Source organism: Pezoporus occidentalis, unplaced genomic scaffold (genome assembly GCF_034315485.1).
Source record: "Pezoporus occidentalis ecotype Australia unplaced genomic scaffold, CSIRO_AGI_Poc_V1 ctg29, whole genome shotgun sequence".
Lineage (NCBI taxonomy): Eukaryota > Metazoa > Chordata > Aves > Psittaciformes > Psittacidae > Pezoporus > Pezoporus occidentalis.
Window position 1 is genome coordinate 3,150,489 of NW_026914829.1, and position 1,034,436 is coordinate 4,184,924.

At 39.6% G+C, this 1,034,436-nt stretch overlaps 13 protein-coding genes and 4 long non-coding RNA genes across 36 annotated transcripts; 12 read left to right on the forward strand and 5 right to left on the reverse strand.

Moving 5' to 3' along the window:
• Positions 1-16,566: 16,566 nt before the first annotated feature.
• On the forward strand, positions 16,567-51,217 carry GCLC (glutamate-cysteine ligase catalytic subunit). 3 transcript variants are annotated; one of them, XM_062626178.1, is made up of 16 exons: positions 16,567-16,818; positions 31,939-32,051; positions 33,373-33,555; positions 36,299-36,439; positions 37,216-37,274; positions 37,364-37,500; positions 40,716-40,790; positions 41,654-41,770; positions 42,586-42,724; positions 43,268-43,380; positions 44,031-44,123; positions 44,853-44,957; positions 47,077-47,158; positions 47,255-47,358; positions 47,463-47,583; positions 49,605-51,217. In XM_062626178.1, exons 1-16 carry the CDS (start codon positions 16,669-16,671, stop codon positions 49,808-49,810), a joined length of 1,938 nt encoding a protein of 645 aa, XP_062482162.1. In that variant the 5' UTR covers positions 16,567-16,668; the 3' UTR covers positions 49,811-51,217. The 3 variants fall into 3 exon arrangements, with proteins under 3 accessions (XP_062482162.1, XP_062482163.1, XP_062482164.1); XM_062626179.1 differs by having other exon boundaries at positions 16,568-16,818; positions 36,326-36,439; XM_062626180.1 differs by lacking the exon at positions 16,567-16,818 and having other exon boundaries at positions 31,933-32,051; positions 33,334-33,555.
• A 32,205-nt stretch (positions 51,218-83,422) lies between these two features.
• On the forward strand, positions 83,423-124,351 carry ELOVL5 (ELOVL fatty acid elongase 5). The gene is made up of 8 exons (XM_062626167.1): positions 83,423-83,532; positions 107,789-107,854; positions 109,742-109,929; positions 116,540-116,617; positions 117,213-117,384; positions 118,843-118,967; positions 120,849-120,983; positions 122,438-124,351. The coding sequence occupies exons 2-8, from the start codon at positions 107,797-107,799 to the stop codon at positions 122,567-122,569; spliced, it is 888 nt and encodes a 295-aa protein (XP_062482151.1). The 5' UTR covers positions 83,423-83,532; positions 107,789-107,796; the 3' UTR covers positions 122,570-124,351.
• Positions 124,352-143,667: 19,316 nt separating this feature from the next.
• On the forward strand, positions 143,668-151,237 carry GCM1 (glial cells missing transcription factor 1). The gene is made up of 5 exons (XM_062626183.1): positions 143,668-143,875; positions 145,649-145,901; positions 146,846-146,958; positions 148,573-148,701; positions 150,437-151,237. The coding sequence occupies exons 1-5, from the start codon at positions 143,774-143,776 to the stop codon at positions 151,037-151,039; spliced, it is 1,200 nt and encodes a 399-aa protein (XP_062482167.1). The 5' UTR covers positions 143,668-143,773; the 3' UTR covers positions 151,040-151,237.
• A 16,500-nt stretch (positions 151,238-167,737) lies between these two features.
• On the reverse strand, positions 167,738-187,181 carry FBXO9 (F-box protein 9). 4 transcript variants are annotated; one of them, XM_062626185.1, is made up of 14 exons: positions 186,877-187,181; positions 184,876-185,103; positions 182,860-182,937; positions 181,733-181,891; positions 181,316-181,373; positions 178,372-178,471; positions 176,571-176,701; positions 173,671-173,785; positions 172,854-172,972; positions 172,468-172,558; positions 171,343-171,438; positions 170,493-170,586; positions 169,608-169,736; positions 167,738-168,316 (listed from the first exon to the last, which is right to left on the reverse strand). In XM_062626185.1, exons 2-14 carry the CDS (start codon positions 185,017-185,019, stop codon positions 168,305-168,307), a joined length of 1,326 nt encoding a protein of 441 aa, XP_062482169.1. In that variant the 5' UTR covers positions 185,020-185,103; positions 186,877-187,181; the 3' UTR covers positions 167,738-168,304. The 4 variants fall into 4 exon arrangements, with proteins under 4 accessions (XP_062482169.1, XP_062482168.1, XP_062482172.1 ...); XM_062626184.1 differs by having other exon boundaries at positions 169,608-169,762; positions 186,877-187,177; XM_062626188.1 differs by lacking the exon at positions 184,876-185,103 and having other exon boundaries at positions 169,608-169,762; positions 182,860-182,933; positions 186,877-187,177.
• Positions 187,182-194,490: 7,309 nt separating this feature from the next.
• Positions 194,491-214,905, forward strand: CILK1 (ciliogenesis associated kinase 1). The gene is made up of 13 exons (XM_062626189.1): positions 194,491-195,078; positions 196,541-196,595; positions 198,115-198,236; positions 201,008-201,087; positions 202,908-203,040; positions 203,494-203,665; positions 204,226-204,393; positions 206,744-207,034; positions 208,122-208,309; positions 208,950-209,101; positions 209,847-209,975; positions 211,680-211,781; positions 212,379-214,905. The coding sequence occupies exons 1-13, from the start codon at positions 194,978-194,980 to the stop codon at positions 212,531-212,533; spliced, it is 1,848 nt and encodes a 615-aa protein (XP_062482173.1). The 5' UTR covers positions 194,491-194,977; the 3' UTR covers positions 212,534-214,905.
• Positions 214,906-224,976: 10,071 nt separating this feature from the next.
• LOC134167476 (uncharacterized) lies at positions 224,977-232,744 on the reverse strand. The gene is made up of 2 exons (XR_009966199.1): positions 232,591-232,744; positions 224,977-226,826 (listed from the first exon to the last, which is right to left on the reverse strand). It is a non-coding gene; the product is annotated as an uncharacterized LOC134167476 (long non-coding RNA).
• On the forward strand, positions 227,359-239,726 carry LOC134167475 (glutathione S-transferase-like). Of its 2 annotated transcripts, XM_062626191.1 has the most exons (7): positions 227,359-227,482; positions 231,249-231,355; positions 232,026-232,077; positions 235,432-235,564; positions 236,795-236,936; positions 237,976-238,107; positions 239,471-239,726. In XM_062626191.1, the coding sequence occupies exons 2-7, from the start codon at positions 231,269-231,271 to the stop codon at positions 239,591-239,593; spliced, it is 669 nt and encodes a 222-aa protein (XP_062482175.1). In that variant the 5' UTR covers positions 227,359-227,482; positions 231,249-231,268; the 3' UTR covers positions 239,594-239,726. The 2 variants fall into 2 exon arrangements, with proteins under 2 accessions (XP_062482175.1, XP_062482174.1); XM_062626190.1 differs by lacking the exon at positions 227,359-227,482 and having other exon boundaries at positions 231,206-231,355.
• Positions 239,727-245,763: 6,037 nt separating this feature from the next.
• Positions 245,764-251,399, forward strand: LOC134167477 (glutathione S-transferase-like). 3 transcript variants are annotated; one of them, XM_062626193.1, is made up of 7 exons: positions 245,764-246,366; positions 247,416-247,524; positions 248,363-248,414; positions 248,782-248,914; positions 249,739-249,880; positions 250,755-250,886; positions 251,200-251,399. In XM_062626193.1, the coding sequence occupies exons 2-7, from the start codon at positions 247,438-247,440 to the stop codon at positions 251,317-251,319; spliced, it is 666 nt and encodes a 221-aa protein (XP_062482177.1). In that variant the 5' UTR covers positions 245,764-246,366; positions 247,416-247,437; the 3' UTR covers positions 251,320-251,399. The 3 variants fall into 3 exon arrangements, with proteins under 3 accessions (XP_062482177.1, XP_062482176.1, XP_062482179.1); XM_062626192.1 differs by having other exon boundaries at positions 245,768-246,366; positions 247,401-247,524; XM_062626195.1 differs by lacking the exon at positions 245,764-246,366 and adding an exon at positions 246,894-247,023.
• On the forward strand, positions 247,531-248,265 carry LOC134167478 (uncharacterized). Its single transcript, XR_009966200.1, has 2 exons — positions 247,531-247,849; positions 248,025-248,265. It is a non-coding gene; the product is annotated as an uncharacterized LOC134167478 (long non-coding RNA).
• A 1,034-nt stretch (positions 251,400-252,433) lies between the features above and the next one.
• LOC134167479 (glutathione S-transferase) lies at positions 252,434-260,533 on the forward strand. 3 transcript variants are annotated; one of them, XM_062626196.1, is made up of 7 exons: positions 252,434-252,514; positions 255,832-255,938; positions 257,046-257,097; positions 257,329-257,461; positions 258,578-258,719; positions 259,585-259,716; positions 260,188-260,533. In XM_062626196.1, exons 2-7 carry the CDS (start codon positions 255,852-255,854, stop codon positions 260,308-260,310), a joined length of 669 nt encoding a protein of 222 aa, XP_062482180.1. In that variant the 5' UTR covers positions 252,434-252,514; positions 255,832-255,851; the 3' UTR covers positions 260,311-260,533. The 3 variants fall into 3 exon arrangements, with proteins under 3 accessions (XP_062482180.1, XP_062482182.1, XP_062482181.1); XM_062626198.1 differs by having other exon boundaries at positions 252,449-252,520; positions 255,843-255,938; XM_062626197.1 differs by lacking the exon at positions 252,434-252,514 and having other exon boundaries at positions 255,815-255,938.
• Positions 260,534-263,581: 3,048 nt separating this feature from the next.
• Positions 263,582-272,074, reverse strand: TMEM14A (transmembrane protein 14A). Of its 2 annotated transcripts, XM_062626199.1 has the most exons (6): positions 271,933-272,074; positions 270,571-270,656; positions 268,765-268,866; positions 265,004-265,091; positions 264,723-264,821; positions 263,582-264,207 (listed from the first exon to the last, which is right to left on the reverse strand). In XM_062626199.1, exons 1-5 carry the CDS (start codon positions 271,935-271,937, stop codon positions 264,746-264,748), a joined length of 357 nt encoding a protein of 118 aa, XP_062482183.1. In that variant the 5' UTR covers positions 271,938-272,074; the 3' UTR covers positions 263,582-264,207; positions 264,723-264,745. The 2 variants fall into 2 exon arrangements, with proteins under 2 accessions (XP_062482183.1, XP_062482184.1); XM_062626200.1 differs by lacking the exon at positions 264,723-264,821 and having other exon boundaries at positions 271,933-272,066.
• A 419-nt stretch (positions 272,075-272,493) lies between these two features.
• On the forward strand, positions 272,494-273,472 carry LOC134167481 (uncharacterized). Its single transcript, XR_009966201.1, has 2 exons — positions 272,494-273,006; positions 273,119-273,472. It is a non-coding gene; the product is annotated as an uncharacterized LOC134167481 (long non-coding RNA).
• Positions 273,473-287,697: 14,225 nt separating this feature from the next.
• On the forward strand, positions 287,698-288,870 carry LOC134167482 (uncharacterized). The gene is made up of 2 exons (XR_009966202.1): positions 287,698-288,061; positions 288,651-288,870. It is a non-coding gene; the product is annotated as an uncharacterized LOC134167482 (long non-coding RNA).
• A 21,430-nt stretch (positions 288,871-310,300) lies between these two features.
• On the reverse strand, positions 310,301-370,793 carry AGPAT5 (1-acylglycerol-3-phosphate O-acyltransferase 5). 2 transcript variants are annotated; one of them, XM_062626268.1, is made up of 8 exons: positions 370,339-370,782; positions 354,461-354,530; positions 354,122-354,237; positions 349,907-349,996; positions 337,784-337,874; positions 328,629-328,790; positions 314,635-314,758; positions 310,301-312,880 (listed from the first exon to the last, which is right to left on the reverse strand). In XM_062626268.1, exons 1-8 carry the CDS (start codon positions 370,555-370,557, stop codon positions 312,655-312,657), a joined length of 1,098 nt encoding a protein of 365 aa, XP_062482252.1. In that variant the 5' UTR covers positions 370,558-370,782; the 3' UTR covers positions 310,301-312,654. The 2 variants fall into 2 exon arrangements, with proteins under 2 accessions (XP_062482252.1, XP_062482253.1); XM_062626269.1 differs by lacking the exon at positions 328,629-328,790 and having other exon boundaries at positions 370,339-370,793.
• Positions 370,794-401,848: 31,055 nt separating this feature from the next.
• MCPH1 (microcephalin 1) lies at positions 401,849-530,578 on the reverse strand. Of its 7 annotated transcripts, XM_062626253.1 has the most exons (14): positions 530,453-530,578; positions 523,293-523,384; positions 521,651-521,769; positions 516,268-516,352; positions 515,512-515,632; positions 515,076-515,216; positions 513,770-513,865; positions 508,334-509,368; positions 502,141-502,253; positions 488,809-488,846; positions 485,624-485,786; positions 480,255-480,332; positions 404,129-404,366; positions 401,849-402,141 (listed from the first exon to the last, which is right to left on the reverse strand). In XM_062626253.1, the coding sequence occupies exons 1-14, from the start codon at positions 530,469-530,471 to the stop codon at positions 402,086-402,088; spliced, it is 2,394 nt and encodes a 797-aa protein (XP_062482237.1). In that variant the 5' UTR covers positions 530,472-530,578; the 3' UTR covers positions 401,849-402,085. The 7 variants fall into 7 exon arrangements, with proteins under 7 accessions (XP_062482237.1, XP_062482238.1, XP_062482239.1 ...); XM_062626254.1 differs by lacking the exon at positions 513,770-513,865; XM_062626255.1 differs by lacking the exon at positions 523,293-523,384 and having other exon boundaries at positions 530,453-530,570.
• ANGPT2 (angiopoietin 2) lies at positions 437,884-477,645 on the forward strand. 2 transcript variants are annotated; one of them, XM_062626262.1, is made up of 9 exons: positions 437,884-438,586; positions 458,243-458,398; positions 460,262-460,383; positions 462,001-462,233; positions 464,542-464,669; positions 470,484-470,585; positions 471,093-471,259; positions 474,147-474,277; positions 475,663-477,645. In XM_062626262.1, the coding sequence occupies exons 1-9, from the start codon at positions 438,302-438,304 to the stop codon at positions 475,821-475,823; spliced, it is 1,485 nt and encodes a 494-aa protein (XP_062482246.1). In that variant the 5' UTR covers positions 437,884-438,301; the 3' UTR covers positions 475,824-477,645. The 2 variants fall into 2 exon arrangements, with proteins under 2 accessions (XP_062482246.1, XP_062482247.1); XM_062626263.1 differs by lacking the exon at positions 458,243-458,398 and having other exon boundaries at positions 437,886-438,586.
• LOC134167506 (ribonuclease HI-like) lies at positions 525,965-929,670 on the forward strand. Its single transcript, XM_062626282.1, has 2 exons — positions 525,965-526,068; positions 928,651-929,670. Exons 1-2 carry the CDS (start codon positions 526,021-526,023, stop codon positions 929,182-929,184), a joined length of 582 nt encoding a protein of 193 aa, XP_062482266.1. The 5' UTR covers positions 525,965-526,020; the 3' UTR covers positions 929,185-929,670.
• Positions 929,671-1,034,436: the final 104,766 nt, after the last annotated feature.

Below are 1,034,436 nucleotides of genomic sequence, written 5' to 3' on the forward strand. Positions count from 1 at the left end.
CATGCTTGGTGCTCCAGTGCTGCATCCTGCTGCAGCATGCTGCATGGTAGGGCTCTGAGCTCGTGTGTGTGCCATCCCTGCAAGAGATGATCATAAAGTTCTGGTGGCACTGGGTGTCAGTAAACCCAGGCATCAGCCACTTCACATAACCTCACCCTGTGAGGAAGCACAAGCCCCCAGAGCCAGCACAAGAAACCTTCTGTCTTTCTTCATGGTCCCCCCAAAGTAGCTCTCTCCCTTCCCTCCAGCTCTGCCTCCACAGGCACATGCGTCCACGTGGTGGGATACAAAACTGCATTACAACCCCAAGCCAGATCACAGCTTGTGTTTTTGTTCCTGCTGGCTGAGAGCTCAGCTGGATCAATCCCTCTGCCATTCAGACCAGGCTTGTACAAACTCAAGGCCTTGAGAGGGTAGGAATGAGCTGCTGAGGGGGGGAGTGCTACATCTTTTAGCACTGACTCTGGCTAATGTCAGCTTAAACATTTAATTCCTAGCTGTGAACCAACTTCTCAACTCTATCAGAGCAGTCCTCTGCAGCCTTTTCTCTATGAATGTGGAGGGCACATGACTGCTTCCGTAACTGGGCCTGCAAATAGCAGTGGCTGTTTTGAACTGGAATGCAAGCTGAAAACACCAGGAGAGGAGACCCTGAAAGGATCTGCTTCAGAAAAGACACTCGTTTTTTGAAAGGCTGAACAAAGCAGTCAGCCTCCTGGCAGCCCCCAGTGCACATGGGCTGTTCTATGGTGGGAAAGTCAGGCAGAGGCCAGGGCTTCTGCTCATGGAGGGATAACGGGAGAGGGAAAGCTTCAGTGACTCTCCAGCATCGGGCAGCCACACTGCCAAAGGAGCAGTTTCTAAATCCCCAGGAATCGGCCCACAGAAATCCAGTTCAAGTTGCTGGGTCCACTCAGAGTTGCAGAAAACTTCCAATTTTGTGGCAGCTGAGATTAAGGATTTCAAGAAGTTTAAACTGAAACAAAATGTAAAAAATGAATGCGCATGCTTTATACTGTGTTAGAAAGACATGCAGTTTCATAAAACAAACTTTCTCCAGTGTCTTTGGTACTGTTTCCTATTAGCCTTGTGAGAGCGTCAGCTTCCCTCTGCTGATAGCACAGCAGAGTTACGCAACAACGGTCTGTCCCAGCGCCACGTGGCTCCAGGTGTCTCATACTCAATGTATCATGTAAACACGAAGTTACTGGTTTGCCAGGAGGTTTGATCAGGTGAAACAGGGCCAACAGAGGATGAATGGACAGAAACTATCGGAACCTTCCACATTATAGATGAGACACAGCATAGTCTGAGACAAGGGACTGGATTGAGCACATCTAGAATCATGTTACAAACAAATTATGTTTTCAAATTTAAATTAAGTTATCCTGATTTGTTTAGAAGATTATTATTACATGCATAACACCCTACAGAGCATTTTGCTCCAGTATTTTAAATATGACTCAAATTGGTAGTGACTAAGCAACCTGAAAAAGTCTCATTTCTCCTCTCAAAATGAATTAGTAGGTTTGGGTTGTGTCAGACCATTACACATGTAAAGGCACCTCCATGTGTGCTTCTCATTGACACGGGCAGGAGAGACCCAGACAAGCTGCTCTCGCCCTGAGAAGGCTCCCAGGCCAGCCTGGCCCTGTGCTGGGGAACTCATGATGCTGCTACACTGTGATTTCTCTGCATGCACTTTGAAAGCTGCTGCCTCCCCTTCTTCCCACAAAGAGAAACAGACTACTAACAGAAAGACACCCAAGTTCAATTTCCTCAACCACTTTTTCTCCTAAAATTATTGTGCAAGCTGTGCTCCTGGAAGTACCAAAATTCTGTTTAAATCTGCATTTTCCACTTGAAACTTTAGGAAATAATTCACAGTGTAGAGGATTAAACTAAACCAACTCACCAGCCAGAAAATACCAGTTGTCACAGTTATCCTTTTTCTGTTCTAGATTGTTTCCTACCACTCTTGGTAGAAAAGTGGCAAATTTGATCTATCAATCCAAATGAGCAGAGAGCTTAAAAATTATTAAGGCTAAAGATACTAATTTATTTGTATTCCAGAAGGCTGCTCTTTGGACTCTCCCGAAGATAATACGTCAACATTAGGATGAAATGTCGGGATGTTGACCAAACTTTTCACCTGATATTGAAACACACACTACAGATGCTGAGTCACTGATCGTTAGCTGAGAGAAATAATATGACATTGCTCAATGATGGAAACCAGCCAAAGTTTTACAAAGATAAGAAATGAATCTATTTCCTCCCAGAAGAAGTCCATATATTTCTGGTATCATCTGGTGATACATCAGTAGAAAACCCAAAAGAACTGGTAAAAAGGTTCTGTTTATTTGCTTCCTTAAAGAAGATTTGATCCCTTTAGGCAATTCCAAATGGCATCATTTTGGGCTTCTGACTACTATGGAGTTGGAGACCTGATTTTCACAGCACAGCTGCCACGTAGTGATGTAGCTTACTATGATGAACACGCCATATTGCTTATATAAACATAGTATGTCCCAACAACTACCACAAAGGAATGCATCCACAGTTTTGTTTTCAACTCCAAGTGGTCTGAGACGGAAGCATTAGTCAGGTTGCCAGAAGTAACAGGGAGCATGGTCAGTAGTCACTAAAAGACAGCAGCTTATGCGATTGCTATGAAAAGTGGTGTTAAAACTTTCAGAAGCAAAGATCCTTCTCATAGGTCAGTAATTAAAGCACAGCTTGATTCAGGAGAGCACCTCTATTTGGTCAGTGCTTGCCAGAAAACAACTGCATGTTTCTGTTGATTTTTGGCAACTAACCAATATGGCACAAATAACAATGTTCCATTTCAAAGTTGCAGTTTCTTCTTGTAGAACTCTTAGTATTTCAAAAGGATGAGAATATTTTAAATAGACTGCATCCTTAGTGCAGTCAAACAAACATTTCTCCATCAACTAGGGCAGTTGATGGAGATTCCTCTCTCAGTTTTAATTATATTTCAGATTCTACTACTGATTGGCTCTATGGGCCTTGGAGAAATCAGTATGCAAGTGGGACAGGTTACCAAAATCTGAGATGCACAAACTTGCTTCCTTTACAAATAGAAGTGTAATATGCTATTGAATAGCAGCTATTATCTGTATTTTACAGTGAGGAAAATGAAGTGATATGCCTTAAGGAAAAGGAACATTTCAATGATAAAATCAGGACAGAAACCAACAATTTCTGACTAAGTTCTGTTTAGTGTTTTCTAACTGGTACTGTACACAGAACTGGCACTGTACACAGAACTGGCAACCACATTTACAGGAAGCAGTGTCCAGGAGTTCCCATCTGCAGATTCTCATTTGACCATGCAAAACTTTCATACAGCTGAAGTTTTGAAGTTTTCACCCTTGGTATCACTAAGAGTGCCCGTCATTACAAAATGTTGACAAAAATGGTTGCCTCTGCTGAGAATAAGACAAGACATGAAATACACCTTCTTTCTGGGAGCGGGGGGGGGGGGGGGGGGGTGGCGTTAGTCACTGTTGAGAATGTGAATGGGTGGGAAATATGCCATGTTTTCTAGGTTAACAAAACCATAGTTGATCCTTCAGGAAGCTCTTTGGTACCTATGAATTTGATGGAGAATTCCCCATTTGGAGAGGTGGAGTTGCAGTATATGAGAAACTCCTCAACTTCCAAGCACGCAACAAATGTAAATTGGAAGTGCTTGGGAGATCCTGCTATTCCAATCTGTGGAGAGAGTTTCTGAAATCAGGGGGGTCTGACAAATGTGTCATCCCCATGCACCACGCAAGGCTCCAAGGCAAGGATCAGCCAAGGAGCCAACAGACCAGCAGAAGATACACACTTATCACAAATGATGAAAAGCAAACAGCTGAACAGCGCTGTGTTGTCTCAACCTTTTCTGGAGGTGGGAATAAACAGTTATTTTTCATCAGCATATCATCTATGAAAGGCAGTTGGAATACACTTGTCCTAGCATCCTTTTGGGACTGACTCTCTGGGGAGGACAGCCTATCTCTTAAGTGCATAAGTTCAAAGGGGAGAGGTCAGTGTTGTGAATCAAAAACATCTTAACTTGCTGAATCTGTAAATGTCAACATGCATGGTGTAGACATAGGAGGTCTGCATTTTCATCTTCTCTTTTGTAAACCTAGGAGGTTATTCACGCACACAGTCCCAGTTAAAATGGGCCTGTACTGAAAAAATCTGGTTTTGCAAAGTTAGTCCCTCTAATGTCACAAAATGCCAGAATTAAGCTTGCCTTTGATGTGGCATCCTGGTTTGTATGTATTACGATACACTTTTTTTATGATACAACTGCATCATGCTCCTTTCAAGAGATCCCTGTTTCATTCAATACACAAGAACAGCTGAGATTTCTTAATGAGAATCTAGGCAGGATTTTTATTAGCACTGTCCTTCTGCACCCTCTTTTGCTTACTGAAGTCATTCCCAGCACAGCTCTGAATAAAAAATTAAAAAAGTAGTATTTTATGTTGTTATCCTGAAAGTTCAGCTCAGCTACAGCTGAGGGCTAAGACTCAGTAGTCTAAGACAGGAAACTAAAACATGCAGACCAAGCAAGCTGTGAAAACGTAGTTTTCAGGTCTTGTGTCCCGCAGCTTGTGTGACACAGCCATGTCCAGCTGCATTCACTATGGCACTACTCCTACTCTCCTTGACAGTTCCCCACTCGACCTTAAGAGCTGCCCACATTCTGCAGCAAACATAGCAGAGACCTTCCAGAAGGCAGTATATTTCAACCTAACTCCAGAAAATACACATCTGTTACTCTTGCTGCACAGCTACATCAATGTCCTCAGGCTGACTGTCAGATACATTTGCACGGTATAGAACCTTACAGAATACTTGAAAGTATCACAGGGAAATGTGTAGTTGGAAGACCTGGAATTCCTTCTCATCTCTCCCAGAACTGACTACTATATCCAATGCCTACATGCACACACACAGAAGAATGGACTCCTCTCTTCAAACGACCCTGAAAGTGGACAGATTGACCAACACTCACAGAATAAGGCAAGTCCATCCCTCCTATTTCCCAGGAGACAATACTGGAAGGCATTTGTGGCACCAAGAGCACTGGGCTTCGAGCTGCCTCTAAGGCAGTGGCAACTGCACCATGAGAGCCTCCACCGTCAGACTGACAAGAGATCTAATATGATATGCCAATGGAAAAAACAACCCAGCACAAATAGCCTGTTTCTTAAAAAGAAGCTGAAGTGGAAACCCATAATCCATTTAAAGGTTTCAGAGGAGAATCTGTTCAGGAAAACTAGTAAGTATGCTTTCTATATGAGTTAGCACTTTCACCCCTTGACTTCTTAACATACCAGCTCTAGGGGATCTTCAATGAAGACGCAGGTTTTCATATGTAGATGCCCTTTTGAGTACTTTAGGATACCCTGCCCAGCCTCCAGCCACCAACACAGAGGGCATGTGGGGCCAATAGGTTCTATGCTATATCTGCAGCACTGTGTAGATGTGTTTGCTACCCTCTGTAGCTTATGTCCAGGCATCAGCCTTGCTCCCTGACAACTGATGTTGCCAGTGTTCTAGCACGCATCGCTGGTTTGCTGCCGTGCACCCAATGCTCCGACATACCTGCCAGCTGCACCTGCCCAGCCAAAGCAGGGTGCCAAAGGCAACAGTGAGTCATTGCGGCAGTCACCCCAAGACACTGTTGCATGAGGAACCTGGGTTGTTCTGGCTGTGGTTTGTTTAAAATGGGGCTGAAGCTGCACTTCCCACAGAGCTTAAAACATGGAAAAGCAAGCCACAGATTAACTTTCAAAGGAGGATAGCCTGGGAGGTGCCTTTTGTTTTAAACTAACCTCAGCAGAAGAATGAGCAGTCAGATGAGTGTTAAAACGAACAATGAATCCACACATCAGATAACTGACTCAGTTTTGAAATAATACCATACTTTATTATTTTAGATTGAAAAACACAACTGTTCAAAACTGCTCCAACTGCAGCCAATGGAAATATTGTCTTTGACTTCAATAGCAACAGAGAATGTCTTGAGTTAATCTGCAAAAACTCTGAAACACCAGAGCGATTACTAGTTGCTGCCAATCCTAATTTTTCCTCCTTTTTCTCCAACTGAGTATGTTAAGTCTTTATTGAGCAGTACATTTCATTACCATTTATTTATTTGCTGTCTACCTTCATAGATTCTTTACAGATTTTTGAGAGGAAGATGAAAAGCTAATCTGTTTCCAGAATATATGATAGCAAAAAGCCCAGCTAAACAAACAAACAAACAATAGAGAAAGAGAGCCTGCCTAGGTCCTATGGAGATGGGAGACTGCAGTTATCTCTTGGAGGGAGCTGAGAGATAAGCTTACAAAATATGCAGATTTTATTGACCATCTTCCCCTAGAGCAAAGGCTTTTTGCTGCTGTCTCACTGGCTAATCTGCCATATTGCAGCCCCAGCTTTATCCACTTACACCCATTCTGTGAAAGACAAACCCATCATGACAAATAAAAATAATATGTGCATGCAGGATGGTGCTGAAGGTGGACTGTGCATAGAAAGAACTTAGTCATTTGTTATTCAAGGGTAGTGGCACTTTACCACAAAATGGATTAACCAGCTTTCCACTACTATAAAGATCTTGTTTCTTTTTTCTTCACTTCCTTTCCTTAGACACAGACCCAGTCACACAATCCTATCCCACCCTTTGCATCAGATTTGGTGCTCTTCAGTATGTTCATACTTTGAGTCAACTCCATATGATATGACAAACGATTCACCTTTTTTCCAGTTTAATATCTTCTTGATTGCAATAAACTGAATTGACTTAGTGTGGGGTCAGAAAACACAAGTCAGCGCATGTGAGGGTAGGAGGGCCAAGACAGGAGGAGAAGGGCACAAAACTTCTTTATGTGGAAATGAGCTGTTAAGACAATCTCAAGCCCAAACGTGTAACTTCACCTGTGGCAGCTTCACTGCAGACACTAATTCGTTGTTACGTGCTCTGCAGACTTGTCTTAACAGCCATCTGCAGCCAGTTCAGAGGATTGAGCAATGAAGTGATATATGGTGAACATAAAGAACTCCAAAAGAAAACTGTCTTGTAAACCAGATATTAAATGTGTTTAGAGGCCACCTACTGAGTTTCCAAAGGACTGAGCTATCCCTGCAGAGCTGTGCGTGTCTTTATAGTTGTAGCATCTTTGTCTTCAAGCACCTGGCCTTCACCTCCACACAACTTCCTTTTTCATTTAGGAGTGTGTCTTGCTCTCTACAACACGATCCCAGAAACAAGTATGGTAACACCACCAAAGACCCTGCAACCCATGGTCCACGGCAGCTTCCAACAGCAGTGTTTATGCAATGCATGGGAGCAGTGGTGAGACAGCAGCCAATAAAGCTGCTCCCTCACACAACACGTTTTCTCACAGGGAGAAAGCAGAGCTATTGAGCTCATATTACACCCATTCTTCAGGACCTGCAGCTCTACCCAGGAATACAAGCTGTCAAGGAAAGGTACACATCATACATAAAATTGAGTAGCTGAACTACTAAATGGAAGGCAAATGTTTCTATTTTTTATACAGTTGGTCTATTTGCAAATTGGCATTTCAGCTTCATTAGTATTTGCTGAGATAGGTAATACTGTGTTTTACTCTTAAGATGACTGGAACATGCTTAGGCTTATTAACAAATTTGATCTTCAGCTACATATAGAAATAAACAGGTTTGTACTTAGGATTTTGAACAATTGCTTCACGATTTAGTTAAAGCCTTTTCCTTGGTGGAGTGCCACAGAAGTATACAGCTCTTATGAAAAGGAAGATTAGAGCAGACTGCTGGAACTGGAGATGAACAAAGGTTTGTCATAGCCACATGACCGAAAACTGCACACATGCATCCACTGAAAGGGAGGTACCACAATTCCTGTATCAAAGCCCATTAAGAAAATAAGTAGCATTAAAGTGAATTATTTCTATCACAGAGTCTTTGGCTGTATCTGCTGTTCTTCCTTTCTAGCTCTGCTGCTATACAAGTAGAACAGCCTGCACTAAACAAACCTTGCAGCCTTCTCTGCCCCTTTGCACTATGCATGGTTGCAACACTGCCCTGGCACTGCTACTCCATGACCCTAGTTTTGGAAAGAACCAAATGGCAGCAGCTAATTCCATGGGCAAAACCTGGGAATCCTGATGTCAATGCCATGGAGCGTGGGAGCGCTGCAGGTTTGGCAGGCACGTGGTTGCTTTTTTACACAACTGTGCAAAGTACAGTTCTTGTAATAAAACATTACAGTACATTACAGGTTATTTGGGGCAAGGGTTATATTTCTCCTAGTCTTATCTTGGTGTCTGATGCATTCTTTGGCAGAAATGGGGATTTGGACAAAGATTAAAGAATATGTGGATGTGAGCAACTGGGTTACCACATGGAGGCTCTATTCCTGTTACTGGCAGTATAAGCAAGGGTTAGAAATGTGAGGCATATAATCATTTACAGGCATGAGACAGAAACCAGGCAGTTATTTTCTATAAACCTCAAATACTAGAACAAAGGAGTCTTGGAAGATTTAGCAATGTGAAGCACAGCTTGGGTTCCAACTCTTACCTTGCCTGATCAGCTTTAACTGTTTCTTCATACTTACTTTCAGGAAAAATCTTCCTGACCACCACCTGAAAGGCATATATGTGTATATATATATATATAAAACAGAGCCTGAGCTGAAACAGGGGATAAGGACAACTGGAAGTTGAACTTTGTGCAAAGCCAGGTTATAAACACAGACTTGATTATATAAAGGTGTACCACTATCTTAAAAGCTTTTTGCGTATCTTTATTATTTTATGATCATAGCTTTAGTATCAGCTGTTGAATGGCCAGAATAATATGGTTTGTCAACCCTCCCAAGGGAGTGAGTCTGAGAAGGGGTGAGGACAGCACACATTTCATCTACCTGCTCCTCCCACCCTCTGCACAGGGAGATTAGTAGGTCACAAGCTCCCTTCAAGTCCCACATCAGAGGTTTGCCAGGGAATATACAGCTCAGACCAATGGGTGCCTCAGTAGCCCTGACGTTTTCAACAGTCCTCTCTGACCCAGTGCTCTCCACTTCCCAGTCACTGGTGCTTCTGTCTTAAACTCCTTTCTGAGTAACAGTCCACCAGGGACACAGTTTCATGAGTGCTTAAAGGGCAGGGCACACAGCAGGGATGCCACTAGCCAGTCCCTGGCTCCTGTTAGCTGTGCAGATGCAAGCAGAGAGGATGGGAGAGAGCAGGATGAGAAACCATGTCTGCCAAACCACTGCCCAGTTCACTGCCTGGGGGTCCCTGCTGGAAGGGAGACATGGTGGAGGGGCATGACATGGAAAGAAGCTATGTGCCCTGCTGCTGAAAGCTTGGCATCCTGCAGGCTGCCTTTCCTCACAGGCAGGCCTATCACGCTCTGCTACCAGCACCGACGGTGGGCTGTCACTGCTCTTATGCAGTAATTTTGTGGCAGATTCTATGGGAAACTGAGGCTCTTACTCAAAGATAACTGGATCAATCCCTAGAGTTGGGGGCCTATGGGTAAGGTAAACAACAATACAATGCAGGTATTTCTGCATCCTGGATCTCACCCAAAGCAGCTTGACATCTATGCTCTTCAGCTTGTCTAGACCACTAGACCACTTGCCAGTTCCTCAGAAGTGCTATAAGTAACAACAATATATTAAAAAGTGCCATAAATCTAACTACTAGGCCAACTTCTTTAAATGCATCAAGTAGTCTACTTGGAGAAATTTCACAATGGGCATTTTTCAACACCTTCTGTTTGACTTCTCTTTGACATAGAGTCTCCAATACATTTTTAACTTACCTCTGGAAGAGAGACCTTGAGAGGTACTTGTCTCATGGAAATACCTGGGAGGTATGAATGGTGATAAGTTACCTACAAAGAATATGTAGAAGAAATATTGAGGCTTATCTCTCAATGTTCTCCTTTTCAAGGCTTCTTCTTACTAGTTTGATTTGGCACCCATCTCTGTTTAAACCACCTAGAAAATAAAAAAAAAAAAAAAAAATTCATCAAAGAGAGGGAGAATTCATTTCCAGTTTTCAGTACAGCTTTATCCTTCACATGAAGTAGATTTTACACAGTATACAATATGAAGTAGACAAGATGAAAATCCTTTGTAATTAAAGATTTGGAGATAAACTTGCAATTGAGGAGGCATAATTGATCTCTAGAGACTATTCAGTGTGTGATTACTAGTGGACTATTTTCTCTATTCCTGCTACGTAATGTATCCTCTTTTTCACTATGCTCCTGAAAAAAATACTTTGGTCTAATATTATGCCTGCAAATAGATTAGTCTCCACTAGCCATCAACAGCAAGAGGAATAAGGTATGGCGCTCAACAGAATTTTGTGATTGCCATTCAATACTTTTATAATAACCACTGCTAAATAGCACTATTATATAAAAATCTATTTTTCTTGCCAATGTGAAGAGTGGATTACTGTTTAAGGAAAACAATTTCCCGGTTATTAGAAAAATACCAAAAGGTATTTGCTGATTGCCTATGCCTTTATTAACTAGATGCAGTTCTTGATACTAAACTACTGTCTGGGACTTAGTAGTTTGGATAAATATCAGTAGAAGAAAAGCTACATGTAATCCTGTATGACCATCCCTGCTTTGAACTGACAAAAAGATTAAGTGCTCAAATCAGATCATTTTTTTTGAGACTCGGGACTTCTTTAGGGGCTTAGAAAGCTTTCACTATAGTTTTTTAAAAACTCTTATCAAAACCTATTCTGCTGTTTCATTTTCTTTCTGGAGGTTAGGTCATCTCCTGCTGTTGTTTTACCTAAGATACGAACACCTGTATGTTCAGCCAGCTAAAACACAAAAGAATTATTCCCATTTGGTTCAGTTATATGACTAAACTCTACAGAATGAGCGATCCTGTAAATATTGACTACTCCCACCAGAAATCAATCCACCATAACTATACTGCAGTAACAATATTGAACGATGAACGCAGACAGAACTGCAATGCACAAAAAGCTCCCACGAAATGAACAAAGACTCAAGGGGCAGGGAGGGGTAGGACAGATTCTGTCTTGGGAAACTTGTGATATTTCCAGCTTTGCAGATTTAATACTGTAGCAGTTTAGTATCTTGAGCTGGACCTGACCTGAATGCATGGAAGTACACACTTGTCACCTAGTCAGAAAAAAAGAAAATATTAGGTCAGCCTGTGGTAAAGAATATAAAGTTAACCTTTACAGATTCTCCAGCTTAGAAAATGCTGGAAAGAAGATAAACTGGGGAAAAAAATTTGGAAGTTCCTACTTTCTTTGGAAGTACTTTGCATCTCATGGGCATTACCAAAGAAAAGCCTCTTTAGAAGAGATTAGGACACAGTGATAGGTAAACTGGTAGGAGAGAGCATCTCCAAGGTGAACAGGATGCAACAAGCATCAGTCACCACACTAAACTCCTCTGGCAGGTAGTGGCTCAGCAATCTGCACACAGAGTAACTCGCACACTACAACCTCTGCTGCATTAGAGGTTGTATACAACATACATATGTTATTGCATACAACATCAGCAGCATTCATGACATGATTATAGATATGCCAGACTCATTCAAGGCATCATAATCATGTATGGACCACAATCACAGCAAAAGAGTATGTGGGCTACTGAGAAATGAGAAATTTAAGTTGTTTGCAAAAGGAACATGCTGATACAGACCAAAGTGATGAAAAAAATGTGATGATTTTCACTTTGACATAAACTCATGATACTTTATAGACTTAAATGCACACTTCATCCTTACTGAAGTAAAAACCTTCAACCCTCAAAACCAATTGTATGAAATGAGAAATCCCACAAAAAAAAACTAGAACGGCACCACTCGGACTCATGACATAAGTTAACCCTACTACAGTCATTTCCACACATCAGGTGACAGCAAGAAAAAGAAGTTTTAAAGCAATACTGAGAAGTCACAACCATGGCCTTCATATGCTAATTGAGAAACCAGCTTCAGGCATTCTACCTTTGACTGGAATAAGTCTGTTAGTCATCTTCCTCACTGCAGAGCAGAAAGACCTTTACTTGAAGGTCCTTCATAAAATCCTTCATTTGAATCTTTCCAGGTTGTGGCTCCCCTCTTCCCCTCAAACAGATTATTTAATCCAAGTTGCTAGTCAGCAAGACTTTCTGCATCAAGAAATAATTGCCTGAGCACAGATCTCTCCAGTGCCTCAGGAAATGCCTGGAGGCCTCCTTGCTGAAAAGGAAGCTGTTATTACATCTGGTGCTCACCTCAGTCAATTATACTGGACAGAGGTGCACATCATAAATTATAGACTTGAAAGCATAAAAATTTGATTAAAAAAAAAAAAAGATAATTATCTTTTTTTCTACCAAGCAGAACATTCCAAAACTTTCGAAGCGGACTGTTCCATCTGAAGTCTTTCCGCTTTACTCAGAGAACAACACAATATTCAGCAATGTGAGCTCGACAGTCACCTCAAATAATGCTACCTTAAAAACTTTTCAGAGATTATTCATGAAGAAAAATAACACTTTCATTCTTCCATGTAATAACAGCCTCATCACAAGACATCTACTTTTTACTTATTACTTCTAATGACAGCCAGTAAAAGAAAGGATTCTGTAGGAGTGGTCTCACCCATGAGTCTACATATCTTTTATCTCTCCCAGCAGGTATATTGTCAAAGTGACAAGCTCTATTTAAACTCTATTTAGATTTAGCTGATTTGAATAGCTTTGCAGATATACAAAACACAAAGTGAGTTATACTGTGTGAAGGAAAGCAGGCACATGTGAACTTCAAGGACAGCTCCCCACTCTTGCAGGTGACATTAAAATATGTTCATTCCTTTGTACAGACGTTTCTGGGTCTGTACAAGTGAATGAATGTTGTCTGGCTGCACCAACACTATCATAAACAAATAGCTGACTCTCATCTGGAAAACAACGTTTCCTTTTTACAACTTGATGCAGACAACTCATGCTCCTTTTCATACAAGGCAGGGCTTCTCCAGTAAGCTTCTGTTCTACAACAGAGAAGGGAGGAGAACAAAACAAAAAAAGCTGGTATATGGTTAACTTGACATACAAGTTGCTTAAAGCAATTACTGTAACTGCTTCAGCTGAACACATAGTTTTTTAAAAAAACAAAAACCAAACACACGAAAAACCAAACAACATACTAAAAATATACTAAGTCACACTCCCTGGTCACATTTCCAAAATAAATGCTAATTTGCTCTGTAATCAGTGGATACTTCAGGAATGAGGAATGGTCCCTTTCTGGGACTGAAATCAGGTACTCAAGAGATAATGAAATAACAAAGTGGCCCAGTTATAAAACAGATCTTGGAGCTAAGGGAGGGTTTAAGGGGAATTCGGGCTGGGTCTACTCTTACAAAAGTTCCATGTTGCTGAGTTTAGGCAAAGGATGTTTTTCAGGAGAAGATATTTCTTCTCCACAAAATGCTTTTCTAACAAATTTTCTTCTTTTCTTTTATTTTATTTCCAGGTTTATTCCGTAAGATTTTCCTTTGAACTGTCCAGAGAAACTAGCCAAGTGTTGGGACTGGGAATATTGGTACAAAGCTAAACTAGTAACATCATACAAAGTAATGCCTGCATGTTTAGAGAAGGTTTTTTTCCTGCTAAGTGTACTGGAAGTAATTATATACGATACTAAGTGTACTGGAAATAATTACACAACATTATGCATGTAGGCAGATATTATACAATGGTGGTTTGTCTTGAAGTCATATTTTGTGATGGGCAAATGAACGCTTCTGCATTCTGTCAGCCTTAGCACACTTTATAGTCCTCCTCCATGCCACAGTCTCTGTAAAGAAAAAGGACTACATATAGCCCCGCACTGGTAGAACACATACACTAGAACAGAAGTGAAAAAGGCTGCAGGTGAAGACAGTAGACACCTCATAAACAGAGCTGACCTGCCATGCTGTTATGCTAAAGATTACAATGTGAGAAAACAGTTTACATTTTTACCAGTTTTACTAGTGCAGAAGGAAAATATCTTGAATTTCTCTTACAAACAATGTCCTCACTCTATAGTTGATATGATTAAGCACACAGGACTGGAAACAGAGTAGATAATGGAACTCACATAACACAACGAGCTGAGTTTAAATGTGGAAAAAGACATTGAAATTGTGCTCTTGAATTTCAGGTCAAAGAGTAGCATTACAGCATTAGTGGTCAGTGGTATGGACTGCATAATAGCAGGCTGCATTATCATAAAGCTCATCTGAGTTTGGAAATGTTGTGTATGTTGCTGGAAATGTTTACCGTTATTTATAAACAGCAGCACACTCAAGCAGCTGGGATCACACCAAATACCCAGTTCTTTCAAAAACATCTCTCAGCAACATAGTGCTCTCACATCAGCCAAGTCAGCTGGGAACACAGATCCTAAGTAACAAGGACAGGCTTGCCCAGATTCATAAGATGACAATGTTAAGTTTGCTCTGATATACCAACGTTTGCTCCAACCAAATCCAAGCTCAACTGCCCCAAGTGAAGGGGCTAAAACAGCTGGCAGAAAAGACATTAGCTGCCACTTGGTCACTGATGGTGTTCCTCAGGTGTTCCAGCTTGAAGTTAAAGCCGTGGAAAACCTGAAGCTGGGGGACAGCATGGTGGCAGCAACGCTGAATCTTGATCTTTTGGTGCAACTGTCCTCAAATATGCACGGAGGTGTATTAAGTCTCTTTGTCCTCTCAGATCTGAAATGACAATACAACTTGGCTTTCACATGAGGGATACGCCTCATCTGACTCCCACTGCCAAATGCAAGATATTCTGATGTTCTGATTTTTCAAAAATTAAAAACACTTTAATCTTTTAAATCCTTTAAAAAGGATTTTAACTTAAAGATTGTTTTCTTCTTCCTCAAACTAACCCTTCTCCAGATCTACAACAGTACCAACAACATTGATTTCAGTTAGATCAGCCATTATAGTTTTAGTGAAAAACATTACACTAAGAAAGTCATGAGCCCCTAAAACCAGCACATTATAAATTAAATGTTTGTAATTTTAATTATAATGGTCACTGCTTGTTCTTGTTCTGTCAATGCTGCCCTTTGTGTACAAACTTAGGTAATTAAAAAAATAACCAAGATTCAAAGCCTTTTACTTTTGAGTGGTTTTACTTTAATGTTTGATATCTTCCGCTAATGCATTTCAGATTTATTATTCTAATGTGTTGGGAGCTTGTCCTACCCCTGAGGAACCTCATATCCTGGAAGAAAGACAATTAGTTCCTGTCAATACAGTCATTCAGTTAATAAAATACCTAATAATACAGATCATCCATTAGTGGGCTATACCAAAATTTAAATAGTCTACTAATTCTTAAATCTGTAGCTATGCAATCCTACTGCATACCAGCTATGCTCGTCTTCAAGGACTGTAAAGAAAGACTTCTGTGAGCATAATAAAACCAAGGGTCTAGCTTCTCAGAAGCGAGAGCCTTTCTCTTCATTTTAATGTTTAATTCTTTATTTCTGTCTCTTCACTTAGAAAACGCTTCAAGTAGCGCTGATAGGCCTTCCGTCTTGTATCAAACATCACACACTATGCCATGCCCCCGCTTCCCCTTTCCTGAGCTGACTGCTGTTCCAATGCCCTTGAGGACAATTCCCAGGTAACTAACTCATCCCTGGCATCTTCATTAGTTGGCCCTTTTCCTGGCACAGTAGGATGTGGGCCTTACAGCCAGAGCAGACATGTCTGTCATGAGGTGTCTCCATGGAGTCTCATTCCACCCACTCGAAGCATCTGTAGGCATCCAATCCATAGGACCATTGAATAGTATGGATAGGCAGGGACGTTAAGGCTCATCTAGTTCCAACCCCTGCCATAGGAAGGGGCACCGTTCACCAGAGCAGGCTGCTCACAGCCCCATTCAACCTGTCCTTTTTTTCTGAGATGTGTGCTCCGATCTATACTAAATCTACAACACCCTTCAGTCCACTGTCCATATTTTAGGACCTGTATTTAGGCACTTTTAGCCACACCAGGGTCCCTTTCCACCAGGAACCCTATCCAGGCCAGACCGACCAGCCTGACTCGCCGCTCCTGCACCCTTGGCCGCAGGCAGGGCCGCCGTCGCCACCGGGGCGGACATCTTCCCGCCGCCAGTTCAGCAGGCCTTCCGCAGAACGCGAAGGGACACTTCCTCCTGCGCTCGGGGCGTGCGTCGGCCAACGAGCGGGGCAGCAACGCACGCACACGAGCACTGCGAAGCCGCGACTTCCCCGGAGGCTGCTTTCCCCGAGGCGCCTCCTTCCTCCCCAGTCCCGTGAGCGCTGGGATACAGACGCCCGCGGCCGCCAAGCCGGCAGCAGCGCCGCAACTGCTGGGCACCGCTTCAGCCTGCCCTCAGCGAGCCCCGACCGGGGCGGGGCCTGCCGGCGGAAAGTGCTGAGTCACGGCCTGACGTCCTGTGCCGTCACGTGTGGCGCCGGGCTCCGCTCCCGCTGCCGCCGGGGCGCAGAGCGCAGCCCTCAGCCCGCGCCGCGCAGGCTTCGCTCGTCTGTTCCCTTCACCTTCCGTGCGCTGCCGCTCCGCTCCGCCGCGGGCCGGCATGGGTCTGCTGTCGCAGGGCTCTCCGCTGAGCTGGGAGGAGACGCGGCGGTACGCGGAGCACGTGCGGAAGCACGGCATCCTCCAGTTCCTCCACATCTACCGCGCCCTGCGCGACCGGCACAAGGACGTCCTCAAGTGGGGCGACGAGGTGAGACCCCGGCGCGCACCGCACCGGACCCGCACGGCCTCATGCGGCCTCCGCCGCCCGAGTGCAGGTGCCGCGGCGGCTGTGGGGCTGCCGCTACTCTGCTCTGCTCTGCTCCGGTGCGGCCCGGGCCCTGCCTGGGAACAGGGGGTCTGGCCGCTCAGCCGCGGCTGTCGGCGGGAGGGGAACGCTCAGGCTGCCCGCCGGGGCTTTGTTTCTAACGCACTCGCTGTCGCTCGCTCGCCGCCTCCGGCTGCGCAGCACGGCTGCCCCGGTGCTACCTGGTGGTTTCTAAACGCACACACAACTTTCAGCGCTTCCGTCGGGCATCGGTAAACCCGATGGTACACCTCGGGAGGTGTCTCGCTGTGAGCGGTGATGTCTGGCAGCACTTGCTCGTTCCCGTGAGCTTATTTTCCCTGCAATGAGGTCTGGTTAAAGCATGTGTATGTCTAAACTTCAAGGTAGTGCCTTGGTCTTGGAAGGGGAGCAAGGGAAACGGACAGGAGGTGGGCAGGTGGGCTCAGCAGCACCACCCCTCTCACCGCACACCAGGTTCCTCTGTGATCCTGGCTTGTCCTGTGGAAAGAGACCTGCCAAACCTTTATTTTACTTCAGTCTTCCAGGCGTCTGGCACAAGTCAGCCTGCCTTTGGAACAAGGATGAGGACAGTTGCTCAGGTCGTGACTTAAACTTTGTTACAGGTGCTTTGTGCCCGAGGACCGTAACTTTATCTGCAGGTCTTAGCCATGCAAGCCGGTGCTGAATTGTGTCCCAGACTGACAGCACTCTGTGAGGAACAGAAGCTCCCTCTGTTGATCAGGATTTCCCAAGGGTCCCAGCTTTCCCTGGAGACAGCCAGTAGCTTTGGATGTGCTGCCCTAGTAGCCGTTCTTCATCATGGTGCTGGTGTGGTCCAGCATGTTTCTTTGAGGTGTTTGTGATGTGACTGCAGGGGAGTTCAAAGAGCAGAGTGGGAAGTGAGCAACATGGGGGCTTCTCTGTGCATCTCTGGTTTGTGCTCCATTTCGTTTCTGAATGACAAAGGCATTTCTGAGAAAACTATCCAGCGGTAACAACAGGTTTTCACAGATGCTCTTTGTCAGAGGAAAATGCTGTTCCATTGAGCACCAAGAGAGACCTTAATTATTAAAGTCTGTTGTTCTTTAAGGAACTAGTGTCGTATCTCACACAACTGAACAAGGCAAGCACTGGAGCACAGGAGCTACTTTCAAGAGGACTAGGTAAGGGCTTGGCTACTAAAAATATGTCCTGTAAGGGGACTAATGCTGCCAGCATGTCTAGTCTGCACTGAAGGGTTTTGCAGTCAGTAATGTGGGCTCAGGAAGTTTAAATCCATATCTGACTTCTCTGTGTCCTTTCATCTCATGTATGACTGGAGTTATGCTGATAGAAGAGCCTCACAAATAGTCCGAAGTTCAGGAATATAGATGGGGCAGAGCCTTCCTATTCCTCTGAGACTTAGCTTGGGGGGGTTTCTCATTAATCTTTACGATGGGATACTCATTTTTCAATGGGCACTACTTTCTACTTGTCCTTGCTTTCTCAGGGTGAAATTTCACAAGATAGCTAGGGCTGATCCACAAGCAAGTAGGTTCAGCTTCCTTCTTGCTCCAGGCTTGTGTTTCTTCTGCCTTCCTTGCATTGTTATTGGCTATGTGAGTTCAAGAACTTAACCCAGCAGAAAACTCTTCTCCTGTTCAGTTTTCTAGGGTGATTCATTTACTCAGAGCTTCCTCTGCTTCACTGTGAGATCCAGCAAGTTCTGCTTAATGTGAAGAAGGTAGCAGGGGTATGTGGAGGAAGGAGGCAAGCAGAACTGACTGGTAAATGGTGGTGTGTTATGTTTAAGGAGATTCAGATTTCTTCTGTCATACCCAGTATGGCAAGAGGCAGAATTTTAAGAGCAGTATGATTACTATCATTACAGCCACAATTCTGATAAGAAGGTAAGAGCAATATTTGAAATGCCTGTGAACACTGAGAAGTAACCCAGTTTATCACCTACCTCTGATTTTCGCAAATGGGAATAAGCTCAGGTGTGGCTACTTATTTTTATTATACTGTATTATGCAATTTATTTTTTTTATGTAAAACAACATTTAGGAGTGTGTTAATGTATCACATACTTGCTGCCAGCCTGCTCTTCTTGTGCAAACAAAAAAGCATACCTGTCTCCATAACTTATTTTGGCTGTGCTGTAGACAGGCAAGTGGGGAAAGAGGTAAACTTGTTTTCTGTTTTTCCCTCTCAAATACCTAGTTATTAGAAAATGGCGCCACATTTACATGCAGCTTAGATGGATCTACTAATTGGACAATTTTCATAAAAAGCCTTTTGTGTACTTTGACCTTCATGTATAAAGTCACAGCCTGAGGGTGTTTTGTTGTTTTAAAAACCTCTTGAAGATAGATGTCAAGAATGAAGATAACAGCCCTCTATAATGGTAGAGATTAAATCAGAATTAACAATTGTTTCTGTGTTCAAGAGATGCTTCTGAGACACTGTTTGGTGAAAGGTTTTTGGTTGTTTTTTTGTTTTTTTTTTTTAAACTTTATTTTTAAAGGGACTGCTTCAAATTTCTTAGCACATCCTGAGTTTGTCTTTCAGGGCAGATGTGTGAATCTGGAAAGATTGTCCCCATCTAGCTGATGCCATTGTGAAAAAGAAATCCTGTGTTTGCTTTAGAGTATAGAACGAGCTTTTTCTTCGGATCTGTTTTTCAACAGGACTCCACTTCTCAATGTGTGCTGTAAGGCTCATTATAGAATTGTGATGGTCCTTTGGGGTGCTTATAACCTTCCCTGTGGTCCCAGGGCATGAAACTGTGGGGAATGATCATACACTTTCTGTTTCTTGGGTGCTAGGCAAAAGTGTTGAGGCTTGAAAGTGTTAGTAGGATGGTGGCATTTGTTTTCAAGAAAGCAAGGCAGCATCACAACTTTCATAGTAGGGCAACATTCCCTAGTGCTCCCATATTCCCCTGACTAAGAGCTGGAAAGGTCAAAACACTGGTTCTGTTGCCTGTTGAAAAGTCAGTTATCTTCTTGCTTTCAGGATTAGTAGAACCAAGAGCTGTTGCCTTTCCTGGGGGCAGGTTTCTTTTTGCTCTGTTTTCCACAACCATGAAGCCTTTGCAATGGTAAAAAAAAAAAAAAACAAAACACACCAAAAAGCAACAAAACCCAAAACTTACAGATGTGAGTGTGGCAGAGAGTAAGACTTGGTTAAAAAAATAAAATCTTTCTAAAGGTCTCTTTGAAGCTGTGTTTGCAAGTAAAGGTCTTTTGTATCTTAATCATCCTTCTGCCTCATTTAAAACTGACAGTTGGCCTCCCTGTTTATGCTTGGCTTCTCCTGACTATGGAACTGTCTCATTATCCCTCAGCAAGCCCTTCCTTATTATCCTTGCCTTAATGCCTGCGAAAGTTGGGCAACAGTTAGATCTGCTGATAAGACCCCATTACACTAATCAGTAAGGTCTCACAGTCTCCTTGTGTTTTCATCATCCAGTCCCACCCAACAACATATGCTTATGTTTGTATTTGCAGAGTAGCAGTCATTATTAGTATTTTGTGCAGCAAATGCAAAAATCTGCACTTTTTCTGTACTGGGTTTTAAAGCTCCAGTAGAGTTAGTAGGTATTATGTGAAACAATTCATTTGTGCAGCTTGGCAGATGTTAGTGGTACCAAAAGAGTTTAAATGGGTTTTGAGAGTAAGGCAAAGCCTATTCTGCTGCTTCCCAGCTTTTGTCCCAAAAAGCTCTCTCCTCTGCCAACACATTACCAGTCTCCTGTGCTGTTCAGTGCCTCTTGTCTGATGATTGCATTCCTCTAGCTGACGGATGTTGCTTAAATTTCACTTTGCAGCTTAATGTGGATGCTCGGATCAGACAAGTGGAATGGTTGGCCCTTGGCTAGGCTCACTGCCATTGCTTTGTGCTGACCACGCACACAAGTGTATGAATTGTGACACTTCACGCATAACTACCTATACATATGTATTCATGCATGCATGTAGTACTTGTATTCTGCAGTCTGTTTTGCTGCTAAATGGGACAGGTTGGTTGTTTTCCAGGATGGACACTTACCTGGACTGGGAAGAAACAATACAAGCAAGAAGAGCTGAAAAAGGAAAACTGACAGGGACAAAGAAACAGTAAAGAATAAGGAGGAAAATGTTGAGAAAGGCATGCTGGAGGGAGATCTGCTCAGAGGGAGGGGTGTAGAAAGCAAGCATGGGCAAAACATGACGGTTTTATTTGAAAGTATATGTAAATGACTTGCCCAGCCTTGTTTAGTGAAATTGGACATAATGACCCTTTTGTTGCGTATCAGACTGTTCCTGTCAGTGTTGGGACATAGCACACAATAAGCATCTTTGGCTTTTAGAAAGTTGTTTTCTTCATGGAAACTAAATGAAATTTGGAGGCCTTTAAAATGGGTTTGATAATAAATTGTATGAGGCAGTGTGAAAAATGTGCCACTCCACTGCTTGTCTGTTAGCTGTTTTTTTTTAAAAAAAAAAAACAACTTCTTTTGGTCTTTCTTCTCTACTTGAGATTCATTCCCTTCCTTATCCATTAGTTTTTTAATCATATCTTATAAATGTTTTAAAAACTAAAATGAACATTTGTTATTCAGCCCTTACTCATGCAAGAAGCGAAGCAACCCCTCTCAGGTTCTGTGAGAGGCTGGAAGTTTTTTACCAGAATCTCCCAGAGGTGTGGCCTCTGATTAGAAGATGCAAGACTCTTTCAAGCCTTTTCCTTCTTCCTAATGAAAGGGTGCGCTGTGAAAAAAGCTGCTTTTCCTTTTGAATGATTCTTCCCAGGTACCTAGCTATTGCATTAATGTCCTGCTGCACTTTACAGCCTGCATGGTTTTGTTTTGCTTTTTTTTTTTTTTATAAGGCAGTAGAAATGTGTAAATGATACCATCAGTGTTGTGTTACAGTCTGCAGAACTTCAAAATGGTAAAATAACAAGCTCCATCTTAAGGAAATGGGTTTGGGTTCAGATGCACACAGCATGAGGCTCCTGTTTGTCAGCCATTTAAAACCAGCAATGAAGTCTAGGGCATTTTATGACAGTGGTGAATCTAGCTCACCAGCAGCATAAAATAAGTTCAGCTACTAACCCTCATTTACACAGGTGGAGTTTTGGTCATCTTTCTGCTAAAATATGACAGTGAAGTTTGGTGAAAGACACGCATACGTGTGGAAAAGGTCAAGCAGAGGTAAGAAAGGACCATGACTGATAAAAGAAGCTGTAGGTTCAGAGAGCATTGTGGTGTACAGGAAAGGTGATGTCCTTTTCTCATTTTGCAAGAAATTTGCCTAACCTGATAGAACGGAGAGGCAGCAGATGTCCCTTTAAGATAATTTCTTACTTTACAAAGCTTAGATGTTCTGTGGAACAAGATGCTGCATGATAGTTTTGCAGCAGAGAGACACACTTACACGGGCAACAAGAACAGACAACCTATTGTGGTTTCTTTAAACTCCACATGCTGCAAGATGTATGTCCCTCTATCCAAACCACTTAGATAATTGTCAAGTGACTCATGGGGCTTCTTTAATGTTCATCTGAAACTTTTTGCTAGCTTTTTACTGTATGTATTATAAAATAGAATCACCAAAAATAGTTGTTTGATTTTCCTGGCTGTTGGTAATAGATCTTATTGAAAAGAAATTAATCAGCCAGGTCATTATACAAAGTCATCATCAGTATCCTGGTGATCTCGCATTCTCACTTTGTACAAATTGCTGCAATATATGGAGTGCAGAAATTGCTGTATTTTGAAGGTTTTTATGGGAATCTCATGATTATAATAAAGCCAACATAGCCTGATGTCTTCCAAAATTGTTCGTTACTTCTGAGCTTTTGTCATTTTAAGACAATCACTTTTAGTCTCCTCCTCCCCCAGCAAAATTCCCCAAACAGAATGTGGTTTTGAGTTTCTTTCATGCAGAAATTCCTCATGAGGGCTCCTGCCAAACATGGCATGTGTAGATGCATCTGAATGGGAGCTGTCTTAATCGATGTACTTCCCTGCTTACCGCATGTGGGGAAGCAGCACTCATGAATCATCTGGTTGTTTATCGCATGTCTGCCTGTTCATCCTCTCTCTCTGAGCTTTATTTGGTTAAATAAAGGGACAGTGCATTGATTGTTTACGGATAGATTTAGTGCTTTCTTGATGTTTTGTAGCTGCACCTGTTATTTATCATAGTGGCATTTCTGGGGAAGGGTCTGAATGTATGATGTTAATGCATCAGCTCATGCTGCTTGACAGCCTTGAGTGTATATATGCAGCCTCTCAAATGAGTACACTCATGCATGCAAATGCAACTCCTTAAATCTTGACTTGAACAAGATAGGTACCCTTGAAGAGTCTCCATGTTTATTCCTTCACTAGATGCTTTGGCTCACAATCCTGAAACTAGTTTTTCTTCCCAGCTTTAGTCTTCGTGTCAGGGAAAACCTAAACCGAATTACATCTAAACCCTCTAGCTCTCAAAATGTGTATGATATGGTGACCTCCCCAATAACTGATTATTTTGCTTCAGCTCTGTTCTTCCATGGCCAGGTGATGAGGTTGCAGTGCAGCACCTCTGATGTACCTGTAAGCTTTGCTGCTGGATGTGTTGTGCATATGACAGTACAGGACTTGCTGTAAATTATAGTGGGGTGGTTTTTCAAAAGCTAGTTTTGTAATTCAGTTGAAAGCAGTTTGGAAAGGGTGGTGTTTTTTTTGTTTGTTTTGGTTTTTTTCTTTGGTTGGTTGGTGATTTTTTTTTTTCCTAAACAAGCTGCAGTTTGTCATAAGTAGTAACCATCCCCGTTGTAAGCATTGATTTCCTCCTTCCTGATCTCAAAGCTTAAATTGTCTGCTGTTTGTATATTTATGATAAATATTCTGTTTACAGTGAATGTCTTTCTGTGGATGTCAAGTGAATTGCTATGGTCTTGTCACGGTATTGTTGTCTATTGCAATTCCTCTTTTGCCACAGGGCTTCCTCTTCTTGCTGTACAGCCACCTTATTTTAGTTAACAGCGTGAGAAAGGGTGAGTTGCAAGAATGATTTTTTTGTGGGTTTTCTTTTTTTTTTTGGTTGTTGATATTTCTTGTTTGGTGTTGGGGTGTTTTTTGTGGTCTTGCTTTCTGATGCAAGAGGTAACTTAGAAGCTTGCAGCATCCTGTTTCACAGTTGATCAAGTGATCTTTTAATAGTACATAAAAACATCTAGCCTGTGTGGAACAGAAAATATTGTTGTGCCAAAAAAACTCCTTTTCTGTTTTAAATGTATGAACATTCACAAGTGAGTGTCAAAGTTGCCTTTGCTGTAGAAATCTAAAGTTAACATTACCCTAGTATCTTTTTTTTAAAAACACTGTTAACCTTAGGTGTTACATGGTACAGCAGTCAGAGACACTCTGCTCTCTAATGTGCCACATCTTTAGATGCACGCAAATGGTTATAACCTCTAGATTCTAGTTTTTAATAATCCAGCTTCCTGGTTTGTGGTATGCGTGGCACAGGGCATCCTCTAGTCACATTCTATCATGCAAAAGAAAATCTGCAACCCTGACATTGGCAAGTGGGAGGGGGAATGGGCCTGAGCACTTAGCTGGGGCTGGCTGTGTATCGTTGTGATGAGAGCCTGTGCATCCTCCTCCTTTTCGTTATCTATGATTGTCTTTAATGTGGCATAGAAGTTCTTAGTTTTTTTGCTTATTGTCAATGTAATATAAAATATTAGCTGTGTTTTGTTTTTAGGGCATGGTCTCTGGGAGTTGGTCTCATGTGGAGCTGGAAGCTGCCTTGTTCATTGGATTGTACCCCTTCAATCTGCTGGATCAAAATTAAGAACTTTGGGAAGTAAATTTGAACCTTGGTTCTGCTGTTTATGGCAGATAACTTTAAATTGGTTTTGTGCAGAGAACACCCATAGTAATCTTATGAGCATGGAAGTGGCTCATCCATGTGCCAGTGTATGTGGTTTGGGGATGTGCCAGCTAGGAACGGCCACATTATAGGCATAGAAATAGCTCATATTATAGGCATAGGAATGGCCTCTGTGGCACTTCCAGACTTGTTTTTCTCTGAAATCTGCTCCCTCAGGGCTTACATTCACCTTTGTGGGCCAGTAAACTTCTCATGAAAGGTACAATACCAGTTGGTTATTCCTGTGGCTCCATGATTTCACACAGCAGTGGTGAGAAAATAACTGTATTTAAAAAAACATCTTTACTGTTATGCTTTATGTTCATCAGAGTTATGCATACCTGTGGAAGAAATCTGCTTTTTCCAACTTAACACTCAAAACTTGTGGAAGAGGTTCTTTAATGAAGTTGGGTTATTAAAACTTTGTTCTTCTGTAGGGTATCATTTGAATGATACAGGATATTTTAATAGTGTATTAGCTGACCACTAAATGGGTGTGGGAACTAGGGTTTTTATTTTCGCTATAATGAAGCTTAATAACTAGTGAAAAGCGCTTTGTTTCTTTGATGCTCTTGACAAGAAAGTTCACCTCAATTTTATTTTCTACTGTATACATAAATATAGAATCATAGAATAGTTAGGGTTGGGAAGGACCTTAAGATCATCTAGTTCCAACCCCCCTGCTGTGGGGAGGGACACCTTACTCTAAATCATACCACCCAAAGCCTCGTACAACCTGGCCTTGAACACTGCCAGGAATGGAACATTCACAACCTCCCTGGGCAACCCATTCCAGTGCCTCACCACCATTACAGTAAAGAACTTCTTCCTTATAGCCAATCTAAACTTCTCCTGTTTAAGTTTTAACCTATTACCCCTTGTCCTGTCACTACAGTCCCTAATGAAGAGTCCTTCTCCAGCATCCCTATAGGCCCCCTTCAGATACTGGAAGGCTGCTATGAGGTCTCCACGCAGCCTTCTCTTCTCCAGGATGAAAAGCCCCAACTTCCTCAGCCTGTCTACATATGGGAGGTGCTCCAGTTCCCTGATCATCCTCCTGGCCATCCTCTGGACTTGTTCCAACAGTTCCATGTCCTTTTTATGTTGAGGATACCAGAACTGCATACAAAACTCCAAGTGAGGTCTCACAAGAGCAGAGTAGAGGGGCAGGATCACCTCCTTCAACCTGCTGGTCACGCTCCTTTTGATGCAGCCCAGAATTCAGTTGGCTTTCTGGGCTGCAAGCACACACTGCCGGCCCATGTTCATTTTCTCATCAACCGACACCCCCAAGTCCTTCTCTGCAGGGCTGCTCTGAATCTCTTCTCTGCTCAACCTGTAGCTGTGCCTGGGATTGCTCCGACCCAGGTGTAGGACCTTGCACTTGGCATGGTTAAACTTCATGAGGTTGGCATCAGCCCACCTCACAAGTGTGTCAAGGTCCCTCTGGATGGCATTCCTTCCTTCCAGCGTATCAACCGAACCACACAGCTTGGTGTCATCGGCAAACTTGCTGAGGGTGCACTCAATCCCACTATCCATGTCACCGACAAAGATGTTGAACAAGACTGGTCCCAACACCGATCCCTGAGGGACACCACTCGTTACTGGTCTCCAGCTGGATATTGAGCCATTGACCACAACTCTTTGTGTGCGGCCATCCAGCCAGTTCTTTATACACTGAGTGGCCCATCCATCAAATTGATTTCTCTCCAATTTAGAGACAAGGATGTCTTGTGGGACAGTGTCGAACGCTTTACACAAGTCCAGGTAGATGACATCAACTGCTCTACCCCTGTCCATCAGTTCTGTAGCCCCATCATAGAAGGCCACCAAATTGGTCAGGCAGGATTTCCCCTTAGTGAAGCCATGCTGGCTGTCACCAAGCACCTTGTTGTTTTTCATGTGCCTTAGCATGCCTTCCAGGAGATCTGCTCCAAGATTTTGCCAGGCACAGAGGTGAGACTGACTGGTCTGTAATTCCCTGGGTCATCCATTTTCCCCTTCTTGAAAATGGGGGTTATATTTCCCTTTTTCCAGTCATCGGGGACTGCACCTGACTGCCATGATTTCTCAAATATGATGGCCAGTGGCTTAGCAACTTCATTTGCCAGCTCCTTCAGGACCCGTGGATGGATCTCATCAGGTCCCATGGACTTGTGTACGTTCAGATTTTTAAAATGGTCTCGAACCAGATCTTCTCCTACAGTGGGTGCAAGGTCTTCATGCATTAATACCTGTAGCTAAGTTTAATTCTAACTGGGCCTTAGCTTTCCTAACCTGGTCCCTAGGTTCCCGGACAACATCCCTGTACTCTTCCCATGCCACCTGTCCTTGCTTCCACTTATTGTAAGCCTCTTTTTTCATTTGAAGTTTCCTCAGGAGCTCCTTATCCATCCAAGGAGGTCTCCTGGCCCTCCTGCTGCACTTCCTTCTGGTTGGGATGCAACACTCCTGGGCTTGTAGCAGGTGATCCTTGAATATCAACCAACAATCTTGGGCCCCTCTGCCCTCTAGGGCTGTATCCCATGGAACCTTACTAAGCAGGTTCCTGAAGAGGCCAAAGTCTGCTCTTTTGAAGTCCAGGGCAGTGAGCTTGTTGCACGCTCTTCTCCAGGCCTGAAGGAGGGTACGTATGAGGAGGCTGCTAATAATTGCCCCAGGTATATGTGGCAATAGTTGTCCAGTGGACGGAGAAAGAAACTGTCAATAAGATTGTCCTTGAGGAACAGCAGTGGTACGTAAGTCCCATGTGATCAGGCCTCTTTTAGAATTGCAGAACGCTTTGGGTTGTAAGAGACCTTAAAGATCATCTAGTTGACTGCCCCCTGCAGTGGGCAGTGGCGTTTTCCACTTCCATGCTCAACAGCCCCATCCAACCTGGCCTTAAACACTTCCAGTAATGGGGCATCCACAGGTGAGATAGATGACCAGGAGTGTGGTAAAAGGTAAATTCAGGGAACTGATTTTCACATGTAGAGAGGATACAGACTTGCATTTCTTTCCTCTCAGAAAAACTTATCTTCAGATCATGGATCATCATTCTTAAACTATTTTCCTCTACTATGTAATCTCAGCACCTTTTGAGCTTACCAAAGTCCAGACTGCTTGCCCGTGTTTGCATATGCAGAAATGCCGTGTGGCAAATTCTTGGAACGTCAAAAGGATTTTAACATTAACTCTAGAGCAGAGGCTTCACTCTCAACTATTAGGTAGGTTTTGTTCCCGCTGTACTTAGCATGATGGTGTTGAGTATGTGAGAAAGGGCTTTGATACTAGAAAGCAGGCCACTGCCAAGACAAGGATTTGGACAGTGATACTATGTGGGATGTGGTAGAATTGCTGCTAAAGAGTCACTTGACTCTTAAAGTCAGTTTTAAGTAGTGTGAAACAGTATGTGTAATTATGGTCAAATAACTTGGGCATTCAGACACCATTTCAGGCATGTTTACCCGTTTCCAGAAAACAATCATCTTACACTTTGCCACTGGGCAAGTCCAGCACAACTGTTTGGCTTAATGCATGGAGAGTGGTTTGGATCCTTCCCAGCTGAGGGGCTTCAAGGACTTGCTTGTGGTTGTATTTACAGAGGCAACATCAAAGAGTTTTCAGAAGCTCAGAATTTCCTTGGTAGCAGACTGTGAGAAGTAATCATAACAAGCAAAGTAATGCTGTTACGGGTGCTGTTCTGTTGGCAAGACAGAATGCACTAATGGTGCATACTCCTACAGCAGTGAAGCAGAGCTGATGTGGAAGTACTCTGAAGGTGCAGTACATTGCAAGTTGGTAGTTGAGAGGAAGGAAACCTGTAAAGAATAGTTTTTCTTTGTGTTGGCTCACAGATCTGTTATACTCTTATTATTTGCTTTGACTTAGAATTTATTTGTTTTTTTTTACTGCATTTAACTTTGAACAATTTTTTTTAGGCATGCTCTGTGTGGGTATGTGGATTTACAGCTTTTGCTTTGCAACCTTGCTGGCAAAACTGATGCTCCTTCTCTGGGCTGGTTGGAGAGGTTGGCACACTGAAGCAGTGCTGAGCATGTCTGTCTGCAGGGAGAAACGGGGTGTCCACCTCCTGTCCTCAGCAGCCTTGCAGCACGTGCCAGCCAGAGGACAGAGATGCACAGGGTTTGCTGCATGGTGCAGGCAGCAGCTGGGCGTGCAGGTCCGAAGTGGCCACCTTTCTTGCCATGGTAGGGTGCACTTTCCTAGCTGGCTCTCAGCAGGACTTCTTGTCAGCCATCTGCATCGATAATTTGACCTGACATGTATTCGGATGTTTGCTAGGGAGGCTAGTTAAAATTGGAGAAAAGCTAACTCTGAAGAGCTTGGCAAAATGATGAATTCTAAATGCTAGGTGAAACCCCACATACTTGGCTTTCAGACTCGAAGCTCTGCCAGGCATGCTGATGCTTTCAACTTGGCTGCAATCCTCAGAACTTAACTGTGGGTAGAAAACATGTGAGAAGTCTGGGAATGACGAGCTGAAGTTAAACGTGAAAATGTGTGAACTCTGAATTTGTTTCTCTCTTTCTAGCTGCAGGCTAAACCTTTTGATGAGCTTAAACTAAATTTTTTAAGGATGCCCATTCAGGCAGTCCCTCTGTTGGCATGATACTCTGCGGGTTACTTGGAATTGTTGGCAGCTGTCTGAAGATTTTTTTTCTTTTCTCATTAAAATTAATGGCAGATCTTCTGTGTGTTAAGACAGCTTTGAAGATTAGTCAATGTTTCCGGAGGCAAGAGTAGTAGCTGTTTCTAAAGCTAGATGCATAAATGCAATATATTCACTACAGCACTTGGATTATGAAACATCTTGATTTCTTTGGTTTTACCTTCTTGGCTTAATACTTCTTTACACTTCTGGCTTATTTTCTTTTGTGGAACTTGTAATGCGGTTTATAGAGAAGCAGAGTGTTCTCACCACCAGCTCATTGCAGTTATATTTGGGGAGGGTTTTTTAAGACAGGAGGCTAATCATAGTAATATACTCATGTAATGGTGGACAGATGTCCAGCTTTGGGATCTCTCAAAGGTGGCTGCAACTCCTTTGCCTTCCTTTCTGCTGCCCATCCATGTGGGTGTTGTGCGGTTGGATGGCATGGTACGAGGCCAGGCATGCGGTGGGCTTGATGCCCATTCATGCGTGCATCTGTATGACTCGGAGATCTGTGTGGTTGTGTACCTCCTCTAGTTTAGGCTGGGTCCGAGTGAGGAGGATGCTTTCCCAAAGCAGGAACAGATGATGTTGAATGTGGTGGTAACTGGAAGGTGTGAGAATAAGCACTATTTTTTCCAATAATCATGGGTCAGGCTGGAGAGACTGGTAGATAATAACTAAATCAGTACTAGAATGTGTCCTGGTTGACTGTAGTCTGTATTTAGTTCAAGTAGATCATTGTGGAATAATACACACAAACCACAAAATGCTGTCTTGCACAGAAACTAGAAGTCACTGGTTTTCTTTAGGGGATTAAAATTTGATCTTAAAACAATATAGAAAACAAGTGTAACTGCTGAATGAGTCCCTCCAGAGTGTCTGTCTATTCAGACTCTGTAGAATTACATACACTCTTGGATAATGCTGCTGGTGATTTAATCGCAAATCCCAACAGAGGATTATATTTGTAGTCACGGGTAGCAAGCAATAATTCTGTCATGAACACGGAAGCAACCAAAGAACACAAAGCCCACAAATCCACTTACAGTGTGCTGGAAAACACCGTGCAAGTTCCCTGTGTTTTGGCAAGCTGTTTTCCTGTATGCATCAGACTTCTGTACCAAACAGAAGTTGCCATGAGTTGGTATGCTGCAACTTTAACATCATCATCTTGCATGAGTCTGAACTCCCGGGGCTGGAGAGATGGTGTTTGGTTAAGTACGGCTGGTTGCAGCTCTAGGCAGTGTGTGAAAACCAAACTGAGGAATACAGTGCAAAATCTGTGACAGGTTCTAGCTGTGGAACTGCAGCTTGAATTCTTAACCACATGCTGATGTCTGTAAGAGATGAGTTGTGGAAGTCTTGGAGGCACCAGTTTCAGAGCCTCCAACAAAAGGCACTGTATATCACTGCTGATCCAGTCAGGGGTTTTCAAAACCAGTACCCTTGTGATTCATTTCCATGTATGACTTCTGCTTTCATGTGGTAGACAACACATTGCACTTGGGGGCTGTTTTGTCTTTCATATTTTCCAGAACAGTGCAGAGCATCCCCTGCCAAATAGGTGTTAGGAAATAGATTGTATCAATAATACTGAAAGGCTACAAGGTGCAGGCAGCTGTTGGCTTGTTATACTGAGTAGCACTCTAAAAGTCTTTTTGGGAGCTTTGATAGCAAGTGTGCATGGAGATTAGGAAGTTTGACATGAGGGTGTTCCAGGTTTGGCTGCTTTCAGATAAGCTGTTATGGAAACAGCTTATTTGCCAATGCTGGGACGCAGCACTGCTGTTGTTAGTGACTTCTTGGATTGAGTGTGGCTTGCACCCTGGAGCAGGTACAGGGACAAGTAGGCAGTGGTCTGGGGCAAGGAGTGCTGCTGGGTAGGAGGGAAAGAGAAGGTGGCAACAAAGCTGAAATCAAGAAGGGGTGGAGCCCCCTATGCTGTGATGAAAGCTGGAGTGTGTTAATAGCAGGACTGATGATGTCTGTAACAGTCATGGTGTACACGAGGCATCATGCTAGCCTTAAATAGCTCCAATGAGTGATGAATGTAAATGAGTCTTGTTTGTAGAATGACTGGGTTTTTTGTCAGTAGCAGATACTGTAACTTGGGGTTACAGAGAGGTGTTTGTAGGTAACCCCCATGGCTTGCATGGTGGTTTATTTCTTTTTGTGTCTGAAAAATAATGTGGAGGCAAATACAAATTCAGAAATCTCTTCGCAAAATATCCACAACTGGAAATGGAGGGGAAAAAATTTCAAGGCTGATTTCAAGGAATTTTAATTCTTTATTCAAGATGAAATAAGCCTGCTGCTGCCATCTCCAGTACTGTTTACTGTGTTCGGTTAATGATGGGTTTTAAGCTTCCGTAAAGTTCAGTCTGACATCCATTTTGTTTTTTTATTTAATCCTTAAAATTATGTGCCAACATGTTTGTGAACAAAATCTGACCATTTAATTGTTTTTTTGTTTTCATTATTTACAAGGTGGAATATATGTTAGTGAAATTTGACCATGAGAATAAGAAAGTGCGCTTGGCACTCTGTGGTGAAGAAGTTCTTCAAACACTGCAAGACAAAGGGGAGAAGGTAAATCCCAAGTGAGTACCTGCTTCCTGTTTCTTCTTTTACTTTTTTCTGTTATGGTACTGTACATAAAGTGTTAACTTTCAAATTTGCTGTCACTAAAACTATATTTTTACATAAATCTGGGGTGCAGGAAGTGAAAGATTTGATCACATTTGCAGGCAGTCCATGCATGTTTTGTTATGCCTTGGAAGAAAGGAAGATGTAATGGTGAGCCCACAGAAGTTACAGTTTGGTATTCATTTTTTCTTGCTCTGGTTTTGTGTCTGTGTATACACAGTAATTTGGTACTAGGCCTTCCCTGCCCCATAAAGCATATGCATGGGTGCACTTGCCCCTGTATCCATGGCTGCAGGAACAAGTGAGGGCTGTGTGTGGAAGCCTGTTGTCTGTAGGAGCACTCGCTCATTTTTGGCAGAATTAGGAAAGTAAGTGTAAGGATGGCAGGGCAATTCTTCCCCATCCTCTCGCATGGAGAATAATGAGATTTCAACTAGCTAGAGAACTGTGAATTACCTTTTAACCAATAGCCACAGAGAAATAAAGCCAGAGACAGCAAAGTGTTTTTGGTGAAGAAAGCCAAAGCAGGTCACACTTTAACGGGAGCATAGAAACTGCTGTAGTAACGAAAGGCTTTTGTTCCGTGGGCCTTTCTGCTTCTTTCTAGGTACCTTAGCCTCATCTTCCAGTAAGGCTTCCCTGTTTTCCTCAGTAGAAGTACTACCTGCAGGAAGGAAACCCTTAGCTTTTAGGCTCAAAACTACTACTGCCAGAAAAACAGTAGGGGAGATGTGACTGTGTCTTTGTAGTGTGTGCTGCATAGAGGTGGAATGGCTTCCCAGAGGGGATGGGAAGGTATTACTTTTCAGGGGTGACTAGATGCACTCAACCTTCTTTTAATTTCTTAACCTGATAAATTTATGAAACAAAACCAGATATTCACAGGCAGTAGAAAGAAGAAATTGAGCATAACTTTTGCCTTGCCTTGTACTGTGAAAGCAGTTGAGCGTTCTGTATTTTCCAGTTTCAGTTAAAACGCCGAGGAACAAAGCTTGAGACAGACACTAAAAGTGACTGAAACTTGACATAGCAAATCCTACTTGTTACACTATACAGCAATACTTTCTACTGCCAAACTATGTTTTAATTTCTTTTCACCGCTTCCTGGTGGTGAGGTACATTGGAAAGTGCATTGTGTTACTCTATTGAATAATCAAATTTAGGAAATTTTTCTTGCGAGTTGCATTCATTTCTGAAATTCTCACAAATAATTCATTCTTTTTTTTTTTTTTGAAGTTGCAGAAATATTTAAATGAGGCTATTCTTTCATTATAGCCACCCAACACTCTGGCGACCAGAATATGGAAGCTATATGATTGAAGGGACGCCTGGGCATCCGTATGGGGGAACCATGTCTGAATTCAACACTGTGCAGGACAACATGAGGAAAAGACGGCAAGAGGCCGGTTCTGTTCTTAAAGAAAATGAGGCTATTTGCACTGTGACATCGTTTCCAAGGTGAGATATTTGCTGAAGTGTTTCCTGTTCTTCTTACACTCTTTTTGTCCTTATTGTATATAGCCACACTGTGTAGTGAAACAGAGGAAAACACAATTCAGTTAAAGTACCTTGACTTAATGCTCCAGTCATTTTTTCCTAAAATTTTTACTGCAGCAAGACAAACAATTAAGCATCTTTTATATTTTTAAATTACTTGTAATCTGTGATGATTTTGTATTAGGAGGGAATACCTGAATATTTGTAACAAAGTATTATATAGAGAGTAGTCTGCCGTCTTGAATTCATAAGTAAAAATCATATAGAAAAGGTTTCTTTTTACAGATTTTGCAAGCTTTTATCTTTACAAATGGCAGTTTTGTAAAACATGGCTAACCTGGTCTCTTTTTTTAACGCTACTTTTTCATTGAAGCACATGCAAACTTGTTTTGGTGGCTTGGAGCACACAGGAGAACAGGAATGCTATTATCCTTACAAAATAAAGACTCTAAACTTCTATAATGCTGTACTTACTGAATCTAGAAAGAAGAGCATCTCTCCTGGCTTCGTAACACACAAAGGACAGATTTCCTCTTTTTTACTGTTGTAAAAAGACTCTTGAAGTTAAATTTGGGATGTGCTTCATTATCTGGGAGGACCTGTACTCTGACCTTCCTTTCAAACGTCATTCTAGGCAGGCATTTGTGTTCACTCTCACTAGCCTGGTCAGTCAAATGGATGAAAATAGTTATGCTTAAAATAGTAAAATAAAAATAAAAATAATTGCTCTGCAGTAAAAGAGAAGCAGCCTTACTAGCTGGTTTCTTGTATGGTACAGAACACAGTGGCCCTAAATTCTTGCTGAGAGCAAGAATGGTACAAAATGTGCCTTAGCAGCAAAGTTCAGGTAGCAAAATGCCTATATTGTGTCCCATGAATGCTATTTTGAGAACACTCTTGACAAAATAAGCTTCCTCTTCATAAGAGCTGTGCTAGAAATCTTTAATAAGAGCTTATTTAAAATCCAGTGGTTAATGATTAGTTCTCAACGTGTTACAGAATTGGTGGGGATTTTTTTTTTCCCTACAAGCTTACAAATAGATTGTCAGTCAATAAATTCTGTATACAAATGTTTCAGACCCAGTCTCACAAGGAATAAAGGGAGGAGGTCATCACTTTGTCAATGTAAATAAATAATTTCTGCATCACGGTAGGAGCAATACATTGGACTTAAGTGAAAAGCAGTAAATAATAAAATGTAGCTTATTACATGTGGATCATCTCAAACATAGTTTCATCTTTCAGAGATTTCTCTCTCTAGGCTGTTTAGTTTCTTATTTCTGCCTTTTGCTATCTTGCCACTCAAGTCCTTGTTGGTTCAACTGGAGTTTTGTGGGTTTGGGTTTTTTTTTTGCTACCTTCTCCCTGCAGCAGTATGTACATATGCCTGTCTGCATCTGTGCATATACATGTGTGTATAATAAAAATAAATCTGTGCATCTGAAATGAGAAACTTGTTAGAGTGCTGATAGAAGAAAGGTAAAGAAGTAGGCTTATTCAAATTAGAGTAACTCAGTTAAAAATGAACAAACCTGAAAATGCTGAAATATTAAAAAAAAAAAAATAAAATGCTAGTTTAGGAGCTAAATGAGTATCCCTGGTTTTTAAATTTGTGAGCTCTCACTACTGGGTCAGAATGGTGTTTTCTTTCTTGAGGAGTGATGAAGTTTGCAATGTTGTTATTATGTAAGTGATGAGGTTGGGTGTACATGTTGTAGGACAGCTTGCATACTTAAACCAAGAAGAAGAAAACAATAGTGAAGTACGTGTTGACCATAAATAGTATTTCCAGAAATGTGTGTGTTCCTGGTATTTTGAATAGTTTGACTGTAGTTGTATCAGCTAACCCTTTTTATACATCCAAATACCAGAGCTTCTCAAAATGGCACAAGTCTCACTCTTTATATTGTGCAGCATGGGGAAATTAATATTTCTAAATTAATCTACAACTCTGCCTCCAACTTCTCTAGTGTTCCTTTGTCTTAGCTGTACTGAAAGCCTCCTTATTCTTGTTTCCGACGACTCTCAAACTTACAGCAGAGTTTCCAGAGAGGAAATTAGTTATATTCTAATTTATTTGAATATCTCTGCATTTTACACCTAATAGCTTTCTTTTTTCTTTGCTTATTACATTTCTCCCATGGGATTTTTCAGAGTTCTAAAATCACAAATCTCTGTGAGGCTTGGGATGTATGTATCACTTTGAAACTATCGCTAATTCTTATGAAGTTGGTTAGGTACATCTTTTTAACAGGGGTAGATTGTTGGGATAAATTACTTCAGCAGTCAACATTAGCCTGAACCCTCTAGAATGCAGCTGCATGTCAGTATTAATAACAGGTGCTAACACACAAGAATGCATGTGTACTGTACATAATACTATGAAGTTTCGTGCTTCTGCTATTCTAAAGGTCCATGTTTACACTGTAATGATAATAGAGAAGTGGTTAAAAAAAAAAATAGGATCTGTTTCATCCACCAGGAAGCTGGTTGTTGGCAAACACAGACCTTGTAAGGGCAATTGTTTTAAGATATCTTTCTGGTAATTCCACACGCATAGGTAGCAGTCTTGAAAAGCACTTCAGAAATATGGTAAATGTGTTTAAAAAAAAAAAGATAAAATCTATTTTCATGCCTTTGTCTTCGACAGTCCTAATCTCCAGTCATCTGACCATTTTAAAATCACAGTCTGTTTTCATTACAGTTTGGATCTCATTGTTGTGTTACATAGGTTAGGGTGTCCTGGGTTTACAGTGCCGGAATATAAGCCAACACCCGTAGAAGGAGGAGCTTCCAAATCCCTGTTTTTTCCAGATGAAGCCATCAATAAACATCCTAGATTTAGGTAAGAGTGTTTGGGGAGTAAGGACAAGAAGCTGAATATTTTTCTGTGCCTAAATATCATCAGCATACCTGCAACTTCTTTACATTACTGGAATAGAGAGTTATGTGGCTTGTTGCTGGAGATACCACAAGGACTTAGAGAGAGATGGCTGTGATGACATGTATTTTCTGTCAAAGTGACTTAAACTGTTAAGTTCAAATAACTTTACATAGCAGTTGATGACATTGATTGTACAGTAGTTCATGTTGATTGTGCTACTGTAAAACTGTTTCCAGTTTGAAATCCCACTGCTAACTGCTTCCATCACAGTTAATCCAGCTCTCACTCAGGTGTGTCACAGCAACATCTCACTGTACTCATTAATTTGCCCTAGAAACTCTGAAATGGAGCATGGTGTCAAGCTGCTTGTATAGTCTGAGAGGAGTTTTCATTGTAAGGTGAAACTTTGAAGAAAGAAAATCATTATATTTAGAAACTAAGCATACAGTTTTCACTTGCCCTTGTATGCTTCATGTCAGTAGCCTTTTGCTTCTGCCTGTTCTATCAGCATAGTACTGTAAAGTCCATTAAAGTAAGACTGGCTTTACTGAAGAGAAATTCAGCATTGTATCTGTTATGGTCTATCTTAAACTAAGAAAATAAGTGTCCAAAAGTGAAATGCTCAAAATAAATAGAAAGTTGACATTCTGAAACCTTGAGAATTGCCGAGAAACTAAGTGAAAAAACTACATGCAAGAGAAACTTTCAGATATTTCAGCAAACTCCTTTTGTTGTAGTACACTGACCAGAAACATTCGGCACCGAAGAGGGGAAAAGGTTGTGATAAATGTACCAAGTAAGTAAACAGTCTGTTTCTTTTTCTTTTTCAAAATAATTGTTCAGTCTAATGCTCTGGGTTACTGAGTACCTGCATTTTCCGCTCAGTCTTTAAGGATAAGAACACACCATCACCATTTATCGAAACATTTCCTGATGATGATGGAGAAGCAGCAAAGGCAGCTAAGCCAGACTACATATATATGGATGCTATGGGATTTGGAATGGGCAACTGCTGTCTTCAGGTAAAATACATCAAGGTGTCTTTCCTAAATTCTTCCGCTCCCTTATGTCTGATTCCTCCAGCTTAATTCAACAGACGCATTTTCAGAATGGCAACATAGGGAATAAAACAACAAATTAAATCTTATGCCTAGTAATCTAGTCTTAAAATCAGGTGTGTTGGATTTGCATGGCAAGGATTTGGTAGTGGGAGGTCTACAGTGATGGTTTCTATGAGAAGCTGCTAGAAGTTTCCTCAATGTCCAGTACAGCCAATACCAGATGGCTCCAGGATGGACCCACTGATGGCCATGGCCAAGCCCATCAGGGATGATGTTATAACGTACCTCTGGGATAATGTATGTAAGAAGGGGGAGAAGTTACTGCACCAGGAGCAATTGCAGCTGGAGAGGGGAGTATGTGTTGGAAACAGCTCTGCGGACACCAAGGTCCATGCAGGAAGTGCTCTAGGTGCCAGAGCAGAGATTCCACTGCAACCACAGTGAAGCAGGCTGTACCCCTGCAGAAGGAGAGCTTTCTCTTTTGTGTCATTTTGCTTTATTTACAAACCACATGAACTCCTGTATAAAACTTCTTAAATACGTTTAGTGATCTGCTAAGAAGTCTCCTTGCTGCTTGTACCGTGAAGCTGCCAAATCCACACGGGTAGCTGTCTTCTGTTATTGTGTGCTGGGAGACATTCTTGGTTGTTTTCTCCCATTTTTTGCATGTCTACTTTGTATTGTTTTCATTCATTTGTCTGAGTTACTGCAGTTTTATAGTGTCCTCTGTTTAAGTTGAAGTGCTGTGCTTTAATCCTTTCAGTATATTTATTTTAAATGTTTCCCTACCATAGTAACCTGATGCTATGGGCTGATACCTTAGGTAGTAGTGGTATATTTGACTGTTGAGAAAGTCTGTCTGTTGCCACCGTGGTCTTGGAAGCAGAGCTAGAAAGTGGCTAGTGTTAAATCTCTAGGGGATTAAAGGAAATTCTTCAATCTCTTGTTTCACAGCAGTGGCAGAAATAGCTCCATTCAAAGCACTTCCCTTTGAGATGGATAAACTGCGAAAGCTGAATAGATGAATGTTCTTGAGAGCTCCTTGAGTATGATTTCTTGTCGCTAAGGGTAAACTAGGGAAAATCTGACGTAGTTCTAGTAGTAAAGCATATATAATACTGCATGGTTTTACAAGGTGTTAAGTTTGGTATGGTGTATTTTGTACTATCTTATTTAAAACCAATAAAAGAAACACAGCCTTACTATTCAGAACTTGTTTAAAAATATATTAAAATCCTTTTTAAGGAATAGTGGTTTACTATTCCCCTTCTTGTAATCAGTGACCTAATTTTGTAGTCTTTTTATCATAAAGGGAGAATGAAAACAAGGCTGGCAGGTGTTATAAGCAGCTGCTTGTGTATCAACGAATAGTTCTTGGTAAAGGACTAGAAGAAAATGTGTTCCCCACCTATTTTCTGTAAGGTAGTTTGCAGTATGTGCACTTCCTTTTGCTTTCTTCTCACTATGCACCAAGCTACAAATGTGATATGTTTCCAGGGTTAAAAATAATGTCCTTATGAGCTGGGCTGGGACAGCCCACAGCATCTGCCTGCAGCCCTCCTCTAGAGAAGACTGCTGTGCCCTTTTCCTCTGTAATTGGGTGTTTGGCTAGAAACTGGGTTGATTCCCAGATTTAATGTGATTTAATATAAACATAAACAGGAAGGAAAGTTGAATACCACTGTCAGGGGAAGGAGTGTAGGTGTCCTGTTGTTCTGTCCCAAGGCAAGCTTCCTAGTGCTGGAAATCCAAAATTAGTGATGAGAAATCATAGTTAGCTGCTTCTCTGCAAGAGAAATAATCTTGTCTTTTCCAAGTGTGTTTTGTTGGGTTTTCTTTCCTGATAGCTGCTTGAAGGACAGGCACAAATATTATCTCGGCCACCCACCCTTTTGGGATGTTTTAATGAATGTCGGCTGCAGATTTAAAAAGACAAACAAAGCAAACTCAAACAAATCCTATATTCCTCCTACACCACCACCCCACCCCCAAAAGTAATGCACCTCTGAGCCCAGCAGTGAACTCAGGAGGTTTTATGGTGTTTGGGTGTTTTGTTGTTGGGTTGGTTTTTTGGGGGGGTTTGGAGTTGGTTTTCTTTAAGGCTTACTGGGGGTTAGATTTGGCTTCAGCGGCAGACTGAAAAGAGCCTGCATGTCTTGTGGAACTCTAATTGCAATCCATGGAAAAGGAAAATGTGTGTTTGGCTAGCATTCTTCTGGACAGCAGGCATCGCTTTGTGGTTTAGAGCTGAAGCCTGCGGTATGATATGATAGTGGTACAGGGGTACACTCCTTATCTAAGTTACCGTATGATCTAGGATATGTAAACTGAAGGAGAGAGAGGCTTTCAGTTTAGCATCTTTTAACAGTTTTGAGGTGATTGATCCCCTTTTTCATTTTTAAACTGCATGAATTGTTGGTTTGGGAAGTCTTGGAAGCTAAGTCCTGCCACTAGAAATGCATCTCCTGTTTGATGCTCCTCTGAGCAAATTTCACCAAAAGTTGCAAAGGAGCCATGTTTTGCAGTGGCCCATGTGTGGTAGGGCTTCCACATCATTAATGGCTTCTGCAAATAAATTTTTTTCCATCTTTGCTATGGCCTGGCCTCTCATACATGCAAAACTCTCTTGGGGGGTTTAATAGAAGTTGCAGTAGACACTAAGACTTATTTTTTGTATTTTTTCCAGATCAAAGGGAGTCTTGAAATGTTCTATAAACCAGGATTAGCTATCACATAAAACAAATACCACATTTACAACAGTTTCTGACTGTTTCTCTAAGTAGGTAGATTCCTGGCTTAGTTCCTAAAGGTGCGTTACTGACCCACATGTATTGTAGGTGTTAACTCAGTTTTCTTTGGTTCTGACAAGTGGTTTAGCCTCACAGCCAAAGTGTTGTGGTCTGAAATCTTCTAATAAACATGGAAAGAAGCTTGTGATAAACACGCTGCTGATAGATGCGGAAAACAGTTTGTCCAAGGATTGGGGGTTTGAAACCAACAAAAAAAAAACAACAAAAAAAAACCCAAAGCCAACACCCAAACTCAACCAAATGTAAACCCCCTTAAAAGTCCTGGTATTTAAATCGTTTTATTATATCGCACATTCTGAATCTAGGAATACCATGCTTGCGCTATGATTGCAGAAATGATGATAGGAGTTGTTGTTCATCCAACAGGTAACATTCCAAGCTTGCAGCATTTCTGAAGCAAGGTATCTCTATGATCAGCTAGCCACGATCTGTCCCATTGTGGTAAGTAATGGACTTCTATTACATCAGCTCTGCATTGTACAAAAGCTGCTACGTGTAAAAAGAAAAAAAAGTCTCGCGTAAAAACCCCAAACTTGAATGCTGCTCACAAATTTGGTACTCTAGGAGAAGTGTCAGTCTCTTCCTAGGTTGTCACATGAGCAGTGTGGTTTAGTTAATGTCCAAGTGACACCACAAAATGCATTATGTCTGGTTATTCTCTCCTCTGCCCTCCTTCCCACATGCATGAGACTCTTGCTGAATAGTTCTAGAAATACATTGGGGGCAGTTTTTCATGAAAAGAAGACAAACTCACGCCTTAAAACAATTTTTACTCTGTTACAGAGGTTTTCAGCTTAAGTTGTTTAAATTGTTCCCTTTGTAAGAATGTGGTCATAAACAGGTGTTATGAAAATAAAGTACTGGTCTAGGCTTAGTGGTGAGCAGATCGTGCTCCAGGTGAGGTATATTCCAGCACTGTTGCTAAGGTGCTTGGCCAAACAAAAATAAACAAAATGGTTGCCAGGTGAGCTTTTGGAGTTTGGAAGTGTGCAAGCAGAATACTTGCTGATTCATTGTGAAACTGCTTCTGCCTGTATCATCTTCATATTTCTTAAATGCTGATCTGAAGACATAATAAATTTGAACAGTCAAATGCTCTTTGAGTAATACTAACCCTTTATCTAGGCATATTCTGGACGTGGCAGTTAAGAGATTTGTGGCTATATGGCTTTGGCTGTACGTTAAACTGAAGTACATAATTGAATTGCTTCTGGACCACCAAGTTTCCTTTTCCAGTGGGATTATATTTTGCTTTTGGTTCTTTGGCTTGTCCTTTGTTTTCATATCAGGCTGTTTTATTTTAGATGGCGTTAAGTGCTGCATCTCCATTCTACAGAGGCTATGTGTCTGATATTGACTGTCGCTGGGGAGTAATCTCTGCATCTGTAGATGATCGAACGCGAGAAGAAAGGGGGCTAGAGGTAAGTAATGTCAGGCAGCAGATGTCTGACTCTTTTCAGTCAAAGAAGTTAAAACTCCTTTAGTATCAAATGCTGCTTGTGCTCATCAAAATCCCTAACAAGGGAACATGGCAGTCTTCATGGTAAATGTAGGAGATAATATGAACGTTCACCTTGGCTGTACAATTTACATTAGCAAGTATATATTTTTAGTCAGGTATGAAATCTCAGTAGAATTCCACTTACTCCTCTACAGCTTGCTGGAAAGGTCCCCCTGTGATGAAACTTTGCAGCCTGTGCTTGAGCTCAAAAAGCAAAAATTGCTTTGGATTAAATAGCATGTGCTGATGAGTAACCCAGTAATATAAACTAGAACTATGTGAAAAGATCAGTTATCAGAACTTAAGGAGTCTCTCCAAGCAGGAATTGGGATACAAGGCACTTACATAATTGGGGAAAAAAGAATATAATAAAAACCCCTACTTGAAGTATTTTTTGAATTACCAGTTTTAAGAGCATCTCTAGTAATGCTTGCATAGTGAAACTCTGTGTTGATAATGTTTTGCAATAGGTATAATAATGCTTTCCACTAGAGAACTCTAGTCATTGTGTGATGACTGTTTTTTGGCTCAGATACACACATCTGCAAACAAAACAGTCATAATTCCAGGATTGCTTTCTAGTAAGCCTATTTAATACATGTGCTTTGAATAATTTTAATTGAGGCTGTAGGGTTTTAAATAGGATAATAAATCTCACATAAGTGTCATTAGTGAGCAAAACTTAGGTAACATTGCTAACAAGCTGTTAAAATATTGTATTCTTAAATTATATAGCCACTGAAGAACAACCTTTATAGAATCAGTAAATCCAGATATGATTCCATAGACAGTTATCTATCTGAATGTGGTGAGAAATACAATGACATTGATTTGACAATAGACAAAGATATCTACGAGCATCTAATAAAGGAAGGTAAGTGTTTGCTTCATTATGAGGAGGTTAAGAATTTTGCTTGCAGTGTGTGGGGATATTTTACATTTTTGTTCTTGTTTGTTTCAATCCTTGTGCATCCCTCACAGTGACTCCTACTCAGGAAGTATCTGTGTAGCATGGTCTTGAGAGTTCTTTAAAAAGTATTCGTTTGTAACAGAAACTGTCCCCAGTTCCAGCTTGAGAAGCTCAGCGTTTGAAGCATTCATGTTTTATCTTTGTGGAGAGAGCAGAACTGCTTTAGGAAACACGGCACAGAGGTGCATCAGAAAACAGGAAGAATGGCAGCCACACCAGTGTTCAGCTGCCATTTCCAAACAAGAACCTGCTTTGTTTTGGGTTTTTCTTTTTTCCTCTTTAATCATTTCCTTCCTTCCTTCCCGAAGTCATCGTTTAAACTTTTAACAGGATGTGGTGGGTTGAGGTAGCATTGCAGAGTTGGATGTTTTCAGTCTTGTAAAACAAATAATTTCCCAGAGCTTGCTTTGCTATGTGTGAATTGTTTGTTTGAATTTTCATTTTTAGGTATTGACCACCTTTTGGCACAGCATATTGCACACTTGTTCATTCGAGACCCATTGACTTTGTTTGAGGAGAAAATACATCTAGATGATGCAAATGAATCCGACCATTTTGAGGTTGTGTCTGATTTAGAGGAATTTAATACATATATACATAAAATGGCTTATTCTTTATAGTACTGCTTAACTGGAGCATAGCTATATTAGCTAAGAAGGTTTCTCCTGGATTTTTCACTTCAACTAGTTCTTTAGCATAGGACTGCAGTTATAATCACTATTTATTTATTTGTTTTATGATTTATTTAGGGAGAAGGTGGTGGCTTATGCTTTAAAACAAAGTATGAAGAGCCCAAACTACAGCTATGTTATTTTCATGGCTTCCTAAAAACTGTTTTGCATTACATTTGTCTATAAATGTCTCTTGCACAGCTTTATGAAATAACTACTATGGTGATATTAGATATTTTTAGTTTGGGATGCATCAACCCTTAGTTTATTTAATCAAGTCAGCTGAATCTCAGCTCCCTATTATCTTATATGTAATCCTCAAACAAAATAGCATGAGAAAGTGTAATGTATTTGCTCCTAGGTTGGGTAGTTATATTATGGTTTTTAGGAAGTCGTGCCACTTAGTTTAGAAGCACTTCTCTAACTCGATTGGCTGTTCCTGGGAAAATATTAGGGCTCTAGTTACCTGCTTTTCCTTTGATTATATTATAGAATGATGCATATCTTGATTCTGACAGATTATTTCATGTGCTTTGCAGAATATTCAGTCTACAAACTGGCAGACAATGAGGTTTAAGCCACCTCCTCCAAATTCAGATATTGGATGGAGAGTGGAATTCAGACCTATGGAGGTAAGAAAGGCATTAGTATGCACAAAAGCACATTTCCTTTTAAGTGGAGAAGTACCAGGCATCTTGCTATCCAGTCTCAAACCGTTATCACTTATGCAGTGTTTTCTCCCCTCTGAATTGTTGGATGCAAGTGAAATGGACAGCAGTGTTTAATCAGACATGGACTGTGGGAATGTAACTGACAGGGGAATCCACTGCAGCACAGCAAAGCATGCTAATGGATTTTGAGTGATGGGGAAAGGAATTAGGCTTGTATTAATGCAACAGTAAATAAATCCCCATTTAGCTTCCAGGGACTGTATTTCTCCAGTACTTTTCTTGGTACTGAATAATTCCACTGTCATTGTTTCGTTCTTTTTTTTCACAAGTGGTTTTATTTTATAACTGTTTCTGAGCTCTCTGAATTTAATCCTTTTAAAGGTGATATCTAAAAACTATTGTACATTTGTAATTACACAATGAACCTGAAGATGGAGGTTATTAGTCTTTTGAAACCCAAGTGTGTTTTGGTGTAGGATTAATTGTTGATGGATGTGTGTGTGTTGTGCATTTGAAGTCACTGGATGATTCTTGCTTGTCCATCGCCATCTCTGCTAGCAGAGTGTATGTGAATACAGGTACCAACCTGAATGTTCAAGTCAAATTGTTTTAAACTCTCCCAGGTATTTACTTACTGCCAGAAGTGTGTTCCCACTAAATTAATATAATCTCTAATCCTTTCATGTCTAGGTCCAGTTAACAGACTTTGAAAACTCTGCATATGTTGTGTTTGTGGTGTTGCTAACCAGAGTGATTCTGTCATACAAACTGGATTTTCTCATTCCTTTGTCCAAGGTAGGTGTGACAGATCAGATCTGTTAGAGCTAAATGCAAGGTGTTTGCATCAAGTCTGATTTTTATCCTCTGCAAGCTAGAAACTAGTAACACTTGTATACTTACAGAACAGTCAATTTTATTTTTCAATCAGTTTTTATCTGTACCAGTACTTTGAATCAATTTCAGCTCTGCAGTCTTAAACGGATAGTTTACTGCTGTCTCATGGAATTAAGGAATTTCTGTGGTGCCTAACAGTGACTGACTAGTGCAAAAATGTTGAGAAATGCTGTTGTCACAAGACTGCTTTTGAGACTGGGAAAGGGAATGTTTCCACCGGAAAGGGAGTGTTTCCACCATTTTACACATGAGAGGGGGAATGCCCTGTGGAGTTCAAAATAAAAACTTTAGGTATTTATTTTAACATGGCTGTTGCCTATGTCTTACTCTTTATTTTGCTTGTATCAGATGGAGAGGGAAAGGAGGAGTTCAGCAATGCTTAGTGTTACAATATATTTGAGTGAAAACAAATACTGTTGATTCTGGTCAGAACTGTGACTTGTCTTTAGGCAGACCAGCCATACAAAATGTGCCTTTTCCTTAATCTTGTCCACACAATTGTTGAACTGTTTTGTGTGGAACTGTCCTTGCACATCATCTTTCTCAGGCACCTGACCTGAAAATGTCTTTTAAAATGGATAGCTCTGCAATGTTATACGTAAAATTAGTGCAGAATTGCAGTGGAGAAGGCTTTTAACAGACCAGATACTAGAAAATACTACCAGGACATAGACATAATATGCTGTGGTTTTTCTTAGTGTTTTTAATTAAAATGGAGAAATACCAAAGTTGTAAAGTAACAGTAATCATACTATACAGTTGGTATGATTTCTAAAAGGAGAAATTCTCTTCCTGATGTCAGGGGGTTCAGACTTCATAAACAAAGCAGCAGTTTAGCATTTAGAGTGTATAATTACATTGTTATTTGGAATACCTCAAAAGCACAAATTTTTTAACTAATGAATACTAGGTAAGGCTGAAAAAGAGATGAGGTGCTGAAAACATTAATAGAGTTGAGGGGCTGAGGAGGGCATAGAATTGAGCTTGCCAAGCAATTTGGCAAGTAATGCAGCACAGAATTGCGCAACCATTAGTAAGCCTGCCTCTTTCAAGTAAATAATACGGGTTTATGGGGCTAACCTCACACTAATCTTTGCTGTCGGATTGAGTGTGTTGTACTCCCATCAACTAGGACTGCAGTGCTTTCAAACTTTCAAAACAGCCTGTTGTGTAAGTAGGTTTCATAATATCAAATGAATGAAATCGCTTTTGAAAACAAAGGTTTGAAAGGTAAGAAGTGAAGGTTTTGCATGGCCCTTAGTAAAAGGTCAGACAAATAATTCAGTAGATCATGTCCCTTCTTTGGAAAACAATACAGTAAAGCTAATGTCTGAAAGCTGTGTGATGCTGAATCTGTGAGAACATACCAATCAAAGAATTCGGACAAAAATCTTCTATTCAGAAAGACAGAGCAGTGCTTATGCTATTTGCAGAAAATATGAGCAGTGCTTTGTAGTTTGACTTTTTGAGAAGTCTGCAATTTAGAACTTCTTTACTAGCAGTCTAAGTTTGTGTTTGTTTGGGTATGGAATAGATACGATTCCCTTACAAAGTTACTGGAATTCTGTTTCTGTAAGTTTATTTAATACAGTGATGGATCTTCTAAAGACTTCAATGATGTTGTTAATAAAAGCAGCAAACTATGGCTAGGGAAGTGGCGATTTTCTCCTGTACTCATTCAGATTGCATCTAAATATGCCAAGAAGTCTGCCAGGTGGGATGCAATGTGTTAATCGCAGCTGTTCTTGTGTTTTCACCCAAACTTAAAACACTAGCATAGCATGTTCTAATGTAACACCATTACCTTTTCTGCTGGAGACCCAATTACACAGAGGCTCATCTCTTTGTGGTTTTGTCCAGGAGCACTGAAGAATGAAATAAAACTTACCTCCACAGCTTAACCTGTATGACAAAATAGTAAAAGTAGATGTTTCAACTAATGAGACCAAAATGGGAGGGTTTGGGAGAATCCTGATTTTTCTAAAAATGTCACAAATCTCTGAAATACTTCTTTTGCCAGGTGGATGAAAACATGAAGGTGGCCCAGAAAAGAGATGCTGTCCGGCAGGGAATGTTTTACTTTAGGAAAGATATCTGCAAAGGTATGAAAAGAAGCAATCTGATTAACATTCTTGTGGATGTTAAGTACATCTCTTGCCTTCTAACAATTTCTTCCTTTCCCTTTGTCATTCATGAAGGTGGAAACACTGTTGTGGATGGATGTAGCTCTGCGCAGAATGGAACAGGCACCAATGCTGAAGAGTACACCTTAATGAGCATTGATACAATTATCAATGGGAAGGTCATAGCCAGTTCTGCCTGGAGCACAACACTTTTCCCCCTGTTCTGCCCTCCCAGAAACCAGATTGAGTATGTTTTGTATGCTGACTCTGTTCTCTTACACAGGAAGGAGTCTTTCCTGGTTTGATCCCAATTTTGAATTCCTATCTTGAGAACATGGAAGTGGATGTGGACACAAGGTGCACCATCCTAAACTACCTGAAGCTAATAAAAAAGAGAGCATCTGGTATGTTTGACACTGTTGGACATTGATTTTCCTGGCATTTTTCTACTTGGGTGGTAGTTGGGCTGGTTTATAGTTTTCAGTTGGGTAAACCTGGTGGCAGCTGTGGCTGTCTGGTTTAGTGTTAAATTATAGGAACAAAGGACTGGAGTGTGTTCTCTGGCTTAAATCTGGTCCTGTATAATTCCAATTGTTTTGTGATCCATTTTAGAACTTAAATTAGGAGTAACTGATACAGTTACATTACCTTCTAAGCTGCAATTGTATCTCCAGTCCAAGATTGCTCTTTTCAGCACTTAGTGCTGCTTTTCCCAGTATATTTTCCATTTCATAGTAGTTTGCACATACAGTAATCCCATTTGCTGGTCACTTGGATGTTGTCAGAGTATGTGGGACTGGGTCCAATAGCTTAGTGTTACTGGTATAACTCCAAATCATTCATAAGTCTAAATTCTGGGCATGGAACCTTGCCTTTAGCTCTCTGTTAAGAAAGCCCTTCTGTAAGTAGCAAAATTCCTTCAAGGCAGAGCAAACCAGGCTTCTCCCTTCTTCCACATGCTGCAGTGTTTTTGAAGACGGGCAGTATAATGACTCTTTATGCTCCTTTTTAAAATGCAGCAGTATAATAAGTAAAAGTTGCAGGCTAAACTGGAATTCAGAGCAGGGCATGTAGCAAAGTCTGCAGCAGCTTTATACCTTTCTGTGTACACATCCCATGTATGCCTGCCTTGCTGTAAATTTAGCTAGGCAGTTGATTTTACCTCATAAGTCAGGACTCCCTCCCACACCTCACCTGAATTTTAAACTAAAGTGTTGCATTCCTTTATAATTCTTGAAAACGGCTGTAGAAGATCTTTTTAAAGCTGAGGCAGAAATCAGGACTTTTTTTTTGCCTGGTAATTCAGTGCTTCAGCAGTAGTTCAGAATGGTAGTAAGTTTTAATTACTGCATCTAAACTCTGGTGAGCTGAAATGATTTTTAAATGATGCTTCTTAAGAACCAGAATTCCCAGAATAAAAGGCATTAGGTATTGTGTTACTGGGCCATGATGTTTCTTGGTTGTGAGTTTTGGGTTATTTCAGTTCAATCTCAATCTTAAATCAAATGTTCCTGAACTGCAGCCTGTCTAGCATGAGACATGTCCACCAAGAGTGACCATTTTTCAGATTTCTCTCTTCACATGGTGAACACAAAGCACTCAGAGTTAAACACTGGCACCTTAGCTGCTCTGGCTTTAACCTTCCTCTGATGTAGTTTTATTCTTCAGTCACATCTTCCCCTGTAGCACAGCTAGGTATTGCCCTCTTGGTCTTTGTTTAAATGCTCTTCACAGTTATTTCAAGATATACCTTCTAGTTCCTACATTGTAAGATAATGTTTCTCTACTCGCTTCTCATCAACATTCATGATTTTGCAAAGGATGGGGAGGGATTGGTCTGTCTGACCACTAGGTGTCTGTGTTGCTGAGAGCTGGGCTGCTCTCCCTTCTTACCTCGCAGTTAACAAACCAAGAGCTGGTGTAACAGTGCACTTGCCTGGTTTTTGCTAGGATAGCTCTCAGAGGGAGAAAGAATAGTAAGTCAAGGTAGACAGAGCAAAACTAGCAGCTGAGTTGGATGGATCAACTACAAAATCATTTTATACATACATATATATTTATATGTAGCTGTTGTAGGGATGTCTGTTGGTTCATCTAACCCAGAGTGTTACATGACATATTTAAAACCTCTTGCTATACAGTCTGTTGGTAACACCTGTTCCAGTTGCTACTTCTGTCTGCGCTGTCTCATTACAACATCTGAAAATTTGAAGATCGCGCCAATGAAGTGAGCTTTAGACTATATTGGCAATAGCTTATTTATGACTCCAGTTTAACTGTATCCAGGAAGAAAATAGATATTGGAATGTGTTTGTCATTAAAGCATGGACCATTCATTAATTGTGTACATAATGCAGAGAACTTGAGTTGTCATACTGCTAAATTAGGTGTATAACTGTGAGATTTGACTTCCCCTTGCCCACAGGAGAACTGATGACAGTTGCTCGATGGATGAGGGAGTTTATCGCACAGCATCCAGACTACAAGCAAGACAGCATGATAACTGATGAAATGAATTACAGCCTTATTTGGAAATGCAACCAAATCGCACAAGGCCAGGCAGAGTGCCCTGAACTATTGGGGATAGGGTTTAGTAAGAAACCAAGCGGAAACAAAACTGGCTCTTTGTAATGAATTTATGTTTCTTACAAGAAAGTTTAAGCCTTTTAGCAAAGCACTAGCAAAGATACTGTGAATCTGGTACAGTTTCATGGTGTGAAGACCAAAACAGGGATACTGCACTATAAAGTGGGCCAATCTGCCTAAATATTCGTTAAGGCATCCTAAAATGGGCATATTCTTAAGGTTTATACAATATACATGTAAATAGTAGAATATTTTTATGATTAACATCAATGTATTTTAATAACATTGTATCTAAAGTTATTGTGAATTAGCTTGCAACTTTTTTATGCCTATTCTAGAAAGAAAAATCGTCCTTTGTAAATGTAATGGTACTTGTACATTATATGCATTCCAGTTACTGAATGTTTACTGTAATTTTTTTTAACCTGGAATGTGCTAAGTAATCTACCTTATTGTGTAAGAAAAAGGAAAAAATCTTCTGGACCTGTGTGAATTGCAGATACTTCTTCCTTCCATTCGGGTTTTGAAAGTATGTAAGAACACACAAATGCATGTGCATCCCATTTGTTAATCTTTACAGCAGTTTCTCAGTTGCCACAAGACCTGCATCCTTCAACTGTAAAATTCAGAGGAACAGATCTGTCTTTATTTGAATAACCTGCAGATGCATTGTTATTTTTTTCCCTGCTGAAGTAAATGTGTACACTATTGCAGGTCAGAAATTTGCCTGATTTAACAAAAAGCCAGTAACAGTGCAGGCATGGTACAGGGAGGAGGAAATGAGAGCTGAACATAAAGCTCTCCTTACAGAGGAGCCAGAGAGCCCTGCTCTGTCCTTCACTGCTCATTCTCCCACGTTGCTGCTGTGGCAACAGTGGTACAGCCCAAAACCAAACATCTGTTCATTCTTCCTGAAAGTTGAGTTTCTCATTTGTCATTCATTATAATAAATACTTCTGTCAGCATGTTTAGGTCCTGTAGGTAGGGACAACTTAATCCCCTCTAGAAAATAGTTACAAAGAAATTACAGCTACTCCTTTGAAGTGGGAGTTGGTGCTGGGAGTGACTGTAAGGTATTTAAAATTTAGCCATTGCAACTGTAAATAAAGCAACCTAACGGGGCCTTTTTGATTTAGCTTCTTAACCGACTTCTAAAAGTGAATTGCATTATGGGTAGATAATGCAAAGCTTTATGCAAGCACACATGAAATACCTAAGGTGTAATGAATTTTTACAAAAAACTAATGGAGAAGCTGCAATGGAGAGATGCACTAAGATGCTTTTATGTACTGACATTAGCCTTTGTTCTGTGCTCACAGGTGTGCTTTAGAGAATAAGAAGAGTGCTGTTTTCCTGCTGTGGTGGATTTGTTTTACTCAAGCTGTAGGCCTGTGCTCATTTAGTTTCTGTAATAAGGAAATAAAAAATAAAATTTGCAGTACGTGTTGGTCACTTGCATGACTTGAGCCCATGTTTTCAGATTGAAAGAAGGAAGAGTGCAGTACCTGGCAAATGCAGCTCATCTTATCTAGACTCACTTCATTCGTATTAAAATGGTTTACCGCCTCTGCAACATTGCCATTGTAGCATGTGTCTGATTGCATGGCCTTAGCTACTATGCTTGGAAGACCCCTAAAATAGTTGAATGCTTTCCTGCTGTTACTGCATCAGCAAATGTCTTTCTTCCCTTTCAGTTGACATTAAGTCACCCTTCTTGACCTAGTAGGTGGCTACAAGTAAGCATCTTGTAAGTGAATGCAAATTTTGTCATAATGCCCAAGAGATGTGGCTGGAAAGTTTCCTTCATGAATTCTTGCATGTGTGATTTTTGGAGAGGGTGAAGGAAGATCAAACACAAAGCTGCTGCTTATTTGTTGAGGTGTCTGTGGTTGCAGTGTCTAAGGAGCTTACATTCCCCAGGTGAAGAGTTAAGGTATGTGCTCCAGCCTGTTCTCCATGGTCTGGCATGGTGAAGGCTCTCGGGGCAAACCAGAGCTGCTGCAGGGAGGGGCAAGCTTTACCACTAGTTCTGAATATGCCCTAGAAGTGGCTGTGTGGTATCAGCACCTGCTCCGAGGTGAAGCAGCAAGCCTTGGGCAGAGCCTCAAGCTCTGGCTGCCCTTTTGCAGAGAGCATGAGAAGCTCCCTTGGGTTATGAATTCAGGATTCCTGGTCCTGCAGTCATGAGGTTTTTCCATGGAAATAAGTGACCTTTCCAAGAGCCACCTGAACAAAGGGAAGGGAAGAAGCACCTGAGGTGAAACATGACTGTTCCTTGCCCAAAGACCTTAATGCGTCAGTCATGGCACTTCCTGTAATCACTAATGTGTTGGCCCCAGCTCAACGCCAGTAATTTGCTTCATGCTCTCAACTCAGTTCTCAGCTAGAAGATCCTGTTGGGATTTCTGGAGGTCTCTAAATGGTATTCTGATACCCAGTTTTCTCCTGGGAGTCAAACTCCTTGAGTACGAGTGCCTTTATTTCTGGATTATTTTAGCTATGCTTTTATCATGGCCTAAATCATGAAAATGTGGTTCCTTTTGTGTGTGCGCAGAGCTCTATGAGCAGTTTGCCTTTCTGGGACTGGTGCTTCAAGAGCTTTGTACAATAATTCAGTCCTGCAGAAGCAATCTGACCTCTGAAACAAGCATCATGCAGCTTGTAGGAGGTGCACTGGGCTTTCTCGGAAAATGACCTCGCCTTTTGTTTGCAATAACTTTGTTTAATATTTGAAGTGGATTATATTTGGTGTGCTGATAGCAAATTGTGAGAGACTTCCTGCGGCATGGGAAGCTGGTCAGAGGAGAGGTGACAACTGAGGTTATTTCAGCAGTTATCTGGATGTTGTGAGCTGGATTTCAGCAGGAAAGGATTGCTGCAGTCCCTTTCCAGGACCCAGGACCTTCTGTCTGGCTCTTACAAATAAACAGCAGCACATTAACACATGCAGTAACAGGGTAGTGTGGATGTTCTCTGTTCCAGGACAGCAGATAGGGATCAGAAATACAATAGTTCCCCTTGCTGCAAGGAGTATGGGAAGATGACTGTAACGCTGAGCAGTGCAAGAGCCCATGTTTTACAAGAGAACAGAAGGCAGAATGTGCATTTTGAGCATTACAGCAGAAACCCAGGCTTCCAAGGTCTGAAAGACCTGATGCATCATCAGAACCTTCTTGAAGCCCCTTTGTAGAGAAACAACGTTTGTAAACTGTGACCTCTGCAATGAGCGTACTTGAACCCTGATGGAAGAGGGGGACAGTGTGCCTCCCGCTGTGGGCAGGTGACTGAGTAGCAAGTTTTGTGGTTCTCATCACATGAGCTAAGAGATGGCAGCAACAGCATCTCATTTCCCTTTAAACAATGCAATGCCCTTCCTGAAGAAAAGTGTGACTGTCAATAAGTGCTGGCAACAAATTAAAAAACTGGGTGTAATTCTATGGCTTATGTTAAGCAAGAAATGGCTATGTAGTCTTTTAAGTCTGACATAGAACACAGTATGTTAATTTAGCCATTGAATTTAGTTATGTATCTCAAAGATACTCTTACAGCTACCTCTGTTACATGACTTAAAGGGAAAGCTGTAATCAGGATGGCAGCGACAAGGTAAGCAAAGTGAGGCTAACACCCAGAGGCATGTTGTGCTCAAAAAACACAAATGAAAGTGTTGGTGCATGACGGCTCCTCATCACTGACTTCCAAGAGTTTGTGTTCTGGCTGGAAAACTGCTAGTTTATAAAATATGTAAGCAAGAACAACTGTTCCTATCCTGGAGAAGGCCCAAGCTCCTATTAAATGCATTAGATCACAACAAAGCAGTTCTTTATGAGCGTACAGACTTTTATGAAGACATCTTAAAGAGTGCCTTGCTCTCTGACTACAGCCAATCTGTGTGGAAGCACGGAGTTGCTCTGTGTATGTTGCTCTGGCAGGTCATGTTCAGAAGAGGCTGGGGGCAGCAGGGAAGAACACATAAAGGGGTGAAGCCTATCCCCCACTCTCTGATTTGCCCTGGGGAAGCAGCTGTGCCAAGATGACCTCAAGCTTTTAAAACCTTCAGGTTTGTTCTTTCCCTTTAACCATTTACTAGGTTGGACTATGTGCCTTCCCATCCATTCCCAGCTGGCAGTGCTGGACATCTAATCCCTGCCAGTTGACTCACAGCATGGGCATTCAGAGGCCAAGAACCTGCAGTATTCTCCTTGGCAGTGTAAGGACTGGGACTCCTTGCCCGGAGACTGTCACACAGCTGCCTAATGAAAAACAGGAAAACCTCCCAGAAAAAAAGCCCTCTCCACTGAGGGGAAGCAAGGCTTGGCATCACTCACATTTCATCCCCTTCACCCTACCCTGCAGCTTTCCTGTGCATTACTTATTCCTCTGGCACCAGCTATAGCACATCTGATTTTAAATGCCAATAGGACAGATGTTACTGCCGGGAGGCAAAACTGGCAGCTGGGTCTCCAGACCCCCCTGATGCTGGTGAGCAGATGTGTCTGTGTCGTACTTTGTCTCGGACACAAACTGGACTCCTGGGGATAAACGACGCCTGTCTGTAATTCCTCACCGCTGCGGGGTGGACTAGAGCAGTGCAGTATGAACTCTGATGTGGTCCCTGAGCTACAGCAGTGTTAACATCGCCAGCAAAGCGCAATAACCCCGGCATGGAGAGTGGAAAACGAGCCAGGGCTCTCGCTGGGGTGTGCTGGTGGCACAGGCTGGGATGAAGAGGGGAAAAGCTCACTGCTACGCCCAGGGCCAGCCCTAGGTGTCCTCCTAAGTTAAGCAGCAGCGCAGCGAGCTGGAGAATGAAAATAACTGTTCTCTGAGGTGTAATGAGAAAGAGGAGGCAGAGCCACAGCGGTATTTCAGGTCCAAATCCTCTGCCCGTTTTGGCCCAAGTTCCTACTCCTGGGCTTAGCTTCAGACTCTGCGGCTGGTGTAAACCTCTTCAGGTCCTGATGCCCCAGTGACTATGCACCCCCCCTGCTGCCTTCCCCCTGGGAGAGGAGCTGCCCCTGCGGACACCCTGGCCAAGAGCTCTCCAGGTTGCCAGGGTGTGCAAATGTCCCAGAGCATGGCAGACCCGGTGTGTGTTTCAGAGGGTATGCAACAGCACAGGCTGGAAATAGGCCAGCCCGTCCCTTGCAGAGGTTCAGTTCAGCTGCACAATTGCGCTGCTGGGAGCAAAACTGCCACCGTCCAAATTAAAATGTGCAACATCCAAGCACTGCCAGACATGAAACATCCTGAACAGCCATGTGGGGCGGAGAGGAGGATTCCCCTCTCGAATGCGGTTAGGTCTTGCTCTTAAAGTAATGAATTCTAGACAAAAAACTTCACTCACTGTTTAAAACAAATCTGTCTGGGCCTCTGTCCTGGGCTCAGCAGTAGCAGTCATTTTTCTTCTTCTTAGTAGCTGGTGCAGTGCTGTGTTTTTGACTTTCAGCCTGGGAACAGCACTGATAACACCAGTGTTTTTAGTTACTGCTCAGTAACATTTACTCTGACCAAGGACTTTCTGAGCCTCAAGCTCTGCCAGGGAGGAGGGGAAGCCAGGAGGAAGCAGAGCCAGGACACCTGACCCAAACTGACCAAAGAGGTATTCCATACCACAGCACGTCATGCCCACTGTATAAACTGGGGCAGTTACCCAGAAGGGCTAGATCACTGCTCGGGTTGGGCTGGGTATCAGTCGGCGGGTAGTGAGTGGTTGTATTCTCTTCCCTTGTTATTTCCCTTATCATTATTATCATTGGTGGTAGCAGCAGTGGTTTGTGTTATACCTTAGTTACTGAACTGCTCTTATCTCAATCCATGGGAGTTATATTCTTTTGATTCTCCTCCCCATCCCTCCAGCAGGGGGGGGGGGGGGTGTGGAAGAAGGAGGAGGGAGGGAGTGAGCAGCTGCATGGTTCTGAGTTACTGGCTGGGCTTAAACCACAACAGGTTCCTCAGAGAATGACACAAAATAACACATTTCAAATTGTTTTTCCCCTCTACTTATGCCGCAGCTTGACTGGCACTAATCCCATTGCTTCTGCCGGGACAGGGGTAGGGCATTTCCAGAGGCACAGGTGAACAGCAGAGCTCCAGAAGGGAGTGTCCATGTGTTCCTGGAAGCTTATTCTGACTTCCCACTTCCCAGTCATCCCAGCACATGTGATGTTATTGCTATCTGTCCGTTTACATGCAGGCCACAAGGATTTGATGATGTGTCATGGCTGGGTGGGCCAGGTCCTCTGGCTGTGACTCCAGCTTCCAGCAATGCAGCATGTTTTGGCCTTGCTGTGAGCTGATAGAATGACACTGCCCTGAATCCAAACCCAGCATTAGGACAAGCTTTTAATTTTCATCATACCTTGGAGGAGCAAAACCCACACAACAGGAAACTCAGGAGATTCAAACTGTGCAACAAGGGTATACAGGGAAAAAGCTCTGCAGGCTGCTTTGATTTTCAGTGGCTGCCTTCTGTGCTCACATGTCTGTACAAAGCTCTGTAATGCAGTTCAAGATATATCAGGGCAAGCCGTTCTCTGGGGGAGAGGAGTACTTCCTCCAGGACCATGGTGTCCTGAAGGGGATAATTTGCCAGGCACATCACCAGTCAGAACATCAGCAGAGCTGGTTTCTGTTTCCAGCTCAGCTTTCCTCCTGAAAGGGAGGCTTTATCTCCCTTTTGTCCTACTGCAGCCAACAGACTTTTCTAGTATGAAAACGTTGGTGTCAGGCGTGTTTGCTGCTGCAATGGCATGCCACAACACCGCACAGCTAGAGCCTCCTGTTGATGTATGGCAATCATAGGCATGATGCTGACCTAGAAGAGCCCGCAGGATGACGTTCTGTGCTGAGTCTGGTTTTCTAATTGCAAGTAAAGTGAAACACATTATGATCAATTTCATTATCAAACTGCTCTGTCTTTAGAACATTTCCTCAGCCATGCCCAGGGTTTGAGAGAGATGACATAGTGACAGCCTTGCACACCCATTTCCTAGCTTTTATAATGGACAAACACAGAGCATGAATAAACTTGGCCTGTACTAGATAATTCCTTCTAAACAACTTTTACTGGTGGAGCCCACTGGCAGTGAGGACCTGTAATCAGCCAGACTTGTGTGTTTATATGATACCTACCATGAAAAGACATCTGGGGGCTGTGTCCTGGGGCACCACAGGTGGCATGGGCCTCCCAGGGGACACTGCAGGCTGTGTTGAAATCTATAAATACCAGTGCTGTGCCTTCATGGCATACCTCCAGGTGGAGACCAGCTGCTGTGATAAGTTAAGTCCTACAGCAGAGGCTGGTTATTTAGCAGCTACTTTCCAAAACTTTTTTGTTGGGGTAGGAAAGACTGAAGGAAGTAACACCAAATTCCCAGTTTTGTGACCTGCCTGATGATTACCTTGGGGATAGGCATGGGAGAAAAAAAACACATGCACCCAGCAAATCCCAGCTGCTCTGTCCTACTGCTCCCATAAGCTGTGCTTGCTCCCAGAAGCAAAGCTAAACCTATTTGAGAGGAGCCACAAAGATGGTTTGCAGGGACAAAGGCTACTTTCATCATTACTTCCCTCTTTGCAAGTCTTACCTTCTCCTTCAGGATGCACACCTCCCCACTCTCCCTCTCTCCCCCAGTAGGACATGGTTAAGCCTCCTGACCAACTGCTTCTTTTGCTCTTGTATAAGCTCTATCTCCTTTTACCCTGCCTGCCTTGGAGGAAGGAGGCTGCCTGCCCCTCTGCAACTGCACTCCAGCAACCCTGCTCCCTAAGGATGCAAACTGGGAGGCCGTGCCTACTTCCCACTGCCTAAGGGGAGGAAGAGACTTGTAAAGAGCCAGACACAGGCATGGGACACCCTATAGCCATATTAAAAGGCCTCATTACTTGTCATTACAAAGGAAGACTCTGCAAGACTTAGGCAGCCTGGACATGGGGAATGAGTGCCCAAGCTACAAACGTGTGTGTTTTTTTGTTCTTGGTTAACTAGTAAAACCAGAAAGCAAGACAGAAAAGAAACAAGGCAGATGCTGAAGAGCTCCAGTTTGGCCAAGCTTACTTATCTGGCAGCTCATCTCAAAGGAACTGAGAATTCAGTGTAGGCAGAAGGCAGCGGCAGGTCTGGCATAGAGAGTGAGCTGTAAATTATCTGCAAGGAGACAGGCAGATGAAATTCCACTTTTATCCAGCGACGAGTAGACAGAAAGCAGAAAAAGAGACACACAGGCCATGTAGGAGAGGTGAGAAGGTGAGGAGAACACACCAAAGGGCTCCTGGTGGAGTAAGCAGATAGTCAGAAGGGAATCCAAAAGTGGCCAGAACAGCAGAAAGCCAGGGAAGATTAGACATCAGGGAGAGTTCAGCTGTGTTTGTGAAGCCTGATGGTCCAAGGGAGACAAGGCGGGCATGTAATTTGGGATGGAAGGCCTTTTTGTTTGCAAAATATTACTATCAAAAGAAAACAAAAGAAAGAAAGAAAGAAAAGCTCCTCTAATTCTGAGCCACTCCTTCCAACTTTGACATCCTCAAGTGGCTGCCAAGGAATGCTTGCATGCTCTTACCCTGTTAGCTTTGGCACACAGCAAGGCAGGCCAGAACTCCTTTGTGCCTGGCTACCGTGGACGTGGTTTTGGACGTGCAACTGGCAACTCTTTTCCAGAAATCCCAGCAACTCCTTCTTCCTTAGGAAAGGTTTCCATCTTCCCTCTTCTTCCTGTGTGGTGGATAGAAACTGAAGAGGAATGAAGCATTTCTGGGATAAAGTGGTACTTTGATAGGGACACCAGGCTGCTGGTCTCTGTTGAAATATCAGGCCTTGGCACTGGCTCCTCACAGGCTTATAGCAGTATTTTTATCCAGATCAGGAGTGGTACAAGTCTGTTTATGTAGACATGTTTTTCCAAGAGGGGTCGAGGCATCAAACCCTTGCTCCTTTGCTGTCTTCTGCAGAGGTCTGAGCTCCAGACTCCTCTCACATTTGACCTCCAAGTTTCCCAGGCACCTCAGAGCACACTTCTCTAGACAGCACCGAGAGACCTGTATAGCCTTAAACCATGACAACTGCCCAAACCAGCAATCCTCAAGTCCCAGACAGAGGGACTCAGTTCAGAAGGTAGGCAACAGGCAATGGCAATCTGCAAACTGCAACTGTGGTTGCTTTCTTTATCTCAAGAAGGGCTTAGCAGAAAAAGATGTCTCAAAGTTCATAGGAGACCCTTGTGGTGAGAGCACTTCTCAGAAAGTGGAAGGTCAGGTGCCCTGCTACCTCAGAGGATTCAAGTGCACATCATCTTCACATACAGTATCTAAACCAATTCCTTAACATATTTTTAAAAGGGTATCTGGAGAGGATGGGAAGTCTCCATCCTCGTTATCGGACTTTGCTGCCATAGAGAACAAAACAAAAGATATTTTTAAACCCCTGTAAAAATATGCAATGAGCTGACATCTTCATTACTGTCCAGTGCTCTTCCTGTCTAATCTCAAAAAGCATAAAAGAGAGCAAGAGATGGCCAAGGCCAAAGGGGATTTTCAGAAGACTATAAGGTCTTTTGTAACAAGTGAGACAAATAAGATAGAAGTTCTTCTCTTGGAGAATAGTCATCTTGGGGGGTGAGGGGGTTAATATGGTAGGGATATGTAGAATTAAATCAACTAAGTTAACTGTGGAACTGATCACTGCACAGGGCAGGCAAACGGGGTGGGTCGAGGCAGTTTGTGCTGCAGTTCATGCGGGCAGACGAGCGGGATGGTGAGCACTCGTCGCATGACCAGGGCCCGGTCCGGGAGCTCTGCTCTGGCTGCCCCGGCGGTGGCCAGCGCAGGCACCCAGACAGAGCCGATGAGAGGGGAGGCTGCAGGGCAGAGCTCGGTGTGTAGAGAGTGCCTGCACTGGTCTGGTGAGGGGAGGGTGCACGATGGGCAGGGCTGCACTCGGTGCTCCCTGGTGGAGGTGCTCCTGCAGCAGGGGCTGAGCTGCGGGATGCTGTTAATAGGCTGCGAGATGTCAGGGAAGCTGAGAGGAAGCAGGGCTGCCTGCTCCAGGCGCAAACTGTGCAGGGGCCTCGAGCTTCACCTCCAGCTCATGAAGGAAAGAAGGAGGCCGTTAACCCGGGAAGCTGGGAATTAGTAACAAAAAAAAAAAAACAACAAAAAAAGGAGGAAGAGAACAGTTAAAAGCAAGGGGCTTCCTCCTAAATCCGTTGTCCGCAGAACCGCTTTGCTGCCCTGCAGGGGACTAATGAGGAAACACACTTGAGCCAGAAACAGCCGGCTGATGCACTGGTAAAGATCTCTACTGGTGCTGCCAGGAAAAAGCAGTGGGTCATAGTAGTAGGGGACTGTACTTTGAAAGGGACAGAAGCACTCGTCTGTTGGCCTGACCCAGTCTCAAGGGAGGTGTGTTGCCTACCGGGGGCACGGATCAGGGATGTGGCAGAGAGGCTGCCTGCTCTAGTAAGTCCCATGGACTATTACCCACTCCTGGTGATACAGGTGGGTGCTAGGGATATAGATAGTAGTAGCCTAGGGAACATAAAGAAAGACTACAGAGCCCTGGGGGAGGTGGTTAGGGGCTCTGGAGCTCAGACAGTCTTTTTGTCAATTCTCCAGGATACAGGGGAAGACCTTAAAAAAGCTAGGAGGATTGGCCAGGTTAATAACTGGTTGAAAGGGTGATGTCATAGTCAGGGGTTTGGGTGTCTTGAACACAGGACCCAAGTTTGTAGGCCAGGTCTAGTGGGGGCTGGTGGAGCTGGTCTGATAAAGAAGGGAAAGAGCAGTTTTGGTAGGAGGCTTGCCAGGCTGGTCAAGGAGGCTTTAAACTAGATGTGCTGGGGAGGGGGGCATCATTCCATCCCAACACACCCATCCCAACACACCCAGCACCTATAATAAATGCTCGGAGCAATGTAGAGAAATCCCAGCTGCTCCAGCCAATGAGCCGGCTTCAGTTGGAGCTCGGCTCAGATGCCTCTATACAAACACCCGTAGCATGGGGAACAAACAAGAGGAATTGGAGATGTGTGCACTTCTACGGGGGTATGATATAATAGGCATTGCAGAAACATCGTGGGATGGCTCCTGTGACTGGAGTGTTGGAATGGAAGGTTACAGGCTCTTTAGGAAAAACAGGCCTGGCAGGTAGGAGGGAGAGTTGCCTTTTATGTTAGGGATAGGCTGGAGAGTATGGAACTCTGTCTGGGGACAGGTGATCAGTTAACAGAGAGCTTGTGGGTCAGGGTTAAAGGGAATATAGCTATGGGAGACATTACTGTGGGGATCTGTTACAGACCGCCTGATCAAGGAGAACCTGCAGATGAAGCACTCCATAGACAGATAGGAAAAGCCTCACGCTCACAGGCCCTTGTTCTCATGGGTGACTTCAACCACCCTGATATCTGTTGGAAGGACTGTACGGCCCGGCACAAGCAATCCAGGAGGTTCCTCGATTGTGTGGAGAAAACTTCCTTCTGCAAGTAATAGAGGAGCCGACAAGGAGAGGTGCCATGCTTGACCTTGTGCTCACCAACAGGGAAGGGCTCGTTGGAAATGTGATGCTCCAGGGCAGCCTTGGATGCAGCAATCATGAGATGCTCGAATTTGAGATCCTCAGGACAGTGAGAAGAGCGTGCAGCAAGCTCACTGCCCTGGACTTCAAAAGAGCAGACTTTGGCCTCTTTAGGAACCTGCTCAGTAAAGTTCCATGGGATACAGCCCTAGAGGGCAGGGGGCCCAAAACTCTTGGTTGATATTCAAGGATCACCTGCTACAAGCTCAGGAGTGTTGCATCCCAACTAGAAGGAAGTGCAGCAGAAGGGCCAGGAAACCTCCTTGGATGGATAAGGAGCTCCTGAGGAAAATTCAAATGAAAAAAGAGGCTTATAAAGAGTGGAAGCAAGGACAGGCAGCCTGGGAAGAGTACAGGGATGTTGTCCGGGAAGCTAGGGACCAGGTTAGGAAAGCTAAGGCCCAGTTAGAATTAAACTTGGCTAGGGATGTTAAGGATAACAGGAAGGGATTCTACAGGTACGTAGCAAATGAAAAACAGACTAGGGAGAATGTAGGCCCCCTCAGGAAGCTCTCAGGAGAACTGGCTACCCTGGATTTGGAGAAGGCTGAGGTTCTGAATGACTTCTTTCCCTCGGTCTTCATTGGCAAAAGCTCTGACCACACCACCCAAGTCTTGGAATGCAGACGCAGGGACTGTGAGAATGAAGACCTTGCGCCCACTGTAGGAGAGGATCTGGTTTGAGATCATCTTAAAAACCTGAACGTGCACAAGTCCATGGGACCTGATGAGGTCCATCCATGGGTCCTGAAGGAGCTGGTGAATGAAGTCGCTAAGCCACTGTCCATCATATTTGAGAAATCATGGTAGTTGGGTGAAGTTCCTGATGACTGGAAAAAGGGAAATATAACCCCCATTTTCAAGAAGGGGAAAATGGATGACCCAGGGAATTACAGACCAGTCAGTCTCACCTCTGGGCCTGGCAAAATCTTGGAGCAGATTCTCCTGGAAGGCATGCTAAGGCACATGAAAAACAACAAGGTGCTTGGTGACAGCCAGCATGGCTTCACTAAGGGGAAATCCTGCCTGACCAATTTGGTGGCCTTCTATGATGGGGCTACAGAACTGATGGACAGGAGTAGAGCATTTGATGCCATCTACCTGGACTTCTGTAAAGCGTTCGACACTGTCCCACAAGATATCCTTGTCTCTAAACTGGAGAGACGTCAATTTGATGGATGGACCACTTGGTGGATAAAGAACTGGCTGGATGGCCGCACGTAAAACATTGTGGTCAATGGCTCAATGTCCAGCTGGAGACCAGTAATGAGTGGTGTCCCTCAGGGATCGGTGTTGGGACCGGTCTTGTTCAACATCTTTGTCACTGACATGGACAGTGGGATTGAGTGCGCCCTCAGCAAGTTTGCCCATGACACCAAGCTGTGTGGTTCGGTTGATACACTGGAGGGAAGGAATGCCATCCAGAGGGACCTTGACACGCTTGTGAGGTGGGCTGATGCCAACCTCATGAAGTTTAACCATGCCAAGTGCAAGGTCCTACACCTGGGCCAGAGCAATCCCAGGCACAGCTACAGGTTGAGCAAAGAAGAGATTCAGAGCAGCCCTGCAGAGAAGGACTTGGGGGTGTTGGTTGATGAGAAAATGAACTTCAGTTCAGAAAACGGCTTCAGTGTGTGCTTGCAGCCCAGAAAACCAACCGTATCCTGGACTGCATCAAAAGGAGCGTGACCAGCAGGTCGAAGGAGGTGATCCTGCCCCTCTACTCTGCTCTTGTGAGACCTCACTTGGAATTTTGTATGCAGTTCTGGTGTCCTCAACATAAAAAGGACATGGAACTGTTGGAACAAGTCTAGAGAAGGGCCACGAGGATGATCAGGGGACTGGAGCACCTCCTGTATGAAGATAGGCCGAGAAAGTTGGGGCTGTTCACCGTGGAGAAGAGAAGGCTGCGTGGAGACCTCATAGCAGCCTTCCAGTATCTGAAGGGGGCCTGCAGGGATGCTGAAGAGGGACTCTTCATTAGGGACTGTAGTGACAGGACAAGGGGTAATGGGTTAAAACTTAAACAGGAGAAGTTTAGATTGGCTATAAGGAAGAAGTTCTTTACTGTAATGGTGGTGAGGCACTGGAATGGGTTGCCCAGGGAGGTTGTGAATGCTCCATTCCTGGCAGTGTTCAAGACCAGGTTGTACAAGGCTTTGGGTGATATGGTTTAGCATAAGGTGTCCCTGCCCACAGCAGGGGGGTTGGAACTAGATGATCTTAAGGTCCTTTCCAACCCTAACTATTCTATGATTTTATGATTCTATGTTATAGAGGCAGGTTTTGGCAGGTGATTAGCCAAATCAATGGAAACGATGTAGCTACAGTTGTTAGATAGTGGCATCATCATCATTTCCATTACTATTATTGTTATTATCTGCTTTAACATTCAGCATTCTGGTTGACATGGCAAGGAAATCCCCAAACCACAGGTTGCTGGAATGTGGGAAATATGTCAGGGAAGGATTGTTTTGTATCAGGTTTTTCTCATGTTCTTTCCCTGAGCATCCACATCTGCCAGGGAGAAAACACTCCCTGGTATGACTTGGCACTGAAGAGAGGCAGCTTCTTGTGGGTGAGAAACTGTACTCTTGCACAGTTGAAGGTTAATTGAGAAGAGAGCATAGGAGAAAGAAAGGACTGCATCCTAGAAGGCAGGTGTTGGTTCAGGAATCCTGGGGTTTGGGGCCTGGATCAGTATTCAAGCAGTCACAGGTAAACTACAGAAGAAAAGAATATGGACCACTCAGACCTCTCCCATGGCAGGTAAACTCCCAGTCATCAGGCCTACACATGCCCTCCTTTCCAGGGAGCCTTCACCAAGTGTGGTGGCTCCTCCTGTGGGGTGGTTGTTAGTGGTTTAGCATGCAACTGAACTGAAGTCTTCGCCTTCCTGTGAGAGCCCTCCAAACAATAGCATTGCACAGAAGACAGGTAGACCAGCTGCAGCCATCTTGCTGTGTTGCTTGGCAAAAGGGTGAAGCCTGCCCAACCCTCTCAGTAGTCACACAGAGCTCCTGAGAGGACACGAGATTCTCTAAGAACCTTGATTAAGTGGGATGTAAGGAAAAATTCAGTATTTCCTACTGACTTGGCTATACAGCAGCATTTTAGACAGTTTTGCTCCATGCTTATGCTCTAGGCAAACTCAGTCATTCATACCTTTCCCCCTAACTACTCAAATAATGTATGAATCTACCCCTAGTTGCTCTTTCTCATGCCCCACCTACCTTCCCAATCATGTCTTATAACCTTATTAATAGGTACAGCCCATATCTTGGGCAACACTTCTCTAGCAGCCTGTTAACCTTAACTAGCTCTTTGATGGAAGCACTGGTTGCCTTCAACCACAGAGATACCTAACCCTATCCATGAGATGGAAAAAGAGTTTTGGGCTCATATACAGAAAAGCGAACAGACCTGGTTGGCCTTATATGCATGGAAAACATACAGTAAGCTTATTCCCTGCATGGTCCTAGCCCAAGCTGACAAGAGGAATAGGGAGAGGGGGAGGAACACAGAGGGGAAGAAAAAGGATGGAAGACAAAGGAGTTTTAATAGGAGCTTTCATACTTCCTCAAATTTGTAGCAATAAACCTGATTGTACCTATAAATGTTTTCTGGGGCCTTTCCTTGTGTCAGGTTACATCAGTAGTCACATCAACAACTTGGTTTTAGCTGATGCAGAGCAGAGCATACGTATCTCCTTCTATGCCCACTTTGCGATGAGTGATGCTCTCATATCCTCCCTCCTACTGATGCTTGCTTCCAACTTCCAGCTTGATGCCCTTTTCCTAGACCATTTGCAGTACTTGGAGAAGCCCTCCTGGTTTTCTAGGTATAAACTCATGTCTCTTCCTTCTCACACATTTCCAGTGCAAGGCATGTTTCCAATACTACTGACTTCGTGGTTCACTCCTCAACTTCTCCCAGTCATACGGCATTTGTCTAAAAACGATTGCACCTCGAAGCAGAGATGTGTTACCTGTAAAGACTGTGCAGGCAGTACAAACCATGCCTGATGTAGCACATGTCCAGAGCACTTTATATCAAAATGAGGCGGGCATTCTGGTTCTCTCACCTGTGTTGTTGTAGATGTGGAGTTACAGCACTGAGGTTACCTCAGCGTTACACCAACAATAAGTGACAGGTTAAAGTCATCCAGCAGGACGGTTTTGCAATTGGAATGGGTAAACAGATTATCTTTTGTTGTTCTTATCCATTCACTGGTAATGTTATATAATCTACACCAGCACTCAGAGTTTGTTTAACTGTATGAAGACAATATCCTTAAAGTCCTTTGCAAATACACTTAGTATATAGAAAAAAAATCTGATTAACAGTATCATAAGAGGAAGGCAGACTAGGAGCACAGTACACTTGCTTGCTGCCCAGTCCTTTCCACTGCAGCAGATATTACCATCAAACAGCTAGAGGGAGAAAGCTGATTCTGAGGAGCATTCCCCCCTTCTGAATGTTGCATTTGAATTGCACATTTTACAGGAACAGCAAAATAGCAAAAAGTTTAATTTTGATAAAGGATTCATCCTTTACAAAATCTAGAGGGAATGGTAGGTGACTGCTGCATTTAGAGCTTCGCTTAATTGTCCCCTTTGCAGGAGGTATGAAAGAATGGTATATAATTTCAAATTACTGCAACAAAAGACCATGGTTATTTGCACTGACATGCGTACTCACGTCTTTCTGGCAATGTAAAAGAACCTGCAGGGTACCCACATTTTAAAGCCTTTTCCCACTGCCAGAGGACACAAAAGCATAATCAGGTTGCAAGTGGTTTCTCTTAAATTATTCTCATCTTTTGCTAGTTAAGATTAGTGAATAATTTAAGATCTTATGGTGTATCATAGAATTGTACCTCAAGTTGGAAGGGATTCATGAGGATCATTGAGTCCCACTCCTCACTCCTCTCAGGACTACCTAAAACTAAATCATATGACTAGGGTCATTGTCCAGGCAATTAATTTGTGCTGTTTTCATAGCAAAACCAAAACCACCTCTTGCTGGAAGCTAAATTTCTTCTGGATCCCGGAAAAAAAGAGTGAGAAATCAAGCAAAGGCGTGTGCATACATTAGACCTTATTCTTGTACTTTCAGTAAAAAGCCCTCCATAAAACATGAAAATACATCTGTAGTTATCATGATATGGTTGGTTTCTGCAGTTGCTGCCTGGTGAGAAACACTGCACTAGCATATCCTTGGTAGCACTGTCAAAACTCACAGGATCAGCTTAGGAATAATTCAATGTTAATAAGCATTGTGCTTGTCAAACAGGCTTATTCAGTGACCTTGGAGCAAACACTAAACTCGACAGCTGGGAGGGCACAGAGGGAAGAGTGGCTTTTGGGATACATACAAGCACACCCCAGCCATGCATTGGAGGGGCCTGGCTGTTCGCTGGGGTTGAGGAATGGTTTGCTGACAAAGATGGCAACTGCTGATGCCATCCTCCCCTAGCAAGGCATTAAAACTGTTTCTCCTTGCTACCAATGCTACTGTTTTCAAACATGAATTGAAAACAAAGGACATCTGTTCTTATGGGTTTAAAAACATACAGTTTGCTTTATATATAGCAGGAATAAATCTATTTCATTTTTTCTTGGTTGTCAGACATGGTTCTCTTTGGATTTATGGCCATTCATGTTCAAACACCAATTGTTTTCTGTTATGTTTCCAGAGGTGCTTTTTTCTTCTTTTTAAAGCAGTTTTTCCTCTCTAACTGGACGACAGCAGAAGTAAATCAGCTTCCACGTGTTCAGATACAAAGGAACAATGAAACATTCAGCCAAGCTTGCCTCCACAGATTTTTATTTTTTTTTTTTTTACAGTTTCAGGGCAATTTACAACAGGAAAACTGCTCAAGAGCTTAGAGGATTTGGGAGGAGGAGCTTCAAGCAGCAACTGTGACTCTCTAGGGATATTAGGGGCCAGATCCTACCCTCCTGTAAGTTCCTCTAAGTTGTGCAACTGCCCAAACAGGGCTGGGAGAAGAACTGGATCCATTTTTCTGCTGAGGGTAAATTGTGGCAATTAATGAGTTACTGTTTGCCAATTGAAGAGCAGTAACTGGGTGCTTGGCAGCCATCTCCAGGTCTCTCAGCAGCGTAAGCAAAATCCAGGTGTGTAGCCACTCTGCTTACAGTCCTGGAAAGAGGTGGAAGAGCAACATGGGACCAGGATGGACAGATGCAGAGATTTTGGGAGTGAGTGCAGCTGAGACAGACAGCCCACTGTTCCCCGGCTTGCTCCTGCCGGCCTGCTGTTCGTAGCATAGTGAGTCCTGCCTTGTCTTAGCCTGTGGCAGCTGTGGCAGAAGACTTGTTCTTTAAATCCCTGTGTAACAGGTCACCTTGTGGGCTGACAGAATACAGGTAATGAAGGGCAGCTGCCACCACGGAAGCTGTCAAGGTGTGAATGTCCAGTTGCCTGCACATATGCTTCCTTAGATATTAAGTGGCACTTACATGGGGTTCCTCTTCTGACTGGAAGCACACAGCCCCTAGTAAGGCTGAGGCCATATTTTGGACCTTGAGAGCAATTTCCAGTTGTGTGATATGAAACCAATGCAAAATTATTAACCACCTTGCTCTAAGACATGAAAGCAATGGCAGGGGCAGAGGGAGGAGGTCATCACCTACACCTTGTCAGCCAGGAGCTGCAGTCGAGACACGGCTCAAAAATGTCCCCCTAGTACTCACAGCACCTAGGACCTGCAGAAAGGTACCAATTTGGCTCACACTACTGAAGATGATTTCAGCAGGCAGTGTGCAGTGGCAAAACAGCCAAGGCGCTGAATTAGCACCCTAGGAAAAAGTCACCAGTGATGAGTAATTATGAGGGATATTTGATTAGCTGCTGATGGGCTCCAAGTGCAGGGTGCTGTGTTTCCTGCCACACTAGGTGGCTCTCCCACTATTTGCCCTTTGTACCATGGCCAGTCGGAGGGCTGAGCAGAAACAGTGACAGTCACCAGCGTTTTTTCCTTCTGGTCTTTTGCCTTTCTTCGGGAGGAGGAGGATTCTGGTGCATGGTAAAGCTGGGGAGGCCATTTGCCTTCAGCTGGCTGGACTGCTGGCACTAGCAAATGTTTCCAACAAAGCTGAGCTTACAGCTTCTATTGCTGTTTTAAAATAAGATATTTATGGTTCTGGGCTTTGCTACCGGTATTTTGAAAAGAGAATGTTAAAATATATTTGATACAAATGGCTGTATTCCTTACAGTTTTACAGTTTAGTTAGCCTGTTCAAAATGTCACCTTCTTTTCCAGGCAGCATATCCCTGTCACCATCTCTGCAAACATTACCTGATTTCTTTCTGCTCCTCAGTTTTGCCCTTAAGATAGCTTCCCTTTGTTTTCTTTCCAGTGTTCTGCATCATTTCCATCAGCTTTTGGTTTTACTTTCTGAGTTTCTTTTTCAATTCCTTTTCTCAGCTACCAAAAATGAACAGCCAAAACATAAATATTTGTGATTTTAGTGATACAATGTAATGTAAAAGGGGGGGAGCCACAGGAAGGAAGTACATATTTTTAGAAGAAAAAGAGGATGTTCTAAAAGTACCTGCAGAGAGAGGCCAGCAACGCTGGTAACGATGTTGAGAAAATCGCATATGCAGTGTGTGAATGCTTTTATGATCTGGATTTATCTGAGGGATGAATCCTGTCCCGGTGAAGGAACTTTGGTCGTGACCACAGGGATCAATCTGTTCTTAATTTAAGATGATGACATGACTACACAAATATAGTGAAGAAAGAGACTTCTGTGATCCTCTGGTGAACGAGTCCCAGGCACCCCCACGCTGGTCTGCTAGGTTGAACTCAACAGCCATGGTTGGAAGAGCACAGACTGACAACTTGGAAGAGACATTAGTCAGTGGGAGCAGAAGGTTCATGCTGCTAACACAAAACTGCCCTGCAAAGAGTTGACACAAACATTAGGTACTAGACAAGGACAGAGGCAGTCTGGCTCCCAAACTTCTGTTTAGCTCCTGTCCATTCAGCCCCAGCCCACTGCCCTTCCCAACAGGTAAGAGCAAGTCCCTGTAATGATGCAGGCTGCGATGTTGTGCCACTCATGGCATCAAGACAGTCACATCCAGCACTGGCTGCTAGACTGAAAATAATTAAATTTAACTTTTCATAAAAACCTGGACCATTTAAATACAAGAAGAGGCTTGCAGCTCTCTCACCAGCCAAAGCCTCGCTAAATACTGCGCTCAGCAGAGGCAGTAGCTCTGAATAATGACAGCTTATTTCCTTCCTTAAGGTTCATGGCTTGCAGCAGAAGTCTCATAAGATACCTCATTCCCAGTCCTTATTTTTCCTTACAAAAACATGCTCAGGACTTCACCCTTCCTGTTCGCTCTGTGAACCTTATGCTGCCCTCCCGCCTCTGCCATGTGCCCCAGAGAGATGCCTGCTGTGGCCTGGTACCACTTGCCCCAAGGCAGGGCAGGGCACATTTGCTAAAGCTCGAGCAATGTAAAGGGCACGGCATAAGTAATTAGTCCCTACAGATCTGCTGTAACCTCCATGTGGGATGTTATCAACAGCGCAAACTGCCCCTGGGCACGTCCCTGAGCACCTCCTCAGGAGCTCCCAGGAGAGGAGGGAGCTTTAACCAAGCCAAGCCCAGCTTGTGCTGATTTAACCAAACCCTCTTGGCCTCCTGGCAAAAAAACATGCCTTGAAGTACCTCGGGGAGTGGCCCTCAACAGCGCATCCTGAGGCAGGAGGCCAAGAGGCAGCGCTGACTGAAATAAACAAAACATGAGCTTCCCGGCAAGGGCTGCGCCAAAGCCCTGCACCTGAGACACCATGGCTGCGCTCCGAGCAGGCAGACACTGCGATGGGAGCGCCATTCCCGGTGTCAGGATTCAGCTGGTGAGCACTGACCTGCACAGCCAAGGCAGCCCTGCTCCCCACCCGTCACTTCTGGCGTCTGTAGTTACACCGCTCTGCTTACGGTTTTTGCAGAACGCAGAAGTGTTGCCCATCAGATAAAACTGAACTGAATGCAAATTTGTTTGTTCCCTTCACTGTTGCAGAATGACTCTAAGAGCAGAACCATAGAGTTCTGGAGGACTGTGCAAGCAAGGCAGGGGGTGGCCCCCACAGGTGGCCGGAGACCGGACCTGGGAGGAGAATGTGGAGGAAGCTGTGGGGGGCTAACCAATACTGTTGTGCCAAGAAGGAGTGGCTGAATACCACTCCTATATATGTGTGAACTGCATCACAAATAAAGTAGAAGTTGCTTATCACCCATATTGGGTTGGCCTGTCTGCTTCTCCTCGCCGCTTACACTTCACAAGAGATGGTTTTTTTCAGATGAAGCGGCATTTAAACGGGGAACATGATAAATATCAGGGGTTTACAGCTTTTACCCTAGGTGATGTAATTAGTCATGCTCCAAGAACAGTTTGCCAGATGAAATCCAATATTTAGTTGTTGTCTAAATCAATGTGAGGCTCATTCCTTCTGCTGTTAAAATAAATGGCAATTTAAGTTCAAGAAGAAGCTGGGCCCTGGTTCTGTGAGAATGTAAACCAGATCTTAGCCTCTTGGCCCTGCACTTTCTTTTAAAAAGAAACCCTTAAACCTACATCATCTTAAATTTCCCTCTCCTGTAAATATATGTTTCTAAAGAGGTTAAAAAAATACTTCATTCTTTTGACTGTTTCCTTAATATCGTATTCCCCATAAAGCTGGGTGTTTCAGCAGCTGCATGTGAATTTCTCAAAGTGCACAGGACCAGACAACTGTGTAGGGGATGGTTTTTCATAGCTGTGTGACTTTGGGGGCTCTTACACTGAGTATCCTAACAAGCCTCAGGGACATTCCTGAGACAGTGGGAAGCAGCCCCCTCCCTCCCACCGCCTGCAGACATGCTGCAGTTTGCAAGTGCCAGTTACAGCACTAGTTTGCTCTAAGGCTTCACTGGCAAACAGAAAGGATGACTGACCTGAGAGAGGCCTGGTCAATACATGCTATTGTATAGCTGTTCTAGTTGTATGAGACCTGTTGATATGGTTTTCGTCTTCCTTGCAAATTCACCCAAAGAAAGAAGGGCTAATACAGGGAAAAAAGCCTTTAGAGAAAAAAAAATACAAAAGAATAAAATCAGAAAATGTAGTAAGGGTCTATTTTTGAGAGACTGCGAGCAATTGAAACAAAATTAACAAGTCTGTATTTTCAAAAGTCTGCTTAAAATAAGAGGTGGAAATGAGAGGCCTAATCCTGAGTACCTTCTAGAAAAGAAGACCATCAGCAGAAGCAAAATGCAGTAAGCACATGCCTGTGTTTGCAGTGATGACTGACACTAGTTCCATGATCCCTTAATCCAGTGCAAGCACTCATTCAAGCAGGAAGTGATGGTCCTGCCTTCCCCATGCTCCCAGCTCTCATTCCCATCCACTTTCTTGCACCCACACCAATGCTCACGAAGTCTGACAGAACCTAGTACTCACTGAAGAGGTTCCTTCTGATACCCCATATGAGCAGGGTTTAATGTTTCAATACTACATTACTTATTTGAAGATATTTGACATTACACAGGACTTTAATTTAGCAGACCTATACAGCAATATCCTGAAACACAACCTAAGCATTATAAGCAATTGCAATACACAGTTGAATCACAATACAAACATGTATTGCATTATCATTCTCTGTATGTGCTGGGGAAACAGTTGGACTTGATGATCTTAAAGGTCTTTTCAAACCTAGTTGATTCTATGATTCTGTGATATGCTCACTGTCACAATTCTGGATATTTCCAGTCACCAGGAAGAAATAGGTGCATTGAAGCCAGCTGAAGGTCATTGTCCTCTTCCCAGTTAATTTTACTGGATCTTCAATTTTATATTCCATGTTGGGCTGGGACATATATACACTTCCCTCATGCTGGTATGGCTTGCTAAGGAAGATCATTTCTCCTGATCATTTTAGGGTATGCCAATTACACAACCAGTTGATGCACTCAACTGATACAGTGGTCTATCTACAACAAAGGTCACCCTCTGGTCCCCTTGGTGTTGAAATAAGTTTAGCTTCCTTTAAGACAGTTGTGGTCATTTCCTGTGTTCTTTGCTGAGCTTCATGACCACACCACCCTCACCTACCTCCTCTGAGCCTTTTTCCACAACAGGGGTTTGTTGACTGGTCACACAGCTATATGGACCACACCTATTCATTTAGGTAAGCATGCCAGGAAATGAGGCCTGGCACTGGAACTCAGGCATCCATGTTTAAATGAGAAGAGTAATGCCTTCTGGCCATCTCCCAGCCAAGATCCCAAGTTCTAGGGTGTGATCCAGTGGTTAGCACAAGGAGGCATCGCTCTCAACCAAGAGGCTATGTGTGGACACCCTGCTGGAGGTGGTCACTCTACAGTGAGTATGACAGTGTGGTCACAGGCATGCTCAGTGCCAGAGAACAGCCTGGGACAAGTCTGATTCCGTCATGCTGGTGTAGCCTTCTGCAAATCTTCACTGCTTGTGCTGGGTTAGATTCCAGCCACAGTTCAAACCCAAGATCAGGTGAATGGCAACAAAAGACACTTGGAACAAGCAGCTGCAGAAAGTCAAGGGTAAAGTAGTGGACCAGGCCATTGATGGCAGCCAGACTAAGCTGCCCATGCCACTATAGCCTGAAAAAAGATGTCACAGGCACTGTTAAGGGCAATAAGTGAAAGGCTTTCCAAAGAACACCCCACCTTCTCCATGAGAAAGGGCTCAGTGGAAAGCAAAAGGGAGATCAGATAGGCCAAGATATTGCAAGGAGCAAATCCACAGCTATGACTCTATAGTCCCTCATTAGTCTTTCAGATACCAGGATATCCATATTAGTTGCTAGTTTTCAAGGGAAAGGGACTCACCTTACTGACCTGTGGTCTGGTCGATGCATTCAGGGGTTTACCAGGAATGAAAATTGTACACATACAGTCCATCAGGTGAAAACTGAGTTTAAATAGCCAAGCTTCATTTTCCTAGAAGCTTCTACCCCCTGAACAGCTAGACAACCCATCTAGACAACAGATGAAGGTCTTCACTGTGTTCTACCCAGACAACTTGCTGGCACAGTTCTGTATGTGAGCTATTAGGTGACCATGAATTGGGGATGCATAAAGTTAATGTTATGCAAATATTTCATTTAGGAAGCATAAGCTTCCCCTGCTATGCATTGTAGAGTATAACGGTGCAGTAAGGAGCACTGATTAATGTACGTATTAAATAGATGAACTAGTCCATGGTGCTAAAATATACAGAGCAGAGTTCAAAGCTTTTCAGTGCCTGTGTGGCCTGGCCTGCCACTCCTGGGGACAGTCATCCTTTAAAGTCTGGGCACTGGGAATGCTAAGCTTTCTCATCAAAGCAATGCTCCAGATGAAATCAGTTTTTGAGTCGTCTGGCAGAGGATAGGGTTGAGGAACGGGCAGGGGAAAGGCAAGTTCTGTATCTTGAAATAAAATGTAAGATCCAAACATAACAAAGCTACCTGTTGGAAGCAAAAGGGTAGTTAACAATCCTGCCTCCAGGTCACAGCCCTCAGGAACTCCTCACTGCAGCAGGCACAGTGCATACACAGCTGAGAAAGAGACGTGCCTTACTATTCAGGCATTTGCAGGGCCAACATGCTTAACTGCTTCAATGTCAGAAACCAGCTAGCTATTATTAACTGAAACCCACGTTCCCACTTTCCTTTAAAGAAGACAACTCTCCACTATCAAAAGAGGGAGTTAGGCTCAGTAAGTCTGCAGTTCTGATCTTAGGCTTCACGCTGTTGCCATTATTAGACAAGCCTTAACCATGTGGGTGGAAGCAGAAAGCCTGCCAAGAGCTAGGAGACAAATAAGAAACTATGTGAAGAATGGGGATTTCTGATGAGAGCTTCTGATGATGAATCCCCTGCTACTATGATCGTGAGAACAGGGCCAGAAGTCTCAGCTCTGAGCTGCCTTTCCTCTGCCGTCAGCGCGCTCACTGCAGCATTGGAGCAAAAATGCGATGGTTATAAAAAGCGACATGATCAATGATCCATACAAGGGATGTTACAAAGCAACTACCTTGTCAAAACAATATGAGGAGGTGCTATTATAACAAAAAACAAATAGGCCTTGGTGATGCTTTTTTTTTCCTCATAAAAGTAGGTTGAAGAATCCAAGACACATCAAAGCTGGCAGTTTATTGAATTTGGCAGTGGTTCAAAGCTAGAACCTCTTGTTCGTGCTGCGTAGAGCTCACACACGCTATCTGCAAGAGGTAAGGGATGAGGAGCGCAGATGCCTCGCACAGAATAAAGGAGTGAACTGATAATTCTTCCTGAGTTCCAGAGGATGCTCTATGCAGCCCCTAACACACAAAATAAACAGCAGAAAGTGCTGTACTGAAATAACAAATCCCTGACACTTAAGGCTGGCAGGAGGTATAAAGGAATTATTTTAAAAAATACACTCCATTGAGCCCCTGGTATAAAATAAAAAGACAAGAAGAGTTGTTTACAAAGACTATCCATGCATTTAAATCCACACAAAAAGCTGCATTCAAGTGAAAGGTGAGGAGGGTGTGAGGATACCGCCTATGCTGGAGCTAAAGCTTCAAAGCGGTTTTTCTCAGCAACAACTGCATCCGGAATTTAGCACGTTTCAGCAATAAGTAGGAGCTCAGACAATTTTTAACTTGTCTAATTATAGCATGTTGGTAGTGATACTATAATTATGAGAACAGAGGCACTCTCATATATATGCTTAAAAGAGCTTCTGCTGCCAAGGAGAGGTGTTAGCAACAGTAAGTGTCCCCTGTATACACCAAGCTAATTTAGCTCTTGTTAAATTGTATGTAAGGGCTCAGACCCTAAGTGGTCCCTTCAGCTGCACAAGTCCGCATGCAGAAGCAGTAGCTAAAAGCATTCAGTCCCCAGCAAAAGCAAGACATACTAGCTTCGATCTGCAAAGATTTAGGCTGATGTACTTCATTTCTCATTTCCAACAGGAAGTAAGAGCACAAACAATTCTGTGGTTGAAGTGATGTGGTAACTCATCAAACAGCAGTAACTTGGCATTTCTGAGTTCCGCCTGTTTTGTCCTGACACAGGGAAGCCATCCCAGAGATGAAAGGGTCCTGAGACATCCCACAGCAGCCATTCCCACACAGAGGCCAGAGGAAGCAGTGAATGAGCCACAGCGACTTGCAATTTTAGGAAAACTCAGTGCATAAAAATCTCCAACAATAAACTAAAACCAGCTACTATTCCAACCATACTAAATCTCTAACTTTTAAATATGAAAAACACAATTACAAGAACGCAGAACTCTTCAAATTTATTAGATAAAAACTTGGTATTTATTACTTGGTACTAAAGTTATCAAGAAACAGACTCTTTTATCACAGAAAACACTGAAAAGATAAACCTTAAATGTAACAGACAAAACTGCAACAGGACACAAAAGGAGGAAGTTGCCTCATTTAAAACGGAGTTATGTGAGAGAAAGCCAAGGACTGGGTCTCATAACTTCAGTATTTTCACAAAAGTGGCTGCTCACAGGTGTAGATGCACTAGCCTGCTACTCAGGAAAGCAGTCAACACAACCCACATCACATCATCAGCACATTGCAGCTAAGCAAATGGATATTGATGTGAGAGCCTAGTACATAGTTTCTGATAATAGTGTAATCATGCCATCCTCCTACAGCTTTTCAAATAAACCAATAGATGCAAGAAACCCTAATAATTGTTAGTGAGGCTGTTCAAGCACTAAAGTGAGAATTCGTGACTGGAAACAAAGGTTGCAGCAGACAAATTGACAGGTTTTAGCAGACTACAGCTTGGAAATGTTATAAGTGCAAAAAACATACTGTAAGCAGGAAGTTGGAATTACAGATAGGACCAAATTTTGCACCAGAGGTGCAGGAGAAATGGTAGATGTCATCAAAGTTAAGTGTCAGGCTTAAAGAAAAACTGTAATACTAAAAGACAGGACTGCAAATGCAAATGCATTTGTTCATAAAAGAAGAGTCTTTGGATAAATGTCACCCTAGCAGCATGAAAAAAAAACCACTTTTGGAAGCAAACCCAAGTATATTAAAATACTGCTTTCATATTGAAGTCATAAGCAGCCACTTGCTGTTTTAAATTGTTGTTATTATTGGTATTTCTTTGATTAAAAGACTTCTGAGGGAGGCAGTGGGTTAATGAAGAAATTAGGGAGACTGACCAGGGCATTGCTTTTGATAAAGTCCATTTTCAAAAGCATACATCAGGCTTGTTTCTTTGCACAACAGCAGTACTGTGCCCCCAGAGACAGCAGCCTCTGCCCAAAGTAAGAACTCTTCTTCTTTCCTGGGACAGCACCTGTGAATTTTTACACAAGGCCTTGGTTGGCAGCTGCACTCTCAACCTATACACTTGGGACACGGTGACCGATGTGGCTGAGGATGTTCATTTTAGCTGCTAACCTTGCACAGCAGGAATAGTTTACTATCTTTGGCTATGCTCAGGAAAATCTCACTGTGCCTAGGGATGCAGGAATTGATTTGATCATAGAATCATAGAATCATAGAATAGTTAGGGTTGGAAGATCATCTAGTTCCAACCCCCCTGCCCTGGGCAGGGACACCTCACACTAAACCATATCACCCAAGGCCTCGTCCATCATCTTTAAGACCTTTGCATATTTACAATGAGGCCTCTCTGAAGACATACCAGAATTGTACCAAATCTTCCCTTAGAGCTCCTTGGGTCATTAACAAAATTACTTTAGGCTGGTGCCACATTTCCATACACTTCTCCCATCTCCTAATTATTTGCGGTCCACTCTGCATGCATGCAGTGGGAAAGATCCCCTGCCCTGAATTTACAGTGTAAGTGGTCAAAACAAAGAGTGAGGGAGGAAGAGATGAATATCCACCATTATTTATCTCAGTCTACCTGTATCCACTATTGTTCACAGCTGGGAAAAAGATGTGTTCCTAAGAGAATAAAAGGCAAACCACCCCTCCTTCCCAGGGAAAACTAAACTACTTTTCATCTAACAAAAGCAAGCTTATTCTTAAACATCCCCTACACAAAAACTGACCTGGATTGGTGGCTCTTCCTCTCAAGAAGGCTGCAGAGACTCCAGGGCAAAGGCAGGGTCTGCCTACACAGGTGAGAGCTGGAGCAATCCTAGGAAGTGGGAATGGATATCTGAACACTTCGTATCAGGCAAAAAGTTTACTCTCACCTTAGATCTTAGGCTGAGCAAGAAACAGAGTCAGCACATTGGGAAGAAGATAGGCAGGGGAGGACTCAGTGTTGTGTACTGAGGCTTTAGTATCCTGCAGCCAGGAAGGGAGGCTTCAGGATATCACAGACAGTGACCCTACAATAAAACAGACTGTTAAAATCATATGCAATAGTTTTCACTCAGGACAAATTCCAGGTACAATGATTTTATCAAAACACAGAAAAGATCTTCTGTGAACACTGAAGACTGAAAAAAGAAAGGAGCTATAGCAGGATTTGAGTTCTCTGTAGGGGAAGAGCCTCCTCAAAAACATGACTGCAGTAATGACTTAACAGCTATCCCAGCTATCAGGTAAGAAATAGCGCCATAAAGTTCAACAAGAAGGCAATTTGAATGGATTAAATACTTGAAAAATTCCAATGTGGAATGAGAACCATTCACAGTAATGTATAGTTTTCAGATAAAATTTCAAAAAGTACTTTCCCTCATCTCCTCTTTTGCATTGAGACAACACAATTTACTATTTGCTTTAAGCAGTGAGACAAAGTTTTCTCTCAACAACAGGATCCTCAAACAGTTTATGCCGGCTGCAATTAAAGGGAAAGGGACATGGAGCAAGGCACATGAAGAAGGATCACAAATGCTGCCCTTAACTGCTCCTCCAAAGCAGATCATCTAACACTCTTAATGGAAATACAGTGTTGTACTCCTACCAGTTCCATTATACTGAGTAACATGACAGGTCCAAATCCCAGTCCCACTAGCTCTGAGATAAAGCAGAAAATTGGTGACAGACTAATGCTTATGAGGTTGTTTTGGAAGAACGAACATTGTTTTGAAGGATTAGATGTTGTAATCCATACAGTAAGTCAACAAAAAGGCCCCATAACAGGAACAAGCAAGGAGTAAGCATCCAATTACTAATGCAAAATAATGCAGTTTATACCTTATTCACCCCTCTGTGATTACCATTAGCTCTTATAAAATCACTCTGCAACAGCAGAAACTGCTTGCTAGAGGAAGTGACATTACACTTTACCCCTTGAAGAGCTTCTACTCTTAACTGCAGATGTGCCCAGAGTGTGAGGGGAATACCCAAAAGCAGGCAGGGAAAGAGTGAGCAAGGCCAACCTCTGGGAGCATTCCAGGGTGGCAGCAGAGTCAGTGGAACAGAGGAGTGAGTACCAGGGAGATCCTTGCATCCTGCTCCCTCCTGCACACTGCAACCATCAGCAAAGCCCTGCATCGGCTACAGAGGGTCATGCCTTAGCAGGGACTGATTGCGCCAGAGAGAAATATTCTTTGAGTACAGGGCTGTAAACAAGACACTCCTCATTCCCACTTCTACTATAGACCCTGACAAAGAGGAGACAGAGTGAGGAAGACACATGGTCACCATCCACATGTGTTAGCTGAATATCTCTTCCTCTGGGTTAAGTGATCACTTTCTTCATGCCCAGTTTGAAACTACCTGCTCCTTTAATACTTGCTTATCAGAAACACCTTTGAATTCTCCATGTGTCTCCTATCAGCAGCCCCAGCAGCCCCAGTGACAGCTGTCCAGCAGTGCCATAGGGGCCAACCAGTGAGTATATAGTGGCAAGATTCATGGGGCTTGTTATTTTCCCAGTTCAGGGCAATTACAGCTTTAGCAGCCAAAGAAAATATCACATATTCCAAGTAACTGAGGTAAACAGCATTGACAAGGGTGGACTTAAATCAAATTTTCTCTCTGAGATGATGAGCAGCATGGTGAGAAAAAAAACAACATGCTAACACCAATGGCAAAGAAAACTTTCTCATTATTTGACCTATTTGGCAAGAAACAAAATATTTTGCCCTTGGAGGACACCATTTGGGGTAAACCTTGCTCTTAAAACATACAGCAATTTTGGTGAGTTGGTGTAGGTCTTCAGTCCTATTTAATCATTTGCCTCCAGCACTGCACACTGCAGTGAGATATAAGAAGAGGAAGAGGAAATGCAGAAAAGTAACTGCTGATAATGTAAAAAGCATGAAATTGGATTAGAAACATAGCTAGGGACAAAAAACTACCTCCACTCCAGCCTGTGAGAATTTTGCCCTCAATGGCAGAGAGCAAAAAGCACCCTCAAAACTTAATGCCAGTTTGTGAGGCAATCATACCTCAGGACAGTCAGGTAGTGTGTTCATACAAGTTTTATGCTGGAATCTCAGCATAAATGCTGGACTTGCTTCTGAGACCTGCCAAGTACAAAATTGGGAAGAAAACCTCAGCTGGAAGCTTTTTCTATGAAGATCAAGTTCTTCAATGTTAAACAAAGTTGTATAAACAGCATGAAGCATTCGTGGTTTGCACAACAGAAGAAAACACCATGTTCTGAAGAGATAGATGCTGTAACTTCAAGCCTGATACTTTAGTCCAGTGTTTGATTTAAAGAGAACAGTAATCGCATCCTACTTATCTCTCCGATAAAGAACATGAAGCTGCTGCAGTCAGCCTGGAGGGAAGCCAAGGCAAACCCAGGCAGAACTGAAAATTCCCGTTAAGATGACTGAGTGGCAAATGAGGGCTATTTATTCTAATCCATTTGTTAATTTACTTCAGGAAAAACTGGACTAATTTATTTATAATCAAAACAAGGACCTATTCATTACTGTGTCTGTAATGAGCCACTACTAAATAGGCATAGCTAGGATTTCTAATAGATGTCTGAAAAAGAAGACAGAGTTGGTAACTTACCCTCTCAAAAGAAGACCATTCAGAAGAAGACTCGTTTCCCTGCAACACACACTTCTACCACTTTATCCAGGATAATTTCAAACACTGCATTGATGGATCTTCTACTCTGAACTCTTTTGCCTCCCCAGCGGTGTAGCCCTCACTGACTCTTCACTCTATTTTCAGTAGTTCCAGCTGTTTTCCTCCTATCTGTACTCTCAGACACTAGCATCTATTTAACCTCTTTCTTTTGCTTTATTTAGTTTGCTTAACTTAGTGAGGATAATGCTATCTACTGAGGCCTCTTGCTACCTCTGCTGCTGCTGTCTGGCCTGGGTCACTTAGGACTCCGCTTTCCACAGTGCTCAGATTCTGCCTCTTCTCTCTCTGAATGATTACAATAGTTATGAGACACAGGTAAAAATCAAATGCAACGTATAATTTACCTTAAATCTGCCCTAGCACTCTTTCTGTCTAAATCCCTAATTCTGTTTAATTGGCTCTTCTCTGAACTCCAGCCTCATCGATCCCACTCTGATAACAAGGTCTCTGAAGCCCATCTGGAGCAAACATACCAGCAGCAATTTCATCATGGTTTGGTGGAGAGATTAATGGCAATGTCTTCACTTCTGGCAAACTTAAGATGCTCCAAGAGGGCAGGTACAATGCTGGGGCTCAGTACATATGTGCCCCAGAATGACACTGGCCAGCCCCTACCCCTCATCAAATGCCAAACCTTTAGTGCCAGAACATTTGGCATTATTTGCTTAGTTCTCCCAAACGGTTAATTCTGAAATTACAGTTCCCACAGCATGACCTTGCTCTTGTTCTGTGACTGATAGCAGCATGAGCACTTTGGAGAGGCCATGAGAGGGAAGAACCAGCAACTCAGCAGGCGGGCAGGAAGTCTCATGCTGGAGCTGGACTGACAAAGCCCAAGTGCCACCCCCTACCCCCCACACCCCAACTTCATCCCTTCCCCATCGGCAGCTGTTTCCCCCTTCTTCAGTGCCAGCAGCTCGACCCTCTGCACATACAGAGCCTTATTAAAGCCCACCACCAAGCAAGAAGATCAAGTGGAGGCAGCCAAAATGGGTGCGTGCCAACCTCTGGCAGGCTTGGGAGACAGCATGGGTACCAGGCAGTAGCACCTCCCTCTCCTACTCTGGATGCTGCTCACTTCCCTGCTACCACCTGCCTCTCCCTATACCCCACTCCATCCCTTTTTGCATCTAAAGTTGCAAATGGTTCTTATTTTTAAACCACCAGATTGAGTCTTAATTATTTAAGCATCTTCCAGATTTAGAAAGCTGTTTTGGCTGTGAAAGTAACATTCAGTGCAATCATCTCTCATCAATAAACCATGGAAACAAATGTGTACACCCATTGGAAAGCAACTTTATTTAAAGCACATTGAAATGTCACGTTCAGATTTACAGATGTGAAAAGTCTAACACTGGTCACGTTTCAGTAAGCTCATGACATTTTAGCTCAAGTAAGAAAAAACAGGACTTGTGCCTTGCTCCATTAATTTTGGCAAAAGCAAGGTTGCCTGACTCCTCTCAAACAAGAGGGGATGCCTCAGAAACATCCAAAACACAAACTTGGGCAAAGGGCTTTCAGAAAGGAGAGTTGTGCTGGCTTTCGGGTTTTTTTTATCCGAAGTGTTAAAGCCCATAGGCAAGGACAGCTGTGAGTGCTCATGCCTTACTGAAAACTGCTACAAAGCCTCAAATCATATGCTCAAAAGTCGTAGAGGTTTTGGTCTTTCAAAGAGAAAGGGAAATGGAGGCTCAGGCTTTAAAGTGAAAACACCCACAACCCAAACCAAAAAGCATTCCTATTAACATCTTACTCCAATAAAGACGTAAGATTAAACAAAAAAGTATGGAATAGCCTTGATGTATGCTTTGGAGAGAGATTTTTTTTTCTTGTCCCAGTAAGACTTTATGTGAGATTGTTTCTGACCCCAATGTGCAAACATGCTGCAGTATCATGTAGCCCATGTATGGCCCAGCATCACCTCTGGGGACTGTTTGCACACTGAGCCTCAATCACGTGAGGTGAGGTTGCAACACACTGGTTCAGCTAAACGGCCATGGACATGGGACCAGCATGTTCCTAGCAGGAGAAGCCACTGGATACTGAGTTGGCACAATTAGCCTGGATGGCTTCATCTTCTACAGCCACAGAGGAGGTTCTGGGAGACTCTTAACTCGAACTCTCTAAAATTGCTTCCTATGGAGTGAAGACACTTGATCTTGAACAAACCCCATGCAAATTGCTGCTTGACTTCTCTCCTTTGCAAAGCAAAGCTGCTCTTTATTTATGTAACATTTTCATTTAATTAGCAAAGAGATGGAACAAACTCTTAGGGGAAAAAAAAAATTAAAAGGTCATCTTCCATCATGAGAGAGTATGTGAGAAGGAAAGAAACAAACTGCTTTCTCCCCATTGGCCATACCAACACCAAAGCACCCTCACTATTACTTTGTCAGGATCTCTCAGAGGTAATGAAGGGCCTGGAGCATTTAGAGGGGACTTTTCCTCCTTTGTTGAGCATCCTGGCCACTGGAGAGGAGCCAAAGAGAATGCCGTGAGGTTCCTTCCTCGGACATCTGACACTGTGGGGACGGGTTCAGCATACGCACCTAAATCACGCAACAAAACCAGGGGGTTTATTCTATAACCGAGTTAAAATCCTGCATGTTTCCTGCAACCAGAGCTTATATTTAAAACACTATGATGTTGTGAATCCCATTACTCAAAACACAGGGGGAAACAGACAAACCACGTATCCCTGTGACCCTTAATTTAGTCCTGCGGCTCATCTCATTAAGATAGTCTTTAATTACACGATCCCATATTGTTTTTCACCGGAGCCTCCAGCTTCCGCCGCCTGGGCAGGGATAGCCGACCCCTACACAAGCAAGAGCCGCTCAACTGTCGCTCCACGCATAGAGGCGACGACCCCCTGCGGGCCGCGACTGGGAGCCCGCGCCCGCAACCCCTCTCGGCCCCGTCCCCTCTCACCGATTGGCCCCGAGCGGCCGTGACGTCACAGCGTCCCCCTCTGCCGCCGCCCGTTAGTCCCCCGCACCACTCTGACGTCACGGTCAGCCCACGTCCAGCTCGGGGGGCGGAGCCTCCTCCCGTCCACCGCCCCGCTCCGCCCCGGCCCCGCGGCGCCGCAGCGTGACAGAGCCGGGCGGCGCCCTCCCGCCTCCCGCCGCCCTCAGAGCCGCCGCTGCAGCCGCAGGTAGGGCCGCGGTCCCCGGGTGGGACGGAGGGTAAAGCTGGAGGAGATGGAGGCGGGAAGGTACCGGATGGGAGCCGCGGGGCGCGCAGTAAGCGCAATAGCGGTGCTCCGTCCCCCGTTCGGCTGGTCTGGGGGAGGGATGGAGAGCCGGGGCGGCGGGAGGGCCGGGGGTGTCTCCGGTAGCGTTTTTCCCCGGTGCAGTTAGTTAAGAGCATGATGCAATCCCGCATTGCCATGGCTACTGCTTCCCTGCGCGGCCGCGGTTCTTTCCGCCGTGGCGGGGAACGGAGTCGGGAGGAATAATACGCGCTGGAAGGGGGATAACCCGTTCTGTCTCCCCACCCCCCGGCTGCGTTTGACGGCGAGGAAACGGCCGTACGCTGCCTCCCCGGAGAGGGCTGAGTGCTGCTACGGCTCCAGACAGCACAGCCCTGACCCGGTTTATCCCCCATCGTATGTGGACCCCGGGAATGGGGCTGGGCGGCAGCGGGAGGGCCCGGGGCGAAGGCGGCGGTGGCTGCTGCTGCTCCGTCTCCCCTGGTTCGTCTGCCCCTGCTCTTTGCTCACCGCCCCTGACAGCGTTACCGGGTTGGAAATGGAGCCGCTGGAAGGGTTAATTCCCGGGTTGGTCTGTGGGACAGGGCGGACGCCACGTTAAACTAGTGCCTTGATAGCGCATCTAAAAGGTGCCCTGCCTTTTTAAAATCTAAATGCCTAAAGGGTGCAAGCATTTAAAAAGAAGTAGAAAACGAAGAGCATGTGGTAGAAATGTGTCACTGTGTCAGATGTGTGTGCATGGCATTTCTTAAAAACTTTATGACTTTGCTTTTATCTCTTCTATCTCCTGGGAACCCTTGGGCATCCGCAGCATTAGAAGCTGGCAATGCTATGCAGAGTATCGTCTTGGGCAGTTTGTTTTCTCCTTCCCTGCCTATGCTGGCTGCTTTTCTGCCCTCATCTCTCCCCTCCTGGTTCCCAGGGATGCAGCAGCTAAGGATCCGACTCTGGAGAGAGCTTTCCGGCACCGATATGTGCTCGGAACCTGCAGACAAAAGGGCAGTTTGCCAGACCTGGAGAGGAATAGTTAACACCTTGGCTTCCTCAGAAAGAAGGGCTCCTGGCAGACAGCAAAAGGCGTTTCTCCCTCTAGCATCTGGCTGTGCTGCCTGCTCAGTGTCCCAGCCATGGCTGAACGGCAGTGCCCCGAACTGCTGATTTGTATTCTCACAGTGCTCTGGGTGATCTCGGGTGATCTGGGATTCAGTACCACGGGGGAAAATGGGAGCAAAGCGCTCAGCCGGCTGCTAGCAATGGCCAGGGAAAACAAGGCAGGGGCATAACTGCAGTTAGGATGCTTCCTTCCTGTCAGGAAGTCTGAAACCGCTCTGTGTAAATGGAAACACGCCCTGCAGCTGAAACCAGAGGGCAAGCGTGCAGGCGTCTCCCGTGGTGGCACAGCCTTTAGCTGGAGTTTTGGGCCAGGTTGCTCTGCCAGGACCTGTCGCGGCCACGGACCCACCGTAAGCGGTTGGCTTAAAGTTATCGCTGCTGGCCCCGGCTGGGTGGAGGGTTTTGCAGCTGTGAAGTTTTATAGATGTGGGCTAACGGTGCGACTTCTTCTTTGCTGTTAGAAACCTCAGTTAGCTAGAGGTGAAGACCCTGTCCTCACTGCTGCTAAGTTGAAACTGCGTCAGGGAGAGTAAGCCGGTGCGCTCATGATCGTCTGATGCTGTTTAGCAACAAAACCTGAAGTTTCTTTTGGAAACATTCAGTTACTTCAAGTGCAGTAGACTTTGTCTGTTTTCAGAGCAGTGAGTAGCCAAGGCATTTACTCTGGCTGGGGGGAGCTCCACTTGCATGCACAGTGTGAGGCTTTCCCTTGGAAACTTACGGTACCTGGAGATAGCTGGGATCAGCTGAGTGGAGATCACTTTCCAGCCTTACGTGAACTAAGGAGCAGATGGAAAGGACTCCTGTGCTGAGTTTGCTGAAGTTAAGAGTGGGTTTACCCTCGTGCCAGCTGACATGGGTCAGGGATGCTAAAAGACATGCCAGACTTTTGCTGGATTTTACTGAATTTCTTACAAGGTACACATTACATATGTAATGCCTGGTGGAAGCCCGTAGGGACTTCTTTGTGGTTTTTATCCATAAGTAGCTATGTGAATTTATCGTTACTCTCCTGTATTTTAGCATTCAAATCCTAAATGCATTCAAATTCAAATGCAACCAGAGAGAGCAGCAATGAAATTAGCAGGAAACGTAGCTTTGTCTTGGAAGCTGGGAAAAGATCTGGCTTCAGTCTGTTTGCCTCGCTGTGCTTTCTAAAAAGCAACTGCACTTTGTGTGATTTAGTAACCTTTTCATACCAGCAGCTGATCAAATGGAGTGGCTTTGACTAAAACTCATACGTATTTGGTATATAAATATAGCATCATTAAGGATACTTAGTCAATTTAGACTTTTTACGAGGGCATGTAGGGATAGGACAAGGAGGAATAGCTTAAAACTGACAGAGGGGAGATTTAGATTAGATATTAGGAGGAAGTAATTTACTGTCCTGTTTACTAGAGGATGGAGAGGCACTGGAACAGGTTGCCCAGAGAAGCTGTGGCTGCCTCATCCCTGGCAGTGTTCAAGGCCAGGCTGGATGGGGCTTGGAGCAACTGGGTCTAGTGGAAGGTGTCCCTGCCCATGGCAGGGAGGTTGGAACTAGATGATCTTTAAGGCCCCTTCCAACCTAAACCATTCCATGATTCTGTGTACTGTCTAACCAGTCTGTGGGTATACTTACTGCAGTATTTTTAGTAAGTTGATGTTGTCTTTACTTTCTCAGCAAGAATTCCCTCGTTGCATTCCTTGCTTTTAGTGCACTCGGAATTAAAATAAAATATTTTGAATTCTAAAGTCTAATCTCCTCTTCCCCTGCTGACCTTCATTTTATGCTGTTTACAAGAGGAATTAACTTAGAGACGATAAGATTAATGATCAAAACAAAAACCTAGATTGGAAATAATGCCCCAAATCCATTAGGTGTCTCTGGGCAGCACCTGTAATTGCTCATTCTTTTGTGACTTGCTGGGAGCAGATTTTTGAAATATGTTTGAGGATTCAGGTTTTTGGAATGATGGTGGAGCTAGCAATGTTACAGGATTTCAGGCTGATGGAGCACTCAAGTCTGACAGCCACAAGTGGAAAGGCTGGCAGTGAGAGCAATCCACATCTGCCCCTTGGGAAGCATATTCCCAAAGGGAATGTAAGTGACATTCAGTTGGTAATTGGTTAAATACTCTCAAGTACTGAGCTGACCTCGTTCCTTTACCTCCCTTATTTTGGGGCAGCAAACATTGCAACATCAAAAGCTTCTGTTCCTGCTGAGGTCAGGAAGAAAGACACCCATACAGAGCAAGGTGGTGGTGCTTATAAGGTTACAGTGCTCATCTCTGCCTGCCTTCTAGTGATCTCAGCAGTCCTCACTCCATGGCGCAAAGCACGTCTCCCAGTTAACACCATCTAAGACAAATACTGGGGAGAGAAACAGAAATTCTATGTGGTCTCACATTAAAACAGCATCATGTTTCTGTGTCTTGTTGCCTCTCTGTCCCTCTTGGAGCTAGCACTAAAAGAATGTCACCTTCAGCATTCATCCTTGCTCCTGCCTGCTGCTGCCCAACAGCAGGAGTGGTGTGGTGAAGCAAGCCAGCAGTTGGGTGCGAGGGTGGGCTCAGTGGTATTTTGGGTGTCACCTTGCCACCAGCACAGGAGGTGGCTTAGGCAGTGCTCTGCTCACTGCCTGACCAGGGGTTCCTGCTGTGGCAGCAAGAAGCCAGAGCTCCCATGCACAGTCATTTCCTGGGATGGGTCATGCCATAGAGATTCCTTCAGACTTGGAAGGAATTTGGGAGCAAACATGCTCTTGGAGGCATGTTTGTTGTTTATTTTATTCCAGACATGAAGGGAAGGGTTCGTTCTCTGAGTTCAGAGGCAGGGAGGGGATGCTTTTTAACTGCTGAGGAGAAGAGCCACAAATACCTCTACCTATTATTTCTTGGCTTGCTTTTACTCCCATGAGTGGCACACTGCGTTGAGATGGGTCACAAGCAAACTCTGTTGCCTGTTCAAAGCTGTTAAAGCTCCACTTAGATTTGGCATCAACTCATATAGGTTGTGAAGGGATGTATAGGTGATGATGCTGTTTGCTGTAACCTCCTCTGCATAAAACTGAACAACTTGCTCATTTTATCCTCTTAATTTTTCATAACTTCCTTTCACTGCCATGTCTGAATTTAGTTATGTAGGGTGAGATCTATAAAACTGTTTAAACATAGAAATACTTTGGGGGCTGTTAGCCTCAGCTCTTCTCAGTAATGCTTTTGTTTTCCTGTTTTTGCAACGTACAAAATGATGTTCTTCCAGGTTGCAACATATGCTTTTGAAAGCTGTTTGACTATAACAGACTTAAGAAATTGATGCTTACTGCATGCTAGTCAGAGCACACTTCTCTGTGTGCATCCAGACATTTACAAAAGTGACAGTAATCCTTGTAATCTGTGGCTGTCTTGTCATATGCAGTATAGTTGCTAATTTGTTTTGTGATTCTTAAGAGATATTAAAAATGCAGAAGATTCCTCAAATATTGTTTATGCATGCTAGCTTTGGAAACACTTTTTCCCTTGTATGGAAGATGACACACAAGGACAAATGAAAAGGATAATCAGTGAATTGTATAGAAGTTACTGTGTTTAAAAACTTATCTGCAGTTTTAATTGCTTTGCTCTGGCCTTTCCTAACACTGTTTAAATTTGGTATTGCACCAGTATGGTTAAGAGGGCATTGGTTAGGCTAACATCTGTGGATTTCCTAAGTGCTGATTGATAGAAGTGTTTTTTATCTGGGTTCCTGAGGGCACCATAGCCTGTTCCCTGCGTCTGGCAGGACAGCAGTTACATTTCTGTTTAATAAAGGTACTGCAAACAACCATCTGGATTGATTTTTTTTGATTGACAAATCAAATAAATGTTGCTTCTAATCCTGCTATGGAGACAACTGAGTTGCTGTGGACTCTATGCAGTGGCTTTCCCTAGACCCGCTTAATGAAATTAATCTCCTAAAATTTATTGCCTTGGTTTCTCTATTTGTGTTTTGGCATTTAGGACACATCATCTAACAGGGTAAATAAGAGCACAAGCGCAAACTTTTCCGAAGTATGTGGTCGGTAAATGCTTTCCTGTGCATTCAGTGCGTTGGAGAATTATTTCATTTCCTCGATGAAACGGTTGACTCATGTGAAACACAAAGCATCAAGCATTTAGAAAGCACAATGGCAGTCTAATAAATTCTCTTACCAGGTGTAGAGATTTTACAGATGCATGCTGCTAAGTGTAATAGTTACTTCTCCAAGAACAAATGAATCATGCTGCTTATGCTGAACATGGTGCTGTGAATTAAGAGTTGGTCTCAGCATCCCTTTTCATCTGGGTATTTTGCATGTCCTTATTAAAGCGTTACCAGCGGTAGAGGTTGTGCTTCATTAATGATAGCTTTGTGGATGACCAACAGTATACTGAGCAGGTAGAAATAGAAACACTTTCCATGAACTTGTATTTATGCTAAACTTGTTTGTGTTTAATTGATCTCCGTGTCAAAGCTTCATACTGAACATTTGCCTGCCAAGTGAGGTGCTTTGGGCGATGACTGAATACACTGAGTTGCACGAACACAGCTTGCTTGTGCAGATGTGTTACAAACATGGAATAAACCTTTTTTCCTGCATTTTCACGTTCTGCCCTGCTCTTTGAGCCTATACCCTTGAGACACTGGGTCAGCATTTCGAATACTGACTGTTCCTCTTCTGTTGTCCCTTGGAAGCACTCCTCTCCCTCTGTGACCCTTGGAAAACTTTTTTTTTCTTGCTGTCTGTCTCTGCTGTGACTCGAGGGCTGTTGCTTTCTTCCTACACTTAAGTTTAGGCTGTCTGCTGTAAAACTTAGGCTTGGTTTCAAAAAGGCGGTGGTTTTGATTTCAAGTAATGCTCCAGCTTTTAAGGCATATGTATGCTGATGGATGTTTCTGTTGCTCTTATGGTTCTTAAGGATGTTAGATGAAAACGAACACATAATAATTTGCCAAATAATGTGGTTTAGCCTACTAACCCAAATACACCTCAAAGCATCTTATGGTTTTAGGCCATATGTTTAGCTAATCAAGTGCATAAGCACTTCTTTTTTCTTTTTCCTTTTTTATTTTTTTGCCCCTTTATGCTGTTACAAACTTGCTGGGAAACATTTCAGATTAAGGCAGCATTTCTGCTGTGCCTTTGTAGGCTCAGGAGTCCTTAGCAAGTGCTGATTGTAGGAAAACACCTTCTTCCCTTAGATGCCATATGGTTGTGAGCTTGGAGCAAACCGCAGCTTGGTGGAGGAGCTCCTCTGCCCCTGCTGAGGACAGACACAGTATCTGTATTCAGGTAGAGGTCTGGAAGATCTAATCAGGTCTTGAAGCTCTTAGAAGTAAGCAAAAGAAATTTACTTGTACATTTGCCTCTACTTTATCAATTGTCAACACAGGGGTCTGAATGTAAAGGTCTAGTTCTTGAGCTGGTCCTGTGTCATCAGGTTTGGTTTCATTCGTAATGATGTAGATTTGGGAAACTGCAGACCAATCTTTATAGGCTTCCCCTTGGATGTGATACTTCTATGTGCATAATTTAATCAGAAAGCTTCTGTTAACCTTTTCCTGAAGGATTACCTCCTGCTCCTGGGTGGCTTTTAAAATGCTGATGTTTTGCATTGTTATTTTTAGAATTATCTCCTAGCCAAACAGTAGGGAGAACCTTTGACTTAAATAACAATAATTAAACCTTTAACCTGTTAGGAGGTTGATGTTCTCCAATGCTTACCATTGCCCTGCCCTTTGGAAAAAGAAACTCGAGAAACCTTTTTTGCATGCTGAAGTTCAATTAGCATGCTAGTTTGGGTGCATGGCATGTGTACTTACCAAAAAGCATCTACATGTTCAGTTCATTCACGTGGCTGCTTGCATGCTTTTGAGCAAGACCTCAAGTGGTAGCTGCAGGAAAATGTTGGTAGAGGCACAGGAATTGGGATTTAGCTTTGAAGAACACCTTGATAGTTGTGCTTGCATTTTTATGTGTATGCTTATGTGGGTTGCAGAATAGCAGATGTTAGGGTTTGGTGGCTAGTTTGGTGGCTCGTTTCTCTTCTGCAGTACTGGCATGGAGAGGGTGCTCCCAGCTGGTCACAGACCCTGTGAACTGGTGCAAGCTCTCAGCTCTTTGTCCTAAGTTAGGGTCATGCTTGCATCATGTATTTGTCCCTCAGTTCCCTTTGTCACTCAGTTCCCTTTTTGCGTATTGTTAAGCTTTGCACTAGTCTTGTGCACTTACTCCATGCATAAAGGCTCATTAATGGGGAAAGTATCTTTGCTTGCAGCACAGTTTGTAACTTTCTCTTTTCACTGGCATGCGATACAGTGATGGAAAATAAGCTGCTAGTCCATCAGGTCTGGTTTTGTGCGGGTTTTTCTCTGCCTCTTTAGCAGGTCTAAGCAGAAAAGCCTTTGAGAAAGGTTTGGGCAGGTTTTCTAATATTGTACTCAATTCTGACTTATGTGCCATTCGGAAAGCACAGCTTATGCAGTGGTTACCTCTGCAGCCTCTCATTTGCTCCAGCTACAGCAGAGATGGCTGTGCTTGCCTGGCCCCAGCCACCAGACTAAGCTGTGGACTGGGAAACAGCCTCTGCAAGAGGTTAAAACACAGTGTAAGAGCTAGAGGAAAAAAAGGTGTGAGGGAGCAATATAGGGTGGCAGACCTATATTACATAGAGATGGAGAGAGACAGCACTAAGCTCATCAGTAAGGAGTTACTGCATTTGGCAAGCCTTGTCTGCTTGATTAAAAATGGGGATTAAAAATAATAATAGTACAGGTAGTCATAGAAAGATCATTGTGTTTTAATGTAGATTGTTACCCTACTAATGCATGAGCTGCTGCTGCAGCCTCTACTTGCTTATAGGTAAAAACTGTGCAAAGGCATAAGCTATTTTTAAAGCTAATGATGGTGTTGGACCTCTCGTCATGAGAATTTAAATGGTTGTAGCTCTGTGTCCCACTTTCAGCTGGGATAGAGTTAGTTTGCTTCCCATTAGCTGGTACAGTGCTGTGTTTTTGATTTAGTGTGAGAATAATGCTGATAACACACTGATGTTTTAGCTGTTGCTAAGCAGTGTTTACCCTGATAAGGACTTTTCAGTCTCTCATGCTCTGCTGGTGAGGAGGGGCACAAGAAGCTAGGTGGGAGCACAGCCAGAACAGTTGATCCAAACTATCCAGAGGGTACAGTGGGGATAAAAGGAAGACAAGGGAAAATGTGGGCCCCCTCTGGAAGGAAATGGGAGACCCGGCTACCAGGCACATGGCAAAGGCTGAGGTACTCAGTTACTTTTTTGCCTCAGTCTTCACTGTCAAGAGCTCCAGCATCACTGCCCCAGTTGCATAAGGCAAAAGCAGCAACTGAGAGAATGAGGAACTGCCTACTGCAGGGTAAGATCAGGTTTGAGACCATCAAGTGTACGAATCTGTGAGACCTGGTAAGATGCATTCACAGGTCCTGAGGGAACTGGTGGGTATAGCTGCCAAGCCATTATCTATCATTTGAGAAGTTGTGGCAGTCTGGTGAAGTTCCCGCTGACTGGACAAGGGGAAATATAGCCCCCATTTTTAAAAGGGAAGGGGGGGGGGAAGGAAGACCTGGGGGAGCAACAGACCAGTCAGTGTCACCTTGTTGCCTGGCAAGATCATAGAGCACATCCTTCTGGAAACTATACACATTGGTCCCTGTGGCAGGGGGCTTGAAATTAGATGATCTTTAAGGTCCCTTCCAACCCAAACCATTCTGTGATTGTATGATCTTCCATACTACAGAATGTCATGCCCAGTATATAAACTGGGGGCAGTTGGCTGTGAGAGGCTCATCATTGCTGGGGTTGGGCTGGGCATCACTCAGCAGGTGGTGAGCAATTGTGTTGTGCATCACTTGTCTCTCTGAGGTTTTATTCCTCTCTCTTTCTTTTTGTTAGTCTTCTTCGTTATTGCTATATTTTACTTTGTTTCCATTATTAAACTGTTCTTATCTCAATCAATGGACTTTATCTTTCTGTGATTCTCCTCCCCATCCCACTGGGGGTTGGAGCAGTGAGTGAGTGGTTGCGTGGTACTTGGTTGCCAGCTGGATTTAAACCACAACACTGTCCTCTGGTCTTGCAGCCTTCATCAGATTCCCAACTAATTCTCCAGAGGATATACTCCGTCCTCTGCTTTTACTTGACAGATTCCTGGAACCTCTTGACTTTCTTACCCTTTCTTCTGCCCTTTCAAAACCATCGTCATCTCCTTTTGAAGCAAGCAAAAAGCAGGCTGCAAGTCTGCCCATGCCTTCCAGAGCAAAAATAACATCCTTTGGTACTTCTTTATATTGATTTCTTGTTCTATCACCACTGCTAAGTGGTTGCATTAAGGTACAGGAAGGGACCACTAATGCTGTTTTCAGACATTTTTCTCTCATTTTTTTAAAGCTGTCTAATCAGCTCATTCTTCTGAATTCGTTAGAGCTCGTTTAGATAAGATATTCAAATCTAAAGTCTAGCTGAGCAATTGCAGAGCTATCATGAATTTCCAGTTATGCAGGCTTGAATATTTCTTGGTTTCACAAAACAGGAGGTTCAAACAATGAACCAGCACAAGCGTCAGTTGCATGTGGTACAGTTCCGTTTCCTAAGCATTTGCGGGGATTGACTTTGTGTCTTAAAATATACATTTACAAAGCTGTTAAAACACAGGTTTGAGTCCTGAGGGACGCACTTGTTGAGAACATGGAGATGTTGTCAGGTTTTAACAGTCTTTTACAGTGTATGAAGATGATCATCTTGGAGTGAATGCTTTGCATCCTTTAGTGCTGTGTTGCCTTTGAAGGAGAGATGGATAGCATTGGGAGGAGATGACTGCCTTTGAACGTACAGTGACAGAGGCTCTTAGTTGCCAATTGCAGGTGTGACGGAGCTTGGCAATGAAGTTATGGGGTTTTCCACTCTTCTCCCCACTCTGTTTTTCCTTGCTGCTCCGTTTGTGATTTCCATAATTCTCTTTGTCTTTCAAAAGCTTATCCACCCAATGCTTTGGGAAGTTGTTTTGCAGAACAGAGGAGCAGGGCTGCGGTTTGGGTGGAATTGATGAAAGAGCCCTAATAAGCCACTGGTTCTGACACATCCCTCTTTATAACCCTAATCACCCTACTGAGACCTCTAGCAAATCCCCACCTAAGCCATCAGTCATTAATGTTAGAGCAGAATGTTAACCAAATCTGTATTTTCGTATGTGGTTTCACAGTATGCTAGAGATTGGAAGGGACCTCGAAAGATCATCTAGTCCAATCCCCCTGCTGAAGCAGGAACACCTAGATAATGTTACACAGGAATGTGTCCAGGCGGGTTTTGAATGTCTCCAGGGAAGGAGACTCCACAACCTCCCTGGGCAGCCTGTTCCAGTGTTCCGTCACCCTCACTGAGAAGAAGTTTCTTCTCAAGTTTAAGTGGAACCTCTTGTGTTCCAGTTTGCACCCATTACCCCTTGTCCTATCATTGTTTGCCACTGAGTAGAGCCTGGCTCCATGCTCGTGACACTCCCCCTTTATATATTTATAGACACTTATAAGGTCACCTCTCAGTCTCCTCTTCTCCAAACTATAGAGACCCAGCTCCCTCAGTCTTTCCTCATAAGGGAGATGCTCCACTCCCTTAATCATCTTGGTTGCCCTGCGCTGGACTCTCTCCAGCAGCTCCCTGTCCTTCTTGAACTGAGGGGCCCAGAACTGGACACAATATTCCAGATGGGGTCTCACCAGGGCAGAGTAGAGGGGAAGGAGGACCTCTCTCGACCTACTAACCACCCCCCTTCTAATACACCCCAGGATGCCATTGGCCTTCTTAGCCACAAGGGCACAGTGTTGGCTCATGGTCATCCTGTCGTCCACTAGGACCCCCAGGTCCCTCTCCCCTACACTGCTCTCTAACAGGTCGTTCCCCAACCTATACTGGAACCTGGGGTTGTTCCTGCCCAGATGCAGGACTCTACACTTTCCCTTGTTATATTTCATCAAGTTATTCCCTGCCCAACTCTCCAGCCTGTCCAGGTCTCGCTGGATGGCAGCACAGCCTTCTGGTGTGTCAGCCACTCCTCCCAGCTTAGCGTCATCAGCAAACTTGCTGATAGTACACTCAATTCCCTCGTCTAAATCGTTGATGAATATATTAAATAATACTGGTCCCAGTACTGACCCTTGAGGCACTCCGCTAGTTACAGGCCTCCAACTAGACTCCACCCCATAGACTACAACTCTCTGGCTTCTCTCCTTCAGCCAGTTCACAGTCCACCTCACTACCTGATCATCCAGTCCACACTTCCTCAATTTAGCCGTGAGGATGCTGTGGGAGACTGTGTCAAATGCTTTGCTGAAGTCAAGGTAGACCACATCCACCACTCTGCCGTCATCCATCCACTGTGTTATTTCCTCATAAAAGGCTAAGAGATTGGTCAAACATGATTTCCCCCTGGTGAAGCCATGTTGACTGCCCCTCATAACCTTCTTATCCTTGATATGCCTTAAGATGGCACCAAGGATAAGGTGTTCCATTCACTTTCCCAGGGATGGAGGTGAGGCTGACCGGTCTATAGTTACCCGGGTCCTCCTTCTTGCCCTTTTTGAAGACTGGAGTGACATTTGCTTTCCTCCAGTCCTCAGGCACCTCTCCCATTTCCCAAGACTTGGTAAAGATGATGGAGAGTGGTCTAGCAATGACTTCCGCCAGTTCCCTCAGCACCCGCGGGTGCATCCCATCTGGACCCATGGATTTATGGATGTCCAGATTGCTCAACTGATCTCTAACCCATTCCTCATCGACTAAGGCAAACCGTTCCGTCAACCTGACTTCATCTATGGTCTCAGGGGTACAGGACTCTTCAGGACTGCCTGCAGCAGAGTAGACAGAGACAAAGAAGGCATTCAGTAACTCTGCCATCTCTGCATCTTCTGTCACCAGGGCACCCATCCCGTTCATCAGTGGGCCTACACTGCCTCTGGTGTTAGTTTTGTCTGCCATGTATTTGAAAAAGCTCTTTTTGCTGTCCTTGACAGGGGTTTTGTTTTGTTTTTTTTTTTGTGGGGTTTTGTTTTGTTTTTCCTTCCTCTTTTCCTCCACCAAGTACCAGTTCCTGTGTGAGGCTGTGAACTTGAGTATTTAGCTTCCCTGGTCCAGAATAACAGGTCTATTTACATAAAAAGCTGCTTCACTGCTGTTTGTTTTAGAGATGACACATCTGTGTGGGGAACTTGTATTCCAGGGAGATGAAAACTGTGAAAAATAACCTCCAACCACAGTAATTGTCTTTTGATATTTGAAAAATTGTTTCATGAAAGAAGTTTCTTGCACAAAAGCATGTTTTGCTCTTAGCGTGCAGTAAAAACAGAGCTGTGGTGGTGGCAAGATTCCAGAGGGGGAAAATTTCAGAGAGCTGCTAAACATGAATAAGCAATTTCATTGCCTGAAGTGTCATTCTGTATCCTACACATTCTGTGCAAAATATATATGGAATAGGAGCACTAAGAATGTAAAAGTTTGGGTTTACGCGCTGAGCAACTTTTAATATATTGCCATCTATGTAATAGACGTGCACAGAGTTTTACAACAGAGGCTAAAAAGCTTGTCTTTTGTGCAGGGTTCAAAGAGTTGCTTTACATGTATGGCATATGAAATACAACTTAATTCTTTCCTGTCTTTCAGTCCTGACAGAATATGAGAGCTTATAGAATACACTGTAAATTAGGTTTTCACTTTGCTGCAAGCAGCATAGTAAAATAGAAAGTTTTGTTTCCCATGTGGAAATCGCTTTCTAATTATCCAGCAATGTGTTTCTCTCATAGGATGAATTTAATTATAAGCTTTGGGCATCAAGTAAAAAATGTTTGTAGTTATCAGGAAATTCAAACTTCCCATTGAAATTTAGTCTTAGGCTACTACACTCAAAGGTCTGACTCAAGTCACAGGTTGTTGGTAATCATTTCTTACAGTATAACATACTCCAAGGCTGAGAATTAAAAGGGGTACTTCCCTTCTCTCTTGAAGGTTCTCAGCTGACCGGCACGTAGTAAATGTTTTGTCATATTCACTGTCTCTAGCTTTTTATTTTAATCTTTCCTGTGTATTTATTTTCATTAGCACTGTTTCTATTGGAATATTTTGCTGTATTTAGGTTGAATAAAACATTTAAGTTGCCTTTTTTTTTGCAGAAATCTGTCATTGGTCTCTCAGTGGTTAGCATTCTCCCCCTTCTCCTTGAGTCCTCTAGCATCTGGCCTACCTTGAGACCATCATTAGTCCTGCAGTTTTCAAGACAGAAACATAGTAAAGTGTCTTAGAATTGGTCTCTGTATTTTGAACAATAAAGGAGGGAAGGAAGGCTGCTGTTTGGTTTTTACAGTGCAGTAAAGTAATGTGTCTGTAAGTTAGCTCTGCATAACATATCCTGTATGGCCTTTTGTTATTTCACATTTTCTTTTTTCTGTAACTTTCACTAGAACCATTCTATATGTAAAATTATGTGTGTGCAGTGCCTTTTATTTTGGCCTTCTCTTAATTGCCTTTTAGAATTCAGCTTTAAAAATTCTGTGTCTTTTTGTCTACCTGTTTTATTTGCCTTTCTTTTTGCTGTGGTTCGATTTTCTTGCTGGGTGCAGTGCAATGGCTTTTTTCATCTGCAGTCAGGTAAGACCTCACTGTCACACATGTGCCTGCCTCGGGCTGGTGCTTCTTCTGCAGTAAATTGGGTGGTGGAGCAGGCATGCCTGAAAGCTGGTCTTCTTACTAGGTTGATTTTTTTGGGGGGCTACCTCAGTTTTTCCCTGCTTCACTCCACTTGAGAGTAAGAAAGGAATGAAAGCACCCGTTGCAGCAGTGTCAGATCTGTTCTTGGTTGCTCCTGGTAACCCCACATGCCTCAGGTAGAGGTTTTATAGGTATGGACCTGGCTGAATGGAGCAGTCCAGCACAGATGAAGTGATGTGATGGTTACTGGTGGGCATGAGCCAGCACCATAGCTGGCATGAGCAGAAAAAATGCCTATGTGGAGGGAGCTTATCTTTAGGAATGCGGAAGTTTCTGCAGACATTGTTTGAGAGGGACTTTGCACAAGTGATGAGGCAGAGGAGGTGAATTTGGTACCCACTTCTCTAGTGGACTGCTGCCCTGCAGAGGATGGGATAGCTGCAGGGTTGGGGAGGATACTTACTTCCTGCTGCTTATATGGGTGTTAGTTTGTCCCTATATTTAAAGCAGATATAGGAAATTACAATACCGACCCTGCCTTTGCTCTAGTGCTTTTGAAAGCATGAAGCGAATGCAGTAAACCTTTTGCACCTTAGCACTAGAGCTGGAAGTTCAGTCTAGTGTGTTCTTCATTGGAACAGGTTTTAATGGCAGTGGAGTTTCCACTGCACCAGGAGTTTGTTTTATCTTCCTAATAGAAGAAAGTGGTTAAATTCTGGAGGAAACTGACTTATTTTGCTGGAGTTCCCTGCCTGACTTCTGCAGGAACCTGAGTTTTTTAGAATACGATCTTGTAGAAAACAGCTTGGCAGTTGCCAGACGTGTGGACAGTGTGGCCTTTTTTTTCCTTCAGTTGTCTATAGACTCATTCATAGAGTAGTGGTAAGATCACACTAAGCTTTACCATTACAGTATTTCCTTTTAATTGGCTGGTTGGTCTTTCTCCCCTTAAAACAATAAAATGTAAGAAACTGCAGTACTTGGTGCATGGAGCAGGGGCTTCCAGTGAAGTAATAGATAGGAAAGTGCTACCAACATTAAACTAAGAAAATGTACAGGTAGAAATGCACAGGTTAGTCATCTTTTGCAGGGGCCCTTGTTACAGCAGTGATTCTGTATCCTGAACTTGCTGGTTCTCATCAGGGGTTGGTTTGGGATTGGTCTAGTGCAGGCAAGGATGTTCAGCTCCTCGGGACCCACCAGGCTTTTCACCCCTGAGCTTGTGTAACAGAACCACCATCAGTTGCCTACACAGTTCTGGGAACACTTAATTTGCAGATGTGCTAAGTGTTGTGCAAGAAGGGAAAGGGGAGGAATGATCTGACTGATGAATCTGTTAGAAATCTCCAGTCTCGTCAACTTCTGCCTCTATACAAGACATGTAGTTTTCACTTTCAATATTCCTTGTCAGTTCTGGGCAGGAAGAAAACAAATGTCAACATCTTACTTTGCACAGCATCAACATCTTTATTATTTGGAGAGGAGTTTAGATGTTCAAAGGCAGTTGCTTTTCTGAATGATGAGGCTATGATTTTTGTGCTGTTTTAAAGGCAAGGGGTTTGACAGGGTTTTGTCCTGAGCAGAAGGATGCCGTGACGTAACAATTGTGCCTGGAATCTTTTTTTTTTTTTTCTCTTTTATCTTAATTCTCAGAATGGTGGGAAAAGGAACATTTTTGGTACTATCTTCTGTTTAAAGCTAGACTGACTTTGTTTTGTTAGTACTGTTCACTTTGTGTGGTTGTACAATCTGGCATGATGTTTAGCATCTTAAAATGAAGGCACCAAGTACTGGTGCAGCTGCAGCCGTACAGGATTAACTCATGTCTCACAGGAGTACAGCAGGAATATAGAAAGGTTTTAAGATTGGCTTCTCATAGTGAGCTGGTCAGATGACAAAACAGCAAGGAAAGATGTGCCATGCATTTGCAGTGTCAGGATGCATCTTTTCTTCCTTTAGGGTAAAAGTGTAGAAATTAACTTTTATTGAGGAATGTAACTATTTTATTGAGGAATGTGCATTAGGGCCCACCAGGGAATTTGGCTTCTCCAGTATCACTCCAGGTACTACCCCATGCCCACTGGAAATGAAAGTAAGCACTCAAATACTTAACATACTTGCCTAAGGGTGACTTGTTTGTGTGCTTTTTCAGTGTGATCTAGTTTCCCAAACACAAGCGGTCCCCCAAAAGGTGTCATTTTACCCATCTGAACACAGAGGTTGTAGTTACACATCTTAGCAGGACATCTTAATTCAGGTTTTATGTGTACTGTTATCCCTGTAGTAGTCAGCTTGCATAGCATAGCATTGCCTTCGTGACTGTCACCCCTCAGCTTTTACGATCTTCCCCTAATTACTCAGATTTTCATTGGATCACTGTATCTAGTCGGCATGTGAGCCCCAGACAACCTTTTTATAGCTGAACCTGGTTTACTGGATAGCTGTGCTCAGCCATTTCTTGCTTTCACATGTGCAAGAGAATTGCAGATGCTTTTATGGGTCAGATAGCAAGTTAGTAAATGCAAAGAAGATAACGAAGAATTATAGATCTGCCCTGTACTTTAAGTTTTATTCTTGAGATGTCCTCTGGCTTCAGACCTCAGCAGGAGGAAGGGGCAGGCTGGTGCCAGAACCTCTCTTGGTGCTCAGACTCAGTGCCGCGGCTGCTGGTGCTGAAGAAAATGAGGTTTCAGGTGAGAGGACAGCCCCATTTGTAACTCTTCTGTTTCTTCATACTTCTTGGGTTTTAAATTTTGAGATGGTGGCATGTAAAAAAAAAAAAAAGGTAAATTGAGGTTTACTGTCCTGAAGCTGCACAGTACTCTTGAACTCTGCTGCTAGTAACAGTCATGCAAGACTGGGCTTCTCTGTCCTTTGGACCTGTTGGCTGTGGTGTCATGAGCTCTGTTGTTAGAAAATGCAGCCTTTTGACCAAGGAGACTCATTAAAATAGGCTTTGGGGTCTGAATCTTCATTTTTCTCTTGTGCAAGTAAAAAGTTGGTTTGAGTGAAGTGCACAGAGATCGTAAGAGTCCCTTTATTAAAGGAGAGGAGAGCAGTTTTTCAGTCTTTCTTGAAGGTGTCACTTCAATGAGAGAAAGGAGACCCAGAATGAAAGCTGAAGTCCTTATGGTTCTCTGGGCTTAGCTTTTGACTCCTTCACCTTCTCTCTCTTTACCTTCCCAGGCTTCTTCTGGCTAACTTGCCATTGTGAGCTACAGCTAGCGGTGCTTTCCCAACTGCAATACCAGCACAGCTTTGAAAAAACAAGGAGCTTCAGATTAATAAGCATCTGTTTATAGCTTTTAATAAACATTCACATACTGCCTGGGGAGGAGGGCTTTGGAGCACAGCTATACAGCAAATACTGTGCTTCGGCTTTCCTTCGAAAAAGGTCAACTAGTAGCTCTTGTGCCATGCATGTATTCTCCCTGTTTCCATCTAGTTTGCTACAGATCCTCTCTTCTGTTTCTGTCCCATTTTAAATAAACAAACTAACTAACTAACTAACAAACCAGTTCTTTAACTCCCTAGCCTGGAGTTGTCTGTGCAGTGTCCTTGCTCGTTTATAGTTGCGTGCTGTTACCACACAGCAGTTGAATAAACCTGCTTGCTTTGCCTTTTCTTCCTCACCATTTTATTTCTGTAAATACTTTTGCAGTCTGCACTTCATTACTCTAACAGCAGCGTGCTCTAAGCTGCCAGTGACAAGGAAGTTTCCAGTATCACAGTGCTGAGGCATGGGCACAGGGTACCCCCTCCAACATTTTATTCTGGAAAAATGCATGCTGTTGCGAAAAGCATTTTACCGTAGTGCTGAGGGATGCCAGATCTGCTGCTGCTAAGGGGAGCTCTGCGGTGTGAGAGATCTTTATTTGTAGCTGGATGCATCCCTCTGGGATGGAGAGGTCGTGATGTACCATTTTCCTCCTGATTCTTAATACATTTGTATGGTTGCTTTCAACTTGTTCTTAGTGCCTGGCCATATCCTTCAGTGTTTTCCCTCTGGCTGAAGTTATCTTGTGGTGCAGCAAGAGCTGTTGACAGTGAGGGGGATGAAATGCGTGTGAATGTCCAAATCCTAGAACTCTCAGATCCTAATTTAAGCTAGTTCAGATTTGCTGAAAATGTGAATAAAACTGCAGGGATCTGTGATTTGTCTTAACTCACCTGTCTGTAGATGATTAGATTCTGGTTTAATGAGGTATTGGGTATTGAACACATTTAGTCATTCCATTTTGCAGTATCCTTTCTTCTATTTGTTTCTGTTCTGTAAAATGCTTTAATTACCACAACTGGGTTTATGCAGGAAAGTAATCATTACTGCAGGATTTGGAGGGAGTGGAATGACAGGAAAAGTAATGGCATGAAATCATACCCCTGGTTAACTGGCCAAAGTCTTCCTCTAACCCCTGCACTTTCGCATGCTTTGAAATACCATTGAGGTTAAACTGTTTGAGACTGGCTTCTCTCCTTTGTCCTGCATTTTTTACACTTCCCTGTGTTTTATACAAATCATTTCTTTCTAAACTTCCTTGTGATGGCACTGCTGGTGAGACTGAAAGCTCAGCACTGTGGGTCCCCATGAATCAGCAGCAGGCTGGAGGATTTGCTACTGATGCACGGTGGGCCTAAAATCCGCATCGCTTTGCTAGGGATACACTTGCAAAATAGAGATTAAAAATAGTTTCCTGCATTTTAACAAAACTGAAGTGCAAAATCATGCTTCAGCTGCTTCCCATAAATTAAATGTCCCTGCACTTTCAGATCAATATGGACTGTGGTTTATTCTAAATTTCTTTTATTGCTAATGCTGAGCATGTTTGGGACCTAAGAGGGTGTAGAGGTGTTCAAAAAGGGCAGTTAAGGCTTTAAGAATAGAAAGGAGAAACTGGGCAGCTTTGGAAAGTGGACAGAAAATGGTTGACAGCTTTGATTATCGGTGCTATCTTCCAGTTCTTGAGCAGCTGAGTGTTTTCAATTCCAGTACTTTTACAAAAGCCAAAGCCAGCATGATCGTTGTGTTTTTGGAGAAGGGATAGTTTGTACTTTTGGAGGAGGGCAAAGAGGAGTCACCTCTGCAGTGGCAGGGACTGGGAAACATTGCTTCGATGAGAAAACACAGTTCAAGATTTCCAAAATCAAATGCCTAAAATTAGGCTGCAAAGTGCTAATTTAAGACCAGAGAAAGTGGCTGTTTTCCAAGAAGGCTCAGCAGCCAGGCCTGGCAGTACATTCCTGACAGAAGATAGCAAGATTATTTAGATGTCTATTTTGGGGATTTTTTTGGAACTCAAGTTCAGGCACTTACATGTGAAAACTGGGGTCTGTTGTTCCGGGGGGTTCTTGAGCAGCGGGATGAGAGCTGAAGGATCCTGCTGAAAGCAAGCAGGCTCCCAGTGCTTTGAGCTTTCAGCCCAGAATGTTTTGTTGCTGCTGTCTGGATTGCTTAAAAAGGGTGGCATGGGACAGGGAGCAAACCTTTGTGGTTTTGTGCTTTATCTTTGTACCTGAAAGTGTCTGCAACTGAAGTTACTCCAAGAAGAATCTCAAGAAACAACATTAAAATGTGACCAAGAATTTTTAAATCACTTTTTGGCATAAACTTCCAGAATGTGTTTTCTGTGGAAAGCTTAGGAGAGGATTTCCTTTGAAGGGTGGGAGCTGCTAAAATACTTAAGTATTTAGCAGCCCTTTTTTCCTCAGAGTAGTGCTTCATGTTGGAAGAGCAGGTTGTCACTGCTAGTAACCTGTAGGAAAAAACTTTATAAATAATTTCAACAAAAAAAAGAAAAATATTGCAAGAAAAGCACATTTCTGTGTAGCCTTTGGCCTGTATTTTTGATTGCCACGTGAAGGAGCACCAGGGTCATCCATGCACGGACTTGAGTGGCAGGGCAGAGCTCACCTCTACAGCCCAGACACAGCGTGGCTGCTGGAGCACAGTGCATGTCCCAGCTCACAGCGCCAGAAGTGGATCAAGGATGCAGAATGTTCTGTGGATGCCCAAAATGTCCCTGTCTGTCTAAATCCAGAGGATTTTTGGAAAAGTAATATTTTAATGATATGGCGCAATCTTGTTGGGGCAAGTTGTAAATTTAGCTTTCATTATGTCTGTGTTGCAGAATTGGGAGCCCACTTACTTTGTTTTGTTTAAGACATCAGATATGCCTTTTCCTGGATGAAATACTTGAACTTGAAGGAGTAAAGCATCTTTCAGGTTCTAAGCTTGGGTGCTTTCAGACTCAGATCCAGCTTGCCCTGGTGTTCAGGAGCCTTACTGCACTGGTAAAATGTGGTAGCAGAAAGGATGATTTCTTTCCTGTCCACTGTAGAAAGGCAGAATCGAGTGCACCCTCAACAGGTTTGCTGATGACACCAGACTGAGTGAAGGGTTGACACACCTGAGGGATGGGATGCCATCAGCAGGGACCTGGACAAGCTCAAGAAGTAGACCATGCAAACCTCATGTTTAACAAGGCCAAGTGCAAGGTCCTGCACCTGGGTTGGAGCAATCCCCAGTATCAATACAGCCCTGCAGGGAAAGACTTGGGGGTGCTGGTGGATGAGAAGCTGGACATGACCTAGCAATGGGCATTCACAGCCCAGAAAGCCAGCCGTATCCTGGGTTGCATCAAAAGGAGTATGGCCAGCAGGCCAAGGGAGGTGATTTTGCCCCTCTCCTCCACTCTGGTGAGATCCCACTAGAATCTGCGTTCAGCTCTAGATTCCTCACTGCAGGAGATACATGGACCTGTTGGAGCAGGTCCAGAGGAGGGCTATAAAAATGATCAGAGGGCTGGAGCACCTCTCCTGTGAAGGCAGGCTGAGAGAGTTGGGGTTGTTCAGCCTGGAGAAGAGAAGGTTCTCTTAATAAGGGGGACCTTATTGCAGCCTTCCAGTACCTAAAGGTGCCTGATAAAGAATATGGAAACAGACTTTTTAGTATTGTGATAGGACGAGGGGTGATGGCTTTAAACTAAAAGAGGGTAGATTTAGAGTACATAGAAGGAAAACATTTTCTACAATGAGGGTGGTGAGGCAATGGAACCAGGTTGCTCAGAGAGGTGGTAGATGTCCCATCCTTGGAAACATTCAAGGTCAGGTTGGACAGGGCTCTGAACAACCTCGTCTGTTTTAAGATGTCTGTTCATTGCAGGGGGGATTAGACTAGATGACCAGTTAAAGGTCCCTTCCAGTCCAAACTACTGTATGAATAACGTGCCTCTCTGTGAGATGGCTTCTAGGTAAAGGAGTATTGCTAGTGATCTGTTTGTGTATGTGGTCAGTTGCAGAATTTGCTTACTTTCAGTATTAGGAGACATGCAGATTACAGTGTTTCAAATGGCCACTCATTTAATTTTTCTGGGAGTCGATGTTCCTCTGAATTGGGAAACTATTCTAATTAAAAAAGAACCCTTGTAGTTCCTGCCATTGAAGCAGTGTTTAATGTTGTGTGGCTGTTGGCAGGAGACTTGATGCATTTTCACATCACCCCCTCTGGAACAAAAGCATATTGTTTCCCTCTGTTTTTCTGTTACACAAATGAGTTCCTTTTGAAACAATTTCTTTTTCTGCAGATTCTGGAAATCGACACCAGAAGTAGTTCCTCCTTTGCTGTGCCTTTTACAGTCTGCTGTCTGATAATGCTGGCACAAAAAGCTGTCTTGGGGTCACAGCATGAAAAAGATGAGACCTCTGCAGAAAGCCTCCTCCTCTTGGGGAATAAGATTTTCTGCAAATTTTATGGGAGGGTTGAACACACAGTTTCGTTTCTTGTTGTCTTTGCTATAGCTATGCAGGGTTTGTTTCCGGTTTTTTAGTTGTTTCACTTACATATCTGCATTTTCAGTGTCCAGCGAACAGCAGTATAAAGCAAGTTGGTTCTGAATTGAGCTTTTTCTTACAATATTTTCGTATAAGAAACCTTTGTTGTTTGTTTTGTTTTGTTTTTTTGAAACAAACTCTCCCCTCTGAAGTATTCCTCTGCAAAAAGGGGAGATGAAGTCTGGCACAGATGCTGGGTGATTGTATGGTGCAGTGCTGTGTAACTAAGTCAATCAGTATGGGATCAAAGGAGAGACAAATGAAGTGTGGGGATTTCAGGCAACAAAATGAATTATCTGCTGGGGAGTGCTTTTCCTGGCAATGTTTAATAGCTGTCAGATTTTAAAAAGGAGGAGGAGGGGAAACAAGCTTGCTTTGGATATCTTCCATTCTTCTCCTTTGAAATTATATACTCATTTCTCAGTCTTCCTGATGTTCATGCTTCTGGTAGCACAGCATAACCTCCTCAGTTAAATTTCCTTATTCCTACAACAGTGGTGTGCCAGGGCTATGGCCATTCATGCAAGTGCTTGCAGCCTCTGTGTGTCATAACTGGTGAGGTGATGTAATCCCAAAAATGCACCTTCTTGTCAAGTGTGTGCTTATTTGGGCTGGGCTTCTTCAGTTGGAAAATAAAAGTGGTATGAATCAGGACTGAAGAAGTCTTTTAGCACTCCTGGTTATTTTAATCAAGCTATTTTGTTTGTGCCTGGTGATCAGATTCCAGGGAGGTTTCTGTGCCAGTTTGTAGTCCAAAGCAGTACAAAGACTATGCACACAAAAGGGAAAGTCCTCTTCAGTGTGTGTCCCTAAGAGACCCCATGGGAAACGGTGGGTTGGGGGTGCAGCCAGAAATCCTTGGTGAGTAAGTCTGGAGCCCTGCAGTAGAAGGGATGTGTATTACATAGAAGACACAGCCAAGCCTGTTGCATTTTCTTGGTCCCATGGGAAGTCAAAGCCTCTATGGGTGCCAGGCAGCTTCAGTCCCGCTTTGGACCAGGACATTTTTTGCATCCTGCTTGGCTTTTCTCACTGGCCTCAAAGGAAGTGGAAGTGTCAGTTCCATCTGACTAAAACCAGAGGACCTACTCTTCATCTTAATCATAGAATTATAGAATAGTTAGGGCTGGAAAGGACCTTAAGATCATCAAGTTCCAACCCCCCTGCCGTGGGCAGGGACACTTCACACTAAACCATGTCACCCAAGGCTCTGTCCAACCTAGTCTTGAGCACCACCAGGGATGGAGCATTTACAGGTTCCTTGGGCAGCCCATTCCAGTGCCTCACCACCCTCACAGTAAATAACTTCTTCCTTATATCCAATCTAAATTGGATCTTTAAAATTAAATAAAATAAATCTAAGTCTTACTTGCATAAATCAGAAATCTCCTAGAGGCAGGGTTTTCACATGTGAAGAGAGATGTCGCTGGCTAGAACTGGAAAAAAAAAAGACATGAAATTTTCTGTTGTTAGCAACTACGTGTAAACTCATGTCATTGTTTCAGTTTGTGCTGTGGATATGTCAATAGCTTATGTGTTACTTAGGTTTTTTTTTCCCGGTAACTAAAAGTTGCTGTTAATATTAGTACTTTTGGGGGGGGAGGGATTTGGGGGGGGGGGGGGGTTTTGGTTTGTTTTGGGGGTGTTTGTTGTTATTTTTCTTAAGAAGAAAATTGCTTCCTCTTCTCTTGAACAGCCTCATGGACATCTGTCCCTGTTCATGGAAAGTGTGGCTACTCCTTTTCTGCTTTAACCTTAGGGAGGTACAGCAACTTCTGTACTACAGTATATCTGCCAGGTGCTACCAGTAATTACTGGCTACATGAGGCGCTGACAGATGACATTTTAATCACTCTGCTGTACTGATGTTAGATAAGTCTTATCTGGTGATGTCTTACCCTCAAGCAGTTTCTGGAACTAGATGGTGATGCTTGTGCCACAAACTGCCATGTTTTCTCCCTTGCCTCTGCAGCCCTCTCTGTCATTCAGTAACTGTTGATCTCTTGGTTTTATGGCTGTTAACCAAGAGCTGTGATCAGTCACCTCTCTGCAAAAGTGACAGCAGAACCAGTTTTTACTTTTTTCCCTTCTCTCCCCCTCCTCCTCACCAGCTATATCTTTGTTAAAAGAGCTTCTTAGTATTTATTTGAAAATGTCAATGTTGCTGGCTTTCTCAAGGTCCAGCTGTCTTCCTCCTCCTCTTTCTCACTGCAGAAGGATCTCTTGCAAGATGTCATCCTGTATTTGCACTTACAAGATACAGAGTTAAAAAGAACTTCAGGTTAATCTGAACTTGTTATTTTAAGCTTCTACGTATCTAGATCCATGACTATTTCAGTGTGAAATGCTGCTCCTTCACTAGGGGTTCTCCGGGATTAGAATAAGCTTTATGTACTTTATATATGCTGGTAATGTCCAGTATGTCTGCTGCAGTTTTTGCAGATCAGTATTTTCTTTGCTAACCCTCGCAGATGGTGTTCAGGTGATTATTTTTGTGAGCTGAAGAGCTAACTTTCTTCTTTTCATTTCAATAGGTTGAAAAATGGAACTTGTAGATAAAACAATCAATAGCTACCTTGATGTTTGGCTTGGACCCAGAGGTAAGATTTGACAAAAATTAAATATGTAAATAAACCCAATATTAAAGTGCAGATACTAGAACGCAAGAAACAGCTTCCTTCTAACATCCTGATGTTGACAGGTGACTACTTCTTTTAATATCTGCAAAGCAACAAAATGTATGATTCTTTATAAAGACTGTATGATTCTGCTCAGTCCCTCTGATCTTTTGACCTGAAGAATTATTAACTCTTCAGGTATGACAATCATATGTGCTGCTATTCTTACTGTCAGTTAAGTTCATGTTGCTAGTCTTAGTGAATGACTTATCTCACTGAGATCTTTACCACCTTTTTTTTTTAATTTAGATTTTAATAATAGCTTTATTAAAATTTTTTTTTTAATTTTGAATTTGATGGAATAAAAATACTCTTGCCCTCAGAAATAGTTGCTAAGGAATTTTTCACTGAAAAAAATAAGTGTGTTTTTTTTTTTTTTAAAGCATTGCTTCTTTGAAACCATTTTTTTTTTTAAGAAACAATGGTTTTGGTGGGTTTTTCACTGGGAAGAAATCTGCAGATGGAGGACAACAATCTTGATCAGTATGAGAGGGAGTGGGACCAGACGGGCAGTGGGCTTCCAGCTAGGGTAGGGGTGGCCATGTTCCACCCTGTCCTGAACAGGGGGGATTAAATGTCAGCATCCCACACAGAGTGTGCATAGCAATGCTGCTCAGTGGCATGTGTTTTCTTCCTCTGATGGCTGCAGTAGCATCTTTTCTACCTCTTCTTTTTTTTTGTCCCACTGGAACTCTGATGGTAGTGCCACTTCCTCGCACGACATAGTCCACAGGAGGTGGAACAAGCCTCTGATCCTTCAAAATGTGTTTTCTGTTTGCTTTTAGTAGCTCAGTGCCCTTGTTCCTTCCCACTTCTTCATACTAAGACAGTTTAAATTAGTCTGGTATTCTGATATTACTGCATGTGCTGGCATATGGTCTATATTTGCCGTGTCTTAAAAATAATGAACCATAAAGGTGGCAAATCCAAGCAATTCCCCAGCTTTCTTAACTACTTCCCAACCTACATTTAAGGCCTCATTTCTTATATTCAGGATCCACATATGGCTCCTTTAAAATTAAGTCAGGGCTGTGAATGGCAGCAATATTTGAATTGTTCAATTATAATTTGGTAAACTTGGTTTCAGTCCTTTGGGCCGACTTTAGTGAGAGGAGTGAAATACTGTGGTTGGTGTGGACAACACAGTCTGGTTCAAGAGGATCATGCACTTGTCCCTAGTGTTCCCCTGAAACCCTCTCATTTGGGGTGCGTTATGTGCTTTTCCTGACCAGTCAACACGCTGCCAAACAGACTGGTTTGTCAGACCGGACTGACTGCTCTGTTTCATTGCTCATATGAGGACTCCAAAACTTAATCCTTTTGAGTGGCACATACGTAAGTCTAATTGTATTAGTACTGATTAGGAAATAATTATCAGGATCACCCACTGATGAACACAAAGGTATCTGCTGCACTGTCAGCTTTGCTGGCTCTGTGAGGAAAATGTGTGTACTGTTGTGAGAAGTTGGTTTGAGAGAATAAGGGGGAGAGGGTCATTAAAGCTTTTCTTTATAATTTAAGCCTATTTGTGGTATTAAAGATGGATGACAATTCTGAATGGTAATGAGTATTTAAAAGGAATAGCAGTAATAATTTAAGAATATTTTTGCTTTAAGAAGAGAATTCTTTCTGCTTTAACAACTGTATAACTAAAATCTTGTTTGTGACAGTTTGCTGTAGTTAGCAATGTGGCCCTTAAAAGGGCTTGCTGCTTTCCTTCTAGAAGCATTTTGGGTAGAGCTGCTTCTTGGTGCATTGAACTCTTCCCCTTGCAAAATCTAAGTGTTCATATGTTTTTGTTTGTTTCAGACCCCAGAGTAAAAGGATGGCTTCTTCTGGAGAACTATACACCTACCTTCATCTTCTCAGTCTTGTACTTACTAATCGTATGGCTAGGACCAAAGTACATGCGGAATAAGCAACCCTTCTCGTGCAGGGGTATTCTAGTGGTCTACAACCTTGGACTTACACTGCTTTCTCTGTATATGTTTTATGAGGTAGGAAAAAATGGGCTGGGTCAGGGTTTTTTTGAAGTATCTGTTTCATTCATATTGATTTATGTTGAAAATTTCATCTGAGGACAGTCTACCTAAACCTGAGGCAACATCTGCAGAAATGTTGCCACTGTTCTTCAATGTCACTTCTCAGGGAAGAAAGCCATAGTTTTAATGCTACCTCTAAGGATGGTATGAAACCTTGACTTAAACGTCTATGCTGACCTTGGCTAGCAGTGTTTTAAATGCACTTCTCTCACTGAGTGTGCAAGTAAAAGCATCACTGATCTCTCAGCTTGAACCTGGCTACTCCTTCAATAACTTCTTGCCTAGAAGTCATGCTCAATGTGATTGTGCTGATGGATTATGCAAAGTACTTAATAGCAAAAGTACAGCTTGATTTGAAGTGCAAAACATGTTTTACTTAAACGTGTTTAATTATGCACGCACTCCTCACATCTGTTTCTGTAGGCTTGCAATAGCTTCTTTTGTGTCCTCTTAGTTTTGCTGAAACAATTGCATCAATGCCATTGTGATTTATCTTTTTTTCTTGGAAGTTAAAATCTGAACATGCAAATATATTTCAAACTGAATTGGACTTTCTGTGGACTTATTTCCTTTCTTAACAAAACAAAGATTTAGAGAGTATGAAGTTTTCCACTTCTCATAGAGCACTTTAGTTGCTTTTGCTCAGAATTATATGGTTTTTTTTAAAGTGAAAATGAAGAACTACGGCAATGAAAATAAGAATGTGGTCAGAAAGTGACTGAGTGTGTGGCTTTAATGTACAGAATACTCTGGCTTGCTTTTAACCAAAAATATTTCTCCTTTCTGTAAGGGGAGATTTCACTTTCAACATGTAATTACAAGCTAGAGGTAAAGCTATGAATGTTTCATTATTTTTTGGCATTTGCTTAGAAGTATGAGCAAGCTGTAATTCTCCTTCAAGTTTGTAGTTAATGCTATAGTGTTTTACAAGGTGACTGTTTAGATTACAAGTGATTTAATTTAAATTTAATTCTCTTGTGAATTGTTTAGTCAAAAATTACTGAGTTGGGTTATTAAGAACTTCGATACTCAGTTCTTGGGGGGAGAGGAGTTTTGGATTCAGTAGGTACTTGGAAGAATTGTGTTCTTGATGTGCTTAGATTTCTAACCACCCTGTCAGGATGTTATAGTCTGGAAAAATTTGTGTAGATCTATTTAATTTGTCTAAAAGTAGTGTTGCTGAGGACTTCATGTACAACATATGCACTATTTAATGGAGATATTATTTATAATTATATAATCTATTGGTTTAACCTCCAATTGCATTATTGAGGGTTTTTACAAGTGCAGTCTTCAGTTGTACTAAGTGTGGCTAAAACTCTCAGGTCGCCAGTCTTTTTCCCTTGAATACCTGTTATAATACTCGTTGTTTAAATGAAAATTACTGTAACATTCTGCCATGTTACAAAACCTGCTGATAAATTTAAACAATAGAAAAGATCTGAACTGTTGATCTTATAAATGCCTTTTTGTTGCTAACAATGAACTGGTTACCAAGAAGGGACTATTTATTGTATGCTGAAGAAGTCCTCATACTTGTAACCTGCTGAATAGCTTTTATTTTGTGAAGGAATGAGACTAAAATACAATGAACATTAAGGCTTTTCCTTCCTATAGAGTAAAACACATTACATCAAAGGGAATATCCCTCTTAATGTAATGTTATCTACGTGGAAATGTTCATCGGTATTGTAAATAAACCTCTCTTATAATGGGAATACACAGAGCCACAGCATTATGAAGATTATTAAGCCCATGGTATTTGCAACAAAATGTGTTTGACAGCACATACAAGCTAGATGTTAGGGCGAGCAATGCTCTGCAACAAGGAACTGACCCATAAAAATGGTGCCAAGCAGAGAACCGTGCTGACATAACACTGCTGCTTGATGTTTGCAGCGAGAGAGCTGGAGGGCCAGATGATAGGGAAAAACTTTGGGTTCCTGCTCCTCCAGGTATGTTCTCTAGCTGTAGTGTCTCCACAGTTACCCGTGTCTGTGCAAAGAGGTGATACCCGCACTCAGATCATGTAAGCCATGGAATCTGGCTTTGAAGGGGTAGCCGTGTATCAGCAGCACTTTATAGTACATGTACTCGCTCTTAAGATAAAATGGTGAAGAGCAGCATTCAAAAAATAGATTTAACTCACTGTTCTCTTCCTCATTGTCACTTCGAGTTTCAGCTGGATTAAACTCTTTTCAGTCCTGTACTGAGGAAAAGTCATTAAACATCACCACTTATGAACTTGGTTAGTAGCCTGTCTGAAAATAAGCTGCTTTAATAGCTTGTATATGTTAGACCTGAAAACCTGCTTTGGAGTTTTTCCTGAGTTACAGCTGTGGTGGTTCTGGTCATGATTCATAGCATCACAGCTCACTTTAAGTATTTTATGACCAAAACAAGATGTTAAAGTGAGGCGTCCTCCAAACTAGGATGAGAAAAATGACCTGCTTGGTTTTCTGGCCTTTACATCTGAATGTTTGTAAGCAATTATGGGGGGAGGGGGGGAGGGAGGGGGGGAGAAAATTTGCATTGTAGGATTTGTATAATTCTAGTTATTGTATATTTGCACCATTTGATCTACTGATATAACATACTATTTTAAAATCACTAGAAACCGTGTGTCTTATGTGGAATTCCTAAGATAGTTTTGGTTGGTACTTGCTGTAGATTATTTGTTTGTGCATTTACTAACTGGGCTGTGTTCTGGTACTAGCAGAACAGAGTAGTGGACTGTGCTCGTTCCAGACGATATAAAAGGCAAGACAGGCCTAGGAGAGCAGAAGAGGTTCTCTTGTAGTGAGTAGGGTGCATGCCTCTCTACCTGAGTCTCAGCTGGGTAATGTGGCAAAGCAGGGAGATGCCAGGTACCCAGTTTTATGGATGCAGAACTACTTTATTTTGAGAATATATTTTATTCATACTGTAGCCAATTGATGTGGACCATGTGCACTTACATTCGAGAGAACTGCTCAGTGATGAAGGCTCACTTTGTATGATCTCTTTACTGGCCTTTTCCTTCATCTGAAAAATTAATTCCCTCCCGAATCTGCCTGAGGAGAGCCTAAGGTTTTCCTGAGGAGGCAAGTACTGTTCATGCTGTAGGAAAAGCGTCCTAAGGGGTGCACCCTGCTTGGGAAGGAAGGGACTCAATGAAGAGCTGCCATGGCATGTGAGCCCCCGGTGACAGCTCACTGCCAAGGCTGTTCTTTTCTCTCCCCTTTCTTTCTCTACAGGTCCCAAAGCCTTTATCTCTCTCCTGAGGTGACTGTGTTCATGTAAAGATAAAGTTTCTTATCTCTGCAGGCATTTGCCTTTTTTGATCAGAGATGTGAAGTTCGGTTTCTTTTCACTCAAATTTAACCCTGTTTTGAAGCTTGTAAACTCAATCACAGCATGATGCAGTGCTGTGTCTCTTATCTGCCCCTCTCCAGTGTGTCTCAGGCTTCGGTTTTATCACAAGAAAACAAAATTCTCCCCAGTAACACCTCTCCCACAGCCCAGTGAGACTGGTGTTAGTGTGCTGGTTTATTTTGGTACTGAAGTTGATAAGAACCACACATGCCACAGCATTTTAAAGCATTTAGCAACAGAATTACAAAATGAGAGCTTCTTCTATATTGAAGACAAAAAACTAAATGCAGAGGAAGGAAGTACAAGGTGTTTGACCACAAAAGTGACCTTGAGCTGCAGGGCTTTCCCCAAAGCCCAGGAACTTAACAATGAGTTTGAGCACCATTTTAATTGACTTACGAAGGAGCTGTTTCTTTTTGTGTAGTTTGAAAATCACATACTGTTGTGAAAGTGATTACAGTCAGCCTTTTCTGAACAGGTTAACTTCTCAAGAGAAGATACGCCTATGGTTGTGCATCAGCAATGCCGTTAAGCAAGCCTGGGCTCCTGCCAACCTGGAAATGAAGGTTTCCTAGGGACAGTGGGCACGGAAAGGTTGTCTCAAGCTTGGGGTGGCTGAGGAGTTGCCGAGCCTCTGTTGCTGGGCAAGTTGAGACCTGCTATACAGAAGCTGTAAGGAGAAGTAAGAAACTCTGGTTGTCCTGGGGCAGACCACATTAAGCATGAGCAATGACTTAAATGCACTAACTGGCAATTTATGACACCTCCATCTGTTGCTTTCTGGGTGTACATAAGCAGCTCCCTGGTGCTGTATGACCAGCCTTGAGCATAACACAGCCATTTGGGAACTGTTCGTGGCCAGCTGCTTTGTTTCCTGGAGCCTTCCAGCATGTGCTGAAAGTATTGTGGGTGCAAGAAATAGTGGTGTCAGGCAAAGGAGCAGCTGGGTAGCTCTGGAAAACTATTATCGGTGTGTTGCATTTTGCCCCAGGCAAGGCTGTGGGCAGCAGCAGCAGTTCATGGATAGCAGTAGCAGCTTTTCACCATTTAGTTCCTTCTAGAAAGGGAGGGATTAAATTATTTTTGTAACTATAGTATTTATATGATGTTAAAAGATGTTACCATTTCCTACAAATGTTGCTTTGCTTCCATCATTTAAACCCCTGTAGCTGTGAGAATTTCACAGCTTGTAGCATATTATTATATGTGCTTCTGGAAACAAAAGGAGTATTCAGGTTTAGCTGAAGCTACTTGTTGCTGCACTGATATCTTTGCCCTTCAGAGAGGTAGGATCCATCCAGACCTTTGCTGTTGACCTTTGGTTGTGTTATCTTTATGTAGTGAACCTACATTGCTTTCAGGGAAAGTTATTTGTGTTTCACTACGCTAGCCATTTTTGGGAGAGGTTTATGGACTGCAGTATTAGTGATGGATGCTATTTGGATTAATTGCAATATAAATGTTGTGATTATCCTTCTATCCTAACGCTTCCTTGAGCTAAGATAACTGTATGAAAACATCTGTAAGCTCTTAAAAACACGATCACAGCACAACGTGGTCTTCTGTCTGCGGGACTGGCAGGCACCCGCAGAGCCGTGCAAGCTTTCCTCCGTGCCCTGAGAGCAGAGTGGTGCAGGGCTTGCTCCAGGATGTAGCTGATCCTCTAGTAGGGTACTGATTTTAAACCAGTGTGCTTTGCACAGCTCTGCCTGCTCTTACAGCCAGGAGAGAAGTCCTCCCGTGGCTGCATGCCCCTTCTGCTTGGATAGAGAAATTGCTTGGGTCAGCCACTGATGTATGTGGCTGCCCTGCGCTCACTGTGGCAGGGTGGTATTGACTTATCTCTAATGCATGAGGTAATTCCAGGTCTATATGTTATGATATAACAAGATGTGGTTTTTTTCCCCTTCCTAAATAGTGGCAATAATTCTATCTTAGAAGGTCAAAAAATAGTGACCTACGCTGACTGGGTATTTTAAAAGCTAATTTAGGGACAAAATGAGGCATGAAAGAAATAACATCAGGAAAAGGTAGATCATTGAAGTGATAATCTTTATCTACCTTTTAGAATGAGCTTCTCATTCACAGTTTTGAGCAGCGTTTAATCATGCCAGTTATTGTAGTCCTTTAATCAACTTATGGTACAAAGAGTTTTCCACTGTAGCCTTGCAAAGCTTTTATTTTTATTCCGCACAAGCTTAGATAAGGCCAAAAATGGACAATTTGCTTGTGCAGGGTATCTGTCTCTGCCTTTAGAATACTTTTCTTTTCACTTGGGAATCATCTAAATTTGTTACTGCTCTCCTCATGCTATTCCCGCAAGGAAAAACATCTTTATACGCAACATCCAGTGATCCTTCTGTTTTGATATTGAGGCTGGGAGTCCTTGCATCTCCTCCCAACCCACCTCAATCTGTCCATATGTCTCCCACCTGTGAAAGGGTGGGATGCAGATGTCCAGCTTCCCTCCTGCTTCTGTGGAGGTTTCAGCCAGCCCCTCGGCTCCCCATCATCCTCTTGTGACTAATAGCTGGTCATGACCCTTAAAAGTAACGCCATCATGTCTGAGGTGTTATTTGTTATGCCAGGAAGTCAGGCAGGCAATGGAGTATCCTGCAAAGGAAGTCACTTGTATTGGGAAGGATGTAATGTACTAGGGATGAGTGAATTATTTAAGATCTGGAAGAATCGCAGTATGGTGAAACATCTCTTGTTAGCTGTTAAAGGTAGCAAAGCTGAAGATTTGCCCTGTTGCATGGCTGAAAAAATTGTAGTCAGATCTCTGTGTATAAAACTTGCTTAAAAATGTAACTTTTTATTTAAAAAAATTTAATAATCAGAATAAAAACATATTTACTTTGCCCTGGCCATTCACTTTCTCCGACAATGAGATCATCAGCCAGGAAGAAAAGATATTTCTTGAGAATCTGTCTGGAATATGACTGTGCAAAACACACACTATGTGAGATAAGTAGAAGTAAGATGCTACTTCCTGTTTTTATTCTGGTATACCCCAACTGGAAGAATTTGTTAATTCACCCTCCACTATGATTTGATCACTGCTTGGAGCTTGAATTCAACATAATGCCACACTCAAGTGCCCATGAATCCCTTGGCACCAGATGTCTTCACAGAGATGCTGTGGAGGTTTACATGTGCTGCGGGGTGCAGCCTTCTCCCCAAATAACACTTCGTTCTTTGTTCTTCTCAGCTGGTGACAGGAGTATGGGAAGGAGGATACAATTTCTTCTGTCAGGATACTCACAGTGGAGGAGAAGCAGATATGAAGGTAATGTAATTGAGACTTACAGTTAGTAACATTTCAAATTGTCCTCTTGTGCATAAGTGGAGAGCAGAACAGTATTGATTATGTGGATTTTGTTCAAACTGTATGGGTTTTTTTCCTGCTTTTACAATACAAAGGACAATGCATTGTCAAACAGTTAATCTACAATATATTCATGGTTGGTATTTTGGTGAGTAATTTTCAAGTGTTCCCAGGTCAAAAAACAAGGACTGTATTCAACCACCGTGCCTTGTGACTCCCCTTCTCTTTCTGAGGTGCGATGATTTCTTCCGGTCACTGTTCAGACCAGCCCTTTAGAGAACAGTGTGAGACCCACTCTGGTTAAATATTGACTTGTTTCTTCCAGGTGCACAGCAACAGCCTTATAAAACTGTCATCCTGTTTTCAGCTGTGGCTATGGCCTTGTACCCAAATCTCCTACAGAGAGAGCTGAGGAAGAAGCATTACAGAAGATCTCAGCAGTGTCTTCAGTCCAAGTAGTGCCAGACAGAATCTGGATTTTAATGACTTGGATAACAAAAGGGTTGAAAGCCCCCACAATGTGCAGTGTTTCTAAAACTTCTTTCCTTCTTTCTAGATCATACGTGTCCTCTGGTGGTACTATTTCTCCAAACTCATTGAGTTCATGGATACCTTCTTTTTCATTTTGAGGAAAAATAATCATCAGATCACTGTTCTGCACGTCTACCACCATGCAACGATGCTGAACATTTGGTGGTTTGTTATGAACTGGGTGCCTTGTGGTCACTGTAAGTACTGGGTTATAGTGGGGAACATGTGCAACAAGGGCCTTGTTGGATTTCTTTTGGTCAAACCAAACACCTCTGGTTCCTTCAGCTGCAGGATTTGTTCTGTCCCATAGTAAGCTGCTTTGCTGCATTGCAACTGTTGCAGGCAGTTGCAAGAATTAAGTTGCCTGCAGAGCCTCTAGAAAAGGCATGCCTGTGTAGTCTGCAGAATTTGTATGGCAGTGTGACATTGATCAGCTGCAGCAGACCAGGTCTGAAACCTGTCAACCTTGTTTCTCTTTTTTGTGGTAGTCACAGACTGTAATGAAACAGTACTCTTTTCCAAGTCAGGACCAGAAACCTGTTTCAGCTGCAAGATGGCTAATGGTGACTCTTGCCCTTGCATCTGTCAAGTTCGCTTGATACTGCTTTTTTGATTTAATCGCATTATACCACTAGCCATAACAAATGATTTCAATAAAATCTTGCCTCCTAAGCACTAATGAATATGACCAAATGCTTCTTAAGTGGAAGATTTCTGTGTCTCTCTTGTCTAAATCCTGCTACCCTCTGGCAATCTTGCTTTGATTTCATTGCTTTTAGCTAGCATTTAGTTTCCTAACTACATTAGTGTAGCTTACTTGTGGTTCAGATGTGCAGCTTATAGATACTGGCTTTGTTGAACCCTAATCCAAGGAAAACCTTTTCAAGTCCAGTGGATGTGAACTATGGGCAGTGCAGACCAAGAGGCTGGGTCTGCTTTCCGAGCCAAACAACATAGAAACTTGTATTTGTTTCATGTTGTCAGCAGTGAGTAATTCTGAACTTACAAGAAGTGTGCTTCTGGAACCCTGTTCTCCTCCAGGGAAGTCAAACCCTGTTTATACAGCAGTCAGAAGTGCAGATACTTAAAGTCCATCTTGTGCTTGTGTGGTCTTGAAAATACTTTTGTGCTATTTCTAGTGATGGGTTTTAATCCTTCCTTTCCAAGCTTTATGTTTTGCTTCGTCATCACAGTTCTATGGAGTATGGTGCCAAGATAAAAGTTCCTTTAATGGAGAAAGGTACTATAAAGAAGGACAAATAAAATGGCTAACTTGCAGTTTCTGAACGTATCTGTTGCTTTGGTTATAAATGACAAAATGGGCTCCTGCCTGGAAGTGAAATAAGCCTGAAAATCAATGAGTGAAGGTATTGATTGTTGGGCCTGTTCATTTCCCTTGAGAAGCCATCATATAGATGTAAAAAAGAATAATTTGAGGAAACAAAACCAGAAGGCTGGTATAAAGCCCACAGCTGCAAAGCAGCTCAGCCACTGTCTTGGGTGAGCAGAATAAAAATTGGGGGGAATAAATCTCTAGTGTTCCTTTTAAAATAAATAATGTTTTAACTAGTAACATCTTGGTTATTTTTGTAGCTTCTGTAAAACAGCCTATTCCTCAAAGCCAAGCACTTTCTTTTCCCTTTTCCCTTCTTTAGCTTACTTTGGTGCCACACTGAATAGCTTTATCCATGTCCTCATGTACTCCTACTATGGATTGTCTGCTGTTCCAGCAATGCGTCCTTATCTGTGGTGGAAGAAGTACATCACTCAGGGGCAGCTGGTGAGTGATTTGCTCTTCAGTGGGCTCTTGTATTTGTGATGAAATCCTGTCTTTACCGAGTTAGAAAATTTTGGTGGGGTTTAGAAGAAGGAAGAACGAAGGCTTCTACATCTTTAAGTGCCTTTGAAATTGAGCTTTCTGCACCTCCGTTTGCTCTGTTTTCAGGACAATGGGGAGCTGGGACTGAGGGTGTACATGAATCAGTGCTGAGATCAGCGGGACCTTTCTCCAGCTCACTGTGTTGTATGGCTAGATGTATTTGGGAGTCACAGTGCTAGGTCTATGGGACTCGCTAGCCAAGGAGGCAGGAGAAGCTTTTCTTCCAAGCCTGCTTGATCTTGGGGTGCTCTTCTCTGCTTGGTTGCTCAGGCTGATGTTGAGATGACAGACCAGAAGCTGAGTGCAACACAGTCCACAGCTAACAAGACCCTTCATTCTAGTCCTGCAGGACAATGGCTTTTCTGTCTCACTTTTGCATGCAGTTGCAAATGGTTTATTAAAAACCGCTCAATATTTCTGGTCTGTGCACTTTAAATGGGCAGATTTTTTTCTCTTGTAATTCTGTGTTGGGCTCCTTCTATCCATTTGTGTTGTTTCCTGTGTATACAGCAATGAAGCCCAAATGCTGTGTACTAGAGGTGAAAAGAGCAGGGAAATTAAGCAATATGGCACATGTGTTAGTGATCCTGCATGAGACCCAGGTTTCAATGTGTGTAACACATCAGCACACCACAAGAAAACCTGCACGTGTTCTGTCTTCCCCATTTTGTAGGGTGGGGAGACTGAAGCCTAAAGATAGACATTTTTTGTTAAACACAACACCCCCACCCACCACTTAGCACCCTGTCAGAGCTGTGAATGGGTTTAACAACGTTTGCTGCCAGCAGTTCAGAGTGTTGATTCTCAAGTTTTATTTATTTATACTTTTTTAGCACTCTTCCTTCCCAAAGGATGGCAGAGTATTGCAGGAGTGGGGATCATTGCTGGGGGGGGGGGGGGGGAGCTTGCTTTGTGGTTTGGTTTTTCGTTTGGGGTTTTTGTTATGTCCTCTTCCTTCCAGATTTAGGTGCTGTTCTTCATCCTGGTTGTTTGGGTGCTACAGAGTGCAAGTGTCTGGGTGCTTCAGTTGCTCTCCCTGGCTATTGTCACAGTTGCTGTCACTTCCCTGCCTGCTCTGCATCACTTCCCTGCCTGCTCTGCATACATAGCTGTTAAGGCAGCAAAATAGCAGAACAGAACACAACAGACTTTCCCTTTTTAAATAAACATTCCCTAATCTGGTAGTTTTTATGTAGGGATGATTTTTGCCTAATGCTCTCAACAGCACTGAAGACCAAACTCTTTTTTCCAGAGGAGATAACTGAAGATAAACCACCCCTCTCCTCCTGCCTTCCAGCTTCCATGCAGCCTTCACTCCAAAGATCCTTCCACTGGAGCCATATACCAGTCAGTTCTGGTCCATGGAAGAGGATCCGTGTGTAGACCCAGTGACCCCAAATCTTTTGCAACTGAAGTAGTGAGATGCAGATCTACTCTGTTAGGATGGGAGAGTCAAACCCCAGTGAGGTCTCACTAGGAAGAAGGTGGTCTTTGTTACCTAATATATTTATAAATCAATTCTACATGAGTTACTCTAATGCTGTAAAATGGAACAATAATAATCAAATAAAAACACTTAAACAGCAAAATACCACAACCAGCATGTCTGCTAACTGAGGTTTATACTGTTAGTAAGACAGGGAAGATAAACTTGTCAAACACACAGTAATACATATTTTAGAGTTGTTTTGGAAATAACTAACAAGATTTGGGTCACTCATGGCATTTTTTCCTCCTTGTATTAATGTGCTCCATTTCACTTCTTTTGTTTTTTCTCCCTAGACTCAGTTTGTCCTGACAATCTTCCAGACCAGCTGTGGTGTTGTTTGGCCGTGTGCATTTCCTCAGGGGTGGCTGTATTTCCAGATTTCTTATATGATTTCTTTGATTATCCTCTTCACAAATTTCTATATCCAGGTAAAAGTAATATTCATTGACTGTTTGTAGTATTCTGCTGGCTCTGTCTCATTGGAAAGCTGCTTACAAGAAGATGCGCTTGAAATAGCCTTTTGCCATCTTCCAGTAACAGGCATACATTCTTAAGGTACTCTACTTTGTCTGCCCTCCAGTTTCAAATCTTCTGATGTTTTGTGTGTGTAATTCAGAACAACCAGTAATTCCGGTAAGCAGAGTGGCACAAAAAAGTATTTTACTAATGCAGTTTTAACTGCAGATAAGGGAGAAGGAAGAGCTTTATGTAAGAAGCAGCTTTCCAGTCTGAAATGAAACAGCAGCCTGTGAACTTGTCAGAGACCCAAAGGAATTGTTCATTACTGTTCTTACAAGAGAAAATGCTTGTTTTATATCCCGAGAAACTTCCCAAACTCCCAACATGCATAATTCTGGTCTTGGATCGCCTTTACAGACATTTGTTTTGTATTTCTTTATGGGAAATCAGGGGGTTGAGTTGTTTGTACAAAATTGATTTCATGTCCGAATAGATCCAGACTCGGATTTGTGGTTCTGAGCAGTTCATATTCATGCTCTGTGCAAAGATGTACTCATCTTCAGAAAACCAAGCCAACACAACCTCCTGCCCCCAAACAGGCAAACTCTGTTACATATTTTAAATGTCTCTTGAAAGATTTGAGCATTTGGGGTCTGGTAAAAATGACTCATGGAGGGGAAAGATAGCAGGCTTCCCTATCTGATCTTCTTGTACTTCTTCAGTCAGTCCTGTGGTTCGTATCATTTGCTGCGTGTGAACTTGCTAATTAAACGTAATAGTATGTTCCAAATATTATTCAACTTTCTTCATCTGTTTTACTTATACTTTTAACTTTCTTTCACGCACACAATTTAGGAAACATGCTCTTGTCAGGCAGCTGAGCCCCTTTGACTGAGATGAATTAATGTATGTTCTTTCCACTGTACTTTTTGTTGGTGTCCTCACACCCCCGATCCTGTTAGCTTTTGCTTCCCATGTTGTCAGTGCAAACTCCTTTCACATTTCTGTCTCTGAATTTCCCTCACTGTGCTTGTTTATCCACTTCTTGTTCTGGCTTTGTTCAAGGTAGGCACCTGCAGCACATCAAATCTCCTTCCTCACTTGTCATTTTGAGTATTCTTATGCCATTGTCTGCTCATAAAATCATTTCCCTTGTTTCTGATTTACTCCTAACATAACACTACCAATGCTGCCATCTTCCTGCCAAGCCTTTGTCTTTTCAAGTGAACTAATTCTCTTGCTGTGATGAATGAAAGGCATAGTATAGCCTCATACACAAAAAATTGTAGAGCTTTTTAGACTAAACCTCCAGCACAAGGTCTTTAATAATGATGGATGCAAGTTTACTTTTGTGTTTCTAGAGTGACTGTGAGGAAAAAGTTATTTATTTAAGCAAAACCATGTGTCTTTCCGTATATTCTAGACTTACAACAAGAAGGCATCCTCGAGGAGGAAAGAGTATCAGAACGGCTCTACAGCCACTGTGAACGGGTACACAAACAGCTTTTCTTCCCTTGAGAACAATGTGAAACAAAGGAAACAAAGGAAGGATTGAAGACCAAACTGAAAAACCATTTTGATAACCCCAACAACAAAATCATCTGATTGTAAGCACAATAAGAGTTGTGCACTAATACTCTAACAGCTACTGTAACTATTCCTGCCTAGAATAGTGTTGATTTATGTAGGACTTAACCAGTGCAAACACCCTAGAAACTGTATACAGAACATAAAAGTAGGTTAAAGTTTAAAAGTAATTCTGGGCTGTCACTGACCCTGCTATAGACTGTGGAAGGGAGTATTATCATAGTATCCAACACTGCTGTTGCCTTACTAGTCAATATGATAGGTGCTGAATTATAAGTCACAATTTGAAAACACTGTAATCTAAACCTCCATTTTTTTTACTGTAGATCATGCATGTGATTGTAGAGGTAATTTGTACGATGCTGGTTTCAGTAGATAAACACACATGCCTTAAATTAAAAAGCAGGGCCCAAAGCTTATTACTGATTTAAAAATTAGGGTATGTTTCAACTTTTCAGTTGACTGACTTTTTAGTAAAAAGTCATTTAGAAGAATCCATTGATCATTTTACTGTTCTCTGTGTGATACACGATGTTAAGTATCTCCTGCGCGATACAGTGAAATTGGAAATGGCTTGTTTAGTTTTGTATATTTGGCTTTAACTGACTAAACAGTCACCAACCAGATGGAAAAGTTATTTTACTTTTTAATAGATCTTATTTTTTTATTTCGAGTAATGTCACTAATGTAAAATTAATTGGCGCTCACACAGTCCAGTAAGACTTCAATATTGTCTCTAAGGTTTAGAGTCTACGCAGGGTGGACCCATCTTCTCTTTTCACTCTTTTTCTTTCTTTTTTTCCTTATTTCTGAGAATTCTTAAATGCTAAATGAAGAGTGGTTTTTAATATGGAAGCTGGCAGAGTTTCAAGTGTTACTACCATAGCCATATCCACGTTTTAGGAGCTACTGTTTGAGACTGTGACATACCGGAAGTGTATTTAAAAACAAAGACAGAAAGATGCTTTTCTGATGGAATTGTTTGTATTTAAGTTGGTGTTTGTACTGTTCTTCATGTAGCATATGTTCATTTATAAAATGTGCCTAACACAAATGTGGTGGGTTTTTTTTTTCCCAAACAAGCAAAATTAAACAGTCTGATGTTTTTTAAATGTTACTGAAATGTGCTGGAATGTCTGTTTCTGTAATGTGAGTTGTGTATATCACTGGTAATGTTTTGGCTTGTTATCTGAGGATTTGGTTTGAGTGCTTGTTAAAGTTACTCCTTGTAAAATCTTGCCTTGCACATATGAGGAGTCAGTTGCAAAGCCAATATCTGTTGCTGGTATTCTGGTATCTGCCGTGGTGGAGTTCTGCTTATGAATATTTTATTCATTAAGCTCTGAAACATTGAATTGTGCAAGACGTACTGCTGGTCATTGCTCAAGTTTAACTACTTGGTTTTTGATATTTATATAAATGCCAGTTCTAACATGTTTAATTTTTTTTTAAATCTTTTTAAAAAATTTTGCACATCTCTTAGGGAATTACTGAGTTCTCCTACTAGCCTTGTGGGGTTTCATTCCTTGTTTTGAAGGACACAGTGTCTGTTATGTTTACATTATCAAAGCCTGTGCACGTGTCTTCATTTCTAGGTACTGGTTTGCAGAGTCTTTACATAGCTCAGTACAGCAGCTATAATGTTCAAAATAGGCTGTCTAAATGTGCTAGAAGTAAACCCTTGGCTCATCTGAATATACCTACATTGTTAATGTTTGACATGGTTTAATCATTAAAACACTTTTGATGATCTCTGCCTGAATTCTGGTGGGTTTGTACAGATTTAATGCATCACCCCATCCTGTGTCAGAGAAATGCAGTGTACCAGAGACTTGGTAAAAAATTCCTTACAGGAAGCTTTGGCTGTTGGTAAATGCTGTTCCCTTGTCTGGCTGCAGAAATACTTCTCCATGTGATGGATTAAACCTCTCACTGTGATTACTGACTTGCTGAATGCAGAGCAGCACAAATAGCTCTGAGACAATGAGTACCAGGAGCAAAGCTTAATGTGGCACACAGGAACTTTCTGCCTCAGATGTCCTGTCTGTAAAATGGGAATAATACTTCCTTCCAGAATGGAAGCATTTTTGCAGTTTCCTGGTATCTCCCATTGCCCTTAAGTGATTGTTTCTGAGCCCTCTCCAATTGGAGTGTTAAATTAGTGTGTTGCACTGTATAAAACTGTGAAGATCCCAAGTGCTGTGTCATGGATGTACCAGCCACCCCTGGGACTGAGGTCACTTGGGCACTGAGATTCCCGAGTTGGCAGAAGGTTGTGGAAAAGCAGAGGACAATTCCAGAAATCCAGGAGATCTCTGTGATTGTCTGTTTTACATATTGCAAGGCCGGTATTAAGTAAGTGCTGGAGCTTCTGATAGGACTTCTGCCACCAAAACTGGGGCAATGAACCCCACAAAGCTCCAAACCTGTTCTGGAGATTGCCTCTACCTTTGATATTTGGTGGCTGTCTTGAGGTGTAAGTCAATAGAAATCTCTGTGTGTGTATGTTTTGTGTGAGACTGGAATATCCGTTGTTATATGTATGCATTCAGAAAAGCACTTGAAGCGGTGCAGGGGTGGTTAAAATAGGGCTAGAGATCTTGCATGTTGGTACAGAAGATTAATTTATATTGTCATTGTCACCTTCTTGCCAAGAATTACTGAGCCAACAAAGGTGGTTAGCTATAATCGTCAGGATGTTGCAAGAACTGGTTTAAAAAGCAAACTTGAATTCCATTTTCAGCTTTCAATACACTTAAATAGATGGATATACGAAACATGATCTGTATGTTTCTCAGTTTCAGTAGAGCGTATCTGGATGAGCAGGGGAAGCTACAGTCCCATGGGGCTTCCATGACATGGCAGTAGCAGAAGCATATTTTAAGTCAGAGATGCAAAAATAATCTCAAACGGAAAGGGGGGAAATGAGTAACAAAGGTCCAGTATAAAAAAAAAAAAAAACAACCCTGTGTTTTGTTTAAGTCAGGCTGGGATGTGGAGAAGGAGGAAAAAGAATTGTATGGCTTGTGTTTCAAGGACATACAATGTAGATACTATAGGACTGGGGGGGTTGACCCTGACTGGATGCCAGGTGCCCACCAAAGCTGTTCTCTCACTGCCCTCCTCAGCCGGGCAGGGGAGAGAAAATACATCTAAAGGTTTGTGGGTCAAGACTAGGGCAGGGAGAAATCCCTCATCAGTTACCATCATAGGCAAAACAGACTCGACTTGGGTATAATTAATTTATTACCAATCAGGTAATCAGTTCCCACCACGAGCCCACGAGCCTGCGCCACTGCTGGTTTCTCACAGGGTCACAGCCTCCTTCAGGCATCCGCCTACTCTGGTGTGGGGCCCTCCCTGGGCTGCAAGTGGAGATCTGCTCCACTATGGGCCTCCATGGTCTGTGGGGGACAGCCTGCCTCACCATGGGCTGCACCACGGGCTGCAGGGGACAGCCTGCCTCACCATGGGCTGTAGGGGGAATCTCTGGTCTGGCACCTGCACTGACCTTGGTGTCTGCAGAGCGTTTTCTCTCACATACTCTTGCTCCTCTCTTCAGCTGCAGTTTCTCCTCTGCAGTAACTTTTCCTGTCTTAAACATGTATCCCAGAGATGCTACCACCATCCTTGGTGGGCTCAGCCTTGGCTGTGACCACAGCAGAGCAGATACCCCACTGCAACCATGGTAGAGCAAGTAGACATGCCCTGAAGGAACTGCAGCTTGTGGAAAGCCCATGCTGGAGCAAGTTTATCCTGAGGGACTGCAGCCCATGGGAAGGACACACACTGGAGCACGAGGAGGAAGGAGCAGCAGAGGAGATGCTGTGGACTGACCACAACCCTCCACCACCACTTGGAGAAGGGAGGAAGTAGAGGGGTCTGGAATGAGGGCGTGAAGCTGAGCTTTGGAAGAAAGGGGTGGGAGGGGAAGGTGTTTTAGTTTTTGTCTTTGTTTCTTACCATTCAACTCAACTGTTAATAAATTAACTTCTTTTTCCCCAAGTCTGTTTCACCCATGAAGACTATTGGTGAGTGCCCTCCCTTGTCTTTATCTCAGTCCACAAGGTCTTTTATCTTACTTCCCTTCCACTCCTGTTGAGCTTGGTGGACAGCCAGGAGATATCTGAGGTCACTCCGACCTGCTTGAGAGGTCTTTCTTATGGCAAATTCAGCAGTTTTGGCAGAAGGCAGCTTCCGCAATTGTAAGGAAGATCCGTCAGAGGCCGCGAGGTGCCACAGCACCAGAAAGCATAGCCTAGAGGAAATCGGCCGTCATGGTGCAGCCGGAGCTCTCGTAGTCTGGGCAAACATGCTCCCTGGGCTGAAGCAATTGTTTTGGTTGGGGATTTTTTCACCTTGTTTCTTGCAAGTCTAATTTGTGTCAAAGGAACACCTTTCCCAAGAATCTGACCCGTTGTTCTTGGAAAGCTTTTAAAGACAGAGGAGGAACCCTCTGTTTGCTGAGGGAAGGTGACGCAGTGGCACCGGGTGTGGAAAAAGCCTGTGGTCAGCAGAAAGGTCCTGAATTTCCTGGTCAGGGGAACTGGCTCACATCCTTCAGGGGCAGCTGAACAGGGATGGTGCCCAGGTGTGTGACAGCAAGCAGTGCAAAATCATTCTGGTTGCATTTCATTTGGAAACAGGTAAAATGTCAAAGGAACTGAATCTGTTGGCATAAAAATGCCAACAGTCTTCTAAGAGTTCTCTCCACCTGCGCATTTGCTGCTTCCTCAGCTATATAATGGGGAATGCACAACACCTATAGCACAATTGCTCTATTACTGCCTTAGACTTGCCTAAGTGGATATTGACAGCATTTCCTCTGGGATTAGCACCAGAGGTAATGCTGTGTGGTGGTAAATGACCTGGTAAAAGTATTTAAAGTGAAACCAAGTGAAATTTCTTCCACGCATACGAAAGGAAGGTACCCTGCTATTTGTGTAGTTGATCAGACATATGGTGTCTCATCCCATTTAGCAAGTGGGAAGCATGTCTTCATGAACTGTTCTGTCTGCCACTAGAAGCCAAATGTTTACTAACTGCTACTAATTCAATGTTACCAGCTGTTGCAGGAAATCAGACTCTCAGCTCACATAGCAGAAATAGGAGCTTTTGAAAAGGAAGAAAGAAAAAGATGTGTCACCTATGCAGCTACCTAAGTACCTTGCTTCCTTTAAAATCAATCAGAGCTCCGTGCTTCAGGGCCTTTCTAGGTCTGAGTTCCTAACACATTTCTATATCTTCAGTAAAGATTACCTCTCTCATAGATCTTCTGTTAATCTATTGATTTGCTTTGCTTCCCACAGCACTCGTGGTTGGGAGGGAGAGCAAGGGGGCTCTTGGTGTTCTCAGCTATTAGGGACATGAGACATCTTTGATGCAAATGCACTTCTGCTCAGTAGAATAGTGATGAGTTTGCCAAAAAGACCAGGAAATACCTCCCATGCATACAGATGGCATAACTTATTGGCTAACTATCACCAGCTTTGTTTCCTTTCAAGGCTGTTTGTACAGATTTTTGCAAATCATCATGAAAAAGACCCTTCTGTCCTCAGAAGTTTAAATAAAGAGCTAAGAAGTTGTCTTTATGTCTGACCCTGGTTTCTGCACTAAATAAGTGGGAAGAATTGCTGCATACTCCCACTATTACAAAGCTGTACAAGTAGATTTTGAAATGAGAGGGAACTCCTGAAACCAGATGAGCTGATTTGGTGATGGCTACTCTGCATGGTTTGTCAACATGTTTTCAGTATGCAGGATATAACAAGTTCCTTTGCAACAGAGGAAAATCAGGATAATTAATAGTTAAATAACTAACCTTTGGTCAGAAAGGAGCTAGATAACAATGTTCTCAGTAATCTCCAAAAGTGTGGGGCCAGCTGCCCAGAGCACTTAAAAAAACTGAGAGTCAGGGTGATATTTTACTGTATGAAATATATTTTAAAAAGCCCCCAAAGCAACCATCTAAATAACACACAAACATCTCTCAACCAAAACGCATTCATCCTACCCTGTCAAAACAATGCCAAAACAAACAAAACCCCAAACCACAACTGTTAAATTTTGCCTTCTGGCCTCAGAAGTGGAGAGAGCAGCCCTAAGCAGCAGCTGTAGGGGTGTTTTGTGTCTTATGCAGATGGTTTTAAGGAGGTTTAAGAACGACGTAATCAAGCACCGGGGTTTTAAACCAGGTCCTCCAAGGGTCAGGCCTGATTAAGTCCAGAGCTGGTGTCAGCCTGGCTGAGCCGGCTGAGGAGAAGCAGAGGCGGCAGCTGTGAGACCCGCTAATAGCGGGAGCACCGCGGGTATTCAAAAGCGGATGGGGGGGCATAGCTCGGGGCCGCGCACCCGCTATAAACCGGTGCCCTCTCCTGGTGGCACCTGCGAGGTGACAGCTGGGGACAGGGTGGTGACCGCCTGCCTGCACGGCGGGACCAGGAGGGTTGACACCAGTGGAGCTGACACCAGTGACAAATACCGCAGCATTTAGTACAAGCGAGGATGGCATATAAATATTTACACTGTGACACAGCTTTCACAGCCAGAGGCTTTTCCCTTGCAACTGCACTGTAGTCTGCTCTTCAAAGACCATGCTTAGACCCTGTTTAGAAGAGGACTGGACAAAAAGGTGAGTATTAGGCAAACAGAGCTCCTGTCCTATATTGGAAGCATCTGCACAGTAGCTCCTAGTAGTACAGATGATCAGAGAGTAATTGATTTTGCATAACAGAGAGGAGAATAAAATAGCATGCTGCCCTTTATTTCACCACTGCAAAGGCTTTGTAATCAAGAGCTTTTCCTAGTGTGGAAACAGGAGTCATAAAGAAGAGGAGATTAAAAGCAAGTGTATCCTGCATAATGGCTTTTACGATGCCTCTGACCTTGACTATACAAATAACCTTGGGAGGTCTGCCCTTCAGGGAAAAGTAGGAGCTGTTTTGATTAAAATGATCAGAATGCAGATCTCTGTATCCTGGTGCCCAGGCCTATATCAGAGCATTTTCTAGAGAGATGTGAATGAATGCATTTAACCAAAGAAGAGAAAATGAACAAACCCCTTAAACTCATCCCAAATCTCTAATCAAACGTATTTTTTCATTAACGCTTAACCTGTCATGGCTATTAACATCACCAGCTGTCCAGCACATACAAACGGCTGGTTATTTAATAGCATTCAGTATTTATCATGCTATATACTAGATTAAGGTGGGTGAGCAAACCCTCAAATGTCTGGCCTTGGAAGAGAATCAGGAAGTGTGGTGCTAGGACAGCCAGTGGTCTGTGTTACAGAATAAAGCATCCTCCCTGCTCTGGTATCTCGGAGTTTTGTGGAACAGACAGACTCATTTGTGAGCAAACGTGATACTGTACAGAATTATGGGAGTACAGAAAGAGTGAGCTTCTAAACCCAAGTGGTGAGTCAGGGACAGAGGGATTTAGTTATGCTAATTAGACAATCGATGTTAATGACAATCAAGGTCCTGCAGATGTCTCAAGATTACAGCTGGAGCACTGGAAAGACCACTGCTGGCCCCTTCTGTTGATCAAGGCAGGAGGCTATTTAGGAGAAAAACGAGGGAACATGGTTAGCAGAAAATATTCGAAGGATGCAGAAGACAAATACACTACGGGCAAGAAAGGATGCCCTGGTGTCAGTTTTCAGAAGAGGGACAGGAGAAACTGGAGAATATGAACTGAATTGCTCTCATTTTCAGCAAAGCAAAGGAGATTCTGCATAGATATGAATATAACACCAGATCAGTATTCTGATCCACCACATTTACTGGCTGTCTCAGCTTTAGGTGCTTAATGAACACCCAAAACGGTCCCTGCTCTCTGCAGAGCAGCTGCAGCTCAGGGTTGATGCAAGGGTAAGTTTCCTTCAAGTAGCACTAAGACACGTGTTCTCTGTCTTTACTCCTTTCTTCCTTTGGCCTTATGTCAAATGGCTGCATTCACCCTCTAGGCACAATTTTGCTTCCCAGGATGCTCAAATGATTACCAATTCAGCTGGCAATCATGCTGCATCATGCTGGAGATTATGCTGGCAATCAGCTGGCAATCATGCTGCCTCTCTTGTCTGTAGAAGTCTAACCTCATGGAAGACTTCAACCTCATATACTGATGGTGCTATTTGCTGGTAGCACCTTCTGGAGTAGATTACCTGGTAATGTTTTGCTTACTGAAAACTCATCTTACAATTCTTGTCTCTAGTCTTGATGGCTCATGCTGTATAGAATCATTTAAAATATCCATAGAGGGAGAACAGCATCCCAATACTGATGTTGAAACAAGTGCCACACCTCTTGGTGGTCATGTTAACCCTTGACACCTTTCAAACAGAGCAGTTGGCTAGCTGTGGGCTGTGGGGAACACCTCTCTCCTGGCACCCGGCCTCTGTCCTGGGCAATGGGAGGTCAGCACCAGCTGAGACCCATCCTGGGGCAAAACTGAAATACAGTGGAGTCTGGGGGCAGTGGGAGAGGGAGGGAAATGGCTGCTGGTCCTCCTCCTCTCCTCAGTGCCACCAGCCTTCCTGGGCCTCTCCTCAGCACTGTGGTCTGCAGGGCCACTGTAGGAGTGAGCATGGCCAGTGACTTGGGAGAGCTTCCATTCCCTGCCCTCTGTGATGCTCCTGCACCAAAATACTGTCCCTGCAGATGCACTCACAGCAGAGGCCTGGCAAGTGCCAGGCAATGCTCCCCAGGGAGCACAATGTCCGTTGTCTCTGAACACCAGGTACCACTGAGTCCTAAAACAACATTTCCTTGCTAATTATTTTAGCTGATATTTTTCAGTTATTTTGTTGAAATATAATGTATAATATAATAGGGTTTTTTTCCCTATGGAAAAAGTACATGTCTCCATTTCTGTCAAAGTGATCTATGGAGCAACACAACACAAGAATACTCTCTTACAAGCAGTGCTAAAACATAAATTGAAAGAGGACACAGAGTCTAAAGTGTCCAGGAGTCCGCTTGATGTTTGCTATACTAAAGCAGCCACTTGTAAAGCAAGCCTTGTCCTGTCAGCTGCTGAAAAATCAGTGCAGCAACTTTCTCTCAGAATAATTATAACAAATATGTTCAATGATTGGACCAGAAATGTGCTTTTCTGGCAGAACTGTAATAACTTTGCTGGCTGTTGAGATGCAAGTTCCTTCTGAGGGAAAGGTTATATGTTAACCATTCATGGTATAATGTGAAGAAACCAGGTCAGAAGGAGACTGAACACATTCTAAAAATGATGCAATCTGGTGGGGAAATGAAGATGTCTTCAAGATGCAGACTTAGAGGACACTCTGGCTTGACTCTTTTATCCTTTGAAACTGAAGATCCCAGATCAAATCATACCTGGGCCTTTTAGCAGTGTAAGAACTGAATGAGTAAAGGCAGCATCCCATGTTTAACTTCTACTTGAGTGAGTTTGGATACCCTGCCCACTAATGGTTGGGGGGGGAGGAGGGTGTGACCTTTTTCCTAACTCCACTGGGCTTTCAGGCAACTTGAGATACTTTGAAGTGGTTTGTTTGTACTTAAGATGGCTGAAGTCTTTCAGTTGTCTTCACTTTTTGAGGATGGTGGATGGGAAAACACCTACGTTTCAGCCTTCCAGAGAGCATCAAGATTCAGGGAGCTGCAGAGTAAAGGGGGGCACCTCATAGTGTTGTCAGAGTTGATAGAGAGGGGAAAGAGAGGGTTCTTCTCGGAGGGGCACAACGAAAGTTTGAAAAATACAATTAAAGGACAAAGGCAATGAGATTCAAATTAAAAAATAAGGAAAAAACTGTGATTGTGCCCAAAGACTGGTACAGGCTGCCCAGAGAGGCTGTGGAATCTCCATCCTTGCAGATGTCTGAATTTCAACTGCCTGGGCCCTGAGCAGCCAGCCTGCTGTAACTTTGAAGTTAGCCTTGCCTTGAGCTTTGACTGCAACCCAACTTACCCTGAGACTGTAGAAATGCAGAGAGCAAGAGGGGACAGACATTTGAGCTCTTGTTTTTAGGGGGATGCAACTGTGATAGCTTCCTTCCTCCAAAAAAGTGCAGTAGCTTGGACTCGGCACAAGCCAAGCGTGCCTGCACAGGAGTTGCTGCAGTGGAAAGCCAGTTTATAGCACATGAACTTCTTTGCATATGTGAACTCTAAGAGTGACTAGAAGAAGGAAGAAAATGCCACCTTAAAGCAAACAGTTTGAAACCTGAACTTTTAAAAAAGAGCTTTGCAGTAACAGGACAACTAGAACAACCTTGGCCTCATTCTCCCACCACCATCCCAACCAAGCAGGGCTGAAAAGCAAAGGCTGGCACCGAAGGATCCCTCCTTCTCTTTCCTCTGGAGTTCATGCTTCATGGGCTTCCCTGTTCCAGGACCACCAGTTCTTCTCCAGAGCTAGGCCTCCTCTTCCTAACTTCCTAAGTGTTTCAGTTGAGCACAGTCCAGGAGGGCTAAGTTACAAATTTTAAAATTACCTTAAACTGCGCTTGTTTTTTACTAGCCTAAATAGGCAGAGGTTCCATAGTTTTCGGGGTCCTACCCTGGATCTTCCACCAGACACAGCACAGCTTCTACCTTTTCTCTGGAGCTCCGGAAAGATTCTATCAGGAAAATGTGAGGGTCACAGCTCATGCTTTATGCCCATTTGTTTAAAGTGTTTTGTTTATGTCAGGCTCCACCACCCAGACTTCCACAGTCTTTGCACAGTCATTGCTAAATTAACTCGGTTTTCTTCTGTCTTAATAGTAAGTAAACAAATAAATGGAACTCAATTTCTTGGACAAGCAGACCCATATTCATTTTGAGGTGGTATATGATCCATATTTGTTAATGCCTGCTGTTAGAAAAATTCACCCTCACTTCTTAAATCCTTATTTTGCCCTGTCGCTTTTTAACTACCTCCATGTTTTACCAGAGATTCAGGTCGTACTTACTCTGTTTGCTCCTTTGATTCTTTATTCTGCGCTCTGCTTCCTATCACTAAGGAAGCACTTCCCCATTCAAAGCCACTTTGCCTCCCAAGGACCACATCAAAGCTCACCTGTGCCGTAACACATAGAAGAAAAAAGTGACAATAGCCTGGCTTGCTGCTGGCACTACTAAACTACTTGCTGTGTTAGTACCGGAGTGCTGCTTACTTGTACCTGGCTACTACAAGGATTCCATCAAACGGGGAACTGAGCTTTAAAGAAAGGCAAGTTATAAAGATAAAGCAGAAAACAATGCTGGAAGAGAAATGTTTTGCACACTTGGGGGTAAGGAGAGAAAATGTTACTGAAGACTTACAGGTCATGTGTCTGCAGTTTCTTTCACCAAGGGAACAGTCTGCTATCTCCTGTTGGGAGAAATAAGGGCATTTATCAAAGATACATTGGTCTTCTTTGTCAATATTCTGCTGGATCACAGCTTGGAGATGCTGCCGCCCTCTGTGATAGAGTCATGCCTTATGGGACCTGCTATTCTCTCTGTTACTGATTACATGGTGTGCCAAACCATGCGTGTCATCTGCTCTTAAACGATCAAACCTTTAATGTGCTGTCAACGTCTGCTGTCTCCAAGCTTCAAGTGGTGCAGGAGACAGCTTTGTTCCTGCCCCAGGACACTTTGTTCTCCTGCTTCTGTCAGGGCCCTGCAGGAGCACTGCTGATTCCTTCCTGTAATTGCCTACAGGTTGCAAAGCCAAAGACTCACAAGTGCAGAGAGTTTTTCTGTCCACAGCCTGTAAAATACACAGATCTCTATCAGTTTAATGCTGTTAGAGAAGCAAAAGAACATGAAGGAGGACAAAGAAAACAAAATGGACAGGGCAGCAGGCAGGTTGGGCGCGGTGCATTCTCACCCATGAGCACAGGGATTGAAGTGACTCACTGATACATCAACCCTGAGGCACAGGGAGCCTCTCCAACATTTCCAGCTAAAGAGATCATTTATTGTACTGAAATGATTCAGTGACCTTAAGAAGCAGCCAGAGGCTCTCTCTGGAAACTGCTGGAGAAGCAGAGTAATCTAATAGATGGGAAAGTGCACTGAATACATCTTTTCTTGGTCTTGTTAATGATCTCAGCACACACAGCTCATTTCAGCTCTCTGGAAATAGTTGGCAAGTTGTTTCTGAGATTTTTCCAAGTCATTTTAGAGTTAGAACTCAGTAACCACTGAAAAGTATAATGCATAATTTAGTTGTGTAGTGTTTACTTTCCAATGTATTTTTGAGCTCTTTTACAACATCAGTGTCCATTTCTTAATTATCAAGGTCACTACAGAGCACTTTCCCCTGAGGAAAAATCCCCCCTAAGGCAAAACTGGAAAAACATTTGAGCATTTTGGGCACAAACTGCACACAGCTTAGGGCAGAAAGAAGCAATTCAGCCAATCAGTGGGTTATGGTGACTTTCAAAGTTTGTTACTCACAACTGTTAGAGCTCTGGTACATTTCTTGAATTTTATGTATCTGTGTTAAATATGAAGGCCCATCACATGGAACAGAAGCTAGTAATACCTAGAACAAGCAGATAATGCCTGACCCAGAAAAACTTGAGCACCTTATAAATGCCTCTTTCAAATTTGTGCTTGGGAATAGCTGTTTCCAGTTCCCACATGTTTCAGAAGGAAATTTGCCCTTTGCACAGCTCAGGTGACACAGCAATTCCTGAAGTTATGCTGGAGCATCTACAGCACTGTGGGGCATTCTGTGCCATCTTTGTGGAAACTGCTGATTTTTCCAGGCGCTGAAAGTCAGGCCAAGTCTTCTGCTGTCTGTAGACTACAGCAAAGCTCTGGTTTGCATACTAACAAAGAGACAGTAGCAAGGAAGAAAGGGAAGCAAGAATACTAAAACCGGCAGCTGACTGCCCCATAGCATTTTAGCCAGAGGTACTTTACCAGGTCTGTTTAGCCAAGGAAAAGTTCAAAGGTGGTTGGAAGTCATTTTACCTTGTGAACTTTTAAAGGTTGTCAAAGACAGTGACAGAAAATGTACCACACCAATGTGTAAGGACATACTGTACATCCTGCATGAAGCCCTTTCTCATCCTGTCCTGTTGTACCTCCTTGTTGCGTAACACAGTGGGTATGATCTTAACAGTAGATGTTTATCCCAAATCCAGCCACTTATTTGATTCTTCTCCCTAAGAAGATGCTTGCTCTGAACGAGATGACTGATTTGACTTTGGTTTTGTTCCTTTTGAAGGATTTGCTGAACGGGAGTGAAAGAGCAGCCTTCCCTCAATGAGTAGCCACTTAAACTTTGCATTCCCAGTAGTTTAATGTTTCTGAGTTTGTTCTGGGTTTCTTTTCACTGTTGCATGACTAATACATGTTGTAGGGATTGCTACAGTCATGGCTGAAAAGTCCCTTTGCACAAGTCCTTTATATACAAATAGGTGAGTTTTGTGGCTTGAAAAGAGAGGCTTTGGTGAGCTTGGCTCTTGCCTGAAAACAGCAGCAGTCTCCACCTCTGGGATGGTTATGCACTGAAGGCTGATCCCAGTCACCACATCCCACACGTCCCTCAGAAAAGCCGCAGGACCAGGTCCTGACACCAGTAGACAGAATTGCCCGTTTTCTTGATGTTGCTTTTCTCTTTTTTTGTACTAAAACTTTTAGGGATTCATTTCAATGATTTGCCTGCTTTAAAGGACTACAGATATTAGAAATCTTGTGTGCCCCAAACATGTGCCATAGCAGCAAGATTAGAAGACCTCATCTTTATGCACAAGGCAATTTATAAGAGCATCTCTTGCTTGTACCTATTTAAAACTTAGATATTTAAAGTATTTTACATTTTAAATAAGGAAGAGGATCAGGAAAATGAAGTGGGTGAACAGCAGCTAAAAATGGAAATCACCACTTGCAAAGCCATTGGATTAAACCTCAGCAAATCCAGGCGGAAAAGTAAGACCTTACATGGTGAGGGGAGGGTAGTGGGAATTCGTGTCTGACCAGGATGCAGGCAGCATTCTTTCAAAGAAGGTATGAAACCTGCTGCTAGTTAGGGGCACAAGAACACCTCTGTATCAGCAGCACTCCTGAAGATATAATTCCTAATATGGAGCTTTCCGGATCAATTGGCTGCCCCTGTCAAGGTGAATTGGAATCATGCACATACTCTGGAAGGAACAGACAAGAACATCCTGACTTTGTCTTCCTCATGTTTTCAAGAACTTCTGCTTAGCAGCCTTGAAGTTGTTCAGGAGGGGGGAAGGTGCATTAAAAGCGATTTTCACTTGTGCATCAGCAACAATAAGAAAGGTGTTTTTGCCACAAAATTAAACTGTCCCCGGAGAAGCAACTAGCTAAAGTGCAGCTAGAGGAAAGGTAATTCAGAAACCACAGTGAAATTATTTTGGTCTCAGAGTTTTGGAGTGAGCTTTGCAGCACCACAGATGCATTGTTTCCATAAGGTTAAGATGTATAAATAGCACTATATAGTCAGTAGGAGCTCCTGCCAAACCCAGGCTGTGGATGTCCCTGCAGGCTTCTGCCCAAACATGCATTTGCTGTCTTCCTGCTCCTGGTGGCCCCACAGAGGCGAACCAGTGCCATGATCTGGGGTTACAGCACAGTCAATGATAGCTTGGGTTTGTTCAACGCGTACTGTGCCATACCTTCTGTCCTTTGTCTCTGCTTTTCTGTGTCAATGTCAACAACAAGATTTGTGGGTCCAGGACCTTGCTGCACAGTGTTCTTCCTTGCTGCTGTCACAGCTGCAAGTCCAGGGGCTTTAGCTCAGTAACTTAGTGCAGAAAAAGTTGTTGGGATTCATCTTCATGAAGGACAAATGGACAAGTGAAATGCAGAGAAAACAAAAGACAGGCTTGTCCTTCTGTGCTGAGGGGAGCACAAGGTGTAAGGAAACCCAGTGACACTTACTAAACTCACACTGCAGTTTGTGCTACAGCATGATAGCAGATAGCCAGGCAATCACTGGAGCATGTCATCAGATTACCAGAAAATTGCTGCACCATGTTATTAGATATGCTGAAAACTGCGCTGTATTCAGTTTCAAAGGCAGGGTCCATCTTCTGAGAGGGCAGTGGTTTGTTCAGAGCAGACTCGGAGCAACCTACAATAGCATGCTGCTCGTGTGGATGGGCTTTTATTGCAAGGCTTGTCTGACATCCATCAAACTGAGCGGCAAGGCAGAAAGAAATTCTCCGTGTCACGGTGTAGTGCGAGACAGAAAAGTACAGCCAGCAGAACTAAATAACCTTGGCAGAGCAACCTGGTAATAGAGCTGTACAGCTTCCAGTACCTAGGCAATTTGCCTTACAGAGACATACCCAGCTTTTAGTGAGCTTGGGGTGCAGGGTGCATGAATGCCTGACAGGGCAGTCAGTCCTTCTGCAAACATGACTTGATCAAGACAAAACAGGGAGGTGAGCCTCGGAGCTAATGTACAAACCAGGCATCCTGGGCTACTAGTTTTGCTGCCTATTATTCTTTCAGGAAAAAAAAAATAATGAAAAGCTTTAGGTATTGCAGTTATTGTGGACACTGTATTGTGAACTCTCCAGTTAGCTGGGGGATAGGTGAGTGTGAGTGGAGGAAGAAAGCAGGGCAAGGGATGGGGCATGGAGAACAGTGATGCTGTCATCACTTTCAGGAAATTCATCTGTTGGTACATGAGGACTTTAGCTATAACAGAGTCCACTGGATTTTTAGAAAACAAGGTGTTTTCTTGCACCATTGGCTTATTTTATTGGATGGGTGTCCTAATACGAGTCCATTTTGCCAGTGAAACAAGGTCTGCAAGGTGGCTGCCACAGCTAGGACCAAGAACAGCCAGGAGAAAATACAGGGAGGATGCATATGTCTTTTGCAGAAGAAAGCAAACCTGTGGGTGCCCTCCTGCCCATGGGGATATTGCAGGAGTCAGACACCAGCTTAGAAGCCTGAGAAACTCATTTGTGCACCCTGCTCCTGTGTGAGGAGTATGCAAGGACAGGCAAAGCTCATAAGAAGGTAGTTTTTCAAGCCAATCTTGAGAAAGAGATAAGCTTAGAAATGCACTACTGTGGTAGATGGATATTGAATGAGAAAAGAGCATGTTGTTCATAATTTTGACAGACTCAATTATTACCACCTCATCAGCACAGGCAGGGACTGCCCATGTGGGTGGACATACCTGTCTGGGTTTGACTTGTTTCCAGTACCCATAAGGCAGAAGTGCAGCTGGTCTTCACCAAGTTTTGCTGAGGACGTACAGAAATAGATGCTGGGGACTGCTGTGAAGGCCAAGGAGAAAATTTTTGAGTAGTGGATATTGGAGCAGCTTTTGTTGGGTTGGTCCAGATAAGGCCAGTGACACAGAAGGAACTGAGAGATTCTAAAGGGTGACAGAAACCATCTCAAGAGGCCATACCAGGCTGCCAAGCCTTGGCTTCTAGCTGTATTCCTCTCTTCTAAGACCAACAAATACAGGACCTGGAACTAAATAGATAATCAAGTGTAATCTGGCACTCCCAAAACTGAAAAAGATCTGATCTTGTCTCATGGTTATAATTTCCACTGATCCCTTGGATACTGACCCCAGCCCAATTGGACAAACAGCTATGCTTTCTCAGGAGTAAAGTCACCAATGCCCTGTTGCAAAGCAAGCAACTAGAATGAAACTAATTTTCACCTGTGAAGTGTACCTTTCAGTTGCCTAGGCTATGAAAAGTTCCTCTTGAATGTATAGCAGATCAAATTAGTTAAATCTTTATAATTCTACCTTAACAGTTGAGTCTTTGAGACAATGTAGTCTGTAGAAAGGGAAACATAAAGTGCATAAATGATTACCACAGTAGCTGATTATACCAGAAACAGTGACTGTTCTGAAGTTAGGGCATGATTAACTGATAGGAATTTACTTTGGAATTACCTGCAGCTGAGGATGGATTCAGCTGATATGATACTCCACCTGACCCTGGAGAAAAGCAGAGAGTGTTCTCAGAGATAACAGAAAAGAGTCAGACCCCACAGCATGAAAATTAGAATGCAGATTGCAAGAACAGACAGGGAACAAGGAAAATAATAATCATAGTGACCTACCAAATTCCTGTTCTGAAGCAGATGGACATGAAAGACAACTCGTTTAGCAATTAGACATTCTTTAAATCACAAAAGGGAAGACTACATTGCAAGGAAGAGTAAAGCACCATGTTCAATAAGCAAGTGTCAATCCATGAGATGAGATTTTGCATGCATGTGATGTTCATGCCAGGCAGAACAAAATTAAATGCTCAGATGCAAAGGCAAGATGAAGAACTGAATACCCAATCAAGAGATGACACGAGTGAATGAAGTAGACTTTGAAAACTAGCAAAATGAGAAAAGGCGTAAACTAATTTTTACATTACAATACTGCCACTAAGATGTTGTAATTTTAAAGCATAAGACATACAAAAAGCATTCCAACTAAAACTTTAGGTTTTCTTCTCCACAGAAGCTGGAGACTTCAGTTAAAGCATGAGAATTTATTATCTTAGTGAAAATAAATAAATAAATATTAGGAGAGATAGTTTATACAGTCAGCAAGATGCACAAGTTAAACCAAAATTTTATCCACACCTGAGTCCCCCACAGCATCCCAACGTTAATGCTGTTATGATGTAAAGGAAGTAAATAGAACAGCCACAACATTACATGCTTTACAAAATGTCTGGTGTGATAAGAGCTAAAAAAAAAACAACCAAAGACATCAATAAAGTGAATAGGAAGCTAGACTTCAGTGCCAAAGCATCAGAGCTCACAGCTTTAATAAAGAGCTACTGAGAAATGAAGTGAAATGTCTATTTGTATATGCTCAAGAATCCAAATAGATGATTAAAAAGAGCTCAGTTCCCAGACCTTTCAGTTGGAGCTATGTTCTTCACATGGCAGAAGAAGATATATGCGTAGTATTTAATGCTAAAACACTCCCCTGGGACGAATAGTAAGAATATTTTTTTAAAAGTCTTAATAGATTATTCATATTATTCTGTTCAATAGTAAATTATACAACTACCAGGCTATCAGCTGAGAATATCGCTTGGGAGCTAATCCACGAGTGGACAAATATTAGTTTCCTCAAGAGCAGGAACTGAGAAGTCTGGCAGAGATATTTACTATATGTGATATAAGTGTGTGGACATGAAGCTGATACGGCAGAGCCTCTGGCAAATCATGCCCACAACTGCATCTGTCTGCTAGAAACAGCTAGGGAAGTAAATAGACAATAAAAAATGAGAATACTGCATCTGACTGAAGTATCATTTAATTGACACAGAGAAAAACTGAGATGATTGCAAGCTGTTGAGTTGGAGCAGTTCAAGAAATTACCGTCCCACCAGCAGGACTTTAATATCCCCTTAATAAGGTGCTACAATGGTGATGCATGTGCATCTCTATTCTGTGCAGGCAACACGCAGTACTCCCAGGTGGTCTGACGAAGCCACTCTGAGAGCCTGTGCTGAGCAGTGACCTAGCCCAATGAGGGCAAAAGTGATGAAACTACATATTTGTAGTAGATAAAAAAAGAGCCTAAGACATTCATCAGTGCTTGAGCGAGCTCTGAGGTGAATTCCAGGCTAATCTGTCTGGTTTATAACCTGCAGTATAGACATGCCTGTTCTACATGATGGGACCATCACAGAACCCTGCAGAATATGTCATTCCATACAGCACTTCTAGAAAGAGGAATGAGGGTAGGAGATTAAACTTTTAAATCAAAAAAACCCTTAAAAACTGTTCAATGAATGCGACTGAAGCAGCAAATCTAGAACTACACTACCTACATAGAACTGACTTCTTACACAGAGCAGTCCAGAGTTCAGAAACATGACAACTGAACAAAAACATGAGACCAACAGCCAGTTCTGATAGCCAGGGCGCTAGCAAGACCAGTTTCAAGAAAAGAATTTAAAAGAAACAAAGGAAAAAGAAAAAAAAATGAAAAAAAAAACAAACCAAACCCAAGGAAAAGAAACAAAACAAAAACAAAAAAACCCGAAATTTAAAAATTCTTCCATGTCAAAATACAGCAATCTCTCTTTCAAAGTGGCAGACCACAGGGGAGAAGCTCTCACTTTTGGATACTGAACAGCAAAGACAGCATAAAGCATTTCAAATAATGTTGAATATAGAGGCAACCAACTTGAGGATATGTCAGCGCCATCTGGGAACAAAAGCTTGTCTCCAGAAAATGAGCAGCATCCCCAGTGCACTTTTACACAGGCCAAAACCATCTTTTCATTACAAGTGACATCTTCATTTGTAGTGAGTTTATGCTCCGTGTCTGTGAGTTTAATCTTATTACTTCATCCTGCTGTCACAGTTGATCAAATAGCAAGGCTGAACTGGGGGATTAAATTGTTACTTTTAAGTCTAGAGAATGCATTTAAAAAAAAAACAACAACAAAATAATTGTCAGGGCAATCCAGAGAAATATTGCTCAAAAGGAGCACCAGTAGGACCTTGGTATACAGAGCTGTCATCCAAACCTGTATGTTCCTCAGCTCCTGGTGCAGTGCAGCGCCACAAAACTCTGCAGTAATGAAAGGAGAATGGAAGAAGGATAAAAGGCATGCAAAGGCCAACACCTGCAGTAGAGGAGAGGCATGAGAGCTCCCATCAGCAGGGAGAACTTTCAGTGCCAGTGGAAATCATGCACTGGGAGGCAAGCAGCTGTGGAGGCAAAGCAGCTGTGGAAGACAGTGAAGCACACACTGTTTGTAGCAGACAACTCAGCCCATGTAAAGGGCTATTGACTACACCTAAGATCAGTTAAAGGTTGACCTCACTGAAAGATGAGACCAAAGAGAGAAAAAGAAAGACTGATGGGAGCGCTGACAAAAGCACCTTCTTTGTGTGGTGGTAAAACAATACAAGTAAGGAGCATGATCTGGTCACTGCTCTGTAATAGCCTACAACCACGTGTTTTTGCTATGGGGTCTTCTTCAATGGGGTATGATCTTCCATATCCTTCTTTCTCCCTCACTGCCACAGCCTGAGCCACAGAGTGGGGCAGTAGAGCTTTGACTATGCTGCCAGAGCACCACATAGCTGAATGTCTCAAGTGTTCTGCAAATATCTGGAAACTTTTGCCTTAAAGGTGATAATAGAACATGTGAAATTGAGATCACAAGTATTTTGTAAATGGGTAAACTGAGGACATGAGGCTAAGTCACTTTCCAAGGGCCACGCATATGCAGAGCTAGAAACAAGAATAAAATAAATTACGCCTAAAAGGGTCCATGAGATAGAATAGCATTGAGTATATTTTACTTCTTCCACTACTCAGTAGTCTCTAACAAATCCTTGTAATAAATTGCAGTGATCTTCCTGAAACCACTGAAGCTGCCCCAGTTTCCATAAAGAGCAAACTGGCCTGTTAATTTTCTGATTTCCCTTTTCTCTCCTTGTCAAAAGAAAAGAAACCCCAAAACCTTTTCATGCATGGGATCCCTGAGGATACAGTATTAAACTCTGCAGGTACTGAAATTCAGAGGAAGGCACCTGCTTGCTTTACAGGATTTCAGGCAAAAAAATATTTTTAACACACCTTGATGTTTTTTTTTTTTTTACTTCAGGCTGCTGTTGAAATAGGAAAATGCAGATAGCCCAACCCTTCATGTAACTGGTAAGCTCTCAGGGATTACAACAATATTTAAAATAGTTGAGTGCCTTTTCATCTGAAGTCTTCATTTCATTCATGCAGCCCTGTCTTGTTGCTCACCTTTGCTATGTGTGGTATGTGAAATAACTAAAGGTTAAGCAGCAACTCAAAGAGCCCTTAGCAGCCACGCTGCTCAATCAGTTTGGCTCTGGAAATATTCAGCCAGAGTCGGATCAGTTGTACAAGGAGCCTGCAAGCAGAGTTACATGATTATAAACATGGTATCAGAAGACACTGAGGAAAACAGAACAGATGACAAAGGCACAATCTGCTTGCTGTTAACAGTGCCTCTGTAACATCACGGGCTATCTCTTAAGCTATATTTTCCACTGCTTTGCCAGCTTGCAAAACTTTTAATGGAACAAGTTTTTCTGGCAGAAGAACACTGATTTTTATCTTTAATGATCAGCCTCTCTATCATTTAGCTCCAGGAAACAGCTTCCTGGTTGTAAACTGCCTGAGAGCGCTGACAGCCACTCAACTTCAAAAGCAGCCAGGAAAACCTTTCTCCCTAACTTTGGGAAGGAATTCAAAAATGCTGAAAGGTGCAGATGATGTTGTTATGGAGCATGAGGACTCTGCTTCCCAACATGGAGAAATGACAAGCTGGGATATCAATGACATCAAACTTCCCCAGGTATGTGTCTTAGAAATTTATGAAGTTCTGACCAGTCATCTCCACCGCTGATCTTCAGTGCTTTCTCAGTCATCTATGCTTCATTGCCTTTATTCTCTTTGCCACATTGAGGTATGGGACAGTGTTTTACTGGAAAGCTAGAAAATCTTGAGCAAATACTGATGTTTCCATGCATTGTTCCTTAAATGTATGACTGAAAGACCTGCTGATACTTGAAAAATAGCAATGCTGCAGATGCGTTGCCTTTCTTGTCCATTGGTGGATGAGGCGCAGAGAAAGCAAGGGTGAAAAAAAAATCTCCTGTTGTAAGTACTGAATTAGAGATGTCCAGGACTTGGTTTTTGCCCTGGGTAGTGTTTTATGAGAAATTAGCACAGCATGCATAGCTGCTTGCAACTCCAGTTGCTCAGCCTTGCTGCAGATCGAGCACACAGGCAACACTCCTTCTATGAACACCTAGGAAAAGCTTGCTTTGTTTTTGCAGAGATTTGCTGAGAGGCAGAATAGTGATCCACCCATCCCTCAGTCCTTTTCTAGTTCTCTTATCCAAAAATTTCAACCATGCTCTCCACTGAAAGCCCACAGCACCCTGCATGCAAACATCGTCTCCATGTCCCTCAACCCAGCACACTTGTGCCAGATTCTTCCTGCTGCGATCCTTCAGCATGCAGTTCTGCTTTCACCTCCTAACTCTGCCTTCTTACCTCATCCCAGCCTTTTCCCTACTATGCCACTGCTGTTCACGCAAAAGCTCCATGTTCCAGACTGCCTTCTCCCCTACCCTCCACTCCAAGGTCACCTTCACCTGCATTTCAGCCTGGAGGCTTCCTCCACACCTTTCCCTACACTATCTGATGGCTCTAGAGGGAGCACAGGAGTTTTTCTCCTTTCAGTGGATGCTCCTGCTGCTGCAATGGCTCTCAGTGGCTGGGATCAGCAATTTCAAGGACATTCCTAACGAGTTTTATAATCCTACAAGATTTTTTCCCTCAAAACCATAATGGATATGTTAGGTGTTTTACAGCTTACTGCATTTTACTGTGTTGACTGTACCAAATGAGGTGATGTGTTTGATCCCTTGTTTGTTTGCTGTTTGGGTTTTTCCCTTTGAGTTTTATTTTAATTGTTCCTTGCAGTGTTGTCTTTTTGTTTTGTAGCTTAGTCCACAGCAGTGAAAATAAAACCTGACCAGAATGACAGGTGTCTTTGTTTTGGACTTCAGAAAAGTCACTGTGGAAGACTGTCACAGCGAAAGGGCAAAACGAGCGAAAGGCCAAAACGAGCCAAAGTCCAGAACTAAACACCCACCTAAATGTGGGCATAGTCTCCACTTGATTCAGTATTTGCCCTTTTTCCAGTGAACTGAGCCAAATCAACACAGATGACTCAGTGTCACAGTGCTGCAAACAGCCTGAAAGGTGAAGCAGGATGTCTGCTATAAAAGGCTAACAGTAGCTAGTCAGGTGATGACTGCTGCCTGCAAGGAAAGTATCTGCTATTTTACGTCAGGCACCTCACCTTTCTCTCCTAGCCAGGTCCTGTACTGAGCTGCACCCGTGGGTGAGTTGGAACAGCCTCCCAGCCAAGCTTTCCTGACGCTTTGGGGCTCACAGGGAGCCATGAAGAGCTGTGGATTTTCTGCCTTCTCTCCACTGTTCCCTCCTGCCAAAAAGCATCACCTGACTGGGTGCTGGAAAACCAGGTTTGCTGGGCTCTTGCGCATGCTCTTCTTTTCCTCAGCCTAAAACGTGGCTTGCTTTGGTCTCTCCACAGGATGTAAGACAGATAGATGGGTTTCAAGAATGGCCAGATTCCTACGTAAAGCATATCTATAGCTCGGAAGATAAAAATGCACAGAGGCACCACAGCAGCTGGGCAATGAGAAACACCAACAACCACAATTCTCGCATCTTAAAAAAGTCCTGCCTTGGAGTGGTGGTCTGTGGCAACAACTGCTCAACCTTGGATGGGAGGAAGATCTACTTAAGACCAGCCATATGTGATAAAGCAAGGCAAAAACAACAGCGTGAGTATGAACATGGCTGTTCATTGTATGGCAGTCGTAAGTGATCACAACACAAAAATCAAGCTACAGGATACCCTTGGGATTATCCAACCTTTCAGATGTCATTTTTTATATTCAAATGCAACTCTTGATTTTGGAACAATACATTTACATTTCTTACTTTTGGGCCAGGAGTTGTTTGCTTGTTTGTTTTCTTGATTTTTTCTTTTTTAGTCTCTTTTTCTGATGGTTGGGGATTGATTTCCAGCCTTCTCTGGCCCATGAATGAGGCTACTGAGCAGTGCAGGCAGCTTCCTGCTGTGCTGCTCCTACTGACTTGAGTGTAGCTTCACTATTGCATGGGCCCAAGAGTAACTCAGGAGACAACTCTTGCAGGAAAGAAGTTGCTCATAAATTCCGATGACTGGAAAATAGGCTTCATAGTCATATCACTGGAGCAACACAAAGAAAACAGAGAACATAACCTGCAAGCACATTTTTAATGAGACCATTCCAAACAATTGTTGACTGCTCAGTAGAGCTAGCACATACTGATTTCTGGATCTGATGAGCATTTTGGCTAAAGAGAAGTATTGCTCAAGCACTTACTGAGGTCAGAATGCTGTCCTCTATCAAAATCAGACAAGAACACATGAAATTCTGGACGCTGCCAGGTTAAAAAAAAATAAAACAGGCCATGATAATACATGAAAAAATCATACTAAAGCTATAATAGAAATAATTTTTGCTAATTATGTTTACTACTGGAACAGAATAAAGGCAATAATTAGTTTGCTTATATTGATTTTTGGTTACATTTGAAATTTTTTTGCATATTTTTTTCTCAGTGTAGTTTCTGAGCCCCAGAACAGAAGTTGCAGTCCACCACCAATGAGCCATTGTACCACACAGGATTCATCTGACTGGTGTGGTATAGAAAATATTTCCCATCATTTTTGTTCCAGGGAAATGCTGTCCAAACTGCAATGGGCCCCTGAGGCTCCTTTCCTGCCGAGGCCATGGGGGTTACCCAGTTACCAACTTCTGGAGGCATGAAGGACAATTCATATTTTTTCAGGTTGGTGTAAAATTACCTTACACTGTGCAAGTTAATTGTAATTTTAAAGACTGTTTTTTAAGATTGATTAAGGACAGGTTTTGTTCAAATAAATAAAGGTCATTGAATATGACAAGATCAAATGACTGTAAGGAGAAAAATTTTCTGAGTGAGACAAGGTCCCCAAGAAGCCTGATCTAACCCTGAACATAATCCTGCCTGAGCAGGAGGTTGAGCTAGACCTCCAGAGCTCCCTTTCAACCTAAATTAGCCTGTGCTATTATGATTCTCCAGCATATTAGATTTTTCACTTAAGCTCCCATGAAAATCTCTTGATTTTGAATCACTTTGCCTCAGGTACACAGAAACCAACAAAGTCTCAGAAAATCAGAAACGCCATGTTCTCTCAACCCTTTCTCCCAGGCACCATGAATAAGCACGAGCTTATCTTAGAGCAGGAAATGGTTCTACCCAAGGGAATGTGTATGGAAAATGCCATCTCTGTGTTATGTGTAACTGATATATGGAAAACAGTGTATGCAAGTGTTTAAATGCTGGGCACTATTTCTGGAAGATGTAGTTGTAGTTTAGTACTATAACCATTGAACTCTCCTGTTTTCCAGTCTTTCACTTATGTGCAGGTTAATAAAATTAATTCTCTGTGGAAGCTAAAGGAAATTAATGTTCTGATAAAAATATCTGAAGTGCGAGGAAGATGGAAATGACTGCAGGGACACTGTAGCCAGGCTGCAGAAGACCCAGTGGCTTCAGCTGGGGCTCTAGTGTGGGAGTCTTTTCTGTACATAAATATGGTGCACTGGTTTTATGATTTCAGAGAACTTCTACCCCATCACTCTTCATCTGGGATACATTTGTTACTTGAGCTCACATTAAATAGGTCTTACCATAGAATCATAGAATGGTTTGGGTTGGAAGGGACCTTAAAGGTCCCCTTGTTCCAACCCCCCTGCCATGGAGAGGGACACTTTCCACTAGACCAGGTTGCTCAAAGCCCCATCCAACCTGGCCTTGAACATTTCTAGGAACAAGCCAGCCACAGCTTCTTTGGGCAAAGAATTTCTTCCTAATACCGTATCTAAATCTCCCTTCTACCAGTTTAAAGCCATTCCCCCTTGACTTGCCACTACATGCCCTTGTAAAATGTCCTTCTCCAGCTCTCTTCTAGGCCCCCTTTAGGTACTGGAAGCTGCTCTAAGGTCTCCCCTGAGCCTGCTCTTTTTAGGCTAAGCAACACCAGCACTTTCAGCCTGTCTCCATTCCAGAGGTGCTCCAGCCCTCTGACCATCTTCATGGCCTTCCTCTGGCCTTACTCAAGCAAGTCCACACCCCTCTTGTGTTGGAGCCACTGGGGCTGGATTCAGTACTGCAGGCGGGGGTCCCACAAGAGCAGAATACAGATGGACAAGCCCCTCCCTCCATCTGCTGGTCACACTTCTTTTGATGCGGCCCAGGACAGGGCTAGCTTTTTGGGCTGTGAGCACACATTGCCTTATTAAATACAAAGTGTTAAATCAGGCCATATGTGTGGGTTTGGCCTGTGCTACAAATTCTATTCCCTTAAGATTAATAACAAGGTTGTTTCTAACTTTAATATACCATAATTACTTTCTAAAGTCCAAAGGAGCTCATGACCATCCACGTCCAGAAACAAAATTAGAAGCAGAAGCAAGAAGATCAACCCAAAAAGCACAGACAGCTTTTTCTCCATCTTGTCCAAGATTAAAAAGAATACAGGAACTTGAGGTAACTTTTATTATTGATCAATGAAATTGTGGGTTTAGTGATCCATGGTTCAAGCATGGTGGAGGTTGTCTGCTTTGGGTCTGGGTGAAATCAGGCTTACATCTCCACATTCTGCCTCCCTGTGATCAGTCCAAGAAGGAACAGGGCTATTCTCAGCATCCTTCTCTGCTCAGCACTGTCATCCACTGCCAGCACATCCTGCCTGGAGCCTCTTTGGGCATGGTGGCAACATGGCATTACATCTATACTGTTAAACAAAGCAGGGCTGGAGGGAAAGCTCAGTCATGTCACTATTCTTACGGTCCCTGCCATGGATTTGGCCAGTGCTAACTTGTGCTCCAAGACAACATGCCCTGGCACAGGTCAGGAGAACAGCACATGTCAGTGGCCGTTTCCTGGCAGATTTTGGACCAGGTTGCATCAGGTTTGGGTCCTGTCACCGGACACAGGCTCCCTCCAACCCTAACTATTCTATGATTCTGTGATTCTGTGTCTTCTTCCTTCCCTTCCTACAACAGCTTCCCAGTATTTTCACTTTGAATCATGTGGGAGTAGGAACAGACCAAAGATGTCTTAAATACCTAATTATAGAGCCTGCTGTTCAGCTGGTCTGACTCTGTGCAGTTGGAGTGATACCACTTAATCTCAGCTGGTTTCCCTTTCATGGCTCTCCAGCAGGTTCTTTGGGGGTAAATAACCCATCATATTTGTGTTCTGCCAAGATTGGCTGCAATACGACTAACTCGGGAGTCTGATTTGACACATAAAATCTGTGTCCCTGAATCTGCAAAAAGTCTTCTGTAAAGACTTGATTTTAATGTGCTCACAAGAGACAAGGGAGGAGAAAACTGTGAGCCCAAAATAGAGCAAGTGATACACAGGATGTTTTCCTTACGGCATCAGTGGGTCTTTAGCTGAAGGTAGGCTTGGTCCTACATCAGGTTGTTGGAATTTCTTCTTATGGTGAGTGGAGGACAGCTGAAAAGAGCTTTGCTACTCTGGCAGTCAGCAAAATCACTATAATTAAATGGATGCAAAAGTAGAATTACAAAGAAGAGAGACCTGTAGGTACTCATCAGAAATGGTAGCACGGAGTGAGTGTTCTGAAAGGAAGTAAAGTTTGCAAAATCATAATCCAATAATTAGGGCAATTAAAGAAGTTGTGAAATATCCAGAACAAAAGATCTAGAAGGATAATTCTTGTGTGCTGCTCCCTCCCTGAAGGAAATTTCTGTTTGTGGGGTAAAAAAATGTAAAGACAGGGAAGTCTATTAGTTAGAAATACAGGCAGAGACTTGAAAATCTGAAGCATAATATTATTGTAGTGAAAAGATCACCTCAGAACAATCAGTTTAAAAAATCACACTTAGCTTTTACAAACTCCATAGGAAAAAAGGAATCCGTGGTGTCAAGTGTACTCGCATAATTTAATATTCAGGTGTTTATTTAATATATGCTGGCAGCAGGAGCTGAGGGCTGTGAATGCAAGGTCTAATAATTCTTTCAGTGTAGAACAGGCTTTGAGCAAAATCTGGTCAAACAAACCCAGATCTGTGGTCTGCTGTTTGGTTTGCCCCTAAAGCCCACTGGCACTCCCCCACATGGAGGTTCTGCTACAGCACCTGCTTCGTTACCTGCATTAATGGAACGCTTTCATGAGTGTCTCATACAGGACGGATGTTACGTGTTGCCACAAGATCCCTTGTTTTGCTAACCCATGCCATGCTTTCCCAAGTCTCTGACAGGTGCAGTGCCGACGCGGGAGGCTTTGCCTTTACTTCTTTCCAAGCCAGACATTTCCTCGCTACCGGATAATTTTGGGGGACACATAAGCAAAAGCTCGCGGGAGTCGGTGCTAGGCAGCTGCTCCGGGTGGCTGCCATGCTCCAGAGCTGAGGAGGATGGGGGCTCCAGAGAGGTGCTGGCCTGGAGCAGGAGCCCAGCCCCCAGGAGCAGCCCCAGCGCCGGGAGGCCTGGCAGCGGCCCTGCTGTCCCCTGCACAGCCCCTTCCCCCCAGCACTGCACCCACCCCAGCACCCCACACACCCTAACCATGGAGAAGGATGGACATGGCCCCTTCACGCATAGCACTGGTCCCCCGGGGGATGGATCCTGCGAGGACAAATCCCCGCTGACCTACAACGGCTGCTGCCTCCTTCCCCTGCCCTACCCTGTGCCTCAGGGAGGTCCCTGCCCCATGGCGAGTGGGGCACAGCACCACCAACAGCTCTCAGTGCCTCCGAGGGGGAGTGAAGGACATGATGGTGAGGGAGAGCACCACGTGGGTCTCAACTACTGCAACGACGACATGTTTTTTAACCTGTACCCATTACGGTGACTGGGTTTAAATGTCCTCTCCGTCTCCTCTTTTGGCAACAGGCCTAATTCTCTATCCCTGTTGCAACGCAGATGTCAAAGTGCTACCGTGCTGATTGCCGCTTTGGCTCCTCTTGCAGGGCTCAGGTGGGGCTTTCATACCTGAAGACTTGTCTTTGTTCAGGTTTTTTTAAATGTTGTATTTTCCCCCACTATTTCATTGGTCTAATAAAAGGTATCAGCTCTGCTGACAGGCTGCCTTGCTGCCATTCCGTTTTGGTAGCATTTCAATCCCCCTTGATAGGCAGTCTGTTCAAGCCTGCGGGACTGTGGAAGGACCTCAAGGACCACAATGTCCCATGTGCCCCTCTGCACTCCTCCAGCTCCTTCGGGCAGTGACATAAGTTCTTCCACTGCACTAGCCCTGCAAAAGTATTGTGTAGAATCATCACAGAATGGTTTGGGTTGGAGGGGACCTGTATTTCACCTAGTTCCATCCCCTCTACTGTAGGCAGGGATATTATTCACCAGACCAGGTTGCTCGAAGCCCCGTCCAACCTGGCCTTGAACACTGCCAGGAATGGGGCAGCCACAGCTTCTCTGGGAACCTGTGCCAGGGCCTCAACACCCTCATAAAATTTTTTCCTCTTAAGTCCGATTTAAACCTACCCTCTTTCAGTTTTAAACTGTTGTGTTCCTTTTCCTATCACTTACAAGCCTTAGTAAAAAGTCTTTCTTTGTATTTCTTATAAGCCCCTTTCATATACCCTTGTAATAAGGTCTCCCCAAAACCTGCTCTTCTTTAGGCTGAACAACCCCAACTCTCTCAGCCTGTCTTCACAGGAGAGGTGCTCTCACCTCTGTGGCCCTCCTCTGAACCTGCTCTAGCAGTGTTTTTCTGCAGGGCTGAACCCAGTTTCATGCAAGTGTATGTTCAAGGTGCCTTGCTGCTTTTTCCACCCACTTGGCATTTCTTTCATTGCAAACTATAACAAATCCTTCAGAATCTTTTTCCATACATCACCTCCTTTTCTGACCGTACCATAAGCTATATTTCAGCAGGATCTACCAGTTCCCTACATTTGTTTAAAAAAGTAAGTTGCTGAATATATATTTCTTGCCTGAACTTAGTGGCCAGCTCAGAGATCTTTAGCAGAGTATCCTTTATCTTTTCCCATAACTCACATCTGCATAACTTCCCTGCTTGACTAGCCTCTGCTGCTCTCTGGACTGTTTTAGGGGCTGCTATGCCTTGCCCCACAAAGGGAGGCAGTGACATCCCTGCTGCCACCTCTGCAAGGAAGACCTGAGGGATGTTCTGTCTGTAGCCATATTTCATGGCTGGTTCCTTTAACCACGATGAAGATAGCCTCAGTTCCATGGTCCATCCAGCTGTTGGTCCTGACTGTGTCCTACCCGGCCTGCAAAAGCAAGTTGTACCCTGAAGGTCAAGGCAAAATACAACTTTTATTGGAATGAGTCTGGGAGGACAGTATTACTAGACAAGTGGCAATAAAAACTTCACAGTACCTCAAACTGTGGTGTACCTTGTGTCCATCAAACACATTCAGTCTTACAATTGTTTTGTGGGTTTTTTTTGCTTGTTTTCATCTTTTTAGATTCCCTCTATTTAAAAAAACTTTAGAATATATTAGTTAATAGGGAAACGACTCTCATTGCAGAGGGTGGAGTTCAGAGACATTTATGAGACAAGAACAAATTATATTGGTAGAGTGTTTCAAAATATTTACTGCAGTTTGTGAAACAGGGGATGTGTAGTGATTTATGTGGAAAAAATCTAAATGTAGATCACAAAATGACAGTCTGCTGTTTTATGTGAGGGTCAGTTCACCAAACTTTCATTTAGTTTGTGAGTTCCTCTCACGCTAACTTTTATGACTTTCATGGTGATTCTTTGGATTAGTAAGTCAGAGAAGGAAACTTTGATCAAGGGTAATAACAACCTCCACTTCTAAGACAGAAAAAGGGAAATCAACAGGAGCTATAAGTGCTTGTGCTCTGGGAGGTGAGCTGCGGGACTACAGGGACAGACAGCTCCCCTGGGGCTTCATGTCCAATAGCCAAGATTCCTCTGCAACTGCCAAACAACTGCCAAACCGGTCACACTGGAGCAGGGCATGGACCCTGCCTCCTCTCATCCTGTCCCGTCTCATCTCGCCTTTCCTCTGAATTCCTTACCCGTCCACTGCACCACTGCCAGCACCACCTTTCAGCAATGGTACCATACAGATGTGAGGCTCGGGGGCTCCTCGGACAGTGTTCCCACACCTAAGTACCATCAGTTCTCTTTACACCCACCAACCCCTTCCCCTGATGTTAAAATCTTCCAGCAAAGGCAATTTGATAGCCAATCACATAACCTGTTACATGGCTTCACTGTCCCAATCCCAACTGTTACCATTTTTATTTCATATTTGATTTTCTTTCCCAATGATTGACCATTTCTCCAAATCTTTGAAGATGTGTACTGTGAAACTCAGTAGAATTTTCACAGGTTTCCTAAAGGACTCTTACCACCAGACCTCCCTAAAAGCCAATTACTACCAAACCTGCCTTCCTGCCTTCGACGCAGGAAACTTTTTGTTTGTTTGCCTTTAAGTCTGAACCAAAAGGAAACCTATTCCTGTGAGCACAGCTCCACTTAGCAGCTACCTGCCATAGCAGGGCTGTATCTTCTTGCAGCTTGTGATCTCCTGCACCCAGGACCATCCCACAGTTTGGGGGGACACCCAGTACCCATTCATGCAACATTCATCGCATCCAGCAAGTTTCCAAAAGGAACATATTTCAGGTTCAAGGAGGACATGACATTCCTTTTTAAAAAGGAGGAAACTAAGACTTCATGATTTTTCTAGGGTTAAATGCAGAAAGGCTTTCCAGATTCATAAGCTGCCAGGGTCAGTTCAACCTTTCTGTGTTCTTGCAGTGACTCCTGTGCTGGCAGCAACTTCCTCCACTTCCTCCACCATACAACCAGCACAGTGGGTCGATATAGCGCCATACTTATATCTGTTTGGCTCAAAATATGAAGACACCAATCTCAGCTCTGACCTTCTCAAAAATGACTTTTTTGATATGTGAAAAGAAACATAGGCACGTTGCTGCTTCAGGCCTCTTTTAACCAGCTCTAAGGTATTGTGCTCAACTGAGTGATAAGAATCAGAGGTGAAAGACGGCACTAGATGCATTATCCTCTGCAATTTTAAGAAAATATACTGAGCAAAAACATTATTCAGGGTAGCTTGCTGAAGAAACACCAATTGGTATGTGAGGATCCACCCACAGGTAACCCTGTAACCTTTTTCTCTGCTGCAGAAAATGTTTTTTTTGCGAGGCACAGCTGCAGTAAACTATCAGGAAGGCAGTAGAGGTGCAAGGAGGCCAGGATACAGATAATTACACCGGCAAAATGTTTTGTTCTGGCTTATCATTGTTTCAGATGGCTCTAGCTAATGCTAACGTTTACAAAAATATCCCTACATGGCATGGATGTTCCACACTTGATGCTTTCCCAAGGTCTTACCTCTGAAAGCACTAGCCTTAATACTTAAGGGGTAATTCTTTAGGAGTAATCTCTGCGCTTTTCTGAAACAAGTATTTTTAGCTACAAGGGCTCTTCTGAGGCCATCAGAGAAGCACAGCAATGTTGCTCAGAATGATACATTAGCCAGACTGTATCTTACAGAAACAGTATGGGTGCTTTTATGACTCATACAGCATTTAAAGATGAAATCTAGACATATAATCAGAAGAAGCTATCTTAATAAATAAAAGGCAGCAGCTGGACACCTCCATTTTTTTGGCAAATTTATCCTCAGATTATCATTGTGAGAAAGGGAAATGCTTTTGTATAAGTCATACCAATGGGGAGATGAGAAGGCAGAACAGGGATGTGGCCCACACCTCTCCAGCCTTGGGCACACATACCCTGCATTTCTTCAGGCCTTCCATTCCTCAGGGCCTCTACCTTTGCATGTGGAAAGAGTTGCAGGTCAGACTGAGCACAGGCAGATGTTTTCACTTTCAACCCCTTGTACAAAGCTCCTGCCCTTTGGTAGACTGAAGCTATAACTGCTTTATATGAACTGCAAAGTTACAGACTATTTTCTAAAATATGGTTTTAAATGCATTCTCTATATTTTTAGACAAAACAAGTGTGTCAAACTGCTGGCGGCAGGAAGGACTCCAGCTGAGGAAGCTTTAGGAGGTATACTCCTAAGTAACTGTATAAAGTTTTTTCTTTCTCACAGCCTTTGGGAGGTTTACTAATCCATTTGGCTGGTACTCCGAGAAGTTTTGCTCTGCTTCCCCTCAGTGTAATAATTTGGCCCTTTCTAAGTAATTATGGCCAAGGAGTTTGAAAGGGACTATCTAATGTGTTCTACTTTATTGCAAACAAAAGGTAGATGTGGTCCCTGTGGTGAATCTCAGCAGATACATGGCCCATCTGTGACAGGAACAGGCCTTATGTGGCAGGGTAGTGACTGGTGTGGGGACTGATTTGGAGAAAACTCCAGGAACAAACTCACCAACAGAGTTTCAAGTTGACAAGCAGGTATTCTTTATTGCGGCGCCAGGAGACACGGGGGATAGCTCCTCCAAACGTGTGTCCCTGAATTGCTACACAGATCATCCTTTTATGGTCACTGAGCATATTACATCATTTTCCAAAAAGTTTCCGGCATGCATACAAAAATATGGTCATCTTTAAGGGTCGTTTACTTTTCCCAACAAGCTTAATTAACATTACAGACATAGCAATCATCCTGTCCCTTTACTTATCAGTTAATCTGTGCCCACCCTGGACATCTGCTAGTCCCAGCTACTCCCCATCCCCAGGTCCTGTCCTTCTATTCTGCTTTTCTCACACCTTTTGTACTGAGGTCCTGAGGGCCTGTGTCCTGGGTTCAGCAGTAGCAGTCAATTTGCTCCTCCTTGGTAGCTGGTGCAGGGCAGTGTTTTGACTTTCAGCTCAGGAACAGAGCTGATAACAAGGATGTTTTGGTTTGGCCAAGGACTTTGTGAGCCTCATGCTCTGCCAGGGAGGAGGGGAAGCCGGGAGGAAGCAGAGACAGGACACCTGACCCAAACTGACCAAAGAGGTATTCCATACCACAGCACGTCATGCCCAGGAGGTAACTGGGAGTTAGCCGGAAGGGCTGGGACTGCAGGGTTGGAGGAGGTATCGGTCAGTGCTTGGTCGGGCTGGGGGGGCAAGTTATCGGTCAGCTGGTGGTGAGGTGTTGTATTCTCTTCCCTTGCTATTTCCTTTATCATTATTATCATTGGTGGTAGCAGTAGTGATTTGTGTTATACCTTAGTTACTAAACTGTTCTTATCTCAACCCGTGGGAGTTGCATTCTTTTCGATTCTCTTCTCCGTCCCTCCAGGAGTAGGGGGAGTGCAAGAAGGGGGGGAAGTGAGTGAACAAGTTGTCTGGTTTGGTTTAAACCACGACAGTCTGAAACTATGTCAATTACCTTCAAGCACCACAGTTATTTTCCACTACAAACCCATCAAACTTAACATTACTTAGAACTGATTATATTTTGTACTTTTGTGCCTCCTTGTTTCAGGACCCAGTGGAGGCAAAGGAAGATGGAAAATTTATTTAAGAAATAAAAATGAAGGCTGTCTCCTGGTGTCAAAGTAAAAATAGATGTGATCAGTAATCAGAGCTTGAATAGGATATTAACATTGCACATCCGAATGCTCTAAACAATTTGACCTGGCTCTTGTGCAAGCTACCCTGACTGGCCTTGATTCAATACAATGCCCCTTTCTCCCTGCTGCCGTCCCTAGGCACTATTGGGTTTTTGCCTTTCATAAGGTAAACTTCACCAACATTCTCACCTCGTGGAGCAAAGAGGACACACCACTGATGCAGGAGAACAAGGTTAGGGAGCACTTAAACAAACCCTACATACATAAAACCATGGGCCCTGACAGGATGTACCAGTGAGTGCTGTGAGAGCTGGCAGGTGTCATTGTGAGGCCACTCTCAATCGTCTTTGAAAAGTCAAGGTGACTGGTATAGCTTCCTGAAGGCTGGGAGAAAGCAGTGTCACTCCTTTCTTCAAGGAGAACAAGAAGGAAGATCTGGGGAACTATAGGCCAGCCAGCTCCACCTCAAAATCTGTGCAGGTAATGGAGAAAATCCTCCTGGAAACTGCAAACATGTGAAAGACTAAAAAGTGATCAGTAGTCAGCATGGATTTATCAAAGGTAAATTGTGCTTAGCCTCTGATACCTTCTACAGTGAGATGAGTGGCTTGGTGGATGGAGAGAGGGAGCAGTGGATGTTTTTTTCATCTTGACTTTAGCCAGGATTTCAGCACTGTCCTCATAACATCCTCACAGACAAGCTCAGTGGACTTGCTAAGTGGACACTGAGGTGGAGTGAAACGTCCACTGTTCTGTGACTCCGGGAATATTTAAGATCAGCCATAGCTGTTCTTACACCAGCCAACTGCAATATCCAGATGCTTCTGCTTGAATTAGCTGTGCACCATGTGCCACATCCAGAAAGTCATCCAAAGGCCTGACATACTGAGAACACCCTGGGGCAGAAGGACATTGCAGACAGCAGCATCAGCAATCTGAATGCCACAACCATCCTTCGCTCTTCTTGTTGGATCATTTTATTTCTGTGGGCAATGTGAGACGATCTCCTTTATGGAAAGTAGTTCCTGAGGCACAGATAGTCTCTTCAGAGGACAGAGCAAGCCAGGAAGGTTTCTGGCCAGCTTTTCACTCTGAGGTCATTCCGTTTCCAGTTAGCAACTGAGGAAGCAAAACTGCCTAGTTGAGCTTGTGTCAGACGAGTGTTTTTCATTTCTCAAAACCAGTTATGTCAAGATTCAAACTTCACATCACTTGGCAATCGTATCACCAGTGACATGGTTTAAGTCTTCTGTTACCAAGGGTTGCCCAATTTATTTCCTCATCTGAAGACAGATTATTCATAAATAATACAAACCACTGCACTAGAGTGTCCTCTTTGCTTGTTGCTTTCCGTGCCTGATGGAAACCGTTAAGCAAAGGCCAACACAGACCCACTGGACCCCGCACTTCAAGAAAAGTGTGGAGGCAGGAGGACGACAGGAGAAAAAAGAACCAGTGTCTGCCCTTAGGGTGGGTGAAATATAGGATGAAAAAATAGACCTTAGCCAAAGTGAGTTAAAATACAAGGTAATTTGATGTTTAGACAGTTTACTCCGCTGGAGTCATTTACCCTTCTCAGTCTTTGTATGTGCTAAAGAGAAACCTCAGGCCAGACTGTAATCCTGCCCTGACCTTAACACACTTTCATGCACTAAATCACCCCACCAAGAAGGACTGAACTTCCCATAAGCCCCACTTACCTGCCAAGGGCCACCCCTGGAGAAATGGAAATCCAGAGCTGCTCCTCTTTGTACAGATGGGTCAGGGAAAGCACCAGCCCCATCCAAGCACTGTCTGCATCAGAGGGCTGCCTCTCACTTTCGCACTCGTGCAGCCTGGGTGTGGGGGTCCCCTTGCCTTGGGGCACTTGGTGCTCAGAGGCAGTGACCTAGAGGAAAGCCCCAACCAGTGCAGCATGTATAGCTGCTCCCTTCTGATGTGGGGTTCATGTGCAGGATTACCTGCACAGACCACAGCTGTGCCACTGAAATTATAGAGAAAGATAGTACAATGCAGTGAAACACATAAAGCTCATCTGAAGAGCATCACCCAGCCACCAGGCTTCCAGTAGCCTGCTCTTGTCTCCTCCTCTTGGCCAACAGGCCAACCCACCAGTAGGAATGGGCAGAGGAAAATTCTTCCCTTCAAGTGAGGTATATTCTGGTTTATTTTATGGCTCATTAGCTAACAATAGTTACACAACGACTTTAACAGGGGGTGCTGGTGTGACCTGACAAGCTCTAACTGCACTGAAGTGCTCAGAGGAGGCCCTCACTGAGTACTTCACTGCAATGATACTTAAACCCTTGCCACATACCAGCCTCCCCTTTTGTGAACTTCCAGAAAATGCTCCTTCAAAGATACTAACTTTTGTACAGCTTAGTCCTGCTCCCTCCCAGTGCCTTGTGAAGCCCTGCTTTTGGGAGCAGAGGAGGTTTGCCTGACTTTGCTAAATTACCACATTCACTGTCAACTTCTTTACAAACAGTAGTACTGATGAATGTAAGGAAAAAGTTTCATCTTCAGCCAGATTAAACTATTCTCCACTACCATGGTTTGCACAAAAAGCTGGCTCAAAAACACGTCTGTGGCCTTCCTGCAGTGTGGCTGTGAACGCTGACACGCATAGCCCAGGTTCCCAGCCCTGGCTGCAGGAGGAAGAGAGCCAGGCTGCCGTGGCTTGGGCTGCACAGTGAGCCTGCACACTCAGAGAGTCACCACTCTGAGATGGAGATAAGGCATCTTGCTGTCAATAGACAGCACTCAGCCTCCTGCCAAGCTGTCGTTCTGCATTCCCTGATCCCACCTGACCCCATGATAACGTCGTGATTTGCTTTTTTCTGTAAAACTGAGGCTTTCTGGAAAGGTCGCTCCCAGGTGCCAAGGGAGTGCTTCAGTATTTTTAAATGGTTGGTTCCTCAGCAGCCCTATTCCAGTAACAGAAGAAAACCTCATTATGCAGGAAGAAGCTTAAAGTTTTTCTAAGTAGATCCTTTTAATGCTGGCAGTGGGTTTTTCTTGGCCATCCACACCGCCTCAGGCAGCATATGGCCACTCTCCTCCAAGCCTGATCGCTCCTTCATCCTGGGAATATGTTGTCCTGAACTCCACACAGCCTCCTCCCTCCCTCCTGTCACTGCACAGAGTGGATTTATGTTTTTCCACACTTGCTCTTGAAGGCTAATTTAACCTAAAAAACCCTCGTTCAGAACTTATACCTACTTGATTAAAGCCATGGTCTTATATAGCAGAAATTGTGAAGCTGGAGCTTAGTTTCCTGTGCCACTCTCCCTCACGGATTTTTTGGGATCTAATAATGGAACAGTATAAAAAACCTAAGTACTGAAAAGATCATTTGTGATGATATAAAACCTGAAAATAGACATCATACGGCAGGCTTTCTCTCCATGGAGATACTAGCAGCATCTCTTTCCACCCATTGCCTACTTTCATCAAACCCTCTGCTACTTGGTTATATTTGAATTGGTCCCTCTGTCAAATTTATTTGGAAACTGGTGAGTTCAAAAGTTACTGGTGGAAACTGTCAGGCTGGCAAGATGACTGCTTAATACTTCTTTACTTTAGGGAACTGCCTAAAAATTGACCTGCAGCAGCCATAGGCTTTGATGCCAGTTCGCTGGAGGATGAGGGCAGCACAGGTACGTTTGCTGCTGCAGGTAGTTGTTATTATCCAGGTAAGCTATATAATGTGATCTTTTTTCCATCAAAATAGTCTCTTTGTCTCCCTGATGACTATAACTTACCAGCTGTTATCCCATCCCAGTCCTGTTGATAAATGCAGATTTATAGCAAGGGATTAAAGGTCCAGTTTTACCTTATCCTAACTGCACTGTGGGAACTTCGAACTACCTCCATGGAGCTCAATTCTGACACGTGACTGGCTCTACCAGTGATAATTCAAGGTAACTCTTCCTCCAGTTTGGAAAAGTATTCCTGTCTGGCTCTTGCCCATTCAGAGAATTAAGCCTGCTCCCAGGAATGGGTTTCAGGAAAGCTTCAGAGCAAATGGGGGAAAGCTTAAGCTCACACACATCTTCATGCACGCCAACATCACTACTACATGAAATGTGGGTGGTTTGGGCATAGCTGCCTAGGCCAGGTTTTCCATCGTTAACCCCAAATGCCTCATGCCAAAGGCATACAGCCAGGCCAGGAGACAAGTCAGCCAGAATCCTCCCGAGAACCACCCAGACAGAGATAGTGGGCCCCAGCATTTGGGTTGTCCCACAACCATATGACTGTTCCATCCCCACGTAGTGTAGAAAGACATGGTTTGTTTCAGCCCACCATGCATTTAGTCATACAGATGCTGCTCAAACCAGTGGGCATGCTCTGCACATTTCAAACACAAGGCCTCCTGAAAAGCTTGCACTTTCACCCACATTTTCAACCTTTCATCGCTCTAATACCCCTGTATTTTAGTAGTTCTGAAGTACTACAGCAGGGTAAAAAGCACTGAATTGAAGGAGAGCACATCACCTAGTGCTCTTGATCTTTTGGAAGACCTTAACTGAGACTTGATTGTAAGACTGGGGTAACAGTAATCTTTTCTCTGTTCATATACCACAAGTTTAAACTTCATTTACATTGCAATTGTTCTATAGCAAACCAACTTTCAGGCCTGAGGAGAAGCAGAAATGCAATTTTAGTACACGATGCTGAGGAATGCTGCTGTGCTTAAGATCAGTGATCACAGTGTACCCCAGCATTTTTATTTAGATCCTGTAAATAGCAGTAACCACATGCTGACAATACACTGTATGATTCTGGTCTTATAAAAGACTCCAGAGTCCTTCAAGAGGAAAGAAGAAAAAACTGATTCACCGCGTTGCACATACCCAGACAAATATTCATCTTACCATCAGATTTGTGGTAGTTTTTCAGGTTCTGCAGACTTTGATGGGGTTTATGTGAAATGTTTAAAAAGGCACGCTTCTTAAAGAAGTAGGTTCCAAACAAAAACGATGGCAACTGTTTTGTCGGCTGCTATGAAAGTTAAGTCCCCCTCACAGCTTTCCCACTTTATTACCACTGGGAAATGCAGCTGACTTTAATATCTGTAAGTTTATTTTTCCCAGACTTTACTTTCCAGATCACCATCTGCCTAGACACTGTCAGTTACTAATATGTGTACTCAAGGTGAGTTTAAGGGTACTCAATATTTTGTTCTCCATGTGATTACATTTCCAGGCAGCACTGTATTAGCGTTTGTCATTTAAGGCAGATGTCACATTATCCCAAACAAATTAAAGACCTTTACACTTATTTTTCTAAAACCAAAGAATTGAAGTGGTGGAATGTGTCCTGAATTTCAAAGGTCTTCTTGGAGGTTATGCAACAGGAACAATCTTTTCTTGGGTATCCCACATCCCCCCCAAAAAAAATCAAAGAGGTGTGGGAAGAAGGAATCAGCTGAAAGGAGTTATGAGTTAACTCTTACTTATCCTAATTGGCTAACAAGGGTCAATAAACACTGGGGTGTGAAGTACAAGTGGCGGTGTTGGGACCGGTCTTGTTTAACATCTTCATCGCTGACATGGACAGTGGGATTGAGTGCACCCTCAGCAAGTTTGCCGATGACACCAAGCTGTGTGGTTTGGTTGATATGCTGGAGGGAAGGAATGCCATCCAGAGGGACCTTGACACACTTGTGAGGTGGGCTGATGCCAACCTCATGAGGTTTAACCATGCCAAGTGCAAGGTCCTACACCTGGGTCAGAGCAATCCCAGGCACAGCTACAGGTTGGGCAGAGAAGAGATTCAGAGCAGCCCTGCGGAGAAGGACTTGGGGGTGTTGGTCGATGAGAAAATGAACACGAGCCAGCTTCAGTGTGCGCTTGCAGCCCAGATAGCCAACCGTATCCTGGGCTGCATCAAAAGGACTGTGACCAGCAGGTCGAAGGAGGTGATCCTGCCCCTCTACTCTGCTCTCGTGAGACCTCACTTGGAGTATTGTGTGCAGTTCTGGTGTCCTCAACATAAAAAGGGCATGGAACTGTTGGAACAAGTCTAGAGAAGGGCCACAAGGATGATCAGGGGACTGGAGCACCTCCCGTATGAAGACAGGCTGAGGAAGTTGGGGCTGCTCAGCCTGGAGAAGAGAAGGCTGCGTGGAGACCTCATAGCAGCCTTCCAGTATCTGAAGGGGGCCTATAGGGATGCTGGGGAGGGACTCTTCATTAGGGACTGTAGTGATAGGACAAGGGGTAACGGGTTAAAAATTAAACAGGGGAAGTTTAGGTTGGATATAAGAAGGAAAATTCCTTCCTGTTAGGGTGGTGAGGCACTGGAATGGGTTGCCCAGGGAGGTTGTGAATGCTCCATCCGTGGCAGTGTTCAAGGCCAGGTTGGACGAGGCCTTGGGTGATATGATTTAGTGTAAGGTGTCCCTGCCCACAGCAGGGGGGTTGGAACTAGAGGATCTTAAGATCCTTTCCAAACCTTACGATTCTATGATTCTGTGATTCTAAGTACTAGACCTGAACCTAATTTCTTAATAGTGTAGGAAGGAGCTTCCTGAACTCCCCTCGAAGCGAGACACCCCTGCAGCATCTTCTTAAAAATATGAGAAAGGATTGCTCCTTTTTCCTTGCCAAAGACAGCAGTCAATGCAATATCAAAGTTTCAGGGAGATCCATACAGAAGGTAAACACACTTTCAGCTCATGGGTTCACCTCTCTCCTCTCTCAGAAGTACTCCACTCAAATCCACATTTACCAGTTTTATAGGGTTTCTGGGGAGGGATTGCATCTTCTTTATTAAAGCTGTTCTAGAACAGATCGATTCGTTGCCCATACCGCAGGACAGGATCACCGAAGCCCCCCACAAACAGCATCTCTGCCTGGCCCTGGCTAGGCCCAGCAACCTTGTCCCTGCAAACCTGAACAGAAGCATTCAGAGCAGTGCAGGGACTGAAATGATGACCACTGCTTAGGGAACATATGCTCTGCAAGTGCCAGTGGTTAAAACATACTTCTTTGCAGTGCACCATTCTTCGCCATATAAGGATGTTCCTGCTTCACATATTGGTTCCTTCAGATCCCATTTGGAGGCTGTCCTTCTGGAGCCTGGGAAGCAACCTTAGGACTGAAGGCTCCACTCTGAGATTCAGGTACTTAAAATCCCTTTGAAAAACTGGCCTGTTTATTCCTGTTCAGTTGTGTTATTGTTGATGTCTGACTAGTGCAGAAACTTAAGGAGCTGAATGCTTGACATGCTAAACATAATGCTAAACTACTGCTTGTTGCATTTGCTCTATTTTTCCTGGAATGTTCTCAACTTTTAAATAATCTATAGGGAAAATTAAATACACTTGGTTTATTAACTACGAAAGACTTCAAACTGTGGCATGCTGCCTAATGGCAGAACAGCAACACTGTGCACTGGTACCAGTAAACACACATCAGGAAACCCCATCCCAAAGCTCTTGATTATTACCAAGCTGCACAACCTGCAGGGGTGGTGCTACTTTGGGGAAAAGTAAATAAATAAAAATCAAGCAAGAAAATTCCTTTGCAAAAAAATCCTAGAAGTTTGCAAGCTAAACAGGCAGAACTTCTGTTTTAGCAACTTCAGCAATCTCTTACCATCCTGGAAGAAGAATTAGTGAAATTTACATTGCGTGTAAATTGAGCACGGCAACATGTAGGGGCCATGGTGCTTGTACGTCTCTTCTCAAGGAAAAATTCATTCAGAAATAAAATGCGTGGAAAAAATGCCTACTCATCTTGGCTTTCCACATTAAAGAATAATTTCATTTAGCAGAGTTTAGACTTACTTTTCTTAGCTCTGCATCCTATCCAGCTATTTCTCATGGAGCACTCCAAGGCTAAATTAATAAATGTGCTACAACCTTCAAAAGATGTCTGAATACCTGCAGTGGCCAAGGTAGGAAGGCTGTCAATCCTGAAAGATGCATTGTACGCAGAAGCAGGCATGTCTCAGTATTTTTCTATTCATACTCTAAATATGTGCTCCATAAAATATCACTGTACTGTAATTTAAACACCTGTCTCTTACTGCCTTGAAGGATAGGTACATGTCAGCGTGGTGCACCTGGACCCTTTCACATGGGCTACACTACCAAAGCTGAAAGCAGTTTTACCTAAGAGAGTGCCACTTTACATCCCAGAAAGTTCCATTCAATAACAGACTAGTTTCTCTTCCAAATCCTTTGCTTCAGTCAACATTAACTTGTGGGTTTAAGAATTATTTCAAGGACTCAGGAACTATACTCTGGACAAGACCGAGATACAGTGAAGCACTAACTTCCTTTTAAGCTGTCCTGGTTTCAGCCAAGTTAAACCACAACGTAAGCAAAAAAATACGCAAGTCATTTTACTAAGAAAGCTGCTAAGTCTTAGCATAAAAGACAAAACTTGAATCCAGATTGACTACCAAATGGAAGCTTTCTATTTCTTTACAGGTGCTATTAATACTAAATAACATATGTAACATTGGTTTCTGAAACCCAAACTGTTCTGCAAATGTATATAAACTTTCATATTTTTCTCATCTTGGACAGTAGAAATGACAAAACAGAAAAGCACCTCAACAGTTCAGCCATTCTATCATCAACAAAAGTTTCCAAATACCTTGGCACACATTAGAGGAATTTTCTTGGCTTAAAAAAAATAAAAACAGACCCTATTGTTTTCTTTCTTTAATCAAAAAACCTTGTATAAACACCATGTGTTTTTCAATTCTGACCAGCTTAGCTCACAGTTACCAAGTGAATCAGGAGCAGTTGGAAAGTGTCCACTGCCGATCCTTAGCTCCCAGCACTGAATCACACCCTCTCCACTTCCTCCCCCTACCTACAGTCCAGCAATACACACAAAGGCTTAACTTCTGCCAATCTCCATTTGATCCTCCGAGCATCTTCTCTTCACAGAATTATCCATTCTGTTTTTAATCCAATGCATAAAAGAGACCTACAGCTCCAAGAACATGTTTCTGTCACCTCTCACAGCCCTCCTTCCATTTTGAGAAGTGAAGCTGTCTCAACTCATACAATAAACTCTTGGGAAAAAGGACTGCAAAGGTGTATACCTTATTCTTTTATTCAAGTTACTAATATAATTCATAAAGAACAATTTTCCAGGAGTAAACTAGTTCTACCAACTAATGTCTTTATATGGCAATTCAAAGGACAACAGAACTAAATTATAAGAACACAGAGGGTCTAGCAACTAAACCTTGGACTTGAAAAACACTACACAGAACAACTGAAGAGCAACTGGTTTTCTTTGCTGAAACAAGTACTATTTTAATAGCTGCACGTGAACAGCCAGTAACAGTATATGCTGATGAACCATTTCAAAAGACAAAACTAAGCTTTCTTATTGACTTTTCTCCATTGTTAAATGCAGAGGAGCAAGCATATTAATTGCAGCTGTCTCACAGACAGAAGGCTCAGATGATTTTCTTGGTGAAGGAATACTTCATATAATCTTAAAATCATCATTGCCTGAGACTTCAATTGAATCAACATCTCAATTTATAACAGGACATTAGCCAGTTTTTCCTTTGCACTCAGAATATATTTCCAACGCATGGTCAAGGCAAGAAAAAACAAAAGCTTGGAAGCAGCAGGTAAGTCTTGGTATGAAAAAAGCTTTGAATCAAAAAGCTCTTCTACTACACCCAACTTGGTTACTGGGCAAAGCTGTATCTAAATAAATAATCATCTTCTGATTTTTGTGACAAAAACTTTTGATATTCATCAGCAGGCAGAATCAGATCTTTGTCTTTCACCCTCAACAAAAATGTACCTAACATGCTTCCCTGTTTACAAACTTGTCAATACTTCAAAACATGAAGTTAATATTCTAAGCAATCGTTTCTCCCTTCAGCAATGAGAACATGGTACACCCTTTATTAAACCTGTTGTATGAAGTAATACTGCAACTGCAGTTTAAGGACACAGGCCAAAGAAGGGTTGTAGGCAGAGTCTTAGATTACCTATAAAAAGCACATAGTTTCAGATATACACATCCTATTCAGAACTCACATACCTGAAAGCTTCTCTACTTTTCTCAAACAACTGTAAGTAGCGTAAGAGATTAAGATATTAACTCTACTGAATTAATGCAATCTTTTATAGCATGTAGCTTATGCACGGTAATTCCTAACTAATCATCTTCAATTGCAGGAAAATAATTTCTTTCAAAATAAGGAACTGCAAGGGACTGCATGTTCAAAATCATTATTTATTGATGTATTTTTAATCATGTAGCTCCTTGCAAAGATACACTTTATAAATTATGGAGCAAGTGTATTTCTTTCAGCAACTGTCACATTTTAACCCTCAAGTCCAGGTCAGTGTTTTGAAAGATGTTCAAAGGTAAATTATGCAAAATGGCCTTTAAAAACTACACTAAAAAGCTGCAGTTCTTTCAAGTATCCAAGATACATATATAAGAAGCGGCATTATAGTGTCTGTGCTACACCCCCAAGCGACATATGCAGGAGAAGCAGCATACAGTACCTGCACCAAATCTCAAGGTACACTTCATCATTAGCAGTACACAGCACCTGAACATCTACAGCAGCCTCAAAATTTATCTTAGTACAACAAATACTCAAAGGGTTTACAGCATCTGTAGCAAGGTTAGGTGAAGGGTTAAAACACATTACAGCCAGGTCCAAGTGAGCCCTGCTTAGCTGTACATTCAAACCTGGCCAATGCACATGCAGTATACACCAGCATTTCACCACTGCACTGCAACACTTCCCAAGCAGAGCCACGTACCCTGTGAAGTCATCCTATAGTGTAAGAGAACAACTCACTGCCCACATCCCTCTCCCCTTCATGCCTGTCCTGTCAAGAAGACAGGCCCCACCAAACTTCTATCAAAATCAAATAGAATTTATCACCGTCATCACTGCATTGGTGGGGATGTACCTTCACGGTTAAATTTTATACTCCATGCTTGCTTGTCCTTGATTTTTTTTTTTTAGCCTTAAGATTGATGTTGACAAAATGCCAGATCTTAAAGGCAAACAAAGTATGTTTAATTTAAAGAAAACATTTATTTGAAGTTCTTTTAAATCACACAGTTTAACAGATATCAGACAATTTTCTCCTCTTCACATTTCAAGCCTTCACCAGAGACCACACACACTGTCCCATGGACAGTGAGATTTTCCTATAATAATTCCTTTTGGACAAACCAGTGTCCAGGCAGATGAAAACGCAAATTTTAAGCAGACTGATTTATAAAATCTGTTTAAGAAAAATGCAAAACAAAACAAACAACAAAATTTTGTTATCATATTCTTGTCACAAAGTAAAGGTGTTTAATACTCATAAGCTTGACCTCAAAATAAAACCCTGGCCATTCATAATCAAATAGAACATACTGCCTTCAAAAAATTCCCCAGAATTTTAAAATGTACCAAATATATATACATTTATAACTTAAGTGCTCATTACCTACAACCTTTTATTCATGCAAGAGTTGTGAGGGGAAAAGGTGTTTCTTAGAGCGGCTTTTCTGAAAATGCAGTAAAACTCTTCACTCGTGCAAAGAGCAAAGGGGTGTACACTTTGTCAATGTCGAAAGTAGTAACAGCTGTCTCACCAGTCGATCTGCAAAGAGTATTGTAGAAGCTAAATTAGACACAAGTTGCTGTTTGAAGCCCTCTATAATGCAGTCATGTTCCACAGCACAGTGTGTGCACCGAACTACAGCCAGAATGTGCCTTTCATGCTGCCTTGCTCTGAAAGCATTTGAATGCTGGCCAAATCACACTGTACACTTCTATTTTAATATCAAAGAAACCACTTTCCCCTTTCATTCTTATTAGCTCCTAGACTTGAAACAGTGCCGGATGTCACTCAAATCACCATATTAATATTGAAGTAAAAAACCCCATTTATTTGTTTCAATTAGATCCTTGAATTAGAGTGACAGTAAAAACTTCTACATTTGCAAAACTTTAAAAATAAGAAAACCAAGTATTTCTGAATATCAGTGATAAAAAGCATATGCCCTCAAAGCTGTGTTTTATATTCATCCTTATTCTAGTTTCAAAAGGTCACCACCATATTGAGAGATGGAGCAGAACCTGGGCTGTACAGCAAATCAACACTGAAAAGAATGGCTGTGATATTGCAACTTCTTCATAAATAAAGTATGAAAAACTAGGGTTTATAAAAGTCATTTTTCTGTTTATGGAAGTTACCTATACTCCCAACCCCCAGCAGTTTACTTCCTAGATTTATACACTTACAGTTCAATAGCTGAGTTATGTCCCTATAAAAACACTGAATATAGAGATTAAGAAGACTGGAAGACAATGCCTAAATCCACCCTAAATGCCAACATCTAACAACTGGACAGCCAACTTGACAGTAATTTAGAGCATGAGGTGCAAGAACAGTGGCCATGGCTCTCACTTGGTTAGTGATAAGAACAGCTGGACACATGCCCATATTTTGCACCGCTGGATTACACAGTTTGTATATTTTACAGTTCTCACATGAAGGGTGCAGACGTTTCTAGCCTGCACATTCACAGAGGAAAAGAAATGTATCTCAAAGAATGTATGTTTTCCAAACCTCTTTACTAGTACAACACACTAAGTCATTCCATTCAGTTCTGAAATCATCCAAACACTGTGCATAATGGCTAAAATACTGCAGTTCTACCACTTCAGAAACTTCCTATACCTTTATAAAAGGTGAATCTTGGGATTTCTTAAAGTAAAAGTTCATTACAATCTGTCAAATCAAGACCAGTTACTGTTTTCAAACAGCTCATTAAAGTTTCCTAAGTATCACAGTCTTTACATCTCCTGTACTTAATACCGGACAAATTAATGTGACCTGTGCTTCTGTAGGTAAGTATCCTTCTTTGACCTTTTCTCCATTTACTTACTTGTAAGTTATGTGACAAGAATGATGTATCCAGACAAGTTTGTTGAACCTCTGGCGCCCACTGGAGCACAACTGTAGTCCTACATGAAAGCTGTAATCTGTTTCTTGCGCAGGAACACGTCGGATATACCTGCATTTCGGGCAGTCAATTGGTTTCTGTACAAAGAGAAAAGAAGTATCATGACCTACAAAGAAACATATTGTGTAACTATGTATCCTAATGCCTAAGTAACTGTGGGGACTCTCATACTTAAAAGCAAGTAGTGGTATTCCCTGAAAATACATCAATTCATACATAAATTACAGAAGTTCTCACAGAAAGTAAGGTAAGTGCAGAGGACAGCACTAAAACTATGTAAATTCACTGTAACGTAATGTAACACTTCTAATTTTTCACAAGTTTCTCTTGACAGACATGTTGTTAATCAGAAAATATAAAGTTGGTATAACTGTGATATAAAGTTGACCAAATCATTCAGAGTTCAATTAATGAATACTGCTTAGTTTTATTTAATGTTGAGGAACAGAACTGCATACAGTCAAAGTTGATCTCAGAACCTCTTCATCCTGCCCTTTTGTTTGTTAACAATGCTCACAAACTACCTAACAGCACCACACACAACAATTAAGACATTAGGGGGAAAACCATTGTGCAAATGTGAACCAGATATTTATCTGTCCTAATAAAAGGGGGGTGGGGGGGAAATGTTAAGACATAAATAAACATGGTGATTTATTTTTCAACCATTTAAAAAATTCTTTTTTTTTTAATCCACTGGTGTAACGTAAATCTTCGGGCGCCTTAAGACATTCAGTCTGAGGAAAAAAAAAACCTAAAAAGACCCATCTTTACACTATTTTTCCTCTATTCTATTTTGCTACTTACCTCCTCCTTTTTCTTCATTATTACAGCAAATACTTTGGTTTGACTGTCTGTTTCCTGGGAAAGGCGATAATGGCCAAGCAAGATTGCATCTGTTCTGGAAGGTTAAGAGGAGGATAGGGTCAAGGACATAAAAACACTCTCTGTCTCAGAAGAGTGATGTACTTATGATACAAATATCAGCAATGAAAGGAAGACTGGCTGCATATCGTAATTAAGGAAACTATTATTTTATTTCCATTTAGTAAAGTACCAGGCTCACTGACAATATGATATGATGGAAGCATTTTGGAAGATTGCTTTCCATTTTCCCAGATAGGACAGTAAAGATAATTTAGTCAGTTCTACCTAGCCTAGTGCTAAATGCTTTCAGACTTCCAATGAACAGCTAGCTCAAACCTGAAGTAACAATTTTCTCTGCTCTCAACAAGTTTGTGCAAACGTCATAAAGAAATCAAGCAATAGTTGAGTCTTATCCCACTAAAATCTTCACTTTCCTTCAAACAGTCAAGGAATTACGAGAAGCCAGTCAATAACAAAATACTATCTTCAAAAGGATTCAAAAACCACCAAGCTAATAGCATGTATTCTTCCATCTACCTCCTTTCAAAGTCTAAAGTCACATAACCTGCAAATGAAATGTAATTGCAGTATCAGCACCTTAAATATAAAAGCATTTTTGCATACAAGTAAAAATTTTTTGTAATTCTCAGAAGAGAACTATAAATATCTATAATACAATATAAATAACATTGTATTTTTACTCCTGTTTTGATAAGCCAATATAGAGAATCTGAGACAAAAGTAAACAGAAGTTGCCAGGTAAAAGCCAGATGAATTTTATTTCAATAACCTTGTATTTTTAGTCCGTAAGCGAGGAACTATAGATTGAGGATCTTCAGGTGTTGTTAGCATCATAACTTGGCCATCTGGAAAGAATCGCAAATACCTGCAAAAATATAATTACACAACATAAACCTAGAAAACATATCCTTTTTCTTTTGTGCTTGGGTTGTTAGGTTGTTGTTTTTTTTAATAAATCACAGGATGTTCCCCAGAAGGATACAGAATTTACTAGGTAACAGGATTTGAAAATAAATTTCTTCACACATGATATAACAGAAAACAAAGAGAGCAGAAACCAAAAGAGTTTTGAAGATTGAAAGATCAAGTTCTGAAGAGTTATGAAAAAGGGCAGAAGTTCACGATTTTTTTCACATCTATCAAAGTAAGAAGGCCACCCTGGAATCAAAACTGCCCTCAAGTAAGTTTCTCCACTCAGAGCATCCATTGAGACAAATGCATCAAAATCTTAATTACTGTTAACAGTAGACATCATGGACAATGTCGTGTGGACTTTATCGGGTTCTGGGATCTGATCAATTCCTGCAGTACTCAGATACTATGCTACAGTTTGTGAGACTACAGATATAGCCCAAAGATTCCATGGTTTCTAATAACAGCTTTCAGCCTCAGAAGAGACAGCAGAATGAACAACTAATGGTGGCCACAGCAAGAGGAGAACAGCATAAAAACAGGCTGAGGAAACAAATGGCAAGGTATTTACAGCAAGTTGAGACAGCCCAGCCTCTTGATTATTTACAATAGTTAAAAGTAAGTTAAAAAGACAATTCTCGCGTAATTGCTTGTTTTCCTTTTGCTGAAAACAATTATTACACTGGAAACATAAAATACAAGTAATTTGAATAAAAAACCTGTGGACAAGTATTGCTGTTCTTTACCGTTTAAGTTTCATCCACACGAAATGGTTAAATGAGGATGAAATGTGTTTCTAAGCCCATCTCTAATTATAATAATAAATTCCGTTTCTTAAGACCTATTCTCAAAAAGTAAGCATAGCTTTACACATTATGGTATTGACTTTTACAGAATGATTAGTGTTTGTGATATTGAGGGCTGGATTTAAAAGAATAAAGAGAGAGAAACATTTCACTCACTCATTGTACTACAGTTCTACCTGTAATATTCCACTTGGTGCCATGCTCTATAGAAACCATCAAGTGATTGTTCTCCTTGACGTATGTATTTTGTCTTGCTGATATAGACACCTACAGGAAAGGAAGATATACAAACAAAAATTAAGTACATAGAATATTTAAGATGAAAAAATAACAATAATCTAAACTTTTGAGATTACTTTGGTTACTTAGATACATGGAAGGTTTGTATTTTCTTCCCTTGCACCCTTCCCTTTTGTTTAGATGTTCTACACATTCAAGAGCCCAAACTAATTCAGATTAGGTCTAACATCAAAAACATCAAACCCACCTGATTGCTTCTGTCACTCTTACATGCAGTTAAAAAAAACAAACAAACAAAACTATATCCAAAAGTACATCTTACCATCAAATCGAACACGAGGCCTCTCCAAAAACATTTCCCTCCAAGAGGTATATGGAACAAGCTTATTGCAGCTCCTACCCCATATTTTCAAACAGACTTGATGCCAGATTTCAGGATCTCTAGTGAAAATGAGAAAAAAGCAAACCCCGTAATTTTTCTGAAAACCTTGTTTAGCCTTTATGTATCTAAGTGTATATATATATATATATATATATATATATATATATATATATATACACACACACACTCCAGTATTTTGTTTGGATGCAACTGAAAGAACTTTCTTGAATAACAATAGCTCTTAATTTAAAAACAATGACTTTTGAAAGCTACTCCCTTGTCCCACTGAAATTCAAGAACACAATGCCATTTTCAGCCAAGTACAGAACAACAACGTTGCAGCAGCCTGTCACTTCTCTGTGTGGGCATATCAGGATGCCAACACAACCAACATTATTTTGGAGGTCTTGCAACTCTAACTCTCAAACCAAGCAGAGCAAGTAAGACTTCCAACAACATCTTTTATTACAGTGAATTCATCTATCTAACATACCCTTAGTGGTGTATTCGAAAGCTGATTAGCACTGTGAGAAGCATAACATGAAAATTGGCACAGGAAGAAAAGGCAGGGCATACTCCAGCATGTATGATTTAGCACCATAAAATAAAAAAAATCCATAAACCCACCTTTCCAACACACGCAATTTCACTCTATGGATTCCACCTCTACAGAGTTTACACGTTTGAGCATAAAAAAGTGTGTTCTTCTTCCCTAGAGCACAGAGAAGCTTCACTCTAGATAACTTCTCTACAATACCTGGCGCAAATGTAAAATCCTCGACAAACAAGAGATAATTGCTCCAATGATCTTAAGTCCAAGTCACTTGAAACCACCCATCGGAAAATGTACATTAGTACTTCCATAGGCAACACTGTAAAGAGAAAATAAATCCTTGTGAGATGGTAGCCTGTAAATCAACAGGTTATCTACAATCCAGGTTTGACCATTACTGAAGTTCTGACTTTCCATTAAAAAAATCCAACATTTTCACATGGCAGCCAGGGAACAAAAAAACCACAACTTTTAATTAAAAAAGTCACTACATTTACAAAAAAAGTCACGTAAAGAAAGCACAAAAATCAAGAGACGGAAGTGCATTATAGCAAGATGATAGGGTAAAACATAGCTTTGGACTACAAATATCCACAACTGTAAGGTGTTACACCAAAAATTCCACAGGTATATTGCCCATGCACAGTGACTGTGAAGCCGTAATTTCTTCAAACTGACCTAGTGTGTAACATTATCTCAAAGCATACTGCTTTTGCATGCCAAGCTAAATAAGCTCAGGTCAGGGTCAGTACTGAACAGGAGGTCCTAAGCCCAACATATCCATTATGAAGTTGATATTTTTGTGGTACAGCTCCAGTGATTGAAAATGCTATCACACATCAGTGCAGTGTTGAACGACTTTTTCTAATGTAACATAAGATAATGACAGAATCCTCATCAAAGCACCACAAGATCATATGATAATTTTCCTAGCATTCAGTGAAAAAGCCCTGGAAAAATAAGGAAAATTCTTTCTACTACCTTTCTGCTTCTCTTATACCATCAGGAATTATACTTCATTCATTTCCAAGTACTGCTTCTTTCCAGAGCCTATGACTTGAATTATATCAGCACGTGCACTTAAGACTTCATGATTTTACTCAGCGTAACTGTTTAGAGTTCAGATGGAGAAAGCAGCTGAGTGGCACAAAGGTACACTAAACAGTAACTAGCTGTAAATACTGTGGCAGAGACTGCAATTTAATAGAATACTGATTTTCAGTGAAAAAATATGCTTAAGAACTTTTCAAACTTTTAGAACTTTTCTTTTAGACTGCACTGCTGCATTCCCACAAATCCAATGAGGCTGGTTTTGCAATAAAATTTGATAAAACTTAAGTTTCACATTTCAGAATACTAACATGATAGAAAGTACATAACATCACTGGGCACTAGTTTCTGTATTCATTTAACACACATCTCCTTCCATGAATCTGACTTAATTCCATGTTTTGTTATTGAGAAGTCATATATTTGCTGTATTTGTAACCACTAAAATAATGTTCCAGTATAAAAAAAAAGTTGTGCAGATTATGGCTACAAGGTACAAAACCGTCTCTGGCAACTTACGAGCACTTTGGTATGTGAACAATTAGTGTCTTGGAGAATGGAAGATGCAAAGGATTAAAAACCTCTTACTACACAGTCACTCATCAGCCAAAGACTTTGATTATCCATCTTATCATCCATGTTTCTAAGTTTCTAGTAAACTAGGGATCATTAAGATACTTTGCTTCAGACACTGGGCACACCCTGTAGAGAAAATATTATAGTATTTCTGGTGAAGAATGCTATCTTGGCCCTACACTTTACTGTGTAAAACAACAAAACTACTATGAAAAATTGCTTGTACACTAGGGAGGGGAAGTAAATATATTCAGTATATGAGTTACATAGCAGAGGTCTGATCCTGTCCTGTACAAAGGGTTAACTGGCATTCCAAGATTATGAACGTCAACAAAATGTAAAATGGAACACAGAAAATCCATTCAACCAAATATGTTATTCCACACTGTTTCAATTTTCTTTGGGCTGCTGAATTCTGTGACTATTGCACTACTGTGAGGACCAAGAGGAACAGTCATCATTCTAGCCTACTAACTTCTGAAGCAGACATCATGACCTTAAAATTTTTCATTCTGCTAAAAACAGTTAGTAAACAAGATACTGTAACACAGGACTGGCAGGAAGGCAGAAAATATAACTAGACAGAGACCAAGACTGCTGTTCAAAAGAGACATCTCTTGAGATCATTTTACAGTAATGTCTACAACAATATTGACTTTACTGGAAAAAAAAAAAAAAAAAGATGCTTTCTCATGTGTACAATGCCAAAGTTGTTAAAATTTATGCTTTAACAGCTTGCTACATTTATTTTCCTTCCTTAAGCAGAACAGAGGAGATCAGAATAAGATTTCCAAGAGCAACTGGTAATTTGGGATGCAAATCAGCATCTCATTTTAAGAGAGTCTCTAACATACATACTCTCTATGATTTAGATCTTGCAAGGAAGTCTCAGGATGTGTCTTGGAATCGAAGTACTGAAAAGCTTTACCCTGCAAAAGCCTTTCTAGCTATGCTATACAGTCTTGCTGAACGTGAAAAAATGTTTGTTATAAAGATCTGATACAAAATCAGATAAAACAAGAAATGCAAAGATGCACATTCTTCACAGAACAACTATCTATTATTCAGACTTCAGAATTCTAACAAGTATTTGCAAACAACAAAAAAAAACCAAAAACACAAAAAACAAACCCAAACCTACATTTCACTTCTTCAAGTGAAGTGAACATTAACTGGAAGGAAAACTGGAATACACTTACTTCAGCAAGTGTGTTCCTAGAAGTTGCTACTTTTAAGTATGACTGATCCTGAAAAATTCTACTTAGTAGTAGTACTATATAGAAAACCTTGTGCAATAAAGGCAAAATCATGTATGAAAGCAAGATCTATTTAGCTAGTTGATGATCTTTTTTCCTTTACATCTAACTATAAAACATACTGCATGCACTTCTTTATAAGTGGCTTTAGAATGAAGGAGATGTTTTAATTGAGTGAAACATGAAACCGAACTCTCACACTGAGTGTATCTTAAGTCATACCTGAGATGTGGGTCTGGCTGACATCAACCTCAGGCTGACAAAGTTTGACTGAAGATTCCTGAAGAGCCAGCTGCTGCTGGAAATCCGACAGGAGATCAGCCATCTTGTCCTCCTCTTTGTTATCCTCAACACTAGAAAAGGGGGAACACCAACGCTGTGATACTGGACAAAACATACCAACAGGTACAGTTCTTTTGGCACCAACCCACTGTCTTACCCTTACTTAATATAGTTGTTTCCTGTATGTTTTTAAAGAAATCTCATTTCATCATAGAATAAAACACCTACTGCAATCTTACCAAGTTCATTTAGATTTTGCTGGCATCCCTCTGCCAGTAGCAACTTTCTTTAATTCCAGTTCCAGTTTCTTTTTGTAATTAAGAGTTCACCGTTTTTAGTGAAGTCACTGAAGAACTGCTTGATTCCATGAGAAGACAAACCTCCTCTTTCACTTTCTCTAAAATAAGTCATATGCAGGAATAAATTATAATTGACGGGAAGTTGTATTTTGTCACAAAGTAAGATACTGAAAGCAATTAGGGATTTTTTATTTACTCCTGCGTTATTCACTGAAGAGCAACCCCAAGCCTGTAGCATTGCATAGGGTTGTTGTGACACAAATGCAGGAGCCGGCACTTCTCCTTGGAATGTTATACCACTGGCCTCAGCCCATTTATCCAACTTGTCCAGATCCCTCTGTAAAGGCTTCCTACCCTCAAGCAGATCAACACCCCCAGAGTCACAGAGGCTTAATGGAGTAGGAAAACGATGCTGAAAGAAGAAAATAATCTTAAGGAAACCAAAATTTTTATATGACTGCAGTTCATCATCCAATATTTTCCCTAGCGCACAAATGCACAGCAAAGACTTCATGCTAGTTCTGAAACTAAAGATAGCACTTAGCTTGTATTACTCTCTTTTATACTGAGTAAACTTCTGCATTGAAGCTGTCATGCCCTAGGGCAACAAGACTGAGCAAGTAATACCATATGAACATTACTGGACTTTTCCCTTTTATCTTCAGTTTTAAAACTCTTAATTTCTTGTAGTTATCAGCAGCATTTATGCCTGCTATCAGTAAGCAGTGAATTGGAAAGCTCTGTATCATAAGCTTGCCTTCACTATGCTATCCAAAAAGTAACAGAAGTTCTGGCCCTAACTGGAATCCTGTCCTCAAATGTTAAGTCTTGGGCTCAAGTCAGGCCAGCCTTAAGCTGCTACACTTCTGGGTGTACTGAGGCCAGAGGTATTCCAATGATTGCAATGAGGGAAGACCAGACTACTCAGTCTATGAGCTCCTAAATATATTGCTCTACTTACTGAAAATGCTCCCCACTGGCTGTGTTAGCACAAGAATGGTAGTATATTCCCTTGCTTAACTACTATGCTTATTCCATGGTACAAAGCTTTTACTAATTGATCTTTTTGCCACCTACAATTTTGTACATGATCCCAAACGTGTAAAAAAACATAACTCAGAAATCAAAAGTAATAAAGTGAAAAATTAGGTTTTTTTCTTTTTTTTTTAAGTGACAACGTAACCATTTATAAAACTTCCACTGAATTTAACTATCTGCAAAAACAAAGCCTGTTATTTTCTTTGAACTACAGTACAGAAAAGTCCTCCTTGGACTAATGCACCTATGAACTTCCTATGTAGCAGTCTATTCAAATGAAAGAGGACAAGTTTTTGAAATGTTGAGAAACTTACAACTGTGCAGCAGAGTATTCATGTGCTTTAGAAACAAAATTTCAGGTTTCAGTACTCCTGTGCCCTTAATTAGTAAATTTTCATACTTACCACCTGTTCCCAACTCCATCACCATCTGGGGACCGTGTATAGGTAATCTTAAACTCTATGTCAGGTACAAGCTGCATTGCTAGACGATAAAACTTGATGGCTGAAAATAAAGGCTTAATGTTTAAATGTGTCTGATACCTACACTAGCTTATTGAAGCAAAGGGTTTTTTCAGAGATGGCTTCAGCTAAAAGCATTAAAAAGGTGGAAAATGCTTTTGCCTAGTAAATCTTATTTAGTCTAAACTGATTAGGTTTAAATTCGATACAGAGGAGAGTTACATTAAGCACCTGTTTTCAAAACTAAAAATTTAATGTATTTTTCCAGGATAAAGAGCTCCCTCAGATGCACTTCATCTTTTACAGATTTACCTTAACTACTACTAATTCAATTATGCAGTACAAAATTTTACACTAAAACATTAAAAAGTCCTGATTTTGTTTGTGGCCCAGCACTTACTAAGCTTTCTCAACAAGCCATAAAGATTTTAGGCATTATATTCATAAGTAACCATGAGGAACATGAAAGAAAGATGATGCAGGCACCTTAAAGTCCTGCAGTCACTGTGCAGTTCCCGTACAGTGCAGTCCCTCAGACATATACAACATTATGGAGGTGAGAAACATCAACAAATTGTTGTAATTTTAAAACTTAACCGACACAAGTAAATTTTACTGTAGGAAAACCCTGGAAGTTACAGAAAGCAATGAAGCAAGCCACTTCATGGAGGGTGAGGAACCTGACTGGAGGAAAGCAGCCTTGTCAGAAAGCTATAGAGCAAGCACAAGATTATGGGATGTGAAGGTAAAACTGACAGACTGGATTTCTTCTAGCACACAGAGAAGTACTTCTGCCTTTAACACTCCAAAGATGCTACAAACACAAGTAGAGAAACAGGTCCAGGAAAATCACCCTAAGGGAATGAACCATTATTTAAGCTGCAGAGTGTCTTTCGAGTTAACTCTGTGGATCCTATAAGTGGATTCATTGTACGTACACTGTCATTTTAATACCACTGTTAACATCATATACATATTCATCTCTCTGTATTCCCGCATGCTGATCAGAGGGCAACCTTCCCTCAATTTGGACCCTTGAAAACAAAACCCAAAGTAAGATATCAATGAGTGGGGAGCTCAGAATTTAACACACTAGTGAGTCAGAGAAGCCTGACTTTGGGGCAAGTAAGTGTTCCTATTTTTTCAAATTCATTTCAGGGCTGGTTACTGACAAGTAGTATCCTTTGGCTGGTGAGGATGAGGAATACCAGGAGTCAGCTAAACTGAGATCAGCATCAACTTTAGAATTCCATCTTGCAGCAACACCTGTACTGTACTTAAACATGAGCAAGCTGCTGTACATAGCTGTCGCACATATGTCAGCTATTAGCAGATTTCAGAAGCAGGCTGAAATGCCACTTGGATTCTGGTGACCTGAGCCATGTCAGCAGATCAAAAAGTGTGGACTGAAAACAGGTGTCCTGACATGTGCTCAATAATATATCTGTGTCTGGCACAGGACCTTGTCTCTAAGGTCTCATAGATGTATGTGTAAGAACAGTTTAGTTTTGTTTCTTTAAGTCTCAAATCAAATTCAAATGAGAAATAATGGATTCATATTCATGCAATCCAGATGTGTAAAACACATCTGTGAAAGCAACTGTCAGATGCTACTACTTCTCTGCTGCTATGTTTAACATACAAGGAGTAAACTCAAGCTATAGTGTTCATTTTATATACACAATGTTTAAACAGACTGCTTTCGTCACATATTGTTTTTAAATTAACTTAGAAATTGTTGGTATGAAAGAACCTTTATAGCGCACTACACGATTTCCTATATGGTAGATTACATACCAGACTTAGTTCTGATGTCTTTTTCACTGTGCATTTAATTATACCAAACACACAAAATAGCTTAGCCTGAAATAATTTTGCCCTGTAAAAGCATGTAATAAATTAGAAACTGACCTATTACTTTTTTTACCTACTGAGGACTCTTACATCACTCAGTTCATTTGAGATCTGGAACAACAACCAGAAATCCCTGGCAAGGAAAAGAAAACTTCCATGGCAGAGATGAAATTTTGTATTTGACAGGTGGCTGAGTTCAGGAGCTCCCAGAGTTCTGCATATCTTGACATATGCTGCACCTGCACTTTAACCAAGGAGGCCAAAACTTCTAGTGGATGAACAGGATGGCATATATCTCCTGTGTTCCTTTCTTTTGCCACAGAAGAATTAGAAACTGGTATTTCCACTACAGACCTACAAGACTTGAAGTCAGAATGAGCTTCTTACTCTATATATTCTGAAAACTAAATATGAGGAAGAAAACTTTGAATTTGCAGTTTTCCTAATGCTGACAGCAAGAGGGCAAGGAAACTAAGTATCTTAAATATTTATGGCAAACCTCATAAGACTACCAGATTTAAACATTCGCTTCAGGAATTCTTAAAGAAGCTATTTTAGCTATTTAGAAGCATTTTAGCAGTTAAACAAACAAAAAACAAATAATGAAACAACAAAACATTCCACAGGTTAAGTAGTTCTGTTCAAAGTGAAATGAAGAAAACTGTGAGCACATGAAATATAATATATTGCCTTGATTAATTACTATGTTTATTTCATGTTACAAAAGTCATAAGAAGCAGTATGTTATATGAAGGAGCAATCCAGTGCTTCATTAAATTACCAGATTTCAAAATGCTGTTGTTTTGTCTGAAAGCTAAAGATTATTCTCTTTAGCTTCACCTCAGCCTTAGAACTGTGTTCCTTTTATAGCAAGTGTGCTTGCTTATCTGAGTAATTGAGCTCTCAAATTACTATTAGCCTGCAGTTTAAGTTCACTGGCATCATGCTGTCCTGCATATAAATTAGAGGGTTAGATTCTGCTGCAATAAAGATGTTCATTGTAGACTTTCACACTACCTTCATTTCACATTACCTTCATAAAGGGCCCCATTTCGTTCTTCTTCCACTGCCTTCAGGAAAAGTTCTTTTGCCTGCAAAACAAATTATACAGAACAGTTCTTTAATACCTTACAAGTGCAATGTCACTTTACTTAGAATATGCTACAAGCCATAACTGAAATTTCCAATCAACAAGCTATGTAAGTTCCTGATGCTCACCCTTTACCTCCAGCCTTTAAAAAAGTAGACTGGGAAGGTGACACAAAGCCAAGAACAAAAACTACAAAAATCAGTGTAGGATTACAGAAAGACATTTGTATGGAGACAACAGGTTAATCACCTCTCCTGTTTCTCTCTATATAATTCAGCATTAGGTTTTATGACAGTTATACTGCAATACTAACACACACACAAAAAAAAAATCCCAAATTACACATTTATGTCTTTGTACCTTTTCCTCTTTTGCTATCTCCTGTGTCCTTCTGGCATCTACAGACTTTACTCCAGGTCCTTTTGAAGATGCTTTGCACGGTGGAGGTTCCAACCCACTAGAACTGACACCTGGGGCAAGCTCAAACATCCACTGAGCTCTGAACATCTGGAGCTCTGCCTAAAAAATACAATTAATTCTGACTTAGTATCACATATTTAAACAACTTCTCTTCTGAGAAGTATTATAAACACAAAAAAGAATTTCAAAATTATGCTTCACACTTCCAAGTCTTAAATAATTTCCATGAGTTAAGACACAGTTCGCAATTGTTTTATAGTAAATTAAAAAAAAAGTGCACAAATACCTGTTCAATCTCAAAAAGTGCTTTTTCCTGGACTGTTCACCTCAGAAGAAAAACTGATGTTTCAGAAGTGATTGTTAGTACTATAGTTGTGACCTAAGACTCCATAGAAAAGTATACTTTCTAGACATGATGCTTCCTCTTGCTTATGCAGAATTATCTTAAGCAAGAAGTCAATTAACTATTCAAATTAAAATTTAGAAAACCTAATTTTTTGTCCACAGGCCTATTGAGCTTCATAGCAATCAAGGCTGTCATTTACATAATATACAAATAATACCTTACACTCCTTTCTCTTTTAATAAATAAGGACTATGCTCTGTGAAACAAAGTAAGTTATAATTAATGCCATGCATTTTTTTCAGCATCTTTGAAGTTACACTTTACATATCTCTTGCAATCATCACTACTTCAGGGAAGCAACTACACAGATAACTAGTGAGAACACACTTTTCTATCAGACTGCTTTTATCAACTTTCTGCTCCAGAAGAGAATGACAACTTAAACTGGAATTTGATCCATACAGAAAATGCTGTCCAATTTCTAAACTTCTTCAAAGAAATTACAGATCCGCCACAAGCTTTCTTTTCATCTATACAGATAACTAAAGACTTAATCTGACACTTGGAAAACAATGCAGAATTTGTATCTGACTTTTGAAAGGGCAGACAGATTGAACCTTTGTCAGATCAACAAATGTGCAGTAACTAAATGAGCATAGTAATGCAGCTTAAATCACACCAGTAATATGTTTGTAAAACACCACTAGCATGAGAGACATACCTGAAGATTTGCTTCACCGGGTCTTTCACTGTCATCAGTTCGTACCAAATCAGAGTGACAATCTTCTTCACCTTCTGCCTAGTAGAGAGCAGTCAGACATGATTATAGAGCCTGAGTAAGTCTCTACAGCATTTTCAAAAAGCAAAACTCTCGTTGACACACATTAAAACCCCCCCAAGCATACTCTCGTTTTCCCCATCCTAACCACCTACCCCACAGATCATTAACTGATAATAAAAATTAATTTTAAAATTGCTGTCTACATTAACCCAATGAAGTTGGGTTTTGCATCTCAGCCACATCAATCTAACACAGATTAGTTATGTATCACTTGAAGGCTTACACACATCAGTACAGTGCCACAATACCCGAATGAAGGTCAGTGTCTAAATCAAAGCATAGAACTAAAGCTCCAGTATTGAACAGCAGCATGCTTAACACAAGAAATTAAAATTTAATAACTGTATTCTCATTGTAAAGATAACTAGTAGTTCTGATTTGCTTAATATTTACAAAAGCACAAAAGACCAGTGCTTTGAGTAACAATAGTTTATGAGAATTACGAGTGAATACAGGAATCTCAAAAAATACATATGAAACTAAACAAGAAATGTGTTGTAAAAGAAAACAAAAAGCTAGCATGAGAGCTTGACAGCTGGTTTTATTTACAGTACTGCTGTGAGACAGGTTAAACAAATAAGACCTTGCATAAGATGTTTCAGAAAACTTGACAGAGCTCTACAAAGAAATTACAGCTGATTTAAGAGCAAAATTCAAAAAGACACAATAAATTCTCATTGGGAAATATACTCAGATTTGTGGAATCTATACTAAACCAAAGGAAAACAAATTTTCTGAACATCAATGACAACCACCGCAATGACAACAGCAGCAAGATGCCAGTACTAAGACATTTAAGGTTCTTCCTGCAGCTGAAGCACCCCTGGTTTTCTACCTTTCTGCACTGTTTCACATCTGTAGCTCTGCAAGCACAAATGCAAAGTGAGGTTCTAAAAAGGTAAACCTGGCATTAAGATTTCCATAATCGCTTACAGAAGTTTCGGTTCCCACTCATTCCTACTGTAGACAGTGCTCAAAGACTTCAAGTGACATTCTGTTAGTGGGATTCTTCCAAACTCTCATAAAGAAATCTCTATTTCCTGCACAAAGTGCAGAAATCAAAGCACTCTTGTATTCACAAAATGCACAAAACTTTCCTAGCACCTAGAAGTTCATGCTCAAAGTACAAAATACTGAAAAATCTGGTGGGAATGCAATGCTTGTTCTTTCTGTCTTGATGACAATCTCCTCACAATTCTCCTGTAGTACTTGTCTCTGATTCCCCAAACCACCACAGACTTATTGGCCTGTCATCTGTAAACATGTTTTTACTGATGCCTCAGTCAATTTACCTTTACAATTGATAAGGTGTCCAGTGTTGCTTGGCTGAAGTAAACATATGTTGCATCTGTTTCTACATTCTGATTTGAAAGCTGTACATTTTTAATTTCTCAGTGGAGAAAACAAGGAAGCCTAAGCTCCAAAGCCTGAAACAGCATTACCTCTGAGCAGGGAGTAAATAATTTAGGAATTTCATGGGGTTTGATTCCAGAATTTTGTTGCAGGCAGCTAATGCCCTATGAGTCCTACCACATTATTTCAGCATCCAGGGATTATATCTACGCTAGCCAAAAGAAGATAGCCTAGGAAAAAGCTAGCACGGAAATGGGTGTCTGTAAGTGCATTATTACGGCCCTGGGCTGACACAAATAAAGTCTGCACAGAGATTAAGCCTTCTGGTTTCAGCTGAATTATGTCCGGTCAGCTCTCTGGGCAAAACAAGCCTGGTTTTATCTGCAAATTGCAGAAACTAGCAATTTCTAAACCAAATCAACACATGATCTTGTACATAAGGGCACGCCCATTAAAATCTTTAACTCATGAAGTCTGTAAATAACTAATTTAAGAGTATGAGTTAAAATTATTTAGAAGGTTATGAAGTTGACTGATGTTTACCTCATGTTCAAAACTTGTTGTTTCAGTAATCTGTTCAAGAGTCTTGATTTTCCTCCCTTTGTCTCTGTTCAACTGCCCTCCTTCTCCTTCATTTCTGAGGCATAGACAGTCATGGTTCTGGACCAACTGCTTCCAAAGTGTCATTCAATGCTCTTTAAAACTTAAATGTCCTCTCAATCCAAACAAAAAATACACCATATTACGAAGACCTAGTCCACAGCCTAAAAGCTGTCAAAAAAAAATATCATGAAGTTGATTACAACCAAAGTTTCAACTTTCATCACTACCTCCTCTATACTGAGTGCATGTGTAATCTGAAGCCTCTCATATCAAAGGTTTGTCTCCTGGCAGCAGTGGCAGTGTAAGTGACCATCCCTCTAAATTTACCAGTAAGCAATTCATTAACATTACTACTGCACGGCTAACTGGACTGGAAAACTGATCTCTACTAACAACCTTTCCGCTATGTATTTGATCTGCTAAACGCTATGGTTTTGCTAGAATCGGAACAAATGAGCAAACACAGGTCTCACTGAAGCAAGGGTCTTCACCAGCAGGCAGCTCACAAGACCACACCTACAAAGCACATTGTAACTTCTAAATATTGGCTCCTCACCCTAGCTCTGATGATACTAAAATTGTGGTTTCTAAAGTTCACAGAACTTTGCACTGTAACTGCTACTGAGTGCATCAGTCTGGGCTGCTCATCTTTATGCTGCTGGCCTTCCCTCTGCTACAAGTCAGTTGTCATATGGCATATGGACAACTGACTTGATTGAAAGTGAGATATCCTTAGTGTGTACTGACCAGCTCAGATAATTTTACATGAGAAAAGTGGCGGTCAAGCAGCCAAAAGACTGACATGTCAGAAGTAAACATCTGAATTAGACTGCGACCTGTAAATAGCTTGGTAGATTTGATTCTGATTTGCCTGCAAAGCTTTCAAAATCATTTGCCAAATGCAAACGACCATTTGCTGATTGCAAATGCTACTTGCACAGCTTAGGTTTAAGTATTTTGCAACCATGCTGTTTTCCTCAGAGCACAACAATCACCTACTAAACTGTCTGTAATGCCAAGTCCTTTAATAGTTCAGATCTTTTGTTTCAGCAAAATAAAGCCAAGATCAGAAAGAGTTCCAAGTTCACTGTCACCAGCTGAAGAGGGCTACACATGAGCTGTACAGAACTAAGGGAGAGGTAAGCATGGCAAGCTAAACAGTGATGAACAGCAAATGTTCTACTGGGGGGGGTGTGTTATACGAAAACAAGGAAATTGCTCCATTTTCCTGTCAATGTGGTAAAAGCAACACTGTGCTCAAAAAATACCTGCTTTAATCATGGTGGAAAGGCATTTTAAGACCACCTGAATGACAGAAATGGTTTAACTTTGAATTATCAAGTTTTCATCGTGGATACTTGAGTCCCTACTGAGGTGCAGTCAGGAAAGCAATACTGAACCCAACGGTAACTCACAAACTCGAGTAAGTAGAGTGCTGGACCCATGGCGCTGCTGAAATTATGAAGAGACTTTATGCCATATGCTCTTTGGGGGAAAAAAGAGAAAGACAGGGCACGCTCGTCCGAAATGATACCGTGATTTGTCCGGGGACTTCTAAGGGCAACTAGGTCGGTCCTGAACCAAGCAGCCCCACTCATGAGCCCAAAATCCTCTGCGGAAGGCGGCCGTGCCTCCTTGCGGCGCAGTTACCCGGGGTGGGATCATGGCCAGGAGCACGGCATACTGCCCGCAGGCATCTCCCTGTGTCCGGGCGGGCGGACATGGCAGCGCTGCTCGGCTTGGCGGCCGCTCCTCCCGCCCGCGGGCACACACCCCCTGTCGCTGTCAGCGCCCCCCCCCGCTTTCCGGCGGCGGGGCAGGGGGCCCTTCGCCCGCACCTGCCACGGCGGCCGACCCTCACCGCCACAGCCGAGCCACAGCCGAGCCACAGCCCGCACACGCCCCGCCGCAGGCCGCACTGCCTGTCCGGGGCCCTCTCACCATGCTGTCAACGCTCGGACGGCGTTGTCCCGTCCGGGGGTCTCTCCCCCCCTGCTCGGTCCGTGTGTCGTCCCCGCGGGGGGAAATTAGCAGAGTTCTCGGTCGGAGAAGCGCACCACGCAGCGGGAGTAACTGCGGGCCCTGCGTACGGCAGCCATCTTCCCAGCGAGTGATGGGCAGGCGGGCCGGGAGCAGCAGAGACACACAACCAGACAAACCCGCAAGGTCAGAGCGCCGCCTGACGCGCGGGCCGCTCCGAGGCGCGGCCACCGGCCCCTCGGACTACCCGTCCCAGTGCGCACCGCAGCCAGCGGCGACTCTTTCGCCTGCAGCAGCACGCCGCGGGGTCTGTCGGGAAATGTAGTCCTGCGGCGGCACCCCCTTGGGAAGTGGCGCGCCCCCAGGCCGACCGCGCCCAGCGGCGGGGCAGAGGCTGCTGGGAAGCGTAGTGCTTCGGGAGGCGAGCCCGAGCCAACACTCCGCTGCCGCCGCTCCGATGCGGGACAAGCGGCGAAGTCCGTGCCCTCTGCGCAGCCTCCTGCCCCCTCGGCATGGCCCCTCAGCCAGGTGTCAGAAGGAGCAAAGCTTGCTGTGGGAGCCGCCATTTCCGCAGTCACTGCGGTCAGAACAGAGCCTCGTTGTAGAGCAGCTAAACACGGTGGCAGGGGGGCGGTGAGTGCTACTCCTGTGTGGCGGCAGTGTTGTTGAGGTACAGTTGGGCTCACAGCCCCCTGTCTTCTCTCCATCCAGTTCTGTGCACAGAGTTACTACGTGCTGTCAGTACACCTCGTCAGGTTCTCTAAAATAGGACTAAAGCTGTTGTTTTCTAACCCGTATTACAATCCTGTTCTATAGGAAGACGACATGTATGGGTCTTTATGTAGGACCTCCGAACCCGCGTGTATTCACAACCCTGAATGTTGTCAGGAGCCAGAGGCATGTGTCTCCTCTGGCAATCCCTGCCTGGCTGGCTGGCTAGGGGAGGGGGTGGGGAGGGAAGCCACTGGGCGCACCCTTGTGTCAATGGCTGAGGTGACAGCAGGGCAGCTGAGTTTTTGAGGTGGGGTCATCATGAACACAACCAGTGATCCTTAATGCTGCTTCTCATTTGGTATCAAGAGTCAAAGCTGCCAGGCTTTTCTCCTGCCCGGAATGTCCTGTCTTTTGGGAATCATCGAAAAATATGGTTTGCGTTGGACAGGACCTGGAAGATGATCTAGTTCCAGCCCCCCTGCCATGGGCAGGGACACCTTCTACTAGATCAGGTTGCTCAAACCCCATCCAACCTGGCACTGAACACTTGAAGGATGGGGCAGCCATAACTTCTCTGGGCAACCTGTGCTAGTGCCTCACCACTCTCACAGTAAACAACTTCCTAATATCTAATCCAAATCTCCCCTCTTTCAGTTTAAAGCCATTCACCTTTGTCCTATCCCTGTAAAAAGTCCCTCTCCTGATTTCTTGTAAGCCCCCTTAAGTACTGGAAGGTTTCTATATGGTCTCCTTGGAGCCTTCTCCAGGCTGAACAAGCCCAACTCTCCCAGCCTGTGGTCATAACAGAGATGCTCCAGCCCTCTGGGCATTTTCATGGCCTCCTCTGGACTTGCTCCAACATATCCATAGATGCTGAAGCCCTGTCTCTTACAACAGAAATCCAGGGGTACCACAGCTGTCACAGGGCTAGGTGCTAACACATCTTTATGCGTGTGAGATGTAATAAGGGTGGCTTAAAGCAGAAATCTCTTTTGAGTAAATGTGCACTGCTCCTGTTGGCTTTGCTGAGAGTCACACATGTCCATACGAGGGAATTTAACTCTTTTTAGGTTTATTATTCTTTTTTCAGTCCAACAAATATAAATTTAATGCCTACATTCTGTTGTGAAGGGGAGAGGCTGGGAATCCAGAGCTTCTTGGAGTTCCTTCATACCTTTTATTAACAAATGAATGTCTTGGTAAAATTGCTGATGTAAAATCCTCCCCGCAGGGAGCAGCTGGATGCACCACACTCCTGAATTACAATACTAGCTCACCCAGACTTGCAAACTCTGTGAAGTAACTCTATGCTTTACTTTTAAAACCTAAATGAAGAACTGTAAAAAGAAGGTAAGACTTACTGAATCATTACTACAGCCAGATCCGATGACCAATTGCTTGAGGCGAATTTTTTTCTTGTTTCCCTGACCCTGCCAGCGCCAGGGAGAGCTCCTGTTGCCCAGGCCAGGGCTCCACAGCAGCGGCCAACATGTCGATATTCTTGCCATGTGCTCACAATTCAGTATTTCAGCATTCCTGTTTTGTTACTTAAGCTCCGCTCGGTCATGTGCGAGAGGCCAGTCATAGAATCATAGAATAGGGTTGGAAAGGACCTCAAGATCATCTAGTTCCAACCCTCCTGCCACGGGCAGGGACACCTCACACTAAACCATATCACCCAAGGCTTTGTCCAACCTGGTCTTGAACACTGCCAGGGATGGAGCATTCACAACCTCCCTGGGCAACCTATTCCAGTGCCTCACCACCCTAACAGGAAAGAATTTCCTCCTTATATCCAACCTAAACTTCCCCTGTTTAAGTTTTAATCTGTTACCCCTTGTCCTATCACTACATGTCCCTAATGAAGAGTCCCTCCCCAGCATCCCTGTAGGCCCCCTTCAGATACTGGAAGGCTGCTATGAGGTCTCCACGCAGCCTTCTCTTCTCCAGGGTGAACAGCCCCAACTTTCTCAGCCTGTCTTCATACGGGAGGTGCTCCAGTCCCCTGATCATCCTCGTGGCCCTTCTCTAGACTTGTTCCAACAGTTCCATGTCCTTTTTATGTTGAGGACACCAGAACTGCACACAATACTCAAGTGAGGTCTCACAAGAGCAGAGTAGAGGGGCAGGATCACCTCCTTCGACCTGCTGGTCACGCTCCTTTTGATGCACCCCAGAATACGGTTGGCTTTCTGGGCTGCGAGCGCACACTGAAGCCGGCTCATGTTCATTTTCTCATCAACCAACACCCCCAAGTCCTTCTCTGCAGGGCTGCTCTGAATCTCTTTGCCCAACCTGTAGCTGTGCCTGGGATTGCTCCAACCCAGGTGTAGGACCTTGCACTTCTCACGGTTAAACTTCATGAGGTTGGTATCAGCCCACCTCACAAGCGTGTCAAGGTCCCTCTGGATGGCATTCCTTTCCTCCAGCGTATCAACCGAACCACACAGCTTGGTGTCATCAGCAAACTTGCTGAGGGCGCACTCAATACCACTGTCCATGTCAGCAACAAAGATGTTAAACAAGACTGGTCCCAACAGCGATCCCTGAGGGACACCACTCGTTACTGATCTCCAGCTGGACATTGAGCCATTGACCACAACTCTTTCTGTGTGGCCATCCAGCCAGTTCTTTATCCACCGAGTGGTCCATCCATCAAATTTATGTCTCTCCAATTTAGAGACAAGGATGTTGTGTGGGACAGTGTCGAACGCTTTGCACAAGTCCAGGTAGATGACATCAGCTGCTCTACCCCTGTCCATCAGTTCTGTAGCCCCATCATAGAAGGCCACCAAATTGGTCAGGCAGGATTTCCCCTTAGTGAAGACATGCTGGCTGTCACCAAGCACCTTGTTGATTTTCATGTGCCTTAGCATGCCTTCCAGGAGAATCTGCTCCAAGATTTTGCCAGGCACAGAGGTGAGACTGACTGGTCTGTAATTCCCTGGGTCATCCGTTTTCCCCTTCTTGAAAATAGCTTGTATTTCCCTTTTTCCAGTCATCAGGAACTTCACCTGACTGCCATGATTTCTCAAATACGATGGCCAGTGGCTTAGCAACTTCATTCGCCAGCTCCTTCAGGACCCGTGGATGGATCTCATCAGGTCCCATGGACTTGTGCATGTTCAGATTTTTAAGATGGTCTCGAACCAGATCCTCTCCTACAGTGGTCCCAAGGTCTTCATTCTCACAGTCCCTGTATCTGCCTTCCAAGACTTGGGTGGTTTGGCCAGAGCCTTTGCCAGTGAAGACCGAGGGAAAGAAGTCATTCAGAACCTCAGCCTTCTCCAAATCCAGGGTAGCCAGTTCTCCTGAGAGCTTCTTGAGGGGGCCTGTGTTTTCCCTGATCTGTTTTTTATTTGCTACGTACCTGTAGAATCCCTTCCTGTTATCCCTAACATCCCTAGCCAAGTTTAATTCTAACTGGGCCTTAGCTTTCCTAACCTGGTCCCTAGCTTCCCGGACAACATCCCTGTACTCTTCCCAGGCCGCCTGTCCTTGCTTCCACTTTTTATAAGCCTCTTTTTTCATCGGGGTATGTTTTTATTTTCTAATTACGTTAAAGCCCGGCTCAGCCGCAGTCTCCTCCCTGGCCGCGGTGGTGTGGTGCCGCTCCGCTGCCTTTCCCCTGTTCCACCGACAGCTGCCTGCTTTTGGGACACCCCTAAACCCCCCTCCTGCGAGGGGCCGGCAGACGCTGCTGTCGTGGAGCGTTATACCCCCGCGCGGAACCCCGCCGCCGCTGCCGGGCGGGGAGGGCCGGGGCGGGGGGCGCGGCGGGCCGCACCATGGGCTCCGCGGCTGGCGGCACCCTAAGCGAGGCCCGCGGCCGCCGTGGGCCGCTGCTGGGCCGGGAGGGCGCAGGCTGTGCCGGAGGGCCGCTCTGGCGGCCGCTGCGGCCGCAGCACCACCATTAGGGGCCTCTCGCGCGGCTTCCTCGGGCCGGGGCTTGGCTGGACGAGGGGAGGTAGGAAGGAAGCCAGGCCACCGTGAGTAGCGCTGGGCGCGGCTGGGGAACCCGCGCCCCGCCGGGGACGCGACCGGGAGAGGGGTGAGCGATGTGTTAGTAAGGGAGCGGTGTTATCGGGGCCGAGGGTGGAAATGATCCCCGCCTCAGCGCGGAGGCCGGGGCGGAGCCGCGTTGTGTCGGACAAGCGTAGGGGCCTGTGGTTCATCTCCCGCCATCTCACAAATGGCTGGGGTCCTCCTTGGATTTCAGGTCCTGGGGTACCCCCAAAGCCTTCACTGACAAACGTCAACAGCGGCTGCCGGGACAACATCGATTGGAACCCGGGCGTTAAACCACGCCTGTCTCCGTGCACTATGCTAGTAACACCTTCAGGTTGTTGCAAAAGCACAGAACAGGCTTTAAAAGGCACTTGCTGATTGTTTACTGTTCGCGTTTCTCAGTTTTGGCACAGTGAGACAGTTTCGCTTTCGGTTCTCAGCGCTGCAGCCCTCCAAACAGGAACAAATAAGGCGTACATCAGCGAAATAATTTGAGTTAGAGTCAGAAAGTAGTCTTGATAAATTAGGCGTGCTTTTAGAGTATCTTTGCTTGTCGATACGTGTGGAACAGAATGTTGATAGGTGAGGTGGAGTGTGAGCACGATGTTTAGAATATGTTTTCCATTAAGTATCAGCATACTCTTTTACTCCGCGATGGTCCTGTGTTTACATCCTCTAATGATACGAATTTGCCTAAACTGTAGTTCCAGGCTAGAACCTAGACTAGATTATTTACATTGTAGCTCTGCAAACAGAGACACATGAATTTTTTTCAGTGGGACTGTACTTAGGTGGAACAGTCTGTGGGCTAAGGTTTAGTTTATTGCCGTAGTTGAAGGTGATAGCAGAAGGTGATAAGAACAGAACATCTTAAAGAGTAAAGTAAATATTTTAAAACAGCTTAACTATTAAGCTCAACAAGAAATAGCACCGATTTAATTATCCAAAGAAGACTTTAGGCTTTGCTCAATGTATTTTCATACAAGTGGATTTGTGCTTCTACAGGAGCCATGTTAACTTATGTGCATTCTGGAATGCGCATGTTTTTTAGCATGCATTCCTTGCTGAAATCTGTATTTTCTGATTGTTGTTTCCTCTTTAGGTTCTTTGCTTCCTTTTTATGCCCCAAAATATTTCAGTTCATTTTATCTGCTTTGGTCATGTTTGACAGCAGAGCTGGAATCACAAAGACAGTTTTTTACAAGTTTTGTAAAAATTGGTGGGTGTAGAAAGGAGGAAGGCTAAAGTTAATATCCCTAGTAAGGAACAGGCAGTTATGATCACCAGTTCATTGCCACATCAGACAGACGGTCTATCCAGGGTAACCATTGGTGATTATTACTAGTGATGTCATGTGCTGGCAGTGTTATGCATCTTTTGGTTTGCTGTGGTTATCAAACATGAGGCACAGATGCTCATCCGCTTCACAGTCCCCTACAAAGGGATATGTTAATGGTAAGCCAGGGACAGCTTAATGGTCCATGAATTGTGAGATGTAGCATTGGTTATGGTTACAATTTCAGAACTCTGTCATTAGGGGAGTATGTGCTGAATAATCCACAAATTTCATCTGTTTCAGTCCGAAGTCACTGTATAAAATCATTTGTTTAGCTACAAGTAAATACTACATTTTCAGACTAGACCATGTAAGGCTTTGTCTGAAATTTTCACCAGGGATCTGAATAAAGGCCTGGGAGCCAAGGCGTTGAGTTGCCATCGGGTCATTGACCAGCTGGAGTAACCAAAGCTTTTTAACCCGAAGGCAGCACCAGGCCTAAGTGTAGCTTTATGCTAAGTAGGTGCACAGGCTGAAAACCAGCCAGAAAGAAACCGGTGCTCCAGAGTGCTACTCTGATGGTCAGGCTTGGTGTTCCTTGGCAGGTAGCACAAAATGTGAGGTTAGGTCTCAAATTTAAGATTCTAGGTTGTAGTTCTCTAGTCATGTGTGGAGAGAAATGGGTACTGCTGGAGGGCAATTCCTTCTGCCCGAGACACTGCTCGGTGTCTAGGGTAGTGTTAGAGACATGCTGTTTCTTTTTCATACACAACGTGTAAAATTGTCAAAAGGGGTTTTAACATATATTTCCTAATTTTTGTTTGTTTTGTATCAGTGGGGTTAATAGGCTTAGAAGACTGAAAACAAAGGATCTTAACAGCATCCACCGGATTGTGGCTCTGCATTGATGTCAGTTCAGAGTTCAAGCAACATAATCCCATTACTTTTAAACTCATAAATTGGCTTTGTGAAATAAGGCAAGATGGAGAAAAGATTTAAGGCTGCTACCAAAGCAAAAATAAATTGTGGAAATGCAGTTTAAATGCAGGTTACAGTAGGCAGAAATCACCAGCCATGAGTATTGCTGTCCTCTTAGAGTTGGAGAAAAAGAGACTGCAGGGACCAAAGCCTCACTGCAGGGGAATTCTGTTTTATTCCGAATGTTTAGTTTGGCATATTAAACATGTTTGGAACACTAATAACGTTTAGTTTGGGATACTGTGTTAGTTTACATAGAATAGATCACATTTGTTTGAAACTAAAATGTAGGAAATACTAGCAAGTAGATTAAATGAGGGAATAAGAACTTCTTTGCTTTATTATCTAGCATTCTCTTGTTCAAACATTGTTAGGACAGAAGGTCAGCTTGATGTGATGTAGCCACTACTAGAGACTGATTCACACTTAGGGCTGCTGTAGTGAGTCACATGTGGTTTTATCTGACATTAATATTCTTCCTCTGAAGACTTTAAGGGAATACATGTGGCTGTATCTATAGCATGGGACCTTACAAAAAATCAGGAAATTGGCTTAGTTACAGTACGACTTGTGAGATGTTATCTTACCTGATAATTTGGATAGAACAGGTTCTTTCCTATCTTATGTAATACTTAATTTTTCTGATAGCAGACTGTTTTCTCCAAGCTTTGAGAGTTTATCCTCTGCTTTTAGTAATAGTTTCTCTCATTAGGGCTGCCTGCAAGCTTGCTGTAAAGTACCTGTAACTATGCTGTAAGAGTGGATTTGCGGAACATACCCAATTACAGCCAGATACCAGCTGGCCCTTTCTGATGAGAGACCAAGTGTTTGTCTAGCTTATGAGGAATATTTCTTGGGGAGTGGAGTCTGCAAACAAGCAATCTCAGAAGGGTACAGAAATCAAACGGATTATGTTCTGTGCTTTCAGACCAAAGGCTAAGTCTTGAAAACATGATTCCTGCAACTGTTCACACTGTCCTGAGTGCTCTGTATTTATGCTGCCACAGAAAGAACTGGTTGCACTCGAAGGAGAAATACAAGAAACACTAAGGACTGAAATGTGCTTGCAGCTAAAGTATCCTCATCATGAATAGGTACACTACTATCAGACAGCTTGGTGATGGGACCTACGGCTCTGTTCTCCTAGGGAGAAGCATTGAATCTGGAGAGCTAATAGCTATTAAAAAGTAAGTAATTTTGTTTGTTACTTAATAGTGGACGATCCAGGCTTTTCCATTCTGTCGTCCACATCACTTGCTTGTGCTGGTTTGAGCACTTCATATTCCATGCAACATTTGTTTTTGGAGTTGTATTTGGGTAGTGTGCAATACCTAAGTTCCTTGCCTCCTGCCAAAGTCCCAGCAGAATAGGGTAAGATAATAGGCTTATTGTAACAGTTCTCTGTTACTATGTCAGACATGTACTAGTAGTCTGCAATGCTGCTTTGGAATCTGGAGCCCCTTTCCTGCTGCTTATGTGGGACATACATTCAGTTTCCAGTGTAGTGTTAATACTGCAGTGATAATTAACACAATGGATCTCATTGTCCATTGTGTTTATCTTTATATGCATAATAAGATGTATTGGTCTTTTCAGCTTAAGATTTTCTTAAAATTCCTTGAGAAGTTCACTTCATTTTCTGCGGTGCTTCAGCAGTGACCTCAGTTTGTAAATGGCTTATTTGTCGTGGTTGTGGTAAGAGGCAGCTGTAAAACATTGCAGGCACCTTCCTGGAGTACCGACCATGACCCAGGGACATGCTCATCGAAAGAGCTTTCAGTACAATGCTGTTTTGTATGAACAGTCAATAGCTGGCTTCAGCAACTTTCTGAACCTTCTGTGCTGAGGGTATTTTTCCTATATCAAATCTTGCCAAAGGCGTCTTTGATTTTTGTTTTGCAACATGGTAGAAATTCAGATGTTTCAGAACAAAACAGAAAATGGTACCCTCATAGCATACACATTAATGCCAATCCATTAGGAACAGAAATGATGTGATAGCTGAATGCACAAGACAGGAACTGCAAAACCACTTTTTATTGTTATTATATTTTAGTTTATTCCAATTATTAAACTGTTCTTAACCCACAGATTTTACTGCCTGTTAAACCACAACACTGAGCCATAATCAAAATGCATATCAACAAATAGGACTGTATGTTACACACAGATGCTATGTTCACAGTTACATTCTGGCTTAGGAGGAAACACATAACAGAAACAAGGAATTGAAATTACCAAAAAATAAAAATACAGAGAAGAAAAGCAAGAAGAATATGTAAAAATTAGAGACCCAGTGAAATGATTTAATTTGCTCTTCATTAGATTTGTTTCAAAACAGTTTGAGTTGTTCATATCTGCCATAACTCTTAGTCTTTTTACAGTTAGACTCTACTCCACCTCACTGTATGCTGGAAAGAAAAATAGCATGCCTTGACTTGTTAAAGACTCTTAAATTTTTGTATCAAAATACATACATGAAAAAAGGCAATCCTGTGTAATAGTAATGCTTTTGAATTCTATTAGAGTGTATGTTGTCCAGAGGTGAAGTTTTTTTTACAAAGGAGAGAGTAATGACACTTATGGGTCCGAGGCCAGATGATGTTAACCATGTATTAATTGTGTTTTTTTTTCCCTCTACTGTTGTAGAATGAAGAGAAAGTTTTATTCCTGGGAGGAATGCATGAACCTTCGAGAGGTTAAGGTACTTGTTTCATTCAGTGGTTAACTTTAAATTAAATTATTAGATGTCAAGTTTTGGGGTGACATAAAATTCTTTCCACTCCTTTTATCAAGAACTCCCCCCAGCATGAGCTGTAGCATATGGCAATATGGTTCTGTTTCCTATTCATTTGAACAGGGTGTCTGTAGCTGTACAAAAATTCTTATTACAATTCTTACCAAAAAATCATTTGGTTGTAGAAAGCTGCTTCCTCCTTACAGTGAGTGGTGTGTGAGTGAGCAGGCTTTCATGTCACAAAACCTGGAGTTAATTGGTGTTTCATTTTCAGAGCTTGAGAACACGTGCCCTTTGCACAGCGATAACCTTTGTACATGCAGTTGTTTTGGATAGCTGGTTCAGGGGAAGGCATTTAGCATGAAATTCTGACACCAGCAAAGCTTTAGGGGTTGTTCTAAAGACCTCCTTTAATTTCTAGTCCTTGCTATCACTGTTGTAAACATGCAGAAAACATAGGTGACTTCTTTTCCTGCAGCACCACACACTGTTACGGTGCTGCTACAGCAAGAGTGAATGTAGAATACACTGAAAATCTAAACAGTAGGGAGAAGGAAGACACACACAGGTGTGCTGTTTTTTCCTGGGATAGAGTTAATTTTGTTCACAGCAGCTTGTATGGGTCTGTGTTTTGGATTTGTGATCAAAACAGTGTTGATAACGTAGGGATGTTTTAGTTATTGCTGAGCAAATAACGTCAAGCTGCCTCTGTTTTTCCTGCTTCCCCTCCAGCGAGTACACTGGGGGTGGGCAAGAGGCTGGGAAGGGACACAGCCAGGATGGCTGACACCAGCTGACCAAAGGGAAGCCCCATACACTGTTACACTCAGCAATAAAAGCTGGAGAAAAGGGTGAAGAAGGGAGGAACCTTTGTAATAATGACATTTGTATTCCCAAGTAACTGTTACGCCTGATGGAGCGCTGCTTTCCTGGAGATAACTGAACACTTGCCTGCCAGTGGGAAGCAGTGAATGAATTCATTGTTTTGCTTTGCTTATGTGCAGGGCTTTTGCTTGACCTGTTAAACTGTGTTCATCTCCACCCACTAATTTTCTCACTTTCTGCCCTTCTGATACTCCTGTCACATGGCAGGGGATGAGTGAGCTCAGCTGCTCACCAGGGTTAATCCACAATACCAAGGAAGAATTTCCAGGGCTGTATTTAGTGTGGACTGTAACCTGTTGCCAGTGCAAGTACAAGAAGAGTGTGAATTCTGCCAGTAGGAAGCTACTTACAGAGAAAATGCAATTGTTTTGGTGCCTACTATGATGCCATATTGCTGGTTTTTGAATGACCAGCATGTTAAATTGATACTTTATATGTACCTACTAATACTTGGAGATTTGGTCTTTCTTCTCAGAGCTGTCTCATTATTTAAAATATTGTAGAGTTTTTGACATCAAGTTTTCTGCATCAGTGAAAAATGTTTTTTATTTTTATTAGAGTAAGACCCTTCTAAATTCCTGTTTATATTTTCTTTTTCTAGTCTCTGAAGAAATTAAACCATGCCAATGTAGTAAAGCTGAAAGAAGTTATCAGGGAAAACGATCATCTGTATTTTGTGTTTGAATACATGAAGGAAAATCTTTATCAGTTAATGAAAGAAAGGTATGTAACATCATCACCTATTCCTGATAAAAATGAGTTATTTGCAGAATGTGCTTTTAACACCTCTGTTACTTTTCAGAGGGCTTTGGATCATTTGTTTAGGCTTAGATCACTGTGGCTTAAAGCTGTGTGCTGCTGTAGGAGCTGTGGCTGTCACCTTTGGGTGTATCCCAAACAGTTTAGTGACAGTTTCCAGTGTCTTTTCCCAGATTAGCCTGGCAGATAAGTAGTGTCAAAAGTGTCTAGAGTAGACACTGTTTTGAGAGTTGGAACTGTGGACTTCTAACAGCCCTCCTCCTGAGGAGGCATTGAACCTAGAACTTCTGATAGATAAGTGCTCCAACCATTAATACTTCTTCTATTAGATAATGGTATCACCATCTCTTCTATTATGGCTTCCTTGAATAAATGAATAAATAAAAAGTGGTTGAAACAGCAGTCATGAGAGACCAAATTCTGGATAGCTTTTAGGATCCAGAAGTTTTTTCCTTGCAGTTTGAACTGATATGTCCAAAGACTGCCTGGTTTATTTGTCAGCATTGTCAGTAAAATCTATGCTTTTGATATTTGCTGGAGCATTAATAAAATCTTAATTTTAGCCTCCGGGCCGTGATAGCATCCTCCAGAGGATATTTAGGGACAAAATAGCTCCATGCTTTGAATTGTCCTCTGAAGATGCTGTTTTCTCTCTGAGGACCATAGAAGCAGCTTGGGAGATGACAGTAGTTTTACTTGATTTAACAAAGTAAAGTTATTGTTAAAACGTATCTCTGTAAATACTACATAAAATATGTTTCTAAGCATAAAAATACTTACTAGGCATGCACAGGTATAGAATAACTAAATTTGGCACACATATATGGATGTTGATTTTGAATTATATGAAATGATTCAAGTGCATAACATACAAACTAATTATTGTTAAATTTCTTAGAAATGCTTGATATATCCTACATCCTTAGGAAAACAAAAAGGGCAGATGCCTGTAAAAGCATGCTACACATCATGCTCTCTATGGTTTAGCTAGGCCTTGGACTGGTTAGACAGTGTATAACTGAAACCTTTAAGATTGTAATTTATTTGCTTAAGTCTTAGTTAAAATTGCCAGTCTTGCTGGAAGGGACTTTAGAGGAAATATGACTCTCTTTCTGCTTTAAATAAGAAAATAAGCAAGCAAATATAAAAGGCTGACTCTGATAGATGATCTCACTTCTGAAATATGTGATGGTCAGAGTTTTTTTGAGAAGACTCAAGCTCAGAAAATTGAATACGGCCCTGGTCATCTTCTTCATTCACTCATGGGCTTTTTTGAATAAAATTCACACTGGTTTCCACCGTAAGCCATCTCTACTGTGTTTTGGCCTGTGCAGAGACAACTGATGTAGAGATGTTTGATCAGAGTCCTCTCTTGGTAAGAGTGGCTATCATTAAACTGCATGCCATGGCTGATCTCGCCTGAATATTGTGAGAAGAGCCTCCTGTTTTCAATGGTAGAAGATGAGACTTTTTTTTCAGATAACAGAAGATAAGAAGTAGTGCATCAGCTGTTAGATAATAACAAGGGAAAGTCAAAAGTATGGCTTGTATATGCTCCAGAAGAGAGGCTAGAAGAAACTGCATGGAAGGGACTAAATTAACATGAACACTTGCTGTCTGGAGGAGCATACCTCATGACCTGTACTTGTCATGAAGCAAAATACAAGCACCGATACAGGCTTTGTAGAGAATGGATTGAGAGCAGCCCTGAATAAAAAGATTTGAGGGTGTTGGTTAACAAGAAGCTCAACACAAGTGAGCAGTGTGCGCTTACAGCCCAGAAAACCAACGATACGCTGGGTTGCTTCAAAAGGAGCATGACCTGCAGGTTGAGTGAGGTGATTCTACCCCTCTACTCCACTCTTATGAGACCGCACCTGGAGTACTGAGTTCAGCTCGGGGGCCCCCAACACGAGAAGTGCATGGACGTGTTGGAGTGAGTCCAGAGGAGGCCACAAAGATGCTCAGAAGGCTGGAGCACTTCTGCTGTGGAGACAGGCTGAGAGAGATGGGCTTGTTCAGCCTGGAGAAGAAAAGGTTCAGGGGATACCATATAGCAGCCTTCAAGTACCTAAGGGGAGCCCACAGGAAATCAGGAGAAGGACTTCTTACAAGGACATGTAGAGACAGGACAAGGGGGAATAGCTTTAAACTGACAGAGGGGACATTTAGATTAGCTGTTAGGAAGAAATTCTTTACTGTGAGTTCAGCTTTAAACTGACAGAGGGGACATTTAGATTAGCTATTAGGAAGAAATTCTTTACTGTGAGTGTGGTGAGGCACTGGAACAGGCTGCCCAGAGATGCTGTGGCTGTTCCATCCCTGGCAGTGTTCAAGTCCAGGTTGAATGGAACTTTGAGCAACCTGGTCTAGTAGAAGGTGTCCCTGCCCATGGCAGGGGGTTTGGAACTAGATGATCTTTAAGGCCCCTTATGACCCAAACCATCTTTTTCTATGATTCTGTGTTAAGTTTTGTTCAGTTTGGCCAATTTTCCTTTTTTCTTTTTTCATTTTTCTCCCCTTTTTTAATTCACTGCGTAGACTTGACATGGTGTCACATAGTTTTAATATAATGTAGTTCAGCAGATACTGTGTAAAACAAGTGCAGAGAGTGCTTAAAATACATTTATCAGTTTTACTCTAATTGTTCCCTTTTATCTTTAGTTCATTAGGTAGCATAAGATCAATAATAATAATTAATAATTAGTACCTTTTTCTTTTCTCTTATTCTACAGAAACAAACTGTTTCCTGAGTCTACAGTTAGGAATATTATGTATCAGATCCTGCAAGGACTTGCATTTATCCATAAGCATGGTAGGTTATGTTTTAGCTGTAAAAATTTTGAATTAGAGCAAGATAGTGTCTGTATGAGTTTTTAATGTGTACACTAACAATTGTATCACTAACCGTGGCAGGGGGGTTGGAACTAGGTGATCTTAAGGTCCTTTCCAACCCTAAATATTCTGTTCTTATGAAGAGAGTGATCAAATGAATGATACATGATATGACAGATTCAGATTACTGACAATATCCATATTTTATAGTTGCCTGATATTTTAGTTAGGAGTTTTGCTCAGCTCCTTTTCTGTAGGTTTCTACTTTGTCAAACTGACAGCTCTACATTTTCTAAAACTCTGATGTTAATGGGCACATTTCCTGAAAGATTTAGAGGTCCCCTGAGATTGAGTACAAACTAAAAATTACTCTTTTCTCAAGATACACAGAGATACCTGAATAAAACGCACATTCTCCATAAGGTACACTTGAAGTAATAAAGTCTGAGTGACTAAGAGCTTTCATTGCATGGCCTTCCAGCTCATTTGTACAATAATGCTAAAAGCCGAAGCTGCTATATACCAGCCAATAGTTACAAGACCCACTTAACTAATTAAAAAAAGAAACATTGATTTTAATGATAACTTCCTCATCATGTTTTCCTGCCATCTGCAATTATGCCTGCTAAATACAGTGTACACTGTTTGTCAGCTCATGGGGTTATTAGAAGACAGCTAAAATCAGTAGCCAAAGGCCTGGAGGTGAAAGGCTTGTAGCACCAGCATTTCAGTTCACTTGAGGAAGATACTTAACTGGGCTTTGGAAAACATTTTCAAGCTAATGGTTTTATTCTCTGTTCTAATGGAGCTTGGACTGGGGATTCTTCTGAAACCCAACTGGAAATTCCAGTCTGTTCCAGGGAGATGCAAAATATTTTAAGACAGAGAAGTAACACAATGTATTTGTAAAAATCTAAGTCACATTTTCTAATAAATTTTCAAATGGATCACAGTCTTTTAGAATACCTTTTACTGCCATTTGACTTCATACAGATTTAAAGAATGAACAGCTTTGTGTCAAAACAAACTGTCTTGTTCACTGACCTTCTACACAGTAGACTGTCATTTCTGCAAACATCTTGTGCATCTGTAGTTACAAGAATCTGGAAATTCATGACAAGCCTGACAGGATGGTCTTGGTGGTCTTGTGGCCCACAGTGTAAGACTGGGTGTCCCAGGATTCTCTCTGCAACAGTTTTGGAAGAATCGTGTGAACTTTTTTCCCTCTCTCTATTTCTCTGTTCTGCTCATGTATGGCATAAAAGTGTTTGTCAAGTAAACTTTTTATGTTCTTTATCCAGACTAACAAACTTCAAACATCTTTTCATATTTGAATGCACAATTGATTGCTCTTTTTGCAAGTTTGCAGTGAAATAGATTGCCTCAGAAGCATTCTGCCAGTCCATTTCATGTCTGCACAGAAAAATACAGAAGTGACTGTACTAAATGCTAAAAATAACTTTGACTGCTCTGTCTGGTACTTTCCATAAAGAGGTAGTAGCTCAAGCAGGCACCAGAGTATGTACTTAATATCGCTAGGAAGGACATAATCTGCTGGTTGTTTGGCACTGTGTCTTCAATGCTGTCATGTATTAATCTAGCAAACAAAAGTTAATACAGTTACACTGGAAAATGTGGATACATCCAATGTGAAGGTTTATTCTCTTCTGTGTGGGAGCATATTCAAGGCTGTCAAAAAAGCTTAGCATGTACTAAGCATGTTGGAAGGTCTCTGAAAAGGGGGTCATATACAGCTGGGGTGGCATTGCTGTGGACATCAATATTTCATTTGAATTTTAGGGTTCTTTCACAGAGACTTGAAGCCTGAAAACCTCCTTTGCATGGGACCAGAACTTGTGAAAATAGCAGACTTTGGCTTAGCCCGAGAAATCCGATCCAGACCTCCTTACACCGATTATGTATCCACAAGATGGTAAGTGCTGGTATTCGCCTACATAGTGTGAAACTTAGAATCAAGCCTTTAAAGAAGTAAAGTATGAAGTTTCTGATGGATATGACACCACTTTTGATGCCTCCTCTTTATGAAACTTTTATTTAAGCTTGGCATTATTTAAAATGCAGCAGTTAGCAGGAGATAGTTTACAGATGGGAACAGCACAGGAACGAATAGAGAGCCTGATAGGCAGGTGGGGCATGCTGGTATTGCTGCATGTCAAGAAGTCATGAGAGAGCTTACAAGACCCTATGTAGGTTTTAATTCTTCATTCTAAGGGAAAAATTGAAGTCTTATATATGGGATAGGAGAGGATAGGAACGTTTTAAGGGATGTTTGCTCTTAACAGTGAAGAATGAAGAGCTGAATGGTTTCATGTGTCATGTATCTGAATTGTGTTGATTGTTCAGATTTGTTTTTCTTCTGTTACAGGTACAGGGCTCCTGAAGTCCTTCTCAGGTCCACCAGCTATAGTTCTCCAATAGATATTTGGGCTGTTGGTTGTATAATGGCAGAAGTTTACACACTGAGGCCTCTCTTCCCAGGTGCCAGTGAAATTGATACTATATTCAAAATTTGTCAAGTGTTGGGAACACCAAAGAAGGTAACTAAAGTGACATTCCACACTGCAGTAGTAGTAGAGGTGTTCTGCAGTATAGAATGGCATAATAGCAGTAAGCGTAAAAATAATCTGGTTTTGCTCTTACTGCCATTATATAGGATTGATCTCAGACATAGTAAACTAAATTCAAGCTTACTTTCTGTGAAGTAAGAATTATGCAAGTGTGCTATAAAACCTGACATTTAGAGAAGTAGACCCCTGAACAGTGAACAGAGTCCTTAGCCTGTGTTTTCATTAGGTGGAAATTTATTATTTTCTTGCATACTGTTGCATATAAACCTATGGTTTAAGAGGCTAGATATTGGAATCATGGCAAGACTCCTATCTCCTGATTCCATTTGTGCCTTTGACTTTGTCAGATGTGAAAGAAGGCTTACTTCTCACCAGAGGTTTGAGGTGAAAAGTTCTAGTGAAATCTTTAATACAGTTTAGAACAAGCTTGACACAATCTATTACTGATAAGAGAATATATGCTAGTGTACTTAGCACTATGGTATTTTAAAGTGGAACTTTTCTTGTGATTGGAAATCTCATTCTTCCAGAACGACTGGCTTGAAGGCTACCAACTCTCAGCTTCCATGAATTTTCGCTGGCCTCAGTGTGTACCTAACAACCTGAAAACCCTCATACCTAATGCTAGCAGTGAAGCAGTGCAGCTCATGAGAGACATGCTGCAGTGGGACCCCAAAAAGCGGCCAACAGCTAGTCAGGTTTGGTTTTGGTTTATTTTTCTCACATCTGCATATGATGCTTCCTTTCACCTCAAGGCACCTTTTATAGTCCTTCATTTAACAGTTGCTCAGGGGTTTTTAGAAGAGAGAAGAGCAGAAGCCAAAAACAATTTGCAGGACAAAGGGGAGTAATTAACGGAGAATAATCAGTCTTTTGCATGCAACCTAAACTGCCTGGGGTGTGTGCTTAGTGGTCAGAGGTGTTACTGTAGTGTGTATAAGTACACCTGAATTAAGTATAATCTAGTCACTATGAGTAGCAGCAGAGTAAAGGTGGGATGTATGGCAGAAGGATGTTTTTCATTGCTACTGATGTGGGCCATAGATTCACTGAATGGTTGAGGTTGGAAGGCGCTTCTGGAGTTTGTCTGGTCCAGCACCCCTGCCCTAGGCAACATGCAGCAGTGCTCAGTCACCCTCACAGTGAAAAAGTTTCTCCTGACTTTCATAGGGAACTTCCTGTGTTTCAGTTGGTGCCCATTGCCTCTGGACCTGTCAATAGGCACCACTGAAAAGAGCCTCTCTCCCATCTCCTTTGCAGCTGTCTTGCTGTTTCCTCACATGTGAGATACTCCAGCCCCTTATTCAACTTTGTGTCCCTTTGATGGACTTTCTCCATTATGTCCATCTTTCTCTCTGCTGGGAAGACCAAAACTGGACACAGCTGTCCAGGTGTGATCTCACCAGTGCTGAGCAGGGGAGAAAGATCACTGCCGTTGACCTGCTGGCAACACTCATGCTCATGCAGCCCAGGATACTGTTAGCCTTCTTGGCATCAAAGGTATATTGGCAGGTCATGATCAACTTGGTGTCTGCCAGGTCCTTTTCTGGAAAGCTGCTTTCCAGGTGGTTGACCCTAGCATGTACTGGTGCATGGAGTTGTTCCTTCCCAGATGCAGGGTTTAGTATTTGCCCTTGTTGAACTTGATGAGTTCCTGTCAGCTCATTTCTCCAGCCTGTCTTGGTTTCTCTGGATGGCAGCACAACCCTGCAGTATATCAACACCCCTTCCAGTTTTGTCTCATCAGCAAACTTGCTGAGGGTGCACTCTGCAGCACCATCAACATCATTAAGGACATGTTGAACAGTATGTGCCCCAGTATTGACCTCTGGGGTACACTAATGCCTACTGGCTTCCAGGCAGGCTTTGTTCCATGGATCACCACCCTCTGGGCCTAGCCATTCAGCCAGTTTTCAGTTCACCTCTCTGCCTGTTCATCCAGCCCAGTGTTGCCTGGATAAAGCTAGCTTATGCAAGGCAGCTTGCAGGGCAGTCTCAGCTCAACTTCACTGTAAGTATGTCCTGACATCCTGCACATAAGCATAGCCCAGGTGGTCAGTATTGCACATAGTCCAGTTGATGTTATTGACAGTAGCCACTGATTTCATGTGTCAGTACTGTAGTGGTAGTGCCCAACTAATGAAATAAGCAGTTGAAAAACAGTTGTGATTCTGCATTCAAATCTGACTTGACTTCAGTAGGACCATAGCCGAACATTTGTGATTATATCAGACCTTCAGTACAAATTGTAATAAAAAAACCTTTCAAGCTAATTAAAACAGTTAAAAAGTAAAATAGATTAAGAACTCTCAAAGGTACTAAAAACCAAAAATTACTGACTGTAACTTGGTATTAAAAGCCATTAACAAGTATTTTACAGTAAGTTACAAATGTGGTGAGGAATCTGAGAATCTGTTTGAATGAGGGATCATTGGGAAGGGAAGATGATACCTTAAAGCAGCAAGATGGACAGAGATGAATTGTCTTCACTGACAATTCTTTAATTACTTGTAAGGCAGGATAAAGATATTTTACCAACTCATCTTCCAAGAAAAGGAAAAGGCTAATTTTCAGAAGTGTTGTATTTCTTTCATTTGATTCAGTCTTGGAACTGGAGAATAGAAGAGATGGGATGTTCTGGAGTCATTCAGGTCTTGGTGGCTGAATCTGTGATGACAGGTGCACATGTGTTTCCACATGCACATGCACGCACACAAGAGAGCACATAATGAAGCATGCCTCTAGATGCTGTATATCTGGTTAAGTATTTTACTTCTACAGAACCTTTTCCTTTTGTGCAAGTCCATGGAGGATCACTTGCTATCTGATAATAACAAGATAACTTGTTACCTGTTGAAACTTTTCTACTATTACAGCATTATTCTGAAGTGGATTGTGCTTACTAGAATCTAGTGTTGAGAGATGAGTCTTCTGCTGTTTCCTACCCCAGAAAAAAAACAAATTACGTTTGTACCATCACATAGAGCTAGGATAACTTAAAAACTTTGGTTTCCTAAGTTGCATCCTAACATGTTCGTTATGTTTTAGGCACTTCGATATCCATACTTCCAGGTTGGGCATGCCCTGGGCATTCAGGCACTGGGGAAACAAAAGGAACTGCATAATAAATCGTCTCTGCATATTAAGCCTGTCCCTCCAGCACAACCCCTTCCAAAACCTCATGCCCGCATTTCATCAAGGCCTTTTCAACAAAACCAGTCTTCCCAGCACTTGGTGTACCCCCATAAGAAAGACAGCACTGGAGCCGAGCACAGTAACTACTTGAAGGAGGACAAGTCTAAACAGGTTCTTCTGCCAGCCATTGTGCCTCCTCAGCAGGTAAAAGTCTATCTAGCATAAGATACACTTCCTGATATACTGCCAATTTTTCCTTAATTGTGTTTCTTTTTCTTGTTCTCTTTCAAGGTTGTTAATACTTTGCTAAAAGGACAGGAAATGGGAATAAGGAAGAGTTATAACTTTCTGCTAGAAACTAAAAGTTGCTATGTTGCAATCTAAATCTAGTTCCTATAAAACAAGCAAATTTCTCATTTCAAAGCCATTTTATGCTTCCCTTTGTTGTAAAAGCACTGCTTAAAGGATGACACTGTGATTTCATATGAATAAAAAGAAAGTACAGTGGCTAGAATATTAATAGGATTGATGCTGAAGAGAAACATTAAACTAAATAAAATGTATTGAAATGAGTGAGATTACTGCCTTTATCCATTTAAGACATCTAATTTGTGTCAGTGGGAATAATAATCCCTTTGGGCTTCTATACTTGCCATGGAAAACAACAGATTCTTCTTCCAGCATAAGGAACTACCCGTTATGTTGATTATGCAAGGAGACTGGATTCGTAAGATAGATGAAAAGAGCAAGACAATGTGAATACTGCTGCTAAGGGATCAGTATTAGCTAAGGTCTGTACTGACCATGTACAGAGTTGCACAAGGTTGAAACGTACTGATGAGCTTAAATGGCTGAAGACACACAAATTTGTACGTATGCTGTCCTGCAAGAAAAAGACATCTTATAAATGTCTAGGAACAGGCTTCTGTAAACATGAATGTGCATGCAGTTTAGTGCTCATAAGATGAGTCAAAAAATAAAAACTGAGTGTGAGCTAATTGTTTGGGAAGTGTATAGTGAAATATAAGTAGAATTGGAATTAAGACCTAAGAAATTTATCCTTCTGTCAGTGCAAAATACTTTATTACACGATGAAATGCAGGAGATATGTAATAATGTCTACAGGCTACTGATTGTTTTCTTTGCATGTTTAATTAAATTCTGGGATTCTGTTGTTACAGCTCTACTGCCACTGTTACTCTTTGAGACAGACAAAAAAATCCTCTTTGTTCCTGTCACCTGGTTTATGCTGTAAGTGTGTGGATTTGTTTCTTTTCAATCTTTATGACAGAAAACATGTGCTGGAACTGAGAATATAAATGGTGAACTTAAACCAAAACCTAGGCGGCGATGGGGACATCTTGCCACAACAGTGAAGAATTCTGAAGACTGGGATGACTTGGAAGACCTTGATTTCAGTTCTTCTGTCACAAGAATTGATGTGAAAAACAAGAGGCAGAGTGATGATACTCTTTGTAGGCAAGTTGAATTTTTTTATGTCTGTGTGCTATTTGGTCTTACTTCTTTAGGCTTTACCTCTTTTTTCATAATGTTGTTTTCTATGGATCCAGAAACATATCCAAGCAGGTAAAAGACGTACAGCTTGTGTCTCTCCGGCTTTGCCTTGGCCACTTGTTGGGTACTGACCTTTGAATTGCAGCATATTTTTGATGGACAATGCAGTCTTCTATACAATTCTTTGTTCATTTTTCCCCACTGAAAATGATGCTTAGCTTAAATCTTCCCAAGTTATTCTCTGAATGCATGCTTTCTATTTCACATATGAACCATTCTGACATATTCGACACATATAAACTTGGGTGACTCTAAGCTGCAGTTTGCATGGATCGTACACAGTAGAGAGAAACTTACTGAATAATTTATAAAAAAATTAAAAGCAATATATAAGAGAACTAGAAGCGCAAATAAGGTTTTCAGGGGCACGCGTATGGCTTCAGGCTGAAAATATTCCCTGTTGTCTGTATGTTTATGCTGTAGCAAGCACAGTATGCAAAAGTGATTAATGGAGATGGGGTGGAGATAAGGGCAACATATGGCCTTCTGTGGATGAACATAAACTGTAAGGATTGGACTAAGTGTAACAAATTTTGGTTTATAGACTTGAAAGCATTTTGGACTTAAAGCCTTCAGATGCTGTAGGTTCTGGCAGCAGTGCACCTTCCCACGTGACCTTTTCACGGCAGGACACTCCCACACTGCGAGTTTCTGCAGCAAAGCAGCACTACTTGAGACATTCTAGGTATCTACCTGGTTAGTAAAAGACACTTATTTCCTTTTCTTCCTCTAATTCCAGCAGCAGTATGAAGCAGCCATTGGTACATCAGGCTTTATCTTTTGACATGTGGAGGTGGGCTCCTGCTTAGAAAACATGAGAGCAGGACCTTTGCTGATGTATGTGGCCACGATACAAACTACAAGCCTGGTTTTACTTTACCATAAACTGTGAGCTCATCCTTGCATGTTAGGTATCCTGCTTAAGTATGGGATGTATAGTAAGTACAAATAGTGTGTGACGTATGAACTCTACTGCAAACTGTTTGCACAGTCTTTGGTTTCAGTAGATACACCACAGGAGTACAGTACTATGAGAAATGCAGTCTACCATTATTTGCACTCAGGTTATCTTGTCACTGTTAGGCTAAACGCTGTAAAATGTTGTGTTTGATATGAAGCATATATTTCATTTATGTAGCAAAATTTGCCTTATGTGACTGGAAAATATTTGTGGCCTTGTTGTAAGGATCCTGTCCCTTGACATAAAACAGCCATTGATGCTAGTGGAACTACTTAACTGTTATCTTCGCAGGCCATGGCTGGTCATAGCATTCCAAATGAGAGGATGGGAAGTAACCCAAAGGCATGTTAAGAGTAAAATGATTTTGCCTGAGTTCACTGAACTGGACCAATGCTGTAAGATTGTGCATCAGATGGAATGAATGTGAGCCTGTGTAACAACAGAGATTTCAGCTTGGTATTTTTTGCATTTTTGCAATAGGAATAAGCACAAGGACTAGCATAGTCTCTGCTTCACACAAAGAGTCTGTTCCACCTAATCCCTGGCCCGGTTCTGGTTTGCCTGGGAAAGCTTCTGGTCTGGGAGGAAGTATTAACAGGATGAATTCAGGTAAGAAGCTGTGCTTAATTAACACTGAGAGAAGATGATAGGTAACATCTCTGCAATTGCAGACAGCTGATCTGGTACATTGTCAGCTCCAGTGGTATTTGCTACTGTATCTGTTCTTCCTGTCAAAACCAGTCATGACCACTGTTCTCCACTGGACTTGGAGAGTACCTTAAACTGAAACATGATAATTTTTTCTAATGAATCACCAAAAGTCTGGTTTGAAGTACCACATGCATAGAAGGTTGGACAACTTAGGTCTGTTCAATCTGAAATACTTCATTTTACCTTCAGTTTTCATCAACAGGTTTTGTAAGTCATATTTTTCAAGTTTCCAAATTATTTTAGACCATCTGGTGCGTAAATGACTGTCACAGAGGATGAAGCTGATCTAAATTGAGCTAGCTCTACACACCGCTCTTGCTATATGAATAAAGCAAAATCTATCATCATGTCTTTTAATTGGTGCTGTTTTAAATAGTGAAATAATTGTAGCTTTAAAAAAAAAAATTGGATAAAAAGTGAAACTCTGATTTTCCTTCAGGTTTTTGGGGCATTTGGTATTTCAGGTATTTCATCCCTATTGTTTGATTTGAAGTCGTTAATTTGTAGATTTTGCCAGATATATTTAAACGTGTTGATGTTCCTAGATTGTATCTAGGTATTTCCTCTCTAAATCTTTCTTGGCTCCAGGTTTTCGTGTGATGTTACAATTCTGCAGTACAGTACTTGTTTTGCATATGTTGTTATGAAAATGTTTGATTGAGAAAGTTTGTGTTGAATCTTGGTGCAAAGAAACGTTTTGGGCCTTCAGAAACTCTGGTTAAAAAAAAAAACAAAACTTTACATTTTGGATGTAATTTAATCAGAAAATTGTTCTTTAAAGATACAAGATGGGAGGATGTTGTAAATGGCTAAACTACATGAGAACCTTCATATACGTAGCACATGTCTCCTTCCTGGCTCTTCTATAAGTTTTTGCTTCTTTGGTAGCTGCATAGGATATTGTTAGATTTTCCCCTTTTTTACTTAATACCATAATTTCCCACAATATGCTTTGCCACTGCTCTACTGCTCTAGTACATTATAGGCATATGTGCAATGGATCTGTTCTGTACAGGCTAACTTTGTTTAGTGTCCATCTTCATTAAGTCTCTGGGCTGCTTTATTTGTAACTATTTTTGTCCCATTTTCTATGGCTTATCCTACAGGTCAGTCACATCTGTTCATTCTCATCTTAGGGGTAAGTTTTATAGCTGGCTTTACAAACCTGGAACACAAATATGACCCAGTTTATTAAGTTGTGCTCTTACTGAAGCCTTGAGTAGCAAGCACCACAGCCCCAAAATAACTGTATAAAAATCAAGAGTGAGTATATTCATTGGACCCAGTTGCTGAAAATTAAACGAAATAATTCCAACTGAAATGCTAAGTTTTGACAGCTGTAAGAAACCTTGAAGAAAGCTGAGTTGTCAGGGAGAATCAGAAATTGCCTTCGTATGAGTACAGTTTGTGCCTATTTTCCATTCATCTTCAATGCAGTCTGATGCTGACAGTCTCCTGAATATATAGGTTCTGTGGATTCCTAGTGTCTTCAAGGAAGTTCTTGTTTTCATCAGTCCATGATCAGTGCATACCTTTGTCATCTGTTGATAGTATGGGAGATCCATTGTGTAGGGCTCAAGTGTTCCTTGTCATTTCTTTCAGGGTCCATAGGATCAAGTGGTTATATCCCTGCATTTCTGAAGAAGGAATTAGGCTCTGCTGGACAGAGGGTTCAGTTAGCACCAGCTGTGGAACCACATTCTAGTAAGTATAGTAACAAGGTTGTCTCGGTCTCTTGCTCATTACTCTGGTAATGCTGTATGTACTGTATGATGTATGTATGTAGTGCTGAACTACATATCTTTGCTTTACTGCATTTGTAAATATTTGAGTGCAACTACAGTTTGTAACTTTGCAGAATTTCATATGGAGAAGGATTTGGTTTGTATTTACTTTGTGAAGTGTGTGGTTTTATCCACAGCATATCCACAGCATATAGTGGAACCTAGAGGTTGGTGTGAGGACTGGTACAGAATTCACACTTGTGAAATCAGGAAGTGCTCCTTGTCTGATGAGACTTTAGGGATTGGATCCACTATTGTTTCACATCAGCAAACTGTATTTTGAAAGGAGGCTTCTTTCATAGAGTCATAGAATCATAGAATGGTTGGGGTTGGAAAGGACCTTACGATCATCTAGTTCCAACCCCCCTGCCATGGTCAGGGATACCTCACACTAGACCATGTCGCCCAAGGCTCTGTCCAACCTGAAATAAGGACCTGGACCTGCATCCAGTTGCTATTCAATGTGGACAGCTACTAACTGAACCTTTATCTCATGGTATTTTCTCTTCTCCCTTAGATTACACTTCTGTGAAGTCAGTAAGACCCCATCTTGGACAGCCATCGTTCAATTCACCTACTAAAAGCACACCAAGGTTAATGCCTTTCCCACCACCAGCTCAGCCAATCCATGGGCGCATTGACTGGTCTGCAAAGTACGGTGCTCACCGGTGACTTGTGGAAATACTGTCTAAACCAGTGCATTTCCCATGAAATGGTGGCTATCACAAGACAATTTGATACTGTTTTATGTACCTCTGAAACTAAAACAAAGAGATTCTCTATGACCAAGACATTTTGAAGGGTTTGTTTTTTTTTTACTTTTATTTGTATTCAGTTGAATGCAAACCTGTAACTTTTTGTATAAAATTGTTTTGTTATATAATTGGGTCCAGTTATTTTCATAAATCTGATACATTTTGTATATATGGCTTAGGGGTTTTGGCATTTTTATATGATAAATTTTTATAAAAAACTTTTTTAAAATTTCACTTTTCCTTTATTAGATTCAACTTTTTTATAAAAGTGGATTAAAAAAAGCAAAGTGGTGCAATATTGCAGTGGAAGAGAAGTACTGAGGAAGGGGCATTAATTAGACATTTCCTGTCATTTATGTGCTAAATGAGGCTGTATAATTTACTGATGCCACATCTTGTTGTCCTCTACACATTTGGTTTGTGCTGACATCAAAGGAATGAGTAACTAACAGTCTAAACTCCTTTGCAGTCACTGAGAGACTGCCAAACGTCAGTGGAAGTCTTCTTTTTTAATATGTTTTTGCCTTTGAAAGGTTTTGTTGGACTGCTGTCCAGCTCCATTCTTTTGCTTTTACCAAATTTGAGAAATCTTGTTTGGTGAAGGGTGAACACCCTTCTGTAGATGTGTTTTCTGACACAGCACGCTTTTGTCCTGCTTTCAGAGTTGCTTCTTGGCATTGTTCACCAGGAAATAGAAGGTGGACCTACCTCTGTTAAATTCATTTAAATGTTCTAATGATTTCTAAGCAGAAAAATCAGATTCTATTTTTTTGTTGTTGTTAATATAAGATTTGAAGACCTATTTAGGATGGTATTGACAACTATAATGCTGGTTTCCGAATAACAAAGTATTAAGTGATACACCAGCAGCAGAGTTTAAGCAAACAGTATCTATGCAGCTGACTTAATGTTCACAATTATTCTAAATAGCTTTTGGGAAAAATAATCCAGAGGAAATGAGTCAGTTTAAGCTTACTTCAGTTCTTCCTCTCTTCAATACATCTTCACTTACAGTGTCAAGAATATGTCAGCTTCCGTAAGTCAGGCCCAATGCTGTACTGAAAAAAATGGAACCTTACCTGGTCCTGCTAAAAACCGTTCTAAATTTGTGGTTGATTTCATAGAAACTGATACAGCCCTTTGAAGAGCAGTTTAACTTAGTTTGTAAGAGCAAGTAAGTTATCAGATTATAGAGAAAAGAGAATAGCCCCATAGTCTGGTTTTAAGTCTGTAATGGGAAGGAGTGCCAGAGTCCAGCCATGAGCAAAAGATTCATTTAGATCACAGTCAGCATTTGGCAGTTCCAGCACTTCCTTACACACAAGGAAGATAAAACAGTGCTGTGGAAGAGCATCTTCCATAGCTGAGTTGTGGAACAGGACTAAAGCTGACGTGTGCTCTAAAAATGGATCTTCCTGCAGCAGTGTACAGGAATGCTCACCTTTCTGAGCTCATCTTATGAACAGATTGAGCAAATGGTATATTGACGAGACTTAAATCCAGTCTGAAGGGATCAGAGCAGGTACGGTTCTCAGCATCCGGCCATTCTGAAGGAGCTGAGTGTCCAGCTACTCTGTTACTTGTTCATGGAAGTGCTAACTCTAGGCCATACCTAGCTGCTTCCAAAGCAGTGGTGCCAATGCATAGCAGTGAAACAGAGCAGCCTTTCAATTTGTGAAGCACACACTGCTAGTGTTTTTTGGTAAGTGGAAAGGGAAATATGTATATTTGTGTTAGAACTGGAAAGAGTTGTTTTTCTTGGCAGAAATAAATGTATCTATATCTAGATGTCATTTAATTTATTTTATCACTCTCTCAAAAGGAAACACTATCCTAAGTATCCCTAGATCCAATGTAACTAGTCTGTTCCATACACTTAATTCCTACTACAGGAAGTGGGAGATGGAAAAGTCGTGAGAATGCTCGGGCTTGGATTCATGCAGCCTAAACACAAGCTCCTTTATTGTGAGCTGACTCTAAACTAACGGTGAGTGAGGATCATGTTAAGAGAAATTTGGCTCACTTGAGAGCTTAGCTGGAGACACCTAGGTCTCCCCATTGAGGAGGGAGGCTACTCCACCTGCTGAAAGTAACACAGGGTAAATCTGAGCATGGCCTGTGAGGTCTGAGCCTGTATCAGCCCTGTGGTGATATGGTGATTTTCCTTGACTATAGCATTCAGGTTTTGGGCAGTCAAGTGAAAAGACCAGAAAAAGTAGAGAAGTAGTAGTACTCTTTCTTGCATATCTCCTCCTTTCCCAAATTAAAGCCTTTATTTAGGAAAAAGAACCCAAACCTAATAATCTTGAAATGCAGAATCCCTTCTGCTAGTCTTAGTGGGACAGAAAATGAGCTGAGTATAATGGCAGCACTGGTAGCCTTTACTCAGGACTCCAGCGAATTCCAGCTGAAGCTGGAAAGTTTTTGCGTCAAGACTGAGCGGGGTATGGTGAGTGTTTTACTGTACTGTCTCAGTGTGCAGTGCACATATGAAAAAGATGTAGGGCTTCATTATACTGCAGTCTGGAGCAGTAGCATTATCTGAGGATTTATCACATGTAACCTACTACTTTGTGCTTTCGTATTTAGCAACATCTTTATATAAAATGTTTTTAGAATTCTGCTGTTTGCATTTTGTCAGGCTTCTGCGTAACATGTAATAATGACCGCTGGAAGTAAAGGAACATGGCAAGTAAGCTCATTCACCTCTGTAATCCAGATTTTGTTCCTAAAAGTATTGTGTCAGTGCCACGATGTTAGCAAAAAAAAGAAAGAAACAAAACTGGAAAATCCACTTCCATGGTATCTCTGTGTGTAATAAGGCTGTTGGTATGAGTAGGATGTTCCGTAACGTGAGGAGAAGATACCAGCTGAAAGAACATGTTTGAATTTGTGTGGAAGGAGAGGGTGGAACTGTCAGAATGAGTAAAGAAATAACAGTTCTTGTTTATTCTGTGGTTTTGTTCAAAATGTTACACATTTGTTTCATGCCTTCTGTGTCAAGTGTCCTGCCCGGGATAAAGTTACTGTTGAAGAAATACCGACTGACTGACAAGGGTCTTGATCTTTTCCTTGTTTTTTAATAAAAACACTGTAGTTTGGCTTTTGTTTGTTGAGTTGTGTGTTTGATTTCTTTTCTTAAATAAGCCTGAGGTTTGGAGCCTGCTGGCAGCTGTGCGCCTCCTGCAGGTTCTTTTGCCAAATGATTTGAATCCAACCAGGTAACTTCTGCAGCATGCTGGGAGCTTCATGTGAAGTCTTTGGATGTCAGCTTCTCTGCAACTAACCGTGATAAATTAAAAGATTTGTCACCTCAGCCTTCTCCCCCCTGCTTTCAAGGTGGCAAGAAGCTGAAGACAGTTGATAAATTACTGTCCTGGTTTCAGCTGGGAAAGTTATTTTTCTTCCCAGTAGCTGCTGCAGTGCTGTGTTTTGGTTTTAGTCTTGAGAACAACGCTGATAACACACCAATGTTTTTAGTTGTTGCAAAGTTGGAGACCAGTGACGAGTGGTGTCCCTCAGGGATCGGTGTTGGGACCGCTCTTGTTCAACATCTTCATCGCTGACATGGACAGTGGGATTGTGTGCGCCCTCAGCAAGTTTGCCGATGACACCAAGCTGTGTGGTTCGGTTGATATGCTGGAGGGAAGGAATGCCATCCAGAGGGACCTGGAGACGCTTGTGAGGTGGGCTGATGCCAACCTCATGAAGTTTAACCATGCCAAGTGCAAGGTCCTACACCTGGGTCGGAGCAATCCCAGGCACAGCTACAGGTTGGGCAGAGAAGAGATTCAGAGCAGGACTGGGGAGAAGGACTTGGGGGTGTTGGTTGATGAGAAAATGAACATGAGCCGGCTTCAGTGTGCGCTCGCAGCCCAGAAAGCCAACTGAATCCTGGGCTGCATCAAAAGGAGCATGACCAGCAGGTCGAAGGAGGTGATCCTGCCCCTCTACTCTGCTCTTGTGAGACCTCACCTGGAGTATTGTGTGCAGTTCTGGTGTCCTCAACATAAAAAGGACATGGAACTGTTGGAACAAGTCCAGAGGAGGGCCACGAGGATGATCAGGGGACTGGAGCACCTCCCGTATGAAGATAGGCTGAGGAAGTTGGGGCTGTTCAGCCTGGAGAAGAGAAGGCTGCGTGGAGACCTCATAGCAGCCTTCCAGTATCTGAAGGGGGCCTAGAGGGATGCTGGAGAGGGACTCTTCATTAGGGACTGTAGTGATAGGACAAGGGGTAATGGGTTCAAACTTAAACAGGGGAAGTTTAGATTGGATATAAGGAAGAAGTTCTTTCCTGTTAGGGTGGTGAGGCACTGGAATGGGTTGCCCAAGGAAGTTGTGAATGCTCCATCCCTGATGGTGTTCAAGGCCAGGTTGGACGAGGCCTTGGGTGCCATGGTTTAGTGGGAGTTGTCCCTGACCATGGCAGGGGGTTGGAACTTTTGTGATCTTAAGGGCCTTTCCAACCCTAACGATTCTATGATTCTGATGCTTCCTGTGACAGAGTACTTTTTCAGTCTCATGCTCTGCCGGTGAGGTGGGCCATGGGAAGCCAAAAGGAAGCAGAGACAGGACACCTGACCCAAACTAGCCAAAGGGGTATTCCACACCACAGCACATCCTGCGGAGTAGATAAACTGTGCATGGTTACCTGGGAGGGACTGATTGCTGCTTGGGTTGGGCTGGGTATCAGTCAGCAGGTGGTGATGAATTGCATTGTGCATCACTTGGGTTTGGTTTGGTGTTTTGGTTTTGTTTTCTGTTGTTGTTGTTTTGGGTTTTGTTTTTTTTTCCTCTCTCATCTCTTGTATGATTATTTCCCTTTATGTTACATTATTAGCACTAGTATTAGCATTTTATGTACTTTATTTAAATTATGAACCTGTGCTTATCTCAACCCACAGGTTTTACTTTATTGCAATTCTCTCCATCCCAGCAGGGGAAGTGGGTGAGTGGCTGTGTGGTACGTAGATGCTGTCTGGGGTTAAACCACAGAACTTAGAAACCCAGCCCTTTTGCTGACTGTCCAGGGCTTAAAATGAATTGTGCAGGTGATTAAGTAGGTGGAAAACCCATTTCCAAGTGCACTGGTGCTGGATTGTAAATGGTGTGTGTGTGTAAAGTGAGAATTGCTAGGTGATGGGGATGGACAGGATGAACTGAATATGATCTCCAGAGATGGAGATGAACTGAGCCATTGCTGGTCGTGCAGACGCTGCAGGGTCAATGACGAGCACAGGGGAGGGTGTTTGTGAGCTCTGGACGTGAGGAGCGCAGGTCTCTGCTGGTGCGTATCTAAAACAATGGCAGACTGCCACGTGCAGCGCCTCACTTGGATGTGTCTGCAGTCTTGGAAGCTTGACTACCCTACGTTCTCCTACAACTGGACCTTGAGCTTGTTTGGAGGTTCTAGCAGGGGAGCGCAGCTACCGTATACCCGTGACCGATGAACGGTACCGCCTGTATCGGGGAAGGTCGTCCTCTTCGACCGAGCGCAGAGCTTCGGGAGGGACGCACGTGGAGCGGTGAGGGAGGAAGGGGACACCCGCCTAGCCAGCCAGATCAGCCGAATCAACCCTGGCGATCAATGGGGTGACAGATGTCGCAGCCAGATCGCCCTCACATCCGACGAAACACGCCAACCCAATCCCTATTTATCGCCTCCGCTCCTCACCATCTCTACCTCACGGCGATCTCGCGCAGACTGGACACACGCACACAAACCCCACGACAACGCCCCTACGGCACTAACAAACCTGCCGGGGTAGAGGCTTCAAAAGCGAAACCGGCAGCTTTGCCGCGCTGCTTTCCGCCTAGGAGCCTTTGAGGTATATGCAGATTACAGAATGCCTATTGGCGGATTTCTCCGGAGGAAAAGGCACGAAAAGAAGAGGGCCGGGCCTGGCCGGAGCAACTTGAAGCTCACCGGCAGGAGGCGGTGCCCATGGCGCCATCCGCCAATAGGCATTCTGTAATCTGCATATACCTCAAAGGCTCCTAGGCGGAAAGCAGCGCGGCAAAGCTGCCGGTTTCGCTTTTGAAGCCTCTACCCCGGCAGGTTTGTTAGTGCCGTAGGGGCGTTGTCGTGGGGTTTGTGTGCGTGTGTCCAGTCTGCGCGAGATCGCCGTGAGGTAGAGATGGTGAGGAGCGGAGGCGATAAATAGAGATTGGGCTGGCGTGTCTCGTCGGATGTGAGGGCGATCTGGCTGCGACATCTGTCACCCCATTGATCGCCAGGGTTGATTCGGCTGATCTGGCTGGCTAGGCGGGTGTCCCCTTCCTCCCTCACCGCTCCACGTGCGTCCCTCCCGAAGCTCTGCGCTCGGTCGAAGAGGACGACCTTCCCCGATACAGGCGGTACCGTTCATCGGTCACGGGTATACGGTAGCTGCGCTCCCCTGCTAGAACCTCCAAACAAGCTCAAGGTCCAGTTGTAGGAGAACGTAGGGTAGTCAAGCTTCCAAGACTGCAGACACATCCAAGTGAGGCGCTGCACGTGGCAGTCTGCCATTCTTTTTCATGTGCCCAACACACCACAGCAGTGACTGACTTTCCCCACACTCGCTCTCACAAACACCTTCCGGCGCGTTCCCCATTGAACTGCGGTGTCTGCACGACCGGCAAGGGCTCAGTTCACGGTTTAATTTCATGTTTTGTTTTATTTTAGTGACTCCCGTCTCAGCTGTGTGTCCCACACAATGCTCAGTCTTCTCTTCACATGTCTCCTCTGAGACCCGATATGCGGATTGACTCCACAACTCGTTAGAGTTGTAAAGTAGGTATGCTTTATTCAGCGCTGAGGCGCATGGGGGTTTCTCCTCCAAAAGCATGTGCGCCCCCCTTTGCCACTCAGTTCGTTTATATTACATATAATGATTACCTAAACATGAGATTGCTTCACGCCTAATATATATGCAAAACCTATTCTCACCTAGTAGTATAATTACTTTTCTGGCATTTGTCCCATTGGTGTGCCTGTGCAGTGCCTCCTGGTGGTGGTCGTTAGGGGGTCGTGAGGATGAAGGCCTGTAGCTCCTCTTCATCACCACGAGTAACCTCTTGTTTTCACGCAGACTCAGTAGGGTTTCGGCTCCTGTCCAAACCTCAGGTTCAGTACAAGCCGGTTTTATGTATCTTAAAGTAGAAACTAGTCAAGTTTGTAAATTTTGTTACTCTGGCTATCTTTTGTTCCTTTTCTTTCTAAAGATACTATTTGAAGAAGAATGTCTTAAATATTAAGCTATGAATCTTATCTACTACAATTCTGCCTAGCAGCTGTAACTCCCACAATTCTGTTTCACAGTTCTAGCAACTTTGACTGCTACGGTTCTGCTTCACCAAGCACAGCGACTGCTTAAGCAAGCAGGCACAATGTTAACCCTTTATTTCCTGGTATCAGATCAAGCCAATTTCCTGAGGTTTCACGTGGACTCGCCTTGCAGGAGCTTCTCAAACTGCTCTCAGGTTTCCAAAACCTCTTCTTCACATCAACATGATTTGCCGTGCTGGCTGTCATCAGTCACCCGCCTATTGTCCATATGCCTTAGCACAGTTCCCAGGAGGATGTGCTCTGCGATCTTGCCAGGCACCAAGGTAACACTGGCCTGTAGTTTCCCAGCCCTTCCTTGCTTCCCCTTTTTAAGAGGGGATTATGTTTCCCCTTGTCCAGTCAGCTTCACCAGACTGCCACAAGTTCTCAAATGTGATCAGGTCTCATGGTTTGTGCACCTCCGTGTTCCTTAGATGGTCTCCAACCTGATCTCCAGCAGCAGGTGGTTCTTCATTCTCCCCATCTCTGCCTAGAGAAAGCAAATCCATTGATGTTTTGCTTGGCAGATATAATACTTCTTATGCAAGGAACATGCCTATCATCCAGCTCCACAGCTCTGAGTCAGTAACTGAATGCTTAATTAAGCATTATCCATTTTTGCATTAAGCAAGAAACTGCTTTACGGTGTCATTGCTCAGAAGACATTTGACTTGAAGCTGTACTTTTGTGCACCTAAAGTAAGTGTGTTTAATTATACTGAGTAGCCCATGCTCATTTACAGTTGTGTCTTCTGATGCCTTTTCTTTTTTGGTTAATAACCTGTGATCTGCCTCAAAGACAAGCTTACCAATGTGCAGCTTAAACTTAAAAACACCAAAACAAATGTCCACCCCAGATGTTGTTAACAACCAGTGAATTGACTCCATCTTGCCTCTTTCATCAAAGCAGTAAAGTTACAGTTTTCTGGCCGTGACTTCAAACTTCGCAGTATCTAAAACACTTGTAAAAGATAATAAGTTAATAATGATACAAAACTATGAGGGCAGCAGCTGGAATAACAGTTCACAGGTCACTCACGTGGCAAAAATTCAAGTTAATTTTTGACAAAACATTTCAGTACAGTTTCATTCTACGCTGATACAGTTTTGCTGTTGCACAATCAACTCACAGGATTTGGTAACCTTTTCATTTCCCTGAAATTCAGGATAAGTAAGCATTAAGTTGCTAAGTAGGAGATAACAGAAAAAATGAAGTCACTTCTAAGGAAAACTTTAAAACTTCTAAAAAAATGTCCATTTCAGCATAAGAGTTACTCAATCACCACTGAAAGCCACATTTCAATCAAAGGGGAGAAAAGGCAGCAACCAGGTTTTTCAAATCTGGCAGTCCTTATATCAATGAATGCTGAAAGTACCTAAACATTCATTTCTTGCATATGTAGGTGAAGGATGGGAATGTGTTTTCAAAGCCTCTCACTTTCTAGCTGTGGTGATCCAGAATCAGAAGAAACTTCAAAGGAACGTCCAGTTTCTTCTGTAATAATCCAGATTAAAATACAAGCATTCAGACTATTGCATTACTTACCCTTCTAGTGGTCACATTTCTTTCTATCAATAAAGCCTGTTGCTAAGCAAAACTTCACAGACTGTTCAGTTGATCAAATACACCATACTTTGCAAGCAGCATTTTAATTCTTGAATGGCTTCATAAATGGGGCAATTCATTGTTATTTTTTTAATGGACTAGTCTCAGCAGGAACTGTATTCTGCTGTAGAGCCATTAAGTCAAAGGAGCACCAGATTTCATCATACTGGCATTTCATACGCAGAGCTCCATAGTTGCAACTCCTGCTGAGAGCTGTTTTCCCCCTGTAGGGACATCTCTTGTCTCTCCAATCCACTCCAAGCCTGTTCTGATACCTGATCACCCTCTCAGTGAAGAAGTTTTTCCTAATATCCAATCTCAACCTCCCCTGGTGCAGCTTGAGGCTGTTACCTCTTGTCCTATCACTTGTTAGCTGGGAGAAGACACTGACCCCTACATCACTACACCCTCCTTTCAGGTAGGTTTGCCTCCAAGTCTCCCCCTCACTGACTATGGTGTGAGCATGGTGGCTCCCCATTGAGTTACCATCAACCACTCTTTATGTCTACAAAGAACTTGTCACAAAAGAACGGGGGTGGAGCGGATGGCCTGGGAGGCAACCACCCATCATACACTGAGTAGGGCACTTTCCCCCCAGGTTGGTATTACATGGTGCAGGGTAGAAAAGAACAGCTGCTGTTGGGCTGAGGGCTGCTTTATCTTACCTGCAAAATGGATTTTTTTTGGGGAGAGGGGTGGGAATTCAGCTTTTACAATCACAACACAGATCTAAGAAAAACTCAGCTTATGAAGATGCTTTCTTATTTAAGGGTTTTGTTTGCTTTGGTTTTAAGGATTGATATGTTTCTTGGAGGAACTGATGACCTTATGGGCTTCATTTTGATGTTCCTGTCATTATCAGCTGAGGACAGACATAAACAATGTGCTGTTATAGTTCAAAAGGCAGCAAGATGCTATTTCCTAGTATATGAAAAGGCACGTAGCAGAATCATTTCCTTCCATTCCGGAAGGATAACAACAGGAATTCTCTGTATTTTACCAAAAGCAGAAGAAACAGAATGGTGTCGGTGCAGTACTTTAAACCAGGACATCATACTGTCTGCAGGATGGGGACATGAGAGGGAGCAGGTCAGAGCAGTATGAGACAAGATGGTGTGGGGTGAATGTAGAAATTCCTAAGTGAGATTTCATGGTCTGATCAGCATCAACATTCAGACTGAAGGGTCCAGGTATCCTTTTTGGCTCAAAACTGTTACAATCAAATAAATGTGTAAACATAGCTATATACAGTTAAAATAGCAACTTCCTGGTTTTAGGAGCACACGCGATGCAACATGGTGGTGTGGGTTAACCCTGTCTAAGGATGATCGTGCTTGGATACCCCCACACAGGTTAACCAGTTTAGTTTCTAGCGTGTACAGTCTATAGGCTATTATCATGATCTTCCATATTCTGGACAAACTAAGGAGGGATTCAGATTATATCTAAATCTTTTACAAAAGATGCCCTCACTGAGTGTCCTTGAGTCCTGGTAGAGCTCTCTAGGACATTTAGGTCTTTAGCTGACTTTGATAATGGTTTTAAGGCACATCAGAGCACTTCAGTTCTGTTACCAGCTTAGAGACAGTAATAAGCAAAAGATATACAGCCGTTTGTTGGTGTTTCTCCCAGGTCTCTCAGTGTTTCTAGCCCAATAATTCCTGGCTCAAAATTAGTTAAGAATGCAGGATAACCTCAGCAGTTGTTTCACTCTTAACTGTTCTAAAGCACATAGATGTTAGACAGGCAGTTTTGATGTATTTTCCAAGAAAGACTTGGGTTTGTCTTCAACCCTTGCTCAGGTAAGTCCTGTTTACGCACAGATCAGCCTACAGCATCACTCTGATAGCCAGAAGTTATGCTGATAGGCAAAAGTTATGCTTAGTGGGAGTAAGGGTTGTGTTCCTACCCAACCTGGTTTTGACCATTCCAGTACTCTGACCAAACAAATCTTAAAAGTGTCCAGTGTTGGGGAGTCTACCACTTCCCTGGGGAGATTATTCCAATTGTTTAAAACACTCACTGTCAATGGAATTACAGCTCATTCCCATTTAAAGCACTGTGAAAGCTGTTACTGACTTAATAGTGAGTCCAGGATACAGGGTTTACTAGAAGTTATGGTTTCTGGTGATGGTATGGCATCTTCATAGATTACTCTGCATAGTGTTTGCTTATATTTTGGTAGGTTGCAATTAATTCCAATGGAAATAGTATTTGTGTGTGAACCTCTGAAGGTGCAGAAAAAGTGTCAGCTGTTCACAAGGATTGTGCAGATCTCCTGCATGCTTCTTGTGGCACTTCTTCGCACCTGGGTATAGCAACAATAACCAAAAAAATGCAAGATGCCAAGTTTGGGCAAAACAAGTCAGACCAGCTAACTGGAGGGTTCCCATCACTGCTTGCAGCAGGCATTTGGCACATTTCAATATGCTTGGTAGGTGCAAAATCCCCTGCAAGGGTTCTATGTAATATCTGATGTCATCACTGTGTACCCTATTCATAGTGAATAGTTCAAGCTGTGGCTTTACAGCCAACTCTTTCACCAAAAAAAGATAAGCCTCCCTTGCTCACACTGTCTCCTTCCCTGCTTTTCTTGTCTTGCTGTTTACAACATAACCTCAACCAACTGAAAACTCTACACCTTTTATTTTAAAGGTGATTTTTAACTGGCTCACACAATTGATTACAGAGTCAGCAAGACTGCTGGTGCAAGCACGAGTTAGGCAGTAAGAACAAGTGGCTGCTAGCCACTAGAGGAGGTATAACCACTTTCTGTTATGTTACCTGCAAGGAAGGTAAACGCAGCGTTAGAATGTTACCCATAATGCCATTAAAACCCGTGCATTTTACAGTTTTGAGCATGCTGCCAAACAGTGAATAAAGGGTATCTTGAAAGTGGAATAGTTCTAGATTGTGTAAGTAATGTGTAATGTGTCACTGATCTTGTTTCACTGAATCTTTTTATACTGTCAGATCTGTGTAAGAGAGTTTAAAGGCAGGAGAGAATATTTGCCTTTGAAGATAAATTAATGATGAAACCTGTACTAGGGTTATGAAGTCTTATGAAAACTCTGATGAACTACAGGGAAACATGAACTTCAGTGAAAACAGAAGTGTTTTATAAGAAAAGTAATGGACTTGTGGGCAATAAAACCTATTTCTCCTTGTCTAAAAAGTACAAATACAACTGTTTTTATTTTATAAAGGACCAAAAACCAAAAAGACATTTCACAGGATGAGAGCTGATTTTATTTTTTTTTTTCAAATTATTATTATCTTTCTTTTATTGAAAAACACCCCAAACCTTTATTGGGGAAGAAACAAACCAAGAGTTGTCCAGCTTTATAGCTGGTTAACATCAGCTAAAAATAGGATTGAAATTTCTCCTTTACTTCTTTACATCCTCTTTTGAAAATAAAAAGATACTCTAAACCTAAGCTTAAATTATTGTTAGTTTTAGTAGTAACAATGCACATAAACTGACTCTTAAAAAGTTTCACAGCACACCCAAGAGACCAGGTAGGGGAAACATACACAAGTTTCTATCAAAAGATGAAGTCATTATAATACCCGAATTATTTAAGACAAAATTTTCACAATTCAATTGATACCACTAAGTTTATTTTCCAGTTGGCTTTGAAGCCTTGATCTTGGCTATCTTGTGCCTGTATAAATCAACCTTTTGGCCATGTTGAGATACTCAGGTCAATAAAGACTAAACAATCCAAACAATAACATTCTGTAAACCGGTGCTTCATTTAAGCTGTTTGTGCCAGCGGCACAATGGGTGTAAATCAGAATCCGGATTACTGTTCTCAGGCTTTTCTGTGCCGGTGGCCAGGATAATCACCAAACAGCTCACAGAAATATTTGTGAGGGTGAATACAGGTGTGATTAACCTTGTCCTCAAGCAGCCAGTATAGCTTCCAGGACAGAAACAGAGCAATTGCTGAAGGCCTGCAACACATCTACCCTTAAGTGATGCATGACTCTTTCCAACTATTCATATTATTTCCAACTGCTTTTTAATCACAGAGGTGGTGTGCTTCACTTTAGGAGCTTGATAAGCAGCATGGGGGGAATCCTCCTAACCCCCCTTGTTTAATTCTCTAGTGCCATTTAGTTATATATCCTGTCCCCACTTTTGAGAGGACACTGCTGGAAGCTGGAATCAGACACGGACCCACAAGTCAGCCTCTTAGTGGTTTGTGAGGATTGCGGGCAGGTATGTTTCAAGAAAAGTTTTGATTTGCCCAGTCAACAGCACAATGAAGTATTTCCATAGAGCACTGTGGGAACTTGACATGCCAGGGCTTGGTGTATGCACTATTTAAAATCTGCTTATGCCCAACCCAAAACCACATAAGTGGTACCTGGGCTCCAGGCCAGCTGCCTGAATACTCACGGGGGTAGCTTAACAAATTGTTTATAAAATAAACTTGTTTTCTTTCCTACTCAAGGGGTTTACAGAGCAGCTGTTCAAGTTATAGCTAACAGTAATCTCATTGATGCAATACCTTTAGATGTCAAAGGAGTTTTATAATTACATTATGAAAGGATGTGCTGGAAGCAAAACAGAAAGAGATCAAGACAAAAAGTCTTTCTGTCAAATGGGAATGTGTGGGAAGGGAACAACAGTCAAAGTTGGATGTGGCCATGTTCACCAGATCCAAAAAGCATCAGAACACTTTTCACAACCCCTCATCGCCAAACCTCAAATCATAAGGAAACAATAAGGAACATACACTTAATGCTGTGCTTTATTCACTAAATGATAAGCCTGAGCGAGAGTTAGAATTGGGCAAAGTGCGAAGAAGCAGCAAACAGTTGTTTTCTGCTGGCACCATCCACCTTTGATGCACATAAATTACAAATTTGCAAGAAACCTCTATTGGAAATGTATCCTCTAGAGAGGCTGCCACAATTGCCAGGCAGAGAAACCGTAACAAAACTCTGACTGTGAAGAAAAAAGAAAGCAGCAGCTTTGGAGGGATTTCTTCAGGATAGTTACCTAGAGATTTCTGTCCCCAGATTCCCACCCTTGGTGCTGTTTTAGTATATCCGTGGCTTTAAATACAAATTAAAATACGATTTTGATAATAATGGGGGTTCTGTGAGCAGATCTTCAGATTAGCTGTACTGTCATGGGCTGCAGGGGTGTAGTCATGTCCAACATCATATGTGGGTCTGTGCTAGAGGTGAGAACCTGGTCTTTGGCACCCAAATCTCATTTCCCATCTGCTAGGCCATCCTTGTGTCTGTTCACATCTGCTTTCAGTTTTGGTATTTTCATCTGAAATGTAGATAGATTCCATTTAATGGAAACAGTGTAGGAAAATCATAGTTTATTTCATTTCTAACTATTAGCACCATACATTTGATTTCCCAAATTAAAGCTAGTGCCTTAAGGCATGGGGTGAGTTGTGACATTAACTGCTCATCTATATTTATACTAAGTTATCACTAAGTTTGATCCTGGCAAATTGTATTTCAAAGTAATTGTGCACTGTTATCCCATACTTTGGGTATCTTTTCTGTACCATGCAGCACTGAAAAATAAAAACCTGGGCTACTACGAAATAAGCCTAGAAACTTAATCGGTGAAGTCTTTAAATGGTTGCTGTTATCCTAAATATGACCCATAAAAATCTAGAATTTTCTGTGTTTTAAAGTGCCTCACTCTTGTATGTGGTCAAAAGACACAATAATTCCAAGACAGCAGTTTGAATAGATGGCTATGGTAGAAACTGAGGCTATGTAGCCACACCATCAAAATGAAGAAGACAGTGCCTTGGGTGGCAATTTTCAGACCTACTTCTTTAAACTGGGTGGTGCCACCTTAACAGCAGTGGGAGATGTTACCTCTGATTGGGTCTGGCTGGGAACTCCCTCGAGCTTCAAAAGCTTAAACATCCCTGGAAAGGGCCTGAGTTGAGTGAAGGTTTGGAGGTAAGTACTAACTTATAAAAGTTTGAGTGACTATATAATGGAGTTACTTATGCGTTTACTTGGTTATTTGCTGGGGTAATGTAAATGCTCTGCTCTTGTTAGTTCATGTGCCGGGGAGATTAAACATGACTCAGTAGTTACTCACCACCAGCAGCAGGAGACAGGAAGCAAGAGATATTTTTAACTAGGGAGTGAATCTGGTGGTGCAGTTCAAGGCTGAGTAAGGCAGCTGTGACATCCCTGGTGGGACTAAAGGTGGGAGGGAAAACACAGCATAAGCTGTGAGCACTGGGGCAGTTTCTTCTGGGCGTGAGCAGGAGAGCTGGCCCCTTTGGTACCCTTGGACTCTGCCCCCAAGCACCAGGGTTGAAGGGTACTTCACACTGAACACAGACAGTGTTGTTTCTGAAAGGCCATCCCCTCTTGTACGGTTTTTACATTGCTGAGAGGCATCCTCAGGGAGGTTCAGGACAGGCATGTTATGAAAGCTCACTAGAAAATAGGAAGGAAATATGGAGTTTAGAGAGAAGCAGTAAAAACAAATAGGCAGACCTTTGTGCTAAGGTCTTCACTAAATATTAGCTAATGCTAAAGGTAGTGTGTGCAAGATACAGTTGCTTACTTGGCTGCAGCATAAATTCCTGGTGTCAATCAGTTTTTCAGCAGTGTCTGGGCTAGTTCAGCTAAGTGCAGTGGTCCCAAAAGCTTAGGTATTGCTCAGGTAAAGTAGAAAGTTTTTTCGTATCTGCTCTCTATGTTTCCTGTGAGTCTTTAGTCACTTGCTCATTTTGCAAGAGTCAGTTTCTTCAGGAGGAACAGTCAAATGCATCTTTTAAAGAAGCAAGTAACACCAGGTCAGACCATTTGGGCTGCTTGTAAGCCTGGTGTTTGGTATAACTCATGTTGTGACTTTAGTAGCAATATCCGTTTGTTTCTTATCTCTCCTCCTGTCCTGCTGCTGGTTTGGGCTGGCTGATGAATGATAGCAAGTTTCTCTGGCAATTGTATAGCTTTTAATGGTTCAGTAACTTGTAGAGGATTTAATATTCTACTTCCACTAGAAGTTACAAACCCTTGCAGCTTCCATGACTGCCCAGGAGCATAGCATACCCCAAATGCGTATTGAGAATCGGTATAAATATTTAGCTTTTTATGTGGTCAGCTGATAGACCTCTTTTGTTAACACAAGGAATTTGTCTGCTTGTGCACTCAGCTTTGGACTGAGTGATGAAGCTTTCCCTGCTTCATTCACAATACTTCTTGAATAACCCGTCAGCCAGTTGCTGCTCACATAATATGAGGACCTGCTAACAAATGGTTCCAGGTTGGGATTTACAAATGTCGTGTCTGTTAAATATTATCAAGTCTTTTTCGCTTCACAGGAGGTTACTACACAGTTGTGGTGTGGAGCCCCTTCCCTGGGTAAAGGGAGCAGAGCAGCAGCGTTCAGCATGCTAGTTACCATCCCAGAGGCTATTCCTTGCCCTTCTTGCACAAACAAGATAAATAGTTGACCGTAGTCTGGCAGACTGAGGGTAGGTGCAGCTTACTTCAAAAGCCTGGATGTCTTGACCTTGTCTGTTGTCCAGCGGATGGGTTCTCCAGCATGTGGAGCAGTAATCAGTGTCAGGGTTTTTTCTATTTCCTCAAAAGCAGCTATCCAGGGGTGGCAGAACCCTCCAGCTCCTAAAAACACTTGTGTTTGTTTCTAGTAACTGGTCTTGCAAGATTTTTTTTAAATAGTTTTAATACAGTTTTCCAATAAACACTGCTTCTGCTGCTGGAGAACATGTACCCCACGTATTGAAGAACGTAACTCAGGTATTCTGCACTTCTCATAAAAATTATTACTTACGTGGAGAGACCTGATGATCCTTTTCATTAAAGGCAGACAGTAAGGAAGGGGTAGCAGCTGTACCAAGAACCCTTAGCTACTAATGAAACATCACCATATTGTATCAAAGACAGATTTTTATTTATTTTTTTTAATACAACATTATGAAAATCTTTTATGGAAACTAGAAAAATAGTGGAGGACTGAGTGAGGTTCTGAGGAAGCCTTGTCTGTGTTGGCTGTACCTTTCCCCAAATAAATGCAAGAAGGCATTGAGAATCTGGATGAATAGGTATAATGATTTAAGGTAGAAAATGTTGCCCTGTCTCGTTTCTGCCTACTTTTCGGGCATCTCAAGACTTGTCACAGGGAATGGGTAACTAAACTGAGCCCTCAGGGCAAAACACAGGTCCAGACCCAGGCATGGAAATGTAGCAGTCAGCACGCAAGCTGCATATGTCAGATCCCTGTAGAATCAGTGGAGAGGCATCCAAGAAATACAAAGATTGAGGAGACTTCACCAAAATCCAAGGGTTTTTCTCTGTGCCAGAAGCTTAGGACAATTAAAATCTGTGTACAGCTGACAGAGTTACTAGTAATTAAAGAAAAAAGCTGCTGATGATAGGGTTTTATTCTTCATTTGTCATTGTTCTTATCACATAATTTAATGCTATATAGAGCTCCTTGTTCATATAAAATGCTAAAATGATATCTAAGGCTTTTCTATCTCTGCTTTTGTTCTGCAAACAGTAGATAAATTTTCCAAGAGGATTCAGTTTCATGTTCTTGGTATTGCAGCCTTTGGGTTTTTTTTAGTTGTAGGAAAAGGCCTGTTTACTGTCACTTTCTGCACATTACAAGCAGGGGCAATGTGTGTCGAGATGATATGGATGCAATGTGTCTGAGAAGTATGTTAATGGAAGAGGCACTTAGCTGCTGTGAACTATATCTATAAGCTGCACTGCCATATAGTGAAAGATAGTCACACAGTGTGCAGAAACTAGTAAAAACACGGTATTGGAGGCAAAACATTGTAATTAGCATAAGCTATTCGCACTTTAAAACAGGAGGTGATCATTTTTTCCTTTATGTGCATTTGGATTGTATTGTCTAAATTACCCCAAATATCCCTATTTATTGTAGTAGCATGACCTGATTCTTACCAAAATTGCTCAAGAGAGAACTGTCAATCTGATTTTTCTTTAAAATCAAGTTTTGACAAAATACGTTCAAAATGTACTTTAAGAACACTTACTGCACTGTGACTTCAAAGATTCGGGCTCTGAGAAAAATGTGGTATTCTGCTAAATTTTAAAATCAAGCACTCTTTCTGAATCATTAGGACACAATTAGGATACCCATTTTAAGCTTTTGTTTCATCCCAGTCATTAGTGAATGATAGTAACAACTTAGTGAAGGGGGAATGCTAGTCCCAAAGCAGCTCAGCCTGTTTCATGGAAAAAAAAGGAAGATTAACAATTCATTTGCCCCTACTTGGGGAAAGAAGTGCATGGCAGTTGAAGCTCCAGCAATTAGCTACCGGTAAAACATGTTTTACTTTTCTTTTTCTCTCTTCAATGAGGATGCTGGGAATGAGGGTAACTTCCCTGAGAGTGTGGTAGGATTTTCAGTAGCTTTGTATGATTGTGTTAAAATGCAGCAAGGTTCCTCCTATAGCTTGGGACTCCTGCCACTTGTTTAAACTTGTCTGTATTTGGTTATAGTCATAACAAACTTCCCTAACAGCACTGCAGAAAGCTTCATATATCTGTGTGGTGTGACTAGTCCATCTCTCATTTTATGTTTTAAACCAGGTTAAGTTTAAACGTCAACAGGCATAGTGAGAATAAAAGGCTCTATTCTCCCCTCAAAATAATGGTACTGACACCAGTTTTAGGAGGTGCTGTGTGCTTTCTGCTTAATGTTTTTCAGGGAACCAGGAGCTCAGAAGCATGTCTGGGAAGCCCAGGCTTACCTACCTTAATGGAAGGGGGCGAATGGAGTCCATACGATGGCTGTTGGCAGCAGCCGGTGTGGAGGTTAGTTGAGACTCAGTAGAGTGTTCCAGACTGCTGTTTTCAACTGGCCTCAGTGAGGACCAATTTAACATGCACGCGAGGGGAAATGGCTGCAAGAGGGTGGCTAAATGCATTTGACGCATAGCTCTGCAGGTTTGTAACTAGCTTATTTGATGGTTAATATTTTGGATGCAAACTTGGTGGAGCTTGGAGTTCATTAAAGCTAGTAGCAGTCCCCTGAAGTAATTCATCACAAGGGGTCAAAATGTGGATTTATTTAAAGGCCCTTATTTACTTTTCAGTTACAATGTGCATAAAGAGAAGCATTTTGTTGACTTATACGGCCCAGGATGGGGTCAGAAATAGTTGATTTACCTTGTGCTTCTCTTGACACTGGCTGCAACCTGTCTTCCTCCCGTAGATGTCTGTACTCTGTTTCTACCCTTAAGTTATTTCCGCATCAGTGCACTGGGGCAGAACTGGCCAAGCCCTTCTGCATCTTCCCAACCGTGAGGATGTGCTAGGGATCCTCAGGACATTTGACAGGGTTCTTCAGCCAAACAGCGAAGTTGAAGATCCAACCCAATATTTTTTGCTTTGTTCCATCATTCTGTGCACGATTATATGCACACTTGGAAAAGAAAAATGTTCAAATACAGCAATATAACACTATTGTCTCTCCCCCTTCCAGTTTGAAGAAATTTTTCTGGAAACAAAAGAGCAGTATGAAAAGATAATCAAAGGTAAGAATCCCAGTGTCTGAGGCTTAGACTCTCGAAAAACCTGCTCCAGTTCAGCTAAATTTGTGGTTTAAAATTAGTTTATTTAAACCAGTGCAAACTTCTAGGTGCACACCTAGAATACTGAAATACTAGTTTTGAGTAACCTATTGTTTTCAGTGCCAAACGACTCCTATCATCTAAAAGCTGTAGCTTCTGTGACTGTTCACTGTAGTACAGTAAACAGGGGTAGCAAACATTCCTGTTTAATCAACTTAATTTTCTGTGCTGTTGAACTGTTAGCATGGATCCTGGCACATTTTTTGTCCAGGACAAATAGCAGTCCCTGAAGCAAATCCTAGGCATCATCTGGGAGTTGTCTCAGGCCAAGGGCTATTTTTAAGATGTCATTTAGATGTGACCACCATGCTTTATAGGCAGAGACCTAAATAAAATGAATGCAGCCAGCCTGTACCAGCTGGCCTTAACTGTTGTTGAGTTGGCTAGTATAGATGTACCTGTATGTTGGTTCTGAACCTCAGTGAGATAAGCCTCTGAAAGAAAGGTTAGCATGGCACCAAAATCCTCAGGAAAGCCAGTTTTCCTTTGTTATAGGCTCAGTGTGAAAATCTTAGTGGCAGTTCAAAGCAAGATAAACCTTGAGCCATGAAGCTTCCACCAGTTAAAAAGCAGAAAGCCAGTGGGGGAGACCTGTGGAAAGTCTGTGACCAAATTAGCAAGCCACAAAGGCAAACCATGGGAGTGAGATCGGTTCCCAAAACCAGAGCATATCCCCAGCTACTGCCCTTGATATTTGGCCAGATGAAATCCAGCAGTAAACCAACCCCTTTGCAGCCACCCTGGAAGGAGAAGACCTTGCTGCCAGGGTGGGAAGGAATTGGGATTGTGCTAGAGTGTACCTGCCCTGCAGTTTACCTGCTGCCCACGACATGTAAGAGAAACCTCACAGAAGGCTGGGCTTGTGAAGACACACTAGGAGCCTTGGAAGAGGACGTGGCTGTTTGCTCAGCAAGGAAAGCTGTGTTTAAAGAAATCCTGACAGGAAAACTAAAATGAACACAAAATGAACATAAGTGGTATCAAGAAGATCAGAATTAAATTTTCAGGTCCAGCTGCCTGGGATTCTGATAACATGGTGGGGCAGTGCAGTATAAAGACACCAGTTATAGCTCTAAATATGATAGCTCAGGTACTGAAAGCCCAAATCTGAATTTGCTTCACACAACTAATTAATCCAGAGTGGTATAATCCTGGATACAGTATCCAAGCTTATCTGTATCCAGAGGGAAAAATTAGATGGTGATGAAAAGGATAGGGAAGTTTTACAAAGAAGATCAAGGACTTCTATGTATGTATAGAGAGCTTAAGAGGGTGAGAACACAGAGAAAAAGGTGAGGGTTAATAGGATGGGTTGAAGAAAGACAAATTAGCCATCCTGATAAAGGGAATTCTGGAATGCTGCTGGTCATGCATGGCAGGACAGAACACAGCAACACAACCCCACGCTACTTCTAATATTTTTTCTCTCCCTACCAACATGCTTTTTTGCCAGGTTATCCTCTGTTTAGACACCACCACGCGGTTAGAATGGTCCAGGTGTGACTTTGGCCTATGCTAGCTAATGACCTAAGCAATGCTCCAGCAGTGTTCAGGATGAAGCCTGAGCCAAGGCTTGACCCCAACAGGCAGTTTATAGACAGCTATTTTGGCGGCATCAGCTTGGCCAGACCTGTACCTGCTGGTCTGAGATAGCTAGTTTGGCTCAATCTGTGTTGCCCAAGTTGTTACTTGGATATCAACAAGCTCTGCTGGTCAGTGACAAATGATTCTAGATGGTTGTTTTTCATGCATGCTCCACAGACAACTTTCCAACAGCACAATCCAATCTGCAAACAACTTGCAAACTGCTTTTAATCCTACACATATATTCAATGCAGGGGTTGTGTGAATTGGTTCTCACTGCAAAGTGAGGAGAAGCTACTGACCATGACAGAAATCCCTCTATTCTGCAGATAAGAAACAAACCATGCGTTCAGTTTATTCACATTTGCTGCATCATTTTTTATCAAGGGCCAGAAAGTCAGACTTTATTTTTTACTTTGTATCTTTCTGCTGAAAAATATCCTTCCAGCGCTGTCAGTTTTTCCATTCTGCTGTGTTTGTGCTGGGTAGATACCAAGTCATAATTTTCCTTAAGCTGCAGAAGTGTCTTCTGAAAAGATAAAATCTTTTTATGAATGCTTACAAGAAATAAATGCAGGCTGCAGACAGAACTATTCTTTGAATTAAAACTGCAAACTCACAATATGGAATGAGTGAATAATGTTTATTAATTCTGGACTAGCAAAGTGTTTTAACAGCTCTGTGGAGCAAAAAGCAAACATATGTCTGTTAAAATGAACCCTTGTACCCAAACCCTTGCACTGAATGGATTAAAACTGAGCACTTCAATTATTAGCTTTGAGTAATGCAAGGTGGCAGCTGTCTAGCTGGATTTGGAGTTTTGCTGTGATTTTTAACAGGGCAGGATTATTCTCTGGATGCTCTTATTGTGTCAATGGAGGGATTATCTCCAGCAGAAAACTGGTCTAGAAAAGGCTGACTTTGCTATGTTGAATGTCAGCTTAGCTCTCAGAGCTGTCTCACTGAAGGCTCAGATAAATGCTCCTACCAGCATCAGGAGAAAATGGACTAAAAGATGTATCTAAGTAGGCTTAAATTGTTGTGGAATGACACAGAGGCTAGGCCTGTACCAAACACCTAAGCGAACTCTAAAACTTTTGTCCCTGGAGTGACTGCACTTAAACAACAAATCCTGTCACAGTCCTTGCCGCTCACTTTGTAAGGTAAAGCAGCCTGAGCTCTCCCTTTATTCCAGTAGCTCAGTCTTGCTGTGGTACTACCCCATTCATTTTCTGTTCATTTGTGTATGTCCCTGACAGGTAACTGATCTGCATTCAAAATAATCAGATTTGTTTAAGCTTAGTTTTAACACAGATCTTTATTCTCCTCCAATCCCTTGCGTTCAAAGTACTGGCTCACTTTTCCTGGCAGCATGAGGCCGGGTCCTGAAGTGCAAAGGAACAGGCAGTGCCAATTCCCATTAGCCAGTGAAACTCTGGCAATGATGTAAAGTAAGGGGCCCAGCTGCACTAGGGTGACCTAGCTACAAAAGCATGAGCAGGCTAGACAATACTAGATCTTTCCCACAGTGTTAGTTTACTGCATGGAGTTTTACAGTTAGGGCAAGACAACAATGATCTACACTGCAAAAGAAATGTGCTCAGTCTGTCACTCTCCTGTAAAGCTAGCAGTCTAGGAGGAACTAAGAAGCTTTCCTTCAACACTCCACCCTAGATGGAAGCCTGATGTTCCAGCAAGTGCCCCTCGTTGAGATCGATGGGATGAAGATGGTGCAGACCAGAGCTATCCTCAGCTACATAGCAGGGAAATACAATCTCTACGGGAAAGACTTAAAGGAGAGAGCCCTGTACGGTAACACCTCCTTCCACTTAATGAGCAATCTGTTATTTGATGACTGCATTATCTATAACAAATTGAATCCTGCATATCCAGTAGAAAGGCCTGAGAAAGGCTAGCACATTAGAAAGCAAGGACTCCAGCCTTTCCTTAGATTTTAACCACTGCTTCTGAAATGCTCCTGGACAGAAACAGGCTTTTAGTCCTTTTAAAAGAATTTAGAATCATAGCATCGTTAGGGTTGGAAAGGACCTTAAGATCATCTAGTTCCAACCCCCTGCCATGGGCAGGGACACCTTATGCTAAATCATACCACCCAAGGCCTCATCCAACCTGGCCTTGAACACTGCCACGGATGGAGCATTCACAACCTCCCTGGGCAACCCACTCCAGTGCCTCACCACCCTAACAGGAAAGAATTTCCTTCTTATATCCAACCTAAACTTCCCCTGTTTAAGTTTTAACCCACTACACCTTGTCCTGTCACTACAGTCTCTAATGAAGAGTCCCTCCCCAGCATCCCTATAGCCCCCCTTCAGATACTGGAAGGCTGCTATGAGGTCTCCATGCAGCCTTCTCTTCTCCAGGCTGAACAGCTCCAACTTTCTCACCCTATCTTCATACGGGAGGTGCTCCAGTCCCCTGATCATCCTCGTGGCCCTCCTCTGGACTTGTTCCAACAGTTCCATGTCCTTTCGATGTTGAGGACACCAGAACTGCACACAATACTCCAGGTGAGGTCTCACAAGAGCAGAGTAGAGGGGCAGGATCACCTCCTTCGACCTGCTGGTCACGCTCCTCTTGATGCAGCCCAGGATACGGTTGGCTTTCTGGGCTGCAAGCACACACTGAAGCTGGCTCATGTTCATTTTCTCATCAGTCAACACCCCCAAGTCCTTCTCCGCAGGGCTGCTCTGAATATCTTCTCTGCCCAACCTGTAGCTGTGCCTGGGATTGCTCCCACACAGGTGTAGGACCTTGCACTTGGCATGGTTAAACTTCATGAGGTTGGCATCAGCCCACCTCACAAGTGTGTCAAGGTCCCTCTGGATGGCATTCCTTCCCTCCAGCACATCAACTGAACCACACAGCTTGGTGTCATAAGCTTAGCTTTAGTTCATGTTTAGCTTTGGCTATGAAAACTTGCACTATGGTGGTGATACAACATTTGCCTTAGTTAACTGGAATACAGATGAAATAACTTCTGTGCTCTTTTCTACTGTCTTTCCCTCACCAACAGGATTGACATGTACGTGGAAGGAATAATAGATCTGATGCAAATGATTTTGATGTTTCCTTTCTCTCCACTGGAGGCAAAGGAGAAAAATCTTGACTCAATTAAGGAGAGGGCAACTAACAGGTACTTCCCAGTCTTCGAAAAGGTAAGCGGGAGTGAGGCTCTGTCTACAAAACTTGTATTTACAATTATAAAAAAAGTTTCCCCAAAATAAGAACATGTTTATAATGCAGGCCAGTTCCAAATCCTTGGCTTTCTTGGTCCTCTCCTCTCAAAGAAGGCGAAATACAGCAGCATGTTTCTCCATTTGTGGGCTTATGTTGTCAGGGCTGTGGTATTTGGACATCTACAAAGAAATATGTTGTCAGCTACAGAGCAAAACTTTTCAGTAAAGTACAAGCAAGCACATACAACTTTTTTTCCCTGACGGGATAGTTCCACACTTATATTTGTATAAGTCTAGCAGGGAGATGTGCTCTAATTTCAGTTGGAAGATTTTCACCAGAAGAATACAAAAATCCCTTGCAAGTAAATCAGGTAGAGAGGTTAGGAGCACTTCAGCAAAACAACAGTCACAGATTTTTGCACATTCTGCTTTGGAAAACAACAAAACAAACCCATATGACTCAGGCATCTGGCAATATTTATCACTTTTGGAGTATCCACTTACTTTTGATGAAAAATAATACTGAAGCCTGAACATCTTGGAAGTTCTCATGACTACAGTAACTTTATTCCCAAAGGCAGGGATTTTCTTTGGTTAGCTATTATAATTCTGCACTTCTAAGTTTGCTTTCTGGTATCAGCATTAGACATAACTTTAAATGAAGTATCTAACTGGCAATTTTGTAAGTTCTCCAAGCTACTCATCCTCCATTATCCCTATTTCTAATTCTGTGACTGTTACTAGTCTACTTAAGCATGCGGTTTTGTCCCTGTTCCCAGTGTCTATCATTATTTATCATTACTGATTAATCAAAGTTTGTAGTACTGTGTACTATAAGAGTTCAGATTTTTCCCAACAATAATGAAGTGATTTAGGGTCACCACTGCCAGCTGAAATCTCCACCCTGAAAACTGAGATGTAATAGCTGTTCAGCAGTACAGCTGTGCTGGGAGGCTCAGCTGCCAGGCATCATATGTCCCATGCTCATTTACAACCCACATTCTCTTGTATTCCACAGATTTTGAAACAACATGGCCAAGACTTTCTTGTGGGCAACAAATTCAGCTGGGCAGATGTTCAGCTAATTGAAGCCATTTTAGCAGTGGAGGAGAAAGTACCTGCTGTGCTGTCAGGGTTTCCTCAGTTGCAGGTAATTTTGTTATTGAGCATGCACGTATTCAGGAGATAGAGAGCAATCCTGAACTTATCATCTCTCTATGCTTTGTAAATCAGAGGACCTGTCACTATCATGTTTGCCTGACATTAAGTACAAAAGGGATTTTGAGATCCCAGTAACCTCACTTCATTTTTGTCCTCTATGGTATGACTAAAAATTCAAGCCTTAGCATGAAGCCACAGGGCTTTTGCTTGTTTTTCAATAATCAGTACAATTGAGGATGAACTTTCTGCCTTTGTGCCATGTACAAAGTTTGAAGAAAAGAAGAAATGAGGCACCCCTGCTGTGAGGCTTGACCAGAAATCGGAAGCCTCCAGGCATGCAGCATGCCATATAGTATAGCTCATGGGCAAGCCTAGGGCATGGCCTGCAGGAGCCATTTAAGAGTTTGAGCTACAGTGGACCCAGCTAGTCTGTGACCAGAAAAAAACACCAGACAGTGTTCAGTAGTCCTCCCTTGTGCCTGTAATCGTGGTAATAAAGCAGTGTAGGCAAGGCAAATTTGGGTTGACGATGCAAGGCTTGAGGTCATGTTTCTTTGTGCTTACAAACTGTTAATTTGAAAGGTGGACTCAATGACTTTGGCTTTATTTCCATTAACAAAAGAAACAGTTCCTCATCAGACTATCACTATCAAGGTCTTCTACTTGGAACCGATTTCTTTTATTCCCTGCATTCCCCCCCCCCCCCTTACTTTTTCAACAGCATGAATTCAGTGTGACAGAATGGGGCAATTCAGCCACAAAGTAGGCAGTAACGTATGTCAGCTTTTATCCCTTATGCAGTTCTGCAGCACCAGGTAATTCTTGCCTTTAGCTCCCATCTTCTAGCAAGATATCCAGTATCTTAGCCACTGGGCATGGGCACAGTTCTGTTGAGGCCATGCCTTGAATTATGGAGGGATTCCTTCACTGCCCCCTCCAGTAAAAATGGGATTCATTTACATATATTGTGGTTTTCCCTGATCGTAGTTCACACCATTAGAACCAGCAATGAAAAGGAAAAGGTTGTGAGCTGAGTTAGTGCATTTGTATCTGCAAAACTATCACCCTGGTACTCTTGGATTTTTGCCTTTCGCTTCTTTCAGGCAGCAGAGATGTAGACACTGTCTGCTCCAGTATTGCCTTTATGAGTAAGAACAGGCTTTTTGCAGCAGTGGAGTCCTGTGGGCAGAAGGAGACTTGTGTAGATGGCGCAAGATATGAATGAATGTCAGGGTCTCTTCTGGCAGCAGGGGGAAGCACTTGTTCTGTCCAAGGAGCACTCTTTGCTACTGGAGTAACTGGATTTTTTCTCTCTTTTTTTTTTTTGTTTTTGTTTTTGTTTTTTTTTTTAGGCTTTCAAAAGAAGAATGAGCAATATGCCTACAATTAAGAAGTTCCTGCAGCCTGGCAGCCCGAGGAAACCCCCCCCAGATGAACATTATGTAGAAACTGTGTTGAAGATTTTTATGAAATGAATGCCTTGCTACCTTCAGTGAGACCCTAAATACTGGTGGGGGGGAGGAACCAAAGGGAAGAGGGAACTCGGTAAATTGGTATTGTTGTAACTAAAACCAATGGTTGAAAAGTAAAGCTGACTTACTACCTGTAGTGCCTGGAATTCCTCTGTGCTGCTCTTCAGGTACTTTCCTGTTGACCAGCAATCTGACTCCAGGCTCTGGGCATCTCTTGCTGTCACTGGCATCAAACTGTTAAGAGTGAGATGGATTGAGGTTCCTCTCCCCTGGCAACTTTAGTTTAAAGTCCTCTTCACCAGCTTAGCAAGCCTGTGACTGAAGATATTCTTCCCCTTCTCTGGCAGACGGATCCCATCAGCCCAGGTTTCTCGAAGTAAGTCCCACGGTCTAAGTAGCTGAGCCCCTGGCTGTGGCAGCAGTCCTATAAGTATTTGTTGATTCACCAAATTTGAGCGGTCCTTTTAAACCCCTTGCCTTTGACATGGAGGGCTGATGAGAAAACTACCTGTGCTCCACAGTCCCTTACCACCAATCCCAGGGCTCTGTAATCCTTGACAGAGACAGGGTAGTCTGAGGAGTATCGCTGGTGCCCATGGGAAACAGTAGCAGCAGATAATAGTCAGTGGGCTGTATGAGGCTTGGTAGTCTCTTGGTGACATCCCTGATAAGCAGCATATCTTTCTGGAGAGTGTGTTGCCTAAATTTCTGCCTGGAAAAAGTTGCCCATTTTTCTCTGTTGATCTCTCCAGTGCCACCTGTTGTGGCTGGCATCAGCACCTTGCTCCACAGGACTGTCAGTCCTATTTGGTGGTGGCCACCTAAACCCTCTGGGAGTCACAGGAGGTCTTGGAAAGATCTCCCCTGGAGATGGCTCCTCACTTGGCTGGATGTGCCATCACGTGGGATCTGTGCTGGCTTGCCTCACCCTTGGCAAGCGCTCTCAGCCATGATTCTTTTCCCAGGCCACTCAAGTGCTCAGCTTTGTGTCACCTGCCTCCCTGTGTCACCCACCGTGTTGGTGCTTTGTTTCTTCCTGGCTCTGGGCGAAGTGAAAGCAGCAGGCTTCCAGCAGTCGCTGTTAGAAGTTGCAGTGGATTTCTGGATTTTACAGGCAAAGTACCTGAACGTACTTGTTAACAGCGGGCAATGCCACAGGCAAACCTCCCATGTTCCTGCGGTGCATCCTGACATCTGTGTGTCACCAGGCAGTTCCGTGCTGTTCCAAGAAGGCACTGCATACCTGTCTGGGCAGAGATACTATCTCCTTAGTAGCTGCTACCACAGCAGTATACATCTCCATGCTGAGCAGGAGGATGGCCTTTGAATGTGAAAGTGGAATTACTGTGAAAGGGCTGGTACATCATTTGCTCACACATCTGTAATAGGTCCAAATGTAGTCAGTGTTACTATCTTTAAACTAAGGCCTGTGAATGAACTGAATTTTTAGATCTCTCTGCAAAGTTTTCCTTGCAAAACTGATTTTCTTCATAAATCAATTATTTCAAACCACATGCACAATCTTACCAGCATTTCACATGCAGGTTACAAATACATTACCTCTTGAGAACGAAGCATCATGGAAGAAACGTACAATCTGTTTTGCAGGCTCAGGTGAGGCAGAGGTGGTTTATTTCTGCAGCTGTAGGATAATAAAAAGTTCAGCTTCCACTGATTTTTTTTATTTTTTTTTTATGAAAATATTAGGGCTTACATATTTACAGCAGACAATGACTGCCTTGTGATAGGGCCTGATGTGGCACAGCAGCATTTGCATAGGAGGAAGCTTTGTTTCAACAGATGTCAGTAACTAAATCTGGCACTTAATATTGCCATGACAAAAGTGTAGAAAAAAAAGAAATTGGGAAAAAATATTAAGAAATTAACCTGGTAGGGACAAAAGAGAAGAATGAACTTCCTCTTCAGATTGCTCACTCTCCAGCAATGGAGATCCCCATGGATCTTTCACACAGCAGACTAGAAAAGGACAATTATTTATTTGTTAGAATTCAACTAGATTAAGTGGGGTTTTTAAACTGAATATGCTCTGCTTCTTGTCAGATGCAACTTATTTTACTATTACGTCCAATACAATTGTGTAGCTTTTTGGCTTGCAAACACTGAAACTCATCTTTGTTCATGTGAGGGCAGGTGTGTGCTTATACACATAACTCAAACAGTGAGTGCTAGCAAATTATGTATTCAAGTGTGCCTTTGTGCTTCAAGCATAAGTAGAATTGAAGGAGAAAATATTCTTTTGTGAGTTACTCACATGTGTGTATAAGGTAGGGCTTTCCTGTAAACTTTGATTACTTTTGTAACCAGGATTATGAAAAAAAAAAAACTTATGTCCCCTTGTGTTGTCAAACTTTTAGGCAAGTTAAACAAGAGTAAATCTGAAAAGAAGGGTCCTAGAAAAATGCTACCATACCCCATTTGCAGCTTAACCCTTTAAGAAGTACAAAAATCCGTTAAAATTGAATTTCCCACTGGTATAGGCAGACAAATATAGACTTCTGGTAGCTGGTATGTAAGTCTTCCTTTCCATGCCCACCTTGGGTTTCAAAACAGAAGTTGTATCTCCCACTGGTTTTCCACTCTTAAATTACCAACAACTGCTAGAGGACAGAGTTAATTCCATCCACAACTGCTGGATGGAGTTAAGTGATGCCAGTCACTTAACTTGGCGGGGTTGAGAGGCTGGCACTTTTCACTCTAGGATAGTGAGGACCAGCAGGTCAGATGTTGAAGTGGTCAATGCACCTTTACATTAGGTCATGAGTGACCTTAGAGTGGAGTCATGCTGTTTTGTATTGTGTTATTATTTGAGTGGGTTTGGAGGGATACTGGCAGAGGAAATTAATCCCTTAACCCTGGTTTCGGAGAGAAGGAGTCTGAAATCATTATTAGTAGTGATCTAAGAAATCCTTGAATTTCTATAAATATTAGAATCCTTTCTGTACTGGCTGATGGAAAGCTGAGAAAATAAGAGGAAAGATGCAAAATAAATGAGTTTTAGGTGTGAAATGCCTTGGAAGTCCTCGTACTGCCTGCCTATCCATGGCATGCTACTTTCTATTCTTGTTTACGGACTGTCCTCATCTGGAGAGAGTTGCATCCAGGAAGAAGAATGGTCCAGGAGCTGGAAGTGTGAAGGGAAAAATAGGGAATAATCACAGATGAGTGAGACACTTTGAAATTTGCCAAGGAGACACAAACTAAGATTACAAATTAAGCAGGAGAGAAAGAGAGAGAGAAAGGGTGCTGACTACCAAGAACTAGAAGGAAATCTGAAAGCTTAACATGCTGTTATGTGGAAAGTTAGTTCTAAAAGCATCGGTGAGCAGGTGACACCCCATGCACAACCTTCTCTTTGTCTGCCTCGTATCAACATGGCAGAAGGTGATGTTAGCCAAAGAAAGATGGTCACTAGTTTCCACTGAACATCACAGTGTTGTTCTGGCTTTGCTTAGGCAAGGTCTTGCATTTGTTATTGAAATGTAAGGAACTGCTGGCAAAAATACATCCTGTTAAAAAAACCCTGTTCATGCTCAGTCGCACTGAAAACACCTGCCAGCTTCTAGGTGACCTGTTTGCTCTTCAAAATGTTTAGGAAAACACCTAGTGCCCTTCACATACTTGAAACCAACTGTTAAGTCAGCATGAGGGTCACTGGAGAAAAGAAAGTTTCCTTTCAATTTCTCTATTCCCTTTGCAAGGCTATCTTTCGTAAACATATTCCTAGGTCTCTAAGCTGGTTACATTCAGCACTTGCCCTGCTCGGTTTGGAGGGCGTAATTCAGTGTGGAGAAATGTTTCATGGGACATAATGTGTGTGCTGAATACAGGCAGTGCCAGTTTGGAAAAGCAACAACAAATGGGACTTTTGTTTTAAATAATATGGAACACTGGAGCTGCACTTTTATTTCTGCAAGGCAGGACAGAGTATATCCCAACAGATCTCATTAGCCACAGAGCTAATAGGGAATAGCCATTAGCTACAGTCTCTGTTGCCCTTGCTAATACAGTAAAGGCACAACAGTTTGTGTGTGCACCTAGCTCCCTTGCAAGTACAGTTTTGATATTAGCTCATAATTTTGAACACAGTTCCAACCAAAATTAACAAAACTTTGATATGTTTTATGTAAAGTTCACAAAGCCTGATGACACAAAACATTTTCTAATGCTTTGTCAAATCAGTATCATATCTGAAAAAAAACCAAAAAACCCAAAACTTGTACCTTATTGTTTTAAAGGAAGAGGCTAAATGAAACCAAGCTGGTAGGCAACAGCTGCAGCTGGGGTAAACATTCTCTTCTAAGTCATCAGGGCAGCTTTGGCATTTCCCCTAGTTTTAACTCCTGGATGGCCAGTCTGAACCTAGATGTTCTTAGGAAACCAGATGCCTTCATCTAAACTTCTAACTGCCTCAGTTCAGACAGCATCATTTTGAGTAGTTTGCATATCAACTGTAGTTCAAGTGCACGGTGAGGGATTTCTCTTGAATTTAGACTTGAGCTTTGAACTATTTAAAGGAGACTAGACAGCTAGACTGGACATACATGTCTACAAAGTTAGGTGAGATGAGTTTTCCCAATTTCTCTACACTGTGATTAACTTCGTGCTTGAATTCATGTTTTCTTACCTTGCAGTCTTCTGACCAGTGGATGTCAAAGTCCTTGTAGGAGTAGTCACTAGATCTGGGTTATCTCTTAAAGTTTACCATGGCCAGGCCTACAAATGGTTAATCCAGCCAAGCTACCTAACAGTGAGTTTTTATTTCTGAACAGTAACTAAATAACCTTTTGAGAGCTTAATATATGTGAAACACTAACTTCAATGCATATTTACAAAATGCCTAGCTGTAAATGTTGTGTTTTGTGTTGCTAGGTTTGCCCACTGGATCTATTCCACTTTTGGAAATTTAAACAAAATTTAGAGGAAAAACACTGTAGACATGTCATAGTCCCTGCAATTTTCTTTGTATCTGCATTACATGACTACGCAGATTTGGAAACACTACCAGACACACCTCAGTGCACGTGTTTACGCAAGGAAAGCTTCAATCTCCCACATTATCTAGATTCTGGGTCATAAGTCACATCCGTCCAACAATGCTGTAAACACCATTTCCAGCAGAGTAGTTTGACCTTTTACTCTTAAAAAAACCCTTCTAACAGCAAAAGTCAGCATTCCTAGAAGCCTAGAAGGGAGAGCAGCTACTTCTCAAGCAAGCAAGTAAAACCTACTTATGCAGAGTTCTGCTTTGCTGTAAAATGTGAACAAATTATTTCTGGTTGGATATTAACAGAAAACAAAATGTGGGCAGCTCGTGTCTCCACAGGGAAATCAGGAGCGAGCGTTCTGCTGTGCTTAGCACAGACGCCTGGGGCTCTCTGTGATACCTCTGCGGAGTTGGGTGATGTGCCAAGGGACATGCTACAGAGCCCGGCTCTCTGGAGCAGCAGCCGGAGGCCAGCAAACACTCCGGAACATGCACAGCGGTGTGGATGCCTCTGTGCAGCTGACTGAGTCCCACCACAGGCTTTCAGGCTGAATGTAAGACGGGGCAGAGAGAAATAAGAAAGTAAAGAGCCCAAAACAGAAGGTGGAGGCTTTAGCATGTGCTGTCAGTGAGTGAAGAGTCCCTTTCTGTGCAGCCTGACTCACCTCATGTATAGGGTACAGAGTGTCCCTTTTGGGTACCATTTTGATGCCTTGTCCTGTGGTTCTAGTTCTAAATAATTAAGCTATTTTATTATCAAGCATGGAACACATTGGTCTAACAGACATTGGTAGTGGAGACTGATGGGATAAGGATCATTTTCAGCTATAGAGCAGCAAAGCACATCTTACAGGAAGGACCTGAAGGAGAGAACCCCTGTATTGCAACAACTAGTATTTTTGTTTGATAGACTACAATTCATACAACCTGCCTGTGTAATACAAGAATATCCTAGCTCACATTTACATCCAGGGTGATTCAGCAGAATTTTACACAGCATGTTGACCTTGCCTGCAAGTGATGCCTGCAATAGTATTGACAAGCCAGATTAGATAAGCAGCATGATGCAAGCGAGTTCATGAAGATTAAAGATTGATACAGTTATCTGAAGAAATCAGTCAGAAGTGCAGAGGGCAGTTTGTCTTCTGACACTGCTTTTCATTCACTGCCTCCTACAGTTGTCTCTGGTGTGCATTTTCACCTAGTCGGATCCATGGAAACATTTTTGAGAAGAACAGGAAAAAACACTTCTGTGTCCAGGAATGAAATACAGAAGAAAAATATCCTGAAGGAATATCCCGCTTCACTAAGGGAGGAACCTTATGTAGGATTCAAACTGAATTAGTTGATGTGATTTATGTAAAATGGCAATCTATTATACGTAAAAAAAACCCAAACCATAAAATATTAAAATAAATTGTTTATTGCTATCACAGTATTTTTTTTAGTCATGGGAGCTTTTCAGCTGTTCTGGTTATTTTAAGTAGCAGGTTGCCAAACAATGAAAATAGGAAGCAACAGTTTTCTGCTGGCACAGAAGTTCCAAATAACCATGGGTCTCATGAATTTCACATTTGTACACTGTCATCATGAGTCAGGATTTTCTATAGGTGAGAAGTGACTAAACAGACATAATTGGTTTTATTTGTTTAAGAAATATGAGTCTCCCAAAGAGAACTGTTTGCAATTCCCTTTGTAGGAGGGGCTACAGAACTATATAATCTCAAAACAAAGCTGCTGAGAGCTTAGAGCGAGTTATACTGTGTACAAGGTAAGCTTTTTTGCACAAGAGTAAGCAATTAGTGTAACTGAAACTAAGTCAGTGAATAGGTTTTATTGATTACTTGTCTGTACTTTATTAACATGGTTATGTGTGTGGTTATGTTAAATTATTGATCAATTGCTTTCTAGGTGTACAGATTTAAGATAAACAAATATAGATCTCAAGTGTGGAGTGTTTCCTCTCACCTCCTATTTCAGAGAAAATACGTTTTTTTTACAAGGGGAATATGGTGGGTTTTTAGTTATTTTCTTTTTGCTGCTGTTTAAGCTTCAGTTTTATTGTTGACATGATGATGATAACTCTCAAGCTAGTACAAACTAGGCACTGCCTACATGTATGCTGCTGATATGCACGCACTGATTCTGACCGGGGGCATGACAGCCTATCTACAAACTGGTGTTGCTTTAAATTCCAGCAGAGTTGGAACTGTCCAAGCAGGTATTGCATGTTGGCTCTGCCTGTGGTAAAGGGAAATCTAATATTACCTTAGACAAAATTAAATTCTATGTCTTCAGATGTTTGCCTAAAGAAAAGGGATTAGTGGGGAGTGCTGTAAATGAAACTGAATGCTTACAGTGGGGGTAACAGGAAGGCTTGTTACCTTACACTAGAGCATAATGGCTGCTGAAGAAAGCACAGCAATAGGTGAGTTTATGTTGTGTATCTGATTAAACAGTAATCTATCCAGAGACAATGCCAAAATAAAAGAGAGCAGTGTATCTCACATGCCCTGTTTTTTTGGTCAGAGCAAAAGAGTTTGGGATGCAAATGGGTTTTGATTTGCTTATTCTCTGACATGGGCCAATTGCTCCCAGTACAGTTTTGCTTAACTAACCTGCACATACAACATTCTAAGGCTAAATGATACAATGCAGTCCCTCAATATAGTCTTTTACCTCCTCTACTAATGTGATGAGAGTCTTGGATGATAAATCATTGGTTTCAAAGAAGACAACTTTGAACAATGCTTGAGAAATTGTTAGAGACTCAAAACCCGCATTCTAAATCTTTGTTTTGCAAAGCTTACTTTATTCCAGATAGTAGGAAATCAGTGGAAGCATGTCTGGGAAGCCCAAGCTGCACTACTTCAACGGACGAGGCCGAATGGAATCAATACGATGGCTACTAGCAGCAGCTGGGGTTGAGGTTTGTCCTGTTTTTTATAGTAAGAGCATCTCACATATTTTCACTGTTCCTTATAAGAAATGTGACTGACCAGCACTTTCAAGCTCTGCATTTAGTGTTTTGCTGATCAAGCCAACAATGACTAGCTTACCCTAAACAGGCAGGCAAGTTCCCATTTCAGTTCCAAGCACCATGTGCCAAGCACACTGGTAGCACCATAAATGCCTCTCCCCAGTAGCTAGTGAAAGCAAAAAACCAAAATGACAGCAGCAGAACCTGGTCTCTTATCTTTTGATCACACGGGTTGAGCACTTTCCATTCCGAAGACCTTCAGTTAAATCCCAATGTCCACAATAGCAAAAAAAAAAAAAAAAAGTTCTATGGAATAACTGTGGTAATGTGGGGGATCTGTGTGTTTTAAGGGCTGTGAGTTTGTCACAGTAATGGGCAATAGGCCAGAAAGCTACATAGGACACTCAATCTCTTCTCTTTGCCTCCCCTTTTGCCAGCTTGTGGCAAAGGAGCCACAGTTGTGCTGCTTCAGTGTGAATTTACCTACCCTCCTTTCTCCCAGCACTGACATCAGAAGTGGAACAGTCACTATTTGCTCAATAGACAGGGTTTTGTGCCTTTCAGTCACCTCAGCTTTAGCCAAAATCTTACCTGCACAGAAATATGAATCACATCTGAGAGGGAAGAGGAGAGAATGTGACAACGGCAAAATAAATTTTTAAAGATATCACTTCCAAATCTGATTTATTTTTCAAAAAATAAAATTCTCCAAAACACAGCTTTTTGTCTCATGCAAAGCAGCTAAATATGCAGTGATAACACAACATTTTTTCTTTATTTCCTGCAGTTTGAAGAATGTTTTCTGGAAACAAAGGATGATCTGACAAAGTTACAGAAGGGTAAGTTTCCTTCATTTTCTAATAATTAGGTAATACTATATACAGGTAATAGAACACCTAAGAAGTGTTATGTCCAGCAGCAACCTTAACCCACACAAACTCTTATTTCGTAGTCTTTGTGTTTGCTGATGAAATTAATGGTGAAAATGATGAAAATAGTGAACAGGTTTTTGATCTCTCATGAGTTTAGTGGTGGACTTGACAGTACTGAGTTAATGGTTGGACTTGATGATCTTAAGGGTCTTTTCCAACCTAAATGATTCTATGATTCTAAATAAAAAATTATGTGTGATTCCTTTGCCAAACACACACTAATGGTTCTCATTCAAATAGTGAATGTCTCCTTGTCTTGTCCCCTTTTTGCTAGATGGATTCCTGCTGTTTCAGCAAGTGCCAATGGTGGAGATTGATGGAATGAAGATGGTGCAGTCAAGAGCCATTGGCAATTACATAGCAGCAAAGTACAACCTCTATGGAAAGGACCTGAAGGAGAGAGCCCTGTACAGTAACAGTACCATATTTTCCTGTTAGGCTACAGTTCATACTACTGCTCTGTGTTAACACAAGGTATCCCAGCTCATAGTTAGATTCAGGGCAATATAGCAGCTTCTCATGTAGCATGTTTTAACTGTGACTGCAGGTACAGTTGTATTACAGCAGTAATAACCAGCTAGATTAGCTAGGCAACACAGTGCAAGGGAGTTCATGAAGAGCAAAGGTCAACAGAGCTAACAGAAGAAAGCAGTCAGGTGCACAGACTGTCTTATAAGGCAGCTTTTCATTTTCTCCCACAGTTGGCAGCAGCAGGTATTTTTACCACATCAAATTCAGGGAAATGTCTTCAAAGGAAACAAAAGCCTTGTCTAATAACCAGGAATTAGAGTTAGAATTACTAATTGATTATTAAATGACAGGGCTTCTAGGACACATGGTCTGACCTGAATTATTTTTAAATTCTTCAAGTTAATTAGCATTGGTAAACACGTTAAGCTATTTGTTAGGATTTGTACAGACCCATTGTTTAACTTGCCACCATGTCTGACTGGATTTTAACGCATTTGGATGACACCATCCTTAACGCAACCTTAATACAGAGAAGTATCACTCCTAGTCAAAAACTGAAGGGGTATAGTCTTCTAGTTTTTTGTAGGCACTTTGCACTTTTCCTTCACCCATGCTCTCCTGTCCAGAAGAACTGCTCCAAGCTAGGGATACTGGATAGAAAAGGCAGAGTTCCCAACATCTCAGTGGGGTTATGGCAGTAGCTATTGTGCTATTTCAACCTACTGTGTTTGACTTGACCAAATGGATCTATACTTTTCAGAATTGATATGTATGTGGAAGCAATAATAGATTTGAATGAGTTACTGATGACGCATAGTTTCCAACCAGAGGATAAAAAGCAGCAACATTTTGCTAATCTTGTGGACAAGGCCACAAACAGATACTTCCCAGTCTTCGAGAAGGTATGTGGCAAAGATGTAGTAGCTTAATTAATATTGTTTTCCTGAAACTCTATCCTGGATCTACACAATTTTTACTGAGGAAAACAGAGAAGAAAAATTACAACTAACATATAAATGCTATGGTTTTGGTGGGACTGGGATGAGGATGGAGATAGGACACTACACAGGGGACAGCAGGCACTACAAATCCAGGAGAAAGATACAAAGCTGGAAAAACCCAGGACGCACCGAGCTCCCCAGATGTCCATGCTGCAGTCTGTGTGTTGTTTCAGACAAAAGACACTATAGCATCAGCTTTTACATAAAGTTTCCTCCTGAAACAAAGAACCCCCTCTCCCATTCATGCTGTGTAAAAGCATCACAACCCCTTCTGTAACAGACGGAAGGATGGATTAGCTGGGTGTCAAGACCCTGAGGCACAGGTTACACAGACAGATCTCCCAAATTCCTCAAAGAGGAAACAGGTGAGAAGGCATCTTCCCATAATTTGAAAGAGTCCATGATACTCTATGTCCTGGGCTGAACTTAAGCATCTTGCAAATCTTGTACAGGCACTCGCAGTGATGGTTATGTGGTTATATCCCATAAAGCCTTCAACACAGCAGTGCTGACTACAGGAGCTACAGAAGTAAAGGCAAGAGGGATACAACTGACCTGGCAGAAAGAAATGCAGAAGAGCAAGGGCTGAGAAATTATGCCTAGGATGACAGTGTGGTCGTTAGTTTGAACTACAGATTCAAATTAACACTTCCTTCTTTTTCTACATCATTTCCTCCTTTCAAAGATAACTCCATGCAGTGTATGACCTTGCTTTGAAGATATAGTAAGTCACAGAAAGGGAAAAAAATAATCACTTCTGGTTCTCTGGTTTTAGGTTTTGAAAGACCATGGGCAGGACTTTCTTGTGGGCAATCAGCTTAGCAGGGCAGATGTGCAGTTACTTGAAAGCCTTTTAATGGCAGAAGAATGCAAGCCTGATATCCTTGCCAAGTTTCCTCTCTTGCAGGTAACTGGACAGTTTTAAAAGACAATGAATCAAGGGAGCACCACTGATTTAAACTGGCTGAGAAATATGGGAGACTGGGTGGGTGAGTGAAGAAGTGACAGAAAAAATCAAGTATCCTAACTACTTTTACTTGGCCTCAAATACTGGTGGTTATTGCTGCCTTCTGTCACTATAGCCACAAGTAAGTAATAGGACGAAGCATACAGATTCTTCTGCATGATGAACCCATAATGATACTTTTATGGCAACGATAACATCTTAGTATCTGACAGCTACCATTGTTCTTAAGCATAGTGCTGTTTTTGTTTTGTAGAGTTTTAAATCAAGAATAAGCAACATCCCCACAATAAAGAAATTCCTGCAGCCTGGCAGCCAGAGGAAACCACCACTACAAGAGAAAGATTTACCAAGAGTGATGAAAATTTTCCACTGAGCAGCAAACTTAACCCACAGAAACTCTTATTTCGTAGTCTTTGTGTTTGCTGATGAAATTAATGGTGAAAATAATGAAAATGGTGAACTGGGTTTTGATTTCTCTTTCCTTAACAACTGTTTTTAGCCCTTTGCAAATACTTCCAAATTAAATCTACACAAGCATACTAGCAAATGAAATAGCTCACTGCACTGGGGTGGGGTGTGGGGTGTGTGTACACTGGACAACAAAGGATGTCTTAAATTACTTGACAGAATACTGAAATAAAGTCTTACAACTGACACACAAAACCAGTTTGTTCAAAGACTTCTTGCTGCTACTTATAGCCTAAGAGCTCTCTGGTTTTGTCTTTCTGGCATTCCCAAGAGCTGCTGGAAAACGAAAACAGCTTAGCCCTAACAGTGGGTGATACATTTGTTCTGAGAAATGACAGGAGAAATCTGCAGATTCTGGTTTGATGTGGATGACATGTTTGGATTCTGCTTTCCTCTGGACTTAACTCGGAGTATGCTGGGACCAGAGGTCGTATTGCACCTCTGTTCCGTCAGCAGACATTTAAACTCATGCACTGTAACTTCACCGCCGAGCGCGGTCAGAAACGCGAGCTGGGAAGCTTGGCCGTGGCTGCCGGCTCTCTGCTGTGCAAGCTCCCCTGCACAGCCAAGCGTTTGGGAGCCTGCGTACAGCCCCAGCCTTCGGCCTCGCAGAGCCAGAGCCCCCAGCACATGGCCAGTCGGGTGTCCTCACGCAGGGACTGCGACCCAGGCCTCTTCCCCGGCCCCGCCACCGCTGGGAACCCCACTGCCGCCTCGGGGCCTCGGAGCCTTTCTTCTGCCCCAGCGGCCGTGTCCCTCTGGGGCGTAGCCGTGGCATGCCGCCGACCTCGAACCCGGCCCTCTGCGAAGAGTGGCTTCGCAAGACTTCAGGACAAGGCCGCGGCAACTCTTCTTTCCCCAGGCACGCTCGCACGGCTCAAGGACGCGGTTTACCGGCGGAAAGCCAGGCACCGCTACCCCCGCGCGGCTCATACGCCACCGGCGAGAGCGAGGGCACGGAGGAGGCCGCCCGGGTGGTGCGGCCGCGGAGGGGAGGAGCGGCGAGGCGAGGCGAGGCGCGGCGCGGAGGAGAGGGCGGTCCCTGCGGATCTGTCTGGGCAGCGCGCTCTGTCGGCGGTGCGGTGCGGTCCGTGCGCAGGGTACTGGTGGCGGCGGCGGCTTTGGGGGGCAGTTGCGGGACTTGGCAGCTCCGCCGGGGTGAGGGGTGTGGAGGGGAGCCGGTCCCTGCTCGGGAGAGGGTGTGAGCTGTGCTGCGACGCGCGGTCTGTGGCGGCGGGGGCTCTCCGGGTGGAATGGCGCCTCGCCGGCAGCAGGACGGGACACCGGCGGTGCTTGGCCGGCTGGGTACGGAGGGTCGGGTTGGGCTGCACTGGGCTTGGCTGCCAGCTCTCTCCAGGTCACCGTGCGGAGCGGAGGGCGGCCAGCCAGTGCCCTTTGCCGGGAGAGCGAAAGGCAAGGCCCGTGTCAGAGCCGTTTGTAGTTCAGACCGTGCCTGGGTGAGCTGCTGCAGGGACCCAGGCCGGGCAGGGAGGGTGTGCATAGGGCGCTCTGTGGGTAGCTCCAGCAGGAAACTTGCAGAGGAATTGCATTTGGAGACAGAAGGTTTAAAATCTCGAGGTAATTTGCCTTTCACTCGTGCAAACACTCGTCCTAGCTCTGGTGGAGCAAGGAACGCTCCCTGAATCGGGACTTGGCTGGAGGCCCAGTAAAAACCACATGCTGGTGAGAAGTTTGTTTTAGGGTGGTCTGGAGACTGAGCTGGGCCCGATGCAGCATGGGACCTGTGCTGTGAGGTCCGTGTGCTTGAGCAGCCTTGTGTGAGCGGTGTGTGAGGAGCAGAGAACTACTTTGGGGCCCACATCCAATTAGAAAGCAAGTTTAAGGTCTTGCAGCAGATTATGGGATTGCTGTTAGAGTCACTTGTTTCTTACTGGAGGGCTGCTGCCTGAATTAGTTTTGGACAAAACGGGGTGATTTTTTAAAAAACTGAGATTGCAGCAGTAGCTGTCACTGGCATCTGCCTGGTGGAGGTCCAGGGAAGATCTGATGCAGTGAAACATCGAGAAAGTTTGTGATTTGTTTTCAGGTCAGTTATTGCTATTGAAGAAAGGCAACTTACCAACTTGACGACTCTTTCGTGACTCACTGCTTTACAAAGAGATAGTTGTTGCAGAGCAGGAACAGAGTGGCCAAAGTACTTTGCAATGGTGTGTAAGTGTTCAGTCTAAGCCCCAAGGTCAGTCCTGAAGCAGTGCAGTTCCAGAAAAGTGTAAACTTTTCCTCACCAGCACAGAAAGCCTCAACCCTTGGCCGATCCTCCCAAGGAACTGTGATGAACAAGTGCAGGTTATGTTGATACCTGGACTTCTTCCCACTGACCCTTGCTGTGCTCTTTGGCTTCCGCAGGTGATTGCAGTGGAGCAGTGAGGTGACATGGGCCAACAGGGCTCTGGCTGGGCTGATTTTTATCAGCTCTACCTCTGCTTTGGGGAGAGGTCAGGGAAGTTTGCTTTTTCTGCTTACACTAGTCTGTAACCGTAGGTTGTTTCCCAGCCTTGATCCCATGAACTGACGGTTAGAGTGCTTGTCCAGTCCGTGAGTGCCCCGTTGCCGTTCTCTCAGGTGGAGCAGAGATGAGGCTTTCATCTGCTTCCTGAGCACCAGGGAATGAAGGTTTTCTTGAAGTATGGAAGATTGAGAGCTCTTTCACTCGGTATAATGTAACTCACACACACGGGAACTAGAAATGTTCATGGTCTTCTGTATGTGGGGCTTGGTAAAGGTAGTTGTGATGAGGCAGTTCTCTAAATACCTTATTTATGCACCCTGTTGCTCTTCAGGTATACAGGAATCTGTGAAGGCACCCAGCAGCTCTAGACTAGATGCCAAGTCAAAACCATCAAGACATTATCAAGTCTTTTATTATTGAGCACATATTTATGTGTCAGGGGAACTTTGCTGCAAGAGACTGAGGTGTCTGGGTGTCCTGGGTTCAGCAGTAGCAGTCAATTTGCTCCTTCTTGGTAGCTGGTGCAGTGCAGTGTTTTGACTTTCGGCCTGGGTACAGAGCTGATAGCGATGTTTTGGTTTGGCCAAGGACTTTGTGAGCCTCATGCTCTGCCAAGGAGGAGGGCAAGCCAGGAGGAAGCAGAGACAGGACACCTGACCCAAACTGACCAAAGGGGTATTCCATACCACAGCACATCATGCCCAGGAGGTAACTGGGAGTTAGCCGGAAGGGCTGGGAGACTGCAGGGTTGGAGGAGGTATCGGTCAGAGCTTGGTCAGGCTGGGGGGGCGAGTTATCGGTCAGCTGGTGGTGAGATGATGTATTCTCTTCCCTTGTTATTTCCTTTATCATTATTATCATTGGTGGTAGCAGTAGTGATTTGTGTTATACCTTAGTTACTAAACTGTTCTTATCTCAACCCGTGGGAGTTGGATTCTCCTCTCCGTCCCTCCGGGAGCAGGGGCAGGGCAAGAAAGGGGGGGAAGTGAGTGAATGAATTACCTGACTGGGTTTAAACCACGACACTGGGATACAGGCATTGCCAGGGCCAAGTGGGAGTGGGGCAGTGGTTTTTCAGACCCATTTTTTTGGATGGGGGCACCAGGTTTCTTCACTGATTGGAATCATGGCCAAAGTTTCCACTTTGTGGCTAAATTACGAACTCTGAAATCTATCCAAGAATAAATAAGCCTGCCTGTACACAGATGAAACCTTTGCTTAGCGATGAATTACTTTGTCACACTGTCTTCTATGAAACCTGCTTCATTCTCCTGGGATCCATTAGTCGTAAGAGTACAGTGCTAGCTTTGTTTCCAGCACCAGGCAAGCTCGCATCAGCTGCTGAGATCATACTGCGGCATGTGACTGCACTGGTTAGTGAAATTTGAGAGAGCAAATGTTTCATCCCAGTGCCATGATCTGGTGTGCTGACTTCAGTTCCCTGCTGCTGAGGGCATTGACCAGTTTGTTTGGATTTGATTTGAAAGTTACATTTTTAGGGCAAATAGGATATAAATCCTTGTTACAGTTTAACTGTTGTTTATAAAATTGGAATGAGTCTTAAGTCAGTGCACATTATCTATAGTGCATATACTGTGATTCAGGATTACCTTGCAGTTCTGCTTTGGTTGTAAAGCTCTCATGAGCTCTTGCAGCTATGTTAGTATTTTTAAAGATATGTGTGTGATTTAAACATATACGTACGAATTTAGGTGTTTATTACATTTTCTCATTCTCTTTCGAATTGTTGCGTGTTCTGGTGTATGTACTTTCTCTTTTCTTTCACCAACCCACAGGAAACTTGGCTGCATCAAGTATATAGGCCTTGATTGCCCTTTTACCCACACTTTCATCCAACTTTATTGAGTAGTTCGGAGTGGAACATTTAAAATGCTAATTTTAAAAATTACTTTCTTCCGCACAAGATCGTCATCTCGAATTTGTCAGGATAAAAGAAGTCCGAGATCATGGCAGGGAAGCCCAAGCTGCACTATTCCAACGGAAGGGGGAGGATGGAGTCAATCCGATGGCTGTTAGCAGCAGCTGGGGTTGAGGTGTGTACCTTTTTTATAAAGTGATCAGATTAATCTGTGATTTAACTATACTCTTTGGAAAGGTTTCCCGATAATGTCTGTGCTTAGAGATATACACATCACATACTGTGATGCAGAACGCCTAGAGTCAGTGATACGCTCTCTTATGTTGTGTTTAATGTATTTCGTGAGCTATTAGTTGCACAGTAAAAGGGTTCTAACACACAAAGAGAATTGTTAAGTGGAGCGTTTGAAACGTCCTTTAAGCTGAGATCTTAAACTGTTGCTACACACCACAACTGTGTATCTCTTTTTTTGAATGATCATTACTTCCCTGTGCCTCATGAGTATTCTCCACTGGAAGACCATGCCTACCACATGAAAACCTTTAGAACATCATCTCCAAAGTGCTTGTCATTCTTTGGGTTAGGACCCAAGTCAGATAAATAAGCAGAGCTGCCCTGAAGGCAGGAGGGAGATATCCAGATTCACATCAGGTGAAAACCATCCTAAGGAGTCCTAATTTCTACATTCAGTTTTTGTTTGAATATGCTGCTTTGAAACTGTTTTCTCAGAAACTCTTTATACTCTGTTGGAAATAAAAGGGGTTTTAATGGTGCTCACTTGTGAATGTTGCGGACAGAAAAGCTGCAGAGCACAAGTGCTGAGGAAACAAAAATCTTGCCCTCATTAAAAAGTCCTCATTGAAAAGAAAATAAATATGTCAGTAGGGGTAAAGAGGGACATAAATGGTGTGTAACAGGCATAACTTATTAAAAAAATCAGTATTTCATGTTGTATCAGCTGCTTTTAAGTGAATGATTTGGTCTCAAATCATTCATTGGTCTCAAATCATTCTCAAATTCATTGTTTGTGCAGGCAAGTAGACTGGTCTTTGTAACCAGGGAGCTTTTGTGAAGTGTAAAGCATTGTACATTGCTGTGGGGTTGGGGACGCTCATCGTCCTGGATTATTTGCTGGAAGAGAGATGAACAATAGGAGTAGGGGTCAACACAGTCATGACAAGTATGGGGAACAGTGTGGAGAGATGTAGTTTAACTTCCAGACTTCCTTCCACTTTTCCTTGTTTTTTGTGACACAGTATTGTTTTTTATCATTGCTTTTCAGTTTGAGGAACAATTTGTAGAAAAGAAGGAAGACCTAGAAAAATTACGCAATGGTGAGTCTGTAAATGGTACCCTAAGTATAAATTCACACCAATAGAACAAAGGTATAACAGGTGATATTTGTGTAACTTCTCCAGTACAATGTAACCTGTAAAATGATGAGTTGAGAGACCTGCTTGCTTTTGATGTGTTCATGCCTCAGATTTGGAAATGTCTTGATGTCTTACCGGATCTCTCTCAGATTCAGCACAGTAGTGAATAGTTTGCTTCCTTGTCTTCCCAAGATGGATACCTGCTATTTCAGCAAGTGCCCATGGTGGAAATTGATGGGATGAAGATGGTGCAGACAAGAGCCATTAGCAGCTACATAGCAGCAAAGTACAACCTCTATGGAAAAGACCTGAAGGAGAGAGCCTGGTACAGTAACAGTGCCTACTAACCTTGCTAATACTGTGCCATAATTTTTAATATTTATGAGAAGAATATTGCTTTGAAATATCTGCATGTAAAGATGCCCATACATCTGCTTGTGCTTTGTCTCCTCAGATCCAGGGATTGGGTGAATGGATTTTGTGACTGAAAAATGATTGTTAATTGTGAACATGGTGAGAATGTCATGGTTGCCTTCAGGCTCATTTGATTTCACAAGAGACCAGAAGTGCAGAAAGTTCCTGGACAACTGCAAGACCTTTATACAATAATAAAGGCTAATTACGTTAGTTGGTTCAGGGTTTTTTTCCTCTTTAACTGAGAAAACAGTAGAAAAACCCCACAGCTGCCTGCAAAAAAAAACAAGAGTTTTTAAGTGTTCTAACTTCCTTTTTTCAAAATGTAAAGAATCCTTCAATCTGATCTTAAAAAAAGACATGTTCAGTGGCTTAAGCTACTGAAAGTTAAACCAGTATTTTCCTAGTATTACTTTGCTATGTAAGCTGTGGATATTTTCCATTATCATAATTAAAGGGCTAATGCAAAAGCAAAAATCCTTATTTTGTAAACCAAACAAAAGTAATGAAAGAGTTCAGTTAAGTCCTTAACCTAACTGACTGCCGCTTCCTGTAAAGGGCTTCTTCTGCGACAGTGGAGCTGCAACACCAGAGACTCTGGGGATTATTATGGACTGACATGTCTGAACTGGCAACTGATAACTGGGATCCTTCCATGATTAGACCTCAGAACTGGTTTTTATCTTTTTTCTCTAGTGCGGCTTATATATGTGGTCTTTTGTCACATGACATAGATGAACAGATGAACAACAAAGAACAGTGTGAACTCCACTTGAAATACATCAGTCGCAAACTCTTACATATACCTTGCTTGTTGCACAAACTGTGAGCCTGTTTGTAGAGATCTGTGCTTTGAAAAACAAATGGACCTGGAATCAAAGTGGAAGAACAAGAAAGCAAACAAGTGTCTTCTGTTACGTTCACTAATAAGCATTCTACTTGGTGATCGCTTCACCACTGTCTTTCAGGAAAATAATAAAAACAAAATGGTAAAATGAGAAATATGAAATAAAAATATTTGTTTCAGGATTGATATGTATGTGGAGGGAACAAAAGACCTGATGGAAATGATTATGTATCTCCCTTTTCAACCAGCCGACACAAAAGAAAAGAATCTTGCCTTAATCATTGAACGAGCTACAACCAGATACTTTCCTGTTTATGAAAAGGTAAGTGTTAAAACACAAGCAGTCCACAAAGGCAGTAAAGTGGGGAACAGGTTCCCTCCCCACTCCATTTTCCTGTTGCCACACGCCTCCATTTCAGATGGCAAAGTGACAGTGTAGCTCTGGAACTGTATGATGGAGCCAGTATTCAGCATGGAGGTGTAAGTAGTAAAACTGGCAGATTTTGCTAGGGAAAATTGGGACTGGAGAAAGAATTGGCTTCCAAAGTTACAGACTGATGTTCTAGTTTTAGCACGCATTTGATAGTTAAGTGCAGCATTAGAGTAGCATAGACACAGACACGTTTCCTCCTCTTGCTCCTGCAATGTTCACCACAACTTGTTTGTTACAGCAGTTGGTAGCTGTGGCAGGCTGTGATTCTTGCATCTTGCATCTGTCATTCTTTGCCGTGAAAGAATCCTTCCATGCAGGGGGAAGGGTGGAAAGGCTGCTTTCTTTCATTCCTGACCTATTTCAAACTATAATCAGCAATCCCAGATTTGCTCAAACACCTAGGAGTTCACTTGACTTTAAAAAAAATAATTGAAGTATCCTACAGGTAAACTCTCCTGACTACCTCTTCCAGTTACTTTAGTCCTGTTTCTTTTGGATGAATTAAGTCTTCTTCTGGTACTGGATTTGTTACAGCTACCTACTGCAGTAGGTCAGAGTGAATAACAGTTCCACGCACACTGAAACATGAGTTCTGATTTAACTTTCTGTCATGAGAATACCTATCACTTTCTAAGGTTATAGGTTCTTGCACGGATTTGCTCTCGTGTGTTTTTTTTAGAAATCCATCTGTAATGAATATCTAGATAAAATGGTTACCTCCTATTGCCTTTTTAAACTTGTTTGTATTTTGAAGGCCTTAAAAGACCATGGCCAGGATTATCTTGTTGGCAACAAATTAAGCTGGGCAGACATCCATCTGCTGGAAGCCATTTTAATGGTAGAAGAATGCAAGCCTGGTATACTGTCTGCATTCCCTCTGCTACAGGTTAGTAATCATCAGGTCTCAATATGGAATATGACAAATTTCACTGTCCAGTTTTAAAAGCTAATTGACGTTTAAAGCTTTTGAATTACTGTATCATGTTGTATCATGTTGCTGATAGTTCTCTGTCTATTTCTCTTGCTTTGCACTGTGAATGAATCTTAACTCTTGAATATTGTTTTTTTCACATCCCCATTTGGGAAACTAGGGTAAACTTGTAGCACCATCATTCCAGATCAGAATACTTACACCTGCATTTTCGAAGGTGGCTAGTATGTTGTAGGTGTATTTTTGCCCTTTTTCATTTTTCCCAATGGAAAATGCTTGAGTGCTGAGCTGCCTGTAAGGGCTACTACCTTTTGTGTTTAATAACCACGTCTGAGAAGTGAAACTCCAAGTTGCCTGATTTTTAAGCTATCAGGGATGGAATTACAATTTACTTACGCTAATTGGCTTTACTGCTGCTTTTTACAGGCTTTTAAAGGAAGAACAAGCAACATTCCAACAATCAAAAAATTCTTACAGCCTGGCAGCCAGAGGAAGCCACCAACAGATGAGAAGACTGTTGCCATGGTGAAGAAGATATATGGTATCTAACCACGTGGCTGCTTAAGATAACATAACTGTAGTAGATTACCAGAGCTGTGCCTTGTTAAGTGTAAATTGCATAGATGCTTCTGTGGTTTGCATCATATAGCCTGTGATGTCATAATCATGGAAACAAAATACACTTTTCAGCTACAGAAAAAGTCAAATTTATATCTGTTGAGTCCAGAAAATAGTATTTTGTGGAGCAGCTGCATGAAAAGAAGTAAGCTGATACTTTGTGTTTCTTTGATGACAGTACCTGCCTGGCAGGGTAATATGTTTCAGCTATAGGTTCCAGAGTACTGCAGAAAGACTATCCCTTCCCCTGCCCTTCATTAAATAAAAGTAAAATAATAATAAAACAAAACTCATGATGTTTGTAAGTTTATGGACAAAACTGATAAACTTGTTTAGTCCCCACAATATCTTTTGGAAGCGCTTTGTTCACTGAAATATCAAAGTACTTGTGTTTAATTAGCCTGACGTGGTTTTATCCATTGGAAGCACCTATTCTCTTGCTCTTCTTTTTGCTGTTTGGCTGGATGGTCACAGTGAGGAGATGCCACTTGATGGGTTTTTTGGAAAGGTTTTAACTTCTCCAGACACTTCCCAGGTAGCTGTAAAGAGAACTGCACTGCCTGCTTGCCTTTTCAGTAAAAGAGTTTTATTTCCTCAGTGCTTAAAACATTCACTACTGCTTCAGATGCTTGATCCTGATTTCATGGGAACCATCACTGTTTCATTTACAAACAGTACCACAAACTATTCCTCATCCTTGAGGTTAGTTGGTTTTTTTTCATAGGACTTGAACTGATGAGGCAGTGAAAACATTCATCCACTGTACATACAGAATTTTAACTGCCAGCAAAGTTAACTCCTTTTCCAGCTTGGGCATAAAAGACACTGCTTTTCAGAGGTACAAACTGGAAATGCCTCAATCACACAGGCACTGCTCAGATCAGCTAAATTTCATGTTAATATCACATTTTAGGTAGCTCAAAGTAGTAGTTTGCCATGCGCACCATAGTACTCAAGTTCCAGAAAAGCACTGTGAATGCTGAACCATCTACAGAGACCGGCATGGGACATCACCTTTGCATTTTGTGTCCCCAGTCCCATAGGGACTTGCTGAGAAGGTTACTTGTTTGAGCTACTCAGGGATTTCAGCAGAAGCTTCTGGATTACAACTGGGCTTGGATTTACTTAGACATCTGAGCTGCTCCCTTGTCCCCATCTGAACTCCTGCCTAGAACAATAAGTTGGTATTCTGCTGGTTGGTTTGTGCAGCATTAAGATCTGATATATGATAGTCTTTTTAAGCAAGCTCTGCATGAAAGAAACAAAAAGAAGCAAAATGTCTGTTTTCAACAGTGCACTTACCCATAGTCAGTCTCCTAATGAACAGGCCACACATTCCTGTGCACCAGAAGTCAGTCTTAGCTAAGCTTTGAGACCCAGTGAATATTTAATTCTTTTCTATGCAAGCCAAAGTAACTTCAATCCCTGAAGAGTTTATGCCTGAATAGTCTCCATTGTGTATGGGGAGGGTTTCAGCAAGATAATCTGTGTAAGACCACAAACAGCAACTGTGTTAGATGAGTACTAGAGTGAGTTTAGATCCTGTTTGTGCATGATGGTGATCGTTCCTCAGCTGTGGTTCATGCAAGTGGAAATTTACAGCATGGTATGTTTTAAACCATACTGAGTATAAAGCAGATCACTCTGAGAGACTGATCTGAAATCAGACTCCACTGTCCATTATCTCAAAGATTAGTCTGAGGTATTAAAATGGGACTCCACGGTGGGGGGTGTTATGATAAGACTCTTCCATCCACTGCCTGGGAGAAAGGAGTGAGGAGCTGAATTGGGACTCCATTGTCCATTACCTCAAGGACTAGTGTGAGGAATTGCTACCCAATATCCTGAGAATTGCTGCAGATGTATGTGTGCAGACACACGTGCAATTGAACAGCTGCCTGCATGACCAGGGAAACTGGTCCACCAGGAACATGTAATAAGTGACATGAAGAACAGAGGTACTCCCCCCAACTCATTATAAAGTGGGAAAAGGTAATCACCAAGGCACATGGCCAGGGAGCCATTGCCATGAGGATGACTCCAGAAGGACACCTCTGTGAGGACCCTCTCTGCCAATGACTACTACAGACTCTGTGGAACACCCCCCATGAGACATGGCCACGAGGGCAACTCCATGAGACACACTCCACAGGGTACCTTCAAGGGGACTCCAGAAGGACGCCTCCATGAGGACACCAGCCTCCAATGGATTCTTGGGGGACACTGCTCCAATACTGACTACGAACCCTGAAGAACTCCCATCACTGACAACGGTGACAACAGATCCCCAGGACACCGCTGGATCCATGGTGGTGACTCTCTCTCTCTGCACCCTGAATCCTTGCTTCATTTTCTACTTTTTTTTTCTGATCTGTCTTATTGCTATCCACTTTATTACAATAATTTCCCTTTTTTATAGTAACTTTTTGTAATTTGTAATAAACAGTCCGATTACTGTACTTGACCTCATTTGTGTCTTAATTTCACTAGTGGGATGTCGTGGTTTAAACCCAGTCAGGCAACTTGTTCACTCACTCCCAGTGAGTGGTGCCACCCTGACAACAATCGAGGCCCCCACCCCCCCACCGGCGCTCTCCCCTTCCCCCCCCACCGGAGGAATGGGGAGGAGGATCGAAAGAGTGCAACTCCCACGGGTTGAGACAAGAACAGTCCAGCAACCAATGTACAACACAAATCACCACCGCTGCTACCAACAACAACAATGATAAGGGAAAATAACAAGGGAAGAGAATACGATACCACCGGCCAAGAAACGAGTCCCACCCGGAAGCCCGTGTCCTTCCGGGGAACTCCCAGTTACCCCCCACCCTGGGCATGACGTGCTGTGGTATGGAATACCTCCTTGGCTAGCCTGGGTCAGGCGCCCTGTCTCTGCTTCCTCACAGCTTCCCCTCCTCCCTGGCAGAGCATGAGCCTCACAAAGTCCTTGGTCAGGGTAAACATCACTGAGCAACAACCGAAAACATCGGTTTCACCAACATTGTTCCCAGGCTGGAAGTCAAAACACAGCACTGCACCAGCTACCACAAAGGAGAAAAATGACTGCTACTGCTGAACCCAGGACATGGGATCACAAACAGAAATGGTCCAGCACTGGGGTTTTTCTCCAATCTGACCCTGATAATCACCAGACTCTTTCGTTGACAAAATGGTTCACTAGTCTGCATAAAAAACTAAGAAGTTTCAAGCATTTTGCATTTTATTTGAATACTGATAATATTTTTTACATTTAGAAACAGTGGGGTAAGAAACTGTGTTTGAAAGGAAGGTGGGTTTTCTAGTGCAACATAGCACAGGCCCGAGCCTGTACTGATTAGTAATTGACAGTGAGATTAGAATTGATTACTTAATCTCAGAAGCTAGAAAATTATGGTTCAGTACAACATACCTTTTTAGCAAAACATGTATTTATATATATCCTTCTCTCAGAGATGTAGTGAGTGCAAGACTAACTCAATTTCTTGCGGTGCTCAGCACCCCTAAAAGAGATAAAACTTACAGAGAAAGATCCCTTGAGTTAACAGAGTGCTTAAACAGAAGTAGATCAAAATATATTATCAACAAGCCACCCGTTTTAGTTTAATAAAAAGCTTGCAAAATATCAGCAAATGTCAATAATCAAATAACAGGTACAGACCTTTTACAGAAAAGATAAATGCAATGCAAGTAAGACTTGTGTTCAAACTTGTCCTTCAAGTATGAAGAGCTTGCCTGTTTGTTCGGTGGGTGTGGCAGTTGTACTTCAATTCTGACTCTGCCAAATTCCCCTAGAGCAGCATCAAAACAAGCCTCAAAATCATCAGAAGGCTGCAAGAAAGAAAAAAAAAATCAACCCCCCTAAAAACCTCAGAATAATAAACCCCATAAATATAGTTATGAAAGTCATCGCTGAATAACAGCACATTCATAAATACCTGACACTAGAGCCTCTAGTAAGCAATCTTTTAAAAGATCTAAATCTACAGCCTCAGTGTCTATGGAAACACACAGTCCACCTAGGCTTGAAAAGCAATCCAAAATGGAAATTTTCCAGTTTAGGTCCTGATTCTTAAGTTCTGTAACTTGACAATTTGCATCTTGATTTTTTCTTCCCTATATGTGAGTAAAACTGTTAATGGTGTTATATTAAATGTAGTAACAACAAAGCAACTAGTTATTACACCTTCAGAAGGTGAAGATTCTGACTTACAGTTGAAAAATGTTTTGAGTTACAGACTGACTGGGACAAAAGTAAAAAATGCTTGTCTTTTCTAAGATTACTATGTTGGATTAAATCTGATGACTAATTTTATGCATATGTATTTGAAAACACTGAGGCTTACCTCAGGTTCTTCCAAGAGCCTTATCAATATGCATTAATATTTAACTGCAGATCTCTCCTTTCTGTGCTCAGAAAGTCAGTCCATGTCAGATGTATCCGCCTAGTGAGATGAAAAAGCTGTTCACTGGAAAGAGGACTGTGACCTCCAAACTAATTTCGCTTAAATCATACAGTTGCTGGATGATAATAACTTCCACTGATACTGGTTTGAATCATATATCACATGGCAACTACTTGAAAATCAGTGAAATATTTACATTAAGATCCTCAATATATGTTTACCTCAGGCATGCTACTAGTCCGGCTGGCATTAATTTCTTGGACCTCTTGAACCTCATTCCCATTATAATGGTCAAAAGAAAAGATGAAACTGTAAAAGACAATTCAATATATTTATGCTCTCAGTTGTCCCATTGGACCATTCAGGAACATGGATAGTTATCAAAGGTCATTGCTGTTTTACTATGAACTGTAATATAATAAAACATCAGGTCAGAGACAGGGTCTATAAAAACATTCTTGCTTTTCCAAAATACACTGCTATGATTTCTTTCAGCTACAAATAAGGTTTTCACATGCAGCAGAATGCTAAATCCTATTTCAGAGATACTAAGTAATTTTGTCAGACAATGAATTCTACTTCCCTATATTCATGGGGATACAAATAAATTGGGAGAATCTTCATCACAACAGTAACATGTATGCTAAATTAAAGGAACAGTGCCTTATAAATCCCACCACCCTAGATCACTGCAGCTGATTTCTAACTATTCAAAGAGCTAGAGCATCCAACTTTATCTGTTTTGGTTTTAGAATGCTAGCTCTTAATTTGCTAAGCCTTAAAAACTAGATTGGAAGGATTTCCACTTGTTTTAGGTACAGAATATGGCTATAAGCACCTCCTTCATCATGACCACAAGTTCACTCATTTCCTATGAGGGAGCCATCCTTGTCTGTGACAAGAGATTGGCAGCCCAAGAGGGCAACAAATGCAGTGCCAGCAGCAGAGAACAAACATCATGAAAGGAACTGAATCTTCTCCCTGGAGCAGTTTTACCTAAAAATGGAGGTAGCAATGAACTGATCAAGCATGGGGATTTCATATGAAACTACGCCTGCAGAGTGCTACATAAAGGAGGAGACTGATGAGAACACACAGAACTCTTCAAAGACAGCTAGTTTTGTTAAAGAAGTGTCACCTGAAATGCTTTCTAGAAGTGAGCAGAGAGGCAGAACTTCTCATAGGCAACTGGACTCTTGCAGTCAAAGAAACGTCAGTTACATAAATCTCTTCTCTTTTTTTTTATGGAATAGTTAAAACCACCTGGGTAATTCTCTGCAAACTCTGTGGACAATCCTGTGCTTACAGGCATCAAGAATTAGTTTTAAAATCCCTCCAGCATTATAAAACAAGCTCTGACAGTTACAAGCATCTTACAAAACTCTACCAGCTGCGAGCGTGTAATCATTAAAAACACCCTGCAAAAAATCTATTATGCTCCATTATCCATTGCTTTTATTTTCTGGTCCTATACCCCTGATCCTTTCAGGAATGTTTGAAGAGTGGACTATTCCACAGTATGCATGTTGCCAGAGCCCTGATTATATTTGCAATTAATTACAGGCTACAAAGCCTGTTCACTCTATAACTTTTTTTTCCTGGTTACTAATATCTGGCTTTTCATGTGTTCCAGTGAGTTTTCAAGTCATTCAACTTTTAGACCTGATTTTCAGAAGTGATAATATTCACTATTTCACCTTAAATCAATCAAAGAAATTCAATAAACCAAGCCAAATTCAATTCAGTAAATCAGATTCAGATTAGAAATTCGATCAATTAGATGTATCAACTTGCACTCTGAATAGCACAAACTGTGGCATACTGAATTTCTACACCTACTTCAAACACATAAAATTGCATTAAAGTATTCAAGAAAGCACACAGTTAATTTCAGGAGGAGTGGGAAAATGCCTGAAAGAATAATACATAAAACAACTGAGAAAATTTGCCTGGGTATCTGTATGCTACATACTCTTTGTATATAGGACAAGTTACAAGAATCCTACTATCAAGGTTTCATACTAAAACATTACTTGCATAAGTGATAAATACTATAGATAATTATCAGTTTGGAGGGGGATTTTACTTTCTCCCTAAGCTTTTACAGGTTTGGGTACTTGTTTAATTTTGCATTGCAATTTACTGTACTGCTAAGTTCAGAACAGTCACTTTCTTCCATGCACTTAACTTCCTTCCATTTGTACTCTAGTTGCTTTTGGCACTTTGGGAGGTTTGACATAAGAACACATTCTGATTTTCTACAAAAGCAATACACCTTTTTTACAGAAAGCCCTTATTATCCTTATGGGCAGATACAGTAGCCACCAAAGTTTTTTAAGGTGTGGACTTGCAGATGTTTTTGAGCATGTAAAAATCTCTCCCTTCCTCTGAAGTCTTCCTACTGAGTTCTTTATTCATTTGTGACATCTATGCACATAAAAACCAGAAGACACCCTCTCCCAGGCTGAGATACATCCACCTGGAAGAGATTAAAATCACCTTGAATGGTTAGCCCTGGCAGAGTACTTCGTATGAATACTTCCTAATTCACTTCAGGCAGAAATTACCACACATAGTTCAGACACCTTTGTTTTATTCAGCACAGGTGAACCTCGAAGAGGCCACCCATTCATAGCCAAGGATAAATATAAGTTTAGGTTTTAAGCAATCAGAAAATTACTTTATAATCATTCTAAACTAAGACTACTTTAAGAAGTCTTTGTTCCTTTTACTCTACATATAAGAACTTTGTAAGGCAAGTATAGTGAACTCTTCTCATCTGTATTGCTATAATTTCTATTAAATTAGTAATATACATTTCTCTAGTTGAAAGGAAGTCCTCACAAGCCTACAGCTACACGAAACGCACAACACTGTCAATATTTTAGTATATCTGATGTTTGTATTAGTCCTTTTCAAATGAGGGAACTGGGAAACAGGCAACGTTTAGTAAGTTTTAGCTAGTATTCTCTTCCAGAAATTCTGTATCCAAATTAGTAATTTGATTAACCCATAAAAGTACAACACTGTATGCTAATATGCTACTTAAAATCACTCTGTGATTCTACGATCAGGTACGCCACTGCCACCTTTATTAAAGAACTAGGTGGTAACACACTTTGCTAACGATTCTATTCAAGATTTTTTGAACTCAGAAGTTTTACAACTGTGGCTGGTGTAAAACACAAAGCCAGCATGAACAGTACACCATAAATTCTAACTAAGTCTAGAAAAAGTGACTGTGTACTTATCTGGTACAAAATTGTGCATTATTAATCACAATGGTGATTGTGCATTATCTGGTTTAAATGTATTTTAAATGCATTTCTGCATATGAAACTACAGCCTAAGCCACCTTTGCTAAAATCATGAGATAAGCTCCCAACAGCTCTTACTGCAAATCAGTTGTGTGAGGCTAATGTCCCCCTTAGAGATTGTAGTTTCTTGCCTCCATGAGCGTTTCATGGCAAACTAGGTAACATGACAATTACTGCTGTTTTGTACCCTGTATTTCTTAGCAACAAACTAAAAAAACTAAGTCAAACTCTTTGTGTCACTGGGAGCTGAGGACAAGTTACTGCAAGACTGGATCCCTCACCTACTCCTCAAATTACATTCGTATCTGAAGTGCAGATTACTTTATTCTAGTATTTTCCCATGTTTCTTTGCTGGCTTTCACAATATTTGCAATGTTAGGTAACCATCTAATAAAAGGAGGTACTGCCAGGTGGAAAACACCTGCTGGCTTTGTGTGAATGACTGCCTTACCCTGCAAATAGTTCTACAGTTCAACTCTTGAATTTTGCAGGTTGTCAAACTGTTTAAAAGCTAACACTTAAACCAAAGTAATACTCAAAGTTTGATAAAACAGAGAATTATACATCAAGTTCAGGAAACTGGTGTGCTTTTTTTTTTTTTTTTGGGGGGGTGGGGAGAAATAGGGTTTTGTTTGTTTGTTTGTTTACTGTAGTAAAACACTTACACAATGATATCTTCACATTTCTCGGATCACGTGTTATGCAGTAAGCTCCATAACCAGCCACAGAACCGAAGGTGAGACCAGCAGCTAAAGAGATTTTACTACCTGCAAGAAACCACTGAAGTGTTATTTCTCAATGCAGTGTCTTTAATCTCAATCTTTTCACAGTAGTTCTCTCTCTACATAGTGTTATCCAAATATTTTAAAAATAGAACTGATTTTGCTACACTGCAGTTAGCTCAGCCAGTGTGAATAGAGAGGCAGTATCTCCACAACTGGGTCATTCTCTTGCATGGCATTAGGGGCAAAGTTGACTAAATTACAGGAAGATGATCAGGAGCTAGTAATACTTGCAGTTTGGGAAAAATAATCTTCAAAGCACAAACCTAAATTTGGCTGTTTTCTCTACCACACATACATTTAGAAGCATTTTTTGTAATTTCTCTACACAGTCTGTTGATTTTAACTGTTTTACAGCACTTGGGAGTCTCCAAAAATGGTAGAAATATGTCAATATATATAAAGGGGTAAACTGGACCACACATGTATTCATAGGCCTTTCAGTCTGATATCAGTCCTGGACAAAGAAATGGCATTACCAACATCACAATAAAAAATAAAACACAAATAGATCACAATGAAGATGAAAATTTGTCTTTTCAAAGAAACTTGACCCCTTCTTTCAGTGCCATTACAAAACTGGTTCATAAAGTAAAGCGTTTCAGTAATATTCTTAGGTTTCCAAATAGGCATTTGACTCTGTACCACGATAAAAGCGTAGAATCAGCACAGCAGGCATTATCTGCATTAAGCTGATCCCCAAATCTTTATAAAGAAAGAATCCAGACCCCCAGATGTCATTTAGCTCCCAGTCCTGTTATAGTGAATCTTTTTAATTGAGAGTTTGCAAGAAAACAGAAATTATTACCAGTAGTGGATTTGCCACAGGGACTGACCAACTATTAAAGAGTGAACAGAACAAGTGAATGAGATAGTCAGTGGGTACAGCTGGGTACAAATCAGGAAGTCAGATATAAAGCCATGTCTCTAAGGGCAAAGTATGTGCACGCTAACCGGGGAAAACAGCGACTATATCACAGGAATCGGGATGGATGATGGCCACAGCGGACAAGACTGATGTACTGCCGGGGTATCTCTGCACTGTGGGAAAGATCACAGGGACCAGCCTGGAGAGCCTGCCTGCTCGTCCTCGGTACCACTGCGACCTCTGCCGGGGTGCTCGGCTCGAGCACGGCTTGAACGGACTGCAAAACCAACTGGAATATGGAAACTGCGCTTTATAACACGTGTTAACCTAAAACCTGTCTGATTATCTTCGAGTGAAAATGCACAGCTCTAAGAGTATGAGATAATTAACCACCAAATCAGAATGCGCAAGTAAAGGGTTTTCTTTACAGTGTGCATCTGTGAATCTCAGAATCGGGCCTGGATGCTTCCACAGAAAACAAGCTTTAATCAAAAAATATCCTCTGTGTTCAACACAGGGCTGGTTAAAGGAAATGAAAAGGCCCCAAATATGCTGAAGGTCAAAGATAACATGACAGCCCTTTCTGCCCTGGAAACAAACTCATCAGCTAGATTAACAGAAAAAAGTGACCATTTAAATGCTTATGTTGACCCAAGTAAATCTCATGAGACTCAGCTCATTTACAACAGTGCAGGATGGATTTCAGATGCAGTTGTATTCATCATAGCAAAGTTTTCATGTCTTGCAGTATTTATTTATTTTAAGAAAGTGCAGAGGAGAAACCCCCCCAGTACTTCATTTCCAAACCCTGCTGTATTTACCTTTACGAGTGTATGCTACAACACCTCCAACAGCCAGCAATGCTGCATATGCAAAACCAATCCAGTCAATAGCCATGGTCCCAACTCTGGAAAACAAAACACATTGCAACTGAAGACAAAATCTTTCCTCCTGGTAAAAAAAAACAAACAACCCCAAAAACATTATTTAGTGTTCCAAGTAACACTACAATCTCCTAAATCATGTTTAACTACTGTGTGAAGACATTGAAAAGGTTATAGGGTGTCTATTGGCTATTGTATTATTTTTTCACTAACTGCTGCCCTTACACCTCAGTACGAAGGTACACTGTACTTCCAGCAGGGGAGATTGGCATTTTGGAGATGTATGTGGCATGCTTTTTCTCAGTCAAACACGCACGCATGCAAGCAAAAAGCTTGACACCACCCCAAGGTTTTGTTGTGCTTGTGCCACACGGCTGATCTGGGCATACACTACGGATACATACAGGTCTTGCCAGTGCACAGCTCAGTGCCTCGTCAGCAAGGCTGTACTTCTGGTACTTCAAGTGGAATGTGACAGGCTTGGTAACATCAAGTAAAAAAAGGAATTTTCAGAGTTTACCCAAAGTTTCCAGACAGGCCACCTTTGGGAAGCTATACATACAGAAGATTGATTCATCCTGTCTGCGCTCCTTTTGTTTCACCTTTAGATTTTGATGCACTGTCCCAGGTTACACTTCTGTTCTCCAAAAAACACTTCAATTCCTGTTTCAACACTGATCTCTACTTCCCCTGCTGTGCTTTGTAAACGCATGAATGGCCAGACAGCTGCAGCAGCACTATGGCCTCTCTCCCACCAGCTGGTGGAATACACCTCCTTCACCCAGATTAAGTGTGTACTAATTAAGTGCATCCTTCTTTCTACCTGAGTGGGTGTGGTTTTGATCACAGCGTCAAAGGGGTAGCAGGAAAGAGCACACAGTCATCATTTTACATCAATCCTATAATACTGAAGCAAGCAACTCACAGAGAGCACTCACCCTGCCCTTAGCTGTAACCCCGTCAGGAAGCCGAGTGGGGTTAAGGGGGCCGTGGCACCCCTAAAACAAGATCTGCGGTGGTAGGGGCCAGGTTGAGCCCAGCCTCTGATCCACGGGACCTTCGTGGCCTAGGCAGACAGCCGAACGCTCCGGCTCAGGGGTGGCCTTAGGCCTTCCATCGCCCACCCCGGGCCCGCGCTCTCCGCAGACCCCTCTCGCCGCCTCCGCTCCGCGCAGCCCCGCGCTCGCTTTCCCGCTCGCCGCGGCGGAACCCGCTGCCGAAGCCAGGCGGCTGCCGAGGCGAGCCCCACCGCCCTCCCCACTGCTCAGCACCTCTAGACACGGCACCGCACCACCGTACCTCATCCCGCAGCGCCGTTCTCCGACCTCCTCCGGCCCCGCCTCCCTGGCCGCCAGGCACCATTAGGCGGCGCGGGGCCGGGGCTGCGGTGCTGCTGAGCCAACGGCGGCCGCTTCCCTACGCCCCGTCCGGCTTCTGGTCATCCGTGAAGGAGGAAGGAGGGCGCCTACCGCCATTGTGGCGGCAGGGCTTCCGCTTGCGGAGCTCATTGCACGGGGAGAGCCGCGTTTTGCTGTGCTTGCCTGAGCCGGGAGGTCAGGAAGACGGACCCGTGTGGCCCAGGGCAGCGAGCGGGACCTTGCACCGTCTTTGTCTGGCTCCCTCGGCGGCAGGGCCCACCTCCGGGGTTAGTGTCTTCTGCCTCCTGAGGCTTCTCGGCCGGCTCGTCTGCCTGGGCTTCACTAGCGCCGGGAAGATCTGTGGCTTATTTTAGCCTTATAAACCTAAAAAACCCAGCCCTGCATGGTGCAGGTGGAAGAACCCATGAGCAAGAGTCATGTCCGTGGCGCTGCTTGTACTCGAAGGGTGCACATCCCATGGAGACAAGGGCAGGGGCTTGGTGGGGGTCTTCTGCCTGCACCACCCTAGAGACACCTGTGAAACTTTGAGGGTTGCCTGCATGAAGTCATGCAAACATAGACCCAATGCTAACGTTTGTCAGGGGAAAGAACAGGTGCAAAGCTCAAGGCTGAGATACTACACACGTAGCTAGTTTATGAAAATGCTTGACGTGGTTATTTGCACACTTGGCTGGTAGCCCTGTTTGCTGAAGCTATTCTAAAAGCTATTTTTGTGCCTGTTCTGTCATCCTTGGTGGTATTTCTTTATTTTTTTTCTCAAGTGAGCTTGTTCTTGATCCGCCAGGATGGGTCCTTCAGCAGTAAGTTGGGGGAGCCTGCCTGCAACATTCCCCACGCTTCCCTTGTTCCTGCAAATAGGCTAGGCATAAACATGGCCATAACAGGGAGGGACGCACAATGCTGTGTGATGGGATTTGGATAGCTGCCTTCTTTAGGGATCGTTTGAAAATCCTTGCCAAAATCTTCTGTTTCCTTTAGATTTCTCTGCCTAAAGGTGTGAGAGTTTTCCGCTCCAAAGAGCTTGCTGGAAAGTAAATCAGTATTCTCATTAGGGTTAACATATTTAATTTCTATTCCTAGCATGCTGTTTGTTTTTTTTCTGTTAGCATTTAACTGCTGTGATACAAACCTTTTCCATGTGAGCTGTCCAAGTCTCTCGGAGGAAAACAGAATCTTCTCTCCTTATCTCACCAGTATCTGTGGGAAGGAAGACTGGAGGTACAGCAATTTTGGAAAACAAACATAGGACACTTGAGGGCAGGACGGCTCCAAAATGCAAATGGAAAGCAGATTCATAAGCTGAAATCCAGAAATCTTGGATTTCTTTATGAAGTATTCTGGGACTTGCGGCTCTTGAAAAGCACAGTAAAATAAACAGTGGATTAAATGAAGCAAAGCCATGCAATTCTAGTTGAGGGAGCTCCAAAGTGGAACAAATAGAGTGTTTTTTGGCACCTCTAGGATAATGACTACTTGTGGTTACTGATTCAATGATACTCCTTACCAAAGTAGACTGGATAACCCTGAAGTCTGGGCTAAATTTGAATTCATGTAATTATATGCTGCTTGTTATGTTCCCTTCCATTTTCAATTGCAAAAAGTGTTTGGTGTTGTTTTCTCTAAGCTGTTACATCAACTATTATATGATGTGAAATGGTTACAGTACAGGTAGTGAGACCCATGAGAGGTTTTTAATAGGAAAAGAATTAAATTAGTTTGTTGGTAGCATGATAAATCAAACCCCTCAGTCCTAACAGGTATAAACAGAGCTAGCAGCAAAGCAAGTGTTAATGTTGTTAAGAGCTTTCTAGTCTAGTTTTCCATTGTTCATAACTGCCAGTCTGGGCTGAAACTTCCCCTGTTGGGTGTCTGCTTCCAGCTGGTTTAGTTTAGCTTGTTTTGGTTTGTTTTATGATTTGTTTGCTTTGTTTTTGAAAGTTCCATTTACAACAATCAAGCCAACTACAAGGATGAATTTAGGGGAGAATGCACGTTTTTGTCTATTATAAACATTATTGTTTCACTGAACAGCCTCTAGTGTCTCTCTGGTTTGGAAAAACAGCTTTCAGATTTGGCAAGTAAATTGCTTTAGTTTCAGGGGTATATTTTTCCATCTTCATGAAAATGTAATGTGAAGAGAAAAATGGGGATTGGAGGCTTCTTAAAATTGTACAGCCCAGTTCCCAGAAAGTTCCATCCATGTTGATGATGTGTGACCTTTTGTTAGGCACACCTGCATTCACATTGAATATATGCTATCTCTTCAGAGAATGGCTGAGCTTGCACCTTGCTTTGCTGGTGTTCTGTATAACACAAGAAGCCTCTAAGGGGCTTGTAATGCAGCCCATCTCCCTACCCTTAAACACTTTTGCTTAGTCTACCTGTTGTTAGAGAGGTTGTTGGCAGGATGAATCACATAAAAGACCTAGTTCCTGCTGTGAGCTGTTTGCGGTTTTTGTTGGTCTTTCTGCATTAACACCAAAGGCTGCTCATAGTTGTAAGCTCCAAGTAAGATTTAATGCTAACTGCCATCCTAGAACATAATGTGATACCAGAAGGGATCTGTAGAATGGAGGAGTGCCTCTGAAATGCTAGAGACAGGAGAAAAGGTCCTGACTGGAGGAGAACAGCAGCTAAGCACCCTGAGACAACTATAGTTCTTTCTGTGCAAAAGATTGTTCTCTTCAGCAGGTGGGACTATGGAAGAGGAGCAAAATACAGTTAGAAACTGTATTTTTTGATGAGGATTCAGAGGCTTCAGGTGTAATAATCAGATTAAATAGGGAAGAAGTCAGCTATGTTCTGGTACTAAAAGGTGACTATTAAAATAGATTCTGTAAGCTTCCATATATACACACATACATATAAGCAATGAGAAAGACAGTGGTTTTAAAGTAATAGAACATTGTTTAAAAGGCTGAGGAGACTGATCTACAGCCCCATTATGGGTCATTACCCTTCAGTTCTGAGGTGATATACTTCCTTGACAATTTAGTATGAAAGCTTAGATCCAGAATCATCCCTGGCAATTCAGTAAAATGTTAAAAGGCAGACATACTGCTCTTTATAATAACCATGAAGTAATCTCACAGAATATATACATTAATAAACAGCCACACAAACTAAAGCCTTTTCTATGAACTAAACATATATAGAAATGGACTAAAGCCTGTAAGGGAAAAAGATGGGTTCTTGGGCAGTGATTTCACAGGGGATGGTGCTCAAATTTAACAGCTTGCTGCTGCCAAAAGGGCCTTTTCATTTCCAATTCTGCTTTTCGGTCCCTTATTTTCTGCAGTAATTGATGAGTTTTGCTCCTTCTTTCCCAAGCCTCAATTGATAAGTCAACTAAGTAGTCTGGTGAAACATAACCAGGCAGAAAAATATGAATTAGTTCAGTCAGTCATTTGTCTCAGTTAAGTCAGGAGGGTCTAAAAAGCATCAGGGTGCACAGGAAGAGCTGGGACTGAGTGGGTATGGCACTGACTGCAATTCTTGGTAATTTCAGTGAAATGCAACTCAGAATTATGGTTAGTCAAGTGGTATCTCAGGAATCTTCCCAGCTGCTGAATCCAACAAGCTCATAATTCTGGAAGGTAGCAAACACTGCCCACAGAATCCTGCCTGTGGGCCCTGGCACCTGACAATATTCAATTTTATTGTGAGTGATTATATCCACAATTTTAGCTTGAGGCTCCAGTAAAATCAGGCTTTAGCTACATTTTATAGTGGAGAGATTAATCAGAGCAAAATGTAAGAATGTGATTGTAATATGCAGTGCTTTGGGAGCACTGTAACTGCCTTGGGTTTTGATCACTGTAGCAATTTCGTTTTACTTGCTGAGTTCTCAGAAGTTGCTAGACTTCATCTCCTGAAGAAATGGAGGTTTTTCTTTTCAGTGTCTCAGAAATCCTTGGTCTAAATAAATCCAGATTCGGGCCACTAGCTGTGCTCTGCTTCCAAGACATCCCAAATTTCCCATATTTCCTAACAAATATGTGGATTTTAAAGCTGTTCAGGAAATCAGAATGAAATCCCAAGGGATTTTCTGAAATCCCAAGGGATTTCAGAGACATTTGAAGTGGTTTGTTTGTCATTGTGTGATGTTTTCAGCTAATTGAAAAAAAACCATGAAGATGAAAGTATCTTGGAATGGAAGGATTTTTGTGTGTGTGTATATTTTCAGGCCCTTTCCCTAATATTTATCATTTTGTGATAGACATCGGATCTCTGATAACCCTCACCACTATGTGCTTGTTACAAAGGGGTCTGGTTTTAGCTGCACACACTGAGACAAGTGTTTTCCAGACAGCAGCTCACTGAGGGACCAGAGCACAGGATCCCTTGCCCAAATTCTGGCAGACAGGCTGAGCCATACCTAAAAACTGTATATGCCTCAGAGCAGTTTCCGGAGCTGAAAAATAGTTTGAAGCCAGGAAGGTTTTAGGGTGGGAGTTTATATAAGCATGCCCTATCCTTACTCTTTCCTAGACATTAGTTCATGCCCACTGTTTTTGCTGTTTCATGCTTACCCATGGCCTTGGCAGGCGGGAGCATGACCGGACCATTTTTCAGGTTCATTAAGGGCAAGGTTATAGATAGGAGTATCCAAATCAAAACCATCCTCCAGATCATTCTCATACAAAAAAAGAAAGTAAAGTAAAATGCAACATACCTCCCAGAAAGAAGAGGTCTGCAAGATCCTAATTTTTATAGGTTGCACGGAGAGTGGCTCAAGCTGTGATCTTGCAGTAACTTATCTCAGTTGCCAGCTTCCCAGTTCTCAGTCCCTTCTTTTAACCACCTCTGGCATTCAGTGAACTTTATGCCAAGCCATGATGATAAATCATAAGAAAATTTAACTTGCTGTTGACATTTCTGTTCTGGAATTGCAGTCTTAGAGAGCTGATCCTTGCCCATGTTTCAAAGAGGGTAGTGAAAGGCAGAGGGACTGTCCCACTCAAACCCATAAACCATACTCTCAGGGGGCAAATAGAAGAGAGTGAGGCTACCCACAGCATGAGCTTCAATTAGGAGAGAATGGATATGATCAGGATTGGTAAAATCAAGGCGGTGGGTAGAGTGAATGTATTCCATTGTTCTCCAAATCCTACAGTACTAGAACTAGGGGGCACTCATTGAAACTAAAAAATGGTTATTTTAGGAAAGATAAAAGGGAATAGCTTTTTTTTTGTGTGTGTAGCAGGTATAGCGAACTTGTGGAATTTGCTGCCAGCAGATGTTTTGGAAGCAGATGGGTCAGCAGACTGGAAAGGAGACTAAACAATTAAATGGACTGCAAGTTCATAAAGAGATACTAAAAGAATGAGTATGGATGTGTGCTCCCTAACATCCCCAATGCAATGATTGTGGATGCTGGAGAACAGAGGAAATGTATATGCCTGGTTTGCATATTCTTATCCTTTGTTGTTATTGGAGGAAGGATCCTGGGGTGAGCTGGATGATGGTCTGACCTACCAGGACATCCGTCGTGTTCTTTTCAGAGCCTTGGATTTGTGTCCACACGTGCATGAGGACAAATGTGACGTTGATAGGAGTTTGTATTTTACTTTTGAGTTGATATCTCGGGGTTCTCTTACATCAGTGAAACCTGATGCTTAAATCACTAGCACTGCTATGTACCCTGTTGAGGAAATGTGCAGTTTTAGGACAATACATACAGTATTAGTACTTAGAAAGGGACCCTTAGACTAAACTAAAGCCCTCATGATATTGCACTTTTCTCCTGGGATCCTTCTGCTCTGTCTGCACAGAACTTGATGAATGCTCATGTCCTAGGAAAGATTTCATAAGCTATGATAGAATTTTCCCCCAGGATATCAGTGTATTTTGGATCTATTATTTGAGAGTCTTCTGCTGGAAAACATCTAGTGCAGCTGAAGGAGAGAGAGTGCCAGATTAGACAGATAACTAGGCATGAATCCCAACCCTTATTTGTATGACTATTCCTTCTGCCTTTAGATAATCACATTAACATCAGGAGTATTGCTTACACAAGTACTACTGAGAAAAGTGGTGAACAGGCTTGGGCCCTCAAAGCAATGTTCTTCTTCCAGTACTTTCCCAGTGAGATTCTGACCTTGTTTCCTTGTTAGAGCTCATTAGAGTTGGAACATCCAGGAAGGAGGGCTACCCACTACTTGGCAGCCTCTAGTAATTATTACCAACCCATCTTTTATATCTATCAGCAGCAACATTTTTAACAGTTCAGACACTTTGCCTTCCAAAGCTCATCCCACACTTAGATACACGAGGGTATATTAGACAATACTGTATTTCATGCTTGCTTCGTTATGGGGTCAGGTCTTTAGTCTCTGCTGAGGGATTTTTTGCTCATGTATTGAGCAGAGGAGCCAGAAACCTTCCCCGATCATATGGTAAAGAAGCCCCCAGTGCGTGTAAGACTGGTATCTTGTGATAGTTGTCATCAGGCAGTGTGGGTTAGGATACTCTTTTGACAAGCCAGCCTGGAGGAGAACAGCTCAGTGTGACTTCAGGGATCTTGCTGAGTAACAGTGGTGACCTATTTTGAAAAGAGAGAAAAAAGCTATCTTCATTTTTTGTGGCTGATAATACCCAAAGGAGTACTGCTGTGGGTGCAAAGGGAGGATTGTAAACATCAAATAATAGAAAGTGTTTACACATCTACTTTTGTGTGCAATTAATCAAGCTTGGAAAAAATGAAGTAATTACTTATGCACCTTAAAGGAGAACCCAAGTTAAAGCAACTATGTAGATCAACCCCCAAAAATGAAAATGTGAGAAAAATAATGCCAACAACACTGCAACTTTAACTCCAGGTTTCAAGCCAAACATCTATGAAGGAAGAAGTATTCCATGGAAAAATATCATATTCTTGCCGTCTTTCTGACCGCAGAATTACACTCATTATGGTAAAGCTATAATTACAGTATTGTGAATACAGTGCCGCAGACAATGGCCTGTCAGTGTTTCTCCACTGTAAACCCTCATGTGAGGTTTGCAATTTTGTGAGATACAGTTATCTTTGGCTGGGATATCCAGCTATAGTTTCAGCCCAGAAATAGATTTTTGTTGTGTTTGTTTCCTTTACCAAGTTGTTCAAAGTTCATTCTTCAGTAAGTGTTAGAGCCTTCCTGATTGATTGCCCATTTATGCCCTGTACATATACGAGGATGTGTGGAGAGTTTGCTGTACTGCATCCATTCTGGGCAGTGTTCAGGGCTGTGACTTAGCTGTTGCTAAGTCCATGCTTTGGACCAAACTGCCTACATATGTATCAGTCTGGGAAAGTCAGGACAGCAGGATTATAGCAAATTAGCACTGACTAGCATATCCAGGCATGCACAGCAAAACATGCTTTAGGGAATACTAGAATATGTTATTACAGCTATGGAAGGAGGGAGATTTGGCCAGGCCAATTAAATCAGTAAAATTGAAAAGATTTGTCTTGTCTTACAGAAAAAGGAAATTCTGAGTTGATATTACAAAAAAAAACCAAACAAACAAAAAACCCAAGCCCACTAAAAAACACCCCCCCAAAAAAAAAAAACAACAAAAGAAAACAAAAGAAACCCCAAACCCCCAAACCCAACCCCAAAACCTGTAGGATTAGTGAAACTCTACAACATGCAAGAAACACTTGTACAGTTATAGTTTTGTTTCTTTAGTGGGGCTTATCTAAGGCTCTTCTCTGTTGGATTGTGGTAACTGAGATCCAAATCCAGCCCCATTTCTTCTTTTGACAGACAACTCAAAGGGAAAATATGGTGCAAACAGGAAGTGCTGACCCCCAAACTAAAGTATAACAGCAATGTTTAATTACAAATGCTAACCATGTAACGTCTGCATATAAACTCTTGGGAAATAGGTCTGAAATAACCGTATGTGTAATGTCTTCAAAATAATTATTTTCAGACAAATATTGCATGCACTTAAGGGATTTCACCTGTATTTAGATGTGATTCACTAACCATGCATTTATTCTTTACATGAATTTATTCAGTGTTGGTGCTCTGGAAGAAAATGAAAAACTCTTGTGCTACAGACATCTCTGGTTGCTTCAGCAGACATCGCAGGGAAAAACTGCTGAGTTCACATAGTTTAAAATAAATATGGATGAAATAAGCTTATTGCTTTATTGACAGTATGTAATTAACCAGCAATCAGTGAACTACGCATACAAGATCAGTAATACAATAGGCAAATCATAGTAGAAAATCCTAAGCAGAGTCCTATAACTAAGCCCAAAGCTGCCTTAGTGTACACATACACATGCACAGAGTTGTATGCAACCCCTCACTCGTGGGTACTGTGGGTTACAAAAACACCTCCCCTTCCCATTGCGTGTCTCCCTCTTTACACACGCCTTCTGCAGGAGATTTGGATCCTCTGCCTTTATGCAGATGCCTGCATGTGCAGACCCCTTTATGGAACTCCCTGCAAGTTGTTGGATGAAACACATGCGCCCCTAGAGAAAGCTGTTTCTCCTTCAAGGTCTCTCTCTCCTGTAAAGAGTTTTCATGTATGTTTTATATTTCTCTACAATCTGCCCTGTGCTTTGTGTCAAATCTCTTTGTAATTCCCCAGTAACAGTTTAATCTGGCTGATGGTTATCTTCTGTAACGTGATTAAATGCTCATCAGGCAGTTTGGTGTTATTTGATCCACGGATACACACACATACGCACTTTGGACACATCTGTATCTTCATGGGTGGCATTACCTATGCTGTTTGTCTGAGGGGTGGGCTGTGTGTCCCCACCAGGTCCAAAGTAAGGGAGAGCCATACCTGGGAGGCATGTAGGCCACAGGAGGAGAGAGTAAGGAGCAGGGCCAGGCAGCTGCCTGCAGCCAGGTGGCTGACACTGCTCAAACCTGAGAGCTGTGGTGTTCTGGATGCATCCCACAGTTGAAGGTAATGATAAGTGGGCAAGCAAACCTACTTCCAGACTCTTTCAGGATCCAAAATAGAAACAATTAACAGTTGGTTTACTAAATGTCTTTTGAACACCTATTATGATTCTCAATAAAGGGATCATAAATGGGATGGAAGCAGTAAATTGAATTGTTGGAAAAACTCTGCAGAGAGGCCATCTAGTCCTGGTGATTTACTGGATGGTGAAGACTTTATATTTCACACTCCCACAGTTTACATTTTCCAAGGTGATAAAGACATTTGAATCATTTTATTTTTTGGATGTTTTACATAAAATGAAGAGCTGTGATTGAAACTGGAACTGGAGTCAGGAAATAACTAGATTGTATAAAATGTGGTAAAGAGCTAACAAATGCCACGTGTTACACGATAAATATAAATGCCAGTTATGGATTTGGTTTGTCAGCAGTTGGCTTGGGTTTTGTGATTACTGGCCAATAGTTTAACTGATGATTTGACCTGTAACAGAATCCTCAACTTTTGGGAATGGAAGAGATTTGCATGGATAATTTAATGCATTAAATGTATGTAGAACTATTAGCTTCTAGAAAGGATACAGATAAATTCTGGGGTTCTTATGTAACCGATGAGTAGCCTTTTCTGTCAAGTCAGCATGATTTATGGTGGTAAGTCAGGGTGGGGACATAGAACTATGTGACTGCTATTATTTCAGTATGTCTTCACATGGTGTTTTTGAAATGGAGGTGGGTATGCGAGGAAAACTCTGTGCCTGACTATAAATACAGCTGCAAAGTATCTCACCACTCTTGCTCTGAGTCAGTCTCTAATCGTTGTTCTTGGCATATGTCGTGGTTTAAACCCAGCCATGCAGCTTGTTCACTCACTCCCCCCCCCTTCCTCCCTCTTTCTTTCCTTCCCCTCTCCACCTCCCTGCTCCCGGCGGGATGGGGAGGAGAATCGAAAGAATGTAACTCCCACTGGTTGAGATAAGAACAGTCCAGTGACTAAGGTATAGCACAAACCACTACTGCTACCACGAGTAATAATAATGATAAGCGAAAATAACAAGGGAAGGGAATACGATACCACCCGCCAAAACGAGCCCGACCCCAGAGAGAGCCTGTGCCCTTCCGGGTAACTTCCAGTCACCTCCCTGGGCATGATGTGCTGTGGTATGGAATTCCTCTTCGGCTAGCTTGGGTCAGGTGTCCTGTCTCTGCTTCCTCCTGGCCTCTCCTCCTCCTTGGCAGAGCATGAGGCTCACAAAGTCCTTGGTCAGAGTAAACATGACTTAGCAACAACTAAAAACATCGGTGTTATCAGCTCTATTCCCAGGCCAAAAGTCAAAACCACAGTGCTGCACCAGCTACTAAGAAGGAGAAAAATTGGCTGCTACTGCTAAACCCAGGACAGCATATCATTGCTGGGCCGTAGGGAAGAGCCATCTGTCAGAAGTAGCTGAAAATGAAGGCACTGACCATCTATAAGTATTGAAGGTCTCCTGACATTTTTTACAAGCTGAAGGATAATCCAGTGTTATAATTTATAGTGTGTCTACCTATTACCCTCTACATTTTTCAAGAGAATACAGTATTCTTGTCTTTCATCTTTCAGTTCTGTGGCCTATCTCTTTATCTCACAGACTTATTTCCCCCCATCTCTGCAGTTCACTGTTAGCTGAAATGACCCTGTCAAATCTTTGTAAATTTGAGATCTTTTAAGGGGGAAAACAGATGACCCAGGGAATTACAGGCCAGTCAGTCTCACCCCTGTGTCTGGCAAAATCTTGGAGCAGATTCTCCTGGAAGGCATGCTAAGGCACATGAAAAACAACAAGGTGCTTGGTGACAGCCAGCGTGGCTTCACTAAAGGGAAATCCTGCCTGACCAATTTGGTGGCCTTCTATGATGGGGCGACGGAACTGATGGACAGGGGTAGAGCAGTTGATGTCATCTACCTGGACTAGTGTAAGGCGTCTGACACTGTCCCACACAACATCCTTGTCTCTAAATTGGAGAGACATCAATTTGATGGGTGGACCACTCGGTGGATAAAGAACTGGCTGGATGGCCGCACACAGAGAGTTGTGGTCAATGGCTCAGTGTCCAGCTGGAGACCAGTAACGAGTGGTGTCCCTCAGAGATCGGTGTTGGGACCGATCTTGTTCAACATCTTTGTCGGTGACATGGACAGTGGGATTGAGTGCGCCCTCAGCAAGTTTGCGGATAACGCCAAGCTGTGTGATTCGGTTGATACGCTGGAGGGAAGGAATGCCATCCAGAGGGACCTTGACACTCTTGTGAGGTGGGCTGATGCCAACCTTATGAAGTTTAACCAAGACAAGTGCAAGTTCCTGCACCTGGGTCAGAGCAATCCCAGGCACAGCTACAGGTTGGGCAGAGAAGAGATTCAGAGCAGCCCTGCGGAGGAGGACTTGGGGGTGTTGGTTGATGAGAAAATGAACATGAGCCGGCTTCAGTGTGCTCTTGCAGCCCAGAAAGCCAACCGTATCCTGGGCTGCATCAAAAGGAGCGTGACCAGCAGGTCGAAGGAGGTGATCCTGCCCCTCTACTCTGCTCTCGTGAGACCTCACCGGGAGTATTGTGTGCAGTTCTGGTGTCCTCAACATAAAAAGGACATGGAACTGTTGGAACAAGTCCAGAGAAGGGCCACGAGGTTGATCAGGGAACTGGAGCACCTCCCATATGAAGACAGGCTGAGGAAGTTGGGGCTGTTCAGCCTGGAGAAGAGAAGGCTGTGTGGAGACCTCATGGCAGCCTTCCAATATCTGAAGGGGGCCTGCAGGGATGCTGGGGAGGGACTCTTCATTAGGGACTGTAGTGATAGGACAAGGGGTAATGAGTTAAAACTTAAACAGGGGAAGTTTAGACTAGGTATAAGGAAGAAATTCTTTCCTGTTAGGGTGGTGAGGCACTGAAATGGGTTGCCCAGGGATGTTGTGAATGCTTCATCCCTGGTGGTGTTCAAGGCCAGGTTGGACAAAGCCTTGGGTGATATGGTTTAGTGGGAGGTGTCCCTGCCCAGGCAGGGGGGTTGGAACTTGATGATCTTAATGTCCCTTCCAACCCTAACTTTTCTGTGATTCTATGATTCTATGTAAATTACAGGTCACTGTTATTTCTGGAGCTAAAATGTGAGCAGAAGCTTTTCCTAAAGCCTTAGGATTTTGAGTGGGCTAAAAAGGAATTCGAATCTAGTTTCTACTTCACAAAAGTCTATGAATGCTGTATTCTCTTGCTTTCTGTTTGCCGTATGGTGTAAATCGTTTGGCATATGCCAGCTGTATTCCAGAGAAAAGACGTACAAATGTGTAAAGGTACTGTGCCTGCAGACTTCCTGTATGTGCACAGGTATAGCTGGTTAACCTTAAATAACAGTGTACACAATTTCTAGGATCACACTCTTGATTCCACTGAGAAATTAAGAAAGGTTGTTAATGGTTTTTACTTTACATGTTGAACAGTTGAATTTTACAAAGTTTTATTTAAACATTTATTGTGTCAGTGTGAAGGAAACCAGCTTTGTCACGTGCCTGAGCACAGATGCACACACACACACACGCACAGAGTAAGCCTGACTTCTTCCAGGAAATGAAAAAAAAGGTTGTTTGAATACTTTTGTTAATTATGTTTCTAACCCAGGCATCCCAATACTGTACATGTGCCGAGCTCATGTGGAGAGAAAGGAACGATACAGATAATTCTTAATAAAAATGCTGTCCCAGGAGGAACATGAAGCACACTGCTTAGAAATACAAAGCCAGAACTTCAAGTGTCCAGCTAAGCAGATTTTCTGAATGTATTCAAGGTGGTCTTATGGTAAGTGAAGGAAGCCTGTGAAGTTGCTTGGAGCTCTTTGAGAATGAAAAGTAAAACTCATTTACATTTCAGTGGATCGGTGGCAGAAATCAGAACAAAGTCCATTTTTCTGAAGAGGATCTGCGTGCATGCAGGCTACAGAGAGGTGAGACTAATGGCTCCTTTGTTGCCCAGCTTTGTGTTCTTTATTGGCAAACACAGCATCAGCTTTGGGAAATGGGGAGATGTGTATGGGGTGCAGTATGGAGCACAGAGAAGCGGAATATGAAAGCTGTGCATTTGTGTCCCAGGGAGGCAAGGCAGGGAATATGCAAGGGTATTCTATCCTTTCTACAGAGCATCCTCCCCTGCCATTTACTCTCAATACAGAAGTACTGGGAAAAGAGCAGAGGATATGGGAGTTGCTGAGTAGAGAAAAGGAGGATGTCTATGGAATGCTCAACACTGGCATCTTAGAGTAATGTTGGTTTTGACAGTCATGAATCCTGCGGTGTGCTGGGGCTACAATAGTCTGCATTCCTGCATGAAGCAGTATCTTTTGGACCAGGAGAGCTGTGACATTCAGCCTGGTCGTTTTCAGAGCTGGAAGCTGGCAGCTGGCTCTAGTGAAGGGAGGAAGGTAACTTCATCACCTCCCAGTTCCTGCCACCCCAAGAGCCTGCCTCTAAAGGCCTGAAATGACCTTCCATAGAACATCTATGAAAGACATACTTTTCCTCAGAGTGGAAGTGTTCTCCAAGACACCACCAGAGTGGTGGATTTAAACCAACTGGTTTTGCTTTCCAAGAGAAAAAAAAAAATGTATCTGGACTCTGGACTTTAGCAATACTTTTTCTCCCTGAGGAGCCTTTTAGGGTGGAAATGACTCTGTGGATCCTGTGTTAAAATAGTTAGTCTGTCACCAACCAGCTATCTAACTCATCATGAGAGTATCTGAGCAGTTCTTGGGTACAGTATTGCATCACAAAAGCTACTTCTGTCTGTCACATTCCTACAGCTCTTCACTGGCTCCAAGGAAAGGACTTTGTTAGTTTTAGTACTGTTTTAGGGTTGGCTTGAAGACTTGATAGAGGGAGAAGGTAAAATTGGTTCAGAGCCTCCAGTCACAGACTTTACAAAATTCTTGTATTTCCAGCATGAACATGGTGTTCCTGATCAGATTTATACTTCTAATGCTACAGCTGTTTTATTTCTAAGTCAAGATTGTGTTTTGGCACTGTAGGTGTCTAACTTCAACCCACTCTAGTAAAAGCTCAGGTGATCCAAATTCCTTTTTTTATAGCTGTGCATAGAGCTGCTTCTGATGACAGTGTTTTTGTGAGGGGAAAAATGAGGAATCAAGTTCTCACTGCTGTTTATGATTTCAGCCTCTTTTTGAGAAAAGGTTCAGTGCACCCACATTTAAATGTAACTTAAGGGTCTTCTTCCTTCCTATTTTTGAAGCTTACTGTTCACGTATTTTGATGGAAGGCGGACGTTAATAGCGCAGAACAGTGTGGTTGTTATCTATTATACCATGATATATTTACTGAGAAAATTTTAATAAATAAACCACAGGCTTGAACCCCTGAACCCTTCCAAACCAGCCAATTCCCATGGGGGGTTCAGGGGTTTTTTATGGATGGATACTGTGTTCTCATGAGAATTTTATTAGAGCTCATAGACTTGAAACTGACTAGCAAGAGAATTTATGAGGTTACATGGGAACTATCACATCTTTCGTTCCAACACTCTGTGAGTTTATAAAATGAACCCTTCCTTAAACTGTGTTATTAAATAGAAGAGTTTTAATGCAACTTTAATGAAGTATCTAATGTCATCAATATTTCTCATTGGTCAGCGCAGCTGGTTAATTTTACCAGCTTTTCAGTTTCCAATTATCCTGGGTTAGAGTGTTGGGTAAAGGGGTTTTGCTAAAAATTGAAAAAAAGGCGGGGGGGGGGGGGGCATAAGTTCATAAATGCATCAAAGAACGCTTGTCAAGATGGATAATAGGAAGGGTAAACAGTGTCTGCTGTGTATTTGCTTAGCCTCTATTCTGTTTACTCTCCTGAATACTCTCTAAAATTCCTCTTGCTGTTCTGTTTAAATTTAGAACAATGTTGAAGTTCTGTAGCTGCTCATTATCCCACTTGAAATTTAACTTAAAATGTTATTTTGCATCATGTAGTTCAGCTGGAAAGCTGCCCAAGACAAGAATTGAGGTCTGTGGTAGTGAACTACAGAGGAAGTGGTCTAAGCAAGACTCCCTTCTGGGGATATTCCAACGTTTTATTACATTGTGTGTACTAATGAGTAGAGCAAAGGACTGAGAGCCAGGAAGGGCAGTTTTAATCAAATGACTCATGATATTACCTTCAGCAAAATACGTGACCTTGTAAATCAGCCATCTTAGCTGTAACAGTGGGTAAAAATAGGGGCTCAGTGTAGCATTAAGGCAGAGATACAGATGTGCCTGCTTCAGCTGCATTCATGGTCTGCATTTTTTGTTCCTCTGCTTTGGAAGAGACATCATGGGAAGACAGAAGATCTTCTTTCAGCTACTGCAGAGAAGCTCAAATCAATGTTGATGTGTATTCTTCCTTGAACAAGAGCTTTTAAAATTGTCAGGTGGAGGCCAGTCCTTTGCTCAGTCTGACTTACCTGTGAGTGATCAAGTTTGTTGGTCAGGGTGGTGATCAGGGACACCAGGCACAAGGAGGATGAAGAGACATGTTTTGAAAGGTGGGTTCAAATTGGATGTGATGCTGGTGCAGTTTGTCCAACCAATTGGAGCTGGGAGACTAGCAGGACTACACAGTTTGGAACACTGGAGGCCAAAGGATGTTCTTTAATTGGTACATGAAGTGCATTGGGTTTCCAAATGACCCTGGAAACGCTGTCTTGGCCATCACCCCAACAAACTGTGGCTGTTTAAGATGTCATAGGCCTTTTTTTCAATCAAAGGTAGAGCTTTGGTACTTGGCTAGCCTGATGTATTTAAGAGCAGCCTGCTGCTGCTGCTGCTTCCTACAGCTCCAGCTACCTGTGTTAGTCCTTTTGGCTATCTCACATCACAACCCCAGAACTCCACCTGCGGAGCTTCAGGCTCTCAGCAGTGTGTGAAAGCATTCACCTGTCCCCAGGATTCTTTTGGATGGAAGGTGCCTTACAGAAGTATCAAGAGCTACATATCCCGTTTCTTTATATTTTGGGCCCTAAAAAAGGAACAGGACTGACTCACTTTACCAAATTTGGAACCATCCCTCTTAATTCAGTCCCATGTTACACATCTGCCTGACTGTTCTTCATAAATGAGACAGAGAAAACCCGGTGAGGTTTGACTGCTACCTGATCAGCTTTCACACCTTAAAGCCCTGTTGTGGTGGCCCTGTGTGACACAGGGAGTCAAAATATCCTTGGTTCTTAGTCTATGGACTTAGCAGAACTGCATTTTGATGATGATCGTTCAAGCATAGGGAAAGCATAATAAATTCATCTCGTGTCTCTAATCTTTGCTATCTCAGGACAGGAAGGAATGGGCACATAAGATACTGTACTGCCTTTGGTAAATCAATTGATCTGTGTATTTTTAGATGTTTATGCAGAACAGGTTGACTAAGCCTCTTGTGCTTCAGAGACATAGTATCCCTGAACTAACATTCACTGATCCTGTGAAGATTAAAATAGGAGGAAATAGCATACAAACAGGACTACAAATCATTGAAGTTATTTAGTAAGAGAAAAGCATTAAATTGGCTCAAAACCAGTCTGGAAAGGCACTTTGTTGAGCTTACCAAAGTAACCACATAGCCAGAAACAATTTCTGGCCTCATTTTTTCTGTTTTATGTACTTGTATGAATTTATTTTTCTTCTGTTTGACATTTCCTATTCACTGGCTTATTTTCTGTTTCTGTTTAGGTTCATGTGAGCACAGCAGTTTGGGGTTGGATCATTATTCCTCAAGTTCTGCAGCAGTTAAGAAGAAAATGTAGAAACAATTTAAATTTCCATGACATTAGAAGAGAAAAAGCTTTGAAGGTACAGGGAACTTAAGAACTCAACTCCTGGCGCTTTTAGTGGAAGTTGCATGTTTTTGAACATCTCCATAATAAATAACTGCCATGTGAGTGATTTTTCATTTCCTTTAAGATTTGCATCATACACTGCTTGGTTCTAATATTGCATAAAATTGTCTTAACATAAACAAGGAACCAATCAATGTAAGTCCCAATATTTTTCTCACCAAAACATGTTCCTATACAACAAATACAAATGTAGTCAGTGGATGGAATGTGCATTACAGAAGTATCAAGAAGAGCTACATATCCTGTGTCTTTGTGGTACAATGTGGTACAATTTGTGGTACGGTGTCAGGCCTCTAATGGACTAATGGGAACATCCTGGTTTTCTTGTATTCTATAACAAGAACTTCATAATTTGTCTCTTTTTATCAGCATAACATAAACAAAGAGATTCATTTTGTATCTCTGAATGACCATCAGGTTCTCATTGGAATACATTGCAAACAGTGCCATAAACTGTCAGCAGTGGGTGAACAACAATTTTCATGGGTATATTTGCTGCCTTTGGCAAGTAAAAAATTGTTTCCCTCGTAACAGATCATCATATTGCTGGTTATCTGTATCCTCTTCCTGCCAGCCAGTGCCCTAGCAGAGGTGATGGCTGCTGAGCCATGAGTTTAAGAGAACTGCCCTGCTTTGTGCTCTGAGTGATTATTTCAGAATTTGTGTTTCCACAAACATCTGGCCTCTGAAGTGTGTTTGCTGACACAGAGACACGCATTTATCACCCTGATTACTTAGGTTATTGTCCTGCCTTGCTGCCTGTTGGCCAGCCCAGACTCTGCCAGCTTCTTAGGCTTCTTCAGCCAGTGTTACAAAACACAAAGCTTGGCAACAATTATTTAGTAGAGTTAGTTTTAAATGTCGGAAAATAGATTCTATTGCTTTGATCTGTCCAGGAATTCTGGCTGCAATTTGTGCTTTAAAGTGTGCTTTGCTGTTTTAGGTATTTTCTAGTAATAAATTATTTGAACTTTGCCCTATCTGTAAGTGATGAATCTCTGCCCTAATCTAAGATTCTGGTGCCCTGTTCATCTACCCTGTTCTTCTGCTATCAAGAAAAGCACTGGGTGTTTCCTATCCATCCATAGAGAAGAAAAAACCTGAGGACCCTTCTCATTAGCAAAGTACAAGCTGAGACAAGGGATGATCCTTGCAATGTAGAAAACTTCAAATAAAAAAGGAAAATTTGAGGAACATGTGAAAGTATGTTTTCTAATAATGTGTTTTTCAATTGGAGTTTGGTTTAAAAGAAGGGGAGACGGAACCTCCTGGTTTTGAACTAATTGATGTTGTGGAATAGCATAGAAATGATTTGGAAATACTAATCATCCATTTTCCTTCACAGCCAAAGAAGGAAGACCCAAGGGAACTGTTGAGTACCTAATTGTGTAAAAGTACAGGAGCGCAACTCAAACATGCTTTTTCCATTTTCATTTAATTGTGGATTATAGTTTAAACTTGTTTCCATAGTTTGCAAAACAGTAGAGAAGTTCGAACTCTAGGTCATGACAGAAATACATGTGGATATTTGCAGAAAGTGTCCTCATTGCGTGCTGCTCCAGAGTGTCATTTACATTTTTAAATTCCCCATCCTTAGGATAATTCTTTGTAGAAAGTCCATTTTATCAAATAAAGTTTATAAAATGTTCATTAGATACGTTTAAAAATATCGTGTGAGAAAACCTGTTTCTATTGGCACTGCCATTTTATTCATCTGTCTTTTCAGACATGTTTTTGTTGGCATTTTCATCTATGTTTGGCCTCATTTTAATGAACTTTTAACTACAAAATAATGGTTATCTGGGACACAGGAATCAAAAGTAGTTAAAGTTCCTCAGAGCTAAGAAGAATAGACAGAAGTACTGCTCAGCATTTTATGCAGTAAACTGTGGAAAAATGAGCTATAATTATCCCCTGTTAAAACCAGCAAAATAAGAAATATGCCAGTTTAGATTTGAAGTTGGCAGCAGTTCAAAAGGTTGAGAGAATGAGAAATTGTGGAAGTTCACCACTGTATTTTCCCTTCATGTCTCTTCTACATGAGTTTCTTGGGCTGTGTGCAGATGGTCGAAATTGATTTGCTCTAGGAGCTCCATCTTCCATCCCTTCATCATTAATAGTGGTAGCATATTGTTATTCTAGACACCAGGCAAGACGCCTTTAAGCCTAACTTAGTAGTTACATACAGTTCAAAAAGGTAGGAGGAACAAGGAAGCATTAGCATCGTCATTTTACAGATAGGGAATTAAAATAAAAGGGTGGCGAGTGTATGGCTCATCTCACTGACCTAAGCCACATGCAGGTTAGATATTTAATACTAAACGAGATGTTTAAGCTCCTTTCTCAGTGGGAGACAGCCCTCAGTGATTTATCGCATCTGTCTTAAAACCCTATATTAGAGTGGGTAGAATGGGTTATACTTTGGTAATGCTTTTGCTCTGTCTCTCCACTGAATATAAGGGAAGCCAAAAGTGAAAATTTCTCTGGCCAATTCCTCCACTGGTAATAATGATCAAGACTAGCATAACCAGATCTTCATGAACCAGTCTTGGTCAGTCTCAGAAGTAGATTGGCCAACCTCTGCTTACAAAGTTTTCCTAAACCTTCAGTAATGGCTGATGGTTTGTACTCTTCCTGGAGGTCAGCAACTAGTGGGGTACCACAGGGGCCTGTCCTGGGACCTGTGCTTATTCCCCTTGACTTTGTACTCATTAGACCTCATGTAGCTAAGGATATCCAGTTTTGCCCCCAGACCTCCACTTGAAGCACACAGATAAATTAGAGCACGTTCAGTGAAAGTTGCCAAAATGGTCAGGGCTGGAGTCCATAACCTAGGAGGAGAGGCTGAGGGAGCTGGGCTTGTTCAATCTGCACAAGAGATGGCTTCAGAGGGACCTAACAGCAGTCCCTAGTGCCTACAGTGAGGATGTCAAGGAGATGGAGCTGGGCTCTTCACAGTGGTGCCTGGTGGATAGGAGGATGAAAAAAATGTCGTAAGTTGAAACAGGAGATGTTCACACTGAGTGTCAGAAGAAACCTTTTCCCCATGAGAGCCCAGCAGTGGAACAGATTGGCCAGATAGGTTGTTCAGTTTCAATCCTTGGAGATTTTCAAGAACCACCTGAGCAACCTGGTCTGACCCCATAGCTGGACCCTGCTTTGAGAAGGTTGGGCTAGAGGCCTCCTGGGGTCCCTTCCAACCTGAACAAATCTGTGATGCCTAGCTGACCATGCACTCTTGTCTTTCATGTACTTTCTTCTCATCAAGGCCAGTAATGTCAGATGTCATGAGGAAAGGAGCGGAGAAAAAAACTGAACACAACATTACGTTTCTCTCCTAATCTACGTTGTCCCTGGGTTACTGAATGCTCTGCTTAGTTCCACTTGCCACACCACAAAATAGATGTAGAAGAACCAGGAAACATACAGAAAAGAGCACTGTGAGGAAAGACTAAATAGACTAAGTTCTGCAACTTGAAGGGAAATGCTGGGTCTGGACACACTACAGGCCTAGGAATGATGATTATTAAAGAGATGTTAAAAAGGGAATGATAACTTACTGTTTCTTGGAATACAAGAAGTAGAGAGCACTCAACAAAATGATCAAACAGCAAGTTTAAAAACAAGCAAAACTTGTTCATGAGTATATTGTGAAAGATTTTGTAGAGGCTGAAAAGTACAAGTAGGTTCAAGAAGTGATTAGATGAGTTCATGGAAAATATGTCCATTGGTACACAGGGGTTTGGATGAAACTGTCACCTCAGGAACTTCCTAAATGGCTGTTTGCTGGAGATCAAGAGGACATGGTAGGAGGGAGTTCAGCCTATGTATGGCCTTGATTGTGCCCTTGTGCATCTGCTGTCCACTGCAGAGGAGAGTCCAGTGCTGGATGGAGATTAGTCTATCTGAAAATTCTCCATATTGCTTTACCAGCAGCAGCCATAGCCTGCACCTGCTCCTGGTGAGGGTGGATGAAATGGGCAGGTAAAGGAAGAGACACTGCAAGTTCTAAAGGAAAAGGAATCCATGTGAGAGAAAGGAATTGGGACACCACAACTGTTACTGACCCATGGCTGCTGGGTAGCTCCGGACTAGCAATAATTATTTTTTCTTTTTGTGCCACATTATCCCCCTCTATAAAATTCCTTTTCCAGTCTTCTGTGGGGATTATTAAAATTAAAATATTAGTAACTATGAAACACAGGAGGTGCCATCTGAACATAAGGAGACTTTTTCACTGTGAAGGTGACTGAGCACTGGCACAGATTGCCCAGAGAGGCTAGGGAGTCTTCATCCTTCAAAAGCCAGCTGGACATGCTCCTGGGAAAGCAGATCTAGGTCACCCTGCTTGAGCAGGCAGCTGGACCAGATAAACTCCAGAGGTCCCTTTGAACCTCAAAAACTCTGTGATTCTATGAAATAGCAGTATGAATAAATGTTAAATATAATTCAAATGTTAGAACTATTGATGTTAAACTATTGAGCCTACCTGGAGGTTCAACAATATGCCCAAGAAAGACAGGGAGCAGCTCTGTTTAAAGGGAATTTTTAGCCATGTTTTTTGACATGACCAAGATTGCCGTGGTCTATGTAAGCTACTATGAGGATTATTTGTCACAGTATTTAGGTGCTTCTTGAGGTACACAAGGGAAACATAGCTGACATCCACCAGTGTGTTCTTTAAAATGTCTCAGCCAGGCAGAATACTCCTAACCAAGTATATTAGATGACTAGATAGCCACCTTATCTTCAAAGACAATTGCCATATTTATACAACCCTATCTACCTCTCCAGCACACTGGGCATGCAGCTACTTTCACTATTTATGTATTGTCACCAACTTCCCTATTTGGAGCTTTGTTATGTTCAGCTTTGATGCATTTATTTGGGCAGATGCCCTTAGCTGAGCTCACAAATACAGCTGTAACCAGACAACATGAATTTTACCCCAGGGAGAAAACAGAAGTGTTTGGTGTGTCAGTAACAGGTCTCCAGCTGTGGACTCCTCTGTTTACACCTGACCCTGACTGCTGCTCTGTGCTTGTGCAGAGCAGGTCTGTGCTGCAAACACCTTGAATAGCCGTTACAGTAGTACCCAAGCCATAAGTGCAGTGTTGCTAATTTATCTTTTTTATTACATGAGGTTTGAAGCATCGCTACATAAGGTTATCACTCTTGGTTGCTTCTAAATCCCAGGTTTATGTGGATACCTCTTTATTACACTGCAATCCATGCAGCAGATATCCCCAGGTCTGCATACAGCATGCCCTTTCTGCTGGTTGGGGTGGGCTTTATGCAGTGGTAGTGAGGATGCTTTGCAGCTGGAAGAGTATGCAGGAATGCTGGCTTATTCAAAATAGACACATAGGAAGACAAAAGATACTATTTATTGCTAGTCATCAACAGAATGAGTCCTTGAAACACTGCAGTTATCCATTGTTTAGGATTTTCCATTGCCAGTTAACCTTTTAATTTTATTTTTCCCTAAACAGAAAAGGTCAGGAGAATGAGAGAAAAATTCACTTTTATCTCAGGCTGTACTCCAAAGCCATATTACTATACAGAATAAAAGCCTTGGATACTAAGGCACAGAGATTTGGGTCCAGACACAGAGAAGATGTAGACAAGATTTAGATGTGCCTATGTGAAGCTACAATTCTGAAAGTTACTCTTGCACTGCCCCTAAATTTGGAAGATTCACCAGGATTATAGCTTTATTAATTTCAAAGTATCACCTAGATACAGGCAGATATACATGTCTGTACCTACAAACACATGTAAATATATATACAGAGATACATATGTAAAGCCTTGACAAACTTGGGTGACATCACTTTGTTTCACGAAGAGTGGGAACAGAAAGCAAGGGTCCCTTCCACATGAGCTCCAGTGTGGAGTCTCATGGCATTCCCTGGCATGGAGCGAGCTTCCTGCAGCAAAGAGAATTATCTGCTTTTTCCTTAAGCAACTCCTTCTGTATTTTACATGAACATATTGAGGTTACTTGGAATTCATGTAATCTATGTGAAATATACCCACCTCATTTAATAGCAAAGTTTTATCCTTCCACAATTTTCAGTTTTCAAGATGCAAACTGTGTCAGGCCTATGTGAGGTAGCAAGCTGATGACAGTCTAACAGGAGCCTGTGTACACAAAGAGGAAAGAGGAGAGTTAACAATAAAATGCTGGTTTTCTGTGTGTTTGACCCCATGCTGAGCTGTAAGGTTTTGTTTTTTGCTTTAATCTTTGCTTGATATCCCACTTGTTATTGTAACTTTCCCTAATTTTTCTCTTCTCTTTCTTTATGTTATTTCTTTGTAAAAATACAAAAAGCACAGCAGTAAGCATTAAAACCAGCGAAATTAGAGTGACTTCAGTTGGCTTACAGCAGGGACGAATTTTCTCCCTTGCTATGGGCCGAGCAAAGGAGAGAGAAGATGAGAGGAATGGATTTCTTTGAAATAATCAGATACAGACTTCTCACATTCATGCAGCTTTTAAATCATCAAGGCCATGGTGTTTATCTGTCCACTCTTTCTCATTGTCTCCTCATGACCAATGCTTTGGTTTTCTTGAGACATACTTTATGTCATGTCGAAATGACTGAGAGTTCATTTTCATGGTGCAATTCACTGATTAGGAAGTTAATACTAGATTTGGATTTACATGTTGCTTTGGAAAGCAGATATGGAACTTCACAGAAATGGCACAATGGCATTATAAATCTACCTGGCAGCAGTAGTTTCCCACCAGCAGTGAATTAGACCCTGAAGTTTAATGACCTGAGTAAGCAAGGGAGGGTGAATGCCCTTTGTATGCAAGCCAGCAACTGGTTAACTTGACAGTCAGTGAAAGTCAGATCAAAAGGCTGTTTGAAAACCCTGGCTTTTAGAAGCAAAGATGGGAACAAGAGGAGTTGGTAGATAGAAAAACAATAGGTATCGTATGGTTATTTGAATTCTTCCTGCTACCTCTGTGCACCTGATCAAACAGCTGGCGGTTGAAAGACTGATGTACTGTCAGGCCTGAATATAAGCCTGATGCATTCCTGCCTGATATAAGGACGATAAAAATATTGCAGCTGAAACATCTAAGAGCACAAATCTTAGAAAAAAAAACAAAGATCGCATGGAGGAAAAGCCAGGCAACACAAAAAGAGCCTGAATTGGAAGCCTGTCAGTCTGGCCTGTGTAAGCTTCAGAGGAAGACCAAGGGGAGGAGAAAAAAAAGGCTTTTCTTCAAGTAGACCTTCGATAGGCCACATGCAAGCACTAAAGAAGGCACACTTCCAACCCTAACTTCTCTTTAATATAATCTATCCCACCACACTAATACATCAACCCCAGGTACTTCTCTCCTATTAACAACACCCTCTCAGTCCAGGATCCTACTTTCCTACCTATTGCTCTGGGATCCCTAGCATACATCAAACCTGTTTCCTCGCTCCAGCAGGTGGGTTCCCTTCTCTCACCTCTCTCCACCCTTATTTTTCCCACATCAGTCCATGTTTCCTACTTTCTCTGCCTTATATCTTCTCGTGCAGCCAGACCCAGATGTTGGTGGCCTCCTGTCACAGGAGCACGGCAAAGAAGGTCTGTTGACTTGGCCTGCATGCAGGGGCTCTCCAAGGAACTCGGTAACTCAGCACAGGAATTGACACCAAGGAGGTACACTAAGCCCTAGCACCCTATAAACCTGCCTTGGAGATATTAAAACCCCAGCTGTACAGGGTCCTGGCAAACCTGCGGTAGGTGACCCTGGGCTTGGACGAGATGATCTCCTGTGGTCCCTTCCCATCTCAACCTTTCAGTATGTGAGCACTGGGCTCCATGATGAGGGAAGCAAGAGAAGGGAAATGAAACTAACTGCCCTGTTCAGAGTCATGAAGGTGGATTTTGAACTACATGACTGACTGCCAAGCCTGATTTTTAACTTGAGAGAACATTTGCTGCCTAAATGAAATCTCTGCAAATCTTGGTATATTTTGCCCCTAAGAAAAGGCAAACAGGAGAAAACCTTACCTTCAATGAGACACTTGGCCAAGGACAGCCCCTAGTGACCTAGGCTGCTGGGTGGCAGGAGTGACACACGATCCTAACAGCTCTGTATAACAAAATATAAGTCAGTACTGTGTCTCCAGGGCAGCGTGGGAAAGCCATGCCACTGTCTGTGTTTATTAGGAAAATTAACTCTTAAACATTCTTGCTATGAAAAATGTATCCATTGTAAAGTGCAAAGGGGCAATTTATTTCAGTGAAAGAGCTAGCAATTCTATTTAAGGGATGGTATATTCATATCCCCATTATAATATGCTTTAGGTAAAATAGATGGAATTACTGCATTTTCACTGGGAATGTTGTCAAGACAACTTTTAGTGCAGCTATTTTGAAAAATTTGTAATACCATGGAATTTAAAAAGACATGATTAAATGTATTTCTCCATTTTATCTGCTTCCTCAAGTCCTTTAGCCTGTCACAGAGTAATTGCAGCTTTACAGCAATTTCAGTGTTGACAGCAATTCAGATTGTGTGTTAGTAGCAATGTGACATCCAGAGTGTGATCCCTGCTAGTTCCTGTCACCACTGGGGAGGGCTGTGCTTTGCATTTGCAGTGTTCAGAGGCTGAGGGAGATCCACAGCACAGACAGTGTCCATTGGGCCGTTAAGCAGGTTGGCTTTGCAAAGTCAGCCTTACAGGGCCTGCCTGCCAGTTTATGTTCTTTTGCTTTTGGTTTTATTTTGATTTTTAAATCACTGCGTTGGAGAGAGCATTTGAGCGCTTGAAAATTGTTCTTCAGCTGAAGATCGAAAAGAACGGCCGTAAGCTGCAGCAACGGTGAAGGGATATGTTTATCCTGGTGGCCTGGGACTTTGAAAAGGCTTTGAATAACATAAGGAGTTTTGAATGTATCTAATGGGAATTATAGAGCATGAGCCTGTTTCAGATATTAAATCACTGTGACTAAATAAGGATGGATTAGACACAATGTTTTATGAATGCATACTAATAAGCAGCTGTTAGGAAGCCTTACCCTATTTGTAGTCCTGCTGGTAGCGGCATTACCAGCCCTGCAAGCTCAGTCATCAGAAGGATGACTGAAATAACTGACAACCTGCTCAGATACTCATTGTTATGAGGTCTGGTCCTTTAATTTTGCTCTCACATTTTCTTTTGCACAGTCTGGCAATTAAGCTGCTATCCTGCTGACCCAAGTACAAGCCAGGGAATAAATGAAGGTGATGTAAGATGCTGCTGTGCTGTGTAACTGCCTCGCGCTAGGGACTGGACTGATAGTGCAGTTTTCATAAATAGAAATCATCTTCCTAATCTTGGCACTTCTCTGTCTTTAACAAACTGCATCAGCAGATTCTTTGGACAAAGGGACAGATGTTCGTTCTGTTTCATAGCCCAGAGACAGATAACGCAGGGAAAAAGAAATGCTCTGTCATTGGCCATGGGGGAAAAAGGCAACACAAATGCAGGCTGTGTATGTCTGAGTTTTCCCAGACATACGTAGTCCCAAATTTCACTTCTAGTGTCTCATGTGGGACTGTGGCTAGTGGAGGAATACTTTGCTTTTCCATAAGGATTCTGGAAGTCATGCAGGTGATCTGACCCTGTATTTGCTTGGCTCTGGAAAGAAGCCTGAACATTGCAGTCATGCCAGCAGGTCTGCTGCTCCAGGGTTCTAGCAAATCCATACATCTGGCAGAGTTTTCCCTTTGCAACACAGGAACATCTAGTTTAAGGATTATTGTAAGCATACTTTTCCTCATTTTGACACTTTGTAATATCTGAGTTCATATCTCTTCCAAAATGAATTATCCTCTTATTCTTCCTAGTACCCCTGAAATCAATGAAGTCAATGTAGTGTAAGTGATGGTGAGACTGTACTAGAAAAGGTCGAAGAAATGGAGTGAGCTGTATGTGCTCATAAAGAGCCAGTCCAGGTAACAAGATGTAAGCCATGATACAAAAAGCACAGTGTAAAAACAGATGGGGAAGAGAGTGAAGAGAGATAAAAGACAGAGGGAATGAGCAAGATAAAGTAACAGAATAGTAAGGATAAAAGAAAACAGCACACAAAGAAATACACAGTGTGTCTGCTAAGAGAGCGGTGATCTAGAAACCAGAGGGAAGGGAAAATGAGAGGGAAGACAGCATGAAGTGAGTGTGATAGAAACCTCTAGGGCAACTGAACAACAGAGAAACAAAGTTGGAAGTTGAGAATAAATATGGGAGACTTTTCCAGAAAAAAAACCACCAAACGTGCAGAAAGATGCATTGAAATCATGTGCTGAATTCAGCCTGTTCAGGCTCATTTTCTCAGCAGCAGTGATTACTGCAGCAGCCAGCAATGGAGGAGCTCTCAAGGTCATCCCCTCTGACTGCCTGCAGAGCAGAGAGCTTCTCAGAGCCAATAGTGTCTTTTATTTGCTTCCCCCAGCTTTTAGTAATATAAATATAAACCAAGCTGTTGACAATGTAAGTTATGTTCTCTGTGAGCAGTAAAAGTATGTGTTAGATCCTGAAGATAAGGGGTACACTGTGGAGGTGAGGGAGGTGGGAGGTTGCAGTGAGTGTGCTAGTGAGGATCAAAGTCACCGTGATTGCCCATTTCTAGAGAGGCAGTTCTGGTTTGTCTGTCCTTCACACAGTTCACAGGCCCCACGGTGCTCTGCAAATAACCCCGGCTCTGTCACAGCACCCAGTCCTCTAATGCAAGACTAGAAAAATTCCTCCATTTTCTTCTTTTCAGTTTTCTTTGACCATAGGCTGCACAGATAGAAATATGCACAGCTGCGTATGTTGTTAAATACACACCAGGATGCCTCGGACATGCTGGCTCTGCTGCAGGTATTTCATTATATCAGTTTGGAAAACAATATTATAGTGTAATATAATACAGCCTTGCTCTCATCATGCATCACTCTGCATGGAAAGTTAAACAACAGGAATGCTTATATCATTAACGCCACAGAGAAAGTGATCTTGCCTGAGAGGAGAAATCAAACTTGTAACAGTCCAGGGACTCAAAGGTTTACTGCAAGTCTGTTGAAAACTGGAGGGGAGCAATTTACTCTGAACCCAATGGGAATGATGTGCCACAGCTGAACATCGCACAGAGGCCATGGCGCCAGCTCATGAGATGAGCTTTCAGCTTGGGTAGTGGTAGCAAGCTTTGGTCATCCTTCAAGTGCACCACTGACTGCCCTGAAATGCCTTTTAGTAGTTTCCAAAGTAAGGTAGAACTAGATGTAACCATGGTTTAGATTTTTCCTTCTGAAAGTAGGCACATAATTGCACTTCCTGGGCTTCCCATTTGGTTGGGCAATAGAAATTTCTGGATCAGAGCATGGCATTTAGCCGTGTACTTCATTAGATGCAGTGCCTCAAATGTTGCCTAACTATACCAATCTTTTGTATGGGAACACTGCTAAATATAGCCCAGCTTCTCCATAGTACAACACAAGTAGCTCCATATCAGCTGGATATCAAGAAAACAAGGAGGCAGAGAAAGCAGACGCTATGAGAGGGCAGATGTCTCCCTAGGCCCATCCCCTAAAGGGAGGAGGATGGGGTACCCTGTGTGAGGAGGTGCGATGCTTTGGCAGCTCAGCTACCGTTTTGATGGCCTTGTGAGGGTGGCATCTCCTCGTCAGCCTCTGTGCCCCATGCCAGGAGCTGAGGACAGCGGCACAGCCTACAGCCCTTTCCCCTGGACTGCAGGCACTGAGATGTCCCCTCTGCCCCAGTGGAGGCTGAGGGACAGGGGCCAGCATCCACCTGGCTCAATGTGGGCAACCACCAGCGTGGACGTCTGCACCTGAGCTGCTCAGGCTGTGCTCTCCTCATTGCTGGGGGATGTAGACTCAGTACGATGAATCAGGCCAGGCTCTGCCTCATCTCATCCTGGAATTGATGTCTAAATTTGTTCAGATGAAAGGAATACTGGACATGCATTTATCTTCTGAGTGGCAGTATAGAGAAGTAAAAGGATATGGGCACCTCTGTCTCCTATAAAGGAGTCCAGATCAGCTTCAGCTGTGTATATTGGGGATGTCTGAAGTTATGTGAGTGTGATGCTAAATGCTTAGTCTGCTTAGCTATAACTCATGGGCCTGCTGATCACCACCCACAAATTTAAACCAGATGCCCTCTTTGTAGCCAGGACAGCCAAGATCCGAGTGGAGGAATGAAGGGAGCTTGGCATGGGATCCACAGGCAAAACAATCCGCACTAGGGATCTTTCAAAAATGGGAGGAGAAAGTCTTTGTTTTTTTTCTAGAGGAGATGCAAGGCAGAGCACAGAGATGTCTCTTCTTCCCCTGGTTTTGTTGCAAAATAAGAGATGGACGGGAAAGCAAAAAGTAGCTTATTCCTGTAGGCCACAGGTTAATCAATGCATTGAACCTGAGGTCCAGCTCTGTATGGGGTAAAGATGTAAACCAGCCAGCTCATGAGATGAGCGTTTGTTTAGGTTTGCTTTCTGAAGGCACTCAGTAAGCATCACTGGGTTTGCATTGCCTTAATCCTCAGCTCCCTTCTGCCTGGTTCAGATCACAGCTCACTAATCCCCACACCACACACACCCAAGACATTTTCTGATTTATTATCAGGCTGGGGGGATTCTCAGATGCAGAAATTAGTGGTGCATTAAGGCCTGTTAACTGTGCCACAGGTTTCTGAAAGCAGCTAAAGCAAAGCTCAAAATTGCCTCACATATTTTCAGTAGGAAATCATAAATCTTCGCCATGGTTTTGGCAGCCCTCTTCCTCCTCTGCCCTCCCATGAAATTCTGCTTTCTAAACTGATCTCCATCATTTCTTTCACTGTGAACCTAACTTGCTGGCGTTGCTCGTTTCATGTATTTTACCATCCCACAGGAAAAGGAGCAGGGAGGTTGTTTTCTTTCCCACCCTCCAAAGGTATTATGTCACTGTTATGTTGGAGGAGAAGCACTGCGGCCCCTTGCCCCACCGCTGAGGACTGAGGGCTCCTCGGGAGGCAGGTCTCTTACTAGGGTTTTGTGAGTGCAGTAGGGGAGTGCAGGTCTGTCGGATGGACTTCCTCCAGGCTGCGTGCATATTGCACGTCTCCTGCGATCTCCAGGGAATGAACCCGCAGCCTTGGTCAACCCTGTTCAGTGAGTTCCCGGCAACTCCTTTGTGCCGGGGGTGTCCAGGGGCAGCACAGGCTGCAGGACGTGAGGATCGACTCATTGCCCATCCTTTCGCGATCAGTGAGTGGGAGCGGCGTTGGGCTGTTATCTCCTGTTTCACCACGAGATGGTGGTAAATGCTAGCGCTGGGCCGCTGCCGGAGCACCCCCAGCGGGCGCCGGCTTCCCCTTCCCTGCCTTGGCAATACCAGAGAGAGCGACAGATTTCTGCAGGGCATCCGCAAGAGCTGGCAGCGCATCTGTTTTCTTTATAGCCTGATTTTCTCTCCTTTGACCCCTTTGCCTTTTGATGTTACAGTGGCTACCCCGACTGTTCAGACTTATCCTTCCTACCTACCCTTTACCAGCACCGCCACTGGAGTTAGGGGTTCACTGCAGAGGTCCCTTCCAGCCTTGTTTCACACATCCACTGTCCCGCACCATGCAGGGAAGAAAAGATGACAGCTCTCACCACTGGAAGCAAACCAACTGGGGTTTGCTGGGGGCAAAGTGGGATTATCTGCATAGGGCAGGAAAGAGAGTCCATCTCACAGCCCTGGCTGCCAGCACCCTGCACACCACCCTTTGGGGAGCATCTGCCCTACAGAAAGTGCCTTCTTAATGTGCCTTCTCTACCTTACAGCAGCCACCGCATTACAAAAGCTGTGCAGACAAGACAACTCGGGTTTGAAGCTTCATTATAAGCTGCACAGAAGATTCAGGGTTGACTTTTTCACTGCAATGAAAATCAGTATGTGTCTTCTGCATTTCAGTTTAACATGGAAAAACATAGAAGAAGGGAAAGAAAAAAACCACCGGTCCTTACACCGAAACACATGTGCAGTACAGTATGTCAGTGTGCTCTGGTGCGGATATGTGAGGTGCACCCTGGCTGGATTCCATGGGCAAATGCAATGAGGTGCACTGCTGCAGTCACTGACAGTGCTTGCTGCTGTATAACAAATACCCCTTTACAACTCTAACCTCTTGTCGTATAAACTGTAATATCTTTTCCAGTCCTTCTGGGTAGCTCCATGTGGGAGCTTCACCCACATAAGAATTTGGTGTGACACATTTCAAAAACCCCAGGTGGACCAGGTCATTGCAGGGGCCCAGAGAATGGACATAGGACTACATTGGGTATCCAGACCCAGGCTCCTGCCCCCAGAGGAAGATGAGCTTGCAGAGATGGGATGTCACCCACCGCTGAATGTGGTGGTGTGCTGAGGGGACAGGCAAGTTTGAGTTCATGTGCCCCGGTGCTCATCCCTGCAGCCTGGTCAGCGATGGCTTCAGGGTGACTCAAAGGCAAGTTTCCCATGCCAGAGGAGAGGAGGGAGGAAGCCCCACAGCACTGTGGCAGCCAAGCACAGCAGGAGTGGATATGCACAACGGGAGGCTCGTGTCAAGCAACCTGTAGGACAGCATCCACACTGTGTGTGTTAGCTGGGCCCAGATTCTGGGGTTTAATCCAAGATGCTGGCTGAGCCACTGCTGTTGTGAACGAATCAGATCCTTACTAACACTGGGCAATCCTCTTGGCTCATACGTTTGCTGCCTCCTGACCGAGACCTCCATTGTCTGTGTGAAGCTGCTCCTTGGCTCTGCTCCCGTGCAAACTCAGCAGAGTCACTTAGATGGCAGGTGGTGTAAAAGCACCTCTGATCCAGGAAAGAGAAGGACATGAGACTTGGCAGAGTGCTGGGGTCTTACAGCCCTGCCTCTTGCAGCCGACTTGCACAGCATCAAAATGCAAACTCCAACTGCCCTGGCAGGTTGCTTGTCTTAGGGGCTACAGAGGATGCTGGAACCCTAAAAAGGAGCCCCATGAGCCTGAATGTATGACCTACATGGCTGTTGCTGAACACCAAGTACTGGTATGCTGTATGAACTGTGTGCTGCAGGGTTTGATTAATGATAGAAATCTTTTTTTTCCTTTCAGTTAAAGGCTGCATTCTTCCCCCAGCATTGTCTCATGGTTTGAATGCATTTTATAATCAAACTATCACACTTCTTCCAGGCAGAAGTTAGTAACATCAGCCAGCCACTTTTACAATAGCAACACTGACCTCACCTGGGTGGCAGGGCTGATTGTGAGCATTTTAGGGACCCATCAGTGCTGGATGATGAAGGTATACTGAGGAACAGCTGTTAGAAATTAATACTCTGTGAACAAAATACAATATTTACTTACGCAAGGAAGAAAAACACTTAGATATGCTCTGCATGACTTAGCTACTCTCTGTTTCAGCCCTTTGGTTTAGTTAAACCTCATGTGTATAGCCGAGCTGTCTTGGCACAGTACTAGGTTTGGCTCAAGCAGCCAAACTTCATTATACAGAAAGCAGAATCTGAGATATGTGAAGCCATAAAATGGATTCACTGAAATCACCCAGTTAAAAACAGAGACTGAGCCAAATCTGACCCAAACCACACGAATTCCTTGAGACCAAATTTTCTCAGAGTTCAAGGCTGAGGGAGAGAAAGATGGAAGTTACGTACATGACTGGTAGTGGAACCTATGGTTATGACTGCCCAGGGCATCTTCCTGTCTGGATTCTGGGTTTATTTCCACATACCTTTGCCTAATCAGCAAACATTTACACCAAAGCTTTCCTTGCCAGGTGCATGTTGAAGACGGGCTTTTCTTCAGAGCGTTCAGTCACAACTGCTCCACATTTCTGAGAATGAACTTTATCCTTAACCTAATCATAGCCAGGTTTAAGACAAACAAACCCCCGCAATCCCTCCCAAGACTCCAGCAATCTTCTTCGAAAAGCTGGGGGACTTGGAACTGGACAAAAAAAATAACCTTACTCCTGAGATGGGCTTTTCTGATCTCAGTAAAAGTTCTGTCTCCATTGGGCCAATTCATAAGGCTTTGGAGAAAAAACAAGGCAGCTGTAGCTCACACATGCTTGCCAGAGGCCAGCCAGCGCTTGCAGGCTCCGTTCTCTGGTGAGTTCATGAGCATGGGACATGCTCCAGGACCCAGAGCAGGACTTCCCTAGAACTGCAATTCCTGTGTCCCTCAGGCCAAAGCAGCTCTAAATCCAGATGCTCAGAGTCAAAAGCATGGATTTTTATTTCTTTTTTTTACCTGTTTGTTTCCAGGCTATGTGGAAGTTGGGTGAATGGCATTCGGAGCATTTTAGACATGCAAAAGGAGGAGATAGATAGCTTGGAAAAGGAGACTTGGAGCAGGCAAAATGAACCCTGGCAGAGAGCTGGGGGACCCAGAGTGTGGAGAGACTGGGGGAAATTGGAAGATGAAGAGGAGATTGTGGCACAGCAAAGCACAGAGTCTGGCAATGCAACTGGGAAAGGATGCAAGGGATTCCATTTCAGCCTCTCTTTGCACATTTTTCTGAGGTCGCTTAGGACACTTGTGCTCACACAGAAGGCCTTCCCATACCTTACTGACTGTAGGTTAAATGAGCCTAGTTACAAGGACAGAATCACACATTTCCTCCTGATAAGAATGTTGAATGTGATGCATGGTGAATGTTATAAAAAAAAAGCTCCAAAACTTCGCAGAACAAAGTGCTTGTTGAACACCCCTGAAACACAGGGAAGGGCAGTGCTGTCATACTGCAAACACAAAACCAGAGCCTGATTATTCAGTCCAAGAAGTACATTTGCTCTACCAGGAGACTGCTGTAAAGTGATGTAGGATGTACTTTAAATGTTCCTGTTGCCTTCTATAGCAGATGCAAGTCCTGAACTCTTCTGCAAACTAGGCTAATTTTAAGTCAGGCACCTAAGGAATAAGGGATGCAAAGCTCATAACTTCATGTAGAAGAATTTGGCCTGAGCTGAGGAAGAAGGGAGAACCTGCAGCCTGGGAGACCCTTATCCAATTATTCAGTGGTATCATTTGATATCAAAGTTACTCCAAACGTTTGGGCTTTGGGATCACTCCTTTCTTCCTTTCCAGGATGTCATAAAATTTGGAGAGGATTTTTCTTCTACAGTTCCAAATTCACCTTTTGGCTTGAGTTCCCATTCCCAACTTCTGCAGGGCTTGTTGATGGGTCATCTAGTTTTTCTCACTGTAACCAGTGTTCTTGGTGATGGTACGTGTCCCTGCTCACACCTTTGCTTTTATACATGTTGAGCTGCCAAGAATAATTGTTAGTTTTAAACTGGCTGTGAAAGCAGCAGCTGGCTCTCCAGAGGGACACAGAGGACAAGCTAGCGGCAGCAGCCACTTGGCATTTCCAGCCCTGCAGTGCAAAAGGAGATGTGTTTTGAGTATTGCAACTTCCTGCATCTCTCGTTGTCTTTTCACAGAACAGGAATGCAATTGACAGCATCAGGATATGTACACACAATCTCTTATTACTGTTTAAATATAGAAACAATACCATGTCCTGCACTGACAGGAGTACTATTAGCTATGCAAAATTATTTGTCAGCTCTTTAGAATACCTTTCCTTTTCTGGAAAATAAAACCACTATTTCTTCATTAACTGCACTTTCCTGTCTTTAAACAGCAGTGTGGATTATGTTACTCACCTATATTTATTTCTCTCTTGCTAGAAATGCAGGTGGACCTGTGACTGCCATCAAGTCCTATCGCCGTGTGGTTCCAGAAAAAAGTACTTCCACATTTTAATTTATCCTCCCCAGCTATAAAAACCTGTGTGTTTTTAGAGAATCTTTTCAACATTTGTCAGTATGTGGCCACATTAACGCCATCCTTTGTGGTCAATGGGAATTTATTAAAGCACTTTGATGTCTAATGAGCTTTTATACCTCATGTGACCGAAGTGAACACTTGCTAGTTTATAGAAGCCAAAAAATGTTCATTGATTATACAGATTAGAGGCAATTTTTTATAGTCTCCTTATCACACAAGACTTTAAAACACTTCAGGTGCAAACTAATGTAAAGGCAATGCCATTTTCTGGACCTATGTTTCTGCTGGAAGTGCAACATTAGATTGTAGGAGATGTAAATGCCTGCTGAACTGTAAGTGAAAACCTCACCAAGGGACTATTATGCATACAGCATGAAAAGTAATTTAACTTAATACCCCCAGTTCAAGTTTCACTCTTGAGAATTCCGCATATCCTTTTATTTGTGCCTAACAATGCTGTACAACACTTGATACTTTTTGGGATCATTACAGTGTTAACTCTCCCATCTTGGCCAACTGCAAATTAAATTCTCTCTAGCTCAGTTTCCACTGTGGTCCCAACTGGATGAAATAGCTGCACAGCTGAGTAAGGCCAAGGACTAGCTGCATCCAGAAATTCAAAACTGCTTTGGGAGTTCCAGCCTTCATGGGTGTCTCAAGACGATGGGGAAGGAGGTCTTGGTGCAGAGTGCGGTATCACAACAGGTGCGGTGGTGACAAGGTCCGCTAGTGCCCACAGTGTGCCAGGCTCATTCCCAACATGGAAAGGCACTTCAAAAATACGGCACTTTAGAGCAGAACCCTCTCTTTTTCCTTACTTTGGAACCGCAGCCTGGAGCTACAGCTGCCTGCAGACTGGTGTGAGCTCACAGGGCCATTTCCAGGTCCACCTTGTTCCTAGGGCAGTTCAATTTTGGGCGCAGAAATGACCCACGGCTGAAGCAGAATACAGACATCCATGTACCAGCCAATGCCTTCAGCATCAGTTACAGTCATGCTGGTCCTACAGATCTTGAAATCTTTTCTGACCTTTGCCAGAGCACCCAAAAGAGGTGAAAAGCAGCACTGGCACATTGCATTGAGGTTTTGGAGTGGAGGGGACAGTACCGTGAGCTCTGGAGATGTTCCTACATTGGAACAGGAAGTCTCCTTCCTGTTCTAATGACTGGGCTTTCATGCCCTTAGTAGGTATCATCCTCCCAACTCTTTGCCCGTCCATGCTTCAAAGCCCTAGTGAGCTCCAGCTTTTGGAAAGACTCTTTAGAGAGACTACCAGGTCCTGGATACTTTACAAACAAGTCAAGTGGGTTGTAGGCACAACTTCCCTCCAAAATCCTTTGTACTAGCAGCCCATGGTGATGCCTGTCTCAGCCTATGGTGGTGGGTCTGGGTCTTACGGGGCTTTGTGGGGAGCCTGGCAGCTCAGAGCAACAGGTCTGCCACTGCACAGCCAGAGGACTAACAGCAATGTCTAGCCTTAAACATCTGCATCCCCTGTAGTATCTCTGGGCAAACAGGTTGAATCACACAGGGAATACAAACAGGCATCGAATATGCTCCAAAAACTGGGTTCCCACACAAGATGAAAGGGAGACAGAATGGCTGTGAAATAGTTTGTACAAACATAACTAATGAGATTTTCACACTGCAAATATGACCCAGGAACAAGTCACTATTTTTCAGGGTATTGTCTAGTCTTTGCATTTACTTATGGCCACACAAACTGTCTGTCACTGGAAGAGCATGCTCCAGCTGAGGTGGGAGATCCATCTTGGATATCCAATACAGACTTATCAGTAACCCCTCTTTCAATGGCAGCATTTCCTTCCAGCCCTTCAGCAAGACTCCCGCCTCTCCTCTGGCATCTGCCCACCGAATATCAGTCCCTAAAAGGAGAATGTAGCTTGAAGGAGGTGGGTGTCATAGAATCATATCAGGCCTCAATGCAAATAGAGAATCTCTTTGGGTCCAGGATGAGAAAGCAAACCCAAGATCAGTATGGAAAGTGATGAGGCACTCCTCTTTAGGAACACACCAGACCAGTCAGCCCAGGGCAGGGGTGCAGGTCTGGGACTGAAAGAGGACAGGTATGAGAAATACCATCCTGACAGGAAACTGGTCCCCACATGGAAAAGACATCTTCCCTGGAATCAATCAGATATGGTCATGCCTGGAGCTGATGTTTCTAATGCTTTATTTTTATGTATTGGATTTTCGCTGCTTTTCCTACTCTGGACTTGCTCTGTTTTGTTTTACGTGTGTGACTTGCCATTATACAAACTTAAAGTTACCATTTTTTTCTGTCTTAAGCTTAGCAATTGTGCAACACGCTTCACTGGGACCACAGAGCCCCAGACTGGTGACACAGGCAAGAACATGACAATGAAGACAAGAGAATCACCATCGTGTTCACTTCAAGCCCTGTCATCAGAACTATTATGCTAAAAAGTGACCGGGAGCTGCAGGAAAGGACCAAACTGTGGTTTCCACATTTATAAAGGAAAAGTCTTTACAAAGCAGGTGCCAAATATCTTGAACCCATTAACTGGTTTTGTATGCCTTTCAGGGCATGGTTGAAATTTCTGCCATTAAAAATGTTTTTTATTTGGAGGTGATGGGAGAAGAAATCTTGTTTCATTTTTAACAATAAGCCAAAAATCCCCAACCTGCTTCTGGTGCCCTTCATTATTCAAACCTAAAATGGTTGCCTCTCTCCCCCCCAGTTATTATTCTAAAATTATTCTGATTATTCTCATTATTCATGCTAAAATGCCAGAATAACCAGGACCCAATTTTTAACTGCTAAAATGTTCATACTAAGTGCTAAAAAAAGCTTTATGGCTGTACAACTACAGTCTACTGAAAGGAAAAAGCCCAAGTACTACACTAAGAAAATGCTTCAGGGGAGTCAGAAAAAGACTGCAGCAGGCTGGGGCCCTTCATGTCTACTCAGTCATTTCTTCACTGTAGCATCCCTCAGTGCTTTAGTTTCCTGTCTCACTTCACTTTTTCTGTTCTCCATTATTTAAGTTAATGCTTCCTTACTATCCCAGTTCCTTCCACAAAATTAAACACAAAACCATTGTGGAACTTGCACATAACGGTTTTACATATAGGGTTCATTTGCATACGAACAGAGTAGTACTTGCATAGAGTGAAACTGCTATGATCAGATGCACTTATGCAGCTGGAGAAACAAGTTTTTGAACATAGAGGTACCTCTCGGATTCAACACATCACTAAAACTTAGGTGGCATTTGCTGTGGAGAAATGCTTTGTGTATTTGTTTGCAGTCCCTCTTCTCACTCCCTGGTTGTGTCCAAACTCACCGTCTGTGCAAGGCTACAGTACCCCATTCCTGGCCAGGACTCTGCTACTGCACATGAATAAACATTATTAACAAGCAACACGTGGTGCAGGTGTTCATGGGTGAAAAGCTATTGCAATCCAACCGACCTGACCGTGCGTTGCATTGGCACAAGCACAAATCGATTCTAACGCATTTTTTAGCTGCATGGGAAAAGACGGCAAAATTGTTTTTTTCTCATTGACTGCTTCTCACACAAATCCTTCTGCCAAGGACTCAAACTGCACTTGAAGCCTTTTGTAGGCAGTTCCTGTTAATCAGATTACAAAGACAGAAGTACAGAAAAGTACTGAACAAGTAGACAGGACAGAAAAGTTGAATGAGCATTGGCTCTTCTTATTTTAATGAAGAAATATTTCAAGTTAATATCAGTGCAATTTAGAAATAGCATGTGATACTCCCAATACATCCCAATACATCCCAAATACATCAGCAAATTACAGTTCCAGAAACGTATAAATTAATGGCAAGAAAAAATAATTAAGATTAACAGAGAGAATAAGGTTCAAAATAAACATCCCGTTTGTCTGTTGCACTGCATCAATGATATCCCTGGTACTTAAACAGCAAGAAAGATCCAGTATTTTGTGGTAATTAGGCTCTCCAAAATAGCAGTTATTTTTCTACAAATGAATTAAGCGTTTTCCATTTAGTTTTGATGTATAATTAAATGTTATTCTTGGCCGTTACAAAGAAATTTAGTCTTGTCAGAGTAAAATTTCATTCCATGATTGAAAAATCACACTAACAGAGGAACACTGTCTTCTGGTTATACCCACTGGAAACAGCCAGCTGAGAATAGGAAGAACTACATATGAGCCTATCTGGCTGTTACATAAAATGGCTTTTTTTTTCCTGGTTTCACAGCCTCATAACAATACTGTTTTTCAACATTGTTCCCAGTCATTGTTTTTAAAACGGTTCATCAACATATCCTGAATCAATCACTGATATAAATAACTCCAGTGACAAAATCCATTATGGAAGGACACAGAACTGCAGAACTGCAAACAGAAAGCTGTACCGAAAGATTTTAAGGTGGACCTGTAATTACTCTATAAAATTCTGTAAAAAAACCACCACACAGTAAAAGCAGTATCTTTGATTAACTGGTAATGGTGGAACCTGAAAAACTGAGTTATAATTTTAAGAGACATTAACTCACAAAGGACTCTAACGCAAGACAAATAGTACCGAAGCTAGAGAGAGATGCACATTTAAAGCTTGCAAGTGTGATATAAAAATATTCTCTAGTTTTTTAATTTTGATACAGGGAGACCACTGCCCTAATAGAAGATAAAATACATCCTCTTTCCTACCTCATCGCTGTACGTATAGATTATTCCCTCGATTATCAGGAAATGGCATTTCCCCAACAAAAATACCAGCCATGGGGACTGCAGACTTTCTAGCAGTTAAGAGTTTGTTGATTTTGCTCTTTCAAGTATATTTTCAAGCAGGTGAAACACTGATTGGGTATGAATTTCTTTCACTACATTGTGGTTTAGTCTACTGTGCAAATCATATACATCAACCCTGTAACTTCAATCCGACTGCAGTCCGCACTGCCTAGAATGGTTTGAGAATTTTGTTTGATATTACAGCACAGAGATGACTGCCAGATTATGAAACATCAGGCTAAATCATATTAGTAGAAGGCACATGCTTCGGATTTAGCAGGAATACCTGAAGGCTCCTCGTTACCATACCCTTACACTCCTGAAGTTACAGTAATTCTGTGCATTACCCAAAACGACAGAGTTTGCTTACAGAAAATTGTGAGGCAACAGGAAACTTCTGCTTGTGGCACGTACACATGAAAGATCTGTGAGCTGAGCTGAAACTCTCAAGGTGCTAGGGGTAACGCAGACACAAGGTAGGCTATACAGTCTGGTTAGGCCAGAAACAAAAACTTAACATTTCATTATACTGCATACATTCCTTTTACGCACAAATACAGGGTATTGCAAAATAAGCTGTTTGCTCAGTAAAATTTAATGTTTTGCCTATGTAAAATACCAGCTAATACTGCCATATAATCAAAAGTCATGCACTAGATAAACAGAGCTTCTTCCCCATGAACAGTAGTTCTCAGGAACATTTTATTCTGCTTCAGGTAACAACATCTCATGATTTGCCAGCTTACATAGACCCTTTTAAAGAACACAGTATTTAGCTAAAACTGAAAGGCAAACTTAAAAAAGAAACAAAAGAAGTTTATTTTAGTTGCGATACAGCCGGGACAGATGTAGCTGAGCTGCTGCAATGCACCAAAGAGTAACGAAAATTCAACATGAATATCAGAAGAATAAATATATACCCTAAATTAATCTCTGTAAATACATTCATAGGTCCACTTAAGACACCCTTATGCATCACCCATACTTCATCGAATCTGCAGATAGAGATGGATGTTAGTTCATGGGGAAAGCAATTTATCACGACTTGGTTTATCTGTCATTATTCCAGCAAAAATCAGTAGCAAATTTGAAAATCTACATTTATTTTCCCCAGACCAACCACACAGAGCCTTAAGTCACAAATTCTATTCTCTCCAATGTTCGGTCAATAAGGCTTTATTTACACTTTTTACTATAAAGTCAGGAAAAGGTTTGGTGCAATGTGCAAGAAAAGACTGCACATTTCACTGGTGACTAACATCTGCTTATGGTTTAATGCTAACCCACAGGCAGCCAATTAAAGTCCCATATATCCATGTTTTTACATAAAGTTTCCTTCCAGATTCTGTCAGAAGCATACTAGCAGTCAGGCCACCTAAGAACAGCAAAGATGGCAAAGTTTTCTTGAGGCTTAGTTTGGAATGAACGCTTTTCCCAGGGAACTTATTTCTTCTTTTAGAATCCTTTGCATCATAAAACTCTATTAGTAACCTACAAGCAGACAAAAGGAGATGGTCAAAGTTAAACATTAGTGTAAGAAGTTTTAAATAACTTATTTTCATGCAGTAACTTCTTCTAAGCACACATTATGTAATGAATGATTTCACAATAAGCAGCAGCTCATCTGGAACAACTTTAAGCAATCAGTATGCCATGAGAATATGATGCATTCAAAGTAATGTTGCTTATCAGAGTACCCAACCTGAACCCTTGTAAGCAATAAAAGCAGATTTGGGGACTAATTTTAAACCCTGAATATAAAAGTTGAAAAGAATCCTCTTCATTAAACATTCAGCAGATAAGCCCAGAGTATTGGGCAATATCATAGGACAAAACAGCACACACTTAACCATTGAACACCAAAGGAGGGGGAAAAAGTATCTTTATAAACTAAACTAATAAATAACAAGGGTTCAAAGACACTAAATATTTTGGAAACAAAAAGCACAAAAGTAAAATGCGACCACTAGTTTAATAGTAAACTTTTTTCCTCCTATTTTTGAAAACCAGTAATATATAGATTTGAAAATCCTGTGGTTTTGTTTTGAGTATCTCTAATTTCACCTGACAGACTACTTTGGTCCCAGAAAAGATGTTACAGTCAACAGGATTCTACAAATGAGACACAGATGACCAGAGTTCAGTTTTGCTGGTCTTCATCAGAAGACTACTAAAGGAATATTGGACAGACTTTTATTTTATATATCATTTCCTTTATTTAGTATTTATTTATTCCTGTATGTACTTTCTGTATCAGATTATAAAATGAAGTTCAGAGTTTCTTCCTCTCAAAAGTGAAGAACAGAAAAATTACTTAGTGATCTTAAATTACTTAGACACTTAGTGTCATGTCTACAGAATGAGACATGTTAACATGAGAATGTTAAGTTTTACATGGATACAAAAATCACAGGAAAAATTGATCAGTTTTACTTCCATGAAGTTTGAGATAGGCAGAACAATTTTAAAGCAGAAAGTACCTGAAGAACCAGGGAAATTTCTGGCTTACACAAGGTATTTAAGGATTTAGATTCAGCTCCCTTAGGCTGGACTTCAGACACGGCAAATTAAACCACTGTCTCTCAAACAGTACTTGAAATCCCACATTTAGGCACAAAGTCCTCCTGGAGCACAAGGTCCCCCAGGATCCTTTGCATATGCTCACCAGTGACTTATCTGGGGATGCTAGAGGGATCCAGGTACTTTATGTCTGCCACGATTCAAAGATGGACAGATAAAATTTCTACTTCACCTGATTTCCCCAGTGAAGGCAGGGAGCTCAGCATTACCTGTGGTTTTATCCAGTCGCTGTCCGATGGAATATGCATAAACAATTCTGTCAGAAGAGATTAGATCAAAACTTTCCCCTCTCTAATCTGACACTGACTGTGAGGTTAGAACCACACTGTTTTTTTCTTGCTTGCTTACTGCAGGCATCTTACATTCCTGGCTGCACATGACTCAGCTACAAGAAAATAAAGAGTATTCAGAGGAATGAGTTGCACCTGGAACACGGACTCATACCTCTTCAGTCTAAGGAAGGTCTAAAACCCAGGAATCCCCATCTCCTGACCAAAAGATTTAACCACAAGGTTGTTATACAAAATATGCACAGGAATAGCAACAGCACCCCTCTTCAGAGAGCCCTAAAGCTTGCACTGCTGGTAACACAGAAATCATGGGTATAACTGTTAATATAAAAGAACTAAGACAGCTTCTTGAAAATTGTGTGTATTGCTACTCACTTATCCTTTATTTCAAAACGTTCATGAAGCCACCTTCTCATATACATCTGCTCTTCTGGAATGTCCTTCAGTTCAATTCGATCAATGAAAATATGAACTCTTGGGCACTCCTTGCAAAGAAACTCTAAAAAGAGAGCAAACCAGGAATTAGTTACAAAATCACTGTATACCATTTATTTGTCCAAAATACACCGAATATCTGACATAGTAGCTGCAAGTCCCTTGGAAGCATCACTTCAGCTCTCAAGAGCCTCTCCTCTTTAGGTGTGGATCTTGAGAACATCACTGAACTCAGGAGCCGTCTGGCCTACACACTTTTGAAATGGTGCCACATTATTATGTGCAGCGTGGAAAAATTGTCCTAAAATCCTGTGCTTGGAAACGCTGCACTTCTACCTCAGCAGCCATTTACTCATTCTGTAATGTGGGATGCCATAACTTTGATGTTGTAAAGTTATCCAGCCTGCCATTTTGATTAAAGTTAGTAATCCTCTTTGCTTGTCCTTTTTGAAGTCTAAATTTTGCTTGCTCCTAGATGACAAAATTGGAATTAGAGTGAGTTCCCAAAGTATTGCCAGGAGGAAGTGGGCTTCAGTTTAAGTAATAACCTCTAATTAAAAAGTACAATAGGGCAAAGGACTCAGAAAATTCTACTTTCCATTTTGCACCCCTTCTGCACAAATTTGAGGAAATTTGCACAAATTTCCTCAATTTGTCTCCAAAAATTTAGCAAGTGTTAATTACAAACAAAACTCCATTAATCAAATAGCCTTGTGGGATTTCTTACAACTAACAAGTGGTAAAAATACTGCACGTGGGATGAAAAACCTACCAGTGATTTGGGTATTTGTAATCATTTGCATTTGTTGCAGTATCCATAGCATCCCTGTACAAAGAGATGCATGATGTGAGCATGGAGGCATTTGAAATTTTTATAATCTTCATATTTTGAAAAGGGACCAGAATTGCCTTCCTACAATACAGACAGGCAACAAATGTTACACAGATTGGGTGGTCCCTTTAGATTGTTGACATTTTTTGGACAGCAGTGCAGACATACAGCTTTGTACAGATGTACAGGCCTACAACTGCTATGGGTAACTTGAAGAATGACCATGCAAAACAACTGTTACTGCATGTACATCTTTATTATTGTCTATCAAAGCAGATATTCCCCCATTTGTTTTTCTTCTTTAGAGGAGTTTGATTTTTATGGACTTGGCTAAAAAAGCAATACTTATCATATACTAGAAAATGTCTTAAAAGAATTTTAAAAGCATGAAAATATATTTGTGTGTTGTAGAGGGGCAGGGAAGGAAAAGAGAAAAAGAAATCAGTAAAGTCTTAAAGCATTTTGATGCTGAAATCTGTGAGGTGCTGTGTGCATTTTGTCTAGTCTTCAGGCAAAGAGTCCTTTACTGAACCACACCACAGTGTTGATGGGAGCAACATGGCCCAGGCACCAAATGAAGAAATGGCTGAGGGCTCTAACCAGGAACAAGTTCACCTCTTTGCCACAGAATACCAAACACAACTGTTGCTAAAAAGCTTCTGGTTAAACAGTCTCCTAGCTACAGCTATTAGATGGCAGGCACTCCAAGTACTAGTTTATGTGCAATGCTTTAACTAACTACAAAGAAATCAGCATTCATGCATCTGAAAGCAGGTTTTTCCTCTTGCTTTTAATGGGAAGAAAGGATTTTCCAGGTCTGCTTCTCCTAAGATACCATCCAGGCCGCTATATGCAGGTCATTCACTGTATGAGCACCTAAAAGCATACTTTTAATATTTTAAAATGACAGCTGTATTATCCATGTCTTAAATGCTTATAATGTTCACTGATGTACAAATCCTCTTTTTTGAGTGGCATTATCTATTAAGTGGAACATTCTAAAAATATGCAAAACTGTATCTAAAAAACAAAACCCCAGAAACCGTATGATAAGTCTTTTTTCCACTAGTCTTCTATAAAAACCATCTATGCTATGCATATTCAGCTAGAGCTGAAGATCTAGCTTTAAAAAAAATATTTGCAACATTCTGCGCAATGTACAATGAATGCTTCTTTGCTTCAGAGGGCATAGGTTGTTCTGTATAGGAACAAACAACTCTTTCCTGACATTATTCATCATCTCAGTTGTAACTGATTAAGGAAAATTATAAACAAAGCCAAATTCTAAGTTAGATGAGACAGCATTAATAGCCATATGGTATTTTTAAAACTAATGTTATGCTGCTTAAAAAAATGCTGATATTTAGTCATTTAAAGATGGCAACCACTACATCAATGTTGTATCAATAATCAACTCTAGTTAACACAACAGGAATAAGACGTAAGTATTTCAAAAGAAACACCTTTCCCCAGCAAAGCTGAAATGTAGCAAATTTACAAATCTGCTTATGAAAGAAAAAAACTGAACAAACAGCCAAGCACTGCTGCTGGCCTTCTACCTTATGCCCAAGTCCCAGTGTATATTGATTCTTACTACTTCCTGCACTGGTCATCTTTGACCCGTCTAAATCAAGTTCCCCATATGTGAAGATCCTGAAACTTTGCCTTAATTTCCTACCTTTGTAAATCCCAGTGCTCTTCTCTACAGCTTTACTCTCCGTTGCAGTTTAAGACTTAGTACAGCCTCCTCATAGGCTACGTGATTTGCAACTGCAGGTGCTCCTCTAAAGAGGATAAGGATTCCCACCCATTAAGTCAAGGCCATTTCAAAGCCTGGGCATCCAGGACAACTGCAGATGACACTGTAACGCATGCACTCAAGCTAGTCAGGGAATCTGACTTGTCTTTAATTACCCAGTTGATGTCAGAGTTTAATGTAACTAATCAAATTTATTTTCTTGTTTTAGATGCATAATGTTACTGCAATTACGTTAAGAACACCAGTGGGTAAGAACAATATATTGAGAGGTTTTTGAGAAGAAACAGCTGGATTTTATCACCACAACCTCTAAAGGTTTGTGGTGGTCCCGTGACCCTTAACTTCACATTAGCTTAACTCCCAAAAGACTTATGTAATTAAGCTAAGAAACAAAATCTTATTGAAGCAATTTATTATGCGCAAATTACATCCAACCTCAGGCCTTAAGGCAAGCATCTGACAGGCTTTTCAGATCCCTAAACTTGCCAGAATTTGTTATAATTAACAGCAGGAACAAGCAGGCCTGAACTTCCCTTCAAAAGACCAAACACAAGTCAGGATCATACATTATAATCAAATACTATATTAGTCTATCAAGAACCGAGTATGATTTGGGTTAAATGAACACTAAACTTGTGTGGGAGCCAAGTGGACTGACTTTTGTGTGGGAGATAATTTCCTAATAAAGCTTTCTATCTGCCTAAATATCAGATACAAGTATAGAATATGTATAATGCTTCTAGTGATTCACACTGACACAGGACTCAAGGAGTCAGTGTGGAATTAGGATTAAAGAACAGCCTCCAAGAAAGGAATGGGATCCACAGAGCTTTTAATTGCAAATTAATATCTGGGAGGGTGTTCTGCTTGCTGGGGTTTCCACAAAATTCTACCAGTTTTCAACTTCTCCACTTCAAAAGCTGACTAATTCTCTTTTAAATTATCAGCATTACCAGGGAAAGTAAGGGAAAGGGAGACACTCCAAGCATAGACATACCTATAACTGAGAAGGGACACACAAATGGCCTCAGGCAATCTTATCCCTTAATGCTACCGCAGAAGTTCATTCCAAATTATCTGCCTTGCCCCTTAAGAAAGTTGTGAGAGGGGCGTTACACTTCAGCAGACATTCCAGTTTTCAATTACTAATGAAGGCTATTTTTATATGCACTTTAAACACGACAGCATTAAAGTAGCTCAGATTTCAACCTCCTACGTCTGCTCTTTTACTGCAATGTAATTATTGCCAAAGTCCTTCAAAATTAAGAAAGGACAAACTGAAGCCTGACATAGTGATGTCCATTTAAAGAGCCCCCCTGTTTTCTCCTGGTTTAACAGATTTCAGTAATGTTTCTGATAAATTGAAAGCAATATCACAAGAAACTGAGATCTGAATAATGTATATTTATTCTAAATAATGAGTATTTCAAATGTGTAAGAATATCTCTTCAGTAACAGAACAATTGCTCGTTGTGCTGTGCACAGACAAAACCATGATAGCAAAGACATTCCTCTCTGCATTGTAGATGCTTTCTGCACTAACAGAAAAATTAAATTTTCATTAGTCTGGACTTAAGTGTTCAGCTACCAAAGCAATTTGTAAACCATCTCCTTCTTAAAGAAAGAAATCCCATCTCTCAACTTCCCTTTACCCCTTCCTTACAGCAAATTAACAATCAATAGGCAAAACAAACATAAATTCAAGTGCTGAGCTGCTTCTTAGCTTCACGCTTTCCATTACTTCAAGTTGAACTGACAGGGAACTATTTCACGGTTTGCTCTAACAAAATAAAGCAGTGGTACAGCAAAACAGCACTAGATGAAAAGCAAACATCCAGGGTACAGCAAAGGTTGTTTAGATGGGTTAACCTGAGGAGCAGTGGAAAAGCAAGCAGCTGGTACTGCTGGTAGGGAAGCATGGAGGGGATATTGTTCGGCCAAGATTGAAACTTGCAGCCAGGAGACAAGCCAGAAGAGGAATTGCAATCACAAAAATACTGCCAACCCCCTGTGCAAGGCCCGAGATGCACACATAGGTCAGAGACTTCATGCATGCATGAGGGGTACAGCACAGGGAGTAAGTGCCTTAGAAGCTGGGGGATGTTTTGAGGTGAGAAATGGGATGCACCTGAATCATTAAGCCAGAGTGCTCGCAATGGAAACTGAAAAAGAGAGCATTTCAACTCACAGCTGGGGAAAGCTGAAGGTCAGATGGAGGTAATATATGAGGTGGATGTGGCTAAAATTCAGTGTGAGGGCAAAACTCAGAAGTGCATCTGTACCAATGTGAGAACACTAAACGTGAAGACAGGAGAACAAGAATTATTGGCACCAAGAGATTACCCCTGTAAGGCAGGTATCTCAGTGGCCCCGAAGGAGCATGCAATGCTACCAGGTTACCAGACTTACAGGAATGACAGAATAGGATCTACAGGTGAGGGAATGGTAGTGTGCAAGAAACTTTACATAATAGCTTTATATAATAAGGATAGAGAACCACAAGGAAATCGTTGTGGGTGGAAAATCCAGACTAATAAAATATATATTAGACAAAGAGATATTAAATGACTCCCTGGTAAGTATGGTAATAGTGGCCAGAAACTGTGAAGGCAGACTGAAAGCTGCAAGTTCAGGACTGATAAAGGTAGCTGGAATTTCGTATTTCTGCTATCAAACTGCATCGATGCTTTATCAGGATGAGGTGTAGAGGGGAGGAAAAAAACCCAAAACTAACCCAAGCCAGTCAACCAAAAACACTGAAGATAAAAAGTTGCTTCCTGCAACAACTGTTAGCAAAACCCTCAAGAAAGTATGCCATTCTGATGTGGTCTTGAGTGGTGCACCGTGTTAGTGAGAAGTGTTCTGAAATCACAATGCAATTTATTTCAGCATTGTAGAGAAAGGGTCTTACTGAATTCAGCACACAGATGCAGAGTTAAAGAAACTATGTAATGGGGGCAGTGAGGGAGGCAGTGTCCAAACACCCTAAAAGAAAGTCCAAAAGGAAGCAGCCTGCAGGCTGTTAAAAAAAATCCCTAAATACCAAACCCCAGAAAAGCTTCTATTAGAAACCCATGTAAAAGATGTATAACACTACAAAAGAAGTTGTCTGAGTGAGTCTGAAATCCACCCATATGGCTTAATGGGAAAATTCAGGAGGCTACCATTATTATGGTCCTACCTTGTCTACTCTGAGGAATGGCAAGCTTGCGCAAATAAGGAAAACCCAGAAAACTACACATGCCAAATATAAACATAAAATTAAGAAGAATAAAAGGGAGCTTGAAAAATGGAAAGCATGATCTTAACAACTTTACCTTTTCTTCAATATACTAAAAGCACTAAAGCAGCTAAGGCACTGGTGGGACTGCTGGATGACAAAGGTGTGAAGAGCAGCACTTCCATGCAAAACAAGCTCAAATATTTGTTTGCATTATTCTTTCCTGCTGAAAATGTCTGATTCCTACACCCACTGCATTCTTTGTACCAGATCGCTCAAAGGAACTAGATCAATAAGTAAACAGACAGAAAGTATTAGACTAAATAAACAAGTTGGATGTCAGGAAGTTACCAAGACCAGAGAGCATTCACCCAAAAGCTCTCAAATGTGGAATTTAAAAACAAAGATGTATAACCTATCACAAACAGCTATTGTGCCAGGAAAATGGGGAGTTTCCCTTCTACAAACAAGGGCTTTAGAGATGATGCTGGGAAATACAAACCAAAGAGTCTTACATCCCTGGGTAAGATAGCAGGGTTTATAATAAGATCGCTAAGCACAGAGATAATCACAGTCCGTTGGAAAAGAGTTGGCATGGATTCTGTAAAGGGAAATCCTGTCTCACCAATTTGCTGGATTTCTACATCAGTGTCAAGATGCAAGGCAGATAAAGGGCATTCACTGGACATGATATATCTGAATTTTCATAAAGCCTCTGACAGGGTTCCACACTGAAGGCCATTAAAGAAACTAAGCTGCCATGGGATTAGAGGAAATGTTTTATAGACCGAAAGCTGCTTAAAGGAGAAGCAGCAAACGGACTTAATGGTTGCTTTTCAGGATTGAAACAGACCCAGGAACTGGGGTCCTCCAGAGATCGATGCTAGGTTTTACCCTGTGTCATGACTGATGAGCTGAAGAAAGGAGCAAACACTGAATCCGCCAGTTTTTCACATCTTTTTCAGAAGATCCTAAGGTTTTTTTGGTAGTCACATGCTGGCTAAACTCCAAAAGGACCTCAAAGCTGAGCAAACAGGGTGAAAAGGTGGCAGCTGAGCTTCAGCATAAACAAACATGGAGAAAAAAACCCTGAAACCCTGATTACATGATGCTCAACTTGCAGTTGGTGGTTACAATTTGGGAGTTGCTGACTCTTCTTTGAAACCATCTTCTCAATTGTGCAGACCCCCCCAAATCAGCATCAGGAAGCACCAGGAAGGACACTGAGAACAGGGCAAAGTGAGTCATTCTGCAGATACATAAAAAGACTGTGAATCCGTATTTTAAATATTGTGTGCAGTTCTGGTCTCTGTATCTGAAGGAGGATGTAGTAGGCTCAGAGAAGGTCACAGAGAAAGCCAACTAAAACATTTAAGGAGAAAAAGCACCTGCATTACAAAGAAGGAGAAATTAAAAAGGCTGAATTTTCAGTTTGGAGAAGGGAAACAGAGGGAAGGCTATGACAGCTTAAAAAAAAGTATATATATAATAAAAAAATCCTGAAGACAGCAGGGTAGGAACTACAGCTCAACAAATCCTGCAAATTCAAGGGTAAATAATCACATTTCTGTACCTTCTTGAAGATTCCCAGATGTAAGAATCTTTAAAAATCATTATTAGAAAATGGCACAGAGGTTTTCTATACTGGTATTAGCACTGGAGAGCAGCAGGGTGTCATTGTGAGCTGTCTTGCTGAAACAAGATGGTATCTGATGAAGACCCATAGTACTTGCACATTATAGTTCACTGAAACATCCTTCAAGTGGCTTTAATTTGTTATTCTAACAGATGCATTCTGGCCTTTGTACTGCTCTGTAACAGTCTGTGAATATTGTATGTTGGCCAAGTTAGCAGGAGGTTTCCTGCAAAAGCATAACAACTTTGTTCAACAGACTGCCAGCAACAGAACTTGGATAACGTTAGGTCTGTGGACTGCGTCTAAAAAGCATCCCCACACTGGTAACTGAAAAGGATTAAATTTAGGAGATATCTGTGCCTTCCTTGAACCTTTTTTAGTTTCAGAAGTCAAAAAAAAAAAAAAAGTTGAAATATGCAATTAATAAAAAGGCAAAAGAAGATACAAGGATTGGACCAGTTCAAAACAACGCTCTAGCAAATAAACAGGATCTGTTAGGAACTATGCCAGTACTGCTAGTATCGATGCTTTTGCCGTTTCTTCAGCCAGTGTGTTTTGACAAACACAGAACACTACCACAAACAGAGTAAAAGGACTATGATGCACAAAAAAAGCAAAAATAAACACAGGCTCTCAAAGCAGCAACATATTTGTAGCCAAATCTGACAGCATGAAGAAACTAACGTTGTTTTTGTTATCCTCAGGGTCTAGATACACTTTTGCATAAAGATCAGGAGCTCCCCAGGCTGTTGCACATAAATGCTGCCTGGCAAGTGGAATGCTTACTCTCATGCGTGCAGGGTAATTTTATAAATCTCCAGTGTAAATACTTTCAAAAGGCTCTTTGTGTAGCAGAGGCTTTCTGATGACCGTGTATATTCTGATCACAAATTCCCAAAGGGAAGCTAGGATACCTAAGTTCAGTAAGAGCTACTTGAGAGTAACCGAGACACAAAAGGTCCTAGTTTATAATCAGGGGAACAAACATTCTGGGCTTGAAGGGATGGTGAAGTTTTTTATCTCCATTGAGGGATGTTACAAACACACAGATGCAGGTGTTCAAGGCCAGGCTGGGCAGAGCCTTGGCTGACACAGTTTAATGGGAGGCGTCCCTGCCCATGGCAGGGGTGTTGGAACTTGATGATCTTAAGGTCCTTTCAAACCATAACTATTCTATGATTCTATGTGTGTCAGTAACTTGGGAAAAGGGAGAATTATTTATACTTGCCTTATTTTTATATTCCTCCTTAGACATCCAAATTTGGTTGTTGGTAGAGACAAGAAACTGTGCTGCAGAGACTCCACATATAGTCGTCTCTATGTCTTTGTTTTGAGAGAAGCAAAGAAACAGGTGTTACCCATGCTCAGACTGACCTTCATTTTATCTGATTTTTTTGGAATCCTATGAGAAACTACAGCAAGGCCTGCATACATTCCCATAAACTGATGCTATTCATCAGTGAAATGTTATTTTCAAGCAGAAATACAATGTTTAATTGTTACGGTATTAAAATATTTTGCTTTTACCCTGGCCATCCTTATCTGCAGAATATTGATGCATATGTCCACATCTGTGTTCAAAGTGCCATTTCAAATAAGCCATACACAAATTAACAGATAGGCTTTCATGTTATTTGAACTGATTTCAGTAGGAAATTACAGGGGTTCTAAAATGACAGATCTAGTCCTACGGAAGACAGGTGAAAATGCGTTCAGTTTAAAATGTAATGACAGTTTACTGTCATCACTCTGTGGTACCTGATGAAATCATGTTATTTAAAAAGTTGTATTTTAATATTTTAAACAAAATAAAATCAGGGTTTTCCTTTAAAGGTAGAATGTGTGAGAGAATACCACAGAATTGTATAGCAAACTAGTGTTATCAAAATTCCTCCAAATAGTTGTGGAAAATTTACATTTTGAAATATGAAAGGCAGTTACTTAAATTTTGCTTGAACAGATACAGAATGACAAGCTCTTGATGCAGAATTTACTCTACATATTAAAAAGCCATCCCACACTTGATGCAAATATCACCAATGATGATGCCCAGCTCAGCTCTAGTCTACACCCTTTGTTTGCTCTAAAGTAACTGCCATTTAATTTTCAATATTCTTTCATAAAATAAGAACATGACAGAATTGAACAGTCTATTAGTCATTTCATCACCATACATCTTACTTTGGAATGTTTTATGTTCCTGTTACTATCAGTTTATTAATTTAGTTCTTTAATTCTTTCAACATATCTATAGCTATGAGCTTGTTATGCTTTGGACCTTGAAAGACAATGGATGTGATCAAATTTAGGCCACAGTCCAGGCAAAGTCTGGTCTCTGTTCCTCTAGTTTCTTTTCTATTGTCCTATAGTTCACTGTCTAACTGGGCCCCAACAAAAGTGCAAGCTTTTGGAAAAGTGTAATTTCCCCTAGGGAAGTTAGGCCAGTCTGACCTCTTCAAATTGTACTGACCAAAGTGATGTACAGATTTTCGTAAATGCACACATGCACATGCTTTCAAAGTGTTTGTTCTGGAATTGATATACAGCAGAGTCAATAATTCTCAGGAATTCCTCTGAGTTCTTTAAGACAGAGTCTACATGTACTTGCTATTTTTATTCAGTGTTTATCATTGTCACATGCTGCTATTTCACACACTCTTTCATCTACAATGGCCAGATAAATAACATCTGGTTATGCTAAAGCCTTCAGGCAGAATAATAAAGATGTAGATGTGTACATAATGCTCTTTCAGGTGCAAGAATGACAACAGTTCCCATGTCCCACAAGACCTGCTCCTTAACATCAGGCAAGGCTGGATGGGAATGGTTAGGACATTCATTCAGAAGGGAGAAAACTAGGTTCTCCTTCTTTGTTCCCAAGATTATTTCTACTTTTTACTTAATGACAACATAGTAAAACAGTATCAACAAATCCAGCACAAGTTTCTCCCCTTCCTTTTCCCTTCTAAATAGTTCTTACAGAATTCAGTACCTGAGAGGCACTTCAGCTGTACCCCACAGCACCCATATGATTTTCATTTTATTCTAATGGCCACAGATAAATACTGACTAGCAGCATCGTCTTCCCTACGCAGGACCATCATGTTCTGTCATCAATGGTCTGGACAAACCACTTTCAGTAGTCATGGGGGAGAAATCTGTGGGAAATTGCTATTCTTTGGAAAGGCTGTCATGTGCAGGTCAAGCTTCCACTGGAAACATACCAAGATCCAAACTTGTTGGAATGAAAAGGAATGAATAATGAATAAATGGTAGGAAAAAGACTGCATCCATGGGTCACAACTGGATGTGAAGCAATAGCAGAAAGCAGCATCCCTGTCTAAAGCTAATCTAATCTTAGTCCCTAAGACTAATCAAATCTGATTTCTTCTAAAACAAACAACTTGCAGCTGGAAAGTGCCAAGGAAACATTAAAATGCATTAATAATGACAAAAACTTCAACACATTTGAAAGGATATACTATAATAATTTGCCTGTTCTAAAAAGGTACCCCATTATCAAATGTGCCTGGCATTCCTTGCAAAGCACTGATGCAGAAAGGATGTGAATGTCTATATTCCAGCTACCAGTATACTATGTTTTGATTTAATCTTGTTGAGCATGTCAACATTATGAAATTTAAGCTCACGGGACTGAAAAAAAATGAAATCCAATTTTGCTAAGAAAAGCTATTTACACTAGGAGTTCCATAAAACTAAATTTAAAATGTAATCAATTTTTTCGTCAAGATTTCTCCCGTTTACAGTTTACTGAGACAATTTCTCAGATAAAGCATGGCAGTACTACTCACAGTCACTAAAATGTTCCTCTTAACCTGCTCTGTTTACTACTGGAGACAGCAGCCAAGAACTAACCATATCCTTGTTAAGTACGGGTTTCTCCAGAAGTGGCACAGACTCTTCTGAGGAATTGAGATTTATGGAACTGAAGTAAAACGCATTTCAAGAAACACATTATATCTGTGTGGAATTCAGATTTCATTCACATGGGAAATGTCATACTATGGGAAATACAGTCCTCAAGTAAAGTTAGTCGTGTTTATCACAAGTTTGTTTTCCATGCAATAAATTTCAATCACAGTTGCAAGATTGAAAAAGACAAGTCAACGTTATCTTTTAAAAATTACCAGGATTGCATTGCCATTTTATTCCTATGAGAATGAAAAACAAAATTCTCATTCAGCACAGACACGAATATAAAATATTCATATGAAATGCACACATGAAAATGACATAACTCATTTTAGTACCATAAAAGAACAATAATGCTAAAAAATGTCAAATGCATAACAATGTGCAATTTAATTCTTGTATTATATTCCCAAACAGACCAATTGTTGGATTTCTGCATAACAAATGGTGAAATGATCTTCACCTCTTAGAATGGAAATTGTTTTTCTTCCACTTTGTGTCGAGGGCCTAAAAGAATGACAATTATGTCCCACATTGTAATTTTTAAAGGGTCCCTCATCTATATAATTTATATCATAAGGAATACATGTGACTGCCACAATAGCATGGAATGCGCTGGATGGATATTTCATTTATCTACTTGGTAATGGGTAACAACTGGTTGGCTACACTTCATTCTGTGTTACTGCCTTTATTTTTACCCCAGGTTGAGATAGTAATTATCCCAGCCCTAACAATAAGGGTGTCTGAAAGAGATGCCTGGCCTGCCTGCTGTGGAGTCTCCAAAAGGCTGGCTGTCCAGTAGCCATCCCAAACCGTATGATTACCACTTGACACCGGAAACAAGAAACAGCCAACAGGGAAATTCAGTTTGTTGGTTCCCTTTCCATAATTATATCATGCTTCATGCAAACTGGAGGGTTCAATAGGTGAAAAGGTCTTACCAGGAATTTGAACATTTGCCATCTTAGCATTAGTTAATGACATTTTAATGGTTTAATTAACCATCAGGCAGTGAGAAATCCAGCATGAGAGTGGCTGAAACTGCCTAATAATTAAGTCATGAAACAAGATATGCTGCAGGGAAGGAGAAACAATCCTATTTGTTTTGATGGGGGTCTTGAAAAGGGTTGGGTGACAGGACAAGAGGGAGGTTGCCTAGTCTTCAAAGGAGTCTTTAAGAAGGTCATAAGGTATTTAAAACCCCCTAACATTAAAAACTTTATTAAAATCTGCAAAATCAAGCTCAATAGAAAATTATAAATAAAAAATGTGAAATCATAAAAGGCACTTGTGATATTTAACAATAAAAAATTCCTATTGGGAACAAAAGGGATTTAAAATAAAACCATCCTAAGACCTTACAGTACAACACAAGTGGTGAGTTTTAACAGTTTTGTTGCTCACGTATGCAGAAGAATTTTAAATAAGATGAAAATGTAAAAAAACACAATTACAGAACTTCTAAGCAACTAGGACCTGAAAGAGTTCATGTGGACCCTACACCACCTGAAGGAGTTACATGTGCTAATGAAGTGACATTGAAACAGCTGCACTGTGAGCTATTCTTAGCAGCAGTAGGAACAAGTCCCAGGATACCGGGCCAGCCAAGGAGTGGGGAGTTAGTTAAGAAGCTCTCTGCAGGTCCCTCAGCCAACACCGATCCCTTGCCCCAAAGTACCTGAACAGCTCTGTGGAACTACTGTGGCTTTTTTCCCCTACTTGCTATCAGTAATGCAAGAGACTCAGAAGTACCACTTTGAGATAACAAGCAACAGTCATGGCTGAATAACACATCGACTACAAATGGAAAGAAAGACAATATCTAGCCCTTCAGTGTAGTGCAGGTAAATTAATTATTTAAAAGAACAGAAAAGAACAAAAATCAATCCACCACCAAGCATAATTAAAAACGAGCAAACCTTGAAGCTCTCTGCCCTAGAGTTCCCCACAACAGAAACCCCAGAACTTATTTTCTGGTTACTCAATTACTCAAGAAACGTATACTAATTTCCCTTGTTCTCTTAAGGGGTTTTATGTGGTTTAAAATGAAGTGAAGCTAATGTGCACAAAATGCTGTCAGGTGTTTGTGAAGTTAGTAGGTATGTGTAATATTACTAGGTAGATGTATTGTTACTACACTTTTTCCCTTTAAGATACATGTATTTCAGCAATTGGATCACATGTACACATATGTAGCACAGCAGAGGCAAAGAGAAAGAATTTATGATGATGACAAATCCTAGTGCTACAGGAAATAAGAAGGTAAATGGCACCTACTGCCTATGGTCCCAAGTTCATTTTAACACCAAAGAGCACTTGCATGCATAATTTGACTATGGAAATATTCTCTGCATGGAAGAGGGAAGGGAAGGTAAGGGAAGGAGAGGGCAGGAATGTCACAGGTAACTATTGTAAAGCTTAGTCACTAATGAACACTGTCCTACCAAGGTATGGTAAGATGGCTGAAGCACTGTGGAGATTATCTTCACAGCATTATAAAGTACCTGAAGTTGGTTCTGTGTATTAACAAACATATGGCTGCAGCACTCACCTGTCATAGATGGTGCCAGTTTTCTTTGCCCTTTGTGGTCCACAGTACCTTCATAAGCTACAGTCACATCATACACTGCATCCAGATAGTCTTTCATCGTGTCAATAGCTACATGCGTTGCTTTCACACGTGGTGTTAGCACATGCTTTAGTATAGCAAGTCCTAGAGGGGAGGAAAAAAATCAATTATACTGAAAGTAAATTGGACTACATTCACAAAAGGAACAACGTAAGAAGGAACTTCAGCACCCAACTCAGAATCACAGGGGGTTTATTTTTAATCTCAATTCTCAGTTAAGAGAAAGAGTGTACATGTGTGGACACTGCACATGCTCTACTGAGCACACGTACAAGATGATACAGAAATCCTAAAGGATATTAATGACAAAAAGGCTGCTCAACAGAGAAGTCCTTTTTACAGCTCCTGCTCTAGAAGCAGGGATGGTTTTAATGTGACTCATAAGCGTAAGTGCTCATGAGAGCACTTCTCTTTCCTGTTTGTTCACTTGAGATAAAAAAAAAGAGAAAATTAACCCAGAAATACTAAATGCACAGGACATCACCTCCTGAAATTCTCTATCAGAAACAGATTTGGTAAGCACAGATAATTTTAAGAACACCCAATGCTCATCCAGCATTTACTTGCAAAGCACAAACCAATTTTGTCAACATACTGAATCCTGATACTGCCCTAAGTTAACAAAGAAGCAGTTGTCTTAACTACATGTGCTTAAACAGGATGCTACATTTCTCCAAAGCTACCATGCTATCAGAAATTTCAATGTGTTTTGTTATTTTCTACTATAGATTCTAGCTTTCAATGGCGTGTTGCTACAGAAAACGGGACATTCCATTTTATCCTTTCAGTTGCTTTCCTTTTCTATCCTACTTGTTTCTGCTTCTGACCTTGTATTGCTCTGGCACCTCCCTCCCACCAGCTGATTGAACTCACCATCCCAGTGGAAAACTAAGGAGGGAGCAGAAAATACAGCACTAAGAACAAAGAGCAAGGAAGAAATCCTCTGTTTCTCTGTGAACAGCCTTTGACAATTGACTCGGCTACTAACAAATCCATAGTCACAGAAATCAGCTGTTGTCTTTAACCATCCAGGCCAAGACACAGAGATTGGTACATCAAGGACACAAGAATGTTAGGTCTAACAGCACTCCGCAAGTCTTAACAATGGTATTTCATACCCATGTTTGCTTCAGCTGACCACTTCCATACTTAAAAACATTCAAATACACTGGGCTCAAAAGTACAAACTTCATTCTATTTCCAGAATTTTAATATATAATGATTTTCAAAATGAAAACAAACAAACAAAAACCCCCAAAACTTTTCATGATCTGAACACAGCTCTTCCACACTTTCTTGAAAGTGCTTCTAGGAAATAAAAGCATATTATGCAAAAATTTTCACTATTTTGCATAAGATGAGAAACTTTCTCAAAGAGAAGTATCAGAATAAAAGGCCAATTATTCCTTTCTAGCCTTATTTTTCATTGCCTTACTCTTCAGCTCATTTTTAAAGAACCATCCATTGGTGCTACTGATTCCTGTTAAATGAAACTGAAATTTTCCAAACCAAAGTACTATGGTATTGCTTTTGATATCTCTCTGCCTGCAAAATCCATTCAAAAGATATTATGTCCTGATTTTTACTGAATATCCCTCCCTTGTTGAGCAAAACATACTTTGATCTAAAGTTATGAAAATGTCTACTGAACACTGTAAGATAACGCTAGCCTCTAAACTGCTCTAACATTTTTAGAGCTGAAAATTTCAATATAAATGATTATCCTAACAAGTGCTAAGCACTTTGTTTGAACACAGAGATAAAAAGTTATTTACTAGCACTCCTTCTGAAGTCATTGTTCTAAGCTTTACCAGCAACAGTGATAACTGTCTATGTAAAATGTTATATGGATTATATAAATATTTTGAAGCATAACATGGTGGGAGTGTTTTCTTAGCTTGTGAACTGCTACATCAAACAACTAATTATGTTATGTTTCTGAATGTTTACTCTGTAAATGAAGCACTGAATATTCTAGTGTGGTGTCAACGATGATGTTAGTGTGGACATTACACTCAACACAACTCTTGTTGAGCCAAATTCCCAGACATTCTAAAAACACTGTCAATTCCTTTCCTGCCCAACTCATTTTCACCTTAATCAAACTGCTATTGTGGGGAAGAAAAAGGAAAAACAGGCTTCAGTGAAAACTGAATCCTCTAGATTAATTCATTTAGGTATTTAAGACTATTCTGTCCTGAGTTTTTTGAATCCATGGGCAATTTTGGTGATTAAGATGGTCAGTGACAATCTGTGAAGCCAACTGTGGAATAAGCCCCACTTACTCCATGTGCTACGAGTGAACTCTTGAAAGTTTAAGTACAAAATGAATACGCACCTCATTAAAATCAATAAATTCCATAATCCATTATTCAGAAACACTCTGGTGCATGACAAATATGCAGCACACCAGGAGTTTAGCACATCCTTTTAAATAATCTGTTTTATAAAAACATTAACCACACATTCTAGCAATTACCTGATGATCTTTGCTAAAATCAACATAACAGAATTTAAACCCAAGTAGTTACAGTATAGTTACCTTGGCAAGCCGCCTGCATCCAATTCACAAAACACTGTGCTTAAACTGTTTTTAATGTTGTGCAATACTAAGTTAGGACTCTTTGTCAAAGTATTTGAGGTCATGAGATTTTATTTTAAATGCCAAAGAAAATGAACTAGATGTCTAATAATGCAATACTCTTACCTTAAAATGCTATAGCTTTGCTCTTGTTAGCTAACTTTCAAATGATAAATGCATTTAAAAAATATGAAAATAATGTGAAAATCTGAAGAAATACAATGAGCAATGGTATTTCAAATATTACATGTTTACTAGACTATAGTAAGATGCTGAATTACTCCAGAAAGTCTGCAAAAAAGCTGAACAAACTAAAGTAAGGTTTTAGTTTGGGATGTACAAAGGCCCAAATTATTATCGTCTATAGAACTGATTATTTTATCTAAACACGAACAAAAACCACAACAAAACTTAATTTATCTAATCTCTCAGGGTGAAGTTACATATGTAATAGCTGAGTACAACTTGATGGAGAAGACTGCTCTTTCTCTTTCCTTCATGCAGGCCAAAAACTTAAAGAACTGTTCAGTGTAGGCAGGCCATCTACATTTTCAGACTTGGACTCCACTGGTCATATTTGTACCCCAGATGTGCACACCACATTTTAAAATGAAAACAATAAAAAATAAAAAAGCATCTCTAAATGAAGAATATCCTATGCATACTGTATTAGCACCACGACGTTTCATCGACAGAAATTTTGTCCTCACTGAAAGTGGATGCCAGAATTAGTTTGAGACTTTTTCCCCACTGTACATACAACTGTGTTACTTGACAGTAATAAAAAACCTGAAAGCAGGACAAAAAACAACGAATCTCTTTTTTTTTTTTTTGGTATGTGTGTGTGTGCGTATTAACGATATTAGACTGAAAGCTTTGCAGTTACATGGGGTATCCCAAGTACTCATCCAGCACTGAGTTCCCACCAGCCTTCTGGAATGTCTCCAGTGAGTGAAGCCTTACTTATTGAAACCAGAGTCAGACTTATAAAATGACATATGGTGGGACAGCTAACCCATTTGTATGCCATTATTCCATCGATTTACATTAATAGGATTCAGCTGATGACAATATTAAAAAATTGCATGCTCTCATAAAGTGTTTTCTGTTACCATGAACTGAAGTACAAGAAATGCAAGTAACCCCCTCAAGACTATGACCATCCCACAGCAAAACATGGGAGACACCACACTTGAGTACCCTTTCTTCTGTTATGGATATCTACATAAATACAAGGTTTTCACAAACTTGATTTCCTAAGGATGACTTTTAATAACAGAAATCCCTTCTTTATCCTGTTGGTACTTCTCTCAAATGCTACTCAGTGTCTATACCCCACTATTCCAAAATTGTATTCTTCCGTCCACATCTCACTGTGCACTTTTACATCAAGCCTGCTTACATGAAAGTATGCGAAAAAAATATTACAAAAAGCTACTTTCTGTAGAGACAGTTCCAAATAACATTTATGGATATTAAATACATCGGATTGCTTTAAAATACAATCTAAAACCAATGCCAAGATCTAGAAGGGAAGTATTTTCGATTAGCTTAGTTGAAATACCTCTTTTTTAACACGACCTGTAAAAGCAATTTTGAGATAAGCATATCCTGCACGTACAAACATCTTAGCAGAAAGCATGATACTAGTTGAGATAAACTTAGCAATAGAAAACATTGACATTTGCAACTTTTCTGCATAAAAACAAGGAAGGTAATACACGAATACCTGAAATGTTTGCTTGTTTAAATGACCTTTTTTAGAAATCAAACATTAATACAAAATTCCATGAATGCCTTTTATCAGGGAAGATCGTTTTGTCTTCATTCAGCAAAAAGCAAGCCAAGTTAAATCTAATAAGCTTCCTACCTGGTTCTCGTTGACTTTTCAGAGTTAGTAACATTAGGAGTAGGAGGGCTTTGGATTATTCCTATTTATCTTCACATTCTTAAAATGCCATTTATTAACATTTGGATAAAATTAATATTCTACTAAACCTAAGAAATTTTTGGTTGCTTGAAACATTATAGAGGTCTAACTACTAGGAAATGATCAGAAACCTACACATACATATTTTGGGAATATATAAAATGGAACAAATTTTATACCAGAAACTGGCAGAAAAATTTAAAATGATGTATTTTGTGGGTCTTACAGAAATTCTGTTCTAGAGTCCATTACCATAAAATAGAACCAAACTTAAAAGAATTAAAGTTTGAAATAAACACATAAAATAATTTCCACTTCTAACATTATGACAAGATAAATCTCTATGAAAACATGAGTGCCACCTACAAATTACAATTCTCTGGACTCAGCAATTCAAGCCCACTGACTAGTGTGGAAAAATCGCTGTACTTCTAAACGCCTCAACTAATAACTGGAGCCTAAAAGGAGTCACACATATTGGTAGTCATGTTAGCTGACTACTCCCATATAATGGAAAACTACAATGAATTCTAACCTAAGATTACTGACTCTATACTTAAATATTTGTAATTAGAAGGCAAAGGCTCAGAAGACAAGGGGAAAAGCACATTCTCTCATATTGTTAGATCTCTGAGACAGCAGAGCATGAGATAATTTCATTATGAGAATCTTACAAAATATCCCATTGGAAACGAGTCACCAACCATACTAAAACACAAAAAGAGAGCACCTGTCCTTGTCGCAATTGCTGAAATATCTCAACCAACCACTTAGTTTTCATCAGGAGAGGACAACTAGGTGTATCAGGTTCAAATCCAGTTACATGGCACAGTTCCCCACTGGTTTGGAAGTGGGGGTTTAATTTGCTTCCAAGAGAAATGAGAAAACCTGACACGTCTTCATCTCATATTCTTTGCACACACTGCTTTTGTTGTTTTCTGTGGCTGTGAAAACCCAGCAAATATGGCTATTTTGGCCAACAAAGACAAATAACAGATTAATTTTCTCAACTCCACAGAATTTACCTTGTACTATGAATAAACCCTGCATTAATCCTTTCACAAATAACCAAAGAACTTAGTTTTAGACAGGCAATTTTTGCTTTTGTGTTTGAACTTCAGGAAGCGCATTTTTTCTTCCCCAATGCAACCTAACAAATGTATTCTGAGCTAAAATGTTCTATCCTGGGTTAGAATCTGATCTGACTGGAGTTTTCTGCCACTTGTAAAACATGTAGAATGAGTAATCTTCAGTTTCTGAGGGTACTAGCATTACCCTTAGATGACAACATTCTCAATTCATCACCATAAAAATTAGTATTCCTGGAAGTAATACTGGAAGGAAGCAACTTTCTGTATCCCACTGAATACAACTGTGGACAGAACTTACAGTAGAGTTTAAATTAATTAGAGTAGAGTTTTAATGTGTCAAATGTATCGGTGCTGAAGGCTGATACATCTGTCAGTATCCAACAGGAAAGCTATGAATATTAATGCCCTAATTTTATCACTTTTTACTTGTAGATGGTTTTGGCATTCTGTGGTTTCAACAGACAATCTGGCAGTACAATCAACTTGAAATTTGAAAGACCAGTCCATGGATTATTTTTTTTTACTGTATTATACCTTTTATTTCTTTCTAAAAATAGTTAAAATGTACACATTCCTACTCCTCCTCTGGAAGTTTCTCTGTGCTTTATAGCCTTCAGTCTCAACTTACTCATACCCAGATCTATTTGATCTACCCTGTGTGTTTGATTTGCCTTTGCTTCAGAAAGTGGAAAACCACCTGCTCTTGCTAGGAGTCAAGATTTTGCACAGAATGCAAGTCCTATGGCGGAACAAACTGTAACATGAAGTATGAGCAGTATTTTAAAAAGTTGCCTTCAAGAATGACCTCAATCACCTTGCAATTCCTTTGCTGTGTGATATCCTTCCATCCTGTTCCTAGACAGATGATTAGTGAAGAAAGACATAATAGCTGAAACCAGCAAAATATCAGAATATTCCTCTGGATGGCAACCTAAGCTTTTTTTATTTTTTATTATTTTTAATTTATTGTTGTTGTTGAACTGGTCCTAGACCAGTTGTGAAGAGGCAGTTACTGTGTCCAAACCTGGTGTTTACATAAAAAGAACATCAAGATCTAAGTTGCAATATGTCAGCTGGTAGCTTTAAGACCAACTAATTAAGTTCAGCCCAATAATTCTACTTAAACCAATGAACCTTCTCTAGAAGAGAATCCAGCCCATGGAGAGTAAAGGTAAACACAGAACCCACGAAACCTTCTCATACTTCCTCTCTGCAAAACTACTATAACATATAAACACACTTATGTCAAAAACGTATTTCAGACACTGTGATAAAAATGAGTTATGCTTGTGCTCTAGGAATAGTTTTATTTGGGTATAATATCTCTGATCTTAATATCAATTTGAAGTTTAATTCTTCTTAAAAGAAAAAATTCTTTCTTAAAAGAAACAAAATTCTCCTACATGTCTGCAAAGCCAACACTGACACACTGTGCTTTGTAACAAATACAATAAGATGAGAAGACTAAATTATCAGACTTCTTTATAACCCCAGGAGGAAAGAAGTGCACATTTTAAACTGCAAGTTAAGAGTACGTCCACATTCTTCTGACTGGCAGAACTGCTGGGCATTACTACCTTTCCTAAAACTGTAAGAAACAGGAAGCCTTCAGGATCTTTCAGAGAAGCAAGCAGTTGTGTGTTTTTAATTCATCTCAGCAGTATCACTTAACAATCCTCACACTCTTACAAGGCACACAGCCAGCACTCAGTCTACACACGACCAACCGGTGAGGCTTTTGGTCATGGTTCCCATGCTGCAGCCCTACCACGCACCCAGCAGTCAGGACCGTGGTGGCACTGGGACTGTTGGGTTGAAGCCACAAGCCAGGGCCAGCAGCGTTGTACAACAGGACCCTGGAGACTTATCATCATCTCCTGCTGGCGGCCATGCAGAGTCCTCCGTCCTCACAGCTCCGCCGATGTCCTGGCATGTGTCTTGTGGCTCTTAGCTGTCAGAGTAGCTTGGTAGGCAGCTTTCAGTGTCAGCCACCCCTGATTCTCAGTGTGCTTGTATAAGGGATGCTCTAAGTCAAGTGAATCATAGAATATCAACTTCTGCATGAACATGCAGGGAAGCAGGGGCCCACACAGACCCTGCTCTCTCTATACAAAATGCTGAGGAGAGACCAAATGAATTTAGCAGCGGGGAAAAGCAGATCATGAGGATTCTGCACTAGAATTAGAGATGCTTCTTGTTTAATATGTATTTGTCTTGAAAGTTTTTAAGACAAAGTTTTTAAGAGCAGTAACTCTTACAAAATAAAAGCAGTCTGATACTGGGAAGAAAAAAAAAAAAGGAGGAAATGAATAGATGCTCTGAAAGCACAAAAGCAGTGTTTTACTGTTTTGCAGATTGTAGAGATACAGTTAAGAAGTTTATTTAAACAGTATTGACATGGGCCCTTTCTTTTCCCTGAAAAAGGAGAAGAGGGGGATAAAAAAAAACCATCAAACACCCCCTCTAAACTCTCAAAGAACTGCAAACCTAAATGAAACATTTGACTTCCATTTCCGACAGGAAACTGAAGCAATGAATAAATACATTATGACTTAAGCTCTCTTGCTCATACACGCAAACAAATTCCATTCTTCCCAAGGAGAAGAAGAAAAGCATATATCCTTTTGGACAAGAGCTAACAATACTTAATAGCTTGATGATATCAACAGGCTGATTCACAGACTTGTGAATTCATTTCAGTGTGTCACAGAAATGAATTTACCAGACCTATTTGTTATTCTTTGTTTATCTTCAGAGTGAATTATTTAACTTTTGGTCAACAGGAAAAAACAAAACCAGGAAACGTGTTCACTGAACCGTTGGACTTAAAAGTTTACATGTATTGTGCATATGATGTGAGAAAAAATGAAAAGGCTTGGGATCCTTATATTTTTTGCAAGTCTTTCCAAAATTGAAGTAATTCCATCTGTGGTTATAGAGACAATACCAACAGTCAAAGCAACTACAGAAAAAAATGCAACCAAGGAAGAGTGAAACTGGAAAGTGAGAGAGCAACAAAACCAAAAAGCCATGGTAGTACTAACACTAATTGAAAATTAAGTGATGGAAGACTTTTAAAGCACAATAATCTCTATGCAAAATATTCTTTATATCAAGTAACAACTGTACTTGGAATGTCACCTTAGACAGAACAGTGCCCTGATCCAGTGTAGCTAATTCTTATGTCCCCGAATGGGCAAGAAGCATCCATAAATACACACATATAGACAGAAAGCTTTCTTGAGAATTAATAGTCTTGCGCAATGCAAAAGGCAAGAAACGTCTGCATATATGGCACTCTCACCTTACTCTGTGGTAAGAGAAACATTGATTTATGCTATTCTAACCCTAAGTATCAACCAGGCAGACTTAATGGTCCACTTAAGGTAAAATCATCTTCATATTATAGAACGATTTTATATAACATATGTTAACACTGTAACAAAATAATGATTTCGAAACATTTTTTGCTTACCTTCCTTTTCAGCAAATGATTGACTATCTGCAATGACTTTTGGTATTTCTGGATTGTAACGAGTCCCCTCTGGAAAAATCACTAAATACATCTGTGGGATTAAAAGAAAACCAAGACAGACAAGTTCTTATAATGAATGTAAGCCAATTCCTTGTACAGAAATTATCATCACTTGATAGGTCCATATTGTAATTAATTCACACCATTGATTACCATAAGGATCCAAAGGAAATTAGAATACTTGAGCTATAATTTCTTAGCTCTAAGAAACTGTTCAAGGTTGAAAATAATTTTCTTTGAATGTACACCACAGAAAGTTGCCCAGGTGATTTAGGAAGGGAAACAGAACGCATTAACGGAAGTGAGCAAGTCAAGATAGTCAGCAAAACTATCTATTTAGTCAAGTGGGATAAGAGGAGATTTTGAAAAGACAGTCAAATATGTCACAAATTACCTAAATTATTATTATTTTTTTAATACTTATCTTGCATCTAGTTTTTCCTTCTACTGAAATATAAATTTCATTCCATTCATAATCAGAAATACTATTAATTGAAATTATGAGAGATCAGCTACTTTACGTGCCTTTATGCATCTCACTGTGTTATACCTTAAATATATTATGAACTTAAACTCACGGTTTAACATAATTTGAACTTCAAAGTCACATTCCTTGAAACACATGTCTGCAAGGGTAGACTTTCCTAGTAAATTAGTGCGCTTGTCTAGTCAGTAACAACTGCCTATGGGTTCTCAAATCATTACACAGGTAAAGGCTGCCTAAATATCTGCATATCCAAGTCTAAAATTATGTACCCAAATAAAAGCAGTCAAATGTGATGAATTTTCCATTTGCTTTCCAAACAGAGTATAGATTTCCATCTCTCTCTGTTTGTGTGTGTCTTGTATAATCTCCGACTGTTGATGCAAAACAGCACTTAAGCACTGAAAAATTTGCATTGGGGGCTCATCTGCAGAAGAAAAGGCTATGGCCACAAATGATAACTAGCATGGAGTTGAACTTGACACATTAACAGTAAAAATCATGCCTACTGTGCCTAGACTAACTACAAAATTTGTTATCTTCACAGAAACGTATCGCAAGAAATATATTAGAATAGAATCACAGAATCATACAGTAGTTAGGGTAGGAAAGGACCTTAAGATCATCTACTTCCAACCCCCCTGCCATGGGCAGGGACACCTTATGCTAAATCGTATCACCCAAGGCCTCGTCCAATCTGGTCTTGAACACTGCCAGGGATGGAGCATTCACGACCTCCCTGGGCAACCTATTCCAGTGCCTCACCACCCTAACAGGAAAGAATTTCCTCCTTATATCCAATCTAAACTTCCCCTGTTTAAGTTTTAACCTGTTACCCCTTGTCCTGTCACTACAGTCCCTAATGAACAGTCTCCCCGCCAGCATCCCTATAGGCCCCCTTCAGATACTGGAAGGCTGCTAGGAGGTCTCCAAGCAGCCTTCTCTTCTCCAGGCTGAACAGCCCCAACTTCCTCAGCCTGTCTTCATACGGGAGGTGCTCCAGTCCCCTGATCATCCTCGTGGCCCTTCTCTGGACTTGTTCCAACAGTTCCATGTCCTTTTTATGTTGAGGACAAAGGAACTGCACACAATACTCCAAGTGAGGTCTCACAAGAGCAGAGTAGAGGGGCAGGATCACCTCCTTCGACCTGCTGGTCACGCTCCTTTTTGATGCGGCCCAGGATACGGTTGGTTTTCTGGGCTGCAAGCACATACTGAAGCCGGCTCATGTTCATTTTCTCATCAACCGACTGTTGCAGAATGACTCTAAGAGCAGAACCATAGAGTTCTGGAGGACTGTGCAAGCAAGGCAGGGGGTGGCCCGCACAGGTGGCCGGAGACCGGACCTGGGAGGAGAATGTGGAGGAAGCTGTGGGGGGCTAACCAATACTGTTGTGCCAAGAAGGAGTGGCTGAATACCACTCCTATATATGTGTGAACTGCGTCACAAATAAACTAGAAGTTGCTTATCACCTATATTGGGTTGGCCTGTCTGCTTCTCCTTGCCGCTTACAACCGACACCCCCAAGTCCTTCTCCGCAGGGCTGCTCTGAATCTCTTCTCTGCCCAACCTGTAGCTGTGCCTGGGATTGCTCTGACCCAGGTGTAGGACCTTGCACTTGGCATGGTTAAACTTCATGAGGTTGGCATCAGCCCATCTCACAAACGTGTCAAGGTCCCTCTGGATGGCATTCCTTCCCTCCAGCGTATCAACCGAACCACACAGCTTGGTGTCATCGGCAAACTTGCTGAGGGCGCACTCAGTCCCACTGTCCATGTCAGTGACAAAGATGTTAAACAAGACCAGTCCCAACACCGATCCCTGAGGGACACCACTCGTTACTGATCTCCAGCTGGACATTGAGCCATTGACCACAACTCTTTCTGTGTGGCCATCCAGCCAGTTCTTTATCCACCGAGTGGTCCATCCATCAAATTTATGTCTCTCCACTTTAGAGACAAGGATGTCTTGTGGGACAGTGTCGAACGCTTTGCACAAGTCCAGGTAGATGACATCAACTGCTCTACCCCTGTCCATCAGTTCCGTAGCCCCATCATAGAAGGCCACCAAATTGGTCAGGCAGGATTTCCCCTTAGTGAAGACATGCTGGCTGTCACCAAGCACCTTGTTTTTCATGTGCCTTAGCATGCCTTCCAGGAGAATCTGCTCCAAGATTTTGCCAGGCACAGAGGTGAGACTGACTGGTCTGTAATTCTCTGGGTCATCCGTTTTCCCCTTCTTGAAAATGGGGGTTATATTTCCCTTTTTCCAATCATCAGGAACTTCACCCAACTACCATGATTTCTCAAATATGATGGCCAGTGGCTTAGCAACTTCATTTGCCAGCTCCTTCAGGACCCGTGGATGGATCTCATCAGGTCCCATGGACTTGTGCACGTTCAGATTTTTAAGATGGTCTCGAACCAGATCCTCTCCTACAGCGGGCGCAAGGTCTTCATTCATTTTAAAGAAAAGGGATTTACAACAGTCCAAGGAGGATTATCAGTGTACAGAAAAACACTGACAAGCGTGAATGCACATCATGGGAAGATGCAAAGTTAACTGAGAAAGAGACACACAGGAATGTAACTTTGTGCTTCTGGCCCACAAAATATCAGAATGTGCTGGTACCTGCACTTAACTGCAGACAACTGGCGAAAAGACCGAATGCAGAAAGATAGGACTCAGCAAGAGAAACCTCCAGAATCACCCCATAGTGAGAAAAGTTGAAGGATGCATTAAGAAGCAGAGAAGGGAAGAAGTTTAGGAACTGTGCTAATCATTGAAGCCAGCAGATCAAGAAAGAAGGAAATGGCTGCATAGCCTAGAACCCAGCAAGGAAAAACCCCAAACCAAACCAAAAAACCCCAAACAAAAAAACCAATGACAAACCAGTAAAGAGAGCTCAAGGAACGGCTGTACTTGTCATGGTATGTTTAGGGAGGAGGAGAGCTGGCACACTGCAGAGACAGGTTTAGTCCAAGAATTTTCAAGGACCAGTGAAAACCCAAGATATATACAGATTGGTGGGGAAAGAACAAGAAAATGGGTTTAAGAGGCAAGGTGCTTACTTTTTTATAACATGACAGTAGCATAAGCACAGGGATGAGTACAGGAATCCTTAGACCCAGCTGAAGTCCACACTTTCCCCAGTCATGTATACATTTCATCTATGAAGTACACTGTTGAGATATTCAAGTAACTAAGTAAACTTTTGAGAGTTAGTTGGAAAGGGCATAATACTCAAATCCAGATGCATTTCCCACCCCACTCCCTTGTCATAAACAGGCTTATATTCAAATCATATAATTTAAATCCTTAAAATGTTACTTTGAGATGACGTACCCCCCCTCCCCCATTAAAGACTGAATGCTCAGCTCTGAAAGGTAATACAGTGGCTGTTACAAGTAAGAACTGTCAGAGCACAGAAAGTGAAGCACACAGGATAGGTATTACCATTCTTGCTGCAGAGGTCAAGACTTAAAAGCAGATAATCAGCCATCAATAGCTGATTACACCATGGAGAATAGTGTCTATTTACTCCAGTCCTACATGTGTAATACAAAGCAGGGTTTAAATTATATGTTAATTATTGTTGTAAACCTCTAGAACACAAGCAGCTGAACAGGTTTGTTGACCAGAATCTGAATATCTCTGAATTGAAAACATACCAACAAGACAGAAAAGTTGCCTTTGCATCAAGTTCATCTTATAGAAACCTAGTATGTAGCTCATTAGGTCTACTTTACTTGAGTAAAATTCATGAATATAAATAGATGTCTTATTTATTCTCACATAGAATCCTGCAAAAGACACAGATATTCTGCCAGTGCAATTCAGCCTCCCGAATCTGCTTGTATGACTGGCTTTTCTCTTCTCCCACCATGGGCTGCAGAGGCTAAATCCTTAAGCACTATTTCCAAAGATGGTAAGAACTACAAATCTCTAAGACTTTTACTACTAAATAAGCTCCCCTGAACTTGGATTAAGAACCGTTAAGTTGTAAAACCATTTTAATTGCCTAGACACACTTGCTGCAGCTAAGGCCATTTTTTTTTATACAGAGTATTTCATTTAGGGCTATTAGCTTCATAAGTTATGCATTTTATCACAGTGACTGCAAAATACAGTGCTCATGTTCAAAACGGCATAGAAAATTTTGCATTACTATAATCCCTGGTTCATTGATACAGTGATATAAGCACAGTAGGTCTGTATGTTCAGTTACACGGCACTTTCATGCCTATTTCTGTGTAATGGGTGGGTGTCAATACACTCGCTATCTCTCATCAATTTGAAACCTTTGAGAAGTGGATCAGGATTCATTTAGTAGAACCCTACCAATTCCTGCTGGAGCCAGAAAACCAGGAAAGAGGCAGGGGTTATCCTCAGAGTACCCAGCATAATGTCAGCAAACCTGTGCAATCCACAAATGAAATGAAATGGATGATGAGAACGGCTTTCACCTGAATAACAAATCTATTTATTTCCTCAATGTTGTCAAGGTCTCCCAGGCAAAAAGAAATAGCAATGGCACTGAGAAGGGATATGCTTCCAGAGGAGGGAGTAGGGCAGACAAGGAAGTCTTTGAGATAGCTCAGAATGCCACAAAAGAAGCTGGTATGGATGAAGCAGAGGAAAGGGGTATGAAGCAACATGAGCGCCTGGATTATAGAACAAAGTCAGCCCAGATGCCACAAACATACAGTGAGAAAACATGCTAAAGAGAAAACATGGCTGAGGACAGCAGTTTGGAGAGTGTCTGGGGAGAGCAGCTGCCACTCTGTAGAAGAACATAGGGCATCAAGAAGTGGTAACTACTGACTAAAGTTATCTTGCATTTACTGTGCTGCTCCCGGATGGGGGACAAGGGGAAAACAATAAATATTTTTATTCAGAAAGTTCAAAATTATATCAAACAATGCATTTCCTTAGTTTTAGTATTATTATTCTTGCATCCTGTCACCCAGACAGATTCATACATGAATCTATTTAGACAGTTGCCTAGAAGATATGCTAGATGAGAAACATTAACACTCAGCTAAATAACTGAAAAATATCTGGTATGAGAAAGCATATCGAGTATAAGTGGAATGAAATACAAAGGTGATATGAGGAAAGCAGGCAAGGTATACAGGATTTACAAAGAAGCTCATAGGGATTTGCAAATTAGTAACTATATGAAAAATAATTATATTAAGCCTTAAAGCAGTTGTAGTAATGTATCTGTCCCCTCCAGGTTTTTACTGTTTGATTAGCACTGCTTCACATGACAAAGGTTTATTCTGTAATGGAAAGAATGACATAGCAACCAGTAAGAGACTGGTTGTACTGAGTTAAATCCCACATCTTTCCTGTTAGGGTGGTGAGGCACTGGAATAGGTTGCCTAGGGAGGTTGTGAATGCTCCATCCCTGGCAGTGCTCAAGGCCAGGTTGGACGAGGCCTTGGGTGATATGATTTAGTGTAAGGTGTTGTCCTGGGTTCAGCAGTAGCAGTCATTTTTCCCCTTCTTGGTAGCTGGTGCAGTGCAATGTTTTGACTTTCAGCTCGGGGACAGAGCTGATAACAAGCGATGTTTTGGTTTGGCCAAGGACTTTGTGAGCCTCATGCTCTGCCAGGGAGGAGGGGAAGCCAGGAGGAAGCAGAGACAGGACACCTGACCCAAACTGACCAAAGAAGTATTCCAGACCACAGCACGTCATGCCCAGGATGTAACTGGGAGTTAGCCGGAAGGGCCGGGGACTGCAGGGTTGGAGGAGGTATCGGTCCGAGCTTGGTCGGGCTGGGGGGGGCGAGTTATCGGTCGGCTGGTGGTGAGATGATGTATTCTCTTCCCTTGTTATTTCCTTTATCATTATTATCATTGGTGGTAGCAGTAGTGATTTGTGTTATACCTTAGTTACTAAACTGTTCTTATCTCAACCCGTGGGAGTTGCATTCTTTTCGATTCTCCTCTCCGTCCCTCCGAGAGCAGGGGGAGGGCAAGAAAAAGGGGGGGAAGTGAGCGAACGAATTACCTGACTGGGTTTAAACCACGACAGTTCTTTTTTGGCGCCCAACGTGGGGCATCGAGGGGTTGAGATAACGACAGATCTGACTGGATTAATAGTCACTCGTCACAATGCTGATTTATTGGCTCTCAGAGTTGTTCTTGTTGATCTCACAGCTTCAGAATGTTGTAACTTACGTAGAGCCGGTATTTGCTGTGATAGTGTTTATCAAGTATGGGGCCTGGGCTAAGGTTCTTGTCTCACTGTGCTTTATGGCAATGGCTTGTAATACGGGCGGGCTCCAGCAGCAGGGCGGGACGGACGTGGCCGTGGACTTGTACCTGGCCGTCTGGCTGCTCTTCACCGTCCTGGCCCTCACCCTACTCTCCATCTTCGTGAGGCTGCGGGGAGCCGAGGGGGAGCGGCCCCGGGAGCCGGCGGCAGCCGAAGCGGCCCGGGAGAGCGGCCCCGGGGACCAAGCGGCGGCGGGAGCGGGGCCGGAGGCCGCGAGGGGACGGCTGCCGGTGGAGGAGGTCGGGGCGGTCGAGGAGAGGAAGGAAGGGGCTGCCGAGCAGCGGGAGAAGGCGGCGGAGGAGCCGAGCCCCGCGGAGGAGCCGAGCCCCGCGGAAGAGCCGAGCCCCGCGGAAGAGCCGAGCCCTGCGGCCGAGCCCAGCCCCGCGACGGCCGAGAGCGTTTCCTGGCAGCCGCCCGCCGAGCCCCAGGAGGATGCAGGAGACCAGGCAGCATTTCCCAGCAAGGCAGAGGAGGAAGATCTGGACTCAGGAAAAGAGAAGCTGGCGGTGGGAGAGCCGGCAAGCACAGCGGCTACACCAGCCCCAGTGACAAGTGCAGCAGCATCGTTTGAGAGTTCTGAAGGTTTCGAATGGCCTTTGGGCATCCTTGGGACCTGCCTGCTGATTGTGATGGGGATCAGCATGTTGGCACACACACAGACTGTGTGCTACCCACAACCATTTTGTCTGATCTCAAAAGTTAAGCAGAGTCAGGTTTGGGTCTTGTCTGGGGTTAGACGAGGATATAGGGGGACCAAGAGGTTTTCCCCAAGGCTGGACAGTCATGAGTGGCAGGGTGTGTGGGACAGTATGGGCAAGTATCTAGTCCACTGGGCCCCTCCAGTGCTTTGGAAGCATTGGAGATGGAAGGCAGCTGTATGGAGTCCCCAGCAGCAAGCTGCAGAAAGTGCTTAAGGGGACAGTGAATTATTTTGAGCCTGGTGGGCCCAATGCACTTCAGGCCATCAGAGCAGAGATGCAACACAGAGATGGACTCATGATCGAGGGGTGGACTTAGCAATGGACACTATTGCCCAGGTTATTCACGAGTGTGAACACTGCACACAGTCTCTCCTGCTCTGAAAGACTGTTACAAGAGATGGAGCCTGGCATCATGGACCAGATGGACTCAGCAGCTTTATAGGGACTGGTCCATGCACTTAGATAAGAGTGATGGTATATTGAAAAATGTGGGACGTGAGCATGACGTGAATGGTATGGAATAAGGGGTGGATAATGTCCTGGGTTCAGCAGTAGCAGTCATTTTTCCCCTTCTTGGTAGCTGGTGCAGTGCAATGTTTTGACTTTCAGCTCGGGGACAGAGCTGATAACAAGCGATGTTTTGGTTTGGCCAAGGACTTTGTGAGCCTCATGCTCTGCCAGGGAGGAGGGGAAGCCAGGAGGAAGCAGAGACAGGACACCTGACCCAAACTGACCAAAGAAGTATTCCAGACCACAGCACGTCATGCCCAGGATGTAACTGGGAGTTAGCCGGAAGGGCCGGGGACTGCAGGGTTGGAGGAGGTATCGGTCCGAGCTTGGTCGGGCTGGGGGGGCGAGTTATCGGTCGGCTGGTGGTGAGATGATGTATTCTCTTCCCTTGTTATTTCCTTTATCATTATTATCATTGGTGGTAGCAGTAGTGATTTGTGTTATACCTTAGTTACTAAACTGTTCTTATCTCAACCCGTGGGAGTTGCATTCTTTTCGATTCTCCTCTCCGTCCCTCCGAGAGCAGGGGGAGGGCAAGAAAAAGGGGGGGAAGTGAGCGAACGAATTACCTGACTGGGTTTAAACCACGACAGTGTCCCTGCCCACAGCAGGGGGGTTGGAACTAGATGATCTTAAGGTCCTTTCCAACCCTAACGATTCTATGATTCTATCTCAGAATGCAGATATTCTACTCCCAGTGCATGATGAAAAGAAATGTACGTTGCATTTTCAGTTATCACACCAAACAGTTCACTGTTCAGAAGAGTTAACTTTCTTTATAAAACAAGAAGATTGAGTATATCAAGTGTGGGCTGGATATATTGTTACATTAAGAAATGCATTTATCTTCTTATGGTGTACATTAAAACAGTATTAACACAAAAGTGTCCTTCAAACTGCGTGACAGTCTCTGCTCTCACAAAACGTAAAATTGCAATTTGCTAATAATCAGCCAATCTGATGGAATTTTAAGCAAAATCACATTGTTTCAAGTGAGTTTTGCCCGCAACAGGTCCAATAATGAACCACGAGTGGTTCACTTCAATGACAGTCTGAGAAACAAAGTAATTTCCAAAAATAAATAAGAAAATTTATAAATTCAAGATCCCCACTAAGAGAATATAGGTGCAACAGCATTTCAGTCTAGCATCAGTTTCATGCATGTCTAATATTGCTGCGCTACATCTGGGAAGAAGAATGGAGCAATTGTGAACAGCAGGTCAGGAGAAAAGGCTGTTAAGGCAGGCAAGTGAGTAGAAGTTGTAAGACAAGGTGAACAAGGAGCATCATGCAAGTCCGCTGTCCATACCAAAATGAGGCATACCAGATTACTAATCTGGTTGTACTGTGAATATAAGACAACCAAGAGGCAGCCTTATTTTTCCTGTCTGCATTCCACCTCCAATTTACTTTACAAAACCAGGATTTGCTACACTAACTAGAATAGAAAACTGGTTCTGCCTTTGTACATATCTTCATTTTCTTAATGGGAACAGGGATAGCTCCAGACAGGCTGAACATTAATCATCTGGATTCTTTTGTTTAACTTGTATGTGGAGAGAAACTGTAAATAACAGTGACCCTTAACACAGATTCCCGTCCATCTCCTCTCTATTGGCTTGTAATTCTTTTTCTTAACAGCTGAAAGGCAAGCTTTTCTCTAGCACTAAATTAAAGAAAGAACTCCACCACATACATGCAGAATGACAAAGCAGCAACAGCTGCTCACTAAACTGAGGAAAAGCCCACCCTGAGCTGTAGCATCCAGTGCATATATTTTAATAAATATTCTGGAGTAGTAAATTAATTATTCTCACATGAAACTGTTGAGTTCAGGGCATACTCGCTTTACTGATTAAAATGTCTTAATTTTAAATGTAATATGGTTGCTTGTGAATGTCACACCAAGCTGTAGAACTGCAAAGTTTCTTTATGAATAATGTAGTAAGGACACAGGTCATCATATTCTCCCAGTAGCAACTGTAGGATAAAGAGCATTTACAGCATCTCCATTTAAATTCTCAGATAAAGTGGATTACAGAAAGTTTAGTCTTCCCTCAAATGACAACTCAATGGTCTGTTTCTTTTAGCCCAGCAGATGTAAATATTTATCTCTGTGAATAGGCTTTTGACAGCTTTGGTTTTGTAAAACTTAAGTGTCACTCCCTATATGGTTTGACTACAACAGATTTAAAACAGAATGCATTTCTGCAGCAGTTACATTTCTGTTTTATGCTACTGCCCTAGAGAATACAAGGAAAATGGTACCAACTGCCTGGTAAACACGTCCAGGTTCTGTGCCCATTTCCAACACCACCAAACTGGATGTATTTCTTTCATTAATTAGATGTAGACATCCACCATGGAAAGCAGAACCCACAGCTGATGTAACTTTAAAGAAAAGCTTTATGCCTAAATCTCCCCTCAGATTCCAGTTGGGCTAAAAATCATACACTAGCCTGTCCAGTCAATTTATGGCACTGTAACAACACTGAACATCATTTCCAAAACCACACAGAATTAGGTGAGTTTCTAGGCATATCTGCCTAATATTGTATTGAAAAAAGTCCATGTTTCTATAAAGGACACTAATTTTATGGAGTTCAAGTCAAGACTCTTGACACAATGAAAACCTTATTACAACAAACCCTTGTATTTTAGGGGGTGCAGAGGGAAGCCAGAAAGCCAGACTCAACCAGAAGCTGCGTAGAAAACCAGATGCTAGCAAGAAATCCATAGGCCTGCGTGAGAAAACACCCTGTTAGGATATTTCATCCAGGCTAACTGAAGTGAACTTAACCAGCACTTTATAGGAGGGAGGAATTGCTTAGGGGGATGACTACAAATATGTTTTATACCTCCTCCAATTTGTCTTTGCTTATTCCAATACACCTCAGCCTTTACAGAAAGTAGAATCTTTGCCACTGATATACAGAAAATAACTCGATGCAATGCAAACTTCTCACACCCCAGGACCTTCCCTGGCACAAGCTACCACTTGCAGGCATAAGTTACATCATTGAAGATGATCATCTTCTCCATGTGGACATCATTAGATTAGACATAGGACAGAAAAGTTTAGCTGTTACAACGTATTTCTGGCATTTGTAATTTACATGCTATAAACTGGAAACAGATGCACTTTCTTGCTTCAATTAAAAACAAAAATACCTGGTTTATGCTACATCTTAGTTCAAGACACAATGAGTTTGAGCACAGGGATGCTTTACTGATTTAAGCCTCTCAGTAAGTGTAAGGCTGGTTTACTTTCTCAACACAAACATAAACACAATATCTCCAAAAAAAAGGTTTCACACACTGCATTTGGAGTGGCAACTCTTAATCCCATCATTTTAAATAAAATTAAAGTGTAACTGTTCTATATCAATGCTTGTTGAGTTGGTTTTCTTAAGTCTAGCCAGCAAAGCAGAAAACATTTTAATGCACAGCAAGTAATGGACATGAAGCACTGTGATTTTAACCACTGAGCCACAAACCATACAGGGAGTCATGAGAAAAGTCACTTGGCACTAACAATCATTCTTCAAATAGAAAATTATCAAGAGTTCAGGGTTTCTTTGTTGTTAGTTTTGTTAGGTTTTTTTTTCTCCTCTAGGCGTAGCAGACAAAGTTACTCAGTTCTAAGATGTCACTGCCATTAAAAATTACGGATCGCTGGGATGACTAATTAAGACTTGGTAACAATGGTTCTTGACTTTCAGAAGTCAGGAATACCAGTCTCTGACAAGTATACAGTAGTCTTTTGAAACACAGGAAACGCTAACAGTGGTTTCTCAAGGAAGGTGTTATAACTTATGTTCTAAGATGCAGTCCAGATTCCCCCTGCCCTCTACAGACAGAACCACAAAGTTGCAGTTCTTCATAAAGGACTAGTCAAATTTTCCCAAGTTTAATTAGAGGTATCACTCTAATTACAGAAAGTAACTGTAAAAATACACAAAGAAAACAAATCCATATTACCATCTTGTAGTTTGCAAAGATCAGGTATGGCTCATTTCTCCAACAAGCCTTTGCATTAAAAAAGGCACAAGACATGCAGAGAAGGGAGGTATAATCTTACCGGAGTCTCAGCTTTCATCTGGGCTCGCAACTTCTCTCTCATTTCTTTTTCATTGAATTTGGCACTTCTTTTTACATAGACTCCTCCATGCTAAAAATAGGGAAATAAAAAAAAAAAGTATTAAATATTTAAGTAGTTTAATGTAGAATAGTTGATAGAAGAACAAACAAGATGAGAGTGAAAAGTCACCTTTATGACTCATACTGCAAATTGCCCACAAGGCAAATTGCCTAGGTTTTCTCCTAGGATGAAAGCACCTGAAACTAATTTCAATTTGCATGTACTTAAGTTCACAAGAATTTGTTTAAGTAAAGATCAGATCTAAAAAAAAATAATAAAAAAATGCATAAGACACTTGAAGTGTCTATTTAAAGGTGTTAAATAATTTAACTGAAACATGGCATTGGAACCAACCCCAGCAATCTACCTATTCCCAACACCACTGACAATCAGCTTACCTTGTATTTAAAGGGAAAACAGCACAACTGAAGTTACTCACGTACAACTACTTATAGGTCAATGTTTTCAATTTGGTGTGCTCACTCTTAAATAGTGACTAATGCAAATACTGGAATTACAACTATAGTACCTCCACATAAAAAAATTATTAATAGCACAAAAGTAACTAGCATAGCTCTTAAAAACTTCTATGCACTTTTATTAGAGAAACAAATCTTTAATAAAGATATAATGTACTGAGAAAATAAGTAACACAAAGTCTGCAGAAGACAAAGGATATTATAGAAGCATTTTTATTGAAAACCATTATAAAAAGCTAGGTCATTTCCTGGAAAAGATTAATTTTATGAGTTGTTCCACACAGTTTCTCAGAAAAACTTCAGTAAAAGGACTATGACGAAGCTCAAAGAAAGAGAGTTATAAAGAAGTAAAATCTGCCTCATCATTTCCCTCTTTCATCACTTTGTTTTATCTAAGGTGTAGCTAACAAGAGGATGTAAACAAACATGCTCCAAAATGAACTACTGCTACTAATGCAATGAATTCTGGGGGCATAAAAAAGGAAAGACCAGAACTTCCAAATAACAGAAGTCTGTTTCCAAGGTACATTGTTTTAATGGGTTTTGTAACCGATTCCCTAATTCGATTATAGTCTTTTCTGCCTGCCCTGACTCTTGGCATTAGGATTTGTCAGATAATTTCTGTCCATTTATGGTTTTACACACTCGTAACAGAAAGGTGACAGTAAGATTAAAACTGGTAAATGCTGAACCTTATTCAAATGTCTTATCTCAGGAAAAGATACAGTACATTGTAGAAACAGGGGTGGTAGGGTGTGTGTGTGTAGCTATTATTTGCATGGCACAGACAGGAATAAAGTTTGAGGACTTCGGAGGGGCAGGCAGAAGCAGCAATTACGCAAAGTGTTTTCAGCCTTTGTTTTTTATGGCGTGGAAAGATGGCTGTGCAGCTACTTAGCTAGTAGTATTTGACATGACTTTTAAGTTGTTCTCCAAAAGCTGCAGTGGAAAGGAACAGAAAGTCAATGGTACATCGTATTAAATATTCTGTCTTAACATTATTGCCTGTGGTTACCTTCCAAGGTGAATTAGCCACCTGCAACACTAAGATGTGCTGCTGTGGCTGGCAGGGACCAAAGCGAGGAAGAGAGTCCCCCAGTTCACCAAGCTTGGCCTTCAGCAGGCTAGAACATCGTTATCAGCACCCCCCAGAAGCAGTTTACCAGTCACGGATAGATAATGGCATGAACAGGAAAACAGTCCATCGTCTGTGCAGCAAATGAGGGCTGCCCATTATCCCCTCACTCCACATGTAAGAACGCTTTTAAGATCTGACACCACTGAAGTGAAGTCTTATTCTGTACAGTGGTACCACAACAGCCACTTTCAGGAAAGGCAGACTTGATCTGGTTTGAGAAATAATGCACTTGCTTCACAAGACTTCCATGTAATTGCTAAGTAATCGTTCCGTGTGAGCTCAACTATGTCCAGCTCTGATAAATGAGGGAAGGCTGGAATCAAAGTCTTCCCTTATTCATCAAATTACTAAGCAGCTGCAGTAAACTTGAAAAATATTGGACTACCTTTTCCTTGTTTGATTTGTGAACCTGGAGAAATCAAATTACTATTGTACAGTTTCCTTAGGGACACCACAAGACGAAAGACAGGTTTGGTGTCCCCACCTCAGACTTTTTAATGCACAGAAATAGATTTGTACTTCTCATGTAGATACAAATATATAGTCATATAATGTAAGAACAGACAAATTATGTATTGCAAGATCACCATTTGCTGCACAGGACCCAACTACGTATATGTCAGCTTCCCTCAGCTGACATATACACATGGGGTTACAAAGCTGAAGAGAGGCAAAATGCCGTACTAGCTAAGTATTTGGCTAAATTTCAGTAACAACCAAAAGGGTGCACCAGCTGATGCCAAATAACAGAAAAGATAGAGGCATGCTTCCTATGTGAAAAAGTCAAGCAAACTCTAGGATATCAAAAATATTTATCAAAATTATATCCAGCCTCACCAGGAGGTTAGATGAAGAGGAGATAGCTGCATTTTGGTGGAGAAAGATAAGGGAAAAACAAAATTTAGATCCACCCAAAAATAATAAAGCCATTTTATGAAAATAAATATTTCTACATAATAAATCAAACCTGGAACATAACAGGTTAATTTAAGTGGTTCTTTTCTTTTCTTGCTATTAGATAGCTGCCTCCAAAGAAGAATGCTAGTTATGCAATTGTATATAGCTCAAATTCCCCAGTTTGTATTGCATTTCCTTTTCAGTAAGAGATCAAATATATGAATGCTTTTCAAAACAGATTTCTGGAAGTACTGTTTTTAAGGTTAGAATTTTTTTCCGCTGCACTTTAAAAGCCCTTCTCTCAGTCAACAATGGATTATGTTTACAAATATACTTCCTTTGTGCCTGAATTTTGCTCTCCTGGACATCCAGACCACGTTTATTTCCAAACAGGATGTTTACCTGAGGTAGGGAATATGAATTCCGTGAGCATGGCGTAATTACGTGGCTTTGGAAACTTTTAGTAGAGTGTAAGTGACATCACTGACAAAACATCAACAGGAAGTGCAGGAAGTGTTTTATGTTTTTGCACTGTTTGGTGTGATAAAAACAATAAAAATACCTATTAGCTTGCACTGCAGGCCTGCTGCATCCCGTCTCAGTCATTTAAACACACATGCATCATCACTGTTAGCACGCTGCCTTCCATTTTTGTCACTAACATATACATAAATATGTATATAAATATACATAATCATCACCCAAGAAATCTTGTAGAAGTTTTGTGCTTTAAGGAATCCAAGGCTGAACAGATTTTATTTAATATATATATGTTTTGATTAAAAATGTAGGCTACATTCAGGTTAAATTTCCACAGGAACCTTCTTTTAACAGTCAATATAGCAGTCAGGAAACTGAGCACCGGATATTCCAGATAGCAATAATAATTTTCAAAAATCTTGAAAAAAGTCATTTCTGGACACCTAGTGATAGCAGATGGAATATATAAATCCTGTCTGTATTTTAATTAAAGCAGACTTAAATCACCACCAATGTAATGGCTACAGACAAGAACAAAGAGCAAAATACTTCCATGCAGCAGACTGGTCACTTTAGAGGAAACAAAATGTAGAGAACCAGTCATTAGTGGGGACAGGCATCAGACATCACAGAAGTCCATTTTCTCCCAACAGATACCTTCAGTGAGGTAAGACAGGGTGTGACAGTCTGTACTTAATTTAGGTGACTGGGACACCAAACCCACCAGTAAAAATATATTTTGAACAGTTTCTTACTTTCTCTGCAGAATATTCTTTTCTAAACATAGCTATGCTAGAAGAAAGGATGGCAACTACCCATACTCCAGGCTAGATTCATACCCCACTTGATGTTTAAGCAAGTAGGTGCTCTTCTCATCCAGAAGACAACAGATCTTTTTAACTGTCAAGGTGAAAACACTGAACCCAGTATCTTGGGCAACACTGACCTCTTACACAATGAACAGACAGTAGAAAACTCAACCACTGTCTGTGCTCCAAGACAGAATGCTGAGACAATTCACAACCTAGCGACGGGCATCTTGTGTGACACGATCCAAGACTGTGAACCTCTGTTCAAATGAGGTACCTGCACCCAAGCTAGAAGGCAACATCTGATTGCTGGGAAAGGCCACTGTTTAAGGCAGAAAGGAAGTGGGCTTACCTGTGAGAAATACCACCCGTACAGCGGAAGCCACTTCAACCCATCTTTCAAGACATACCGGACATGCCCAAGAGCATTCTGCCTAATTGCCAACATGTCTGCAATAATCCAATCAACTGCAAAGACAAAAGCCCAAAATGTTTAGTTAAATTAGCTTTTAGTTGCCACAGAAGAAATAGAAAGTGCACGTTGCACATATAAATATCATTAAAGTTATCTGAACTAGAAGTTCTGAACTAGAAGTTCTTGCTTGTTAGGACAAGGCAGGAAAGAAAGACACAGTAAACAGACAAGCAGATTTTAAAAAATCTACAGAACTTCTAAGACATAAATACAAACCTGTACATTGATGATTTGATAAATATATTACATTTTCCTTATTTTTTGGCAAATCCCCATAGAGTATTACCTAAAAAAAAAAAATACAGTATTACTTTACTATTTATTTTCATTGCATTATGCAGTGATGACATCCAACACAGTAATCAGCTATTTACTAGGGAAACTGACAGGAAGTTAGGACCATTAACAGAAAAGCATCCCATCACTGCATCAGTAGCCATCACGCATACAACTGACTTCTCAACAAAGTGATGAATATTAACCAATGAAGGCTTAAGAAAGCTGTTCAGTAGTTGTGCCTCAGCCCTAGAACTGTATCCATGGAATCTGACCTACATCCACAAGAATCCTACATTATTGTAATTAATAACATGCAAAAGCACCATTTAACTTTACATAGCTAATGAACAAGACATACTTCAGACAGACACTTATTATCATTCAATCTAAAATAGTAAATATACCTGGATTAGATCAAGGAGAAAATCTTAATCATTTGCCACAATTTTAATAATCAAGATTGGACAAAGAAGCATGAGATTGAGTGGTGTGTCTAAATTGGGTGTTCAGCTTCCAGCCACCAGGTTTTGTTTCAATTTTTCTGTTATATTAAAGACACCCTTTAACCTTTTAGTTCCCTGCCTACTAGGTGAAATAACCTTCTGAGAGCATGACAAGGGCAAATGCCAAAGCAGTAAACCAAGCCACCATTTAAAATGGATTAATCCAATTACTTTTATTTCAAATACAAAATGAGAAATTACTGAAACCATTCCAATTCTGAATTGAATAATCCATACAGCTGTTTTATCTTTAATAAATATTTTCATTATTGTCCTGTGTTTTGGTGGGATAGAGTTAATTTTCTTCCCAGTAGCTGGTACAGTGTTCTGAATTTAGTATGAGAATAATGTTGATTTCTAGTTGTTGCTAAGTAGTGTTTATACCAAGTCAAAGACTTTTCAGTTTCTCATGCCCTGCCACTGAGAAGCCTGGAGGGGCACAAAAAGACAGGAGGGAGCACAGCTAGGACAGCTGATCCAAACTGGATAAAGAGGTACTCCATACCATACATCATCATGCTCAGTATATAAATAGCAGGGAGTGGGCCAGAAGGTGCCAGTTGCTGTGCTCAGGTCAGGCTGGGTACTGGTTAGTGGATGGTGAGCAATTGTGTTGTGCATCACCTGGGTTTACTGTTTTTTTTTTTTTTTTTGTTTGTGTGGGTTTGATGTTTGTTTTCTAAACTTTTCTCTCTTTCTGTTAATTCCCTTTTAATTATTATTAGTATTGTATTTTATTTAATTTCAATTATTAAACTGTTCTTACATGAAATGAAGCTTTGTTTTTCAACCAGTAAATTCTATGCAGCAATTTCCCCTTGCTCTGCCAACACCAGTGGCTATACTCCTTGTTTCTAGCTGTTACCTGTTTAAACATACACTCTTCTTCAAAATGACTCCATTCACCAAAAACCAAAGCACTATTTGGAAGGTTTACCCACTTATCACCACTTCCCTAGTCTGGGCCACGTGGGAACTTTATGAGGAAGATCTAGCTAATATTCAGATCTTGATTTAACAGAATTTAGTATGCAGGGTCTTTCACTGATCTTTACACAAACTTTCTCTGAGCACCTCTGAAAAACCTGCCCACCTCTTGATTAGCCTGTGATATCAGATGGGTAATGCCTTGTATTGTAGCACTCTGCAAAAACCCCACATAAAGCTGTTCGTTTCACATTCATGCCATTTATTCTTCTTTGAAAACGCAACAGCACTGTTGATCAAATTTTGTTTTCAAGGCAAGAGATATTGGCAGACTAAGACATTCAGTAAATACGTGGACAAAAGATCATCCAGCATGCATAAAGAGAACATTATTTATTTTTTTTTCAAAAACAAAAATACATGCACAATAAATTTTAACTGAACGTTATTTGTAACAAGCCAGTTGACAAGTATACTCTGCACAGTATCCAAGAAATTCAAACAAGCTGTAGGAGTGGTTTTCTCATTAAAGTTCTAGAAGAATTTATAATCTTACTGCTGACACTCTATTTAGTACCACACACTTATTTAGTGCAAGGTAGCAGATCAGAGGATGCGATCCTACATGTCAGGTGCAAAAATTACTCTGAAATAAAAAAATATCTTCCTACTCTCACTTACGGAGTTAAAACTTCAAGTGTAGAGTTTTCAAGCAGTGTTATATACTAGGTCCATAAATACTGTTTTCTTTAATTTCAAGTTAAGACCCTACTATGCAGTTTCTGGCAAAGACTGCTTTAGAGGAAGATAAAAAGCCCAATACAACAAATCACTAAACCAGAATGCCCTGAACTATCTGCGCTTTGTTTAAAACATAAGAAAATAAGAACAAAACAAAATCTGCCTTTGACACTGTACGAGCTGTCCCACACAAGAAACAGGGTTTGAAATACACAATTTGTAACTTCAGCTTGTGAAAATTTACACTTTAATGTAAAGATCTCAATGTAACCAGACCCACAATTCAAAGCATTCACTTGTGACTATTGCATGAGTAAAAACAAATATAAAGGATAATTCCCTTATTCCCTAAAAAAAAAAAGAAAAAAGTATGATTATGTCTGCCAAATGTAACAGTTAATCTGTATTATTTTTTTATTTCAATAAGATTGGAGCTAGTTCACTTTTTAATCCCAGAGGAACACCCGCTTATTGTTACTGTAAATAACTTCTATATACAACATTATGTTTTAGCAGAACAGTTACATGTGTTTACATGTAATGAACCAAAATAAAAATAAATAAACAAAAATCTCTCATTTCATATTTGTAATTAGTTCTCTTAAACACAAAACATTGAACATTTTATTTCAAAGCAAAGGGAGGAGTGAGAAAATCTGGAAACTGACTGCTCAGATGCCTTGGCCAAAGGGGATGCAACAGCTTTCTCTGCAGCATCATTCACTTCAGCACTGCCCACAGCACTGATTTGGAGAAAAGGCTTACACAGCTCATCAAAAGCAAGCAACTCACCTAATAGACACTCACAGCTAGGAACTAAGAGGTACAAACTTACAATACAATTGTAACTACAAGCAGGTAAGAATGACAACTTCCAACCTACATTCTCTCTAGAATCTCTTCTTCAGATTTCACACGAGATACCTACACTGTGAGCAGCCACACAGCTCTCCTCTAACAACAAAGTATTTTCACTTGCTATTGCATTTCTTTAAAAGTTAGTAGACCTTACAACAGAGGGTTAACAGCTAAAAGCTTTGAATCCTGCAGAAACATTGCCCTTTTCCATTTGAGATGATGCCTGAAGAATTCACCAGCTTGTGAATAAGCAGGGAAGTCCCCTTAGGGCAAGCCTTCAATTTCTGGCAATCTGATGCTTTAGGTGAATTACAGTACCTAATGTAAATTATAGCTGCAGAAGGAAATGGTATCGTAGTCTTCTTTATGGTCTCTAGAAAACCTCTGACTCCCTACTGTTTTTTGTAGCTAACTTTGCAGAATTCCCTGCTGCAGAGACTGCACAGTCTCTGGCACCTTTCTGCTGCTGCAGAAGAGATCTGGGCACCACAGTAAAAGCAAGCACTTGAGTGATTTACCATGGACAGCAATGCAGAAACGAGTACCCACAATGACAGGTTGTGTGCACACTCTTTTTGAAGGAACCTGAAGAGAACAAAGTAGCTAACAAATTCCTCCTCAAGGGGGGGAGCAAAGAGGGAATGCAGAGCACCACAGGGGATGGTCTTCCCCTCTGCAAGGACACTCACTAGCAAGCAGCTAGGAAGTGGTAGAGGACATGCTTATGAGGCTATTTTCAGTTTCAGAAGTTAAGGTACCTAGTATTTCAGATAGTATATGCACAATTCCATTAATGCCAGAGTATCCTATATACTGGCTTGAAACACTGAGAAGGTGTCCTGTCTACCACAATGAAGCATGTGAGGATCCTATTCAGCTGAATAGGTGCTGCTTTATTAAAAATAAGGCACAATGAAGTCAAGCAAGGAACACAAGGTAAAAGGAAAGACAACACAGCAAGCCAAATTAAGCAGAAATTTGAAGGGGAAAAAAAATCAAGATAAGACTTATAGCCTAACACTGCAGACATTACTTGGTTACAGTACATTAAAATGTGTGCTTTTAGCCAAGTTTTGGCTGCTTCACAGCTCAGTTCACAAGAACGGGTAATACAGTTACTGTTAATATGGGGTCTTTCACATCTGTTTACATAGGTGTGCTGTCAAACTCAATTCAGTGAGGTCTCAAATAAAGGAAACTGGATGCTATTAGACTCGTTTCTGTGGGAAGGCTGATAACCAGCTTCCTTGGATGACATACACTAAGTTGTTCACCTGTCGAACAGGCACAAGACACACCTCAGACTGTCATGACCAGAAGAAGCTCTGATTCACTTGCAGGAGGTTACAACAAATTCTCATGATGGGAGAATTCACTAATTCAGTGATAGGCTGCTCTAGGCATGCAAATGAGAGCTCCTGGGTGATATGGTGACACCAGTTTCAGCTTCCCTATCAGCATCATGTTTTCTTCCAGTGCAACATATTCAGCTGTGGCTGTGGTAACATGGTAGATCACTTAGCAACGTAAAACAGTCCTGCTGCTATGCAGCCACATCTGAATAACTCATATTTTGCATAGGTTTTCACTGCAACAAGGTGTGCAGTCCCAATTTAGACTTCTGTGTCCTGCTTCTGAAATCTGTACATAACAAGGAAAATTAATCACTTAATCACATTCTAGCTACATCAGCTCAGTAAACAGGGCCACAATGAGGTAAAAGTAACCACACTATCAAAAACCTACTTGCAGGTCAACTGGCGACATCAAACTTCTAGGAAAGAGATTATCTTAATAAGATAATTGGACATTGCTGATAACAGGCGCAGTTCAGGAGCTGATAAGCAAGCAGTTCTGGCACTTCTGTTTCAGTGGCAGTAAAGCAACACAGCTCGTTACTGGTGGTAAAAACTCATGTTACACCAAATCAGATGCCTACCAGCATACTCAACTCTTGGGTCCTCAGCCTTCTTAACCCTCCCCCCTCTTCTATTCAAAGAACCTAGGTGTGAATTGCAGAATGATGCTCCCTTCTTTGCTGGAAACTGATGTGCACTGAAACACAGTGGTGTGTCTCCACAGAGAAGGTGGACCATTCTGATCAGAAAAAAAAACCACATCAGCTTCAAGCACAAACAATGGCAACTGGAAAGAAGGTTAACAGCAGCTGGATAATAGCAAAATATTCCCTCCCTCTCCTGGAGGACAAGAAGAGAAACAGAACATTCAAGTCATCAACACTTCACTTAAAACCAACCATACAAACTTCATACTTAGCTGTGCTATATCACAACATGGACTTCTGTCCATTTCGCTATTTCTTCCTGACTAATTTCATAACTGGAAATGTATTCTTTGGGATAAGAGCTGGGCACTATTATAACATGAGTACTTATTAAAATAAATAGTACCCTAGGATGTATTTCTTAGCTGTTTGTTAAAAGTCTGGTTATAATTTTGTGGTGAAGGGTGGAGCTTGCATCAACAAACCACCAAAAGTAACTACTAGATACGGCTTCTGAAGTCAATGCGTAACCCTGTGCAAGCTGACTTCTGCAGCACTGCTGTAGACATCTTATCCAGAGATGTTTAAATTCTTAGTCTAAAAACCTGCCTGATTACACAACCGGTCCTTTGAACTTCTAGAGAAAGTACCTCACATCACAGAATCTATTTACCCGGTCTGACAAGAAGCAGGCTCAAGACAGGATACAAATGGGGAATTTGTGCTGACAAATTTATCAGGTTTTCAGATGTCCTACTGCAAGAATTTCAGATGTTTATTTTTCTTCCTAGAAGATAGAGAAGCACTTTCATTTGCACTTAACAGATAAGGGTTTCACTTGCCTACAGCATAAGGAATATGAATGGGGCAGAAGGAAAAAGGACTTTCATGTTGTTTTTTTCTCTAGACCTAAAGAAAAAAGCTTACCTTTAAGCATAGCTTTTCTAAAAATACCTTTACATCACATACAATTTTTAAAATAATGGTCATGTCATTGCTACACTTCATTACCTCTTTAGTTAAAGAGACTATCTGCTCAATATATAACTGAGCAAGTCTGAAGTCTGCTGCTCAGGCTCAGCATCAAACCATAAAATCACAACGCAAACAATTTTATTGAAGCAGAGAGTTTACTCAAATATTCTATAGTTCTGTATTTTACTGGGGTTCAGTGAAGAAAATATTGCCAAGAGACTGACCTCTGGAGAATACTGAGAAGATTCCTATATGCAATCATTTATTTGATTGAACAAGAAAGCAGATAACAAAAAACAGTTACTGCAATTTTATTTCCTTTCCGTAGTAAGACTATATTAGCAACCTACATGCATTATGCAGGACTGAATCATACCACGTGATGTTAAGTATGAAGTCTGTACATTTTTGCTTTCTTATTAGCTTTTAGTCTTACAGTTTAAATTGACAAACTGTTATGAACACGAGTAGTCACAATTTGTTCAACAGCACCAGCTACATGTATAGCAGCCCAGTTCTGATGCTGACTGTAAAGATTTTACAGTTGCTCAATTGAATTAAAGGTAATTGACCCTTGTATTAAGGGAAATCTTCTAGAAGAATCAGAATCAATAAAATCTTGAAGCTAATGCAGGTACCTTGTGAGCTAATGAAAACATATATTAATATTTATAACACAATTTCTCCTATATATGTCAGTAAAAATATATCTTTAGTCTCTTACTCTTTGCATATTTGACCACTTTTTGGATTTGAGCATAAAAATGACTTGTAAATATTTAGGCTATTAGAAATAATTGCCTAATTTTCTAGAGTTTTATAATACATTAATATTCACTGCAGGAAGGCCTGTTTTTGAGGTCACAGTCCTGCCACCACATGTTAATTATCACTTAATAGTACTTTGTAGATTCAGGAGCTTGGCTTCTAGATTCTCATCAAGGCTGTACATGGGTTGGGAACTTTTCTTAAAGTACAAACAACTCGTTCCTATCTGGACTCCTTAACAATCTGAGGAACCTTAAAAAAAGACACCTGTATAAGTTAACCATTTCAAGTTTTGGTGACAGAAAAAAGCAGGCCTTACGATGAACATAATTTTAAGATTTTGGCATCTAAATCCTCCATAAATCCTATTTTCAGTGCCTAAATAATTTACTGGGTCTTTCTGTAAATTACTTGTTTTTGAATACAGTGCAGCTCTATGGCATGGACCATGGACAAGCCCACACCTACAATCAGTAGCCCACATTACAGGAAAGTCAGAGCATCTAAAAATCTTTTATCATAAATCACCATTCATTACTTTTTCCCCACAAGTACTGCACATATTTCAAATATATGAAGCACATTTCAACAGGAGGGTTTTTCCGAATACCTGGCATCTTGATTATACGCAAAACCTGAACACGCCTTCCAGCACAACAGTGGAATTATTCCACCTGTTTGATTAGGAGAGAAACAGTGTCCCTTATAAGCCTTTGACACCTCTGTAGATTATCTTCCCGCATATTTTTACAATTTCCTTAGAAGAAAGGAAAAGGCGACCCACATTTAATGTAGCTATTGTTTTGTTTATTACTCTTCTGTAGTGGAAAACACATAATGTCCATGTCCCATCCTATCTCATCCATCCTCCCCAAACAGCAGATACAGTGCCTTGGTACATTAAGCATGTTCTGGAAATTTTACCCTTCTTGCATCTCACAACAGGCTGAAGCAGGAAACTTCATGGCAGTTTGCAGTGTTCCTCTAGCTAGAGCTCTTTATAACAGGAATTTTGCTTCTAAATGCTAAGGACTCCAAGGAGTTGATTGTGTTCTTATTTGTAATACTCATACAGATGTGTACAAATGAGTACAGACAGAACCGGTGTGAAGTTATCAATGAGTTGACACACACAGGAAAAGGGATTACTAAGAAAACTCTACATTCTTTGCTTGTGATTGTGGAATAAGATTTTTGAAAGCTCCTTCACACAGCATTTTTGGTAAGTACTTAAGAGTTTAGGCACTACAGACTTTCAAGGTGAGGCAAAGGAATCACTGCGCAGCAAAACAGAACAAGCAGAGTGGTATCTGACCTAGCAGCAACTAATCGGGCTCCAGACCTGAACACAGTAAACTTGAATCAGCCTCAGAAAATAGCCACTGTTAAAACCACTCTAATATCTGCACACCACCACAGCAGGTGAATAAACTAGTTCACCTGCCTCTTGCTCAGAACTGTGCACTGTGTTTGCTTACACAAAAAGAAACACATGTGCCCTCAGATTCCCACGTAGCCCTAGAAAATGGGACGGGATAACTCAAGTAAATCCTTAAGTTCCAGAGGAAAAATTACTGCAACTACCACAGTTCAAAGTCATACAACACAATTATTTTTCTTCACATTTAGTTATGTGCTCAAATACAGATTCAACCAAATCATGGGTAGCTAATTTTACGTTTAAAAATCAAACTAGAAGAAACTATCATTTCCTGGTCCGACACTGAGGAGCTAGCTATAATAGCAAAGATGACAAGTAATATGTGACAGAAATGAAATTAACAAAAGAAATTAATTTCCCTGGGGTTTTATCCCAAATCTCTTCATAGCATAAATTCAAATTGATAGAACAAAGATTAAAGAATATTTTTCCCCAAAGAAGATACGCTTCCTCATAATTATAATGTCAAAATCCCTGATATCCGAGCCTACTTTATCTAACACAACTAAGAAAAAAAAGGACACCCTTTAAGCCTGAGGTAAATAGTTTGCAATAATTGGAGTCAAATGTTTAACTATGAATAGAATCTTCTCTTAGCAAGAACAGTGTCTGATGGTGAAATACCAGGAGAAAAAAACTTCTCAATTAATCATCCTTACATAAAGTATCTGGATCTATTATATAAGCAGAAGGAAAGGGCATTGAAGAGCACTGTAAAACTCCATGGCCCACTATCTACCAAAACAGTTAAATGCTAAAACAGGAAAGCATATAAAAGTCATGTGTGTTTAAAAGAAAAAAAAAAATTAATAAGATGCAATAACATTTGTATTTTTAAAACACAACAAATTGTGAAAAATCAACACAACTTACATTAAGAACCTAATATACAAAAATGTTAGAGATATTCAAATTAAAACATATTTAACCAGAAAATTTAAAAATCAAACCTGTAAAATTTACTGGCCAAATACTTGGAACCAGAATCGCAAGTGCATTTGAACTTGCCCTTTGACTTCTTAGCTTTTCCTAACCCGAAAAATACTTTTTGCGATTTTCATAAATAAGGCTGATACAAAATTCAGATTCAACTGTGACTTGCCGATAAGAAAACATGCAAGGCAAATCTCCACATGAAGATTCTAATTTAGGAACCCCAAGAGCAGTTTTGGTTCAAGTAACCGAAATGTATTTCTAAAAATGCTAACTGACCTCAGTTTTAATGTACTGATGTTTTTTTCACATATCAGGCAGGAGGTGGGGGATGATCAGGACCAGCACTGAATATGGGATCTCCCCATACTAAATTCTTTCCAGACTGCCCCAGAGTCAAATCTGCAGCACAGCAGAACTCTAGCTGATGTCCTGATAAACCAGTCATGTATGATTTCATATTCACCTTCAGAATGACAGCCAAAGGCAGACAAATTAAGATATATGCAAATATGTATGTTGCAATACGTAAAAAAGAAAGAGCGCAAAGCTTACATATCTAATATATCTATTATTGCTGCTTCACACCATAGTTGAGCGCAAGAGTTTAAAATAAGGCATCCAGCTCAATTTGAAAGCTACATCCCTCAGGCTTAGCAGGTATCACAATTTCTGCTACAATAACACACAGGACTTTCATGTATAAAAGATGCATATGCCTGCAGACAGCTGTGCATTGAAATCTCTAATGAGATGAGCCAGGGTAAACCATCTTCATGAAGCCAGTATCACAGCAGAAAGATTTCGCTTGGCTTCTTTCAGAAGTTTACCACACAGAAGTGATTCACTTCACTACATTCTTTTTTAATCTTTGCACTGCACCAATCCCCAAATTTATCACTTCCCAAAACCTTTGTTTCACTATTTCTATCATCATAAATAAATGACAAGTTTTGATTAACCTCTCAACACGGCTCACAAGAGCTAACATAATTGCACAAAGCAGCAACCTGAGTGGAGGCTAACAAGAGTTGCTGCTGCAAGTTATGTGGAATGAACAAGGAAAGCACAAGCCCTCTGAGGCTGCTCAGCTACCACCAGAGCTTGGAGGTTTGCATTGCCTGTGGCTCAGTGCCTTCCCACTTAGCTCCCATACTGCCCCAGTACTCTCCCACTCCCAAGTTGACAGACTGGGAGGAAAGCTCAGGGAACCCAAGCACGGGTTAGTAAAACCAGGCTCATTCCAAAATGCAATTGTCAGCAATTTGTTTCTGAACACAACTGGAGAAGCGTGAAAAGTGACATCTACTTCTGATGTTCTGTTTATGGCATCTGCCCTGGAAAAACTCCTCATATCAGGCGAGTCACCCTGTCACAGCACCTACTGACAGAGAGCAGTTAAAAGACAAACCTTCACCTTGCCTTGATGAAGCCTGGTTATGATGCCTCCGCCACCGCAAAGAGGAGAGAACCTGGTTCCTAAAAGATGGCTACCCACCTCACCAACAGCAATCAGAAGCACTTCCTGATGTAAGTACGCTTCTGCTTGGCTATTAGACTTGCTCTGCCTCTTTGGCTTCCCACCTCCACTTTGGGCCTTTGTGAATTACCTGAGGGATGGCTGGACAGCTTCAAAAAGGAATGCAGGAAGTAAGTAAAGATAACCTTAATAGTACCTGGCGGCTGTCCTGGGCACACACCTCGTAACCATCACTTCCAATGCAAACTAGCCAACAGCTGAAAGACAAAGCAACCATCCCAAACTCAGACACCAAACTCTCCTCACAGAATTCCTAGGGAGCCAAGATAGGCTCTACACCACTGGAAAGCACTGTCAGTAGCACAGTGTCTCTGCAAAGTTTTAATTTGAAATAATAGTTTTCAGTCTTGTTGAGACACATCTAGTCCAAGCTTCAATACCAATCCAGAAAGCATGCTGCATTCACAGAACAGTTTGCATTAAAAGCGACCTTAAGATCATCTAGTTCCACTCCCCGCTGCCTTGCCAGGGACACTTTCCACCAGACCAGGTTGCTCAAAGCCCCATCCAGCCTGGCCTTGAACACTCAGGGAAGGGCCATGCACAACTTCTTGGGGCAACCTGTTTCAGTGCTTCACCACACTCACAGTGGAGAATTTCTTTCTAATATCTAATGCAAATCTACCCTCCTGTAGTTTAAAGCCATTCCCCCTAGTCTTATTGTTTAACAGGGATCTCTTGTATTTCTAGAAATATTACAGCTCTGCTAAATAACACTAAGGTAGCTTACGACTGACACAGCCCTTCCGGAGTCCTGTAACAACACTGAAAACCAGAGTTTCACAATGTCTTTAATGAAAAAAACTCTTATTCAGCAGAAAGTAGGGATAGGGAAGAGCTGACAAAAACACTGAACAAAACCCATGCACATGAATTCAGTCATGGATTTTAATCAATTGTAAAAACCTTTCAGATGGAAAGTGATGATTTCTTTATTATTTCTTCACTGCCACTCAATACAAAATATCAAACACAATTACAACAAAAACCAATTGAAGAACATTTAGTCCTCATTTCATCTGAAACACATGCACAAACATACCAAGCATTAATTTCATCACCCTGACAGCAACTGGAGTAAGATGCTAAGGGTCACAGAGAGACAAGAGCATTCATCATATTGAATTACTAGTCCTTACAGCCCTTCAAATGTCCTAATCACAGTCATATTTGCAGTCATTTTGGTTTTCACATGCAACTGTCCTTTTATTCCATAAATGTAAGAAAACAGACTTCCCTAATACAGTAAAGACAAAAGCAGTAACACAACCAACAGTTCCAAGCTACTTGATGATTTAGAAAGTTCTGGCCAGAACAACTACTAGCACTAGCAAATACAAGTGCTTGAACTGCACCTGTTTGTGCTAGTGACTGTCTTGGCTCATTGCTGATAAAACTAACATTCTTTGCTCTCTAAGACTTTCTACTCACCAGAGTTCAACCACCTCATATATTCCTTCCTAGAAAACAGTACTGAAGCGTTTTTGCAGCTTACAGCAGGACAGGTAGGAAGCCACACAACTGAATCATAAGCAACATAGGACCAAAGCATGGCTGCTCTCTCTATGACACTCTCCAACAGCCTACATCTACAGATTTTCATTACTATGAATTTATAATCCCAGAGACTGTTGAAAAGCAATGAATTTATACCTCCTTAGTAAAATTCATGTATACCTGCTAAACTGCAATTGCACTTGCAAATTTACCCAGCGTTAGAGGATTTCACATTATAAACATAATGGCTTTGTCCAGTTTACCTCATTTCTAGGACTGGTATGTCCTGGATTGATTTTTGTACTCTGTGTACTGATTCTTCATTTTTCTACAGGCAACTCTTCCATGACAGTCAGCAAAAGGGTTATTTTTGGCAATTACTAACAGAATTCTAGTACTATTGGAAAACCTAAACTGACTGCATCTTAGCTCAAAATAAATAATTTCGGTAGAAACAAACGGGCCTGACCCAAAATTTTAAAGGGAGAGTATTTACAGTAGGAGACATTAAGAAACTTTTACAGTTACTTCATAAGACACGCTCTAGAACATACAGTAAGAGTTCACAGCAATTATTGCTCTGCAATTATTTCAGATTTCAAGTCAAATACTTATGAGAAGGGGAATTACTAGTCTCGGAAGATTTTCTGTCACGCAGATCAGGTTATCACCTCATTTAGTCACATTTTACAACTGGAAAAAGATTTCTATAAAGATAAAATGCCTTCCCAGCAAGACCTAGAGCTTTTGCTTTAATAAACTTGGCTAAAAACATCCAAGTCAAGGAGAACAAAAAAAGAAGTAAAATACATTTGTGCATATAGCTGTGAGAAGGAGACAGATTTAGATATTTGATGAACTAACAGCAGATGGTACACAGAAACATCAGTTTGTGACAGATAAATAAAAATACTTATATCAAAATACACTAGTATTTCATTCAGTAAAAAAAAGTCTACATTTATGATCCAAACCAACTTTACTCTCTTACAGCCCCACTCACATAATAATTTTGCTGAAATTCACAGTTAAGATCATACATTTCAAACGTTCAAAACTGCCTTAGAGTGTTATCATATTGAAAACCCACAAATGTAATAAACCAAAGAACACTAAACAGTACATAATGTTAAAGAGCTTTTATATAGGGTAAGACAGCAGCTGTGCTAAAAACCACAAGGCTTTGATTTGGCAAGTCACTTAAGCATCTGTATAATCCTAATGACTTCACTGAGACTAAGCAACAAGTTCCCATATTCTGACAGCTGATGTTGCTGGCCTCTCATTTATCCAGCTATAAAAAAATATCTCAACACACTGCAATCGATTGAATAAATTAATAGAGCTGAAAGGGATGCTGAATTCCTCCCTCCCATGGCTATTATGAAACCTTAATGCTAGTAAAGCCTTAAATAAAGATGCCTTATAAAGCCACGCCAGTTACTATTCTTGCATTGGGTTTTAGGATTAAGTTTAATGATGCTACACTTCTGCATGTGATTACACGCTTTAAAAAGGCGGTTCACTGTAGCTCTCAGGTTACCATCCCAATACCCAATACCCAACACCCAGGCATGTGCTTAACTTTCTGCTGTTTCAAGTTAAATGTGTCCAGCGTTCACAAGAGTAGGCCTGAAAAAAACCACTGTTTCTCCTTAAACTAATGAGGGATATCTTCCTGTTAAATGATACATGAATTTTAAGGACTCTACCTCTTGTCTCTCTACAAATGTATATTTTCCCAAGCTTTATTTACATTTCAGTCTCTACTTCTAACTTGCAGTTACCATTTTACTTGCCCTGAGACATACACATTGGTTCTGTGGGCTCTCCTTATTGGCGTCCACTACCCTATTTCAGCTTTGCATACACCATCCCCTCTTCTCTTAACATCATGTGTGGCTTACTGCGCCAAACCATCTCTATTTTAAAATTGTCCTAAGCGATGACCTGTATCATCTCCCACCTTTTCTTTTTTCGTGTATGAGTGGATGACATTTTATCAATGCAATAAAAGAAAATAGATGTCAAAAGATAATGGCTCCTTTGTTTCTTTTGGTTAGCATCTTCCTTTCTGTATCTTTCCGTCACACACATTTTTAAAATAAAAGTTCTTATCAAAAGTTCAAAGTGGTTACTATTCTATGCATGGTATTTGTAGGAAATTTGAGTATTTCTTCTGTTACAATTTATAACTTGATTTTTGGCTGTCATTCTTGGAATGTGGTGAATTAAACTACTATACTACTTTCAGCAGCTAATGACCAAGGTGTGTCACACATCAAGGTATCTGCATTAAAGATGTTACATAAAAAAGAAAGTAGATAAAACAGTAAGTACTTATTCTGTGAACTACTGCTTTTTCTTAGATATGTAAATTGCACCACAACGAGTCTGAACAAGAGGCAAGAGCATAGTTACATGAGTTAAGAGCTGAATCAATACTAATTCACCAGAAGATCTCACTTCCATTTTGTACCTGTTCTATTTACCCTGATGTCAAACTCTGCAATTCTACCTTTAGTACGCTCTGGGGGTTCCAATGAGAATCAAAATGAAGCGAGGCTTACAACTTGAGCTCAAGAGTGGAAATTTGGGAAGATGTAGCCTGATGTTGAAATAAATGATCTGTAAGACAGTGGACAAATGCTTTTGCTGTAAGTATGAAGACAGGCTTAATTGTACCTGCTCAGTTACCTGCCAGTCAACATGTAAGCACCTCTTAATTCTAACTCACAAGCACCTACAGCTGACACTAACTTCAATACACTTCAGTATATTCAGACAACTTTGAAAGTCAGGTTTACACACAGTAAGCACCTGTCATTTACACGGTTATTTCTCAGACGCAGAATTAAAAGTTTCCTTTTTTACTTTTCAAATTGCAGACAAATAGACAACCTTTCATACATTTGATGCTTCATAAATATTATTATTTGAATGCAGATACCTCTCTGGTCATGCAAGAAAGGCCTCCAATTCCAACTCACTAACATGAAACCTTGGACACGGGATACTGAATAATCACTATCTATGGCTATCAAAATTTAGGGGCCAAAGACTTACTGGGGTAAACTGTATGAAAACTGAGAACCTGTAATAATTTAGAGGTTAAGCGATCTATTTATTGAAACATTTGTATGTGTATTAAATACAATTAAAGTTGACTACAGTTCTCTTATCTGCTACCAATTTAATACTACAGATGTACAACACAGGCCACAGTGTTCAAGTGTGCAAAGGAGACTGCCATTCAAGTGCTGACAGAGCACGACCGGTGTCGCATCTCTTCCGTTTTCCCGACCTGTAAAATGAACACAACACCAACACTCCGTGAAAAGCATCACCAGAGGAGCAACAGCGGCTGCGAAACAAGGCTGCCCCGGGCGAATTCGGAGCGCAGGGGCAAGGCCACTGCCTGCACCTGCCACTGCCGGCCGCTGCCTCCCCTCAGACTTCACATGGCGGCGGCGGGCCGAGCGAGGCGTGCTGCCTCCCTCCTGCCCCAGGAGCCTGAGAAGAGGTAAAGCGCCGGCCGGGAGGCCAGCCCAGAGCCCACATTACCGACGGCTGCTGGCTCAGGAGGGACGCCAGGCCGGAGCACCCTGCCCTCCCCACCCGACTCACCTGTACGCCCGTGTAGTTCTCGAAGAAGAAGAGCACCATGCTCTGGTATATGGTGTACAGGCGGTCGTCCACCTCGCGGTAGAAACGCGCGGGCAGCACAGCGGAAAGCAGGCGCCAGGCGCCCCAGGCCAGCACGTAGGTGGGCGCCGTGCCCATCATGACGGCGGCGGGCAGGACGTAGCGCATGGAGTAGGTGTGCAGCACCAACGACAGCAGCATCTTCCCGCTGCCCCCCGGCCTCACCGGGTCACCCACATGGGCAGCACGCTCACAGGCAGCCCTGCAGCCGCTCCGCACGCATCGCCCGCCACACCGGGCAGCCGCACCAGGCGTAAGGAGAAGCGGCGGCGGCGGCCTCCGCCGGCAGCGAGACTCAGGAACAGGCACCGGCTCAAACTCGCAACTTCCCCCGTGCCTCCTCCACCACCATAGCGCCCGGCCGAAGGAGAAGCCGCGCCGGCAGGAAGGCAGCTGCTCGCGGGGTGGGAGGCACTTCCGGGACGGGTGCGCGGGAGGTGCACTGGCTCCGCCTCCGCGGCGGTAGGAGAGGTAGGGCCTTGTCGCCAAGGGTGATCAGCCTTTGGTGGCTTTGCTGCCGGCAGGCCTGGAAGCCGCTCCACGGTGACTCTCCAGAGCAGGCACGGGACTGTATCCCTGTGCCCCTCGCTCCCCACTCGGGCGCGGCAGGAGTGGCTACAGGAGTCCTCCGGTGCGAGGGGCCCTGGGCTGTGCCCTCATGGTGCGGTGGAGGGCTGCTCGGCACCATGCAAGATGAGACGCCCGCCTCATAATTGTTTAGCTGTAATTAGCGTTAATTTTAACCTAGCGTAGGTTATAAGAAAATATACACACACGCAAACCCCGTCCTTTTGGTGCCATGACTGCAGAGTGGAGCACTAAGAGAATTGTGCTTTTCTCTTTCACCAGCTACAAGCCACAGTGATGGTCAGGGAGCTGTAGGCATTTCATACTTACCAGGTTGTGTTTTGACTGCCCCAGGTTCTCCCAAAAGCAGACAGCTGCCTACCTACCGTCCTCGCCTTTCTGACCCCCAATACCCTAGTGGCAGCAGCAGGCAGATGCACCACCTGCTTTTGAAGAAAATACAAGAAGTCTTGCAGAAAACAAGAGCGTGATAACCTTCCAAGAGGGAGTTTCTTATTAAGCTCTAGCCCATAGTGAAGTATTTATCCCTTGTTTTTAAGTCAAGAAGTTTTACCCTGAACCTTGTGAAGATCTCATTGTTTTAAAAGAAGTGGATCCTCAGTACCTTCTGCTAAGATCAGTTTGCTTCGCTAGGCTTTAATGGGGGCAAGCTTTGTCCTCGTGCTCGCTGTTTTTCAGTGTGTGTTGAAAACTGTATCCTGAATAGTTCGGCGAAACAAGACTGGGGAAATGGTACTAGGTTGAAGAACTGTGGCAGTGTTCTTGTCAAATGGCCTTGGGGGTGCTGAGCTCTGCAGTGAGAACTGATATTTGACATGCATCATAGCTTCCGTGTCCCTAACAAGACTAAATGGTCTTATTTCCTTCCCCTTCCAGAAAAGGGGCAGGGGGAAGAGGCTTAATGGCAGCTTTTCTGTCAGGGCTCCCTGTCCTCATCCGTGGGTACATTTCTGCCCTCACTGAGTAACTGCATATGCTACCCTTGGCTCAGGACTACTAGAATAGAAGTTCTTCCCCATCATGGCCTCTTTTGGCAGGGAATTTTTCTGCTCTAAGACAAGCAGTGCTTGGTTAGACAGAAAATGGAGGAGGAAGCTTCTGTTTTGTGATGCTAGTGACATGGCGACATGGAAAAAAAAAAGTAATTCACCATGATACAGGGAGGAGAAAGCAATCCAAGACAACACAGAGAAGGTAGAGTTGATGTCAGCAGGGTAGAGCCAGGTATGCAGGAACCAGTGCTCTGGTGTAGCTGGAACAGCAGTATGGGTGGGAGAGTGGATCCAGACCTGCTGCTTCACAAAGGCAACTGCAGAGAAAGACTAGGATTCAGAGCACCTAGGTGTGTTTGGCTAATGAGGCTGCAATCAAGGGTGGAAAATATAGATTAGCAGTCTGTAAAATAAACAGTGAAGTAGGATTGGGAAGTGGCAGAGAATTTGGGAAAATATAGCAAAATTTAGCTGATGGGATTTAAAGGCAGGGTAGGAGCTTGTGAGCTGGAAGTAAAGACTAGGTGCACAGCCTGAAGAGATGTGTTGCAGTGAAAATAATGTGGAAGGAATAATCTTCAAATCAAAGAATGAAGCGGAGGCCTCTGATTTCACATATATAAACCTGTATCTTTCCTTACAGCACTATAAATCCACTTACACTTCTGAGGAACCTGCATATTAAATTATTACAAAATCTGTAGAAATTAACAGTTCTGCCTCTGGAGGATGGTTTGGCTATCATGTAATAAATAAGAACTGAAGACGCACCTTGAACAAAAAGAATAAAATACCTAGATCATCAAGCAATAATACATATTCTATACACCAAATGCAGTAGAGGTCTAGAAGAAAAGTAGTACCTGTCCTGGGTTCAGCAGTAGCAGTCATTTTTTCTCCTTCTTAGTAGCTGGTGCAGCACAGTGTTTTTGACTTTCGGCCTGGGAACAGCACTGATAACACCGATGTTTTTAGTTACTGCTCAAATGTTTACTCTGACCAAGGACTTTCTGAGTCTCATGCTCTGCCAGAGAGGAGGGGAAGCCAGAAGGAAGCAGAGACAGGACACCTGACCCAAACTAGCCAAAGAGGTATTCCATACCACAGCATGTCATGCCCAGGATGTAACTGAGAGTGACCTGGAAGGGTTAGTTCACTACTTGGTCAGGCTGGGTATTGACGGGTGGTATTGTGTTCTCTTCCCTTGTTATTTCCCTTATCATTATTATTATTGGTGGTAGCAGCAGTGGTTTGTGTTACTGGACTGTTCTTATCTCAACCTGTGGGAAGTACATTCTTTCAGTTCTCCTCCCTGTCCCTCTGGGAGCCAGGGCGGGGGGGTGGGGGGGGTGGGGGGGGAGAATAAAGGAGGGGAGTGAGCGAGAGGGCTGTGTGGCTGACTTACGGCCTGGACTTAAGCCACAACAGTTCTTTTGGTGCCCAAAAAGAGTGTGTCTAATTGTATTTGTGATCAGCATTCATTGTTTCGCATTAATAGTCACATTAATAGTCACAATGCTGATTTATTGGCTCTCAAAGTTGTTCCTGATCTCACAGTTTCAGTATTACTTACAGCTGGTATTTGCTGTGTTAGTGTTTATCAGGTGAGGGGCTTGGGCTAAGGTTCTTGTCTCATTGTACTTTATGGTAATGACTTGTAATACAATAGAATCACTGATCATGAAACTGATCTTTCCCAGTGTGGTCACCACCTTTATACTTTGGCAGGTATATAATAGAAGTGCTTAGCAATTACACATCTTTTTTCTTCTCCTTGGGTGGTCAACCTGTGAAGGAGACATTCTCTTACCCTCACAGCCCCTCCCCCAGACTGTTTACAGCATCCTTTGAGAGTTTTGAAGGTTTTGAATGGCCTTTAAATGCCCTTGAGACCTGTTTGCTGATTGTGATGGGGATCACCATATTGGCAGGCATACAGAGTTTGTTTTGCCCACGACCATTTCGTCTGGTCCTGAGAGTTAAGCAGAGTCAGGTTTGGGCCTTGTCTGCGGTTAGATAACAATATAGGAGGACCGAGAGATTTTCCCTGAGGCTGGACAGCCATGAGTGGCAGGGTGTGTGAGATAGTATGGGCAAGTATCTAGGCCAGTGGGTCCCTCCAGTGGTTTGGAACTTCACCACTGAACAAGTGCAAAATCCAGAAAAATGAGTGAAACACTTAGGTGTGTTGTCATTCTGGCCATAGAGATGGACAAAATCATGGGAACATGCTTACAGGGCCTTGTTCAACACTATCCAGCACCTTCAAAAGGAAAAAAATGTCCCTGGATCTGAGGGCAAAGCAACAGACGGTGCAGCTACTCCAGCTCCAAGTACAGCAGCTACACCACCCCCCGCGACAAGTGCAGTAGCTACTCAAACTTCGGCTGCAACAGACAGTGCAGCTGCCCCAGTGACAAGTACAGCAGCTACTCAAACTTGACTGCAACAGACAGCACAGCTACTCCAGCTCCAAGCACAGCAGCTACACCACCCCCAGCGACAAATACAGTCGCTACTCAAACCACAGTGATAATCACTGCAGCTAAACCAGAGGACTAGTTCATACCAATATCGGTTGCCCCTGTATGCAAGAGTAAAAGCAAAAAAGAGGCAAGAAAGATGAAGCAAAATGAAGAAACAGTGTACTCGCCACCCAGGCCAGCATCTGATCAGGAGAACAGTACCTAATCTCATAGTTGAACTCAGGTGGTCTTAATCTGTCATTCTTTGATATACTTAAGTGCTGAACTTTGCAACTTTAATAATAGTCTTTCAGGTGAGGATTTGTGAGGCTTTTTTGTGTATGTGGTTATATGCATGGTTGTTTTTCCTGTCTTGAATCTGACACAGTCATTTGACCCACTGATAAAAATGAGCACTAGGATCTTTCAGTTCATTATGCTTACATATAAGAAGATATCTTTACCAATTTTAGAATATTTGTGTCTTGATTGTTTTTTTTTTTTCTCCTATATTTCCAGTGAGTAAATCATAGAGTCCTAGAATCATAGAATGGTTTGGGTTGGATGGGTCCTTTAAGACCATCTAGTTCCAGCCCCCCTGCCATGGTTTCTCAAAGTCCCCTCCAGGTTTCTCAAAGTCCCCTCCAACCTGGCCTTTGCAAAGAAACTCTCAGGGACTGTGGTAGAAATTTTAGAAGTCAAGTTTTGTAGGTTTTCCAGGAGACACCAATGTGATTTAGAAAGGCTGAAAGTCTTTTGAAAGTCTATTTGTCTTGAAAGAAATAAGACTACCTGTCTTGTCTTTGCTGTATTTTACATTCTGTATGTTTTTAACATGCTCCCTCTTCTTGTTTTTTTGTTACACTAATGTTGGATTTTTATTTTTTTTCCATTTGGTGCTTTTTCACATTTTTAATATGCCACCATCCCACACCACACACACACGTGTTTGTACACTTCATTTCTCTTCTGATAATTTGGTATTTTCAATGGGGTCTTTTAATACATTTCCTGTCTTTATCAAGTATATGTTATCAAATGTATAGATGATGTTTTTGTTTTTAGTGACAGAAAAAGTACAGGGTTTCCCATAGTATGGCTTAAGGCTTAATTTACTCGTGTAATTACATCAGTATGATGTGGTAAATGACATTGAAATGTCTGCAACTGAATGAAATTCAAACTTTTCAGTTCAAGAATTGAGTGTGACACAGTGATTAGATCTGCCACCAAGTCCTTGCTTCTCTTGATTCATAGGCACTTGTTATCCTAGATCATTCCAAACTGTGCTACAGGAATCTGAATATTGGTCTTTCACATTCTAGTCTACAGATACAGAATAAGAAAAATGTTCTGATCTTTGCTTCAATTTATAATTTCTCGTCCTGTGAGAGCGTAAGTCCTAATTACACCTCTTTTAACAGATAAATCAGCACGATTACTTCCTAGGCATTTTGCTTTCAGCTAGAAGAAACAAAATCACCCATGATTCTATGATTTAGGATGATTAGGACTCAGTTAGGAAATGGAGACTTCAAAACTGTTAAGGTATTATTTTCTTCGTACAACCACCTTGACATTTGAAAGAATAAGCAAGCCTGACATTTGGAAGAAAGCATCAGTCTGCCGTATCTAAGGAGCTCAGTCTGTTTGGTGTGAGTATAATTAGTTGGTGTGAACCCGATTACTCTAGTGTTAGATTTTTCTGGCAGTGGTTGTAACCTCTGAAGTGGCCAAACTCACCCAATTCTGGAAAAATGCCATGGTTTCATCTTCCAGTGAAAAATACCAGTGAGCGTACTTTTAGAAAGAACCACAAACTGTGATGCTAAATACCAACTCTGAACATTAAGGGATTTTCTCACACTGCTAGTCACAAAATGGTGTTTCACAGTTCTGTCACCCACTCACTGTAGTTATCAATTAGACTAAGCAAAGCCAGATAATATTAGATACAAATCAACCTGACTCAAGGTTTAGAACTGAAACCTTTACAGATGGTCTCATCTTCAACAATATCCTGGGAGAAGATTTATTGGTATTACCTCTGTTTATATACATTGAGAAACAAGACAAAGATATTATGGCCAAAGGACTAGATCCAGCAAAGGATTTAAGCAATGTGAATTCCTGAAGTCCGGGACTCTTGAGTGAGTGCCTAGGCTTACTCCTTCTATGCAGTGCACGTCATGCAGAGAGTTAAGCAGAACAGAACAGGATCCCAACAGTCATCAGACTGAGCAGGAAGTTGATTAAAATTAGCAGGTTCAGTGTGTATTTGTGTAAGGTCAGGTAAAAGGAAACACTGAGGATGGCATTGTGGCCTAAGTATGGTCTCACAGGACCTCATTCTGAATTTCAGAAACACATCTGTAAACTTGAGATTCACAACCCACAGATCTCTTTCAAAGAGTTTGGTAACACACCTTTTAAAATGTGGCCAGAGAAGACATCAACATCACCTCCTACTTCCGAGAACTGGATTAGATTTTGGTTCAGCTTGTTGAAGGTGTCAAACTCATACCTTCCATCACCAAGGTGGGTAAACAGCAGGGTAAGGATAATAAGCAACTCTCATCTTGAAGATGCATGTACTTAGCAATTGTTTAATGTAACATATAAAGCCAGTTAGATCAGATTACTGGTAGACTAGTCTAGATTACAGTTAGACTAGTTCAGAGAAGTAGACTAGTTTAGATTACAGGTCCTCTATCTGTGTGCCTTTTCTCTAACAATGGCCATAACCTTCTGCATCTCTCTGCATTTGCTCTGGGAGATGATGGCTTCCTTGAGTCCTGCCGTCGTCTCCAAGCTTAGGCAAGACCTATAGTAGTTCCTATCCATCCCTGACTCTGGCCTTTTGCTTCTCTGTCCTATTGGACTCTTTGGCTGCCCCTCACACAGAACATAGTAAGGCTGTACAACATCTAGCTGGGCCACCTCAGAAACATGTCTACATGCCTGTCTACGTGTGCTCTGCTGTCTCTCACCAGAAAATGGTGAGGAACCACAGCAGACGGGCTTGTGTTCTGAGCTAATTCCAGGGCCCACAAGAGGATTTCCTATCTTACAACTCTGGCTGGCAGTGGGAACGGTTGTGCTCATGGCGTGATTTATACAGTCTTCTGCATCATGCCCTTGTAACTAAAGGGAAACTCAGGTTCAGCTGTATGTTAATTGAAGGAGGTTTCAGTTCTCTGCCTGCTATGAAATTTATTTTTTGAGGACATGGCTATAATTTTCATCTCTTCAAGTAAATAATAATGGCAGATACAGAAGGTTAGGGCAGACTTCTCCCAGGCTCTCCTAGCCTTCTTCAAACCTCCCGTTTGTGGTTCAGGGACTAGAGGCAGGTAATCACCAACAGATTTATTTATATGTACCTATTCATTCTTCCCTTTACCTGTATTGACTTTTAGGCTCCACAGTATCTTTTGGCAAGCAGTAGAATCATCTCCTTTAGTTCTGAACACACCTCACTGTTCATTTAATGTATCTTAGAGCTTGTGTTGAAAGAGACAGAAAATCCCTTTCCACTCTCTTGTTTGTACTACTCATTATTTTTACAGATCTCTATAATATCCCCTCTAGACTGTCTGTTTTCCAGACTGAATTTTACTCAGTTTTGCCTTGTATGAAGGCTGTTCTAAAGCTTCTGTCTTGCAAGTATAATAAACATTACCTATGGCATTTGCTAACTTTCAGAGTTTCACTTTGTGTTTCTTCTTCTACCAAAAATAAATCCCCAAATTTCACAAGACATTATGTTCACTCTCAAAGGATTTGTCCATAAAAATAACTTTCAGATTCTCTGCTACATGTCTAGTATAATATATCACTGTTTAATAAACAAAACTAGTAAAGAAGAAGAAGACTTTGCCAGTGATTCTAAAACATATTTGATGACTCTAGAGAAATGGTGAATCTCAAGACTCTTTACAGGTTGTGTAGGAAAGAGTATTTTAATGAGCACAGACTCTTTTGCATCAAGCTGCATCACTATCACCTTTCATCTGCCTCCATATTTTTTCCTTCCCTTGTTTCCAGCCTTCACCCATCAAACTCAGTTTCCCTTCCAAAATGCATCCTTTGTTCTCAGCTCTGCTATGTCTCTATGTGTTTTTTCCCAATCTCCTTCCCAGACAAACCTAGCTAATTCTACTCCCATGACTCCTGTGCATCCCATTCACATTTCTCACACAATGTCAGTCTTTTTTTTTCCTAGTGAATCCTAGTTTGTACTTAATTTCCCTTGAGAGCTTCTAATCCTGTTAGCCACTCTTCTGTATGTCAGTCTCCTTGCTCAAGCGATTCTAATTTTTATTTCCTGTCTACTTGGTCACAGTCCAGTCTTTCCTCAACAGTTCTCAGCCACAGCTTCACCCTCAACCAGCCACTCTAGCTTTGTGTTTTTCCCCTCCTTTGGTCAAGCTCTCATTCTCTTTGTATGTAACTTGGGTGGCCTCTTCTTCCTTGGCACCTGGGGGCTGAAAGGGAGAGCACTGAGAGAATAAGGTACTGTGCCTATAAGGCAGAAATAAGGTACTGTGGCCTTCCAGCTCCACAGTAGGTGGAGGACTTGGACACCCTGAAGAAGACAAAGCATGCTGTCTCACAAAATTACACTGTCTGTACATCCTGTTCTGTGAGAACAGGATTTGTGTTGATAAATTCTATTATGCACTTGGCTAACAGATTTATGAAAGGTCTGTGACTTTGCCAAATCTGAGCCAATTTTCGCAGTAGTAGTAGAAGACAGATCCATAGTTTAAAATCAACTCACTACCTCATCAAATTTCAAATTTCTGTTCAAAGTCTGAAAGTAGTAGAAAAGAAAAAGGTTGTGAGGATACAAACACCAACAGAATATCACATTTGCTACAGCTAAGTTCACTAAAAGATTGCAGTTTAGGAAATTTTAACCCCAAATTTTAAAATAGGCGAAGACAAGACAACAAAGAAAAGCCCTCTGACATTTGAAACGAAAATCTGTTAATAAAACCTGAGCTGACTTTAATACCAGATGATGCTACAGTTCTTGCCTACAATTAAGGCTGTGTTCAAATTGGAAATCTTGTGAAGGACAAGTTAATATTTACATAGAGAAACCTAAGAAACCTGGGATCATAGAAGACTTGGGAAGAGACCTTAGATGGTGTGCCTAGGTGTAGCTATAGCTGCTTGTGTTTAGCAGAACCAGGAAAGCCAGTTGAATTGTATATATGAGTGTTTAGGGAAGCACTATTTAAAGTTTAGTTCTGTACTACCCACAACCACATAAAAGGGTTTTATTCATAGTAAGCCAGCGTTTTTATGTGGGCAGTATGGCTTCAGTATAACAAGATTTCAGCACAGAAGTATTTTGTTGTAGAAATCTATACCATTGCTGCTATTAGTATGGTTAGGTAAGTAAAGTCATCCAGGGTTGACTGTACCTTGTCTATATACCTTGTCCACAAAAGAAACAGGCAGGCTTGCTACTAAAGCTTAGGAGCTTTAGGAACATTGGGTTCAGGTCCTGGCTCAGATACAGGCTTCCTATCTGCTCTTGTACAAGTTATTTTGGTTTCCCGTTTATAAAATGAAAGTAATACTTCTCTCACAAAGTCATTGTAATGGCAAATTAATTAAGTTTAGAGGAAGGATACTCTTGTGATTAAGAGACGGCATGGGATCTGAGTTTGCCTTGTGACTGTAGACTTTCTATAGCACCTGGCATAACTTACTTCATATCTCTGTGCCTCAGTCCCTCTGATGTAAAATAAGGGCAATATTTCCTCTGCACACCCTTTGTTTAGATTGTGAGTAAAGCCGGTTGGAAAAATTCTGACATGTTTTTAATTGAGCATTTGCTGACTCATCAAAATATAGTGTTTCAGTGAGAACCCTACTCAGCTTCCTGACAGCTTGCTGACCTGGTTCTGTGGCAGAGATCTGGGAAGTGCTGGGAGCCATGGCTCTCAGGGCTTCCAGGCTCATTCTTTCCTGATAGCTGGAGCTCTCAGCATCCACAGCTGTGGGTCAGCCTGCTGTGTGGGACTCCCATTGCTCATGGCTCTGGGGCAGTCCACCTCCAGTTCCCTAGAGCTGCAGTTTCACGCCTTTTTTTTCTAAATAGAGTATTTTTTCCAACAGAAAGAAACCATATTCTGAAACAACACAGTCTCCCACAAAACAGTAACACCCGTCTATTCAACTTTTGAGTGCAGGAGTGTTTAAGAAGCAATGTTTCAGAAGCAATAAGCCATGTGGAAAGACCAACACGGCAGATACAGTCAGTCCTTTCACTGCCTCCCACAATACTTTTGTCACAGTTTCCAGTCTCGGAACACTAGACACATTGCACAAGCCATTCGCCTACGGATGGGACCCTGCTGTGAGAACTGAGCTGAAAGTAGTTGGCTGATCTTCACTCCACTTACTCCCTCTTCCTGTAAAGGGCAGATGATACCCCTACCCTGTAAAGGGGAGGTGATGTCCTTACTGACATTGTAACACCAAAAATAAAAGGAAATCATACGAAATATTTTAATAATATATATGCAGCATCCGCAAAACTTACCTCTGTTTAACTCCAAAGGAATAATCTGAGACATATGGCAGTCAGACTTCATGGAAGATGCATACAAGCAAAGTCACAGTTCTGTGTATGTTCACTTGTAATTTGTGAATTAATAGATGTAACGGGGTAGAGGGTTGCTCCCCCTTCAGCTATATGTCGTCTTTATCTCTGCATCCTGCAAAGCACTACTCAAGAAAAGAAAAATAAAGCAGTTTATATACAGATGCATGCATGAAGACAGCCATCTCAATTCTCAAAGGCACTGATGGTGAAATCACTAGCTGTAAAATGTCTGCTGGTGATATTGGTAATGACTTTCTGTGTTGAGACAAAAGCATAGAAGTGCAAAACTGACATATCTCAAGAGATAATCAACCTCAGGCCCCTTGCATTAGAAGAGCTTAAACATACTTAGTTTATTACGATATTTCTTCCTGGAAGTCTCTTCAGTCTTCCTTATCTTGGAACAATCTATTTTGTTCACTCTTTGTTTCTATGCCACAGTTTCTATATCGCTTCTCATATTATTAACTTTTTTTCCTTTTTTATTGACTCTCCCCATTTTGTAAACTTCTTCTTGAAGTTCAAAAACCTCCCATAAACAGAACAGAATGATTATTTCATGTTTTACAAATGCTTTTGCTCGGGGAGATAAGCAGGAAAAAGAAAAGCAAAATAATAAACCATGTGTGAGCACCCAAGACCACTGGAATCAAAGTGATAAACCATGTGTGAACACCGAGGACCACTGCACTGGTATTCTACCCAAGAAGGCATTCCAAAAGGAACAGTATGTAGAAAAAAACAGAAGAGAAAGAGCATTGTTGTTGTTTCAAAGGTGGCTGCAGTACAATAAGGAAGGACAATCTCCCATCTATACTCTGGACTGTAAAACTGAGGACACAGTGTGCTGTAGACCTACTCTTTGTGAGATAGACCTAGCAGCTCCTCTCAGGCATAGTCATTTCAAGTATCTGTTCAAAGTTCTGGAGAAGAGATGTTAGAAACACAGCTGGGAATCGACATCACAGACTAGAGAATTGATGTTCTTACTTCACAGAGGCCTGCAGCTAGCTGCCACACTGGTACAACAGGGATTGCTAATACAATCCAGAGTAAATATAGCTAAGTTATCCAGTTCTACTTTGGGCAATATAAAATTTACTGATTTCTCATTAACCTACTTGAAATTCCTGATGGAGGAATTTATTGACTTTTTAAATTACTGTTCATCTACCAGCAATACTTTTCATGGTCTACTGAGAATAGGCAGAATGTGCTGCATGCATGAAGAAACAGATAACATTGATTATGCAGCTTGCGAGGTTTCAATTATGTCAATACGTAGTGCTATATTTGGGAAGGGTATTCTGGGTAGTCTTTCAGTTTGACTTCACAGGACTTGAAAATCTATTTTTTTTATGGAAAATATTATTAAAAAGACTAAAGTTTCTGTAAAAAAGGATAAAATGCAAATGGCATTTGGCAGCAGTAGTTCATGCAAGGCTAACTTGGTTTCTTTCTTTAATAAGGTGACTGAAAAAATGCAATGGAGTTGTCATCTTCTGCAGAGGACCTGATACAGTGCCAAGTGGAAAATTACTATTTAAGGTGCAGAACCTGAAAATTAGTGGTAAAACTGTAGGCAAGGTGAGGAACTGGCTAAAAAGAAGAGAAGTAGTGTGGAAGTGGAGTTCCTCAAAAGATGGTGTTAAGCCTGATACTGTTAAAATGTTTTCTGTAATGACACTTCCACAAAAGTAGTCTGTACTGTTGTTATTAATGACATGAAGCTGAATAGCTGGGTGGGGACAGGGGAGGTAGGAACACCTGCCAGTAATGGCAGTGGCTCATCAGACTAGAGCCTGGGGTGTGCTGGTTCACATGTGGGTACAATGAAATTATTAGCAAAGCTACGGGCCTACTTAAAGAGAAATAAAGTTATCATTCCTGTTTTTCTAAGTTGCTTACCTTTTGCCATGGCTGACATTTAAGCTGAAGGCAGAGTTTCCAGAAACACAGCTGAGAGAAGGCTGCAGAAAATTAGCTTTACTTCTGGTTTTATCTGTTATCTGCTTTGCCAGTTCTTTTTCTAAGTATATCATAGCTATACTGATTCTTGCATTAATATATTAGGTTATAATTATATAGGTTAATATAGTGGAATTCTTTTTGGCTACACAATTACATCTGTAAAAATTACCTCAATACTCCTTTCACAATCCTGTGGTGATATATTATTGCAATTTAACTTTGCCCTTCACTTCTAGCAGAAGATGCTGGCACACTCATTTAATGGAATTAGTGTGCATATTTTGATTTCTGAGCTAGCAAGCAAGGTCACTGTAACCTTGCTAGGATAGTAGAGCATTTTCTGTTTATCAGCAGAATGATAATGCAGTTCTTGTATATCTAATAAACTTCTTACATCCTTCCCAATGCAGCTCTACAAAGGCAAAACACTGAGGGTTAACAGGGTAGATGAGAACTTGAGAAATTGAAGTGGGATTACGTGTAATTGGGCAAAATTCAAGTCAATGCACTGAAGGATTAATACTAGGTAATTCTGTTAGATGATAGAAGCTTATCTCTTGGAAATGAGAGCTTCTCAACAGGTGTTGAGAGGTGACACAGCCTAAGAAGTTTTAAGACAGAGCTTGATAACTTTATAAATGGATTATATGACATGGTCCTTAGATAGCGGATGACTGGGATTTGATGACCCAGACAATCCTTTCCTAGTCTGCATTCCTTTTTTGGTGGAGGTGCTGCTGGGGGGAAGAGCCAGCTGTCTCTGGCAGGACGAAGTGTGTATGAGAAGCTATGAATTACGTTAGCGAATACAGGTTTTACATGCTTTTCTAAAGAACTGGGGACTACTCAAATCCCCAAAGAAACGAAGTTTTCAGACATGTGAAAGAAAAGGTTTCCAGTCTCATAGGCTAAGTCTGTGTTGTCCTTGTGACCCATGTCAAGGAGTGGGTCTTGATCCCTAGGCAAATGTATCTGGGAAAGCAGATTAGGGATCCCTGGAGATGAGCACCTGGTATGCTGGCTACAGGAAAGCTGAGTAGGCAGTGGGAGAAGGGTGTTCTGTGTCTGTGTGCGGCATGGTGTGCACGTTAAAGGCTTTTCTAAATCAAGTTTCTGAAAAATCAGACTCTCCTTAGGTATAAGAGAGACTCTGATCAAAGAGTTTACTTCCAGAGAATCACAGGTTGTTGAAAAGTGTGTGGCTGATAACCAGCGGATCGAAATGTCTGAGTCACAGGGATGAGATTTGTATGCGGCACATATATAAACTCTTAAAACCCCAGGAACTTAATCTCACAATTACTTGGGGCAAAAATGGGAAAAAGAAGGCACAAATCATTTTCAGAACTAGAAAATCCTCAGATTATGCAGGCAGAATAGGATTAAGATTTGCTTTCTGACGTATAACTACCATTTATCCAAATTTATCCTAGGACATTTGCTAGCGAGCTATAGTAGCCAATTACAGATTCAACTAAAATATACATGAGGTTTCATGTTTTATGAAATATTTCTGTTGTAAAAAATAATGGCCAGTATTACATTAATAGGTATTTGAAGCCAGGCATTTATTTCCATATAAATCCACCTTATTTTAGTCAAGTAATCATTTAAACAACTTCTGTATCCTTTTAAAGTAAGAGTCAAAGTATTCTGCCCCAAAGCTTAGGAATACTATTATTCTCATTACTCTCCGTTTTACAGACAGACCTTTTAGGAGAATACTTTTTCTAACATTCACAAATGTAAAACATTTAAATGAAGAAAAGAATGAATGGAATTCCTTTCACAAAATTACAGCACCATAATTAAAGGCAGAATATATATTAATCATTTCCTTTAAAACCAAAAAGGAACTTTGAAATCCCACAGGTCATTAAGTTGGCAACTCATTAAAAACAAGACATTTCCCATGCAGCACCACAAGTGTATTCCTTAGTTTCACAGAACCCTATCCTGTAAAACTAAAGTTAGATTCATAAGAAAAAGCTGGTTATAAAAGTGCTGAATAAAGTTAAATTTCCATCCTTCTCTTGTAATAAGCAGATAGGTATATAAACAGATAAATTCCAGAATGTTCCATCAGTCAGTACCAGCACAGCAAGTAGGTACCCTTTGTCCAACTTTGCTTTGAAAATACAAAGAAAGAAACAAATATTAGCAGATCATGTAATGACACATTTCCAGCTGAAGGGATCCATTTCCAGCATTATCTTGTGATTTCTTACTTTCTGTCACTGCAAGGAATATTGTAATTTTATTACAGCCTGAGCAATTTACTGGAGTCCCGAAACCTTACCCAGAAACCCTTTTCTCATAGGAACTTCTTTAGGGAATCTCCAAAGTCGTAATTATTTCAGTATACAGAGCCTCTGGTCACATTACCTACGAGAAAATTACAAAGGCTATTAATGTATTGTTGGACAAATTCCAGGTACAGTCAGGAAGATAATTCTACTTGTTCGTATGATTGCAGGAATTTATGTCAATGATGGCCTTTTCTCGGATGTGCTTGGCGTTGGTCACAGACAACAATGGTGAATTGAGCTAGATGTTCACTGAGTTATTCTGGGGTTTTTCCTTACAGACAGTTCTACAGAGGCAATCATTCTAAGCAGGATTTGATTAGAAGTACCGTGCCATGTTTCGATTGTATTCATACTGAGTGAGGAATGTCCCGTGTTTCCCTGCTGGGTTAAAGCTTTGAATGCCCAGCTCAGAGGGGAAGGGGCTGTAGCTCAATTAGTAGTATTCCTCCCATGCCAGCAACTTTGTGAGTTGGGTGGCAGGGAGGTGGTGGGCAGAGTAAACTCATTGAAAAAGTATGGACAGTGCAACCTTCCCATGGGGTTTGTGGTGTTAGTTAGATCATCGTGTCAGCCACCACGCTGACTGACATGCCTCACCAGGCTCACCTCCCCTTCCTGCCCAGTCTACCCAGTTTAGCAGGTTTAAGGGATGTTGCAGCTGCAGGGCAGCATACACCCCTCCTCCACAGCCTTTTGTGGAGACTTTCTCACTGCCAGGGCAAGGTGGGTGGATGAATGCACTCTGAAGCAACACAAACCTCCCAGAAATGGAATTAATTTTCCCCACCCAGTTTTCAGTGGCAGGCTTCCCATTTACGAAAAGGGATGCTCAGTAATTTCTTTAATTGAACCCTGTAGAAACTCTCATTCTTGTCCTTCACAGACTAGCACTAAAGCTTCTGTTCATACTTTTCTTATGGGGCAATTTCACAGTATGCCTAACTTGGGTATGGAATGGGCCCACTCTCCACAGCCCTGTGCTGACTCACTGCTTCCCTGAGATGGGATTTAGATATTGCGCGACCACAGGTTGAATCTGATCAAGCAGATGACTCCCCAGAAAACTAACCCATTGAAACAAGAAGCAAAGGGTAATCACTCTCCTAAATCAGCAAACTGATCCAGCTCAATGTGTCCATGCTGGACTGGGTCCACTGCAGGGGAGGCAGTGGGACCGCCCTTTCTTGGCGACAGTCAGCAATCACACCAATTTAGTGTAATCTCATTCCTCTAGCTAATTGTTTCCTTTGAAGAGGCAAGAGGTTTACATTCCTTACTACTTGCTGCAAATTTTCCATGGAGGCCGGTGCCTAGGTTCCCCTTTTACTGAAATCATCATCAGAAGCCCCATTCACGCCAATGAGAGAGCATGTGAGTTCTCAGCATTTCTTATAACATAGATGGGTGAGGAAGAAGTAACTGACTCCCTCTCTTGGAGTGGAAAACTGAGGAGAGTGAGATGTGACAGAAACAATTACAGATTAAATGAAATTTTAAAAACAGACTATAAAATTGCTGGGGCTTTACCTCAACTATATTATGAGATCTTTGACAGTGGCCATGCTGAAATTCATGGAGATTCTCCTTGTATGGAGGGAAATTTGTATTCTGTCAGTTTGCTATCACCCAGATACATTTTCCTTGCTCCATTTTGCCAATTTGAGTTTCCTTTTTGCATTCACACAAAGATTTCTTTCTCTCTAAACATTGCTTTTACTGCCTTAGGAACATTGCCAAGCTTGTGCCCTTTTTTATTCTTTGCAGCTAGGCTGGAGCTTTTAACTCATGATATTTGAATAACATTTCAGCCTGATCATTTAACTCTTTCCTAGGTCAGCTTACTTTCACATTCAGCTGCATAGTAGAGCTTAACCAGAATAGTGTTAAGGCTTGAAACTTGAATGAAGCCCTCTCAGCATGTTACTTCTGTTTAGAAAACACGTGTTTGGCTTTTGGGTTCTGTAAGAACTTGCTCCATGCCAAATTGGAGCAGCATTTTGAGTTGAATCCATTAGAGTGGATTGCATTGTACCCTACATAGATAGGGACATGCAAAGGGAAAACACTGCAGGGAAGGGAGATGAATGAAATTGCTAGTTCAGAGGCTGTGGCTCATACTATGACTATTTAAATGAATGGTTACTAGTAAAGGAGTTCCACTTGAAAAACAACATTGGAAGAAAAAGAATCTGGGCCAAGGAGCACAAGTGCTTGCAGATTACTTTGTGATGGAAAAATGGAAGCTATAACTTTTTTTTTTCCCTTTCTTTTTCACCTAACAGTAATTTCTGGGATTATCCCATGTAACTGTAAGTGCAACATACTGCTGGTACATTCTCTGTGCTCTTTCCAAGGTGGGAGGAGTGTTGTGTATCAAAGTTGTAGTTATTCCTCTAGCTTTGTTTCAGGCTTATGTTCCTACTGTCACAACAGCAGAATCATTTTACTGGTCTGCTGGTAAAGACATCACAATTCTGATTCAAAAATACCCTGAATGAGAACATATACTGGCCACTACCTCCTCTCCCTCACCAAGAGATCAGGCTTGTCTGTTATTGTTAGCCATGGAGCCATTGCTTCTCTTTTCTCACTATTAGCTTAAAAAAGAGGCAATCTGTGATGAGTAGAATGTTTTCAAGTGGATTACAGACCACTTAATGATTCAATGATTTCTTTTTGGTTGATCAGTAGTAATACAAAGATTTGTTATGTTCCCACATTTTCTGAGCAGTGGATTCAAGAAAAATAAATCCAGTTCCCTCCAGCTGCCAAACTATTCAACAGTGTTGTGAGAGGTGGCAGTGCAGAGAGCCCTCTCTTCCCCTGCACCATCAGATCTTCTCTGTTCTGAGGAACTTTCCATTATCTCAGCAACTTCTTTATCTGAACCACCTAAACCTGAGTCAATGAAAAAAGGAGGTATTTTTGAAGTGAGCCTCACTTCGTTCAGTCCTTGCTTATTTATGTGGGTGCAGAGTTTGCATAACACCTAACAGATAGGCAAACAGGCCGCAGTAGTAATACTTGTGGAAGGTATGGCTCTTTTTAAGGAATCAGCATTGCGGTTCTGCTTACATCACAGACCAGTTGCATTTAGTTTATATACAACTTTCCCACTGCATGGATACACATTTAAAACTACTTTGATTTAAAGCATCAAAAGAAAGCAAATTTGAATTCCTGGAGGCATCATGACTTTATCTATGCTAAACTATTTTACTGTGCTCTTACTATTAGCCATCACACACTTTACACCATATAGTATGGAGCTTCTCTGAGTTGCTGGAGTCCTGTAGGGTTAGGACCTTCTCTTCTCATGCTTCTTGTTTACAGAAGTCATTGCCATCTAATATTAGGAACTCAACATCCCTGCCAGTTGAGGCCCAATTTAAAATTGTTTGTTTTGAATCTGGTCTTTAATTACTGCTCATCTAGATTTTTGTATACAAGTAAGCCATGCATAAAATGGTCTCAGCAAACTGCTCTATATTTTGAAAAGATATAATGGCACAGTGGGATTTTCTGTTTTCACACGAATGCTTTTCCGGGCCTCAGAATAAATGGCTTGTGCCTCTAAACTGAGCTGTTCTACTGTTCTGAGCTGCCTAAATTTTTGTGTGTGAAGCTGTTTCGTGTGCTGCATCTTGCAAATACCTGTTCTTTAGGACATACATTATCTGCTGTCCTTGACCAAATAATTTATCATCTTTTGTACTGATGAATTCCATTGTTTCCTGATCATCAGCTCCAAATATCTTCACATTAAGGATAAAATAGATAGCTGAGGTTCACTTTTGAAGTGAAAGGACTGTGGTAACTTAGGGCAAAATAAAAAAGACAACACGGAAGAAATGAAGGACAGAATGGCAGAAGAGCGTGCTTTTTAGGTCAGGCTTTTTCCCCTCCTTTTCTTAATTCTCCTTCTGAAACATCCTCCCTCGAGCTACAGCCTGAACAGATTCCTTGTGCCTAGCCCGTTGCAAAACTACCTTACTCTTCGCAAGAAGGGGCATTCCTGTTAGTTCTTCACGTCTCCTGGCGCGCCTGCCCCGCAGAACTCAGCGGCTCCCCCAGCCCCGCGGGCAGGCAGGAAGGGGCGGTGCCGCCAGCAGGGGGCGACGCCGCGCGGGCAGCGCGCTCAGCGCGCGCAACTGGCCCCACCGCGCGCAGCCGCCACGGGACAGGCTCCGCGGAGCCGCGGTCTCCTTCTCCGCGCCCTTCCCGGGCTCGGCGGTTCAGCGCAGGCCGGCTTCTGCGGGAGGTCGCTGAAGTCATGCGTGAAAGTAAGTGGAAAGGACGTGTCCTGCCGCAGTGTTCTGAAATACCAAACGCTGAACGCACACGTACTTCAAGTAAATACAGATAAATCCCGGCGCCGCTTGCGAGGCTCGGAGAACAACGAATTCCTTGCAAAAACAAACAAGCCCCCAAAATACCCTGATGGGCTGAGTGAATAGAGACTTACACAAATGGCAGGCTTGAGTGGCATAGGGTGAATTATGAATATGAACTTGTTGCAAAGGACGCCTGACCCTTTCCTTATGCGAAATTAGTTTGAAAGCTGCTGTTAGCAACTTTATTAGCTCTGTTTTGCTAAACTCGCCTAATATACATATTTTCTGAACTGTGATCTGGTGTTATTCCCAGGGGTTCTCCAAGAAAGGAAGTGGAGAATGTTCTTTTCAAAAGCATGAAGTGGGAAAATGTTTAGAACTATTTATAGCTGCACTTAGGCTGTGGAAATCCCAGACATTATAAACTATTTATAGTTATTCTTTGGGTTAAAAGGGTGAAGTCAGAAATCTTATTGAAAATGTTGCATATGCTTTTTATCCATCGGTTACATTAAATGAGACTTCTGAGTGTGGGATGGGGCTAACTGAGATGGATGAAAACAAGGAGAAATCAAAGATGAAGTAAAAACACTGATCCAGTGAAATGGACTCGACATGTGAAAACAAGAAGGGGCTCCTGCCCGCGGCTCTGTGGTGGCCAAGGCTGCCCCTGGGCACCTGCTGACTTTGCCTGGTGACAAAGGGTGGTCAGGACCTGCATGCTTGCCTTTAGCTGTGGCTGTTGACAGCAAGTTAGTGTTTGCCTGTGCCAGAGGCTTATTCATACTGGCTGTTAGAGGAAACCTGTGCCAGCTGCATCTATGTTAGAGCTGCTGTCTTTGCCTGTTTTGGTACATTGAATCTCTTTATGCTTTAAAACCTTGGAAGTCTGTGCACGAGTCCTTTCTTAGTGCGCTCCCCTAGGCATCAGCAGGAGCTTGGTATCACCAGGTGCATTACTTTGCATGTTCCTGGCTGTGCGCTGGGGCAGGGTTCCATCTGAAGCTCTTGCAGCTGGGATGGCCTGTGTGTGGATGGTGGCAGGCTGGGCTGCAGGGGTGGTTGCTTGGACTGGCTGGGCCCCGACATCCTCACAGCACCTTCGTGACTGACTGCGTTTCAAACAAAAATAATCTCTAAAGCTTTTAATGCTTTTGTCAAAATTGACTGGGACAAGCCTGAATTTTCCGTAGTAATTACAGATCTCTGTAGGAATATCTCTTTACCAGACTACTGAGAGTTGAACACAATCAGCGGATGCAAATTCAATTAGTATCACGGATAAATGGATTATTTCAAGTATTGAAAGGCATATCTTTTATTATCTTCAGAAAACCCCACATTTTGTTCTTTGATTTAAATGTCTCATTTCAAATTAATGGTCTGCCAGTTTTGCTGTAAGCCAAACTTGTCCTTGGTCCTGCATAATGCTGAAATTTGTGCACATGTCTTTAAAGCTTGTATCGTTTGCAGTTTGACATGGGTTTTGGGTCATCAGAGAGCTGCTGCATGGTAATGTCACTAATCAGGTAGGCAACAACCTCTTACTTAACATGGATTTTTGCTTGCTAGTGCCTTCGGTGGTCCTTCCAGCCTTTGGGACAAGCATACTTGCACTGGTGTCTAGATTGTCTTACCTTGTGCCTACAATCTCTGTGAATAGAAACATGGGATGGCTATGTGCATGTCCAAACCATCTGCCTAGTCTTCCATTATTTTACCCTACTTCCCCCAACTTGGCTTTATTTTTGCAGCAACTCCCAGTGGAGTGGACAAAGAGGTCTCTTGGGGTAAAAAATACCCCTTGAAGTAAGGTATCCCTTTTTACCTCCACCTCTCACTTCAGGTATAGCAGGTTTCACAGATGACATTGCAATCACATGCAGATGTGTGTGCAGAATAACTCCCCAAGCTCAGACCTCAGCCTTCTTGTTGGAAGAAGAAAGCCATCAGAGCTTGACTTGATGCACTTGTGCTTTTACTACCCTTCATGGTATAAAGGGCTGATGACCAAAGTTAGAGTAAAGTTTGTTTGACAGAGTCAAAGCTCAGTTTAGGAGTGGCTTGAGTTTACGATCCAATTTATCACAACTGCCATTTTGATAACTTCATAAATCATTTTATTAACACTGCCATGATTCTGTTAATGATTCAGCAACCTCATGCGGAAAGAAAAAAACAGACTTAAAAGCTTGCAGATGAACCTGTGTTTTAATAAGCAAACTTACCAGATGGCATCTTCTATTGGTAGTAATGCAGCCATTTACAGCCTTATTACCAGCCATATGTATATTAATCAAGTATTCTCTAAGGCAGTGCTGGGTGTTTTTAAACAGTATTTTCAAATTTACTTCTATTGTTTGCCCCCTTTTTTCCAAACCTCAAACTCATGGAGACTTGAGCTCCTTTTCTCTCCCCAAAAGACAGAAAAATGTTTTACAGCAACATATTTTAAAAAACTAGGATGGAAAATAAATAGCATAATTTGTCCACAAGCCATACCACCAGATTGTTTTACAGGAGCAGTGGACTGACAGAGCCTGTGCTGATCCAGTTGGTCTTTCCCCTTATTACGGAGATCACAGGCAATGGTCAAGAACGAAGCACCTCTGACCCTCTGTGCAGCAGAAATAAAGCATGGAGGGAAGTCACCTCAGTAGTTTTTTTTGGAATTTTCTAACTTGTCAAATTTAACCATCAATTTTTAGGTATTCAGTTACTTGAATCATGGGCAGTGATAATGGGATATGAAACACTTGTGAAGAGGCAGGTATTAGTACTTCTCTTACACAGGTCATACAAAGAAATGTAACTCTGCTAGTTAAAAAGAAACATTGCTTCTAGGTACCCATATTTATATTCTGAAGAGTGAGTTCATTAAGTCTGTAAATATAGCTGTATTCAGTAGCTCATTGTGCAAATTATCTCAATATCAAACACAGAGCAAAGCAGTGTTTTACGTCACTGGCTACCAGTAATAGCAATGCAGAAGCAGAGGTGTTGAGTTTAAATGTCAGCCGTGACCTGAAGCTCTTAGCATTTTCCCACACTCGATTTGCACTATCCAGTTTTCCTGAGAGACCCATGTATTTTTGCTTTCCTTGTATAACGGGATTGTACTTTTGTACACATTTTTTTCTCTGCATTGGAAGTTGAAAATCTGCTTTTGGAAGGTATCTTAAGAATATTTGTTCTGTCTTGCTGGGGAGTGAAGTAGTAATCATCTTAGTGAATAGCTGGTTTTACAGAGTCCAGCTACTAAGATAGAACTGGAAAAAAGAGGAGGCCACTGATGTAAGTAAATTATATTAGTTACAACAGAGCAGATTCCTGATTTGCAAAAAGCAAAGATTTTCTGACTCTTCAGTAACTGAAACTAATTCTGTTAAAAATACAAAAGCAAAAAGTTATCAAGTTGAGATCAAGTGTGGCTTCACTTATTTCTTGATAAATTGAAACATTTCTGCTGCCTAAAGATACCTGGAACACTATTCTTTGATTACTTGGAAAGAATTCTGATGTTATTTTAGATATTAGAAGTAGTATGAATCAGTAGCTACTAAGAAAATGGCTCCAGGGAGAAAAAAAAATGTATAATTACTTCAAGTACTGAATGATTCCTAGCCATTACTAAGAATGTGTAAATAACCAAGAAGCAATGTGGATAGGAAGACTATTCTTTCCAAAGCTGATTAATCAGGGGTGCAATACCATGATTTGTAGCACCAAATCTGAGCACTCAGCAGTAGAGGCTCAGCTATAAGGAAAAAACAGTTCCAGTCAACAGCAACAAATTAAAAAAGCACCCAACAGTGGTTTCTCAGCCAGATGCTTCTTGGTTGTATTGCAGGACTGCACTGTGTCCGTTCTGTTGCTGCCTGAGCCTGTGTGCTGTGGACTGGCTTACCCTATGGGTAACTTCAAGCAGCTCCTGCAAAAAGCTGTTTCTCAAAGTAGCCACCACAAGGAACAGCATTGCAGAAGGTGCCATGGCACATCACTGCTAAGCCAGTCTGCTGTCTGCATCTCATCATGGTGAGAGCAGTATGTAATTTGCAGGTTTCACTGGGACAGCTGTAGTTAGCTGCAGCAGCAGCACAGATCCCTTTCTAACTACAGACACAGAGATGGTTGGCAACGGTAGTGGGAGTCCTGTAAGTGAGCAAGCTTTCCTACTCACTGCATGCCACAAGGAACAGCTCATGGCGTGTGTGCCAGGAGAGTTAAAATAGGCAGAGCTGACTGCTTTGCTAGTCGTTTCTTGTGGTTATTTACCACAGGAAACTAGTTCCTAGTCTCTGGCTCCTGAAGGATGTCAGGTTTGTGCTGTTGATATGAGAAAGCATGTTTTTTCAGCAGTGTAGGAAGGATTCTAGAAAAAAGGAAGGCACCACTTTCTTGGTGCAGTAATGATGGGACCACAGACGTAGATTGCCAGGATTGTTTGGATGCTGACTTTCCCCTCCAGGGTTGGAAAGATGATGATTAGATAGTATGGTATTCATAAGATTCAGTCCACACCATATCAGAGTGACAGTCACAATTTAGGCATCGCACACTTAGCTGTCATTAACTTCCTTGAACTGTGCCCTAGCCACTGATGCATCTTATCTGCTGCCCTGACCAGATGTAATGGTTCATCAGGAAGGATGTTGTCTCTTTGCAGTATTGCAGACCATGGTAGATCATCGTATCCATTGCTTCCAACTAGTTTTGCAAGATGCATAATATCTTGTTTAACTGCTGTTTGGCAGCAAAAAGGCCAGAAAGCACCTGGAATTTGTCCCATCAAGATTGAAGGAGTCATCATGTCATTCAGCAGTTGTCCAGCCTCCAACAATTCCTAGCTCAGGAACTTCTTGAGCCAGATAATTTTGATTTGAATCTGATCAGTTTTTTCTAAATCCATATAAACTTCTAATATCCACTAAGTTCCATAGCTTGATTATATTTTGTGTGAAGAGCAACATCACCCTCTCAGCCACCTCTTTTCCAGGCAGGAGAATCCCAGAGACCACTCTGTAGGTTTGACTTTGCTGCCGCTCTCTAAGCCTTTTCAACATGTACTGTATATGTTTAGATACAGGGACATCAGAACTGCACACTTGCATGCTTGGAAATGCAAAGGAAAATGCTGCTAGCCTAGCAGGAAGTAAAGAACCTTTCTTGAATTCAATGTGCAGACACCTTTTGGGTTACTTGTACCTTTAGCTCTCTAACTTGGGCATGAGAGGAAGCTTTCAGAGATACACACCTCTCTTCATTAATGATCTCCTGGAAAACTTTAGGTGGGTGTTCAAACAACCTTTATTAGGAGTCTTCTTGCTTCTGCTGTCTTCATGCTTACCTAGACTTCTAACTTAAATGAACTTAAATATTGCAGGTTATATATCAAACTAGATGGTATGAGTAACCCTCATAAAGGCATCTAGAGAACTGAAGACTTGACTACAAAGCCCTGTTAGTTTGGGCAGCTCCAAACTCATATCTCCCATGAGATTTCTATAGCTTCATAGTTTGTGTGTGGCTCATCACTGCTGTTCTACATATACAAAAGATTTCAAATGGGAAGGCAGAAGAGGAGATCTGATTTTGTGGCTAAGTGGCTGTGATACTGTTTAGGAGAGTACTGTTTAGAGACTGGGGGTCATACAACACTTTTAAAAATATAATAGACATGAAATACCACTACTAGTAACGGGGTTGAGGCAGGGAGAGAAGAAAAGAAAGTACAGGAAAAGGCTGGATAAAGTCAGGGGAAAGTGAGTCTATATTCTTTTATTTGCATCTTCATGCCCTCTAATAGCTTTTATACGGGTCATCAAAATATGCTCAACATCCCTGCACTTACGAAGGACATTCTTCTCAAGTAGGATACTGGATGTAGCTGGGAATAAAAGAACAGTGTTGATTCCCAGACTAGAGAACTCTGCTTTTAGCGTCAATTTTTTATTCAAGCCTGTGTTGCCTGGGCAATGTCAGGGAAAATATAAATTCTCTTCTCTAGGAGGAAATGCTCTGCTCCAAACTTCTAAAATGCTTATCTCTGTGTACAGCTGAAAAATGATGAAGCATGTGTCCAAAAAAGTGTATTCCCAAGTCAGCATTTCAAGTGGGTGTGAATTTCAACTTATTCAGAAATACTCAGCTGGGGGGAGAAGGAGCACCAGATTTCCTTAAGTGCACATCAGATATGGCACAGGGACCAGTTAGGCTCTTCACGGAGGTCAAGTATCTACAGGCTTGTAGTATTTTTCTGAGTGCCTTGATTTTCATATGAATTGACACATCAGGCACATCAGAACAGGTCCATATTTGTTCATTTCTTGAGCTAAAAACTTTACCCTCTCCACAGCTGTTAAAATCAACCCCCCCAAGTTTGCTCAACTTAACATTTAAATAGTATAATGCAGAATTTTGGATGTTGATTTAGTTTAACCCACACATGTTGCACAGAATATTTAAAGTCATGCTATCTTCCGATCTTGGCTTTAGGCTTATCTCCAGATCCCAGGAACTACTTAGCAAAACTTCCCCTGACTGAACTTCTGGTTTGTGAGTGACTAAGCTGGAATGTTTCACTCCAGAGCAGTAAATCTGGAAAGTGCTTTTCCTTTACCTTTGCCTGCACTTGTAGGCAAGTCAACAACTAGAAATGGTCTAAAGAAAAAAACAGCCCTACCTGAGTTGAAAGAAAGCCTGAGAAATAATTTAAGGCCCAAGCATATCATGTGCGTTGCATACAGTTTGATTCTACAGAGTCTTTCCAGGGTAACATGTTACAATATTTACTGTCTATTTACTGTTTGTTGAAATAGGCACGGGGCCGCGCGAAGTACATATCCTGTGTCTTACCTTAATACAACTGGAATTTCTTCTGTTATGACTCTTCTTCCATTTCTATGGCAAGGTAGAGTCTGATTGTTCCAGGCACTTGTCCACCCACAAACAGGTCACTGTGTTGGAGAGCTTCCTTTGGGAACATGTGGAGGAGCCAGATGAACCAGAGGGCTGGAATGGATGGGACAGAGTAACATCATCTAAATACAACAGCAAATATATAGTTCTTTGCCCATCAGGAGCTCAGAGTATAACTTACTACCAGCCTACCCCTAACCAGGCAGCTGCAGTGCAGTACAGTGGTAAAGAAGTGGAGAGCTTTGAAGTAGGAAATAGGCTGAAAGACTGCACAATGGATTTCTACAGTAAACTGTAAAAGGGAAGCCTGAAAAAACAAGCATGAAAAGGGTTATTAACCATCCCATCTCACTCTTTCCTCCCAAGATTTAATACTTAATGCTGATATCCTTTAATGAAACAAAAGTGAGAATCAGAAGTAGGTACATGTCAGGTCTGATAGGGAGGGTCGGACTACAGTGATGAGAGCTCAGAAGAGAAAGGTTTTGTTTGATGAACTGGAGGAACGAAACAAGTAGTGGTTAAAACAGGGAAGATGTCAAAGAACTGTACGAATAAGAGTTTAGTGGAGGAGAGGAACTGATATTCCAAGTGTTGACTGAGGGAAAGATAACAGCAGTCAAGACAAAAACTGTAATTCTGGGTTTGGACAGCAGTTTTGGCAGAGAGAAAAAAAAATCTTGAAGTACTATGCCACAAATCAGCCTCTGAAGCATGCAGACTCCAGCAGTTCAAAGAAACTTGCAGTGCTACATTACACCTGGCTTCTACCTATCAACATCTCAGCCCTATGCAGGAGTTTGAGCTTCTCCTGAGTGCGAAGAGGGTTGTTTCACATCGGTATCAGCTGAAGAAAACCTCACCTTTGCCAGTTCGCAGCAAAAGCTCTTAGCAGACACCTGTGCTGGTAACCTCAGCAGCAGCTATTATTTACTACTGGCAATTTTAAACCACCTTAATGTCAGCTGCTGCATGATGCTGTAGTTAGTAAATGTGATGCTCTTTGAGAGCTCACTATTTGGTCATATCATGCAAAGAGCCCATTCCGAAATACAGCAATAAAAGGAGATCAGAAATAAAACTCCGTTTAATACAATAGGATTACAGCCATTTGATTATTAGGTCTATCATTAAAGAAGACTCTTGGCACAGACAGACATTTTCATGCTTTTCAGTTTTCAGTCTGAGCAAATATTCCATTTTTTTCCCAGGGTTGTGTGTTGCTGTTGAGGGAAAAAATAGTTTAATCAGCTTTCTAGACATTGTTCCTGACATACTTCCATTTTATGCTCTAGAAATGTTAGAAACACAGCTCCACATAGCCACTGATCCTGCTCAGAAATACTAATTTAAAGCACCTTTGCCTTACACTCCCTAAGCTGATTATAGGTTTCACCAAAAAATGAAAGTGTATGAGTAGGTTCCTAGTGCTGAATATGCTGATAATACTTTACCACATAATGCAGTCATGCCTAAATTATGTTCTATACAGCTCAATTAAGATCACTCAAGTTTAGTATAGTGGAACTCTATACAGAAGATCAAGTGATGCAATAGTTTGTACTAGTTATTTTAATTAAAAAAGTAACAATCTGCACAAAGTTGCCTGTAGTTGAGTCAGGAAAACATCCATAAAACCAGCTCAATAAATCTGTAGTTTAGTAGTTGAATGCCAGATGGCTCGTGTACTAGGATCACTGTGAATATTTACAGGCTTTTACTCACTAGATACACATCTCCCCAGTGCAGTTGATTACAAAAGGAGAAAGGGGAAAAAGGAGATACGTAATCCATCCACCTTACGAGTTTCTGGCAGTCTTGCTTTCAAACACATCTTTAGCCAATCTGATATTATTAGTCACTATAAAGAAATTGCTTTAGATCTGAATTTAAGGATATACTGTTTGAAGAGGACACCAGTTTTGCTGCTGTTCTGACACAGATTAAGCAACACAATCTTCAAGGTTATGCCTGTTTTTGTCCTCAGTATTTCTGCATTTGTCAGTGTGATTCCCCAGTAAATTAATCAGTGTGGTAAAACTTCTTTTTATCTCTGGAAGAGGAAGGAGGGAAGGGACATTCGCAGTCTGTGCATCCCAGTGGTATCACCTACACCACTAGGTAAAATGAGTTAAAGTAGGACCTGTGCTGGAAGTTAATACTTAAAAAAATTAGCTCAGCTAATATAAATCTCAGGAAGGAATAATACTTATTTTGGCTTTTCGATATATTTTGGGTTAAACAGATTCCTAATAAAATTAGGCTAACTTAGAAAGATCCTTAATCTTTCTAATGTGATTTGTTAGACATCCTCTAGCGGGGGTGCAGGAGCTTCCTGAGGAGAGATGGCAGTTAAGCTGTCGTGTTTACAAATGAACAGCAATAATATTAATACAGGAAGATAAAGGTAAGGTTAGGACAACCTTTCCTCCACAAAAATAGATTCAATAAAACCCCTAGGTTCTTGACCAGGTGAGTATGATACCATTTTGTAGAAGTAAGAGTGCGTGGCTGTGCTGTACTAAGGCAAAATATCCATTAAACACACTACATTGCAAAGCTGTTAGCCCTGATCAACTTGAAATTACCCATGAATCACTGATACTTCATGTTGCTGGGTGTTCTGCCGTATCTTCTGTTACTGTCCTTAGGACCTCAGTATCAGTACAAGTGTTTTTTCAGTTGGTGGATTTCTTCCAGCACATCAGTCATTTGACAAGTTTTCAATGTAGTTTTATTGAGGGGATGATCAGAGTTGGCGACTTTTCCTGGTGAGGTCTCAGGTAGAAATGCACATTCCTTCCAGTGCTGAGGTGGTTGAAGACCCACACACGGGTACGTAGGTCAGAAGCTGTGTGAAGGACTCCAGGATATAAACATGAAATAGTGTTTCTTTTTTTATTGCCTGTGCAACATGCTTGTCCTTGGATTTAATTTTAACCTCTCCTGTGTTTGCTATGTACTACTATGAAGCAACAGTCGGTACAGATGGACAGCACTCCTATTGCCCATAATGCGAGACCAAAATGAGGTATATAATTTCCTGCTGGCTATATTTACCTGTGTACTGCAGATTTTGCAAGAACAGCCAATAGATGGGGATTTCTATCAAACCATGTAAGTTAAGATGAAATTGTTTAAATTGACAGGTTTTTTTTTTAATCTGAAATATTCTGATTTAGAAAAAAGTATATCAGACTTCTGATTGTCAAATCTGTTGCACATGTGACTAATAGAAAACAACAGTTGATCCAAGAATTTACAACTTAAATAAAATCGTAGAATCATAGAATGGTTTGGGTTGGAAGGGACCTTAAAGATTGTCTAGTTCCAACCCACTTGCCATGGGCATGGACACCAAATAGCTGAGATTTATCTTAAGAAGATTTATGAGAAAGCTGAATTGGAATGTTATATTACATAAATTAATAGTGACAGATTTTTATGGGTAGTACACTTAGGAAATTACTACAAAACAAACTAGGAGGTCGTAATATTCAAAGTTAAGCGATACAATTCGAACAAATTATTCTGTTATTTACTGGAAACCATATGTTCATGTCACAACCTGTTTCAGTATTTGTATTTTAGTCTATAGTACTTGGCAACCAGTTTCTTTATAAAGGGCTTATAAGGCCAATTGTGAAGAGTGATACCCTGATACCAGTGCTTTGCAGTAAATAGGTAAATAGTTTTGATTATAAACAGTACAATTTGTAGCTTTCCAATTTTTTGTATCAACCATACTTTCCCTAGCTAAGGTTCTGTTGAAAATGTGCATATCAGAAAAGTAAGCAAGGAAAAGACCTCAATAAATTGCTTTTTCTAGTTTATATACTAAACCCAGCTTTATAGCACTAAGATACTTGAAAACAGGATCTTAACCTTTTGAGCTACAGGTGCTCAATATTTCTGAAAATAAAGTCAGTTTAATTTTCCAATAACTTGGAGATTTTCCACTAAGAAGTATGTTTAACATTTTACAAAGCAACTATAAAAATGCATTTTTTACCCAGACCAGCCTTCCACCCAGATACTGCTGAACTTGTTTTGAAAAAAAAAGTTAGAACTTGTACATCCAAATCCTTTAAAAAGCCCAGAAAGTTAGAAGAATGCAATAGAATGGCAACATTTATAAACCACTGTATCTTGATTGTCCCATAATATTAACTTGAAATAACAGAATCATAGAATCAACTAGGTTGGAAAAGACCTTTAAGGTCATTAAGTCCAGGACTGCCAAGACCACCACTAAAGCACGTCACTGAGGGCCTCATCTTTTAACACTTCCAGGGATGGTGATCCCACCACTTCCCTGGGAAACCTGTTCCAATGCCTGATCACCTTCCCAGTGAAGAGATTTTTCCTAAAATCCAATGTAAACCTCCCTTGGCACAGCTTGAGGCCGTTACCTCTTGTCCTATCACTTGTTACTTGGGAGAAGACACCAACCCCCACCTCACTACAGTCTCCTTTCAGGCAGTTGTAGAGAGTGATAAGGTCCCTCCTGAGCCTTCTCTTCTCCAGACTAAATGACTCCCATTGCCTCATCCATTCCTCATCAGACTTGTTCTCCAGACCCTTCACCAGCTCTGTTGCCCTTCTCTGGACCTACTCCAGCACCTCAATGTCTTTCTTGTAGAGAGGGGCCCAGAACGGAACACAGTACTTGAGGTGCGTCCTCACCAGTGCTGAGTACAGGGGATGATCACTGCCCTGGCCCTGCTGGCCATGCTATTGCTGCTCATGCTCAGCAGCCATCGATCAGCACCGCCAGGTCCCTTTCCACCAAGCAGCTTTCCAGCCATTCTTTCCCAAGCCTGTAGCACTGCATGGGGTTGTGGCGGCCCAAATTCAGGACCTGGAACTTCTCCTTGTTGAACCTCATACCGTTGGCCACAGCCCATTGATCCAGCCTGTCCAGCTTCCTCTGCAGAGGTTTCCTATCCTTCAGCTGATCAACTCTCCCACCCAGCTTGGTGTCATCTGCAAATTTACGGAGGCATTTGGACCAGAGGAGCCCACAGGATCCATACACCTACCCTGGTAGCACAGCTCCTGCTGACTACACCAGATCTAGTTTGGACACACTCACCCACACTGAACACACATCTTTTAATTGCACTGTAACATGATCAACTTTGCTGAGAGATTAGAAAACGTCTTTCCACTTCCTCCCAGTGAATAATGATTCGTTCAACTTTAGGTCCAAGGGTCTTCAATAAATAAATAAAAGCGAGGTCAAGATAATTTTTATTAGTGAACTACTTTATTGTAAAAACCTACAGATTTCACAAGATGAACACTTAGACACACACAAGTATTAAAAATGTAGAAAACATTTCCTTGTATTTATAAATATGTAATTTGCATTTTCTTAGAAATTTTATTTACAGCTGATTTTTCTTATTGTTGAATCCAAACTAGGCTTGTTTTCCTGCAACCATATGGAAGCTCTTGAGTTAGCTCACAGCTGAAAAATGTAGTTTTCCATGGGACATATTGTATGCTGAGTGATTGAATCTAAAAGAAATAAAAAAGTGGGATTATTTAGGATAAAATACAAGAGAAAGAGATTATAAAGCACAGTGTACTTTAGAGCAATTTTGGGTATAAAACAGTTTGTGGAGCTGAAAACCCAGACAGAAAATAAATGCGAACAGTCAAATGATAATACTGAAAGCACTTACCATTTACTTTACTTTAAAAAAGGTGCTGCTTTATCTACGTATATGCTTTTTATTGTGGTCAGCCTTGGCTGAATTAATTGGCAGCTGGTATTACGAGCAGAAAGCAGATAGCCACAAACCAACCGGGTTGCAATGGTGAAGTGTCAAAGATTAGAAAGCACTTCGGATCTGATTTGATTTATTTTATCAAGATGGCAATTTACAGGTGACATACTATCATGTAAACAGTTGCTGAGAAACGGACTGAACTTCAGAGGTCTGTATCCTTCCTTTAAAGAATCATGTAGAAATCCCTTTTTTCTGAGTTTTGATGATTCATCATTTAATATCCATTAGCTGGAGCTTGCATAACTGTGCCTCATGAACAGGACATAACAATTCAAAAAGGCATCATCAGACTGCAAAAAAGAACTGAGAAATTTGTAAAGGGCACAAAGAATTCAGAGGTCTTTTTCATTAGCAGCCAGATATGCAATTCCTTCAGCCCACTGATGGGCTGAGCGTGGCATGTCCAGCTGCAAATAGCTCATGAGATACTGGACCTGGGGTGAGGCACAGCTCCATGAGACCAGTAAAACAGTGAATGTGCCATGTGAACTGCAAGCCACTTTAGATCATTGCCTTTGTCCATTTGGAATTTATGACTGGTACTACTATGTGAAACTTTTGTGTTTAATTTACTACATCGTACTATTAGTCTTGCACAAATCTCTGGTTTCACTTGCTTTTTGGCCACACTTTCTCTTCAAGTCATCTTTGAAGCCAGAGAAAGGCACAATAAGCAATGACTTCTTCTTATGCCTCTCTCAAATTTTCACAATTTTATCTTATACTTTCTCATAGTATCAACATTTGCATTTAGATGAGTATTTTCCCCTTATGGTTCACCTTTCCTTTCTTATTTAGTGGTATTGTCTTTCAGGTTTTAAGTCATTATGATCTGATTGCATTAACAGTCAAGAGATTAGGACTTGCTTGGCTAGTCTCATATAGCGTCAATTCATGTTGTACTGTTATTGCTGGAGTCTGAGTGAGGCACTATTTAGGGGAGTTTAACATAGTGTATGATGAAAATTTAATTTTTTATTTTTATTTTTTTTTTAACATGCAAAAGCTCCCTTTTTGGAAAATACCCTTTCCTTGTCTGAAAAAGTGTTGGACTGGAGGCTGTGAATCCTACATAGATTATCAAAAGCTTTTATGTGAGGGTGAGGATACTGCAATTTTATATCTGATTTCCTGCAAACAGATAACTTAGAACTGTGGTGTCTGTAGCAGTAAAGTGATGGACTAACAAGTCTTAGAAACTTAACAGCAGATCTTAAAAAGAAACCTTTTGCAAGTGAAATAGAGACTGTAGAAAATTGTCTTTCAGGTGTACAGTAGATAATTCAGGACAGATTATTTAAGGGTGCCAATTCACATATTTCAGGAGTGCTATGCCAGTTGATACCAGTTAAAAACCTTTCTTACTGCATCTGAAATTGAAATACATGCCATTTAAAAAGCAATTATCCTGGGGGGTTCTCCCCATGATTTAGTTTGCTCTATATAAAACAATCATTCAAAAAGTAAGTTTGAAAATCTTTGGATGAAATTAGTTCATGGTAAAATTACAACAGTGAGTACCAGGACCATCATAAAACAGTCTTAGTACTAAGAGAAAGTCCTCACCATGGATACAACCTTCCTAAAAACCTGACTGTAGCAGTCTGTGCCATTTTCTTTCCTCCATAACCTCAGTTTAGTGAACTATTTGCAGTAAATTTTTTAATACATATTGCATAATATTTTATGAGAACTGAAATTCAGTGTCTTACCTAATACCCATTTTTCTGATAAACATTTTATTGCCTGGTACTTCTTCCCTGTTTTTTTTCCTATACAGATCTTTGCCTGACGTAGGGCGTTACATACTTTCCCTCCTGACAGCTGTATAAGTTCAATTAGCTTTTCGCAGGGTGGCTGACTGGTAGGAGATACAAACATGACGGGCTGGTTTGAAAAGAGATTCTGCTGGTATTTTCCTGTGGATAGGTGACGCTGAAGTCTGCAGACCTGGATTTGAGGGAACAAGGAAGTTAATTAACTGATGGGTTGCATTTCCAGTCAAAGTAGAACTACTCCTTGTCTTCAGGAAAACCCAGAATTATAGTATGAGTGTATGACTTTTTCAGGTGTATCAGAAACTGTTGGGTAAACTAATCAATGAATTTGCTGAACTTGATCAATACAATTCTCAAAACAGAGTTTAGACTATTTTGTTACAGGTCAGAGGTTTTTATAGGTTTTACCTATAAAACTTTTTAAAGCACTTGACGGTATTATTTTTCACCATAATCTTACCTTCTTACATTTGTAACATTAGCCATCAGACACAAATTTTAAAGGATATTATAAATCATTACAGTCTTGCAGCACAAATACACACCCTGACAGCCTTTGTGATATATAGTTCTCATCAGTTTGTATCAGAGAGCTTTACAAACTTATCCAATTCAGAGTTTAAACTACTTTAGGACCCCTTTTCCCCCCCTGTGCTCCACAGATACCAACTGCCTTTTCTCCCAGATGCATGAAATGACACAAATATACCAGAAGTCAGAGTGAACCATTTCATGTAAACTTTTTTGTCTCCATAAAACCAAATAAAGAAGTCCTCCGTGAATGCTGTGCAGTCTGTAACACTTGATCATTATAATAAAACATGTGAAACAAATTTCCTTCTCTGTATATACTGTGAAGGACAGCAGCTCAGCCATTAAAGTCATCTCCTTTAGCTGTAATGTGCATGAAGGCACTGCATACAACATGTATACACACCATGGCATGCAATGTAAAGTTTTCATACTAAAATTAAAAAAAGGCAAGCTTGTATTTCCTAGAGGAACGAGATTGCCTTTGAGCTGCCAAGTTACTGCATATAACGTGTCTGTATCTCTTGTCAAAGTCTGGAAAATTTATAACGAGACTGGTGTTAATGGTAAGACGAGAACAAAAATAAATGTTTCATATTATTGCATGCTTGAATTTTTCATTCAGATGATCAACATGAGCACATTACATAGAGGAAAGGTTGCTGTGTATATCTGGTTTATATGAGATGTCTGAATGTGAAACTGTGGTCAGTGAGGAGGTGTAACTGGAACAGCGGAAGAGATTACTTGAGTGGATTCCTTCCTCCAGTCCTGGCACAAACCTGCTGTGAAATTATTAAGAATTAAACTTCAATTTTAATTCTTAATAAATAAGAATTAAACTTCAGAATTAAATGCAGTAACATGAGGGGTGACCTTATTAGTGTATATAAATATATAAAGGGGGAGTGTCACGAGGATGGAGCCAGGCTCTACTCAGTGGCAAACCATGATAGGACAAGGGGTAATGGGTACAAACTGGAACACAAGACGTTCCACTTAAACTTAAGAAACTTCTTCTCAGTGAGGGTGATGGAACACTGGAACAGGCTGCCCAGGGAGGTTGTGGAGTCTCCTTCCCTGGAGACATTCAAAACCCGCCTGGACACATTCCTGTGTAACATTATCTAGGTGTTCCTGCTCCGGCAGGGGGATTGGACTAGATGATCTTTTGAGGTCCCTTCCAATCTCTAGCATACTGTGATACTGTGTAACATATGTGCTTGGCAGATGTGCAGCCAAAGTAAGTCTTCACCTGATTTAAAAGGGTTTATAAAACCAGTTTAATGGCGTATTCACAGATCACTACATAAAAGTCAGAGTGAATTGCCTTAGCACCTCAGATCGATTAGCTAGATGAAGCACTTAAAAAGCGTGAAGCCCATGATAGCATGAGACGTCATAGCTCAGTGGTTCTGTGCCGCTGTCCTCTGCTATTCTTGGACAAGTCATTCCCAATCTGCATTTTGAGATCTCCATCAATAAATAATTCAACTTTCTCTGATTGTTAATTCCTTGGCTGGTCTCCTGAATTCTGCAAGTTATAAAGACAGTGACTGCCATGGATGAAGCAGGCCAAAAAGACTCAAGCACAATCCAAAATAAACCCTTTATTTTCTATTCTTCTGTGAATTTAGGTTTATGAATGACACAACACATAATAATGGAAGTCAAACAGCTGCTAAATAATATTGTTGATCACAGTATCAAAGCAGAGTTATATTGCACATTTTGGAGGAACCAACTCTTTGAATATATCTGATGGCCCTTCCTGTACATAAATTGGCACCTGATACTTTACACTTCCATCTGAGAAGAATGCTTTTCTATGAATATCTGTCTGCTAGGCATCTTGATGTCATGTGAAACAGAAAACCAAATCACTGTACAGTTTTATTATACAGTGTCAGATTTGGCATTCACTAAAAGTACCACTTGCCGATGGGTCTTGGGAGGCTTAGAGGCCACGATCAGTGTCTTAAAATGGGACCAGCCCAAGAACACAGAACACCTTGCAATCACTGATGTACAGAGCAGTGTTGTGATCTGGGTATTACTAGGACTGCAGACATTCATTTTAATGAATTAAAAACCTGCCCAACTGTGAAACTACAAAAGTGCTTGCAAAGTTAGCACATGAAAGGTTAGCAAATTAAAGAATGCACTATAATAAAAAATAACAATCTTTTCAGATCAAGCTCGTATTACCCTCACATCTTAGCTGATCTGACACGGAACTCTCTGGAACTGCCACACAGCAGGGGCAACCAATAGAAGAAAGAAAATTACCAAAAGACTTTAATGCTGTTTTTTTCTAAAATAAATCAGATTTAACTGAAAAATACAGAGGTTACACTTGAAGATTTTAAAGATGAAAATTAATAGTATTGAGAAGCCTTTATCTTCAAAATGCAGTAAGACTTGTGTTAGATAGAAGACACCAAATATAAATCGTTGCAATCTATTTCACATATTTTAGGGCATATTATTTACAAGGGCTAATTGTATGCCCACTTCCTCAAACATTTCCCCTGAAAGGATTTATTTGCTGCAACTGTAATAAAAAAATTTCATATAGTCTTTTAATATGTACATCTTGCTATAGAAAGAACTGTTTGATCAAATTACTATTAAAAGCAAGTTTGCACACAGCTGATCATCAAATCAGGAAATCCAAATTTCAAGGACCCAACAGCACTCACCTCAGCTGGTATCCACAAATAGCATGCTTTATTCTGTACATTTAGTATACATTAAGAGAACCCAGGAGAATGAAATGCTGAGGATTTTATTTAACTGCCTTTAAAATTCCAGCTGTGTGCATTATCAGTGAACTTGAGGGGATGGCAGGGTAAGAACACAATACATCTTGGTGGTGTTGTCGAAGCAAAGATTCAGCATGAAATGTCAACTTTACATTTCCTTCATCTGATCACCACCACCAGAGCTTTTCTTACAGGCTGTGCTTGGATTTGTTGAAGCACACTGGGTCCATGCACAGGTCTTAGAAATAGTGAACAATCACAGCATTTATGCTCAGAGAGTAGTCTGAAAGGTTAACTTTGCTTTCTGGCCCACTAACCTGAAAGAAATACCACTGGCCAGCTGCTGAAAAGGCAGCTAGCTGACCACAGAGAATTTTAGGATGGGATGAGAGGGCACAATCTAGCTCTTACCCCTGAATTGACTCAGCTGCCTTTGTAACATCAAAGCCTTTGCAGCACTCCAGGGGTGCTCCCAGTTCTTTGAAACCATACACATCTCACATAAGCTTTTACAAATAAATAAATAAATCCTCAGTAGAGACCAAGCCTGGGAAAAGTATCAGACCCCAAAAGTGACTATTTCCACAAATTGTGCATGTGTCAGTCAGTAGTTACGGTTACAATTGTGTAATTGTACAACATTACAATATTACAATGGACAGCACCAATTTTCCTTTCTCATTATAGTCATTAGCAGATGGACAGAAAAACAAAATGTTATGAAAGCATCTATTTACTCTTTCTTGTAAGATCCTAAGTGTTAACCTCATTCTTTCACTAGCTGGATGAACAGCAGGAAGATGCCTCTTATATTTGTGCATTCCTCATAATTTAGATGTTTGTTTGAACCTAAGTTTTGAAAGGAAAAAAAAAATCATTATTGACAGAAGTAAACCTTAAGGAGAATGTATGATAAATAAATAGAGCCTTTCCTCATTAAAAATAACACCCCACAACCAAAAGCAAACAACACAAAACCCACTTCACCAGCTGTTGTCCCTCCTGTGACTGATTTTCAATCCCCACAAGCCAAAAAAGTATATATTATAAAGAAACCCAAAACTTTGCATTTTTTGCCTAGATCTTTATAAAAATAGGTCCTGCTGGGTGGGGTGCGGGAACAAACACAAGCCTCCATACAATTCAAAGGGTGTGATCTTTTCACGAGGCTCAGGAGATAGCCATCAAGCCCCACAAAGGTACTCTATCTGGATGCATACCTGAATTCATGCAATAGGAAATGGTAGAAAACAATTATTCTGGATGTACTTGGAATTTTTTCAGCATTGAAACTGCTAATGTACTATATACAGCACAGTTTTCAGTGCACTTCCAGGAAATAGTACATGAAGAAATCTCCAGTCTGAAATGCTATTAGAATAATAACACTTCACGAAAACTAAATGGACAATATAGTTATGATGTATTACAATTAATAGAAATTATATCTGTAGGCTATAATTGAAAATGTGAAGTCCTTGCTTCAAAAATATATACAATGTAGCCATCTGTAATAATTCTACATGTCTGAAAATTTGTTTGTGCATTATACAACTAATGTATGCATTATGGTAAATATGTATTCTTAATTTCTATTATTCATCAGAGATGAATAAATCTACAAAAATAAAAAGATTTATCATTACTATTTGAGCATTTAATATAGAATTGGAAAACTCATCAACCTCTATATGAACAGGCTATTTTTAATGATTTACTGAACTTATGGAAAGTTGTAGTATCTTCATTACTATTACTTGCAAAAATAGTAAACACATTTTAGTAAATGCAGACAGCAGAAGATAAAATTGCAGGCATAAGTTTGAAGAGAGAATATATGCTTTATGGCTTATATCTCTCCAAAGACCAAGTATTGTTTCATTTGAAGTTGATGACAAATTGCTCACTTTCACTAAAAAGAAAAGGATCTGACTGTTGAAGTCTTATGGATTAGTTCACCACTGTGCAACTACTAAATGACAGAAACCCATGGAATTGCTAAACCCCCCCAAAAAAATCAGACTTTATGGTTTGCTAATGTACAAATTTAGCAAAACCAGACACATAAAATAGCCTCATTAATTTAATATAGTTGGGTGATGTTGCTGGCAAAATATTAAGCTCTAAGATATGAATATTCATGTGATTTCAGTATGGACAAATATACTGGCCAAATAATGTTTATATTTTCAGATACTGTAATTCTGTACAAAGACCATGTGAAGAACACACTCAAAACTACAACGCTGTTAGGAAGTGTTACACTTGCATGGTTATATGCATTTTCAGACAGTCCGTCATTTAGTAAAAATTTAAAAGAAAAACACATATGTGGAACACCATGTACATGTGAAGATCAAGGGCTCAAACACATCCACACAAGTGGACTATCAGCCTGCTTCTGATAAAGAGGAGCGTATTGCAGCATGCCAACTTCTGAATGTACAGTTACCCTGCAGCGAGGAATTTGCAGAATCTGCAGGACCCTACAGGGATCAAGGAAGTTTGTGTTAACAGTGCAGTACTCCTGCAGGACAAAGAAGAAATGCTCTCTTTTTCATCTTTCTAAATATCAGGTTTAATAGAAGCAACAAGCCAAACAGCAGCTCTGTTTTTGTAGGAACAATATGTGAGATATTTCCTACTTAAATTAGAAGGTAATGATTTTAGTTTAATTTCTTGTAACTTATTTTAGCAGTTTGCTGACTTTTTTAATACATTAAGAATACTAAAATTGAAACAGTAATCTTTAAAAGCTTTAGAAATTACATTGAAATGCTGTACTAGATAAATAAATTGGTGCCCTCCAGTGTAAACCAGCATGTTAAGAGCTGGAAACAACTTCAGCAAGCTGCTTCACAAAGAAATAGATCCTCAGCTTTGAGCAATCTTATCTAAGTTAAGGGAACATCACACAGATCCAGGAGCCCAACTGGTTCAACCCATACTACCATATAACAGCACCCAGAACCTTATTCCACTTTTTGGCATGAAATGCATCATTTATTGCTAGCAGTGTTTTTCATTCTCACAGCAAAAAATCAACCTGCAGCATTCATATACATTATTTATAAATATTGCATCCTTATTTCTGAATATTTATTGAAACAGTGCTTTCTCATAGGTTATCAATATCATTTGGCTAAAATAGAAGCTCCCTTTCTGTCAAATTAGAGAAGTATAACACTTCAGCCAGAAGTGAAAATGTACTTTTTGAATGCATAATAAGGCTACACCAGTACCCCGGCACATGCACAGAAAGAGAGATTACATACAGGCAAGCTTGGTATACATTTGTGTGGTAGAAGATGACTGGTGCAATGAGCCGAGAGCCAGAAGCGGAGGGAGATAGAGTGGAAAATTTGGTCCAGAAAAAAAGAAACTTTCACTGTCTGGTCTTAAAAAGGAAAGTAAAAAGAAGATATGGCATACAGCCAAGACTATATTATCTGGAAAATTCTTCAAAACACAGTTTCTTCCCCTCCTCTATACAGTCCTTCATGTAAGTGTTTCCTGGCCAAGATGAGGGCAAAGGGAAGAATGCCTGAACCCAGACAATTTAGCTGATATTGTTTCCACTGTGTGTTGGCAGACAACCTTGCTTCTCTCAAATCCCATAGACTGATAAGAAAAGTTAATTTCACCAATTTATTCTCTGAAAGACTGTGTCCCAGTGGGAATTCTGTATGAAATTTTTTGGCAAATAAATCTACTCTTTGGAGGATATTCAAAATTATACTGGAAGATGTTTGAACCATTTTTTCCGGCATAGCAAGTTTTTGCAGGAAAAAAGATAACAAATTCACTTATTTTTAGTTTAATTTCCTTGTTTTCCAGAGGTAGAACTATTTTTAAATACTATGTAATATCAACACTATCAACTATAGATTAATGATTAATAAAAAACAAATTAGAGTAAAACAATGTGTTTTCCCTTTTGAGGATAAGTATGACTTCTAAATCAAGCAGCTGTATTTCCAATATACATCACTCAAAACCACTCTGCTAAGATTGTAATATGTGGTCACTTTACTACAATTTTTTGTTTATTTTTAAAAAGATTCTGAATTAAATATATTCGCATTTGGTTTCAACACAAACTAATGCTTTTTGAAATAAAAAAAAAGAAAATCCTTTTGTATCAATTTAGCTATGAAGGAAGGATCTTCTAGGATTAGAAATGTAAACCTTGCTTCAGAAATAACTCAAGAACTTGTCCCTCCTTGTTTTTGTCTTATTTCAAGAGAATTAAGTCACTACCAGGAAGTTATAAGACTGCAAATTGCAATTACAAATTTATGTCAAAATTCTGGAAATAATTACCAATTATAACTGGGAGGTGTTTCCCTCTCCTGAATATCAATAAAGTAGCACCAAAACAGTATACAAGCGTGGCATATGCGACCGAGTCCCACATCACTGGCATACCATAAAGGTAACAAATACTATCTGTGACAAGCTCCCAAGGATCCCAGTAAAATTCAAAGACAGAAATTCTTCACCTCCATACACAGTTCAGTGTTTATCTTCTCTTGCAGTTAGAAAGCTTTGCTTAGTAATATAACCTAAACTGCTTCTGCTGCATTTTCAGCCTATTATTTCTTGTCCTAGTGCCAAGGGACATGGAGAACAACTTCTTCTCTTCCTATTTGCAACAACCTTTTAAATATCTGAAGACAATTATCATGTCTCCCCTCAGTCTTCTCTTCTCTAGACTAAACAAACAGTTCTTTCAGTCTTTGCTCATGGGTTATATGTTGTAGACCTCTAACAATTTTGTTGTTCCTCCTGGATTCTCTCCAGTGGATCCACATCTTCCCTGAAGTGCAGTGCCCAAAGCTAGATACAGTGTTGAAGCTCAGGCCCCACCATTGCTCTGCACAGTGCAAACAATTCATGTATCTTATGCATAGCATTCCTGTTAACACATCTTAGTATGTCTGCTTCTTTTATCGGCGTATGACACAGGTGACGTGTTGGTTTGGATCCTCTAAAATATTCAGTAGCTCTTTTGGACTGCATTGTCAATCTGCAGGTGATTATTTCTACCTCCTTGATACTTGTTCTTAATGACCTCTCATCATACTTATTTCTGATTATTCCTTATATATCTCAAGGTCATTTTAGTTCCAATCTGTTGCGATTTAGCCCTGGTAAGCAGCTAAGCACCACACTGTCACTTGCTCCCCTCCTCAGTGGGATGTGGGGGAAACACAGAAGGGTGAAAATGAGAAAACTCATGGGTTGAGATAAGACTGTTTGTTTAGTAATTAAAAAAACTTGTCAGTCTATGGTTCTACTGCTTAGGCCATGATTAATCAGATTTTCCAGCCTGGTAGCTTAGCAAAATCCTAGACAACAAATGCAGTATAAGGGTGGGATAGCTGTCCATTTTATGCCAATAATTCCTGTATATGCTGGTATGGTGGCCTTGTTACATGTATGACAAAAGAGCTGATACGAGCATATACAGATCCTCTGCACAGCCGATCTAAGTAAGCCATGTTGAATCCACTGTTTTCTGTCTGGCATTATTGGTAGGACTTTCCATCTAGCTCAGTTTTTAAATGCATACAAGTTCGTATGTCTCAAAAATGCAAAGGAAGTAAAGTAAAATCAGAAAGTCTTTTCCCATAACTCAGCTAGCTGACAGTTGAACAAATGCAGTTGGGGCAATGAACAAACCAAAAAAATCTCAGCCTCAAATAATTAGGTTTGGACAACCAGCCATGACTTTAAAAGGTATATAATAAATACATGGATGTGTTTTTCCTCACAGCTGACAATGATCTATTCTTGCTGGATATATCCTCACAAGACCTTCGGCTTGAAAGATACTTATATTCTTACTGGTTCAGTTCAGTGCACTTTTGAAACTAATCTCTTGGTTATTCCTACTGAGTGTACTTCTGGTTCCCTCTGTGGAGCAGCCACCAAGGGCACAGACTGTAGTCCATTTGGATGAAATAAAGTCAGAAGATGTATTCAGTTGTGTTCAGTTCAGGGGAGCAGACTTGAATGAGCCCAGATCCCTGAAGCATGTGTTGTTCACCAGGTGTCGTGGCTTTAGCACTATCTGCACTATGCAGATACCTTTCAATTCATCTGTATTACCAGTTTATAGAGGGAAGCACAAGTGAGCATAGAGTCATAGAGTCTCTTCTGGCAGATGTAATGAGGTAGTGAGGTAGGTATGCGATTCTTCTTTCAAACTGAATTATTACCTGCAGAAAAATAATGACCTCAACTAACTTTAGCCTGCTTTTTATAACAGTTGCAACTTGCCCTTATAGTCAACTCACAGTTCATTCTCACATGGCATCAGGGAGGAGGAACATTAGTTGCATCTTGGCATTTATCCCCTCATACTGCAACCGCTCATCCATATTTTATGTATACTCTCCTTTAGGCTTACTGAACTCTCCCAAGCCACATAAGGCCAATTGTTTGGCTTTTTTTTTTTATTTTTTATTGCTTTTTTTTTGTTGTTATTATTATTTTCATTTTTTTTTTTTTAAACAGACCAGTATCTATTTCATGAGACTAGTGTGTGATCTAAGAACAGGTCATGTATTTCAACAGAGTAGCTTAGGGAAAGAAGTATTAATGAAGTAAATGGCCATGTTTAATCATATGGGAGTAAACACGTCTGGGGGGTTGGAACTAAATGATCTTAAGGTCCTTTCTGACTCTAACAATTCTATGATTCTATGTTTTACTCAGACTGAAATAATACACTTCCAGAAAGTATATTTCACCAATGAAAGGCTGCAGTGAAACATAAATTCCATGAGCTAATAATGTGCTGCAGTTCATAGAGAACATCTTGATATTCCCTGTGGCTAAATACCACTTATAATGAGGATACGAGGCATGGAAGCCTAGTATTAGCATAAAATACCTTAAAAATAATAAGCTCATTTCAACTACCTTAATTTATTTTTTTGTTTTTTTCAGATACCGAATCATTTTGGACAGTCCAACTTTCTTTTTTAATCAACACAGGATATTGTGCAGTGAGCTTCAAGAACGACATTTGTTTTGCAGGCTGAGGGATGTAGGGAATCCTTCCATTTGCCTTTAACAGTAAATGATAAATCCAGTGCTGTCAACAGATTTGCTATACCTGGCAAAGTGCAGATGAATAATGCTCTGATAAATAAAAAAGTTTTCTCTTCCAGTAATAACAGAGTGAGTGATCTTGTTGAAAGGAAAAGCCTGGCAGAAGTGAAGGGTTACGCAGATGCTCCCAAAAGGCTCGTTCCACAAACAGTTGTATTAACTCACAATTAAAATAATCTTAACAATAAAAAATAATTCCTAGTTTTATCTTTAAAATGTGAATATGTGAGTCATTTTGCTCTACCTCAACAGTCTGAAATGATTTAAGTGAAGGCAGAGTACATTCTTTTCTCTACTCTTCAGTTTTAGTTGAATGCCATTGCAACGCCCAGCAGTTACTCAGTGTGTGCCAAACATGAATATTTTTGAGCGTCATTTGAGTTTGAAAGGCTACAGTAAGTGATGGGAACACAATCGTCTTGGGAATCTACAAATAACTTTCAAAAAGCTCATAAATCTGGCTTTCATGGTTTGGTTTTCAACAGCTTTATGAAATATGTCAAAGCTTGAACACAGAGAGTTCATTTTCCTTCGAATTTCTTAGGATTGACTTTTCTCAATCTTTTTTTGCTATGCTGTAGCAAGACAAGTAAAATGCACTTGGCTTTAAAAAAGAGGCATCAGCAAATTACTTTTTAAAAAAGTTGCTTTGTTCTTTATTTTTTTTTTGTGTGTCAACAGAGGAAAACTGTTCCCTTTAAATAGGGCAGCCCAAAGTATTCCCTCATCAACAAAAAGATAAAATGGTTCTGTTCAGCACCCAGTGTATAACAATGTATATGACAGACCACATATTAATGAAAAAGCAATGTATAATTGAAAGCTCTTTTTTTTTCTGAAATTGTTTAAAAGAAGATGCATGGTAATGACAGCACAGCAGCAACCCAGACAGTTGCATTCAGAAGTCACATGCAAACCTCTATAATTACAGTGAAACACATATACTACAGTGATAATTAGCAGGCAATCCTTGTTTTTTAAACATGGACTAAAGAGTCACTTGAAATTACATTAATGTTCAACAGAGAAGTCTTTAAAACTCTCTGAGAACTACTGAAATAAACCCACTCAAAGAGATTACCTGGCATCACACAACTGGGCACCATTGCTGTGCACCACTGCTGACTGCAATATTAGACCAGGTTCAGGTTTGCTTCTGGAAGAACTACTATCACCATCACCGGTGGTCTACAATTTTCCTGATTAGTTTCCCTGGCAGCCTCACTTCTTTATGTATAATGACCTCTCTTCTTCACTTAATTTATGTTACGTATTGGAAGAAAAGATCCCGTAGGAAGTAAGGAAAACAAAGACATTTAATCCTCAGCATTAAGAGTAGTAAGTGGAGCTGCCAGCACGCACAGCAAAAATCCCCTCAGGTGTTTAAATATTTGACCAGGTGCCTTTTATCAATCTCATTTTTAAATTACAGTTGCTCGTGAAAAGTTTATTTGAGAGCACTGCTTTCTTCACAGGTGCTGAACAAAGGACGTGATTAACATTTTCTATGTGAAGATTCTTCTCATGAACTCTTGTACTTTTCAGCATGACAACAATACTAGAACACAGAATAAAGAACTTTGACTACATTGTGACAGCAAGCTGGGATGGTCTTCTATATAGCTGAGGGAGAATGATTTATGTTGTGAATATCTAGTAATTTTAAAGCTATGAAAGTTGGTAGGGTAAAGGCAGAGTATCTGACACTAAATTTATTTTCTTTGCTCTTCTTGTTCTTTGTATTTTTTTTTTTTTAAACCAGAGCATTTTTGAAGTTAATGGTAAGTATCTGAAAAGTGTTTCTTTCAATAAAGTGAAAAAAAGAATTCACAAACCGCAATGGTAAGTTGTGCATGGTACCAAATGATGCCCTTCTAAAAATAACTGATTCCAATCTGTTTTGAAGAGTTGATGCTTTTCAGCTTTTGCGCTAATACACCAAACACATTTGTAGCATAATATCTCACTGTCACAGGAGGCAAAATAGACGTGTGTCAGTAACCTTATCAAATGCTGGAGGGATAAAAGTCTAGCATTGGTTTTCAATTGTTGCTGTGAGTAAGAAGCCAGTTTAGAACATCAGTCTTATTTAGAAAATAATCTTACTTCTGATTAAGATTCCAGATGGATTCAGGATTTCAACATGTGATAACTTTTCTACTTTTTTCTTTTCCAGCACTTATTTTTAATTAATTTATTTTCTTTTAGTGACAAAGATAATGGACCAATATTCATTTGGCTTATCTGATATTTTTATTTGGTCTTGAAGGAACTACATTAATGGAGATAAAATAAAAGTGTGACTATACACAAGTGGAAATCTAAAGTGGCAGGAAGATTCACAGAAAAGTGAATCACCAATACACAGAAAAATCCATTTTTGTTTACTGCAAATAGTGTTCCTTTAAAAAACTTTTTAAAAAAGAGATATTGCTATAAATTCCATATGGAATTTGGTTTTGTTTTGAATTTGAGCTTGCCAGCTATGACATTTTTAAATAGGGAGTACTAGGCAGACTTATAGTAGTGGACTTTCAGCAACTTCTCATGCTAGCTGGACAAAGTTTGTAAGGTCAAGCTGCTAACCCTGTCATCGTTACTGAGTTTCTTTCCTATATTCCTACCTCTCTTCATCTTAGAATGATGCAGGACAGAGAGAGGCTACTACTTTTTAGTCTGTCTGGATTTTAACTGAAGTGCTTTAGTGAAAACAGCCTTTGCAAGAGGTTGTCGCTGCATAAGCAAGCAGTTGCAATTTGAAAACCAAAGGATACTCAGCATGTACTGTATATAAAATATGATCAACTGGGTATTTGAGCTTACATGCAGGATAAATACTCTGAAGCACAGAAACAGTTGTAGTCTTCAACCAAAACTACTAGTTATTTCCTAGTCAAACAACTGATTAGCTTAGATGAAATACAAGTGCTCAATAACTTCTCTCCTGCATACTAGTTTTCTAGTAAAAGTCTGTAAATAAGTATTTACTATCTCTGGCTCTGACCCAATCCAGAATTCCCACTAAAATCAGTGGGAACAAGGTACACATTATCAGGAGTACAGCTTTAGCCCTGTAACAACACAAACTACCATGATGTAACAGGAGGTACTATTTGTATGCATATGTACTATTCCAAAGTATATACACTACACGGAGGATGAGGAAAAAGAATCTAAACTAGCAAGCCCTGCATAAGGGCAAAGATTTAAAAATGTCCTGCACACTCACTGCATCATGTGTCTAATTTTTATTTTAAAATTATATTAACTTTAAAATTTAGGATCTGAGATGATCGTTGTAAAGCTACCCATGGAATTTTTCTTTAAAATGGCATTACTGATTAAAGTGTTACTGCATTTATTCTTTGGACCAGTACTGGGAGAGCTACAAAGCCACCATTGCTCAGACTGTTGATGGAAGGAAGGAGAACTGACTGCACAACACTGGAGTACTCCTGGGGTTAAAGGGAGGAACAGTAATGATGGGATTTGGAGGGAGTTCAGTAAAATCCTTCTCATTCAAAGAAGGCCAGTGTGTCACACAGACCTTGAAGGAAGAGAAAAGCTGTCTTCTACAGAGAAGATAAACACCTAAAGTCTGAAATGTCTTTTAAAGATTTCACAGCTAAACAAAGCTATATGGTATTGTCACACTCTTCTCTGCTGTATAACAGACCTCTTATTACAAACACACACAACAATTAAAAAATAAATAATCCTAAAATAAACATAAACCAGTAGATTTATCAATATCACCTTCTGCAGGTTGCAGTAATGCTGTAATCAGGTATGAGATGACTAGAAGGAAAAATCAGAATTATTTTGATTAAGAAAGTTTTACATTATTTCATAAATGAAATAAATACATTGAGGTTTTTTTTATACTCATTAAATGCTGAATATATTTACTCAGACACACTCCAGTTGTGCCAACGTGATATAGTCACAAAGAATGCACATGAGGCTGACAGCTAAAAAGCAACAGAGAGCTTTGCACATAATCTAAAACTAAATCTGTATGTAATTTCCTTCCCTTTGTTAATTGAAGATTAAAACTAAATCAAGGGGAAGCCTTCTATGAGACTACTTCCAACAACAGATGACTCAACTAGCACCTGAGAATTTGTTGTGCTTGTGTGTACTGAGGTTCTGAACTTCCTGTTTCAATAAAATACCAAACAAGTTGTGTTTCCTTTACAAATAAGCTATTACATCAAGCCTTGTTCCTATAATTTCAGTTTTTGTCTGTATTCCAACATTTTCTTTGGCAAATGTAGAAACATTCTAATTAAAGAGAAGAGAAAAACAAGCATCATTCATCATGGTAAGGATGAATGCTCAAGAGAACATCCTTACTGGTTACTTCGTTCATTCAGTTTAATTTGGCTTTTGAAGTGCACTTAATTATGACATGCTGTTCTCTGAGGTGAAACACAAGTAAAAGGGTTTTCACTAATAGTGTCTCATAAAAGCTATTAAAGGTTATAATCAATTCCGCTAATGCCATACAAACATAATGCCATCTGTGGGAAGCGATTCAAAAACAGTTTTAGAACGCCAGAATACTTGACGTACACTATTCTGCAGAGCAAAATCCACCTATTATTATAACTTGCTAAATCCTTTGACATATTACATGATTTTTTTTTTTTTAATGGAAATGATCCTGAGTTTTCCTGAGCATGATGTGATACCAGAATAAAATGCCCTCTTTCCTTCATTCTCAGAGTTTTTGTCAATATTTAGATTCCAGATGAAAGACCTCTGTCTACTTCATTTGCAATTAGCATGAGAAAGACGATTTCCCATGAAAAGCTAAACACCAGACCTGCAAAAACAACATAATGTAATTGTCTGGTTAAGCCTATATATTACATCATATGTGGTTTCTTTCCTAAATTTATTTAACCACAGAATTGGAAGTGCTGATTCACCAAGGCAGAATTTCAGACTTAAAAATACACTATAACAGGAGTTATAATTAATCAGAAAAATGCTATTATGGATAATTAAAGTAACTATTGCCAAAAGGTGTCCCTGTGCACATTACATCTTTGTGGAGAGCACTGCTACTTTTGCTTACCAGCCAAAGGTAATTTTTCAGGAAAATACAGTTAAAACCCCATTCACTGCTCAGGGTTGTGTTCTAGATAAATCTGGAATGCAGTAGAAGAAACATTCACTGCAGATGGTTGAAGCCAGCAGAGGATGCTGAAGACTTCTGATAATAAAAATAGCCGCTACCATATCTGCAACATCCGCCAAAGACAGCATGAAAATAGAAATAGTCCAGTTAATCCTGAAAAAAGTCCTAAATTTCAGAAGTTATCCAACCTCCAGAAAAAAGCCAGAAAAACCCAAGAAAAAACATTGTTAATTGCATTGTTAATTGAATGTTAATTGCAATGTTAATTGAGTGTACCCCCTTCAGGCATCTCTTGTGTAAGTAAGCAGCAACCAGCCCAAGCCACACAGCACAGAGTATGACAGGATCATACTATGCTACAGCTTCAAGAAGGCACGTCTTCTGTTTTATAAGCATGTGCCGAGCCATACCAGAACCTCAATGGGATGGGACAAACTGAGCTTTCAAGTATTTATGCTGTTCCTATGTTATAGTTTTTCTTCTAAGTCACAATGAACTCAGCTAGGTAATGTCACGTGACATAGGTTTGTGCAAAGCTTCTTAATCAACATCATTGCTTGCACCTTTAATGTTAGACTAACCCCAGAATTTCCATAACACTCAATAAAATCTGACTCACTAAGTCTGACCTTGCTTTATGCTGAAACTGCAGTTCTTCCAAACTTACTTTGATTCAGGCAGAAATCTCTGAAGCTAGTCAAAACCTAGAGAGGAACCTTTTAAGCGAATTCTTAAATGCTTATTTCCTTTGATTTTAGGGAGCTAGTATTAAACAGATTTTTTACACTGTTTTATCCAAAAAGTATTAGTTTAAAAGATACTAATTAACACTTACTATTAAAACAGCCAACAGACTACTCATAAAACTCCCCTACCTTAGGCAAACATAAATCCTGTTAAACTTCTTTCTCTACAATAGCTTTAAAAATAGTCATGCCATGCAGCAAAGGTCAGGGGAATCAGGCTTCCTGGAATCAGCTCCACAGGTAAAAGTCCCTCATGTCAACTATTGCAAGAGTCTTCTGCTTGAAATGAAGGTGATAAAGCATCTGGGCTACAAGTAAATCTGGTAAAGCGGAATCTGAGTAAAGTGTGACCTTTCAGCCGGATCAAGAAAAAAGGATGGAAATATTTTTTTTGTGGAGATCGAAAGGTCCCTGGAGCAGACACTATCTTTTGTTTTGGATTTGTACAATGTGTTAAGATGCGAAGTCCAGTTTTGTGTTCAGAGGAAAATAATGAAGAAATACTACCTTTATAATAGTAGTACACTGACTAGTGAAGTTAGGCCCTCTTTTGATTGCAGCCTCTGGGACCAACTTTAGGCAAATATTAAATAACAGTGTTTAAAAAAATATTAATTTAGATGATATTTTAAATAGTTCTGATAAATAACTTCCACACACAAGGCATAAATCATTGTAAGATAAACATGACAATGGAACTTCTTGTCTTTGAAAAAGCCTCCAAGGTCTACAACAGAATCTCATCAACACATAATAAATCACAAAGTAGTAAGAACAAGAACAGAAGTATGTCTGTATAGAACTACATACACTCACAAGCACAACAAGTCAAAACCAATGCAAAATAAATCAGCTGAAGTTGGAATTTGGTTCTACAACTATCTCAAGAACAAAATTTAAAATTGATGTTTTTCTGTGTGTGGTTGGAGCAAAGGTATGGCAGTTAGGAATCAAAGGAGCCTATTACAACTTCTATGCCAGTGAAAGTAAGAGAAGGGGGACAGAATCTGGCACAGATTCATGGAGTATTTTCTTCATATTAGCTGTGACTTACCTCAGCCTTGATTTTGGAGTACCAAACGCAGCAGTTAAGACCATACCTTATATGTACTTATGAAAGAATCTGAGAAGAGGAACTGTATCAGCTGAAATATATATTCTAATGCTCTCAGGAGATGAGTAAAACTCTGTAACTGAGAATTACATTCAGAAAAATGTCATGCCTGCAGGCCATGATCCTGCTCTGTGATGCAGTCCTTGCGAGGGACTTCAGTGTCATGTGCTCTTGCAAGAACATGATTCGAGTTGCAATACAACCTTTTGCTTATGACTAAATTAAGAAGCAGAGCAAGGAATTTGTTAAAAATAACGGAACTTAAAGTTAAATTAAATGACCAAGATTTACTTTTTCTGGAACGACTGCATGACATTGTGTTTTGAAGGAGTCACATTTATAACTAATTTTACCGCCTGGATATAGTGTACTTACAATCATGATAAACAAGAGCATTTCAACAGCTGTCTCCACTAAAGCTGTTAGACTAGAAATTTTCCTTTTCCAACATGAAGTGTCCCCACAAAGTTCCACCATATTGTGGCTTCTTCAGCTATTCCATCTAGAACTACTGTTAAATAGATTTTAGTCTTGGTACTAAAAACCCCATGAAATGTGTCATATTATAATGATAAAAGCACATAATTCAACACATGTTTCCTCTTATAAAATGATGTTTCTTGATATACGCATTTTACTGCGCTACGTAGAAGTAGTTCTTTACAATTTCACCATTTAAATAAATTGAATGTATTTTGGACTGACAGCATTTTAACCATTACAGACAAACACTGCATATAAGCTTGATTTACTGTTATGCAATAAAATATACATAAACAGTTTCCTCCTACAAGTCTGGGGATCAAGTGAGAGCAGGATTTCTGAAGCTTTAGCTATATAGTCCATGTGGGGCTCTAATGACTTAACCAACAAAAAATCATTTATATGCAGGAGCCACGAGGTTTTCTAGCACATACTGGTCTCAGGAAACACTTATTCTTCCACTTTGTTCCTATAAGGAAGACGGACAACTAATTCTTCTGTCACAATCAGCCATACACGCAATCTAACTTTCACTCGTGAAATGCTGAACACGTACAGAGAAACCTTTTAACTGAAGGATAAAAGTATTTAGATAGCAGTGACTGAAAACAACCATGATTTTCTAGGCATTAGGATAATATACATTACTTACCCAAGGAAAAAAAAATAAAAGCTAAAAGCTGATTATTATTAGCATCAAGCACTCCTGCAAAGTGTACGTGACCATCTGCCAGCAAGCTTGTAATGAATCATACAGGCAAACACAATCACAGTGTAACATCACCAGAATAGAGAAAAAAAAAGACAAAAGCACAGAACTTAGGCTTTTGCTACCGTGGAAAAAGGACCAAAATAAAACTTTGATTGATTTTATATGATAAAACAGTTTCCCCAAATGCTGGTTTTCTAGAAGTGTGGAGTTACAGTTCAGACAATAATGTAAAAGTAGAATGTGTTACAACTGCAGCAAGCCAGAAATCTACCAATGCTACATCAAAAGAACAATATAAACCTCTATTTCTCCCTAGCAGTTAATACTGGATGAAAATATGACTGGGCCTTCTCTGTTTTTCTTAATGTTTATACAGTAATTTCAGCTTCCACACTCCAGGTTTTGCTTGCTCTTCTGGTGTCTTGTTATCACAGTATTTTCCATATAAGTTTCTGGAAATACGTCCTAGTGTTTCTTCTCATATAAAGATTATCTCCTCTCAAGAAACTTGGAACAAAACCCAAAAGCAAACAAACAAAAACTGCAGTTTTGGTTTATGAAATGTATTCTATGTTTATACGCAGAGAGAATTCTGGGCTGGAATCAGCCATCCTGTCAACACTTAGCGCCTTCGTTTAGCAAAAAATTTACATTCACTCATTTTTCATTTCCATATTTGTCCAAACCAGTTGAATGCAAAGAAGAAACTGGTGGCATACATTAAAATTACGAGCAAAGTAACCAATTAAAAGTTTTTATGAATGAAGTGTAGCAAGGCATCAGTATCTTATTAGTGAAATCTATGAGTCTACCATGCTGTAAGCAAGGACTACAAAGTCGTAAAAAGGAATTTCAGACACTGACTTGTATCCTGGAAAATTAGCTATGTAGCTAAAACAGAGCTTTTTTTTCCTGTACCTACTTGGGGTATCACAAACCATTTGTAAATCATTACAGGACGTGCTCATGTGCATAAATCATTCACATCAGCTAGAGAAGCCACACATGCAGGTGGGCATCCTTCCCAATGGGCTCTTGAGCTCTTGAGCTCTTGAGCAATGATCGTATGCATCCATAAAGTCCAACAGGTTTCTGCAACTGTTTCATCTTGGCTGTTTTGTCTGAATATGCTACGTAGAACTGAAAAAACATCTTTTGGATAAAATTGGCCTTTTGACTCAGAATGCCTTTGTAAACTAACATTTAAAGGACAGAGTCCACAAAAAAACTACGCTATGTCTTCCTCCTTCCAGTTTGAGCCAATTTCCCTGGTATGGAAGCAGGATGTACTTCAAGTTCTCATGTCTTCATCGGTAATAAAGGATAAAATTAGTGCCAGGCTCAACAATCTGTCTTTATTAAATAAAAATAGTCATTTGCATTCTCATCCTGAATATGTAAAGTTCCTTTCTTTCTTGTCTATAGCAATGTATCAAATGAATATAGGGATTATTCCAAGTTTCACAGATGTAAACCAGACAAACTAATACCAGTAGATTATTAGACAGAGAAGCAGCACATGATATGCAAAAAGGGATGGCCTGGTAGGTAGTTTGTGCCATCATAAAAAACATGATAAATGAAGGTAGATATTCTCAGGATTCCCCCTGATAGACTGAGAGTTGAAGTGCATTAGCCTGTACATTATAAAATTTCTACCTGAAGCCATTACAGCAAGTTTTAGTAAGTGAAAACTGTATGCAACGGTGGACTGCATTGTGCTCCTGCAGGCAAGAAACTCAATTCCAGTTTAAGTTGATGTTTTCAATAGCATCAAAGGTACTGAGAGGATTGCTTCTCACTAGGTGTAATAAATACACACACGCCAATAAAGAGAGGCTGAACAATATTAAATGTATAAACAAGTCAAGGAATAGGTCTCAAAAGCGATGTCAAATCTGTAGAATTCTATCAGTTTTTACTCTCACATTTTAGAAATGTGAAAAAAGGCCTTATAAGACTTTTTAGAGGAATTCACATGTTCAAGACTGTTAACTGAACCATCCAAAAGTCTGGCTTCCAAAATTATGCTCAGGACAAAATTATGTTTATTTATTTGCTATCTTCCATTGCCATTTGCAGAATAACATTTTTCAGGCTTCTGCAAACATTTCCCCTAAATTTAACTTTTCATTCTTTCTTAATCTAATTAGTTCAGTTGTGTATGTAACAGACCAAAATGGCTGAGTAACATAAGTACTGGCAACACTGATATTCCTCAAAACAAGGTAGCATTTGCTTTTTGCTCCAAAACTGTTGAGAAAATTTATAACAGCTCACTTCAGCTTTCAAACGTAACCTAAAGTACCCAGGTACATAACATTAAAAAGCTCTTATCATTTTCCATGTTTACGGATCAGAGACACATGGTTACCTAAAGATACAAAGATACTAGGATTTTTTGAAGCCTTGAAGCCTATATTGAGCATTACTTTTGAAAATGTCATTCACTTCTGAACATTAAACTTTCCCAGGTTTTAAACATAAGGTATTAGTCTAGAAAGTACACAACACATGACTGTTCCATCTCAGACATTGTTAAAAGTGGACTAGAACAGCTGAGACCGGAGCAGAATAGAAATATTAAAAACAGAATAAGGATTTAATAATCATTTATTCCTCTGGTTTCGTTCTCTTGCCTGTATCTTTTCTTTCTGCTGGACTTGGCAGATGTCCCACATAACAGGGGATGTCCTGTATTACACAGTCAAGTGTTGTGTCTCATATGAAAAGCGTATGGGAAATGGCTTTGCACATATTTTCATAGAAACCTGACTGTTTTCAGATGCCTAGTAAACTTGAAAAATGACAGTGCATGCGTGGGCAAAACCTGCACATACAGCCAGTGCCGTATCAACTACAGTGTATCTGTTGTCGATGTGCAGAGCTGTTACACAGTCCCAAACTGTCCTGAATTTCAACATTTACGCAACTCTATTTTAATAAAAGAAGATTAACTAAGGGAAGAAAAAAAAACCAAACCAACAAACAAAATCCACTCAGAAGAAAAGATATCCTAAGAAATCCTTTTTCCCATATTTCTAATGCTGAATACCTTAATTTCTGTCTTCTGTTCATTAAAATTACTTCATTCCTCCAGCTGTAATATGGGGCAATACGTAAGAACCCACCTTCCACTTCATTTTTTGGAAATAGATGCCTTATTCTGACATGGAGGAGCCAGCAAAGATATGGAATTCAATGAATGAGTATTTAATGAATTTACAAACATTGAGAAACCAATGAAGGGGAACCAAGTTTCACTTACTGTAAACCCTGATTCTTATTTGGACTGGCTGCAAAAGCCAATATTTCAGCTAACCCCTTGAAAATACTTCCAGTTGTTTAACTTGTCCAGTGAATGTTTGGTAAGAAATCTGTATCTTTAGAAAAAATCCTCACAATGTAAAGTGAATATAAATGGCAACTGCTTGAGGATTCACATGTTCTGGCTTACTTTTAAAATACACTTGTATTTCAAATAAAGACAGTTCTTGGCCACTGTTCATGTCATTAACAGCTTTACAAGTCTTGGGCCACCATCCTCTGTGAGCAGAAACAGGGTGTCTGCAGATTATAATAATGGAGAACAGACCCATGTTTTGTTTACTTCAGCAGCTTCTGACCACTGTGCATGCTTAGACGTGGCAGAAAAAGGTTCTGATTGATACTTGAAAAGCCTTCTAAGTGAGAGGCCCACAGTTTACCCTTAAAGCATCACTTTTTTTCTTAGTCCTCCAGGCTATCAGTTTACTGAAATTGCTGTCCTAAAAGTGTCTGTTATTTTTATTAGGTGTACTGCAATCTAAAATTGTGAGCCAGCACTTAGGTTAGACATAGGTAAGTACAGATTTTCTCCACCCTATTGCAGAACCAGCAAGTTACAATATATGAATACAAAGGAGCCTGCTTCAGATAGAATAAATGAGCCACAACAGAGGTTTTAAAAGTCAGAAACAAATCTGTCTCAAGTTAATAAAAATGAAGAGCAGCCTGATTTTGATGTAGATTTTATGGCTTGCTGTGTTCGTGGTGTATACGGAGTGTGTTTTAAAAGTTATTAATTTTAAACATGTTTCAATAAGTATTATTTACAAAAATAGGAAAACAAAAGTAGCAATTAAGCTACTGATATTTGAGAATAATTTGTCTGGTTGTAAACATCTGTTAGACAAGCAGGTTTCCATGTGGGCAATAACAGTCTATGAAGCACAGTCTCTGATGCTTTTAGTAAATCCATTAACTGTATTCTTTTGCATGTTACTTGTAGAATTAATAATATAAAATTAAGTTGTTCCAATATTGCAATGTAATCCAAGCCCATAATAATTTTGAATATTACAGCCTCTGCTTCATCATACTGCAATGATTGTATTTAGCAGTTTGCAGGCATTAACATTAGCTTGTGGCTGTTAAGTTTAATTTTATGGCTATGAGAAAATACAAGAATTATTTCAAATATATGAATTGCATTTTTTATAATCTGAAGAGAGATATTTTTTCTATAAGCACTTTTCACATGAGGTCCAACATAAACATTTTTCTTTCTTTCAGCAAGTGATGAGTTTTAATGAGAGAAATCAAGAGATGAAAAAGCTTACTAGGTCATGTAATTCTTACTGCTGCAAGTACACGATTTTCCTTTACATATTTCTATGTTTTGCCCATCTATATTGAATTACTCATGCAACAGGGATTCCACTGCTTCTCATGAGAGGCTTTTCTACAGCCTCATAGATCTTAGCCTCAGAAAGTATTTTTTTAGATTTGGTATGAAATTAAAACAAACTCAAGGCCATGATTCCTAACCATCTCCCTGCCTGCTGTAGGCTTGCCTGGAGTACTTCACAGCTGGCTGAAAACTCAGTCTGTTGCTAGCCCATACTTCCTTACCATGGGCTGCAATGGAGTTCTAAAACAGGCACAGCTTCAGCATTTCAGCTGAGATTCACCAGAGGTTTAGTGCTTTTAACATTGAAAAATGTGCCTACAGCATAAAATAACTGTCTTTCCAGAGTGAATAATCTATTGTGATACAATTTCTTGGTGGACTGTTTTTTAATCAATTCAAGTGAATCCATTACTGAAAGAGATAAGAGTCAAAACAATAAAGTTTGGATATAAGAATCTAGAAATTGTAATTAAATGAAATGATACCGATAATATACTAACAACAGCAAGCAGTTTGAGACAATGAAACACATCTGAAATGTGGGACAGCTATCACTTCTTTCCATATGTCAAACAAGAATTTTTAGCAAAAGACAAGAAATCGGGTGGTTTTATCCTCAGTCATCACCTTCTGCAGAAAAGTGGTTTGCAAAAGGCTCCTGGCTTTCCCATGCCATTTACAACAGTAAGGTTTTTATAACAAGAATAAAGCCAGCATTTGTACTATCTAGTGAACTTCATGACATTCATTTTGCCAGCCTTCAGGTGCTTTCATCTGAGCTTGTTACACAGTCAGAGGGAAATCTCTCTGACTCTCCAAGGAAACCTTGGGTGACATGATCTTTCGATTTTATCAAAGGCCACCTGGACACTCTATGCAAGGATACAGTCTTCAGTAATAGAAAGGGAAAATATTCTAGGCTGGCCAAGTTAGGACGTATTCTTCTAATTGTCACGGCATCTTCTAGTAAATATTTTGACTTTAATGTCTGTGGGTTTGTTCTTAAAAATGATACTTGAGTGGGAAAACAGGCAAAGAAAGGCAGAAATTAGTAGAATAACATCAGCTGATCAATAATTTGGTGAATTAGAAATAAAATTATTTATGTTCAAAAAAATGCCATTCATTGGGCATTGCTATTGATAACACCATACAGGCTACAGATGAAACAGTAACAACTGATAATATATAATTTAACACTAAAGGTGATTAGATATTCAAAATAGAATTTGATCACAGATTTGACTGAAGATACTAACGTAAAAATCAAGTGAGAACATACAACTACAAACAAGACCTTCTACAATGAAGTTTAAACTGAAGCTAGTAAGCTACACTTGAACTCTTTGACAGGATTTGTAAGTATAGGTCAGTTTGGATGTGGATAGCCTGAATGGGGATTAACTTTCAAACAATATGGACAGTAACAGTCACCAAATTTCCTGTACATGTATTTATAGTGGGACAAAATAAAGCTTTTCAAAGATTTCAATTTTCTCTGTGTAGTGAAACTACACAAGGAATAATTCAGGTTTAGATACAGTGGAAGACTGGCAAGAGAAATTTCTAATTGTTTTGTGTTGAGAAGAAAATATACTATTTTAATGATAAGATACTCATAAGAGATTTGATCTTCTGTATACATTCCGCTGGAGATGGATGATTATCTTTCCAGCAAATGATTTATTTGGAGAGATAAAGAACAGACTGTTATGCAGCCGGTGAGGTACTTATGTTAATATTTACACAGCAGTAGGAGTTTTGCTAGATGGTTGTGTGGAGGCAAGGAGTCCAAACTCAAAGGATCCGTAATCTTAGTATCAGTATGCAGGTAATCTTTCTCCTGTCCCATCACAGGTCCTGATGCCTCGCTAACCAGGAAAAAAATACTTCAGTTCCTTCCTTTGCTCGTGCAGCAGTAAGACCAACGATAAAAAGAATGCTCAGTTTTTGTGGCAGAATCAGCAAGAGGGCAGGAACTGTTTTTGAGAACAATTACTGAACTATGCTTATTAGTACTGAAAAAGGTAAAGATTTATCTTTATGGAGTACAGAAATAGTTTACAGTTGCTCTGTCCTCTTCAAATTACACACCCATAATACAGTTCAACAAATATGAATATATGAAAATATGCTGCAAATATTTTTCTTGCACTCTCCATAAAAAGGTTAGTGTATGTACTGTATTTTTTTCTTGAGGGAAACAGATGTCAGGAACTAGGTACCTTACTGTTGCCATAAATGTCCTCTCTCTCTCTGAAAGCCTTGTTTATTCCTCTTACACAGTTTCTCATTTCCTTTTCATTCTCTCTTTGACATCAGTTTATCTTTGAATTCAGATTCTTAACTTGAACATGCTCTTCGGAAGTATGACATGCTGTTATTATCAAGTAAGTGTGCTATTACCAGATGAGAGAACCTTCCGCTAACCTGAATGACTGCTTACAAGAGGAAGGGTTTAAATCACAGGGGCTGGAGTGATTTGTAAGGCTAGATTACCATCAACTGCTTAAAAATACATTCCTTTAAACAAACGGCATATGCATTTTTCTTTAAGATGTCAGTAAAGCAGATTTCTCATTTTCCAAAAGCCTTCTGGATTCTTTCAGTCTGCTGCCTTTTCGCATCAACATAATATAACATTCACATAATACTACAGAAGTCAAAACCCTAAGTAAAGATTTTAGGTTTAAGTTGTCCAAGTGCATAGAACTAATTAAAAAGACATTTTTCAAAGAGCACATAAACAGTATATGAGCATGTAGAGTAAGAATATATATATAAATTTTTTCAACTATAATTTGATAATGAAGAGTAAATATGCATGTACTATGGAAACAATTTGTTAAAACAGGTTTTAAAGGCTTTACTAGAGCTAGTTGCTACACATTAGCATGCAAGTTATTTCATTCTGTTTCAAACCAATGATAACCTGTTTTAACAAGCGCTGTATTATGTTTTCCCCAGTACAGGAGATAGACAGGGCACAGCACTTGACACTGACAAAGATATTCAGCAGTCCAGTTGTAAGGTCCTTAACATTAGCTGTAATTTCCATGTTAATTTTTAACTCATGCTATTTGAGTTTAAGATGTAATTGCACTTGTTACCAGCTGAAGTTTGCTGTCATCACATAACCCTGAAGTGAATCAGCATAGCCTTTGGGCACTTTAGACAAACAATATAAAAACGTTAAGGAGGAAGGACACATAGCAACTATTCTTCATAATCCTGGAACTCACTTCCTACTTCTTACGTAGATGATTGCTAAGATTAAAGTAACAGTCATTATTAAAAAATGCTCACAGTGAAAGAAACTTTGACCTTGACAGGCTTGAGAGATGGGCCAGTGCAAACCTCATGAAGTTCAACACAGTCATGTGCAAGGTCCTATATCTGTGTTGGAGCAATCCCAGGCACAGCTACAGGCTGGGCAGAGAAGTCATTCAGAGCAGCCCTGTGGAGAAGGACTTGGGTGATTCTATGAAATATCTGTAAAAGTGTAATCTATACAAATAATGTATGTGGATATCTAAGAAGCTTCTCACAGTGGATGAATGAAGCTCCTATTTGTAGCACAGATGGTAGTTTAGAATCATAGAATCATGGATGGCTAGGGTTGGAAAGAACCTTACGATCATCTAGTTCTAATCCCCCTGCCATGGGCAGGGATGCCTCCCACTAGACCAGGTTGCTCAAAACCCCATTCATCTGTATTCTACTTTAGATATCCCTTGAAATTTTGGATTGACAAAGGCAATCACTCTAAAGTAATGGAACAGTAAAAAACTAAGACATTTTAATTTAAGAAGGTTATGAAACATAGAACTGATAATGACAGGAGTTTCAAAAAACATTCATTCCTGTTATCCTTACTGCTCAAGATGTGATATCTTAAAGTCCCAATCTAAATTAACATTATATTTTATGTACAGTGGCATATACAACATACTAAGCACATACATACTGTCGTGGTTTAAACCCAGTCAGGTAATTCGTTCGCTCACTTCCCCCCCTTTCTTGCCCTCCCCCTGCTCTCGGAGGGACGGAGAGGAGAATCGAAAAGAATGCAACTCCCACGGGTTGAGATAAGAACAGTTTAGTAACTAAGGTATAACACAGATCACTACTGCTACCACCAATGATAATAATGATAAAGGAAATAACAAGGGAAGAGAATACATCATCTCACCACCAGCCGACCATAACTCGCCCCCCCAGCCCGACCAAGCTCTGACCGATACCTCCTCCAACCCTGCAGTCTCCCAGCCCTTCCGGCTAACTCCCAGTTACATCCTGGGCATGACGTGCTGTGGTATGGAATACCTCTTTGGTCAGTTTGGGTCAGGTGTCCTGTCTCTGCTTCCTCCTGGCTTCCCCTCCTCCCTGGCAGAGCATGAGGCTCACAAAGTCCTTGGCCAAACCAAAACATCGCTTGTTATCAGCTCTGTTCCCAAGCTGAAAGTCAAAACACTGCACTGCACCAGCTACCAAGAAGGAGAAAAATGACTGCTACTGCTGAACCCAGGACACATACATATAAAGATGTATACACATACATATATATAAAAGTATGTATATAAAAAGGTATCATTTCTTTTAATGTTAGTATAACCTCAGTGAAAAAGCATTGAGCAGACATTATATAACCAAATTAGGATATCAAAATAAGTATGTAAGTGTAAAATATGGTCATGTTGTCAGACTAACTGAGAAAAAGCATCCCAAGTTTAACTAAGACAGTCCAAGAAAGCAAATCCAGTCAGTGCCTACAAAGTAAGCAAAGAAACTGATGTATTTGGTAGGAGAGTTTCCAAAAATGAAAACAAATTAGAAACAATTAAGTAAATAGTCTACTTGTCTGAGGCAGAACTAATATAATAAGCTTCATAAGCAAGAAACATTTCAGATGTTATGGAGGAGCCAGACAGAACATGTTACAAACTTCAATCCGTTGATGATGAGGATCAACGGAGGAATTCTAGAGATTCTGAAAGTATTGCATCAAAATAAACCACCAAAGAAATAAAGGGATTAAACATAATCTGCAGATTATAGATTTAAATGCATTGAAGGATGGTGGCAGTATCAACTGTGAAAGACGGCCTAGTATGCAAGCATTTCCAAGGGAATATAAGTAATCTGGTTTTGGCTGCATTATGCTTCCACTAATGGCCTGACATCTAGGAAAAATACCGTGTACTGAAATGATGGATTGGATGTTACAAGGCAAGATGGGAACAAACAGACTGAGTCACCAAGACAGGCTGGTAACTGAAATTTTCAGTGGATCAGATTATTGACCTCTTGTCCCTTCAGCAAACGTACAATGTGAGAATTACTGGGTAAATGCCCTCCCTGGAAAGGAAGGGCACTCAAAGGAGACGTGAGGGAATGTCAGAGATGGAACATACAGATGAGTATGAATTCACAAGATGTTACACCAGATGTTTTGAGTGATTAGAAATAAGCAGCAACTGAGAAAGTGAGTGGAATCCTGATATTTTGTTAAAGAAGTCATGAGAGACTGGTTGGAGAAGTTTAGAATGAATAAAAAGGATAATAGGCAAATGGTGGGGAAAGGAGGAATGATTGGTAACATATTACCACTAATTTTAGAAGTGCTAAAGAACTGAACTATGGGTCTTGAAAAAAAGGTTTTGTCTTATTGGAAAACGTAATAATCTGGCACTCCTCTCTTTCAAAGAGAGTGTAAGATCACACACTGGTAAGATTTTCAGCAGACTAGAAATCTAGTAGGTTCCAAAATACTGTTCCCTGTTTTTTAAGTTATGGGTTCATGAGTCTTGTCCTTGTTGACATTTGTTCCTCAGAAACATGCTAAAATAGTCCCAGTGAAAGAAAATAGTTTGAAGCCAGCAAATTAAACTACCATAAACTAATATTAAAGTACCAGGAACCAAAGGTGGGGACTTAACACTGAAAATGTGAGGAATTTAAATAGCAGGAATATATAAAATACTTCATTAATTCTGTTTCAGCTAATTTTTCATCTCAGATTTGATGTTTCATCTCAGATTGAAGTTCCATATTCTCATATGGAATTTTCATTTATATATGTAGATCAAATATCCCTATAAGAATGCAGCACCAAAACCTTGTTTACTTGTTCTGCCTTTATTTTGCACATATTTTATTACATATTTTTCCCTTGCTAAAACAAGAAAACTGCTGAAACAAGAACTTGCTTATCTACTAAATCAACATCTTGAAAGTTTTAGGTGGCAAGGTCTGCAGATAGCAGACTGAAGCCAAGACAACATTTTCTTACATTACCACAAAAACTTTTATACTTCCTTTTCTATCAGAGATCTCACAAGATCTCTGTGTTTTCCTGACAAACAGAAGCTATGCAGCTGTAAGTAAAATGATAATTGGAAAGATAACGTTAGTATTATTCAGGCATCTCTCTCAAAGCAGCTTAGTCATATGCTGTATGGAATAAAAACAGGATTGGCTGAGTAAGGGAATTTACTGTTTCCCAGGAAAGGAAATTGCCTGCAACACATCTGGCAAAACGTTCTAAGTGCTTAGTTTTGACAAAATATATATTTCAGCTCTTCTTATAAGGTGAGCGCTGTAGAGTGGGTATCTTCTTTCTAAAAAGGGAAAGATCCAATTTGTACTTTAAATATACCAAGCCACTATTTGCTATTTTATGTCAAATACTATATACTGAGCTATGAAGCAAGCAGGAGACCACAGGCTAAGCTGTGATATTTGAGTTTGCAGTACAAATGTATCATGAATGCAAACACAACACTCCATATAGGCAGCAGAGATAAAAGATGAAGAGAACCAAGAACATGAGAAAAAACACCGAAAGGAAGCAAGTGGGCTGAACTATGATTTTTTACTCAGTTTCGTACTGGCATGTATAAGATTCCATGCCAAATTATTTAAATTCCTTCCTATTTCAACACATCTAACAATGAGATGTTCCTTCTCATAACTGCTGTGAGACACATCTCTGTCATTCAGCTTTTCTGCAATAAGCCCTGCCCTGCAAGCAGACTTGTTATTATGCCTCTGAGGCTCAGTAAAAAGGCTGTATGCAGGCATCTTCCTTCCTCCTCCTTCAGTTTTCAAGGACAAAAATGTATTTAACTTGCCTTACTTTTCACACCAGATTTCTAAATTTAGATATTACTACTTTCTTTCCCCCTGAACTCTGACTGGCTTTGACTCCCTGGGGAGGCAGACAAGACCACTTCCTCCTCCACAGCTGGGAAAGCTGCTCCCAGAGGGATAGAAAGGGTGAAGGTTCTCAATCAAATGCTCAAAAAGATGCACCAAACATGGCACTGTCCTGTCGTGAAGGGTTAAAGAGATATATATTTATTTTGTTGGCAAGGTGAATGTTCACTGTCTTTCCTGGGCAGTGGGAAAGAGCGCTTCATTAAAGCAATATGAGTCCATTGGACCCAGATGGGGAAAGAGCATAATCCTCTCTGTTATGTGTGTGTGTTGGAGGTTATTGGCCCTACAGCCTGGAACTATTGAGGAAAAGCTGGGGAAAACATTACTATGGTGGACCTCGAGGTGTTACTACAAGGGCTAGATGAGAAGCATGGCTGAGCAGCTAACTTGTGGTGCCTCCTGTGCCGGTAAAGGTCTTAGGTTAGTTATTTGTTGTCACTTCTCAGAATTATACCTGCATTTTCCATACCTTTTACCCAAACAGCGGACAGCTGCCATAGCAACTGGCCATTCATTCATTCATTCATTCAAAGAGAGAAAAACGAAAAACAACAAAACAAACCCAACACAAAAAACCAAACCCAGCCAAAAAAACAGTAAAAGGTGAACTAGTTTCTCTTTCCAGTATTCATACAGCCACAGTTCTCCCTAGTGGAGGTCCAAGATACAGCAAGCCTTGCTTAGGCAGGCTCCAAGTTCAGTCTTGCTGCTGGCCCCATTAAGACTCAAGGGCCTCCCAGGGTCATGCATTGGACTTTCCTAAAGGAAAACAGACTCTAGTTCAAACCTTTAGAGACACTTGTCTCCCTCAAAACCTAGCAGAACTGAGCGGCCAGATTATGTTGGTGATCTGACTCACTGGTGTGGCATACAGATGGAAAGCTTCATAGTAATTCAGAAACTATTAATTTAGTCAAGCCTTTCATGGATATTCTGTCTAATGAATTCTCAGCATCTTTTAAATCTTTTATTTATGTACAGTCCCTTGAGTAGAAGGGGTAGAAGTCTAATAATTAAAAAGAAAACTGCACTGGTGAGTCTCAACTTTTAATATCTAACGAAAGGATTTAAAAAACCCATTAAAATATAGTCAGAAAAAAAAATAGTATTACCCTCTAGTTCTTCCTCATTAGGAGATAGATACTTTCAGGGCTACAGCAGTCTTATTTTCAGCACTACTCTATTGAGGGCTCTATTATTTGGGGGGCTAGCAGTGAGAGAAAAGAAAGCAGGGACCAGACCAATTTAAGAAGTACAAGTTGCAACAGCAAATTCTCATTTAAGTCAGCAGATCAATGAAAAATACTCAGATAACAGAAAAAAATGAATCTGAATGTTTAGTTAGATTCCCAGAAATACACAGTCTGGTGTATAAATCTAATCCTACATGCTGTCTTCATTGTATAATAGTAGGTTTCTCAACTACCTTGCAAAAGACTGTTATTCACATGGATTTAAACATTCTTTCAAAGACTTCAATACATGGGAAAGGAGAAAAGCTTTTGAAACTTCTTTTAACAATGCAGGTAGCTGTCACATTGATTTGTTTTGCTGTTGCAGCACAAAGTTGAAGGGATGGCGAATGCATAATTTATATACCAAACATATAAATTTTGTAGAAAATAATCTTGACTGTATCCCAAGTTCCAAACATATTCCTCCATTTCCTCTGCTGGATGGATGAACAATGGCAGATGAATACTCCACAGGAAAAAAATCTGACAAATTGGTTCGACAGGTCACAGTCCAAGTATAATTAAAAAGAACCTTTCTGGAAGTCTCCAAAATTGTAGAGATTTTCCCTTCCAGAGTCAACTACATAAAGAAATCCCAACAGCTTCCAACACTTTAAGGCATGCATTTTAGCTGCTATAAGCATTTTTTGACAACCTCTGAACACAACTCCCATGATTCAAAAGGAAAAGCCACATTAATACACTGTATGAAATATAGCAAGTTGTGTAAGAAAGTCTGTCATAAAAGAGGCATGCTGAGGCACGCTGGGATTCTCCTCATGTAAGAGAAACTTTGGTCTGTAATTCATGCTAGCTTGACTAGCATGGCATTCCCTTTGTTTGTTTTAATTAAGAAAAATCTATAGCTTCCAGATCCAGACCTAGGGAAACTCTCAGGCAGTTTGTCTTCAGGAGTCAGTATCCTATTGTGTAGTTTCAGAAGACATTTTCTAAAGCAGAGAAGTAAACTTCTCCAAAATTTCAGTGGAAACAACTCTTTCCCAGGGTTTGGTAAATGGGTTAGTAATTTTCCGCTTTTCCAAGACCACTGATCATTGCAGAGAACATGGGAGTGGGATGTAGGGGGGGAAGCTTCCTTTTACTTCTACACATCCTTTTTAAACACCTACTTTATTAGAGTTTCCCTCACCTTTTACAGGTATTTCCCACTTCCAAGGGCACAGAACTACACTTAGCGAGAGCTGGCAGCATAGCCGCTGCTCACCCATGCCACCTCCTGAGGCAGGCCTTGCAGCCACAGCGTCTGGATAGTTCTTCCCTCTTCCAGTCCCAGCTGCCTTGCCATTTGTATGTCTTGTTAACGCTAGCACTTCCAAAGCTAGCCATTTAATACAGACAAAAAAGCCTTAAGAAAAAGAGGGATTGAGAACGCGTAACTCCTGAAAGACATGACTAAAATAGAGTATTCATCTCAGCGACTGAGTAAAACACAACGCCTGTGCTTAACTGAAACTTTTTAATTAACCCCCCTGTGTTGTTCTCTTTGAAAGGACATGCCCAAGTCTGCTTTTGTACACTTAGGACAGTGCCTCTCTCTCCAATTACACAATGCATTAAACACAAATGAAATTATTTCGGTACATTACAAATAAAATACAATCTTTAAGAAGAACAAACAAGTCCAGGAACTTTTTTAAAACTTTTTTTTTTTTTGGGGGGGGGGGGTGGGGGGTGGGGGGTGGCTTAGAGCGTGTTTAAAGATGGTTACTCCCCACAGATAATTTACAAGCATAGTCGGAGGCTATCGGGACTGATTGCTCTGTCTAGGAAATTCCTAATTGGAGCCGTGCTGCAGGAATTCGCAGGGGTCCTGTCCTGCCGGCTCCTCCCTGGGGTTTCCTCTCGCCCCGCGCCGCCTCGCGCAGCCCCCGCGCCCCATCGCTCTTCCCTGCAGCCCACAGTGCCAGTGTTCCCCCCCCCCCCCGCGGCAGGAAGGCCCCGGCGAAGGCGGGAGGAGGAGCAGCTCCGCTCCACATGTCTGCCTGCTCTTATCAACTTATCCTATAAGGAAGGGAAGCGATCGATTCGGGCACCGAGGCCGTGACATCCTGGCACGGGCGAGGAGGAGCCAGGCTTACGGCTGGCGAGCCCGGCGGCCGGATCCCCCAGCAGCGAGGGGAGGAGGGGGCGGCGAAGACTTTTGCTTTCCGCATCTGACAGCTCGGGGCACGGCGGCCGGGAGAAGCCGGGACGTTTCCAGCTCGGAGGGTAGAAAAGCCCAGCCCTCCCCCTTGACGGCACATGGCAGCAGGGCGCTCGGTTTCAGCGCAGGTTAACTAGGTCCGTGCTCCCGTAGCGCCCCGCAGCACTAGGTTTGCTGGGCTACCGCAGGGATTAAAATGCAGCTGGCTCCTTACTTCTTTTGGGGCTGCAGTATTTTCTTAGCTTCAGGATACAACTCCTTTAGTAAGAGCATGGAGACGATGGGCAAGAAGCAGTACCAGGTCCAGCATGGGTCATGCAGCTATACCTTCCTTTTGCCTGAGACGGACAACTGCCGGTCTTCGACTTCTTATGTGTCCAATGCAGTGCAAAGGGATGCACCTTTAGACTATGATGATTCAGTTCAAAGACTGCAACTACTTGAAAACATCATGGAAAACAACACTCAGTGGCTAATGAAGGTAGGATAACACTACTTTTATCCTGTTACCTATTTCATTGTGTTTTTTTTTTTTTTCCCCCTGTTTCTACATTCACAAAATGCATTAGCTAAAATAAACTTCTGAACTACCTCAGTCAGAAAGTTTGAGAACATAGTTTTACTGACTAGAAGGGAAAAGAGGACTGCACTGCTCTGCAGAGCCTGTGCTTTAAAGTTTCTCATTACATTTGGGTTGCTTGGACAAACAGTAATTCCATAGGCAGGCTGCGAGCACGTCTGACATTTCTGACATGAAAGAACCACTACTAATTTATAATTAACTGATGAGGCCTATTTTATCTCTCTTTAAAGAAGACAGAATGCACCTTTATCAAAGGCATGTTTGAAGAATGTTATTTGAAACATGATTTCTAAACTGGCATGCAGAAATCAACATACTGGGTCCCACAGATAAAGAACTGTAATTCTAACTAAAGACTGCAAGTCTGACTTGCAGTGAAATGAGCCCAGTAAAGTGATGGAATTTCAAGAAAGTTCATTAGCGGATATCCTTTGCATCCTGTAACATTTCCACTCAAATACACAATATTGAAGGGAAAAATATTCTGGAAAAGGTGTTACAGATGCCACATAGCTCCCTTTAATGCAACTCTATTGCAACTAAGGGAAAATGACATGTTTATTGCCAAAGTGGAAACATTTGTAAAACTATGTCTGAAACAGTAGAAAAAAAATTTATACTGCATACATTGTTACTATTACTGGAGAATAAACCTGATCACTATTCCACATTTTATAGATAGCACTTTGATTCTAAATGCTATATGGTTCAATAGGTTTTAAGAAACCTTTGTTTCACTGATACCTGAGAAAGCTTGAAAATATAGCTTAATGGCATGGTAAATTTATGAGTGTTTATGTTTCATACCAATATGCTCATCTTCTAAGCAATAACTATTTTGAGGACTTAACTGGGTGGTTGGCATAGTACCTCCAAATAAGTGCTCCAGTGATGTCATAAGGGCTTTTTCATAAAGAAAAATATATTTGTTGCTAATGGAGAGAATTTGCAATTCTCTGCAACCACTAGCCACTTTTTACAGACTATAAAATGATTTTGCGTTAGGGTTCACCTCTCTCATGAGTTACAAAGTTACAGAACTAGCAAGACATAACCAAAGAAACCTGCTGGCGAATTTGTGTAAGAAACACAAGTCGCACTGTAAAGCAGAAAGCACAGGGTTTTCATCCACCTGAAGATGAATCTTGAAGCTTAAATCCAAAAGGCATACACTTGAAGGCTGAAGTGTGACCTGTATTTATGGGTTTAGGATGCTTAATTTAGACACCCAAAAAATGACAGATCAGTGGCTTTTGTTTTTTTTTAATCTCACAGGCAAACATACTTCCTTCCACATACTTACTTACCTTTCTACTTATCAATTTACAATGCTCACCGTTGTAATGTTAAGACCAACATTAACAGATGTGTAATGCAGGATGAAAACCACACAAAGTAAAGCCGTCTAATCTACACAGCTGCTAAGCAATTTCCTAATATAAATAATGAAATCACACACAAGACTCCAGTGCTAAATGCCTCTTAAGTAGACAAACACAGTATCATAAGTGGCATCAGGTAAACAGAAACCAGTAAGCAAATTCCAGCATCCTTATTTAGTAAAAGCTATGCCTTTTCCTGTCAGTCCCTGGGAAATCAGTTACAAGAGGAATAGGATAACTATATCTAATCCATTCTTTGGGCAATCAAAAGGCATGATTCTGTTTTACTAGACAGAGAAATGTTTCTTTTATTTGAGCAAAGATTTCCAAAGAAGACATTTTAGAATAGCCTGTTTTGTTTTGTTTTTTTTTTCCCCTTGCTCTTTCTTCCACAGCTAAACATCCTGTGAAATAACTGCTGTTTGCCTTTTTCACTATTTTAACACCTGCTCTTTATGTCATCTGTTTTGTTCACAAAGAGACTCCAACAAAAGTAGCTTTTCCTCAGATTTGCTTTGCTAGAGACACCTGGTCTGCAAATGAAGATGAAAAGCAAACAATAACCTTTAAAGTTGCTTACAGAGTTTACTTGCTGTTTTTTTAAGGTCACTAATACACATTCCTAGGTTCGTATTTCAGCTATGATACTGGGTTAGTCAAGGCAGAGCAAAAAAGTCCGTTTACTTAGTTTTCATACTGTGTCAAAGGTGTAATATGTTTGATTTTAAAAATGAGATTAATTTCTCAGCAACTGCACAAAAAACTGCTTTAGGTTTTTCTTCTTTTAAAAGTTAGTTTTTGCTGATTTAAGAGGCAGCACCTCTTTTCTTTTGAAATTGTGTAAAAAAAGAAAATTACTAACTTTTAGTGTAAATTAACCTTGAAAAGTTGTTCCTGAAGTCCTGCACATCTCCAAACATTTTTACACTCCTCCCCCTCTCCTGCCTTTAATTCGTCAGCTGGAGGAAACATTCTGTTTCTGAATGAACACTAGGCTGTATGAATGGAACAGCATGGGAAGTGTGCACTTCAGCTGGTTAATGGGCAAACACAATGGGAAGAGAATGAGTTACATAGGTCCAGGTTCTCTTCTCGTCTGCTCCTGTACAGAGAGCAGAGGACTTTGTTCTACTATTGCCACAACGTGCTGCTTCATGAAAACACATTTTTTTGGTCTGGACTGTATTAATGCCTTATGCCAATACTGTATGCACCACACCTAAAACTGGAGAATGCCTTTTCAAAAGTAGGTTATATATAAAAGTATTCAGACGGAATACTAGAACAAACCACTGTTCCACCTAATCCAGTGTTTAGCAGTAAGCCAGTAAGTGATGGTGTAGAGCAAAAGCCAAAACCTTAGATCAAGTGTGCAGCAATATACCTGAAATTAACCTGAAATTCTTTGACTTTCCCTACCTTGGGATCAATTTGTATATTGAATTGTAAGATTTTTTTCTAATGTGTGTCTATGCATGAAGAATAAGCCTCTCAGTAATAAGATTTTCAGTTATTTTGAGAGGATAGCAGATTCGTATACAGCTGAGATACAAGACTGGAAATTATAAATGTAGATGGATGTTGGCTATTATACTTCGGATTTCTTTTTTTAATATAAAAAACAACATCAGGTTTTCAGATATTCCCAGAAGACAGGCAAGTCCCTTAAGTTCCACAATTAAACAAATATCTCTTTGAATTAATGGCAGCTTTACCATTTGGATCATGGCAGCTCTGCTCAAGGAACTGCATTTTGTCAGGTATTAAGACATCGAAATAACTGAATGCTGACTTGAATTTAATTCTTAGTACATAAACTAGATTCTGACTCAGGAAATATGACTCTGTCCAAAGTAATAGTGTAAAACAAAGAGGTCATATTTTCTTCATCTTTCCTGTTACAAACAGCTGAAAACAATGTGTGATTCAAATTGATTATAGCATACAGAATATAGGTAATTTATTTGTAGTTTATCAGCAGATCAAAAGACTAGAAAATAAAAGTCTGCGCTAGGAGTCAACATTTAAACCTGAGAACTTCATCCTGAAAGCAGACTAGGAGAGGGGATACTTTGCTGATAGGGATGCAGTATGTTTGGATACTCTCAGAATTGAGACTTGTTTTCCTATCCTGGAAGCTAAAAACCCTTTATCACTTTGAAATGTGTTTCTTCCCTAAGCACAACAAAATCAGATATTTTAAGATGTATGGGAATGAATGCTTATAATTTTTGATGAGCAATTACCAATGAAAGCTTATAATTATTGTCATACTTGTACTGAACTTTGTATCTCAAATATGACAAGATATTCTGACATGCTGTCATCCAAAAACATCTGCACACAATGGGCAAGGACAAATATATTGTACAGTGCTGGATTTTGAAATACGCAAGAGATGATTCTGACTCAAGCTGCATTCCTTTCTTAAGTAATGCATCTGTTTTTACTTATTGTGAAAAGTGCTTGTTTCTGTCTATCAATCAACTATGTATTTGCTAAGCAAAAGAGTACTGGCAGAGTAAAAAAGAAAATACTTTTTTACTTTGAGATTAGTACATGTTACTGCATAAGATTTCCACAGTACTTTAAATGATATGACTATGCAGTTTATTGTTATATCTCCTGTAGGTAAATTTCTGTGAAAGGATTTGAACTGACACTTTTGCATGTGTTTAAAAACTATGTTGTAAAGACTATTTCTGCATCATTCCACAAATACCAGATTGGTGATACAGGTATGGAACAGGTACAGGTATGAAACAGAAACAACAAAGAAGACTGGAGATTTTCTTGTACAGACCTACAAGACAAAATCAAAATTGAGAGCTTGCCATCTTCAAGGTGTTATCAGTAAAAAACATGATAAACAAAGGCTTGTTTTACCAAATCAGTCTCTTACCAGCATTCAAGATATAGTTTCATGTGCTTTGTTTGTTATTAACATGATCATAATCTTATCATCTTTGATCGGTTTAAACAGCAAATTGGGAGACTTTCTCCATTAATTATTGCCATCAAGTGCTTTATTTTCTTCTTTTTTCCCTTTCTTTAAGTGCACATGTAGGAAATGAGTCTGGAGATGCTTGAATTGACAGTTTCCAGTCCTCCTTATTCGTATGCCCACTTACTATATAAAAGTAAACCACATAACCTTTAGAATGTCTTAGAAGATTTTGCAGAGAGGCTGGGGTTTGGAATGGTGTTTCTTTTATACACAATGATCTTATTACTGCTCCTTTTTTTTTTTTGTTAATTATGAAATAATTCAATAAAATGCATCTCCCCATAACTTAGCAGGGAAACAGCTGATACCATTTTCTTGATTCCTAATCACAAGGTGTGACCACACATGTATTGCTTAGAATAGAACTTTGCTTGGAAGATATAGATACCCATTTCCTCCCTTCAAAATGTGCTATCTAGTATCTCCAGTGACTGAATTATACTGTCCCGTTCATACTACCATATTTGTGTTTTTGAAAATGTGCCACATTATATATGATTTGATTTACAAGACTTCTTGCAGTAAGCTAAGGCAGCTTAGTAGACCACTATTTATTTAACAACCTTTTACAGACTTCAGTGCAAGAATCTTCTGTTGCAGTAGTTGTAACATGGAATTTTATATGGCTTTGGCTGAAAGCCAGGATGGGGGCAAAGTAAAACTGGCTTTCTCAACCAGTGCCATTATTATAGGGCTAGACATGCAGTCAACTGATGGAGAAGACATAGTGTCAGATTATAGATTAGGATCTATCACAGAAGTTGCCATTCGTGGATCCCTCTCTGGAGCTTAGCAAACCCAGAGTTTCATCAGATAACTGAGTCTATCTTAGCTCCATAGAGGAAGTTCAGTCCGTCTCTTCAACCTGGAAGAAAGAGAAACAGAGGAATGGAATACAAAAGAAAACCTCCTTGAAGAGGCAGATTTCTCAGCACTGCTGAAGAAGTTGCAAAACATGCTGTTTGCAGTAAAATAAAATGCTGCATGCCCCTCACCCTGGCATTCTGCTTTGGCACTAAAGTTTGTAAACCTCAGAATCAAGAGACAATAGGCAGAAAGTAGAAATGTGGACTAGACTGAAAATATAATACAAATAGAAAGATAAACATTATGCTTTCCACTTCTTAAAACAGGTACAAGAGGCAAAATGAGACTGATGACCTTTGTTTGGTGTCCCTGGTTCCCAATTCCTGACAAAATCATAGACTCACAGAATGGCTGGGGTTAGAAGGGACTTCCAAATATCATTAAGTCGAACTCCCTGCTGTGGGCATGGACATCTTCCACTAGACCAGGTTGCTCAAAGCCCCATCAAACCTGACCTTGAGCACTACAGGTATGGGGCATGCACAACTTCTCTGGGCAACCTGTGCCAGTGCCTCACCACCCTTATTTGAAAAAAAATATAAAAATCTTCCTGGAACAGAAGATGCAAGTTGTACTCCAGAGGAAAAAAAGGCTTTGGTGTCTAGTTACCAATATGATGCTGACGGGAGCCTTAAGGATACCCATAAGAACTGCAGAAGGGAAAATGGGAGCAGATGACTCTTGAATAAAACATATTTCATGTATGTACTAGAATATGAAACAAGTGTGTCACACAGAGAAAATATTTTGTTAGTCCAAATGTACTCTAGGAGATCTCTCACTGGTAATAACAGGTAAACCACTGAGAAAACAATTTATCAGTGGACCATAAGCATCAATATAACCTTCAAGAAAAGGAGAATTTCTATGGCACTGAATAAGAAGTTTCATAAACAAGCACAGACAATTTTGTCTGCCATTTTATTATTTAAATTTCTCACACTAGCTAAATATAAATTACAGGTGAAAAAATAATACCATCAGAAAATTTCACAGGGCAAAGCATCTGGGAAAAAAGAGGTATGGCACAGTAATTTAATACTCAGAAATGCCTTAGAGATATAGCACATTCCACAGTGTTAAACCAAATAACCTCACAAACACACAAAGCATTAAAAAGTGCTTTACAACTGGAAATACCGTGATCATTTCATTTAACAGACACATCTCTTGAAAATGGGACAGAGTCAAAAAGAATTTTATTTATTATCTAGTGAGAATAAATGAAATACTGTTTGGTGAACTTTATGTGAAGTAAACCAAGCTCAGAGGAAATGGTAAAGAATTAATCAGGTTACAAAATCCAGATCCACATTTTGTATAAAAAAAATCCCACACCTAAGTAGTTCTGCAAACACTCACTGTGTCAGATTTCAAGCTCCCTAGGAAAATACATTACTACTCCTTCACTGCCTTTGGAAGAAAAAAACCCCACCTTACTACATTTCAATTAATTACTGAAAATCCTATTAGTTTTTATCTGTTTGTGGAACAGGTTAGCCCTAAAATGAAGATGTTGTTTATAAAGCTCAGCAACGTATCCTGCAAGTTGTATGATTTGGAGATATCTAGCTGTTCTCATTCCAGCTTACAGGATGTTATGGCTTAGTCTGGACACAGAGGGAAGCTACAGGAACATTTCTCCTGTCTTTATACTGCCTATATGAAACTTTATCAGTTTATCTAATAATCTTCCAGGAGCCTACTAAGGTCATAACAAGGTCTTACTGCTAAAAAGAGAAGGCTGATAGAATATGCAACCTTTGCTCCATTAACTTCTCTGTTAGTAGAACCATGTATGGAAATCTAGTGTTCTTCACAGAGTTACTATATTCACAGAAGCTGTAAAGAGTGAAACATTTCCCTCTCTAGGTGAACGAATACTTCAGAATTCTTAGATGACAGTAAGTTTCTTTTCAATTCGGCTGTCTCTGGAGATTCCTGCTAAATCCAAGTGGCATATAATGTCATAACTTTGAGCAAACTCCTGTTAATACTGTAGGGAAAAAAATATCTTTTCAGTTTTGTATTTGTATTCACGTCTCAAGAATCATGATAGAACTTAAAACGCAGGAAACCATGTAGGGTTCCTCTGCCCTCTGGGGAACAGCATATCAACTTTCTAACATTGATTTTGATCAGGGATTAAAATCAGTATGTTGCGGTAACACAGCTAAGAGCCTAACAGAATATTTTATTAAATAGCTAGCTACAACATCTTATCACTTAAGTTTCCAGAAGGGTGAAAATAAGCCTTGCTTGGTATGTAACAGCTCTCTCAATGTTAGCAACTGAATTCTATACTGTCAAAACTACATGAAAACTCACTAGGCAAACATTTAATCTCTGATTATCACTCCACGACAGATTTCTTTTGATGGGGAGAAAAACTAAAAGTTCTCATTTCTGGAGAAAGAAAAAATTGTATCAGTTTAAAACCAGTAGGAACGTATTCAAACCTCTAGAATAAAAATGACTGAGTAGTGTATTGAGCTCTGTCCAAACAACAGCTCTGCAGACCTGTTCATTCTCATGCTGAAAGCATTAAGAGTCATTCACCTCGTGCACTCATGGTATCAGCTTCATCGCTATGCTTGCTTTTTGGTTCAGGCCTGCACCTGACGCACGTGATCCTGGAAGGAAAAAGTCTCTTTTGTTCCATTCTGTCAGGGTGTGGGAATGGGGAGACACCCAGCTCAGTGGAAAGGACATTTCCTGGGCAATAGCCATAGCCCTTACCTCCCCCCCCCCGCCCCCAGCAGCTTTCTATGTATGATGTGACATCAGAGTACTAGGGGCTTGCTGTTCATCATATGACCTGATGTATAGTCACATACTGAATAAATACTGGGGTAAGCTGGGAGGTTTAATTTTGATAGCTGGCAACTAAAAATTCACACAGAACTTGCAGACATCATACTGAGACACTTCATATACTTCCTTTAGGTCCTTTCCTTTGAACTACAGTATACACTTGCAGCAGTTTCTCCCCCCTCCTATTTTCCATTTACAAGGTATAACCACCTGCAAGATACTACTTCAAACCCACAGTTTCAAAGTAAAATATAAACCATCCCCTTAAGGAGAATGTGCCAATCAGTCATGAAGCAGTAGCATCACTCTTCCATGGTATCAGCTGTCAGCTGACAATCTCCGCTGTGCAAAAAGTCAATATTCAAACATGAAAATCTGCAGATCAAGACTGAAATATATAGGTAGCAATGGAAAACACGCTTGCCATAGTTTGTTACTGCATTAACAAATATCCTGTCCATTCAGACAGTTCAAGAAAATTCCCTGGTCAAGACTTAATGAAACAATTTCCACGTTTTTCCTTTCTTTTCAGAAAGCTTTTCTAGTAAACAGGGTAATTCAGCTATTCAAAGGCAACAGCAACATCCAGTTTCTTAATACAACTTTACAAAAATAAAGTAGGCAAAAGCCTAAGTGAATAAGTAAAACCAGGCAAAACCATGTATTTTTCTGCTTCTAAGGAATTGACTTAAATTAAGCTAAGCTTCCTTGCATGAGGCCTGAACTTTGACCATGTTAACTATCCTTATGTTTTCACTTATGTTAAACTCCCATCCTGATGCCAGATTTTCTGTCAGATATAGTGATTGCCTATAAAGTAATAGTAAATTAAAAAACTCCGTTGTAACTGCTACTGGAGCCTTACTGGGAATGTTTTCTGAAAACTGGTCTGACATGATGAAAGAAAGTTCAAATAACTAGAAGGTAAACCCAAAGACTAATAACCAAACCCTTAGAAAGAGTCTAAACTGCAACAAATATAAACAATCTGATCCTGTTGAAATCTTACCATGTACAAACAAGGATCCTGACAACTACAGTTTACCAGCTATGGAAGAAAGTTTAAATAGAGTTAATCGTACCCTATGTTTTTTTTTCCTGTGACACAAAAGTTTATTTGATTTGCATCTAGAGAAAACTTATCCATGTCTTAAGTTCAGCTTCTCTGTTATGGTAAACTTTATTATTTTAAAAGGCTGTGAGGACAGAATACAAAACCCTAGCTCCGCTCGTCCCACCGACTTCTTAGTGAAACTAAGATTTCATCTGATGCATCTAAAAAATCATTTGACTCAAAAGGTGAAACTTTTTTTCCTTAAACACTATTTGAAATGAATAATGGAGTAAACCAGTAAATCAGACGTGGTTTAAGGCTTACTTATTACTTACTTTGTGTAGTAACTTAACGTAGAATAACTAGTAAGGATGCTATTGGAACAGAAAAAAGAATGATAATTTTAATCACAAGGAAATGCACATTTTCCTTTTCTTGTCCCTCTCAAGTCCATGTGGGAATAACAGTTCCCAAGAGTCTCATCCAGTCAAGTCCTTTGCACTCACAATTTTCCTCAGTGAATTTCCTTCCAACATCATGATGTTTTTTAACCTTCAGGCCAACCAGACAATTCTTTCTCTCAGATGGCTTTAAGATCAGTCTTCCAGCCCCCTTTTGCAGCTCATTGGCTTAATGAATTCCTATCCCTGACACATTCATTATAAAAATTCTGTTCACACAGACAACCTGAACTCCCTTTTCCCTACATCCCTTGTCATTCAGTATTCTCAGTTCTGTATTCTTTTGTCAATTTCTTTTTAACCTTCACCTACATGCTCCTGGGTATAAAGACAGATGATAGCTTTTTTTTTCTTGCTAGCTGCATCCAGGATTAATGACATAGTACTTTCTCCTTTGTTACATATGATTACTCATCTTGAGAGCAGTCTTGCACCCAAGAGAGTCCTTGTAAAGTGCATTTTAGTCTCCTTCACTGCCCCATCCCATCAGATCTTGACAGATAAGGGCAGTTTCCTCCCATAAAATACCCATCCTATAGTGCATAGCTTTGATTCCCAGCCAATTTTGCTGAGAGTTCCTCCTTTTCTATTATAATCAGCACCAAGAGCATCATTTGTTTTGAGAGGATCTAGCTCCAGTTTCTGGTCTTCATAGAAGGGCACCAACTGGCAGCTGCCTTACTTCAGGAGCAGTGAATGGAACTCGGCTCCAGAGGTGACTTTGCACCACTGCTCAGTGGGGCACCAGAAGCAATGAGGAACTTTTGGAAGCAATGGATAGAAAGACTTTCCTTCTTGGTTCTGTCCCAACAAACTGAATTGCCTGCTTGTAGATGGATAATCCTAGCTATTGAAGCAAAAATGTGTTCAGGATTACATATTTATGTATTTTTTTCCTTCATCGCACAGTATGTTTTGTTTCTGCAATAAGCTGCCTGTATGTGCTGATCTTATTTCCAGATATTTGTGCTTGTCCATTCTTAACACAATAGCTTCCTGTTTTATCTTTCAAGTTTTTATCTTCATAATAAAGGATAACGTTTTATCTATTCATCAGAAGCTTTTGCCTTGAAGACTCTTACCTGTGCTAATGTAAGAGCAAAGGGAAATAAATACTATTTGACAAGAACATATCAAGATATAATCAGTTTTTTACCTAAGCAGAGGTGAATATGAAGTTTTCCTCACTTAAGGCAGCTGTTACCACTTTGCATAGTTACAGTCAAGTCCATTTTGATTCTGGTGTCCTGTTTCCCCTCCCAGGGTTTTGGAAACCTCAGGGAAGTTCTCTGACAGGTCTGGTCTGCCAAGCAAGGAATTTTCAGTGGTCATGAACATGTAGGAGTTTTTCAGACACCGTCTCTCCTGTCCATCTAGCATATTAGCAGTGGAGAGGAAGTTGCAGCATGTCTTAAAAAAAGAACTGCAGCACTTAAAAAATGTACAGGAATATCAGTGCATGAGTTCTTAGTAAAGAAGTTCAGTTCTTCAAAACCGAAATCAGCAGCTGATGTGTACTGTCTCAAAGGCCTGAGCAACCAAAAATTGGCAGGTCTTCAGCTCAGATGACTGGTTCTCTCTTGGTAACATCATCATTGAGGCTTCTTCTTCAAGAAAAAAACCTTACACAAGCTCCATAAGCTATATTTAGAAGGCAGTATGTTGCAAAGTTTAAGAACTACTCAAAATGCTTTCAATTTCCTTTATCTGTGAAGTTTTTTTTTAACTAATGATTTTTCATGCTGAAAGATGCTCTGTGAACACAGCTTTTAAACAGGAGACACCCAGTTTTATAGCTTACAAAAGGGACTAATTGTGTTCCACAGCTTCCTAACTAGTTTGATCCTTGAACTCCGAATCATTCTTCCGTCTGGTTGGAAGTGGAATGCAAGATGTCTGCTTCCCTAGAAAGCAATGCTGAGAATGAACTGTGAATGCCTAGCTCCTTTTCACTTCCCCAGTAACATATTTGAAATGAGGAATTTGTTTCATATTTCCTCAAAAAATTGCCCCACCACATCATGAGCCCGTCTCTAAAACAGGCGTTCCTGTTGAAAGAGAAATCCATAAAATTTACTTGTAAGTTGAGATAAAAGAAAGAAATGGTTTTATATTAAGAAAAAACTGTGACAGATACAAATTCTCTAAAAATTTTGTAAAGTTTATAAGGCTACATAGCCAGTGTCTTTCATGAAAAATGTCCTAAGTACCACCACCAGCTTACCTGTTGGTAAGTTTATTTCAGCTGCCTATTGCTCAGCAGAATGGAAAAAAAGACACAAATGGGAAAGGATTACTTTATATCTGGGATAGCAAATGTGGGCTTTTAAGGGCAGAATCTCATCCTTATACCAGTCTGGTAAAGTCCTGATTCCCTAATGGTAGCATGCAAGTACAAAATATATCTGAAAACATGCAGGCATTTCTCTAAAAAGTTTGAATGTTCAATTTGTGAAATTACAGACCAATGCTATAACCTAGTATTTAAAAATTAAATACTGATTGGCAGTATTTTTTACACTGTTCATAAAGAAGGAATCCTAGTTTTGAATGTCAGTGGCTTGTTGCACATAATAAAGAATATTTATATTCATTTCAGTGAATGGCAGAAGCATCACTGGCTTCTTGTCTTCCTGGCTTCAGTGCTACTGAACTTCGGCAAAATGCCATTCATGACTCACACTATTTATTTATTTATTCTTTATTTTTAGACTAATGGGAACTTTATGAATTCCTTCCCTGATTTCTAAGAGAAATACCACTTAGCTGTGATCCTGAAAAACAGTGATTCAGAATCTTAGATTATTACCTTAATGAACATCCCTAACTCTTAACGAGTTAATCACCAAATAATTGAGTTCTGAAGATGCTGTTACTAAATTTTGATTTAAAATTATTCCCTTGCCCATCCAGAAATTCACACTATTCAAAGGTTTGTCAAGTTAACTATTAAGTTTCAATTAAGAATTTTTTTTGAAATCTCAATATTTTTCAGTTGCAATTTTATTTAAATCTCAAAAAAAAAAAAGCACCATAAAAAGCATATGCATTACGTATAATATAAAGAACCTATGTCATCCTTCAAGTGACAAACCACGTGAAAATGCATGTGCAGTTAGGAAGGGAGCAGCATGATACCACATGTACGAAACAAGCTCAGTGTATGGAATGGGGGGACCTCAACTCTAAGATAGCCTTTGGGATAGTTTCAGCTCTTAACGTGTCTTGCCTTTTGTTATACACTCTTTTGCTTTTTCTAGGTCACCATTTTGATTATAACTTTTGTAGTTCAAAACATACAGTAGAAAGTATAATCATGCTGTAATAACTTTTAGTATTAGGTACAACATGCTTGCAGTCAAGAGCACAGAGTGAAAGTCATTCTTCATAAATATTTGTGCAGACAATGAAGGCATTTCATGCATTTAGTTTCATGTTCTATTAATGAAACATTTGGTTTTTATTCAGGTAGATTATTTCCAATGAAAGGGGGAATTTTTTCCTTCTGGTAGAAGCATAAATTATAAAAGCATAACATACAGCTTCCTCTAAATGAGATGTAGTCAGATATGAGAATGAATTGGTAAGCTTTTATATAGTACACAAGTGGCATTAAGTGAACCATCTCCTGCATATAATGTACTTTAAAGTCTGTATTTACTATTTTAAGAGTTAGCATTTAAACCTTTAGTATTTTATTACACAATTTTAGCTTGACTATTTTCCAATAAATCACAGCTCACTCTCAGCTAGGATTCATTTATGATGTTACTTTCACCTTTTGTTTGCTGACAGGAAAATGAGATAAGAGAAAAATCTTAGCTGGAGGTCTGGACAGGCAGATATGCTTGATGGGGCATGTAAGAAGCTAATAGGGTAGAGACATCTCAAGCATTCCCATATACATTCCCAAAAGACTTTTTCCCCTCCCTTGAGAAACAGCACATAGTCCAGTGGGACTTCCTGCCCCAGGAAAAGAAAAGAAGAAAAAAAGGCAATTTAAAATGTCTGCTTTTTTTTTCTGCAGAGTACTAATTTTTTTCCAAAAGTTACAAGCTACTAAAACTGATAACTGACTTTCAGAAAACATAGAAAAATGCATTATTTTATTAAAAGCTAATTTAAAATAGCTTAAGATCTGATTGCTTGGGATTGATGCAATGCCCTTAAAATATGTTCCCTGTCAAGATAAATGGATCTTGGACGGGATAGTGATTCTTCCATTTTTATTCTAACTTTAAGCAGTAGCAACATTGACGATAGACTGTGAAAAGAAGTATGAAAAGCTGTTTTAAAAGGAACAAAATTGTCTGCAGATTTGAAATTTTTACAGTGTTTCGTCTTCAAAACACAAATACATTGCAGTGATGTGGAAATACAAATATAAGCACATGTGGAAAGCCAGGCAGTATGATGCTCCATTCATTACATACATGCACATTAAGCAGCATGGCATATATATGTAGGTAAAATACTTCATATTGCACATATGAACTGCTGTGATGAAATTGTAACCGTGTTTTCTTCTTTTAAAAAAGACTACATTACATTTCACTACTATCCACATTCAGTAGGATCCAGAAAGTCAGGCTCTCCCTAAGAAACCCAACCTTCAATTATACTACAAAAAAACCTAGTTTACATATTTACTATTTTAATTGCAAGTGAAGTCTGTTTAAATAGTACTTGACAAAGCTGTATTTTCTGTCTTTATATAAAAAAATGTATCTGTGAATCAGAAATTTAAGGATTCTGTGGCATCTATGAATGACCACCTACAACGACACCGTAAGTTTCAAATTATGGGGTAAATTCTACTGCAGGTGACACATGAAGAAACCAGATGCAGCCACAGTCCAAAGAACACTGCCACTCTGAAACAAGGGCAAGGCATCTAAGATGAAACATTACTGGGCTAAAGAGCACTGAAAACATCTGGAGCATGAGAAACAGGAAGGTCTCACCTGTACTCTGAAAAACTATTCAGAAAAAGAACTAATGAAACTCATCAGCGGTTTTCGTGTTTTGCCATGTCACTAGAACTAAGCTAAACTGATTATGGATGCTTAAGTTCATTTTCCATCTTGCTCACTTTTGTGTATAAACACAAATTTTAGAGAAAAAAATGTCAGGATGATGACTAAAGGTATTGGAAGAGGTGATTTAATGCCTTTGGCTTAAATTCACGATATGTTTTGAATAAAGCACAGGACATTTTCAGTAGGGATGCAAGAGTAGTAACTCAAAAAGCTTTTGACAGCTTAATATATATCAAACACTGTAGCTTTAATGTATATTTAAAAGTGCCTAGTTGTAAATGTTGTATTTTCTGTTAGGTTTTCTACAGGATCTACTCCACTTTTGAAAATTCAGAACAAAAATAAGAGGAAAAAGACTAGAGACATGCCATTATCCCTGCAATTTTCTCTGTATCTCCATTAGATGACTAAGCATGCAATATGCGTTCCAATACATGTTGCAATACAACCTCTTCAATACTTCTGCAAGTTCTTTTGAACTACTTTGTGAACTAATTACTAGGCACAAAGTCTGTATACAAACAGCTCTTTCTCATGGAAACCTAATGCATATTCTTTGGGTTTCCCTATTCAAACTAAGAAGAAAGCTGGTTTTAGTTAAATTATTCCATATTTATCAGACAGCCAATGCCAAGAATATCAAGGGCCTAAAACTTCAAATTAATGGCAGGAGAACAATCAGTTGTCAGTGCAATCAGAGGAAGACAGTGACCCTCATATACACTAATATCCTTAGGCAAATATCGGGCAAAGTGTGTATTTAAAACTCTAGCATATAATTTTAAATCATGTTACTTCTTACAGTAACTTTTCTATGCTATTGACAGCCGCAGTTATCTTAGTAACAGCTTTGTCATCTAGGACAGATCCACAATCCACAAACTTGACGGGACATTGCCCCTTCTTTTCTTTGAAGTTAGTGCCTCCAGGCTTAGTCAAAAGTCCCAAAATATTGTGAGAGCTGGTGCAAGGAGGGGAGCAGGAACACATGGCTGGAGCATGGAGGTCTATGACCGTTCCATTTATCCAGCAATCAGCTGTTAGAATGAACAACCTAAATGCAGCTGAGCTTCATACAGTGTATCACACACAGCAGTTGCTGAGTTTATCGGGCTAATGACATTTTTTTTGCAATGAATCTGCTGATCTAAATAACAGGGCTACAGAGATATGACTGCAGATAAACTTTGACCTCTTTGATACTTCTATCAATTTTAGAATGGATGCTTTGTTGTAAGAATAAAGATTATCTTCAGATTTCATTTGACAAGAAAAGTCTAAACACTGCTTTTGGAATTTTCTTAAATTTATAGATAATGTCCTTGAAAGTGATGAATTGCTTAGTTTAGCAATCCATATTTGATTCAAGGAAAAAAGATCTTGATAGATTCTGATGATCTTAGGGGTTGGATGGTGAATCCTTGGATACAAAGGATCATGCAGCTCCAGCCACCTTCCTACTTCTACTAAGGGACACAACACTATGTAGAAACTCAGGATTAACATACTGATCTCTGAAAAGAAATGTTACAGTTGAAAGAATCAGTAATATAAACATTAAGAAAATCACCAAACTTTATTAGGAAAGACTGCTCCAATAAATGACAAATTTGATAAAATGAAACTAGCAGCCAGTACTATTTGTACCATTTATACAAGGCAGCATTTGGCAAAGAAGGGATGTATGCATTCGTATAGTTATAAATGCTGCCAGGAACATGACTCTTTAATTAGTACTAGCCCATTTGACAACAAAGAACAAAAGCAAGACCTCATTTATAACTTTAAATGAAAGAATGATAATGTGCCTCCAGAATGCCCAATTAAGTTATTGATTTTTTGGAAAATTGTTCTGTAATATAGATACTATAAAATAGCAGTCAGGAAGGCTCTTCATTTAGATAAGTACTGGCAACCTTTCATAAAGGATTAATACTATCTCTGCCAATGGTTAGAAAACAAATTTCTTTTAACGCATACTCCACATGTTGTCTTTTCTTTCTTGCCAATTTAAAGCTTGCTTAAAAAAAGACAATCTTGGCTATAAGAGCAATGTTTTGGAATGTGCTCCAATATGACTGATCTGTCCTCGTTCTTTTGGTAATGTTGTTAAAGTATTTTCATCAAATTTTATGATTTTGTATGATTTGAAGTAATAAAGCATGACAGCCCCAAGCTGATGACCTTAGAGAATTTTTTCTCTAAAAATGCATTACCGTAACTATATTACAAATCTTAATGGTGAATTTATTTTTTTTTTTCAGTTTTCCCAGCTGTTTTTGCTATTTAAGCATATTTTGAGACATGTTTTTTTTCCCATCTGTTTTCATTTTTATATTTACTTTCTTGAAGAACACATGCCAGCCAGTCTTACACAAAAAATAGAATGCTTCATGAAAAGAATCCCATGAAGACTTACTGAAACGCTATTAACTATCTATTCCTTCTTTCAAATCTGAATATATTCATACCTCTTTACCTCTTCCCTGCAATTTCCTTTAAGATAGGATTGATTGACTTACTCCCTCAAAAGCAGAATTTCTGAAAGATGCATCACTAATAGTCTGCTTTTTGACTATTTTTTGACAATTACTTTGTCCAAAATAACCATAATGTAATCTGGGTTGACATATTGTCAACAAAAGTCTTACACACCAGCTATTAATCAAATTAAAAAGAGATTAAAAGCTGACTTGCCTTAATTAGCCATGTGGCTAGGAGAAATCTGGCAAATAATCCCTGCTGCACCTTCCAATTTTGAGCAAAATATGGGAGAAGACAGACATACTGTTCAGACCAAGCTGTCAAGCTTCTGAACTCACAGACTGGGACTGAAGAATTTTATTCCTGTGCCATTCCTTCTTGCAAATGTTCCAAGGTATTCTCTCTCTTGCAGAAATTCTGAGTGTGCTACTTCTTACAAAGGAAGGAGGCTCCTCGGTAGGAGCTGATAAATAGTATTCTACAAAGAAATATGCCACAAAGAACTGAAGCCTTTCAAAATGGCTCCTAATCCTCAGTGTTGTTGATGAAATTTAGCCTTAGTTGTCTTAACTGGAGCCTGTATTGAAAAGGTTCTTCCACCTCCCTCTCAGGGAAGCCCAAGAGCCTTGCTTTCTGAAAGTATGCAATGGGAACATGTTCTGCTCTTGCTAAGGTCAGTGGGAGACAATGGGTATTTTGGATTAAAATAATTCCTTTATTTGTCTTTGAAGAGAGATGAAAATAAGCACCTGCCCCTAAAAAATGATGAAATGTAATAGTACAAAGGTCTACTTTCTACAGTTTTCCGCTGTATGATGAAGAGGGAGGAAACTACAAGCAAAGGGGGATGAGTGTGTATATTGATTCAGGTCAGGAAAAGAGATTTTATGATGTGTACATGAGAGATTGCATAAAAGTGGGAGAGGACTAGTGAATATGAAGGGAAAAACAGAAGGTATTTACGTAGTCAGGGTCTGTAGGTTTTTTTTTGAGAAAAAAAGCCTTGAGAAGCTCCAAAGTCACTTTATAGGTCAGTATCATTTTGATGCTGCATGTTGCTCTAAATTGGAATTAATGAGCCAGATCATAAAATTGGCTTTAAATCTTAAAATAAATCCCTTTTGATGTTCATATTTCATGCTTTCAAGTAAGCACAAATACCATATTCCCTAAGTTACTTATTTAATCTTTTTAAGTTTAGAAACAGATGTGATGACAAATTGTTAAACTAAAGTCAAGAGAATACTTCAGTGATTTAGAATACATCATATGAATGAGATGCCATTTGAAAGAGGTTAGATAGTTGGAGATAGGCTTATACTCACAGATATTCAAATAAGAGAAATTATGAAAACGCAGATCCGTGTGTCCAAACAAAACTGCTTTTGAAGGTTGCAAGCAGAGTGACAAGGGGTGCAAAAATCTGGCAACCAGAACTACCAGATGCCTTAAATTGTAATCACGGGTTTTGTCTACTGTAATCAGAGCAACATTACAGCTGTGTGTTTTAACTGGGCAATTGCCTGAGCCTACCATAAAATGTTTACCTTACCTTTAAGCCCAGAATTAACTCATTTTCTAGTGGTGTGTTTCAGAATAAGACAGTGATAACATTTTCAAAGAAATCATGGAGTTCTGTAATCGTATTTGCAGAGATAGCTTTGCTCAGATTACCGTTTTGATCTCTCTCTCATTAATAAGGAGCCAACCTTGAAGAATAAAGTTTAGTATCCATAGTTACTTACACAGCAGTATAGTAGGTGTGCTTCAAAGCTTGTGCCAGATCTGAATCTCAAAGCAGTGTACTCTGTTATAAAATGACTACCAAAAAAGCCTTATTAGTTTAGACACAGAAATGACTTCAGAATCAAGTATTTAAACCAGTTTTTGCATTCCTAAATATTAAGCATTTAAAAGTGCTTAAGGTTTTTCTACTGTTTCGTTTCTTTATTTAAAATTCTCTCTGATAAAAATGCACAGAGAACAGTGTTAAATGACATCTGACCTCTTCTCGGACTTCTAGTCATATGATGAAAAATGCTTTTGAAAATATTTAAGTCTAGATACAGGAAGATGACTAAACTCCTAAGCTTTTGTCTTCTAAAACATTCCCATCGCTGCCAAAGCTGGTGAAGCTTCTCTGATGGTTATAGTGGTGGGCGCACTAAGGCAGGAAAGCTTCCAAGTGCCTGCAAGCATTCTTACCACTGCACCTTCTGCCTACCTCCTACAAATCTCATTCCTGCCTGTAGAAAATGGGTGGCCACACACTCCTTGTCATGTTTGCCCTTCCTGTCAGAGCTTAACATGAGGAAACTTCACAGAACTGTATAACATACAAGGAACAAATTTGTTTAGCAAGGCAGCCAGCAGCCTTACTGTACTACCCCCCCTCCAACATTTAAAGAATGCAACTATCTTCTTCTCTCTTTCCTTTCCCATGTAGCTTGAGAATTACATCCAAGACAGTATGAAGAAAGAAATGGTAGAGATCCAGCAAACTGCAGTGCAGAACCAGACTGCAGTAATGATTGAAATAGGCACAAACTTACTAAATCAAACAGCTGAACAGACTCGCAAATTAACAGATGTTGAAGCACAAGTAAGTAATGAATTTCAAACTAAAAATGCTTCTGCTTCCCCCACACCCACAACTACACTTCTAACACAGTTTAGTGTTACGCTATGCAGTTCAACAGTTAGAAATCAATCATTGTAATCAACAGCTCTACCCAGCTTAAAGAAACATTAGTAATTAGTAATACATAGTTCCATCTCAAGCCCACTGTTGTCACTTGAAAAAATTTCCAGGAGGATTTGAAGTGTGTCTAACAAGACAATTGTTCCATTCATCTTTAAGGATAATGTACTTAAAACTACTATACTATATCCAAGCATCAGTTGGGTACTAGTGTGCTTTTATACAACCCCCATTGTATATCTTTGTTGATAATGCACCTTTCACAACCAGAAAAAAGAGAATTCCTTCAGCCTGCCTTTCTTCCATTTATCAGGTGAATTTTTCTTTTTCTTTCAGTTTTCTTTGTGTGTTTTTTTAATGAATGTTTTCACATATACTGTTAAGTAGGATAATAGTTCATTTCCAGCACAATGCACTGTATTATTGTCATTTAACAGGGGGATAAGTAAAAAAATCAGAGGTAAATCAAGAAAAAGGAATTAGGAGGAGTCTACTAGAAAAGTGAGAGATGAGCAAATTCACACACAAAATAAACTTGCCTACTGTACATATTAGTCTCTAAATTATTTCAAACAAACAAAAAGAAAGGATTTGTCTTTCCTTGCTAGACATTTTACTGTCTGTAGAACTCATCCAATGAATTAAGTTACATATTTTAACCTAAAGCAAGCCTTTCTGAACTCCTTGATAAACTGATAGTTCATAGCTGACAGGCGTACTGAATTAAACTTTCTGACTGCATTATTCAGGAGCCCATTATTTTGCAGATGTTAGGAGAATGTACTTATTCATTCACAGTAATGCCTTTATGGAAATTACTCAATTATTTTCTGCTTAGAGGAAGAAAATCATCACTGTAACTTTCCTTCTCTGCTTGAAATTACTGGTGACTGGGTTAAGGGCTTAATTAGCAACATAAGGAAATTAGCCAAACAATTGCTCTCTCAAGGACACTTGCTTTTGGCAATAGTTTACAATTACACTTAAGTGTGAAATCATGTCCTGAATGACTGTTTAACATGAAGGACATGAGTAATCAATTCTTCCTGCCAAGGAAAGCCAAATTCTGCTGAATTAAAAAAAGCTGTTCTAAAACAATGAGAAATTATTTCTAGAAAACATGCCTCAAAGTAATGCAATCTGATACAAAGCAGAAAGTATCTTCCATGTTTTCTAATGTCTGCATTTCTTCATTTAAAGATAGTAAACAATACATGTAGAGAAAAGGTAACATTAAAATTCAAGGAGTGAAATAACCGAAGTGTGGTTTACATGATTAACACTTTAAAATATAATTTGGGATTAACGAAAGTAGCTAAGAGTGAACTATCTAGTGATTTCAGGACTGGGCCAAGATTTCAGCCAGTGAAAGATAAGCAAATTACTTACTTTCTACACCAGACTGAGAAACTTACTCCCTGAACAGCCACCGTGATAGTTCCAGTAATGAAATAAGAACATCAGAGGGTAAAGAATGACAACAAAACTAAAGTACACAGCAAGTTTCAGCCATTGATTAGAAACATAGTGTACTACTGAAATATTCCCAATGATACATGGTAGTGTAACAAAAAAAATCAATGCAACTCCGTGTATTCTTCTTCATTCTATTCCTATGGGCATTTGTTCCCAAATTAGGTGTTAAAAATATATTTTTTATTTTATTTTATTTACAGGCTTAAGTAGATATTTCACAACACAAAGAAATTACAATTTATTTTAAAAAAATCTTAATTTTCAAATATTTTTATACATTTTATTTAGGTATTAAACCAGACAACCAGACTTGAACTTCAGCTTTTGGAACACTCTCTTTCAACAAACAAACTAGAAAGACAGATTTCAGATCAGACCAATGAGATTACTAAATTACAAGAAAAGAACAGGTAAGTTTGCCTATCAACTCAATAAAATGCTATTCCCTGATGTGTCCTAATGGTTTTAAAAACAGATGTACTCATATAGGAAAATAAGGCCTTGTATAGAAGCTCGCCACACCCAGCTATGCCCATTACAAAGGTCATATATTATTTAAAGCCTAGAGAATCATGCAGGTTTATTCTTCTTGTTTTCTGCTTATATATAATACTTCACTATTTAAAGTTTTCCTCTGTATGTGGAACTTAAGGTTAAAACTGAAACACTTCTCAGTACTTCAGCTGTAGCCAATTTGTGTTCTTCTTTAGACTTACGCATTATATAACCTGACTCAAACTAATCCAGTGCAACCACATCTTTAAACCTTATTTCCAAGTAGTACGCAGCTATTTGAACACACAATCAGGTCTTCTCCAGAATTTTTTTCTAAGCTGGTAAGTAAAGTCAAACGCTACTCATATTCAATATTCCTTACTAGTCAATCTTTTGAAATTCAGACCTATATTCAACTATTGCTCCGACCAGTTTCTGTACTCAGCTGTTGTCCAAAGGCTCATACCTTTTTTCAGCTGGTGTCATTTTCATATCACCAGGGTCCTATTTTACTTTTGGCAGTAAATAGTTTACAGAGAAATCTAAAAGCAGCAATAACAGTAGGTTTTCTTCTTCAAAGCCATGTTTTTCAATGAGAAACATATGTGCAAAGTGCTTTTTATTTTGAAAGAATTAGCTTAAAAACCCAGGAGACATGTTTTGACATTTTAGTTCACTACTCTACTACATTTATGTACGTTCCCTAAAAGTTTTATCTACCAGCTTAATAAAAACAAGCATCCTTATCAAATGGAAAGCAAAGTAAACACTGAATTTTAAAATGTCACTTTTTTTTTTTGTGTGTTGAACTCTGCAGACTTTAGATTACCCTTGTAAAACCCACGTAAAGAGAAAAGCATTATTTCTTACCTAACAAAAGAGAGTCTAATACTGAGCTAATCTGCTTGAAACATGAGGTTCAGGATTTTTGTTTTTCGATAACAGCAGCGGAATTTAGGTAAACCTATCCCTTCTGGTCATGCATCTTTTAACATCAGCTTTCTCAGAGCGTGCATCAGAAGAACTACCAATGAAATAATATTCCAGCCAGTCAAATACTCATACCAGCTCCAGAACAGGAGATGGATTACACATATTCAAGCAACTATTTGCATGTTTCCATGTCTTAACACCATAATGTTTATTTAAGTTTATATTTTACTATAATTACAGAATGTTCAAAAAGTTCATAGGTTCATCTTTAAATAAGTTCTATCTTTTAATAGGGTAAAAATCATGAAATCTTCCACTATATCTTTTCTTTCATAATGTTGAATTATCAAACACCCAGTTATTACACTTTAAAAGCCTGCTAAACAGACTATAGTAGATGTTGTTTATGAATGTACTAATATAATAAATTAAAGCACATGTATCAAACTAAACTCAGCTTTTCTTTAGCTTTCTATTGCATTCATGGCATTAGAGAATGAAGTTGAGTACTTAAGAAGAAAGAAACTTCTGCAACAGGCTTGAGTCTCTTTACATATCAGAATTGTTTCTCTGGAGCCTAACTGTAATCCTTTATTTAGCTTTCTAGAAAAAAGAGTTCTTGAGATGGAAGACAAGCACACTCTTCAGCTGAAGTCAATAAAAGATGAAAAAGATCAGCTTCAGGTCCTAGTAGCCAGACAGAATTCTATTATAGAAGAACTAGAAAAACAGTTAGTTACAGCTACAGTAAACAACTCAGTTTTGCAAAAACAGCAACATGATCTGATGGAGACTGTTCACAACTTGCTTACTATGATATCTACACCAAACTGTAAGTAAAAGCAGACATGCTTATATCATTTGAGTGACATTCCCTAAATTGTGTACATTATTAACTGTAAAGTCTTAACAACCAGTTTTGCCACACTTCTGCTTCTCAAAAATTATATAATTTTCCTTAAATTTTGCATCTGAGTTAATGAACCTATTTTTTAGGGGCACACGGGGAGGTGGTGGTCGTGGGGAAACAGCCGCAACATCTGTATGTTTTCTTTTCAACATTTTGTTCATCTTCTGTGGTTTATATTGGTTTGCCTGGAGACTTCAGTACTACAAAACACAGAGATGCCAAGTATCATTCATCTCACATGGCATTCATTCATGTATATATTGACCATATATTTAGGTTAGACTGCATGATGTAGGGCTGTCCTGTAGATGATGTCCTGGCTCCCAAGCGTTGCTTCTGCCACCTGTCATTGCTCTGTGCAGAGCTGATCAAAGAAAGGACAAATTACAGTGTCTATAAAGGGCAAAGGAATCAGTACTGGCTCAGTTTTTAGCACCTGTGTATGCCCCAAACAACAAAAGCCCCAGCCCAGGGCAGCAGGTACTCCCAGAAGTCCTCGGTCATTCACTGAAGCTTCCCTGTTCATTATAAAAATCCCTCAGCCTCGCAAATTTTGTAGGCAATAATCTCACCCTTAGATGCTTGACAGCCCTGCAACAAATTGTATTCACTGAGCACAGCTTCCAAGTTTAGGCAGATTCACATGCTCCATTAAAAAAGCCCACACAAGCCATAAACTGCAAGTTATGGCTAAACAGAATTTAAACGAATGAATTCCTTACTTTGAATTTCATGTCTGATATGGAACTTTGTCAAATTAATAACGTATAGCTGTTATATATAAAACAGTAAAGAATTTGGCATATTTGCCTGTAAAATTCTCAGGGCTCAAAATACAGATGCATATATACCTCTAAAAAAAGATTTTAAATTAAATACTAGAAAAAATTTAAAATACCTGTCATTACAATTTAGAAAACAGTATAGATGGACTGTGCTTTGTTACTGTAAGTTGAATCACAAAAAAGGAAAAGGGTGTTCAGGAGTCTTTGCTTTCAGTGGCATCCTAAATTATATGATGTAGGTTTTTCTAAACAAAGTAAAACCCAAGGTTTTTGTCTTAATTATCGATACTGTCCCCTTAAATACCATTACCAAGGCTGTACATGTTCCCGCTGATTTTATCTGCTATGCTAGTGCACAAATAAGTAAACAAGTCAAAGTCATGTTGGCTACAACACTGTTAAACCCAGAGTTGAAAAAATAATGAATGCTTGCCAAAAAGACAAAATTAGCAGGGAAAGCTTTTAAGACAGTATACAAACAATAGAGTGTGGAAAAGCTATTAAAACACTGAATGTGTTATTTTTATGTTTAAGGCAAAGCATGTAAACAGGTAAATAATGAATAAGCAAGTTCTTTTTCGAGAACATAATAAGCAATTGTAACATAAGCATGTATTTATCTGGCACCTAAAACTTTGTACTAATAGGCTGTGCTTGTTAGATTAAGTTAAAAGGGAAAATACACAGAACCAACCCCAAAAGAGTAAAAGATGAAATATCAGTCAGCAGGCAAAGTGCCAGGAAATTCCAACCTCTATAGTTAATAAAGAACTGAACAAAAAGATGAGCCTTAGACTGTTCTGTAAAATAAGAAGGCTTAGGCATATGAAAATACATTTTTTACACAAATGAATTCCAGAAGGGATATCTCCTTTGTGGGTTGGGCTGCGCTGCCAAGTTTCAGCTTGGTACATACAAAGTTGTGTCTGCTCAGTACAGGGTCAAAACCACTAGCTAAAACTGTGTAAGTGAAGTTATTCCAGTCATCTGTATGAGAAAAGATTTCATAACTCTTATGTTAGATTTCACAACACTGGAGTACTGGCCGAAGGTAATTATTAATATAATCAGTTGCTAGTTGCTAGATATGTTTGTAATAGTAGTTAGTGCATGCAGAGGTTGTAATGCATGAAGGAGTCCCAGCAAAGGCAATGAATGGAAACAGAAACTGTTCAACTGAATGAGAAACTGTACCCTAAGTTCTGTTATTCCATATATTAAGAAAGTTAGCACTTTTTAACCTATCAAGCAACCATGCTCATAGCAAAACAATGTCTCTAAATAATATACAGTAATAACACATATAATTTTACCTTCATTTCTTTTGGGACCAGGCCTATTTTTCAGAACTGCAAAGTTTTAAGCTGATTGCATCATTAATTGCGTGTTAGTAACGTCTTTTCATCTTTTCTTAAGGCCTTCAATTTCTGTTGTATTTTTAACAGCTAAGAACAACTTCATAGCTAAAGAGGAGCAAATCAGCTTCAAAGACTGTGCTGAGGCTTTCAAGTCTGGACTGACAACAAGTGGAATCTACACTTTAACAGTTCCAAACACTGTACAAGAAAAGAAGGTAGGATGCCTATAAAGTGCTACCTAGGCATACTGTGTATTAAAAAGTTATTAGATCTGGTAAATATGCTATTTTAAAAGCTAATTAATAGTGAAGTTTATTACTTACCACAGTTTTTTTTTTTTAATGAGCATGTCATCACTTATAGATTTGACTGTCTCACAGGAAGTCATTCAGGTGAAATCTTGGCTTAGTCAAAATGAGCAAGCATTTTGTTGTTCATTTCAACATGCCAGAATTTCATTCTTTGTTTCCCCATAATTAACACAATTAAAGAAATAGTGTACTATAATTTCTTTATGAAATCTCTAACTCCAACACAATTGCTATGCATGATCAGCAATCTCCTGTCTCCTCTAACTTCCTAGTTCCTTCATATGCCCAAGTCCTTTCAGGTGGCAAAAGAAGGTAAAATCAGGGGCAAGGAAGAGTACTCAGGGATATGTACTCATGTAAGCAATCTCCTAGTACTGTGTTCAGTACTGGGTTCCAGTTCTTTGTTATGCAGAGCTTTAAGGGCATTTGTGTAATAATTAAGTAGCAATTACATCAGCACAACTGACGCTGGATAACAGAGAGGACTTTCCTGGAAAATACCACTCTGATTTAAATAGAAGATGAGTTTGTGGTGATTTCACTGTATCAGTTTAAATTAATTCCTCTATGGATATCTTGTCTCCCTCTGTGTTTAACTGAAATGAACTTCAGTGTCAATTTAGTTTAAAGCAACACATTACACCTCTATAGAAGAAATCCTGAAATAAAAATGGCACTCTGGATGAAACAGTGGATGCCTGACAGAGATTCTCCATCTACCGAAGTAAACAAAACGATAAAGGTTCAGATGGTATAATTCAGTTGAAACAGTCAATAAAATCTGAAAGGGAGAAAAGTGTCAGGTGGACTGTGTGGCTATAAGCATTCCGAGGAGTGAGACTCAAATGATGAATGTTTGTTTCCAATTTTCAGACACAGCAGGCTGAGGAGGCCAAGAGGCCAAGGGACATTTGGATATAAACAAAAATGCTTAATATATTTCTTAGACAAACACTAAGTAATTTTCTACAGTTTTTATAATCTCATAAAGTAGACATTTCCTTACAAAAAAAAAAAAGTGTTTTATGGAGTGCTTAAGGCTCTACTTTATTATATCAGAAATACTGGGGAGGAAAAAGCTAATAGAAAATGTACAAAAGCAGAGAAAAATGAGGGCACATGTGGGAAAGCAATTGGTAAAATTCTGACAGAGAAAAAGTGAGAGAATCAAATTTTGATAGCAAAGGTTTAGAAACTAAGTTCACCAGTGAGTAGTCTTTGAAGTGCCAGAACTTCATCTAACCCAAGTCAGACTTTGTGATCTTTACCCTTACAAAGCTCTCAACTAAAGGAAATATGCTTGGATAATCTCTATAAAATACAATACATAAAATCTACAATTTCTGCAGATATCATCTAGAGAAATTATGCAGTTTGCTTCCTTTGGGAAAGAAAAAAAACCAAAAGAGACTAGTTTTCCTTTGGAATAGTCTAGTCTATATTCAATACATCTGTTTCACAAGAAAGTTACATAAGATGCAATAAAGTGGTTTATTACACATGAAGCAGAATATTTATAGAAGATATTTGATAAATATAGCATATTTATCTACAGTCACAGTTTTAAAAGCTAAACGAGATGCAAGCTACTGCATCTCTAAAGTAATAGATTGCAGCAGTGTTTGTGAGACATCTCAGGAATGATTACATTCCTTGATTCTCTTAATATTGCTTCTCTCAGGGTTTTACCTTTGGTTTTAATTTTACTATCAAAAATAATGTACATAGCATTCATATTTTCTAAAAGCAGACACAACTACATGCCATATTACAGAATGAAAATTTCATAAACTTTAACATTGCATTTTCAAAGCCATAAATGTTTAGGCAATTTATATGATCTGAATAATGCACATTTCTACAAAATTAAAACCTATCAAAATATTCTATCCCTGAAACAAAAATACGATCAAAAATTTCCTAAAATATAAAACATTAAAATGGACATTAAACATTTAATCATATCAGATTAAACATTTGAACCTGGAGGCTTAAAACACTTAAAAAAAATACCTATTCTGGTAATTGACTAGGTTAAGAAAGTAGTTCAAATGTACTAATTTGATTAAATTAGTAATTAATTTAGTAATATCAGAGATTTTATTCTTATTCTGACTCCTTCAGATAGAATGAAAAAGACACTTAAAAAGACAGCAAAGGTTTATTTACTGTATGGCATGGAAAATAGAAGTCTAAAATGTTCTAACCCGAAGCAGATTTTTTATATAAATACAAATGTGAATAGGGGTTGTCAAGGGAAGTTAAGGTTTAGGGATAATCAACATGTTACACCATTTTCAAATGTTTATGATGTGGATGGCCACTCAGACCAGGAAACAGCATGACCTTTTTTATGTGCAGAAGGGCTGCACTGCTGTTTATGTTTTTGTCTTTTCCTCTTGTAACACCTTCTGACCTCCCAACAGGCTTACAAACAACTTCTGTCTAATCTGTAACTGATCACACTTTACTAATCTGTTTCCCATCATAATCCAGAACTAAAGAACTGCATACAAGAGCTGAGAGGAAAACAATTATTTCATTCCATTAATATTTTCAAGCTTTCAAGCTTTCCTGTTCTACACCAGGACAAAAGCTGAGTCCTTCTAAAAACACTGAGGAAAAACAGCAAAAGACTGCTGACACAAGATAAAATGGCAGAGGTAAATCATGAAAAGTCAATTGCCTCATGTTTACAGCACGCACCTGAACACATTAACCTTCAGATTAATTAATCTGGTTAATCCTGGTCTAGATGACCCTAATACATTAGGTCAACCTTTACACAACTATTATGACCACATTACCCCAGATCTTAAAATAGGAGCAGAAGCAATGGCTAAGTTCTTCCCCATTTCCACCCATGTCGAGCTGAATTTTTTGACTGACACACATTCCAAGCCAAGGCTTTTTTAACCAAAACTTTCTTGCAGACAGTGATTTGGGCAAGTTTGAATTTATCAACAAAATGGTTCTGCGTAACTTTCCTAAAAAGTGATTATCTGGACAACTAGGTAGTCGTTTCAAAAGGAGCCAATGCCATGGACCTTACATCTAAAATAAACATACAGAGATTGTTTCCAATTTTAATTCCATTAAAAAAGAGCATGTGTGTAGCTTCTCTGATACAGGAAGAAGTCAGATGAGAGGGGTTTTTTTGTTTGTTTTTTGTTTTTTTTTTTTTTTAAATTTTAGAAGTTTCATCATATCTTTTTCACTGGTAACTGGTATTAGGTTAAATTACATTATAAACCACACATGTAGGTTGTTTGTATTTTTGGTTTTTTTTTCCCCAGAAAAGAGAAACTAAGACCATGATTTTTATCTAGTTACATCTCTGGGAGCTAGAGATAGCAGAATACAAAATTGTTAAGCATCATGACTCAGAAATGTTCAGACAACAGCTAAAAGTGATATGAATGGACTCTGCACAGACATGGCCACCACAAGTGCTTTGGTATAAAAATTGGAGTGGTTCTTCAGCCTTACCATTCAGAAAGTAGGTCTGAAAACTCTTATGCCCCAAATAATGTACAAGAATAAAGAAGAAAAATTACGTATACTGAAAGTCAACTTCCTGGACAGTTAAGACATTAAACTGTCATCAAACTGCTCATAGCTTACACACTTACCATCTTTGGAAAGGGGACTAGGCTTGGTGACATGTACATTACAGCATTTTCAAAAACACAGCACTGATTCTAGCTGAAGGTGAAAAACATAAACAGCTGACCTTAGCTCTCATAGTACTACAGCTGCTAGAACTGTAAATACTGAAGCAGTTCACAAGATAAATCAAGTATTCCCCCTGCCAATTTGTTGTAATTTGAGAGGCTAATATCTTTATTCTTTTTGGCATCTGCTTGAAGACTCCTGCTGCCTGCCTAATCTTGGTATCTATTTGTACTAGGCATATGAAATGTTACGTTTCTTCCTTTTGAATATAAAACCTAGGGTAGGCTGAAAGTTCAGAAGAGTTCTGTTCTAGTAATGAGTGCTAGAGAAAGCCTCACATGCATATCATTTTACTGGAGAATGAAGATTTTTTTTAAAAAAAAAGAAGTTATAGTCCAAATAAATGCTTCATCTCCCTTCATCTTTCACATATATCATGAAGAAATTGTTCCCTCTGCAGACTTGATGCAGTAATTTATTGTTTAAACTAAGTGAGTCCTTTCCTTAATCTTCATTTTACTGAATAGTGTATATCTCCATCCTTAAAATTAGTTAGGAATATATATCATTCACTTAACTATATGTAGTAAAAAGTAATAAACATAGATCAACTTATTTCATTAATTTTCTTTCCTTAATCTTTACTGCCATTTTTCTTCATAGAGTTTATTTTTTCCCAAATTAAAAATCAAGTGTGTATGCAAATTTGAAGTTCCTAGTGTTACAGTAAATATTTTCATCTTGTTTATTCAGAGAATTGATTTCTAGGGAAATTATCTGTAAAGCAAAGGAATGATTTCATAAGCAAAGCTGCATATGTGAGAGTTTGAAAGACAGTGTTCTGGATTGCCAGTCAAGCCTGAAAGCTAAATATTTCACTTACTTAATAGGTGATAACTATATTGAAAACTCAGCCCACTTTTACTTCCTAAGATGACACACAAAACAATGTGCCAGAACAGAAGCTTCTTTGAAGTCATACTTTTTCAGCGAATTTCCAGGATGACTAACAGTTCAAAGAACTCAAATCTGCTAACACTGATAAGACAGCCCTCCCACAGAAGAGGATGAAAAAGACATATAGCATCTGTGTCATTCAGTCACAATTTGGGGCATTTATAGGCACATTGTGACAAGCAGCTGTAATAAGTGTCCCCAGTATATTGGCACCTTCAGTAATACCTTTTATCTCTGACACTGCAGTGAATATACACAAGAATTTTATTTAAGGCAGTCACTTTCTATTTTAATCTAGAAGGAGGCTGACTGAACAAATCACTTATTAACTTGAATTCTACTGCGTGAAGGATGCATTTACTGGGTATTCTAAAACTGAATTCACTGAACTGCTTATTGTGTGTCAGTCCTCTCAGATGTTTAGCAATAACATGGTAAAATCAAAGATGATTTATGAACATTTGGACATACGGTTATTTTTTTGTTCTAGAATATAAGATATTAATTACAGGCTCTATATTAACATGGCTACAAGATTTAACTTTCAGATAATAATTGTTCTATATTTAGATTTAACTTTGGGGTCAGACCATCTGCAAAGGCACTGAACAATGACAATGGAAATAAAACCATATTTCAGCTTGCTCATTGCCTGAATTTAACAGTATGTTAACATCTGTTAATGTTAAACTGACAAGCCATAGAAATTTGAATGGATCTCTCACAAAAAGAGATGGAGAAGTGAAAACATCTTTCGGGAGAGATACTTCATCAGGAAACTCACAAAAATATCAGCACAAGAGGGAAGTATAGAATCAGAAGCTACATTCATTTTTTAATTCCTTCAACACCAGCTATCAGCCATTTTTAAGGCATCATCTGTATTCTGTTAAGCATCATATATACTGAGAAATCATATTTATTCGTGGGAAACCACAGGTGATTTGTATGAAGGCTATGAAAACCAGCATTTTTAGGTTAATACCCGTTTTGCATTTGTGCACACTAAAACTTGGCACAAATGCTTTGTATTTTTGTTTTGCCATGATTTCATGCACTTATGTTGTTACATGCTTACTCTGATAGGCCTACTGTGACATGGAAACTAGTGGAGGAGGTTGGACTGTTATTCAGAGACGCGAAGATGGCAGTCTGGACTTTCACCGGACATGGAAGGAGTACAAGATGGTAAACAATGTTTTCTGAAGCCTCCATGTCATTATCTGAAATCTAATATAATAAAGTTGCATTAATGGCATCCTTAGAATGCAAGCAGGCACTAAAAGTTATCTTTGTCCTTAGATATACTACTTTAACATTTTCGAAATGAACAAGTTGTTTGTCTAAGCAGACTTGCAAGTGTGATGTTTGTTTTTTAAAGAGAAACTTCACTATTCTTCAGTCAACTGTTTTGTATGTCCACATTTTTTGAGTTGTTTATATTTGTGTTTCTACTGGCAACAGTAGAAACTGCTCCAACCCTACTAAGTAATATTGATTCACTATTTCAGACTCCTGAGTTTGTCTTCACTGAAATTAACTTTTTGAAATATGGCAGATCTATGACCCCCATAGACAGTAAATTCTTAGTTGACAGACTGAAAACTATTAAACTTAAAAATTGATAAAGTGATAATTTCAAACTCAAAGAAAAAAAACCCACAAAGCTATTTAAATATACTGCTTGAATTACAGGGATTTGGTGATCCTGCTGGGGAGTACTGGCTGGGAAATGAGTTTGTTTCTCAACTGACTAATCAGAAGCGTTATGTTCTTAAAATCCACCTGAAAGACTGGGAAGGGAATGAGGCATATTCATTGTATGACCACTTCTCTCTAGCAAGTGAAGAACAAAAATACAGGTAAGCAGAAAAAATCAGATCTTAATTTAAAAAAATTAGCTAATAATAATTCTAGACTGTGTAGATGCAAGATCGTATTTCATATGAAATATGATTTTTCAGTTCACTCGGAAAATTCTTGCTCCATTTTTCACCTATTGCCTAAAGCAAATTTTTCAATGGAGAGAATGTGTGTTTTTCTAATGCACACTGGGTGAATGTAGCACACAAGATGTACAAAGATGATGAGATGGCATGGTATAAGACAGGATACATGTGCCAAAATAATGAATGGCAGTGCAGACTCTTCAGTGCAACAGGAACCTGTCTGCAAGTGCTGTCGTGTTCTGGTTCCCTGCAGTAAGTTAATTTCTGGAAGGTGGATAACTAAAGTGGATAATACTGCAAGGAGATTTTCCACTTAAGTCTGTGACTAGTAGGAGCTGTTCTGTTGTCATGAACAGCATACAGAGTTAATGTTACCTTCTACTTCCATGACCCACTGGCTTGAATTGCCAAAGAATAACTCTCCTACCTGTGAAAATTAAGCTAACAGTATATGTATACTTTCACCCCTCAACAAATTTGTCAATTTAAACACCAGATTTTAATGGACCTATTGTATATACTCCCATAATTCTGTAAAACATGAAGCTTCTCAATTTCTTCTCACATATTTTGTTAAAATAGGAAATAATACTAATTTCAAATAAATATATATACATAAATATTATGGCAGTATTATATATTTTAAATAGTATCAGCTACAGCTGAAATATGTGGGCATTTCATACTTCATTCTCCAGGCTCTCTGTAAACGTAGTACATGCTGTTTGATTGCTTATAGAAGAAACCAGAGACTCCACACTGTAACAGATGCTTTCTTATGACATGGCCCATAAAATGTTTATAAGAATCTTAGATTCATGGAGCTTTAGGTGACTGTACAGAAAAACTATCTAAACTCAGATGAATTTCTCCAAGATTTCTAGCAACTATTTGTTGTAAACAAAGTCAGTCTGACACCTAAGAAAATTGATGCTATTTCAACTCAAGTTTATGTGCAATGCAATCCAAAACTGTCAGCATCCCCCCTCCTCTGCCAAATTGTTAGATCTAATGCCTTAGTAGTATACAGTTGTCTCAATTCCAAAACAAATATTTTTTTTTTTTCATCTGGAAACAGTCAGATTCTACAGCAGAGATTTTTTTAAAGCAAGGCTTTACAATACTTATAAAGGCAACCTTTGCAAAATCGGTTATTACCCCATCCATCTACAACATTAAAAAACAATTACTGAAAACTAAGATGGTCATCTGAAAAATGATACTTTATTTTAACATGCAGCCAAACATGGAATGTATCATAAAATGCGGTAGATTAAAAAATATATTTAACATTATGAAAAAAAAACAAAAAAAAACCCTAGGAAAGTATTCAATTAAGAGCATTAATACATTCAGAATGCTGGAAAGATTATTAGTTGGGCCATGAAACTGGTGTTTCATAGATTCATCGAACATTTGAGATCAAAACGGACTTTGAGTCAAAATTCCTGATCTCAAAGATACGAGGTCAGAAGAGGTTGCTCAGGGCTTTATTCAGTTGGCTCTTTATAACCTCAAAAGGTAGAGATTGCACAGCCTGCTCCACTGCTTGTCCTTCCTCGTTGTGAAAAAGGTTTTCCTGATATCCGGCCAGAGCCTCTCATTTCAGTTTACATCTGCTGCTTCTCATCTTCTTGTTATACTAAGCAGTACTTTTAAAAATGGAATAATAACAATAAATGAATAATGCCTTTCTTACCTTAGACTTGATATTTGATAATCAAGCCTAAATCATACGTTATATTGGAATCTTTAATACCACTGATGTTAGAAACTGCCTTACAGAATTTTGACCTTACCTGAAGAAAAAACAGGATATTTGACTTTCTGAAAAAGGTTTTTGAGAAAATCTGTAGAGGCAATCTTTTGAAATATAAATGAATAAAAATTCATTTACTCTTAATATTTTCAAATAGAGAATATAAAATGGGTGAAAATAATCTGTTAAACCACTAAAACCAAATTCTATCATAAGCAGAGAATTACATGCAAGATAAAGACTAATGTGGGGACAGATTAATTCTCCTCAGTCAGATCTCCTCCTTAAGCAAACAGAATATGACGAGAAGGATGAGCTGTTTGACACAGAAATACAGTCACCAAGGAGATGCTGTGGGAGAAGAGGGTTCAAGTCCTCATAATTCAAGGTAGCACGGTAATTGCCTCCTCAGTTCTGTGCCGTGTGTCCCTCGCCACTGAGACTGCATCTGCACCTTATAACCAGATCCAAACAGTAGCAGCCTCACTGAAAGCTTGCCTTGCCAGGAATTGAAGGAAACTTAAATACACATGAGGATTTAACATTAAATAAAGAAGAGTAATTAGGAAAGTGAAAAGCAAAATAACTGAGGAACTCCTCAAAAATACCAGTTACTAGTTAGTAATTAATAGTCCAGGTAATGCTATTATCTCCTGCACATGCAAATTTGTAATGCCAAATTGCCATGTTTTGCTAACAGCAAAGTAAGAATAAAAAAGTTTTGGCCTAAACCCTTGAAGCTGATTAAAAAAAAATAATTGCGTAATGTACTTACAGTGTTAAAAAATGCATGATCTAATATGACATGAACAAAACACTCATTTCTGCAAATGTGGAGGCTGTTCATTAGAATATTGTGCTGACTCTTCCTGCTCATGTGAAAACATTATGCTGCAAAACAGCTTAAAACAGAACATTGGCCAGAAGTGAACTCAACTATTTGAACAAGATATTTATTGCAAACTATTCCATCATTATGTCACAGATCAACTACCATTAACTTCCACATAATAATTGTTTTTCCATTCTTCATTTTTACAGGATCTACCTTAAAGGACTTACTGGGACAGCGGGCAAAATAAGTAGTATAAGCCAGCCAGGAAATGATTTTAGCACAAAGGATGCAGACAATGACAAATGTATTTGCAAATGTTCACAAATGCTAACAGGAGGTAGGAATGTTTTTTTGTTTCTTGGTCTTCCTATTTTTATTGGCACTGAAACTGTCTATGAGATAAATAGTGATAATCTGGATTTAGTAAATTGTGACTGTTGAAGAAGTCCAAAATCACTGATAGAAATGCTGGTACGGTGGCTCCAAATGAAATATTTTATCATTTGACAAAAGTTAGTTAAAGCAAAACAAGAGAAGTTAAAACTGGAGGGGGAAAAAATCTCTACAGTTGGGGTACAAGAAAGTGTAATTGTGGAACTGGTCAAAGGAACAGCATTCTTCTTCCAAGGAATGAGATAACATTCAGAGATCAAAATACTTAAGTCCCATCCGTGTCTCTCCTTCCTCATCCTGCTATTTAGAGGTTCACAATTCATCAGTGAAATGGCTCCTAATTTTTTAGACACAAACCCTTTCCCTAAATATCCAGAGGAGAAGAAAGCCCCGAAAAGTTGATGTATATTGTATATAAAACAGCAGGGTACAAGTATTTAATTCCATTTTTCAATATAATTACAAAATTACAAGATGCACCACATCTGCTTTTTTCTAATGCTTGTTCATCAGTTATTGGAGTTTTAGGTGATATTTTTATCTTGAACTGTAGAAGCTTCTGTAATTTATCAACCTAGAATTCCACATTCTGAAATGTAAACTACTGCTTTGTAAAGCTGACTTCTCTTCCTGTTATCTCTTAAGCAGTGGTTCATTTCCCTATAGCACATGTTGTAAGACAAAAGACAGCTTCAGTTTATCCAAAAGTCTAATTGGATTACTGCCCTGCAAAACAGAACACACACATTATCGCCATCATAACAGAAGTATAAAAGTTATTATCTTATTCATAAAAATAAATTTTCCTTATGAACCACTAACAAGTCAGGACCATAAGAATACAAAATAAGTTTGGGCAGCTTTTTTTCTCTGTTTCCTTCTTAACAAGTTGTTAAATAATCTGCCCAGAGAACTGAAACAGATAACTGAATTAATCCTCCAAAATGATTAAGAATGAGTTCAAATCAGTGAAGAACAGGAATTTACCAAAGAGCAGATAAAAACCAGATAACTCAATACCATTATAGTTCGAGTTCTGCCCTCAGACTCTCAACAATAATATTTTATATATATATAATAAATTAAGCTTGATTGAACAACTTCCCTTCTCAATTTTAAACTAGTCTATTACATAAGCTTCAAGAATATGTCATCAGTACATAAATACATTTCTGAGTTTGAGGCAATATTTTATATTGACACTTCCAAATCATAAGAACGAAAAAACTGCATTTAGATTTCTTTCTCATTTCAGGACAACAAAGTGTCCTTATGTACTGCTTTGAAAATTACCTCTCCTGATGTTTTAATTTGTTTTCTACCTCGCAGGGTGGTGGTTTGATGCATGCGGACCTTCTAACCTCAATGGAATGTATTATCCATTACGACAGAACAACAACAAATTCAATGGTATCAAATGGTACTACTGGAAAGGCTCGGGATACTCTCTCAAAGCCACAACTATGATGATTCGACCAGCAGATTTCTAAATGTTTTTGTATTATGTGAATTATGTATTGTATAGCCTTCAAAGACTTCATTTTCCAAGCATATAAACACACATCTGCAACTTGTCTCATTTTCAAGTACAGAAAACATGCAAGTGTTCTGAAGGGATCGGTTCAGTACAATTCCTGAATTGCAATAGCCTTGATCAGCTAAAGCTCATATTATTCAACCAGACACAAAGTCTAAAGTGTCAATCTGATATAACAGTGATTTGGCCAAACAACTGAATAAAAAGAACATCCAAGAAACCATCAGACAACTTAAGGACACTGTTTTACTGGTCATTTATGTTATGTATGTGTTTGTTAGTAAATAACTGGAACTGTGAAAAATACCTAAAATAGTTTTAGAAATATGCGTTTTGGCTCATCACTGAACTTTAAACATTACTCTAATATAAAACACTTAACTAGATCTAGAACTATTTATCTCTCTGTGTCATGTTTGCCTTTTATGTACATAAAAACCCCACTGTCCTGTAATTAGCTGAATACTGTACTTAAAGAATACATTCTTTCTCCCCATAGCCTCCTAAAGAACTTCTTATACTTATTCAGGGCTCTTTCCAATAGCCTGCCTGTATTACTTTATTTAACAGAGGAAAAGTAGCATTTAATTCCTTTGCATTTATTCTTGGGAAATACTGTGTACAAAAATCACTATTTTTTTTCAATTTGTACTTATTACAGTCACTATCTTAGCTAGCTGCAAAAATCCCTGCAAATTACAGCATCTTATGCATACCCTTTACATTATTATGAAGATTGCACTTTTTTCCTTCCTTTGTCATTTAACTGTAAAATAACTTATCAGTATTTTATAAACCAATACAATGGCATTAACACCAGATGTCCAACTGTGTATGACAATCAGTTATCACCTGGTGCTGTAGTACATCTATACATTTTGTAATAATAACCTAACTGAAAAACATATGCATGTTATTTGATACAATTAAATTTATGCTCATGACTTAAGAAACAAATTACTACATTTCTAAAACAGGGAAAAACCCACCCTGAAATTTATCTAAGGTCATACTGTTGTTTTTTTTTCAGTAATGTTAGGACTTCTCCCTAAGAATTCTCCATAGGTAGGCCCTCAATGTATACCACAATGTGAATAAATTACTCTACTGGGTGTTTTTTCACTTTTTTTTTTTTTTTTTTACTATTACAACATGCTTTATAATTGTGTACTGTACATTGCAGTTCAGAAGATATTTCTTTATATTTCCCTAATTTTGTGGAGATTTTTCCCAAAGTAGGTTTTAATTCTCATGCTTAGTCTTTGCCTTATAATAATATTTCGATAAATTTTGATTTCAGCAGGTGACTGAATTAGTTATAAGTTTAGAACCACATCACAGAATCATAGAATAGTCACACTGAATCACACCAAAACAAGACCCCTAGACACAAGATTTCTGGAGGCTTACTTAACAAAAGGCATTGTATCTTAAAAGCAGTAAATGATTTTGGGAAAGATGGAAGAAAACTCTTCATTTTATACTGATAGTCATTAAAGCTGCTGTCAGAGCAATCCACCACTCACACTACCACCGTTCTGCTTCACGCAATATATGTGTCAGCATTGCTGAAGGGTAGCAATAACTTCTAATATGACTTCATGATCTGATTTTAAATAAGCCTAACAAAATGTAAATTAACAGTCATCATATGAAGAGTTGCATAAAATAATCTCAATGTATTTAAAATTAATATTTTATTGTTTCTCCTAGCAAACTTGTAAGGATATATGGATCCCAAACTACCCCCCCCCAAAAAAAAACAAAAAACAAAACCACCCCAAAAATGAAACAACAAAAACTGTTACAAAATTACTTTCATGAATCCCTAAGACATAACTGAAAGACCAAATCTAGCAGATTGCCACCAAGCTAGTAAAGGAGCTAGACATATGACGAAACACAACACACCAAGACAGGCCAAGAGACTTGGTGGTTTACAGCTTGGAAAAGAGAAGAGGAAACTTTACTACTGTATACAGCTGCCTGATCAAGGACACAGAGAAGACAGAGCCAGACCCTTCTTAGAGGTGCACTGCAATGGAACAACAAACAGCAAAAACAATTTGGAATTGGGGAAATTGGATTTTCTTTTTCTTTTTAATTTATCAATTTACTACTATGAGGGTGGACTGGAAAAATCTCTTGAAGCAAAACACTGAACTAGACAATCTTCATAGGACCCTTGCAATCTAAAATATTTGATGTTTATGAAATTTCATAGAAATGCTGAGTCTAGATTACTGCATTTTCTGCTTTACTGCATTTAATCAGGCAACAAAATACTTCCAGTGTTTGAGATATTAAGCATATCCAGCCCAATAATGTAAACCAAACAAAACAAACACATGACGGAATCTGGCATGGTATGAATGCTCAACCTGGCAAAGGAAAATAGTGCTAAAACTGGTTGACATTACCCTTCATTATTTTAGTAAGAAAACATGGTATGACAAGAATAGCTAGTTTCAATTTGCTGGGAAAAAGCCTTTGCAAAGGTTAAGGCCTTTTGATAACTATTTTGGGAAGGTTATTGAAGATACTGATGTAGACACTGAATTGATCAATTGTTTAATAAGACATTTTCATTTTTGGGGGGGAAAATAGAGTAATTTATCAAGACTAAATGTAACAGATGTAATATTTTAGAGTGAACATAATTTAAAATGATATTTTATCCAAATGATATTGCATGGCCTAAGCTGCAAACAACAAAGCAAAGTGGGGACTCTTCAGAATGAATGCAGTAATAGGAGAAAGAAGCCTGCAACTGCTTTGGACTTGGTACAAGCCATTAAAACACAACCACAAGATAACCCTTTCCTCTAATTCCTTCCTGTAAACAAACAGTATGCACTTCCATTTTCATATATTACTTCTTAGGAAGCAGAAAAATACTTATAAACAATAGGAGAATAGAAAACAGAAATGGAACATGAACACCATCCATGCTCAAATAATTGTATCTTTAAAAATAAGACATATGTTAGAGTAAGAAACCAGAATGACTCAAGAAGGGGATGATTAGAAAGGTGATGGAAATAACACCTTCGACACAGACTTTGTTCCCCTGGAAGAGGAGCACACTGCAAACAGAAGCAATTTAGGTTCTCAGCATAACCATAACCTCCCTCAATTTTATCTTCTCACCATCTGCCGAGCCCTCCTTACTTCTGCTTTATGAATAAAAACTGTAATAAAAAGAAACAACCCCAGCAGGAATCACTTCCAAAGAATGCTGTGTACACTGTTACTGATAGTATACTTGGTTATTAACAAGGTAGTCTGAGAGGAAACAGAAAACTCAGCGTCAAGTATTGTGTTCTTTTTCTATACGATTACAGAAAAGGGGGGGAAAGAACATGCTCATTTATTTTTCACATTCTTAATGCATTTGATGTATTAAAAAATCTATTTTCTCTTCTTACAAAAAATGCTACATTAGAATTAATTCCTTTGGACTTACTTCAGAATAATTTATAGTTTCCCTACACTTTCAGAACATACAACTTAAAATCATGAAATAATGTGTTCATCTCAAACATGTGAATTTGCATAAATAACAGATTTAGAAAGAAAAATAAGTTCTTAACAGTCAATACAATTATAGTAAAATACAGTCAAATATAGTAAAAGTTCAAATGTTCTTTCTTCAAAGCCCATATAAAACTTCAAGAAACAAGTAGCAGATGATAAAATATTCAGCTGCTGCTATAATAGAAGAGAAATTGTGAAACCTTTTTTGGCAAAACTATTGGAGTGATTGACTAGTAGTCTGCTAGAATTTTAGTTGGCTTATAACCAAAATAAAATTACCATTTAATCAAGTACAGCACATGGAGTGCAGATACACTTGGGTCTGCACATACATACTTTTGTACTGGCTGACAATTCAGTACTTGAGAATGATCACTAAAGGCAGGAAAAATGCTTCATTTTACGTGCACAGTAGTGTTAGAAGCCCAGTTATTTTGCATTGCCGAAGTCATTTCTGAACTGAAAATACTGAGTCCATGACATGAATAATCTCTGTAAGGTGATAACATGCCTCTCCAGTTTATATAGAAGCACAGATATAAATAAAATATACCACAAATAAATTAAAGGACATTTATACTAAAATAAGAACCTACTTATTCAGATATTAACTGGTAAATCAATTAATTGGTAGATCAATTTTTTGCATTTTCCATGCCTACCAAAGTTTTTGTACACACTTCAAAAAGTAGTGGACGGAGGAGAAACAAACTCCTTACAGTATTTGCCTTAAAAAAATTACCTTTTTTATAATAGGCCTTCTTGTTCACAAAGCCTGTTTAGATGGCTAATCTTTTTCCAGATATACAAAAAAAAGTTCACAAGCTTAAAGGACCATTAAACTTACAGGAGCTGCAGGAAAGCTGGATGAAAGCTCATATGGTTCCTCTGAGATCCAATGGCCCAATTCCAAAGACCACAGAACCTAAAAAAAATTATGCAGTAAGTAGACATCTTCTAATTTCTAAAACAGCAAACTCTTTGACAGTGTATTTAAAAGTAACAGTGCTGTTGCAATAGTTTGATATTTCATTTACCTGAACCAAATGATTTGTTGAAAAATCAAGCAATCAGAAAGATGCCCATTTTACAACTGAAACCATTAAAATATTAAAGTCCTACTTCTATGTATAGGTACATTAAATTTTAAAATCCTATTATTATTTTTAATAATAATTTTTCCCAAAACTAGTCCATCCAGCATTTTTCTAGGGTTGATTTTCTAAACCATTCTTCAAAACAATTTATCATTCTAAGTTGCACTTGGTAGACTATATTAAAAACCACACAAAGAGTGGCTTCTACCACACTTCAAGTGGTAGAAATGTTGTCTTTATGGGAAAATGGAAGAAGACTAAAGTACCTACCGTGGCTTTGCCCTTGAGTCATATAAAGGGCATTTTGTTACTAGTTTCTAGACTGTCTAAATTCTGAAGCACACACTGATGGAAGAGGAGTTAATTTTCCTCATTGGCTTCATCAGTGTGAGTTAAGCTGTAAAGCTTCTCGTGCAGGTAAAAGACTGGTAAGTTCCTTGCCAAATTTGTCCACTGTCACACAATTCTACAACTTTCTCCTCTTACAGACACTTGAGCTTTGCAACATCTTTCCTGTAGTTGCCATTTGGCATGCTTAAATATAAGTCAAGAAAAGCATTATATATACTTATAGCTGTATATATTGCAAATAAAAGAATTGTGTTATCCAAGCCATTTGCCTTTTAATCACAGCATAAATCAACTTTACTGAACCAAGAAAATTGTAACTTCTAACACAATTCTTAGAAACATGCTCCATGGAAATAATTTCTTTGTAAATAATCCTGAGCAGGAACAGATGTACCATGCTGCGCACATCGTGTCCTTATAGTAACAAAATGATGTTTGTAGCAAGAGTAACTTGCAAACAACCCTAACAAATTAAAACATAAACCCAAAAGATTAGTTATGATTAAGTAATCCCATTTAATTTTCCAGGCCAATCTAATGGTAACAACTTCTATCAATCCTTTTATAATAATTTACAGAATTTTGTTTAGAAACTTATTTTGTTTATCTTAACAAAAGATGAATTAATGCTTGTCTATCATGGTTTTGGAACTGAGTTCAAAGGCATCATATATACTTTCCTACATGAAAAGAAAATTAGATACAGAGTTCATGAGCAGGTCCTACAGTAAATAATTAGGTCATCACTCACTAGAACATTCAGTTTCCATGAACGTATAGACAAGAGTTCTCCATTCTAAGTCACTGAAATTTTGCTTCTCACTTTGGCAGAGACAAATTTTCAACCAGTATATTTTCATAGCAACACTAAAAAAATGCTTCAGGTTCATGTAGGACAAATCAAAGTTATGATTTGCAATATTACTCTTGAGAAAACTACTTATTTTTGCTAAGGCTTCAGTATCTTCTTATTCCTTAGAATGTGGAAAAGGACTAAGAAAATACTTCTGAATATAAAAGTGTTCATATTGAGAAGAATGCTATCTAGAAGTTTTCAAATGTGCAGTTACAAGAGATTTAGCTTAAAATATAATGATAAAGTGGCACAGTATGGATCAAGTTGGATATAGGTGTATCATAAGTTAATAAAATACAGCTCATAACATTGCAATATTAAGAAAGCGTCAGATTCTAGTAGAACGTAGTCTTGGTCATGGAGGACCCAAAAAAGCAGAAAATAAGGAGGGAAGAGAAGAGTAGGAAAAGCATAATTTTCTCTGTGGGATTTTTACAACCTTAAAGTACGTTTTCCTTTGGCTTGGGGCTCTAGAGATCAACCTTCTGTTACTTCATACTCAAGTATGCATGATTTTATCTAATTCAGTAGCTATCAACCTTCATGGCACGGATCTCCAACAAGTGTCCTGTGGGTTATACAGCTGTAAGGCTAGCCTTGGTGTAGACCTCTCCTTCCCATATCCCTATCAGCTATGTACTTTTATTCACACCATACAGGAAAATTTGTCAAATATAAAGTTCTCAAGGGTCAGAAAACACAGTTTGACTAGCCTTTATTTAAGGCCTCTTACCCATCCAGCTAGAACACTGAATGATCATACGGTATTTTTACTTGAATAACTGATCTTAAAATATGGAAATGGAGTGCTATGAAGATTAAATGTTTTACAGTAAATTTGATATTCCTCCAACATCCATCTCTGAAAATATAATTTTAATTTTTTCTCAGAGGAAGAAAGAAACATTGCAGTATAAATTATCTCTCCAAGTTACAAATGAAAAGATAAATAATATTTCAGCTTCTTAAAATGTTGACAAACATCTTCCACAATACAATCAACACTGCTCAAAATTAATACCTTGATTAAGAGGTACTACAGATTTCTCCAGACTGATGGATTGTTTGGATTACTTTAATTATCTAGTTCGAAGAATTTTACCAATGAAAGTACTTATGGTAGGACTGACTACCACACAGAAAGGCATTTAAAGTATTCAGTATTGTAGCATTAATAAAAGAATATTTTGCTTAATTTAAATTCTCATGACTAATTTTCTACAGGATTCATCACAATGGTTAAGTAACACTTCCACATTCTTTTCTTTAAAGTATTTGGTTAAGGAATTTGGGTAAAAAGATGGCAAAATTGTGCCAGTGACACAATTAGAAATAAGGCAATAATGCTCTTACAGGATAAAATGCATAGATCTAACCAGATTAAGAAATAATATTTGAAAAGTTCAAAGCAATATTTTCTTTGAGTGAAATAAATGACTTAATTACTTGAGGGATTGGACATGTATGCACAAAGTTTTATCCAGTCTCAGTGAAAGATGTAATCACAGTTCTAAATAAAAACCACCCAAACCCAATATTTACAGATAAGCAAATACTGTAAAATTGAACCACTTGTGATTTGGAAAACTGATTTCTGATTTTTTTCCTCTAGTTCCTTCTCATGTGGTTCTCCTAGTAACTTCAGAACTTTGTCAAATAGCAATTCAATGAAATGGGTGAAGATAGCTTCGCCATTTGATCCAGTAATATTTACAGGTGCAAATTGATCCTCGGAACAATTCCATTTAACTTTTGGTATTATATGTGGACTGTAGATAACCCTGTGATGATTCTAAGAGGTAGACCTTAAGACATCAGGAAAAAAATTGGCATTGCTACTAGTCAATGGGACTATGAAGAGCATGTGTTGATATTTTCACTGTGGATTGGTTCACAGAAGTGCAGTGCATAAAATGGGCAATGAAATTACCAGACATCAACTACCTGAATACGAATTTCCGAATAATGCCTTATATACAAAGATAGAAAACTATCTTACTGTATTTTTGTGGTAGTTACCTACATCTTTAGCTATTTTAGTAGTTATTAGATGCTTTTTCCCAAGGATATATACAGATTTTATGTTTGACTACCCTGTAATAAGAAAATAACTTTGAGCAAATATGTTGTTACTTAAAACTCCATACAAACCTAAGTGTGGGACAGATATTTCAACATGTTTAATTCATAGACACATAGAGTAGTTGAGGTTGTAACGCACCTGTAGAGACTGTCCAAACGCCCTGCTGAAGTATGTTCCTCTTAATGCAACTGAGGATGCTATTGGGTTTTTTGCTACAAAGGCACATTACTCAATTGTTAAGGTGACCAAAGATGCAAACTCCTTTATTCCAAGGGAAATTAATCACCAAAAACTTTTGAAAACCCCAAAGTATACTTCTTCAGATAACTACATGTATACCATGAAGGACATACTTCATACTGGTAAGTGCCAGACATCCTGAAAACAAAAATGCAGCAGTTCTTTTTCATCTCACCAGCTAATTTTTAAAGTATTTATAAGAAAAAGGAAACAAATTTAAAGTATAAGATGTGTAAGATGAAGAGCTATTTCCATATACATTCCAACAGGTAAGTTTTATAGCTCTGAAAAGATAAGGAAAGATGAAAAACTGTCATCTGCAATATCAGATTGAATGGCTAATCACTATTATAACAGTGGGCAATTGTGGCTTAACCCTGGACTGACAGGTAAGACTTGCACTCTGTCACTACTCCTCACCCCAGCAGAATAGGGAGAATCGGATGGGCAAAAGTAAGAAAAAAAAACCCAAACCCAAACAACTTTGGGTTAAGATTAAGATAGTTAATAATTGAAGGGGAAGGAAAAAAAGAAGTAAAAAATCCAAGCGATGTAAAAGTTATCATTCCCACCAGCAGCTTGAAGCCCATCCAGCCTATGAGCTACGGCTGCTTTGGAAAAACCCCTCCCAGTTTTATAGCTAGGCATGATGTCAGATGGCATGGAAAAATCTCTTCGGTCAGCTGGGGTCGGCTGTCCCAGGTGAGTCCCCTCCCAACTTCCTGTGTACCCCCAGCCTTCTCAAAGGGGTGGCTGATGGAAAAACAGAGAACACCTTGATGCTGTGTATGTACTGCTGAACAACAGCTAAAATACTGGTGGGTTAGCATCATCATTTTGGTCACTAGTCTAAACCCACACATATACAGGGTAAGATGAAGAAAATTAACTCAATCACAGCTGGACCCAGTACAGAAATTCATGATTATCTTGTCTTTACAGTGACAGTCTGGTAACTTTACGTGGTAGTCTGCAAGAAATTTTGAGGATATACAGTGATTATTTGATTTGGTGGTCTGGGAACCATTTCTTTAAATTACAAAGTCTCCAAACTGCTCATCTACAAATAGCTTTCCTTATTATCTTTTTTTATTTTTCAGTTTCCCTACTATGCAGCAAAATATCTAACAATTCCCCGTCATTTTTACCAGTGCTGAACACAATGATTATTTCAGAGCACAACAGATAATTAAATAATATATATAAAGATTTTCAAATTGAATAATTTGAACTTAGATATCTAACATTGAGAAGAAATTATTTGTTTAGTGTTTAATTTGTCAGAAAAAAAAGTGCATGTGACATGAGTTTCCTATCCATGAGATAAGAGTTCAGGCATTTCTAAAATACATGCCAGGCACAATACAGGAATACTTTGGTAATACTAAGTACTGAAAGACTGTCACAGTAACAGAGCTTCGCAGAGAGAAATTTCCTCTTACTGAACTAACTCTAGGTAAGTCTGAATATCCGAACATTGTGCCATTGTATGTAGCATGGACACAAACTTAGCTATATGCTTGATATTTTAGCTATGCAAAATAAGTTTAATTTACTGAGCAATGAAATTAAAAGAAAAATTTTCTTACCCATTCATAAGAAACAATCCAACACCCACGAGCAATTCCCAGCATAACATTCAAGGTACGACGAGGACTCCCTGTAACTACATGACTTGTTGATTCACACACGTCATCTGAGAACAAAAAGTCTCCAAGTTTATTCACCACTTGAATTACTGTATTTTGCTTCCTAAAAGAAGGGAAAAAAACATACAATGTTGTATGGATATGCAGGATTATAAAGTATATACACACAACACAACTCAAACTCACTTCATTTATTTTCTCACTAATCATTTCTTATCCTTTTCTTACTGAGCTTCTACCCACTTGCTAGCCGTAAATTCATTAGCCTTCCCAGAGTCTAAGCAGACCCTTTTATGTCATGACACAATCATATCTGCTTGCACATCAAAGCTTTTCTGTCCCCCACATCTATCTTGTCTGTTTAAATAGAAGCTTTTGAGTCTGGAATTATCTAACATATTGTGTACAATGCCTAGTACAACAGAGACTCATTCTTGGTTACTTTTATAGTACTATCAAAAAAGTATTACCAGGAAATGTAAACATTTAGACACAGCACTCCTAAGAAGTTTTCATTAGGAAACACCAGATTTTCAGCATCTGAGGAAAATGCTGTCTAAATTTAAAGTCCCAAAGTTCTAGCCATACATCTGAGCCAATGTTTCAATTCAGAAATCACTTATCTTTAAATGCAATTATAAATAAATATATAAAATGAAATATAAAATCCAGAATGGCCACCTATAACTGGAATTCTAACTTGAATTCTCTACACAGCTACACTGAAGACCATAAATATATCATTGTGAAAAGAGTGAGATCTTGGTATAACGAGAGAAAAGCTGCTACATAAGAACAATTTACTGTTCTTATTGATAATTACTTTTATAACTCACGATTATAAATGATCATTAAAAATCTATAATTGAAAGCCCAGTTCCAATGCCTTTTCTGCTCCTGCCGTCTGACTTGGAAATGTCCACAGCATGCTATACAAGATATAACAACTAAGGACAGCATTGAAGTCACATCTATGACAGTGGTGATCTTCTCGGGCAAAGCAATTTAATCACTGACATAATGTGGTGTACTCAGAGCACCTCCAGAATTCCCTGGGGTTACTTCATTCTCACTACTTTTCCCTCCACAGAAAGTAACTCAGTTAAAATTCCCAAAATACCCCAGCTAAAACGAACACTACTTAGCAGAACCACAATAAAACTGGAAAAAAAAAAAATCCTTACAAAGAATCCAGCAATCTATTTTAAAGATGTTTCAAACAAATAAATGAATAGTAAAAACAGTGTATCAAATTAACTTCACACTCAAATCAAAAGACGGTATTTTATGTAGAGACAACAAAAAAATGAAAACACTGACCCTCATTTCAGCGTGAATTCTGGCCTTGGTGATATTGCTTTGAATGTTCCTAGAATATTTACTATTCTCATTTTATGAGCTTTAATTTGACATAGCCTTGCAAGCGTGTCTTTTTGCAACACTGCAACTCATGGCCCTGCTTAAACTGCATACTCAGGAGATGTATTTCCATGCTATACCTGGACCTTCTCTTAGTTCTTTTCCTGTGTCTACACAAAATTCCTTACAATGAGAGGAAAAAGACCTGTAGTACAAGAATTGAATCTAAGATATCTTACAAATTGCAGTGAAAACTTACCAGTTCATACTTCCTTTAGCTGCAAAACCTGACGGATGCAAATTTATAGCAAAATTTCTCTGAATTTGTGATTCCGAAAAACAGGTAGTTGCTAGCTGTAAATCAGTGAGCAGCATTTAATATGATCTCAAAACCCTATGCCATGAAACCACAAAAATCATGCATCTTAAAATTTAAATTGTAATGAACTACTTTTGAGGCTGTAGCTACTGGGTAGCAGAACTGGCTTTTGGCCCTTGGGTTGTATTTTGGAAGACTATTTTCTATTCTGCAGTTCCTTCAGAAGCAGTCCTTTTCCCTTCACCTATTTACAAGTTGATGAATGCCTACAATTGTAGACAGCCAAAAGCACAATCCTGACGAAGAAGTTCTGAAGAAAAGCAACTGTTATCACCAGGCATTTTTATTTGATAAAATAGTAATTGGATAGTGGGAAAAATCAACATACAAGCAACATAAAAGAAATAATATATTAATGACCTCTTTCAACAAAAGAACTTTTTCCCTGGCTCTGCCACGATTTCTTCTTTTAGGAAGATCACAGCCTCTGTTTTCCACTACTCTGAACTGGACTATTATCTTTACCTCCCCCACAGCAACCTCATATTACATGCCTTGCAAAGTGCATTTTATAGTCTTGGTGTTACTAGCATTCAGTCACATTAAATACAGGAAAAGTATTAATTCCATGTTAAATTTTTGACATATATTAGTATATTCGTTAACAACTATTGACAACCATTTACAAAGAACTTCTAAAAGGATAGTCACTAAGTGCTGTTTCTGATCACTTACATCTATGTAACTGTCAAAATGCAATTATTTCAGACCCAAACCAGATCTGTGGGTAGTAGAAATATCTTGAGTTTTGAAAAAGAATTTGAAAAACTGTAAGCAAGTGTAGTATAAAATATGGAATTGTGTTTTTGTTGGATGTTCTTTTCTCTGTAAGACTTTTAAGAGAATGATAAGAGCATGCCAGAAAATTATTAACTCTCCCCCAAAATATGCAGTGGCAGCTGCTTCTAATGTTTTGAAACTAAGTGGCTAAAAAGCCTACAACTGATATTTATTCAGCAACTATTTGTATGAAAGAAAACGTTTTAAACTAATGTTTCGGATTATGACTTTTTAAACAGAAATAATTAAAATTCGTGGCAGAAAAGCTAAGTCTTGGGCTGAAAGTCTGAACTCTTTACTACATAAAACAATTCCTTCAGAAAAATTAAGAACCTGCTTTTAGTTTTATTGCTCTGAAGCCCTGTGGAGCTCACCTAAGGGACAACTACTTCAGTCTGCACCATAGCAACACAAACATATATGTACAGTATAAATATCAGTGACATATACATGTATGTACATGTTTCTAGCTAGACTACAGAATAAAATAAAATATTTTAACACACAGCCCGAAAAACAAATCTTATTTTGTATAGGCATAAAAAAGATAATCAACATCAAGTTTAAATGGTGTGCTGACTAAAGAGTCAAAATGTTTAATACTTACTCAGGAGACATACTTGTCATAACTAGTGTCCTTGCTGGCTAGAGACAGAGAAAGAGACAACAAAACATCAAAAATCCGTAGTTTTCCCCTTTGAAAAAAGCCTTAAATTAGAAACTGTTCCATTAAAAGGATTAAGCTACTTCATAATTACAGTATCACCTCAGGAAGGAGCTGTGCTAATTAACACTTATACTAGAAATATTGAACTTTGAGGACAGAGAAGGAAACAAACCCCTTCATCACATCTGGTATTACAACATCCAATATATCAGAAGACAGGAACATTAAGTTTTCATTAGTAAAAAGAAAAAGAATTTCCAGTCTGCGATGCCATAGAAATGTTATTTAGGATGTTATTTGTTCTTGGCCTTTTCGTTTAGACTAGGTGGAAAGGAAAAAGGCAGCTTACCTTGAACAAAGGAAACTTGTAATCTAAAATTCTTCCAGTTTCTTCCAAAAGGCAGAAACTGGCTGAGATGCTGCAGAAACAAGAGTATATCTGTTGCAAATTATAATTTTATTTTGATAGTTTTGGGTTTTTTTTTGGCACAACTTCAGTATTTTAAGTCCAGGTTTTTAAGTAAACATTCTTCCACTCTTAAATCTTGTCTTAGTGAGTAACAGTCCTTAAACCAGTAATTCTGAGACACCTTAAAAATGACCCCTTCCCTCTCCTGCAATACCCTCTATAGCTCATGTGCAAAGTAGGAGTGTTTGCCCCAGACTTCAAATAAGCTTTCTAAGAATTAATATTAAAGAAGTAAGAAGAGAAAGAAGTATCCTTTGTTCATTAGAAATGACAAGAAAAGCCTCCAGCATGCATAAAGGTAGGACAGAACGAATTTTAGCAGTATCAGAGAAAGATGTCACTGAACGTGGTCGTCAAAAAAATACATGTAAAAAGGGGTTTTGAAAATCTGAGCTAAGAATTACTTGTAGCTACATAACCATGCACCAGTACATACACATTTTAATTTTGCAGAAAAAGCAGATCAACTGACTTTTATAAAAATATTTCAAAGAATGTCTCCTAATTTTCAAAATCAATATATAAATTTCAAATTATTTCTCTAGATAACTACTGCTCCATAAGAAATAATCATTCCCATTTCTGCACCCCCTCCTATATATTACCACAATCACAAGTGGTAAGCTTCCAAAATCTCTGCTAAAATTCAGTTTCCTTTGAGTAATATACTGAGCTGAGACCACAAAAATATTTTGGATTACAGCTGGTAGCACAGACCAAAAAAGACTTGAGGGCAACTCATTTTACCCAGTAATGAATCACAGAAGAAAATGCATATTCTGATGCAACTCCATCCACCCTCTCTCACCAGTACAGAGCTGTTCTCCATTAAGTGGTTAAGTAATTTATCACATTTAAAAAGGGAGTTCCTTGGAATTACCTCTGTAGACTATTAGACTAATAGACTGTAGACTCATAGCGGGCACCCTGAATGTTCATTATATGAACAACCTTTGTATGCATAAAACAATTTATGCATTGATAAGTTAGATATTAAAGATAACATAAGTAGTAGTCTTTTCAACATACGCATGGTTATTTCATTCTCTGGTTAGGCATATTTGAAAAACATAAACAGCAGATACTACTTAAATCTTCAGAAGCAACATAATGTAGCATACTCAATTTTTTAAATTTTTGATAAACATACACTCAGACAACATTATGTAAGCTATACAACAATTCAGAAGGGAAAATATATATAATGTAAAAATGTAAAAAACAATAACATGGAATGAAACTTCCAATGAAGAAAGGATGAAACTTTTATATTGATATATTTCTTTGAGAGAAATTCTTCACAGTATTTTTGGAAATGTTGTTTCCAAATTCTGACTTGTTGCCAACAGTACTTACTGATGATGCCTTAGCCTACTGCTAGCCTGACAGTTGAAGAGAAGATAATATGCACTAATCAAAATTTGTTGTAATCTTAGCCAAGAGACTTTCAAATGCATTACTTCCAACTCCAAATAAGCAGCCACATATAACTGCTCTTGGAAGTTCAAATAAACTCACAGCTTCAATTCCACATCTGAATTTTATACATAAAGAGTTTGAGCAAAAATAATAAAAAAGCAACAATATAAATACACCTATCATAACTTTAATATTAAATACTAATATAAACTCAAAATTTGAGTATATACATTCAAAAAGACATCCAATAAGACACTGAGTAAGGGTTGTTGTGTCAGAAGGACTGCAGTATTAGGCACCTGTCCTGGGTTCAGCAGTAGCAGTCATTTTTCTCCTCCTTGGTAGCTGGTGTAGTGCAGTGTTTTGACTTTCAGCTCGGGAACAGAGCTGATAACAAGGATGTTTTGGTTTGGCCAAGGACTTTGTGAGCCTCATGCTCTGTCAGGGAGGAGGGGGAGCCAGGAGGAAGCAGAGACAGGACACCTGACCCAAACTGACCAAAGAGGTATTCCATACCACAGCACGTCATGCCCAGGAGGTAACTGGGAGTTAGCCGGAAGGGCTGGGGAGACTGCAGGGTTGGAGGAGGTATCGGTCGGAGCTTGGTCGGGCTGGGGGGGGGCGAGTTATCGGTCGGCTGGTGGTGAGATGATGTATTCTCTTCCCTTGTTATTTCCTTTATCATTATTATCATTGGTGGTAGCAGTAGTGATTTGTGTTATACCTTAGTTACTAAACTGTTCTTATCTCAACCCGTGGGAGTTGCATTCTTTTCGATTCTCCTCTCCGTCCCTCCGAGAGCAGGGGGAGGGCAAGAAAGGGGGGGAAGTGAGCGAACGAATTACCTGACTGGGTTTAAACCACGACAGCACCCTACTGCACAGGTTTGGTCATACGATTGAAATTGGAAATGGGACCACATTATACAATCATGAGGCCATGCCTCATACTGTCTTAATACATGTTGTTGGATTTGCACAAACTCCTGGACATTAAAGGAACCTGGGAAGTGGCAGCATGGGAAAGGCACATGTATGAAAAGCAAGGTTTTAGTCTTCTTTGTTCAATCTTTCTGGGCATAAAACCTCACTTATGTCATGTATGTATGCTTCAGCATGGTCATGATGTACTCTTTCAGTATTTGAAGCCAAGCCTCACCGCCATCAGAGTGACACTCTTTGGCTAGATGTGTAGAGTTAAATCCACACAAAAGAATTGCACTAGGTTCTTGGGGTCCTTGTACAGTACTAGCTCCAAAGCCAGATTCTGATGTGCCAGTTCAGAATGTGCAGAAAAAAACCATTCCTCACAATTTTTAAAATAAAATGTCATGGAAATATTACTAATCAGACCACTACTTTTGCCAAACTTGGGTTAAAAAAAAAAAAAAAAAAGCACTACAAATAACCAAGGGCCAGAGCAGCATGAGATCCTGCAGCTGCTTCTTCAGTTTCAGAGCAGAAATGTTAACAGTTCCTTTATACCTTATCTAGAGGAAAGTGAAAATACTAGATGCATACAAAATGGGAAACCTGCAGTCTGTCCTGATATTACCCTGCAGTCAGCTTTTGAACTGTAGCTTTTATGCTACAAAACATAGCATAGAAGATGGTACAGTGGGTATTCTGGGGAAATTTTCTGTCAGTGCACTCCAAAGTGATTCAAAGACACAGGAACGTGGAAAGATGCATACAAAAGGTAGAAATTTGAATAAATTACATTTCTTCCAAATTATTATTTCATCTGCATTCAGAACTGCATATTTTTGCAAGTTAAAAGTTATTTGCTAAGCAGACAATATTTTATTTTATAGCTTCAGTAAGACAAGCAGTCCTCTTTAATTACAGTCACCAGGCAGAGAACTTTTTTTTTGATTTTCAGTTGTACATTTTAATTGCTTTACCCCTTTGCTATGCAATTTTTCTTCAGTGCTCTTTGTGTCTGTTTTATTTTACATGTTGACTTTATTGCAAGAAAAAAATTTTGAGTTAGCATTTACTTTTCTGGCCAGCAAAAATACATCTGGTGAGCATCATTATGAGTTCGAATGCATGTCTTTAGCAGGGTTGTTACTATTTATAAAACACTGGAAAAGGTAGCATTAAGGTAACTTGTCCTTTTATTTATCAGTAATCTCAAAATCCTGAAGAGTTGCATATCTGTGCTCTAAATCAGAAAACACTTCTTTCTGAAATATTTTTTAGATCTGGAATACAGGCTGTTAAAAATGACATGCTTCACCTTTCCTTTATATCTTTTGCTTCTGCTTTCCTTTATATATTTCTTAGGAGCACAGTTGCACTAAGTATTTCTTTAGAGTTCGCCAACAACAAGATTTTTCTAAGTCATCTGAAAAGTGAAACATGCATTTCAGTAGATCAAAGGAAAAAGTACTTGTAAAGACAGTACTTCAAAGACAATGTGATACTTCCTGTATGTTAACCGGCCTTCACCACAAAAAAGTCATTCAACCTCAAAAAATATTCTTTCTTTCTTCTAAGTTTTAGCAGGTGTTTCTTGGAGGTGAAAGACAATAAAAGTCCTGGCATGTACAACCTGCTTTTCAAGAAAGTGAACTCAAATTTTGTTTCCTTAAGAGTGTCATAAGTTCTTTTTCATAAGTGACAAATGAATTAAAATGTGACCATAAAATACATTTTTCAGGCCATTTCTCAAGAATAAAGTGCATTCATACTAAGAATTGACTTCATAGGAACAGTTTTACATTTGTGACTGGTTACATTCCAGACTATGTATACTAGATCACATTTTGTCTTTGGGTCAAGAACTCAGGCCTCAGATATTTTTCAAGAAAGTATTTCAACCAATAAATACCACTTTTGAACTGTATATTATTTAGTCCAAGTGCTATATGCCTTATATACCTTAGAGTTGAATAAAGATCTCTGAAATAAGCTTCAGTGTAGAAATGTGCTATGATGGAGTAGAAAAAGACCTTCACCTTCAGGACTCAACAAGATAATTATACTATGTGGTCTGGCCAATACGTCAGGGATAAAGGACATTTTTTTGGGGTGGGAAGGAGGCAGGGGGAAGCAGTGCATGCAAATGCAAATAAAGTGTAAGCAAGGGTACAAGATTATTATGCTATCTGTTTTGTACTCTTCCAGTCCTTTCATTCTCTGGCTGTTGTAGGCCCATCAGATGGTTCTAAAATTGGTTCAGAACTCATATACTTGCTTTTGATCTTTACAGCTGTATTTCGGAAGTAACAATTTTCAGCACTACTAGTACATAAGCCAAAACCCCAGAACCATGTGTAGCATGACAATATTAAAGAATCAGGTTAATTTCACTCTGCTTTTATCTAGGAAGGTTGTAATGAGGATCCAAAACTTTAAGTCCGTTTTTAGAAATAATATATAATTGCGCTACATCAGTTCATTCTACTTGAGTAATTGTGTTTCATAGCTGAAAATAATTGTAATTGTAACAAATGATTACTTTTTAGTAGCTTTAAACAGCAGTTATTCAGAGCTGTAATTTACTTTCTGACTGGCCTTTATCCTCTTATCAGGCCTTTGATACTGATATTTTTCCAGTTTCCTCTGGCTGCAAACTCGAACTTTGACTATAATTTCCTAACCAAATATAGTACCTCTGTTCTGGTCCTAGAAAGATGTGAAAAATGCACCCATCCTAACTAAATCAACACACATTGGGAAAGATGAAGAAACAAAGAAGGCTATAAGAAGATAGGAAAATCAGATATGACAGATGTCTGGGCATCATTGACAAAGATGAGAAAAAAAAGAGAAATCCTATAATCACAGACATAGGAACTCCCAGAACTTCTGTTGACAAGAATATGGATGAGGAAGGATGATGAAACTTAACATGACTCAGCAATGTGTGCTTGCAGCCTAGAAATACAACTGTATGCTGGACTGCATCAAAAGGAGGCATGACCAGCAGGTCGAGGAAGGGGATTCTCCCCTGCTACTCTGCATTTATGAGACACCACCTGGAGTACTGCATCCAGCTCTGGAGCCCGCAGCATAAAGAGGGAGAAGGACCTGTTGGAGCATATCCAGAGGATGGCCATGAAGATGATAAGAGTGCTGGCACACTTCTATGCAGACAGGCTGAGAGAGCTGGGGTTGTCCAGCTTTCCAGTACCTAAAAAAAATCTGGAGAGGGACTTTTTATAAGGGCATGTAGTGATAGGACAAGGGGGAATGGCTTTATATAAAGAGGGTAGATATAGATTAGGTATTAGGAAGCAATCCTTCACTATGAGGGTGGTGAGATACTGGAAGAAGCTGCCCAGAGAAGTTGTGGCTGCCCCACCGCTGAAAGCGTTCAAGCCTGAGCTGTATAGCACTTTGAGCAACCTGGTCTAGTGGAAGATGCCCATGCCCATAGCACAGTTTTACACCAGTGATGATGATGATGAACAAGCTGCAGTGGGTTGTTTAGTGTTCTGGCATGATGGCTATGACCTCAGTATTAAATTTAACACTGTACCCCAAAACTAGAAAGGAATTGTGATTTATCAGGAAGTAGATTTAAGTTATACATACATCATTGCAGAAGATATGTATCTCAATTACAGACTGTGTGCTGTCACTTCTTACACAATGTTTATGCCCTCAGGCTCTGAACCAGAAAGAGTTGCATCCATTTCTTGCACCTAAGCCTCTTTTCCACCATCAAATCCAAGAATGCCATAGACTTTTAAACAAAGTTCTTCAAATACCTTGGGATTCTAGGATTTTATTCTTAGTACTTATCCCTATCTACTGTTCACCATGATAGCTCTTGAGTGATTTTCTACTTGCCTAAAAGTAATACTAAAAAGCGCGTTCTGACTTTACGTAAGACTTCATAAATAGTCTCCACCTAAAATTAATACTAAAAAGTGTGTTCTGACTTCACATAAGACTTCATAAATAGTCTCCAGACCAAAAATCACCATACCTGCCAATCTTCAGGGAGGGGCGGGGTGGAGGGTAGAAACAGTGAAAGTTTTTTCTTAATTCTATGAAGGCAAAAATCAAAACTCTCCATGTTCTTAAGCCACTATTTCTTGAACAAGGCTCTGAAAAAGAACCAATATGCTAATCTGTTGACTGAACAGAAATTTAGTGCCAATTTTATATAAAAACTTGGGTGAATTCAATTTCTAGATCTTAACTACCCTGTCTGCTAAGATGACACAAAGTGACATGCATAGTCAACCACCAAAGTCACCACACGTTTCCAGCGTTCCAAACAGACCAATACAAGAGTGTGAACAGCAGCTGCAAGTGTCCCGGGGATGAGACGAAACACCCTAAACTTGAGGTGAAAGGAGGCTGTGCCTTTTGTCACAGAAAGGTACTATTTTGAAAAGACACTTCTAAACTTAAGTAATAGACCATAGCGCTTCAGTGGGTGGTCCAAAACAGCTAGCATGAAACCTATCATAAAGAGAATGATTTCTAAGTATCCAAGGCCATGAATCAGTGCACTACGTTCATCTATAGGAGATTTTAATGGCAGAAGTGGTAGCAACCCTAAATGGTGATAAAAATTCTGGCACTAGGACATGACCCAAAGAATGCAGTGCAAGGTGCAGCAGAAGATGCCAAGAGTATGCCTTCTGTTCTGGAAGCCCTCAAAAAGATCTGAGAGAAGTATGGGGTACAAGTTCACTAGCTGGAAGGTCCAGAATCAGAACTATCTTACAAAGGTTGAGTGAAAATATTCATAAGATTAGACAGACAGCAAGACATAAACTGTCTCAAACTGTGGGATACATAGGCATCCTTTACGGTGCTATCCTCTGAACAGCTTGAGCATGACTGGTTAAGTACTAAGTCACAGGCAGTATTTTGACAGTCTGCTTTTTAAATATTTACTAAGAATTGTTTTCAGTAATTTTAGCCATTTCATATTAACCTTGCTCATACTCATTTAGTTTCACTCTTACAGCAATCAATATTTTTTAAATCTATTGGGCCAGTATTGTAGTTCTTGGATTTTTTTTTTCCATTGCTTAACTATATACCAAAAGACAGATGTATTTTATCAACTCCTTATCTGCATATTCCATGTATATGAAATGAACACTACTTATCAACATAACATTTTGTTCTCAAATGCTAGTATTACTACAAAACTAATCCTGGGCTGCGTCAAAACAAGCGTGACCAGCAGGTTAAAGGAGGTGATCCTGCCCCTCTGCTCTGCTCTCGTGAGACCTCACTTGGGGTATTGTGTACAGTTCTGGTGTCCTCAACATAAAAAGGATATGAAACTGTTGGAACAAGTCCAGAGGAGGGCCATGAGGATGATCAGGGGACTGGAGCACCTCCTGTATGAAGATAGGCTGAGAAAGTTGGGGCTGTTCAGCCTGGAGAAGAGAAGGCTGCATGGAGACCTCAGAGCAGCCTTTCAGTATCTGAAGGGGGCCTATAGGGATGCTGGGGAGGGACTCTTCCTTAGGGACTGTAGTGATAGGACAAGGGGTAATGGGTTAAAACTTAAACAGGGGAAGTTTAGATATAAGGAAAAAGTTCTTTTCTGTGAGGGTGGTGAGGCACTCGAATGGGTTGCCCAAGGAAGTTGCGAATGCTCCATCCCTGGCAGTGTTCAAGGCCAGGTTGGACAAAGCCTTGAGTGACATGGTTTGGTGTGAGGTGTCCCTGTCCATGGCAGGGGTGTTGGAACTTGATGATCTTAAGGTCCTTTCCAATCCTAACTATTCTATGATTCTATAAAACCTGGACATTTGGAACAAATGACCACAGGTATATTTTGGATCTAGCAATAATACAAGCTGTGTCTTGCCAGTACAAATTAACTTTCTTATTGGATTTCAATGTCCCATTCAGTGGCATATTTCAGACACATAAGGGAAACAAATTTTCTCAAGTAATGTATAACATTAGATCCTTTTATCACTGACAGTTTCAAAGTTACTTGTTCCACAATGTAGTCTGCTTAAAAGCTTATTTACCAGCAACTTTTTTTCTTCAACTTTATATTGAGCCAGCTAAATAACTACAGTTAAACAGTAATAAATCATTCAGTTGTCATCAGCTAGAGTTGGTCAGACACTTTCAGGATTACTTCATGTAAAATAAGACATCTTGTAAATAAGAAACATTCTAGGTTCAAATCAGAAATGCATAAAACCGCACCACCAGACACTGGTCAACACACTGTTTCTCAATTGTAACATGTAAACACTCTTGTAATTTGTAGCTTCAGTCACTCATCTCATTGCTATATCCAGAAGAAATCAATTTGAATAATTTTCAGTGGCCACTTGTCCACCAACCCCATTACATCAGCTATTTTCTCCAGACCATAAATGTGTAGGTAGTTCCAGTTTCTATTATTAGCTATGAATGAGTTTGCCTGCTTGTTGAATTCACACTAGTTTAATATTCATTTGTGGCTCAAATAATATTTTGAGTATCAGTGTTTAAGATATCTACTTATTCAAAGCAACTACTAAATAAACATTGGAAGGAAAACAACCAGATGCTATCCCCTAAACCGATACAATCTATTTTTGACAGTATACAAATACACATACCAAATATAGGCATAAAGTTACTTTCCTGAATGTCTGGCAAGATGCTTCATGTTTTATAGTTACAGATTTTTCAGGACACTAAAATTTGTTTTGCCATGAATAAAATATTTTCAAAAAGGATTTTGATCACAGGATATAACAATGGCCTGCTTCAAACTAACTGCTCCCCAGCATGAGCTTAGATTCTTTGTAAAAATTTCTTCCTTCAAAAATCTCTAAGTTCAGTGTTGACAATTTCAACTTCACCCAAATCCAAGAGCTACAGGAAAACAAACCAAAATGAATCCATTTAAAAACAAAACTGAAGGAATTTCAGTTAAGCCCATACTGTCTTCTCTGTGAAAATATGGTTTTAATTATCCCTATCTATCTTTACATGCTGCATTTGAATATTCCCTAACCACCAAAACTCCTGGGTTTTTTTGAGTGGTGGTGTGGTTTAAAATCCAAAAAGTTTGCTCCTGAAGCCATTAAAGATTCCTGAAAATCTTACTTATCTTTCCTCAACATACCTGCAGCTCCCATATAAACTGCTCTTTGTGGCTTCTGTTGACAGTACAATTCTAGATAACTGATTAGAAGTCTTCAACATTTAAAGTACAATAAGCACGCCTATACAAATAGTATAGATGGAAAGAAAATGAGTACTTGCAATGAAAAATTGTGATATTAGAAGTACCTGAATAAAGTAATTCTTGATTTTAACTTCAGCTAAAACAAAATACAAGAAACTCAACCCAATCTGCATGACGTTTTGAAGAAAACAAATGTATAACACAATAGCACAGCAGAGAAATACAGACTCTAAACCTTGATTTACATTAAAGAAACTACAAATGACAAGTTAAAATAACTATGGATGTAAACAATGTTAACACACCTGGTTATATTCCCAAAATATATTTTTATATGGCTTTTTTTAATATCTACCATCGCACAGTGGACTCCAAATGCCTGCTGGCCTGCATTCACTGTAGTGAATGAGCTAGAACTAAAGTACTCTAAAAAGTTTCAGTTCAGACATTGTCTAGCAATTACATTCAGAAAATCTCTAAAACGTTTTTAAAGAGGTATTAGATTTCAAACTCTTACTCTACAAAAAAAACCTGCCATTTACATCTCTTCTCAAATTAAGAGACTTGTAGCTAAGTAACAAATTTAACAGATAACACAACAGATTCCTAGAACGCCAGCAATGAGCTGAAGCCTCATACTGGAACTGTGGAATACAAAACTGCATATAATCTACAATTACTATAATTTAAAGGTGGGTTTTGTTGTTTTCCTAGTTTTTTTTTTTTTGTTTGTTTGTTTGTTTGTTTGTTTGTTTTAAGATATAATATATAATTCTCTCTTAGAATCTCATAGAATGATTATGGTTGGAAAGGACTTTAAGATCATCCGGTTCCAAACCCCCTGCCAATGGGCAAGAATGCCTCACACTAGATCGTGTTGTCCAAGGCTCTGTCCAACCTGGCCTTGAATACTGCCAGGGATGAAGCATGTACTACTTCTTCAGGAAACCTGCTCCAGTGCCTCACCACCCTCACAGTACACTCTCATACACTTTTTACTCTGAGCAAAGAAAACAAACTAAAGTTTCCAAATTTAACTCCACTTTCACATTGTCTAGCATTAGCAAACTGTTGCAATGTTTAAGCTGCAGCCATTAAGAAAAGTGTTTAATAAAGTTTTTTTTATAATGTTTCACTGTTTTTTTAAAAACTTCAAGAATGTATTACGAGTTGTACTAGAGAAGCTTTGCAACTTAATTACTTACAACAGTTCAGAGTCTAATTTTGTTTGAAATAATATCCTCTTAAAATTGCTTCACTAAGGATTTTCTAGGGATTTCCAACATTGGCTTTATACATTTCGCATGTATGTACGCATACATACAATGGAAAAATAGATCTTAAATAGGCATACTTATAAGCATTTAATATATATTAAAAGACAATTGCTTGAAGAAAATACAAAGTAAAACTTTTCAGTGCAACAGTCTAGTTGCCAGACTGTCTGGTTAAATCATGTAAAATCTTTCTGTCTAGTTCTTTTTACTTTTCAATGAAAAAGACCCCAATGTTGTCTCTAAATGAATTTGCACAGTGAAACTGCACCTAGAAACCCTTAAAATTATTAAAAACCTTCAACATTCATGACATGGAAGAAAGTATGTACTGCTATTTTACTGATACTTGAGTCAAATTGTATAGGTGGAAGAAAGAAGAAATCTCAAAATGCTGAATAGGAATTTTCTCCAGCTACTACTTAGCTTTTGCTAGTGTTAAACACCTCACAGAGAATGCTTTCCAAGCAGATACTGAGCAGAACCATTCAAAGAAACCGCCTTCAGCTGCAAGGCCAGGTCTGAAAAAGGGTACCAATAAGAAAGAATTTCATATTGTTTTTTGTTTTCCTTCAGTATGGAATAGTTACATTGGGACCTTTTTTTAAGAGAAACGAATCAAAATTAGCACTACTTTGTAAAGTTCTTGCAGCACAATTACACAGAAAGAGGAATCAGTACCAACAAATCGGATTAACTTCCAAGCACCAATTCTGCAGGTAGCCTGAGGAAGAGCCACTTGAGTGTAGTTTGTGGATATGTTTAGCAGCCTTAGTCAGATTTTTTTGCGGCAGGAAATTAAGCTGCTCTGGACAGATACTTTAGCCTAAAAAGCAGACCATCTCATGATGTTTCTATAGGACATGACTAGAACTAAGTTGATTTATATATTCTTCATAATGCTTACAGTTATTAGCTATACAAATAATGTATACACATATCCTTAGGAAATGAAAGTGAAAAAAAAAAACAATTTAAGAAAACTAATAAGCAGTAAGATGCAGGCAAAAAGCCAAAAAATAATTTTAATCCAGACTTGATCATTGGTCCATGGAGATTAATATCCCACATTCAGAATGTTTAAAAGGTTGAACAGCCTATGAACTGCACCGCCTTGAAACTTTTACATGAAAGAGGATCAAAATTTCTTTGAATCTCTTTGAAACTCCAACAATAGCTACCAATGAAACACTTGTCTAGTTTATTTAATATAATTAATTATCTCAGACATCTCTTAGTGCTCATTTTATTTGTATGACTTGCTACTTACTGATAAAAAGAACTGCTATCTATTTTCCTGACTGGTTTTATATTTAGTTAGACAAAACTTTTACAAGGCAAAACCACCTAAAACTGTTTCGGTGCTTACCCAATGCTCTCACTTTTTTTTTTTTTGCATCCAAACTGAGCTCAATACTAAGTTAAGAAATTTAGCTTTACCTTAATGTAGAAAAAAAAAATTGCATAAAACTTTATCTTGCAGAAACATCCACTGGGGATGATCCATTATAAAGCTAACAAAAAATCTACCCCATTTGGTAACTTGCCTAGAAAGGACAGACATCTTTTCAGGATACTTCACTAGCTTTCCAACAAAAACAGTTTGAGCTGGCTTATGAACCTCCTTTACAATGTCAGGTTGGCCCAGACTCTACCGCCACAAGTTGCCAGAAAGCTGGTTTCCATGGTTGTATGTATTGTCTCTGAATGTCATTCGCAAAACACAGAATCATAGAATAGTTAGGGTTGGAAAGGACCTTAAGATCATCTAGTTCCAACCCTCTGCTGTACGCAGGGATACCACACACTAACCTATGTCACCCAAGACTCCATCCAACCTGGCCTTGAACACTGCTAGAACATTTCAAGGAAAATGAGATTCAGATTTTTTTAAAACTGATATCGCATAGAGAATGATATACAAAGGGATTTGGTGATTCTCCAAGAAAAGAAAGCTTAACAAAGAATATGTCCAGTTAAACTGACCTGTTGGAGTCTTCTTTTTTTTCTTAACCCACCATTGTTCTTATTCTTTTGTTCATTAAACTTCCTGCAACAGCCATCAGTAGCAGGACACTCTGAAACTTGATTTTCATCACCTAGAAACCAAATTTAGAAACTTAAAATGAAAAATGTAATCTTGTGAAATGAAACTGCTACCAACTATTTTTATCATAGCACATAGAGCTATGTACAATTAAGACACCTAAGTTAATAATATGTACCAGCTATTTTTCCACTGTATTTCAGTTACAGAAAAAAGAATAACATTCAAGCATCATTAATCTTTCAGTATTTGATCTTGTAAATAAACTAGTTGCAAAACTCCCTATTTCCAGTATTTTGAAAATTATGTATTAACTACAAGTAAAGAATTAGCTAAACTGTTTTATAATTATTACAAAATTTGCGATTTTGTAATAATTATAAATCTTAATCCCTGAGGTAAGAGAACAACAATAAATCACAACACAAAAAATGATGAGAACATTTTCCGTTACTGGTTTCTTATTTTGAAATTATAAACTTTAAACTAGTCAAAATTTAATCAGTTCTTCATACTAACGTTGCAAGTTTAATGTCAATTTACACAGTATTACAGTGATTTTTGTGTAATACAAGTATCCTGGCTTTTGGTACAATTGTTAATTTAAACTCAGTATTTAAACACAAAATGCCTTTTAACAAAGGGAGAGCTAAATACTTAGTTTTATTCAGTATTGCACTGAGACCCATCATCTTCAATCACTGAGGAGGACTACTGGCAATTAGAAAATATTTTGTTACACAATTAAAAAAAGAAGAAAAAAAAAGCTAAGAAATGTAACTCCTTTTACATGGAAACCAGGATTTTTTTGAACATGTATTTTGAATTAAAAATAAAAAAAAATAGATAATCTATTCCATTGCTTTACCCAAAGTGGATTAGGGGGAAGCAAGGTATGCCTCTGTTCATTTCTAGTAATTTATTTCAGTCACTGTAGAAGGACGGACCACTATTAGGTTATATTTTAGTGGGGCAGCTTGGCTGGGGGGAGGCAGTGAGAAGTGGCGTAACATTCGTTTTGCCATTCTAAGCCTGAATCCTTGAGCTCTGCAGCTCTTGTCCCACTTGGGATTAAAGTCTCAAGACCTGTATGTTTGGACCTCTTTCTAGTTAGGGCTTATTCTCATATTTTTCATATTTACAGCAAAGCAGGAAGAGGGGACCATGTCCATCATCTCTGATTATCAGCTTGGAGCTCTTATGCATTACATAAATAAGGCTTATTCTTCACAATCCAGTTCCTATTACTTCTCTCCGGACTATGAGTACTTCTCAAGCACTTGCCAGCTTTTCCATCCTGTAGGTCTCAAGTTTCACTGTCTATTACATATTTTTCCATGATTTTTTTTTTTTTTAAAGCAGTTTCTCAGTAACAAGTAAGGAATTTCATCTTTAGTAGCTTTTCCTAGGGTATTTCAGATAAAGTGGACAGAACTTACTGAAGCAATTCCATCCACTGTTAGCTACCCCTAAATTTAGTTCAAATTTGCAGGTAACTCTTGCCACTGCGGTCCATTACATCCTGTAGATTCTCTTCTAAAACATCGCTCAATTACAGGTATCAAACTCAACAAATCTAATATGTTATAATACTCCATATGGCTATCAGAGTGACTTTAATTTGCAATTTAAGCGTCTATTCATTCATGAGCATTTATCACCAGTGAGATTCGAACCAGAATATTACCTTGAAAATTCCATTCCATATTTCAAGTCAAAAGACAAAGTAATGATTAGTTACTGAGCATGATTAGAACAGTGAGCTAGTTTTGTTCAAATCAAATCAATGATGCTTATCTAATCATACAGTGTTCTACTTCAAGATAATGACGTGTCACTGAAACGAAACTGTATCTTATCTACTATTCTGTAATTATCCCAGTTATTTACCTCAACTATGAAGAAAGTAAATCTGAATTTGTTGTCATAAGTAACACTTCAGTTACTAATGACTGACAATTTCTGAACATGAGGTAGCTTGTGCCCAGGCAGCCAAGAAGGCCAAGAGCAGCCTGGCCTGTATCAGAAAGGGCATAGCCAGCAGGGCCAGGGCAGTACATCTGCCTGTGCTCAGCGCTGGTAAGGCCACACTTCAAATCCTGTGTTCAGTTCTGCATCCCTCACTACATGAAAGACATTGAGGTGCTGGACTGGGCCCACAGAAGGGCAGCAAAGCTGGTAAAACGTCTGGAGAACAAGTCTGATGAGGAATGACTGAGGGAACTGGAGCTGCTTAGTCTAGAGAAGGTTCAGGAGGGACCTTATCACTCTCTACAACTACCTGAAAGGAGACTGTAATGAGGTGGGGGTCAGTATCTTCTCCCAGGTAACAAGCAATAGGACAAGAAGTAACGGCCTCAAGCTGTGGCAGTGGAGGTTTAGTTAATTTTAGTAAAAATTTCTTCACAGAGAGGGTGATCAGGCATCGGAACAGGTTTCCCAGGGAAGCGGTGGAATCAACATCCCTGGAAGTGTTCAAAAATCATGTAGATGAGGCCCTCGGGGACATGGTTTAGTAGTGATCATGGCAGTCCTGGGGTAATGGCTGGACTTGATCCTAAAGGTCTTTTCCAATCTAGTTGATTCTATGATTCCAATATTCATGGATAGAATATTTAATGACTTGTGTTATTGTAGTTGTTATTCCAGCATGGGCAAATACCAAGTTTTGTGCTATTCAGAACAAAAAAAATTTCTTGAAGTCATCTGAATGCATATGTGCCCACCAGGTCTTCAAACAGAACCTGCTAATGGTTTAGAACAATTTATCTAGCTTATGTGCTCTAGGACAACTGACATCAAGTTCTGTAAATTTAACTACATCAGAACAATCCTCAACTTGTTCCTCTATTAAAAACTATTTGTCCTTTTTTGTTTTAATAATCTCTCATGTGTTTCTTAAAAGGACATAATAAGTGAGGTATCCCTGCCCACAGCACAGGGGGTGGAAGTAGATAATCCTAAGGTCCTTCCCAAACCTAACTAGTCTATGATTCTATAATAAAATGTCAATACAAGATATAATACGGTGTTTTTAGTAAGCTTGTCTCCTTCCAAAACTGAAGCAAAAACCCCAAAGGCACATGAAATCTAAGGAAGTTTTCACATGTATGTTTTTAAAGACATAAACATACAAAAAATTTTTAACAGCATTAAGCACCTCACACTTAAAACTTGAGTTAAAACTTGTTCATCTAAATTAAACGTCAGTTAAGTGTCATCATTTTTGCACCAAATAACAGAATGATATTCCAGATTCCCCCTCTTAACACTGATCTACATTAATTACCTAAAACCTAATGGATGTTAGGTTATGTTTTTTGGACAGCTAACATATTTTTTTCTCAAATTCACTGTAAATACCTAAAATTCACTCAGCTAAGCCCTAAATTAATTTTTAAGATTGGAAACAATGCTAAGTCCACGTTCAAATTTTTAAATTATTTTAGGATAAAAGCTTAAGAGTATACTCCTGAGTATACTCTTATATAAAAGAGTATACTCCTATTGCTCAATATTATTTATTGTTGCAGCTTTCAGATGAAAGGTCACATGAATTCATCAAATCTGAGCAAGTATTAGCGTTCTATGCAGTTAAAATGCCAAAGTAAAGCAATTTACAAGAATGACAAAGATGTTAGACTCTTCTAGCAACATAGATAATTAACTTTCACAAAAGACTTTGCATTTCTATAAACTTACACTTATGATAGAGAAAAGCCACGGTTTTCCTCGTTTTGTAACTGCTAAAAATTTAGGCATTGATTCTACGATTGACGCACAAACCCCAACTACACACCACTTATTGATTACAGAGCTCTGAAGTTTATCAGGTGTGACTGATTTAATCAGGATAGAAAGTTTATTTAATCTCCAGAAACAAAACTGAGAAAGAAAAAGTGAATTTGAATAGGAAAGCATCTTTTAATATTCTGATAAAGCCTAATTAATGTCAGCTCTTGCATCTGTGACAGTTCTTTACTTGATTTATGACTTGAAGAAAGATAAAGTAGCCATGTTTATGCCTGTGCTGTTCAGCGGAACAACTGGGCAGCCCTGAGCACACCCTACAAGGGAGCATGAAGCCTGCATGTTACACTTCTATAAAAACAAGTGTTCTTAGTCTGTAGAAATAAAGCTTATCAAATCTTACTTCTTGTCATTAAAGACACTGATCTAAAAATCACAAAAAAAGGCAAGAAAAATGTTTGATCTTTAAAAACATATACAGACATAATTTTATACAGATATTTTGTTATTCCTAACTAGATATGAGTGAAAAGAAATATTCAGCTTTTGAAAATATACTGTATTCACCAGTTTTCAAATCACAGTATTTAATAAAAATCAATTATTTCATTATACAGTGTCACAGTAGTAAGTTTAAAACAACATTTTAACGTTCTCCCACAGAACTTGCATTATTAGGGAAAATACAACTCATCTTTCACTATTTATTATTCCATTTTAAGGGAGCTCATTTGAGCTGTCAAATTTGAGTTGAACTTTATTTGAGGTGGTACTTGACTACACAGCAGATGCACAAAATTAAAAACATTATACTTGGGAAAATGGCCATCACAGATAAATTACAACTACTATTAAAATCATTAGAAACACAAACTGACACGTACAGAAGTTCCTAACAAAAAAGGACATAAAGTATAAATATTGGGTAAATTGTTTGCTGAGTACAGATCCTTTTTCTTCTCTTCCAAAATCTGTTATCTTAAACAAGTTGTCCAGCAAGAAAATAAAAGCATAATATGCTAGAACATTGATCATAATTTAATCACTGGAATTTAAAAGTTAAACACTAAAATTAAATGGCACACCCAAGTTTAAAGGGAGAGAATATCTTCTCCTTTCCCATTTGTTTTCATGATTATTTAATCAAAACCAGACTGGGTCTGACATTAAGAAATACATAATGTAAACATCATTCTCTAGTACATTGCCACATGATGAAAAAAATACCACATACAGCAGGGTCATATATTTATGGGTATACATTTATGCTTGTATAACATACACCTGTATGAACTTCTCTTTTTTAAGAAAAAGTCTGTGTTATAACAATGCACTCCAGGCATTAAAGTACAGGTGTAGTGAACCCAAAATTGCAGCTCACTTATTACCCACAGGTACAGGCAAGGTCACTGTTCAACATTTCCACTGGAAGATTCTCTGATACCAAGTTTGCTTAGTGTAATTATTAATTTTATATAATTAATTGATGCATTGCTGCAGAACTTTCTGTTGAAAACAACTAACTAAAAAATGCAATTATAATTAGAAATATTTAGCCCTACGTAAAGCTTAACAGAGCCCAAAATATCAGGATGTAAAAATGATTACTCCAATGCAAGTTAAAAGAATTTTCCAGTGAAGTTCCTGAGATTAAATATCCCATTATACTTTTAAATTGAATTAACTTAGCCTAAATCAACTTGAAAAGGCTGAAATATAAAAAAAACTATCAAAATTATTGTTATAAACTGAGATCAGTATCATATAAATAAGCCATGATTGAAAAAGACACTTAAATTACAACTCTTGTTCATGCTCTCAAATATCTTATTCTACCTTCATCATAGCACAAGATAGAAATTGCTAACTCCACTATTTTTCCACTAGACATTTTATGCCCTTAACTGCAATTAAGTAGCAATTTTAACATGTGAAATAGAAATTACTTGAACAAGGGACCATATGATGTTATTAATATAAATGCTATGGTGTTCTTGTAAATTTTTAACAGAAAGGCTTTGATTTCTTAAACAGATTTTGAATAGCAGCAGAAAGCTTACAGAATAGCAAGCATTAGGGGAAAAGACAGCTCATATTACTTCTGTTATATTTTGTGAGCACACTTTCCTTATCTGTTGGTGACTTCTCTGTGTTTGTAGTGCACATAAGAACAAATGGGTGTTCTTTTGGATTCTATGCACTCATTTGTTTTACTGAAAAATAAAGTCAAGTACTGGAGCATTTTCTTCTTTTGGTGTAATTCTGAAATATTCTTCTCTTGGGAATGGCAGTTCATTTTTTTGCAATTTAGCTACGTAAGTGTATCCATGCATGTATGCCGTAAGATATTTTTTCATTTTCTAGCTCTATGTAGTGACTTACCATTAGTGTAAGTACTGCAATTCATATTGGTTGTGTAGGATTTTTCATAAGCATGCTGAGGCAGCCTATTCACATCATCAGAATCTAGAGCTTCTGCAGTGTCATCTTTTTCACCAGGTGACATATAATTTAATGGCACACTTCCAGAATTCTCAGCTGGTTTTAAGTTTTCCTTTACTGAAAGATCATTTGCGGAAATAGACCTTTTCCCACTTTCCTTGGAAGTACTACGTGGCTTACAGAAACTCAAACCAAGCGAGTCCATGCTTGCAAAAGAGTCTTTGCAAGAAATTTCAGGAGGATTCTGCGACTCCTTTGGTACTTGTATCTGTACTTCATTTTTGTTCAAGTTAAATGATGAAAAGAAGTCTTCATAAGAATCCTCTTCATAAGAAGCCTCTTCAGAGCCAAAAGACTTGCTACCTGTACTACCTGCTTGCCAGAAGTCTTTAGACCCTGATGCACCCAGTTCTGAGGTAGCCAGTTTCAAACTAGGCAGTATTTCTAATTTTTTCCTCTTCTTGTCTTTAAGGATACAATTGTTTCTGTAAACAGGGAAGCGTCTATCCAGTGAACACTTACTTAAGCTTATGCTGCTCATAGGTGCATTAGAGAGACTGTCAATCATAGCAGCAACATTACTTAACTTGGCCATTTTTTTGGAAGGAGAAAGATGACCCAAGCCCTTTATTTTGAGAAGAGAACTTTCATTTGCAACTGAAGTAGTCTTGCTATTTTCATCCTGATTTTTATTCAGGAACTTTTCTGTATCTTTCTTTTCTAAAGGCAGTTTATCATCCAAAGTATGCTGAAAAAGCTGCTTTTTTCTTAAGCTGCTTTTGCTACGTTGTTTTGGTGTTAAGCAAGTCTGCTCATAGCTTTGTGAGGGAGAATTCACTGACACAATCATGGCTATAGGATTATCAGTCCAACTATCACAGGCAGGTTTTACTACCTCTGTTTTCTGTCTCTTTAATTTATCAGCTCCCCAAAGACAATCAAAGCTTGAGTTCAAGCAGTCTTCCATTTGTTCTCCTGCAAAATATGAAAAGTGGCAACATAAATTTATTTAACAAAACAGAAAGTGTACCAATTTCTTAGTAAAATACACATGAAATTACTGAAAAAAGAAAAACAAGGACTTGGCAAGTTCTCTGGATATTATGTTGTAAGTCATCAAAAACTAAACAGAAAGTGGATTAAAACTAAATTATGTTCTATGTTAACAAGAAGCTACAATAGCTTTAGCTATCATACCTTCTTACACGGCAACAGGTAAACAAGCCCTGTTCTACTGTCTGGAAACAAAGCAGCAGAGGAACTCTTTCACTCTTGCATTTGTGGAAAAAAAGAAAAACAAACAGCAAGACCGTAAAAACCTAGCTAGATTAATATTGGAAAGTGAAAAATCTTTTTTACTACGAGAGCAGTACTTACCACTAATTATTTTTGCAGGATGAAGTTCAAATACAACATCATACTATCATACCACGTACATCAACACAATGTATTAAGAATAATTACAATGTGGAAAAAATGTATCATTTCTTATAGCCATTCTTAAGAAGATTTTGGGGGGAGGTGAAACACAGAATCTATTAAGAGAATCATAGAACAGTTAGGGTTGGAAAGGACCTTGAGATCATCTAGTTCCAATATCCCTGTCATGGGCAGGGACACCTCACAATAAACCATGTCATCAAAGGCTTTGTCCAACCTGGCCTTGAACACTGCCAGGGATGGAGCATTCACAACCTCCCTGGGCAACACATTCCAGTGCCTTACCACCCTCACAGTAAAGAACTTCCTCTTTATATCCAATCCAAACTTCCCCTGTTTAAGTTTTAACCCATAACCCCTTCATGTGCCTTAGCATGCCTTCCAGGAGAATCTGCTCCAAGATTTTGCCAGGCACAGAGGTGAGACTGACTGGTCTGTAGTTCCCCGGGTCATCCATTTTCCTCTTCTTGAAAATGGGGGTTATATTTCCTTTTTTCCAGTTGTCAGGAACTTCACCTGACAGCCATGATTTTTCAAATATGATGGCCAGCAGCTTAGCAACTTCATTTGCCAGCTCCTTCAGGACCCGTGGATGGATTTCATCGGGTCCCATGGACTTGTGCATGTTCAGGTTCTTAAGATGGTCTCAAACCAGATCCTCTCCTACAGTGGGCGCAAGGTCTTCATTCTTACAGTCGCTGCATCTGCCTTCCAAGACTTGGGTGGTTTGGTCAGAGCATTTGCCAGTGAAGACTTGAGGCAAAGAAGTCATTCCGGCAGTCTGTAGCAGATCCCCACAGTAATGTCCCCCATAGCTGTTATCCCTTTAACCCTGACCCACAAACTCTCTGTTGACTGATCACCTATCCCCAGACAGAATTCCATATTCTCCAGCCTATCCCTAACATAAAGGGCAATTCCCCCTCCCCGCCTGCCAGGCCTGTCTTTTCTAAAGAGCTTTTAACCTTCCATTCCAACACTCCAGTCATAGGAGCCATCCCACATGTTTCCATGATACCTATTATATCATATCCCCATAGATGTGCACACATCTCTAATTCCTCTTGTTTGTTCCCTATACTATGGGTGTTTGTATAGAGGCATTGAGCCGAGCTCCAAATGAAGCCAGCTCATTGGCTGGAGCTGCTGAAATAGCTCTACATTGCTTCTAGCATTTATTATAGGTGCTGGCAACTGACTGGGTGTGTTGGGATGGAATGATGCCCCCCTCCCCCAACACATCTAGTTTAAAGCCTCCTTGGCCAGCCTGGCAAGCCTCCTACCAAAAAGACCAGCTCCACCAGCCTCCAGTAGACCTGGCCTCCCAAATCGAGTCCCATTTCTAAAAAAACCCAAGCCCCTGACTACAGCACCACTCTTCTAACCATTTATTAACCTGGCAAATTTGCCCAGCCTTTTTAAGGTCCCCCCCTTTATCCTGGAGAATGGATGAAAAGACAATCTGAGCTCCAGAGCCCCTAACCCCCTCTCCCAGGGCTCTGCAGTCCTTCTTAATGTTCTCCAGACTACTGCTATCTATATCCCTAGCACCCACATGGATCACTAGAAGTGGGTAATAGTCCATGGGACTTACTAGAGCAGGCAGCCTCTGCAACATCCCTGATCCGAGCCCCTGGTAGGTAACACACCTCCCCTTGAGACTGGGTCAGGCAACAGATGGGTGCCTCTGTTCCTTTCAAAGCAGTCCCCTACTACTATGACCCGCCGCTTTTTTTTTTTTTTGTTACTAGTTCCCAGCTTCCTGAGTTAATGGCCTCCTTCTTTCCCCCATGAGCTACAATGGACCCTGAGGCCTCTGCACAGTTTGGCCCTGGAGCAAGCAGGTCCTGCATCCTCTCAGCTTCCCTGATGCCTTTCATCCTATTGACAGTGTCCCGCAGCTCAGCCCCTGCTGCAGTAGGACTTCCACCAGGGAGCACTGAGTGCAGCCCTGCCCGTTGTGCACCCTCGCCTCAGGAGACCAGTGCAGGCACTCTCTACACTCAGAGCCCTGCGCTGCAGCTTCCCCTCTCATCAGTTCTGTATGGGTGCCTACACTGGCCACTGCCAGGGCAGCCAGAGCAGAGCTCCCAGAACAGGCCCTGCTCATATGGCGAGTGATCACCATCCCGCTCACCTGCCTGCGTTAGCTGCCACACAAACTGACTCGCCTTGCTCCTGGTCCCTCTCACCCCTGGGGATTTGAACCACTCAGGGCTGGTGCCATCCCTCCTGAGCACCACCCCCGAGAGTCAGCTGCTCGCATCAGCTGAGCTGCCAGCTCCTGGGCAAGTCCTGTTGAGGACTTGAGGCTCCCTCGGTGGCTCTTGCCACTTTGAACTGAGGCTCCTGAATGCTGGGCTTCCTCTGGCTCAGGTGTTGAAGGCGTCCTCTCTCCAGCTGCTAACCTCACCAATTAATAACTCTTATCTATAAATATATATATATAATTCTTCAATAAATTCCTCTGAAACAGGCTACTATCTCTAATTATCCAGAATACATTTTCAAAAGCCCTGCTGATAATTGCAATAGATGGTTTTGTTTAAATACACATTGAGTGCAAAGTTTCAGCAATACTTCTGTAAGTGCTCCTGTAGGTTTTAGGGAAAGTCTTGACGTTATTTGCTTACTAAATGTAAATAATATTTTTAAACATAGGTTGTAGCTAGCTAAATTAAGAAAAATAAAATATACAGAGATGAAAGAAGTTCCTCATGACATGATCAGACTCCCATATTGACAACTGAAAAAGTGTTAGCTTTGATCCTCAAACTGGATTCTTGAACTTTTTTAACCACTATTAACCAACATACTCTCAAGTATTTTGCAAGCACAAACAGAAGGGCCACTATCACACAGTACCAGAGTTTGAAGCTACACCAAATATTGTCATGGGATGTGGAGGTCTGTTCTTATGTAAAATTACATTGTGCAGTTGCAATGCTGGAGGGACACATTCATGGTAAAGCTCTCAAAAAAAAAAATCACTGTTCAATGTCATCAGCACACAACTAATTTAGCAAAATAAAGTTTGTTGGCACAACTATGCTACTTCCAGTATTAAGCTATTACTTATCCCTAACACTGCATGAACACATAACAAGATGTCTCAGGCTATAAGATAATGCCCCATGCTCTCCTTACTCTTCTACTGATACAAAACACCAGCATCTGACTTCAGCTTTTTGCTCATGTAACCAACAGAAGACATGAGGTCTGATGTACTTATCTCCTGTATACAAGATTAATGTTGTTAAGATGCCCACTGAAGTAGCTCAACAGCCTTCACAATAATCTTTGCCCTTATATTCTGGTAATATGCCAAAACAGAAGAACAAATCCCTAACTTCAAGAGAATAAGAACTTTGATAACAAATTACTTGAATTCACTTGTAACCATAAAACATTTTAAAGGCCGATTTATTTTGCTTTTGTTAACTTTTTTAATCTCTGACATACTAAGCTGGAAAACATGTTACGTTTTCTTTTAAATTCAAGTTTTTCGATTGAGTATTTCGAAGAGAAGTCAGTTCTTTGAGGTTTCTCCCTCATTCTGTTCTCTCTTTTGCTTCCCATTATCACTGTTTAGTGCCCACTCTGTATTCTATACAAGATCACTCTAAGAGCAGAGAAGGCTGACACCATGCCAGGTCAAGAAGCCATTAACAGGAAAGGGTGTGAAGAAAGAGGAGGAAGTGACACAAGCATCACAGTCATAGGCAGAGCATTACCCAACGTGTTTCTTCATGCTCCATTTTCCTTGAATTCTTACTTCTACACACTTTGCCAGTTAAAAAAAACTAAATCAATTCAGCTTTAAATATAAATGATAGAGCAAACATACAGTTCCCATTTCAGTATACCATACTTTACAAAATAAACAGGCCATGTATTATTTTTAATTTCTGTAATATATAAAGTTGTATTAGTTACCTGGTAACAATGCATCTTCTGAATTAGTTAAGACACAAGTAGGCAGCAGACAGTCTCCTGGTGAACTACTTGGAAGTATCTGAGGCATTTGTGAAGCTAGGAATTTGTAAATAATAAATGAGTTAGACCTACTTGCAAAGATATAGGTTTTGGCACCATCGATTCACATTTCAAATCAGCTCAATTGTAAGACATAACTCATTGCTTTGCCAACTATAACCATGTAAGTAATTACACTCCTCAAGAGTATCCCAAATTTACACACTCAGAAAAAAAAGCTACTACATCTTCTACAACTTTAAGCAATTTCTTTTTCTAGATAACCACATTTCTATGATACTAAAGAATGACAACAAACCTTTTAGAAAATATAAAACCTTTCTAAGGTAATTGAGGCATTTTACTACATAATCTGTCAAATTCTGCAATTAGCGGCAAAGCACTGACATAGCAGAAATGCATTTAAAAATGCTTGAAGGCATTACCTTAAAACTAAAAAACAAATAAAAGTCATGCCAAAATAAATTAATTTCATTTTTCATCCATGTATCACTGATTCTTTACTTTCCCCCTGCAACTATTTCTGAAATTATAAACTGACAGTCTAGTTGACGTAGACTTCTTAAAACTTCAAATACTACCGATTCCCACCCGCTCAAAAGATGTTCCACATTTCAATACTTTTTATATTAACTGGCAAAACCTAATGGCTTAGGCCTCAATGCTTTCACAGTAATGTAATGGAAACACTAAAAAATTATTTGAAAACTGCAATCTACATTTAATTCACCAGGATATGCATTTTGAAATAAATTAGATTTATCTGATTAGGTCATTCAATTTATTTTTTTTAAATCCTGTTCTTCAGTACCTGGACAGATGTCTCGTCAATTTTCAACTCCTTAATGAACTGTTGGCCTGGGACTAGTAACATTATAATCTTTGACAAGTACAGCACTCACATTAAAATTTAAAGGGAAATAAGAGTTTCACTGTAAAGTTTAACCAAGTTGTGGTAATATCAATTTACAAGCTTAGAAAGTCTAGCTTAACTTTAGTCCTCTTGAGCAGTCTAACCATTAAGAAATTCCTTTTTGCAATCATTACCTTTCACGATTTCTTGTGCCCTTCGATGGAAAGGAGCTAAAAGCTAAAGCATTCATAACTACTTGAAACCTGGGAAGCAGGGAAGACATTGCAATCAAGATATAAAAGTTCGAAGGCCAGAGCAACACAAAAGCACCAGAAATTCAGCAATAAAGATGGCAGCCATTTGTGCATGGATAGGTAAAATTTAAGTCCTTACCAGTAGGGGAAATATTTTCTCTTTTTTCCTTCATCTCCTTTATTCTTCTTTCCATTGTACTGTATTGATCTTTCACCTTATTAACAGGGCTGTATACAAGTGAACCATTGTCTTCAAATAGTAGAACTGGTACATCAATTTCTATACAAAGAAATTGCATTTGTACATTAGTATTTATATGCTATAACAATCTCAATTTTTTTTTCCCCCAAACTTGAAAAAAATAGGTTACTTTGGTTCTCTTAACATCACTTCAGATGCCTTAATACTGCAAATTGCAAGAACTCTGTAAAAACTAAGTCAACTTTGCAAGTAAAAACATACTTATAAAAACATAGAAGTAAAACCAAACAAACCCAAACCAAACACACAAAACAAAACCCCATCAAGTACTTTAAGGAAATAACTGAAGATGTTTGTCTAAGGTAGCTCTTACCAGCATTAACTGCTATCTTCTGCATGGCTAATTCTTTAGCCATCTGGTCCAATCTTTTCTGCAACTTTCTATCATTTTCTGGAGTTTTTTCAACAAAGTCTTTCGGCTGCATACATTTGTGCTACAAGACACACAAAGCTATCAATTATATGGTATAAAACTGCCAGAAGTAACTACACTTCTTATTCGCTTACCACTTTGCCACAGTATTTATCATCAGAGTCTAACTATGCTTCCTAGCGCTTCCTTGAGAGTCACAGGTAATAGCAGAAGTTAAAGTTCACTTTGGAAAATGTTAATACAAAAGAAGAAAGAACCTAACAGATTTTTTTCCTGTTAGATTTTATTAAAAAGCAGACTAAATAACCATCTTTTCCTTTTTTCTTGAAGCAAAGCTAAGGCTTGATTTTTTTTTTATAAATATCAGTATTTTAGCATTTGTGCATGCAACTCAGTGAAACATAAACCACAACAGTCATGGTTTTTTAATTAGCCATTATGTCATTTTAGTTTAAACATTAAGTTCTTTATTCATCAATACAAAAATTTTTATTATACTTTCTTCAGATATCACATCATCACAGCCATAGCCTACCTTTAGAAACCTACTCAGACAGATACATAGAGCTTACAGAATGTCCTAGTAATGAGGAATTCAAATGCCTGAGGTCAGGAAGTCAAATTCAGACTTTAAGGTTTACTACACTAGGCCTATGAAAAAAAAAACAACAAACCCACCCATACCCACATACTCACTTTTTTGACTGGTTGTGGCAATTCTTCATTAGCAGCTACCACAGGAAATAAGGCTTCATCAACATGTACTCTAGTTTCTCGACACCTGCATAATAAATTAGAGCAGCTGTGTTTGTTTGTTTTTAAGAATGAGAAACTTTATTGCAATAAAGTCATCTGAGCTCAGTAATAATAAAACACCAACCTTTCCTCAGTGTGTATCTTCAGCACAAATACTTCAATGGGAAAAAAAAAATCTCTATATATGACACACCAAATATAGGACATATTTTTTTTTTTGTCCTAATGATGCTCTCTAAATTGTTGTTCTGAAACTCAAAGATTCACACTCATTTTATTTTCCACACATTCAAAAATCATTATATTAAGTCCTTTTGGCCAGATTCTCATGAATCTCAAATTTACCCAACTTGGGAGGACTGTAGGTTTTAACTGTTCACTACCCAGCAACCATAACCTTAACTTGCCTCAAGTTGGTCACTGTGATGACAGTAAACTCCCAACTATAATCTACAGAATGTCATGGGGTGGACGAGTCATCATCTGATCACGCCTTTATATCTTAGCCATAAGTCTCAGTTTTCTGCCTCCTCTGTGTATATGCAATGCTAAAACCAACCCCTTATTGAAGGGTCATCTGTATTTATGCAAACTTTTTTAATTACAATAATGCCACCTGACACCTTACCCCCTTTTTCCTGTCTTTTCATTTCAAAGACAGACTTGAGAATAGTGGGATTAATGTTACCTAATGAGAACACTAAGAATGATGTTGAGACAAGAATTTGTTTAATACCTAAAAGTTCTTTTGATCAAAATAGATCAATACAGTTTTATTATCAAACAATAAATAAACTAATTATGAGAAAGAGCATAGAACATCAATGGACTACACTAGTTTCCCCAGAAGCCATTCAAAACTGTGATTCTAGTGACACCTAGTGATCTAATTGCTATAAAGTTTGTGACTGCAGAATTATAATCCAATGCTTAGTTACTCAGTTTTGAATAAGAAGCCAAACCATTACATGTTTTTGTCAAACTAACAGAGTTAGAGTTTAGAATTCTCTGGAGCATCAAATAGAGATGATACTCAACATGCTGACCTTCAGTAGCTGTTATTAAATTCTGGATAATAATCAGCATAGATTTAAACTGCACTAAAATTTACATTATTTCAGAGATTTTTTGATTCAGAGAAGCTAAACATAATATATTTGACCACTAAATATGTTATGAGCATTTTTTACTTTGCAGAAAAATCTGAATGTAAATGATTTATCTATCATGTTTGTGACATGAGTTACTGTACTAAGAATATACCAGTAAAGTTTCCCAGTTATGGGTTAGATTAGGTATTCTTAATTTGTACATAGATTATAGTAATTCTATTTTATGTAGGGTTCTTTTTGTTGGGTTTTGTTTTTTGGGTTTTTTTTTAGGTTGCTCATTGAAGTATTTGAATTAAAGTACTATTTTTTTTTCAGTGATCCAAAAGCTGTCACTCATTTTGAATTAAACTTATTATTTATTTGCATGACTCTTAAAACAAGTCCACTATTATGTGCACTATCTTTAAAGTCAGACATATCTATAATTCTTAGAAAACACAAAAGGGAAACAACACATTTTAAAAAAATTAACGTATTTACTCTAGAGTTGTTACATTTTTATGAAATGCAATTGTCATCTTAAAAGAGTCTTCTTCCTAATCAGATTACTTCCTAGTAAACTGTAGAACTCCATTCAGTTTGGATTCAAATATATGCTTATACTGTGAAGCAGAAGTTTCCAGTAACAGTTCAACAAGGCAATGTTCACCAAATACTGTACAAACCATTATAATGTGTTCTGGCTTTTATGGAGAAAAGCGAGTACTATAATATTTTCAGATCATGGGCATGTTCCTCTGAGAGGCTCAAGCACTGCTCAGGGGAAGATAAAACTAGTGGGCATGCATAACAGTTTGGAAGTAGCTGTTAATTGGGAGTATTTTGCACAAACCAGAACCACCAGGAAATGCTGGAGTAATTGCTTATGATTTGCTTCCTTGTCTGGTGTTTTTAGAGCTCAAACATAAAAAACTAGCATTAAGATTAAATACCATATACTGCAGCATTCTGTTTCCAAGACCAAGATTCCCAGAAGTATGTAAAAACATGAAAACACAGCCAAGCATTCCCAGTTTACTTTGCTATGTTCCACAGATTTCTGGTTTAGAGATCATCAGATTCAATACTGTACATGTTTTTTGACAAAACCAAATGTTTAATTGCTTCAGCATTTTTTTTTAACCAGTATAAATCCTTGCTGAATATGTCTCTGCAACAAGGAGTTCTCCAGCCTAAACTATGTTTTACTAAAAATAATCATTTACTATTTTCTGTACAGGTATAAGTTACTCCTGGGGAGATTCCAGTTAGATCCTAGAGGAAAATTTGTCACAACAGCCATTGGAATAATCTCCCCAGGGAAGTGGTGGATTCCCAGCATTGGACAGTTTTAAGATTCACCTGGACAGGGTGCTGGCCACCTTGTATAGGCTGTGCTTTTGCCAGGAAAGGTTGGACCATGATTGTTGAGGTCCCTTCCAACCTGGTACTCTATGATTCTCTGAATCTGTCTCCAGATGTATTCATGTGATGATTTCCAACTCTTCTACTGGAAAATAATGTTAATTTCCCACTCAGCCTCCTCATATGAACCTTGGTGTTCGCAAGAGTCCCTTTCCCTCCCACGTTTTTTTCCAGGCTGAAGCATTCTTGTGTTCCATTGTGTCTTACGAAACAACATTCCAAGTGTGTAACCATGATAAAACCCATGTCATTCCACTACATGAAGTTTTATATTCTATTTGATTTTTGACTACTGCTGAGGTGACAATCATACGAAAACATTTCCTGTGAGTCTCAAAATCTTAAATTTCCCCTCATACAATACAATCATCTTTCCAATATACTTAAGAGGATTTAAGATTTAAATAGTCTCCTTGATATCAGTAAGAATTTTAATCCCTTCACTGTCTTAGTTTTGGTGTTACAGTATGAACACTGATAGCATAGCTGTGTCTATACTTACAAGAAGGTTCTGCGAAATAATTTGAACAACCATCCACATGCCAATTAAGATCAAGCAATAACTAAAATGCTTTGCACTGTGCTCCAACAGGAGTCATCCAATCCCCAGTCTACACTAAAAAGTCATCCCTTAGTATTACATTCCCTAAAATTAAATTTCACAGCATTTCTGACCATTCTGAGAACATTCCACTTGCTATTGAATAGAACAGCTGGTTAATCAAGCCTTTTTTTAGTAATGCTAAAACTTCAACTCATGCAAATTCTGCATTACTTGCTTACAGTTAACAGGTTCAAACTGAGCTTCCATTCATACAGAACCACATTTTACTGGCACGTACTATATTCAGTCCTCCCTGTTTACGTTGTCCCAGGGTTTAGACTGTCTTCTGCCTGCCAAACCTCTGAGATGATATGGTAGGCATACATAATTTCAAGTCACACACTCCAGTTCTCTCATCTTACTAAAAAAAAAATTTGCATGTATGCTAACAGACTGATTTTAATTTTGTGTCGTCTATACCTCATTTGTGTAATTCCATGACTAGTGAGACTATGCATTACTTTCTCTTACGTAAGCTTTTATCACTCCTGACCCATACTTCGCTTAAGAATATGATACTCCTATGAATTCTGCCAAGAGTATACATCAGTCTAAGTTTTATATTCTTGTGTACCTTTTTTGCACTAACTTTAAAGGTAGGAAAGAAAGATTACAGAGAATTTCAATCAATCCACAGCTTAGGTCTTCCTCCATAATAATACACCTGTATTCCAGATGAATCCCCCATTCCAACAAACTTGTCTTGTAAGCCATATACTAAGACCTCGCTTTGTCCCATGTCAACTTCAGAAAAAAAAAAAAATATGCTAGCTTTCTCTTTCCTACAAAAGAGCTTAAGTCTTTTTCTTTGTTGCTTATATACAGCAATAAAGTTTCTTGAGGCCTTTACACCTCAAGGCTCCATATTGCCCCCTACAGTATCACATATCTAGCTGTCCGTCTGAGCTTTCTACAGTGCTCATCCACTCAATACCTGCCAGTATTGCACAGGTTCCTCTTGTAGTTAAACCGCTGTAACAGAGAAAACATTCCTTTATGTCACATCCTAGACTTGCCCCTGGAAGGCGCTCTCATTCTTTTGTTGCAGATACTACTCACCTGGACTTTTCTGGGATCCTTTTAGCACATCCAAGTCCTCAAACAGTTTATAATTCTTATGACTAAGGTTTCAAATTCCATATTTATACATTTAGCCATGTGAAGAGCATATTTAATTTTACAACCAAAAGATTCCTACTGAAATGACCATTTTCCACACACTCAGTGGCACCAGGTCCAAGAAAGGTATATTCACACAGACAGAATTTTGCACCACCCTCATATTTGGGAGCTTAAATATTTCTTCCTTGGTGTTAAAACTGGATGCTTCTGCAGAACTGCATGAACTTCTTTTTCTGATGTGTATCCAAAATTTTATGGTTGCACTACATTTAAGTAGCTGCAGAGCTCAGCTTTGCATCCCCCTGTTTTTTATTTTTACTTTTGCACTTAGCATACTTCTATCTCTCCATGCGTATTACAACTGGTATAGGAGAGAGCCTCTTTGCTTACATTCTAATTTCTATCATCACAGCAATTTACCAATTGGAGTGCCTAACACCCGCATGTTCTTAAACATGTTTTTATACTTCATCTGAAATCTAAATTTGGCCTCAAAACCATTTCGTAAACTCAGAGAAGCGGCTATGGACTAGCAAATTCTCATGGAATGGCTGCACAGCTAAATTTTCTTGTTTTTTAGTTTAACTTTTTCCTGTATGGTAGTTGAGAATCTTCAAGCAGTGCTGTTCTGAATCGTCCAAACGTCTTAAAAGCCAGACTACATGTGGATCTTTTTATTTCTTGCTAGAAGATACTCTGTCTACAGAAGCTAAGTACAGAAACAGTACAATGTCCCTGATGAACTGTGCTTTTTCAAACAAAAAAGAAAATTCTATTCAACATAAGCATCTAGTCTTCACTGCCTATGCATGTCAGCTGAGAACAAAGGGGTGGAACACTGAATGGTTCTACTATGGAACTACCTCGTTGCATTCATTTTTTAAGAATTAACATTTTATCTTTTTATACAAGTAATATGCTCTATAATAGCAAAAATGTCATAGGAAACTTATTTACTCATAGATTTATCACTATTTCAAATAAATTAAAAAAAACCAAAACAAAATCTGTACTTCATTTTTTAAGCAATACTAGAATCCATTATTGCTGTAATATGTCCCATATATTCACAAGCACTCACCTCTCCACCCAGAGTACAGAAACTATTTTTACACCCATCTTCTGTGCTTTTCTCCACGTAGCCAAATGTCCATCTTTGAAGACTACATGGGTCACGTGCTTGTTCAAAGTTTTTGAAACCTGCAGAAGTACAAAGAGAGCTCATCTTTAAGTCCAATAATCAGAAAATGCCAATAAAAATGGACTATGCTAGCATATTTCAATGTATAAACCATTAGCATAAAAACTTATTCTAAACATTATGTCAAGGACTCTTGATCTTTCTTATCTCTGCAAGAAGGCTCAAGCAATCAAAACTCAAATCTCATTAGCCAAGCCAATGCAATGCACCCTAGAGAGCTACAGCAGCTTCCTTTTGCTCTCAAGCTTCTTTTTTCTAGGTTACCATTTTCATCCCCCTGCTTGCTCTAGTTGTATCACTATCTTGCAACATTTCTATTCATGTAGCCCATCATCATTTCTTGTGAAACAACTAGTACAGAAAGTAGTGGAAAAACTAATTCAGAATTTTATTTCCTGAAACAGTGAGCCAAGTCAGTTCACTATCTCAGTTCACTATCTCAGCCCAATAAAAGGGAAGCAAGTGTCTGGAATAACAAAGGGGCAGGACTACCCCTTTTCAGTCATGGGGATCTGCTAAATAGGCTCATCTGTATTATCTGCCAGCAACTTCCACTATTTCTGGCTACTTTTTGATCAACTCGAAGAATTTTGAAGCCTTATGCTTTTGCCATTTTCTGTGAGAAAAATCTAATATCAGAAGAGAATAACATAGGTCTAACAGCACAGCACAAAATAACAAGAAATAGTTTTTAAATTATTCATTGATATTTGTACTTGCTTCTATAATAAAAACAGTTATTCTGTTCTGTCACTATCTCAGCTAAATTCACACAGAAAGAGAGGCTTCGGGGAGATCAGCACAATTTCACAAATTACAGTAAGATACACCTACACACACCCAATTGAAAAGCACTGGAAGCTCACGCAAGTGTTATTTAGAGCATGATGTGGGCTGTAAAGATCTCCATTAACTGGTGACAATTTGCAAGAAGGGAAAATACCAGATTGATTTTGGTCTCTGGTTGAAATTCCACAGCTGGCAATTAAACATATTTTGCACCTGCAATTCAACAATACTTAATATGGGAAAAAAAGACATACACTAACAGATATATTTTTACTAGCACTTTCTGGAGTTGAACCACATTTGTGGGAGAGTAACTGAAAGAAGAAAATGTCATGGTACTCGGATTAGAAAACATTTTAGTAACAATAGAGCAGCTGCCTACAAGTTAAGAGCACAAAACAACATAAAGTACATACTTCAAAACAGCAGGCTTTATAGACTTTGATTTGATTTGCCCACAGTATGTGGCAAGCCCAATACTTCACAGCAAATGCATGCCATCATATTACTATACAAAGAAGTTTATAGATACATGCAGGCTTTAAATACATTTCCCATCTGTCACTAGTAAGAATTTTACAGTGCTTTCTTTTATTCTCAGGTCTGCGATTATCCTTCTTCTTGCACTTAAAAAACTCATACCACAAAGAAATATACCCAATAAGCAAAACAAGCAAGCTAATTTCTAATTAAGAGCCTTCCTATTCTGCTTATTACAAAATAGTTTCCTTACTTTTGCTCCCATATCAAGAAGTTGCTGTTCAAAGGTTTCTGAGTAATTTTCTGTTCTGTTAGATGACCAAACTTCTACAAATGCCGAGATACCTGTATCAGACAAAAGAAAACAAACAGCTAATGAAGCATACCCTATGATAATATTGGGTAAACTGCCTTTCCAACAGAATTTTGCTTTCATACATGCTGCATTCAGTAGCAAATGTAGCTTTGTCCTGGGTTCCGCAGTAGCAGTCATGTTTTTTCCTTTGTGTTAACTGGTACAGTGCTGTGTTTTGACTTCCAGTTTGAGAACAGTGTTGGTGAAGCCGATGTTCTCGGTTGTTGCTAAGTGATGTTTACCCTGACCAAGGACTCTGTGAGGCTCATGCTCTGCCAGGGAGGAGGGGAGGCTGTGAGGAAGCAGAGACGGGGCGCCTGACCCGGGCTAGCCGGGGAGGTATTCCATACCACAGCACGTCATGCCCGGGGTGAGGGGTAACTGGGAGTTACCCGGAAGGACAGGGTTTTCCGGGTGGAGCTCGTTTTCTCTTGGCCGGTGGTATCGTATTCTCTTCCCTTGTTATTTTCCCTTATCATTGTTGTAGCTGATAGTAGCGGTGGTGATTTGTTGCTGGACTGTTTTTGTCTCAACCCGTAGGAGTTGCACTCTCTCGATCCTCCTCCCCGTTCCTCCGGGAGCGGGGAAGGGGAGAGCCCCGGTGCGGGGAGGCAGGGGGGAGACGGACACGGACCTCGATTGTTGTCAGCTCGGCACCACTCACTGGGAGTGAGTGAACAAGCTACCTGACTGGGTTTAAACCACGACAGTTCTTTTTGGCGCCCAACGTGGGGCACAAAGGGTTGAGATAAGAACAGATCTGACTGGATTGATAGTCACTCGTCACAATGCTGATTTATTGGCTCTCAAGGTTGTTCCTCTTGATCTCACAGTTTCAGTATATGATATCTTACGTCCATCCGGTACTTGCTGTATTAGTGTTTTTCAAGTATGGGGCTTGGGCTAAGGTTTTTATCCCATTGTACTTTATGGTAATGACTTGTAATACAATAGAATCATTGATCATGAAATTGATCTGGCTTATGTTCCCAGTGTGGTCACCACCTTTATACTTTGGGAGGTATATGATGGAGGTGCTTAGCAATTACACATCTTTTTTCTCCTTCTCAGGTGCTCAACCTGGGAAGGAGACATCCTTTTACCCTCCTAGTCGTCCCCCCAGACCATTTACATTTGAGAGTTTTGAATTTTTTGAATGGCCTTTTAATGCTGTTGAGACTTGTTTGCTGATGGTGATGGGAATCACCATGCTAACACGCATACAGAGTGTGTTTTACCCACTACTGATTTCAAGAGTTAAGCAGATTCAGGTTTGGGTCTTGTCTGGGGTCAAACGACGATGTAGGAGGACCGAGAGATTTTCCCTGAGGCTGGACAGCCATGAGTGGCAGGGTGTGTGGGATAGTATGGGCAAGTATCTAGGTCAGTGGGCCCCTCCAGTACTTTGGAATTTCACTACTGAACAACTGCAAAATCCAGAAGAATTAGTAAAACACTTAAATGAGGTGTGTGGTCATTCTGGCCATACCAGAGATGGACAAATCATGGCAACGTGCTGGGGCTTGGCCTATGCTTACAGGGCCTTGTTCAACACTATCCAGCACCTTCAAAAGGAAAAGAATGTCGGCGGATCTGAGGGCAAAGCAACAGTCGCTACTCAAACTTTGGCTGCAATGAACAGCACAGCTGTCCCAGTGGCAAGTACAGCAGCTGCTCAAACTTCAACTGCAACAGACAGCGCGGTTACCCCAGCTCCAAGCACAGTAGCTACACCACCCCCACAAACACAGCCCTACCATCTGCCATGGACTGATCCAGACTGCACTGGAACAGGGGCAAGCTCCAGAACACCTGCAATACATTGATGACATTATTGTGTGGGGCGATACAGCGGAAGAAGTCTTTGAGAAAGGGAGGAAAATAATCCAAATCCTGCTGAAAGCCGGTTTTGCCATAAAACGGAGTAAGGTCAAGGGACCTGCACAGGAGATTCAATTTTTGGGAATAAAATGGCAAGATGGACGTAGACAGATCCCCACAGATGTGATCAACAAGATAACAGCAATGTCTCCGCCAACTAATAAGAAAGAAACGCAAGCTTTCTTGGGTGCAGTGGGGTTCTGGAGAATGCACATCCCAAATTACAGTTCGATTGTAAGCCCTCTCTATCATGTGACCCGGAAGAAGAATGATTTTAAATGGGGCCCTGAGCAGCAACAAGCCTTTGAGCAAATTAAACGCGAGATAGTTCATGCAGTAGCCCTTGGACCAGTCCGGACCGGACCAGATGTAAAAAATGTACTGTACACTGCAGCTGGGGAGAACGGTCCTACCTGGAGCCTCTGGCAGAAAGCTCCAGGGGAGACTCGAGGTCGACCCCTCGGCTTTTGGAGTCGGGGATATATAGGATCTGAGGCCAGCTATACCCCAACTGAGAAAGAAATACTGGCAGCCTATGAAGGGGTTCGAGCTGCTTCGGAAGTGATTGGCACTGAAGCACAGCTCCTTCTGGCACCCCGGCTGCCCGTGCTGGGCTGGATGTTTCAAAGGCAGGGTCTCCTCTACACATCATGCAACCGATGCTACATGGAGTAAATGGGCTGCACTAATTACACAACGAACTCGAATAGGAAATCCCAGTCGTCCAGGCATTCTAGAAGTCATCATGGACTGGCCAGAGGGCAAAGATTTCGGAATGTCACCAGAGGAGGAGGTGATGCGCGCTGAAGAGGCCCCACCATATAATAAACTGTCAGAAAGTGAAAAGCAGTATGCCTTGTTTACTGATGGCTCTTGCCGTATTGTGGGAAAACATCGGAGATGGAAGGCAGCTGTATGGAGTCCTGGACGACAAGTTGCAGAAACTGCTGACGGAGAGGGTGAATCGAGTCAGTTTGCCGAGGTGAAAGCCATCCAGCTGGCCCTGGACATTGCTGAACGAGAAAAGTGGCCAGTACTTTATCTCTATACTGACTCATGGATGGTGGCAAATGCCCTGTGGGGGTGGTTGAAGCAGTGGAAGCAGAGCAACTGGCAACGCAGAGGTAAACCCATCTGGGCTGCTGCACTGTGGAAAGATATTGCTGCCAGGGTGCAGAACCTGGTGGTGAAGGTACGTCATGTAGATGCCCATGTACCCAAGAGTCGGGCCACTGAGGAACACCAGAACAACCAACAAGTGGATAAAGCGGCTAAGATTGAAGTGGCTCAGATGGACTTAGATTGGCAACGTAAAGGTGAATTATTTTTGGCCCGGTGGGCCCATGACACTTCAGGCCATCAGGGCAGAGATGCAACATATAGATGGGCCCGTGACCGAGGGGTGGACTTAACAATGGACACTATTGCCCAGGTTATTCATGAGTGTGAAACATGTGCTGCAATTAAACAAGCCAAGCGGTTAAAGCCTCTTTGGTATGGAGGACGATGGTTGAAGTATAAATATGGGGAGGCCTGGCAGATTGACTATATCACACTGCCACCAACCCGCCAAGGCAAGCGCCATGTGCTTACCATGGTGGAAGCAACCACCGGGTGGCTGGAAACATACGCCGTGCCCCATGCCACTGCCCGGAACACCATCCTGGGCCTTGAGAAACAAATTTTGTGGCGACACGGCACCCCAGAGAGAATTGAGTCAGACAATGGGACTCATTTCCGGAATAACCTTATAGATATTTGGGCCAAAGAGCATGGCATTGAGTGGGTATATCACATCCCCTACCATGCACCAGCCTCTGGGAAAATCGAACGGTACAATGGGCTGTTAAAAACTACACTGAGAGCGATGGGTGGGGGAACTTTCAAGCATTGGGATACACACTTACCAAAGGCCACCTGGTTGGTCAACACCAGAGGATCTGCCAACAGGGCTGGCCCAGCCCAGTCAGAACTGTTACATATTGTAGAGGGGGACAAAGTTCCCGTGGTGCATATGAAGAATTTGCTGGGAAAGACAGTCTGGGTAATTCCTGCTTCAGGTAAAGGCAAACCCACTCGTGGGATTGCTTTTGCTCAGGGACCTGGATATACTTGGTGGGTAATGCGGGAAGATGGGGAAGTCCGATGTATACCTCAAGGGGATTTGATTTTAGGGGAAAACAGCCAGTGAACTCAATTGTATGCTGTTGCCTGCTGTGTAATGCTTTTATAGCCCATCAACTAGATGTCTCCAGGTCACAAGCGACTGGCCCTGACTTCCCTCCAGCCATCATCCCAACAGAGAATGAACTTTGAACATCATGGACCGAATGGACTCGGCAGCATTATAGGGATTGGTCCATGCACTAAGAAAATGATTTTTCCTCTTGGTCTGTATGTATATGGATGTATATATGTGGGAGAGCGATGGTGTATTGAAAAATGTGGGATCTGAGCACGACGTGAATGGTATGGAATAAGGGGTGGATAATGTCCTGGGTTCCGCAGTAGCAGTCATGTTTTTTCCTTTGTGTTAACTGGTACAGTGCTGTGTTTTGACTTCCAGTTTGAGAACAGTGTTGGTGAAGCCGATGTTCTCGGTTGTTGCTAAGTGATGTTTACCCTGACCAAGGACTCTGTGAGGCTCATGCTCTGCCAGGGAGGAGGGGAGGCTGTGAGGAAGCAGAGACGGGGCGCCTGACCCGGGCTAGCCGGGGAGGTATTCCATACCACAGCACGTCATGCCCGGGGTGAGGGGTAACTGGGAGTTACCCGGAAGGACAGGGTTTTCCGGGTGGAGCTCGTTTTCTCTTGGCCGGTGGTATCGTATTCTCTTCCCTTGTTATTTTCCCTTATCATTGTTGTAGCTGATAGTAGCGGTGGTGATTTGTTGCTGGACTGTTTTTGTCTCAACCCGTAGGAGTTGCACTCTCTCGATCCTCCTCCCCGTTCCTCCGGGAGCGGGGAAGGGGAGAGCCCCGGTGCGGGGAGGCAGGGGGGAGACGGACACGGACCTCGATTGTTGTCAGCTCGGCACCACTCACTGGGAGTGAGTGAACAAGCTACCTGACTGGGTTTAAACCACGACAAGCTTTTAATAAACTGAGTGTCAGATGGTAGCAGCAGAATGCTCTTTTTAGAGAGCTTCTGTCCCTTATAACAGTTGTAATAGAATAAACTTAGAAGTTTGACACTACTTAAACAACTTTTCATTTACTCCATTTAAAATACACTACCAGCTTAAACAAGAAATGCAGTGCCTCTACATGACTGCTTACTCTTATTAATCACTGCTCCTCTTCAGGTTAATAAAAAAATTTAAGACAAGTTGATATAACACAAGTTACAGAATACAACAAAACAAATATAATGGAATTACTCCCTCCCAAAACCTGCAGAAAACTGCAAAAATATTACTTGCCATTTTACAAATTAGCCCAAATTCCACCTTGTTTATAATGAATCACCACAAATTATGTACATATGACAGGAGCCAATACAATTTCATTGCCAGCTCTATTATGTAACTTTAGGTATATCACATTTAAGTAGCTTCCTTTATCAACCAGATTAATAATCTCTTCAAGGAATGAAATCAGCTTCAGTTGAGGTCTTTAAACAAACAATCCCAGAAGTAAGGACATGGAAGGATAAGCAAATGAAACTCGTAACACTGATTTTACTTAGGATGTACACTAAAGTGATCTACAGCTCCATTAGCCATGCTAATTTCCCATTTTGAGTGGTGAGTCAGTAAAGTTCCAGAAAACTGGAAGAAGGCTGGTTCACAAGAAAAACACTTTACACAAACTGCAGGCCAGACAACCCTCAGAACTCATGAGTAAAACTGTCAATTTAAAAAGGTCAGCCTTGGCAAGCATTGCTTAATTATGTTGGTTACTATTCATGTCCTTCTGATTAATTAAGTAGTTTTCTTCTGTTTTCTTTCTAAATGAAAATCTGAATAACTCTCCAACAGTAGAAGCACTTTTATAAAGATTAACATATTTTTGTAATTTCTAAGAATAGTTTTAACACACAAGAAATATGGAATGCAAACCACCTCCTTAGCCAAACTATGTGGAAAAATCTTATTATAAGTACTATGACTTCAGATATATATGGGAACTTAACACAAGTTGACTCCAACGTGCTTTTAATTGTGCTCATTCGACTACTGGACCAAGACAGCTTTTGACATATTTTCTTTTTGTCTTGATTGTTCTATTGAGAAAAAAAAAAAAATGGACTTGCATTTAAAAAGCTAATACCTTGCTCTTACGTCAAATATTTTAGAACGTTCACATTTATAATTCTCCTAGGAAAATGTTTTAGAGAATTTCAGTGAAAGTCGAAACTAGAAACTTAGATGAACATTACTTCAAGGCTGCATGCACCTGCAGTAGGATCAAAGCTGCATGTTACAGCAGTTAGCCAATTTTAGATAATCAAATATACTCCAACAAAAGACAAGGCACTTCGCAGTTTTTGTTCCGTTGATAAAAAGGAACATGAGAAACAGTCTGTAGTTTTTTCGAACTAGAAGAGGTCCGAGTACAGTTTTGTTCTTGCAAAGGCCAACTTATGCAGAAAGATCTCAGAGAAGATGGTGATAGTTGGGGAAAACAGACATCAGAGGGCAAGCTAGCGAGGCAGAAACTTAAAAACACGGAGAAGAAACTACACAGGATCTAGCCATGGCTGACCTAGCCAGAAAGAACGAGGGCAGACTCCGATACGTGGCAGCAGAAGGGGCCGCGGCACCGGTCGGAAGCCACCCGAAGGGGCGGTCACCCCTACGCTCCCTGTCTGCAAAAGGCTCCCAGCCCTTCCCGCCCCATCGCCTGCGCAGTCCGGCCTGGCCTGCGGCTGGGCACAGCCCGCGGCCCTCTGGGGCACGCCGAGGCCCCGACGCTCGTTTTCAGGCTTGTTCACGATTAGTCAGCGCAGCTCCACAGAGAAACCCTTTCCCCAGGGGAAAGCAACGCCACGGGGTCAGGCTGGAGACTGACCCACCCTGAGGGCCGGACGCTCCCAGGGTAAAGACTGGGCGGGAAGGAGGCAAGTGACAGCCCAGCCGAGAGGGACCGGGCGAAGGACCTCAGGGATCAGCAAGGGCCTGCCCGCTCCAGCCCGGCGGCTCCCCTCTGCCCCTCGCACAGCGTACAAGCCGGTACCTTTCAGGACGGGCTCCATTCGCCGCGCGGCGCAACACAACACCAAGATTCCGGAACCCGCCACAGTTTAAATCCACCTCCACACCGAGCCAGGCCTGCGCGCTGCATTAGGCTCCATCGGCGCGCCTGCGCGCTGCAGCAGGGTTCAGTCGCGCCTGCGTGTTGTTCCCGGGCGCGGGGTAGGTGCCGAGAGGGTGGGTTTAGTGGTGTTTGTGTGGTCCCGGCGTGTGTGTGAGTCTGTGGCAGGGCTGGATGTGTGAGGGATGTAGATCCGGTGTTGTTGGTGCCGTGGTTGTAGAAGTCGGGGACTCAAAGTAGTTCTGCCCGCCTGGAGTCTCCGAATCCTGTGTGCAGTTCTGGGCCCCTCAGTGCAAGAAGGACATTGAGGTGCTGGAGCATGTCCATAGAAGGGCAATAAAACTGGTGAAGGGTCTGGAGAACAAGTCTTAAGAGGAGCATCTGAGGGAACTGGAGTTGTTTAGTCTGGAGAAGAGAAGGCTCAAGGGGGACCTTACTGCTCTCTACCACTGCCTGAAAGGAGGTTGTAGTGAGGTGGGGGTTGGTCTCTCAAGTAATAAGTGATAGGACAAGAGGAAATGGCCTCAAGCTGTGCCGGGGGGGTTTACATTGGATATTAGTAAAACTTTCTTCACAGAGAGGGTGATGAAACATTGGAAGAGGTTTCCCAGGGAAGTGGTGGAATCACTGCCCTTAGAAGTCTTCATAAACCGTGTAGATGAGTCCATCAATGAAATGGTTTAGTGGTGGATTTGGCAGTCCTGGGTTAATGGTTTGATGATCTTAAAGGTCTTTTCCAACATGGTCGATTCTATGATTCTGGTTGGTTTTTTTGCAAATAGGTGTGCTCCATCCAGAGAGCTCCAGCCAAGCCTAGCTCTGGGGGAAGTCCAGGGCATCCCAAACATAGCTGAAAATGTTTTGAAAAGGTAGACAATAAGTGAGTTGTCTCTGTTCATCATGAGAAGTTCTCAGGAGGCTTCTAGTTTGTAGGAAGGTGTGTCAGCACCAATGTCTTCTGAACTCTGGTGGCTCAAAGTGCAGTGTTGAAGTGAAAAAAATAACAGAGAAAACCAAGCAAGCTGGGATTAGGGAATGGGCATGGCCAAGCAGTATTCACAGAAGCACCCACAATTACTTGAGGGCAACTCTACCATTAACTGTAGTATGTTCACCCTTGCATGAAGTGGCTCTAGGGCTGGAAGGCTGGAGTGTAGCAAATGTGCTTCCCTAGGAAAAATTATATAATGAATAATAAAATAATAGAATTGATGAGTATAAGGAGATTTACAATCATAAAGTAAGTGCATTTTTTTTTAAAGAAAAATGATGCTTCACAGCTTTATTACGCAACTCGGCTCAGAAGCACTAGCACTGCTATAAGGTTGTATAAGTTGGTGCTGTTCTGAAATCTTTGATGTGAAATCCTTGTCTCTTCATCTGAAAAATAATGCAGTAGAAATGGAAAAAAACATAGAGATACAAAACAAGGGTACTGCTTGATTTCCATATAAGTATCTATTTAGACAAAGACTCATTAGCTTGGAAAAGGAATGGTGAAAGGCAGATGTACTAGAGGTCTCTAAAATTGTGAACACATGGAGGCGGACATAGAGCAGTGTGTTCTCAATGAGAATTAGCAGGCACCAAATGAAACTAGAAGATGGGGTGTTCTTGGAAGAGGTGTTTCCACATTGTGCCTCATCAGGCCGTGGAAGTGTGTTCAGAGTGTTGGCTGGTTTCTGGAAGTAAATTCAGCAAATTAGTGAATTCCATTTTGGGTCTATTAGAGGTGTACAAAACCACTTTTACCTCAGTAAAGCTCTGAATTGCAGATTGCTGGACTCTGAGAAGGTGTAGCAAACGCTCTGGGATTTTCTTTTAATCCTTTTTTCCGTCACCTCCCACTGGAAAAACAGTGTTGACATAGAAAGGATTTGGTGTGGTCCACTATGCCAAAAACTTAAATCTTGAGCCCTAGGAATTTACCAAGCAGATGGCTATACCAGTGCTGTTTAAGGTATCTTTAGTATATAATATTTTAGTATTGATACAATTTATTTCATTTCCAGAGCATTAAATGCAACCCTAGGTCTATGGCATGTGTTGAGCACAAGCTCTTTGGTCCTCTTGTCTTCTGAACCTGCAGCAGACTTCCTTTCACTTATGTATTTATTATGTGAATAAAGTAGCCAGTCAATCTATGTATATATGTTTGTGTATGGTTATCCTTTGTACTTCTTACAGAACTCTCTAATAAGCAATAATGAAATATTTTTACAAAGGTTCTCAATCACTGCTCAAGGAAAAGGGAGTCTAGTCTTCATGCAGTGTCTATGAAGGTTGGTCTGAAGGCAATTCCAGAAGTGGAGGCAGGGAGGGTCAAATGTGTGCTGTCAGAGAAATTCACTTCTCAGTGCTGTTGGAGATAATCTCCTGTGCAGTGAGAGCTCTCTGGTGTGTGTGGATACAGAAATAACATAAAAGAGGCAGCATTTAACCTTTAAAACTCTGGCCCAACTTAAATTAGTGGAAGTCTTGTCCCTGAGTTAGTACTTAGATTCAGAACCATTTCTAAATTAGTGATTATGGGTAGAATAAGTAGCTGTGACTTTTCAGTGGAGGTTGGAAACCCACGTAATAAAACTGGGGTGTTCAGGAGATTAGCAAGCAGATCAAATTCTGTTAAGCATGTGTAAATAACATTGGTTCAAAATTGGGTACACCCACACAAGCTCTTTGGCTTGGGATGGGATAGGAAACTGTGTAATGTGAGATAGCTAAGGTAGTACCACAATAAGAAAACATGGTACTACCTTCACCATATCTGTGAACATGATGTTTTTCTGAATAGTTTCAAGCTGTGTCAGTGGGATAGTTCAGCTCAATCCGCATGACCAAAGCTGACACAAACAACAGGCTCCTACAGCCAGTAGTTTTAATGAAATTAAAATCTTGTGAGAAGGAAATTTCAGAATAATTTAAATGCATTAATCTGTAGGTATGTGAACAGGCATACTAGTTAATCTGGGATACAAGTCTGAAGACTTTCAGTAGAAGAAACACAGGCTGTGTTTGAGCTGTTAACTGAAAAGTAGTAGCAGGTTTTATAGACTCTAAAGGAAAGTATGGGGAAACGTACAATTATACCTGTGTGTTCTGATCTTACATGGGTAGAGACAATGGAGAATTGTAGCTTCAAGATGGTGGTGCAACTCATTATTGGAGTAGACTGGGACTAGTAATGAGAACTGAACTTGGGATACCCACCTTTTTATTACAGAGACAGATATATACAACACCAAAAATATCTCATGGATTTACAGTTTTGATCTCACAGTTACTTCAAGTTTTACAAGAATTTCATTCTTGCATGGTGATAAAACTTCAAAATTCCACTGGTAGTTAATAGCTGTCTGATTTTATGCCAGTATTGTCTTGCTGTCAGTTCCTCCTTATTGTTTATCATCCTGTTGTACTTACAGAAAGCAGCAATATATTTTTACAGCTGCTATTTTACCAGTTTGAATACATCAAGCTGTTTTAGCTTTTGTGGCATAATGAAATCCTGAAAATGACAGCAAATGAGGTGGAAGTAATGTAAGTGCCCTCTTAATAGGCTTGTTTGGCTTGATGATGCAGAATTTCATGGTGTCTATAAAGCTAGGAATAGAGCATAAAGTCTGTTAGGCTGACATGGTTTCTGTACAGTGAGTATTTGCTGGGATGTACAGGCTATAGAATACTGCACTGGGAAGAAAGAGTTTTACAGGTTACATTATGTTGAAAAAAGGAAGGACCATTGAGAGTTATATTTCAGTTGATCTCCTGATCAAAAAGAAGTAATAGTTCCAAAGTAAAAGTCCTATGAACACCTGAATGTTTCCTAGGCATCCAAACAGTCTTGAAAAACTGAAAAACCCCCACAACCCTACAACACAGTAATTTTCCAAAATTAAATAAAATAAGGAGCTGTATTCTCAAGTATTTATTTGGTAATTCAAAAGATTCCCTTAACTGACTTATACAAATTTGGAAGGATCTTTGGGGTGATATTTTGTGAGGCTGTAACACACAGACAAGGTTAATAATGCAGCAGAATTGGAAAAAACAATAGAATATTAATGTTAATAAAGCCTCTGTTGAGGCCGTCTGCAAATTTCATATGCACACACTTACTTTATTTCCAAGGTCATAATTCAAATATTAAGTAAGATGGGATCTTAACTGGTTTTAAGACTTAACTGGGTCTTAACTGCTCATTCAGGATCTCCATTAGAATCTTTAGTTTTTCCACTGCTGTATCCCATCTTATCCCCGTCTACCTTCCCCACATTGGACTTCTTGAACAAACCCCTTCGACATATACAGTAATAACATATTTCAGATGGTTAATTAAAGCAACATGGGTTTGGTCTTTGTCACCTTTGTCTAGCAAACTATTATCTTATAGAAAAGAGGTATATGCTAGCATGATACAAAGTATCTTGTTACATGCAGTTGTCAGGTTTTGTCTTTTCCCTAAGCCATACATTGCCCCTAAATGCTTTTTCCTTTCTCCTGTCCTATTCAACAAAGTTGTTCCTGAGCAGTTAGCACCAGGAACACAACTTTGAGCCCGAGAATGGCCATCTCCAGCTGGTTAGAACTGAATTTTGATGACACACGGTGGAATTACAGGGCAGGAAACCATCTGAAATTGGTACTAATATAGCTCGAAATTGGGGCCACACTAGTGAGACTCATACTGCCATTTTTCATACCACATTGTAATCTGACACTCATGCTGGCAGTAGTTTGTGTTGAACTGTTGTAAATAAGGTATCGGAGTCATGCCTCAGTAGTCTTGAAGACATTCTAGTCTCATTGCTTCTTCACAAGCAGAATGCCTCCTGAGATTGCCAACAGTGGCTTGTTTGTTTTCCTTTTTTCCACCTTTGACTGATGCTTAAATGAGCATGTTTTAGCTTTCCACTTCTGCTCCACAGAACAATGAAAGCTTTTCTGTTTTGCAGAGTAATTCAGTCAACAAAAACAGACAAGAGGAAATTCTTATCTCATATTTTCCCTGTTTATTTTAATATACATTGTGTAGAGTATTAGTATATATTAGTAAAACAAGCAAAAAACTTAGGTTTTTCAACAGCCATTATGAGCAGTATTGGGGAAAAAAAGTTGCATGAGCTTGTTAGATGGATGTGTATTTATCATTGTCAAAAACATTTACTGATAGTCTCACTCCTTATTTGGAATGGAATGTGGAAAAATTATGAGGGACATTTATTTCTTATTGTAAGGAAAGTGTAATATTATGGATCATGTAGTCTTACAAAATTGTTAAATATTCTCGGCAGTGAGATTACTTTGTTCATTTTCCAAAGCTGATGTTCATGATCAAGAAAATAACATGAAGTAAGTATGAGACCTTCAGGAAAGGAAAAAACAGTTTGTTTTGTTTTGTTTTTTCTTTCAGTTGAGTCAGTGACACCAATTTTATTTTCTCTTTCTATCCTGAAATTTAAGAAATCATCCCCCTTTTTTTTAGGTTCACAGCTAATTTGCTGACACAGCGCTAGCTTTATTTTGAGTTTGTGAAACACTGATAATAGGATAGACACCTGCTCTTGTTAAGTTTTAACTCACCCAGTAAGATCATGTCTTTGACATGCTATGACCCCAAAGGCCTATCACGAAAGAAAAACAGAGCACCATGCTGAAAAATAACAGCCCATAGTGTGATTGGAGAGCACATCTCAACAACATGCTAATAAGCAGGTGTCCGTGTTGTCCATGCTGGAGCAGAAGGCTTATGCATCTGCCCTCTGAAACAGTCAAATGTAGTGGGATATAAAAAAATGGTGTACAGAATGATGAGTGGCCTAGAGAGGGCGACTGGGGGGGAGGGGGGAGGGGGGGGGGTGTGTGTTCACTTTCTCTTCCCTAAAAAGAAGTAGGGGCATAGAAAGGCATCAGCAGAAGGCAGATTCATAACAAAAAGCGGGTTTTCCATGCAAGAGGAATCAAAACTGTGGAACTGGCAGCCAGGAGTTGTAGATTACAGAGGTGCTCACAGAATCTAGATGGAGGCTGGAAGGAAAATATGCTGGGGACTACTAAATATATCACAACTATGCCTAGTTCAGGAAATCCTGAAGCTGTAAATAGCTTGGGACTCTATCTGAGACAGATTACTGGGTGTCCTGGTTTCACCTGGGATAGAGAAAATTTTCTTCCCAGCAGCTGGCAGAGTGGTGTGGTTTTGGCTTTAGTCTGAGAATAATGTTGATAACACACTGATGTTTTAGTTGTTGCTCAGTACCGCTTACCCTGGTCAAAGACTTTTCAGTCTCTCATGCTCTGCAAGTGAGGAGGGGCACAAGGAATTGGAAGGGATCAGAGACAGGACCCCTCACCCAAACTAGCCAAAGGGCTATTCCATACCACAGTACATCATGCCCAATATATAAACTGGGGACAGTTGTCTAGGAGGGGCCGACTGCTGCTTAGGTCAGGCTGGGCAGCAGTCAGCAGGTGGTGAGCAAAAAGGAATTTAAAAAAAAAAACAATTCCTTTTTGTTATCTCCCTTTTCATTACACACACACATTTATCAAACTGTTCTTATCTCAATCCGTGGGTTTTACCTTTTTCTGATTCTCCTTCCCATCCTACTGAGAAGGGTAGTGAGCTGGTGGCTGCATAGTACTTAGTTGCTAGCTGGGGTTAAACCACAAAACTGGGTTAGGTAAACTGTCACTCAGAAGACATATTTTTATGATTCTTAAGTTCCAATTTGTGAAAGCCTTGATGCTGTAAGAAAGGAATCTATGAACTTTGTGCATGATTCTGTGTGTGGCTCAGTGTTCCTGAGTGTAACACTGCCATTCGGAGTGACCTGAATTGGTCAATGGGAACCTCATTAAATTCAACAAGTTTATACCCAAATGCCTACACCTGAGCAGGAAGGACTTCTGGCAGTAACACAATCCAGTTTGGGTTCTTCCTGTATAAGCAAGTCATGGGTAAACAGGAGTAAGTTCAGTGAAGGGCCATCAGGATGGCTGGAGCATGTGTCCTTTGAGGAGAGACTGAGGGAGCTGGGCAGCCAAGCAATGGAGCAGGTTTCCCAGAGAGGTCGTGGAACATCAGTTCTTGGGATAGAATGTCCAAAGACCTAGAAGGCAAAGGTTAGGGGTGACCTCATTGCACTCTACAACTTCCTCAAGTTGGGCAGTGGGAAGGGGAAGTGCTGATCTCTTCTCTCTGGTGACAAGCAATAGGACATTTAGAAATGAAGTTGTGTCAGGGGGAAAGGGTCTTCATGGAGAGGGTGGTCAGTCACTGGAACAGAGTCCCCAGGGAAGTGGTTGTGGCACCAAGCCTGCCAAGAGTTGAAGGAACATCTGGAGACATTCTTATTCATATGGTTTATTTCTGGGTAGCAAGGAGCAGGGAGTTGGACTCAGTGATTCTTATTGGTCCCTTCCAACTTGGGCTGTTTTATGATTCTATGAACAGATCACTCTGGGGAATGCTGTCTTCATGGAGCGCATAGTTTTTAGTGCAAAATTTATAAAACCTGTTGATAAAGTTCTCATTATCTAATGCCTTTTTGTGCTGTATGTTCTGATAAAATGATTGATATGGAAAGTTGGTGGACTTTTGATATTTTTTTCCTTTGGTTTTTGTGTGGGGGCTTTTTGGGGTCCCTTCCTTCCTTCTTCCCTTCCTCCCTTCCTCCCTCCCTCCCTCCCTCCCTCCCTTCTTTTTTTTGATTGTGCTTGTCCCTTTTGCTCCCCTCCTCTTCAAATACAGTTACATAGAATCTAGATATAGCTGCAAAAAGGTTTTTTTTTTTGCATGCATCTAGTTCTGCTTAGTTAACCTGTTATCACAGTAGCTGGATGGAAGAAGTGCAACAGAGCTAAGTGTAACTCTAAGTACTGTTACATGTGCAAGCCAACTACAGGCAAACAGCAAAAGAACAAATGACAAATCTTCAATAAACGTCCATTTATGTTCAAGTAGAGCAAGCCCATACATCATCTGATTTCAGTCATCAGGGATCCAACTAATCTTTTATGCAATTCTAGTGAAGCCAGTAATGAATATGGACCATCTAATAGTGAATGGAATAAAATTCAGAAATGGATTATAAGGAAAAACGTAAATGGTGATGGGAGACTTGGGAGCACTAAAGATTAACCCATTTGCTTTTCATCTTTTTGAAGCTGGATTCAGTTTCTGTTTCAGCAAGGCAGAAGATAGAGTCTATTCGGATCACCAGAATACACCAAAACCTATCAGAAGAGAAAGCAAATTTGTCAGACTGTTCCAAACATAATGAAACAAGGTAAAAGGGTGTTCCCTGTTTAAGAGTGATCGGTGTCATTATGTAATGCTTGCAGAACACTTACAGGAATTATATTTATTATGATGGTGTTTCTACCCTGTGAGCTACAGGTACATAGATGATTTATTAGGGTTTGCAGCATGAACAGTATTTGTTATGCAGTTATCCAATGGATGTGAAAATTTCAAGTAGAAGAGAGATCTTCTGGCAAAGCTGTAGAGATCCACAGACCTGATTACAGGACTGTTATTTGACTTTTGTAAGTCAGCCCAAAGTTTTAAAGCAAATGTTTTGGACAAAGTTCAAGAATGAGGTATTTTTGAAACGGCTATTTTGGCTATCTAGCTACTTTAGTTTTTGTATTCAGTTCTGATACATGTGTAACACAAAGCTAGACACCATGGAACGAAAAGATTACTTTGTTCTTGCTGTATCATGTGAACTTGCTACACATATGTTACATTGCCATATGCCTGTTGGTAAAGTTGAGAAGTTACTCTTTCATGAAGCCCAGCGCGACCCAGCATTTCTGAAACTGATTTCTGTTCATCTAGTTGAATTTTTCATATCATTTTTTATTGGCTAGAAATGACAGCTGGGGACTCATGAGGATATGGCTAGCAGTAAAATCACTTTGGGCATGAGTAGTAGGCTCAAGACCCAGGATTACACTTTCTATAATTTTTGGTGCCTAATTTTCAGTGTGGTACTGTCGTGGTTTGTGGTACTCACTTCCCCCCCTTTCTTGCCCTCCCCCTGCTGTAGAACACGGGTTTAAGAACAGTTTAGTAACTAAGGTATAACACAAATCACTGCTGCTACCACCAATGATAATAATGATAAAGGAAATAACAAGGGAAGAGAATACATCATCTCACCACCAGCCGACCGATAACTCGCCCCCCCAGGCCCAACCAAGCTCCGACCGATACCTCCTCCAAAGGCATGACGTGCTGTGGTATGGAATACCTCTTTGGTCAGTTTGGGTCAGGTGTCCTGTCTCTGCTTCCTCCTGGCTCCCCTCCTCCCTGGCAGAGCATGAGGCTCACAAACTGAAAGTCAAAACACTGCACTGCACCAGCTACTGCTACTGCTGAACCCAGGACAGGTACTATGTAGAACATTGTTGTTAAGGTACAGGCCTACAGAAAGGTCACTATGGAATTCATCTGTTAATTTACAGCACAGAACCTTGTCCAATAACTGCCAAAAAGGATCTGTTCTTACCTACAACCAAGTGAATGATTGATTACGCTTTCTTACCAATGGGTGAGAAAATATTTACAAGAGGCAAAGTATGTACATAAATTGCTACAATGGAATGACAAATTCATTGGATGTTTATGGCCTATGTTAACTTTTTTTATCTTGTTAAGTTGCTGATAGTCTTAGAAAATATCATCTGCCTTCCTCTGAAACAATACCCTTCCCCTGAAACAAGACTTGTAAAGAAGTTCAGATTGAGCATCTGAAACTGTTAATTAGTTTGGAAAAATTAGGCCTAAGCCTAACATTCTCAGAAATGGCAGAATGTTGCAGCAAAGAGATACTTCTTTGTACTGTCATGTAGGACTTGCAGATAGCAGCAAAATTGTGTCAGACAAAAAAGGAAGTGAATATATTATTAGGCAAAAGTTGCATCACTATACTTGCTCAAATAAAAAGTAGTATATAAAACCTCAAATGGGATTGTAAAAAGATTCATACTCTAAGAGTATACTCTGTGAGGTGGAATTCATCTGCTTTGCCTTCCTGTTGGAACAGGGAGGTTCTTACTGGCAATATATGGAGTTATAAAAAGGATTTCAATGTCTTTTGAAGCTGAGGAAGGCACAAAGTGTTCATACAGACAGAAACTTCAGGAGAAGCAAAACTCAGGAGAAACAACGAGTAAGGTCTATGTCTTTTTCTCTCCCTATGAGGGGAGAACTTTGGATCCAGTAGGTATATGACTATTAGAATCATGGGCAAAATATTACTGGGATGATGCATGCTTTCCAACAGTTTAACAAGTTTACTACAAATTAGGCTTATTGTAATTCTCAGTATGGTGAATGTCAGGGGCATTTTGAACTTCACAGCAACCCCAGGGATAACATTTGGCTCCTCTTGCTTTAAATGCAGGGACCACATGTAGTCAGACACATAATTTTCACACAGTTTATCTGTTATGAAATATCTTTGAAGGTGAAACAGACTTCAGAAATTATCCTTTCTATACACAGATAGTAATACTATTGTTGCTTGCTGTCCTCTCTTAGTAGCAGTAAGCTGTTATTTGTTCTTCATGTGTTATTGGCTGTGTTCAGGCTGAAGGTAATGTCTTCTTCTCCAAGACCCAATTTTTTGGCACAATGTTATTTCATTTTAGTGATCTGATTGAGATCAAGCGGGAGGGACTAGAAGGAGCTCTTGTGGTTGAGAAACTTCTTAAGTGTGCTTCGTTGTTGAAGACCTTATATTATGAACTCCAGCCTCATTTTTGACAGCTGAGTTATACATAGCTTCTCTTCTTTGCATTATTCAGCAGTAATCCTTGCTTTTCCCAGACTGTGACCCTATGTTGTATGGGAAAAAAAATCCAGGACTTTATTAATATCTGCCCTCTCAGAGGAAAAAGGAAAAACATGTCCTTCTCCCAGACCTGTCTGTGATCGTAACATCAGGATCACTACACCCAAGCTATGAAGCCAGGATATGGCATGTATTTCATCAAAAGTTATGCTTGATTGGTGAAAACAGGAAATGTACATAATTGGGGAGGGGGGAAGACATGCAGGGGGGAAGCAAGAATCAAGAAAAAAGCTTCTGCTAGTAAAACAAGCATATTGAGTCATGGAAAATTAGATTACATCCGTCACATCACAAGAAAGGATCCACTAGAAGATAATCTTTACATGAATCAAAGCTGATTGATGATTCTTCTCTTCTTCACAAAGAGAAAATTATGAACATCATTAATCTGAAATGTTGCAGAGAAAGCAGTATCTTATTTTTTAAAAGCTATTCTTACATACTTTTCAACTTCGGTCAAGTTTCAGAAGTCAACCAGAAACTAAAAAGGAAACACAGCTAGCAATTTTTGCAATAGTTTTATTTTACAACATAGGTAAAAGCATTGCTTCTGCTCCCCTGCTCTGAAAGTAGGCTATCTGACCAAGAGATAAAGATGTTATTTACTAAATACAAGGGTAACCAAAGTGATTCATAGATAATGACCTAAGGGTTTCATTTCTGAATACAAAGCGGTACCAACAAGCTAGTGTGTGGGGAGTTCATGTAAACATTTTTACTTTTTAATGTGAGGAACCTGCAATGATGTGTTTTGAGGAAATGCATCTGTTTTCTTAGTCTGTTTTAATCATTCCTACTTCCCTGTAGCATAAGAATGCTGTAAGAATTCATTAGTTAATGTTTGTTCATTGCTTTTTTCCTAGGTGCCCTTATGTCCTGTTATACTCAGCAGAAACATTTCAACTTGTTTCATTGTTCAAGAGGCTATAATTTATTGTGATAAAATGGTGCAGCCCTGCTGTTTTGACCAGGAGGTCAGTCTGAACGAAGTAAACAGGATGGAGTTGTATGTATTCTTTAAGGAGGCAGTGTTTTCTTCTCATCAACAGTATTTGCAACAGAGAAAGAGCAATAAGAGAGAGCAAGATGATTTCAGGGAAATGAGAGAGTAGCTGGGGAGGAACGTGGCTGAGGTCCAGGTAAGACTGTAAGGAAGCAAGTCTTTGGCAGTGACTGCTGGCTACTACACTTCTACATGAACATTAAAAAAAAATCCCCCAAATGTTAGGGAAAAATAAAAATATTACTAGAATCATCAGCCATGTACTACACTTACTAAATTAGCCAACTACATTTGCAAAGCAAAACCAGTACTTACTGACTGCATGAGTTCTCATCTAAATTCCTAAGATACAAAGGAGAGAAAAAAGCACTTTTCTCAGTGCTGGAAATGAAAAGTGTTAAATTGCATGTGCTAATATCGCCTGGCACAACCAATGATGTTCTTGATACTTCCTGTCCGCCAGCAATACCACCTCTCTGTCTCTCCTGAAAGAGATCAGTCTCTGACTCACTGTAGTGGCTACTATAGGTCTAAACCAAATCTTTCCTTAAACAAACATTGTAGCAGTAAGCCAAGCTAACAAGAGAATTTGTACAGACCATAAACCACCCCCACCCCCAAACCCAGATATCAACCAAAAATTTTAGTGTTACTCTCCGAGTAGAGCTGGCTATCACCCATTGCCAGAATACTGAGTGTACTTTCCTCTGGCACACTGCCATAACACCTCCCTTGCTGGTCTTTTGACCTCTTTTGATTATTGTCTTGCCTTTTCCCTCCTGAAAAACAAGTGAGAGGAGAAAAAAAAAAAAAAAGAAGCAAAAAGAAGCCTGGAAACTCAAATTTGGACCAGGAGCAGCAGCTGCAGCAGCACCAGTTCCTCTTCAAATTCCTGCCCTACTTCTCCAGCAGCTGGAAGGGGAAGATGTGGGAGGGAGGAGGTCAGTTCTAGAGCACTCATTCTCCTTGCCAAGGCTGCTTCTATGGAACCAAGGGTAAATATCAGTTTGCAGCAGACTGCATCATGTAAACAAAAAGTAAGACAGTTGTGATAAGCATACCAATAGTTTAGGCAGAAAATTTGCACCCTAGGGCCAGCTCAACACTAGGCTCTTTCTGTTCTTTCATAGTTCGCCTGGAGTGACAACTCTTCTCCTCAAAGCAAATGTAACCCTGGTGCCATGGCATGAACCTGCTGCCCACAGAGTGGGCTTGAACTTGTTTCTAGTGTCTACAGCATTTCTGAGTGCTTGTGATCTGTACTGTAGTCTCTTACTACAACAAGGTTGATACGCTTTCCTCAACTTGGTAGTAGATGTGGAATTAGTGAACAATTTGAGATACATGGCACAATTCTTACCTTTCACTGTGAATAAAGACTGGGGAATGGGGAAAAAACGAGACATTACTATACTGGACTTTGCTTCTCTCTAGATAGAGCTTTCTTGGGGCTCAGACTTTCTCAACTTTCCCCACACATTGACTTCTTTTTTTTCATATGCTAACACAATGTGGTCAGTGCAGTTGGTGAAACGCAGCAGCATCTGGAACAGTGAGGTGAAACAGCTAATTTGTGTAGTACAGACAAAAAAGAGTTGACAAAGCAAAAGGAAGGGTTTGCTGCATCTTACAGATATCTGTGGAAGACTGTGCTTTACAAGGGTGCCCACTCTTTGGATTTAAATCAGAAGTTCAAAGGAATTGCTGCATGCATGCAGAAAGCACATAATGATCTGAGGCACCGTGGCTGGGCTGATCATCAAAAGCAACCTAGCAAAGTGTTGGCTAACATTCTAGATCTTCCCAAGAAGCTGAGAATCGGAACCATTTATTTAGATGGTCTCTATTCCTCCAGAGATTGTTCTGATTCATGGCTCTGCTGGGTATGGTACAGCTGTTACCTTGGACATTTGCCAGTGAATTTGTTTTAGTATTCTGACACACTGTTCCACTTCCAGTAGGGGTAGCTGACTGATATCGATATTGGAATATTTCCTCTGTTTATTTATCTGACTCTTTTTAACTAATTCAGGGTTACCAGGGTTTGATTTAAGAAGCATAGTAGGGTTTTGCTCAATAAGCCTTGTGCCATTTTTGCTTTATAAAATGTTATTTTAACTTTTCTAAATGTGAAATTAGCAGCTCTTCTGTATTTGTGTTTATTATTATTAAATTTACTTATTTTAATTTGTATTTATCTGACAAGTCCGGGTAATTTTCAGGATCCAGATTATGAAAGTTCAGCAGGGTTCCAGGATTCAAGTAAAAAAGAAGGTGCCATCTGCTGTTTTAAAGTATTATTTTATTTCAGTTTCTGCAGTCTCTCTAGCTTACTGGTTCCTAGAGAAACAAAGCTGAAGAAGGGCAGCATACCTACTGTTAGCACTTGTTCGTGGAAACATATTTTGGTTATTTTAACTTTAAATTATTTTTTTTTTTTCCCCAATATTAGAATGCTTTAGCTTATTTCATATTAAACCTTGGCCCTATTGGCAAACCTTGGCAGTATGGAAAGCTGCTTCTAACAGTTCCTGCAAAGAACTGAATTTGTGGCATCCATCTGTTTCCCAGGGTACCAGCTCTTATAAAGTAAATTATATAACAAGTTAACACAAACTTGTACCTTGAATGCCTTGGAGTGTCATTTCTCAAGCTCTTTAGCCCTTTTTTTTTTCCTTCAGTCAATTAATGTTTTACGAGCTCTAACATAACACTGAAGACATATATAAATGTGATTAGTGTTTTTACTTGCTGGCCCATAGCAGCTTCCTCATTAAGTCTGTATACTTGTGCAGAATTCTCCACCTCTGGTTTACTTCACAGTTTCACACAGTTTCACAGTATGCTAGAGATTGGAAGGGACCTCGAAAGATCATCTAGTCCAATCCCCCTGCCGGAGCAGGAACACCTAGATATGTTACACAGGAATGTGTCCAGGCGGGTTTTGAATGTCTCCAGGGAAGGAGACTCCACAACCTCCCTGGGCAGCCTGTTCCAGTGTTCCGTCACCCTCACTGAGAAGAAGTTTCTTCTCGAGTTTAAGTGGAACCTCTTGTGTTCCAGTTTGTACCCATTACCCCTTGTCCTATCATTGTTTGCCACTGAGTAGAGCCTGGCTCCATCCTCGTGACACTCCCCCTTTATATACTTATAGACACTAATAAGGTCACCCCTCAGTCTCCTCCAAACTATAGAGACCCAGCTCCCTCAGTCTTTCCTCATAAGGGAGATGCTCCACTCCCTTAATCATCTTCGTTGCCCTGCGCTGGACTCTCTCCAGCAGCTCCCTGTCCTTCTTGAACTGAGGGGCCCAGAACTGGACACAATATTCCAGATGGGGTCTCACCAGGGCAGTGTAGAGGGGAAGGAGGACCTCTCTCGACCTACTAACCACCCCCTTTCTAATACACCCCAGGATGCCATTGGCCTTCTTGGCCACAGGGGCACAGTGTTGGCTCATGGTCATCCTGTCGTCCATCAGGACCCCCAGGTCCCTCTCCCCTACACTGCTCTCTACTTATATTCTATTGTCTCTGAAAATAGGTCAATACATAGCTGATTTTATTCATCCCAGTCCAACGATTCCAAGCCTGTTTAGTTTGTACCTCAGAGGTGTGTTTTTTTTTTTAATGGCCAAAGGCTAAGGAATATGCCTGTGACAAGATAGTTTTTCTTTTGTGCCTTACAGTCTTTTTAGATTTCTTAAATTAATGTCTAGAATATAGTATAGGTCTCCAGGTGCCTTCTGCCTTAGGAAGTTTTTCAGAATGAAGGTAATTTTCACTTGGGAAACTGTAAAAATGATACAATAACCTTCTTAGTTCTCCTGCCAGACTCTTTCATAGGCAGACTTATATAGGTCTTTTTAAGTATTACATTTTGCCAAATACTTCTTTTCTTCTGGTACTAATACATATACTGTATGGAAGCATGCTGATAAACTATAGGATTCATAGGTAGAATTAACCATTTTAAATTTTTAGTGAATGGTCTGTAGTATTAGTCTGCGGGTGAGCTGCTTACAATGAAGATCCTGACTGTGCACTTTTTTCCAGTCTGCATAAAATACCAATGCTGTATTCAGTAAGGAGAATGCTGCTAAAATTAGGACTAAAAATCCCAATTGTATTGCTCTAAACACTGTAAAAAAATTACAGTTCCATTTAAAAATGAAAAAGCTAAACCCACCTGGGTGATGGACTTTTGCTTTAGGAAAATCTTAGGAGCCATGGGGGCATATCCCACATTAGCAAGCTGTATCTCATACATACGCTAATTTCCCCTTTGCTGAGGACTTTGACAGAGGCTGGCTGTGCTAGCAGGTTTCACTCACATCTCTGAGAGCAGGACACAGGAATTCCTGAGATCATTCCTGCCAGTGTATGATGCTGAAGTGTCCTCTCTCTAGCCACCAAATCTGACTTGCAAGCACACACAGTAGAACCAAGCAAATAGAATATGCTAAGTTCTTCCTTGTTTGAGTATCTTCTTGCATTCATGTAAAAATAAATATTAAACAGCACAAAGGAAGCTCATGCTTAAATATATCTAAAGCAATTATGATTGTTTAACATCTTACTTGTTAAACACATTGTGTTAAAAACACTTGGTAAAAACAATGTGTGAATAGAATACTATCACAAAAGATACACACTTTTAAAGAAAAGGGCAGCAGCTTTGTTACAGAAGCAACTAGATGGTGCTCCTCTGCTTTGGAATTTGTTAGGGCTGCAGGATAGGTGAACTAGAGAAGGAAGACATAATCTCTATAGACAAAAATGTGCAGTAAGAATTATCTGGTCCATAATGTCTGTTGCAGATGCAGAAACATTTGCTGAGTTGCAATTAAGGTTGTAATTTAACATAGAACAATTGCTTTGTAAAACATTACATCCTTTTCTTACTGTAAATTAAAAGCTTAGCAGGATAATATATGTATTGTAACATAAGTATAATATTTTGTAGCAGTCCTCTTAAAAATACATTTAAAACATTGTTAAAAGATTTTACTCTAACAGGTTTTAGCAAATCAATTATGTGGCTTTTAAAAAAGCAATCCTTGTTACAGCCACAAAGAGGGGGAAAATCCTGCAACAGTGACACTATCTGAACCAAGCCTAAAGCCTAAACTATCTTTAAGTGAAATAGCAAATCCAAAGAGATGCCATTAACTTGGTAATCATAGACTCAATTTAAAATTGTGTAACTCCAAATATCTCCTAAAATGCTAGGCCGTTGTAAGGGGAGACAACAGGGGTTTTTCTGTTTTCTGATAATTTACTATGTGCTCCAGATTATGCATTATATGAAATTCGTGTTATGAAGGCAGGTTGTGCTTACTTTCTCAGATTTTGGTAGGTATAGATATTTAGTGGGAACATTAACAGCCAAGATAAAAACCTATAGGCAGGGATATTCAAAGAGACTGATGGAAAGCGATAGAAAGAGCCAGAGGTTCATGTTATTGTCTTAGTAATGCACAATCCTTCCCTCCCCCCTCCCCCTTTCTTGTTTTTAACATAGTAGAAAGATAAGATAGCTAGTCTTTTGGAGTATTAGAAAGGAAGTTTTACAGAGAAATTTGGAATGCATTTCTCAGCTGTTTTGTCAGAAAGCTGAAGTGTTTTGAATAAGTGAATGAAAGTTACTGTGTCAGTGTAGGTATCTTAGGGCATGTAGAAAATTACAGTAATGCATTTGATCTGTGAGGCATTGCCTCTTCCTTCTCTCACATATATATGAAAATAATTCAGTCTGTATAAATTTTATAGCACGGAAAGCTGCTTATCTTTGTCATGTTTTGCCACTTATTTACATATCAATAATAAAATTTAAAGTTCCTGAAAACACATTGAAATATTGTACTTTTTATCTATTTATATTCTTGTAATATGAAGCAACATTGCCACTTTTATGCTCTGGCATCATTTAATGTGCAAAGTTGTGTAGAAGTTGTTATTCATAATACTGAAAGGTAAATAAATCCCTAGTATAAAACAGGAACATGAGAAAATGCTACTGCATGTGCTTGAGAAGTGTGTTATTTTCCAAAGGAAAAGTGTAGCTCTATATGATTTTACTAGAAGCAGAATACAGAATTTGTCAAGCTGCCACTAAGGCTGCTTCCTATTTTTACTGATGACCATGTCAAGTAATGTTCATAAGCCGATCAAACGGAAACTTGTAACATCTTTTCCTCAGCCACCCAGAGTAGTGGTTTATAGTAATTTGTGATTAAGTAGTGTATTAGGTTTTTCCACCAGTACTGGTCATTTGCCACTGCCAGTCATGGATACTGGGTTGAATTTCAATCTTGTAGACCCCTATCTTGGCACTGGGGTCCAGAGTTTTTTTAACAAGTTGGGAACCTGAGATATTATCCTTAAAGCATTGAAATTAGCACATAAATAACAGGCATTCCTTCTATGGCCTGTTGACTACATTACCTGGTGATCAAATGACTTTTTTGTTAGGTAATTTATTGAATAACTAGGAGACTGTTCAACTGACCAGGTAGGCTTTACCCAAAACTCTTCATCTGCCTTTTGCACAGTAGACAGGATGCAGCAATACATTTTACAGCTACTCCGCTTACTCCAGATTTCTGCCTTGCTCTCTACCACACTCTCATTTTTCTGGTGCAGTCAGACCCTGTCTTTCCCCCAGTTTCTTTGCTTAATTCCAGGCCTGTCTGTCTTTGCTTCTCAATTAGTCTTCCTGTTTCTCCTGTGCCTCCTTTGTACAGCCACAGCATGGTACGTGCCGTGCCTTGTCCTGGGTCCCTCCAGTACCCCAGCTCTTCCTGGGGTCTGTCCTTCTGCCTCACACTTGCCTTTTCCAGTTCCCTTCCTAATCTCAGCCCTAGTGCCTTGCCAGGTAATTCTGCTCACTAATCCCTCTGGTTCTTTTTTTGTACCTACTTGGATCCTGTTCCCTGGCTCTTGTTTTTTTTCTTCATCTTGCTGTGTCTTTGCCAACCCGCTTTCTAGTTTCTACCATTCTGCAGCTGTTATCCACAGCACTCCTAGTTCCAATTTTGTACTGCCTTCACTCAGGCATTTTATTTGTTTTTTTTTTTTTAACCCTAATTCACTCTCATACCCATTTAATCTTAGCTTGTTTCTTTTCCAGTTTTGGATGTCCATAGTTCCTCAGTGCTCAGTGAATGCAGAGGAAAGCACTCCTGCTTACATACAGATACACAGAGTTTGCTCCTGGGCTCCTTATGGCCCACAGCCATCTAAACTAGCAGCTGCATAGAAAGTATTACTCTGCAGTAGCTGAAGCAGGCTCCGCAACAAAGAAAGCATCTACATTAAGTCAAAGCTGTAAAGATCAAAAGTTTCTACAGAGCATGTGTAAAGGACAATATTCAGTCTTCCAGCCTGGACAGTTTTAGATATATTTGCATGAAGTTAGAATGACACACTTCAGAAACATGCGTTAAGTTAAAGCGTTTGAGTGCCAGATCTTTACAGGGCAAATAGCCCTTAGAGTTTACAATAGAACTTACCCTTTGAGTTTACAATAAAACTTACCCTATATTTACCCTCAGGAAAAAATAAATCAGCTCAACAAATATTTCCCAAAGAGTTTGGCCTCTGAATTAAAAAGTTTGAGTTGAAACCAATAAAATTCTGCAAGTTTATATGCAGCTAAATGCAGATTACTATAATAGGAAATGTCAACCAACCTGAATAACAAGCAGTCCTACCACCAACCTGTATAACAAGCAGTCCTACCAATCTTACCTATAAAAATGCAAGAAATTGCAAGACGTAGATAAGTATTTTAGCATACATGTATATGATTTTAGTTTTCTATCCCACACTCTAATGTTACTTGTCTTCCTTGTCTTTAAATTATAGAAGATGTTGAACACTTTCTGTTGAACAGTCTGACAGTGGCCTCAGGGTTCTGTGGTGATGCTAATATTGGAGAAGAAAGATAAATCTGTAAATTATTTGGGACATCACAGGAAATGCATTCCCTAGTCATTATGTTGAAGTTCAGGACAAGATGTGAGTAAACATTTATTGTCTATTCTGCTTTAATCCGTTTAGAAATACCCTTAGAGGTTTTTTTTTCCTCTCTCTTTTTCAGACCTAATGATTATTAGTTTAAAGTTTTGCACCCTAAACTGTTATAACCATTCAGCAATGAGAGTTCCAATTTTATACTGACAGAGGGGAGATGTTCATAGCACCTATTTTTCCCTAGTTTCCCTAAGCTTTTGTTATAGCTAATTGTTAGGTTCCTTCTAGAATGATTCAGAGTTAGACCCTAATTAAACTGCTCAAGTTTTTCATTTGAGAACTTTTCTTCATTTCTTTTAGAAAGAATCCATAGAGCTTTTTCTCACAAAGCTTTTAAATTCACCTGTTACATGAATAAGTCATCCCCTATCTGATGTTGAGTGAATTCCATGTCATAATATGGTGATTGTCTAGGTCATATTAGAAATTATTTAAAATAGTAAGTAAATACTGGACAATGAGTTTGTTTCTCATATTGATTGACTTAATTGTTGGTCTACCCTCATATTAAATTACTGAATATTTACAGCATTGTAATTGCCTTAGAGCATGCAAAATAAGGAAGATAAAGCTTTTTTCTCCCATACCTTCTATGAAATTTAGTATAATTAGTCAATTAAAAAATATCCCTAAATCTTTACAGGTTTGAAATGTATTGCACTGTCATACTTCCTAAAGACAAAAGAACAGGCTTTGAAACAGTATTCAATATTGAATCAATTGCTCAGCTTAAACACTTACCAGCATTTTATTTTCAATGTGTTTAGAGCAAATGCTGCTATCAGGATACTGTCATTTCACTATTTCTTTTTGCCTTTTTTTTTTTCTTTTTTTGAATCCAAGGACATTTCTATCACATGGATGCTGGTTATTTTGATGTTTTTCCTCTTTAAAAATTGTTCTGCAAATCAAGCTATAATAGGTATGCAATAGTCCATGAAAAATTGCAGAACAAGGTATCTTTACAAAACATCTTTTCAATTCCAAGCAGAAAAATTTATTTTACATAGAAAAAGTAAAAGCATTATTTGCTTCTGTTTTGTCTTTGTAGATTCTTTGTACTGCATGAAAGGTCTTATGCACAGTCAGAAGTTTATTGCTATTTCTTTATGATTTTTATTTGCCATCTATCTGTTCAGTCTTATCTGACTCACATCTATTTGTTTGTTTGTTTGTTTATGCTCAAGTTAATTATTATGGGATTATTTTAAAATTCTTTTGATCATAGCTTATCCAGGTCTTTTCCTCTTTTGATCATGAAGACAAGTATAAAACTATCCATTTGTGAAATTCTTTCAAATAAAGATAAAACAGATACATATCCAAAATATATTTCCTAATATGGAAAGCACAGAGGGAGTACCCAACCCAACCTAACAGAGTAAGCAAAAAACTGGCTTCAAACTGTTGCCTAAAGGACCTTCAGGGTGTTATAGTGTTTTAGACTGCTGATATTGTGTGCTTAGGATGCACATACATACCATCTATATTTTTATTACAGTGCTCTGTAAACAAGGTTCATTCGGCATTTAGCTAACTTGTCTTACAGTCCAGCAGATTTTTATTTTTTTCCGCTTTAAATTCTGACTTACATAGAATTCCATCCTGCAGTTTGTACCCAAGCAAAGTTTACATGTGTATTTCTTGTCTTCGTAAATATCCTAGAAGAAGTGTCTAATCGTTCCCTACACAAATGGAATGAAAAAATGGAAGCAGAAAAGACTACTTTTTTAAAGTAAGAAAACATCAATATTTAAGTATTATCATTAGGATTTTTTCTCTTTACTCACTAGTTTAGGATTCCAACTAATGGTCAGAGAGAGAGAAATGAAGGCAGAATAAATCCGTACACCACTTTTATGTTCGTCTTCACAACCATAGGGATTCTTTCTGATGTAGTTTAATATTATCATGCATCTCCTATAGTTCAAAATTCAGATTTACATCAAAGAAGCCTTCCTTACCAGCATAAGTACTTTTGCCATATTTTATGACAGTGCAATTATCTGATCTACTTTTATATAAAAACAAAGTATAAAGCAGGACATTGGGGGGTATTTACAATGACTAACCTCAGACACAGGAGGCTAATTTCTTTAGGCTTCCTTAGTATTTGCTAGAGATCCCTTTATGAAACACTTCTGAGTAGCAGTCCGGTTTAGTTTGCTCTGAGGTGGTTTCTAGAGAAAATGTTCTCCCTCTACTGTATTCAAGCCTAGAGAAGTAAAATCCCCACCCTCTGTCCATACTTGCTTATTTGAGGTTATTTCCTAATCTATATTTTAACAAAGACTAGGCTTTCAAAAATCTTGAAAGCGCAAAATACACTTTGGTGAACATTTACAGGTGTTTTATCTTCTTAACAGCCTTTCCCCCTTGGTATACATGATTGTGTATATATTTAGGGCTCAACTATAATACATGCCTTTTTTAAATTGTCATATATACTATTAGATGTTCATTATAATAATTGTATGTGTTACATAATCCATATTGTCTATATTGCCTGTATTATATATCTTGTGCAAATGTTCGTCACCAGTTAGTCTTCATATTAAGATCCTGGCATAGGCTTCTAATTTCAGCTTATATTTTTAAAGACCTGAGTAGATGGTGATTAATGATTCTCTTACTCTGTACTATTATCATTAGAGTATGGACATCACACAGTAGAAGTTGCATAAAAGTGTAAGTATTCCACAAAGTAAGTAGCCGCTTCCCTAAGTTTTCAGTTTTGTTTGAAAATGTCTGCCAAGGAGATTTCTGACAAGCTGAAATTTGCTCTCCTTAGGCCTAGAGTTTTGATTCTACTATTTGTCTTGCTCACTTTTCTTAGAATTTTAAACTCCACAATCTTAAGGTCAATGCAGCCAAGGCTGCCCTTGACCTTCATACCTTTGGCCAATCCTCTTTTATGTGAGGTTCAGCAGAACATCTCCTTAGTCAGTTATCACCTTCATCAGGAAGAGCTCAACTTGTCAACACACTCCAGAAATCTCCCAGATTGTTTGTGCCCAGCTGTATGTCCTTCCACCAGGTATCAGGGTGGCCGAAGGCCCCATGCGTACCGGGGTGTATGAAAGTGATACATCTAAAGAAGCTTTCATCTTTTTGTATTCCTAGTCGGGTGATATGTAGGAATACAAAATGTGTATTCATTCACATTCATTCAGGAATACATATGTGTATGTAACATGTACGTACCACAATGTCACCCATGTGGGTCTGTTCTCTCATGGAAAAAAAATGGATAAAAAAATTATTTTGTTGTGTGAGCTGCCCCACCACATTTCTGTATCCCAGTGGTATCACTTCTCTACAGATATGCAAGAACTTGTTATTCCTCTTGACATTTCCCACACTGCATCAGTTTGTGTGGAGGCACTTGACACAGGCTCCCAATGCCTTAGCAGTCTACTTAGCAGTAGACTGCAAGGATCTCCCACTTTGTGTTTTCCCCTGGACACATCCTCATTTTCCCTCATATTTCACTTCTCTTTAGGTTATAGTAACTCTGGTTATGTATTTAGTTATGGACCTGAAGAGGAAAATGTTTTCCTTTAGATGAAAGCAATTGAGGAGAGGATTAAAATAGCACACTTGTTCTCCCATGCAGTAAAGCAAGCATATGGGCCCTGATGCAGTAACAGTATAAATAAGCATCCATATTCCTATAGTTTGGCTGTATGGTACAGAATATTAGAAGATACTTAAAACATTGGAAAATCCATAGTAAGGAGTAGCATCTCTGCTTTGGAGAGGGATTTGTAAACTGTGCTATAACCATTCATGTCACCACACACAAAGATATGTGTCTATCCTTGGAAATGTCCAAGGCTTTGAATAAGGCAATAGTTGATGAGGAATTTATCCCTTTCAAAGTAATAAATTCTGAAAATATATACAGCTCAGGATTAAACTTCTAAATTGTGAGAAGTACTTGGATCAATGCATGATATATCAAGGTGCTACAAATGCTTTTTCGATTCACTGTTTATTTGTGACATGTCTCCTGGCATGATATTACCTTGCAGTCTTTGAAAGGTATTACTGCATTTGTACTCTGTGCAAGAGAACTAGAGTAATTTGCACATTTAGAGCAGACCTCAGGACAGGATATGCACCAAATTTAAGTACCTACTCAAATCCCACCTCATCTATTGAAATAGGCTTTAAATGAGCATAAAGGTCAGACAGGTTTTTTTTTTATTTGTTTGGGGGTTTTGTTGGATTTGGTGGGTTTGTTTTGTTTTGTTTTTTTTTCCTGTGTGCAGAGTTTGTTTTCATTCTGTGCACATTTATATCGCTGAGTCTTCTGTGTATCTGGTGTGTCTCCATGTAACCTCCTTTTTTATTTACATCAATAGAAAAAAATTCTTCTTTGTTTTATGGACCTTGGTTTAAAATGCTAGACCAGCTCTCACTTACCACACTCCTGTCCAGATCAGCGAGTCAGACAAAGGACTCATCCATCCTAATTCTTATAGCCAGATTCCATTCCTGTTTGGTATGAAACCATTAAAGCTGTATAAAAAAAAATGTGACCTAAGGACCCCAACCTTTCCCTTCCATAAAGTCAGAATACCCTTCTCCAAACACCTGTCCCAACTGGCCTCTTAGGAATAGCAGAGCATGGAAGAAGCAAGGGTAGGCTTTGACAGATTGTTGGCTACTGTGACATTTGGCAGAAGCCCGAATAAATCACTCAAGCTTTGATCAGGAGAAATTAGGTTAGCTCAAGAACAAGGCAGCAGAAAACAGAAAGGCACTTCTACCTTCAGCTGAGCAAAGCACATATTAAGAATATCCTTCCCCTTTTTTCTCAACATTACAAAGAAAGCTAGGAATATTTTTTTTTTCAGTATAGCATTTTGAAAGGGATTGTCTTCTGCAAGCTTGTTGCACTTGGCTGTGGTCACCATGGGAGAAAAAGACTTGTGAACATGGGCAAGTGCTCAAATGAATCTCCAGTTTCAGTTTCATGTCTTCAAGTTTATTTTATTTCTTTCTTTCCTGGGTTTTCCTGAGGTGTGTATTTTTTTCTTTGTTTATGTACAGTGACTTCTTCTGTCTTCCCCCCTACTCTGCCTACACAACAGCATTTTCCCCCTTATGTTTTGTGCTTTGACCTCTGAAGCCCTCACCTCCTCCAAATGTGTTGTTTCTGCATCAAAAGGGAGGAGCACAACCACTGAAGGAAAAAAAACCCACAGTTCTTCAAAGAAATAGACTGCACCCTCAGTCCCAAACCTGGGTACGTATGTCTGGGTATGAAAGAAAAACAGATGAAAGGCTGGTGAGGTTTTTTTGGTTGTGTTTTTAAAGCAGAAAACTCAGAGGAGGAAAGAAAGGAGCTACCAAGGAAGTATCAGGCATAGCCTGAATCAGTGGGGTGAATGGGGTCTTGAGAAAGGCAGCTTTTGAGACTGAGATTCCAGGGCAGAGCTATAAGCTAAAAGACTTATTTCTTTCTGTGTTCACACAAAAAGGATTTTGTGTTTTTTTTTTAATCTTAATGTAAATAAACAAGATTACATTATCAGCATCTCCTCACATAAGCAACCTGCCAGCCCCGAAGTCTAGCTAACCGCTTAGGTCAAAAAGAGGCAGCAGTATGTATTTTAGTGTGAATAATACATGAATCCTTTGCTCTTCAAGTGTGGTACTGTGTTCCTTAGAATGTCATTCATTAATCTATATGGCATAAACAGTGGGAGTAGATCAATACAGTTAAAGATAATTAAGAATTGATTAGTACCTGAGAAACCAAATGAAAAGACACATTTTTTCCCCGATGCCTGGAATTGTTGAATTAATTGATAAACACAAGAAACCTTCTTTAAGTTGAAATTCTGTTGCTCCTCATAATTACTAAGATTTTTTTTTTCCCCATAATTTAATGTTGGCAGATATCGGTGATGTTGCACAGTGCCTTAGGTCCCTTAGCCTCTGTAGCGCTAAGGGCCTTCTCTTTCCGTTTCTCAGTCTGCTTTTCACTTGCAGCTCTGTAAACTTTCAAACAAGTTGCTGGACTTCTAGAGGAGGACACTAGCCTGGAATCTTCCATCACTTCTCAGTTTGCCACTGGGGAGTCTTCCATTCCCCTTTCCCTTTTTCTCTCTCTTCCTCCTCTTGCTAGCCCCCCTTTATTTTTCCCCCAAAGTAGCTTTTGCTGTTAAGTTTGCTATATGCCTTTGATACAGACCTTGTGGATCTTTGTGCATGTAAAGCTGTCAGAAAAAGACCCAAACATTAACTTCAGAAAAAGAAACAAAAATACTTTAATTTACCAATTATAAAGCATTTAATTTAAGGTGAATTTTCAAGAGAAGCATAAAAGTACACCTATATGTTTCACAGTGTCTTAATGTCTTTTAATCAATTCCAGCACAAGCTCGAGGTACTTTAAGCCTTTTGTTAAGTATTAATATTTAGTATAATGTATTCCTTGAATGTGAGACCTCTAACCAGTGGCAAGTGCTTTACACAATTAGTTCTGGCTTCCTAGACTGACCTTGCAAAAAACCTGTTAATGTCATTTGCTTCCAAATATTACCTGTCCTTATAAGCATAGTGTGAAGGACTGACATGAGGATTCTCAAAAGCATGTTAGTAAGGCAGGGTGTTGTGTTAAGTTGGCTTGCTGTTCTGCTCAGGAGTGGATCCCATCACAATCTATTGCATCTGTTGCATTTTTTCTATGTGATTTTTTGCATCATGTTACAAATAGGATGGGTGCATTAAACACAGCATAACCAGCTGGTCAAGAGATGTGACTATCATGCTGCATTCTGCATTAGCGCAGCCTCATCTTGAATACTATGTGCAGTTCTGGGCCTCACAATTTAAAAAGGATGTAAAGGTCCTTGAATATGTCCAGAGCAGGGCAACAGAGCTGGTGAAGGGGCTGGAAGGAATGTGCTATGAAGAACAGTTGAGGACTTCAGGCTTGTCTAGTTTGGAGAAAAGGGGGCTGAGGGGCAATCTTATTGTTCTCTACAGCTTCTTGAAGAGGGAAAATGGAGAAGGAGGTGCTGAGCTCTTCTCCCTGGTATCCTTGGATAGGATAAGTGGGAATGTTTCAAAGCTGCATCAGAAAAGGTTTAGACTGGACATTAGGAAGCATTTCTTTAGCAAGAAGCAGGTCAAATGCTGAATGCTGCAACAGGCTTCCTAGAGAGGTGGTTGATGCTCCAAGCCTGTCAGAGTTTTAGAGGCATTTGTACAACACCCTTAATAATATACTTTAACTTTGGGTAAGCCTTAAATTGCTCAGATAGTTGGACTAGATGATCATTTAGGTCCCTTACAACTGAAAATATAATTCTATTCTCTTCTGTTCAGTTCTGGTCTGGTCTATTCTATTCTAATGTTACTATCAATAGTAATTCTGTACTTCATTTGCATTTCATATGTTTCCACTGGCTTTCTTTTAAGGTCTAAACACATACTTTTGTAAGTCTGCCTTATACCATAGATGATGATGTTTGTCATATTCATCTGATACTTATTTCCGTTACACCACTTTGCCCATAAAGTTCTGCTGAGATTTCTTTAAGCATTCTCAGCTACTGATTACTTTTAAGATGCACTTTCTCTTTTGAAAAGCAGGGTAAAAAAGATTTTGAAAGACAAATATTTCATTCTTTGTGCTTCCACCACAAATGCTGAATTTCTTTCAATATGGCCTGAAGCCCAGGACAGGCAATATTCTGTAATGCACCAGTGACAGGATTAAGATTCAGTATTTCATGATCCATCAGTGTAGAAATGGGAGCTGTATACCATTGGCAGGACAGACCATTGGAAGGGAAATGGAATGTGTGCAGCACTTTCTATCAGTCACATCACTGCTGAAATATCAGACCTTACACTTGTCATATTATGTGTGAAAAAGCAATTTGTATTTAATTATTACATTTCTACAATGTGTAAGTGATTGTTTCACTCTTCTTTAGATATCTGCACAGTTATACTGCTGATATTAGACAATTTATTTTACTGCTGGAGAAGGATGAAAGTAACACTAATAATATTTCTTAAATCCAAAAATATTTGCATAGTCTTTTTTTTTGGTAAAGTCTAAGAAATACAAAGCATACCTGAGAGATGAGAGACAGATTATATTGTCATTTGTTTGGCATGCATAAATTTAAGGCCAAATTGCTAAGTCATCTACTTGCACATAACAGGTCATTGTTTTTCTAAGGCACATATTTTGAAAATAGATAAAATCTGTAATTGAAGAGTTTTGTCAGTGATGGGAAAATTCAATGGTTACTCATTCTCATCACTGAAATTTTGTGCCTTAGCTTTCTGTGGATTCAGCCTCAAGCCACTAGTTCTTGCTTTGCTTTCCTCCTAGGTTAAATAGCCTCAGCACCTGGCGTTTTCTCCCTGCAAATGCACTTACATTCTGTCATATTTTCATAGCTTCATCTTCTTTATAAAACTGGATGGATCCATTCTGTCTCTCACTGAAAAGGCATTTTCTACAACTCTCAAATTATTCTGTATTCTTTTTTACACTGCTGAATTTTTAACAACTTTTTCTAGACATAACTCCTAGATCTCGATGCAATCTGCTTGGATTACTCTCACCAGTACTGTATATAGCACAGTGATAGCACTGCACCAGGTGTTTATGTTTAGTTACTAGCCTACTATGATTCTTAGATGCTTCTTAGTCACTGCTTTTCAGCATACGGTCTGTCATACTTGTAGGTTTTACCTCTATTCTTAGTTTCTACAAATATTACTTTTCATTTTGCATTACCAAATTATATGCTGTTTACATGAAGGAGAATCTTGCAAGTGAGACATTGTTCTGCATAATTTCTTTTTCTCATGATTATTAATCATTCTGCTGTGTGGTCATGTTTAATAATGTTTAACTGTCTGAGTAACAGAAATATTGAATAGAATGAGGCCTTGAACCAGTTCCTTTAGGACTGCCTTAAAACCACTCCCAGTGAATGGAGAACTTTTCAATGATAGCAGTTCCTGAAGGTATTTCAGTTATATAGCATCTTACAACAAATCTTAACCAGATTGCCCTTGGGTCCAAGTTCTTAGCCTTCCCTGTCTGTCAGACCTTTAACTTGATGATAGGGATGGTCCAGCCTCATTTTAGAGACTCTCTTGAATTTCCAGGATGAGTCTGACTTTGCTTGCTTGATAAATTAATACATTTTCAAATATTATTTCAAGCTCACTTGCATATGTGAGCTTTGAGTATTAGAAGTTCCAAATAACAATGAATTCTGGCATTTTTGCACTGTATGTAATCTCTTTTCATCTCTCTTGATTCCATTCTATCAAATATAAAAAAAAAAAGAATAGCTGCCCTGTAACCTGGGTGGCTTTGCTGGGCAATACAATGTATAACACAGACCAGAGAGGACAGTGCACAGCCTTTTGGGTGACTCCAAGGTCAGCCTAAGATTCAGTGTATGTACTGTCCATGGTATCTTTTAACCTATTTACCATGTGCTTTATTGATATTGTTTGATGCTCATTTATTAATCACAATGTAATGCAATGCATATCAAATGCTTTCCAAGTCTTTATATTAGGTATATATAATTCCATTCTTAAGTCTTATGAAAGAATGAAATCACTTTTGTTTGATGAGGTCTGTTTTCCATAAAATTGAAATTCCTGACATTAACTGCATTCCTAGTTTTCGGGTTTCTCCACAATTTTGTTTGGTTTTGATGACAATCTAGTTATTCAGGTGTCTAAAAATGTGTTTCTTTAAGGCTATTACCTGAGATGATCACATATCTATTCTGAATTTTCCCTACACTCCTGGTGTTTTTATATAAGCATAGATCATACTGGGTTTGCCAACTAACCAGTGTAAGACTCCTGACTATGAGCAATGCCAATGTAAAGCTCTTTATCAATCACCCCTATATGACTCAGAAAGTAATGGAAATTCAATACATTCTATCTGATCTTCATCTGAGCTTTCAGTACACCACCATTTGGAAGATATTAGTTAAAATGAAGAATAGCAAAAATGAATAGAAATACAGGAGAACTAGCTGAAGATGTTATGACAACACATTGGCAGAAAGACTGGTGATGGAAAGAAATTGCCTTTATACTTCCTCAAGGACTGGTTTTGGAGGTTGACAGAATAGAATAGTTTAATTAATGATCTTGGCTGAAATAGTACAAATGTGGTAATGAAATCTGCTGATGACAAAATTTGGAAAGTATTATCAGTACAAAGAAGAAATTGGATGATCTCAAGGACTGCAGTACTACAATAGGATTACATTTAATAATGAAAAGTGCCGGGTCATGCATTTAGGGACAAATTGCAGGAATTTCTTCCAGAAGCTGGAGGTTGATCACGTTGGAAATGACAAAAAAGGAGAATGATCTGGGTCAGCCAGGGTGTGACAATAGGGCAAGGATGTGAAAAAGGCATGTAACACAAGCACGTATATGGTAAAGTATTTCCAATGAAGAAAGGCAAGTATTGTGCCATACTTACTAGTACACTACGCTAGTGAGACCTTCCTTTGGAATACTTTTAAACAGCTCTATCTGTATTGATATTTTTCGAGCTTTGTAAAATTAGCCTTTCTGAAGCAATAAATATCAGAACCAGATCTTTTTCTGCTTAAAAGCCCGCTTGTGTTTGTGCTATGCATTGTTGAAACAAAGATGCTTGTCCTAAATATTTTGAGTTCAGTGAATCAGCATTTCTTTTTACAAATCCCTTGCTTTGGAATTTTTCACATTAAACTTCTGTGGGACAGTGCTTTCAGTTTAAAATGAGGGAAGGAACTAAAATGTTGCCAGCCTTCTATTGTGTTTCAAAGGAAGATTGCCGTGCTGTTTTGAACAGTCATTACATATCCAATAAAGAGTGATGAGAAACTGATGAAATGTTGTAACACAACATGGGCATTTTGCTTTATGTGATAGAACTCCACAGGTAGCAATCACAACCCTATTCACATTGTTCCACAGGGAGGAAAAAACCCTCCTAAATGCCTTTACAGCTGAGATGGCAAGTACTTTTATCACTTGCTCACAGCTGAATATTGCATTTTTTAGCCATGGGATTTACTCCATCACTGGACTAGAATATGTTGGGTTTCTTTTTTGTGCGTGTGTGATTGTGCATGGGAGGATGGATTTAGCAGCATATCTTTAGGAAGAACAAAAATAAAGTACTAGTGAGGGCTGCATGGTCTGATTTTTGATACCCATTCAAAGGCTTCACAACTTCAGCTGAAGTTTTAATTTTTTGCTTTTGAAAATAATGTTTCAAATGCAGTACTTCTAATGCTTATCACTTAATTCCTGGCTCTCCACTCCTAACATGAGCCAAAAAGGAATAGATATGCCAGATATATTCCTTTGTCTGCTCCCCAACACATCTTTCCTTGTAAATTCATGAAGTACAGGGAAATGAAGGGCAAATGAAAACAAAAGCTAATGCAATTTTTGTGTAAATGGTCAAACCAGGTATTTGATACATGATAGTGAAAAGGTCTTAGAGGAAAAGAGGCAAGAAAAGAGAGACACTTGCAATTTTGAATTAAAAATATATTTCCAGTATGCAAAACTCCACAGTTATTTTGGTTAGCAGCTGCAAAGGTGTAAATCAGGGCTGAGAATTAATCCAAAAGAGTAAGTAATACTTCCAAAGAGGTTTAAGTAAACTACTCACAAAATTCCTTGACATTGATAGATTAGTTGAGGGGTATACATTTCAAGTGAAACATCAGTTAAGTAACCGATGTGTTCACTGAGTATTCAGCTTGTATTCAGCCTACATTCAACTTACATTCACTGAGCAGTTTATAAAGAAAGCATATCTTTGATCCATCCAAAATGTTAACCACTGTTGTCCACACAGTTCTTAGATGCTTTTTTTCTGACTTCATCGCCTGGATAATTTTGCAAAAGTATGCCTTTCTTTGCCCATGTGCAAAGGAGTAGCTACTGGAGATGGCTTTCTGGGTGAGAAGAGGGTTCTGCTGTGCTGAATCTGCCTTTTCCTCTTGAACTGTGTGTCCTGGGTTCAGCTGTAAGTTATTTTTCTCCTTCCTAGTAGCTGGTGCAGTGCTGTGTTTTCAACTGTAGTCTAAGAACAATGCTCATAACACACTGATGTTTTAGTTGCTGCTAAGTAATGCTTACCTTAATCAGGGGCTTTTCCATCTCTCATTCTCTGCTGGTAAGCAGGGGCACAAGAAGCCAGGAGGAAGCAGAGACAGGACACCTGACCCAAACTAGCCAAAGGGATGTTCCATACCACAGCGTGTCATGCCCAGTATGTAAACTGGGGGAGCCACCCAGAAGGCCAGATCACTCATTGGGTCAGGCTGGGTATCGATCAGCAGGTGGTGAGCAATTTTATTGTGCATCGCTTGTGTTTATGGTTGTTTTTTTTTCCCTTCCCTTTTTTTGTTTTATATTCTTTCACCTTTTATTTCCCTTGTCATTACTATTATTGGTGGTAGCAGTAGTGGTTTTGTGTTATACCTTAGCTATTGGGCTGTTCTTATCTCAACTTGTGGGGTTTACATTCTTTTGATTCTCCTCCCCATCCCTCTGGGAGTGGGGCGGGGAAGAAGGTGGGGAGTCAGTGACCGGGTGCATGGTTGTCAGTTACCATCTGGGCTTAAACCATGACATCATGTCACCTAAGAGAGCACAGTGCACAGACATTGGAGGCATTCTCAACTAAACCTAAAGAACTCAGTTTGAAAAAGACGCCATAGCACATTGATAAGGCAAAAGTTGCTTTTTCTGGTACCCTGTAGTGGGCAGTAAAATGCATGGCTACCACAGCTTCTTTTGAGTTTCACACTAGGGAGAAATGTGTGTGACAGAAACTTCCATCTGTTAGTGGAAGGAGCCCAGTAAAGAGTGTGTTGCAACCTTTTTGCTGATTCCTGGGGAGCCATCCCAGCTGATGTTAGGAATGTATCAGTGAGTGTCATTACCTGCTCCAAAGAAAGAATCTTGACCAAAACAACCATATTGGTATCTTAACCTTCTGTATGCCCAATCAGTCCACAGAGTAAGAAGAAACTGGTTTGTCTTGAATACTATGTATCGGAGCTAATCACACTATTAGCACTTGATTTCTTTTCCAGTTATTCTCATGTCTTGCTTAAAATTTTAATTACAAATTTGCAAATTAACTTGTCTGACCAGCAAAAGAAAAAAGAGAGACACCTTTGGAAAAGTTTAAAACAACCTTCATTGACATTTGCAATAGTATGCTATTCAAATAGCTGCTGGCTAGGAAGGGAAAGGGAAATCAGCCAAGATAAAGTGACAAAGAAAACTAGCAGCAAGAAAGAAATATTTGCTGCTTGCAGACTTGAGTGGTTGATTTGACCAGAAAAATAATTACCAATCTCCTAACCCTTAAGGAGACAGTATTGCAGCAATATGCATCACAAACACTGCTTTTGAAAATTAGTATCTCAGAAGCAATAACATTTGACTTGGAATGTTCATGATTTTGAAGTAGCTTTGCATTTTCCTTTTATCTATGATACTTTTCACCATAATTACTTTTATCTTTTCCCCCTAATTAGTGAGTAGGCAGATGGGCAGACTGTATTAAATAATGTCCTAATCGTAACTCGGTTAACATGATCATAACATGATGTATAATATCACAGGTTCATGTTTATAGTTTTGCCCGATCACATACGAGAAGGGAACTTAACAGCTATGCGTGGTTTACTGTGCTGAGCATATGAATAAAATGCTAACCGTGAGATAAATTTAGTGTGGATGCTTACATCTTTATAGTGATTTTTCTAATTCAGGTTATGACCACTGCAGAGGATTATAGTTTTGATGTTTTGCTGTGCCAAATTCCAGAAAGCAACTATTTTATTGATAGCAAGTTATTCACTGAAGGTAGTGTCATTTCCTCTTTGTGGCCACTCTGAAAATAATAGTTGCACAGACAAGAAAAGGAAAACATTCTGTACATAAGATAGAGCAGTATTTGCTATGAGAGTATTGCAAGCATGAAGAAAACTTCAACAAAACTGAGTATTAGTTTTTATTGAGTGGCAATTAAAATCAGTGTTTTGCATGTGTTCAGAGATAGTTAAGCAGAGAATCTTGTTTTTCTGGAGTTGTTGAGGCACAGAGTAAGCAAAGCTCCAAGGTGATGAAAACTGTTTTTTGACAGATTTTTTAGCAAACAGCACTCCTGATGAAATTTCTGGAGGACTTTTCAGTCTTGCGCAGTGACTAACTTACCTCATGTGTTCACATTCTTCTTTTCTTAAATATTTCTGCCATCACGCAAAGTCCAGGCTTAGCTGTATGTAACAAGTTTGATGTCTACTAATACATTCGGGTTGGTGCCGTAACATTTTTTTGTCAATATTTTGGCTATATCATCATAAAGGTAAAGGCCTACTACAGCTGGAATTTACTGTATTATGTTCTAAACAAAGAGGGTTGACATGCCTGATGTTTTAAATGTTTTCAGACATTTTAAAGATTTTCATTATTTTTAATATTAAAGAATTGTTCAGGTTGCATATAGAAGATGCCTTCTTGATGTTCTGTCCCAGTTCTAGGAAGCAAACTTATTTCATCTTGTTGTGTAAAACATATTATAAATTACCTAAGAGAGATGCTTTTATCTAAACCTTTTGGAGGTGCTTGTACATATAAGGAGACATTTCCTATTATAGCTTGAATATAGCATAAAACCCCACACTTGACTACGAAGAGCACCTGTGCTTTGCATTCTGAGTGGAGTACAAAGCTCAGTATACCTATGTGTTATAAAATCAAAATCAAGTCACGATGAAGTTGGGGTTATAGGCTCGGCAATGTTTTCTTTCCTTTTTTTTTTTTTTTTTTCTATTATTCTTGCACAGTTCCAAGCACAATGGTTGTCTGGTTTAAGTGTGGGATCCCCAAATGCTACTATAATAAATAAAAGAGAAAACTGTTATTCTTCCCATTGGTCATTCCTTTCTAATGCTGCCCTCAAATATTAACTTTATGCTTTCTGTAAGAATGCTTGATACTTAAAGTGTTCCTTTTGGAAAAAAAAAACAAACCGCCTCCAAAAAATAACAAACAAAACCCAGTGAATCTGTTTTATTATTTCTGTAGAACAATCTGTGTAACAGACATACAACTTGGACTCACAGACAGTAAGAACTGCAGAACATCCTGCTTCTTGTTGTGTACCACCATATGTCTGATACTTATTATTGTTACAACATAAATTGCTCTGATAAGCTCCATCTTTATTTAGTTATAGTATTTTCTTTAGTGCAAGTTGAGACATGTAAATATTGTGCAGAAGTAGTTCTACACATCATTTGCACCTTTTTTTTTGTCCCAATTTATACCAAATTTTCTTTCATGCAGGTGTAGCACTGTTTTCAGGGAAGAGCATTTAGCATGAATCTCAGAAAGTGGGCTTACACAGTGTGTCAATGAATTATTAAACACTGTAAACAATGACTATATTAAATAAGCTCTTTATTTTCCATGTAATTTGGTAGAAATGTGGGATAACCATGTGGAGTAATTCAGATTCATAAGATGTAGCTCTATGTTAGATAAACAAAAGAGCTCTTTTTAAAAAACACTCTCTGACACTCTGTTTCTTCTGCCTTGCTATCTTGAATTTTTTTTTTTTCCCTCATATTATGTAGGTTTGCCTGTCTTAAGTAAAATGTCATCTCAGCGTATGGCATTCTTCTTTTGGGATAGTTAGTGATCGAAAGCCTCAGCGAGGCGTTATAAAGTAATGCCTGTTCTTCTATGAATGCCCCTCTTTTTGATGTTTCTCACAAAAATTATTATTATTTTTTTATCATATATTATTGTCCTGGGTTCAGCAGTAGCAGTCATGTTTCTCCATCTTGGTAGCTGGTGCAGTGCAGTGTTTTGACTTTCGGCCTGGGAACAGAACTGATAGCGATGTTTTGGTTTGGCCAAGGACTTTGTGAGCCTCATGCTCTGCCAGGGAGGAGGGGAGGCCAGGAGGAAGCAGAGACAGGACACCTGACCCAAACTGACCAAAGAGGTATTCCATACCACAGCACGTCATGCCCAGGATGTAACTGGGAGTTAGCCGGAAGGGCTGGGAGACTGCAGGGTTGGAGGAGGGATTGGTCGGAGCTTGGTTGGGCTGGGGGGGCGAGTTATCGGTCGGCTGGTGGTGAGATGATGTATTCTCTTCCCTTGTCATTTCCTTTATCATTATTATCACTGGTGGTAGCAGTAGTGATTTGTGTTATACCTTAGTTACTAAACTGTTCTTATCTCAACCCGTGGGAGTTGCATTCTTTTCGATTCTCCTCTCCGTCCCTCCGAGAGCAGGGGGAGGGCAAGAAAGGGGGGGGAAGCGAGTGAACGAATTACCTGACTGGGTTTAAACCACGACAATTATCGGCAAAGAGGGATGCTAGTAATAATCTGTGTGTCAGGTAGGATACAAACCCAGAACAAAAGGTAATGCCTAAGCAGTTTGCAGTACGACAGGAGAAAGAATGCTGAAGACACAGTGATCTGTAAATCAGTTTCAACAGGTGACTTGAAGGAGGAGAAAGAAAGTCTTTGTAAATGCCTAGTGAAAATTCTGCATGATTTTCACATGGGACGAGGTGAAAATGTTAGAAAATTGAGTAGAGTGGAGATTCAGAGGTCTGACAGTGAGGTCACTGTAGGCTGACTTTATGGAACAAATGGAGGTGAAAGTTATCATTTCCTAACTGAATGAGAGCTGTTAGGTCAGGAGTGGACTGGACCTTTGAAGGGAAGTATGTCCTATTAGATAATATTAAAAATAATGTGTTGTTTCTAACTGTTACAAGAACGAAGAAGGGTAGTGAGTTATCAGTGTGACACTGGTAGTGTTCAAGCCATAACTGGTCTGACTTTTACTTTTGTTTGTAGGCAATACTACAGGCTGGTTAGGATAACACAACATGCAGCTTCAGTTGTATTCTCAAAGGACTGTATGTCTGAAGAGTCTGAAAACGCTACAGAAACCACTTAAAGCAAAGATGCTGCTTCTAGAAACAGACTGCAGGTAATATTTCTGAAAAATACCTAAAACTGTCCATGAGTAACTACTTTAAATAAATGTTTGTATTTATTTGAAAACATTTCTATGGGACTTGGTTCTGTCATCTGGAGAATAATGTATGGGGGCTTGAACCATAGCTGTACTAACTTTTTGATGTAGTTGCCATTATTTTAAGCATAAAAGTGGATATAAACCACATATTTAATTTTCTGCAAATGGATCTAAAAAAAAATATCACAGTGTCAATTGCTGTTGCAAATCTGTGGCTTGCTGCTGGAGAAAAATTTGGAACAGAAAAATGTCATTTTGGTTTATTATGTAATTCTGACATTACAAATACAAATAACATGTAACATATTCTGACTTTACTGTTATGAAATATTTTAACCATGAAAGTTTGAGTAAACCGTATTAGGAGACATATCCCTGAACATTCAAGAAACCATCACCAGTATCTGCACTGACACAATGCAGAGGCCATGGATATTTTCAAGTCCAGGCTTGAAGTGTACTAGCAATGTCTTTCTGAGTGCTCAGAAGACTGCTAAAGTAGTGGTCTGCTGCTTGCGCCTGCTGTCTTTGTTTCCCCCTGTTCCCTCCATGTTCATTTTTGAGAAACCAGGGTTTTATGTTATGTTTAGAATTCTTAGCAGTTCTTCAGTAAAGACTGCTACTGCAGTCAGTGAGACCAAGCATCACCATGATTCCTGGAGCTCAACTAGATACAATTGTGTCAATAGGTGCTTTTATTTCCTCAGCACTGAAGATTTCTTTGAGCTTCATAGACTGCGCTGAAGAAATGCCCGGAGGAAAGGAATGTGTGTATGTCTATATGTATTTTGAGCAACAGTCTGAGATCTACTCTGAAAGCAACTAATACATAACTTTTTATTTTTGAAAATTTGAATGCTCAGAAAATAAACTCCTGATTATCCTTGATACTTTGCAGTTCACCTGATGTACTGTCCTCCTGTCCATTAACTTCCTAATCCTTTACATGTTTTTGATTTCCTTCTTGCTGCTGCTCCCTGCCTCTAACAGGGGAGATGTTCATCACCTGCTCCACAGCCTTTGGGGAGGAAGGAATCAGAACTCTAGTTACTTGAGGAAGATCAGAGATATGCATGAGGAAGATCAGAGACTAGTTTCAAGGGACATGTGGATGGGAGAGATGGACTGAATGAGCTAATTGGTTGGAGATAGCTGTGGCAATAAAACATATATACATATTGCCAGTGGAAGAAAGCTTTTATTTATGGAAACTGAGTGTTCAGTGAATAATACATAGAATGTGTAATAACACAAATAAATACAAAGAATAAATGCAAGCAGGATGAGCTAAAGCTTCATTTGAAAATTCGTGTAAGCATGAAAACGTGTATATAAACATATACTGAGGTTAATTTCAGTATTGTAGGTAGGAAATATGCAAACACTGAAATGTTTTCCCCCAAATTTGGCCTATATACTGCTATACTCTGATGGTGTCTGAAGTGATTAATTTATATTTATTAGGTGCTTTTGTATAGGAAGACCTGTGTGATCCAATGGGCCATTGGCCATCTTGTCTCATACTTTCATGGGGCTTCAGGAAGTCTGGTATGGGAGAAAAGTAATCCAAAGTCATTCTTATTCTAAAAATACAACTCCAGAGTTTCTCTGTGTGATCACATTTTAGACAAGATTCTGTGGCAGAGAATGAATTCTGGCTTATTTATTATTGGGATGGCACAGTTTACCTATTCATTACTTACCTAATGTACATGCCAGTGTTTTTTAACAGAATTCTTGATATTTCAGAGTGGTCAAGGAGCATGTGATGACACCAGTTTGTGGAGGACTAGAATGGTGTATTCTTCCTTCAGGAATTAATAAACACAATCTTATATGCAGGCTATGACTGGTCAGCCAGCACCTATCTTACTGTTTCTATTTTACTCTGAAGCATAAAACCAATCTCCACTTCTACTTTCACTTAATAATTCAATTAAACAATTATTGTTTTGACACCAAAATAAATGGATTTTATGGATTCAGAAGTGGCTTTCTGTGGGCATTTTTACAGATGGAGCTTTGCTTACCTAAATGTCCAAAAAGGCAGTTGTAAAAATAATGTGAACTTATGTGAAGTAGATTTTAATTTCTAAATAGCACATTTTTCCTGTATTTGGAGCTAAAACTCTACAATTTTACATACCTAAAATGGAGGCAGACTACTCAGTACCTGCCTGGAACAAGCCTCTCCATTAGGAGCAAAAGCCCCAGTATAAACAATACAAGAACCCCTGGAGCAAGCTTCCTCTTAGCTGGCATAGCATAGTAGGGTGACTCTGTAGCAACTTAAACTATTTGCTGATACACTGGAATGACAAGATACATTAATGATTTTATATCAGCAATGTAAAAGTTGTTGTGTTAATTGATTACCAAAGGTAATGATATTACTGCCATGATTAAGTTACAGCTTTGCATCATATCTGGTATTTCACAATTGAAGAGCAGTGTCCTCATTTTTTTGTATTAATATATTATGTGTCTTAACATTTACTGACAAAAAGTAGCATTATTTTCTTTTCCAATATGAATAAATGAACTTTCTATGCCTTCTCTTGCATCTTGAACCCATACATAATGAAGGGTATTACCAGATGAAGACCCAGCAGGGGTAAGTAGCAGTGAGAAGACTTGTTAGTAAAAAAAAAGTCTTTAGACTCATGGCTCCAGACCATAATAAAAGCTTTAAATGTGTTTGTTCCATGAATTTTCTAGCTATTGGAGATCAGGACTAGCCTGGCCCACCTTCTGACTATTTTGTTTTCAGCAGATCAGTTTTGAAGACAATGCTATATCTTCCACCTCACAATAACTGAAACCAGATGGTTCATCACACACCTCCTAGGATGAGCTCAAGGCTGCTCCATTTTCTAACCATTTGGTGAGTTCTCTAACAGCTAGTCATTATACAAATGGTGTACAACCTACCATCATAGCAGATGAAATTTCTTCCACTGTTGACTACAACTAATTTTTCAGGCTTCTCAAAGCATAGAGATTGGGTTCCTGTGTGCTAACCCTGGTTAGCAATTGCCCATTAGGGGAGAGAGAGCATATCTCTCTGGAAAAGGCACTCAGCACACGTACTAGGGACTTGAATGGAGCACCTAGGAAATCAGGCAAGCAGAGACAGTAAAAAAATACTGATATGCTTTGGGGGATTTCTGTTTAGGACTTAGAAACGGGTATTAAGCAATTATGTCTGAGCTTAAACAAGACTAAATAAGCTCTCTTGTGTGCAACTTTAAAAACAATTATGTATGTTTGAAAGCTATTTGAGTATACATAAAAGCTAATTAGAATAATTTGAGAGTCATTCTGATGCTTTTGCAGGAATAGACAGAAAACTCTTTTAAATCATTCTTTTGAATAACAGCAGTTTTACTGAATATAGGTGTGTTGTTACTTCTTCATACTGAAAATCTAGTGAGTTGTCCTGCAAAAAATCAAGACTTGTGATAGCTGAAATCAGAGAATCAGGAAACGGTTTGAGTTGGAAGGGGCCTTAAAGATCAGCTTGTTCCACCCCACTGTCATGGGCAGGGACATCTTCCACATTGCTCAAAGCCCCATCACACCTGTCCTTGAACACTTCCAAGATGGGGCATCCACATCTTCTCTGGGCAGCTGGTTTCAGGGTCTCACCACCCTCACAATAAAGAACTTCTTCCTAATATCTAATCTAAATCTACCCTATTTCACTTTAATATGATTAGCCTTTGTTCTAGCCTTACATGCTCTTATAAAAAGTTCCTCTTCAGATTCTTGTAGTTCTCCTTTAGGTACTGGGAGGCTGCTCTAAGGTCTCCCCTGAGCCTTCTTTTCTCCTGGCTGAACAAGCCAACTCTCTCAGCCTGTCTCCAAAGGAGGGGCTCCAGCTCTCTGATCATCTTCATGGCCCTTCTCTGGGCTAGGTCCAACAGGCCCATGTGCTTCTTTATGTTGGGAACCCCAGAGTTGGACTCAGTACTCCAGGTGGGGTCTTGCAAGAGTGGAGTGGAGGGGGAGAATCCTGGCCCTCAATCCCTTGACCTGCTGGTCAGGCTCCTTTTGATGCAGCCCAGCATATGGTTGGCTTTCTGGGCTGCGAGCACACACTCCTGGCTCTTGTTGAGCTTCTTATCAACCAACACCCCCAAGTCTTTCTCTTCAGGGCTGCTCTCAGCCCTGTCTGTCCAGCCTGTATTTGTACTTGGGATTGCCCTGACCCAGATGCAGGACCTTGCACTTGGCCTTTTTAAACTTCATTAGGTCTGCATGAGCCCACCTCTCAAGCCTCTGCAACGGCATCCCTTCCTTTCAGCATGTTGACTGCACCACACATTTTGGTGTCATTACATTGCTTGGTGTCACCCAGCTTGGTGTTATTATCAGTTGGACTCATGTCCTTGGGGTGGGTACTCTGTTTCAGTGGCCTCCAATGTAGGGTGTGTGCACACCCCAGTGGTGCTCAAGGCAATCCACTGAGGTGGAGGAAGAAAATATTTTTTTACCATTGATAAATATTTTTTTTTTCCCTCCAATGTATGTAATATATTAGTATGGGAGTAAATGTATTTAATTTCTAAATAAACAAATAAACATACATTGGGTGATATGGTCTAGTGTGAGATGTCCCTGCCCATGGCAGGGGGATTGGAACTAAATGATCCTAAGGTCCTTTCTGATTCTATGTGTGTTCAGAAATTTTTTACTGATAAGAGTGTACAATCAGAACAGTTTGGAGACCACTGCTCTAGTGTATGTGTGACAGCCTTTCCCTCTGTCTGGACTAATAAATAGTTAAAAGTTAAAGAATAGTACCACCCACAGAAAAAAAGTATCATGAGAAAGAAGGGCTCCTAAGAGTCTGATGCATAGAAAGACCTCCTGCAATTTCAAGGGTTTCTGTCACCCACATTTCTTTTTGTATTTCTAATATGTCCATATTAAATATTAGAAGCCTTTCCCAGTAAGTGCAATTCCTGTTAATCACACAAAAACCTATGATAAATGGGCTCTCCCACATGATAAAAGTTTCACTGAAGAATTCCAACAAGGTCTTGCCTGAAGTTCTCTGATTTATTTTATTTTAAAGTATTTATTTACTTAGAAGACATTGCAATTCATCGCATTACATAAAAGTGATGGGTACTGCATTAGTGAATATAAATTATATCTGTGGGGCCGAGGAATGCATTTATCATTCTTGTATACATGTGAGCTTACTTTTACACTCTCGAAGCTTTGTGGAAGAATATGACTGGATGACTTCTAAAATTAATGATAGGTTCAGTGCGAACCATAGTTTAAAGGATTATGTACATACACAAGCCTATTGAGGCTTTGTGTTCTCTATTAATTTTTTCTCCTGCATGTCCAACAAATAAAAATTTTATGCATTGGATAGTTGATGCTCATTTTACATAATGTTAATAAATTCAGAAAATACAAAATGGCAGTAAGTGTCAGCAGCTCTGCTTGTCTGTGACATGATGAATACATCTATCACTTTTACAAGAGCGATGTGCATGCAGGAATCTTTATCTCATGTTTACAAATACTTTGTGGTGATTTGCCTTTGATATTTGCATACCAGATACTTTTGCCAGTACAACAAGTTGGCTTTTAATATGGGCATGAAAAATCTCATCTCTTGTGTGAGCAAAGAATGTAATGGACTTTATGCCATTTAAAGAGGACATAAATTTACATCAGCAGCAACACTCCTTCTATTTTTATGGACAATATGAACATAGTGTTTTAGCTCAGATCAAGAAAGAACTTCCAAAGTGGATCTCCTGGCAGCTCCTGATTGCTTTCTTCAGTTCATACAGTGGGGTGGCCTTAGTATACATGAAATAGATTTTAGATTAAATAAAAACTGGAAGATGAGGTCCAGTTGCAAATGAGCATTTGGGCAATGGGACCAGATTAAGGCAAATCCAATATGAAAAAGCCATGGATATCCAGTCCCTCCCACAGTTTCACTCTACAGATCTTCTGTTTGTCTTAAAGACTTTCTAATTTGGACATAGTTTTTGTATCTCCTTTGGAAAGGTATTGGTTTCCAGTGCTGTTGTGCCAATATAGCTATCAACACAAAATCATAGAATCAACTAAGAATCCTTTAAGATCATCAAGTCCAATCTTTACCCCAGGACTGCCAAGTCCACCACTCAACTGTGTCACTGAGGGCATCTATGCGGTTTTTGAACGCTTCCAGGGAGGGTGATTCCACCACTGTCCAGTAGTCCACTTCAAAGCACAGGTAACTTTGCATGTAAAAGTGAAGCATAGTTAACTAAACAGTATGTTAGTCAAATGTAATAGTTAAGCACACACATAAGCATGTAAATACACTGTGAGCACAAGGAAATTAATCAGTTGGCAGATGTTTCCTTCTTCCCTTGGTTATATATTGCACCCCAGAGAGGTGTGTGATGGCATCCATTCTGTCACCACCTCTCACTGATTTGCAGAGCATCAGGAAAGAGTCAGGAGCACAAGTGATTTGATTCTAGTGCTTTTAATTCTTTTTAAAACATAAAATTTCTATTTGTTTTTAAAAATAATTATTAAAAAAAGGTGGGAAAACCCACCCCATTCACCCAAACACAAATGATTGATGGAAAGTCTTTCTGAACTTCTCTGAGTTTTTTATGTCATAGTCAGATTTTTCTAAAAGGAAATGCATAAAATAATAAAAAAAAGTGTTTCCTTCAGACCTGCTTTGTAAAGCTACCTGGGACGAATATTTTGACTTATACATGGAGTCTTATGTCAGTATTGTATGCACAGTGGTAGGGCAGGGGCTCTGTCTTACAAGTCATGTTGGGAACCCTAGCTTTGGACTCCGTATTCCAGGTGGGGTGTCACAAGAGTAGAGTAGAGGGGGAGAATCCTGTCCCTCAATCCCTTGACCTGCTGGTCAGGCTCTTATCTCTGCCTGCAGAGTCCTACCTAGAACACCTGAGGAAGTGTATCAAGGGCTAATAGTCTGCTACCAGTGATGGTCCAGAATAGATCTAATATTCTTTCTCCCATGAACTAGGGGAGAAGGAAAGAGAACAACTTGAGACATGGTACTTATGCTGTTCTGCACACTCAGTCAAATGCTTAGGGCTTCAGTGTCTGTGCTGTGCATCTCTGAATAGTTATTAATAACAAAAATGATACCATGGTAAGCTCCAGAAAATCTGAAAATATGTTTTACTTCAGATCTTTCCTCTCACCCTGTCTTATATCAAAAGAATACCTATTTTAGCAGCCACTTTTAACTTCAACTTTCAAACTTTTGGAGTGAAATAGAGTTATCCTAGGTACAAAACTCCTGTTTGGTTTTATTTGAAACTTCCTGTATCTTTTTTTTTTTTTTTGGTCTATTTTTTTTTCCCATACTATAAATAGAGCTGCTAATAATGCTTCACACCACTGTCAATGAAGAGGGGTAGTAGTTTTTCATTATAAGCCTACCTTCCATGTCTTATCCTAAAAAATCCTTAGAAATTGTCCTTTCTACTTCAAAATTTGCATTCAAGATTTGTGGCCAGAGGTTAGCTCTTGACCAAATTTGATAACATTTAAGTCAGTCTTCTAATTTAGTTTTGAATAAAAGGTGATAGCGAAGGGTGACACAATAATGGATGCCTGTACTACAGTGTGTCAGGGCTTTTCAGTTGCCTTTCTGCCAGCAATTGGACATGTTGTGATCATAAGTGCCAAGGAGCTAAAACAAAATGACATTTCTGTTTTCTAGTGCTGGCAAAACTGAAGTTTGAATACTCAGAAAACACCAATGCCTGCTGTCTCCCTTAACACCTGACTTATTCTAGTAACGAGCTTCTGATACATTTTAAGGAGTTTGAAAATGAATCAAAAGGAAGCCCATAAACTTAGACAAATGAGAAACAATCTTGCTTTCCTACCGCAGGCTGTAGAAAGAAAACATTGTATTTTTTTTTTTTGCACCAGAAGGTGCTGATTTCTTACGGATTTTCTTTCTGATCCCAGAAAGAAAAGAGCTCAAACCATGCAAAGTGTCACCATTTTTTGCTGTTAACACTATAAAGGAAAAGAGGATAGTGTGGATAATCTTATGTCTTCAAATGCTGGGAACCCCTAGCTGGTAATCATCTGTGGTGTCACCGCATGAGAATTACATGGGACCTATCCTTAACAGTGGATCTCTTCCTACCCTTCAAAAGGCAAAAATAATTAAAAAGACCACCAACAACAATTTTCCCAGTTTTTATGTGGTGTTCACAAGGGAAAAATACCATGTGTTACGATTCAGAACCTGTGTGAAAAGTTCCCTGTGGCTCTGCACTATCTTGCCTCTCATGCATCACCCTCTGAAGGCAGTTATACTTAGTTTATGGAGTTTATGTCTAGAATTTCTGGAGCTTAATCAGAGCAGCACACAGAATGGAAAGCTTTTAAGATTTTGTCTATTATGAATTGCTGGAGAACAAGCTTTTCTTCAGTGACTCCAAAACTGTTTGGGTTTTTCTGCTCTGGAATTTCCTCAAAGAATTTGTGCTATATCACCAAACTAAGGACTCATTAGATGGTCTACATAGTTGCCCTAGGATTGCATTATAATTATGTATAAAACTCATGGTCCTTGGACTATTCCCTTCCATGTACATGCTAGTATGTGAGTGTGGTGGTCTTCAAAGCTGTGTTTGGGGCCACATCCTCAGGGGCATAGAACTATAGCTATCTGGTGACCTGCAAAGCTAAATAGAACTGGGAACAGCAATATGAAGTTCCTTTCAGCTTTGGGGAAATAGGAGGCAAAATTTTACACAGGACTGAAAGGCAGAGGAACAAGAAGCTGTTGGGAATGTTATTAAGGAACTAATGGCTGGGGAGGACTCAGCTAGCATAGCTACAGGCATCAAAATTTCTTCGTGGGAGGGAGTCATCCAAGGATGCTAAAGTTGACTTCATTCACTATAAAATACCTTGGAAGCTGTAACTCCTACCTGAACAAGCATGAAGGAAAAAGTGACAAATTATTCCTTTGTTACATATATCAATGTGGGGTTTGATTTCCAGGAATGGGCAGTGCTCAGATAAAGAGGAAAGTATTTATATCTGAGCTATAACCAGTACTAATCTTTAAGCTCTATTTATATTTGATCACCTCTGATGCTTGACTATCAATAGCAAGTTGGTAACAAAATCTTGCTGGATATTTAACAGTTGCCCATAAGTATTTATCATCTTATGACACTAATGTGATCCCCATTCCACCGTCAGACCTTCAGGGATCTGGGAATTCCAGGATGATACTAGTGTCAGAACTATTTGATGACTTCTTTTCAATCATACTGATCAAAAAATACCAGATTAAGACAGGGAGATCTTGGAAGATATACATACTTGGAAGAAGCACACATAGATATATCATATTTCTAGGTATATTTATTCCTGCATAGAAAATATGAAGGGTATGCTCTCTTTATATCTCAGCTAAGCTCTCAAAATAGCAGCTATGTTGACTTATGTATTACACAAATCTTCTGCTGGGCAGGTGTTTTTGCTGAATTTAATCCAGAAATGAAACACAGAACTGGTGCAGATGCAATTTGAAACAAATTTCTTTAAAATTTGAGCAAATAACCATGGAATTTGTTCAAAATATTTAGCTGGTTCTATCCATTATTCCTTTCATTGAAGTTTACAAATACTTCAAGTCCTGAATAGTAAGAAAATAGTGTTGCTAATGTGAAACTTTGTTTTACACATTAACCTAGGAGGGATTTAATTTGCTCTCAATGCACGCACAAGACTGCTTCAGTTATCATTAAAGAAGCAGAAAATGTGTAACTTACTTATAATATCCCAGTTGTACCTGTAATCGATAAACATCTGCAAAGACAGATACTAGTTTTCAGACAAAAATCATATTGCTTGATATCTTGTATTGAATTTCAATGGGACTGTGTCCTGGGTTCAGCAGCAGCAGTCAATTTTCTCCTTGGTAGCTGGTGCAGTGCTGTGTTTTGACTTTCAGCTCGGGAACAGAGCTGATAACAATGATGTTCTGGTTTGGTCAAGCACTTTGTGAGCCTCATGCTCTGCCAGGGAAGAGGGGAAGCCGGGAGGAAGCAGAGACAGGACACCTGACCCAAGCTAGCCAAAGGGGTATTCCATACCACAGCACGTCATGCCCAGGATGTAACTGGGAATTGCATTCTTTTTGATTCTCCTCTCCGTCCCTCCGGGAGTAGGGGGAGGGCAAGAAGGAGGGGAAGTGAGTGAATGAGTTGCCTGACTGGGTTTAAACCACAACAGTTCTTTTTGGCGCCCAACGTGGGGCACGAAGGGTTGAGATAACGACAGATCTGACTGGATTAATAGTCACTCGTCACAATGCTGATTTATTGGCTCTCAGAGTTGTTTTGTTGATCTCACAGCTTCAGAATGTTGTAACTTATGTAGAGCCGGTATTTGCTGTGTTAGTGTTTATCAAGTATGGGGCTTGGGCTAAGGTTCTTGTCTCACTGTGCTTTATGGCAATGGCTTGTAATACGGGCGGGCTCCAGCAGCAGGGCGGGACGGACGTGGCCGTGGACTTGCACCTGGCCGTCCGGCTGCTCTTCACCGTCCTGGCCCTCACCCTACTCTCCATCTTCGTGAGGCTGCGGGGAGCTGCGGGGGAGCGGCCCCGGGAGCCGGCGGCAGCCGAACCGGCCCGGGAGAGCGGCCCCGGGGACCAAGCGGCGGCGGGAGCGGGGCCGGAGGCAGAGGGGGGACGGCTGCCGGTGGAGGAGGTCGGGGCGGTCGAGGAGCGGAAGGAGGCGGCTGCAGAGCAGCGGGAGAAGGCGGCGGAGGAGCCCAGCCCCGAGGCCGAGCCGAGCCCCGTGACGGCCGAAAGCATTCCCCGGCAGCCGCCCGCCGAGCCCCAGGAGGATGCAGGAGACCACGCAGCATTTCCCAGCAAGGCAGAGGAGGAAGAGCTGGACTCAGGAAAAGAGAAGCCGGTGGTGGGAGAGCCGGCAAGCACAGCAGCTACACCAGCCCCAGTGACAAGTACAGCAGCTACACCAGCCCCAGTGACAAGTACAGCAGCTACACCAGCCCCAGACAAGTACAGCAGCATCGTTTGAGAGTTCTGAAGCTTTTGAATGGCCTTTGGGTATCCTTGGGACCTGCCTGCTGATTGTGATGGGGATCAGCATGTTGGCACACACACAGGCTGTGTTCTACCCACAACCATTTTGTCTGATCTCAAAAGTTAAGCACTTGGGTTTGGGTCTTGTCTGGGGTTAGATGACGATATGGGAGGACCAAGAGGTGTTCCCCAAGGCTGGACAGTCATGAGTGGCAGGGTGTGTGGCACAGTATGGGCAAGTATCTAGTCCACTGGGCCCCTCCAGTGCTTTGGAAGAGTTGGAGATGGAAGGCAGCTGTATGGAGTCCCCAGCAACAAGCTGCAGAAACTGCTTAAGGGGACAGTGAATTATTTTAACCCTGGCGGGCCCGTGGCACTTCAGGCCATCAGAGCAGAGATGCAACATAGAGATGGACTCATGATCGAGGGTTGGACTTAGCAATGGACACTATTGCCCAGGTTATTCATGAGTGTGAACATTGCACACAGTCTCTCCTGCTCTGGAAGACTGTTGCAAGAGATGGAGCCTGACATCATGGACCAGATGGCCTCAGCAGCCTTGTAGGGACTGGTCCATGCACTAAGATAAGAGTGATGGTATATTGAAAATATGGGATCTGAACATGACGTGAATGGTATGGAATAAGGAGTGGATAATGTCCTGGGTTCAGCAGTACAGTCATTTTTCTCCTTCTTGGTAGCTGTTGCTGGGAACAGAGCTGATAACAAGGATGTTTTGGTTTGGCCAAGCACTTTGTGAGCCTCATGCTCTGCCAGGGAGGAGGGGAAACCGGGAGGAAGCAGAGACGGGGCGCCTGACCCAAACTGACCAAAGAGGTATTCCATACCACAACACGCCATGCCCAGGATGTAACTGGGAGTTGCATTCTTTTTGATTCTCCTCTCCATCCCTCCGGGAGTAGGGGGAGGGCAAGAAGGGGGGGAAGTGAGTGAATGAGTTGCCTGACTGGGTTTAAACCATGACAGACTGAACTAATGGCTGGAAAGCATGTGAAATTACAGTTTTACATCTTCAAATTGTGACTATTTTCTGCTTCAGTATGAAGTAAATAATGGTTTTTAAACATTTGTTTAAGGCTTGAGTGTTCAAAGGTAAGGCATTGTCAGGGAGATACCACTGGAGCATCTTGTAAGTATGAATGTGCAGAGTTCATCCTGAAGAAGTCTAAAGCACAAACTTTTGGTAGAGTAAGATAGAGCCTTTCTTTCTTAAATGGAGAAAAGATAGTTTTGCCAGTCCCCTATCTACAGGACTTTTGGGTTATACCAGCATTCTGCCTTCCACTGGGAAGCTGTGCACTGAAAGTGCATCCAGTGCCTTCACACTGAAATCAATGCATAGTGAAGATTGTGAGTATGACTTCTAAGTACTCGGTGACCTGTTCTTTAGAAGGTCACCTTGTCTTTAACTTACCCTATACCATAGTGTGTTATGGTAGGGCTGCTAATACTATGACGGCATGGTCTTTCCTGGGTGAGCCATGTTAAACCAAGTCAGTTGGAAGCTCATAGGAAAAATACATTTCCCAGGCTTGGAGACTATATTTCTTCAATCAAATGTCACTGAAATTATTCTAATTTATCACTTAGAAGCAGATGTACTGATGTTGACTACTGTTAGATTTAATTTTTTACTAATGCATAATTTAAACTCTACTTTGCCTCAGGTCCAGTCAAGGTTAATTTGTATTTGTAAACCGTAATGCAAGAAACAAAGTGTGTCTGTCCATTTGTGAAATGCCCATGACATTTTTTCTGCTCAAGTCTAGCAATAGAAATACTTAGCCTTCTGGATAGGGACTTATTCCAAATGAAACAGAACATCTTCGTTATAATACTGCACATCACAGCTGTAGGTTACCTAAATAGGCATTATATCCATTACTGTTCTTTTACATTGTTCAATACAGCTATTATGTTCCATCAAAAATGGGAAAACATGAGTAGCAAGAAAACCAGCAGGTTGATAATTGCTCTATGCTCACTAATGTGAATTACTAGCTGGCTCATCTATAACTGTAATTAACACCTCCTGCCTCAGCTGTGCAATTAGCTGATGTTGCTACAAATTTTTGTTATATATTTAATCTTTATCTTGTTTGTCTGGCCTGCTCTTGTATTAAATTTATAACTAAATCTACATGGAGCTGTCATGGTAGTTACTCAATTGTCACATGAGGCCTATGTACATAGGGTAGCTGTATCTCTGGGGAATTCACCATCAACACACTCCATTGTGGTTTAGTAAATATGCCTGCTGTGTATCCTTTCCCATTTGCTGTATCTGTTCTAGCTAAGTGAATTCATGTTTTGAGCTTTGTGTGCCTACAGTCTACTTATGAACTTATAGATACCATGTTTCGGGAAGTCCCAAATAGAGCAGGTGAGAAATTCTGGGGCAAAGCCAGTTTCTGCTAGGAGCGTTTTGAGGGAGAGATACAAAAGGCCCTGGTTATGCTGGCCACCTTGCCTGCATGTCTGGTTCCCAGCTCCCAGGCTCAGGAGCTGCCCAACTCCTTGGCAGCACCCAAAGTGCGTGGCCACCAAGTCCAGCACCTTCCGCTTCGCACTCCTCCAGCCCAGGGCTCCAGGGACAGCAGGCTGCCCTGCTCCTGTAGCCTGCCATCTGCCTGGGAGCTCCCTGCTCTGGAGGGACTGCTCGGGGCCCAGCTTTGGAAGGCAGGCAGGTCGCTTGTCTTGTCAGGCAGGCGCGTGCTTTGGCTCTTGGGCTGCCCAGCTCACCTGCTCCTGTGATGCACAGGCTCCCCCAGGCAGATGCACAGGCTCCCCCAGGCAGATGGGCGGGCTCCCTGCATGGACACCTCCCTGGGTTATCTGGGAACCAGGGATCTCCGGGAGAACACTTTGGGTTTGAAAGGAATTGTACGCAGGCAAATGAAGACATGAAGAGCAGGAGAATGAATTTGCAGTGTGTTGCTGGCTCATTTTTGTTCTGCGTGAGGACTCCCTCAGTGTGCAGGCAGAGTGCCTGTCTTTGCGAGTTCTCTGATTCTGCTCTGGGGCTTGCCCACAAATGCAAAACAGCATGTGGACTGTGCTACCACAGCCTAGCTCACTGGAGGGTTTCTCTCAGTTCTAGTGCAGAGACACCCTACAGCATTTATTTTACTTTATACAGTGGAAAAAATTAACCATATTTAAAATCTTGTGTAGTATCGGGGGAATTTTTGTCTGATGTGCCAAAAACTCCTTTTAGGCCAAAAATTCTTCTTCTGTAAAGCAAGCAAAAGTATGAAAGTATGAAAGACTCTTCCTTGGGCTCGTCGTCATGGAAAAGGCCCTCTGGGCACATAGTCTGGTGTTGTTTTGGATGGAGGAGATAAAGGAGAATAGATGGATTTCAATACAGCTCTTTTCAGCTCAGAGATAAGTTTTTGACACTAGGTGGTACTACAGACAAAGGCCAATATTTGTAATCTTTAGCTCTAGCCCTGGCATATAATTTGATGGCCTGGTTATTGGCTTCCACAGGTCATATTATGCCTGACATAAATATATTCTATTAGACCAGTTTTTGGAGTGTTGTGCTATGTGATTTCTAGCTCACTGCAAAATTTATCTTTGTTATCAGTTAGGATTTTAGCAGGTAATCTTTCCAAAATCTGTGAAATTATTTGACATACTTTAGGGGTAAATCTGACACCAGGTACCACTTGCCAATACAAAAAGGTGTGTGTAACATTTTGAGCCTCCTGTGTTCAATTCTGAAAATATATTTCTCATGAGCAACACTAGGAATACTTTGCTGCTTCAGCTGCCCCTCAACACATTTCACTATTTTTATAATATGTTTTATGGCTTTATTTAAAGCATGGGACTCCATCTATCAAAGGCATTTCTGAAGATATTTCTTTTAACACCAAGCTCACTCTTGGATGAATACGTAATTTCCTTGAATTTTCATTCCTGTTTCTCAGATTCTGCTTTTTCCCTATTCTGTTTCTCTGCAGCTACTTCAGTCTCACTCACTGCTAGATCAAGGCTCTCTAGTCCTTCTTGTAATGCTGTGCTTTTTTAGGAGCACAGTCTTACATTTGTTACCTGAATCTGTAGAAGCCATTACATGTTATTTTTGCTAACAGGTAAAGCGGGAATAAAACTTCTTTGGATGGTGAAATGCTTTTAATGACAGAAGCAAGGAACATTAGCCTTGAAAAATCTATAACTAATTTTTAAACATTATTTTCCTTTTTTTTTCCTTTTCTGTAGCATCCTGGCTTTTAACAAACCAGGACTTTACTGTATTTATTACTGCAGAAATTAAAATTAATGTGTACTAGCTATCTCTTCACAGGCATCACAATGAACTGCCTGCTGATCCCATGTCCTTCAAACCACTCTTACAAATTCTTTATGTAGAAGACAACACTAAAATGGGTACAAGATGGCTGGTTTTTTTTTCCTGAAAAATATATAAGCAACATTAAAATTTCACTATCGTGTACAAAATCTGTCCCCAACAGTAGATTTATGGTGAAAAGATTGTTTTTTAAGTAAATAAACATATTGACAAGCAACTGAAGAGCAGATGGGACACTTTTGGTCACTTTGTAACCTGACAAGAGAACTCCTTTGACACAATCATTTAAAAAAATGAAAGCAATACAAATTATGCTGTATTTTTCCCAAACCTGTAATCTTTTCAGGTTTAGCCTTGCTTAGTTGTATGTACACTTATTGTATGTACACTTATTTAAAGATTATCATGTAGTGAGGTAAAACTGGAAAAGTATGCAGTTGGATTTTTTTAAATCTTTTTATTATGTAAATATTTTCAACTGTACATATGCAAAAAAGGATTAATAAAAATAGATATATTAAAAATATTACTTCAGTGCACAACTATAGGCTCAAATGTGACTTGTATATACTGGAGAACAGAAAACCTAAATTGTATCTCTAAATTAATTGGAAAAGATTTGTTCCTGCTTTTAAAAGTGAAAAGAAAGTGATGCTGGCTAGGTCAAAGTTCAGATAATTAGGCTTAAGTTTTGAGTTCTTTCCTGTCCTAATTCCTAGCCACTTGGGGCTGCAAGATGAGGTATAGCTTGATCTGGTGAGGTTTGTGTGGTGAATTCCAAGCATATGTAGCAGACCTAGATATTACTGGTTACAGGCTGGAATTTTTAAGTGATGAGATTCACATATTAGGGCTCATTTGAATAATCATCTTCAGGTGATACCTGAGCTCACGAATTCTCAGCAATAAACTGTAACTTCACAACTCTTATTTATAAGTTGTTATCCACTCTGTGAAGAGAAGCTCTTGTGGCAGCTGATGGAAGCATTATCTGAAATCAAATACAATGTCCCTGAAGGAAAGAACAGAGCAGTGACAGCTGCCACAACCCTTCACAGGGAGCACCATGCTCTGTGGGCTGACAAGGTAGGGCGGGTGGAACCATAGCTTCGTTCCTGTGCTTGAGGTGTCTGAGCATTTCTGCTGGTGTTGAGTGCTCTGGTTTTTATTTGCTGAGAGCATAGATTATGTTTGGTTTTGTCCAGATGCTAAAGTTTGGGAAACAAAAACAAATCACACATTGCCATGCAGGATAATCCTTCCTGTACTCCTAATATAGCTATTGACGTCATCTTGACTGTACCTTGATTCGTTTTACTGCTTAAACGGTTAATGTCTGCTTTCATATGTATTGCACTCACTTTCTCTTTTCTTTTTACTTAAAATGAGATTAAATCATAGAATCATAAAATAGTTAGGGTTGGAAAGGACCTTAAGATCATCAAGTTCCAACACCCCTGCCATGGGCAGGGGTACCTCACACTAAACCATGCCACCCAAGGCCCTGTCCAACCTGGTCTTGAACACTGCCAGAGATGGAGCATTCACAACCTCCCTGGGCAACTCATTCCAGTGCCTCACTACCTTCACAGTAAAGAACTTCTTCCTTAAATCCAATCTAAACTTCCCCTGTTTAAGTTTTAACCCATTACCCCTTGTCCTTTTGCTACAGTCCCTAATGAAGAGTCCCTCCTCAGCATCCCTATAGGCCCCCTTCAGATACTGGAAGGCTGCTATGAGGTCTCCACGCAGCCTTCTCTTCTCCAGGCTGAACAGCCCTAGCTCTCTTAGCCTGTCTCATATGGGAGGTGCTCCAGTCCCCTGATCATCCTCGTGGCCCTCCTCTGGACTTGTTCCAACAGTTCCATGTCCCTTTTATGTTGAGGACACCAGAACTGTACACAGTACTCCAGGTGAGGTCTCAGATGTCTCCTAAAAATACATGTGGTAATAAAATGTAGTATTTGGAAAAAGAATCAAGAGGGAGATCATATTGAAATAATTTGAGTTCAGCAGCAGCTCATAAATAATATCAATATTGCAAGAGGATAGTAGTCTAATTGCATTTTAATTGCGTGACAAAATGCTTATTCTAAATTAATCCAAAACTGTAGTGCTAAACTATGCTTTTGTAAAGAGAAAAGCATTGCAAACTCATAACTTCAGCTAGCTTCCATGTTCCTCTTGTTCCTGGAGAGGTTCTTGTCAAGGACACAGCTGGGGAGGGCAGCCAGGGTGGGGCTTCTGCAGGGTTAGTGCTTTTGGTGCCTCAATGTGGGGTGTGTCACTTAATTAGAAACAGACTAACACCCAAACTGTTTCTCTAAGGCTTGGCACATGTACAGCATGGATTATTAGTATATTCTAACAAAGATTTTGTAAAATATTCTGAGTAATAATGACCTTGCTGGGGCAATTCTGCTGGATTACCAATATTTGGATTGTGGTCTTTTCCCCTGTTTGAGAGATGTAGGGGAAAGCCTTTGCTGCTGGGAGTGTGAGTGGAGGAGATAGGTCTTAAGTAAGCTTCTGGACGAAGCTTGGTCCATCTGCCAAGTAGACCCTTAGAGACTATCTTGGAGAGACTTAAGCTTTCTCTGTATTCTCCACTGTGCTGATGATCTCCTTTTCCCTTCTAGTTGCTTTGCAAAGTGCTGAAGAGGGGAGTCAGGGAATATGAAGGACATGGAGCTGGTGCCATCAATGAATGCATTATCAGACTCTTCAAACACAGGAGTGTTGTATAGAATCATAGAATGGGTAGGGTTTGAAAGGACCTTAAGATCATCTAGTTCCAATCGCTCACCCCCGACCATGTCATCCAAGACCCTGTCCAACCTGGCCTTGAACACTGCCAGGGATGGCGCATTCACATCTTCTGTCAAATGTTACACAGATTTCATATGTTTACTCCTTTTGGGGCAATAAGCCATATCTGTTGAATGCCTGGCTCTGGTATTACCTACAGAAAAGTACTGTAGTGATGTGGGTTTTTTTTCAAAGAAAATCTGAAATTTTTAACAATAGCATGCTATTTCCATGTGAAATAACTGTAATGCATCCTTATTGCTTTTATAAGTAGCATAAGCAGACCTGGGTAGCTAAACCAGGTTTGCTTTGTCATCTTACAGTGTCAACTTTATCTTGTTTTCTCCATTCTACTTTCCTTTAACACTGCATAATTGTGACGTCTCTTCCACAAATAACACATATAAAATATTAATTGTCTTGCTTATTACTAAGGGCCTTTTCTTTCTTCCCACCCCCAAACTTATCGTTGCCTTGGTAGTTACAAATATGTTACAGAAGATGGCAGACATGCAAATCCATCAGTATATCCTTCAGATATTACAGACACTTATGCTGGAGCCAGGCACCATGGCACTGCATTCTGTAAAGTAAAAATGCTGAGCTTCAAAAGCACTCAGGGAGCTGACTCCATTGATTTCAAGTACTGAAATATCTTAGAGACACTGAGTTTTAGGAAACTAACTCTCATTGACTTTCAATTAGGATCTTCAGAGTTAAATCTTACAAAATGCTGAGTATTCCTAAAATTCAGTGAGTAGCCACAGCTCTCCCTAAAAAACTATTGCGTTTGAGGCTGCCTACCTCCTTAGAAAATAGCTTGGCACTTTGCTGGGTCAAGCTTTTAACAATGCCTCTGTCAGGTTGCTATAATTAGTTTGAAAATTCATGGCCACTTTTGGAAATGCTTGCAGGTCCTGAGTGTGCAGCTTCAGTATGGGATATTAACAGTGGTTTAGTAATATGAAGATTTTATAATAGACAGCCAGACATAATCACTTTATTATGAGGCTCTCCTAACCACTCAGAGAAAGCTTTGTTGTTCTCTAACCATTTATTCACATTTAAAAAGTGATTATTCTATCTGTTTTAAAGAACCACAGCCTTCTACTATATAAATAGTGCTTTGAGTGTTACAGGGTATTGACTCCACATGCCATAATACAGCATTATGTCAATCCAGCTGCCAACTGCAGTGTTTGTCCACATTTTCTGTATGATTAAGATCCTTATGAAATCTATCTGGATGCAAAAAAAACCCGAAAACAAACGACAACCCAACCCTGTGATTCAAATGACAATGTTATTTCATCCTACAAGGAACATTTTCTCTTTTGTCAGGCAATTGATCTCATTTAAAAACAAGAAGAACTGAGTCTTTAAGTTTGGAAGAACTTGACTTTTAGCCTGCTCCTCGAAGTTCCCCCCAGAGCTATGTGTCAGGCATGGAGGCTCCTAGCAGGGCAGGATTCAGGCAGCACAGGACAGGATTCCAGGGTATGGTGTGCTGTTGTGGTTAAGCTCAGCAGGTAACTCAGCACCACACAGCCATTTGCTCACCAACCCGCTCCCCTTCTTCATCCTCCTTCAGGCAGGATGGGGAGGAAAATCAACAGAATGTAAACCCCACTGGTTGAGATAAGAACAGTCTGATAACTAAAGTATAACAGAAAACTACTACTACTACTACTGCTACTAAGGATAAGGGAAATAACAAGGGGAGAGAATATAAAACTAAAAGGGAAAAGAAAACAGCAATAAACACAAATGATGGACAATACAGTTTTTCATCACCCATTGACCAATACCCAGCCCAACCCAAACAGTGATCTGGGCCTTCCAGATGATCCGCCCCCCAGTTTGTATAGTAGGCATGATGTGCTGCGGTATGGAATACCCCTTTGGCTAGTGTGGGTCAAGTCTCTGCTTCCTCCCAGCTTCTTGTACCCCTCCTCACTGGCTTCTTGTCACCCTCCTTACTGGCAGAGTATGAGAGACTGAAAAGTCCTTGATCAGGATAAGCATTACTTAGCAACAACTAAAACATTGGTGTGTTATCACCATTGTTCTCAGAATAAAGCCAAAACACAGCACTGCAGCAGCTACTGGGAAGGATTAAAAATAAGTGGTACAGCTGAAACCAGGACATGTGCTTAGTAGGCTAATGCTTCCAGCCTCTCTAAAGGAGCACAAGAAGTATAAGAAACGAAAAGGGTTTAAGTGTCTGAATGCCACCCTCTTCTGGGGACCATTTTTTTCATCAGCATTTCAAGAAGGAAGAAACAAAAACCAAACCCAAAACCCCTGCATTGCATATACACAGACCCTCTATTTAAGGATACCCTGAGAATACTTTGTTAGTGAATATTATCAAAGGAATGTTTCATTGTCAGGCATGAACTTTGTACCAAGCTGCTCATAAGACTGTATGAATGCTGATGATAAGGGCCAGAATAATATTTTGGAAAACTTTTAATTAAAAAGTGAAGTGCATTGTCAATTTCCTCAGGATTTTGCAATTTTTGCATCATCTACAGAGTTTTCAAGACTGCAACTTTCAGCAACTTTTTAGTTTCAGCTAGCTCCATTTTAGGCTTTCCAGCTTTTCACAAAACATGACAGTGGGCACCAGACTGTATTAAAGAATTATGTCAGGGAATATATAGTTATAAGTGTAAAGTTTTTAAGCAATGACTAATTTTAAAAGTAACATTAGGGTAGTTGTATTATTAAATATTTAAAAATGTATTTTCAATTAATGTTCTAAAGATGCATTTTCAAAGAAATGGAAATTGTATCTCATTGTAGACTTCCAAATTGTTTTATCTTTCTTGTTGATTCTTTTTTATTGATTAAAAACATGTAAAGTTGATTTTAGCCCAAAATATTGCCTGCATGCGGATTTACACAGATGAAACAGGTGCAACTAGAACAGAAACTGCTATTTTAATGCAAATATACAAATAAACATAACTTTGCAGTGTTTTGTTGGGTTTTCAAACTCCCTAAAGTATCAGGGGAAAATGCATTTCCAGCTTCTGTTTCCAGTTTCAGCCTAGAACTTCTATTTTCTGTTGGTTTTCACAGTCCAGATAAATTCTTAACTATCATCAGCATAATTAGTATCTATTCTGCTTTCTGGGTTCCAAAGACAGCATTTTTTAAATTGCCAGTGATAGTAATTTTTAAAAGTATTTAATTATTCCTTCAATTATTTTGCAAGTGTTCTTTAATTCCTTCTAAATTAATTCATGACAGATTTCTATATGGTAATCAGTTTGAATATCTAAAATAAGCATTAAAGAAATCCTAACAGGCAGATTTAACCTTTGGCCATGAATAACTGGAATAAGTTCAGATAATTTTTAGTGCTCTAAAGGTTATTCTAAATGTCATAGTTAAGGAAAGTTTGGCTTGTCAATGAACAGTAGTTACATAGTAATACAACAGTAATATTTATAGAGATGGCAAGGATATTTCAGATGGTCTTACTAATATCACTTTAAAATTGCTTTACTTTGGGAGGTACTGCCTTAATATTAGGAGCATTTTAACAACCGTCTAATTCAGCTTCTCCATCCCTGCTGGGAATCAAACAAATCCCCTTCTTGTGAATTAGTGTTAATACATCTTCAATAGATTCAGCTGTGGGATAATTAATGACTCACTTGATCTTGCCAGAACAGTTCAAGTGGGCTTCATGCAGCATGCTGAGATATTATCCTCTGGTGAGGTCAAGCGTCATGTCAGCCAGTTAGCAGTGGTGGCCACACAACACAATTGGAAATGATAGATTAGCCAAAATTTTTAGACCCTGCTTGTGAAGGTTTCACTTTCCTGCAGAGTAACAATTGAAAGACATGGCACAATGTACTTGCATTGTGACAAGCATCCATGAAAACTGGCTCCTAGGATATCTGTGTTCAGCTTCCCTTTCTGCAAAGTACAGTGATTTTTGACATAATAATGCTGTTTACTTTCTTACATTTATAATCATCTTATAAGCACTTACAAACGTGTGGCACATCACTGTCCTAGTTCCTACCCAACAGATGATAAGGGTAAGAAAGCCCCTTCTGCTACTGCAGTAACATTTACTGCTATAGGTGTGGCTTTCCTGGACCAAGAAGGAGCTGTAAGAGAAGGTTTTTTATGCTGTGCTTGGATGGAGAATATCTACACAGCCATCCAGTCCCCACCTTTCTCCTGCTATTCAGTTGCTGGCTGAATTTGATTCTACTAGTTATCACTGGTATCCTGTTAACACTGAGAGGGTCTACCTAGTGATCAGGGTCCTCAGGGTGTTAAATACACACAAAATAAAAACATGGTGTCTGCTCAGATAACCATGTAGACCACAGTAACAAATGTATCTACAACTTCAAAGGGAGCTCTTTGTAAGGGTGGTAGACCCTTACAAATACAAGCGGTGTCAAATGAATCTCCTGGGTAGACCCATTTGTCTCCATCAATGGATTCCTTATCCATCCATTAAGCTTTTCCTGCAAGAAAATCTCTTGCAGATACCGAAAGTATGCCCTCCTTAAAGGGTTTGTATAAGGGCTGTTCTTCTTCCTGTCTGTGCTTCCATTCCCTTTTCTAAGAGCTATTTCTGTCTTTTGGGCTTTTCCTTCTCAGAGGCTGCTCCTAACTGCTACTTTTTTTCTGAGCCTCTTCACCCTCTCTGACCTTGGACAGCTACCTTTTCTGCATAGCCCTTGTATTTCTCTTCTCTCAGCTTTCCCTCAGATTTTACCTGTTTGTGATCTTATTCTTCAGACCTCAGCTAGGAATTAATTTAGGGAATAATGGGATAATTTCATTAAAGCCCATGCTTTAATTATTTTATCCATACTATATTAACAACATGTGAGGCAGGAGTGGTTTTGCAAGGAGCTGGTACAAATAGATGCACAGAAGTATCTTTAAGTGTCAGATCGACCTCCTTCATAATCCTTTTCTGGCACTATTTTACATTTCTGCATTTTAGGAGAAGCTTTCTTATCTATGTATTCTTCCCTTCTTGATTTTTTTGAATGACAGGAAAAAGAGAGGAAGAAGACTGCATCTTTAACAGTGGGAATCTATGAACTATCTGAACCAAAGCCCATCACATTCCAATAATATGCGATCCTAAAAGGAAGCTTTTTCCCCCAAGCACTTTAGGCCAAAATGTATGACAGAGTCACTGCTTTCCCCTGTAGTGTGTTCTCTGACATCTCATTGGGCTGAATGGAAGACCACACTGGGTGCAGTGAATTTTTCCTGACCAGTCATTGCAGCAGTAAGATCCATGCATGCAGGGTCCATTTACACCTCTATAAGGCAGTAACTGAAAATGTTTAAGTAGTTGTTCAGGTTACTCAATGCCTTAGCTAGTGTGAGAAACACAAAAATGTGTGCATTTACTGATCCGCTCTACAGCAAAACTCACAGAATAGTCTGCCAGCTGAAGAGCAATTTAAGTGGAAGGCTGCTGCCAGATACATCAAATACATGCTCTTCTTTTAAACTGCTGAGATCGATAATGTACCTCTGTTGGCAGAATGGAATCAGTGTCCTCATCTGAGCCTGGACTGTTCATTTTATCTCACCAGTCCTCATCCCCCACTCATGAGCAGAGCTTGACTTACCTTGTTGGATTGCCAGTGGTGGCAATTTTCTAGCATATGTGACATAGTCAGTATCCACAGAGGGTTAAGGTGACATAGCAAACACAATTTATTTAAACCAAGATTTGAATGAAGGTCTTGGATGGGAAAAGTGTCTTGTATTAAAACGCTAATTTAAAAATATTTCAATGTAAACTATTTACCAACCAGCATGTGATCACAAACGCTTCATCTAGGAGCAGAATATCCTAAATAGCCCCTTTTGAGAGGTACACTTGAGACTATCAGTCGTCTCATGTATCACACTAACATTAACTCTGCACCTGGAGATCCTGTGCATTTGTTGATAAATTTTGTTTTGGTATTACCATTGTGAATATGCTTCTGTGTAGCATAACACATGATGCAGTAGAATAAATACACCCTTCATCCTTGTTATGAATCTTCTCTCTTTTCAAGTATGCTATCAGTGTAAACCAGACATCTCTTAACTAGCTCTCTCCTCTTTTCCTCTATATTTATCATGCAGTACTATAGTAAAAAATGGACGGTTTATTTAGATTATATAGATGAAAGGAAGTTACTTGAATTGTATAATATCATAATGCTTTCAGTTATATGTTTAGTAGATGTAAAAGGGATTGAAAGCACAGAGTGACAGGCAATTGCTGGGGTTTCCTTTATACTCAAGGCAAAGAAATTACTACTTCTGGTGTGTCATTTGATCTAGGTGTAGATATTCAAAATAATAAGAATTATATTCTTAAGTGTTTGTTTCTTCCTGTTGACTATAAAGGGACACTAATGAAAGTAGTTCAGATTTAAATAATACCAATGTTAATGCTAATACTGATACTAATAAATATTTTTCAAAATGGAATTTTCTTGCCTAAACGTAGGTGTTACATGTCATCTCAAGGGTCCTAGGCATCCCCATCTCCAGTTGCTAGTGAAGAAAAATATGAGTCTCTAGTAGGTTCTGTGTCATTCCTGCTAACTCTGTGTAGGTGGCTTAGATATCCTAGAAGATCTGAAATGGCTCTAGAAACCCATTTTTAGACACCTGCATTACCTCTCAGACATCTAAAATGAACTGGATGAATTCTATCTACAGTAATCAAAATTAAACCAGTTGTCTTGGAAAGACTTTTACCTTTGAAATAAATGGTCAATGGAATCTGGCTCTCAGATTTAACTAGTGGACCACCATTACATAATGAATGCAACTGTTTAGGGGCTGATATTGTTAGTACACTGAAAAATATCATGTGCAATACCATAAAAGTTAGTTTCACTACAGTGGTAGTGAATAGTGGTAGTGAATCAGATCCCACAAAAAATATTTGCAACTCTGTCCTGGTTTTGGCTGGGATAGAGCTAATTTTCTTCTCAGTACCTGGTGAAGTGAGAACAATGCTGATAACACACTGATGTTTTTTTAGTTGTTGCTAAGTAGCAGTTACTCTGATCAAGGACTTTTCAGTCTCTCATGCTCTGCCAGTGAAGAGGGGCACAAGAAGCCAGGAGGGAGCAAAGACAGGACACCTGACCCAAGCTAACCAAATGGGATATTCCATACCACAACACATCATGCTCACATAATAAACTGGGAGGACGTGGCCAGGAGGGGCCGACTGCTGCTTGGGGTTGGCCTGCACATTGGTCAGTGAGTGGTGACCAACTGTATTGTACTTTTTGGGTTCTATTTCTCTCTCTTTTTTTTTGTTATCTCCTTTATCATTATTACCATTGCTATTATTATATTATTTCAATTATTAAGCTGTTCTTATCTCCACCCACAGGTTTTATGTTTTTCCAGTTCTGTTCTCCATCCCACCAGGTTGGGGAGTGAGTGAATGGCTGCATGGTACTTTGTGGCCAGCTGGGCTTAAATCATGAGAACTCCAATGATAAAATGCAAATTCCTTTCTAACTTTACAGATGTTTCTGACTTACTATTTGTTAGTATAGAGCAATGGTCCATGAAATTATATACATTTTAAAGAAACAAAAAACCCACTAATGTTCTCAGGAAAAACCCCTTAATTAAGCAAGGATGTTTAAATATGTACTTTGATTTCCTTGCTGTCATTCCATATCATTATTTACACTGCATACCCAAGTTTTAAAATTTCAAAAGTATATGTTTCATTAATCCTTGGCTGCCAAATTAAATACAGACAAGTATGTTAGAGTTTATCTATATACAATCTGTACCTTTTGCAAAACAAAATGTTGCTCCTCTAGAATGAAGTTACTGACAGGTTTTTAGTGTGCTTACAAGACTGGTGGTTTATATGCTGTTTTTTTAGAGTCTTCACATGACTAATTAAACAGAGCTCAAGATTTTACCTTTTGAATGAGTAGCATTTTTATACAGGAATGTAAATTGGATATAGATTTTTTCGAATTGTCCTTTAGAAAAAACGGCAATAAAGATAACCTAAAAGAATTAAGTAGAAGAGAAGAGAAATAAACCTAATCAGGACAATATTTACAAACTTTTGGTAGTTCTGATAAATGTAGCTATAAATTAAATGCTGGCTTGAAGACCATCTCTCTATTTACATGAAGAACAGAAACAAAGATTACTCACAGCTTGTAAGTAGTTGAAATAAGTCTTATATTTTAACTTTGTGTGTGGACATGAAACAAAAGCATGGCTGTATGACTTTTTTAGTCCTTATTGGCAATATCACTTTTTGTGTTAGACAAAAGGAAAGGTACAGTGTCAGAGAGAGGTTTTATATTCATTTGCCCCTAGCTGATTACATTTTTGCCCATATATTATTTAGAAGATTTGTTCTATGCATTGTTCTTTGAAAATCAGAAATTTATGTTGGTACAATTTATAAATCAGAATAGCTTTATATATATCTGTGTATTTGAGAGCCTCACAAGCACACTCAACCTATATGACTGTCGTGGTTTAAACCCAGTCAGGTAACTCGTTCACTCACTTCCCCCCCTTTTCTTGCCCTCCCCCTGCTCTCGGAGGGAGGGAGAGGAGAATCAAAAAGAATGCAACTCCCACGGGTTGAGATAAGAACAGTTTAGTAACTAAGGTATAACACAAATCACTACTGCTACCACCAATGATAATAATGATAAAGGAAATAACAAGGGAAGAGAATACATCATCTCACCACCAGCTGACCGATAACTCGCCCCCCCCAGCCCGACCAAGCTCTGACCGATCCCTCCTCCAACCCTGCAGTCTCTCAGCCCTTTCGGCTAACTCCCAGTTACATCCTGGGCATGACGTGCTGTGGTATGGAATACCTCTTTGGTCAGTTTGGGTCAGGTGTCCTGTCTCTGCTTCCTCCTGGCTTCCCCTCCTCCCTGGCAGAGCATGAGGCTCACAAAGTCCTTGGCCAAACCAAAACATCCTTGTTATCAGCTCTGTTCCCGAGCTGAAAGTCAAAACACTGCACTACACCAGCTACCAAGAAGGGGAAAAATGACTGCTACTGCTGAACCCAGGACATTGACTCACAGTCCTATAGGTTGGAAGGGACTGTGGGAATTTCTTTAGTCCCATCAGGTCTTGAAAACCTCCAAAATCAGACACAGAACAACTCCTCTGGGAAAATTCTTCCATTGCTTGGCTGCCGTCAGAGCTCCTCCTTCCTTACCAACTAATTGAATCTCCCATAGCAGATAGATAGGTCCTCACCAGCAGGCATTCATGCACTGCCTTTTACCAAGTAAGTGTGTACTGTTTGATTTAAGCAAGGCAAACAAATTTATTTACATTGTCCTGAAGTGTTTCTGTAAAATTTGTATTTATTTTATTGAAAATTTCAGGATTTGATCATGCTGGCACATTTGATATCTTTAACAAGGAGCACCTTTGATATCTTTAAGAAGGAGCACATTTGATATCTTTAACAATGTGGAAGCCCTTTTTTACACAGTCTTCAAATAGAAATCAAAAAGTAAGTGTCCCTGCCTCTTCTGGTATATGGTCTTTATTTCTCATACCTGGATGTACAGCGGTTACTCCAGCTGCTCCTTATGGATTCTGTCTCACCTTTCCAGGTTGTCTCCGTGCATTTTACCAGTTTGTGGCTGCCAGAGTAAACTAATAAGCACATATTTAAAGTTGATTTTTGATAATATAATGAGATATAGTTCAGAACTTAGAGGAGATTTGATTATGGTAATTTCTTAGCAACTGATCTTGGAAATTTAAATTCTTCCTCCAACCTACTTCCTCAATATATTCTTTTTCTTTTTCTACATAATTCTCTTTGACTTAGGATACATCACGTTCCTCTTCAAGAACACATTTAGGGTGGATTTCATCTGAACAAATATAGATACCTATAGTACTTTGTGAATTAGTCACCTGAAGCTCCCTTTATAGTCATTGCAGAGAAATAAGCCTCCCCAGGGTGTGATGTATGTTATCCTACAGTACACACTGGAAATGAATCAGATGAATGTCTCTCTGAATGTGCCTGTTGCTCTACATGGATTATATAGGAAGGCCAGAGTGAGACACTGAGATGTAAATGTTCACATTGTAGCTATTTAAAATCACAGAAAAGAAATTCTACCCGAAAATATCACCTGCCCAGTATCTTATTAGTTTGTTTTCACAAAATACATTTTTTAATACAATTGAAATTTTATTTTATTTGTGCCCCCTCATATAGTAAAATGAAATTTTCACGTTTGGATAATTACTTCTCTAACTCTGAACACTTTTTAAAGATTATTGCTTTGAGTCAGGTTGGATACCCTACTTGCAGAATGTGCATTGCTCATGCTTCATATTATATCAACATAGGCATGTATTAGTCATAGAATCATAGCATCATAGAATAGTTAGGATTGGAAAGGAACTTAAAATCATCTAGTTTCAACCCCCCTGCCATGGGTAGGGACACCTCACACAACCATTTCACTCAAGGCTCTGTCTGACCTGGCCTTGAACACTGCCATGGATAGAGCATTCACAACTTCCCTGGGCATCCTGTTCCTCACCATGCTCACAGTAGAAAACTTCTTCCTTATGCCTAACCTGAACTTACCCTGTTCAAATCTAAACCTGTTACCCCTTGTCCTACCATTACAGTCTCTGATGAAGAGTCCCTCTCCAGCATCCTTGTAGGCTCCCTTCAGATACTGGAAGGCTGCTATGAGGTCTTCATGCAGCCTTTTCTTCAAGCAGTTATTTAGTACAGAAAATATTTTGAGGCCAAATATTCTAGTCTAATTTTCAGAACAAGTGATGATAGTGATAACAACAATCATAATAATATTAATTAATGTATATTATTATTAATAATATAGATGAGATATGGTCATTAGTGCTGTAAAACATTGACTGAAATAATAATTTTTTAATTTTATTTTGTAGATAAAAATAAGATTCTGGAATCTGCTGTTTGCAGGTGCTGAAGAGCAGAATAAAGTTTGATTAGGTCACCTCCAGGATCTTCTGACAAGATATATATAGATATATTGATATATATATATACATTTGACAGCTCATGAAATCCTACACTTCCATTTGTTAATAGTAACCATATTTGTAGGAACATGCAAGCAATTTATTTCAAGAGACAACTGATTCCATTTGAGTTCTGATGCTTCTTGCTCTGGATGTTAAAGTGCAGACATTTTTTGACCCAGGTAAAATTGTTTTCATTATATTTTTTCACCTGAACTGGGGAACACATTCCCTCTAAATTCCATCTTTGTTTCTGTGCCCTGCAAAATATAACTTATAAAATCAGGTCTCACTCTCTGGGATCAGTCTTTTGTGCAGCCATCAGCTTTGTTTTATATATATTTATCTAATTTTTATTTATTTCTAGGTTATTTTAGAGACGACACACATTTGCTTTTTTCAACTTCAATCCACACTCAAAGTTTGCTTTGTATGCCTACATTTTTGAAGTGCCTATGTTAAAGGTTTTGGGGAAATGCATGAAAAAACAAAGAAAATAAGGTGGCTGATGACTTATTTAATGCTATAATGACCCAGGCTGTGTTACTATGTATTTGCAATACGTTTTTCCTTTCTATAAGATGTAGTCCCTCGTAAGTTTTAAACACAGTGTGTTCTGTCCTAATCGTTATCTCCTCATACCTCTAGTTTTCTAGGCACTGACCATTCCTCTGAGCATGTGTAGAACTGCACTGTGCTGAGCAGATCAACACGCACTTTAGGATTAAGCAGGATTATGATGCAGAAATGATTTGAACAGATTGCAGAGTCCTCAAAGGTCTGGTTTGGTAGGCATTTGCAGACCCTTTATACCATGCACTATCAGTTTATGTGTAGCAGTGCCCACCTCAAGTGATAGCTTCATGATTAGAGTGCCATCCCAGTAACCTCACCCTTAATTTTCTCTTGCTTTGAGGGTAGCACTAATTTCACATGTCCTATATCCTGGCAGATGTGTTTATCATTGTATTTTCACCATTGGCTGTGGAGACAGTGTTCTCACGGGAGAATGCAAAATTGGTACATAAACTCTCTGAATAATCCTGAAAGATACAGCAAGGCCATGAGACGCCCGAGGAAGCTTAAGCAAGCAAGATAAGAAGAAGCTGGAATTCACTGAGTTAATGAGAACTGTGGACTGTTGGCAAGCTTTCGAGGTCAAGTTCTCACACCTGTGCTTAACCAATTATATGTTAGTCACTAAGGGTCTTCAAGACATGTATCCAATCATAATATGCCAAATCACTGTAGGTGCATGTAAGAAATAGTATATAAGGAGTGAAGGCTTTGTAATAAATTTGCCAGTCGCTTGATCACATTGATCGTCTCTGCGTTGTCCATGACACCTGCGTCAACAAGTGGCTGTTTATAATTTGATTCTTTTTCCAGTTGTTATTGGGGAAAAAAACCCAACAAAACAACACACACAACAACCAAACAAAAAACATAATAGCCTCCTGCCCGCCCCCCAAAAAAACAACCAAAAAGCCCAAACTAAATCTAACAAATTCCTGCTAAAAGTGAAAGGAAAAACACCACATCTCCCAGTTCGTTTCCTAGTGTCTGTCTCCCTCCTACCATTCCCTCCAGTGATACTGCACACTTTGCTTAAGCTTCTTTCTGGTGGGAGTGCTCTCACAGATGGGAGAAGCATGTATGTGCACCAAGTAATTTTGTAAGACAGTAGGATATCCAGTTAAGGAAAATGCTGGATTTTGGGTTCCTTACCTGAGATGAACATCCCACTCTTTGGACAGCTATATTATGTGAAATGTGAAGCGCCCCTGTGAACAGTCAAGAGAAGAGTGAGTCCTGCTCAGTGTGGGCTGCATGGGTGAGCCAGTCTGTCATTCACTGGCTCTGGGATCTGTTCTCAGGCCACGTGTGTGTGATATTTAACTGGTCTTCCTGCAAGTCCTTTGCTGGATTGGAATATAAAATCCTTCAAAGACCTCACAGCTCTCTACCTTCTAGTAGGATTCAGCAAGAATGACACTCATCTTTCAGTTGCTTGCTGATGAGATGATATTGTGTTGGTAGCTGTTATTTGTTAATCTTTGTAAAAGGCTTTTACTATCAAGTGCTTTGCAGTCCTTTAAAAATTTATTTGTAAAATAAAACAAAAATACATATTTTGCAGGGTGCTTGCCCAACCATCCATCCCGTATTATGCACAAGTGAGAATCTTGCAGTCAACAGGAGTGCTGGATTCCTCTTACTGCTTTTGTCCATGTGCTGCATTCTTCATTCACACATACTGCCCGCAAGAAAGGGCTGCTCATTTTTTTTTCATGTCCATTTAGTGTTCATTCTTTTCTGTCCCTGACTAAAACATGAAGAACTAATGAGTACAAATTCACACTGGTGACTTTGGGGTGTTTTGTCACTTAGGAAAATGGTTTTTGCCAGCGCAGCTCATATACCAATGGGTACTGTTCAGTGAACAGTAACAAACTTTACCTACTGCCACCCTAGGCTAACTTTTCTGATATTATATGCTGTCAGTTTTCCATGATTGTTCTCCATTCTGTATCTGCAAATGGGACAGATCATTTGCATGCCAATAAGACAAGAGAAAACCACTATTTTTCTTATTTTCATATAATTGCTGAGTCATTGTTTATACTCTCCTGGAGGTCCTATTTCTTTTTCATTGTATTTACTTATTTCTTACAGCATATGAATTCCTACTTTAAACCAGACCTTCCAGTCAGTGCCATAATTAATATTCTGTGCTGCTGAACCATATTTTCCTGCCACTTTGGCAACTGTTTGTAGCCTTAGCAAGGCTATGTTAAAATCTTTGAGGACATCATTAAATTGTTGACTCATTTCTTCCCTCCTCTTTTTCCTTTTTATTCTACTTCTGGCTCCATCCCAGGGCTCTGCATACCAACAACCATTACAGTTTCTTCTTTTAATATGCTGTCTCCTACTTCTTTTGTTCAACATCACAGTACAATGTTCTTTTGCCTTGCTGATGGGTCCCAGCTCCCTCTCTCTCTTTCCTAGCACTTCAGCTGCATCCTGTGCTTTGTCACAGTGTTTGGCAGAAATTCAGAACCAAACACCTTATTTTTAAAGTGAATTTGAACAAGATGGAAGCGAAACTATTTATCTCATGGCACAAGCTTGCAACATCCCCTTCTGCAACCGTGTAATTTAATAGTCCAGTGTTCTCTGTGCACTTAAAGTTCTCAATATATTTTTGAATCAATGCCTTTATTTTAAAGACTAAATAACATATATTCTGACAAGAGATGGGTTTATCACTTAAAGTATCCTGCTTCAGAGAGATCATTTACATTCCATTGCCAGAGCGATGAAGTTTAGTCATTGACAATGTTAATCTTGGTATACTCAAAGAATGTGCTTATGCTGATGTTAGGAGTATAATACTTAGTCCAAATGCTTCTTCACAATTTATTAATTTATTGCAAATTACTAAACCACAATGCTGCTTTTCTCTAGATCCCCCAGTGTTTTCATTTTAAATTTAATATAAAATTTAAAAGTTATTGGTAATTTATTTCTTCAGTTGCTCCAAGGCCCTTTTAGTGACCTTGCAGTTGCAGTTGTTCCCTCCAGGAGAACAGGAGATCATGTCTTTTCCCCATGGAATTTGTCAGCCTCCAATGCTCATCTTAATGATTTTGGCTGCAAGTTTATTAATTTTTTTGTGAACTAGGTGTCTGACCTTTCTCCCCCCACCTTTTGTCAGAGTAAATGACATAAAAATTGCAGTTGAAAGTTTGCACTGATTATTGTGCTGAAAGGCAATATTGGTGATGTAACACATGCAAAATTGCAACGGTTTTAGTGAGGAAATTATTAACTCCTCATTAGTTGCAGCAGTACAAGTTTTCCTTTTAAAAATCAGACCAGTTGCTGAAGCCCTGCTTTTCTTGACTCTGCCTTGTACTTTATGTCATCTTGTTGCTCCTATGTTGTAAACTCTTCAGTGTGCATTTGACTTTATTCTGGTAAATAATTGCTTTGACCACAGTTGGGTGATGCAAATCAATGGTGCTCAGATGCATACAGTACTTTATACTCTGTTTGCTTTAGAAAGAACCCAGAATATTTGCAAAGGTTATGTTTCTCTCACCTCCCTCCTCTTTTCTTCCTCTTTTCTCTTCCTTTCATGTACATTAAACTTAGATTCTTAACTGTTTTATTTTCTCTATTCCCTAATGGTCAAACAAACCTTTTGTTTAATAAAGGTGAATCCTTTATCTCTTTATTAGTCAGATTTTGAAATTTAGCTGGGGACCTAGTTACTGTCATGCCAGATTAAGCAGTTTCTGTTGTTTAAACAGAAGAACTGTGCTTCAGTTATTAGTCCTTGAACATTTAATAAGTAAAAAATGCTAGTATTTTGCTGAAGAGAGGATGGAATTCTCTGAACAGCTAAGTGAGTGTGTTGACACAAAGGCTGCCTAGATAACAGATTGGTTGTACTGGAAGAAAGGAAAGCGCAGAAAGTGAAAGAAAGCAACCTGGCAGCTCTCCCAAAGTAGAGTCTATTGCTTTTTTGCCTGCTGTTGTAGTTGCTCCCATTTCATGTTCTTTGCCTGCCTTTCTTTCCCAAGTTTAAACTAATTTAAAGTGTCAAGAGTATTGTGACCGTATTGGCATTGTTTCTTATCAGGCAGTAAACTCCCTAAGGTATTAAAGTGTGCTATGCCCATTGTACATGACACATAAAGTACCAGGGTAAAACTACTGTTACAGATTTTGATTTAATAAAACACAATCAAGTAGGATAAAAATCCTCTTTTTAACAGAAATAGAGGTTATTTGTCTTTCTATTTTGTTAATTTTCATGATAGCATCTATAGGTTAGGGAATTGCTCAAGTAGAACATCTAAGTGCGTCAGAAATCAGAGATTGTTGTGGCTTCCTGAAAGGAACCTGCATCCGAGACTTGGGATTCTGTCTCCAGTTAAGTGTGCAGGGAATACTAAACAAGGGGCAGAAACTCCCAACGTCCTACTCAAAGGTGTCAATGTCTCCCTAAAACACAGTTCTTGCTGACATCCTTTTCCAGAGTTCAAGAAAAAGCCAAGTTCTCTCTGTTCCAACTCTCAGCTACAAAAACTTGTCAATAGATATCTGCCATTATTCTTTCAAAGATGCTTGTTTTTTAATGATAGTGCTGTCACCTTACATATTATTTATAGTAATTACTGAAGCAGAGACCTGAACTTAAGAGCCTCTTTACCCTGTCCTAGGGGAGATCCCAAACCTGTATTCTGACTGGGTGGAGATGTCTCCTGAAGCCCTGACTCTCCAGTCTAATGTTGGGAATGCTACCTGCCCATTTGTGTTTCCTATGACGCAGGACGAGACAGATATCCTAGGAAGAATTTGGATACTGTACAAAGAGTGTGGAAATACAAACAAACACCTGGGAGTAGGGAAGGGAAGAGGGAGAATGGAAGGTAGAAAATTACTGCAGAGCAACTCATCAGGAGTAGTTATCAGTGAATAAACCAGTAACTGTCAATGAGTAAGTCAGTAAGACATACTCAAAGCACATAAGTATGATACTGATCTTGGAGCAAAGGCTCATCTTAAGTAAAACGTGTTTATCAATGCCCATTTGAAAACTTCATGGGGCTGACAGAAACAGTGTCCTAAGGCATCTTTGTCTAAACCTATTGGAAAACAGTGGGATTCCTGTGGGCATTAGAAAAAAAGGGAATGGGACATGAGGAAGTTAATTGTGCAGCACTTGTCATGGCTACTAAGGGAATTTATATCATGAGCAGCCCATACTCTGAAGTCTAAAGCTAAATGTGAAGTCAATCTTCTGGCACAAGTCTTATGTACCTCTATATATGTTGTGTTTGGCCCTCAGAAAATAACAGGAGGTTGTCAGCTATTGGGAAAAAAAAGAACTACTCTGTCCCCTGTACAGAAAAGTCATTCAGTGCACTGATAACTCCATTGGTTTCAATAGTACTAGTGCCTTTAAAGGCAATATAGTGCATATTTATATATATACTTTGTATATATATTTATATACACTTTACTGCCTGTTTGTACCTACATGCATGGTCAGACTGTGATCAAGAAACCAATCTACCTTGAACACATGTCCTGTTTGGATCCTGTATAGTATTACTAAAAAGTGGCATTCCTGGAAAAAGTTGCAGTGTCCTCTAGTCAGTGTCCTCACACTTACCTCCAGTATGTGCTAGCATTCAAGAGCCTGAAATTAGTACAAGAAATAGGAGAGAGTTTAAGGTATAACCTGTAAGTCAACAGGGGCATCACATTAGGTTGACCTAATGGAAATTATTTCCTTTCTGAGCAAGTTGCAGACAATTTTCTATCTATATATGACTGCAGGCTACTTGAGTTTAAGAAATACCTTCCATGTGTTTTGTCATCCACAAGGGATATTGCTGCTTAGGTAAAGCATGATAGATATTTTTCTATTTTATACTTTAGTCTTTTGAAAGGAAAATTAAGCAAGTGTGTTTATCGTGTTGTTATGGTTTCGGGCTACCTTTAGCAAGGTACCATTTACCAAAGCATACCTCAAGGTACCTTTAAAAACAGCACTAAAATTTTGCTCGGAGTCCAATACATTGCATATTGATTAATTTTGCTGTACTGCTGTGACCGCTGATGACATACATAAATGATGTTGTTATTGGAGGATACAGAGATGCCATTAATGCCTCTTTCAGCACAGTACAGGCTGACCTTGCTCAATGTTTTCACATAGTAACACCTGCTTATTCTGTATGTCTGTCATGCTTCCTCAAGAGGAATCATACAGGAGAAAGTAAAAACCAAAGTTAATGCAGGTCAGTACAATATGCAGTATAGAAAGCTGCTGAAATACTGTGTGACAGTCTCAGCTGAAGCTTTTAGGTATGTTTTACTCAGTCAGGTTATCTCCTTTTGAGTTTTGAATTACCTTATTCGTATACTTTCAGATAATTCTGCTTTTGCAAAGTCCCTGTCATTCTTGGTGCTGAGATCCTACTTTCAAGAAGTTATAATCAGTGTGAGTTTTCTACTATTTGTTCACTTGTGAATCCAGCAGCACTAGTTTTGACAGAGATCAAAATACTGCAGTCTCCTATAAAATCCCAGAGACCTTTTGGATATATCTTTTCTGTACCCAGTTTTCTCTCAAGCTTATGAAGTGTTTAATTAATGTACATATTTTGACACCTCACGACCTACCAGCTACTTTCTTTTTGTTTGTCTTCACAGAGTTTTGATGTCTGCTTTCTGGCCAAAGTGACTGACTTACTGAGAAATACTTTGGAGTTTGGGACCTTTTTTTGACTTTCTTGTTCTTTTACACAAGATTGTGCCTACCTCCTGAGACAATGCTACAGAGCACTTCATAAAGTCACTGTAAAGTATTAGGTCTTTTAATTTAATTTCCTTTTTTTTGACTGTACTGTGTACTGAATTTGTGTTTCTGTCCCTATGCACTTAATAGAGACTCCTTGTGATTTGAAGGGCACCCATGCTGAGTGTGCTAGGCTTTATTCACAGAATTTGTGTGCTTGTTTGATCCTGCTGCCACTGGAACATCAGCACAGCTCCTGGAAATGTCTGCAAGTTTTCTTTAACTTTCTGCACTTCTCTAGTGGACTTTCAACTACTCACGCAAGTAAATACAAGCATATGCTGAAGTGTGTGGACTGTTTTGTTGGTCTAGAGGACTGAAGCATTCAAAATTAATTGCTTGTTTCCTGAATATTCCCTGTTGTGATGCTGATTACTTGTTGCTGAAGGTGCTTGTGTTTACTAATTCATGCTTGCTTGCCTCTGACTCCTTTGCCATTACCTGTTTAAAAAGATTCTACGGCTGCTAGTTACAGGATTTTGAGTGGCTCTTATGCCTGAATTTTAACTGTGGTCCAGGCATTTGTTAGAACTTGTGTGTGTTGAGAAAAAATCTTATGAATATTAATCAATAAAATTCACTTCCATTCTATCAAAGTTTTAGGGCGGTAGTGTTGTTTGGCAGTCTGCTTCACAAAGGGGAAAGTCTGAGCATGGAAAGACATTAAACCCATGACAGCAGTTTTCCTTTTTAAGCATCGGAGAGGGTACTACAAACAACAGGGAGGAAAAAAAGTAACAATGCAAAACCAGAAAAAAAATGTGCCTCCTTTCATATTGCAGTGCCATTTGTTTTTACTGGTCCTCAGTCTTAGTGATCACTTAAGCTGGAAAGAACAAAATGCTTTCCAAAAGACATTGTCTGCATTTACTGATGTGTTTGACCTTCTGTCATGGTTTAAGCTCAGCTGGTAACTCAAAACCTCGCAGCCACCATCTCACCCCCCATCTCCCCCCCATTCCTCCTCCCGGTCCCAGAGGGATGAGGAAGAGAATGGAAAGAATGTAACTCCCACGGGCTGAGATAAGAACAGTCCAGTAACTAAGGTATAACACAAACCGCTACTGCTACCACCAATGATAATAACAATAAGGGAAATAACAAGGGAAGAGAATACAACTGCTCACCACCCACCGACACCCAGCCTGACCAGAGCAGTGTTCTAGCCCTTCTGTGTCACTGCCCCCAGTTTATACAGTGGGCATGATGTGCTGTGGTATGGAATACCTCTTTGGCTAGTTTAGGTCAGGTGTTCTGTCTCTGCTTCCTCCCAGCTTCTCCTCCTCCCTGGCAGAGCATGAGACTCAGAAAGTCCTTGGTCAGAGTAAACATTACTGAGCACCAACAAAAACATCGGTGTTATCAGCGCTCTTCCCAGGCCGAAAGTCAAAAGCACAGCGCTGCACCAGCTGCTAAGAAGGAGAAAAATGACTGCTATTGCTGAGCCCAGGACACCTTCTTAAAAATGGCCTTGATCTGTAAAGGGGAGTTTAAAAGTGATTTTTATTTCTTCCAAATAAGGTCAGGATCCAGCAGCTTCACAGTGTTAATTTAACCATATTAAAGCTAATTATGGTCCGTTACACCCTCACTGGAGTCCAGATGCTTATTGAAAGTTTTTGTCTAGAGATTTTGCCTCCTTTTATCACTGTCAGAAGCTCAGAGGTTAATCTTGCAGTATAAAGCTTCCACTCTCTTTCTGGAATGACTGTTTTACCATGTTAATGTTCTAATTTTATTCTTTTCAGTGTTAGCAAAATAAATTACCTAGCTGGTCCCTGGAATAGCTTAATAATTCAGGTATTGTTTCACAGTGCCTTTGAAATGTTTACCAGCAGGGTACTTACTGAGCATCTTTTATTTTGCTTACTTGGCAGTTACTACTGTCTTATAAAATTAATCAACATATTCATATAGTAAACATTCTAGCAAGATAATACAGTCACACCATCCCACAACTAAGCAATATAATGTATTAATAAACCATTCCAGATCAGCCACATATTCTTCATACTGTATCTCAGATGCTTCTTGTAGCTGGTACATACAACTACTCTCCCCACGTCCCCCTTCCCCATACCAGCTATTTACATAATTACTAATTTGAACACATCATTACTAATTTGAACATCAATAATTTTAAAGTATGTGTCCCCATTAGGATGTGTATTACATTGCCAGACATGGTATATAGAGAGGAATTAACTCATTTGTGTGAAACAAGAATCAACCCTAACCTTGACTCAGATCCAGACAAAACATTCCTAAGGTTCAGAAAACTTTATTCTTGGCTATTTCATCTGCCTCTGTGCTTTCAGGATCTATGAGGATGGGGAAAAACAAAACCAAACCCAAACAAACAAAAAAAATGACATACAGGTAAAACTTTTTCCAAAAGTCTATTTTTAATAATATTTTCTTGCTAGTCCAAGTCAGAAAACTTAAGAAATTATGAAAAACAACTATAAATGCTGATTTTTAGATGGGTAATCAGTCCAATGGCTTTTGGATATCTATCCTCCATCAATACGAGTGACAAGCAATCCTGTAATGAACTAATCTATAAGTTTAAAAGGAAATCAAATACTTGTTTTATTTTGCTGAAATACTGCTATGATGTATCTGGTGCTTCTACTTTTTGACCTATGTAGGATTTTCTGGAACTTCTCAATATTCATGAAATGACTAGCTTAACACTTTTTATGCTAAATGCTTTTTGCTGGGATAATTTATATTCCTGTGCTAATATTATGTATAAATAATATTTTGTTCAGAGCTCAATGGTGTGTCAGTTTCAATAAACAGAATATAAAATTATGCAGTGAGAAGAGATAATACTGGTTTGAGTATGTTTTAACTAGTCTTTATCAGAGTTAGTTTTGCACGAAAAAGAGAGAAGTTTAACTTCCTGTTATTTGGCCTTGGTAAATATTTAACATTTGCAAGATGTCTTCAGGTTGAATTAGAAATTTTATGTATAATATTAGGTGTTAGTGATGGACGTAAGACAGAAAAGTATACTTTCTAGCTCTTCTATTGATTTGCAGATCATCAGCAGTGGATCCTTGAAATCTGGACTGTATTTTGAGAAATAAAGTCTCTAAGCTGATGGGCTTCAACTGCTTGCTATTGATACTCAGTTTTGAATACAAGGCAAGAGGTAGCAACACTGTAATCACATTACATGGATCTCACCAGTTTTAGGAGTTTTTTTTTCCCTCACACAATGCAGAGACTTATTTCAGGCTGAGTAACTGGTTATATTGTTCTTCTGAAGCATGAAGAAGCTAACTATAGCCCATTATTTTTAAGTTAGAGTTTTGGGAACACATTTTCACATTTTCTTTAATTAACCAGTTAAATTATGGCTCTTTTTGCGGAATCAGATCTTGTTTTAAAGTAGACGTGTTTCCATTATTTATAAAAATGACTCTTTTTTAGCTGCTGAACTATGGCTAAATTCTACACTGCTGCAATGACCTTTAAAAAGCTGAATGTAGAATGATCTGTGAGCAGAGGGAAACTGGAGATCAGAGGAGCATATATGATGTAGTATCGTAAAAATAAGGGTGAAGAAAAAAAAGAGCAAGCAGGATTAAAAATGTCGGTATTCTGTAATGACAGGCTTTTACCTCTTTGGTTGAAGAATAAAAAGGTTTTGGCCAAATCCTGTTGACACTGACTCCTCCTGAGGATGATTAAAATGTCTAAAACTTCATCTTCTTTATGTTAATATTTGTAATGTGCAGCAGGGAGCAGAAAAGCCACAGAAGATGTTAGGAAACCAATAGAAATCTGAGCTGCTGACTCTGCGGCTGCTTTGGGCTGACATTTGGTAATAAATGTTGTCTAGGTCAAGGGAAACACAAAATGTAAATAGCATGACTGTCAGAAGAAAATAATAATTGTAAAATCAGCCTGGTTTTACTAATCTGTAAGTTATTCTTCATAGCAGGAGTAATGAATTTTTAACCTAGAAGTAACTTAAGTATACTAATTCACAGTGTCATTACAGGATATTTGCAGACAAGATGCAGTTTCATGTTTATGACATGAATTTTAATTCTCTGCTGGATATCATTCATTCTTTCATTATCCAGCTGTGAGATCAGTGCAGAGCATATAGGGTAGCTGTAGCAGTTCCACAGTGTAACCTACATAAGATGAAAATTTTGTGGTAAGTAAGAAATTAGTGACATTCTGAAGACTTGCAGGACAAAATGATCAATTTCTTCATACAACTGAAGAGCATCTGTGGAGTGTGTGTGTGGGGGGAAGTGAGTGTGTAAGTGTTCCACTTAAAATAGCAGCTGGTTTCACATCACTAACTGACAAATCTGTAATTGTGATTCACTGGCTAGAAAACTTTGGCATTCTAAACCCACTATTAACCTTCTACAGAGGGCAATTGAGTAAAAAAATGCAGGCAGAAACTATTCAAGTGCTAGCAGCACCACCATCTTTAGAAGAAATCAAAAAGCTGTGCATCAGCTCAAGTCACCACTCACCAGACCATAAAGGAATTGCTTCTCACTCCTCTTAATTATGGTACTGCAGCATTTATTCATGGGCATAAACTGTGATTTGTATCCATTTGGGAATATGAAACCACACCAGTTGATTATAGTGGTACAATTACTATTCTCCTACACAAGAAAAAGAATGACATGTCAGATGGAAAATTGTCAGTGCTGTCTTTTACCTATGCCTAATGAAATGCTAGCAAAGCCCTTGCCATTTAGACTGAAAATATATGTTAGGTCTATTTCTGCCCCAGAGTCAATGCATTTTGAGAGCAGATTGCAGTATCCAGATAAGATCTTTATTTTACAAAATAGTTACACGCAAAGGAACACAAACAGTATCAACTGAAATATAGAGCTCTGATGGTCTTAAATGAGAACATTGCAGAAACTTGTCAGAAAACATGATCAGTCACGGAAAAGTCATCATTACCTATTTATTACTTCACCTGTATCTCTAAGAAACATCTGTTCCAGTATTCTTGCTGGTCACTTCAGAGCAACGAAGCCTCTGCTGGAATTAGAAAGCAACTATTACCTTTCATAAATTTAATAAACTTTTAGGGGTTTCTAAAAGATACCAAGCTGATTGACAGGGTCATGTTAGTCATCTTGCTGAATGATTCGGAAGTCTGGTTATTTTGCCAAGAGGAAAACCGGCGGGTTTTATGAAGCAGTACTGTGCAAGATCAAGTTTCTTATCACCAGTAAAAAGTTCACATTAGTCAAAGTCAAAGCTACATTTTGTCCAGGGATTCTCATACCAGATACTTTCTTGGAATGACCATCAGGGATGCGAGTTAGCTTCAGACTAGAGCATCTGCATTTAGGTGTCTGCAACGTAGCTGTCTACATACATATGAGGTAATGGTCTAAGCTCTCTTGGGAGTCAATTGAGACTTCATCCGTACAGGAAGGGCCTGGGAGCCAGGACCATCACACCACACCAGGCAGGAGTAGAGCAGCTGGGGTGCACCAGGCCAGCCCCAGGCATTGGGCACCTCCCTGTGGATGAGGATGGGCTGAGGCTGAGCCAAGACGCTGGCTGTGGGTGAGCCCAGCTTGACAGAGCCCATGACCAGGCAGGGCAGGGCAGTGAGGAGCTGCAGACCAGCCCTGCTGTGGCATCACTAGCACAGGGGCTGAGGGCCCTGGGAGCTGAAATGGGGTTCTGGGCCATGGGCAGGGTGTGTGAGAGATCCTAAATAGCTGGGCAGGGACAGGCAGGTCCATTACTGTCCTCAGGGCCTGGCCAGCATTTCAGACTCATGAGCATTTGCTTTTCCCAGCTCAGCTCAAAGCAGTCACAAAGAAATGATGCAGAATTGCTAACTCAAAATCACTTGCACTTCCTATACTAAAGGGATATTGGTCCTGTAAGCTCCCTAACACTCCCTGCACAGATCCAAGGTAACCTTCTTTTAGTACAAAATAATTATTAGCTGCCATGTTGTGTTTTTACCTCCTTTTTCCTCCTAATTTTCCCAACTCTCCTCCTTGCCCTGCAGAGAAAGCATCAGCACAGAATAGCAGAGAAGAGCTCTCCCGCTAATGAGGTCTTGGAGGGTTTGCTGCTCACAGCAGGGAGTGCTGGGGGGGGTATTTCTGTGGTCCGTGAGGACCTTGCTCTGGTAGCTCCCTTCATGTAGTTTCCTTTACACTCAGAGACAGGGCATCCCCAGTGAGATGACCTAGACAGCAACATGTTCTCAGGTGGAGAAGAGTGAGAGACCTTCCTCTCTATCAACAGGTCTCTGAAACCCCAGCAGCCCTCCAGTGAGAATATTTAATACTATTATAATACTCGACAGTGTTATGGTAATCACCAGCTTGATTAATATTTATGATTAATAAAATGTCTGTTTCTCCTTCTATTTGTTTTGCTATTTTCTTCATTAAAGAGGCATTCTGCTTCCATTTAAGCAAAGCATTAGTACAAAGATAATTATTGATCCAGCTCTAACAGTTGCCAACAGAATAGCTTCATTGCAGAGCTGTCAACAATAGCTGAAGGAGCATTCTGTGATTGAACACATTTATATTTAGTATCTCTGAAGACACTTTTTGCATACTTCGAAGTTAAATTACAGAAATAGGAATTGGAGACTGAACCCTTGAAATATAATTATCCACTGCACTTTGTAGTAAACTGGGAGATGTGATTCTCTGTTTTTCTGTCTCTTTTCCTTAGGGAAACTATTAAGTTTTTCTTCTCTCTTTCTCTCTTTTTTTTCCCCTTTTCCTTTCCTTTTTTTTTTTTTTCCCCTTCCAAAGGAGAGTGCAAATTTCCCAGCATTTTATCCATCAAAGCCAGTAACTTGAACATAACTATGTTATGCTGAAGTGGGATGCTGAGATAATGAGAAGTAATTCCATTATGTCATGTTGTCTTCTAAAATTAGCCAAAGAGTGGGAGTAGAGGATTTTGATTTTTTTTCTTTGGTAGCAAAGTATGTAAAAGCAAAAGATAGTAAAAGCTCCATTCAGCTCAGAGAGGTTTGCAATTGATTTGAACATTTCTGAACGACCTCATAACTTCCCTCATGCTAAGAGCTATAACAAAGACTTAACTGGTAAAGCCTTAAGGTCCATTTACTTATGACTTCTTACACACTTTATGTGAAAGCCTTGAAGAAGTGGTTACTGATGATGTGGAAGGTTGAGTTCAAATTTATTTTTAAAATTCATAGGGTATAGTGAGTGCATGGCACTATCTTAAAATTTTAGAAAATTTCAGAATTTTCCTATGATCCATAGATGACATTTCCAAGGTCATTTTACTAGATTTTTATATATTTTTTTCTTGAAGTTTAAGGGAAAGAAAATATAAAGCAGTTAAGAATGATCAAAACTGGAATTCTGTACCCCTGGGCCTTCACAGTCAATTCATTCCATACATCTGGAGTATTGTGTGAATTGATGATTTCTTCTTTTTCTTGCTGTCTTATATAAGGACTAAAAGTTTGAAATCAGGTCTCTACACTTAGGAAAGAAATTCCAAAGATAGTCAAGATCCAATAAAATATTCAAGGTGATGAACTGAGGTTAGTCATTCATTCCTAGAGATGCATTGCTGGCTCTTGCATACACCAGGAAAATACAAATGTACTTAATACCTATAAAAAAAAACAAACCAAACCAAAAAAACCCACAAGAATTAATTAGTTAATTTGAAAAAAGCTGGGTCTAGGTAAAAGCTATGTTGTTCTAGAAATCTGTTAATCTTTGCAAGGTGCGGATATCAATGACTTTGGGAAGCCATGTTTTCTTTCCACCCTGCTATGCAAAACTTTGGACCTTAGTAGAAGTAAATTGCAGTGTGAAGTTGGAACCAGGACTAGTAGGAACTCAGTCTGGAATTCCTGCATGCAGACTACCATAAAATATTGAAGTATTAAATTATTTTTTCATATGCATTTTCTGCTTATTTTACAGCAAAGTATCAAATAGCCATTAGTAGACTCTATCATGACTCAGCTAAGATCTACATAATGTGTTCCACATGTGGGCAGCTCTGAAAGGACTGGCTTTTTAGTGGTGAGTCTCTGAAAGAGCAAACCCAACACTTGAAATGAATATTATTTCAGGATTAGAGGAAATAATAGACATTTTGTATGTTTACAATGGTCTAAATCATTCTTTCAAGTAAAATCAGCAAGGAATAAAGTTTGGGTTGTGTGGGGTTTTTTTGTTTGTTTTGGGTTTTTTGTTTGTTTTTATTTGAAATTAAACCTGTAATACTCTCTTAAAGAAAGATGACATTTCTTTGGGACACTAAGAAGATGCACAATAGCTGTGCAGGCCAGAAAAAGCATCATTTACTGCACTCTCCACACTCTGACTGCTGAGATGGCATGATAGTTGTGTAAGATAAATGTATGTCACATTACTAATTTAAATGTTTTTCAATCTTGACATACTTCATTATCATTAGCCTATCCAACCTGGACATGAATGTTTCCAGGGGTGGGGGCATCTACCACCTCTCTGGGCAATCTCTTCCAATGTTTCACCACCTTCATTGTAAAAAATTGCTTCTTATATCTACTTTAAATCTCCCCTCTTTTAGTTTAAAATGATCACTTATCTCAGCCTGTCCTTATGGGTGAGTTGTTACATCCCTCTGATCATCTCTGTAGGCCCTTCTCTGGACCTGATCCAACAGGTCTGTGTCATTTCTGTACTGAGGACTCGAGCTGAATGCAGTGCTCCAAGTGGGGTCTCACAAGAACAGAGGAGAGGACAAGAATTACCTCCCTTGGCCTGCTGGCCACACTCCTCTTGATGCAGCTCAGCATACGGCTGGCTTTCTAGGCTGCAATTGCACACTTCTGGTTCGTGTCCAGCTTTTCATTCATCAGCACCCTCTGCAGGGCTGGTCTCAATCCCTTCATCCCCCAGCCTGTCTTGATAGTGGGGATTGCCCCAACCCAGGTGCAGAACTTTCCACATGGCCTTATTGAACCTCATGTGGTTCACATGGTCTACTTCTACTTTGTCCAGGTCCCCCTAGATGGCATCCCATCCCTCAGGTATGTCAACCACGCCACTCAGCAGATGATACTTAGATGTCATCTGCAAACCTGCTGAGGGTGCACTCAATCTGACTATGTCATTGATGAAGATATTAAAAAGTACTGTTCCCAGTACAGACCCCTGAGGGACACCACTCATCGCTGATCTCCATCTGGATATTGATCTATTGACCACTATCCTCTGGTTGTGACCATCCAGCCAGTTCCTCATCCACTTAGCAGTCCGCGCATTAGATCCACATCTCTCTATTTTAGAGAGAAGAATGTTGTGGGGGACCATGTCTAAGGTCTTCTCCTTCATTTTTTCTTTCCTGTATGTCCCACAAAGGGGCTATGAACAGTGAACTAAAAATAATTACACAGGTTTCACAGAAAAATCTTTCCATGCAGCTGCTAATGATTTTTTTTACCCAAGAAGTTTACTCAGTGGCAGCAGACTACCTTTCACCTGAATTTGGAGTCATTATTTCAACAGCCTTTTGAATCTGCTCTTAGCAGCTGCAAAAGTCAAAATATCACAATTCTGCCCATATCACTGTCTTCCCTGAAGCTCTCTGGAAACTCTGATGTTAAACTCTGTCCTTTTCAAGTTCTAGTTATGGAAATTTTGCCCCAACCTCTGTGGTTAAAGACAATTAAAAATAGCCTGATTTAAATTCTGTGTTATAGTGATTAGTTTTTTTTTTTTTGTGTCTTGAAACATTTGAAAAGCAATCAGGAAATGAAGAAGCATAGGTAAGATTATTTCGATAGACTACTGGAATGTAACTCATAGCTGTCTGGATAGGTGGTAGACGTTACTGGGTTATGTAGAATAGAGAGAAATTAAAAGACTAAAGTATTTTCTTTAAAAAATCCAAACATTTTGCAATTATAGAATACATGCCTAGAAGGAACCTGAGGAAATTGAAATAGGATCTAGCATACCAAGACAGAGATGTTGATCCAGCCCTGACCCCGACAGTGCTAGAAGATCCTCAGTCCTTTCAAAGACTCTACCCACACCATCTACCCCTTTCTTAGATAGGATATCCTGTGCTTTCCTGAATGGCAGTGGAGGGCTGGAGAGCAGGTGCTCATTGGTGGGACTTGCTGCCTTTCTTTTCCTACATTCAATGTTCCTTTCAAGACATTCCACATCACTTTTTAGAAAACGTGCCACATTGTCAAACCAGCTTTAACATATGAGTAAATGTTAGCTTGGAATAAGTCAGTCCTGCTGCAGCCGCCCTCTCCCTCTGTCTGCATCCCTCTTCTCTAACTGAAAACTAATCTGCTAAAAAGTTATGTGTCAGCTGCATTGCCTATTGCTTCTTTGGTTTACAGGATAGCTACAGCAATGTTTTTCCTTTGAAAAAGGATGTGGCAGCAGAAGAGCAATGGCATGACTGATTTACATCATTAGATTAAAATATTTATTGAACTACTTTTAGCCTCCTATTACACTTAAAACCAATTATTAGACTTAAGGTTTTTCTGTAGAGCTCCTTCTTAGGAGCTCTAAGTTAGTCCCCATTTTGTCCTTTTTTTCCCTCAATTTTTATTTTATCTTACTAACTTTAGATTGTTTTGTCAATTGAGCAAAATAATTCTACGAATGGTTGCCTTGCCTAAAGTGCCTCCTACTCATCCAGCCTGCTTTTAATGCAGATTTTTTTGTGTGTTCTCTCCTCCAGCATTCAAGTAAAAACCCAGGACAGGCCTATAAAAGAATTTTATAGGTACAGCCACAAAAAATAGCCAGAAACTACTGAACACTACACTTTGATCAGATTTTTTGTCCAGTCTTACTGTAGGATAATTTTAGTTGCATTGCATTTCCATAATAAAGATATGAAATATCTTTTTCTTTCCATATTGACTCTACATTGTCAAAAAAGATGAGATGATTTTGACAGGGTATGTTTCTGTACTTCCTTTTGATATGTTTCCTATCATATTTCCTTCAGGTGCTAATTAAATGATTGTTTAATACTTTTCCAGATATCTTCCTAGGTTCATTATGCACAGTTCTACTTTTTCCTCATTCTGAAGAAAAAAAGACTGTATTTACTGCTCTCCAGTCTTCCAGTGTTTACTGTCACATCTGTCTCTCTCCTCTCAAGTTGTCTTAGATAACTAGTTGCAAATGATTCATGGATCACTTTTGCTACTTTAAAAATGTGGATTGAAATCCATCCCATTTAGTGTCTTGAATATCTTAAATATATCTCATTTTTCTAAGTATTCTGTAACCTGTTCTTTCCTCTGCTGGCCTGGGAAATTTTGTGTTACATGACTGGTTGCTATTAGTCTTTTTCTCCAAAGGGTCATACTAAAATGGTAGTAAATATTTTTAATTTATTAGTATTATTCGATATCTATTCACACTCCCTCTTAAATAATTGTTCTTTCTTTTCATGCTGCTTTCTTTGTGTCTTGGTAAGTATATCTTAAAACATATCTTTCCTGCTTTTTTGCCTACATTATTTTGCTGTTTATGTAGAATTCCTCTGATTTTTGTGTTCATACTTCTGCTTTTTTGTGCAGTTTTTTGTAATCAGTTTATTCAAGACTTCTGAATGCTGCTATGGGGTTTTCTACTTATTATTTCCTCTCCATCTCACATTGCCACTGCCTATGATACTGCCTATTCAGAAGCTTCAAGCTCTCATACCTTTCTTTTTTCTGTGTTCTTTTGATTCACCTCATTATTTCTCTGCATTATAGCAATGAGTCGCTCTGGATTCCCACCTCTCTCTCTTGGGCATTTGCTTCTTATGCTGGGCCCTCAAAAAAATCTATTGGAGAAAGATATATAGCTATGTTTGTCCCTCAATAGGTGAAAGAAATTGCGGAAATGTTAAGTTTTAATTGACCTACATTTATGCAAAGACATAACTCTCTAGCCTAATGTAAGTAATTCAGTAAACTTATTTCTCTGTGTGAATGAGTTTTGATTTTGCTCACTAACTGGTATTGTTTTATTGTAGTATTGCTTATGGACTACATAAGAATAATTTGCTTAGAGTATAGTTTTGTATACCTTCTTGTAATTGTGTAAGCCTCTGTTACACAGTTGCTTGATTCTCACATGCATTTCAGGGTAGTCCTCAGAAATTTTTGATGCACACATCTATTGATATTAGTTGCGGACTCATCACTTGCATTTCTGGCATTTTTTAAAAATAAATTGCAAAGTAGTAGTTTTCATCTGAATAATGAAACTGAATTAAAAACTGAATCTGAAAAAAATGGTTAAATTACTTGTTAAACAAATTATTAATCTTCAAGAGGCACAAAAATTAAAATATATGTCTTTATATCTGCTTGAAGGCAATATTAAGCTTCCTACCATGTATGAGAATCATAACTTAACTGCAAAGTGAATTCTGCCAACACATTTGGATTATGTGTTACACTTGATTGCTCATAAAAATATCCCTACATTCTTCCTTACCTTACTACATGGACCTACTGTGGTCCCACATTGCAGCAATTTCTTTCCTTTTAGAATCCAGTTTCTGAAATGCTGACATAAAATTGCCTTATCTGTCCACATTACCTTAATTGTTGAATCCCTTCAGTAACTTCCTCTGCATTTCCAGTTGGGTTTAATTTTCTCATATTCCAGTCTCTGACATTTCCCTGTTTTCATACATTCTCAGTTGCTTTAATCCATCACCACTTAAATACTCTCTTTGGATTTTGATATTTGTATTCTTCTCCTGGAGCTCACTTATATCTTTGGTAAGCCAACTTCCATCTTTCTCTGAAATTGTTCTTGCACAAGTGATAACAAACAAAGAAGTGAAAAATGTTATAATCCTCGTTCTCAAAAAATATGTCTTCCTAGTGAATGAAATACCATGTCAACAGGAATTTTATTTAAATGATTTATCACATGACTTTTTAAGATCTCAAATCTAAGAATCAAAGAACAGAAGAATAGAAGAATAGATAGTTGTTGCAATTCTCACCAGAACACAAATGCTATTTTCCAGTTAAAAGTTTCAGGAGGGTCTTAATATAAATTCATTTTCCTCTTTTTTACTATCAAATGAACCAGGTATTTTCCAATACAGTACGTGTGTATCTTCATCTTGCTAGTTCCAGAAGTCCGCTGAGGAAAAGATTTTACTGAGGAGGCAGTGGTAGGCTTCTATGCTGCATGGAATGAGTAAAGAGCAGGCTTAAAATTTTAGCAAAATGCTGTGATGTTGGGCCAACCACCAAACAATATGGCAGTCTAGAGGGACTTGAAAACAAGTTGCATTATATATTATTTTCCTGCCAGAATTTAGGATTTATGAATTTTGAACATGAAAAGTGTTACTTTTAAGTTTGCGCTCTAAAGTGGGAACTGATGTTTTATGGCATTTCCTAGAGGCATATGGTCAACAGTTCTGGAGAGTAGTTTTTGCATTTTTTTCTCTTGTAAGGCAACAGCCAATGGCTATTAGATGTGAACCTACAATGAGGACAAGGAGTTATAGTAAGAATTAATCATTTATTGTTATTTGCTAATACCTAGCTTTGTCTTGAACTGTGTGAAGAAGTTGTATTTGCTAACAATAAAATATTCTTCCTGGAGAAACTTTACGTTGTATAACTTGTAGTCTGATCCATGTTTCAGGGAAGTAAATGAAAATAATTCCATAAAGGGTAGTAACAGCATGATATACCTGGTAATTCATACAAGAGTCTGAGCACAGACCCAGAGGGAAAAACTATCAGGGAAAAGCATTCGTTTAAAAACTTTTTATTGTTTTACGTCTGATTCCAGTGCCCTTATTAAAACCAATGCAGAAATAATCAAAACTATGAAAAAGTTTCTGGATAAGCCAAGTACATTCTCAAGTGCAGGGAAAAGGCAGTTATCACTAATAGCCTTGATAGGTGAGTTTATTAAGTAATAGCCTTTTGTGAGACCTGTAAAAGCCAAGCATCAGCAAAATAAGGAAGTGAAAATGCAAGAGGACTGCTCTTGTGAGACTCTGAATATATGTATATAGATTCAATGTACTTAAAAATAACAAAGATAAAATAATCGGTGATCCTAAATAGCCTGGGTCTTAGTGTTTGATTTTAGATTACTTCTTCAGATCCCACACCAGAATTTGTGTTTTGCAGATTTGGAGTACATTGCAATAGAAAAAAGTCCAAGCATAGAAGTGTTTTGTCACATCTAAATTTCTCAGTCACTAAAAGCTAAAACCTGACTTTTCAGTGGCGCTCACTGCCCTTAGACCTATTTGAAAAGATTTCTCTCACTGACCAGCTATTTTCACAGCAAAACTTGAGAATAAGTATTCTTTTAATTTCCTTCTTTGTCTAGTACTGAATTAAAATCAGTACAAAATGTTATGTGCATTTGAATTTAGGTGCTATTCTAAGACTAACATGTACTGCAGCTGTATGAAAATTCATATCAATTAAACAGAGATGGATGTGACTGAAGGTGATTCAGTAGAGTCTCAGCTGATGTTGAAGATGCTTATTCTACTCTGATCTGCCCAAATACAATTGTTTTAGATATTATAAATTGTAGGGTCATAAAAATAACAATGGGTTGATATTGTTAAAGATCTTGAGGTACTTGATACATTTCAACAAATGTTTGGTATTCAAATTCATGGAGAAGCCTGCTGTCATGGTTTAAACCCAGTCAGCCACATAGTTTCTACTCCCCCCACCTCTTTCTTTCCTCCTCCCCGGCTCCTGGAGGGATGGGAAGGAGAATTGAAAGAATATAACTCCCACGGGTTGACGTAAGAACAGTCCAGTAACTAAGGCATAACACAAACCACTACTGCTACCACCAATGATAATAATGATAAGGGAAATAACAAAGGAAGAGAATACAATACCACTCGCTGAAACGAGCCCAACCGAGATGCGAGAGTGCCCTTCCAGGTAACTCCCAGTTACCTCCCAGGGCATGACATGTTGTGGAATACACCTCTGGCTAGCTTGCTTCCTCCCAGCCTCCCCTCCTCCCTGGCAGAACATGAGACTCACAAAGTCCTTGGTCAGAGTAAGCATTGCTTAGCAAGAATTTAAAACATCGGTGTTATCAGCTCTGTTCCCAGGCTGAAAGTCAAAACACAACGCTGCACCAGCTACTAAGAAGGAGAAAAATTGACTGCTACTGCTGAACCCAGGATGTCTGCACAAACATGTCCAAGAAATTAACAGATTTTTCCTTTAGCTGTGATCCTATATGACAATGACCACAGATAATAATTTGCCTGATCTGTATCCCTCAAGTTTTAGGCCAATCCTGACATGTGTTTGTTCCTGGAAATACTGAGAAGTGAACTAGTGACCAATATATGATAATTAACTAGCTGTAACTATATTTACACAGGAAGTCTGAATGATTCTCTAATATGTTTTTCTCAAGAGTCAGAAGAAATGGCTTTTTGTTTATTCATGAGAAGTCCTCTGATTCAACATGTTGGCAAGGTTCCAGGCAGCTCTGTGCCTCAGAGAGAATCTCCAGAGCGATTGGCTGTTGCCACTGTAAAAATGAAGAGCACCCAAGATTTTCTTCAAAAAATTCAATTGCAAGTTTTCTTTGGTTTGATTTACTACTGATCTGAAGAAATGGTTCCCTGACACAAATTCTGCGTAACTGTGCTGATAGTACTTAATGTGACAGGATATATTTCAATTTATAAAAACAGAAATTTGCCATTTATTTAGCATAGTGCCTATAGAACCTTTAGTAGCAGTTTACAAACCTGTCCATTCTGGAAATATTTACATTGTTTTGTTGAGTGCAAAACATGTAATCTGGTCACCCTCTTCAAAGCTTCTCAGCCTTGCGCCAGAAGATGTTTAGGTGGAATGTAGTTCAGCTACCTGTAGAAAGCGTTCTAAGAATAAAAGTCACAAGTAGGAGGAAATACTAATTTAAAATCAGTTGGCTTTTATCTTCAGCACTTGAATTAGGACCTGCTTATGCTTTTTAAAAATTTTATTAGTTTCAGTGTTAGGAAGGCTGAAATTTTTGAATTCTTCCTCATGTATTGTATGAGCCCATAGCAAAATACACAAAATACCTGCAGATGTTGCCTTACTACGTTATTTGTTGAGTAAAGTTGTGTTAGTTAATAATTTTCAATGTCTGTTTTCTGCTTTTTACCTTGAAATTCAAGTGCATTTGCAAACATATTATTGCAGATATGTCTGGAGAAAGTGCATGTGGTTTAGTTACACAGGTAATGTTGAAACTGAAGCTCTAAGACACAGTTTTATGTATCGCTTCATATGTACAAGTAATTTTTGAAAACCATTTCAGCTTTGCTGCAAATACCACCACAGAAATATATGTAACAGCTTTCTGTGAATATCCTGTTAGTAGATTTCTGGTATTCAGTAGATTTTGTCTTCAGTGAAGACATAGCAATAAAGTTAAAAATTGAGCGTTTGCTATGTCAGAGAATAGTGTGTCTGCCTATTTTGTCATTTTCTATGTCTTCCAAACCCAGCCCCTGGAATGTCTCCAAACTACTGAAATCAGACTAAATCTTCTCTCCAGAACTTCCTTCCTTTCTTGTTACTGCCATAGCTTTGAAGTAATGGGATTGTAAGAAATACTCGTATTATTTTGAAGCACATACAGGATTTGAGCCTTTTAGAGATACATTTGCAATATTTTTTACACAAATAGGAAGCTAGCAACAGAAATATTTCTTATGTTTTTTTTTTAAAGAAGAATAAGAAAGCTAGGATTTTCATATAACCAAGGAGCTATGGTTAAATCTCAGCTCTATGAGTTTCACTATCAAACCAGAAACATTGCTAAGTACTGTTTGACTTTTCTTTTTCCCTTCATTTTGCTTATTTTTCTGCCTGCTACAGAAGTCGTTTATAGGGTCATTAATTTGCCGGGTGAAAAAAAATTCTCTATCTATGGAGACAGTTTAATCTATTGTTGAAGTTTCCAAATTGCATGAAGCATAATTGTGATGTCTGAAAGAAGAGGTAAAAGACAGACTGTAAAAATGGCAGTTTTGCTGATTTAGATAACTTTAGTTACACTTGCACAGCGAATACTGGTAGTAAAGCCAATTTTAAATAAATTTGAAGCTTGGCTTTTAGTTTTCATAACTAAGATGGTAGTAAGTTTTGAATATCATACTTGAAACAGTTTGTAGGAGTTTGTGCTTGGCAAAATCCACAAAATTGAAATCAGGTCAAGGTTATACTACTACATTAGCATCTGGATTGAAGATATTCTGTTGATTTAGTGTTCTAACTTCAGAAATGATGTTCTGGATTTAAATTTTATTTCCAAACACACTGAATACTTCAGAGAATCTAAATATGGGGATTTAGCCTAGGCTACTTTAACTATCTTAAAGCATAGCTGAAAATACAGTCAAAGAAAGAGCATTACTAACTCTAATAAACAAAATTCTCAAGTTTGAACTTTTTCCTTGTGCTAACATGACACCAAGTGCAGAGCTCAACTCTTTCCGTGCTTCTAGTCCTTATTGCTGCCAATCCTGTTACAGGAGCATGCTGTTGTTTCACTTGAAAGACATCCTTTTTGCTTCACACTGTATTCAGGGCAAATGCCTGACTTTCAAGATCACATTGAACAAAATAATGATCAGCTATTCCCAGTACTATTGTTTGGTTCAAGGCTAAATGTCTTTTTATTCAGCATCCTCTTTCCTATTAAACACAAACAGGAGATGAGATAGATGCTTGTTTCATATATATGATGTTTGGTATTTATTGTTCTCCATAATAAAACATTACTTTCTTCTGAAAACTGTTATGTGCTTAATGATAATAAATCAAGGAAAATGATAGTGCCACATTAAAAACCAAACAAACAAACAAAAACAAACCACAGAAAAATTAGTTTAGGTGACTGTGATTGATTCATTCTCCCTATGATCCAAATACAAATCATGATCTGTTAAAGCTGAAATGAGTTTAGAAAAAACCCTCCATACAACTATAACAGGTGAAAAAAAATCATAGAAGTTAGATGTACTTTGTATAAACAAGAATACCTGCAATCTTCTGTTTTGTAGGTATATCTCCTTCCTTTCTGTCTAATGCAGAACCCATTTTGAAGTATATTTTAGGATGATTGTAACTTTACACACAGAAACAAAGAGTGTGATTTCAGTAGACTTACCTACTCAATTTGCTCATTTATAATGTCATCCTTCCCAATCATGCTTGTCTTTTCTGATATACTGCATCTCATGAAAACTGTGATGTCTGTAAATGTCTCTATAATGACTAGCAAACTGAAGCCCTAGTCTTTGATGACAGCTACCATAATGCAAATAATAAATTATAATAGTGTCTGTACATAGCTACAGCAAAGTCAGTGAAGCAATACATGTTCCTGGATATACAGGGATTCTAATATATTGGATAGGGATCAACTATTTTCCATGTATTGCATGGAGCTGTGTGAAAACAAGCACTCCAGCTCAACTTCTGCAATCGGATTTATACTTGAATCTTTACTGACTTCAGTGAATCTCTGTGAGTATATTGATCCACTCTTCTATATTTATTGAGTGAAATACTTTTATCCTTTGTAGTCTGTATACTTCAATGATGTTACATGCACATTAACTGCTCCCTTTTCTATAAATTAGCAATTAAGCAACATTGGAAGGCATATTCTAAATAAAGTATTCTGAACCATTAACAGTATATGCTTAACTCCTGTTCTTAATTCAATTTTATTTAAATACCATAACCTGAAATTTCTATGCCAAAATAAATCTTGAAGAGGGCTGAACAACATTTCAAGCAATTCCTGCCAACATTTCCTGAAGGTTTGATCCTGCATATTCCTAACTCTTAACACCTTCATTAGAATAACTGTACTGATGTTTTCAAGATGCAGTGACTGAAGGACCTGCAGTCTTAACTGTCTGGAATATGTGCTTCATTAGCTTAAAAGTCTAAACTGTTAGCATTAGGATGTCTCGATAGCAGTCACGTTCCATGTTCTATGCCTTGTTATAAGAACTTCACTTCGTAGCCACACCTCTGCCAGACATCTTTAACTTGTATGTTTCTGTAGAAATTTATGTTATTTAATAGAAATTACCCTTGCTTTCAAGCTAACCTAGATTTAAAGTCACAGAAAAAAAAAGTTAAATTTAGAAGCTGCAGCCTCTAAACAAAGATATATGGTATGTGTGTGTCCATGTGCTGCACTGTTAAAAGAAACACTAAATAACACCAGGATTAGAAAAGCTGTTCTTTAATGTCAAAGGTTTGATTGCCAGCCATGAACTAGAAAAGGAAATGTTTTCAATACAAGAGTTTTATATGCACTGGGTTTCTACATCAGACACCCTAATTTGCATTTTGGACTCACTTTCTGTTCTGATTACTTGCTCTTGCTGAGCAGTGAAAAAAATGTCAGATTAAAAAGTACAATAATAGAGCTATCTTGCCAAACTCATTGCATTCAGACAACTGCATGGCTTCCTCCCCTCACGATAATTTGATTGAGAATATATACCCACTGCGTTGAGATTTATGAACTGGGAACGGAGCACAGAATTATTCCAACAACTTGCCAAAATTTCAAAAGCAAAAGCCTTTCAAGTCTAAAGCAGTATTACTGTTGCTTAAATGCCACTTGTAGGCAATAAGCAAACTACTGTTAATGTATTTGGGTTCAGTACTTTCACTCTACAGCAAGTGTGTTAACATATAAAACAACAGTAACTGGTCCTCTGGGTAATTCCAGTACAGCAGAGTAGTTATTTCTAGAAAGCTATTTTTGTATATGGAACACTACGGGGCTGTGTAGGCTGCTGTAATATTTTGCTATTAGGTGGACACATTGAGAGATTTTAATTGACGTGTGATTTCAGCTGTCGTCCCAGGGGAATAGTGGCAACTTCATGTACTGATTCAGTTCATTGTACCTGTAGAACTGCTGTTAAAGGAAAACCAGTGGCTTTGATCTTTTGAAAGATGAGAAGATGACTAATTTTTCAACACACAAAAAAAGAGAGAAGCCCCTGAGTACCCTTTAATCAGTGAAACTTGTATTAACTTATTTATACATTTCACTTCAGGCATTTTTACAAAGATTGTATTTTCTACCATGTTGTATGCTGTCAATGGGCAGAGCTGCCATGACACAAAACCTGACCCATTGTGAAAACAAGTTTTTCTTGCAAACCACTGGATAGTCGTATGTGATAACTGTGCTGAAAGATTCTTTTTCTTGTGTTGAAATGTTCCTGCACTTTGGATGGAAGAAGAGGATCTACTCTTTCTGTGCTAGTGCAGGGACTGTACTAGATGTGTATGAAAGAACTAGAGTTAATTTATTACTTCTGTCTTAAAAGTGGTTGTGAAGGATGTGTAGGGTTAAAACTGCAACTGATCAAAAACCTACTGAAAGCCCTTAAATTAAGTCAAGTTTGGTTTGACTTGCAAGGTTGGCACTTTGCTTGGTTTTTGGACAAGACACTTTTTCTTGTTGAACACAGAGGACAGGCAAGACACTTATGATGCTTGGTTCTTCAATTCAAATGAATAGGGTGTGGGATTCAGGTGGCTGGTGGCTCTGACAGTTTTTGGGATGAAAAAAAAATCCCACAGAGATAAAATGCTTCTTTAGATCAGATAACTTTTCTCTGCAGTCATTACATTAGGTAAACTCTTATGATTCAGTGAAATGCTGAACCTATTTTTCACATATCATGCCAGACAGCAGTGCTATTTGTCTCTATTAGGACTCCGCACAGCCTAAGTATGATGGCTGTTTACTCACTGTAGCGCTTATTGTACTCCGCTGTGATAATTATCTCCACCTTGCCTGCATTTTCTTCTTTTTCTTCACCCAAAATGCAAATTTATACCACAGTGAAATGTTAGTATAAATTGAGATCTATGCATTTATTTCAAGACCTATGTTAATGAAAAAATCGCACGCAACCACCTCTTAGGTGACTCCTGCTGCTTAGATATTTGCAACTCCCTCACTTTAAACTTTGGCTGTGTGTGCTCTACCTCTTGCTATGGCACTCTCTTCCTGACCTGTATTATTTCATTGTTTCCGTGTGTTTATTTTGTCAGCTTGTAACCATTATTTAGCCCTGTTAGATTTACCTCACATAATTTTCAGGGCTTTCTGTAAGTATTTCACTGTGGAAACTGGGCTATGTGCATAAAGCTCCCACATACTTCCAGAATAGGCGCTTGCTATTCTAATGCAGGAATTTTGGTCCAGAGATAGAGGTTACTCTGAGCATTTTAATTCTTAAAAGACTCAGAGGAAGCCAAGCTGGACACAACTGCAGAAGTTCTGGGCAAGAGCTCTCAGCTGGACAGAGAAAGTAGCTTCCAAAGCAGTGTTCTAATTATTACTAATAACAGTCAGTGCTCAGTGGTGGAATCACAGATTTCTTTCTGTAACTTGTTACCAACATCTAATCATTATCATGGCAACTGATCAAGCTGGGATCTTAGAGGCAGTGGTCAAATCAAACTATAAGCGTTCATCCTTGGCTAGAGTGCTAGATGTGACAGGAAAACAGAAATGGCACAGAAAGAGAAGAGCTGCTGGTAACAATCTGAGCTCATTTCCTCCATGTGAATGCCAAGGCTGTTATGTGCTGTTGTATGGCTTGGAATAGAAAAAGAAAGGAAGCCATGTCCCGCTGCCTCATTGCTGTAATGCATGCAGGAGTAAGTTTCCAGTAGTGCCCTCAGCTGTGACCCAGTCCCTTTGAGTATTACTGGAATGCAGGGTTATCATAGTGACCTGTGCTCCTGCCCCCTAAGCACTGTCTGCCTTTTTGTGCACACAGGGCAGACATGAGGGGTATAATACGGAAACTTGGAATGAGCATAGGACTGACTTTTCCTTCAAGAGGCTTCCTAAATTTGAGTGCTTTTTTTGTGTTGCTTAGGGGAATCACTATAAGAAAGATATATCCACTGAATATCGGATAAAAAGCAGGCTCCATTTAATCTATTAGCTGCAGAGTTTCTAGTGTACGCTTTCTAGATTCCCTTGGGAAGAAAAGGAAAGTTTTGATGATCAAGTCCCTGAGGGATCTTGATGGCCCACCATTCTGGAGTCCCTGCTGGAGTTGACCCAGGTGATTCATTGCCCGTGTCTTAAGCACCTCTTTGCAATGGAAACAATCATCTTGGAAAGTGCATGTGTCCTTCCAGTGACTAAAGAACAGCATGATTACCTAGGCAAGGCAACTAACTTTAGTATGGAAAAATCTAGACTAAACCCTACATTACCAATCTGTAAGAGGAGCTGTTAATGTTATAGTACCATATACCAGGAACTGCCACTGTGAAATGCTTCTAAATGTATCTGGTTTTGACTTTTCTTGTTTCTCTTTTTTTCCAAATTGGCCTTTTCAGCAGGGAGAGAGGTAAACCCAGGAGTATCACAGTGCATCTGTTGAAACCTACCACTTGTCTCCCTCTCCTCTGACCACTTGAGAAAGGTCAAACATCCCAGCTTCTATACCACTGTACAGAAACTGTTCAGAAAAATAGATGAATTAAAATGAAAGAAACTAAAATCTATCTGTCCCCATGTCTTTTTTCCTTATCACCGTTTCTTTGAGAAAAGTAGAGACTTTTGAGGGAAAATCCCATCTACTCAGGTATTAACTGTGTGTTTTGAGCAGGAAGGGAAAAATGCCCAAGGTAGGTAGCTGACTTGGAAGAAGACTTGACGTGTTATGCTTTCTATAAATTAGTAGTTTCCACAGCCTTTCTTCTTCCTTATTTGTCCTAAAATTTAGTGGAAATATTAAATATTAGGTTGTGAAATTTCACTGCTGAAAGTGGGATTCTCTCTGAACAAAGTGTTACTAAAAATGTCAACTAGCTCTATGCATCTAGAACTCAGCTTGGACATTTATTAATGCTATGGTAATAGTGGAGCAACTCACAACATTCCTGTTGAAAATGGAAATTTTTGTAGCTAGGAAAGGTCTTTTTTTCCATTACAGGTTTTTAGTTTTTGTTTTGTTTTTCTTTTTTTTTTCCCCATAAGTTCATTTTTGCAACAGAACTATTGCAAATATTTTTCATCCCTTGAGCTATATTTTCTTATCTTCAGGTTTTTTTTCCAGTTTGATTATTGAATTTGAAACTATAAATAAATAATTTAAAAACACCCTATAGAGATAACAATAAAGTATAAGTAATAAAAAAGTTTAAAATAATAATACAAAATAATAATTTAAATGAGAGCCTCTGTAAGGGCAAACTTTTTGCACTGATACTCCACAGAATGCAAGCTCTTCTTTTCATGGCAAGGTATTATGAATAGATATTTCATGAATGTCAGAAGTAATTTGAATTCCATCTCATGTTCTTTTTATTTCTGCATGTATTAATATTCCTAGATTTAGTATCTGGTCAATAGAAGTTTCAGGCTCCCTTCTGTTTTGGTGAATTAATGCCACCAATAATAAGGCTGCATGCAGTTTTTGTCAATCAGACCTAAGAGCATTCTTCTCTGGTTGAACTGAAATCTGTTTGCTTATCTCTTATTAAATCCTATTGGTCCCATTATTAAGTCTTCAATATAGCCCAAATATTTCCAGTTATACCAAAAAAAGCCTTAAGACCTGAATAAAGTTTTGCATTTGAGTTGTACAGATGAGAACTATGCTGAGCTCCGGGTCAGACTTACTGTTGTCAGTCTCTGTACAGAAGGAGGTAAAAAAATAAGCCACAAACAGTAGATCTAAATGAATAGAATACCTTCCCCTCTGGCCCCTGCTGCAGAGAGATCTTACAACAAACTCTTCTGGTGTATGGAGCTCATAAAAATGAAATCTTAGCAGAGTGTGGGTCAAAGCACTGATGTCGAGGTTTAAACCCAGTCAGGTAATTCGTTCGCTCACTTCCCCCCCCTTTCTTGCCCTCCCCCTGCTCTCGGAGGGACGGAGAGGAGAATCGAAAAGAATGCAACTCCCACAGGTTGAGATAAGAACAGTTTAGTAACTAAGGTATAACACAAATCACTACTGCTACCACCAATGATAATAATGATAAAGGAAATAACAAGGGAAGAGAATAGACTTGCCCCCCCAGCCCGACCAAGCTCTGACCGATACCTCCTCCAACCCTGCAGTCTATGTAACTCCCAGTTACATCCTGGGCATGACGTGCTGTGGTATGGAATACCTCTTTGGTCAGTTTGGGTCAGGTGTCCTGTCTCTGCTTCCTCCTGGCTCCCCCTCCTCCCTGGCAGAGCATGAGGCTCACAAAGTCCTTGGCCAAACCAAAACATCGCTTGTTATCAGCTCTGTTCCCGAGCTGAAAGTCAAAACACTGCACTGCACCAGCTACCAAGAAGGGGAAAAATGACTGCTACTGCTGAACCCAGGACAACTGACTAAAATTTTAGACACCTTAGGTCATATCTATGCACACAGCTGTACCCTTTTATGGCTTAAAAAAGTGAGTATTTTGAGTGGCTTGTTTACAATACAATTCCTCTGTGGAGTCCAAACCCAAATTAGATCAGATTATGTTGTTTTGGTTGAATTTGTAAACTTACAAGTAAAAATTATAAACCATGTCTGAACCACTGCAGGAATACCCACCAAGAAGTTTCCATCCAGTTACATAAATTAGTTTTCAAACTAGGTTTGATTACATAGGTAGGACTTCTGTTTATAGGAAAAAACTTCATTTCACTGTACCTCAGTAGCTGTGTTCATTGCTTGTTAAAAAGTGACTGGACATTAGTTCCTTGATGTACTTTTAAATGCTACTTCTGGTGTTTTCTGTCTTAAGTTTTGAACAAAAAATTCCACAAAACTGGCCTGAAAATATTACATTTTCTTTCAAAGCTGCTCGAGTTCATACTAAACAATTCGTTAGACCATTCCCAGAACATACCAGCTTTAGGTTTTCACAGTATTAAAGATATAAAAAACCCTCTAAGCTTTATTTAGTTCTATAGATCATACAACATTGGAGGTGGAGAATTAAGTAAATATGGATTGAAGTTGTAATACATTTTAAAGAGCTTCCTACAAAGGAAATGTCTGGGACAAGATTCACTCCTGTGGCACATAGAGACAGGAACTATTGTCTAATATTTATGGCACCATAGTACCCAGCTGGCTTGAGCCTACTCAGGACATGGAAGGTCCCGTATGCCAAAACTTTGTCCTTGCCAATAAGAAGGCTAGACTGAAAAGAAACAAAAAAAAAATATTAATTAAAAAAAAAAAGTAGAAAATGTGTAAAATATGGTATCTACTTGCCAAAATTTACTTTTAGTTTCTTTATAATAGAAAAGGGTAGCCTTGTAGGACAGCCCAGGGAGATAAGTGCTCTGGGAGAATGTACGCTGTATGGAGCACCCACGGACTTTATGCAGGCAGGTACCACCACAGGGATGGACAGGTTAATCCTAGAGCTTTGTGTCCAGTTTAGAACCATGAAACTGGAAAATGTTTTAAGTGATGTCTGTCATTTTGTTAACTTTAGCTTTATGAGGAGATAGGAGTTCTGCCCTGAGAAATAAGAATCTAATCAATGTCTCAGTGTTCTTTTATGCTCAGAAATGGCCTAGCAATTACTATTACATATTGATTTATTAACCCAGCCCCTAGAATCCAGCCCACCTCTAAAAGATTAAAGAGATAGGATTTTCTCTTACTGAAGGCCTTTAAGTCTGAACTTGGAAAGCTGTATTTTTCAAGGAGTAACCAAGTTCTCTGTTTAATGTGTCTTTCAATCAATACCTCTGAGGGAAAGAGTCTCTAAGGCATCCTTTTTTATCAAAATGAGATGTAGAGTCCGCCTCTAGGTGTTCAAGCTTCCTCTGTGGGCTTTAGCTGGATCTCTCAAAAGAGATGTGCATTTGCCTTTGTAGGGTGGAGTCAAAGGCAAGAAAATTTCTGGTTTTCCAGAGCATAATAGTTATACTTCATATGCTTATCAGCACCTTTGCTATGCCACACTGTACATTTTGTCAGAAATAGGTTATATCCTTGTACCCCTGGATTTACTGTTCCTGAACTTCCTCACAGTCTTCTAATTAGAGACATCAGTCTATGTGAAAGCCATGTTCTGATTCCTTATAGGAATATTTATTTGAAATAAGAACTTCCCCAGAATCTTCTAGAGCAAAGCTTTAATGGTATAAACAAACAAGAAGACAATTCTTCAGTGTCTTATTTCTTAGGGTATTTTTCTATTATAGTAGAAGATTTTTTTATGTCTGAAAAAGTTTTCTTTAGTTGTAGATGCATGAAAAAAAAGAGGGAATAACTGGTATAAAATTGGGTCGGATTACATGACAAGTGCTTTTAAAGAAGCAGGAGTTGCAAAATTAAAAGCAGATGTTTGGAAGAATGGCACATGAACCTCTGATTCATGCAGGGGTAAATTTGTCATAGTTAAGATGGGGCTAAACTGCATCCAGGGGATTGCCTGAGGTGTTGGCATTTTAGAAATACCAGCAACACACCACAGGTTTCTTCATTCCTGTATCCATGACCTAAAGGAGTTCATATACACCCAGTATTTAGATTACCCTTCCTGCATGATGAATAGAAAAATACGCAAGACGTTCTTTACAATCTGTGCAATTTTTGCCTTCCATAGATTATTTTCACTAGACACCAATAATTTTATCAATATTTTTTAAACTGCTAACAAAACAGGCTTTTGATCTAAATCAATCAGATTAACATACGGATGAAAAAGGTTCAGTGTTTTGAAGATCTTTTTTATTATTGCTACATGCAATACAAAGTTTGTTTTGAAATGTGTATAAATCTAGGATGGAGAACATAATACTATATACTTTTTTTTCTGTTTATTTCAGGTAGAAGTAAGTGGGATTTTTGGCATGTGCTCATTTGTCCTTTCATGTGGGCTAGCTTTACACTCTTAAATATTTATTACTTAATCCAAAAAAGTAATAATAGTAATGCTGTAACATTTCTCTGGCTGTGTTCCCTCTGCAGGGTAATTACTTGTAATGAGTGCTTGAGGGCACACTGGTCCCAGCTTGAATCTCTCAGGATGGAGAGAAAATGATCAAGAAGGTTCTTACCTGCCTGAGTTTTAGTCCCAGACCTATTGTGGAAATATTTCATTGTCAGATATACTGTAATAGAATTTCAAATCTCAAACCCTTTAATTACAAGATCAACAGCTTCCAAGCTAGCAAAAATAACTGAAATGTCATTTCCAGTTTTTTGTATGTTCATTCATTTATTCGTTTAGCTAACTAACTACAGCCAGATACAGCACTTCCAATAAAGCTAAGCTGTAGTTTTCTTTCTCTGTGGTTATAATCCCTTTGAAAATGCAGAGTGTAGGCTGGGAGTGATTCAACTAGCTCACATACAAAATGGCCACTTACATACATAATGTGGAAATACAAAGCCCATATATATCAAAAGGTGGGCACTACATGTCAAATGTACTTTTCATAAGGTCAAAGGTGGACACGGAAGAAGAAAATGAAGGAATTTTGAGCATCTCCAACATGTGACTGGTGAGTCCTGTTTTGGTTTCTTGTCTGACAAGGTCTGCTGGGGCCCTTTCATTTTCATTGATGCTTCCATTTGAGCCCTCAGGCATGACTACAGTTAATGAGTTAAAGTAGGAAATGGAAACTTTGTATGAAGTAGTATCCTCAGGAGCTGAAGATGGGAAGTGCTAACAATACTATTTCATTTCTGTTCACAATGACCTGAGTGATGGATATACTGAATTGGCTATGCTTTACCTGGACTACACACTAGCTGTTTTTCACACATCATATCTCTAGGCTATCCGGCTAAGTGGCAACAAGTTAACATCCTGCTTCCGCTGAGAGAACTAATAATATTTTCCTGTGCTTTTGGCATCACATGTAGACATGGTTGTGTTTTGGTGACTGAGTGCTCCAATGCCACTAATGAACTGGCTTATCCTTGTTGTAGAGCAACCAGACCACCATTACTTCAGTGTAAATCAAAAATGACTTACACAAATGCACCTGTTAAGAAAGTCCTTATAATGCCCAGTTCTTCCTTTGTTCTTCATGGTGGTTTGTATGTGAGATAGCTGGGACCTGCATACTTGAGACAAAATCCCATCTGTCTGAGCCATCTATAACTGCTTGTGTCTGACAGTTCTAGAAGTGGCCCATCTGAATTATAAGCGTTTTTTCCACCACTTAAAGCAGTGATAGGAAAATGAAAAATGAATGTACTCTATTGCATTATCTTGAATAATAGATTAAAAATTTCCGCACTGAAAAATATCTTCAGAGATAATTTTCACCCTGGTAAAATATTAACAGAGTTGCAACTATTTATAGTTATTTGCTTTTGAAGCATATAGCTCACCGGGACATAGTAATACCTGAATCAGTTTTCAGTGGGCACAGTTAATAGTACCAAATGTGCCAAGACAGACTATGCTAACACTACCCTAAAGAGAAGCAAGATCTTACAGCTGTAAAAGCATAAGAGATAGGATTAGGTGGATCAATAAAACATTTTAAGCACAAACCCTGGACACATTCAGTTCTGAATTCATACTGCACCCATGATCATAGGCAGGTATAAGCATTAGGAAGATTCTTGAATGTGCTGCAGAAAATGCTTGCCCTTACTTAAGGGCAGGATTGGGGCAAGCAAGTCTAGCACTATCTGATTAATCTTTAAGTCAATCACCTTATGCACTCAAGGTTGAAGAAGTTGGGCCTTCTAAGGAGGTCATAACATAGCATACAACAAGGGTCACTGAGGTAAGTGCCCACTTTCAGGCTTTTCTTCAGACCTGACTGAGTTATGGGTGGTTTATATCTCATGGGAAAACTGGGGATGCAAGAAACTGAGTCAGGGAGGTTTCTACACTCAGTTTCCTTTTGGATCTGCACTTGATAAGGTGCTGATGCTTTAGATCTTCCATGAACACTAACTACATGTAGGTCTTCACACTGCAATGCAAAACATCTGCTGGGGTCTTTTACTGTAACAGGTGTTACAGTATAGCACTGCTCAACTAATCTTGGCAAACATCTCAAGGCTGAGTACTTGTTATTTTGTTGAGGTCGTAGGTAAGGTTTTGTGCTGTTCTGTGAGGAAATTAATGTGTTGTGTACAGTGTGTTTCATTATCAGCTGGAGGCAGAAGAAAATTCCTTCTGGAGACTCAGAAGTTTTTGCTGTATGGAAACATGCTGTGTGAACAACAAGCTGTGACTAATGCATTATCTTGGCATTTTCCTTCTTTTTAGGGTTAGATATTTATGAGAAATTACATGTTTTTGTTAAAAGCATAGCTACTTCATTACTAAGCAATTTCAAAACTATTATATGCATGCCAACATATTGGTTGGACTATTGTATTTCTGGTCTTAGGGGCAGTTTAATTCTGATTTGGTGATCAACTGTTACCATTTTTTTGTCTAGCATTTTTGTTCCAAAGGCTTCCAGAAACCTTATAAACAGGAAAAGTTCATATCTGAAATAATATATAATGCTTGGACACAAGCTGAAGCAAGAAAGTGTAACACAAACTAGAGAGTGATGGTGGAAGGAAACTGGAGGATAAGGACAGTAAAAAAGTGAGCAGTAGTTTATGCTGGCTGCTTGCACAATGTGGTGATCTTGAACCATCTGAAAGTATGTTTTAATAAATAAATAACACACAACCTAACCGTTAGTAGTTGCATGATTTCTCTGAGGCATTCAGCATAAGTGAATTTAGAAGAAAGATATGAAAGAGCAACATGGAGGAGCAATAGCCATACATACTAATTTCTGGGGAACATCCTTGCCAAGATTCAACATTACAAGGGCAAATACACACAGACTGAGGAAGTTTCTGAAGGGACGTAACCACGTGCTGATCAACATTTAAAATGCGTCAACCTTCCTTGGCTACTGGGTATGAATAAGGAAACATGCCTTTGTTCTTAGCATAAGGAGCTGGTGTGTGATGAAGAGGCATCTAGTTTATTATTAGTTCTGCTAGTAAGATCTACAAACTCAGCTTTGAAGCTTGTATTTCAGGCACCGTGTCCTTCATAGAATAAGATTGGCTGGGATTTTGAATAAAAAAGCAAAGTCACTGTTAACTGGACAAAAGTCACTGTAATGACCTTCCTCTTCTGCTTTGTGAGGCCCCTTTAGCTGCATTGTGACCTTGGTCACTGACTCACTAGATAGCATAGGCCAAACCTGTCTTTCTCACAGGGCTGTCTCATGACAGTTTGAAGCACCAAGGCCCTCTTGGCAGCTCCATGAAAATGATGCTTGCCAAAACAGCTTGACAGAAAGTTTATTGTTAACAGGCAATGTATCGTCAGATGTACCACAGGTTACTGCAGGATGGAGTTGCTCACATTACTTATTGTTATTTGAGAACAGCACTTGACAGTGGAAAGCAAAAGGAATTTTAAAGTTTAAGTTCACCTAACCCATCTGCAAGGTTCACAAGAAATATTAAAATTGTTTTTAAGGGTGCTATTTATAATATATTAGGATATTTAATGATAGATGAATAAAGCTTTCTATTCTGAAATGGAAAATAAATTGTCCTTAATAATTTGGCTCAAATTTTGCATACAAAATCCTAACCAATCACTCTGGAGAAGTAAGTCCATATTCAGCTCTGTGTCTTCATCTGTGAATATAACAGTTATGTGATTCTCTTTTGTGTAACTAACATGTTTAATACACATTAAATATGCATTCTTATGCCAGCAGGTCCTTCCAGCAGCATCCTTATGCCAGCAAAGGCAGCCTGCATATTTCAAAAATCAAAAGCAATTTAGTTATATGACCTGTAACCTAACATGATTCATGCTACTACAGATCACTAAGTCTGTTCTTCAGACAGCTCACAGGGCCAAATTTAAAATTCGTTTAGGAAAAGTGCTTGAGGAGAGTGCTTTAGTATGACTCATGATAGGAAGGCAATGTGAATATGTTTGATACTGTACGTGTGTATTCATAATCTTCTTATTGTTAAGAAATGATTTTTCTTGCTTTGCTTATGTTTAACTTGTCTTCCCAGATGAAGACTCATATTAGACAAGGTAAAATGAGATAAATATGTATCAAAACTTTCCAAAAGCATCCTTAAGTCACAGCACTTCAGACTAGTATATACGTACTTTTACACATATGGAAGAGCAGAAACAAAGGGAGAAAGAAAGAGCATCCTAATATCATCTCCAATGTCTTTTTCAAATGAACTTATCTAACTATGCATGAAAAAAATTGTTCAGAGAAGCTGAGAGTGTAGTAACAGATGTTTCTACAATGCTCTGTTGTTTGGATGTTATGTTTGGCATAAAGGGAGTGGACAAATGGATTCATGAGGCATTGGCACTGCCAGCATGTCCATCTGCAGCACTGGGAAGGCATTAGCTGTACTTATAGTCACAGTTTCCATGCTAGCAGCTCAACAGTTCCATTCAACCACTGAGTACAGCCATAAAGGTGTCAGTGGTCTGTGTGTGTGTGTGTGGTGGTGTGACAACAATAATTACTGCGAGATATAAGGAAAGTACTGAAAATGTAGGAAGTCACTTGTCCTGGGTTCAGCAGTAGCAGTCATTTTTCTCCTTAGTAGCTGATTCAGTGCTGTGGTTTTGACTTTTGGCCTGGGAACAGTGCTGATAACACTGATGATTTTAACTTTTGATAAGCAATGTTTAGTCTGACCAAGGACTTTCTGAGTCTCATGCTCTGCCAGGGAGGACAGGAAGCCGGGAGGAAGCAGAGACAGGACACCTGACCCAAACTGACCAAAGAGGTATTCCATACCACAGCACATCATGCCCAGTATATAAACTGCGGGGAGTTGCCCAGAAGGGCTAGATTACTGCTTGGGTCGGGCTGGGTATCGGTTGGTGGGTAGTGAGCCGTTGTATTCTCTTCCCTTGTTATTTCCCTTATCATTATTGCTATTGGTGGTAGCAGCAGTGGTTTGTGTTATACCTTAGTTACTGGGCTGTTCTCAGCTCCTGAGAGTTACATTCTTTCTATTCTCCTCCCCATCCCTCCGGGAGTGGGTGGAGGGAAGCGGGGGGATGTGGGACAGAGACTGCGTGGTCTGATTTACGGCTGGGCTTGAACCACGGCATCACTGCACAATGACCTTGCAGGAAAATCAAGACAAATTTTCTATTTCTTCCAGGTGACATATGTCACTTGTTTATATAATGACATTTCAGTGTGAAGAAAGACTTCAGATGGCTTGCAAGTGACTGAAATGGAAACAGCTGACTTTGCTGAGCCCCAGATAATTTGCATACTTCTAGAGTGAAAAGGTAGTTAGGAAAGCAGTTAGGAGTTTCTGTAGAAATAGTGGGGAAGTATTTCCAATGTGGGCTTCCCACAGGGTTACAACCTTTTTCAGGCATCACCCTGCTCTTGCATAAGGTCCCGCTCAGGCTGCAGGTGGAGATCTGCTCCTGTGTTCTGTTGCAATTGCTCCTGTGAAGTAACTTTTTCTGCTTCTTAAATATGTAATCCCAAAGGTGCTACCACCATTGCTGATAGGCTCAGCATTGGCCAGTGGCAGGTCCATCCGGTAGCCAGGCGGCATAGTCTCTGTCACACGCAGAGGAGGCTTCTAGCAACTCCGCACAGAAGCCACTCCTATAGCACCCGTTACTGAAACCTTGCCACACAAGCCCAATACACTAGCCAAAATTACTGAGTTGAAAATCCCTTAAAACAGCTCCAAACCTAAATAGTTTTGTTTGTGAATTTCTTGGAGATAACCCCCCTCATCTCTGTGTGAGTTTCAATCAAACTCATAAAGCTGTTAATAAAGCTCATAAAGAGTTAAGGGCTGTTATAAGTTATAGATTATTTTTCTTTTTCACACAAAATCATTTTGGTACTTCTCATTTAGCATTAATCAATTTTAATTCATAAGATGTCTTCATTTTTAGATTTTTATTTTCCACAAACAAAGACAATCTTAACATCAGATTACTTAGCTTAAGAATACATTTAAAGTCAACTGCAGTAGTAAGAATAGGGCCTGATTTCATTCTCCTTGTACATTTTTCTTGTGTATTTTCAAATATTTCTGTTAGAATTTAATCTCAGTTCGCCTTACTCTCATGGGAAATACATTAAAATTTATAAAGTGGGTAAAGAATTTTTTCAGTTAGATAATTCAGTGTGATTGATTGTCAAACATGACATAGTACAGAAAAAGGAGAAAATAAACATATCTGGAATGACTATTATACTTCTTTTGGCATAAGTTTTCTGGACAGATACAAACTGAAGGAAAAGAAAATCACATTTAGGTTTAAGCTAAACTACAAAGTGAGTTGAAAGTCCAGTTCCTCCAAATCTGCAAATAATTTCAGGAGGGTCAGGGTCTTAATTCTTCTTTTTCCATTGTCTTATTTCATTTTATTTTTTTACGTATATATATTGCTTTTAACAAGCCACTTCACCTAGATGGAAAAATATCTGTGAAATCCACATAAAAATATTTACTATCTTCAGAGTCTTATGGTTATGTTCAATTAATGAATATTTACAAATCATATCAGTATACTCATCCTCTGCATCACTCTCTGTAGCTTGATTTCTAGGTGAAGTGCAGCTGCTAAATGTCGTATTTATTACCTTAAATATGGCAATTTCTGTCATAAAATTACAGCCACCTTATTGAATTTGGGAACTAGTATAACAGAATAGAAAACACTTCTGTTATTAAGAAACAGTTATTGGTACAAATAATAATTGTATTCAACTTGCATTCAGCTATTCATTTCTCAGCAGAAGTGATGTTCCTACAACAGTGTGCCAGTGGCAATACTGTACCATCTGAGACTCTCTGATTCCCATCCATAATCTGATCCATCTATTTGAAAGCCAAGGAGTGTTCAGTAGGATCCGCTCCCCTTTAATTGCCCCATATGGCCAGTGAAAAGTCTAATGGAGAGTGGAGACTAACAGTAGACTATCATGGCCTGAATGAAGTCACACCACCATTGAGTGCTGCTGTACTGGACATGCTAGAACTTCAATATGAACTGGAGTCAAAGGCAGCCAAGTGGTATGCCACAGCCGATATTGCCAATGCATTTCTGAATTCCTTTAGCAACAGAGTGCAGGCCGCAATAGAAGACATTTATCCTATCTTTACAGGTTAATGATTTACAGTAGTTTTTGATTACTTATTTCATGGAATTCTTTCACTGATGGGGAAAACATTTTGAAAGGAAATAAACTAATTGACATTGCTGAGTAACTGATGAGTCTTTACAAGGATAGGCATAAGCCTGCAGTGATTATTTGAATGAACATTCCCACTGGGCAAATATCTTCCTCACTTATATTAAGACAACTCTTTGATTTTATTAGAATTTTGGTGATATATATGAGATGTATGACATCTGGTCAATTGATTTTTAGTGAGGGTAGCAACTACCTGAAGAGATTTCAAATTAAGTTTTGATGTTACACATTTTTATTAAGCTGCTAAGTCTCTTTAATAAATCCTGCCAAGGTGTCTACTGGGTTGCAAAGAAAGGGGATTTCCAAACATAAAGAATGTGGTGTGCCCCTAAACATGTCATTTCAAGCTTCTGTTGCGTAAATTATTTTGCCTTTTCTACATACCTAAAATTCTTGGGATAAGGGCTAAACATACCCAAGGCAATAGTTAAATATAACTGACTATAGACTGTATCCTTCTCTTTTCTTTTTTATATTGAATAAAAAGGTCAGAAAGCGTAAGAGTAAATTGCCTACTAAATGCTAGATTAACTCCAGTTACATGAACATGTATTAATTTTCCCACAATAAAGAAACAGAAGAATAAACATTTCTTAGATATTATCATGACTGCTGAAAAACCTAGTATTTTGGAACTAAATCCAATAAAGTACCGGTTTACTCTAATAAAGACTGAATAAAAGCACTGAATTAAGAGCATCTTAGAATTAACCAGAAGGGAATACTGCAGAAAGATGTATATCTGTATTGTATCCTTCTCTAAAGCCAAGGTATTTATCTGCAGTGGTGAGCTAGGTACTTCCCATCATGTGGGAGATACATCCACAAAAGCAGCAGATGGCTGTATGTAGCACATACATTCTCCAGTGAATGGACCAGGGTTTAACTCTCCTTTAAAATTCTCTTGGTACTGGCTGGCTTGTTAAAGCACTCACTGTGGGCTTTGTTCTTAGCTCCCAGAGCCACTCAATTATTTTGTATTAGCAAATCATTCACAAAGATGAGTTAAATGTTCAGAGGAGCAGGAACAGAAGCATACTCCCCAAACACCCAAATACCCCTTCTCTTCTTCCCACCATGAAGGGTGGTTGCTATAATATTTAGCTGCACAGACTGAAGCGCATTTACACCAGTACAGATGTTCTACCTCTCATGTGATTCAGCAATACCATTACTGAAACATTTTGTAAATGAAAGTGTAGGGGAGAATCAAAGTTTATGTACATTGGGAAGAAACAGGATAGGGGTTGTTTTGTCAGTTAGCAAGAGGTTGTATGACAGCCCCTAATTAATGGAGCAGGTTTTAGTAGCTCCCTGCCTCACCAAGATGTGATTTAGGCAGCAGAGTGAGTTAGCATTCAGGTCTCTGGTGTGGGAGGACAGCCTGCAGATGGCAGGTGCCGACACACAGCTTGGTCGCTCTGCTGTGATGACCCAAAGATAAAGCTGGGCACAGGCAATTACACCCTCCACAAATGAAAATAAACAAGAATGTAATTACATAGCTGGTGCTTCAGACAATTAAGCATGTTTTGGGTTTTTTTTCTGCATGATAAATGTAAGGTCTATATTCATTTAGAATCTTATCTTCTGTTTAGTTTTGTAATAACCTCAATATTTTCATATGTTCTTAGCATTGAAGTCTTGGTTTTGTCCAATGAAATATCTAATGGTATAAAATAACATGCTAATGCACAATGAGTTTGTTTTTCCTCTCACACTCCAAGTTTTTGCTGTACATAGTCGAAAATAACAGAAGGACACTGCAATTTGCTAAAATTAATATAATTAGAGAAAAAAAATTGTGTACTGAAAAGACAACAATTCAGAGAACTACTGGGCATGATTGAAATGCTTAATGAGCCACCGAACCGTACTGCCCTGGGTCTGTTGTGCCGTGGGACCTGGGTGACTCTGGTGCTGCCAGCCTGGCTCCCCAAAACACTTCTCATCACCATTTCATGTCAGCAGCTGTGTTAGGATGGATCTGTACCCTGGCCACTGCCGTTCAGAAATTTGACACCAAAATATCAGACTTGCACCTAATTTCTTCATGTTATTAATATTTAGTGCTGCAGCTAAGGTGAGTGTACAGGCCTATAGTAAACTACTTTGTGAAAATAGAGTTTGTCTTTTCAGCAGTTTAATTACGTTAAAAGTTAGTTGTCCGTTAAAGCTGTTTTGACTTTATATTGTTGCTGACTATTTAACAGCCTATAAGTGGGCTTTGGGCTTTGGGCTTTGTCATTTCATGAGTGAGGACTTCAGATATGAGAAGCCAGGACTGAAGCCTTCTGCTTTAAATTCATTGCATTTACATTTTCCATTTTGACTCTCCTGACCCAAATCTGCCATGAAGCAGGGAATTAGGAAATGAGCCAGTCAAGGATGGTTTTATTCAGACCTTCACTTTTCTTCTGACCTAGCCTGTGAGACTCAATAAGGTTGATCCTGTGATGGATGTAACCCTGGTCCTCTGTAGCAGCTGAGCTCATTTCCCCATGCTGAGTTTGTGACAGGACAGGAACGATAGTGTAAAACTACAGTGGGGTAAGTGTGTCTTCTGCTGTGATTTCTGCGTGGGATGCTGCATGAAAAGGCCCAACCTTTCATACAGCGCAGGGCCTGGTCTGCTCTGCCTTTCTGTATCTTCACATATGATATCTCTCTGTTCCTCAGAAAAGGGACACTTCATCACAACTATGTGAGCCACAGGGATTCTGCAGGATACCATAGGCTGGCGTGAACCTTGAGTATGTCTCACACTTCTGCATGACAGCTGATAGGTCTGTAGTTTGGGAAATGTGACAAATCCCACTTTTATTATTACAGATAACTAAATGCAGAGAGACTGGGGTGCTCTGGATACAATCTTCTCTCTGCCATTCAGTTTCTCAGGTTATAAACTCTTAGTAAATAGGAGACTCCTGAGCAGCAAAACCAAAACCAAAAAAAGGAAAGAGGCTCAATTTTCACCATTTCTGCTGAATTTAATATTAGATAAGAATGGTCCAGTAAAGCATATTTCTTCATCTTTGTTTTTCGAAAACAGCATCATATGCTCTTTCATTTGTGCCTGTTGCCAATAGCAGAGTATGTGTAGGAGTGAAGGGTTCATCTTTTTATCAGTGGGCTGCTTGCCAGGCGATGTGAGCCAGGAGCAATGTGACAGGGCAGTGTCCTCACCAGCAAGGGAACAGTCCCACCATGCCAGACCAAGGAGAGCAGGGCAGGTCTGGTGACAGTAACCAGGGTCAGTCACTGCCCAGGCAAGGCTCCGGTGATGAGGCAGGTCTGAGGTCAAGTCAGCAAGTCAGGATGAGGGTTAGGCACAGGCATACCTCTAACATGGCTCAGGCCAGGACCAAGGGCAACAGCTAAACCTTACATGGATGAATAAAGCAACGGGAGGTCCTTACAATGCTTCTTGTGGCTCTCTTGCATAGCTTTTTTCCCATCAGCCTGATCCCAGCTTAGTCAGCCGTGCTAAGCTGGCCATGTATCATAACTGACCATCAGTATGTGCAGCTAACCCTTAGAGCGGGGGCAGAGGTTGATACTGGGGATGCTCTCAGGGCCCAGACTTGACTGTCCTGCAGGACAGGGAGGCCATATCTTCCATAGATTGTTGTCTAACGGAGAATGCAAACTCTTTTTCAAGGGGACCACTATGTACCTGGAGCCCAGTGGCAATCATTATTTCAACAAATAAAGGCTACTACTTTGTCATGATATATTTTGCAGGGTAAACCTTAGATGGTAAGAAGATTACCACCTGTATTTTAAAACAAACCAAACAAACAAACAATTGAAAAAGAGGTAGCCTGCATGAAACAAATGCTTTGCAGAAAGACATAATGTACTTCTATTCCACACTGGAGAGGTTTTGGAACATTATTATCACATTGTGATGCCATGCTACAATTAATCACAGTTTATAGTGATGCTGTAATAAACTCAGAGGTTTAAATTCTCAGCTTGTGTAAATCAATATGGGTCCATTGATTTCTATGGAATTGTGCCAGGTGAATATCTGGCCCCAGATGTCAAGTGGAGCTTGTACAGAAATGTTTAATAAAGCAAGAGACCTGTGTTTTCAGAGCAGATAAATGACTTCACGGGTGATACTGCAGTCTCCTGTGGCACCTCTCCTCCAAGAAGTTTTCTTTTAATCACTCTCATAAAGTTCCCTTAACTGCAACAGTAATGCTAAGTGCCTGACACAAAGCAAAGGAAATCAGATTTCTGCATAACTGCTGGAATGAAATGCTGCTCTCGGGGTGCTGTTAGGTGTTTTTTGATAGGATTTTTATTCTATTATTCCCTTCCTTTTAGTAGCACTGAAAGTACTAGTGCTTAAAAAACCAGCTTCTTCAGTCCTCGTGCAGATAGACCTCTGGGCCCTCACTGTGAGTAAGGCCTGTAATATAAAGTGTCATTGATTTAGTTTTGTGTAGAACTGTGTCAGAAAAGAAAGATCTTAAGAGCACCCCCCAGTTTATCGTGTCAGTAATCCTGCTTCATGTTCACCCAGTAAAAACAGATGCAATCCTACAATGAATATGAAGGAACCAAGGAAGTATTCAAATACAGAGTTGTTTAAATGGAGTTAGTTTTGGATAGTGCAGCAAACCAGTGCTTATGGGACTGTGTGTAACTAGTGAAACCACTTCTGATGCTACTACAATAATTAATTTAGCAGCACAAATATAATATTACTCAAACACAGTCACTGAATAAAAATATCATCTCTGAAATATCAAATTGTTTAGCTGTCACAGAATCAATAAGGATTGCACATGCTCAACAGTTATGAAAAACAGATAAACATCTATTTGTCCAGATATGTATATCCATGCCAAATATGAGGCGTTCACATTTGACAAATTTGATCTGTCTTCAGTCAAAGCTGCTTCTTTTTCGCACATCTCTGTATGTGATTAAAAATCTCAGATTCCTCTGTACTTGAATTGTTTCATTTAATGTTTATATTAATTCCTTCCATTTGTTCGGCCATGTAAATTCTACTCAGATTAATTTTAGACAAGGTGGTAGTGCAAGTGAAATCAGCTTTGCTGTTTTCTAAGGGTCTTCTATTGTCTTGTCTAAGGATTTTTGACATGATCTTAATTATAAACTGAAGACAACCATGGAGGTGAGGACCGCAGACAGCATTAACATATGTTAGAGGGGCACCATCATTTCTCTATTTAATATAATGTACTTAATGTTAGTAGAAATGTGTAAAGAAACCCCAGAATTGTGAGTTCCATCCAGAAACAGGATGGTCTTAGAACAGGAAGCTCATTGAGAATACTGGAATTAATAATTTTTTTTTTCTGAACACTACCTAGTTAAATGCATGGTATTTAAAAACAAGCAAGAACTACTTGGGTTATCAGTTGGGAACAATTTGTAGCATTTGGCTTGATTCATCAAAGCAAAGATTTTTCCAGGATTCAAGGAGTAATTGGGGTTTGGTGCACTGTCATCCTCTCACACATCCTACAAGGCTCTGTTGTATAACCTCAAGGTCTCCATCTGTGAGGATAAGCATAAGCAGTTAGAGATTGATGAATAGGAAAATTTTATAACAACCAAGGCTGTTTTACTAAATTGCAGAAGGAATATGCGGGTTGGATATCAGTAAAACTAATGAAACACTGGAACAGACTTCCTAGGGCATTTCTTTCACTGGGACTTTTTAGAAAGACTGGGGTAAGTATAGCTGACCCTTGTGTAAGAATTATATGAATGTGATGTGTCAACGACAACTTTGTGTGTTTTCAAACTTTTACCTTGCTCTTGCATGACCTGTAATAACCAATTGTGCTACTGATCTTTGCAGCATATCAGCTGCAGCTATAGAAAGGTTCCTACAGCATACTGCTGGGGTGGGTCATGGCTTCACTTGAACAAAAACTGACCATGACAGTGTGATGGGGTGACCCTGGCCGTACACCAGTCACCCAACCAAAGCCACTCTATCACTCCCCCTTCTCAGCTGGACAGGGAAGAGAAAATGTATTAAAAGGTTCATGGGTCAAGGTAAGGACAGGGAGAAATCTCTCATCAGTTACCATCATGGCCAAAAGAGACTTCACAAACTTCTCCAATGTGAGTCATTCCCAAAGGCTGCAGCTCTTCCTAAACTGCTCCAGTGTGGGTCCTTTCCATAGGGTGCAGTCCTTCAGGAAGAGATTGCTTCAGCATGGGTCCCCTCAGGGTCACAAGTCCTGCAGCAAACCTGCTTCAGTGTGGGCTCCTCTCTCCATGGGGCCAGAGGTCCTGCCAGGAGCCTGCTCCAGTGCGGGCTTCCTACAGGGTCACAGCCTCTTTCAGGCATACCCCTGCTCTGGCATGGGGTCCTCCATGGGCTACAGGTGGAGATCTGCTCCACTGTGGATCTCCAGGGGCTCCAGGGGCACAGCCTGCCTCAGCATGAACCTCCACGGGTTGCAGGGGAATCTCTGCTCTGGCACCTGGAGGACCTCCTGCCCCTCCTTCTGCATTGACCTTGGTGTCTGCAGAGCTGTTTCTCTCACATATTCTCACTCCCCTCTCTGTCTACAATTGCTTCTGTAGTTTCCTCTCCTTAACTGTGTTATCTCAGAGGCACTACCCGTGCCACTGATGGGCTCAGGTCCATCTTGAAACCAGATGACTTTGGATCCATTGGACATGGGGGAAGCTTCTGACAGCTTCTCACAGAAGCCACCCTTGTAGACCCCATGCTACCAAATCTTTGCTATGTAAACCCAATACAGACAGCTACAGGCCTTCTTGTTCCTTAGCTTGACATCAGTATAGCCTTTCCAACAGAGATAGTTGACAGCTTCTCTTCTTCACACTGTCATTACTTACACATCTCAGTAGATATTAACTGCAACAACAGCAATTAACATCTTCAGGAATTAAGAACTGCTATGGGCTTATCTGACTCTCAAAGAATAGACAATCTTCTAATAGTCATCATGGAGCCAGAAAGGTAATATATCTTGCTTTGAATTGCTGTAAGGCAGGAGTACTGTCTTGCTTATAATTCATCATCTTGTGATGTTTCATTCATCTTAGAAATTGCGCTGGTGAAATGGCAATATGAACTGTTTTCTATTGATGCATCTCTTGTAATTTCAGAAGTAGCATCCACATGCTCATAAATAAACCCATCAAAATCTTCTTAAACTTGTCTTGGATGCCCTCTGATAGAGAGATTGTTACTGTCTTCTCACTTTTCCTATTTACTATTTATTTATCTTCAGAATGAGGGATAATCTTCTTCAGTAAACTGCTGGAGAATTCAATATAAATCTCAAGGGTGTTGGTAGACATCTTCCCTTTGCTAAGCTTGTTGCTTCTAACTATTCCTGTGGTCCCACCATTTCCATTCCCTTCCCTCTCTGTCAATGCTCTTGACACTAAGGTCGTACGACTCAGTAATCATCTTTCTGGTGGGCAAACATGGTAGTGAGTTTCTGAAATGATATGAGATCTGCTGAAAAACAGAACAGAAACAGCTACTCCTAAGTCCTCAATCAGTTTCCTTTTCCTTTTTTCTGAGAGCAAAAAAAGTATCTTCTTCATTTTTACTTTGTGCTTATTTCTATCCCTGTCCTCTTTTGGCTAACTCTTTAGCCCCATCCTATAGGCTGTCAGTGTCACACAGCCCATTCTTAGAAGTAAAGGGGATGCCATATTACAATACTAATACCTATGCCAATTGCCCTTTTTTTAGGAGCTTTTGTAGATTTATAGATACGAAGAGGCTTTGTGGTACATATGTATTAGTTCAAACCTGCTTGTGAAGGTTTTATAGCTATAAGATGTCTTCTGGTGGTACCGTGTGAAATATTCTGTAATTGTTCCACCTTTACAGATGTTAACACTAATCCTCATGTGTTACTTTACCCCCGTTTGTATGTGCTGTCTAGCACAAGAAGAATCTTCTGTGTGTTCCCAAAGAGAGCCTCCATGTAGGACCTTGAATCCAAGATTTCTCCCATACATCGTAACATTGACTTGGCTCATTTGCTGCAGTTAGATTGACTTAGATGAAAGGCTGAACTTCTGTGTAGGCTGACAGCATACTACAGTTTTCATGAAGCCAAAATGGTACAATGTGACTCAGATCCCTCTTCAGTTGTAGCTAAAAGAATCCAGCCTGAGTCTCCAACCCTCTCTTTTGTCATATGTATTAAAAATCCATAAGGCAACTTCTGAATCTACTTCAGAATCAAAAGGAGCTTCTGGCATCTTCCCTGGGCTTTCTACTGTGTATTTTCTCCAAACACTATAAGGGGTTGTTGTTTTTAAAACTAGAATAACCAGCAGAAAGTGAAAACTACAGATTGTGCTTATTTAACAGCTGATTCATCTGAAAGCTCTAAACGTTTGACTGAATACATCTCCCTTTTCTTAGTACCAGAATAGTTTTCTGCTGTGGAAGGAGAAGAATGCTTCATTAACTTTAGAAAATGTTCATATTATACTGTACTAAAGATCTGAATGACACCCGCAAGTGCTGGACAAGGAATGTGCTTTGTTATCTGAAATGACTGAACTAGGTATAGTGATATGTGTAAACCTCAAATAAATTATTAAAAACATTGAAATAACTCCCTGTTATTTTCTTCTGTGCTCTTTAACTTTTAATGGAAATCTTCATTCCTTAGTAACATTAACACTTTTTGGGAAAGCCTAGTATTGAACTAACAGCTGCCCTTTTCAAGTGAAATAGCTAATTGTGCTCCTCTCACACGATTAGGTTACAAACTTGGCTAAAAATATCATATGTGAAACCAAGCCCAAGTGAAGATTTGCTTGTTCAGGAAAACTGCATCTTGCCAAAATAGAGTCCTGTACTCATTTAAAGTTTCTTTTACCTGGTGAAAATAACCTGTGTCTTTAGCAGTTATAATCATCCCAGAAAAAAAAAAAATCTATTAGCTCTAAACTCAAGGCCATATTGATAGTAAAGTTGATGGGATAGGTAAGATTAGTTACATCAGTAGTTTATCAGTGTGAATGGAGGCTTACAAACTGCACTACCAGGACTCACAAGTTTTTGTCAGCAAAGTGTCCTCCATGCTTTGTAACATAGATTGCTATCTTACATTTCTTAGATTTCTGATATTCAGAACACAGTGTGAGTGAAGACATATTACTTTGTGCAGTGACACTGTACTGAGGTATCACTTTCCACGTTATTAATGAGGCAGAGATTTGTCAGTCTCACCAAGAATACAATTTTTTTTTCAGGCAGCCTAAAGCTTCATATCTTCTTCTGTCCCTGGCTTCAATGGCTTTCTGGCTGCCCTTCACAAATTTTGCATTGGTAGGAATTGCCTCTTGCCTGTCAGCTATTTATGGGATAGCCTTGTCAGAGACTGTCTCCAGCAAACTCTCTGAAGAGTAGTGAATTTAAAAGAGGTCAAAGATCCTATTAAAACCACTTTTTCAATGGATTTCACTAAAAATAATTTTCTGCCATAAATGAGGAACTTAAACATTTTATGTGGGTCTGAATAGCTGGGTCTACCTATCTGCTGGTAATGCTGTTACTTTCATACTGTTAGCTCTACAATAATTTATAAACTGTACATAACTTATCCAGATGAATTCAAGGAGTGAAAGGATGCAGAAAAAATAGAAGTCTCTTTTCAGGCTCAGAACCAGGTAAAAGTGCAGTGGTGCGATTCTCCTTTACACACATTCCTTTGGAGATCATTTCTGAAAGGGAGAGGAGTAGGTGACAGTGTGGTTCGGTTATAGCTAAGGCACTAGGAGAACAGATTGGTGACTACTATGAGAACTAAGTCACGACCACCCTCAGAAAAGGGCTCAAAACTTTGTCCAGATGGATATGACATTATCATTGGTCATGTTTTAAAGGAGGAAGTAAAGCAAAGGACACAATTAATTTGAGGATACCTAGGAAATTGGTTGCATCAACTCCGCCCGTGTGAGTACGCATCCTTTGGTTTACTACAGCCTTTCTGAGGTATGATGGCTCTAACAGTCTTTTAAAGTAATTCTTAACAAGAACCAGCAACTAGAAGGTATATCAAAGTAAGAAGACTTGAAAGCTCAACACAGTGGAACTAAGAAGCAGTTAAATGTGATAGAACTACTACAATGCTGTGCCAAGTGAGATATACTTGGGCATATACACTTCTACAGAGAAGTATGCACAGTGTGAGCTAAATGTGTATTTTGTAATTTACACTGAGAAAAACCAAACAAATAACGAAACAACAGAAAATATCTCAGACAAAAAGGTTTTTATTTTCTTTTGTGTTTTTCTTTTCTTTTCTTTTGTAACAACCAGGACATCTTAGGTAAAGGCTGCCCACCAGGTTTGCATCAACCTGCCTATGAAAGCTGAGTGTTTTTTGTAGTTCATCTGACTCTCTTCTTTTCCTGAGTAAAGATGAAGTCTCTGAAGATTGAGAAAGCAAATTCAGCAGGAAAAATACTTTGATAGTGTTGTAATGTCTATTCTAAAATGACAGGTTTTGTTGGGATGAAGTTATTAAAGATGCTGCCCTAAATGGCAGAGGAGATTTTTCATTCTTCTGAAGTGTAATGTGAAGGGTAATTATGTGAAACAAGACATTCAAAAACCCCAAAACTCTTTGTGGGTATAGCTGGAAAAAATACAGGGTTATAGTACAACAAGTAATATTTCTGAGCTCACAGAGGGAGAACTGATAAAGTAAAGAAGGCATTTTGGAACAATAAGCAACACCAGAAAGGAGAGTTTTTCTGGTGCAGAAAACGTACTTCCTAAAATTAACTTATGTATTTTTGAAAGACACTATGCAACTGCATGTACTAGAAGAATGAAAAAAAAAAATCCAGAAAGTGAGTACACATTCTTAAATTTAATATTCTCATTGGCTTTCCATCTATCTCAGATTCCCTGAAGTGACACCTTATGGTATAATGCTGTAATATGCTTGCATATTTTGTGGCAAAATAGTTAATGTTACTTCTTAGCATTCGTTGCTTAGACTATTGGTTCAGTCCCATTTACCTTTACCTTGGTATAAATCCAAATAAACATAACATGCTTAAAATCGTAGTGAAATTAGCTAATGGAAGAATGGCAAAGGGCACATACAAACCCTGGCTTTGAGGAGTAAAGGCACTGAGTGATATACAGGCAGTTGCACATAGCTGTGGAGCTCCTGGGGAGATCTGGTGCTTGTTGGCCTCTGAGTATTACCGTGGATTATTCTCTGGCACTACCTGTTCCGCTGCACTGATGGCTGATCTGATCAAACCCCAAAGCTGAAAGCCCTCTCAAAACACTTAGAGTCATGACAGCTTCTGCTTCTTCTGAGCTATGTGTCCTGGTCTAAAATCATCACTAGATTGCTAAAATGTCACTTTAATAGTTTTAACAGCTCAATGCTCAGGTTCCTGCTCTACTGATTTTTTAGTGTCTACAGAACATTAGGGGTTCAAGTTACCAGTCTCCTGCTCTTTTTTGCATCTTGAAGATTCTTCTTCTTTTGATACTTTGTTAATTGTTTCCTAGAGTTTAAAAAATAGCATACTAACAGTTTTAAAAATCAAGAAAAAATCTCCAAACATTATCCAATGAACTAAAGATATTCTTTGAAGGCAGAAGTGCTTAAATGAAGACTTGCATTATTTTGAAAGTAAGTGGATATTAAGCATGATTAGATGCTAGAAAGGTCTTCTTTTGATATCCAAGATCACTATACAATTATTGACTTCAAAGTAGTAATTTAGTTAAAAATAGGTGCAAACCATGTAACTCCCCTGCCACCTGGCATATGCTCCCAGAGTTGATCTTTCAGTACTTTATCAAAATGTTATTGATATAATGTTTTCCCAAACTGAGTTTTTGAGACAAATTAACATTGGAATTGTGAATTTTAAAATATTTACATTTAAAATTATTCCATTTTAAGAGCAGCATGTCCTATACAATCCTTTGCAGTGGAAACACTGTCTTGGCACTCTTAAGTCAGGCATTTTCTCAAATAATTTAACCTAAATTGACAAGTCCAAATGTATGAATTTCCCAAGCATATTGCTAGCTGGGAGGAGCTAGTAGTTGTAATTACTTGTTAGCTAGCATTGTACACAGAACAATTATGTTTGGAAAGTTATATAACTTTGAACTGGTTTACCATAAGCTGTCAAATTTAGAAAGCAATGTATGATCTCTGAACATGACTAAAACAGTTAACAAAGAAATCTCCTAATATACTGTAATATAACCTAGTTTGAAACTAACAAACAACTATTATTTTCCATTTTAAATGTTAGCAGTTGCAGTATATCTACTTTGACTTCTATGAATCATAGAATCATAGAATCGTTAGGGTTGGAAAGGACCTTAAGATCATCAAGTTCCACCCCCCTGCCATGGGCAGGGACACCTCACACTAAACCGTATCACCCAAGACCTCATCCAACCTGGTCTTGAACACTGCCAGGGATGGAGCATTCACAACCTCTCTGGGCAACCTATTCCAGTGCCTCACCACCCTAACAGGAAAGAATTTCCTCCTTATATCCAATCTAAACTTCCCCTGTTTAAGTTTTAACCCATTACCCCTTGTCCTGTCACTACAGTTCCTAATGAAGAGTCCCTCCCCAGCATCCCTATAGGCCCCCTTCAGATACCAGAAGGCTGCTCTGAGGTCTCCACACAGCCTTCTCTTCTCCAGGCTTAACAGCCCCAACTTTCTCAGCCTATCTTCATATGGGAGGTGCTCCAGTCCCCTGATCATCCTTGTGGCCCTCCTCTGGATTTGTTCCAACAGTTCCATGTCCTTTTCATGTTGAGGACACCAGAACTGCACACAATCCTCCAGGTGAGGTCTCACAAGAGCAGAGTAAAGGGGCAGGATCACCTCCTTCGACCTCCTGGTCACGCTCCTTTTGATGCAGCCCAGGATGCGGTTGCCTTTGTGGGGTGCAAGCGCACACTGCCTGCTCATGTTCATTTTCTCACCAACCTGCACCCCCAAGTCCTTCTCCACAGGGTTGCTCAATAGCAATTAAAATGCAATAACAATACACTCAAGTCTTTTTTTAAGCAATATGAACAACTAAGATGATGATCCTTATCACCTCTATTATTTTTTTTCCCTAGAATAGGGTAGATTTGCATATTTATGGCACAAATATTTCACTTGCTAATACAAGCCTCCCCTTTGACATATCCATAACCACTGGGGTGCACACCTGGTCCAGAATGATTCAGTTATTCAGTTTAGCAGAGATATTTTAAGGTAGCATATTTTACTTTGCACTTGTAATGGGCGAACACTGTATACCCAGTGAGGTACAAGTTAGAGACACAGCCTTTACCTCTGTCTCATAACATGACTAAGGTGACTCTTACACCAGCATCATCCAAATATAAAGATGGGTCTGGGCCAGAGCTCTCAAGCTGTGATAACCATCACACTAGTAATATGCAAGCTACTCCTGTGCACGTACCCAGCCTAGCACAGTGTCAGGAGCTTTTGCTGCCGATACTGTCATTAATGCTCCTACCTAAGCAAACTACATTTAGAAAGGGCTATGTAGGATGTTCTTCCCTGTTGATAATTATAGTTTGATAAGTATCACACTACTATCAAGTGTTTCAGAGAAAATGTTCAATAAAAGGCAGTTCTGATCCTACTCAGATTGTAATGTAAGTTTGTGTTTTCTTCAATGTGTCAATTGAAGAATCATTCTTGAAGGAGAATCATGACTCCTGAAGTACAATAAGTGAAAGAAAAATGAAGTGAGATGAAAAAGGAAGATTATTTTTTTATCTATTTGAAATTATTTGTGAATATTCAACTGCATTATCAGGTAATGCCATTTTCTGTACTTCTTGGTATTAAAACAATCAAAATAAGAAGTTATACAGCAAAATAAACACAGAAGTCTTACTGTGACATCCACTACAGTTGCAGAACTGATTGACTGCTACTATGGTACTTCAAGACAAAGTCTAAATTTCTAAATTGATGGTTTGCTATGAATAATGTATTTGTCAAAGTGGTCTAGTCCTGTTCAGAAATTGCTTATGATTTTTTTGTTTTGTTACTCACATTTTGGAACAAACTTTCTTATCAAAAGCATTGACATAAACAATTTTATATAGAACTATATATTCAATATTTGGGGTGAATGTTTGGAATTTCCTATTTGATTGGCATTTGAACAGCAAAATAAAATACATAGCATCTTTTTGTCCCTTAACTGAGTTCTAAAAAAGGCAGAATTATTCTTTGCCTATTTTTTTAGAACAATATGCTTTTATCTAACATGCAGGAATATAGCAGGATAGAAATATATTTTAGGAACAGGGAGCTATAGCTTGAAGGAATATAAGGACATTTAAAACCTATCTTCTTTTTTCTATCTTCTTTTTCATTTAGAATTGCTTCCTGGATAAGGAAACAATAAAGTTATAAACCAGATTTATTAGCTGTCTTGAATACTTTACGTTCAATTTTCACTTAGAAAAGTGAAACAATTAAAGATATTTGAACCTGTATGGCTTCAACTTTTTCTGGTTTAAGTGTCTAAGCTACAGGACTTAGAGCAGGGTTTTGTTGAGGTGAGGCAAGCTAAACTCATAGCTCTCCCTACCTTTCATCTCAAAAGACTTCATGATGATGGAGGGATGATGTAGTCCAGGGAGTTCTGTATAGGAGAGCACTAATATTCTGCAAAACACTTGGAAAACTAGTACTTGTCTTTTCACTCAGCCGTCTATTTTAGTAATACCGTGTTTCCATAGCTGTATATAAACCAAAACATTTTATTCAAACGCCTACATCAAATTTAATGTCTTTGGTTTGTATCATAATCTATTTCCTCCACATATTTAAACCCAGATGAAAAAGATGTCTTTGTTTAATGTTGTCTATCAGATCACAAGACTACAAATACCACTGCTGTTAAACCCAACTATTATAAACACATGTGATGGGCTGAAATTGGTATTGAGGTACACAGTAGGAGTTGATGACTGATAGACTTACATGGCCAGTTCGTTTTTATGTCAGTGGTCAGATTTAGTGATCACTACCATACCCAAAAGATCTATGGCCTTTGCTGTTGCTTAATCGTGTCTCATTTTACTCTTGCTACATACTTCCTTGGAGGTTTGCTTGTAAGTTGCCTTCTCTCCGGTTTTCTCCCTTTCTTGTGCCAAAGTTAGTTTGAAGAAGGCACTATGTACTGCTGTTAATGTTTAGAATCCACAAACCGGAGAAATGCTTGCTATTAGCTGCAACATAGCTTTTTTTTCCAAAGCTGAGCCTATATGCCTGGTAAATAAACCTGGATGCCTGTTCCACTGTGGCTTATTTTTTTTTCCTTTTTATCCATCTAATAACATTTTCCAAGAAATGATTCCTAAAGCAATACATTCTGAAGTACACACTGTTTTTCCTCAATGTGCAAGATCAGCCATATTATATCTTATTATGTGTGTCATGTGGAAATATCCAAAAAGAAGCAAGAAAACAAAGTTTAGGATTTGTAAATAATGTCCCGCTTTTTGAATATTTCTGTTTTAGTACTCTAGGTTTCAGAAATCCAAAAAGCCAGAAATACACAGGGATATACATGAGCCTGTAATAATAGTGAACATGTGTGACTGCCAGAATCTGTAACTTAACAACTGTTATGTTCAAATTAAATTTGAAAATACAGAAATTGACCTATTCACTGACATTTATGGTGTATTTTAATAGTCTTATTCTATTTTTAGTTTGAGTTTCCCATTCCCAGTATTTGTGTCTTTAATTTGCATTTTTTATTTCATATCTACTTGGAAAATGGCCAGACCTGAAAAAAGGACTTGACCAACTACAGAACAACTTTGATAGAATTTAGGAATGTGAGTCCAAAAATTATATCCAAAAACCCCTATGTCTACCCAGATAAAGGATGTAAGAGAGATTCAGATATTTTTGATGGTGAAGTAGCCAAGGGCTCCAAGTACTGCAGTGACTAAGCCACCGTGGTTCACCAGTGTCCTGCCATCTGCTTAACATTCAGGCTTGCTCACCATTCAGAAAAGTAGGAATTTCTTAGTCCCCAGGCATAAGTGTGCTCAGAAGACACCTTAAAAACACTCACCAAACTAAATTCAGCAGTAAACATGCAATGTGGCTGTTTTCATTTAAAAACACAGTTAGGGAAGGTAGTGCTGCCTACTGATAGTAGGGAGAAATGACAGTGAGGATGGAGAAGGGCAATCTTTTATTATCTAATTTATTTCATATCTGCACAAGAAATTAAATATCCACATTCTACCTCCTTAAAAACATCTTTTTTTTTTTTTTTTTCTGCCAAGTTCAAGACTAGGCTGAGAAAGACATTTTCTGTCTTCCCATTGTAGCTGTATCATGGTTTAAGCCACGTGATTCAGAACCACTCAGCCACTCTCTTACTCCCCCTGCTTTCTTCCTCCCCACTCCTGGACGGATGGGGAGGAGAATCAAAAGAACGGGTTGAGATAAGAACAGTCCTGTGACTAAGGTATAATACAAGCCTACTACTACTACCACCAATAATAATAATAATAAGGGAAATAACAAGGGGAGAGAATCTAAAACTGAAAAAGGAAAGAAAAAAAAAACAATAAACACAAGTGATGAACAATAGAGCTGCTCATCACCAGCTGACCGATACCCAGCCTGACCCGAGCAGTGATCTGGGCCTTCTGGATGACTTCCCCCAGTTTATCTACTGGGCATGATGTGCTGTGGTATGGAATACCCCTTTGAGTACTTTGGGTCAGGTGTCCTGCCTCTGCCTCCTCCTGGCTTCTTGTGCCCCTCCTCACTGCAGAGCATGAGAGACAGAAAAGTCCTTGACTGGGGTAAGCATTACGTAGCAACAATTAAAACACTGGTGTGTTATCAGCATTGCTCTCAGACTAAAGCTGAAAACACAACACTGCATCAGCTACTAAGAAGGAGAAAAATAACTGTTACAGCTAAACCCAGGACAGGCTGCAACACAGTATAGCAAAAAGTGCAAGTTTCACAAGGGACAAGTGAGCAGGAAGTTATCTCCAAATCAGTGCTTACTTAAAATATGTATATTTACTGGAAAGGAGAAATACTTGGGGATGTATTTCAGCACTGCTAAAAGACAGTGTCAAGGAATCTTTCAAAGCCAGATGAATAAACGTCTTTAGAAGTAGAAACCAGAACCCAGGAATGTTCTCTCTCACCCTCATGAAATTATAATGTTGGCTGTGCATTCCCTCATGAGAAGTGAAGCATACCTGGTAAATATGTGGACATACTGCTAGGCTCATATTTAGCGCTATAACACAGACAGGGAGAAAAAGATGTGGTTTGTAGTGGTTTCAGATGTAGGAGGACTTGCACAAAATGTAATTGCATATCATGTGTCTCAGTTCCTGGCAAATAATCTAGCACTATTCAAGTATTTTAGGTACATCTTATATAGACAGGCAAGCCATCTTTTACAAAGGTATGAATCATCCAGCTGACAGTACACAGTCTTAATCTAACAAGTGTTTCTGGTCAGAGAATCTCAGAACTGGAAATAGCTCTGCTAAGCAGCATTTCAGGTGCATCCATTCCAGAGCTTGATTTTTTTCCCATTCATTATGGAAGTAGATGTTATGAAAACATGCCTGTACCTTCTCACGTACCTTATGGAGATTGTAGATGTTTATTTCAAATTTATGAAATATACATCTACAGGTAATGGCAAAAATAAGTGCTATTTTGAGTGGCTTTTCCCGTGTTTAAGATTCTCAGAGGTTCTTCATGTTGCTAATGATTTAATTTTCTTTTTTTCCTCAATATTTCCTATTGCCTAGAGAAAAGATATTGAGATGGCATGTTTATTAGTATGACTCCAGCTGATATGGATATTGAAAGAGAAAACTATCATAATCTGAAATTGTGACAGGAAGATTCTATAAGTTCCATTAGAAAAGGCCCTGAAAATATGTCCAAAATATCTAAAGAACTACCGAGTTTCATAACTTACTTTCTAGTGAAAATGAGAAAGTGTTCTTCCTCTTCAGAAAGTATACAGCACAACCAGTCCTGCAATTGTAAAACAAAATGTCACATTTCTCTTTAGGCTAGTCATTCAGGATGAAACCTGATGATTTGTATTTTAGTAATGTGAATGACATTGAGCTATGGTCTTCTGTCACAGGTCATAGAATAATAAAATCTGGCACTCGAAGTGACCTCAAGAGCTTATCTTATCCATCAGCCTGTCCCAGGACCAGATAAAATATCTTGCCCTCTTTCTAAAAAGATTTGTCTTACCTATTCTTATATATCTTTAGTGACGGAAATTCAACAACCTTCTTATCCAATATCTCTGAAATCCAGGAAGTACCAAAGAATTCTGAAATTTTCTCTGGCTTGCTTGTTGCACTGAGAATGAGCTCAAACTTCAACTTACTACCTGGCTTCACTGGATCCTCACCAAAATGTAGGCATCTGTGGTGCAATCAAGAACTTGATTGAGGGAGTTATGAAGAAATTTGAATCCCATCACTCTCAATAACTCTTTAAACCCCAAGGAGTTCTACTGATGTCAGTGAGGCTATCCATGGAACGTACTGTTATCTAATATGAAGAAGGAGAAAAAAATGATAGGGCAAGAAGATTGTTTTGGTAGAAGTTCTAACAGCTCATTCTGTGTGACATTGTTAACGGCAATTGAGGTATTGGCCAAAATAATAAAAATAGTTTTCATATGTTAAATGCATTCTGATACAGACATAAGGGTCTAATTTTCTGTAGTAGTGGCAATGTAGTACCTCTACTACAAAACAGGTGTATATTTTGTGTTGGCATTTCTTATATAAATGGATGAGAAATCCTAATTCAGTTTTTATGTAGTTTTGTGGTCAAGTACTTGCTTTGCGTAACTGGGGTGACAGATGTACAGAGCAGCAAAACCACTTTGTAACACATTTTGTAAAATTTGGCCAATATCAATAATGGAATAATAAACTTGAACAAGTAGCAAAGAATTGCAGTTGTTTTAATGAAAAAGCCACTTCTCATAGCTGTTGTGAGGTTATTCTGTTCAACAGTTGTTAGGACATCGGACTTTTAGAGAAGATTCTTGAATATTTTTGGTTGAAAGAGGTAAGAAGGGATACAAGAATAAGGTTCTGACAGAATACCACAACATACAACTCACCCTGTCATGCACTGCTGACTGGATTGCTACTGAGCCACCACTCATCAGAGCAAGTCTTTTTGCACAGCCTTGTAAAATAAGCAACTTCTCCAGCCCTATCAGAAACCAGATAGGAAAACACAGCTTGGTAGGGTTTTCCTCCACTAATGATTTTCTCATCCACACTGCTCACTTACCTGGTCAGCATTGATTTTTCTACCCAGCTTTGTTAATTCATTGTTGCCAGACTGAATGGGATAAATCTAGGAAAAAAGCAGCATCCCTCACTGGTGTTCTGTCAAAAATGTCAGTGCATGTCAGACTATTAAGACAGGTTGGTATTGATGTGATTTCTCTTTCTGACAGTCGAGCAAAAGCGCACCTATCAAAAATCACTGCCTCTCATAGCTGCTCCTTTGAAGAGAACCTGTGATGTAATGCTCTCAAACTGTGGCTTTGAGACACATCAGTTTTTTTTGGGTTGTCTTATTCAGTGAGTAAGTAAAGAGAAGGTACTTGTTGAAAACAAAATTGGCTGGTGAATACAATACAGAAGATGCAATTGAAATTATAACTGTGAACAGGCACAATATCCAACTGTAATAATGTATTCTTACTGAGTAAACCTGAGTGCAGCAGAGTGCAATATCATTTTAACACAGGTTGCTGGCCTTTGTATTTCTTTAACAGCATGTGCACACCATCATTTCTTAGACATAAACATGGATAGGAAGAGAGTGATAAGAGAATGCAACTCTTGAACACATTTCTTATCATTAACAACCACTCTGCCATTTATTCCTTAGGTCAAAATGTGTACTTTTTTTCAATGGCATTCATATCTGATTTGAAACAACTCAAAATCCATGAAAAACATTAGGAAAAAAAAAACCTATTGACTTCAACTTTGACTTTAAAGTATCTCTGTGTTTAGTTCTAGGCAACTAGAAATATCTGTCTGGAATATGGAAGGAGAAGAAATTATATAAATATAAAAACCCCAAACAAATCCAAACCAAAACAACCCTACCCAAAAGATTTAAATTGCTCTAGCTTATAAATGTGATAATACTATTTTAGAAGTTTCCTTTGTAGCTTTTTTCCACCTTATGGACCCATATCAGGCTAAGGAACCATGTAATAAGAAGTAGGATGTAATAGTGACTCAAGATATAAACACAGTTAAGATCTGATGGATAGTGATTTAAAATACAATCGCTGCATATGTCCGAATTATAAACTTTTTTTCCAAATGCAGCAGTCTAAGAAACATTGGCACATGTCTCATGCTCAAAGAATGTCAAAGGATGGTCTGTGGAGCTATTGCTAAGTGATCAGTCTCACTTTAGTACCCTTAAAAATCGTGGAATAAGTCATTTTGGAACACACTTCTCCATGACATCAGAAGGAAAAAAAGTGATGGGAATAGTTAGCATAGATTTCCCCTAGAATAAATTATGTCAGAGCAATGTGATTGCTTTCTGTAATAAATGACTGGATGTAAGGGTAGAGAGAAAGTAGTGGGTGTCAATTTTCTCAACTTCAGCACAGCGTTCAACACTGTAGATTGAGGGTACGTTTATGCCTTCTTACTTAGCACTCATTAGACCTCATCTAGAATACAGCATTTAGGTTTCCTTCCCTCCCCAACTTCCCCCATGCAACACAAGTGTTGATAACCTTACCCTGTGCAGAGAGGCTGAGGAAACTGTTTATTTGGCTTGGAGAAGAGAGATCTTTGGGGGACTTAACAGCAGCCCATTCATACCCATAGGTGAGACTTTGGTTTCAGCCACAAGAGGGTCCTGCTTTTATACCCTTAGGAAAATAACTGGGTTTATGGCAGATCTGTAATTGTTTACTTGTGGGGCTGCGCAGTTTCAAATGGTCTCACTGTTGTCCGTACTGAGAGCACTGGCCAGAGCCCTGGTTGGCCAAGTATGAAGGTCACAGAACAGCTGCACACCTATGTTTCCCTGACTCTTTCTGACAATGTCACAATGAACATACTTTACCTAATACACTTTAACAAAAACATACTTTGTAATGTTTCTAAGTCATGAGAGAAAAACAGCTCTTGGCTAGGTTTCCATCCGTTACAAGATTGAGCATGATGTGCTGTGGTATGGAATATTGCTTTGGCTAGTTTGGGTCAGCTGTCCTCTCTCTGCTCCCTCCTGCCTTCTTGTGCCCCTCCTCACTGGCAGAGCATAAGACACTGAAAAGTCCTTGACTGGGGTAAGCATTACTTAGCAACAACTAAAACAGTGGTGTATTATCAGCATTGTTCTCAGACTAAATCCAAAACACTGTGCCAGCTACTAGGAAGAAAATTAACTGTATCCCAGCCAAAACCAGGGCAATCCTATTGGTCTTACATTAGCATTGGTTTTCAATAGCTCTCCTCCTCTGTTTATCACAGTCAATAATATCATATCTTCTTCCTTATGCAAAGCATGTACTTTTTTTTATCTTCCACTGAACACTCTTGTCCATGCTCGTTTGCACAAGATTTCCCTTTCCTTGAATATGAGTGAAAAGAACAACAGGTGATCTTGTAGATGAGGTTTTATTCATCCTTTGTATGCCTAATGCTTCCTAAGACTACATTTCTACATTTACTTTTTAACAGCCATGTCATGTTGGTCACTCATAATCATCCTGAGTTAATAGTATGCTCAGATCTATTTACTCCTCATTTATTTTCAGTGGATGAATGCACAATTTAGATGACAAATTAGTCCTAGTCTTATCCTACATGCAGGCAGGGTAGTCTTATCCTACATGCAGTTAGGGTAGTCTTATCCTACATGCAGTTAGGGTAGTCTTATCCTACATGCAGTTTTGACATTGACATTGTTCTCACTAATGGCTATTTTGGCAAACAAAGCCAGCTAATAATATTATTATAACAATCTAAAATCCATGATGTAATTTCTCTCTTATTCCATGTGATTTTGCAATCAACCTGTCCTTAGGTAAGTATTTATATAACATATATTTAATAATTTACAAAATGCAATCACGTCTGAAATTTGCTTAATATTACAGACATATAGAGAGCTATATGTTCATAACAGATCCAAATGGCAGTAAACCCATGTCAATCAGAATATTCTTTTAGTGCAACATCTAATACAGTGCCTCTGATTTTATCTTCATTGTACAGTCAATAGAAATGTTTATCAGCATCTTTGGTGATCAGAGAAACACAACTAAAATATGCTACATGGGAAAGACTTCTGACTCAGCTCTACAGTCAGCTATCATGTTTTCTAAGCCTGCAGTGTTCAGTTGCATGTGTTTTCATGGCATCCACATACATTCTGATTTTTACAGAAGTTCACAAAAAGATCAAGTAAGGTTATGTCATTGTTTCTATTCTTTCCTGTCCTCCCACAGGCTAAGCTTCCTGAAATACAGATAACTTATCTGTCATTTCAGACTATTTGAATCTCATCTCTTCAGAGGCAAATTGAGCATATTTAACTTATCAAAGAGCTGTCTGAATACGCAGTCATTGCTGGTCAGACCACAGTGCCTGCACTGTGTTGCCTTCCTGAAATAAAAAGACCTAATTTATGAATTTTTATATTCAGCTCAAAATATTCCTGTGTGATAGCCATCTTATTTCAGGAAGGAAGAGCAATGTTGGTGCTCAGAACCCTGTCACAATGTCTTGTGCCTTTGGCTTCACAAATTCATCTATTTTATTTGACCTGATAAGGGTGATAACTTCCATTCAATTCAGAGGGCCATTTTTGTACATTTAACACCTCTTTTTGGGGAAGATAACATTTACTTCATGTGAGGCCTGGAATCTCCAAGCCTGCCTATGAGGGCATTGGTTTTGCTGAACACAGTTCCATCACCACTAAGAGTTTTGAATAACTACACCCTGTGAATGATACTTTTCTTTTTAAATAATTCTCAATGAAGTTGGGGTTTTTAATTATTTTAAAATATAATTATTATTAGTTACTTTTTATTTAGAATTTAATATTTAGCGTTTAGAATCTAGTTATTGGTATCTTTAATGTTGCAAGAGATAGGCCAGCACAGCCCAAAACTCTTCAGAAAAAAACCCACTAGCTTATAAATTAAAGCAGTTATTTCTGCCTTTCAAGCAACATCAGAAGAAACCTCATGTTTGATCAAGTTGATTTTTTCATTAGATCATTTTTATTGCTGATACAGACTAATGGAATCATTTAGGTTGAAAAAGACCTTGAAGAGCACGGAGTCCAACCATTAAACTAAAACTGCCAAGTCCACCAGTAAACCCTGCCACTGAGTGCAACATCTGCACACCTTGTAAGGTACCTCCAGGGGTGGTGACTCAACCACTTCCCTGGGCAACCTGTTCTAATGCTTGATAGCCCTTTTGGGGAAGACATTTTTTCTATTATCCAATCTAAACAACCTCTGCCACAATTTAAGCCCATTTCCTCTTGTCTTATGCCTTGTTACCTGCGAGAAGGGACCAACACCCACCTCACTACAGTCTCCTTTCAGGCAGCTGTAAAGAGTGATAAAGCTTCCCTGAGCCCCCCTTTCTCTACACTAAGGAACCCCAGTTCCCTCAGGGGTTTCTTGTAAGACCTTTGCTCCAGACCAGCTTTCTTGCCCTTCTCTGGACATATCCCATCACCTCAATGTCTTTCTTGCAATAAGGGGCCCAGAACTGAACACAGTACTCAAGCTGCAGCCACATCAGTGCCCGAGTACAGGGGGATGATCACTGCCCTGGCCCTGCTGGCCACACTATTTCTGATGCAGGCCAGGGTGTTATTTGCCTTGTTGTCCACCTGGGCACAGTGCTGGGTCATGTTCAGCAGTTGTCAATAAGCACCCCCAGGTGCTTTTCCACTGGACAGCTTTCAAAAACTCTTGTTTCATGATTGCTGTGTCCAAGGCAGCCTTCAGCTATCACATCACCCACAAGTCCCTCCCTGTTTACAAACAACAGGTCCAGCCTTCCCTAGCTGGCTCTCACTCACCAGCTGTATCAAGAAGTTATCCTCCACATAGTCCAGGAACCTCGGAAACTGTTTCCTTTCTGCTGTACAGTATTTCCAGAAGACATCTGGTAGGTTGGAATCCCCTATGGGAACAAGAGTCAAAAATTGTGAGACTTCTTTGGAGTTGCTCTGTAATAATTTCTTAGTGTTCAGATCAGGCTATTGGAAGGTTCTGAGCCTTCACATTAAAAGGCAGAGCTGGGAGGTATTGTGATTTCCTTTATCTTCTAGCCTCAAGAGGGCTCCCAGATACCTTCCAGCATCCTTGGACTGGGCAGGGAGATGGGGAAATGGCAACTGGGCAAAGAGAGAGGACCTTTACATTTTATGTTTTATTCCATGTCATGCCTATAGTTAAAACACAATTACTTAGTGCACCTTTTCAGCATGTGGAGATATCCACACTTAATTAAATCCAAAGATATATAGATAAAACTGTTTAATTAGGAGTTATCTCCTATGTTTAGTGGGCTAGTATTAGCAAATATTTCCTCCCACAGATGGCTTTTTGGTACTTTTGATGAGAAATCAAATCTTTCACTGTGTCATTTTTTTGTTTCTTTTTTTTTTAAATTATTTCTGTTCTATTAAAGCAAAACATGTATTTGTCTTATGAGCCTAAAGCTTTGGGAAAATACATGATGTGAACATGTATAAAAGGTATATATAGCTTATTACTGGCTTTAAAGAACAATTTAAAGAACAGTGAATCGCTGCTTAACAACGGCTATGCTGCCTTCACAGTTAAATGTTTAAACCCCTCAAATTGTTCTGATCAGGATTAAATTACATTATAGAGAGTTTTTGCTTCAATTGGATTACCACTAAATGCAGTAACTTTAGGTTATTACAATAATAAGATTAATCTGTTTTGTGTGTAACTCAGGTGAAGCACTCAAGTTTATTTAGTCATTGTCCCTTATCTCTAAGCCTGGACCAATATATCTTTACTTTCTGAGCACGTTGCAAATAAGTATATATTGAGGTGCTCTAAGGGTAAAAGTGCTGCAAGTGCCTAAAGTGGGTTCTCTTTCTTCATTCCAAGATATCTCATTTACATTTGTGCTCAGCTGCTCACAAAACATTTCCCATGTGTCAAAGACCTAACACCAAACTGCTGACTAAGTGCCTTCTGTGCCAGTAGCATGATATTGTGGGAATGCACATGAAAATAAATACTAATATTGCATTCCAGTTCATAACCCAGAAGGAGGTCTGAGAAATTCTTTAAAGCATTTGTTCCATTCTTGTGCTTGGAAGACTCAAGTTACATATTTAAAGTGCATCTATAATAAGCGATTTGCTCTGTATATTGAACTGATTATTGATAAATTTTCTCAATGAGTGTATTCATTTAGTAGATCACAAGGCCCTTTCTTCTTTTAAAAACACACAAAAAAAATATCGTTCAAGCTAAGTCAGAGCACAGGAAATAAGAGTTACTTAGGTACCGTTGTCTGTGAAAACACTGAGCTGAGAGACTGCTCTGAAGCAGGACACGAAAGGTTCCTGGCATGCAGGAGATCAAAAGTACTCTCTTGCAGGTCTGAAAATTAACACCTGCTCCTTGGAGAGTAATTATCTTTGAATAACCAGCTGAGAAATGGGACTTTGTGGGACCAGAAGAAGTTACAGCTAGCTTCATTATCACCAGGATGTCAAAAGATTTTAAGACAGATGACCATGCCAGCTTCTCTTCCAGGAAATGCTGTTGCTTTGTTACAATAGCTTAATACTTACATTTTAAGAAGGCTGTTACTCGTCTATGTATGGCTTGTGTCTGAGTCATAAAAAGAAAAACTGCAGATGCCTGAATTTAGTCAGACTTACTGTGAAAGCGCAGTCTTCCCTGAAGTACTGTAACGCAGGACTTAGGTGAGCACAAGAAAGACATCAATAAACTGGAGCAAGTTTGGTCATGGACAGTATCACTTGCGTTGTGAGGAGAGGCTGATGGACCTGTGTTTGTTGAGCCTGGAGAGAGATGGCTCCTGTAATTCTGCCTGTGAGTTGCTGTAAAAGCAGGGTCAATCATGTGTGGTTGGTTTACCTTGTCTGGCTGCCAGACTCACAGCCTGTTGCTCTGTCTCTCCTCCTCCACAACAGGACAGAGGCAGAAAATAAGATGGAAAAGATGGATGGGTTGAGATCCAGAGAAGGGCCACGAGGATGATCAGGGGACTGGAGCACCTCCCATATGAAGATAGGCTGAGAAAGTTGGGGCTGTTGAGCCTGGAGAAGAGAAGGCTGTGTGGAGACCTCATAGCAGCCTTCCAGTATCTGAAGGGGGCCTATAGGGATGCTGGGGAGGGACTCTTCATTAGGAACTGTAGTGACAGGACAAGGGGTAATGGGTTAAAACTTAAACAGGGGAAGTTTAGGTTGGTTATAAGGAGGAAATTCTTTCCTGTTAGGGTGGTGAGGCACTGGAATAGGTTGCCCAGGGAGGTTGTGAATGCTCCACCCCTGGCAGTGCTCAAGACCAGGTTGGACGATGCCTTGGGCGATATGGTTTAGTGTGAGGTGTCCCTGCCCATGGCAGGGGGGGTTGGAACTTGATGATCTTTTAAGGCCCTTTCCAACCCTAACTATTCTATGATTCTGTGATTCTATAAAGGCAGTTTAATGTTTGCTACTTCCCATCCTTAAACAGATGCCCAGCCATTCCCTGGGAAGCAAGACCTGAGTATGTGCTTGGGCTGCTATGAAGAAAGTTAACTTCACCTTAGCCAGAGACAGAACATTGGAAAGTAATTGTGCATTATATGGACTTGTTGCCTGAAAAGGACATCCATAGGGATACAAGTATGGATCAACAAATACAGCTTACCCTGAACTGTGGCTATAATGCTGTTCAGATAGTTCTACTTATTTCTACTTCAATAAAATTGATCTGACATTAATGCATAGTGTAGGTTGACCTTAGGATCTACATGTATGAGAAACAATTAAATACTGGCATCCCAAAGTGCTATGAAACAAGTAAAATTCAACAGAAAGAAATCAGGCTTGCTGAGGATAAATTACCTGGCAAAAAAACATTGAATTAACTGATTTTCTACACATTTAAGTATTGATTGGGCTGCTTGAAACGTGAAAATTGCAGGACAGAAAATCCAATTAGTGAAATATGGTACTTCCTTAAGTAAGCAAACACGCTTTGGTGGCCAAAGCTTGGTTGCTTTATTTTTCTGCTTCACAGCCTGCTTCCCAGCTTTAATGCCTAATCCTAAAATGTGCTGCTGACTGCATTTTGTGACAATTCAGACCTACCTACCAACAAATTCTGAGTTCTCTATAAAACAGTGGGTGTTGTTTATCTTAATCAAAGTCAGTTTTCCCAGCCTTAAGGTGCAGCCTCCTAACCCTTTCTGTTGTCCTTCTGCCTGACAGTTTAGTATTCACAGAAGAGTGCCTATGCAGCCAGGAACAGAGGATTGGTCCAAATAGAAAAACAAAAAAGAAAAGCTGGCACCTGATCAAGAGATCCAGGTTATCTGGCAAGCAGATCACATGGAAGGGGTCTATGATTATATGCTGGACCACTCTACAATGTGTCCTGAGGAATGGAGGCAGAAAGTAGGAAAAAAACCCCAAACTGATGCTTTTGAAAGGCATTTTCGTTAGCTTACAGTTGAGCCAGTATCTGATGAAGAAGGAACTCTGCCTTCCTGAATACAGACTGGTTCTTAATGAACAGGGGATGGAGGGGAGGGATATTATCAATAGAGAATCTGTGGGTTTTACTAGGTTCTTTGCTAAGCAACATTACTAGGAAAAGAACAGTAACTCTTAAAAAAACATTTAAAGGAAAGAAAAAGACATTATGAGCTATAGAACTGAATTTTCTGTGTTACAGGGTTAGACAGCTGAAATGGGCTATGTTTCTTGTTCTTCTGTCTAGGTGGAAGACAATTCTAAGATTTCATTCTTTAGATGGGCAAAATCCAGCCAAAGTTTATTCATGACTAGTTCATACTTTTTTCTATTGACCACTTTTTTAAGCTTGAATTAGCTCTTTTCTCACCCTCTCATTTATCACCCTGATGATTTAACAATAAGAAAATGGCATTAAGAATAAATAGCCAATTGTAAGAATGTTAGAAAATCCCCAAGACAGCACTCAGTAAAAATCAAATTTATCCTAGGCCTCATACTTAGAAAAATCTTGCTGATACAGTTGAAATAACAACTAAAATAAAAAATACTCAACAGAGAGAATATAATCTCAAACATTTGAAGTTCTGAAACTGTAAATGACTGAAAACTTCCTTGTAAGTGAAATTATTAATCAATGTGAATAAAAAAGCTGTTACTATCTTACTCACTGCAATGTACATTTTAAGGGCCCAGCTGATGCTGTGTCAACATTTCAGCGTTGGCCAGGAGATGAATTATTTGAAGCTACTGTTTATTTTTATGATCTCTCTGATATGGAAATTGGATTATTTTTACCTTGATTTTTACTTTAACTTTCATCTTAATGTAAATTTGGGTCAAAAGTCTAATCATAGATTTAGTGTAACTGCATGTGATTCTCATAATTTGCCACACCTATTGCTATACCATTACAAAATATCATTACCCAAAATATCTTGCAGCAATTTCCCCTATGCTCTTTCAGTGTTACTAATTCGTGATTTTCAGTATGGCTTGTTATAGTAATATTGACAAGTGGCATATGACCACTCGATCAAGCATATCAAGTCCTTTAATTTGGTCTAATTCAGGCATCAGTGAAAGGTGTGAAGCTGTTATATTTGTTCTACTGAAATTAATGTCCATCACAAAGCAAATTGATTTTCAGTTTCAATAAAAATCTAGATTTGATCACATGAAAAAGTGTTGTCAGGCCTTCTAAACTGATGTGAATGAACAAAGTGAAGCAACTGTTGAGTATCTACCTCACATTTTCCTTTGCTGTATAATTTGTAGCCATTGAAAGTAATTTTCTGAAAGATGGAGCACCTCAGTCATTTTTTGCATGTCTACTTGGTTTAATACTCCAGGCTTATTTTTCGATTGTGTTTTGTGCTACGGTACTTCACATAGCCAAAGTAAATTGGTTCTTTGGTATAATAGTTTCTGACTTGGCAAATAGCTAAACACAAAAGACAAAGTGGAAAGTGCATGTAGAGGAGATTGTGTCTCCACCAAACTCTGTGTCACAAATGTGACCCCAGCTTTCATTTTTCCCAGAGATTCATAGGTGGATTGCATAGAAATGACAGCTAACAGTTTTGAAAAACAAATAAGGTAGCAGCATGATTATGTCTGTCTCTATAACTGCTTTGCTTGGGGAAGCTCTAATTCCCCTAATAACACTGATTAAGAAACATGCCTGTTTTTGTCGTCTTTATATTGTTAGCAATATAAGTTATCTTAAACAGTTCCAAAATAATTACACATAAAGAAAAAAAACCAACTGGTATTGCTTTTTGTAATGTTTTCCTTTATCTGAAATTCTAGAAGTAGTACAAATAAAATATGGTTAATCAGTTAATCCTTGATATCATCTTTCTAACATCTTCAATACATTCATCTTTTGTGCATATTCTCTATGTCTTGATCTATGCCTGGAGATCTACATATATTTTAACAGGCTTAAGAACAAGCTGTTAATACCACAGAAATATTTGTTTTATAATGCTATAAAACAATTGCAGCAAATTCAATGTCTCCAGAGCACTGCCCATTTAGGTAAAAACAAAACTATTAAGCTCATTTTATTTAATTGAGGCTACCCTTTCTATTATTTTGTCAGGAAATCTGTACAATGTATCAGTATCTTCATGGCCTTTATGGCTATTTGCCATACTGTGCTAATATATTTGTGAGTGCAGCCCCTCAAAGAGAACTTGGGAACAATGTGCATTGCCTAACAAGTGCTAGGATCTGTAACAGATTCACCAGTTACAGAATATCCATTTTACTTTATGTGATATGAATAAGACATAAAAATCTAGCAAAGCTACATTAAGAGAAAGTGTAGAAGAGCTGATCCTCTATGAATGGTATTTAAATGGAGTTCATTCTCTTAGTATCTACAAATCTGTTGATTTTCAGATGACAAATTTTCTATCAAATTTACATGATTTAAGTGTCATTAAACTTAGATCTATATTAATATGCTGATTAATTTACAATTCAGCTTAGATCTACACCTCTGTTAATTGTGTCTCTAAGAATTACGTAAAGCACTTTTGACTTCTCTAGAAATGTTTTCTACTCATTTAAAAGATGACTTTAGATATCTTAAACACACTAAAACCGGAACAGGTTTTAGTCATTCTCCAGCCCTCTTTCTTGTGTCCATTCTTAGTTGTAATATAACTGAGAAGCACCTTAAATTTCCCACCTATTAGATGAAAATATTCTGAATCATGCCTTTACTCATGCTATCCATCAAGCTGTTTGCTGCTGTGTTCTACTATGGTGTGCAGGAAAGCTGGCTTTTAGTACAACCCAAGACAAGATTCTGGACCTCATTTCTGTCAGTTCTTGCATAAATGATCTAGAATATAAACTTTTAAATGTAGAATGTATAGAGCCACCCATACCTCTTGAACAAGTTGTGCATGATTTGGGACATTTCCTAACTCTAAATTTAGTAGGAAGAGACCTGCTTATTTGTTATGAACTTTGACAATCAGCTTCTCTCCATCTACGTTTAAATTCTTCAAGCCAAATATCTTTGTTAAGTTTATGGGTAAGTTGTTGTGTGCACATTTTTGTATGTAGATTTAATAAGCGGATATTAATTTCCTTAATCTCCAATGTTGCAATGTGTGAAATGGAATCAACTTAATTTTTCATTTTAAGTGATCCTCTAAAGTTTATTTAATGCATCAAGACCTCTGAAGTCCTCAGGGAAAGAAAGAAAATAAAAAAGGATGCAAAAAAAAATTTTTTTTTTGTTTTACTGAGTAAAAGAATGAGAAAACAATATTATTATAGAAACGTTGAAAGAGAAGAATGTGGGAAAGAAGGCTCTTTAAAAGGTTGAAAGCTTGTCAGACAAAATCATCATTTAGGGTTTTATAAGGGTGCGTTCTCATGGGACTGTAAATACAGAAATCACAGTCTACATCAGCAGAAAAATAAATCCAGTAATAAAACCAACACTGTTAGTGGTGCTTGGGAATTTTGGAGTGAATGCTGCTGCAAACCACTCTTACATGATGGAATGGAAAGTGATGTAGAAAGGAAGCACAGCAAAATGCCAATGGTCTCTTGAGCAAAGTGCTGACATGATACTTTACATACTGTGGGCAAAAGCATAGACCCCTGAAAGTAAAATCCTCTCTTGAGTCCAGAAACATCATTAGTGTAGATTTACCGCAACATCTATGGCAGTTAACTAGACAGCTATTGTGACATTATTTACAGAGCCTGAAATATTTCCTGCATTCCTATAGGTGAAAAATGCTTCCTAGCAACAACAAACCTTTCTCTGTTTCACTGTTGTTAAATTAACATACCTTGAGCCGTTTCCCTGTTTCTGACAATAGTATGCCATACTCCTTGCACTGCTCTCTATCTGCTTCAAACAAAGCTAGTAATTTTTCTCCCACTTGCATTTAAGTCTCTTTAGTGATGTCTTTCAGAGTAGTAAGATTCTAGAATAGGTCTCATCAACAATGATCAGCCTGATTTTTAAAGGTACTAAACAAAGTAGGCCAATGTGTATATTCCTTCACAAGGATTACCACTGAAGCAGGCATTAATACCATGATGGACTGAGATGAGAATTGTGAGGTGGATTACAAACTATTTCATGGAGGGTCACTGACTGAAACAATATCAAGCTGAAGTCGTAGATGCTAATCCTCTCGGTAGCTTGTCTCCCTTAAAAATTCAGGCCTGTGGATCCCCTCAGCTGAAATGGGCCATGGTGAGGAACCTCTGGCTAAAATCACACACATTTCTTTGCAAGGAAAGTATAGTTTGCCTGGGAGGTGGGGAAAGAAGTTAGTCCCTCCCTGACCTGTTTTATAAAGTCAGGGAAGAGCTGGAGTTGTTTCTTGGTCCATCTGCTTAGATGAGCCTGGAAGCTATGCCAGTTGTTGCAAATGAAGATGAAGAAGGTATTGAGGGGAACTTGGCTAACAAGGAGGAGATTATTTCCTATAGTTGCAAGATCACCTCAATTACAGGTAACAAGGATCTTTATGTCTCTATCGAGACTCAACTGCCCTATTTCTGTGCTGAAAGTAGAACGTACTATTTAGTAGAACGGTGATCCTCCTTTTTTCGACAGAGACTCAAAAGCAGTAAAAGTTCTTCTAATGTGAGAGCGCTGCACCATTTGGCAATGATCAGCACAGGCTGTTTCTCTAGGCTAGGTGGTGGCATAAAAGATAAGAACTATAGTTTTAAGTATGAGTGCTGATTGCTCAGTCATACACACTTCAGTTGACCTTTAAAAACACCAGCTAATTTGGGACCAAAAGCAATGTTTCCTTTAAAATTCTCTATGCCTGATTATTATTATTACTCAAGACTGAACGTTTCTCTCCTTCTGCAGCTGGAATTTTAATTGGCTGTTCTGTTCCTGTAACAGCTGCTAAGCAGCTTTGCTCTTCCCCTAACTGCTCTATTCCTTCTACATAGCACCAAATGCAGTTAAATTTTGTTATCCCTGCATATTTATTTTTTATCTCATTTCAGTTCATTACCTTCTTACAAAATGGATGGAGACTTAATGTGATTTAAAAGTGTTGGTGGCTTTCTCAGATTGACAAGAACTGGTATACTGGCATGTTGAAACTTTGTTTGTAGATGATGCCTAAATGCAACAAAGACATGCCATTATTCGTTCCTTTGCATACTCAGGCAGGCCAGGTTTGTGCAAAGAAAGTAAGTTGCCTTGTACATGCATTTTACAGTATTGTAGGGAAAGATGGATCTAACAGATGAGTAAGATGACCTATTGATGTTTCACCACTGTAAGCTTCCTTTCAGAGGCAGCACCTCTGTATTTCCTTAGAACATTATCTCCCCTTACCCAAATCAGAATAGTTTCTTCTCTTGGAAGGCCAGCAGCATGTCCTTTCTAGGCATACCCTGCTCAAATTCAAATTCTGGGATCTAGGCCAGGGATTCATGGTGTGATTTGGAGGCTGGCCAGGCCACAGAGTGTGCTGCACATTTCCTTATCTGAACAGGCAGCTTCAAATGTTGTTATAAAAACAAGCCTCTTTTCTTCTCCATTCATTTGATTTTTTTTGAGTTTTTGCTCCTGTGTCTCCAAAGCTGATTGGAAGGTCTGAGAAAAGTCTGTGAATAAGGCAATCAGCAATCCGTGTCCTAAATCCTGACTTTGGCTGCTAATAGGAGTATTTAGATATAGGAGCAAGTGTTCTTATTGGCTGCCAAAAGACAGGATTAATGCATTTGCTGGGAAAATAGAGCTGACAATCTGTTTCAGAGAGAAAATACATCTGGACTGGCCTTACATTTGTTGGCCTTCTAGGAAAACAAATAATCAAGGCCAATTAAATGAAAAGGATGATCAATATAGATGTTTACTTGCTGTTTACAAGTAACTAATATTCCATGTAGGCTTGACAATAAGGGTCTGCATGTAGTCTGTGATCCCTGATTGGAAATGGTGGATTAGCTCTTAGTTTGCTGGTAGTTTAAGAATAGTACAGCTTAATGGCTGCTCTGTAGACTTTAAGGGCAAAACATGTTAAAAGAAAAACATAATTTGTTTAGATGATTTTTAAAAACCTATTGCATTATTGGTTTACTTTCTCTCTCCTATATTTTACTACTTTGTCCTGGGTTCAGCAGTAGCAGTCATTTTTCTCCTTGGTAGCTGGTGCAGTGCAGTTTTTTGACTGTCAGCTCGGGAACAGAGCTGATAACAATGATGTTTTGGTTTGGCCAAGGATTGGTTTGGCCAAGGACTTTGTGAGCCTCATGCTCTGCCAGGGAGGAGGGGAAGCTGGGAGGAAGCAGAGACAGGACACCTGACCCAAGCTAGCCGAAGAGGTATTCTGTACCACAGCACGTCATGCCCAGGAGGTAACTGGGAGTTAGCTGGAAGGGGTGGTAGACTGCAGGGTTGGAGGTATCAGTTGGTGATTGGTTGGGTTGGGGGGGCGAGTTATCAGTTGGCTGGTGGTGAGGTGATGTATTCTCTTCCCTTGTTATTTCCTTTGTCATTGTTATTATTGGTAGTAGCAGTAGTGATTTGTGTTATACCTTAGTTACTAAACTGTTCTTATCTCAACCCGTGGGAGTTGCATTCTTTTAGATTCTCCTCTCTGTCCCTCTGGGAGTAGGGGGAGGGCAAGAAGGGGGGGAGTGAGTGAATGAGTTACCTGACTGGGTTTAAACCATGACATTTTCTATTTACTTATTATTTGTTTTGTGCAGCCTCTCCTTGTTTTAGCCAAGACTTTAGGACTCAGTAGCTCAAAGGTTACAAGTGATTGTGCCTGCTTTGTGTTGTTTATTTAACCAGAGGCATCTTAATACAGTTTTCAAGAATGAGTATGTACTTTGCCCTAAAATCAAGGTCCTTTAACCACCTAAAGTTTGAACAGGTAAATCTAAATATTCTCAAAATCCCTAGTTGCTTTTGAGAAAAAGCAACTTTTTCTGACTTTTTCACGCTTTAACTTTTTCTCTTCTTATTGCATCTCTCTGTTCTCCTCCCTTTCTTCCTTGTAGTTCTTCTTTTCATGTATTACAGGATTCCTTCCTAATTCACAGATCTTTATCTGTACAGTATTTATCTATGTACTACTAGGAAGCCCACTTATGTTTTTTAAGACATCTGATTCAATGATCTCAAAGCTGTGCTAAGAATAATAATGCTATTTTGAAAAGGTTAACGACATACTATCACCACCATATCTACACTAAATCTGGAGGTAAAGCCTAAACACACAGCAGGTTAGTCACAGATAATTCCAGGTACCCCAGTTCCTGGGAGAAACAGGGTCTGCCCAGAAATTTAGAACATGTAAACTAGTAGCAGTCCTTGTTCTACACTGCTCAGAAAATGAAACATAGAGGAAAAGAGGTAGATATGTAAAATGAGTAAGCAATATCACTGCCCTTGAGAGTAATCCTGCATTTTGGTCAGCCCAGAATTGGACAGGCAGTTGGACTGTTTTGTTTATGGTATTCACATCTTTAAAATTCAAGCATGCACATGAGTCCCCTGCAAGAAATCCACTTTGTGTGGGAGAAGACTTTAGACTGATAAGGGTAGACCGTGTCTATTGGTGGTGCAGGTGCTTTTGTAGGTGTTGTATGGCATCATTGGGGAAAAGGTGAGATATACTTGTGCTGAAAGTGCAAATTCTGGAATTTCAGTTGTATACAATAAACTGGGAATCCTGGGATCTTGTAGAAACTATGACTATTAATTAGGTAAATGCGAGTTAAAACCTTATTATATATGGAAAGATAAAATCCTTATTTGAATGCAAATACATTTTTTCCTATGCCAGTATTATATAAGGATATGATTTTGTATGCTTTAAATACATCAAATCAATCCTGGATATGTCATACATAAAGAATACAAACCCTAAAAAAGTGTGAAAGAGAAACCAATGTATGAACAGTCTCAAGTTAGCTGTACTAATGGACAGATTCTGACTGAATACAAACTTTGACACTTTAAGACTTTAGCAGTTATATCTCTTGTAATTACACCAGTTTACCTGAACAAGGGTGCAGTACTGTAGGCATGCATTTAAACACTTGCTTAAGCTGTATACAGTGATACTGCATCTTTAAGTATGAACCAGAAAAATGAAGAGACTTTCCTCTATCCATAGCACCACAGTTAATCTCAGAGGGATAACATGATTCACTGCAGTTCAAAATACTGAAGACCCCACTCACGCGCTGCTCCATCTACTCTGGAATTTGTCAAGATGAAAAGCAATTTCAGTAAAGAACAGTATAGTTGTCTTGTGTGTGTCTAGGGCATAACAGCTCAGTGAAAATCACAGCTTTGGATAAAGCAACATTCTCAAAGGCAAAATGAAGTTAAAATTGTGCAAACATAACATATCCTTTACTATACTCATGTAAGTATGCAATAACACCACAAATGTTGGAACAACAGTGTAACTTACCCATGCTTAGCACAATTGGGAGTTTTTGGTTTTGCATTAGATAAAAAGAGTATTGATAACTGCAGTAAGTATTACTTGAAAGGAAAGTTAATGAATTATCTCTAACTTTCCTGAGCGCAGGGGAGCCAGCAACTGGAGTTCCCTAGATTTCGGTTTCATAAGTGGTTCCTATAAATTGTAGAGCTCTCAAAGCCAGTACTTTGGACTAGCTGAATCACTGCTTTGATATCATGCGGTTGGCACATCAAAAAATGTAAAGCTAAGGAAATTTAAAATATGCAAATCTGATTTTTTTCTGAACTCATGGGAAATCTTGGCAGAAAATGCAGATCTTACCAGCAGTTCTCATTTCTCTCAATAAATGCTATTACATATGTTCCTCAAAACAATTGACACTATTTTGGAGAAACAGTAAATAAAAATCATGGTCTTTAATATATCCTTTGATGCTAAAAGGTTCTTTTCAGATGAAAACTTGCAACACCAGTCTTCAACCATTTTATTCAGGACAGAATAACAGAAAACTACAGTTTTGCTTTGCTAGCAATATTTTTTCTACTTTGGCATAGAATGTATAAATTTTGCTACTTTCATTTGCAAAATGACATAGAATTAATGTTGGTTGGAAAAAGAAAAAGTCAATATTAAAATGATATTTCAAAGCTCTTTGTTTCAAAAGATTTGAAATTAACTTTATTTCCTCTGCATTTTCTGGAATTTTATTTAAAAATGGATGTCAATGGTTTAAAAATAGCAATCAGATCCAATTTTTGATAACATAAAACTACAAGATAAATTTTTTTTCAGGATTGTAAGGTAATATTTAGAAAAAATAAGCCAGAGCACAACTTTAGTAAGATCTCTCAATATTTCATGGATAGCTATTGTACCTTTGAGGTAAAATTCTGTCAAAATTCTGTGCAATTCACAAAAATGCAGTTTCCCAAGAATGCATATTTTAAAAAAGTAGTAACAGATTCACGTATGTCTGCAAAAACTCTACAGAAATAAAGAAAAGGACTTCTGTTTCCTTGGAGTACAAGAATTTGGAATGCACAGAGAAGTTCCCATCAGAGTGGAGCATGGTAAGGAGGTGATTTATTCCCCCTGTGAGTGACACTGCCTCTTACCTGCGGACGGGCTGGCTTTCCAGGCAATGCAGCATGGCAATGTGATCTTGCTGCTTGTCATTTAAGGTGGTTCAACTTGCTGCACACATGCAAATCACCAGCAAAATTGCAGGGTCAAAAGAATGATGTACATAGGAGGTGTGTACCTTATGATTGCACTTTAAGATCCACTTGAACTAAGTATTAACACATATTTGTAATTCTCCCTCATGTCAAACATGCCTCCATCTGCAGGAGTATTCCCAGCAAATTAACTGACAAAAAAATATCATTGCTGAAATGAAACATGGATACAGGAGTCTCATTCCACAGATTAACCTTTGTGTCTAAATCTGGAGTGTGAGACTGAGGTACGAGTCCAGCTTAAGGCTGTACAAAACAAAACAAAACAGAACAAGCTGTAAGGAAGAAAATACTGTTGTTGTAAAAGTCTAAAGAAGAACCTATTAGCAGCTTTCTCGGACTCAGTGTTTCACCTAATCTGAGCGAGCTGCTCCGTGGTTTCTGAGTTGCTGGTTGGGCTTAAACCACGACAGTCTTGCACAAGCAGCTTCATTTAAATACCCAGGATTCTGTATAATTCAGAAACTGTTAGTCATTATATATGTGTTTCCCAAAATAGAAACAGGAATTAAAAATATATAATTGTTCCTCAGAACTTTCCTTTTCAGGATATTTTCAAGAAGTATGTCTAAAGATTATAAATAAGTTATTATCAAACGTTAAACTTATGATTAAAACTTAATTGTACCCTGGATTTATAGAGTACTCATTGGTACTGTTTCTGTAGTCTGCATTCACATCATCATATTTGATTTGGCTCTTTTTTTTTTAACTGAATGGCTTTTTATATGGCTCAGAGTACTTTGGGTAAAATGGCAAAAGAACAGCAATTTCTGAAACACCAAAGTGTGCTTCATGCTTCTCCAATGTAAATTGAGCAAAATATTTGTCATAATGCAATGCTTCTATTTTATAAATAAGTTCCTTCGTTACCATTTAACATGCTTGCAGAATTTCCTCTGATACAAGTAACTGTTTTCATCCAAACATAATTTGCCTTCCATCTCGCACTTGTTTTTATGAGAATATTTGAGCTGAATTTTTCTCCTCAGGCAATATTTTTAAGTCTGCAGGATCTCTTTTATGGGATTTTTTAAAAATAGGTTTCTGTATTTTACTTTATATTGTTATTTAGAGTGTTTGTAAGATGCCTATCTTGTGTAAGATTCAGAAGTTTATACTTAACAGTTATGAAGGATAAACCTAGGATTTGGAAGGAAATATAAACAAAACATGAGTGGTGTTCTTGGCACAATTATAAACCTTGGTCTTTGGCAGAAGACTGGAACCCCAACTTTTGAAGGCTTAGTTCTGTGCCAGTTTTACTCGCTAGTGTAGTAGCTGTTACTAGAATGTGGTAAATCTCATGGAATTTTTGTGAGTCTGTGGTATGAATTGTTGGATGTTGTCATTTTCTTCCTTCATGTTGACATCTCTACTGCTATTTTTTTTTTCCCATTCTCTCTGTCTCTGTTTGTATACAGAGACTCTCTTACCTTATTTTTCATTCTGCCCAGTCTTTGCACCAATTTCACCTTATTTTCCATTATTAATTTTACTTTCCATCTTCCTATCTGTTCCTGCAGGTGAAAGGAATGAATACATAAAATAAAAGTTTCATCTCAATTCTGAACCAGGAACACCTCAGTGACTTTAGAATTATCACAGGCAAAATGAAGATGCCTGTCCTCGGTGGTAATTCGTTATTCTCCCAGGTATATAGAGCAAGATACTAAATGTGATCATTTCAATGGATCAACCTGTTTACTTTTTGCATATGGCAAATCATTCTCAGAATAAGAAGGAAGGACTAATAGCAGTCACTAAACAGCTATCAGGTAATTGATACTTTCAATGATGTGAATTAGTTTATTAAATCTGAAAAAGAGCAGTCACTAATTTTTGAGGTAAAAGTATCATTGCTAAGTGTGAAGCAGAAGCTGCAGAAAGCAGTACACGACAGTATTTAGCAGTACAAAAATGGGTTGTATAACATTTTCTCTCTTACACATCGTGTGTTTTATCACCTTATGCTGATGACAAATCATCCATAAGAAGGGACCTCAAAAGATCATCTAGTCCAATCCCCCTGCCGGAGCAGGAACACCTAGATAATGTTACACAGGAATGTGTCCAGGCAGGTTTTGAATGTCTCCAGGGAAGGAGACTCCACAACCTCCCTGGGCAGCCTGTTCCAGTGTTCCGTCACCCTCACTGAGAAGAAGTTTCTTCTCAAGTTTAAGTGGAGCCTCTTGTGTCCCAGTTTGTACCCATTGCCCCTTGTCCTATCATTGTTTGCCACTGAGTAGAGCCTGGCTCCATCCTCGTGACACTCCCCCTTTATATATTTATAGACACTAATAAGGTCACCCCTCAGTCTCCTCTTCTCCAAACTATAGAGACCCAGCTCCCTCAGTCTTTCCTCATAAGGGAGATGCTCCACTCCCTTAATCATCTTCGTTGCCCTGCACTGGACTCTCTCCAGCAGCTCCCTGTCCTTCTTGAACTGAGGGGCCCAGAACTGGACATAATATTCCAGATGGGGTCTCACTGGGGCAGAGTAGAGGGGAAGGAGGACCTCTCTCGACCTACTAACCACCGCCCTTCTAATACACCCCAGGATGCCATTGGCCTTCTTGGCCACAAGGGCACAGTGTTGGCTCATGGTCATCCTGTTGTCCACTAGGACCCCCAGGTCCCTCTCCCCTACACTGCTCTCTAACAGGTCGTTCCCCAACCTATACTGGAACCTGGGGTTTTTCCTGCCCAGATGCAGGACTCTACACTTTCCCTTGTTATATTTCATCAGGTTATTCCCTGCCCAACTCTCCAGCCTGTCCAGGTCTCGCTGCATGGCAGCACAGCCTTCTGGCGTGTCAGTCACTCCTCCCAGCTTAGCGTCATCAGCAAACTTGCTGATAGTACACTCAATTCCCTCATCTAAATCGTTGATGAATATATTAAATAATACTGGTCCCAGTACTGACCCTTGAGGCACTCTACTAGATACAGGCCTCCAACTAGACTCCGCCCCATAGACTACAACTCTCTGGCTTCTCTCCTTCAGCCAGTTCGCAGTCCACCTCACTACCTGATCATCCAGTCCACACTTCCTCAATTTAGCTGTGAGGATGCTGTGGGAGGCTGTGTCTAAATGCTTTGCTGAAGTCAAGGTAGACCACATCCACCGCTCTGCCATCATCCATCCACCGTGTTATTTCCTCATAAAAGGCTAAGAGATTGGTCAAGCATGATTTCCCCCTGGTGAAACCATGTTGACTGCCCCTCATAACCCTCTTATCCTTGATATGCCTTAAGATGGCACCAAGGACAAGGTGTTCCATTCACTTTCCCAGGGATGGAGGTGAGGCTGACCGGTCTATAGTTACCCGGGTCCTCCTTCTTGCCCTTTTTGAAGACCAGAGTGACATTTGCCTTCCTCCAGTCCTCAGGCACCTCTCCCGTTTCCCAAGACTTGGTAAAGATGATGGAGAGTGGTCTAGCAATGACTTCCGCCAGTTCCCTCAGCACCCGCGGGTGCATCCCATCTGGACCCATGGATTTATGGAGGTCCAGATTGCTCAGCTGGTCTCTAACCCATTCCTCATCGACTAAGGCAAACCGCTCCGTTGACCTGACTTCATCTAAGGTCTCAGGGGTACAGGGCTCTTCAGGACTGCCTGCAGCAGAGCAGACAGAGACAAAGAAGGCATTCAGTAACTCTGCCATCTCTGAGTCTTCTGTCACCAGGGCATCCATCCCGTTCATCAGTGGGCCTACATTGCCCTGGTGTTAGTTTTATCTGCCATGTATTTGAAAAAGCTCTTTTTGCTGTCCTTGACCCTTCTCGCCAGGTTTAATTCTAAGAAGGCCTTAGTCATCCTAGCTGCCTTCCTACATCCTCTAGCAGCAGCCTTATATTCCTCCCAAGTGGCCAGCCCCTCCTTCCATGACCTGTAAACTCTCCTCTTCCACTTGAGCATACCCAGCAATTCCCTATTTAGCCACACAGGTCTCCTGGCCCTCTTCCTTGACTTCCTATGTGTCGGGATGCTCCGATCTTGAGCTCGGAAAAAGCAATCCTTGAATGCCAACCAACCATCTTGGGCCCCTTTACCTTCAAGCAGCCTTGCCCATGGGATTTCCCCTAGCAATTGCTTGAAAAGGCCAGTTTGCCCTGCTAAAGTCCAGGGTTGCAATTCTACTTGCTATTCTACTAGTCCTACCACGCAAGATCCTGAACTCCACCATCTCGTGGTCGCTGCAACCAAGGCAGCCCTCAACCCTTACTGCTTCGACCAGATCCTCCTTGTTAGTGAGGATGAGATCCAGCAGCGCTCCTCTCCTGGTCGGCTCATCCACCATTTGCAGGAGGAAGTTATCATCCATACACTGGAGGAACCTCCTGGACTGCGGCTGGGTTGCTGAGTGGTCCTTCCAGCAAACATCAGGGAAGTTAAAATCCCCCACGACGACCACGGCCTGTGACTGTGAGGCCGCTCTCAGCTGCCTGTAGAAGGCCTCGTCAACTTCCTCACCCTGATCTGGTGGTCTGTAACAGACACCTACAACAGTATCCCCCCTGCCAGCCTGCCCCTTAATTCTCACCCACAGACTCTCAACTCGCTTGTCATCTGTCCCTGCACAGAACTCGGTGCATTGTAGTTCCTCCCGCACATAAAGAGCAACCCCACCACCCCTCCTGGCTGGCCTGTCTTTCCTGAAAAGGACATAGCCCTCCATGACTATATTCCAGTCATGTGAGCTGTCCCACCACGTCTCTGTAATAGCCACCAGATCATAGTCTCCTGACTTAACACAGGTTTCCAACTCCTCCTGCTTATTTCCCATGCTGCCTGCATTGGTGTACAGACATTCCAGGGAGCGAGCTGAGCACACCGATTTCACCCTAGGATTAAAGGAGGCCTCCCAGTCCTCATCAATTCTGGAGTGCTGCCCCACTGGGGCAAGCCCTGCTGCAACCCCATCCCCCTTCGAATCTAGTTTAAAGCTCTCCAAATGAGCCCTGCTAATTCATGCCCCAGCATCCTTTTGCCTCTGTGAGACAAACCTTTCCCACTTGTCATTGTCCAGACTGGTGCCCTATAAAACCAGCTGTTATCAAAGAATCCAAAGCCCTGCCTGCAGCACCAGTCTCGAAGCCAATCGTTTACGGACTGATTTTTCCCACTCCGTTCCACATCATCAGTGGAAGATGGAAGGAGTGAGGAGAAGATCACTTGAGCCCCAGATTCTTTCACCATCCGCCCCAAGGCCCTGTAGTCTTTCTTCATCCCCCTCAGACTGTGGGAAGCAGCTTCCCCCTCACCTGTCTGGAAGACCAACAGCAGGTAGTAGTTTATACTTCGGTTTGTTTTCCCTGGGGAAGGGTCACCTTTTTCGCATGCTATTTTACTTTTGAAATTTCCAGCAATGAAATTTCTAACAGTACAGAAATATTCAGTGAACATATATTGAATCTACGAAGCACTTAAACATTGCACATGATCTACCATGTAAATTCACGGAAGTTACTGGCCTAAAACAATTCTGTTATGTCTGAATTTTATTCTTTCATTGTGTTCTTTTATATCCTTCATTGTTAATTCCTTGCAGAATTCCTATTTATGATTTAAAGTTACGTTAAGTGAGCTGTCAACATTTTCTTCAACTAGACAACTATTTTCAGTCAAAGAAAATTACTGTATTCCCAGTACTGGCTTCTATCAGTATATTACGGATTTTTTTTTTTAAGGAAAAAGTATTATCACTTGAAAACTGTCTAATTTATGCACACAGTAACTTTTTATATCATTTATAACTGTGTATGCATACCCATATTAACTTCATAACACATTACAAATTGATACATGTGGTGCTATGAGATACAACACAAAAATACGTTTAATGACTTTTCCATACAGCAGACAGATATTTAATTTTAGAAGAAGCTGGGTATATTCTCTGTGGCTATTATGGTTTGTAATACCTTACGTTGCAAGTTTTAAGGTCTATCAGAATTCCCTGTACACAACAGAGCTCCTGCTGTATGTCAAGTTAATAAAATATATTTTGAAAACTCCCTAAACACTTATGTTTCAGCAGTGGTTATTAAGATTATTTATGGATATATCTAGTCTCAGCATGTGGAATTCATAGCACAGGATGTCATAGAATAAAATATCAGAGCTAGATTTGAGAAGTAGCTGGTTCATTTTATGACTAGTGTAATGTTTGTGGGTGGTACATCCCTTAACATGGCAAGTCTGTGCAGGTACAGGTGTGAAAGCAGATTCATTGCCTTGAAGAAGAGAGGAACTTAAAATCTGTCTTTCAGTTCACTGAATAGTATCCCATTTTTCAACACTTTTTGAAATGTGACTGCCAGAGCTAGATAGAGTGACCCATTGACTCAGTTTTAGCAGTTATTAGTGCCCTTCTCTAGATTTATTCCAGAATCATGCTCTTGTCCAGATAGTCCCAATTTAGTCATGCCTTGACTGTGTTAGCACTCATTGCTAGCATATTATGCTGAGAGGGTATAGTCCATCAGCCCACTCTTTACCTAAGTCATTTTTTAGAGAAGTAACTCTGTATGACTGTCGCCACAATGATTTTACTTCCTAATATGCAAATATGCATGTGCTATCTTAGATCTATATAAGTGACTTATTGGTATGGCCTAGTCAATGATTTTTTTGGCATCATTGGATTTTATTAGTAGCAGTTTTATTACAGATCATTGCTAAAGGTGCCAAATACCATTAAGGCAAAACTGGAGCCTACAAGAAAAATGACTTCCCACTTCTAGTTACTTTGGAAAGTCTATTCATCACCCAGATTCTCCTTTATTAGCAAGCCTTTTATTGATTATATATAGTGTTACACATAGTGGTAAGTTAAATAAAATATCTCACAGAAAATCAAAAGGTTCAGATTATTCTACTACTTCATGCAGTTGCCTTCTCCAACTGGATTTGCAGTGCCATAAAACTGAGGACAATTCTTAGGTCAGTGCAGAGTATTAAACACAGTTTGCTGTCCGTAATGTGTTTACACAGTAAGTTTTCACTTATGCATTCACCCACCCACCCCCTTTACGTGCATATGTGCACACATATTTACTTTTTCAAAAGTTTAAGTCATGGATAGAGGTAAGATATTAGTCTTGATAGACTATTCATCTGATTGACTACAATGATGCAATATTATTTAAAAAAGAGAATGTTTATTCTACTTTTTCTTTGGCTTTAAAATGAAATAAAAGGTCTAACATATGGACTTTATGCATCCTGCCAATTACTTAAAATTACAAACCTCAAATACTGTAAGATCAACTTGTCATCCTCCAAGCTGCAGCACACAGTGAAATTCTAACAGCTCATACACCAGCCTATACCTCAAACAACCAACTGCTCTTCAAAGGTTAGCAGAAGCAGATGGGCCTTGCTACATATCACCAGAAATATGCATTTTTAATAATGTATCTCCAAGGCTCACAGCATGAGAATGGAACATGATATTTAAAAAAATAATTATTACTTGCTGCAAACCTGTAGTTTAATAAAATCTCAAAAGCAGCAAAAGGCAAATAGGTGAATGGGAGAGCAAAAATCACAAAAGCCAACATGTTTAGGCATGTTTTCCCTGGTGGTACGGGGGAAAGAAGAGTAAAAGTGAGAAAACTCATGGGTTGAGATAAAGGCAATTTAATAGGTAAAGCAAAAGCTGCACATGCTTAGTAATAACTAAACCTAAAACATAGCTAAACCATCCTTATGTTATCAACACTGTTTGCAGCACAAATCCAAAACAGTCCCTACTAGCTACCCTATAGCTAATAGTTATCCCTAGAAGAAAAATAACTCTACCTCAGCCAAAATCAGTTCAGTGACAAAGCTGAAAAATGTTCACCTCAGGGAACATGCAGGACACAGAAAACCCAGAGTGTTACCTAGAACATATTATTTATGTGTAGCTTACTTGTTCCCTCAAGGAGAAACTCCATTTTCTGCTGCTATCTGAACAGATCCACATCTACTGTAGATACCCATGCTGTATGCGTGTATGTGTACATGTGTATCTATCTCGGCAAAGCACTTTCTTCCTGAAATATCAGTGGTTAGAGAATTTAGCCAGAAAATTGGACAGCAGTCCTTGCAAATGTGTATCTGCTAGTTCCCAGAATAGATACCTAGCCAATTGCTTGGAGAATATGTGGGGGACACCCCCAAACTGATCCTGCTGGAGCTGTGTCAGAAGAAGAACAAACAAGAAACATCATCACTATGTCATGGAGGCAGGAGAATAAATGTTCCTACCCATGGTAGTTTGTTCTAGTACCCATGGTTGTTTTTGGTGCCCAGGATCCATGTAATATGAAACATAGGCTGGAATACAGATTTTCTCTTCCTTGACAAATGACTGTCATAACCAGGTCACTAGCCAGTAATGCAGTGCTTTATGTTGGGCTTATTGGTTTTGATGCATTTTAAGAAGGCTTGAATATATCCATTGAGTAGGATTAATTAGGAAAGCAGGTAGAGTTTAGGTATCACTAGAACATATCATACCTACACTGTTACAGTCTTGGGGTACTTATATAATGCGCATAGGGAATGTCTGCGATTCAAAATGTAGATGATGAATAATACAGATGCTGCAAGGCTGGCTAGCTACAGATGGAGATTGCTGGTTTTCTGAATAGACTTCCTGAAAATACATGACTCACTCTTTTAAGCACCTAAATGGGCTCTCTGGATCTCATTCACAGGTATGATTTGCAAACCTGAATGATTAACTACAACTCCCCCCACCTAAATTAGTATTTAGACAAGTTAATTAGAGCTGGAATAGTTCCATTCAGTGTCTCTACAGCTTTTCTTTGGAATGGAACAGTAGCTTTGCCTCCTCAAAAGGCTAGAAAACTAATTAAAGGAGATATAAGATGGTGCTCTAGCATGGCATCCACACTGACTATGAAGCCCAGATATTAATGTTTTATTTTAGTCTATAAGATTCAGTCTTAAAACACTCCAAGACATGTGCAGACCTGTGAGTGTTGCACTTGGGTCTTTTGCAGTCATACGTGTTTGCAGTACTAAACTCAATTTCTGATTTGTGAGGGGCAATAATTCTATAATGGGTTTCCTTGCCTGGTTTATTAATTAACAGTGACTATTATCTACTTGCATCTGTATTTCTCTATTAATGTGTTTAGAAAGAGGCAAAATGAATCATCAGCCTCTCTTCTGTTTCAAAAGATGAGAAAAAATTGTGCTGTTAAAATTTATGTTTCAAATTAAAGTAGCTGAAGAAATTGGACATTATTTATTTATTTCATTTGTTTAAAAAAATTAGCATAAGAAAAAAAATAACTTTTAAAATTAATTGTCCGATTCATAAATATCCTGAAGTATGAAGATGTCATAAGTTATCTATATAGAATAGTAGCATTTTATTAAAAACACCATCCATAGTCTGTACTTGCAGTCAAAGGAGAAAGTATGAAAGATAAAATACGATGTCCAGCTGAAAAGGAAGAAAGTTGCATTACCAATACAAAAATCATATTATCCTGTGTATATTTAAAAGAAAATGTCAGTTTATTTTTCATGTATTTCTTATGAATGCAAACAATACCTGTTTCTTGTTGAGCAGACCTGCTGAGTCATACTAAGCAAAACAGGACCTGTTCAGTAGACTGAATTCCCTTACCTTCCAGACCCTGAGGGATTCAAGTAAAATCAAAGGTCTCTGTTTCTTATGCTAGAAAGAGGCACGTTATCATGAACCCATTGCAAGCTATTGAGATGTCATGGAATTATTCTTCCCAGTTTTTGTTTTCATGGCAGTGAAAGAACAAGGTGCATTAATTAGCTCAACAAGAACAAGCAAAGGACACAAAATATGTTTTCAGTTCCTTTGTTTTCACCTTGTAATAGTTCTCAGGAAAACAAGCTTCAGTGACCACAGATGTGTCTCTTTTCTTTACGCAGATTAATCCAATGTCAGTGGCTAATAATGTTAACAACATTTATAATTTTAAGGATGGGACCCCTGAATTGCATGAATAATGAAGACCCTATGGAATTCGTGCTGAATTAAGCAAAAAAAGAAGGGGGCTTGGAACTACCATTTTATAGTGAGTGTTGTATCCATATCCTCAGAACTAGTTTTCTTTGTAAGATTCTGCCCAAGATTTTGGCTTACAGAAATGTCTAGATTCCTCTTCTGAAAGGGTGGGTGGTATTGGTGACTTATGCTGGGTAATTTTAACTGACAGTAGACTATTCCATTTAATGTCAGCGGCTATCCTGAGAAGTCATTGAAGCATTTTGCTCTTAGTGTGTCTTGCTTGAACATCTAGCATACCCTTATGCCTAATGCAAGGGTACAGTGACCAAGTGCTTTTGGTTTTGTCAGTATCTTGGGACAGGTCATGAAAACAAGTCCACTTCCTATACACCATAAGCAAGGCTCTTTTCTATTACCAAAGTATCTAAAATCCTACACAAGAAGTCGATCATTACTGCTTTAGAGCTTTTCTAGATATGTGGAATATTTCACCACTGTGGATCATGCAATTTAAAAGCTACTATTTGGCTTGATGTGGCACATCCAGATAGGTTAGGCAAGCGTTACTGGGTTATTCAAATGGGCGTTTTTCATGATAAATGTCTTACTTTCTCCATCCAGTCAACACTATACCAGCAATGAAGCTAGCTTTATGTGAACTAGTTTATCAGCACTGCAGAGTAGCAAAGAGCTTGGCTCACAGAAACAATATACCTGCATCAGTGTTATGTTGACTGCCCAATGAGTAGCTCCTGAATAGGAGGATGATTAGTCCATGCACTGTAGCTGCATCACTTCCAGTTCTGAACCTAACTCATTCAGAGCCAGTCTGGGTATCTCAGTGGAGGCACATCCAAGGTGTACCACTACATCACGTACATTTGCTTGAAAAACAGCTAATAATAGCTATGGCCGATAAGGAGAGCATAACCCTTTTACTTCAAGGTATCCTTTGCCACAGAGATCTGTGTCCCTGTGAGTTTGAGATAAAATTGCTATAATATACTCTTTGTGGGTCTTTAGACTAAAATGGAAGTGGGAATGAAAACAAAATGCAGTTGCACCGCATAGGAGGTATTTTGTGTTTGTGCATCATTGATCCCTGGTGACTGTTTCTGGATGGAGGTCAAATGTAAAGCTCAGGCTGTGTGAGATCCAAGTGCATCTCTCTGTCATGGTGACATGCTGAACAGTTATGATCTGCTAATGCTGTCATTACTGAGAGGACAGTGCTGCCAGAAACTCCTGTCCTCTTAACCTTCATGACAGATCCTGGGATTTAAAATTAGTGTTTTCTGCCAAGACAATGCTCAATTATTTTTTCAGATTGTAAAGCTAATCTTTTTACCTCCTCAGTTACAGCACAGAAGCACTGAAGTTTGTACAAATCCTGTTGTTTGATATGTGAAATATTGTATGTTTTACATATATTTTGTATAGGACAGGACATCATTTCAAATAAATGATGCCAGCTATTGCATCCAGGTGACTCAAGCTTGTCACGGATACTTATTTAAATTTTCAAATTGAAAAAGCTAAAATAATAATCAGATGCAAACAATTTGGAAGGAAGCTTCACTAGCTTAAGTATGTCCATTTTTCTATGTTAAATGGACCCACTGATCAAATTCTCATTGTGTTCTATGGTTGTGATCAGTTTATAAGATGATCCTTGTAACAACCTTTTGCTACATTTTCGGGGGTGATTATCTGCATGTACACAGGTACATAGTCATTCAGTTTAGTGGATTTATACCTCAGATGGTATATTTATGCAGTGCTTCTCAAGCTTCTTCCACTCAGTCATCCTAGTTCCTTTGTCAAGTTTTTCTTTTTTCCTTTGCAAAATTCTGGGGTTGTAACAATTTTGGTAGGAAGAAGCTGCTCTCACCAGATATACGGGAACACCTCATTATTCAATAATAATATGTGTTTTAAAACTATAAAGTATAGGTCAGTATACCACATCTGACATTCTATTGAGTGGACCAAGTCTTAATCAGCTTTTGAAGAAACATGTATGTAAATATGAGCAATGGAAGAATTAATTCAAAAGTAAGAAATGACTAACTCATTTCCACATGTTCCTCACCATGCCATAGAACTGAGGCGTTACGATATCAGATAATACACTAATCTATGTGTGACAGTTTATTAGTTATTTAAAATAAGCGGCTCGGTATATAAACTACATCTCATTGGGTCTAAGATTACTGATGTAGGGTCAGCCTTAGAGAGAGAAGAAGAATGTGTTATGAAATCTGCAATTCTGTGTTGTTATAAAAGCTTTTTTAATTCTCTTATTTGACAATGCATCATATCAGGAAAAAAAAGGGTGAAACAGATCAGAAATCCTAAAATTTATAAATTTGTCTCCCTATTTTACAAGCAGGTGTAGGAGGAGACTGTTTTATTCCCTTTATTTACCATCCAAAAAATTGAAAGCACAATCTACTTTGATCAAAAACTTCTTCCTCTATACTCTTTGTATATTATGTAGAAAAAAAAGGGAACATGGCAATATTGTAGGGCAGTTTATGTCCACTTTCTCATTTCTAAATATGAATACAAACCAAATTTTCAATAGGTAGATAGACGTTTTGTGCCTATCAGGAGTCTGATTTCGAACATCTGACTTGAAAAGAAGGTCTAACTTTGAAAAGATAATAGAAGACAAAGAATTCCTCTAATTCTCTGCATCTTCCCTTGGATCTTTGCTTTTCTTGTTGGAACTATGGAAATTAAAATTAGAATAGAAAGGTGGGCTCATCTGAACAATCCTAAACATTTCTGAACACTTCTGAGCATTCCTGCCTCTCTAGTGCTGCACACAGCAAATGGCAAAAGGCCACTATCAGGACATCCCAGACACAAAGTTACTCCTGACTGTAGTCTGACAAGTGTGTCTACTACCATTTGTGACATCTTTCCCAGATGAGTATGATAGACTTTTGGTTTCCAGGTAACAGTGCAGCTAACTCACATTGTATTATACATAAAGTATAAATGTCTTTCCGCACATGGGGTTTCCTACATAGGCAGATATTTGCTGGCAGATGCGAGTTCCATTTGCTTCTGGACAACACAGATTGGCCCCACACTTCTTGGTGCTGAAGTGTTTTATTGATCGGAGCAAGAAACTATTTTCATATATACCAGAATCAATTTAATAGGTATATAATTCAATTGCATTTCAATGTCATGCCAAATTGGACCATGCCAAGTGCAAGGTCCTACACCTGGGTCAGAGCAATCCCAGGCACAGCTACAGGTTGGGCAAAGAAGAGATTCAGAGCAGCCCTGCAGGGAAGGACTTGGGGGTGCTGGTTAGTAAGAAAATGAACATGAGCCGGCTCATGAGGAGCATGACCAGCAGGTCGAAGGAGGTGATCCTGCCCCTTTGCTCTTGTGAGACCTTACCCAGAGTACTGTGTGCAGTTCTGGTGTCCTCAACATAAAAAGGACATGGAACTGTTGGAACAAGTCCAGAGGAGGGCCATGAGGATGATCAGGGGACTGGAGCACCTCCCATATGAAGATAGGCTGAAAAAGTTGGGGCTGTTCAGCCTGGAGAAGAGAAAGCTGCATGGAGACCTCATAGCAGCCTTCCAGTATCTGAAGGGGGCCTATAGGGATGCTGGGGAGGGACTCTTCATTAAGGACTGTAGTGACAGGACAAGGGGCAACGGGTTCAAAGTTAAACAGGGGAAGTTTAGATTGGATATAAGGAGGAAGCTCTTTACTGTAAGGGTGGTGAGGCACTAGAATGGGTTGCCCAGGGAAGCTGTGAATGCTCCATCCCTGGTGGTGTTCAAGGCCAGGTTGGACAGAGCCTTGGGTGAGATGGTTTAGTGTGAGGTGTCCGGGCCCATGGCAGGGGTGTTGGAACTTGATGATCTTAAGGTCCTTTCCAACCCTAAGTATTCTATGATTCTATGACTCTATAATGTATAATTTGATATGTTAGGATCTTAGAATATTTCCTGATTTCAATAAATTCCTTTGTTAACAGCAAAAGCAAATAAGTATTTCAGTTGACATGGACATTGTCACTGAGTGATTGCTGAGTAAACTGTTAGTAGACCTACCTAATTGCCATGACAAGTATGGAAAACTAACTGAATGATAAAGAACATTCCTGGAGAACTTCAAATGATTAGGCCAAACATGTGAAGTATTAAGGTTTGCAAATTGGAAACTCTATTTACTTGATTAAAATACAGTGCCTGTGTACAAATGCGAACAGTCAATATGTAGCTAGCAGGCATAAACATAAGGGGATTACCTACCTGAAAAGCACATTTACCTTAATTACAGCACTCAAATTGTCTAAGTCTGCTCCTAATGAAAATGGGAGGGCATTATAAAAAGAACTGCGGTGAGTGTATTATTCTGAGATTAATTAAAAATTATACTTCTAATACAGTGACTGTATATTTTCTTCACCAGATTCTCAACATAAGAAAAATTGTTCAAAAAGTGATGTTAATATTTTATAGTATTTAAGCTTTAACTTAGATCTAATTTCTCATATAATTCTCTTAGTGACTCTCAGGGGACCAGACAGATCGTCCTGCAATTTGTACTAACAATACTGATAACAGAAAGATCAGTGTTCTATAAAAGACACACCAATCCAAATATAGCCGTCTGCAGCCTGGCAATCAGCAGGAAACACTGTGACCTGTGCACTGAAAGAAAGTGAAAGTGAGATCTGTTAAGCTAAATGTCACTTTCAGGAGTACCACCTTAGGAAGTAAAGTGTCTTGGCAGCAGCATAGAGGTGTTTTTTTGACAATGAAATGTGTTTTTTTCCAGAGTTGGATTTTTTTTCATGAAAATCTGTTTCTTCTGAAAGTGACCATGAACTCTATCACAGATACAAGACCTATCTGGCTGTGAGCAAATGCTGGAGCTGGGAACAAGCTGCCCTGCAGTATTTGTGATTCAGCTGTCTTTTTATCTAGTTGAAAGAGCGTGTCGAATCTTAGGACTACATGTGTTGTCATTCTCTACTCCTTCAAATTAAATGCATTTAACGGCGGTCTTGGTAGCAATGAATTAACATGATATGAAAGAAGAAATAAGTGATACACCTGCTGCTTGAATTTTGAATGAGAATATCGTTTCAACACCAGGCAAAACAAGGGCATGAAGTCATGAGCTGTGGAAGTAGATTGAATATGGGCTGTGGTGCAGCTTCACCTTTTATTGAGGCTACCTGTTTCTCACAAATACTGCACAAAGCCCAGGAATGCCATAAGCAAACAGCAGTGGCTGCAGCTTGCCTCTGACCACCCATAGGAATGTAAGAGTTCAATACTGAGTGTCTTTGATTGAAAACTGCAGACTGATTTAATTCCAAAACTAAGTATTCTCCATTTTTTTTAAGATCCATCTCTAATGGATCCTTTCCATTAATGGAAAAGAATGGAGCCTTTCTGATGCTTTCTGAAAATTGGTTAAGGTAAACTTGAGAACACAGTCTTTACAAATGCATGCCTCCAGGCTCAGCTGGTGTTCTTCAACTCAGTGCTGTCAGTACAAAGTAATTGAGATTTCCTTATGGCTGAATAGCAGTTAATACCTGGCCTCTGATCACTGTTGCTCTTTCAGAGGCAGCAGGGTTCTTTCATTTCCTTTTTAGTTTGAGAAACCTGCTTCCCCTTTGTTGGCAATTCATAATTCCTAATCATTGTGCTGACACAACTGCTTGCTGGCCCCTTTGCAAATCTGCTTACTAGATTCCCTCTAGTGAGAGTGAACACACAACAGATTTGGTGGGTGGGGAAAGACAAAACAGAGTGCATGTGACCACAACGCTATTATAACCCCAGAAAATTTCAGCTGCTTATAACCAAAACCAAACCAAAATTAAGAGTTATAGCACTAAAATTAGTGGGTTTTGAGCCATGGCACTGGGAATGAAGGCAAATGTGACTTCTGAAATCAGAATTACAGTGCAACATTATGGATAAAAGATAGTCATGAGCGAATCCTTACTGACAATATACCAAAGACCTTCCCTTCCCTTCCCTTCCCTTCCCTTCCCTTCCCTTCCCTTCCCTTCCCTTCCCTTCCCTTCCCTTCCCTTCCCTTCCCTTCCCTTCCCTTCCCTTCCCTTCCCTTCCCTTCCCTTCCCTTCCCTTCCCTTCCCTTCCCTTCCCTTCCCTTCCCTTCCCTTCCCTTCCCTTCCCTTCCCTTCCCTTCCCTTCCCTTCCCTTCCCTTCCCTTCCCTTCCTTTTTTCTTTATTTTTTCATTTTTATTTTTTTATTTAGATGCTGTATAGATGGTAAAACACAAACTTTTCCCTTTGACTCTGCTGAAGATGTAGGTTTTCTCATCTGGGGCTATCTATCTCCTCCTCTGTGTCAGTGCACCTGGGGTGTCCACTTTGGTCATTGTCAGCTGAGCACCACTGGCATCAGTATGTAATATTATCTGTAATTGCATCAGCAAGACTAAGAGGAGAATGGCTTAATGCTACCAGCAGCTGTCAGCCACAGTGCACATGTATACTCGAAACTTCTTTCCAGAGGCAAGGTCGTCTTCCCTGAAAAAAAGACTCTTATTCAAATGGCAGCTACAGGACTGCAGAGCTGTGCTCATGGCAAAGCTTTTAGCTGCATGGAGCTCAGAAGATTTGCAATGGCATCAACCTCTGTTTAAAGCAAATCACTGATGGCCTTGTGTCACTAGATCTTTAAATGCACATTAGTCTGTAATTGGCTTACCCATCAGTGTGAACTTTTCACTCACTTGATAATTACCTCTGGCTTATATTAGTTTATTGCTGCTTTCTCAGAAAACAGCCTGATTATTGCATGCAGACATTCATTAAGCAAGCAGCTGCACACAAGGTTTAATTTATTTGCATTTTGGTGCCTGATCTCCAAAGGCTACCTTCCAAGACCGTATAAGAGTTTTATTACCCCTCATGTTTCTTCTCTAGTAGTGACCTGTTGCTGGCTTCCAGCTGATGACTCTGACCACCCAAGCCCTGCTAGCAGGAGGGATCATGTGAATTCTCCTTAATCTGCTTTTGGCAAAGTTAGTCAGTTTAGCTTAAACGACTTTCATTGACAGGTTAAGTTAACCTGACTGACTTTGCCTGAAGAGAATGAGAGAGGGTTTGTGTGATCCTTCCTCTCGAAGAGCTTTGGAAAGAGTGACCTCTGGCAGTGACTGAGAGCTGCAAAGTCTTCATAGGCTACAGCAGTTTGCAAAATAAGTGAATTCGTGACATAAGTGGCCTGACGTACAAAAATTATGATTATGCCTAGAAGGATGGTAAGAGGAGCAGCCTCCATTACTATGCCTAATAATAGTAAATAAAACAGTGTGAGACGTGGTTTGAGGACTGGTATGTGATCAACCATGTTATTTGCTGGTTAGCATGCTCTCTGGCAGTTTTGGCCTGGCTCAACCAACCAGAAAAGCACAGCTTGGATGCAGCGTAGGTCAATAAGTGGTATGGACATGGCCAACTTTGCAGAAGGATGGAGAAAAGGGCTTTGCAAACAGGACTCATGCCACACCACTTGTCCTCAAGATAGGGAGGATTCACATGGCATAGAAGAGGAGCTGAACTCAGTGCATAAGCAGCCAGGTTCCCTAGGATGTTCTGCATCATCCCTGGAAATTCTGGGCACCTGGCTTACATACTGTCTTTTAGTTTGTTAAAAGAGAAGTCTAAAGAAATTACTTAGTTTAAGGCACTTAAGTGTATAAATTTAGGCTTTGTGAGAGCTCATCTTTGTATGAACAAGCTACAGGTTACTTGAATATCTACAGGTAACTTGAATGTCTCCATCCTTAGAGATATACAAAACACATTTGAACATGGTACTGGGCAATCAGCTGTAGGTGGCCCTGCTTGAGCAAGAAGGTTAGACCAGATAAGATGACATAAGAGTAAAGGTCCTCATTTCCAGAAGCCCCACTCAATCTCAACCTTTCTGTGATTCTGTGATGCTTAGCCTAATAAACTAAGGGCTTGTGGAAAAAGACAGCACCTGCTCCCTTAAGGTCATGTGTTCAAGGACCAAATTAGATGATAAGGCAAAGAAAACCAAACCTCGGGAACTGGGAGGGACTTGCATGAATGAAGTGAGTGAGTAGTTCAGTGCCAGGGGCTGGAGCATGAGCACAGGTCACAGTCGAAGTGCCTGATGCCAGCTGCTGTGGGTGGCAAGTGTCTGTATCTGCCCCAGTCCTGATGTGTGTGCAGTGTGCGTGTGTCATTCACCAGTAAAATCCAAGCTGGACTCACCAGCAAGTAGGAAGCCCTGATTCCAGCTAGGAGTCTCAGATAGGGGGAGTGTCTGCATGGGTATTCAGGGAGACAAGTAGTTGTGGGGCAACCATGGGATGAGTGTGTGAGTTTGTGTGTCTGTTTGTAACAAGCATCGAGCTGGACCAGTCGGTGAGTCAGCTGTCCTGTCTGTATGTCTCTGGGACATGTGCTCAGCTTCCCTGCTGGATGAAACTGCTAACAGGAAAGCAGCAGACATGTCATTCAGCCACAGCAGAGACCCCAGGTCTCCAGGGCACCCATTTAGGTTTCGGTATTCAGATAGGAGGGAGTCCTGAGCCAGAGCTGCTGAAGGTGACAGCTGCTCCCAACATTCCCTAACAAATTATTTACAATACAACTTGTTGATTAAACTTGGAATGTAAAGCTTACTATGTGTTTTGCATTGGAAGAAATATGAATCGTATTGAATTCAATGTATTCTGATAAATTTCTGTTCTTCAGAAATATGTAACAATTATGTTAATCCCTGTTTCTAGGGGAAAAAATGAAAACATCATACTCAATCCTGTTTTTCAGCCCATGCTAAACATGGAGCTGATAAAAACCTGAAGGTTTTCTGTGTGATTCTAAATAAGAGTGATTAGCTACAAAAATTTTCCTGCAGAATTTGAAAATTTACATTCTTTGTTGTCTTTGAGAGATCTATTAAAAATCACTGAAGTTCTCTTCAACTGTTCAATAGTTTTCTCAAGTTGCTAAAATATACGTTGCCCTTGAGATGCTTCCTGCTCATTGCCTACTATTTCCAATGCCATCAAAGCCCATGCACCTTCACAAATGTTCATGACAGTGTTCTGCCTTTCTGGGGCTTGTGCATATCATGGCAAATTATATTCTTATAATCTTCTGCCCTCAGTCTTATATTAAATCAGGTTAGTCAGGCTATTTTACTTCCAAACATTTTGTCCCCTGAAAACTAAGGCTGGGGCTTATCAGATGATCATGGTAATTAGAAACGAAGCCCTTAGTAGAAGGACCATAACTGTCTCATTTGGATTTGCTATGTCATATGATGAGTTAAAATTACAGTAAAATGGCTAATTTGAAGTGCATGATACTTAGAACCTAAATTTGGGGTATTTCAAGTTCCTTTTGTTTACAGAAATAAAGCCTCTGCTAGAGGGATTGAGCTGGCTCTTGGCATAAACTCTCAATTTTCTTGTGAATTCCCTTAATCCCTTGCATTCTTTGTAAATGATTTTGCGTTACACATTCACTTTCTTTCCACTACATGAGATGTTTAAACAAGTCACTGATATGGATATACTTTAAATTTATTTTTAAATTTTTAAGCTATTTTTAATTTGGTTATTCAGAGCCAGGCCAGAACTTCATAACTTCAGCAAATCAAATTGGGATTTATTAAATATAGATTGCAGCTCTTCCTTTTCAGTCTTTAGTAATATACAGTACTTATTAATGTTTGGAAACTACTTTAAGCACATAATTTACTGCTTTCTCTTATACAGGTGGAGGGGAATATAAAATTTTTCAGTGCAGAAATCTTGTCCCCTGGTAAGTCCAAATCAGTTCTATTGTACAGTACTGTGGTTGTACCTGCAGGTTGTATAACTGAGTATTCGACAACTAAATAACAAAAATGCAAATCTCTCCATAGCTTGAAATAGACTGGAGAGACAGCTTGTAGAGAAATGAACAAAAACTCCAGCCCCATTCACCTGCCTCATTCCATTGTCTGCCTGTTGTCAAGCCACATTTTTGGACACACCCACGATGTGGGTAGTCCATTGATGACAATATCTGAAGCAAGGCTTGAAAGGATTACTGCAGAGTTGGTGATAAATTTGGGAGCATAGAGACAACCTCTGAACTGTGAGGATGAGACACAGTCTGCTTGATTCCTCCTATAGATAAATTCTGGATACAGGGAATAGTATCAGGAGGACAAGGGAGAGGATGAAGAACACCATCACTGTATCACAGCAGGTGGAAAATCCCTCATAGTGAGACAGATAGACACATTCTGTGTAATTATGAACCAGATGGAAAGTTCTTGGTAACTAGAGTGTTGCCAGTAGCTCACTGTACAATTTGGGAATGGAAAAGCAAGCAGCTTCTCAGCAAGTAGGGATTGCTTTCCAGTTTTGATCTTAAAGGCCCAACTAACTTTTGACAGACACCCAAAGCACAAAGGAACTTTGGTTCACTTGCAACAAAGAATATACCGCAAAGGCACAGCAAGGAAGTGCCGTTACAAAATGTCCTTGACACAAGTGGCAAAGACCTTCACTTCTTTTTCTTATTCTCATTTGTACTGCCTATACTTTTATAAACTGACTGCTGCATTTACAGATGACTAGGAATGAGCTGGAGGCCCTTAAAATCTCTTAAAGTCCAGAAATATAATAATGTCATCCTACATGAGGTATTCTCCATGCTATTTTGCTAGAGCACTGCTTGTTGAAGAATGGCTTTAGCCTATGAAGTTCCCAGTTTTTGCCTTGAATTCTTGGCACATTAGGAAACTGCACATGGAGAATAATGCACTGCACTGTGCATTTCCAATTCCTTTCTTGTGTACTGTGTTTTTCTTTAAAGGAATTCCCACTGGAAAGGCTGGTGTTTAGCTGTTGGTTTCAGAGAACCAACTTAGAAGACCTTTGGAGCTGGCAGGTGATATTTCAAGTGAAACCCAGGAATCCAGGGTCTGTTTGAAATCCTTGTCTTTTCAGGATAAGGTTACAAAACTCCCATTGTGGGAAACAACCTTGTCTGTCTAAAGGCTTAAAGGGGTCATGATGACACGCATGAGGGACTGCACATGGCTGATGAAGCACAAATTAAAGAAAACAAAGCTGCCCCAGCCATTGTCAACAGGAATGCTATAAACTGTAGAATAGAATGATCTGACACAAGTTTCTTGGACAATTGTTATGCAACTTTGAATTTCTGCTGCTATGTAACAGGACATAAACAGTGTAACTTGAACCAGTCTGTGTAATTTGGTGGATGGACTTAGATGGACCTAGATGTGGATGAGAAAGACAAGTCATGTACCTAGTGGCATAGAAAGGGTACAAGATATGGCTTTATTTTAAAAGTACACCCTTTTATGCGAACAGCTGGACACACATACATGTGAAATACAAAGAAGATAAAATACATGTGAGCTGTGTGGAATTGTATTTTTACAGAACTCTGGTAGTAGCTAGTTGGGACTGCTGATTTAAGACATTGGTTGCAGTAGATTCAACAAGACTCAACTATGTGTGACTACTTACTATATGCCTGCTGAGGTTGGTATCATTGGCAAACTTTGTCAGGTACACATCAGGATAACTTGATCCCATCTTCCAGATCACTTATGAAGATATTAAACAGCATTGGGCTCAATATTGATCCCTGGTGGACCCCACTAGTAACAGGTTTGAAAAGAGCTATTTACTACCACCCTCTGGGTATGGCCAGTCAGCCATTTCACTATAAGCAAAACAGAGGCATAAGTTAGATGGCTGTCTTTGCCAGCATGTTTTTTTAAATGTCTTTCTTGATGTAAAGTGCCACCAATAAGCAAGGAGGTAAGATATTTTTAAGTCTGCATTGTGATCCAGCCAAAATACCTCTGGGCTGTTTTTCCTGATATTTTGAAACTTCTAGCAAATGATCAAAGAAACAGCCTATTGGCGTAAGAGGGAGTGCTGTGACTGATAAACACCTAAAACTGTGGACTCTGCCAGCCTTACAAATAAGGAAATGTCTTGCTTCAAAGAATCAGTAAGCAAAATGAACACTTCTAAATGTGCTTAGCATGGATAATAACGTTGCTGTTTGTCTTTTCATACTTAGTCCTATTAGGCGTATTGAATTATATGTTACAAGCAAAATTGCATTGGGCAGGAAAAACAGCATGTGAAAATAAAAATGAAATAGCATTTTTTAAAACTAAAGATGTAAAATTGTCTTGAGGAAAAAACAGTGGTGTGACCTGTTTAAAAAAGAAAGCAAACATAGGCATTAATCTTGTGAGGGTCATAGAATATTTATTTTACTTTCCACAGAAACAATCTCAAAACAAACTATGTAAGAAGAAAACACAAGAGAGATGTTCCAAAGAAGTTGACATTCTGTCGCCTAAAGACAACTTCAAAGCCATTAAAACATTTGACAACCTCTTGTATGATAACACATTGCTGTAATGACCTCTGTCTCAGAGTTCCGTTCTCCAAATTCTCCTAAACTATGATGTTATTCTGTCTGCTAACTCCATTTTACACTAAGCAACAGCTATCCTGAAATTACTACTGTTTTTTTACCGCAATGAAGCAGTCACAGAATAGCCAATACTGAACTCTTGGTAGGTAAAAAGTCACTCTACCAATTAGATTATATTAAAAATACACATAAAATACAGTATATAATGTGACTTTGGTGTAATTATTTCTGACTGTCTAAACTGATGTAAACCGTTCTTACAAGGAATTTGTCCCTGGACTCTTTCCTTAAAGTTTGAGTGCTTTCTCCCAGTCATACAACAAGAAGGCAGCTTGTGTCTTGTATAGCTGAAGATTAGGAACCCCATCCTTTCCACACTGGTTTTAGTGGCTGCATAAGGCAAGATTTTCACAACAAATACCTATGTAAAAGTTTTCCTTTTGTCTATAGGTAGTATTTGAAATAAACAACTGAGGACTTTTACAGTGTTAAGTAGTATAGAGATCATCTTCTGTCATGTGTCTTTAAAATCCTCCCATCAAATACAAATATTCTGTAAATGCTAACTATAATTCTCTTTCTGTTGTTTCTACTTCTTTTTCTTTTTTTTTTCTTTAAAGGAGCAATTGCTGATCAAAACTGCAAGCATCAGTAAAGTAAATCTAATTTGAGATATTACACTGTCATAATGGCAATAACTGTTCTTCCTCTTTGACTCCTGAGTTGGGCTTCTGGTACATTTTACAGACTGCTTGGGGAAGTATTCAGTTAAAGGCCTGTAAACAAATATTGGTCTGTGCAAACACTTATAAATTACAGATTATCTGCTTTCATTTCCTGAAGATTTTTTTATGCATTTTTGTGGAAAAGCTTGAGCTTTCAGAAAATCCAATATAACAAGATTCTGTGGAGATTATTTTCCCTGTTTCATTGAATTACATGAGATTTTCCCACATTATAAGAATTCTTAAGATAGTCCATTTTAGTTTTGCTTTACAATATGTAAAATATTTCATGCTGTTAGACAGTATCTCTTTCTTTTAGATACTTTGTCTCTAATAGCAGCTGAAGGAAGTATCAGTTTGGGGAAAGAATATTTTATTAGGCACTGGGCTTCCTGTCATATTTGCTCCCAAATGACTAGGCTTGAAAGCAGTGGGTATTCTTAAACACAATTACAAAATGATAGCTTCCACTCTAAACATTTGTTTTATGAGTTCAATTTAATTCTATACTGGGGCGAAAATTCTAAACCTGCTGCAGATGAAACCTGGGTGTTTGGATCATGATGGAATTAATGTTTTTTCTCTCAATAGAGAATAATCTAATTTTGCTCTTCCTAAAGGTCGATAAGATCCCTGACTGGTGAAGATAAAGATAGTTCCTGTCATGCTCGAAGGGTCATTTTCCCTTTTATACCTCCTTTTTTCCCTAGAGCAAAACAAAAAAGTCCTGGTGCCCTTGCAATGTTTGACTGAGTATGAGAATGACGAGATAAAGTGATTTTATATATAGAAAGATTTTGTGTAATCCTGAGGAAAAAAAATAAAAATAAAAAAATAATCAGGCATAGTGCTGTTATAATGCCATATTTTAACAGATGAGGCAATTTCCAGTTTGTGCAACTCCAGTCAGCTCCCAGATATTGTCTAAAAGGCTCAGTGCGTCCCACTGCCTGGAGATTTCCATTAACCCTAGAATTTAAACCTCCTTGATCGGTCTTCCTACATGTTTGTGTTATGTTTTACTTTGTGCGTTATGAAGTCAGTCACACCAGAATCCAAGGAATTAGCAATGCAGAGGCAGACTTTCAGGCACAGGGGAAGGAGGGAGCTGGCAGGGATTATGCTTCAAGATGTGTGATACCTCCAGCTGCACACAGAAATATGCTCACAGTATCCTATGGCTTATGATAGCTCTATACATCTCACCTGCCGCATCTGTGGCAGGTGTGAATAAAATTCAGGTAAAATATAGTCAAAGTGCAGTCTCAACAAATAAAGGCCTTTGAAAACAGGACACATAAAAATAGGGAACCAGAAAAAGACAAGACGCCTAGGCAAATGCCAGAAGTCTAAAAATAAGGTGGAGCTAAAAAGATGTGGACATAAAGAGAATTAGAAATTTGATGGGAGAAACACAGTCCAGAGAATACCCTCACAGCAGGAAAAAATTGATTTACAAATGGCAGAAGAGGAAATACTGGTGTAAGGGTGGAAGTAAATTCTGTTAAACAGGTGCTGTTAAACAAACCAGCTTTGTGAGGTCCTTTCTAAGAGACACTGAGATGGTGACAACTGTGATTTCAAATGTAACTTTTCTAGGAGCAAAAATCCTCCCCAGCCTTCTGTAAGAATTCAAGCTTCACTAAAAGGAATTATAATTATAAGGGAGCCCGTTATAAGGAAATTAAAGGATCTGCTGGGGTGGGGAGTTACCAGTGAAATACAGTGGTACACTATTCTTTGACCTGTGTTTTTCAGTGTACTCATTTGTCTGGAAGAGAAGATACACAAAATGACAAGTTTCCGGATAGCTTAACAATTTTCTGGGTATTAAAATTCAAAGCCAGCTTGAAAAAATTAGGGAAGAGTCTCATGGTACTGAATGGCTACATGATAAAGTGGTGAATGAAATCCAATGTTGATAAATGCAAGATAATGCACCTAAAGGAAAAGAAGACTAAGTATGCATACAAGATAGCTTCTAAATAAACTATTACCACTCAGAGGAGAAATCATTGTTATGGATAACTCTATGAAAATATCTTACAACAACATAGTGTTCTGTACCAGACAAATAAGCAAGCTAGGATTTATTAATAAGAGAGAGAAAACAAATCAGGAAACATTATTATGTTGCTGCGTACATTTACAGTGCATCCAAATTGTGAATGCTGTCTTCATCACCACCTTTTCAGAAAAGGTATAGTAAAGCTAAGAAGCAAAGTTTCAGAGAAGGGCCAGAGTTATGTTCAAAGCTGTTGGTTGGATAAGGATTCATTAAGGTAACTGAGAGTAAAAAATGGAAAAATAAACTCCACCAAAAAAAAATCATAAAGGCATTGAAGAGTAAGGAATACTTAATTACAGTTTCTCATAATACAAAAGGGGCCTTGAATAAGTTGGCAGGCAATGGGCTGCAAACAAATTTCTGCAAAGAGCCTTTAGTGCTATTGCCACAGGATTGTCTTGACAGTCTTAATGTAGAAGGTATAAATTAATTAGACTAATTCAGGGAAGAAAGATTATTGAGCAAAAAATAAAAACACAGTTGCTAGCTCAGGACACCCCCTAAGGTTTCTAGAGACTGGGAGTGTCTAATACCACACTTTATATTCTCATTATTTCATGTATACCTAGTGAGCAGAATCATAGATTCACTTAGGGGGCAAGGGACCACAGGAGGTTTCTCACCCACGCAACCTCCTGCTCAAAGCAAGGTCATCTGTGGGATCAAACCAGGTTGCTCAGCGCTTTGAAAACCCTCCAAGGATAGAGCCAGCAAAACCTGTCTGGACAGCTTACTCCACTGCTGGTCTGCCCTTATGGTGAAAAAGTTTCTCCTGAATGCCTCTTGCTGTGATTGTAACTTTGGCCTCTCATCCTCCCACCATGCACCAGTGTGAAGAACCTGGCTCCGTCTCCTCAACACTCTTCCTGTAGGCATTAGGGGTTGCAGTTAAATCCCTTTGAAGACATGTCTGGACTGAAGAAGCCCAGCTCCCTCAGTCTTTCCAAACAGGGCAAGTGCTCTGGCCCCACCCTCTTGGTAATACGCCCTGGCTGAACTAGATCCTGTGTGACAATAGTTTTTCTTGAACTCCTTAAACTCTTTTGTTCAGCACAGGGAACTGGGAGTCACTGATGACAGCTAAGGCAAATATGTCGTTGAGGGCCTTTGTCAGAGTCCAGTATTCTCTGACCAGCTTCACTGAGATATTCTACGTGAGAAGGATTCAATATCTAATATACAATTACGTATTTGTATATGTTACATGGGATTTGGTTTAGCAGAGTAATACAGCAGTGTACTGAAATTGCAATACACTACACTTGGCAGAATATGGCACTTGGAATATACATTTGAACCATGATGTAAATGTGATTTCCATTGCCAGCTCCTCACTTCCCACAGCATATTCAGCTTCATTATTTCATGCTCACTACAGACAAGGCTGCCATTGAGATTCACACCCCCAGACATTTTTTCCTCATTTCTGAATAATAAATCCAGTTTGGCACAACTGGTTTGTCTATCTAGTGCTGCTATCAAGAACCAATCCTTGAAACTTTTCAGAGATTCCCTGGATTTCTTGCATCCTTGTCCTTCAGCAGATGTCAGGGAGTTTAAAGATCCCTGTGAAGGAACAGAGTGATCCAGACACTTCCTTGAGAGTGGCTTCTCACCTGCATTGTGTGGTCCATAGCACAGTCTTACTATGATTTCACCTACAGAGACCTCTTCTCTGATTTTGACACAGAAACTTTTGCCAGCCTGTTGCACATCCTGTACCAGAGCTCCCCACATCTGAGCTGCTGCTTCACATAGAGAATACACCCCTTCTCCTACAAGAGTTATCCCATCACATTTGTTATTCCTGGAACGTTACAGTCTTGTGATCATATGTGATGCCTCAGTTCCTCCTTCCTATTTCACCAGCCTGTATGTGTTTGTGTACATACACTTGACATAGGTGTCTCTTCACCTTGTTATTACTCTCTTCATCTTATCACTCTGCACCGTTTGCTTTCAAAGCAAACAACAATTCCACTGATTTATCCACTGTCAAAATATGGTCTGGAGGGATGTTTCTTTCATATGTTCCAGGAAGTCAGTTCTTATATTCTTACATTATTCACCATGACTAACTCTTTTCTTTATTGTCTATCAGATCATATCTCCTCCTCCAAGTCCCTTCTCCCTGACTGTGGGTCCCAGACAGAACACTTACATCAGAATACTAAGGGTGAAAATGAGCCTTATTTATTTCCTAAATACAGATATGGGACAAATGGAATCTATCTCTCCTTTTACTTCATAAAGAACATCGGGTATATTATATAAATAGTTACTATTTAATCATATTTTTCCCTTACATTTTAATGCCACAGAGACTAAAACATCTACCTACAGAATTGTACAGACAGTATTGTAGACCAGATTAAATATGTAATTAGTATATTAAATAAAACAGCAATTGCCCTGAAATAATAATCTGTCTCTGGGTGAGGCCTGGGAGGAGATTGGGTTGTCTATAATGTCCTCAAGCGTAGGTTAGCTGGCAGCTAGAATTACAACTACCTCATGCAGTAGATATACAGGAGAAAATATACTATATTCTGGTGAAGGGAAGTAGAAAAATATGATCTTTTATGGTATTCACAGGTAATTATTGACAATATTTCTTTCTCCTTACAGCAAATGCATTGCGTTCAAAATTTCATGCAAAAGAGAAGTCTCTATTTTACCTGTATTATTTATTTTAACTGTTTTCTTTTACTGTGACTGGTACTAGCAATGCACATGGTATGTCATGGTAAGTCTTGTTTCAAAAAATTTGTCACAGTATGATTTCTCATGAGAAGAGGAAATCAGATTATGGTGACTAATGAAAGAAACTCAGTATTGATGCATTAGGTTCTATTCTGCAGCTCAGAGATCCCACTTTATATGATATTTTAAAGTGAGATTAATGGTGGTGAAAGTTGCACTCTTAGAAAAGGAATGGAGCACAGGTGTTGCATGGCCAACTACTGAGCCCATGTCACAGCTTCAGCTGTACCTATGGGTGGCAGCTCCATGAGTGATTAGGTAAGTTAGTCATGTACTCATGCAATCTTTATTTTCCCATTGGAGAAGCTGTTTTTTGACACACGTGTTGCACTCAAAAAGGAGAATTTCATGCCTTTATGCAGTGCAAAGTCATGTTGTCTGTGTACACCATGATCTGATGTCACAGCAAGGTGACCTGGACCTTCGCAGCCTTAGCCAGGAAACAGGGAACTATGGTTTTAGTTAGATGCTATAGTAAAGATCTTACAGCCTGAAATAAAGTTTTTCTTCTCATACTACTCAAGATGCTCTGGGGTCATCTCTTGCTACCCTACACATTGTTAAATAAAACATTAAAACTTGAGAGGTGCAGCTAACCTGGTAAGGTTAGTAACAAGGTAAACATTAGCTGCTCTGACAAAAGTGGGTGTGCCACAGAGGAAAACACTTGTAGGTCTGCATACAGTCTTAAAGTTCTGGTTTGTAAGTGTTTCTGCTGTACAGATACAGGGTGCAGTCTTGCAAAAACCTGGCTATGTGAGATTTGAATGCTCAAAGTGACTAACAGCACATGCAGATATTTATTCCCTGTATTGAGTATGGCTGGATGGAATTAACTTTCGCCATAGTAGCCCTCATAGTGCTGTGCTGTGTATTGGTAGCTAGGAAGTTGTTTATCTGCCAGAATGAGCTGCAGCTAGACAAGAGACTTCATAAAATAAATCCAGGAGCCCCTGCAGGGCCCAGTTCAAAGCCCCTCCTGGGTGCAAGGGCCATCAGGAGATGCAGAGCCCTACTCCCTTGATGGAAATGAGTCCTTCTGCATGTTCTGAAAGACCTGGATGGGCAGCTCAGTGACCTTGAGATGGAGAACCACATCCTGAGAAAGGGAAGCTCTTCAGAAGCATGCAAGGAGGCAGAGAGGATCCAGCGGTAAAATGTTAAACTAGCTGCCCTCACCAAGCAGCTGAAAGAAAAATCTGCAGACCACTGACAGCTTGATGAATACTCCGGTGCCACTGCCCATCCAAAGCTCTACTGAGGAAATTGTTTCTTAAGCAGAGGGCAGGAGAAATAAGAGAGCCTGCAGGAGTTTTGCTCGAATATGACAAGGAGAATGAAGCCTCACTGAAGGTGGTTGAGCAGCTTCAGGCCCAAACAGCTGCACAAGAAGAGGGCTCATATTATCTGAGCACCCTCGGCCAAAGGTGTGGGAAAAATGTCCCAAGTAGCTCCCAAGTAACCCCCTTGTTAATATGGGAGTAACAGCAGGAAAGAGATGTTTTTAGATCAAAAGAAAAATGTCAGCCTCAGAGTTTTGGAACTGTAGAAAGCAGGTTGGAGGGAAATATATTGTAGAATCAAAGCTCAGTGTATCTAGGTGAAGATTTATGGTACTATCTTGATAAATAAATTAGCCTATCCAGGTATGCAAATATAGCCTTGGACTAGGAAAATACCTTTGTTATATCTAAGGCATTTCCCAATCACAGTATCACAGTATGCTAGAGATTGTAAGGGACCTCGAAAGATCATTTAGTCCAATCCCCCTGACGGAGCAGGAACACCTAGATAATGTTACACAGGAATGTGTCCAGGCGGGTTTTGAATGTCTCCAGGGAAGGAGACTCCACAACCTCCCTGGGCAGCCTGTTCCAGTGTTCCGTCACCATTTGTAGAACAAATATGGCATACCGAAATACCATGCAAACTTCTCCTAACTTCTCTTTCCTTTTCATTGACAGGTTTTGCATTAATCAGGATTCAGAAACCTTAATACAGAAAGCATAGCATACAACATGCATTATAATAAAAGCACGAAGGGAAAATGCTACAGCTCTGAAGTCACAGTTTATAACCTTCGCTCTAGATCTTCCTGATGCTGTTCCATGACGTGTCCATCATACTCTGCCACATTTCTTGTGCTCTAATTAATGCTTTCTGTATGCATCATAAAGTTTTATGATTGCTAATTTGAAAAAGGATTCTGATAATAATTAAGACCTTAATAATCCCATAGAGAAATTAAAATTTGGAGATGTAGAGAAAGCAGAATTTTCAATTTGGTGGGATACTCTGGCATTTCAGAATTCAAGACTCTTTGTAAAAAGGACAAAACTTCCACTTATTTGGGGAATGGAAATTCCAACCACTTTGATTTTGGAATCAGATATTATATTGCTGAAATATTTTCCTTCAATGCTGAAATTTTATTTCATGGTATTTAAAAAAAAAAAATTGTTAAACGTAATGTATGATGAGTACAACGAAGGATCAATATTATCATATGAAAGACAAAACATGAAACTTTAAAATAGGTAATTAATTTTAAATTTGATTTGATTTAAATATTTTTATTAAAATTTAGTGAAGCTGATTAAATCTCATGAGCTTTCCAGTCACTTACATGGTACTCTCCTGTGGAAATGGCTCTGTTTAAAGTTTTTTTTGCAAGCTCTAATCAGTGAAACTTACCTCTCGTTCTGCATTGCAATTTAGGGAAATGACCTTATTTTTCTTATACTCTTGACAGTCCTGAAACAGCTGACAGCAGAAATGACAAAGGTACTGACAGAAAAGTAATTTTTTTCCTCTTCATTCTGATGTTATGGATCGATGTCCATTCCACTAGCAGCCTCCAAACCGTAGATCACATAGTGCGTGACTTCCAAGTCAACAAGAGACATTTACAGGCTAGCAAATGCGTTCATCTCCCTTTGGCAATTCGACAGGGTTTCTAGCCATCTGATTCAGAGAAGCACATATGGTAAATACTTAATGGAATATAAATCTTGAGAGAACACCTTGGAATTAAATGAGATTTTCAATGGGACTCACACTCCTGTTTTACAAAAGTCCTTTTGAGAATTATATCCATTGTAAGCTTCTGACAGTTATTTATGATCTTGGGCATACATATACTCAAATGTTTAACCTATCCCGTCTGTGTTAAATCTAGTTTTACATCAGGTTACCAATGTTAACTGATCACTGACCTACAGAAATTATTAAATTTCCTTTATTCCTAGATTTTTATTACCTGGTCTTATGACGGATATCAGAATGTGTATGAAGATGTCTTTGTATTAATTCTGCAACATTATTGTATGTTTTTAAAACACGCTAAATTTACATTATTGTTAATGCCACTGGGCCACAAGGGATGAATTATGGGAAATAATTATTATGGATTTACTTTAACCATGCAACATGTCTCAGGTTTTATATTTCCTTAATATATTCCAAAAAAACATTCATCTCCAGGGTGTCTGAAAGTTTTAGAGGTTGGAAACTGCCAAAAGGCCCTTTCATCTTGTAGGTTTAAATTACTTCAGTCAGTGGAACTGCTCAGACAGAAATGGTTAAAGAATAGATTCCAGACCAGTGGAATCTAATAGCAGAGTGAAGATGCTTTTCCTTCCAGTTTTGTGAAATAGGAGCAAAACTTCATTCAGTTGTAGCCTTTTTTAGCTAACATACCTTCTGAGACTTGTCAGAACTCAGGAGGGCACAAAGTCCAACCTTTCAGGCAGCCACTAGCTCCTCAGATGTAGATGCCGGATGAAGTAATTGCTGCTCCCCATGCTGTTTGCTACTGTCATTTTCCTGGAAGTTACTGCCTCCACAGTTTTGCGGCAGTGGTTAACTTGGAAGCTTCCTAATATGACTCTGGCAAAACCGGCTGGGTTAACTAGGCAGCTTGGTCTGGTTTTGTGTTTTAGTTGGGTGATTTTTCTTGTTTTTGTTTTGCTTAAAATTATACCAGAGTATAATTGTACTTCCTTAATAGACACCTATAATGGATAATGTCTGGTTCTCAATTACACTTTGATTCAAGCATTGAGAAATATAAAGCACCAAGGAATCTTTAGACAATACAAAATCACTCTGTCACATTCAATGGGTGTGCATTACAAACCATCTCCTTATAGGTCATCAAACAAGTGTAACACTGTCTGTGGCGTATGCATGTCGAGGGGCAACCTAGCATGTATTTAAAAGAAAACATTAATGTTTTTAGCAACTTTTGAAGGTTATTTTCATAACAGACTGAGACAAAAATAAAGAAGATATATTACTAGTCGGGGTGCTGACATTTCTACAGGTATGTACAAAGGCTAGCAGGGTAAAGATCTGAATCCAGGTCTCTTTTCTGATCGGAAAACAAAGATTTTTCTTATTAATCACTCTGCATTTAGATGAGCAGGATCTGAAAACATATGTTGCCAGCATCATCAGCTCAACATCTGAGTACTGCGGGCTCTACTATGAAATCATTAGACCTCCATTTTTTACCAGCTGTATTAGAGAAATCGCACTTCTGAGGATAACATGATGACAGAATATTTTCCAGTCTTGCCAGGACAAACACAGGGAAGTAACAGTGAAGATTTAGGGAAGACCCACAGGTTTTGACCTATTTGCTGTTTCTTGCTTTTCCTCAGCAGGATACTAGCTACTGGGAAACGAGCAAACTTAAGTCTTCCTTTCTGGTATCCTCCTCGTTCTTTAGATAAACAAATACATTCTCTTTCTGAAATAAATGTGAGCTTCGATTATTAGTTACAAAATAAATCAGCTCATCCAGATTTTTTCTGTGTTGTTCTTTTTTTTTTTTTCTTAAACTAAGTATAAATGGTAACATATTCTCTGGTCTGGAGAAAAGGGATTTTTATCATGTTTGTTGGGCATTCCCATGGGATGTTTGGGGGGACACCTGTGTCTTTGTAACACTTTTTTTCACACGGTAACATTTTGAGACATATTTCCCAATTAAATATTTCTTGATACTTTCCTGCAGAAAGAGTCAAATTGGGTAAATTAGGATTTGTATCAAAACCAATAGCAATGAATAATTCTAAGAAAAATATATCCCTAATTAGATCAGTTACAAATCAAGACAAAATAAGGATTCTGTGTATGTAATAGAAGTGTTTCTTCATCACCTGAACGAGAAATTTTTATGAGAAATTACTTTTCCCCCATCTTAACTGAAAGGTTTTTAATTCCACTGTCTTGTTTCCTTTTTTTTTTTTTTTTAACCCTGTATCTTTCAGTTGTGCAAATGGGTGCCTTTTCAATTTACAGTGCCTTTAACTCCTCCATTATTCCCATGGGAGGATCAATTTAAGGTAGTAGTAGGATCATATCAGAACAACTAAAGTAACACATACTATCTACAAACCTATACCACCTGCTTCTGTTGGACTTTTGGTGCTCCTTTGTTTTACTAGAAATGGTAATCTAATGCTTCAGCTTGTCCTTCTGATCACAGTTAAGCTGGTGTTTGCAGCTATACTGAAGCTGTCTTTGTGTTTCTTTCAGTGCCCAACTGAAAAGTCAGCTAAATTATTTTTAATTAACCCCATTGCTTTGTTTAATAAGTTGCCTTGATTAGTTTCCAAGACCTTTCCTAATCTTTCTGCCCAGAAATTCTCATTCTCTGTAATTTTCTTGGAGAATAATTTTAAAATTAAATTAAATTTTATTTATTTTTAGAAAACTTTTTAGACCTTTCGTCAACTTCCTTGCAGTTTGTGTCTGGTTTAATAGTGAATTGATTTTTAATAAAACTAAACTTATTTTTTGAATAGAGGTCTAAGAATGATAATTACAGTACTTCTTTGGTTTTATGTGATCTAATTTCATGTAAGAATATATTACCTTCACTGTTACATTTTCATACTGAATTTCGAGAGAACAAAATTATTAAAAAGGTCTAATATGAAAATTTTGCCACGCAACGCCTACTGGTTTTAGTTTAATGGCCATTTGTTACATTTCAAATTTTTTCAGATTCATAGTTTCAGAACAGTTGTTTGTGTCAGACTTTTCTTGATCAATCCCAGATGCTTTCAGAATGCGGTTTCTAAACATGTAATGACTCATTCTCATCTTTGGATGACTGTTAATGTATTTCTTGACAGTTAAAATTATGATCTCACAGAAGTTTGTTTTTATTTACAAGTTTTGTCCATTAACAGCACTGGTTTACTTTTTGTCAAGTAAATATTCACCAGGAATTTCTTCACTTCACATTCACCATACAGAGTTTCTTCTGTGTGGGTTCCAGAAAGTTAAGGAAGAAATCTTATAGGGTTTTTTTTACATAATATACACATATTAAACTTACCGGGAAATTTGAAAGAGGATAGGAAATTGATTAATTTATATGTCTCAAACGCTAATTAACTTTATGAACAATACTATTAATAATATCAACTATTCACAATATTAACAACCTTATTAACAATATAGGGAATAAATGGTTGACCTATGCAATTTAAAAAGTGAACACTAGCATATCTGTATAAATTGATGATAACATCGCCTCACAATGCTTTAGAAAGAGAAAAGATAGCATTCAATCTTGAAAGGTAGTAGCAATATCACATACACAGGGACAGGCAACTCACTTCCATATAATCCTCTTCTGCACAACTTTCTTAACTAGGGATATGTTGGAAAGTCAGACAGGGAAAATCTGTGACTACTTAGTTAAAATAAAAAAAACTTTGCTTGTGTTTATGACTCTTCATACTTGCATTTTGAACTAAGAAAGGTGTCCTGGGTTCAGCAGTAGCAGTCATGTTTCTCCTTCTTGGTAGCTGGTGCAGTGCAGTGTTTTGACTTTCTGCCTGGGAACAGAGCTGATAACAAGGATGTTTTGGTTTGGCCAAGGACTTTGTGAGCCTCATGCTCTGCCAGGGAGGAGGGGAAGCCAGGAGGAAGCAGAGACAGGACACCTGACCCAAACTGACCAAAGAGGTATTCCATACCACAGCACGTCATGCCCAGGATGTAACTGGGAGTTAGCCGGAAGGGCTGGGAGACTGCAGGGTTGGAGGAGGTATGGGTCAGAGCTTGGTCGGGCTGGGGTGTGAGTTATCGGTTGGCAGGTGGTGAGGTGATGTATTCTCTTCCCTTATTTCCTTTATCATTATTATTATTGGTGGTAGCAGTAGTGATTTGTGTTATACCTTAGTCACTAAACTGTTCTTAACCTGTGGCAGTCGCATTCTTTTTGATTCTCCTCTCCGTCCCTCCGGGAGTAGGGGGAGGGAAAGAAGGGGGAGAAGTGAGTGAGTGAGTTACCTGACTGGGTTTAAACCACGACAAAAGGAAAAAAGGTTTTGTTGAGCTGTTGTGCAAATGGTTTTCTTTTTAAATTAAATTTAATTGTAAAGGAGTATCTGTGCCAGAAATGTTATTAGATGGATACATCATGAGGTTTCTGATTAATCATAAATAATTAACACAGCTGAAAGAGTGAAGATCAAGTAATCTATGTGTGAAGAAAACTGCACCCAGTTGATTCAGAATCAAGAAGGCCTGCAAAAGTGAATTTGAAGAAATGATGATCTATTCATGGATGTTCAGGGACAAAGAAAAGAGATGAACTTCCTCAGATAAATTATTCATGATCAATTATTTGCTCAGCTTCAGTCTGAGTACGTCTTGTGACAAAATTAGATTTTAATCACATATTTCTTTAAATCCCAAATGAGGCATTCAGCATTCAGAGATAGTAAAATCTGTTGGCTTCTCAATGGTTAGGGGCTGATTCTGCAGCACTGAAGTCACTGGGACTATTTTTAACTGATTTCAATTAGAGTAGGGTCAAACTACTGGGACTTTATGGTTCTCTCTGTTCCCCTGCATTTGCACCAGTATAACTTTCCTTTTTTCTCCAGCTGAGTTTCTTATGATTTAAAGGAGAAGGTGCACAACTAGAGCACTGCAAACATAACTGAGAAAACCTATTTTGTGCATGTGTTAACAAACATGGAAAAGGGCTTTCTTGGCTCTGCTGCTTATTAGTCAGCTGGTTTACAATATGAACAGAATGGACTGGTTCTTCATTTTTCATAATTTAATGCCGCAACCTTGACTACTGTGGGGTAATGGTAATTTTCATGAGTTCATTTTCTGACATTAACTTTTTTCTTTATTTCTTTCTTTATTGTAATTTAAATGTAATTGACTGGAGGTACAGTCAAGTTAGTCAGTGGAATCTCATATCTTTCTTCCTAATTCAGAGAATAGTAGCTGATTTTAACAGGTATGATGAGCTTTAGGTCAAATTTTGTCTCTTTCAAATTCTTCATGATAAATAGTACAGCTGGGAGGGCTAACCCAAGTATCAGTTTATGCCTGGTCAGTGTATATACTGTATACATTAGCTGCTCTTTTGCAGTTCAGGCAGTTATTTTGCCTAAATCAGACTTTCACACAGTTGTAGAGGAGTGAGCATGTTTTTCTCATGGCAGAAACACAAGTTAATTCTAACTAGCCATTTTGCCAAATGTTGTTTTGAAGTTATAAATAGCTCTTTAAATAGGAATATGCACACTCCTCTGTAATTGTTTTCTGAAAAGACTGCTGCCTTTTGAAGATAATATTGCCTTTTACGTGAATATTACATGTTGAAACATCATATATGACTGATTTTTTTTTCCATGACTCTTTACTGAATGGATCTTACTGTGTTATTTATTTAGTACATACTTAGGCACTGCAAGAGAGAAAACAATATAAATATCTATACAGGTTTAAACTATATGAACAATTAACAACAACAATATCGAATTCTAAAATTACTACAGGCCAAAAATTTCCTTTAGTTTAGTTTAATTTGTGAAACATGTCATCTAATAATACAGCAATCAGTTGTATGCTTATTCTTTAATCATGGATGTCTGGATTTTTTTCTGCAGTTTGAATAATGGCATCTTAAACCATATTTTTATTTAGATATTCTAGCTGCCAGGAAGTTATAGGTAATGCCAGACATGATTTATCACTCACATCTACCATGTCAGCTTCCAGCTGTACACTAAATCATCTCCACTGACTTAAGCTAACCTTCTAAACCTCAGCACAGTTTCAATTGCAAATGTATATGTATACACATTTGTAGATATACATATAAAAAAATGTGTACATCTACATTGATGTCCTTATAAATAAGCATATATACCTGCATTTTACCTATCTATATGCAAAAGTAATATAATACACACTAAAGTAGTATTTAACCTTTATTGAGATTACCAAATGAGGCAAGAAAAGATAAATAAATCCAAATTTAAGTAGATCTGCAACTGATTTACCTTAAGGCAATCTCCTTTTAAGAGTCAGACCACTCTTTTTTTTTTTTTTTCCCAGAGGAGAGCTGTCTCATCTGATGTGCTCATTGCTCTCAGTGAATGGCTGTTTCACATTTTGTAGTTCTCTCAGGGCTTGTTTACCACATAATATTAAAATCTTGCTCTAACAATAGTTACTAATTTGTTCAGGAGCCATTCTGTGACACATTATTAGACTGTTCAGATATCAGTTGCTTTATTTTCTACAAAGTTTCTCCATAATGAAAGGCTGGCATTAGCCTATTTCAGAAATACTGAGATGAAGCATAGTGATTTTGATCCTAATAATTATCCACACTAATTTTAGTGGATCCACTTTGCATTATCTCTTTGCACACTTTTCAGAGCACTGAATATGTGGAGTCATTTCTCCTGCTCAGTGTGCTGTGCCTCCTGCTGATTGAATCTGCATCTATTAACACTCAAAACTTCAGCAAATGAGGATCCAAATCTCAAGCTGAAAAAGGAAACGTGTTGAAATTAATTAAAATTTAGCTACTTAATATTAAGGCATCTAATCTGAACTACTTGTTTAAACTTCTTCCTTCTCTGGTTAATGGAGTGACAGGCAGTGCAAGGGAGTCATTACCTACATTGTTAGAAAAGAGCTTTAGAATAGGATTAACTGCCTTCTGAAGGTGCTCATTTGCTCTGGCAGAGAAAACCCACCTTCCTTGTAGGCTGAAGCTAGGTAAGATGAATCTCATTCTTTGCACGGGCAAAGGCAGAGGTCTAAAAGTTAGGTGTTTGGCCTAAATTCGTCTGTTGCAGTCATGATTAATAAGAACATCCATAGGATGATTCATGCCATTCAAAGTCCTCTTAAAAGGGATTTGAAGAATCACCCTCTGGAAATGCCTAGCTCCACTGACTATAGGCATTTTAGATATCTAAATTTAAGGTAGATGAATCAAATATTTACTGATTTTCTTTGATAAATGTGGCTGTAGTGATGAGTTTATAATGCAGGAATTCTGAGAAAGAAATAAAATATATTTCTTCCCAGCACTATACATCTGGGAGAATAACTTCCCTCCTTCTTATTCTACTTTCTTTCAGCAGTTTCTACATTCAGAGTGCTTATGCCTGCAACCACAATTTAAAGGTTTGCATGTACGTAGAATTTCCTGGGCTTTTTAAAAAACAGGCTTGTGTGGGAGTGGTGTGGTATTGCATTTGTTTTTTTTTAATTCAATTATTGGGCACTGGAATTCCCTGTGATGATCATGACCTGAAGAGTAACACCTCACAGGTAGGTGTCAGGAAACGCAACAGTGACTGAAAAAAAGTGCAGGACCCTTTTCTCTTTAATCCTGTCACAATTCAAGTAAATTTTTAATTTCCACATTGAAATTTCTTAAATATTTGTAACTCTGTTGCCTACTTTATATAGAATCATAGAATAGTTAAGGTTGGAAAGGACCTTCTAGTTCCAACACCCCTGCTATAGGCAGGGACACCTCACCCTAGACCATGTCACTCAAGGCTCTGTCCAACCTGGTCTTGAACATCACCAGGGCTGGAGCATTCACAACTCCCATGGTGTCCTGGGTTCAGCAGTAGCAGTCATTTTTCTCCTTCTTGGTAGCTGGTGCAGTGCAGTGTTTTGACTTTCGGCCCTGGGAACAGAGCTGATAACAATGATGTTTTGCTTTGGCCAAGGACTTTGTGAGCCTCATGCTCTGCCAGGGAGGAGGGGAAGCCAGGAGGAAGCAGAGACAGGACACCTGACCCAAACTGACCAAAGAGGTATTCCATACCACAGCACATCATGCCCAGGATGTAACTGGGAGTTACCCGGAAGGGCTGGGAGACTGGGGGGTTGGAGGAGGTATCGGTTGGTGCTTGGTGGGGCTTGGTGGGGGGGGGGGTGTGTGTGTCAGTTGGCTGGTGGTGAGGTGTTGTATTCTCTTCCCTTGTTATTTCCTTTATCACTGTTATTATTGGTGGTAGCAGTAGTGATTTGTGTTATACCTTAGTTACTAAACTGTTCTTATCTCAACCTGTGGGAGTGGCATTATTTTAGATTCTCCACTCCGTCCCTCCGGGAATAGGGGGAGGGAAAGAAGGGAGGGGAGTGAGTGAGTGAGTTGCCTGACTGGGTTTAAACTACGACACTTGGGCAACCCCTTCCAGTGCCTCACCACCCTTACAGTAAAGAATTTCTTCCTTATATCCAGTCTAAACTTCCCCTGTTTAAGATTTAACCCATTACCCCTTGTCCTATCACTACAGTCCCTAATGAAGAGTCCATCTCCAGCATCCCTATAGCCCCCCTTTAGATACTGGAAGGCTGCTATGAGGTCTCCACACAGCCTTTTCTTCAGGCTGAACAGCTATCTTCATATCTATGTTCATATCTACATCCTGGGTTCAGCAGTAGCAGTCATTTTTTCTCTGTGTTAGCAGCTGGTGCAGCACTGTGTTTTTGACTTTAGGCCTGGGAAGAGTGCTGATAACACCGATGGTTTTAGTTACTGCTCAAATGTTTAGTCTGACCAAGGACTTTGTGAGTCTTATGCTCTGCCAGGGAGGAGGGGAGGCTGGGAGGAAGCAGAGACAGGACACCTGACCCAAGCTAGCCAAAGAGGTATTCCATACCACAGCACGTCATGCCTGGGATGTAACTGAGAGTGACCTGGAAGGTCTTGTTCACTGCTCGGTTAGGCTGGGTCTTGATGGTGGTATTGTATTCTCTTCCTTTATCATTATTATTACTGGTGGTAGCAGCAGTGATTTCTCTTATACCTTAGTTACTGGGCTGTTCTTATCTCAACCTGCAGGAGTTACATTCTTTTGATTCTACTTCCCATCCCTCCGGGAGCCAGGGCTGGGCGGGAGGGGGGAGTGAGCGAGCAGGCTGAGTGGGTTACTGACTGCACTTAAACCATGACAATAGTCTATATTCATATCTGTTCTATGAGCAGATATGTTGTAACTAAGAACTATTTGCACTTAACCTGTCTTACACTGAGGATGATTTCAAAATATTTGAACAAAAGCAAGAGACAGATTCTCACAAAGGGTAGTAAACTATGAACCTATTAATCTATTACTTCAAGGTAATCTAAGCATATTCTGCAGAGTGTTAAATATATAACAGAAAGTACTGCAGAAAAAGTTTGAGAGACCATATAGACAGCTGGTATAAGAAAAGTCAAAAGAAAAATATGGCTTTTTCAATATATGCAGGAAGGTATTCAGGAGAATTTTTGAATTAAAATAGTTCCTCCAGGGAATTGGTTGCATTGACATGACTGTGAGTGCAACTATAGCTCCAGAATGTGGCACACTTGACCTATCCACCCAGAGGGGAATTTAAGCATTTATATCACAAAAGTGAGATGCTACCCCTTTTCCTATAATATCTATATATTTCAAACTTATCCTGTTCTGTTTCAATGACTCCTTCATTGATTTCAGTCACAAATTTATTAAACATCACACATTTATTAAATTACCCACAGAAGAGTCCCATGTTAACATATTCCTAGACAACAGTCAATATGAAATATAGTAGTTTTCTAAAATACATTAGCGAGTCTGATGCCTAAGACTGTCCTACCACTGTTTGTTAGCATTCAGAGACATTTTTTTATATATATATATATATATGCGTACATACTCATGTGAACTTATCTCTTCTGTTACTGCCACTACCTTCTTCCTCCCTAGTTTGTTGATCCCCACCTGCCCAGTCTCACACTCTGCTGGAGCAGGTCACATCAGTCCAGCTTCACTGCTCATCACACCATGCCCCATTGTCTCCTGTCACACAGCTTCCTTTCCCAGCACCAGCTTCTCATTTAATCTTCCTTTCTTCCTTGCTATGTGTTTCATTTATCCAGATTGGTTCAAAATGACCAAAAGCTTTACCAGAGGTAAAAAACAAACAAACAGAAAAATAAAACAAAACATGATTTTGAGGTACACTCCTGCTATGTGAAATTTCACTCTGAAAAAGTAACTCAAGTAGAAACAAGGAGGATACCTTTGAACTCACATGCAAGTAGTGCTCTTTCATATGGCTGTGTTCATCCTACAGGTCCTGTGTAAGCTCATAGATTATGTGCAGTACTAACCACACCTTATCAAAGAGTTCATGAAAGGACTGGAGTTTCTGAAATGGAGTCTTAATGGCTGCTGTGCTCAGAAGAAATTACTGACTGGTAACATTTGGACAGCTGATCAGCTGCAATTGTAAGAGATTTTTTCCATAATCTTAATAGAAATGTTATTAAATAAAAAAAATAGGTTTTAATGCCTTTCCCCCAAATCATTCCATTGCGCACACCACTGAACTCCTTTTGATTCTGGTCATATTATCACTGTCCTCGGTTCCTTCCAGTTTTGCTGCTCTGTCTTAAATTACATGATTTGTTTCAGTTTTCATATAATGTTTATGTCTAATAATAATAAATCACTCTTTTTTTGTTTCTTCTTCTACTGCTAGAAACTTTCTTCCAAAATTAAAATTATCATAGACACAGGATCTAGAAGGATTGCATCCTGACTCAGTAACTGTTTTCCAATACATAAAGCTCATCAGAACAGTAATGTGTATTTTCTTGGAGCTCTGCAGTAGGAGATCCACAGTACCACAAAAGGGACCTTCATCATTTCCCAGAAAGATAATCTTACCAGTCAGAAAGGCCTGCAACATCAAACTTATAAAATAGAACATTGTAAGTGTACAAGAGTACTTAAGTAATTTTAGAGGTTTATTTGTCTACTTCTTTGTCTTATGCACATTTAGATACGTGGTAAGCAAGGCATTAAAAGTAAAGGAGTAGAAAATCTATCACCTCTGGCATTTTTAAAAGCTCTCAAAAATAACCCTTTTTTTTTTTTTTTAACCTCTATAAATGACAACAATTTTAACAGGCCTCAGCCTACATGACCTTCTTTGCCTACAGGATGGAATGAAGCCACCTTAACTCAAGTGTGCAGAAATTTCAGACTGTGTTTTCTCATTTAACATGTACATATTTAATTTTATTATTAATAGAATTAAACCTAAAGAAGAGATAAGCTGTAGTGGCTGGTTTTATACCAGCAAAATATAAGCCCCATATTTTGCAATTGCTTTCTCCTAGCTACTCAAAATAAATCAGTTGATTTCTATGATCTCTAGCTCTTACACTGAACTGTCCAGTATGCTTTGAATCCTCATATCTCTGAAAAACACGTGGCTGCTGAAAAAAATATTCACAAAGATTTTTAAAAATAATTCCCAGGAAAAGAGTTTTACGAATGTTCTTGAACTTTACAGACATTATAGTATTATAACATGAAATTAATAAATACTCTAAGGCAGCAGAAGCAAACTTTGTTTTCCTGAATCCCCCTGCATCGCAGTGGGTAAGCAGTAATATTTATGACATGCCCATTCCCTTGTGAGTAGTGGGTGATGTGCACCTTTGCTTGAACATGGGTGGGAGAAAGAAGACATCTTATGTGAAGAAACTGATTAACTGATATACAATACAGCAATTTCCTTCCCATTCTAATGTTCCAGCCTACTTTCTTCTAGGAGCAGAGATGAAAGAAGATGACATTCAAAACCATGAGGATTTGAAAGTGATAAGATTTGTTTTTTTAATTACATTTTTGAGGTACGGGCCATTGCTCTTCTGGTCCTTGTAATTAAGGATTGCTTTTCCTAAGAACAGTCAGATGTGGTCAGAAACCAAAGGGGCCCTTGTGAGATAGTGAAAGAGAGTCCTATTGACTCTGGAGAGTTGACTCTTTGGGTTGAATACCATGGTGTGAGAGGAATAATAACACTGTCTTGGGTTTTCTCTGAGCAATAAAAATGCCTGGAGTTGCCAAAGTCTCTCTCGTCAAGGTGGAAATAAATTTATTTTATACCACTGAAGTGAAATGATCAAATAAAAAAGTGCAAAGTAACAGTATTTTGAAACAATAACATGCTTTAAACATTTGCTATCTCAAACATGAAACGTCCAATGACACTGATTTGGCTTCTCAGTGGTATTTGTACAACCTCCATTCAGCAAGGTTTATAAGACCCTGTCAGAAACTACTCAAATTGTACAAACAAGGACATACCGATATAGTCAGGGGAAGAAGAGTAGGCCTATCTTACACCAAGACTTTTGCCAAATAAATGTTTGTCTTCTCAGATAGTCTCAGCTGTAAATAAGCCTTTTAATAGGACCGGAAGGCACATTTTCCTCACTGTAAGGTAAACAAAGCAGATTTACATCTGTTTATGAACCCAGACATAGAAGCAGTTTATGACATAAAGCTTCATAAATATACCACATAATAAGAACAACTTAGAAAAAAACCTACTGCTTGTAGCTTGTGATTAGTTCTTGACAAGGAATAGAAAAGACAGAATATAAACACGCTGAGGTTGATAACATTGTGGGACACAGTGTGCTGAAATCTGGGATGCTAAGAAAAAGCAAGCAATAAACGAATTGAATTAAATTAGAAGTCAAACAATGGCCAAAACCAGAAAGAATTTAGAGTGGAGAAAAGAATCCAAGAAAACCAGAGACATAAGGGAAGATTTTTCTTCACATCACCAAAGCTTTTTTTCACTGTATCTCAAGATTTTCTGATGTATTTTCCTCATGCAACTTTAATATCTACCTCTTGTTCGAAGTGAGTTCCCAAGTCAAGGGTACTTTTTTGAGAAAATTCTTGAATCGAACCTCAGCTGAACAAATCAGAAATATGTTATTTTAAATGTGTCAGTAAAATTTATGATTGTAAATGCAGAACCTACAAGCAAGAGTGTGTAGGTGTCCTAGGTATCTGGGACAAAAGCATGAAGATCATTTTATCACTTTATGCATTCTGTGCAGGCAAACCTCATGATGTTATTCTGTGTTTCATAACTGTCATGAATTTTCAAAAGGCCCAACCTCAGGGGTCTTGCTGTCTGCAAAAACTGTTTTTGTTAAAGTGCAGTTTTACAAATAAGTTCTAGTCATCAGAACTGCAGGAAAAAAATATAAAACAGAAACCAACAAACCCTAGAAAGTACTAGAGAAAACTTTAAGCATTAGAAAAACTAAGTGGTAAATGTCATGCTCACAAAGTACTTGTGGTTTTATTTCATTAATTCATGTTCATACTAAGATTGAAAAGACAGTGTTGGAGATATCAAAGGTTTGCTTCATTGGGAGTAAAGCTGGAGAGATTTTAAATGTTTGTGTAATTTAGAGAAATCCTGACATAGAATCATAGAACAGTTAGGGTTGGAAAGGACCTCAAGATCATCTAGTTCCAACCCCACTGCCATGGGCAGGGACACCTCACCCTAGACCATGTCACTCAAGGCTCCATCCAACCTGACCTTGAACAGTGTTGGAACATTTACCAATTTTTTGGACAGCCTGTTCCAGTGCCTCACCACCCTAACAGTAAAGAACTTCTTCCTTATATTCAATCTAAACTTCCCTTGTTGAAGTTTTAACCCATTACCCCTTGTCATGTCACTACAGTCCCTAATGAAGACTCCCTTACCAGCATCCCTGTAGGCCCCCTTCAGATATTGGAAGGCTGCCATGAGGTCCCCATGCAGCCTTCTCTTCTCCAGGCTGAACAGCCCCAACTTTTTCAGCCTGTCTTCATACAGGAGGTGCTACAGTCCCCTGATCATCCTCGTGGTCCTCCTATGGACTTGTTCCAACAGTTCCACGTCCTTTTTATGTTGAGGACACCAGAACTGCACACAATACTCCAGGTGAGGTCTCACAAGAGCAGAGTAAAGGGGCAGGATCACCTCCTTCAACCTGCTGGTCACGCTCCTTTTGATGCAGCCCAGGATACGGTTGGCTTTCTGGGCTGTGAGTGCACACTGAAGCTGGCTTATGTTCAGTTTCTCATGAACCACAACCCCAAGTCCTTCTCTGCAGGGCTACTCTGAATCTCTTCTTTGTCCAGCCTGTCTCAGCCTGTCACATAGGGCCGTCATGTGCCCACTGACTAATGAAAAGATAAATTCTTTCATTTCTCTTCGAATGTTTTTCTCCATAGGAAAGGGTAGGAGAATTAACTTATAGTACCATCCTTTTGCTACAGTTGAGAGCTCAGACTACAGGGATATCACTTCCACATCGGTCTGAGATAGATATAAAGGCCTTCTTTGACATTGTCCAAACCTCCCTATTATTCTCTCTCTCTATAAACGTCCCTTCTCTGATCTCTTTCTTCATTTATTTTGCCTGTATAGCCATTTGCTCCACATTCCCCCCTCCCCAAGGACTGTGCTTGAATTCAGTGAGAGCAATCAGTGTGTGTAGACATCAAGATCTTTTTGTCACTTTCTAAACTTCATCATAAAATTATTTTTTATTAGAAAAACAAAGTCTCTTTTTTTCCCAGGCAACTGGAGTCAAACTCAGATCATTGCTTGAGGGAGGCAGAAAGTGGATATAAAACAGTTACTGCTCTTTTGTCCTTGCAATGTTTAGGGGACAAAGGCACACAAAAACAATGAATGCCCTACCTGTTCATCTGTATGACAGGAGTTTGGCGTATATAACAGATAAATGTTCTAGTCTTAGTCTCAAGTGAACATTGTCAAATTAACACAAGCCACTATATCAGTTGTCAGCTTAGTCTTTGTTCCAGCAAATGACAGATATGAGCAGCTACTCATATTTTTTCACACCCCAAGAGCATATGATGACATGGTGTTCATACACAATGAGATGCAACGTACCACTGGGAATAGTTTCCTCTGTGCAAAACCTGTCACAGCCATGAGAAGTCATTACTGATGTGGCTATACAGTTGTATGAACAGAATATCAGTGCCTCAAGAGCTGAGCACTCCTTGAGAGAAACCCATGTGAGAAAAAGATACTGCTCTGATTTCTCATCGTGACATTTAATACACCTCATTTACAAGAATACATTTTGGGTGGCACAGGAAATAGAAGTCCTGACCACTTTGGTTATTAAAGAAGCTGTGATACTTTATAAAGTGGCTTTACAAAGGCTAAGAATTTGTGGCCCTGTGTTCTGAGAAAATCCATTTGGAAAAATTATATCCTCCCTAGCAAAATTACTCTTTTAGTTTTAATTGCCTATAACATCCTGCTTTATTTCTACCCTTAATTATTCTCTGTTGCTCTTGAACATTGCTAATTTTCATATTTTCATTCAGAAGTATATATGTTTTACTGGTGAGTGAATGATTGCTCAAAATGATTGATTAAGGGGATTTATTATGTCTATCTTTCTCCAGCAGATTAAAGAATCCATTAAACCCAATATTTTCTTTCTGGGAAGATACTTATAAACTACAATGAAGATACCTTTCAATCTTTTTTTTCTTATAAGCTAGACTGATTCCTTTAAGTCTATCAGTAAGGCCTTTTCTTCAGCTTTTGGATAATTGTAATAGCTCTTTTCTGTATGCTTTCAGATTTCCCACTATCTTTTTTTTTTCTAAAAGAAGAAATACAACAGAACCATGTCTGTAATTTATGAAGTCAGTCTCAGCAGTTACAACATAATCATATGTATTGTTTTCTTAAATTAATCCCAGCAATGCATCACATCATACAGTGATAAAATATTTCTTCAAATCCCAGTCCAAACTTGAGCTTTTTCTGCCATGATGTTGCATGGAGGGTCATGTTCAGGTACTAATTTGTAGTTACTCGAAGTGTTTCAGAAGTCTTATATTTCTGGTGACAATATTTTACTCTGTAGACATGGGCAAAATTCCTAGTTCTTCACTACATAGTTTTCATTTACCTTTAGCATGAGGGGGTCTTGACTGTTTGAAAAGCTCTAATTCCTCTGTACAATTGTTTTTTCCTTATTAGTTTGCCACTTTGTGTGTCAGCCATGTATTTTATGAGTTGTAGTTTTATAACTGCGTGCAGGTGAAAATGTTAGTTCTACATATTAATTCAAGTGTACCTCCACTAGGACTATTTCTGTTTGATGATTGCCCATCCACAGATACTATTTGAAATATATCCAGCAAACTATTTCTTAAGTCATTTAGCATGTGCCTGAATGACACTGTGTAGTGCTTTCTTCTAAATCGAAATATCATGAAGTGCTAAAAAAATATATATCCTACAGAAATCTAAATCTATTATATCAAAACATTCTTTTAGTACCCAGCCTTGTAGTTTAACCAAAGAATGAAGTCATATTTGACTGATAATAAAGCCACATTAGTGAAGACTAATGATAATACAGTAGTTAGTAAAACAAAAACATTTTTCAAAGTTTATTACCCAAGGAATCGTTGTCAACATAAACAGCACAACTCTCAGTACCAGCTGTATGTCCTCAAACACGAAATAACTATTACCAACAAATATAGGCTGAGCACAAATGTAAATCTATCCTAGAGGAAACTTCAGCTCCGATAGGATGAAAAAAGATTAAAGGTAGACATAAGGCACTAGATTGACAAGACTGAATTAAGCTCTTTACTTCAAACACCTAAAGGTTTCTAAAATCCAGGTGCCAGCAGCATTTATAAGACCTTACTCAGCCAGTAGCTAAGCTGTAAAAGCCTGTAGCTGCTAGAAAGCTGATCCCCAAAGGGATTTATCGTGCCAGCTTTTAATTAACTGAGAGTAATAGAAATGGTGAGTGATTCAGGATGTTAAAAACTTCTCTACCTCTTGGCCCAAATGCTTAGATTTCAGCAGCTATGTCTGTATATCACTAAACAAACTGGAACACTTGAGTATCTCAGGGCCTGTCTCACTCTGTCTCTCTGTGTAAGCCAGATTTGTGTAATGAACAAGTGTGGCATTTCTTAGTGTACCTCACTGAAAATCACAGGCAGGAACCCTAGCCCTCCCAAAACAGTTACAAGAAACTACTGATGCAATGCAGCAATGCAGAAAAGACAGATTTAAATAATTCTGACTTTGGAGTGTTCATTTTTCTACAAAATTTTAAGTGGAGGTTACAAGACTGAACTTGAGTATCTCAAAGAAGTACCAAAATAGAGGCTGTAAGGTTGCTCTCAGTCTTGCTCTGTTTCCATGAAAATGTAATTATTTTGCATAATAGAAGCACTTCAACAGGGATGAATGAAGAATTCCTCTCTTGAAAAGCAAGAGGCTTTCCCATAGAGGCCCGAGCTTTGTGCATTTGTGTACACACAGGTTTAAATTGTTACTGTAGATTAGACAACAAAACCTGATCTGCTCACACTCCACAGTATTCCAGCTACTTAATATGTACTGAAGGGAAAAACACCATCACTATTATTTTAGAATAAATAATAAAAAATATAATAGAGCAGGAACATTGCTCTACTCTAGGGCAGGTTCTAGCTGCAGATCCCAAGCAGAGGGAAACACATAATCCTCTTCTGGAATTCATCATATAACTCATCTTCGTTTTCTCCTTGACATTCCTTGCAGATGGACGTTATGCAGCTCCCTTCTGCAAAGCGGCTTTCTTTTCAGTTCATCTCTTTTTACTGGCAGACCAATTTCTTAATCTGTGGGTGTGCTTCTAAGGGACTTGCAAAGTATCCAATGGCTTACCTATGTTTTTACTCTTTCCCTTATGAAGTTGATCTTAGCCACAACAGAAAATCATCAATCCTGGACAAAATATCTTTGTCCTAAAAAGTATTCTGTTAGGCTTTCAGTCTCTTTGATGATCTGGAAGTAAGTGACAGTTTTCAACAACAGTAGATTTGGTGACAGTTTTCAACAACAGTAGATTTGGTGTATCACCTATCCCAACTTCTCACTTTTTACTAGAAACAGTGTGTATTCAAACAAAGCATAGGTCTGAGCCTCCAAGTTCCTACTTGTTTCCAGATATCTGAGAAACTGCCCAAAGTATAGGCAAGTAGTAATAACAATATTGGTAACAATAATATGACCCTTAACACTATTCACATTGCTATTCTTAAATATTAACTGGTTGTTGTTTTTGCTGTGATTATTGTTGATGTTGCTAGTGTTGTCTTTAAGTGCTTTGTAGTAGTTTCTTGTAGTTCCCAGCCAGGAGTCATTCTGCTGGATGCTGTATTTGCATGTCATGGAAAGACATCCTTTAAACAGCTAAAGTAGAATAAAAATGGGATAATAGGCATACACAACAACAAACATGAGAAAGCTCAAAATGACAATAAGACAGTTCAGATTAGTGTAAGAAATAGAAATCACCGCATAAAGCCTGTTCTACTTTTGTGAACAGTTGCACTAAAGTTTAGCACCAGTATGTTTTAAGTATCTATTAAACTGAGGATAGTATTGTTAACTTGTAGAGGGAGAATATTTTCCTCTTCTTACCTCAGAGATAATTAGTTAAAGCACAAGGAGTTATAAATATGACACGGATCAACCTTTGGTCACAGTAAGAGATTCAGCTTGAAGAGCTTCTAGACTCTCATGCAAGGGCTGATAATGGTCAATTATATCTGCTCGATCTGTCATATCCCTTTAGACCCCTGATAGTATGTGCATATGTATCCAGGTTCATGGAAATTCTGCATCAAGAAATTCGATGTGTACTGGGAAAAATCTATGGACAAGATTTTCTAAGGCTAAGCTGAAGGTAATGCTGGTGAAATCAAGAATGACTCAGATAAAATTCAAGTAAAATTTCATGACAATTTACAAGAAACCTTCTGTCCTAAACATACTTCCCTACAAACATCTTAGGGAACAAAATTCCTCCTACATCATAATTTTTCCAATTCCATTGTTTCTTCCTTTGAACTGTAGTAAATTCTATTCTTTGTCCCTTTTCTTCCACATTTAGATGATCCTGCTTATTACCCTCTCTTGGGAGAAGAGCTTTACATGCATCTTAAGTGGGGAGACATTTGCATGTGGGTTCCAGTCTGCTGAGGAAATGAATATTCTATTTAGGAAAAGTGATTGAAGTAAAAAATTCTCTTGGTTTGTGGTGGTTTGTTTTGTTTTGTTTTTTGGTTTTGTTTTTTCCCATCAAATTATTTTATTTTTTTTTTCTGAACTCTGAGGAAAGGGAAAGAGAAATGAACTCAACAGCACTTACAGACGGGGCTTCACTCTGGTATACAGAGGCCCTTTTGTGCCTAAGATGAGGAAAAATTGTTTGACTTTCTGAAAATAAACTTAGAAAATACCTTATGAAAGACTAGAGTTTGTGGATTAAAAATTTTAAAAGCTAGAACAAAGTAAGTATGATGTTGTTCAGTAAAATTTTAATGCTTTACAATGTAGACAATGTATATAGAAGGCTTAGGTTAACAGTGAGACTGGCAGTTGAACAGCAGAGAAAGAGAGATTCTGTGACACGTAAGACACTCTAAGCATTGCGAAAGGATGATAAATGCTCCACCAGGTCCCACAGATCCAAAACATCCATAAATTCAGTGTTTAGAGAAATGTGGAAAACAGAGCATATGTTATTTTTTCTATTTCTCACATTGTAAAATAATGTTTGTTGTTTGTTTTAATACATCATATTTGATATGATTTTAGGTACTTTTAAAGATCTGTGTGGAATGTGTTTCAGCTGTCATATAGTCTGTAATAATTAACTAGCGATTCCAAGGATCCATAGGATTTGATTCCCATGGGGTTATGGCAGAAATTGGTTTGGTTCTTTCAAAGGTCAGTATCTTTTGCTTGTAGGAATCAAGTCATGAAATTCTGACAAAGTAAATAGGCTGGACTGGGGGGAAAAAACAAACAAACAAACAAAACCAAACCCAAACCAAAGCAACAACAAAGCAATGCTATTGCCTGCTTAGGACAAATTAAAACAGGTCCTGAAGCTTGGGCCCAACACTGCTGTCATCTGGTACTCTGTCAGGGAGGCTTCTACCAAGGCTGGAAACACTGAGATCTTTCTCCCTGATGTCCCCTCTCTCACTCCTCCAGACCAAAACAGAAATTCCATCCTATTTGAAAAAAGTGTTTCCTTTTTCATGATTACATACAATAAATCCATTGACACCTTGTAGGGTGTCCAGTGGAGGATTACACATTATACAAAGATAAGCTGAGATGTGGGTTTGTTTAGCCTGCAGACTGGAAATAGAAGGGACACCTTACTGCTGCCTACAGCTGGAGGACTGGAGGATGCAGAGGAGACAGATCCTTACACTTGGAGGTGCACTACAATATGGCAAGAGGCAATGGGCCCAAGCTGCAACATGTGAAATTCTGATTCAATATTCATATAGGATTTTTTAACTGTAAGAGTGATCAAATACTGGAAGAAGTTGTCAGGATGGGTTGTGAAGCCTCCATGCTTGCAGGTGTTCACGATTGGACAGGACAAGGTCCTAAGCAGCGCGGCCTACTTTGAGTCTGGGGTTGAACTAGATGACTTCTGGAGATCTCTTCCAACCTGAATTACTTTATGAGCCTATGATTCTTTAATTCTATGGTTATCTATTGTGTTTGTTATTGCATACCTACCCGAAGTCCAAGCATGGTCACTCCTAACTTGAAAATAGAAAAAGGTCATGGTTAGAGTACAATACTTTGTGGAGATAAACTTTATGGGAATGTGGTAGAAATAAAGGGATAAGTTAAAAAAACCCACAGTAGACCAACTATAATGCACTCAAAAACCTAAAGGTGGGAAATAAGTTTGCATGGTGGATGCTGAACTTATAATTCTTGGAAAAAGAATATGAAGTGCAGACTTCTGAACAGCATGCTGTGTGCTTAAGATAAGCTATATGAGACAGGAGTAATCCAATCAGCAATAAAAACATGAATCATTTTCAATATCACACTCAATAGTACATAAATCTAGCAAGTTGTTGTAAAGGACTATAGATCACTAAAGAAAGTAAAACAGTACAAGGAACATTTTTTCTCTTATAAAGAGAAAATGTGTCTCCCAATCTTGGCCATTTCTACAGTTTTTATCCTCCATATTTTTACTCAGTACTTTCAGAAGAATATTTTACTTACTATCACTGGGTGAAGGGAGGAGGGTTGTTTGATTTGCTTTGGTTTCTTTTTTTTTTCAAGGGATGTATGATCGAGGCTACCTTTTTTATATCTCTTAATTGCTGATGTACACTTAGGGTACATTAAACCTTTAACGGAGAGCTGAGTCATGAGTGGTGTATCATCCTGAGAAGTAACAAGCATCCCCTTAAAGACATTCTTCTAATACACTGTTTCTCTAGTGTTCTATTTTTCTTCATTGAACAGGAATAACCTTCACCAGCTGCTCAAAAGATTCAGCTCTGATGACTACTGAGTAATGGGTATTATGTCCATGGGTTTACTTAGTTCCTACATCGTTCACTTATCTCAAGGAGAGAAGCATACAATCAACACTGTACCTAAACATAGGTCATGTTAAGCTTATACAAGGTAGTGATTTATTCCATTTGACATGTAGGCACAGGTCTGCTTTCATCAGCAGAACAGCACAATTTTGGGGAAAAGGAAGATTGCAATTTTGGACAGGATTCTTTCCCAGGTCCATTCAAAACTGTTTTCAGACTACTTCAAGCTAGGTCTCTAAGAAAGTTCTTTTTGCTAGAGAATAAAACATCCAGCCTTTTGCCTCGGGAAAAAGACTAGCATCTGATGAGGTTGGGTAAGAAATGTGTATATTTCTCTCTGATAGATAGCATGCCAAAAAAGCCAACATAAACAGCTAACGGCTGATTGGACTGGTGCATTACCCTCTTAGGAAATGCTTTTGCTGGCTGCTGCAAGAGGTGAGCTACCCATGTAGATAAATCAATGACTTGATCGATTTGGCAAATCTCATTTTCCAGTCAGTCAACCTTTTGTAGTGTTGTGTTCTAACATCAGAGAAAACCTCTGACTTCACAATACTGAAAAGTTTCCACCAAAAAGCCACTGAGATATATTTTTTTCTAAAATACTATGACTGTTTAAAAGTAAGCTTGACTGACTTTAAGGAAGATACTCTAAAACTGTGTCTAAAAGAAGATAAACTGAAAGTGGATTTGATCTTCTGCTACGCAGAGATACACCTATATTGAAAACATGGCATATATGCATAAGCAGAGTGTAAAAATGTGGCTGTGTTAAAATTCAGTCATATTTTATGTGTGGTTTTTGCCTGTTCATCTAATTTTGAAATGTCTCAACCCCAGATGTAAGCCTAAAGGCAAGATCCAATTGTTGACATCTGATGGGGAACAGAAAAGGGCAATCTATAGGTCCTGAGAACTTCAGTTAGACAGACATCCCTCTGAGGGAAGGGCTGTGCTGCCAGCACATGTTGGCACACACACACAGATCCCTCCAGCATCATCCATCATCTGCATTTATATGAGCTAATACTTCAGGCCATGATAGCTTGGAAAAGAAGACAGTGCTGTAAAGTTAAGGTGAACATAACATTTGTATTCTTGTTTCATAGTGGATGGACAAGAAAACTGTGAACAGTATTCTTAGGATAAGAGGTCTGCCAAGTGTCTGAGGAGGGAATCCTAAACAAAAGCTGACTTACTGCAGAACTTCTTGTGAAAGGTAGCCAGAAGAGTAGAAACAGGACAAGGAGCATACTTCCATATGTCTCAGAACAGCAATTGAGAGCAAAGGGTAAAAAAGAAACAGCTGTTGAGGCTGAGGTCCCCAAAACAGCAGCCTTGGACAGGAAGTCTGGTGCTCCTTACTCAGAAGTGCTTCAGATTATATTGCTAATAGAGTCCCAGGAAACTACACATCATGTAGGAAAACAGCAGATGACTGTGCCAAACAGTTGGATTTCTCTGAGGCTCACAAACTGTGAGTGGCGAATAGCCCAGGAAGGAGAAGGGCAATCTGCCAATGTACTGACAGATGTAGGAAGAGGACAGGCTGGTCATGAACAAAGCCCAGGAGTGACAATGTTCCATTCTTTCAATTATTTAGGTTTTCCAAATTGCCTCAGTATGTTTCTCTGCCCTCCCCCACTCCACAAAACTCTAACTCTTCATCTCCTTTACCTAAAGACATGGGCTCACACAGGGAAATCCTTCTCATTTTGGAGTGCTCAGGTGACATGTTTTCCCAGACTCCTGAAGGAGGTTCCAGTTGGTGGCATTTAACTACTTTTTATTAACTTTTTTACGCCTGGCAGAAAGGTCGTAACATGTCATCTGCAATTGTCCTGGAAAACATACTGTGCAACAAAATCCATGGTTAGCTTTTACCAAAACACTGTATGACACAATCTAGCCCAATGTCTGTGTTCTGAGGAGCTTCAATGCGCAGACAGGACTTTCTTTTCATCTAAACACTTAGGTTCAAGGGAACATGAAATCTGACTTTGTAAAATCAGTGGTGAGCTTTCTAAAATTAAAAGTATGGGTTTATTAGTGCGATTAAACCAAAGTCATATAATAGCAGAGACAAGTTACAAGAATAAGATGAATGTTAGCAACAATCAATCAATCTCCAAGCTATGTGCTGAGATGAAATGGTAGTGTTCAGTAAAGTTCTGCTCTATGCCACGAAAAAAGTGGCAGCCCAATGTGTTGCACTTAAGAAATATATTTTTGTGTAGCACAGAATGACATCAAATTACACCTGTCAGGAGACTGAGATTCTGATATAACTTAAATCACGATGTCCAAATGGCCAAGTTCTGAGCCGTGAGGAACACCTGCCAACATAACTAATAGTGAGGACAAAGAGCCTTTGGTAGCAAGTCCCTTGAGAAGGAGATAATAATACATGTGCCCTGTTCAATAAGCTCTTAGCCTGAGGTATTTCCAGTATGCAAAGAAAAGGAAGCTTACTTTTAATTTTATATGCTTTCCCCCTTTATCTTGACACATTTGTTCCATTTTCCTCAAAGAAGTTCTCGATTAGTTTAACAGAAGTTTTCTTTTCTAAGACCAAATCCATTTCTCTGTGGAAGCTTTTGATGGGAGTTTCCATATGAAGAGAGATTAAAGAAGTGAGGGCTAATTATTATGGAAATAATAAGCAAGAGAGAATATATAACAAACCAGCACTAATAATAGTTCCTACTGTGGAGAAGGTCAGTCAAGTTCTCTTGATTATCCCTTACAAAAGCAAAAGATGAAAACACTCCGTAAATTAAAACTCAACAGATTCAATTACATGTACCCACACGTTTTTACAAAAAAAATATCATTTTACACAATATATGCCTACAATAATTTACTTACACAGAAAACAAAGTTTGTTCTGAGGGAAAAAAAAAAAAGGATATATATACATAGTCTCAGGATAGTGTGTTCTCTATGGACTTGTTTCCAAAATGGCAATCTTGTAAACTGGAAAGCTAAGGTAATCATGGGTTAGAACCTGCAGGACTCCAGAGAGGAGCCAGATCCACAGCTCTTTTCTTTCTCCTTTATGTCCTTTACTGCAAAGATTACCTACTGTTGGTGTATTTTTAGTGACAGAAAAAAAAATACCATACTGCAATGATGGGGTGACAGCAAGCTTCGGCTGGACTAGCAGCCTTTCACAGGATGTTGCTGCTGCTTCAAATCAGAGGAGCCATCTCTAAAGTTTAGCTAAACCTCACCACTTCTATAAAGGATTTGTGCCATTGCCACATAGTGAATTGACAAATGAACATCTACCTCAGAACAAAATGCTGGCGGTCTTCACATAATGCCACAGCTTCTCAGCATGTGATGGAAAGTGCACAAGCACTGAATCAGCACCTGTTCATACACAGCAATGTAGGAGATGAAGTGCCAGAGACAATAAAAACATAGAGGCCCTTCCATACCTGGAAGGCCCATGCTTAACTGAAAGGTGAAGATGTATAAGCAAGTGTCATGTAATGCAGTGTTTCCTTCTCATGTGGAGAAGAATAAACTTAATCATAGGGAAGGAAGGTAGCAGAGAAACAGCTTGTGAACACTTAGAACTGGATGACTTTTTCTGTGTAAAAGAAGGTTGTGGAATAGCCATTAAAGGACTTTCTAAGAACAGGCCAAACAAATACTAAGGGGAATTATAACTGATCTTTTTGTGCAGCAGGAGAGCAGATTAAGATATTTTTTAGAGATCCTTCCTATGAATACAGCCCAGAAAGCCACCTCTGCAATAAAATGTCTATCAATCTGCTGTAATTTATAATAGATATGTTGTGGATGTTCAGATCTTGGCTGTTCCCTTCATTGATGATATGGGGATCAAGATGACTTTTGGATGTGCTTTCTTAGGCTGTACTTAATAAAAAGTGCAATGTACATAAACCCCTCACCTGGCTGAGGCCCAGGAGAGAAAGTTCATTTGGTAGAGCAAGCACAGACAACTCTGCCAGCTCACTTCAAGGTGTGCCTTTATGGGTTTGGCAAGACAGTGTAAGCTCAGGTGTGCCTGCATCTATCAGTGTTGACCTACTCTGCAGTAGAAATGCTATGCAAACAGATTTAAATATTGTATCCTCAGTTGCTTGCCATTTTCTCTCAAAGGCACTACTGCTTGGTGACTGTTGACTATCAGAAAATCTCTGGTTTACTGCCATAGAGTATGGTCTTTTATTTTTCTGAAGCCTGAGGACTTTTTGAGCTTGTCTGCGTAGCCAAATTGATTGGCACAGCATTTTTAAATTGTTTTTTGGTGGGAGGGAGAGGAGGAAGCCACGGAGAATGGGATCGCAGATATCCCATTCCAAACAAGGTTTAGCAATTTTCATAGAAATTCACTGGTATAATGACAGTGGTAAAAATATTCTGCTGTAGACCTGCTGTTATAGCTTTCTTTGAAGACCCTATACCAGGAGAAACAGGTTATATCATTATACCTATGAGGCTGTTGCAATATTATTACTTTACTGTAGGGGATTACCTTACTAAAGCTAGGGATGTAACTTCTAACATCCCTCTTGTTCCTGGAAGCAGTTTTACTGAAGAACAAAAACACCTCACTAAAGTAATGCTGACTGATGGCACAGGAGTTCCACAATAGGCTTGTGTGATGGATTTAACCCAGTGGTTTAATTATAAGTTGTTATTGGTTCATGCTGTATAGCTCCATGTGTGTAGCTACTCCTTACTTGATGTTGTACTGGGATGGGGCCTCTGCAACACCGTTCTCTGTTGTCTTCTCCCAAGCGAAATAAATTTGTCAGTAATTTTTAGCTACACAATTACCAAGGTAGTATCTGAGTTAAAAAAAGATTAAATATTACTATGACATTAAAAAATGTACAATCCTTATTCTTCAGAGTTCATGCTAAAGAAATATTTACCATCCCATTAGATGAAGTTCTTGTTACACATGGTCCCCTTGCTGTGCAGTTGGTACAGAGAACGCTAAACAGGTAGGTACAGATAGCAGCCATCTCTTAGGACAAAGGCATTTTAACTTTGAATATACATACAGGAGAAACTGGTAGGTGCATGTAGATATCAACAACTTGTACTACAATGGGACTGTGGGTAAGAGTATGAGGCTGTGTACTGCTGTATTCTGGTGCTAACTTTACAAAACAAGAAAAGAATTACAGAAGTAATAATAATGCCATTAAATTTAGAGTTTATATGGAAGAATGTTATGAATGGTGCTGAAATAAATCTTTGTTCTGCAATTTTAGCAGCCATCTTTGGCTACATGTCTTAGACATCTGCAACAGGAACATAAGGATTCTAGGATCATGATGCCTAATCATATGTTACAGTTTTTATCATGTAGTCATATCTTCCTGATTGTAATAAACTCTAAGACAAGAAAGACAAGAAAAAAAAAAAAAGCTTCTTGCTCAGTATTCCTGTTAGAATATTGTTACAGGATATTATTTTTCAGTGTTTCAAAACCTTGTTAATTGTAGGCTAAACTGAGTCACAGGTAGATTTTACTCATTTGCTCTTGTGCCAGCACTGCCCTTTACCATAAAAAGTTATTTTGCTCATTTTAGGCAATAGCATTTCTTGCCTGAACTCCCCTCTCTGCTGTTTATTCCTCTGACATATTTATAGAAACAATGATATCCTCACTCAACCTTGGCTTTGCTGCTAGGCTGAAGATGTTAATTTTATTTATTTATATTTTTTTACTAATGCAAAATAAGGTATATATCATACTGATCATTTTAATGGACCTTTTCTCATGCCTTTTGAATCAACTTTATTGAGCTTTGGTGATTGCATGCAGGATTTCACAGTAAGTCTTACCAATATTAATGGCATTAATACTTCCATACCTGAGCACAGTTTGTGTCAGTAGGCAAGGGGTCAAGGGATGTGATTTGAACATTATTACTATGAGAATGCCCAGATAGACTGGTAAAGTTGACGTCTCTGATCCTAAACAACAACAAAAATGTCCTGCAGTCATACAAAGAGCTTTTGTTCTTATAGCTTTAATGAATTTACTTGCATAACTGTGAACTTTAGGTCTTTAATTAACCTTTTTCCCTTTTCAGGTACTTATATAAAAATGAATTTTGTGAGTAAGCAGTTCATGTTTACTAGCCTAGATTTATCAAACAGAAAAGGCTGAACGTCATACAGAGGGTCTGCACAGGGGCCAGATCTCTTGAGTCCTGATGCTGTGATTTTACTAAAAGAAAAATACTCCCTAGCATACCTAGCACAGCCTGTTATTGGCAGGAAGATGAACTGAGAAATGTTGACTGTGGACATGAAGGAATTAACTTGTCTTCTAATTAGACAAAATAATTTAGCTATGACTCTTAACATAAAAGTTCATTAGTGAAAAGCATGAAGTGACATTGTGACCTAATCAAGGTACAGAAGAATCTATTATTATTTCAGTGAAATAACATTAAATATTAATGAAAGATATATTTATTAGATATGGGATGTTGGTCACATTTTCCAAAATAAATTCAGTTTTAGCTGACACTAAGATTTACAGATTTAAAGTCAGAAGGATTTATTTTAGAAAAATGAGAAAAGAATACAGTTTATGGGTATAATACCTGTAGCAAATTGAAGTATGCAGTTGCTATTGGTGACTTCAATCATGCATGTTATGTCATTCTTGAATCTACACTAACAAGGCTGTTCACTTAAGACCCAGATTTTCCTGTAGTTATGCTTCTCAAATTTATAAAAAATAAAATGTAATATTTACCTTTTAAAGGTAACACCTGAGTGAAGAGGTCTCTAGATAGTTTGAAGAGGTATACGCTGTTTCATTTTCTTTTTTTCATTTCCTTGCTTCAAATGAAACCTGATGTTTTTCTTTGTCTGGTTATGTGATTAGATTTCAGAGTGGATTAATGGAGCTAACTCTGCCAAAAAAAGTTACTCTGCTGAAAGCCACAAGACTTTTCTATTTTCATTATTATTCCCCAACTTCCATTAAACAGAAAATTGAGACCTTTAAGGCAGAGAACTCTGTACCCCAACTTCATTGTAGCTGAGGGAAGTATAATGCAGTCTAAGACTTGCAGCTAGAAGGAACATATATGCTTTCTTTTCAATGACCCTACTTCCTAAACTGTACATAAGGCTCCAGCAAAACCTTGCCTTCCCTTTTGTATCCACTTGACCTTCTACAGTTCATATGAAATGCATAAAAGTTAGCAGAAGCCAACACATGTACTCCATTAGGACTGTAGCTAGAGCTCGGTGGGGCAGAAGGCAGGCAAGAGAGAACATGGCTTTTACCTTTGTGGTGTAAGATGACTTGATTCTTTTGAACTGAAACGAAAAAAAGGTATCTGACAGCAGAGACCACCTTGATTAGAAAAGTCATTGTAAGCCTCACTGGCTAGAAGCTGGAGGTAGACTAATTCAAACTATGGAAAATGGCCATTTGTCTAGGTATAAAGAATGACTTACTTGAAAGCAGATAAGTTATGGTAGGTTCTTCATTGCTAGGAGAATTTGTACTGAGCCTGGCTCTCTATCCATACAGGTACTCTCCACCACTACAAGAGGTTGCTGTCTTGGTTCATAAACTAGACAGTGGAATGATACATTCTTGTCATACAAGCAGCAAGATGAAATACTCTGCCCCTACAACTATAAATCTATTAAATTTTAAGTTTAGCTCAATGTAGGTAGAGTTTCCTTATGGCACCCTTTGTAAACTATAGTGTAGAGGAAAAATAGCTGTTAACCTTGTAAAGTTCTGATATAGCAAACATCATTTCAATGTGGTAGACACAGTCTACTTACACCAAAAGAGAACATCACTCAAAGCTATTCAATTTCTGCAAACAAGGTCATCCAGGTCTACTGCCCACTCTTCATCCAGCAGCCCAGTGCTGTTTTAAACTCCAGCAGAATATCTTTAGGTGGGCATAGTTTGTGGTTTGAGAATCTACCTTATATTTAAAAACCCCTCCTTATACAAGTCCTTGTAGAATTAATCCCTCTTCATATCAAATAATAAAAGCCTCTGTTGCTAAATTGTGATGGTCGAGACCTTTTTGGTGTTTGTGTCAAAACAACTCAAAAGACAGAAGAAACTGACAGTTCATTGTCGCTCTGACAACAGAGGCAGAGCAGGATCCTGCTCCCCGAAGGTAGGGGATGCTTTCCTGTGTTTACCCTGAGGCTGTGAAGATCAACTGCCCGGCAGCAAACTGCCCGGCAGAGAAACAACTGCCCCGAGACAGCAGCACAGACACTGCAGAGTCTGCTAGAGCACAGCGTGAGCTGGGTCTGGGGCTCACCAGATTTGCAGATGAGCCTCAGGTCTGAGAGAGGGCCAAGAGAGCCTGACCCTATAAAGAGTCAGCCGTCCTATAATCATATGGTGATCATCCTCTGCTTTAGGAGGTTCATTGCCCATTAAGGGTCAAAGCTGTAAGGAGTACAACTGAAAGAATTTCCACTTGCTGACTGAAAAGATGCTTCTGGATCCCCGGGTTGGTCATCATATTTCTCTGGGTTTTTTTCAGTCTTTGTCCTTTTCTGCTTCATGCCTTTTGTAAGGAGAAGAGCCTATTATCTCCTGACACAATTCTAGGAAGTTTATAGCCTCTGGAGGGCCTGTGGTTTTTCTTGTGGACTGTTCAAAGTATTGTAAAATGTCAACTCCCACTGGACCTGCTGAGTGGGATGGGACATAAGTAGGCTATGGAAATGTTTTTAATGTCACAAAATTAAAAAGATATGAGGCCAAGAAATATCTGCTTTTATGCAGTTCTTTGGATATTGTTTGTGGGGATAAATAAGGCATCTTGCTTGGAGCTGAGATTCACCAGCTAAGTGTATATGCATCCCATATTTAACTGTCATCTTGCTCTGCATCTGGAAATACTGCATTACGAATTACTATTGAAAGTGGTCTACATCATTTCAAATGTTTAGACTAGTCAGAGGTCTGTCGTGTGGGTAATCCCTGTGCTAATGTAATGTAATTATACAGCTAAACATGGGGTTCCTAACAAATTAGTCAAACAATAAATCTTTCCTTCAGCACTGCCTGCAAATTTGCATAGGGAATTTTATTTCCAATTACAAATAGGATCAGTAGAGGTAACATGATGGTCATGGTGAGAAATATTCAGATTATATTCTTTTCATAAATCTTATTAGAATTTACTGCACTGTAGAGTTGCAATGATACTTCCAAGTTGAAAGCTCCATTAAAAATAGCTGGCTGAGAACATGTAACAGAGACCTTCCCCAAATGCCTTTCTAGATTTGACATTTCACTTTTGGACACTTCTGGAGCACTGTGTCTACTACAGTCTCACCAGTGCTCACTTGGTACAACCTCCTAAAAACATTCTGGTGTGTAACCAGCAAAGTGTCATACCAAGATGTGTGACTCTGCTGACACCACCAATTTAACTCCTTTTGATTTTTAAGCACTTGTATTCTTAAAATGCATCTCATGTTGTTTGGCATTAATAAATACTAATAAATTGAATATTTAACTCATGATGTGGATATTCCTAAAATGCTTGTATTACTCATAGTAAAAAAGTGTAACTTGGACGGAAGGAAAAATGACTAAGTTTCACTTTTTCTTCTTACAGAATGGGTGTTGGCCACACCAGCATCACACAGAAGAGTGTGACAAAGTCTGTGTGACAAAGTCTATGCTTTCAATTTAAGCCTGTTCTTTAGGAAAACTCTCTAGAAGCTAAGAACGGATGATTCATAACTGGTAACTGTGCCAATTTTATTCTTAGTTTTCCCATCTGGACACGTTATTTAAGAACTACACTGATGCTCAGTTTCTCTCAGAAATTTAGGCATTGCAGTGCATATACTTTAAGTGCCTATGTTTTGTTGATATTAGCATTGGTCCTGAGGGCTTAGGGTATGTGAGTTGTGAGATCCTGTTTGTGCTAAGGGACAAGTCAGAAAATGTGACAGAGGACTAGTGCTGCCATCTATCCAATAAGTGTTTGGTAGTAACCAAGGGAATTACAAGAGTACATGAACGTAGTGTAATGGCAGCCACAGTAAACAGACTGGCGAATTGCTAATGGCGACCTTTACTAGGAGTGAATGATTAATTACAGAAGGTGGTTAAAGCAAAAAAACCACAAAACTCAAAAACCAACCAAACAAAAAAAATGACATTAGAAATGAAATTACGAAAGGGGATTGTTAAACTTTGATGTGACCCAGAATTTTCTGTCTTGATTAGACCGTGAATAAATCTAGATATGAAGGATTTGCATATTTTGAGTTAGATAGGGAGATTTACAGGCTAAGCAGGTGTTCTCAAAGACCAATACACAGGTGAGTTTTAACAATGGCCTAATTAACCAAATAAATTCTTGTTTTGGCCTTCTGTCCCCAAATGCCTGTTCCATTATGCATCAGTTGCCTATAACAGGACATTTTGTTATTCCTTTTGTGTCCAGTAATTTGCCAGTACATATGTGTTGAAGGTTTCAACAGCTAGAAAGAGGGCTATATAGAATTGGGTAAAACTTATTTTAAGCTCAGAAAATAATAGGCAAGCTCTCATTTTCCTATACACAGTAGAAATAAACTAGCAGGGTATGGCTTTTCTCCCGTAACTCCAAGGCACTTTCTCAGTTAGCAGCTTATCTGCAAAGCTTTTTCTACATTTAAGTATCAAATGGCAAGTACTTCTGTTTCCAGACTGAATTCAACCTTTTCTGAAGTTTCCTGGGTGGTTTCTAGTACACACAAACTGAAAGCTCCACCAAGTAAACAGACAAATCTCTTCAATCAACATGGTTTCTGATCAGCCATATGGGCAGCCAGTATTTTGTGTAATAGCTGCAGTTTTTAAAGCTGTGAACATTAACATGTTCTGAATGAACGGCAGCCATCGGTCCAGTATTAATGGCACCTCCTTTTAAGCAGAGTCCACTACAGTGACTGTCATTATTGGCCACCTAGAACAGAAAGGAAAAAAAAAAGGTAATTTACAGATTACACATGGTACAAATCAAACTTTCAGAACACCTTTTGCTGACAGGACATTTTCATATTTCCAACAAAAGAACTGATTTGATGAACACCCTTATTTCTCTGGAGATTTTTGCCTCTGAGGTTGATTTTCTTTCTTTATCTTTTACTTTTGCTGGTTTTATGTTTCTGTTTTGAAATCTGAGTTAGAGACTGTTGGTTTTGTTCAACTGGAGAACTTCACTTACTGCAGCCATTCCATTCTCGGCTGTCATAGTTAAATCCCTAATCTCTTCTCCCCCTGCGATTTCCTTCAGTAGTCTTCTGGAATTTGGCTTAATTTTTTACGTATCTGTGTTCTACATACCATATATTTTGTTTGTATCAGTACCACATAAAGCTCATTTGAAGCTTTTTCCAGGTCAGGATTCTGATTTATTTCTAGGATTGTGAAACACTTAAACATTTCCCACATAGTCGTATATCATTTTAGTGGTAGTTGCTCTCAACTTTCCTCTGACAAAAGAACATGAGTTTTCAATTTTGGATTGCAATGTTTCTGCAAAGTCTTTTGTTCCTCTTCAACAACTCTATAGATGAGGTTTCCTGGGGTCCTGGTCTCATACTGACATATGAGGAGTGCCAGGATGACATTTTGTACTCTCTCATTGGTTGCTTTTCCAGAAGCTGTCAAAAGGAATGTGATATGCTGATCCTAATGCCTTTGATGCTGTTCTAAAATGATGGCCAGCTGAGCCCTTCAAATCTAATTGAATTTTGCATCCATCTCATTGTACCATTGGTGCTCCGAGCAGGCTCAAATTATGTGGATTCCCAGAATCTTCCAGGCCAGCTGAAATATTTTGGTTAGAATTTCCCCCTTCACTCAAAGTCACTACAGATGTGAAAAATTCATTCATTCATTAGCATAGCTGAATGAAACACAGGTGATTTTGGTTGGGAAAAGAGCTACACTGGTAAAGTTTGTTCCTCCAGTGGGTATGAAAATTAAAAAAAAAAAAAAGAATTGGGGGAAGATTGATGAAGTTTCAGGACCTGAAGCTTTTAAGAAGTGAGTGAGCCACAAAGGCATTTTTTGGCTTTTTAGGTGTCTTTCTGGAAGGTTTTTGATAACTGACAGAAATTAACATTTATTGAAGCTTGCCAGCACAGCTGCAGAAAGACAGGCCCCTGCCCAAACAGCTCTCCATAATCTAGATCTGGGAACCATTCAGCCTTTCTAAACCCAGGAGAATAAGGACACAACTGCAGTGTGGAGTGAGGTACAGAGATGTTCAAGCTTGGCTGCCAGCCAGCCTTGTCACAGGATTGCCACATGAGCCATGCAGGGCCATGACTGCAGAATCATGTTCAGCTGTGCAATGCTACCCCAGTGCACACAGACAGACCACATGCCATTGTCATCTCAGCATAAGAATTCATTCCTCAGTGTTGGCATGACCAATAAATCAAGGTATTGAGGGCTTGGAAAGTTTGTCAAGTTCACTGCAGAAATTGGAACTAAAAGCATTACTGTTGGCAATAAAAGACAATGCTTGGGGTGGAGGTATGTGTGCATAGTAATATGCTTTTCAACAGATAACTGGTATTTAGGATCTTGAGTTCTAAAAGAATAATGATTTTCTGAAATCACTGGCCCATTGGTAGGCAAGAAAAAGCAGAATGATACACCTGTTTACATGGTTACATCAAAACCAGCGTCACAACATCTATTTGTTATTAGTGTCATGTATGGATTTGAGTAGATTTGCAAAAATAATTAAATCTGATAGAGATGGGAAGACTGGTGATGTATTCAATGAAAACTTGAATTTAATACTGGCTTTTGGAAATTGGAGAAAAAAATAAGAAATACTATGCTTTGCCACAGAATACAGAACTTTTTTCTTAGTGTTAAGACAAAAATCTCAGGAGCCAGAATATGACCAGTTATAGCTCCAACTTTAAATTCTTCTGACTCGTAAGCCAATTAAGGGAACATTTTAAAGTCTGGATGTTTAAATATAACTAATGTATTAAGCAGGGAATTCAAAAAGGAGTGAACTCCCTCAGCTTCTTTGGGAATCAAGCCCACTGATTTAGGACTATAAATATGAGTGCTTAGCTTGAGAAAATTGGATACAGTGATTTGACAGTGCTAGCCTAATCAGTGTTGTATCTCATTGTATCTACTTGTGGAACAGGACTACTAATGTGAATTAACATTATTCAGTAATATCTGTAAGTCACTTTAAGACCAGCTGTATATGAAATTATACAAATGCAAAGTATTATTAACATATATAATCTGAAATTTAGTTGTTGGACAGACTCCCTGCATTTACTTTTGCTGCAAGAATACAGCCTCATCATTTGAGAGGCCTTTTTCTTACAGTAAAATCTTCATCTTTTTGAAATATGTTATTTAACTATACTAGTGCTACTCAATATTAGTTCGATGCAGGGGGAAATATCAGGTATGTTATTCAATAGCTATTCGTTCTGTACCAGAGACAATAATTAGTGGTATTATCAGGTGGAAAATTGCTGCAATGAAGAATTCACTAATATACAATGATGAACTCCCTCAGAAACTTACTGCACTTTTTTAGAATCACAATCGCTCTGTTACTAGCTGCCAAATAGTGTTTTTTGGCAGTTTATTGTCTATGAATGCTCTCAAAAGTACCCTTCAGTGGATAGTAAAAAACTGAAATAGCAATTCTTTCATTGAGTAATGATTGCTCTGGATGGACCCTGTAGTACAGTATAATACAAACACTGAACTATATGATTTATTTATAGACCTTTGGTTACAATGACTCACCACTATTCCAATGGTTTGGGGGCTACTTGGCACTTTAATTGAAAGTTACTGCAAAAAGAGTAAAGGCCATCTTTCAATACAAATCCTATGAGATTATTGCAATCTTAAGATTTATAAAAGACTGAAGTTTAGAACCCTTGTAATGCTTCTCTCAAGGTAAGTATCCTCTGAAGAAGAGTCTAGAACAAAAGGTTGTCTTTCAGATCCCACTGTGAGATGCACAAGATTGGAAAGGACAGTTTCAGTGATCTTGGTTGCTCAGGGAAAGGATATTACCCAATAGCATAAAAAAGAAGCCACAGGGATTATATGTAGTGTAAAGAAAAGAAGATCTCTGGCAAATTTCAGATACAGTATATGATAATATTCGTCAGACTCATCAGGAAACATGGAACAGGCTTCTCAGCAACAAATAGCTTATTAAATTCTAGCTGCTCTATCTCCTATCTCTTTTTATTACTTAGTGTAAAGCTGACTTGTATCACTGGCTCTGTACTGTGTCATAAATATGCTGTGTCATGTACCAATCTAGCTCTGACAAACTTTACAGGAAAAAAACAACATTACTAAACATAGAAAAGAAAACTATGAATGATGAGAGATGTGCAGAAAGTCAGATAACCCTGAAATCAACAGTAGTTTTTCTTCACTTTTGAATGACTTGAAGGTTCCATTTTCTTTCTACCAATATAGATTCAGATATACTGAAAGTGGAACAAAATTCAGTTATTGAAGTAATTTGGTCCTGTTTGGAATTCTAGGCAGTGTGACTTCAGGTTAAGATTCACCCCTCCTAAATTCTGCCACTCAACAGAAGTGTATAAATCAGGTCCTCAGTCTCCTTACATTTCTATTTACAAACAAAAGAAAAATTGTGATACCTCTAGAAGTATTACAGTTCCTAAATGTCCAGAGTTTGAGTCTGTTGACTAGGAAGGGCCAGGAAGATGAAGCTCTAAAGCTGAGTACACTAGCTCCTCTCTGAACTGCAAGGAATTGGGCACCTAGTGGTGTGTCACCATGACAAACACAGATTCATTTTTTTTTCCTTTTCCAGACATGGCCCTGAGATTAGGTTGGGTGAATCACACATAGAAGATATAACAGACTAGATTTTCTGGGCCAAAAATGTTGAGATTATAAATATTTTCCTAAAGGACTGAGCACTCTGCTGCGGCAGAAAGTGCTGTGGGATTTGATGAACATTGGAAGAAATGATAAGTTATTGACTATAGATTTTGTTTGGAAGTTAGGCATGCTGGCAGTTTAACTATATGAATTGTTCTTTCACAGAAATAACTTATGGGAAGAGTCCTTCCTAGGAGGTTGACTCAGTCAACCTTCTTTTACTTTTCTGAAACCTAAGGCTGAATGGTTGTTTTTTTAAACAAAGTTTTTTTAAGAAGTCTTCATTTTAAATGTCTGAAAAATTTATAACTAATACTGAAGATGCGAACCTTTCAGTTATCTCTACTTCCTCAAATGAATTTGGATTAGCTATAGAAACCCCTTTTATTATACATTTTGAAAAATACCTCATCATAGTCTTGATAAAATTTTGAGATATCACAAAAATATTAATTTCAGCTCTTAAAGGGAGAATGGCTTTTCCACTTAATGTTTTCCAAAGTATTTTTTCATTTTCAACTGTTCTAACATGTCAAAACATTGCAAAGTTTGGAAGTACACAGTACCAGGTACCTGACAGAACATCACCAGAGAAACATTCTGCAAATACAAAATGAGAACTATTTTTCCTACATAAACTCACAGGGACCTGTTACCACTCCTCCCATAACAGTCTATTAGAGAATATTCTTTTCATCAGAAGCAGATGTTTACATACAAAAACCAATTTCAATGCTTTTTATTTCTTCTCCTGTATATGCCTTTTTACAATGCTGAAGCTTTTAAAGTTATCCCACTGTAACGTAAAATCTGTACGAGTTTATTCCCACTTCTGTAAATCTTCTCTGGGATTTGTAGTGCATCTTGCACTTTATTTCTGCTCCTATTACTGTCTACTTTTTGTTTCTGGCAGGAAACCATATTTTTTTTGAGTAATTATGCTATCTCTATATGTGTATGATTTATACATTTACAGTCACTTTCTTCTCTCTCCCCCATGAATCCATAACAACCCTCTCTGTGCTACCTGATAAAATGAGGACTATTAATATAAAAACTCCATCACAGATATAAGGGAAAAGAAGTGTTTGCTGTAGGAATGAAGCAGACAGCATCAGTATAGCAGTGGCACTGGAAAAAAAAAAAAATGCAAGCTGTAAATTTTAATGAGGAGCATGTTTTAGGGAAAGAAATCTCTTTACTTTTTATTTGTAGATGTTAGCTTGCGTGGAGCTTTCATTCTGCAATGTAAAACTAACTAAAAAGACCCCTTCTGCAATGAGAAATCAAAATCTATTCTCTTTTAAGGAGTTTTCTTTTGTGTAAGGACCACTAAGAACGAAACTTCCAAACAAGGCTTTTCTGCTCCTGCAGAGGTTTGAATTGAAATCTCTCCTCACATTTCCTGAACCGCAGGTGAGATATCAGCCTCTCACTCTGTCGGCCTTAGAGATCAGCATGGAACTGGCTTAAGGTGGCTTGATATAGATTTGCTATTTGCAAATTAAAATCCTTCATCTCTGAAAAGAATCCAAAATAGAATACAGTTCTTTATTAACTGTGGTCCAAATTTTTTTTTAATGGCTCTTACCTCAGAGGGTCTTTAAAGAGTTGTCGTTTCAGACCTATTATACAGTCCTAATTCTTTTAGGTATTGAGAACATATGTGAAAATATTGGGGTAGCTCATGCAAACTTAGGTTTTTTAGGCTGAGAAGTTTTATGACCAGAAATATCAGAGATGAAAGACATTTTGCCCTAGAAAATAGTTTAGAAGAAATAACTTGAGGAATGAGCAGCTAATAAACATTTTATCATTCTTAGATTAAGATAGGGGGACTAGGTCATCTCTGATTATCTTAAGATATTTTATATTACATTACTGACACCCAACTGCATTCATCTGCACCTGCTCTAGGCACATATTTCAGTCTGCAGAAGTCAAATCCTTTCCCATAACTTGGAAAATTCAATAAAATACCTGTCCCAGGATGTAATCTAGCTACTAACATTTCTTCATTTTTTTTACTCCTTATTTTCCAAATCTAATTCCTTTATTCCTTTTATTATTTTTATTTGGCATTTACATATATCTCCTATGCACCATTATAATACATAAATTTGCCATGCCATATCTACACAGCACAACATGTTGTAAAGTAAAATTCTTGTTTGCTACCATGAAAGCCTAATCTCCTTGGAGTAGCTTTCTTGAACTCCTGCTTTCCCAGCTAAAATCTGGAGGTCAGTGTTATTCATCTGTAGGCTTTGCACTTTAAAAAAGTGACAGACTGTGATTAGACAGGGGCTGCTTTCTGACTGTTTCCAGTGGGTGATTCTTTCTGACAGTGCATTCCCTTGACAATGAAATCCTGCTAGAACATTTCAGATCAAAATGATTTCTAATATCTTAACATTTTCTAGAACTCAAAAATAGGTACGATCATTTGGAACAAAGTTCTGTGGTTGTTTGTCGTGGTGAAGAGTACCACAGAGGACAAAAATGTTGATACTACAGCATGATACTACTGAGAATAAGATACTAGCCCTTCATGTGGTACTTGAACTGGAATTCAAAAAAGCTAAAGCAGGGATATATGAAAGAGAATCAAGTTTTATCCTTCTTGCTATAATTCTTGGTGCAATAATCAGGAAAGAATTTGCATCCTGTGTATAAATACTTTCAATATTCCAGATCCTTTCCAAAGCTGGGTAAGCCTATTAGGCTAGATGGACTGTACTTTAACCTGTGTCAGGGCTTGAAAGTTCTTGTATATTTAAAAACATGGACCAGTGAGCATGTTCTGTGCAATTTAAACTGGTGAATGTGAGTGCCTGTTTTTTCACTCTAAGGAGATGGAGTTGCCTTATAGCCTGCGCTAAACAGAACAGATGTTCAGAGGACCTTTTGGTCCTGAAATGGCCTACTTTGCAGTCTTCTGTTTCTGTAAGACTAAAGGAGCAGTCAGTCTGTGATGCACAGATACAGACGCACCATAAATTACAAAGTATATATATATATGTGTGTGTGTGTGTGTGTGTGTGTGTGTGTGTGTGTGTGTGTGTGTAGTGGGGCATTGCTCTTCTACCAGTGTGTAAGTCTAGAGTTTCATTAGGCAGAAGGAGTCAGAGGAAGAGCCTTCTTGTTGGCTACAGATTGTAAAAAAAGGGATGATGAGAGGAATCAAGGGAGGCTTAGAGGCATTTGCTGCTGTTCCTTACATTTGGGTAGGGCATGTGCATGATAAATGAAGGCATATCATAAATTACATTATATTTCAAGTATTTAGAGTATTTTCCCTGAAAAGGAAAACAGAAGAGGCTGCTTAAGGAGCTGACAGTAAGAGTTTAGGTCTGTGCACAGTGCATGCTGTAGGTAAGAGAGTGGGAGACAGCGAAGGTTGTTAGCAAACCAATGTGTGTGTGGAGAATCAGCCAGGGACAGGAGAGAGGCTTGCAGAACATCAACACCATGGGAGTGGCAGCAGCCTAACTGCAGGCTGCTCAGGGAAATGGATGGCAGAGGACTACCTTGCCCTGGGAGCAACTCCTTGCAATCTACCGTTACAACATGGAAGGTCTTGGACTCCACTGTTTTGGGAGCCGAGGTGTATTTTCTATCATCAGGATTGCTCCTGGAAGGACTCAGTCAGTCTGTGCTCCTATAAGAGGCAGTACGTCTGCCATGTTCTGAGTTCTGTTCATGGACATCTCTGAAGCACAGAATAACTGCATATTAGTCTGTCACAGCTATAATGCATTATCACCATGCTCCCCATGTGGGCCTACTATTAATTTTCATTAATGATTTCCCACTTAAGAATCTCTTGAAAATTATTGTGGAAATGCAGGTTATATTGTAGCAACATGCAAAGGTCTTTATCCACATTTCTGGATACTGTCTCATTCCTTTCACATCACAGTTACTGAAATGGCATGCGAGAAAATCCCAAACTGCACACTCCTTGGTTGTGGGCAGATGTGGTAAAGCAACAAAATCAGGCCCCACTGTTAGGGATGGCAGTCTGTAAAGCAGGAATAATTTTCTATTGAATACCTGATTGAACTACTCATGAATTGCTGCTCTGCTGAGAAAATTATATTGGAGGTTGGCAGGCGGTCACTCTTTTTATTTGCTAGAGGATATTATTTGAATTTGCCTGTCAGGTGATTGCCTGGTTAGTTCCTTCCCAGTAAAACTAACTGTGTATTTCAAGATATGCTAAACAATAGTAATAAAGCTTATGGGAGTGAGGGAGAATTCTTGCTGCTACGAGGAGCAGCACTTAACCCAGCCATTTATCTTCTACTGCTTACAAAAATCTGGGCTGATCAGATGATAATGTATTTCAGTGGTTTGCAAAAACAAAAAGGAGGGAGAATCTCTGTTTGATCCCCCTCCCTCTTCTTCTTGTAGCTACAGTTTATAATAGCTTTGCATTTAATCGGTATTTTATTTCTTTATGCTTATGAGTTTTGATAATTTGAACAGTCCTTGCGGTGGTATCAGTTTGTTCAGTGAGCCATCCATTGCTAAATTGTACATTTTTATGTAATTGAGATAATTTTGCCTGGTAGCTTGTGGAAAATTTCATAAAAAATTTGTATGTGTTGGTCAACTCAGTTAATGTGATATCTCACTTTCTCAGCTGATCAGCATTTTTCCTGGTACTCCATCTCTGTGCTGCAAATCAGCTTTTTTTTTGTTTTAGTTTACTTTGTCTCTAATGGTAAAATAATGAACAACATAATGCTTCCCAAGGAAGAAATACAATGTTCATTTTCCCTTTGGCAAATGAGAATGTAGCCATTAGGAATAGTGCTTTCCCAGCTGCTCCTTGGAGGGAAGGGCCGGTATAATTGTAGCAGATATATGGATTTCACTCAGAGCACCGAAAACTTATGTCATGTTACACTTGACTGTGTGCCTCTGAGCTTGACTATGAAGCAGTGGGGCAATTCCTTTCATTTCATTGCTGCTGCTTGAAGTGGTGGATTACACCAGCTGAACTGAAAGAGTTAAAACAGACAGCTTATGCAGATACCATACCCATGACAAGTTTTTCTCTAAATGGGTAGCATGTCATTTCACAATGATGCTCTTTGTCCTTTTGGTTATAATTGAGCTTTTGGCAACAAATACAAGATCTCTTTTCACAGACAGGCACTGAGCACCAAAGTGTAAAGATCCGCCGCTGGAAGGAAGGGGCTAACACCATGTCTTATACATGATCTGTTGTCTGGAACAGTAAATACAAGGCACATCCTTGCAGAGGTTCAGTGACTTAGAACATTGTTTCAAATCTAGCTTTGATCTGAACCACTAAGCAAGAGGCTTGGTTGGCTGCTGCCTTCAGAGTACCTGTTCTGCCTGTAAAGAGGGCTTCAGTCTCCAGGTGTGTCTCTATCCAGCAGGCTGGTTCAGAAAGGTGGTGAAACCTGCAGCTGCAGGGATGACCCTTGGGTTTTTAAGTGTGATGCTCTCTGACTCTTCCATATGCATGAGACTCCTTCACTGGAGGAAAGAGGTACGTGCTTGCGCTGAGAGCAGCAGAAAGACTCCCAGTGTGATAAACACCTGGCTATTGCTCAACACTGCTGGGATATTTCAGATAGGAAACTTATCTTTACATGAATCTAGGGTATTAGGTCTGATCAGACCGGCAGTGTGAAGCACACACACTGAGAGGCACTGATAGCAATCTCAGGTTGGAAGCTATGGGCTATTTTATTGTTGATAGCAACAAAAGTTGTGGTGGGTTCTTACATCCTTTCTTTTGGGGTGATAAGAGAAAGAGCAGGATGCTCTCACTTCAAACATCAGCTGGTCAGAAGAGGCAAGTCTCTTCCAAACGGAAAACTCTTTCTCAAACTAATGGCCACCTCCTTTTAAACAGTGTAAGAATATGTAGGCATGAACATGGAAAAAATTATAAACCATCCAAGACAATTTCTTTCAGTTTTTTTTTTGTTTTTTTTTTTTTGTTTGTTTGTTTGTTTTCTTTTTCTGTCTTTTCTAGAACAGTTGGTAAAGCTGTGGTCAAATTAATGCCAACGGTCATTCAACTTCTTGTGGCAGAGCTGATAAACCATCTTCAACTGTAGGGCTGTGACTGAAATGAGAATCACCATCCAAAAGCTGCTCTCCTTACGAACCCTCAGAGAGAAACCAACATTAAAGAGAATCTCTCATTGAGAATCTGTTATGGTATGCTCTCTCCTGGTTAACATAAAGCTTACTGAAGACAAGTAGTTATCTTAGAGATTTGTTGACAAGGTGTCGTGTACAACATAACACAAGAAAGGCAGATAAGTTAAAATAAGTCTGCTTATAAACAAAAGTAGTTTGCAGGAACCCTATGTTTTTGACTTACTTTCAATGGAAATTTAGACATTCTATGAACGTATTCCTTAAAATAGCATTTGGAATACATGAAAGTAGGTAATGGCACCAGTTTTGAAACCTGTTCTGATAGTCTCAGGAGTCTCATTAGTCTAATTCAGAACAAAATATTATAAGTAATTTAATGGTGAATGTAGCAATAGCTATATATACCCTCTACAGCCTTCCCATTGTGGGCTCCTATAAACAACACAGCAATTTTGTAAAAACAAATAGAATCATAGACTAGTTAGGGTTGGAAAGGACCTTAAGATCATCTAGTTCCAAACCCCCTGCCATGGGCAGGGACACCTTATGCTAAATCATATCACCCAAGGCTCTGTCCAACCTGGCCTTGAACACTGCCAGGAATGGAGCATTCACGACTTCCTTGGGCCTCAACACACTTAGAGTAAAGATCTTCTTTGTTATATCCAATCTAAAGTTCCCCTGTTTAAGTTTTAACCCGTTATCCCTTGTCCTATCACTACAATTCCTAATGAAGAGTCCCCCCCCAGCATCCCTATAGGCCCCCTTCAGATACTGGAAGGCTGCTATGAGGTCTCCACACAACCTTCTCTTCTCCAGGCTGAACAGCCCCAACTTTCTCAGCCTATCTTCATACGGGAGGTGCTCCAGTCCCCTGATCATCCTCATGGCCCTCCTCTGGACTTGTTCCAACAGTTCCATGTCCTTTTTATGTTGAGGACACCAGAACTGCACACAATACTCCAGGTGAGGCCCCCCTAGAGCAGAGTAGAGGGGCAGGATCACCTCCTTCGACCTGCTGGTCACGTTCCTTTTGATACAGCCCAGGATACGGTTGGCTTTCTGGGCTGTGAGCGCACACTGCCTGCTCATTACTGGTCTCCAGCCGGACATTGAGCCATTGACCACAACTCTTTGCGTGTGGCCATCCAGCCAGTTCTTTATCCACCGAGTGGTCCATCCATCAAATTGATGTCGCTCCAATTTAGAGACAAGGATTTCACATGGGACAGTGTTGAATGCTTTGCACAATTCCAGGTAGATGATGTCAACTGCTCTACCCCTGTCCATCGGTTCCGTATTAAATGTATTAAAACAATTTTCAGTGAATCTTTTACATGGGATAATTATTGACGCTTCCTGCACAGGCAGTCTTCTGTGTTAAGTGATTTGTAGGACAGGGGAAGCAAGCAAATATCTTACAGCATGTGTTCGCCAGTTATGTTCTATGACACTAATCTAAAGTAAGTAATATCTAGCTCACAGAACTTCATTTTTTACTTAAAAGTTGATGGTAAATGTACATAGTAGGTCTGATGGAAATTGCAGCATTGATCCCTGTATCCAAAAAATCTTGCAGTCGAGATTAAAGTAAGTTTTTTGCTAAGAATACTGTCAGAAAGTTTAAATAAGAAGACAGGTGCTTAACATCCTTTCTAGTATTTAATATTGTTGGCCAGTAAGGTTTGGATCTAACACGTATGGTGCTGAGTCCTGTTGCTATCAATTACTGCATTCATTAGGATGGAAGTTTGCCGATGACACCAAGCTGTGTGGTTGAGTTGATACTCTGGAGGGAAGGAATGCCATCCAGAGGGACCTTGACACGCTTGTGAGGTGGGCTGATGCCAACCTCATGAAGTTTAACCATGCCAAGTGCAAGGTCCTACACCTGGGTCGGAGCAATCCCAGGCACAGCTACAGGTTGGGCAGAGAAGAGATTCAGAGCAGCCCTGTGGAGAAGGACTTGGGGGTGTTGGTTGATGAGAAAATGAACATGAGCCGGCTTCAGTGTGCGCTTGCAGCCCAGAAAGCCAGCTGTATCCTGGGCTGCAGCAAAAAGGAGTGTGACCAGCAGGTCGAAGGAGGTGATCCTGCCCCTCTACTCTGCTCTCGTGACACCTCACCTGGAGTATTGTGTGCAGTTCTGGTGTCCTCAATATAAAAAGGACATGGAACTGTTGGAACAAGTCCAGAGGAGGGCCACGAGGATGATCAGGGGACTGGAGCACCTCCTATATGAAGATAGGCTGAAAAAGTTGGGGCTGTTCAGCCTGGAGAAGAGAAGGCTGCGTGGAGACCTCATAGCAGCCTTCCAGTATCTGAAGGGGGCCTATAGGGATGCTGGAGAGGGACTCTTCATTAGGGACTGTAGTGATAGGACAAGGGGTAATGGGTTAAAATTTAAACAGGGGAAGTTTAGATTGGATTTAAGGAGGAAATTCTTTCCTGTTTGGGTGGTGAGGCACTGGAATGGGTTGCCCAGGGAGGTTGTGAATGCTCCATCCCTGGCAGTGTTCAAGGCCAGGTTGGACAAGGTCTTGGGTGGCATGGCTTAGTGTAAGGTGTCCCTTCCCATGGCAGGAGTGTTGGAACTAGATGATCTTAAGGTACTTTCCAACCCTAATTATTCTATGATTCTATGATTCTATGATTTTGTCAAAACAGAGAGTTATCTATGCCTTCACTAGATACAGCTTTTGGAACCCACCATTCACAGTGTCTTCAAACTCCTTGGTAAATCAAATTCTGAGCTTGTAGCTTTTACATAATAATTCTTAATATCTGTTAAGGTTAATTAATACACATTTATTGAAATATTAGGAAAAATACCCACCAACCTTGCAGATGTACAGGTGCATCAATCTATGTAAATATGGTATTAAGGATGCAATTAATACTGAAAAATATTCCTGCTAAGAAAGTTTACAGGCTAATAGGCAGTGCTATGCATCTGAGGGTATGTTGAAAATCGTGACAAATGGCAAAGATGTGAAGTGCATAATAATAACATAAAAATAGTGAAATGTTTTGTCTTTTCAGAACAAAGGGAATGTTACATATTCTGAGCTGATGTACGTATCCTGAAGTGGGATTTCTAATTTAATCACCCAACTTTCTCGTATGTGCCTCTAAAGCCATCAGATAGGCAGATCATGTCTGGGTACTTGGTGCCTGAACTGATAGTCAGGTATTTCCACTGGAATCTTTCATACCTTTCTCTCACCGTCATCTAAGATGGACCTCAGGAAAACAACATAAGTCCCATAATATATACCAGGCACATGCAAAGCTACATCATACTGTAGTGCTAGCACTTTATTTTGCAGAAAATAAAAAAGGCAAAAAAAAAAAAAAAGGCTCCTGAGGAAGTACCAGTGGCAGTTGTAAGTGGATTCTAACAGTCAATATGTTCATGAATGCAGTCTGGGTGAATAATTAATATGTTAGCATCATACTGTCTTTAATGTAGGCTACCCTTTTTTTACAGATATGGGTTTGGAGCCAGAGAAAAAACTAAGACTGCAGCTCCTCTCTAATAGTTTGTTAGGCTCACACTTTGTTGCGTTGCACATTGTTGCAATCTCCCAGCAGAAATTGACATTCCTCAGTTGTACCTGTTCAGGCAACCAATCTCTAAAGCAGTTTATGCAACTATACAAATTTTGAAACTGAAAACTCCAACACAGGAAAAGCAAAACATATATTCACAAAACCTTTGGGAAGCAGTTATATAAACAGCTAAATTTGTACGACTGAGAGGGAAGTAAGTTCTAATAGAGGAGAGGTGGAAAGGAGGAGGGTCTGGACAGAGGAGCTTAAACTAGGTCTGCTACTGACAGTACTAGTAATCTGGAATGATTGGGTGATTTATCTAAAGCCAGGAAGAAGATCTGTGTCACATTGGCAAACCAGCTATGCATTTCAAACTGTAATGGACTTCTTGAAGCAGTGACCTAACTTCCTCTTCACTCAGATTAACAGTATGATGTAGATTTCTGACAGGTGTACCTGCTTATGAATGCAACCAAACTGATGGATTTTGTGTTAGTGGGGTGGCTGTAAAATGGCAAAGCTGAAGATGCTTTGGTCATGGAGCTGTGCTACTGCCAGTGAGAACTAAGGACCTATGCTCAACTGCATGGCATTTTTGTTTATGGGAAAATAAGTTTGGGAATACTGACTCCTGATGCATAATTGATTGTTAGATGAACACCAGTTTGCTGCTTTGAGAGACTGCAAAACCTGTAAGCAAAAGAAAATTTTATGTACAAACTTCCTGGTAGTAAAGACAAATGAATCTCTATCAGACTCTGCGCTGTCAATGCTTATTTATCCAAAACAGCAGCTTATTATGATATTGCGCTTTTGAAAGACCCAGAGGGAAGGATTTAGACAGGCATTCAGAAGCCAGCAGGATAAATAAGGAGTGGCTGTCATCTCCAGAAACGACATACGAGTAGAAATTGCAGATAGTGTAGCTACCTGCTTTAAATTGTAATTCTATCTTTCCTAAAAGGAGAAGAGAGAATGCATGTTGATTTGACATTTTCTTAACTAGTTTAACTGGAACTTACAGAATTAAATCTCTACAGAGATCCAGGGAAGAGTTGTGTTATACATTGACCCTTGAATTTCTATCATTTTGGACAGAGGATTTAGACTTTCACCAAATATTAACACAAAAGCTAGAGCATTTGTGGCCCCCATGATTGCTTGCTGGCAGAGTTACCTGCAGAATGCTAAAATGCTGTTTTTCTGCAGAATGGCTTGCACTATGAGGTATGGTCATGCTCATAAATTCTGAAAAATCGTATTAGAGATCCCTGCAACTCTAGTGGTTTGTATTTAAAAAAGAAGTTTCTGGCTTCTGCTTTACTAAAGGTTATGCTGAGGAATAGGGAGAAGTGGACTACCTACCACGCAGGCATGCATAAATATGCTTTGCTTTCTGTTCATCCAATTAAATAACCAAGAGGATTCATCTTCACACCAGTCCTCCTTGATTCTATGTCTCCTTGTGCCTTGTAGCCCTACTGCTTGCCTACAGCTGCTGTGTGTAGGCCAGTTTGAATGTATGAGATACATAGGCACTGCTACGTGCATTTCAGCAGACTCACAAGTACTTTTTCTATACCAGACATTGCACAAAGGAGTAGGGTTTCAGCTCTGTTGAGCTCTTCAGTTAATGTCACTCTTGCATTCTGCAGCTCCCCCTGGAGCATGTTGCAAAGGCAGTTTTATACTCTTGTCTGGAGAGTCCACAAAACCCATCTTCCTGGACAGAAATGTTTGTGACTACACCTATACAGTGGAATTTATGGATATGGAAGCTTAAGCGCTTTGCTAAAACAAGGCCATAAGGAGTCCAGGTAATGGAAAATTTATCACCTTTGCTGATAAGCTATCCTAGTGGTTTATGACTCTCATTTCAAGGAGTCATATTTTCAATGTAAACTTTGCAGATTTCACTTTTGAAGTATATGGTGACTTTTTTGTATCTGAGAGTTTTGCCAGACATAATGAAATCTCAAATAAGCCTGCAAAGTAAGGCTTACCTGGAATCTAAAAAGAATGTTGGACATTGGCAAACATACTGCTGAGGGATATATTTCAATCTATAAACTCATTTATTTAGCTTTGCTGCTAGTCAATTAACTGTCAAGGTAAATTGGTATTTCACCGCCTTACGAAGTGTATTTTTATCTAAAGCATGGGGATGACTCCTTTTCCAAGCATTATCAGAGGTTATAAGAAATTAGGTCTTCTCTCACCAGCTCATTGGAAGAGACAGCTGACATACCATCAGACAAATAGTACTGCTGCCATCTATTTCTGTCACAGAAATGTATTAAATAAACATACCCGAATATGTTGAAATTATTTAAAAACATGTTGAATGATTTAAAAACAGCAATACAAAGACAGAATTGCCTCTAGCTTGTCAAAGATTTTGTTAAAAGATCAGGTAACTGATTTCTAAACTTTAAAAGATAGGTGAAAATCATGGTTTTATGGTTTAGGATTAAGAGGGGAGAAGAATTATGATTTTATGGCAGGTTGAACCTCGCTGGACAGCAAGTGCCCACCAAAGCTGCTCAATCACTGCCCCTCTCAGTTGGACAGGGAAGAGTAACTACAACAAGCCTCATGGGTCAAGATAAGGGCATGGAGAGATCACTCACAGACTACTGTCATGGGCAAACCAGACTTGACTTGGGGATAATTAGTTTAATTTATTACCAATCAAACCAGAGTAGGATAATGAGAAATAAAACTAAATCTTAAAAACACCTTCCCCTTTCCCCTTCCTTCTTCCTGGACTTAATTTTCCTCCCCAGTTCTCTACCTCATCCCCTTCAGCAGCAGAGGGGGATGGAGAATGGGGGTTTTGGTCAGTTCATGATCCATTGTCTCTGCCACTCCTTCTTCCTCAGGGGAAGGACTCCTCACACTCTTCCTCTGCTCCATTGTAGGGTCCCTCCAATGGGAGACAGTCCTAAATGAGCTTTTGCAATGTCGTTCCCAGGGTCTTCAGTTCTTCATTAACTGCTCAGTGTGCAGTCTCCAACAAGGTCGAGAGTCCTGCAGCAAACCTGGTGCATTGTGGGCTCCTTTCTCCATCAGGCCAGAGATCCTGCCAGGAGCCTGCTCCAGCACAGGCTTCCTCCCTGGAGATGTGGGGTCACAGCCTCCTTCAGGCATCCTCCTGCTCTGGTATGGGGTCCTCCATGGCCTGAAGATAGAAATCTGCTCCACTGTGGACCTCCATAGGCTGCAGGGGCACAGCCTGCCTCACCATGGTCTGCACCGTGGGCTGCAGGGGAATCTCTGCTCTGTGCCTTCTCTACCTACTTCTTCACTGACCTTGGTGAACGCAGAGCTGTTTCACATGTCCTCGGTCCTCTCTATCTGCAGTTGCTCCTGGGGCAGTAACTTTTTCTGCCTCTTAAATACATTATCCCAGAGGTGCTACCACCATCCCTGATGGGCTTGGCCATGGCCAGTGGTGTGTCTATCTGGAGCTGGCTGGCATTGGCTCTATTGGACTCAGTGAAGCTTCTAGCAGCTTCTCACAGAAGTTATCCTGCTGCCAACCCCTTGCCATGCAAACCCAATAAAAATATATATCTCCTTAATAGAGAAGCCTTTAAGAAATACACCACCATTTGACAGGTACTTAGTAAAAATTTTCCATCTAGATCTACTTATGTGTGTTTATGCAGGGTGCTCAATCAGATATTTCTTTGCTGAGGCAGTTTTTATTACCTCCTGTTTCCGTTTTATTTAATAATTGTTTTCAGGTTACTTTTTACTTCAGAACTGTTTAAAAAAAGAAAAGATAAGAAAACAGTAATAGTTTATTGAGGGTCAAAGACTAATCTCATTATTGAGGTATCATTGCATTATTTTATATTCTAATTCTAATTCATTATTGCTGAGATACATTTAGTACATACTGACTCCTGTTCTTGAGCCTTTAGATTATATTGATCATCTGACTCCTTAAAATTTAAAATTCTACTTACATTTTCTGTTTTAATACAGTGATGTACTTCCCAATTTAGCCTCTGGGACGGATAAAACATTAAAACTCCAGCCTGCTGTGTTGTATAACTTAAAAGGCATTTTTCCAGTGTACACTTCTGCCTAGTAACCATAGATCTGTAACTGAGTAAGCTGATGAGTTTTGAAAGCCAGGTTAATTGTACACAGTTTCCACTGAGAACTCTCTAATACCTTGGGAGCGTGATGGTGCAAAGCTGGTCAAACACCTAACCAATGATCACACTTAAATGGCTCTTGGTTCATCATGAAAAAGAGGCAAAATACTTCATTTTAAAGAATTTGGATTTGAAAGAAATCTAAACACCTCAGCTAGTGGTTTAGATTGTAGATACCTCCACTGAACCAGCCATCTCAAACTTCCTTTATTTTCAGTTGAGAATGAAAAGGGTACTTTTGGGAATACAGTTTACTCCATTATTTTGAGCATCTACATTAGAACGAGATGATTTGAGTCCTAGAATTGCCTATTTTTCCTGAGCAATTAGAGAATGGTTAAGTATAAGGTAGATGTCTATGTCCGGTCAGGTGAATTTTACACTGTTTGGTAGAAAAGCTTGAATTAGTTAAATAACTGCAAGGAGAAAGAAGTTAATTGGGAGTGGCAGGTAAAATTAGGAATGTCCCAGGAAAAAATTGGGTCAGTGAAGCAATTGTAGAGTTGTTAGTCCTCCTTGAAAGTAAATTTCTCTCAGAAAAACCTCTGTAGAGTAAAAGCAGTGCTCAGTGAAAGCCCCATAAAAATTAAAGCTTTTACAAGTAATAATAAGGAGAGATTGCTCTGAGAAGTTGGACTCAAACCTTAATCACATAATACATGACAAACATTCATGGTAATCTCCCCAAAGATTAGCACATTAAAGTTTGTAGTATTGTACATTATTATACACTATTGTAGTACAGTACATCAAAATTTGTACATTATGAGAAAAAAAATCCAGATAGTCATGGTTTTGACAGGTTTTTCTTTTGATTTTCATGTTTAAAGTCAATGCCTACAACTGTTGATGTTATGTCATAGTTGGTGGTCTATTACATGCACATGACAGTGACTAGTTTTCTTATTACCTTCTGTTACACAGTGTTCTAAGAAAGGATTATTAGAGATTTAATTGAGAACCAAGAGTGTTTATGAGAGGTTGCGTGCAAATAATATACATCTACAGCCCTACAGTTTAAAATTGAAAATCATGCTTTGTCATCTCACTCAATTTAGTAGCTAGATTCAGAAGATGCAAAGTTGAAAGATTGTCCATTAAAACAGTAAGGGGGAATCTGGAGTCCTATATTTAAACTGAACAGAAAATTATCTGTTACGATATCAAATATGGGATAAGCTAAGCATGTCTGTAACGGACCATAATAAGACATTTTGGCAGCTGGTCCTCTGCCTCCTGCCAGCTGTCACAGCTACCTTCTCTGGACCTGCTTGCTCCAGACTGAGGAGCTGCAGCAGCACCAGCAATGAAAGTGTCTCAGATATTTGCTGCTTTGGTGTGCTAATTGACCTGGGCTCTGCGGCTAAATTGCCTTTTGTGAAAACATCTTGAAGCTCAGATAAGAAAGTTGCATTGCATTAGTTCTATTTGCTGTGGTCTAATTCTTGAAAAAATTAAAGGTGATCACTTTGAATAAGTACCTACTTCATAGTGGTAGCTCTGTGAGATGTTTTACAGTTTTACATAATGAGCAAAGGAAGCCATGGTTATATCCAGTGTGTCTTGGCAGAGTTCTTCTATGATTCAGGAGAGAAATGAGAAAGATGAGAGCTGCCAGGCTTAAAAGATCTAATATCACTAAGGCCCAGGAGACTTTACTTAAGAGCACTGAGAGAGGCCCACAGAATGATTCCAAGGTCAGCTAGGTCACTTGGAAGTTGTGACTTTTGGGATTTGTTAACTTAGCTTTTGAATTACTGGTGAAGTTTGTATGCAGAGATCATGAACTTTTTCTGCATTTTTTTTTTTAATGTAGCAATTTTATATTTAAAAATACAGTGCTATATATTTGCTTCTCTGACTTTAAAACTTGGTTTCTCTTTTATCTTACAGATGGCCGATGGCTATGAAAAATTAATGCTAAAACTAATATAAATAATGAATTAAAGAATTAAAGCTTTGCCTTAAAAAGTCTAACTCTTACATGAGTACAGACTTAAAGGTGCGCGTGCAGACAGCAATGCATCATTATTTCTTCCAAGTAGAGTAAATATTTGCCTGTTTGTAAATCAGACATAATCTTGTTACTTTATGTTTCTACTTGGGGCACAAATGGTAACTGCTTAACGTGAGCTCCCTGTCTAGTCTCTCCCAATATTTGTTATTTTAATTTATCTTAGCAGAGAGAACAAAAATTCCCTGAGTGGCTGAGCTAAGCCCTGGTTTTGCTGCAGGCTCCTGATCGTGCATTCTTTGTCACTACTAATGCCTTCAGAGGGTGTCGAAAGGAAGCTGTTCAAACCCCATAACTGTCTGAAAAAAGACAGTTTAATATTTTTCACTTGCCAGTTCCTGCTCTGATGACAGTCTTCCTGCACATCCTGCAGTTTTAACAATCTTTCCTTTCTTTTTCTTGTTGCTTAGGTACAAAATGATGATGTAGTTTTTCCATAACATGGTGTTTCCCTGCAATATTCTCACTCAGTAGGGTAGCTCTCTATTGATTATTTATTTTTGGAAGAATCTTAGCACAGCCCTATACAGTGAGCCTTCATCTCCTCCAAGATTACTTTATAAAGTCTGTGAGCCTTCATGAAAGAATACAACAACTGGAAGTAGAATTGTACTTTGAATTGTGGTGTGCCTGTGCAGTACATGCTCAGCCTTACAATATGGAGTGGTAAAAAAATCTTTAATGGTGCTGTTTTTTTTCAGTTTACATTTACCTGAAAATGATTGTTCATTTTCTAAGCCTTACAGTTAATGGATGATAAAACAGGTGGAAAACGGATGTATTTATTTCTCTGGAAGCTTCCTGTGTTAAAAAGCTATGATGGTAAGTTTAGGCAAATTCCTTACAGATCCACAGTGGATATGCTGGGACTTGAGACAAACAAGCTCTGGTTAGAGAGTTTATTTTCTTGGCTGGCTGGTTAACTCAGTTGAGTTGAACAGGCAAAAATGCAAAAACTTACCCTCATCCTTAAGGTTTTGCTTAGTTGGCTTCACAGAACCCCTGTGCTTGATGGTCATTATGTAAGTCTGGATTTAAATTTCTGGGAACATTAATAATGACAAGCTCAAGCCTTCGCCAAGTCTGCAAGTACAAACCTGAGTTGCCTGACGCTCAGTTAATTTTCTTCCTGCAGTCACAAATATATCATTGGCTTGAAGAACCGTTACTGAAAGAAGATGGTGCACATAAAGAAAACACATGACTGCCCCTTCTCCATAGTTTAGGTAACTATTCACAGTCCTCTCTGTCTCCTTGGTAAGACAACTGTTATGGCACCTGTCTGTTTCCCAGCCTCTGCAGTAGCGCCTTCTTTCTAATTTGAGACTGTCAAGTCCCACAGGTTTTTTTGTTTACCCTGCAGGGCAGAGAGGTTTCACCCCAGGCAGAACTGCTCTGCAGCATCATCTGTCTCGCCATCCCATCTCACTCAGTGTTCAAAGGCTCTCCCAGTGCCCCTGCACCTTTGCTAACAAGTCTGGGTCCATAGTGATATATGCACTGTAAACAGATGTGCAATGAGTACGCAAGAGTTTTTCACCTATAAGAAATCCCATATGCAGACTCTCTCATCTAGATGTTTTTCTAAACCTGTAGCATTAGCAACCCTATGTGGCAAGTGATTGATTTAATGGAGGGCAAAGAGTTAACAAGCAGTCTGACATAGTTAGCTGTCTCACATTTCTACACCTTCATAAAATTATTAAATCTTTCTCAATATTGTCAAATGTCTTACTCTTAACAGAGGCAACTCACTTGTCATAAAAGACAGTGAGAGACATATAAATCAGTCATATATCAGGCCTGCCCCTTGACTCATTTTCTTTTTCTTTCACATCATGAGAAACAAACAGATCAATGCTTCCCTTTTGGCTCCATCCCACCTGGAGACCTTGGGAGAAAGACGGGGGTGCATTCTCCCTTTAGCATTGGCCACTCTGCTTATATTAGTGCACTCTGAATGCCTCCTCTGTGCAGACTGCTGTTTTGTGGGAGACAGAATACAAAAAGACATTAATATTAGCAATCCTGCTGGCATTTGTGAAAGAATGTGGACATTGTGTGCCAGCTACAGTGCTTCTTAGTGGTCATTATGGGGAACTTCTGAGTCACTGTACCTCAGATTAAAATGAGACTATATATTTTTACCATATATTACACAGTAATATAATGCTATATATAATTAATATATGAGTAAGAAATTTAAGAGAAAGGAATCTAGGGTCCTTTTTCAGGCTATTATCAAATTTACTAGATTGGCAAACCAAATGTATCCCACATCTCTTAAAAACACATTCTTTCAATAAGGAAGGTTTGATAGAGTAAGTTAGGTGAGAAAATGAATTTAGAAATAGCCAGCTTAGTGATCAGTGAACAGTCCTATAACCAATCTAGTCAGCAGCAATAAAGTGAGAAAATTAATACAATGAAGCCATCCAGACTGATCCATTTGACTTTCTGGTATTTCTGCATTCAGCAGTACTTCAAATTCTGGAAGGGCATTTGCAAGTTAGAATGATGTTTTCTGTGTGATGCCATAAATCACTGGGGAGATTAGAAAAGTTGTAACAGCTTCTGGATAAAAATGTATATCTCTTCTGGAAGATATATTAACATATTTGTCTTTTATCCTATGCTTGCGGCAGAGCAGGTGATTGTCCAGATCTGGGTGGTAGCATTTATCAGCAAACTGTTACACTATATTCACCCTACTGCTGTCTGAATGCGAGTGGATGCCAAGTTACTGTGACAAATATTGCAGAGAATGAAGAGATTACTTACTATTCACTAGGAAAAATAATACACATGATTTGGACATCTTACAAAATCCATCTATTTATTTTCAATATTTATATTCAAGGAACTGATAAAACACAACCAACACCAAGGTACCATTTCAAATTGAGAAAATGAAGAGAAAAATTTTGCAGCAGATGGCTTTTTGCATGAGCAGAGAGTGCACTGTGAGTTTCTAGAGCTTTATCTTGAGGTAGAGAGCACCTATATTCTAATGTCTTACAGGAAGAAGAGAGTCCTTTGGATCTTTATCCTTTTTCATATTATTAAGATAAAAGAATTGTTATTAATTCAAATGAGAGCATTTAGCAAGCCTGGATTTTTTTATCATGGGAATAAGAATTAGGAGAGTTTCTATAGCTTTAAACTATTTCATGTTTGTCATCATGACTTGAACTCATATGTTTTATTAAAATAATGGTACTTAGTGGGATCCTGTTCCCTTTTAAATAAGCTGCCAAATTTCTGCTGACTTATTAGGGCCAGGGATCCACACACAGTTTTTAAAATGCACAGTCTGATTTTGCACATCTTCTCTACAAAATTACACTGATTATCTACTAATGATTTTATTCAAATAATGAGGTCTCTTTTCTGAAGTTCTAGGATAATTTATTTGCATTTTGAATTAAATTGTGACTGAAATATTTGAGATAATTGTGCTTGCTAAAACACAGAAGGAATATAAAGAGATCCATAAAAATCTTGAATGAAATACAATTACAGTTACCGTATAGTTTATAATTTGGATTTTTTCAGCACCTTTCATCATCATCTCCTTTAATTCGAAACAAATATTAAGTCCTTAGCAACACAGACATTTTCTTTGGTCATTCACCAACCCTGATACTTGCAGGCAGCTTCTGCCACACATGATACCTAATCCATAATACATGGGTTTCTCTTTGGGCCTCCATTTCTCATGGACTACAGATCACAGAAAGCCAAAATAAAACAAAATCTTCCCAGTTTTGTTTAAGAAATCTATTATAGGCTTTGTAGAAACTTTCATTTTCTGTGTTCAAGGCCAGGCTGGATGGCGGGCTTTGAGCAACCTGGGCTAATGGAAGGTGACCCTGCCCGTGGCAGTGGGGTTGTAACTGTAAGGTCTTTAAAGTCCTTTCCAACCCAAACCATTCTATGATTCTGTGATTCTATGGTTTTAGTGTTTTTTTGTTTGTTTGTTTATTTCTGGTCTTATTCCTCTTCATCATAATCTCCAGCTAACATTTCTCTGTAGCAAGCTAGACAAGAACTGATAACCTATAGCAACATGTCAGAATTCTACAGTGATATTTTTCACTACGTGCAAATGCCAAGTAATTTTACTTGATGTAATTGACAGTAATAGGCAGCTTCAACACAACAACTTGAGATTATGCTTTTCCTAAGTTATTCTTATAATTGGTAGTTTTCTATACACAAGCAGCTGCTATTCCCAATGGGAGAATATATCCTCACCTTCTCCACAAACATGTTCAGCTCTGCATTGTTTAAGTGGTAGCCAAGATATACAGGGCACGAAGATGGCTTTGCAGATGTGATTCTGAGTTACTCGCTGAAACTCCGCTGCAGTGCTGTGGAGTTGTGTGGTTCTGTTTTTGTGGAAAGAGGATAAGGATTGGGACCTGAAAAGTTATTGCTTTGAGAGAATTTGCCTGCCCTGGAACTCAGAAAATGCCAGACACCTCAAAAGGAGTAAGGGAGTTTGATGCTTTTGTGGGTGTACTGTTAGATCCAAGGCAAGGATTAGTAGGATTTGCTGAAGCACTGATTCAGTATAACATTTTTGAACTGTAAAATTGTATATCATTTACAAGTTGCATATTGAACTGTCAAGCTGTGCACACTGTTGGCCTACATAATGCCAAGATTGCTTGTAATCTTTTTCCTTCTCTCTTATTGCCTTCCAGTTTCTGTAATGCACTTGTTGTGCCTTGTCCTTAATTATCCTCCAACTCTGTGTGCTGTAAAGCCCTGTGCCCCTGATGAACGACACAGATTTCAGTTGAGCTCTCCAAAGAGCAAAGGTCTGCCTGTGGGGAAGAGGGTGAAGGACAACAAAACTTTAAAGGGAAAGAACTCATTTATCTCTGCACCCTATGAATACAAAACTCCTTCAAGATACTCTTTGCCAGCCAGTTTATGACAGGGTTTTAGAGTAAGCAGTCTCTCAGCTACAGGATGATTGCTATTTTTCTGTAATGATTTCTCCTGATCAAAGTATGTCTGGGACTTGAGGTGGGTGCTCATGCTCCCTCTGCAGAACAGTGAGGAAGTTGAGATCTTGAGTTGGAGATCCTGGCTGTCAAAGCTTATGCCCCTAAACTGAGCAGACCAGATCTTCTCCGTGGACCATCTAGGAAATATGGTATTCTTTTTCAGAGGGCTAATCTGCCAAAAGGCTGTATGTGCCTGCAACAGACTTCTTTTGCCTTCACTGTTCCTGCCTGACTAGGTTTGCTTTTTTCAGCCCATCAGTAGAGGAGATAAAGTTAATGCAAGTGCTACCTTTAAAGTGTCTCCACAGGCAGAGGAGCCTTGAGAATGTGTGTGGCTTTACTAGGATAGAAAAACACATAAAGCTATTTAAGCTTGACTTAGCCCCACTGTTGTCCATACAAGAAACCCCAAATCACTGCAGTCTGCCATGAGATTACTCTTTTTTTTTTGCTTTTCCTTTCACCTGTAATCTCTCACAGCTCAGAGTAGCAGCTGCCTTTCAGGGTTTCACGTTTTAAAACTGCTGACTGCAGAAACTTTTTATGCTTGATCATGGGGTCTCTGAGTTGTCGGTGAAGCCTGAAGTATCTACCTACCTATTAACCCTGAAACCTGTTCATCAGAAATATATTGGTAAAAACTAGATACTACTAGAGGAGCAACTGGACTTGCTACCAACAATGCCATTCAGCGTAAGGTTGTGCAACATATAAATAAAATGTGACAGCTAAAACTAGGCAGGACCAGACAATAGCCCCCTTGCCTTGTACAATATTCATAGGTTGGCACTGCTGAACCTGTAAAGAAGTTTAGACTGAACTTTTTCATCAGGTTCCAGGTCGAAGCACTCTAAATGCCACCAGCAGCTTAATTTTAGGAGCTCTTCTTCTGTATATAGGGTCAATAAACCATCAGATTACTTATGGAACATAGTGTATTACTGAAAGATAGGGCTCACTTCATTTTGGCTCACTTCATTTCAGCAAATATCTGAATACATAGGAGGCACCACCGTTTTCATTACTGACAATTTAATTTCCAACGTTTCTTACTAGGAGAAAGAGAGATTGAAATTGCTGTATTTGTCTTAGAGAATGTACTAAACTGAAACGGTGAATGGAGCAGAAGGATTCGAATAGATGAGAGGAGTGTGTGGTGGAGGCAATCATTTACTTGTTTTCATAAAAGAAGTTTCTCTTTCCAGTAGTGGGTAAGCTTTTAAACATCAAGATATGATTTCTATCTGAAAATAAGTTGGTGAGAGATAAGAATTTCTGAGAAATGTCCCTCTTCTTCCATCCCTGTGATTTCTCCTGGCTCAAGCTGCCACTTCTGCTTTACATTCTATGCTGTGAGGTACAGTACAGAGCTGCAGCAATTTTGGGTGCTCGTCTTTCAGTCAAGCCAGTGTAAATGAAGCTGTCAGCAATGAGAACAGGGATGTTTGCTAGAAATTAAATAAGAAAGCTTATGCTAAAATGCATCGATCCCACTATGTCATGGTTTGTAATGCTATTCATATATTTTTCTTTATACACCATAAGCTCAAATTCATATTAAAAAATGTCAAAAATATGTAAGGTTGCTGATACTGTACAGAAATTGTGAAAGACTCTTCAAAAGTAACGTGTTCAGAACTTAAACTATGCTCTCATTTTCCATGTTCTTAATAGCTTTATTATGCCTTGCCTGTAATGTTTCTGAGAGGAACCTTTGTCTCTACTGCTCCCTCTGTGAGTTCACACATCTGTCTGGTGTGAATTCTGTTCACTCTCACTCCACCCTCATTTTGTGCCTTAAGTATTCTCACCTTGAAAAGGTGCAATTCGCATATCAGCGTGGTGCTTCAGGCAGTGACAGATTCTGCAACAGGGGAATATTACAAATTCCTAGTCCTGCATGCCCATCCATACTTCTGTCTCTCTTTTCTCTCTCTCTTCTTTTTTATTTTTTTTTACTTTGCTCTTTTATCCTTCTCTGAGGTGCTCTTTTTTGTTGTTTTTGTTCCCCTTTCCCCAAATTCCTATTTTATTCTAGCTAATGCAAACTCTGGGTACCAGACACTGAGCCTGGTGCTGGAAAACACTTTATAGAACAGCTATATATTTTATATAACAATTTGGAAAACAAGATCAAAACCACAAGGGAAATGCAAGTTTTTGTACAAAAGCATTAAATACTTCAAGGTCCTACTCTACAGCCTATGAAGAACCCTGCATATTTTTACACAAGGAGCTGGTACTGCTTCCGTATTTACTCAAAATCCTTATTTTGCATTAGTAATTTATTTGAATGCAGGTATCCACCATTTGAGATTAGAACCACACCACCCCATGTACATACCTGTATTATGAGGAAGTCTTTTCACTTAAAGGCATTATACTCTGAATTAGGAGAGTCACATAATGTATATAATAGATGAGAAGAACCTCTGTTTAGCAGAATTTTGAAAAGTCAGAGAAGCAGCTGTAGATTCTGGTGGTTGGTGGTGGCAGTGTCTGACATGGTGAGACGATACATGCTAGTCACACCTTTCAAGTAAACTGCTACAAAATCTCATGTTGTAATGACAGAGATCAAAGCGCAGAGCAGAGGGAAGCTTGTTGAAGACAGACACGCTGCCTGAAAACACACAAGTCAGAGTCATTGATCTGGCTGCAGGTTTCTAAGAACCTGTAAGGAACCAGATGTCTGCATGCCAAGAGAGAAACACAAAGCATAACACTGGAAAGAGGCTTATTTTTGAATAAATGGAAAGTTGGTTGCTTTATAAAGCAGTTTCACTCTTTATCTTCCTGTTGGCTTCTTTATTGTAAAAGAAATGGGGATGAAGCAAAGAAATATTTGACTTCATTGAAAAAAAAATGATCTCAGTAAAGCTGGACACATCATTACTTGTTATTTTTGAGGGAATAAGAACAGGTTGGTTCAGATGGGCTGGGGTTTCTGTCCTTGCTGTGTCTGAGATTTCCCTCTGACTTTAGTTGGAAAGAAAGAACTGAGAGAAAAGGGAGAAAAGCAAAGCTAAAACCTGCCATTTTAGTTTTCTATGTTGATTCTCCTTAGCAGTATTACAAAGGACATATTTTCTGCAAAACCTGGGAACAGTCAGGCATAGTGAAGCATTAGTTATCAGCTACTGAAAGATATTGCTGGCCACATTTTACCCTTTTGTTTTTGTATATTATATTGGATATAAGGAAGAAATTGTTTATTGTGAGAGTAGTGGGGCACTGGATCAGGCTGCCCAAGGAAATTGTGAATGCTCCATCCGTGGCAGTGCTCAAGGCCAAACTGGATGGGGCTTTGAGTCTAGTGGGAGGTGCTTCTGCCCTTTGCAGGTGTGTTGGAACTAGATGATCTTAAGATCCTTTCCAAAGCAAACCATTCTATGATTCTATAGACCATCTAGGTTATATCAGTATGTTGATTCTAACATTTGTTGAATTTCATAATATTTTCAGAATATACAGGTCTGAGTTACACTTCCTGAGACAAGTATCAAAATCTGGGCAGAAGTGTTACAGAAGAAATAACTTTGACAGGAGAAAGAGATAAATACTCAGAAATTAAAAATAGAGAACAATTGTGTTAGGAAGGAAACTCAGAAGTTATGTATGTACTACAAAGCTGTTTCTAGTCAAAACTTGTTAGTTTGTACACAAAAAATGTGTACTTTGTCCTGCAATTACTATGACATGAAAGGTTTATCTCAAACTGACACTACTCAGGACCAATATGTATGTGAAATTTACAAAAGCAAATGGACCTTTTACTGGGTATAGCATCTGTCACTCCAAGGGATGGCTTAACCATACCAGGAAAAAAATGCCTTTCACTGTTGGTAGACATGTTTCCAATGTACTTCCATCTGAATAGCTCTGCTTAGTGGAACAGCTCTTATAATGGAAACCAAGCCAATGGAAGATTTTCCAAAAAAAGAAAAAAAAAAAAAAAAAAAAGAAGATATTGTTAAAAAGAGGTGAAGGTAGAAAATAAAGGATGAGAACCAATGATGATAAATTGGATAAGGGAGACAGCTAAAGTCAGAAAAATTTCAGTGCCTTCACTCACTCTTATGCATTCAAAAATTGTCACTCAAATAGCTGCACATAATGTGACAGCTATTCTCTCCTCAGACCATCTATTTGGCTTCCACAATGATGGCCCTAGTCCCAGGTCATAATGACCAGATTTCTTCCATATCCCCCTCCCTCCTCCCCCCCCCCCCCCCCCCCCCCCCCCCGTGACAGCCTGATAATTTGCAGTCAGTTATATTTCTTTCTCAAGGGCACCCTTAAACTTCAAATTCTTGCTGTAAGCTTAGGGACCATTATTCCAATAGAAAAGAAAGATCTATAGATAAATTTCACATTTTTGAGAAAATCCAAATGGCCAAGCTGTATTTCTTCAGCATCAACTGTCAGTATACAGTCAAACTTGGTGTCTATTTGTCATTTTATAGGCTATGTTAATGAATAAACTTTTATTTTTGTTATGTTATTGCATGCTACAGAATTGTAACAGATACTGGTAAGAAGTAATACTTTTATGTCTGAAAAGTAATTTCTACAGTAGCTTTAGATCATGCTCTTTAAGATATTTATTTCAAAGTCAATGAAAATACCCATGTGAGTATAAGATGTAGGGAATGTACCATTGATTAATAATGAAAAAACATACCTGCCATGTGCTATGGAAAAAAAAACACAACCCCACCAAAACCACAACAACAATAACAAACAAAACAACAACAATGATCTTTTTCCAGGTTGAAATTCCCAGAAGTAACTAAAAGACTTAGGATAAATCCCATTGTCTTTCAGAGAACTCAGGATCCTAAATCCTTCCCCAAATTAATCAATTTTATTTATACAGCCCCTTATCTTCAGCAAGGGGAAAGCAGAAAGACTCTGATTTTTTCCTTATGTCAGTCAAAGACCCCTGTGTTTTCTGTAAGTACATTTTCAGCACTTTAATTCCTATTTTCCTGTTCCTAATAAAAAGTTCGTGAAAGCTATTCCACTGCAGTTACGGGAGTCTGATTGCTTCATTGGTTTCCCTTTGCCACAAGGTGAGAGTTAATTTTAAAGCAGCAGTACATAGACTTTCTTGAAAGAAGCTGTGCACACTGGAAACTGAGGGATATAATTTTTCTTTTGACCAGAAAACTGTTGACGGATGAATAAACTGAAAACAAAGAGCAGGAGAAAAGTATGGGGTTTGGTTCCTTTTTTTTCTTAAAACCACAGGAGCAATATTCCTCATTTTCCAGAAGACAGGATTTTCTTAATGCTCATGATCTGAATTAGTTTTATTGTCTGTTTGATAAAAGTATGCAACATTAACTTTACTATACTAAAACTGAAGAGCCAACAAATGCCCAGTGCACTGTATTGTAAACTTCAGTACACTGTGGGAAGGAGAAAGCGTTATGGTGGTATCTGACAAATATGCACAGACTTATCAAAAACAGATGATGGGAAATTTTAGGCTTTATGAAACACTGTTTAATAGATGGTGAAAATGTATGTTTTAAGGAATCAACACCAGCTCAGAAAATTGGGTTTGAAAATAAGAACCTATGGGTGTTTTTGGCAGACATCACTGTCCAGCATTGTACATGACTGACCCTGATGTACAGTTTCGTCCAATAGCCAAAATATTTCTGAGAACTAAGGATTTCCGTTTGGGTTCTGACACATTCCTTTTGTATTTCCACACACAGTTCTAATTCTATATATTCTTCTTATCCTTAGATGATGGGAAGGATAAGAAGAGACAAAGACTATCACAGCACCCTTCACTCCCTGCACTGAAGTTTGTTACTATGTGGTGGCTCTGGACTCATTGAGGACTTCAAGCAATGTCAGTAATGGAGTTTAGCCATAGTACTCCTCATTTGAAGACACTCATTTCAAGGTACCCCGTAAAAGTACCTGCTAGGTATTTCATATGCTCCTGCCCCTTCTTGTTGCAACATTGTGTGATCACTTGTATCTTCAGCAGTCTCTCAGCTGTTCTAGCTAGAATACACTGAGACATTTTGGGAAACCATTCCGGTTTGCTAGACATCTAAAAGATATTAATTGAATACCAGAATGTTTTGTGTTGGAAGGGATCTTTAAAGATCATTTAACCTTCCACTAGACCATGTTGTTCTTGAACTCTTCCACAGATGGAGCAGCCACAACTTCTCTAGGCAATCTGTTCCAGTGCCTCACCACCCTAATAATAAAAAATTTCCTCCTTATGCCAAATCTAAGCCTCTCTTCTTTCAGCTTAAACCACTGCTTCTTTTTCTATCACAACAGACCTTGGTAAAAAGTCTCCCTTTAGCTTTCTTGTAGGTCCCCTTTAGATACTGAAAGTCCACAACAAGGACACCCCAGAGCCTTCTCTTCTCCAGGCTGAGCAACCTCAAATCTCTCAGCTTCTCCCCATAGGAGAGGTGTTCCAACCCTCTGATCATTCTTGTTGCCCCATCTTCCGGACCCACTGCAGCAGGCCCATGTCTTTCTTGTACTGTGCATTCCAGAGGTGGATGCAATACTGAAGGTGGGGTTTTTATTGCGCTCAGGGTACAATGGCTTTCTGGACTACAGACACACATGTCTGGCTTATGTCCAATTTTTCATTCACCAGTATCCCCAGCTCCTTCTTTGCAGGGCTGCTCTCAGGCAGTTCATCCCTCTATCTGTACTAATATTGGGGATTGCCCCATCTCAGGTGCAGGAGCTTGAACTTGTCTTGCTGGCACAAGGCCACTTCTCAAGCCTGTCAAGGTCCCTTGGGATGACATCACTTCCCTGCAGCAAATCAACTGTACGACCCAGTTTGGTGCATGCAAACTTGCTGAGGGTGCACTCAATCCCATTGTCAATGCCTGATAGATATTAAACAGTAGTGGTCCCAGTACAGACCCTTGAGGGATGCCATTGTATGACTTGGACCATGAGTTGTTGGACCACAGGTCTTTGAGTGAGACCATCCAGAAAATTCCTTAGCCATATGCCCTGGGTTCAGCAGCAGCAGTAATTTTTCTCCTTAGTATCTGGTGCAGCGCTGTGGTTTTGACTTTCAGCCTGGGAACAGCGCTGATAACACCGATGTTTTTAGTTGCTGCTCAGTAATGTTTACTCTGACCAAGGACTTTCTGAGTCTGCCAGGGAGGAGGGGAAGCCGGGAGGAAGCAGAGACAGGACACCTGACCCAAACTGACCAAAGAGGTATTCCATACCACAGAACATCATGCCCAGTATATAAACTGGGCCAGTTACCCCAAAGGGTTGGATCACTGATCGGGTCGGGGTGGGTATCGGTCGGCAGGTCGTGAGTGGTTGCATTCTCTTCCCTTGTTATTTCCCTTATCATTATTATTAATGGTGGTAGCAGCAGTGGTTTGTGTTATACCTTAGTTGCTGGACTGTTTTTATCTCAACCCATGGGAGTTACATTCTTTCGATTCTCCTCCCCATATCTCCAGGAGAGGGGGAAGGAAGAAATGTGTGTGTGTGTGGGGGAGTGAGCAAGCAGCTGTGTGGTTCTGAGTTACTAGTTGGGCTTAAACCAAGACACTATGTAACAGTTTATTCATCAAACCCCTGTCTCTCTAAATTAGTGGTAAGGATAATGTAGGGGTCGTGCCAAAGGCCTTACTAAAGTCTAGATAGGTCACATCCATAGCTCTTCCCTTGTCCACTGATGCAGCCACTCTATTGTAGAAGGCCACCACATTAGTCAGGAACAATTGTCCTGTGGTGAAGCCATACTGAAGGATTTGGTTATTTAAAGTGGAACTAGGACCAGAGCTATTTGTGTGCATGGGCTCTTGTTACAAACCCATAGCCTGAAGATCACAAAAATGCCAGAAGCCAGGGGTAAATGATGATAGGGTTTGTGTTAGTCATGTTTAATGCACCTGTTTAAAAAATTAATTTCTACAGATCGTCTCTCTTTCACCCTCTTCTCCTATATCTTCATTAATGCAAATGTGACATATAGAATCTCTCAAAATTAATTATAGTGGATTAAGGCAAATCCTATTGCTGGTCCTGCCAAATAATATAAATGACTGCTCTGTGTGAAATTGGCTGACTAATGGTAAAGTTAGACCATTAGAAGAAAAAACCTTTAAAAAAGATCAGCAACTTTGTCTAAAACTGTACATTGCTTATAAAAATGGAGTTAGTAGAGCACAGTGAATCACAGAATCATAGAATTGTTAGGGTTGGAAAGGACCTTAAGATCCTCTAGTTCCAACACTCCTGCCGTGGGCAGGGACACCTGACGCTGAATCATATCACCCAAGGCCTTGTCCAACCTGGCCTTGAACACTGACAGGGATGGAGCATTCACAACCTCCCTGGGCAACCTATTCCAGTGCCTCGCCACGCTAACAGGAAAGAATTTCCTCCCTACATCCAATCTAAACTTCCCCTATTTAAGTATTAACCCGTTACCCCTTGTCCTGTCACTACAGTCTCTAATGAAGAGTCCCTCTCCAGCATCCCTATAAGCCCCCTTCAGATACTGGAAGGCTGCTCTGAGGTCTCCAAGCAGCCTTCTCTTCTCCAGGCTGAACAGCCCCAGCTTTCTCAGCCTGTCTTCATACGGGAGGTGCTCCAGTCCCCTGATCATCCTCGTGGCCCTCCTCTGGACTTGTTCCAACAGTTCCATGTCCTTTTTATGTTGAGGACACCAGAACTGCACACAATACTCCAGGTGAGGTCTCACAAGAGCAGAGTAGAGGGGCAGGATCACCTCCTTTGACCTGCTGGTCACGCTCCTTTTGATGCAGCCCAGGATACGGTTGGCTTTATGGGCTGTGAGCACACACTGAAGCCGGCTCATGTTCTTTTTCTCATCAACCAACATCCCCAAGTCCTTCTCTGCAGGGCTGCTCGGAATCTCTTCTTTGCCCAACCTGTAGCTGTGCCTGGGATTGCTCCCACCCAGGTGTAGGACCTTGCACTTGGCATGGTTAAACTTCATGAGGTTGGCATCAGCCCACCTCACAAGTGTGTCAAGGTCCCTCTGGATGGCATTGCTTCCCTCCAGGGTATCAACTGAACCACACAGCTTGGTGTCATCGGCAAACTTGCTGAGGGCGCACTCAATCCCACTGTCCATGTCAGCAACAAAGATGTTAAACAAGACCGGTCCCAACACTGATCCCTGAGGGACACCACTCGTTACTGGTCTCCAGCCGGACATTGAGCCATTGACCACAACTCTTTCCGTGCGGCCATCCAGCCAGTTCTTTATCCACCGAGTGGTCCATCCATCAAATTGATGTCTCTCCAATGTAGAGACAAGGATGTTGTGTGGGACAGTGTCGAACGCTTTGCACAAGTCCAGGTAGATGACATCAACTGCTCTACCCCTGTCCATCAGTTCTGTAGCCCCATCATAGAAGGCCACCAAATTGGTCAGGCAGGATTTCCCCTTAGTGAAGCCATGCTGGCTGTCACCAAGCACCTTGTTGATTTTCATGTGCCTTAGCATGCCTTCCAGGGGAATCTGCTCCAAGATTTTGCCAGGCACAGAGGTGAGACTGACTGGTCTGTAATTCCCAGGGTAAAAAGTAAGAAATAATAAGATAAAAGAATTCTATACTTTATGAGCATGACTGAGCAGTGCAGTCATATCAGCTAAATGTAAACAGTAATGCCTACGGGCAAATCATTGCATGTCAAGTCTGTCCTGTGGCTTCAAATGTATTCTTGGTCTAGATTCCTAGCACATTTGATTTAATTATTTATACCAGGACCCTGAGAGGATAATTCCCCTCTCCTTCACATACTTGAAAATGGTACAAAACATACAATTTTCTAGTGAGAACAAAAGGTGTAACAGAAGGAAATTGAAGTTTGTTGGTTTCCATCTTTACTAGCAGAGATGTCATCACAGAAGTGTCTACCACATGTCAGATTTCTTTCTTTCTGTTTTTCTTTTTAAATACTCCTAGATTTTTTCAATGCACAGCAAGTAAGCAGATGGATCGTGCTCAAGTTTTATTTCATTGAAAAAACAGCCTCTCCCATTTTTTTTATTTCAAACTAGCAAGCATTTTTTACTTTAAATATGTGGTAAACAGTTGCCTCTAAAAACAAATTTAGTTTTGGTCAACACCCTCTACTTAGGCTATTCAAAACGTATTTCTGCAAACGTAAACACATGTCATAAAACTAATTAAATTTTGAAATACCTCTTCATCTGGCATTTTTATCTTTGAGAGGATTTCCTACTTATTTTCCCATGTTACAGATGTGTTTTCTGAGTTGCAACATCTGGCCCTTAGTAGTTGGGTCTTTGCTTCAGGCGGTAGCCATCTTTGGTATAAAATTACAGTAAGTCTAAATTTAGATTTCTCATACTTTTGCTATTACATACCCCTTTCCACTCTGTTATGACAGATATTTGGACAGATTAATGGAAAATACCATGGCTTGCAGCTGTTTGTTCTATCTATCAGTGGTACCATTTCAAAGCCAGGCCAAGCAGAGCAGTGACCAATGTTCCTTAGCTGCCACCCAAGATGAGAATCAGAAGGCTAGCCACCTCAAAGGTGTATATTACTATGGTGGATCCTCTTGCACCTCTCCTGCGAAAGCTGCATGCTCAGTCACCTTTCTGAAATGCAGGTACACTAGGACACTCAGCATGGGAAATAAACAGGAAAAATTAGAGATGTGTGTGCAGTCACAGGGCTATGATGCCATTGCAATTACAGAGACATGGTGGGATAGCTTGCATGACTGGAAGGCTGCCATGGATGGCTACATGCTTTCTAGAAAAGACAGGCCTGGAATGTATTGAGCTCTGCACAACGGTGGATTGAGAACAAGTTGACAGCTCACTGTTGTGGGTGTTTTCATAGATCACCTGATCAGGAGGATGAAGTTGATGTGTTCTTATCTGATACCACCTTGATACCTGGTGGAAAGGCAACTCAGCTAAAAACACATGGTCCAAGAGGCTTCTGCAAAGCATTGATGATAACTTTTTCATACAGGTGGTGGAGAGGACAATAAGGAGAGGTACAAGGCTGCTGGACCTTGTACAAACAAACAAATAAAGAATGGTGGGGGATGTGAAGGCTGGAGACAGCCTTAGATACAATGACCATGAGATGGTGGAGCTTAGAATCCTGCCTGGAGGAAGCAGGGCAATAAGTAGGATTACAACCCTGGACTTTGAGGTAACTTTGGCCTCTTTACATGCCTAATTGGAGGAATCCCATAGGTTAGGGGTCCAGAAGGCAGGGAAACCAAGAGAGCTCATTAATATTCAAGCATCACTTCTTTCAAGCTCAAGATCAGTGCATACCTATGAGTAATAAATCAAGCAAAGGGGTCAGGAGACTTGCATAGATGAACATAGAGCTTCTGAAAAAACTCAAACAGAAGAAGGAAGTTTATGGAATGTGGAAGAAAGGACAGGCAACTTAGGAAGACAGGAATGTTGTCAGGGTATGCAGCTGGGAAGGGTAAGGTCCATTTGAAATAAGCCTGGCAAGGGATGTCAAGGACATCAGTAGCAAAAGGAAGACTAAGGAAAACGTGTGCTTCCAGAAGAACTTTAGTAAATAAGTCATTAGATTGTCCCTTACTGAATCCAATTTAGTTATTGGTGTCTAGACATTATATTACTGGTGTAATACAGAAGCCCAGATAAACGACACTTGAAATCCAAGCTAGAAACTGTACTTTCCCAGTAGCTGCTACCTAGAGCGGTTTGCTATTAAAGAACAAAATCAACTCTCCACCCGAATTACAATCCCAGGAAAAAAGAAAAATGTATTCTAGCTCCTTGTATTGCTCCAAAGTTCTCTGTGGACAATAAATGTTATTCTGTTACTATGATCCCTTGAATTTTCCAAGAAAAAATGCAGTTCCAAATTGTGCCTTTTCCATGTACTGGCTAGGAGGTTTGGCAAGCCACAGTTCCCACTGCATTTCCTCCTAAAAGGATGTTTGAAACCTTGCCACTATTGCTGATGGTGTTGCAGAAAAGAAAATATTTCATCAGCTATCTGAAAGCTAGAACTTCTGTGGTCTGCTTACAATGCACAGCACATGAGCTTGGACTGTAAGATTATTTTTGCACTTATTAAACTCAACTGGTTTTCGGAGATCTGATAAGTGCCACTCCATTTCTGTGTTGCACTGTGAGGTCGGTGAAAGCAAAGGAAGATGGAACAGCTAGAATTAAGGCTAGGGGGATATTCAGATCAGGTTGGCTGGAATGCTTTCATGTGGTGGGAAAATGCCCATTACAAGTGAGTTGGAAAACACTTTCCGTCCTGAGTGCTTGAAGAGTAACATTTTTGTACGTAGCATAGTGATTCTCAGGTACAGCTTGTCAAAACCTGAAGAAATAATGTAATGAAACATGTGGGCATTTCAGTAAAATTCCACATTCATGCATTATCATTTTATACATTCAACCCCCACACACAACCTGTCTTGCTACTGAAAACATTTAAGAGAATCACAACTCTTTTTCTTACTCAGTTTTCCACCACAATAATAAAAAATAAGTATCCACTGTGGGATTTCTACACATTTGCTGCTTGTCTCCTTTCCCAAACTACATTAAAGAAAGACTAACAAAAAAACAGGTAAAGATGAGCATCTCATCTGAGGTGTGTCTAGGACACTAAGGAGGTATTTGTATGTGTAAACTAAACAGGACCAATGTGTATCCTCTGGCAAACTTCATTAACTTCCTAGTTATAAAACTCTTTCATCCTCCAGGGTAGTGTGATCCAACCAGCTTCTTGGGAACGGCTGCTGGTGGAGTGCTGGTTGGTATGTCCTGTGAGCACCTCAGGAAGTAACCAAACAGTGTAATGGCGTAAGAAATTCACCTTCAGTACCAATGCTTGCGTCCTGATACTATTTAATTTACAAGTATAAGTCCTCCTTGTTTAGAGAGGAATAAGATTTTAAAGGCATGTAATAACTATGTATGTTTCATGCATATATGGTTAGCCTGTAATTTACTACTTTTTCATTCATGATTGAAATATCTAAAATTGACAGTGTAATAAAAAATAACTGTGCCACAGCTGAAGCCCTGTGCTTCCCTAAGGTGTTCCAAAGTGAAAGCATATGCAGATTTCACTGTATATTTTATCTACTTTCCTACTAGGTAAAGCATAGAAAAATATTCTAGTCCCTCTTATGGAATCCTATCTCTCAGCTCATATGTATTTGAAACCATTGAAATTCATCTTTACACACCTTGTTCATCATGGAATTGGATACATTTTTGCAGGGCCGTTTGTCTAAAACAAGAATATGATCCATGCGACTCCTATTAGTATTGATGAAAAGTCTAAGGGAATTGCAGTAACCTAGCAAATTGTGACCTTATCCTTTCAGATCTTCAAATTCGTCCTTGCTGAAGAAAGCCATTGTCAAAGCAGGTAGCTTGGGCTGTGGGCAGTTAGCAAGTGAGATAAAAAGACGGTCTGTCTTCTGAGACTATTTTTACCAGGTACCTGCATGGTTAGGTAAAATTAAGCTGATATTTACAGTTTTATTAAGAAATCCTAATCAATCTGTTGTTTAGAAGTCCCAGTTGTCTTAAGGAACCTGGAGGTGATTCAAGTTCTCTTTGTTCCAAGTGTTCACAGATTATCAGATTCCCTACCGAATTTTACCAACTTCCTGTTTGATCCTGACAATGCACCCACTTACTCCAGCAGTTACTTCTCCTTCTGAATTGCTATCTTCCCTCCTTACCTCTTTCAGTCTGATTTAGGTATCTTTTTTACACAATTTACAAAGACTATGGGTAAATATAGAAGGAGGGTAAATGTGCCTGACACTTGCAGCCTGCTGCTGCTGCCAGAAAAAGGAGCTGTAGAAAGGATTTATCAGGAGAGAGTAAATACTAACTAGAAAGATTCAATAGAGGGGATGAAAAAGAGGGCTCTACCAAAAGAGTATTTAGGTTGTACAAAACCATTCAAGCAGTCCCATTGCCCCTGCTTTGTATTTAGGCAAATAATATATTCAGAAACTGAAAATATTTTAATAGAGACAGAAAATTTATTTTATATTTCTGTTTTTCTTTATAAATGAATGGAGCAGCTATGGCAAACACCTTATTCAAAGCAAGGAACTGAAAGGCCTAATTTCTCCAGCAGTGCAGATCCCAGTGATCATATGATAAAAGTTTGGGAACAAAAAAGATCAAGATTAGTATGCCATAAGAGGAGTAAACAGACCAAAAGGGTCAACTTAAATTCAAGCTGAAAGTTGCAGTGATGTTTAGCAGCAGCCTCAATACAATGTGTCAGATGGGAAGCCTGGTGGTTCGATTACAAGACTTCACCTGTTCCCAGTCTGAGCTGCTTTTGCCTTAATTTCTATCTCCTCTACCCTGCAGGCCTATTTTGCAGTACTGACAGTGGTTTTTACCTGCCAGTTGATGACCTGAAGTGCTCTTTATTTCACATTCATGACTGAGGCTTGATTTCCAAATTCCATCTACAAAAATATGGATGTGCTTGTCTCTGTGATGGAAACACTACTCTCTAAATGCTTGGCTTTATGGCTAGGACTAGTTCAGCCTCTTAAAAAAAGGGAAAACAACTTTTTCTTTCAGGTTTTGGAAATGAGATCTGATCTGTCATTAGATGGTGCAGATTCAGTATTCAGTTCAAGACATTTTGTCACCTTCACTCATAGGAGCCCTAAATTCTTGTTATTTAGCATCCAGTGTATCCCTTCTCTGTTTCAGTGGCTTTCAGTCAAGTTCCATTATCCTCAGAAGTATATTTTGTCAGATCACCCATATCTCTTTTTATTTATTCCCTGAAATTTCTGCAAGATGTAGACTTTAAAAATAAAAGATTTTATTATTAAATACATACAAATAGGGGCAGTCCCTCCCACAGAATCTGTGTTCTAGTGAATTTTATACCATACTCACCACTGCAGCTTGTAAAATGTCCTTCACTCATCAGTGCAATTATTCTTCTGGATCACTCATATATGCCACTCAGTTTTAGTGGTTTTAAAAGCTGCATGGATGAAAAGAGTATTGTATTACTATATAGAGCTACACTGAGAGAGTTTGCTTTCAGCAGCTGTTTTAGTATACTAAATTTAATCTAATCATGATTAGATACATTTTATTTTCATTCCATGTTTTACAGTTGTTAGAAACTGCAAGTATTTTACAGTCCTATGAGGTAATGAGATTCTGCTTACATTTAGACAAAAATTATTTCCAAGGTTGTCTTGTTCAAATATGAGATTCAGTGTAAAGAGGATCAAGTGATATGTTTAGATTTTAAAATATAAATTTAAATCAACTAATTCTTCCCAAACTTTCTCAGCAAAATTGGGTGTGCTGCCTGTCATCAGTTCTTCGTGTCAGAAATGTATTAACAGGCAACCAATATATAATGGATAACAAGTACTATGGACCAAAGAAAATTACTAAATTTTGCAATTTTGAACACAGTGAACAAGCATATTCCTGACAACTCTCAATGCTTATTGAGTAAAGGATATGGGAAGTAAAAATAAAATGATGCCTTCATACTATGTCCTTCAGAAGTAACAGAAGGGCAAAGAACTGGATCTGAAGAAGCCTGGTTTTGAAAAAGATAATTTGCCAACAGATTACTTAGTCTGTTACATTAGAAAGCCAGTTAAATTTTCATCCATGTTTCATAGTACAGCTTTAAAGATGATGTAATTCAGGACAAAAATATTTCAATACAATGTGACATATTTAAAAATATTCCTTTTTAATGCTCAAATATCAGGATGAAGATCTTTTATGTGAAAAAAAGTCTATATGCATGTATGGTGTATATATAGATCTCTGTACACATAAGTACACATAGATCTCTTAGGATTTTATAATCTAGTTAAATGTGTTAGTTACAATAGAAAAGAATATATCTAGGGGCTTCTGCCTTACTAAAAATACATTTGTATAGATAGATAGGTTACTTTTTGCAAGAGTACTAAAAGAGATAAACTATTGGGAGTTGTGTTATTTAAACTTCCTAGAGAGATTAGATTAAAAAAAATCTTACTAATACTGATAGAGTCCATACATGATAGATAGTTCCTAGATGTAATAACCAAAATATTTTCATTTGAAATCATCAAATTTTAGATGTAATTTTGTCAGTTTTAACTCAAAGAAGATGTGGAATTGTAGATAGCACCCTTAGATCAAGTGTTTATGGACATCAGAAGGATGTTTTAATAAAGCTTGTCCATATGTAATGGTTTTTGTGGTAACAAATTTTGGGCTACTAAAGAAACCTAACTAGAAATGTCAACAATATTTGTATGGCTAAGGAGAGTAAAAACTGTAATGGAAGGTTTTCCGTGTCATGAAGGCAAGGGGTAAAAATTCTGTATGGAAGGATTCCAGAATGAGTTAAATGAATAATTTTGGAGATAGGGGGTAGGGGAATGGTATTAGGAGCATAGAACTAGGAAAAAAAGTGGCAAAAAAAGACAGATCAGCAAAGAACACTATATTTAGAGAGTCAAGAGATAAGCATAGAGACAACCTGTCAAAGATCAATCTGATTTCTGATTTCAGCCTTGTAGGAAAACTGAAACATTTAGTAAGACTACCAACAAAAACTGCATATATTCAGATCTATGGGGCCATGTGGGTTTCATCCGAGAATGGTCATTGTCATTCTTTAGGCAAAGTCATGGCAATCAGGGGAGTTTCCTGATAATTGGTAAAAGAAAGGTTCATCTTATACTCACTTTTTGAAAAGACAAAAAGACCGAAATTTGAAATAATAGGCTGGTCAGCTTCCTCTTGGGCTCTAAGCCAACAGCATATCATGTTAGAAACCAACATCCCAAACACATGAAAGATGAGAAGGCAATCAGGAACAGGAAACATGGGTTTATGAGGGTTGTGTCATGTTTGATCAGCAGGACTGCTTTTTGAGATTGAATGGCTGGCTATGTGAATGAGGAAGAGTGGTGGATGTAATGTAACTTGACTTTAGTAAGGCTCTTAACACCATCTCTTACATCTGTTTAATTTGGAAGTAGAGGAACTAACAGCTAATGCTGCTAGATGAATTAAAAGTTGACTGGAATGTCCAGCTCAAAGATTTGTACCCAACGGTTTGAAATTCAGTGGCTGACCAGTAGCACATGGAATATCCTAGTGGTTGAAACTGAAGCCGGAAGTATTTTAATATATTTGTCAATAACCTGGGTGATGAGACAGAACACATCCTTAGCAAATTTACGGAAAAAGATATGTTGGATGGGCTGACATTTGGCTTAGTGAAATTAGCTAAATTCAAGATGAAAACAAGACTTACAAAAATCAATGTCAAATTCCTCACAACTCAAATGCAGAAAGAACTTACATATGGATCCACAGGTCCTGTTTTTGCCTTTAAATAAACCTACAAAGTCTGTAGGATGGGAAAATAACATGCTTGTTGAAAAGGGAAAAAGTACTCCTAACAAGTGCAAGAGTACTTTTTTTTTCAGACCAAAGTAGAATGAAAGTTTTCTTTTTTTTTTTTTAAAGGAAAAAAACAAAATTACTAAAAAAAAGTAGAAAACCAATATAAATACCAGTTCATACATATTTCACCAAGGATAAATTTTATCCAACTGCATCTTTCTTTCTTGAGATAACTTATTTAAAGATGAAAATAATGTAGCAAGTTTGTCCTGGCTGGAATTCAGAAAGTATTTTGTATGGCTACAAGGGAAATTACTAAACTGAAGATATTGAAGATGAGGTTTATTAGAAGAATTGAATTTGGGCTAGGAGTTAGATAAAGAACAGGTGACCATAGTTTGAGCAAAAATTGGAGCTTTCAGACAAGGGTTAAATATTCCTAAATGTCTGTTCTTTGAAATTGTCTGACAATATTTTCATTTATTGTGTGAGGACAAAAAAAAAAAAAAAGAAGAAAAAGAACTGCTAGTAACAACAGATGTGATTAAAAGCTAAAAAATATTGCCAACACACAAGAGGACTGATAATACTGTACTGTAAAGTGAATTGTTTTGGGGAAAGGAACAACAGCAATGTGTTAATTTTTCACAATGTGTTAATTTTTCAAAGTATAAAGTACAAGATAATGTACATATGGGATATAAGCTAAAATTTCTGGTTGCTTGGCCATTGGACTGACAAAAGAGAAGAAAAACGTTGTTATATTAGTTGACTAATATAGGGCTATAAAAAGACTATAAACTACTCATGAAACACATTTCCTAAGAGGACAAATTTGTTAATTATATTAATATATTTCTAATACACATACAAAGTAATTTATACATGTTAAATTAAATGGGGAAAACTAGTTTCTAATACTGTATACAGGTCTGATCACACATGTTAAGAAAGACAGATTAGAGCAGGAATTTATAGAGCTACACCAAAATCAGACAGATAGAAGAAAACCTCATAAAATTACTCTGACAAAATGAAGTCTCTGCTTCTGTCTTATGAATAGCTCAAGTGCGGCATTGGTGTAACCAATGCCAAAAAAAGAAAAGGATTTAGTCAAAGTTAGGGCCAAGATGAGAACGGATGAATGACTATAACATAGCAATATCTAATTTTATTCCAGGTGTTCAGATTAAAATTTACAGTCATAGGAAGAATAAGACTCAACAGAGAAGTTTCAGCTAAAATCTGTATTTCAATGAGAATTATTTTCATATTTTTCATTTTCTTTCCACTGAAGCTCAAAGTGAAATTTAAGGTGCCTGTCTGCCTACAGAGATCCAGACTGAAGAGATTAACTGCTAAAGCAAATTTCTGCCATCTGCTCTAAGAGTACATAAGCACAAGTGAGTATGAAAAAGGATAGAACATCCTTTCTGCTTGGAGTTGAAGCAAATAGCCTATTTTTGCTGAGAGATTATATTTACAGCAAATTTGGGCAATCTGGAGGTTGAGGTGGGATATAAGCTTTGTGCACAGAGCTGTCTCAGGATTCAGTTTATCTGTAAGAGTAGGGAGGAATTCAAGAACATTCTGTAGTAGTCAAAAGAAATCAGCGCTAGTAGGAAAATTTTTGATATTTTCAATTGCATACATTCTGTTGATAGAAGATGCTGCTGTTTCAAAATACTGTTTATAGGAATTGGATATTCTCAACTCAGTATCAGAATAAAATCTTGTTTGTTAGGGAAATACCAGTAGAGACATAATTGGATTATTTGGGGACCAATTAAAAGTATGTATACTCCATGTTCCATTGGATTCATCAGAGAAGCTAAAATTACCAGTGCTTAGGTGAGTTCTCTATTGAACACGATATTGACTGTTGTAAGATTATGCATCTCTGGGTATCTTCCAACTGTGTAAACAGTTGCCAAATAGTAAGAGACTTGAACTAGAATTTCCAAAATTCCAAATGTGGGCTAAATTCAGTCTTTACTCTCACACTTTTCCACATTTGTAAGGTATCAGGTTTTATCTTAAAAGAACACAGGAAAGCATTTAAATTCTCAAAAGTTTTAAATAGTGAAAAATCTGTTTTCTGCTAATTCTTTATGGAAGCTCAAATAAAGAACTCAACTGATGAATCATAAAACACAAATAAAAATCTCACTCCATAATTCCTCATAGGCCTTTTATGTTTCAAATATTTGCTGTCAGCTTTGTAAGACACCTGGTGTGCTGGTGTGTCATTGATGAGCATTTGATATTTCATCTATATTTAGGAGATTATGAACAGGTTTCCCTTCAAGTGAGGGTTGAAAAGACTGAACTGTGGGAAGGTGTTCACAGGGTTAGATACATAACCTAGATAATCAGTTTTCCTAGGCTCAATATATAATCAATGCAGAAAAACTTAGTTTTATCTTTATACGTTTATACAGAGCAGGACCTCTGTATGTCAGAGGATAACCCTGCCATAATGATACTGATTATCCTGTAGCAGACGAGCGTCTGGATGCTGAAATTGGTATGTACATTCCCACTGCAGTATTTTAGTTTTGACAAATCAATGGTTTTGGTCAAAATTATTTTGCTGAAAAATTCCCAGACAGTGCCAGTTGGCATGTGTTTACAGCCAGAATGAGTCAGCCACATATATTTTCTGCTGGCACACATAACTGTTGTTCAGACTGACACTGTGATATGATGAGTATTTGGCAGGTTGGTCCTAGTGCAGTGGCAAAGAGATGCTTCTATAATATTCTTCTCTCCCTGCTCCTATGGTGGCCTTGTAGAAGTTACAAGTTCTCTGCATATAGCAGCAACTCTGTGAATGAACATAGCTGTTGGAAGGACCTGAAAGAAAATATTTATTTTATTTGGCTGGAGATATTGAGCTATGGCGGCCTCATGGTTAACACAGTGTAAGTAATTTTTCATAGGAGAAAAAGCAAAACAAACTTGAAAAAAAAAAAAATCTATGATGAACACTTTCTTTACTTTAACTTGAAGTTTTAAATTAATTCTGATAGTCTGTAAAAATTTTTGTCACAAGAAAAAATTGATTTTTTCATCAAAAAAGAATTGATTTTTCTAAGTCTTCAATTTTTCTTTAGCTTGAGCTACTTGCCATATTTGACCTAAATTCATGAATAATTACTCACCACCTGCTACTTCCCTCCCCCTTCAAAAGACACTTCTGGTCAGCTGTAATCAAACTGGGGAGAAGAAGCCTCACTCAGAAAAGAGGTATGAAAAAAAAAAAAATTCTGCAATACTCCAGTATGACAGAATCATGTGGGTGGACCCACAGACTTCTGCAACACATGCTTGGAATGTATGGTTCAGTGTCAGATTCAAGGCCATCTACTTTACAGGATGTAAATCTGGCACTTCTGTCTGATGCAAAAATATTTCACACAACAATACAAATCTTCCAATTTGTTCCACTTACCTGAAGGCAATGGTTCTGCTTAAATAACTACTCTCTTCTTTCACTTTAGTGTTAGTTCAACATGAGGTGACCTGAGTTGTCTTTTTCTTGTCAGAATACTTTCTGAAATGAACACCACTCTAGTCTCCTTCCAATCACAACTGTTGTCTATGCTGCTTTTCAATTTGATATGCATCTTTCATAATTCTCCAAATTCTCCCCTTATTTTTATTGTGATATTTTAATGATATATTGCATAATTCCATTTCCAAGCTATCAAGTTTAGGACTTCCATTGCCTTTCTAGCTTTCTTTCCCATTTTGTAAGGCATTTCTCCTACAGCACTTTCAGCAAGTGCTTTTCCTCTCATTCTTCCCTTTCCTGTCCAATTGCACTTTCTTAAAACCATAGTACACCTGACCCTATGCAGCAATAACCATGTTGCTTCTTCATGGATGAAGATGCACATCTCTTTCCATAAATAAGGAATTGTCTGACACCTTCTCTGGCATGCAATTCATGCATATATGTAATTGTTAATCATAAAATCATAGCATAAATTACCTGGAGGACATCTGGTTCAAACTCTAAATACTGCTATTGTCTATTGAAAACTGTAGGATCTATGATATTCCTGTTCACTCTTATGTTCTACAACTGGTAATGAATAAAAGGGCAATTAAAACTATTTTCCAAATGTCATGAAATATGCTTCATGTTCTTTGATGATAAATGCAATCAACTTGAAGGAATTAAGTGGTTTGGATGTTCTAAGCTGTTTGATCTTGTTAAAAGGAGTGATTATAGGAAGATTTATCACAGTTAGGAACCAAGTACCCTCACAGAGTATTAAAGACAGCCTATTATAACAGAGTTCTTCAAAAGAGGGCAAGTGTGAGGTGCATCATTTCAGAGCTACCCTTAGTTTAGTTAATTTTTGATAATCTGGAAAGGACTTCCTTTGAGAGGATCAACTGCCATTTCAGTTTGTAAATTGCTTGTGAGGAATGTATGGTATCTAATCTTAATTGAAGGTCATGTCAGTCATGAGGCTAACCTGAAAATATGTTAAAAAAAAAAAGTTTAGCAGTCCCAGTTAAAATGTGAAGTATCTGCAAATGTGAAAAATCTACCTAATTGTTAATATTTGAAAATTGATACTCATTCTTTTTTTTAAGCAACATTTTTGCTCTAAAATAAGGATAACAATACTATTTCATATTCTTTTCTTATTTACTAAAATCTGAAATATGCAGAGACTTGTCATATTGCTATGAGATGGAACTGGATTTGAGATATTTGAGAGCCAGAACAGACCAAAGAGAACTGCAGGCTAATCTCATCCTTGTTAAGGCTGAGGGAACTTTACATTTGACTTCACTTAGAACAGGTGTATTACTGTTCAGACTGAATTAGAATCTGAATACAATCTGACGTCTTGTGTGGTAAATTGTTGTGCATCTCAGCTGGGTAAAATTTCTAAAATACAACAACATAAGCTAAAACCTAAAATGATGTATCATAAAATAAGCATCAGCTATTAAAATCAAAACATCCTTTTCTATTTCCATGGAAGGCTTGCACTGGCTTGTATCCCAAAAGGTTACACAGCTTTACAGACTGGATAATATGGGTCTGTGAGCTGCTGTGAAGAGCTTGCTCAATCTTGTGTGTCATTTTTATGGAGATCGTTTCTTGTTTTGTGTATGCATAGTTTTGTCCATGACTGTCTCATGAGGCCTCTACATGCACTATATACACTCAAAAATTAGTAGTAGTATTTCAATAACAAAGCTCTTATGATATGTTTGGTATCTTGTCCATCTCACGGCATGCTGGTTTTATCTAGGATAGAGTTTTCTTCGCAGTGGCTGGTATAGTACTGTATTTTGGACTTAGGGTGAGAATAATGTTGATAACACACTGAAGTTTTACTTATTCCTGAGCAGTCCTTACTCAGGGTCAAGTTCTTTTCTACTTCTTACCCCACCCCACAAACGAGCAGGCTGAGGATGCACAAGGTTTTGGGAGGGGAGGACATGGCCAGGACAGCTGACCCCAGCTGACCACAGGGATATCCCAGACCATATGATGTCATGCTCAGCAGGAAAAGCTGGGGAAGAAGAAGGAAGGGGAGGACATTTGGAGTTATGGTGTTTGTCCCCAGTTAACCGTTACACATGATGAAGCTCTGTTTTCCTGAAGATGGCTGAATACCTGCCTGCCAATGGGAAATAGTGAATGAAACCCTTGTTTTGCTTTGCGTGCATGTATGCTTTACCTGTTAAACTGTCTTTACGTCAGTCCAGGAGTTTTCTCACTTTTACCCTTCCAATTCTCTCCTCCATCCCACCAGGGGAGGGAGTGAGAGAGCAGCTGTGTGGGGCATAGCTGCCATCTGGGGTTACACCACAACACATGGGTAATGAAGAATCATTTCACTACTGCATTTTCAATAGCTTTGACCAAGCTACATTTAAATAATTCACACCAAATGTGCTTCTATTGTTCACGCAGGAAGCTTTCATTATTTCACATTACATTAACATATATGATGTGTATTACAACAATAGTCTGCTATTTCACTATTGCTATAACTTTTTTTATTTCTCAGTGATCCTTTTTTATATCGTATGCAAATGATAACAAGATAGCTGACACATCAAAAGTCTTTTTTTGTCTCAAGTACTAATATCAAGCTACCTAACTCATGTTTTCAGACAGAAAACTTGTCCTCATACTCTCAGGCTACTGAGAATAAATTCAGAGTTTGGTAGCAATGCAACAGATGCTTCCAAACTCATTAAGCAAGTCTACATTATTAAGTAACCCTTTCTTTCAATCTTGCAGAGGCAGAGCATTTAATGAAATTTGCTTATATTGATCCAACAGCACAACATTTTTTTTAAAAAAAAAGAGATATTCAGAATGAATGCAGATAACTGGTCAAAACCATGCGATCTTCTATAGATCTTTGAAAAGAGAACAGGGGAAAAAATATAGTCCTTACTCACATACTAGGCTTCTGAGGCTGGCTAGAATTGTATGTGCTGTGTCAGACAGGCAACAGTAAAGTAGAACACTGACCTATATTGCTGAAATGTGTTCCCCTATACCTGCTTTTGTAAAGCAGCAGAAGGTGTGGAACCTATACATATTATGAAGTGTACTGCAGTACTGCAGAGCTGTGCTTACAGGAGGAGAATCCCAGAGGGAACAGGCTCAGATACTCCTATGGTTCTGGTGTGCCTTTTTGACCTGAAACTTAAAGACCAAAACACTCGCTTCTTCAGTGGAGGTGGCAAGGGAAAAGGAGGGAAAGGAAAAAAAAAAAAAAAGTCCAGACGAATATGCAGGAAAGTCTAAGTGTTGAATCTTGCAGAGATTTTCCACATGACGCGGTAATACTACTCAAAAGAAGAAGAGTGCTGGTCTGTAGTCTTTGATCAGACCCTAAATTAAAATTAAGTGAAACTCTATGTAGATTTTGAAATGCATTCCTCAGTGCTAATAAATTTCTAATAAGCTTGATATCAAGCTATATAAATCATACATGTAGTCTTACTCTGTAATAGCACAAAACAAAGATTGAATGTAATTTTTATCACAGTGTTAAGGAAGAGATTGCTCTTTGTAAGCTCAGTTAGGCAGTTTGTTATGCATGAATTCATTATTCCAGCAGACTGGTTCTCACGACTGGGCAAATTCAATGGATTCAAGTGTCAGAATAAAATAGTCTCACACCTAGTGCTTACAGAGATTTCCAAAGCAACTGACATTTGCTATTTTAAAATAATTTCACAGTACCCAAGGACTCAGAGAAAACTTGGGCTTCAAAAATAATGGCAAGGTGAAGTACATTTCCATCTTGCTCAAAGGCACCACTGTAAACTGCGAAGGGGAGCCTGCTCTACATCTGCTGAGTGACCACATAAATGTGTACCACTAAGTCCAGGAATTCCGCAGCAGGGTGTGCTGTCTCTGCCATGTTTTGCTGTATCAGAGAGGGATGAAAGCACCCTGCTCTTTGTTGTTTGCCTGCAGGGAGGTCTTGTTTCTCTGTCCTGCACATGACTCTGCCAAACATTGTATAACCCAAAAAGTGAGACAGTTGTGAAGAAATGCCCTTTGCAAGGGCCAGCAGAGAAGGAAAGAACATCTACAGCATTAGCAAGGGTAATGTTCAATCCCACTAGGCTAAACTGATATTGTAGTTAAGGGATTAACCCAGGAAAGGATATTATTCCTTTAAAAATGGAGAAAGCAAAAGCTAATTAAAGTAAGTTGGAAAGGACAGGCTTAGCTCTGGAAAGAGCTAGCAGTGAGGAAGTTCAGTGCTGAAAGGTAAGTTCCTTAACTAAAATAAGCTGTTTGATTAACCAAAAATGCTTTAAAATTACAGAATATGTCCTTATGAAACTGTTAAACTTTCTGATTCTCCCTCTTTCCTGATGGCAAAGTTAATCCTTTCATTCATTTTTGCATCATCAAACAGACCTCTGCTGCATAAAAATGGCAGCTCCACTGAGAGAAACAACTTTATTTTGGGAAGGAAAATTCTGACAGTTACAGCATGTCTAAAATCTTCATTAAATATTTTTGTCCTCTACGTGCATGATGAGTTGAGTAGAGGCACATGTTTAGAACAGCATGTGTTGTTATCTAGTAAATCTTGTCTGTGTTTAGCTTTGTGGACCCATTTAAAAAAATCACAGATCCTTTGTTTTCTGCACTATTCCCCTTGCCATTAGACTGCCTATAGCACGGTCACATCCAACAACCAAAACTGATTTCAAAGGACTCAGATGTGCTGTTTTGACACAGACCAGCATTAGAAGCAATTCAGCAGCAGCAGCAGCTACCCTCCTCTCACTGTGAAACTGGTGGCCCTGTGACTTCTTCCAACAAAGAAATAGGTGGGCATCAGCATACCATACACAACGTCTGTCAGAAAATAGGAGCTGCAAAGGCCGGGAGGGGGCATTTCTCCTTTTTAACAACAGGATTAGCATCTTGCATTCTCCAGAAGGTTTATCAAGACATGCATGGGCTTTCCAGTTGATAGACCAAAAAAAACTTGTCTTATTCCTGGCATTCACATCCCAGGCTCATCCCAGGCTCTGCATTAGGATGCTTCACATAACTTTCTCTGCCCCAGCTGCCCCAGCTGCCCCAGCTGCCCCAGCTGTGAGGGAGATTTCCTCTAGCAGAGGAATAGACAGAGAACAGAGAGATCATGTCATAGGCTGCTTCAGTTACATCCAAGCAATTTATTATTGCTCATATTACCTTGTACCTCCCCTTGAAGCTGCATCTATCTCAGTCCTTTCCAGAGTTATTTCTGGAATTCTGCATTATACACAGGTACTCACTGTTTTATATTTTAGCAAACTTCAATATATTGGATACTTCTCATGCCTTCTTAAACGTCTTTTTTTTTTGGTTCTTTTTTTTTTTTTTTTAATGCATGGGAAAACTTGAGCATCATCTGTAGAATATGACCAAGAAGAGCAGTTTTCTGGAGATCATGCCAGATGCCTTATTTGTATTATTCAGTATTGTTCAATATGAAAGGGGCATTAACTTGTGTAAAAAGGGCAATTGTGACATGAACTGTCACATTAGGGAAGAACATGGAGTAGTTTAATAGTTAAATATGTCAGACCCGAGGATGATATTTCTAGATATTATCCTTCTTTTAAATAGAAATCCCTAGCCAGGAGGTCAGAAAAAAGTACATAGTACCATTCATGTTCCTTTTTATTGATATACTTTTGAGAGTTACTTGAATCTGTCACATAGGGCTTCATCTGATGCTCTTTGAAGTTAATGGAAATAATTGAATTGACTTAAGGCCATAGTTCAGGCCTACAATTGATCTAAACAAGGTGCTAATAAGCTATGTATATTAATATCTCTGCTTTGCCTCCTTCAGTTGCTGGCACTGCCATTGTACTGTATCTTGTCTTCAGGTAAATTCATAAAACTCTGGGAGAAATAACTATTTTCTTTGACAACAGAGCTACCTAGAAAATGCACAAGTAAAACACGAAATCTGGAAAATTAAAATTTCAGATAACTAAGAATTGGTGGGATGTTTTATAAGCTTGCCAACAAAAAGAAGAAAAAGTAAAAATATTGGTTATGAAAACCATGAACCTATAAATAAGGAATTTGTGAAGACTTCAAAATACTTTTCTATTTTTGATCTGTGAAAGAGTAAAGACAAATAATGTGAAACTGAATACTCTCACAATACCAAATTAATTTTTACTGAAGATGATCTTCAAATGCTTTTGAATGTTCCTAAGTTTCTCAAGTAATAAACTGTGACACATTATTGTTGATATAATATTATACCTACGTGTTTGTTGGTTTGTTTTTTTTTTGTCAAGACTTCCTAACAATGCCAAAGAAACTAAGGTTTGTATGTAATTAATGGGATATGTCATTGCTCAAAATGAAATTTTCTTGCTTCAACTAACATTTTTGGAAAAAGGGATGGAAAGAAAAGTGTAAGATTTTAGATCTCTGCACAGACTGTGCTAAATCCTGAAACACTGTCATATGTATTCTCACTAATTAACAAAAAAAAAAATAAAATCAGCAGTTGTATAGCAGCAAGCATCTTGTGGGAAGCATAAGACTAGGACAGCCAGTTTTAGAAAAAGCAGGGCTTGTTTTAGCAAAAGAAGGGCTTGGAACTCACCTGGCCTGACAATATGACTGGACCTGTTGTACAGGTACAGGAAATCTGTCACTTCCCAGAGAGCACTCTTTTTGTGCATGCACAGCACATGGAGCACTTCTGGAGGAACATGGGACCTGTGTCACCTGCATAGGTGCTCTGCTACCAACTTGCTGCTTGGCTGTAAGAAGGGCAACCCAGAAAATGGCAGCTGGTACAGGATGTAAGGCTCAGTGCTCTTTAAAGTGCAAAGCCTTTTAAAATCTAGGTGTGGATATAAGAAAAGGTACATGGGAGAAAAGCTGCAAGAGAAGAAGGGCATAATCATAAATGCTTTAACTGCTTTCTGCCTTCGTCATGGCATAGATTTTCATTGCATGATAATACTGATATAATGAAGCCATACTTTTTCTGCATCTTATCCATCTCTTAAGAATCTAAACAAGAAAGCAAATAACTTTGTCAAGTTTACAGGCACAGCCTTATCAACCAGAGTTTTTTAGATTACAGAATGTAAGAAAGAAAATATAGACACTAATATGTAATAAGTATTTTTAAAAACAAAGTGGAAAACAATAGTTACTTAATTAATGAAAGATCCAAGACTTGCATGGTTGTATGGAGCATCTGTTTTAATTAACATTGAACATTGTCTAATGCAGTCTGCTTCTTAGTTACCATCTGTCTATCTATTTATAAGACGTGAAAAATCTTGAAGGCCTTCATGTGTTGCAGGATGCGTTGCAGGCCACATTTCACCAATGACTGGACATGCAACTCGTATGACAGCAAAAGAGAGTTGAGGAAATTAGTGTACACTCAGGGTTCATATTCAGCAGGCTTTTCTACATGAACAGGTAACCTCAATATTACAGAGCCCTATGGACTTTGAATGGTTTTTATGCACCAACAGGAATTACATGAAGTGGCCATCATTGTTTAAAATGTCCAGACATCATTACAAAACTGGATTTTTTCTCATGTGTGAAAATGATGAGACACTATTCTTCTGGCCCTCAAACAGTGGCAATAGAAATTAATTCGTTGAAAATACCTTGAAGATCATCAAGCCCAAATGTAAACCTAACACTGCCAAGTCCATCACTAAACCATGTCCTTGAGTGACACATCTACATGTCTTTTAAATATCTCAGGGATGGTCACTCACCCACTTCCTTGTGCAGCCTGTTCCAATGTTTGACAACCCCCTTCGTCTGAAGAAGGTTTTCCTAATATCCAATGTAAACGTCCCCTGGCACATGAGGCTGTTTCCTCTTGTCCTATCACTTGTTATTTGGAAGAATACTGACACCCACTTCACTACAATCTCCTTTCAGGTACTTGTAGAGTATGACAAGGTCTCCCCTGAGCCTCCATTTCTCCAGACTAAACAACCCCAGTTCCCCCAGCTGCTCCTCATAGGACCTGTGGTCCAGACCTTTCACCAGCTTCCTTCTCTGGACCTGCTCCAGCACCAAAATGTCCTTCTTGCAGTGAGGGGCCCAGAACTGAACACAGGAGTCAAGGTTCAGCCTCATTAGTGCCAAGTACAGGGGAATGATCACTGTCCTGGCCCTGCTGGCTATGTTATTTCTGATCTAGGTGAGGATGCCATTGGCCTTCTTGGGCACATGGGCACAAGCTGGCTCATGCTCAGCCGGTTGTTGACCAACACCCCCATGGCCTTTTCTGCCAAGCAGCTTTCCACCCACTTTTGCACAAGCATTGCACAGGCTTGTTGTGATTCAAGAGCAGGACCCTTTACCTTGTTGAACCTCATACAATTGGCCCAAGCCCATTGATGGAGCCTGTCCAGATCCCCCTGCAGATCCATCCTCAAGCAGATCAACTTGGTGTCATCTGCAAACTCACTGAAGGTGCACTCTATCCCTTCTTCCAGATCACTGATAAAGACACAGAACTAGCCCTGAGGAACACCACTTGTGACCAATGGGATTTCACTCCATTCACCACCACTCTTTAAGCCCATCCATCCAGCTTTTTTTTTTACTCAGTGAACAGCACATCCATCCAAGCCAGGAACAAACAGTTTCTCCAAGAGAATGCTGTGGAAGACAGTGTCAAAGGCTTTACTAAAGTCTAGGTAAACAACATCCACAGCCTTCTCCTCGATTTCTGTAACAGGGATATACTTCCTTTCTCATGAAATACAGATCTGCTGGAAAAATAGCCAAACTTGATGCAAAAACTTAAAGTGATGGAGAGAACATCTGCACTGTTGAGTCATATACTTTATAGTAACAGATAAAGTGTTATTACAGTCATGGTTATCTAACAATATGTCATTTGAGAAAAGAAAACAACTATTATTGCATAGGTTGTGCCAAAATTCACTTCCCTTCAGTTTAATTTGCTCAGATACACTTGTATTCAGAGTGTGCAGAAGAAGAATGCATCTAATATTATAGTTAAATTACTGTTTAATCACGTATCCTACACTGAATAGGCAATAGACTGATAGCTTAGTCATTCTCCTGCCTTATGGGATTAAAATCTTTGAATGCAAATAGAAGAGGAAACTGAGCTTGGATTTATACAACCAAGAAAAATAATCTGCTGGTTAGCATCTTCTGAATGTCTTTGTTGTTGGATGGGATTTTGTTGTTTTTATGGGGTTTATTTTGCTTTTAAATAGGAGGTATTGCACAGCTTCCAAACTTATGAGAACGTCTAATACAGAAAGAAATGGTGTTGAGAAAAAGAAGTTATTTCAGATGGTAAGGCAAACACAGTCATTAGAGAGACAAAAAATACTTTCATCAAAGGCTACTCCTACAGTGAATAATTTGTCTTATCCATTGAGGATGTATGGTAAAGGCATATCAGTGTCTACATATCAGTGTCTAGGGTCTTGTAATTATACTGTGTTTACTTTCCCCTTTTAATAATTAATTTTGCTTGCAAATCTGGATAATATTAGGGTGTTCTTTCTCTACGCAGTTATATTTGCATTCCTTCGTCTTGGGAATCCTAAAAAAAAAAAGGATGAATCTCCTGACATCTGCAACTGATGATTTGCCTGTTGTTTGCTACCATAATGACAGTCATGCCCTCAGTTTTAATATTTTAGAGAGATTAGATAAAATTTGTACTGCCTAATACTAAGACTTCCGATGTAATGGGCTACAAAAATGAAGATGTCAATATGTATGGAGCTGTGGGGTGTAGAAAAGAAGTAACAAGTTTTTTAACATCTAAAATAAACATCAAAATTGTTTTGTACACTGATTCCAGAGGAAAAGAGAAACTGTAAAAGTAATCTAAAAGAAAGGTGTATGAGAGCTTGATGTTTTAATAATATTTGTTGGTGAGGCTCAAAATTATTTGTCTTGCACACAGAGTAAAAATAGCTCAGGGTCTTGGAATACTTATTCTCTCAGAGCAGAAAAAACATTCTTTCTAAATTGCAAAATCGAAAACATACTTTTTCCCGTTCAGAACAAAAGGATTTACTTCCCAAGCCAATATAAATCCTGCAATGTATACAAGCAAAATCCAGTCTTCTTATGTTGCTCTTCCTTCAGATCCCTTGTTTTTCAAGGAAACATTGAAATACTGAAATTCCACTTAAGAGATTCCAATTTCCTTAGGTGGATGTCTCTTGGGGGTTATGCTACATGGCCTTGAAGAATATATTCTGTTCTTTGGAGTGTCCTTTCTATGGAAGAAAAGGTTACAAGTGCAAAGAGTGACAGTGAAGTTTTCCTGGTAATAAGCCTGAAACCTGAACTGCATAAGCCATCAGGATAGTCCATTTCTCACATCTGATTCAGTGTTTGGCCTCTGCTTTAGGAGTGTGGCCAAAGGTGGATGTCAATGCCAGCTGTGCAGTGGTTTTCAGCTGTGCATGGTGTAGAAACCTGTCACCTGGTAACTGAGACTGCCAAATTCATTTCACAGGTCAATGGCCCCATGTTAGAAGTCATTTCAAGACACTTTGGTTCACAGTGGAGAAACTTAAGTTACCTAAAAGTATGCAGAAAAAAGTTAAAAGAATATTTTTATTAAGTTTACCAACCTGGAATAGTTTTCCCTTTATTAGTTCCAGAAAGTTCATATTTGAGCAGATATTAACATGTCAAATCACCCAAAAAGGAAAAGGAGAAGGAGTTCCTGTGATCAGTTGCAATATCCGCTGCAGAGGTTCCAGTTATTTCAACAACTGTTACTTGGTGTAGTTGGTGGAATAACTGACACCTTTTACCCTAGATATGAGTAACAAACAAAAAAAAGAAAATTACTGGAAACTCAAAAATAGAATAGGTAAAGTGGATAGGACAGTAAAACCTTCAATAGGTAGGACATTTAACAGGTAAAAACAAGCCTACTTGATGAGTATGTTTCCCTTTCAAAGTAATTCTATATCCTAAGCCTTGGTTGAGTTACAGACTTATGATCTATATGGTGTGTTTGGATCTTTCTTGTTTTTTAATTCTAGGAATAGAGTTTTCTACCCTCTTAAATACAGGCTATTATCTCTGAATTATTTTTCCCCATCCATACACACAGTATAAGATCAAAACATGCACTGTTTACTCAGAACAGAAGTTTTGGCCCCACAGTAATATTTTTTACACCTGCTTATGAAGCCCACCTGCAGCTTTTTAAAATGTATATTTAGATTTACTCCCAGCTCTTCCTGTGGCTCCTGTGTTATTTCTTGCTTGACTTTTTTCATCTAAACACCCACACTTACTAAGCAATCCACAAAAGTGAGAGTATCTCTTTGCAAGTAGTGATTTACTTTTGCTGTTATTGCTTCATTTGTGGTCTGTAGGAAATGACAACTGAATGAATGTCCAGAAAGACACTGGACAGCTCTTCCAAGCAGTTTATTAAAGGCCATGGCATTCTTGGAGGAGAGACTGAGCAGTCTGCAATTCTAGTATTAAAAGCCAGCATTTTGCTGTTAAATTTAGTGAATGTTTACCTGCTATACACCACCTCGGAATCATGAATAAGGACCTGAAGAATTCAGCCAAATATCCACTTGACAAATCTATGTGAATTTTCATTTCAAAGATAGAACTTGGTCCTGAAACACAGATATGTTACTCAGAACTTGTATTATTTGAGGAAAAACATTACCCAAATAAATAATTTACCCAGCTCTTAAGCATTTCTTTTGCAGCTGGCATAGTCAAGAATCCACTGTGCCATACAATGTGCTAGCTGGCAAAATCCAGCTCAGAGGGCTGGGAGCTTCAATCCATTTTGGATAGTAAAAAATCAGTGTGTTCATTTGTCATTTCAAACAGCCATGCCTTTGTTCCTGAACAACATGCAAATCAATGCGCAGAACATCATGTTTCAAAACATAAAAATCCAATTGGTGTGGATGGTTCAAAATACTTGAAGTATTAATACTCAGGTGCCGTGTTCATAAGCATATGACAGATCTTTGGAAAAAGGCAAAAATAAGTAACAGGAAACATCAAACAGCCTTTCATCCCTTATAGATCATTAACAACTGAAAGCTGTTACCACCTGATTAATGTCGGATAGGGTATAGTAATATCAGTACAATCTCCTAGCAAGAAAGAACAGATCCACAAAAAAAGATTTATAGAATTATGGAATAGTTTAGGTTGGAAAACACTTTGAAAATCAAGTCCAACCTTTAACCTAACACTGCCAAGGCCACCACTAGACCATGTTAACAAGCACCACATATACATATCACCTACATCTACGTGGGCAGGCACACCCTCCACTAGACCAGGTTACCTAAAACCCCAGCCAAGCTGGCCTTGAACACTGAAGATCATCTGCTCCATTACCTTCCCAGAACCAAAGTCAGGCTGACAGGCCTGTAATTCCTTGGACCCTCATTCTGGCCCTTCTTGTGTGTGGACACCACATTTGATAACCTTCAGCCAGCTGGGACCTCCTCAGCCAGGACTCATGATAAATTATTGAAAGGGGCTTGGTGAGCACTTGTGCCAGCTCTCTCAGTAACCTTGGGTAGATCCCACATAGCTCCATAGATCTGTGTGTCTGTGTGGTGTAGCAGGTCACTATTTCTGCTTGGACTATGGGGGGTTCATTCTTTTCCCCATCCCTGTCTTCCATCTCAGGGACTGGGTACTGGAGAACAGCTTGTCTTACCATGAAAAACTGAGACAGGAAGTACCTGCACTAAGTACCTAAGCCTTTTCCTTTGTCACTATGTTCCCCCCACCAATAAAGGATAAGACCCCCTTTTGTTGTTACTGTATTTCTAGAAACACCTTTTGTTGTCTTGTATAGCAGTACCCAGATAAAGTTCTAGTTGGTCATTGGCCTTTCTAATTTTCCACCTGCATAACTTCACATCCTTGTAGTCCTCCTGAGTTTGAGATGCCTATTCCTTCTTCCAAAGGCCATAAAACTCTCATTTTTTTCCATGACTTCCAGCCAAAATTCTCTGTTCAGCCAAGCTGGCTGTCTTCACTACTGCTCATCTTTCAGCAGGTGGGACTACCTGCTCTTATGCCTTTAAGATTTTCTTCTTGAAGCATATCCAGCTTCCCAAGGGATTCATGGGAAGTCTCCTAAGCAGTCCAAAGTTTGTACTCTGAAAGCCCAGGGTAAATGTTCTGTTGACTCCCCCTCCTTCCTTCATGAAAAAATCGAAAACTCTATCATTTCATGATCACTATACCCAAGACAATCTCCAGCATCACGTCATCCACTAGTCCTTCTCCATTCTCACAGCAGGTAAAGCAGGGCACCTTCTCTAGTTAGCTCATTTGAGGCATGTTCTTTTTGTGCACTGAAGTCCCACTTAGATCTAATGTTTGGAGACTAATTTCCAATTTCCAAATCTCTGTTCAGCCATTGTCTACCCTGGAACTAGCTACAGTGCAAAGGTACCCCAGATTTTAATTTATTTTAATTGTTTTCAGTTCTGGGAAAAGCCAGAATTTTCCTGTTTGGAGCACTAAGATCATCATGTATAAAAGTTACTGGAAATTCCACCTATCTCATCTTTCCATCTGTCTTCTTAAGGATTCAGATCTATAAGTGGGCCCAAACAAGTGCCTGTCAAACAAACATAGCAGTTTGTGCTGATTTCTGTCAGGGGGTGATACAGCAGGACCCTCATCCGCTCAGTGTTTCAATGAGTGAGACTCCAGCCAAAGTATTCATGACTAGAGGTTAATTTCTTGAAAGGAATCAAATTTAAGTTCCTGTAGTCTCCACACTTTTCCCAGTGCAGATAGACTTGTAATCCCTCCTGCTTACTTTGGTCCAGGAATTGCTTGATATATATATATATATATATATATAGTTATTAAGCCAAAAAGCTAAGGTAAACATGACTATGTAAGTTAGTAGAAGAGTCCATTTTTCTGAAAAGGAAGGGGCAAAATCATTGAGAGCAACTGTTGCACTGCATCATGAAGTCTTTGGTTTCTTTGTCTATGTTCCTGCAATCCCCATTCATTCTTCTGCTGAGCCCAGAAGACATTGTGGGTCCTTTCATGGATATAGGTCCATATGTTCATGCTATAAAAAGTGCTAAAACTGCACTGGGAGTCAGAGAAGAAGTTGAAAAAAATAGCTCACAGAAAGGGTTGCATTTGCTCCATTTACTGATTTTCCTGTCAGGCCAGCACCAGGACAGGGTAAGGACACTTGCATATGTTACTGCCAATGTACAGTATTGATTTTATGAATGAAAGCAGCACTCAACTGGCTAGAACTCAGCCCACAGAGCTGTACTCCATCTAGCTTCCAAAAAGGAAAAATCCTATTGTAAACATTTAAATAATATTAAAAAAATGGCATTGTCTATAAATATTTGTTTGTAATCAGACTGGACAGAAGCTGAGACAATCACAAAGAACCATTCCTTGCTGCTGAGTTCTTACAGCTCCTGACACATGCAGGGACTAAGTGGCTGCATAAACATGGCTGTGTCCTCACACAGTCCAAGAATGAAAGATTTATTTCAAAACTGGACAAATATTAAAGACGATTTCCTGAGCATCTTAGTCCTGATTTCCAACTTCAGCTTTATTTGAATGCTAGTTGTTCCTTCTTAAATTTGGTGACTTCAGAAATCACCTTTCTGGAGTTGCAACACATTTGAGTTCAAAGGTTTCTACTTCACTGGAGTTTTGGAACATGCATTTGGAACAGCAGCACAATTCTTGTATATTTTAAATCTTATTAATGTCATCTGTATTCCTAGGACGGAAATAGATTAATGCATATTTATTTATAACATATTTATTTTATTTTACATAGAAAAAAAAATCAAGGCTATGCTCTTATTACAGGAAATTCCTTTCCTGAGCTCACAGGTTTTTTAGACCATAGTCTTTTGTCAGTTCAGTGTCCCAGAACAGTCAAGGTTAGCAAGAAACTAAAGGTTCTCAAATGTGGACCCCAGTGGACCTAATGAAAAAAAAAAAAACATGTTAGAAAGCTGATGATCTCTCATCAGTAACATGACTTTTGAAGTGAAAGAATATTCCTTTTGTTTTTGGATAATCTCAGCTTAGTTCCACTGCTATAGTTTTATAGATGAAGACTATTGATTTTTTATGCGATTAGTGTAAAATCATCATCTCTAACCTCCTGGAGGAATAAACTGGCCTCTGGAGATTGTATGAATTTATTCTGGGGCTGGAAAACTAACAGCATTAAAAACAAAGAAACAAACATCATTCTACACATGCTATACCTACATATAGCAATTATTAACACATGGATAAATACCACTGTAAATTTGTAATTTTTAATGCTCCTTACTTACCTGGTATTGCTCATTATTGTTGGATAGTGGGCTAAAGCTGAATGTTAACCACTGCTACGCAAGCATATGATGATTCTCTAGATATTGCCTTGTAACAGCAGTTGAAAACAATGGCTTCATTGGTAGATGTTGGCATAATTTTTAAGATACAAAAGCTGTTTTTGTGTCCTTTAGGCAGTGCCTGACAAAGCTAGCTATTACCAATAGTCCTTTTTCTGCTAGGTGTTAAGTTAGCTGCTCAAAGACACTGGGAAGAGTGAATCATGGCACAGAGCTAAATGTCACTGATATACTGATGTCACAGTTGCCTATACTCACAAACCTTGCTGCTTGTGACATATATACCTTCAATTCTGTGTGAAGCTTTACTGGTAGTAGAGCAGTCAACCAGTACTACAGACCCCAAAGAGGTTTCTCAGAAGCAAAGGAATGTGTGATTTCAGTTCTGCTGCACTTTTCCTGTATTTCATGTATTTTCAAGCATCTCATCTTTGCCCGTTACCAAGTTCAGGCACAGTGTACCAAACGTACTGCTAAGCCATTTAAAGTCAAAAAAAGGAAACTTAGAACAGTGCTGGAATCAGCTTACCATAACTTCTTCCCTCTGCCTTCAAAAGGAACCTATTGCTACATGATGAAAAGCAGTTTCAGTGACTGTCAAGTATTTTCTTTAGCAAAGCTCGCCTACCACTTCTCCAAATAGCATCTACTTCTTATTCCCTAGCAGGCGAATCAAATATATGACTGATGGAACCTACCCTTATAGCTCCTAGACTTCACCAGGTGGCGTTGGCTGAGACTTAAGTAGAGAAAACTGGATTTAACCCCTAGGCACATCTCTGCTTCCATGGAAGTAGCTAGTTCCATCCAAGTATGAATATTCATATCCAAAAAAAATAAATGGAAATTTCTTCTCAGCATATGTCAATTCAGTGTTTTCTGACTATCTGGCACAATCTTAATGATATCCAGGAAAAGGTATTTTATAGCCCTAGATTCTGGATAACAAAATCCCACAGTAAGTGGAAAATTTACCATAAATTTACATTAGCATAGTCTTCATTCACATAGAATTGCAGACAAGTGCAAAGTGTTGCTGCCTTTTTCCAATATATCCAGCCACGTTTTCAAAACTGAACAAATACTGACTAATGAGTTAATATTGTAATCAAGTCAGGAAAGATACAGAAACAAAAAAATACTTTTGTATAACACTTCTCAAACATCATCACAAAAGTAATTGCTATTGTCCTGATCTAAAAAGAAGATAATTAGGAACACTTAAACTGAATTTACTGGTAAGGAAACCATTTTTTCTATTTACTTAAGATTGATGTATCTGGTATCTAAAAATTATAAGGCTTGATTGACACTTCTGTTCTGCAGTTTTCATAACATTCCTCTCCTGAGCAGATTCCTCAGACTGAAATTTAATGTATCATCATCTAATTTATGTGCCCATTTTAGGCCTCACTTCATTGAAAATATAAGATTATGAAGCCAGTGTAAACCCCTATGTTCCTTAAACTGCAAATAGACAGACGCAAGTCTCCTATGAGGACACTTAGTACACCAAATTTTGTCCCTCTGTCTACTTCATTGAAAATATAAGATTATGAAGCCAGTGTAAACCCCTATGTTCCTTAAACTGCAAATAGAAAGACGCAAGTCTCCTATGAGGACACTTAGTACACCAAATTTTGTCCCTCTGTCTTCCTTTAACACTCAGGACTTGCACTGGACAAGCCAATGCTTTCGTTTTCTTATGGAGTCTAGGAGAAAGATTGTGCATCTGCATTTGATTCATATCCATTCTACACAGATACCTTTTGAGGAAATTCCAGAAGTCAACAAAGTTAGTTGTAAAGGACTACAGTCCAACCAAAACCACTATAGTTTGGTGGATGTGACCTCTCCCTCACCCTCCCTCGCTGCCAGCTAAAGAGATAAGTTTATGTTGCAGCCTTTCCTTCACATTGCCTCCTTCCACTACCTAGGGGTCAATTTTAATGCTAGTATCTCTGGGAGTTTCCACCTCCAGACAAATTCAGCTTCAAGCAGCCAGTGAGTTCAATAACTACTAGTGTAAAAGCAGACACACCTACAGAACAAAAATGGGCCTCAATAAAGCAAATAGGATCTGAAAGACAGGATATTGCCTCAGTCTCCTGAAAAAGGTTTTAGAAAATATATTTCAGTTGAGCAACAGTTGCTGAACTCACTTGAGGGCAACAGAATATTATGTGGCCTCTAATATGAAAGAAGTTAGACTACACCACCTGCAGTCATATTCAGCTTTAAAATCTATGACTGTGAAGTCATAGATCAATTCCCTTGACACCCCTAGCTGCTGCACACTCACTTGTCCTCTCCTCTGATGTTACTGTTTTCTAGAATAATGAGTTAAATTCAAATTCCTGCTTAAAAATGTTTTATTCTTCTGGATCTAAAAAAATGATTAAACTGTAGTCTTGAAATAGCGTCCAACAATTTCATTCCACTGGTGCATGAATTTTCTACCATTATAAAAAGCTCACCTCTGCTAGAGATGTCTTCTGTGCGACTACAGAAGGAGCTTTCCCCAGAGATTAATGACAGTATCACACCTGATTGTTTTCTGCTGCAATTGCCAAGTGTGTTACTTTGACAGTAATTTTCAATATAAATTCCTAATAATATTTTCATTAAAATTAAAAGAAAGAATATAGATAAAAAAACATAAGAACCAATGTTAACTGAAACAAAAACTGCACACTGCACACAGGGAGCAGAAGATAAGCAATAAGGCACAACTGAGATGTTAGTCACTTTGCTTAACACTTTGGAAGCAATTCAGAGAGTTTGGTGGGGAAACTTACTGTGAAACAATATATATAGAATGTAATGTAAGATCATGTTTTGCTGGATTTGTTGGATTCCTTTCATAAACAGAATGAGATATAGAATTACATGACCAAGATTCTCATGAAAGCACTTGGGCAATGCCCACGAACCTCTGGCCATGTGAACAGAGGAATTATGGTGTGTTCTTGGTACCATTATGCAGATCATGAACTAAAGCTTCTGGTAAGCTAATGATACAATTTGAGGCTTTTACCTTCCAACAGAAGCTTACGCTATGTCTGTTCTTGTGCTCTGAGGTTATTGCACTAAAAATAATGAAATAACATTTCAGTTACAATCAGACCACTTACCCAAATTGTCAAGCACCAGAAAATATAGCAGCTCCCTTTTGGGAAGGAAAAAAAAAAAAAAGAAAAAAAAAGAAAAAAAAAAGAAAAAAGAGTAAGCTTTCTATTGATACAGTCAGAAAGAATAGAAAATGAAATTACTGTAACTACAGAGGAGAACTCTCAGTTTCAGTAGACTTCTTCCAGATTACACAAAAAAATTATAAATATTACAGAAAACATACGATCTTCATGTTTTACTTTGAGCCCCAAAATCTTTCAGAGCCCCTGATGACCCAAATGAAGAGTTCAGCATCATAATGTATTATATTAAATCACAAAAAAACCCCAACCTGAAACCCAAACATTACCTCTCAGAAATGTTTAATTTGCAGTTCTCTAACAAAATCCTAATCAGTGATGTTAAATCACCTGCTATGCTAAAAATGCACTTTGTTCTTGATGTTTGGCTTGGACTTCTGAAATCCAACAAAAGGCACCTTTGGAGTCTGGACTCTGGACTCTGAAGATCTTAGTCAGTCTGTCAATTTCTAGGATGAGAGACAGATACTGAAATTACTTGGAATGGTATTGCAATAAAACTCTCAGGTAAGCATATCCAAAATAATTTTCTTTCTTTTCAGTTTGCATAGGTTCACTCTTTACTTTAAACAGAAGTAAGATTATATAAGCTAAAACTGTCTCAGAATATCTCATTTTATGTATTCTTGGAATATATGGAAACTACAGTTTCTGTGATATTCTTGCACTTTACAGATAATACACAGTCTTCTGCAGATAGTACAGTATCATTACAGTATGATATAGTAACATGACAGATAATATATATAGTATCATAACATATATCCTCATGCAGATGACGATCTGCATTCTGCCATATATTTTTTTGAAAATCACTATCAGCAGTTTTAAGGTTATAATTCAAACAAGAATGGTTTATGGGGACACCAGTAATTCCACCATGATACGCAGATTTCAGTAATGCAGTGGAAGGGTGCCTGCAGCTTCCACCAATACAAAATACTGGGTAAAATCAATTCACATTTCTGAAAAAATATATGCTTAAAGGTCTCCAAGTGCAACTGATCCCTATTTATGTAGAGAATGAAAGACCAGCAGCCAAAGATTCTATTTTCTGCTTTGGATTACACAACATTACTACTTACCAGATACAAATCTTATTGCTATGGGTCCTTTGTTTCTCAGAGAAACCAACTGCCTCAGAAACTAGAGCTCTGGAGGCCAAAGGCTGTAGCACTTACTACAGAAAGACAGAGTTATGCTGTATTCTTTATACTAAATAGTATATAAAATAATAAAACAAAGAAACAGAATTGGGAATAGGGACCAGGTTCAGTTCTCTTTCTCTGAGGTGACCAGGACTCTAGAGATTGAGATGCTAAATAAAGGTTCAACAATTGATGCCTCAGAGCATTACACTAGAGTAAGACAGTGTACAGGGACACAGAAAACAGAGACTCATGAAGAAGAATGACTAGGACATGCTCTGTTTGTTGAAAGGGAAATGCATGTATACAGAAACAGAAAGTAAGCATTAAATTCACGTTGACATGTAAATTGGAGATTAAGAGATTTCAAAACATTCTTTGGAACTGTTTTAGCTGCTTTCTGACTGTGCTAGCATAAGTTCCCCTTTTTCACAGCAACAGGCTGAGGTACAGTATTTTTAAAAAGGGACATATTTCTTGTGAACATCTTCATCAACGGGGACTTTTTTAGTAACTTTCTCAAGCAGGCAAGAGACAGCACTTCTGACAGCAATAGGATTCCATGTGATGGAGATCAGGTAACATCAGCCTTACACATCTGCTATTTTCATCTGTGTTTGTGGACAGCTTTCTGTTATTCATGGAACTGCTCAAGCATTCAGCATATGCAGTAGAGTTCCAGTGATTTAGAACCATCTGCTTAAAGTTTTATTTTGACAAGCTGTTCTGTTGCTGAAGTTCTTACAGGGCTGTTCAAGCTTTTACCAAATGACTATTAAGTGCCACTAACCACATTTGCAAGATATTTGTGTTTATTTCTTAATAAGGGTCATGCTGATTAATATGACCAAGTGATGGGAAAAAACCTCCAAAAGGCTCAAAGTAGTATAGTTTAACTGCTTCTCAGCTCTTATGTGGTTTAATGACTGTTTTTACCTTAATTCATTTTTCAAATAGTTTACATAATAGCCTTTTGTACAATACCATATCCTGTAGTATTTCATTTAATTTGATTTACTAGTTTCATTCCATTTTGATTAAATTTGCTTTCAGCTCTGTTAAAGTTTTTAACTGCCTGGTTTTCAACCTGTTTCCATGCATTTATCTACTTGTATGGCTAGTATATGTACACTGGTTTACTTCAAAGGTTTTCTGTGCTGGCTTACATTGAAATGACATTGACATTGCTAGCCAAGTAATACCTAGGAATTGCTCATTGAACCACTCAGGTCAGATTGCATCATTTACAGCAGTCTCCTTCAGGTAGTTCTAGGGTCATTTTCAGGCAGAGTACCCATCTATGAAGTCATCTCTTCACCAGCCCTCTTCAGTCACCCAAACCCCATTTTCTTTCAACATATCATCTGTCCTATGGCACTCTTTGTACTTATAACATTCATCCATTCTCTGTTGAAGTAATCAGGTTATTTTCCTTGTCATAACAAACCCAAGTACTCTTCTACCTGCTGGAGGAGATCTGCCACATCATTTCGGATACTTTTACCCAGTACAACAATGAAAAATATTGCCATTTCAAAACTGCATGACAGGATTAAATTCTGGCAGGTTATCCCTTGTTATTCTTTGCCAGTGCTTCTCATTTGACAAATAGATTCATAGCCTTTATATGCAGACCATTATGATCACATAGTCTATAATGTATATAATTTTCTCAGATACTGAGTCGAAGCATGCTTTCCAGAAAGATATCTAATCTCATTTTACAGCCACAGTGCATCTACTGCCTTTCCTGATAAATTGCTAATTACATTTACTGCCTGTGTTTCAAGGTTGAATATGCATATATTGCTATGCTTTTGTCTGTAAGACTGAAATTTTTTGTTTTTCCTATGATCAGATTTGATTTCAAAGTAGAAGTAAGTATTTTCACGTAGCAACCAAATCACCTTTAAACCTCCACTTTGATTAGTTGTATAAATTGAGTCCCTAAAGGTTCTATTTATGAGTTGTTTTTTAGCTACACATGTTGCTTTTTCTAACATCCTCTTTAGATGCAGTCAACAGGGATAGTCCCAGTAGTACAGTAATAGTCTCACTAATTGTGTTTGCAGTGACATATTTTTACTCCACATCCCCTTTTTCTGCATTAGGACACTCATATGCTATGACTCCAGTGTGCTTTCTGAATGACTGTTTTCCAAAATAGCATTCCCATGTTTTATCTAGAACATTCATTCCTTGTTCCCCGGATGAATTACCTTATCTACATCTGTTTGAAAACAAGCTTGTTTGGAGAGTAACCATTTAACTGAAAAATTCAGGTCACTCCGTAATGGTGACCACTTCTGTTATTTGCTTTCCTATTTATCATTGTGTCAGTTGTAAACTCAGTCGAGATTTTATATCATTGTCTACATTCTTGACAAAATCACTGAATAGCACTTGACACAATACCAATCCCTTGAGATATGTGCCCACAAACTGATGAATTTCCATTAACAACTATGTTTGGGAAACCTATCTTAGTCTTCCTTATTTTTGTATAATGCAGATTTTTAATCAAGCATCTAGTGGAACTAGGTCAAATATTCTGACAAAATTCAGACATACAGTCCTGTCCTGTGTTGTGCTCCTTGTCAGTGGTTTAAACAAGAAGAAGAAGATAAATATGTACATCAATGCACTTTCTTTTTTTTTGTTTTTTAGTGACATTTCTGGTTTAGTGTCCTATCACATGCATGATGCAGCATCAGCAATTTTCAAGATATTTGGATTGCAGGTGATGGGCAGATCTCAAGATCTAACAAGTGGAAATTGTGAATGAGCATGTTTCTAGTGGGGCTGTGAGTAGACGAGGAATAATATTGCTATCACTCAATAGCCATCTAAATGAGCTAGAATTAGATACTGGGCAGGCGGGGGGGGGGGGGGGGCAAGGGGAGGCTCTTAAGATCTATGAGTGATTTAAAGACCTGAAGAATGAGTTATGATTAGGCAAGGCCAGCTACAGAATGTAATCTAGATAGTATGGTGGTCTATTCAAACAAGCTAATTTGAATGCTATCAAATGAAAATGTAGCATTGTGCAACACAGGGGAACTTGCTGATTGGAAGAATATGAAAGTATTTGGATGCATTAAAAAGGGGAAAATTAGCAGGTATTTTGTAACATTTATATTTCAAAGAGCTTAGACCCTTTTACACTTGTCACTTTTCTCCATTGCTCTGTCTTTCCATCTTCAGATAGCCCAGAATCAAGCCTGAGCTACTAGAAGTTAAGGAAGAACCAAAGAAGGTTCTAATATTGACACAGCTCCCATATGGTCCCTGCATGTCAACTCTAATGTTACTAAGTATCTTCCCTGGATTTAAATGTTTAAACATGTGACTTTGTGCTGCTGCAATATGGATCACTGATTTATTTCTAATTCATTGAGAGATCATTTTCAATTTTATACAGGAAGTCACTTGCAACACTGCTAAAATCACATAATCTCCTGAATTAAGATGTATTGCTACTGGAAATCTCCTAGAACAAATTTTCTGTATGCAGGTGATGTCATGGAACAATGCATTAAGTGGAACTAAATTCTTTTGCATTTCATGGTAAATGTGAGCAATATATAGATAATTTTACATGTCCTTTTTGGTCTTCTTGCACTTTCACAAATTGAATAAATGTATGTGTAGGCTTTAAATTTCCCAATTTCTTTTTCATTCCATATGCTTATACTCATTAATGTAATAATTCAGTTTTCAAAGTGCTTTTGATATTCTTTTCATAATTTTCAGCCAGTTCTTTTTAACAAAGACAGACTAGCCATATAAAAGTCTGATCCCCTGTTAATTTAGTTTACCATAGAGTTATATTCAATTGACAAGGTACTCCCTCCTTAAGGCTATTTAACTGGTTGGGCCTTTTTCTATGATCATGACTGTATTTTCCTTAAAACTGGTCCTGACTCTATCCAAACAGTTTCTTCAAACAATATTTTCATTGAAAACCAGTCAGAAAGAGCTCAACTTGATAATCCTTGTTAAGTGCCTGAAGATTTTCTTTCACCATTCAACTCCAATAATACATGAGTTTGGTTTTTCTATCATTTTCATTACTAATATTCATCAGGATTTCATTTTATATCCAATACAAAACCAAGCATGTAATAAAAAAAAAATATTATAAATTTTCCATTTACTCCTGCATGATAGCCTTATACTTAAAGCAAAAAAAGTGGAAAAAATAAATCTCCTGTTAAGGTACAGAGGTCAGTTTTGCCAGTACAGCAATTCCTTTCACTTAAACTGCTACATTAAGGCTTATGGGGATCTGCAGCTAGTGTTGTACAGTTCATTCCATTCTGTGTTGTTAGCAGCTCAGAAGCATAAAGGCTGACTGTTAAAGAAAAGAAAATACTCAGGCCTGAATTCATCCCACCTAATTTGTTTACAACAACATTATTCTAAGGATTTTTAGTCTGCATAGTCATGAGCTGGGATTAAAAAAAAAACAAACGCACACACAGACACAAAAACACCCCCCTCACATCACTTTCAGGGCATGATTCATTTTATCCTAGCAGTAATACAACAAGTTGCTGATGATCTAGATTTATTTAGGGTGTATAAAAATGAAAGCTGACCATGAACACCCGAAGAAGAACTTCATACTCCTAAGGATAAAATTCCTCTCATCAGACATAAATATCCACAATGCAAACATGTCTGAGTCAGTCCACTTTGCAGTCAGTGGAAAGAAATAAGCACCTCAAGGACGTAATCCCTTATCTCCTTAGGGAGGTAGGTAAAACTATGATGAATTTCTACAGGCGGCTAAAATAAACATGAGACAAATCCTACCCACCTACTCTATAGGCCATATAGACCTATCTTTGAAATGCTGCAGCTGTGCTTATAACATCTGTGGAATTTTCTGCTGTAAATTGGCAGGGATTTATCATAATCAGCAATAAACAAAACCAGCATTCAGATTTCACTTCCATACTGGAATTTGGCCTGTCTCAGTGCAATTATTCATGTAAGCAGAGACCATTGTAATTGCCACCTTTTAAATAAAAAGTATATAAGGACACATGCAGTCTTCATGCTTTTTATCAGCCACAGAAAGGAAAAAAATAATACTATATTCCAGGTTAGAATCTTTTCAGTAGCTGCTCTCCAAGGAGGATTTTGCTTGTTAGTTGACATTACCTCTTCAGGTAATAGAATATTTCAGTGTACTATTTCCTATTCCCAAAACACCCGATTGAAATCAGCATTCATTCTCTATTTTTACATTGCTCTGTGCTTTTTTTAACTGAATCCTAAAAAAAAAAAAATAGTTATTTCAGCTTATACACACCATTTAATTCCTACTTATACATAGCTCTTTAATGCCTGATTTATTCTGATGCTTCCTTGTTCAGTTGCTATCTGGCTTTTCAGCAGGACTAAGGACAGGACTTAGTCCAATGCTTATTACATTTTTCTTCTACCAAATGTAACAACTAAGTAATGCACAGGGAAAAATTTTTTTTTCCCCATGTATTTACTGAATCTACTACAAGCACGATGGACTTTATGCTGCTGAGCAACTTGCTCAGCATCTCAATGACTTTAGTCACTGGAATGGTGCTTAAATGGTGAAGAAAGAGAAGAAGAAAAAGAAAAAAAAAAGTGTTCTTCCTATCTTTCTGAATGACTGCTTATAGTTTCAAACCTCTATGTTATCTTCAAATAGCATGACAACTTCGAGGGAATATATTAAGCTCTATAGTCTAGACTCTGATACATGAATGCAGCTTCCTCTAATATCAAAGTGAGCTATGGTGCTGAGTCAGAACTAGGTATTTTCTTAAATCTGGTCTTTTTTTCTACTACTATTATTATGGCAGATCAGATAATTCTAACATCCTCCAGTTCTAGCATCTACTGAGCATATTGTATAATGAAATAACAGATTCAGTTTGTTCACAGACAAATCAATACTAGATATTTATACTGGGAAAAGACTGTGTAACCCTTCTATGACTAAAAAAAGTGTTCCTGCTAGTGAGGAAAAAAAAAAAAGATTAAGATGCAGCTAAAGCTAGAAGAGCTAAGAAAAGAACTAATCAGCTTCCAGCTTGGCATTTCAACACTCAGTGCCAATATGCAAAATCCACAATCCTGAAATAAACTCAAACAAATGCATCTTGCTTAAATTGCAGTTCATTTTGCTTAGGGTAATAAAGTTTTCCAGCTAAATATATCTTTTTGTGGATAACAGCAGCAATAATGATTCATGTGTTAAAATGTACTACAATAAATAGCTGGGTTTTCAACAGTGGATTCTCTCTCAAAAGACAGAGATTAAACAAACATTCTTTGTGACCAATTTCTGGGCAAGCTTTATCCTGCCTCAAGATCCACATTATCATGAAAGGACTGAACAACTTTCCCTATCCCTAGGGAGGTGCCCAGCGCCTGGGGCTGGGGCTGACCTGCTGCTCCCCCAGCTGCCCAGCTCCTGGCACCCAGGGAGTTACTGGCTCCCACTAGGCCCTGCTATCTTCTTTGTTAGACCTAAATCTCCTTCTTTTGCTGAAAATTGCTGAGAGATCTTTATGCTGCTCATGCATTTGCACCCTGAAACCTCCCCTTGTCTCTGACCTTGTTTGGCCCCTTTGCTCTTACTTCATTGCTGCCTTATGATCCATCTGACTTTGCAATCCGCAACCACTGACTATTCTACTTCCAAAAGAGAGTTAAATGCCTGGCACTTAAAGTGCTAATTGCCTGGTAATGAAACCTTTAATCATCAGGTGATTAAAATTTTAATCACTAAAATGCCTGTGGAAATCCACTACATAATGTTGAAGATTAATTTCTAAGTTTTTTTAATGTATGCTTCCAGTGCAGACTGCCTTATGTTGTAGAGATGAACAGTGCAGTATGTGAAATGTGAAGTTCTTCAACAACTCCTGTGCTGAGAAAAAGGTTGCAAAGAATTGAAAGATACAGCTGTAAGTGTAAAATATATTTAATGTTAGAAGAATTATTTTGAGAACGGGATTTTTTTTTAATCTGTTTCCAAGTCAGTAGGAAAATATATATGCCCAAATTAACCTCCTAGCAACTAAACACAGATTCATGAAATCTGTTTTTTCCAATCAAATGGTAGAAGAGATTTTAAAATCCAGCTTTAAAAGATATGCAGAGGGGACTTTAACTGTTTTGCCATGTTGAATAAGAAGTAGTAGCTATTGTGTACACAAATCTTTTAATCATAAAATTTTGCAGTGAAGTTTAGCACATGGATTCTAAATTAACATGCTAGACAGTAATGACACTACTAGTTCAATGAGCCACGAATGAAGAAGGATTTACCAGACAGAATGAGCCATCTGCTACAATCTACTTTCAAAAAAAGTCTATATTTGAAAAGTTCCCTAAACTCAGAAAGGTCTGTATGCACCAGTTCTTGGCATTTCATAGCTACCCATTAGCTGGTGCAAAGGAGTAGGAAATACACTGACTGACAAAACGGATTTACAAAGAGGTATTTAGGAACAAGACAGGTATTTCTGAGGACTTTCAACATTCTCCCACAAAGGCATTTGATGATGCATTAAGCATTTGGGGTTATATTTACTACTAGAAAGAAAATATAACACATACATCATAACGGCAATGTCTGATGTTGGATAACCACAGCTGGTACAAGGTAAAGAAGAAGCTAGTTTGCATTTCTAAATCTCTCCAAATTAGCCTTCCTGAAACTGAATTTCTTGCATTCCCCTATTTGTTTGTTTGTTGTTGTTTTTTTTTCCCAGGCTCATAGACTGCTGTTTCTAATGTTTGCCCTTTGCATTTCTAGCAAAACAAGTGCTTCATGTCCTCTCTTGTTGCCATGCTATAGCTCCCTGGGATCCCAAGCATATAAGGCAGCTCAGCTGCTGTAAGTCCTATTAAGCATGGTACGATTCAGGGTGAATACAAAGGCATGTAAGGGAGATATTGGTTTTGCAGCCTCACAAATATTTTTAATGTATCAGCATACAGCTGTATTGTTTAGAGCATTTTCAGCGTTTCAGATGAAGAGCATGATGATAATTCTTTACCTCTGTGGAACCTCATGAGTATCAGGAAATAGGAAGTAATGGAGCTGAAAAGAACAGTTTGCTATGGTCAATGGGCATCTTTGTAGAGATAGATAGTCAAGGCCTACAAAGCACAGCCCCACACATAACTCAAAATAACTGTATAGATTTGCCTGAAACTAAATCTGGAAAGCAATTAAAAAGACATACTTTTTATCTGTAAGAAGAGTTTTAAAATCAAAAGAATGAGTTACATGTGAATTTATACTGCAATTTAGTATACTCAGAGCCTTCAAAATGAATTTTACAATATCATGCTTTAAATGGGAAGGGGGAAAAATCTCAAATGCAAGCAAAAAAATGTTTTTTCATTTGTAATAGCCTTGTATTAAAAGTAATATAGGTATTGCTGACTAATTTACAACCGTTTTTATATTTGCCTATACATTATTTTCATATTATCAGTGGTTTATCGGTGACTGGATACATCTCATGAGTGAAAGACATTATATAAACTAAATTCCATTCTATTCTGGTCCACTTGTAAAGGTCAACCCAGCAATGAATCAATGCAGTACTAGAAGGGGGCAGTTCTCTTGAGACTGGAGATATCAAAAGGGCTGTCAAAGTGTGGTGTTTTGCAAAATCAATTCACTACAACAGACATGTTATGCCAAATTCAGACCTCCTAAGCTAAGCTGGCCTTATTGCATTGATATCAAGGGAGTTGAACCTGCTTACATCAGGTTTGAATGTGATTCAATACAACAGCTGTTTGGGATACAAATTCCTCCAAATAAATGGAGTTACACCAAGGATCAGTCTGGCCAAGTTGCTTAGAATTTTACGTTACTTGCCTGGCTGGTTGTGTCACAACTGCTGAGAGTTGTAGGCTGAAATACAATAGAACCTCACTCTTTGTGGGGCTGCTTGCAGAATTTTCATCTGCAGGATCTACATTATTTTCTTTTATAGAAAACCCTGGAGTCAAGTTCCTTGAAGAATAGGTCAGCATTTTGAATTGTTGTTTCACTTATGATCTGTTTACTTTTGCTAGGTTAGGTACAAAGCAATAGGCTGACAAATCAGGACAAATAGCTCCTTTGTGGAGAAACACCATTTAAAAAGATGCTATTGCATGATCCTTCTATAAAACAATATGTGTTGTGGGTAAAGGGCTTAGCGAGATACAGCATTTAGCATCTGGTTCCTTGAAGCACTAGTCATGAAAAGTGTATCTGGTACTTGAGGCTGATGCTGCTATAAAATGCTTTATTTCTGTTTGTTTTTTTTTCTTTTTATCAAATGTCTTCAGCTTGCTTGTGAGGCCAAATTCTACTAACTATGCAGCTATATAATACTGTTCTAACTATGCAGCTAACACCATAGTTCCTCTCTTTTCAATTTATTACAGTATTTCCCATATGGCTTTTCTGCATTCTGATGTCTCGGTATGTATGAAGAATGTACATATGACCTGCTATTTCTGAATCACTTAAAAATACTACACACAGACATTATTAGAGTAACTCCTTTCATTCTCTACAACCACCCTTCTAAAGAGTTTTCCACTACATCTCATATTATACTCTATTTTTGTAATGGCATATCTGTATCCTTGGCTGATTTCTGGCTTTGCTTATATCAAGGATTGGAGTGATATTTTGTATGTCTGCCTTTTTTAGCTCCAAATTTTTGCTGCACATCTCAAATATTTCTGCTTTAACATGCCCTTGATTCTCCTACCACTCATTTGGTGCTTTGACCTAAATTCTGTTTAAGTCCTCCACTGTTTGAGAAAAGAATTGTTTGCAGGTTCTTTTTTCTCATCACATGGCTGTCATAGATCTATCCAGGAGCATGTGTATAACAGTGCTTGTGAAATAATTTCATTTGTTCATGAATTTCAAATTCAAACATAACATTCTGTTTCTTTTTCTGAAATCATGGCATTCTTTTTTCCTTCATCATTTTCATCTCCTTTTCTCTTCACACTGCTTTTGATTGTCCCTCCTGAGGCTCTTGTTTATTAGTGCCAGCTATGTTATCTTGATTTTAATCACATTGCAATCTCATAAGCTCATAGTTCCTGATTTTTGACAGAACCAGCAGCTCCTGTCAGTGATTTCATTCCTCTTTCTGGATGCATACTTCCTTATGCTTTGTGGGCATTTACAAAATGCAGGGCAATCAGACCTTTTACCAGCCAGACTTCAAGCTGCAAATACTTAATCTAACTTTAATAGTTGAAGAGTGTGTGTAGGAGGTGACTGAAATGACTTTGTTTTCCAATTCATCACTACCTTAGTTACTCAGTAAGGCTCTCAAAGAACTACCATACTGTCACCTGAGGGAAAGCTAGGTCAATACACAGGATTACAAAACATTCCACCTGAGAATATTAAGTACATTTAGTAGTTCATGATTTTCCAGAGAAAAATAAAGTTTGAAAAGAAATGGTCTATTATCCTGTGGGTACAAATGAACACCAGTTACAGTTAGGAGTTCAACAGAACTGATATTGTCAAAAAAAGTCTAATTCTTATTTCTTCATCATTTCTCAGAAGTATAAGCAAAAACCATAAAAAAAGCTGGTTTGATTACCGAGATGAATTTAGCAGCAGCTACTTATGAAGAATAAAGAACAAATGGATGTGCAAATCACCTTCCACTTCAGTCCCAATCAAATACTCAGACTGAACATATGCTAAAATAATTGAAAGGATCTGATGCTTTTGTACATGTTACTACCATTCTAGTGTCATCTGAAGTAATAAACTATAATCAACTGGACAGACATAAAAGAGTGGCTAGAATACTGTCCTTATTCCAGAAAAAAAAGGCAAGGATCTTCTTATTTGAAATGTTTCCTTATTTCTTTGAACAAGCTATGCTGCTTCACAGTAGTCAGTTCTGCAGTGGCAATCATAAAATGTAAGTGCAAATAGATATCACAGTTATATGTTGTCATAAGTAAAGGAAATAATATAGGGAATATGAGGTATCACAACTGCTTTTTAAATGAAATGTTATACTGTAGCAAAGGTTATTTTCTTTTTCAACTTCACCACGCATTTCTGGCTATTATGCATCTGTCAATCAACTTAATGATTATGGATCAGGAAACTGAATGTACTAGAAAGAAAAAAACAAAACGCCATGTCCTTAAAAGGGAAGAAGCTGTCACATATAAGGAAGAGTTTCCTGCTTCTGAGGGAAGGGGAAGAAATAGCACATTCACCTCTAAGCCTATTGAAAATTTAAATGGGAGAAAAAGATACTGTAGTTTCTGTAGTGAAATATATGTGATGCAGCAGCCATTCAGAAGCAGGGCAGAGCAATCTGATGGTGATCTGCAGATGTGCTGCGAGCTTTTGGCCCGCTGAGCATACTGCCAGATGCTTATGCAAATTACCAGGCATTTTTCTCATACCTGTGGGTATCTTCTCTTATGATCTGTCGGTACCAACTAAACCCATATTCTCCAGGTACCCTGAAGCACAGCACTCTGTGAAACACACATATGCTTCTATCATGAGAGTTAATAGGGAAATTTTAATGCATACATATCAAATGTTGACTGCTAATTCAGACACAATATGCATGCAGAAACGAAATGAAACTGTGTCAGGGGAAGTTTTGGACAATAGGAAAAGGTTCTTCACTGAGACTGTGGTTAGTCATTGAAACAGACTCCCCAGGAAAGCAGTCACAGCACCAACCTTTCAGAGTTCAAGGAGACAATCTGAGAGTCATTCTTAGCCATATGGTTTAGCCTTAGGTAATCTCATGAGGAGCAGGGATTTGGCCTTGGTGATCCCTGTGGGTCCCTTCCAACTTGAGATACGCTATGATTCTATGATTAATTACGCTTGGAGGAAGACTTTTTTTTCTTATCTCAGTCCTATATAAATCAGAAATAGTTCAGCTAAAGCCATCAGTCAGCCTTTCACTAACTCAGTGTGAGATCAGGCCCAGGTCCGTGATTTTTGGGGTAATAATCTTTACTTTGCCTGTCTGAGTTTGCCAAAGCACTCATATTTTTGGTTTCCCTGCTCAGAGAATGGATATTTCATTACTTGAAAGTGGCAACTGTAAAAATTTTAGTTGCTATCACTGGATACTTGTAGAAACAAACGTTTGTCTCCTTTACCTTCTCTTAGTTACTGATTAATGCATGATTCATGTTATATAATCCATTCACCAAAGGAACGATGGAGTTTTCCTGCACCAGTAGGTCTGCTGAAGTCAGTGCAATTACACTTGCAGAAAATGCAGCTGGTTTTTTGGTTGTTTTGGTTTTGGTCGTTCCGTTTGTTTGGTTGTTTTTTTCTTTCTTTTTTTTTTTGTGTTTTTTTTTTTTGCATGTTTTCCTTTTTTTGTTTGGTTGTCTGTTTTTTGGTTTTTTTTTTGTTTTGGGTTTCTTTTGGTTTTGTTTTTTTAATTTTTTGTGTAATTATAGCATTTTCTTTTCTGTAGTGGGACAAGTAGTCTACTCATTCAATACTAAGTGGTGGACCACCTCAATAACTATCTTATTTAGGAGACTTTGATTTAGGCTTTCCATCCACAGATTCATATGTAAAATGAAGCGCAATTATTGAACCTCTGCTTTATGATATTAGAAATAATTTGTAATATATAAATGCAGAACATTTGAGCATAAAATGTGATTGCTGAAGTGCACAAAAGCCCATAACACATGATACTAGATTGTACAAGAGTTGGTATCTCATATTTCCTCTCTTGAGCATTGCTACAGGATACTGTAGGCGTAATGTAGTATGATCGCATTAGCTCCCATTTACCAGTTTGCAAACCCTGCAAGGTCTGAATTTGTATTTAGTCAGAAGCAAAATTTGGTTATCTGTTTTTAGCATGTGCCAAGGTTTTGCTACTCGGATACCACCAGGTGGTAGCATTTTAAAGTGTTGCTCTTATTTTAGAACAGCTACCCGTATTTTTTGGAAATTTTTCTGTGGTTTCTTGCAAAGGTTAGTGTTAAGGAGGTTGGCATGGTAACCTGCTTAGGGTGGATCAAATTGTCATGTGGAGAGTTCAAGCATGAATTAAGATACAGACATGGAAAGGCTTCCATCCAAGGAGAGACTGAAAAGACTGGGATTGTAGGGAGTCCCAGTTTACATTTTCGTAATACAAGAAAAAGATTTCAGTGCAAGGAAAATGTGACAGTAGAAACTCAAGTAAAAAATAAAAGTTCACCTTGCTTTTAACACAATTTTAATTAATAGGAGTGATTTTCTTGAACTCAGTAAAAATAAAATTAATTTGTATCATTACTGAGAATATTTACCCAATAGATAAGATACGTTGAACTAGAGATATATTTTGCTTTTTCAAGGCATAAGTCTAACCATTAAATATCTTCATAAAAGACTGCAAAATTCCTTGAACCTGCTATTGAAATACTTTTGTATATTCGTTGAGAGAAGATAGTGTATTTGATGGATCTCTTACAGAATTTCTTTATGGCCATTGGAAGGGTTTTGCATTAGTGGCTGATGAGAAGAGATAGGAAGTTATTTTCAACCACTACACTGATGACTGATTTGCTTACAGTTTAGGTTTTGTTTGCTGCTTTTTCCTCCCTCTTACACTATAATCCCAGACAATAATACGGTTTTAGTAATGAAAAAGTAATGAACCAGAACTGTAACTAAAAATTTTTGTACTTGGAACACCTTCCCCATTTTCCAGTCATCTTTTCTTTGCTTTATGTTGAATCCTTTGTAGCAGTTCTGGCACTTCAATCCCTTTCCTACTGCTGCTCAGGTACATTTTCTGTCTGGTTTGTGCTCTTCTTTTTAACATATTCCTTTCTCAAACTACAGTTCTGTATCAAATATAAGTCATCCACTGGATGCTCCTCTAGATGCCACTTCTTCAGTTTTCTGTTTTGTTAAGCAATTATTGAACCTCTGCTTTCTGATATTAGAAATAATTTATAATGTATAAATGCAGAACATGTGAGCTTAAAATGTGATTGCTGAAGTTTACAGAGGAGACCAGATAATAATAGGGCACTTGTTCAATAGGAAGGATCAGAGCTCAGTTTCTGGGACTATCAGCAACTCAGATCAAAGAAGAAATACAAGTTGTACTATGCCAATATATGTTGCTACCTTTTCATTTTGTATTTCTCTTCTTGCTTCCAGTTTGGGAACAGTAAAGTCTAGATCAGTCTACCTTACTTAATCCTTAGCTTGTGTATAAGTTATCAGTGACTACTGAAGCAATCTGTTTTATGTAAGTGCATCAGTTCAATAATATTTCCAAGACTGGCATCAATAAAAATCTTCTGAAGGGACTGAAGTGCAGCCACACTGAGACAGAAGGCATTTAGATAATAAAGGATGAAATGCAGGGCTCAAGTAAGGAAGTAAAACTCTGAGAGTAATAGAAAATCAGAATACAGAATTTACAGAGTCTGTACATAGAACACATGCATAGCATGTGGGTAGAATGTGGAGTAGGCAGTAGATGTGTAGGGATACCTACAGACTCTACAGCCTTGGAGAGTAGAAGACCATGTTAGGACTTGCTGGAACATTTCAGAGGGGTGGCTTACAACTTGGACAATGATATTTTTTAGTGGTAGACACAGTGGTATTGTTATCTGAGAGGATTTCTGAAAAAACAAATAAATAAATCTAAGTGCATTTGGCTAAATCTAGCTTAAATCTATTGAACATAGCTTCTTTTGGCAATGAAATATATAGGAGGAAAACTGCCCACTACCTTTGACTATTGTTTTGCATTGTTTTCTTTCTCTGATTGCAATTTTTTCCAATTTTGAAGATCTGCTTATTTCTATGAATTAGCTGGGGAAGAAAAATTGCCATTGAAAGAGAAGGAACTGTATTTCCCAAGAATCCAGTTCATCAGATTTACAGGGCATTACCTCTAGAGAAGCTTTCTCCTCCAGATTTGAACTATTAAATAAGCCAGAATGTATTTTGCTCCTATACCAGAATTTTTCCTTCTTGAGAATAAAATAAGGATTTTACATGTATGCATGTACTACAAAGTGTTACATTCTCCTTTCCCTCCCTATCAAGAAAATTCCTTTTGGTGTTAGCAAATTTAAAAATTAATTTATTCACTAATTAGAAAAGAGAGTAGCTCTTATTCTGCATTAAGATAAAATGAGTTTTGCCCTCTTTTATTGTTTTTTTTAGTTAGGAAGCTGAATCTTTTAGCTAGTGCAGCTGAAGGTCCTGCCTCTTACGTTGCTGCTCCTGGCTCAATGGGAAAGCAAAAATACTATATTTGAATTGTATTCTCTTTGCAAACTTGTGGAATCATTAGTCTTTCCTTTAAAAAATCAAAAATTGGAGCTTAAAGTGCATTCAACATGTCTTTAAGATTCAATATGCCTTCAACAAGGCATATGCACTAAGCCTAATTAAAACTAATTTTCTAACAGCAGCAAAATCACTGTAAATTCAGCCCTGTTTTTACTTTATATTCTTTAAATTTCTGTTTTAAGCAAGAAAAAAATGCACCTTTATTGTAGTGTCTTGGAATTTAACATGACTTTTATCTGTTACTGGACTTTCATGTGAATGGTGCACTGGATATTGAACATCCTGGTAGATGTGGAAAAAAACACCAATTTTCACCAATATTTTTTACCAATATTTATCGTACATATTGAGTGGGTTTAAGAAATTTCAGATGTGAATTTAAGACAGAAGATGGCTCCAACAATGTAACAGATGGTATTTTAAAAATAATTTAGAACTAAAATTAAAATTCAGCCCAAAAAGTGCTGATCATTCCTGTTCATGTTCTGGTAAAGATGTGCTTTTTTTCTCTCAGGATAAGTACAGGTATTTTATTATGTAAAATAGCCATCAAAATAATACTGAAATTTTCTCTTTTTTTTTGCCACATACGTTACAGTTAGGTAGGTAGCCCTGGTAATTTGTAATACTGATGTTTTAAAGGAGATTTCTGATTACTGATTTTCTTTGAGAAATTATTCAGAGAGGTTTTGTTGATGTTTTCAACTTGCTTCTTGAAAACTAATTAATCAAGTATAATCATTTGGTTGTGTGAAATATTTATAAACTGTAAGTTTCCATTGCTGAAAATGTTCTTCTGCATCTCAGTATTGTCTCCTAATGACAAGAATAAGAGGAGAGAGGGGGAGAGAGAGACATATGGAGTCATTTATTCCTCTCCACAAACCAATGAATTTTTGCTATGAACATTATATTTTTACAGATAATAGTTTTCAGATGTTGATCTGTGAAATTTATACCATATTTGGCTTTAGTCTGCTGTTTATGCTCTGCTTTAAGCCCGCTTCCCCCCAAAAGATTGGCAAGTATAACACACAAGACTGCAAACAACGCTCCAGTTAGATTTTAACTGAACTTGACAATAAAAGAGAGCTCTAATTCTTGCTAACTAATACGGGTTCTTAATTTTGTATTGATAGCATTCAAAATCATTATAAAGCTACAGTTTGGAGGTTCCCCCTTTGTTGCTTCCGGTGTCTGTCTGGATATTGAGAATATCTGGAATAACTCTTGGATTAAGATAGGCCACTTTTACCCTAGGATGCTCTTTAAGGAAACAGCTTAACTTTTGTGGAAATGCCATAAAAAAAAAACTTGGAGGTAAAAGGCCTTGTTTTGACACCACTCTGTTAGTGTGAATGAATTTTATATAAGTAGAGAGACAATATTGCTGTGAACAGTAAACAGTCTTGCTTTCATCAGGCAGACTAATAGAGGTTGATCTGTAATTAGAAAATCAGAAAAAAAAAGAAAAAGAAAACACACACACAAAAAAACAACAAAAAACACCCGTGAAAATGGCAAAATAGAGTGAAGCACTGCTTAGATGTGCATTGTTTTCAAACACATGATATCACAAGGAAAGTATCAATGCCTGCACTACAATACAGAACATATCCATCCACGAGTGATCAACAGGGAAGAAGGTTTGTCAGTGATGATTGCTCATTTACACTTAATAGATGTTCTGATTTACCAGCTGACAAATGTCAAATGTATGTAAGAAGTGTACTGAAGCAAATTATGCTGCCTAAAACACCTAAATGAAGGAGAATTTGCAGAGTTAAGGGATCAATTCTGTTAAGAACAAATAGAAGCAAAATTGAAGCATCAGAGTTATTCCGAGGAAAAAAACAAGGAGTAGTTAATAGGTACATAAGTGACTGCAATTTTAGGGTTACTTTCTATTCACCTATAAAGCAGAAATTTTGTTATTACCAAAAATAAAAAGCCTATGTATAAATAAACAGTGAAAGAAACTAATCAAGCAACATATTAACTCATTGCAGTTAGGTGAAGTTCCTGACAACTGGAAAAAGGGAAATATAACCCCCATTTTCAAGAAGGGGAAAATGGATAACCTGGGGAATTACAGACCAGTCAGTCTCACCTCTGTGCCTGGCAAAATCTTGGAGCAGATTCTCCTGGAAGGCATGCTAAGGCACATGAAAAACACCAAGGTGCTTGGTGACAGCCAGCATGTCTTCACTAAGGGGAAATCCTGCCTGACCAATTTGGTGGCCTTCTATGATGGGGGCTATGGAACTGATGGACAGGGGCAGAGCAGTTGATGTCATCTACCTGGACTTCTGTAAAGCTTTCAATACTGTCCCACAAGACATCCTTGTCTCTAAATTGGAGAGATATCAATTTGATGGATGGACCACTCGGTGGATAAAGAACTGGCTGGATGGCCGCACGGAAAGAGTTGTCGTCAATGGCTCAATGTCCAGATGGAGATCAGTAACGAGTGGTGTCCCTCAGGGATCGGTGTTGGGACCGGTCTTGTTTAACATCTTTGTTGCTGACATGGACAGCGGGATTGAGTGCGCCCGCAGCAAGTTTTCTGATGACACCAAGCTGTGTGGTTTGTTTGGTACCCTGGAGGGAAGGAATGCCATCCAGAGGTACCTTGACAGGCTTGTGAGGTGGGCTGATGCCAACCTCATGAAGTTTAACCATGCCAAGTGCAAGGTCCTACACCTGGGTGGGAGCAATCCCAGGCACAGCTACAGGTTGGGCAGAGAAGAGATTCAGAGCAGCCCGGTGGAAAAGGACTTGGGGGTGTTGGTTGATGAGAAAATGAACATGAGCCGGCTTCAGTGTGCGCTTGCAGCCCAGAAAGCCAACCGTATCCTGGGCTGCATCAAAAGGAGCGTGACCAGCAGGTCAAAGGAGGTGATCCTGCCCCACTACTCTGCTCTTCTGAGACCTCATGTGGAGTATTGTGTGCAGTTCCTTTGTCCTCAACATAAAAAGGACATGGAACTGTTGGAACAAGTCCAGAGAAGGGCCACGAGGATGATCAGGGGACTGGAGCACCTCCTGTATGAAGATAGGCTGAGAAAGTTGGGGCTGTTCAGCCTGGAGAAGAGAAGGCTGCGTGGAGACCTCATAGCAGCCTTCCAGTATCTGAAGGGGACCTATAAGGATGCTGGGGAAGGACTCTTCATTAGGGACTGTAGTGATAAGACAAAGGGTAATAGGTTAAAACTTAAACAGGGGAAGTTTAGATTGGATATAAGGAGGAAATTCTTTCCTGTTAGGGTGGTGAGGCACTGGAGTGGGTTGCCCAGGGAGGTTGTGAATGCTCCATCCCTGGTGGTGTTCAAGTCCCGGTTGGACAGAATCTTGGGTGGCATGGCTTAGTGTGAGGTGTCCCTGCCCATGGCGGGGATATTAGAGCTAGATGATCTTAAGGTCCTTTCCAACCCTTACTATTCTATGATTCTATGATTCTATTAATTAATTTCCTTTAGTTTTCGAAGCTCAGCTTCACTCATCAGGTACACTGACTTATTAAGTGACTTTTTGGCCCTTACTGGAATATTTAATACATCAGCCAAAACAAAAAAAAATCAATATTTCAGTGTCAGTTATCTTTACGTATCTGTGGATTTACTTTTTCGGGTGTGTTAATATATGACACTTTTATATTCACTTTGAATCATCACTGTATGCATGCTAAACTAAATATTTGATCAAATGCAAACATGTATGCAAGGCAACTGAATTCTTTAACTATGGATTGCTTGTGCTAACAACTGAATTTCCAAACACGAGTTAGCTTAAACAATGCATTTTGTATCGAAAATTAGGCAGGCAGTTATTGAAGTCACTGTTACCATGGGTTTTTCAGGGTTAGGGAAGTTAGTGTCACAGTAACATTGGGGGGGAGGGGGGGGGGGGGGAGGGCGTCAGTGGTAAGGATACAAATGTATGTACCAATATGATTAAATCCTTTTCTCAAGAACCTGCAGTGCCAGGTAATAGATGAGCAGTTAGAGTCAGCCTACTGTGTAAAACTTCTGCCTGACAAAAAATAAATACAGAATATTCTGGTCCCAGCTTTTATTCTCTATTAATGCCCTGACATTTTGTCACAAGACTGGAAATAAAGCTGCCTGAAATCACTGGAAGGAGTCTTACTGGCTTTAGTGGGCACTTGAAAAGGCTTTTTATGAAAAAAATGGTTTCATGCTTTTTTTGGTAAACCTTCTTTAAAAATATAGCTGGATAAACCTCTTACATTAGTTAATTACCTTTATCTATGAGATGGTTATCTCCATTAATTTTAGTCAGTAGATGACACAAAGGTTCCTAAGTCATGTTGCCATAGTTTTTCACGTGTCATTTTTCTGATGGCTATTTGCATATTCAAATCAAACTCTCTTAATGTCACTTTTGGTTCACTGTCACATTTTAAATTTCATCTGAGGGTCTAAATTTTCTTGTTATGTAGTAATTTTTTTAATATCGCTTTGCAGAAGTGTCATAATTTGTCCTACTGTTGAAAACAAAGCTCAAATAATTTAATTCTACTGTGCATTAAAAATATCAAATCAGGAAAATATATTAGCATATATTCTTGGTTTAAAAATTTTATGTATGACATTTTAAGGTAACTACATGTAGTAGCCTTGATTTTTATCAGGCAGAAGTAAATGAAGTTGATTTAAAGGAAATAAATCTTCACTGATACATACACAATATACCAAGATATACATGGTATGACAAGATCTGTTTGCAGTTGGTACTTAATATTCTGAAAAAGCCCTAACAAACTAAAGCAAAACACAAAGCAAAATATGGGAGAAAGTTATTTCTTCTATTTTTATAGGTCTGAGAGAGATAAATCTTTTTTTTTTCTGCCTTGGAGTTTTAAAAATTGATCATTTTCTAAATCTTACAAGTCACAGCCATTTCAGCTGAAAAATATCAAAAAAAATTATCTCACATCAGATATGGTTTAAATATGACTTTCTAAATACATTATTTTTTCCATGACAACATGGATACTTCAAGGTAAATTTTAAAATTTTTAAAATATCCTTTAATCCTAGCACAAAGTACATACAGAGTTTTTCACTGGATGTATATGAATTAAATTATAAGAGGTAGGAAAATATTTCTTGTGGATTTTATATAAAAAGCTGTATCAAGAAACCTGAATGCTGCAGAGCAAAATGTTTAAAAGTAAATGAATGCCTAAGTTAAAATTGTCTTTTCAATCATGAGTCTTGTGCATACTGATTTAATATTCCTTCCCTGCTCTCTCTCTATGTATTTCTACCTATAGTATTTTTCCATTGGATCTTAGTGCAGGTAACAAAAGAGGCAATGATGAATTGCTTTCTAATCATCTGTTAAATAAGTCTTTGCTGCATTTACATGTCACTGGCATTATCATCATCATATAAATACATATATGATGAGAAACATATCTTGTATGGTCCCATACTGCTTCAGATATTTTTTGCTTATTGCTTAATTTCTACATTAAATGGTGTGAGCCAGAGTAGGAAAAAAACCAGACTATGATCATGCAATTAACTCCTCTCCAATATATTGGCACATTAGAGCAGTTCTGTTTTGAGAAAATTCCTTACTTTGGGATACATTCAGTGCAAGCTTGAAAGCTTTCAAAATTTTCAGGAAATTTTCAGGAAATCTGGATTGGAAACATGAGGTGATCTAATTTCCCACAGCTTAGATGTTATAGCCAAATATTCATACAAACACCTCCCTGTCACTGCTGTTTGCCATCCAGCTGCAACTCTGAAATTGAGCTGGCAAAGAATGAGCTATGGTACCAAGGACAGGCTTCATAAACACTGCATTACTCGTACAGCATGAATAAGTCTCTATAGTGACTTCTACTGCTGTCCCAACTCTGTGAAACAGAAGACATCAATCATAAATGTTGTCAGCTGACCTATTGCATCACATCTTCTAAATCATAGGTTGGGTAAATTGCACTTCTACTTGTCCTTCAACATTTCAAAACCATAATTGGACTATTAACAAGAGGTCGTGCTAAATTTTATTGGTTTGATTTTTTTTTCCTTTTTTTTTTTTTGGCAGGGGGTCCTTATGGTTGGTATTGAAACGCACGTTTACAGAGAAAAGCAGAGAAAAGCTTGCAAACAAGCTGGGGAGAATGGAAAATGCATTTCTGTGTGATTATCATTCCTTTTTAAAACACATTCTGAAATCACCTTTTCTAAACCCTGATTTCAAAAGGCCACAATAACTTGCCAGAGGGGATGTCTTTGATTTCTTCAGAAGGATCTGTTTTGAACATTTTCTTTAAGGTAGAAAAGGAAAACTCATACAATTAGCAACTATCAATATAATGCAGAAATCTCACACAGGAGGATCATAGTTCAATATCCCTTTAAACACTCCCAAAAAATATATCAATAATTAATTGCTAACACCTGGCAGGATCCATCTGGCAATATCCCTTCATTATTGGTTGACTGAATAATAATTTTTTTCAGCATTCAGATGCAAGATCATGTGCTGATGGTAAAATGTAAAGCCATGAATGTCTATATATCAATATCAAAAGCCAGGTGTTGCTCAGACACATGTAAAAAAGGAATCAAGCATGCAACCAGTATCCCAGTTGAAGATTTGTTTTCAATTAAATTAGAAAATTATATACAGTTATTATTGTATTGTAAGAGTTAATTGTATCCTTTATTATATATCATTTTTATGTGAATATTTTCAATAAAGGACAAATAATTTATATTGAAATATCCATTTTCTACTATACTACTACACTATGTTCTACTAGAAATCACAAATTACTTCTTTTGTAGACCAGATGAAAGGCAAACCTTATTTTTCAGTAAATGCTGGTCCTTCCAGGTAGTGAAAACTTTCATTGGATAACAAATCTATGTTAATGACACATTTGACAATTAAAGGATGATTAATTGCACGTACCTCATCCAATATTCTAGGGAACTAGCTTCCAAACATGCCACAACTCTGACAGTTTTTTGATAGTAATGTTTTATTTTGTTTCAGCATCTTGATTCTTAAAAATTAGTCTGAGTGCATAAAATATAAAATTATTAATTTGAATTGGAGTTGAATGGTAATTTGATGCATTTTAACTGTAATACAAATCTGTATTTTGTTGAATTATAAAACATTTACCTGAAAAAAAGAGATGTATTAAGTCTTTCTGATTAGGGGTACCCACTGACAGATTAAATAATTGAAGCTGAAGAGGCTAATGACTTGGAATATTCAAGGCATTTACACAGCCTTTAGTTTCCTGAAGTTTTTAGCTTGACAATCCTTTGGTCTGCATCCAGCAGCCTTATCTTTCTTTTTGTAAGGAGTAAATGATTTAGCTTTCCATTTAACAGAATATAGAAATACCACTGCAGTCTTTACAATTAAGAAAACCCTTCTTCCTAATCTTTCTGAACTGCAAAATTAATTAATGACTAAGAACAATACTGTACTAATGAAAGAAGGCCTGGGTAGCATAATTTTTCTTTATATAATTTCTCTTAATTCTCATACTTTCACATAATTAGGCAACAGTCATATACAGCAAAGCAGTATTATAAAGTAATAACATGTCACGGCTATCAAATACAGAAAATATTCCTGAAAAATCACTGGATATTAGCACAAATATGCCACATATTTCAGTTTCTCCTTTTCAATCTAACTGGCTGTCACAATGAAAAGATAAAATCTTAATTGGCAAAACAAATTTGGTTGAAACCCAGTATGTTTTCAAAACTTGCAAAGACATGAGTCTTCTTTAGTTATCAAATTCTTTTAGCAAGAGCAGAAGGGAATAACAATTTGCACATTCATTTTATCTTTCATTCTTAGATGAGCCGGACTGATTCCACAAACTCTTGTCAGTTCTTTCCTTGATGCTAAGGATGTTACCAGGAAGTAGGACACCACAGGATCAGAACTTCTGCTGTTCACGAATTAAGAATATTAATATTTTGCTATTATTTGGGATCCTAAAACACCCAAACTGTCATTTGTTCTCCACACATAAAGATAAAACTCTAAGCATTGATATTGCAAAAATAATTTTCCGGTTTTCACCCAGTTCTGGATTGATTTTGCTGGTGATAACCAGAAGGCTGTTTAAGAAATAATGACTATGGGGAAATAGTCAAATGTCTCTAAGATTTTTCCTGTACAGTAAAACTTCTCTGAAGTACTAGTATCTTGCAGACACTCAAGTTTAGACCTCTGATCTTCTGTGGTTTTATATTGAAGTAAGTCATTAATAAAAGTGACAATTACAAATGAACATATACTAAAACAGCTAATGTAAAAAAATTAACTTTAGTTCAGTGCAGATTAGTTTAATATTTTTGACTACATAATTCTTCAGTAATGTAGTTTCAAGTCATAAAACTGAACACGGACTAAGGAAATCAAATCCCAAACTAAGCAAAATGACATTTTGCCTTGTATCACTATCCAGTTTATAAAGTATTGTGTCACAGCCAAGTTTATAAAGTATTCAACTGTATGCTTCTTATTATGGGTAGTAATACATGTCATATAATTGTGTGATCTGGCAGATAAGCTGCAGTACACACCTTTTACTTACCTGAATTTTGTTAAAATATTTATATTCAGCATCATAGTAGCATATCCAAATAGTTTTTCATGAGCAGTCTAAATAGCTATAGACTTCTTTTAATAACGTGTGTACTTTTTATTAGAAAAATAATATTTCCATTTTCAAATATGGTTACAAAAGGTAGGCACACACAGATTACAGTAACATGGAATGCAGTGTGTTGGTAATATTTACATACAATTCTGACAGGTCACAGATGAATAGGTATCAAGACTGCACAAACATAAGTATTTAAAAACAAGTCTTGTACTTATAGGTTACTTAGGCTGGCATCAGACCAAAGGAAAATATTGAAAATGTTGATTTAGGATTTAATCAATAGAGAATTGAATTATAAGAATATCATTAATGTCAATCAACATGGTTTTAGATTCTACTTGATGTTTCTCAGGGTTCAGGGAAAAATGCTATTGAACACTTTTGTGAATGAGCTGGAAGTAAATATAAAATTGCTACTATTGAAAATAAGATGCATTTTAAAATACTATTGATGAAATTAGACTTAATAAAGTGATGAATAGTAATGAACCTCTGTGACCATATTGAACAATCCCAGATTTTTTCAATAATTGGGAGTCTTCATACAAAATGTATTTTCAAAAAGACAAAGCTATACATTCAAGGTCAGTGACTACAGACTGTGGTGGGTTATGGATTATGTAACCCCAAGAACAATGACTCAAATAGGCTATGACAATCATAGTGGCCATGAAACACAACAAATGCATCTATGGTGGCATAATGGCAAAATGAAGGATGCAGACTGGAAATATACAGGCAGTTCAGTAATTTGGCAACATCTACAGCACTAGTGACTTAAGTAACAGAGCTAACAGAGCATTAGTGTTGTGGTGACCAGAAATGTTTTCCAAGTTCCTGAGAAATCAGGGAAAGTGTAAAAAGTAATCTAAAACATGATTTCAGCACTAGAGAGGATGTCTTAAAAGGAGGAAGTTGCAGAACTTGCACACTTGCAACAGAGGAAATACCACAATAGGCATAAAAAAAATATATAATTCACTGTAAGAGTGAGCAAACATTAAAATAAGCTGCCAGAAGAGACTGTGGGATCTTCCTTTCAAGATATTCAAAACTTGGCTGAACAAACTCTGACCGATGTGGTCAGCAATATCAAAGATACCCCTGTTTTGAGCAGGTGCTTAGACTAAATGAACTGCAGTGTTCTTTTCAAAATAAATTCTTATATAATTCAGAGATTATATAAAGTTACATAACTGTAAACTCATTCTTTATATGTTGTGAACAAAAGACTGAGAGGTGATCTGATTATTTTTTAAGCATCTTCATAGGCAGAAAATTCTGTATACAAAGTGTATCTTTAATCCGATCTTTAACCTGACATACAAAAGCAAAAGGAGGTTCATAATATAGAACTTAATTTATATAAAAAATGTCAGAGTTTTTAAATTGCAAAGGTAAACAGTAGTTACAAAAAAGTAATGGAAACATTTTTATCCTAAGTATCTTTATATTTTCACACCAGAAATTAATTTTCTTGAATTCACATCATACCCATGCCTCAATGAAACACCAGTAATTAGGCTTCAAAGAGAAATACCTGAATGCATTTCTTTAAATTCTATTATCCTAAATCTGAAGGATAAATTAGGGGACCCAAGGGTCTCTTCTGTGTTTAGAGCTTACAGAACTAAAACTTTTTTGTTAAATAGAGTGTGAATCAGTACATAAGGAATACAATAGTTTGGAACTCAACAATTAAAGTTTGAAGCACCATTCAGGTGTGCAGTGACTCTATCGATTTCAGAAGGTATGCATTGGCATCAGTGTGACACCAGAGAAAAAAAATCTGAAGATACTCTTTGTACAGAGGAAACAAAAACTTCATTTACAAACCAGAAATGTTTTATGGGTAGGGCTTGTTTCACTGTCCCTCAGTCTCCAAAGGGTGTTTCAAATCTTGTAAGTTTGAAACATGCTATAAAATCCTGTACTGAGGGGCTAAATATGAACATGTTAGGGACTGTCATAAAGAGTAAATATATCCAGACAGCAGCATTTTCATAGCCTTGCCCTTTATCACTTTATGTTTTCCCTTTCATACTCCAAATGGCACTGTTTCAATGTGACTTCTGAGCACCCTTCTTATGAACAAACATGAAGTTTGTTTGCCTGAACACTTTTACAAACAAAATTTCATTTTGACTTGTATTTGTGGATATAAATAAGGCAGGAAAGATAATTTAAGTGATTCAATATCTTTGGGAAATGTTTGAAGATTTACATGTTTGGCACATCTTGATTTTTTTTCTGTAGGAAACAGCATTTTTGCTTGTAAACAGATAATATTAACATGTCTTCTGAAGAAGCATAATGTAATTTTATCATGCTACAGTAGCAAAATGTAAACTTTCCGAGAGTATAGTCTTTGCATCTATTTAGAGTTATCTCTGTGAAATGCTATTATAAATAATGAAGTTACTATTTTTGCTCTTCTTAGGGACTGGCACCAATTAATTTGACTAGTAACCTCATCCAGAAAAGGGAATTAAACTTATGTCAATATTTCTAAAGTGTGATTATTAACCTCTCTACTAATTCAGTTGGCAAACCATTGGAGTATGTTCTGTACTTCAAATACTAATTTTCTTTGAACTTTTTTTAACCAAGTTCTGCCTTTGGGGCTGTGTTTAAAGTTATAAAAGATTGTGTTCAGCTGTCAATTAAAAGTATGCAATTAACCCAAACAAAACTGACTCTGAAGCCTAACAACATTTCTAAAACTGGTAAATTATTGCTAAGTAAGTAACTATTGAATTAAGTATAATTGATTGTTTTTTTCCCTTGACATTTTAAATCAAATAAAAATTCTTTATTTACTTTCTCATTAAATAATTAGGTAATTAAGGAACTATTTAACTGCTGGAGTGACACTTGGTAATTAAACAGAACAGGACTGTAACATCGTTGATGTGGAAGGCATGAGTATCCTATGAAATATTTCTGAAAATTCTAAAATTTTAGGATGAGATATTAGACTGCAGCTTTGTTTGTTAAGGTCTTAAATCTGATAAAGGTTTTGTATGACTACAAGGTCAGGCAAGTTTATCACTGCATATTGCTTCACAAGACTACATTTCGTAGACCACTGTGTCCTGCACTAAGCACTATGCCCTTCAGGGCAGCCTGTGCGGCTGTGTGACCTTAAACACTCAGCCTGCTCAGCTCCCAGTATGCACTGAAACCCCTTTTCCCACCTTGGAGACAGAGCTGCAAGGATCCCTGACTCTCCTTTTCTACTTCTTAATCTCTTTTCACCAGTTTCTCAATCCCGTGTAGCTCTCAGGCTTTCATGTACATGCATGCATGTGCATAGTAAAAAAGAAAAGCTTGAGGAATTGACCTGCTTCTGAGGAAGAAACTTATTAGGAATGGCTCATGTGAGGGAAGAACAGGTTCATTAGACCATAGGAATGAGACATGGCAAAAGGAGACAACAAATCTTCCTCAAATTCTTCTTCAACTCCTTGGGCTTTGTTTGGGAAATGTTTGCATAAAGAGATGCTCATTTCCTCTGAAATGCAGAAACCACATAAGTAGATGACAGAGAAGAGAGGAAAAAGCATCAAACTTTTCCTCTCTGAAGTTACATTTTCTTGGTCATTTCACAGGGTCCCTTTTTTCTGATTTGAACCTTAACAGTCCGCACCAAATGCCACTGGTGACACATGGCTGTGCTGGAGTAAGAAATTAGCTGATGATTTGGGGAACTTTTGTGGGCTAATCCTTGCATGGAGAGAACCAAATAGTGATCTCATTAGGGGGTTAATCTTGTGAGATTAATTATAACAAGGAGCTACAAATCTAAGAATATACTGGGATGCGTATAGGTGTCTGAAGCTTAGAGTATATGTGATGGTAGTAAATGAACAAAAGGAACTTGGAAAAATAGCGAGGAAAAGAAAATAGTTGAAAAATCACTTTTAACTGTTCCTTCAGCAATAGGATAGATTTCACATGCAAAATACATATTTGAAATTCCACTGTCCCCAAAGGACTTCTTGAGTTAAATTTCTGTGTATTTTTCCCTCTTAATGGGTTAGATTGAGAGATATAATCCCACTCAAATTTCTGACCTCAATGCTGTGCAAGTCCTCACTGCCACAGCTAAATCACTAGTTTAAAAAAAATGAAGTATACATTTGATTTTCTCAAAGACCTTCCTTAAAAGAACTACTCTAGCCTTTCAGAAATGATACAAAGCCCAAAAGCTTAATTGATCTGTAGGGAAACTGGTGTTTAGGATGCAAAAAGGCAGTAACTATAGATATGAAAAAAAGCATATGATGGTACTGGGCTGTTAGCTGACTAACTCATGCCAGTGTGAGCCAGTAAGGACCCTAATTGCCTTGATATAAATCCTTTCCCAAGGCAGTGAAAGTGTAATGAGAATATACTGTGTTGAATGCAGATGTTTTTCCTAATGCTTTTTAAACTTACTTTCCAATTGCAAGGTTTTTTACAGGCAGCTGTCTGCAAAATAAATCCCATTTTCCGTAACAGATTTTCTTCAAAATACTTCTTCTCTTTCAAAGTACTGATTTACTGACTGTGTTTGAACTGATATGCATTTTCTCGCACTCTACACAGTGCCTCAAAAATTGTGATGAGGGCTATCTTTTCAATAGACCCCATGATCTGCAAGGGTTCAAAAGAGACCTTGTTAGTTCTGGTGTACTGAAAAGCCTTTAAGATTATCCTGGACAAGTAGTCTTATACCAACTGAATTATGCCTTTCAAATAATCATAGAATTGTAGAATGGTTTGGGTTGGAAAGGACCTTCAAAATTATCTAGTTCCAACATGCCCTGCAATGGGAAGGAACACCTTCCACTAGACCAAGTTTCTCAAAGCCCCAAATAACCAAGCCTTGTTAATACTTAAATAATAACGGCTTATTAAAAGCCATAATTTAGGGGAAGCACTTGTAAAACTTTGTGCAGCTACAAAAATTGGTTAGAAGAAGTTATTTAGTAAGCCTGATTCTTGTGTGTGCTTTGAAAAATCATGCCCTTCCATACACTGGGAATTCATCTTCCTGAAATCTGTATGCTGCTGAAAAGAACAGAATATATTTAGCTACCTTTTCTCTAGAAGAAAAAAAAAAAGTACATCTTCAGCAAAAGCAGGTCAAAAAAAGGTTAAAAGTTACAGCTCTGGGAGGTACTTTATGCTAATTTACACATTAGACTGGAATTTTGTTCTTTCATATCACAAAAGTGTTCTTTAATTTCTCAATAATATAGAGCTATCCAAAGAGGGAGCAATGTTCTTTCCTCTGTTAAAGATGTCTTACAGGAAACAGAGGGCTGGTGTTAAAGTTGGAATAATTGCATAAATACATGGAATAAACTACAGTATAAACTGCCCCCCTTGTACTGTATGTATTTTTAACTCTTCCAGGAGAAATTGCTGTATACTTTGAAATCTCTGTCTTTGCACATTTCCAGCTATCTGCCAGGTGCTGATAGTGAGACTCAAAGATTGCTGGTAATGGAAACTGAACAGTGTAGGAGTCTGAAATTAGGTTTAAAATAAAAATCAAGTAGCACATGTGGGTTTAACTAGATTACACTATACTCATTAAACCACAGACCACTCCTCAGTAAAATATAAATCTTAAATCCATGACACATTTGGGTACAATTAGCACACTTGCAAGAAGGAGCTAGAGTAGAGAAGATAATACTGTTGGGTACTTAGAGGATTGTATTGATCCACCTAATGCCTTACCTACTCCATAAATCTTTCAATGGTGTCATCAAACTTGCAAACATAGAACATGAATACTTATGCCGAAGTTTCATTTCCCCTATTAAACTAGAGTCAAAAGCAATCATACTAAAAATCTGTGCAATTGTACAATTCATATTCCACTACCCTGAATCACATGCAAATCTACTTTTGCTCTGTTTAGGTAGAAAGACTATTACTAAAGTATTAATAGCCTTCAAAATTGTGTCTTTCTGTTGCACAACTTCAACATGTTCAAGCTTCATGACCTGAAGCACTTGTGAAACACAAAAGTAACTTTATGTTTTTAATATACCCTATAGACAATAAAATTGTAAATAATAGAGAACTTGGTCTTGTAGCTTCAAGTTTGCTGAAAACATCTAATTTATTATTCTTTATTATAACTGTGAAATGCGTTGACACTTTAAAGTAAAATGTCACCCATTCCTTTGGTATGTGTAACAAAAGCAGGCAGAACTTAAGTACTAATGAATTCTTACACTGTATTAATGTAGAATATCTTAAGCACGTTGGGATGGGAAGGTAGAAGGTGGTGTAGGTACGGAAGCCTCAGCTAAAGGAAGCTGGGTGCGTGCTGAAGATAAGGCTCCTTTCTTCCTAACAAAAATATTGCTGCTTTAACACTATAAATTGATTGAAGCTTATATTCTACCTAGTGCTTATAATTACTACCGTATTAGAGTAATAGTATGAACCACTGTGACTTAATTCTTTCTCCACTACCTCACATCAAACATTAGGCATATATTATAATTGTCTGGTGGTTATGGCTGTAAGAGGAACATTCCCAGTCACTGTGAATCATTTATTTTAATGGGGAAGCTTTTTGACTTTGAGACTGGGCTACTTTAGCACTCTACAGAACAGTTCTTAAGCAGAGATTGTGGCTTCATGTAAGCCAGCATTTATTCACAACAGGGAGTCTGGAGGTGGCTGCCCTGTATTTGCATATGAGAGAGTTTAATAGTGGAGACAAGATCCATTAATTGTGTTTTGGCATTTATGACAGAAAGTGATTGTAGGAATGTTTGACTTGCCAATGTAAAGGTAGTCTAGGGACGAACAACTTCCCCCTGGAGATATTCTGTACCATACTGACACATTTTCTTGTTGTTTTTGATCTAGTTGTGCAAAAGTACCCTTGTGCATAACATTTCTGACTGTAGTTCATGTTACTATTCCAGTTAATGGTCAAATATAGCTACTGGTTTCAAATGAATTTAGGTAGTTTCTTTTCAGCTACATATTATTTTGATTTTGTCGTTTGGGTTTTTGGTTTTGTTTTTTCTGTCACTCTTACTTACTCATATATGTTATATGGAAGCAATGTTTCCTGAGTTTTCTCACAATCGTGATATGACACCCTAGAACCATGTTTATCAGAGGTTTCTCATTTTTCAGCTTAGGCTGGTGTCCTGGGTTCAGCAGTAGCAGTCATGTTTCTCCTTCTTGGTAGCTGGTGCAGTGCAGTGTTTTGACTGGTGTAATTAAAACTTATTTGTATGGAGATGCTCAAAAAATTGAGTCAAATACCTACAGTTATGAAGTTATTGTGCATACATTAAAGCACATGAAACCATGTGAATAATCTCAGTCAGTATTAACTTAGACAAATCCAGTTTAGTTTGTCCCCCAGCATTATTCCCTGGCTGCCTGCTCCTGGCTCTACAAAATGCTGTCCCCTCTTTTCCAGCAATGCTGGGTTTTGTGAGTTCATGCTATAAGCTAGGTTTCTGAAGTCATCAGGTTAAAAACAATCTTTCTCCTATCTAAGAATTTTTAATGTAGGTTGTATCGGTTACCTTGTATCACCAGTCACAGATCTGGCATGACTAAGAAGCACCAAGTCATGTGGAGTCACCAGTTTCACCAACTCCCGTTTTATGCAGATAGTCAAATTTGATACAGACAGGCAAAGCCTCGGTATAATGTTATGTCACCTCACAGTGCAGGTCACTAGTAGTCCAAACTCCCCTGGCCTACAGACCCAAGTCTCTCTCCACCTGTGATCTGAGTGCACAGAGGGACTTTTCAGAAAGTGGCAGTTGGCTCAGACATGAACTCTGCCTCTACAGATGAGAATAAAAAAAACCAATTGCTCCCGAGAGAGGGGGGTGCTGAGTGCAGCTGGAGATGTATGATGTAGAGACACAAGTCCTTCCTTAGGTTTCTGCTATGTTCTAGGAAAATGGGCTTATACCTTCATAGGAAATAAGCACTGCAGACTTCCGCAATTTCTCTTCCTCGTGGGGAAAGCTCAGAGAAAACCTGACTCTGGCTAACTTGTCAGATGCAAAAAAGGCTAACAACAATTTTTTCAACAAGAAACTACTATGCACTGCATTACTTTTGTCTGCTAAAGTTAGCTTACTGTTTCCCATACATTATACAATGCAGAATACACCTCCTAGTAGAAAGATAAAAGCGCAGACAAGCTGCAGATGTAATTGTTAAATGTAGTGCACAATACAGTGTCTCTGCTCTCTCAACGATAGTATAAAAAGTTAATTTAACATTTAATTACGGGGATGATCATAGAAAGAAAATAGTAATTCTTACAAATATATGAAGTCTAGTTCTTAAATGGGCATTGAAAAGATGAGAAAAGGTTAACGGTAAAAGAAAATGAACAGATACACAATAATATTAGTGATAGGTTTTACAGAGCAGAAACATTGTCTTATACAAGGTAGAGGAAACACTCAAGGAAAAAAAAAAACTGTTTTAATATGAGAACAAGAGAAACTTGATGGCATTTTAAGCTTGTAAGCTAACTGAATTCAGCAGGAAGTAAGGAAGAAATGTTATCTATTTCAGTTGCCGGCAACAGAAGCTGGTTGTAAAATGGAATATGACACTGTCAGAAACCATCATTTCAAAAATCAGATATAGCTGAAATAAATTGATGTCCCAGATTATAGCATGTGAACTTCAGGTATTAGCTTAAAAACTTCTGTCATATTTTCTTCCTGTGGTGTCCCAAACACCATTTAGAGAGCAGATAGGCACAGAAACAAAGTTGACTAAAGTATGGGTGCAAAAGATCTACAGGTCATTAAACCCATGATATTTCTGACACTGCTTGCAGAATAATTGTGGAAAAGATCTTTGTGTCTTTGTACATTAATATGATAATTTACTCAGCCGATGTGAGTTGATGTGAATACTAAGACAAATAGTTTTAAATAGCATTAATATGCTCTCTCACCCCCCTAGCTAATTGAATAAACATCTAATACAATGAAAACTCAAATAAACTTTGCTTCAGGCAAGTATTATAACCACAATGTATTTTAATCGAAGTTTATATACATGGGTAATATGGCTTTTTTACTTTTTTTTTTTTAATTCTACCAAATTAAAAGTTCACCTGACATTCATTACTACTGAAGAAATATCCATGCATTGTGACACATGATACTGACATGCAGTTGTGAATATAAAAACAATATGGCAAGTCTTTAAAATATGTTGTGCATATAAGTCTCTGTATTTTACCAGTGGTTCGCTTGCTTGCCTTAAAAACCCTTAAAACTCTGAAGATACTGTTGTTATCTTAAAACCTTTACAGTTCTCCTCTTACATATCAACCCATTTGAAAACATCTTGAGAAAGACTTGGGGGACAAAATCTGAATGCTGTGGTTCTGTGAGTGGGACCAGCTGTATTAAATCTGTTACGTTGCTTGGATTGTTTCCACTTGATACCATGTTTTTCCCTTAATTCATAATTCATGTCTCAGATATCTACCCTCTTGCCTTTGGCTGACCCTGTAAACAGATGTTTCAAATAGCTCAGAAATGTTGGCCAGACTGGTGAGTTCCTTGGCACAGCGCTGTGTGACATCAATGACTGCTTAAAAAATGATCTGGTTTGGTGTTTTCCACAGGTTTCAATGATGACTATGCAACTTGTCTTGATCTTTGTTATTTTGTCAGGATTGTATGCACTTCAAGATTAGACTCTATTGAATGGGTCTCTTTACTGAATAGTGTTAACAGTTTCCTTCTTCCAGCAGTGTTGAACTGAAGACAGGTCTTGAACAGAACAGATCAGGACAGCCAGATATCGGACAGCCAGATCTGAAGAAGAGAGTTTTTACTTTGTTGGCTTGACTTCTTATTTAGAAGAGCATAAACCTGCGAAGCACCATACATGGAATGGCTTGCACTGACAAACTGACATGGTGGTGTCCTTATTCTAGTGACTACCACAGGCCTCAGAGAGATGACTTCATTTCTGTTTTATCTCTGAACTTTTCTGTGACCTTATAGTATGTTGCTTCATTCCTTTCACGGTCTCTCTGCCTGTAATAGTGAGGGACACTAGAGATCATGATGCTTCATGACCTACAGCTCTGGGGCAATAAGATGCACAAATTCACAGAACTTGCTGCTAAATTTAGCACCATCAGTGTCTTGTCTTGGATCCAAGCCTGCTCCCCCTGCTCACAAAAAGCTGGAAGCTGTGGTGCAAGGCTTTCTGCCCTGGCACCAGAAATCTGAGTTGGCCCTCATCTACCAGGTGCAATTCAAGGAGGAGCTGGTCTAGAGCTGCTGACACACAGCAATTGTGGGCACACAGCAATCACTGGTTACAGTTTTCACTTTTCTCAATCTTACGACAGGAGATAAATGCTGTGGTGGAAGGAAGAGGCACATTTGATTTCATAGCTGGAAAGATATGGGGGCTTACTTAATTTGACAAATATTCTGTTTCAGTGTTGCCAAACACGGGATTTGGTTTTGTATATCCATCTTAAAATAAGCTTGGAAAAGACTGATTTCAATCCAGTTTTGATAGAAACTAAATTGAAAAATTTCCCCAACTTTCATATTTTGGCCCCTCTTATCTAACTGTTTATAATGATAAAAAATACCTAGACAGAGTCAGTGTTTACCCTTCTCCTTTTTCTTAAACTAAGCTTCCATGAGCTGCAAGTAGGCTGAGATTTTTAAAGTAGAATTATACAGGTACAGGTATTGAAATTGCTTTCTAAGGCTAATTTGCAGACTATTCACTTCTTTAACCTTTATAAGAGCTTTTGATCTTTTAATGGCATTCTTTTTCCTTAGTAGTGGTGGAAAATGAGAAAAAGAAAGGAGACTGAACTTTGGTGTTATTCAGTACCATAGCTGTTTTCTATACTTGGCAGTCGGAGGTGACACTAATCTGTTATTTAAAAGAAATGCTCTTTTGATAAATGGTACTGATGTAACATTGGACAGAGCTCTAACTTCTGAAGTGATAGGATACACTTGTACCCCAGGTTAGGTTGATGAACACGAAAATCTGAAAAGTCTGTACTTTTGTAATTTTAAGTTTTAGCTGTGTCCAGCTTTTCCTTTGGCAGTTTTCCAGTTTTCATATAGTTTGATGCTGAAGCTGACCTCTGAACTACTGTGAGTGATGTAGATGGGTCTTCAGAAATATTTAGGAGGTCTAAACCAAAAGCAAAACTAAAGTGTTTGGGTGTGATTCCTTTTTGGTTAACCTTTAATATTTATTGCTGCAGGCTCATCAATATTATTAGTACAAATTAACACACACAAAAAAAAACTAACCCACATCTGTTTATCCTTAATCATTCATTCCTAAAGAGAAATGATGGGTGTATTTAATGCAGCATATTTTAAAAGGAATAATTTATATCTATTCTCAAAATTAATCTGCTTGTTCTGACATCTAACTTCGAGAAATGTAACCTGAGACATTCATAGAATCATAGAATAGTTAGGGCTGGAAAGGACCTTAAGATCATCTAGTTCCAAGCCCCCTGCCATAGGCAGGGACACCTCACACTAAACCATATCCCCCAAGGCCTCGTGCAACCTGGTCTTGAACACCGCCAAGGATGGAGCATTCACAACTTCCCTGGGCAACCTATTCCAGTGCCTCACCACCCTAACAGGAAAGAATTTCCTCCTTATATCCAATCTAAACTTCCCCTGTTTAAGTTTTAACCCGTTACCCCTTGTCCTATCACTACAGTCTCTAATGAAGTGTTCGTCCCCAGCATCCCTATAGGCCCCTTCAGATACTGGAAGGCTGCTATGAGGTCTCCATGCAGCCTTCTCTTTTCCAGGCTGAACAGCCCCAACTTCCTCTGCCTGTCTTCATACGGGAGGTGCTCCAGTCCCCTGATCATCCTCGTGGCCCTTTTCTGGACTTGTTCCAACAGTTCCATGTCCTTTTTATGTTGAGGACAAAGGAACTGCACACAGTACTCCACATGAGGTCTCAGAAGAGCAGAGTAGTGGGGCAGGATCACATCCTTCGACCTGCTGGTCACGCTCCTTTTGCTGCAGCCCAGGATACGGTTGGCTTTCTGGGCTGCAAGCGCACACTGAAGCCAGCTCATGTTCATTTTCTCATCAACCAACACCCCCAAGTCCTTCTCTGCAGGGCTGCTCTGAATCTCTTCTCTGCCCAACCTGTAGCTGTGCCTGGGATTGCTCTGACCCAGGTGTAGGACCTTGCACTTGGCATGGTTAAACTTCATGAGGTCGGCATCAGCCCACCTCACAAGCCTGTCAAGGTCCCTCTGGATGGCATTGCTTCCCTCCAGCGTATCAACCGAACCACACAGCTTGGTGTCATCGGCAAACTTGCTGAGGGTGCACTCAATCCCACTGTCCATGTCAGCGACAAATATGTTAAACAAGACCGGTCCCAACACCAATCCCTGAGGGCCACCACTCGTTACTGGTCTCCAGCTGGACATTGAGCCATTGACCACAACTCTTTCTGTGCGCCATCCAGCCAGTTCTTTATTCACCGAGTGGTCCATCTATAAAATTGATGTCTCTCCAATTTAGAGACAAGGATGTTGTGTGGGACAGTGTCAGACGCTTTACACAAGTCCAGGTAGATGACATCAACTGCTCTACCCCTGTCCCTCAGTTCTGTAGCCCCATCATAGAAGGCCACCAAATTGGTCAGGCAGGATTTCCCCTTAGTGAAGCCATGCCGGCTGTCACCAAGCACCCTGTTGTTTTTCATGTGCCTTAGCATGCCTTCCAGGAGAATCTGCTCCAAGATTTTGCCAGGCACAGAGGTGAGACTGATTGGTCTGTAATTTCTCAGGTCATCCATTTTCCCCTTCTTGAAAATGGGGGTTATATTCCCCTTTTTCCATAAAACATAAAATGTTTTGGGTTGGAAGGGACCTCAAAGTTCACCTGGTTCCAGCCCATTTGCATTTAATAACAAAGGAAGAGTTAGATTCCCATGACAAATATCTAGACTGCTTTAGTGTTGATTATTAAGTCTCTGTATGAATTTGTGTAAATATTGCTCAGATAACTAGATTTTCTACTGAGCAGTGTAACCAGTAAATAATTTGGTGGGAAAAGGTCCTAAAATGTATCATCCTTTGCATTAAGTTGATTCAGCCTAGAACTCCGAAAGTTTCCTGTACTGTTTCATATATGTAAATCATAGGCACAAGTGAGGAAAAGCAAAATGCATGAAAAGGGTCCATTAGTACATGTTGTATTTATATACAAACTTCTTTTAAGTCTGAACTAGCCACCCTGGAAATAGACAGGCCACTTGAACACTCCAGATTGTCCCTGCAATAGATTTTAATATATTCTGCAGAAAATGAAACCATTTCAAATGAGTAGGAATCATCACAAGTTTATTACTTGAACAAGATCTAAGCAGATCTGAGTTCCATTTGTTGTATGGTGGCCAAATATATACCATAAACCAAAAAATTACTACAAGTATTTTATTTCATGTCCCCTTTGCTTCTGGCTGATTACTGCAAATTGGATTTCATGCTAACCTACATAAACTGTTAGTTCACTGTTAGTATCTTGTTGAAAAGCAGAGATTATGGATTAAGTAATGTATCGTTTTGCTGTTATTTTTACTAGTTTTAAAGTACTCATTTTTCTTACTCTCAAATATAGTGTTATTTTTCAAATTTCTATAGAGCTTTTGAGATAACAAAATCGAACCCATGTCTGTGCTGCAATAGATGGGAGAACTTTCTTAAAACAACAACAAGAGCAACAACGAAAGCAACTATTCTGTTCTTATTAACTTTTTATTCTGTAGATACAATGGATTTATCCAGACAGGTTGTGATGTTCTAGTGCAGTGATCATGAAATGCATGGCAATGTGTCTGATATTTTGCACAGGAAAAATGTGGGGTGATTTGGATTAATTTGGGTTTGTTTGGGTTTTTTTTTTAAGTCTTCCTATTCAAGATATGAACTGAAATTGTGAATTATATCAATGAGCTACAAATAATGAATAAAAAAGGAAAACTTTAGCCAGAAAAAAAACTTTGCTACAGTCTGTTTCTTTTACATACATATTCATAGACCATCTACTTGCCAAAAGGCCTTTCCAATGTCTTCCAGGAAAAGAAATTGAAAAAAAAATATGCTAACGTGGTTGCCTACATATTCAGTATCTCCCACAACTTCCAAATATCAGTCTTAAAATACAGAATAATAAAATAAGTTTTATGCTACAGAACCAGCTTAGAAAAACACTTGAGCAAATGTTTAAAATAAAATGTACTTCCAGTATTTCTTTTCATGCCAGAGGTGATTTCTTTTATTGGGTTTACTGATACCTGGATTTTTAGTACCTCATTTTTCATTAAAGAGTACCAGAAAGTTGTAGAAATATTATATAAATTCTTGTCGTGGTTTAAACCCAGTCAGGTAATTCGTTCGCTCACTTCCCCCCCTTTCTTGCCCTCCCCCTGCTCCCGGAGGGACAGAGAGGAGAATCGAAAAGAATGCAACTCCCACGGGTTGAGATAAGAACAGTTTAGTAACTAAGGTATAACACAAATCACTACTGCTACCACCAATGATAATAATGATAAAGGAAATAACAAGGGAAGAGAATACAACACCTCAGCACCAGCTGACCAATAACTCGCCCCCCAAGCCCGACCAAGCTCCGACCGATACCTCCTCCAACCCCGCAGTCCCCCAACCCTTCCGGCTAACTCCCAGTTACATCCTGGGCATGTCGTGCTGTGGTATGGAATACCTCTTTGGTCAGTTTGGGTCAGGTGTCCTGTCTCTGCTTCCTCCTGGCTTCCCCTCCTCCCTGGCAGAGCATGAGCCTCACAGAGTCCTTGGCCAAACCAAAACATGCTTGTTATCAGCTCTGTTCCCGAGCTGAAAGTCAAAACACTGCACTGCACCAGCTACCAAGAAGGAGAAACATGACTGCTACTGCTGAACCCACGACAATTCTCTAACAGAAAAATCGGGTTAGGAATGTTATGTTAGAAATAGAAAAATAGTATCACCTAAGATGAAGGATTGCCTGAGTTCACAGTGTGTTTTAGAAGCAAAGGAAGGAACATTTCCTGGGAACTGTCATTCCTATTCAACATTTTTGATATATAGTAACCAAATACATGTCAAAATATGGTATCGCACCTTTCTTGTGTATGCTTCAAGCATATATGGATGACCTCCTGTATAAGTTAGTGTACACTTGAAAGCTTTAATAACTACGTACAAAGTCTTAGGCTTAAATAGATTATTTATTCTCACCTGTTTTCTTCAACCAAATCTCCCTAAGTTTCTGGTCATTTTCTCACTTTGAAGTGAGACATTTTCTGTTGTCCTATCACCTAATTAAACCCTGTTTCAAGACTTTGCAGTCTCTGCATGTTTTTTTTTTTTTGCTTTGTTTTTTTTTGTTTGGATGGTTTTTCTTTTTTTTTTTTTGTTTATAGTTTTAAATTTTGGGATATTTTTTCATTTCTGATTTCTGTGTATTGATTACTTAATGATAAATCAAAGCAGACTTTTTAAAAGTCAACATTAACAGTTCCTGTAATTTCTACTCTGTGCTTTTGCACCATAGTACCATGGAACAACATATTCAGCTCCCTCCCCAATGAATCTGAGTCATATACATTATTCAAAATTGACTAGAGTATTTGGAGTTTGGGAAGCACCTCCTTGATAAGCTTTGCTTTTGATTAATACTTTACCAATTAGTTATTAATCCTGTCCTCTCAGATTTGTTATATAGAATCACAGAATCATAGAATAGTTAGGGTTGGAAAGGACCTCAAGATTATCTCATTCGAATCCCCCTGCAACGGGCAGGGACACCTCACACTAAACCATCTCACCCAAGGCTCTGTCAAACCTGGCCTTGAACACCACCAGGGATGGAGCATTCACAACCTCCCTGGGCAACACATTCCAGTGCCTCACCACCCTAACAGTAAAGAACTTCTGTTGACGCGGGAGTCACAGACAACACAGAAATGATCAATGTGATCAAGCGATTGCCAAATTTATTACAAACCTTAACTCATTATATACTATTTCTTACATGCACTTACAGTGATTTGGCATATTATGATTGGATACATGTCTTGAAGACCCTTAGTGACTAACATATAATTGGTTAAGCACAGGTGTGAGAACTTGACCTTGAAAGCTTGCCAACAGTCCACAGTTCTCATAATTCAGTGAATTTCAGCTTCTTATCTTGCTTGCTTAAGCTTCTTCGGGCCTCTCATGGCCTTGCTGTATCTTTTGGGATTATTCAGAGTTTATGTACCAATTATGCATTCTCCCGTGAGAACACTGTCTCCCCATCTCCCCCTTTTTGTTTTATATATGTTTTGGGCCACCCTACTTCAGCAGGGGATTTGGGCTAGATCATATCTCCAACATATGCCAACTACAGGCTGCTGGGCCTGCCCCTTTTTTCTGCTGTATGGATCTGGGATAACAGGGGAGGCCATCCTTCACATCAAGGTCTGGCATGGCATGTGTCCCCACCGCTCCACGCCTGCTGGGTTGCAGCCAACAGCGGAGCTAAAGGTTCTTCTTGGTGGCAAACACAGAGACCAACCCAGTCTTGCCCTTGACTGTGGTAGCAGGCATTTGGTCAGCCTCAGTCCTTGCACCTTGTTGTCAATGCAGAGTTTCACCTGCTTCATCCAGTAAGAAGTTGCTACTACAGCAAGGCACACACAAATTTACATTAGCAGAGTAACTATTACAGGGTGCAGCAGCATGTTGAAGATGCTGATGGCAGCGAGGGACTAGCCAAAGAAATTTCTTACCAGTGGAATTTTCCCACCCCCTTAATTTGTTCCATCACCTGCTTTATAACACTACCATTGTATTAGAATCTTTCCAGCTTTTGCCTTAACATTTTCTAGCAGCTACTGCAAATGTCCATACTCTAACATCTCTTTTACAAGTGACAAATCTATACAATACAAGGTGTAATTTCTTATTAGCAACTGGCTAGTAAATACAGGTGGTTTTATACACAAAATCACAGCCTCTAATAATAGCTACTTTACAAGCACACGTATTCAGGCTGTTATTTTTCATTTGCCCCCAAGTGATGTTTTGCAACCATTAGTTTTTCTCTTCCTCTATCTCATTCTGCTTGGGGTATTCACGGTCAGCTCCTGTACCTGAGGCATCAGGTTCCACCACTCGTCTGTCCAGCTCATGACAAGGCTTGACAAACTTTGCAGGCAGTCGCTATGGCCCTGTAGGCAGGAGGACACAAATATAGCCCCTCCTCCAGGTTATCAGTTCTTGAGAAGCAGACAGGTTAAACTGCACATTGTTAACAGCCGAGGAGTTTGCTGCATCATTGCCTCTTCTCTTTTTCTTTTTTTTTTTTTTTCTGCCACCCTGATGCTCCTTAGGTGATGGCCCATAAAGCTTGTGGTTGCACTACCCCTCTTGCTTTTTCAGTTAGCAGTTCTTATTTCAACCGATCTGTCTATTCCTCCAAGTCTTGGATTCACCCCCGGGCTACCTTAAACATACTAAGCAAGGCTCCTACCATGCACCCACTGTGTTGCAGGTGCTCTTTAGGCTTTGTCTGTGGTGTCTCTACAAACTGCCTCAATACCTCAATAGATTGAGAGGTTGGGTTGTTGTTTTTTTTTGTTTGGTTGGTTTTGTTGTTGGTTTTTTTTTCTTCACTCCTCGGCTCTGGCGTCCATCCTGGCCGTTCTGCCGGTGGGGCACCGGGAGCTGAATCGGAGGTCAGCTTTTTTTTTCCTTTTTTTCCTTTTTTTTTTTCTTTTTTTCTTTTTTTTTTTTTTTTCCAGAAGTCGCTCACCCTGCTTTGCACAGCTACAAATGCCGGCCTGCTCCGCAGCAGCTACAGCTGCCTGCCTGCTTGCTTCAGCAGGAACCATAAATACCTGCCGGCAACCACACTTTTGCATTAACCCTTTCATGCCCGAAATGTTAAACTGTTACCCGTTAAAAACTTTTACATGAACCCAACAAAAAATACACAGAACACCGTCTGCCCTCAACACACACACACGTATGAGATCCCACAAGCACGCTCCACACAACTACAATATTTGAAGCACAAAATCCAGACAATCATTACTCCCACTACACAGTCCCACATACAGAACGTGGCACAAGGACCCTGTGGAGACTAAGAGGAAACCCGCTCCGAGAAGCATCATTGCACTGCGAGGTGGCAGGCTCATCCTTAGTGGGCGTCCCCGCAGAGGCTCTGCCTCCCCCACATCGCATGAGGCTTGGGCTTTTATACTGACCAAAATGCACACTCATTCTGACACAGGTGTCCAGCCTATGTTGGAAGAAGTGGCCAGCAATATCTATAAAGGTCTCCAAAGGTCGACAGAAACGTGGACATACTTATATTTACCAACTTCTAGTACATGAGTATCACAGAGAGACTGTATCAAATGAGTTGTATAAGGGGTCCCAAGTCCATGGTCCACCACAGTATGCCCAACACCCCTGATAAGAGCATAAGAGAGACCTTCCCAGCACCAGAAAATCACACAATACGTCTGTATCCCGTGCTGATCTCGCTTCCATGGAGGTTTGGGGGAGGGCGGCGTGGGGGTGGGTGGTGGGTTTTATTTTTGTTTGTTTGTTTGTTAGTTTGTTTACTTTAATGTACAAAAGGTTGCTCCCTTCACTTTAAGAAGGACTGAAAACATCCATAAAACGGTTGTCCTAAGCTCAAATTTCAGTTCATTCAATCACTGACAAGGGGGGTGTCCTGGAGCGGTGCTGACCCTTTCCAGGGTTTCACCCATCGAGCTGGCACCCACCACAAACCGGAATCTGTAATTTACACACATATAACCTCAACCTGTTAGTTTTACTTCCACAGGACCTTTCCAAATCATTGTACTGGACCAGAATACCCGGAGTTTTAGTCGTATAACCTGAACCTAATGCCTGACCATGTATTATAGCAGGGGAGTCATTACAGTCTCCTGTCAATCTCAAAAAAAATCATAACTTATACAGCTTGAGAATAAGAGGATTTTAACCCATATGTGGTCACCACTTGTCAGGCCTCCTTAACTGTTTTGAGATCAGAAGCTTCCCACTCTTTACCCCCCTGCTGTGTAGTAAACACAGGATATGCAGAGAGGCCCATTGCAGAAAATTCACCTGTAATAATCGCATCTTTGACTAACCCATGCCAACGTTGCTCAGGATTTGTGCCCCCCCGAGACCTCTCCCACCCCCTCCCCCTGTTTGCCTTCTTTAAGGAAGTGGTTTTGCAGAGGATAAGGTGGAGGCACCGATGGAGATGTCTCAATCCGAGTCTCGAGGGCTTCAAGCTTTTTCATCAATTGTTGCAGCTGAGCGTCTCCAAGGCCAGTGAGTAGCTGCTGATGAGCCGAGCAGACCGACCCAGGAGACGAAGAGTCAAAGTCTGGAAGCAGAGGATATAAATCTGGCTCGGATTCAGGGGACTCAGAGTCTGATCCTGGGTTGAACTCAGGGTCTCCGTTGTTCGCAGCTATGTCTTTCTTGTCAGGTGTCTCTCGTTCGGTATGTGGCCATCTGCAGACCTGGCTCTTGCTTAAACGTCCCCTGTTTAAGTTTTAACCCATTATCCCTTGTCCTATCACTACAGTCCCTAATTAGGAGTCCCTCCCCAGCATCCCTATAGGCCCCCTTCAGATACTGGAAGGCTGCTATGAGGTCTCCACACAGGCTTCTCTTCTCCAGGCTCAACAGCCCCAACTTCCTCAGCCTGTCTTCACACAGGAGGTGCTCCAGTCCCCTCATCATCCTCATGGCCCTCCTCTGGACTTGTTCCAACAGTTCCATGTCCTTTTTATATTGAGGACACCAGAACTGCACACAATACTCCAGGTGAGGTGTCACGAGAGCAGAGTAGAGGGGCAGGATCACCTCCTTCAACCTGCTGGTCACGCTCCTTTTGATGCAGCCCAGGATACGGTTGGCTTTCTGGGCTGTGAGCACACACTGAAGCTGGCTCATGTTCATTTTCTCATCGACCAACACTCCCAAGTTCTTCTCTGCAGGGCTGCTCTGAATCTCTTCTCTGCCCAACCTGTAGCTGTGCCTGGGATTGCTCCAACAATATACCAATTGCTGATAACAATGAGGACTGACATAATTAGCAGGTAATAAAGTCAGTCAGAAAGGAACTGAACCCACGCATCATTCCTTGTAGGAAATGACATGAACTTCTAATTTTGTAAGTTAGAGATCAGTGTGGCCATTAAAGGTCTGAAAACCTTTCTGAATGAAAAAGGCAATGAATGCTGTGCTTTGTGCTTTGAGCAACTCAGGTCTGTTGTTATTTGTTACACATGCTTCTGAGCATAGATTCACCTAGTAGATTGATATCTTGAGGAGAGGCTTCTCAAGCATGAGAACAGCCCACCTAGCTTTTGAGTCTTGAAGACCTTGATGATAACATTAGGGGTGGGTAGCAATATTGCATTTTCACCAGAATAACGAATTGAATCAGTGGTGCATGGAATGCAAGTTCCACAGTCCTCTTTGGGTAGACATCTGACCAGGGTCTGACTTTGGAAGGAAAAGTCAGTACTGTAGCATACTGTAGTCATGCTGTAGCATGTTTCACTCTGTTGTGAGCTGCAGGGTACCAAGACCCAGGGTGCACTAGGAGCTGCAACTTCTCAAAACATCAATACAGACACAACCCTCACGGATTTTGAAGCTTGGAACCCCATATTTCATTCCAGTTTCATCAACTTAAATACTATTTTTCACGAGCACCATGAAGCTTTAGCGTTCTCTAGAGTCTAAGATGAATGTTTCATAAAGACTTGAAACATGAACAAAATATTACTGTATTATGTGGTAAAACACCACACAGAAAGTATGTCAACATACAACATGCAAGAGTACAATGCATTTCCATTATAAATTTTATAAATTCTTAATTTTGAGAATATCTCGCCCTGGGAATATTTCAAGAATATTTCACCCTGAAGTATAATAAGGAAAATCTCTGATTCTAAAAACAGCCAAAATATTTCTTTTGTGCTCTTAATAGCCCAGTCAAATCAAAGTTGCATTTTGTAATTCCATAAATGGTTCAACAGTCTAGTATAATAATTATTCAATATTACCTCATTAATATCATGTTAGAAATTTATGCAAGGAATTTCATTATCTGCAAATGCAAGAGAGAATAATTCTTGATGTTGTTGTTGTTAACCTTCCCCAGCTACTTTCATTCCTTTCTATGTTTATTGGGAAATGCTTAAAGCACAAGAAAAAAAAATCTAATAGAAACTGTGGCAGAAACAAGAAACTATTACCTCATATATAGAGAAATACACGACATTTGCACAATGAATCTTATTTATAGTAGATGCTTTTGGCAGCCCTGTTTATTAAGACTGATTGGTGCAAATGTACAAATGAAAAGCAACAACATAAACATAAAAAATACCTGAGGCAAACTTTTAATATAAAAAGGTAATCTGTACAGACACTTAATCACCTGTTTTACATAATATCTGTACAGTATTCAAGTTAAGACTATTCTTGGTTTATCCACATGTAAATTCAGGCACAGAAAAAAGTAAGAAGACAATTTCCCTTTTTGAAGTCATGGGGAGACCCAAGTTTGAAGATCTGTAGTGACCAGTGCTAACCATTGCAAATCAGCAAACCTTTTCCCTTGCATTTGTGGTTAGTGAGATTGATTGGACAAATTTCTGACATAACATCTGTGGGGTAAGGGTAGTGTGGGTTTAAAAATACATCATATTCCACTTCAGATTTATTTATTTCACTAAATTTCATTTAGTGAAGTCAGAAGAAATACCTGGGATGACCTTAGTGAGGCAGGATTATCCTACATATATAGGCTGTAGCCTATAAAAATATCACAGGAAAATTTTAGGCAGACTTTTAACCCAGATTTAGCTAAAGTTTAACCCTGAAGGGTTGAATTTCTAAACCCACTGTGCCTCCTGGATCCATGGAGGCCTGAGGGGCCTGAGTGCACTCAGCCAGAATTCTCCCTTTGCAGACCAAGAGCTGTCTGAACACAAGTATCTAGGCTGCATTTCAGATCAGTCCCAATTCAGTTTTAGTTTCATGCTCTGCTTTGCTCCTGTGAAGATCCCAAAACGCATATGCTCTGAGCAGAATTAGCAAGTAATGGCACGGCTGTATATTTGCATGTATATTTGCTTGTGGCTTTCCTTTTCGAAACAGAACTGGTAGAAAAGTATCCTGATGATTAGAAATATGCCCAAGAAACTGGAGGTTTCAACTGGAGGCTTGAAGAATTAAGTTACATTCCCCCCCATGAGCTTCCTGGTGATGCAAATATAGGTTAGACAGTAGGTCTAAAGAGGGTGTCCTACTTCCTTTTCCCCCACCAATATCAATTTAATAAAAAAACGAATGTACAACCCTAGAACTAGGAACAAAAACTAAAGACTCCTCCCCTCCCTCTGGTGTGACATCAGTCTCGGTCTTTCATTTACTCCCAGATATTTCTATCCCACACTATCTTCTTATTAATGTTGTGATTAATTTCTTGACAGCCATATAGTTGCAGCAGAAGGAAGGATGAAGGGGTCATCCTTTCAACTTGCTCTAGACTCTAGCAATTGAGGTGCTTTCCAGATCAGAGAAATTTCCCATTTAGGTTTAGGATAAGGTGTATTTAAGCCAAAGAACACAGTAAATTAAGGGTATCGTATTTTTCATGTTTGATTCTCAAAACAAGCAGTAGCTCTTTTTCCCAACTGTGTTCTGAGAAACAGAGGCAAAAATGGTGATTTTATTCTTTCAAAGGATAAGATGTAAAGATTGAAAACTACAGAGTTTGCCAGGTGGACCTACCTAATTTCTGGACATAACAACAGGAGAGGGGTACAATTTCACATACAGCCCAGTGCTCTCAGTTTCTTACTTAAAAACACCCGAATACTTTCTTTGATCTAACTCTATTGGAAATGACAAACTTTCTGAAAATTGTTGGCATGGAGGTGCATGATTTCTTTGAAAATTTAGAGCTGATGAAGGTGAAAACACAATAAATCCCTTGTGCCACTTGAAAAACCTGTGGTATGTCCATGACATAGAAATTTTTAAAGCAATTTATTAAAAATCAATGTATAATTTAATATAATTAAATTAAATTTCTAATATAAATGTATACAAGAATTTTTTTAAAGCAAGACAAAAATCTGCCAGAAAATTTCAGTCATTCATACAAAAGGGTGAAATGTTTAATAACATGGGGCTTATACACAATTATGAATACAAATTGGTTTTCACCTATGCCCCAAACTGCCCAGCTATAAGCAAACTTATCTGATAAACAGTAAGCAAGTTAGCTCTGCCTGCTGTGATCCCAGGCTGAGCCTTCCTCAGGAGTAAATATACTAACTTGGCCTTTGTATTTAGTTTAGCAGTAGCCATAATGTAGCTTCTGGAGCACAGCTGGCTCATCATGAAAGCAGAGCAAAGGGTGACAGAAATATTACAATGTGATGTATCTTCTCAAATTCTGAGCATTTTATTTTATAGTAACCTGTGAAATGACAAACGCACATGATCCACATAAATTAGATTTGTTCCGGTTGCATTTTAGTGAGTCTTGACTGACACAAGACTACAGTAATTAATCATGTTGGGGCAATAATGGCTCTTGAGTTACTCACCTGCAAAATCTGTCTTCAAGAGATAGTGTTACTGACTCAGTTTCTCTTTTCAGAGGGATAAAGCTCATTATCTTACAATTTCATTTAATTTCTATTTCACAGAGAATACAATAAAGCAATGATAAACTAGCTTTGCTGTCATAGAACCCAAAACAAGGGAAACAATCTTTATCAATTCTGTTATGACTCACTTAATGACCAGTTTTCTACATTGAAATTTGGTTTCATTTTGCTATGCTTTCCTACCACAAAGACACTCAATAATGACTTTTCCTCTCTTGAGTTATACAGCCTCCTTTTTACCTGAATTATTTTTCTTAATGCGTGTATTTTTTTCTAAAATAAAAGGATGTTCTGGTTGTGTTGTAACATTATTACTGCATGAAAGAAACACACTATACTCCATGCCAACAAAACCAGGCAGCTTCAGTTATGAATGATATATATTCCGTACATTAATTCCTGCTGTGAGCATTAAAATTTTGCTGTATTCTAGCTTTTTTTTTTCCGATAGTCAATGATGAGAGAAATGGCAAGTCCTTTTTATATAGAGAAATCAAACACTTCTTATGAGAGCCAAATTTAGATCAGTCCCTGTGATGTCCTATAAAGGGAAAGACAATAGATTTGAAGAACAGGATGTTCTGACTGCTGGCACATGTCTGCCTGGTCTTGAAATGCAAGGTAGGGAGACTGTTTTGTAAATTAAACTGTTTGTCATCAATGTGTATGTCATGCATTGGATAATGACCTCACATCTGCAACAATTATGGTAATTATAAAAATTTCATGAGTGCATAATCTACAAACAAGAAAAAACAGTTATTAACTCTTATCACAATAATATTATTCAACTTAACACTTCATAGGAAGGAGGTACCTCTGTCAAAAGGAAAAAACCCAAGTCCTGTTAAGGTCGCCAGGGAGACCAGTTTAGAGTTAATATAACTGTCTGCTATATTAACACCACAATTTAAAATTCCAGAGAACACAATATTTCAGCCTGCATATTCAACTAAATATATGCTGAAATGCCAGACTAAAAAAAATAATATTTAAAAACTAAATATTCTGGTCTTCTGCTGACTGATTAGTGTAGGAAAGGACCAACAACAAGATCAAAAGCAGTATGTGTGATCAGATTGATGCAGTTTAGGAGACTGTTGTGCCCAGGCAGCAAACTCTGTAGGTGGAATGGATACAAGCATCTCATGGAGGGAAGTATAGTATGAATCACTGACTTTGTGATCAGAGGTGGTGACTCCAATAAATCCTCTGAAGTGCAAGAAGTTAATGAGCAGAGGCAAAGTGTGAGGAAGAATGACTGGAGTGTTATTGGCTCCTCAGACCCAGGTTTCTACCATGTGCTGGGGATAACAACATTACAGCAGATTCAGCAGAATGGTGTGTGAGCTGTGTATCAGGTTCACATGTGAGCACACAAGTTGACATCACCACTGAAGGTAGATTTGCATTAGGACAATCTTACTAATCTTAGAAGAGTACAGACACACATCCTATGTGCCAGCCATGCTGTAGAAGCATCGGTCTGTGTCAGCTGAGTGATAACAAAAAGCTGAAAAGGTGTTTCAAAGCCTGTGTAGGTTTGTTTATACCACAACTACATAATAATCCTGTTTCTGATTTAAGCAGATATCTAGCTATTAGAAATTTGAATGAGATCTTCAATGAGAAGCTTTTTATACCACATGTAACTAGTTCACACTGTCAGGGATGGAAAAATAGACTAAATGAGACAGAGTCCTGATACTTTAAAATATTATATTATTGACCCAATTATTTATAGTGCTGGAAATCATTTGAGTCCAAACCACTTTGAAAGCATACTATGCTTCTATAGGAATTTCTCTTTCTTTTTTTTCTTTGGTTACATTAGTAACATCTGATACAATAAATTTGTAAATTAGACTTGAGGCACAGCTTTACTGGGCAGTAAAACCCTTGCTGTGGAAATACAGCAGTAGTAACATATTTGTGCAACACTACAAAACCTTTGTTCAGAGGGAAATAGCCAAATTTTCTACCCTTGCTGATTTTCCTGTTAATGCAAGCAGAGCTATAGTGGTCTGACTGTATGCATCTGCTGGCCCAAAGTCAATATCTTCCTACAAAAACTCATTTAAATCAACAGCACTTCTTCTGTCTGATTATAAACCTTTTGCAAGAAAGACGGACTCAAATCTGATTTGGGATTTCACATGAAAAATATACACCTGCATTTAATAATATCTGTATGTTTTTCCTAATGGCACTTGCTTTTCTTGGTGAGACAGACACAGTTTTGTGTGGCAGGGCTTTACCATATAACTGTGAGACTGTAAATCTATCTGGTTCTAAACCTGGCATCCCTCTGTTAGGAGCAAATCATCACTCACCTTCTATGCAGCAACTGTGAATTATTTTTTGTTTCTTGACAAAGAACATTAATACTTCACTTCAGGCACAAAAATATATAGGAATGGACCCAGTTATCCCTTTCTGCAATAAAACACAAGCAGTGATTTTTACTACAATTTGAACATTTAATTCTTAAAAAAAAAATATTATTTTATTTTATTTTAATTTATTTTATTTTGAAAAGACAGTTTACTACCTCAGTGCAAGATAAATAAGGAAGTGATGATTTCCTTGGCCTTTCAAACTTTGGTGGTTGAGCCTTCTCAAAAGGGTTTTTCAACACCTTTCTAAAAGCAGTTGTATTAGAAATGACATTACCTAAAATGGAGGGTTATAACCTTATGAATTTGCTCCAAAGGAAATGTTATTGTATACATGCCAAAGTCAGAAGAGATTTTTTGTGGGTGGAAGTCACTGGAGCGCTCTGGAAATTAGAAGTATGAAGTTGAATTACTCCTTAGAATTTCTTTTTTTTTTTTTTTTTTAATGTAAATTTTTCATAGTTTTTGTCCTAGAGCTTCAAATTTATTCTGCTAATGTATGTTAGTTTCTGTGGTGCAAACAGAAGAACTGTTAGTATGCTAACCAGAAAAATGATTTAGCAAATGAATACAACAAAACCATTCCATAAACAGGATCAAAGATTGTCTTCTGTGGGTGCAATGATGAGCAACCAAGAAAGTTGTTCTGAATGAAGGTCATTTTACCCATAAAAAGGAACACAAGTAAGACTAATCCCAAAAGGAAAACAAGAGACTGGACAAAAAAATGTCCAGGCTTTGACTATGCAGGAAAACATAAGCAATACTAGAAAGATTCCATTATGCAGCTTATTATTTTTTTCCTGATGTTTTTTATTTCTTATGAGCTGAAATTCTGCCCTTCTTAGCATTCATAACAACAAAGATCCTAAAATAATGTCAGAATCCAAGGACTGGCTTAAATGCATGAGGGTTTCCTTAAAATGGACTCTATGGAGCAAGTCCAGAGGAAGGCCATGGAGATCACTATAGGGCTGGAGTACCTCTCCTGTGAAGTCAGGATGAGAGAATTGGGTTTGTTCAGCCTGCAGAAGAGAAAGCTCTGGGGTAACCTCAGAGAAGCCTCCCAGTACCTAAAGAGGGCCTCCAAGAAAGTTGCAGAGGAACTTTTTACAAGGGCATGTAGAAACAGGACAAGAGGGAATGGCTTTAAACCAAAAAAGGGGAGACTTACATTAGATATTAGGAAAAAATTCTTCACTGTGAGGCACTGGCACAGGTTGCCCAGAGAAGCTGCGGCTGCCCCATCCCTGGCAGTGTTCAAGGCCAGGCTGGATGGGACTTTGAGCAACCTAGTCTAGAGGAAGCTAGCCCTGCCCATGGCGGGGGGCATGGAGCTAGATGATCTTTAAGGTCCCTTCCAATCCAAACCATTCTATGCTTCTATGAAATTAATGAGTATTTTCTGGGTTTTGGTTTGGTTTTGTCTTGGGATATTCACATTAGGGGGATCCTTCACAATATTTGTAGGCTTTTCTTGAAAATACCAGAAACTTACCTTTTCAGTTCAAAATATATTTCTTTTTAATACTCCCCTGCCTCCCAGACCTGGAGACTCGGTAGAACTGTCAGACTTCGAGTCTAAGGAGCGATAACCCTGTCAAACACTAAACAAAAGGCAGGTGCTGTTGGTCATTAAAATTCCATTTCCTGTTTCCATTGCATTCCTCCCTCAAAAAGAGTCATCTTTAATAGAGCTATAAATTCCATGTCCTACATTACCAAAGCTCACTTCAAACAGTAAAAGTAGAAGGCTTTTTGTACAAAACCTCTTGTGATGTAGTAGTTTGTGCCTAGTATGTCTCAAATACACACAAAAAGAAGCTTTTATAGATTGTTGGAATACGGGCTGATGTATAGGCTGCAAAGATGTTGCTGTAGTTGTAAAAGATGGATGCAATGGAAAATCTTTGACCACTGAACAGAGAGAATATTTACTCTGTGCTTCATGTTGTACTTCTGTCAGGTATATTGTTAAACAAAATAAAAAACGGAAAATTCAATCAGGTCCAGAAGTCAGAGAAAAAAACAAGCAGAGATCCAAGTTGTTGTGCTTTAAATTAGATTTTCTATTCCTTCTCCTTCAGTATATTTTAAAGCTTATGTATGTTGAGGTTTGAGGATATTGCATTCTCTGAAATGATAGAAACAAAAATATTTTAACAGTCAAAAGTCCTTACGCCACACCACATATCTAAGACGAATTTTTTGTTCTCTTTTCTATATCCATTTTGACAGCCACCAGCATTCTCCACTTCTCTGTCAGGGATAAAATGCTGAACTGTACGAGACCTCTTTGATGGGTGCCATTACAGAGGGAGGAATTTCTGAGGAAAGACAACACTTTTACAAAGTTTCCCTTTGCCCTCCAAGAACATTTCAGGCAGATAGAAAATAACCCAAACAGTTTATCAAAATATGCTCATTGTAAAACAATCAGGAATTTGCCAAAATGCAGTAAGCGGAGACAAGCAATTCCACAGAACCTCAGGTTTCCAACTTCTCTCCTCAAATCTCAATTCCTACTCTTTTTTCAAGACTCTTAACAAATACCAATTCCATAAAGGCTTCTCTCTCCTAAATCAACCGTTAGTCCCTATACTCCTATTCCATCTTTCCTGGAATAAGTCTACTTCCCTCAACACATACACTGTGATGAGTGTGTCTGAATTTATATTAGTCTATCTGAATTTTTGTCAGACAGGTTCTTCTTTCACGTGTCCTGGAGGAATCACTGAGAACATTCAGTGCCCGTTCATTTTAGGTACCCACCTATACATGGTGACAATTACAGAAAAAGTCCTTAGAGATGTAGGAAGAAGAACATAGCATAGGACTATATTGAGAATGTAGCTACCATTTTTTAGCAAATCTTCACTGAGCATGTGTTCAAAATTCTTCTTCAGGGAATTAAAGTTACATCAAACTTTGCTGAATAGTAAGAGAACAAGTAAAAAAGTATCCTACTGAAGATTCGTTTCCCTTCTCGCCTGCCGCTAAAGTCCAATTTCAAACTATGTCTTCCTGAAGAAAATTCTGTTTGGAGGTTTTAACCTAGAGCAATTTGTTGTCCTATCACATTCTTGAATGTGGCAGAAACTTAAAAAAAAAAAAGGTTGAGGTGAGGCAACCATCATCCATATATATCTTCAGTATTGGTTTGGTGTTTGAAAATGCAACCACACACATTGAAACAATAAACAATAGGTCAGACAGATATGGAGAAACATGCTGGAATATGAAAATTGCAAAAGACAGAATTTGTCCGCTAAAGGTCATTATGCTGTCAGCATTACTTCTTCATTAACTATATAATTCAGTCCTATTTACATCCCATTCTCTGTCTCTTCATATCATTCTTCATGAGACACTTACACAGTTAATTCTTTTCCATTAGGCTTTCTCATGTCTTTGAAAAATCTGTGAAACAGATCTTACAGTCTGACTGTAAACTAGACTATCTCCTAGATGTACTTAGGAAATAGTGACATTTTCTGTTTATGAGCCAGTAAGAGTCTAATTGCTCTAATTTAAAAACCACATTTATTGCAAATAAAAGGCTCAAAGGACCAATACAGCACTAGTGTATGGATGTCTTCAGACCAGCACTGCTGCACTGGAATCCACCCATCCTCAGTCTCTAATTTTCCAGTTAAAGAACTATATTTAGGAGAAAATGGAATCTCTAGAGATGTTTCCTTCTCCCCTGAACATAGACTTTAGATGCTTTCATTAAGAGGAATGGACTATGGGTTATTCCCCTTGGCAAAGTAATGCCTAAATTAGGTGGACGGAACTCCATCCTAAATCTCAGCCACTAAACTAAGCACTGCAATTCTGCTAGAATACATCCTAGCCTAAACACTAAACTAAGCACTGCAATTCTGCTAGAATACATCTGCCTATGCAGATCATCTCAGTGCCTGGTTTATATGAATGCTTATGCTATAGGGCCCTTGTAGATTAGAACTGAAGATTCTAGTCATGTACAGATTCTATTGAGCATTTTCACAGCTCTTTACTAACAGGAACTAAGTCGGGCACATTCCACAATACACAGAATTCCAAAGTGACAGAAAGCTGATGATCTTTCAGTGACAGATAGTTAAAAAGCATGCGGTTATACACACCAAATAAATCATAGTTCTTATGCTATATACAGAAGCTGACTAGAAAAGAAATTGAGGATTTCCACCCATTCGTGTCTGGACACGTGTTCCCTCCCTGTCAAAGGGAAGGGGTTTGAAAGGACCACTCAAATCTGGTAAATCAACAAATAATTATAGGACTGGTGCCACAGCCAGGGCCTCTGCTACTTAGGCTGTGGGACTTACTTTGAGAAACCTGGGCTGATGGGGGCTGATGATATCCATCTGTCAGAACTCTAAATGAGTTGCTGCGGGAGAGGAACCTCAATCCATCGCACTCTGAATAGTTTTATGCCAGTGACAGCAAGAGATGCCCAGAGCACGAGAATACCTGGAGCAGCACAAAGGAATTCCAGGCACTCCAACCATTAAATCAGCTTCATACAGCCCAACTTAAATGCTTCTATGCAAATGCCTGTAACATAGGGAATCATCATAGATTCATAGAAGGGTTTGGGCTGGAAGGGATCCTAAAACCATTTAGTTCTAACCCCCCTGCCATGGGCAGGAACACCTTCCACTAGGCCAGGCTGGAACATTCACAACTTCTCTGGGCAGGTGTTAGTAACAACTGTGTCAGAATAATGCACCTTAAAAATAAAAATCACTCTAGTGTAGTAAATCCCAGCTAAGAACTCAGAATTGCCAAGGGAAGGGTGGACTCTGTCATGGTAGACAGTATGAGTTTCTTTTACAAACACATCTCAAAATGCTTGGGAAATTTAAACTCCATGAATCACATGAAATGGAAAATTTTACCTACCTGAGCAGGTGTACTTAACTGCCCATAATACCGAATTTTTATGTCAAAACACACTAAGTATGAAAAATCTGTCTATCTGCTGTGATCTGAAATCTTCATTTGGAAACCACTTCAACCGTTTTCCCAGCCTCACGCTGGTACTTTTCTAATAATAGTGTTTGACATTAAGTAACAAGAAGTGAGCTGAGGAGAGGATGTTGGTTCAGCCAATGTCATATCCAGGTACAAGTGAAATTTGATGCAGACAGGTGTAAAAGGAATGAGCTATGAACTAAAGCTCCATTTTCTTCAATCAGATGCATATAGAGACATTGATAGGACTTGAGCTCTGCTTCATGAGACCTAGTTCAGACTCTTGCAAAGCATTGGTTAGTTTTTAGACACAAAAAAAAAAGAAAGAAAAAAAGTGTTATTAGAAAGAAAATCAAGCCTAAAAATTAGTGCTAAAGTTGTTATAAATTCAGTGTATGTAGAGAAATAATGTGTTTTGTTTCCCTGCCAGGAGAGAATATTCTTAATGTGCTGTTTCCTAGAGCTGTGTGGAACATCAGTAAATATTTGTACATTGCCCATGAAGCTCCTGAATATGAAAAAAATCTACAGAGGAGAAAAATAGATATGGGGTGAAATATCTTTTTTTAAGTATCCTACTTTAGAGAGACCACTTTGTGAATTCATTCATTCATTATGAGTCAGCATAGCTTCTAAAAAGCTGAAAACAAATAATGCAATCCCTTAAATATTTCAAAGGGGTCATTTTAAAAAGTGTAAGTCAAGTTGATGTACTGGTATTAAACTTTTTTGCACAAGCCAACTCTTTTCTGTTTTTTAATGCTTTCATCTTCTTTTACCTTCATGTAATACGTAAGATAGAAACAGTTTCTGATTATCAAAACCACACAAGAACAACAAAGTAGAAATAGTTATGCCACATAAAACCAGAAATCAGCCAGAACTGGTGTCCATATAGATGTCTAAGAAAGGGTATAAGAAATAATATAGCATTCATTTAGTAAGATTTCTTTAGAATTATATTTCTGACCTAGTGGTTAAAATTTTTGTATTGAATATCCTTTTATGAGTTTTGCTTTCATGAATTTTCCAATTGCTTTCTGAACTATGTAAAATTTTGGCATTTAAAACAACTGATACATGCCATGGAAACGTACTTCTTTCTGTCTGTTTTAAACTTGCTATCTCATAATTTTATTTTATTTCCATTATTTATTATGAGGATCAGGAAATAATTGTTTTCTATTTACTTTCTTCAGGCTATTCCATGTTCTTAAAGACCTCTTTAATGTCTTTTCCAGACTGAGGAGACCTTGTCATAGAATCATAGAATAGTTAGGGCTGGAAAGGGCCTCAAGATCATCTTGCTCCAATCCCCCTGCCATGGGCAGGGACACCTCAGACTAAGCCATGCCACCCAAGATTCTGTCCAAGCTGGCCTTGAGCACTGCCAGGGATGGAGCATTCACAGCTTTCCTGGGCAACACATTCCAGTGCCTCAGCACCCTTACAGGAAAGAATTTCTTCCTTATACCCAGTCTAAACTTCCCCTGTTCAAGTTTTAACTCATTACCCCGTGTCCTATCACTACAGCCCCTAATGATGAGTCCCTGCCCAGCATCCCTACAGGCCCCCTTCAGATACTGGAAGGCTGCTATGAGGTCTCCATGCAGCCTTCTCTTCTCCAGGCTGAACAGCCCCAACTTTCTCAGCCTATCTTCATATGGGAGGTGCTCCAGTCCCCTGATCATCCCCGTGGCCCTTCTCTGGACTTGTTCCAACAGTTCCATGTCCTTTTTACGTTGAGGACACCAGAACTGCACACAGCACTCCACATGAGGTCTCACAAGAGCAGAGTAGTGGGGCAGGATCACCTCCTTCGACCTGCTGGTCATGCTCCTTTTGATGCAGCCCAGGATACGGCGCACACTGAAGCCGGCTCATGTTCATTTTCTCATCGACCAACACTCCCAAGTCCTTTTCTGCAGGGCTGCTCTGAATCTCTTCTCTGCCCAACCTGTAGCTGTGCCTGGGATTGGTCCCACCCAGGTGTAGGACCTTGCACTTGGCATGGTTAAACTTCATGAGGTTGGCATCAGCCCACCTCACAAGCGTGTCAAGGTCCCTCTGGATGGCATTGCTTCCCTCCAGCGTATCAACTGAACCACACAGCTTGGTGTCATCAGCAAGCTTGCTGAGAGAACACTCATCCCACTGTCCATGCCACCACTTACTACTGGTCTGCAGCCAGACATTAAGCCATTGACCACAACTCTTTGCGTGCATCATCCAGCCAGTTCTTTATCCTCTGAGTGGTCCATCCATCAAATTGATGTTTCTCCAATTTTAGAGACAAGGATGTTGTGTGGGACAGTGTTGATCTCTTTGCACAAGTCCAGGTAGATGACATCAACTGCTCTACCCCTGTCCATCAGTTCCTTAGCCCCATCTGTTGTGGTTTAAACCCAGTCAAGCAACTCGCTCACCCACTCCCCCCCCCCACCTTTTCCTCCCCCCTGCTCCTGGAGGGACGGAGAGGAGAATCAAAAGAATACAACTCCCACAGGTTGAGATAAGAACAGTTTAGTAACTAAAGTATAACACAAATCACTACTGCTACCACCAATAATAATAATGATAAAGGAAATAACAAGGGAAGAGAATACAACACCTCAGCACCAGCCGACCGACAACTTGCCCCACCTCCCCCCAGCCCGACCAAGCACCGACCGATACCTCCTCCAACCCCACAGTCTCCCAGCCCTTCTGGGTCTCTCCCAGTTACATCCTGGGCATGACGTGCTGTGGTATGGAATACCTCTTTGGTCAGTTTGGGTCAGGTGTCCTGTCTCTGCTTCCTCCCGGCTTCCCCTCCTCCCTGGCAGAGCATGAGGCTCACTAAGTCCTTGGCAAAACCAAAACATCATTGTTATCAGCTCTGTTCCCAGGCTGAAAGGCAAAACACAGCACTGCACCAGCTACCAAGATGGAGGAAAATGGCTGCTACTGCTGAACCCAGGACACCATCATAGAAGGCCACCAAATTGGTCAGGCAGGATTTCCCCTTAGTGAAGCCATGATGGCTGTCACCAAGCACCTTGGTGTTTTTCATGTGCCTTAGCATGTCTTCCAGGAGAATCTGCACCAAGATTTTGCCAGGCACAGAGGTGAGACTGACTGGTCTGTAATTCCCCAGGTTATCCGTTTTCCCCTTCTTGAAAATGGGGGTTATATTTCCCTTTTTCCAGTCGTCAGGAACTTCACCTGACTGCCATGATTTATCGAATACGATGGCCAGTGGCTTAGCAACTTCATTCGCCAGCTCCTTCAGGACCCGTGGATGGATCTCATCAGGTCCCATGGACTTGTGCACATTCAGATTTTTAAGATGGTCTCAAACCAGATCCTCTCCTACAGTGGTCCCAAGGTCTTCATTCTCACAGTCCCTGCGTCTGCCTTCCAAGACTTGGGTGGTTTGGTCAGAGCCTCTGCCAGTTAAGACCGAGGGAAAGAAGTCATTCAGAACCTCAGCCTTCTCCAAATCCTGTGTAGCCAGTTCTCCTGAGAGCTTCCTGAGGGGGCCTACGTTGTCCCTAGTCTGTTTTTTATTTGCTATGTACCTGTAGAATCTCTTCCTGTTATCCTTAATACTCCTAGCCAAGTTTAATTCTAACTGGGCCTTAGCTTTCCTAACTTGGTCCCTAGCTTCCCGGACAACATCCCTGTACTCTTCCCAGGCTGCCTGTCCATGCTTCCACATTTTATAAGCCTCTTTTTTCCCGCAAAGTTTCCTCAGCAGCTCCTTATGCATCCAAGGAGGTCTCCTGGCCCTCCTGTTGCACTTCCTCCTAGTTGGGATGCAACACTCCTGAGCATGTAGCAGGTGATCCTTGGATATCAATCAACAATCTTGGGCCCCCCTGCCCTCTAGGGCTGTATCCCATGGAACCTTACTAAGCAGGTTCCTGAAGAGGGCAAAGCCTGCTCTCTTGAAGTCCAGGGCAGTGAACTTGCTGCACACTCTTCTCACTGTCCTGAGGATCTCAAATTAGACCATCTCATGATCTCTGCAAGCAAAGCTGCCCTGGAGCATCACATTTCCAACGAGCGCTTCCCTGTTGGTGAGCAAGAGGTCAAGCATGGCACCTCTCCTTGTCGGCTCCTCTATTACTTGCAGAAGGAAGTTGTCTTCCACACAATTGAGGAACCTCCTGGATTGCTTGTGCCAGGCCGTACCATACCTCCAACCGATGACAGGGTGGTTGAAGTCGCCCACAAGGACAAGGGCCTGCGAGCATGAGGCTTTTCCTATCTGTCTGTAGAGTGTTTCATCCACACAGTCCTCTTGATCAGGCAGTCTGTAACAGGTCCCCACAGTAATGTCTCCCATCGCTGTTCTCCCTTTAACCCTGACCCACAAACTCTCTGTTGACTGATCACCTGTCCCCAGACAGAGTTCCATACTCTCCAGCCTATCCCTAACATAAAGGGCAACTCCCCCTCCCCACCTGCCAGGCCTGTCTTTTCTAAAGAGCCTGTAACTTTCCATTCCAGCATCCTAGTCATAGGACCCATCCCACCATGTTTCTGTGATGCCTATTACATCATATCCCTGTAGACATGCACACATCTCTAGCTCCTCGTTTGTTCCCCATGCTACGGACATTTGTATAGAGGCATCTGAGCCGAGCTCCAATTGAAGCTGGCTCATTGGCTGGAGCAGCTGGAATATCTCTACATTGCTCTGAGCATTTATTATATGTGCTGGCAACTGACTGGGAGTGTTGGGATGGAATGATGCCCCCCTCCCCAACACATCTAGTTTAAAGCTTCATTGGCCAACCTGGCAAGCCTCCTACCAAAACCGCTCTTCCCTAGACCAGCTACACAAGCCCCCAGTAGACCTGGCCTACTAAATTGAGTCCCACGTTCTAGATACCCAAGCCCCTGACTACATCACCACCCTTCTAACCATTTATTAACCCAGCAAATCCGCCCACCCTTTTTAAGGTCCTCCTCTTTATCCTGGAGAATTGATGAAAAGACTATCTGAGCTCCAGAGCCCCTAACCCCCTCTCCCAGGGCTCTGTAGTCCTTCTTTATGTTCTCCAGGCTACCGCTACCTATATCACTAGCACCCACATGGATCACTAGAAGTGGGTAACGGTCCATGGGGCTTACTAGAGCAGGCAGCCTCTGCAACATCCCTGATCTGTGTCCCTAATAAGCAACACACCTCCCTTGAGACTGGGTCAGGCCGACAGACGAGTGCTTCTGTCCCTTTCAGAGTCCCCTACTACTACAACCCGCTGCTTTTTCCTGGCAGCACCAGTAGAGATCTTCTTTACCAGTGCAGTAGCCGGTTGTTCATGGTGTATTTCCTTATTAGCCCCCTGCCGGACAGGAAAATGGTTCTGGGTGGGGACAACAGATTTAGGAGGAAGCCCATTGCTTTTAATTGTCCTCTTCCTCATTTTTTTGTTACTATTTCCCAACTTCCTGGGTTAATGGCCTCCTTCTTTCCTCCATGAGCTACAATGGACGCTTGAGGCCCCTGCACAGTTTGGGCCTGGAGCAGGCAGCCCTGCTTCCTCTCAGCTTCCCTGACATCTCGCAGCCTATTAACAGCATCCCGCAGCTCAGCCCCTGCTGCAGGAGGACCTCCACCAGGGAGCACTGAGTGCAGCCCTGCCCATTGTGCACCCTCCCCTCACCAGACCAGTGCAGGCACTCGCTACACTCCGAGCTCTGCGCTGCAGCTTCCCCTCTCATCGGCTCTGTGTGGGTGCCTACGCTGCCCACCGCCGGGGCACCGCAAACTACTTCAACCCACTCCTGGTCACTCGTGCTCCCTGGGGCAGGTTTTTAACCACTCATGGCTGGTGCCATCCCTCCTGGCTCCACCCCCTGTTAGTCAGCTGCTCGCGTCAGCTGAGCGGCCGGCTCCTGGGAAGGTCCTGTCGAGGACTTGAGGCTCCGTCGGTGGCTTTTACGGCTCTGAGTTGAGGCTCCTGCCTGCTGGGCTTCCCCCCGCTCAGGTGTTGAAGACATCCTCTCTCCAGCTACTCACCTCAGCAATTGTCTGTTTATTTGTTCCTTATATATAAATTAATTCACTCTTCTGTGCATCTCCTTCAGTTCAACTACATCCTGTTCAAAATTGCTTAACCTGAAGAGTAATCAAGATATGGGTGTGCTGTACAATGTATAATGATATAAGAATGTATCTTGTTCTATCAGACACTTATTTCCTAATAATTTATTGCATATTACTTGCTTCTTTGATAATTAGTGAACACTAAGCTGATATTTGTATAAAAATTATTTCCCTGACAACTGAAACCTTTTTTATAGTTCAGATCCTATCATTGTTACTTGAAATTAGGATAGGTTTTCCTTATAAAAAACATTTTATATAATAAACCATAATAAACCTGAATTTCATTTGCCATTTTCTTTCTCGGCCACTTGGCATCAGATGGTTTATTTGTGACTTTTTTGGTCCATATTCATCTTTAGTACACCAATTAACTTAGAATAACTTAGAAACCTTTGCATCTCATTCACATCCTTTTAACAATCATTGATGAACAAACTGAACAGCAGATCCTAGCATTAATTCCCATAGGATTCTAATGATGGCTTCAGTTATTTACACTTGCCAACCACTTATTCCTACTTTTAAAGTCTACTCTTTTAAAAGAATGCTGTTGATGAACTTCCCTTTTATCCCATGCCAATTCAAGTTTTGTTCAGAGGCTTTGGTGAAAGCTATGTCAAAAGCTTTATGGAGACTGCAATAGCCTGTAACAACTTGGTGACTCGTGCTCTTGTGCACAATGACTCCTTTAAAGAATTTTAGTAGATTTGCAGGATGTGAATCCTTTCTTCAAAAATCAGTGGCGGTTCTTCCCAAACATACCACATATTGCTGTGATTGTGTGTGTGTAGCTATGTACAGTCTATTGTTTATTAGACTTTCCACCATTATTTTTTCCAGTATAAAAATCAGATTTCTTATTTGCAGGTTTGGGGGATTTATTTTAGAGTACTTTTCTTAAAATTGCCCTTATGTTTGTCACCCTCTATTTCAACTCTTTTGAAACAATTTTAGCAGATAGCACACACACCATAGTTAAATAGGTCAGCTACTTTATCCTTCAAAGAATACCATCTGGGTCTGTTAACTTAAGTCATTTCACTAGTTCATTCTAGAATCTTTCCTAAAGACACGTCAGTTTGAGCCGGATCTTCCAGTAAGTTGGTCACAAACAAGTGTTCTGATCTGAGTACCTTCTTTAGATCCTCCATTGTGAATATAAATGCAAAAAAAAGTATTTAGCTTTCCTGCTACAACATTAGCTTCTTTAATATTCTTTTACACTTACTGGCTCTACATATTGTCTGGTAAGCTTCCTTCTGATCTGTTTAGAAATGAATTGATGTTAGCTTTTATGCCATCCACATGTTTTTCATTAAAATCTATTATGACTTGCTGTATTATATTTTTACATTTAACTCCACAGTGTTTAAATCCTTTCGTGTTTGGTTGTTTGTTTTTTATTCAGTGGGACATGGCTTTTGAAGGTTCTCTTCTTACATTTAATAGCTTCCTTTATCTTGCTACTTGCTGCTGCTTACTGCAAACGCAGAGTGCTTTTTCTTTAAAATAAGATGACTGTGGAGGAGTGCTCTTTTTAAAGTCTTCTTTTGTAGATTTATTAACCACTATGTGTTTTGCCTCAGCCTTTACAGTGCTGTCTTTAAATACATTGCTACTTCTTAACACTTCATCATTTTGGCTAGCCCTTTGAAAATTTTAACCTTCTATTACATTCTCAGTTAAAACAAATAAAGATCATGAAGGGAGAGATCTAAAATGAGGCTTTGGGTCTTAATAGAGTGTGGTGTGGCTTATCTTAAGAGCTGGTTGTGTGAAAGAATTCAAAACTAGGTACCTGTACTCTCTGTACTCTCTTTTCCTATAATCTCGTTGCAGTCTTACTGTGAGAAAAGTATCCAGAAAGATCAACTTGTTGAACAGGGGTGCCTAAAGACGCTGAGGACAAACCTATCCCATCAAGTAAAGATCACTGAGGACAAAACTATATCATCAAATACATCTGCCACTTCATGTGAGACTGAGGCTTTTTAGCCTAGAGAAGAGAATATTTTATCAACATGTATAAATACCTGGAAGAAGGGTGCAAAGTAAATAAAGCCAGGTTCTTTTCAGTGGTGCCCAGGGGTAAGACAAAAGGCAACAGACACAAACAGGAGGTGTCATCAGAGTATCAGGAATTACTTTTTAGCTATAAAGATGACTGAGCACTGGCACTGATTCCCAGAGTGGAGTCTCCCTCAGAGATATCCAAAAACCTGTCTGGACAGGGTTCTGGCCAACTGGCTCTAGTTGGCTCTTCTTGAGCAGGAGGGGTGGTCTAGATGACCACCAGAGGTCCCTTCCAACCTCAAACATTCTGTGATTTTGTGATCTCAGGCATTATACAAAGATAGGAGTAACATCTTCCTCCACTCAGAATCCAAACCTCTCTCTGGGAGTGAAGAAAAGCCCTAAAAATTAAACCAATGGAGAGGTACAGCACATTTACCTTAGAGCACCCATCCACATTTTGAGCAGATGCAGCCCCAGTCTAAATGACACCACTCATGGGATGGTGCAGCAGTGCTCTCTCCACCAGCCTCTTCCATGAGATGTAGGCAGTGCAGGGGCACCAGCAGTAGTCTGTCTGGTGGAAGATGAGCAGCGCCTAAAAAATGGTGGAACTTACCGGGTTTGTTCTTAAGGTAAATTTTAAGAGGGGGCTGTTTCAAGCCCTTCACATCAGGAGAAAAATGAATCTGGCTTTCTTTTCTCTTGCATGAGCCTTCTAATTACATAATTAAATAACTGAGAAGTTGTGGCACAAATCTTCACCGGGCTTGTATCAATAGGAAGTAGATGTGATCACTACCATCTACGTGCTGACAGACCGCAGAGCTATGCTCCAGAAAATCCTTCCAGAGCAGCCCTCTGGGAAGACACAGCAAATGAGCTCTATCTGGCAAAGCTTGATTGGTTTTAACCACTCTGCTAGGAAAATGATAAAAAAGGAGGTTTGGACATGAGCAGAAAAAATAGTCATATTGCTGGGGGAACTTTAATGTTTCATCATGAGGTTTTCATAAAGTTGATTTTGTCTCAGACAGAGCCATGAAGAAAACTGATTTCAGGCTTAGTTGCTCTAAGAAACTGTTGCTCTTCTCTGGACACTATATAGCTGATTTTGTCAGGTGAAAAATGTATATACATTTCTAAACAATATATATGTAAATAATAAAAATATTTAATCCAATGACTTTTTACAATATGTTGTTCACAACTATTTATTATTAGGTAAAAATATCTCCCAAATTTTGATTCTAAAACTAAAAACATTTAGTTTTCAATGTTTAAAAGTTCCTCTTCTTAACTTACATGCTTAGCTTTAAAAGAGTATGCTATTAGTTTGTTTTTTTTGCATCAGTCTTTTTTTTCCTCTTTATAACTAAAAGATTATTCAAAAAACTGTCAGGGTTTCATCTGTATGTAAGTTTAATCATATCTTAAAGAATATGATGAACTTGGAAAATTTTATTTATATTTTCAATTCCATAAAAAATATAGAGTTTTTATCTCCACTTTAATCATCAAGGTTCTTAGGACACTGTTTTGTCAGAGGAACAATTAAAGGTCTACAGGAATAATAAAGTATATATCTATAAAATAGTTAAGAGGTCATTTTTGTCAAAGAAGACAAAATTATGATAAAATATGCAATTTGTAACCTTATTTTCTTCTGTCAAAACAAACTTATTTATAGTAAAGTATAATAAAGCTAACAATAAGTGATAATAGGTTATTCTTCTGGGAAAATACTCTCATCATGCTGCAATGTCACAGAAATAATTTGAAGTAAACAGCTTAGAATGAGGTATGAGCATTTGCAGATTGTAAATCTGCAAAGCTCATCTATGTACATGGGCAATATGGAGTGACTCCTCTGAAATCTGGTTTTAAAAAGGACAGAAGACTAAACTGTGTGCTTAATTTACTCCAGATGTAGGCAGTTAAAATAAAGAGAGCTGAAAGTTCCTGAGCTACATATTAAGCTTGGAAATGAAGCAATAGAGGCAACTGTGTGAATGGTATAAGTGGCATCTGTTACCTGCTTTCAACGAGTCTCTTTTGAGCAGCTAGTACTTTGGCTAAACTCCAAGTAAAGATTTGCTATTTCTTAGCATTTTTCATATAATGTGTAAGGGAAAATAAAACTTCAATGGACACAGCTAAGCCAGAGCAGAAGCATGAATTTATTTTCTTTTTACAAGTTCAGCCAATGTTTTCACAACAATGCTTGTATTATGGCTGTATTTCAAAGAGGCACAGCACATTCTGCCACTACCTCCTCCTGCACATCTAACTAGCACTGTGAAGGCCACTGAGCTATTTTCACATCTAAGTGTTTTTTTTTAACAGCAATGTCTGTGATGAATTAAGCCTCAGTTGTAACTGTTTAAATAAACACTTAGGGCACAGTATGGTACCTACACACTGAGCAATGGTGAGATAGGGTTCAGAAATGGAATCAAGTGTTCTTTTAACCCAACATGTAGAAAACACGTGCAAGCTTGTGTGAGTGTATGGATCTCCCCACCTTGGTTACATTTAAAATGTTATGGTTCAAAATATTAACTCACAGCCTGCAATTGCAAAATAGCCTTAAAATATTTAGATAATTTAGGTATTTAGAAATCAGCTTTGTTTCTGTATTTTACTTAGCATCCCCAGGAACTATGGCTCTTTCAGATTGAATTTTGCATTATCTGACTTCCTCAAAGAAAAAACAGACAATGTAAAGGTCCTTGTAGATGATCCTTTGATGTAGCAAATTACATTCACTATGAGTGAAAACATTCACTATGAGTTTAGAGGCAGATGTAAAGTCTGGGATTCAGGCCTAAACTCTTAGGAATCCTACAGTTATTTCAGTTACTACTTTATTTGATGTTCTGGAAATACTACTACATAAAGGTCTGACTCAATTATTTTTTAAATCGCATTCAAGGAGGCAGAACTGCAGAAGATTTTTTATGAAACTTTAAAGCTAAACTACTCAAAATACATATCATATACCTGCTAAAACAAATGTATTTGTGTTTTGGGGAGTTTTGCCCTTGTCAAGAGATAAAATATTTTATCATCAATATAGAAATTTGCAAGAGTATATTTTCCTTAGAAAATGTAATAGAAGTTAAACATGATAGTGACTTTTTTGTTGCTGTTATGCACTTTGAAGTCACTGGGATTTAATCATACGCTTCAAGTTAAACTCACAATAACCTGCAGCTCTATGATAATGGCCTTTTTGATTTAATAATCTTCCTAAAGATAATATATATGGGTCAAATATGCAGAATGTTCATCTCCACTCAGGTTCCACTGAACAGAAATCTGAATGAAGTTTGCTGTTTTCTGGAATAGTCCCTCACTTTGCACATTTTGTCTAAGAATCTGCACTAAAATGAAGACAGACCGATGGTTATAGACAGCAGGTTTTTCATACAGAAGGAAAAAAACACAGACTGAATACTTTAAAATACAACTATACTACGTGTTAGGATGGGACTTCTGGTAAGAAAGATTAATGGGGCCACTTGTGATAATTTACTGCAGCATAGTAGGTGTCATGAAGAATGTGTACTACAGATCCTAGCTTTGTACATATAATAGGACCAAGCCATGTTTTCTGTTGATTTTAAAAATATAAAGCTCCATGTCGAGGATTACTGGGATTAGATGATGCTTAATATTTTCTAAAATACTTCAGTAGGAGTGTTATGAAAACTTAATATAATTCAGTATACATTATGCAAATAACTGTTGAAATTGTTATCCTAAAACTACATAGTTTAGCATTTGATTTTATGTAAGAAAGTGGATTGACTGCTTCTGGCAATGGTAATGTAATTACCATTGGCTTAATTTGTAGCATGAAGATCTGCAAGGCTGTGTCCCGTGATAGTTGCCATGTTGTTTTACCACTGCTAAATTGTAATTATAGCCTTGGAAAACCATATGTTTGGGGACATTAACAGTGGCAGCAAAATCTTGTCAAAATGCTGGTTGCTTAGCTACAACTAGATGAAACAAACTACTAGTTGAACTGTAAAAACACTGGTTTTTCAAGGAGTATATTTAAATGACATAACTGTGTTGTGACTGTTATTGCTGGGTTTTTTTTAGACTTACTAACAGGCTGTCAAAAGAAGTATTACAAAACACAACTGGAGTTGTAACAAGTCAGTGAAAACAGACTACCAGGAAGTCTTTGTCCCTAACCTGATGATGTGGCAGTGGCCCAAATTTCTCTTTTTCCAGAGAATAAAATATTTGTAGATAATGCAAGCTTTTTGCAAATTAGAAAATCTGGAAAATATTAGAATTTACACCAAGATATTTTTCTTTACATTTTATTTGAAATTGAAAAAATGATGTTATAATCACTTTCAAAATGAGGTGACCTTGCATTTGAAAATTTCCTCTGAAAACGTCACTTTTTAATATTTAATATAACCAACCAAACAGCCAAACAACTGTACAATTACCTAGATTTTTTAGATTAACTAAACCTTATCATCTGATATTTTTCCCTTTTGTATGACTTGTCTAATATTCGAAAAGGTTACATGGCACACTGAACTGTAATTTTAAGATGTAAATTGCCTGCAAGTAATTTTTTTCATTACAGGGCAACACACAAATCTGAAACAAGTGTCACTTACAGGCTGAATTACTCAGAGTCTGTAAGTTCTGGTCCACAGCTTTCTCCTTGGGAGTGACTGTATCCCACACTTGATTTTAGCAAAAGGCTAATAAGTATTCAGTTAATGAAAGAAGTTTAAATTTATGCTTTCCACCTTAATTCTTTTAGTGTAAATAATATGTAAATATTTTATTAATCAGGCTCTGCTGCTCCTGATATCAATGATTTGCTCAAGCCAAACATCCAGTTTCAAATTTTAGTTTTATGGATCTCTTCCTTGCAATAGTATTATTAAACTGTAATGAAAATTAAACTGAGACAATAATTTAAATGAAGTCAATTAATAAATAAAACTTTGCAGTCTGCCATTATAAAGCTTTGTAGAGCTTGCTTATGACTTGAACACTGGTGGTTCATTCCTTCTTTATGTATAACTGAGTGTTAATTTCTTTCATTAGACCAATTTCACTCTATGAAAACAAATTAATATGCTGGTGTCTTATTAAACCATAAGACTGAAATTATACAGCTGTACACCAGTGAAAACTTAGGGAAATAAGATACAGGTGTATTCAAATATATATATTAGTGCATTCACAATTCCATAATCATATAACTTTTTTTCTGTAGTCATTGAATTTTAAACATCCTTTGTGGGCCAGTTCTAGGAAATGTTTTTTCCACTCTCTTCTGCAAATCTCTGAATATGATTTGTCCCATCTCTTCTGCTCCATTAGGTGTGCAGGATAGCCTAATATTAGGAACAAATTTCCAGTATTCTGGTGTTTCCCTTTTGGGAATTCTGCAACCTAAGTTTTTGAGTGGAGAATGACACCATGTTCATTAGAAAAATCACGCACAATTTTCTGCTTCAGTTCAGCAGATTCAGTTTCAAAGTTCATAACATCAGACACTTCCCTCTTGGTCCAATAACCTGTATATAGATAACGTTTGCTTATACTATATCCTATCAGATTTTAATAAACAAGGAGGCCTTACATGAACAAATGTTTTAGTGTTAGGCAGCAGGCTTGAATCTTTTCCATATTTTCAATAGCATATTCTTAATAAAAACCCCTGAATGCATAAACAAAAGAGGAAACAATGCTAAATTTTTATCACTCCTTCCCACACAAATGTCCCTATGAAAGGTTCATTCTCTTAAATATACCTCTGGTAATACTCTTTATTATCAATGAAAGTTTATATGTCTTTTGTTGTGTGAATATGAATATTACAGACGTCACTTTAATATGCAGACCTCTGTGGAAGAAGAAGTAGCTAAACAAAGCTGATGACATAAGTACTGTTATTTCCATTTACACTTTGACAGTTGTCTGTCAGACAACTTCTTGCCTTTGACTGGTAAAGAGCTCAGGTTGTCAAGGAGCCTATTTAGCTTTCCATGCTACCAAGTGGTAGAATTCTTTATAGTCTGAGCTTAACGATTACATTGATCAAAATGATAATATTATGTAGATTTATCAGGACACAATGATTATGGTGATAAGGCCTCATGATTGGAACTTCCAGAGTAAATGTACTGAAATGATAAATGCATATTTCCCAGTCCAAGGAAATGGATTCAATATAGCAGTTAATGTTTCATACAGCCAAACTTCATTAAGCACAACTCAGATAACGACATCATGAATTTGTTTCATCTTATCAAATTGCATTAATTAGGGAAATGCATTGGATGCTGAATGTGAATGAATTTGGTTTTCCCTGGAACAAAAAAAAAGGGGTGATTGGATTAATTCATCTCTTTTTCCCTTGTTAACTTAGAACATGATGATTCTTTCTCAACTTTATGGCATGAACAACTTCGTGTTTAACATGATTCTCATTAACCGATTTAATTGCAGGGGTTTTAAAGCAGGAACACTCAGAGGCTGGACCAAGGCCAGCTTGTTCCTTTCCATTTATATTGAAGGCCATCTCTCCAGGGACACAGGCCTTTAACAAAGGCCTATGTTACCATCATTCTCTATAACTTTATGAGAAGCAATCAACAAGCTCTTTGCATTAAGTTATTCACACCTGATGCATTGTATCAAATGACAATATTTGCTGAAAAATTGTTGTTCTCTGAGTTCTGATAGGGTTCTTCAGGTGTGTTGGATTTGCACAGCAATGTTTTGGTAGCTTGGGGCTACCAGGTGGCTTCTGTGAGAAACTGCTAGAAACTGCCCCTGAGTCAGATAGAGCCAATGCCAGCCAGCTCCAAGATGGAACCACCAATGGCCAAGAGTAAGCCCATCAGTGACAGTGGTAGTGCCTCTGGGATAACGTAATTAAGAAGGGGGGGGAAAACACCAAAACAGTACAACAGCAGCTGCCAGAGAGGGGAGTGAGAACATGTGAGAGAAACGGCTCTGCAGACACCAAGGTCAGTGCAGAAGAGGTGGAGGAGGTGCTCCAGGTGCCAGAGCAGAGGTTCCCCTGCAGCCCGTTGTGCAGACTATGCTGTGGCAGTCTGTGCCTGCAGCCCATAGAGGTCCATGGTGGAGCAGATACCTGCCTCTAACCCAGGGAGGGGCACACACCGGAGCAGGAGGATGCCTGAAGGAGGCTGTGACCCCATGGGAAGCCCGTGCTGGAGCAGGTTTGCTGCAGGACTTGTGACCCCGCAGGGAACCCAGGCTGGAGCAGTCTGTTCCTGAAGAACTGCATCCATGGAAGGGACCCACACTGGAACAGTTTGTGAAGAACTGCAGCCTGTGGGAAGACTCACGTTGGAGAAGTTCATGGAGGACTGTCTGCCGTGGGAGGAGCCCCACGCTGGAGCAGGGGAAGAGCGTGAAGAGTCCTCCCCCTGAAGAGGAAGGAGCAGCAAAGACATGTGATGAACTGACCACAATCCCCATTCCCTATCGCCCTCTGCCACTGTGGAGGAAGAGGTAAAGAATTTGGGTGTAAAGTTAAGCCTGAAAAGAAGGAAGCCATTAGGGGAAGGTGTTTTAAGATTTGGTTTTATTTTCTCATTATTCTACTCTGATTTGATTGGTAAGAAATTAAATTAATTTCCTAAACTCAAGTATGTTTTGCCCGTGGTGGTAACTGGTGAGCAATCTGTCCCTGCCCCTATCTCAACCCATGAGCCTCTCATATTTTCTCTCCCTGCCAAGCTGAGGAGGCCAGTGATAGAGCAGCTTTGGTGGGCACCTGGTGTCCAGCCAGGGTTTACACACCACAGCAGGATATATATGGTTCATAGTGATATCTCTGAGCTCTTAGAAATATTGTTGTGCTGCATTTAATTATATGAACAGATTCCATGAACAGTTGAAAATCATAAAATTGGCATGAAATTATGGGTATTGTGTAGGTTGGAAAGGAATAGGTGGCTTTAATTAAAGAGTAGGTCTTTCTAGTTTTAACCTTCTGTTGTCTAGGAGTCCTAGAAATTATAAGTTTAAAAATCAGTTTTAAAATCATGCTGAGAAGCAGCTACTATTGTACTTGTCCTTGTTCTTTGTCAAGGGGAATGGTTGCCAGTGGATTAGTAGTAAAGATATTGCATTAAAGATATAAAAAATTTAATACTCCGTGAACACCTCTGCTATTAAGAGATTATTTAATTAAATAAAATAAATTAATTACATTTAATTAATTCTTCAAATATCAAAGTTTCCAAGAAACAAAAAAATTTTTCTAGCTGAAATGTTGGTCCTTATCTGCATTAGAAAACAATACCTTTTAGTGGTGTGTTTTTCATATGAGCTTCCACATAGGCACATAGATTTGTCTACAGCACTGTTACAAACGCATCTTTCCCAGGGTTGATAATGCAGTGAGTGCATGGTGCAGAGCTTCCTGAGCTGACTGGATGTGAATCAGCTTGGGTCTGACTGCAGGCTAAGCCACATTTGTGCAGCAGTGCATTCAAGCTAACAAAGATAGCTGCAAAGCAAAGCTTTTTAGGTCAGCCATAGAGCTGATCTGCACCATGTGGATTTACTGAGTTGCATCTCTCCTAGCTCAGGGATCTATACACCATAGTCCATGCAAGGAAGAGACAGGCTGATAAATAAGCTATTTCATCTGGAGGCAGTGAATATGTAGAATTGACTTGGTTTTGTAAATTTATCAGCTGGCAAGAGCAAACACACACCAGTGACCTGGGAGAAAGCCTGTTCCCTGGTAAATGTGAAAGCACCACTTACAGCCAAAAGGAACCTGCAGTGACAGTCTCTTCTACAAATTTCTGCTGTTTCTAGAGCATTAGATAGGTCATAGATTAAGCACTTGCTGCAAGGAAACTTTATATATATCCAGGAAACTGCCTGTTTGCTTAGAAAATTCTAACAATACTACTGCCATTAAACTGGCTGCACTGCCATAGATGAGTAGAGACTCCTATTCTGAAACAAGCAAGTTTTCATTCCACTGTAGGAAATTTTACAAGTACAGATATACTGGCTTAGATTCAACACAGTTCTGAATAATGTGTACAAGACCTAAAGACCAGAGTTTTCTCTTTCATATACTGTTGGAATGAGGAGTGTTTGAATCCCCATGAAAATTTTTCATAAATGGTAAATTTGCCTCAGGGTTTCAATAACTCCTTTAAAGAAAACAACCAAAAAAGTTAAAAAAAAAGGCAAAAAACCTAAACAAGCAAACAAAAAAACCTGCCGTGGTTTAAGCCCAGCCACACAGCTTGTTCTCTCACTCTCCCCCTTCCTCCTCCTGCTCCTGCAGGGATGGGAAGGAGAATCAAAAAAATGTAACTCCCACAGGTTGAGATAAGAGAAGTCCAGTAACTAAGGTATAACACAAATCACTACTGCTACCACCAATAATAATAATGATAAGGGAATAACAAGGGAAGAGAATACAACCACTCACCACCCGCCAACCGATACTCAGCCCAACTGAGCAGTGGTCTACCCCTTCCGGGTAACTGCCCCTAGTTTTACATCCTGGGCATGACGTGCTGTGGTATGGAATACTTCTTTGGCTAGTTTGATTCAGGTGTCCTGTCTCTGCTTCCTCCTGGCTTCCCCTCCTCCCTGGCAGAGCATGAGACTCAGAAAGTGCTTGGTCAGAGTAAACATTACTGAGCAACAACTAAAAACATCAGTGTTATCAGTGCTGTTCCCAGGCTGAAAATCAAGACCACAGCACTGCACCAGCTACTAAGAAGGAGAAAAAATAACTGCTACTGCTGAGCCCAGGACAGTATCCACCCCTTATTCCATACCATTCATGTCATGCTCAAATCCCATATTTTCAATATACCATCACACTTCTATATAAACATATATATACATACACACACACAAACAGAGAGATCATTCCATAGTGCATGGACTAATCCCTATAAAGCTGCTGAGTCCATCTGGTCCATGATGTTGGGCTCCATTTCTTGTAGCAGTCTTTCAGAGCAGGAGAGGCTGTGTCCAGTGTTCACACTCATGAATAACCTTGGCCATAGTTTCTGTTGCTAAGTCCACGCCTCGATCATGAGTCCATCTCTATGTTGCATATCTGCCCTGATGGCCTGATGTGTCATGGGCACACCAGGCTCAAAATAATTCATCCTTCCCTTCAGCAGTTTCTGCAACTTGTCGTTGGGGACTCCATACAGCTGCCTTCTATCTCCAATGCTTCCAAAGCACTGGAGGGGCCCAGTGGAGTAGACATTTGCCCATACTATCCCACACACCCTGCCACTCATGACTATCCAGCCTCGGAGAAAATCTCTTGGTCCTCCTATATCGTCGTCTAATCCTAGACAAGACCCAAAGATGACTCTTCCTAACTTTCGAGATCAGACAAAATGGTCGTGGGTAAAACTCACTCTGTATGTGTGGCAACATGCTGATCCCCATCACAATCAGCAGGCAGGTCTCAAGGATACCCAAAGGCCATTCAGAACCTTCAGAACTCTCAAATGCTGCTGCTGTACTTGTCACTGGAGTTGGTGTACCTGCTGTGCTTGGAGCTGGAGTAGCTGCGTTGTCTGCTGGGGTCAGAGTTTGAGTAGCTGCTGTACTTGTCACTAGGGTGTGTGGGAATGTCTCCCTCATAGGCTGACTGCCTGAGAAGGGGAAAAAAGATGTGTAATTGCTAAACACTTCCATTATATATCTTCCGAAGTATAGAGGTGATGACCACACTGGGAACATAAGCCAGATCAGTTTCATGATCAATGATTCTATTGTATTACAAGTCATTACTATAAAGTACAATGAAACAAGAGCCCTAGCCCAGAGCCCCCAGCCGATAAACACTAACACGGCAAATGCTGGCTGTAAGTAAGGTATGACATGCTGAAACTATGAGATCAAGAGCAACAACTTTGAGAGCCAATAAATCAGCCTTGTGAAGAGTGACTCTTAATCCAAAACAATGAATGCTTAACACAAATATGATTAGACACACTCTAGTCAGATCTGTCGTTATCTCAACACTTCGTGCCCCACTTTGGGCACCACAAAAGAACTGTCATGATTTAAGCCCAGCCATAAATCAGACCACGCAGCCTCTGTCTCACTTTCCCCCCTTCCCCCCACCCTGCTTCTGGAGGGATGGTGAGGAGAATTGAAAGAATATAACTCCCACGGGTTGAGATAAGAGAAGTCCAGTAACTAAGGCATAACACAAACCACCGCTGCTGCCACCAATAATAATAATAATAAGGGAAATAACAAGGGATGAGAATACAACCACTCACCACCCGCCGACTGATACCCAGCCTGACCTAAGCAGTGATCTACCCCTTCCGGGTAACTGCCCCCAGTTCACACCCTGGGCATGCCATGCTGTGGTATGGAATACCTCTTTGGCTAGTTTGATTCAGGTGTCCTGTCTCTGCTTCCTCCTGGCTTCCCCTCCTCCCTGGCAGAGCATGAGACTCAGAAAGTGCTGGGTCAGAGTAAACATTACTGAGCAACAACTAAAAACATCAGTGTTATCAGCGCTGTTCCCAGGCTGAAAATAATCACAGCACTGCACCAGCTACTAAGAAGGAGAAAAAATGACTGCTACTGCTGAGCCCAGGACAAACCCCAACAACCAACCAAACTAAAAAACAGTGTTTACTCATAAGCTTTTTCTTTAGCTGAAGAAAAATCACTGAAGTTAGTTTTACATCTTTTTCATTGTTTTGAAGTTATTAAGTTTTATCAGGCCATTCAGTAAAAAAAGCTTGTCAACTGCTGAACTTTCTTAAAGCACAAACAGCATAAATTACTTCTGGCGCACCATGATGTCAACCTATTTCTCCAGACTGCTTTAAAGAAGAAAGAGAACTAAGCTTTAGGACATGAGTATGGGTGCATATATTGCTAGGGATTTTACTTTAATATTATTTGTATTTATATGGGTTTAATATAAATTATACAAATTCCCACAACCACTGTAACATTTGTAAAAGAGGCTTTTCAAAAAAACTCTGATTCTTTGTCCAAAATAGAAAATGTGTAATCCAGCATTAATTTGTCCATCAGCCCAAGATTAACCACAGGCTAATACCTGCTATTTCTTCTAGCAAATATACTGGTTTGTGGTTGAAATAGAGCATACTTTCTAAATAGTCATTCTACTTATTGCATCTTCATTTTTCTCAATGTCAATTATCCTTACCATAAAAAAAGTTGCATCTTATTTCCATTTTTACTTCATATGACTTCCGTGAACTTTAATTAAACAAAGGTGTATAAAGGTAGCAGCAATCATTTCTAATCATAAGGAGAACTACAGTAAGAAAACTTGTCATATCTCTGTGGTCCGATTGTTACTATGTCTAAATCACTATGAATTTTTCATGAGACTGAAGGCCACATGGGTTCTGAGTTTCCAAATCTTTTTAGTAGTAAGAATGTTTAAGAAAGCAGGCAATTTTTTGAAAAAAATGTTTTCAAGCTACCAGGGATGAGGGCAAACTGTATTTCAGGATGGTTAAAATAGTCAGGAAAGCCTGGTTGAAATAAAAAAAACAATACTAACACCAAAACTGAAAACAAATGGAACAGAAAAAATAAAATATGTGAGGTCCTAAACATGCGTATATCAGAATTTTCGGTTATTGTTTTGTCAAGTAACTCAGAGCTAATTCTGTTACCATGCTTCTGTTAAATATTAGGAGATCAAACAAGAAGATCCATTTTCCCTGAAACTATCTTATATCCCTGAAACAGTCTACATTGACTGTAATTCCTATATCTCTTTATGTTAGAAAAGTATATGATTATAGTAAGAATTGTGTGGTACAAGATCGTGTTATTTGCGGTTGTATGTTATGCAGTTCATTATGCACTTTGCCCTGCAAAGCAGTACTATTAGCTTATATTGACTTTGCTCATGCATTGAATTCTTGAACAGCTATGCACAAGATACAATGAAAAACTGTTTATCATTGTGCTCAATTTTCTTTTTTTCTAGATGTAATCGTATTCTAGCAAAGAGATTTATAAAATAGTCATCCTGACATACAAAACCCCACAGTGCTGAACCTAAGTTTTCTAAACCAGCATCATAAGGTGGAGATGCTTCCAGAAGTGTTGATTCACTTTTTTTCAAGTTACAGTTTTTCCAGCTGTCATAGGGTAAACATAAAGTGATAAAAAAGAAAGTGGAAGCTAATATATCCCTTAAATGTTCAGTGATTCAATTACTCATATGAATGCAGACAACTAGGTTAATAAGGGAATAGTAGAGGGAAAGACTGGAAAAGGTCTTGCTAGTGGTTTAAAACCAGAACCCTAAATCAGGTGTCATCTAGCCCAGAACTCAGTTTTTTATCAGCTAGATTTCTAGCAGTAAAATGCTGTATGGTGCCTGGAGCACCATTATTGAGCGATGCCATCAAAGCCCAGGCAACCTCTAGCCAAACAACATCTGTCTCACACAGCCATTCACACAGCTGAGAACAGTTTCACCATTCTTTTCACAAAATTTTGGCATTTTTTTTCTTGCCTAGTTCCCACCCACAGTTGCACACTGTGGTCAAAAGTATAATGAGAGGTAAGAACCAATGTTACATCCCTCTCCCTGTTCGTTTCTTGAGCTTAGTCCTTTGTTTTCTGGAAAAAAATTACTGTCAGAATACTCAATACGCTGGAACAAAATGCATTCATCCTTACGTAGGAAGCATTCTTTTTTTTGTGCAAATTACTAGAAACTGAAGAAGACAGTCATATCCAGTGATGCTTTATCCTGAGTGAGTTGATGTTACTTTATACCATGCACTAGTGATAACTACTCAGTATTTTTATTGCTTACTTATCTGTAGGAAGTGAAGCATCTTCCACTCACTTCCACCTCTCTCCAAAAGGACAGTAATTGTGTCACTCTCTTATGACACATGAAAACTTCCGCATTCATATGAAACCAGGCAAAGAAAGAAGTCAGGTCTTTCACAATCTTGGTGAATGACCTGGACCTGGGGTAAATGATGCCTTTATTCACAGGCATGAAAGTTATATCTTCTCATAGTAAAGAGTCATGTGTTTGATCTGCAGTTTCAAAGTTTAATCCCAGTATCTAATATAAGGCAGTATTTTATGAGCCGGTCTAGGAACACTTCATTACAGAGCTGTCACACTGCTTGTCTTTTGTATGCTATAGAATCATAGAATCATAGAATAGTTAGGGTTGGAAGGGACCTTAAGATCATCTAGGCCCCCACCCCCCCCGCCATGGGCAGGGACACCTCATGCTAAATCATAGCACCCAAGGCCTCGCCCAGCCTGGTCTTGAACACTGCCAGGGATGGAGCATTCACAACCTCCCTGGGCAACACATTCCAGTGCCTCACCACCCTAACAGGAAAGAATTTCCTCCTTAAATCCAATCTAAACTTCCCCTGTTTAAGTTTTAACCCACTACCCCTTGTCCTATCACTACAGTTCCTAATGAAGAGTCCCTCCCCAGCATCCCTCTAGGCCCCCTTCAGATACTGGAAGGCTGCTATGAGGTCTCAACGCAGCCTCATCTTCTCCAGGCTGAACAGCCCCAACTTCCTCAGCCTGTCTTCATACAGGAGGTGCTCCAGTCCCCTGATCATCCTCGTGGCCCTTCTCTGGACTTGTTCCAACAGTTCCATGTCCTTTTTATGTTGAGGACACCAGAACTGCACACAATACTCCAGGTGAGGTCTCACAAGAGCAGAGTAAAGGGGCAGGATCACCTCCTTTGACCTGCTGGTCACGCTCCTTTTGATGCAGGCCAGGATAACGGTTGGCTTTCTGGGCTGAGAGCTCACACTGCTGGCTCATATTCATTTTCTCACCATCAACACCCCCAAGTCCTTCTCTGCAGGGCTGCTCTGAATCTCTTCTCTGCCCAACCTGTAGCTATGCCTGGGATTGCTCCGACCCAGGTGTAGGACCTTGCACTTGGCATGGTTAAACTTCATGAGGTTGGCATCAGCCCACCTCACAAGCGTGTCAAGGTCCCTCTGGATGGCATTCCTTCCCTCCAGCGTATCAACCGAACCACACAGCTTGGTGTCATGGGCAAACTTGCTGAGGGCGCACTCAATCCCACTGTCCATGTCAGCAACAAAGATGTTAAACAAGACCGGTCCCAACACCGATCCCTGAGGGCCACCACTCGTTACTGGTCTCCAGCTGGACATTGAGCCATTGACAACAACTCTCTGTGTGCGGCCATCCAGAGATGGATCCACCGAGTGGTCCATCCATCAAATTGATGTCTCTCCAATTTAGAGACAAGGATGTTGTGTGGGACAGTGTCGAACGCTTTACACAAGTCCAGGTAGATGACATCAACTGCTCTACCCCTGTCCATCAGTTCTGTAGCCCCATCATAGAAGGCCACCAAATTGGTCAGGCAGGATTTCCCTTAGTGAAGCCATGCTGGCTGTCACCAAGCACCTTGATGTTTTTCATGTGCCTCAGCATGCCTTCCAGGAGAATCTGCTCCAAGATTTTGCCAGGCACAGAGGTGAGACTGACTGGTCTGTAATTCCCCAGGTTATCCGTTTTCCCCTTCTTGAAAATGGGGGTTATATTTCCCTTTTTCCAGTCGTCGGGAACTTCACCTGACTGCCATGATTTCTCAAATACGATGGCCAGTGGCTTAGCAACTTCATTCGCCAGCTCCTTCAGGACCCATGGATGGACCTCATCAGGTCCCATGGACTTGTGCACGTTCAGATTTTTAAGATGGTCTCAAACCAGATCCTCTCCTACAGTGGTCCCAAGGTCTTCATTCTCACAGTCCCTGCGTCTGCCTTCCAAGACTTGGGTGGTTTGGTCAGAGCCTTTGGCAATGAAGACCGAGGGAAAGAAGTCATTCAGAACCTCAGCCTTCTCCAAATCCTGTGTAGCCAGTTCTCCTGAGAGCTTCCTGAGGGGGCCTACGTTGTCCCTAGTCTGTTTTTTATTTGCTATGTACCTGTAGAATCCCTTCCTGTTATCTTTAATACCCCTAGCCAAGTTTAATTCTAACTGGGCCTTAGCTTTCCTAACCTGGTCCCTAGCTTCCCGGACAACATCCCTGTACTCTTCCCAGGCTGCCTGTGCTTGCTTCCACTTATTATAAGCCTCTTTTTTCATTTGAATTTTCCTCAGGAGCTCCTTATGCATCCAAGGAGGTCTCCTGGCCCTCCTGCTGCACTTCCTTCTGGTTGGGATGCAACACTCCTGAGCATGTAGCAGGTGATGCTTGGACATCAATCAACAATCTTGGGCCCCCCTGCCCTCTAGGGCTGTATACCATGGAACCTTACTAAGCAGGTTCCTGAAGAGGGCAAAGCCTGCTCTCTTGAAGTCCAGGGCAGTGAGCTTGCTGCGCACTCTTCTCACTGTCCTGAGGATCTCAAATTCGAGCATCTCGTGATCCCTGCATCCAAGGCTTCCCTGGAGCATCACATTTCCAACGAGCCCTTCCTTGTTGGCAAGCACGAGGTCAAGCATGGCACCTCTCCTTGTCAGCTCCTCAATTACTTGCAGAAGTAAGTTGTCTTCCACACAATTGAGGAACCTCCTGGATTGCTTGTGCTGGGCCGTACAGTCCTTCCAACTGATGTCAGGGTGGTTGAAGTCACCCATGAGAGCAAGGGCCTGTGACCATGAGGATTTTCCTATCTGTCTATGGAGTGCTTCATCCGCAGGTTCTCCTTGATCAGGCGGTCTGTAACAGATCCCCACAGTAATGTCTCCCATAGCTATATTCCCTTTAACCCTGACCCACAAACCCTCTGTTAACTGCTCACCTCTCCCCAGACAGAGTTCCATACTCTCCAGCCTATCCCTAACATAAAGGGCAACTCCCCCTCCCCACCTGCCAGGCCTGTCTTTTCTAAAGAGCCTGTAACTTTCCATTCCAACACTTCAGTCATTGGAGCCATCCCACCATGTTTCTGTGATGCCTATTATATCATACCCCCGTAGACGTGCACACATCTCTAATTCCTCTTGTTGAAGAGCCTTGTGTAAAAAGACTGAAGAGGTTTACTATGTAAAACATAGGAGTGCTTGTCACCTACAGGATCACATTCAAGGATGCTACCTACTAGTCTCAGACGAAGGCAAAAGTGGTTAAGGTTTTAAGCAGCTTTCAGTAAGCAGTTGTATTCTTATTGGACAGGATTATTTCACCAAGAATGCCTAAACATTTTTAATAACATCAGTGGGCTGGTCCCATGCATCTAGTCAGGTTCTGCCCCTCTTTTTTGTCAAGAATGAGAATTCAAACCACAGTAACCAGCTCTAACAGACAATAGTCACCCAGCTCGTAAATGTGTGTGATAAGGAAAGAAAATCACTAATAGAAAGTGCCTAAGTGGCAAATTAAAAAGGGAAACCAGCTGCCATGTTAGTGGTGTCATAGTTTTATGCTCTGCCATGCAACAAATACAGATTAATTATTCTGTTTATTTGTACAATAGATGACTAATCATGTTCAGAAAGTGAAAGAAGAAAAAAGTTGATCCCTTATCTCTCTGCCATCTTTTATGATCAAATTTTTCTGGAACTGATGTTTCATTTCCAGCTCGTGTTTATTTTTTCACCACCTGCTACTGCCACCATGTACATTTTCCAATGTCTGTAGTGGAAATCCCAAATATCACTTTAAGAAAGGCTTTTTAATTGGTTGCAAGTTTAATAGATACAGGGATGTTCCATTTATTTCAGAAAAAAAAGGTATTGAAAAATAGAAACACCAAAACACATAAACCAGGGATTGTTTTTTTTAAAAGAGCTCAAATGTTCACACTCCTCATCTTTTCTGATACACAGAAGAGTCTAAAACTAAATCATTAGGTAATCATGACTGTTTAGCTCTGCAGTTCTGTGAATCCTCAATTCCCATTCTTTTTGTTTTATATTGTTTCTTGTTACCCAAGTAAGAAGATGACAAAACTGCGTGATGCTATTTATGAAGGCTTATCATCAGGAGGATTAGATCCGTCATAGTTTTGGAGAGAGTCTGCTTTAAGATCTTGACAAGTATGATCATCCCCATGATACAGCAGAGTCTGAAATATTTGGTTGATCCACCTATTTTTGTCTTTGGAAAGAAGTGGGTTAATGTATTTATATCTTCTAGAGAAAATGAAATATGTTCTTCTTTATTAGTAGTTTGAGAGGATGATTAACAGCATTAATTAAAGAAGTTAAACATTTTTAAATCAAAGGACTGGATCAGTGAATAGAATTGGCTGTGAACTGCTGATCTTGAATCAGAGCTACTAACTGGCCTCATTCATTTGAAATGACACAAAGGAACAGAGAGCTAGTGTATTAGTTGATCACAGAATACCTATGAGCCAGCAATCCAATGTGTCTTGGGAAGAATAAAAAAATATAAACTTCAGCTCATGTCATGCATTTCCAGTTAAAATAGGAAAAATGCAAAACAGTACACATATTTCTGAATACTGAGTACAGCTTGGTCACACATAAGAAAATTTATTTCGAAGTGGAACAGATGGAGAGATAAGCTATGATCGGTACAATGGGAATATATCTTGGTTGGACTATCAATAGATTAATGCTTAGCCTAGCAAAAGAAAAGATGAAGGACCTAGGACTGGTGTTTAGAACAGTATAAATACTTCAGACAAGAGAAGAGCAGGATAAATATTTTGGGAAGGAGTTTTACCTTTGGCAATAAGTGATAATGTTGGCTTAAAGGTAAGAATATGCAAGATGGCTACGGGGAAAATTTGGCACAAACTTCTAATAAAAGTAATGAAGTAATGAGGGCAAAAAAAGAATTTGGTTTTAAGCTGGTGATCAATATGCATTCAGAAACACTACCTAGTTTGATTGCCTGTGACAGCTGGAATTGGCCAAGGGTATTCTTTCCAGTCCTCTACTATTTGCTTGCTCAAAGTAGTAGAACAATTGGTACTTTTTTGTTTCACTGAAATTTAAGGAAGTTTAAGAATATGGATTCTGAAAACTAGCTTGGCTTTCAACTTATGCAGCAATAGAAAATAATATGAGATAAAATCAGGAAAGATAGAAGCATCATTAATTATAGTTTTATAATAAACATATCAAACAAACTTATCAAACAAATTATGTCTTTCTGATGAGATTACATTTGGCTTCAGATAGTAACTAGGACTTTATAATGTAGATAGAACACAAAAATATTTGTCTTAAAATGCCATGACGAACTACTATAAATATGATACTGCACAAAATTCACAACCCCCATATTCAATATATCAAAAACTGATTAGTTGATTGTTCATAGTTTACTATAAGCACTTAGAGAGTGCTTATAGTTTACAAACTCTCCTGCTATGTGCATCCATCTGGGACCAGTGCTGTTCAGTGCTTTTATCAATGTTCTAGAAGAAAATATAAAATCAATGAAGATAAATTTGTAGGTGACGAACATTGGTAGAGCAGTAAATAATAGTAGAGGCAGGTCAGTAATAAAGATTGCTATGCGTCACTTGGTAAAGAGATGGTAAGGTTAATTTGAACATATACAAGGTCATGAAACAAGAAAAAGGGAACGTACATCATATTTATGGAGTGGGGAATAGTTATGTGTAAAGCATTGACTTGGAAAGGGCCTTAGAGTAAAACTGAATGAAAATGGATTTGTGAGTTTGTTAATTTTTTATATACCTAGCCTATATATTGATATAAAATTATTTAATTTGAAATGTTTGTTAATTTAATTCAAAATCAAATTTAAAATAAAAAGGATTTTTAATTTATTAGAATGTTTGGTTTAAAGGAAATGAGAAAGATAAAACATGTCAGAGGAAAGTTTAGAAAGAAATGTTATTTTTAAACTAAAACTCAAAATGTTATAAATTTTGCAAGTTTGAAACTCAGGGACTAAAGTTAGACATTATGCTGCTCTGTTCACTACTCTTGTAAGTTTCTCTAGATTGCTTTGGACACATTAACACCGTGGACATACTTATGCTTGAAACCTTGCTGCAAGATCTTCCATCATCATCATGAAGTCTCTTTAAAATGCAAGTCATCCCCATGTATAACAACATGCTGCCTTGTGTAGTAGGCCATTACTGAGATGCATCTTATGTCTAAGAAAAACCCTTTACCTTCCAGGAGATACCTTCCATAAACCTAAAGAATGTAAGATACCTTTCTTAGCCTTTGTGGACTTAGCATACTCTCTGTCTGCTGGCTAGGAAAATTCAAAGGGGAGTTAGTAACTAGTCAGGCCATGCAGCATAGCTTGTAGAGCTAGCCCCCAGAGCTGTTGGCAGTATCTAAAAGTAGCCATTTGTTAGCCTAATAACAGGTGATTTTTTTCTCACAATTTGAGGTTTCTTGCATCTTCAATGCAGTTCTCTCATGGGACCACCTATCTTCCAATTTATTAACTGCTTATTTTACATTTGGAATTAATTATAAATCCCTATAACATAATGCAAATTCATTATAACAAGGGCCAAATAAAGCTGATAGTTAAAAAAGGAAAACAGTGAACATTCTGTATTTTTAAAATGGAACTTTTCATTGTTAGTTTTGTCACAGCACTGCAGTGTCCTCAAGGTTTCAACACTGATCTCGGCACAAAATCCCAATTATATTGCAGCAATGTCAAGGAAATGCATACTAGCAAATTAATGCACTTTAAAATATTTGAGCTATGTTTTTTCCAGTCCAAATATGTAATAGTCACTTTGCAAACCATCTTGCTAGGTCCAGACTGGCAAGTTATTTGGGCCATTTTCTTGTGTGACACAGGAATTTGCCAAGTGTTAAATGTTGCAGCTGCAGTGAATGACTATTCCTTCTTCTTAGCCTGCTTGACCTCAGTGCATTTTTCATTCCCTTGCTGGTGGTCCATGTGTCTCAAAGGACAAGTGAGGTGTCCCTGCCCATGGCAGGGGGGTTGGAACTAGATGAACTTAAGATCCTTTCCAACCCTAACAATTCCATGATAAGACAGATTTTCTAGCTTTTCCCTTTTCTTATTTGAGTTGCTTTCTCATGCTGTACTGGTGGAGACTTTCTGTCCTTTCCTCTTTCTCATTCTTACAGAGTATTTCCGTTCTTTCATTTTCTTCACTTTTTTATGTTCTCATTGCTTTCAGTGTCATACTGCTGGTTTCAGACTGGAATATCAATGTAAAGACTAGTGAACTTACAGCTAACTTGCATTTCACCTGCCTGAGTCTTGCATCTTGTTTCCTTCTCTAGGCTGCTGTCTATGTCATATGTTATGCCCATGCTATAGCAATCTATTTTCAGATTTAAAACTTGCGGTCATTGTTTCTCATCTTGGCAGGACTAAAAAATGGAGTTTTTTATTCCCCATCAACCACTTTTATTTAGTTTGGCTTGCCACTGAAATCCTTTTTCATGTTTCAGTTATGCTCATGGAATTCTAAAATTCAAGCATGCAATTGTCTTCTACCATCAATACCTAAATCAATTTCCAAAGCATTTATTATCATTTTCCATTTGATAAAAAGGAGAACAGAAAATAATACCTAGCTGTTTTAAGGAATAAAAACTATAAAATGAAATAAAAAACATTGTAAGTTCATTGAACATAATTACAAGACAACATTTATTTTTCCTTATTTATTGTATCCCTAGCTTGAGAATACATAACATTACAGCTTGCTACTCGGACAGAGAACTAGAAGATTTGTGCAAACACCCCTTTGTTCTTTTCTCCTCTGAACTTGCTCCCTTTAGACTGTATGATTTTCTTTGGGTAGTGACTGCATGGTCTTGAGTATCTAAAAATGCTTCATACTTTGCTGGCACTACACAAAACAAATAATAAGTTTCCTGAAAGGTCTCAGGGACTTTCAGCCTACGGCACAATGAACGAAGTTCGCAGTTATAGACAGGTACAGGACATACATTAGATGCTATGTAAATCTCAGTTGAGCTCCAACTGCACATAAAGCATCTAGATGAGTTGTATCTAGATCTTTATTGACATATACATACAGAAAGAATTGAATATGTGTCAGGGCCATTTGAAAAGATTTAGGATCATTAGAAGTTATATGGAAATAAAATGTTGTGGATTAACCCAGCAGGCAGCTAAATGCCACACAGCCATTGACTCATGAGCCCCCGTGGGATGGGGGCGGGAACTGGAAAAAAGGTAAAACTCCTGGCTGGAGATGAAGACAGTTTAATAGGACAGAAAAGGAAGGGGTGGGGCAATAATAACAATGCTAAGAAAATATACAGAACAAGAGATGCACAGTGCAGTTGTTCACCACTCACTGACCAATATTCAGCCAATCCCCGAGCAGAGAGCTGACACCCCCACCAACTCCCCCCAGTTTTATTGCTGAGCATGATCTCATATAGTGCAGAATATCCCTTTGGTTAGTTGGGATCAGCTGTCCTGTCTATGCTCCCTCTTGGCTTCTTGTGCGCTTCTAGTCTCCTCACTGGCAGGACGGTATGAGAAGCTGAAAAGTCTTTGGCTTAGTGTAAACCCTGTTCAGAAACAACAATCTCTGTGTTATCAACATTATTCTCATTCTAAATCCAAAACACAGCACTGTACCAGCTACTGGACAAAAAACTAACTCTATCTCAGCTGAAACCAGGACACAAAAAAAGTGAAATAATAAGGTATGTGGGAAACATAGATAAGAAGTTCATTGACTCATATATTGTGATAGATGGCTGAATCAATTGACAAAATAGATTAGCAACTGAGTATAAAAATAAAAGATGGGTTTGATTTGAAAATAAAAGACTTAGAGAAAGAAATATTTCAACCTTGCTGATAACCAGTATTATAATAAGGCTGTACAAACCTGTTCTGTAGGTGAATTTTTTTTTTTTTCACATTAATTTTCCTTTGTTTGTTTGATCACTGTGTCTGGCCACTTGCTGGTAGTACATTGCTGAAACACCTGAAGGAAAAAAACCTAGTGCTACCACAGGAAACCTGGTCAAGGCTCACTGAAGCTGTCTAGGTCATGGTGAGGGTCCTGGTGAGTGGTGCATGGCTGGCAGTGGGGAATGGCAAGATCCCTCACCTGCTCTTTCCAGCTGCTGTGGAGGACATCAGCAAGTCCTTTATTTTACACCTGTTAGAAGTAGTTTGGAAGTTGGAAGACAGTTAACTGGAACAGCACTTTCTTCTAAAGGTTCTGTTTTGTTTTTAAAATGAAATTTTGTTTCCTATTCTAGCATTACACTGGAGAGCATCACACAAACCTTCTTCTTTACACAGCTTTTTCTGCTCTAATTAATTCCTTTCTTTTCTTCTCTTGTGCCTTCTCCTTTCTGAAACTGGATCAAATGGTAAAGGCAGACTTCCAACTTTGTTGTTTGATGTGCTTTTATCACAAAATGAAGCAAAAATAAAAAGCGTGACTTCCTTATTATGGTACTGTTGGTTGCTAAAATGAGGTCTCTGTGAAAAAAAAAAAAGGTGATTTTAAGATACGAATCAGCCATGTGATAAAACCTCTCACTCTCGAACACATGCCAAATCTTAGAAATACACCTGTTGTTATGTTAGTTTTAAGAACTCAAAGATATAAAGTATCTGTCACCAAGCAGACTGCAGGATAATCTTCTAAACCAGATAGATGAAAGGAAATGCAGATTTTATGCCCTCTTGAGAATGGCAGCCTGTCAAAAAATAGATCCTTATGCTCAGCTTGCCAGAAAGGGAGAGAGAAGAGAGAGAGAAAAGGTCTCTATCTCGGAGAGGCAAACACACGTACACGGACACAATGAGAATGTCTGTGCTACAGCAGTACATTAATCAACACTCCTGGCAAAAATCAATGCCAAAACACATATTGATAGACACCTCTATTTCTGTTATGATGAGAAAGAAAGTATCTTTTATGAGAAAAAAAAAAAAGTAATTTTGTTTGCACTATAAGATACAAAGACAAAGGTAATTCTTTAGGGAATCAAACACTGAAATCTGAAGATTAATATTTTCTCTTATGCAAAATAAAGGTTTTCTTTGCAATAGGGATTAAAAGTATAATTACAGAATCTGAGTGTTTAGAAAAGTCTGAAAACAGCCTGCTCAAATAACAATCTTGGTTGATACACAAGATTTGCATGTTGCAGAGATATTTTTAGTCAGATTCTGCTCTTTTTATGTATGTCAATTGTTACTTTTAATTGCAATCAGTATATTTTAATAATAAGGGGCTAAGTAAAAAGTGGACATTTTGTAATGTAATGATACACTTTCATTTAAAGACCTCATGTATATGAGAAATCTTTTTACCAGAGAAAGCGACAATACTACTTTTATCTCAGGAAAACAAACCTGTGCGATCACTTCAGTTTCTTCAGCTCCCTTGCATTTAATCTATTTTTTATCTTTTATGTTCCCAGGGTGCAAAAGGTGAAGGTAGGGATGGAAAAGCGTATCAGGCAAAATGTAGATAGAGTCAGCAGTAAGAGAAGAAAATGCATGCTGTTCTCCACTGTGCAAAGCAAGGATAATTGCTGACATGAAGAAATTCGCACTTCTGGGAGGAAAAAAAAATAACTGACAAAAATTCTTTACTAATAACTAGTAAAAATCTAGAAAAAAAAAAAGATTTCTTTCAACTTCATTGAGTAAATTAGCGCTTGATCTTGTATCCATAGCATTTGCATCCTGTAGGTCTTTGTTTTATATTTTAAACTGAGTGTCTTGGGTTTAGCTACTGCTAAACCCAGGACACTGAGTACTGGCCATTCTCAACCAAAAGATGAAATATATTTAAACATATAAGAATATATTTCTTTAATTCAAAAGCACAATAAATTAAAGAAATTCCTTTGAACTTTCAACAGAGAATTAGAGATGTGCTGACATACATAGTACTGCTAGTGTTCCTGCATTCAAAAAAATGCAACTATGAACTTTATTATATCTGCAAGGTTTCTTCTTCTTTTTTTTTTTTTTAATTGTGAAAAACACTGCAAATCTGATCTATCTACCTTTAATGGGAATTTTAATCTGATGGGGAAGAAGATTCACCATTCATGACATGGGTACTGCTTTTAGCAGTTGTATGAGACATTAGAAATTATCTTCACTGTTTGTAAAGGAGCAGTAGGAATAGGAAAACATTCTGCTTGTGGGGGAGGCAATTATCATTGTCACAGGGAGATGCATGAGGAGGCACCCTGTATACACATTGTAGCCCTGTAGTAGAGTCCAGGAGGCTTTTACCTCCCCATTAAACCCTACCTTGTGCTGCCCTGCCACAACGCTGGTGCTCCTGAATTGTCAAAGAAGCACCACAACTTCTTGCTGGCTCCTTATCCTTCTTGTAGCTTGATTGACCTCCCACTTCTGATCCACATGGGAGCAGCAAAGGGCATGACCAGGTGAGAGTACGCAGTGGGGGGCTCTGGCTTCATATGAGTAAATGAATGCAGCCACAGCTGCACTACGTGCCTGCTGGTCACAGTGGGGTTAGTTTGCCCTGGCTGCACTGTGCTGGAAGAGGTTTTGTGCTCTGAAAACCCTCTAGGCAAAATCTGTTTCCTTATATGCTGTGTTAGATGAGAAAATTTGATACAGTATAAAATACCTACTGTAAGGATAATTACAAGAGTCCCATGAAAAACAGAAGTCATAGCACATTTACTCCTTAGTCATTTCCCTGGGTTTTTCAAGGCATTTCAGAAGAACAAAATGCTAAGAAATGGTTTCAAACAGAGCAGCAAGATGGCTTTTTGTATATTTATGAAGAGGAAAAAGCACAAGGTAGGGAAAATATGAAGGCTCTACGATCCCAGAGTATTAGTGTTTGATGTTAGTATTCATCCTATTATGCAAAATTAGACTTACCTTCTTAGTTAAAAATGCTCTGAGGCTTCTGTGAAGATAATGAAATTAAAAATATTAAGATAAAAATGATACATAACTGCAATACATCTTAATGATTATTTATTAAAACAGCACTGCAAGTACAATAATAATTAAACTGAATATAATTTCATAAAATACCAGTTATACCATCCATATTGCTTATGGGCGCAATGACTAAATATGGTTGTTGTGTACCTCCCTGGCATCATTCCTGACATTAAGGTAGGTAAAATGATATGTTGTAATATTCAGTTCCTCCATATGCCTTTGTTGCCTTGAACTTGATGGTAATTATGAGGAAGAAAGAGACTCTGAACAAACCCAGTTTCATAAGGACTCAGTAGAGGTAAAAACATCACCTTCATTTTGGTGGTTTATACTTTAACATCCAAGTTACAGTGGAAAAAAAAATTATCCCATTGTGAAGGGTGTGCAAAAAACCAAGGAGATGGAGCATGAGGTACACACAGCTGCAGAGGACCAGAAAGTAGCTCTGGTTTTGGAAAGTGTCTATAGAGGGGACTTGAATTCAAATGCTTTTCTGCTTAAGAGAATTTGAATCCACCTCCATTCTGGCAGTAAACTAATCAAGCCATTAAAGTATAGTCTGTACCTGAATTTGGAAATACTATTCTCTCCTATTGCTGGTGCTGTAGATTAAGTCTGAGGATCCTAAACACTATTCCTTCAGTTTTTTCTGTAGCAAGTTCTTAGTTTATCCTGTTGAAGAGAAATCATGTTGTGTAATATATTTATTTATTAAGAACAATTCTGTGGCCTGGCTAGGACATTTAAAATAAAAATAGAAAAAAAAAAATAAAATGAGACCTATTTTCTGCTTGTTTCATATGAACAGCAGATGTTCTTACATAATGAATATTTAATTTACCACACTCACCTAGGAAGTGAGTGATCCTAAATCCAGTCCCTGTTCCAGTGCATGTTTAATTAAGTCTGCAAAGTGAAATTGCCCTGGTAAACAAGAATTAAAGCTTCTTCTCTTTGAATTAGTGGTTTGGACTATCTTTTTGAGGGGTCTATGAATACGAATTGGGCAAAGGTGTGAACCACATCTTTGTGTGATGGACTTTATCTTCTGCAGCATTAAGGATGCATTCACATTAGGATTTATGTTTTTAGATTGGGAGTGCATTTTTCCAAGTGACTTCGATTTGCCTTTCTTAACAAATTCCTGCATATTATCTCCTGGGGTATGCCTAATGATCATGAGCTGATTACTAATCATAGACTGCCAAAAACTGGGTTCAGGATTGTTTATGCAATGCAGTTTCTCAAATAATTCTCTTCCAATGTGAAGGTACTTTCTGTCGAATTTATTGAGAAGAAGCACTATCTGATGGGTTTTCTGTTACTAGGATTCCAATACATGATATCACTTTTATTAACTGTACCACCATTACTACATTTAGGGGTTCGAGCCATGGACTGCAGCCATCTCCAAAAGGATGTAAAACTAACCAAGTGAAGAATGAATGATTTACATCAGCTACAAACGCGCCATTCACCCAAATGCTGCAAGCAATTCATTTCAAAAGCTATTCTAATGAATGGTATTCATACTTCTAAAATGAACCAGTGTGGAACCTGCCAACTTCTTTCCAGAATAATCTTTGATATGAGACAACATTAAGCATGCAGAGGCTTTGATCAGGCAAGTTCAGAAAAGGACGGGGAATATTAGAAGTAGTTTGAAATGCTCAAATTTCTCTTTATAGGAAAGAAATGAAAATTATTTCTGGATTTCTTGATTATTTCCCCCCCCCCCCCCCCCCCAAGATATCAACTATATTAATATAGACTTCTTGCTGAATTACAAGCAGGACTCAGTTTTGCTGAGTATTTATTTTTGGTTTTCGCTTGTAGCACAGTTGAGTTTATTTATTTTAGGCAACATTTTTACGTCTTCTAATCTCACACTCAGTAAACTTTTCCACATAATCCAAATGGACCTAATTGGACTTTATTTGGGCTGGAATTGAGTCAAATGAAAATTAAAAAAGAGGAAGGACCAGAGTAAAAGGTTTGCCAAATTACGTCCTAAAGGCACAGACCTGGTTAGCAGAAAACATTTTCAATTTTCACTTCCATCCATTCACACTTGTGAAACTGTGGGATGTTCCCTGAAGCTTTCTACTTGCCAAATAGAGTACTATCACAGCTGATTTTGATTACATAGATTACATTTTGAATGCACATGAAAGAAATTAATTTTTAGAAGCTTATTCATAAGCTTGAATATGATCATTGTTAACGTGAGGGTATGTCCTGCTAGCATAAAAGGCAACTGTATGCTGCTGCATTTAAGTACTCTGTAACCTTTACAGATAAACATCACAGCTATCTAAATTTAGGTGAGATTTTACTTAAATCCTTTCTACTGATCCGGGTGATTGTTTCTGTGTAATAACACTGAAGAAGCTCTGTGGGTTTTCATGTGAATTAAGTGACGGTAGTGTTGAAGAAAGCAATATTCCAGCTCTCAAGTGGCAATGAAAGTGAAGTCATGGGCCATCATAACCCTGGAACAAGATTACAGTCTCTTAAAACCATTTCTAGGAAAGAAAGACCTGGAAAAAAAACATTTAAGGTGTCAGGCATTCAATAACTTGTAAAATCTGGGATATTTGTATTTTAAAAAATAAACACTTAAAATTCCAGGATAAATATATGCAACTATGGCATAATCAAACTTGTCCCATATGAGTAAAACTAATCTGTTATACTCTCCTCTGTCTTGTATTTTTGCCTTTTTCACAAACACTTCTCTATATTAATAATGGTATTAATTCATGAATTTATAAGTCATTTTATTAATTTATGTTTGGATGAATGTGTGTGCACAACTCTTTTGTTGGAAAAGGAGGCAGAGAAGACATAATATTTGCCAAATTTCTTTGTTCATGCACCTGAAAACAGAGATTCTCCTGCTAGTAGTGTCCATGCTATTTCATGCAGTGATAAAACATCTCCAGGAGGTTATTTTGCACTTCTGCTAGTAGTTAAAGATATATTAGTTCTGAGAGCATTTTTAGTATCTGTTCCAGATAAAGAAATATACCTGAGTTTAGCTGTCCTCAGTACCCATTACCCTGAAGGGCAAAAAAATAAAAAATCAGTGAGACAAAACTGAGATCTACAAACCAACAAATGAACAAACCCATCAACAAAACAACAAGAGGTGAAAACACTGATGCCCCTGCCCTGATTCTGTACGAAGTGTTACAACAGTTCAGGAAATTATTTTAGTAGATTTCGAAATGTCATCAGAAGATTGACACAAGGCTATAAGATGGCAATAAAAATAAACAAGATTCAAAGGATTCAGCCCCAGAGAGTAGGGCTGTACTATCTAGTGTTGGCCTCAAAGAGAAGTACGTCAAGGACTGAAGGAAGCTTAGACAGAGAAGGCTGTTAAAGATTATTTTGCTTGCTTCCCTGAAAAGCTCTCTAGAGCATCTCAGTAGATTTGGTGGATTCAGTACCATGGCTTCCTGGTGGCTGATAGTGAAAAAATGATTTTCAAAGAGATTCCAGTTTTACTATGTGGGTACGTAATACCGTGTCTACATCTAGCTGGACACATGGTATTGCCCTCAGAGTTTTCCTTATGAATAAGAAATCACATCTAAAAAAATTATAGATGATTTGAAAATCATTCCTTGTCTCTGTGACAGCTCTTTATATGGATTTTGCCTTTCACCACTGTTTTCTGAAGGAGTAATGTGCAGCCGCAGCTGTCCATCGGGCACTAACAAATTTTCCTACATTTCCGGTGTTTTCAAGGGATTTTAGATGCTACAGCTCACTGTCTGCAGCCAGATGTTGGATTAATTGCAGCCATTTTAGCTGGTATGCTTGAAATTAATAGGAATTTCCCCTAATTCTCATCTTTGAACCATGCTGTGAAAACCTCTTTTAAAATTTGGCATGAAGCTCAGAGATACACATTTTTTTTTTAAAAAGGTGGTAACAGTACTAAAGCAACACAGAAAACATTTGAGAATGTAAAGAACTGATTAAAACATATTCTCTGTTGTGGATCTTAATAGACTGAATATACGACGTTTTATGGCTGAAGATAATGATAGGATATTTGTGTGATAAAGTTTGCAATTTTCATATTAAATCTTGACTTGTTTCTTCTTCAAGCTGACTTTCCTTTGAAGTTGTGCTTTGTCTGGCACTAATAAAAAAGATATTGAATGAAACAGGCTTTGCTAAGTTGCATTTATGCAAAATGTTTAGTTTCTAAATATAATATTACTTTTAATAGATTTTTTTTAGTATCAAATATTATACTGGCTATGTCATGTTATATGGTGCAAAAATGGCAGATGGGGCAGCTCAAACAGCACCCCAGCTCTTCCCAGATGCATCGCAGGAGCCATCAGCACATCAGAGCTGCATCTCCACATGCCCAGAGGATGACAGGGCCCCAGGGCAGGCAGGAACCCAACCTAAGGGCTCAGGCCTTGTCCCAGGCAAGTCTCAGCCGCAGTGTCTAGATAAGACACCCACCATGATGGTCTAAGAGGAACATCACCAGATCCACTTTTAAGACTTGTGGGATTGCTGCTTGAAGTGTGGGATATGTTATGGGATGCCAGGGAAGAGCTTGTTGAGATTGCACAAGACTTTTATTACAGGACGCTCAGGGAAGAAACCAGAAGTATAGAAGGGGGTGGATTTAGATGATTTAGGGAGGAACAGCTGTGGGAAAATAGAGGCGTGAGGGAACAAACAGAGTTGGTTGCATGTATAATAGTGGCCTGCCTGTCCATGATCCCACAGGGGTCATACGGGCCCATGAGCACTAACCTGGGTTCAGGTGTCTGTTGGGGTGCCAGTAGCTGGGCTGGACCATGCGCCTGGGTGCTGGTGACTGTGGAAACCCAAGTGAGTGACCCCAGTGCCAGCCCCAGGTGGAATCGAGGCCTCACCTGCAAAGCTCCAGGCTGCTCAGCCAGAGAGGGGAAACAGAATGAGGTCGCTGGTTTTACCTGAGTCTGTGCAAGTACTGAGTGTGTCTGTCAAGGTTAATTTCTGTGGGTGGACATGTATGCATGTATGTATACATTCTAAAAGGATATATTGTATGTATGAGTTCTCATTTTTCATGAGCAGGCAATGAATGTCTCCTGGACATAACCTCTGTGCTTGGCAAGAGATAGTTTTGGTAAATCAAGAGATCTTTTGCATCTTCAGCCATTGTGTATTTAGGAAGAAATTTTGAAATTATTAAAATAATGTAACTGTTGTGTATTTCTTCCAAGACAGATGACTATAACCCCAGGGTCCTTTTTGTCAGAGAACCCTATTCTCACAGTTTATTGTCTGAGCAAATACAAAATCACCTAAAGCCAAGCTGCACTTCAATGGACATAATAACAGCCATGGGATCCACCACTTTAACTAACAGATATGTTTGGCCCAAACAGTGACATAAACAGTGAAATCAGTAGTGGTAGAAGTCCCTGAGAATCCTAGGTGCCAAGCTACTGTATAACTTCATTTGGGATCCCTGAGATCCAATGCATTTTATAGCTTATTTTAATATATTTCTTAATTTTCAGTCTAGGGTGGTTTGAAAAAATACTCAAATATAAATTCAAAACAAAAAGTGATTATGAGTTTGCAGTATTTAAGATCTGCATCTGAAAATTTTCTGCTAGCTCCTGCCTTGACTTTAACCAAAGCATTGTCTAAATCTGGCTTTTCAAATTCTAGTCATTCGGACTAAATGGGCCATCTTTGACAGCTGATTAAAATATCTAAGTATTATTATTTTTACTGGTCACTGTTATCAAGAGTAGTGTTAATGGATTTTTTTCCCCTACTAGTAAATTTTCATGTCAGTTTTCAAAAGCTGGTGTAAATTAAAAGCCTAATATTAATTTACATCAGAAAATCACTTAAGTGATTAGTCAAAAGAAACTTGGCATACAGCAGCATAACCTTTTACTGTGTTATCGTTATCATTAGCTAGCTGCAATGATAACTGTGTTCATTTACACAATTTACACTATCTAAATGAATGTTTTAAGTCATATCAAATCACATGTCTAGTGAGCCCATCTTTGCTGATCTGATAATACATATTTCCTGTCCTTTAGGGAAACGTATGCTAATACATGTTTATCCCACTTTATGATACATTTAAATGGCAAATCTGTTTTTACTAGAAAGACATCAAGTCTGATGTGTTACTTGAAAAATCACTAAAAGGCAAAGTTAAAGGTGTTGTGTTGCAATGCTTTTTGGTGGACAGACACTGCAATCTCAAATTGTAGACATCTCCAGTAAATAAAAAAGCACAGTAAACACAGAGTGTGATTGTCACCATTTACTTCCCTTCCCTTTTGGTGGGATCTGTGTTTTTCAAATTTTCCCAGTTCTAAGATTCCAAGGTGAGGAACACAAGCACGCTCAGAAAACATCTGTACCGTAACCTCCAAGGAACCACATTTCAGGGCAAGAGAAAGAACAACTGTACAATATTGCACTGTGCAACATAGTGCCTGCACACATAGAGGGACTATTCCTCTAAATGATAACTGCTGTTGCCTCAGGCTCAAAGCAAAATAGAGCCAGTGAAGTCAGTTGGCATGGTACGGTGCAACTGTAATTTCTATTAAAAATATGCATTAACACAAGTTATGCCTTTGTATTTAGCTATTGCATTCCCATATAACCTCATTTATGAAATGATGAAGTCCTTTAATCCATTTTTTTAACTTATAGTGAGTAAATAAAAAAGAGTCTTTCTGTTAAGACCCAGAGGATTTCTCCTTCTTGGTCTGTTAAATGGAGGCTATTGTATTCTACTCCCAGGTCCAGCCAGTAGTGCAGCACTGTATACCTCAGTGAGAAGCATGCATCCCTGCACTTTCTTGATTTTCAAGCACAAGCGTCTATGGATCTTCAAACCCAGCCCAGGCTTTGAGTCAATCCAGAATCTATGCACAGCCCCCCCAGGTCTCCTGTCCTCTCTATGACTCTGACCTTAGTTTTCCCATAATCTGGTCTCCTCACTGGCTAGTACAGCTTAAAGTTCACTAGCAAATCACAACAGTTGTGAAATAGAAAGCAAGGTCATATGGCAAATAGAGTTTAATAGAAGATAGGGCAGACGCTGGTGATCAGGTGCAAGGCTTAGTCAGACAAGAGTGCAAATCAGCCCATTTGCACACAGATGGCCTTTTTTATTCTGTTTTTTTTTCCCTCTAATTCAGATGTTTGTAGCTCCCCATTCTACTGTGGGGCTTCTCTTTCCCTCCCTTTGGCTCTTCCTCTGCAGTCTGTAATAAGCTTTGCACATTCCCACAAGCCTTTTAAAATATCCCAGATCAAGCTTTAAACACAACAAAGTCCCCCTTGAACATTCTAGAGTACGTTTGTTCTTTCCCATCAAACACATAATAACCCTATTTCCTTCTCATGAGGTATAAAGTTCTGATTGATACTCACCAGTGTGGTTTGTTTCTTCAATGACCAGAGACCTCTGATCTTCGTCACAGCCTCCATTGTCTACTCTTATTAGAGTTTTTGTATGTGTGTTTGATTAATTTATTTTCCTATTTCTCGTTTGGGTTTTTTTATGCTGAATAGTGGTTAAACAGATATTGCCACAGACCACATGTCTTTGTAACCTAGGTATCCTTACAGGTATCCTGAAGATGTGAACCCCTTACCCAAGGTTTATGCTCTGGCAGTCCAGAGCCAATAGAATTAACACTTCATTATAGACCAAGATCTATCTGTTTATACCCTCTTTGTCTTCTGCCCAGTCTGACAGGCCTATTCTAATAGCTTCCAAGGAAATATGTTTTCAGCCAAAAAAACCCAGCCCAAGGATGGGAAGTGAATATAATGTCTTTTCTAAGAAAATATAGGCACTGATATGACTTCAGCCAAACCTCTGTTGGAATACCAAATGGAATTGACTTTAGCAATATGCTGCACCTGTACTTGTGTAACTGTTGTTTACTGTCTACTTACTTGTTCCCTTTTCTGAAAATGGAGAAGCTACGAAGAGGATATAGCTTTTTTGTGAAGAGGTGAGGTGATTATTATATTTAGAAATAGTCACCTTTAGAAAGTAGTTTTAGAATGAAGTAAATTACAAAGTTATAAGTGCATCTGTAATATTGTGAAAAAGCACCATATATTTATCTACAAGAGGACAGTATCACTTCTGTCTCTACACTATGTTCTTATCACACTGTATCTACCTACTTACTATCAGTGGCTATATAGTTCCCTTGACAGATAAGAATGATGAAATTTGGCTATACAAAGACATGTATAGAAATGCACATAGCACCTCAGGGTAGTGCACAAGACTAAGCAATAATAAACTATAATACATTTGGTTAAAAAAAAACCAACATTATGGTTTAATCAAAATACATATAATGAAATGGAAACAGAGAAGAATAAAGATAAGGGTAAAGATTTAAAGATAAATAAAGATAAAGAACCTGCAAGACCACAGACAATGTAAGACTTGCATAATGAACTCGAAACTGTTTTGTGGTAAGGGTTTCTTTTGTAGGACACACTTGATTTTAATAGACAAAACACGGATATTAGAAGACTAAGACAGAATCAGATTTTTAAAAGTGTTTTGTAATTGTTTGGCTGATCTTCACTGATCAGTTTGTTACTCTGTTTTGTGGTTTTCGTTTTGATTGGAAGCAAGTGATGAATACATCACAAAGTATGTTTTTTGCACACTTTTTTGAAAGAGGTCAGGAAAAGCTGAATTTTGCATGAACTAAATTGAAAATGGTTCCTTAATTTGTTCATAATCTCAAGGCTTTTTTTTCTATCCAGAAAATTGTCTAGTACTTTCTTTTTACTAGCTTCTCACCAGGTTGTCCTGCGAAGTATTCCCTTGGATGTTACTGAACAACTTTCTCCAGTTGTCTGTCTTACACATGCCTGCAGCTTTCTTACCAAAGCTTATATTCAGCTCCTTCCCTATCTAGCCCTGATGAAACCTGTGCCTTCATAAGTTAGGTGTATGAAAAGCAAGGAAGGCCTTTCACAGCTCAGGAGCTGTATAGCATCGTCTCTGTTATTTCAGCTTTCTGTTCCGTAAGGAAGCTTTGTATTTTTTTATTTAATATTTGTTGTGAATTAAGAGTCTACTATCATCAGCTAATCATGAAAACCACCATATTGTGAAAATGGTAACAAGTATCAGGATAGCAGCAGCTAAAAAATAAGCATAAGCATCTACATCACATCACAATGCAAGAGAATGGTTAACTTTTACATAAATGTATCAGATTATTGAGACCTACCAGTTTATTCTTTTCTATTTAGAAAAAGAAAACAAAAATTCTCCTATTGAGGAGAAGGCCGAAGTGAGGGTGTCTTTGTTTTTTTTTCTCCCTCTCAGTAAGTCAATATGCAGGTGGGACTCTTCCAGCAGGCTTTTGACTTCACTCTTCAAATGCATGCTGTGACAGTCTTTCCCTTACTCTCTGCAGGGTGTGTGTAAGCTACCTTTAAGACTCTCTTCAGCATTGTTTTTGGATCCCCAATCAGTTAAATTGATTTCTCCACTGTGTACATCATTGCTGCCAGCACTGTATCTATGGAGCATTGCTTAACTACTCTTTTTGCTAGGTCTCTGACCACTGATCTTTCAAAAGTGGTGGTACAAGTTTGTTCAAACTTTTTCATTGAAAGGTAGTTTATTTCTTCTCACACTGTATATGTTGACTTTTCCTCATGCTGTCTTTATGTCCTATTTACCATAAAACAAAAACAAACTTAACAATGTAGACCATTGGAATGAAAAATGTAGCTGAAATAACAACAGTTCTGAGAATTTATGCAAATAAAAAAACCCATAGCCTCTGTGTCAGGAACAAGGACATGCTAAGATTGAATTAATCGGCTTTTAAACAATGTGTTTGGTCAAACAACTCAAAGTACCTATGAACTCAGTGTTGTCTAGAGCTTATTAGATTGCAAAATATCCTGTGAACAGCACATTTCTGTGGCTTAGTTTCTTCTTTTAGTAAAAGCACAGCATGGCGCTTTTGGAAACTTTTTCCCAGTTTGTCTTTCCTGCTGAGCAGAAGAAGATGAGAACAGCCAGCAAAAGATGTCAGAGGCCTCCTTTACACCTTCTTCAACTCATATTCCAAATTAGGTTTTTCTGATAGAGAATGGCTGTTGTTACTATTCTGTCTCTAGATCCTTCCTAGGTATAGTTCGTTGTACCCCAGGACCCAGAAAATAGCGGTAGGGAGGCATGAATCAAACTGAGACTCATGGCTTTTTTTGCACTACCTTATCCCTAAATTGTCTCTGTTCAAAATGGAAAGTGGAAAATAATTTTGTTAAGAAACTGGAGACGCTTAAGTAAAAGTCCTTTTGCTGACCCCTATTACCTATGGCAGACTGCAATTTTTATTTCCATTTACTTTTTGAAGCATCTTAAGTACTTCTTTTAAAATTTGTTCGTGTATATTTTTATATAACTGTTCTCTAGGGACTCATAAAGTCTGCCAAATTGTTATATAGTGGTGGGAGATGGTAATTGCTATAGCACGCAGGCTTATGATTAGGCTGAAAGTGGTTCTGGTGGAGAGCAAACTGCGAACAAATGTTTTTTAGGACAAAATATTAGCAAGATTGCTTGAAAATAATGACAAGAAATCTACTGCAGCAAATTTTGTGAAGTTGTTTATACATAAACAGAAAACACAAGAACAACGGTAACTGTTCAGCTGAATTTGTTCACTTAGCCCCCCAGGCTGGTCTTGTCAGTAGAATTACTGAAACAGACCATAAAATCCCTCAAATATATTACCTGAAAACAAGCCTCCCAGAAGCTCATGAGCAATCTTCACTGTCTTTGTGAGATTAAATAACCAGTTGGGACTCACTAAAATGGTTCATAGCATACAGTACTGTTAGTAGATGGTTTCCATCAGCAATAGTTTGCTAGAAAACTGCTCTGTACTGCTTGTTACAGTCACTGAATCTTCATAGACATTATATTTTTATTAATACAGCAAACAATGCTTACGTAATACCCATGTGTATTAAAAAAACTTTAACATCTTTGTCATGCCAATTATTAGCAGTCAATAGACTACTGTGCTTAGTCTATTAACAGTCAAACCCATTCTTCAACGTAACATTTTGAATTTCAAGTTTGTACAGTAACTTTATTGGTGGTTATCAGAGTATTACAAATTTGGTTGCTCTCATTTGTGTGCAAAATTCCAATATTCTCTGCTAAAAAAAGATTAGGTTGTTTAGCAGCAGAAAAAAATATTTGAGTACATGCTTAATTCTGAGCATGCGACGCCAAGATGTTCAGTTGAATACATATATATCTTAAGCATACACTTTCTCTAAGCTCTCTAAGTCTTTTTGCTGGATCAGGACCAGAATACACAGCACAGGACATTACAAAGTCTGTGAGTAAATTCATTGAAATAAACATTAAACCTGCGCTTAACTGCTGTGCTGGATTGTTGCCTTTGAGGCTGGTTGGCTGTTTCATACTAGTCATGTTTAGAGTCCAATAATTTCTACTTACCATAATTTCATCAAGATCTATAGTCTGATTTCATTTTGATTGCCCTATGATTAAAAGGATCTGAGTGTCTACAAAACATGCAGTGAAAGCTAAGTTTATTTTTTAAAAATGTCAGAGTAATTTATGCTTTGATTTTTAAAAAAATCTTTTAAAACAATCATTCTTGGGATGTATTTTTTACTTCACTTTTTGCACAGAAAATGGAACAAGGATTACCTGTCTTTTTAATTAGGAGTCTCACAGACCTCTGATCTTCAGAAAACAGGAATGTTAAAATCAATCTAAGTGTACAGTTTCTAATGTCCAGCTGAAACCATCATATGATGGCTTTCTGATATGACTTTCATCTTATATTCTTTAAAAGCTAAATAGAAGATTTTTTTTTAAAACATCTATAACATTAATAGTGTAAAATATCATTTTGCTTACATATATATATATCACCACTCAGTGACAGAATATTGTATATATTGCAAATTCAAATTTTAAAGATGAATGTATAAATTTCATCCGAACATTTCCTGCTCATAAAAATGTTTGTCAAGCCCAGCTCTTTGCCCTTCAACTCTTCAGTTACAGTGATAATTATCCAGCAGCTTGCACATAGATGTTTTGACTATACAAAAATTATTTAGTTGTACAAGTAGCAAGATAGCTTGTCTAGAAGGTACTGGGACTAGTGAAGCCTGAAGTTTCTAGAGAGTTTATTCCACAGTCCTACCAGCCAATGTAAAATTCTGTTTTTCACACAAATAATCCTCTTCCACTTTACCAGAGAAATGGTGTTTATCTCAAAGTTTTTGCTTGCAGTGTTAGATAGCCTTGGTCCAGGTCATGAAGAGCTTTTGTGTAAGAACAAGGACCTTGAATATTTGATAATCTGTGAGGATGCAAAATAAGGTAGAAAAAATAAACTTGCTAATGTCTGTGATTGCTTGTATTGTGGAGAAAAGGTGCTGGAGTATTTTACACTAGTTGGAACTTCCTAGGTGTTACGTTAACATACATGGAGTTAACATGGGGTTACTCCAGAAGAAGTGTGATGCATGTGAATCCCTGAAGTCAGGTTATTTTCTGACAAGATTTGTGGGCCTCAATAATGAAGCTAAAGGCAGTACTGCATGAGAAGGGTCACATAACTGCATCACTGATTCTAGGATCACTGAAGGTTACCTAATTTAGGATTAACTGCAGATGTTGTGGTGGGTTGGCTTTGGCTGGCTGCCAAATGCCCACCAAGCTGCTCTATAACTTCCACTTTTCAATGGGACAAGGGGACTAATATATGATGAAAAACTTGTGGGTAGAAATAAGGACAAGATCACTCAGCAATTACTGTCACACGCAAACCAGACTTGACTTGGGGAAATTTATTTAACTTGCTACCAATTAATAGCAGGATAATGAAAAATAAGAACAACTCTATAAACACCTTCCCCTCAACCATCCCTTCGTCCCAGGCTCAGCTTCAGTCCTGACTTCTGTACCTCCTCCCCCGATCAGGGGATGGGGAATGGGGGTTAAGGTCAGTTCATAACTCTGTCTTTGCTGCTCCTTCCTCCTCATATTCTTCTGCTCCAATGTGGGGTCCCACCCATGGGAGAAAGTCCTTCATGACTCCAATATGGGTCCTTCCCATGGGCTGTAGCTTCTTAAGGACTGTTCCTGCATAGGTCCTTTCCACAGAGTGGAGTCCTTCAGGAACAGATTGCTCCAGCATAGATCCCCCACAGGGTCCCAAGTCCTGCCAGAAAACCTGTTCCTGACAGGCTGCAGTTTCCTTCCAGGAGCCTCCTCCATCGCAGGCTCTCCATGGGCTGCAGCTGCCCTCAGGGCATATCTACCTGCTCCAACATGGGGTCCACCATGGGCTGCAGCTGGATAACAGTGGACTTCCATGGGTTGCAGAAGGACAGTCTACATCACCCTGACTTTCCTGACAGGCTGCAGGGGAATCATTGCTCTAGCATCTGAGGCAACTCCTCCTCCTCCTTCTTCATTGACCTTGGTGTCTGCAGGGCTGTTTCTCTCAGGTATTCTCACTTGTCCCTCCCATCTGCTGTTGCACAGCAGTTTTTACCCTTACTATTCAAGAAGAGACAGTTGTGCCATTTCTGCACACTTTTCAACATGCCCTCTTGTGTGTTTTCTTGTCTGACATCATCCTTACTTCTGTTCAGCTTCAACCAATTTTTCTTCACCAATGGACTATTCCCATTTCAGTAGTAGACATCCTGAATGCAGATGTTTGATCACATGTGATAAAGTATAACCCTGATATTTTCATATATTAGTGTCAAAGTTTGTTTTTTTTTTGTCCCACAGAAATACTCTGTGAGCAAATTAATTATTAACTACTATGTATTACCTGTTTAGTTTTTTCCAACATCTACCACTTCTTCTGTTGTTTACATAGTTTCAGAAAAACTCTTCCTGGATGCTAATGTACAATTCTGTAATAGTCTCTTTGTGAGCAGGCTGTCATTTACTATATGTGTATACTGCACCTAGCGCAAGGGAGCAAAATTTTTGAAACTTTCAGACATGCTAATAATGCAAATTTTAAATAGCAAAAAACCAAGGTTAGCAGCACACAGTTTAAGAGATTCATGAATGGACATGTGAAAAGCATAGATGAAATGGGAACTGGATGTGTCATGAAATAGTGCGCAGTATCAGGTCATTGTAGTATTGCATGAATATTACACAACAGTTTTTTAATGATTATCAAGCTTGCAATTTAGAGGTGGTGACATATATCTATGGTAATGATTTCAGGTTTTTATTAGGAAAACAGATGGGAATATTTGGATTTGCTAAAAAATTACAGAAAGATTTGCCGCAGAGAATTTCTCTCTTCAATATTCTCCTACTCATGCTGTTTCTCTCAAACCACAGAAGTCAGACATTCAAGGAGAGATATTTCAGCCTGGTAAAAGGAAAGAGGAAAATAGTGTGACTATAATGACCACGCCTTTCACATTGTAACACATTTGTTCCAGAGGAATAGGTTTGCTACTCCTTTCATTCCTTCAGCACAAAACATTGGGTAGAACTGTGCACTTATCCTTGGGATGGTATTTAATGAAGTATAAATATCATGTCTCTTTGTGGAGATCATACAGGTGATCAGGACACAGCTTTGAATTCATCTTTCTACTTAACTTAAAACCCCAGCCAGACAAATATTGTCAAAGACCCAGAATTCATTCCGATGAAGTCCAGGCGTTAAATAGTGACTAATTGGCAAATTTCTATGGAAAACAAGAACTCTTTTCCTCCTTTATGATAGAAAAGTTTTCACTATTCCAAACATTTCTGCAGCTTCTAGGCTGTTAATGAAAGTTCACATTACATAGATAAGTATCTAGCTTTTGTCAAAGGGAATGAGCAACTTACTTCAGTGGCAAAATAAAGAAAAATGGAACTTTGAAGTGTGGAAAAGACTTGTGGAAGCAATAGATGTGCAAGTATCAGAGGCAGCAAGAGATTAATGTTCACTTCTATTTTAGTAAGTGATTTTTAGCATGGTGAGGTTTCATTGTATGGGAGCTGATCCAGTTTGCTGTTCTGAAGGCAAGAAAGAACTGGTTGAGTTAGGTACCTACAATTAGGAGGGTTGACTGAGCTTACATCTTCAAAGGAGGAAAAAAGGAAGAAAAAAAAGTACAATATCCATGCTGCTCCTGCTGTCAGAACAAGTATTATTATTGCACATGTGCAACTTTTATAATATTTCTATTTTTAGGTAATTTCCAAAGTGTCAGATCCAGATATTTTCTGGCTTCACTCATGCAACTCTGAAGCCAAAGAATTTGGCATCCTGAATGTTTTAGAAAGCCTTAAGTTTTGCAGAAGCTTGTTCTTCAGCCCTGAAAAATGGCAAGAAGAATAAATATATTCTGTAGAGTTTTGGCATAGAAGTTTCATTAAAGACCTTTGAATAAGTCCCTTGGAACATAAATGAGCTCCACAATTAACTTAAGTCACAAGATCCAGTAGATGGATGACTGCAAATATTCAGCTAGAGAGGTTTTTCATGCTAACAGTGTGGCACTAGCAAAGGTAATTGTGATTTAAATCAAGAATAAAACTTTCTTTAAAAAATTCGTATATTATCCATGGTTTAATGAAGTACTGAGTGGTTTTTATTTTCTCACTGTATTTTTTTATATATGAATCAGACTGTAATATTTCAGGAACTCAATCAATGAGTTGTAAAAATAAGTCTAGGGTGTTAAAATTTACTAATAGTCTTATTTTCTTAATTTATCATTCTGGAATCATTATATAAGTTATGTTATATTTAACCAAGGTGAATCATATATTTAAGAACCTCTTGCCCAGTCTCTTCATGGCATTTGCGCATACATGTCTTCTACGTCCTTGAATAGTCCTGGTAACTTACAAATGTGCTTACTTTCTCTGCTGAATCGTTGCTTTGATATTCTTCTGCTGCATTCAGCATTCTTCTTTATAATAGACAATGGAGAGCTGAACATTTTAGGCTGTTGTATTGTGCTTATGTGGCGAGGTTTTGGTACGGGGGGCTGCAGTGGTAGCTTCTGTGAAGGTGAAATATTCTTAAAAACTAGTAAAATTTTTCAATGTTAGTGCAAGCACTATGTTCCTTGTATTAAATGCTAATTTTGAAAAAGACTCCTGAAGAGACAAGTCTCCATAAACCAATTATCATTTTGTTTGTGTTGTGAAAACACTGGTCTTTAAATTTTCTGTTCCCAAATGCTTACGTATTAATTATTTAAGAGATTATCCTGATATAAAGCAGAAACCAAATGTATGTGCCTATCTCTCAGGTAATAGAGGTAAAAGAGAAGAGGCCCTTTTATCTTTTGTTTTTAGTTACAGATTGCAGGTAATCTGCTGTAACTATCTTATCTATTGTTTTTTTCTGTATCATTTGACATCTGCAAGAATTTTGCATTCATTTCCTAAATTTGATTTGCCTGTTATAGTTATTTTGGAAAATGTTCTAGTTAGTAATGGAAAATGAAATTAGCCTTTTTCACTTTTCTGAAAAGAAGAAAGTATCCTTACTTCATTTACAGAAAACATATTACATGCACTACAGAAAGCATATTACATGCACTACTAATATAACTAGAAATATAACTCAAATTGTAAAAGACAATGCTTAGAAAAATGCCAGGTGTTCTTAATAAGTGCAGAGACATCAGAGGCAATCAAACTAACCCAAAAATTGAACAGTCTAGAAGGCCATGATATTATCTATAATATTTTCTCTATTTTCTGGTTTATTTCAAATCCTCTTCTTTTCTCCATACATATTGTACTTGCTCAGAAAATCTAGCTATATTTTTTGGAAGTCGGTTTGTGATTGTAATTAAAGCTGCAGTACTGCTACATGTCTCAACGGAACAATTTTCTCTTTAAATCCTACTGCTGATTGCAAATAATGTGGAGACTGGAACTGTTCAAGGCATGGAAAATGTGACTTTTGCACAAGAAACAAGGTAGTAGGATGCCATATCATTCATATCTCCTGTCTCATTCCTGTAATGCTTCACTCATGAGAGGAACACTTTGAAAGTCAACAAGTAATCAAGGACTGAATAATCTCACAACAGCACTCAATGCAAAATGGTAATCACTTGTCTGTTATATCACAGAGGTGGAGGGAGGGAAAAGAGTTTCCTTTTTCTTTTCTTTTCTTTTCTTTTCTTTTCTTTTCTTTTCTTTTCTTTTCTTTTCTTTTCTTTTCTTTTCTTTTCTTTTCTTTCTTCTTTTCTTTTCTTTTCTTTTCTTTTCTTTTCTTTTCTTTTCTTTTCTTTTCTTTTCTTTTCTTTTCTTTTCTTTTCTTTTCTTTTCTTTTCTTTTCTTTTCTTTTCTTTTCTTTTCTTTTCTTTTCTTTTCTTTTCTTTTCTTTTCTTTTCTTTTCTTTTCTTTTCTTTTCTTTTCTTTTCTTTTCTTTTCTTTTCTTTTCTTTTCTTTTCTTTTCTTTTCTTTTCTTTTCTTTTCTTTTCTTTTCTTTTCTTTTCTTTTCTTTTCTTTTCTATTTTCTTTTCTTTTCTTTTCTTTTCTTTTCTTTTCTTTTCTTTTCTTTTCTTTTCTTTTCTTTTCTTTTCTTTTCTTTTCTTCTTTTCTATTTTCTTTTCTTTTCTTTTCTTTTCTTTTCTTTTCTTTTCTTTTCTTTTCTTTTCTTTTCTTTTCTTTTCTTTTCTTTCTTTTCTTTTCTTTTCCTTTTCTTTTCTTTTCTTTTCTTTTCTTTTCTTTTCTTTTCTTTTCTTTTCTTTTCTTTTCTTTTCTTTTCTTTCTTTTCTTTTTCTTTTTTTTTTTCTTTTTTTCTTTTCTTTTTCTTTTATTTTCTTTTTTCTTTTCCCTTTCCTTTCCTTTCCTTTCCTTCCCTTTCTCCTTCCCTTTCCTTCCCTTTCCCTTTCCTTCCTTTTCTTTTCCTTCCTTTTCTTTTCTTTTCCATCCTTTCCTTTCCTTCCTTTTCCTTTTTTTTTTCTCTTCCCTTCTCTTCCTTTTCTTCTTTATATATATATATATTTATTTTTTTTTCCTTGTAGGTATTCTTTGCTTTTTCTTTGATTTTTTTAAATGAAGGCATCTGTTTGATGAACCTAATTAAAAATAACTCTAACTTTCATATTCTTTCTTCTGTCAGTAGTTCGTGGGTGGAATCAAGTTGAGAAAACAGATGCTTATCCTCTTATGACACTCACAAGGAAATACCCTTTGCCCGCTGGAGTGCTTTCATAATCAAGAGTTGCAAAACATGTTGAATCTTTCTGAGTAATGTGGAACCAGTGTCTTGGATTTTTCCCATAGCAGTTTATGAATGAGCTGTGCACAGAAACCACATTATTTTCTACCACATTTTTCTGTTCTTACCTCCTATTTAGTCAAAAATAGCAGAGCTGACTCCCTTTCTATTTTGAAACAGGAGAGGTGCAAAGCCATGAATCACTGAAAAGAAGCATTTCCAGTGTAGCTTTGATACCGGATTCTGAGAATAAGAGATGTTACCTAATATTTTAAGAGCCTTTCTGAGATCATTAAATCATTGCATTTCCCTCTATGCCTACTTGCTGCTTCTGCTTTATTCAAATTCTGCTTAATGAACAATGTGGTACAACTAAATTTATCAGAAGAAAATATATGTCTCAGCAGAATGCAATCAATGCAAGTTGTCTTGCCAACTTATGTTTATTAGATCTTCAGAAGGAATAAGCCCTTATATTTACATGGGTAGGCAAACATCTAGCAGCTCAGGTAAGGAGGGACACTTTAGCGATAACAGCCTGATAAAATATTGGCAGTATGCTGTTGCAGTTAACTCTTCCTTTTGGGCATTATTTAACAGTGTTTGCCAAGAGTAAATATCAACTGGCTGTGGAAGCTAGATTACCTGGGAAGTAGTTCATCTAGAATTGAGCTAAGATATATTCTTGGGCTGTCTGGAGAAATCACCATTAACCGGTTTATTGACTAAATACAAACTCATAACATGCAGCCAAGACTTTACTCTTGCTCCTCAAGGACTAGTAGTTGGTGCTACATAAACCAAGGCTCCTTGAGACATCTGCAGGGTAAATTCGGAGGGCTGGGACCTTTAATCCTTTCTGAGCTTGGCTTTTGCTAACAGATCAATGTCCCTTCTGCCTAGTGACAGCTGACACCATAATATAGCAGGATCTCTTTCTACTGTGGCTGAGGTTGCTTAGCACAACCCTGTCATGTCCATCATTCTGAATTATTTTAATGCTAAAATTATATTTTTCATTTGAACCAGGTAAACTGTCCTTTCTATTGCTGGAAATTATTTGCTTTAGAAATAGCAACATGAAGCAGGAGCTGAAAAAAGATTTAGATATTAAGGATTGAATCCTTTAATACAGTAAATATTTTAGGTCTTTGTTACAAAACTGTGCTTAACAATTTGCTTGTCTCTGATATCAATTTCTTGCTAAAGAGAGCACCTCAAAACTAAAGTCACTTCAGCACAGCACTGTGAGTATAGTCTTTTCATGTTATTTCTGAATTCCTAAACTCTTAAAGGGATGTCAATAAAGCAAAGTAGACACTATCTTGTTTTCTACCCTTCTTAATGTTCCATATGCTGCTGGCTTTGCACTACCTTTACCTGCTGTCACAGCACAGTAAACTTGTTGAGGGAAGAAAGACAAGACAGTGAATGGTTTGATTCTTGCCAACATACTGTGAGAAAACAGAGAGAAAAACATTACAGAACTCCCAGAGAGCTCAGAGTAGAGCGGGAGTATGGCAAAGTAAGCAGCTCTGGGAGTGTGATGAGTAAGGGAGAAAAGGACACAGAGAGAAAACAGAGAAAAATCAACCTCCCAGGTGAGAGGGACCACAGTGAAGCAAAGAGCTTGTCTACATCCAGCTCAGGTTCAGTGCTAAGGAAAGGGAGACAACAAATGCAGAGTTATGTGCTCACAAGATATTTGAAACCAGAGAGAATAGGTCTGTGCAGTGAGGAAAAGTCAAAACTACAGAAGGAAAGGGGTGAGACTATATATTAACAAAAAAAAAGTTTAGGAGAGGCTGGGTGTGATGGACCACACCGATGGTTCTACCAGCTCCAAATGATTGAGGTGAAGCCTAGGACAGGATAAGATTACAGAAAAGCAAGTAAATAGAAAGAAGAAATAGAAAAAGACAATGAAAGATTATGAAACAGGTGGAACAGGAGTTTTAAATTATGGGAAAGGAATGAAGAACTGGGAGGGGTGGGTGGTTATGAAGGTGCAACTCTGGATGTTGCAACTGAGATAAAGAGGTTAGGAGCATATTGTCACTGAATTGGAGCATAAGAAGGCAGGAGAAAGTTTATGGATACATTATATCCAGAATGAAAGAAAATGTGGAGTGGCTGCACAGCAAGGAAAAGCAAGAATAAGGTGGAAGAAGAAAAATTATAAAAAAATTAGTAGATCATGGGAAAAGTGTAAAGGGTGCAGCAGTTAGAGTGTAGAGGAAAATGCTAAAGAATGGGTAGAAACACTGGCATCTAATTTTAATTATACTGTTAAATGAACTGTAAAGTTCAATTAGAGTGAAAGGTTGAAACTCTGAAAGCATTAAAAGTGAGATGTAATGCCCAATTTAGCTGAGAGATGACTCTGGCCTAGTGCCTATCTCTCCTTAAGCTGCAGAGGGAATATACTGATAGGAGTCTAGACCTAGCAAGGCCTCACAACTGTGTTTTTTTTTTTTTATATTTGCTATTTAAGACTTCCCTTAGAAAGAGTTAGCTATCTGGGGAGTTAGAGCACCAGCGGTCAGCCAACACCAGAAATCTCATCATTTCTAGAGGTTTCAGAATTGCAACAGGAGGAGAAATGGGATTTGGGGGTTGGGGGGGGATGGCAGGCAGGTGTGGAACCATAGAGAAACTTCCCCATTGTGCATTCACAACTTAAATCATTATACTCAAAAAATCTCAGCCTAGTGTTTGAGTTGCTTTTAGCAGAGAACAGTATTAGAGATTTCTCTGGAAATCCCAAAACTTCAAATGCTAAATTAGCTATTAAATTTAGTTGGATTTAAAAAGCAATAAAAAGCTTAATGCCTACACTGTACATAGCAGCTAGGCAGTGTAGGTAGTTTTCCTTCAAATAACTGTAAAATGAAAACAGCCATGCTATTTCCAGATGAATAGAAAACTGCTAAATTAGCTGCAAAGTTGATACAGTATCACACAGATGAAAGTTTTATTTAAACCTTGACTTAAAACATGTTTGCTTGCTTTGTATTATTAACATTTCACATCGATGATGCATAAGGTATGTGGAAAACAGATATTTAATGTTGGATTTGATAAACAACAGGTGCCTTTTTGATTGCCATATTTATCATAAACTTATATATAAACTATTCCAATCTTTTTAAGAAGAAACTGCTTCAGTAATTTTCAGTCATGATTTTTCATGACATGAATTCTCTCAAAACACCTCCATTTGTTGAATCAGCATCTTCTGAAGAGCAATTTCAAGAGATTATTCCTAATAGTCTTTATACTTCTATACAGGAAGGAAGAGTTTTCTTGGAGAATACTACTTGCTGTTCCCAGATGGCATGTGAACCAGTGGGATATTACAGAAAAGGTGTGCATCGCAAGTGTTTGGTGATCTTTCAAAATAAATGAGCTCTTCCTTGAAAAGCTTCATCCTTAGGAGAAAACCACTTATGTTATCAGATGAACTGGGGATCTTAAATCTTGAAATCCCTGTGTATGGCATCTGCCAGGAGATCCTCAACAAAGACCATCATCTCTTCATCAACTGCACAGGGAATGTAGATCTCCAATGTGGGTTCTCTTATGGACCCTGCTTAAACCAGGCACAGTTTTTTCAGGTATTGGATGGAAAAGTTCATTGAACTTTAAAATCAACTGCAAAATTCATGTCCTTTACATCTCTTCCTGAATCAGTGCATATCTGAAAAATATTTTGCACTTAATGACCGATCTCATCCTTCTTCTAGAATTATGTTTGAATAGCTTTCAGTTTTCTCAGTTATTTTCAATAGTGAGAATTAAACACAAAGTAAAAGATCATTCTTGGCTTGTGAGAAGCACATTATTCAGTAATATGTCCCCTAGTTGGTACTATATATATATACACATATATTTAATACAAACCATCATCTTGGCTGCATCAAAATGCAATTTTTATCAGTATTTTACAAGTTTCCTTTGAAATGAAAGGGTTCTCTGAACTGGCTTTCTAGTAAACTCGAATTCTCTAACCAGCCCACAAGGAACATAAGCAAGTCAGAAATTAATTTAAAAGAGGAAAAATTTCTACCAGAGGGGTTTTTTTTTTAGAACTATTTAGTGAATGGTAACTTTTACTTCCTTCCAACTGTGCCTTAAGGTCAGATTTAATTATGAATAAACTGTAAGGAGAACAGAGATCCACCATAATTTTGCATTTGTTTTAAGCACAACCAAGGCACAAGCTCTTTAAGCTCTTGTATCTTATTCTAGCCTTTTGAGACTTCCTCTAATGAAGCACAGAAATGAAGGGATGATGCTATTCCCTTAGTGTAGCTCATTAATACTAGAAACCAAGTTGGCATTTGGGACTAACATGCTCTCCTGTTCTCCACGGTGCTTTTTGCTGTTCAGCTCTGCAGTGACATCAACTATAACCCTTTCAGTAAGTCACTTAAAAGTATTCTTTGAAGAGGTTACATGTCAGTCACACCAGCAGTCATACTGATGTCTGACAAGGTCCTCAAGGTCTCTGGAACCTATTTTAAACTGGATGAAACTCTCCCTCATGGAATGGGGGCTTACTCAACGTTTTTGCAATTCATTTCTCCTCATTACAAAACAAAATCTGAGGGATAATATGGTCAGAAAAGAGCATGTTTCTTGGTCAGGGTAGATTGGAAAGAGCCAGAAAATGCTGGAGGATTGTTCCACTGGTGTTTTGAATTACTTACAATAGCTTCAAATACTTCTACAGTATGTTTTGATTATACCATTGACAGTAGAGTACAAAATCATCATAAGAAATCTCAGTAATTAAAATGAAATTGGTACTTGCCATTACAGCATTGCATCAGTTTGGGGCTTTTTTTTCCAGAGAAGTTGTCTTGGCCTTTGTATGTGACTATGAGCAGCTCATCACTCAACCTATTTCTCTTGCTATTTCTCCAAATATGAATTGGAAGACAGAATAATTTCACACTTTTGAATATATCTTCATTCAGGTTTGTAATGTATTTATACCAGAGCAAGAGTGTGGCCCTAACACATGGGTCCACACAGGGTGTCAGCCAGTTGCCTATCCCTTATTTCTGAAAACTCAAGTAGCATTTAAGTTGAAAGTAATAACATAATTTGCATTACTTTTATACTGATGACTATCAAATAAAGTTATGTGAATTTTTAGAACTGATAATAGAAGCTGTCAATCATATCTAGCATTCAGCTTTAGTTTTAATGAAAATTGACATAAAAAATTGACATTTATTTGCGGCTGTTCATGCAGACATTTATTGCTAGTGATAATTTTTCACTGGTTTCTATATTTCCTTGCATCATTTGGTGTTTTCTATCTATAAAACTAGCTGCAAATCTTGTGAAGAAAAAATATCTAATTTTAATATCTAAGTTTTCATACACGTTTACATAATTCAACCTCAAAATAAACTTGGAAGATTTGTAAAAGCACAAAATATTTATGAAAATAAACAGCAGAATTTACCAATTATTTACTGAAATCAGTTTAATCAGACTCTTGTTACTAAAACGACCAGAAGCATTACTTTTGTAATGTTCAGAGTTGTCTTTATTGAAGTAAAACAAATTCAGGTGCTTATGTTCAAGCTGAAATTTATCTTTTGCCTAGAATTTTTCTAAACAGAGCTAAATAAATGTTCAATGCTTAAAGGTGTAGGAGGCACAGATCAGGCACAAAATATCAGGTTATTAAGCTTTGGAAATGGTTGCTGTTTATTTTTTCAGGAGTGAATGACTTCTACTTTCTACACTTTTTGTTGTGTAAAGTTCTGTTTTCATTAGCAGTTTGTGTGACTCAAATTTTTGACATCTGAATTTCCCCTCACACCCAGCTTTTTGCACTTCAAAACAAAAACCAATTTCCGAACGGTGGGATTTCCTGGTAGTGTTCAAGGCCAGGTTGGACAAAGTCTTGGGTGGCATGGTTTATGTGAGGTGTCCCTGCCTATGGCAGGGGGGTTGGAACTGGATGGTCTTAAGGTCCTTTCCAACCCTAACTATTCTATGATTCTGTGATTCTATAAACAGCTTTTTTGAAATATTTTTGGTTTGGTTATGTCAGATTTGCATCCAAAGCTGAACCGAAATTATTTTCTACTACATTATGGTTTTTAAAATCACATTGCCTTCACAGTTGTCTCAGCATCCAAAAAAAACCCAAGCAAACCACAAAACAACCCTGCATCCATGTTTCTATTTATTTAGCTCGAGATGCTCTCGTTTTCTTTCTGGGTCAGAGGAATTGCTTCTCTCTCTTTTTTTTTTTTTTTTTCCTGAATAACATGTACTTTCCTAGGAGTTGAAAATACAACACAAAGTGTTGCATTAATTTCCGTTTGATTTTTTTCCCCCATCTTTGAGCAGGTGTTTTAAGTTTCCTCATGCTTCAGATGTGTCAGTTGACTCTTCTGAAGTAAGGGAATTGACAAGCATTTTCCAAATCACTATGCATGTATCACACTGACAACACTCGGGTAAACTACTATGTTGGAACATGTCTTGGGGGAATATGCAAATACTCTTTAGTGACGCTGTTCCCTGAATGTTACATCAAAATAAAGGATTTCCTTCCTTCTCAATTAATTTGTATCTATGTGAGTAAGAAACAGAAACAATTTTTTTTGGATCTATGTCATCTCCACTGTGAAATCAACTGCTTCATGTGTATGATGAAAAATTTGAGATTCATGCGTCCAGTGAAGTTGCCCTTGAACTGGAACTGCAGCAGGTGTCCAGACAGGGTCTGCTGAATCAGGGCAGGCAAACATGTTTTCCCACAAGAAGTCATGTTCTCACAGAGTACTGTTTAGTAAAAAAGGCCCTAAAATGGCACACTTCCCTTTAAATAACTGAAAAGTGGACAATAGTGTTAGAGAGATTCTGCTTGTAACATGGGATATGCTTTTAAACTTGCCAGGATTCTGCATAAGATTTACTCATTCACAGATATCTTAAAGCTTTTTTCTGATTTGGAGGAGGAGGGGGGCTTACACTAGTGCTAATTTATCACCATTAATACTTTTTTTCATATCTTTTATTCCAGATTCTTCGGACTCTGCACCACACTTTTCCAGCAACTTATTCCATAGCACTTAGGAAATACCAGCTAGTCATGTGTGTTCCAGCCAACCTTGGATATCATATTGTTCACTGCTGACCTGTTTTAGAAAGGTTTCTTGCAAGTTAATCCTGCAGTCTTGTTGATAAGTAAAATTCAAGAGCATGAATCCACTAAAACCAAAACAAGCTTATGATTTAGAACACAGACATCAGACTTCCATCAACTCCTTCACTTAAAATCAGGACTTGCTGGCCATTATCATTAAATAAATAAATGAATAAAACTAGAAAGCCTGAACACATCTCCCACAAAGAATAAAAGCCTTTCTAGGATACAGAAAACAGATACTACTCACATGGCTTCTTTTGAGTCTTCAGACAAGTTCAGATCAATTGATCCTTATGATGCTTCCTTTCAAGTCATACCATTCCCTTCTCTCCCACTTTAATGTTCTCTAAAGTCTTTTGCAAACTTCTGGGTTTTTTACTTTCAACCATCTGTAGAATCATGGCTGTTTTGAGCTTATTGACAGGAGTTTACTCGTTCACTATTGTAATCTATAGAGTTGATGCTGTGTCTCTTAGTAAAAATATCCTGAAATATTTACAAAACAAGGTCACTTTTTATACAAGCATTACAGCTTGTTTCAGTTTCCTTCCTGAAAATGAGAACTGAAAAATAAACAATGTAAGTAAACAATAGAAACCTTGCACAAATAGATATATCAGAATCACCTTGATACATAGGCAGTAGAATAGCTACAAGGAATAGAGCATAGGTTATGGTCAAAATGTTTTATTTTCATCATCCAGTTGATCTCTGTGTTTCTGATTTCCTCTGTGACTTTGAAGAATTTGCATGAATTTGTTAGGATTTTTTGGATAATAGGCTCAAGCTTCAAGGATTAAGGATGAAAGCAAACTGGTGAAAAAATGAAGGATTTCTTTTCTAACCTTTCACCTTTTCAACCTGTTTCCTCATGGTTAGCGAGTACTTATCACGGTTCTTGAATCACAATCATTTTTCACAGCTCGGTTTCCAGCACATTCTGCCCTTTTCTTTCATCCATTAACTCAGCAAGTACAGAAGTACTTTGTAGAGTTGATTTAGCCTGTTGCTCCTGCCTACAGTAATTAAGATTTCTAGGAGGCCATCCAACCATAAACTGGACAAAGACCTGCTTTTACAATCCCAGTATACTGATCTAGGTGTACTGATAGGCTTCTGTATTTGCGGTTCATATATGTTGCCAAGTTTTGCCATTTGCTTCATAGCTTTTCCATCTCTACAACAGTAGAAAAAAAAAAGGTTCTGCTAAACCTAACTGATAAATTTTATTTTTAAATAGAAAAAAAAGTAATTTCTTTCAGATTTGAATATATTAAAACGAAACGTCCACGTATGAAGTAATGAACTGACTGATTTCTACAATTTATGTCTTTCATTAGGCATTACATTAACTCCATCAAATTTTTACAACCATTTTAAAGTCAGATTACCACAGAAAATAGATTTTGGTTTAAGCAGATCCAGGGGGTGATTTTTATAAGCCCAAAGGTTGTTTAAGCACTCAGCTTTCATTTGCAGTTATCATGTTTTGAATACCTCCTCCGTAGTAAATAATGACGTGAACAGTTATTGACGTTGGTGTATGTTATGCAGCATATATAGATTTATGCCCTAAAATAATTTTTATTTGAGGGTCCATGTAGAAAAAAAATAAGAGCATGGAGGCACTGAATAAAGAAAGAAAAAAAACACCTATACAAATTAATCCAGTTCCTGGAGACATGTAAGCAGTTACTGCCAGCCAAATGTAACATTCAAACAGCAGCAAAAACTTTTTCTGAGCCATTGTTTTTTAACTTTCCCTGAAACCTTGGACATTTAAGATGATGTCAGTGGTTTATTTTAGAACCAATGATTACTGGAATAAACTGGTTTGGGGATTACAGTATAGCAAGCCAATAGATTTCCAGAAATTAATAATAATTTGGAAAAACAGAAGTTATTGAGCTGAGAAGCATTGACCCAGGAGGAAGATTGACCTATATAAAGAGGACATAAAGACTCCCATCAACACACAAAAAGGCAAAGGAGGAGAACTGCTTGACAGGCTATTCACTAGCATTACAGGTGTCCTAAAGAGATCTTTACTTGTAGGGAAAATTGTTCACATGTTTGTAACTGAAATTAAATCTGCTTCTGTTTTTCTGATGTAAAGCAAGCTATACCGCTGAGACAATTTTAAATTTCAATTTTTAATTTGTTTTAAATTTATTTTTCACTGTACTATTCCAAGCAAAATTTATATTATCATTAACTTGCCGTAAATTTCATAGAATCATAGAATAGTTAGGGTTGGAAAGGACCTTAAGAACATTTAGTTCCACCCCCCCTATCATGGGCAAGGACACCTCCCACTAAACCATCTCACCCAAGGCTCTGTCCAACCTGGCCTTGAACACCACCAGGGATGGAGCATTCACAACCTCCCTGGGCAGCCCATTCCAGTGCCTCACCACCATTACAGTGAAGAACTTCTTCCTTATATCCAACCTAAACTTCCCTTGTTTAAGTTTTAACCCATTACCCCTTGTCCTATCACTACAATCCCTAATGAAGAGTCCCTCTCCAGCATCCCTATAGGCCCCCTTCAGATACTGGAAGGCTGCTATGAGGTCTCCATGCAGCCTTCTCTTCTCCAGGCTGAACAGCCCCAACTTTCTCAGCCTATCTTCATACGGTAGGTGCTCCAGTCCCCTGACCATCCTCGTGGCCCTCCTCTGGACTTGTTCCAACATTTCCATGTTATTTTTCTTTTTCTTTTATTATTAATTATTAATTATTATTAATTTCTATTATTATACTAAAATTTGTGAGTTTGTTTTTTTTTTTTTGAAAGGTACATCTGAAGTCTCCCTTCTCTCTAAGGAGGAATTAAAAAAATCACACAGAATCTTAACTGGGAACTTCTTTAAGGAAAAAGAATTTTGGTACCATGTTGAATTTATGTTAGCTTTATGTTCATTCTTCTCAAAAAGTTTGATATGGTAAAACACTTTCTTGTTGACTTTCTTTACCCCACAAATTCTGGGAAATACCTTTTAGGATGTTCTCTTTTCTATACATGGTTACCAGCACAGAATATACTTCCTGGGGTTTCCCACCTGAGAATTCACTGAAGCAATGTCTTATAGCTCTTTGGGCAATCTATTTCTTTATTATATCAGATACACCTATAAAATGCTACAGTATAGTAAAGCAAATATTTTTCAGTGCACACAGCAATTAGAAATCCCACTGGAGGTAGACATAGTAGACATACTGTCTCATGAGACCAAAAGACAGGCAAAACCTGCAGATAGTCCTTTAACTTGAGGTAGGGAGACAAATAATGGAAGAGAGTCACCAAAGGAACTATATTCATTGTGATGTTATGGAACAAGTAAATTCTTCAGTAGATTGAAGTCCTTCCTTCCCTTTTTTTTTTCTTTTGTTCCCTCAGCCTAATCTAATAAATTTAATCTTTAAATTCTGTAAGTACATGTACAAAATAGTTGTACTGTATAGGCACTTATGGTGGTGGGACTCCCAGCTGGGCGAGTTTTGAACATGTGAGGAGAGTGTGAATTATCGCTATAGTGACAGTGGGGTGCAGTTCGCTGGTCATGAAGAGAAATCATTAACTCCTCACAGCATCAATTTGTTGTGAGGACTGTGTTTACAGTGGTGCCAGACAGTATACTGGGCACTCACATCGCTCACTGACATCAACTGAATAAACTGTGAACACTCAGTACCAATGTTACTCTGAAAATAGGAGTATTGAAATTCTTCAGACCAGAAATTAAGATATATTTCACTGATTTTAAGGGCATCAGTTACCAGCATTCTCCAAGGCTACTCATTTAGGTAACTCTGGACTTTGCGAAGCCTTGATTCTTCTGTTGTGTTGCTTCAGTTTGTGCGAAATATACAGAAATAAACATTATAATGTAAAATCATGTAATCACATATTTGTTCAGTACATAGCTAAGAACATTAATCCAGTACACAGTAAACCTGTGATCTGTACACACTTATCCCAGGCCTGAAGTGAAAAACTAGCATAAACATTATGATCAATCACACACTGAAACTATCGGACCACACAAATACTGTCTTAAAAATTAGAAGTGACAAGCAAGCTGCTCATTTGAGGCTTTTTATCCTAGACAATTAACATTTTCCACTGGTGTTTCTTTTCCCATTCTGTCTAAATGGCCAGGGTATAGAGACCTGTCCTGGGTTCAGCAGCAGCAGTCATGTTTCTCCTTTGTGGTAGCTGGTGCAGTGCTGTGCTTTGACTTCCAGCCTGGGAACAGTGCTGGTGATACCGATGTTTTTGATTGTTGCTAAGCGATGTTTACCCTGACCAAGGACTTTGTGAGGCTCATGCTCTGCCAGGGAGGAGGGGAAGCTGTGAGGAAGCAGAGACAGGGCGCCTGACCCAGGCTAGTCAAGGAGGTATTCCATACCACAGCACGTCATGCCCAGGGTGGGGGGTAACTGGGAGTTACCCAGAAGGACACGGGCTTCCGGGTGGGACTCGTTTTCTTGGCCGGTGGTATCGCATTCTCTTCCCTTGTTATTTTCCCTTATCATTGTTGTAGTTGATAGTAGCGGTGGTGATTTGTGTTGTACATTGGTTGCTGGACTGTTCTTGTCTCAACCTGTGGGAATTGCACTCTTTCAATCTTCCTCCCTGTTCCTCTGGCAGCGGGGAAGGAGAGAGCCCCGGGGGGGGGTGGGGGGGTGGGGGGGTGGGGGTGGGGGGACAACACACCTCGATTGCTCTCAGCCTGGCACCACTCACTGGGAGTGAGTGAACAAGCTGTCTGGCTAGGGTTTAAACCACGAGAGTTCTTTTTGGCACTCAAAGTGGGGCACGAGGGGTTGAGATAACGACAGATCTGACTGGCTTAATAGTCACTCATCACAATGCTGATTTATTGGCTCTCAAGGTTGTTCCTCTTGATCTCACAGTTTCACTATATCATATCTTACTTCCATCCGGTATTTGCTGTATTAGTGTTTTTCAAGTGTGGGGCTTGGGCTAAGGCTTTTGTCTCATTGTACTTTATGGTAATGACTTGTAATACAATAGAATCATTGATCATGAGACTGATCTGGCTTATGTTCCCAGTGTGGTCACCACCTTTATACTTTGGGAGGTATATAATAGAAGTGCTTAGCAATTACACATCTTTTTTCTCCTTCTCAGGTGCTCAACCTGTGAAGGAGACATCCTTTTACCCTCCCAGTCTTCCACCCAGACCATTTACATTTGAGAGTTTTGAAGTTTTTGAACGGCCTTTTAATGTTGTTGAGACTTGTTTGCTGATAGTGATGGGAATCACCATGCTAGCACGCATACAGAGTGTGTTTTGCCCACGACTGATTTCAAGAGTTAAGCAGAGTCAGGTTTGGGTCTTGTCTGGGGTCAAACGATGATGTAGGAGGACCAAGAGATTTTCCCTGAGGCTGGATAGTCATGAGTGGCAGCGTGTGTGGGATAGTATGGGCAAGTACCTAGGTCAGTGGGCCCCTCCAGTACTTTGGAATTTCACTACCAAACAACTGCAAAATCCAGAAGAATTAGTAAAACACTTAAATGAGGTGTGTGGTCATTCTGGCCATACCAGAGATGGACAAATCATGGCAACGTGCTGGGACTTGGCCTATGCTTACAGGGCCTTGTTCAACACTATCCAGCACCTTCAAAAGGAAAAGAATTTTGGTGGACCTGAGGGCAAAGCAACAGTCAGCACAGCTACTCCAGCTCCAGGCACAGCAGCTTCACCACCCCCAGCGACAAGTACAGTCGCTACTCAAACTTTGGCTGCAATGAACAGAGCAGCTACCTCAGTGGCAAGTCCAGTAGCTGCTCAAACTTTGACTGCAACAGACAGTGCGGTCACCCCAGGTCCAAGCACAGCAGCTACACCACCCCCAGCAACAAGTACAGTCGCTACTCAAACCACAGTGATAATCACTGCAGCCAAACCAGAGGACCAATTCGTACCAATATTGGTTGCCCCTGTACGCAAGAGAACAAACAAAAAAGAGGCAAGAAGGGTGAAGCGAGATGAAGAACCAATGAATTCACCACCTGGTCCAGCATCTGATCAGGAGTCATCATCACATGATGAAGAAGAAGAAGAGGTAACTTCTTGACCTCGGACCTCAACCGAGCTGCGGAATATGTGAAAAGATTTTACCCGTCAACCAGGGGAGCACATCATCACCTGGTTACTCCGATGCTGGGACAATGGGGCTGATGGTCACGAGCTAGAAGGTACAGAATCCAAGCAGCTGGGATCACTTGCTAGAGAAGGGGGAATTGACAAAGCAATTGCAAGAGAGAAAAAGTCCCTCAGCCTTTGGAGGCGGCTCTTGGCAGCTGTGAAAGAAAGGTTTCCGTACAAGGACGATGTTACGAGTCGTTCGGCCAAGTGGCCTACTATAGACAAAGGCATCCAGTCTCTGAGGGAATCAGCCATCGTAGAGATGCTCTATCACATCAAGCCAAGTAACGGGGATGCACCTATAGATCCAGATGAAGTTGAATGTACATGACCCATGTGGTGAAAACTTACACCATCATCATATGCCCATTCATTGGCAACAGTAACCTGGAATGACATAGTACCACTAACAGTGGATGAAATGGTTCATAAACTCTGAGAGTTCGAAGACAATCTCACCCCTTCCATCATCTCAGCTGTGGAAAAACTGTCCCAGGACATCGAACAATTGAAGGACAATCTATCTGATTTATCCAGCTCCTCACGTGTACCAACACACGTCTCAGCTATTAACAAAAGGTGTCCTATTGTTCGAGAGAGGAGATACAGAAGGTATACGCCACGGGGTACCCTATGGTTTTACCTGTGGGATCATGGAGAAGACATGACAAAGTGGGATGGAAAACCTACTTCAGCTTTGGAGGAACGGGTGAGTGAACTGAAGAGGGGAGCATGGGCCAAGACTGATCATCCCATGAGAGCTACAGCTTCGGTCTCTGGTGAGCAGGTTCCCAGATGGAATGGAAGAGCTGATTTTACTCCAGCTCCTGTGATAACGAAGAATAATCCCTTTCAACACGACTTAAGTGTCCAGTGCTGTGATGACCATTAGAGGGGCCCTGCCTCCAGCCAGGTGGAGGTAAGGGACAATCAGATTTACTGGACTGTGTGGATCGGATGGCCTGGTACATCACTCTCACAGAAGTATAAGGCTCTAGTAGATACCGGTGCACAGTGTACCCTGATACCATCAAGCTGCCAAGGGTGAAACCCATCTATATTTCTGGAGTGACAGGAGGATCCCACGAGTTGACTGTGCTGGAGGCTGAAATCATCCTGACTGTGAGGGAATGGCAAAAGCACCCTTTGTGACTGGTCCAGAGGCTCCATGCATCCTCGGCATAGACTACTTCAAGAGAGGGTACTTCAAAGACCCAAAAGGGTACCGATGGACTTTTGGTATTGCTGCTTTGGAGACTGAGGAAATTGAGCAGCTGTCCACCTTGCCTGGTCTCTCAGAAGATCCCTCTGCTGTGGGATTGCTGAAAGTTGAAGAACAACAAGTGCCAATTGTGACCACAACAGTGCACCGGCGGCAATATTGCACCAACCAAGACTCCCTGATTCCCATCCATCAGCTGATCCGTAGACTGGAGAGTCAGGGAGTGATCAGCAGGACCCGCTTGCCCTTTAATAGCCCCATATGGCCAGTGCGAAAGTCTAATGGAGAATGGAGACTAACAGTAGACTGTCGTGGCCTGAATGAAGTCACACCACCATTGAGTGCTGCCGTACCGGACATGCTAGAACTCCAGTATGAACTAGAGTCAAAGGCAGCCAAGTGGTATGCCACGATTGATATTGCCAATGCATTTTTCTCAATTCCTTTGGCAGCAGAGTGCAGGCCACAGTTTGCTTTTACTGGATGTAGACAGATCCCCACAGATGTGATCAACAAGATAATAGCAATGTCTCCACCAACTAATAAGAAAGAAACGCAAGCTTTCTTGGGTGCAGTGGGGTTCTGGAGAATGCCCATCCCAAATTACAGTTCGATTGTAAGCCCTCTCTATCATGTGACCTGGAAGAAGAATGATTTTAAATGGGGCCCTGAGCAACAACAAGCCTTTGAGCAAATTAAACGTGAGATAGTTCATGCAGTAGCCCTTGGAGCAGCCCAGCGCAGGCCAGATGTAAAAAATGTACTGTACACTGCAGCTGGGGAGAACGGTCCTACCTGGAGCCTCTGGCAGAAAGCTCCAGAGGAGACTCGAGGTCGACCCCTTGGCTTTTGGAGTCGGGGATACAAAGGATCTGAGGCCAGCTATACCCCAACTGAGAAAGAGATACTGGCAGCCTATGAAGGGGTTCGAAAGTGATTGGCCCTGAAGCACAGCTCCTCCTGGCACCCTGGTTACCCGTGCTGGGCTGGATGTTCAAAGGCAGGGTCTCCTCTACACATCATGCAACTGATGCTACATGGAGTAAATGGGCTGCACTAATTACACAACGAACTCGAATAGGAAATCCCAGTCGTCCAGGCGTTCTAGAAGTCATCATGGACTGGCCAGAGGGAGATTTTGGAATGTCACCAGAGGAGGAGGTGGTGCGTGCTGAAGAGGCCCCACCGTATAATAAACTGTCAGAAAGTGAAAAGCAGTATGCCTTGTTTACTGATGGGTCCTGCCTTATTGTGGGAAAGCATCGGAGATGGAAGGCAGCTGTATGGAGTCCTGGACGACAAGTTGCAGAAACTGCTGAAGGAGAGGGTGAATCAAGTCAGTTTGCTGAGGTGAAAGCCATCCAGCTGGCCCTGGACATTGCTGAACGAGAAAAGTGGCCAGTACTTTACCTCTATACTGACTCATGGATGGTGGCAAATGCCCTGTGGGGGTGGTTGAAGCAATGGAAGCAGAGCAACTGGCAACGCAGAGGTAAACCCATCTGGGCTGCTGCACTGTGGGAAGATATTGCTGCCCAGGTGCAGAACCTGGTGGTGAAGGTACGTCATGTAGATGCCCATGTACCCAAGAGTCGGGCCACTGAGGAACACCAGAACAACCAACAAGTGGATAAAGCGGCTAAGATTGAAGTGGCTCAGATGGACTTAGATTGGCAACATAAAGGTGAATAATTTTTGGCTCGGTGGGCCCATGACACTTCAGGCCATCAGGGGAGAGATGCAACATATACATGGGCCCGTGATCGAGGGGTGGACTTAACAATGGACACTATTGCCCAGGTTATTCATGAGTGTGAAACATGTGCTGCAATTAAACAAGCCAAGCGGTTAAAGCCTCTTTGGTATGGAGGACGATGGTTGAAGTATAAATATGCAGAGGCCTGGCAGATTGACTATATCACACTGCCACCAACCCACCAAGGCAAGCACCATGTGCTTACCATGGTGGAAGCAACCACCGGGTGGCTGGAAACATACGCTGTGCCCCATGCCACTGCCCAGAGCACTATCCTGGGTCTTGAGAAACAGATTTTGTGGCGACATGGCACCCCAGAGAGAATTGAGTCAGACAATGGGACTCATTTCCGGAATAACCTTATAGATATTTGGGCCAAAGAGCATGGCATTGAGTGGGTATATCACATCCCCTACCATGCACCAGCCTCCTCCCTGTTCCTCCAGGAGCGGGGAAGGAGGGGGGGGGGCGGGGGCTCGATTGCTCTCAGCCCAGCACCACTCACTGGGAGTGAGTGAACAAGCTGTCTGGCTAAGGTTTAAAACACAACAAGACCTTTACCCAACCATTCAAAAATGTTATTTTCTGCCTCTGAAGTTCTCGTGTCCCCAACAAAGATGCCAGTGTGAAGGACCCCATTGTGGGTACTGAGCAGTGACCTGGACATCCCACCTTTCCATGTGGGTGTTATACCTAGAGAGTTAGAGAGAATTAAGAATAGCTGATTGGTTGCTACCAGTTTACTGGTTTGAATGGAATGGTCATACCCTAGACATGGAAACAGCTCCTTTCTGTTACCACAAAAGCTTTCATCTTAGAACAAAAGACTGAAATTTGTGCATTATGAACTAGACAAAATCCTTTGTAACCTAGTTCTTTTCATAATAACAGCACTTTTTTTCACTATGTCTTCTCATCAATGATATCCTCTTTTGGATCTGTTAACTCCTCCATCTTTTTTTTCTCTTCTGTCCAGTTTCCTGTTTCTTTTGGTATATTCAATATTTTGAGGTTAGCCTACTTTGCGATGTTAGCGTTTATGTATATTGATCCACTCTCTTAACAATTTCATCTTACTTGTGAATTACATCCTCATCTTCCACTAATACCACATTCATCTGAATTTTTTTTCCATTAGCCTGATTATTTTGCTGCCTTTAATGCTTTTATTTCTGCAAATGGCTTTCTTGATTTTTTTCTCTTTCCACATAGCAGGCTGCCCAGCTCTTTTTCATTTGGTTTGTTGTTTTCCCCAAGCTGTTCATATGCCAATGTTAATTTATTTCAGTTTCAAATGGTTTTCATTTTAAAGTAACAGAGTGGAACCCTTTCATAGCAAAATAGCCACCTTTAAGGAAGAAATTTAAGGAGGTTCACCAGAGCCAGAATTGCCATTGGAATCAATTGTTTCTTTCATTTTCTTTCCATAAATTGTGCTGATAAAGAAATGCCCTAGGCTCAGCAAAGAATAAAGGGTTAATCAGACTCTGCTTTGCTTCTGTTAAGTTAAACAGTTACATGTGGTCCAAGATACTAGGCCATGATCTAAGTGGCAACTTCATGCAACATTAAGCACATGAATAAGCAAGCAGATTCTATTTCTTGTTACTTTTCAAAGACATCTCCAAACATGCTTAGCTTTGCTATTTTACCTCAGTATCTGCATAGGACAAAGTGTCAGCAACATATGCTGAGGGAAGGATTGATAGGGAAAGAGAGGCATGGAAGTTGTCCTTCCCATGCAATGAGTTTGCAGCTTTACAAGTCCCTTCTTTCACCATTTAGATGGAGCTACTTCCACCACTGTATGCAATGCATCACTTGGATTATTTTCAAATAGTTCTATTTTTAAGGACAATAACTTGTTTTGGAGTTACCCTGAGTTATGTCATTGTACCACTGTGAACTGTTATGTTGAGAGACATGCTATAAAGAAGCTAGCAAATAAATTAGATGGGGTCCTCTGAAAGGAATGATTCTCATTAGGACATGTGTCTGAGCACTCTGCTGCTGGTGGCAGGTGAGGAGGGATTACATTTCTCCAGAAACCTTCATTACCTTTCAGGCTTCCAAAAGAAAACGGACAGATCTGCCTCCCCTGCCTTTCTCCCTTTTCTCTTCCAGTCCTCTTTTCAGGAAACAGGGTGATTTTCAGCAGCACAGAATGAGAAAACTATAGTTGGAAACAGATGCATCTGGTTTTTCAGGAGGGTCTTGACTCAGATTCCACCTGCACTTTGAAGCAATCTTTGTGAACTAGTAAACACCTAGGCTAATTTATCCTATCTTTTTTGTTGACTTAGTAGAGGTGATAGTTCCCGCTTGTGTGCTGAGTCATTTGTGGATAAAGAGATGTTCACCTATCATCATGATCTTTGAAGTCAGAAGACTAAATCTATCAAAAAGATACATTTTCCCAAAGTCCCAGTGTAGACTAGACTATATTCATTTTTTGCAAAGTTGTAAGCTTGGTTAAATATTTATATCTTTAAATCACTCTGGGTTTAGAGAGCTTTAACTTTGCCATTATTGGAGAGCAGTATTTCATTCTTACTGTTCCACAGTAGTACCCAACTTTTAAGAAGCTCACCTGTTAACTTGTCTTCTAGTAGAGGAAAACAGTTATTTAGCCAGACTCTAATTCATTATTTTTTTTCCCTGTAGGTAGTTAGGGCCTGGTGGCCGGAAGATATCGCGCTGTACAGAAAGATAGAGCCCCCTGTTTAATAGCCAATAGTATGTAGCTTGTGATGTAAGCAAACGGAAGTGACGCTGTAAACCCAGAGTATATAACGCTGTGTTGCGAACTAATAAACGCCATTTGCCGTCCACCACACTGGTGTCTGTGAGCTGATGGCCCGAGCGGCCTGGGGTTGGTCGCCGTGCCGTTCCTGAACCAGGTCACCACGCCTTGCGAAGGCAACATATTCCCCATATTCAAGTCCTGTTTACCCACTTTGGTAGTAAAAAGATTACACTGGATTCATATCAGTGGAATTATCCTCATTACCCTTCTGAAGCTTTCGTATTTGAAGCGAGGTCTGAATCCTCCAGTAACAAATGTATATTGTCATTGAAAATAATTAAAGGTACTGTTTAGAAACAAGAACCGAAAAAAACAAGTGGAAAATGTTAACAATTTTAGTTTTAATTTTATTTTTTTTTTCTGTGGATTCCCAATAGTGATTACCATATACATTGGTGTACTGGGAAGACTTCTCAAAGTAGAGATAAATAACACTTTCTAATGAACAGTGAACAATAAATTGAAAAGTAAAAACAGATGAGGCATAAGAGACCAAGATACATATTTCTCCCCATCTGGCTAATTTTAAACTTTATACAAGGCAATAAAACACTTATGAAAAGGTAAGGAAAGCACTTGAAGAGGGAAAAAAACAGTGTGATCTACTAATAATGAGAACATTTTCCCTGAACACAGCAACAAAATTACACAAACTACAGAAAAAATATTAAAATGTAAGAATTTAAATGAATATATGCCACTTTTATTTATTACAAAGCCAGGTTTTTGAATGATTTGTTTTCATTCCTGAAAGAGACTGCTTTGTCAGCTGGAGGAAGAGACAGTTTGAGATATCAAGATAATGTAAAAAATTATCTATCTTGATACGCTAAACGTGCATGGTTTCAGTTCATTTACCAAGACAGAGGAGAAACCTAGTTAATTTCCTTTCTTCTCTCTAGATTCTTATTGTAGGAGAAATTAAGCAAGCAAAAATTTAAGTAGAGAGAACTGCTATTTCATTTGGAAAAATAAATTCTAGTCTGTTGGAGTGGCTGCCTAAATAATGCCATTTGATAAGACTTTGCCTGTAAAAAGAAACTATGCAGGATAAATCCTTGTTCAGCCTTACTTTTATGCTGTGTGTTCTTGCCTGACGAATACATTTGGAATTGTTCTACAGATTACTAGATTTGTGTTTCTCTTCTCTCCCAATGCAGAGAGGATTGCCAGAGACTTTGCTTACCCCTAAGGACAAGCAAGAAAGTATCAGAATGCTCTTGAAGCAGCACAGCTTTCAGGAAGAAAGAATCTAGTGGAAGCACAAAATGTGTGGATGTAGCTGCAAAGATAGCTGCATTTTAGAGTATTCTCCAATACTTTGTGTTAAAAAGGAACTTGTTCAGCTTTAGGAGCATGGTTGAACTTGTTGTACTGTTAGCCTCAGCAGGACAGTAAGACAAACACACAGACAAGACAACATCCAGAGCAGCAAGCAAAGAGAATACCAAAACTTGGTCTTCAAGAAAAGCCGAACTTGTATGTGGAATACCATGCCCAAACATGCAAACAATTCTGTGCAGTGAATAAAAATGAGAAAATGAAGGCAAAGTTCCTTTATGGGATATTAGGGGTGGGTGGGAACAGAAACTGTTGCAGAAGTAATGAAAAGGAACCTGAAACAATTGATGAAGGTGTTGGATAACAGACAAAGCAAGACTGCAGAACTAGAAGATTTTACTTCAAACCAAGAAGCACAAGATAGTAGACATATTACAAATCTGAGATCTAAAACACCCGCAGATAACTCTCTAAGAAATCTTTTTTCAAAGGTATTGTGGTACAAGAGACTCCAGCTTGTGGAAGGTATTCTTGAGAAACAGAGAATGCTTTGTTGGAGCAGAGCTGATTGAACTGTCTGGGAGGAGCAACAAGCCAAAGCAGCTTGTGATTTACAATAAATATACAGACTAAATTAAAGGAACCAAGGAAACAGAACAGGGAATTCATCACGTCAAATATTAGCCACCTAAAAAATTAGGCATACTCTAAGCTGGTCATCTCTAGTTAATGGAGAAAACTGGTTCCTCTACTGGGTGAATCATTTCAATCTAAATCAAAGACAAGTGGGACTAACAGCTTTCTAAAAATGCCTATCTCTTTCCCCTGACAGTAAGTTCTAAAATTTTACTTCAACAGGTCAATTTTAAATTATTAATAGTAGATGAAATAAAGGATTTTTCTCAGTGTCATTATTACACTGGGAACTAGCATGGAAAGAAGAAGCAGAACAATGCCTTGCCTTTGAGTCATGACCTAAATTTTTTTTAAACAAAATCACTTTCTGTCCTAAAGTGACTTCTGAAATAAAAAGAGAAGAAAAATCCAAGCAGTTATTCATCAGTAACAGGTATCAATTGAAGAAGATATCTGGAGCTTGACTCTAGCAAATATAGAGAAATCCACTGCACGGAAACAGCAGAAGGAAGCCACTATTCAACTGCCACGTTTACAATGATGTTATTAGATTAATGAGCAATTCAATTCCAGATGGTACACAGAGTCATCTGCAATGTAATCCAAGCAACACTGATAAACTGAAATATTAGATCAATGACCGATTTTATTCCAGATGGATTGTGGAGCCAGCCACGATGTAATCCTAGTAACACTGATAAGCCTAGAAATATGACAGTGTTATAATGATGTACACTAAAACTATCTGAGGCTACTGGGAAAATTCAAGCTGTCATTAAGGCACCATAAAACAAGAGGCAATGCCGTTTGGAGTAGCTGACAGAGAGAAGCAGTGCTAGCTGTAGAGAAGCAGAACAACACAAAGTACTCAACTGGTCAGAACACAAAAAAAAGACCATCCTTAAATGCAAACATGCTTGTTTCTTTCAGCAATCTCAAGAGAGCAAGGAAGGCAAAGATTAAAAAAAAGCCTCATCTTACCCTCACTAGATAATCCATAGGCATAAGAAATGCGAATTTACTTTATCCTAGTGTAAATATTCTCCTTTTTACTGTATCAAGATTATTTCTGGCATACTGAATTAAGTAAACCATCCTTTTGGCAACTCTTGTCATCATATTAACATAGGCGCCAGTAGTTGGTCATGCTATGTAGACATCACACAAAACCTCCAAAGTATACTAGATCAAACACTAAAGGGTTTGGCAGCCATCACAGTTGTATCTGACACTCTTGGTGGTTTAAAAGGTAGAGATTTCAAGAAAAACTGTGCCCAGAACCATGGTATTCTAGGGCAACAAAATAAAAATAGACTTTGGAAGCCTGATGTTAGGCTTGAGTTCAGAGAGGTTGAAGTTGATCCGAGCTGATCCCTTGTTTATGCATGTTTACTGTTTAGGAACCACAGTAATATACAGACAGAAACCAAAGTAGTTCAGAACAATACAGGCCAAAAGCTATTAATAATTTTTTTCATATTGGGTACACAGCTATAAGTAGTCTCGAAACCCTTAACATGTTAACATAGCATGATGCAGCATGGCGTTTGCAGCACACTAAGTTAAACAACCACGTAACACGTGTCTAAAGAACAGAGTGGTTAACCAGAACACCTAAAGCTCCATTGTGGTGGGTCTTTAGAAAGAAATGCACCCACAAAACAAAAATTGCTTATCACTTTTAGCAGTTCCCTAGCACGGCAAAGATGACAGGTTCAAACTGTCAAAAAACAATGATAGTGTTTTCATCATCCTCCCAAAACCAGCAGATGGTTTTGTCTGCTTTCCCAGGAACCTTGGAAACTGACCAGTTGAACTATTTTTTTCCCACAGCCCCCAAGTATAATCTTCAATATCTCTCAACTTCTAATTCCATATGGTAGTCATGTTTTCTTAGCTTCACTCATTCTACCCACATCATGATACCTTATAATTGCATTTTGTGGAAGCAGTCTTTGGAGAAGACACTCAGGAAAGACCTGTGACCAAAGGACTGAAGCATACGTAACACGGTACGCTCTAGTAAAGGGTCACAGCAGAATTCAAGTGATTCGGGATTAGATGGGAATGAGATGGAAGGCATCTTCCAGATATTATGGACTGATAAAGCACTGGGAATACAGAGCTAAGAAACACTGGCAAGAAAAGACTTCTCCCTGGAAGTGTTTAAGCATCTTCCTAACACGTTTCCTGGATATCAGTAGCATCTTGCAGAGACCCAAAGGCCTGTAAGTCATCCGTCTGTAACAGAACAGTGTTTAAAGGAAAGAACAAGTTAATGAGATTTCAGATGAAAGGATAAAGGTTACAGAAATTGAGAACTTGAAAGAGATGTCAGCAGCACTTCTGCAACAATTCCAGTTGAGAGAGATCTGCTTAGATTTTAAGAGAATTGATGTAGAAGGAGCAACATGCCTAAAAATCCTGTGTGCAAGCAACAAGATACAATTTGGATCATAGAGGGTAAAGGAGAAAACAGGTTTTTCCTTGTACCTTCCTGGAGCATGTCTCATAAGGAAAGGCTGAGAAAGCTGCAACTGTTTAGCCTAGAGAAAAGAAGGCTCAGGGGAGATTTCACCAATGTATATAAATACCTGAGGAGAAGGGTGTAAAACAACCAGAGCCAAGCTTTTTTTACTGGTGCCCAGTGATACTGAGAAGAGACAATGGGCACAAACTAAAATGCAGGGGACCCTGTCTGAACATCAGGAAACACTTTTTCACTGTGAAGGTGACTAACCACTAGCAGAAGCTACCCAGAGAGACTATGGAGTCTCTAACCTTGGAAACATTCAAACCCTGATCCTTCCTTTGGTTAATGCCTAAGGCTGGGCAGAACCTTTCACTTGATTAGTTTCATGCAGAACTAATAATATTCTTCAGTCAACATTTTGCTGCTTGAGACAGAGTTCTACAGAAACAATGCAGCAAGGTGTTTTCAACATGGCTTTGTGTTTTTGAACTATTTCTCCAATTTCAAACATTCCTCAATTGAGATCAGTACATTGAGGATGCATTGATTGTCACATAATAATCTGAATTTCTTTACACACACACACAAAAGTATGGGTTAGAAACAGAATACCATGTAATCTGTAATTGTTCATTTTTCCCTTACTTTCCATTTATTTTTCACTCTTGAGATTCCATAATTAATCACCTTTCCTAAGTAAATATGTTTGAGATATATTTTAAAAATGATTATTTATCCAACAGTTAGAAGTGTGGAAGAACATAAGCACTCCTTCCCTGAGACCATATGTAAAAAAACAAATAAAAAAATTGAGAAATGTGAATCAACAATAACTGTGTAATTGAGGACTCTAGAGTAAAAACTTCAAAATATCCCAAATACTTATTTTCTTTTCAATTATTTTTCTTTTTAACCTGATCAGAATATTATTTACATGGCAACACTATAAAAACAGTCCTTTATTTTAAGAAAGTCTTCTGTTAATTGTATTCTTTCCATCCCTGCCTGTTACAACTTAAATATTATGACCAAATTGTTTGAAGGATGTGCTCTTTCAGTAGCAGAAATTAGCAGGCAATCAGTAGCATAAATATTGTCTCCAGAGGAAATGTAAAACTCCTTAGACAATAAAAAAGATCTAAATAAATAATCCTGGACATAGTTATGCATATTAGCCCTCCATATACCTGGCTAAACACTTCTTGTACTCCATTGTGTATTCTACTCCTTGTATTCAGTTAGCTGTGGATGTCCTTTCCCTTGAAGTGGTGGAAGGCCAGGTTGGACAGGGCTTTGAGCAACCTGGTCTAATGGAAGGTGTCCCTGACCATGGCAGGGGGGGTGGAATTTGGTGATCTTCCAGTTCCCTTCCAATCCAAACCATTCTATGATTCTATGATTATGCATACTTGCTATGTGACCTGAATTTTGTTCTTCCCATCATTTATGTCCTCTCAATAAGATAAACAAACTTACTGAAAAGGAAGCAATGCCCCACTCTTCCTCATGCCTCACCTCATTACAAATATTCATATGCCTAGCTTTCATAAGTAGGCTAGTAACATTGAACTTGGTTAATTATAACTGTTTCTGAACATAATCTATAATATTACAGATGTAGGACTTTGAAATATGAATGAGTCGAGGTCCTTAGTCTCTGATAACGTACAATTCTGAATTCTACTCTGCGCAAAAACTGACAAACTGTCCTTTCATTTACATCACTGTAAACTTGCAGTTTTACTCAAACCATTCAAATTCATCTTGGTTTAATCGTAGGCATGTATCTGTCTTAAGATGTACTTCATTCTCGTGCATGATCAAAGCAGGGACATCAAACACCTCTCTTTAAAATGCATAGTTTACAATATATTTAACAAAATACTGACACAAGAATGGATAAAAGAAAACCTAAATTACAGTGATTACTTAAAGTACCTAGGTGACCTTAATCAAACTGTCTCAAAATTATGACTCATTTTTCTCAAAAAAAAGATGGAGAAGTTCATAGTTTCACAGAGGTGTTTTTGAGGGGAGTTTAAGAAGTGCTCACTGGAGCATAAATAAATGATGTAATACCCTTAAATTCCTGAGAAGACAACCAGTAATAATCTCACATTTTGATGTAGCCACTAGGTAGTGAAAGGTGAATACATTCCATTTATATCTTGCTCTGTTCTTCCCTGCCTTACAGCAACAAATATGTTACCTTGAGCTCTCAGGAGAAACTATGGTTACCCAGCACCTTGGAAATTAAGCAGTTTTGTACATTTATAGCCGCAGCCAAAAATGTTGACTGGGATCATCTAATGTAAAGATGCAGCAACTTACAACACCATAGACTGAAGAGCAGTGTTTGCTTTGTCATTGGACCTGAGACAGAGGAAATGATAAAAAAAATAATAAAAAATTTTATTGCACTTAACAACCCTGTGTTTCGTCTACCTCTTGGTCTGCTCTATGTTGTTAAAGATCATCATCTTTACAGTCTTTCTTTACCTAGCAGTACTTGCACCAATGGCTGTCCAATTTGCAGTAGTGAGGATTTTTTTTTCTGATTATCCTTCTTGAACTGAGTCATGTAACATGTATTTCGAAGCTCAGTCATCTTAGTTTGATGGCCTTCTTCAATGTCCACCTCTCTGCTGTAGAAAGTGGGTTCAAGACCTCATGTGTCCTGATCAAAATGTTTATTAGAACTGCTCAAAATATAGGTGTCATATTAGTTTTTGAACAGTACTTTCAGGTATGTTTAGAATTTGTTTCAGATTTTTACCTGAATTCCTCACTAAAAAGAATGATTCAAAGTTTATGTAAACTTCTGCTATAATTAAAAAGAAATCAAAAACCGGTAGTATAAGTGAAAAATTCTAACACAGTGCTTCTGTTTTTGCACATATCATTTGATAAAAAGAATTACAGCCAAATAAATCTTAAAGCTTCTCTTTATATTTCTTGATCATAAAAATCTAATCCTTATCTGCCTTATGTCCATGTCAACATTCATGCAAACAGGATTTGAAACCTACCTAGAAAGACAAGAAACAAATGGTTTAGGACACCAATGAACAAAGCATCCTTAAAGAAAAGAAAAAAAAAAAAAAGAAGGACTTTAATATTGCATCACATATATTTTGCAAAGAGAAGGATCAAGCTTTCATTATAATGACAGGAATGTGGCTCAAGCTGACAGCATGAAAAGAGAGAAAAATCTCTCATTGAGTGCTTTATAAATTAAAATCAACATTGCAGCTTTCACGTGAAAACCAGCAGGCAGTTAGAAAGTTCTCAAGGATAGAATGGTCTGAATAACTGAGTTTTCAGCACAGTGACTAAATTAAAAAAAATAAAATTGTTTGGGGTCTACCTGCTCTTTGAATTCTTTAGGTTTTGTTGCTGAATAAATCCTGTTTTTTTCTTAATTGTTGTGCTTCCTAGGTGAGAAAAATTTTTTAATCAGATTCCAAATGAACCAATAGATTTTTGGTTTCTTTACCTTCTTATTAGAATTAAATCTTTATATATTAATGTTAACACACTTGATAATATGTCAAAATTAAATGTTTCAACCTTCACATATTTTTTCTCTTTTTTTTCCTGCCAAAAAAGTTTGCTAAATGCAGCATCAATTTACAACTGAGTTTAACTAAGCCCAGACTTCAAGCTTCCATTGATAATTTATTCAATAAATCTTTTTCTTGTACTTTTTCTAGTAGCATTCTGCTGTCTAACACCTTTGTTGGATATCCAGCAAAGCTTCTACATGTGTAAGTGTACTTCACTTAGGTATAAACATTGTTAAGGGGGAAAATATAGCCTTTTTTGTTTCAAATGCTCTGCAGTTCTCTAATCCCATGGATTTTTTATCAGAGCCTATCCCTGAGGGTTATTGCTACAAACTGTGTTTTGGACATAGATGGCAACCATTCTTGGATACCATAAATATATTAAATAGATGGTACCCATTCCTGGGTACCTTTGTAAAACAACCAGTCATGAACAGATGAGCTCAATCATGGACCTGCGTAGTGACAAGCAGTGGACAAACATCAAAAAGCATTTAGAATAGAAACAACCTTGCTATATCTTTTGTTTTGCTTCAGTGTTAGGAACGTTTAAATGACATTGATCCAACGTGCTGTTCTGTCTCTCTTATAAGGGGTCTTCACCCCTTGAACAGCTGTTACATACGAGGGATTTCCTGACTTGAGTTTCTCTCTGAGGTGGTCTTGTTTGTTTTTCTTTCCATTAATAGTGATTGCATATTATGTCTTACAATAATCAACAATCAGGAACTGAAGTTAGTGACAAAATTTTCCATCACTCCAGTTGGAGATTTAAATTCATCTCTGGTGTCTGCTGAACAAAAATATTCCATTACATTCTTGATTCCAAATAAAACATTGTCTTATTGCAATTAAATTTCTTATGTTTTTTAATATCACATCATCAGTATATTAAGCCCTGCCATTTCATGATGATTTTTCCATAATATATTTTTTCATGATAGAATAAATATTGTTCTTTGGCAATAAATTTTTGTTAAAGCTCTATTACCATTTAATAGAGTAGAAGATGCTGTCATAAAAATCAATTCATTTCAAAATGCATTCCTAAAACAATAATAAAGGTTTTCAAAAAAGAACATTTGAAGGGGTTTGTCAGCTCATCCTACAGAATCTACCTCTTCTCCAGTTCTCTACACCACATTCTTATTCAGAATTTAAAATTTCCAAAACTAAAGTGCATTTAGGAAGAATTTAATACTCACTCTGAAACAAAATATAATCACATCACTCTATAAAGCCATGGTTTTCCTGTATCTTGAACACTGAGTTCACTTCTAGTCTGTGTGATAAACCCTGCAAAAGATTTTAAAAGTTCAGGGGACAGCATAGAGGATCAAGGATATTTGCTAGATTTTCCTAATATTATTCTCTTCACATATAAATTCAAATTTGAGATAAAAATTGCTAATAAGAAAACAGAGTTTATATTTATGTTTATGAAATTAGAAGCAAAAGGGGGACATCGGAAGCAAAAACTTCATATGCTCCAGGGTATGATGCAGTCAACATATTTGACACGACTGCATAACCTGACCAGAATAAATTGACGAACAAGACACCTAGTTTCACAACCCAGAAATTCTCTAAATAATTTATAGTTATGCTTACATTTGCAGAAGTGCTTTTTCTGGGAAAACAAATATGTGTCCCAACTGCTGTTCCTTCAAAATGCTTTTTTGAATGCATTGTCATATATTCTTAATAAAAAACACATAAATCCCATTGAGTATCCTAAAAAGATAAGCATCATGTTATGTCCATCTTCTGCCTAACAGTCTTGTGGTTACACCATTCACCAAGGATTCAAAGCCACCTTCAGTCTGGAGATGATATCAAGTACCTTCCTGGTCACTAGTAACTGAGATTTGGATGTTGTGGGGATCCCACTGCTCTTCATCTAGATTCATAATTCTTGCCTTCCTGGCCAGTAGTAACTCGGACTTTAGAATTAAGGGTGGTGGAAAGTCTTTGCCTCAGAGTATGGAAGACCCTATGGTTGAATAGTTAGGGTACTGTCCTTAGATATTGCCTTGACATCCACTTCCTAACCATATTGGGAAGGTCCTGAACCCAGATATACTACATCCTCTGGTACATAAGACTCCAATATGTAAACCTTCTTCCACACAATGTTTTAACCATAATATAATATAGTGATAATATATTGATATATATAATGGAGGATAAAATAGTGGAAATAATATAATGAAGGTAATATAATGGAAGAAGCATCATTCTGTAAGAAAAGATAGAGTTGAAGTGCAACATCATTTTCCCTTTTATCATGATGTAAATGTATTGAGCCTGAGCTGAAAGCTCCTCCATGGCCACACATGAAGACAAGCTGGAACAGTCATATTGGTAACCAAAAGCCTGGCAGCAGCAGGAGAGCCTGCTCTCCCTCGCAGTGGTAGCCAGGATGGACAAAAGTACAGATCCCAACAGTTAAATATCTAAATGAAAGAAAAGTGTGAATTAAAGAAGATATGATTCCCCTTAACACCTTTTCTAGCACCACCATTCATTCTCTCATTATATTCAGATCTGAAAGCTAGACCTTCTGAGACTCTGCCCAGTCTGAATATAGGTGCTAGATTTTGTGCAACAGAAGATACATAAAAGCAATATACAAGGGTGTAATAGAGGGAAATGCAATGTCAGCACTAAAGCTACCTAGGAAAGATATTGCCTCTCAAATGTTCCAAGCTTTGATGCTATTTCTGAAAATTATCAGCAGGTTAGGAAATGTTTTCAAAATATAGCATAAATTGGAAGGATGCACCGGACCAGGAGGGGAAGAGTTGACAGACATCAAGGAGCACAGATCAATGTTTCAATCAAACAGGGAGGGCAAGTGTATTTTTCAGGTCTGTACCAAAGGTTCTCAGCATTAATCTTTCAGATAAATACTTATATAGCCCTGTGCAAAAAGTATGAGTGCCTGGAATCTAAGGATTTCTTGGAGCACATGAATGTGAGAAAGAAAATAATTCACGATACAAAAGCAGGCAGAAGCCATTTAGCTCGAACTTGGCTTGACCTGTGTAATGTGTATATCTCCATCTCTCTTGCTTTCATAAAGTCTGCACTATGCAAAAATCCTATTCCTGAAAAGATTCAATCACATCCTGGCAAGTATTTCAGCTTTCTGTGTTTATTTCCATGGCTGAGAGAGATATGGAAACAACTTAGAATACAATATTTAAAAGCAAAATCTCAGTCAGATTACTTTTATAAATCTCAAGCAAAAATTAAATAGACAACAAGCAGAGAGTGGATCAAAGAGTTCCACAAAGGAACAGAAAGATGAGCAGACAATAAAAGAAAAATCCCTCAATAAAAAACATGGCTATGCAAGAACTTAGAAGCAAACATAACAGAAACATACTTTATGTAGTACTTACATATATAAATGAACTTTGTAAGAGTAGCTATTGGGCTTGATCCATTTCTTTCAGTGACAAGCTTTCGCTAATGTTCCATGGCATAGAATTAGGCCATAGGTTTGCAAATGATTCAGTGTTTAAACTAGACACAGCAAAAAGAAATTTTCAGTATAAATTAGCTCAGGTTTTCTCAGATGTTACTTATCTGAATGTCTCATGTGGTCAGGCAGGTGGCAATGGCAATGCTAACAGTGCCAAGCACAGACCAACCAAAGACCTAAAGTTGAACAAATACCTGCTTGTGTTAGAAGCGTGTGGGGAAAGTAGTTGGAAGCATCACTGTTTTCCTAGTTGGCATATGTTTTCCAGCAGAGTCCATTCCAATAATGCTTTAAGTAATTGGCACCTGAGGGAAAAGTGAAGGGAGGTCATATTAAGGCTACCCAAATCAGCAGAAAAAAATCACCACTTTGGTAGAGAGCACAGCAGTACAGTCACTTACAAGCAAAGAAAACAGTTGCTGTTGCCAGAAAAACAGTCAAGACAGGATGAAGTGCTTACTCCTATGAAAAGATCATTCAAGAAGACAGGCAGTCTTAGTGTTTGTCCTTTTCTAATCCAACAGGACTGTTTCAGGGGCACTGAGGCAACATCAGAGCAAAATTATGTAGTACTGAATAGCAAGTGAGGAGCAATGAGACCACATTTAAACACCTTAAACACAGCTCATCTTTTGTTTTCAAAAGGGAAGAAAAGCCAGTATAGTGTTAGCTAGGAACATGTGGTAGGAGATCTTGCACATGACAATAGAGTAGCAGGGGGAAGTGAGTAGATAAGTAGTTTTAAGACAGTGAGTTGTTGTCTGAGTGTTGTCTGGATATGAGCCCATTATTCAGTGCACAGCACCAATTCACACACTGAATTTATTTCTATTCTTTTATTCTAGTTTGCACAAAAAAAGGGAGCTAGGAGCTAACCCATGAATATCTATTTCCCCATCTGACAAAACTCTATTTATACATTTCATTAACAAAGACATCAGCCTTCACTGGTTACAAGTTACACAACTCTTTCATTACTTAATACTGAGTTTCCTATCTCCTAAACAATGTTTGCTTGTTATGTTAATTAGTCCACATGCTTCATTTGTATTGCTCTTTGGGTCAGGGAGTTTCTTGCGCCGGTTGTCAATAAGTTGGCAGTCACGACATCTTCCTGCTAGAATTACCTTTTCCCTAGTCAGTGCTTAATTTTGCTGAGCTCGTTTCTTGTGGTATACATTCAATCAGCTCATCTATCTCATAAAGATAATTCCTTTTAGAGGATTTGCTGATGCTTAACAGAGCACTTAACAGAGCATGTAAAAATGCTGATTATCTGAACTATTAATAAATCATTTGTCTTTAAAACAAAATACTGACAATATATTTAATTTTATTAAGTGTTTGAAATTCATGAGCAACAGGTATATAGGCATAATAAAGTGAAAGACTGTACATTTGTCCATGTGTCATTGTCACCCGTGCAGTTCCAATGTATTGTTCTTTACTGTAAGGGTGGTGAGGCACTGGAATGGGTTGCCCAGGGAAGTTGTGAATGCTCCATCCCTGGCAGTGTTCAAGGCCAGGTTGGACAGAGCCTTGGGTGAAATGATTTAGTGTGAGGTGTCCCTGCCCATGACAGGGGGTTGGAACTAGATGATCTTAAGGTCCTTTCCAACCCTAACTGTTCTATGATCCTATGACTCTATGACTGTAGTCCTGAGAATTTCCACAGGGATTAATCTCACCCAAAGTGAATGATAAAAGTTCTAGGACTTTATTTAGCCATTATCAAGAATAAATGAACTGCACAGTATTTTGAGAAATGTTTAACTTGTGAAAAGTGTTTTCTTTTCTGGAAGAGGGAAAGAGATTACTTTTAAGCTGATCCATATTTAGATGTGAGTCACACACGAGTGAATTTATTTTTTTTTTCCTATAAAATTAAATTGTCTATTCACAAAACAGTAGAAAAATACTAAAAAATGAAGTCAGCTATTCTGCAAACAAGTACACAGGTGCTGACTGAATGGTTTCATGTTGTTAAACATACATAAAGCTGAATTTCAGATTCCATGAGAAAGGTGTTTCACAACAGAAAATCCTCAAAAGACTGGAGATAAAGCTCTGGAAAATCAAGGAAAAGCTGAGAGACAGAGAAGCCAGAGACCAATGACAAGGTAAAAATGAAAGAACTTCAGGGGTTTGAGGATGATTGCTAAGAAGATTACTGAAAAGTATTTTCCACAGCTGTGAGCATCTGTGCTTCTGGCCTGTGTGTATGGGCATGATCCAAAGCTCAGTGAAGACAGCCTGAAAAATACCAGTCACTGCAATGAGACTTGGAAAATGATCCTTTGGTAGATAACAAGTGCTATCAATGATCATGCAATAAGTATGTTTAATTGTCTCATAGAAAACCTTGGTCTGTTTTTTCATACCTGGAAGAAAAAGCGATTTGCAGAGATATAATATTTCAGAGGTGTACCTAGGTTTCCATTTTTTCTTTTCCACTTGTAATAGGGATTGCTTACAGAAGACAGCCTCTGGTTCACTCAGCTGTAGGAGTACATTATTTCCTTAGGATTTTCCCTTTTCTTTTCATTATTACATTTACCAAAAAAAATTTTGGTAACTCTCTGTTCTCTGTGGGTAGATAAGCTAGGCTGTAGCTTAATTTTGCTCCTTTGGCAACCCAAGCAGGTTCTGTGTAAGTCAGCTCATGTCCTATAGCGGTATATCTTCACGTCTGTGCTGCTGCTCTGTGTGGATTTACCATTTTGGTTAGTGTTGGCTTAGGACAGTCTGAGCTCCAGTGCCTGCAACATCCCTGACATTTCTTGTTTCTTTCCACTACTTTTTTCATTGTACACCTTTTATCATTTAATTTCCACATGCTTTAAAAATCCAGTTTTATGCCTTCATCTAAGCTAGCTCACCCATCTTTGCCTTGAATGCTGTTCTCTAAAAAGCTGCTTCTTTTGGATCCTTTAGGCCCCTATTTCTGAAGAGTCTGCTACAAACTAGTCATAAGGCTGTAAAAATTATGAATTTCAAAGAACAAAAAGTAAGAATAAGGCCCCTTTTTCCTATTCTAAAATGTCAGTCTGACATGCATATCTAGATGCCTATTGCGATAAATCAAAGCATTTCTTTAGGTAGACAAGTATATGAGGGAGAAGCAAAGGATCCCAATATCATGGGCTGTTTTGGGTTTGTGAGAAGGGACCTAATCAAACTGTACAAATGAGCTCCTTAGGAAAAACAGATTAGTGGCATTTAAAACAAAAAAACACAAACAAGTAAGAATGATACTAAATGTTTTGATTCACTGTGCTTCTTGTATTATCTTATGTGCCAGCTCCCACAGATGAGTAACTTGTTAATCTTTTTTTTAAAGGTATTATTAACTAAGGGTTTTTTTTTTCAGATTTCTAGTCTTAATGACGTGACAACAATAACATAGAAAAATAAAAAATAAAATAAAACAAAGGAACACCAGAAAAAAACTGCATTAAGACCTTCTTATTTTTAATTCAGTTGTCTATGTTTTACATGACTGTTTATGGTATAAACATCTGACATTAGCAGCACCAAAAAAAGTGCAAGGAAAAGTCAAAGCAAGATTCCATAAGTATTTATGCAGCTGCGAAATGTACAGTATAATCTTGGAAATTTTCTCTACTATTTCCTCCTTTATCTGATAAAGAGATGAGAAGACAGGGAAAATTTTCTCAAAAAAATGTCAGGCTGCATGGAATTATTTTAAATTAATGCATAAATGGAGACTTTCCTGATCAACCTTTGTTCTCTTCTTAATTTTTTACTGTTCATTTAAAAATGCATATCCTCAGCCTTACTTTCGTAATGATTTTATCTGTCATAACGGTTCATGTCTTATTTCCTGAAGAGGTTTGAGTAGTACTCTATGATTTTAAAATATGCATTTTTACCCACAGAGAGTTATGCTTGAAAAAAATAAGCAAGAGGTGATCTGGGTAAATGGAACACCGCATTGGGAACCTCATTTTTTCCTTTGAGCTCAGTTAAGAAGTTCTCAGAATAAACTAGAATTACTGACACAAGTTGTCTGTCTTCCTGTTCAGTCCAGAGCCAAATCCAATTAGCACTATTTGGTAATGCCTTCCTGGTATGGGAAAATGGCTGCAATGTGAAAAGTCAAAGCAAATGGACATGTAGAAATAATTTACATCACTTGGTTCATTATCTCATCAGCTGTGGCAATCCAAATGCAGATGCTCAAGACAAATTCTACATCCCATTAGTGAGCAATTAAAGATGAAAAGGGTTCTCGGAGACAATGGAGGTTTTTCAGTATTTCCAAGATGGAAGATGGGGAAAACTGAAGAAATCTAACTTTACTGTTTGTATCCTTAAAACTGTTTGAGGCTGTCCTCCCTTCACTCAAAAGGAAGAAATACTTTATGGCTGTTTTGCTGTCGATCACATAAGTATAATACCCCTGTTCCTGTATAGGAACTGCCACTCAGTTTTAAAGCCACAAAGGTGTAACACAACTCATGGCCGGTGAGATCTTGCTGGAACAAACTCCGAATAAATGTGTCCAAAGCAGTAGTGACTTGGAGAAATGTTTCTATGGGTGATATAGAAGCCACTAGACTAGGATCATTTTGCTCTAAAAAAATCTAAGCTATAAAGGTATATTCAAGGAGGTAAACAGTTCCCAGTAAATCCACAGAGGTTCAGTAGGGAATTGCATATACATATTTAGTAATCTCAAAATCTGTACTCCTAAGAAGAAAGAAATACTTTTGTATCCCTAGGCTTATAACTCAATCTATTGCAGATATCCTTAGAAATCCAACCACAGGGCCCAGCATACTGGGTCACTGTAGAGGAAATTCCCTTTAGATAGAAAAACACATTTTGGGAAAATACAAAACCTTTTAACCTTTTTTTTGTTTTTTAGTTTATTACATATTTCATCACCTAGCTTTATAGTTTTATATAAGCAAGATACACGTAATTGTGTGCAGTAAGTTAACATAGTGGTATGAAAATCTTACCATTAATGTGTCTCTTGTAACAGAACAATGTTTTGGGCTGTCAAAAGTATTCAGCTCTGATTTAAATGCCTAAATGAAGCAGTTCTATTCTCAAGAGCATGAGTCCAACAGATCCATTTTTTTCAGTGGGACATGCTGAGAGTTTAATACTTAAGAATATCTCTCTGGTTCATTTATGTGTTTAAATGGAAATTAACTTTTCGGACAATCTGTCTTCTTATATTGATATCAAACCAGGAGTTGCTGAGTTGCTGACTTCTTTTGATAATCTGTCTTTTAAACTTTAATAGCAAAGACCATTCAATGTTATTGCACAAAAATAATCAGCGGTGAAGTTCTAACACAATTTAGACAAGCACAAGGTATTCAAAGAATATTTCCATATTTAAAGTTCATAAATAGCATGCTTAGCACTTTGAGTTGGCTTTAGCCCACCTGAGAGTTCTGATTTATTCTAATAAAATTATTCATATTAAATATGGCAATAAAACCAAAAGTACTTCTGTGTACTATTATGTACTATATATATAATATGCATGCTTGCATATATATAATATGTATATACTATATATATTATATACATATATACTATGTATAATGAATGCAGACCAGTCTTTTGTTTTACTGGATAGTGAGTGCTAATATAACCGAACCGATGCAGAAGGACTGAATTCTCTGAGAGAGAGTATATATTCCTGAAGAATACAGTGATTTCTTTCTGCCTCAGAAATATGGGTTACAGAGTTGGAAGTGCTTTTTCATCCATTAAACTTCATGAATTTTATGAAAATGTTGCCTCTCCAGACTGGTACATTACAAAAACTGTGAATCTTTCTCAAAAATCAGGAATCCAGTCCAAAGCAGTCAGTTGCTAATAGTAATAACATATGTCTATGCTCTACATAGTTTAAGTCAAGCACTTGACTGTTTCCCAATTCCTATGGGCAGTTTTTAATCAATATCTTCTACAGAAAGCATCACTAAATGAGTCACTCTTTCTGCTCCTTCCTTTTCTTCTCTCCCTGCCTCAACCTTAAAGAACTTCTGAATAAAAGTTTCACTAATTCATTCCTTCTATCAAATCTGTGGCTGTACTTCCCAGCTTATACTCAACAAGAGACAGCTTGTTTGAGGAGCACAGCAGCTTTTTGTTAACTCTGAGTTCAGTGGTAGCAGGTGAGATGCTACTTTTACTACTTTTAGTGCTTTTTGGCACTTCTGAATGTAGAGTTCTTATGCTGTCAAAGACCACACAATACAGTGCAGACAATATTTTGGGATGCCACTGAAAGCCACGTGGAAAATTTGAAAAGTGCAGAATATAGATGTTTGTCCCTTTGGACGGTTATCTCAGAGACAGTACAGCTTGTTCTTTCTACGCTCAATATCTACCCATATTAAAATAATGCAGACTTTTTTCTTTCATACCGTTAGCTTATTTGCAATAAAAGAACCTGAGGGTATTAAACCGGTCTGTTCCTGTAAGGCTCCTCAAATATACCACCTCGATCTATAATACTATCAATATTTTAAAATGCCATCAAAAGCACTTACAAGTTTACTTTGTCAATAGCACATGGATAAATGCTTTTGTTCTGGCTTAATGATTAAAAACTTTCTGGATTTGTATTTAGATATTTAATGCCATTAATTTTTTATGAATAATTGATTTTAATGGATACTGTTTCAAATTGCTTCTTCTAGCACTGAATGAGGTTGTCCTCTTCTATCAGACATTTCGAGTTCAATAAGGTCGTAATAACCAATTGGCAGCAAAAAGCATGACTATCTGAAAAGATGAGTAAATGAAAGAGCAAATGGATTCTGCTTCTGAGTTCTGTGAATTTTCTATAAGATTTGGATCCAACACTCCTGTGAATTAGTCTTGCTAGCTTCAATTTATTTAGGATGTAGAAAGCAACTTAAGAAATATTTAACATAATTTTCTCCTTTTTGTTTTTTCTTACAACATGCACCTCAAATCTCATCTAAGGAAATTAAAGGGTATTAACTCTTTTGTGGAAATATATGTTTCAAAGTTGCTTTGGTAAAAAAGGAGCCAATAAGCAACAAATGATATTTTAATCAACAATAAAGTAAGTTAGAAAAGTAATTCCCATTAAAATTGTGCATTTAGTGAGCTTAGCAATTATTAATTCTGATGTTTAAAGTCAAAACACACAGCATAAGTTATATATTTAAGTCCTGGAAGATTTGGTGGTAATGGTGAATAATCAGCAAATATTAACTCATCAGTGTGATGTTTGGCCAACAGAACAAGAGAAAGGACACATGCTAGATAGGAATAAAGGGATGATACTACTTTAATGTTTCTACTGGTTTGGCCAATATTGGGCATACCTTGATTATTTCTAACATCTACAGTTCAAGACAAATACTGAAAAATGGTCGTGGTTTAGTAAAGTACCATGAGAAGATATGAAACATGTCATGCAGTAAAAATCTCACAGAGATCAGTTTATTTGACCTACCAAAAATGATAATGACCAACAATCACCATTTGTAAGCATGCATGTGAGGAAAAAAATGACATTGAAAGGCTTCTTTATTTATCAGTAAAATTATACATGGCTGGAAACTGAAGCTAAACAGATTCAGACTTATCAAACACATTTTTTTTGGTAGTTAAAGTAATTATCTTAAAACAGTGTTGCCTAGGTTGATGGCAAGTTCTTCCACAGTCAGACTCTCTACATCATGTTCTGATGTGTCAGGGTACATTTTATGAGCAGGAATCAGACCAGAAAACTAGGCAGGCTGTTTTACAGATTAGGAGAAAATGGGTTTCAACAGCTCATGCTGGATATGTAATACTGAATGATTATCTGATCTCACAGGCAATCAGTTTTAAATTTATCTACACCTCATTCTGGATTTTATGTAATAGAGCCAAGTTTCCCTCCTGTGTACAGTACTCTAACAAATAGGCCATTAGAAGCAAACAAATGCCTCCTTTGCCTCTTTATTGGAACAGAAACCCTTTTGATCAGCTTCCTTTGTGCTGAGCACAGGGGTACCCATCTGTATTAGGTGTCGGCAGACTGACAGCTATTTTACATTCAAGAGTTTAGGACTTCTTTCTGAATGATGTTGGAAGTTTGGAAGAAGTCGGGCACCAGGCTGTCCATGTTCTTCTGGACAGTCTCATACAGGCTTGTAAGTAAATCTCAGACCACATGGAGGGAATTATGTGAATCCAGTCATCTCCAGTGTGATAAAGCCCAGCAAAAGCATGAGCTTTCTGAATTTATTTCTTAAGCTAAGCCACCTAATTTTCACTTAAATCCTACTTTAACAGCTCCAGTAGCATTTCTACACCCAAGTATATGCTCCTCCATATTGCCCAATTTCAGCAATTCATGTGTGTAATAAATGAAGTTATAGAGCCATTAAAATACAGAAAGTTAATTGGAAAACTTGTGTGATGGAAATTACAGTCTGCCAAAGTATGAAGAAAGAATCAGTGATAAAATCAGGTTCACTTCATTCTTCAACCTTAGGTGCTCATAGCATACTTTTCCTTTTTTTTTTTTTTTGTCAGCTTAAGTATAGATATTCTGCTTTCAAAGTTTCAGGAAACTTCCTGAACTTTGTTATCGTAGATATACTGGTCTTTTTTTTATCTGACAAATTAATATTTATGAAATGTTCAAGCTTGAGGTTTGTCTTATATGATGACTTTGTATGCAAATGCTGCACTGGCATAAACTACTCTAAATTTCATGTAAAGACTGGGACAAGAAAAGACGTTCACATCCAATTTAAGGAGTCCCTTGGTAACCATCTGGGATGAATTTGATTTTAATTTCAGATTTAAAATTGTAAGACAGTAATACACTAAGGATAACAATGAATACTTATATAAAAATTTCTAGTGATTTCTGATAATCTTGTCATTCATTCCTGCAGAGGAAAGGTCTCACTATATATATCCTAGGCAACTGAAGTTTGAAAATTTCAAGAAGAGAGCCATATACAATTACTGAAGTTTCCAAATTAAATACCTGTAAAGCTGTGGGTTAAATTACTGAAGTTTCCAAGTTAAATACCTATAAAGCTGTATTATGAAGCCTTCAAATCCTTCAAATTCTGCAAAACATGATCTTATGAAAAATTGCTTAAAAATTGCAGACTGATAGTTATGCAGCACAGAAAAAGTTCACATCATGCTTTCTTCTGTGAATCTATGCAGCCAACAGGACTTTTGCAGACTTATTCAAAAAACAAACCGAAACAAATTTTTTCAGAATTTATTTCTCTCAACTTTTCAGAACTTGCTAGAAATCCCATAGATGCAAGAAATCCCAAAAGCAGCAGATGAAAAGGAAAAAAAAAAAAAAATTCAGCAATCTTTGCTAACTAATGCTAGCTAATGGTGGCATAAAAGTTCATCTGATGTTTTATGGAAGAAATACTCTTGCCAATTCTTTCAGTGTTTCTCTGGTCTCCTTTGACTAATAACAATTTTAACACCTATGGATAATAGATGAGACATGATAAAGGTCATATATGTGTAGCTTAATAATGTATATTTAAAGAAATAACAATAATTTGTCTGGGGAAACACGCAATTTGAAATAATTATTCCTAACCAGCAAAAGGAAAATAAAATTCAGCTACAATATTTACTTTTAAATAAAATTGTATGGGGCTTTTAGTCTGATGAAGAATTCATTCAGATTTTCCTATTTTGTGAAATTTCAGAAAATATCTCTGTATTTCACAAAATTCAAATAGACCCTATTGGGAAAAGCATAATGCATGTTATTCTAGTCTAGATTTCTCACATGATGGTGTTAGGTGCAGCTGGATGCCTTCTGGATACCTTTAAACAGAATGGATTTTGGCAGACTTCTTTCTCTTTCCTAGCTTTTCACAAAACTTGCAGGAAATACTAATTTTGGAAGCCTCTTTTCTTCATTGAAATTTGTCAAAATTGTCCAAATTATTAAAAACTTTTTCTAAGGACACTAACACATAAAGATTCACCTATAAGTACATAAGTACTTTCGTAACTACTTACATAAGTAAGTTTCTTTTCCTTATGAATATGAGCTAAAAATATAAGCAAATACACACTTGCTAGTATACTTGTAAATAGGAGTTGGTGAGTTTGCATCCCCAGTGTGAATTATGTATGACGTAGGAAACTAGAAAGACAATGTAGTCTGAGCTCTGTATTGGTATTAAAGGGCTGTATTTATTTCTGCCAACATCAATTGACTTCTGGCCATTTCCTCCAGAAAATCTTATCTACTGGCAGCTAATGGAAAGTCTTCTTTCACTAAAGCGGTAAAGACCAGCATATTAGAGAAGCTCTATTTCCCATGCCGCATGTAGTATGAGATTAGCAGACAGCTCTGATGCCTTTGTGGCAGCACACATTCTTTTCTGTAAGTGGTTTGCTTTCCTCAAACTGTATCATATTATTTCCTTTGTATCCCCCAGCAGTGCCTGCTAAACACTGAAGTTCTAGTGATAAGTGTGGCTGGAAATAGTAGTGAACTATAGTCAAAGATTATTTTTACAATACCTGGAGATCCAAAATAGCCAAATATAAGGAATTAATTTTTTTTTCTGCTTTGCAGCTATCAAATAATTACTTTATGGAAGCTAATATAGAGTGATATAATCTTTTTTATGTAGCTGTTAGGTAGAAAGATGGGCGGCATCTCCAAAACAGTCAGGGAGGCTCTGCTGAACAGAAGTATAGCAGCAGAGAACAGATTCAAAAAGCAAATGTGAAATTCATGAAACAGAGCTGAGATTTACATAAATGTATGCATTAACTTTCAGATCACAATTAAAGGCAGAAAAATTAATAGATGTGCTTTGTGTGAGCTCCAGTATTTTTTTCTGTAAGCAATTATTGAAAAAAACATATTTATGAACCTTATAGAACATTATAGAACTCACAAACTGTACTTGTATTGCTGATTTTATAAAAATGTTCTGCCATTAACATTTCTGCTTTGCTGAAACCCTCAGGATTTTGGTACTAAAGGTCTTGATCCTGCTGTAAGATGTATGCATATAGCTGCTAAACTTAGCATTCCAAATCTTCTCAAGGCCTCTGGGTTTCTTTACTGAAAAGTAATTAAGAGAATCATAGAATCTCTCAGGTTGGAAAAGACCTTTAAGATCACTGAGTCCAGCTGTTAGCCTACCACTGTCAAGTCCGCCACTAAACCATGTCCCTAAGTGCCACATCAACATATCTTTTAAATACCTCCAGGGATGGTAACTCAACCGCTTCCCTGGGCTGCCTGTCCCAGTGCTTGACAGCCCTTTCTATGAAGAAATTTTCTTAATATCTGATCTAAACCTCCCCTAGTGCAACTTGAGGCTGTTTCTTATCGCGTAAGAGCAGGGCACAGGTTGCAGCTGGCACCAGGGTGGCAAAGTGCTCCCACGGGAGCTCTCCCTGGGCAGCTGTGACCATTGTGGTGGATGCAAGCTTAGAGAGGCCATAGCTTTCTGCAGGGTAGATACCACTGCTCCCTAGTCAAGCTGGCAGAGATTCAGCACCTTCCTGCACACCCTTCTGTGTAAACTGCCACACTCCATGCCCTGTTTGCCCACATTGTTGGCAGCATTTCTGGTCACTGGTGATCCCTAAGGGCTTCTTTTATACACACAGGGGCTTGGCTGCCATTGCTCCCAGCTCCCCTCCCCAGGTCCTGCCAGCAACTGTCACAAGAGCTGCAGGCTCCTGTCAGCTCTCCCAGATCCCCTGAGGTTTCCCTAGTTTGTGAAACCCTTCTGTGCACTGTACTAAAGCATTCCACTATGGATTGTGCTGGCACCTTAGACACTCACCTTAGTAACTGATTATTATAACTCTGCCGGGGTTTGCTGGTCTTCAAATATTTCAATTATAGAAGTCTTAGTCTCGTTCTATGTATCTTTCATCCATCTGGGAAATGGATATTTTTGTAACACTATCCTTTTCTGTAGAACTTCAGATAAAACCTTCCTGGAAATAGCATCTTATATTATCAAAATAAAATAAATAAAAAAAAGAGAAAAAGAAATTAACTCTAAGTATCTGCATGTATGCTTATAATTGGTAACTTAAAATGTATGCAAATAATAGCCACTGTTCCAGAGATTATTACTTACACAGAGCTAATTAAAAACAAAATTCAGTCTGATCAAGATGATCCTAATTTGTCAGAGCAGTACCTAGGATGGTAGAAAACAGTTTCCTGAACCAATAACACTGACTGATATTTTTACTCATGAGATTCTCTCTGATCCCTGACGTGCAAGTTGCAAGCAGCTTCTGATAAAAATTTATTTTATAAAATTACCTTAACTGAGAGCTATAAAGCCATATTCCCTATGGGAAAGACCAGGAGGATCCTATGAGCATCTTGATTATCCAGTGTTGGTCCCACACTTGATGAGGGATCACCCACAGATATTAGAGCCCCAGGTCTTTACTCAGCATTTTTAGGAACGCTTTTCCTAAAGAATAGGCTCTGGGTTCATCATGCTTCTAAACTTTCTATGGAATAAGAATACATATTCAGTACTTGCCACTTAAGCTACAAGCTTTCTTTCACGCTTTTCCTTGCTGCCCTCTTTCCTGAGCACTATTTGCATGAATCTAGACTAAGTTTGCAGAACAACTGGGAAAGCTCAAGTTTCAAATCGAGAAATATTCTCACAACCTGCTACCAATCTGTACCTACACTCAGGCAGCAGGGGAAAGGTTTTACATGTAGCAGATCGCCCACCTCATCTGCTAATTTCCATGGGCTACAGTGAGTTCATAGAATCATACAATAGTTAGGGTTGGAAAGGGCCTCAAGATCATCTAGTTCCCACATCCCTGCCATGGGCAGGGACACCTCCCACTAAACCATCTCACCCAAGGCTTCGTCCAAACTGGCCTTGAACACTGCCAGGGATGGAGCATTCACAACCTCCCTGGGCAACCCATTCCAGTGCCTCACCACCCTTACAGGAAAGAACTTCTTCCTTATATCTAATCTAAACTTCCTTTGTTTAAGTTTTAACCCATTACCCCGTGTCCTATCACTACAGCCCCTAATGATGAGTCTCTCCCCAGCATCCCTATAGGCCCTCTTCAGATACTGGAAGGCTGCTATGAGGTCTCCATGCAGCCTTCTCTTCTCCAGGCTCAACAGACCCAACTTCCTCAGCCTGTCTTCATACGGGAGGTGCTCCAGTCCCCTGATCATCCTCGTGGCTCTCCTCTGGACTTGTACCAGCAGTTCCATGTCCTTTTTATGTTGAGGACACCAGAACTGCATACAACAATCCAACTGAGGTCTCACAAGAACAGAGTAAAAGTGCAGGATCACCTCCTTCGATCTGCTGGTCATGCTCCTTTGGATGCAGCCCAGGATACAGTTGGCTTTCTGGGCTGCAAGAGCACACTGAAGCCAGCTCATGTTCATTTTCTTATTGATCAACACCCCCAAGTCATTCTCTGCAGGGCTGCTCTGAATCTCTTCTCTGCCCAACCTGTAGCTGTGCCTGGGATTGCTCCAATCCAGGTGTAGGACCTTGCACTTCTTATGGTTAAACTTCATAAGATTGGCACCAGCCCACCTCACAAGAGTGTCAAGGTCCCTCTGTATAGCATTCCTTCCCTCCAGTGTATCAACCGAAACACACAGCTTGGTGTCATCGGCAAACTTGCTGAGGGCACACTCAATCCCACTGTCCATGTCACCGACAAAGATGTTAAACAAGACCGGTCCCAACACTGATCGCTGAGGGACACCACTCGTTACTGGTCTCCAGATGGACATTGAGCCATTGACCACAACTCTTTGTGTGTGGCCATCCAGCCAGTTCTTTATCCACCGAGTGTTTCATCCATCAAATTGATGTCTCTCCAATGTAGAGACAAGGATGTTGTGTGGGACAGTGTCGAACACTTTACACAAGTCCAGGTAGATGACATCAACTGCTCTACCCCTGTCCATCATTTCTGTAGCCCCATCATAGAAGGCCGCCAAATTGGTCAGGCAGGATTTCCCCTTAGTGAAGCCATGCTGGCTGTCACCAAGAACCTTGTTGTTTTTCATGTGCCTTAGCATGCCTTCCAGGAGAATCTGCTCCAAGATTTTGCCAGGCACAGAGGTGAGACTGACTGGTCTGCAATTCCCTGGGTCACCCATTTTCCCCTTCTTGAAAATGAGGGTTATATTTCCCTTTTTCCAGTCATCGGGAACTTCACCTGACTGCCATGATTTTTCAAATATGATGGCCAGTGGCTTAGAAACTTCATTCTCCAGCTCCTTCAGGACCTGAAGTTCTGCCTGTTGTCTCCCAAAAGGAAGGCTTTGTAATAAGAAATCTGTAAGGAATCTTGCAGGCAAATGTGCTCTGATGGGATTTTCTTTTCAGACAACCTTTTTCAAAAAACGAAGTTGTACTGAACAGGGCATGCCTCTGCAGCTCAGTCAGGCAAAACCATACTTCTGACGCTACACTGGGAACTGCTGTCTGTATTCTTGCTGCCAATAGTACTTTAAAATGTGATGGAGTGCCTGTCAGAATCCCTGTCTTTGCAAATAAGAATAGATGAGAGGGGTTCTATTGTTCTACTTATCTGATACAGGAATTGTGTTTTCATCTTTGAAAAGATTGAATAGATTTCTCTGAACAGAAGCTAATTATTTTTTTCCAGTAGGCAACCAGGTTTCGCTGTCATTCTGTATGTATTTTGGGGTTTTAGTTAAAAACCAAAAAACACCAAACAAAAAAAACCCCACCACCTTTTTTAGTTGTAGGCAAAGGGTTTTTTTTGCCTCTTTGCTTTTAAAGTTTTCAGCTTTGTGAGAGAGGCTTCCCAACTTTGTCTCTAGAGGAAAGATAGGCTTTATAATTTTTTATTACTGTAATTTTGTACAAAAATATTCTGCTCTAGGAATAAACAGGTTCTGTTGTCAACTCAGCTGACTATGTAAGGGCTACATCAATTTTATAGGTGAGACAGGCAGAGAGATGCTAATCTAATTAATCCTGTAACAGCAAAGGTGTAACCTGCGCAATCAGCCACTAGGTGATTGTGCAGAAATAGGTAAATGCCGTGGGATCTTTAGCACAAAATTAGATGCCAAGGGAATGTATGCTCTGTTAACTTCAACAGCAGCTGAGCAGGGTTTTGTGAATGAATGTGACGAATGGATGTCAGAATGAGGCACCTAAAGAGGTGCCTGAGTCCCACTTATAACCCTGGCCCAAAGCCCCTTTACTTGCTGTTTAATTATATGTCTTGAGCAGTGAGCATTGCCAGTTATGGCTTCGAGAAATGCTTGTATTGGTGCTAAGTTTTTGCAATCACTATGGGAGCCAAATTAGGGAATATAACTGAATGAAGCTTAACTTTGTAAAAAAAAAAACCCTTCCAAAAAAACACCCCAAAATAAAAAATCCATAATCTTATCTATGTCCATATCCAGTTTTATAACCAGTCATTTACCAGCTCTGATTTCCATAACACCAAAAAAGATATGGAAATAAGCATAGACAATGGAACAAGGTGGGACAACACTTTTGACAACAGCCTAAATTTACATTCATTTAAAATTACTGCATAATCATGCCTTTTTATAAAGCAGTCATCAAGATTCCCTCTGCAATCAAGGGTAAAGAGAAGGCAGTTCCAGAGGGTGATTCATCCCCTTTATTTTGGGAGAGAATGAATCACCCTCTGGAGTTGCCTGTCTTTCTCCACTGATTATGGACGGACAAAGACTGATTTTGACTATTTACTTTTTGATAACTAGCGAGGTAGGCATGAAAATGGACAGAAGGAGACATTTAAAGTACTTATGGTTAAAAAAAAAACCCAACTTATGAGACTTATGAGTGTCTCATTTACTGATGTTTGACAACCACATTTGAAGAACTGAATGTTTAAAGTGAAAAGATAGGGTTTTTTTTTAAGATACAAAAGTATTTATTTAGCACTTAATTGGAAAACAAATGACTGTAAAATGTTTCTGCGGAAGACATTGTATATTTTAGCTTATAGTATAAATTACATATTGAAGAACATATACTAAAGTTTTATACCTAAGGATAGGAAATGCATTGGAAAAGAAACAGTAATCTGTTTTATAGCACATGAGAAAACAGTCTCTAAATGGAAAAAATAGTTAAATTCTAGACTAAATAGAATGAGGTTGTATGGCTTGCATGATTTGCCCAGGATTAAATGTATTGTTTTGTCTGAAAACGGTAATCACAATTATCAATCACAAGGTATTTTATAGACCTCATTAATAATGACAAGCATGGAATTCACAATTCATTTAGGCAAGGTGAAGAAGAAATTAAAAATGTTTTTCTTAGGAGCATCTGAGGCAGTGCAGCCTAATATCTCCTTAGTCTCTTAACCCATGCTGGGTTGTATGGGCAAAGATGGTGGTAAGCACAAAGGCTAGAGAACTGACTGATTAGCTGTAACAACACAATATCTCATGTAAGAGCAGGCTACAGTTTAATGCCTTAGAACAAGGCATACTTCATATGCTGGTTTTCAGCTGGAAGCTGCTGAACAGGAAACAGATCTTGAGCTGTTTTTCCAGGGTCTTGGCTATTCTAGTTGTCGGGAGTTTTTTATCCCAGCTATAGGCTGATCTCAGATCTCTACAGATTTTGTGTCTATCTTGTGTATCTACTTTTGTGTTTTGCTTGAAAGGACAAGACAGCTGCAAAATTATTGCATTAGACCTGTTCTCCACTGGGACTCATAAGCTACATCTGTGACTTTAAATTAAAACTCTGCTTTTGACTCAGGTAACACCTGCCCATTAAGCTCTCTAACCAGCATTCAAACTACCAGTTAGGAATGCTGCCTTTTCCCTACCATTGCACAAGTGAGTACAAGGTGTCATCTGCCTAAAATGCAGTTTGTCCTCATCAAGAACTATGTCAGAGACACTGCATGGACAATGGGTCATGCCCATACCGTGAGCCAGGAACTCATTTACTAATACAAGCCTAGAGATCACATACTTTCCAGTATGAACACCTTCTGCTGACCCATTTATGTTCACTGTGCCTCTCCACACCTTTCTTAGATTACCGTCTCCAGAAGCTGCAGCATGGAAACCAGTTACTCATTTCTGAATAGCTCCACTTAGCTTGTAGCTAGCCACCACAGGCCATTGTTAATTCTTAGTACATGAGACTTCCAATTGTGTGTGTTACATCTGTCAGAGACAGAGAAGTAATCAGAAAACCAAGAGGCATTAAGAAGGGGAGAAAAGCAGCCACGTGATATTCTGAGACAGTGAACACTTGTGAGCATGGGGTAAGTTTGAAGGAAGAGGTGACTGAACTGTATGCAAAGAAGCACACTGTTTTTTGACCCCAAAGTTTCGAGGGAAAAGACATTAATATCTATTCCAGAACAGAAATGACCCCCACAAAAAACACATGACTCATGTCACCCTTTTTCCCTGCTAATGGGAATAAGTCAGGAAGGGCCCAAGCATTTCCTGATTGCTAGAACTGAAGCACTGTCATTCAAAGCAGATCTCCAGAACTGGAGATCTTTTAATAAAATAGTCAGTGAAACTCCATACACATAAGTGTTTGAGAGCAGTTTTGACCAACAACTAGTCGCAGACTTCTGGACTATGTTTACGTATGTTCATTTTTTTTTGTGTGTGAGACAAATATGGTAGGCTGTCTATTGTCAATACAGTTATAAAAAAACAAAAAAAGTGTTGCTTTTTTTTTTTGAACAATGTTGCTGTTACATCTGCAACATTGAAACTGGAACCCTAGATGAGAACAGTAAGACTGTAAGTGGTCACTCAAAGAGGGTTCAAAATACAAAAACTATGGTCAAATAGATGCAATGATTGTAAAATTGCTTTGTTTGTCCTTGAAATGCAATGACATAAAGTGGTTTGAAGCTTTCTTTTTCCTCTGATTGAAACAAGTGTATTATAATACACACTTTTACATAAATATTTTAAGAGTACTTAAAGTACTTTATTTAAAGATAAAACTGATTTAGATACCAATACAAAAATTTTGCAGTTTAGTAGAAAATAGTAAGCTATGAAAATTAAAAAGTACTTCAGAGACAAAGCTCATTTAGTAAAATTGTCAGAGAAGTACTGCACTACGTACTTTACCCTCAGTAAAAAATGGTTTTAATAATTACATCTTTTTGTACTTTACCAATAGAGTCTCTTTTCTCCCCCTAGACTTTAAAAGTACATTAGTCTTCTTAACATGTCTTTTGTTCAAACCATTGAAATTTTTACTTATTGAGCAGATAATGGTTACTAATAGTCAACACTATAATTTGTCTTGCAGACAAGCCAAGGATGACAAACTAGTGTCATCTTTCTTAATTACTGTTTTACTACGGTAGAGTTTAACGCTAAATGACATTTATAGATTAATACTGTGTAATCTGAATATCCTGATGGAAATGACTTCAGAAAACAGACAGTCTGAAAGCAAAGTTCAAGGAAAATGATATTACCCAGGGACTATCTACGCTTTTGAAACACACTTCACAAGCATTAAAATTTAGTTTTTAAAGAGCCTGTAAGTTTCAGTTTGCTTGCATCATTCTGTAAAATTTTATCTGGTATGTGATGTTAACTGGGACAAACCCAGCTAAGACACTTCAAAGAACACTCCACGCTTACTTTTTCAAGCAGGCTCAACAATTTGGCTGCATACTATGATCCATTATGGCAGTACAAGTCACACAATTATCCTCCAGACAACATGTCATGCAGGTTACATCATGCAGCCCAGTACACAGCACAAGAGGTAAGAGTTCAGAGAAAAGTCCCAAACCTCTGTTCTAGCTAAAAGAAACTCTGCAGTCATAAAGCAGAGATTTAAAAAAGTTCCTTGAATGCATACTTTTAAAGATGCATTGTGCAGAAGGAGAACTTCCTTTTTAAAATGCATCTCATGTGGCACCCCATTATATTAATCTTTGCATTACCTTCCAGGACCAACTGTGACAAGTCTCAAAACGTATCTGTGTCATGAAAGATGTCATTTTATTTCCATTAAGTTGAATTAATCCACCTGTTCTCTCCTGCTGAGATTTATACAAGGTAGTATAAGGAAAAACTCCAGCTACTTTTGACCTGCAGAGTGGAATAGAATGGATTTTGCTGTTACAGAGAGATTGCAAAACAGAAAGTATCCTGAAATATTTTCTAGTATAAAAGAGATGGACTCATTTCTAGAATGTAAAACGTGCTTTAGATTTCCTATAGTCAGTATCTTGGATGTCTACCCTACTTAACATTAGTTTGCAGAACTTAGCTTGGATAGGGGGTTACATTTCAAGCAACATGACGTCTTAAAAGCACAAAATAGCTTCAAGACCTGTGTTTCAGTCTCACTTTCAGATAACACTAATGCTACAGATGAGGAATAGAACATGGCCTGAAAAACCTACAATTCTTTATGAGGTCAATGGGAACCTTTTGACTCTGGAATTTGTGTTGCTAACAACAAAGCAAACATACAAAAAACCACAACCTGGACAGAAAAATGTACTTCTCTTCTGTAAATTTTTCAAACTGTAAAAGTTCATACTCTGTGTTTCTCCCAGACAAATGTTAGAAGTAATTGCACCATAAATCCCTGACATATTTTTCCACATGATTTTAGAGTTTGGTTGAAATGGTATTATTAATAATACAAATTTTATCTCCAGTACTCTTTAGAATACTTATATCTGTATTTTGTCCGTTAAGCACACATGACTACCAATCATTTAAAAGTCAGTTTCAATAATATTTAATAATAAATAGAGAATAGCAATTAAAAAAAATTAGAATAAAAAGATAAATTTTAAGTGCATTAATATTCTACAATACTTTGTGACTTCACTGGAACATTTTACTTACTCTGTCTAAATATGTCTTTCTATATGTCATGTTAGTGTGCTCAGTCTCCCTCTCTTGTACCTTTCTTTTCATTGTCATCTGACTTCATTTGACCCCATATTATGGGACATCTTGTTCTGTTGATTTGCCTTTGTCTTTCTTGCCTAATTTTCCCATCATTATGGGCACCTGCTTGGATGGCTTTGAGGGTGGATTTTTTTGACATAGTTTTGGCATAACCTGTTGATTGAATTTAATTTTAAATGTTGTATTGGGTTTACATTGTAAGGTTTTGGTAGTGGGGTAGCAGTAGCAGTTGCTTCTATGAGAAGCTGCCAGAAGTTGCTGCCATGTTAAACAGTACCATTCCAGCCAGCTCCAAGACAGACCCACCACTGACCAAAGCTGAGCCCATCACAAACATCACAAACACCTCCAACATAACATATTTAAGCAAGGGTTAAAAAAACTGTGCAGGCTCCTGGCAGGACCTGTGGCCCCATAGAGAGAAGATCCCACACTGGAGCAGGTTTACTGCAGGACTTGTGATCCCATGAGGGACCCACACTGGAGCAGTCTGTTCCTGAAGGACTGTACCCATGGCAGGGACCCACACTGGGACAGTTTATGAAGAACTGCAGCATCTGCAAAGGACTCATATTGGAGAAGTTCATAGAGGGCTGTCTGCCATGGGAGGAACCCCACGTTGAAGCAGGGGAAGAACACAAAGAGGAAGGAGCAAAACCCCATTCACTGTCTCTCTGCACCACTCGGGCAGAAGGTAGAGAAATCAGAACTGAAGCTGAGCCTGGGAAGAAGGGCAGGTGAGAGGAAGGTGTTTTTAAGATTTGTTCTTATTTCTCATTATCCTTCTCAGCTTAATTGGCAATAAATCACAATAATTTCCTGAAGTTGAGTCTGTTTTGCCCATGATGGTAATTGCTAGGTGATCTACCAATTCTTATCTTGACCCACAAGGTTTTCCTCATATTTTTCTCTCCCCTGTCCGGTTGAGCGGGAGGGAAAGAGGAGTTTGGCAGGCACCTTGCAGCTAGCCAAGGTCAACCCGCCACAAACACTGATATTTCTTCATCTTTTTTTTAAGTAGCAAATGAAAGCCCCTCCCAGCTGAATGCCTCCCTGGAAATCTTATTGAGCTTCAAACTCCCATATGATTCTGGACTTAAAGAATACATAATGCTTTATGAATGGAAGTAATATGCACAGAGACATGATTAAGAATTATTCTGGTAATTCACAGTATCACAGAATGGTTGAGGTTGTAATATGCCTCTGGAGGTTATCTGGTCCAACCCCTTCTCAAGCAGGGCCACCTAGAACCAGTTTCCCAGGACTGTGTGCAGACAGCTCTTGAGCATCTCTAGGGGTATCTCCAACCCCCCTGAGCAAATACACTTTATTTAAAACATAAGCAGTTTTTAGAACATAGATGTGAACAAAGGGGAGTGATAAATGGTAAAATCTGCACAGCTTTAACTTAATTACGTGCAAAATAGAAGGCCACTCTTAGGTCAGTCCCATATCTAGTCAGCTAACCCACATGGACATGGAGTCAGCACTTTCACTGCTTTCAGCAAGTCCAAACCAGAAATCACTGACATCTAAGAAGCACTCAGCTTTCCAAACTATCTTCCCTCTCCCAGTGGTATGACTTTGTTCTAGGGTCGTCTGTCTACTTAAAAGGGCAATGATTACAACATCTAGTTAAATTTTTCTTCATTTCAGTATATTCCTGCTGTGTCTTGATTAAGGTAAGAATGCAGCCGTGTAAAGGTTTCTCAGCAGTTTAGTGTTATACAGCAGACCTCAAAATGTAACTCCCCCGAATGGCAGCACATTTCCATTACTCTAAAAGCTACTTGAGACATGCTGTCATGGGCTGGGACAGTGTGAGAGTGGGACAGTACATAGGTTTTAATTCTTTGCTAGGAAAATCCTTTACACATAGTATGAAATATATATCCTAGAATTAATGAGCTCTGTCTTGATCATATGTGCCTTTCACACACAGGGTAAAATACACAATCTAGAATTTATGAACTCTATATCTATCACATCTCTACAGGGAAAGGCAGAGAACCAATCTTCTTTGCAGTTCAAAAGAGAAAAAGAAAGCATACTAGTTCCTGTATAGGATGAAATAAGGAAGGATAATTCCAGCATCAGGGAACCCAGTATTAAGTTAGAGAATTAGCTTGGAAATCTAAATACCAGGATTCAATTTCCTGCTAAGCAGGTGACTTCAAACTGTCTGGGTGAACACTGGGGAATCATTTAGTCACACAGAACTTCTATGCTCTGTCAGTAAATTTTTAATAAGAATATTCTCACACTATGAGAATACATACATTAAAGGTGTTCAGGTATTGGCTATTCAGTACTAAAGGGTATGGAGAAACATGAGCAATGCATACACACACCTGGCACAGCAGAAAGAGCTGCTGTGTGGATTTTCCTCCTTTCAGTTCTAAAACAGAGCTTATATAGCTCTAAATAGGATTTTAAACAAACTTGATTCCTTATGCCTTGTTTTAGTTTAAAAATTGTATTCCACTTCCCTGAGGATTCTGATTTATTAAAGTTTATTTGGGATCAAAACCAGAAACCAACACTTTTCACTGAAATAAAAGTTTGGAAAGAATGCACTTATTGTTTTAATTAAAATGAAATGTTTTAAACGTTACTGAATTTAATCATTCCCTCTCCACGTTTTATTCTACAGTTCTTTCTTCTATTGGAACATCCCCGCTCTTTTGCTACATTTAATACTGTATTTGTTTTACTAGTCATGCTAGTTTATTCACATCTTTCACATGTTATATTGATAGCAAAAGGAAGGGCAAATGACTCTATTGTATTCCATGAATATCTCCTTTTCACCCTTTTTTCTTTCTGTGTTTCCCTAGAAATAACAGCTAGGGCAGTCTAAGATTTCAAATATTTAGTGATGTAGGCTTTTTATCTATATCTCTAGCCTCATCTTTTTAATTGTTTTATTTATTGGGTTTTTACACTGTTTATCACCATAAGAACTGATGTCTGCACAGTATTTGTGGATTTTGAGACACAACATTCCTGCAGAACACTAAAGTTATATCACAATTTCACAGACTGGGACTGGGGATTGCAAGGACAATAAGGAAAGTAGAAACTCTAATAAAGCATGCAATTTCTACACACAATATTGAACTGAAATTGGTTTAATGACTCCTTTTTGTGATTTCCTTTTTTTTTTTTTTCTTTTTAGGAAGAATAAGTGACTTGCCAGAAGTGTGACAGAAAATCAGTGGTATAGCTAAAACAGACTGCAAGACCTATAAACCAATGCCTTCCTCACATCTTTTCTCTTTAAAGTCTACTTTTTACATTAAGTTAATAACTGTTTTTTTCTAGTTCCATTTGTCGTTTTTGGAAGCCCCAATTAAATTACCAGTGTTGGGTGCTTGATTTTTAGTCCATTTGTAATGAGCAGTCATGGTGTACCATTGAAATTAGAGAAAGCAATTTTCCTCCAATGTTACTTCTCATAGTTAAATCTGTACTACTGAAATGGCCCTGAGGAAAAATTACATGACCCAGGTCACATCATATCCATACTACTAGAATCTCTTCCTTCCTCTAAAATGGACAGTCCCATCCATAGTGACTATGTGAAACAACTCCCAGGCCGTGTGCCCTAAACTGTATGCATTTGCTTGTACACAGCAAAAGAGGTTCAATCAGCAAGGCTCCCTCTGTCTTTGAGAGAGACCTGAGCGCAGGATGCTGCTCCAGAACTCAAAGACCAGAGATCTTACTGCAGGTTTTTGCCTTAAAAACTGAATAACTCTATCTCTGGCTAATTACCATAATGAAACATCTTAATGTGAAGTGACACCGCTGCTGTGAATAGAGGTACATGAAGAAGTAACAAAAATGTAATATGCTTTATAGTGGATTACCTATATTAGATAGATACCCCTATTAAGAAAAAAAGGGGAAATGAAAAATAATTTGCTGGACTAAGGGACATAAATATATGGTCTACCTTCAAGTTTCTAGGATGTTGTTCATAAAATGTGATTTTCTTCTGTGTAACTTGTTAATAACATAAACCTTTTATTTATAAGTAGAGAGTCTCTATTGTTACAGTAAATGCAAAGAGATTATTTGTGGTTGTGAGATACAATGTTGAAAGATGTTAATGCTAGGTGGAATATAAAAAATGCAGGATAGTAGAAATAGAAGAAGAGGTTTTATTTTTTTTAAACTATTTCCCTTACCTTCATGCCATGTAATTAGTAAGAAGCCCACAAGGGAAAAATATCTTTTTTCTTTGAGAGAGTAAAAAAACTAATAATTTTGAATTTCCTCTTTGAATGACTTAGAATTTTTGTTGTCGTTGTTGTTTTTTATAAGGGAGATGTTTGTGACAAAGATGCATAAATTTTTAGCATATTCTTTTGAATCAAATGTCAAAAAAATCAGTATCTTAGAATGGGAGATATTAATATAAAAATGGAATTAATTTCATATTAGTAAAACTTGCTGGTGCTTTATATGTTGCATATAACTGTACACACACGATGAGAAATCCTAAATTTTGACAAACACATTATCACTACAAGGTGGATTATTACCTTTTTGCAGACAAGAGATTTAATTCCAATTTAATGCTGCACTTGAACAAAGAGTTAGCGTGAATGACAGTGCTTTCTGGGATATCAGTACTACATGCACAGTAAGGACAAGGCCAGGATAGCCCATGATTTTCTCTGGACTGCCTAAGAGAAGTTCCCTTCAATGAACATCGACAGCATGTGGGAGATGTGTGGGATAGAGAAGGCTGCATGAGAGTAATATAAACATTTACATCTTTTTCCAGTTTTTACCCAGAACATAATTAGTGCACACATGCAGATACTGTGTGGGAAACACTGCTGCTCCCACTGCCATAACCAGAGTGGCTGGTGTAAGGTCGTGAAGCAAGTCAGTGTCAGAACGTGCACCTTGATTCCAAACTCAAGACTATGGTCCTTAAACAGTTAGTATTCAAAATGTTTAAATACTAACCACTTGCTAAATTATAAAGAGCTAAACAAGCTTCAGTCATTGAGAAGGATGAGCTTTCTCTTTTATGATTCTCACTCTGGAGATTCTCACATCTGTGGAGATGAGCACATGGATGAAATTGTATTCTCAAAGGCAATATATCTTCAATAAGGGTAATTATTCCAAAAAGGTAGAACCAGCAAATTAATTAAAAATATTGAATAATAATTTGATTTAGATTTCTCTTCAACTGTGGAAATCAAAACCATTACAAAAGTGCTTAAATTAAAAATACGTGTCAAAGAATCAGTCTGAATAAATAAATCACCAGAAGAGACATATAAAAAATTATATGAAATCTGAGGAATCTGACCACTGTGTCAGCCTCTGACCTGTTGTTGTGGTTTAAACCCACGAAGCAGCTAAGCATCAGAGAGCCACTCACTCGCTCACTGTCCCTTGGTGGGATAGGAGAGCAAATCCGAAGAGTAAAAGTGAGAAAACTTGTGGGTTGAGATGAAGTCAGTTTAATAGGTAAAGTGAAAGCAGTCTACACAAGCAAAGCAAAACAAGGAATTAATTCACTGCTGCCCATTGGCAGCCATGTGTTCAACCACCTGCAGGAAAGCAGGGCTTCATCACATGTTACTTGAGTAGACAAAATGCCATCACTCTAAACATTCCCTCCTTCCTTCTTCTTGCCCCAGCTGAGCATGATGTCATACGGTCTGGGATGATAACCCTTTGGTCAACTGGGGTAAGCTGTGCTGGCTGTGTATTCCCCCAACTCCTTGTGCACCCCAGGCTTACTCACTGGTGAGGTGAGAAGCAGAAAAAGCCTTGGCAATGAGTAAGCATTGCTCAGTGACTAAAACACCCCTGTATTGTCAACGCTATTTTCAGCACAAATCCAAAACATAGTCCCATACCAGCTACTGTGAAGAAAACTAACTACTCCAGCCAAAACCAATGCATCTGTGTCCAGATTAGGAATTGTTGCTGGCATGCTAAAGTTGCTAGTGATGTTTTTCCTGTTACATTCCTGTTCTAATACAGACTATAATGAATATACTATTATTCTGGGAGAAGAGTAATATTAAAATCATCCCAGGAATCAGCATAACACTGGCAAAGTATATTTTCCTTTATATGAGCTGCATTCACACTGATGCTTCAGAACATTTTTGCAGTCACTAAAGATGGGACCTGGAAGATAAAAGATGGAAGAAAACTATGTGTATGTAGTTGTCACTGAGCATAACAGATAGAAAGCAGGGATTTGTCTTTTTTCCATATAAGGAGAATAACCTGTTATTAAAATTACAGCTAAACCACACGTTTTTAATAATCTGTAAAGTGTATATATTTATAAATGGCACATTTATGTTTATAAATTATTAGTATTATGTGCTCAGCTCAGTTGCCCACACATACTTACCTAGAACTATTTACTTAGACTACCTGGACTATTGGATATTCAGTTGGAGGTGGCAGGTTCAGTTCAAGACATTGGTAAGACCTCACCATCTGGACTTGCATTTGAGTAAACAAGCATGAAACCTGATCCTAAATGACACTGGATGCCTACCTGTGAACAAGTAAGTAAGACTCTAGTGTCTGATAACTGACTCTCTAATCTCCACTGACTGTATTAACTCGAGACCTGGTGTCATTTCAGACAATTTAGGCTGTCCTACTTGGCCTCAGCAGAAAATCTATACGTCTTAGAAACTCCTATAGACATGTGTCATAGCTGGAAGCCCCATGAATGTGTTTAGAAACCCTTTAATAACTTAACTGACAGTAGGCATCTGTACTTAAGAAACTGCATCCCTTCTCTAGGTTTTGGTTGGCTGCACAGCTCTCTAGGACCCATTGGGTATATTGACTACATCTCCACAACGTAATATGGGAGTTCAGACACTCATCACACACACAAATACTCACATACATGTGTCTAAATTTAGCTACTGTAAATTTAACATTAATTAAACATAATAGTTACATCAGGTTGCTTCCAAAAGCCCCAGACTGCAACAAGTCTTCCCCGTTCATATTGCAAGCCCTAGGAACATTTTAGAGGAACATGAAATGGGCAGTGATATCACATAAACTCCCACACAATCCCCCGTAATTTACATTCTTCTAGCATATGTTTTTTCTCTGTGTGATCTTCATCAGATAATCCCTGTGTACTCCCCCTGTGCCCACCACCAAATAAATGCATATTAAGCTATTTTCATCATTGTTTTCTAGCACATATTAGCACAAGCTGGGAAGAAGGGGAAATGAAGCTCAGGACTGTACATACGTGTCTTTCAGTGCCTGTCTGCGTCAGTCTTTCAGACAAAAAATGCCCTCATTCATCTGGTGCACCTGAGTGACATGAGAACAGGATATTCACTGATCCCCTAAAGAATCCACTGCCAAGGCTTGCTAGCATATTCTGTGGAAACATCTTCCTGCTATTTGCAAGAGGCCCCACTTTTCCACTGCTTTGAGGGGAACCAACAGGAATGGCAGAAGAGAGCACTACTCCAAAATACAAAGAGACTCGGAGGAGCCGAAAAGGGCAGTGAGAATTTGAAAGCAAGAAGTCTTCTTTCTCAGGTAACCAAGACAAAAGATGGCATATTTTCCACTCTATGACATATATTCTTTATCCTGGGAAAAGCAAAGAAAAAGCCTAATCTTTTTCCAGTACAATTTTTTCTCTTATAATCCTTCAAGCTCTGAACAAAAATAGATCCCTAGAGAAAGCACCCCCCAAGCAGTACTCCCCTGACATTAATTCCACCTAAAATTCCTGAAGTCACACAAGGTACTGCAAAAAGTGTCTGTCTACTGGCTTATCCTGGAATACCCCACAAAAAAAAAAAAAGAAGTATAAGAAGGTATTTCACAAAGTAGTTGTCCTTCTGATACCAGAAGTTGTTCTGAAAAATATGAAACCCAATCAAAAATAAATATCCTTCCAATCTGATCTGTAAATCAAATTAATGAACTAGTTTGACAAGGAATTTAGGCAGTTCTCCTAGACAGAATTGTCCACAGAAATCTAGCATCAAAGTATTTTCCTTTCTGAAGGCTGGGCCTGTTCCAGAGCCTAATTTGGAGATGGCCCAACTCAGGTTTTTTTCTCAGACAAATACATGTACTGAACATAGTGAAAGAATCATCTGCAGATCCTTTGAACTCCAGCTATCCAAGACAGAAAAGAAGATGCTTCCAGACTCTTTACAGGATCAAGAGCACTTCTGAAGATTATACTGTTTCTTTTGTCTTGGAAGCATTTGTTTGGAAGAATGGCTATTGACACAGACAAGAGCTTCTCTGTTCAGAATTACTGCAACTTATGCGATGAGAAATCTAAGGGTTCTTTCAACCTGGAATTGGGAACATTGAAATGGACTCTGGAAAATAAGCTGCCTGCCATTTTCAGAGAGAGCAGCAACAATAGTCTCTCAGGAAAGAGAGAGGTCAGATCATGACCAGCTGCCTTCAGAATTAATTCCTAGCCACAGAGAGCTTTTCTCTGCCTTTTTAGCTCTCCTTTAGTTCACAGAGGCATGTCCTCTCTGTGCTTGTCTAGAAAGCTTATGAAAGCAGGTTAAGCCTAGCAATGTGAGCAGGGCAAAATAAGAGAGCAAGCATATTTGCTATGAACTTTATGCACAGTAATGAGGGCTCTGCTCTGACCAGGTTCACAAGTGGCTAATCAGTAAGACAATACCTGCATAGACTGCACTATGGAGATAAGAAGAAAAGAAAGGGGAGCTGAAGGAAAATAAGAGCATGGGCAGCAGATTTATGCAGCATGGGAATATTTTGAATCCCAATACATGCTCTTGCTGTTTAAAGTTTCTGTAACTATATGTTCTTGCATAGCAGCTGCCAGAAATCTTTATAGCTGTTCAGAAAAGTAGTGGTGGCCAGAAAGAATTTTATCATTGCTGGGATAAAAATATGAGAAGAGCAGAAGTGTGATGAAACAGGTAAAAACCTGTGGGTAAGTGTGAATAGCAGCTGTAAAGAACAGTGGGCCATACAAGCCTTGAGGATGCTAGGCTCTTCAAAGTGTTTCTTTGAGCCTCACATGCAGTTTAGTACTAGGTACCTTGGGGTTAATAGTCCCAGACTTGGTTTTTTTGCAGCACTGATAGACCACAGGCTCCATGAGGAACGAAGGGTGATAAAATATCTTAAAGTCAATGAGGCAAAGTGAAAGAAGATGTAGGAAATGGCAGTTTTAGTCATGACACTCCACACAAATGACTCTTTACTCACCACTGTGGGGAAGACTCAGATTCTAAGACTGAGAGCTTGGACTGTGATTCTTCTGTGGTGCAGGAAGATTTCTTTTCAACAATTACTGTTTTGGGGGTATACCTCAGAAAACTGGCAGAACATGGTACTGGCACGTGTGAAAGTGGTGAAACTGTGGTGGGAAGGAGTAGTACAAAGTAGTACGAAGAAGGAGTACACAGACTTTCTTTTCTGCCATAAGGAATAATGAGATAAACCAATGTTGGCAGATAAAGAATTATCAAGGCAGCTTTAGGATGTGCACTGGACAATGGTCCCTAAGGCTGGAAACAGACTTTTATTTACTACAATAAACCATTATCACTACACTTTCCATACTCATTACAGCTTTGAGTGCAATGTCTGGAAATTTACCCCCCAAAGTATTGCTGGCACTGAGCCATATGACAACATTGGCTTAGCCTTCTTAGAGAACTTGATACTAAAAATACTATCAAAGAAAAGAGCTCTCTAAAGGTTATCAAAGAATCATTCTCAAGTCAATCAGCAGTATGAGGGGTTTTTTACTTTAATTGCAAATGTTGTGGATTTTTGTCACATCCATTGAGCAAATTGAACACATGCTTGTGTTTAAGAATAAAGAGATTTAATAAGCAATGCATTAGGCAGAGCCCCACCATCATACATTGTTCTGCAGGAAGGCTGAAAAGATGTGTCACAAGCCAACCTCTGATGTACACTTGCACCAGCACCAATGATACCATTACAAATCTATATTGTGCCACTTATCACTCTGTCGGTAAGGGAATTTATGCTGCTTTGTATGGAATTGTTTCCCCACTAGCATTACCACTTCCAGCCAGTTAACCAGGTTCTGTAGTCAGGCAGGCCTTCTTGCTAGCTAAACTGGGTAGTTCTTCAAGTCACAAATTATTATTACTGAGCAGTTATCATTTGAATTTCCCCTCCATTTCTTCCTTTTGTGAATAGTTACTATTCACACACATTCACTATTGAAAGTCTTTCAAATTCCCCCTTATGCATTATCCATGCATTTAGTCCAGTAGGAATGGGTACATACAGGGACTCTCTGGTGGCCAATGGTTCAGGGTTTCATGGAAACTCTGCCCATCAATTTCTTGAGTTATACTTCCAAGAAGCATTAACAGGTGTCCTCAGCCAACAGAAAAGCCAACAGAAGCAATGCCAATGGTCCCTGGGAGGGTAATATGCAACCGTTTGTAAGGTTAGTAGAATTTTCCCTGACTTGGGATAATTTAACAAGTGAATATTTTCCCAGCCAGCCTTTGCTAGAATCACAGCAAAAGAAAATGCATAAAACTTTTAAACCTGTCATCTTTCTAATTCAGCTAACAGGAGTTAAATGTGATGACAGAGTCTGTGGCACAGCGACTGATATGAAGACACTACAGAATGGAACGCATTTCTTGCATGAGTGGCCAGTTCAGTGGACTTTCCATGTAAGAATAAGAACCAAAGAGGGGAGCTACAGGTCTGCAGTCATGAGATCTCCATATATGCTCCAAGTGTAACACACAGGCAGAGTGAAATCACAAACTCTTTCATTCTGAAGCTTGTTCCTGTAATTTGGTCAGATGTTCAACAGAAATGGAGAGGTCAGGGTCAAGAGCTGCAATATTTAAAAATGTTGCCGCAGTACCCTCAAGGGCAGCCTGGTTGGCAACAGCATCAACATATGCATTGCCAAGGCTTACTTCATCTAATGCACCTATGTGAGAAGAACAATGCACCACAGAGATAGTAGTAGTGAGTGTAATGACATATAGTAACTCCAGTATTAGGGGTCCATGAGAAAAGCAGGCTCCAGAGGAGGTAATAAATCATCTGTGCTTTCAGATCTGACCTGTAGAATTACAAGCATTAAACGCATACTGTGAATCAGTATAGACATTTGCACTTTTCCCAAAGCAAGGGTGCATACTTGAGTGAGTACAACAAGCTCAGCAGGTTGTGCACTCAAAACTGTAGGGAAGGAACTTTGAACTGGGAGCAAAAAGCACATCCTGCAACTAGTTTGTCTCACGAAAGAGCTGTCTATAAAGAGCATGAGGTTAAATCAATAAGACAGTAGAAATTCGAGAGTCGGTTGTCATTTCCCTTCTGAAACTGTAAGACCCAGATACCCAATCTCTTGCAGAACTGGTGCTTTTTAGGGGATGCTTTTTGTCGTTTATCAGCCAAGGAACACAGTAGATGGAGTCTGTCTTTTTGGCAGGCCCCCAAAGAATAATCAGCTACCAGAAGATTGTCCATGTACTGTACCAAGACTGAGGCATTTTGGAGTGCAACATAATCTGGGTCTTGCTTTAAGCACTAAGAGAAAACAATAGGAGATTCACAGTACCCTTGAGGAAGTCTGGTCCCGGTGTACTGTTATCCCTGTTAAATAAAGGCAACAGGCACATACTGTTCACATACTGTGAACTGAGGTATGTAGGGATAGAGAAGAAGGAGGAACATAGGTCAATAACAGCAAAATGAGTAGCCTCTGCAGGGATGGAGGTTAGAATAGTCACAGGGTTAGGAACAACTGAGTGACTCAGGACAACAAAAGCACTGATTTTTCACAGATCTTGGACAAGCCTTCATATTTGTCTTTTTTTTTTTCATCAAATTTTCATCTTTCTTTTCTAGTGAAATGTGTGTGTTACAGAGTGACCTGGTTGGCATGAAGACATCTTGATTCTTTAAGTAGAGGATGACAGGGCAAATGCCATCCTCAGCTTCTCAAGCATGTGGGTATTGGAGAACTGCTGGGAATGCTTGACTGTTTTGCACTTAATTTTTACTGGTTACTAGCTGCTAAGAGTCTTCTCACATCATTAGAATGGGAAGCCTGCAGTTTGGAAGGAAACAGAGGGAAGAACCTCAAGTCAGTGGAGCTGCCTTCAGACTGTAGCCCTTCAGCAATTAGCAGTGTGACCCATTTTCTGGTCTGATGATGTGGAATGTCCAAATAGACACCATCTGGGGAGCAACCAATTGTGGCTCCCAATCTGCACAACAGGTTCATTCCTAGCAGGTTCACATTGAAAGTTGGACTGAAAAGGAAGGCATGCTCCTCACTTGGTGGCAGAGGAGCATGTGAGTGAGTTGTTTCAGATACAACATGAGGGATGTTTCTACCATGCTCAGCAACAGTAATTATCAGCTGGTTTCAGACCTGCACTTTCTGAGCTCTGGATATTGAAGAAAGAAGCTCCAGTATCAATTAGGACTTCAAGAGGGGTATTGCTGACAAGCAAAGCGACAGTAGAATCAATTTGAGAGATATTATTCTACTCCAAATTTGAATCTACTTGTAACCCTGCAACACATGGGTATAAGGTAGGGTGTCTGGCATCATTAGTGTAATTACAGGGATATCTGCCTCATACAGAGTTTGAACTGGTACTGCTGTTTGGGCTACAGGTTAAGGAAGTGTGTCTGGGGGGATCCCAAGTGTCCAAGAGATCTACAGAACAATCAGGACATGGGTATAAGACTGGTGTAGTAGCACTGGACACTACGCTTAGGTACAGAAATTCAGGTGCTGCAGCTGAAGTTTTAGAAGGATCTTTACTTTCATTTTTACTTGATTTAATATTTTCAATTTGTTCTTCCATTTTTGTCGTCTTATTCTGTAAGCTAACTATAATTGATTTCTGCCAGTGATTGTTCGCCTGCTTGCTCCACCAAGTGCCCATTTGCCTCAGTTTATCATCTTCTAGGCAATGGTGAAGGTTAAGTTAGCTTATTCAGGTCAAAAGTTTCCTCACCTGGAAACTGTAGTTCTGGTTTGGCACAGGTACAGCTGCTCCACTGGTGGACAGGTTGGAGGACAGGTTGGACTATATGTGGTCATCCATCATAATTGTGGCACATGGAATCAAAAAGATCTTTCAGATCCAGAGAGAAAAAATAAAAAGAAAGATATTAATGCCTAGTTAATCAAGACACTACACCAGTAGCCTATTATTTTGGTGCTGTACCATTCACTATTAAGTGACAGAGCTGAGTTACGACTACTCATTGTCAAAGACTGAATTGCATTTACAAATAATTTCCACTAGCAAAAGCAGTCAGGAACTTTTAATTTACTCAAACATTTATAGGGAAACATACAGAGATAAAACTGACTCAATTGGTTTTCACTGGGAATTGCTAACTAGTTGATAGCAAAAATATTTTTTCACCCCTCTAAAATTTTGTAAAAGAAGAAAATAGTTTAAGCTGTTTGCAACTCTAGGATCAGACTGTGGCTGCAATCTAACCAAGTCTACCTCCCTCCAGTAGGAGGAGTTTGGAACCTTTGAGGTTTTTTTTTCTGTTCTTCATGGTTTGTTGGCTGTTGGGAGTCAGTTCTGACAACCAAGTGGATGAAGGAAACACATACAGTTTACCAACTAAAGCTATGTTACAGCAAGAGGAGCTGTCAATTAAAGATTTAGCAAGGTACCCAAATGAGTTGTCTTTCAGTTCAGGTAGGGAGGCAGTTTGTGTAGCACGTCAACTCACTGGTACTAGTGACTAAAGGAAAAGAAAAACAGAAATCAATGCAAATGCAGTTTTAGTAGTGCCAGAGAAGTACAGACTAGACTAACAGTCAAGGACTATATGCTATATCCCAAATAAAGAAATATTATTTTTTGATTTTTCAGACCTCATCTAACCATTGTACAACTGCTGATTGCAATTTCCTTAAACATAGAACAGAATTTTCTCTCTGTTATTGACCATTCTATATACAGGGTGATTTCTTAGCTAAAACCATGGTGATCAGAGACCCATTCCTGTACAGTAAACTTTCTTATCACTTGGTATTTTAGTCCTTACTTAGCTTCCCTAGTGCTACAGGGTAGTCTATTAAGAACTGCAGAATAGAGTACTACTATGCTTTAGCACAGGTCACTCTCCCCTTCATTTCAACTAGCTTCGCCAGCACATTTTGGAGCCTGGAGCTGAAACAAGAGAATTCAAAAAGCAGAATAGGAGGTACAGGAGCCTCTGCCATAACAAGATACTAAGAACTCAGGGGCTATATTGCTCACTTAATGACCATGCATGAGATCTTGCAGCAGACTTCTGCTGAAGTTCTTCCATTGTGGAATTTGCAAAAGAGTCATAGAAACATAGAATCATAGAATAGTTAGGGTTGGAAAGGACCTTAAGATCATCTAGTTCCAACCCCCCTGCCATGGGCAGAGACATCTCCCACTAAACCATGTCACCCAAGGCTCTGTCCAAGCTGGCCTTGAACACCACCAGGGATGGAGCATTCACAGCTTCCCTGGGCAACCCATTCCAGTGCCTCACCCCCCTTACAGTAAAGAACTTCTTCCTCATATCTAACCTAAACTTCCTTTGTTTAAGTTTTAACCCATTACCCCTTATCCTATTGCTACAGTTCCTAATGAAGAGTCCCTCCCCAGCATCCTTATAGGCTCATCCTTATAGTCCTCAGCTTTTATTAACTTCATGGAGGAGGGCACTGTGAGAGAGAAGCACATACTAAAGCATCTATCTGTAGAGCATAGAGCAGACGAATCAAAGAGAATTTGGTTCAGAAAAAGATTTAATCTTCTTTTTACAAATACAAGGTGAGAAAATGAGTGGCTAAATCCTTGACACCAAGGAGGAAACAGCCATCAGAAGGTTGCTTGTGTTGGATGGGAACAGACAGATGATAGCTGCAGATCTCATGGAAAAGACAAATCTTTACATCTTATCAGGAGTGTGAGACATATATCTCTCCATTTACCACTTCCAAATGATCCAAAAGCAAAATATATGCCTACTTCTTATAAAGAATTTTTAATCTATACCTAAATTAATACTTCTGGATGACCCTATTTTAGAGAAAACATTGGCAAGTCTTATTGTTTATTACCTGTATTAGCTAGCTAAAGGAAGGAGACTTGACCTTCTGCCTAAATAGATACATATCAAGTTTTCACTAAAGAACACATAAACTGCAAGACATGCATCTACTTTAAATTTCAAGAAAAATATGCTAGAAAAAATGTCAAATAGATTTTTTCTTCACTTTTCATGCCAGAAAAAAAATAAAAATGCTTACTGCTAGTGAACTAAAGCCAAAATATGCAGCATGCGGATGTCTTGTGATTCTGCTGAGCTCTAGACAACACCTACATAACTGAATTGTTATGCTTCAGGACAAGCTACAGCAATCAGTCGTTTCTTTGTTAAATTAGAGACCTATGGGATAACACATAAGTTAAATGCCATTATCCTCCATTCATAAAATTCCTTCCAAGAGTACCTTACAAGCATGTGCAATTTCGATTCATGAGTGCACTTTGTACAGGGCAATTTACTAGAAAAAATGCCATTGTAGGTATTGACATTTGTATCTTGAAGCTGTCCAACAAGTAGCAAGGCAGACACTCACTGACTGAGGGGAATAATGTTCAAAACACACCTTCTAATAGGATCTGAATTGCCATGAATGTGGGAAATACAGCTGAGAGACAAAGGAAAGCGGTGTGGGGTGGTGTAATCCTCAAGTCTGAGTATGGTATAAAATTCTCCTACCTGGATGCCCTTTCAAAATGCTGCATGGACAAGTACTTAACAATGGAGCCTCTCTGCAGTGTTTCTTAGCCCTTTCTTGCTCTCCTCCTTTCATCACATTGGCTTTACACAACAGGACACTTATTGTTGTACAAAGAAGACAGAGGAGGTCTGGTTCCTTTCAGCTGCCCTCTAACATGACAGATGAAAGGATTTATCCCCAAGTTGCCACACGCCTGTAAATGCTAGAAGTGGTAGGAGCTCCTTTGCCCAGGGTTCTCTAAAACCCTACCATGAGTTGTTCAGGGTCATTTACATGTCAGTTACTGCAATTGGCAATAAACACTAGAAACTTACGTAAAAAAAGGAGGACCTGTCTGCACAGTGTACAGCCATCAGTCTGCTAGACTGTAGAAGAAACAGTCATGTAATCCAAACAAGTAACTTCATTATTAATCTGGTATGTGTATGTGGTCATTCTGAGGGTTGTTTTCAAAGTTTAGAGGGACTACATGAAAATGCATTTTTTGTTTGTTTTTCCCTGTAATCCAAGTAAATTGTAGAAATATAGCAGCATAGCAGATGCAGATTTTTATGACAGCAATTGTTTGTTGAGTATTGAATCTACCTAGGTGGATTGTATTTCTGGTGGCATTCATTTCTTCTACCTGTACATCCCCACTAAGGCCTATAAAATCCAGCACTGAGAAGAGATACTATAGCTTAGTTTGTGCTATATTCTTTGCACAGCTGCTGTGTGCCCCAAAGCAGGTGCAGGAGGTTATATTCAGAATAATGACCCAGTGCTTCTTGCACCTGCTAGCAAACAGATGACTGTAACTATACTATTTACAGGGCAGAGCTTTAGTCTTTAAACATATGGAGAAAACAAAAAAAAAATTACTTAATCTCAGGCAGGGATAATAGAGGCTAGATCCGTGTCTTGAAAGAAAGGTCCTAAGCTCTTCACCATGTGCAGATGCTAAGAAAGTGCTGTACTTGCATTGCTACCTAGGTCTGCATGCTGATATGACATGGATTTAGAGACAGTATTTTCTACAACTGCTGCCCCAGTGCAGGCCCTTGGCAATACTAACAGAACGCTCTCCCAGTATACCTACTTTACTCTTTAGGTTCCAACAGCTGAAGGAGTAAAATCATTGAAAAGACACAAGCCCTCATAAAAGACAACTTTCCTTAGTCAGAGTATTGGCAAAGAGCAGATCTTCTAGCAGTAATCCCTCACCTTTGAGTACTCCCAGGGTTTTAAAGAAATATGAAATGCCCTCACAAAATAAGGTGCTCACTTTGATCACTTTACAAGCTTTGCTTCCTAAGTCTGACACCATCTTTACTACATTTAACAAAACAAACTTATGACATGACATCATAGATTTCCAGGCACCTTTAATTGCCATGTTTGTGCATAGTTATTCAAACAGGAATGCATATATGCATGCACCAGAACACCACCTTTGTGACTGTCCTGGGTTCAGCAGTAGCAGTCATTTTTCCCCTTCTTGGTAGCTGGTGCAGTGCAGTGTTTTGACTTTCAGCTCGGGAACAGAGCTGATAACAAGCGATGTTTTGGTTTGGCCAAGGACTTTGTGAGCCTCATGCTCTGCCAGGGAGGAGGGGGAGCCAGGAGGAAGCAGAGACAGGACACCTGACCCAAGTTAGCCAAAGAGGTATTCCATACCACAGCACGCCATGCCCAGGATATGACTGGGAGTTAGCCGGAAGGGCTGGGAGTCTGCAGGGTTGGAGGAGGTATCGGTCAGAGCTTGGTCGGGCTGGGGGGCGAGTTATCGGTCGGCTGGTGGTGAGATGATGTATTCTCTTCCCTTGTTATTTCCTTTATCATTATTATCACTGGTGGTAGCAGTAGTGATTTGTGTTATACCTTAGTTACTAAACTGTTCTTATCTCAACCCGTGGGAGTTGCATTCTTTTCGATTCTCCTCTCCGTCCCTCCGGGAGCAGGGGGAGGGCAAGAAAGGGGGGGGAAGTGAGCGAACGAATTACCTGACTGAGTTTAAACCACAACAGTTCTTTTTGGCGCCCAACGTGGGGCACGAAGGGTTGAGATAACGTCAGATCTGACTGGATTAATAGCCACTCATCACAATGACGATTTATTGGCTCTCAGAGTTGTTTCTCTTGATCTCACAGCCTCAGAATGTTGTAACTTACGTAGAGCCGGTATTTGCTGTGTTAGTGTTTATCAAGTGTGGGGCTTGGGCTAAGGTTCTTGTCTCACTGTGCTTTATGGCAATGGCTTGTAATACGGGCGGGCTCCAGCAGCAGGGCGGGACGGACGTGGCCGTGGACTTGTACCTGGCCGTCCGGCTGCTCTTCACCGTCCTGGCCCTCACCCTACTCTCCATCTTCGTGAGGCTGCGGGGAGCTGAGGGGGAGCGGCCCCGGGAGCCGGCGGCAGCCGAACCGGCCCGGGAGAGCGGCCCCGGGGACCAAGCGGCGGCGGGAGCGGGGCCGGAGGCCGCGCGGGGACGGCTGCCGGTGGAGGAGGTCGGGGAGGTCGAGGAGCAGAAGGAAGCGGCTGCCGAGCAGCGGGAGAAGGCGGCGGAGGAGCCGAGCCCCGCGGAAGAGCCGAGCCCCGCGGAGGAGCCGAGCCCCGCGGCCGAGCCCAGCCCCGCGACGGCCGAGAGCATTCCCCGGAAGCCGCCCGCCGAGCCCCAGGAGGATGTAGGAGATCACGCAGCATTTCCCAGCAAGGCAGAGGAGGAAGAGCTGGACTCAGGAAAAGAGAAGCTGGTGGTGGGAGAGCCGGCAAGCACAGCAGCTGCACCAGCCCCAGTGACAAGTACAGCAGCATCAGTTGAGAGTTCTGAAGGTTTTGAATGGCCTTTGGGTGTCCTTGGTACCTGCCTGCTGATTGTGATGGGGATCAGCGTGTTGGCACACACACAGGCTGTGTTCTACCCACAACCATTTTGTCTGATCTCAAAAGTTAAGCAGAGTCAGGTTTGGGTCTTGTCTGGGGTTAGACGAGGATATAAGGGGACCAAAAGGTTTTCCCCAAGGCTGGACAGCCAGGAGTGGCAGGGTGTGTGGGACAGTATGGGCAAGTATCTAGTCCACTGGGCCCCTCCAGTGCTTTGGAAGCATTGGAGATGGAAGGCAGCTGTATGGAGTCCCCAGCAACAAGCTGCAGAAACTGCTGAAGGGGACAGTGAATTATTTTGAGCCTGGTGGGCCCAATGCACTTCAGGCCATCAGAGCAGAGATGCAACACAGAGATGGACTCATGATCGAGGGGTGGACTTAGCAATGGACACTATTGCCCAGGTTATTCACGAGTGTGAACACTGCACACAGTCTCTCCTGCTCTGGAAGACTGTTACAAGAGATGGAGCCTGACATCATGGACCAGATGGACTCAGCAGCTTTATAGGGACTGGTCCATGCACTAAGATAAGAGTGCACTGAGATAAGAGTGATGGTATATTGAAAATGTGGGATCTGAGCATGACGTGAATGGTATGGAATAAGGGGTGGATAATGTCCTGGGTTCAGCAGTAGCAGTCATTTTTCCCCTTCTTGGTAGCTGGTGCAGTGCAGTGTTTTGACTTTCAGCTCGGGAACAGAGCTGATAACAAGCGATGTTTTGGTTTGGCCAAGGACTTTGTGAGCCTCATGCTCTGCCAGGGAGGAGGGGGAGCCAGGAGGAAGCAGAGACAGGACACCTGACCCAAGTTAGCCAAAGAGGTATTCCATACCACAGCACGTCATGCCCAGGATGTGACTGGGAGTTAGCCGGAAGGGCTGGGAGTCTGCAGGGTTGGAGGAGGTATCGGTCAGAGCTTGGTCGGGCTGGGGGGCGAGTTATCGGTCGGCTGGTGGTGAGATGATGTATTCTCTTCCCTTGTTATTTCCTTTATCATTATTATCACTGGTGGTAGCAGTAGTGATTTGTGTTATACCTTAGTTACTAAACTGTTCTTATCTCAACCCGTGGGAGTTGCATTCTTTTCGATTCTCCTCTCCGTCCCTCCGGGAGCAGGGGGAGGGCAAGAAAGGGGGGGAAGTGAGCGAACGAATTACCTGACTGAGTTTAAACCACAACAGTGACTTACTCCTCTTGCAATTACAGGCATCCACTAACAGGCACAAATAAAATGAATTATTCCAATCAGATATATGAAACAGTGTACAAACCTATTTGAAAAACTGGACTATAACGGTTTGCACTTCATTAAAGGAATTCTGTTTCTTCACAGCCTTCCCATCCATCATTCTGAGCCTTGTTCTTTTCCTTGTGACTTGGTGAAAATCATTTGCAACTGATAGGAGCCAGGGCTACATGCAGGTGTAATAAGGGGTTTTCAGTGTCACAGCTCCTTCTTTGCCAGGGAATGTGAAGCAAGCACAGCACCAGGGTAACTTCTCAAAAAATAGGGTATCTATCTTTTTAAACTCCGCAAGTTATATAGTGCAAATTTTTGCTGAATCTCTGTCCTTTTGACCCCCTGGGAGATGATAGACTAGTGATGCTCATTACACCACCTGCCTCCCAGGGAAAATCTGTCACCCTGTGTGATTGCTGGGAAGGTTTATACACACTGCTCCACACCTGAACCTCTGTGAAGCTAGAAGGACTGGAAGACAAAGCCTGAGACTTCTTGACAGTTGATTACACAAGGCATTACACGGACACCCACTAAGGTTATTTACAAGTACTCACAGAAATAACTTGGAGTTGATTCTCAGCCCCAGGGCTTACCACTGGTTTTAGAAACTGCTGCTAAAAACCTATGCAGTCGCAGTGAATTCTTTTCAGTATCTAAAGTCAGTGGGCTTTTCATTCACCCTAACAGTATACCAGAACTGCAGTAACAGAAGCAAATACAAAGCCATTTTTGCCTCATCGCAGGCAGGAAGCAAGGAGGTGTAACTTCCCTATATGAGATTTCCTGCTGATCCCTGGTCCAGCTGTGCCCCACTATAAGAGTTAGTGAGGGTAGACACATGGCTATTGTAACACAAACCTAGAGACCCTTGAGCCTGGAATATAGAAGAATTAGAAATATGCTATTTTTCCTGTTTTCTTTGAAGGTGCCTAAGAATCAGAATTCACATGTTTGGTGTGTTTCTGTACTGTATAGCATGATGAAATGTAGAAAAGAATGAACTGGGTGTGAACAAAGAAGCAGAAGAGCTATGTTGGTTCAGTGGTATAGTTAAGCTGTTTTACTGAAAAAAAAACAATTAATCCACAGATATTAGATTAATCCCACCTGGGAACACAGTAACTGTTTTGCCTGTTTTATGTTTTACAAAGTTCAAACTGATTTTGGCACAAGTTAAGAAAAAATAGATAGGAAATGTAACTGGATTACTTAGCTTAATTTAAAATTTGTATTTAAAAATAATAAATACCAAGTTTCCAAAGAACTCATAACAAAGCTAAAAGTTCATTTCTAAGTTTTGGAAAAGTTGGGAAATTCCAGTGTAACCTTAAGTCACCGTGTTTTATTATTAATTAATGTTTCACAAATTGTGGTTTTAACACAGTAGTTTTCAGTCATCTGAAACAAATGCTTCTTAATGATAGTTATTTAATCTTGTATTTTCCCTTCATTGTTTGTTGTAAAGTCCACATTCTATTTACTATTAATGATTCAAACAATTTTCTTAAGCATATTTTTCTCTTGGTCTTTTCAAGGTCATTTACCATTATAGCTTGTGAGTGAATTATTCTGTGAATCATTTTCTAATGTCTGCCATGTGAGATTTGAGGCTATCAACATTCTAGCAACTGAGAAGACAAACACAGAGGTATTAAGAGTAATACCTTTAGCTGATCTTGAGTATTCAATCTCAGAAAATCATGGTTATTAAGGTCTAAGACTAATTCTGGTTTACATGAACTTTCCAGACATAGGAGTCTGTCCCTCAGAATCACAGATAGAGCGCAGTTATCTTGGAAGGATTAGTTTGCTTTAATTGAGGCTTAAGTTGTTGCTTTTCCTCTTACCATTTGTCTAATTCAAAAATTACCACATTCTAATATTTCACCTTCTGAAGAAGGAATAATACAGAAAACAATTGGCTTTCCTTGAATGACCTTAACCCATATCACAGCAACTCTACTACTCAGCACTCTATATTATGCAGGAACCTTGCAGAAGAAATCACTAGCAATCAAGGCAAGACTGCCTTGTCAATTGAAAATAATGAGAATTTCTCAAGCAATCTCAATCCTGACATTTCCTAAAATCTAAGCAATTGACTTTGCAAACAAAATGCAGTTCTTTTAAGATTTTTGTGTGTGCCCTGTCCTATGTATGATCATAAATCAACTCTTCACCAGCATGGCTAGAATTATTAAATCTATTGCAGAGACACTTCTTCAAACTCAGGGAATTATAGCAGACAGAAAATGAGGAGATATTTACAGTTTTGATACCAGAGGAAAGGTAAGACTTGACTACTGCAAGCTTGACTACTTTCAGGCTATGTCAGGAATATGGTCTTGTTAGCAAGAGCTTCCTTTCAATTTTCTTGCAGTGTAAACCATTTTGCTCCACCATGCTTCTGATACTCCTCGTGTTACTTGTACCCCTTGGCCTGCCATTCCCATTCTCCTCATCTAACCATTTTAAGCCTCCTTTCCTTCATAAAGGGTGCCTTATCTTATTTCCACCTGCTGCTTTTTTTTTATTTCTACACATCATTACTCATTCTCACTGATTCCTACTCCAACCTTTCCACTCCAACTTCTCAATCAACCTCTGCCTTAGCTTCACATCCACAAACCAGGATCCACATCTCCAGTCTTTTGGACACTCGTCCCTTGCCAGTCCCAGATTGCTTTCTTACTCAGTCTACAATTCCTGTCCCGTTTTAATTGCAGTACATCTGATCTATTCTAGATTTATACTTTCAGATGAGAGCTATTTTGTTTGTTTCCCCCTGTGCTCTATAGAAGAAGCTTAGGCTGTTTTTCTTCGGGATAACAAAGGTGCCCACCTTTCGTAATTTTTGACAATTTTTTTTATACACATCTGCATACATTTTCCACTTGCTGTGTGACTAAGTCGAAATCATACGTGTGTGTCCCTGTGGAAACTGAATTCTAGTTTCAAATGCTTTGGGCTGCTTCTTGGAATCCTGTGTATGCTCTTAAAGCTGGTAAATGACAACAGCCTGTGACTTTGGCCAGGCAGTTTGTGCTTCTTTGGGTTTTGTTCAGAGGAACAGAGAGCACTTCTGCAGCTGCTAGGCTGAAGGATATGTCCTTGGTGAGGTGAAATGTTTTACTCCACCTTTAGCTAAAATTGTATTGAAAAAGTGGAGCTTTCAGCTTTGCCAGCCCTTTAATAGGGTGGAAATAGTCCTGCAAGCACATGTCCAGTCTCTTGTAGGTTTTGCTTTTCCATAAGCACCTGAATATGCAAGACACAATCTGACTGTAAGTACATCTCTCTGTAAATATACTCTGGAAAAAAAGCACAATATTTCAGTTTGAAAAAGAATTTGCAGGCCTGAAGCCATAAAATTTCCACTTGCAGCCATCTCTTTGAATCACTGCTTTAGCAGTACTTTTGTCTGCTTAAGAAGTTTTGACACAAACATGCAGGCAGAAGAGGTGAAGTATTATTTGTCCCTTGGTGAATCCTCAAAGGAAATCAAACAAAGGAATGAGGTTTCGTAGCAGGTGAAAAATTCCCCTACCTTTTATTTTCTCCCTGTTTGTATCTGGTTCTGTTGATACTTGAGACCTCTTAGGCATTCACAACAACATTTCTCAATTTAGTGAGCATGCATGGCAATTGATTTAGACAATGCAATAGCTGTGACAGCAATCGGGAGGTACTCCAAATTTAAAAAGTAACAGGACACGCAAAATTGAAGCCTACTGACTGTTTTTGTGATAATTGAATTTCATTGAGTTTTAGCAGTGAGAAATGAGCAATAAAAGGGCTGTTTCCAGCCACAGTTCCAGGAAATGCCTAAGGCAGCATGAATCAGAAAAATCTATGTTGAACATTTACATGCAGAAATATCTGAGTTACTGATTCAACTCTTTTCTTCTTAACTGCAAAAAATAATTTCAAAATATAATAGGCAAGCGTTTGAGATAAAGAATTAAAGATAAAAAGGGCTGAATAATTTTGTGTAGCTCCAGGACTGCGAATTTGCTGTGTGGGCAATTTAAATACATTCTATCCTGAACAATTGTTGTAAATGAGGATCTCTTTGGTTGCAGTTTTTCCAGAACTGTTCTTGAGGAAAGCTGTTTTCCTGGCACTTAAGAACTTAATTTTTCAGAAGTGAAAATGTGCATTGTTTTTTTATGATGTTTGAACTAATTTCTCTTGGAGTGATTGTAATTCTGTGAGTCACCTTTGAGGTCTTATTTTCAATAAAAACAAAAGTTCTCTCTATTCTTAATGCAACTGCAATTCACCCTGCTGACACTTGGCACTGGCTTGAGAAGAACAGCCTTCACACCTTCAGAAATGGCAGGTTAAGGAGCTGCACAGCATCTTTTGTTCTTCACAGGAAACAATGAAGCTTCATAACACACTGTCCAACTGGTCTGCTTTTCTGCAGGTGGAGTCCAGGCAGGATTAAACTAGACTGGATACAAACAGATTTCTGTGACTGTTCCTTTGATTATAAGGAACATTTTCGCTTTACAGAAGTTCCAGCCATAAACAACTTCTCCATCCACTTGAAGTGGTTCAGAAGTGAAGGTTTCTTGCCTCTTTTTGATTGACTTCCACACAGACTTTCTGAGTTCAATAGTTTAAAAGTGGATGATTAATGAATATGGGATCCAGACCCTGATCAAAATCCAAATAAAATAATGTTTGCCTCATCAGATGTCTGTCCTGGTTTACAATACTGATCTTTATGGTTGGTGGAACTGTAGGTGAGTGTTGTCTCAGAGCTTAGCTTTACACTGGGGAGGCATGTGCAGCACTTACTTAGAGAACAGCTACAAGATGACTGTGTTTTGTACTGACGTTCAGTTCAATGAAGGTCATAAGATTCAGTAAGACTGTCAATGGTCAGGATTACATTTGGTTGTAAATTTAAATATCTAAAAGAATGTTATTAAAGGGAATCAGCAAATAACTTTTTTTTAATGTACCTTCCTGCTATAATGAAAGAAGATTTATATGGTTCTCAGAATGAAAACTTAGCTAATTTTTATCACTTTCAGCAAACAGTAGCTGCATAGAAAGACTTAAAAAGAATAAGGCTAGCTGGGACGTGGTTTTTTTTATGAATAATTGCTGACAAACATGTTCAGTTCCTGTCTTTTGTGTATTAATAGATTCTACTCTGTTAACTTGAAAAAGGGGGAGGAACTGATGAGAATCTATTCATGGCAATAGATTTGGGGCAAGACTTAATCAGCTCAGTGCACTACCTCTGCATAAACAAATTACTTTGTCCATAGGATAAGCTAGTTATGTATGGCACAGATATAACAGTAAACATTAAACCAGAAGACTTATGCAGCCACTCTTCATTTTTTCCCATGTAGCTTTTACACAGGAGTCAGTGTGTAGCAGAGCTGCCAGATTCAAAAATAGAAATGCCTTCATTACTCATTCATGCACAGGGAATGAGGCAAAATGGGGGTGAACATACAGTTGGACACAAAAATCCAGTAAGAGCACAGAGGAACAACAATGGCAGCATGGGGAACCATAAACCAGCATTGATTGGCATTTGCTATTAATTTGTATTCAGTGCGTGATGCAGTTGATGAGGCACTGGGAAATAATGTATGTTTGTGAGGCAGTGCTCAGAATTGCTCTGCTGCCATGCCAAAGACCTGGTGAATTGAGGAAGTGTGACAATTGCCAGCTCTTTGCTCAAATGCAGAATCTGACTTTGAGGGATCAGCTTCCTTCTGTCACAATGAAAAACAGAGAATCCACATTTCAGGAAACATAGGGAATGTAAATGTAAGCCAGCTGGGAGAAAGAGGAAAACATATCAGATAATTTCTATGGTGCAAAAACTGAAATATAAATGCAAATACCTATCTGTCACAGTAACTTTGGAGGACACACTTAAAGGGTAACAGAAGTGCAAGAAATTTGAAAGCATCAACTTACTTCTAAATTCTGCACAGAAAGTATACTAGCCAGTGCCACACTTTTCACTCTCTCTTTTCAAGATAGGTTAATGTGGAAAAAATCAATAGGCTATTAAAATATTTTGAAGATATATTTCGAACCAGTTCTATAGATGTATTCTTATCTATCAGCAGTGCACACATCTGTCAAGCAATGACAAGACTCTTTGGAGAAGGACTTTCTAAATATTAGAATAAATACTAAGACATACTACCCTGTAAATGTCAAAGGTACACGAAAAATCCTGCAGGGTAGATTGGTAGATTCTTTTTTTTTTTTTTTTTTTAACTTTGCTGAGTCTGCCTTGCTTTTGGGTTGCTCAGAACACAGGTGCACAGGCAGGAAGGTTTCCTTGCATGCTGAAAAGGAGGCTGGTGCACGACAGGCTTGCTATGCTCGCTGGGTACTCTCTGAGGTACCAAAGGCTTTAATGGACAGTCTACAGCCCAAAGAAGCTGTGTGTACTGGTCCTTTTCATTATAATAAACCATAGAGCAATGCACGTCTGCCAGCTGCACTTGTGTTTCTGTTTACTGCAGCTACTCAGTGGCTTGTTAAATCTGAAGGAAATGCCTATTTCCTTGTAAGGTACATCTCATCACAAATTATTTCATTTTTGGGGTCCAGTACTCATTATAGAGTGTGGGCTGTATTTAGACATATGGCTAGCTAGACAGTGAGGTTTGTGGAATGAAACTAGTTTGGTTTTGAGTATCAGCAAGTACAAGATGAATTCCAGATGGGGAGCTTTACCACTGACTTACTCTGTAGCCCTGCACACATCACTCAGGGGTCAGATCCTGATCGCAGTCATATTTTTTAATACTGTAAACCAAGAAGACATGTCCCTCAATGTTAATAATAACAAAGAGAAAAAAAAAAGACTGAATCAAAATCTGGCTCTTAAGTGACTCAGAATCCTTCTTAAGTATCTTATCAGTGATACCAGGATAATGGTATCTACTCACCTTACAAGGAATATGTGTCAAAAGCAAATCTACCTGACTTTGAACTCATACAGTGTTAAGCATCATTAAACTGACATTAAACTGACACTAAGTAAAATAGTGACAGCAGCTTTACCTGCCACCTTTACCTCTGTCATGCGAAAGTTAACATACACAGTTTGAATATACTGTGGATTTAAAACTAAAGAATACATGTTCAGTATTTCTGAAAAGTCCACCGATTCACAAATTAGGTTGGCAGTTTCATAGGGAAAAGGTGAAAATGAATTTCCTCTTTATGTGTTCATATCATTTTGTTACATTTTTTACACTGTTTTGCCTTGTCTTGTTCTGCAAATGATGCTTTCATCTCTTAGCACTGCAGTGTTTTACTGCTGTTGGTTGGTAAATGATCCCAGATAACTGTGAATTATCAGACTGTATGTTTCTATACATGAGTTATACATCAGTTCATGCAGTGAATTAGTTATTGCACAAAAACTTACTGCTTGCGTAGAGAGATGGTTTAGAGAGATATTACCTGCACAGAGAGTTAAACCTGACCAAGAGTTTTATTGGTCTATTTGAACAATAATCCCTATCCAGCCTGCATAACAAAACAGCATCTGTTTCCTCTGGACATCTAACATAATTCTGCTTTAAAGAAGATTTAAAGCAAATTCCCAAACTCTCACATTTATTAGTTGCACTGTCCCCCTAGTAGACTGTAAGTGAACAGTCTTATCAAAAGTACACTGGAGTAACAAAGAACAGAATATGGTCCTTTTGAAAATGTTTGCTCTCTTTCTCATGTTCTAAGTTAACCAATGGACACTTTATGATTTTAGTTTTGATTAAAGCAATGACATAAATTAGGTTTGTACAGTGTTGAACTATGTGAAGTATCTAAGAGGAGGTTTCCTTGTGAGGCTTCTCTATTATTTCTCTACTGAGCCTTGAATCCCATTCAGACAAGCAGAGACTCCTAGGGAATTTGAAGAGGATGCAGTGCAGAAAGAAGCAGTGTCTCTGCCACTCCACCTCACTACATGTCAAAAATAAGTCCTTACACAGCCTGCATTTCTTCAGCTGAATATATTGACTTTAAAAAGTATGGCATCACACTGTGTTTGTGAAAATATAGATATTGCAGGATGTATGCAGAATCCTGCACCTGTTTTTCACCCTGCTAGATAATCCTGTTCAGACATTGGCCAAATAAAGGCCAATACAAACACGAATCTACTGCAAATAAAGGCAACCTTATTGGCAGCTACTTCAAAAAAGGACCCCAAAACCATGTTCTTATATAATTTAACTGCAGTATCCAAAGACAAAGAATTGAAAATATTTATCCAAGGAAAGATAAAAATAGAAGCATAAGGATCTAAAAAGTAATAAATGGAGTTAATTGGACTACTGAGCATGGCTTGATCAATGAGGTTGAAGAGCCCTGCCTCTGTAATTGATTTGTCTTCACAGTTACCTGCTTCTTTTAGTCTGAGTAGTGAAGCTTCCCTGCATTTGGTGTTAGCCTAAGCACAGCAACACAGCATGGCAGACAGAACCTGTGCATAAAGTCTCGTACCAATTCACTAAGCTTCAAGAAACAGCATCAAGCAGAGAAGCAATAGTAATCTAATATGTGAATGTGAAACATACTGTCCTGGCTGCTCCTAAGACTACAGGAGGAGCCTGGTGTGAAACTTACTAAGTTGCCCAAGGATTCTTTCTCCTGAATGCCATGTTGACTTAAGAGGTTAAAGCCTAGGTAGCTAAAGGATTTATTATAGCATGCAAGAGGAAGAGTATTTGGGGATTGTGTGCAAATCATTGTTGGACATATAGAAGAAGAACCTAAGGATCTGAACAGGAATGATCAAGATGGACTGAAGAGGAACAAGTGTGGGGAAAATGGAGGGAAAATAGGACCAGGGTCTGGATGAGCAAAAACAGGTAACTGAGCCTGCACTTGATTGCCATGGCCTATCTTGTACTCCTGTTACATCCTATATCTATTTATCTTGGGTGTGTGTGTGCTCTCTGTTCTGAGATGGTGTGTGAGGACTTTAAGTTGTACCAGGTGGCACACACTAAAGCAAAAATATTTGGTACTAACATCCTTGCATCTAGCCAATTCATCATTCACAGCAGAATAATACTGCCAAGATCTTTTTACATATCAGGGCAGTAAAAGCAGAAGTCTGTGCTCATTATAGACTTAGAGCAAACATGTCAATTGCTCTTGCATTCAGTATCTACCAAAAAAAAAGTAATGATTAGCTAAATAAGCAGACCGATATTATCTGACAAGGGCATGGTGGTTTGGTTGGATGATTCATTGTGCCATCACTGTCTGAAGATTCCTTTGCACTAAAATTAGGTCATGTGGTTCATGATCTAGCCTGGGAGTAAAGATTAGAATCCACTCATACAAACTTTTTAAGCTGTCTTGTTTTCTTGTTTGTGTGCATCATCAGAGTCTTTGTTAGAGAGCTGTTGTTTGCAGATGGTTGCACTTGCAGAGCAGAAAGAGCAAGACCTGAAGGTAATGACATCTAATTTCCCAGCCACTTCTGTAGACCCCAATTTAGCATTTCAGCAGAACATATTTGCACCAACTGAAGCTAAACAAACAATATTCCAAGATTAACAGTATAAAAATAAGTGCTGTGGCTCTGTTGATTATTTTTAGTGAAAGTGGCTTATGATGATGCCTAATGTCTGTGCCTAAAGCAACATCTTTGCTGTTGTTCTTAATTTCAGCCTTTGTAAATACTGACCTGTACATCAGACTTTACTTGGTGCATGCAATTCCATTCTCTAAGTGATGTGGGGACAGACATTTGTTATTGACAACAAGAAAATACTAAGAAATTTCCATATGATGCATCTTCAATCACTCCTGAGTCGAATATAAGGAAGATAGAATATTCAACAACACTTTAATGAAGCTTACTGGAAGACGATCCATGTAGGGATGAGCATAGGTGAGCTCATAATTCTGGACTTAACCACTCAAAGGCTCTTTGTATACCTTTATTTCTATTGCATGAATTCTGAAATTGTGTAGTCATTCTCTGCTGAAATCCTGAAAACATAGACTAAAATTATAGATGGTTATAATGAGCTAAGGCACAAAAAGCATTTTATGTTAGGCAAATAACTTGTTTTAAAAACACTTGAGCAGTAAGTTGTGTAATGATAGGTAACATTAGGAGCATCTAGTTGCCAATAGAACTGCATTCACCACAGATGACTAAACATAAAGGTCTCTGAAAATAATTATTAGGGCAGCAAACCAAAGTACCAACTAAGTTTAAGACAACAGTTACAGTAATTTACAGTTTCTAAACTGTTTCACTGACCTCAGTTGAGCTGCTTGATATTTGCCAGGCTGAGTAAATCATAAATGCAAACATTTTCTAAAGTGCCCTGGGATTTCGGCTGTGCTAACTGATGACTATCATATTTCCTCACGATTATTTTCAGAGCTGTTTCTGGGATCAAAGTGAAGTGAAGCAAGCACCCCTGGAAAACAGATTCATATAGGCTTTATGGTCTACTTATGAATGAACTTATAAATTATTAATCTACAGTCTTTGATTATATTGACAGCTGGTTTTAATGTTTTTACACGTGTGCTCATTAAATACCTAAACCTAATTCAAATTTACTGGGGTTTAAATTATATTAATAATTATTGATTTCTTTTAATATAACTCTGAAACTAATACACATTATGGCAATACAGCCAAAGAAAATAGCCTCCCTTTTTGGAGCAGCTTTGTTTTACATGTTGTTTTCATGTTGGTTTAATCGTTGTCTTCATGTACTAATCACCATGTTTTGTAAAAGAGAGGTAAACCTAACCAGAACTGCACACCCATGTTTTAAGAAATGGTTTTAAATGGCTTTTTTTTTCTTTTCCTTTTTTTTTTCTTTTGTTTTTTTCCTTTTAGTCTGCTACATACTGCAGCGGTCAATTTTTCAGCTATAATTCATTTTCTGCCAGAGTGTAATTCATATTTGTGCATTCCAGCATTTGCTCTGTAAATACATGTATTACACTAGTTTGTTAGGAAGTCAGCAGAGACAAGCCAGCTGAGAATTAGGATCAACATCCTATTTCTGGTCAATTTGTTCTGGCAGCAAAATATTTGATAAACATAAAGTTGCATTGTAATTTCATTTGTATTTTTCCTCCCTGTACATTCTCTATTCCAGGCCACAGCTACTCAATTTTACTTAGATTGATATCTTCATTTGGGGAATGAAAATAAGCATCAGGGTAATAGAAACCCGATCCATTTATGCAGCATTAGCCAAGATTATTCCAATATTTCTAACACTCTATTAAACCAGGATTTTTTAAAGAATGATTAAACAGCACAGTTTTTCCCAGAAAAGAGTTCAAAGAATACCAGTATTAACCCTGCTAATTTTACACAATATTGATTGTATAACACATCTGTGGTCAAGGTATCTTACAAAAAAGTAATTCTGAAGTGTGACTTTCCTGATGAAACAGACTTTGGCCATTGGAATTCCGCCTGAGATTTGCTGTGAGATTGTTGGCAGATCTTCAGCTCAAGCACATTGTTAGAATTTCTCATTCTGATAGTTGATTTTGTTGCTGTGCAAGTGAACATGCTAATTAGCCAAGAACGCAAACAGGCCAACATTGTCTTTCCAAGATATTATTGGACTACTTTTTAAGAGATAAAAATATTATAAACTGTGATTGAGCACTGACCATATTAGCTAACTGTTAAACTTTCTTAGATTGGTTCCATGTATTTCAGAAAGCTTTTGACTATTGCTGAACAACTCTTCTTTGTGTGAAAATTACAGGTGGATCATCTCCAAAAGAACACTGACATCTCCAGAAGGACACTCAAGTTTTATACTGATAATCACAGTGTGTCACTTTTATTTCAGATATTTTTCCTTAAACCACTTCATGTTCTGATGTCAAAACCTACTTCTTTCTTTATTAAGATTTGAAAATATTATGCACATATTTTGCGATATTCAGATCTATCCTGGTTCTTTTGTCTTTTCTTTTTCAGTTTCAAACAAAAAGGAATATCATACCATTAAGAAGTCAATAAATCTGGAATTAAAGTTGCCACTGAGAATCATTGCTAAAGCTGGATCTTCTGATACTTAATTTAATTCAGTAATTTGCTTTCAACAAGTCAGCTGTCCAAAGCAATTATAATAATTGCTGCAAACAAAGGTGGAATACAAAAACTTGTATTTTCTAAATATTCTTCTTAATTTAAATCATTTTCTATTCTCCTTTTGCAATAATCCTCTCCCATTCCTTCTATTCTCAGAAGAATTATTAGGAATACTAAAAGAGCTGTTTGGAATTTTTCAAATATGCTGAGATTGGTTGGTTTGTTATATTTTATGTCAAGTGAGATCATTCAGAAGTCTAATGTACACACCTCTAGTTACACCTGTGATACAGACACTGAGATAAATTCAACCTACAGACAACAGATATGGAATTATGCATGAAAACAGGTGTTCTTCTTGTCCAATTATGTTACAGACTTCTTAATCTTACTATTCAGTAATAAGAGCACTAAGTTTGCATCTACGCCTTACAGTATTTTGTAGCGTAAGCCTATCTTATACAGCATTTGGTAGTGGTTATATTGCATACACTTAAAATATTGTTATCATATGCAATACTGTGCCAAACACTAGCAAGACAAAAGATATGAATTTATTTGATAATTTGGTCTCTAAATATGTTTTTGCTTTACTTCTGAGGACATCAGTGGGTTTTGGCACCAGGGAGTCTTTAAAAAATCATCCTAACACAGGTAAATTGAATTATCTTACAGACAGTCTGAGCACTCTCCTTTCACTATGAAGGAAGACTAGATAACTATTTTGGACAAGACATCTACAGCTGAATTTATCTACTGTAACACAGGTATCAGAAAGCTAGGCAACTAAACTCTCATTAGGGTGCCTTTTAAAGCTACAATTCTGGTTTCTTTTTTAACAACTAATAAAATTTCACATCCTTTTCACTAGCAAAATAGGGCTTTTCAGAAAGCCCAAGAGGCAAACAATATAGGTGAAACTAAAAAGTACAAAAAGAAGGTAAAAATCACACTCAAGATACTGAAAAAAGTTATTATTCATCAAAAGAAAAACAGTTTGGAGGTTTTTCAGCTCTTGATATGAGACCAAAACACAGTGGGAAAGAGAACTGAAAAAGAAAAACATCTACAGAGATGGGAACTACCTAAAATGAGTATTTTTCCAAGATTGTTCTAAGATAAAATAGTCATGTAGCAATGCTTATTTGATCAAGGATCTGATGCTGTGAGTGCAAAAGTATCCAATATGGAAGAATAAAAGACACTTGATGAAGAGTACCATATGACAGAACTCAAATGACAGTCTGCAAAAATGAGACATGGAGATGCCTTAAAAAAAAAAAAAAAAAGCCAAAACTGTAAAGAATTATGCTTCACAGCAGGAGTCTGCAGGCATAAGTAGAAGGAGTGACAATATCAATTCTAGTTAAGCAGAACTCTTTGGAGGAGTAACGGGTAACATTGCCTTGCATGACTGTATCCTCACAAAAACAAATAAGACAGATACTAATTTCAAGTTGGATATGAGTGTACAAGCTAATGTGCTTCCAGAAGCAGTGGTAATAGCATTGCTTTAAGAAAAACATATTTGGCACAAAAGAAATCATTGAAGCTCTAGATTTACTGTGGTCAGAAAAAAAATTTATCCCCACTAAAACAGAATATGATCTGAATTGGATATTACACATTTCACCTCATTTCACCTAAAAATTCTGAGTTAATATTCTGATACAGGGAAGAAGGCTGTAGCTTTTACATCATAGGTGTAAAAAAGGTTGTGCCTGTGTATGGAATTTGCACTGGAGCTACAAGTAAGTATACCCTTCTTGGGTTTAAAATGATCTTGAAAAGAAGCTGCATGCGAAAGAAAACAGGGCAATGATAATCACCCTAGAGACAGGGTACTGCACAGATTATGCCAAAGAGTAGTTATACCAAGATTGTCTCATTCCATGACCCTTAATTTAAAGGCTGTAAGATCTTAGTAAATACATTACTGTAGTGTACAGAGGACAAATGCATAAAACTGTGATAACCTGTATACTGTTGGTCAGTACACAGGTCAGTATAGCAAAATAAAAAAAAAATATTCCTACACAGATAAAGAAAAAAAAACAACAAAAAACAAAACAGGACAACTGTGTAAAAGAAAACTGTATAATTACATCTGTAAGGGTGAAAATTCTACAGGGTAAAGAATTACTCTATGACTGAGGAATCGAGAGGTTACCTTTAAAAATACATGACACGCATTTGTGCATCTGAAATGTCTGTCGTGGTAGACACCAACAATAGTCATTTGCTCGTATTTCTGACATAATTGTTACTATTCAGTGCAGCTAATTTTTGCAGTCAGATTTGGTCCAGAAAGCCTTCAGTATGTGCTTTATGATCTCTTGAATAGTTCTTTCATCTTCATTTATTGAAACGTCTACAGGCTTGATTCAGCTGCCTTAGCATGGGCATCTGGTACCGTTTGATATATAGTAGGACATTGAGTAAAGTTTTACAGGGCAATATTATAGGACTTACTGAACAGTTATGCCTTCTAGAGAGGCAGCTGGAGGTAAGGCAGCACCCAAAGACTCTTAAATATTACTAGATAGTCATCTAGTGTGTAGGCAACTGAAGCAAGGCCTGAATCTCCATTATCTGTAAAAGGACTTGTAAACTTGGCTCATATTTATGCTTCTACTTGTAGGTGTCTACATTAACATGTTTTAATCTGATGGTGAATTCCACTTGAGTTGTCTGCAACGCAGTTGTCTAGATATCTGCTAGGTATGTAGGCTTCCATTGTAACTAGTGGAAACATAGCCAACACACAGAGTTGAATTCATTTGGCTGAGCAAATATCTGGTACCCTTTCAGATGTCCCACTGTATCTAAGATGATTGCAAAGACCTGAAAAATGTGCCATAGAATAAACATGAGACCCACATCTTTGTGGAACATCAGCGGAAAGCTGGATATGATATCCCACAGTGCCAAAAACAGCACAAGGTGGCTGTCCTCAGGCAGCTGAAAACTGACATTTATAAATTTAATAGAAATTGGCCTTTCAGATTTCTCAAGAGAAGGGTACTAAAATTCAGACTTAGGCTACATAGAGGTTTATCTTATTTGAAACTACTCAGTGGTAGATGAGATTGTAATTTGAAGGCACTACGGAAAAGCTGTTACAAGGGATGTGTGTGATTAGTTAGAAACTGAGAAATCTAAGGAAAGGTCAGAAACATTCTGAACTAAAATAACATGAGCAGAGACATAAACAAAATGTAATTCTAAACTAAAGCCAAATCAAAGAAGCACATCAATATTGCTCACACATACACACACACACACACACACAAACACAAAAGTAAAATAAGATCCTTCATTCCCCAAAAATCAAAGTTAAACATACCACTGTCTAAGAGACACATATTTTTCTACCATACCAAAATGGCCTTTCACTTGACTTTAGCATTCAGTCAAAATCTTTTATTGTTAATTGTTATTGCTATATTTTATTGTGACATTTTCATTTGAAGAGGCTCTTGAATTCAGGTATTAAATTATGTATAGATCTTTAAGGTCTGGAAGCAGCAGTGGATATGCTGGGGTGCAGAGGGACCTCAGCAAGCTGGAGGAACAGCTTGACAAAAGTCTTATGAAATTCAACAAAGGCAATGAAGTCCTCCTCTTGGAACTGAATAAAGCATGCAACAGTACTGTGTATGGACTGAATGGCTGGAAGGATAACTGCAGAGAAGAACCTGAGGGACAGGTGGAACTTGAGTCAGCAGGCACCCCTGTGGTGAAGAAGGTTAATTCTATACTGGATTGCTGCATTAAGGATATGGTCAGCAAATCAAAGAAAGTGTTTATTCCATCTTCCCAGAACTTGTGTACTTGCTTCTAGAATATCATGTCTGGTTTGAGGCACTACTGGGAATGATAGCTATCCACAAGCTAGAGAGAGTCTACAGGAAAAATGCTAAAATGTTTAGGAGGTTGGACATAGGACATATATGATGAGATCCTGAAGGAACAGGATTTGTTCAGCCTGGAGAGAAAAGGGAGATGAAGGTATCTAACTGCAACCTTTCACTGCCTGAAAAAGGTAATAGAGAAGAGGTAGCCAAACTCCATTATAGAGAAGAAGCCAAATGTGCAGTGACAGGACAAGAAACAATGATTGCAAGTTACAGGAAAGAAAATACATGGAAAGGACTCTTTATCCTGATAGTGTGTAAGCCCTGGATGGGGCTGTCTAGAAAGGCTATGTAGTCTTTGTGCTTGGAAATATTCAGAACTCAACTGGACAACCTGGTTTAATTTTGAAGTTACGCTTGCTTTGAGCTGTAGGAGATTGAGCCAGATGTCCTCCAGAGGTCACTTTCAGCCTAAATTATTATATGTCTGTGATTATTTATTGTCATCTTTTTTCCTATGGTGAGTTCCTAGCTAACAGATCTTAATAGTCCAACTTCCACTGACATCTTAGATGCCACTCTGTCCTAAAGCAATATTGGATTTTTCCATGCTCTATATTTGTTTACTTCTCCTTGCTACCAGTTTTATTATCCTCTTTGGAATTATCTTGTAGCATGTAGTTGAATGCCAATGTAAGGCAAGAAAACTCAGAGCAACCCTTCAATTTCATTTACATAATATATTGAGGTTAATGAAATTAAATGAGGGGTGTGGGGGGCAGAGGGGAAGAACAGGAAAAAAAGATTACTTGAATCTGTGGCATGGAGGCTAAGGTACTCATCTGGGTGTTAGAAATATTTATCCAAAATTTTAAAGACTCATGAGAAAAGGGAGTGTAGCTCTTGGGTAGTCATATCCTCCTTTCTGTACTCTGACAAATGAATCATAAATTCATTGCTGCATAATACCTCTGCTCCAACAGGAAAAGCCTCCCTTCACCTTTAATTCCACCTGCACTTTCCCACATCTGTCACAGACAAATTCTTAGTGTTTCGGGCAGCCTTTTGGAACAAGTGGTTTGAATTTCTCCAGGTTGAAGAATCAATTAAACACAGGTTCTTCCACTTCTGTGTGAGTAATACAACAGTTGACTAAGATAGGAAGCAGAATAACTGATCTTTTTAAAGACTGCTTGCTAAAGGAGCTTAGCATGTTAAGAAAATGCAGAGCTCAGATCCTACAAAAATATGTAGTTTTTGACTGCAGTTAAACTTAAGCATTCAAGATGTTTAGCCTCACAGAGAGGTACTACTACAGGCAAGGGGAGACTAGGAAGCCAAGCAGAGACATGGAATTTAGGGTTAAACTAGAATCAGGCAGCAGCTGGCTGTTATTTTTGGATATAAGCACCTCGGTTCCATTTCAGTCCTGTACTTTTAAAAGTATCTAGTTAAAAAGTGACATCTTCCACACCAGAAGTGATGTATAAAAAGCACATCTTTTTTTTTTTTGCCAGAAATATATAGTGACTCCTAAGAAACTGTAATGTGCTTTATAATAGCATTCCTATCCCTGCTTTTTAATGGACTATGAAAAGAATAACTTGTCTGTCTACCGTGTGCTCTGAACTATGTGAAGAAGATCTATGTGAACAAAGAGACTTTTGATTATTCTTCTCTGCATGTTTCCAGTTGGAGTCACTGCTAATGTGACATCACTGCTGTTTGTGTCCACTGTTTCTTGAACCATTTGCTGAGCTCACTTTTCCTCTTGGTACGCCACTTGTCTTGCATAAATCTTGTATTTTATTTGCCACACAGCCCTCTTGTTTTGCAGTGCTGACTTAAGCTATAAAGACAGAATTCACCTAAACTAATATCAGGGACATAACTGAGTTGGGATTTTTATTGTTCTGGGCTTCCTCAGTAGCTGATGGAAAGGCTGTTTCAGTGAACTACTCAGCACTAAAATCAGGTGGATGGAATCTTGGCCAAATCTTTTGAAATTATGTCAGGATCAAATTTATATCATCCAATACGTTGTACATCTTTACAGTGCCACCTGCATTCTGTTCTGTTCAGTAATCAGATACAAATAGTCAGAAGGAAATTTTGCTTCATGTGGCACTAGAGTGACCATCATTATGTGACGCATGTATCCTTCAAAAGCAAAGACTGATTCCAAATGGCTTTTGCAAATACTCTGCAATGTAGTCTTCCCCACACATGGCTAATTAATTTGATTCCACTAAATGCAGAAAGAACAAGTAAACCAGACTGATAATAAATATTAAACAGGAATAAATACAGGGTATTTTTTAATAGCAGAATGAGAAGTATTATCTCTATGCAGAAGCACTATTCAAATTGCTGTTTTCTTCCTGTTTGCACTGGAAATGAACCACTGAAACTGTACCTTCTTTTTTTACCTGCTTGTGTGCCAAAGCATGATGTCTGAGAGAAAAAAGGAGAGGCAAATGCAAGGGTCAGAGTGTCTTAATCTTTTGTATTTACATACATGGTCTATTTTCAAGTTTTGATAAATTCCCAGAATTGTCCTCAGATCTCTTCAAATTTATTGTCATTGTTTTGTAATCTACAAATTATTCCCTCATGTGAGGGTGCCTCTGTTAACCCTTCAATCCATTGTTAGCCTTGTCTTGCCCTTCCAATGCTTTAGCAAGGTAACTTTTGCTCTCAATTATTAATCTAAGAAATACTTTTCTTGCTAACAGTATGAAGTCCTACTGTGATTTGTGTGATATGTGTCTGTTCAGTGCACAGACCAGCAATGATCTGTTGTATGGGACACCTTTTTTATATCCCCCTTTTTCTTTTTTTTTTTCAAATTATACAGCTTTTCAGGTAGATACATGTCTAGTCTTTGAAGAATGTCATTCAGGTAGAAACAGTCAGCAGATCCTTGATTTTTCACAGGGCTAACAGTCCCTTCATCTAGCCCCACTGGACACAAAACAGAAGCACAAACAAGAAGCCCGCAATTATTTGGACTCAATAGGTAAAATCAGTGGAAAGCATAGCTCACAGACATGTACTATAGCTGACATAAGCTTTTTTAGTGGCAGTGGTTAGCAGGGGAATACAAGGCTGGGAAGACTTTATTGGCATCTCTACTTTCAGGGATGATTAAGAAAATTCTGGGCCATCTCTGCTTTACAGATTAGCAGGTTCATTTCTTTTTCTGCAGGTCTTTTCTTTGCAGGTCATTTCTTTTTCTGCAGGTCTTTTCTGAGAAAGAATTCAGAGGCGTTTTCTGAGCTCATATCGTATTTTTTTTTCCACTGCAGGATTTCATAAGCAGCTCTGCCAACTAGTAAAACTAACTTTCATCATCAGGGGACAAGAACAACATACAGTCATCCAGGTGAGACTACACTAGGTCTGTAACATAGTCTCTAGATGTATTTATCTTTGTCACTTCCCTCACAGAGAGATGTAAATTTATTTTTCTGAGAAAACATCTAAACTTTTTCTGCATGTATACCTCTAAAATTCCCTTTTTTTCTGTGTGGAAAAGGATTAACTAAACAAGTATAACATTACTTGTTCTTTGTTTTTTCAAATCAACAGTTCCTCAGCGATTGTTCTAGATTCAGAAATGAAGAGGCTAGTACTCAGAGGAAGCAATTTTTTTACTTCACGTATTTACAAAATTCTATCCCATCCAATCTATTCTTGACTTGTAGGTCTACAGGACTGAAAATTGGTTATCTATAAATAAATCTGACATTTTAAGATATTCTTTCCTGTCAATTTTGATCAGTTTATTATATTATTGTCAGTGTTACATTCCATATTAATCTGAAATGCAAATAGATGAAGAAATGAAAACTTTAACAGGTTTTAATAGTGTTTCTTCTTCTCAGACAGAAATCTGTAATACACAGAATTACAAAAATAAACAAACAGATGGCAGAACAGCTTTTTGGATGTGATTGTTATACCTTCCCTTTGTTGCAATCCACCTCCCAGAGGAAACTGTGACAAAAGGCAATTAACTAATTTCACATAAAACCACCATCATATTATTTTGAGTGAGGTTCAAGCAGTATTTAAGAAAGAGGGATCATTAGGGAATGACTTGGCTTTTTTTTTACATTTACAACACGTTATTCCCATTCTGTGATAACATTCCCATACTTCTGCTGCTGGGTCTTGAAGCTACATTTGCTGTACTAGCCATCACATGCAGCGTCACGCAGCAACGAGTGAACTGCATACAGCCAAATCAAATCATTCCACTGGGAATGATCCAAAACATTTGTGACTGGTAACAGTACCTCTTATCTCGGCCCCTTGCTGGTGAGCTTCTCCAGTCTTCTGCTTTGTTCTGGTAACCATACATGTAAAACTACCGGGAGATATTTTTGAAACACTGCAGTGAACAGTGTGTTACTGACTCGCAGTTCAAACCATCTTTCACATCATACCCTAAAAGCACTGTTTCCCATCTGCCTCACTGCCTACAGGAGATCAGCTTCCGAATTGAAATTCAGTTGGCTGAAACTAAATCTGAACAAGACAGAAATGAGGTTAGAAGGAAAAGGGTAACATTCTGAAGAACTAGCCAAAGCCATGACAACATCCTCAAATGAGGGGTCTGGTTTCTGATTGTCAAGAGACTTCACAGCCTCAGGGTTAGCTGACATCCTCCCAGTTATGAAATCTGTCAGAAATAAATTCTCCCATCCACAATGAGCCAGCAGGCTGTTCCTATGAACATCCTCTCAGATGCTGACTTGGCAATAGCATTGTACATATTCATGGCTTCCAGGCTCCACAGTTACAGTATTCTGTGCTGGCCATGCCAAAAATAGCCTTCAATGGGCAGCTGATCAAAACTCATCACTCTGCTTGCTAAGCAAAATAATTCAATTTTGGTACATCATCCCAGGGCTGTGAACACTATGCTGGTTCTTGAGTGAATGCTAAATCATAATTCTTGTTCTAATCCTAATCTTCAAAGACCTAGATTAGGTTACTTCAGGGATAATCATTTCTCACTGTGTGAAAAGACCCACACCTCAGGGGTGATGAAGCTATCAGCGAGGCAGGCAATTATGCTGACAGAAGGAGCATTGGAGCACACCTCCACACAAGGATGGAAAAAGCCATGAAGCTTACCCATCTTCAAGGCAAACTATAAAATTCATACCTTCAGAATAAAATCAAATACTTTGAGCAAAAATCACCACCCCTGCCACCACCTCGCATATACACCCAGTTTCAGGAAAGACTGGAGTGTAGCTACAAGTGTATAATATCACAATTAATTTAAGGTAGTATTTTTTTTGTAAAATATGATGAAGTAATTAGCTTTAGGTCAATCTGACCAGGACTTTATATGGAATTCAAGTTCAGTACCATGATGATCTGATACCTTGGTGGAAAACATGGTATAAACAGATTAGATGATCTGCGTAAAGATTTTCATCTCAGTGCAAAAAGCATTGTGTCCCACTGCAATTGTTTTAATGATTCAGCTTCTCAAACAGCATGTTTTGCACTTCTTGAAGTAAACAGCCACTTAAATAATCCTTGATTTGTTTTTCCCAAAGGTATGCTGCATTTCATCCCACAGCCACTCAATAAAAGAACATAGATGTATTTTCTGTATTTAATTCAATAAATAAACCTAAATCAGTTTGTTTTCTTTGCTTTTCATGTTCACTTAAGAGGCTAGTAAATTACTGAACCCATTTAGACATCATATGGCACTTTCAGGCATACAATTACAGATGTAGGCAGGGCAAGCATCTGTATTACAATAATTAGCATTGAACTGGTACATCCTTACAGTCATGCTAAGACTGCATGCCTAGCATTATTTTTCTCTTTCAGTGGCAACCTCTGTTCATGAAGTGAAGCAAACCTTTGCGTTTTAAACCAGAGAAGTAGTGAGAACACAGTCAGCAAATTGTGTGGTGCAGACCAATACGAGAGCTGGAAAACAAGTTTGAAAATAGGCAGATCTTCAGTTGGTGCAAATTGGCATACTTAAAGTCATTACCTCAGCTGTAACTATCAAGCAAATATGAATGCTTTAAGCTTTAACAGAAAGGAAATAATTTGGGGCAAAGAGAAACACACATAAGCCTGAATCTGGCTGCCCTTTACCTACCAAACCCCCTCTTTCTGTCTGAAGTTCAATTTGCCATCTAGCCTGCTGACTTCTCACAGTTACATTCAAAGTTTTGAAAGGTTTCAGATGTACAAGACAGAAAGAATAAAGGAAAAAGAAACAGTTTTTCACAGGCTTCAGAAAATCCTCTGTGCTGTGGACATCGTATGTATCAACAACTGGGTGGATTCCAGAAGCGTGAGAGATTTGACTGCTTTCTTACACAAGTAAAAATATTAAGTCCTTGTCAAGGTTGAGATTTTTAAAGTGCATGAGAAAACTAAGGACCAAGGAAAAGAAAGGATTATGCTTTGTTTTTTGAGGATGCTAGTGACTATTAACAAAAAATCCCCTAGAGGATATTGCAGACTAATAAATGAGGATTGAATTTTAAATTAATAGCAGTTCCAGTTACTACAGGAAATAATTTGCAGATTCTAAAGAGATGCTTTTCTCTATTCTTTCTGTGGCTCATATGAATCTTTTTTTTTTTCACCCATCGCCAGGCTGCTTTCATTTTAAAGTACAAGAATGTGATACTCTGTGAACACTATACATTTTTTTACATTAAAGACACAGATGAAAATTTCCCCAGAGTATATCAAAGAATTTTAGGAGGCAGTAGTTGTTGTCATTGTCCACAGAGGCTGCCAATCGCCCTGGCATGAAATTACAATTAATGATGTATCACTGGTTTACATAAAGAATGTCAAACATATGGACCATTGCTGCAGCCAAAAGATACGAGCAGCTTGCTAGAAATATCACATAATATGCTATATTTTTCTCATGCATCAGAATGTCTTTAGTAGTAAGGAAAAATATTACATTCCAAACACATTTTTTTGCTTTAGGGCACTCAATACTGAACTGTAGAGCAGTTGTGAATGTTCCTGGGTTTAGAGATGAAGATGAATAATATTTTTCATCAGTTTTTCTATCTGTCCATCTATGAACACATTTCTTAGATAGCTATGTTTTCCCAGTAAGATATTTCAGAATAGTATCATTATTAAGACATGAGTGTTCATCCACACAAGGCAAGCTTACAAGCATAGAGACTGAGTTTTAATCATTGTTGATGGAAGAAATGATCTAGTTGGTAGAAAAACTGGTATTAGAAGAAGCATTTTAAAAGTACATACTTTCTCTAAAGAAAGTAAGTAGAATCTTATTAGTATGCATGTTAAACTAATTTCATTTTACACTTTGAAAGGACGTGGGAAAAATTCAATTTAACATTTTCTATTGTAAAGTCATCCCACAATATGTGCATGTGTGCTTTATAGTCTATAAATAACTGATTTTCAAGTGGAATGTTCCCTTTCCAGATAATTGAAACACATAAGAGTCACAGAGTAACCTACTCTATAAGCACCAGTTGGAATAATATTTGCAATGACACTACTACTAATAAAACCACAGCCTATTTACATCAGATCACAGAGAAAGTAAAGCATGTCTTTGCAAAGGATGATCTGCCTCACAGGAAAGCACCTGCTTCAGCTTCTGGCTCAAATCTCATGGCACAGTGTATAAGAAGAAGGAAACCATGCCTTGGCTTTTCCAGCCTCTGAGTCAGATATCAAGACAGTAAATTGGAATTTTGTTGATAAATTGCTTGAGATAAGAAGGGATCATGATATCTCCATTCTTTTTCTAATCAATCAGATAGGTAAGGTAGGCAGCAACATACTGTCTATGTTAATCATAGCTACACAATTTAAAGAAAATCTGAAATAGTTAATTTAATGGTAACCAGATTTAATTATCAACAGAAAAGAAGACTGAAGCACAACCATAATTTCACAGATCAACTATGGCAAGTCCCCAGTCTTAAAATCCAGTATCACCAGTTCTGTCAGTCCTAATGAAACTTCTTTGAGAGACGAGAGAAAATGAAACTTAAAGGTGCTAATTTTCTCTCTAACTTGATTGAACAGTTTCCCCTGTCAAAGAGATTTATGTTATGAAGGCACACTTCATTTCATTCACAATATAGTCGTTGTAGTTGACTTATGGCCAAATTCAAATGGAAGTTTAGTGAACCTAGATAAGTTTAATAACAGTCTATGCCAATTGGTAATTTTAAGTGTTTTCAACATGACAGCATTACCTCAATGTTCCTACACACTCTTAGCTTTACAGCAATTTATAGGCATCATGTGACTCTATTTAAGTAAAAGCTAATCATCCTCATCTCACTTTAAAGTCAGAGGTTAGAAAGAGGAAGCTTCAGATGATGATTCATATTTTGCTGCTCAGGATGATGTGAACCATTCCCTGTATATATACCTTTCTCTCCATTCTCTGCAGAACAAGATTTCAGACATCTAAAATTAGATAAAATGAACCTTCACTTGTGCACCACTGCAGAGCTGAGTTGAGTAGACTTGATCTAAGCTCAGTATCATCACTTTCTCACTGACTTCACTACAGCTATATAGCAAATTAGGCTCAGGTGCACAGGTGAAGTATCACAGGTAGATGTACTGCACATATCCTGTGCTAAGGTGCTGTATCAAACCATGCAACAAATAGCTAATAGGAAGACAAAGCATGAAAGCAAGAAAACAAGCAAGCAAGGAAGTGTGATACCAAACACAAACCAAACATTTCCCCAGGCTAAAAAAATACCTTCTTTTTCAGTTACAGAACCCTTCTTTAAGGTGTTATTTGGCAGTCCCATTTCTCCTAAAATTACAAGATTTCTTCCTGTTCTACATCCAGTGCAATCAAGTCACCTTTTATAGAAAGCAAGTATTACCTGGTTTCTTCTCCTCACTCTAGCAATAAAGAAGAGCTCCAATGCTGACAGATTTGTCTGAGGACAACAGAAGGAATCATCAGCTGTCCTAGAGGCAGGAACAATAGGCACCTTCCAACTCTGCAGTGGTTTGAAAGATATTTCTATCAGCAGGGAGATTTTCAGCGTAAATTAAAAATATTACTGCAAGTTTAGAAAAAAAGATACCTCTTCTGACCTGTGTTCTCTGTATTGTTTTCTTTAAAAATACCATTACTTTTGTTTCTACAAGGCCTCTAGAAAACAATCTTGTTATAGCTCAAAATGAGGTTTTCAATGATCTATACTGATTTGCAATGGTACCTCTAGATTACTGAGTGTCAGAATGCTGTAGGTAAGATTGAGCTCATAAGAAAGTCTGCGTGCAAAATAAATTACAAGATGCCTCTGTAATGTTGATATGTAGTATATGCATTTGCACTAGCCCGGTGTTTGGTAATAAGGAAAGATATGTCTCCATCAACTCAGGTTGCACTGTGTACTCATATTAGCATACTGTCTGTGGGATTACAGTAAACAAGTCAGGTTAAGTTTTGCTCTCAGTAGAGAGTGTCAAGACGCATGTGTTTGTAAGAGAGGCAAGGAGAGCAATGCCTATAAAGAGCAAAGTCCCTCAGAATGCGTAGTCCTTTAGCATGTAAGAAGTATCATTTAATTTAGTAGGAATTAAGCCTATGCTTCAGTTATTTTGGCCACAGGATCTGGACAAACTTACAAAAACGTGCTTATCCCTATCAATTCCACAAATCTAATCTTCTTCTCTGTATTTATTATTGTACTCTTTGGCATTTTTTCTAATTTAGTCCCTGACCCAAAGACACATATATTAATACTATTTGCTTATAAAACATCATGGTGTTTTAGATGAAAATTCAATGTTAACTGAAGATCATAGAATTTAGCAACTAAATAAAGAACTACATAGTAGCTAACTTGCAGGGCTATTAATGAAAATCTGCTATGTTAAAAGAACAAGAAAATGGCACTTTCTGAAGTCTGTGAAGAGTGAGACTTTGTGCATGTTTATGCTCTTCCTTACAGTGAACTTTGCAGCCAGCCTTGTAACTGTTTCTTATTTGTTTAGGGAGTCATCAAAAGATCCATCAATGTCAACTCAAAAAAGTTAACAAGGATAACAGAAAACATCTTATTCCGAATCAATCAAAAAGCAATCTTTTCATATAGAAATTATCTATATTCACATGTAATAGTAAGCATAAAGAAGCTCAGCTCAATATTAAACATGGTCTGATTTTAGAAAAAAAGAATGACATGCATACTTTTTAAATACATAGCTTATATCTAGGAACCCTATCTATGGAAGACAGTCTTTTTACCTGACCAGAAAATTATTAATCAAATTCCAGGTTAGGCATCTAAGAGGAGTATGCACTGCCAGGAGAAATTTGTCTCACTTAACTTAGACACTTAACTTGAATGTGTGATCATTCTTTCCACTGTCTACAAGGCAGATCTAGGGTGGCTGGTTGAACCCTGACAGCTAATTTTTTAAATGCCCAAGTTGGGAGAGATTAATTTCCCCAACTGTGGATAGATAAAGGACTACAGATAGGACTTTTGACAATATAAAGAATATGGCAAAATAGGACTGGGAAGAAGAAGAAAAAAATAAAATATTAGGCTATTTGTTTAGGCTACATTCCATATCAATAATGGTATTCCACAGAGTAATGATATTCTGTAATATAGCGGATAGTGGCTTCCATACAATTTAGTTGCAAAAGATCTTCATAACCACTCATCTGAAAATGCCACTCATATTTTCCTTATTTTTAAAAGGATTCAAAGATCCCCACTACATTATATGTAGCTAATGCTCAGCATCAGAGAGTAAATTATCCCAAATGTAAAAAAAAAAAGATAGATGAATCAAAGCTTGTACCTATATCAAACTTCAACTGAAGCCACTGGGGGTCTGTGTGGGTTAAAAGTACTGCATGCCCTTCACATTCTGGAAACAAAATTTCAGTAGACTCCCTTTAATAATACCACTAATACCCACACTTACCTTGTGGACAGTGTGATCATTAGACAGAGTTCCAGTGTTGTCTGTTTTTTCTACAGTTATTAAAATGACAAAATGTTTTATTAAAATGGTATTTGCACTCTGAGAGCCAAGTCATAAAACCAACTAGAGACAAACAGAGCTCTAAGATTTTTAGCCAAATATCTTTTGTCTGCTGACTATAGCAAAACCAACATTCATTTTCATTTAAACCCTCAAAGGGTAAATAAAATAAAAAATATGGTTCTATATATTTTACTTATATCTGCAGATGATATAATTTACTTTCTTTTGCCATATACAGAGTGTTGCAAAATCTTTACAAATTGTATATGAAGAAGCAAACCTATCTGCCATAGTAAAGCTGATAAGCCTCAAACACCATGTCTGTGTGTTGAAAGATTTTGCAATAATCCTTTACTTTCTATATATAAAATATCCTAAATACAAAGGTAATGGGGTTGGGTTTTGGGTTTGGTTTTTGCTTTTGTTTTGTTTTTGTTTTGCTTTGTTTTCTCTCTAGGATTATAGAGAAAGTTCTTGCAAGTTTTTTGGTCACTGAGTTAAAAAAGTACTCAAGTTAGTAAATGTGGTACTTTTTATGAGACCTAAACTCATGAAATAACCATGTCTTAAGTAAGCAAAAGAATTTGATTCCTTTTCCTCCTTTATCCATGCTTTGTACTCTAAAGGGTCTGCAGTTATTAAGTCTCTGTGTTTTTATTAAGTGTCTGCAGTTGAAATTAATTTCAAGTTGATATAAGAGGTCTTTAAACTACTACCAGTTCGATATCAGTGTTAGCAACGGATGGCCAGAGGCTGGAGAGGGAATGAAGGTCATTAGGAGAGCACCTGAAGAGCAGCGCAAAGGAATTCCAGGCACTCCAGCCAGTAAACCAGCTTCAGCTTCATTGGGACCCAACTTAAATGCCTTCATGCAAACTCAGGTAGCATGGAGAATAAACAAGAGGAGTTAGAGATGTGCGCATGCCTGCAGAGCTATGGTCTTATTGGCATCACAAGATTTGACAGGATGACTCCTAAGACTCAAGTGCTGAATGGAGGAATACAGATTCTTTAGGAAAGACAGGCAGGGGAGATGAGGAGGGGTTGTAACTCCTCTGTCCTGTTTTCGGCTGAGATAATGTTAATTTTCTTCTCAGTATCTGGTACAGTGTTATGTTTTGGCTTAAGTCTGAGAATAATGTTGATAACAACCATTTTAGTTGTTGCTAAGTAGTGCTTATCGTAAGTCAAGGACTTTTCAGTTTCCCATCCTCTGTCAGTGAGGAGTGACACAAAAAGCAGGGAGGAAGCAGAGACAGGACACCTGACCAGAACTAGCCAGAGGGGTATTCCATACCACAGCACATCATGCCCAGTATATAAATTGGGGGGAGGAGTTGGCTGGGAGCCCTTGATCACTGCTTGGTGATGGGTTGGGCACCGGTCAGCAGGTGGTGAGCAATTTTATTGTGCATCACTTGTTTTTTCTTGGTTTTATTCCTCTCTCTTTCCTCTTTTTTTCACTATTATTATTCTACATTACTTCCTTTAAATTATTAAACTGTTTTTATCTCAACCAATGAGTTTTTCTTTTTTCAATTCTCTTCCTCATTCCACCTGGACAGTAGTGTGGGGTGGGTGGTGAGTGAGTGTCTGCATGGTTCTTAGTTGATGGCTGGGGTTAAATCACAACACCCTCTATATAAATTGTTATTTGTTCTTCCACTGAAACGTAGACTACAGATGGTAGTAAACAGGAAGAATTAATTAAACATTGTACTTTATATTTCCCACTTCCTTACATGATTCCAGATTTTTTTTTTACACCATAATAAGAGAAGCATAAAAAGCTTTATTTCCCTTTTTCTGGTAGTATAATAGGCACTTCTGCATAACCTATGTGACCTTCGTCAAGGGATCTCTCCTGGTCAAGTAGTTCAGACCAGCTAACTGTGTATCCTGACCCTAAAATTCAAAGCCTGAAGCAAACTATTTTCTCTCCCATAAATAATTTTCCTTATCAAGGAAACCTGGCTCCAGATTAGGGCCCAGGAACAAATCAACTCATGTGTGAAACAGATGTGATTTATCCCTGGAGCTAAACAGAGAGTGAAACAGTTAAACAGCACTGAGCTTACCCACTTCTCTCCTTATTTTGCACCTTTGTAAATGTGCAAAGGACATCATCATGCAAGTCTCTGAATAAATACAGTGAACCATTCTGCCTTGCTTTTGTTAATGCATCCCTTGCAGTATGCCAGGTTCTGCTTGCTGTTGCTGGAGCTGTTATTGCAAAGAGTAAAAGCCATAAATGTCAATATGTTAGATCAAGAAATTAGAAAATAACCTGGGAAAATTAAAATATACAGCAGCTAAAAAGTATCAAGGCATATTAAATATCTCTGAAAAAAATGAGAGGATGAGACACAAACAGAATGCTGAAACACTCAATTACACACTGAGCTGCAGATTTTATTACCGACTTAAGGGTGTAGTGCATTTAAGAGTTAATAATTTCCACTGAAAGAAAACTTAGGTACAGAGGGCAGTCAGACTTCGTACGTAAGTCCCAAGGCACAAGAATATAAATATAGAAGGAAAGGACACAATTGCTGTCAGCACAGTGATGGTGAATATGTAAAATGAAGAAAGAACATTATTTGATGAAGGAATTTATTTTATTAATTTGAAAGTATACACATTCGAATATTTCTTTTCCTAAAAACAAGAATGTCTCTTTCTCTTCTATATTTGTTCTTCTTGAAATATTGAATACATCATTAAAGTTACTTTGTTTACATTGCCAAATTGAAGGCGGTTTTTGCTGAACCAGTAAAGTGATATTGATACTTTTACATCAAAAAGGTTATTTTAAAAGATAAAAATATGTTATATAAAGCCTCAAATAAAAGTTTTGATTTACGTTTGGCATTCCTTAAACTCCTATTTAATATTTCCTTTTTTAAATTTAGGTCAACTTTCAGATAACAACAACTTTTGAAAAGAAGCAAAAAACCCCAAAAAACCTTCCCTGTAAAAGTTCCTAAGGAACAATGTAAAGGAAAGATAACATGTATTTTGGATGAAAGGAGAAGTATTAGACTGAAGGGCAAGAATTAGTTCTTGCCTCACAGTCAGTGCTCTTTGGATGGGTTAATAGTGAGGCTGATGAGGGAGATTTGGTTGACATAGTGTACTTGGATTTCAAGAAAGCATTAGCAAAAGTCTGTTTCAAATGCTTTTAAATAATCCAAGCAACCATGGGAAGAAAGCATAGGTCTTTAAAGAGGTAAATAATTGATTAAAAGATAGGAAACGAGAACACCGTGTCCTCATTGCAGAAGCAGGACTCACTGGATACCTAGAGATATCTATGCAACAATCTTTGGGCTACTCAGCCTGGAAAAGAGGGTGAAAAATAAGGTGACAACATTTCCTAATGATTCAAAATTTATCATAAGTATAAAGATGGTGTATGAATTCTGTGAAGAAGTGGCAAAGAACCTTGTGAAAGTGAGTGACTGGCAAAAAAATGGCAGATGGAATTAAGTAGATTTGAAACATAGGTAAATGCAATGTGACACACTATGACTTCACATGTACAATACTGGGATCTGAGCTGTCACCACCACTCCTGAGTAAGACCTCAGGGACCTAAGGATCAGCCTTGTAAACAATTTTGTTAAATACCATCATCCATGACCTTAGTACAAAAAATAGGAGAATGTGAATGTGGACGTTACACAAAAGACCAGTGGCAGAGAGGGTAACAGCAATATGATGTAGGAAGGTTTGGTGACCTTGAGGACTAAGGTAATTCAATTAGGACTTTATGACTGAAAGCAAAAATCTGTCATGAACTGGTTCTCAAAAGAGGAAAAACAGAACAGGGATAAATCTAGATCACAAAATTCAATACATAACCACCAAGAGATTGAATCCTGGGATATCATTTTAAGCAAACAAGTGGGGACAATAGAAGTCCAACCCCAGTTTTGCTATGGAGCTTCATCAGTTGATAAGATCAATTCCAAACTGATATCCATGTGAATTAACTACCCAAAGGAACTTGGGTAAGATTAATTTCCAGAGTCATCCTTCAGTTTTCTTGTAAATGCGCAAACTAAAATCCAGCATGACAGAAGACAAGAAATTTTCCCAGGAGTCTGAGGATGTAAGGGAGATATAAAGCAGAGATATGAGCCAGGTATATAAAGGCCAAACCAGTAATTCTGATGTCTTGCAAAGCCTCACAGAATCAGAGGCATAACTTAGGGAGAACTGTGCAAAGGGATATACCAATCCCTGTGGCTCCATTAAAGGGAGTGTTGCAAGGGGGGTTGGAACTAGGTGATCTTAAGGTCCTTTCCAACCCTAACGATTCTATGATTCTATGATTGCCCACAGCAGCAGTACTTCCCAGTTGCTCTGTACTAATTCTGGTGGGGATGGGAGCAGAGGGACAACAGGTCCCCTCTGCTTATGCTTCTGCTGATGAGTGCCATCCCATAAATAATGTTGTCATATGAGATTACTGCCATGCTCTAGTATAGCTGTTTGACTCTTTTCAGAGTTTTTTTAGCCCTGGAACACCACTCCATTGATGGAGCTACATGACTTCTGCAGAACTCCTGGTTTCTGTCTGGCCAGCTCAGTGTTCAGCAAGTGAGCTCATGTCCACCCATGCTCATCTGCGTACACAGACACACTACCTTTGATACTGGTTTCCTGTGTGCCAAGTAAAGGGCACTGCCTCTAGTTTACATTGGGAGAACTGAGGCTGTAAGAGACAAAAATGTTCACATGATGCTTAGGGCCTAAATAAAATTTAAAATTGGTTTCTAAAGTCTCATGGTGCTTTACTGACCTCCCGGTCATGCCTTAGTCCCTCTCAGGAAGAGATGTCCCCTCTACACTTCTGAACCCAGGGAACTTTTTCATTTTTCTGTGGAAGTACATTTTCTGTACTGCAATGCTTCTGTGGTGCCAATTACAGCAACCATGCAGTGCTCTATCAGAGTAACAGGAGAGCTTTGGAAGGGAAACATTCTGAACAAGCAGCTAAAATGAGACATTATAATCTGGCATCAGCTTTCTGTCAGTTACAATCTTAAAGGAAAAAGAGAGATAGAAGAAGAGGGAATCAGGGAACTGCTTTTTAGGGAAATTAAATTACTATCCTGATACCATTGCAAAGTGTGACTGTAAAGGTTATGCATCTAAAGGTTGTACAAAAATGTTCTTCACATTTCCTTTCATTTCAAAATGATCCTGAGGAAGATAAATCGTTGGCATGATCATCTCTTGTCAGAGCTCATGCAATATGTATGTCAAAAAATAAACATCTTTTTTTATAAACAAGCAGTAAGAAAATGCAAAGTAACCAAACAGTGCTGGCACTTCTGTGTAGCCACACACAAAGTTCCCATATCTTATGTTCGTGATACTTAAAACCATGAATAGCCTGACATTTTCACTTTATTTGCACAAAACACCATTGTGGTTGATGCTTTAGAAAAGAGCAAATTTAACCCAACTGATTTATGCAATGTGTGGCCAAACCGCGGGGTTGGAGGGAGGAGGAGGAAAGAAGGAAAACCACAGATACTTGTTCTTTTGCAAATAAAAAAAGCCTACAAAATTTCATGAGAACGAATTTTAGATCTAGAGTATACTGACAGCTCAAAAAAAAAAAAAAAGTTAAAAAATTAAAGGTTTAGTAGTTTAAAGGCACTACACAGGAACTAAAAAAATCTATCAAGTACTGTCCTTAAAGTTTCTAAATAGCCATAGCGGCTCCTTGAGTTTTCATATTCCACAGCTGAGTATTCATATATCACATAAAAAACTACCCCAACAACAAAATACCACTTTTTACCTGTTTGATTGCAGTTCACTAGATTTTCCATGTACCTGTGCCATGAGTCCATGAGTTCACCATCAGAGCCTGATCCAGAACCCATTTAGGTCAATAGAGGGCTCTCACTTACTTGCATGGGTTTTTGGATCAAGAACACTGGATCATGATAGTGAGAACCATAATTCAAATTATACAGTTTATTTTTAAAATTTTTTCCTTGTAGTGTTTTATTTCCAAAAATGTTTCAAAAGTGCTAATCATATTTTTGAACTCTCAAACAAGAAGGTGTTTTAATGCTCAAAAATTTAGTTAAATTTATCTTAACTGGATCGAACAAGCAAATGAGCTATTTATTTTGTCTTTATTCCATGAGAATGGACAGATAAAAAATAGTAGTCTGTAGTCTTATTTTTTCCCAAAGATTTTTCTCTTGAAGTGTAAAATAAACAGTTTTGATGTCAAAATTTCTGCTTTCTTTTTTCCAAATGCAGAGCACTGAGAAGTTAGCCAGTGATCTCGCAGAAAGAAAATAGGAAAGACTTCTACTTTTCAGACTTGGGGTTGTTACCCCAAGCAGCTCCAGGTTCTGCAGAAAGGCAGTTTGACAGTTCTTAGCAGCTCCTGGGGACAGACTTCTTCTCCAGTGGCATACTTCCAAACCTTCTGCGGCTGTAAAATTGCATGCTGACAGATCCCTTATGGTATAGAAAAGCTAATGTTGTCTTTCACAGACTGCAGAAGGAACTAAGAGGGGAAGGAGCATGACTGACCTGGAGGACAGCTAAAAGAAGAATCCCTTAAAAAAAAAAAGTGTGGAAGAATGAGAAGGCAGCCAGCAGAAGAGAGATGAATGAGGAGCAAGAAGACGAATTTTCCTGTTCTGGTACAGTCAGTGAGCTCTCAGTCAGTGTGGGAACCATCCTCATGGATGCATCTGGCTGAGATCTACAGCCTTTGAGAAAATAGGGAAGACAACTTCCGCTCAGACCATGAGCAGGGAGCAAGTGAATCCTTCCCAAAGGCCAGAACTGAAAAACAGCTTTTGTATCAGAAAACCAGTGATTCATTTTTGAAGAATTCAGCATCACTCCCTTTGCTGCTTGTAGACTAAGAACACTAAATATCTATTTTTCTCATGCATGTGATTTTTCCCTTCTATTTTGGGAACACTTATGCTTGTACCAGGTGCTTCGAGTGTCCTTCAAGCCACCTCCCCTGTAAGAGAAACATCCACTGCCTATTTCAAGCCAAGGACTTTCTGTCTTCCCATTTCTTCCTCTGCGATACACTCAGTATACTTCTCCTTTTTTTTCACCTTCTCCCCATTTCCCTAATTTTATAGGCTATGTGCCTTTTACTTCTCTCCCATTCCCATTTCTTCCTCTCACCTGCCCCCAGCTCTCCCATTCTCCGCTTCCTCAAGGTTTTATATAGCTTTCTTTCTGCTAGTTCTGCTGTTCCACTCATCTCATCCTTACTGTTATCTTTTACTTTTCTCTGGGGCATATATCTTTCATGGTGCCAAGCTTATTTAAGATAATGACAGAGATGCGAATGGAGGCTGTGCCATGCTGGAGGCTGTTTATGGGTGCCTACAACTCATTCTATTTGTAGGCAACGACAGACAAACAAGAGAAATGACATCACGTGTTAAGTCTCAAAAAAGAAAACAGAAGGTATTGTAAGGAAGGAATGAGGCTGTTGACAGAGTAGGTGTCTTTAGCTGTGCTTCCTCAGAGGAGTCTCAGTTCCTTCATTCTCCGAGTTCCACTGGCAGGAGCCCTTCCATAGCTCTTAAATCTGTGATACAAAGGTTACCACACCCTAAATGACTCCTTTTATGTTCTCTATTTCTCAGGCTATTTTCAATGTTTTGTTCTTGTCGTATGTTTTGTATGGGGTATTAGTCACTATAGCAACCTTAACTGCAATTTGACCAAGAATAAAATGAGAAAGGAGAAATGTGTACATTACACTGTAATAGTTCTGTACTCATCACCTCCCAGATATTTCACAGGCAGAATGGCAAAAGACTTCTTAAGTGATCAAACAAAAGCCTTCTTTTTTTCCTTTTTTTTTTTTTTTTTTAGGAAAACTAACTAATTGTGATGCAAATTATTTGAGCATTGTACTTGTATGGAAAGCATCAGACACAATTTGCAAAGGTTACTTATTACAGATTATTAGAATGGTATGTCTGTTAGTGACTCCTCCATAATAGTGACTCAGAGCAATGCATACTTTATATTAAACAAGACCAAATAACACGGTTCAGATTCATATTGCAACTAACAGAAAGAATGTATTAAAATTCTGGGAAAGTGATAGAAGAGGTTTTGCACTGTTCAGAGAAGCCCCAAAATATTAACTTGGGGGGAAAGATCTGCAAGTATTAAAATAAAATACAAAATATTAGTAGACAGTATATTGCAAACTCTGGGGTCTTAGCGAAGTCTTATTTATACCACTGTACATCAGAATGAATCCATGGAGGTCAATGCTAGCAAGTTATAGTGAAACTCCTGCTGTAACTAACACAGCAGCTCAGGTTATGCATGCCATAGAAGTGTACCACAAGCAGGTTTTGTCTGGGGTGACAGTCTCTCTCATAAAATCGTGTCCTAGTCCCACCAGTGACAGTTTTCAAGAGGTACATCTTCAACTGTACGTACACCATGTGTGTGTGTGTCCACCTACCAAGGTGAGAGACACGCTCAGAGATCCTAAGCCTCCCTGCAAGGTCCAGCTACTAAAAGAGACAACAAAAGTTAATTGTACTAACATGGAAATTTAAGCACTGTCTTGGACTACATTTTAATGACAAATATTTAGTCAATTTTGAAAGTTTGATTTGTTTGTGATGTTGTTTTAGGAAATTCAAGCAAGACTGATTAAGAGTACTAGTCAGATTTAGTCATTAGAGTAGTTAAGCAAAAATTAACTCAGTCGTTAAATGGCTGATCCAAAAATAATGAGAATAGCTTTTGGGGGCCTTTTCATTCATGAACTGACACAGTGTGCCTCCAGAGCAATGGAGCTTCAATCTTGACCACTCTGTACTGAGGGGAGTTACACCTAGTGGAATATTTTAACGTTTACACATCCAGGTAAGTTTTCTGAGGCCTCACTCTAACAGTGGAACCTGGCTTTCATTGTTATTCCAACATAATTCTGTTGTATTAAATAGTTCCTTCAAAGGGGACACTGCTCCAGAAAGAAAGTTAATTTATACTGAAGTATTTTCTGTATTTTCATGCTTTTGGAGTAAGTCTAGCAAACTATTATTATGGAATGTCTGGCTGTTTGAGCTGCATGTGTTCTCCTGGTCCAATTCCCATCTTTTACCCTGTATCTCACATCCATCCCTTGCAAACACTTCAGTGCTATTACGCAAACTTCTTCAATGACACTCCAGTAAAAATAAGCAAGTGCTTAAGTACTTTCAAGAATGGAGACCTGGTGAGCATGGAGACCAGTCAGACCTATGAATAAAAGAGCTGATTCCTTTGGAGAATAAGAAATAAATGTTTTGTATCATGCTATATTTTAGGTGAATAGGAACTGAATGACAGCAATACAGTGAGACACGCAGTCATAAAGCTACTGCCAAGAGACAGGAAAAATTGTTCTAGTCTATTTGTTTTGGGACAGGAATACACAAGTCATGTGAACCAGAATTCAAATGAAATCGATGGAGTTGATTTTTCAGTTTCTGTCACCTAAAATTCTGGTCCCCACATTGATCGCAGAAGCAAGTCAGGACACAAAAATATATCAAAATTGTTGTTGATTTTTCTTGGAGTTAGAGCATAAGGGAAAAAACACATTTAAAACTGGAGATGTTTTGTGCTGTATCCCAGCTGAGAAGGCTAAGAAATAAACTCTCTAAAGAGTAAATGGTCACAACTTTGTTGATCTAAACTGCACTGCCCTTCATTTAGACCAAAAGAGGCAATATTGCAATTTCTCGAAGGTGTTTACTGTTTCTTATCTGCACGCAGAACTCATGGGAATAGTAATAAAGCCCACAGAAAACTTCAGGTAGATAATACTAGGAATAATTTAGGCACAGAACACTAACATTTTCAAATACAGATCTCTGCTACAGAAGAATGCTCAAGCACAACTCCACTCACAATTTTTATTAATTATGATTATGGATGTGTAAAAACAAACTGATCCTCAGGGTGGATAGAACTTTGCCCTTGACTGCACATTGTTTCACAGACATTTAAAGCAAATTGTTCTCTTATAGTATACAACTCATCTCCTGTTCTCCAGATGAGACCTCTGCCTTTGTCTTTCTTTGCCAGAAAAAGTGTAGATCTCCACATCCATATTTCTTAGTACAAGGTTTGAAAGAATATCTCAGTTTAATCTACACTCTAAAGTCATTATGCCATCCTAAACAGAAGAATTGCAAACTGATGTACTGGGTATAACTGCAGTTTTAGATGGATTAATCTACCTGCATGAAGCTGTCTCAGTATGTAAGCAGATGAAAGCTGGTGGATGTTGTAAACACAATATTTGCATATCTTTACATATAAAGCAGACATCAAAATGGAACTTACACCTTATAGTAACTTGTGGAAATCATAAAAAAACACTATAAATAGCCCTATTAATAAATTCAGGTACCCTCCAGTCCTACTCCCCATGACTCCAGACCTGCCTTGCAGAGTCAATGTCATTAAATGATGACAAATTCTCCCTAAATAATAATAATAAAAAAAAAACACAAAAAACAAAACAAAGTTAGTCTTGCTTAGGGTGAGAAAAATTGATAAAGGAGTGGAGCTGTAAGTCACTTGTGACAGATAACAATATAAATCACCTTAATTTACTAATCAATAAAATCACAACTGGATACAGAAAGTATTGCTGTAGCTCAGGAACAGTAAACATCTTTTCTTCGGATAAGAGGATTCACTGAAAACTTGTGAAAAAAAAACAAACAAATACATCTTACATTTTCAGAAACAATGATCAAATGAAATTGGTAACATAATTATGATGCTGATTTCTGGGTTTTTTCTTTTTGGGGGGGTTAGGGATTTTTTTTGTTGTTGAGTTTTTTTTGTTTAAACTGCTCAGGCACATAATTGTGAACATGGTGTTAGAGACATGCTTTGGTGGGGACATTGTCAGTGTCAGGTTTATGGCTGGACTTGATCTTAAGGATCTTTTCCAACCTAAAAGATTCTATGATTCTATGAAATATAAGAAAGAAGAATCTATCTAAATACCTTGGCTATCAAAATATTGCTTAACCCGCTTCATGGTATCAGAATACAAATCAGTTTCTGCTATAGAACTGAGAAGCATCAAATAATTACAGTTCCTCTCATGGTTAACATGAATGTACTCAGGTTTACACCTTTGCCACATGGTTGGTGCTGTAAAGGAAATTTTATAGTCAGGAACATTGCTATGGGAAATCAGTGCATTTTCCAAGCATATGGGAAGTCTCTGGTACAGATGTTTTAGAAAAAGGTTTCTTTGCAGATCAAAGAGTATCAATCAAATTTGAGTAAGCAATTTTGATAACTACTATTAACATTGCCATAATCAGATTTTTGAGATGTTAGTAGCAAAAGTGAGAAAGTTACTAAACAGTCACACCTATAGATTCTAGAAATTTCTAAAAACTCTAAGAAGCTTGGGAATTTTAAAGTAAGAATATAAACCTGCATTAATATGTCAAGGCTCCCTTGAATCCTGCTTGGAAGAAAACACCACTCAGGTCCGGTGTCTTAGAATAATATTAGTCTGTGTTTGAAATGAAACATGACTGGTAGGATAGTCCACAGATTACCAGGTTATATAAAAATGTGTCTGTTTCAAGGGTGATCAGATTGTCTGAGAATGGATGGTCCACAATGTAAACAAGATGGATCTGAGAAAATACAGATTAAACAGTAGTCCACAGAACTGGTGTGTTAACACAGTTAAAGAAAACAAAAATCAATTTTAATCAGTTAGTCTTGAACAGGGATCAAAGTATTATTGTAATTTAAACATACAGATAACCATCAAAATTTACCATAATTCATGGCAGATGTGGTGCAGCCTCTAAGTTGGACACATAAAGCTGTAGCAAACCCCACAGAGCAGCGTGAGGGATCTTTTCAGAATCAGGTGTGTAGAACTGGTACTGCGGTATCCTGCACTGTGTAACTAATTACGCAAGCATCACCTCGTTAGTGTGAAAGGGAGCTGTATCACAGAATCTGGTCTAAGGTTTCATTAGTGGTGTTTGGTCTCATTATGTGCCTTTGAGGTTTCGTCTGGCTGTAAAATCTGACTGTAACCTACTTTGTCTTTAGTGACAATATATTCTGCTGTAGTTACTGTTTGATAATAATGATGGAGAAATGGAAGCTGACCTTTTAATGACAGGATAGGGGCCCTGTAGCTCTTTTTTGGTGAGGGTTAAGAGAGATCAGAGCATGTGAGCAATGTAGCGCTGCATCCAGAGTTATGCTGTTGTGCTTCCGGAAGAGGTTGGCCTGTGACACTTACTCAGGGAGGTTTCAGCCTACTAGGCACTTATAAAAAAAGGATTACATTCTCATAATAGGCAGAATTTTTCTTAAAAAGCTAAGTCATGTGACTAAAGGTGAAATATGTGGAAACCTCACCTACAGCCTGACTCTCCTGGAGACTTATTCTAAGCAACAGTGATAATATATTATCAATAACACACCCCTTATATGTCTGAATAATTCTTAACATTAAGGCAGGCTCTGTGAGCGCTGCAAGGCATAAATAGAGCCCACAGTGCGCAGAGATCCACTGATATTTCTTTTTCTGTTTTAAGCACTTTATTCTTCAAAGACCATCATTTTAATAGTCAGAAAAAGACAGACCACTCTAATTTTTTGTTGGTTTACCCATTCCAATTCAACCATTTGTGGCTATGGGAGAATATTTCAAAAGCAGAAATAGGCAGGTAGATGCTCAGCACCCACTAAATGCCAAAGGGAACTCGGCTCCTAAGCCCCTCATGCCTATGAAAATCTCCCGCAGAAACTTCAAGTATAACAAAACATCTCAATGCTGACTTTGTATTACATATTTTTGTTTTCACTTCAAAAATTAAGCAAATCATATATATCATAAAATAAGATGTGTGGTTGGGTTGATATGCTGGAGGGAAGGAATGCCATCCAGAGGGACCTTGACAGGCTTGTGAGGTGGGCCGGTGCCAACCTTATGAAGTTTAACCATGCCAAGTGCAAGGTCCTGCACCTGGGTCAGAGCAATCCCAGGCACAGCTACAGGTTGGGCAGAGAAGAGATTCAGAGCAGCCCTGCAGAGAAGGACTTTGGGGTGTTGCTTGATGAGAAAATGAACATGAGCCGGCTTCAGTGTGCGCTCACAGCCCAGAAAGCCAACCGTATCCTGGGCTGCATCAAAAGGAGTGTGACCAGCAGGTCGAAGGAGGTGATCCTGCCCCTCTACTCTGCTCTCGTGAGACCCCACTTGGAGTATTGTGTGCAGTTCTGGTGTCCTCAACATAAAAAGGACATGGAACTGTTGGAACAAGTCCAGAGGAGGGCCACGAGGATGATCAGGGGACTGGAGCACCTCCCGTATGAAGACAGGCTGAGGAAGTTGGGGCTGTTGAGCCTGGAGAAGAGAAGGCTGCGTGGAGACCTCATAGCAGCCCTCCAGTATCTGAAGGGGGCCTATAGGGATGCTGGAGAGGGACTCTTCATTATGGATTGCAGTGATAGGACAAGGAGTAACAGGTTAAAACTTAAACAGGGGAAGTTTAGATTGGATATAAGGAAGAAGTTCTTTACTGTAAAGGTGGCAAGGCACTGGAATGTCTTTAGATTGGATATAAGGAAGAAGTTCTTTAGTTTACATTGGATATAAGGAAGAAGTTCTTTACTGTAAGGGTGGCGAGGCACTGGAATGGGTTGCCCAGGGAAGTTGTGGATGCTCCATCCCTGGTGGTGTTCAAGGCCGTGTTGGACAGTGCCTTGGGTAACATGGTTTCGTGTGAGGTGTCCCTGCCCATGGCAGGGGGGTCGGAACTAGATGATCTTAAGGTCTTTTCCAACCTTAACTATTCTATAACACAGCATTTTCTTGTTTTTCCATAGACTGCATTTTAAAACCAGTGGAATAAAAGCCGATGACTGACAGACCCTTTGGTGAACATGCAACATGAAAAAGATACCAAGAATTTCTCTTTAACAGCACTAGGGTTCATACCACACCCACAACCCCCCAAGGAACCCTGCCTTTCTTCTAATGTGGAAAGCACAGCAGTCTAGCCGGGATAATGAAGTACATGCCATCACTGTGGATGGATGACTGGGGAGAGTCGCTCGTCCACTTAACAAAGGGACCAAGGCCATTCACCTAATGTTAGGCATATAATTTCTGTAAGCTACCTAGACAACAGACACAGAACATACTCTCAGATACAGAACATGATCAGATGCTACCTGAGTTCTTGCTGTCAGCTAGGTGCCTAAAATTATGTAATATGGGTCTTAATCTCTGCGTCTCTCCATTGACTAGACAGGCAGAACAGGCTCTGTTCCAGGGATTTGGAAGCATGTGAGTACCTCCTGCACATACGGTGAACTAGGAACATCATTATTACCTGCTTCTGTATATTCTACACAAAAAACAACTAAGAGTAAATGACTGAGCACCAAGGTCCTGTGGAAAAAAATAGAAAAGATGACTGTGCCACGTATGCTTCATGAAGGTCTTTCCAGATTGACAGAACCTATTTCTAACAAACTCTAAATTGGAAGTATTCATTACCTTTTAATGATCATTTTTTCTAACTGTATTTAACGAAGTGATCCAGTTCAATCTCATGGGCTCAAGAAGACTTATGATATGTCAGTTCCCTCCCAGGCACTTATGTATTCCACACTGACTCCAGCACATTATCATGAGAATGTGGGGGGTGTTTTTGAGGATCAAATGAGTTTTGTTTTACTTCCCAAAATTTTGAAAGAACTCATGCTGGCTGAAATATGAAGACTCATGTTCCTACAAGGAAGCATGGACCACAGATAATAACACCCAGAACTAACAGTAATCATCACAAATAATAATAATAAAATTTCAAATTGCTCAGTTTCTTAGTAATTTCCTTAAAAATACTTAAAGACATGAAATTACTGCATGCTTAGAATAGATGATAGTGAAATTCCTTGTTCTGCTTTTCATTCACTCCATTTTACTACCATATTATGGTGGGCTTAAAATACAGAGATTTAGGCAATGTCAGGTAAACACAGTCTGCATGTAACACAAAGACAATAACTAATTTAAGCAGAAATAGGCCCATATGAAAAATGATAATGATGCTATCTTTTCATCTGATTCTTTCAGGTCTGCAGTCCAGTAGCTATGCTCCCTGCAAAGACAGGAATGGAGACTTAACAGGAAAGGGAAAGGTGAATGTGAGAAGCAGGTTATTTCTGTGGTAAGTTCTCTTATTGCTTAAGTCCTATATGCAGACTGGGTTACCAATGTTCTCAATAAGAAAAGCCCCTCTTTCACATCTTTTTTGACAGAGGAACTCTAATTTAGAAGCTAGGAGAGGAAAGGCAATAGAAGCTTAGCAAGTAGATGACCTGTAAAGGACTAAGGAAGAAGGATAGATCATCACTTTGTCAGCGACATGGACAGTGGGATTGAGAATACTCTCAGCAAGTTTGCTGATGACACTAAGTTATGTGTTTTGATTGATATGTTGAAGGGAAGAGATGTCATCCAGAGGGACCCTAACACAGTTGAGAGGTGAGCCCATGAGAGCCAATGCCCTCATGAAGTTCAGCCAAGCCATGAGCAAGGTCCTGCTCCTGTGTCGGGGCAATCCCAGGCACAGCTACAGGTTGTGCAGAAAAGTGATTCAGAGCAGCCCTGCAGAGAAAGACTTGGTGGTTTTGGTAGATGAGAAACTTAACACAAACTGGCAGTGTGCACTCACAGCCCAGAAAGCCAACTGTATCCTGGGCTGCATCAAAAGAAGCATGACCAGGTTAAAGGAGATGATCTTGCCCCTCTACTCTGCTCCTGTGTGACCCCACTTGGAGTACTGTGTCTTTTAACATAAGAAGGGCATGGAGCTGTTGGATCAGGTCCAGAAGAGGGCCACAAGGATGATAAGGGGGTTGGAGCAGCTCCTGTGTGAAGACAGGCTGAGAAAGTTGGGGCTGTCCAGTCTGAAGAAGAGGAGGCTGCATGGAGACCTCAATAGCAGCCTTCAAGTACCTGAAGAGGGCCTAGTGACAGGAGAAGAGGTAAGGGGTTCAAACTTAAACAGAAGAAGTTCAGGTTAGAGATAAGGAAGAGGTTCTTTATTGTGAGGGTGGTGAAGCACTGGAACTGGTAGCCCAAAGAAGTGGTAAACACTCCATCCCTGGCACTGTTCAAAGCCAGGTTGGACACAGCCTTGTGTAACATGGTCTAGGGTGAGGCATTCCTGCCTATGGCAGGGGAGTTGGAACTAGGTGATCTTAAAGTCCTTTTTGACCTTAACTATTCTATGATTCTGTCAGCCTTGCTTGGAACTCACTGTTTTATAACAGCTGGCTAAAATACTGTTCAATAAGGAAATGAGATGGTAAAAAAACAAAAAATTCATCTAGTGAAAAAGGCTAGACCCCCCTTAGTTTCATGCATGAATGGCAGAACATGGTTCTGCCTTCTTTACATCTTTCCAAATGAAAAAAATTAATGGCTGATTAAAGCAAGCAGAGACACTTTAAGCTCATTACGGATGAAGATCATTAATGGTTCTCTTCAGAAGGGCATTTTGTCAGCTTTTCTTAAGCAGCGTTAGTCTCTTTCTCAAAATCCTACCTTTGGATGACAATAGCAAAGCCAATACTGTCCAATGTCAGGCCACCCAATATCTGGGAAGATAACTGATGTTATGCTGATGGGTCAATTCTAGCAATGTTTGCATTTCAAAGACTTTGTTGATCCCCATCTGGCTTGGTCATTATGTGACCAGAGAAATGAGACCACATGTTTACTTCCTAATCACCTTAGTCTGGTGATGCGCCCCTTGGATTTTTTTCCTGTGAGGAGAATATTATTATCTTGATAATGGGTTACTGCAGGAAGAACACATCCATTTCTTCTTTACAGGTAAAAATTTCCACCAGTAGATATTCTTGTCCTGTGCTTTTAGACAGCTGTTAAGAGTAACACTGCTTTGCAATTGAAACTTGAATGCAAAAGATACTTTAATTTTATACCTCCTTCTCAGTCAAGATTCTAGTCTTGTTACTTGTTTAGGACATGATCCTATCATCACTGAAGTCAACGGAAAGGGTGACACTTAGCTCAGATTCCCAGAATGCAAAGGTATCACTGGATACTGCATAAACACTCATGTGTACTCTATTACTTTACAGGAATTGTGAGGCTGTTTTCCTTTGGAGGAAAGTGGAATACACCTCTTTGCTCTTTAATGAAGGGTCAGAATACATACATGGGAAAGAAATCACTTTAGTTTATATGCATGTAAGCAGCCTAATTCATGATGCTGCACTCTTCTGTGCAACCACATAGTAAGACAGAAATAGGAATTAGAAGCAGATTAATACATAAATGAAAAAACACATAATGAAAGAGTTTGGACACATTTAGGTAATTTTAGACCTAACTTTGTCATGCAGTTTGCTTAAACCAGACCATCAAGTTCTTTTATCCAGGCAATACAGAGAGATAACTAGCTGTGAAATCCAGCAAGCACCTAAACAGTTTCCCTCTGCAGGCCTGCACAGACCACTTTACTGTGTAAGGAGCTCCAGCATCAGAAGATTTCTGAAGCACAGGTAGGCACAAATTAGGTGATAAGGTACATGGGTGAAATTCATCTACTCTGAAGAAATATTCTGAGGTGTGTTGGAAGCTATTTCTGCAATTCTCTATTAAGAATATATATATGGGCTTCACAAGATTATTCGTATCTCTGATGTTCTACTGGGACTGTCACTATTACTACTTTCCAGCTTAGCATACCTCATGAGCCCATCCCCAGAGCTCAGAAAACTGCAGCAACATCTTCCTACTAAAAACCTCACAGCAATACTCTCTGTCTTTGCTGCAGTAACTTTTCCTTATGACTGGGCAAAATGTAGCCAAAATGTTCAGTTAGTGTAAGTCATAGGAACTCATTTCCTGGAGCACCTGCCAAAGTGAATACATCTCTAGAGATTAAGTCACTTCAGTCAAGGCCCTTCTAAGTCTAAGTGTAATTTGTTGATAGTGATTACTTTTAAAGCACTGATGATTGCACACCTGGTTATCTGTGAATCCTCCCCATTTTTCTATCATGCCTGTTAACACTTCTTGTGACGACCCTGTTATTAAAATCTAAATAAAAAAATGCAATGTCAAGATAGAAGGACTGATTCTATCTTTGGAATTACTTTCACTTAGCAATCTGGCAGAATTTAAGTCCAACCAAGCAGTCTCAAGGTGTGATGAAAGAAAGGAGATGTAAAATGCTTGACTGACTGTTCTTGTTGATATGTTTGATTTTTTATTGCAATATATTTTGTTTTCCATATATGAACTGTCCATCATCATGATAACGGTCAACCCTTAAATGAGAGCAATATCTAATAAGGAATGAAGATCTCAAGTAAGCTAGCTAGAAGAGGTGATCATCGACAGTTTTTAAAGAACTGCTCAAAATTACTCTTGCTTTAGCTTTACTCCTCTTTTTTTCCTCCTTTCACCATTAACTGTCTTCCCTTTCCTTCCCTTTCTTTTCCTTTACGCTATGGATTCAAAAGTTTCTTCCCTGTTTGCCCCTGATTCCTCTAGCTTCTTTAGTTCCTCCATTCTACCCAGCCACTTGATTTCTCTCATAATCAGTATCATAACTTCTCAGCATTTTTCTCATGACCTGTACTTTTCTTGTCCTCTTTTCTCTCTTCTGACAGTTCACCCCTTACTAGATGATCTTAAGGTACTTTCCAACCCTAACTATTCTATGATTCTATGATTTATGGATTAGTCTTTCCCATGTTAGAAATACTATGATTTTATGTATGTTTCCCATTATTTCACTTCCATCTCCCAGCTATTATCTCATGCTTCATGAGAGAACAAGAACACGAGAACATTAGTTCTTACCATAACACTATCAGAAATCCATTCCAACCAACTTGCTTTCTCTGATTTAGTTTTAAACTTCTTCAGAGACATGTGAAAGTATTCACTCTAAAATCTCTAAAGACTTTCTATATAAAGTTCATGAAGACACTGTTTTCATCCACTCAGGCCTGACACACAGATTTTCTTAGAATACTGTATGTCCATGTCTTCAACAGTTCTCTTTGTCTGATTACCAGGGTGGTATATTTGAGAAAATACTTCTCATCCACTCTTCAAATTACTGTGTGGGTTTTCTGTCCTTGCTTTCTTTCTCTCTTCCCTCTACACCTTGTTTCTGTGTGATCTCATCAGCAAATACAAATTCAACTGCCATCTGTTTGCTAATGACTCACAGATATACTAGTCTACTCTACACTAACCTCCTTATGTCCAAACTGAAATCTCAGCCTGCCTTTATGACATCTCCTCATGTATATGTAGCCATCATCTCCAACTCATCATGAATAAAACAGCTTATCCTTTCCCATGCACCAGACCTTTCTTTCTCAGTTAGCTCAAAATATAAGTCAAGATTCTAACTTGTGTCTTTTTCCATAGACAAAAAAATCTCAAGTTTCTATGAAGACTAAATGAAATGCATGGTTCATCACAAGGAGATTGCACAAAGAGAGCTAGGGCGAAAACACTTGCAAATGCTTAAGCAAATAGTATAGGAGACCCACAGTAGCTCAAGTAACAGCAATTCACTAGATGCTAAACTAAGCACTCTGTTAATACAGTCAACATGTGTTCATACTTAAGACACTGCATAAGAGCACCGTGGCCACTCTTAGGCAAAACATCTCAAGTGAAGTAACTAAGAGTCACTATATCAGACTCTCAGTACACGTGGCTATGGAGCCTTCCTGAAAGGTATGACCAAAGTCTCCTCACAAACAAACATCTATTCTTCTCTCTCAACAACAATTTCCAGCTTTGATAAATGCAGTCTTGCCCTTCCGGTATCCAATCAGATTGCGGCCAAAAAGATTGTTTTCTGAGCTATTCTTTGCTTCCCTCCACTGATTCTTCCTTCTCTCTCCATCTGAAAGGAGTTACTGCTCTTCATTCTCAAAGCTTGCTGTTACTGTCACGTTTTGCTCATTATCAAGATACTGACTTGCCTGTCTTTAAACCATAATGTTAGGTACAGTTACCATGTCAATTGGCTGCTTCAAACTTTCTTGCATAGTATACCTCCTGCTTAACTAGAAAATAAATACCTTCTTTTCCTTGAACTTCTTTAACAAAGTTTCCTTTTCCTCTGTCAACCCTCTAAAATCAAAAAGGTTAAACCTCTGAGCAACCTAAGTACCTAAGGGAAATGACCTTGATGTTCTCTCCTATAGCCTGAAGGCTACCATCTACAAGTCCCACCTTCCCTCAAAGGCCCAAATGTCTTTCAGAAGTCTCATCTTCCTAACATCAATTATTGTCACCTTAAGGACAGACCGGATCAGTGTAGGTGCTTAGAAAGACACAGTGTGCTGGAGCCTGTCCTGGGGGAGATAAGTAATACTTGAGGGTACTTAAAACTGGCAACACACCTCTTCCCCCACAGCCTTGCCAACTCTTCCCCCTAAAATAAGCACTCCAGAGGGAATACAGTATAGTAGAATAATTAATTTAGCCCCAGGGACCCGCTTGAACAACAGTATGGTAACATCTTCTCTTGCTGACCGATGTTTCCTTAAAGTATCCTGCCTGCCAGTCTGTAACCATCTTTTCCCTAAACTCTCTCCTGTTTTCTCCATTTCCAGCTTAGAAGACTTCTGTACTTACATTTATAGGCCTGACCTGGTACAGTATATAAAACAATGATGTAGTTGTAGCTGATGTTGCAGCTGTAGTTGATGCAGCTATAGTCATCATTACTGTCAATCTTACAAGAGAAACTTCTAGCTTGGACAGAGTGTTACAACAAAAAGAAAGCAGAGCCAAATCTGAACCCAAACAACAAAATTTCTAACTGTAGAAAGTCCGTGGGTAGCAATGGCCTCCTTTTTATTCTTTATGGTATAACAAATTGCGGTAAGGAACATATGTAAATATAAACATTTTTTACTGTTCCAGCTCGGAAGACTATTACAACTAAAGAAATCATTAAATGTTTAAAGTCTGAAAACAGAGGTATTGAAAAGAGAGTGTGTTAAGTAAGAGTATTCAGAACTCTGCTCTCTGTTTCCGCTAAAAACTAAGGAGCTTGTGTGACAAAAAAACATTTTGATGAAGTTGCTTATGGATAAGACTTCTACTTTATGATTTCCTCACCCTAAATCTGTGTTCTTCTGAAGATTTCACTTATAGCATTCTTTCCCCAACATACAATTTCAAATTTTAGATATCCCCATTTTTTAACTTAACACTTCACAATAACCTTCTGGCAGAAAACTACTGCTTTCTTTCTCCACCGGCAAGTACAAATTCTGGTTATGTGTTCCCCCAAGCATCCCTTTTTAATGAGTATACAGGACATTTTCAGCTATGTTCTGAATCAGTAGTTTTGCTTCAATATGCGCAAAAATCCCTGCAACTTACAAAAGGATGCTTCTTCTTCCCTGAAAGTGACAATACAGAAAGGTGGATTCAAATTATCAACATAACAAGCTGGGAAAAACGAAAAGAAGGGGGGAAAACTAACATTTCAGACTTCTTTTATATATATATATATGGCATAGTGAAGCAAAAGGACATGCTCTCGGTTAAAAATAAATCCCTGTCAAGTTACCTTTAAATCACCCTGATTAGTACAAACAGTCTTGACATATACACTCCCCCATACTATCTATAGGGAATAGAAATATTGCTTCTGTTCAAACTTATAAATTTGCACATTTTACGGTAGTACATTAGGTACTTAAAATACAATAGAGAGATTACAGTCATTAGGTTAGATCATCTTCTGTAATTGCTGTGTTTAGCTACTGAAGTTCCATGCTGAGCTCGTTGGTGGAGATTCCTCCTGGAAAGCCAAGCTTCAGTTCCACAGTTATCTTCCATCTCTTTGAGGTCTGGCAAAACTCTGGAGTCACACAGGGTTTCTAAAAGTCACTGTGACAGCTACTTGAGTCTGCAGGGAGCCTGAAATGTCAGCTGAGGGAACTGTGCTGTCCCATTTACCTCAGTAAGGCACTAACTCAGGTAACGTGATAATGTACTAAAGTCCAACAACGTTTATGCATGTGGTTTAGTCATGTGATGTGAGAAAGGAGAGAACATATCTTCTGCAGTGATAGTGGTTGTTTAGCAGTATCCAGTTATTTGGCCTTATCTAGATGGGAAGAAATTACCACTTGTTTGGCTCAACAGAGAAGGAACCAGGTCCCAAAAGCTCAGTAAAGGCTAGAAAATCCTCTGAAGATCGGCAAGCCTCCGGAAAGAGTAAATCTAACCCCAATGAGTCAAGACCAAGAAAGCACATTTTAATTATATATTATATTATATTATATTATATTATATTATATTATATATATTATATTATATATATTATATTAATACTGGAGCTTCTGCAGAATCTGCTATGAACAGGGTTAAACAGCAACTTCTCAAATTAAGAATGCTTACTTAAACAGCACAGCAAGAAATTATACTATCATTACTGTTTTCAGTTGGACTCAGGAAACCATAAATGGAGTTTATTTATAACTTTTTAACTATTCCAACTAAACAGACAATACAATGAAATAAACCTAAACTCAACTGTGATCTCTTAGAACAGATGCAAAAAACTCTTTGTTTAAAAAATCTAAGCCTCAGACTACTGCAGGCCAGAAAGGAAAAGTCTCAGCTTAAGCTTAGTGACCTTTTCTGCCTTTCTCAAAATCTTTAGCGAATTATTCCCAGCCCACTGACATGGAGTAAGAAGGGAGGTGTATACATGGAGCCTGACCAGATCTGACTGGGGAATTCTGCACAGCAGCTTGACTACATCGTATCTGGTACTAACAAGTATTAGCATCATTTCACTTTCACGAACACAAAAAAAAAAGACTCCCCGAGGCGTTTTTAAAATATGGTTCACTGCTCTGGCAGGCCCGGCTCCGGAGCTCAGTGAGCTTGGGAGGCAAGGGGAAAGAGCGGATGGGGAAACGCGGGGAAACGGAGTGCGGAAAGGCCGGGAGCGCTTGCCACGAGATGGCAGCAATGCCACGTCGTTCCCGGCAGGTTGTCTGGGCCTGGGTTTCCTATTCTCCCCCCCCCCCCCCCCCCCCCCCCCGCCTTTTTGACTGAGAAGAGCGAGGTTTATACATAAATACAAGCTTATTACAAAGTCAGCCTACCTTGTTCAGTGTCCATTCACCACCTTCTTGCAACTTACAATGAGAAAACAACAACTTTGCATATTTCACCACGAAAACTCATCATAAGTGAGTAATTACAACCTTGAAACTACCTTTCCAAAGGTGTTCACATTTCTGTCTTTCCTTCCTATGAGCCTTTGCATTTTAATTATGAATATAGGTAAGCATTAATTATAGAGTCAGGCCCAGTGCACAGTGGTGGTGGTGCTAATCTTTACAATTCTTACTGGATTGAAAGCCAGGTTTGGGCACTTTTTTGCCACCCATTTTGCAGGTAGGCATGGCACCAAAACCATTGTTGGCAAAGGGCATCACCTGCCACGGCCGCGGAAGAATATGGGGACCCAAGACAGGCCAGCCCTGGGTCACCATCTCCTTTCCCTCGGCTCGGGGAACAAGCCCTGCTGAATCCAGGGTGGCGTCGGGGAAGCCTCTTCCTGCATTCCGACATGCCTGATTCTGGTGGGATTTCTTGTTTTGGAAAGGGTAGTTAATGGTAGAAATTCCTCTTGGCAACGGGAGCGCTCAGGAATGGAAACGTAAAGACAAAGCAGTGGTCCTTAAGGAGACGCTGGTTCCTCTCCTTCCCCTCAGGAACAACAGCTTGTTCAGACGAACAACTTGGACAGAACGAGTGGGGCACATTTTGGATCCGAAAGCCTTCCTATCTCAGAAGCAGGGACCAGAGAAGCGGAGAGCTTCACCTAGGACTAGGGATTCTCACCCTACCCTAGTGCCCACACCACCGCACCCCACACACAGGCGGAG

Excerpts from the sequence above, each read along its gene's own strand:
- ELOVL5 (XM_062626167.1), top strand. The coding sequence starts at position 107,797 with ATGGAACTTGTAGATAAAACAATCAATAGCTACCTTGATGTTTGGCTT. Across the intron at positions 109,930-116,539 it reads CTCTGTATATGTTTTATGAG|CTGGTGACAGGAGTATGGGA; the intron begins GTAGGAAAAAAT and ends TGTTCTTCTCAG. Across the intron at positions 117,385-118,842 it reads CTGGGTGCCTTGTGGTCACT|CTTACTTTGGTGCCACACTG; the intron begins GTAAGTACTGGG and ends TCCCTTCTTTAG.
- AGPAT5 (XM_062626268.1), bottom strand. The coding sequence starts at position 370,557 with ATGCTGCTGTCGTTGGTGCTGCACACCTACTCCATGCGCTACGTCCTG. Across the intron at positions 354,531-370,338 it reads AGAACTACACGGGCGTACAG|GTAATACTCTATGGGGATTT; the intron begins GTGAGTCGGGTG and ends TTTTTTTTTTAG. Across the intron at positions 337,875-349,906 it reads AGATGAAAGCTGAGACTCCG|ATGTATTTAGTGATTTTTCC; the intron begins GTAAGATTATAC and ends TTAATCCCACAG.
- CILK1 (XM_062626189.1), top strand. The coding sequence starts at position 194,978 with ATGAATAGGTACACTACTATCAGACAGCTTGGTGATGGGACCTACGGC. Across the intron at positions 201,088-202,907 it reads TGCATTTATCCATAAGCATG|GGTTCTTTCACAGAGACTTG; the intron begins GTAGGTTATGTT and ends TTTGAATTTTAG. Across the intron at positions 211,782-212,378 it reads AGCTGTGGAACCACATTCTA|ATTACACTTCTGTGAAGTCA; the intron begins GTAAGTATAGTA and ends CTTCTCCCTTAG.
- MCPH1 (XM_062626253.1), bottom strand. Across the intron at positions 515,633-516,267 it reads TGCCACAACCAGTCAAAAAA|CACAAATGTATGCAGCCGAA; the intron begins GTGAGTATGTGG and ends TGTGTCTTGTAG. Across the intron at positions 515,217-515,511 it reads GAAGATAGCAGTTAATGCTG|AAATTGATGTACCAGTTCTA; the intron begins GTAAGAGCTACC and ends TTCTTTGTATAG.
- LOC134167479 (XM_062626196.1), top strand. The coding sequence starts at position 255,852 with ATGGCAGGGAAGCCCAAGCTGCACTATTCCAACGGAAGGGGGAGGATG. Across the intron at positions 255,939-257,045 it reads TAGCAGCAGCTGGGGTTGAG|TTTGAGGAACAATTTGTAGA; the intron begins GTGTGTACCTTT and ends ATTGCTTTTCAG. Across the intron at positions 257,462-258,577 it reads GACCTGAAGGAGAGAGCCTG|GATTGATATGTATGTGGAGG; the intron begins GTACAGTAACAG and ends TATTTGTTTCAG.
- GCLC (XM_062626178.1), top strand. The coding sequence starts at position 16,669 with ATGGGTCTGCTGTCGCAGGGCTCTCCGCTGAGCTGGGAGGAGACGCGG. Across the intron at positions 33,556-36,298 it reads ACTGTGACATCGTTTCCAAG|TTTGGATCTCATTGTTGTGT; the intron begins GTGAGATATTTG and ends TTTTCATTACAG. Across the intron at positions 37,275-37,363 it reads GGTTGTGATAAATGTACCAA|TCTTTAAGGATAAGAACACA; the intron begins GTAAGTAAACAG and ends TTTTCCGCTCAG.
- TMEM14A (XM_062626199.1), bottom strand. Across the intron at positions 268,867-270,570 it reads TGTAGCATACACTCGTAAAG|GTAGTAAAATCTCTTTAGCT; the intron begins GTAAATACAGCA and ends GGTTTCTTGCAG. Across the intron at positions 264,822-265,003 it reads GGACTAGTAGCATGCCTGAG|GCGGATACATCTGACATGGA; the intron begins GTAAACATATAT and ends TCATCTCACTAG.
- FBXO9 (XM_062626184.1), bottom strand. The coding sequence starts at position 185,019 with ATGACACTTTGGAAGCAGTTGGTCCAGAACCATGACTGTCTATGCCTC. Across the intron at positions 178,472-181,315 it reads AAATGGGGCCCTTTATGAAG|CCATCAAGTTTTATCGTCTA; the intron begins GTAATGTGAAAT and ends CTTTATTTTCAG. Across the intron at positions 168,317-169,607 it reads TCTTGTCACATAACTTACAA|ATCGACTGGTGAGACAGCTG; the intron begins GTAAGTAAATGG and ends TACTCTTTGCAG.
- LOC134167506 (XM_062626282.1), top strand. The coding sequence starts at position 526,021 with ATGGACTGGCCAGAGGGCAAAGATTTCGGAATGTCACCAGAGGAGGAG. Across the intron at positions 526,069-928,650 it reads GAATGTCACCAGAGGAGGAG|GAGGTGGTGCGTGCTGAAGA; the intron begins GTGATGCGCGCT and ends TCACCAGAGGAG.
- LOC134167477 (XM_062626193.1), top strand. The coding sequence starts at position 247,438 with ATGTCTGGGAAGCCCAAGCTGCACTACTTCAACGGACGAGGCCGAATG. Across the intron at positions 247,525-248,362 it reads TAGCAGCAGCTGGGGTTGAG|TTTGAAGAATGTTTTCTGGA; the intron begins GTTTGTCCTGTT and ends TATTTCCTGCAG. Across the intron at positions 248,915-249,738 it reads GACCTGAAGGAGAGAGCCCT|AATTGATATGTATGTGGAAG; the intron begins GTACAGTAACAG and ends TATACTTTTCAG.
- LOC134167475 (XM_062626191.1), top strand. The coding sequence starts at position 231,269 with ATGTCTGGGAAGCCCAGGCTTACCTACCTTAATGGAAGGGGGCGAATG. Across the intron at positions 231,356-232,025 it reads TGGCAGCAGCCGGTGTGGAG|TTTGAAGAAATTTTTCTGGA; the intron begins GTTAGTTGAGAC and ends TCCCCCTTCCAG. Across the intron at positions 238,108-239,470 it reads CAGGGTTTCCTCAGTTGCAG|GCTTTCAAAAGAAGAATGAG; the intron begins GTAATTTTGTTA and ends TTTTTTTTTTAG.
- GCM1 (XM_062626183.1), top strand. The coding sequence starts at position 143,774 with ATGCTGAAAGGTGCAGATGATGTTGTTATGGAGCATGAGGACTCTGCT. Across the intron at positions 145,902-146,845 it reads AGCAAGGCAAAAACAACAGC|GGAAATGCTGTCCAAACTGC; the intron begins GTGAGTATGAAC and ends TTTTTGTTCCAG. Across the intron at positions 148,702-150,436 it reads AAAGAATACAGGAACTTGAG|TCTCTGACAGGTGCAGTGCC; the intron begins GTAACTTTTATT and ends TGCTTTCCCAAG.
- ANGPT2 (XM_062626262.1), top strand. The coding sequence starts at position 438,302 with ATGCAGCTGGCTCCTTACTTCTTTTGGGGCTGCAGTATTTTCTTAGCT. Across the intron at positions 464,670-470,483 it reads ACACTGTACAAGAAAAGAAG|GCCTACTGTGACATGGAAAC; the intron begins GTAGGATGCCTA and ends TTACTCTGATAG. Across the intron at positions 470,586-471,092 it reads CATGGAAGGAGTACAAGATG|GGATTTGGTGATCCTGCTGG; the intron begins GTAAACAATGTT and ends CTTGAATTACAG.